At 38.9% G+C, this 1,007,393-nt stretch overlaps 13 protein-coding genes, 2 long non-coding RNA genes and 1 pseudogene across 47 annotated transcripts; 10 read left to right on the top strand and 6 right to left on the bottom strand.

Annotated features, from left to right (window-relative positions):
• Nucleotides 1-22,185: 22,185 nt before the first annotated feature.
• On the top strand, nt 22,186-24,424 carry LOC147583296 (uncharacterized). The gene is made up of 2 exons (XR_015248065.1): nt 22,186-22,320; nt 22,351-24,424. It is a non-coding gene; the product is annotated as an uncharacterized LOC147583296 (long non-coding RNA).
• Nucleotides 24,425-31,776: 7,352 nt separating this feature from the next.
• PTPN12 (protein tyrosine phosphatase non-receptor type 12) lies at nt 31,777-135,109 on the bottom strand. 6 transcript variants are annotated; one of them, XM_086696843.1, is made up of 18 exons: nt 134,676-135,109; nt 93,952-94,060; nt 81,394-81,470; nt 78,555-78,650; nt 77,204-77,242; nt 76,272-76,343; nt 72,452-72,511; nt 70,917-71,059; nt 67,714-67,780; nt 64,581-64,658; nt 64,372-64,470; nt 50,431-50,516; nt 41,697-42,673; nt 37,538-37,615; nt 36,626-36,693; nt 35,663-35,693; nt 32,677-32,784; nt 31,777-32,454 (listed from the first exon to the last, which is right to left on the bottom strand). In XM_086696843.1, exons 1-18 carry the CDS (start codon nt 134,772-134,774, stop codon nt 32,393-32,395), a joined length of 2,349 nt encoding a protein of 782 aa, XP_086552969.1. In that variant the 5' UTR covers nt 134,775-135,109; the 3' UTR covers nt 31,777-32,392. The 6 variants fall into 6 exon arrangements, with proteins under 6 accessions (XP_086552969.1, XP_086552970.1, XP_086552973.1 ...); XM_086696844.1 differs by lacking the exon at nt 134,676-135,109 and adding an exon at nt 101,601-102,981; XM_086696847.1 differs by lacking the exons at nt 93,952-94,060; nt 134,676-135,109 and adding an exon at nt 85,153-85,431.
• LOC147583297 (uncharacterized) lies at nt 47,624-72,249 on the top strand. 3 transcript variants are annotated; one of them, XR_015248064.1, is made up of 3 exons: nt 47,624-48,804; nt 64,700-65,055; nt 70,207-72,249. It is a non-coding gene; the product is annotated as an uncharacterized LOC147583297 (long non-coding RNA). The 3 variants fall into 3 exon arrangements; XR_015248063.1 differs by lacking the exon at nt 47,624-48,804 and having other exon boundaries at nt 64,466-64,836; nt 64,987-65,055; XR_015248062.1 differs by lacking the exon at nt 47,624-48,804 and having other exon boundaries at nt 64,466-65,055.
• Nucleotides 87,999-89,113, top strand: LOC112866921 (transcription factor BTF3 pseudogene; annotated as a pseudogene).
• Nucleotides 135,110-205,669: 70,560 nt separating the features above from the next.
• GSAP (gamma-secretase activating protein) lies at nt 205,670-342,545 on the top strand. Of its 11 annotated transcripts, XM_086696863.1 has the most exons (34): nt 205,670-205,984; nt 209,723-209,917; nt 228,930-229,095; nt 235,035-235,086; nt 262,233-262,309; nt 263,406-263,462; nt 265,634-265,703; nt 266,026-266,079; nt 272,608-272,696; nt 276,744-276,813; nt 278,003-278,052; nt 287,806-287,910; nt 288,160-288,219; nt 289,174-289,217; nt 291,673-291,758; nt 299,681-299,785; nt 300,464-300,541; nt 304,011-304,103; nt 304,237-304,454; nt 306,664-306,733; nt 307,288-307,370; nt 310,589-310,642; nt 321,264-321,392; nt 322,248-322,306; nt 322,964-322,995; nt 325,307-325,368; nt 328,851-328,946; nt 331,759-331,862; nt 332,523-332,617; nt 337,924-338,043; nt 338,894-338,955; nt 340,997-341,098; nt 341,259-341,358; nt 341,787-342,545. In XM_086696863.1, exons 4-34 carry the CDS (start codon nt 235,041-235,043, stop codon nt 341,876-341,878), a joined length of 2,562 nt encoding a protein of 853 aa, XP_086552989.1. In that variant the 5' UTR covers nt 205,670-205,984; nt 209,723-209,917; nt 228,930-229,095; nt 235,035-235,040; the 3' UTR covers nt 341,879-342,545. The 11 variants fall into 11 exon arrangements, 9 of the variants coding, with proteins under 9 accessions (XP_086552989.1, XP_086552991.1, XP_086552987.1 ...); XM_086696865.1 differs by lacking the exons at nt 205,670-205,984; nt 209,723-209,917; nt 228,930-229,095 and adding an exon at nt 230,395-230,651; XM_086696856.1 differs by lacking the exons at nt 205,670-205,984; nt 209,723-209,917; nt 228,930-229,095; nt 235,035-235,086 and adding an exon at nt 251,483-251,701.
• A 1,670-nt stretch (nt 342,546-344,215) lies between these two features.
• Nucleotides 344,216-460,927, bottom strand: CCDC146 (coiled-coil domain containing 146). Of its 3 annotated transcripts, none has more exons than XM_086696867.1 (19): nt 450,439-450,743; nt 444,008-444,177; nt 385,013-385,095; nt 381,607-381,816; nt 375,910-375,967; nt 373,594-373,770; nt 371,643-371,716; nt 370,497-370,724; nt 369,460-369,646; nt 363,174-363,269; nt 362,392-362,562; nt 360,854-360,942; nt 360,600-360,764; nt 358,283-358,507; nt 356,273-356,501; nt 350,671-350,799; nt 349,754-349,891; nt 346,529-346,777; nt 344,216-345,181 (listed from the first exon to the last, which is right to left on the bottom strand). In XM_086696867.1, exons 2-19 carry the CDS (start codon nt 444,164-444,166, stop codon nt 344,978-344,980), a joined length of 2,871 nt encoding a protein of 956 aa, XP_086552993.1. In that variant the 5' UTR covers nt 444,167-444,177; nt 450,439-450,743; the 3' UTR covers nt 344,216-344,977. The 3 variants fall into 3 exon arrangements, with proteins under 3 accessions (XP_086552993.1, XP_086552992.1, XP_025785544.1); XM_086696866.1 differs by lacking the exon at nt 450,439-450,743 and adding an exon at nt 446,669-446,773; XM_025929759.2 differs by lacking the exon at nt 450,439-450,743 and adding an exon at nt 460,673-460,927 and having other exon boundaries at nt 344,218-345,181.
• FGL2 (fibrinogen like 2) lies at nt 418,299-425,234 on the top strand. The gene is made up of 2 exons (XM_025929260.2): nt 418,299-419,063; nt 421,547-425,234. The coding sequence occupies exons 1-2, from the start codon at nt 418,448-418,450 to the stop codon at nt 422,251-422,253; spliced, it is 1,323 nt and encodes a 440-aa protein (XP_025785045.1). The 5' UTR covers nt 418,299-418,447; the 3' UTR covers nt 422,254-425,234.
• Nucleotides 460,928-461,055: 128 nt separating the features above from the next.
• On the top strand, nt 461,056-606,752 carry FAM185A (family with sequence similarity 185 member A). 5 transcript variants are annotated; one of them, XR_015248070.1, is made up of 13 exons: nt 461,056-461,762; nt 464,215-464,324; nt 470,119-470,211; nt 474,830-474,968; nt 491,436-491,477; nt 504,892-504,987; nt 509,879-510,013; nt 539,549-539,613; nt 547,653-547,728; nt 548,642-548,772; nt 555,142-555,199; nt 563,379-563,479; nt 605,978-606,752. XR_015248070.1 is itself a non-coding variant. In XM_025929820.2 (8 exons), the coding sequence occupies exons 1-8, from the start codon at nt 461,312-461,314 to the stop codon at nt 533,257-533,259; spliced, it is 1,179 nt and encodes a 392-aa protein (XP_025785605.1). In that variant the 5' UTR covers nt 461,058-461,311; the 3' UTR covers nt 533,260-534,075. The 5 variants fall into 5 exon arrangements, 2 of the variants coding, with proteins under 2 accessions (XP_086553000.1, XP_025785605.1); XR_015248069.1 differs by lacking the exon at nt 605,978-606,752 and adding an exon at nt 566,716-566,929; XR_015248071.1 differs by lacking the exons at nt 539,549-539,613; nt 547,653-547,728; nt 548,642-548,772; ... (1 more) ...; nt 563,379-563,479; nt 605,978-606,752 and adding exons at nt 529,148-529,281; nt 533,147-534,075.
• Nucleotides 538,630-755,779, bottom strand: FBXL13 (F-box and leucine rich repeat protein 13). Its single transcript, XM_086696868.1, has 21 exons — nt 755,301-755,779; nt 739,905-740,008; nt 739,124-739,214; nt 719,602-719,669; nt 718,412-718,566; nt 717,002-717,111; nt 714,342-714,509; nt 671,000-671,095; nt 668,471-668,603; nt 638,777-638,829; nt 634,812-634,912; nt 625,298-625,427; nt 606,040-606,138; nt 605,384-605,501; nt 605,126-605,288; nt 599,166-599,285; nt 598,023-598,149; nt 568,597-568,680; nt 553,981-554,115; nt 548,654-548,817; nt 538,630-538,981 (listed from the first exon to the last, which is right to left on the bottom strand). Exons 1-21 carry the CDS (start codon nt 755,373-755,375, stop codon nt 538,795-538,797), a joined length of 2,481 nt encoding a protein of 826 aa, XP_086552994.1. The 5' UTR covers nt 755,376-755,779; the 3' UTR covers nt 538,630-538,794.
• Nucleotides 621,908-738,478, top strand: LRRC17 (leucine rich repeat containing 17). 2 transcript variants are annotated; one of them, XR_015248068.1, is made up of 6 exons: nt 621,908-625,357; nt 641,586-642,492; nt 651,691-651,846; nt 668,791-668,916; nt 693,592-693,759; nt 738,293-738,478. XR_015248068.1 is itself a non-coding variant. In XM_025929742.2 (4 exons), exons 2-4 carry the CDS (start codon nt 641,721-641,723, stop codon nt 656,479-656,481), a joined length of 1,326 nt encoding a protein of 441 aa, XP_025785527.1. In that variant the 5' UTR covers nt 621,982-625,357; nt 641,586-641,720; the 3' UTR covers nt 656,482-656,813. The 2 variants fall into 2 exon arrangements, 1 of the variants encoding a protein (XP_025785527.1); XM_025929742.2 differs by lacking the exons at nt 668,791-668,916; nt 693,592-693,759; nt 738,293-738,478 and adding an exon at nt 656,084-656,813 and having other exon boundaries at nt 621,982-625,357.
• Nucleotides 755,703-774,278, top strand: ARMC10 (armadillo repeat containing 10). Its single transcript, XM_025929556.2, has 6 exons — nt 755,703-756,031; nt 760,980-761,128; nt 764,071-764,205; nt 767,253-767,429; nt 772,261-772,332; nt 773,222-774,278. Exons 1-6 carry the CDS (start codon nt 755,893-755,895, stop codon nt 773,471-773,473), a joined length of 924 nt encoding a protein of 307 aa, XP_025785341.1. The 5' UTR covers nt 755,703-755,892; the 3' UTR covers nt 773,474-774,278.
• Nucleotides 774,275-821,345, bottom strand: NAPEPLD (N-acyl phosphatidylethanolamine phospholipase D). Of its 6 annotated transcripts, XM_086696870.1 has the most exons (6): nt 820,961-821,345; nt 799,379-799,685; nt 784,084-784,730; nt 781,198-781,312; nt 777,391-777,549; nt 774,275-775,938 (listed from the first exon to the last, which is right to left on the bottom strand). In XM_086696870.1, the coding sequence occupies exons 1-5, from the start codon at nt 821,164-821,166 to the stop codon at nt 777,421-777,423; spliced, it is 1,404 nt and encodes a 467-aa protein (XP_086552996.1). In that variant the 5' UTR covers nt 821,167-821,345; the 3' UTR covers nt 774,275-775,938; nt 777,391-777,420. The 6 variants fall into 6 exon arrangements, with proteins under 6 accessions (XP_086552996.1, XP_086552995.1, XP_086552999.1 ...); XM_086696869.1 differs by having other exon boundaries at nt 774,275-777,549; nt 820,961-821,344; XM_086696873.1 differs by lacking the exon at nt 820,961-821,345 and adding an exon at nt 820,663-820,938 and having other exon boundaries at nt 774,275-777,549.
• A 46,379-nt stretch (nt 821,346-867,724) lies between these two features.
• On the top strand, nt 867,725-884,205 carry PMPCB (peptidase, mitochondrial processing subunit beta). The gene is made up of 13 exons (XM_025929661.2): nt 867,725-867,878; nt 868,833-868,973; nt 869,854-869,940; nt 870,273-870,402; nt 876,232-876,430; nt 876,803-876,882; nt 879,222-879,334; nt 880,568-880,711; nt 881,523-881,683; nt 883,314-883,399; nt 883,480-883,568; nt 883,729-883,804; nt 883,899-884,205. The coding sequence occupies exons 1-13, from the start codon at nt 867,780-867,782 to the stop codon at nt 883,961-883,963; spliced, it is 1,470 nt and encodes a 489-aa protein (XP_025785446.1). The 5' UTR covers nt 867,725-867,779; the 3' UTR covers nt 883,964-884,205.
• DNAJC2 (DnaJ heat shock protein family (Hsp40) member C2) lies at nt 884,159-920,697 on the bottom strand. 3 transcript variants are annotated; one of them, XM_086696875.1, is made up of 17 exons: nt 920,409-920,697; nt 918,002-918,192; nt 913,655-913,730; nt 897,897-897,995; nt 896,538-896,679; nt 894,464-894,544; nt 893,535-893,600; nt 893,000-893,091; nt 892,593-892,714; nt 892,032-892,181; nt 889,438-889,526; nt 889,295-889,364; nt 887,672-887,856; nt 886,802-886,902; nt 886,580-886,687; nt 884,548-884,702; nt 884,159-884,292 (listed from the first exon to the last, which is right to left on the bottom strand). In XM_086696875.1, the coding sequence occupies exons 1-17, from the start codon at nt 920,470-920,472 to the stop codon at nt 884,218-884,220; spliced, it is 1,866 nt and encodes a 621-aa protein (XP_086553001.1). In that variant the 5' UTR covers nt 920,473-920,697; the 3' UTR covers nt 884,159-884,217. The 3 variants fall into 3 exon arrangements, with proteins under 3 accessions (XP_086553001.1, XP_086553002.1, XP_086553003.1); XM_086696876.1 differs by having other exon boundaries at nt 918,002-918,103; nt 920,409-920,695; XM_086696877.1 differs by lacking the exon at nt 918,002-918,192 and having other exon boundaries at nt 920,409-920,695.
• A 3,121-nt stretch (nt 920,698-923,818) lies between these two features.
• Nucleotides 923,819-936,646, top strand: PSMC2 (proteasome 26S subunit, ATPase 2). The gene is made up of 12 exons (XM_025929253.2): nt 923,819-923,978; nt 925,784-925,821; nt 926,391-926,472; nt 927,189-927,288; nt 930,888-931,019; nt 931,422-931,494; nt 931,869-931,964; nt 932,541-932,705; nt 934,234-934,321; nt 935,907-936,109; nt 936,199-936,295; nt 936,383-936,646. Exons 1-12 carry the CDS (start codon nt 923,909-923,911, stop codon nt 936,538-936,540), a joined length of 1,302 nt encoding a protein of 433 aa, XP_025785038.1. The 5' UTR covers nt 923,819-923,908; the 3' UTR covers nt 936,541-936,646.
• Nucleotides 936,647-940,060: 3,414 nt separating this feature from the next.
• On the bottom strand, nt 940,061-971,100 carry SLC26A5 (solute carrier family 26 member 5). 2 transcript variants are annotated; one of them, XM_086696878.1, is made up of 19 exons: nt 971,032-971,100; nt 970,419-970,623; nt 968,533-968,672; nt 962,131-962,241; nt 960,880-961,046; nt 960,162-960,326; nt 958,077-958,229; nt 956,667-956,749; nt 951,827-951,974; nt 950,689-950,802; nt 949,315-949,392; nt 948,529-948,624; nt 948,214-948,320; nt 946,822-946,891; nt 946,205-946,297; nt 945,412-945,519; nt 944,552-944,752; nt 943,888-943,942; nt 940,061-942,330 (listed from the first exon to the last, which is right to left on the bottom strand). In XM_086696878.1, the coding sequence occupies exons 2-19, from the start codon at nt 970,568-970,570 to the stop codon at nt 942,146-942,148; spliced, it is 2,226 nt and encodes a 741-aa protein (XP_086553004.1). In that variant the 5' UTR covers nt 970,571-970,623; nt 971,032-971,100; the 3' UTR covers nt 940,061-942,145. The 2 variants fall into 2 exon arrangements, with proteins under 2 accessions (XP_086553004.1, XP_025785473.1); XM_025929688.2 differs by lacking the exon at nt 971,032-971,100 and having other exon boundaries at nt 970,419-970,670.
• Between the last annotated feature and the right edge of the window lie 36,293 nt (nt 971,101-1,007,393).

The raw sequence follows: 1,007,393 nt of genomic DNA on the forward strand, positions 1-1,007,393 counted from the left end.
GAAGCCAGATTAGCAAACAGGGGCCCAAGAAAGAAACTAAGACTCAAAGTATCCCAACTTTTTATTTTTAAAAATGAAACTAGCACTATGTTGACACCCACCAGTAGTTAAATATGTTACAAATACCATATTTGCTTTATCACTAATCTGTTTTGGTCTTCAGTAGGCCCAACGGACACCGAGCTGTCTGGGACTTTGTCTGATCTTGTTAACAGTTTCATCAGAATGTCCTGATAGGACTTTGTCCTGTGAAACCCTATAGCATATTATTCTCCCATCACCAGAACTGCTGGTGTGGTATCCTCAAAGATACTGCAGACCTGAGGGTGTTACCTGCTTTTACAACTTGGATCTGGGCCCTTTTATGTTTAATCAAGAGAACTCAGCATTAACTGAATTAATCATTAACTGTTGTCAGGTGTGTTATAGGGAGGTACTGTGGAACTGGCATAAGGGAAGGGAAGAATTAGGGCTCCTTGGAGGAGTTATATCCATTTATAATAAACTGGTGATCTAGTAAATAATATGTTTGTGAGTGTGAACCACACTAGCAAATTAATCGAACCCAGTGAGGGGTTTGTGGGAACTTACTGGTTCTAGGCAGTGGGTGAAGAGCACAGGTAACAACAAGCTGGACTTGGGATTGGACCTGAAGTGTGTGGCGGTGGGGCGAGCGGGGCAGTATTGCCAGTTAGAATCGTTAACTGGGATGTGATGCTATCCCAGGTAGATAGTGTCAGAATTAGGTTGAAGTGTAGAACACCCAGCTGGGGTCTGAGAATTGTTTAGCATGGTGAAAAACACATACGTTGTAATTGCTGTTGGAATCGTATTAAACGCAGGGTTCAGGTGCCAAACAGAGAAGGAACTAGAACACTTAAAGGAGATTATTGTTAGATTATCTGCATTTCTAAGTTAAAAAAACAAATTATCATGAGGCTAATAGAACAGCTTTAAAGTAAAAGAAAATGGTACAGACTTTGTAGTTTCATCTCAGCACCCCCCCCCCTTTCTGCATGAGAGGTAAAGAGTGTAAACTGGAGAATATTTGTCTACATGCTTTGCCCAACAAGATTTCCAAAAAGCAGAAGATACTTCAGAGAAATAACTATTTTCCCTGGAAATAACAGAAAGAATAATTAACAGTTGAGGACCACTCTAGGGAGAATCATGGTAGGGATTCATGGTGAACCCCCTGAATACGTCCGAAAAGCTGCTCACCACACTGCCTTCCTGCCCTTATACAGAAGCTCAAAGATTTACTATCAGAGCTCCTTTCTGTTTTTGCTGTCCTGGATCCCAAAGAAAGCCACCAAATATACCATATTTTTTTCTTAAGATATTTATCATACTCGATCTAATGATTTTTACTTTTTTTTTAATTAACGTGTAATTGACGGAGTGCCTGAGTGGTTCAGTCGGTTGAGCGTCCCGACTTCCACTCAGGTCATGATCTCACAGTTCGTGAGTTTGAGCCCCACATCAGGCTCTGTGCTGACAGCTCAGGGCCTGGAGCCTGCTTCGGATTCTGTGTCTCCCTAGTTCTCTGCTCCTCCCCTGCTCACACACTGTCTCTCTCTCAAAAATAAAGATTAAAAATAAATAAAGTGTAATTGACATGACAATATCCTATTAGTTTCAGATGTGCATCATAGTGATTTGATATTTTTATACATTACAAAAGGATCCACATGATAAATCTAATTACCATCTGTCACCATACAAAGTTATTACAGTACTTTTGACTATATTTCCTATGCTATACATTACACTCCATGACTTATTTTATAACTGGAAGTTTGTATCTCTTAATCCCTTTCACCTGTTTTGCTTGGCTCCCCCACCAGCCTCTCCCCACTTTGGTAACCAGCAGTATGTTTCCTGTATCTGAATCTGTTTCTGTTTTGTTCATTTTTTGTGTGTTTTTTAGATTCTACATATAAGCAAAATCATAGGATTCGTCTTCCTCTGACTTATTTCACTTAGTGATCCTTACTTTTCAATGCAATCCATCAAATACTTTTTGTTTTCTACATTATTTCTATTTAAGTACAGAATTGAATTTAGTTGTTTTAATAATCATATATGCAAAATTCCAAATTATAGGTAGCTCCATTCATCAATTTCTGAAAAGCTTTTTAGTTTGTTTTTATAATATTTAGTTTCTAACTTTCATTGCTCTGGTTTTTGTTTTGTTTTCTTTTGTGTTCTTAATCCTATGATTTAACTTTCTGTTTAGCCTAAACCTCAGGCTTGGGAACCATTTCTTCACATATTTGTAAGTAATTGTTCATCCTGCCTGAATGTCTTGCATTTGACTGAACATGCCTAGTTCTTTTAACAATTTCTCATAGGTCTAATTTTATAAACCTTTAATCAGTTGCTGTTCTCCTCTGAACATGCTCCAAGTTTTTTCTCTTTGTACAGCATGACATGAAAATTAAATATGGTTTGTTCCAACTGAAGCCTGCCCAATGCCAAATAAAGCAAAAATAATTGCTTCCTTTTTTTTTCACACATATGCCTTAATGCAATCCTATAAAGCATTTGTCTCTTATTTCGACATAGAGAAGACTCATCCAATTTAACACCAACCATAATTGTTGGATCTCACTTTGCTTTGTTTCATCTATGGCTGTCCTAGCCGGTATTTCCACATGTTTGTTGCAAGTCACTGGCATATTAAAAGTTAATTGTTAAGTCTATAAAATGATTTCTTCCACATATTCTTACTTCAAAGATTGTTCCATAAACAGTTGGTATAAATGTGAATGTAATGGTAAGGGTGTCAAGAACTAAGACTTGAATGATTCTGAGGGGTTTTTTTGGTTTTTTGCAACCTCAGTGAGAGAACACATTTGTGTATCATGTTTTGATATGAAGTGATCACAAAGAATTTACCCATAATAAGGCACCACAGTTTTGAATTATTTATGTATATACATGTATGTGTACACAGACATACACACACACATTTATGAGTGACATAAATATCACTTTGATCCGATATGATTTCCTGAGAGAGAAGGGTAAAATTACAGCTGACCTGCAGGGAGTTATACATAATCCACTGCCTACCTTTGTGGCCATTTTGAATTATTTTCATGTTTTTTGAGTTCACTCTTCAAATTTTTGCCTATGACTAGATAGAAGAGGAAATTACAAATGAATGCATCAGCATCTATACTACACAAAAATAAAATGTCTATGAGCATTATTATTAGTTGACACCTAATAGCTATGATGGCCAAATGAGAGCTCTCAAAGTAATAATATAAAAATCCTCCTTACATTAGTAACGAGGGTGGGGGGAATCTACCAATTACATGTTTTTATTTTAGCAATAAAATAAGGTTAATTTATATGGTTTTCAATAGTGTGAACTTGTTTTATTAATGTCAATATAGAGTAGAGGTTAGGGGAGAATCATATCTTAAAAAAGATATAAGCTATATCTTGTTGACCCTTACTTGACCAATTTTATTGTTACTGTATTTGTAACATTATTAGATGAACATTTAACAAAGTATTTTGTAGTGCAGTTTTCTTCATTTATATGCAAAATTGTTCTGGGTTTTTCTTTTTTTTTTTTTTTTGCATTTTTTTTTTTTTTTGAAATCTGAATGCATCCATGGAAGTATGTCACATAGATAAATATCATCCATCCTTTGTGTTAATGTGGCATAATGATTAAGAAACAATGCTATGCAGGGTGCCTGGGTGTGTCATGATAGGAAGTGGTCACAAAGAATTTACCCATAATAAGGCAATTCAAAGTTTTGAATTGTTAAGTCGGTGGTTGAGCATCTGACTTCGGTTTAGGTCATCATCTTACGGTTCATGAGTTCAAGCCCTGCGTCATGCTCTGTGCTGACAGCTCAGAGCCTGGAGCCTGTTTCATTCAGGTTCTGTGTCTCCCTCTCCCTCTCTGGCTCTCCCCCACTTGTACTCTTTCTCTCTCAAATGTAAACAGTAAGAAAAAAAATTTTTTCTTAAAGAAACAATGCTGTGCTCCTTAATACTCTCATGGTCTTTGGGATAGTTCAGAAATCACTACATGTTGACAGAACTTTATAATTAAAAAATGTTTAATGTTTTTTATTTTGAGAGATAGCATAAGTGGGGGTGGGGCAGAGAGAGAGGGAGAGAGAGAATCCCAAACACCCCCTGAAGAGCCTGGCTTATGTCTTGATCTCACCAAATGTGAGATCATGACCTGAGAAGAAATGAAGAATCTGATGCTTAACTGACTGAGCCACTCAGGCACCCCTATAATTTTAAATTTCTTAGAGACTTAAAATCCAGGCTACTATTGGAATACCACAAGCATCTACGAACACATCATTTGGGTTACTAGGTAGCATCTTCTATTCTCTTCCTCTGCTCTTCAGGCTACTGTGGTAATATTTGTATAGATGTGGTAATGCCTCCTCTTGGTACCAAAGTCAAGTTCATCAGTTCTGTCACAGTAACTATATCCGTGCCAAGAATTCCTTGCACTCTCAATGATTCAACAAGATTTTAGGGAAATGGTCCCTTTAGTTTTTCTTCTTCTATCAGAGCCCTCTTGGATTAGAACCCTGGCATGACTCTCGAAGAACATGTCATTTCCCTCAGACACTAGGCCAGTTTTTTGGAGATAATTCTTCATGAAGTTTGCATTTCTGCACATAAGGTGGATGAAGCATTGACTGCCCCTTGTTCTGGGCTGTCTCTTCAAGATGTTTGTATAGCAAACAGCCTGAGAAGACAGAAATGGTATCACCTGGAGCAAAGAACAAACAAGCTTTTACTGTCCATTATAAAAGGTTCAGATTCCCTAGGCTGAAGGTTCCTCTCCTATAATGCAAGCCCCTGCGTGTGCAGGGAATTTGGACTCAAAACTAGTGTCCTCCTCCCCCACCTCAAAAGCTGATATTCTGGATAGTGCTATTGCTGTAGTAAACCCTCCTTTCTCTCTAAATCAAGAGTCTTATATCTTGTACCAATATCCATGTGGCAGGCTAACTTTTTGGTTTGCAATCAGGGTAAAATCTCTTACAGAAAAAGATTGCTTACAGTTCTTGATGTTGCCTTAAACCAAATGCGTGTGCTTTTTTTTTTTTTTTTTTTAGTGTTTATTTTTGAGAGAGAGACAAGCAGAGAGAGACAGAGTGTGAGTGGGGAGGGGCAGAGAGAAAGGGAGACACAGAATCTGAGGCAGGCTCCAGGCTCTGAGCTGTCAGCACAGAGCCTGACACCGGGCTTGAACTCACAAACTGAGATCATGACCTGAGTTGGAGTTGGACGCCCAACTGACTGAGCCACCCAGGAGCCCCCAAATGCATGAGCTTTGAACCCTAAAAGCCTTTTTAGTCCCTCATGTAAATATATTCTCAGGTAAATTGGCTCGACAGTGCTCCAGATAGAACTTCCATGGCTTAATCTTAGAGTGTACAGAGCTCAGGCTCAATATTGGACCCCTACACATCTCTTTAAGTGTGAATTGTTAATAAGTCAGACTCTTCTTTTTATTATGCTCATATCATACCTCTTCCTTGAAATATACTTCTGCTTTATTCTGCCACTTTATATTGCATGTGTTAATGAAGCTTTTTCTGAGTACCCCTGCTGTGTTAGATCTGATCCCATTGCATTCAACAGAACTTGAACTCCTGATTAAGGACTAGGCATTAGCTAATGACCAGTAGCTACTCATGAACACATTCATTACTTGGTCTGCTTATCCCTATATTCTCAAAGCTAATTTCTTTGATTCAAAAAAATTAACATATATAACATATATGAGTTTATTTCCTGGCTTGAAATGGAAACTTATGAAGTTCAGACATAAATATAAAACCAAAACATCTATTTACTAATAATCCAAAGAACATTCTTATCTTTAGAATTCTGAAGAACATAAGCCTGTAATAGAAGGGGCTTAAGAGTGTATTAATTTCTGGGGCAGTGCCTAAAGCAATTCTCCTGAGGCCCAGTGTACCTCCTTCATATTTCCTCCTTACCCTTTCCCTTAGGAACAACTCAGAATCTTTCCTTCTACAAATTACCATTTTCCTCTCCCCCCTTTTTCTTCCAAATATTATTCCCACTTTCTCTAACCCCAGTTATGGGCTGAATTATTTCCCCTCAAAAACTCAGATGTTGAAGTCCTACCTAATCCCCAGCACCACAGAATGTGACTAGGGGATAGAGTCTTTAGAGAGGTGATTGAGTTGAAAATGAAGTCATTATTGTGGACCCTAGTAAAATATGACTGGTGCCCTTAGAGGAAATTTGGACAGACACACAGGGAGAACACCATGTGAACATAAAGACGGCCATCCACAAGCCAAGGAGAGTGGCCTCAGAAGAATCCAACCCTGCCAACACCTTGAATTTGGACTTCTAGCCTCCAGAACTGTAAGAAAATAGATTTCTGGTTTTGTAAGCCACCCAGTCTGTGGTACTTTGTATAGCAGCCCTACCAAACTAACACACCCACCCCTTCCCATCAGCTGTGCATTCAGTCTTGCTGTTTGCACCCTACCCTTCCCTGGGACCTTCTATTTCCTCTGTGTTCACATGTCAATATTCAATTTAGCAGACCCTTTAAATTACAAATTCTTTGAAGGGTACAATGAGTCACTCTTCTTGATGATTCCATTTCCAGCAGATTACCCCATCATGCCACTGCAAGTCCTTAGCATTAGCAGGCAAATCTTAACATGGCTCATGTCTAGCAAGAAAGACTGGTTTTCAATCACTATCTTTAAAAATAAGGAGGATCTTTTCCAGAAGTTTCCAGCAAACCTCTTCTGGAATCGAATTGACAAGTATTGGATTATTTGCCTATTCTTAGCAGGAAGGAATAAATGAATATAGTGGCGTTAGTCCATTTAGAGCCCATCCCTGGAGCTAGGAATTTGACTAGTAGCATCTGTAAGTCTCATAGGCTACAAGGGCAAGGGATAGGTACCTGGACAAAGGATCTGTTAGGAGGAAGAGGAAAATAGATACTCGGTGTCCAACCAACATTGTCCGTTGTACCCAAAATACTGTTCTGGCAAATTGATAATTTAAAAAAATGATGTTTATATAGCACTTACTATTCTAGATTAATTTTATGTGTTATAAATAGCATGTAAGATAGATACCTTTAGTGTTCTTTTTTTTTTTTTAACAATTATACTTATTTAAGTAATCTCTGTACCCAACATGGAACTTGAACTCATGACCCCAAATCGAGAGTAGCATGCACTTCCAATTGACCCAACCAGGTGCCCCTATTGTTCTTTTTTTTTTTAATTTCAATTTATGTAAAGTAAAACAAAAAACAAAAGCAATTCTCCCATTTCCCCCACCCTCTCACCTCCGCCTCTGGCAACCACCAATCAGTTCTCTGTGTCTATGATATATATATAACACATATCTAATATATATATTAGATTCCACATATAGGAGAGATTATACAGCATTTGTCTAATTCATTTCATTTAGTATATTGTCCTCAAGGTCCATCCATTCATTTTGTCACAAATGGCAAGATTTCATTCCTTTCCATGGCCAAACAATATTCCATTGTATGCATATGTGTGTGTGTGTGTGTGTGTGTGTGTGTGTGTGTGTGTGTGTTGTGTGTATACATATACAGTAAAACCTTGATTTTTGAGCGTAATTCAAAGCACTCATATATCAATTTCAAGAACCACTGACTTAGTTGTGATCATGTGATATTCTGTGTCACATACTGCTTGTATTGCAAGACATCACTCATTTATCAGTGATTTATAATAAATTATCAAAATTTATTAGAAATATTTGCTCATCTTGAGGAACATTGACAGAACAAGTTACTCATAAGCCAAGGTTTTACTGTAGATATATCACATATTCTTTATTCATCCACTGATTGAAACTTAAGTTGTTTCCATATCTTGGATATTGCAAATGATGCTGCAATAAACATAGGGGTGCATATATCTTTTAAAATTAATGTTTTTGTTTTCTTTGGGTAAATACCTAGAAGTGGAATGCTGGATCATATGGTAGTTTCATTTTTAATTTTTGGACGAAGCTCCATACTGTTGTCCATGGTAGCTGCACCAATTTTTATTTCTGCCAATAGTGCACGAGGGTTTCCTTTACTACACATTCTTGCCAACACTTGTTATTTCTAGTCTTTTTGATAATAGTCATTCTAACGTGTGTGAAGTGATATCTCACTGTGATTTTGACTTACATTTCCTTGATGATTACTGATGTTGAACATCTTTCTATGTACCTGTTGGCCATCTGTATGTTTTTGGAAAAAGGTCTTTTCAGATTTTCTGCCCATTTTTTTTAACATTTTTTATTTTATTTTTGAGACAGAGAGAGACAGAGAATGAACGGGGGAGGGTCAGAGAGAGAGGGAGACACAGAATCTGAAACAGGCTCCAGGCTCTGAGCTGTCGGCACAGAGCCCGACACGGGGCTCGAACTCATGAACTGCGAGATCATGACCTGAGGAGAAGTCAGTTGCTTCGGCGTTCTTAAAACTGAAATGCTCACTCTTAACACATTTTTTTTTCCTTACTCATGGGCTAGATTGCAGACATGGTACTGGTGAGCTACCTCAGCCCATGTGGATGAAGACAACTGAGGGGCCCCTGGCTGGCTCAGTCAGAAGAGCATGTGACTTGATCTCAGGGCCGCCAGGTCCAGGCCCACATTGGACCTGGAGCTTACTCAAAGAAGAAAAGACAACTGAAGCAGTTGCTTTTTACTCTGATGTTAAATAGAATCCATATACTGAGGCTAGTAGAGACACATTGTCAACTGGATCCTTGGATAAATTCATGGAGTAGTCTGTCTTCCTATGCCACACTGTAGAAGAGGGAGAAATAAACATATCTTATTTAAAACAATGTATTTCGGGATCTTTGTTATAGCACCTTAGCTTAGACATTAGCTAATATGGCTAACAGTAAATTTGCACTTATGTGTCACTCAGTGTATTTAGCTCCTTATGTGGATTATCCGATTTAATCCTGACCACAGACCTATGATCTAGTCACTATTATTATCCCCATTCTGTGAATAAGGAAATTGAGACACAGAGTGAGTTAAGTAATTTGACCAAGATAAAGCAGCTAGTGAATGGCAGGACTAGGAATTAATCATAGGCAGTTGGCTTTAGAACTGTCTTAAAAAAATGTTCATTTATTGGGCACCTGGGTGACTCAGTCAGTTAAGCATCCAACTTTGGCTCAGGTCATGATCTCGCAGTTCGTGGGTTCAAGCCCTGTGTCAGGCTGTGTGCTGACAGCTCAGAGCCTGGAGCCTGCTTCGGAACCTGTGTGTTCCTCTCTCTCTGCTCTTCCCCTGCTCACACTCCGTATCTCTCTCTCAAAAATAAACATTAAAAAAAAAAAATTTTTTTTTAATGTTTATTTATTTGTTTTGAGAGAGAGTGAGAGAAAGCACAAGCACCAGCAGGGGAGGGGCCGAGAGAGAAAAGAGAGAAAATCCCAGGGCAGGCTCCATGCTGTCAGTGCATAGCCCCACATGGGGCTCAACCCACGGGACTCAAACTCATGAACTGTGAGATCATGACCTGAGCCAAAACCAAGAGTCCAACTCTTAACCAACTAGTGATCCAGGCACCCCTAGAAGCTGTCTTCTATCAGTTAATTTAATTATATCCTGTGAGAGAATTTGGGATGCTTGGGGTGGCTGAAAACAGGGAATTCCTGTTCTACCAATCAATAGTTTTCTGTTTGTTTCGTTTCATGCCCAGTACCTGCATAGGAAAAATAAATTCCTAGAATTGTTGATTATTTTATTTATATTTTGCATTATAGAATCTTAATTCGGGAGAGACATTTTAGGCTTTCTAGGCATTAGACTTTTATGTATAGTAAAATTTCAAAAATGTCTTTGGAGACTAACTTGGAGTTTTTTGGTTTTTTTTTTTTTAATGTTTTATTTATTTTTGAGAGAGAAAAAGAGGGTACGTATAAAAGTGGTGTAGGGGCACACAGAGAGGGAGACAGAGAATCTGAAGCAGGCTCAAGGCTCCAAGCTGTCAGCACAGAGCCTGACGTGGGACTCAAATTCACAAACCGTGACATCATGACCTGAACCAAAGTCAGACGCTTAACAGACTGAGCCACCCAGGCGCCCCAGTTTGGAGTTTTTTACTTTTAGTTCGGCCAAGGTAAATACCATGGGAAAAGAAAAACCTGTTGTTCATCACCACTACTCATAAAAGGACATCTTAACACCAAAATAAATAGAAAAGTCATTACAGGAAAAAAAAAAAAAAAAAAACATTTAATTTAATTGGATAAAATTGCCGTTATGAAAATGTCATTCACTGCATGTTTTTATTTGGAGGGATGTACCCATGACTGGTGGAAACTTTGACATAGAGAAGTAGTGTTCTGAGAAAGAACAAGTGAATATTTGGTCTCAGTCAACCACCTTCTGCCAGGATTCAGTGCTGGGAGTGTATCTCATCCCACCATGTGGCAGGGAGCCTCGCGCGGCTCCACTGGAAAAGTGTATTTTCTCCAAGTATACTTTAACAAAGGCATCTCTGGGCCATTTGAAAGTCTTTGGGAGCCTACACATCTTACATTTCTTTAATGAGAAGGCAGCACTAGCTGGGGCAAGAGATTGCTTACACCTCTAACCTTTTACAGTTTATGTCCTAAAATTTCTTCAAATACCTATTTTGAGTATAAAATTATGAAATTGTGAGGTAGGGCTCATGAGCAAATGGCTAAGAAAGAATTCTCGAGAAGTTTTTGGTGCAAAAAGGTGGTTTTATTATAGCACGGGCAGGACCGTGGGCAGAAAGAGCTGCACTGGGATTGTGAGGAGTGACTGGTTTTATACTTTTTAATTAGTGACGGTTAGGGATAGTGTAAGTCTCTAAGGAATTTGGAAGCAAGGCTTTCAGGACCTTGAGGGGCTAACTGCTGTTAAGATACAGATACTTATAGTCTCTGAAAAAACAAAAACACTAATGGCAGTAAGACAGCCATGAGTTCCTTGGGGATGGTCACACTCTGTCCGTTTCAGGTGTCTGTCTGTGGGCTGCAAGCTGTAAGGAGATTTAATTTAAACTACATTTCTCTTGCCTTTGTCATCACAAAATACAAGGTGATTTTATGGTTTTTAAATCTCACAATTGTCCCTATCTTTTGATTCCCATTCATGATCCCTAACAGGAAAACTGATGGATTTAAAATTATTATTTGTGTTGTTCTCTATAGTCACAGTCAGAAAACACTTTGCGTCTCATTCTCCTGTAGAGACAAAAACATTGTTAAAAAAAAATCCCATAGTAGCTGTTGAGATAGATGTGTGCTAACTTGATGAAGTTGTACTGAATATGGAAATGCCCTTTCAAAGGTCAAGGAAGTAGCAAAGAAAATTATCACATTGAAAAAGTAATTTAAAAATGGTAGTGTAGGGGTACCTGGCTGGCTCAGTTAGGAGAGCATGTGACTCTTGATCTTAGGGTCATGAGTTCAGGCCCCATGATGGGTGTAAAGGTACAAAAGGGAAGTAACATTGACAGTAATGATTTGAATTCCACCGACTCTTGCCTGTACTGATTCACAGAAGACATCAGTCCCATTTCAAAACTTAACATTTATTTCTGGGAAGCCCCAGGGCAAAGTGGTCCCTGATCTGCCCTCAATTGTGGGCAGCTTTCCTGTGGCCCCGACAGCCCTGCTTCTGCCCCAGCTTGAGGCTTCTACAGCACCTGCCACAGCAGAGCCACCTGCGCTCTGAGGGGATGCAATGTGGGTTTATGCTGAATTACTGAAGCATGTGTGGAAAACATGGTTATATCTATAGTTGCAGTCCCAGTGGTAGGATAACCAACCTATGCTGTTAGTTTTATGTTAAGGCTTATTGTCATTTAAAAAAGAAGCAACACAACTTCTTTGGTTAGTAATGACATTAAACGTGTGAAGATTATATTTGGAATCAAGCACTTGCATTCACTCATTGCTGCAGTAATTGTTCATTGAGCCTTAGCATGTGCGGGGCTATGTTCTACAAGCTGGGGTGAGTGATGTAAACAAACAGCCCCCCTGCTTTCGTAGAGAGTATCAATCAACCAGTTAATTGGAGTACATGATACTAGCTCATTTCTGCAAATGTAACATCCTGTTTCCATCCAGTTTTCTGAGATTCTGAGCTAAAGAATTGGCTACCTCAACAGCACAAATCATTTGGTTTTATATTTTCTCTTTTATAATGAAAGTAGCTGTAAAAAGAGGAGAGTAAAGATGAAAGGTGCTGCAATCTCTTGCTAGATTTTGGATTGAGTCCCTCACTCTAACTGATGGCATTTATATTCCATGCAACCCCTTCTGTAAACCTTCTGATACTGTAGGATGCTATAGATTAACTTTCTAGGGCATTTTATGGTATTTGGAAGCCCTCCAGTGGCCAAATACTATAGCTAAAAAACAAAACAAAACAAAACAAAACAAAACCTGCTGTGCTTAAGTGTTTAGGTGTGAAATGTACTCATGTTTGCAACTTATTTTGTAATGTATCAAAAAATAAGATAAATTAATGTATGAATAGAAGGATGCATAGATGGGTAGATATGTGATCAAGCAAAATACCAATGTTAATTGTAGAATCCAGGTGACAGGTATATGGGTCGCTGTAGAATTCTTTTCAACTTATCTGTGTTGGAACATCATATAAAGTTGAATAGAAATCTCTTTGCTAAATTCCAAAGACTTATACATTGTAGTTGACATTATTGAATTTAAATTTTTAGACATTTAAACATTTTTTAGTAAAATTGTCTTCATAAATGGATATGGATTAAATTTTCTTAACATGATTAATTTCTAAATGTTTAAAAAGCACTTCTGGGTTTTTAAAAGAAAGTTTATACAATGGGAATATGAAATAGCTATATGATTTTCTTATTTAAAGAAGTGAGATACCACAATGAGATACACACCTCATGCTTGTCAGAATGGCTAAAATTAAAAACACCAGAAACAAATGTTGCTGAGGATGTGGAGAAAAAGGAAGTTTCATGCGCCATTGGTGGAAGGAAATGCAAACTGGAAACTGGAAAACAGTGTGGAAGTTCCTCAGAAAATATTTGTTTAATTACCTAATGGTCCAATTCTGGTAGTTACCCAAAGAATATGAAAACACTAATTCAAAATATATATGCACCCTGTGTTTATTGCAGCATTATTTACAATAGCCAAACTATGGAAGGAACCCAAGTATCCATCGATACATGAATGGATAAAGGATATGTGGCAGGCAGCTGGGTGGCTCAGTCAGTTAAGTGTCTGAGTTCTGGTCACAATCTCATAGTTTGTGAGTTCAAGCCCTGTGTCAGGCTTCGTATTGTCAGTGCAGAACCTGCTTGGGATTTTCTCTCTCTCCGCCCTCCCCTGCTTGCTCTCTCTTTCTCAAAAATAAGTAAACATTAAAAAAAAAAGGGGGATATATGGAATATATATACAATGAAATATTAGTCATAAAAAATGAAATCTTGCCATTTGCAACAACATGGATGTATCTAGAGGATATAATACTAAGTTGAAATAAGTCAGTCAGAGAGAGAAAATTTACCATATGATTTCACTCGTATGTGGAATTTAAGAAACAAAACAAATGAACAAAAAATAGACAAAAACACAGATTCTTAAATATAGAGAACAAACTGGTGGTTACCAGAGGGGACCATGGTGATGGGCATGGGCGAAATAGGTGAGGGGGATTAAGAGTACATGTATCATGATGAGCAGGGAGTAATGTATAGAATTGCTGAATCACTATGTTGTGTACCTGAAACTAATATAACACTATAAGTTAATTATACTGGAATTTCAAAAATAAATAAATGTTCATCTTCCTAGAATATCTGTTTTACACACTCAGGAAATTGTTAGCAAGTTAACTAGATACACTTTTTTTTTTTTTTTTAATCAGAGAGGCAGTTGTTTGACAATTTCTGACAATACCTTTTCGTAGAGGAGGTGCATTGCTCAGGATTCACTGCAGAGAACAAAATCCACCCTTAAGTAATTTAAGCCAAAAGGGATTATTTACTGCATGTTATATTACAAATAGCAGGATTGTAAACTGAGCTTCAGGAGTGAGTCACAAATCCATGCTTTAGAACTGGGCTGGCAAAGGACTGCTGCTCATGTCATGATCAGGAAGCCACTTGCTGAATATGGAAGCCACCCTTACTGGTTTCCACAGTCACGTCACCTTCATGATAATATGCCCCATTAAGAAGGATTCCTCATAACAATGTCCTCCCCTCTGCATTCTAGATTCTTCACTGTACACAAGTGCCTCCAGTTGGTGGAATTTAAATTACATCCATAACTCTAGCTGCAAAGGACTTTGAGAAATATATTTTTAGCTTTCCCAACACTAAAGTCTAAGAAGAGCTGTAAGGAGGAGAATGGCATGAGATGAAAGGCTGTTGGAAACTTTAGTGAACAGATCATAATGAATAGGCTGACAGTATCTGAACACACTGATCAGCATCACCACTGAGACTACCAGACATTATGACCCTTCTGACACATGTAGTGGAAGTCAGTGACAACGTCTATGAAGCATTCTTGCCCAAACCATCAATCCTGAATCTGAGAGCCTCCCAATCCTAGCACCAAGTTTACAAGAAATAGAGGGATACAGGCACATGTTAACACCACCAGAGGAAGGCAGCCAGTGAAATCCATAGTGTGGGAAACTCTATAGGACAAGTGACACAGATTCCTCAACAGATACATGGTAAGGAAAGAAAGCAAAGGGAACCTAAAATTTGAAGAGATTTAGGAAATATATCCAGTAAATAAATGCAGCATGGGAATTTTGTATGGAACTTGATTCAAATGAACCAGTGGCCAAAACATTTTATGAGACTCAGAAATCTGAACACATATTTGAATAATTGATTGTGTTAAAGAATTATTGTTAATTTTTTAGATGCATAACAGTATTGTAGTTAATGTCAACAATCACTCCAATCGCTTTCACAATAACCTCTTTGTTTTTTCAGATTGTTACACATTGTTTCTTTCATAATTAATTTATGGCTGTGTGTTTTATGCCAGAAAGCTTATTGTGCTAGGCAATTTTACATGTTAAATAATTTAATCCTTGTAACAGTGCTGTGATGAAGGTAAATTATTGTGTTCATTAAGAGAAATATCTATCATAGCCTTTCTGGAAGTAGATAAAAACAAATGTCTATTTTAATTTTTTTTAATCTTTATATATTTTTGAGAGAGAGCACGAGGCATAGAGGGCAGAGTGAGAGGGAGACACAGAATCTGAGGTAGGCTCCAGGCTCTGAGCTGTCCACACAGAGCCTGATGCGGGGCTCGAACTCATGAACCATGAGATCATGACCTGAATGGAAGACAGACACTTAACTGACTCAGCCACTAAGGTGCCAAAAAATGTCTATTTTAAGTACACTTAGTATGTCTAGCAACAAAGAGGGAGACAGGCAGCCTTTCAGAGAAGGAACACCACTAGGAACTACTAGGCAAGGTAAATTATCAGATAATATCTCTTTTCAAGATTTGTTACTTTTTATAAAGTAAACATTAGATTTGATGTTTAAAGTATTTTCTGGGTTGCTCAGTTGGTTAAGCATCCAACTTTGGCTCAGGTCATGATCTTAAGGTTTGTGAATTTGAGCCCTGAATCAAGCTCTCTGCTGTCAGTGCAGAGCCCACTTTGGATCCTCTGGTCCCCTCTCTCTCTGCCCCTCCCCTGCTCCTGCCTCCTGCTCTCTCTCTCTCTCAAAAATACATGGAAATTAAAAATAAAATACTTTAAAAATGTTCTTCTATCTCTGAAAGTATGAGAGGGCATCTCTTGTCTCATGAAGAAAAACCCAAAGCACACCCCTAGCTGGCCAAGATGCATGTGAGAAGCACACTGAGAGTCTGTCTTATGAGACACATCCAAGTATGATACTGTGGCCATTAGTGCTCCCTGTTTGGTTGCAGTCTTGAAGTTCGCTCTGTTAATGGGCTTAGGCCATAAACTCTAAAATTCTGTCATAAGGGACAAAAACAATCTTAGACATTAGAGTGGTCTGTGTACCTCCAAAGCTCAACAGTACTCAACAAAATATTATTCCTATTTCTCTCACTAGGGAGAATTTAAATCTAGAGTTTCTCCTTGTTGGGGTGAGAAGCCTATAATGAAAAAAAAATTTTCAGAAACACTGACTTAGGCCAAAAGATGTTTTATGTAGAATATGGTGATTTCTCTCTTTTTAAATATTTATGTATGTATATATTTATTTATTTGACTAATCTCTACACCAAACATGGGGCTCAAACTCATGATCCTAAGATCAAAAGTTGCATGCTCTTGCAATAGAGCCAGCCAGACACCCCTAGAATACAGTGATTTCTAAATCATGTTTTCACATTCTTGGAAATGAACATCATCATTTTTACTTTTTAAATTTAATTAATTTTTAAAACATTTTAAAAAATCTTTTTAAATTTTATTTATTGTTTAATTTACATCCAAGTTAGCATATGGTACAACAATGATTTCAGGAGCAGATTCCTTAATGCCCCTTACCCATTTAGGCCATCCCCTCTCCCTGATTTTATATTATTTTTGCTTCCCTTGCCTTATGTTCATCTTAAACTCCTCATATGAGTGAAGTCATATGATACTTGTCTTTCTCTGACTAATTTTGCTTAGCATAATAATATCCTCCAGTTCCATCCACATTGTTGCAAATGGCAAGATTTTATTCTTTCTGATTGTCGAGTAATACTCCATTGTGTGTATTTTATATATATATATATATATATATATATATATATGTATATGTATATATATGTATATGTATATGTATATGTGTGTGTGTGTATATATATATATATATGTATATGTATACATATATACCACTTTTCTTTATCCATTCATCCGTCAATGGACATTTGGGCTCTTTCATACTTTGGCTAGTGTTAATAGCACTGCTATAAACGTTGGGGTACATGTGCGCCTTTAAGACAGCACACCTGTATCCCTTGGATAAATACCTAGTAGTGCAATTGCTGGGTCATAGGGTAGTTCTATTTTTAATTGTTTGAGGAACCTCCATACTATTTTCCAGAGTGGCTGCACCAGTTTGCATTCCCACCAACAATGCAAAAGAGATCCTCTTTCTCCGCATCCTCACCAACGTCTGTTGTTGCCTGAGTTGTTCATGTTAGCCATTCTGACAGGTGTAAGGTGGTATCTCATTGTGGTTTTGATTTGTATTTCCCTGATGATGAGTGATGTTGAGCATCTTTTTGTGTGTCAGTTGGCCATCTGGATGTCTTCTTTGGAGAAGTGTCTATTCATGTCTTTTGTCCATTTCTTCACTGGAGTATTTGTTTTTTGGGTGTTGACTTTGAGAAGTCCACTGTGTCATTCAAAGCCATTGTTTCCTTGATTATCTGTTTAGATGATCTGTCCATTGCTGTAAGTGGCATGTTGAAGTCCCCTACTATTATGGTGTTACTACCAATGAGTTTCTTTATGTTTGTGATTAAATGATTTATGTATTTGGGTGCTTCCATGTTTGGAGCATAAATGTTTACAGTTGTTAGGTCTTCTTGGTGGATACATCCCTTAATTATAATATAGTACCCTTCTTCATCCTTGTTATAGTCATTAGTTTAAAATCTATATTGTCTGATATAAGTACGACTAATCTAATCTAGCTTTCTTTTGGTGACCATTAGCATGATAGATGATTCTCCATCCTCCTGTTTCCAATGTGAAGGTATCCTTAGGTCTAAAATGGGTCTCTTGTAAAGAGCATATAGATAGATCTTGTTTTCTTATCCATTCTGTTACCCTATGTCTTTTGATTGGAGCGTTTAGACCGACATTTAGAGTGGGTACTGAAAGATATGAATTTATTGCCATTATGCCACCTGTAGAGTTGGAGTTTCTGGTGGTGTTCTCTGATCGTTTCTAGTTTTTGTTGCTTTTGGTCTGTTTGTTTTTGTTTTGTTTTGTTTTGTGTTGTTTTGTTTCCCTGTCTTTTCTCCCTTCAGAGAGAGTCCCCCTTAAAATTTCTTGCAGTGCTCGTTTAGTGGTCACAAACTCCTTTAAGTTTTGTGTGTCTGGGAAACTTTTTTTTCTCTCCTATTTTGAATGACAGCCTTGTGGGATAAAGAATTCTTGGCTGCGTATTTTTCCAATTCAGCACATTGAATATATCCTACCACTCCTTTCTGGCCTGCCAAGTTTCTGTGGATAGGTCTGCTGCAAACCTGATCTGTCTTCCCTTGTAGGTTAAGGACTTTTTTTCCCTTGCTGCTTTCATGATTCTTTCCTTGCCTGAGTATTTTGTGCATTTGACTATGATATGCCTTGTTGATAGTTGGTTTTTGTTGAATCTAATGGGAGTACTTCCTCTGTACTTCCTGGATTTTGATGTCTGTGTCTTTCCCCAGGTTAGGAAACTTTTCCACTATGATTTGCTCAGATAAATTTTCTACCCCTTTTTCTCTCTCTTCATTTTCTGGGACCCCTGTGATTCAGATGTTATTCCTTTTTTTAATGAGTCACTGAGTTCTTTAATTTTTATTTTGTGCTCTTTTTCCTTAGTCTCCCTGTTTTTTTCTGCTTCATTATTCTCCATAAATGTGTCCTCTATATTACTGATTTCCTACTCTGCCTCATCCTTCCTTCCCGCCATGGCATACATTCAAGATTGCAGCTCAGTTATAGCATTATTTATTTCATCCTGACTAGCTTTTACTTCTTTTATCTCTGCAGAAAGGAATTCTAATCTGTTTTTGACCCCAACTAGTATTCTTATTATCGTAATTCTAAATTCTGGTTCAGACATCTTGCTTGTATCTGTGTTGATTAAGTCCCTGGCTGTCATTTCTTCCTGTTCTTTCTTTTGGGGTGAATTCCTTCATTTCATCATTTTGAAGGAAGAAGAGGAATTAATAAAGTAAAACAAAAATAAAAAACACTTAAATTTAAAAAATTAAAAACAACACAAAGAAATCAAATAAACAATGCTAGGTCGTTGGTGTGTTTTGACCTGGTTGTTCAAAGAAGCTTGAGAGATTAGAGAAAAAATGGAAAGATACAAAAAGAATAAAGGAAAATGTTTGAAAATTTGAAAAAATGAATACAATAAGATAGAATAAAATAAAATGATGAAAGTAAAATAGATTTTTTAAAATTTACAAAAAAGTAAAATATATAGTAGAAAAAATTATCTTTTTAATAAAAATGGAAAATAAAAATAAATTTTTTCTCTTTCTGTATTCAAGAATGAGAAAAGAAAAAGAAAAAAAAAACTGAATAAAAGGACCAGTGAACAATATGAAGTAAGGTTGAAATTACATCTGGTTTCCCATAAAAGTCAAGCTGTGAAGCACTTCATAGTTCTTAAGCTAAGCAGGCGGGAGATTTGTGTTGTCAAGAGCGCTGTTGGCCCGGTTGGGTGAGGTTTAGTGTAATGGCTCCGTTCTCCACTAGATGGAGCTGCTTAGCTTACTGGGGTGGATTGCTGTGGTGTGTGTAGGCGTTTATGCGCATCCAGGAGAGAGGTGAAATGGCTTTACCCAGTAGTATCAGAACTCTGTGCTCTCACCATTGGTAATCAAACACCCCTCCTTTGTCTTCAGTTTCCATCCACTCCCTGTTTCTACACTGTCTGTGACCAAGCCGTCAGGTTGCCAGGCGGCACCTCCCTTCTGAGTTTTATCTCTAATATGGCTGTGTTTTCCAACCCACACCCTCACTTCTGAGGGACTGTAGCTTTGATCCTCTCAGGCCTCTGGAAGAGGGTCTTTCTGAGAAATGGCCAGGTGCCGGCCCGCCCCCAGGAATGTTCGCGAGATCGCGCTGCTGCTGATGCCCACAGATTGCAGCTGGGTGTGAGCCCGCCCCAGAAAAGGTTCGTAGGATCTTGTAGCAGCAGCGTTTCAGGGTTTATGGAAAATCGCAACACACATCTCGCACCAGGCTTCACTCTTAACGTCCTTGTTCCATCGCTAGCGAATGTGATTGTTCTCTGGGGTCTGCTGGGACCAAGTGGCAGCACAGCTTCTACCAAATGTCCTTACAACAGTGGAACTGCTTCTCCCTGTGTGACCCGAGAACCTCCCGGACCCCACTTTGCTTCTGGCGATTCGCCCTTCCCACCAGAGCGCTGCAAGGTATTGAGCTGCAGAGTTTCAGACTCTGCGCTTCCCCTGTTTATAGAATCTTAATGGAATTTAAACCCTCTCCTTTCTCCTCTCTCCCTTTTTTGTTCAGTCCCTGCGGCTGTTTCCACTTTTCCACTTTATCTCCAGCTGCTTTTGTGTGTGTGGTGGGGGAGGGGTGGTGCTTTTCCCATGCTCTCCCCCCCCCCCCCCCCCCCCCGTCTCCATCCTCTCTCCACAAACGAAAACAGCTCCCTGCCCTCCACAGCTTCTGTCTCCCCCAGTTCACCTCTCCGCTCTGCGTACCTGCCAAGTTCTGTGGTTCAGGTTGTGCAGATTGTTGTGTTAATCCTCAAATCAGTTTTCTAGGTGTGCGAGATGGGTTAGTGTTGATCTGGCTGTATTTCAGGGATGAGAGTCGCAAAAAAACTTCGATGCTGTTCCAACATCTTGGCTTCTCCTCCTCCAAAAACATTTTTTTTTTTTCTTAATGACTTACATCCTTTTTTCCCAGATTTCAAATGATTTTTAAAATCCAAATGCTACCTTGTTTTTCTAGAAATGATCCCCCTGTTGCCACTTTTTTCAAGGAAAATTGTGGCATCTCCACCTGATGGAAAATTGGTAATTAGTTGGTTAAGGAGATGTCAATGGTTGGAACTGCAGTCCTAGTTGACTTGAGCTGTTGTTACAGTGAGCTTATTAACTGGTAATTGTTGGTCTCTGCTGAACTCTGTGCTTCGTAAACTGTCCTAAAACCTGTTGGTAGGTAACCATTTAGTGTCCAGTACCTCTGGATTTCAATCCCTACTGTTGCTTATATGGAACTGCTATAGAATTTTCTAGTTTGAACCAAAGACATGAAATTGTTATTCCTTACCCTTAAAACTGGCACTGCCCTGAGACAATACCAGAAATGTCACTCTGCTTGTCTCTAAAGTTCATATAACAGGATTTGGGTCTGAAAAAGATGCCCTCTTCACCCTGACTGAATGCCACCTCTGTTCACATGAATTTATTGCAACTAATGTGTTCACACTGTATGGAGAAAATTGGGTTAGGCACTCAAGAGCCTTGAAGGGTAATGTGGAAGATGTATTTTTAAAACAGCTAATTTGAAATGATGTGGAAAAAAATTTCTTAGAATACTAGAGCTAAGGGAACTTGATGGAAGAGCATTGATTTGGCCAGAAGTCAAGGGAGTGATATATTGAAAAGTAGGAAAGTTTATGAAGAGAGTGCTGTTGGTGGACTTTGAAAGGTATGTAACTGCACTTTCATATTGGAAGAAGGTGATGAAGGCATTCCAAGCGGGGGGTGGCTGTTGAGTGGGACCAAAAGAGCAAAGCACAGAGGTAAAAAAAAAATTCCAAGGTATATGTGGGGTGTACATTTCTACAGCTGAAGGTCAGGGTGGAGAGCCAGTGGTGGCAGATGAAGCTGGAAAGGTTAGAGACATATCATTGATCTCAAATAACATGCAGAGGCCTTCCTGCTGTCATGGTTAGACCCAAGGGTTATTTGGAGATGTTATTTGAACACATAATATAACCTAACTCCTTATCTGTCTCCACCCCCACCGCCTTCATCCAGTAGAAAAGGATCAAAATTTGCTGCATTGTGATTTTGGACAAGCTAGTTAACCTCTGTCTATACCTTAACTTCCTCTTTTATAAAATGGTGATTAATGATAGTGCCTACCTCATTAAATGAGTCACTTACAACAGTATGTGGATATAGGAGGCATCGTATGAGTGTTATATATGTAAGTTATCAAAAATTCTCAAATAATTGTTTTGAGGCATAGAAAAAAAGAAGGATTTTAGATCTGTTTAGATCTATGCTAACTCCCAAACATGGGCTGAAGACTTTTAACAGTAAAAATTATGTATATCACAGCCTTAGTGTAATTGCTAAAAGGACTTTTATGCCTTTATTTTAGAGCTCATATAAATGCTTTTCCAGCCCTAGGAGCTGTTTAGAGAGTGTCATTAAATAGATGGGTACATTTTGAGGCTCCTGGCTAGTGAGCAGAAAATTCTTGATCTTAGAGTCATGAATTCGAGCCCCATGATGGGTATAGAGATTATTTAAAAATCAATAAATAAACGTGTGTGTGTGTGTGTGTGTGTGTGTGTGTGTGTGTGTGTGTGTGTAGATAGATACATTTCTAATTAAGGCTTGACTTAAAACTTTGGAAATTCCTTGGCTTTGAGCTAACAGCCTTTTGACATTTTTGGTATTCATTACCAACTATATGTTGCAAAAAGGAGAAAGGACACACAGCTATTTCATATACCTATGGACAGTGGAAAAGCGATAGTAGATAGGAAGAGTGGAATCTGTATTAAATATTTGTAGACTTAGGTCATTTTTGGTTTTCCATTGTTGTTTCACTTACATATTGCTGCAGAATAAACCACCATAAAACATAATGGTTTCAAAACAACACTTTATTATTTCTCACAGTTCTGGGGAACAGGAGTGCTAGGCTGGATGCTTCTCTTCCACGTGGTATTGGCTGGGACTGAGTCTCCACATCATCTTTCATGGGTTCTGTGGTTAAGCCTGAGCTTCTTTATGTGCCACCAGGGCCCAGGAGACTGGAGACCAAAGTAACCTGGCCTCTTAAGGTCCAGAAACAGAATCAGCCCAGAAACACACATGCTGCATTCTATTGGTCAAAGCAAGGCACGAGGTCAACCTAGATACTAGAGGTGAGAAAACAGACTCCACCTTTATGGGAGAAGCTGCAAATATTGTGGCCATGATTTCCATCATTCGCCAGTTTTCAGGCTGTATATTTTAAAGCTTACGGGTAACATTTGACTTAAGTAACTAGCCCTTTTTCTAGTCCGTTAACAAACAAACATTTCTTGTCTGCTAAAGCCTACACACCTAGTTTCTCTGAAATCTAGAGGCATATAGTAAGGTAAGGTTAGTAGTTAAGAGTAAGCATTTGGGAATAGGAACTAGGCTTAAATTCTGACTTTGCTACTTTGTGTGACTTAAAATTACCTGAAGTCCATATTCTTCAGGTTCATCCATTAAATAGGAATATTTACCTGGCAAGGATTTTGTGATGATTAAGTAAGATAATATGTATTCAGGGTTCAGAGATTATCAGGGTACCTGGCATATGGTAAGAATTTAGCAAGGTTAATAATTTTTATTAGATAGGCCTGAGTCTACATGAAGACTGTTGATGCCTTAAGATCTTGCAAAGAGGGGCACTTGGTATTAGGGCCTTCATAAACATTCTCAAACAGTGAAGCCACTCACAGAAGCTTCTGGGTTGTTAGTTTTGTGAATTTTCTTGAGTGCCTTTCCTGATTTTTTTTGGATCCATAAATTTCCTTTTGGTTTGTTTTGCTGCCCCCTTCTGGTAGAATAGAGAAGATTTCCATGATGTTCCAACACCTACATCCAGAATAAAAGCTCTATTTGGAAGCCTTTATCAAAGAATATAACTTTGAAAAATCTTTGGTCCTAAGTTTATAAGTGGATTCAGATGAAAGTAAAGTGTAAACATAAAACTTCTACATGTAAATTTCAATTTATTTCTGTTACAGGGAAATCAATAGTGACAGATAGAACAATGACATTAAAATGGACAGCTCACTTTAGGCTTAAAAGATAAGCAGAGTACTTTGTTATGCTGAATAGCAATAGGAAGCTCCCTATAATTTGCATTTCACTTTTCTGAAACAATTAAATGTGTATATATAGAGTTTTGATTTTCAAAAATATTTTTCTAATGTATCAGCTAATGTGTACATTTCAAATTATGACATATTGTAGTAACCTTAGATTGGCATTTAAAATTTTTTGCATAGAAGCTGCATGAAAATGTGTGCTTCAAATACAATCAGAAACGCTAAATACTTAGATTTTATATTTAATACAGTATATTATTTAAATGTTTTTTCACATTTTAGTATTAGAAGACATTGGAAATATTCTAATAGGTTATATATATGTACATAAAGCTAAAATTTAGAAGGCACAATACTTTAAAATGTCACAAGTGCTGGGGTGCCTGGGTGGCTCAGTCGGTTGAGCGTCCGGCTTCGGCTCAGGTCATGATCTCATGGTTTGTGAGTTCGAGCCCTCCGTCAGGCTCTGTGCTGACAGCTCGGAGCCTGGAGCCTGTTTTGGATTCTGTGTCTCCCTCTCTCTCTGTTCCTCCCCTGCTCGTGCTCTCTCTCTCTCTCTCTCTCTCTCTCTCTCTCTCTCAAAAATAAATAAATAAACATTAAATAAATAAATAAATAAATAAATAAAATGTCACAGAAGTATAGATGATCTGTACATTTGTGTACTTACTAAACAGTCCTGAAGAATTTTTAATGTTTATCTATTTGAGAGAAAGAGAGCATGAGCAGGGGAGAAGCAGACAGAAAGAGAGAGAATCTCAAGTAGACTCCGTGCTGTCAGGGCAGAGCCCAGTGTGGGGCTTGATATCACAGTGTGATCATGACCTGAGCCGAAATCAAGAGTTGGTTGCTTAACTGACCACCCAGGTGCCCCTGAAGAATTTTTCAATCAGAAAACTATAATATTGGAGGGTGAGGTGGGCAAAATGGGTGAAGGGGATCAAAAGTACATACTCCCAGTTATAAAATAAATAAGTCATGGGGATATAATGACAGTGACTATATTTAATAATACTATATTATATATTTGAAAGTTGCTAAGAGAATGGATGTTGAAAGTTCTCATCACACAAAAAAGTAACTGTGGGAAAAAAATAAAAGAATTACTTATAAAAGATAATAGTTTAAGAAATCTAGAACTACTTTCCTGTTTCCTGTTTGGCTATTTGGGCACCAATCTGTAGTAGCTAAAGAATATGTTCTTGTTGACACTTTGGCAAGCACATTCTCAAGTCACAAATGCTACTACATTAAGTCGTGGTAACAGTACCTCTGCCATGCTATCTCTAAAAAATGTAAAATGACTGGAATCTTTAGAATTCCCTGCCCCCATTAATTCAACAAAGCCCAGATTTGTGGTAGTATAGAACAGAGACACACTTCCTGGAGCTACCCAGGCATGACTGCTTTTCACTGGTTAAATTATCTAAATATACCGGTCATTTGCACATCTTACATGACTTGTGCACCTTAAAGACAAATAACTGAGGAAACCAAGTGGAGGAAGTCTGTTAAGAAAATACAATTTATATTCAAAACTATATCTACTTTGCACTTTTGGCATAATATGCAAGGGCTGCTTATTGAGTGGATATATGCCAAAATCTTAGTTAAAGCTTTTGCAATTCTCCATCTGCCAGAATGAAAATTTGAGCTTCTGGCCTTGAAGAGCTGTGTAACAAAGATCCAGTATTAGAGAAAAGAGAGTATTTAAAAACTGAAATCAATTCACATTTCATTAATTCACATATGAAATAATGTATTTCATTATTATTCACAGCTGTTAATAGAATCTTGGGGTTCCTGGCTGGCTCAGTCAGTATAATGTGCAACCCTTGATCTTGAGATTGTGAGTTCAAGCCCTATGTTGGATATAGAGCTTACTTAAAAAAAAAAAAAATTGAAAAAGAAAGCTATTAATAGAATCTGAATTTTGGTATCTAATATGACTAAAAGCAGGTAATTAGGAGATACTGTGTAAGGAAACAAAGGCAGCAAAACCTTTTCCAAAACTAGCACAATAGTGATTTAATTCAATTTAATCCTATATTTAGAATTAAACTAGAATGATTTTATAATTGCAGTCAAGAATACCAAATACAGGGGCTCCTGGGTGGCTCAGTCGGTGAAGTGTCCAACTTCGGCTCAGGTCGTGATCTCATGGTTCATGGATTTGAGCCCTGCATCAGGCTCTGTGCTGACAGTTCAGAGCCTGGAGCTTGCTTCAGATTCTGTCTCCCTCTATCTCTGCCTCTCCCCCCTCACTCTCCATCTCTCAAAAGTAAATAAACATTAAAAAAAATGCCTAATACGTATTACAATCAGAATACATTTTTAGGGCTAAAATATAATTAAAGTGGCATTCTTTTTTAAAAAAATTTTTTTTTCAACGTTTTATTTTATTTTTGGGACAGAGAGAGACAGAGCATGAACGGGGGAGGGGCAGAGAGAGAGGAAGACACAGAATCGGAAACAGCCTCCAGGCTCTGAGCCATCAGCCCAGAGCCCGACGCGGGGCTCGAACTCACGAACCGCAAGATCGTGACCTGGCTGAAGTCGGACGCCCAACCGACTGCGCCACCCAGGCGCCCCTAAAGTGGCATTCTTGAGTTTCTCTCAAAAGCTTCAGATTGCAAACTGCAGTCATTCTTTTTATTGCTTCCCTTCACATTTAACACTTTTTTTAGTTTCATTATTAAAAATCCCTTAATATATATGTATACATGTCTTCAGAACAGAGCCAACTATTCAGTTTGGAAACCATGGATATATTCTTGGGAAAGTACTCCCAGTTAGTGGATAATGTTTTTGACCACTCTGTACTTTCGAGCTGGCTCCAGGAGCAGGGACAGGTATATAAACAACCTATTATTAAGCTCCATTCAATGAGTGTATTGATGTGGGTGCTTTAAATCATATGTCAAGAGGTATTAAGTTTGAAAATATAAAGACTGAATAGAAGAGTGCTTGGGAATGTAAATCAGAGCCAGGTGTGGACTATCTTAACATGTGCTATGGTTTTGGATTCAGTTCACCTATTCAGCTGACATTTATTTTTTACTCTATGTCAGGACAATGCTTAAGAAAATACATACATTCAAAATCAGTTCTCCTTTGTACATTTAGCTGTTTTTAAAGTGTGTGTGTGTATACACACACATACATGCCAACTTTTTACTAAATATCATAGTCCTTTCTCTCAAGGGGCTAGTTTAGTAGAGCAGAAAGTCTAAGTACATTGGTAAATAAATAGGGTGCAGTATAGACAAAGAGAATGGTTCATGGACTTGATGAGAAATAGGATGAAATGAAGGATACAACAGCTGAATTAGACTTGATAGATGAGGAGGGCTCACCAGAACAAGGACAAAGTGGGGTATTCAAGACAAAGGGTTTAGCATGAGTAAGGCGTAGGGGCTCAGGAAACTCTAAGTACAGTTGACCTTTGTACAACACAAAGATTAGGGACCCCTATGCAATCAGAAATCTGTGTATTGACTTTTGACTTAACTGCTAATAGCCTACTGTTGGAAGCCTTACTGATAACAGTCTATTGATACATATTTTGTATATTTATTGTATGTATTAAATACAGTGTTCTTATAATAAAGTAAGCTAGAGAAAAAATATATTAAGAAAATCGTAAATAGTGGAATACTACTCAGCCATAAAAAAGAATGAGGTTTTGCCATTTGCAACAACATGGATGGATGTAGAGGGTATTATGCTAAGTGAAATAAGTCAGAGAAAGACAAATACCATATGCTTTCCCTTATATGTGTAATCTTAAAAAAAATGAATAAAGCAGAAACAGACCCATAAATACAGAGAACAAACTGGTGCGTGCCACAGGGGAGAGAGATGGAGGGATGGGTAAAATGGGTGAAGGGGATTGGAAGGTACAGGCTTCCAGTTATACAATGAATAAGTCATGGGGATGAAAGGTATAGCATAGGGAATATAGTCATTGGTAATGTAATAGCATTCATTGTACAGTGAAGATGGTAGCTACAACTTATGGTGAACATAGCATAAACATAGAGTTGTTGAATCAGTATGTCATACACCTGAAACTAATGTAACATTGTATGTCAAGTACACTTCAATAAAAAAATTATTTTTAAGTTTTTAACAAAGAAAATCACAAGGAAAATTTAATTACAGTACTATACTACACTTATTGAAAAAAATCATGTGTAAGTGCACCCTTGCAGTTCAAACCCTTGTTGTTCAAGGGGCGGCTGTAATTCATTATGGCCAGAGCACAGGTACAGAGAAAAGGCTCCAAAGGCCAGCAGCAGGTAGATCTTGGATGGGGTCTTGCATCCAAGTCACTGGATTTCATTATGCACCAGAATCACCTATGGTGCTTGTTTAAAATGCACATTACTTATCCCCATTCTAATTCAGCTCCAGGGTAGGACCCTGGAATCTGAATTTTAAGGGCACTCTCTAAAATATTCTAATGCAGGAGAACCTGGGCCACATTTTGAAGAAGTATTACCATAGAGGGTGAAGAACCATTAAAGATTTTTTAGGGAAAAGGTAACAATTAGAAGAGGTCACCAGCAGGTCAGACTGGCCTTTTAAGATCAGTCTGGTGGTGGTAGTGAGGAAGCTGGATTGAAGAGATGAGAACCTAGAGTGCAGAATACACCAGATGACTGGCATGGGTAATGGGAGGGAGAGGATGCCATGCCATTCACCAAGGTAAGGGCCATGTTTAACCTAAATCAAGTTTCAACAAATACAAATATGAATGAAGATTTACCGTATTACTGCAAAAGTTCGTTTAAATAGCAAATTCTTCCTGAGGTTTCTGTGCTGTCATGGTTTCATTCCTGGCTATATTAATTCCCTCTTACTGATATCCAGCCTGGACATTTCTTATGAACTTCGAATCTACCTATGGACTATCTACCTCCTGGCGGTTATCTCAAACTCAACATTCAATATTGAGATTTTTCCTTTCCCAGCCAGAATCCTGGGAATTTAAGAGACCCTCCCTATCCCTCATATCCATCTAGTTATCTAAATAGGAATAGGAACTCCCTATTATAAATTCAAGCTCAGAAGATAAAGACAAATTGATATTCAGTAAACTCTTCACATTCAAGAATTTAATGTTCATAGTTTCAATGATTTCAAGTGACCCCGGGGATTCAGAGAATATAGTTCTGAAATTTCCCTCAGGCAAAAATCTTAACCACAGACTCCATGAGGCTGTTATACTTAACTAAGTTACTCAGCTAATGACTGAGCCTGGCTCAGCACTGACATAACTATGGCTTTATTGCTCTCTGTTTATCTGTTTATGGGGAAAATGTCCATAAAGTGAAAAGTATTAGAGTGAAAAGTACTATTCATGAAAAATTGCTCCCAAAGGAAAGCTAACTGATAGTGTTATGAAGGAAATAGAAAGATTTAAAAGCCTTTGTACCCTTAGTTATACAAGGTAGAGGTTTTGGATAAGCAGCAGGATGAATTTGGCAGTGGTTTATCTCAGATACAAATGAGCTTACCATATGCTTTACACAGAAAAAGGAAAATGAGTAACTGTTGTACTCACAGTTCCAACCAGTATAAAAACTAATCCTTGGGAGAAAGCTAAAGCTAGAAAAAGACAATTTAAAATATCATCCTGAGGATAGGCAATAGAATAGAAAGAAAAATCTAGAAACTGACTCACAGATAAATGGATACATAACTGGTATCAATGGATACCTGACAAAACTGTGTAACAGTGGAGCAAGGACATTAAATGGTGATTGGCCAATGGGGAAAAAAAAAATCATTCCCTGAACAAAAAAATGGAACATCAGATAGAAATACGTACTCCGATCACAACCAATACCACTTTGTACCCATTAGAAAGGCTAAAATGAAAATTAAGGGCAGTACCAAGAAATATATAACAATTGGGACAACCACTTAGGACAACTGGCAGTATCTCCTTACTAAAGGCAGATATGTATGTGTACCCTATGATCCCCAAATTCCACTCCTCAATATTCTGCCAACAGATGTATGTACTGCATGTACCAAATAACACATTAAAAAATGTTCATAGTGGCATAATCTGTAATATTCCCAAATCCAAGCCATCAAAATGTTTGTTAATGGCAGAATGGACACACTGTGGTACATTCATACAATGCATAACTCTATAGCAATGAAAAAGAAGTAACAGCTACTCATATGGTAATGAAGAAATCTCAGAAGCCCAAGAGGAAAGGTTCTCAGTGGCTGATCCTATTTTATTGCTGCATCTAGGTGGTAGTCGCACTCAAACGGGTATAAACTTTATGATTATTAGTATGATTTTTGCACTCTTCTGAATACGTTATATATTTTTTTAATGTTTGTTTACTTTGAGAGAGAGTGAGAGCGCAGGGGAGGGAAAGAGAGAATCCCAAGAAGGCTCTGCCCTGTCAGCAGAGCCTGACTTCAGCTCAAACTCATGAACCGTGAGATCATAACCTGAGCCAAAATCAAAACTCGGACACTTAACGGAGCCACCCAGGTGCCCCTGAATATATGTTATTTTTCAATGAAGATGTTCCAAGCAACTCCTTCCCAACGTAAAAATGTTTATAAATTATTTTAGTACCATATTATACAAATCATCAAGTACATGAAGGAGCTAAATTCGTTTTACAGTTATACTTTCAGTTTAGGGCGCCTGGGTGGCTCAGTCGGTTAAGCATCCAACTTCGGCTCAGGTCATGATCTCGCTATTTGTGAGTTCGAGCCCTACGTCGCGCTCTGTGCTGACAGCTCATAGCCTGGAGCCTGTTTCACATTCTGTGTCTCCCTCTCTCTCTGACCCTCCCCCGTTCATGCTCTGTCACTCTCTGTCTCAAAAAAAAAAAAAAAAAAAAAAAGTTATACTTTTAGTTTAATTTTTTTTAGGAAAATGATATGCTATAGAGGTGTCTGTGTCTTGTGAATGTCAAGGGTCCACTGTATTCGTATTTCCTTATGACCAAAACATATGGGAAAAATTTGAAATCCTAAGGAGCAAACACAAAGACCAATGAGCTTTAAAAAAAAATTGACGTGAAATGATAGTTTTATTTTCTCCTCTGCAATAATCCTTCTACTCAGGTAAGGTCACTCTCTTACTTTAGTCTTATAATTTCTTCTCTCTTTGTATAATTTTTTCAAAAGTTTATTTTGAGAGAGATTGAGAGAGAGGGGGGAGCCCAGGAGGGGCAGAGAGAGAGGGAAAGAGAGAATCCTAATCAGGCTCTGCGCTAACAGTGAGGCTTGAACTTAAGGACCATAAGATCATGACCAGAACCGAAATCAAGAGTCAGTGGCTTAACTGACAGAGCCACCCAGGCGCCCCTTTTATCTCTTTTGTATGCAGAGGGAAAATATAGACATCCATTAACTTTAATCCCTGGTGTTAGAATTCAAACTTGGGACACCTGGATGGGATCTATGCTCCAGTTGTAGGATGGGAAGAAACCAGTTCCCCCTTCCTAACCTTACCTCTGTTTGGTGTTTTACTGGATCTTATTAGGCAATAATGAGAAGGATGCCTAGGGCTGACACAAGGATAAGTATTAGAATTAGAAGTATTGGAATTCTTTAATTAAGAGATTAAACTCCATTCACACTCATGACTTAAACACTGGAAGGTGGATACTAACTCTAATTCCCTTGGAATAAGGAATGAAAAACCAAGACAAGTAGGCACTGTAAAATTGTTTCTGTTTTTTTTTTTTTTTAATGGCAGGTCAAATATCCTGAAACATACATATATTTTGATAGTCTTCTAATCCCACTTGAGTTCAAATATTAAAGTAACACACACACACACACACACACACACACACACACTCACGAGCTAAGAGAATTCAATATTGTTCCAAGGCACTTACTGAATCTCCATGACTAGATGAAAACAAGGACAATTAGGATGGACAATTAGACAGTATATAATATAAAAATAACTTTTTGCTTACAATTTACAAAATGTATTATTATTACAATCTTTGATCTCTGATAACCTGCAACGCTGGCTGCATGAATCCAGCAATTTTAAAATTCAGAAACTATTTTCTAAAACTTCAGGGCAAATAATTTACAAATAAGGTACACAAAGATTTAGACCATGCAGAAATTTCTTACATCTTCTGTTAATAATATTTTATGACTGCAACTTTATCAAATTATATACCTACTTGCCCTGTACATATACAAAATAATGCATACATGATAAAACATTAGCAAAAGAGTAGTCCTTAAACTCAATTTATCATAAAAGTATTACTATATTAACATGTCTACAAGCAGCGTGTAACAGGGTTAAGAGACATTAAGGCAATAATACTTGAAGTTACAAAATAAACCATATGTAATACTTTTTCCTAAGTGTAGTATAAGGCAGGTAGATGGTCCTAGCGAAAAAAAATACTAAGGCAACAATCTACACTGCTGTTAGTCCCACGTTTTTAAGATGGAATACTATAAATCTGGCTTTCAGTGGCACTTGAATTTTCCAGTCTAATTTAAAGTGTCTGTTAGCTCCCTGAATCATGTCCATTCTGAAGGTGGATCTCTTGGTCCTTTGGGTTTTCCACAGCGATTACGAAAACCTATAATCAAAATGCCATAGTGATTAGTGTTCAGAAATGTATTTTAATTTACTAAAAACTCTTAATTTGCTTTGGGTATTTAAGAACCTGAATAAATCATAGCACAGAGTTTGATAAACTTTGCCTTTCTAAGGAAAGCCTGAAACGATGGCAAATTCCCTTTTCTCATTCTTGCCAGCATTAACTACATAAAGTTTTTAAATTATTTAGTAAACAAATTACCAATATCTGTGGCCTCTGTTGGACTTTCTGATAGTTGGTCTTTCTTGTTACTGAAAATAGGTGGACATTCTGTACAAGTCTCTGTGTGAATACCTCCTGCTGGATGATCTAAAATGCAAAATAAAGATTGTTAATCACCATCATTTGTAGCATCATATATAGAATCCTCTAATGATTTTAATGTGTGTATTAAATTAAAAGAGCAAGTTTTCTCTCTTGGACATCATAATTTCAGAGGCCCAGATAAATATAAATGCAGTGATGAACACAGGAAATCATGTTAGGTGTTCTCAAGGGCACTTAGACATCTTCAGTGAGTAGTTCTGCAACGTATGGATTCTCCTTATGCTCTTAAAACTTTATTTAATAAACTTCAATCTTGCTATATTATATTTCCTTAAAGTAGTTATACTATGTGCCGATGTCCTAAGGCAATAATAGCAAGTGAACTGCTTTTATATGGAAATCAATGGCAATCAAGTTCATAGTTAATTGATGAACTACTGGCTTCTAACAGTAGTAATTCTTTGAAAGATTTACATCAATTACATTTTAGTTTACTTACTTAATCCCCAGTGCATAAGATTAGCAACAAAAGAAATTAACTACTATGATTTATTCTTTCACAACCATTATCATATCCTCTATAACTCTCTAAGAAATTTATGGAAACTTGGAATTCAAGTCAAATAATACATGACCCTTGTCCTTTGGTGCTTGTAGTTTAAACAGAGTTCAGGAAACTTTTTCTATAAAGGACTAGAAAATAAATTTTAGGCCTTATAAGCAACATACAGTTTCTGTCACCTCTTCTTCATTGATTTTTGTTTTTAAGTTTTTTTTTTTTTAATAAGTACTACACCCAATGTGGGGCTTGAACTCATGAGCCTGAGATCAAGAGTCGCATGCTCTACTGAATGAGCCAGCCAAAGCCCCTAAACAGTTCTTTAAAAATGTAAAAGTTATGGGGCTCCTGGGTAGCTCAGTTGGTTGAGCATGTGACTCTTGATTTCGGCTCAGGTCATCATCTTACAGTTCATGAGTTCGAGCCTGTGTCTGACTCCACGCTGACAGTGTACTTGGGATTCTCAGTCTCCCTCCCTCTCTGCCCCTCCCTTCTTCGCTCTCTATCCCTCTCAAAATAAATGAACATTAAAAAAAATTTTTTTAATGTAAATGTTATTTGTTCAGCTCAAGGTCAGAATAAAAATAAGTCAAGGCCTAGGCTAGTAGGAGAGACTGACAAGCGTATTATTGTAGTAGTGTGGTAAGTTTTACAGTAAAATGATGCAGAGTGCAATGGAACAGACAGAAGAGGTATGGAGGTGAAACCCAGTGGTGGTGAGCTATTCAAGGACTGGCTTCTAGGAAGAAATGATGACCTAGTCAAAAGGCCTCAGTTTTCTCGGTTAAATAAAAGGTCATCTACTGAACAAGAGTCAGTAGGATTGATTTCAGAAGAAAGTAAAGATTGGAAAACTCAAGGAAAATAGAAGGTGTGCCAGCTAGAGCGGATAAGATAACCAAGCAAAGCTGGGGGCCCAACTGTGGATGAAGATCCAGAACTGTAGGCTCATCTGGAAAACGGAATAATGTTCCCCAGCAGTATTCAGGAATCTTGAGGGATAAAATAAAATGGCACAGGAGTTAGGGGAAAGAAACTAGAGGATAATTTAGAGTAGGACTAGAGTAATGGAGGAATAGTATCTAGATTGGATACAGAAGAGAAACCAGAAAGTAGTTAACATACATTAGAAAAAAAAAAGATTCAAGGATCCACAATAGCAGCAGTATTAATATAATAAAGATAGTAGTAATACTATTGCTTCCATTTTGAGTGCCTATCATGTGCCAACCACAGTGTTTGATAGCCCATATATGTGGTTTAAATAAGTCCTCACAACAGTTTTTTAGGGTAGGTACTATTATTTCCATTTCACAGAGAAAAAAAAACTGAGGCTAAGATAAGGTAACTTGCCTGAAGTCATATAGTAAGTAGAATGGTAAAAAATGAAATTGTAAACCAGGTAGACTTGACTCTAAAGCCCTATTCTGTTCTTTTCCTTAAGTTGCCTCAGCTAGTAGACAGAGTATTAAAAATGTATAAGATGGAATGGAGCCCCATTAGTCAAAGATGCAGGGAGAGAGCAACTGAAGCAGAATGGAGGGTAAGGTAAGGGCAGATGATAGATAAACTGAGGGAACTGTACAGGCTAGGATGTTTTGTTGTTGCTGCTGTTTTTAATTTTTATTTTAGAGAGAGAGAAAGAGAGCACGTGAGTGGGGCAGAAGGGCAGAGGGAGAAAGAGAGAGAATCTCAAGGAGGCTCCACACTCAGCATGGAGCCGGATGCAGGGCTCGATCCCACAACCCTGGGATCATGACCTGAACTGAAACCAAGAGTCAGATGTGGACGGTCAACTATTGCCCCTAGGCTAGGATGTCTGATAAGCTGCTTTCATGGTCACTGATTTATAAGAATTAATAATAACTTGATGTATTTTACTATGATAGTACAAGTAATGTGGCAGAAAAATATTCTAACTTGGCATTGGAACAGTGGGTTGAGCTACATAATCTTATTGATCTTCATAAATGCGGAAGTCCTACAAGGAAGAATTCCAAAACAGTTTTTAGAGCTCCAGTTCAATAATCTAGGTTAATTTGGGACATTTATTCAAACCACTGTCAGATCTAGATTCTAAATGTTTTTATAAACAACAGAAAATAAAAATATTTTAAAAATAATTTCTTTCCTATTAGCCTGTAACTACCAATAATAAATGCTGTTACTTTCCAGATTAATAATAATATCTGATACAATAATTAATTTGAAATAATTATACTACACAGTTCAGGTTCTAGAAGTGTCCTACATATTCTCACATACAGAAATAACCAAGTAAATAACACACACCATGAGGCATGCTATTTTATGGAGATTAATCTCTCTCTCTATAACAGAAAGAAACAAAATCTAACTTACCACATTTTTCACTTCCAGGGGTTGTCAAGCCCTAAAAGGAAGACATTTTAATAACTATTACAATATATCTCTTTTAGAAGAAATAATAGAAAATGTGGTCTGTTAAGACTGTATATCCCAAGAAGTCAAGATCCACCAAAATTCTCAGTGTTAAAGGGAAAGAAAACAATGGTGTTTTCAATTAGGCTTAAAATTTTTAAATGTTACAGTATTTTATACTGGGAATAAAAAGATAGGGGAATTACTTTTTCCTTGTGGATGGAAACTGAAAATGCAGGAGCAACTACACAAAGGAACATACACACAACTCCCATTTTGCCCATATTCTACCATATTCATCAAATTATGATATACATTGTAACACATAAATAACATCATTATTACAGGTTACCACTATTTTATATATGCCAAGTAAAGTATGTTTCTTAATCATTGTAAGATGTGCCCTAATTTGGGGGATATTAAAATATGGGGGAAATATGAAAAATGTTAATATTGATGAAAAATGGTATAGAAACATGGCTAATATATTTAGCTGTCAAACATTTGCTGAATGTGAAAAGGAAACCTCATGTAACCAGACAAACCAAAGGATGGGACTATGTACTTAGTGTTATAATGGAAGGAACAAATTCTAAGAAAGTACTGTGACCCTGAAAATGTTAACTCCTGTTCCATTCACACTTCCAAAATGACTTAAAACATGGAGTAATTTACAGATTTTAAAAGCAGTCTAGGAAAATAATACTCTGTGATGGCCATATGTAGATCATGTTGCCCTTTTTAAAAATTTCAGATCTCACATTTTATGTAGGGTTTTCATCTGAAATCTTACCATAAGAAATGCTGATCAAAAGTTATATTTAATAGTCTTAAGGTGACAGTTATTAAACAACTATAAGATAAATTAACAAAAGAACAAAAATACTAAGTTATAGCTGTTCCAATCCCAAAAGGACTCACTTCAGGTATTTTTTGTTCGGACTGTTCCTGACTTTGAGGTTCACTCCATTCAGATCTCATAGGTGTATCTGAGAAAAATAAAATCTTACAATTAACATCTTTAATTCCTGAATTTCTTGCATTAAAGATGCAAAAACAGACCCTATAGATTTTTAGAAATGATCACTTCCATAAAATATTTTATTTCTATTAATTTAAGAAAATATAGTTTACTGTTATAAGCTCATGATAATGTATACATGTGGCAGACTTAGATGTATTTAGTAGTACTGAAGTATATGGCTTCACTTTCCACATTCTTGAAATCAGTTAAAATTAATAAAATATTGGTAAAAGGTAACTTAGGTAAAATTAGGGAGGACCCCACCAAGCATGAGACATTGTAAATATATTAAGCTGTTTCTGTACTCTTTTTTTTTAAGACGAGACAGAAAAGAAATATATTATCAAGACTTTGAAATATCACTTTCTCCCAGTTCTCAGTGATACTCATGTGGCCTTAAGTGTCCTTCAGTTAACACCAACTGAGTTGATGCCCAACTACAACCCAAATTAAATATTTACTTACCTAAACTGGCACCCAGTGAAGCAATTAATGTCTTTTAATAAATGCTATTTTTAATGAATGAAAACACACCAACTTACAAATACAGTTATAAATACATTTAAGTAAATTATAGTATCTAATATAAATGCAGCCATTTTAGCAATCTTAGCAAACAAAAAATATTTTAAAGTATTTTTCAAAAAAAATACTTATTTTTCATTCAAGGAGTTAAAAACATTTGTCAATATCAAGTCAAACCTTTTTTTGAATTTAATTATGCAGCTCAATAGCAACTAGACTAAAATAAGCCATGTTTTTCAGAGTTTATTACAGTACAATAATAAAAAAGCAGAAGAGACACTCACTATGTTCACTTGCTAACACAAAGGATTCAGGAGTTCTTTCAGGTAGGGGAGGAGGTGAATCTTCACTAACGTCAACATCTATATTAAATACATAAAATTCAGACAAATTATGAACTTGTTAAAGAATATTAACTCATTAAAAATGAACTTGTTATCTAAACTAATATAAGAGAGAAAAGTCATTTCCACAAGTATCTTAAGAACCAGTTTTTAGTGTTTATTTTTAAAAAATGTTTATTTTTGAGAGAGAACGCACGAGTGGGGGAGGGGCAGAGAGAGGGAGATAGAGGATCTGAAGCAGACTCTATGCTGACAGCAGAGAGCCCAATGCAGGGCTCGAACTCCTGAACCATGAGATCGGGACCTGAGCCAAAACTGGACACTTAACCAACTGAGCCACCCATGTGCCCCTAAGAGAAATCAGTTTTTAAAAATGCAAATAACAAACAAGAAATCCTCACTACTCAACTTGTTACCAAGTATTATTTAATGAGCAAAGCGGAATGAACTCATTCACTGCTGCTCAGAGAAAATGATTCCTGACTTTCCTGATACCCTGCAGACATCAGTCACTGTCCTCTCAGTCTGAAGACAGCCTTCAGTAGAAAAGCCAGTGGGCAAGGGACATCTCGTTTGGGCTTGCAGATGATGTTTTGAGTACACAAAGGAAACCTTTGGTCATTTGACTCAAGCCAGTGTTTCCCAAACTGGAATCAATTGCTTAACTCTCTTCCATGAGTTTTGCCATACCACATACCACCATCTGTCCTCTATTTTTTTTAATTTTTTTTTTTTAATACTCATTTTTGAGAAACAGCATGAGCGGTGGAGGGGCACACAGACAGGAAGACACAGGATCTGAAGCAGGCTCCAGATTCTGAGCTGTCAGCACAGAGCCCAATGTGGGTCTCAAACCCACAAACCCCGAGATCATGGCCTGAGCCAAAGTCGGACACTTAACCGACTGAGCCACTCAAGGGCCCCTGTACTATTTACTTTTTAAGTCCCATTCATTTTTAACTTAACTGTGTCCTTTGGTCATATTTTAAACAGTAATGACTAAAATGACAAATCTGAAGTGTTTGTTTTCTAATATAAAAGTATTACATTTTTTGAATGTTCATTTAATGCTTAAAATCTTGTGAACAGTGGCATATGACCTACTCTGAGAATACTGACTGAAGCCATATTAAAGCTTTTCACCAGTAAAAACAAAATTGGCTCTTGGAAAAGATAATGCACTAAGTAAGCCTCATCAGTTAGCCTTTCTGCATAGGGTAAATGCAGTTTCATTGGAGGTAAAGAAGGAAAATATGAGGATATAATTCCATGTGTGGGTTCTCCAGTTAGGGAGGATGGAGTGAAGAAAGGGAATGTAAGAATCCTGTATTATTTTGTCTGGGCCTTGACAACTGTTCTCTTTTTTAAAAATGAACAATCTTGCCATAATACCTTGCTATTTAACCATATCTGATAGGCTATGCATTAAAGAGACTGAAAATCAAAGCCTTTTCAGTTTTCAACTAGCATGAGCCAGGTATGATTGCTCTTGTCCTTCCTACATTTATTTAGCCAAAGACCCAAGAAAATACAGCCTCTGGGTCCTACTAAGAATTCCAGTCCAATATTTTGTATGTCAGTCACTAGTACTGGAACTCTCTCTTGCATATAAAGTGAAACCATTAAAGAACCATCCACCTTATCCAGTAGTAATAATCTGAGCCATCATCATTCTTCCCCTTGCCCTTTTATTATTAACAGCTCACAAAAAAAAGATAGCTGTTGGAAGGAAAGGATGCATAATTTTGGCACTCTGGTGCCATTTCATAATTAAGTGAACAAATCAGGAAGGACAGTCTTGCTTGGTTACATTAAGTATCTTTCAGAAATTCTATACCTCTTTTTTTCATGGCAGTCTTTATTCAACACTTTTATTTTCTAACTGTGGCTCATGCTTTTCAGCTTCATGTTTTTCTTTCAATCTCTGGACCACCTTTATGTTATAAACTTCTATTTTAGAGGTTATCAAAAACAGAGACTTCACATTTTACACAGGTTTTTGCAAATCATAACACTAAATGGGGACTCAGTGTAGCCAAGTTTGAGAAATCTTTCAGGAGGCTGAAGTCAATATTAAAATCAAAATTCATAGCCAGTAATTTTTGCCAGGCAATAACTTATGCAAAAGGTTTTTAGGTATCAAAATAAAATTGTTCTAACTCCCTAGCAAGTTATAAAACAAACAAGGAAACAAAAATCTAATTCTTGTGCCAATGGTTCATCTACAAAGTAACTAGTAACATCAAAAACAGGACTGCTTGCAGCACAGAACACTAACACAGGAAAATCTTCAGTTAATACCAGACTCATGTAGCATAGTTTAGATAGGGCAAAAAGAAATCAAAAGTCACATTTAGAACTATCTTTGCTTTGAAATACAAATAAAATGCTGAGAAGTGAGCTAGTATACAACAGGATGACTTAAATATCCTTATACAGTACTTTGCATTATTTTTTAATGTTTATTTTTGAGACACACACGCACACACACACACACAGTGCGAGTAGGGGAAGGGCAGAGAGAGGGAAACATAGAATCTAAAGCAGGCTCCAGGCTCTGAGCTGTCAACACAGAGCCCCACACGGGGTTCCAAACTCAGGAATCATGAGATCATGACCTGAGCCAAATTTGGATGCCTAAGCGACTGAGCCACCCAGGCGTCCCAGTATTTTGTATTCTGAAGGAAATTTTTCTATTATCACCGAAAGACTGGTCAGGTGGCAAAAACTTTTAATGAGCATATCATATCTTGCATCCTTCCTGCCCTCACACCAAAATTCTATTTCTACCAATGGTTAAAAAAAAAATGTATTTCCTAGGTACAAGATAGATGCATGCTTGATATACTTCAAAAGCCCAAAATAAAAATTTCTCATCAACCCATTTTCTTGTGTAGTTACAACTTGGCAGTTATTTTTCAAGCTCTGAATTTGAGGAAGAAAAAGATATTAACAGTCTTAAATTATGGCAAACTGGTAAAGTAATATTTACTGTGGTAACCATTATCTTCTGAAGATCCTTCAAATAACAGAAGAATCAAGACTACAGATTATAATGTAAATTTAAGAAACTACCTTAGATTCTCATTTACTCTACCATATACATTCTCAAGATTAAAAAACACAGTATGTGTCAGCTGGGGAAAATAAAAGCACCATAGTACAGGTAGTACTTATTAGGTCAGGAACAGAAAAAGTTAACATTTAAGTTCACAGTACTTATTTGGTTGCACATTGTAAATACCAGCCTAAATATCATGACCTTTGGTCATGACCAGAGTCCACTGACAAGTAAATGACCACTGATAATCAATCTACCAGTAAATAGCTTTCGTGTTTATTACATTTGCTCTCAACTTTATGGTCTGTTTAAGAAGGCAGCCAGGATGATTTTAGTGGATCAAAGATGAATTTTAAGAACCAGTAATACATCTTGGGAACCAAGTGCACACATCCTCAAAAGCTAACACAGTTTAAAAAAAAGTCAATTAAGTAATAGTATCAATGACGTAGATAAGGATATATCCCATTCGCTACTAACTGAATTAAATTTCCCATATTCTGCTGAGTAGTTACAGTTTTGCTTCTTGGTTCATCTTAGAGGTAAAAGCAACCTCACGTGCAAGTATAAAAGGTGTTGTATAGTTTAAAAAGCATTAAACGATGATGAACTAGTATTTGTGATAAACATGGATGAAATTAAATGCCCACCGAAGCTGTCTGATAATATTTGTTACTTGAAGCAGTTCTATCTTCCCTAAATTATTTCTAATTATTCAGTCAGATAAATTTTTGACCCACATAAAATACTAAAAACTATTAACATAGGAGGGAAAACTAAAAAGCACAAAAATTTTCACTCACAACAATTGAAATACCTTGCAAACACAAAATCTAGTAATGCAATTAATCAAATTAAGGTAACAAAGCTTAGTTTATTATTAGTTTTTAATAGAAACCTTTAAAAAAGTATCTAAAATAATGAAACTGTGCTGTAGATTCTACAGTGAAATGTGGAACAAAACAATTAATTGATATAGTGCTTAGAACAGTGACTGTAACACAGTAAAAATATTTAAGTGTTAGATACTGTTATTACCTTTTTCAGCACCTGAATGTATTGTTCCTGCTATATCATGTCTAGCAATGGACATTGGCAATACTTTCCTTGTAGAAATGCTTTCAGTACTAGTGGCAGCAGAAACTGTGGCACTTGCTGTTGAAATACTAGTTTTATTCTTGGTCATGGCACCGTCAGAGTTCCTTTCATCTGAGTCCGAGTCATCAGAGTGAAGAGGATTAGTAAAACTGAGGGGTGCTCTAAAGAGAGGCGAGCTGTTATGATGATCTGCAGGATCATGGGTGTCAACTGGTGTTGTGGGGCTTGGTGTTAAACTCACAGTTTTCATCGTTTGACAGTGGAGATCTGAGGGTTTGCCTTCAGATGACTCAGGCATGGGTAGGGTATTTTCAGGTCCATGAAAAGACCACATTACATGTCCTTTCTCATCAAGAGGCAAGCGGTCTGGCCTTGGAGGTGTGCCTGAATTCTTCTGTGATTCTTCTGGTGGAACACCCGGAACTTTATTTGACTGTGTTGCGCTGCAGTCCACACAAGAATTCTGAGAAATATCATCTACTTTAAGATCCCCTGAACTCAATTCCTGGGACTTAGAGGTTTTATCAGCTATACAAGGTGGAGTCGATTTAATTTTAATTGCATGTCCCCTATTCAAGAGTGTGTTCCCATCAAAACTTTTTGGTCCCTCTTGGAGGGGGACCTTCTTAATCTCAAAACTTAAATTTCGCTCCAATTTTTTATCCATCTGTTCAATAGCTGGTTCATTTTTCCCTGGAAGTTCTGCTGACTTATTATAGTTTCTGTTGAGGTCTGTTGAATGTTGTTCTGATGAAACCATGTGCAACACTGGCTTTGGATGGTATCTGTCATTGTCCTGCCACACAGTAGTGACTGTTGGAAATGCTGACGGGGGAGAAGGTGTCAAGATGGGTGGCACTGGATGAGGTTCTGGTGGCTGAAGTATTTCTTCCTTGGCATCCCCTTCAACAAGGCAACTGAAAACATTAATAAAAGGGCATCATAAGAATGCTCATCCTTTCATGAATAAAAAATTATAAACTGTCAAAATTTAATGTTTAGTGAGGCAATATAATACTGTTTACAAATACAAGAATTTTCATGAAAAACGGGTCTCCTCCCACAGCCCTTCAGTTACCCAGAGACATCAACTTTCAGCCTTTTTAACAGCTGCTTCTAAGATTCACCTCCATTATTTCAAAATATTTCAAAATTCATAAATTATCTTTTTTCCATAAATTGTTATTTCTTGACCTATTTCACACATTCTCCATTATCTTCCTGCTAGGTATCTTTTCTATCTTCCCAATACTGTTACAACTTTTAGCTAGTTCAATCTTATCAATATCGATATCATTCTTACCCATGACACTATGATTTCCTATCTTTTCTTATACAACCTCTTATTTTTCTCTAATAATTGCCATATGTTTCTGATGGCTCGGTTCTCTATGCATCATCAATAATTTAGCCCTTCTTTTTTCTTCCACATTTATACACCTCTTCCCAGTTGGTCATGAAACACACTATAGGTAATTATCAATACCACACACAGTCCCTCTTAGGCTTTTAGGTCCTTGGTGCTCGAGCTCCAGTGTGTACCACTGACTACCTAGGCCCCACAGAGCTGACGTTCTCTCCAGTAGGACTCTCCTATTTTCCAGGTCCCATACATAAGGTACACTTCCTTGTTTTGGTGGTTATATCCTGCAATTTCTTAAGAACTACATATGGGAGGCAAATTTCTTGAGGCTTTTTATATTTGAGTATTATATTTTCAATATTATTGATTTTTTGAAAATATACATAATTTTAGATTAGAAATAATTTTCCTTCACAATTATGTAATTCTGATTCCTGCTCCTTTGAATGTGAACTGTGTTTTTTCCCTCTCTTGGAGCTTTTAGGTTCTTTTTTGTTCTTGAGGTTCTACAGTTTCACCATGGAACTTTCAGAATCCATTGTATTATAATTTTTTTTTATCTACCAGATTGGAAACTTTCTTTTTAAGTTTATTTATTTGTTTTGAGATAGCGCATGCACATAAGCGGGGGAGGAGCAGAGAAAATCACAATCAGTGCAGAGCCCCATACGGGGCTCAAACTCACAAACCGTGAGATCGTGACCTGAGCTGGAATCAAGAGTCGAAGGTGGGGTCCCTGGGTGGCTCAGTCAGTTAAGTGTCCAACTCTTGATTTCAGCTCAGGTTCGTGAGTTCGAGCTCCACACTGTCAGTGAGGAGCCTGCTTGGGATTCTGTCTCAAAATAAATAAGTAAAAACTTAAAAAAAATAAAAATTCATGTTCTTTAATACTGGAAATTTATCTTACTATCTTTTTTCTACTTTGTATTATCTCTATTTCATCTAGGTTCCTTTTTTTCCTGCTTATTTAGGTCTATCTTTCATGTTAGAGATGTTGTCAAATGCCTGATCATCCTGGTTCTGTTCTTAAAGAATGGAGTATTATAAATGACTGGAAGATCTATACACATTATGTAAGAGGGAGGTCTTGAAGCTTGTGGCTTAGAGGTCATGTGGACTGAGTACAGCCTTTCCAACAATATTGGTGGGCCACAACGAGTAAAGTGTACATTTCATCTCTTGAGCTAGTTAGTTTTTCAAAAGGGAGGTTCTCCCACCAGCAATCTGAGAGCAAAGGACCTGGAGGATGTGACCATTCAGCATAAAAAATTCCTGTTTTCAGTAAGGCACTACAACACCACCATCAGTTGGATCTGATGTCCTTGAATCCAAAGACCCGCCCCTGGTTCAGCCACTCCAGAGTAAATCCTTCCTGTGTGTCCAAATGTGAGAGAGGCAGTCATTTGCTCAATTTGATGTAAGGAATCTGGGGTTCTAAATACTCTTAATAGAAACACTCAAGTCTCCTTGTTTTTAGTCCCATCCTACACACTAGTCTTAAGGGGGACCTCCAATTTCTGAGGTTTTCTGAGAGTTCTTTGGAGAATCATGTTGATTCTTGTGGGCTTCCCCCACCTACAGGAAAGCAAGTTTTAGCTTTCCCTGTTCTGTTAGTCCCTTTACATTGGTTGATAAGCTTTCTACTTTCCACAGTTCTATAATCATCCTTCTGCTGCCATCCCTCTCCAATTTTGTTTTCAAAATCTTCATACATTTTTATGTTCCTTCACAATAATTTTAGGAAGTTTAGGGAGGGACCAGAGTTAAATGTGTTCAAACAGCCTTATTTAACCAATAATCTTGTTAAGTACTTTTGGAAACAGTGTGCAGGATGTTGAAAATACACAATAAACACATTCTTAGCTACTCATATTTTTAAAAAGCTTTACTGAGGTAGAGTTGATGTACAAAAAACTATACATATTTCATGTATAAAATCTGATGAGTTTGGACATATGCATATACCCATGATACCATCACCACAGTCAAGGTAATAAACATATATCATCACCTCCAAAAGTTTCCTTGTGTCCCTTTGTGGGTTTTTGTGGCTACTCAAATTTGATTGGTAATTACACTAACAGATTTCTTCCTTATCCTTCTTTGATTTAAGGTTGGTTGGAACAAGGCTTAAAACACTTAAATAGCACTTTCATGTACACAAAAATTGGAAGCCCAACCACAAAAATATATATGCTACAAATGGATTTTCCACTATAGTAACCAACACTCATGTTTTTACTAGATATTCTGATATATGACTTGCATAATTCTTATTGTAAATACTGGTTTTAATATCCTCTGTTTTGAGGAAGGCATAGATTTCACTTCTCAAAAACAAAGCAAACCATTCAGGACCTACCACATGCGAGGCATTATACCAGTACCAGAAGAGGACAGAACAATGAACACAACGGTTCAGAAAAACAGTGAAGGCTCAGAACTTCACACTAAGACATTTGGACTTTATAATAATAATAAATTATATTTAATTTGTTTGACCAAGTCTTAAAATGAGTGACTCTATAATTTGTTATGTTACATAAAATCAGAAAATTACTTTTCTTACAGTAATTTAGGCTGGATTCCATATGGGGTGGAAACAGTAAGGGAGTGAAGAAAATGACTACCAAAAAATTAGAACAGAACACTTTCAAAACAAAAAGGAGGTAATACCATATAATGAAGAAAACATTACTGGACTAGAAGATAGACTTGTATTCTTGGTTGAACTCAGCTAGCCTATTCACATCAGTTCCTTTGGAAAACAGCTATTAATATCCCTGTGATCAAGATTACTGTAAAAGTCACTGTGTTCATGACATCACTTACCACTCTGACATATCACTGACTATCTACAGAATGAATAGAGAATACATGGCAATCTAAACAAGGAAGATGAGAAAACATAAATATAGGTGTTGTATCAATGCTAATGATTACTTTTGATATAATGATTAACTTAATAAAAAAAGGTTTTTTTGATGTCTTTATTTTTGACAGAGAGGCAGAGAGAGTGCTAGCAGGGGAGGGGCAGAGAGAGACAAGAGACACAGAATCCAAACCAGGCTCCAGGCTCTAAGCAGTCAGCACAGAGCCTGAGGCAGGGCTCGAACTCACCAACCTTGAGATCATGACCTGAAGAGAAGTCGGACTCTTAACTGACTGAGCCCCCAGGCACCCCAATATAATGGTTACTTTATATTCTATATAGCTTAAACTTTGGAATTGAGAAAGATGTTCTACTTGTGTTTATCCTTTATTTCTTGGTTTTATTATATATTCTGACCCCTATCAATAACTTTTTAAAATTATGCCTGAGATCAAAAGTATTTCTAAAGTGAAAAGAAATAACACAAGAATTAGAGAACTATAGTAAGCATGCATATTTTTGCATTTTGACAAAATCTACCGTTATTTATCTTAAAGAATGCAAATTGGGAATGAATAATTCAATTAGAACTTTAAAATTTTAATCAAATAAATCACTTTTGTCCTTTATGATTTCCTTTATCCTTCTATTATATTCCCTTCTACAAGTTTGTCAAACATTATTTTTTTGGTCAAACATTATATTTTGTTTCAATAATTTGACTTTCTGTATTTAATCACCTGAAGATTGCCTTGGTATTTGGTATAAGGATCTAAATATATTTTTCTTCAGATGATTAGTAATATTATATTATGACTTTATAAATAACCAAACCTTTTCCTTCTCCCTATTTAGTATATATTAATTCCTAACAAGATCCATTCCCTAGTTGTTGATTCAACTCCATTAACTAGTATATTTTTATACCACTGACAGACTATCTTAACTATTACAGTTTTCTAGTTTTTAAAAGAGTTGGTCCTTGCTTATCACTATTTTCATCCAAAGTTTTCTATGTTATTTCTCTTTGCTCATCCAAGTTAACATTATATTGTCAAGTTCAGAAAAGATCCGGTTAGTATTTTAGTGAAAATTGCATCAAATATGAAAATAAATGATATTTTAAGTATCACTGCGGAAGCTCAATTACATTTAACTTTTCCAATCAAGAACACTTAATTTTTTTTCAATAATACAAATGAAAATAATTCTACCTAAGGTTCTACTTTCTACATAAGGTTATTTCCAGATACTTAGTATTTTGAAAGGGACCTCTTTTAATCACTTCTTATTTGGCTGACCTATAGGACCATTTCCTACTTTTATTTAATCACTTTGCTCCTTTCTTAAAAATTAGCCACTTCAAGGCAATACATTTGTTTAATATACTTGTTAAAAAAAGGGGCGCCTGGGTGGCGCAGTCGGTTAAGCGTCCGACTTCAGCCAGGTCACGATCTCGCGGTCCGTGAGTTCGAGCCCCGCGTCGGGCTCTGGGCTGATGGCTCAGAGCCTGGAGCCTGCTTCCCATTCTGTGTCTCCCTCTCTCTCTGCCCCTTCCCCGTTCATGCTCTGTCTCTCTCTGTCCCCAAAATAAATAAACGTTGAAAAAAAAAAAATTAAAAAAAAAAAAAAAGAATCAACAAAAGGAAATTAGCATTTCAAAAAAGAGCCAAAGACTTTTCTTTTAACAGAAGAAAACAGTGCAGAAGAACAACAACTGTTTTGTGAAATACAGGTTTCTCCATCACCTACTTTTTCCAGTTGCCATTTTCCCAGAGTTCTTGGTCACCAAAATCCTCACCAAAAAACCACATTCTTTGCTAGATGAGGGTTCCCCAAATCAGGTAACTTCAAAAGCCTCCAATGAGTAGACCTTAACTCCTGTTTTGACCCCACAAATGCCCTCACCTATTCAGGATATTCTAAGAGCCACAGATGTCTGAAAGTCTATTCATTCTCCCAGGCAACCCTCAAAGAGGTTGATATTCATGTATTTCTGGCAGATACGAAATTCCTTCACGGCTTGTAGAATGCCACTGTTTTCCTGGTTTTACCCTTGGTGGTTTTCCTTTTCTACAGCTTTCTTTTAGTGTGCTCCTCACAAATTATGGTGCTTATCAGGGTTCTCTCCTTGGTACTTTGTTATATTATATCTACAATATGAAAGACTTTATTTCTGTGCAAGTCTTCCAAATACAAAACCCTCAATAAATCTTTACCTCTCGCCTCGATAACAAAATGTCTGAAACAACCACATTCCATATTCCTTCCAATTCTAATCCCACTTAAAACTGAATTGAGAGGCATTAGAAGAAAGCATCAAGTATACTGTCACTGTCTCTGAAATATTAAATAAAGAAAATTTTACTATGGCACACACCCATTTGTGTCTCTGTAGTAAACCTGTTGACAATTTATAGAAACAGCTAACAAGGTACACTTACAGAGTGCTGGAGTTAGTGAAAATAGAAAATGAAATCTGCTGTTCAAAATCTACAATACTCTTTAAGTATGTATAAACCAGAATTATATGACTGATTAAATCTAATACAACAAACATAAGCCTTCCTCCATCTTTCTCTAAGAACATGTACTCTAAACAACCAATTCATTTATTTGCTTTCTGTAGCCATACTGAAAAAGAAAGTATGCCATTATTACTTTTTAATCAGTCTTATGCTGTTGTGATTTTATTTTCAGTTAACAATTTACACTAGTTCTAAAACTCATCTCAACCTGGAACTCACAGGGTATGCCTTTGTGGAACATAAGGAAATTCTGCCATTTGACTCTACTGCATGTATAAGAAAAAGGTAACTTCACATATCCCTGAATAAAATCCTGTCTTAAGCTGAATGAACATTGTTCTATTAATACTCATTTGCTACTTCTTTATTATCCTTTTTGTTTATTAAAGAATAACAGGAGTCAAACTTTCAAAAAGACTTAAAATGCACAACATTCTATTCATTTTTCCCTTCAAAATTAGGAAGATATTACCACTGTTTGTTGTTGGAAATAGAGGACTATGTACATCACAAATATCAGTGTACACTTTGAGAACCTCTACATTGGCTCAATCTCAAAAAAATTAAAAGATATTGGGGTAGCAAAAATGTTTCTTGATTTATTACCTTTATAGCTAGTACAGTTTCTTTTAGGATCCCAAAGAACTCATATGTGGGACAAAAAAGTTAGCTAACAGTTTATAGATTTTAACTAGATACCTTCCCAGGAGGCTAAGATTCCAATTTCAGTATAGATATCAAAGTGGAAATCAAACAAGAAACTACTACTGGGAAGTTTTGTTAGTGCACAGTTAACCACATCCTGAGCATTTAAATGCTGAGATTGTAAACCCACCTTCATAGGCTTTCTACTCTTCCACAGAGAAGCACATAACATAAAAGTATTCCAGAGACTACAGTAAGTATGATACCTTGCCTTAGTTATCAAGGAAAAGTGTATTCTTCTTTTGTATTGAGGAATAATCTCATTAAGGTGTAGCAACTCAATGCCAAGACCAAACCCCACTTAACTTCAGTCAACTTCTATTCAACTTTTAAGGGAAAAAAAAAAAAATTGATGAATCATATATAAAAGAAGTCCTACTTTAAGGGAAGGCCAATTCATTTGGGCAGATATTTGCTCAAGACAAGACCCTATATAAGTCCTTGTAATAGTTAATAATTGTATAGTAATTGTAATGGGAAAACTAACATGTAATGGAAACCTAATAATGTGCCAAGTCCTATAGGTGGCATTTTCACATACTTTATTTCATTTCATTCCTAGGACACTACTTAAACAAAAACAAAATGAACCAAGGATTAAATAAGTGGCTTAATTAGAACTTCAAAGCTAGTACATGGGTGAAAGGACTTGAAACTAAATCTTTCTGATTCTATCTATATTCTTTCATACTACCACATAACTGACCTAGCAGCTACCCTGAAAGAAAAAAAGAAATAAAAAAGGGTACAAGAATATCTTGACTTTATTATAAATGAGCTTGGTATGAAAGTAATAAAATCCGGACAGAAATAAGCTCATTTTGCTAGTAATGTTACTAAACATCTTCAAATAACTTTTTCAGTATGCACACAATTTTTGACAATCATTATCACTTTTTCAGTCATTATGCAAAAGTGGACATCTTTTAGAAAATTTAAAATTGTAATTGTACCACATACCAAAACATGAACTACTGTCAGTTCAAGGGGGTGTTCACTGTTAATGTACAGTGTACTACTGAAATTTTATCTAAAGTGAAACAAAATTTTTAGTACACTAGTAACATATCAAATACATATGCTATATCCTAAAAAAAAGAATGATAAAAGTTATAAAAACAACTTGGAAATATTCAGAATTTGTTATTTTAATTAAGAGTAAGTAAAAGAAAAATATCCTTTTAAAGAAAACGTGACATACAATACCTGCGGGTCCTTGGTGGTTTTGGAGGAGGAGAATCTTGTTTGTCAGGATCCATGGAGCTGACCATATTTTCAGTGTTAATTTCATTCTGCCGAGAAAAAAAAAGCTTCATTAAAGTTAAGAGAAAAATAATTTTCCTTTCTCATGTTTCACATAAGCTGTTTCTAATGTTTATTTTTGAAAGAGAGAGCAAGCGCAGGGGACAGGGGGAGCAGAGAATCTGAAGCAGGCTCCAAGCTGACAGCAGAGAGCCCAATGCAGGGCTCAAACCCACAAACCATTAGATCACGACCTGAGCGGAAATCAAGACACTTAAACCAACTGAGCCACCCAGGTGCCCCTCACATAAGCGGTTTCTTGGCTTTTGAATTTGTAAAACAATGACACTTTCCCAAAATGGGGTTTACATTCTCTATTATTTTAGCTGAAAGGGCCAAACTTCAATGAGAGACATTCATATCAAAAAAAGTCTAGGGGTGCCTTGCCGGCTCAGTTGGAAGAGTGTGCGGCTCTTGATCTTGGGGTCATGGGTTCAAGCCCCATGCTGGGTGTAGAGATTACTAAAAAAATAAACTTAAAAAAAAAAAAAAAAAAAAACACCACCACCACAATCTATTTCCAGTTACTGAAAACAATTGTGTACCATGGCATTTCAACACATTTCAAATGTTTCCATAAAGAAACATATTTCCCAAGAAAATAAAGATCAAAGAAGATTTTTTTTCAGGCATCACTACTACTAGAAGCTTAACATGTGCAGAGAAGAAAAAAAAAAGCCAGTAAAATAAGGCTTATATCTTCCACTTTTCCCAATCTTTTTCAAGATTCCTACTGCTACTTAGTACTTTTAAACAGGTCCCAGAATTCATTTTAATTGCCCTACCCTTTATCACCATGGAGTGCCCTTACTCCATAAGCATATATAACTATTATATCATTCTCTAACCAAATAAACCCAAAAAAGGCAGAGAGAGCCCATCCAGAGATATCCTTGTTCTCACTGGTCACAAGGACCAGTAATATTCATTAACATGGATGTTCCAGAGTCAGTAGTTATAAGAATCTTAGGTTATGTTTAGGATTGTGAATAGAAGAGTTCTGAAATTATTATATAAAACACTGCCTTGAATTAGTTTCAGCCTCAAGGAAGTACTTCATTTTTATCCAGCTAGGCATATGTTAATGGGTCGGAAGACAAGAATGATTTTCATTGTTACCTACATCTCAGATTAATTTTAGAAAAAAAGCCATCTTTATATAAACTAGGATTAAGGAACTCTGAAACTGTAATTGCCTTTTTTTTTTTAATCAAAATGTACTTTTACTGGGTTCATCATAGCACCTTTTTTGCCTTTATAACTGTTTCTTGCCAATGAGTTTTTTTGTTGTTTTTTTACTAAGTAGGCCTAACCAAGGAAAACAGAGATCTCCACTTTGCAACAATTTTTAGTGCACTGTGTCCTGATATATAATGAGATGTATCAGAAGAGTTTTATGCATCCTAACTCTGCATCTTACTCTGACCAAAACAACAATTACATCATGAGAATGGATGTTTTCATCCTTAAATTAAAGCCACCTACCATAACAAAGCATCTGTTGCAGGGATATCTGCTAAGGCAAAGTAGCCATATAATTTATTGTCCAAATCAGGGCTCGTTAAGAAAGAAAGTGGGGGCACTAGTAATTATTACACCTAGACAAATATTAAAGATACCTCCGACATATTAATTCATATGCTTATAAACATACTCCCATAATAGCATTCAATATTTTTGTATCAAAATCTGTAAATATTCACATTAAATAGGTTAAATAAAGGTTAAGGGGGAACCATATGAAACTGCTTCTAACCTACAAAACTCAGCAATTTTTTATAGTACAATGTGAAAGCCTCAAGTCATGCCAACTTAGATTTTGCTTCCAAATGGGTATAATACCAAACCAACACTCTCACTCTCTCTTCCCTTCTCCTTCCCCACAACTTCAGGTTTTCAGAGCATTTTGGATTTTGGAATAGCTCAATATGTGAAATGCACTGAAAAGTAAGCACTGCAGAGGATACAAAAATGTAAACAACATAGTACTTAACTCCAAGAAGTGTATAGTCTAGTAATAATCACCAAATTAAAAAGTAAAGGGGTAATCATAAAACCATAAATTGATGAAATCAGAGAAAGGAGATGTTATATGAAGGTGTGGATATTAAGAATATAGTTGAGAAATATTAAGAAGTTGAGAATATTAACGCAGTATGTTGAATGGCCTTAAAGGATAGATAAGATATTGCTACACACAACAGAGTATGGAAGGGAATAGGTGGGAAGGGAACAAGAAGAGAAACAAAGGGCATCTGCAAGCAAATGACAACAAATATGATAAAGGAAAGAAAATGTCATGAAGAATTCCTCATTCTGAATAAATGAGAGAATGGTGGAGCCATTAATAGAAAGGGCCAAAAGAAGAAAAGTAACTTTGGGGGAGGTTAAGACTTTTGAACATGTTGAGTTTCATCTTAAGAAAGAAATGAATGTTGCCAATACAGAAATGCAACTCAACCACTGCCTACACAGCATGAACAAATCCTCTCGGTTACTGTACTTCACAATAGGACAATGTTCTTGGATTCCTGTTTTACCTACAATAATGTTTGCTCTACTCCTATCTTCTGACACTCTTAACTACAGCTTTTGTCCCCACATTTGTCCTAATGTAGATAGCTCTCTTAAGCTGCTTTTATTACCTGAAACAATCACCAACTTGGTGATTCCAACTTTAGAAATAAGGTAATCCATTGGTAATTAGGTTCTAGTGTATCCTTGTTTCAAGAAGAGCTAAAGTTAATTATTTTTTACCTTTTTGACCACCTTCACCCATTTCACTGAAGTAATTTTGTGTCTTATATTTACTACATAACAGCCATGTGAAAGGCCACACAAAAAAAATCAGAACCTAACTATCAAATAATTACAGATATATTATCAGCTGTAAAATCAAATATTAAAACAAGGTGATTTAAAAATAAAAGACATTATATTTGAGGAAAAATTATTAAAAACTCAGTATCACATCTAAAATGTACACCACAACAGGGGCACCTGGGTGGCTCAGTCAGCTGAGCGTCCGACTTCAGGTCAGGTCATGATCTCATGGTTCATGAGTTCGAGCCCCGTGTTGGGCTCTAGGCTGACAGCTCAGAGCCTGGAGCCTGCTTCAGATTCTGTGTCTCCTTTTCTCTCTGCCCCTCCCCTGCTCACGCTCTGTCTCTCCCTCTCTCTCAAAAATAAATAAACATATAAAAAAATTTTTTTAAATGTACAACACAACAGAAGGACCATAACACAAACTATTGCTGTTACTCAATCATCCTAGAATTGAAAAACCTGGTGTAGATAACTGGTCTTTTATATACAAGATAAAAAAGCATGCAAGCATATCTTACAGATGTTTGCTTACTTATGTATTTCTAAATTCCAAATCAGTAGGCTACTCCATTCTAGAATGAATTTTCGCTTTGGATCTCTTACTCCGGAAAGTCATCTTAGTTGTAAATACGTCTAACAAATAACATTTTTTAATGTTTATTTATTTTTGAGAGAGAGACAGAACGTGAGCAGGGGAGGGGCAGAGAGACGGAAACACAGAATCTGAAGCAGGTTCCAGGCTCTGAGCTGTCAGCACAGAGCCCGACACCGGGCTGGAACTCACGAACTGCAAGATCATGACCTGAATGAAAGTCGTCTGCGTAACCTAATGAGCCACCCAGGCGCCCCACAAATATCATTTATTATAGAGTCTTATATTGTTGGTCAGCATTCCAACCAAAATTTCTATGAAAATAATTCTAGAACATACAATTTGAGAGTTTTTTGTTTTTTAACTTTGCCTCTAAATTGTCGGAGAAATAATAAACAGATTTATAAATGTTTCTCAGAGTACAGGTTCAGAGAGGTAACGAAAATATTTCAAATCATTTTATTCAACCATACAGTTCTGAAATAATTTTCCCCGGTTTTTTACATTCCACGTTTTTTCTAAATGGCATTTATGGTTTCCAACCACATATAAACCTGCTATAAAAACAAGTCACCCAGATTCAACAATACCTAGAAAGCAAGATTTCTTAAGAGGACAAGATAAAAAAATTACACAGAATGATAAGCTGTCTGTCTTTCTTCTATCCATTCCTCCTTCCACCTTTTAAATCCATTCACCCATTGAGTTATATAGTTAATACAGTATTAGTCACTACCTTTGGCAAAGTATTTTTTCTCACCAAATACAGCTTCCTCAGAATGGATTCTATAGAGAATGATTTTTCCTTTTTACAGAATAGAAATTGCCATCTTGCCCAAAAGGTAAATCCAGCAGTGGCCGTGTCAGCTTTAAAATGCAAGGACATAATCTAACATTTTAAGTTCAGTTAGCAAACATTTAGTGGGTGTCTCCTATGTATCAATCAATGCTATGAGAAAGTAGGTTTGAAATAACCATTAATCTGCTATTAGGTGATATTTCATCTCATCCCATACAATGTATGATCCTTCTTGTATTCCTTAGCTATTTATAAACCTCTGAGCCATTAGAAAGAAACAATCTATAACAAAATTAAATCCTAGTGTGAAGTTCAGACTAATAAAATGAAAGTTTAATTTATGAAAGAAAACCTAAAAAAAAAAAAATCAAGGTAATAAGAAAACAGAGATGAGAAAGCAATGCAATATTTACCACATATCAGTTTCTGGAGATTACTTAAATATACCTAAAAGCTTTAAATATATAACACTGAATATTGCATTAAAAATATTTTTGAGCAAAGGCAACAACAACAACAAAAAAAAACAAGTGGGACTACATCGAACTAAAAAGCTTCCACACAGCAAAGGAAACCATCAACAAAATGAAAAGGCAGTCTATGAAATAAGAGAAAATATTTGCAAATCATATATTTGATAAGGTGTTGATATCCAGAATATATATGGAATTCACACAACTGAATAGCCAAAAAAAAAAAAAAAAAAAAAAAAAAAAAAAAAAAAACTGATTATAAATGGCAGAGGACCTGAATAGACATTTCTTTAAAGAAGACATACACATGGCCATCAGGAATATGTGAAAAAATACTCAACCATCACTAATCATTAGAAAAATGCAAATCAGAACCACAATGAGACCTCACACCTATTAGAATGGCTAGCATCAAAAAGACAGAAATAATAAGTGTTGGAGAGGATGTGGAGAAAAGGAAACCCTTGTGTATAGTTGGTGGGAATGTAAATTGATGCAGCCATTATGGAAACAATATGGAAGTTCCTAAAAAATTAAAAATAGAAATACCAAACAATCCAGTAATCCCATTTCTGGGTATTTATCCAAAGGAAGTGAAAACACAAACTCAAAAAGATATATGCACCCCCATGTTCACTGCAGCCTTATTTATGATAGTCAAGACATGAAAGCAACCCAAATGTCCATCGATGGAAGAATGGATAAAGAAAACGTGGTACATGCACATGATGGAATATCATTTAGCCATAAAAAAGAAGGAACTCTTGCCATTTGCAACAACGTGGATGGATCTTGAGGGCATTATACTAAGTGAAATAAGTCAGAGAAAGACAAATACTATATAATCTCACTTATATGTGAAATCTAAAAACAAAAAACTGAATTCATATACAGAGAACAGATTGGTGCTTGCCAGAGGTGGGTGAAATGGGTAAAGGAAGTCAAATGGCCGAGGTCAAACTATGCAAACTGCCAACTGTAAAATAAAAAAGGGGATGTAACGTACAGCATGGTGACTAAATAATACTATATTGCATATTTCAAAGTTTGTAAGAGAGTAAATCTTAAAAGTTCTCATCACAAGAAAAAAAATTGTACCTATGTATGGTAATGGATGTTAAACTAGACTTATTGTGGTGATCATTTCACAATATATACAAATATCAAATCACCACACTGAACACCTAAAACCAATGTTATATGCCAATTATATCTCAATAAAAAATTAAAATAAGAATTTTCTATACATTTTAAAAATGTAATAGAATATTTTTCACTTGTATATACTAAGGAAATGGTAGTCTAAAGCATCTATATTTCAGAAGTATCAAAACTTTAACTTTAAAATTAAATCTTGCATTTATAAAAACAAATATTTTCCCATTACAGTTTAAAGAAAAAAAAAAGCATAGCCTATTTAGCTTTCTGAAGCATTAACTGAATCTCAATTTAAATATTATACATAGTAATATATAAACATTCTATTCTGTATTAGAAAATATTTGACTATATTCAGTACAGATTATAACAGGCTTTAATTAAACCAAGGAGGAAAAAGAGATGGCCATGTATAAGGCCTAGTTGCACAATGATTCCTAGGTTAATACAGGAAATAAAAACGAGGTCACATACATTAATCTTAAAAATTTACATTATCATTTGGCTAATAAAGGAAATACATAGCCCTAAAGCTCATGGATAATCCATATTGTCAAAATAATCAATACTATATTATTTTAAGACATTGAGACCAGCATTTGGTAACAAATCTCTCATATGTAAAACCAAGAAATTTAAACAAATAGTCTGGGAAAGTGCCAAAAATAATGTGCAAAAGAAAAGGAAAATAAAGGTTATAAATTTTGCGCCTCATTTTACTTCAGTTATCGAAGCTAAGTTCAATTTATCATGTGATAGCTATGTCAGTTTCAGTGATAAAAACGTAAAGAAATTTTATTTAAAAAAATAGCACAATACCTTCAAGGACAAGGACATTATGTACATACAGCAAAAAAAAGACCTAATTAGAAAACAGAGGCAGACATGAGAACACTATGAGAATACAGTATTTTTGTCAGGTCAAAAGTTTGAATATCCAATAAGATCTTTTAAAGCTAAAATGGGAAGATGGCGGCGTAGGAGGACGCTGGGCTCACCGCGACCTGCTGATCACTTAGATTCCACCCACACCTGCCTAAATAACCCAGAAAATCGCCAGAAGACTAGCAGAATGGATCCTCCAGAGCCAAACGAAGACGAGAGGTCCACGGAAGAGGATAGGGAGGGTAGGAAGGGCGGAGAGGCGGTGTGCGCTACACGGACTGGCAGGAGGGAGCCAAGGTGGAGGGGCGGCCCATCAGCCAAGCAGAGGCCCCGAGTCTGGCTTGCAAAAGCGGAGGGGCCGGACAGAGTGTGTTCTGACAGCGAGCGGGACTTAACATCTGGAAGGTTAAACAGCTCTGCTTGGAGAGCAGGAGGGCTGGAGGACAACGGGAGGGAGAGCTGTTGAGCCCAGGACAGAGCTCAGCTTGGCGGGGAACAAAGGCGCTCGCCAGGTGTCATCCTCCTCGCCCATCCCCCAGCTAAAATCCCAAAGGGAACCAGTTCCCGTCATGGAACTTGCTTGCACAGCGCAAACACCCAAAGTTGTGCTTATGCGGAGCCACCCCTCCAGCAGGTCTGAATCACTCCCAGTGCCGCAGGGCCCCTCCCGAAGCGGATCTCCAAAGGAAAAGTGAGCTGAGCCTGCCCCTCCCGCCCCTGTGCACCTTGCCCATCCACCCCAGCTAATACGCCAGATCCCCAGCACCACAAGCCTGGCAGTGTGCAAGTAGCCCAGACGGGCCACACCACCCCACAGTGAATCCCACCCCTAGGAGAGGGGAAGAGAAGGTACCCACCAGTCTGACTATAGACCCAGCAGTGGGCTGGGGGCAGACATCAGGTCTGACTGCGGCCCCGCCCACCAACTCAAGTTATTCAAGACAGCACAGGGGAAGTGCCCGGCAGTTCCTCACCACTCCAGGAACTATCCAAAATGACAAAACAGAAGAATTCCCCTCAAAAAAACCTCCAGGAAATAACGACAGCTAACGAACTGATCAAAAACGATTTAAACAATATAACAGAAAGTGAATTTAGAATAATAGTCACAAAATTAATCGCTGGGCTTCAAAACAGTATAGAGGACAGCAGAGAATCTATTGCTACAGAGATCAAGGGACTAAGGAACAGCCAGGAGGAGCCAAAAAATGCTATTAATGAGCTGCAAAATAAAATGGAGATGACCACAGCTCAGACTGAAGAGGCAGAGGAGAGAATAGGTGAACTAGAAGATAAAATTATGGAAAAAGAAGAAGCTGAGAAAAAGATAAAAAAATCCAGGAGTATGAGGGGAAAATTAGAGAAATAAGTGATGCACTAAAGAGAAATAATCTACGTATAATTGGTATTCCAGAGGAGGAAGACAGAGGGAAAGGTGCTGAAGGTATACTTGAAGAAGTAATAGCTGACAACTTCCCTGATCTGGGGAAGGAAAAAGGCATTGAAATCCAAGAGGCACAGAGAACTCCCTTCAGACGTAACTTGAATCAATCTTCTGCACGACATATCATAGTGAAACTGGCAAAATACAAGGATAAAGAAAAATTCTGAAAGCAGCTAGGGATAAACGTGCTCTAACATATAAAGGGAGACCGATAAGACTCGTGACCGATCTCTCTACTGAAACTTGGCAGGCCAGAAAGGAATGTGGCAGGAAATCTTCAATGTGATGAACAGAAAAAATATGTAGCCGAGAATCCTCTATCCAGCAAATCTGTCATTTAGAATAGGAGACATAAACGTCTTCCCAAACAAACCAAAACTGAAGGATTCATCACCACTAACCGAGACCTACAAGAGATCCTAAGGGGGATCCTGTGAGACAAAGTACCAGAGACATCACTACAAGCATGAAACCTACAGACATCACAATGACTCTAAACCCATATCTTTCTATAATAACACTGAATGTAAATGGACTAAACGCGCCAACCAAAAGATATAGGGTATCAGAATGGATAAAAAAACAAGACCCATCTATTTGCTGTCTACAAGAGACTCATTTTAGACCTGAGGACACTTTCAGATTGAAAGTGAGGGGATGCAGAACTATTTATCATGCTACTGGAAGTCAAAAGAGAGCTGTAGTAGCCATACTTAGACAAACTAGACTTTAAATTAAAGGCTGTAACAAGAGATAAAGAAGGGCATTATATAATAATTACAGGGTCTACCCATCAAGAAGAACTAACAATTATAAATGTCTATGCGCCGAATACAGGACGCCCAAATATATAAAACAATTACTCACAAACATAAGCAACCTTATTGACAAGAATGTGCTAATTGCAGGGGACTTTAATACCCCACTTACAACAATGGATAGATCATCTAGACACATTGTCAATAAAGAAACAAGGGCCTGAATGATACATTGGATCAGACGGACTTGACAGATATATTTAGAACTCTGCATCCCAAAGCAACAGAATATACTTTCTTCTCGAGTGCACATGGAACATTCTCCAAGATAGATCACATACTGGGTCACAAAACAGCCCTTCATAAGTATACAAGAACTGAGATCATACCATGCATACTTTCGGACCACAATGCAATGAAGCTTGAAATCAACCACAGGAAAAAGTCTGGAAAACCTCCAAAAGCATGGAGGTTAAAGAACACCCTACTAAAGAATGAATGGGTCAACCAGGCAATTAGAGAAGAAATTTAAAAATATATGGAAACAAACGAAAATGAAAATACAACAATCCAAACGCTTTGGGATGCAGCAAAGGCAGTCCTGAGAGGAAAATACATTGCAATCCAGGCCTATCTCAAGAAACAAGAAAAATCCCAAATACAAAATCTAACAGCACACCTAAAGGAAATAGAAGCAGAGCAGCAAAGACACCCCAAACCCAGCAGAAGAAGAGAAATAATAAAGATCAGAGCAGAAATAAACAATATAGAATCTAAAAAAACTGTAGAGCAGATCAATGAAGCCAAGAGTTGGTTTTTTGAAAAAAATAAATAAAATTGATAAACCTGTAGCCAGGCTTCTCAAAAAGAAAAGGGAGATGACCCAAACAGATAAAATCATGAATGAAAATGGAATTATTACAACCAATCCCTCAGAAATACAAGCAATTATCAGGGAATACTATGAAAAATGATATGCCAACAAATTGGACAACCTGGAAGAAATGGACAAATTCCTAAATACCCACACACTTCCAAAACTCAAACAGGAGGGAACAAAAAGCTTGAACAGACCCATAACCAGCGAAGAAACTGAATCAGTTATCAAAAATCTCCCAATAAGAGTCCAGGACCAGATGGCTTCCCTGGGGAATTCTACCAGACATTTAAAGCAGAGATACTACCTATCCTTCTCAAGCTATTCCAAAAAATAGAAAGGGAAGGAAAACTTCCAGACTCATTCTATGAAGCCAATATTACTTTGATTCCTAAACCAGACAGAGACCCAGTAAAAAAAGAGAACTACAGGCCAATATCCCTGATGAATATGGATGCAAAAATTCTCAGTAAGATACTAGCAAATCAAATTCAACAGCTTATAAAAAGAATTATTCACCATGATCAAGTGGGATTCATTCCTGGGATGCAGGGCTGGTTCAACATTCGCAAATCAATCAACGTGATACATCACATTAATAAAAGAAAAGATAAGAACCATATGATCCTGTCAATCAATATAGAAAAAACATTTAACAAAATTCAGCATCCTTTCTTAATAAAAACCCTCGAGAAAGTCGGGACAGAAGGAACATACTTAAACATTATAAAAGCCATTTATGAAAAGCCCACAGCTAATATCATCCTCAATGGGGAAAAACTGAGAGCTTTCCCCCTGACATCAGGAACACGACAGGGATGTCCACTCTCGCCGCTGTTGTTTAACATAGTGTTGGAAGTGCTAGCATCAGCAATCAGACAACAAAAGGAAATCAAAGGCATCAAAATTGGTAAAAGCTTTCACTTTTTGCAGATGACATGATAATATACATGGAGAACACAACAGACTCCACCAAAAGTCTGCTAGAACTGATACATGAATTCAGCAAAGTTGCAGGATACAAAATCAATGTACAGAAATCAGTTGCATTCTTATACACGAATAATGAAGCAACAGAAAGACAAATAAACTGATCCCATTCACCGTTGCACCAAGAAGCATAAAATACCTAGGAATATCTAACCAAAGATGTAAAAGATCTGTATGCTGAAAACTATAGAAAGCTTATGAAGGAAATTAAAGAAGATATAAAGAATGGAAAAACAGGGGCGCCTGGGTAGCGCAGTCGGTTAAGCGTCCGACTTCAGCCAGGTCACGATCTCGCGGTCCGTGAGTTCGAGCCCCGCGTCAGGCTAGCCCCGCGTCAGGCTCTGGGCTGATGGCTCAGAGCCTGGAGCCTGTTTCCGATTCTGTGTCTCCTTCTCTCTCTGACCCTCCCCCGTTCATGCTCTGTCTCTCTCTGTCCCAAAAATAAATAAACGTTGAAAAAAAAGAATGGAAAAACATTCTGTGCTCATGGGTTGGAAGAATAAATATTGTTAAAATATCAATACTACCCAAAGCTATCTACACATTCAATGCAATCCCAATCAAAATTGAAGCTAGAACAAGGAATCCTAAAATTCATATGGAACCACAAAAGGCCCCGAATAGCCAAAGTAATTTTGAAGAAGACCAAAGCAGGAGGCATCACAAGCCCAGACTTTAGCCTCTAGTACAAAGCTGTCATCATCAAGACAGCATGGTATTGGCACAAAAACAGACACATAGACCAATGGAATAGAATAGAAACCTCAGAACTAGATCCACAAAAGTATGGCCAACTAATCTTTGACAGAGCAGGAAAGAACATCCAGTGGAAAAAAGACAGTCTCTTTAACAAATGGTGCTGGGAGAACTGGACAGCAACATGCAGAAGAATGAAACTAGACCACTTTCTTACACCATTCACAAAAATAAACTCAAAATGGATAAAGGATCTGAATGTGAGACAGGAAACCATCAAAACCCTAGAGAAGAAAGCAGGAAAAGACCTCTGTGACCTCAGCCGCAGTAATTTCTTACTTGACACATCCCCAAAGGCAAGGGAATTAAAAGCAAAAATGAACTACTGGGACCTCATGAAGATAAAAAGCTTCTGCACAGCAAAGGAAACAACCAACAAAACTAAAACTAAAAGGCAACCAACGGAATGGGAAAAGATATTTGCAAATGACATATCGGAAAAAGGGCTAGTATCCAAAATCTGTAAAGAGCTCACCAAACTCCACACCCGAAAAACAAATAATCCAGTGAAGAAATGGGCAGAAAACATGAATAGACATTTCTCTAAAGAAGACATCCAGAAGGCCAACAGGCACATGAAAAGATGCTCAACATCGCTCCTCATCAGGGAAATACAAATCAAAACCACACTCAGATATCACCTCACACCAGTCAGAGTGGCCAAAATGAACAAATCAGGAGACTCTAGATGCTGGCGAGGATGTGGAGAAACGGGAACCCTCTCGCACTATTGGTGGGAATGCAAACTGGTGCAGCCACTCTGGAAAACAGTGTGGAGGTTCCTCAAAAAATTAAAACTAGACCTACCCTATGACCCAGCAGTAGCACTGCTAGGAATTTACCCAAGGGATACAGGAGTACTGATGCATAGGGGCACTTGTACCCCAATGTTTATAGCAGCAGTCTCAACAATAGCCAAATTGTGGAAAAAGCCTAAATGTCCATCAACTGATGAATGGATAAAGAAAATGTGGTTTAGATACACAATGGAGTACTATGTGGCAATGAGAAAGAACGAAATATGGCCCTTTGTAGCAACGTAGATGGAACTGGAGAGTGTGAGGCTAAGTGAAATGAGCCATACAGAGAAAGACAGATACCATATGTTTTCACTCTTATGTGGATCCTGAAAAACTTAACAGAATCCCATGGGGGAGGTGAAGGGAAAAAAAAAATGTTAGAGTGGGAGAGAGCCAAAGCATGAGACTCTTAAAAACGGAGAACAAACTGAGGGTTGATCGGGGGGGGGGGGGGGGAGAGAGGGAAGGGTAGGTGATGGGCATTGAAGAGGGCATCTTTTGGGATGAGCACTGGGTGTTGTATGGAAAGCAATTTGACAATAAATTTCATATATTAGAAAAATAAAAATTAAAAATTAAAAAAAATAAATAATAAAACTTTAATATTTAGGTTAAAAAAAAAGCTAAAATGACATTGAACTAATAAACACACGCCAAAAAGGGACTTAATTGTAGCACTCCAATTCTACTTCATTAAAAAGCCTGTACAAAATTAACTATAAAACTATTTATTATGACCAAGAACAAAATACAATTCATGTAAATCAACTTGTAATTACTTAGGTGGGGGTAGAAAAGGAGAACAATAGTTAATTTAAAATTTTTTTTATTTTTATTTTTTAGAGCATGAGTGGGAGAGAGGGGCAGAGGGAAAGAGAGAAGAACAGAGGGAGAGAGAGACCGAGAGAGAGACAGAGAGAGAGAGACAGACAGACACTGAGGTTCTTAAGTAGGCTCCATGCTCAGTGCAGAACCTGACATAGGGCTTGATTCCACAACCCTGGGATCATGACCTGAGCCAAAATCAAGAGTCAGACATGCAAGTGACTGAGCCACCCAGGTGCCCCCAGTTAACTTTTTAAAAGTAATTTATACTTGAAACAGTAATGATTTTTGATATAAGATCAACTTTCCTAGCTATATTCTACGGAAAATTATTTAGCTGGTTATGGAGTCCATAAATATCCATTACAATAGAGAGATTCAAATAGGAAGAAGGAAAGGAGTTAACAAAAAAATAAAAATAATTGTCATGGATATTATGTTAGATAAAACACAAGATGACAATTAAAAAGCTAAACATTACATCTTGGTTAAAAAGTAAAAGTTTCTGGGGCACCTGGATGGCTCAGTCCGTACAGCATGCAACTCTTGATCTCGGAGTTGTTAAGTTTGAGCCTATGTTGGGTATAGAGATTACTTTAAAAAAAAAGAGCTTAAAAATATAAAGAAAAGTTTTCTAAATTTAATAGGCCAAGAACACCTACCACTCCATCAGCAATTTTCTGGGCTCCATGAATTTCATACAGTTGTAGCTGTTTTTCAAACAGCTGGGCAATTGCTCTGTGAACAAGCTCATACTGCTCCTATTATGGAGATGAAATGTTAAACAAGGGAAAAGCTGTTAAAAAACAAAAAACAAAACAAGAAGACATTTATAAAAATACAGTTTATAAAGTAAAACAAAAAACTATACCTTAGTTTGTACTGCAGAATGCCTTTGTGTTCTCATTTCTTGTATTAAATTAAATACATTGAATTCCTCTGGTATTTTCTGAAACAAAGAATTTAATACATCAACTCTCTTTCATATAGACCTTCAACTTTTCAAACAGACCTTATATACATGCTGGATGAGGGAAAACATGTACTGAGAACTACCTACCATCCTTCAGACACTCTTCTTGGCATTGTGGACACAAAGCTAATCTTGACCCTCGGCAGTCAAGCTGGTGAGATATGTGAACAAATAAATATCCACCAAGGCAAAATCACAGTTCAGTGGGAATAAAAATGCTGTAACTAACTCTGATTGGTGTGTGGAATGAAAAGTGAAGGAAATATACATAAGCACAGCAGATTAAATATATACTCTATTTCAGGAATTGAGAAGCTTGATGTGGAGATAGCCTAAAAGTGAAAGAAGGAGAAGTATTCAAGGAGGAAAGAAGGTAAGGCTACCTGGGATCAGACTGTAAACATAATAAAATTTGAACTCATTCTACAGGCCACTGTTCCCTGTGCTGGCTACATAAGGACCAGCTAAGAAATTTGGTAAAAATACAGATCCCTCAGCTGTGTCTCTGGAGACTGTGAAATATCCCAGACAATTCTTGGTACACCTGGAATTAGAACTACTATAATAGGGAGCACAGACATGAGGAGATTTGATATACAGTCTACTTTTGCAGTATGGAGGCCAAGAGTCTGAAAAGGGGACAAACTGGTAGTAGTTTACTGAAGGAGTTTTAAAAAAGCAGATTTGAGGCACATTTCTGAGGTAGAACTATTAGAACTTGGTAATCACCAAGAATATTTTGAAGTGATAAGGAAAAAGAATTAAAAATGATTCCCAGGCATGGGGCGCCCGAGTGGCTCAGTTGGTTAAGCATCTGACTTCAGCTCAGGCCATGATCTCACAGTTCCTGGGTTCAAGCCCTGTGTCGGGCTCCGAGGTGACAGCCCAAACCCTGGAACCTACTTCAGATTCTGTGTCTCCCTCTCTCTCTGCCCCACTTACACTCTGTCTCTCAAAAATGAATAAACATTAAAAAAAAAAAAAAAAAACTAAAAAAAAAAAAAGGTTCCCAGGCTTACTGCTTGAGAGTCTTTATATAACATCAGAAGATTTTTACATCAAGTCCTAACCTAAGACAGAAGATTTACCCTATGTTAAGCCAAACACAGTCAAATGAGGACTATGTTCAAAATACACAACTTTTGAGATGACCAGTTATTTATTTTGCTTACTGGCATTTATCTATATGCCTGTTTCCATCTCAATTTTAATCTTTCACTTTTATGTTAAAATGGGTTAGAATCCTAGTTAAATTTTGTTCATTTAAAAATCTTCATTTCGACTATCAGGAGATGATTACAATTTTTGAGGAATACAAAAATAAAATTTAATCCTAGACAGCTTTTGAGGAAAATTTAAAATTTAAATATTCCCTAAGAAAGAGTTTAAAATGGAAAGAAGGCAGGAGGAAAAAGAGATAGAGGGCAGAAAGAAGGAAAAAAACCCTAAATATTTTATTAATCCTATTTTATACAAGATACAGACTGAAATATTCACAGAAACATACTATAAAGCTATAAAGGGGGGTGCCTGGCTGGCTCAATCAGTGGAGTATGTGACTCTTGATCTCAAGGTTGTGAGTTCAAGCCCCATGTTGGGTATAGAGATTACCTAAAATATAAAATTTAAAAAAAATTGGGGGGGGGGGGAGCCTGGCTTAACTGATGGAACATACAACCCTTGATCTTGGGGTTCTAAGTTCAAGCCCCATGTTGGGTACAGCATTTACTTAAAAAAACAATACAAAAAAAATTTTTTAACATTTATTTATTTTTGAGAGACAGAGACCGAGAACCAGCAGGGGAGGAGCAGATGGAGAGAGAGAGAGAGAGAGAGAGAGAGAGAGAGAGAGAGAGAGAGAATCTAAAGCAGGCTTCAGGCTCTGAGCTGTCAGCAGAGCCCGACACGGGGCTTGAACCCATGAACCATGAGATCCTGACCTGAGCCAAAGTTGGAGGCTTAACTGACTGAGCCACCCAGGTAGGCTCCCAAAAATAAATAATTTTTTAAAAAGCTATAAAGAATTAAAAACCTCTCCCTAGTGCATAGAAAATGAACATACTATAGAACCAGAAAAGGAACCAAATCTACATACAATAGGGACAACTTAAGTTTTTCAAATCTGTAATAAGGGCTGTGTTTTATTTACCTGTATATCCTCCAAAGTATTAAACAGTTTCTTGGAATGAGTAGTGGTAGTAAAACAGTAACAGCAATTGTAATGAAAACTAACATTGAAATGAGCACGTACTACAGGACACCCACGTTCTTTTTTATTTGTTTGTTTGTTATGAGAGAGAGAGCACAAGCGGGGGTCGGGCAGAGAGGGGAACAGAGGATCTAAAGCAGGCTCTGTGCTGACAGCAGAAAGCCTGATGCGGGGCTTTAATTCATGAACCCTGAGATCATGACCTGAGCTAAAGTCTGACGCTTAACCAACTGAGCTACCCAGGTGTCCCAAGACACCCACAGTTCTAAAGAATTTTAGAAAGGTTAACTTATTCCTTATGAGTTATTAATATTATTAATTTTTCAGTTGAAAAAATGGAGGCACAGTGAAATGAAGTAATTTGACCAAAATCCCAAAGCTAGTAAATGACAGAGCAGGAATTTTAATCTGGGCAGTTTGGCTCCAGAATCAGCATCCTTAACCACTATACTGTGTATCCACTTAGGCATAAATATTTATAAAATTGGTTACATTTATACTTAGAATATAAAAGGCAATGAAGATTCTGTATTTGGAAAAGTCAACGCAGAGTTTACATTCTTAACGTAGGTATCAATTCACATAGATCAACAAGGAGGCAACATGTCTACCTTTCTGCCCTGTGCATTATCTCAAGGTAATATGCATCATTTATGCCTTCCTTTTTCAGTTCCATTACCTTTATTTCTTACATAGTAAAGCTACTTCTAAAAAAGCAACATGTATAACAGAACACAATCTATAATTTACAGAAATTAACCATTAAGTTTGAAAATAATAATAGATCAATGGGACATAATGCTATATAAAAATTATTCTTACCCCAGCTTTTAGTAAATTCCATGTATAATCTATGGCACAAATGGCACCTGTTCTTCCACAGCCTGCACTGTAAAGTTTGAAAGAAAAATTTGATTTTTGTTATAAAAGAATTATAAACTAAATGTGGATGAACATGTTAGTTTTCAGAAGCAAAAAAAATCATTTAGAAATATGACAAAATTCTACCATTTTAGTAAACAGATTACAACTTAACATCTTTAACATCAGCATTTATACCTGGTTTTTATTAAATTTGGGTAACTTCCAAGATTCAAAAATTACCTATGTGATTCACAGATGACCCAGCAGCCTTCATTTTGTAAGTCTAATTCTAACTCAGAAAATCTTGTCTAGCTAACATAATAACTCACAGAGATCATTTTATTTTATGTACAACATGGTTCTGATGCCTTACAGTAGAGGAAGAAACAACACATCATTTCAATCTGCAAAAGGTATAGGAAAGACAAAGAATACAAGCCCTAGAAACTGGTTCGAACTCCAGCAGTGATTTCAACAAAAGAACAAAGTGACCAAAATAACAAAAGACCAGTGATGTACTTTCATCTTCTAAGGAACTAACAGAACCTGGAGAACGTAAGTAAAATTCTGCAGGTTTTTACATTTTAAAACATGACAAGAGTACTTTACAGCAATTGATTCTCAACTAGAGGGAGACAGGAGACATGCATCTTAGGACTGAGAATCACTCTGAGTAATTAAAGACATTACTAACATCACCAGAATCATTTTTAGGCAGGAAAAAAGTTAGGCAGCATTTAAATTTTGAAACCTTTAGAAATATCAGTAGTTTGTCAAACATGTCATGTGAGAATTCCTGATAAAGTAAATTTATAAACAACTTAGTATGATTTTTAAAAAGCTCTTAAAAGACATCAATAATACTAATTTTTAACTATTGATACATTTATCAATTCTTCATAGCAAAATATTTCTAGAATTTTAAGTTAAGAATTACTAGGGGCTAAATGACATATATTTAAAACTTTATGGTTTAGGGGCGCCTGGGTGGCTCAGTCGGTTAAGCGGCCGACTTCGGCTCAGGTCATGATCTCGCGGTCCGTGAGTTCAAGCCCCGCGTCGGGCTCTGTGCTGACAGCTCAGAGCCTGGAGCCTGTTTCAGATTCTGTGTCTCCCTCTCTCTGACCCTCCCCTGTTCATGCTCTGTCTCTCTCTGTCTCAAAAATAAATAAACGTTAAAAAAAAAAAATTTTTTTTAAATAAATAAATAAAACTTTATGGTTTAAAGTGTAACCTTACAAAGATACACACAACCAGACTGATGAAACACAATACAAAATTTAGAAACAGATCTGAGTATATGTAGGTATTACATAGTGGTGGATTCTCCCATGAAACAGGAAAGATTAGACCATTCAATAAATGGTAGAGGGAAAGTGAGCCTAACAACAGCAAAAGCTAGATTCTTACTCATACCTTAATTATTAAAAAAATTCCAGATAGATTAAAAATATGTTTATAAAAAAACCTATAGAAATGCTAAAAGGATAGTTTATGCACTACTGTTACAGATGGACTTTTTCTAAGCATATCTCAATGGATAGAAATCATAAATGAAGACTCACAACTTTGACTGCATAACAATTTCAAACTTATGTGTGGCAAAATATAAGCAGAATAAAAACCATGGAAAACCATGCTACTTACAACATGACTAAGAGCTAACAATGTCAATATATAAAGATATGTAAAGAATTTATCACATAACTAAGAGATGAATGCCTGCTTTAAAACAATTGGCAAAGCATACAAATAAATTCACAAAAGAATATAAACTACGAAGACAAAAAAAAATGAACAAAAAGCTTGCCTGTCATACAGGCATTAAATCAAACAAACAAAAAAATAATAGTACTGGGAAGAGTATAGGAAAATGGGCACTCCCACAAACTAGCTAATTATAATTAGCATCAACTTTATGGATAACAGAATATAAAATATGTATTAAAAGCATAAAAATGTTCATGCCCTTTGACTTAGAAATCTCATTTATAGAGATCTATCTTAATGAAGTAATTACTGATGTGCTCAAAGATTTTGCCATGAAGACTAGCCATATGGACATTTAAACTACTGTTTAAAATACATGAAAAAGGATGGGGGTGGGCATAATAAAGGAATGGAGGTTAAATATAAAGTAGAGCACAGTCATAATGAATTGTAGAGAGAATAGTTATATGATTTAGAAAAATGTACATGACAAATTACATGGAGAAACATTCTGTAACAAATACAGCACATACATGGAAAGGACATTCACCTCGACTGGAATTGTGATTTCCTTGCTTTTATGTATGTGTTTTCCTTCTTTCTTTCTTTCTTTCTTTCTTTCTTTCTTTCTTTCTTTCTTTCTTTCTTTCTTTCTTTCTTTATGTCTGTTTTCTAAGTCACTACAGTTAACATATTATTTTGACTGTTAAAATATTAAATGGTGTATTTATTTTTTTAAAGGAAAACCTTCACATCAAATTGGATTCATGAGCTGTATACACTGGGCAACAATGACAGCACAAGAAATAATTTCAACTTACTTGTAAGAAATCAAGTCAAATTTAATTTCTACAATTAAACGGACTTTTTTTTCTTCTTAAACAGTCAACTACTTAATTGAATGGTCAGCTAACCACTGAATTAGCTATAGAAAAATATTTTTTTAATTAACCAAGTTGTTAATTGATTCCCACATGTCCCATCAGCAAGTCCCCTTTCTGGCCCACAGCAGCCTTTTCAACACACTAATAGGCATTACAATCAGACCTATTGGATAAGAAAAACTACCTTTGGTGTTCTGTCTATGCTAAAAAAAAACAAAAAAAAACCTTTGAACTATTTAATTAACCTGTAAATTTCTGAGTCTGGGAAATTTCATTTACTCTTTATAACAAATGTGAATGCGGATAAAGTCACTTCAAGAGATAAACTGATAGCAGTTTTATGAAATAAGTAGTAGGATTCTAAGCGTTTTAGAAGAATCTAACGTAAAATAAAAATTCAGAGAAGAAAAACTCTGATTCAGACAGCTTTTACTATTTGGAAACCCATATAATGACCTGTCTCATTTGGTAATTCCAAAAATTAGGTTTCAAAATACCATACATCACCCATATTATAATGCCACTTATATTCCAAAGTACTTAAATATTTGGAAAAATTTTTTGTACCTGCAATGAATACAAATAGGCACATCTTCATGTTCTTGGTATTTCCTCATTAAGCTTATCATGTCCAGAATGGAATCAAACGATGAGGGAACATCATGATCTGGCCAGTTCACGTAATGAAACTGATACAGCCTACGAGATTCCTTCAAGAAAAAACAGAAATTCAACAATTATAAAAAGACATTACAAATTTTAAAGCATACAGAAAAGCTGCACATCTGACTTTACTGTCATTTCTAAAGTTTTTATGTGGTATTTAACACTGCCTTAAAAAAGTAAATGATAGGCTATATTTATTGACTATCATATATCAAGTCTTAATCTAAGGGCTTCACATGTAACAGTTTATTTATTCCCCATGTAATTCTATGAGGAAGGTACTGTTAATAGTATCCACGATTTATAGGTAAGGAAACTGAGACAGAAAGATTACATAACTTGCCTCATGTTTCACAGCAAGTGACAAATGTAGGATCTGAACTCAGGCACTCTTATCTCCAGAGCATGCATGTTAACTCTAACACTATGTATATTATTTGGTAATCCACAGTAAAGGGATGAGCAATATACCAGAAGCACAGTGTTTGAATCTATTGTAATTAGAAAACTAATAGGATATTTAAACTGAAAAAGAAAATTAGAAACAAACTTGTCCAATGCCAAACCCACTTCCTTATTTTAGATGAGTGGTTCTCAAAGTATGGAGTGCTGGAACCATGTCTACTTGTAAAAAGGAAGGTAGGCTGTGGAAGTATGTTTCAAATGTACCAGTTGAGGAACAACTGTGCACTTACTTGATGGCCATGCTTAATTGTTCATAATGGTTTGAAAAATTAAGATAATAAAAATACAGAGATCTTGGAAGAAGCTGATAGCATTTTCTAATGTCCATCAAATTTTTGATTTCCTAGAAAAATTATCATTTTGTTTTAACGTTTATTTATTTATTTTGAGACGGAGAGAGAGAATCCCAAGCAGGCTCCACGTTGTCAGTGCAGAACCCAACACAGGGGCTCATTTTTATGAACCACAAGATCATGAGCCCAAATCAAGAGGCGAATGCTTAACTGACTCAGCCACCCAGCCGCCCAAGCAATTATCATTTTATATAGTTCTGAAACACGGAAGTCAAGGGCCTCAGGTGAAAGCAATATATATCAAAATGAAGATTTAGGTTTGATGGTGGTTCATCTATGTCTAAAAAGTTGTAAACTAGCAAAAGTGGGTAAATAATTTGGAAAGAATGCTATAATCTGCTTACTGTAATAGAGAAAAAAATATTTATGGCAAATAGATACAATAAATTTAATTTAGGGAAAACTGTTTTAAGTAAGTCAAGATTTATATTACTTTAATTTGATAAGCTCAAGGCTCAAGACACTAAATAAAAATTACACTTTGATTTTCTTCACTATTTTACATAAGGAAATTTGCTAATTATTTTAGTTAACTATGTAAGACCAGATAGCATGCAATTTATATATCTTCTCTTCAAAAATTTCCTTAGAAACGGTCTCTAAATGGAAAATACTTACATTTTGAAATTCAAGTAAGAGTGTCCTAATGAAGTAGTCTGTTCTTGCTTGTTCAGCTTCCTAAATACAGGAAAAGTGAGTCAGTGAGAACACTGAAACCAAAACATCCACACACCAGAACAAACAAAAACCACGTATTTAAAGTCTACAATATAAAATTAACCTTTGAAATTCCAGATATATCTAGTAATTACAAAAACAACCATTCTAAAAGTCACTGATTTGTCTACTCAACTTTGCTGTTCTGATGGGCAAACAGGTAAATTAATGGGCAAGGCAATATTCTAGTAAATCTTTATTTACAAAACAGGCAGTGGACTAGACTGACCTATGCATAGCGTGCCCACGTCTGGTCTAAGTGGTTACATGCAGCGACATGCAACCGAGTCCCTCCTAGCTAGTCCTCCGTGATCCAACACTTTACCCTCTTTCCCATCCCCAAATCAAAAGTGCTCCTGATACTGTCTTTTCTCAGTCTCAAAAACTGATTGTCAAGAAGTCAAGTCACTTACTATGGTTATTTTCACCAGCTTGCTTTCTAATTACAAACTTGATTTTTATTTACATCAGTAATAACAAGTACTGAGTTGCTGGAAACAACCACAAGACATACAAATTACTTTCCATCTGAAATCTTGAAAGAAGAAATTTGCTTCTTCAGTATGGATCAATCCCAATATTGACAAATCAAACCAGCTATCGCTAATCAAATCAAACTTATTCAAAAGATGATTAAATTATCATTTCGTTCACTCTGAAAAATCATCCAAAAAAGGTCATAGTTTTCCAAATTATAATCTGTTTCTTTACTCATTATAGTAAAGTCTTTTAATTTTTATTTATTTATTTTTGAGAAAGAGCAAGAGAGTGAGAGAAAATATGCATGCACGAGCAGGGGAGGGGCAGAGAGAGGAAGAGAGAGAATCCCAAACAGGCTCCATGCTGACACTGCAGAGCCCAATGTGGAGCTCAGACATACTAACTGTGAGGTCATGACCTGAGCCAAAATCAGGAGAAGGATGTTTAACTAACTGAGACCCTCCTCTACTCATTATTTTAAATGTTGTTTACTATTCTTGATCCCCAACTCTTCAAAAATTTCAACTCATTTAGCTGTTGAATGTTAAGCACTATACATTTTCACTTGAATTGTAACATTTAGTACAGATATCTTATTGTATTTAAACTTACAAATGTTCAACACAACTACATTGCACAGAAAATAGATTTCCTGAACAGTTCAGGGGCATAATATTGTAGAATACTTTATAGATTGGCGACAGGGGAGGTGTTCTCTCACAGAAATACATAATGTGGTATGTATTGGTTTTTATCCACTCCAAATAACATGACATGCAGTAGGATTTAAAATTATATTTAACCCACAAACAGTTAATTCTAACCAGGACTTAAGAATACTGGCTGCTTATTAAATCCAGGCAGTTCAACTATGTGTTATAGTTAACATTACAAAAATCGCATTGTATTTATAAAGCAGACTGTCCACACACCTCAAGTCCTTTCTACAGCAACCTAGAAAGCAATAAACTTTGTATGGAATTTAAAAGTCATTAAGCAGAAATAATTCATAAAACCATGGACTTCTTGAACTCACCAGTGAAAATAAAATCACAGAAATTATATTTTACTTAACCATGGAAAACATAGTTACAAACCAGCAATTCTCAGTTGGAGAATGTAACAGTTAATTCCATGTGTCAATGTGGCTGGGTCACAGAGCGCCTAGATGTTTGGTCAAACATTATTCCTTGTGTTCCTGTAAAAGTGTCTTTGGGTGAGATTAACATTTCTACTCTGAGTGGACTCTGAGTAAAGCAGACTGCCCTCTATAGTATGTATGGGTGGCCCTCCATCCAGTTAGGGCCTGAACAGAACAAAAAGACCAACCTCGCCCAAGTGAAATTCTCCACTAACCTACTTTCATGGGCAAGGATTGCTCTTCAGTTCTACAGCAGACTGTCTTTACACTAGAACTGAGTATCAGCTCTTCTGGGTCTCCGCCTTGCCTACCTTTTAGCTCTCTTGGTCTCCAGACTAGATCTAAAGCACAACTCTCCTGAGTCTGCAGCCTGGCTGACCACCCTACAGATTTTGGACTTGCCAGCTTCCATGATCCTGTGAGCCAGTTCCATATAATAAATCTTTTTCTCTGTATATATGCATATCCTACTGGTTCTATTTCTCTGGGAAACCCTAACCAATACAGGGAAGTTATTTAATTCTCATCTATGTTCAGTCATGGTCTTTGAGTATGAGTAAATAAGACAACATATTTCTTTCAGGTGATTAAGAAAGATGCCATTGATGGGGCGCCTGGGTGGTGCAGTCGGTTAAGCGTCCGACTTCAGCCAGGTCACGATCTCACAGTCCGTGAGTTCGAGCCCCGCGTCAGGCTCTGGGCTGATGGCTCAGAGCCTGGAGCCTGTTTCCAATTCTCTGTCTCCCTCTCTCTCTGCCCCTCCCCCGTTCATGCTCTGTCTCTCTCTGTCCCAAAAATAAATAAATGTTGAAAAAAGAAAGATGCCATTGGGTGTAACCAAAAAGCAAATTGTTGGTTCTATTCTAAAGTTCACGTATATTTTACTTCCTTTTTAAAAAATGTTTCCCTTCATTCTTTTTCCTTTAAATTCATTTAGATTTCTGCTGTGTTTTAGAACTTGAATTTATTAACTCATTTCCAGAGCTAACATATTAGGTATATGTTTTAAGTTTCATAATAAATTATGTGCCATATAGGATCAATCTTTCCTTCTAGGATAGCAGTTCTCAAACCCATCTTTGTATATAATTATAACAATTCTGGATAGCATAACGAACGTATGAAAGATTATCACACAAAACTATACTTCAGTCATCAAGCGTCCTTCCCATTTCAGTTTGAAACTACTACTTTACACCATTTTTTCTTTTTTCTCTTTAAGATCTTACTTTTAAGTAATCTCTACACCCAACATGGGGCTTGAACTCACAAGCCTGAGATTAAGACGTGGTTCACTGACTGAGCCAGCCAGTTGCCCCACCTTTATACCAGTATTCAAATAGAGCACTCAAGGGGTGCCTTGGTGGCTCAGTCACTTAAGCGTCCAACTCTTAGCTTTGGCTAGGGTCATGATCTCCTGGTTGGTGAGTTCAAGCCCTACATTGGGCTCTGTGCTGACCATGTGGAGTCTACTTGGGCTTCTCTCTCTCTCCCTCTCTCTGCCGCTCCCACACCCTCTCCCTCTCAAAGTAAATAAATGAACTGAAAAGTTAAAAAAAAAAACAGATCATTCAAAGGACAGTTAAGTTACTGTTTACTCTTTTTATTAATGTTCATTTTTGAGAGAGAGAGAGAGAGAGAGACAAAGAGAGCAGGGGAGGGGCAGAGATGGAGACACAGAATCCAAAAAAGGCTCCAAGCTCTGAGCTATGAGCCCAGAGCCCGACAAAGGGCTTGAACCCATGAACCGTGAGATCATGACCTGATAAGAAGTCAGATGCTTAACTGACTGAGCCACCCAGGCGCCCCTGTTTACTCTTATATATGTAACACTTATCATCAGCTTATATACAAAGACTAACACTAAATTAACATAATAAGTTACTAGGAAATTACACATTTATGAAGTCATTTTCAAAGTTAAATTTAAAGCTGTATAAAAACAAACATTATTATTAACATTTATTATAATTAAGTACAGATTTATGTGGAAATACTGAATGCTTGGCTTATGTAAAACTAGGTTCATTCCATATTATATTCTTCAGTCTAGCATCCCAAATTTCTGATTAAATAATATGTATATAAATAGGTACTTACACAAGAAATTTTAAATGGTGCAAATGTTATAGGTTCTTCTCCATACAAAGGCCAGTAGCGTTCACATTTTTTCTGTTATTCGAACAAAAAGAAGTTAATCCATATGATAGAATTTTTCTTGAACTTTTACAAATATTTTGTGCCGATTATTCAGCTTCTTGCCCTTCCCAGAAAACACAGAAACTGACATCAGATTAAAAAAAAAGTTTACTTTAACTCATGTACCATATTAGTATAAGGAAAATTCAAATCACCACATAATTTGTTTTCTGAGTTTGATGTATGTGTCATAATTATAGAAGACCACACTTAAGTTTTACTTAATATTTATTCTCTGTAAATATATTAGCACTTCCAACATTCAAGTCTTTGGAATTGATGCTGGAGGGGATCACAATGGTTTTAAAACTAATTTCACTTGGACACAGTATAAAAAACACCAATGTTGAAAACTTCATATTAAGAATTTTGTTCTCTTCTGAAGATAGTATGAACAAAAACAAAAAAATGTAGTGGTATTATCTGACAGAAATCAGAATATTCAAGCTATAACCTGATGATAATTAATAAAAATTATTTTATTGAACTCATTTTCATTTGCTCAATTTTATTCCTGTTTTAAATTATGTCTCTATTTCAGTCCATAAATAATATTCTACTTACAACACCATTAAACATCTGAAGACTAAGTAATAATATGGTATCTATTAAGTGTATCATAAAATGAAATGTAAAACTGTAAAAAAAAAAAAGTTTATGTGCCTTTTAGAGATTATTATGTTCCTTGTATCAAATAAAACCAATAGCAGAACACAAAAAAGAAGTATCTACTTTAACTACTTAGAATATAATAAAGGACCAGGAACATATATCCCTAGAAATGATGAAACGGACACTCCACAGTTATTTTAAGTGTTAACAGGTATACATACCCTTCCCATCTCAAATTCTCGACAGGCCATTACAATGATCTAAAAAGAAGTGGGGGATGGGATGAGATGAAGAATGTATCAGCTAAACACAATTTTACTTTTTTAAATAAAATACAAATTCCAAGAATTACCTTTTATTCTGAACAAAATTATACCTGGCCTGTCAAAATAAGTAGGTTTTTAAATTTTTTTTTTAATGTTTATTTATCTTTGAGAGAGAGAGACAGAGCGTGAGTAGGGGAGGGGCAGAGAGAGAGGGAGACACAAATCTGAAGCAGCCTCCAGGCTCTAAGCCGTCAGCACAGAGCCCAACGTGGGGCTTGAACCCATGGAGCATGAGATCATAACTTGAGCTGAAGTTGGGCATTTAACTGACTGAGCCACCCAGGCACCCATCAAAATTAAGTAGTTTTAACATTAAAAGTAGGCATTAAAGCAATGTTCAAAATCACGCCTTCTATTTTTTTTTTTTTTTTTTGAAGTTTGTTTATTTATGAGAGAAGGAGAGACAGATAGCACGAGTTGGGGAGGGGCAGAGAGAGAAGGAGACTCAGAATCTGAAGCAGGCTCCAGGCTCTGAGCTGTCAGCACAATGCCCGACATGAGGCTTGAACTCACAAACCATGAGATCATGACCTGAGCCAAAGTCAGATGCTTAACCGACTGAACCACCCAGGCGCCCCAAAATCACACCTTCCAAACAAGGGATAACTATATAGCAACAAATTAAATTGGCTTCAATTAGCATTATATATGAATTAAATTTTAGGACTTTTATAGATCTACCTCTGACTTGAAATTATATTAAAATATCACTTTTAGGGTATTTACTTACCCAACCAAAAAGCACCATGAAATATTTTAAATATAGTTCATAAAATTATCTGAAGGTTTAATGCATTTAATACTGTCTTTAAACATAAATGTTATTGGATTTGCTTCCCCATCCCAACATTTGACAATGTTTCAAACATATAGCGAAGTTGAAATAATTTTACGGTAAATACTGTATAGCCACCATCTATAGTCTACCATTAACATTTCACCGTATTCATTCTATCACACAGCTATCCCTCTATCCATCTATATAAATCATCTTAGTTGGTAGCTGTCTTGTTAGTTGCTGACTTTAGAAAACAAAGTATTATCACACTCTCTTAAAATATTTTGACTAACTTGTCAGTGTTGAATGAGACATCCTAGACTTCAGTTTCTGTCTTTTTAGTAAACATTAGCAATAAGTAACATATCATTATGGCTAGAAGGTCTTCTCATTCCATATTCAGTAAAACATCTTATGTCATTACATGTAATACTTCTCAAAATAGATTATGAAAAATAAATTACTTACTACAACATTGTACTCCCATATCATCCTCCAAAAATCTATTACTGTATTTGCTAACGGTCCTTGGGTTGCCACATACGCTTTTGGCCCATAAACACCCTAAAATGGTTAAAAGTAAATTTCATATTTATTATAGTTACCAAAAATATTTCCTTACCTAAATTTTAATGTTTAAATTTTCTTAGTAATACTCCTCTTTTCACTGGAAGTATTTCCAAATAATTTTAGCACATAAAAGCATGACAAAATATATTCAATTCATTTCAGCTTTTTGTGAAGTACTATTTTTGTGTATGTATTAGACCTGGCACACAGAATTAATAATTAAACTGCTTTATGCTAATTTACAAATTATTATTTACCTGTCTCTTCAAAAAGTGCCTAATACCCCAATACATAGTCCATAAAGCTAACTGTACAGAAACATAAAAAGCATGCTTTGATGCTAAAAACAAGAGTAAAACTACCTAATAGTTCCTTCTTAGCCAGATTCGTCCATAGATACCTTCAATTATCTACTCAATTTAAAAGATTTATTGTGTGCCTATTATATATATATCTAACAACAAACCTGGGAATATACCAAATAAAACAGTGGACTAAAATACTAAAGCAGCACATAGTTGAATCACACGATAAATCAGTGTTACTAAGTGGAATTAAAAACTACAACTTTTTTTGTTTTTAAATATTTTATATTTAAGTAACCTCTACACTCAACATGGGGTTGAACTTACAACCCTGAGATCAAGAGTCAGATGCTCCACCGACTGAGCCAGCCAGGGGCCCTGAAAAGCTAGAACTTTTAACAAATGTCCTTACAAAACAGTATCAACATAACAACATCTGAACAGCAAACCACCTACAGATTAGTTTTGGGTTTTGCCATAATTTTAATAAAACTAATTTTTTGGGGGGAAAAAAGTTTTTATTTTAACCCATGACAGTTTATTGTTGACACAGGTAATATTAATATTACCATATACCTCGTACCACCATAATATTTTGATAAACAAAATATTTTTTATATCTATAAATACCAAACATAAAATAAGTAATTATTATACTGTCATTCAAAAACAAAGAACAGCTAATGGAACAAAGTAGTCTTTTATTTAATCAAGTAGCATTTTGCATTTTTTTAAAGTTTATTTATTTTGGGGGGGGGAGGGGCAGAGAGAGAATTCCAAGCAGGCTCCACCCTGTTAGCACAGAGCCCAACACAGGGCTCAAACTCATGAACACACCAAACTGTGAGATCATGACCCAAGCACCTCAAGTAGCAGTTTGCACTGGTCTATTGACAGCTATGTATGAACATGACTACTTTTCACCTAACAGTATCTAAAAAAGGTTCTCTACATAAGGATTGTATTTAATCTTTTTTAAATTTTATTTAAATCCAAGTTAGTTAACATATAGTATAATAATGATTTCAGGAGTAGAATTTAGTGGTTCATCACTTACCTAACACCCTGTGCTAATCCCAACAAGTGCCCTCCTTAATGCCCATCACCCATTTAGTCCATCCCCTCCAACCCTGATCCTCCACTAGCAACCCTCAGTTTGTTCTCTGTATTTAAGAGTCTAATGGTTTGCCTCCATCTCTATTTTTATAAGACTGTATTTAATCTTATATTCACTTGTATTGCCACTTGAAACAGAGACAGTTGCCAAAAGGTTTTCATCTAAGTTTATATTCTGTAATTTTAAATCAGTATTACCCAGTAATTCTATCTAGCCCTGATAATTTATCCTAAGAAATGATTCAAAAGAATAACAATGTTCATTGCAATATTACCAACAAGAAAAATTGGAAACAACCTATATAGTTCAACAACAGGGAACAACCATGTATGTGCATTTCTGTACATTTGTGTACATAAACTTTGTCAAAGGGACAATGGAGAAGATGATTTAGTAACCAGTAAACTGTTTATAAGCTTTAAATGTAAAAAAAGAAACAAAATAGAAAACCATCTCAACTTTCATGAAACTGAGCAAAACTCTAACTCTATGAGTAAGGTTAGAAGGAAATCACATATGGGAATGCAAGCTGATACAGCCACTCTGGAAAACAGTATGGGGGTTCCTCAAACAATTAAAAATAGAACTACCCTACGACCCAGCAATTACACTACTAGGTATTTATCCAAGGGGTTATAGGTATGCTGTTTCAAAGGCACACATGCACCCCAATGTTTATAGCAGCGCTATTAACAATGCCAAAGTATGAAAGAGCCCAAATGTCCATCGATGGATGAATGGATAAAGAAGATGCGGTGTGTGTATACACGTACAATGGAGTATTACTCGGCAATCAAAAAGAATGAAATCTTGCCATTTGCAACTATGTGGATGGAACTGGAGGGTATTACGCTAAGTGAAATGAGTCAGTCAGAGAAAACAAAAATCATATGACTTAACTCGTATGACGACTTTAAGAGACAAAACCGATGAACATAAGGGAAGGGAAACAAAAATAATATAAAAACATGGAGGGGGACAAAACAGAAGAGACTCATAAATATGGAGAAGAAACTGAGGGTTAGTGGAGGGCTGTGGGAGGGGGGATGGGCTAAATGGGTAAGGGGCACTAAGGAATCTACTCCTGAAATCATTGTTGCACTATATGCTAACTAATTTGGATGTAAATTTTAAAAAATAAAAAATAAAATTAAAAAAAAAAGGAAATCACATAAAAGTGTGATTTTATTTTTCTTCGTTTTCTTCCTTTTTTTTTTGCTCTTGGTATTTAGGAAATTTAAAAAATTTTTATAAAACTATTATGCAGGAAGACATTAAGTAGGGCAGAGAAAAACCATTTGAAGTTAATACATACCTTAATAAAATTTGCATTGATATAGTCTGAATCTTGAGAAGGAGTCTTTAAAGTCAACTTAACTCGGCTGTGATCAACTACAAGGAAAAGAAAAAGGATTTCATAAATTATGTCCTGTTGGTAGACAGGTGTTTTCTAATAAACCACAAGTAAGATTAAATAAGTAATTCAAAATATTGTCTTTAAAAAACAATTAATGAAAATTGACTCTAGATACCAGCAGGGTAATTTCTAACATCATATTTATAGAAAATAAGTCTATAGTAACAAAAATATGATGATGTAAAGTTGTGTTTTAAAGCTGTAATCAAAATAATCTCAGGAACTCTTTTAAAATACAAACTCCTGGGCATCATCCCACATTTGCTAGACAAGAGCCCAGGGTGAAGCCTCTGCAGTTTTTAACAAGCATTATGAGGTACTGAACACTAACCAGTGATGTACAAGCTCATTTGCCAAAACTCTTATTAGGAAATGTAGCTTTCATATTTTACAAGAAATTATAAAAATTAATTAACTATGATAAATAAATGCATTATGATAATGCATAAAAAGTGCTCAAGGGGTGCCTGGATGGCTCAGTTGGTTAAGCATCCGACTTCAGCTCAGGTCATGATCTCACAGTTCGTGGGTTCAAACCCAGCATTGGGCTCTGTGCTGACAGCTCAGAGCCTGGAGCCTGCTTTGGATTCTGTGTCTCCCTCTCTCTACCCCTCCCTCTCTCTCTCAAAAATAAAATAAAATCATCTTTAAAAAATTAAATAATAAATAAAGTGTTCAATAATGCAGTTGGCAATAATATTATTAAGTAATGCCAACTTAAGGTAAAAAACAGTTTACGATAAAGTTCAAAAGTATAAACTTTATTACTTTTATAAAATTGTTATTTTATTTTTTATAATTTTTGAGAGAGAGAGAGTGAGCGCTATGAGTGGGACAGAGGGAGAGAGAGAGAATCTAAAGCAGGCTCCACACTCTGCCGAGCTAGACACGGGGCTCAATCCCACAACACTGGGATCATGACCTGAGCTGAAATCAAGAGTCAGACGCTCGACTGAGCTACCTAGGTGCCCCTGCAATTTTATTTTTTTATCTAATAAATTATTTATTTTTCATAATTTACATACAAGTTAGCACATGGTGCAACAAAGATTTCAGGAGTAGATTTTTTAAGCCCCTTACCCATTTAGCCCATCCCCCTCCCACAATCTTTCCAGCAACCCTGTTTGCTCTCTATATTTAAGAGTCTTTTGTTTTGTCCCCCTCCCTTTTTTTATATTATTTTTGCTTCCCTTCCTTTATGTTCATCTGTTCTGTCTTAAAGTCCTAATATGAATGAAGTCATATAGTTTTTGTCCTTCTCTAATTTCACTTAGCATAATACCCTCCAGTTCTATCCACATAGTTGCAAATGGCAAGATTTCATTCTTTTTGATCACTGAGTCACACTCCATTGTATATATACATACATACATATATATATATATATATATATATATATATATATATATATACATACACACACACACATACACCCCACATCTTCTTTATCCATTCATCCATCGATGAACATTTGGGTTCTTTCATACTTTGGCTATTGTTAATAGCGCTGCTATAAACATTGGGGTGCATGTGCGCCTTTGAAACAGCACACCTATAATCCCTTGGATAAATACCTAGTAGTGCAATTGCTAGGTCATAGGGTAGTTCTATTTTTAATTGTTTGAGGACCCTCCATACTGTTTTCCAGAGTGGCTACACCAGCTTGCATTCCCACCAGCAATGCAAAAGAGATCCTAAGAGATCCTCTTTCTCCACATCCTCGCCAACATCTGTTGTTGCCTGAGTTGTTAATGTTAGTCATTCTGATGGGTGTGAGGTTGTATCTCACTGTGGTTTGATTTAAATTTCCCAGATGATGAGGGATGTTGAGCATTTTATCATGTGTCAGTTGGCCATCTAGATGTCTTCTTCGGAGAAGTGTCTGTTCATGTCTTTTGCCCATTTCTTCACTGGATTGTTTGTTTTTTGGGTGTTGAGTTTGATAAGTTCTTTATAAATTTTGGATACCAACCCTTTATCTGATATGTTGTTTGCAAATACTTTCTCCCATTCCATTGGTTGCCTTTTAGTTTTGTTGATTGTTTCCTTCACTGTGCAGAAGCTCTTTATTGTGATGAGGTCCCAGTAGTTCATTTTTACTTTGGTTTCCCTGATCTCCAGAGACATGTTGAGTAAGAAGATGCTGTGGCCAAGGTCAAAGAGGTTTTTGCCTGCTTTCTCTCCTCTAGGATTTTGATAGCTTCCTGTCTTAGGTTTAGGTCTTTCATCCATTTTGAGTGTATTTTTGTATTTGGTGTAAGAAAGTGATCCAGTTAATTTTTCTGCATGTTGCTGTCCAGTTTTCCCAGCACCATTTGCTGAAGAGATTGTCTTATTCCATTGGATATTCTTTCCTGCTTTGTCAAAGATTAGTTGGCCATACATTTGTGGGTCCTTTTGTAGGTTCTGTATTCTGTTCCAGTGATCTGTTTGTTTTTGTGCTGCAATTTTATTTTTTAAATAAAATATGTATCTGATTTTTTAAAATGAGATTTAAGAAAAAAGTATAAAATAAATTATCCCCCATCCATAAAGTCCAGGTCTCTCCTTCCCCCATCCATAAAGTCCAGGTCTCTCCTTCCCAACAAAGACACTTCTAAGGTTCTTTTTTCCTTCCAAAAGTAATTTTTATGCATATACCTACATACTTAGAAAAACTATGCAAATGCGTTCATAACATATACATGTTCTGTATCTCACTTTTCAGTTAATTGTATAACCTGGAACTCTTCCCAGAGCTAATACAGATCTATCTTGCTCAATGTTATATGAAATCCATTATAAATAGATATCTCATTATTTAACCAGCTATACTACTGGTGGGCCATTTTTTCCTATTAGAAACACTACCACAATGAACTCACTGCTATAAGTGGTATAGGGTAAGTTTCTAACAGAAGAAAAAAACTTATCTTCTAAAAGGTATATACAGACTTAGACAATTCAGATGCTATATGTGAGAGTGACAGGATATTATACCTTTTAATAGTTAACTTCTAAAAAGTAAAAAACTCAGACTTGTATTTCTTGAACTATGCAAATGGTTGTACATTTTCATACAGTTATTGGTTATATTTCTTTTACCATAAATTCTTGTTTATATCCTCTGCACATTTTTATCTATGTCTATGTTTTCCTACTGATGTATATGAAAAATTGGTCTTTAGTACATGTAGTGCAAATAGTTTTGTTCTAGTTTGTGTTGATTCTTAAAAACTCTTTATTTAGAGGCGCCTGGGTGACTCAGTCTGTTGAAAGTCTGACTCTTGTTTTCAGCTCAAGTCATGATCCCAAGGTTGTGGGATCAAGCTCTGCTTCGAGCTCTACACTGGGCTCTGCATTGAGCATGGAGCCTGCTTAAGATTCTCTCTCCCTCTCTCTCTCTCCCTCCTTCTGCCCCTTACCCCAGCTCACATTCTCTCTTTTAAAAAAAACAAGCAAACAGCACCCTTTTTATTTAGAACTAATTTTAGAATTAAAGAAAAATCGCAAAAATAGTAGAGAAAATTCCTATATCCCTCGCTCAGCTTCCCTTAATGTTAATATCTTACATAACTATCAGTTATCAAAATTAGAAAATTAACATTGTCACACAACTAGTAATTAAACAACAGACTGCATACAAATTTCACCAACTAAAAACAATTTTTTTCTTACTAGGATCCCACATTTAGTTGTTACTTCTCCTTAGTTTCTTCCAATCTATAATAGTTCCTTTAATTTTTTTCATATGTTTGGAATGAGGTTTTGCATTTTGGTAAGAACACCAGAGAACAATGTGTCCTCAGTGAGAAGACACACCAAGGGGTTTATGATGTCAATGTCCTATTACTTGTGATGTCAACCTTGGTTACTTGGTTAATAGGTGTCACCTGGTTGTCTCCACTATGAAGTTAATATCTTTCTGTTTGTAGCAATAAATATTTGGGGGGAGATACTTTGAGCCTATGAAATCCTAAAGTAGTAGGAATGCCTAATATTCATGAGTCTCTAGATTAGAAAGAACCACAACATGTAATATGTAAAATGCCACCATCACATTACAGTCCTTCCTAATCCAGAGACAATGAATATTAAAGGCAATTAAAATACAAAATGACGAATACAAAAATGGTAATAAGATATGAATAAGACTCCTTAACAAAACTCTTAAAAGTCAGCTAATGAATAACTACTTTGTCAATGACTCAAATTTTATCTATCAGTACTAAAAGCCCAGTTCTGCTGAGTTTATTAGTTTTTGGTGAAATCTTTGTAAATCTGTAGGAAGAGATATCTAAGAAAGACATAGCCTCCAATTCAAATTATTTCTCTCTTTTCTATGATTCCAGGAAAGAGAATATGTTTATCATTTCACTTGATGTTCTGATAAATATTCAGTAGTTTGGATAATGACAGTTAAGTAACTACACAACACTTCCTCTCCCCATGTCTGCCAGTAATGAGGGGTCCCAATTAATTACCCTTAATCATGTGGCATATTAGCCTCTAGTCAAAGTATCTCAAACATAGGATTTACAATAATTGGTTTACCACTGGATCCCCTGTATATGTGTCTGGGGATTGTGAATCCAAATGACAACAGTGGCTCCCAAATAACAGTCAAAACTGGTTTCAGGCTGCTACATGCAAGCTGGTAATTTTTTTTAGATATTCTATAATGGAAAACTTTATGCATATACAGAAAAATAATGGTATAATGAATCCCCATATAGCAATTACCAAGTAATTAAGAAATTATTAATAATTTCAACATTTTTTAAAGTTTTTACTTAAATTCCAGTTAGTTAACACACAGTGTAATATTAAATAATTTCAACACTTGGCACGCCTGGGTGGCTCAGTCAAGTGTCCAACTACTGATTTTGCCTCAGGTCATGATCTCACAGTTCGTGAGTTTGAGCCCCACATCGGACTCTGTGCTAACAGTGCAAAGCCTTCTTGGGCTTCTTTCTCTCTCTCCCTCTCTTTCGGTGCCCCTCCCGCTCTCTCAAAATAAAATCAACTTAAGAAACAAACAAACAAATAATCTCAACACTTTGCCAAACTTACTTCATCTATCTCTAGTCATATAACATTTAGGGGCTAGGGAAAGTTAATTAAAATACAAAATTTCTAAGTACCATATTCTTCAGTAAGTTTGACTCAGTAAGTTCAAGATGGGGCAGAAAAATGGCTTAGTCTAGAGCACAAGCAAATTTTGTAGTCAGTGCTTTATACTACATAATCATAGGATATTACTGCCAATTTTAAAAATCAACAGGGGCTCCTGGGTGGCTCAGTCAGTTGAGTGCCCAACTTCGGCTCAGGTCATGATCTCACGGTCCGTGAGTTCGAGCCCCGCATCGGGCTCTGTGCTGTCAGTTCAGAGCCTGGAGCTTGCTTCAGATTCTGTGTCTCCCTCTCTCTCTGCCCCTCCCCCACACATGCTCTGTATCTATCAAAAAGTGAATAAACGTTAAAAAAAAAAAAATCAACATTAGGTTGGTTAGATAACATGTCATCACATTGGTGCTTCAATTCTTCACTGGTGCTCCTAGTAAGTATAAACATATATAGAACTTAAAGAATATTAAAGAAATGAAAACAAGCAATCTTCTCCATGTTTTTGTTTTGTTTTGTTTTGTTTTTTGCTGACTGTCACTACAATCTCCCAACAATCCAATTCCAAACAGATAAAACCAAGATTGGCCACACAGGAGACTCTTCAAGCAGCAACTTTTTTTTTTTTTTTTTTTTTTTTTTGGTCAAACAAACATCAACAACCTGTGGCAACAAAAAGAAAAGTATTTGAATATTGTTACCTCCAAAGAAACTGAAATTTCCCACTGGCTAAATATTATGTCTCAGGAGAAAAAAAATAATCTTAATAATTAACATTACAATACACATAGTACACTGATCCATTACTTGTAAAAACAGCTAGCAGCTCGGTTTTAGCCCTCTCAGCAGACAAAGCACAGATCATTCTTGACACAAGAGTATCTAGATATTTCTTAACTCTGAAATTGGCCTCAGTATTTTTTTTTAACGTTTATTCATTTTTGAGACAGAGAGAGACAGAGCATGAATGGGGGAAGGTCAGAGAGAGAGGGAGACACAGAATCTGAAACAGGCTCCAGGCTCTGAGCTGTCAGCACAGACCCCGATGCGGGGCTCGAACTCACGGACCGCGAGATCATGACCTGAGCTGAAGTCGGACGCCCAACCGACTGAGCCACCCAGGCGTCCCTGGCCTCAGTATTCTAGTATAAAATAAACCAAATCTCCAAGACAGCTCCAGAAAAACCTACATAAACTTTGGACAATAATGATACTACTTTTAATGGATCACAGGCAAAAATGTCTGCTCTTCCCACTTCAAGTCAACATTGTATTAGAGGTTCTAACTAATAAAATAAAGCAAAAGACACATTCAGATAAGAAAGGAAGTAGTAAAACTGTCATTATTTGCAGATAAAATGACTCAGTATGTGAAAAATCCTAAAGGATCCACAAAAATTACTAAACTAATAAATGAGCTCAGGAAGATCATTGGATTAAAAAAAATTAATACATGAATAGAAACTAGATTTCTATGTGCTAATAATAAAGAACTTGAAAATATTTCATTCAGATAGAAGAATTTAAAGAGTAAATACAAGACTTATACACTGAAAACCGTAAAACATTGCGGAGAGAAATTAAAGATCTAAATAAATGGAGAGAGAAATTTCATGTTCATAGATTGGAAGAATCATTATGGTTTAAAATGGCAATTCTCCCCCCAAAGTGCTCTACAGATTCAATGCAACCCTTATCAAAAGCCTATTAGGATTTTTTGCAGAAATTGACAAGCTGATCTTACAATTTATATGTAAGAACTAAAAAAGAACCAAACAAATTTTAAAAAGTAAGAACATGGCTAGAGGACTTCTTGCTTTTAAAACTTACTACACAAAGCTACTGTAATGAAGACAGTATGACACTGGCTTAAAAATAAGACACTGTAGGTGTGTGTGCACCTGATCTCAGCTGGTCTGCCTGCAACCCCCTGAGCACCAATCCTAGTCACCTGCGCAGTACCATTTCTGCTCCAACAAGGTTAAAGAAACTATCATGAATCAGGAGAAACTCACCAAACTGCAAGCACAAGTGCACATTGGTGGGAAAGGAACTGCTTGCTGAAAGAAGGTAGTTCATAGAATGACTACAGCAGATGATAAAAATTTCAGTTCTCCTTAAAGAAATTAGAGGTAAAAAATATCTCTGGTACTGAAGAAGTGGCTATGTTCACAAACCAAGGAAGAATGATCCACTTTAACAACCCTCAAGTTCAGGCATCTCTGGCAGCAAACACTTTCACCATTACAAGCCATACTGAGACAAAGCAGCTGACAGAAATGCTACTATCTTAAAACAACTTGGTGCAGACAGTCTGACTAGTTTAGGGAGACTGGCTGAAGTTCTGCCCAAACAATCCGTGGATGGGAAACCACTGCTTGCTACCGGAGACGATGATGATGATGAGGTTCCAGATCTTGTGGAGAATTTTGATGAAGCTTCCAAGAATGAAGCAGACTGGATTGAGTCAACTTCTGAAGAAGATAAAACTTGAAGAAGTTACTGGGAGCTGGTATTTTATATTATGACTGCCTTTTAAAATTGTGTTCACAGAGCTGATAAAATCTAGATCTGTAATATTTTTAAGCCCAGGCCCCTTGGACACTACAGCTCTTTTCAGTTTTTGCTTATACACAATTCATTCTTTGCAGCTAATTAAGCTGAAGAAGCCTGGAAATAAAGTTTGAAACAAGGTTAATAAAGTTCTTTACCTACTGTAAAAGAAAGAAAGAAAGAAAGAAAGAAAGAAAGAAAGAAAGAAAGAAAGAAAGAAAGAAAGAAAGAAAATGAAAAAGGGAAACCATGTAGTAGAATTAAGGGTCCAGGAAAAAAAAAAACCTTGTATTTATGCTCCAGTGATTTCCAACAAAGATACCAAGGCAATTCAGTGGAGAAGAAGATAATCTTTTTCAACAATTGGTACAAGAACAATCTTACATACACAGATTATTTCAGATGATTAACTGAAAATGGATTATAGACCTGAATGTTAAAGCTAAAGCTACAATACTTCTAGAAGAAAAATTTTTAAAAACAAAGAAAATCTTTGTGACCTTGACTTAAGCAGAATTCTTACTCAGAGTATCAAAAGCATGATCCATAAAACTGATAGGTTGGACTTCATCAAAATTAAAGGCTTGCATACCTTAAAAGACACCTTAAGAAAATGAAAAGACAAGCCATAAACTGGGGGAAAAATGAATAAAGACCTGTATTTAGAACAACAGCTAAAGAACTGAAACAACTCAAGAAAATAAAATCAAATCTAACAAAAGGACAAATGATTTGAAAAGACTTTTCATCAGAGGATATATTAGTGGCTAATAGAACATGAAAAGATGTTCAGTTAGTCATTAGGGAAATGCAAGTCAGAACCACAATGAGATACCTCTACACACCCAACTAGAATAACTAATCAAAAAGACTGACAATAAAAAGGAATGTGGAGAAACTGGAATGCTCATATATTGCTGGTGGGAAAATAAAATGGTACACAGATACTTTAAACAGTTTAGCAGTTTCTTATAAAGTTAAACATAAGCTGCCATAGATCTAGAAATTCCATTCCTAGGTATCTACCCAAAAGAAAGAGAGCCATGTGTCCACACAAAGATTTGTATGGAAATGTTCATGGTAGGATTATTCATAATGTTCATCAACTGGTGAATGGATAAACAATATGTGATATACCCATACAATGAAATATTACTGACTAAAAAGGAATGAACTCATATATGCTACAACACAGATGAATCTCAAAAACATGCTTAGGAAAATCTAGAGACAGAAAGCATTGGTGGTGGCCTGGGGCTAAAGACTGAAAAATGGCCTAAATGATTATTTTAGGTTGATGGAAATGCTCTAAAACTTTACTATGTTGATGACTCTATAAATTTACTAAAAATAACTGAATTGCATATTTAAAGTGGGTAAATTTTATGGTATGTAAATTATACCTCAATAAAGCTATTTAAAAAAATACTGGTATCCAAACACTGAACATGCTAAACATACAAAGGAAATTGACAACTTACATTATTTTTATGACAGCAAGTAAATATACATCTCTAAGTACAATTGCTTTTAATAACATTTTCCAAATTAAAATGACTAGAAATTTATTGGAAACTGACTTATCAATCCCTCAATAATTTAAAAGGAAAAAAAGACACTGCTAGTTTGACTATATAGCACAATGAATAAGAGCTCAGGATCCAGAGCAAGGTGTCTCAACCTCAGCACCCCTGACATTTTGGCCTTGAATAATTCTTTGCTGTGGAGAGGGTGTAGCCTCTGTGTTATATAGGATGCAGGAGCATCCTTAGCCTCTACCCACTAGATGCCAGTAGCAGCATGCCCATTCCGTATCCCAGTTGTGACAACCAAAATGTTTCCAGACTTGCTAAATGTCTCTTTTAGGGGCAAAATCACCCTAGTGGAGAACCAGTGCTCTGAATATAAATTCTCATTGACTCTGTTAGCTGTGTCACAAGCTATTTAATCTATGTCTCGGTTTCCCATCTGCAAAGTGGCACATAATACCTACACCTCAAAGTTTTGTGATTATGGCAAATAATACATTTACTACAGAAACTGACAATACAAATTAGGGTTTCTATTTTTTAGAGGGGCAATTTAGAAGCACACCAGTGAACTTCCCCTGCTACCTCTATTTAAAATTGTAAAGCTTTCTATTCTCAGTTTTCTCTACATGCCTAATCCCCACTGTATTATCCTCAATACCACTAATCACCATATGACAGATCATGTATGTTATTTGTATTCACTGTACATTACCTTAACTAGAATATAAACACCACAAGGGCAGGGATTATTGCCAGTTTGTTTTCTACTGAATCTCCAGCATATAGTATATGCTCAAATTTTTTTGTGGAATGAATGAATAAAATATAACTTAAGAAAATAGAAACCTAGAGCTGTTTAAGACTCATTTGCCCAGATGACAGAAAAAGAAAGAAGAGAAAATGTGTGTTTTTAAAAGAATGTGCATTGGGTCTCCTGGGTGGCTCGGTTGGTTAAGCATCTGATTTCGGCTCAGACTATGATCTTGCAGTTCGTGAGTTCAAGCCCCACATCAGGAGCTCGAGCCCGCTTCAAGGGAGCTTGAGCCCTGCTTCAGGCTCTGCATTCTCTCTCCCTCTCTCTCTGCCCCTTGCTCACTCTCCCAAAAATAAATAAATAAAATAGCATCCCTCTAAAAAAAGAGAGAGAGAGAGAGAATGTGCATTAATTCCAGAGTACATTAAGAGTATCTCAAGGGGTACCTGAGTGGCTCAGTCAGTTAAACGTCTGACTTCGGCTCAGGTCATGATCTCATGGTTCGTGGGTTCGAGCCCCATGTTGGGCTCTGTGCTGACAGCTCAGAACCTGGAGCTTGCTTTGGATTCTGTGTCTCCCTCTCTCTCTCTGCCCCTCCCCTGCTCATGCTCTCTCAAAAATAAACAAACATTAAAAATTTAAAAAAAAAAAGTATCTCGAGATTTGGGTACCTGGGGTGGCTCAGTCAGGTTAAGCGTCTGACTCTGGATTTTGGCTCTGGTCATGATCTAAAGGTTCATGGGATCGTGCCCTGCATTGGGCTCTGTGCTGGCAGCTTGGGATTCTCTCTCTCCCTCTCTCTGCCCCTACCCTGCTCGCACTCTCTTTCTCTGTCTCAACAGAAAAAAAAAAAAAAGAGTACCTCAAGATTATCCTGCTTAATAAAAACTATCCAGAAACCCATACCATCCACCATTCTGAGGAAGACTGGTAAGAAAGTACAGTGTATTTTCAAAAAGCTTAATGAGTAGTTACTATGTGCTAGGTACAATCCTAAGCATTTTAACATGTATTAACTTATCTAATGATCAAAATAATCATAAAAAGGATTATAATCTTTATCTCTATTTTGCAGATGCAGGGGAAAAAGGCACAAAGAGGATGAGTCCAAAGTCATATATTTTAAAAATTCTTTTGAAGTTTATTTATTTTGAGAGAGATAGAGACAGTGTGAATGGGGAGGGGCAGAGAGAGAGGAGAGAGAGAGAGAGAGAATCCCAAGCAGGCTTTGCACTGCCAGTGCAGTCTGACGCGGGGCTCAAACCCACAAAACTGAGATCATGACCTGAGTTGAAACCAAGAGTCGGACGCTAAACCGACTGAGCCACCCAGGCGCCCCCAAAGTCATATAAATAGCAAGTGGTAGAAGCAGGATTTGAACTTCAGAGTCAAAACTCTTCACCATTATACTATGTAAACTTGCCACTTAGTAATTCTGCTAATACTGGCCACCCACAGATCCCACAGCTGAGAATACAGTTGAACAACAACAAGAAAAAGATGAAGGATTAAATGTATGCAAAGAAGACAGTGAGAAAGAGAGGGAAGTGGACAAGAGAGGGAAGAGGTCATTTGAAAGAAAGAGATCACGGAAGAAGAAAATTTCAGAAATAGGGACTAGTCAATGGCATCAAAATAGTTAACAGAAAGGGGTAAACACTGAAGAAAGTCACCAAATCCAGCATGAAGAAAATCACTGGAAATTTTTTCAAAGACATTTTAGAGAGAACAAGCTTAAAAAAAAACAAAAACAAATTTTTCAAGTATATCTCAATAAGGCTGGAGAAAACAATGAATTAGAGTTGAGGGAATGGTGTCATGGAATGGAGCTGTTTTAAGACAGTTGAAGGGAAAGAAAAAGACTAGTGGCAGCTTTAAGGGACAGCATGCATGATGTAAAGTTTTTATTCTGTAAAATAGGACACATGGAAGTATGCATGCTTTTAGAGTTAAAGGTATTCTGCCAAAAACCATGCTATTTAAGAATACAGTTACATTATTATAATATAATGCTATCAGTCTAAGGTATACTCTCAGAGATACATATTTAGACTACTGAGTACAGCAGACATGCAGGCATCAACCACCTTATGGTTCACTTTTTCATGCATAATTAATGTTCTGATTGTGAACAGGCAATAGATAAGAGTTAATATTTTTGGCATTTTATAAAATTTATTCCATTATACTTACTGAATTATCTATTTTATTTTAACAAAAGAACTTTTTTGAACAGGAGTCCACAAAAGATATTCTTACTTGGATTTTTTTTTTTTTGTATTTAAAAGTAAGTATCAGAATAATTGTGATGCTTAAAGAAAAAAGAGCAAACAACAAAAACTACTTTCAGAAGGAAGAACAAGAAGCACAATCACAAATTATTATCTTATAGTGTACCTTACAAAAGAGGTACTAACTCCTTAACAATCAAACTCATTAGGAAGAATAAAACTAGTTTAGGATACAAACTTATTAACATTTCCATTTGTTCTATGAAGGGCATTTCAAACTTACATGGCAGTATGTCCTTATATCTGTTCTTTTTAACATTTTCTTCTTTTTCTCCAGTGGCTGTAGGATAAATCTTTTCTGTTCTATATTTGGTAGACAATCTTCTTAATCGCTTAAAATACAAACAAAAAAATTTAAGTTTATACAAACGTTAATATTTTCAAAATTTTAATGATTTACAAATAGCTCTTTATTGAATTTTGCTAACCCCAATTCCTTATAACTCACTTTCCTATTTTTCCAAGCTCACAGTATTTCCCTCTCTCTTAATAATTAACCCTAAGGATAATTGTTTTTTACCCTAAGTGCAAACATAAAATTAATATTCCAAATAGCACTCAAAGGGGACACTAAAATAAAAGTAAGAAATTTGTTTAAAGACATCATTAATAAGCTAAGTCAGAATATTTAACTCAGTCCTTAACTTACTCAAGTAATTTTAGTATTTAACTATGGGTCCCTAAAACCAAGTAAATAATGCGTAAAAGATTATGTACAAGTTTCTTTATTCCTTCCCTCAATAAACCTTGGGCACCCATGATGTGCCAGGCTCCTTCCAAGGCATAAGCTAATAATTACTTATAAGACACTACAAAACAAAGTTCTTTCATATTGAATTGGAAATGTCTAACAAAGACCAATTCTGCTTATTCACTGCATTACAGAAGTGGTTTGTGAGTTAGTGACAAATTCTTACCACATATGGCAGTAGGGATGTTCTTTGGGCTGGAATATTTCTGCGTGTCAGTAATACACTTCCTGCTTTCAGAAGCACTGAAAGTCAGCATTGTGAATTGTTTAAATTCACTACTCAACTACATTGCTGAAATTTAATTTCAAAGGAGCCTACTTTCTTCCAGGCTTAAAGACATATTGAAGGCATTTTGGTTTTACTATTCAACAAATTATTGAATACAAATGAAATGAACAAAGTCTGGTAACATTTAACTTTTTCACCATTTTACTTTTACAACTTGTGATGCTGATATTTAAGCAGTGAAACATTTTTTTAAATCACAGACAGATTATACATAGAATAGTGAGTCTTCTGTTTCTTTGAAAAACCACTAAACTTTATCATGACAATTCTTAGAGACCTAAATCAGGAATACACATTTTTTTCAGTAAGATGAAAAGACTTATTACAATCCTGTTCTGCACTGGCACAATGCTGAAGTTAAATTCCCCACATTTATGATGCTATTTTCTATGGTAATAAAGTTCTCAAAGTAGGATAGGGGAAAAATTATATTTGAAAGTAAATGGGCTGTTGGTGAGGATGTGGGAAAACCAGAACTTTAATACAATGCTGGCAGAAGAAAACATTAACACAACCCCTAACGAGGGTAATTTGGCAATTTTAAATACATATATCCCCTTAACCCAGGAATTGTACTTCTTAAAATCCACCTGCACAGGTGAAATGATATATCATGCACAAAGTTATTTATTGCAGCATTGTTTAAAACAGCAAAGGACTACAAACAATCAAAAATGTCTATAAATAGAAGACTGACTAGATTCATTTCATTTATACAAGTAAATATGATAATGACTGAAAACCAGTAAGAAAGTTCTTTATATATAGTGATGTGGAAATACTTCAAAATACATATTAAGTGTAAAAAGCATGGAACACTACAGTGTATATAATATACTACTGTTGGTGTTAAGAATAAAAATATTATTTGCATTTCTTTGTACATGTGCATAAAATATCTCTAGAAGAGAAACTATTAACAAGGTTGTTGTCTATGGAGAAGAAAAATGAATAGCTATAGGAAATGGATGAGAAAGAAACTACTGTATGCCATTTCATACTTATTAGATTATATAAATGTATTGCCTATTCAAAAAATTAAATGTTAAGGGGTGCCTGGTTGGCTCAGTCAGAGGAACATGAGACTTTTGATCTCAGGGTCATCAGTTCAAGCTTCATGTTGGGTGTAGAGATTACTTAAGTAAATAAAACTTAAAAAAATAAAAATAAATGCTACAAAAATTAAAGGAAAATAGAAAAGATTGCTCATGATTTTCTTAATCCACATTAACAAAGATCTTCCCAGTTATGCACATATACATCTTACGTATATAATTAGACTGTATAATGTTTTTTTGTTCAAAGATTTTAATTTTGTTATTTATAGTATCTTAATACATTCCAAAATATTGTATGTGAATGTGACCTACAGAAGGATATCAATCTAAATATTTGCAGAAACACCAGGGGAAAAGGAATGTAACTTAGGTAATAAACACTGAAAAAATTATAGAACTACAAAGAAAAGGAAGAGGGGATGTATTTAATTATAAAATATAAATACACTTCTGGAATATCTGCTGCAATCACTCCAAGCATTTCTTTTTTCACATGATGAATTATGTTATTGAGAAATGGGCAAAATAAAGATTTTATGTGAAATGACTTCCTTTTTCATATAATAAAACTTAACACTTTTGTGTACAAATAAGTATCTCATTGGAGTCTGAATTTTTATATATCCAGTTTTCTTGAAGCCTAGCACAGCATGGAATGCTTTCTACTTCAAGCTTCCCATGAAGAATGTTCTATTAAAATAAGCCTACAGAAGTAGTGTACTTAAAAAGTTTCATACACATCAGAAATACTCATCTCTGGTGTAGTATAAATAAAACAAAGATGATCTGTTAAACATAAAAACTTTGGGGGCGCCTGGGTGGCGCAGTCGGTTAAGCGTCCGACTTCAGCCAGGTCACGATCTCGCGGTCCGTGAGTTCGAGCCCCGCGTCAGGCTCTGGGCTGATGGCTCAGAGCCTGGAGCCTGTTTCCGATTCTGTGTCTCCCTCTCTCTCTGCCCCTCCCCCGTTCATGCTCTGTCTCTCTCTGTCCCCAAAATAAATAAACGTTGAAAAAAAAAATTTTTTTTTAAAAATAATAAAAAAAAAACATAAAAACTTTGTACATTAAAAAAAAAAATCAACATCAAAAAAATTCTACCCAAATGTATCAAAAAGGTATCAGGGCGCCTGGGTGGCTCAGTTGGTTAAGCGTCCAACTTAGGCTAGGTCATGATCTCACAGTTCATGGGTTCTCACAGTTCATGTGCTGACAGCTCAGAGCCTGGAGCCTGCTTTGGATTCCGTGTGTGTGTGTGTGTGTCTCTCTGCCCCTTCCCTGCTCGCGCTCTGTATTCCTCTCTCTCAAAAATAAATAAACATTAAAAAAAAAAGTTAATATGAGGATAATACCCACACTCAGAAAACAAGCCTCCAAATCTTATCCATCTTTTAAGTCCTGGCTCCATCAAAGTTTCTTATGTCTCTCGTGCAAAAATAATCTTTCCCTTCTGAGTTCTGTTTAGACTTTATACACATTCTTAAAACACCACTTCCTTCTCTTTATGATAAATATATAAAAAGAATACACTTTACTTCCCCTACTAAACTGTAAGCTCTGTGAGTACAAGATTATAGTCACATTGATATTTAAGGCCTTGTACCCCTAGAACATATTAAATGCTTACATGTTAAATTAAATTTAGAATAAGATTTGAATGCTGGCCTAGACAAAAAATTTTGTTCTTTTAATATATCACAATTAACATCCAAATAGTGCTTGAAGTAGAGATAGCACCAAACCTCATTTAACTACATGAAATGGAAGTATCTACACATGCAATTTCATTTTAACTTCCTGACCACCAATTCCATTTTCTCTAAGTGAAATTAATTACTAGGAAATTAATTAATTGAGAAACATGTTGTAAATACTAAGGCATCTTATTCGTAAGTAGAGTGCATGTGACAGACTGTGTGAAAATAGCATTAAGGAAAACACTAATAAAATAATTCATTTATTAAGCTTAACAATTATTTAATATAATCCTAAAGCAAGAAAGTACTTTCAATCATTGACTATCCTAATTGGGCAAAAATATAGCTAACTGGCATATTTACATAGGCTTATAAATACCAAACCTTGTGTCATATTTTCTTTTCTTTATGCAAACAAAACTAAAGGCCTTTAAGAAAGATTTCCAATTGTCTATCCTTAAACATCTTGAAAAAGTCACAAAATAAATTCTTTTAAATAATTTCTTATCTCAGAATTACTGTCCTAAAAGGCAAATCTGATCATTTAAATTTTAGTCCCTCACTTAAAAATCCTCCAGTGGGTCTATTAGCTCCAAGAGAAACTACCAATTCCTTTTTTAATTATAACACATTTTGAATGCTGCCTGTCCAGTTTCCTAGCTTCTTTTTATAACACTCTCTTACTTAGAGTTTGATGCTTCAGCCATGTAGAATCACTTACCACCACCGTTGCCACAAGCAACCCTTCATTCCTCAGCATCACAGTTTGACAATTTTTACTCTTGCTGGTGAGTTAATAGTAGGACTCTGGCTAAAGTGTTATTTCCTTTGTGGAGCTTTCTCAAACCTTTCCTTAACAGCTCCTCAGCTTCCAGCACTGAATACTCAATAATACATTACCCTATTACCACTTGTGAGATTCAATCTTATGTCTCATCCACTGAACTATAAAACTGAAGGCAGAGACTAGACTATCTTATTGGACTTTAGAGACCAATGAATTATGTATATGACCAAGATCTAATGCAAATAACATTAAAAATGGGTAATTCATTTCTTTATTGAGCTTTCTTAGACAAGTCATACAGATGTCTCTAATACATTATAATTAAAAAAAAAATTTTTTTTAACATTTATTTATTATTGAGACAGAGAGAGACAGAGCATGAGCATGGGAGGGGCAGAGAGAGGGGGAGACACAGACTCTGAGGCAGGCTCCAGGCTCTGAGGTATTAGCACAGAGGCTGACACAGGGTTCAAACTCACAAACCGTGAGATCATGACCTGAGCTGAAGTCAGACGCTTAATTGTCCTGAGCCACCAGGAGCCCCTCTAATACATTATAATTTTTAACACAAACAAAACCCAAATTTAATATTCACTTTGTTTTAAAGTTCCAAATTATTTTCTCTTTCCTTCTTTTTTTCTTTATTTTTTAATTTAAGTTTATTTACTTATTTTGAGAGAGACAGAGACAGCGTAAGTCGAGGAGCGGCAGAGAGAGAGGGAGAGAGAACCCCAAGCAGGCTTCACACTGTCAGCCCAGAGCCCAATGCGGGACTCAAACCCAACAAGCCGTGAAATCATGTCCTGAGCTGAAACCAAGAGTCAGACACTTAAACGACTGAGCCACCCAGGCACTCCTCTATTTCTTAAAACACAAAAATTTTATTTCCTTAATCCTAAATCAATAAACTTATTCTCAAAGGCTTCTAAAAGTCACATGCAATAGAACTATGCTCTTTTTAGATATCCATTTGTGTGTCAAGATTTGAGTTCCTTAACAAGGTAGAACAGTTTCACTGTTTATCAAAGACTTTAAGCTAATGAGTATGTGTTGTGTGTTGTTTGTTGTATCTGTCCAGTCAAACAGCTGTATACCAGACTGTCCACTGGGTGTCTCATGAGCATTACAAACATGTCCAAATAGCACTACCATTCAACAGTTGTTCAAGCCTAAAAGCTAGGAATCATCCTTAATTCCTTCCTTTACCCTCTCCTACAACATCCAATCCATCATCATGTTGTGTTAGCTTCAGGTCTAAAATATATCTAATTCTCTTCAGATTCACTGAACACTTAGAATTCATAATACATTGAGACAAGAAAAGTATTAAACTTAATTGTTGACTGGATTTTATATCAGGACAATTAAGAAAAAAATGGACACAAAAAGTAATAGAGCTAAAATGGAAATTAAGCTAACTCAAATTCTTTTAGGAATAAAATGGAATATAAATAAATCAAATATTGGAGCTCAAGACTTCTTTGCTATTACCAGGCCACACACTATGGTGCCAAATTCCTCAATGTCAACACTTAAAAAACAGTATGAGTTCCAAAAGACAATAATTTTAGTAAATATGTACACAAGAACATACAAATCATAAAACTGTACTTCAAGGTGAAATCAAAATGAAATCATACTTTAAGCTTAAAAGTTATATTGCAGCAAAATACAAGAATACCTAACGCATAAAATAGTAGTGCATTTGCCACTATTCTGAAAAATTTCTGAAGCAATTACTGGAGAATCTATCTGAATTTTAAAAGGTATGGAACTTGGCAAACAGTTGGAACTAAATAATAAGTGTTAAATGAAGAGATTCACCTGGTTTTATACCTGAAATATTTAACCGTCCTGTTACTACCATACAAGTTGTATGATCATTAAGTCAAAATATTTTTTAAGCCCAAATACAAAGTAACAGCAACAAGTAGTAAAATCATAGGATTTTCCACTAAAACTATACCATCTCTAACCAGCTTTTCTTAAATCTTTACAAACCTATTTATATAAAAATATGCATATTACTAATACCTGTTACAAGCAACTAAAAAAACCAAAAGGTCTTTAAACTATACATCTGCAATGCCTACCTTTAAGTGTAAAATATGCAACTCTGCCTTTCAAAATTCATCTTCCTATCTTTGCTCATGCTTTACCTGCTGCTGTATAACAGACTAACTTGTCTGCCATTCTTTTTCAGATACCAAAGTTATGCCATTAGGATTGATAGTAAAGGACACATTGTGAAGTAGGGGCCAATCATATGGGTCTTTAGGTAACAAAAAGATTTTATTCTTTGTTCTTGTTGATTTCAATGCTTCAATTATTTCCCTAGTAGTATACACCAAACAAACTCCTTGGTTTCTTCTAGATCACTACAGAAACTGTCTTGCTAAAACATTTCCTGAGACTACTCCGGGCACCAACCTCCATCTTCCACTTCCTCCCAAAGTGCTTCCTCATCGCTACCCACAGCCCTTTATATACGCGTCTAATCTAGAACATAGCACAATTTACAACAGTTAATATGCCATCAGAACATGGATTCCCTGAAAATGCACACCCTGTCTTCTTATTCTATTAATACCAGCTACTACCAGCATAACCCATGACAAATAGTAGTAATTTAGATCTTCTCCAGTGTTAATGTCCAGAGAAAATGAATACAAATTAGAATTGACCAGTATACTTACGAAACAAATTTCTCTGCCCTCTTACACTTCATTACCACTTCACAATGGGACAGCTTTGAGTCAGAGAAGCTGGGATTCAATTCCTATATCCATCAATTACTAGCAAAGGAGAACTCAACGTAGCACCTTTATAACCCTTTCTGAAGGGGTAAGCAGTAGACCTTAATTTTGAGAACTTGTTTTAAAATAAACCTCTGCACTACAGACTTATATTTTAAAATAATAAATATGGCAAGCATAAAAACTAAAAGAAAATAAAAGTTATAGAAAATTCACAATAGTCTATAATTGTTTTTTGCACAGCCTAGACAGCAAGCAAAAATTTTTCTTAAAGGAAAGCCTCCTGCTCTTGGGTCAGAAGAGAAAATACAGTGCTTTCTCAAGATGGAAGTAAGTTAGGAGGATGTATGCAAGTTTATCCTCTCTCTACCTCCAAATTATATTCTTGTGGAAATAAAGCAGAAGTCCATTTGAATGACGAGGACAATAGTTTTGTGATATATACTAATGTTACTGAAATGAAGATATTTAATACAACAAATGGAAAAGAAGAGTTCCCAGGTTTGATTACTTTGTTTCTACACACAAGTTCTTACCTTTTCTTTCATCTCTTCCTCAATCATTCTGGTCCTCTAACCATTTAACTCATGAAACTGTTGGCTCCAGATTTTACAGGTCAATCCCAAATTCAAGTGTTCTGTTCCATTGTCTCCACAGCAAATTGCTCAAAAATTCCAAAATTTGGGTATTAAACCTATGGCCTCTGACCATGCCACCCTTCATCTATCTGGTAATGTGTCTTGATTTAAGCAAACACTGTCACTTCAGTCCCCATTACCCTTTAGTTTACACTGGAAAATACTTTGCCAAGCCCAGACTCTTAAAGTGTTCCAAAGCAATTTATCACCAACCTCATTATTCCATAACATAGACTATGAACCATATAGTAAAACTGAGAATACTGAGCTCCAGCTTTAACACATTAAGCCATAATAATATCAACTGTCCAACTAAAAAATCAAGGAAGACCCCCAAATTAATAGCATGGTTACAGAATTTTTACTTATCTTTGCAAAAACAAATACAGCACAGGAAGAGTCACCTTAGAAGTTTAACAGAGTTCAATACATATTTACCACTATATGGAAATAAATTATTTTTTGCTAGGCTACACTGCTTCAAAGCTGTGGTCAACAGACCACAGTTTTAAAGAGAAACTGGCACTTCCTAGTGAACCATTAACTCCTGAACCCCTTAAAATTTTCATTCTTCCCTTTACCACTTCGACTGAAACTTTTATGAAGTCACCAAAAATATCCAAATGACACCAAAATCTCAAAGCCTTAATTCCTATTGAGTATTTAACAAAGATGATCCTCCCCTTTTAAAAACTCCTTTCTTAGATCCATGAAGCAAGGGTCCCTTGATTTTCCTTTTACCCTGCTAATTACTCCTTTCTGGTTCCTCTGCTTCCCAAATCCTAAATGTTGTATTCTCTTAGGGAACTGTTCTCTCCTCAGATTTCATCTTTTAGCAAGGTTATCCCCTACCTATTGTGACTTTAACAAGTACATTTATGAAGATCCAAAAATTTCTATTTCTATCCTGACTTTTCTCTTCAGTTCTAGTTCCATATTCAAACTGCTTATTGAACATCCCCCAAAGCAATTCAAACCTAACTAGATAAAAAGAAATCTACCTGACTTTTCAAATGCTTCTATGTCTCTTTCTTTTCATGGCACCTCTACCCTCCTTACCTCTTCAGCCTTAAGAACTCCTAGTAGTTTTGGGCTTTCCCCCCCTTATCTATCTGACTTGTTTCCTCTCACACCCCATCAATTTCAATTTCTGAAGAATCCACCTCAGTAAGTATCTCCTAAACCTGGCCTTTACTTTCTAGGATGGAGACAGAAAGTTGTTTTCATATAGGATACAGGTTACTTAATTTTCTTTCCTTTAATTACACTGTTTCAATTAAAAATAAAAAGATTTAAGAAATCCTTTGAATGAGGGAAAAGAACAAACTTAGTGGGCATAACAAAATAAATACTATAATTAACATTATTTATGTAATAATTACTTTTTGAATATGATAAACTAATTACATTAATTAATACATGTCAAGGAGTAAAGGCAGAAGAAATGCATTCTTTAACCATGCATGTAAAGCACCCTACATAGCACCTAGCATAGAGCATACCTTTAAATACAGAAAAATTGAGGGGTGCTTGCATGGCTCAGTTAGTTAAGCATCCGACTTTGGCTCAGGTCATGATCTCGTGGTTCATGAATTCAAGGCCCACAATGAGCTCTGTGCTGACAGCTCAGAGCCTGGACCCTGCTTTGGATTCTGAGTTTTTTAAACAGGAACTGGAGCTGGTAATGAGCACTGTGATCTCAAATATCTCACTCCAGTATGGCACCAAATTGCCTCTCTCTCTCTGCCCCTCCCCCACTTGCACTCTGTCTCTGTCTCTCAAAAATGAATAAACGTTAAAAAAAATTAAATACAGAAAAACTGACATGAGTATGTAAGATTTATTAATAGATGAGGAATTTAACAGAAAATTTTCATTAGCTGCTTCAGATTGGCTGAATTGGCAGACACCAAATTACCTTTACTTGTATATTCAAATATACTGCCAAATTTTTATTCTTAAAAAGCAATTTAAGGGGCACCTGGGTGGGTCAGTCAGTTAAGTGTCTGACTCTTGATTTCAGCTCACAGTTCATGAGTTCAAGCCCCACACTGGGCTCTGCGCTAACAGTGCAGACAGAGCTGCTTGGGATTTTCTCTCTCCTTCTTTTCTCTCTGCCCCTCCCCTCCCCTCTCTCAAAATAAATAAACAAACATTAAAAAATATAGCAAAAAAAAAAAGCAATTTAGTCAAATTTTGTGTGTACCCTAAGATTTGGTGCCATACTGGAGTGAGATATTTGAGATCACAGTGCTCATTACCAGCTCCAGTCCCTGTTTAAAAAACTCAGAAAGCAATTTTTAACTGTACATTGCAAGTCTATTTAGACCCATTAGACAAATCATAAGCCAAATTCTAAAATGGTAGAATAAACTGTCATCGATGTTCTAATTCTTCCATTATTAATCTATACAGAAACCACATAAGCGCTAATTGTTATATATATCCAAAAGCTTGAAAATTACCTAGCACACCAGAGTAAGTTTACAAGCTGTATTTTTGCACCTTCTCATTTCAACTCCCCAAGTCTAGTAATAACTAAAGCATTACTATTGAAGGATCTGTTGTGCCAATTTTTCCTACCAATGCATAAAAATGTTCTTGTTTAATAAAAGGTATTTATGTTTTAAGATATAAAAAATTAAGTGTAATGAAGGATCTACTTTAATACAATCATTACCATTTTTCAAAAAGGAGAGACTAAGCAGAGATAAAGTCACGTTAGATTGCCAAACTTTTGTCTGTATTATTAGGTTTTAGATTTGTAATAGAAACACAGTTTGGCAACTCCTCAAAAGGTTAAATATAGAGTTACCATATAACCCAGCAACTCCACTCCTAGGTATATGCCCAAGAGAACTGAAAACATAAGTCTGCATAAGAACTTGTAACAAACGTTCAAAACAGCATTATTCATAAAAGCCAAAATGGGAAACAGCTCAAATGTCTGTCAAATGATGAATAAACAAAATATGGTATATTCATACAATGGAATATTGTTTAGCCATAAAAAGGATTGAAATACTGATAACATACTCAACAGATCAATCTTGAAAACATTATATTAAGATATACAAAAAGCATATATGATTCCATTTATATGAAATGTTCAGAATAGGAAAATCAATAGAGGCAGAAAGTAGATTAGTGGTTACCACAGTATTGGAGAGAGGGGGAAATAAGATGTTACTGGTAATGGGAATGGGGTTTCTCTGGATGATGAAATGTTCTGAAACTAGATAGTAATGACAGATGCCAGCTTTGTGACTATACCAAAAACCACCAAAATATGCATTTTAAAGAGGTGCATTTTTATGGTATATACGAATTAATCTCAATATTAATTTGAGAATTTGCCTCAATATTAATTTTGTTGAATTTGCCTCAACAAAGCTATAAAAAAATTCATAAAAAATTTATAAAAAAGTAATAAGGAATATCCATCCTCCTCAAAATGAGTCTTACTCAGCCTCTGTTCTTCACTACAGACATTCTCATTAGAACATTAATTTGACAGAGTCAAGCATAACAAGACTGCAGAATCTGGTCTACACAGGGTAACACAAATAAATCACAATTAGGTCTACTAGAAACTTGTACCAGTGAACTTAGCACACAACTTTTTCAGGGAAGGATAGGTAAGTATGATGAATAAGAAAGATAAAAATGGGGGCACCTGGGTGGTTCAGTTGTTAAGCGTCCTACTTCAGCCTAGGTCATGATCTCACTGTTGCCGAGCCAAGCCCCACATCAGGCTCTGTGCTGACAGCTTGGAGCATGGAGCTTGTTTCAGATTCTGTCTCTCTCTCTCTCTCTCTCTCTCTCTCTCTCTCTGCCCCTTCCTCACTCATGCTCTCTCTCTCTCTCAAAAATAAACATTAAATAATTTTTAAAAAAAGATAAAAAATGGAGTTTTTAACATGACTTGATGTCTAAACCACACTAATGAAGCTAGCCAACGAATCTGGAAGACTGGATATTTAGGAGAAGAAGACAGTAAGCAGAAAATGGTGAGGGAGAGAGGGAATAATTAGTAAGCTAAGATTAGAGTTAAAGTCTAAACTCTGTCACTTCTATAACTCTAACCCAAGGTCAAGAAAGACTCAAAAAAAAAATTTAAACCTAAACCTGGGTAATTAAACAAATACATTGTTCTTAAAGTTTCAGTTTATTTCTCTTCAGAAATGAATTGGAGATTATTTTTTATACTAAACATTCAGATTCCTTGCAAAAAGTATTTGATTCTGACATTGTTTTAGACTTAGTCCTGAAGGCCAGGCCACCCTACTAATGAAGATATGTGTACCCCAAGTTACCAAGGGCATGATTCGATCTTCAAATATCTCTTTGTAATAATGATAAACAGTGTTCCTCTTTCTTCCAACATGTAAAACCCAACACAAATAATATGTTACATAAATATACAAACTTATGCTATAGAGGAAATACAGGACTAAAAATAACTTAAAAATATAATCTAGAATGGGTTTCTTAACTTTTTTTGAGTTTATTTATTTTGAGATAGAGAGAGAAAGAGCGTGTGCATGTGCATGAGCACAGCGGGGGAAGGGCAGAGAGAGAGAGAGAGACAGAGAGGGAGGGAGGGAGGGAGAGAAAGAGAATACCAAGCAGGCTCTGCATTGTCAACACAGAGCCTGATGTGGGGTTCAAATTCACAAACTGTGAGATCATGACCTGAGCCAGTATCAAGAGTTGGACACTTAACCAACTGCACCACCACCCAGGTGCCCCAGGTTTCTTAACTTTTTAAGAAAAAAATACAAAAGAAGCAAAAATTTTAAATAAAAGATGCAATATTTTGACAGCTTTTGAAACTGAGGTCAAAGTCACTGAAGAGAATATACTTTAAGAAGAAACTTTACTGGGGTGCCTGGGTGGCTCAGTCGGTTAAGCGTCCGACTTCGGCTCAGGTCATGATCTCACGGTCTGTGAGTTCGAGCCCCACGTCGGGCTCTGTGCTGACAGCTCAGAGCCTGGAGACTGCTTCAGATTCTGTGTCTCCCTCTCTCTCTGGCCCTTCCCCGTTCATGCTCTGTCTCTCTCTGTCTCAAAAATAAATAAACATTAAAAAAAAAAAAAAGACGAAACTACGGAGTCAAGCAGAAGATATGTCAACATGTTTAACAGTCTTATGAGGAAAAATGATAAATAACTGAAACTTCAGCTGATTATAAGAACTATTAATTAAACTGGAAATATGATGCCACATAACTATCCTGCATAAGAGCGTTTTACTTTAAAAATGAATCATAAATTTTGTTTTATTATAATTGGTAACTTTTATAAACTGATGCTTCTCTCTGCTAAAGACGGATATATAGAAATATTTTGATATAAAGAACTCCCACAACTCAACAACAAAAAAACCAAACACCATAATTAAAAAATGGGCAAAGCACTGGGTAGATACTTCTCCAAAGAAAATATACAAATAACGAACACGAATGTGATTAGATTCTCAACACCACTAATCAGCAGGGAAATGCAAATCAAAACACAATGACATATTATCTGACAACCCATTACAATGGCTACTATCAAAAAAATAAAGTAAGTGTAGGGGGACTGTGGAGAAACTGGAATCCTTATGACTACTGGTGGAAGTGTAAAATGGTACAGCCATTACGGAACACAGTATGGCAGTCCCTCAAAAAACTGTAACTTGACATTATCAGATGGTCCACTATTTCCACCTCTGGGGATATATCCAAAAGAATTACAAGCAGAGTCTTGAACAGAAACGTGTACACTCATGTTCTTAGCAACATTATTCATGATAGCCAAGAGGTGGAAGTAAACCAAATGTCCACTGATGGACAAATGGATAAACAAAGTGTGGTACACATCTACAATGGAATATTATTCAGCCTTAAAAGGGAAGGAAATTTCAACACATGCTAAAACATGGATGAACCTTGAGAACATTATTCTAGTTGAAATAACTAGAATATTGTAAGTAAATAAGGTACTTACAAAGTCTTAAAAATAAAAAGTGGAATGGTGGTTGCCAGGGACAGGGAAAGGAGGAGAATGGGACTTCTGAGGACAGAGTTTTCATTTTGCAAGATGAAGAGAGCTATACACATTGGTTGCCCAACAACATGAATGCACTTAGCATTAGTGAACTGTACACTTATAAATGGTTAAGATGCTAAGCTTTGTATTTGAATTTTACCACAATTAAAAAAAATTGTAATAAAAAGCAACCCTTTCTTCTTTGCTTAAAAAATAAATGTCCAATCCAGTTATAGAAAGGGTACAAGCCGGTTGTGGGTAATGTCATTGAGTATCTCAGATTACCAGGCCACACAACATTCATAGAACATTAAATAGCTCTGATGAATGACCAGTTACGGTTTTCAAAAAAAAAAAAAAAATCTACTTTTCCAGTTTGCTGACATACTAGATTCAGACATTTATCGTAAAAGAGTGAGATTCAATTATCACCCTCATTAGAATGAATGATCTCATATCATTTTCTCCTAACCTATCCTATGTGCCAGATTTTCTTTTAGGTGCTACAAATATAGTGGTAAATGGGACAAAATCCCTACCTCATATAGCATACATTCCAAAAGTATATCCTGGTTGTGTAGCATTTATTATTTCTGCCTTTTATATCCATCATTTGTTTACATGTTTTAACCCATCCTTACCACAGCTGCTATCAAAAAAGATTACAATTCCCTGTCTGTCAGAGACAATCTTTTGTACTTCTCTTTATTTCCTGAAAGTGCCTAGTGTCTTCCATGTACTATATATTAAACAAAGCCGGCAAGAATTTAAAACAAAAAATTTTTTTAATGTTTAGTTGAGAGAGAGAGAGACAGAGAGAGAGAGACAGAGCGTGAGCAGGTGAGGGGCAGAGAGGCAGGAAGACACAGAATCCGAAGCAGGCTCCAGGCTCCGCTCTGTCAGCACAGAGCCTGATGTGGAGCTCGAACTCACGAATGGTGAGATCATGACCTGAGCTGAAGTCAGACGCTTAACCAACAGAGCCACCCTGGCACCCCAAGCATGGCAAGTTTTTTAGACATAATGGTAACTGATAACCACATTCAGAACATCACATAATCAATAAAATTGGCATTCTACTATGATAGTTATAACACACTTAGTTCACTAAGTTGAAATAATATAGTCTGTATAAGTGGAGATACACACTTAAACCCCTTTTATTCGGTTCTTTATTATATTACCTACAATGTCACCAAGGAAAGCTTTCAATCACACCAGGGATTTTTTATCACCAGGGAAAAAATGTGCAGAATAAATGGGTCACATAATACACACATTTAAAAAAACTCATCAACATATCCTTAGAGATGTGCGTGTGTGTGTATATATGTGTGTGTATGCCTTACGTATATACATATACATATATAATCTAAACATGTAATACATTAAATTTAACTTCTTAAAATATATACACTCAATACATGCAGATGCTGAAACATTGAAACCATACTGACAAGTTGTGTCATGGATTCCCAAGACCACCCTCAGAGTCAATGATTCATGAGGAAGAGTCCTAGGACTATATACAATCATATTCACAGCTATGATTTATTACAGCTAAAGGACACAAAGCCAAAGCAGCAAAAGGAAAGATGCATAAGGCAAAGTCCAGAAGAAACTAGGGACAAGCTTTCAGTGTCCTCTCCTAATGCAGTCACATAGGACCCATTTAATTCCTCCAGTAATGAGTAATGGTAACACTTGTGAAATGTTGTCTTCCTGGGGAGCTCATTAGAGAGTTAGTCCCATGTGTTTTTATTGGGGGCTAGTCACTGCCTTGCGCGGACTAAAATTCCAGACTCCCAAAAGCAAATCAGGTGTTCAGCATAAACATACACATACAGTAAAGGTATGGTAAGCTACTCTTATCATGGAATGATGGGAACTCTCCCAAAGGTGTAAATTCCCAGAGATTAGCCAAGAGCCAATCTTGCAAGCATGCCATTCTAAGGATAGCAGTTTTAGGTTTGCTATGTTAAATCTATTTTGCACACAATTGGAAAATAAAAAAACAAACTCCCTCTCCTCAGTATTTCTTTCCTTATAAGTAGTCAACCATGTTCAACTTCTTTATTAATAGATATTTTGTTTCATGAAACTGCTACAATGAACATACTTGGACATACAATTTTATGCACAGATGCAAATATTGTAAAGAAAAGATTCCTAGAGGTTGACATGCTGGTTCAGAACATACACATCAATTCTATTAGAAGTAGCCAAACTGCCTTGTGAAAAATATTTCACCACTTTTACCTTTCTGTCAACAGATCAAGAATGCTAGTTTTTCTATTATCTTTACCAACAATTGCTATGATCAATTTTTGAATTTTACCAAATTTGGTGGAATCTAGTGAACCCCCACAAAATTTAATGTTGATTAAATATTTCTCGAATTATTAGAGAGTTTGGTGACTTTTCCCCATGTTCGGTAATTATTTGCATTTTTCTTCTGTTAATTACCACTCATAATATATGCTCATTCTTCTATTGGGAGTGTTTTTATCAATATATAGAAGCTACTCATGTTTTATATAATCCATCAACTGATATATGTGTTGAAAATATTTTACCTAAATCTATATGCTTACCTTTTATATTACAGATTTTTTTTAATGAGGTCAAATCTGATCTTTATTATTATATTTGTGCTTTAAAGGTAAGTCAGGAGAAAAAGTATTCTAATTCAGAATCAGCTTTGCCCCTAAATGATGTTTTCATCAACCTCTTTACATCAACATAATGACTCCCTCTAAACAACTATTTATTACATTAAAAAAAAATTTTATCCAAATAAGGTAGTTTTTTGAACTTGCTTATTTTAAAATAAAATGAAGAAAATAAAAAAAATAAAATAAAATGAAGATATCTGATGATTCAGCTACTTTTTATACTAAAAAAAGTAGTCTTAGGCAAAGTGGTATGTTTCTGCATTACTCTGTGAGGTAACAATTCTTAGGTATCCAGCTAATTTCTAATAGGATGAGGACATAAGTGTGACTCAATACTACACCATCAGCTTGACTTCTTTGGGACATACAACACTTAATATTCAATGTGTAGTGTGGGTACACTGGCAATCTCTGGGGTTAAATTATTTTAGATCATATCCTCTATAACCAAATAACATTGATTGCTTGAATTATAAATCTTTTGCTGACCAGAACATTTCATGAACACAGACCAAATCTACTTTTATCTGTGGAAAACTGACCTAACATTTATTCTAAAAATTCACAGTATTTTAACCTATTCCTTGTTTGTTGTCTTAGAAAATACTTATAGGGGCACCTGAGTGGCTCAGTCAGTTGAGCATCCGACTTTGGCTCAGGTCATGATCTCACTGCTTGTGAGTTGAAGCCCCACATCAGACTCTGTGCTGAGAGCTCAGAGCCTGGAGCCTGCTTCAGATTCTGTGTCTCCCTCTCTCTCTGCCCCTCCCCCGCCCACACTGTCTCTCAAAAGTAAATAAACATTTAAAAAAAAATTTAAAGAAAATACTTATAAATTCACCAACCACTCTACTATATTAGCTATTTCTATAAGTGCTATTTTTTTTACTGCTCTTATTTAGTTAATGCTGCTATTAATTGCTGTTTCCTAAAGTCCATTTATTATTCCCACTCTCATTTGTTTACACAGAGTTCCCTGTACTTGTAAAGTCTCTCCACCACAATTCACCTATCCTTATGGATTCATTTTAAAAATCCTTTCTTATAAAGCATTCCATGACTGTCCTAACAGTATATGACTTTTCTCTTTTAGGAATCCTCACTGTACAAAAATGTCAATGTACTTAATGCCACTGAACTGTATACTTTTACAAGTGGTTAAAATGGTGTACATTTTACCACAGTAAAACAAAGCTGCAAAAAAAAGGGAATCCTCCTGGCACTTTGTCCTGTAGTATTGTCCTCAGTTTTGCATTAGTTCTTTGTGTACTTCATTATTTCCCCATCTCTACTGAAAATGAGCCTATTTGCCTTACTTTTACATACTAAATTAACGCTACACTCTTTCAATAGAATTTTATCTTTCAGCGAAGTTGTTAACATTGATAAGAGACTTTAAAAACATACGATCATATTATCAGTAGATTATTAAATATTATTTATCAAAATATACACTAAATAGTAGAGTACTAAAGACATATGAACAGAAATGCTTTGATTGATAAGTTTGCAGAGATGAAGTCACCTCCCATGTGTGATTAAAAATGGTTCACATGTATATCCATTGATGGATGAATGGATAAAGATGTGGTATATATATATATATACATATTTGCAACTATGTGGATGGAACTGGAGGTTATTATGCTAAGCGAAATTAGTCAAAGAAAGACAAATATCATATGACTTCACTCATATGAGGACTTTAAGATACAAAACAGCTGAACATAAGGGAAGGGAAGCAAAAATAATATAAAGACTGGGAGGAGGACAAAACGTAAGAGACTCTTAAATATCGAGAACAAACAGAGGGTTATTGTAGGGGTTGTGAGAAGGGGAGTGGGCTAAATGGGTAAGGGGCATTAAGGAATCCACTCCTGAAATCAGTGTTGCACTATATGCTAACTTGGATGTAAATTAAAAAAATTAATTAAAAATTTTTAAAAATGGTTCACACGTGGCACACCTAGGTGGATCAATCAGTTAAGCATCTGGCTCTTGATTTTAGTTCAGGTCATGATCTCATGGTTCATATATCAAGCCCCATGTCAGGCTTGGTGCTGGTGGTACGGAACCTACTTGGGATTCTCTCTCTCCCTCTCTCAAAATAAATTAATAAACTTAAAAAAGAATCCCATGGTAAGAGACATGGGACACTAACATGTGTAATCCACACTCAAGTGTATTTAAGGTGAAGAATGTCAACAAATAGTTGACAGCCAACAGATATGTTAACAAATTCTAGGTGTCAGGCAAACACTTATTTCAAAAGTTCTGCCAGTCACTTTCTCAAATTAGGGGTGGATGATCATGCTGCTGGTGCCATCCATGACTACACTGAAAGAGGCAATAAAACATAATAGTGAATAGCATAAGTTTTATAGTTGGAATAGTGCTTCCACTTACTACCCATGTGACCTTGGGCAAGTTCAGATTCCTCATCTGTAAAAATAGGACTTGGATTAGTCTGAGGATCCAATGTAAAGGACCTAGTGACATTTACTGCAGAGTTTATCATATAAACAAGATATATAGCATTATATATATATACACACACACACGTCATTATTTGTGTTATCTGATAAACATACTTTGCAAGTATATTGTAGTGACTAATTTATCTAACAAGATTTACCAAGCACCTATCATACAGCCATTGGCTAGGTACCGAAGTATAAAGACAAGACAGACTCAGGCCACTGGATCTCAGAATCTCTGATTCTGGATCTCTGGTCACTGAAGTCCTTACAACCTAGTAATAGAAACAGAAAATAAATATATAACTGCAATATCTTATGGTGAATTATAATCGAGATAGATGCGAAGTGCTATGGGAGCAAACATGGAGAAAACCTTTACTTTGTCAAACCCTGTATTTCATCAACAGTTTTCTGCCATATCATATACGTTGATGCACCTTAAAAGAGGAAAGTTCTGCATGGCATTACCTACTATTTGAGGTCTACTGCTCCCACTGCTCTTACCATGCTGAAGGACAACGTTGGCCATCTGTTTCCTCATCTACAAAATGGACATAATATCTTGCTCATTTGGTTGTAGTGAGAAGTATGAGAGTTCATTAAGCACAAACTGGCACCACCTCAACATTTGTAGGGCTTTAAAATCATTTCATGGATTCCATAATCTCTGGGCTTTAAGCCAGCTCTGGTTGCAATGGACGACCATTTGCTTTTGTGATAGAATGCCATGTAAACAGCAGCACAACAGTGGCAGCACAGAGGATAGAAATGGAAGAAGGGATCCAGGGTTAAATGAGGAGAGAAAATAAACAAAATCAACGGATTAGCTTTTTGACTTGTAATCACTCCCTTCCCCAGTTTTTTTTCCTTGAAATGACTATAGGAGGTTTACCTTTCAGGACAACTCCTATGTATGATGGGATTTCACAAACAGGGCAATTCTCCCACTGCTTTGAAAAATAAAATAAAATCTATTCTTTCCTATTAACAACTGCCTAAAACTCCCTTAATATCTTCCATTTCTAAAAAAAAAAAAAAAAAAGAAAAAAGTTTTTAACGCAAATCTGTCATACCTTCTTCTCAGTGCTTTTGACAAGGTAACCCCAGGACTCCTAATCACCAAATCCAGGTTTAAATTCAAATTCTCTTTGAAAATCCTCAATCCATTTGGCCTCTACCCCACCTTCCAGGTTCTGCTCCTAACTCTAGCAAGCACTGAGAGTTTATCAACCTCAAACAGGCACTTAAGTGTCTCTAACATTCTGTATTCCTTTCTCTTTATTCTCTCTCTCTCTCTCTCTCTCTCTCTCTCTGTGTGTGTGTGTGTTTTGAGAGAGAGAGAGACCGTGAGTGGGGGGAGGAGTAGAGGGGGAGGATGGTGGGCTCTGTGCGGACAGCAGAGACCAACACAAGGTTCGAACTCACAAACTCTGAGATCGTGACCTGGGGCAAAGGCAGACACTTAACCAACAGAGTCACCCAGGCACCCCTCAGTATATATTCTTTACCTTAGAAATCTCATCTTCTTCCATGAGTTCCACAATCAACCCATACACACACAAAAAATTACAATCTAGAGGGCCAACCATGACACTGACCTGAGACCTAAACTCAGTACATCTACCACTGAACCAACTCTTCAGATTCATCTTTTGTCCTGTATTCCCTATCTCATTACTATCACTTAGTGTCCAAGTTAGCTTAGATGAGTTCTTCCTCACCTTCCAATATGACCAAGTCTTGTGAATGCAACCTCAGAATGCCTTCTGAATTTATCCCTTTTCATTGTCTTCAGGCCCTTCTGCTTCAACTAGTGGAAAGCTTTAAGTGGTCTCTCCTTCTGTCCTTACCCTTCTACATTTTATTCTCCATACAGCAGCCACATGATCCTGTTAAAGTTAACATAACACCTAAGAGTAAAACCCAAGAGTAAGGTTCTCATCTTACTTAGAGTAAAAGCCATTCTTCTTCTTCTTCTTTTTTTTTTTTTATGTTTATTTATTTATTTTGAGAGAGAGAAAGAAAGTGCGAGCAGGAAAGGGGCAGAAAGTGAAGGAGATAATCTGTCAGCAGAGTCTGATGCAGGGCTCAAACTCACCAACTATGAGATCATGACCTGAGATGAAACCAAGAGTCATATGCTTAATCAACGGAGCCGCCCAGGTGCCCTGAGTAAAAGCCATTCTTACAATGACCTACAAGAACCTAGTCAGCTGTAACTTCCAACCCTACCACAAATCCACTTCTCTGTCACCTATTCTGCTCAAACACAGAATTCCTTCAACACTCTTAACTCAGGTCCATGGGACCTTTAATGCTCTACCTGGAATGCTCTCCTCGCAGATAACCTCATTTCAAGTTTTGGTTCAATGTCTTCACCACCTTTTGTAATAGTATCTCCTATACCTGTGATAATGGTAGATTGATCCTATTCAAAGCCTATTTTTCATCCTTCCATATTTTAAACCCACATTTGACTTTGCAGTTCTTTTGACCTACAAGATAGAATCTATTCCCCCACCCTCTGAGGTGGAAATGGTATTGTAACTGGCTTTGGTCAACAGAATGTGATGGAAGTTACAGTGTGCCAGTTCTAACTTGCGTACTTTCCCCCTCAGCTGCACCTCTGCAACAGCCACGTGCCACAGCCGATAGTCTACTGGGGAATAAGAAACATATAGTACAGTGCCAAGCAATCCTAGTCATCCCAGCCACAGCCAGGCTAGATGTGCTGACAGCCAGCCAACCCTCAGAAATACGAATGAACTTAGACAAGAGCAGCAAAATTGCTTAGCTGACAAACCAATGGCATGTAAAATATGTATATATATATATATATATATGTATATATATATATGTATATATATGTATATATACACACACACATATATACACGTATTTTTTTTGAGAGAGAGTGTGTGTGTGTGCACGCGCACGCACGCAAGTAGGAGGGAAGAGCAGGGAGGGGAGTGAGGGAGTCTTAGGCAGGCTCCATGCTCAGCATGGAGCCCAATGCAGGACTCTATCCAAGGACCCTGGGATCATGACCTGAGCCAAAATCAACAGTCAGATGCTCAGCCAACTGAGCCACCCAGGTGCCCCAAGAATATTATTATATGCCACTAAGGTTTTGTGGTTGATATACAACATTATTGTGATAACAGATAACTGATATACTCTACTTTTTTTCCTCCTTACTGTTTACTGGCCTCTGTAGCACTTAATATCTGACCTAGTTATATTTACTTGTGTACGATGTTATTTTCTCTTACCAATAGAATGTATGTTCAATGAGGAGTTGTAGTCTTCAGGGTCTAGGATAATACCTGGTAACAGTAGGCATTCAATAGTTATTAAATGAATAAATAAAAATAAGCATGATGAGGGACACCTGGGTGGCTCAGTTGGGTGAGCATCTGACTCTTGATTTTGGCTTAGGTCATGATCTCATGGTTTGTGGGTTCGAGCCCTACATCAGGCCTGTGTTAACAACATGGAGGCTGCTTGAGATTCTCTCTCTCTGCCCTTCCCCTGCCAATGCTCTCCCCCCCCCAAAATAAATAAACATTAAAAATAAAAAAAATAATAAGCATGATGTTTTAATAAACCATTTGGATCTATGTATCCTTGTCAGGTATCTTTTTTTTTCTTTTTAAGTTTATTTATTTATTTTGAAAGAGACAGAGACAGCACAAGTGGTGGAAGGGCAGAGAGGGAGAGAGAGAATTTCAAGCAGGCTCCCAGTTGACAGAGCAGAGCCTCATATGGGGCTTGAACTCATGAAACCATGAGATCATGACCTGAGCTGAAACCAAAAGTAGTATGCTTACCGACTAAGCCACCCAGGTACCCAGGTATCTTTTCAATCCAGGGAAGTCATTATATTCAGAGCTAGTCTTTCAAATCACTATATCACAAAGTGTTAAAATCAAGATTTTTACAAAGTATTATAATTTTACTAAAAATTATACTTTGTCATTAGTAAATATTTTTTAAATTTACGTATATTATTTGTTTAGGCTTCATCTCATCCTAATTTTTAATATGTATTTTACAATAATAAATTTTACACAGTTGTATAAGTAATGTATAAAATTATACATTAATGAAACTGTATCAAGAAGGTGCACACCTAAAAATTTTAAAACTCAAGTTTAGGCAGCTCTTTCTGCCCATGGGCCCTGTCCCCATGCTTTAACACCTTTTTGCACCATAAATCAATAAATAAATAAATAAATAAATAAATAAATAAATAAATAAATAAATAAATAAAGTTTAGACATCACTGGCTTAGAGAATAAAGTCAAAACTCCAGTTACTATCAATGATATCTTCAGATAATTACATTATACACATTATTTTTTTCTCGATCATCCAAGAGAGTCCAAAAGAGAAAAAGAGCAAGGGGTTGCCTTTTTCTTTCACATTTATTTTACTTCTCACTTAATGCCATTTACCACTTTTCATTCCTAACTATCATTTATTTAGAATAACATCTAACACATATTATTCACATTTCAACTAATTCTCACACTGCAAAATACTCCTGTTTTGTGGATAAGGAAACTCAGATTCAGAGTAGTTTAAGTAATGTACTCAAAATTACACAGAGTAAAAATGGCTAAGTTTAATCCAGATAAAACTTGTGATCTACCACTGCTGGAATACCCAATATAACAACACCAGGCACTCAAATTGCTAAAATCAAATATATCATAAAGATACGCTACTTTTGTCTGGTCCTTTCTGTCTTGACATCTACTCATTCCTTCCTTAACCTCCTATGATTAAATTCCCTCCCACTAGTATGAAAGATTACTTTTCTTCCCTCTTCTAGTTACAACATATCTTAAAGATAAAAGAGTGACAATTTATATATATATTCAATCTACAGTCTATTTTAAAATAAAATTCTCTTTCTTTTTTTTAATAAAATTTTCTAACCCTTCTTTAACAAGAAAAATAAGTGATATGATAATTATGGAATATACTTAGATATGGCATAGTATTAGATACGGCATAAACAATATATGGTTTGCAACCAATATAAAAACTGACATATAATAAAGTAGTAACAGAAAATTAAATGTATTGGTTAAATATTCGTCCTATACTTCTAGTTTAGATTAAGTTGCATTTTCCAAAAATAAAAATAATTTGCTAGTCATCACAAGAATGTAGAGTATGGGGGTATCTGGGTGGCTCATTTGGTTAAGCATCTGACTCTTGATTTTGGCTCAGGTCATGACCTCATGATTTCTAAGTTCAAGCCCCACATCAGGCTCCATGCTGACAGTGCAGAGCCTGCTTGGGATTCTCTCTCTCTGCCTCTCCCCTGCCTCCTTGCAGTCATGCACACTCTCTTTCAAAATAAATAAACTTTTTTTAAGAAGATTAAAAAAAAAGATTGTAGAGTATGAGAAAATATTAGTATTTTATTATTCTTTGAGATCTTTACCACATTAGAATAATCCATGTCACTATAGTCAGTTTTACAAGATTAGTAAGATTCATTCTTATTTCTAAATATTCAAGTATTCCATTATATTTCCCTTAGGACATACCAGGGTAAAAAACAGAAAGTATGTTGCATCTGAGCCACTATTAGAGACAGAGACTAAAGAGGTAGGTATAAATGATGCTTCAACATCAAGGCAAGTACTTAAAAAGGAAAGGAAAGGAAAGGAAAGGAAAGGAAAGGAAAGGAAAGGAAAGGAAAGGAAAGGAAAGGAAAGGAAAGGAAAGGAAAGGAAAAGAAGTTAAAGAAAAGAAAATTAAAGAAAAGAAAAAGGAAAGAAAAGAAAAAAAGACAGTCAACAGTGCTGAATGTTAAAGAAGCATCAACAAAGATACACATTACTATAAAGGATGTACTAGATGTGTCCAGAAGATCTGGGGCAACCATAGTAAATGCAATTTCAGCAAAATGGTAGACCTTGAAATCAAATTACAATGGGGGTTAAAGGAACAAATAAGAGGCTGAGGAAGTGAACCTAGCCAATGCCTGCCGGACTACTCAATCAAGAAAGGAAATAATAGTTCCTATGAATGTTGATTTTCACAAATAAAAATTTTTTGTTTCAAGTTTTTGAATTATTAAACTTTTTTTTAAGTTTATTTATTTATATTTGAGAGAAAGCACAAGCAGGGAAGGGGCAGATAGAGAGGGAGACACAGAATCCGAAGCAGGGTCTAGACTTGGGGTTGTCAGCATAGAACCAAGGTGGCCTCGAACTCGCCAACTATGAGATCATGACCTGAGCTGAAGTTGGAGGCCCAACCAGCTGAGGCACCCAGGTACCCATCCTCTTTATACTTTTCCATAAAAGACCAAAGCATATAATATATTAAGCATTAAAACCATATTTTTCTTACTTTAATAATCTTCTACTATCCATATATAAATTAAATAAGAAAAAAATTTTAAACATCTAACAATGCCAGTGAATACATTTAACGATAAATACTTGGACATACCCAGTTATTTCAGTTGCAGAATCCCATTACTGATATCCATCTACTCTATGTTCTTCCTTGGCATTTATGTATAATCTGTTTACAGTATTAAAAGAAAAGAATTACAGCGGTGCCTCAGTGGCTCAGTCAGTAGAGCATGTGACTCTTGACCTTGGGGTTGTGAGTTCAAGCCCCATGTTGAGAGTAGAGCTTACTTTTTAAAAAAGGTAAAGAATTACAGACACTGGGCATAAATTACAGGAAATTTCTCAATTACACAGTACATCCGAATCTATTTCTAACACCCATTTCCAACACACATTAACAAATCTTAAACACAAACAGGTCAATGGACAAAGTAGATAAAGAAAACTAGACAAAAGGTAGCAGAGGCGCAAAAGCAGACAGATACAGAGGACAGGAAGAGTGACAACAAGGCAATACATCACAGTACTTAATTTTTAGATGACTCAGGACTAAAGGTACTATAGATTTATTTTATTGATGCGAAATCTGTTGTGAAGAAAATATATTAGTCTTTCCGATAATGCTATATTTCAGATATATATTCAGGGAGTGAACAAAGGACGACCAGACACAATGCTTCAATAAAATAGATCTTTAGAATAATATTTGCTTGCAAAAAGGTAATGTTCTCGTTCTAATATTTGAACTCTGAAAAATTACAATTTAAATTTTAGATACCATAAACATGCAGCATACAGCCTACTTTAATTTTACAGTTTTCACACACACAAAAATTTGCCTTTTAATATGTATTGTTATATGCAAAATAACACTCTACCAGAACCAAAAGAATGTTATCTCAAGTCATAATGACTTTTTTCTTAAGTTTATTTAAGAGAGAGTGCGTGTGAGGGATAAGCAGAGAGAGGGAGAGAATCTCAAGCAGGCTCCATGCTGTCAGCACAGAGCCCAACATGGGGCTCAAACTCACGGACCAGGAGATCATAACCTGAGTTGAAACTATAAGTTGAACGTTTAACCAATTGAGCCACCCAGTACCCCTCAATACATAACAACTCTTTATCTTTCTTTTTCCCTTCTCTGAAGCAAAGTGGGTAGGGTTTATTTGGGGCTGAAACCTTAATAGTTAATTTTTTTTTCAGTTTTGCTTCAAGGATTTTTTTACTACTCTTTGTACTGCCTGCCTTGTTAGTGAACTATCACTCTCTTTCCATAGGAAAAGTCCTTTCCCTTCCATACATATGAACAAGCTCCCCACCTTGTTCAACTCACACAATACTCATCTCACTGGCAAGCTGAATGACTCTTTAAGTAATGTAAAAAGGAGATATAGCAATTATAGTCATTCTGATCTCTTACCCTAAACTGAAATAAAGTGAACGAGATAGATTAAACACCAAAAGGAATGTCTTTATTCAGAATATGCAGTCCCAAACAGTAAAAGCCAAACTGCACAAAGAGAACAGTAAAGCAGGTGCAAAGAAGCAAAGCCAAGTCTCCAGTCATCTAGAGACAGAGAAACTAATAAATCATAGAGGGGCTATGAAGAGAAAAGGAAGAAGAGAAGTGCCTAGCTTTATAGATAGCTCTCCATTCCTTGGTTCCTGTGCTTCAAGTAGCTTAACGGCAGTATTCTGTTGCAATAATCTTTTTTTTTTTTTTTTTTCACTTAAGCTAGTTGGGAAGTAGGCTGCAAATAAAAATCTATACTGGCAAAGAATTTTTTTTTTAATGTTTATTTATCTTTGAGAGAGACAGACAGACCGTGAGCAGGGAAGGGGCAGGGAGAGAGGGAGACACACTGAAGCAGGCTCCAGTCTCTGAGCTGTCAGCAAGGAGCCAGATGTGGGGTTCGGACTCACAAACAGCATGATCATGACCTGAGCCAAAGTTGGACGCTTAACCGACTGAGTCACTCAGGCACACCAACAAAGAATTTTTTTAATTATTTTTTTTAATGTTTATTTATTTTTTGAGAGAGAGACAGAGAGAGAGAGAGCGTGCGTGCGCGCACCCGCAAGTGGGGGAGAGACAGAAAGAGAAGGACAGAGGATCCAAAGCAGGCTCTGAGCTGACAGCAGCAAGCCCAAACGTCAATTGGGGTCCAAACTCATGAACTGCAAGGTCATGACCTGAGCCAAAGTTGGACGCTCAACCAATTGAACTGCCTAGGCGCCCCAACAAAGAATTTTTCTGTATTTCTCATGGCCCGCTTTTTTTTTATTGACTTTTCCCGTAAATAGTAAGAACGCAATTGTTGGCCAAAGCAACATCATGTCATAGAAAAAGCATCTGCTTTGATAACTGGGGACAAACTCAGCTCTGCCAACTTCTAATGGCAAAATCTGTATGAAGTTCCTTAATTTCTAAATTTCTAAACAGGTTTAATGTCTATAACTTATGAGTAAACCCGTTGTGTATAATGTGGGAAGAAGGTATCCAGAAAAGCTATTCTTTACTGTTTTGTATTATGGAATCTAGAACTATTTTCCTTTCTTTCTTTGGTTCTGGTCCCAAATATGTAGTCTCAAAAACTCGAGAGTTATCTTATGCAAAACTCAAATTTGTTAAAAAAAAAATCCAAACTAAGCAAGAGGCCAGCCACTATAAATGATATGCCTAGGTCCTACAGACTTTTTAGTGTAATTTTTTTACAGGGCACTTTTAACAGAAGCCAGCGAAAAATACTGATCTAAACATCTAAGAAGTATATAAACAGGGTACTATTTTATCTATCTGGGATAAAGTAAAATTACCAGATTTGAGAATACTGACCATGTGGTTGAAACTCAGTTTTAAAAAGATTTTTCATACTAACCAAATAATACATTGTAAGGGTAAACAACTATGCCATAATAATAAGACATCAAAATACTCCTCACCAAAACATTCAAGAATGCAAAGGCCAACTTCATATTCATTTCATACTCTGCATTTAAGTTGTTCTCGCTGGGAATACCCTCCTATTATTTCAGTATACAGGCTTTTCTTATTTTATCCTTTGCCAGCCACTCTGTTCCTCTCATCTCAAACCCACAGTTCTTATCTCTGTGTGTCTGCAAGCGCTGTTAGTTTTCTATCTCTGAAATGCCTTTTATGCTAGTCTACCTGACAAACAAGCAGATTTAGGCTCGCCTGCCTCGTAGGTTTAAATCTTAAACACACTTCCATTAGAATAATATGACATCTTGAATTACTATTGAGTACTCTCTACATAGTATGCTAGTAGCTTTACATACATATTATCTTTATCTTGGTCAATCAGGTAGGTATTATATCCACAATTTCCCTAGATAACCTGCTCATAATCATAGCACAACCAAGATAAAAATTCCTGTGTGGCTCCAAACCTTGTTGTCTTTCTACTAGTCTGGAGGTATTAAGGTTTTTGGAACCCAAGACCCTTGAGAATCTATGAGCTATGAACTTTCTCTACCACCTCCCCAATAACAAACTTACACACAAAATATTATGTACAACTTGAAAGAGTTCACAGACCTCCTGAAGCTCATCCAACACCCCCAGGAAAACTTTCTGCTGTTCTCACAAGTCTATCCACAGTTGGTAAACTTCTTGAGGAAAATGTCCTATTTTCAATTGGTAATTGTAAACACAGTGCTGAGGCATAGTGGGCACTTAAGGAATATCTTTTGTATGAATGGTGGATGGCAAGAACCATAGAAGGATGATAGGGACACATTTTTGCATTCCTCCAGAGTCTACCAGGGTAGCTACTCAATGTTGTTAAATAGCTTTTCAAATGCAGATTACATGTAAGAACAGTTATTAAAGGAAATGTAGATATTAGTAAACATCCCAAAGCCTCTGAGATTAACATGACCCACGTTCCACATTCTCCAGGAAAAACCAAGGGACAAACTACTTATATCTGCCATAAGCCAATTCACAGACACTATAATATTTTACAAATGGAAACAAGACTTTTGTGTATTTCAGAGGAAAGGAAGTAATTGTCAAGGTATGACTGCATGAATCTAAAAAATTTTTTAGACTCTAAAGAATCTAAAATGTAAATATATGACAGGAAATACAAAATGTTGGGAGAAAAATTCAACTATTTGGATGAGACTTAGGGTCTTAAGGGTTAGAATAACTGCGTATCACTGGGCTTGCTTTAAACAAGTCTTGAACTCAAATCTAATGCAAGGCTTTTTTCCATGACATTAAAAATTGAATTTTACAGTGGAGATATCATTACAATGAGATAAATTTACAACGGAGAATACTTTAGATAAACTGAGCTAAAATATTTATCCCAGAAAATGAGAATTAATTTTTGTTTCTGAGTTCGGGGTGAACATGGTAAAGCCATTCTAAATTTTTAGTGTTTTGACCTTCAGAGTACTGGCCTATAAGGAAAGTTTGCTAAGAAATGGAAAAAGTATGTTTAATTTAATAGTACAACCACAGATAAGATTTCATTCATTCAGTGGGTACGCTCAAGGACAAGAAATGGCTTATTCTAGAGGGAAGAGGATACATACTACAGAGTACAGGAGTTTAATACTGCCAAGGTAATGTAAGACTATATTTAAAAGGCTCTGGAATGCCAAGTTAAGAAGTACAGACTTTATCCTCTCACCTTGTGATATTAAACTGGGGCAAAAGTTACAAAATTGGGAGGACAGGATAAAGGGAAATTGGGAAGACAGCATATAATTACAGTTTGAAAATAAGCACAGCTTTGATCTGATGCTTCAATTTGGCATAGGCATCCAAAATTCTAATAATTTTAATGGTGATCAAAGGGAGCTTTGAGTTGTTTTTGAACTTACGTGTTTTGATAACAAAAATAAAAACATGTTTCCCATATGGTCCTACATAAATGTATTAGTAAACAGAACTAAGTAACAACACTGGGACTAAAATTCACATATCCTGATTTTATAATCAGCATGCTTTCTATTATTCCACAGATGCCAACACTTGAAAATGGTATTTTAGGAAAGTGAGTACAATATGTAGAATGGATTGGATGAGGCAAGAAACTAGAGGCAAGAAAAGAGAACAGCTATTGCTGTAATCATTCTTAAATCACCCACAAGTTACAAGGATATTGTTATTTTTGCAGAAACACCAGTGACATGGTATGTAGATTTTATTAATGAAATCTAAAATCAAAAGTTAAAAGTAGATATTTTATTAAAATTAATATTCTAAGATAGTGTCCCCAAAGTATGAATCATGGGGTGGGAGATACATTAAGTGTTTCCCTGAATCCTTATGTATATCAGACAGCATCCAGAAAAAAATATGTACTGTTCTATTTTTCATATTTAGGCAGAAGATATTACAATTAATAAAATCCTATTTATCTAAATGTTTTCTTGAATTCAGTCTAGTACTTTGTCTCATATTTTCTTTTTCAGTGGATAATGAAATACAACCACAGTTGTATAAGTACATCTTTATGCATATAAAGGGGAAAAGCAGTTCTCAAGCTCATCTAAGAGACAAGCTCTTCGGACCATTTGAAGAATCCACTTGAAGAATAAATCTCTGTCTTACAATTTTTTTTAATGTTTATTTATTTTTAAGGGGGGGGGCAGAGAGATGAGGACAGAGGATCCAAAGCAGTATCTATGGCTATAGCAGTGAGCCCAATGTGGTGCTTGGATTCACAAACCGTGATGATGACCTGAGCCATAAGTCAAACACTCAGTGGACTGAGCTACCCAGGCACCCCTCTCCATCTCAGAATTTTAAGCTCACTACAATTTCTGCTCATGCAATGGCCACTAATGCCTATTAAGTGCCAAGTACTATATTAAGCAAGAAGGATACACAGATAATTAAGTCACAGTCACTAGCCCTGGAGGCTTTCAGTCTGGGAAGTCAGAAATGTAAATGTTTATGAATCTAATGAACTGAGTGCTATAGAAACACAGAAGTGTTTAACACATGAACAAAAAAATTTAATCTGTCTAAATGTTAAGGTCTTACTTTCAGTTTCAAACTGTCAAACCTTTTCCAAACTAAATGTCAAATATTGAAGGGAAAAAAGCTAACGGTATTCTAAAAGTAAATACGGACAAACATTCTTGCGAATTTAACACTTGTAATAGGATGCTGTCTCCAGTGAGCCATGTCAGGAGAGTTACTTAAAAGTTTACTTCCACTTGCAAAGTTAGAATACAAGTATGTTTGGCTACATACCCATCAGAGGCTGAATAAGAAACTGAACCAATTGAAATGGGAAAACCCTAAAATTAGCTCAAATGCAAAAACGTGGAAAATACTTCCTATCACTCTAGCTTTGAAAGACACGTTAGACATACATACAGTACCAGTTATATAAACTTACTAAGATATTTTAAAAACCTACAAGCTACAAGATAACCTACTTCACACCCACAAGGATGGCTATAATCAAAAAGACAGACAATAACAAGTGTTGGTGAAGATGTAGAGAAATTGGTAGGAATGTAAAATGTACAGCAGCTTTGTATAACAATCTAGCAGTTCCTCAAAATGTTCAACAGTTACCATATCACCCTTTAATTCTATTCCTAGGTATATACCCAAGAGAAAGGAAAACATATATCCTAACAAAAAATTGTACATAAATGTTTATTCATAAAATATATTTATTGTTATATAAAGAAAAGATTTCAAAAAGTGGAAACAACTCAAATGTCTATCAACGGATGAATGGATAAACAAAGTGTAGTATATCCATAAAATGGAATATTATTCAGTCATAAAAAGAAATGAAGTAATTCTGAGTCCTACAACACATAGATGAACCTTGAAAACATTGTATATATTAAGTCAAAGGACTTCGCCACGAAACATCACATATTGTATGGTTCCATTTACATGAAATGTCCAGGAGAGGCAAATCCATGGAGACAGCAGGTAGATTAGCAGTTGCCTGGGGTTAGCGGGGAGGTAAGGGAGGAAGAATGACTGCTAATGGGGGGGGGGTGTCTTCTGGGGGTGATAAAAATTGATTGTAATGATGACTGCACATTTTTGTGAATATACTAAAAACTATTAAATTACACAGCTTAAATGGATAAATTTTATTGTAGGTGAAGTATCTCTCCATAAAGCTGTTACTGATTTTTAAAACACCTACAAGCCATGATATTAAACAATTTAACAAACAATGAAAATGTGTATACATATTTTGGCTGTGCAGCATGAGACCTTCCAGGCTTTCAGTCTTTTCTCCCCTCCTGTTTTCTAACATTTCAAATCCAAACTTTAAATAAAAAACTTCAGAGGTCTCATTTAACCAAAAGACAAGTTCTCATTATCTGTCTTTTAAAATCGTATTTAGGGACACCTGGGTGGCTCAGTTGGTTGAGCATCTGACTTCGGCTCAGGTCATGATCTTGTGGTCCATGAGTTCGAGCCCCACATCGGGCTCTGTGCTGACAGCCTGGAGCCTGCTTCAGCTTCTATGTCTCCCTCTCTCTCTGCCCTTCCCCCGCTCGCACTCTGTTTCTCTTTCTCAAAAGAAAAAAAGAAAATCATATTTAAACAGCAATCAGGGGCGCCTGGGTGGCGCAGTCGGTTAAGCGTCCGACTTCAGCCAGGTCACGATCTCGCAGTCCGTGAGTTCGAGCCCCGCGTCAGGCTCTGGGCTGATGGCTCGGAGCCTGGAGCCTGTTTCCGATTCTGTCTCCCTCTCTCTCTGCCCCTCCCCCGTTCATGCTCTGTCTCTCTCTGTCCCAAAAATAAATAAACGTTGAAAAAAAAAAATTTTAAACAGCAATCATTTCACAAAAGAGGGCATACATATAGTTAAAAAACATGAAAAATACCGCATCTATCTTATCTAAAAAAAAAAAAAAAAAAGGCAGAATGTGGGAGGGGAGTTCTCCTTCAATCTGTCTTCCTCTAGTTTCTACTGTCTGCTTTCAGAATGTTAGAGTAAATGTTAAGAATTTATACTTGGGGCGCCTGGGTGGCCTCAGTTGGTTAAGTGTCCAACTTCTGGTTTCAGCTCAGGTTATGATCTCACGATTCGTGAGTTCGAGCCCCACATCGGGCTCTGCGCTAACAGCATGGAACCTGCTTGAGATTCTCTCTCTCTCTCTCTCTCTCTCTCTCTGCCCCTCCCGCACTCACTGTCTCTCTCTCAAAAATAAACATTTAAAAAAGAAAAAGGAAAAAAAAATGTATACTCCTTTTCGGACTGCTCGCTATTTATTTATTTATTTATTTCCGGACTGCTCTTTAAATGCTGTTGCTTTCCAACCTAAAACTGGTCACTTTATATGTTTATCTGAACACACTCATTTGCTCCCATACTTGCAACTACCTCTTACATGCTTATATGACAAGTTTAAAATTTTTAACTCCATCCTGTCAGCTCTCTTGAGCCCTACATTTCTACTCAATGTTTCACGCACCTCAGTTTAACACATTTAAAACTAAATTGTCCCCTACCTTGAAATCTCCTCCAACCGTCTTCTGCTTGATCCCCTCCACCTGTTTCTCCTCCCATACTCCTAACCCTACCAAATGATATCTTCTAATGGGTGATAGTATACCAAACCAGGAACCTTGGAGTCATACTGCAAATATTTCTTTCTCCTTTACTACCCACATCTAGTGAATTGTTAAATCTTCTTTCTTAATCCTTATCAGATCCTTTTTATACTCTTTCTACTGTCTTAGTCTTCTTATATTTCAACAGCTTCCAAAATGTTCTCCTCCATCACTAATTCCACCCTTAATACTGCCATCAGAATCAACTTTCTACAACACAAATCTGTCAAATAACTGCCTACTCTTTTTTTTTTCTTTAGAGAGAGAGAGCGAGAGAGAGAGAGAGAGAATGAGAAGGGGAGGAGCAGAGACAGGAGAAGAGAGAGGGTCACAGGATCCGAAGTGGGTTTTGTGCTGGCAGCAGAGAGCCTGATGTGAGCCTCAACTCACTAATGTGAGAACATGACATGAGCCTAAGTAGGACGCTTAGTAGACTGAGCCACCAAGGAGCCCAATCACTGCTTACCCTTCTTAAAGCATGAAGTGGCTCTCCAGAGACCAATAGTAGTGATTCTTAGCTTTTCTACTAGCACCTATCTGAATGATAGAAATGAAGGCTCATACTAAAGCAGGCTGGAGCCAGAGGGTGGGGGTGAGTGGTTGAAGGTGGAGGAAACACTGCTAGAATGCTCAGCTACTATGTGTATTTTCTTAACACCTGCCCACTATCCATGTGAGTTTAGTGTAGAACTGTTCAAAATTATTATCATTGAACTACAGAATAAATTATAGCATAGATATAAGAACTTTCACAATCTAACCCCTACCTAACTTACTCAGCATCGTTATTAGTCCTTACCATGCATTACCTCATTGGTTCTCAAAGTATGGTTCAGGGACAGCCCACCCCCAGATCATTTCAGAGTCCATGAAGTTAAAACTCTTTTCCTAATAATATTAAGTCACGTTTCCTCACCTATAAATATGATAACGCACAGACTTTCGCACAATAATTTTTAAAAATCAGTTTCATTCTCTGAGGAGTATACAGTAGAGTTTTCTAGAGTACATGACATGTGATGCTATGTGAAATGTAACATTGCAATGGTATGAGTGAAGCAGGGGAGGGGCTTCTATTAAGCCAGATGTAGAAATTTGCAAAATATACAAATAATGCTGCTTCTCACTACCTTTTGTTTTGAACAATTATCTATCACATAGTTAATATGGAATGAGTTTATTATCATTATCTTAAAGTGTACTATTTTTTAAAATATGTTTTAATTTGTAGTATAATAAATAAAAGCTTTTTGGGGGCCTTCAGTAATTTTTAAGAATGTAAAGAACTCTTGAGATCAAAAGATGTGAACTGCTGCATTAGTTATAGCAGATTATCTTTTTCATTTTTTAAAATATAATTTATTGTCAAATTGGTTTCCATAAATTATGGCAGATTATTTAACACTTCCCTAAACATGTTCCACTTTAAAACTTCCATCCTTTTGCATGGTGATGTGCCCTCAGCCTAGTCCCAGCTAGGTCCTAAGAGACCTCAGATGTATCCTGGAGAAACAGAACAAAAAGAACAGAGGTTTGGGGGTACCTGGCTGGCTCAGTTGGAGGAGAATGTGACTCTTGATCTTGGGGTCTACACCTGTGCTGGGTATAGAGATTACATACATACATACATACACAAATAGAACAGAGGTTTTGAAGTCAAGCAAGATACTTAACTCTCAGAGTATGCTTCCTCATGTGTAAAATACAGGTTATATCTACCTCATAAACTGTTCAGTTAGTAAGAAAGGGTGTAAAGTATCTGGCGCAGTGTTTAGTATATAATAGAGGTGAAAAATGTTAAGTTCTTTCCTACTTAAAATAACTTATAAAGTCACTAATGTTACCATAGTAAAATAAAAACCATATAACAATTATTTAATCATAACAAAGCAAATAGGCTGGTCATTTTGAGCAGTTCTGTCAGGATTACCACTTGTAGAACAAATGGTTTTATATAATAAATCCCCTGAAATAAATAACTTCTATGGTAGTTTTTGGGTATCTTTGATAAATTAAGTTCAGATTAGTTTAAAACATCAGTTATTTTAAATAGCATATTAATATAGGATGGCTTGCTATTATACCCAGTTCAGCCTCAGAAAAATGTCCTTAAATCCTCTCCTCCCAATATTTCACAAAAAAGTACTAGAATTCACACTTCTGTTGCATTCTATATTTTAAATACTCCACTGAATTCACTTATTATATTTTTGTTTTCACCTTCATAAATGTAGAGAAAGCTGGCTTTTAAGCTGAAGCTGCCATATTTGTTTGTAGCTTAAGTGTCTTGTGATTTTTTCATATACAACTGTGTAATGTAAATTAGATAAACTTTAGCCTGATCAGAAGAAATCTACTTCTTGTTTTAATGTTTTAGACATTACAAAGCTTTAAAACGCACAAGAAAATGATTGAAAACAAAGCCCAGATACTTCTTTCTTTCTATGTCTAGTTATCTGTGACTGACTATATGAATTAGCCATATGAGAATACACAGACCTTAGCACAATAATTTGTTAGATGATGACACTAAACGTCAGTCCCAGACCTCAGCCCTGTGAAGTAGCATTTTTCTTCTTTAAAAGATCAGTCATCTGGGGTGCGTGGGTGGCTCGGTCAGTTAAGCGTCCGACTTCAGCTCAGGTCATGATCTCACGGTCCATGAGTTCAAGCCCTGCATTGAGCTCTGTGCTGACCGCTCAGAGCCTGGAGCCTGTTTCAGATTCTGTGTCTCCCTCTCTCTCTGACCCTCCCCTGTTCATGCTCTGTCTCTCTCTGTCTCAAAAATAAATAAAGGTTAAAAAAAAAAAAAAAAGATCAGTCATCCTATTTTAAGTGGCCTGCCTATTGTCAGACAGCTAGCCAATGAAAGAGATGGGAGTAAAACCCAGGTCTGTCAAACACGAATGCACACCACTCTACCTTATACGTTTGTTTACTTGTCATGATCACTGTCTGCCATCTTGCATAGAAGACTTATAGTCAATGGGGCACCTGGGTGGCTCAGTCGGTTAAGCGTCCCACTTCAGCTCAGGTCATCATTTCGCGGTTCATGGGTTTGAGCCCCGCATCAGGCTCTGTGCTGAAAGCTCAGAGCCTGGAGCCTGCTTGGGATTCTGTGTCTCCCTCTCTATCTGCCCCCCCTCCACTCACACTCTGTCTGTCTCTCTCTCCCAAAAATAAGTAAACATTAAAAAAAAATTTTTTTTAAATAAAAAAGAAGACTTGCAGTCAAGATAGGAGAAACCGAGTTCCAGACCTGCCACAAATCAGATGTTTAACCTTCAACATGCAAGTAATCATCTTGGTACTACAGTTTACACCATCTCAGTATCTTAGTTTTCTCCTTTCTAGGGTTGGGCTGGGGAGGACTCAACACACCAAGGCCAAAAATAGAAAACTCAAAGAATAGTTTGACAGGTGGAAAATTTTCAAATTAAAACAAGATACTATTTTCCGATCATCAAATTATCAAAGAGCAAGATAATTAAATGAACACTCATGCATTACTGACAGTTGTATACATTGATACTTCTCCAAAAGGTTATTTATAGATCTGTATTAAATGTTTATATCCTTTTACCTAGTACTTCCACTACTGGAAGATATCTTATGCAATACTCCAATATAAGGAAGCTTTACACACAAGTGTTCATTACAGAATTATGATATTGTAATAACAGAAAATAAATGGCCTAAACATTCAACCACAAGCAAATGGTTAAGCTATAAAATGGTTGCCAGGTGAAATATATTATATAGCCACTGAAAATGACTTTTACAAGTGAAAAACACTTATCAAAATGTTCAGTTAAAAAACAACAACGATATTGGGGCACCTGGGTGGCTCAGTAGGTTAAGCATCCGACTTCAGCTCAGGTCATGATCTCCTGGTTTGTAAGTTAGGCCCTGCGACAGGCTCACTGCTGACCATGCAGAGCCTGCTTGGGATGCTCTGTCTCCCTCTCTCTCTACCCTCCTCCGCCTGCTCACATGCGTATGCGTGCTCTCTCTCTCAAAATAAATAAACATTTAAAATACATATATATTTACATATATAATGGACTATATATATGTATGTATATACAAAATGGAAAAAATATATATATGTAAAATGGAATATATTGTATGGTCACACAGATGCATTAAACAGAGACAGCCTTTGAGTGATGGGACTAGGTAGGCTGGATACAACAATGGAAAGAAAACATGTTGGATGTCCACCCACTTTCCTAAGAGTAAGGCATTATTAATTAGTCTATAATTTCCAAATTTGAAACAATGAACACCAGTACTTTATACTTGAACAGGATTATAACAGCTAGATTATCTCTAAGGCTCAGTTCTAAAATGCTAAAATTTAAAAATGCATTTTTAGCCCACATAAGATTTGAAGAATAACAGAACACTTAAAATTATTAGCTGATTTTCTATTCTCTTTCCATGGTAGAAGGGCATGGTTTCCCACCAGCATACCACCCAAGGGAAAAAGCAGCACAATCTAGCAGTCTTAATTATAGCTATTGCTTATCAAGTCATGGAATAAAAAAAGCAAGCACTATAAAAGAATAGCCTTAGTCATCAAATCTCAAATGTAGACTCACCTAGTATCCCTAGGTATTATGGAAAAAAAAGAAACTCATTTAGTCCTTCAGAAATGAAATCTCCAATAGGAATCCCTGACTCATCCCCAAAGCACAAACCCCAAGGCTACTTCCCCCGTAGTTCAGAGACTGGGCACCTGTCCTGATGGCCTTCATCACCAAACAATGCTCTTTCCTGACAGGATGTGCCCAGGGATAACCAGATGACTAGCATGCAAAGGAGAAGTGACCATGGACCACACCACCTCTTCTTCCATAACCAAAATAAGACTGTAATAGACTAATTTTAAACTTTTAAAATATCTTAAGTAAATGTTTTCTATTTTTGCCAAAAATATAGAAAAAAGGGACTCCATCCAATTATTGGTAAGTGACACTACCCAAAAGATACGAACACAATCAAAATTCTCAATGTAAGTCGAGAAAATGTTCCTTACCTTTACTTCGACCAAAAATTAATTTTTCAAAAATACATAGGCTAAATATCAACAGAAAATGTTTAAAAGAAGGCATAGATTATTTATATTTTTCTGTTCTGAAAAGATACTAACAAAATCTTACTCCTATCCTCTATTATTGGTCTAGGAAGGCGGGAATCACAAAGCTCAACAATATTATTATCATATTGAGTAAGGTCAACGATCTATTTTATAAGCTGTTAACAATTTTAAGGCTAAGGCTTTACTAGACTGGAGTCGCTTTAAAATGTGAAAAAGCATTTCAGTACTAAAAGTCATATCACCTGCACCTTGTAAACAATTAAACTGTACTTTGAAACAAAAACTAGCCAGCGTTTGCTGCTCATTCATTTTTATAGACATTAACTGTGTATCCTTTTTACAATCAAGAATTTCGGAGTTAAGTGCTTATTCTTGGAGTTGTATCTTGCCCAGGAGCAAAATTTTCCCTAGCTTATTTCCCATTCTCAAACCCCGCCAAGGCTAAGGAGCAACCTCTTCCCAAAGTCCCACTTCCTTTTCCATTCCCCAGACCTCCAGAGTTTCCAACGCCCCAGTCTTGCGCAATATCCGTAGGAGCAGCAGCCGCAACCACCGCCTCCTAAGCCGAGAAACAACCCTAAAGGGAACATTGTCCAGCAAAAAAATAAAAGGGGGGCCGGAGGGACAATGTAGGAAGTCGACTTCTGGTCCCACGCCTTTGTATCTGACCCCCTCAATAAGTGATGTATCTAGAGCAATTTCACGAACAAGACTTTTAACCTCCTCTCCAGCCAGCCAGCCCAAGCAGAGGGCGGAAAGAGGGGGGCGGGGGGAGGCTGAGAAGGTTATCTCCCAGTTCAGGGCTTCAGCCCGTTTCGTTGCCTCCGCCCCACCAGGACTATTGTTCCCAAGTTCCCCACCCCCACCCCGGATAGGAAGTGATAGTCACATCCCCTCCGCCTTCGACAATATCCCCTAGGGAGTCCGAAGTAGGCTTCCTTCAGGATAATCACCCCCTCCACACACACACACACACACACACACACACACACACACACACACACACACACACCGTCAATCTAAAGTCACGATGACCCCAACGCCATCTCAAACCTGGGTCTCCAGAGACAAGAGACCGGACGAGGGTAGATGGAATTGGGCAAACCAAGGGATTCCTTACGGACAATCCTTTCCCAAGCCTTGGAATAATAACTGAGAACCCCAAAAACGGCAGAACTCCTCCCTTGCCCACTTCTGAGACCAGCCTGAGCAAAGGGACCCCAGGAGTTAATGCCAACCTCAACACCCCCGTACCTCCATCAGCTGCGATCTGCTCTCCACCCAGGGTAGACACCTTGCCTCGACCCTACCAGGAGGGGCAGGCTGGTTAGGGAGTGGGGGTGGAGGGACGAGCCCCCCCCTCCCGCCCCGGGTCTGCACCTCCTTCGGCTTCAATTCCCGGCCCGAGAAACAATAGGTGGTCGCCGGCGGCGGTGCAGAGTGCGGGCTCCGCCGGGGCCGCTCCTTTCGCGCCCCTGGCGCCCGCGGTGGGGGCCGCGAAAGCGGGATGGGAGGGAAGGCGGCCGAGGGGCGGAGGCGGTCTCACCTCCCGCCGGCCTTCGAGACCACCGGCCCTAAGGAGTTGGTGCGCGCCACTCCGCCCCTCTCCTCTCAGCTGCACACAAAGCGCTGGCTGCCCGGGCCGGCTGGGCGAGGCGGTGGTGGGCTCCGGTGCCGGCGAAAGGAGGCGACAGCAAAGGGAAGGACTCACCATGAAGTCCCGGGCGAAGTTGTCCTCCCCATTGTGGTCCGGACTCTTCATGGCCTGAACCCTCTGGATAAATTTCCTCAGGATTTCCACTTGCTCCATCCTCCCGCGTCCCCCCGGCTGCGGTGGCTGGCCCCCCCGCCGCCCGCCCGCCCGACGCAGAGCTCGCTCAGTCTTCCCCAGCTCGCTTTCCCGGCCCTTCCCCTCCCTCCCGACCCCCGCCTAGCCTCGCCACTCCTTTCGGCTCCTCACCGCTTAAGGCGGCGGCAGCGGCAGCACCGGCCCGGTTCCCGACCCCACAACTTCCAGGAGCAGCGGCCGCTCTCCCACAGTACGAGGCGAGCCGCTGCGGCTAGCGCCAACCCCAACCCCCAGCTTGCTCCATCCTCCTTCCCCGCCCTCCTCCTCCTTCGTTGGGAGACGCCGCCACCGCCTCAGGAACACGGCTCTCCGCTCTCCCTGCCCCCCCTTCCCGGTTCCTCCTCCCCCCCCCCCCCCCCCACCTCCACCAGCACCCGCAGCCGCCTCTCCCCACGGGCGCGGCCCCGCGCCGTAGCTCCGCCCCAGGCGCTAGGACGCGCCGATTTCACCCCACCCCACCCCGCCCACCCCGCCTCCGGGCCACTCTCCCAAGCCCGCCCTGCCGGTGCTAGCCCCTCTCGGAGTGGCTGGAAGGCTTTTAGCTGTCGGCTGGGCTACTTGACTCTACTTCCGGGGCGTGGTTCCGCCCCGCCTGCTAGTAGGTCTGAGGAGGTCTGGAAGGAGGGAGTTCGCCTCTGAACAGAGTAAATCCTAGTCAGTCGAGTAAGATTTTAGTTGGAACTTGCGGGCTCACTGCCTGCTAGTGGGAAAAGCATCGTTCTAGAGCTCTTCTGCGCCGCCCACAACTGTGGGCTAGGACTACAAGTCCCGACCCGCGGGAGTCCAGGAGCGGGGGCGGGAGAGGGCGGCGGTGGGATAGAGAGGCATGCTGGGAACTGTAGTTGTGTCACCTCCACGTTCACAGCAGGTATGTCTTCATCTTACTAGTGGTTTGGTGACTATTGACGGCAATTAGACCTTGGCACTTTGGGGAATGGCTACGGTCAAGAAAAAGGAAACGTTTCTTGAGTGAAAGGACTTTTGCTTTTTTGCAAATCCGTCCAAACCCTGACGAGTGAGCTCCTATTTGGAGTGCATCCAACACGCTTGTGTTGGGGGTTGTGATTGCTGAATGAAAGGGAATTTGTCTTGCGCTTAGATTCGCAGCCCTTCCAAAATGAGTAATAGATTTTTCTCCATTGAATGGATTTTATAAATCTTCATACATCTTTGTAAATCTTCTAGTGATCAGAATATCCGTCCTAGTCTAATTAACCATTTTACAAAGAAAGTGATTCGCCTAAGTTCCCTCAGCATATTCTTAGCAGAGCCAAAACTAGAACGCAAATCTTGTTTTCAGTACAATGGTTATATTTCCTCTAAGGAAGGTAAACATGTGGTAATGTGACAGAAGTGAAGGATTTTATTCATAGACTTTTTTTTTTTGGTCACTTATACCCACAAGCATTTTTTACAGATACGCTGCTTGGTCAAGGAATTTGGCTAAATAGAAAATATAAGTGATAGCCCCCTTTTCCCAGATGAATGTTTAGAACTACTATGGAATAAACTCCTTCAAGAGAATAGGTTTGAGTCGCAGATAAAAAAAAATTTTTTAATAATACAATTAGTGTGTACTAATCCACTCCTCCTCTCAGAAATATGCACTTGCAGGTGTGCCTTTCTAAATCTCTAACTATGCATTTATAAATAAAAATATACATTTTACATTTTATATATATATATATATATATATATATATATATATGCAGTGTAAAATGATACAGGTTTGTTCCATATTTAAAAATTCACTTAGAGGAACAGTTCAGTTTCTAGGGTAAGCTTTATCTGAAACAAGGGTCTGGAGTATTTTACTTTAATCAGTTACTGAGACTCCATTTCACTGGATGGAAAGGTCAGGATCTGGACTTGATCACCTACTAAGATAGCTCGCTGTAGGTACCCCTTTTCCTCCAGAACTGGAAAAGAAATTAGACTCTCAGCAAAGAAATGGGCAGATGATCAAGAGTACTTCTACTTTTGATGTATCAAAAGAATGTACAAACCAGAGGGTGATTTATAAAGACTATATGCTAGACAAGTTGTCTAACTAACGGTCTAGGGACAGTCTTATGGGAAGTGTTACTTGTTTTGAGTTACTGAGTCTATTTTGACTAGTGTTTTTGCAATTTTTTTACTTTTCCTCTTAACTGGCATGCTTCTCTCTCTTTCCTGTAACACTGTGTGTTTTTTGAGTTCTTAGCAGCTACCTGTGGCATCTGATGTAGGTTAGGGAGAACAAATGTACCTCTATGTATTTAAACTCTTTTGCAAGGGCTTGGCAGTACCTTCCTCATTTTAACATACTTAGGTCATGTTTCAATCTACAGATATTTCTTATCTACCTCAAAATATGAAGGGTTGTAAATATGAGAGATTATGCTGTGTGTGTGTGTGTGTGTGTGTGTGTGCACATGCAAGATACATCAGTGTTTTTAGGGATGGCTTCTTAGAGTGCATAGCCTGGAGGAAAAACAATAAGCGGTTAGTTATACCATGAGTGATACCAAATGAGTGATACAGATGTTGAGTCGTTTAAGAGTTCTGAGAAGAGACAATTGTGAATTGGTTATCACGATGCAGTGGTCCTATCCTTGAAGGATATGTGAAATTGGGTTTGAACGGAAAGAAGAGCTCCCATGTAAGAGAAGTGATGAAACAAAAAGCATGAAGACAGTAAAGCAGAAGTTTGTAGCAGAATTTTTATATATGTGTGAAGGCGCTAAAGTGGATAGGGATTGGATTCTGGAGGATGTTGAATGCCTGGAGAATGATGCACACTTCATATTGTCAGTGGAAGTCACCAAAGGATTTTGAGAATAGAAGTAAAATTAGGAAAATAGCAATCTGGCACTTTTTGGATAAATCATGACTTAATAAGTGGAAAGAATGGAATGAGGTATTAGGAGCCAATACATGAAGCAACAAAAGCTGTAACTAAGGTCATAGTACTTCAATTACAAAGACATGGATGGGGTGCCTGGGTGGCTCAGTTGGTTGAGCACTGACTCTTGATTTTGGCTCAGGTCATGACCCCAGGGTCATGGGATCAAGCCTCAAGTGGGGATCCACGCTGAATGTGGAGTCTGCTTGGGATTTTCTCTCTCACCCTCTCTCTCTCTTCCCCCAACCTCTGCCTCTCTCTCCCCTGCTCTTTCTCACTCTCTCTAAAATAAAAATTAAGAAAAAAAAGACACAGATGGAATTGGAATTGAGAGAGACAAAGAACTCAGAGAACTAGATGACTGACTGACTTAGTGAACAAGAAAGAAGGTAAAATTACAAATGACTGAAATTACCAAATTAGAAGAGATCAGAAAGGTTCACAGTACACAGGGCTATGCATGGTATGGGCAAATGGAAACTTTCATGCACAGATGATGAGAGGCAATCTGTCCATAAATGTATAAAAATGGAAACATTATGCATGCTTTAGCTGAAAAATTTATAGATAATATTTACAGCTGTATACAAACATATATACTTATTGCAACCCTATTTGTAGTAAAAGTGGAAACAATATACCTTCATACCAAAAGGGACTAGTTAAAAAACAAAATCACATACATAAAATTAAGTTTTTTGAAGCCATTCAAAATATGAAAAAAATAATCTTTATATGTTTATGTGGAGTAGGCCCCAAGATGTACTTATTAAATGAGACAAGGTAGGCATTGTATTTATGGTATTTATTTACTTTTATGTAAAATAGAATGTGGATAAAATGCTTGAACATAGAACGTTGCGAAAAATACTTCAAAAACTGTTCGCTTGTGTTGGCCTCTAGGAGGGCTTTGAGAATCTTTGGTAGAAAGGAGACAACTTCCAGTGTGTATACCCTTTTATATTCCAAATATTTTACTCTGTGTGCATTACTTTTCCAACAAAATTAAATCTATTTAAAATTTTTTAGACTTCCAATCTAGGTGATAAGAAGAATGGCAATATCTTCTTTATAATTCTTTTTTTTTTTTTTTAATTTATTTTGGGAGAGAGAGAACATGCGGGGGATGGGGAGAGAAAGAGAGAGAGAGAGAGAGAGAGAGAGAGGGAGAGAGAGAGAGAGAGAGAGAGAGAGAGAATCCTAAGCACGGAGCCCAATGTGGGGCTTGATCTGACAAACTGTGAGATCATTACCTGAGCCAAAGTCTAGTCTGATACTTAACCAGCTGAGCCACCCAGGTGCCCCTGCAATATCATTAATAAAAGCATACAAATGAAGAAAAATGAAAGCAGATCTTATTTGAGAGAATTTTTTAAGTGGCACAGGCTAAGTTTCAGAATACCGAACTACAACAGTTCTCAAGAAACTTAACTATCTTGCTCTTCCTCAGCCGCACTTGACCCAAGTTAACTAATCCCCATGTAAAACTGGCCAGCATCCTGTGACCTGGTGTAGAAACATCATGTTGGCCAAGCAGTTCTCACTGTTCAGAATCCTAACTTAGAAACCTAGAGAGCGTTAAACAGCAAGGGTAGAAGCTGAATGCCATGGGGTACAATTAGGGCAGGCCTTGTAAGAATAGAAATTATAAAGAATCCAGTTAGTCAAGAAAGAAACATTAAGCAGCCATATAGAGATGTGTAGAGATGTCACGATACAACCCATGTGGCCATGAGAGAGGTGGGGAGAATCCCTGGAACAACTTGACTTAATAACTTTTCAGGACAGGTCTGCTTGGCATTTATTCCAAAAAGAAATTCTGCTTTTCCTGAAACAGAACAGGGCAACAAGAAAGAGCATGGGCTGTGTGTGAAGTGAGAGAGATGAAGTTTCAAACGCCCACTCCATTTCTTACCCAGGGTGTCACTTAAGCTCTCTAAGCCGTGGTTTCGTCTTCTAGGAGGTATGTTTCAGAATTAGTGTGCTACACATTACCCTCACTCACCAAAAACACAAAATAAGAAACTGGTTAAAAAAACAAACAGTGAATGATTTCTGAACCTTTTACTTTTTTACCTCCTGTAAAACAGCCCTTCTTTGGGCTCTTGCCCTACTCACTCGCCACCTTCACTCTGGGTAAAGACGTGAGGGATGAAAGGAAAACCAAAATACCGCTTTCAAAATTTATCTTCTTACTACTTTTGTGAAGGTTGGGGGAGGGGGTGGAGTTTGAAACCAATAATTCAAAATGGGTTTCAGGATTATCTACCTGTTTCATATTCACAGTGTACCCTTCCCCCCTCACTCAGGTAAAAATAATGCTTTATATCTGTATAGAAATTTTAACTTTTGGAGTATTTTTATGTATATTCTCTCATGAAAACTACCTTTGTTATGGCTTTCATGGCATTGTAACTCTTTGCAAGTTGTTCTTTGTTCTTTTTTAACAACTCTGGGATGTAATTCCGCATCATTGCCCTCATTAATAGATGAAAACTAAATAAAACATGGGAGTGGGCATGACTAGCTCACTTGTAAAATACAAATGTCAGACGCATAGCCAGAACCCACAGGTCCTGAGTTTCCAGCTTGTTGCACAAACCACTGAGTCACAGTGCTTTAATATCTGGTGTAATTTAAGTGAAACTGCAGATGAGGATTCAACCCATTCCTGAGATTCCCCCAAAGTAGCACTTGTAATATTCACTTGACATGTATAAACACCCCTTAGTCGTGTCTACACTTTCAAACTAAAGGTCTTCTAACTAGGAAGTTACAGGAGAGTGAATAAGGAAGAAGAGAGGGGAATTCTTCTCTAATTTATTTCTGGTATCCCTTACTCCCTTATTCCTAGACCTAGTCACCACAAAAAAAAAAAAAAAGCTGTAAAGCTATTGACCATTTTTAATGTGAGTTTACTTTTGAAGCATATAGACCAATAGATAGGGAACTGGGGAAAAAGCAGCGTAACTTTTTAGTCTACTATGGCATAACATTTTTAGAAAAAGGCATATAAAAATGGAGAGAAGTTTGGGAAAGGATGAGGTTTCTTTAATCCTTAATATGTATTTCCAAAGCTAATATTTCAGAGCTTTTTGACATAATACTCTCCATTTATTCCCATAACTCTACCCCAAGGTAGGTAAGCCAAGTATGATTATCTCCATCCATCTTTATGGATTAGAATACTACTGGGGATAATAATGCCTAAGCTTAAAGGAATTAAATGATTTGCCCAAGGTCATATAGATGGCAGAACTGGAACCAAAACCCAGGCAATTCTCCACTCAATGAAAATTTCCCAGTGTTGTATAACAAAGGTTAAAGAGTATAGTAATAAATACTAACTGCAGGTGAATGCAGTAATTAAATCTACCCTCTACCTTTTCTTTTAACTTCCAAAGATGTTAAAACATCCATTTCATTTAACATCCAAAGAAAAATTAAAATTTTATAAATAACTTCAAAGTCAAGTACTACCTTAGTATCTAATTAGTGATCTTTCAACATAATGACATTTAATTTCTATATTCAGGAATGGATCATTAGCAGGGGCTGTGAAATATGATTGTACCATATAAAATCCATCCAGTGTATTTACTGGGCTCAGGCCCAATTAGCAACAGAAAGCCTCAAAATATAACAAGGAAAAATCCCTTTCATTCAGTGACTGCTAATATTTTGGATTAAAAATAAATTGTAGACAGAGAAAAATGCTGAATGGTCTCACTTATATGTAGAATCTAAAAAAGAAAAAAATAAACCACGCTCATAAAAAAAGAGATCAGACTTTTGGTTACTAGCAGTAAACGGTGGAAGAGAGGAGGATTTGGAGGAAGATGGTCAAAAAGTACAAACTTCCATTTAATAAGATTAAGTACTGGGGATGTAATATGCAACATGATGATTATAGTTAACACTGCTATATAATGTATAGGAAAGTTGTTAAGAGAGTAAATCCGGGGCGCCTGGGTGGCGCAGTCGGTTAAGCGTCCGACTTCAGCCAGGTCACGATCTCGCGGTCCGTGAGTTCGAGCCCCGCGTCGGGCTCTGGGCTGATGGCTCGGAGCCTGGAGCCTGTTTCCGATTCTGTGTCTCCCTCTCTCTCTGCCCCTCCCCCGTTCATGCTCTGTCTCTCTCTGTCCCAAAAATAAATAAACGTTGAAAAAAAAAATTTAAAAAAAAAAAAAAAAAAAAAAAAAAAAAAAAAAAGAGTAAATCCTACGAGTTCACATCACAAAGAGAAAGTTTTTTTTTTCCTTCTTTTATACGAGATAATGGAGATTAGGTGAACCAATTGTGGTAATCATTTCACAATATATATAAGTCAGAACATCATGATATATGCATCAAACTTACACAGTGATGCATGTCAATTATTTCTCAATAAAATTAGAAAAAAATAAATTGTGATTCCACTTATATGAGGTATCTAAAGCATTCAAATTCATAGGAACATTAAGTATATTGGTATTTACCAGGGACTGAGGGTAGGGGGAATACAGCAGTTGTGGATCTTTTTTTTTTTTTTCTTTTTTTTGTTTTTTTAATTCCAGTGTAGTTTATATTAGTTCCAGGTGTACAATACAGTGATGCAACAGTTCTACACATTAGTTAGTGCTCACCATGAAAAGTGTACTCTTAATCCCTTTCACCTATTTCACCCATCTGTTCTCCTACCTCCCCCTCTGATAACCTCGAGTTTGTTCTCTATAGTTCAGAGTCTGTTTTTTGGTTAGCCTCTTTTTTTCCCTTGATCATTTGTTTTGTTTCTTATTTCCACATATGACTGAAATCATTTGGTATTTGTCTTTCTCTGACTTATTTGGCAAGATTTCATTCTTTTTAATGACATGTGTGTGTATATATACATGTGTGTATACACACACACACACACATATATATACACTATATACATGTATATAGTGTATATATATATATATAGACACGTATATATACACACGTATATAGTGTATATATACACGTGTATATACACACGTATATAGTGTATATATACACGTGTATATACACACACATATAGTGTGTGTGTGTGTGTGTGTGTATATATATATATATACACGTATATATACACATGTATATACGTGTATATACATATCACCTTTTATCCATTTATCAATCTGTGGACACTTAGGCTGCTACCATAATTTGGCTATTGCAAATAATGCTGCTATAAACTTGGGGGTGTGTATCTTTTCAGATTAGTGTTTTCATATTCTTTGGGTAAATACCAGGTAGTGGAATTACTGCATCATATGGTATTTTTAATTTTTTGAGGAACCTCCATACTGTTTTACATAGTGGCTGCACCAGTTTGCATTCCCACCAACAGTGCGTGAGGGTTCCTTTTTCTCTACATCCTTGCCAACACTTGTTGTTTCTCATGTTTTTGAATTTAGCCATTCTGACAGGTGTGTGGTTTTGATTTGCATTTCCCTGATGATAAGTGACGTTGAACATTTTTTCATATGTCTTTTGGCCATCTGGATGTCTTCTTTGGAGAATTATCTGTTCATGTCTTCTGCCCATTTTTTAACTATTTTAATTATTTGTTTTTTGGGTGTTGAGTTGTATCACTTCTTTATATATTTTGGATACTAAACCTTTATTGGATATGTAACTTGCAAATATCTTCTCCCATTCAGTAGGTTGTCTTTCAGGGAATTTTTGTTCGTTGTTTCCTTTGCTATGAAGACACTTTTTATTTAGGTACAGTGCCAACAGTTTAGCTTTTGTGTCCCTTGCCTCAGGAGCCATACCTAGAAAAATGTTGCTGTGTCCCATGTCAGAGAAATTACTGCCCGTGCTCCCTTCTAGGAGTTTTATGGTTTCAGGTCTCACACTTAGGTCCTTAATCCATATTGAATTTATTTTTGTGTATGGTATAAGAACGTGGTCCAGTTTCATTGTTAGACATGTAACTGTCTCTTCTTCCCAACATCATTTGTTGAGGAGACTCTTTCCAAATGCGTATTCTTGCTTCCTTTGTCGAAGATTAATTGACCTTATAATCATAGGTTTATTTCTGGATTTTCTATTCATTATGTTGATCTATGTGTCTATTTTTGTGCCAGTACTATATGTTTTCTTCACTACAGCTTTGTAGTATATCTTGAAATCTGGGATTGTGATATCTCCAGTTTTGTTTCTCCTTTTTTTTTTTTTTTTTTTTTTAGTTTATTTATTTATTTTGAGAGAGAGAGAGCCCAAGCTGGGGAGGAGCAGAGAGAAAGAGAGAGAGAGAGAGAGAGAGAGAGAGAGAGAGAGAAAAGGAGAAAGAGAGAATATCAAGCAGGCTCCTCACTACTAGTAGCAAGCTCTGACATGACGCAGGGCTCAAACTTAACAACCACGAGATCATGACCTAAGCCGAAATCAAGAGTCAGATGCTTAACTGTCAGAGCACCCAGATGGCCCTTATTTTTCTTTTTTAATATTATTTTGGCTAGGGTCTTTTTGCAGTTCCATACAAATTTTAGCATTATTTATTCTAGTTCTGCAAAAAATGTAGTTGGTATTTTGATAGGGATTGCATTAAATCTGTAGATTAATTTGGGTAGTATGGACATTTTAACAGCATTTGTTGTTCCAATCTATGAGTCTGGAATATCTTCCCATCTCCTTATGTCATCTTCATTTTTTTTTAATCAGTGTTTTATAGTTTTCAGAGTACAAATCTTTCACCTTCTTGGTTAAATTTATTCCCAGGTATTTTATTATTTTGGGTGCATTTGTAAATGGGACTGTTTTCTTAATTTCTCTTTCTGCTACTTCATTATTACTCCATAGAAATGTCATGGATTTCTGTATCTTCAATTTGTATCCTGTGACTTTACTGAATTCATTAACAGTTCTAGTAGTTTTTTGGTAAAATCTTTAGGATTTTCTATATAGAATATCATGTCATCTGCAAATATTTAAAGTTTTACCAATTTGGATGCCTTTTATTTCTTTTTGTTATTGCTGTGGCTAGGATTTCCAGTACTGTGTTGAATAAAAGTGGTGAGAGTGGATATCTTTGTCTTGTTCCTGACCTTAGGGGAAAGGCTCTCAGTTTTTTACCATTGAAAAGATGATGTTACCTGTCGGTTTTTCATATATGGCCTTTATTCTGTTGAGGTATGTACTTTGTTGAGGGTTTTTATCATGAATGGATGGTGTACTTTGTCAAATTCTTTTTCTGCATCTATTGAAATGATCATAGGGTTTTGTCCTTTCTCTTGTTGATGTGATTTTTTTATGTTAATTGATTTGCAAATATTGAGTTATCTTTGCATCCTGGGACTAAATCCCGCTTGGTTATGGTGAATATTTTTTAATATATTGCTGGATTTTGTTCGCTAATATTTTGTTGAAGATTTTTTGCATCTGTGTTCACCAGAAATATTGGCCTGTTCTCTTTTTCTGTGGTGTCTTTATCTGGTTTTGGCCTCATAGAATGAATCAGGAAACTTTCCTCCCTCTTCTAGTTTTTGGAATAATTTGAGAAAAATAGATATTAACTCTTCTTTAATTCACCTGTGAAGCTGTCTGGTCCTGGACTTTTGTTTGTTGGGAATTTTTGATAACTAATTCAGTTTCATTGCTTGAACCATATACTTTAAAAACCTTAAAATAGTAAATTTTATGTTAGGTATGTTTTGCCACAGTAAAAAGTAAATTTTGTTTAATGTACCAATGTGGAGACACCTGGCAGGCTCAGTTAGCGGAGCATGTGACTCTTGCTTTTGGGGTTGTAAGTTCCAAGACCCACTATGGGTGTAGAGATTCCTTAAAAATAAAATCCTTAAGGGGTACCTGGGTGGCTCAGTCAGTTGAGCATCCAACTCTTGGTTTTGTCTCAGATCATGATCTCACAGTTTCATGAGTTTGAGCCCCACATCTGGCTCTGCACTGGTCCTCCCTTGCCTCCCGTTTACACTGTCTCTTGCAAAATAAATAAACTTAAAATTTTTTTTCAATAAAATCTTTTTTAAAAAGTACCAATGTGATTTTCTCTTTTTATCTATAACTTTCATTATTCTGTGAAAAATTTTTCATTTCATGTTTCTGTGTAGACCACTGTTAAAGCTGAGATTTCTTTGAGCTTCTCGGTTATTCAGCCTGTAGTCAAACATACATAATTGGTGTTGTTAGGGAGCTATTCAACTCTATAGAGGGAAATTTCTAAACTCTAAACCTAAACCCTAAACTCTATAGAGGGAAATTTCATTTCCAGAACGTATCATAACACTGTATAAAAAAATTTTAATGCCCATGGAATTCCACAAGGCACCTTACATGCATATTATGTTTCATTCAGTGAAATCATTAGATGATTACCTTGCCTCATCAGTGACTATCACATTTCAAGCTGCCCATTTTGTAGCCATATTCAAGTTCATCTAGTAGTTTAAAAGTTGTTTAAAGGCACTTACTGTTCATAGATAGCTCATTTTTCTTAACTTTGAACTATAAGCATTCAGTGCATTAAAATAATTGTAAAATTTTCTTGTATTATGTTCTGCCAGTTACTTTTGTTTGAAAAACAAACCTTAAAAATAGTTTATTTTAAACTTTAAGGTATGTATTTCCTTCATTTCAAAGAAATGAGGTATGTAATTTATCAAAGCAATTATTATCTACCCTCTCCTTGTCAGTAGTTAAGTAGTCTCATTTCAAAATTTTAGTGAGATATTTGTATGTTTCTTTAATCGTAACTTGTCCCCTAGAGATCTTTCATTTCCTTTTCCTAGTTAAATGTTTGACATTTGATGTTGCTTCAGTAGATACCAATTTGCTCTCTCAGTTTATTCTTGACTGATCTTTCTCTTGCATGTTACGTAAAGACTACTTTTAAGTATATGTATAATAATGTCACAAATCCAATAACGTCATACAGATGGTACAGTATAGTGGTTTTATTTCTGATGAGCAATTTGTGAGGTATAATATTAATTATGCAATGCTTTTAACAGTTAAAGTTTTTAATTGTGGATTTGTGTGTCTGCGTGTATGTGTATATACAAGATATTTATGATTTCCACCAAAGCCCTCAAAGCTGCCCAGTCATTTATTTATCTATCTCTTTATCTGTTTTTAAGTTTTTATTTTAATTATCTGGTGCTCATCACAAGTCCACTCCTTAATCCTCATCACCCATTTTACCCACCCCTCCCCCAGCTGCTCTTTGGTGACCACCAATTTGTTCTCCATAGTTAAGAGTTTTTTTCTTGGTTTGTGTGTGTCTCTCTCTCTTTTTTTTTTTTTCTGTTGCTTGTTTATTTCTTAAATTCTACATACTAGTGAAATCATATAGTATTTGTCTTTCTCTGACTTATTTCACTTAACATTATACTCTTTAGATCCATCTGTGTTGTTGCAAATGGCAAGATTTCATTCTTTTTTATGGCTAAGTAACATTCCATTGTGTATGTGTATATATTTCTTCTTCTTTATCCATTCATCATTTGATGGACACTTGGGCTGCCTCCATATCTTGGCTGTTGTGAATAATGCTGCTGGAAGCATAGGGGTGTATGTATCCTGGTGAATTAGTGTTTTTGTATTTTGGGTGTAGATACCCAGTAGTGTGATTCCTGGATTGTACGGTAGCTCTATTTTTAACTTTTTGAGGAATCTCCATACTGTTTTCCAGAGTAGCTGCACCAGTTCGCATTCCCATCAACAGTGCACAGGGGTTCCTTTTTCTCTACATCCTCACCAACACTTGTTTCTCATGTTTTTGATTTTAGCCATTCTGACAGGTACGAGATGATATCTCTTAGTAGTATTGATTTGAATTTCCCTGATGATTAGTGATGTTGAGCATCTTCTCACGTGTCTGTTAGCCATATGGATGTCTTTGGAGAAATATCTGTTCATGACTTCTTATTTTTTAATTGGATTATTTGTTTTTGGAAGTGTTGAGTTGTATTAGTTCTTTATGCATTTTGGATACTATCCCTTCATTGGATATGTCACTTGCAAATATCTTCTCCAATTCAGTAGTTTGTCTTTTAGTTTTGTTCATTGTTTCTTTTGCTGTGCAGAAGCTTTTTATTTTGATGTGTCCCAATAGTTTATTTTTGCTTTTGTTTCTCCTGTCCCAGGGGACCTATCTAGAAAAATGTTGCTATGGCTGATGTCAGAGATATTACTGCCTGTGCTCTCTTCTAGGGATTTTGTGATTTCAGGTCTTACATTTAGGTCTTTAATCCATTTTGAGTTTACTTTTGTGTATGGTGAAGGATGCTGTACTTTGTCAAATGCTTTTTCTGCATCTATTGAAATGATCATATGGTTCTTATCCTTTCTCTCATCGATGTCATGAACAGCACTTCCAACCCAGGAATAAATCCCACTTGATCATGGTGAATGATTTTTTTTTTTAAGAACTTTCTTTCTTTCTTTATTTTTTAAGTAATCTCCACATGCAACATGGGGCTTGACCCCAACTCCACCATCAAGAGTTGCATGCTCCTCTGACTGAGCCAGCCAGGCTCCCTGTGAATTATTATTTTAAGGTATTGTTGGATTTGATTTGCTAGTATTTTGTTGAGGATTTTTGTATCTATGTTCATTGGAGATATTGGCCTGCAGTTCTCTTTTTTTGTGGTGTCTTTATTTAGTTTTGGTATCAGGGTAATGCTAGCCTCATAAAATGAATCTGAAAGTTTTCCTTCCTTTTCTATTTTTTGTAATAGCTTGAGAAGAATATGTATTAACTCTTCTTGAAAGGCAGTCCTCTGGGGCTCCTGCATGGTTCAGTTGGTTAAGCGTCTAACTTCGGTTCAGGTCATGGTCTCAAGGTTCATGAGTTCGAGCCCCACATTGCTGTGTGCTGACAGCCCAGAGCCTAGAGCCTGCTTCAGATTCTGTGTCTCCCTATTTCTCTGTGCCTCCCCTACTCGTGCTCTCTCTCTCTCTCTCTGTCTTTCTCAAAAATAAATAAACATTAAAAAAAATTTTTTAAGAAAATAAAGGCAGTCTTCTTATTCATTCTTGGTACCCCCGTGGCTCCCCAAGCCCTATACCCTGCTTCCTCATTCCTAGAAAAAGTAGGAATTACCAAGTTTAAACCCATTCCCTCTCTCTGCTTTCCAAGTAAAATTTGGAAATCATAAATTTACCTCATACTTACTTGTTTCTCTCCATTATTAGGATTCTTAGTCCTTTCCAAGGCTAACCTCTCTCCCTGTTAAACCTTCTCTGCCTTCTTTTATCTCTTCCTAGTTGTGCTGTACAAATATCTCTTTTATCTGTCTCCAGTCTTTCCCTCTCCACTGACTCCCCTTATTCTACAAAATCCTCAAGATTCCCATGAACTACTACATTGGCCCATCTATTGCAACCCCAACAATCTGACTACTAGCACACTTCTCCTAAATGGACTTCCTACTTGCCAGGTCTAATGACCTCTTAGTGTACATCCTCTTCCACTCATCTGGGGCATCTGACCCTTTTCAATAAGTATCCTCCTTCCTTGAAATTCTCCCCTTACTTAGTGTTATTTTTAATGTGACATGACATTGACATAGCATAAAATTGACCACTTTTAAGTGAACAATTCAGTGGCATTTAGTATATTCACAGTGTTGTGTAACTGCCACCTTTGTTTATTTCCAAGACACTTTCATGACCTAAAATGAAACCCTGTGCCCGTTAAGCAATTACTTCCTACTCCTCCATTTTTCTGTCAACCCCTGGCAGCCACCAATCTCTCATCTGTCTCTATTTATTACTCTTGGTATTTCATACAAAGAGGACCATATAATATGTGACTCCTTGTGCCTGGTGTCTTTCATTTAGTGGAATTTTTTGCTTATCTTAAATTCTAATATTTTGTCATATTTGCTTCAGATTTAAACATGACAGATAGAACTGAGATCTCTTTTTAGCCCTTCCCTTTCCTCCTTCCCCAGAAATAATTATTGTCTCAGATTTAGAATTTTTATTGTTCCAATGTTCAGTGTTACATTGAGTGGTGTCTTGCCTTTTAAAAAAATTATGGTACAGGACACCTAGGTGGCTCAGTTGGTTAAGCATCTGACTTCAGCTCGGGTCATGATCTCACGGTTCATGAGTTTGAGCCTCACATTGAGCTCTGCGCGGACAGTGGTGGAGCCTGCCTGGGATTCTCTCTCTCTCCCTCTCTCTGCCCCTTCTGCTCTCTCTCTCTCTGTCAAAATAAATAAACTTAAAAAATGTCTTAATAAAATAATTATGGTAAAAAATATAACACAGAATTTATTATCTTCACTATTTAAAAATGTACAGTTCAGTAGTGCTGAGTATATTCACATTTTGGTGAAACAGATATCCAGAAGGTTTTAATCTTGAGAAGTTGAAAAGCTATATCCATTAAATAACAACTCACCTTTTCCCCTTACCCCCGGCCCCAGAGAATCACCATTCTACTCTCTGTATCTATGCATCTGATTGCTTTAGGTACCTCATGTAAGTGGAATCATACAGTGTTTGTCTTTTTTTTCACTGGCTTATTTCACTTAGCATAATATCCTCAAGGTATATTCACAATATTGTGTAACTGCCACCTCTAGTTATAAAACATTTTCATGTTTTATGGGAAACATGAAACCCTGTGTCCATTAAGCAATTACTCCTCCAGTTTTCCCTCAACCACGTCCATTTTTCATTGATGGACATTGTTTCCATCTTTTGGCTTTGTCAGTAGTGCTGCTATGAACATACATGTACATGTATTTGGAGCAGTAGGTCGTATGGTAATTCTATGTTTAACTTTTTAAGGAACCATCACACTGTTTTCCAAAGTGGTCTGCACTATTTTACATTCTTCCTAGTAAGAGTCCTAATTTCTTCATATCCTTAATTTTTAGTCATCTTTGTGGGTGTTGAGTGGTACCTCATAGTGGTTTTGAATTGCGTTTTCCAAATGACTGTGATGTTGAGCATCTTTTTGTACAACTGTTGGCCATTTGTGTATCTTTTTTAGAGAAATGTGTATTCAAATTCTTTGACAAGTTTTAGTTGAGTTCTTTGTCTTTTTATTGTTGAGTTGCAAGAGTTCTTTATATATTCTAGATACTAAACCCTTACCAATTATATGATTTGTAGATATTTTTTCCCATTCTATAGGCTGTCTCCTTTGGGGTTTTAAAACACTACTCTCTGCTGCTTTCCTCTTAATGCTTTTTCAAACATTAACTTTATTCAGGAGGAAAATTTTGATCTCCCAGTATATTGTTAGTCACTGTTTAATACACTGGCAGTAAAAAATACAAATATTTACTATCTGACACCTTTTTATTTCTTTCACTGTCTTCTGTATTCCTCTTAATGCCTGAATATGATGATTTTCTGTAGTTATGTTGCCTTCTCTGTGGAGGGTTCCCACCTTCATTTTGTTACAGAAAAAGCCTATTTAACCTACAGGACCCAATCTGAACAGCAGTCCTCTGAGAAGATTCTGTGATTTCACCAGGCAGAATCAATCACTCCTTCATAGCTCTTACAGCACTTTATGCATTTAACACAATATTATAACCCTTACATTGCTTTATAATTGTTTGTTTATATATGTAGATATGAACTCCTTAACATGTGTTAGCCTCATAGCTAATAAATCTTTCCCAAGTTCCTAGTAAAAGTCTGGCCCGTAGCAGTTATTCAACAAATATTAAGTGAATTATTAGGCCCTGGATTTTAAAAACTTTTTATTGTGAGAAATTATAATTTTATACAACAGTAAAGAGAATAGTGAAATGAATCACCATTCTTCATTAACCAGCTTTGACAGTTATCAACATAGGGCTAGTCTTATTTCACTGAATCCCCTTAATTCCCTCTCCCTACAGGATTATTTTAAAGCAAACTTCAAAAGTCATTTCATTCATAAATACTTTTCTGCATTTTCAAGGGAAAAATTGGGACATTAAATATAAAACCGGTGTACCTGTGGTCAACCAAACAGAATCTTCAATTAGTTTTTCCTCAGTTTTAAGAGAACACGACAAATCATAAGAAATTATCTGCAATCTCAGAGTTTAAACTATTCAACTTAGTAGATTCTAGTCTTAAAACAATTCCAGCATAATCTAATGAATTTCCACACTTAGCAAAACTCATACGACAGACTGATACTCACTACACTGAACTTAAGGTATTGAAAACTAAATTATCAAAGAAGTAGCCAAGATAAAATATTTTACTTAAGCAAGAAATATGTTTTTTGTGGCAGTTTAAAAAAAAACTTAAAAAAAAACCTTTTTGTTGTATCTTATTTCAACAGAAAATAATGTGTCATTGTATTTAGATATAAAATGACACAGCTAAAACCGCAGGGTGTTTTTTAGTTGCATCAAATAATGAAGTAATGTGATATGAGTATTGTTAAGAATATTGAAAATTACTACTCTTTACTTCTTTTAATCTAACAAACATTTTTTGAGTTCTTTCTTTATTTACATGCCCTTTAGGTACTCTGAAACTTATGAAGGGCTTTCCTGGTACATCTCATATTCCCACTTTGGTACTGTCCTTGGCCAAGCCGCCGTCATCTCTGACCTGCCTTTTATGATCTTTGCCTACCTCTGCCCCAAAGGTTAGAACAATCCTTTTCAGACATGTTAGGTCACATCCCTCCTCTGCTCAAAACCTCTAGTGTCTTCCCATCCCACTAAGAGACAGCAGGAAATATTCACAGTGGGGCTGGTATTGCTCAGTAGGGTATATTTTGGAAATCTGTGGCAAATGTTTTTGGATATAACCATGATTGAGTGGCATTTAGTGTGGGGGCTCCTAGGCTGCTGGTCCAGCCCACAGATTCCCTAACTTTAAATAATTTTCTTCAATCGTGCATGACATTTTTTAAAATCAATTTTTGAGATACAATTTAGAAATATAATTTTTGAGGTACGACAGTATAAAAGACACCATTTGGAGTGTACAGTTAGAGGAGTTTTGATAAATATATACACACAGGTGACCACCGCAACAATCAAGGTATAAAACATTCCCGTCACCACAGAAAGTCCCCTCGTGTGTCTTCTGCATGAATTCCAGATGTCCTCTGGACATTTCTGAAGGTAAAAAAAACCTGTTTATAATGATCTGAGCCTGGAACCTAACTCCACGTATATATAACTACAAAATATTTTTTGCATGGTTTTAGTGTGCACTTGCTTTTCCAGAAATGCAGCTATCATGTAAATTGAGGGAAGATGATACTCTGTTCAGAATTTTACCAGAGGTTTGCCATTTTGGCAAAACCACATTAGAAACTGCATCAGCGCCACCAGTTGTGGCCTTTGAGTTTCCCAAGAATACACTCCTCTGTCAGTCTGCTTTTGTAGCTGTCACATTTATAGTGATTCTACATAAAGGTGACATATTCCATTATATCTTTTATAGTGTTCGTGTGTGAACATTTACGTATTGAAATATATTATTTTAAGTTACTTTCATTTACTTCTCATTTATATTATAGTTTTTTTCATTTATTTCTCATTTATATTGGTTCCTTTGTAAGTTAGGTGTTTAGGTAGGTTGTATCATCCGTGAGGTCAATTTCAGGATAGTAAAAGAAGGGTAAAAAATGTTTGTTATAGAAGGAGAGCATTGGGCCTGTGTATTCTCATCCTGTCCCTTCCCTCCCCTGGAATACCTCCAATGAGATTTATTCAGTGTTCTCTGTGCCCCCTTGCTGCAGCCACACTGGCCACTGGCTTCCCTGCTGTTCCATGGAAGCCCGAGGCACATGGCCACCCCTGAGCCTCTGTCTGCATTTGCTGCTTCTTTCCTCTGCTGGAATGCTCTTCTGCAGGTATCCACATGATTCATTCCCTCCCTTACGTTTCGCTCTTTGCTTCAATGCTACCTTCTCAGTAAGGCTTCCCCTGACCGTTCCATTTAAAATTGTACTTCTACCGTCCAGTATGCCTCATGTTTCATCCCTGCTGTATTTCTCTTGTAGAACTTACTAGTCTCTGGACAGACTTTATATTTTACTTATTTTTTGTCTTCCCCCCTCCTCCACCACAATAAAATATAAACTTCATTAGGACCAGCTACAAAATGTAGGTTGGTGCTGGTGAAAAAAAAGTATTCAGTTCCCCAGGAAAGTGGCATTTGTTTTGATATATTACATAGTCAGCCTGGGGCTCCCTTCTTAACTTGCAGCCTGGCATATTATACTGGCTTCCCCCATCCCTTATTCCTGTTTTATAAAGGCAACAGTGTTCCTGGAGTTTAGAATGGTACCCAGCACATAGTAGGTCCTTGATAAATATTTCCTGAATGAATGAATGTCTTTAGAACTCTAAGAGGAGTGTTTTTGTATGATTTTATCTTAAAGTTTGAAGATTTAAATATTTTTACTTTTATATTAATATGTGTTTCTAGAGAGCAACACAAAGTATATTACCTGGAGAACTGCCATTTACACTCCCTTGTGCTGTAAAAGTTGGTTGATGCATAATTGGTTCTTTAGAGGTCCTATTGTATTCTTTTCCTCATTAAGAGGATTGACAGCTATAACCTAATGTTATTTATAAGCTATACCCATAGGCACATTGAAGTGTGTCCTACATATGGTATAATTAACCTGACTCATAAATTACTTATCAATCATTTGCCCCCAGGTGTCAGAGGCAATATATCGTGTCTTAAGAATAAAACTGGGGAAACATTGTTAATACAAATATACCTCATTGATTTGGGCCCCTACTGTTTCAGATATTGAGTTAATTTGCTTGAACTGAGCTAACATTTTTAACCCTTGCCTAACCCCTGAACAAAAGCAAATCAAGTGGTTTAAGGACAATTATAGGAAAATGATCAACCTATTTAAGAGAACAACCTTACTTGTAAGTAATCATTTCAAGTAATCATTTATTCATTCAGCCAGTATTTATTAAGCAACTCCACATTACAATTACTGGACCAAGCATGGGTCTGGAAATATAAGGACAAATAAGGTAGAATCCCAGCTTTTAAGGAACTGATATTGTAAATAGATGAGAATACAAGCAAGTAAACAAAGAGGTACAATAAAATATCACAGTTGCCAAGATAGCAGTCTGATGGAGGACAGAAAGTGATAGAGGTGGGAGTGCGGTGGTCACATCTAACTGCAGTACTGGGAATGAGGCAGAAAAGTCTTCAAAATGAAGATAGTGCTTGAACTGACTCTCTGGAGTGAACAATGTGGTTGTGTGGACTGAATGGATGAGATGAAGCTATTCTAGGCCTAAAGAGCAGCATGATCCAGAGGTTTGCAAAAATCCACCTGGTTAGCAGAATTGTCTGGCAGGTTTAGAGCATATACTACTCCTGAGGGAGTAAAGTGAGGTAAAGCTGGAGTGGTGGGTGGAGGTCAAGGCATGGATGGCCTGGTACCATGGACTAAAGGAATTTGAACTTTATCTTGTAGGTAGTGGAGAGCCAGTGAAGTCCTTTCAGTAGGATAATAACATCAGCTTATTTCACTGATGTGTCAGCAATGGATTAGACAGGTGGAGCTAGGAGTGGTTAAACTGTTATGGTAGTCCAGGTAAGCAATGATTGAGATCCTGAAGTAGGAATGTAGTAATCAAGATGAAGGGAAGGGAGACAGATTGGAGAAATGCTGGAATCGATAGGACTTGATGATTGATTGGAGAGGAATGGGGAGAGGAAGGATTTAGGACAAGAGTTACAATCTCAGATGCCTTGAGAGCCAGACAGATGAATAAAAGGAGCTCCAGCATCCATTGTTGCCATTAAAATTACCGCATGACCTAGAAGCTTATCTGAGTCTAAATGGGATATCTGTTACTCAGCTCTAGCTGATTGTTCCATGTAGATAGAGCCTGATGTTGCCTCCTCTTCTGATTTTTAAAGAGAAGCTGTATCTCTATTTTTATGTGAAATGTCCCAAATCTGAAATGTCGGTTCAAAGTTTTCTAAAGTTCTGTCTGAATCAAATAAAATCAACTTCAACACATAAGCAGATAGGTTGCAGCCTCTCTTCAGAATGACTCCTGTTTTTCATTTTGAATGAGTAGAAAAGTATGGTGCCATTCAGTAAGATAGGAAAGGGAGGAAGAAAAGCAGCCTGGGAGGTGATGTGGGGAAGACATAAATGTAATGAGGATTACATTTTGAACATTCAAGTTTGAGGTGCCTCAACTGAATGCAGGTCTGAAACACAAAAGCCGGAACTGGAAAATAAAGACCTGGGAGTTAAATGTAGGTAAATAGAAGGTGGGTGAAACTCCTGAAGGAAGTGGATTTGCTTATGGAAAACAGTGTATAAATGAGATGAAAAGGGAGCCGAGAATAGAATCTTAGCGAACACTGTCATTTAAGAGGCAGGTGAAGAAAGGCAGCTAGCAAAAGACAAGAAGAGGAAATTGTCACAGAAGTGTGAAAAGAACTGGAGATCAATTATGTCCCTCAAGATCAGAGAGTTGAATATATTTTAAAAGTGTTCAATTTCTTGAAGTACTCAAATAAGATTATGTGTGTGTGTGTGTGTGTGAGAGAGAGAGAGAGAGAGAGAGAGAGAGAGAGAGAGAGATTATAGTTGATGAGTGAGGATTAAATTTTGACCAATTGCTGAAGATGATAGACATAACAAGCAGAGTTGCATTGACTGTTTTTGAGAATACAATGCCAACTGAGATCCCCTTGGTCCTGTTTTGATTTTAGCGAACATTAGCCTTTGCTCTTCTCTCCAGTAGAATATTATAGAGAAGTTATTCTGGTGTTTCTGAAGAAACTGCCATAGGCCATTAGCAGGAAGAATTAGCCAACTTCCTAGATGGTGAGCTTCTGATAGAATCATAGACGTTTGAAATAGCAGTAAGGCCTGAGATTTGCATAAGCCATTGGGTCTCCACTCTAGTTACATATTAGAATCATCTGAGGGGCTTTTAAAAATACTGTTGCCCTAGCTCTACTCCAGATCCATTAAATCAGGACATCTATGGGCAGGTATTTTCTTAAAACTCCCCAATTGATTACACAGTTGATTTCTAAATTTGAGAATTAGTGACCTGTGGAACTGGAGTCACCTTGAACTGCTTGGGGAAAAAGATACGAAAGTACAGTTATTCCCATATTTACAATAATGGCGATTGCTATTATTATTCATAAATTGTAGAAGAAAAATACATTTTTTAACCTTCTATAATAGTCTAAATTCACTTTTGTGCCTCCAATCCCAATAGGCTGACAGAAATTTTTTTTTAGTATATGAAATTTATTGTCAAATTGGTTTCCATACAACACCCAGTGCTCATCCCAAAAGATGCCCTCTTCAATGCCCATCACCTACCCTTCCCTCCCTCCCACCCCTTCATCAACCCTCAGTTTGTTCTCAGTTTTTAAGAGTCTCTTAGGCTGACAGAAAATTTAAGAGCAATCCTTTAAGCCCTCCTCATCCCCCAATTTTGCTAGGTCCTGGTATCTTACACATTGTCAGGTTGTCAGGTATTGGCATCTTGATCAGGTAATGAAGCAGTGCAGCTTGCTGCTGACACAGTTACCACCCCGGTTGTCCATGTGATAGCCAGCTTCCAGTGATTCTTACCTCCTGACTTACACCCCCCTGCCCCATCATATCAGGGTTGGTCTGTGTGACAAATAGAATATAGGGGTAATGATAGCCTGTGACTTGTGAGATTAGGTCAAAAAGGAGACGTGGCTACCTCTGACTACCCCTCTTGGATGTCTCATTCTGGGTGAAGCTAGCCACCATGACCCAAGAATACTCAGGCAGCCCTGGGAGAGATCCATATGGTGAAGACCAGGCTGCCTGCCAGCAGCCAGCATCAACTTACCGGCCATGAATTGAGCCGTTTTGGAAGTGGATTCTCTAGCCCTAGTCAAGTCTTTAGATACCGCAGCCACGGCTGATATTTTGACTACAACCTCATGGGAGATCCTGAGCCAGAAGCACCCAGCTAAGCCGTTGCTGAATTCCCCACCCACAGAAACTATGTAAGACAAATGTTTGTTGTTCTTTTAACCCACTAAGTTTTGGAGAGGTAATTTGCTATACAACAACACCTACCTAATACAGCATGGCTCATTCAGATATTAACGTTGTCTTTTGCTTACATGACACCCCAGGAACATAGGAATTCTCCTGCTTTTTCATGAGGTGCTTGGAGTATGGAAATTATTGTGGGGTTGTCTATGGCCCTGTTTGTCCCAACACACCATGTAATTATTCTTTCACTGGGATTGTACCTTCCTAGTTTCTCTGCTCAGGAAGCAAGGGCCAAGTTCCCCCTTTTCCTTGAAACACAGACCTATTTGCGGACCCCCTGTTCTTCATTCACGGCCAGGGACATTTTGTTTCTGTCTTCAAGGAATCCTTACCCACCTTTATGGCCATAGTATCTTGTTCTTCAATCTTCTCATCATTTCCAGGACTTTTGGAAATAAAAGTCAAAGCACTTTCTGGCTTAACTTTTCTACCATGTTGTAATCCCTTCCCTGAGACAGTGAACACATAGCTATCACTTTAAATTTGGGGCCGTGCAGAAGGGAAGAGGAAAATGGAGGGAAGAAAAATCATAGGTAGATATCTCAAAATATATGCTACTACAGTTATCAATATGTGTTGAGTGCTTATATGCACCAGACACCATACTGAATGGTTTAGATATTTTATCTCACTGAATCTTTACAGTAAGCTATGAAAGAAACACTATTAGTTCCACTCATTTTACAAACAGGAGTCTCAGGTTTAGAGTTTAGGCTTTTGACCATTACCATGCAGTTTTTTGGTGAGGACGGGAGAGGGTGGATCTAAGGATGCTCCCCTTTGACGTCATTTGTTCACATAAACGAGTATGCCAATCGGAGCTAATATTTATCTGTTTATTAAAACATTTCTGGGAGCGCCTGAGTGGCTCAGTCAGTTAAGCGTCTGACTTCGGCTCACGTCATGGTCTCATAGTTCGTGGGTTTGAGCCCCATGTCCAGCTCTGTGCCAACAACTCAGAGCCTGGAGCCTGCTTCAGATCCTGTGTCTCGCTCTCTCTGCCCCTCCTATGCTCACACTGTCTCTCTCTCTCTCTCTCTCTCTCTCTCTCTCTCAAAAATAAATAAACATTAAATTAAAAAAAAAACATTTCTGACAGGCAGACCTACTCTGTGCACTTGAAAATTTTAACACTGCACTTCTAAAATACTGAATCAGACAATTTCATTTGGTTAAGCAACCACATAGTTGAGAATAATTGAAAAGCACAGCGGATGCTTGTAAACGAGATAACAAAGAGGTTTGTTATGCCACACAAACAAATTAGAAAGATTAAGACTCTCACCTCACAGCTAGAATCTTGTCTACAGATATTCTTTGGTGTAGGGTTTTTTTGGGGGAGGGGGGGTTGTTTTTTAGTTTGAATGACTTTCAGCAGGCCATCCTCCAGTTTCCTGTCTACCCGGGGCCACCTCTTCATATTATATTTGACCCAACTAATCACATAGTTAGGTTTCCTATCTATCCCTGCAGACAATTGAGTTCATTTCTTTTGCTATAGCAATGGGGAGTTAGCCGAGGGTATTTTAAGGCAGAGATAACATGAATGCATTTGCTCCATTTTGGTCTGTCTTTACTGTGGAGGATGAACAGTGAGGCTGCATGGTAAGGGGTGACATGCAGTGCAAGATTAAGAGACCCAGGGAGCCTGGGGACAGGGAAGAGTCATGATTCCTAGGCTCCCACTAGATGAAGCATGGTGCCATTTTCCCCAAATGGAGAAAACAGGTCTTACTCTATACATTATATAAAGTCATAAAAGTGTTCCGGAGCACGTGGGAAGAGTCCATATAATGGACAACAGGAATACCTAGATGAAATTTACCAGGAGGCTTTTCAGAAGTATATTAAATGTGCCTGTAAATATTGTGACATATTTATGCCACCAATCAGGATACATGTAGGACATGTTGGTATGTATTAGTTGTAACAATGAGACACAATGTTGAAAAATGGGAACTGTTCTGAAAAAATCTGGGGCCTGTGGTCACTGTATATAAGAATTACTTTGTTGTCTTATTCGGGCTTCCTCTTGGTCAAAGTTCTCAGTTAATGAAAATATTGACCACCATTAGAATATGCATGTTTAAATGATCATGTCTTAAGTATAGCTAGTCAGTCTTCAGCTACAGTCACCCCCTCCCCCATTTGTGGTTTCAGTTACCCAAGGCAAACTACACTCCAGAAGCATATGATCCTGTTGTCAGAAGGTCAGTAGTGACCTAATACTACGTCACGACACCTGCATCATTCACGTCTCTTCATCTCATCCTGTAGGCATTTTATCATCTCATATCACAAGATGAAGGGCAAGTTACAGGATGAGAAGATATTTTGAGTGAGAGAGACCACATTCACATAACTTTTGTTATAGTATATTGTAATAATTGCTCTACTTTATTGTTACCTCTTACTACGCCACATTTACAGATTAATCATAGGTATGTATAAAAAACATATATATAATGTATGTATAAAAAACATATATATAATATAGTATTATATTAACAGCATATATATATATATATATATATATATATATATATATATATATAAATGTAAGGCTCAGTACCGCCTGCATTTTCAGACATTCATTAACGGTCTTATCCCCTGTGGATAAGGGAGGACTACTGTATTTCCTTATTCTCATCTCAAATAACTTAAAACTCCTTTCTATCATACTTTTCCCTACAGCTATAAATGGGTAGCCAACCCCATCAGCTTACTTGACTTTCCTCTCTTTTTCTCTAGCTCACATTCACTGGAGATGTTAATGAGAAATATAATTTCTAAAACACAGGAAGCAGGAAAGACATGGGTAAATCTTCAAACTGGATACTCAGGTACTGAGGAATCTTAAATCCACAGAAATCTCTTCCATAATCTATAAAGTGTCTAGCACTCAAAGTACAAGGTAGATATAAAAAGGAAAACCACACTGCAGCAATGTATCCCTGTTATTCCGTACATGTTAGTATATTATAATTTTATAACTTTGGTTAAACCTCATTTTACATTAGAAGTAATTACGTCACAAATTTTCAAAACACAATAAACCTACCAAAAATAGTGAGTTAACTACATAGAATGCAAAAATGTATAAGACATGATTTCTTCCTGGAGTTTAACAGAGGCAATAAGACACATTTATGGAAAAATAATAACATAAGCTACTATATGTTGTCAAACAAATACTTCTAATGATAAGTACACACTTTACAAAAAACATGACAAATAGTACAAATGATAAGGAAGTCATATTTTTTTTTAATGAAAGGGGCCCAAATAGGATTTGTCAGTAACAGGGACTTAGGCTATTTATAGCAATTAACATGCTAATACTCAGGAAACTTTACTAGTCAGTACAATAATATGCTCATGACATTCAAGTAATGACAATGGAAGGTAGTCTAAGTTTTTTTAAATAAATAAAATACTGTATTACCAAATTCTATTTTAATTTTTTTGAATATAATTTACTGTTAAGTTGGCTAACATTCAGTGCATACAGTGTGCTCTTGGTTTTTGGAGGTAGATTCCCGTGATTCATCACTTACATAAAATATTTTAATTTTTTTAATGTTTATTCATTTTTTGACAAGTAGAGATAGAGACAGAGCATGAGCAGGGGAGGGGCAGAGAGAGAGGGAGACACAGAATCCAAAACTGGTTCCAGGCTCTGAGCTGTCAGCACAGAGCCTGATGTAGGGCTTGAACCCACAAACTGTGAGATCATGACCTGAGCCAAAGTTGGACACCCAACCGACTGAGCCACCCAGGCACCCCTGTATTACCAAATTCTAGACCAAAAAGTCAGCAGTTCATAAGAAAGTCAAATATTGCTCACATTAAAGTCTTTTATCAATTACAGATAATAGATTTTAAAGATATAAAGCAAATTATTGTTTTTAGCATTATAGCTTTTATAGTAACTTGTATTTTTTCTTATCCCAGAAGTCATACATGTGCATGCAGAAAACTTATGTAAAAATAAGCAAATGAGTTCTAATTAGTAATGAGTTCTAATATTATAAAGAAAATAATTTGACTAGCAATGGTAGCCTAGGTTATTTGGACCAATCTTCCTGATAAAAGTCACTAAAAATGCTAGAAAAAATATAAATAGTTTTAAAGCATTGAAGGTATGGGAAAACAAACTCAGGTTGGTGAGCACAGAAGCCGTTTGCTAAAAACACTTGCTGATCTCTAGCAAATTTCGGCTTTCATTTTGATAGCCTTATGGGGCCAAGGGCACGGAAATCAAAGTGCTTGGCCCACACAGCAGAGTCAGTAGGCAATATGGACTCACACAGTTAGGTGAAACTCAAAAACAATACACCTTTGTGGTAAAGGTAAATTTGAGATAAACCAGGGCTCGGTACACTAGCTTGGGAGACTTCTATCATAGTATTTCAACTCACAACAGTACAGATTTATAATGTTTTTCCATTTGTACAAAAGTAATTAGTTCTGGTTCTTAAATCACTTCTGACATGTCAATTTCTACAACTTAAGGAAGCGAAAACAACCTGAAACACTGAAAAGAGAACTAATCATTCCATCCCTGTATCTGTTTGGAATAACTTTAGGTGTGAGTAAAAGACACCAAATGACAATGGCTTAAACAAGACAGTCTTTTGTTTCTTTCCCATATAAAAGTCTGGAGCTAAGGTGGTCCAGGGCTGTTGTAGCTTTATTCCCAGAACACTTCATGTTCTAACTGGGCTACTCACAGCCATCACAACCACATTCCAATCTGGAGGAGGAAGAAAGAATCAGGGGCAAAGGATACATGCCAGCTATCTTTTAGAGAAGGTTTCAGTGCCACATTGCGCTCACCTCTAAGAAAGAGAAAAGCAGCCCCTGACATCCAGAGCTTCTCTGGCACTCACAGCAGGGCCTTGGTATTCTGTTAAGCACATGGCAATTTCAAAGAACACCAACATCAGGCCATAGAAACAAAACTCCATAATTATGCCTGAACACAGACAAAAATAATGAACATTGTCTAAACTGCAAAGTGACCAAACATCTCCTTATTCTGACTAATATAAACGACTGCTGCTTTGTTACCAGTTACAGCTTTGGTCGTGTGTCATTCCTCCTGATAATATTTTAAGACACCTAATTATAGAATTGCCCCTGCTTCCCGATAGCATGCATTCCAGAGCAAAGCCCTGCATTCTTCATCCTTCCCTAAAATGGCCTAATATAAGCCGAATTCTGTACTAAAGTGTAACACCTTCTCACTGAGTGAGACACCTAGGTTCCCGATGATTTGCATTCTCCCTCATTGCAACAAGCAATAAACCCAACTTCTTCAACTACTGGCTTATATCTGTGGTCTTTGGATGAAGGTTATGGACACCTGTCATTTGCAATAAATTAGTTATAGGACCACACTCAGTTGTGGGGGTTGCTGAGAAGTGTAGTCTTTTCTTCGGGCCACCATGTACTCCGTGTAAATTGGGGTCTCTATTGTCATAGAAAGGAGGGAGAATACATATAGGGACCAGCTAACTGTCTTTTGCACAGTGTCTAAACTTAAGAAAGCCTAAAGGCTTTTCTAATGTGACTGCCCAAAATAAATGTGTGCTAAGAAGCAAGAAGATGCCTTCAGAAAATAAGTAAGCCATATAATTGGCATGAGGCAAAGAAGCCAAGTTGTAGTCTCAGTCTCTTTCAAAAAAAAGGGAAAGATGTCTCAGGTGAGAAAAGCAGACTCCACAAAGGAGAGCAAGCCAAGTACAAAATAGAAATCAGCTGGACCCAAACCAAATTCAAAGAGCACACTGCAGAATAAGACATCCTTTGTAAGCTCTGTTCTAACAGGAGAAAAACAAAGTAATAAAAAATTGTGATTGTTGATGATAAATAAATGTTGGCTACTGCTAACTCCAAGGTACTCTGGAAGCAAAAATGGAAGGAAAGATTGCTTTTGTCTGGGAAATAGGAGAAATCTCAGTGCCGGCCTCACAGAGGAGGTAATATTTTAGCTGCACTATGAAGAATGGGAAGGAGTCTGCTAACAGTACAAGTTTTAGGGCAACAATAATAAATGAATGGATTTTCTTGTATTGGATATAATAAAGGTCATCATTTGTGGGGGGAAAAAACATGTTGCCAATGTGATAATAAAATTGGAGTAATGAAGACAGTTGGTATTAGTGTTGTCATGATTTTCCTGTTGATGGGGCACTGGGTTGGCTTAGTTGGAAGAGCATGTGACTCGTGATCTTGGGGTCATGAGTTCAAGCCCCCCGATGGGCATAGAGCTTACTTTAAAAAAACAAAAAATAAATAGTAATAAAGATTTTCCTGTTTAGAAGTTACTTTTGGCATCCTTTGGCTAGTTCTTTGTGTTTCCATTTGCTACAGGTAAACATATTAGATTTTTAAAAAATTTTAACGTTTATTTATTATTGAGAGACAGAGAGACACAGAGCATGAGCAGGGGAGGGGCTGAGAGAATCCGAAGCAGGCTCCAAGCTCCAAGCTATCAGCACAGACCCTGATGCGGGGCTCGAACTCACAAACCGCGAGATCATGACCTGAGCCGAAGTCGGATGGTTAACCGACTGAGCCACCCAGGCACCCCTAGATTTTTTTTTAAGCAGCAAAACAAATATCTGTGGGGTCATTGCTTAAACAAACAAAAAGTTATTGTAATAAAGTTAGCTTCATAGATGTTTCTTCGAAGACCCTTGTTAAAGTCCCTTCAAAGAAAGAATCCCATGGCCTAATGAAGGTATTCTTCACCTTCTGATTTCTTGCAGACTGAAATAAGGCAGGGGCAATGACAAAGTAAGAAGGGAACATTGCCTCTTCCACAGTGTTGGTCCACCACTAAATACAATGTTAGATGATTGATGTCTGTAGCTTTGTGAATAATAATAGTAGCTAACAATTTTTGATCCTTAGTATACTAATTCATTTTAGCCTCCAAACAACACTATGAATTATCTTTTATTTTAATTTTACAGATTCTTAAAGTTACACAGCATATAATTGGCAGAGTTGGCATTTAAACACAGGCATTTAAATTTTAGAATCTGAACTCTTAACCACAAGTCTGTGATGCCTCCAGTTATAACATAATAAATAATATACTGGCATATTATTTGAAAGTAAGCAAAGGGTTGAGTAAATATGGTATTTGAAGGCAAAAAAGGAACAAAGTCAACTGTTTTGAGCAACTACGGTATGCTAGGCACTGTACTGTGTGCTTTACTTGTATTATCTCATTTAACCCTCACACACCTACTATAAAGTAGATACTATTTTTTTATTTTCCATTTTATAGATGGGGAAACAGGTTCAAAGAGCTTTTTTTTTAAATGTTTTTTCTTCTTGAGAGAGAGACAGAGACAGAGAGTGCAAGAAGGGGAGGGACAGAGAGAGAGAGGGAGACACAGAATCTGAAGCAGGCTCCAGGCTCTGAGCTGTCAGCACAGAGCCCGACATGGGGTTCGAACTTACGAACCGCAAGATCATGACCTGAGCTGAAGTCCGATGCTTAACAGACTGAGCCACCCAGGCACCCCTCAAGGAACTTAAATAATTTATACAAAGTAAGTTCAGGTACCTGAAAGGAAAGTTCATGCTCTTAATTACCGTGAAGTGTTGGCTACCCAGTCACCCCCATAATTAACTCTTTTGTTTTAGGCAAAAGAGTTCTTCTTTATTAGTGCTGTTAACCCCTTTGGATTATGCCACTAGTCATTCGCTTTCTACATACATTTTCAGTTAACAAAATAGCGAAAGTAAAATATACTCGTTTTAAAATAACTTAAACATGGGGTGCTGGGTGGCTCAGTCAGTTGAGTGTCCAACTCTTGACTTTGCCTCATGGGATCAAGCCCCATGTCGGGCTCTGCATTGAACGTGGAGTCTGCTTAGGATTCTTTCTCTCCCTCTGCCCTTTTCCCCCACTCACACACTCTCCCTCTCTCTCTCTCTAAAATTAAAAAAAAAAATTAATGAAATAAAACAAAATGTATAGAAAATGCAAATCTTTTTTGTAGTTTTGTTGTTCTTTTCCCTCATCTTTATTATTTTTTAATTTAAATCTAAGTTAGCTAACATATAGTGTAATAATGGTTTCAGGGGTAGGATTTAGTGATTCATTACTTACTTATGACACCCAGTGCTCATCCCAACAAGTTCTCTCCTTAATGCCCATCACCCAAAAGCCCATCCCCCCACCCAACACCCCGCCAACAACCCTAAGTTTGTTCTCTGTACTTAAGAGTCTGTTATGGTTTGCCTCCTTCTATGTTTTTTATCTTATTTTTCCTTCCCTTCCCCTAGGTTCATCTGTTTTGTTTCTTAATTTCTACAAAAGAGTGAAATCTTATGATATTTGCCTTTCTCTAGTGAAAATCTCCCTTAACTTTGCCTCCAGTTCTGTTCTGATTGGATTTTTGCCAATACCGTTCAGTCTATTTTCAAAGATACATTTATAAGTGTTATACATATATGTGCATTTATATGTATCTGTATATATCTATACATGTACATATGTGTACAGATACATATGCACACATCTGTGTGTGTGTAAATATATACAGTTTAAAATTTTTTCAACATATATAAATCTACGTCTTTTAAAAAAAATTTTAAATACTAAAATCACTTCAACATGCTTATAATGCTATTTCTTAATTGATTAGTTTAAGACTTTGTATTAGTTATCTATTACTGTGTAACAAATTACCCAAAAACTTAAAGGCTTAAGACAACACACATTTATTATTTCATGGTTTCTGTGGGTTAGTACTTTGAGAGTGGCATAACTGGGCGATTCTGGCTCAAGGTCTTGTGAGGTTGCAGATAAGCACTCAGACTGGTCTGCAGGGTGGACTGGGGGCGGGGCCTCAAGATGGCTCATGAGCTGAGACACTGGTTCCCTCTCCATCTTCTTTAGAAATTTGTTAAAATGTCTTGCTGCTGCTTCTCATTTTCTATTGTCTTTGTCATTAGGGGTTTATATGCTGTTTTATTCCTTTCCTATCACTTAAATGAGATTTTGTATAATCGGTGCGTCATCTTTAACTGGAAGACCGCCTCATACTATTTAAAGGCTGCACGGTATTTCACGGTATGAATGTACTATAACTTATTTAATCATACTCTTATGGAAAGACATTTAGATCTTTTCTCTTTTCATTTAGATCATCCTTCTTTAAAGATCTTTGAATATATGTAAAAGTGTTTCTATAGGATAAAATTCTATAATTTGTTATCCTAAAGGATATGTGTTGGGTTTTTTTTTTTTTTTTAAGGTACCACTAAGAGGTGCCTGGCTGGGTCAGTTGGTAGAGCATGCGACTCTTTATCTCAGGGTTATGAGTTCAAGCCCCACATTGGATATGGAGCCTACTTAAAAAAAAAATTTTAGGGGGGGTGCCTGAGTGGCTCAGTTGGTTAAACATCCAACTTTGACTCAGGTCATGATTTCATGGCTCCTGAGTTCAAGCCCCACATTGGGCTCTCTGCTGTCAGCATGGAGCCTGCTTCAGATCCTCTGTCTCCCTCTCTCTCTGCCCCTCCTTCCCTCTCTCGTTCTCTCTCTCTGTCCCTCTCTCTCAAAAATAAGCATTTTTTTAAAAGTTTTTTAAATTAAAGGTACCACAAAATTGCCTTTCCCAAAGCTATACCAATTTACCCTGAAAGTAATTTTTGGTCATAGTTTATACATAAACATTTGAACATCCCAGGACTAAGGAAGAATTCCTCCGTGTTATATCCTGTTCATAAAAGAGTGGGAGGAAAAGAATATATAAGGTGTTTCCACAGCATAATGACAATTCCATCTTTAGCCTATAAACAGGAAGTAGAACCAGGATAAAAACATGACTTCCTCCATTTTCAATGAGAAAAGCAGAACAAACACCCATCCCCCTACAGCGTCCCCCTCTCCACTCCCCCCCCCCCACACACACACAAAGAATCAAGCAACTAAATAAACAGGCTGCCGCCTATAGATAGCCACATTCACAAGTAAAATTAAGGTTGACATTTTAACCAAATGAAAGCCAGCCCCAAACTAAAATGGAATCCCTGTGTATAAGGACATATGCCACTGAGGCCACCTCAGTTTGTATATACAATAACTGTCCCAAGTAGCTGTGTGTAAAATGAGCTTTTTTAAATGGAACAGTATGTCACATTTACAAAGAGGGTTCAGTTCTTAAATGAACTTTATGGCAAATCAATCTCAGTGTATTTTTTCATTCTGTAAACATCTGTTTTCTCATATGAATTCTGAATATGATCCCATAATTAGAGTAATTGAAGCCTTTATTTTAAAATTAGCCCATTTTCTTTAAACAACATTTTAAGAAGATATTGTTTTTTCATTCTTGCTCACTGACAACAGTTGTTAGAGATACCTCTCCTGTCCCATTTAGGAACCATCTATAGTACCTGGCACAGTCAAGGGCTTCAGGAAAATTCACTTTCTGACCAAGGCAAGGATTTTTCTCTTAGTTTCCGAAGCATTGTTCTTATCCCTATGTCTGTTGCCTTTGTGTGTTTCTAAGCAGGAATTTTCTTATCTCTGATGGTACCAGAACTGAGTTGGAGTGGGCTTTCTAAAAAGTCAAAATGTCTCCAGATGCCACTGTTCTTATAATGTTACAAGATTGTAAGCTCTTAGAAGGTAGGGAATCTTCTGCCTTGTTCCATGGTTCTCCATTAGTGGCTCATTTTCTCTGTGTACACTCAGAAATATGAATTTTGGGTATTTATTATGAATTTTTCTGCCACATGAAGACAGATTAGTTTTACAGCGTTATCTCAGTAGCTTGCTCACGTTACATGTAGGTTGTGGGTCATTTTGTACCTCTGTTCAGCCTTCTGGTAGGCATCACATGTCTCCTCATTTAGGACCTAGGCTGAAGAAGCACTCCCTTTGTGAGACATTCCCTTCTCGTGGCTGGATTGGGGCCGGGGTGGGAGGGGATGGTTGTGGAGATGACTCTTAGAAACACAATGTCTTTTAAACCTTTTGCTCAGATATTATGTGTATCATATCTGCTCGTATTCCATTGGCCAGACCCATCATCTGTGACTGGAGGTACATAATCCCTCTTTCAGGAAGCCTATACCCACAGTCCCCTGTAGAAGATGACTGTATTTTTTATGATGTGGGTGTGATGAGGAGATGAGAAAAAGTGCTACAATTGAGATTGTATTCTTCTGATAGGAAAGGAAAGGTGCCTAGAATTATTAGGCCTCTGTGCAGAAGAGTGGAGGCTTTACTGGTATTGACATCTTGAAAGAAAGAGCCAGATTACAGTGGGGTGAGTCTGCAATCAGGTCTCATGCTGGATTGCTAATAGCATAGGGTTTCTTTTTTTGGGGGGGGTGATAAAAATGCTCTAAAATTAGTGATGATAGTTGCACAACTTTGTGAAAATATGAAAAGCCACTGAAGGATATACCTTAAAAGGGTGCATTTTATAGTATGTGAATTATATTTCAATAAATTACTGTGATAAAAAATACTTGTATGCTGAAACTGTAAAGTAATGCCCTCGATAATTTAAGGAACTTTATATTTTTCTTGGGTAATGTTAAAAAACATTCGAAGAGGTATTAGGTGGTATTTTTAAAACTCAGTTTTGGGGCGCCTGGGTGGCGCAGTCGGTTAAGCGTCCGACTTCAACCAGGTCACGATCTCACGGTCCGTGAGTTCGAGCCCCGCGTCGGGCTCTGGGCTGATGGCTCAGAGCCTGGAGCCTGTTTCCGGTTCTGTGTCTCCCTCTCTCTCTGCCCCTCGCCCGTTCATGCTCTGTCTCTCTCTGTCCCAAAAATAAATAAACGTTGAAAAAAAAAAAAAACTCAGTTTTGTAACATTTTAAATAAATATAATAGTACTTATGAAATGTTTAAGCTTTGTACTATAGAAAATTTTATTTTTTTTTTTAATTTTTTTTTTCAACGTTTATTTATTTTTGGGACAGAGAGAGACAGAGCATGAACGGGCGAGGGGCAGAGAGAGAGGGAGACACAGAACCGGAAACAGGCTCCAGGCTCTGAGCCATCAGCCCAGAGCCCGACGCGGGGCTCGAACTCACGGACCGTGAGATCGTGACCTGGTTGAAGTCGGACGCTTAACCGACTGCGCCACCCAGGCGCCCCATAGAAAATTTTAAATATATATAATAATAACACAGTATTATAAAGTCCATATACCCATGATCCAGTTTTAACAATTATCAACTCACCAATTTTGTTTTCTTTTTTTTTTTTTAATGTTTTTTAGTGTTTACTTACTTTTAAGAGAAAGAGAGACAGAGCGCGAGCAGGGGAGGGGCAGAGAGAGAGAGAGAGGAGACACAGAATCCAAAGCAGGCTCCAGGTTCCAAGCTGTCATTACAGAGCCCAACACAGGGCTTGAACCCATGAACTGCAAGATCACGACCTGAGCTGAAGTCAGATGCTTAACTAACTGAGCCACCCAGGCACCTCCCCAATTTTGTTTTCTACTATACCCCAAATTATTTGACATCCTAAGTGTATTTTGTAAATATTTAGTACACCTATCTAAAAGTAATAACTCTACCATTTAAATATAATCACAAAATTGCTATTAGAGATCCAAAAACAATGGTAACTTTTTAGTATCATCAGCTATCCAGTTAATATTTTTCTTTTCCTAGTTGTCCTATAAATAATTTTTTTTTTACTTGAAAAAAATCTAGTACTATAAATTATTGTAAAAGAATTACAGGGGCACCTGGGTGGCTCAGTTGATTGAGCATCTGACTTCAGCTCAGGTCATGATCTCATGGTTTGTGAGTTCAAGCCCCACATTGGGCTCTGTGCTGACAGCTCAGAGCCTGGAGCCTGCTTCCGATTCTGTGTCTCCCTCTCTCTCTGCCCCTCCCTCCCACACACTCTGTTTCTCTCTTGAAAATAAATAAATATTAAAAAAATAAAATAATTACAGTATTCAGAGCAAGAAAGTGATCTTCTTTTATCTTTAAAGTTTATTTTTTATTTTGAGAGAGAGAGAAACTGCATGAGCATGGGAAGATCAGAGAAAGAAGGAGAGAGAGAATCCCAAGCAGGCTCCATACTGCCAGTGTAGAACCTGACTCAAGGCCTGAACCTACGAATCATGAGGTCACGACCTGAGCCGAAATCAAGAGCCTGATGCCCAACGACTGAGCCACCCGGGTGCCCCAAGAAAGTAGAATTCTTTAAAAATGACATCTAAACTATTTCCCATAAAAAAATAAGTATCCGAAAGGAAGAAAGGAAACTTCTTCCTGCCACCTTGATGATATATCTTTACCCTGATATTTAAATATACGTATGTGTCTGTGGATGGAGGTGAGGAGGGAGATTTTTTTTTTTTTTAAATAGGCTCCACATACAATGTGAGGCTTGAACTCACAACCCTGAGATCGAGAGTCACATGCTCCACCAACTGAGCCAGCCAAGCACCCCAGGAGATTTTTTAACTTATTCTCTATACTATTTGAATTTTCTAACTGTGACTATATATTTTGTTTAAAAACCAATATCAAGAGGCGTTCTCTATGTATTCCACTTTTGCTATGCCCTTTTTATTTTCCTCTATTAAAATATAATAAGTATTACTTTTTATGTGAAATGAGAATGAAGACTGAGGCCAAAGACAAGATAATTGTAAGAAGCAGTAAGAGTGCACATATACCTTTGGACCCTATATTGTTGTCAAGAACGGGCTACAGATTTGTCTTTAGACTTTATAGTAACCAATAAGAGAATAAGCTGGTGAGATACACAAGATACAATATGAGAAGAAAGTGAACCAACTGCTTAGGATAAGCATACGTAGACCTCTTAATAGAGGCAGAAGAAAATCTCTCCTAAAGGTCCTCACAGAAGATTCCACTTTGTAAAGAACATGGAAGCCATTCCCTTGACTATAGCTGAATACAGTTTCTAAGGCTGTTTTATAGAATCCCTAAATGTAGGCTGATGACAGCCACCAAAATTAAAATCAGTAAAAGCAATACTGACTCTAAAACGGCAATGTGTGATATAATCCTAGCATTCAGTTCTCTGTTGGTCTCACTGATTTTAGAATATTTGTAGGCTTTGCAAATGCAGATATGTGTGGACTGTGACCACCTGGAGAGCCCCTGCCCTGATTAAAAGGAACACAGCTGCCCTTTCTCAGCTCCAGCAGATGTTGCCATGTGGGGACACTAGTACAGTGTTGCCAGTCCTTCTATGTTTGAAATCTCACAATTTTTCAATGTCAGCTTAAATTTTTGAAGATACAGTTTGGGCCAGAGAAAGTATTTCTGTGGGATAAATTGATCTTATTTTGTGGATGGTTATCTAGAGGAATGAACTGATTTCATACCCTCAGATAATCTCCATGAATGTGCTTCTTTTTACACATATATTTGTTCTAGTTTCTCGTTGTTGTTGTTGTTGTGAGTTGGAGTTATTATGATCAGCTTCCTCTTGCAAGAATAGAGTTGCTTAAATGGCAGGCATTCCTGAAAAAGAGGCCAAAAAGGGAGAGAAAGTAGTACTTTCCTTCTCAGTTTTCATGAAATGATCAATAATCAGTAGAATATTGATTTCAAAGCTAGCCAGTCTTCTTCCAGGGTACACTTGGAACTCATTCAGAAGACGCCTAGCTTGTTACACAGAGGCCAAAAATGACCTGGTGGAAACATCCAGGAAGCACTCCCTCCTCGTTTTTGTTCTTCTATTGGCACCTCCCACCACTGATATTAGTGTTGATGTTCTCTTACTCGTAGGTAGCCAATTCAGAGTTCGTACATGATGGTGACTAGAAGAAGGCTTGACCCCTAATTTTATTAGAACCAAAGAGTACTATCGAAATGTCAGTATGTTGATTCATGGGTGTCCAGTTCTTATACAGTGGTTCCACAGCTCAGCCTTTCTGATGCATGCATATCACCAGGCTAAGTCTAGGACAATGCTCTAATACAGGGATCTTCATTAGCATCTTCTCAAGGACACATATAAAATGTACATAGCTCCTGGACTGGCAAGGTTCACGTTTCAAGATGACCTCAAATATTCAGCTAAGTCAAAGGGAATAAAAATTTTAGAGACCACATCTGGAAATATGTCAGACATGTTTCTTTTGGGACTATAAATCCAGGGAATGATTGAGATGTTTTAAAAACTAATATATAAAACCAGATGATTAATACTATTAATTAAAGGAAGTTTTTAGAGTATTTTGAGTACCTGGCATTACATTAATAATGTAATAAATCTATTTGGAACTGTTTGACATGTTTGGAGGTAACCACATCTGCTGCTACAGTGTGTCAGTAGATTACATCCAAATAAACACGCATCTCTAGCATTTGGCTCTTGTGAACGATATCACTTATCAAGAGTCAAATTTAACCTTTAACATTATGTACCCAGACATAATGTTAGCTTTAATCAAAATAATTGCTAAATTATGAAAAAATATGTTTAATTTGACAGTATATAATTATTTATCTGATTCTTTCTAAAAATATTTGAAGTAACGTGTAATGAAGTTCAGAGGCATTAAAAAAACCCAAAAGTAAAAGAACAAAAGTCACTTTACAACAGGGTGGTAGGAGTAGAAGGTGTAGGGATGGTGAATAATTAATCTGAAAAGAATGAGTAGATGTTAAAACCAAGTAGAAAACTTAACTCTGCACTTCTTGGTAAAAAGGGAAATACAAGTCGCAACCAAAATGAAACATACTAGTTGATCAAAAGAAACAAATATTGCCGAGCATTAAACTCAAAGAAAAATTGTCCACACAGATCTTATTATGTGGAGGACAAACAAAAGTGTCATCAAATTACAATTTTATGAAAGATGTCAAAATAGTCCTTAGGTGGTTGTTTCATTGTAGGCTTTTGGCAGAAGTCCAAGAATGTAATGTTACATACGTTTCTATGAAAGCTGAAGAAATACAGATTAATTTTGTAATTTGGGGGGTAATTGTAACACGAACAAGTATAGACTCAATAATTACTATGCCTCTTAGAATGTCCACTGCATGAACCATATTGAAGAAAACACGTTTCAAGACTCACAAACCTTCTGAGATCTTTTATTTTCATTAATTCAGCACGTATTTATTGATGTCACTACATATGTGCTTGTTCTGTATATGCTCTAGAATGTTCATGAATATCTCATCATTAGATGGTCCTTAAGTATGTATATATGATGTGTACATCCACTTGGTTCTAAGGAAACATTGTACTTACTGTCAGCTCAGTCTCTGAGGTATATACATATTAAAGGTTATATTCAACTTCTGTTTTCATGAGATCTATAGATAGTTAATTTTTACCCACAGTAAATGGAAAGAATTTCAAGAAAATCATTCATTCCATGGATCTAGTTTGGACAGAATGTTTAAAATTATTAACAATACAATCAATTGTATTAACAATCAATTAACAATACAAACAATTAAAATAATAATAGGCAAGGGATTAAAAATAACCAGAAGTTTCAGACCCTCCAACTTTTATTTGGCTATTTGATCTAGCCATTTGTATTTCTGATAAAAATCAAGTGTTTCTCGTCAAGTTCTCCTATATGCATTTATTTTGAGCCTCGGCTTTGGGAACACAGACAGCTAATATACATGCCAGGTGATTTTGATCATAATAGGTGATAAAATATTGAAATGCAAACCCTGTGTCAAAACTCCAAAGCATAAAGCTAACAATTTTCTCTACTTCTGTCCTTGGTTTTTGTGGGAAATTATGTGTGACATTAGTTTGACATGGGTGAAGAGCCTTTCCAAAGATAGCAGAAAGGATAGGATTAACTTCACTGAGGCTCTCCCATGAGAGAGACATTGTAAGGCATTATGCTAGGCATCTTTTATAGGTATTCTGTGTTCTCAGATCCTGTCCTTGGCATCTCGTACATGAGAGAACAGAGCTGGGTTAAGTAACTTGACGAACAAAATGCACCAAGTGAGGATTGTAACGATGGCAATAATGTGAGGAGGCTTGCTCCAAAGGATTGGGTAACCTACCCAAAGTCCCACATTAAGGAAGTGGCAGAATAAGGCATGAAATTATGGGACCAGTTTAATTCTTTCCTAATACATCATAGGCACTTTTTGTAAGTAAACAAGAGGACACTGTGATGATTGTTAACTTTTTGTGGCGAGAAGGATGTGGTTGGCAGGAGAACAAACTCAGTGAACTAAGTGAACAAAATCCAGTGCTTGAGTTTTCTGTGCTCCCCACCAATCCCTCCCCTTGCTTACCCCCTGTTTTCCTGTCACATGCTCATAAATTTGGGGGAACATGGGAGTTTAGAGAAATCATAAGAGCATATTTTAGGTGTATGAAGTTCTCCCAAATTAGCTTACCCTCTACCAGTTTCTAATTGAAAGTATTTATCTAAAAAAATTAGGACTGGTGGTTTATTTAAAAATAAAAATACAAAATCAGTTCTGAAAGCCTGAACCTAAAGTTCTCCAGATGGTCTATTTACTAGATTTTTTGCAGAATAAAAATTTTATTGTGTGATGTGATAAGTATCTATTTTTGCTTTGGACAGAATACTTTACTCATGGCATTGAATTTTTAAAACCACAACAACTCCTTTGCCTCTCATTCAAAACAAGGCTTTGTCCTCCCTCAGTATCTCCTATCATGTCTAGTCAGGGGTGTGTTGTCCAGAGAGCTTCTTTCCTTTAGAGAACTTTTCCCATGACATATCTGCTTCTTTGGGGATGGAGATTCCTCAAATTCACTGTCTCTGGGTAGCTGGTTCCAGTGTTTACTCATCCTTATAGTCAGGAAGTTCATCTTTACTATATCTACCATATATGTTTCCTCCTGCAACTTTGTCTGGCTCTGCCTTCTGTGCCGATGGCAGCAAGCTGGACAGAAATATACTCACCGGGGAGCATTCTCAAACTCTCAGGCAGAGAACGCAGGAAGGAATGGTTGTTGGCTAGGGAGATGTAGAACAAATTACAATGTGCCCACCATGCCCGTTAGTGACAGTAATCCTAGTCTGATGCTCAGCTCAAACTGGCTGCCCCAGTAAGTCTCAGTATCCCTATATTATTCTGTCTCTCTCCCTTCCCCCTTCAAAACAGCTACTTAATAGGTATTGAGTAGAGCAAAGTATTACCTGATGAAGTATTTTTCATTTAAATATGAATCATTGAAAAGACTTTTTTTCTCCAGCAGGTATTTATTTTTTAAAGCAAGCACCTATTGATTAAAGAATAGGGGCACCTGGGTGGCTCAGTTGGTTAATCATCAGCACACAGCCCGTTTTGGATCTTCTGTCTCTCTCTCTCTCTGTCCCTCCCCCACTCACTCTCATGCTCTCAAAAATAAACAAACAAACAAAAAAGGAATAAAATGCTTATCACTGAAAGATATTTAGAAGTTGGAGCTAATATTACTTCCTCTCAGGCATGTTTAAAGTTTAGAAATAATAATAATAATAAAGTGCTTAGTAGATTATACCCATACAGCAAATAGTGTCTACTATTATTAGATCCTATAGTCCAAATAGTCTTTGATCCTATAAATAATATTTCTATGGCCTTAGCTGAAGAGTTTGCTGCTTTAATACAGTCCATATTAATAATTTTTAATTAGAGTTGACTAATAAGCTCAGTTTCTTAAATTTGTCCTTATAGGTCTGATTGTATATCCTTTAAAGCTTTTAGTTATTTTTCCTTAGAATCTCTCATTATAATATATCTATAAATATCTACTTTTCCAAAATGTCTGTAAGGTGCATACATTTTAAAATGTGAGCAGCCAAAATAGAAACACTATTGCCACTAAGACCTAAACAATGTTGAGAACCAGGGAAGGATAACCTCGTGGTAGTAGATCTTGTAATATTGTTCATACATAATGATATCAGGCATATTTTCAAATATGCTCCTTTCCTGACTCATATTTAGAATGAAAATCACTCTAATTCTCTATTCTTCTCTGTTCTCTCCTGATATACATAAAACCCATCCTATACCACCTTGTGCTTAAGCAGATTATTTTACCACAAAGCCCACTTCAGATCTCTCTCCCCCTCACTTTCTGCCCTGCCCCTGCTCTTGCACGCAGGCTCTCTCTCTCTCTCAAAAATAAGTAAACATTAAAAAAAAAAAAAAGTATGCTACTGGTACCCTGCAAAGCATCTTCTGGTCTTACCCATGTGTTTTCCTGTTTTGTTAGAAATTTTAGTTTTAATGCACTTTTCCTAGGTTGTACCCATGCCAGCCGCTTTGGAATTACTCTTAATTATCATCATTCAAATTATTAATGGAAGTGCAACGTGGCACAGGGTTCAGGACTGATCCTGTAAGGCAATCTTCAGTGCCCAAGTCCTAATTAGCTGTGGTATATCGGAAAGAAGGAAACATTGAAAAGATGGAGAAATATGTGGAAAGGAAAGAGGGCAGAATGAGAGAGACCTAGAGATCCAAATATTCAGAAAGAAAGATACAGATGAGTAATAAGGCTAAATGGGAGAACATGAAAAAGGAAAACAAGTCTGCACCAGAGATGCATATGATAAATAAAGTTCAGTAAGTGGGTAAGTAAGCAGAAGTTTAACATGTACAGCAAGTCTTGCTTAAAGCTGCCACACCAGCTGTCCATTATTTCTAATGCCTATTTTAAAATATACTCTTAAGATAATTCTTTAAATTTACCATTACCATTTAAAAAAATTCTCTTCAAGGGGCGCCTGGGTGGTGCAGTCGGTTAAGCGTCCGACTTCAGCCAGGTCACGATCTCGCGGTCCGTGAGTTCGAGCCCCGCATCGGGCTCTGGGCTGATGGCTCGGAGCCTGGAGCCTGTTTCCGATTCTGTGTCTCCCTCTCTCTCTGCCCCTCCCCCGTTCATGCTCTGTCTCTCTCTGTCCCAAAAATAAAATAAACGTTGAAAAAAAAAAAAATTTAATAAAAAAAAAAATAAAAATAAAAAAATTCTCTTCAAAAGGTCAGCTTTTTATATGGAGAAAAATTAATAACATTTCTTTTTGGTTTTGGCTAACATATGGAAAGAGATTTTTCATTTAAGAGAATTGCAACATGATATGCTATGGAACAAGCAGGGGTTTGAGATCCAGGTAGATTTGAATTCAAACATTATCTTTTCTTGTTAACCAACCCCAAAGAATCACTGAATTCTCTTGCCTGAGTTTCCTCATCTGTAAAATGGAACTGAAATTAAAGACTTTCAGACCTGTAATAAAGTTTAGAAATCATGTACATAAAATGTTTTGCAGGTAGTATGCATAAAACAAGTCAAACCTATTTTTATTAGATCATACACTCCAATTAGTCATTGATATAAGTAATATTTCTTGCCTTGTTCCCTGGCATTTCATTTAATAGCAGGCCTGTGTATTTTCTTATTTTGTGTGCTTAGTATTTTGTCATTAAATATGAAATTTTAATATTGTAAAAATAACCTACACAAAAGAACTCTAAAATGTCATCTAATTCTTTCTTTTTTTTTTTTTTTTTAGTTTTTTTAATTTATTTTGAGAGAGAGAGAGAGAGAAAGCAAGCAAAGGAGGAACAGAGAGGGAGAGAAAGAATCCCAAGCAGGCTCTACACTGGCAGCACGGAGCTGGATGTGGGGTTCAAACTCACAAACTTGAGATCATGACATGAGCAGAAATAAAGAGTCAGACATTTAACCAAATGAGCCACTCAGGAGCCCCTAATTATTTCTTTATTGCAACCAGTAATCTTGTTTTGCTAATGGGCACTACCTTAACCTAGTGACCAAGGTAATGTCACTAGTGAGAAAAACTCTTCATCATGTGCCCCCTGAAGTGATGCACTGAAGAAGACACCACATCACTTATTAAGCCTTTTTGCCAAAAATATATATATTGATATAATTATGAGGAGACCTCAGAGAAATCCAAATTGGAGGATATTCCATAAAAGCAAATAGACTGGGGACACCTGGGTGGCTTAGTCAGTTAAGTGCCCAACTCTTGATTTTGGCTCAGGTCATGATCTCACAGTTCATGAGATCAAGCCCCGCATCAGGCTCTGTACTGACAACATGGAGCCTGCTTGGGGTTCTTTCTCTCCCTCTCTGTCTGCCTCTCTCTCTCTCTGTCTCTTTAAATAAATAAACTTTAAAAAACACAAATGGATGGTATGCTATAAAAAAAATGTCAGTGTCACAAAAGACAGAAGAAGCCAGGGGAACTTGCCAGATTAAAGGAGATGGGTTATCCTGGATTGGATCCTGCATTAGGGGGAAATTTGCCATAAAGATCAATATTGAGAAATAGGTGAAGTTTGAATAAGGACAGTATAGTAGATAATAATATAATATTGTATTAAAGTTTAAATTTCTGGGGCACCTGGGTGACTCAGTGGAGCACATGACTCTTGATCTCAGGTCTTCATCTCAGGGTCCTGAGTTCAAGCCCCATGTAGGGTGTAGAGCCTACTTTAAAAAAAATAAAATAAAAATATAATTTAAATTTCTGATTATGTAAGAGAATGTCTGTAAATATAAATACATACATACACACACGTATAGATAGATAAGCAGAGAGAAACAGAGACAAAGCAAGCACTAAAGCAAATGTGACAAACTGTTAACAGTTGGTGAATCTGGGTGAGAAATATCCAGAAATTCTATGTCCTAGTGCAGTTCTTTTGTAAGTTTGAAATTATTTTAAAATAAAAAGTTCAGAATGAATTTATCTTGTTTTATAGAGAGCAACTGATTTTTTTGATGCAGCTAGTTGACTTTTTAAGTAGAATTTAGTGAGGAAAGGTTTTATAAGCTTAAATCAGGCCCAAGTCTGCTCTGGCAGCCTATTGAGATTTATTTACCATAATTGATGCCTTATTCTCATGAATGTGCTTAAAAGAAGTAATGAGAGTGATGAACTCTCTGCCATAATTTTATTATGTGGTTCCTCTGGGCAAGTACAATGTCATGTATAGATCTGCATGTAAAAGTTTGCATTATTGATGGGAATTGAATTGATGATTAACTAGAAAGCAATAGTTACAGTGAACGGTTTTGAACTTCCATATATAAAAGTTGTATCAACCACATAAAAATTAAGCCTTCTTTAGGAAAAATCTCAATTCAGAGAAAACTGTTTATATGTACATTTTGAAAAATCATTTGAAATATTTTAGATTTATTTTCTCTTAGAATTTAAGAAAGTATTGCTAATATAACTCTCTGAAATCTAGAAACAAGATTAAATCTTACTTTCTGGTATTTCAAAGGATAAAAGGGGTTGTCAAATATTTCACTTTTTCCCTCCTTATTAGGATTGTGAGATTCTTTATAGGTAACCATCAAAATATGCTGTTTTCGACAGCATGAAAATAATACTGTTTTTTGGATTTGCATCATATGTATATTTTCAACTTTGTGTGAATTCATTTTAGAGTATAACTTTGGATTCCATTTCTATTTAAAAACATACATTTTCTTTATAAAACTAGCAAAAAAGGAAGTGCTGATTTATTTAATATGTTCTCCAGTTGAGAATGGTCACAGAATTGCAAGAGTCCATGTGTCATGAGGTCAGTGAAATCGTTTCTGTGTTGTGGAGCTCCAGGATTTTTTTGAGTCCCTGGGTAGTCTGGCCGGATTTCCGGGTTGAGCTAGAACAACCTTTGATATCATGGGATGCCTTGCCCTGGTTGTGCAATGTAACCATCAAAACCAAGCAAACCTGTTCAACTACTTCAATCCTGTTTCTTCTGTATCCAAATCAGGTTATTCCCATACAAACGTGGTTCAATAGGATATTTACCACTAGACAAGAAGGGTTGTAAAAATTTCTGTGGACTTAGTGGATTAAAAAAAAAATAGTTTGAAAGTATGCCATGAGCCCACTGGGGCTTGGAAGGCACTCTGAAGAAACAATGTCTGTGTAGAATTCAGGTTCAACCAAGAATAGGTGACATCAGATGCAATTGTTCTTTATGGGTGGCTCTCCCTTTCTTCTTTCTACCCACCTGGGTTATACGCAAACTCTTTATTTCTCATCCTAGAACTATACCACAGGTGGGGTAGGTGTAGCACTGCCATTGGCATAATACTGGAAGAGATGCTCCTTCTTCCCACCCAGGCCCAACACCAAGTCACTGGTATAGAAATGGATGGGTTTGTTCTTGTTCTGGGGCAGAAAGGAGGAGAGAAAGCCAGAGGAGTATATGAATTGTCCTGACAAGAGAACATATTAAGTCCTAGTTTCAATCATTCCAAATTTCTTTAGTTTTTTTTTTACATGATGACCTTAAGAGTCAGTCATCTATTTTCTTTGAAGTAGATGATTCATTTTTTATGCTTTGTGTTCTGCCTTCCAAATTTATTTTGAGAAAAAATGTGGATCAGCTAAGTTTGAACTCAATTTTAACTGGTACTTAATTTGTTAACTCCTCAGGTATTAATCCCTGGAGAAAAAAAAATACAATAATTATGAGCCCCCAAAAACTGGATTTGGAAATTTTATTTTTGAAAAAGAAGAAAAGAAATTGCTAACATTTCTTTGGGCAGTTCTGCGTTGTAACTTTCCACTGCCGACATCTGAAACTTCCAGGGTTACTGTTACAAAAACTGCTCTTGCATAAGGTTTTTCTTCTTTGCTTTATTTTATAATGTTTTGGGCCTGCAACTACTTTACTGCATTCTGAGGACATTTCAGGGTCTAAACCGTGTAAAGATGCACAGGTTATTAATTGTGCCTATGTTCTAAACAAATGATTACTAAGAGCTTACTATGTGCCAGTCACTGTTGTGTGCCCAAGATACAATAATGATGCTCACACTTTAATTGCGAAATTTATATATATCTAAATAATTATGAAGTAGTCACAGAAGTGTTAAGGAAATACTTACAAAGTACAACTAAGACCAGACAATGGAACCACTAAGTGTGCCAGAGAGAGTCAAGGAATGTGGTAATATTTGATCAAGGTCTTAAAGGATGACTAGAGATTCACTCAGTGGGTTCACCCAGTGGGAGTAGGCATTCCAATCACAGGGAACATTGTTTGCAAAAGCACAGAGGCCTGAAATGCAAGATAAATCCTGAAAGTGGCCTGGAATCACTGGAATTTAGGGTACAAAGATTAAGCATAACTTCCTTTCACCAGTTGGCTTGCTCTCAGCTGCCTCTCACATTCTCCTCTTAGTTTCATTCCTGCTTCAGCCCCCAATACAACAGCGCTCTTTTCTCACCCAGCATCTCTGGCCACCGGGTAGGCAATTTCTAGTTTATGAGCGTCAGACTCCTTTCATGAAAGGGCCACACCTTGTGCCTCTGTGTGTATATTACTCTCTAACAACACCAATCTTGCCTGGTCTGATTACTCCTCCTGTTTATTGGGGTTTGTTCCCAAAGACTTTTGACTGTTTTCAAGTCAAGTCTATCCTTGAAGAGTAAAGATTTGTCATCATTTAGGATAATTAAGGAATATGTTGCACATTCTGAAAATAATCCTGAGAAATATTCCAAAAATGTTTTGAAAAGTGCTGGCATCACTTTATAGCCTTTTAAGGTGATTCTCAGAGAACACTCCTTTGGATATGCAAATTATAGTATATTTTAAAATAGTCACATATTGTTCATTTTTAGGTGTGAAAATGATATTGTGGTTATATCTTTAAAAAAGTCACTTTTTAGAGATACATACTGAAATAATAAGGTGAAATGTTGTGAGATTTGCTTTAAAATAATTCAGTGGTGGGAGGAGAGGGCAGGCAGTGTGGGGAGTACAGCTGAATTAGTGGATAGCTATATAAGGGTTATTGTACTTGGTCTTGCACATGTTTCTTTGTACATGTTTGAAAGTTTCAATAATAAAAAGGTTTTTTTTTTAAGTCACATTATAGTCACCCTTCATCTTGTGCTTGTAGGTAGGAAAGAATAATCATTTTCACAAATATGAAGATCCATGTTTACTTCAATGTCATCAGTTCATTACTCTCTCCATATATTGAGAGAGTCTGAGTTCTTTATAAGGACCTCTAATACCTTTTGCTATAAGGAATTTTAAATGTTTATTTTGGAGAGAGAGCACACCAGTGCGAGAGGGGCAGAGAGAGGAAGACAGAGGATCCCAGGCGACAACAGCAAGCCCTATGCAGGACTTGAACCCACGAACCGTGAGATCATAACCTGAGCTGAAGTCAGGTGCTCAACTGAATAAGCCACCCAGGCGCACCTGCTATAAAGAATTTTAATATAGGGGCACCTGGATGGCTCAGTCAGTTGAGCGTCTGACTCCTGGTTTTCGTTCGGCTAAGGTCATGATCTCATGGATTTGTAGGTTTGAGTCTCACGTTGGGCTCTGTGCTGACAGTGCAGAGCCTGCTTGAGATTCTCGCCCTCCCCCTCTCTCTCTGCCCCTCCCCAACTTGTACTGTCTCTGTCTCAAAATAAGTAAACTTTTTTAAAAAGTTTAAAAAAGAATTTTAATATATATATTCATATGTAGATAAATAATCTTTTAGTATTTCTGAAGATAACTAAGTAGGCAGCTAAATGTATACTATAAAACTAACAAATTAACATATACTAAAAATTCTACCTTTTAACCCAAAGAATGCCAGACTTCTAATTTTAGCTTGTCATTTTTTTTATTTTGTACCACCTCTGCACTATGAACACTAACGAATAAATATTGTCAAATGTAAATGTAGAGATATTTTTCTCTCTGTTACAATGTATCAAGTTACAGCAATTTTATTTGTCCCCTTTATACTGCCCACCTCCACCTATTGAAAAAAATTTTTAAGAACTCCAGGCATTCTTGGACAATAAAGATCTTGTGGAAGTCAGGTCTCTCTTTAATTCAAATTGTTGAGCCTGTAAAGTAGCTTATACAGTGGGATGTCTTCAGGCCCTCTCCAGCATGTAGAATGTTTGCTTACAGGAATGGTATGGAGACTCATTAGGTACTCTTCTTCCCTGGGAGAGCCCACAGGCTCCAGAGCACAGAGTGAGCTCCCCAGTCTGAGCTCACCTGCTGACCGCAGAGAGCCACTGAAGATGAACAGTTAAGGCAAGGTCGTGCTCTTCCTATTCAAATCAATCCTGAACTTATAATACATGCAGTTTGTAGTGGTCTCCTTGCTCCAGATTCACTTTAGTTAACACACCCCTAGTTCTTACCTTTTTCATTTCATAAATCACCTCTATAAATTTCAATGTATACATTTTCTAGGACACTTTCCCTTTAGGTGAAAGTCTCCCAAAGTGTGACAAAGGTTCAGTCACACACAAATTGCTTGGGATGCTTGGAGTGCTGTCCCCCACCACAGACGTTCTAGAGCAAATCACTGGAGGCAAGGCAGGGGCACAGGGCTCCAGTAATGGTAACAGTGACAACTAAGCTTTAGAGGAAGTTTCCATTTGGCTATGGGATAGTAGGACCAAAAACAATAAACCACTGCTCCACTCCTGCCCACCACCTTCTTTAGAAGTGTATTTTCTGGGGCATCTGTGTGACTCAGTCGGTTTAGCATCTGACTCTTGATTTTGGCTAAGGTAATGATTCCAGGGTCATGGGATCAAGCCCCATGTTGAGATTCTCTCTCCCACTCCCTCTGCCCTTTCTCGTCCTCTAAAAAAATAAAAATAAAAAATTAAGTGTATTACCTCAAGTTGTAAAATGCACTGTTGATTTAACAAGCTTCTGGTGCAAAAAAAAAAAAAATCCTACATTTTTGCCAAAATTTTAGAAATATTAAATGCAAAAATATCCATCAGTTCTAAGAACAATAACATTGCAGATACGTTTACTAGTTGTCAGGTCACTTAATAGTAAGCTTTTTTAAAATACAGATTTAAGGGGCGCCTGGGTGGCGCAGTCGGTTAAGCGTCCGACTTCAGCCAGGTCACGGTCTCGCGGTCTGTGAGTTCGAGCCCCGCGTCAGGCTCTGGGCTGATGGCTCAGAGCCTGGAGCCTGTTTCTGATTCTGTGTCTCCCTCTCTCTCTGTCCCTCCCCCGTTCATGCTCTGTCTCTCTCTGTCCCAAAATAAATAAACGTTGAAAAAAAAAATTAAAAAAAAAATACAGATTTAAATGGTTAGTCATTCTCATCCTTTTATGTTTTTTTTTTTTTTCAAATTGTATTTTATGCCAATGAGGAGATACTACTTAGGCAAGTTGTTTTAGGGTAGCAGTCTTCAAATTATACCTATACCTATACTATGGTGTAGGAAGATGTTACAAGAAATATAAAGGTCAGGAGAACTTCAAGGGAATCAAGATTCTGGATATTCCATTTCCCTTTCCACTCCTTAAAATTGATCTAAAAAATACTTACTGGAGAGATGACCAAGATGGTGACATAGGAGGCTCTTCAGCTCCCCTTGTCCCATGGATGCATGAAAGTGCAGCTGCCCCTCAAGTGATTCTCACTGAAAGAAACCCGGAACCTAGCCAAGCAACTCTACACATAGGTTGAATAAGAAAATACTCATATCAGGGGCCCCTGGGTGGCTCAGTGAGTTAAGCACCCAACTCTTTTTTTTTTTTTATTTTTTTTTAATGTTTATTCTTGAGAGAGACAGAGCATGAGCAGGGAAGAGGCAGAGAGAGAGACAGACAGACAGACAGACTGTGAAGCAGGCTCCAGGCTCTGAGCTGCCAACACAGAGCCTGATGCAGGGCTTGAACCCACAGACTGCAAGATCATGACCTGAGCCTAAATTGGCCGCTTAACAGACTGAGCCACCCAGGTGCCCCAAGCATCCAACTCTTAATTTCAGCTCAGGTCATGATTTCACAGTGTGTGAGATTGATATGTGCATTGGGCTCTTGGTTGACAGTGAGGAACCTGCTTGGGATTCTCTTCCCCCTCTCTCTCTCTGCCCCCTCCCCCCCCCCACTTGCATGTGCTCTCTCACACACACACTCTCTTTCTCAATAAATAAATATTTTTTAAAAAGAAAATACATCAGATAGGAAAGTCTGAGACCCACACTCTTGCCATAAACCTCCCCCCCCCCCAAACAGCACTCCTAATTCCCAGCTTCTCCCTGAGGAACAAAGGGTTTGGACCCCACATTTAGTGCCCCATCGAGTGTCCCACTTGACCCACTGGCCCCCAAAACACCTAGCTTTGAAAGCCATTGGAGCTTGCATGCACAAGACCCACAAGACCATAGCCAAAAAAATAGCATCATCAGTAAATGGTGTTGGGAAAACTTGCCAGCTGCATGCAAAAGAATGAAACTAGACCCCTGTCTTACATCATACACAAAACTGCCTCAAAGTGGGTTAAAGACTTGGATCTAAGGCCTGAAACTGTAAAACTCCTGGAAGAAAACTCAGAGGGGTAAGCTCTTTCAAACCATCCTTGGCAATGATTTTTTTTTTTAATGTTTATTTGTTTATTTATTTCAAGAGAGAGGTAGAGAGTGAGTGGAGGAGGAGCAGAGAGAGAGGAAAACAGAGAATCTCTAGCAGACTCCGCAGCTGTCAGCACAGAGCCCAATGTGGAGCTCCAACTCATGAACCATGAGTTCATGACCTGAGCAGAAACTAAAAGTCAGATGCTTAACCGATTGAGCCACCCAGGGGCCCTGGCAATGATTTTTTAAATTTGACAACAAAAGCAAAAATAAACAACTGAGATTACATCAAACTAAAAAGCTTCTACACAGCAAAGGAAACCATCAACAAAATGAAAAGACTACCTATGGAGTGGGAGAAAATATTTGCAAACCACATACCCAGTAAAGGGTTAATATGCAAAATAAACAAGACATTCTACAACTTAATAGTAAGCAAAGGAAATAACCCAATTAAAAAATAGGTAAAAGACCTGAATACATATTTTTCCAAGGAAGAAAAACAGAATAGAGATGGCTACCATGTACCTGAAAAGGTACTCCACATCACTAATCATCAGGGAAATGGAAATCAAAACCATATTGAGATATCACCTCACACCTGTCATAATGGCTGTCGTCTGAAAGAGAAGAGGTAACAAGTGTTGGTGAGGATGTGGAGAAAAGGGAATGCTTAATGCTTGTGCATTGGTGGTGGAAATGGAAATTGATGCAGTCACTGTGGAAAATATGGAGATTTCTCAAAACATTAAAGGTAGAACTACCATCTGATCCAACAGTTCCACTTCTGGGTATATATCAGAAGGAAAGGAAATAACTGTTTTGAACAGATATGTGTACTCCCATGTTTATTGCAGCATTACTTACAATAGCCAAGGTGTGGAAACAGTCTAAGTGTCCATCATTGGGTGAATGCATCAGGAAAAGGTGAGGTAGTGGGTGATGGACATTGAGGAGGGCACTTGTTGGAATGAGCACTGGGCATTGTATATAAGCCAATTTGACAATTATATTTTTAAAAAGAAAAGAAAATGTGGGATATGTATACAGTGGATTATTATTTGGCCTTTAAAAAGAAGGAAATCCTGTCATATACAACAGTGTAGATGAAACTGGAGGGCATTATGCTAAGTGACATAAGCCAGACAGAGAAAGGAAATACTGCCTGGCAACACTTACATGTGGGATTTAAAAAAATAAGGTAAATTCATAGAAACAGAAAGTAGGAAAGTGGTTTACAATGTGTGGGAGGGAGGGAAGCAGGAAGAAGTTGGTAAAAGGGCACAAACTTTCAGTTATAAGATGAATAAGGTCTGAGGATCTAATGTATAATATGATGACTGTGGTTGATAACTGCATTGTATAATTGAGACTTGCTTAGACAAGAACTTAAATATTCTCTCACACACAAAAAGTAACATGATGGATATGTTAATTAATTCAGTGGGGTGAATCCTTTAACAGTGTATATAATACATCCAATCATCACCTTGTACACTTTAAATATCTAGTAATTTAATTTGTCAATTATACACCAATAAAGCTGGAAAAAAATAATTTTAAAAAGCCTGATCAGCCTGAGGATATATTTCCAGCTCTTCTTCCACCTGTCCCTTCCCTATTATCTCATATTTTAAAGAAGAAAGGCCCCCTTCTCACGGTAATCTTTCTATAGCTTATTTTCCTGCAGTAGAAAAACCTCTGTAGCCCACTGATATAATTAGAAACATAGTCTAGGTATTGGTATGGGTGTTGAGAAAGGGAGTTACACTAACAAATGAGTAACAAGTTCTTTTGCAATTAGATGGTTTCCTACTTTGCTTTCAGTACAATTGCAGGAAGATCTACAATCAGTTGTCAACTGATAGATTATTGAAAACAAATTTTGGTGCTTGATTTCCCCATAATTTTGGCCTATGACTGAAAGTGCAAAGAACTGAGGGTATTGCTGTAACAAAACTTCTGTTCCCATCTACTTATTTACATAAACAGTTTTTTTTTTTCTCAACATTTTCAAAACGCAAAAAGGTTGGGGAGATAAAACTGAAGTTGAACCTTGTCTTAATTTAGCCACAAGTAATAAGTAATTATGGCTAAATTGATACCTGACCCAATTTTAGCAAAAATTAGATACTCGGCCTAATTTTAGCAAAACCAGCCAGTCTCCATCCAGCTCATTAAGATACATGTAAAATAAAAATTGGAATTTTCCTTCTAATTACTTAGCAAAATTTATAATCCATGTTGTTGTCATCAATAGTATGCTGATAGTAATTGAAATAAGTCAACCAGAATAATTTGTTTTAATTTTTTTTTAATGTTTATTTTTGAGAGAGACAGAGACAACATGAGTGGGGGAGGGGCAGCGGGAGAGGGAGACACAGAATCTCAAACAGGCTCCAGGCTCTGAGCTGTCAGCACAGAGCCCTACGCGGGTTTCAAACTCATGGACTGTGAGATCATGAGCTGAAGTGGGATGCCCAACTGACTGAGCCACCCAAGCACCCCAAAGTCAATCAGAATAATTTTTAAACACAACTTCATAGTTACTGGAAATAAAAAAATATATCATTTCAACATATATGCCTTTTGTTGTGGTAAGATAATTGACCAAAGTCTTAGAAGAATAAAAATATGTTATATTAGGTTGAAATTTTTTGGTAGAAGCAGAATAGAAATATGAGTTCAAGAAGAAATAAAGATGCAAAATCTCTGATTATTAAAGAACAACTTGTTCATGTTTTTTTTGAAAACAGATGATGTGGTATTTAGATTCTATTATATATTATATTATATTATATTATATTATATTATATTATATTATATTATATTATATATAATAAATGATTATATATATTAATGATATTATATATATATTAATGATAGTATTTATAGTGCACTGGAAGTGACATCCTTTGCAAGTATTTTAACATGGGATGAAAAGTTTTAGATGTCAGCTTAATAATGTACAAGAGGATACAAAGCTTTACAAAATTATTTTGGAAGTGTTTGCAAGTAAAAAGTTTCAAGACCACTATTTTAAGAAACCCAGTCAGAGATCAGTGTGTAGAATGGGGAGGAATGGGGAGAAATTGGGCAGGGCACCAGTTAGGAGACAATTGATTTTTTCCAGATGTAAGAAATTTGAACTGTATTAAGTTCATAGTCATGGAAATGAAGAGAAGCAGACTGAAATCAAAAGCTGCTAGGAAATAAGAATTATTCATGTTGGTCTTCATTTCATCTTAAATTTTAAATACTGTCAAAACAGAATTTTCCGATGTTTTCTATCTGTAGACAGATAGATTTGGTCTTGAGTTCCTTGCTACCCACTTTCCCTCCCTTCCTCCCTCCCTCCCTCCCTTCCATCCTCCCTTCCTTTCTTCCTTCCTTCCTTCCTTCCTTCCTTCCTTCCTTCCTTCCTTCCTTCCTTCCTTCTCCTCCTGTTCATCAGATATTCTGCTAAGTGCTGTGACTTCTTAAACAGTTAACATAGGTTCCTAGCCTCTGATAGCTTCCAGTTTAGTAGAGAAGCTTACAGCTAAGTATGATGCCAAGAGAGATATATATGGCCCATATATATCCTCTCTTCCCTTCTAACATGCTAGAGGACAGGGAGCTAAGGCTTCCATTTCCCAGACTTCCTCAGATTCCATATGTGACCCAGCTTTTGCCAAAGCAGACATATGAATGTTATATTTGGGAGACAGAAGTGAGACAGAGGTGGTTCTTCTGCTGTTTCCACTAACAAGCAAGGATACGGAAGCTCTGGTTTTTCTATGGCAATGTAGCAGGGGCCCCGGTGTCTGGTACCTATTTCTGTGGGTGCCAGGGACATCTATTTTAATGGCATGGGTCTGCACTGAGGCAGCGTGCCTGGAGCCAGGAGTCGAGGCTGCCATTTCCTTATTCCTCAACTTTCTGGTCATTCCCCAATTCTCTGACCATGGCACAGGCGAGGTACTCTGGCTGGCATGTCTGGTGATTGCTCCTAGAAGCTCATCCTGGAGCCTGTTTCTCCAGACTTTCTAACCATTTTGTAAACATTTAATTCATTATGTTAAATCCTTTTGAGTTTAAATTAGCTAGAATGGCTTTTTTTTATTGAAAACCAAATCCTGGCTAATACAGATGAAGCCCATCATTCCTACCAGCCTCCTAACCAGCCACTTGTTATTCCCTAGGTCTCTTAATTTCAAACAGTTGTTATTCTCTGGGCCAGTGATAACCCTGGAATGGTACATTACTACTTTAGTTGCTACTGTTTCTCCTCTGTGTGCTTTAATTTTCAGAACTAGTCTCTGGCATATTCTGATAGGTCCTCTTTTTGTTGAACTGGAGTCTCTAATGCCCTACCCTGGTGAAGACTATTCATAAACAGATCTAAATGGTGGCTTCAGAAGTGTTGAACCCTTACATTCTGTTTTTCTGCCTCTGTGTTCCATTCACCTGCTTGGGACCCCATTACTCCCTTCTTTGTCCTTTGGACAGGGTGTCTTACCCACCTAGCTGCTCCTCCACAGTGTGTCTTTCTATAATTGGGTCATTTCCTTTAGAGCATTGATTCTGTTTATTTGGCCTCAGAAGTCCTCTGAAGAATTCACTTAAAATGCAGATTCCCCAACTCAACCCTGATATTAGGTCTGAGGTATACCTGGAAGAATACATTTTTAACAACTGCAACAGGGCATTCTGACCCACTTGGGCCTTGTACTAAACCTTAACAACTCTGTGATGTCAGTGTGTAAACCACTTTAGTGATTAGGACAGAGAGTGGGTCCTAACTCCTTCCTTTTTCCCTGTACTGTGAAGGATGAGAAAAGAGAGAGGATAAAGGTAGCACCTAGGTTGTAAACTTGGATGATTAGGATTACGCTTATAGCACTGGTTCAAACAGGGAAAATAAGAAGGGAAACCAGTTTGTGGAGGAGATAGTGAGTTCCATTTGAGACATGCTGGGTTTGACATCCAAATGGAGATGATATATTGTTGGCAGCTTGTAATGGATTGATGACTCAGATCTGGAGGTTATGATTAGTGGGATGGATTCTCTGTTGTGTGGACTTCAGAGAATCACTGTTGTAGCTAAATTATTTCTTTAATGTGGTACATCCATGATTGTCCTGAAGATGACATACATCTATCGGTGTCTTTCTCAGTATGACATGGAATCAGATATATTTTGTATTTTTGCTGAACTGTGTAAGAGGAAAAGTGAGAAGATTCATGGTAGGATAACCATGTTAGAGTTTCCTGGGAGATGCCTAAGGTCCAGCTCTTTCCCTTAGATCCCCCCTTCTCTCCCTCAGTCCTTCCTTCCCTTTCCTCCAGCCTACTGACCAATATACATTAGGTATGTAAATTGGGGAAGGAAAGATTATGTAGGATAAACGTAAAAGAAAAGAATAAAAACCAAAACTACAGGTATTATTATACATGTAAATGTCTCATGGGTCTTTGTGTAAAGAAGGAGAATTCTTGAGTTGTCTTCCAGCCTGTTGTAAAAGTTCTGTTTCTTCTCTAGGACTTACCAATTGTTTAGGAGTGGTTTACAAGTTCTCTTCAAGTGAAATCTTATACAGAAAAAGGATTTCAGAGATGTAACTGTACTTGATTAAGTTCAAATATATACCATTTATTCATTCTAAAATTGTAGCTGAGGTTCTATGAGAACAATGAGGGTATTTTGATGGAGATAAAAGTTCAAAGGCTAGGGCATGTGGACAGTGGTTGTATGCGAGCAAACAAATTTCTTTCCAGATTTATACTGCTAAAATCCTGATTAATTCAGAAAAGTAATTGCAAATGAACACTTTAAAAACAACAACACGTTTTTGCAATTGTGGCATATTATAAGTAAACTGACACGGTACCAGAGCCCTAGTTCTGAGATCTACCCTGTAATTATTTAACTTTGTCAGTGGGTCAGTCATAAATATTCATTGAACACTTAGTATGTTCTAGATATGCTGAGGTTGTATTAGAGAGATCAGACACCTGGAATTTATGGCCTAGCAGGGAAAGTAGACCCTAAAAAAAAAAAAATTGTAAGTAATTTACAAGTGCATAATTTACAAGTTGAAAAAAATTCTTAGTATGCCAGGAATGTATGACAGGAGACCTTACCTTGTGTAAAAGTGGTCAAGGATGTTCTTTCTAAGGGAATGATATTAAATTGAGACATAAAAGGTGAATAGGCAAAGGGAAGGGCAAAAAAAAAAAAAAATGTTCCAGGTTGATGGACCACTATGTGCAAAGGCCCAAAGGTGGGAGAGGGCATGAGCTATTTGAGAAACTGAAAGTCAATATGGCTTTTCCCCAACAGAGCTGGAGAGACTGACTAGTGAGCTATTGATAGAAACCAAATAGTATAAGACTTTCTAGCCAATGCATTGGGGTAATTTGTAAGGTATTAATTGATGGGTTTCAATGCTGGTATTATTATTAACCTTGAACCCTCCATCACTTGGGCTGTAAGCCAAGAGTTATTCTCCCAAGAGGTGGACGGAGTGCCACAAAGAAAACCAATAACAGAAGCTTTAAATTTTTTGCTAAGTCTTGTTTCAAGTCTTGTTTCAGATTCTGTGTCTCTCTCTCTCTCTCTCTCTCTCTCTCTCTCTCTCTCTCTCTCTGCCCTTCCCCCACTTATGTTCTGTCTCTCTCTCAAAAATAATAAAATAAACATTTAAAAAAAATTTTAAGGCGGGGGGAGTGCCTGGGTGGTTCAGTTGGTTGAGCATCTGACTTGGGCTCAGGTCATGATCTCAGTTCCCAAGTTCAGGCCCCACATCAGGCTCTGTGCTGACAGCTCAGAGCCTGGAGCCTGTTTCAGATTCTGTCTGTCTGTCTGTCTGTCTCTCTCTCTGCCCTTACCCCTCTCATGCTGTCTCTCTCTCTCAAAAATAATAAAATAAACATTAAAAATTTTTAATTTTTTTGCTAAGTCTAAACCAAAAAAATAGCAGGCTGGGCATTAGAAAAAAATGGGGCAATATGCTTGCTGAGGTGGAATATAGTATAGGGCCTGCATAGGGTACCTGAGAAAAGAACCTGAGCACAGCCTCACAGATAAACGTGATCCCCAGTGGGCTGTGGGGAGTAGACCAATATTTTCCAGTGTGACCAGAAAGTCACACTAAAAGGTAGGCTGACCAGGAAGTTGCTTGTGAGGCAATGCAAACACTGAGAGCAGCGAGTGTTTAGTGGGGGAGGCACAAGGGATTAGTACCTTGGGGTGGGTTGGAGTCCATAAGTTAATATTTCTTATATCATCCTAAGATATCTATGTTAAGTCTTGGGCATTATTTGAAAGGTAGTAGAAAGCCACTGAGGGATTTTAAGTGGAAACCTGACTTGATGATATCCCTCTAGCTGGGTACAGAGAATGGTTTGAAGTATGTGAAACTGATTTCAAGGGAAAACTGATAGAAGGATATTGCAGTAGTCTATCTAGGCAAGAGATGATAAGGACAGTAGCAGTGGAGATAATAGGAAATGGACAGTTTATTGATATCTTAATCTGCTCAGGCTGCCATATAATAAAATGTATAATAAAGACGAGAGCTTAAACAGCAGAAATTTATTTTCTCACAGTTGTGGAGGCTAGTCGTCCCAGATCAAGGTCTACCAGCATTGGTTTCTGGTGATTTCTCAGCCTAGCTTGCAGATGGCTTGCATTGTGTCTTCACATGACAGAGAAGGATCTCTTTCTGTCTTCCTCTTCTCATAAATGACCTCATTTAACTTTAGTTACTTCCTAAAGCCCCGTTTCCAGTTATATCACACTGTAGGTTAGGGCGTCAGTATTTGAATTTAGGGAACACAGTGCAGTCTGTAGCAATATATTATATCTTTAGGAAATAGTCCTTGATTTAATGTGAGGATGAGGTGGAAGAGGGTAGGGGAGTCAACGATGAACTTAGAAATAATGGTGCTATTTATGGAGATTGGGCTCACTGGAGGTAGAGAACATTTTAGGGAGAAATATCTAAACCTAATGTTTAACTTGTTTATTTTGAAGTATCTATGAGATATCAATAGGAAATGGCAAGTGGGTAGTTGGTCATATGGGCCTGGAATTCAGAAAAGACATCTGGGATACAGATGTAGTTGTAGGTCTCATCTGCCTATAGATGGTTGTTCACTATAGGAGTGGAGGAGAGTCCATAGGAAGTGGTTCTCAAACTGAAATTTGCATCAGAATCACTTGGATAGCTTGTTAAAACACAGATTGCTTGGCCCTACCCCCAGAATTTCTGATATCACTGTACTTTCAGCAGCATATGAATATTTTACAGCTCTTGAAATATACTGGTAAATTGCTTTTCGGAGAGCTCATAGCAATTTATATTTTTATCAGATGAGTATAACAAAGCCCATCTAACTGTACCCTTTATTGCATTGAATATTGTAATTTTTTTAATACTAAAGACAAAAAAGTAAACTCATTGCAATTTTATTTTGCACATCGATGGTTATCTGTGATGGTAAACATTTTTTCACATTTTATTTTTTATCTTTTTTAAAAGAATACTTTCATTTCTTTCTTTCTCTTTCCCTTTTTCTTTCTTTCTTTCTTTCTTTCTTTTGTTCCAGAGAGAAAACACGAGTTGGGGGGAGGGGCAAATGGAAAGAGAAAGAGAATCTCAATCAGGGTCCACGCTCAGCATGGAGCCCAATGTAGGGCTCAATCCCACGACCCTGGCATCCTGACCTGAGCCGAAATCAAGAGTTGGACACTCAACCAACTGAGCCACGCAGGTGCCCCTTCTTTTTCACATTTTAAAATGCTGTTTGCATGTCCTTTGGTTTTTGGTAAAAACCCTTTTGTTTTTACATATTTATATTTTAACACATATATTCTTTGGCCCCTTCGGTACACCATTGTATTTTGTGACCAGCATATTTGGGAGATAATTTGCACTGATGAAATGTACCCTAATGCATGTGAGTTGAAAGAATTAGGCAGGTCTTTAATATTCACCTTTGTCAATATGATGAAAATACTCTGCTACTGATACTTTTTCAAGTTGAATAACATAAAAATGAGGCCTAAATGGTGCTACGGTTAGTTTCCATGTGTGTGTTTAGGGTAAGTAAAACCAAGACCTGGCTGTTCTGATTGACACTAGGTTCTCCCATGGTCTTTTAAAGGGGCTGAGGCCCAGAAATTCTTTCTCTTCTCTAAATTAGAACACACTTGACTGGCTCTGACAAACTGGCCATGACCTCATGTTCCTTCTTACACCATCCCACTGCATGTGAAAGCCAGCCCAAATGCTTAGCTAGGCAGCAGTGAAGCTACTGATGACAAAACCAGATCCTGCTGGGAGCTCAGCTGTCTTGTCTCTATGGCTCTTTCAGTCAAAATTGTGTTACTTTTCTGACAGCCTCTTTCAGTCAGCGATGTTAGATGACTTGAAAGTATACTTCAGCGTATGCTTCAAACACTTTTAAGATTCTTTCCTGGCCTACAGTCTGCCTTGTTAATTGGTTATAACCTCTGCCATGGCCCCCTGTCATCACTTGTTTTGGCACCTACAGTCTCCATGCACTGAAGCCAGGACTAGGTCTGGTTTGATGGCTATGAAGCAAATGTTCCCACAGTCATCATCAAATTGCATCTCATAAACACCCACCCTAGAGTTAATCATAGAGATACATTCTGGCTATCTGAAGTGAAAGAGAGCCAGCAGATTTTTCGGATAAAACGCACAGAGGTGTATATATGGTGTCCCAACAAGGCCAACTCTCTTCATTTACACAGGACATTGGATTTTACAATATATTTTTGCTCTGAATGGAGATTCAGGGACCTTGCACCTCTTCTTAGACCGGGGACAAAGCAGAGCATGATGGAGTAGACTTGAACTTTCAGTTTAAACAGACCAGTCGCCTGGTTCTGTGGCCTTGAGTAACTTTCTTCGTTTCTCAGAATTTGTTCCCTTATTTGTGAAATGGGGTAATACATTTCTTACAGGGCTGTTGAGAATGCGGAAACATGTAAAACATTGCAGGTGCTCAAATGTCAGCCCCCTTTCCTTACTGACTAGGAGTAGCCACCACTTTATGAAAGGAGTGGTCAGTGTGACTCCGTATGGAGTCGGGAGGTAAGTTCTCTAATGGATAGCCTTATTCTTGGATAACAATGGCTCAGCCACAAGGGCTTGAGTAATTGTTTTATTGCTTTGAACTTCCTTTGGCCCAGAGCCCCACCCAACCCATGTGAAAATGAATACCACTGAGCAGCCTAGTGTTCCTCAATTGTTAGCACTCTCAACACAAATCTGTAAAAAGAATTTAATTGCCAAAAATCAAATAACTACAACTGAATATTGCATAGGAAGACCAGGATTCCTAGTACATCCCAGGACTCTTACTTGTCATGTCCTTAGCATGACTCTCTCTCTCTCTTTTTTTTTTTTTTTTTTTTTGGTGGTCCATGATGATAGGAAGAAGCAAGGAGGTAGAAAGAGAATGTACCTGTTTGGGGCTCCATCGAAAGCCTCTGATGCAGTTTCTTGCCAGGTGTCCACTTTCTCTTTGCTGGAGATTTTTCACAATTACAGTTACATCATCATTAGAAGGTCTGAAAATCACAAATTAAATAAAAGCTGACTGGGCTTGGGGTGCCTGGGTAGCTCAGTCGGTTAAGCATCGTGACTCTTAATTTCAGCTCAGGTAATGATCTCACAGTTTGTGGGATAGAGCCCCGAGTTGGGCTCTGTACTGACAGTGTGGAGCCTACTTGGGGTTCTCTCTCTCTGCCCCTCCCCAACTTGTGCGTGCGCATGCTCGTGCGCTCTCTCTCTCTCTCTTTTTCTCTCTCTCCAAATAAATAAACTTTTAAAAAAGAAAAAAAAAAGTTGGCTGGGCTTTAGACCTCGTTAATGTAGGGTTGTGTGGAACAACTCAGCTTAGACTTGTCAAATACTGATCACCTATCATCCATATCTAGTTATTAAAACAGACTTTCTAATTAATCTCTGTGAGCAAGACGTAGTCAGTTTAGACTTACTGCTATTTTTTTCTCCAAAGAAAATTTTTTTTTCTGAATTAAAAAAAACTTTATTCTTTTCATTAATTTAGGCTGTGTTTCTGCACAATCTCCATCCTCTTCTACTTCAAATTTGACATCTATAATTATTTGAATTATTTTTCCCTTTCATCATACTGAATACAGATATGAAAATCAGAACTTAAATAAAATATACTGTAATTTAGAGGCTGATTATTAACTTTATGAGAAAGATTTCCTTTTCTAGTTGGAAATTCTCTGCTCCATCTAAGTCAGTGGTAAGGTAATGGAAAAGACAGGCAGAGATGCTTGGGGAGAGCTCTGGTCTAGGTTCTAGGGCCATTACCAAACAGTTTTGTCTCATTTGTTGTATCAAATAATCCTCTGGTGCTCAGTTCCTTAATATCAGGGGGTTAAGCAAGATAATCTCCATAGTTTTTTCTGTAAATTCAAGTTACAGGAACTCATCTGTTGTGTAAACCAAGGCCCAAATTTCTGTCTTGGACATTCTGAGTTTCTTATATAATTGTTAGTAGAGTCAGAAATTTCCCAAATTCTGTTTCCCATAATTCCTTAGTTCTACTATTAAGTGTCACTGGTAGTAGAATTCTAAATATTTTATTATAACAACAGCAATTTAAATTCAAGGGCATATGGAGAGAAAGTAGTTCACGTAAAAAGCATACTAATATATCTCATATGATAATGAGCTTATTCAAAAGCTTGCAAAGTTTCTAACTAATGCAGTATTATGTTTTACAACTTGTATCTATAAAGTCCATTAAGCAGTGCGTTTCCCCTTTGATTCAAATTTATGCATGTTCACATTAGTGATTACATTTTTTTTTTCAAATCACACCTAGAGTTCATGACTCGAGTCCTAAATTTAAGTTCATATTGGATTTCAATTCTATTGCCTTCTTCTGATACATTTAAGATACATTGATATTACTCGACCACATTTTTGGACATTTAGGATAACTCTCATTATTTAAAACAAATTTGAGAACCGAAACTCCACTAACCATAAGAATGACTTTAAAAGTGACTCACCCAATTTGGTAATCAACCTGTTTTTTTAAATATTAGGTTTGAATGGAAAATGAAGAAAGCAAAAGGCTATTAATAATGACATGAGGTGGGTGTATGAACAGGTGTAGTAGATTGTGGTGACAGAGATGTGAAATTGCTGGCTATTCTAAAGAACCACATCCCCATTTTCTCTGTCACCTTCTCAGCAAATGGTGGTTTTATGATTCGAAAAAAGATGTACTGAATGTTGAAACGAGACCATCAGAGTCTTTTTTGTTCAAGAGGATGAAAAGGTTTTAACGTAAAACTTCAGGACTCAAAAACAAGTATTATTTCTTTTCATCTGAATATTGATCCATAAAGGAGATCAAACATTTCCACAAGCATTTTTAATGTCTCTGACCAGGAAGTCCTTCATTTCACACATCTGGGAAGTTATCAGGTGTCCCTGACTTTATGTCCTAAATATCTTCAGTTGCCTCCTCTTCTCTGTGTCTTCATCATCACTACGTAGGCTCCTGCTATTATCCTGTCTTACCCGACAACTGCACCAGCTCCCTGTTCCCAACATTAATTCTCCATTCTGTCAACAAGCCCTGACCTTCTCAAACGTGAGTCTGGCCCCCCACTGTTAAAAAGCCATCAGCAAATTCCCATTTCCTTGAGAATAAAATGCAAACCTTCAGCATGACATAAAAGATTCATTATGGTCTGCTCTTCTGTTTAGCTTCACCTGCCAACAAAGTCTTCCTCTCTCCAACTTAATTTCTTGGTCGTGCTGAAACAGATTTTAGTTCCCTTAATTCACCTTGCTTTCTCACCACACTTCTCTGCACATACTGCCCCTCTTGCTTGGAAAGACCTTCCCCATGTCTTCATCTGGGAAACTCTTGCTCATCCTTTATGACTCCACCACCATTCCCTTTTTGCATCTTTAATCACTCTTTCAGGTCGGTGTGACACCAGTGTGTTCCCATGCATGCCCAATCGCATGCTTCATTCTACTCTACATGGCACTTCATCACTGCACCGTAGTGCAATTGTCCATCGCCCTACACTGAGACTCTGGAAGGGAAGGACTACCTTGTTCGTTCTTTTCTCTCAACACTTAATATAGTGTCTGGCACAGAGCAGGCATTCTATAAATGTATGTAAAATAACCAATGCATAAATAATCCAGGAAGGAAAAGTTCAACATGGAGCAACTGTATTTATTTAAGCTTATTTATTTTGAGACACAGAGAAAGCATGAGTGGGGCAGAGACCGGTGGGGTGGGGGGGTGGGGAGATAGAGGATCTGAAGCAATCTCCTTACTGTCAGCACAGAGCTCAAAGTGATGCTCGAACCCACGAACCACGAGATCATGACCTGAGCCAGAGTTGGATGCTTAACCGACTGAGCCACCCAGGCACCCCTGAACATGGAGCCACTTTAAAATGGGATTAATTAGGACACTGATTCACATTATTTTTAGTACTATTGAAGCTGCTACGATATACAACAGAAAAGTGGCCCAAAACAGTACCGAAAACTCACAGTAAACATTATTTTCTACTTGACTAAAAAGAACATTAAAACATCAACAATCTTTCCTGATACTTTTTTATTTTACTTGAAAAGAAAAGGAAGCCTTCTCCCCTCATCATAATTTCATAAATTCATGATTTCCCCTCTCTCAAGCTATAGTTATCAGTGGCATTTAAAATCTCTGAAACTTCATTTATTCCAATTAAAACAGAAGAGGTAACTATTAATTGTAACTCTTCAACCACTTCTGTAAAGTTATTAGAAATTTTATTTATATGTTCACAATGTAATTCTGTAAAAAATGCAAGCCCCCAAATAGTATGGGAGAAGTAGGGAGAAGCAACAGGTGAAACAAGGGTAAATCTCCATAAGCTTGGGCGACCAGGAAGTACGTCCTCACTTTTCTATGTGCCTGTTATAGACTTAATTTCTGTATCAGGCCAAGTAGGAAGGCCAGAATGAGAGGTGACAGAAACTTAAGCTCAATTTGGACTTCTCTTTTCTTCTTGAAGTCTAGGGACTGATTTAGTTTCTGGGCATCAGAGGGGCAGGGAGAAGGGGTCTTTGGTCCTTAGTTTCATCCTTTAACCAGCTACATCTCAACACACACATGAAACAAGTGACATGGTAAAATTACAGGCTGTGCCCCATTGGTTATTGTAGACATCTGAGCTCGTGAAAACAAAAGTGATAGCATACTGCTCTCCACCAGAACCAAGTGATAGATTTTATTAACTAAGCTCTGAGAAGCTCAAAGCAATTTCAGATAAGTTTAAAATGTTATGTAAGGTTAATGGGTATAATGAGTTCTACATCAATTATATAGAGTTCTACATCTATATAATTAAAATATTATATAAGGTTCAGTGTATGTGATATGCTGAACAATATCGTGAGAAGTGGGTGATTTTTATCAATAGGAAATCATGACCATGAAACAAATCCCGTGGTTTTAAACACATAGGAAAACAATAATGGCTTCGAAGTACACGAAAATATAAGCCCACTTGGAACTTCATACGTATCTGTGCAGCCTTATGTATGTAACAATAAAAAAAAATCAGAAAAAATGCATTCTAAGGTGTAACATTAGTTATTTCAGAGCAGCAGGATCTCTGATGATTTAATAATTTCGCCTTTCATTTTTGTGATTTTTCTAAATTTTCTTTAATACACATTATCATTTCTAGAATAAAAATCATTAAATTGTATTTCTGTGTTCTACTTTTGAGGGTATTATTACTGAGACAGAGGTATGTGTGTCTGCTCATGTGCACCCATGGTGAGTGTGAAGGTAGCATGAGGGCCGACTGTATTCTAGGCAGTAGAAATAAGCTTAAGTGATGATGAAATTGGGGAGGGCATACAAAGAGTGTGGATGAGAAAAAGCAGGTACAGTGGAAGGGCAAACCCTATCTCAAAGGGTACTCATTGCCAGTTGACTGCTGTATAGCTCATAGCAACTTTTCATGAGAAGCCAGATATCTAGATTTTTGTGTGAAATTTTTTGATGTTGGAAGTAAATTAGTTTTTAATTGTGAAGCACTGTATCTGCCACACCAAAGATGTCTGTAGGACAAATGTAGCTTCCGGGGAGTGTATCTGGACTTTTCTGCTCAGACCTATTGGTCCATAGTTTGATACATTAACTTACAGTGCTTCCCAACATATTTGAAACCAGAGCACACATAAAGATATGATAACGTTCGTACAGCACACTGAAAGGAGCTTCTTGTTGCCTGGAGATATCTGAACTGTGGCCTCCTAATGCCTAGGTCTCATCCCCTCTCCTACCCCGGCCCACCCTGACTTATTGAGGAGCTGAAGAGCTATCTCGGACATCCCTGTAACTCATCATAATGCATTTGCATCACCCACTGTGGTATGGCCCAGTCTACCTGAAAGCGTGGAGGAAATGAAATGAACATGGCTTTTGGTGGTGGTGGAATAGGGAACAGGGTTATGGGGAGAAATCCCAGGATACAGAGAGCATGTGGCAGGAAGCAGGGAGGGTGGCTGTCTGGGCTGGGGCACCTCAGTCAAGAGCCTGAATCCTAATCAACTTGTGTGAGCTCCTTGCAGACCAGGACTATAAAGGTCTTTGTGTCCCTGGGCCCTGGTGCAGAGGCTAACAGAGAAAGTGCCTAGCAAATGTTTGTTGAATAAATGAAGTGCGGTCCCAGGGTGCTGATTCAGGAAGGAGAGGCCTTACCTCAAGGTTCTACCACTTTTTGGGGATAGAGGGTAGGTACATTCCCTGAATTACTCTAACTATGGACACCTACCACTCCTTTCTCCTCCCTCCACCCCCAGGTCCCTTTCCCTGAGGAATTTAACTTATCCTTAGGAATCATACTGGCTTTTCCTACAACCCTCAGAAAATACTCGTGGACTTATTTTTCTTTCTTATGTCTCCTTCCCTCCAACCCTCCCCCCCCCCCAAATAGGGCATGATGCAAGAGGAAATGCTAGTTAGTTTAAACCCACTGAGGGTGCACAAGATTTCTATAAAGCCAAGGGCCTAAAGAAAGATTTCCTGGATGGAATCCAGTTTCTGGATCTTCAGCTTCCTTCACTGTCCTTAAAACTGATCTGCCTGAAGATATCCTTGAGGTGTGGTGCTGTTTCCTTTGTCACTGCCTCTTGCATAATCCCCCTCCCCTCCACCTCCCTCATTATGAAAGGGCCTCCCTCCCCCTGGAGAGGTTACTGCAGCCCATTGCCCTGGGGTGGAAGAACCTCTAAAGTGGCAGACAAGAAGACAATTCAAATTATTGGCTTGGATGGTGAGAGGGGGGAATAATTATAATAATCCTTTTGAAACTCAGGAGGTTTTCAGTTCTTTACTTTGAACAGAATTAAAGGGGAAACTAATTGAGCGGTCAGCTGGTGATTCATTAAAAAATAATTTTTATGATTCATTACTATGTGATTTCAATTATATAACTGAAGGGGTTCAAATAATTGTAGGTCATTGCTGTAATAAAACTTTCAGTCTTGTGTTCTTTTGTATGTGACTAAGTTTTTCGGCACTTGAACATTAAAAAAGAAAGTTACATGTAAGTCTAATTCTAGCATAAGTAATATTAACCCACAGATACAAAAGCTCATTGAAAAAAAGGCCCCGTTATCTCATTAAAACATATGCTGACAGTAAAATGTTAACCTATATTTAACATTTATGTAAATGTGTCATTCGTGGTGGTTGATCAGTGTTGTCATTAAATAACTATAATGGTAACGACAGAGGAAAGAAATGCCAGCATTATTAAAGAACCAGAGAACATTTCGATTTGTATGTGTATTTTTATTGTAAAGAATTATGATAGAATGACCAATCATGGATTTCAGGCATCAAAAATATGCCATATTAGAATAAAATTTTGTGGGGAAAATGGAATGGAAATAAGAGTTAAGGAGAAAACATGATGTGAAATTTCTGACATAAAAGAATTTGTTCCTATGTATTTTTTTAATGATGTGGGAATTAAACATCTCTGGTGTTTACATTCCCGGATTATATTTAAGAATCACATAATAGTTTTGTTTTTTTTTAAATTTTTTTAACGTTTATTTATCTTTGAGACAGAGAGAGACAGAGCATGAATGGGGGAGGGTCAGAGAGAGGGAGACACAGAATCTGAAACAGGCTCCAGGCTCTGAGCTGTCAGCACAGACCCCAACGTGGGGCTCGAACTCACGGACCGCGAGATCATGACCTGAGCCGAAGTCAGCCGCTTAACCGACTGAGCCACCCAGGCGCCCCAGAATCACATAATAGTTTTTTAAACAATATGTCAATAGTTATAATACACCAGATATATAATTATATAATAATGTCAATAGTTATGGTACACATCCTTTGCCACTATTTAAACTTATGATGAAAAAGTTTAGGTGCAAATTTTAAAATGTGTGAGGGACTATAGTTTTCCGAAATTATTTTAGGGAGCATAGAAGCAGAGCCTAACGACGACTCATTTAGGAGCCAGGGCCTAGGACTGAATCAAATCTATTTTTCCCAGTGGTAATATAGACTCCATCTTTAGAATTATAATAATCACTTTATTTCCTTCTTCAGTGGTTAAAAAAAAAAAAGCTGTAAGAAAATCTCAGTAATTAGCTGTTACTCAGTAATAAGGAGAAAACATCTAGAGTATTTAGCTTTAAATAACTTCTGACTGCAGATGATTCACAAACTTAAAGTTTTCACCCAGACCTCTCCTCTGCGTTCTAGATGTACATTTCCACCTACCTGACACAAGTCCACATGGCATCTCTGACAGGCAGTTTGCCCAACCATGTCTGCTGTTCCAATTCTGATGCTGTAATTCCCCTCCCAGAACCTCACACTGGTTTCCCTTCTCAATAAATGTCCCTTCCCTTAGAGTTTTAGGTACCGCGGCCCCCATGCTCTCATTACTGTGGCTGCCTGGAGTGTGGAGGATGAAAAAATAAGAAAAGGGGGAAAAAAAAGATTAAAAACAACAACAAAAAAACCTAAGTGTTTTTTTTTCTGTTTTCTAGGAGCATTAGAGATCTCCTTTCTTGCTCATTGGACCAGAACTAGAGCCTTCTTCTGGAATTCTCTCTGTCTAGGCCTGGTTTCCACTTCTGGTTTTGGGCTATCCTGAGTCCCGGCTAGGAGACCCTGGAGAGAAAAGAAAATGGGAAACTCCCTTCTGGTTCAGCAGGACTTCAGTTTTCTTCTTTCCCTATCTGCCTGCTACCGTTTCATTTTAGAGTACTCATGTATTCTGCCCCTTTTATGTCTGCATTCAGTGGGTGGGACAGGATAGAGTCAGCTTACGTCGAAATGGAACCTCTGTATTCTGTATCTTAACTTCTTATCGTAGAATAAGCATTTTCCATTTTGATGAAACAGTTAATGGGTGCATACCACACTCTTGATTGGACGTTTAGGTTGTTTCCAGTTTCTCCCTATTATAAATTGTGATGAGTTCATAGTTAGAACACAGGGGAGTCTCTCTTTCTGTGGGGGCCTGGGCCTTCCAAACAAATTCCTGTTACAGTGAGACTCTTCACCACTAGACTGTCTTTTAAATTAGCTGAAGCTAGTAGTTGTTAAGTTATAAGCAAGATCAAGCAACTCTATCCATAGTCCAGTAGTTTGAATTTAGGGGCAAATGTATTTGACCTGTAAGACTGATAGCAGTGTAATTGAGGGTGCATGGGTGGTCCAGAGCAGGCAAGCCTGACCTTTACTGAAAAGACGCACATATATATCTGAATAGTCCCATAAACGTTAGAGCCCTCTGACTGTCTGTCTGTCTGTCTGTCTGTCTCTCTCTCTCGAACAACCTGGCATAGTAAGATGTTGGTTACTGTGATGTGTTACACCTGCTGGAACCTGCAGAAAGCATTACTTTTCTCTCCTGTGGTTATGAAGCAGACCCTGTGATCTTGGGAGACCCACAGGCTTTCAGATACTCCCATTTCTCTCCATTGCCAGTACACTCTGCCTCTTCCCTGGAGTGGTGGGAGTTATAGCCCTTACTCTCTCCTGGGGTTAGGGACCCTCATCTTTCCATCTCAGCAAGTCTGCGGAGGGCATGAGGTGGCATAAAGCTTGTGTTTCTTTCTGTCATGTGTCATACATCCATGTTCTCTGTGTAAGGGCTCTCTTGATTGGAGAAAAAAGAACCAGATTTTAGTTCCAACTTAGGTAGTAGGAAATTACTCCCATTTTCTTCTGTCAGAATTCATCTGTCTAAAGGGTTAGATTTCTCTCCAGAAAGATGGTAGCAATTTACATTTCCACTGAAATATATAAAAGTGCCCATATCACCACACCCTCACCAGTAATTCTCATTTATAATGTTTATTAATTTGACAGATGAAGCATGGCAGTTTCTTGTTTGAAATGTTGTCTCTTTAATTGCCTATGAAGTGGAACATTTTTCCATGTTCACTGCCAGTTGAATTTCTTCTTTGTGAATTGTTCTTGTTCATTGCCCATCTATTTCCCAAGTGTTATATTTTTAAAGATCTAACATTTTATATTTATCATTTAGAAAAATCAGCAGTGGAAATATGAAGATGTATAACAAAACTCTATTCTCTAGTTCTGAAATCATTTTACTGCATTATTTATTCTAGGTCTACATAGAAGAACGGTGGCAAATTTTGCATTAATAATGAAATCTAGAAAGCCTCTAAAAATCTAAATTAAGATAATGTCCTAAGTGTTCTTCTTCCAACTTTTTGAGCAAACCAGTTACCAATGCTCTTCTTCCTGCCCTGCCTGCCCTCTGGTGGAGGTGTTAAAGAGCAGGCCTGGAGATCAAGCAAGCCATAAGGGAACTAGAAGTTGTGAAAAAGACCAGGGTAAGTGCAAATGACACCAGCTGTTGAGTAATTGCAGAGCCAGAGTTTGACTTAATAAACCTCTGTTTCTTGGTTTTTCTAACATTAAATGGGGATAACACCATTTACCGTGGCACCTTTCCATAGGTGCCGCTCTCCACCTGTGGTCCTGCTGACCCAGATGGTCCCTGCATGAGAAAAACATGCCCCAAATCTGTATCTGGAAAAGAATACAGTTTGGTATAGTATAAAGAATAGTGGTCCAGGATGTTAGGGTTCTCTTCCCAGCTCTGGCACTTGCTAGATAGTTGAGTGCCTTTGGATAAGTCCCTTAAGCGCTCTGTAAATTAAGAACAATGATATTAATGGGTCTATTGTGAGGCTCAAACTAGTAATGCTAGTGAAAGTGCTTTGTAAACAGTAAACCTCTGCAGATGTAGGGTAATATTAATACAATGTTGACAACTTTTTCTCTCAATCAATATTTAACTTGACTTAGTATCTTTTGTATTTTAAAATAAGAAATAATCAGTTTATCCTTTTAATCTTTAGCAAATAAATGGAGCCTTTGGTCTCATAGCCATAGAAAAAGCAAATTACATGTCCCAGTGTGACCCAGGTCTGTGTGTGTACTCTCTGATCTCACTTTCATTTTTGTTTTAATTATAGCATTGAAAGAGTAGAAGGTTTAAAATTACACCTTTCAGAACTAGTCATTATTCACTGACTCTGTGTTTCAAAAATATTGCTCATGTCTTTAAAATAAATTATCAGGTTCTTTTATTGTTACCTTGGCCTAAATATAAATTTATTGACATGGTGATGATAATGGTTTTTAGTGGTTTTTAAAACATTTCTTTGAGGCTGTAATAATGTAGAAGATTCAAACATACTATTTAAACATATTAAATATTTACATAAAATTTAAGTATTTAAATTGCTTACACATTTTGTTCTGTGTAGCTGAAGATAAATGTGAAAATACGTAGATTTATGGAAATAGAAGGGTTGAGAGTTTTGTGCTCCTTTCTCTGCTACATACATAGTCTCTCCTCCCTCCCACCCACTTCAGTATGATACAGTAGAAGGATATAAAAGGTAGTTATCTGAAGAGAGATAAAACTGTCAAAGGTACCTGGCCCAAGTCGCCATTATTCTTGCTTAGATATTTACAGTAGCTACCCATCTGGTTTTTCTACTTCAGTATGTCCTTAAAATAGCAGCCAGGACGATTCTGTTAAAATCCAAGTCAGATAATATCATTTTATTTATTTTTTAATGTTTATTTATCTTAGAGAGAGAGAGAGCATGGGGGAGAGGCAGAGGGAGAGGGAGACAGAGGATCCAAAGCAGGCCCCGAGCTGGCAGCAGAGAGCCCGATGCAGGGCTCAAACTCACGAACCATGAGATCTTGACCTAAGCCTAAGTCAGGCTCAACCAACTGAGCCATCTGGTTGCCCCAGTAATGTCATTTATATGCTCAAAAACCTCCAATGACCTTTCCTACCCAGTCCTCTTTTCCTACCCACCCCCTCACCGTCCGGCCAGCCACACTGGCCTCCTTGACCACACAAGGTCCAGTACAGCTTTGCCCTGGAAAGTGCTTCCCTCAGAAGTCTCCAGGAGTGGCTGCCTGACCTCCTTCAGTTCTCTTCATCTTCTCAGTGGGATCTTCTCTTTCGCCTCTTCTAAAATTTCAACTTTCACCCCACTCCTTCATCCCTTCCTTCCATAATGCTTATCACCATCTAACATACAATATGTTTATTTATTTCTTCTGTTTATTATCTGTCTCCCATTCAGAATGTAAGCACCATGAGGTCAAAGGGTTTTGTTTGTTTTGTTATCTGCTGTATCCTCAATGCCTGGCTCATAGTTAAGTTCTCAAAAAATGTTTGCTGAATGAATAAATGAATGCATAAGACAAAGACAAGTCATGGTTTTGTTTGATTTCCAACATGTAAAAATTATAAAATTTTCATCAAAACTTTTTTCAAAAGCCAGATAACTTTGGATGGTTTCTGGTGATGAGAAATCTAAGGTATATGTGTTCTCCTCTTCTACCCCCTCCAAATACTTTGGCCATTTTATGTCTCAAGAATTAAGATCTCCATTAATCCATCACTGTCCTGTTTAATCTAAGTGTAATTGTATAAATCACTCCCAGTTTGTCGTGAAAGGAGAGAATTGAATAGTAATGAAATATCTGTCCTTTGCTTTTTTTGACACTATATTCTGATGATCTTAGCTTTGTTTAAAAAAAATTTTTTAACGTTTATTCATTTTTGAGAGAGATACAGAGCATGAGCCAGGGAAGGGCAGACAGGGAGGGAGACAGAATCTGAAGCAGGCTCTAGACTCTGAGCTGCCAGCACAGAGCCCGATGTAGGGCTCGAACCCACAAACTGCGAGATCATGACCCAAGCCAGTCAGACACTTAACTGACTGAGCGACCCAGGTGCCCATCAAAACTAATGATGATCTTAGTTTTGGCAACCCATTTTCTGACTTCTCTTTCTCCCATGTTTCCAAAATACAGGCACCACCAGAGGATCTTGCTTGGATTTCTTCTCTTGCTTTGTGTATTCTTAACCACTTTTCTGGCTTCTATCATCTCCTTTTCTTAGATGACTCTTAATTTGTTTTTGTTTTTGTTTTTTTTTAATTTTTTTTTTAACGTTTTTATTTTATTTTTGGGACAGAGAGAGACAGAGCATGAACGGGGGAGGGGCAGAGAGAGAGGGAGACACAGAATCGGAAACAGGCTCCAGGCTCTGAGCCATCAGCCCAGAGCCTGACGCGGGGCTCGAACTCACGGACCGCGAGATCGTGACCTGGCTGAAGTCGGACGCTTAACCGACTGCGCCACCCAGGCGCCCCAGATGACTCTTAATTTGTAAACCCAATCTTGATATTTCTTATTGGCTCTCAGTTCTGCATGTCCCAGACTGACCATATCCATCTGGCCACCTTTCAAGTTCTCAAACCTTACATATCTAAAACCACATTTATCTTTTTCCTTTAAAACTGGCTCCTGTTCCAGGAGTCCATTTCTGTTAATAACTTTGTCTTTTTCCAAGTTTGGAAATGTTTCCAAGGTTTGTAATCGTTTATGACTTTTTCCTTGTTGTCAGTTGTCAACCCTTCTTGCTTATATCTCTAGAATATTTCCTGATTCATCCTCTTCTTTACTTTAAGTAGGTCAGGAATGTGGCCTGAGATTCGGCATTTCTAATATGCTTCTGAGTCAAGCTGGTTTTTGGTCTGTTCACCACACTTGGAGTAACAAAGGCCTGCTATAGGTTAACAGTGGCCGTTTGAACACAGTCTTTCATTTCCTGGTCCATGGCAATATCTAAGAAATACTTAATTCTCTTTCACAAATAGAGATCTGATATTGCCTGGTCTTGCTTTAAAAGAGAAAATGTCTTTTCTATGTCATAGAAGATTTAGAAAATTACAGAGACAGAAGGTAAAAAATTCAAATCAGCCATAAAGGTCAGTTCACAATTAATCATTAACACTTAGATATATCCTTTTAGTCCTTTATTTCTTTGTCTATAAATATATTTAAGTTATATTTATATTTTTAACCCCATAGAGGAATCATTCTTCCTTTAGTTGCCCAATGTGTAAATATGCTAAGCGTGTTGAATCCCCTGTCTTAAAAAGTAGAATCTGCCTTCTCTATGTGATAAAAATGCTCACTGCTCTGTTTCTTGACCTCTCTTACATCTGGGAACTCGGGACTTGGTGCAGCCAAGCAGATGCATCCTCTCTAGACTTTGATTCAAGAACTGGTGACTCAAAGCAGCAGGGATGACGCAGAATCCGTTCTGGCCAGGGCATAGCAGCAATGGCAGCTGCATCCGGTTTCCAGTGGCGGGAGAGACAGCTGTTCTGTGGCAGTGTGCAGTGTCCAGCATCCAAGGACTTGGCATTGCAAATTACGAGGTCGGTGCTTGGCAGCTGTGGTAATGACTTCACAAAACCAGTTTTTCAGAGTGCTTTGGGTGTGGTTCTTGCCCAGTGGTTTATCTTTCCACCTTTACTTCTTAAATTAGCTTAAAAGTTGACTTAATTTACTGGCAACACATACTAATGATATTAACAATAACTAACTCTTAGTGCTAATTATGTGCCAGGAAAATTTCAAAGTATATTTACATGTAAAGTATGCTTTATGTATATTAATTCATTTAATATTTATAGCAACTCATTGTGTATGTACTAGCATTATCCCCATTTTACAGATGATGATACTGAGCCACAAAGAGGTTAAGTTACTTGCTCAAGGTCGCAGGACTTTAAATGGTCTTGAAATTCAAATCTGGTCAGTCTGACCTAGTTCTTAAGAGCCCTATCTGATACATGTACTGTTTCATAACCTGATTTTTTCATAAGACAAAATTTCATGAGCATTGCCATGTTATTAAATATTCATCTAAATATTTAATGTAGCTGCATAGTGTTCAATTATAAGGATGATTCCTGATTTGTTTTACTTGCTATTTTTGGACATTAAGAATATCCTGTCGCCTAAACTTTTTGTTTGTTTGTTTGGGAGAGAGGGTGCAAGTGAGTGAGGGGCAGAAAGACAGAGAATCCCACAAGAGGCAGAGAGACAGAGGGAGGGGAGAGAGAAGTGGGGCTTACCCAAAGTGGGGCTCGTGCTCATGAACCGTGTGATCATGACCTGAGCCGAAGTCAGATGCTTAACTGATTGAGCCACCCAGGCACCCATAAACTGTTTTTGTTTTTGTTTTTGTTTTTTTTTTAATAGCCATGACTCTCCTTGGGATAAAGTCCTAAAAGTAGAATGCTTAGTCAAAGGGTATTCTGATTGCTTTCCAGAAAGATTATTCCAGTTTACACACACAGTAGTGTGAGGGAGCATCCTGTTTCCCTCAGGCGTTAATAGCATTGAATATTGTCATTAAAATTTTTTTCTTTGTGATATTGAAAATGATAGACAGTTTTCATTTAGGCCTGAACTTCTTTAAACATTTAAAAATATATGTGTTGGTCATTTGTCAAAAGTTCTTTTGTGAACTGACTGTTCCATCACCTATGGGATAAAGTTGAAACCTTAGAAGGCAATTCTAGGTTCTTTCTACTCTGACCCCAACTTCTTGTCTATCTAATTCTCCTATAAGTCCTAAGAATTCACCCTACACATCCTGGGGATTATTTTGTTTTGTATGAGTTGAAACTGTATGAATGTGCTATTTTTATCAGCCAAAAATGGTTGACCGTTGACATTTTCATATGGTTAAACTTTATAAATCTCCAAAACATTTGCTTTCCCACTAGAATGTTTTCACAAATGTCTTGGTCTCTCTCTGCTTGGTGAAATCCTTCCCTTTCCTTATGAAGCCAGGTTCACTGGTCATCCCCTTACCCCTCTCTTCCTTTGCCATCACATTCCTCTTCCCCTTCTTACCCCAGTTTAGGTAACTGTAAATAACTCCTCTTCACCATCTTCACTCTGCTTCTTGCCTATCATAGCCGTAGAATGGATTGCAGCTGGATAATGAGTTTGCATCTGCCTGGCAGAGGCCAGGCCCTCTGCTGCTCTTTGCCAGCAGAGACTCTCTTATTTATTTTGGCAGTTAACAAAGCTAACAAGGTTTCCGGCTCACAGCAGTTGCACAGCAAATATATGTTGAAGGGAAGAGCTAGTAACTTTCAGGCCCAGGAAGTGCCTTATTAACCAAATAATAACTGCAATTTCCTTCCATGTTAAGTAAGGAAGAGTATGTGTAATGTCTTCTAATTTGCTTGGTTGGTATTTTGTTTGGCATTGGCCCTTCTTATTTTGAATCCTCCCTCCTTTTAATACATTTTTTCCTATTTTCAGATGTGGTAGTTATATTTCAGTTCAAAGAAATTAATTTATTCCATGGCACAGTTCACAAGGGTGAAAGAACACAATTCTCTAACTAGCTGTATAGTAATCAGTGTACTTTCCAAAGAATAAATGTACTTTTTTCCTCTTAACTATATTCATCTTTTTTCTTAGGTAGACTTTTAGGAACTTTTAGTGACTTCCAGGAAGCACTAATGCTATAGATAGAGTTCTATTTCAACAAGCTTCAGGAAACATTAAAAGTAGAATTTTCTTTAATTAAAGTGTAGTTGACATACAATATTATGTTAGTTTCAGGTTTACAAAAAGTAAAAATATTTTTTAAAACCATTAAAAACACTTAAACTGAATCTTATTAAGATAAAGCCTCTATTTATAAAAGATAACATTGAACGATCAATTTATTTTTTTTTAATTTAAGTCCACGTTAGTTAACATATAGTATGATAATGGTTTAGGAGTAGAATTTAGTGATTCAACACTTACATAACACCCAGTGTTCATGCCAAAAAGTGCCCTCCTCCTTAATGCCCATCACCCATTTAGCCCATCCCCCCTAACCTCCCCTCCAGCAATCCTCAGTTTGTTCTCTGTATTTAAGAGTCTCCTATGGTTTGTCTCCTTCTCTGTTTTTATCTTATTTTTTATTCCCTTCCCCTATGTTCATCTGTTTTGTTTCTTAAATTCCACATATGAGTGAAATCCTAAGATATTTGCCTTTCTCGGACTGACTTATTTCGCTTAGCATGACACATTCTTTTTCCATCCATGTTGTTGCAAATGGCAAAATGTTTTTCTTTTCGATCGCTGAGTAATATTCCATTGTGTGTGTATATATATACATATATATACATATATATGTATATATATACATATATATACATATATATGTATATATATACACGGGTATATATATATATATATATATATATATATATATACACTGCATCTTCCTTATCCATTCATCAGTTGGTGGACATTTGGGCTCTTTCCGTAATTTGGCTATTGTTGATAGTGCTGCTATAAACATTGGGGTGCATGTGCCCCTTTGAATCAGCATTTTTGTATAAATACCTAGTAGTACAATTTCTGGGTCGTAGGGTAGTTCTATTTTTAATTTTTTGAGGAACCTCCATACTGTTTTCCAGAGTGACTGCACCAGTTTTCACTCCCACCAGCAGTGCAAAAGTGTTCCGCTTTCTCTGCATCCTCACCAGCATCTGTTGTTTCCTGAGTTGTTAATTTTAGCCATTCTGACAGGTGTGAGGTTGTATCTCATTGTGGTTTTGATTTGTATTTCCCTGATGATGAGTTGCACGATCAATTTAAATTGCACTTACAGGAAGAAAGTCATGGAATCATAGAACTTTAAAGGTAGAGGATATCCCCAAGGTTTTCAGTATGTACTCTGGTGGAAAAATACCAAGTAGGAATGGAGGAGAGAAGATAATAGTTTCACTTTAGCACTGGCTCCATATTCCTCTCTCCAGTTAATTTTCAAGTGAAATTACAACCCTTACTCATCTTCTCTTACCTACATATCATGCCCTAGTCATGCCTCAAACAAGTGCAGGTAGAAGCAATCTCAATCCAGGCCTCCTTTTGTTTACAGTCTGAAGGGACTGGATGCCCTGGCTCCCCCATGACTCCCCAGACATCCAGACATCTTTGGTCTTTTCTTCCTGCTTGCTCATTAGGCATGTGTGTGCTCAGAATTTTGCCTTTCTTTGCTAACCAGGGAACTGGTTCAGTTTTCCAGATCCAAAGATCAGAAGGTCTGTTTGAGATTTTTAAATAGGGGGTGGGAGGTTATAATGAAAAAGATAATAGCAACTAAATGGTAAGAATGTGGAGAAATTGGAACCCTCATACACTGTTGATGGGAATGGAAAATGGTGTAGCCACTTTGGAAGACAGTCTGGCATTTCTTCAAATAGTCAAACATAGAGTTGCCATATGATTCAGCAATTCCACTTTTAGGTATACCCAAGAAAAATGAAAAGATATGTCCACACAGGAGCTGGTACATGAATGTTCATGCAGCATTAATCATGACAGCCAAAGAATAAAAACAGCCTAAATGTCCATTAGCTGGTGAATGGATAAATAAAATGTGGTAAGTCCATTAAATGGAATATTGTTTATCAGTTAAAAGAAATGAAGTACTGATACATGCTACAACATGGATGAATATTAAAAACATGCTAAGTGAGAGAAAACAGTCATAAAGGACCATATATTTATGATTCTATTTATATGAGATTTCTAAATAGGCAAATCTGTACTGAGAGAAAGTAGATTAGTGGTTGCCTAGAGTGATGGCAGAGGGTAGGGGTGTGTGTGTTCTCTTTGGGGTAATGAACGTGTGCTAAAATAGATTGTGGTAATGGATGTATAAGTCTATGAACATACTAAATGCTGTTGGGTCATACACTTTAAATGGGCAAATTATATTGTATGTGAATTTTGTGTCAGTAAAGCTGAAAAAAAAAGAAAAGAGGGGGGCATTTGGGTGGCTCTGTCAGTTAAGCATCCGACTCTTGATTTCAGCGCAGGTTATGATCTCACAGTCCAGAGACAGAGCCCCACATCGAGCTCTGTGCTGATCGTACAGAACCTGCTTAGGATTCTCTCTCTCTCTCTCTCTCTCTCTCTCTCTCTCTCTGCCCTTTCCCCACTCATGCACGCCCTGTGTCTCAAAATAAATAATTAAATTTTTAAAAAAAGAAAGAGAAAAGGGGTTTTGTGTGTTTTTCATTTAATTTTGTCTTCTTATACTTCTGTGGCTAGCTGGACGTTCCCATGCCTAATTTCAAACTCATTTTGCCCTTTGATTCTGCCTGAAGTCCAGCCAATAGCTAATGTGGCAGGGTGGAAATTTAACTCACACTACAACCCAGACACAAAGAGAAAATATAAGTTCTTTATTTAGTCTATAACCAGTCTGGCTTTTCTGAAGCCCCAACTGATGGATAGTGGTGAAACGAATGGCATGGTTAGCAGTCTCTGGGAAGCCACTGTGGTGGAAGAAATGGCTGGAACTGATTTACCTGTAGCAACCACACACACAATTCTTGTTGTGACTAGATCCACTCAAATGACCAATGGACAGAACAATGTGATGTTCCATGTATATAATTCTCAATTCTTGTTTTGATTCTTGATTCTCTGCCTTGCTTTGGCCTTTGTTTTCTATGTGATTCAAGACTTGCTTTAAACCCTGCGTATATATGCTCCTTAACTCCCAATGGCTCTCCAGACATGTGACTATGGGCTCTGTCTTAAGCACTGATTCCCAGGTGATGCATATGTCTCTGGGTTTGCTGTATTCCTGCGCCTGGTCACAAATGTTCAATGTCTCAGTCTCTTAATCATGGCTTCTAACCCCATCTCTATCTGTGATCAGTAGCTGGCTCAGGTGATAAAATAGTTTCCTGAGGCATTAGAGCTATAGCATATATACACTTAATTCCCTTCTTAGGAAACTATATTTAAAAGTACTCTAAAATGTTTTAAATAAAATTTGCCATAATTTTGTATTGATAATGCTCTGAGTACTTATTATACTGTTTACAGTTCTATTTTGTTTGTTTCTTTGGAAAGAAGACTGCTTAACTGTTGATGCTTTGAATGGAGGGAGGTACAAAACAGTGTTATATTAGTCAGCCCAAGAGGAAGATGAACTGTAATGTATATTTGCTTTTCCATTGTTTAATCTTGGCCAAACCAGGTCAGTGAAGTGACAGTTCAGAAAGGAATTCAAAGAGTACTTACTGGCTGCTTTGAGCAATTGATTCTGAAGAATTGTGACTTCTGTAAATACCAACATATTTCAAAATTGGTATACAATCAGGACTTAAGGAATAGGACCTTAGCATTGATATATGCCCTACTGTCTGAGTGGCAATATAATGGGAAGTCTTTTTTCTTTTTTAACAAATAATTCATTATTTGGGGGGAAAAACAAATTCAAAAATATTTAACATTATATGAATACCTGTTGAATTTACAAAGAGACAAACTTGATTAAACTATTTGACTACTAAGTGAACACGGATTTGGTGTATTTTATAGGATTTTTTTATTCAATAGAAACTATCTATGTGTTATATATAAATCAAAGTCCAGGGGAATATTTATGTAAATATATGTAAATAAATATGTACATATAAGTAAATCATGACTATATATATATATATATATATATATATATATTCTTAGGTATATTGTGCTAAGTTTCAGCTGGATATAATTTTCACAGCAGCCTGGAGCCTGCTTCAGATTCTGTGTCTCCCTCTCTCTCTGCCCCTCCCCCACTCACACTCTGTCTCTCTCTCAAAAATAAATAAACATTAAAAAATTTTGTTTAAAAAAGTGAAAGGTTGATAATGACAACCTAAAACACTTATATTCTTTTGGGTATTTATTTACTTACTCAGATACTCACAAGTTCTTTTGAAGTTTAAAAATGCCTGAGACATTTATAACAACTTTAAAGCAGCTATGGAAGAAATACTAATAAAGCATGAGGTGTAATTACATAGATTGCTAGACTTGAATAAATGCAATGATGATAGACAAAGAACAGTCAAGGAGAGGGAAAACTGCAAATGAGAAGAGTGAAGCATTGAAGGACTGATCTAACTGTAGCCCTGGATGAGTCACTGACAATCAAGGGGAAGAGTGGGGCATAGGAACAACATGTTTGCACAATTTAAGCACCGTGTTGGAATTAATATGTGTATTCCCACACAAACTCCTACCTCTCATTCCATTTGTATTGGTTGGGATGCAGATTAGATAGACCAGTGTATCAAAGGGGCCCAACATATAATGAGTTAAACAAGGAAAATCCAGAGTCTATAAGGTGGCTTCTCAGTGTCTAGGACCAAGGCTCCTTCTGTCTTGTGGCTTGGCCATCCTTGAAGATGTTGCTTTTATCATTCACACTGCAGAAGATGGTTCACCACCATCCCAACTGGGCCCACATTCTATCCAGTGGGAAAAGGAAAGGGGGAACCAGATGGTCTTACGAAGCCTGAAATGATTATTAGAAAGGGAAATGAAGGAGAAAGGAACCTGACCATGTGTCCAGTATGATTTAAGAGAAGATTGATTTGGAAATTTAGGTAGCATTATGTCCCTTAGGTAACATTATGTCTTTCTAGGAAAAACTGGTCAATCTCCGGGGTACCCCCACCTGTTCTGTTTCTCTTCTTAAGGAGATGCCCTGTTATAATGGGAAGAGGGATGTGGTTTATTGTTTCCCTATTGGGGTGAATTAGAAAGGTTTGGCTGCACACCAGCATTCAGCAAGGGTCAGCCACAGAAATGATCTTTCCAGGGCACTACATGAAAATCAAGGACAAACTTTGATGCCATTGGTATTACTTTCATTTATTCAACACTGGTTCTCAAAGTGTAGTCGCTGGATCAGCAGTATCACCATCACCTAGGAACTTGCGCAAACTCTCAAGTCCTACCTCTGACCTACTGAATCAGAAACTCTGGGGGTGGAGCCCCACAACTATGTTTGAACAAGCCTTCTAGGTGATTTGAGGCATGTTAAGTTGGCGAACCATGGATTTAATGCAACTCACTAAAAGGAGGTGTCAGAATACATATTTAATTGACTGATTCTCTTTCTCTCTTGGTTTCTTTCTCTATTCCTTCCATAATTCCCTGGGACTAAAAAACAGTGAGCTTTCATTTACTTCTCCTAATATCCTACTTTGATAAAGCATCCACTTTCATATCAACCTCACTTAAGAAAACAAGCAACTAACAAACTAAACTAACCAAACCATAAGAATGGGCCCTTTGGAGGCACCTGGTTGGCTCAGTCTGTTAAGCATCAGACTCTTGATCTCGGCTCAAGTCATGATCTCGCAGTTCATGAGTTCGAGCCCCCTATGGGACTCTGTGCTGGCAACACAGAGCCTGCCTGGAATTCTCTCTCCATCTCTCTCTGTCCCTACCCCACTGGTGCTCTTTCTTTTTCTCAAAATAAATAAATAAACTTAAAAAAAAAAAAAGAACGGGTCCTTTGGGCTTTGTTGGGGAGAGGAGAGGGAATAATAGGTATTTGGAAAATAGCCTGGAGTGCTGCATGATCCTATTTTGAATGCCAGAAACTATTTTGTCTTTGCATTCCTTTAATATAATACTAATTTCCAGCCCTTTTCCTGATGGATCTGACTAATGGATTCTGCCAAGGATACTGTTTTCAAACCAGGAAGAGAAGAGCACATTTTCCACAGTATTGTATCACCCAATTACATCTATTCACTTTTGTTAGAAGTCTACACTTACATTAAAAAAAAAAAATTTTAGTGTTTATTTTATTTTTTAGATAGACAGAGGGTGAGTTGGGGAGGAGCAGAGAGAGAGGGAGACAGGATCCGAAGCAGGCTCCAGGCTCTGAGCTGTCAGCACAGAGCCTGATGCAGGGATCGAACTCACGAACCGTGAGATCACGACCTGAGCCAAAGTCGGATGCTTAGTCAACTGAGCCACCCAGGCGCTCCAGTCTACACTTAAATTTGATGAGAATGATGAAGAGGACCAGCTGCCTACTCCTACAGTGCTTCACAGAAAGAAATAGTACCAGGCAACAAAAACAGAGAGAAATAGTCAAGAATAGACAATGTCTAATTCTGGCTCTGTTTCTATCCCAGCATCCTCAGTGTGCATAGTTTCCCTTGATTATAAAATAGAGATAAATTCTAAATGCAACATTACATAAAAACACATTTATTTTTACTCCCTCCTCTGCATGGAGACAGTAATTTGTCTTCATCTCAATGTGAGTTAGAATTTATAATGCCTGAATAAAAAATATTTCAATTTTCATCCATTTAGCAATAGTATGTTTCCTTGGGAGAGAGTTGCCTAGTAAACAAAAAAATGTGTGGGATGTTAGGCTCTTATAATCACTTAAAAGAAGTGACTCTAAATATGCTATATTAATATGGCTATAAATCGGAAGTTGTCATTTTTGTGAATGGAGAGTTTATGTAAAAAGAGACACAGTTCTTCCCTTCACTTAATCCATTCTCCACATGTCTGACCTTTTGAATAATCATTTTAAAAATATAAATTGCATCACTCTCCTCTTGTGGGGCTTCTGAATGCACTTAGTTGCTGCTGAGACACTACAGGATCTGCCCCTGCATTCTTCCTTGGTGTCGTCTCCAGGCTTTTCCCCCTTGCTTATATTGGCTTTCTCCCCATTTCTTAAAGAAGCCACATTCTTTCATACCCTAGGGCTTTTGGGTGCGCCCTTTGCCAGGAATGTCCTTTCCCTTACCTCTCACACAGTTAATTCTCGTTTATTCTTAATTTCTCACTGAAAGTTCTCTTCCTCAGGAAAGCCTACTGTGGCTTTAGGAGTCTGCTGACCCTTTCCCTTCATATACATTATCAGTTTGTAGTTATGAATTGATTTGGTGCTTATTATTTTATAGTCTAAATTAGAGAATAAACCCTGTAACATCACAGATCATGTCCATTTTGTTTACCTCTCCAGAGCCAGTGCCTGGCACGCTACCTGGCAGGTAACAGGGCTCAATAAATATTTCATGACTGGATTACCAAATGTCTTGTCACACAGCAAAATAGACACTGTGGTTTGATTTATAAATGATCATTTATCCTGAAATTCTAACATTACAGTGTATTGAATTTGATTGTTCCCAAATGAGTTGAGTTCCAGAATCTGCAAACTGGTTATTTGACAGATTACATTTCTCTATAGAAAAGCTGTCATCGTTGGTCCAGGCCTGCATCTGCCAAGAATAACAATTAGAGATCCATTCACCTCCATTCCGAATATTGGTGTCCTTAGACCTCAGTTTCCAGATCAGGGTTCCTAGTTTTTAGCCTCCACATAGTTTTTGAGGCCTTTGTTGTTGTGAAATTAAGATAGAAATGGTGCCTTAAAAAGATGATTTTTAGTTTATTTTCTCTCAGGGGCTCTTTCATTATTGGAGTGTTTGCATGAGGAGAGAGAAGCATTACTGTCAAAGTGTGCTCAGCATTAGAGGTGGCCTTAAGAAGCTGGGAAAAAGAACATCTTCCAAGAGTATTTGGAAGAGATCTGTCAGCATCCCGTGACAGCTTCCACTGTAGAAATGTATTTGTGTATATGTGGATTGCAGGTGGGGGTGGAAAAGGAAGAGAGACATATTCTACTCAGAGGAGGAGGGGTGACCCTGGAATCAGTCCCTTGTACACTGGAGTGTTCCCTGCTGTTCAGTCACAGTGGCAGCTGCAAGGCCCTAGCTACGGTTGGAATGCTGGCTCTCAAAGACGTCAATGGCACCTAAGTGCCACCCACAAACGCAGCTGTATTACTTACAGAGCCCAGTGTTAGTCCGGCATCATAAGAACTCATTGCAACTCTCCTTCCTTGAGGTCAGTTTAAATCAAGTTCAGTTTTGCCTTCAAGTCCCTCCCAGACCTGTAGAAGCACATTAGTCTCAGAAAAGCCTAAGCGGCTAAAAATTTCCCTACCAGAAATTTCTACTGCAACAGCCCTGACATGCGTTCCTCCAGCCTTTGTTTGAATACTCACCTCCTTCACAGATAGCCTGCTTCATATTTGGACAAGTCTCATTGTTACATATTTAACTTCCTCATAGTGTAATGAAATATGCCTCCCTGGTCTTTCACCTCATTTGTCTTTGTTTTGCCCTCTGGAGCTATGCAGAATATGTCTGATCCTCCTTCAACATGATAGTTCTTCAGACATTTGAAGACAGCTGTCAGATCCTCTCCCCTAAATCCTCTTTGCCAGGTAAAATAGCCTCAGATCTTCCAATTGGACCTTTTATAAATAGTGTACTAAAGTGAAAAATGTATGAGCAACCAGCCTAGGCAGACCTGGGCGCTCTTGATTTGTTTTTATTCAGTTACTTCCTCTTTTTGCATTTGTTCCCACCAGTAAGTAGAATAAGTATGATACATCCTAACAGGGTGAAGTGCTTGGCTCAGTGAGTGCATACAGTAAGGAAGGACTTGACCAAGGCAGGGGAAGTCAGCTAAGCCTTTCTTAGGAGGTCAGTGTTGAACTGAACTGATGGATGGGTAATAGTTACCAAGGTGAAGAGGAGAAGAATTGCTCTCCAGGCAGAAGGAGCAACATGTACAAAAGCCCTGTGATGGGTAGGGCATGTGATGGAGGTATAACCCTCTTGGTCTTTAATTTCTGTATATATGCACAGATGGATTATAATACCTTCTCCTTTACTAAAAGAATTATTTCAAGGACCCTTTAGATGGGTATGAATGTGCTTTAAAATAGTAAAATACTATGATTTTATTCACAAAAAAAGAATCCCTTAACCCAGTCAGGCCTGTTCCATCAATAGGCATTCCCATATCTGTCTTTTTGCTTCTGCTCTCCCCATCCTAGAAAGGCCTCTCCTTTTCCGTTTATCCAATCCCTGCAATCTGTATTTGCCCATCTCCTCTTCTTATTCGTCTGGGAAGCTACCCTGGGCAGTGAGGCTCAGGTCTGTTTCTGTAGTGCAGTGGTTAAATGCAGGGTCTTGGAGTCCAGAGTTTGAGTGCAGGTTCCATTCCTGACCACCTCGTGGTTCTAGACAAATTGCTTAATTTCTCTGACATTTAATTTCCTTATCTGTGCAAAAGAGGTAATAATAGTAACTATTTCATTCAACTGTTTGTGAGGATTAAGTGAGATATCTGCATCTCTCTCTATATTTATCTCTTTGTATCTGTACATATATGACAGAGCCCTTCCTGATGGTTCTTACTTCCTTGTACTGCACCTCCTATGTGGCCCACACCAACTGGCTCAGTAATTTTAAGGCAGATTCTAAGGATAGAGGCATTGGGAGGAAGCCATATGCTCTGCTCCTGAGTATTTGAAGTCTCTGGTCCACTGGCTGTCACTACTGCACATCCGTGGAAGTGCCTCTCCATAAGCCCACATGTGCATGTGTGCACAGGACCTGTGAGCCACCCAGTAGCCAAACCAGGTACCCTATAGCTCCCCAGGCTCAGAGTCACCGTGCATGACCAAATCACCCCAGCAAAACTGCAGAAGGCAAGTTATATTCATGCTTTAAGTGGCAAGTAAAATCACTTTTTTTTTTTTTTCAAAGTTTTATTTATTTTTGGGACAGAGAGAGACAGAGCATGAACGGGGGAGGAGCAGAGAGAAAGGGAGACACAGAATCGGAAACAGGCTCCAGGCTCTGAGCCATCAGCCCAGAGCCCGACGCGGGGCTCGAACTCACGGATCGCGAGATCGTGACCTGGCTGAAGTCGGACGCTTAACCGACTGCGCCACCCAGGCGCCCCTAAAATCACTTTTCAAAATGCCTTCAAGTCTAAGGTTTTTCTGGATTAATAATTATTTTGCAGGATCTGATTTCATAAATACAGCTTGACAGTGTTTAATAACAGCAAAACAAATTATTTAATCCTTAAATAAACAGGTTTTTAAAGTTCTTACATTAAAATGAGGTTAACTAGGTGAAATTCTAGTATTATTTTCTAAAACATTGTAACCAGTGTGTCAAGACTACAGTCAAGGTTCTTATAGTGGCAAGATATTTAATTTCTATTCTATCTTGGAAGAGACATGAAACATGCTAAACTGATTAAGTCAATTGATTTAAGATTCTTTATGTTTACCTCCTGCAGACAATTGTGGTTCAATATTGCAAGTAATTTTCTTCTCTGTAGAATTAAAAGAATCTACAAAACAGAAACTAAATCAGTGTTGTGCTTGCAATTTAAAATATAACCCCCTACCAACACCACTCTGTGTTTATTTCATACTTCAAATACTTCTCATGCTCTGCTAGGTCAGGAACTATAAAAGACATTGTAATGGGTGTCTAGTTCTGCGATCAATAAAGCTAATTTAAACTATCCTCTAATAGGTGAGGTAAAAGATTAGTATTTAGGTCTGGGATTAACAAGTGAAAATAGGCCATTTTGTGATATCTTCAGGGACACAGCACAGTTCAGGGTTTAAGGCTCAAGGAAAATCTATTTTGAGAAAGACATGAGTCATATACTTCATCATGGACAGATTTGTATCCCATTAATGACAATACCTTTTATTTTCAGTTCTGGAAGCATCATCTCTCTGTTAGGGTATTAACACTTCTTTGCCCCACCAACCTCAATTTGTCAGCTGAATTTTTCTGCCCTTCCCTTTGGTTTTTGAAGTGGGGACTCCAGTCACATTTACTTTAATTACTGCTTTGACAGATACTAAAACCAAGATCAATGTGCCTATTTTTCTGTTGCAACCATTTTGAATAATAAGTATTCAAATAGTATGTAAAATCTCACTGAAGCATTTAATTCAGAACCTAAAAATGTGTGTACAAAAGCCACTACCATGATTCTGTAGAGTTCAAAATTGGCCATTTTGTTTTCTTACGAAATTGGTCAAAATGAAAATGCACGTTTTGTTCTGTTCATTCAGTTTTCCCTAATTCTCTTTAATTCAGTTTTATTTCCTTTGTTCTTTGTAGTCTCCCTCTTCCCCACACTGATTTTCTTTCTGCAAATCCTTTCAATGATGGATACTGACATCCGTGTCCACAGTTTTAACACTTTTATTAAATCTAATATCTTTCATAAAAACCCAGGCACACCTTAGGGAATCAGGAGCTTACTAAATGTTCACTTAGTCTCATTTTATGTCTAAATCCCTCTTTTCCTCTTGCTCTAACATTTATTTTATCAATAATTATTATCTTTTGATCAAGCATCATGATAAGAAATATGATTTTTTCTTTCACCACCCAACATCTTATTTGGATAAACTTCAAACAGACAGAAAGGTTGAAATAATTGTATAGTGAATATCCATATGCCCACATATACATATTCTATTATGAACATTTTACTATATTTGCTTTACCACCCAGCTGTGCATTTGATCCATTTTTCCATGCATCTGTCCATCAGTCCATCTTAAGTTTTTGATGAAGTAAGTTACAGATACCAGTGTACTTCAGCCTGCATATCATTAACTAGAGTTCTATATTCGTTTACAATTTTTTTTTCAAGCGGTATGTCCATGTAATGAGATGTACGAATATTAGGTTGCCATTTGCTGCATTTGGACAAATGTAGATACCTGTGTAACCTAAACCCCTATTGAAACAGAGAACATTACTGTCACTCCAGAAAATTTCCTCATGCTTCTTTCCAGGTGATCCTCACTCACCTTGCCCCTTCCCCCAGGCAACCACTGTGCTAATATTTTACCACCACAAATTAGTTTAACCTGTTTTAGAACTTCATATAGATGGAATTATAAAGTATATGCCTTTATGGGCAAGACTTCTTTTACTCAGCATAGTGTTGAGATTCACCCATTTTTTAATTATTGTGTGAACCAATAATTAGTTCCTTTTTACTGCTGAATGGTATTCTGCTATATGACTGTACCAGTTGGTTTATCCGTTCTTCTATTGATGAAACCTGAGTGTTTTTCACATTTGACCATGATGAATAAAGCTGCTATGAGCACTTTTGTACAAGTGTTGTGAATATTATTTTTCTTTGCCTCGGGTAAGTATTTAGGAATGTAATTGCTGAGCCATAGGTGTGTACTTAATATTATAAGCAACTACCAGACCCGTTTCTAAAATTGTGCCATTTCACACTTCTGTCAGCAACGTATGAGGTTTGGTTGCTCCACGTTCTTGCCAACATTTAGTGTTGTCAGTCTTCGGAATTTTACCTATTTTGGTGGGTACACAATGAACCCATTGTGGTATTCATTGGCATTTCCTGATGACTAATGATGTTCAGTACTTTTGACATGCTTGCTGGCCATTTATAGCCCTATCTTTGTGAAATGTCTGTTTAAATCTTTGTGCACTTTTTAATTAGGTGGTTTATTTATTTATTTATTTTTGAGCCATAGTTCTGTGTGTAACCTGGATACCAGTCTTTTGTTGTATATGTTTGTGAACCCATTTCTTCTTTGATTTCATCCATCTTGGTGTCCATGCTGTAGCATAATTGAACCGGTATATTGTCTCCATAGCTTGTCCAAGACCCTTATAAGTTTTTAAAATAAATACCTGCTATATTTTTCTTTAATGCCATAGGAAGGCAATGGTGGACTCCTGAAAACTGTTGAATGTCAGGAGCTAGTTTTTCTATTTGCCCTTCAGTGGCTTATTTTCAGGATGGAAATTAGCACTTTCTTAGTTTACTTTGAAAAACAGTTTCAGGGGCACCTGGCTGGCTCAGTTGGAAGAGCATGTGACTCTTAACCTTGGGGTCATGAGTTTGAGCCCCATATAGAAAGTGAAGATTATTTATAAAATTTTTCAACGTTTTTTATTTATTTTTGGGACAGAGAGAGACAGAGCATGAACGGGGGAGGGGCAGAGAGAGAGGGAGACACAGAATCGGAAACAGGCTCCAGGCTCCGAGCCATCAGCCCAGAGCCTGACGCGGGGCTTGAACTCACGGACCGCGAGATCGTGACCTGGCTGAAGTCGGACGCTTAACCTACTGCACCACCCAGGCGCCCCATAGAAAGTGAAGATTATTTAAAGAAATTTAAAAAAATAAAAAATAGTTTCATCTAGTAACCTTCCTATTTATAAAGTGATACAAAATGAAACAAATCTATGAATAATTATAAATCTAAGAAAACAAAACAGCAATGGAACAGGATAGAGAGCCCAAAAATAAACCCACTCATATATGGTCAATTAATCTATGACAATGGAGGCAAGAATATTCAATGGGAAAAAGAATATTTAATAAATGCTGCTGGGAAAATTGTACAGCTACATACAAAAGAATGAAACTAGACCACTTTCTTACACCATACACAATAATAAACTCAAAATGGATGATAAATCTAAATGTGAGACCTGAAACCATTAAACTCCTAAAAGAAAGAAAAGACACATTATCCTTAGAAACATGTTTATGGATATGTCTCCTCAGGGAAGAGAAACAAAACCAAAAATAAACTATTGGGACTACACCAAAATAAAAGTCGTTTTTTTTTTGTTTGTTTTTTATTTTTTTTGTTTTTTTTCCCCCCATAGCAGAGGAAACCATCAACAAAACAAAAAGCAACCTAATAAATGAGAGAAGATATTTGCAAGTGATATATCCGATTAGGGGTTATCATTCAAAATATATAAGGAACTTACACATGTCAACACCAAAAAAATAAATAAATAAAAATAAGCAACCCAATGAAAAAATGGGCAGAGGACCTCAATAGACATTTTTCCAAAAAAGACATACAAATGACCAACAGACATGAAAAGATGCTTAACATCACTAATCATCAGGGAAATACAAATCAAAACATACCACTTCACACCTGTCAGAAGCCAGTATCAAAAAGACAAGAAATAACAGGTGTTGGTGGGGATGTGGAGAAAAGCAAACACTCATGCGTTGTTGGTGAGATGTAAATTTATGGCAACCACTGAAGAAAACAGTATGGAGGTTGCTCAGAAAATTAAAAGTAGAAATACTCTATGATCCAGTAATTCCACTACTGGGTGTTTACCCAAAGGAAAAAAAAAAAACACTAAATTGAAAAGATATATGCACCCCTATGTTTACTGGAGCATTATTTACAATAACCTAGATATGGAAGCAACTCAAGTGCCTATCAATAGATGAATGCATGAAGAAGTGGCACATATACATATAATGGAACGTTGCTTTGCCATCAAAGAGAATGAGATCTTGCTATTTGCAGCGACATGAATAGACCTAGAGGATATTATGCTAAGGGAAAGAGAAAGACGAATACCATGTGATTTCACTTATATGTGGAATCTAAGAGCCAAAACAAGGAAACAAAGAAACAGACTCTTAAATACAGAAAAAAAAAACAAAACAGGTGGTTGCTAGAGGGGAGGTGGTGAGAGATGGGTGGGAGAAATAGATAAGGGGGATTAAAAGGTACAAACTTCCAGCAGTGCCTGGGTGCTCAGTGGGTTAAGCATCTGACTTCAACTCAGGTCATGATCTTACAGTTCATGAGTTCCGCAGTGAGCTCTGCGCTGACAGTGTGGAACCTGCTTGGGATTCTCTCTCTCCCTCTCTCTCTCTCTCTCTCTCCCTCTGCCCCTCCCCTGCTCACACGTGCTCAAACACTCTAAATACATAAATAAACTTAAAAAAAAAAAGGCAAGATGTTAGTGAAAATCTTGGAGACTGTAAGTACTTTTGCATCATGCATTGCTACATTGTAATACAAAAGATTGGCAACAATTCGAACAAACTGTTTCAGCCATCCAGTGGAACACTTACCCCTTCTCTACCTCCTACTGGATGTGTCACCTGTGTTGTTTTATGTTTTCCTTTATGATTTCATAACCAAAGGGCTCTATAAATGGAAATAACTTTGGGATCATCTGGTTCTATCCCTTCATTTTACAGATATTAAATATTATGTCTCAAACAATAGAACTTTGAACAGTTTGAGGAGTTACTATTATATATAGGACTAGACATAGATCTACTGATTGAATAATCTTTTAGTTTCATGTTTTTTCTTCTGTTGTCCAGCCCTATGGGTTTTTGCTTTAAGATGACACTTGCATTTACCCCTTCTTTTCTACTGCCTTTACCAATATAATCTCTAATGTTACCTAAACTGGATTGTCACTCAGATTTAAATCTATTTCCTTCAGGTCCATCCTGCACTCTTTGGTCTCACTGACTTTCCTAATATAGACCTTTCGACAGGCACTCTTCAGAAACTTCAGTGGCTGCTGTTGAATCAGGTCCTAAATTCTCAAGGATCTTTCATACCCTACTCCCACTCTTCTCTTCATCCTTATTTCCCATTCTCCCCAACCTGCACCTGCTCATCAGGTGGTCCCCCCATTCCCTGGCTGCATGTGAACTCCTATTGTGGTTCCTTTGTTAGTCTCCTATTCTGGTAACTCCCACTCCCACCCCTTCTCTCCAGTTAGTCACTGACATACAGCTCATAGTTCAAAATACAGCTCAAGCTCCATCCGCCTTCCCCATGAAACATTTTCTAATTTCACAACTGCAATGATTTCTCACCCATGAATATACACTGCAACATCCCATCTAGCAATTGACCTGTGTACTAGCCTCCATGAGAGATAAAACCCGAAATCTCAGTGGCTTAACATCATAAAAGTAAACTTCTTGTTCAGTGATGATAGTGTATTTGTGTATTGTAAGTATTTGTGTATGGTTGATCGTGGTGATGGGAGCACTATGCTTGTTACAGCCATTTAGGAGCCAAGGGTGATGGAGCCTCTGCTCTCTCTATTTATGTATTTTTAGTTTTTTTTATTTTATTCGTTCTTTTTTTAATTCATTCATATTTTATTCAACGTGGGGCTTGAACTCACAACCTGAGACCCAGACTTGAGCAGAGATCAAGAGTGGGACGCTTGCCCAACTGAGCCACCCAGGTGCCCCAAGGCTCTGCCATCTTTAATATAAAGCTCCCAGAGTTACTTTGGGTCAGGTCATGCTCTCACAGCTCATGGGATCAAGCCCCACATTGGCCTCTGCATGATAGTGTGGAGCCTGCTTAAAATTCTCTCTCTCCCTCTTTCTCTGCCCCTTCCCAGCTCTCGCTCTCAAAATAAACAAACTTAAAAAAAATTAAGAGATATGTCTAAACTGTAGTGTTTGGATCTTGATTTGAACAAACGAATTGTTTTTTAAAATGGGAGAAACTTGTTTACTAACTGGATTATTTAATGCTAACAAGAAATAACTTATTACTTAAGTGAGATACAGTATTGTGGGGTTTTTTAGGCCTTTTTTATTAGCAATACAAATGGAAATATTTACATGTGAAACAAGATGACATTTGTGTTTAGTTTCACAAATAGGAAAGAAGTGAGGCATATAGATGAAACAAAACTGGTCATGAATCAGTCATTGTTGAAGCCAGGAGATATGTACATGGGATTTCATTACAAATATTCACCCTATTTTTTGTGTATATGTCAATTTTTCTATAACAAAAGATTTAGGAAGAGAAAGAGAAACGAGGTGCACCAACTAAAATATTTTATTTTATTAAAAATATTTTTTAATGTTTATTTTTGACAGAGAGAACATGAGTGAGGAATGGGCAGAGAGAGAGGGAGACACAGAATCTGAAGCAGGCTCCAGGCTCTGAGCTACCAACACAGAGCCCGACGCGGGGCTCGAACTCACAAACAGTGAGATCATGACCTGAGCTGAAGTCAGATGCTTAACCGACTGAGCCACCCAGGTGCCCCAACAATATTATTCTTCTTAAATTGAATAGAATCCAGTTGCATTTCACTTTCTGTGTGTGAAGAATACATTGCAAATGTGTTCTTAAAAAAGTTCCCTGGCACGGTTTACCTAGTAGTACCTGTGTAGTCACACACAGTTATATATGAAGGGTAGAGTTGCAAGACAGGTTCTAAGTAGTTTTTTTGTTTGTTTTTTACTTTTGCTATGGAAATTTGTAAATATACACAGAATAGAGAGAATAGTACAATGAATTCTTATGTACCCATCACTCAGTCCCAATGTCCATTAACCTAAAGCCAGTCCTATTCTATTCTTTCCCTCATTCACTCCCCCTTTTGTATTACTTTGAAACACATTACCTCATATCATGTCCTCTTTAGGAACCTGAAGCATATTTCCCTAGAAGAAATGAACATTTCACAAAATAATCACCGGATCATCACACCTAAAATTCGTTAATATAATTAAATAGGCAGTTGGTATTCAATTTTCCTGTTGCTGTGTATACATCAGCTTTTTTAGTTCCTTTTTTTAATCGGGATCTAATCTCTCACATTGTGATTATTTCTCCTTCAATCTGTATATTACTTTTCTCTTTATTCAGATTTAAGAAGACAGATTATTTTTGACCTGTAGCTTTTCTCATAGTCTGGATTCTGCTGCTTACATTGCTGTAGTGTAGTTGCAAGTCAGATTTAAATATTAAAGAAAGTGTTCATGCACATTATGGTCAGGTTTCACCCAATGTGGTGGTATTATTTTGGGCCCTGGTGATAACAGCTAGAGGTCAGGGGAGGCGGCCTTGCTGGTGGATCCCAGCTGGCTGTGAGCACCCTGTGACTGGCTGAGGTGTGCTTGTCAGGCTGAGAAAGCTTGTCTCCTGCCCCAGGCCCTTCCTGCTCTCTAAACTCCATTGGGCCTCTTGTTACGGATACAGTGTCAGACCATCCTCTACTTTTCCTTCAAGGAGCGGGTAACAATTTGTAAATGTAGTGGGCTTCCCCAGTTTATATTCCGAAAAGTCAGGAGTGCATGAATGTGACTTTGAATTCTAAAGAACACGTAAACCATGGTTTCCAGCTAGGAACGGGATGACACAGACTTGACAGTTTGTGATAATCATTTCCACATTGGAACTTTGTCTCTTGTGACTAAACACCAAGTTACATTTACTTTTTCTTCCCCTTCTTTTCTCCCTGGGGAGGACAAAGCTCCTGGGCCAAGGTCATCCTGTATATATGCGGTTCTTTACTCAGCCCTCACCTGTAACTGAGAGGCTGAGGCTATGTCTTCGTTTTGCATTCATCCTGATTTCACAGATCTGTAAAATCTTTGTGCCCCATCTATCCTCCAAACAGACAAGGAGAGGAGATTGAGAGGAGCCAAGAGTGGAGCACAGATGCCAACAGGTGCCAAGAAGAAACACCGGCACCCTGTCCCCTACGGGGCAAAACCAAGGGAGGTCATTGCAATATCTGGATTTACTTAGATGAATCTCAAGTTTGGAATAGCACCCAGCCAATAGGACGCCTGGGTAACAAGGACTGAGTAAGTTCTGGCAGATGGTCTGAGTGAGGGCAGCATTCTAGAACACTGCACATGTCAGAGTGGTGTGAGGAAATTGCTGAGAGGTTTTAAGCCCCTGAAGGATTTGAGGGTGGTGGCAAAATGCCCATGCAACCAGGGGAGACTTTGTGTGCGAACCTTGAGGCTGGAAGCAATGGTGGGGACCGTGGACACCACCAGTGGATGCCATATACCACTTGCGATAGACTGTACTTCAGCTCGTGTATGTGACCCACCAACGACCATGTGGACAACCACACTACAGAGGCCCCTCATGCACCGATGCTGCAGGGTAGTTAGGGTTCCTGGGGAAGTTGCTAATCCTCAAAAAAAAAGGGAAACAGAAGGGGAAGGAAAACTTTGAATCAGAATGAATATTTACTAGTTTTAAATGGAAAGATACTGAGTTATCTTCAAGTGGCAAGACTGAGCTCATTTTCCTTCCATCAGCAGAAAGGGGACTCAAGAGCTAAGTTTGAATTCCATCAGAAAAAGATAAAGGCACATTCCAGCACATCTGGGCTGTGACTATAAATTTTAAACTCACTACACAACCCACATTTATGTGTTTATTTTTAAATGTCTATCTGCACTGTATTAAAAGTTTCATGAGGGGCGCCTGGGTGGCTCAGTCGGTTGAGCATCCAACTTCGGCTCAGGTCATGATCTCGCAGTCCGTGAGTTCGAGCCCCATGTCGGGCTCTGTGCTGACAGCTCAGAGCCTGGAGCCTGTTTCGGATTCTGTGTCTCCCTCTCTCTGACCCTCCCCCGTTCATGCTCTGTCTCTCTCTGTCTCAAAAATAAACGTTAAAAAAAATTTTTTTTTTTTAAAGTTTCATGAGGGCACAGACCATTTCTTTTGTGTTGTGTATTCTTAACACCTAACCCAGTGATTAGCCTTGACAGACACTGAAGAAGGAGTTGTTGAATGAATATTGGACCCACACACCAGAGCTACTTCCACAGTACTTAATACAGAGCAAGCTCATGATAGATGATCTTTTCCCTTCGTTCCTAAAGGAATATATATTTCTTTGGGGACAGTCGATCTTTCTGTTGAAATCCAGTTCTAACTTGAGTGGCTCTGAAGGTAAATCAGCTATGTTGTTTTTTATGGGAGCTATTTAAGAAACTGACGTCCTAGTGTTTGTCTTCTCTGACCTTATTCTGTATCCAAAGGGTATATTGGATACAGCAGTAGCCATACCTGCAGATGCTCAGGGTTATTATGTGGAAGATGCTGATAGTAGTGATTGCCCCACCACCCACACAGTCCTGGCCCCTTGATTCCAAAACACTCTCTCCTTTTGCTTCCCAGCCTCAGATCCAGTCTGTTCTCATTCGCCTCTCCTTTTTCTGTGCCAACGCTCTTGTCTGCCCTTCCCCATTCACACCCCTGATCTTCACCCCTCTCAGGGCAGAACTCCTACCTAGCCAGCCAGCAGCCATATGTTTTGGATGGTTCTCATTTCACGTAGAGTCATCTCTGGAAAAACCAAAAGGGAATTTTATTAAAAGATGTCAATGTGCAATTTATTATCTATATCTTTAAACCATTAATTTGTATTCCACTTTATTTATAAAAGTATTTGAGGTAAGTAAGTGTATCTTAATAAAACATGTGTTGTAAATAAATTCACTAACAAGTAAAAAAAATCTGTGAGCTCTGATTTTGACTTGGAAAATAGGGACCCCATAGTCCAGTATTTCCTGAACTTGCCTGGTAAGAATTACCTTGCTGCTGGGGCACCTGGGTGGCTCAGTCGGTTAAGCATCCAACTTCGGCCCAGGTCATGATCTTGCAGTCTGTGAGTTCGAGCCCCGTATTGGGCTCTGTGTTGACAGCTCAGAGCCTGGAGCCTGCTTTGGATTCTGTGTCTCCCTCTCTCTCTGTCCCTCCCCTGCTTATGCTCTGTCTCTCTCTCTCTCTCTCTCTCAAAAATAAATAAAGATTAAAAAAAAAGAAGAATTACCTTGCTGCTTGTTAAATACAGATTTCCTCAGCTCTTCCCCTCAAGACTGATTGAGTGGGCCTGATTTTTTTTTCTTGTGCTTCAGGCAGTTCTTTTCATTTGATAACTTGAATAAAAATCGCCAATGTAGCAGGGATAGGGAGGATGAAAACTCATGAGGAATAGGGACATAAGTTTGTGGGGAGGGACAGAGACCTTTCTGAGTGAAAAGGAATTTGATTCAGCAGGGTTTTTTTTTTTAATAGTCTTTTTTTTAACTGTTTTTTTTGTTTCTGAGGGGTTTTTTTTGTTTGTTTTTTGGGGTTGTTTTTAGTAAACTTTACCCCCAACATGAGGCTCAAACTCATGACCCCATGATCAAGAGTCACATGCTCTACTGACTGAGCCAGCTAGGTGCCCACACACTCTTTTTTCTTTTCCCAGTATGAATATATCTGTGTGAATGCTGATAATCAAAAGCACTCATGGCATTATGGAAAGATCGATGGTGGCAAATTATACTGAACTATCAAAGTTAAAAAAATAAACCGAAAATGTTGGTCAAGCTGTGTCAGGTAGTACCAATTACTTTTCTTTTCAATGATCTCCTTACTGTTGTATCTTATTATCTTGCTGCACAATTAGGTATAACATCAAATGTGTCCGATTAAGTAAGCTGTAAGTTTTAACTTGATTAGAACAGTAACTTGCCTCCCTGTGAATACCTATTTATATCTTTATATATGCCATCTTCGTAGGTTGTCATGTATGAGCATGTTACCTTCTCGATTTTAAAATATTAGAAGGAACAGTGCATAGATAAGATCTTTCTTTATTCTTATTTTCTGAAATTTCAGGCAAACCCCTGTTGGATCAGTAAGTCACCCACTTTATAGTCTGTATCTTTTGAGAATTTTGTTCTTTTCCGCTCCATCCCCTTCTTGAATAGAATTCCACACTTCAAAAGTTACTCCACTTGGTGAAGAACAGCACTTACAGGAAGGGAAACCCAGGGAAATCCTGAAGTTTTGTCCTTTGAGAGCTCCACCCTCTGAGGGCTCCGTCACCCTTCATTCCCTACAGTCTCAGGTTCACTGGGAGGGAGCTTCTGGGGAGGAGAGCCTCCAGGGAGGTTGGCAGGTATGAAGGGCAGGGATGAGATTGGGGGAACTGGGACGCTGGGATGGGCTGCTGCTTCTGGAAGACCTCAGATGCTAGGGATATGTGAGGGCCTTGTGGAAGCTGACAGTCTGAAGACTTCCTGTCATAGTGTCCATTGCTTAGACGGTGAGATTATTAAAACCAGTAATTCCTAAAGTCGCAGTTTCTGTAATAGGAATCTCTTCTCTTTTTTTTTAAAGTTATTTATTTATTTTGAGAGGTGGGGCAGGGCAGACAGAGAGGGAAAGAGAGAATTGCAAGCAGGCTCCACAGTGTCAGCACAGAGCCCGACGCAGTGCTTGATCTCACAAATCATGAGATCATGACTTGAGCCGAAATCAAGAGTCAGATAGATGCTTAACTGACTGAGCCACCCAGGTGCCCCAATAGGAATCTCTTAAGAAAACAGTACCATGTGAAAGGCATTGCATAGTGCAGAGTTTGAGGCCCTTGTATTCTCCTCTCCACTTTCATGTCAGCAGTCTGGCTTCTGGTCAGGAACAGCATATTTTCTAAGCCTGTTGCACTGAAAGCTATTGTCATTCAGAAAAATTCCCGGTACCTTAGTACTTCCCAAATGTTGGGTACTTTTAGAGGTTTGCAGCTGTGCAATTATGACTATTAGTTTAATACTACCCCGCCCGCACCCTACACCCTGTCTGCTTTTATGCAAATAACAGCATGGTGCGGGCTGATCAGGTACTGATGGAATGCAGCATAGACCTTGATCATATTATTCAGGAAGGTTAAATTTTGGTTTCATAGACTCACACTGCTGCTGCCCACATTTACCACTGTCATCATTTCCTCTCTTCAGATGTCCCTACAGAGTTTGGGACATCACTGAAGAATGGAAAAATAATGCCTTCAGAGTTTCCCACAACACATTTTCATGAATCAAAGGAAAATGGCATTGATAGGAGAGGCAGATTGTATTAGAATTATTTGGGCCCTTAGCTGGATTTCCTTCTGGGCTGGATTTCAGTCCCTTCCTTTGTGTCTGCCTATCCATCTGTGAAGAGGGGATAATTACACCTGTTCCTCATTTGCCTCAGAGGGATGATACAAAGATTCATTTAAAAAGTCTGTAAAGTTTTTTGAGCACGAAAGAGTTATAAAAAAAATATACTGTCATGTCAGTGTTCCTGACAAATATCTGAAATCACTTAATCTGAATCACTGAAAGTGATTTCAGTCATCAATGTAGAGAGGAATACACATTTTTCACATACTCTGTGTGTTTTTTCCCAAGGTGTGTATGTCTAAGAGGAGAGAGTTTGGAGAACAGATCATCAGCCACAAAGGTAAGTTTTAAATAATCCACTTTCTTTTAACTAACTGTGTTCAGGCTTGAAGCTAAAGGAGATGAGCCAAAGAAATGACATGAAAAAAAAACCAGCAATCCTCAGCTGCACTGTGCAGACTCTAATATTTTTCTGGCCTATAATAAAAAATGACCATCTGAGTCAGAAAAGATTTCTTCAGGTCAGAAATGCTTCTTTCTGTTTTTTTGTTTTGTTTTGTTTTGTTTTGTTTTGTCTAAGTTCTGGTGTAAATCTTTGCAAATCACCTGGACCTTTTTTTATTAAGTTTTTATTTCAATTCTAATATAGTTAACAGTGTTACATTAGTTTTAGGTGTACAAATAGTGATTGAACAATTCTATACATTACTCACTGCTTCTCATGGTAAGCGTACTCTTAATTCATCTGGACCTTATTTATTTTTTTATTTTTATTTTTAATTTTTTAATTAAGTTTTTTATTTTAATTCCAGTATAGTTAACATACAGTGTCTTATTAGTTTCAGGTATACAATATAGTGATTCAACAATTATGTACATTACTCAGTGCTCATCATAAGTGTATCCTTTAATCCCCATCACCTATCCCCAACCCCATCCCCCGACCCAACTCTACTCTGGTAACCCTCAGTTCTCTATAGTTAAGAGTCTGTTTCTTGGTTTCTCTCTCTCCCTCTCTCTTTCTAGAGTGGCTGCACCAGTCTGCATTCCCACTAACAATGTGTGAGTGTTCCCTTTTCTCCACATCCTTGTCAACACTTGTTTCTTCAGTTTTTGATTTTAGCCATTCTGACAGGTCTGAGGTGATATCTCATTGTAGTTTTGATTTGTATTTCCCTGATGATGAGTGATATTGAATATCTCTTTATGCATCTGTTGGCCATCTAAAAGTCCTCTTCAGAGAAATGTCTGTTCATGTCTTCTGCCTATTTTTTAATTGGATTATTTGGTTTGGTGGTGTTGAGTTTTATAAGTTCTTTATATATTTTGGATACTAGTCCTTTATCACATATGTCATTTGCAAATATTTTCTCCCATTCTGTAGATTGCCTTTTAATTTTGTTGATTGTTTCCTTTGCTGTGCAGAAGCTTCTTATTTTTTTGTAATTTTTTATTTTATTTTATTTTGTATTTGTTTATTTTTTAATTTACATCCAACTTAGCATATATTGCAATAATGATTTCAGGAGTAAATTCTGGTGATTCATCCCCTATGTATAACACCCATTGTTCACCCAAACAAGTGTCTTCCTTAATGCCCCTTACCCATTTAGCCCATTCCCCCCCACCCACAACCCCTCCAGCAACCCTCAGTTTGTTCTCTGTATTTAAGGGGCTCTTATGTTTTGTCCCCCTCCTTGCTTTTATATTATTTTTGTTTCCCTTCCCTTATGTTCATCTGTTTTGTATCTTAAATTCACCTGAACCTTTTTTAAAAAAATTTTTTAATGTTTATTTATTTTTGACAGAGAGACAGAGCATGAGTGGGGGAGGGGCAGAGAGAGGGGGAGACACAGAATCTGAAGCAGGCTCCAGGCTCTAAGCGGTCAGCACAGAGCCTACGCGGGGTTCGAACTCACAGACCGCGAGATCATGACCTGAGCCGAAGTCAGACACTCAACCGACTGAGCCACCCAGGCGCTCTACAACTGGACCTTTTTTTTTTTTTTTTTTTAATTTTTTTTTTCAACATTTATTTATTTTTGGGACAGAGAGAGACAGGGCATGAACGGGGGAGGGGCAGAGAGAGAGGAAGACACAGAATCGGAAACAGGCTCCAGGCTCTGAGCCATCCGCCCAGAGCCTGACGCGGGGCTCGAACTCACGGACCGCGAGATCGTGACCTGGCTGAAGTCGGACGCTTAACCGACTGCGCCACCCAGGCGCCCCCAACTGGACCTTTTTAAATGATAAGTTTTCCTAAAGATTTGAAAAGTCAGTTGACACGTATACTTTAATTTTTTTTTAATGTCAATTGACATCACCCCTAAAATTTCAATTGTCAATTATGTTAGAGGCATGACTATCACAGATATATAGGAAACACTAGTTTCTTCCAAAAATATCAATTTACCTATTATTAAATTTTCATTGTCTTTCAAGGAGGTGAGTAACAGCTGTTTCCTGAAAATTGCTAAAATTGCATCAACAGCATGGGAAACAGAGTGAGGAAAAGTACAACACATAGCTATAAACTCCCAAATGCAAATGAACTGATTCCTGTTTTTTTATGTTCCACAGCACTCAACCCTGATCTCCCATTATGAAAATGAACAACAAATGTTTGTTAAATGCCTGCTATGTGTGGGAATAGTCATTTTCCTAGACTAGCGATATCAGCATCACCTGAGAGCTTGTTAGAAATTCAAATAGGAAGCTTTGGGATTGGAGCCCAGCAATCTGTGTTTTAACAAGCCCTCCAGGAGATTCCCATACATATTAAAGGTGTCATTTAGAACTGGAATTTCACTGGGTAATGGTGAGGTGGGGACTGGGCTGGGCATCCTGTGGGCAGCATGGGGTAGTGGCTGAGCACAGAACTCATTCCTCTGACTCCTTAGGGGGTGCACCTCTCGCCACCTCAGGACTTGCATTTGGGGAGGAGAATCATTCTTCTCTGGGAGTCAGATCTCATTCCAGATAAAATGCTCAAATGGGAGATATTCCAATTTGTGGTTAATACTGTGTGCCAGGAAAACAAAGCTGTTCTCTATTGCTGTCATGACATTCGCTTATGGAGCAGGAGGAGGGACCTAAGAAGGAGGGAAAGGGGACAAGAGAGCCTGAAAAAGATTTGATCCCTACCATTACCATGTCTCCTTTCCACTACCCTGTCCCACAACTCTTTCCCCATTTGCCTCTTGACCTCCCTGGGTCCGGCATGCTCTCCAGTGAATTTTGGGAGAGATGAAACAGTGAAGGGGAGCTATGTACTAGAGATGGTGTAGAGAGGGAGGATGCCCCAGGCCAGTCCCTGCCTCACCCTTTAACCAACAAGATTCTGATTCCAAGGGCAAGTTGCACCTTCACTAACCAGAGCTATAACAGTATTCAACCCCACTTCCTTCTGCTTTTTTTTTTGGGGGGGGGGGTTACGGAAAGCAATTCCTGGAAATAGAACTTGTCTTTCACTTCAACAGGATGTAACTCTGATGTACATTCCAATGTCAGCTGTTGGTGACCCAGCCCTCAATAGGAAGGCCAGCCCATCCCTACACTAGTCCTTGGCTGAGAGTGCCTGACTGCTTCCCAACTTCCTGAGGGGCACAGAGCTTGTCACTCCTCCGCACACAGTCTCAGTAGTCAGATTTAGGGACCAGTCATGCTTGGAATCAGTATTCCCAGCAAGAAAGCTTTCCTTTTGGAAATTTTTGATCTTTGCATCATCAAAGAGACTGGGAGAGCAGTCTTTAATTTTTACTTATGGCTTGAAATTAATATGTAAATATATGAAAGAGGGGAAACTGAGTGGACTCAGTCACTAGACATCTGAGTCTTTATTTCAAAATCAATTTTTTTGCAAGATGACTATTCAGCTACATACATTGAAAGAGACTAGTGACCCAAGGACAGAAGACAGAAGGGTTGGTTTATCTGGGTTCCATATAATCCATATGCAAGGAGATAGATTTGTCTAACACTGAAAAAACCTCAACTAAGTCATTTAAAAAAAAATTTTTTTTTTAATGTTTATTTTTGAGACAGAGAGAGACAGAGCATGAACGGGGGAGGGGCAGAGAGAGAGGGAGACACAGAATCGGAAGCAGGCTCCAGGCTCTGAGCCGTCAGCCCAGAGCCTGACGCGGGGCTCAAACTCACGAACCGTGAGATCGTGACCTGAGCCGAAGTCGGACGCTCAACCGAATGAGCCACCCAGGCGCCCCAACTAAGTCATTTTAAAGCAAATACTAGCAACATTGCTTGAACCTTAGATTAACTAGAGGGGCTTAACTATCCCCAAAGAACTATCAGGCATTTATCCAGTGGACTGTGGATAAACCTACAGTTTGTTTTTTGAGACGGGGGGAGGGGGGGATTGAGGATTAGAAGTAAACTGGTGTTTTTAAAAAGTCCCTAATATTCCTTAATCCTCAATTCCATTTTTCTGGGTTTCTTTGTACAGCATATCTATGTAGGGTATCTTTGTTAAAATTCTGGTGTTTCTTTGGTTACTAGAGTTGCAATTTTTCTCCGAAGCCTCTATGGACATATGAACTTACTGACAGAACTTACTGTTCAGAATCATAGAACTGTTTATAACTAAAAGGGACTTCGAAGATTATAGTCCAACTTCTGTTATCTTACAAACAAGGAAACCAAGTCCAGAAAGTTTGAGTGACTTGCCCAAGGTCACAGAACTAGATGCTAGAGCTGGGACAAGAATTCTGGCCTTTTTTTTTTCTTCTTTTTTTAAAGTAAGTGCTGTGCCCAATGTGGGGTTTGAACTCACAACCTCAAGATCAAGAGTTGCATGCTCTACAGACTGAGCCAGCCAGGCACCCCAAGAATTCAAACTTCTTAACTCACAGTCAAGGACTGAGTATATCACCCTGTTCCTTTGCTAGTTTGTTTTTGTTTGTTTGTTTATTTGTTTTAATACCCGAAATTCTTTACCCTCTTGAGATTCCTGGAGCATTTTGCCAGTATGGTGTGAATATCAGGCTTTTTCTTAAGCAAGGAGGATTTGATACTATCAAAGAAAACCTACATGGGGAACCGCTCCCAAGGGTAGACACAGATTAGATGAACATTTGGAAAGCTGGAGAGAAAGGTGACACATTGCAGGCTTTAGGCTGCCATTAGGACTAAGTGTTCTGATGGTATTCTGATTTCTCTTTAAGAGCAAGAGATCTGATTCCTCTTCCATTCTTTCAACAGACCCAGAGACCAGTCTTAATTAACATAAATATCTTGGATTTTTGAGAATGAGGATGGTTTAAATTTAATATATTTCCAAAAATTAAATGAACTGAAGGGGGAACATTAATGGAATCCTCAATTAAACTTGAAAAAAATCACCTACAAACGCATAGTCATTTTGGCTACTAACCGCTTGGATCCTCTTGAAATGCACTGAGCTAGTTATTTCTCTGAAGTAGTCTGTATTAGCATGCACCTAGAGAAAGGTTCAGAGGTTTACGTTTTTGGGGTTTTTTTTTCTTTCTTTTTTTGGCACGGTAAAATCTTTTTCAAAAAGATTTTCTATGATACAGATTTTTTTTAATACTTCAGGTCAATTCATGTTCCCTTTGTATATGGTGATTCATGGTAAGATAAATAAACCACCACTGAAATTTGAAAAGAAGCTACTTAAGGAAGATCTTTAAGTAGCTAATGAGTCAGTGTGTATTCATAGAACTTTGATCAGTGCTTGCAGGGACTATTTTGTGCTGAGAACAAAGACACCAAAGAGATAGGGCCACTGGGAGGAAACTGGAGGGAGTGAAAAGGCTACCATGCAACACTGGAATCAGGAAATTCCCAGCCCTAATAACCAAAGCCAAGTGCAGGGGAGAGCAGCTGGAAAAAATTCGGAACCACAAACAGGTGAAAAATGCAATTCTTAGCAAGGAGAAACACCTTTTATTTTAGATTACCTACATATTTTCAGTGTACAGTCTTGCCCAAGAAAAGAGGTTCATTTGATTCAACAGCTGAAGGACAGCCTGTCATTCCCCCCTCCCCCAAGAGCTGACACTCACTGGAGGGACACCAGAATCTTCTGCATCGGAGCATTACATCTTACAACAAAATATTTAATTTTAATTGAATGTATTTTCCTAGGAGGATTGAAAGCACACACTAACCCACCACTTTCGGGATGGTAATTTATTTATGTAGGTTTTGTTTATTCACGACCTAGATTGACTGATGTGGTTCCTCCAGGAATTGCCCCTCCAAAGGCCCTGACAATAGGTCTTCTGTGGAGGGGACTGCTGGGAGAGCGTTCAGCTTCAGTAAAGGCAGCTTTCAGGGAAAGCAGGAGCTCAGGGTCAGGCTGCCAAGATTTTAATGAATTGCTTCAGATATTCTCTCTCATGGTTTCCACTGTGTTCAGAAATCTGAAAGAAAAATAATAAATCTGCATACAAAACACATGGCAGTTGGACATAGAAGTTGCTGCACACACAAATACCTGTTACGTATTTCTTTTTAAATGGCTAAGTGCCATTTAAAAAATGTGTACATTTTTTAATGAAAGTGTTTCTGTAATAGGTATTATTTAATCTTTTTCCATCTATTTCCCTATGAAATAAAGTCATATGATGGCTCTGAAAAAAAATGTTTCATTTTAGTAATTTTTTTTTTTTTTCCTGAGGCCAGTTAATGGAAGATTCCTATTAGGGAAAAAAGTCATTGAAGAGGTGAAAAAATACAGTGTTCCATCATGCTTCTGCTTTTATTCGACTATGGCTTATTTTCAGTCAGTTTGGGAATATTCACTTCTTTTTTTTTTTTTTTTTAATGTTTATTTATTTTTGAGAAAGCGCAAGCAGGGGAAGGGCAGAAAGAGGAGGACAGAGGATCCCAAACAGGCTCTGTGCTGACTGCGGAGAGCCCGCCCATTATGGGACCCAAAGTCAGGAACAGTAGAGGTTATGACCTGAGCCAAAGTTGGACGCTCAACCAACTGAGCCACCCAGGGGCCCTAAGGGAGAATATACTTCTTAAAGCACAAGGTTAATAAGTTCAGAAACTTTCTTTGCATTTCTTTAAATGTAATCTAATTTAAAGCCTTTACATCTTCTGATAATTTGATGTTTTAAATCCACCCACCCATGTCATTATTTAAAGTTTGCTCTTAACACAAAAATAATAGTTTTTTCCATGGGAAAAAAATAAAAGTTTATTTATTTATTTTGAGAGAGAGCGGGGTGGGGGGAATTGGGCAGAGAGGCAGAGAGGCAGAGAGAGAGGACAGAGAGAGAGAAAAAAAAGTCCCAAACAGGCTAGAGCAGTCAGTGCAGAGCCTGACACACGGCTGGGTCTCACGAACCATGAGATCATGACCTGAACTGAAATCAAGAGTCCAGTCAGCCACTTAACCAACTGAGCCACCCAGGGACCTCAACGAAAAAAAAAATACTTTATAAAGCTTCTGAAACACCAGTCATTTTGAAAATCTTTTTGTTTTTGTTTTTTATTTTTGTTTACACATTTTTTTACATGTATCTATTTATTTTAAGAGAGAGATGGCTGGGGAGGGGCAGAGAGTGAGCGAGATAACCCCAAGCAGGCTCTGTCTACACTGTTAGCATAGATCCCATGAACCTCAAGATCATGACCTGAGCCGAAATCAAGAGTCAGACGCTCAACCGACCAAGCAACCCAGACACCCCATGAAAATATTTTTGTTTTAAAAATATTTTTCACATCTTGAAACAATCACAAGCTTACAGAAAAGTTGGAAGTATCCTATAAATAACTTTTTTTCTGAACCATTTGAGAGTAGCTGCCAATCTGATGTTCCAATATCCTCTAAAACTTTAGTATATATTTTCTACAAGCGAGAACATTCTCTTACATAAACACAGTAGAACAATGAAAATCGGGAAACTAACCTCAAAACATCATTACCACCTAACCCTCAGACTCATTCAATTTTATTCAGTTGACCCAATGATGAATTTTATAGCAAAATACCCAGGTCATGATCATGTGGAGAATTTAACTGCCATGTTTCTTCAGTCTTCTTCTGTCTGAAATACTTGGTCTTTCAGTGGCTTTCATGACCTTGACACTTTCAAAAATAACAGTCCAATAATTTTGTAGAATATTCTTCACTTGGGTTTGTCTGATGTTTCCTCATGATTAGATTAAGGTTATCATTTTGGGGAGTGATTATATACTATAATTTCCATTTGTTCCATTACTGATGTTGTTTACTTTGATCCCTTGATTTAGGTGATGTATACCAAGCTTAATAAGTATTTTTTGGGATAGTACTTGGAAATTATCTAGATATCCTGTTCCACATCAGATATTGTGTGTGTGTGTGTGTGTGTGTGTGTTCCTATGGTTTTCTTTTTTATTTAACATGTTTGTTAAATTAATTCAATTTAACAAGGAGACCATTAGACCGAAGTGGCTCTAATGCCATGGTGGCTTTTGTAAGCAAATCAAAATCTAGGTCTATAAATGACTCAATGTTATGAAATCAAAACCCAATGAAAACCAATCACAGTCAACCAAGCTTTAAACTATAGCCAATCAGTAATTTCCTTACTCTGCTTTCTCCTTTTCTCTATAAAAATTTTCCCCCAGAAGAGCATTTGTAACCATTTCCAGTTTGGTGCTGCCTGGTTTCAAATGGATTTTTGTTCAAACAAAATGTTAAATTTTAATATACCTATTTTTTTTAAGTTCATAATCCTTTGTTGTAATTGTTTATTTTGATACTCAGATTATTCCAGATTTGGCCATTTGGGAGCCCCTTCACACTGACTTCTGTGTCCTGACATGTCTTAATCATATTTGAATAATGTTCTTGTTTTCTGGCACTGTGAGATGTTTCATGTGCATCTTGTTTTTTTCTTGTGCCAGGTGTGTTAACTGATATTGGAGGTATTGCTGTTCCCAGGCTTTCAGTGGACAGAACTAGGGAATATATATGTATATGCATTTACCCATATACACATTTATGTTACATCTACATTTCTGTCTATCTCTGTCATCATCATCTCTCTGTCTAGTGGAAACTATAAGTTTACACCAGTACCTCCTATTCCAATCCAACACTATGTAGTTTATTTTAGCTTTTTTTCTCTTTTTTTGTGACACCCTGGCCTAACAGTGAGTAACACAACTTACATTATTCTTAATATATTTACTTAACTGATCAATCCTGTAAGTAGCCAAACTCTCATCTCAGCTGCCATTCTCATCCTCCTACAGATGCCCTCCGAAGCCATTTGAAATGTGATACCCCATGCTGGACAACCCCCACCCCTCTGCTACCCACATGGATGCCTGCAATGTTTGTATTGGACTGGATTCTGATACCTCCTACTGGGTGACTCCTCCCACCCCACAAACACTTTATCCACCCTTCTTGGGCTCTGAAATCCAAATTTTGGCAGACACCCTGCCCTCAACCCCACTGTGTAGATGCTTACCTGCCTTTGCCCCATCTGATGGCTTAAGGATGTAATTGTTTAGAAAAAGAAGAGGAAAGGGAGTATAGGGAATTAGGGGCAAAAAAAAAAAAAAAAAGAGGAAGGAGAACAAGGAAGGAGAAAGAACAACACTTATGTTGAAATAGATCACAAGTAAGCAGATTAAGTTTTTGTTAATGTGATATGGTTTAAATACAAAGAATCTAAGAAGCACTTAGAAATGGAGTGCTTTCTGACATAGAATGTAATATTTTTTTTCCTCGTCTTGACAAAATCCATGTATTATAGGTGGCAGCCCAACTTTCACATGATTATATGTTTTGTGGATGATCTTTTCATATTTTGTATATCTATTGTTCTTCCTATTTGAGATACAGTAATTCCACCCAGTTTTAGTATTTACTCATCAGTAAATTTCCCAGGAACTTGGTGAAGCATTCTTGCTGCCAGAAATGTTCAGTACCCTTTCTGTTTCATCCCACTTCTTCCCTATCCCATGATTAAATCAGACATAATTCCTTTAGAATGGATTCAGACTGTTGTCTGGCCCATCTTGTTCAAGGTCAATGCTTTGTTTCCCTCAAAATCATAAGGCTATCATTCTTTATAACATTTTCTTAAAAGATCTACGTCAGTCTTCTTTTCAACAAATTACAGGGAGAGGCTCTCATACTAACATCACAAATGATAACTAAGCAGATTTAAAGTTATTTGATCAGTCACTGCTAAATACAGTGTCAGCTCTCTATGGAAACATGTAAAAACAACATATGATGGGCGCCTGGGTGGCTCAGTCGGTTGAGCGTCTGACTTTGGCTCAGGTCATGATCTCACAGCTCGTAAGTTAGAGCCCTGTGTCGGGCTCTGTGCTGACAGCTCAGAACCTGGAGCCTGCTTCGGATTCTGTGTCTCCCTCTCTCTCTGCCCCTAACCCACTCATATTCTGTCTCAGTCTCTCTCAAAAATAAATAAACATTAAAAAAAAAAATATGATATCCCTTAGCATTCAGCCATCTCCACAACAGCACGGGGCAAAAATTGGCACAAACATGGTTCCTTAAAACTTGAACAATACTGTTATTATCAAAATCAGAGTGAAGATGTGTATATATATATATAAAGCTATTTTCAAAATTAAAAAAGGGTTTAAAAAACTTCACATAATTACATTTCTCAGAGATAACTATTGTTAACAGCTGAGACAGTCTTTGGACTTCCATTTGTCGCTGGTAAGAAATAGGACTATATCTTCTATTTTTAAGCATATCTAAGTATGATTCCTTTCTTAGATGAAGAAAGTGTGTGGGATGTTATGTGATTCATTTTAATTTTTAGGACAGAATTTAAAAATACTAAAAAATGACTGTAAAAACATCCTTATCATAACAGAACTTGGAATTGGTGATTAGGGACATATGGATTACCCACCTTGAACATTTTGTAGGTTTTTAAAAATTCTCTAGAAAGATGTCATATTTTTTCCATCTCCAGTTGTTTAGATCTCTAATACTGTTACTAGAGTTACATTAAATAAAACACTGAGAAGTCTGAACATAGGTAAAGAAGATCTTGACTTAGATGTCCATTTATTTTATTAGGATCACTGTGTTCTGATGTGCACAGAGCAGGCTATTTTTTTGAAGGACTCTTGTACTCATGGATCTTGGAGTGAGGTTTCTGCTCTGCACCATATCAAAACAGGTTTGAAACCAATAATTCAGACACAAACAAACAGAAAAGGAAGAAGACAAGTCTTTTTTTTTCATATATGGTATTAGAACTGTTCTTCTCAAACTTTAATGTGCACATGAATCATCCAGGAATCTGTTAAAATGCAGTCTCTGGGGCACCTGGGTGGCTCAGCTGGTTGAACATCCAACTCTTGACATTGGCTCAGGTCACGATCTCACGGTTTGTGAGTTCCAGCCCCACATCAGGCTCTGCACTGATGGCATGGAGCCTGCTTGGTATTCCCTCTCTCTCTGCCACTCCCCAACTTGCTTGCTCTCTGTCTCTCTCTTTCTTTCAAAATAAGTAAACATTAAAGAAGATAAATTGCAGACTCTGATTCACTGCCTTGCTTCACCTCTTTCTTGCCTTGTGTTTGCACCTCCCCTAAAAAGTGTTGGCACTTTAATTTTTACCAGGCTGTACTTTCTGGAAGTCCTGGACTACCAGCCTTTTCCTTTTTTCTAAACCATCCTGCCTTCAGTTCCTGATTTTCTGTGGTCTGCCACTGGAACTGGTGGCTCATGGCCTGGTTCTAACTTACATAATCTGTACTCACCCCCATGTTAGACTTCTCTCTGGACTCTGGGGTGTCTCCACACCTAGCACATCCCAGCCTATCCTCACCAGGCCCTCCTTGGGGTGAAAGGAAAGTAGGAATACACAGGTGGAAAGATCATTGCAATAAGCAGCAGAGCTTTACAATTCATGGTGTCATCTGTGGACCGGCAGTGGCAGCATCACCTGGGAGGTTGTTAAAGTGTAGAACCCAGACTGCCCACTCAGAATCTACAGTTTAACAAGATCCTCAGGTGATTTGCATGCTTATTCAAGTTTGAGAATCCCTGATTTGATGTGCGGTTAGCAAAAGTAACTGAAAATCCAATTCAAACTGGCTTAACACAATAAAGGAAATCTGTGGCTCCTGTAATTGAAAAATGTGCTGATAGAATGAGTTTCAAGGGTGATCAGATCCAGGGGTTCTTAAGTCTTTTGGGCTCCGGAACTCTTTTTGCTTATCTGGGCTTTTTTCCCTCCATGCCGACCCCATTCACATTATTTCATTTTATTTTAATAAGAATAATACAAAGATACCGGACAATGTAACTGTTCAAATAAAAAACTTGTTATGATCATACCACTCTTTGGTGGAAGCTACCAGAACTTTGAAATGATAGTCCTTTAAAGCTGAGACCCTTGGCTGCAAGTAAAATAAAAGCCTGACTCAATCTTGTTAAACAATACAAAGTTTGTTATCTTTAATCTCAGAAAGGCCAAAAGTAGGGCGAGTGCCAAGAATGACATGCCAGGGCTCCCTTTCTTTGCACTTCTCTGGGCTCTGCCCAATTCCATCTGTGGATTCCGTCTTCAGACCAGAGCTAGACTGGTTAAGTTCCAGGAATCATATGCAGGCCTTCAAATACATAAAGGCTGAAAAAGACCTTTTCCCATGTCTCCTTTTTAAGGAGTAGATAAATCTTTCCCAGAAATAACATCGCATAGGTTTCCTTACAGCCCATTGTCTAGGATTAGGTTTCAGGCCCATGATAGAGACCTCTAATTACTTGTGAGCATCCATTCTCTCTGCTCTCTTCAGTAATATTATTCTGATTTTATCTGGACATATGGCTCGCCAGCTAAAGACTAGATTCCCTTGCTTCCCTTGCATCTATATTTGGCCATATAACTAAGTTTTAGTCAATTAAATGTAATAAAAATGTTAGGTAGAACTTCCAGGAAGTACCCTTAAAAAGAGAAGAAGCATCCTCTTTTATCTGTCTTCCATTCTGATTTCCGGAACGCAAACAAAAAAGGTTGAAGCTTTTACGGTCATCTTAGATCATGAGGATGAGGATACACTCAAAGAGCTGGTAGAACAAAAAGCTGGAAGAAGCCTGGCTCCCTGATAACTTTAGGGACTTGCCCTCACAAGTATTGTACTGCCCACCTCCAGTTATGTAAGAAAATAAAAGCTTGTATGTTTGATTCACTTTTAATTTAGGTTTTCATTAACCTCCGGTGAACTTAATCCTGACTGATGCACTTGCCCATTCCCAAATCAATCACCGGCCAGAGGATATGTTACCACCTGACTGGGGGCAAGTGGATTTGGGGGAAGTCAAATGATCACCACATTAAATATTTATTTACTTAAGTACATATTAAATATTTCCATTAAATAAATTATTATAGGGAAGCAGCCTTCTCAATATCTACATATATCTACCTTGTTGTGAGTGAGCATCTTAGTTACTGAACTTTAATGATTATTTCCTGTGAAGGGCAGAGGAACTTTACCTTCATTTAGATTCTAATGGACATTCTGGTAACTTCTATTCATTTTCATGAAAAAATTCTCAGCTACGCTTTCAAAGGATTAGCCTCCAAAATGCAGGGTTTGGTTTTGAGCTGATTCACTTTTACTTTTTTTTAAGTTTATTTATTGATTTTGAGAGAGAGCACATGGCGTGCAAGCAAAGGAGGGGCAGGAAGAGAGGGAGAGAGAATCCCAAACTGGCTTTGCACTGACTGCAGAGCCCCACGTGGGGCTTGATCCCACGAACCTCAAAATCATGACCCGAGCCAAAATCAAAAGAGCCAGAAGTGTAACCGATTATAAGCTCTGCAATTTCTCACTGTGGTCTGAGAATTCCACCCCCAGTCAGGGTGTGGTATTTGGATGACTAGAAATCGTCAGGCTGTAAGGTAAGAGTACTTTAGTTCAGTTCACTGGATGTATTAACACAAACACCAGTAGCCCGAGACTTGTTGTTCTGAGCCCCCAACTTTGTGCTTAATTAACTTTGCTGTTTTATACCAGACACTCACTTCACCTTTTTGAGCCTCAGTTTCTTCTTCTATAAAATAAAGGCCTTGATTACAAGATCTTTAAGTCTCCAATTCTGTGCTATGTGCTGATTTTAAGGAAGACAGTGGCTTATTTCTAAAATCCTCAAGAAGCAGAAATATTTCTTCTCTCCCCAAAAGTCAATTCCAGTGCCTAATGATTATGTAAGGCAGCTTTCTTTTGTTTCCAGCTTTACTGATGTGTAAATGGCAAATGAAATTAGATATAAAGTGTACAGTATGACTTAATACACATATACATTGTGAAATGAGAACCATAATCAAGTCAACACATCCATCAATGAGGCAGCTTTTTAAATAAAGAGGATAGCACTGTCTCCAGTTCTGTCTTCTCTAGAGTTGAAGGATAATCCGCTAGGATTCTTCTATTAACCCTTCACAAATCTTAAACCAGTAAGTCACCATTCACCAGTCTTTTTTCCCTAGCAAATGATCTTCAGAGCTCAGCCATTCATGTACTCCTCCATAGTTTGGGCCTCATCTTTCTGCTATCTTGGTTCTTATGTTCTCTATGTTCCTTTTTACTTAATTTTGAAGAGAATTTTTATATAATTACTGCTTGATGAGGATTATGTATGAGGATAATATCAGTCTTGCTTGCCAAAAATAGAGGTTAACTATGGGGGGGGGAAACCAGAAACGTAACTGAATTTTAAAATAGACAAGGAAAGACTTTATGACAAAAGCAACAAGCTTCATTTGGTATGAAGCATTTGTTGTAGTAGCTCCCCATGACTTCAGTGGTCTTCCTTTTGTGCAGCAGCATTATCAGTAGCCTCCTTAAACATTTCTGTTAAACCTGCATGCACTTTACAGGTGGGAAGATTTTCCCAGGTATGTGGTGGGAAGTAGTGGGGTTCTACCTGAAATCATCCACTACCTCAGGTGGAGACACATGTCTCTAGGGCAAAATCAATAGCTTCCTTTACCTTGATTTAGGATAATTTTCAAACCTTAGCCTAAGATTCACCTGAGGTTCTGGCTAAAATGCTCATTTCTGAGCCTCACCCAGGTCTATACTAGAGCCTAAGAATTGTAAAACAACTTCCTAGATGATTGCATGGCAGGCAGTTTTCAGAGCCTAACTTTGAGAAACATCTGATAAGGCTTTCTTCCATCTATTACTGTATTTCTTTATTCTTCAATAACTGTTGAGCACTTTTCAGGTGCTCTGGTAGGTGCCCCTGATAGGAGGCAAAAGGGCAGAGGGATGTGCCAAGACTCGAGATTCGGTATTCACGTCTTGAGGCAGTATATGACTATGAAATGAGGCACACTGGCAGTATCTCTCTAGGAGTTCAGGGTTCGGAAGATTGCTGTGGGCTGAAGCTGTGAGAAGGTTTTGTGGATCCAGATTGGAAGGACTTGATTTTTGTTTTGTTTTCTTTTTTTTTTGTTTTGTTTTTCAGAGGAATCAGCTTCTGGAAATTAGATCAGTCTGGAGCTGAAGTTCTAGGTGCAAAGGCTGGAAAGTCCCTTAAAGTGTAGGCACTTTATCCTAGGGCAATCAGCTGTTACTCAAGGTCTTCTGTCTAGGGACATGAGGGTAGCCTTGTTTTAGGGAGTAATAACTGGGTGTTGATGTTCAGGATTGAATCTGTCAGTGCCAAAGGCACAACACCCATTAAACTTACTGAGGGTGCATTCATGGGAAACAGAAGAAAGCTAGGGGCACCTGGGTGGCTCAGTCGGTTTAGAGTCTGATTCTTGATTTCCACTTAGGTCATGATATCTGGGTTGGTGGGATAGAGCCCGTGTTGGGCTCAGTGCTGGCAGCATGGAACCTGCCTGGGATTCTCTCTCTCCCTCTGCCCCGCCCACTCTCACGTGCACTCTCCCTCAAAATGGGTAAATGAAGTTAAAAAATCAGATCACACACACACACACTATATATATAATATGTATTTATAAAAAGCAAAGTGGTGAGACTAAGAAACACCAGATTTATTTGTAGGGGTGGGGATGAGAAGGTGTCCTGCCCAAGATAGAAGAATGAGAGCACTTAGTCACAGCGGGAATCCTAAACAAGTCAACAATTCAACTGGCTTTGTAAAAGCCAGTTCATAAAATCCTAAACAATTCCCTTTGTAAAAAGGGAACCTCTTGAACTGGCAGAGGACCTGTTTCTGTTAAGGTTGTTAACCCTTTCCAGGGTCTCAGTATCTCCCTCAAAATAGAACTATCTTCTTCACAAGCTCCCCGATGCTACCTAAATACTGCTAATGAAACCTTATCTCCCTGCAGCTGGGTCAGTAGGCCCGGGATACTGCAGGCTTCGAGCCCCGCGATGAACTAGAACCTTCTCAGGTGATCCCGCTAAAATACCTCTCTCTCTTGTCAAGTGGTTTCCAACTTTGCTGCAGAGGAAGCACCTGAGGATTTAAAAAGAAAAGAAAAATAAGCCTAGAGCCTCCTCTAACGCGCAGCATAGTTTAAAAACCATCGGTTCAGCGACATTTCCATGGCCCTTAAATCCCTCCACTCATCTGCCCTCCGCCCGAAGGGCGCACGTGGAGGGTTCGCGCCGGGTGGGCTTGGTCGCCATGCCCCAGTCCCCTTTCCTCCTAGTCCGCGGTGCCGAGCTCGAGGCTCCGGGCTGGGCGCAGGCCTGCAGGAGGCGGCGCCCCGGGCTTCCCGGGCCGGGACGCAGCAGAACCGAAAGCGGCCGGCGCGGGGAGGCGGGGGAGAGGAAGGAGGGGCGGGCGCCGCAGGGGAGGGCAAGGTGGCGCGCGGAGCGGAGGGCCGGGAATGCCCGCGGCGCGGGGCCCGAGCCGCCCGCTGGCCGCGTCCGGGCGATGGCTCTCCGTCTGGTCTCCGATTTCGACCTCCGGAAGGACGTGCTACCGTGGCTGCGGGCGCAGCGGGTGGCGTCAGCGGCCGCCGGGGCCCGAGGCGGCGGCCCAGGTGCTGGAGGCGCGCGTCCGGGCCAGGGGCGGGGGGCAGGTGCGGGCCGGCGAGGGGTGGAGTCTGAGTGGTTCCTGCCCAGGGGGTTCCCAGGACCGGAGGGGGTAGGGGGCGTTGACCAGAGGGGGAGCTGCCTGGAGCCCCCGCCAACCTGAGAAGGTTGGTGCGGAAGGGGTGAGCTTCCCTCTTTGGAGTCTGGGCTTTGCCACCCTCACCCCGGGGCACTGGTGCAGGTCGGAGGGGCAAAAGCCCTGGGCAAGGTCGCGGCTGTACTGCACTGCTTATTCTAGCGAGTCCTCCAGCTTCTGGTTCACTTGTTGCCTAGTCAGTCGCCTTTAATAGGCCGAGGACACTAGTGATACCTCGGCATCACCTCATCAGGGCAGGGCGTGGAGGAGCACGATCCTCCGGTCCAAGGCTGCAGGGAGTGGGACAGGGTCTTCTGCGTGCTTCATTGGCATCTCACCTGCCTGGGAAGGTTCATCACCCTTGTAAGGGCTCTGCCAAGACTGGGGGCTCCTGGAAGTTCTTGCGTTATGAGAAAAGATGAATCAAGGCCACCAAGAAGGCCACCATAAAAATACTTAACAGTTGCACAGTTTGTCCTCACATTGGTGAGGTGTGTTTCTGAGCGAAGTGGACTTGCCTCTTCAGATGTGAAGCGCGAGAGGGCAGGGGTCTGCTTGCAGGATGTGAACAGTGAACTCGAGCCTCCGGTTTTCCAAAGAAGCTCCAAGCCCATCACCACCAGCCCAGAACACTAGCCTGTGCGGGCTGGCAAGAGGAGTGTTGAGACAGTGACAGGTTTGCTGTTCTACTTCCTCAGGGTGAATGAGAACACTTCCTTCACAGTTGAGGCTTTGGTTTTCATCTGTCGCAAAAATCTTTTGTTTTGGTTTTGATGAGGGAGAGAAAAGTGACTTTTGAGCCTTTCCAGCATTAATCAGTCAAAACTTTAAAAAAAAAAGGGGAACTGTGATTTCTCAGATTTTTTTTTTCTTTTTAAGAAGCTTGCTGCAAATAATGATCCATTCTCAAGGCTTAACTTCAGCTTCAAAAGCTATGCTACCCTGGATCCCATCTTGTTCACAGGAGCTTTTCAGTGTGTTTGCCCCTGCCCTTGTTTTTCCTTACACGCTCTAGACTGCTGGAGGGTGTTGTTTTGGAAGGGTTATCTCGTATCTACAGTTTCTTTCTCCTTAACTCTGGTGAAAGTTTTCTCTCCCTGCCTTCTGTCTTCACACCATCCTATGTCTTTAACAGAATTATTTGTAGGGTAGCTTGTCTTGGCCTGTTGCTTGTTAGTTCCAAATAAGGAGTCATCTTCCTGTAGCTTAACGCTTGAGTTTGTTGTAGTGTCATTATTAGTAACGTTTAGCTTTTTTTGGAAAAAAAAAAATTTGTCTCCTAAAGAGTTTTGGAAGCTTTAACTTTTTAAAATACAATAGGCAGCCCCAAGTCTGCTTTCCACCAGAAAGTAGTTTTTTCTCTGAGCCTTCACCTCCTATAGCTAAATGGCAGGTGTCTGCAAATGAGAAGTTACGCGAAGTGTGAAATGCCAGTCTTGTGTTTCAGTAATGTGTGTTGTGATTGAAAAGCTCTATGTGAGCCAGTTCAGCTTTAGCTTCCTGTGCCTTTCACTCATCTGTGAAGAAATAGAAACTTGTGTATTGACATTCCGCTAAACAGATGCACTTGGGTTCTCAGAAGGTAAACCTACTAGAAATACCAGCTTTTTCTGATATCGGTAGTATTTCCCTCTTGCAGAGCACCTTGGCAAGATTAGTAGCCCTGTTATGCTAACAGAATTTTTACTCCTTTTTTAAAAATGTTTATTTATTTTTGAAGGAGAGAGAGATGGAGTGTGTACAGGGGAGGGGCAGAGAGAGAGGGAGACACAGAATCTGAAGCAGGCTCCAGGCTCTGGCTGTCAACACAGACCTCAACGCGGGGCTCGAACCCACAAGCCGTGAGATCATGACCTGAGCCGAAGTCAGACACTTAACCGACTGAGCCACTCAGGCGCCCCCAGAATTGTTACTCCTAAGGATCACCGGCGGGTGGTAGCTAAAAAAAAAAACCACACAGTTAATTCCTCTTCCATAATTTGTAGCACTGGCAAGGGAATCTGGAATTCTGATTTATTTCTAGCATGGTTATTACTCCACACATTTGACAAATTATTTTCCTTTCAAAGTCTCGGCTTTTCAAATGTTAATTATAAGTAATTATACCATTGTAATGTCTCTTCTCTACACACTTGCTTCCTAGATTTGAAGCCTTAATATTTTTACATCAACAAATACAATTAAAGATTTCTTAGTGGTGCTAAATAATACTCTCTAAGTATGACATATTCCTGGCAAAATAGCCAGGGAGCTGGACTAAGTTAGCCATGGAAATTAAGTGCCTGTGTGATAGTATTCTAGTCAACCAGGGGTTACAGAGTAGGAAGATCAGATTTGGTTACTACATATGCTCCTGGTTCTGGGTTGAATTTGGGAAAACGGTCTTTCCTGAAATAAATAGAAAAAATGTTTCTTTTAAAAATTAAAACAATTATACAAAATATTTTAACACATATAAGTTATACATAACAAAAACCATGTACCCACCTTAAAAATAGGATAATATCAAGACTTTGGAAGGCTCTTGTGTCTCTCTATCTGATCCTATTTCTCTATCCTTCACCTCTTGGAGGTAACAACTACTTAAACTTTGATCTTATTTGTAATTTTAAGCTATGTAGATAGGTATAGATCTCCCTATGCAAAATATCATTTCATTTTGCTTGTTTGTGAACTTTAAATGAAAGAATATTATATGTATTTCTTGCTTTTTTTTTCTTCTTATATTCACATTACTATAGGTCATTATTTTTCACCGCTGTATAGTATTCCATTGTGGGAATACACAATGCTATGGTGGACATGGAGGTGCCCTGCTTAGATCTTCCTTTCAAGGAAGGGCTTGTCCCAGGTGCTGAGGGTAGTTAGCAGATAATCTTCTGCTGTCAGCCCCTTCAGGGATTGCCTCCACAGAAGGTTTCCTTCCTCACCCAAAGTCAGGACATGTTGGGTGTGGCCCACTTTTAGTTAGGGACTAAAGTGGGATATAAAGTCCTGACCATTTTGACTCAACAGAGGACAGCTTTGACAATCCATTTCAGTTTGAGAGCTTCTCCAATAGGGGATTCTGAGATCACCTGAGGCTATGGTAGCTTGTCTTCTCCCCACTTTGTGGACCTCCTTCCTTCCCCTTCCTCCTAAGGGTGTTAATCCCACATCCCTGAACACTCACTGGTAAGTATCATGGATACTAATCCATCTCAGGGTGCTTCCTAGCTTTGCTTATGCTTTTTCTATTGGTGACATTTGGGAAGTTTCTGGGGTTTGCTATTACAATCAGTGCTTTTACTCACTTTCTTATGCATGTCTCCCAGTGCAGGCATGCACAGGTTTCTCCAAGGTGGATATCTAACTGGAGTTGCTGAGTCACAGGCTATGTACCTCTTCATTTTTCCTGGGTAGTGCCAAATTGTTTTCCAAAGTAGTTGTTCTTATTAACAACCCCATTTGTGGTGTAGAAATGTTTTTGGTACTCTTGGTATTTCCAGATTTGTAATTTTTTGTCAAATGGGTGAGTCTAAACATTATGTCATTGTGGTCTGAAGTTGAGCATCTTTCTCTATTTATTGACGATTCAAGTTTCCCTTTTATGAGATGTCTGTTCATCCTGTCCATTTTTCTATCGTGGTTTTTTTTTTTTTTTCAAACTTTTAAGAGTTCTTTATTCTGGTTTCCAATCCTTGGTTCATCATCATATGTTGCAAATATTTTCTCTCATCCTGTCTTTTTCAGTTTGCTATGGGGTGCCATTGATAATTGAGAGTTTTTAGTTTTAATGTAGTCTAATTTATGAGTCTTTTCCTTTTTGGTTTGTGCCTTTTTGGATATTGTAAAGAAATCCTCTCCTATTTAGAAGTTACGAAGACATTTTTAAATTTTCAGGGTTTTGCTCTTTGCATTTTGTTTTCTAATCCATCTGGAATTTATTTTTGTACATGATACGATGTAGGAATCTGATGAGGGGACACAAGAGCCTTCAAAAGTCTTGATAATGTTCTATTTTTAAGCTGGGTGGTGGGTAAATGGTTTGGTTTTGTTATTTATAGCTTACATGTGTTAAAATGTTCTTTTGTAAATTGTCTTGGTTTTCTGTATTAATCGTTCTAGTGACACTAACCAAATAAACCTACCTCTTCTCATTGACAGCAAAGCCACTTCCGTGACATATCAAGTTTCCACATATGTATGGGTCTCCCTTCCTGGCTTCTTAATTTTGTTCCTTCTGTCAACTTAAGATGAAGACGTGTTAATAACTGTCTTTATGATAAGTCTTGATACCTGGTGGAGTAAGCCCCCTCACCTCGGCAGTCTTAAGGACAATCTGGGCTATTCAAAGTCCTTTGATATCTTATATATATATAATTTGGAACCCGCTTACCAGATTTCACCAAAACGTCTGTTGGAATTCTGATTTGAGTTGCATTGAATCTGTACATCAGCTTTGGAAGAATTGGCATCTTTACAATATTAAATCCTCCAACTATGAACCAAGTATAATTTCCTATTTATTTAGATTCTCTTTATGATCTTAATAAGTCTTAAAATTTTCTTCATGGAAGTTCTGCACACGTTTTGCTAGATTTATTTCTAGGTTGTTATTTTATGTTGCTTCCATAAATGGCACACTTAAAAATCACATGTTCTACCTATTGGTATATTGCAATACAACAGATCTTAGGTTATTAATTTTTTATCCAATGCTTAATCCCCTCTTGCCACGTATCACTTTCAAGAAACTAAGAAAGTGTATATGGTATGCATATTTCTGAAGGTTTAAATGTCATCTATATTTAAGACCAGAAAGAATGTAGGCTTCTTTGCGTATATATTCTTGCCTTCTTTGATATTCTTAGATCTGATACACAGATTGATTCATCTTTCAAATACTGTAATTGTTCATCTTTACCAGAGAAGTGATATATTTTACCAGATGACTGATTCAAGAGTAATGTCTTTTTGTTGCCTCCTATATACCCCCAGACAGATTTGGGGGCCAGAGGTCTGGCTTAGCCACATTGTTTTTTTTTTTTCATTGTTCCAGTATTCTCTTGGAAGGCAGCTGTGCTCACCACTATACAACCAGCGCTGCACGCCAGTATTGATACTGTCCTTTTCGGTTTTCCTTCCCCTACCTTCCTAGCCTCCTTTTCTAATTGTCATACTTTTCTTATTGCTTCTTAACTAAAGCACCTCATCCTTTTTTTTTTCTTTTTCATTTCATTCAGAGTATGGGTATAAACCACATAATGATGTTTACTTTATAAGTTTAGGAATTATAATATCTCGGCACGTTGAGACAAATACTTATATGAATTATTTACAGCATACACGTGTTGTAGGTATAATCCTATCTTAGCACCTCCTGATCTATATATGAGCAATTCAAATTTTTGTGTAACACTGTGAGAAACCTCGTTGGAAGACAAATACTTTCATCTGATTTTTGTCTGAATGCAGCTGGGAACAAAATTTACACATTTGGCAAACATCTTCCTATAAAAGGAAATCACTTGTGTTTGGCAAAGAAGAGCTTGCAACGCACGAGAGTATCTGACAAACCAGCTTTGATTTCACGTGAACTGTGCCTTGCCAACACTTTAGTGTGGAGGTACTCTCCTTTTCTTCAGTAGGTTTACTTATGCAAGTATCTACATTTTTGCTTCATGAACTCTGAGGACATTGAACTGTAAAATTAAACCACATTTCCTCATTTGAATTGCTAAACTTCCTCTTCTGGACTTTCCAGTGATGAACTACTGGGAGAAGAGTCAGAATGAATAAGCAAAGAAGCTATTGACTACTTCTTTTTTAAAAGGGTGTGTCTAAACCATGAGCAACTAATCCGGGGAGGATGGGTTAATAGTGTGTGGTGAGACACTGGTGTCTGGATTTCCAACATTGCCAAATTTGTCTAATTCAGATGTTTTTGAGATGAGAACCGTGAACTTATTAACTACAGGATTATTTTAAGACTGCAGTTATTACTATGTAACAGATCCACAAAGGCATTATTTTTATTATTTTTCAACTCTATCATGATTACATTATAAGTTGGTCCTAGTTATGTTATTTAATGAATATTGTTTAATATATAATACAAATATGTGATTCAGTGATTCTCAACCCTGGCTGCACATTAGAATCAGATGGGGAGTTTAAACACACACACACCAGAGACTGGGCTCCTCACCAGCCCAATAAAGTCAGGATAGTTCGGGTAGGGCTTGGGCATCCATGTTCTTTTAAAAGCTCCCCTAATCAGGGGCACCTGGGTGGCTCAGTTGGTTAAGCTTCTGACTTCAGCCCAGATCAGGATTTCGTGGTCTGTGGGTTCGGGCTCTACGTCAGGCTCTGTGCTGACAGCTCAGATTCTTTGTCTTTCTCTCTCTCTCTCTCTGCCCTTCCCGTGCTCATGCTCTGTCTTTCTGTCACTCAAAAATAAATAAACATTTAAAAAATTATTTTTAATAAAAAAATAAAAGCTCCCCTAATCATTCTAACCCAAAGCCAGAGTTGAGAACCACCAATTTAATGGAACAAGCGTATATCATTTGTTGTAATCTGTATGGGGATTTTTAAAAATTGTTTAGTGTTTTGAAAATAGATGTGCTTTTGCAAGTAAATTGAATTTTCTTAGTGAGATTTCTTGTAAAGGAGTTTCTTATCTTAGCTGAAACCTTTTAAGTGTACTTTGGAGAGGGTCTCTCCCAGCATCCTTATAATCTTGAAAGAAAAAAAAGTACTTCTCAAAATATTGACACATTACATTCCAGAAGTTTTGAGTCCTGTGCAGGATGAAAAAAAAAAAAAAAAAAAAAACTCCCTGAAATTCTCTTTAGATGTCTACAAAATCTACCTTAAAGGATTTTTTTGGTAATTATCCATTTGCCTATTGTAAGCATGATACAGGAAACTTAGTTTATTCTGTTTACCTTTTTTCTGAGTTTGAGATTAGTCTGTGCCACTTTTTTGATACATTGGCCAAGTATCTGAACCTCATTGAAATTCAAATGTTTCATTAGTACAGTGGGCCTGTAAAAGCTGACACAGTGTGGATGAGCTAAAAATAACTCAGTAAATTGTAAAGTGCTATTTATCGGTGAGCTATTGAATCATACTATTCTCCTAAGAAGACTAGGTGATTATCCTTATTTTTAAATCAGTGGGAAGTGAGTCTGACAGCTCATTATGCAATGAAAAGTGGATGTGCCCACGTTAAAACAAAAACAGCACTTCGCCCCCTGCCTTTACCTTGCTCTTAGAAGATCCAGGCAGCTTCTTCCTGTGAGGGATGGGGAAGAGAGATGCCAGGATGATTCCTACATTTTCTACAAAACCTGCTCTTTGTCTTTTGAAATGTTTCCCACCTCCAGTTCCAGTACAAGGCTCCAGGTCACCAATTATCCTGTTTTGTTTTGTATTTCTTTTTAAATCAGGAATACAAACTGAAGTTTGCTCTGAGTTGGAGAATGTTTGTCATATGTCTTGTCTGAATATTGAAACTTGTCATGATCAACATAATTTAACATCTAAAACACTATTCATGTGTGGGGAAAATGAGTCAAGTTGAAGCAATTTTGTGGAAATTAGGGAAATATGTATTTCTCTCCAATTAATGATAATTATCAAAGCTGTATCTACTAATGTTTAAATCCCTTAATTGTAGGGGCGCCTGGGTGGCTCAGTCGGTTAAGTGTCCTCCTTCGGCTCAGGTCATGATCTCACAGTTCATTTAGGCTCTGTACTGACAGCTCAGAGTCTGGAGCCTGCTTTGGATTTGCCTCTCTCTCTCTCTCTCTCTCTCTCTCTCTCTCTGCCCTCCCCTGCTCACACCCTGTCTCTCTCTCTCTCAAAAAAATAAATAAATAAACATTAAAAAAATTTTTTTAATCCCTTAATTGTAGAATTGAGAGGAATATACTAAAATTTTGACCAAAATATGATGGTCAGTTAAGTTACAAGTTAAATGTTTTGTATAAAGGACCTTTCTATCTTTCATCAAAATATGGCTTTCATGCAGAAAAGTACACAGATCATAAGTGTACAGCTCAGTTACTATTCACAAAATGAAACAGACCCTTGTAACTAGCACTCAGAGCAGGAAAGAGAACATTAATAGAACTACAAAGGTCTCACATGCTCCTTTCCAGCAATCACTCAACTAGCACCATACATTCATTTTGCCTGTTTTCGAAACTTGTGTATAAATTAAATCATGTAGTTTGAACCTTTCTTGGGAGGGGGCAGGATCTTGGCTTCTTTTGCTCAGTTATTTATGTTGTACATCATAGCAAGTTATTATGACTGTTGTACAATAGGCCGTTGTTTGGGTATCCTACAATTTATTCATTCTTTGCCTGATGGATATTTTGGGTTTCCAGCTTGGGCTATTATGAACCATAGTGCTATAGAAATTACATGTGTCATTTGCTGAAATAAGTGTATATTTCCATTGCGATATATGTACAAGTACAGTTGCTGAGCCATGTATGTTCGGCTTCAGTAGCTACTGCCAGTTTTACACTATATATCCCTGTTAGCAGTGTATGACATTTCACTTGCTTCACATTTCTTGCCATCCCGTAATATGAAAACATAATTAGTTAAGGACTAGTATTGTAATCTTTAGGATAAGTAGTAATACTAAAAGATTGTATAACAAATTAATAAGTAAGAGAATGAAATGAGTTTTTTGATTAGTCCAGAAGGCAAGAAAAAACAATTGAGTCGTATAGAAAATAAATAGTAATATCGTTGATACAAACCCAATATATCAGTGATTAAATGTAAATGGACCACATACTCTAAAGGATGTTGCTTGTAAGACATATCTTAGGTGTAAGGACACAGGAAGATTCATAATAAAAGGATAAAAAATGTTATGTAAGCCCTAATCAGAAGACAGCTGACGTTGCTATACTGTAATCAAAGTAAACTTTAAAAGCAAAAAGAATGTATTCGTGATAAAGGGCATTTTATGGTGAAAAAAGGGATTAACTAGTCCAGCTCCTGGTTAAAAAGCTATGTGTGATTTTTCAGGCACAACTGTATGCAATTGCAAAAGTTAGGGATGCCTGGGTGGCTCCGTTGGTTAAGCATCCAATTCTGGATTTCAGCATCGGGCTGTGTGCTGATAGCGCAGAACCTGCTTGGAATTCTCTCTCTCTCTCTCTCTCTCTCTCTCTCTGTCTCTCTCTGTCTCTCTCCCCCTCTCCCTCCCCCTCTCCCTCCCCCTCTCCCTCCCCCTTTCCCTCCCCCTCTCCCTCCCCCTCTCCCTCCCCCTCTCCCTCCCCCTCTCCCTCTCCCTCCCCCTCTCCCTCTCCCTCTCCCCCTCTCCTTCTCCCTCTCCCTCTGTGTGTGTGTGTGTGTTTCTCACCCTGCCCCCCCCCCCAAATAAATAAAGAAAGAAGCTTTACCTGGCAGCCCTCATGGGGGGAAAGCTGCCCCTGCCCCCCAACCAGACTTGGTGCATAGCCAGTGCACTGCAGTTCTCCAAGGGAGTTGCAGTCGACTCAGGCCCCCTCTGGGTGGCCATCATCTTATCCATAGCTGCGTTCTCAGCTGGGGTGCCTTCATTCAGAGGCCTCTTTATCAGGAGCTATCAACACAGACCTTCTTTAGGTACCTCTGCTGAAACCACCCCAGGAAAAGGAGGGGAACCTTGAAGATACTCTTTCTCCACACTGACTCAGTACTTGTCCATGTTAGCTCTTCTCCCTCTCTCTGCCCTGAGAACCCTGGGGTTCACAACACTGCAGGAGCCTTTTGTTGAGGGCTCCTTCAGCAGTGAGAGATTCCCCACCTCTCTACTGATCTACCTGACCCTCCACCACATGTCATTCCATGGGAGAAAATAAACTGAGAAGTTGATGCTTTCTCTGGTATAGACTCTTCCTTATACTATCATAGCCAGTGAGAAAAGACTTGACTATTACTTGCTTTTTATCTTGTTACTTTCATCTGATAACTCTGCTGAGTTCCTAAATGTTAATCCACCAGGAAGCTATAATAGCACTAAATTTTTATACCTCTAATAACATAGTTTCAAAATACATAAAGCACAAACTAATAGCTACTTAAAATGTATTGAAGTATAACATACAGAAAAGTATTTAGGTTAAGAGTGTACAGCTCAGTGAGTTATTGCTAAGCGAGTATATCAGTATACCCAACACATATTGCATTACCAGCACCTCAGAAGGCTCCCTTAAGATACTTCCCAATCACTAGACCTTTCCTCTTCCCTAAAGGTCACTAAGTAGATTAGTTTTGCCTATTTTTAAATTCTATATAACAGAATCATCAGTATGTACTCTTTTGTGTTTGGCTTTTCACTAATATTTGTTAGATAAGTTTTTAAACATTCCCTGTTAAATATTAACTTGCTATTATTATCATTTTAGGTGTTTTAGAAAATAATTATGAGAGCTTACGTATACTAAATGTTGAAAGAAATGGAAATGTTATTTATACCTATAAGGTATGTATGCTTTTTTATTGTGGTATGATATGCATGACATAGAATTTACTATTTTAACCATTTATGTTTTTTCACAGAATTTTATGCTATATCTTACTGAGGGGTAAGAATAAGTGCTGGCATTTAACTTTTAACATGACTTTTATTTTATGAGATTAAACAAACTAATTGAAATTGAGTCTTAGGAAATATTTTTTTTAAACAAAAATTACACACAATATCTGACCCAGCACTCAAATTTTTTGAATAAATCAAGTTCCATTCTTCAGAGGAACAAATGCTAAGTGAAAGACGTTTAAACCTAATTAATATGTAAAGTTTTGATCTTTGAAACATATTAAATATGATTACATAATCTGTTTAGGTATCATCTGTTTTGAGGCATTATTTAACATGTTTTCAATGTTCAGTGTTATCAGGAATGAAAATTTAACTTTACTGATTACTATAGTAGGGAAACGTGAAAGAATAATTTTACTGGCCAGTTTGCTTTGCGTAGATGTATTACTGTTTTTTGTTTGCTTGCTTTTTGTTTTGTTTTTTTTTTTGCTTAAAAATTATTTTAAGTTGGGGCACCTGACTGACCCAGTCAGTGGAGCATGCAACTCTTGATCTCAGGGTTGTGAATTCGAGCCCCATGTTGGGTGTAGAGACTACTTAAAAATAAAATCTTTAAAAAAAAAAATAGTTATTTTAAGTTGTGTCTATGAGTATGCTGCATTTAAGGAAACTGTATGATTCAAAAAGTTTTATTTATAGGAATATCATAGACTTGTTTTAGCCACTCCCAATCTCTATCATATATATTATATTAAATAAAAGGAAATATAAAAAGATTCACTCCTTTACTATGCTCTGTCCTACTAGCCAGGGTCCCCCCAGTCTGGGTCCCCCAGACTCACCAAACTGTACACTCTTCATTCATTTCACTCTTTGAGCCCCTATTACTAGTTGAAACAGGTTTGGTCCCTTTCTGACATGCTACCTTTAGAGTGCTAATTGCTAATATTGATTGAATTATTGCAGGTTTAAGACTAACAACATCCTAACTTCCTGAACAATGGTATATAATAAATATCTGGTTAATTTTTTTAAGGACAATAAGGGAAATGTCTTCTTTGGATTATATGACTGCCAGACCAGACAAAATGAGGTAAAAATTACTATAATTCATAGATAACTCATTAGTTACTTTATTGTTTTTAGAGATTTTTACTTCTTTTGCCTCCTTTTTCTAGATACATATTCTCATTTCATTTTCTAAAAAATTTTTTTGCCTCCTCCCTTTTACCATCTCTTGGACCATTATCTTGAAAAATGAATGAATGAATGAATGAATGAAGTGCAAGAACTCCTGGACCAAAACATTACCTGAGGTTTCTTAGTCCTTTGAGATTTAAGCAAAATTGGCTCAAATCAATTATCCAATATTCCATAGGAATGTAGGAAGTCCAATGCCTTCCTGAGATTTGTGTGTGTGCTCTCACAAGTTTAGGATCTCATATTGACCTCTGGCTCTGTGTTCTTCTCCTTAACCTTCACTTCTCTTACTTCTTAAACATCCAGGTATAGAACGCAGCCTCCTTTTCTTAATTTTTCCCCAAACCACCCACCTAGAGCAATGGTTGACGTGACAGGCTTACCTAACTCTGTAAATACAATGGGGTCCCTTTGTGCCTATGTAAAAGCAACTTACAAATATTAACGGACCAGGAAGTCTAGAAATGTACCCTGGCACAGAAGGTTCTCTAAACATACTATTACCTGAAAAAAGCAAATTGCCAGAATAATACATTTCATTTATGTTTAAAAAAACTTTCAAGAAAGTATGCAATACATATGCATAAACATATATTCATTTAAAAAGATCTGCAAGCCTAGCAAGTAAATAAAAACATGTTTCCTTTTGGAAGGTAGTTCGTACTGGGTGAGCATAGCAGGGAGCTTTGACTTTTTATTTGATGGTGTCTGTGTGTTTTAAACACTGAGACTATACTCATGTTATTTTATAATTAAAAAGGTAAAATACTAAAAATTAAGTGTGTACAACCATAATTCTTCTTACTTATAACTTAGAATCCCTCAGAGCAAGAGTCAAAAGAGACCAAAATGTCTGAAATGAATTGAGAGCCTTCTTATTCACTCAAAGTCCACTTTTTCTAATCAAGCGTTTAGTGACTTCTCAACATTTTTCAACTTCTGGCCATAGGATTTTAGTGTATTCTTGGTACTTTTTGTATCTATAGGTACTAATTACTTTCCTAGTACTCCTGCCATGTGTTGTTTCTCTTAGCCTGTTCTCTCCTGAGGTCTAAGACTCTTGATCTTTTCTTACCTTCTCAGTGTATTGTAAGAGAGTTTGCCTAATATAACTACAATTGTCTTTATTTCCTAAATCTGCATGTCATATCCTCTTCCTGTATGACCATTTTCATTTTCTTTAATATTTAATAAGGAAATGGAATCTTGCTTGTTCAAACAGCAAGAAAATTTTTTAAAAAATAAAGATTAAATAAAAACAGAAGATTACTTTGCCAAGGCTCTGAATATGAGAGTCTTAGAGGAGATGCACTTGTGATTGTGTCTTAGCCATAGTTAATGATATCATAGTTAGGCAATTTGGTTAAAACTTTACTTGTCTCACTAATTATAAGAGCTGACATCTGAATGCTTATTATGGGTGGCAGACATTATAATAAGTGCTTTGAATGGATCATCTCACTTGATCCTTCTAAGGATTTCATGAAATAGGTATTATGATTTTTATTTTACTGATAGAGATTGTCCAAAGTCACACAGCTAGTAAGTGGCACAGTCAGAATTTGATCCTGTGTTTAACCTGGCTCCAAGGTTTAAACTCTTAACCACTTGGCCATGTTGCCTCATGGTTAAGCTTCAGTGCCAACTCTGGTCCATGATTGCAGACATTTTCTTAAAAAATAATCTGAGGGGCACCTGGGTGGCTCAGTCAGTTAAGCGTCCGACTTTGTCTCAGGTCATGATCTCGCGGTCTGTGAGTTTGAGCCCTGCATCAGGCTCTGTGCTGACAGCTCAGAGCCTAGAGCCTGCCTGGGATTCTGTGTCTCTCTCCCTCCCTACCTTTCCCCCTCTCTCACTCTGTCCCTCTCTGTCTCTCAAAAATAAATAAAAAGTTAAAAAAAAATAATCTGAAGCATCTCAGTATGGATAAACTGCTTCATTGATGGTTCTTTAATAAAAGGTCTTGCCACCATGATACCTGTTTCAGAGCTAAATGGGAATTTGAATTCTATAATTGTTATTTAACACAAAACTCCAAATTAAAAAATAATTTTGTTTTAACAGCATCTCTATACATTTGAAAAAGACTTGCACGTTGTCAGCTGTTCTGTCAATAGTGATAGAACTTTGCTTGGTAAGTTGGACTCTTTTATTGCTACATGTCAAGAACTAAACTACATTTGTTGAGTTTCAAAGTATTGGACTTTTGCTATATTTGACTATTCTATAACAATGATTTTCTGGGAGGAGATGCTCCTGGGAGATTAATTTTGAAATAAAAAATCTGTGGAATCCACCTACAAAAAAAAGAAAAAAAAAGACTTCATTCTGCATTACCTTTATCATCCACTGACAGATTTTTTGAGCCTTCACTTATTTCAGGTCTAAAATGGTAAGCTTTAACCAGCCACTGCATGGATCATTTGCTAATGGATTATTTTTTTTTTATCCATTAGCTGCGAGTTTAGTTCATTCTACTAAAGAAGGAAGAAAGAATGAGCTTCAACCAGGTATGACATAGTTTTTAGTGTCTATTGAAAGATGAAGATTTATTAACTAAGTCAAATTTCAAACATCCTTACAAATAGCTTTATCTCAGAATGAAAAGGCAAAGGTCATGAAAATGTTTTTTTTATTTTTTTCAAGAGAACAAGAAAGTACAGAAAATAATGTAACAGTGAATAGTAGAAGTATTAAAAAGGCATTTAGTACCTGCAGACTAAATAAACACTGAGGACACACTAGAATCCTATGGTTCAGAAGCTGGTGTAAATGGCTGGGCTTTTAAAGGGTTGATATTCCTTCAAGAATGCATTTTTGTTCTTAACATCTGGTGAACTATTGAGCAGTACATAATACACTATGAGTAGTCCACCAATTCTAAATAAAAATTCCCATTTGCCAAGGTCACTTTGTAGTTTATTATCTATGTGATACTCCCCCCTTCTTTTTAACATTATGTGTCATCCATCTGTCCAGAACTCAACAAAGAAGTGCCTGCAGTGGGTCAGGCACTGTGTTTGATGCTGGGAATGCAATGTTATGCAAGAGAGGTGTGGCAATTGCCATGGTGAGCTATAGAGACTAATGGTGGGTGGAGTGCCCCCTGGGACATGGGTCTCAACTTCAAAGGACGGCAGTAATCCCTGTGGGAGCAGCTTTTCAATTTATCAAGAGAAGTATGGACATTTATGTAAAATTTTAATTTAATCAAAAAAATTTTAACGTTTATTCATGTTTGAGAGACAGAGCATGAGCAGGGGAGGGGCAGAGAGAGAGGGAGACACAGAACCTGAAGCAGGCTTCAGGCTCTGAGCTGTCAGCACAGAGCCAGACGCAGGGCTCCAATTCATGAACCGTGAGATCATGACCTGAGCCAAAGTTGACAATTTAACTGACTGAGCCACCCAGGTGCCCCTAAAATTTTATTTTAAATTTTGGCTCAAATATTTTTTAAAAATTCTGCTCAGGCAGTGATAACCACCTGTGGCTGATGTAGCCCATGGACTTACCACCATTTTTCAATCTCTGGTCAAGTTCTCATTTCAGTCCCTTACTATTCCCATCCTGCAGCGCTTCCCATCTGTTGTGTTTATTCGGGGCTTAAGCTCCTTTTGTTAGCATAGTTCCCACTCAGATGTATTCTTCTGTGGTTGTATGTGATGGAAAAACTTCTTGCACCTTCCTTCCCCGTGGGGCTTATGAGGCAGTCCTGGGTTCCCACAGAGTCAGCTTAGAGGGTCAAGGGAAGCAGAGTCAAGTCTGGATGGGATCTTCTCAGGGACCTTGGCACAGAGATTATGGGAAATGCTGCTGGGCAGGAGGCTCACCTGGAAACCTCATCATCTATATGGTGATCTATACCATCCTTGCCTTCCCTCCTGCCGTGTTACACGGAGAACCACAACAGCCACCTTCCCTCTTGAGTGCCATGTCCCCCTCTTCACATCCTCTGCTCCTCTTAGAATGAAGTGCAATGCTCACTTCAGAACTGATGGAACTGGACTAGTTTAAGTGAAATAGGATCTAAGACATTGGTGTCCTGACCCTAAAACAAGGGCATATGACCTCAATCTCCTTTACTTAGAAGAGAAAGGCCTCGTCTCTTGTGCTTCTCCCAATCACAAGCCTGGGCATCTCTACACATCCTTGGATTAGCTCCCTGTGCCTCCCTGTTCTTTTTGGCCCCTATTCCTATTTGCCTCTGGAATTCTTTATTATGCTGGTAAACCAGTAGAACCTATATTCTTCACCTGATGTTTACCATCTGTGCTTGATTGTCATGCAGAACAGTGGCGATTATGTACATTACAAAATGCACTTTCAGACCAACTTTACTGTAAATTTTATTAAATTAAATCCTATTCAGATATGCTTACTCTTGAAGTTTGGTGCACTTCTGGTGAGATCATCTGATTGCATCTTTAAAAATACTAAAATGAACGTTGTTAGTTATCGTATTGGCTACCTCATGCTTTATATCTTCTCAGCTCACCTTTCATGCCAGCTGCCATGGTAAGAACCAGCTCCCCGCAAACATAATTCAACAGACAGTGCCTTAACTCTGCTGCTCTACCTGCTTCTTGCTTTGTGCCCAGAGCCCTTGGGAAATTCTGTTTGCTACCTACATGCGTGCCACCTGGAAGCATGGCTGGAAAGGATTCCCAGTAGCATAAGCCATGACCAACCAGGGGCCAAGGAGCTGAAGGATAAATACTCTTCTTTCCATCCCTTAAGTGGATCATTCTGAGGGCACGCTGCATGCAGCTCAAGTCCCACAGTGGTCACAAATTGGATTGGGTTCCTTACAGTGGTAGACTCTTCTTCCTGTTTCATGCTGCCCACTCCCTCATGCCAGCCCTCAGGGCTAAAGTGATCCAGGCCCCTGAGATTATTTCTTGTCTTGGTTTGGGTTTTCCCCCCAAAGTAGAGTCTGAGGCAAGTATTTGAATGAAATTAGTTTATTTGAGGGATGATGCTAGGAAATACTATTAGAAGAGTATTTAAGCGGAAATCTGAAAGAAGGGAGGGAGCAAGCACATGGCTGTGGGGAAAGCACATTTCTGGCTGTGACCACAGCCAGCACAAAGGTCCTGAGGCCAGAGTGTACTTGATGGATTTGCTGATCAAGGACAGTGAGGAGGTTAAAAGGGGAGGAAAAAAAAAAAAAAAGGATAGTGAGGTCAGTGAGGCTGAATGAAAAGGGGCAAATCAGTAGGAACTAAGGCCAGAGGAAAACGGGGCCAAAGTATAGACAGATCATGGAGACCCTTATGAGATCTTCGTTCAGTTAAGAGTTTAGAAATGATGTGACCAGAAAGCACTGTAGAATCTATTATAATGTTTTGCCCTTTGAACAGTTATTTTGGAAAGCCTTATTTTATTTGTCCATGAATGACCTGATAAGCCATTCAATTATAAAATGTGGTTTGCCTGGAGGTGTTGTTTAACACTCTGTTGCTTATGGGATTTTTCCATTGTAAGTGAGACAAACTGTCACATCTTTCCTATGAACAATACAGGGTTCTTTGGTCCACATATTTTACAGCACAGTTTTTATCAATAGTGCTTCTCTTGTTGGCTGTGGCCATGGCAGAGTTAATGTTTTGTTCGGAAAAGAGGGAAAAAAGAGATGCCTGGCAGTCAGTAGAACATGTGACTTCTGATCTCAGGGTCATGAATTCAAGGCCCATGTTGGGTCAAGCTTACTTGAAAAAAAAAAAAGAAGAAGAAGAAGATAGGGAGCCTGAGTGGCTCAGGCAGTTGAGCTTCTGACTTTGGCTCAGGTCATGATCTCACCATTCATGGGTTTGAGCCCCGCATCGGGCTTTGTGCCATCAGCTCAGAGCCTGGAGCCTGCTTTGGATTCTGTCTCTCTGTCTCTCTCTCTTTCTCTTTCTCTGCCCCTTTCCCACTCACACTCTGTGTGTGTCTCTCTCACAAATAAACAAACATTAAAAAAATAATAAAAAAGATTTAGGGAAAGAAAAGAAATAAAGGGCCTAGCTCCCCCCTTCACCCTCCCCTGTGGAATTGCATTTGCCCCAAGGCACAGTAGATTCCCCCTGGGCAGCTATTAGGGTGTCCACATGTGTTGGCCACCGAGACTCTCCTGGGGTCCCCTGCGTCATTATAGATAATTGAGTGCTGTGGATGTTCCCTGGAGCTGTGCTTTGGTTCAAGAGCTCCAGTAACCAGAGCTGCTTCAGAACCATGCCCTACTGGCCTTTACCAACCTTGTCAGTCTTTAAAGTTTGGTGCACCTCTAGTGAAGTTAAATGATCACATCTTTAAAAATACTAGAATTTTCACAGCATGTGTCTTCACCAGGTTCTTTTGCCCACTCTATCCTCCCCATGCCATGCCTATCCCTATGCTTTTATTTTTTTTTCAATTTTTGTTCAACTTATTTAAGCTAAAAAGACAAAACAGTCCACTTATTTCTCCCATTCTCCACCCCAACCCCCCACCTCTTGTAACTGCTAATTTGTTCTCTGTATCTATGCGCATGTTTCTTTTTCTCTCTTTCCAAGAGTCCACACATAACAGATACCATACAGTGTCTTTTTCTGACTGATTTCACTTAACACAACGCCCTCAAGGTCCATCCAAGTTGTCACTTTTGATCTTGCTGTCTCTACTTTCTGTGATATCTACATCCTGCCTGGATCCGTCTTGCCCTTCAGTGATGCCCTCCCAGTCTCCCCTGAGATCAGTATTCTCTAACTTCTTAAGACAACTGTAAGTACTTCATGGAATCATGGGATTTCATGACTGAAAGTGATTGTGGAAATGATCTGATTCTGTAGTTTTTTTTGTTTTTTTTTTTTTTTTTTAATAGCAAGGCACTAAAGCCTTGGAAAGCTTCATCCTTTCTAGTTGACACTAGAGCTGATGTCTCTAGAATCCTGATCCAGAGTGCATCATATCACACCATGAAAGCACATGGTGTGTTATTGAGAGAAATTCCTTTTCCACGATTACTCTTATGATTATGCTGATTATATTAGTTAAGTGTCTGGGCTGCCCTAAAGAAGGGAAAGATTCATGTAGGAAGATAGTTTCTGTCCTTGAAAATCCTCCCATTTTAAAATCAAGTGAATTTAGCTGATAGCTGGTTATCAAATTCACTGCCAAAAAATCCAAATGTGAGGTGATTCTTTACTTTTGCAATGAGTAGGATCCTCTACGTGTCCCCTTAAAAGGTGGGGGTTTTTTTGTTCCCCAAATTGGAATATATAGACTTTTAGGACAAGAGATAAAATAGCCAAATGTCAACTTATACTACTTTATTTACTTAGTTATACATACTTCGTATAAAATAATAAGGAAAATAGTTTTTTTTTCTCATTGTCACATTTCACAAAACATTTCTATTTTTCTTAAGTATCATTGGCACCAATGTTTTTCTTATTCCTAGAACCCCTTTTTTTTTCTTTTTGAGTGATCAAGCAGATCCCCAAAGCTCCTGACCTTTACCTCTGTCCCAGTTATTAGAAGTATAGTTCTTTCGAACTGGTGTATGATCGTCTTACTGGGATTTTTGTTTGTTTTGTTTTTTATATATTTATTTATTCTTGAGTGAGAGAGTGCGAGCAGGGGAGGGGCAGAGACAGAGGGAGACACAAAATCTGAAGCAGGCTTCAGGCTCTGTGCTGCACAGAGCCCAATGTGGGGTTCGAACCCACAAGCCATGAGATCATGACCTGAGCCGCAGTCGGACGCCCAACCGACTAAGCCACCCAGGTGCTGCAGTGTCAGTGGAATTTTTATCCCAAGCTGTAAGTACCATTGACCAAACAGTATTTGATTTTCATTTGTTCTGTCCTTGTATATTTCAGATCCCACATAATAACTCACTGTCTTGCTTTCTCAGTAATCTTTAAAAAGCATGTTTACAGAGATATCCAGTCCTTGCAATTGTGAGGCCATATCCCAGGAATTGTTTTACGTTCTTTCCCTTAAAATAAAAATGTTTACTTATTTATTTTTGAGAGAGAAAGAGCGGGAATGGGAGAGGGGCAGAGAGAGAGAGGGTGAGAGAAAATCCCAAGTAGGTCCTGGGCTGTCAGTGCAGAGCCTGTCACGGGGCTTGATCCCCAGGAACCGTGAGATCATGACCTGAACTGAAATCAAGGGTCAGACACTTAACCTAGCCAACTGAGCCACCCAGGCGCCCTACCTGAGACTTTTTGGGTTTTGGGGTTTTTTTTTGTTTGTTTTTTTGTTTTTGTTGTTGTTGTTTTTCCTAAGCCATGCTATCAGGTTAGTTACTTAAATAGTGAAAACTGGCACTGATTCAATTCCAGGTTGCTGTGCTGTCTCCAAATTGTATATTATTTTTCAAAATAAAGTCATTGAAAAAGCATCAGAGAATAGTTAAGTCTTTATAAGAACTCAGATACAAGACAACTCCTTCTTCTCTGAGGTTTAGTCTTAGGGGAGGGGAACTTTTGGCCTAAATGTAGATATCTGTGGTAATCCCATTGTAGCCTGTGTCCAAGGACTTCCCTTTTAATTGCTATCTTTTAGGACATTTGCTACAATGTGACATTGAGGAAGTGAGTGGGTCTTTATCAGGGCAGTTCCAGTACCTTTCCCAAGTGAAGCCAAGCCCCTGTCCTCTTAATAGGCACTCTCAACTGTAACATGTTCATGCTTCAGAAATATCTTTACATTTTCATACACAAGCAGTATTTGCCAGTGTGCTGCAGAATTGGAGTGATAGAGAATTGAGCTGTGTTTGCTTAGACTTAGAAACTCAGAGGGCCTATGAAGCTGTGCCAAGTGGCTGAGGAGTGGGCAAGAACTTGTTCCTCACTTGTTCATGAACGCATATTGCTTTCTCTTTCATGAGGTTTTCTTTATCTGTTGTGGGTTTTAAGAACTGTCAATGTAAATTTTAAGAAAATTACTTTTCCTGGTTGAATAGCTAATACAACAGGTAACGTGTTTACATTTTCCAAGTTCAGATGTACGTGAAGAAGATCATAAATGACATTCTCATCTTCTTACTAAAAGCCTCCTTTCCTTTGTAGGATCAAAGTGTTTAACTTTGTTGGTTGAAATCCATCCTGTTAACAATGTGAAGGTTCTAAAAGCCGTGGATAGCTATATTTGGGTGCAGGTAAGTGAGCATGTCCATTTATCACTCATCTCACTAATCACAAGGCGTGAAACCTAGAGGCAGTGGTGCTTACGGAGTGTTTTCACACCCATTATCACATTCAATCCTCAAAGCAATCTGGTAGATGGGTATGGTTGGAATTATCAGCTCACCTTTTGCAAACACGGAAATCAAAACTCAAAACTCAAACCTAGTTCCTCTGTCTCTGTTATGTCATGGTTTGTAATGTTTTTACATGATAAAATACTATCAACACACATTTAAGGTAAGTTTAAAGAAAAGTTTGTTTCGTGTATTCATACAGTTGACAGAGTACACATGATTAAATGGCTAAATCACTGAATTTGTCAGCTCCATGAAATGGTACAGAAGCACTGTAGGTACAGTGTGGATGGACCAGATCTAGTCAACATTCATTACAAGCACATTCTGAATTTGTGAGTTGTCCTACTCACTAAAATCTGTTTGTGACATCAAAGTCAATACTCTTGGTGCCGTCACAGTTATCTACAGACATGTGCAAAGTGGTGAAAAATTTGTCACTCAGCTGAGGTTGAACAACGTGACACTGCCTTCTTGATTGAGTTCTTATCCTATAAATGAATGTCATTTTTATGATCTATTTAGCACCATGATTTTCACATTTTTGAGCTTTTTGTTGGTGATTTCACTGTTTCAAATGTCCCCCATGCATAGTGCTAAAGTGCTGGCTACTGTCCCTAAGCTCAAGAAGGCTGCCATATGCTTTATAGAGAGAATATGTGGGTTAGGTTAGCTTCGTTAGGGCATGAGTGCTGTTGACCATGAGTTTAATGCTAATGGATCAACAATATATATTAAATAAGATGTGTTTTATAAAAACAGGAATACACACGAAACAAAATTATGTATTAATTCGTTGACAGAAATGTTGTGACCAGGCAGGAGCCTGTCCTTGTATGTCCCCTAGGAGTAATGGTTCAGCATTCAGTATACGGTGTTTGTGGTGACTCCATGCGATCTGACTACCACAGATGACAGTGGATGCAGTGCTATAGCATAACTTCCTCGTGTAACCTGAACTCTCTGCTTCTCGTTGTTCCACCCCCCCCCCCACCCCCGCCTACTCCCAGCCTCAAGCCAGTGGGTCTCCCTCTTGCAGTGTGTCAGGAGAGGGACCTCTCTCCCATCCCCACCCCCCCAGGTCCTTCACTGGGGGCCACTGCCTGCTTCCAGCTCCTAGGCTGTATTCCTCCTCCGTCAGGAAGCTGCTATGTTTACACTGTCATCAGTACAGGGGTGACTATGGGGCAGACCACACTTCCCTTTTTTGGTCTGTTCTTGGCTTCCTTAGCATGTCCACTCAGGGCTGAGTAGGCAATGGAGATACTAATGAAGGATTAGGGCAGCTAAAGGGAATTAGAGCACAGGAGGGAAAGGATTTTTATAAGTATGTAGTTGCACAGCATTGTGAATGTATTAACAACTACTGAACTGTATACTTTAAAACAGTTAAAAAGGTGATTTTTCTGTTATGCAAATTTTATCTTAATTAAAAGCAATTAATAGTACATGATGCATGACTGCATCCATAGGCCAAAGGGGAAGTCCCCACCCAAATGAGGTAAAACTCGTACTTGTCTTGAGGACCCATCTCTGTGCCTAGCCCTACTCCCTGCTCCTCATTCTTATGCTTCTAGAGGGAGAAAATCCTCCAAACCTCCATCCAGGACAACCCCCTCACCTCCCTTTCTCCCTCCTTCTCCCCTTTAGAGAAATGCCATTCATTGTCCACTGAATTTGGTCTTGCCCTGAAATCTGTCTCCCTTTCCTTACCAAAACATTCATGATGATCTCTGATAGTACATTTCCCCAAGTCTGTATGTGCAGCCTTGATCTCCTTCACAGAGAAACTTGAGCAGGACAGTAGTGGTCAGGGTTTGGATCCCAACCCGGTACCTTTGGAGAATCGCCTACCAGCATGACCTGCATCTTCCAAATGGCTCCAGATATCCACCTATAGTGCATATCTTCCAACTGAGTATTAATAATCAGAGTCTAGCTCCATATCTGTGAAGATAAATATTTCCCTAATACGATGTAATCTATATAGATCTCTACTCAAACTGCAAGAAAACAAAAACCTTGCATGCTTTTATAGAGCTGTGTCTAAAACCTGTCTGTCTGTCTCTTTTTATTTTTGAGAATGAGCACACATGCAAGCAGGGGAGGGGCAGAGGAAGAGGGAGAGAGAGAATCTCAAGCAGGCTCCGTGCCCAGCACAGAGCCTGACACAAGAGCTCAGTCTCAGACTGTGAAGTCATGACCTGAGCTGAAATCAAGAGGCAGACGCTCAACTGACTGAGCACCCCCAGGTGCCCTGAAGTCTATTTATATTCTCATTCCTAGGCCTTGCTCTAAGGCTGCCTCATAATACAAAGGAAAACCACCACCACCTAAATGGAACTTTTAAAATCATGTTCTCACTGAATGCGGCACAAACACCAGGCAAAGGCTTAGAACTTGTCAGCATCATACTCCAGGTCACAGCCCTAGGCAAGTATGCCTTGGCCACCTCTGTAGTCCCAAGGGAGGCCGAATCATTTTCTCTAGGAATATTTCCTTGTTTTGAGGCACCGAGTGTTGGCTCTTCCACTATCTGTATGGTGTCACTCAGCTTTGCTTCTCCTCAACCCCAGGACAGGCAGTTTCCTGTTTGAGGTGCACAATATCAGGGCATAGTAAGTTCTACATTATTTTCATAGCTGAATTCTACAGTACTATTTTATAATTTTGAAGATTCGCCATGAAAAATGGTGTATCGTTAATGTTCTGTTTTTCAATTCTAAAAAGGAAACTTGACTATGGACAATTAAAAAAAATTTGCTAGTTCTAGGGGTGCCTGCGTGGCTCAGTTGATTAGGTGTCCGACTTCGGCTCAGGTCATGATCTCCCCTTTGGTGAGTTCCAGCCCCCACATCGAACTCTCAGCTGAGAGCTCGGAGCCTGGCGCCTGCTTCAGATTCTGTGTCTTCCTCTCTCTCCCTGACCCTCCTCTGCTTGTGCTCTTTCTCTCAAAAGTAAACAAATAAACTTAAAAAAAAATTGCCAGTTCTATTTTCATTTTGTCATCATGAAAAGTTAGAACACCAGGTAATACATTTTGTCAAAAATGTTCCTAGTCTTTAGAAAGGCTGCCAATTATAAATAAGGACATAAAAAGGTTATGTTCTTTCATAATGCTTTGAACTGTGGAGGGAAACAACAAAATTCACCGGTGGATCCTATCTAGTAAGCTGTTTTTCATGTTACAAAATGAAACTGCTGATTTATAGTCACCCTTTTGATGATGAAAGAATTAAGTCACTGGAGTCATCCCAGGGCCCCTTTTCCCTCATTATCACTGCTGATGACATCAGGCTGTTTCTGGCTGGCTGCTTTGTCCTGTGGGCTGACCCATATGGGAGAGCATAGAGAAGGAGGAGTAGGGTGGATGGAGCCTTTTCTTCCCAACGGCAGTCATTCTATTATCTGAGGCTTGCAAATCCTCCACCACATGCCACATCGTGACTCACTCTTCTGCATTGGAAAGTCCCGTGTTACGTTGTGCTTTGTCTTTTGGATGTGGGACTTTGGAAGTTGTAGGAGAGCCTACATTTACTTGGTTGTCAAATTAAATACTACATTTAATTGCACAACAGATGTATTGACCCCTTTTTTGTGTGCTTGCAAAACAGAACTTTCTGTACTGATGTTTATATTGTTTCTGATTAGCTTCAGAATCACATTCCAAAATAGGAAGCACCATCTCTAGAAATAAGCTTATACTTTAGCCTTACTGTTTAAATGAATTATGTTGGCCTGCCATCAATTTCCCCCTGGAAAACTGAGCTCCTGAAAGTGTTTCTTTTTCCTCCTTGCTTCCATTTGTAATGTGTGTCTGTAAACTATTCGGTGGATCCCAGTACCTTCTAGGCTGTGTAGTAGTATAGTGATCAAACACTTTTGGAATATTTGTGTAAGCAAGGTAGTCTTTGCTTATGATTTTGGTTCATTTCCTTTTTATAGTTTCTCTACCCCCATGTGGAAAGTCACCCCCTTCCAGAGAACCATCTGTTACTGGTTTCAGAAGAGAAATGTAAGTGTATCTTTAGATGATATATACAAACTTCATGAAGGGCACATCTCCTTGTGAAGTATGGGACTTGACTGAATCTTCTAGATGTTCACTCACCAGTGCTGAAGGTCCAACTGACCTTTGATGTTCATTTCAGATCTAGCACTCCTGTGGAAGGGCTTTTCCTTTTTGCCCCACTTGTCCCCTTAGGCTCTGCTCTGTTTCCCATCCCAGGAATGATGGGCTCCTATATGCATGGATTTCCATGTTTATCACATGGTAGAGTGTAGAACAGTTGTGGAGGTCACTTTTACCTTCTTTAGTTCATCCTTCTTCAGGGTATCTGTCACCTTGGATGGAGAAGGAGGAAGGTATTAGAAGCCAGTAGAATTTGATAGTAGAATTTGAGGACACATACTTGGTCACATTCTACCTGAAATAAGATTGGGACATCCTCTAATGAAGTTTTTTTCACTTTGGATGGGGAGGGTAGCAGAGAAGGGACAAAATCCACTCGTGGATCTTACCTACTAAGCCATCTTTCATGTTATAAAATGAAATTGCTGATTGATAATGGGAAGAACAGGCCTGGGGGTGTTAGGTTCATGTTCACTTTCTGTGCTCTTGACCAATTATCTATCTCCCATTTTTGTACCTAGTCTGGCAGAAGGTTAAGTATGGCTAATTCTAGATTGCTTCCTGGGAGAAAGGGACCATCCACAAATCTACCTAAATTGCTGAGAGTTCTCTTATTGTGAAACTGATCCCCGTAAAAATACCCCCCAATATCTTGTATAATGAGTTTTCTCCCCATTATTTTCATATGATATTTTCATATGATATTTGGAAATTGGAGATAAACCCTGCCAAAGGAACCCCTGTTAGCTCCAAATAAGACTGATGGTGCAGGGGAGGCCAACATTTGAGGGAACCCAGGGGAGCAGAAGGGTTAAATGTCTCATCCATTGTTGACATTGAGGAGCAGAGTAAATGCTAGATTTGCAATAGACTATGGAGAGAGGCTGGAGAAAGGTGGGTTTTGTTTTGCACTTATATTATGAAATTGCTCTCTGTGATAATACTATTTTTCCAGCCAGTTGATTCATCTGCATTGCTTTTATAAATAAACGTTCACCACTGTTAGGTGTAAAAAGGTGCTCATAATTTTCATAAAGGTTAAACTGTCTTTCTTTTGTTTATCTTTTTAAAGATATCGAAAAGTTTCATATCCAAGTCATCCAAGAAGATGGAAGTAGAGTGGTAAATATTTGAAATTTCTCTTGCTTCACAGTTTTTTCCCACAGAATGACATTTCTAGACGTTAAGGGTAGAGTAATGTTACAGACACAGACCATTTTCTTTATTCGATGTCTTTCAGATTACAGACTTGCTGTTGTAACATGTGAAATAATGTGAGATCTATGAAGGAGTTAATTATCTCCTTTATCTTGACCTCACTGTCCAATCTCAGTCTCCTGAGATAACTCATGACAACCTGTGTGACTCTTCCCACACCTTTACCTTGCTCATACAAACGTACACATATGCAGGAATTCAGTTGTTTTTACCAAAAGAGAATCTATTAATTTGCCATTTTTGTTTTTGCTTTTTACTTAGTATATCAGGGCTATCCCCGTAGGTTTTTAATTAGCAATGTAACCTTTTCCACTAATTTTTATGCATACATAGAATAAATGGGATCATAACATATATGCTGGGGGATAATACAGTTCAAGTTTTTTTTCCTTTTTTCTTTTTCTTTTTTTTTGCTTGTATGCTACTTCTCCCTTGTGTTTTCTCCTCTAACTTTTGTCTACAACCTATTATGTGTCCTTTCATGCTGTTCTTCATACGTGTATATATCTCATCCCCACCCCTGACACACCCAGAGGTTTGTTTATTATCCACTCCTTCCTCCTACAACTTTGTGGCATTACCTACAAGTCAACCTGAATATGTCAATTCATTCTTTTTAGAGACACATAATAGTCCCCAGCGTGGATGTACGCAACTTCAATCATTCTCCCATGGATGGCCACTTTTTTTTTTTTTGAGTAAATAAATATCTTTTATTTATTTATTTTTTCAATGTATGAAATTTATTGTCAAATTGGTTTCCATACAACACCCAGTGCTCATCCCAAAAGGTGCCCTCCTCAATACCCATTACCCACCCTCCCCTCCCTCCCACCCCCCATCAACCCTCAGTTTGTTCTCAGTTTTTAAGAGTTTCTTATGCTTTGGCTCTCTCCCACTCTAACCTCTTTTTTTTTTTTTTTTCCTTCCCCTCCCCCATGGGTTTCTGTTAAGTTTCTCAGGATCCACATAAGAGTGAAAACATATGGTATCTGTCTTTCTCTGTATGGCTTATTTCACTTAGCATCACACTCTCCAGTTCCATCCACGTTGCTACAAATGGCCATATTTCGTTCTTTCTCATTGCCATGTAGTACTCCGTTGTGTATATAAACCACAATTTCTTTGTCCATTCATCAGTTGATGGACATTTAGGCTCTTTCCATAATTTGGCTATCATTGAGAGTGCTGCTATAAACATTGGGGTACAAGTGCCCCTATGCATCAGTACTCCTGTATCCCTTGGGTAAATTCCTAGCAGTGCTATTGCTGGGTCATAGGGTAGGTCTATTTTTAATTTTCTGAGGAACCTCCACACTGTTTTCCAGAGTGGCTACACCAGTTTGCATTCCCACCAACAGTGCAAGAGGGTTCCCGTTTCTCCACATCCTCTCCAGCATCTATAGCCTCCTGATTTGTTCATTTTGGCCACTCTGACTGGCGTGAGGTGATATCTGAGTGTGGTTTTGATTTGTATTTCCCTGATAGGGAGCGACATTGAGCATCTTTTCATGTGCCTGTTGGCCATCCGGATGTCTTCTTTAGAGAAGTGTCTATTCATTTTTCTGCCCATTTCTTCACTGGGTTATTTGTTTTTCGGGTGTGGAGTTTGGTGAGTTCTTTATAGATTTTGGATACTAGCCCTTTGTCCGATATGTCATTTGCAAATATCTTTTCCCATTCCGTTGGTTGCCTTTTAGTTTTGTTGGTTGTTTCCTTTGCTGTGCAGAAGCTTTTTATCTTCATAAGGTCCCAGTAATTCACTTTTGCTTTTAATTCCCTTGCCTTTGGGGATGTGTCAAGTAAGAGATTGCTACGGCTGAGGTCAGAGAGGTCTTTTCCTGCTTTCTCCTCTAGGGTTTTGATGGTTTCCTGTCTCACATTCAGGTCCTTTATCCATTTTGAGTTTATTTTTGTGAATGGTGTGAGAAAGTGGTCTAGTTTCCACCTTCTGCATGTTGCCGTTCAGTTCTCCCAGCACCATTTGTTAAAGAGACTGTCTTTTTTCCCTTGGATGTTCTTTCCTGCTTTGTCAAAGATGAGTTGGCCATACGTTTGTGGGTCTAGTTCTGGGGTTTCTATTCTATTCCATTGGTCTATGTGTCTGTTTTTGTGCCAATACCATGCTGTCTTGATGATGACAGCTTTGTAGTAGAGGCTAAAGTCTGGGATTGTGATGCCTCCTGCTTTGGTCTTCTTCTTCAAAATTACTTTGGCTATTCGGGGCCTTTTGTGGTTCCATATGAATTTTAGGATTGCTTGTTCTAGTTTTGAGAAGAATGCTGGTGCAATTTTGATTGGGATTGCATTGAATGTGTAGATAGTTTTGGGTGGTATTGACATTTTAACAATATTTATTCTTCCAATCCATGAGCAGGGAATGTCTTTCCATTTCTTTATATCTTCTTCAATTACCTTCATAAGCTTTCTATAGCTTTCAGCATACAAATCTTTTACATCTTTGGTTAGATTTATTCCTAGGTATTTTATGCTTCTTGGTGCAATTGTGAATGGGATCAGTTTCTTTATTGTCTTTCTGTTGCTTCATTGTTAGTGTATAAGAATGCAACTGATTTCTGTACATTGATTTTGTATCCTGCAACTTTGCTGAATTCATGTATCAGTTCTAGCAGACTTTTGGTGGAGTCTATCGGATTTTCCATGTATAGTATCATGTCATCTGCAAAAAGCAAAAGCTTGACTTCATCTTTGCCAATTTTGATGCCTTTGATTTCCTTTTTTTGTCTGATTGCTGATGCTAGAACTTCCAGCACTATGTTAAACAACAGCGGTGAGAGTGGGCATCCCTGTCGTGTTTCTGATCTCAGGGAAAAAGCTCTCAGTTTTTCCCCATTGAGGATGATGTTAGCTGTGGGCTTTTCATAAATGGCTTTTATGATGTTTAAGTATGTTCATTCTATCCCGACTTTCTCAAGGGTTTTTATTAAGAAAGTGTGCTGAATTTTGTCAAAGGCCTTTTCTGCATCGATTGAAAGGATCATATGGTTCTTATCTTTTCTTTTATTAATGTGATGTATCACGTTGATTGATTTGAGAATATTGAACCAGCCCTGCATCCCAGGAATGAATCCCACTTGATCATGGTGAATAATTCTTTTTATATGCTGTTGAATTCAATTTGCTAGTATCTTATTGAGAATTTTTGCATCCATATTCATCAGGGATATTGGCCTGTAGTTCTCTTTTTTTACTGGGTCTCTGTCTGGTTTAGGAATCAAAGTAATACTGGCTTCATAGAATGAGTCTGGAAGTTTTCCTTCCCTTTCTATTTCTTGGAATAGCTTGAGAAGGATAGGTATTATCTCTGCTTTAAACGTCTGGTAGAACTCCCCTGGGAAGCCATCTGGTCCTGGACTCTTATTTGTTCGGAGATTTTTGATAACTGATTCAATTTATTCATGGTTATGGGTCTTTTCAAGCTTTCTATTTCCTCCTGATTGAGTCTTGGAAGAGTGTGGGTGTTTAGGAATTTGTCCATTTCTTCCAGGTTGTCCAATTTGTTGGCATATCATTTTTCATAGTATTCCCTGATAATTGTTTGTATCTCTGAGGGATTGGTTGTAATAATTCCATTTTCATTCATGATTTTATCTATTTGGGTCATCTCCCTTTTCTTTTTGAGAAGCCTGGCTAGAGGTTTGTCAATTTTGTTTATTTTTTCAAAAAACCAACTCTTGGTTTCGTTGATCTGCTCTACAGTTTTTTTTAGATTCTATATTGTTTATTTCTGCTCTGATCTTTATTATTTCTCTTCTTCTGCTGGGTTTGGGGTGTCTTTGCTGCTCTGCTTCTATTTCCTTTAGGTGTGCTGTTAGATTTTGTATTTGGGATTTTTCTTGTTTCTTGAGATAGGCCTGGATTGCAATGTATTTTCCTCTCAGGACTGCCTTCACTGCATCCCAAAGCGTTTGGATTCCATATTCGTTTGTTTGTTTCCATATATTTTTTAATTTCTTCTCTAATTGCCTGGTTGACCCACTCATTCTTTAGTAGGGTGTTCTTTAACCTCCATGCTTTTGGAGGTTTTCCAGACTTTTTCCTGTGGTTCATTTCAAGCTTCATAGCATTGTGGTCTGAAAGTATGCATGGTATGATTTCAATTCTTGTATACTTATGAAGGGCTGTTTTGTGACCCAGTATATGATCTATCTTGGAGAATGTTCCATGTGCACTCGAGAAGAAAGTATATTCTGTTGCTTTGGGATGCAGAGTTCTAAATATATCTGTCAAGTCCATCTGATCCAATGTCTCATTCAGGGCCCTTGTTTCTTTATTGACCGTGTGTCTAGATGATCTATCCATTTCTGTAAGTGGAGTGTTAAAGTCCCCTGCAATTACCACATTCTTATCAATAAGGTTGCTTATGTTTATGAGTAATTGTTTTAAATATTTGGGGGCTCCTGTATTTGGCGCATAGACATTTATAATTGTTACCTCTTCCTGATGGATAGACCCGGTGATTATTATATAATGCCCTTCTTCATCTCTTGTTACAGCCTTTAATTTAAAGTCTAGTTTGTCTGATATAAGTATGGCTACTCCAGCTTTCTTTTGGCTTCCAGTAGCATGATAAATAGTTCTCCATCCCCTCACTCTCAATCTTTCTTTTGGCTTCCAGTAGCATGATAAATAGTTCTCCATCCCCTCACTCTCAATCTGAAGGTGTCCTCAGGTCTAAAATGAATCTCTTGTAGACAGCACATAGATGGGTCTTGTTTTTTTTTTGTCCATTCTGATACCCTATGTCTTTTCGTTGTGCATTTAGTCCATTTACATTCAGTGTTATTATAGAAAGATACGGGTTTAGAGTCATTGTGATGTCTGTATGTTTTATGCTTGTAGCGATGTCTCTGGTACTTTGTCTCACAGGACCCCCCTTAGGATCTCTTGTAGGGCTGGTTTAGTGGTGACAAATTCCTTCAGTTTTTGTTTGTTTGGGAAGACCTTTATCTCTCCTTCTATTCTAAATGATAGACTTGCTGGATAAAGGATTCTCGGCTGCATATTTTTTCTGTTCATCACATTGAAGATCTCCTGCCATGCCTTTCTGGCCTGCCAAGTTTCAAAAGAGAGATCAGTCATGAGTCTTATAGGTCTCCCTTTATATGTTAGGGCACGTTTATCCCTTGCTGCTTTCAGAATTTTCTCTTTATCCTTGTATTTTGCCAGTTTCACTATGATATGTCGTGCAGAAGATCGATTCAAGTTACGTCTGAAGGGAGTTCTCTGTGCCTCTTGGATTTCAACGCCTTTTTCCTTCCCCAGTTCAGGGAAGTTCTCAGCTATTATTTCTTCAAGTACACCTTCAGCACCTTTCCCTCTCTTTTCCTCCTCTGGGATACCAATTATGCGTATATTATTTCTTTTTAGTGCATCACTTAGTTCTCTAATTTTCCCCTCATATTTTTTTCTCTCTCTTTTTCTCAGCTTCCTCTTTTTCCATAATTTTATCTTCTAGTTCACCTATTCTCTCCTCTGCCTCTTCAATCCGAGCAGTGGTCGTTTCCATTTTATTTTGCATATCGTTTATAGTGTTTTTCAGCTCCTCCTGACTATTCCTTAGTCCCTTGATCTCTGTAGCAATAGATTCTCTGCTGTCCTCTATACTGTTTTCAAGCCCAGCGATTAATTTTATGACTATTAATCTAAATTCACTTTCTGTTATATTATTTAAATCCTTTTTGATCAGTTCATTAGCTGTTATTTCCTGGATATTCTTTTGAGGGGAATTCTTCCATTTGGTCATTTTGGATAGTCCCTGGAGTGGTGCGTACCTGCAGGGCACTTCCCCTGTGTTGTGGTGTATAACTGTAGTTGGTGGGCATGGCCGCAGTCAGACCTGATGTCTGTCCCCAGCCCACCGCTGGGGCCACAGTTAGACTGGTGTGTGCCTTCTCTTCCCCTCTCCTAGGGGCAGGATTCACTGTGGGGTGGCGTGGCCCTTCTGGGCTACTTGCACACTGCCAGGCTTGTGGTGCTGGGGATCTGGCATATTACCTGGGGTGGGTAGGCAAGGTGCACGGGGGCAGGAGGGGCAGGCTTAGCTCGCTTCTCCTTCAGTGATCCACTTCAGGAGGGGCCCTGTGGCAGCGGGAGGGAGTCAGACCCGCTGCCGGAGGGGTGGCTCCGCGGAAGCACAGCGTTGGGTGTTTGGGCAGAGCAAACAAGTTCCCTGGCAGGAACTGGTTCCCTTTGGGATTTTGGCTGGGGGATGGGCGAGGGAGATGGTGCTGGTGAGTGCCTTTGTTCCCCGCCAAACTGAGCTCTGTCGGATGGCCACTTTTTAAAAATCTGTTTTAGGGGCGCCTGGGTGGCTCAGTCGGTTAAGTGGCTGACTTCAGCTCAGGTCATGATCTCGCGGTCCGTGAGTTCGAGCCCTGCGTCGGGCTCTGTGCTGACAGCTCAGAGCCTGGAGCCTGTTTCAGATTCTGTGTCTCCCTCTCTCTGACCCTTCCCTGTTCATGCTCTGTCTCTCCCTGTCTCAAAAATAAATATACGTTAAAAATTTTTTTTTAAATCTGTTTTATAAATCATCTCAAATGTTTTTCATAGCTATATATATATGGTACACATATTTCTTTGGGTTAAATCCTCAGGGAGGGATAATTGGGTTGATGGATATATGCATTTAATATATTTCAACAGATTTTGCTAAGATTGCTTTCCAAAACACCTTGTAACAATTCACAGTTTTACAAGCAATGTGTAAGAGAATGCTTTCCCTCTACCCATACCAATCATAGCCACATTTGCCTTTTATTATTTTTATTTTTTTACGTTTATTTTGAGAGAGAGAGAGTGCAAGCAGGCGAGGGGCAGAGAGAGAGGGAGAGAGAGAATCCCAAGCAGGCTCCATGCTGATAGGGCAGAGCCTGATGTGGGGCCCGAGCCCAGGAACCAGGAAATCATGACCTGAGCTGAAATCAAGATCAGATGGCTAACCAACTGAGCCACCCAGGTGCACCTGCATTTGCCTTTTAAAAAAAATTTCCAGGGGTACCTGGGTGGCTCAGTTGGTTGAGCATCAGACTTCTGCTTAGGTCATGATCTTGTGGTTCATGAGTTCGAACCCCACATCAGGCTTGCTGCTGTCAGCCTGTCAGCACAGAGCCCACTTCAAATCTTCTGTCCCTCTCTCTATGCCCCTCCCCTGTTGCACTGTCTCAAAAATAAAGATTTAAAAAATTTTTTCCACTCTAATGGGTTTAAGTTGATATCATTATTTTAATTTGTATTTCCCTTAATGTTACTGGCTATGTGAATTTGTTTTTCTGAAAATTGCCTAATTATATCCTTGTCTGTTTTTTTTATTGAGTTGTCTTTTTCTTGACAATTAATGTAACATAATAATATATTATTGGTATTAGAAATTATTTCCTTCACTATTTAAATAGTCTTCATCAAAATAATCTTCTCTGAAGATTTTAATTTTAAAGTTATATGAACAACATTGAAATGAAAAATGTCATTTATTAATTATGTATCTATGATTGAAATCTCAACTCAAGAGGCTGGCTGGAAAATGACTAGAAAGTAGTCAGAGACAACCATAGAAAGTGGTTGGAGCTCTGGGCCACCAGTGGCCTGGATGATAGGGCACGGTCAGGGCTAGTGGTTAGAAAAGAGACCAGAGAGGAAACGTGAAGGTAGAATCTGAAAGCCAGCAATGTGAGTTTAGAGGAGAGCATTCTCTAGGATTTCCAGGTCAGTGAAATAAACAAGACTAGAAGGGGGTATAGACAGAGGACTGGCTGGTTAGAAGAGCGCTAAGAACCACGAGAGACACTGCAGAGTGAGGGCCTCTGTCAGCAGCCAACACAGTGTGGCCTCAGCACTCCATCCTTTTGTGCCCTTCTGTGAAGCATCATTGCCCGTATTTTTTAAGGGCTTGGATGACAGCGTCTTAAGGCAGTGTGCAGTTCCATGCATTCGTCACATCCTGCAATAGGTAGGCAGTGTTGTAATTATCCCCATGTTTACAGAGAATACAGCCAAGGCTCACAGAGGTTAGGTAACTCCAGAGAGGGGCAAAATTGAGATGTGAACTTGGGTTGCCACACTCTGATGATCATTTTCTTGCCAGTATCTTCCTCTGTGAGTCCCCAAATCTCTCCTAATTTAACAAATTTCAGAAAAAATGGAAATAAGATGGGCTCCCCAAAGTTAAGAATCTTGTTGAAAACATAAAGGTGTTGAAGGGGAGTGCATACTCATTGGGGTAGACTTATAGGATTAGTTAAATGTAACAGTAATAGAAATATGCCAAAGTACGAGGATGTGGAGAAAGGAGAACTGTCTTGCACTGTTGGTGGAATGCAAACTGGTGCAGCCACTCTGGAAAACAGTGTGGAGGTTCCTCAAAAAATTAAAACTAGACCTACCCTATGACCCAGCAGTAGCACTGCTAGGAATTTACCCAAGGGATACAGGAGTGCTGATTCGAAGGGGCACATGCACCCCAATGTTTACAGCAGTGCTATCAACAATAGCCAAATTATGGAAAGAGCCCAGAAGTCCATCAACTGATGAATGGATTAAGAAGATGTGGTGTGTATACATACACATATACATGCACACAGGAATACAATTTGGTGATGAAAAAGACTGAAATCTTGCCATTTGCAACAATGTGGATCGAACTGGAGGGTATTATGCTAAGCAAAATAAGGCAGAGAAAGACAGATATCACATGGTTTCACTCATGTGGAATCTGAGGAACTTAACAGATAGGGGAAGGTAGGAAAAATAAGATAAAAACAGAGGGAGGCAAACCATAGGAGACTCTTAAATACAGAGAACAAATTGAGGGTTGATGGGGGTGGAGAAAATGGGTGATGGGCATTAAGGAGGGCACTTGTTGGGATGAGCACTGGGTGTTGTATGAAAGGAATGAATCACTGGATTGTACTCCTGAAGCCAAGACCACACTCTATGTTAACTAACTTGAAAATTAAAAATTAAAAAAAAAAAAAGAAATATGCCAGAGTACCATAGAAATACAGAGGTAGTGAGTTTTGCCTTGGTTTTGGGAACAGGTGAAGGAGGGCTTTGTACAGGAGGCAGTGCCTAAGTTAGGCCTTGAAGGATGTGTAGTAAAGTATTGCTTGAAGGATGGGCAGTATCACTATACTCATTGTGGAAGAGATAAAGGTAAGAAGCATGGCATGAATACTTTATGGACGATCTGGGATTGTTGTCCAATACCCCTCACCCCTAGGCCTGAGTTCTTTCCTTGACCTCACAACTGCTGCCTTTGGTAGTAAAGTCCTTTTGTCTGCAGATACCTGAGTGGATTAGGTGCAGAATGGGAAACTCTGAACCTTCTGTTAGCCTAGGTATTGATTTGTGGTAGGTGTGGCCTTGCCTTCAACAGCTCTGGCCTATCTGGCAAACTAGGGACAAAAATAATATTGCTTATTATAAAATGGTTGGAAAGAGTAAGTAATGAAATAATGCCTTAAATCTTTTCTGGAAAGGCTTTCCATGTATATGTGTTGGGGATCAGGGACTGCGAAAAATAAACCGTGGCAATATCTGTATGTATTATAAAGATAGAATATGCAGAATAATAATGAAATCTAGATATAGTCTCCTTTAAAATAGTTACTTATTTCTAAAATCTCTTTACCTCTTTAGGTAATTAAAGACTCTGGTCATCTCCCGAGAGAGAGAGTAGCTGAGGATTTTGTTTGGGCTCAATGGGATATGTCAGAGCAGAGATTATACTACATTGACCTAAAGGTAAAAATGAGTCCACTGGCCTCCTTTCACAGGAACAATTTAATTTTGACATTATCATTGTTATAATTAGTGCATTTTCATTAATGGGGAAGTCAACGAAGGTTTATTAAAAACGTGAAAAGGTTTTCATCACTGTTTGCTTCTTGGTTGCTTCCTTTTCACTCTCCCTCTCTCTTTTTCTTTTTTTTACTAGTGTTTTTATTGTTTTTTTAAATTGTGATTTGTCATTTATCCTGTTTTTTCTTCTAGAAATCAAGGAGTATTTTAAAATGCCTCCAGTTTTCTGTTGATGAGAAATTTAACTTAATGGTAAGTCTAGAGAATGATTGGACTATAGGAAATTTTATAACGCATGGCCTCCTTTTAAAGAGAGCTGTTATCAGAAAAAGCATCTTAGACTTCTTGTTGCATTAGTCACTTGTATGAGCAAGTAGCACATTTCTTGCCTCTTAAGGCTTCAACTCTATAATATATACCATTAATATAGGTGATTAGAAGAGCACATAGGAAATTTCTGCTAACTGAATGTCTCTCATTAAAGGAACAAGTATATAAGTGAGGTCTAGTAGAAGGTAATAGGAATTATCTATAGTAGATAGCTTTAAATAATTACAAGTCATTTGACCCAAAAAGACTTGTGAGGATAGTGAATTTGAGTATGGAGTAAAATGTCAATGAGAGTGTATAGTCTGATTAGTAAAAATCTAGTATCACTCTTGGCAAAGCCATTTGGAATGCTAGTCTCATGAGGAGGAATTATAAGTATCTTTTACCTGTGATGGATAGAATGTTATTCTTCTTCCCTAGGATTAATATTGGTGTCTAATATAGATTGATATCATACTGTTACAAGAATTTCATTTACTCCTCCTGCCTTTTTTTTTTTTTAAACTCATTCTCCTTCTAAAGACACCCAGCTTTTCCCTCCGTACATGGTCATCTGTGTCTTGTAAAAGTCTACCCCTACTGACTGGCTTATTATATAACCTATTTATGATACTCAGACCGAGGCAAAGTTTGCCAAGTATTAGCCCTTTAAGAAATAAATATACACCGAGCTTGTGATTGTATGTAAATGCCAGAATATTTCCAGTGGACTTCCTGTGCTGTGGATTTAGGAGATAATCTCTGAAGATAATGATGGTTAAATAAATAGGTTCTTCATCAAAAGGCAAGCACAGCATTGTCAGACTTGCTCTGGGCTCAGAACTATCAATGCTTAATGTTGTTTTTTGGTTTATTTTCTCATGATTTTTTTGACAGTTTGAAGCACCCTTGGATATAACATTAAGTGACTCAGGATTTAAGTAAGTTATTCATAGTTTACAACTAATTTTTATAGACACTTGTGGGCAGAATGTTTATACTTATACCTAATCTGTGGTATACAGATAAAAGGACAGTTCAGTATTCCGTGTGTGTGTGTGTGTGTATGTGTGTGTGTGTGTGTGTGTGTGTGTGTGATTTTTTAGATTTCTGTCCTCTATAGGGAACATAAACGACTTTATCAAGCACAAACACAGGGTTTTTCATGTAAAGTCAATCATATTGATTTTTGTAGCCACTTATTTCTGTAGGATGTTTCCATTTATTTTGATCTGTGGAAGTGCTCTTCTCCCTGTGATTCAATAAAAGGATTTGATGAATCAGGGAGGGCTGCATTTAGAATCCAACATCAAAACCCTTTCCTTGTTGCCATCAAAGAGGATTGTAGCTCAGTTTAATCTGTTGCGTTGCTATTTGTTTTCCTTTTTACACAAAAGGTGAGCTTTTTTTCCCCCAGACTATTTTACACATAGTAAAAACATGAACACTTTTGAAAAAATAGGCAGAAGCCCACTAGTGCACAGAAGAAATGAAAGTTGTCTTGAGTTAGACTACTGATAACCCTAAACTGTTCTATATTTCAGTAGCTTTATTTCATCACATAGGAACACTCAGTTGTACTTATTTTGAAACAGTATATGCAGCACTCTCATTAGAAAAAAGTTACATCACTTTCAACTTCTGTTTTTATGTATTTTTTTCTCTATTGCCAGGACCATGCCATTTCTGTATGGTAGGTTTTTGTTTTTGTTTTTGTTTTCTTTTTTAAATGTTTGTTTATTTTTGAGAGAGAGGCAGAGCGTGAGTGGGGGAGGGGCAGAGAGAGAGACGGAGACACAGAATCCGATGTCTGGTCTGAAGACACAGAATCTCATCAGCACAGAGCCTGATGAGGTATTTGAACCCAGGTACTGTGAGATCATGACCTGAGCTGAAGTCGGACACTTAACTGACCCACCCAGGTGCCTCCTGGGTTTCTTTGTTTGGTTGGTTGGTTTTTTGTTTTTTTTTTTTAATCACGTTTTTAAAGAACTTTTTTTTCTTTTAATTTTATTTTTTATTTTTGTAAATTTACATCCAAATTAACTAGCATATAGTGCAACAATGATTTCAGGAGTAGATTCCTTAGTGCCCCTTACCCATTTAGCCCATTCCCCCTCCCACAACCCCTCCAGCAACCCTCAGTTTGTTCTCCATATTTGAGTCTCTTCTGTTTTGTCCCCCTCCCTGTTTTTATATTATTTTTGTTTCCCTTCCCTCATGTTCATCTGTTTTGTCTCTTAAAGTCCTCATATGAGTGAAGTCATATGATATTTGTCTTTCACTGACTGACAAATTTTACTTAGCATAATACCCCCCAGTTCCATCCACGTAGTTGCAAATGGCAAGATTTCATTCTTTTCGATTGCTGAGTAATACTCCGTTGTATATATATACCACATCTTCTTTATCCATTCATCCATTGATGGACATTTGAGCTCTTTCCAAACTTTGGCTATTGTCGATAGTGCTGCTATAAACATGGGGATGCATGTGCCCCTTGGAAACAGCACACCTGTATCCCTTGGATAAATACCTGGCAGTGCAATTACTGGGTTGTAAGGTAGTTCTATTTTTAATTTTTGGAGGCACTTCCATACTGTTTTCCAGAGTGGCTGCACCAGCTTGCATTCCCAGTTTTATAGAACTTTTAAACAAAAAGGCCCACATTATCTACTTAAATTTCTCAGGAACAAGTCTCTACCTTGGTGGGTATGTTATAGCAGTTACTATCCTTTATGAGGGAACTTTATTTTTTATTTTTAAAAAATTCTTCCTATTAAGGATGTCTGGGTGGCTCAGTCAGTTAAGCATCAACTCTTGATTTCAGCTCAGGTCACAATATCATGGTTTGTGGGATCAAGCCTTGCATCAGGCTCTGTGCTGACAGTGTAGAGCCTGCTGGGGATTCTCTAACTCTCTTTGCCCATCTCTCCCTCCCTTCTTCCTTCCTCTCTCTCATAAATAAATAAATAAATAAATAAATAAATAAATAAATAAATAAGGAAGCAAATGAATATAAAGCAATTAAAAGATTCTTATTCAAGTGTAGTTGACACACAATGTTATGTTAGTTTCAAGTTTACAACATAGTCCATTATTCAATGCTCCCTGCGTTAAGTGAAAGAGGAAAGTAGTTTTTTTTTTTAAGTTTATTTATTTATTTTGAGGGAGAGAGAGAGAGCAGGGGAGGGGCAGAGAAGAGAGGGAGAGAATCCCACACAGGTTCCACACTGCCAACTACAGAGCCTAACATGGGGCTTGAACTCACAAACTGTGAGATCATGACCTGAGCCAAAACCAAGAGTCTGTTGCTTAACTAACTGAGCCACCCAGGCACCCCAAGAGAACTAATTTTTAAAAGCATTCACAGTTTCTTATGCTTTATGTTTTTAGACTTGTAAACTTTGGATGTGATGATCTTCAAGACCAAGAGAACTTATCGAAACACCTGACCCTGTGCGTTTTTACCAACCATACAGGTAGAACCAGGATTATATTTATCAATTTATTCAATTATACTTGAGTTCTACAAAAAAATTTAGTCATTGTTTAGATATATGGATCCTTAAAATATAATAGAGCCACAATCTTACATAAGTGATCCTATGGATATTTATACAGTGTATCAAATTATCTTCTCCACTCCAATTTTATACATCTGTTGTCTGCATAAAGGAAGCCACAGTCAGCAGGGTTATTTTTTTGTGCTTTTTAATAGAGGGGATGGATTGGTATGTAATCAATCTACATTTTCTCACCTGTTCCGTCTTTTAACAAATGTCATACAATTATGAGGATGCTTTTTGTGTCAGGCCTACTAATATATTTGGACTCTAAACCTATGTACCAGGCTGCTTTAAGAGCCATTCTAGAACTTACTGAGCTAGCAATCAAAGCTTGACATAAAGTTATTAGTGTACTGTAAGCCTCTACAAAGTCAACACTAATAACTAAATTTGATAGCCATTTTTAATACCCTAGCTTGAGTAGACAGTTACCACTGAGTTAAGTAGCACTTGGAATAAAACTGTATTCCTTTAAAACCAAATTATGTGGTATTCACTAAGCCAATGTTTATGGAGACTTACCGTATGCTAGGTATTGGAGAAATGATGATGAGAAAAAATGACCTAATTTTCATTAGTAAAATCCACTATTTGAATTTTAGACATTAAATAAGTGCACACAGAGTATTTCAATAGAATCTTGATAAACTGTAGGAATTAGGAAGTCATGAGAGTGTATGATAGAAGGTACTAATATCTTCAAATATGTTCTAGTTCAGCTAGTCTGTCCCTGTGCTCTTACCCTCCAGCACGTTCTGTCTTAGTCCTGAAAAGTGTCTGCTTTCCCACCTCACTCTTTCTTAGTCTCTCCCAGTTTTTCCTGTTCATCCCAGGTCTCTCTCAGGCACAAAGTCCCTCCATAAACCAGTCTTGAGAGTTTAGGAAGGCAGGGATATTTCACGTGAGACTTGGAGGGTGTAAATGAGCTAAGAACAGTGTGACTGAAGTAGAGGGAGCAAGGGGGAGAGAACTGTGGCGGAGAGGTGGCTTGAGCCAGGTTACGTAGGGCCTTGCAGACCATGAACGACTTTATATTTTTATCCTGAGTCTAAAGTCATTAAAGGTTTTTTTTTCTTCTTTTGACATTTTATTTTGAGAATGCCCAAACATTACAGAAAGTCTCAAGGACAGAATGAATATTCATGTACCTTTTACTTAATTGTATCATTTACAGTATTTGCTTGATCACTCTCCCCAAACACAGGTACCATTTTCTTCCTTTTGACTAAGCCATTCAAAAGTAAGTTGCAGACATCCTGACACTTTATCAGTACATTATTTAGCATGTATCTCCTTAGGTTAAGGACACTCTTTAACATAACCTCAGTTCCATTATCACTGAAAAAAATGAATTACACTAATCAGTAATCATTTCATATTCAAATTTCCATAATTATTTCAGAAAAGTCCTATATGTGTTTAGATTTCTATATATGTTTGTATATGTGTTATATATTTGTGTGTATGTATAAAAATGAATATATGTGGTGTGCATCATTTTTAAAGTCAGGATCCCATCAAGATTTGTTATTATATTTGGTTATGTCTTTGTAGTCTCTTTTAATGTAGACCACTCCCCTCCTCCTATCCTCTGTCCCCGCCCCCTGTTTTTTTGTATTTTTTTTCCCCTACAACATTGATATTTTGAAGTGTCCAGGCCAGTTACCCTGCATTCTGGATTTGTCTGTTCCCTTGTGGAAGTATTTAACGTCTTCCTCTGTCTTCCACATTCTCTGTATGTTGATAATTAGACTGAAAGGCATCGTTACACGTAAGTTAAAATTTTTTCATAAGAATACTTCATGGGTAATATTGTGAAATTAACTCGCACCAGATGGGGAGGCACATAATGTCAGGATGTCCTACTACTTGTGATGCTAAGTTTGGTCATTTGGTCACGTGGTAACCACTGCCTGTCTCCCTTAAAAGGTACATTTTAATTTTTGCAGGAGTAACCTGTGAGCTATTGTAGTATCATGTGACTGCCTTAGTCCCCAACAGCTTTTTACTTGGCACTCCTTGATGCTCCTTCACTGAATGTTGTGGTTTTTAAGTTTTTATTTATTTATTTTAAGAGAGAGAGAGAGAGAGAGAGAATTCCAAGCAGGCTCTGCACTGTCAGCCCAACGTGGGGCCTGAACTCACATACCATGAGATCAGGACCTAAGCCAAAGTCGGACACATAACCGACTGAGCCACTTAGGTGCCCCTTCACTGAAGTGTTTTAAGCAGGCAGTGATGTGATTAGGTATGTATTTTTAAAAGATCGCTTGCTGCTGTGTGAAGAATGGATAGGAGGAGGCAAGAGAAAAAGAGATGAGCAGTTAGGATGAGGTTATGGTCGTACATTTGGGAGGAGGATGGCTTGAACTAGGATGGCAGAGGTGGTAATTTGGTGGGTTTGAGATGCATTTGGAGATGGAACTGAGAAGACTTGCTATCAATTAGCTGGAAAGGAATAGTTCTCAGGTTTCTCACATGGGTGAACTGTGGTGCCATTTACTGAGGTATAGTGGTTTGGGTCAGGCTTAGAAAGAGAGATTGTGAGGGTTGTTTTGGACATGTTAACTAAGAGATCTGGGACTTAGAAGAGAGGTCGGGACTGGACATGAATAAATGTGGAAGTCATTAAGTCTGCAGTTGGCATTTGAAGTCATGGGAGGGGTATAGGGTCAAAAGGGAAGAAGTTTAGGAATAAGATCTGAGAAGCAAAATATATAAAGATTGGGTGGAATATCCAAAGAAAAAGGAAAAAGAAGGTCTGGAGAGAGAAGGGGAAAAGCAGTTGTTTTACTATAGCAGCCAAAGGCAGAGGGGGGTTTTACAAAGCGGAAATTGACTAACTGTTACTAGGCAGTGAGTGGCGGAGTCCGTGTGGTCTGGCAGCATGGAGGTTACTGTGGGTGATTGCAGTGAAATCCTGGTTGTGCTGGGTAGTGGCACATGGGAGGTGAAAAAAAATCATAGCAGGTATAGACATGAGAGGGGCAGCAGCTAGAAGGGGTAGCAAGATTTAGGGAGTATTATTTTTGAGGATGGTAGAGACTCCAGTATGCTTGAATGCTTACATGGTATTTAGTGGCAAGAGAAAAGATGACAACACACAGCAGAGAGGAATCACTGGTACAACGAATTTGCTCGGAAGGTGGGAGGTAATGGGATCCTGAGCTCGTGTGGAGGGACCTGGGTAGGCTCTTCCCTGGTGCTTTATTTTAAATCTGCCAAATATAAACAATCATTTTAGGCTTTCATTCTTTGAAGCTTTTATTCCTTTTCATTTTATTCCCATAGGAATTTCTCACAAACAGTAGCAGCTATAACTTACAGATGGGTGATCTATGATGTATCTCATTCAATAAAATGTTGGGTTTATCTGCACCAGAAGGGGAAGAGTCTGCTTTTTTTCCTTTCCCAGCAATGTCTAGGACAGTAGAAAATGAGCCTTGTTCTTCACAGTCAGCTTCGAAATACAAATAAGCCTGTTTCAAATGGGATACGTCCTGATGTAAGATGCAAACAAGCCAGGAAGCATCCTTTTGGTTTTTAACTCAAGCTGTCACCTCATGTATTTCCCAAATTGCTCTTATAAAAATGATTTTTCACCTTTGCAGTTACCAAACAAAAGCCTAGTTCAGTGAAGTAGGAATGGAGAAGGGAACAGATAGTCTAATCCCTATATGGCCCCTTCTGTACCAGAGAGCTTAATTTTCCTCGGGCGTGGAGACCAGAGAACAGGGTTCATGAAGTGAATGCTGATCAGACTCAGGGTTGTAAACAAACCCAATCTTACATCACTGATGCCATAATAATGTTTGGTGTTCATTTGTCCCATATTGGTCATTAAGAGCTACTCTGTCCTTTCAGCATTGCTTGTTACATGCTCAAAAGCATCTATGTCCTGAATTTTCCTGCCCTAAGAAATGAAATCCACTACCTTCCAAGGAATTAGAGCTGAAAATTTGGATGATGGGGGTGCTCATGAGCGGTGATGGTGGGCAAAAGTGCTGCCACTTATGTATTAAGATTGAGTTCATGCAGATTTTTTTAAAATGTTTTTAATGTTTGTTTATTTTTGAGAAACAGAGTGCAAGCAAGGTAGGGGCAGAGACAGAGGGAGACACAGAATCCAAAGCAGGCTCCAGGCACAAACTGTCAGCATAGAGCCTGAGGTGGGGCTTGAACTCACGAACTGTGAGATCATGACCTGAGCCAAAGTTGGATGTTCAACCGACTGAGCCACCCAGGCACCCCATAATTAATGCAGATTTTTAAAGATAGTTTATAGCAGGAGGGTAAATCAGAGACTTCCTAAAGCAGTGAAGGAAGGAAAATATTCTTTTCCTAATAGTCCACTCTATAGCTGTACTTCAGTCAGTGGCTGTATTCTTTCTTGTGCACCACCTACTGGGAGGTAGTGAGGGGTGAAAAGTGTAAATTCTCTTTTCCTGTTCATATAATTTCAAGAGTTGCCCTTCACAAGTTCCCAGAATTAGTCTTGTGTTTTAGCATTTTATAGAGCCTTTTACAATGAGATAATTTCCCTTGGAAAACTTTGCCCATAATAGCTTTCATTGTCCAAATAGTTTCCCAAAGGCTAGCCAACTCTGAGATTTTATCTTCATCATTGATGAATATTTATTAAACATCTCTTTCTGGATACACCATTAAGAGCATGCTTTGTTTTTTTTTGTTGTTTTTTTTTTTTGAAACTCTGACTTCCCCCAAGTGAGTTCCCCCAACTTGTAAATAGCAGCAGAATCATTCTGGAATAATCATAATCGCAGCTAACCTTTATAGCCAGACATAACTTCTTTGGCAGAGCTTTATACATACATCTCATTTAATTCCTATGTAAGGACTATATGAAGTAGGTTCTATATTTTCTTTTATAGATGAGGAAACTGAAGTTTAGAGAACTTAATGTGCCCTAGGCACATTTTAAAAATACTGATGCCTGGGTCTCACCTTCAGAGATTCTTTTTCAGTTGATTGAAGGGGAGGGTTGAGAATCTGTAAGCCCCAGGTGAGTTTAATATGCTTTCCAGGTTGAGAACCAGTGCTCCATTGCTGTGTTGTCCAGTATGGCAGCCACTAGCCACATGTGGCTATTTACATTTATTAAAGTTAAACAGAGGGGCGCCTGGGTGGCGCAGTCGGTTAAGCGTCCGACTTCAGCCAGGTCACGATCTCGCGGTCCGTGAGTTCGAGCCCCGCGTCGGGCTCTGGGCTGATGGCTCGGAGCCTGGAGCCTGTTTCCGATTCTGTGTCTCCCTCTCTCTCTGCCCCTCGCCCGTTCATGCTCTGTCTCTCTCTGTCCCAAAAATAAATAAACGTCGAAAAAAAAAAAAAATTAAAATTAAAGTTAAACAGAAAAGAGTCACAGTAGCTACATTTTATTTAAAAAAATTTTCCCCAAATCAATACAGCTTTTATTGCATCTTTAAAATTCACAAACAAGTCTGATAAATCGTCTGGCATCTTGGTATTTCTGTAGCTAGACAAGTTAGATTTTATTCATCAGCCTGCTGAACTGTTCCTTTTTCAGAAACATAGATACCATCCAAAAATTTTCTGATATCCTTGTTTTTATGTAGGTACATTTTAAGTGTTTGATAGCCACATGTGGCTAGTGGCAACCAATTTGGACAACAGATATAAAGCATTTCCATTATCAAAGAAAGTTCTATCCATGGGACAAGCTTCACAGAGTCAGTGCACACCCGTGTCACCTTGCTGTGTCTTTATTATTTTTCCCACCTTTGGGCTAGGGAAGGGTAACTAAGCCACAACCTAGTAACTATTTGGAAACGTTTGCTTATGAGATCTGAAGATGGCTCCTGGTGAATGTAATTGGGTACATTTATTTTACATCTCACTTCAACTTTCTGCAAAACAAGAAAAATGATGACCTCCATTCTCTAAAGGATGGTGTAGAGGATTTTGCTAGAAGGGGGGGATATCATCTTCTTTATTGTGGACATTTCATGTTCATGCTACAGGATAGATTCCTACAAGAAGAATTTGGGTCGACAGGTGTGAATATATTTAATCCTCTGCAAAACTGTGTTTCAGAGAGGTTGTAGCAACTTCCTTCTTATTTGAGAATGTTTTTCCTACTGCTCCCTTGACAGAATTGATTATCATTTTAAAAATTTTGCTAATTTGAAAGAAAAAATATGGTGCCTTTAAAAAAGATTTTATTTTGTAATTACTAGAGAGGCTAAATTTTTAACTATGTTTGCTGAAAATTTCTTTCTCCTTGTGATCATAGAACATAAAAGGACAGGGTAGACCAGTAGTTTTTTGCTGGTAGTATCTTTACTTTATAAAAATAGTCCAAGTGGTACATAGAACTTTTTTAACTGTTATAATTACTATTTTTGTTTAAGCTTTAGTATAGTGTTACTTGGTTTCTTAGTCTGCTGTAATTTTAAAGAAAAGTTATTATTGTATACTCAGTAGCCATAACAGTAATTTTACATCTAGTAGAATTGTTACTATTTTTATCTGATAAAATTACTCTTTTAAATTCTTTTGTACTTAAGATATTGCAATAAAATGTACTTCTAACAATATGGTGCAGTTTTAAATGTCATTAAAAATAGTCACAAATGATAAATATTATAACAAAATTCTCATATATGTCTTTGAATAGCCTTCTTAGAGAAAATTGGCACTTTTTTTTGGGGGGGGCACCCTGATTCTTTGACAAAGGACCTAGTGAAGTATAACAGAGGAAATACTGCTATTCACTGCAGTAATGATTGAATTTACATGGCTAGCTAATTGTAGTTCTGGGACCAGAACCCAGGTTTCCAGATTCCTTGTTAAGTTCCTTTCCTCCTGGAAATCTCCTATTTTGGGTAATCACATAAACATTAGCATTGGAAGTATCAGTTTCTGTATAATGCCCTCAATGGTAGGTCTTTTTTTTTTTTTTTAATTTTTTTTTTCAACGTTTATTTATTTTTGGGACAGAGAGAGACAGAGCATGAACGGGGGAGGGGCAGAGAGAGAGGGAGACACAGAATCGGAAACAGGCTCCAGGCTCTGGGTCATCAGCCCAGAGCCTGACGCGGGGCTCGAACTCACGGACCGCGAGATCGTGACTTGGCTGAAGTCGGACGCTTAACCGACTGCGCCACCCAGGCGCCCCTTAATGGTAGGTCTTTGATGAGAATATCTAGTCTATCCACATAGCAACAGCTGCTAGAGATGATGGACATATTACACACTGAAGGAGGGGTGAAGGCTGAGGGTGTTCTGGAGTGATGGGGTAAGTAAAGGCAGTCAGGGCTCATCTGGGAGGACTGCTTTGTGCCACGAACTCTTCTTTGCCCTTGGACCAAGGCTCTTGGTGACCCAAATATGTGTGGGTATGGTCCCAACACACATTTGCTTTTATTGGCCCAGTTTGCCTTCCATTCCAGATAACAAAGAAGACTGGAAACTTTCTGTAAAGAAGAGGTACATTTTTGTTAAACTGGGGTCTATAGCTATTAGTAATGGCCTGGGAGGCAAGCTAAATAAGAGAGCAGGGCAGTATATGTATATTAGGAGAATCTTATGAAGCTTTGTAAATTTCTCTAGACACTCATGATTTCATATGTAGGAGTGTATCTCTATTCATTTTCCTGTTCTTTAGTAGCTCATCACAATACATTGCTTGTATGTGTGCTGAGTAACTGTGGAATTAGCAACTTGTTAACTTATTAATAGACCATTTCTAGATTTGGGGAATAATCTCTGTATTAAGTTGAGGCAGAACGTCTAAAGGAATAAAAGTCAGGTTAAGTGACTTAGGAAACTTTTTATTTGTCTCCTATTCTTTTCAGCTCTACTAAATACCTTCTTACTTCTAGGAAGTTTATGTGTGTGTTACAGTCCGAAGTTTGACTCTTGGGAAAAATTCACATATTCAGTGTTTTACTTTCATAAAGGTACATGCCATTTATTCTTATTTTTTTTTTTTTACTTTTACATAATCACTTTTTCCAAATGGTAGCAAGTTAGATAAATTTTAAAGACTTATTACCTTGTAATGAATTTTATCAGTACATTCTATACCTTTATACATATATAATACACGTTTCCTGAATAAATTCATTAATGATGAATACAGTTAACCCTTGAACAACGTGGATTTGAAGTGCACAGATCCACTTACATGCAGGGCTTTTTCAATAAACACAGTAGAGTTCTATAAATGTATTTTCTCTTCCTTACAATTTTTCTTAATATTTTTTCTTTACTGTTAGAGTACAATGTAGAATGCACATAACATATATGTGTTGACTGTTTATGATAAATGTTAAGTGATAAACATTACAACAAAATGCTTCAGATCCTTCTATCTGAGCACAACCCATCTTATAAAGTCTAATATTATACTCGAAGCCCAGAACAAGTACTAGATGGTGATTGCACTTGTGATCCATTTTCTCTGCTGGTTTTTGGAGAATGATGGGGAACCACGAAATCCAGAAGTCAGACACATGCTTTGTCAGTTTCACAGCTCCCAAATGTTGAGAGTATCACATAGAGTAATAGCCTTGGGTGGGATTCCGGCTCTTTGTTTCTTACCATTCTTTTCTTGGCTTCCTGTTCTCTACCCACAGGGCACGGCAAGACCTTCACTGCTGCTCTTGGGAGTGTTGACTCACATGTGACAAAGGGCCTTACTTTTCTCAACCTTGGTGAGTGAGAGGGAGATGGGTCTCTGCTCTGACACTCCTTTCTAGTACATGTGATACTCAGCCTTTTATATCTCATTTGTGCACCCCATTTTCTCCTACCTCTTCAGGACTTGGATTGTGAGGACAATCACTGACCTCTCTGAAACCTGATAGGGGATGGTTTTCTCTGGACACATTAGCACCCGTAATTTGTCTGTTGTTCAATAGTCAACTGTATTAAGTTAGTTAATATTTTTATAATATATTTTTTCCTGACCTATGTCTTTCTCAAGACTTATAGACCAACCCTAATGGACATATTTGTGTCCCTCCATCCAGATCAGCCTTTTGTGGGGGGGATGCATCTCCGTTTTTAGAGAACACAGGCTGTGAGCTTTCCTATGTTTTTAGTAGGAAAGAAGCCTGGGCACACATCTCAGCCCTTCTGAGCCTCAGTTTCATTATTGATTGTAGAGAGGACAAAGGTCTTTGAAAAATCGTCCATTTCCTGTTGCTAGAGCCTTCCAAGTCCTGTAAATGATTTACGGATCAGCTTGAATGTGTTGATTTTCATTGAGTAAATATGGTAAGGGAACTTGAGTGTTAGGTTGGAACATATTAATGGAATCTATAATGAAGAAAATAAAGGAGTTTATTGTACCAACCTCCTGAAAGCTGCTTTTGCATGTCATTTGGGGTGAGGGTCACAAACAGGTTAGCACAGAACTAAATAACAGAAGTATTGCTTGCCTACCTAAGGGACATGACAATATTTAAAAAGAAAAGCTTCAGCTTTAGAGCACATGATTCTTTGATGTATTCCCCTATTCTTGTTCCCCAGTCCTTCTACTGTCATGACAAAGGCTTAGGAAGGTGTGATGTGAGGGAACTTGGCAAAATGAAAATGAAAATGATAAGAAAATACATAAAAAATATTTTTCTTTTGAATGATACTATTGGTGAGGTATCTAAGGCTGAGTGGGCTAGTATGTGGCAAATGTTAACATGAGCTTTGAACCTGTGGGAAATTACTTTAGAGAGAGGCCTGATTCTACTGCTTCCTGTGGTAAGAGAGATAAATATAAGGTTTCCTGGGTCTGAGACTTGATTATTATCAAGTAGCGAATGCTACATCAACATCCCATCTAAGAGTGATAGGGGAAACTTTCCACTAAAAATAACCTTAGCATTTTGTGAGGTCAAAGGTAGCCTTCCTTTTTTTCCCCAGAGAGTGACTTTAAAAAAGGGCAGGCATGATTTAATCTATGGTCTTCAGACCGTGGAGCCAGCAGAAATACTAGAGCTTTGTAAAAATAGGCTATCTTACATAAGTTATCTTTCCTTCTTAAACACATTTTATCTCATAGGCACAAAATTATACCCAGGATTAAAACTATTCCAGAAGTAATTTTTATGACAACAGTATTGCTTTGTGAGTGATGTATTTTTTCCTATAAATTGCATGCAATTTTCCTGATTGCTACCCTATTAAAAGGGGGCTCATATTGATTAAAATACTAAAGGATTGGGCTTTGGGGACGTTTTCTATAAATCCTAAACACCTCTATATAAGAAAGATACATTGGTAAATAAAAAGCTATCATTTTGAAAAATGAATACTATATGCTAAGTTTGTTATTTAAATTATCTTGATCCTTAAAACAGTTCTGTTTGGTGATGTTATCCCCATTTTACAGATAATGAAAGTGAGGCTCAGAAAGGCTGAGATGTGTACCCAGTCTTCTTTTAGTGTCTCATGTCAGGGGCACTGTGTTAGTTTCTTATGGCTGCTATAACAAATTATCACAAATTTAGGGCTTAAAACAACATAAATGTTGTCTTAGGGATCTGGAAGTCAGAATTCTGAAATCTGGAGTCTTGAGGGGCTAAGCCAAGGTGTAGGTAGAAATGGTTCCTTCTGGAGATTCTGGAGAAGAATTCATCCTTGGCCTCCCGCAGCATCTTGAGGCCAGCATTTCTTGACTTGTGACCGACATGACTCCCATCTCTTTCATCCTCACATGATTTTCTCTGTAGTCCAGTCTCCCTCTGCCTCCCTCCTGTGAACACATTTGTGGTTCCATTGGGTCCACTTGGATGTTCCAGTATACTCTCCCCATTTCAAGATCCTTGATCCCATCTGCAAGGTGCCTTTTATCACTTAAGGTAACATATTCACAGGCTCTGGGATTAGCACCTGAACATCTTTGGGGGTCAACATTTGGCCTACCACAGGTACTGTTGACATTTTTGATGAAACAATACTTTTTGTGTGAGAGTGTCCTGCACATAGAGGGATTTAATAACCTTTACTCCCTACCACGCCAATGACTGGGACAACTCAAAACACCCTGACATATTTCCAAATGCCTTGTCTCCCAGGGACAAAATTACCACCCTAATTAACTGGTTAAATGCTACGACTAGGAGTTAACTTAGATCATTTGATGCCTAGACCCTTTCCACTGTATGCTAGTATATCATTATTTGTGTCTTTCTACTTAAATGTTACCATAATAAGAATATTATTGCAACCATTTGTGCTATAGACTTGAACATCACTTAATCCCCTGTGACTGAGAGGGCACTTCTAAGTCAAATCATTCAAGTTTTACATCCTCTTTCCCTTCCTTTCCACTGAATGCCTTCTATGCAAATGATTTTTTTTTTTTTTTTTTTGCTTCTTAGGGGAAAAAAAAAAAGAGTCCAGCTGGCTCACTTAAAATCTAAATGTGTCTTCTATGTGAAATTCACTGCTATTGCATGAATTTTTCTGTTTTTCTAAGGTCCTAGAAAAATTATTGGCAAGGGCTACTTCCACCTTCCCATTCCCCAGAAACCTATTTTTATACCTTGCTTCAATCTGTGTACAAATGTTCTTGGTACAAAATTATCTAATGCAGGGACTGTGAAGGTGTGAATTCTCAGCAGTTAGCTATGCAAGGAAATGTATTAGTATTTCACAAAGCATCAGAGTGCCTGCAGAGATTGTTTTGATGAATATCAATTTAAAGTTTCTCTAAACAAAATGACGATGATGATAGTGATGATGACAATGAGTGGGCAAACACAGGAAACTAAATTTTAGAGCATCCCCAAGCTGGCAGAAACTAGGAAGGAAATTCCCATTTTAAGCTGTTCCCAGACTATCCGATAAAGGAAGAATTCATCTTGCTTGATTTTTTTTTCTAATTTGTTTTCAGAGGTCATTTAGGTTCATATAAAGCCACAATTCACTTAGAAACGGAATTACAGATGTCAATTAAGATAACCATGACTAAATGTATGAAGAAAATTAGCCACAGGTAGAAATAAATGAGATCTGGCTAGTGAGATGAAATGTACTGATATAAGACAGCTTATTATTATACTGGTCAAAACGTTTGTGTTTTTAAGAGTCACAAAGAGGGCTACTGTGAAGTTCTGGGCTTTATCTTTGCCTATGTAGCTCTTGCCACATGCAGATAACATAAATCTTTCTCTTCTACAGACTATTACTTGGCTGTTTACTTACCTGGTCATTTTTTTCATCTACTTAACATTCAACATCCAGACCTAATCTGCCACAGTTTGTTTCTGACAGGTATGGTGATATGGCTGTAATTTTTCATTCATGAACATGATCCATTTGGGTTTGTCTTGGCAACATTTATATTTGGGTGAGAAGAGTTTCTTTTATTTGCTGATGTAATTTTTGTTTTTTGTTTTTTGACCAGGAAACAGTGAAGTTGTTGATATGCTACCTCATAGTCCTTTACAGTCACTGTCAGGGTCCCTGGTACTGGATTGGTGTTCTGGAAAGCTCTATAGGGCACTCCTCAACCAGTCATATTTATTACAGTTCCTATGGAACACTCGGCTAGACTGTGAGAAGATGGCTGTGTTGCACTGTGTGCTTTCCTGTGGTGGAGACCGCCGGTTCCTGGAAGCCAAGGTGGTTATGTAGCTTAAGTTTAAAAACTGGCAAATGGACAACACCAACTGTATATATTTGTGGTTGAAATGGATGGAAGTCATTTTTGTTTGTAATAATTAATTGAAGTTTATGGTCTCCATCCTAACTTGAATATTTTTCTTGTGCTTTTTTATAGACCCCCCAACTACACCTCAGACTGTGAGCATGTCTGTTCTTTTGACTACTGTCTTTTCCATACTGTGAAAAATGGTAGCTATATCAGTAACATTCCAAGAAAGTGCTCAGTGAACAGTAAATAGTTTCTCAAATATCTACTTTTCCTCCTGGTCTCTATATGATATATAGTGTCAAAACAACTAAATCTGATGGCATATATTTATTATATTTTAATAGAGATAGCATATATTTACACTGCATGATATAATTGAAGAAGCACTTTCACACACTTTGTCATTTAATTGTACAGCTATCCTTTGAAGTTGGGAGAACCCCCCCCCCCCCGCCCATTTAGACTTGATTGGGACCAGCAGGTTGTTGGGTAATTGAAGAAAAGATGTCTGAAACATTTTAACCTAAACCAAAAAAATGTGCGCTTATTCACCTGTCTTTTGAGGTAGACTAAGACCCTTTCTTTGTATATTAGTGGTTAGAGTTCACAATTACTTTTCTTACATAAAACCGCTAGTAATGTGTTGTCTCTGACTTCCTGTTATTTCTTGCTTTTTTTTTCCTTTTTTTTTTTTTTAACCTTACTTTCTTTTTCTTTTTTTAATCTAAGGAGAGCAAGTTTTTGAAGATCTTTCAAAACAATCTGTGTATATTGGGCCATTTTTTTCTAATCCTTTCTAGTTATCTCATACCTAATTTTTTTTTAGTAAGTGTTTTAGACATGCCTTTGAGTCTTTCCAAAGCATTCAACTTTTGGGATGGCGTGGGAGGCTCAGTCCGTTGAGCATCTGACTCTTGATTTTGGCTCAGGTCATGGTCTCAAGGTCATGAGATGGAGCCCTGCATGGGGCTCTGCACAGGGCGTGGACCTTGCTTGGGATTCTCTCTCTCCCCTTCTCTCTGCTCCTCCCCTGTTTGTTCATGCATGCATGCTCGCTCTCTCTCGCTGTCTCTCTCTCAAAATAAATAAACATTAAAAAAAAAAACCACAAAGCATTCAACTCTTATTGACCAAACAACACTCTTTTTGCATCCATATTTCACTCATCTATGGTAATATTTTATTAAATTACCTAATTGTGAAAATAAGTGTAACTAGCATGAATGCGTTTGGAAATAAAAACAGCAACTTATTGGTAGGAGCAGAAACTTGAGAGTGCTTTGTGGCTAGGTAAGCCTGATAGTATCCTTTCATTGGAAGGCTGGGAACAAGGAGTTTCAGTCCTCCAGCAGGAAAGGATGGTTGTGGAGACTGAGGGAGTTGTTGATACAGCATGCCCTTGGGAGGACCATATAGTGATGCTCACAAAGGTTAGATGGTGTGACAATGTTCACACTGATGGCTTAGCTGGATTCAAACCCAGGTCTGCTGCCTCCAAGCTTAGTGGTGTGGTTTGGTTTGATTTTCTCCTGTATCTCACAGCCCTTCACACTGGTATTTTGCTGTAACGAGATGTACCCTAGCAAAAACAAACATGGGGTCGAAGAAGCCTTACTTGGATTCCAACCAAGGACATTTAGTAAAAAAGATGTGTAAAATGGACCTGATTTATAATTACTTAAGCCACAGTCTTGCATTATGTGTCTTGAAGAGAACGTAGAAGTGAGTGTGTTCTTTGGCAGTAGCAAAATAGAGAATTTTAAAAGATTCATATATATATACACATATATATATACATGTATATATATGTATGTATATATATGTATGTGTATATGTATGTATATTCATATGTGTGTGTGTGTGTGTGTGTATATATATATATATATATATATATATATATATACATACATATATATCCTTTTTTAATGTTTATTTTTGAGAAAGAGCAAGCAAGGGAGGGGCAGAGAGAGGGAAACAGAGGATCTGAAGCAGGCTCTGTGCTGACAGCAGAGAGCCTGATGCGGGGCTCAAACTCATGAACCATGAGATCATGACCTGAGCCAAAGTGGCTGAGCCACCCAGGCGCCCCAAAGATTTGCATATATTTTGTACTTCTTTGGTGGTGGGGGCAGGGTGCAGATGTAAATACTAACAGAATTGTCTTCTCACTTCCTAAAGATTATTCAGTGGATTTCTGAGAATATCTCTACCTGCCATTCATTTGACCTCATTCAGGAATTTATAATTGGTAGGTGTTGCTGATGGTGCATATTAAGTTGAATCCTTGACCCTTTTACTGGAGGGAGAACAGTAAATTGATAATGGCTCAATCTGTCAAAATGTTGGTTAGGAGCTTTTTTTTTTTTTTTTTTTTAACTCTATTTTAGTCAGCAGCTAATTAAATTTCATTCTCTCATGGTCTGTGAGAAGTTGCGGCCATTCAGAGACTGATAGGATATATGATCTTTATTCTATAACCTTATTAGTGATTTTTTCTCCCCTGTGAGATGTAACTTTCTTAGTTCAGTTTTGTGTTGGCCAGTTCCATGTGAAGTGGTATAACATCACTGGGATAGATAGAAGTACCAAATAAGTTTTATTATTATTATTCTCCTTGTAAAGAGCAGAACCTGAACATTTAGTGAAAGTGAAACCATAATAGCTAGGCTTTCCAGGGTAAGGATAAGGCAATAAAAACACTTTTGGGTTTGCTTGTTATGGTGAATGACAGTGTCTACTGCCTTATTCTTATTAAACCATGTCTTTTTTTTTTTTTTCCTTTCCTTTCACAAATCTGTTCAGCTTCTTCATATTGGAGCATATGTCCAGAGACCAGTAACATGGATAAACTTTTGCCATATTCCTCAGTGCTCACTTGGAATACAGTAAGTTAACCCTTTGTGTTCTTTATGTAATTAAAATTGATTCACCGTCATGGGTCATTTGTAGGACATCCCTGTCACAGTAACCATGGCTGTGATTTCATTTGTCTTTTGACTGATAAGGATCTGAGTTGGAGTTTTCTGGCAGAAAAATAATAGTAAATACTTGCTGTGAGCCAAAGTATTTATATAAAATGGAATTGAAGGTGAAGGTATAGAATATGTGTTACTCTTCTTACAACTAAGAATTAAGCCTCATCTGTCATCTTCAAATGGTATTTTAATTTTTTTTAGCAACTAGGGTGGATTAAAATATTTCTTAGGTTTTTATTAATGAGGAAGGGCTGGGCCAATGCTATTGTTTGTAAGCTGCTCTGTTTACTAAGTAGATTTACTAAGACCTCTTCCCAGCCTCATAAGGAAAATCTGTAATAAGTGTAGAGCTTCAAGATCAGTAGAAGTTAGTAATCCTGAGCAAATTCACTCCATTCAACCTTTTCTTCCTCTTGGTCCTTCCTCTCTACTTTTCAGTTGGGAAGTGCTGAGATAAAATATTGTTTCTTTTCCCCTAAACATGGGGCAGTAAACTGAGTTTTTGTTAGATCAGAAAGCAAAAACCATGGGGTGCCTGGATGGCTCAGTCGGTTAAGTGTCTGACTTCGACTTCGTCTCAGGTCATGATCTCACGGTCCATGAATTCGAGCCCCACATGGGGCTCTGTGCTGACAGCTCAGAGCCTGGAGCCTTGTTTGAATTCTGTGTCTCCCTCCCTCTCTCTCTGCCCCTCCCCGGCTCGTGCTCTGTCTTTCTCTCTCTCTCAAAAATAAATGAACATTTTTTTTAAAGCAAAAACCATGTATAGGCTGCCCCTGAAAAAGGTTTCTTCTTTCGTATTTAGATGTTAGAACTATATGCTTAGTCTCAAGGCAGTGGTTTGTATCAAAAAGGCATTTAGAAAAATAAATTTACTTTAGGTAACACAGACATAGGAAAATAAGTACTGGCATAAATTGTGATACTTGCCCATTTTGTATTTAGACTATCTAAATATAATCAGGTGTGTTTGATTCATTCCTAAATTTTCTGTATGCACAGTGGTAGTGTTTTCTTAAAGGCCCTTCCATCTTTTACTGTAAAGAGTTATTAAATTTTCCTGCTTCGCTGTAGAAAAACAAGGAAAAGATGAGCTTGTTCTTTCACCAGGCCCTCACTGTTTCCTTTGAGAACCCTTGTGAATAGACATGCAGACTGTAAGTGATGCAGCAGGAAGTTTGCAGGTTAAACCACAGGGAGTCAGGAAATACACGTCTCTGCCTCCTTTCCCCTCCACCCAACCCTGTCATCCTCTTGTGTTCAGTGTCTGACAGGTGAGGACCGGGAACCCCTCTAATTCCCAGAGTTGTGTTTAAGGATGGAGCATGTGTTCATTGGATGACCCATGACAGGCTCATCTTGACAGGCAATTCTTCACCTTTGCATTTCTCATGACTTTGTGGGGGCAGAGGAGCTCTTGTAGACACATAGAATGATGGCAGCAAGTCCTGTGAGCAGTACAGTGTAAAAAACCCCCAGTTGTAATCACCATCTACTGAGCTTGTTTTAGCATTTTCCACATTGCCCTAAACTTCCAGTGGTTAGAGTAGGTTGCCTTAAAGGTCTCTTCTAATCCTAAATTTCTGAGTGTATGCATATCTTTAGCACTGATGTAAATCATTTACTTTTGCTTTTTCTAGTCTGCAAATGCTCTTAATCCTACACCTTAATAAACAGTTGCCACAGTAGGAGATATTAATTTCATGCATCTGTATGGAGACAGATTATTTCTGTAAATAACTGAATTGTATTTAAGTTACTAGAACATACGATGCTCTTACACATAGATAATCCTGAATTGTGCTTTGCAAACAATTATCCTTGTTCTACCTATTTTAAGATGCCATTTATAACCTAAACCTGTAGTAAAATTTTAATGCTTTTTAAAAGTGTCTTCTCTACTGAGTAGTGATAAGTGAAACACAAAATATATTTTTATCACTGGCTTTCAGTGGTCATAGCAGACAACTCAGTTGCTTGAATATTCTGGAAATTTATTTCTCCATTGCTATGATGCCCCTTTCCACAGGAATGTTGTAGGTCAGTAAAAATCCAGGACATTTAAGTTTTAAATAAATACCAGGTTTTACTTCTACATAACACCTTCTAAATTAATTTCTAGTATATCGTCTTTTTTTTTTTTTTAGAAAATAAAAGGTGAATTCACTATTGAGAGTCTAACCTACATAATTATTATAGAAACACACTTCCAAAATAACTGAATGAAAGGCAATCTTGGAAGTTTATAATTTTTATTGAAATTTTTGTTTAATTTTTTTAATGTTTATTTTTGAGAGAGAGATTGAGAGAGACAAAGCATGAGCTGGGAAGGGGCAGAGAGAGGGGGAGACAGAGAATCCCAAGCAGGCTTCAAGCTGTCAACACAGAGCCCGACACAGGGCTCGAACTCACAAACTGTGAGATCATGACCTGAGCCAAAGTCAGATACTTAACCAACTGAGCCACCCAGGTGCCCTGAAATTTTTGTTTTAATGCTCACTAGGTAGCAGAATGTTATAATTTGGTCTTCCAGGTGTGAATTGTATGTCTTTCATATTTGTCATGGTGATACTGCTGTATAAACTCTTCATGGAGATTTTTTTTATTTCTGAGATTATGGTGGAGAATGAGGTAAAGAAAAATCTTCCGCTAAAGTCAAAAAAGAACCCCATTAATCTTGGTTCCTCCTAGTGAGGCAGGGGCTAACTATAATGTAATACATTTAAGCAAAAGAGAAGAAGAGGGACGAAGAAGCGATTAAAAAAAGAAGGAACATGTCCCCCTGATTATTACACTTTATGGGTGCAAATGTAATTTGCCTAATTTGTTCTTAAATGGAAATGTGTAAATATTAAACTATTTGCTCTGTATTCCTAATAGTCTTCTCCTTTCCTTCAGAAACCCTGTCATCTATTGTAATCATAACTTTGAAGAACATTTCCCTTCCCGAGGCAAAAGATGGGCTGTGTTCACTGTTATTTATAAACCCCAAGGTTTATTTAAAGTAGAGGTTAGCAAACTGGGAGCTGCCCTCAGCTTCTGTCTGTGCAGAAAACACTTCCTGAAGGCTCAAGCTTGTGGTGGTTGATAGGTTTAGCAGTTGTGTGTATGTTTTTTCCCCACGATAGGAAATTCCTGGAATAACCCTTGTGACAGAAGAGATCGCGTTGCCTTTCATGAAGGTAAGTCCTTATAGGCAGAGGCGAGACCACGGCTGTGCAGGGCTTCCTTGCTGGTCTCTACGCCCAACTGGAGTCCCATCCCTGCTGCCCCAAGTATTAAGGTGGTTCCCAGGGGGGCTTGTAAGCTGTTGGGGGAGGATGTGGGTAGGGGTTAGTTCTCTAGAAAATCCATTCTAAGCGGTTGAGTAGTCACTGATAGTGATATTATGGCAATTCTTAAGAATACTCTTCGGAGAGGGCAGTTTTCTGAAGATAGAGAATTACAGGGCTCAACGGAAACCATATAGAACTGGTCCTTTCCACCGCACCTCAAATCAGTTCACACTGGAGGAGTTCTTTCTTGTAAACTGTCCTTGGAGGACCTGATAGCTGTTTCTTTACTTCATTTGTGCTCCCACCTCCTCGTCATATGTGCGCGCGTACACACACACACACACACACACACACACACACACACACACACACCCATTAAGTAACCTGGACTGGGATTATCTACTTTCCTTCTGGTTCTAAGAACCGCTTTTCTGTTTCTCAAAAGTGATCTGTAGTGGCTCTGTATGTGGTCTCTGTGAAGCTTCTGCACACCCCCTTCCTGCCACGAAGTGGTAGCTATTAGTGTCTTTCTGCAGTTTGGTGGTTTCAGAAGAGTTTCTGAGTACAATAGGGAGAATGGGGTGGGGTGAGCAGAAAAGAATGTGTATGTAGTTAAAAACTGGAGAGTATTTTAGCAGTATTCTTGAAGCTCTTTTGTTGTTTTTGGCATTGCTTCCTGTTAATTGTAGTTTGGTGTGTAGTGGGAAATCTCAAGTTTTGCCAGCAGGCAGCTCACTGTGCTGTGCCCTTTCATTTACACTTGATTCTTGTGGGTTCATGAAGGGCAGGCCAGGCCTGGGCAGCTGGGGTGAAAGCCATGAGGTCTGAGGTTACGGTGATGCCCTTCGAGTGAGAGAGGGCCAATGGGGGCAGGTGTAGTGGTTCTGGGTTTTGGTCCTAAGAAGGGTCCTTCAAGGAGACCAACAAGTGATGGTTCTCGGCCACAGCCTGAGACCACTGGGAAGCTCGACAAAGGGAGGAAGATGGAGGGGAAAGAAAGGTTTGATTAATAGCTTAAAAGGTTCTTAAGATCCTCTCTCCTTTCATTTTTTTTCTGCTTTTATCACTAGTCCTACCAAACCCATAATGTGTTTAGTGGACACACAATAAACCGCACAATGGAAAATTTTAAAGAGAAACCAGTGTCACCCACAATTCTACAGGTCCTAACATATCAACTGTCGGTCCCCCTCACCCCCCCCCCACTTCCTCCTGGTCTCTGTCCTAGGTATGCATTTATTACCTAGTAGTAGTGGCCATCTAGAGATACTGAATAAAGATGGCAAATCATATCAAGCAGTTTTCATGCTGCCACATGATGTCATGATTATGATCTCTAATGGCTCCATAGAATTCTGCTGGGTTGTTGTGTCCTCATTAATCATTTTTCTGTTTTGAAATATTTACTTTGTCTTCAGCCCCCGTTTTAAAAAATTGCTATTAAAAATGACGTCTCAGTGAATATTTTTATATAGACAGTTTTTCCTTTGATTTATTCCCCCCAAGGTTAAATGTCCAGGAGTATTACTGGGTGAAAGACTGACAGTTTTGATAGCTTTTGATTCTTATTGCCAAATTGGTATTTTAAAAAGAAGTTGCAGGTGAGCCTGGGTGGCTCAGTCGGTTGAGCATCTGACTCTTGATTTCCGCTCAGGTAAGTGATCTCACGGTTTGTGGGTTCAAGCCCTGTGTCGGGCTGAGTGCATGGAGCCTGTTTGGGATGATCTCTTTCCCTCTCTCTCTGACTCTCCACCTCTCGTTCTCTCTCTCAAAATGAATAAACTTTAAAAAAAAGTTGTGATTAACTTACAAGGAATGTACGAGTTCATCGGTTTTACTATAACCTTATCACTGTCATATATTTTCATTTAAAAAATTAAGTATAAAAGAGTGATGTGAAGGTTCTCTTCATTTTTTACCCCTTGGCTTAATGCTAAGAATATGATTTGCTTTGCTTAGGAACAAAGTGGCTTGTTTTTGCACTTTTTCTTTCTTCTTTTTTCTATTTGTGTGTAAAATGATGCGTTTTTATCTTGTTCATGTTTTCTCTCCCCTGATATTCCCTCTGCCTTCTCACTAATTTCTCCTCTCCCCTAATTATCTTTAGCATTTGGCCTTGCAGACAGCTGTCTTCCAAACCTGCTGAGGAGCTCTCCCACTGCTCCACATGTATCTACACGCTGGCAGGAAGGGTTACAATAGCACAGGTTCCAACTATAGATCTCTTCACGACCTGACCTTGTCCTCACAGACAAGATCTGTCTGGGAAGTTGAAGGTACACTGCTGGGATGGGCTTTGGGCTCAGGAGGAGATGGTACTAAATTTGGTTCCGCCAGCTCCCCAGCCCCCACCCCAATCACTCAGCATGGGAGACCCTAATCAGAACCTCCCAGCTCACAGGACACCTGGCTCTGATCTGTCTCACGTTTCCTCATTTCTGCTTGCACAATACCCCTCACTATAAGCCGCTGCCTTTGACCTACTTCTTCTACCCCAAGTCCCAGCTTAATTATATTGCGATGGACCTGCTTGCAGTGGCTCAACCCCCACCACCCCCATCCCGCTCCTCCCTCCCCGGTCCCAGTTATATGACTGTTCTTGCCATGCTTATTCAGCTACAGGACTTGGCTCTGAGTACCTATGACCTGAATCACAAGTTACCTTTTGAATGCATGCTTGCTGCCGGAATTTCCATGAGGCCCAAGGGACCCCTATTTACTCTGACCACACTTGCTTCCATTCTCCTTGGTAGATGACTGCCCTGATAAGGAGTCAGGAGAGGGAAAGGCAAAGTGAAACTAGATAAGCACTTTCTTCCTGCTCTCTCTGCAAATAATTCTCCTGTGGAGTACTTTACAAACGTTTAACATATGAATATGTAATTTAACTAGCATAAACCAGTTACATTAGAAGTTTATCACCTGAAAGACAAGTGGCTTCCTTGCTTTATAAAATGGTTTCCAAAAGATTTTAAACAATTAAACAACAAGTATATTGGAACAAGGTCCTTGCCTTAAAAGCAGTGTTATCAAGAGTGACCTTCCTATGAATGATTTTACCCCTTCATAAAACATGGTTTTTTCTGGGGAAGTGGCCATTTTTGTGAAAGGTTTAAAATTACCCTTGATTAAAAAAAATTTTTTTTTAATCTTTATTTATTTTTGAGACAGAGACAGAGTGTGAGCAGGGGAGGAGCAGAGAGAGAGAGGGAGACACAGAATCCGAAGCAGTCTCCAGGCCCTGAGCTGTCTGCACAGAGCCTGACACGGGGCTGCTCACGAACTGAGAGATCATGACCTGAGCCAAAGTCGGACGCTCAACTGACTGAGTCACCCAGGCGCCCCAAAATTACCTTTGATTTTATGGTGAGAAGAGAAACTATTAAAACTGTCCCACCACAAGAGCACCTAAGGATTAAAATATATAAACCACCTACTTGAATATAAAGATAAAAGGTGAACAAGCATATCACAGATGGAGAAATGGGAAATTTTTACCAAAGGTTTTTTTGGGGGTTTTGTTTTGTTTTTTTTAACATTTTGTTCATTTTTTGAGAGAGGGGGAGACACAGGATCCAAGCAGGCTCCGGGCTCTGAGCTGTCAGCACAGAGCCAACGCGGGGCTCGAACCCACCAACCATGTTGAGATCATGACCTGAGTCAAAGTCGGACGCCCAACTGACTAAGCCACCCAGTCACCCCTACCAAAGTATTTTTTAAGCCAGACATCTCTATTTTCATTTTATAAAGTAAGGAAACCTTTTTGTCATTTGATTAGAGATTAACTATCTGACCCAGAGACTGGGAAAGTCAGAGACTTAAATCCCCTTCCCACTTACTTCCACTCAGAAGTGAGGGTGTTATGTCAAATGCCTATTTGGGGTCTCAGTACCCCTGAGCAATTGGGAAAACAATTATTGGCACCTGGGCTCTTCTCCGTGTAGAGGCTTGTTTATTTAATTATGCTTCTTCACTTAAAAAGTGTTTTAAGAATACTGTTTTAATTGGGTAGAGCACGGGTGTCATTAAGTGCTTGGTGAAATACAACAGTTTTTCCCTTGACCCTCCCAGTACAGACAACCACCATCATTTAAATAAAAGGTTGGTTAGAGATCCGAAGTAGCAACAAAATTACAATGTAATAGCTTACAATTTTAAAAATGAGTATTGTTGCTTTGATAACAATGTAGCATTACCAGAAATGTCAATTGGTTATGTGACAAATAGTGATTTTTCCAAAATCACTGTATATATGTGATACTATGGTATCACATGTGATACTATGGTAAAACTAGAAATACACTTTTGGTCTTCATCCATGATTCCTGACAGAGAGTTCCTTATAATTTCTTAAGTGGTAAGAGCTACAGGGACATCTTGTGTTATATTTAGTGTTTGTTCCCAGTGCCTGAAATCACCCCAGGGCACAAAGGTGTAAAGAATGTCTTTTTTTTATTCATAGCAAGCTCCTTTCAGCTACACTCGAGTTATGTTAATAAGGTGATTTTTCGAAAGCACCTAAGACTAGGAGCTGGTTATCTAAAGAACCGAACACGTGATTAGAAAGTTGGAAATTTAAGCCCATTCCCTCCTCACTTCCAGAGGTAAGAGAGAGTAGCCAGAGATTGAGTTCAGTCCCCAATGACCAATGATTTAATCAATCCTGCCTATGTAATGGAGCCTCCATAAAGAACCTTTACTGAAGGAGTTTGAAGAGTTTCTGAGATGGATGAACAGGTGAAGTTGTAGGAGGGTGGTGTTCCTGAAGATTGCATGGAAACTCTGAGCCCTTTCCCCCATGCCTTGTCTTATTCATCTCTTCCATCTGGTGGTTCCTTAGTTGTTGTTGTTGTTGTTGTTGTTGTTGTTGTTTAAATGTTTGTTTATTTATTTGTTTAAGTTTATTTTTGAGAGAGAGAGAGAGTGTGTGTGGGGGTGGGGAGGGGCAGAGAGAGAGGGAGACACAGAATCCGAAGCAGGCTCCAGGCTCTGAGCTGTCAACGCAGAGCCCCATGCAGGGCTCAAACCCACTAACCATGAGATTGTGGCCTGAGCCAAAGTCAGTCACTTAACCAACTGAACCACCCAGGTACCACTAATGTTTCTTTATTTTGAGAGGGAGAGAGGGAATGAGGACATGGGCACTGTGTATGAGTGAGCTTGGGAGGGGCAGTGAGAGAGTGAGAGAATCCCAAGCAGGCTCCATGCTTGGTGGGGAGCCCAACAAGGGGCTCAATGTTAGAACTGTGAAATCTTGACTTATGCTGAAATCGAGAGTTGGACTCGTAACTGACTGAGCCACCCAAGTGCCCCTGGTTTTCCTTAGTTGTATCCTTTTACAATAAACCAATATATAATAAGTAAACTGGTTTTTTTTTTTTTTTATTTCTGTGGGCTACTCCAGTGAATTATCAAACCCCAGGGGGTGTTGGGAACCTCCAGTTTATAGGCAGCCTGTGGGATTTGATGCTGTCTTCAGGTAGTGTCAGAACTGAGTTAAACTATAGGACACCCAGGTGGTGTTGGAGAATTAATGGATGGGGGCAGGGGTGGAGCTCACACATTTAGTGACAGCAGAAGTGAAGTCTTCTGTGAACAGACTGTTGTAGAAAAGTTTTCCTGTACAACATATTTTCTGGGGCAGTGAGTTATGACAAGTTCAGTGAATATTGTCAAACATAATTTTATGATGCTACAAAGAAATACTACCTATTAGAAATGGAGCACTAGGCTGGTATATTCATTTCTATTATATCTACAGAGATGGGGGTATCTTCAGTTTATATCTCAGATGATGAAACTGAGGAACAGACTGAGTCACTAGGCTGTGCTGCTGTTATTCATAGGTTTGGTTGGAGATGTTCTGTTGAATGCTTAAGGTTGAAAGGAGGGAAATAGCATTGGCTTCCTCAGGGTATATGCTGATTGTGAAATGTGAAATGGAATAGTTTAGAGTCATATTTAGTGATTACGTTAAAATGCAGCCCATTAAAAATGGCTAAGGGAGCCACCTGGCTGGGCAAAGAAGAGAGATTGTTTTTTCCTAGGTGTTGAGAAGAAAGAGGAAGTTAATTTATAAGTAGGAGAACTGGCACTTACAACATGCAGTCCCCTTTGTGGGAAGCTTCAGGAGATCTAGTCACTGGTCCTCTGTATGGATCTAATGATCTGTTTAGAGCATTTTGGCTTAATATGGTGCTTTGCTGGGTTTATGGACACACAGGTGTTTCTATGTTCTATCTGCACTAGAGGTAGTGGGTCACTGTGTTTCTCTGGGCTGCAAATAGAAGTTGATACTGAGATGGTATCTACTGAACAAATTGGATTGATGCTTTAGTTCTGCTAGTTGAGCCCTGGCATGAAGAGTAAAGGTCTCTGAGTTGGCTTCTTCTCCTCTAAGAAGATGATGGTTAATCAGATGTAGAACCAAAGCCAGAGGGACTTTTAGAAATAAAAGGCAGATTTTGTTTTGTTTTGTTTTTTGTTTTTCCTGGCAGTAATTTGCAGATGAGCCAGTACCACAGGGATTTTTTTTCCCTCCTAAAATCAACTGGCAACCCAAACCATTAATGGGGAACAGTCCCTTAATGTAATTCTTTGGTCCTTTGGTTCAATTAATAATTTTGATGGGCTTCCTTTAATAATTATTTCATGTCCTCCTAAGAGATAAAAGGAGATTATTTTTCAAGAGGAGACCTGGGATAATTTGCCTTCTTTCAGAATCAAACTTTAAAACTCCTTCTTGTGCAAGAAAATACTTCTGGGGCTTCCCTGAGGATCTGATGGCTTCTAACACTAGCATCTCCCAGAAGTAGCTAAATTCATCAATATTTTTTTATAAAGTATTTTTGTGTATTTTAAAGTTTTGAGCTCTTCTGAAGTAGCCTGCAGTGTTCTTTCTGGGCTGTTGTGGCTTTTACTTTGTGTTGATGCTGTTGTTTCTGATGAACACCATGTTGAGTTCACAACTGGTTCCATAAGTACTAATTGAGCAACACAGGAGTGGTTTTCTGTGCTCCCAGGTTGACTGTTAGGATGTGACTGTGTAGCTTTCACTCCCTCTTCCCCCCTCTTTCTGTGTTAAAGCATCTAAAATTTTATCTTGGAGCTGCTTGAATTCTCTGGGTTAATGAGTATGCTTGTTTTTCATTGACGTTCGAGATCTGTCCTAGATTGGTTGACCTTCTCTTTGATCCTTTCTCCTACTATTTAACAACACAATCGTGAGTCTTCAGACAGCTGGTTCTTCATCAGCCTGTAAACCAGGGGTGTAGATGAGGCAAATATGCGAGGCTGGGTGGGAGACTGGGATTACCTGGGCAGGCATGCTTAAGCAGGGTTCTCTGCCCTGGCTGAGCATTGGGGTTGCCCAGGGAACTTCTAAAACTCAGGAAGCTCAGGTCACACCCCACACCAGTTAAATGTCTAGGGGATGCAAGCCAGGTGTTTACTGAGGTTGGGAGTGACGTGCTAGAGGCAGCAATCTTTGCCACAGAGAACCAAGTACTATTGTTTGCTTTCTCTGCTTTCTCTAATGCTCTCTGATCTAAACCCCGGATCACTCCAGTCTTTCATTCAGTCTTTGCTCCCTCCCTACATGCCCCATCTGGAACATCCTCCCCTTGTCTTTTACGTACTCAAATCTATTTTCAAACTCTGGGTCTTATCTATTACTTAGGCCTCCAAATAGACTTTCCAATTACAGTGATCCCTGAGAATTTTCATAACTTAAAAAATTACATCACTTACGTTGTAGATACCATGTAGCGACATCAGCCACTAATTGTTTTCACTTATGTTATGGCATGCAGCCCGGTGACATTCTTGAAAGACCCACCGGTTTAAGTAAAATATTTCTGGGACTTTTGATTAACAGTTGTTTCTTTTTTAAAGTGTTTTTTGTTTGTTTAATTTTAAAACTTAGATCCTTCTCCTTCTAACCCAGTGGTTCTGAACTATTTTAGGTTATGAATTCCTTTGAACATCTGGTGCAGGCTGTAGACCTTGTCCCCAGAAAATTGCTCCTATAAGTCACTCCATTTTACATACAATCAGTGGGTTCATAACCCTCTTGGAAACCTATCTATGGACTTGTTTTATCTGTTTATTCTCAGCTGAGAACAGGGATTTTTTTAATGGGGGAGGAAGGAGAAGGAAGGTAGCTTGGGAGAGATCTTGTCTTAGGAGTTACAGTGTGTGAGTGGGGTCTTCAGACAGCACAGTGGTGTTTGGCTTGAGGGGAAGAGGCCCCATGACAGATAAAAGGGCATCCGTGTTCCTCACAAGATCAGAGGGGTGGGACTGTGGTGGCAAAGCAGGCAGAGCTAGTATTTTAACTGACCACTAGGTGTCACCACAACACCAATTAGTTTTTGGGCTTTGGCCCTAGAGTGCCTGAACCCAGGGGTAGAATAGCAAGAAAGCTGTACTGACTTCCTGTCAGGGACTGAATACTGCCAAATGTTGGCAGTATTTGCTTTCATTATTATTTTTTTCAATAGAAGGAAGACCAAAGGGTGGATAAAGGTATATTAATTTTAAATAAATTGAAAGGGGAAGAAAAGGTGAGGTAGGTAGGTCAAGTTGGTGGTGTGACTTGGCCAGTGTGCCGGTTTCCCCTAGAAATGCCCTTTTCTTGAACATAGTTTTTCTTGTCTCTGTGAGAAGAGATGTTGGCTGGATGGGCCTTTCAGCCTTCTAAAACAGTAAGTTAATATTATTATGTAATTTACTAATACTCCAAAATTCATTTTGAACCAATGGACTTCCAATAAGAATTTGGATAATGTGCTATTATTTAACGTAAGGGCATTTTTCTTGGTTGAGACATATTTTGTATAAATTTTCTTTTTTTTTCTTGCAATGCAGCCAAGTCTGTCACCACACTAGGCATTAGCTCACTTTGTTTTATGGCTACACATTGCACCTTTGGCTCTAGTCCTATCTTTTATAAACATGTATAGTTTGGCAAGAAAGTGTATCATAAATCTATCTTCATTGATTTAAGAAAACAGTTTGTGTCAGTATATACTTTGACCTCAGCCACAGAAACATTTTTCCAGATATGTCTCCTTAGGCAAGGGAAACAAAAGCAAAAATAAACTATTAGAGCAATATAAAAATAAAAAGCTTTTGCACAGCAAAAGAAACCAACAAAACAAAAAGGCGATCTACTGAATATGTCCAATAAGAGGTTAATATTCAAAATATATAAAGAACTTCTATAGCTCAACACCAAGAAACCAAATAATCCAATTAAAAATGGACAGAGGATCTGAATAGACATTTCTCCAAAGAAGACATCCGGATGACCAACAGACACATGGGAAGATGCTCAACATCACTAACCATCAGGGAAATGCATATCAAAACCACAATGAGATATCACCTCACACTCATCAGAGTCAGAGTGGCTAGAATCAAAAAGACAAGAAATAACAAGTATTGGCAAGAGTGTGGAGAAAAAGGAAACCTCCATGTTCTTTTGGTGAGAATGCAAATTGATGCATCCACTGTAAAAAGACAGTAAGGAGGTTCCTCAAAAAATGAAAAATAGAATTACCATATGATCCAATAATTCTACTACAGGGTATTTACTCAAAGAAAGTGAAATACTAATTTGAAAAGATATATGCACCGCTGTGTTTATTGCAGCATTATTTACAATAGCCAAGATATGGAAGCAACCCAAGTTTCCATCCATAGATGAATGGATAAAGAAGTGGTATATATATACAATGGAATATTACTCAGTTTTAAAAAAAGAATGAGATCTTGCCATTTGCAACAACATGGATAGGCCTAGTGGATATAATGTTAAGTGAAATAAGTCAGACAGAGAAAGGCAAATACCTTATGATTTCACTTATGTGAAATTTAAGAAACAAAACAAAAATAGACAAAAAAAACCAGACTCTTAAATACGGAGAACAAACTAGTGGTTGCCAGACGGCATCTGGGGTGGGGGGCAGATGGGTGAATTAGATAAAGGGGATTAAGAGGTAGAAACTTCCAGTTATGCAATAAGTCACGGATGAACAGTACAGCATAGAAAATCTAGTCAATAAGATTATAATAATGTTGTTTGATGACAGATGCTGACTACACTTAACCATGGTGAGCACTGATTCATATATAGAAGTCTTGAATCATTGTGTTGCACTCCCGAAGCTAATATAGCACTGTATGTTAATTATACTTAAATTTAAAATGTAAAACTTTAAAAGCAATTTGTGTCAATATATCCTTCAACATTAAAAAAATGTATTACTATTACCTGAGCCGAAATCAAGAGTCAGATGCTTAATCGACTGAGCCACCCAGGCACCCCAAGTCTCTCCAATTTAGAATTCCTTTCAGGAGGGAAATGCCATCTTTCGTGGGAAGAATTCACTCATAAATGCTACCCTATGAGAGCTGAGGAAGTAAAGCAAGCCCAGCTTTGCAGCAAGGCTCCAGTGATCCTTACCGGGTAGTTTGGGCCACAGGCCCTGCTTCTCAAGCTCACCAATGTTTTTGTCTCCTACAGGTGCATAGTTTTAAGGGTTACTGGGAAAAACTGAACTCCAACCTGGAATATGTTAAGTACTCCAAGCCACACTTGCACTATAACAACAGCATGGTCAGGAGAGAATGGCACAGCCTGATCTCAGAAGAGGTTTGTGTGGATTCATAAGAATAAAGCAAAAAGCAAAAGCATAGTACATTTGATGAGGTGATGCCCTTAAGTCTTGAGGCTGGCTTAAATTTGCAGGTCTCTCCAGTTGCCAGGTCCTTTTGCATTGTTGCAAGAAGACCAAAGTGCTTCTCTGCTCTCTGTTCTCTTGAGGAGGAAAATCAAGTGCACAGAGGTTAAGGGACACACATAGCATATTCATAGTAGAAATGGGATTAACCTCCAGGTCTTAACATGGGTTCTTGCAGTACTTGTATAGTTAAAATTTGATTTAAAAATCTAGGTGTTCCCAAATTAGTGGTTGCTAGGGATTAGGGATAGTTGAAAAAAGAGTGGCTGGGACTGACTACAAAGCGGGCAGCACAAGGGAGATCTTTGGAAAGATGGAACAGTTGCGTAACTTGATCGAGGTGGTGCACTATGGTACGTGAATCTGCATATATGATGAAATGACATCAAACTATACCCTCATCTTACCAACATCCGTTTCCCGATTTTGATATTGTACTATAGTTGTTTATAGAAGATGGAGACACTGGGGGAGACCGGGTGGAGAGTACATGAAATCTCTCTTTAGCATTGTATATAATTGTAGTTTTGTTGTGTATAACACAACAGTGTATAGTTGACTTGCACCTTCCTACAAATCTAATAATTTCAGACTACAATGTTTTCTAAACTAATTTTTAAGAACCTAGCTATTTTGGTTACTTGGAAAGTATATTTCTTTTTTGCTAAAATTATACTTCTTTCCTATATTGCATTATGTCCTTAGTGTGAAAAATGTCACCCACAAAACCTCTACCTTCCACACCTCTGACATGTTCTCCCTTCTAGAAAACAGGAAGAAGAAGGTCCATGGTGTATGTGAAGAATATTCTTGATAATGCAACGAAGTAAGTAAAATTAGGGATTGGTGTTCCTATAAGATGGCTATCTTTTGCGATTCCTTTTTTGGGTAACTTTCATGGAAGTAGCTTACTTTTGTTGAGTACCCTTAGATGATGCTGTCAACTTAAATGAATGCAGCCACCTGGGCCCTATTCTTGAGTTCAGTGCTGGAGTTTCTAGTGGGAAAATTGTATGTGTTAAACCTTGTAGACTTTCATCGAGAGGATGGATGAATTATAAGTGATAAAGCTCTTACTAACTGAGCACTTTAAGGTGGGTAGAGACAGTAGGTTCATTTAAAAAGTGTCAGTGGACTGACGAACTGGCTCTTATTTTGAAAGCACATTTTCTGGATAGATGAGTCATCTCAGAGTGCTACAAGTGTAGGCCCCATTCCAGCCCTGTTCTATTTTCTGTTCCCATTATTTCCAATAACTGAGAGCTGCGATTGTTCTGAATTATTGTCATTGTTTGCACTAAAGGGTTTTGAGATCTTATAATTGCCTAATGCGGCTTTTGCCAAGTTGATTAAAGTGTTTGAGGTTTTCAGCGACCTGAGAACAGTTTCTGCAGTGGTTTTTATGGAGGATGTCTTTGTATGGTATTGTGGCTTTTTTTTTTTAATCTTTATATGTGAATAACATTGGCTAATTTCTTTATAGGGTGATTTCTAACCTAGAAGCAAGGAATTTGGGTAAGAAAAGACCTATAATAAAGCCTTCTGGATGTCAGTGTTTGGTTTGTAACACTGTCTTTCCTACCACTGTGAGTTGGCAAGAAAATCACACCCAATAGTGTAATGAAGGCAGTACCCTTGAATATCTTCCTGTTAGAGGGACCACCCAGCTCCTTCCCTGTCTGTCTTGGCACTGGGACCTGCAGGGGCAGCTGCTGAATGTACTTTTGCTGGGCCAGTCCTTCAGTGTTAGCCTTGTGGTTTTCATTATTTTTCTTCATGGACTTGATCTAATTACCATGCCCTGTGGCTGTACCCACAGGATGCACTTGGGCAGTTCCCCTGGCCTAGAGCTGATTTCTTTCCAGCGGGCTGATCATGCGAGAGTCTGTGACTTGGTTAACACTCGGGCACTCACTAGGCTAGGCCATAGGGGTACAAAGATGAGGAGTCTCTGGGTGAGCTGTGTGGTTATGGGGGAAGAGCACAGGCTTGGACCTGGACAGAACTTGGCTTGACTTCCAGTTTGTCCACAGTGCTCTCAGTGTGCTCCTGGGCAAGCCGTCTATTCATTTTGTGCGCTATCCTTTTCAGGGCAAGGTGAGGAGAAAATGAGTGTGAATGGGCTGATGTTTATAGTGCCTCATACAGCACAGCGCTTGGTGCAGGGGATACCTAAGGTGGCTGCTTTGTCATGAATGTGTGAGGAAGAGGTGCTAACACATGGTTTCTAAACCAGGTGACAGGTGTTATAGAACCATAGTGGGGGAGGGAGTGGGTCAGGAGTGGGGGTGATTGGGGAAGAGAGCGAGGTTAGAAAAGCCTTCCCAGAGGGAGCAACGTCTTAGGTAAGTCTTGATGAACAGGGTGTTTGTCCAGGTGAAACTGGGGGAAGAGAATGTTAAGCATACCCAGGTACAAGTTTTCTGTGGTTTTGCCCCCTGGAACCCTTTCATGCCTCCTGGAGGCCAGCCTCCATTTGAAAAGCTGTTATTTTTATATCCCACTGTTGTTTTATAGGCTTGGGTGTTTAGGTACATATTGGGTGACCCTAACAGAAATTATTTTATATAGTGTGTTGGGGTACATCCTGCAGCTGTGTGCACAGCCCATGTGAACCATGATAGTGAACTTGTCATCCAGCCCAGGCCGACAGAGCCTGTGCTCACTGAACAGCCCCAAGGGAACCGTCCTCAGCCTGTGTTACCAGGCCATCCATGCCTGAAGCCAGGGGGTTCTGCCACTAGCCAGAGTCCTGCCCAGCGGCCAGGGTGTGAATGTGTCTGATTCATGCTCACCCTCCACGTACTGCTGGGAATGTTGCAATCTGGGAAGTGTTGCTGGTTGTCCAGGATTTTGTCGTGTCCGTCACTCCTGCCCCTGTACTTTTGGCCAGTTTGCATCCTGTGACCAGTATCCTTTTTGAGGGCACATTAGGGACTTGTCCCTTCCTCTCACGTGCTTAGTTTGTACTAGTTTCCTAGGAAGAACGTCATTGCTAACAGAAACAGAACAATCTGTGTGAAATTCAGGACTGCTGGAGTCAAGTCTGGAATGACTTCATCTAAATCAGGAAGGTTGTGTAGGATGCAGTAGAATTTATCCAAAGGGGTCAAGAGGCCTCTGTGCCATCCCACATAGGGTCACCAGCCTGCTGAGCTGGGAAGGTCTGCTCTCTTGACAGGTGCTGTGGCTCAGGTGCTGCAGGAGAGGAGGAGCAGGGCACCCAGGTGCTGTTAGAGGAGTGTGAGGGCACATCTAGTGAGACTGTGCTTGCCTGCCCCTTCCCTGTCACTTTCCCATCTTGATCTAGTTACCTTTTAGTTGGATAACTTGTTTCAGTTAGTATTATTTGATGCAGGAATTGACAGGTACCCTCAGTTCTGTGACTCTCAAGGTCACTAAACTACAGGGGGTCACAAAGAAGGGAGTCATGCGATCCTTTCACCAAGTCCCTGTCCCTGCGTTATGCCCTCCTTGGCAGTAAGAGAGGATGCAAGTCTCCCTGACACCAGTGAAGCAGAGGTTCTTATTGGTGAGTTTTCATGTTGAAGAGGAATCAAAGCCAGATCCTATTGGTGTTGGGAAATGTGTTCCTCATTTTCTTTCTTTCCTAGTCTCTACCTCTGTTAGAATAGAGCTGCATATCACCTGAGTGATAAGTTCAGCTTGTAGGAATAGGTCACACATGTAATGAAAAATTTCATCCTATCAACAAAGTGTTCAGTTTTCCCAATAAGTCAGAGAAGGGAAACCCAGGCTGATTTCTCTTCTTCTAGCCCATTTTCTGAAAACCACTCTGCTTGACTCGTGCTCTGTTTAATTTCAGAGCCAAGATTAACACCCCTCTTCCAGGAGGAGGACAACCACCAGAGACTGCTTATGGGTCTGGTAAGCAGTCTGTGGGCCATTTGGGTGCTGGAAAATGATAGGCTTCAAGAAAAGGGGAAAGGGCTAGATTGTACTTCTCATGCTAACCTTATCTTTCATTCATTCTTTTCATTCATATTCATTCATTCATTCATTCATTCATTCTTTTAACATATAGCTGTTATCAGCCCTGTAGGCCCTGTGTGGTCAGTGGTTAAGCAACACAGATAAGATTTCTGCACTTTTAGAATTTTTTTTAAGGTTTAATTATTTATTTCGAGAGAGAGAGAGAGAGAGAGCAAGCACGTGCAAGTGGCAGGGGGTGCAGAGAGAGAGAGAGAGAGAGAGAGAGAGAATTCCAAGCAGGATCCACACTGTCAGCACAGAGCCTAACGCTGGGCTCATGAACCATGAGGTCCTGAAGCTGAAATCTGGAGTCAGACGTTTAACCAACTGAGCCACCTAGGCACCCCTGCACTTTTAGAATTTATAGTTTAGTGGGAGAGACATACATAAATCAGTCACCCCCCAAAATATATAATTACGGAACATCATAAGGAAATGTACTCCACTGAGTTTTTGAAACAAGGGAAGAACAGTGTCTCTGTGGCATTTGTATTTGGGGTTTAAAACACAACAGAATAAAGTATTCTTTCTCAAGAAGTCCTACTGTAGGAAGACCAAAGAGAGTTATATAAATTACTGTAAGAGCGGAATTGGTAAATAAATGCAAAATATGTTTTAAAAAATGATTAAAGAGACATCTGACAAGTTTAATAAAATATTTTTAATACTGTACAGGCTTAGGAATGGGGTAATCCATTACATTAAATTACGGAAAATTTTAAAATATGAGAAAAACACATTTGAAAATTCCAGTTAAATTTTCCTTAATAAAGAGAAATACCAAACTTGAGCCAAGAAGAAATAGAAGTCCTTGAAAGCACAATAACCATAAATAATTTGAAAAAATTGTCAAAAATTATCTCCAAAAAAGTCACCAAATTATTTAATGAGTCAGTTCTTTCAAACTGGCTTAAGGATCTAGATCTTAAGGATCTAGATCATCCCCATGCTATGTAAATTATTTTTTTGGGAAAACAAAAAATGGGAAGCTTCTCAGTCACTTTAGAAAGCTAGCATAACCTTAAAACCAAAATCTAACAATGACCACTTTTACTTATAAACATAGATACCACAAGCTTAATTAAAATATTTTCCAGTTGTCCATTTGAAAAATATGGCATGGTCAGGTGGGGCTTTTTTCTAGGAAGGCTTAATATTAGCAAATACATTAATGTAATTCATCATATCACTAGTTCAAAGAGGGAAAAAAAAGATCATCTTTATAGGTGCTTAAAATTGGTAAAAGTAAAATCCCACTCCTGGAATACATCAATTAGGCAAAAAGATATTCTAATACTAATGGTTAACACCCTTCTTAATGGAATGTTGGGGGCATTCCTGTTAAAATCAGAAGGAAGTTAAGGATCCTTGCTATTTTCACTAAAATTTTATATTGTTCTAGCAATTCTATATAGTGCAATAAGAAACAAAAGTAAAAGAAGATGCTATGATTGTCCAGTGCAACAAACAAATAAAATAATCAACTGGGGAAATGGGAAATAATAAGGAAAAAGCTAATAAGCTGGTGATTCTAAATTTATTTTCTTTTTTATTAGGATTAACCAGTTAGAAAAGTAAATGAAAAACATTATTCCATTTCCAAATCCTTAGCTTCTAGGTTTAATAAAATTACAACTAACAAGCCAATGAAATTTCTCTGACAGTTGACCAAGTGACTCACTTGACAAAGAGGACTGGAACTAGCATTGCCAGATAGCTAAGTATGTTGTTGAGCTATGATAATTGAAACAATGTGGTGCTTGTACAAAATAGACCGTCCGGAGACTCTAGTTTTAATCTGAATGTTCAGTGTATGATAAATGAGGCATTTAAAAATTACCATGGAAAGAAAGAATTTTCAATCAATGACTGGCTATTTGGAAAAGACAACTGAAGTCCCCCTATCCCAAATACCACTACTTTATAGCATAAACCAACAAAAATATTAGATAGATTAAAGAATCTAATATAAAAAATTTATGTATGTGTGTATCAAATTGTCAAAAATTTAAAAATTACAAAGTTCAGCATACGGGAAATTGGGCAGTCTCATGTGATGTGGCTAAAAATTAGTATAACCACAGTGTCTCTGTGTCTTTCGGCAGTGTCTCTACAAACCTTAAGTACGTGACCCAACAAATTCCATTTCTAGGAATTTAGCCTGAGAAAGTAATTGGGGATATGGCAAACAAATATTGTATAAGGATTTTTTTCAGTACTATTAACACTTGCATAAGAAGCATCTCATAATGTGTAAGAAGGGAATAAATAATTCTAGTACTTTCCTAAAATTGAATACTGTGCAGCCATCACAACCTGTGTGGTTAAGAATATTTAGTGACATAAACTATTATATGAAAAAAAAAACAAATTAGGAAACATTAGAATGAATGTGCACACTAGAGAAAAGGAAAATAAAAAATTCAAAATGTTAACATAGATGATAGGATTATGGGTGACTTAAATTTTCATCTTTATGGCTATTATAGAAAAATTGAAAAGCACAAAAAAGCATGCAGTAGTCATAAATCAAAAAATTTTAAGCCTAATTGATGAACACATGGCCCAGAATGCCACAGGCTAAGTTTTGCTTAGGATGTTATACATGCAAATCTGCTAAAATAGAAGATATGTGCACATATAATGTCAATTGTACAATTCTCATGGTGTTTATTCATGCAAAAATCTCTCTAGCCAGGAGGGCATCTAGCTGAGTAGGGCATCTAGGCAAAGGGGAGGGGAAAAGAAAGGAAGGAGACAGAAAAACAAAAGGTGGGGAGGGCTGGGATGCCACACTGATTGGTGAGCTCCAAGAACAGAGTAGGTATACAAGACTGTTTGGAGGCAATAGAATCAATAAGTTCATTACTTTTCCATGTAGGGGCTTTATTCAGTGTCTGTAACCACTGCGCAGAGGGAGGTATCTGATGCATTTCCTTTTTACTCCTGCCTGTGTCCTTCCAAAGGTCCCACACCATGCCTCCCCCGCTCCAACTCCCAGTTGTTCTATGATTAGAGTAGTTCCTTTTAGTTCTCCAGGGCTGGGAGCACTAGACTTCAACCATCTGGTACATCCCAAAGACTTCTAAGTTAATGGTTTTGCCCAGCTTCTCTGGAGAATTCTAATTAAGGCTGGGAATCTGATTCTTGGCTGCTCACTGAGGGAATCATCAGTAGTTCCTCTTGAGGAGAATGTTGGTGCCCTTGACTTATGCCTATTGAAGTAACACTATGGGTTTGTACATTTCTGCTGGTGGGACCTTCAGACCCAGTATTTTTCATATTGGTAAAGAGTGTTAATAAATGGATCTAGTTTAAACCAGTAGCAGGTGTGAGTGGGCAGGTTGTGACTTATCTAATCTGTATCCTGTTTTCAGATGGTGTCTGAGCTAAAAGACCATCTTCTGAGACACCTACAGGGTGTAGAAAAGAAGAAAATTGAACAGATGGTTCTGGACTATGTTTCAAAACTGGTTAGTTTTGCTTTTTTGTTCTCTATCATGCTCCTTCCACCCTGGTCTCCCAGTATGTAGCTCCCAGTATATGGTTCAGTTTTTCAGATTAGGTTTTTTACAGATTTCCTGTCCTCAAACCAGTATATCTGGTGCTGGAGATTGAATAAAGGGAAAAAAGAACCAAAAAAGCAATGTTATGAAAGTAGTTTATTGCAGTTCCTTCAAATGGTGATTTTTATGTTCATGGAAGGATAGAACAGTAATGAACTTGGCATGGTTGCCAAATGTTCATATGTCATATGTCATCTTGGCATCTTCTAACTCCTTATTAAACCATAGGTAATGATTTCTGTACATGGAGGTTTATGAAGACATGAGAGAACTTGAACTTAAATTCTTGATGAGTGCCTAACAGCCCAATTAGGCCAGATTCTAGCTCAGTTGTATAAATACTCCCACATTAGAATCTCCTGGTGGGATTGGTAGCTTATCTACTCAGTAGCCAGTAGTCACTCACTGAAGTTGTGTGATCCAAATTAATAACACCAGTCCATGTGTAAATAGAAGTGGTGTGACCAGTTGAATTTTTAGGCAGTCTTGAGTCTCTCAGAAAGTGTATGGAGTTCAGGTGTGACCCTACTAAGAACCTAGAAATAGTGTGGTAGACCAGTTTCTTGAAGTATTTAAATTCACATAAAGAGAAAGAACACTCCATTTCTCCAAGTTTGGGTAAGAACAGTATGAAAATGACCAGTGTGTGAACATATATGTTTGCATATATGTATTAGGTATAGCCCTGATTGAATTTCTTGTTTATTACCTTTTATAGTTTTCTGCCTTTATTACAATCACCAGTGTCTTTTTATTTTTTTTTAATTTTTTTAAATGTTTTATTTATTTTTGAGACAGAGAGAGACAGAGCATGAATAGGGGAGGGGCAGAGAGAGAGAGGGAGACACAGAATTGGAAACAGGCTCCAGGCTCTGAGCTGTCAGCACAGAGCCTGATGCAGGGCTTGAACTCACAGACCACGAGATCATGACCTGAGCCGAAGTCGGACGCTCAACCGACTGAGCCACCCAGGTGCCCCTCACCAGTGTCTTTTTAAATAGTATCTTTGAATTTCACAGTTTTTAATACATTAGGAGAGGTTGGAATCCTCATATATTGATATTTACAAGCAGGGCATTGAAACTTTCTTCTTCATCTTTTTTTTCCCCCAAATTTGTTTATTTTGAAAGAGACCACAAGTGGTGTGTGTGGGGGGGGGGGGGGAGGTGGGTGGAGAGAGAGAAAGAGAGAGAGAGAGAGAGAGAGAGAGAGAGAGAGAGAGAGAGAGAGAGAATCCCAAGCAGGCTCCACACAGTCAGCACAAAGCCCGATGCAGGGCTCAAACTCATGAACCGTGAGGTCATGACCTGAGCTGAAATCAAGAATCAGACGCTTAACCGACTGAGTAGCTCTGGCTCTCTGGCATTGAAACTTTCTTAAATAATAATAATTCTTTGTAGTAAAACTATACCCAGGAACTCAATTTATGAACGTGTTCTTGATCTTCCCATGGTGACATTAACTTGCTTTCTTTGTCCTTTAATAACACAATTATTTAACATGTCCATCTGTCATCATTCCTTCTGTCGACTTTAAATTTCACCTTCAATGTGTTAAAGGATTTTTGTTCAGGCGTCATGCTTCCTTGCAGTTAATCACATACAACTTTTTTAAAATTTTTTTTTACATTTATTTATTTTTGAGAGACAGGGTGAGACAAAGTGAGAGTGGAGGAGGGGCAGAGAAGAGGGAGACACAGGATCGGAAGCAGGCTCCAGGCTCTGAGCCGTCAGCATAGAGCCTGACATGGGGCTCGAACCCACAGATCATGAGATCGTGACCTGAGCTGCAGTCGGACGCTCAACTGACTGAGCCACCCAGGCGCCCCCACATAAAACTTTTAACAGCAGTTTGTGTTAACAACCACCAGAACTAATAGGACCAGAAGTGGTAGAGCTGTAGCCTCAGAAAACTCAATACCCGTGACTAGACTTGGCTGCCACTGATGGAGGCCAAATCCACCTGCTCCTGCCCAGCAGCAAACAGCCTTGTCTCCCAATTCGCTCGGGAGGGTGGCTAAACAGGCTTTCTAAAACAAATGGAGGAAGTTGCTGCAGAACCAGACTATATTGCTTATGAGTTATCTTACCTGATTTCAGCCAAAGAGAAACTGAGAATCTCTGTCACTGAGAATAAACTCTTATGCCTGTGCCTGTATGGAGATCCTTTCTGATTTGCCCCCTGTGCCCCCCGTCCTTAAGCCTACACGTGTAGTGCATGGATTCATGGCTGGCAACAGCCCCATGGAGACTGCTCTGTTGCTGACAAACTAGTCAAATGTATGACCTGGACTTGAAAGCAGTCTTACTCCACAGTCGACACTCAGGACCTCCATTCTCTTCTGTGTCTCCTTTCTTCTCACTGTCAGCCGCTGACCTTTGTCATGTACCAGGCCTAGAACAAATCCAGTTGGACTTGACCTTCGCTGATGGCAGAGGGCCTATGATTGAGGGCCTGTTAACCAGGCTGGGGAAGCTCAGTTGGGGCACTGCCTGCATAGACAGAAGGGTCTCTGTTAGACTCTGGTGTGCATTTTCAGTCTTTCCATTTTGGATTCCAGTGCCTCCAAATGGACTGCAGAAAGGCTGGTTCTGTGTCTGGGCACAGGCCACATGCCAGCTGCCCTGAGCATGCCCATCAGGCCTGCGGAGGGCTAGCTATAGGGACCCCTGAGGGAGAGGGTATGGGCAAAGGCTAACAGGCTGTCTTTATCCTCCAGCTGGATCTCGTCTGCCAGATAATGGAAACCAGTTGGAGAAAACACAGTCTTCACCCCTGTGTTCCCCACTTGTACGCAAGTATCTCTTGCTCTCTTTTATCAAGGTGTGCAAAGAGTTAAAACAACCCTAATTGCTGCCTGTTTGGGCAAAGCTTTTTTGGAAGTTAACAGTTGACAGCAGTTGTCACCAGCCCTGACACTGCCTATCTTAATTCTATACTCAGTATTTAGGGAATTGCCCTGTTACTTCACCCATCCTCTTTCCCTGACATGTGGTTGATGAGGAGGGAGGGACGTGTGAGCTCAGGACTGCTAGGAAGGGGAATTTCAATTAATACCATTTATCATTTATGTGCCTTCTGTCTGGTTAGATTCTAGGCTTTAGACTGATGGTCGCCATCATACTTATGAGGCTTTCAGCAGGGCCTAGCCTTTCACCATTAGCATGAATTCCATCTCTGTTAGGTACTCAGAGCCACTGCTTAGAAAAACAGATTTTTTTTTTTTAATGTATGTTTATTTTGAGAGAGTGAGAGTGCACATGAGTGGAGCACGGGCAGAGAGAGAGGGAAGGATAGAATCCCAAGCAGGCTCCACACTGTCAGCACAGAGCCCCACGGGGCTCGATCTCACGAACCGTGAGATCATGATCTGAGCCAAAATCAAGCGTCAGAGGCTTAACTGACTGAGTCACCCAGGTGCCCCTACAAACAGGGTTTTAGAGATTAACCCTTGGCTGACTGTGGCTGTGTTGTTTTACCCAGCAGTGGGAGGGCCAGTGCAGCTGAATTTAAAGTCTTTCACATCATGACCAGGATTCTGGAAGCTACCAAGAATTTGTTTTTACCGCTGCCTCCCGGTAAGTCTTGGCTCTTTTGTCTTTTGTTGTAAGAAATTTGTTTTTTCTTCTTCATGTGGTCCCAGTCTTGGCACATTATGAGTTTAAGGATGTGATCTCCTGTGTCTGAGAAATTGGGTATCTGGCGTCACCGTGAGAGATGGGCCTGACATTGGTTCTCTGCAGACCAGATCTCTCCAATTATTAAACTATGCTATGCCTTGTCACTAACTTTAGGGAGCCTAGGCTGGTCCCCATGCAGCTTGCTAAGATACTTTGAACCAGTGAAGATGATTCATGGAGATCTTTCTCTGATGTCTCCAGGCTTAGTTTATCTGATTGAGAAAGTTAACACTCAGAAGGAAGTGGGTCTGGCTGGGTGTCAGAACTTGAGCTGATTCTTATGTGCTTGGAAGCTAAAAATTGCTCTTAGGACTTTGAAACAGGAGCAAGTCAGGCCTCAAAACAACCTTGGCATGTGCGTATGCAGTCATTCATTTAATTGGTCATTTGTTCATTCAGTAAACAATGTGTTGATTTTTTAAATTCCATTCCATGTACTGTGCTAGAAATTAGAGCAGTTACAAAAATTAACAGAAGTCCAGTTGGGAACGGGTGTATATAAATCAGTATCCTTTATACAAAACAAATAAGCTCCCATCGGCTTTGTGTTCATTACATCTAAGTTCTGACAAGTGTTAAGCTTTATGATAACTATCACTACATAATGTTTATCAGCCACTTTTGTTTATTTATACACATACATCTATCCAATAATATACCAGTAATTCATTCTTTTATTTATTCTTTTTTTTTTTTTAATTTTTTTTTTCAACGTTTATTTGTTTTTGGGAGAGAGACAGAGCATGAACGGGGGAGGGGCAGAGAGAGAGGGGGAGACACAGAATCCAAAACAGGCTCCAGGCTCTGAGCCATCAGCCCAGAGCCCGACGCGGGGCTCGAACTCACGGACCGTGAGATCGTGACATGGCTGAAGTCGGACGCTTAACCGACTGCGCCACCCAGGCGCCCCTATTTATTCATTTTGAACCAGGATCGGGGAGCCTAGGTGGCTCAGTAGGTTAAGTGTCTGACTTCGGCTCGGGTCATGATCTCACAGTCCAGGGGTTTGAGCCCTGAGTCAGGTTCTGTGCTGACTGCTCAGAGCCTGGAGCCTGCTTCAGATTCTGTGTCTCCCTCTCTGACTCTGCTCCTCCCCCGCTCACATTCTGTCTGTCTCTCTTTCAAAAAAAAATAAACACACAAAAAAAATTTAAACCAGTATGAGTATGGTGCCCATTTTATGCCCATTACTGTTCTAAGTACTTTATATAAATAAGCACATTTAATCTTCATACCAGTCCTAAATGGTAGGAACTTAAATTGAACCACATTAAACTGTCAATATCCAACCAGTTTTTGACCAACAAAAATGGCACTTTCATAGGGTTCCACTTATGAATCTTCCCCTTTTATGATGATGAAATTGAAGCACAGAAAGGCTAAGCAACTTGCCTAAAAGTCACACAGCTATTAAGCAACAGAGCCAGTATTCAAATCCAGGCAGTCTGGCTCCAGAATCTGTGCTTTTAGCTACTATTCTGTGCTGTCTCTTGAATTTTATATTCCATTTGAATTAGTTGATGCTGAAACATTGACTATTTATGGGCCCAGGAATCCCCACAACAGTCTTGGCTTGTCAGCATTTGTGATACATCCTTCATGCTTTGGAATCCTTCATGCTTGTGCTCGCTTCGGCAGCACATATACTAAAATTGGAATCCTTCATGCTTTCTCTATCCATACACCTTATCTTATAAGAGCTGCTTGTAGTGGAGGTACAAAAAGAGTTTCTTTTGATTTTGTAAGGATCTGAAAGTGACCATTCATGAACATTATAGATGGCTTTAAATGATCCTGATGGAATCTGAATTGCAAGATGCCCTCTAGAAAGACTAAAGGGATTTCATGAAAACTATATTATAGCTCTCTGCCTTAAGCTCTTAATTATTTGTCATGAACACAAAAGACTTGTTAGAGGAATGATTGACACTTCCAGATTTGTTCACCGTGGATGTTCAAGCCTCTTTTGTAAATAAATGAACATGACTCATGGGGAAAACATTATACTTGGGAGATCAGAAGACTTTACTTTCTGTGCAACATCACATTCTTCCACAGGCATGTGTAAGGAGGGGAAACATGGTGGAAAAGTGTTATCCATCGTGGCTGAGAATAATTAGGAGTACACTTAATGGTTTGTGTCCATGGGTCAAGTAAGAGCAGTATCCCTTTCTCCTCTTCTTTTAAATCTTTGTTTCCCTCATTTGACGTGGAAATAGAGGTGAAGTGAGGTTGGATCACGTGGGTGTGCATGTGTATGTGTGCATAAACACCGGTGTTTTCCCATGTCCTTGTGTTTGTGTGCTTGCTTTCCAAGCCTCCTGGATTAGTGAGAACTGTTTGAGTTCCAAGGGTCAGAAACTTGTAATCCATTTGGTTAAAGAGGAAAAGGCAACAAGGACCCCGAAAAGGAAGTCACGGTTTAACCATAGCTGGAGCATTTGCAGTTTGAAGGGAGCCTGGGTTCCCCTCACTGGCTACCTGAGGCCAGGAGCCTCGGAGGATGCGGACGGGGGCTGCAAAAGCTCTGCCTTGGAACTGATGCCTACTTGGAGCCAGTTGGCTGTGTTACTTGGAGCTGATGTGTGGAGGCAGCCAAGAAAGGACTGTTGGATGTGGGGCTGTGCCCTAGGGATAGAGAATGAAGCGTCATCAGGGGTTTCCAGGACACAGACACAGGGCTGGAGAAGGGATTTTGAATCCAGGAAACCTATAGGACGCTTAGGTAAACTTTTCTTCAGAACTAATTTCACAACAGTTTTTAATCTTAGGAAGAATGTCCAAATCCATGTGAAAAATCTCATGTTGTTGATTAGTTAGTAAAAGTCACTTTTTTTTTTTTTGGATTCAGAGAAGCCAGTGGACTCCTCCAGCTGTCAGCCCATTAACATCTGTTTGTGGGCAGAGTCCGCACTTTATCTGACCCTTGATGTGGCCAGAACCTCGGACTCAGTCCCTCATTGCTCATGATTCATGGGCTCAGAGACAGAAAACTCCATGACGGCTCTGAATTCAAGTTCCTGCTTTTTGGGCATCATTTCCTTGACATGTAAATTCCTAAGATTAGGCTGTGATCCTTTGTTATTCCCTATCCACACCCCCTCAGTTTCCAATTCTGTACCTGTTGCCACGTGTCTCCCCCAATCCCTCCCTTCCTCTTTCAGGGTCAATGCCCTCATCACCTCTGGTGCAGGTTCATGCAGTAGCCTCCTGTAAGTCTCCATACCTCTTGTAGCAAAGTGTTGATACTCCAGTCCATTCTTTGCCTGTTGCCATTTTAATATTCCAAGAGTAAAACTGAAATCCTTTTTCCATCTTGCTCAGAAACTTTCAGTATCCCTCTCCAGAGTCTAATAAATAAGATATTCCTTGCCATCATTCAGCATTCAGTCCCTGCCAATACTCAGGGCACCCTGCACTTTTCCTTCATGGAACTGATCACATTTTTAAGAATGTATATTTTGTGACTATCTGATTGTCTTCCCATCAGACCGGAAGGTGGATGGGAGCAGCAGTGATGTCTGTTTTGCTCATTATCGTGCACCCAGCTCCTTGCCTGGTGTCTGGAAGGCGTCTGATTTGTTAAATAAACTAACCATTCCAGCCTTACCTCCTACCATTCCTCTCATACACCTGATTCCAGCTCAGCTGGGTCATTTAATGCTTTCTGAACATGCCCTGTACTTTCTCACTTTTGGGCCTCTGTTCCTGTTGTCCCGTTAACCCAGCTGCCAGTTATTGGTGCAGGGTAATGTTATAGGTTAAAATTCCATAGCCCACCTTCAAATTTAGCTCTGCCACTTACTAATGAATGGTATGATTCTGGGCAACCTTCTTAGTGCCTGTGGATCTTGGTTTCCCCATTTATAAAATGGGAATCAGGTAGTTCCCACCTAATAGTGTTGTATGAGGATCAAGTTGGCCGGTGCCTAGACTGAAGGCCTCAATACGTGTTTGTTATTTGTCACTGTTGTTCTACCACGTGCTCTGCGCTTCATAGACTTTGCTCTAGTTCTCAAAGCCACATTGTGGGAACCGTACTGGTGGCTCCATTTTAGGGATGAAGAAACAGGATCATAGGGGCTTAGTTACCTATGGTGAGTAAGCAACACGACAGGATTCTAGCTTTGGTCTGCTCATGACAAGCCTGGCTTTTTTTTTTTTTTAAACTGTCTCCACTCTGTATGTTCTCTGGCCTCATTTCCACACACAGGAATCGCATTTACCCTTCAAAGGTCCCCTTCTATGCTGTCTTTTCCAAGAGGGCTTTTCTGATTATCTGCTGGAGTGCTATCTTCTTCTCCCATGGATGTTGTTTTTATTTATTATTATTATTATTATTATATTATTATTATTATTATTATTATTATTATTAAAGTTTATTTATTTATTTTGAGAGAGGCAGAGACAGGAAAGAGAGAGGATCCTGAAAAGGCTCCAGTGCTGTCAGCGCAGAGCCCCATGCGGGGCTCGAACTCACAAACCATGAGATCATGACCTGAGCTGAAACCAAGAGTCAGACGCTTAATTGACTGAGCCATCAGGCGCCCCTGTTTTTATTGTGTGTTGCTAACAGTGTACTTAGAACTCTAGGTTTCTGTGTTTGAGTAACCCTCCCCACAGGACTTAGGTATGAGGGTGGGCCATCCTCTCTGTTGAATTCTTATAGATATGCTATCTGACCATATTATTTACATTTTTCTTTTTTATAATTTACTTCAAGTAGACCCCCAAAGCCTTTCTTTAGGGCATACCCAGAGATCAGGCATATAGACTGTCCTCTTCTGGTCCAAAATGTTTCCTCTTCAACAACGTGGTCCCCATCTATCAGCCTTTTGGCCTGGCCATATGGGGTTTGAAATTCTTGTTAATTGTTCTCTTTTGCCATCTTACTGTAGAATCGCAAACCTATTAAACTGTAAAACTATTTTTCATTGGGCAGGCCTTGCATTTTGTCTGTTTGCCTAGGAAGGGACATGAGGTGAAGGCAGTACATTCTTGTTGGGAACTTACTATGTACCCAGAGCACTACTTGGTCGTGATAACACAAAGAAGGAAACTTGGACCTTGTCTTCTAGCAGCGTTTATTTGACTCTAGGTGCCAAGAGACCAAGCTAAGCGCTTTATCTACATCACCGAATTCCTTTCCTCTGGAAGGCTGGGATGCTGGCCGACTGTGTTTACCCTCCTGATCTCTCTGCTAGGTTTTCACACTCTGCACACGATCCTGGGTGTCCACTGTCTCCCTTTGCACAACCTGCTGCATTACATTGATAGCGGAGTGTTGCTTCTCACGGAAACAGCTGTCACAAGGCTCATGAAAGGTACGAGGCTCTGAGTCTGCCAGAGTGCCCCACTGCCAGAGTGCTCCAGGCTGAGCACCATCAGGCTGGCTTCGTGGGTGTGACCCTGTGGGATCAAACAGGGCCCTGCTACACTCAGGAGTGCCCTGTGCCCTGTTGAATGCTCTGCGTTAAATCTTGAAATTCTTAGTAGAGGAACAAGGGGATCCTCACTGGCCTTTTGCAATGGATTCCACGTAATATGCAGTTGGTCCTGTTCATTTCCTGTAACCAGCCTTTGGGCTCATTTAAAGTGCCTTAGACCTTCAAGAGGCCCCAAAGGGCTTCTCAGTCCACACACAGCTATTACATTCCTTCTCTGTACACGGGGGCACTTGAGGATACGAGACTCTGAAGGCTTGTTTCTCAAGAAAATGTCATGAAATGGCTTACTTTCAGCTGATTAACTCTGTCATCTCAGACTTAGGCTTGAAATGCAAGAAAAGTTAAGAGATGCAGGGCTTACATGAATTTGCACTCGACAGCCCCTAGTATAATCACTTGCTGAAATTACTCATTGTGGTATTTTATAGATGAGTTTTGTTAATGTGTGTTAAAGTATTTGCCATTCCTCAAGGTGCCTTCTGTTTTAAGTTAGTAAAATTGTTCTGTGGCTGGCAGCCATGTTCCACGCCATATAGAAACAGCTTCAATAAAAACAAAGCCCTTTTATTCAGAGACACAAACTAAAATTTTCAAGGTATTGTTAGACTTAACATGAGAATACAAGGTTGGGATGTGTGTTATCAGAATGAACCACTAAAGTAGTATTTGGCTTGCTCAGATATTAAAGTGGAGGTTTGTTTTATTTGCCAATCTACCTTTCTTGTAGATCTGGACAATACAGAGAAAAATGAAAAACTAAAATTCAGCATCATTGTGCGGCTTCCCCCGGTAATCCTGAATTATATTTTATTCTCTCCATAAGCCTTGGTATGAACGTCCTTCAGTTTCTTCTTGTAAAGGGAGCATTTACTTGTTTTGGGCTAAAGTCAACTGAATTGTTTCACTTTTCAGTCCTTTCCAAGAAATCCCATCCATCCCCACCCGTCGGCCGTTCCCTGCTGCGCCCACAAAGGGCTTGTTCCTCTGGCTTTGTACTGCCTGGCACAGCCTGCCTGAAGCACTGAGCCATTTTCCCCTCTTAGGAAACCACGCTAATATTTACGTCTGTGAGTCTGAGGGGAGGGACAAGGGAAACATGTGCTTTTGGCATTTAAACTGATAAGAAATTTAAATACAGGTGAGGTCAGAAGGTTCTGAAACTGCATTTCCTCCCACTGTCATTTCCACCACAGCAGGAAAACATTCCCAGGTCGAAGGAAGAATGAGGAACGTGAGAGAAAGGGTTATCCAGACACTCCTTATTTTTATGGAGGATATTAGCTCTGAGTCAGAAATACTAAGAAAATATGAAATTCCACAGCAAGGTCTTCAGAGCCTCGGACTCCACAAACTTCCTGACCCTGAGAGCCTCGGCCAGCTCTCTGCTCTGTTTGCATACCTTGAACACTCGTATCTCTGGCACAGTCCTCCCACAAAGGGATGTCCGTTGCCTTTCTGGACCTAATCATCTTCCTTTGTAACACCCTCTCCTCCTCACAGCTTAGTGAAGTAAAGGCGAGGGTAGAAAACAAAGCATACTTTCCATGGCTATATCTCTCTGGGGAAGGTCTCTGAACATTTAGTTCGGTCTCTAATTTTTTTTTTTTTTTTTTGCCTCAAACTCAGGGAATTATAATTTTCTGGGCAAGACATTGGCAGAGAAACATGGCTACAGACTTTTGTTTCCTATCAAGGTATCACTTAGAGTTGCAGGTACCCGATTTTGAAGAGTAGCAGATGAACTCCATTTCAGAAAAAGAATTTGGCAACATCAGTGTATAAGCTACTTTCCTGAGGGTTGCATTTAAGGGAGTATTTATTCAAAATTCAGAAGCACAGCTCATAGGAAATGGCCTTTCTTCAAGGGCCATTAACCATAAAGGGCCTCTCTTTTAGACTAGTTACTTGTTTTTAAATTTTTTTCATTTTTTTTAATGTTTATTTTTGAGAGAGAGAGAGAGAGAGAGAGACAGAGTGTGAGTGGGGGAGGGGCAGAGAGAGAGGGAGACACAGAATCCAAAGCAGGCTCCAGGCTCTGAGCTGTCAGCACAGAGCCTTATGTGGGGCTCGAACCCACAAACTGCAAGATCATGACCTGAGCTGAAGTTGGATGCTTAACCAACTAAGCCACCCAGGCACCCGAGACTAGCTACTTTTGAATAATTCTTTTTAAATTATTATTTTTAAAAAAATTTTTTTAACGTTTATTTATTTTTGAGACAGAGAGAGACAAAGCATGAACGGGGGAGGGTCAGAGAGAGGGAGACACAGAATCTGAAACAGGCTCCAGGCTCTGAGCTGTCAGCACAGAGCCCGACGCGGGGCTCGAACTCACGGACTGCGAGATCATGACCTGAGCCGAAGTCGGCCGCTTAACCAACTGAGCCACCCAGGCGCCCCCATTCTTTTAAAATTATAAATAGATACAAGATACATTTACTTAATGCACTGTAAGCTATATTCTCGTCTCTATATTTTTTCCGTTCTTTTATTGTTATTGACTTAATTTTTTTAGAGTAGTTTTAGGTTCACAGGAAAATTGAGTGGAAGGTGCAGAGATTCACCATATGCCCTCTGCCCCTACATGCGCATAGCCTCCCTCATTATCAACATCCCCCACCAGAGGGGTCCATTTGTTACAACTGATGAACCTAACTGACACATCACAATCACCCAAAGTCCATAGTTAACATTAGGGTTCACTCTTGGTGTTGTTCATTCTGTGAGTTTGGACAAGTGTATGATGCAATGGGTTCATCATTATAGTATCATACAGTGTTTCCACTGCCCTAAAACTCCCCCTCTACATATTTTTCAATTTGCATAAAAGCTTATTGGTCAGAAGATCTGTCGACTTTGGGATCATCCTATGAGCTCTAACATTATTTCCCGGAACCACGTGAAGAGACTGCTGCAGAACTATAAGAAAAAGGTGAGTCCGTGGGAAAGCACAGCCCCACTAAATGTTCTTTGGAGCCTGTCTGCCCACTTCAATGTATCCATATAGGCAGCAATTGTCATTCTGTGCCCTTTTTGTAAGTTTGTGCATGTTGGGGAGATTCAACTGATACCAGAAGTGGTTTCTCTTTTAGCCCCCAAGTTCCGTGATTCACAAGTCGTCATTCAGTGTGGAATTTCTGCCTCTGAACTACTTCGTTGAAATACTGACAGACATAGAATCCTCCAATCAAGGTAATTTCACTCCTCCACTCTTAGCATTTCCCTGCTGTTCTCTTGACACATCAGTCCCTATTCATTTCTGTGTAGCCTTTTCTTTCCAGAATACCCCTTACTTACAACTTAGTCCTTTCTGCAGTTGGTCTTAGTTTGTAATGTACAATTTAGTTCTTAGAGTAAATTACCAAAGGGATAATCACCTTTGAGGTTTTAAAAGGATTTAAGAGATTCAAAACCTATTTGGTTGCTGCAAATGAACTTGCTTAGGGCTGAGGTTTGATAAATTTTAACCACACATTTTCAGAATAATGTGTATTGCCAAAATATAAAAGAATTACAATTTCAACGAGCTGTGAGCACAATGTTATAGAAGTTCCATGGCTTCATAGTAACTCTTTTCTCCTCTCTCTCTTTCTCTCTCTCTCTTTTTGTTTTTTTCCCAGCCCTGTATGCTTTTGAAGGACATGACAATGTGGACGCAAAATTTGTAGAGGAAGCAGCTCTGAAACACACCATGATGCTTTTAGGCTTGTAAAAGAGAGAATGCAATTATACCCGCCTCCAATAGTTTAATCTTGCTCATTAGCTTGACCTCTGTCAGGAATCCTTGACCAATATTTAAAATTGGTAACCAAAGTCAGAATGCATTGTCAAGCCGTCTGACTTTCAGTCTGGTACTTGTTGAGACAGAATCAAACTGCTGTGCCTCATCCCAGTTTTGGACAGCAGACAAGAGGTCAGTGACCGACAGTCCCAGGAGGCACGCAGTGTCATCAGTGATGCTCTTCCCTAGTGGCTTACCTTCCTAATGGCTTCCTAGGCCAAAAGCTAGTTTCTGTTGCACTCTGAAATAAAATATGCTTTAAAAAAATGTAGGGAACAGTGTGTAGAAAAACAGAAACTAGATGTGTCGTTGAAAACAACATAGGACAAGCAGAAAAATTAAATGTTACATAAGAACTGTATTTGGAAAGAGGATACTTTTTAAAGAGCTGAATTTGGACCAGGTCAAATCTGCTATTTCTAGAATAGAATAATTTGTAACATACGGCAGTGTGTACATCCAGTATTTAGAGTAGGATTTGTTTTTATAATGGTTCAGATGGAACTGTATGTATATGTTAAAGTTCTTTTTTTTTTTTTTTTGTATTTATAAAAGTTTGATTTAGTAATATCTTGCCATTAAAATAAGAAACACTGAAGGTTTTGGCCTCTTTCATTTTCTCAACATGGCCTTTTTATCCCAGCCAGGAATCATGAGTCTGTGAGTATGTTCCCTGAGAGGCCCCCATGACACCTAACTAGTTCTCCTATTTTTCTTTTTTCTTCCCTCTCTCTCTTACAGTGACTACATTCTGATCTATAATGGTAGTTGCTTGCCCGAGGTCAGTCTACCCTTTGCTTTTTTCTCTTCACCCTGTTTCCTGCAGTGATCTTGTGAAATTTTAACGGTTGTAATTATCACTAGCTGGTGTCATAATTCAACTTCTTTTCTGAAATCATAGTTGTGTTCCAAATATTGTCCTCCACTACAGAATTTCCCTTTTTGGTCACATATTTAATCATCACAGAGGCTGCAAATCTGGGGGCCTTGTCAGCATGTTAGACTTTTTTTTCTCTTGAGAAGGTCATTGGTTTTCACTCCCTACCCTTTTCTTTTTCACACTTGCGTTTTGGTGTCTTTCTAAAGTCTGATTCCTCAGACTTACGCTGAAACTGGTCCTGCTCCTAGCCTTTCAATGATTTGCCATTCATTACAGGATAGGATCCAAACTCCCTGTGGCTCTTACACAATTCCCCAACGTGAACATGCTGTTCTAGCCGGGCCAGTTCGCTGGGCCTTGAATTCAGCTTTTGTCTTCTTACTTCCAAACTTTGCTTAGGCTTTTCCCCCCACTTGGAATCCCCTCCTCACTTATTAAAATCTTAATTATGTTTAAGGGCCAGATAAAAAGTTCCATCTGACTGTGATCCCTGGCCATTCCAGCACACAGTGGCACCCTCCCCCTCTTAGCCAGTAGCACACCTGTAATATTTAAACATCCATCCCTTTGTGTTACAAATTATGTTTCCATTCTTATATTGTTCCTACATGTATATTTTTTGGATCCCTAATGCAATTACTAATTACTACAACACAGGATTTGTGTTTAAGTATACAGTATTTCTTCGTGTTAACCACACAGTGTTACTTATCATAGACACTTTACTTCTTAATAACTTTCCAAACCATCCAGTTAGATTCAGGACTGACTTGTAGGCTGAGAATGAGATTAAATTTCCTTCCGGTCTGGCAGGATGTGGGTTTGCAAAATATTTTGTTTGATTTAGCAAAAATCAAATGAAGGAAGGAGGGATGGAAGGAGGGAGGGAGGGGGGTAGAGAGAGAAAGGAAGAAGGAAGGAAGGAAGGGGAGGAGAGGGGAGAGGTGGGGAGAGGAGAGGAGAGGAAAAAGTGGTATTTCTTACTCCCAGAATTATGACACAAAATCCATACCTGATACCAATATGAAATACAGCTTGAATATATGAAGTGAAATCAGTTTTCAAATTTACTTGTGTATTTTCATACATGAGAAAATATAAAAACGGAATTAGGAAAATATACGTGGGTGAAATGCAATAAAATTAGAGTAATGAAATAAGTGGAATTGGCCTTATTTTCAATTCTGTCACATGCAAAGCTATAAATGTTTTCCTTGGAATTTTTAAGAATCTGGAGTCAGAACTTAAAATAATCACAGGTTTATTTGTATATAACATTGTAAAAAATCTAGATTTATAAGATAAATTTTTATAGCAAAAGGATTCTTTATTTGTAAAAAGAATTACCATAATATACTTTAAAAAGGACAAGTCTCCTTACTGCTTTTTATTTGATTTACATTTACCACAATAATTTCAAATACAACTATTTAACAAAGTGAATTATACCCCTGTGTTATTTGGGATGTTTTCCTTTTTAAACAATCATTCTGTCTTTCCCTTTCAAGTGAATATATTGAATAGTATTTGTGTTTTTCTTCTTTAAATTTTTTTAAATGTCTGTTTTTGAGAGAGAGAGAGAGACAGAGACAGAGTACATGTAGGGGAGGGGTAGAGAGCAAGGGAGTCACAGAATCTGAAGCGGGCTCCAGGCTCTGAGCTATCAGCACAGAGCCAACGCAGGGCTCAAACCCATGAACTGCAAGATCATGACTTGAACCGAAAGTCAGATGCTTAACCTACTGAGCCACCCTGGCACCCCATTTTCTTCTTCTTTAATAAACAGAGACCACTCTGCCAATTTCTGTACGTCACTGAAATTTGATTTATTTTTCTTGCATTTTTATAGCCCCTGGACTATACATTTCTGAAAGGTAGTCAATATATAGAGTGAAAAAGAAAAAAAATAAACACTGCAGATATATGCCTTGCCATAACTGTAGGACAATTCTGTGTCCTACTTAACATCATGTAAAATATAGTAGTTGATGAGTGTAAAAGGAAGCCATGTTGTTCTCCACTGGTGGTCAATTGCAATATTTTGCAATAATTTGTACGTTAGAACTCTTATGCTGATATTTTCCAGCTGTGGATATGAGGAAACCTGATTCAAGTGTCTCTCGTTGAGAAGCCTGGATTGGTTCACATACTCAGATTTCAATTGGCTTTATAACAGGTTTTCTTATGTGCCTCATATTGGCCCCAGGTTCACTGGGCTTAAAAGGAGCCAAAGCGCCATATGGTTTTGGCAAGGGAAGAGCGGCCTCTGCCTCTGGGATATAGGCATTTGGACGTGGCTCTGCAGTTGTGTAAACACCGTTGGGTAGCTGGCGAATATCTGCCGCCAAGAACTCCTGCAAAGAATGATTTTTCCTTTTGAGTTTCCTGAAAACTATAGTGAAGCCAGTTCATCCTCAGGGCCCAGCAGACACAGCTGGGTCTGAGCAGTCTTAGGCTGTGTTGACTGATATTCCCCCAAAGGGACAGATGGGTATGAGGGTGGAGTCGCTAAACACACACACACACACACACACACACACACACACACACACACAGCATCTAATTGGAATGACCCATGTTACCCAAGTATCACTCTGTTGCTGGGGTTTAGGGTTTATCATAAACTGGTTAGTGGGTTTTAAATTCACTATATTCCAGCTTTAATAGCTTTCATTACACACTATTTCCATGGTTTTGAAAAAGGCTGGAGTAAGTCATTGGTGAGCAAATGTTAACAAAGAGGGAAATAAGGAGTGAAGTAGAACCAGAGGACAGAAGTGGTCAGCACCTTGCTTTGAATCTCAGGGTCCTCAAGATTCTGCCTGTGCTTCTGAAGAATAGAGGAATTTCTTACAGCATTAAAAAAGAACTCTAAATAATGGGGACAGGTAAATGACAGCTGGGACGTCATAGATAAAAATGAATGCCCTAAAAAATAGAGTCCCAGGCAGTGTGGAAATTACAAATCTGACCCTATTTTCAGGCATTTCTAGTGTGTGTTTGGAAGGCATGTCTTCTTGGGATAGGGAGTGAATAGTGATCCTTTGGGGGATATCTACTTGCCAGTCTGAGAGTGAGCTGTAGGTCCCCAGAATGTAGTCTTCTTAAAAAGAGATCCTTAATGCCATTTTAAGAATATTAGAAGGTCATGGGAGTAGGCAGAACTCGGCACCCGATGTGTAGGTCCAGTGATAGACCTAGATTTAGGTCAGTGGTTGGAGAAGAAAGCTGTGGCCTTGAAGCCTTTGATGCCACCAAGTGCATAGTCTGCAGAAGGCCGTGACAACATTCCCAATCTACCTTGGTGGCCCCAGTGGCCAGACATGGGAAAGTAAGGTGTAGCCTGAGCAGGGGTGCAAGGACATAAAGCCCTGTGGATAAAACCAGTGCCAGCCTGGCCACTGTCCTGCCGGTGGGAATCTATGGTGTTCAGCCACACTAGCCCAGGATGTAAGACTGGGGAGGGGGGTGGGCTTGGTGCTTGATGAATGTTTTCTGGAGAATATTACCGCACTTGGGATGTTATTTTGACTTGTCCCCTATATCATATCTTAATAAAAACAAAACTCCTTTCTACTGCTTGTTGGAACTAGGTGTGTGCTAGAGTGGGAGGTTTTTTATATATTTTGGGAAGACTGAAATCCCTGAAAATAGCCCTTCCTGCCACACTGGACAAATGCGATATAGAAGACAAAGCTTACCTGAGATTTTTCAGCGATGGCCAAAGCATACATTTCTTCATCTCGAAGTACCTTCAGCCATTCTCTTTCAATGTCTTTATTGAGTGGCAGACCCTTTTCTATCCTGGAATTGCAGGAGAAGATGAAATCTTCTTTATCCATGACTTCCTTTTGGAGTTCAATGGCCAGAGCCTGTTTCATGGAAAGCTCAGCAACAAGAGCCATCATTTTTTCTGTGGCATCTTTGATCTTTTTCCGGTAGCCGTTCATCTAGAATGAAAGAGCCCAAGGTTTAGACTATGTATACATTAAGAAAATGTCAGGCTGCTGGCTGTCTAGAATGGTGGGGGGAAGTCTTGGCTGGAGGACAGAGAGTTTAAGTGGGAATTCAGAGAAAATAAGAATTGGAAGAGATCTCAGAGATTGAGCCCAATTCCCTGGCTGTGTAAATAAGGCCCTCCTCTCACACACAGGCACACACACTCACCTCCACACCTGGAGAGAGCCTGGTCCTGGGTAAATAAAGACAGGAGGGAAAAGAAACCAGTCTGTTCATCTACTTACTGGAGTTCCAAGTGGATAGCATGGAGGGAAATAGTCCCTTTATTTTTAAGAGGTGATAAGGAGAAGGGAAAGGGTATTGTTGATGTGTAAGTTCTGGCCTAGTTTTGCCATGTCTTTAATTTGTCACCTATCCAGTGGAAAAAAATCTGGTAGAAAAAAAAACCACATTTAAAAATTACTCTTTAATTATACGAGATAATCAGCAGAGGTCCTGTATTCTGAAATAATTTTTAATGGAAAATATCATACCTCAATGTGGTTGCATTATTGATCATAATTCCTGGGATGCATCATTATTAGGTCATAAGCAAGCATGAGTTGAACTGGGGAAAATCTGGTCAATAATTTGAAATGAAATGTTTCTTGTTCTATGGGTATGTTTACCATTTCACATCAGCTAGTTACCACCAAAGAATTAAAAGATAGGACTAAGTGGAACATAGGCACCCAACAAAATTAAAACTGAAATTTTGCTGAATGAAGGAATTAATAAATTCTATTCTATTCTATTTTAATCCTTCAGTCCTTTGAATAAAGGTACACTGGGACCTGAATATGAGCTTCCAAAATCTACACTGGACCTTGAAATACTTTATTCTCCTAATAGAGCGGACACTGATCTATCTGTACATTTGCTTAGAGAAATGTTGCTGTTTGTGATTTGCCTTCCTCTGAAAATATAATGTCTAATTGTTATATACACATTTTTTCTCTTTAAAGAAATAGGGAATATACATTTTAAAAACTGTTCTATATTTTAAGAAGCATACAGTGAATAAAAGCAACTACTTTTTAAAGCTTCAATGGTGAGTCATCTTAAATTTCATTAATCAGTTATGGTACACTTGAATGTTGTGTGTATGTGTGTAAAGCTAGCCAACCTCCTTATCTCCTCCAAAAAAGAATGGTATTATTCCGGGTTGCTCTAAGTCTTTGTTTGGGATTTCCCATTTTCTGTTCATTTGGGAAATTTGCAAGTGGAGCCATAAGCTACCTGGGAAAGGTGAGAGATTTGAGATGTGCATTCTCATTGAGTTCCTGCAAGGAGCTAGACCACTTCTCAACTACCCAATGCTTGCAACAACTTAAGCTGATATCAACACCCATTTCACAGATCAAGAAACTTCATTTTAAGATCATTTATGTATCTTTCTCAGGGTCACTCCCTTGTATTGGTAAATCACAGATCTGGGGTCTGAACCTTTCTACCTTCTAGTTCTGCCTACTATAAGGAAATCCTAATTTTAAATAAAAAGAGAAAAAGCCAAGTAGATAGCACTGAAGGTGGGGAAAGGTGCCGGAAGATAAAGCAGTAGGCTAGGACTCCGCTTGCTGGATCCCGGGTAGCAGTTGTCACCATTTGCATTTCTCTAGCATTACAGCTGACTTCCGGACTGCCAACAGATTTGACAAGCCAGCCCTCAGTGATGACTGGACTTCCCCTAAAGAAAGGGAAATTCATTTTGCAAAAGGAAGGAAGGCAACATTTAAAGAAACATCGGGCATGCTAATTCAGGCAAAGTTCATGAGCCTAAAAGAGTCTTAGCATTTCTTATTTGATGAGGTAAAGTCGTGAATTGCCCATGAAACATGGGTCTGATGTGGAAGTCTATTAGTGAAAGTCATCAGAGCAGGTGTGTAAATGCCAAATAAAAATGGCAAAGGAGGCTTGAGGTTTAACAGTGATTTTCTGTTTCTTTGGTGAGCGAGAACTTTCTAGAATGGGACTGACTTCACTTACTCAATAATTTTTTTCTCTTGAGTTTAGTACACGCTGGCCATTGGGGAAATTAAGGACGAGGAACAGCCACTGCGCTCAGGAGCCCACCGTCATGGGCTGTTTACCTGTCTGCCAGCACTAGGTGTGGACAATGCGTCCATTCCTCTTTGTTCCTGCCCTCACACCTGGCATCAAGGGAGCACGCAGCAGGTTCAGTAACTAAAATCCCTGGGCTGTCACAGCAGATGCTCCAAGGGGCCCAGAGGTCGGGTGAGCAGCAGCTCCTCTGACTGTCCTACGGTGCCAGGTCCTGCCTCACCTAACTCACCAGCCTCCCTCCTGCTGGTGGCCCCTTTCAGCGCAGCTCTAGCAGTCCCAGCCTGACCCTGGAGCTTTGAATCAGCAGTCCTCATATTTGAAACTTAAGAAATCAGGAAGCTCCACATGACTGGTCTTTCCTCACTAGTGTGGCCCTATAGTGGCTTCATCCCAAGGACTAACAGGCATGGGTGTTGTGTGACTGACTGCTGTTCTCTTTAATGGTCCCATCCATTTCTGGGTTCTGGCTGGGTTCTGGATTAGGGCTGTTTTTGTGCAGACCGCTGGGTAAGTGAGGCCCTCTAATCACAAGGAACTAGAAAGGATTTAAGTTGGCACATGAAATATAAAGGTATAATTGTCATAGTTGGAGTAGGTGGCCTGTTCAGGGAAACGTGCAAACTGTCATCAAAAAGCTTAAGTTTTCCCAGTACAAAACAATTCATTCAGGGGACAAGATTGAAACCCATTTTGGACAATTCTCTAAAAGTCCTCTTTACCTTTTTAATTTTACATCTTTATGTTTCTCTAGTCATAAAGCCAAATCTCTTCAGTGCTGCTCTCGATAAATAAAGCAGACTGTGCAAAATGACAGGTAATAAAGGAGTAAGGGCAGGAGGGAGAAGGCAGGGTCTCAGGCAGACCTTCTTGGCTAAGAGCAGAGTGTCCTGTTTGCAGGCCTGAGTTTTGCTGCAGAGCCTGTCTGTGAGCCGGGAGACCTGTTCATAGATGAAGTCCTTCTCCAGTAACTTCTCTTCCTTCTTGGCCAGCTGTAGTTCCAGCTATAGTTGAAAACAATTTCAGTAAAAAGGAAAAAACAAAGTCATGTAATTCAAATTCTTCTTTCTTTTTAAAAAAATTTTTTTTAAATGTTTGTTTATTTTTGAGAGACCCAGAGACAGAGCACAAGCTGGGGAGGGGCAGAGGGAGAGGGAGACACAGAATCAGAAGCAGGCTCCAGGCTCTGAGCCTGATGCAGGGCTTGAACTCATGAACTGTGAAATCATGACCTGAGCCGAAGTAGACCACTTAACTTACTGAGCCACCCAGGCACCCAAAAATATTCTTTCTTAATTAGAGCCCTATTTTTTTCCCCTTAATGAAAACAGATTGCTTTTATATAGTTGCCAAGATAGCTCTGGAAAAGTCTTTAGCACTGGTCTAAGTCAAGACTCTCCTTGCTCCCAGCCCCCTGCAGGCAGCTCTGGGAGTTCTTCCTTCCCAAGGTAGGGGGCAGCCCTCTCAACTCCATTTAGCTTCCTGTTGTCATTCCTCTGATACTCTCCCTTCAGGAAGACCAATTAATCCACTAAAGATGCCAAAATTGTTCCTTTGGGCTATGAGACAAAAGTGGGCATCTCGAAACCACACAGGTTTTACTTCTTTTTGGCAAGCATTTGAAACAAGCTTAGGTTTTGTTAAGGGATTATAATGACACAATTGTTAGTGGCTAGAATTGTGAGGGATAAATCTGTCTGCATAAGATGGAAATAGCACCACCGATATCTGTGACACTGATCAACAAGGGGCTAGTAGGTACTACTGTCAGAGGAATGCTTACCGAATCTAATTTTTTGATCATTTCTTCTTGGGTCATATCTTTCCCTGGAATGAAGCGGGTTCTGTTCTCACCCTCAGGATTTATAAGCTGTTTCTCCAGGTCTCTTATTCTGTCTGTGCACTGTGAAAACTATTAAACAAGAAAGAAACATTAACTTCAAAACTAACCGTCTTGCTCCATAAATTTTAAAATCACATGGCCCATGGTCTTTAAAGTCTTCCAGTGGGATCAACCCAGGGAAAGGGGCAAGAGAACTCTTTTTTTTTTTTTTTAATTTTTTTTAATGTTTATTTCTGAGACAGAGAGAAACAGAGCATGAATGGGGGAGGGGCAGAGAGAGAGGGAGACACAGAATCAGAAGAAAGCTCCAGGCTCTGAGCTGTCAGCACAGAGCCCAATGCGGGGCTCGAACTCACAAACCATGAGATCATGACCTGAGCCAAAGTCGGTCGCTCAACTGACTGAGCCACCCAGGTGCCCCCAGAGAACTCTTAACATCCCATCAGCTGGGACCTGGGGTTGAACAATGTGTCTGCCCACCCATGGTGCCGTGAGGATGATGCCTGTAACTGACCCTCTGAAGCAAGACTGCGAGTTCAGAGCCATTAAAGAAAAACCTGATCTGGGGCGCCTGGGTGGCGCAGTCGGTTAAGCATCCGACTTCAGCCAGGTCACGATCTCGCGGTCCGTGAGTTCGAGCCCCACGTCAGGCTCTGGTCTGGGCTGATGGCTCAGAGCCTGGAGCCTGTTTCCGATTCTGTGTCTCCCTCTCTCTCTGCCCCTCCCCCGTTCATGCTCTGTCTCTCTCTGTCCCAAAAATAAATAAACGTTTAAAAAAAAAAAAAAAGAAAAAGAAAAACCTGATCTTACAACCAGTCCTTTGACTATTTACCATTTTGTGTTATACCCATGGGATGCTGCATGGTTGCAGAGCAGAGCTTTTTATGGAAGATTGTTCTAGAGGCCAAAGTAGACAACATACAAAGCAGACAACATCCCGGACTCCAGTTTAAAACCCTTTGTTGGCAATAGGTTTAATGGTGTTGCAAAGAATGAAGTTCTTAACTAGGTCAATACAATGTACAGTCTGTGAGGTATAGCCTGAACCATTTATATCTTTTTTGCTAACCACCTAATACAATGCTTTATATATCAACTATATTTATTGAGTCAAGGAGACTTTGGAGGTGAAGAAAATAGCAGTTCACACATAGTTTTTATATGGAGAGATGTGGAACACATTGAAAACCAAGAGTTATCATTTTCAACCTACTGAAAACCTGTAGAATCTTGGGCAAATCATTTATCTTCTCTAAACTTTAGTTTCCTTAACTGTCAAATGGGAAGATAAGGCCCAACCTAATGGGGTTGATTACTTAAATGAGATACCACATTCCAAGTGGTATTTATACTTTACACACTCTACAACGTGTCCCAGAGTGATATAGGTAGTATTTAATTTTTAATTTATGTATGCTCCTCCTCCTGACAAAAAGAATTATAAGTGGTGACATAAATAATTTATTTTTTTTCCTTTTTCTTCCTCTCTCTCCACACTCCTTAATTGCCCTTAATATGGAATTAAAGTATACATCTACACATAATTAAGCATAAATACATTATTGTATTTTTTAAATTTTAACTTATTTTTTATTTTTGTAAATTTACATCCAAATTAACTAGCATATAGTGAAACAATGATTTCAGGAGTAGATTCCTTAGTGCCCCTTACCCATTTAGCCCATCCCCCCTCCCTCAACCCCTCCAGTAGCCCTCAGTTTGTTCTCCATATTTATGAGTCTGTTTTTGTCCCCCTCCCTGTTTTTATATTATTTTTGTTTCCCTTCCCTTATGTTCATCTGTTTTGTCTCTTAAAGTCCTCATATGAGTGAAGTCATTTTTGTCTCTGACTGACTCATTTCACTTAGCATAATACCCTCCAGTTCCATCCACGTAGTCGCAAATGGCAAGATTTCATTCTTTTTGATTGCTGAGTAATACTCCATTGTATATATACCACCTCTTCTTTATCCATTCATCCATCGATGGACATTTAGGCTCTTTCCATACTTTGGTTATTGTTGATAGTGCTGCTATAAACATGGGGATGCATGTGTCCCTTTGAAATAGCACACCTGTATCCCTTGGATAAATGCCTAGTAGTGCAATTGCTGGGTTGTCGGGTAGTTCTATTTTTAGTTTTTTGAGGAACTGCCATACTGTTTTTCAGAGTGGCTGCACCAGCTTGCATTCCCAATTATTGTATGTATTATTAACAACACTTGATATTTCTGTTTCTTACTTAAGAAATTAAATAAGGAACAAAAATATGGTGCTTGTTTATCAAAGCAGTACCTTGATTGCTCTGGTTTCCCCATGGGTCTTTGAGGAAAAACTGTTTACTTTTTTTTTTAAGTTTTTATATAAATTCCAGTTAGTTAACATACAACGCAGTGTTAGTTTCAGGTGTAGAATCTGGTGATGCAACACTTCAATACAACACCCTAGACTCATCACAGCAAGTGCCCTCCTTAATCCCCATGTTTACTTTGTTGATATAAAATAGTGTTGTGCTCTAAAATAGTTCACATGACTTCCAAGATCCCTGAAAAGGAGCCATTATTATAAGCACCGGGAAAATATGACTCATGATAATCCTTGGATTAGACTGTTGGACAATTAAAAAAATGTTTCAAACAACTGAGAAAATGCAAACCTTAAGAGAATTCTGGAAATGATGCAAAAATGGGAAGACTTTACAAAAAAAAACCCAAAAATATTGCAGCTGTAACAAGTAACAGGATGTGACAGGGATCTGACACAGCAAGGCAGAGTACAAAAATGACTTGCCTAAAGCTTTAAATTTCATATCATGGCCTTCAAAGGACCCACGTGATTAGTGCTAAGTAGACAAATAATTAAGTGCAGTTTGAAGACTAATGGGAAACTTTCTATTCAACAGTTTTGTTTTGTTTTAGAGAGGGAGAGTGAGCAGGGGTGGGAGGGGCAGAAGGAGAGTGAGAGAATGTCAAGCCGTCTCCATGCCCAGACTGGTGCCCATCTTGAGGCTAGATTGCAGGCCCCTGAGATCATGACCTAAGCCAAAATCAAGAGCCGGACACTTAACTGAGTGAGACACCCAGGTGCCCCTATTCAACAGTCCTTAAGCTTAGAATAACCTGGCAAAACAGGTAACTGATGGTAATACATAGTCCATATTGTCTCAATTCATTTGCAGTCAGAATGGAAAAGGCTCATATCAGGCATAAATGCATAAATATTTTCCTCTTGGGTAAACTGAATTCATATTTTACACCAGATAACTGTATAATGAAATGCCAAGTGTGTATATTTTAAGAACAATGAATTTTATCCATTGACTAGAAGTATTGATTTGCAATTAACACAAATAAAATGCTTACACAATAGAGAGAGAACTTTTCTATTGTGGATCTTACTGAATTTAAAGTCCTTTTGTTCTGCTGGGCATCTTGATAGTTTGGTATGGAAAAAGATGGCCCTGAAGCTGTGTTTTGGGAAGGAGCTAGAGAAAGGCAAATTATTCTGTAAAATCAAGTGGGACAAGTATGGAGTGCCTGGAAGGCAATCTGGGGTGGGGGTGATGTGGAGAGGCAAGGGGGATGAAAGATGGAAAGACAAGCCAGTGAAATGGAGCTAGGCCAGGGTGCTGCATGGGCTAACACACCTGGGGACTGTTACCAGTGATGGGGTGCCCCACAGAGCTCTGTAGGGCATGGATAGCTGATACGGAATTTATAAGTTCTTTACATTTCTGTAAGGTATCCCATCATACTGTTGCCCCAAATCTCCAATCAGTTCATAGACAAAGATCTTGCATGAATGATTTTGTGTCAGTAAGCTGAAGGAGTGACTCCTGAGTTTTGCACTGACATGGCACGGAAGTGAACCAGGCACTGTTGTGTATGAGCTGACGAGGGGATCCCCCAAATGAATCACTCATTGGTAGCAGGAGTCAGAGCCATAGGAATCCTGGGGAGGCTACCTTGGAGACCTGAGGGATGCCTAGGGGTGTTTCAACCAATCCATCTAAATTGGGCTACACTTATGGAGGAAATGAATAGGAGAATTTATGGCTTAAAAAATAAACACTGGAATCCTATCATTGATACAGCATTCATTCATTCAAATGGCATAAAACATGGAAGTGGACCCATCATCTAGTTCCACAAAGTCACATGAATCGCCATGACATGATTAAATGAAAACAAAACAAAACAAAACACAAACCCAGGATCCACAACTGTTTATAGCATGAGCTAATGAAAACTATTTACTTGTACATCTTGAAGAAGACCAGAAGGATCTCTTCCAGATTTTTGATAATTTTAATAGTGATTATATATTGGGGATGGAATTTTATTTTTTTAATTTTTTTAATGTTTATTTTTATTTTTGAGAGAGAGCAAGCAGAAGCAGGAGAGGGCAGAGAGTGAGGGAGACAGAAGCAGGCTCTGGGCTCTGAGCTGTTAGCACAGAGCCCGATGCGGGGCTCAAACCCATGAACTGTGGGATCATGACTTGAGCTGAAGTCAGAAGCTTAACCAACTGAGCCACCCAGGGGCCCCTGGATTTTTTTTTTTTTAATTTTTGTATTTTTTCAAAACTTCATTAACTGAACATGTTTTAATTTTATAATCAGAAAAAACCTGAAAATAAACCTGACATTTTAGAAACCATATTATAGGTTAAAATTTTTTTTTTAAGTTTGTTTATTTTGAGAGGGATAGAGACAGCACAAGTCAGGGAGGGGCAGAGAGAGAGAGAGGGAGAGAGAGAAAAATCTCTTGGAGACCCAACCAGGGCTCAAACCCACAGAAGCCACAAGGTTATGATGTGAGCCGAAACTCAGAATTGAGCCACACAGGCGCCTTATTATAAGTTAAAATTTGTTCCTGCTGCATTGAGTAAATGGAAAAAAATCTCTATTCTTTAAAAATAGAAGAAAAAGTACAGTTATTACATGTGAAGAAAGTAGCTTTATATTCATTATTTATGTATATATGTAGGTATTTATTTCATGTTTAAAGTTTGTGGCTTTATTCCATTTTTAAAAAGACTATGTCAGAGATCAGGCTATTATATTACAGGGAAACTACAGGGATTAATAAGGAGTCCATTTACATGTGATTGCCAATTAACAAACAAAAATCTCGGCTTTGGAGGACAGGAGTTCTAAAAATGAGAGCAAGATGGTCTTCAGGATCTTTCCAGCAAGCATCAAAAACATAGTTATGCTGGTGGCAGTGAAAACCTGGCTTACTTAAATTTTGAGCTATGAGGAAGCTGAGCAAGAGTTGAGATTTGGGAGGGTCTAAATTCCATGGAAGGCAGAAAATGTTTCACGGGGTAAAAAAGACAATCTGTAGCGTGGATGCCTGATTCCACCCTGGAGCAGGGGCATTTTTAAAGAAGACTTATAACTCATGGGTTTGTACAGATACTAGGAAGGGCATAGCTTAATTTACATGTGAGAGCTCAATATGATCTACAAACCTCTAAAGAAGAGGCGGGGGAGGGGAAGCAAATGGCCCTGGAAATGTCTGATGAATATTTTCCCCACCTGAATCTGGAGCACTGCCAAGTCGGCATCCAGGGCCTTCTTGGTTGGCAGCAATTTCTGGGTCACGTGAATCTGTCTTTGCTTCTCGGCAATCTTCAGTTTCAGGAATCGGATCTTTTCTTCCAGGACATGTATTTCAATTTCTCCATTTAGCTTCATCTTTTCTTGGATGTTTATTTTTTCATAGAAGATGCACACTTCCTCTTCCCGTTCTATCAGCTGAATGCCACTATGGCCAAAAGGAGAGGCAGAGGAGGCTAAGAGGACGTTGAGGTCACTTAGTCATGGTGGTTCCCCCTGGATGTGGGCACCAAATACACATCGACATTATATAATTCCAGAAGGCAAAAGATATTCACTGTTGGCTTTCTAGTTAAACTCCACACTTTTAATTTTCCTGGGGATGGGAAAGGGAGGACTGTTTAGCATCTTGACTCTGAGCTAACCGTGCAGTTGGCTGGTCACGGTATCTCTGCAAATCCCAAAGGTTTTCCTGGGGTGGGAAACAATGTCATTCCCCATGCATGAACAAAGTAATCTCATAATCTGATTTTCTGCAGACCCTTTTCTTGGGCCAGACTTGCCAACTGAGCTCTGGGCCAGAAGTACCCAGGCAGGGGGCCAGCGAATGTGTTTCTGCAGCAATTCTGTGTAACTTGCCAGGCCTATTAGGTTCTTTGAAAGTTGAATATTTCTGATGCAAATTGCCCCATAAATAGGCAAAGTCCTGTCCTTTGTAATCATGCCAGGGGAAAGACCCCTCCATGTGAGGAGAATGTGGGAAAGAAACAAAGTAAGAATTTTCTAATTCCAGCCCTACAGGTCTGATCAGGGCCTGGGAACACACTGCCTAACTACTTTGTTTTGTGCCAGGAGCCAAATAAGAGGACTTCTTTTTTCTTTCTTTTTTCCCAGAGAAAACACCTGCCAGCTGTTTGAAAAAGTAGTGTTCTTCACACCCTGAAGTTCTTCCCACACTCTGCATATCCATTATCCCAGAGTTCATCTTTAATTGCCTTTATCTCTGTCTCTCTCCCCTCCCTTAAAACATGTATACACATCGTTGTATTTGCTTAATCTTAGCTCTTTGTTTTGTCTCATTTGCCATTCATTGGCTCCTCAGGATCCTCTTACTTCTCTTGACACAAGAAGCCAGGAGCAATGCCATACCACCTGTTTGTACTTTCAGGGTCTAGCACTTAGCACATAACTTCACATGGAGCAGCCCACAATCAAGCCACAATGAACAGAAGATCTGATACCAGATGTAATTACTACAGGGCTCTACAATCTCACATACCACATTTCTCTAGCACAAGCACAGTTACAGTAGCAATTGATTAATGACATAATTGTAGTCTGGAAGAAATAATGCTGTTCTGAAACGTCTTACTTGCTGAGAAAATGAGCTGGGAAAATGGCTTAATAAATTTCCTACTAAGACCAAGCCTGTCACAAAAGTGGATACGAGATCCAAAGACTTACTTATGTCAATTATACTGAAATAACTTGATGGTATCCTGAATGGTAGCCTGGGAAAGAACTTTGATCTTTAAGCGGGCAACTTCTCAAATCCTAGTCTTGCCTGTCTCGCTTACAAGAACAGAGTTTCTTATTTTCAGGCAAAACACACAGCTGACCCCCTACCCTGCCCCCACAAAAGGCTAATGAAACCTGAATGTCACATGCCCCTCACTACCCACTGTCAAATCCAGATAGAAAAAGGGGCAATATTTTTTTTTAAGCATTTTTTGTTTATTTTTATTTTTGAGAGAGAGCGCAAGTGGGGAAAGGGTAGAGGGAGTAGGGGACAGAGGGTCTGTAGTGGGCTCAGTGCTGACAGCGGCGAGCCCCGTGTGGGGCTCGAACTCACAAACCAGAACCGTGAAATCATGACCCAAGCTCAAGCCAGTCAACCGACTGAACCACCCAGGTGCCCCCAAAAGGGGCAACATTTCTAAGTAGGATCTCTGGGTGTTTCGTTTTTCTCACTAGGTTCCTGGTTTTTACCTTTCATTTCGATGCTGAATGGCTTTTTCGTATCTCTTGCGAAGTTGCACCATCTCCTCTTCAATCACTGTGATCATATTGGCAAGTCTGTCGATGTTATTTAACTGGACTTCCTTCTTCTCCTTCATTGCCTGAAGTTTTGCTACGATTTTGCACACGTCATTTTGCATGCTTTCTCTGATGGTAACATTGTTGGCAAGTTTCAGCATGGAATTTTGTAACTTTCTTTAAAAACAATGGGAAAATGGGTGAGATCATAATTTTCTTTACTTTAAAAACAATGAAGACTTCTGAAACTAGTAACATAGCTCTTGCTTTCAGTATGTCCATTGAAACGACAATAGTGGTACCGTAGTCCCCCCCCATCCACCGTCTGGCTTTCTGCAGCTTCATTTACCCGCGGTCATCCGTGGTCCGGAAGTAAATGATCCTCCTTCTGACTCTTCAGGAGGTCAATAGCGGCCTAACGCTACGTCGCAACGTCTGCGTCATTCGCCTCGCGTCACGTCATCAGACAGGCGTTTTGTCACCTCACGTCCTCACGAGAAGGGTGAGTACAGTACAATAACAATAACAGAGGGAGAGAGACCACATTTACATAATTTATTACAGTACAGCCGACGCTTGAACAAAACCGGTTTGAACTGCATGGGTCCACTTATACGTGATTTAAAAAAAAAAAATACAGCACAGTACTGTAAATGTATTTTCTCTTTTTTATGATTTAAAAAACAATTTTTTTTAACGTTTCTTTTTGAGAGACAGAAAGAGAGCATGAGTGGGGGAGGGCAGAGAGAGAAGGAGACACAGAATCCGAAGCAGGCTCCAGGCTCTGAGCTGTCAGCACAGAGCCCGAAGGGGGCTGGAAACCCCCTCTCCCCCAAATCATGACTTGAGCCGAAGTCAGACGCTTAACGACTGAGCCACCCAGGTGCCCCTTTTTTATGATTTTCTTAACATTTTCTTTTCTCCAGCTTACCTTATTGTAAGAATACAGTATGTAATACATGTTCCATACATAATATTTGTTAATCAAATGTTACTGGTAAGGTGTCCAGTCAACAGTAGGCTCTTAGTGGTTAAGTTATATGCAGATTTTCAACTGTGCAGGGGGTGCCCCCCCCAACCTGTGTTGTTCAAGGGTCAACTGTATATTGCTACAATTGTTCTATTTTATTAGTAATTATATTCATCTCTTACTGTGCCTAATTTATAAGTTAAACTTTATCAAAGGCATGTAAATATAGGAAAAAAACACAAAATATATAGGGTTCAGTACTATCTGTAGTTTCAGACCTCCACTGGGGGTTTGGAATGTATCCTTCAAGGATAAGGGGGAACTACTCTGGTAGTAATAATGTTTACTACTATAATTATTATTACTGTAGTAATAATGATATTCATTATATGATACTCTTCAGGAGTTTCTATAGTTCCTCCCTCCTACCTTGGATTAGGACATCTTTTCTTTTGTGCCCCAAGCCTCTGCTGCCCCACTTTGCCAAATCAAAAGACTAAAGGAATTCATTTAATGCTCTGTTGAGTCTAGAAAGCTATCTTTTTTATTTTTTAATATGAAATTTATTGTCAAATTGGTTTCCATACAACACCCAGTGCTCATTCCAACAGGTGCCCTCCTCAGTACCCATCACCCACCCCCCCATCAACCCTCAGTTTATTCTCAGTTTTTAAGAGTCTCTTATGGTTTGGCTCCCTCCCTCTCTAGCCTTTTTTTTTTTTTCCTTCCCCTCCCCCACGGTCTTCTGTTAAGTTTCTCAGGATCCATGTAAGAGTGAAAACATATGGTATCTATCTTTCTCTGTATGACTTACTTCACTTAGCATAACACTCTCCAGTTCCATCCACGTTGCTGCAAAAGCCAAATTATGGAGAAAGCTATCTGTCTTAATCACTCCACTATACTGCCTTCTCCAAGCACATTAGATGTTTCAAATCTATAACCAGGGAATGCTGGTTGATGAACATTTGATTGTCTTCCAAATTTGAATGCAAATGATCAAATTTGTGTTTTTCTTTCTAATTTGGTAAATGAAAATAAATAGTGTAAACATAGTGTTTTATTCACTTAAAAATATGGCTATCAGACAGTAGAAGCATAACGAATCACATTCAGATGCTTAGACTGTCATCTGTAAAGTATCTTTGAGCAAGGGCTCTTACAGCTTTGTAAGACTATTATCTTCTACTTTTTACTTTATTCTACTTTATTATCTACTTTATTATCCACAGGGTATTTTAGAGTTCAATGAATCAGAAGAGAAACTTTTGAAAAGACAATAGTTATTATTACACTTACCTTTCTTGAGTAACTGCACTATTTCTTAAAATTTCCAGTTCATTTAATGACATTTTATGCCTTTCTTTTATTTCATTTACTTTCTGGTGAGCTTTGTGAAGTAAGTTAACAAATTTGTTTCTCTCATTTCGAACAGTGTCATACAGTTTAGCAAACTCTCTGAGTCTGTGGAAACACAAGTGTTTTTGAAACTCATGAAATAAAATTCATTTTTTGCCTGCCTAACAAGATAAATCGTCATGTAATTCTTTTACCTCCGATGAATTTCACGTTTTTTCTTCTTGTGTATCCTGATTTCAAGATCCTTTGCTTTGATCTCCTTAACAATATTGGTATATTTTTGCTGAAATATGAAAATTGTGTGTGAAATTAAGAAAAAAAAAGCTCAGCACCACTAACATGAATACTCCCAGCTGCACCTGATCTCATTCCTGTCCATTAAGGAGAATTCTATCTTAGCCAGCTGGGTTGTGCAGTTTGGGGTAGGGGTAGGGGAACTGTAAGGAAGAGATCTGAAAATTGCCTGGCCAGCTGAACTGAATTAATTAAGGACAAGAAAGAAGGAGAGAAGAGAGAAAGAAAAAAGCCTATAGGAGTTGTCTTTGAGGAAAAGTTTGGGAAACTTTTTTTTTTTTTTTAATTTTTTTTTCAACGTTTTTTATTTATTTTTGGGACAGAGAGAGACAGAGCATGAACGGGGGAGGGGCAGAGAAAGAGGGAGACACAGAATCGGAAACAGGCTCCAGGCTCCGAGCCATCAGCCCAGAGCCTGACGCAGGGCTCGAACTCACGGACCGCGAGATCGTGACCTGGCTGAAGTCGGACGCTTAACCGACTGCGCCACCCAGGCGCCCCTGGGAAACTTTTAAGAGAGTGCAGGAGTGAGTATGGACGTCACAGCCAGGCTGGTAAGTGAAGAGTTTGTGGAAGATAGTTGAAGGAAGATGATTTGTAGTCAGTTTTGACACATGTTAGAAATGGAACCCCCTGTGGTATTTTGTGAGAAACAGAAGCCATGATTTTCAGGCGCTTTTCCGAGGAGATTGCCACCCCGTGTCAATGCTTGCTCAGAATGAAGGTTGCCCTCAGAAACAGCCAACATCTGGGTCACATGGTAAATTCAGGTATTCTCTTTTTGTAATGTGTCATATCATATTCGTTTTTAACAGGGAACCTCTGAACATAATCCCTTTGTGGAATACAGTGATTGTCATGTTAGAGTGTTAGCTAGCATCACAGGAGAGTTGTTTTTGTCATTGGTTTCATTGCTCTTTTGTTGGCGATGTTGCACTGGGTCAGCTCTGCTAGTTTGTTGGGAGCCCAGGAAAGTCATGGGGTGGAGTAGTAACTAAGGGAGTCCTCGCATTGGTTTAAACAACGCTGACTTGGTGAACCTGGGAGGCACGGGTGGGGGGGTGGGGAGCAGTTTAATGCTACCGCTGTTGACTTGATCTTGGACACATCTCACCATGTGAGATGGTGGGGAATCACAGAGATCTGCCCACTATGTCAGCCCTGTCCCCCGGAGGCACCCACCTTTTTCTTACTGAAATCGTCATGTGCTCGAATCCTCTGCTCATTGCCACTGACGCAGTTCATTTTTCCTCTAGATTGCTGACTACTGCTTATTAAATCCTGAAACTATTTTTCAGTACGTGATTGAGTCTTGTTTGGGGAAACTCTATAGTCAAACTCAAGGAGACAATTACAGCTTTCTAATGAACAGTATGTGAAATTGAGGTTATCCTGAATTTGTATAGTAATTAATGGATGGTTACAAAAATGCAATTACCTGAGCTTTCAGGAAATCCTTGGATTTTTGCTCCTTCTCATCAATTTTGATTTGAGTCATACGGACAAGGTTGAAGGCAAGTTCTCGCATGTTTTCCTGCTCCTTTAAAAGCTTGTTTTCTTCTGCAAGTTGCTGTTCCACTAACTTGGACTCAGCTTCTGATAGGATTTTCTTTTGAAAAACACCATATATTATAACTTATTTGTTTGAAGAAACACACTAGGGCCAGTATCTTAACATTTTTTTAATTTCCTATGTAGAAGTTAGTTTGCTAGAACATAAAACAAAGTAACTTGACTGCTTTAGCTCCAAGTATTTTATCTTAGGAAAGAATGTGCAAGTATTAGCATTTTAATGTGATAGAAGTTTTTCTTAATCAGACTTTGTTTTCAAGTAACTTGAAGAAAAAGAAGAGACATAAAATCATGTTTTAAAATACTTTAACAGTGGCTTGAATAAACAAAATTTGAAAATTTTAAATTAGACATTGGTGAAATAAAACATTTATTGCTTATTTTTAATCCAATTATATAATCAGTAGCCCTTTTATTTTAAAATCTCATGAATTTGTATAATTTTGTTTGTTCAAATACATCCTTTTTCTCCTATTTAACGTGGGGTTCAAGTAGACCCTGAGATGAAGAAACAGACCCACATTAAATAGGATCATACTATATTTGATGACTCTCCTATTGATGAAGTTTTGTGGAGCACAGTTAAAAATACCACAACTTCATATTAATCACCCTTAGATAGAAGCTTAGATAAGAGTCGATATTGACCTGTTGAGCCAAATTCCTCTTAGCCACTTCAACTTCCTTGTGGAGTTCTCTCCTTCTCTCAGATAATGTAGAATCATCTTTAGGGATAGCTTCAATCTGGAAATAAAAATTTAAAACCACTATTTACACAAGAAAGAAATCTTCAATGTCATGTAGTCAACTCCACTGTGTACCTTTTGCAAATGGTGGGCAAATTATTATGCTGAATATTCTTTATGAAGTCATGGTAAACTAAAATATGAAAACCTGCCAAAAATCTATAATTCACAAATTGCAAATATTTCACCTTCATTTGGAAATAAATCTTGCTAATAATAGCTGCTAACAATTATAGAGCATTGACAATGTGTCAGGAGAGGTTCTAAGTGCTTATGTGTATGGTCATATTTAATCCTCACAATAAACCCTATGAGGTAGATAATATTATTCTCTCTAATTGTACAGATGAAGAGAAGGAGGAACAAAGACATTTAAGCAACTTGCCTCAGTGATACAGGTGCAAACCCAGGAGGATAGGCTCAGAGTCCATGAATCTAACATTGTATTTTACTGCTTCACTAACTCACAACTCAGCACTTTGGAAACAGGCATGTTCAAATGATATTTATCATACTTATAAAATATAAATGTGTTTATGAAATCTTATAGATTAAAAAAATTGGAGCCATTTAGGGACACCTGGGTGTCTCAGTCGGTTAAGTGTACGACTTTTGATTTTAGCTCAGGTCCCAATCTTGTGGTTTGTGGGATCGAGCCCCACATTAGGCTCTGTGCTGACAGTGTGGAGCCTGCTTGGGATTTTCTCTCTCCCTCTCTTTCTGTTCCTCCCCTGCTCGTGCACATGCACTGTCTCTCTAAATAAATTAACTTAAAAGAAAATAGGAACCATTTATTAATCTAGTAAGAATACTTGGCTACTCAATATGTAGTAATTTGATGAGTAGCTGGAAAAAAGTTCTTACCCAAAAGAAAAGCCTCTTACATTTTTTTGTTGATACCTGAAATTCCACCATTACATTTCTATTATATTGGCTTGTGCTTTTGTCTTCTGCTAAAGAATTTCAGGAGAAAGTAACATTTCATTCTATCAGTTTTTGCTGTCTTTTAGGAATGAAATTGTCAGATTCTTTATGATGGAGAAGAAAGCAGAGAGGAGGAGGGGGGACACACAACAGCTTCTGGGGAAACACCCTCCAAAGACAGGAAGGGTTATCTTCGGGTGCTGACAGCATACTTGAGTTAGAGCAGGTTTAGAGTCAGACTTTTATACCAAAAGCACATGACTCCAACTTGATAGTTTATTTCCTATGTGACAGCTCACACTTCTAGGCACTAAGGTGGAATATTGGCTAAAATCTGTACCAAGAGGGAAAGATCGTGCTGTTTAGTGATTTAACAGTGTCTTTCTGAGATTTGTGTTGCTCTCTTAAAATAACTAAGTCTTTGGATGTCCCCAAATCCATGAACTTGTGTATCTTCAGTAGCACCTTCTGTACCCCCCAATGCCCAAGATGTCCTGCTTCCATCCTACCATGGAGAGCTAGCTACTGAGGAGCACACCCTGGGTTAGAAAGACGAGACATGGTCTTGTGAAATCCATATAACAATACACAGAATTTGTGATTTTGAGGAGCAGGTAAATGCTATATCAGGTCAGGAAAGGGACAGCTCAAAGTAGACTTGAATAATCAGGGAAGATTTTATGAACGAGTTAAGAAGTCAGATGGCAAGAGTCTGATTTCTCCTTCTGGAAAGTAAAGTTCTTTCTTTCGGAGGAAGGCCAGCAAGTGTCCCAGTTCTTGTGTACTTCTCTGCCACAGGTGCCCAGAAGCAGGCTACTCCAAATGCTTGGCTCCCAAGTGTAGACAAATCTGTGTATGAATGCTAGCTGGGATGAAGAAACCTTACAAGGTCTTTTCAGAAGATATGATGAGGGCACACTCACTAGCTTCTCTTGTCAATTAAAGCCCCTAATGAACTTTCCTGGTTTCAGGTCTCAGACATTTAGGTTACAAATGTCTGAGTGTTTTGAATTACAAACAATACTGCAATGAATTGTATTTATTTTTGGATTCTGGCTAGCTGCTTCTCTGATACTTTTCTTAAGTCTCCATAAACCTAACCCTCAAGTTTGAGACAGGAATTAAGGATGCTTGGTTTGTGGGAGAAGTATCAAAGTGGGCCATTGGTAGCTTAGCCAATATCCACCCTCTTCTTTGACCTTACTAATAAAACCCCAGTTTTGTTCATAGCTGCAATGTATCCTGGATTCCTTAGACTCTTTTGTAGCTGTGGGTGACCAGGATATGCCAGTGAAATGTAAATGGAAGTCTGCTGGATGGGACCCCTGGGACAGTGATTGTTTTCCTGCTAAAAAACACCACCTCAACCAAGCAAGCTGCCATATGCCTTTTATTCTCTGCCCTTCCCCATGTTCGTTTGATCTTATGCCTAAAGGTGGAATGGCTGTCTTGTGACCTTCAAAACAAAATATACACATTAAGGGTGACAGAAAAAAGAGCTAAGAGGATCTTGGGCCTACCTCTGGACTTTTTATTATGTGAATAAAACAATCCCTTATTTAGTTAAGTCACTATAATTGAGTTTCTGTTACTTCTGGCAGCCAAATTGATTCTAGCTATATTCTAGTTATGTACTAATACTGGGGTGACGAGATATTTACCACTACATTTGAGCCTCAGATTGCATATATCAGCAGGTTTTGTAAGCTTATTTATTTTAGTTCTATGTTTGGGTTTTTATAGAGTAGCATTTCACACTTAGAAAAAAAATGTGTTCATTGTAACCAAACAAAACAAAGTGTTTAAAGTAAGAAATTAAACACCTGCTCCCTACTTTTCCTTCAAATACTACTCCCCACAAGTCATGGTTAATAGTTTAGTGTCTGTTCTTCCAGACATTTTCAGTGCATGAACAAACATCAGTAACCTTCATAAAAGTTAAGAAGTTAGACATGATTCTGTTGCAGTAAACATCCCAATTATTTGATATCAAAAGAACCTCAGTTTCTTTAAAGATTTGATATTTTCCTAAAATATTTCAAACTTTCACCAGGTTTGTGACTTGAATTTCTGGAACCTCTACAGTCAAAAGCAATAGGAGAATCAAACAACTCTCTCTAGGGGGAAAATGAAGTCTGAAGAGTAGCGGGAACTCTTCATACTTACCTTTTATCTCCTTCCTTTTTGGACTGTGTGCAAGGCTAAAATGTTCACTCAGTCTGGGAGTGACTATTTTCAAGTGCTGCCAGCCAGCGTAGGACTGTGGCCAGGCTAATTATAAACCATGAGGTCAAAGAGGAACATAGTCTCTCATGGAAACAAACTGCGCTAGGGCAAAACCAGATTTTTCTCAAAACCAATGAAGGAAGAAGATTTTATTTTATTTTTTAATGTTTATATATTTTTAAGAGAGAAAGAGAGAGACCAAGTGAGAGCAACAGAGGGGCAGAGAGAGAGGAAGACACAGAATCCAAAGCATGCTCCAGGCTCTGAGCTGTCAGCACAGAGCCCAACGTGGGGCTCGAACTCAGGGACCATGAGATTGTGTACCGAGCCGAAGTCGGACACTTAACCTACTGAGCCACCCAGGCGCCCCAAGAGGATTTTAAAATACGTTTTCATTTCTGTTCATTTTATATTCAGTGGGTGCTATTTTGTGAATTTAATAGCTAGAGGTGTCCTACTGTAAAAAGCTTTTATTTATTAAAATATGAACAATGTGTGAGCATTCTATTGCAATCTCCCCTTTGGTCAAGGCCATTCCTTATATATATTTGTGTCCAGCCAGATTAACCTGTAGTGGCAAGCCTTATCATCAGAAATAGCTCCCAACTAGCTTTATTGTGCCTTACTCTTAAATATAAGGAGATAGCACAGGGTCTGTGTTTGCCCGAAGTTCCAACTTAACCATCATAATGTGCTAGGACCTGGCCTAAGATGGAATAGCTTGTAGTAGACCAATGCTCCTAACAAGAATAACTTGAAAAGTTGGATTAAAAAAATATGTTTGAAGGTGTAAGAGTTGCAAAGGCAAACAGAGTTAAAGTCTTCAAAGGTTCTACCTAGCACTGTCTGGAAAGTAGCAAATTATTACTTTATATGGACTCTAATTAAAATCAAGGATGAATGTTGTAACCTTTAGGCTAATGGATGGGAAGAGAATGCAGAACTAACTAAAGCATATCTAAAATGGGGGAAATAGGACAATTGAAAGTAGAAGTAGAACAGCTCATTTTTTTTTTTTGATTCATCCAAAAGAAAGATATATAGGAGGGAAAATGGAACATAAAAGAAATGGGACAAAGAGAAAGCAATAGTAATATGGTGGGCAAAAGCCCAAGTAGATCCATACTTACATGAAATGTTTTTGGACTGAATACAAGAACTAAAAGGTAAAAGTTTTCAGACCAGATATTAAAAAGTATGTGCTGCATATAAAGGACATCTAAGTAAGGACACAGAAAGAGTAAGAGTAAATGGATGGAAAAGGAAATAACAGGCAAAATCTAACCAAAAAAAGCTATTATAACTTATAACGTCCTAATATCAAAGGCAAAAAGCATTTCTAAAGAGATTTCACAGTGATAAAAAGAATTAATCTACTTGCTAGAACTGTAATAAAAATATTAGAAGTATATGAGAAACAATAAAAAAATTAAACAATTTAAAAAAAAGTATATGAGAAACATAAATAACTGTTCTCTTTGTTTTGCAAAAGTGTAAAAAGCATATTTTGCCCCACTGAGATAGGGAAAAAAAAAAAAGGTTCGTGAATGCCATTTGTAACACTCCTCCTAACCCTAACCAGTTTTGTCCACACCTTGCTAAAGATTAGCGTTTCAGTCAGAATAAGTTAGGTTATGCTACAGAAATAAACAACCCCCAACTATCATGGCTCCAAACCATGAAGTCTTATTTTTTGCTCTGACAAAGCCTATGGACAGTCAAGATGATTGTTCAAGACCACAATTTTTAAAAAAAAAATTTTAATGTTTATTTTTGAGAGAGAGAGAGAGAGACAGAGCATGAGCAGGGAAGGGGCGGAGAGAGAGAGAGAGAGAGAGAGAGAGAGAGTCACAGAACCCAAAGGAGGCTCCAGGCTCCGAGCTGCCAGCACAGAGCCCAATGTGGGGCTCAAACCCACGAACTGCAAGATCATGACCTGAGCTGAAGTCGGACGCTTAACTGACTGAGCCACCCAGGCACCTGAGTCCAAGACCACTATTGGCTGAGCCTTTGGACTGCTTCCATTTTACAGCACTTATGTATCATCATGTACTTCCACAACTGCTGTAGGAGAGGAAAAAAGCTAGAGGGTCTCACACGGGCAATCAGATATTCCGGGCTGGAAGTGACATGTGTCCCTTCCATCCACAATCTATTGGCCAGAACTAGTCATGTGACTCTGTGCAACTGCAGGGAAGTATACACTTCCCACATGCCCAGAAGGAGAGGAGAATTAGGTATAGCTTAGGATCAGTAGTGTCTAGCAGAGTTGGAAACTCCTGTTTAAATTTCTGAGGTCATGAACCTCCTTATGGTCACAGAGCATGAAAATACTGAAAAGAATGGGTATGGTTTTTATACACCCGGCTGCTTCACCTCAGAGACTGCTCTCTTTTCCACCAAAGGATGCATCCTGCTCAAGGACCTACTGCCTTTCAGAAGTGCTTGTTCAATTAGTAGAGGCTGCTGATGGAGGAGAGTGCAGAGGCAACAAGACCAAACACCCTCACTTGGGAGCACAGAGATAGTGAGAAGATACCAGCTATCCTGAGCATCCTCTGACTGGAGTACATCATTGGTACTGCTCAGAAGTACCCAGGTAGCCTGCCACTGGGTTCTGTTGGACCCTGGCTAGTTGGAGGTGCAGGCTGACTGACAAACTTTGATCTAGTCCCTGACTATTGCAGTCTGCAGTGACACCACGCTGGATCTGACTCTTTCAACTGGTATAGACAGTGGTCCACTTGGTCCTACTCTGTAGTGAAGCCTTGAGCTCTTCCAGACCTGGATGGCCTCACTGCTTCCCCTGGCCAAGCTGATGCCTGATTCAAATAAGACACGTCTCTAACCTTGGGTTAGCAAAAAGAGATCGAAAAACGTTAAGACAGAGCCTCTATGATAGGTTTGATGCAGTTTTAAAATTAGCATTCTCTGTTTTCCATTTTTTTATTGGTAGCAAAAACAACTTTTTAAGATATCTTTACTTCAAAAAGATGGCACGGATCTTGAAAAATCAAAAAGTGGTGCACAGCACCCACCTCTAATAGAAGCCTTTGATGCAGTGCTTGAGTTTGAGTGAGTGCATCGCAGGACACTTTCAACAGTAGCTCCATCTTTCTTAAATTTCGAAAATCTCGTTCTTTTTCTCTTTGCTTACGAGAAAGTTCATCATGGTAGTTCTGCTTGTCAATGAGACAGTTTCGTAAATTGAGATCCAAGATTCCTCTGTTCCAGGAAAAGAGAGAAAATGAAAGTGATTTGTCATCAACTGCCCTTCATGCTTCTCAAGACAGCATACTCAGCATATTCATACAGAACTATCCTCGTATGAGAATCCAACGTTAAATCATGCTAAAAGCAACTTTATTTGTAAGTTGGTATCATTTAGAGTCCCAGGCTAATTAAAAAAAACCCAAATGGAGGGAACCCGGGTGGCACCCCACTAAGCGTCTGACTTCAACTCAGGTCATGATCTCATGGTTCGGGAGTTCGAGCCCCGACAGCTTCGGGCTCTGTGCTGACAGCTCAGAGACTGGAGCCTGCTTCGGATTCTGTCTCCCTCTCTCTCTGCCCCTGCCCCACTCACTCTCTCTCAAAAATAAATAAACATAAAAATATTTTTAAAAATAGCAGCTCAGCAGAGACAGAGGTTCCCAGTTTCCCTAAAATTTTATTTACAAATAGGAATTAACACCTTCCCAAGGAATTGCGTGGACCACAAAATTATTCCCATTAGGAAAAAGTCATGATTACCTGAGGAATACCATTCATATGTAGGAAAGATCCCACAACTATAGCATACTGCAGTGATATACTTTTCAGAGGCACATTTCAAAAACTTACAATAATATAAACATTGTGTCCTTGAGATTTGGTCACAAGAAATTGAGGAAAATGATGAGTAAACAATGGGGAAAAATACTGGGAAATACTTTATTTTTTAATAAAGGTAAAAATCTATTCAAAATTCTATAAACTGTTTATTGAATCAACATAAATGTGTTTGAGATTATGTTTTGAATCCTTAAGTAGAAACTGAAGACAAGTTTAGATGACAGACACACATAAATATAACCTTTCAGTCAGTGAAGTTGCTTCATTCTCTCTGGTCAATTCCGACAGCTTGACCAATTGGTTATATTCTCGTTCTTTTATTTCAAGTAAGGCTCGTTTGCCTTCAACTTCCTTTATTACATCCTCCTTCTCTTCCATTATGGAATTAATTTTGGTTTCAACTTTCTTTAGGAAGTCATTTAGCTCTTCAAGTTCATATTCTAAGACAATTTTTTTCTTTTCCATTTCTCTGTGGGCGGTACATACATACAGATACAGTTACATACATACATGCATATGTGTGTATACACACACACACACACACACACACACACACACGTTTGCCTTATCTCGAGCTCATGCTGTCTCTGCCTATTTTTACTACCTGAAGAGGCGATAGAAGAGCTAGTGGTGAACTCAGAAGTGGGATGAAGATCACAGATGAGCGGGACTTAGGGGTGTCTCCACTGAGTGCCAGTGAGGGCAGTGATTTGTCCAGCCTCCTCACTTCCTCCTTGGCTCCCCACTGCACCACCTTCTGGTATCTACCCTCTCCCTGACCAGCCTTCTTGAACTGACCTGAATCTCTCAATTTTGGTGGTTGTGACAAGGTGGCTTTTAGAACTGTTACTAATGCCTGCTTTTTTCTTTCTCCTTACCAGAGCAATCAAATGGTTTCTCCAGAATTTTTGTTTCTTCATTTATCTTTATTTTTTTGAGCTCCTCTAAACCTTAAGAACTTCCTCCATGATTTCTGCCTCCAAAATTGTCTGAATGTTTGGGGGTGTTCCCCAGGTGATTAGATGATAAAGTAGAGTTACTGTCATCTGGGCTTTAGGCTTCTGGCTGGCTGACACACCATAAAATTCTACACATTAAAATTCCAATAATTTATCTTTTGCACAGCTCTGTTAACATCTGTAGGGACACTCCATACAGATGCAATTTATAAATTGGAAAGAGACATAAATAAATGTTATGAATGTTAGTAATATGCTGCCTTACTTTCTTTTAATGAGCTTGATACACACAACTGAGGCAAGGCTAAATACAGATATTTCAAAGGTTGTAATAGTAATTTGATGTGTTCAATGGCTAATATTCTCGTTTTAGTGAGCATACACTAACTTAGGGCTGGGAGGGCTTAAAAAATAATATTAAGTCATACACTTTTTTGCGTGTTGTTTTTTCTATCTCTTTTCCAATTTGTACAGGAACAGCTTGATGGTGGACCACTTCATCCTAGTAAAGAAAAGGAATGTTACATTATGTAATTTTAGACCAGAGTTAAATAGAAAAGAAGTACAATGTGTAGAATTCTTATCTTCCCTCTACTGTCTAGGGTGCTTTAATTATTTCATTTAATACTCACAGTGACCTTACAAGACATGGTTTGTAACCAGTTTAAAGAGGAGGTAGCTGAGTGTAACGAATACTGTCTGTTCCCTTTATGGATGTCCACCCATCTTTCTGGGTTTGCGGGGGTTGGCTCATGCCTGTTTTCCTCTCCATAGGATCGCCACTGGCTCAGCAGACCTGTCTTCTCAAGGGATAGGGAATGCAGGGAAGGGGGCAGCTCTCTGTGACCAATGACTAATTGATGTGGTGATACCACGGCCCATCCCCCCTGCCTCTGGGTGGAATTCACAGTCTAGAGATTCCCACAGGATCAGGTTGAGACCAGTATTTTCCTGAAAACACATTTTGGCCTAGTTTCTTCCCCAACTTTCCTGACATTCCTATCAGATTCCCCTTAGAGACCTCCCTCAATGAGTATTTGTCTGAATACTAGAAACTCTGCTTCTAGGGAACCCTAAGACTTGTGCTAAGAAAGCTTAAATAATTTCCCCAAAGTCACGCAGCTAGGAAGTGGTAAGGCCGAGATGAAAAGCTAATTTTGGCTAGTACCACTTTTCACTATGCCCTGTGGATTCACAGAAGGTTCAATTTTAGCCTCAAGCCACTTATGTACAGGGCAGGCATTATGAAACAGCCCTTCCTGCCCAAGGATCACACTGGACTTTGGTGCCTGGGGTAATACATGCATGGAGGTTGAACACATCATGGCAGTGAAGTGAATTTATCCCGGGGATCTCGCTCAGTCCAGGGGCAGGTCCAAATTTTGTAAGGCTAAGACTCTTAAGATTTGTCAGGGGGCCTCTCTAAGATAAAGAGTAAAGAATTATAAATGCTAAATAGGTACAGGGCCTTGGAAGAGGTTCATGCAAGTGAGGGGCCTGAAGCTTTAGCTTTGTTAGGCTCCTTGTAAATCTGTCTCTGCTGAGGTACTATGTTCCAGGTAGCAGCTGGGCACGTCGTGTTTGACTGCTCTAAGACCCTCAAGGAAAAAGTGGTCAAAGTGAATCGTAATTGTCATTTAAGCCAATGAGTCTCAGATGTTGTTTCTAAACCAACTCTAGGGGTGTCTGGGTGTCTCGGTAGGTTAAGTGTCTCACTCTTGATTTTGACTCAGGTCATGATCTCACCATTCATGGGATCAAGCCCCACATTGGGCTTTGCACTGACAGTGGGATTCTTGGGATTCTCTCTTCTTCCCTCTCTTTCTGCCCCTCCCCCACTCACGCATGCTCTCTCTCTCTCAAAAATAAATAAACTGTTAAAAAGGTAAAATAATTCTAGGTTATTTAAATTGTTTTGAGAGTTATGTATTTTTCAAAATAAAATGAATTTTAATTATTTCCTAAAACATAAATGCATAAACAAAGTCTTAGTCACTTTCATGGGGAGGAGAAAGTAAAGTGAAATCACACAGATAAGGGTAAAGTTATACAAATATATGCAAGAGGTTAGGACATTTGGTTGCTCTTCAAAGAAGTCACTGTGTTTGTGACATCCAATTCTAATGTAGAAAAAAATTCTTAGTGAGGTCTTTTCCCTGGGCCAGGGCTCCAAGTTGGAGAGATGCTGTCAAACACTCTTAAAATTTTTTGTGAATTCCCAGGGCCCAGGTTTAGTTTGATTAGATCAGTCAAAATGCTGAATATTTCAGTTTGTGTGATGCTACCCCTCTTTGTCAAACCTGTGTAGTTAATCTTGATAACCATGCATTTTTATGTCCACAGAGGAACAATGTTTAAATATTTATGTAAGTAACACACCTTTAGGTTGACCTGATATTCCAACAGTTCTTCTAGTTCCTTCTGCTCCTTCAGTAATTGCTTTTGCTTAGATGCCAAATCTTCCCGTAAATTTTTAATTTCTAATTTCTTCTGCATTGTTTCCTTACGTAATTCTTCAGTGCTTTCTCTCAATATTCTCATCTTCTTCTCCATTTCCTTAAAAGTCAGGAAAATTATCAGGTTATATAGAGCCTGAGCAAGTATCTGTCTACCTAAAAATCAAATTAAAAATAATTTTACTCACCATTTTGATTATATTTGTTTTGAGTTTCACAAATGACTTCTTCCAAAGTTAGATACAAAAATGACTTCTGACATCTTCAATCAAGGCATGACAGTTGTACTTCATGTATTAAACACTTTACATTAGATTCAAACTCTTTTTTTTTTTTTTACTAGTGGCTCCTTTCTATCCTGTATTTTATTTTATTTATTTTTTTTAAGATTTTATTTTAATCTCTACACTCAACATGGGACTCAAACTCACAACCCCCAGATAAAAAGAGTCACATACTCTTCCAACTGAGTTAGTCCGGTGCCCCTCTGTCCTATATTTTCAATGTGTCCTTTTTCTGAGTTAATTTTTATTTCATACCAAAAAAGCATGAGTGAAAATTTCCAGCCCATTTTCTAGTAGCTTTGTGATTTGACATCAGATGCAAACCATCTTTGACTATTGGGCTTCTGGTTCACCTGAATCCCACATGAGAATTAAAGACTGAGGAGTTCATATTTGGAAAACCCAACCCTTTGTGCTCCTTAATCCCCCTCTTTCTAACCCATTCATATTCTCCCCAAAGGCCCTCCACTCCAGACTCAACACATCTTTGTTCCCTTGCCTGATTATTTGGGGAGTGTTTGACTTATGGGAGAGAAGCCTTGTACTCAGAAAATCTACACATTATTAATGACTGAGCGAATGGATCCATTTAGCCTGCTCTGGGTTTTCTACATATCTCCACCCTCCAATGCTGATGAGAGAGGGTAAAATTGGTGATCCTATGGTCTGGAACTAAAATCCAAAATTCTTTTTCCCATAAAATCTGTGTGGTAAATGGTAGGTAGGCACTTATATAATAATGTGTATTTTATATGCTATATATGTATATGTACATATCTATACTCATACATATACACATGTATAAAAAAGTAGTATTTTACTCTATGACAACCAGGTTTTTTTGCCTTGGAATGAAAACACCAACAACATGCTTCTGAAATATAACCATTCAGAAGGGGTTAACAGTGCAGAATGTAGTGACATTTCTCTTTACTTTGTGTGATAGATCACAAAAAATGTGATCTCACAAAAATGGACTCCCAATTCCTCCTGTTCCTATAGACATTTGTCATTCTTATCATTAAAAAGTAGAGCTCAGAGGAGCCTGGGTGGCTCAGTCATATAAGCATCCAACTTCAGCTCAGGTCATGATCTCATGGTTAGTGAGTTGGAGCCCTGCTCAGGCTGTGTGCTGACAGCTCAGGGCCCGGAGCCTGTTTAGGATTCTTCCTTTCTCTCTCTCTCTCTGGCTCTTACTGTCTTTCTCTCAAAAATAAATAAACATTATGAAAAAAAAAAGTAGAGCCGGTTTCTCTATCCCTTGATTCTAGACTTAGCCATGTGACTTGCTTTGACCAATGGCGGATTACAAAAGCAGAGGCTTGAAAGGTCTTCTGCTTTGGGGGTCTGCCATCACTTGAGGCTGTTTTTTTTTTTTGAGGCCGGAAACCCTTCCACTACTATGTGACTGGTGACATGTGATCTTAGACCAGCTAGCCTGCCAACTGGCTGACAGATGAATGAAGCCATCTTGGACCACCCAGCCCCAACTGAACCAGCTCAGACCAGGAAACCTCTGTGTAAAATAAGAAATGTTGGCTGTTTTAGGCCACTAAGTTTTGGGGCAGTTTGTTATGCAGGAATGGATAAGTGGTACATCTCCTTTATAAAAATGTCTTATAGTAAGCTTGAGATGTTCAAGAAGCTCTGAGGGTAATAACTATGCAAAAATAATGTTTTTAAGTGCTAACCACAGACACCCCCCCTTTTTTTCTAAAAACAAAGCAGATATTGTCCAACTAAACACAGCCTATATTAGATGCCAAATAGCTAAGCCTGTAATAGGCATCACTATGTTTATTCCAGAAGTTATTCCTTTCAGCATTGTCCATAGTTAAGACTTTTGGATCTTTCAAATGTCCCAGGGTATGGTTGTTGTGATAAACATTAATATTTATCAAAAGGGATATTTGAATCCAGTTGTATTAACAAACTGTAGACCATCTAAGACTTACTCCTGGCTTAGGTATCTTCTCAAATTCCTTTATTATGAGGTTTTTTTCTTCTGTTAAGCTGTTAAAAAAAAAAACAAATTTGACAAAGTACAAAAGAGTAAGCTATTTCTGCAGTAATAACTTTCTATTTTCTCTTAGAACGCACTTCCTGTGTTTGTTTGCCAGGGAACCTGGTGTCCGTTCTTTACGATGGCTTCAGTGACTCCCGGTTAGGTGCTTCCTCCCCAGTCCTCCCACAACACTGCGTATACCAACCCATTAGAACAGTTATCTTATCGCATTATAGCTACTTGGTAGCAGGCCCTTCCCCACTAGACTCTGACTCCTTCCAGGCAGGCTCTGGGTCTTTTCTTTTCTTTTTTTTTTTTTATGCTACTTGCAATGAACCAGTGCCTGCCTGGATTACTGCAATAACTTCCACAAGCTCCATCAAATAAGCAGATCTCACGAGCCAGTAGATCTGGGAAGTTGGAGCAAAACATGCACACCAGCTTTTATTTTTATGAATTTTTATTTGCAATAATGTAAATTAAGGTTAGTATAATAAGTACGTACCACATGGAATTTAATGTAGGTTAGCTGGGACACAAGTTGAAGTTGAACTTTCAGAGTTTTGAATACTTAGGCCTTTGCTGTTAGAGCTTGCATACACATTGACAATATTTAACTTCCAACCTATTGATCCTACACCTCACGCAGGCTGCCACTAGGGGGTGGTGGTGTGCTGTCATATTTTGATTGTAAAGGCCACCTTAGCGTCCCTGAGTTGGAAAAATGGTGACTTGAACCTCTCCCACAAGATAAGACTCACAGTCTTTCCTTTAAGTAAATATAAAATAATATATTTTTTAAAGAAACATAAGATGGCTAATTCTTTAGGACATTTTAAACTAATTACGTCTCTATCATGTGTTTTTTATTAAGAAAAACTGACTTTCCCTTTAAGAGATGTGTATTTTTCTATTTATAAAGAAGTCTATCATTCATAATCCCATCCCATCACAGTTGATCATTTTCATTTTCCTTGTATCTTTTAATTAAATTATATAAAATGTGTATATATGATTGAATCCATTTTTACCTAACATGTAATTAAAGTAGCTTCCCAACTGCAAAACAGTCTTTGTAATTAGTAATTTAATAGTTAGTTTCAAGGTTTCCTAGTGGGTGAGTGTAGCATAATAAAACAATCCCAAACATTGTCTATCTTTTACTGAACTTATATCAGGTAATTTACATGCATTTCTAAACTTCAGAACTTACTACATAGGTATTATCTTCATTGTACAAATGAAGAAAACTGAGGAGTTAAGCACCTTTTCCAAAGTCACACAATCAAAACTAAACTGACATTCAAACCTAGAAATTGAGCTCTGACTCCACTGTGCTTTTCAGTATCAAGCTGCCTGCCTGTGGAACACATTATTATTTAAATATTCCACTATTTTTAGAATTTAGATTGCTTTCAGTTTTTTACTCTTAAAAGTAATCATGTAATAAATATTCTTGTGCATGAATGTCTTTTTTCCCCTCCTCTGGATTCTCCTTTTTGCAGGGCATTACTGAGATAAAGAAAAAATACTTTTGTGCCTCTTGATATATATCAACTTCTAACCTTTTAAACTGACATCAAACTTTAAATCTGACATTTTCAGCTTTCCTGACTAAGGGGTGCTTCAGTGTCAAAGCTACTCAGGATTTATTTCTTTTCTGCAGCAAGAGAGTCCTAACTGAAACCATGTCCTCAAAGGTTTTTAATTTTAAGGACTTGGGAGTGAAGAGACAATGCAGGAAACCCTGTGTGTGGCCATGTGCAAGAGATATCTTTCACTATCAGTAGTAGAACCAGTCTGAGTCAGTGGAAGTTGCAAGAGGTAGATTTTTGAACCAATACAAACCATAAACATCTAAAAATCAGGCTGTCCAAAGCTGGAATGGGCTGCTGTGGGAGGCTGTGCGCTCCCGTCAGAAGGTGTTTAAGCACAGACTGGTGATCACTGACAGAAGACTCGGGTGGATTCTAACCTTGTAGTCAGGGCTGAGAACTACTTTGGGAGCCAACAGTTCTTAAAACTCTGACATTTCTCAGAAGTATGCTGGGATCTTGTAAAAACTGCAAATGCTGCCTTGGGTGAGAAGGCTTGGAATCATTAGTTTTAAGGTTGGATCTGCCTTTCAACCAAGTTTCTCAGGTCCTTCTCTTTTAGATATGAAGACCACACCCTGCAAAACCTGTTCTAAGCTCATTCTGCTCTTGGTTGCCACAAGGAGAGCAGGAAAGATTTAAAAAGTGTTTAGGAAGTGAAATCTATTCCAGCGGTGAATTTTTCCTTACTACTAATCCTAATGACCTGTGTGCCCCTGTGTCGTAGCTAACATTCCAGAATTCCAGATGCTTTGCTAAAATACTCCCTCTGTTCCTTTCTTGCTGCATCTGTTTGTTTCTTGGTTCCAACTTTGCTGTTACTATTGGACTAAGAATGGCAAACGGCTACCAAGCCCGGATTACACCACAGGGATGGCAGGGACCAGCTTGGAATAATGAGCAGTCACTAAGGCCAGGGTCACATTGGGATAGCCCTGCACGTGAACAGCATGAGTGCCCCCACTCTCCATGTCCCTACCTGTGACAGACAGCAATAACTCGCCATGGCCTTGTTTCCCCACCTGGCCAAGACTTGTCAGAATGCATCAGATTTAGTATCAGAGACACAATTTACTTGCTGTCCAAATCTGAGGAGTTATTAGAAAGCAGGGAAGCCCCAAAAGGTAACAAAGTGAAGGCAAGGAAATGGTTGAAAAGGATATTGGAAAATCTTTTCAGAGGCTGTTTTTAGAAAGATAATGACTTCGGGGCGCCTGGGTGGCGCAGTCGGTTAAGCGTCCAACTTCAGCCAGGTCACGATCTCGAGGTCCGTGAGTTCGAGCCCCGCGTCAGGCTCTGGCCTGATGGCTCAGAGCCTGGAGCCTGTTTCCGATTCTGTGTCTCCCTCTCTCTCTGCCCCTCCCCCGTTCATGCTCTGTCTCTCTCTGTCCCAAAAATGAATAAATGTTGAAAAAAAATTTAAAAAAAAAAAGAAAGATAATGACTTCTACTTTGTTTCAACATAAGTTCTCAGGGTGCCTGGGTGGCTCAGTCAGTTAAGCGTCAGTCTGACTCTCAAGTTCATGATCTCACAGTTGGTGGGATTGAACCCTGAGCCTGGCTCAGCATTGAATTGCAGGCAGCCTGGAGCCTGTTTGGGATTCTCAATCCCAGTCTCTCTGCCCCTCCCCCACATATGTACACTCTCTCTCTCTCTCAAAATAAATAAATATATATTTTAAAAATTTTTTGAGTTCTCAATAGTATTTAAAAACTTCATTATTTATAATATTAATTGAGCTTACTTAAGGTTACATATCCTTTTTTTAAAAAAATATTTACTTATTTTTGAGAGACCACAAGTGGGGGAGGGGCAGAGAGAGAGGGAGACACAGAATCAGAAGCAGGCTCCAGGCTCCATCCTGTCAGCACAGAGCCCGACATGGGGCTCAAACCCACGAATTGTGAGATCATGACCTGAACTGAAGTCGGATGCTCAACCAACCGAGCCACCCAGGTGCTCCAGGGGTTGCAAATTCTTTCCTAAACTGCATATTCAAGAGGTCAATGAGTATTAATCTCATAACTGAAACTATGGTAATAGATTTAATTGTAACTTACCATTAGCATTTATTAAATAGAGTTTATATTATGTGACAGCATAAGAAAAGTCAACCAAATTATAGAGTAAAATTTTATTCTCTAGAGCATTTGAACAATAAATTATTCTTCATAGCTGCCAGTGATTCAGAAGTTCCTAAAGATATTGGGGTGGAGGGGTGTTACTTATTAAAGCTTCTATTATTTAGACCCTGAATAAAATGAGTTTGTTGTACTGATCTGAAAAATATCATCTGTGTATTTGAATGAATGGTTTTCTCTCACTGGCTTAGTTTCTTTATTTTTAGGTGGGGATGAAAATATCTACTTTTTTCCTGGGGAGAGAGTGTTGAGTGAATTTGTTTCTATACAGTGTGATATGAAATATGTTAAAGCCAATGAAATATGCAGCCTATATAATTCTTTCCTGGTATTCCTTTGGGAATCACCATTATTTTTATGAAAATAAGTTTGTTAATAACTTGAGATGTGAGGAAGTCTGCTCAAGCTCAAAGTATTATGCATTGCAAATCTGAAAACAATACACACTAAACATTTCTGCAAATGTGAGTCCTGAATATTCTTGTTCACTGTAGGTCACTATGCACGGTTCCCTCCCTATCCCAGGCAACTCAGTGAACAATTTGCCTGTCTATACCTAAAAGGCAAGAGTTCTGGTTGTTGCTGGGTTTTTTCCTTGGCAGGAATACTTGGAAATTTTAAACAATTTAAATATCAACTGACTTATGTTCCCTTTACCCTTTCATGGAAATGTCAAGCATTCTTATTTTCAATACTAATGAACAACCACCAATTGTTTTAATTTCATTATTTTCTCAACTGAAAGAGTGCTTACAGAGCACAGAAATAGCTAGCCTTTCTTTTTATAGATCTCAGTGTGAGCCTGAAACAAGTTTAGATTGAAAGACAAAAGAGAAGTCAGATTTTTTTTTTTTGCCCTGAATGTAATTCTCCTGATGAAGCTAGCCTTCTTCAGCCCCCCAGTTGAAAAGATAGGACCCAAAGAGAAGATTTCAAAACCCAGGGCTTACAGAGTCCTCAGAAAGTCACTTAAATAATTTGCTTAACTCTCGGTAGCAATGAATTATATTCGCTCTGTCGGAGATCTACTGAGATTCTTAAAATTAGCCAGAGGAAAGTTCTGCCACCTTAAAAGGTAACAAATCCTAGGAGCGATTATTTGGCTTTCTCTTCACTGCCCAGGCACAGCATCCAGCATACCACAGCACAAAGCGTGGACTGTACTCATTTTGAAATTCAATCTAAATAGTGTGATTTGCTGAACAAACTCTTCCACTGACTTGCTACTCCCTCCACAGGAGGAATGTTAGAGATTTTGGAAATACTATTTACCTTTCTAGCAGTACCTTTCTACGTTAGTTCACTGAATGACATACTCTAGATCTGGATAAGTAAATGTGTCTTCCAAAAGGATAGTACTGTCTTTCTTGATCCTGAGGGATAGTTCAGGAGAACAAGGTTGAACAAGTGGTCTGTGTTCGTGTATTAGAAAAATATAGTGAGCTAGATGTAACCCTCAGCTCACACAGGTTTGTCTGCAAAGTACATGTGGGGCGTCCGCCGTGCAGCCGTGTGGTCTGGTCCTGCCGAAATGATACTGGGCTACCATCAGGGCCAGAGAGGGCGAGAGTGTGTGCCAGGTCTTTGTTCCATGTAGTGTGCTCTTTGGCTGCAACTTCCAAAGCTTATGACTTTCCGGACACAAGAAAACACAGTAGAGATCTCCTCCATGAACACGTCTCCCTGTCACTTGAGCCTTTTTCTATAAGTTGTGTTACCTTCTTGTTCAGGGATGGCCCGTTCTAGGCAATCAAGGAAAGCTAGGCTTGTAATCATCTTAACATTGCCATCTTACACTCAGTGTGCCTAAAGTTCCTTCTTAATTTATTTTAATTTTTATCATTTTATTTATGTGGAAAGAGCTTTCCTCAAGCGTGTCTTCAGTGTGCTTGAGAGAATTGTGCACTTACCTATTTAATCTGTACTGATTATGGAACTCTCTTTCCTTCACTGCATTATATTCATTTTGATACTTGAGAAGTTGTTCTCTCATTTTAGAGACCTCAGTGGTGAATGCCTCAGGAAAATTATCAGCTTGCTGCAGGTGAAATTGCTGCTGTTGTATTTGCTTGGTGAAACGTTTGGCATCCTGGAGCAGCTGGACCTCTGACTCCTGTGTGCTGGGAGCCATGAAACAGAGATTGGAATAATGAGAAAGGTGTACTTTTAACATCCATAGGAACTCCTGTAGAGATCTAGCAAGGAGAGGAGGGAGCGTGTCCACACAGCTCCTGGTTCCTTCCGTTCCTCAGTACAATTCAATTCAGTGATGTTTGTGCCAAGTATTACAGTAGGTACTAGAGGTGAATGGAACTCACAATCTAGGAAGGGGAACAGATGGAATAGGAAGCTGGAGTACCAGCTGACAAGTACTACCACTATTGTGTAGATCAAAATGGTGGGAGAGACAGAGAAAGCACTGAGTTGGATGCGAATATGGTATTTTTATTGGGCTTTGAAGAACAATCATGACTTCCCGGACTGGCAGGGGGTGGGGGTGGGGTTGATAATAAGAGAGTGGGTCCTCCCTTTAACTGCCTCAGCAATGCTGGCTCTAATTCTTGAATTCTCCTGACCTGACTGTAGGGAAATTTTTTCCTCCTTAATGAACTAAGAAACAATAAAGTTTTCTAATGACACTTTACTAAGAAACTGGGAAGAAAAATTTTCCTATAAAATTATGGACATAAACTCCCTTACAGGTTTCTGATCCTGTCTTCAGTGTCTGGCTAGAGCCAGATTTAAATGTCACAGTTGAGGAGGATCCCCTATCTAGGTCTTGTTGCTATATAGGAAAAAAGGTTAAATATCTGGCAAGAAGCAGATTTGAATGGACACAGAAACTGGACTTGGTGAAAGCTTCTAAAACTCATTCATCTGTGCTGCAAGCTAGCCCCAGCTGTAGCCTTACCAGCAGACTTGATTCACGTTTCCCAAAAACCCAGCTGCCTCACATTAGCTACCTCTCCTGTTTGGAAGCGAGACAGGGCTGGTGCCATTTCCGGTTTTAAAGTCAGCACGCCTCTTTGGTGAACACCCCAGCAAGGACCCTTGCCGGGAGAAATCTTCAGGTTTCTCCTCATTTGCAGAGATGCCCAATGACTTGACAAAGGCTGTCTCAACTGAAGTTGTCTGCTCCACCCATTTCCCCTAGTGTTAATATGTCATTTGCTCAATAACATCCAGTGAGACATTTACTGGGACATACTATGCCCCAGGCACTATGTTAGGTACCAAATACCAACACAGCTATGGTGGTAACACATATGATTTCTGTTAACAGAAGTTGGAGTTTTTTCTTACAATTTGGTTTCCTTGCATGTTAATATACTTGGTAAATCCAAAGTGGCCTGATCTGCAACTGTGGAATTGTGAATGGTTGTTGGCTTGTGCCACAGTGCCTGATTTCCCCCAGAAAGAAAGTGGACAAGGTGGTTAGGGTTCCAGCCAGAACACAAATGGTAATTCGCCTACATGGACTTAGACTATGCACCAGCATAAGAGAACTGAACAACTTTTATAACGTGGTTCCTATGCAAAATTCATTCAGCTTCAGTTCAGCATTTCCAGGCTCTATATGCCCTGTCACAGCCCCAGCAGCAAGAGTGGAGAGTTGGCGTCTTCGTGCTTTTCTCGCCCCCCAGGCGGGAGGAGTGGGAGAGGGTGGTGGGTGTTTGTAATCACAAGAGAGGGAACTAAAGGGTCAAGAGGAGGTAAAATGTGGGTAGCAGAAGGGAAGTAATGGTTTTGCAACACAACCTGGAACTAGGAAGAAATAACCAAGGCCATAGTCTTGGTCCTACATGGCCGTCTGTCACTGGGGCCCGGGCAAGGAGGAAGCTGAATCAGCACCCCACAAGGCTCTCTGGGCTGGGCTCTAGACTAGAGCCATCTGGAGGGTGAGAAGTGTTGCTGTAGGACTCGTATTGGCAAAGAGTCCTGAAGGGATGTTCTGAGAACTGCATGGATCCCCCCCCCCCCCCACTTAAGCAGTGTGAAGTATGTTGAAAAAGATTACCCAGACTTTCCATCTAAATCCTCCAAGTTCGTGTATCTTGAGAATTATGTGTCTACACTGCCAGTCGGGGCCAATTGTGGGAAATGACGGGATAAGGGTGAAGCGTTAGCTTGAGGCTGGCACAGAGGAGGAGGAGGAGGAGGAGGAGGAGGAGGAGGAGGAGGAGGAGGAGGAGAAGAAGCCTGAGCTAGGGGATTGTTAGGAACCTGAATGGAGTGAAAGTGAAGGGTGCATAGAGATGGAGCTCTGCTCTTCTCCTGCTGCTTCACTTTTCCCTCATGCTCCCTTCCTGAAAGTAGTCAAATGACTTTGGGCAGGAAAAGAAGTAGAGCTAATGTTTGCAGATTGGGGGACAGGATGGATGGGGAATGACAGGAAGGAGTTTCTATCCATTGCTGCCTCTCCTTGGCTTTTGATGAAGACCCTATGCCAGGTTATGAGGCAGGAGGTTATGGAGAAAAGGAAGAACAAGGCTGGGGAGTAGTAAGGAGTAGCAGCAGAGCAGGATTTCCCTTCTTTCTTCACTCTCCTTCCCTCTTGATTCCCACTGGCTGATAGCAGGTGCTTAGGAAACTTTGTGGAATTGTCCTGTGGAAGCATATTCTTACATGCTGTTGATTGTGACCAAGATTAGGAGAGTAGCCTAGGGTAGAAGGAAGAGGTGAGAAAACTGAAGCCTCAGCAGATGTAGCCTGGGGTTGTGCTAGTGCGTGAAGGGAGGTAGGGAGCATGGAACGCTGTAGGAGTGTCCCGTTGTTGATAATGTCAGTGTCCCACCAAGTCCCCTTGGCCCACTCTGGGGTCACCTGTAGCTTTGGTGGACAGTTACCGTACATCCCGACAGACCTGTGTGCTTCTGCCTGAGAGCTTTGTCTAGCCATAGCAACTTACTTGGCTTCTCAAAAGGCATGCTAGAAGTGCGGGGGGCTCCTCTCCCTAGGAGTAACCTTTGATCAACGATGGATGGAAATTAGTGGACAAATATCCCAGTTTCCTTACCCTTCGGTGGGAGAGTTCCGAGGTGTGTTCTACACACTCAGAGGGTCCTCAGTGAGACTGAGCACCAGTTGGCCACAGTGTTAACCTGCACATTAACACACCCTGGCTGGATTCCTCTCTTCCCCATCTCACTTCCCCATTCTCCCACGATAATTTCCGGTATCACTTCTCAAACTACTTGAACTCAAATCTTTGCCTCAAGGCCTGCTTTTGGGAGAATAAAAAACAAGATAGATCCCATCACAAAAAAAGAAATATAAATATGATAAAAGATGTCTCCATGTCCGCAAATAGCATACCTTATCACGGTATCATGTAGCAAGGTGTACTTCGCTTTTAACTCTGCCATTCTGGTTCCAGGAAGTTTTCCCATAGCATGTAACTAACAAAGAGAACACAAGACCACGATTAGCCATCACACTCCTTATGCTTAAAGCAGAGATAAAATGGATATATGGATATCTTATAAGATCTTTCCAGTCGACATTAGAGAGGAAACACACCAGACAGGATGGTATATTACAAAAATGCTGGGTGTTTGGAGAAAATAATTCTAGTTCTATTCTGCCTCCAGTAAGCTGTACGTTCCTGAGCAAGGCTCTTACCTCTCTAGACTATGATTTCTCCATCTGTAAATTGAGGGAAGGAATTGAGTTAAGTTCTTCCAATTCTAAGAAAACATATTTCTAGTTTTAGCAAACAGCCTGAATAGTATAGATCTTAAGTTAAAAACTTACAACAATTTGTAAGTTGAGAGAACTAATAAATTATTTATTAGTAATAGCTGAGCATCTATTACAAGCAAGTGTTATATTTCAGTTATTTCAAAGATGTTTTGTGAAGTAGGGATGAATCGCCATTTTAAACTAAGGTTTGGAAAGTTAAGTGATTTGTGTCAAAGTTACAGAGCTAGTTAAAGGTGGTGTGTCAGGATGTAAACCCAAGTGGTCCAGCTCTAAAAATCCACGACCACTCCCCTATACCACAATCTCTCTGCCTCTACTGTCGAAGAAACATGAGAGTTTGTTTGGTACATAAAGTGCTATTGTTTCTTTTTCATTTTGGGTAAAAGAACTTTTACTCTCAGAACTAGATGATAAGTAGTAATAGACATCACAGTGCAACACAAAACATTGAAGTTTTACCATAATGCAGTGAGCATTTGTGTTAGGTTTGACTTTACCTGAGCTGCTACTGACATAGTATCAAAAAATGGAGCTAAAGGAAAGATTTGTGTTTATCAATGCCCTGTGGTTCTTACCTCCAAAATATCTCCTGAATCCATCTGTTTCCCTCTCCTTTCTCTGTGACATCCCTGGCTAGTCTAAGTGACATCCCACAATAACGAAACCTCCACTGTCCCCCTAGCCTTCCCTGTGTCCACTCAAGGCCCTTGTCTGTCTACTTTCAGGGAAAGCTTTTAAAAAATCAAACAAGGTTTTGCTATGCTGGGTGTTCAGAACTCAAATGGAATAGAATTCAAGACCCTGGGTGTGACCCCTGAGGTGCTGTGTGACCCGGCTGTTTTCCAGGCTTCTTTTCCAACCCGCTTCTCAAGCTCTTAGTGCTCCAGCCACACTGCCTGCCTTTTATTTCTGTAAATGCACGAGTCTCTTTCCTTCCCCAGAGTCTCTGTGCTGGTCATTCCTCACTTTTCCTTGACTTCACCCCTATTCTTTCTTCATACCTCAGCTTAAATATCAATTTGTAATCAGGCCTTCTCTGACTTCTAAATTAAGATAGATACACACACCACTCACCCCAAAAGAATGCTGTAATGCTGTACTTAATAACAGATGCCATATTACAATCTGCAGTAATAAAGAAATGTGACTAAAGAAATGTTACTCCCCAACTCATGTATAAGCACCATGAAGAAAGGGCCTGGGCTACTCTGTTCTTCACCGTATCCTCAAGCCAGCAGAACCCCAGACCTGGTGCAGGTACTTGGCAAACATGTGCTGCATGAGTGAATGAGTGTGGCTGATAAAATGTGATGGTCTCAGTCTCCACAGTAAGGTTTCGTGGTCTCTCTACCCAAATCAGGGTAGAAAAAACAGTGTTAAATCCACTACGAAACCCTTTTGTGAAAGTGTTTGGGATCTTTTGAGAGTCACCTACAAGCTGGTACCAGACCTGGGTTCCAATCCTCACAACCCTCATTTTCTGTATATGGGTAGATATGTAAACAAGGTTTTTTTAAGTTTTTATTTAAATTCTAGTTAGTTAACATACAGTGTAATATTAATTTCAGGTGTACAATTTAGTGATTCAACACTTCCATACAACACCCTGTGCTCAACACAAGTGCCCTTCTTAATCCCCATCACCTTTCAAACTTATCCCCCTCTGGTGACCATCAGTTTGTTCTCTGTAGTTGAGAGTCTGTTTCTTGGTTTTCCTATCTCTCTTTTCCCTTTGTTCATTTGCTTTGTTTCTTAAATTCCACATATGAATGAAATCATATGGTATTTGTCTTTCTCTGACTGACTTATTTTGCTTAGCATAATACTTTCTAGCTCTTTCCACATTGGTGCAAATGGCAAGATTTCATTTTTTATGGCTGAGTAACATTCCACGGTATGTACATGTGTGTATATGTACATCATATCTCCTTTATACATTCACCACTTGATGGACATTTAGGCTCTTTGCATAATTTGGCTATTGTCCATAGGGCTGCTGTAAACATCGGGGTGCATGTGTCTCTTTGAATTTGTAATTTTGTATCCTTTAGGTAAATACCTAATAGTGCAATTGCTGGATCCAGGGTGGTTCCATTTTTAACTTTCTGAGGAAGCTCCATCCTGGGTAAACAAGATTTTTAAGCCCTGTGAGAAGGTTCTACTTCTTGCTATATCAAATATCTTAAAATGTATTCATATGCCGCCTTAAATATAATTTACATGTAACTTTTTAAGTGTTGAGTTGCTGTTGGTAGGTTGACCTAATGTTACATTTTATAGATATTTAATTAAACACATTCTGGTTTTTCAGTTTGCTTTCTGTATTTTGAGCTAATATGTAATTTACTTCAGATCGCAAGCATTTTCATTGGTTCCTAAAAACAGTATAGGACATAGGTACTGTGCCCTCAAGGTCTAATATGTTAAAAAAAAAAACAACTTTGCATCAGGGCACTCTTAAAGGAGAAAAAGTACTGGGAAAAAAGTTATGAAAAGGTTAAGTGTATGAATGTGTGTTTGCATGTGTATGTGTGTGATATGAAGACCATGTGGGGACCAGTCTTGTAATTAGTCAACTAGGTAAGCCATTGGTAATTATGGACTCCTTTGTTTAGAAACAAATAGAGTATTTATAGTTTTGTTTTCAAGCTGAAAAGATTTTTTTGTCTCACCCATGGTCCTGCATGATGGAAGCAGAAGTAAATATGACATGGGTCCTGTCCTAAAGTAGCTCACAGTTTGAGAAGCTAGACACAAAAGAAACTATATAACACTTACACTATGCTCAGTAGTTATATTGTTAGTAAATAACTGCATTTGGTATTTTGCGATCATTTCCTTGACATTGTAAGTTAAAGCAAATAAGTAAAATTACAAATTACAGACCACTCCCAGGGGATGGAACTTCCAGAATGGTCACTTGAAGAGCTTGATGAATCTTCTACCTCAAAGAAACATTAATTAAACTCACCAGAATTATCTAACACAGCCATTTAAAGTCCCTGGAAACTGACCTAAGGGCATGCAAAAACTTTAGATGTATGTATTTAATAAAATCTGAAACTCAGTAAGAACGGTGGGAGACTGTGGCACATGAACCATGAACTGCCTCCATTGCCCTGAGGTCCATGTTGTGGAAGAACTATTCCAGGCAGGCTTGGCAGCCAGTAAAGAGCCCATCTCCCCCACCTTCCTATTGTTAAAGACCTATTCAGGTGGGTGGGGCAAGGTTAAAAATAGAAAGGCAAGAATATCTACATCAGAGACATCAGAGACTGCACACTTCCGGGGAGATACACTTCACAGAATTAGTCCAGCCAAGTCACTAAACAAATAAGCAAATGAACAATGCTAACAAAAACGTAACAGCAACAACAAGAAGCCTGGGAAGATTCAGAAACCAGAGTTGTTACAATATATTATCTAAAATGTCCAATTATCAACAAAAAATTATGAGCCCTTCAAAGAAATAGGGGGAAAAACGGCAAAAACTCTTTAGGTGGGTAGCAGGTGTTGGACTTAACCAAGACTTCAAAGCAGCTATTATAAATATGTCCCAACAATGAAAGGAAACCACATTTAAAGAATTAAAGGAGACTGTAATGATAGTTCATCAAATAGCAAATATCAATAAGGTAGAAGAATAAAAACTAATATGTTAAATGATGTTCTTTGGTCAGTAAGAATGTATGGTTTTTGTCTTTTTATGTTTGCTTATCTGTATCTTCTAATTTTCTCCAACACATATGTATTGCTTTTAATAATAAGAGGTTATTAAAACATGCTTGAAAACTATTGCTGTAAACAACAGAGATTCAGAGCAAAATTTCAAACTAAAGTGTGCCATGATCAGATCCAACTGACATATACAGACAGATTCTAGGTCAAAGGTAGTGAAAACTCAGCTGTGTTTTCCCTAAGTTAAGTCTCTTCTAAAATACCAGTTAATGGAAGCCTGGTGGTAGGTGGCCAGGGGTGCGTGTTGGTGGGTTTTATGGCCACAGAAAAAGCAGGACGGCTAGAGAGGTTTCCTTTCCTACTTGTTTCCAACACTCCAGAAGCCATACTGCCTTTGATGCCTACAAATCTGTCAAGAAAGCTGGCAGGGCAAAACATCTGATATGTTTTTATAGTTTCTGTATAAATTGGAAAAAGTTAAGTCATAGACGTTTAGAAAGAGGATTGATAAGCTATCTTTTATTTGGTCTACTTTCCTAAAAACAAATCTGTCTTAAAAAGAAAAAGACCAAACTGTAAAGAATGGATTTTAGCCTCCTTAAAAATAAAATTCATAATCTAGATGTAATACTCATCAAACAGTGACTTTCTGTGAAATTGTAAGCTGTCTCCTTAAGCAGGTCTATCTCTGGTTGGAAACTTGAGACTTAATTCTAATAGATGAAATGTTTCACTTATAAACATGGAAAAAATAGTTGCATTTTCACACTGCATGATACAAATGGGCACAGAAAACAAGTTTGTCATGTTTTAAAAATGCAGGATCTAAGAAATAGTGCATAAGACCCAATTCAAATTGTCAAAGAGTATACATAAGGAAAGGTTAGATAGTATGTCATTAAGTTCATAAATATGATTGCACAATAGGTACTTGTGTTACTGAACTGCCTAGTTGGTAATTGAGACTGGAAGGAAACATTTACTCTAGAGCTGAAAGTTTAACAAGAGTTCATGATTCATGGATAGCATGTAATGATATGGAAAAAATTTCAAAAATGGAAATTCTAAGACATTCCAAGGAAAGTAAGAACTTTCACCAAGTGAACTGATCTGGAAGGGGGTCAGCATGAGGAAACAATTAGGTGTTTGTGTGGGCGTCTACAGGGCAACCACAGTGACCATGGTTTTTAACCTACTCTATTCTTGTTGCCCCTTTGACATTACCTATTTATTGGTTTGATCTTATCCTCATGAATAGTTGGCTTTGTCGGGTAGCATAAACTTGAAAGCATAAATATCCTTAGGATCCTTATCTGCCACTCACCTGCTCCCTTTCTCTACTAGAAATAAACAATCTAGCCATTTGAAGCAGTTTCCAAATGCAGTTGAGCTCTCAACAATGCTTCCTTACTCCTTTTGTTTGACTTTCCGCCTTGGTTGTTATATCAAGCGTCAGCTTTCCCTTATAGGTAACTCATTCACCAAACAAAATTAGGCCACCTGAACTCATCTACATCAAAAGATCTATTTATTTATAGCCACAGCCACCCTTAACTTCTTCCCCCAAATTTCAAAAATGAAGTCTTCCTTTCCTCTTGGTTAAGGCAAGCCTATCCATCTGTGTTTTCAAATATATACTCTCCTATTTCTTCCTAGGCATTAAAGCAACAGTTATACCTCTGTCTCCTTTATAATCTCTATTTCTCCCACTTAACTGGCTCAGCGTAGTATTGTAGTCAAGTACATCACAAGTGGACTTTGATTTGAATTCCAGCTCTACCACTTTTTTTTTAATTCCAGTATAATTAAATTCCAGTATAAGTTCTATTATATTCAGGTGTACAATATAGCGACTTAGCAATCCTAAATATTCCTCAGTGCTCATCATTAGTGTTCTTATTCTGTCATTTATTTCCCCCATTCCCCTGGTTCCCTCTGGTAACTATCAGTTCTCTTATTTGAGTCTGTGTTTTTGTTTGTCTCTTTTTTTCTGTCTTTGTTTTGTTCAGCTCTATTACTTTTTGACCTTGTAACTTGGAGTAATATTTAATCAAGCTGTGCTTCAGTTTTTATAGTTTGTAAAAGACAAGAAGACAGAAGTAGTCCTCATTTCATAAGTCCATAGTGAGAACTACATTAATAATTACATATGAGGTATTTGGTGTAGTATCTAGGACCAAGGGCTTAATCAATGGCAGTAATTTTATTATTATCATTATTGACATTATCCTCAACCTATGAATGTCTTTCTCATTTAAAAAACAAACAACACAGGGGTGCCAGGATAGTTCAGTCAGTTGAGCCTCAGACTCTTGATTTCGGCTCAGATCATGAATCCCAGGGTTCTGGGATAGAGCTTCACATAGGGCTCTGGACCGAGCATGGAACCTGCTTAAGATGCTCTCTTTGTCTCTCTCTCTCCCCTTCCCTCTCCCCATCTGCCTCTCTCCCCGCTCTCTCTGTCTCTAAAAAAAACCAAAAAACCACAAAACACACACACACACACACACACACACACACACACACACACACACACACAAAAAACACCTAACAACACAAAATCTACGCTGGATGCTGTGCTCCTTTCTCTCTCTCTCTTTCACTCTCACTTCAGCTTTCTTCAGGAGAGGAGTCTCTGTTCTGTGTCTCCACCCCCTTACCTTCCGGGCACTCAGGGAGTTGTAGTCACTGGCTTGCCAGCACTTAACCAAACTAATAAATGGATGGATGACTAATTTCTCTGGCAGATTTTGATATTTTTCTCTTAACCACTGTTTTCCAGTAATTTGTTTATGATATATCTTGATGTGGTTTTGTTTGGCCTGAGATTTGTTCACAATTTTGGATCTGTGAGCTTATAGTTTTCATGAAATTTAGAAAAATTTTAGATGTTGGTTTTTCAAATATTTTTTCTGTCCCCCTCTCCTTCCTTCTGTGATTAATTATTCATATATTTGGCCACTTGATGTCCACGGATCACTGATGTTCTCTTTTTTATCTTATACTCCTTTTTCTTTGTTTCATTTTGAATAGTGTCGATTGTTACCAAAACCTACCAATCTTTTTTTCTTTAGTGTCCAATCTGCTATTAATCCCATCCAGTGAATTTTTCATGTCAGATACTATGTGTTTCACCTTTAGAAGTTTAATTCAAGTCTTTGTATAACTTTCTCTTCTCTCATTATGTTTATGCTTCCTTCCACCTTTAACCCAATATTAAAATATGTATAATATCTGTTCTGATGTCCTTGTCAATTAATTCTATTTCCATGTCTACTCCATTGTTTGATTTTTCCTGTCATTATAGGTCATATTTTCCTGCTTCTTTGCGTGCCGGACATTGTGAATTTTACGCTTTTGGGAAATGGATTTTTTTTATATTCCTTTAAATATTTTTGGGCATTGTGAGTCACAGTTGAGTTACTTGGAAACAGTTTGATCCTTTCAAGGCTTACTTGTAATCTTTGTTAAGGAAGTTCAGAATGATCTTTTGTTTAAGGCTAATTTGGCCCCACTACTGAATCAGTGCCCATATGTCAGGAGGTCTTTCTGTCCTGATTTGGCTCTATGTGAGTTCCAGGTGTGGTTCAACACCTTCCTCCCTGGGAGTTCTTTCTCCAGCCTCAGCAGTATCCTTACAAGCACGCACTGACCAATATTCCTCTGCAGTTCTCTGGAGCTTCCTCTCTGTGAAACTCTGCCCTCTCCTCACCTATGTATTTTAGCCAACTTGGCCTCCATGAATCCCAAACTCTGTCTCCACAAATCAGCAAGATCACTTAGTTCTGCTCGGGGTCCCCCTCCCTATGCTATCATTACTTGGAAACACTGAGTAGTGAGATGGGGCGATGATAGTTCTTAATTTATTTACCTACCCCCTCCCCTCAGAGATTACTGTCCTGTGCTGTTTGTTGTCCAAAGTCTGAAAACCATCATTTCATCTAATTTGATTTGATCTTAGTTGTTTAAGGTAGGAGGGTATATCTGGTTCCTGTTACTCCATCTTAGTTGGAAATGGAGTCCCAATGACCTCTTAATTATTATATTCAAATGACATTCCTCTGTCCTTAGGTTACTTGATGATTTTATGCCATTTATTACTATTGACTTATCATTCCTGGAACTCTCTCCTCTTCCAGTTACTGTACTATATCATCTCATGGTTCTCTTACTCTTCTGTTTTCTTCTCCAGTCCTCCCTTTCAAAGTTGGTGTCCTCCAGGATTTGGTCCTTATCCTTTTCCTCTTTTTAAATTACTTACTTTCCCCAGGGCCTCTTATTTATTCCCATAGTGTGAACTACCGCCTACATGCTGATGGTCCCCAAACAGGGGAGTCTACAGGCTGTTACTGGTCTAGTTAGAACTTGATTTGTTCAAGGGCCTTGTTAAGACTATGGGAGTTATGGTGAAAGAATAATAAATGTCTTCTTTGTCTAACACCTGGAATACATGAAATTGTTTCCTTAACACAATATCGACATTCAGGTATTGTGACCATTTTTTTTTTTAGAGAGAAATGTATTATCATGTGGCATTTTGTCTATAGATTTTGTTGAACCAGATATTGTCAGATAGTTTTATAGAATAAACAGAATCTGTAACTCTTTGCTGAGCATGTGGCAATAGATAACCACTTCCTCTGACTTCAAGTCTTTTCTCCCTTGAATATGTCCTCCATGCTGCCAGCAAAACACAATTTAAAAACACAGTTTTCACCTTGCTTTAAACACTTCAAAGGATCCCATCACCTTCAGGATTAACTCTAGGTCCATTAACATGCTGTTCAAGGGCTTTCATTATCTGGCAGTTGCCACCCTCTCCAAACCTATCTCCTCCCTTTCTAAATCTCCCGTGACCATTTCAGTTCTGGGTCATCTCCTGTGAATGGCAGAATGATGTCTTTCCCCTTCGCCCCCAAAGATGTGCACATCCTGATCACTGGGACATTTCTAGAGATATTTTACCTTACAGGGCAAAAGGGATCTTGCAGATGTAATTAAGAGTGTGGACCCTGAGATACGGAGGTTATTATAGATTATCTGTCCAGGCCGCAGCTACTCACAGGAGTCCTTAAAAGTCCTTAAAACTAGAGGAACTTTCCTGGCTGGGTTAGGGAGATGAAATGGAATGAGGCAGAAAGATTGGAAGTGTGAGAAGGACTTGACCTGCCAGAGGAAGGGGGTCATAGGACAAGGACTCTGTGGAGCCTCAAGAAACTAGAAAAGGAAAAGAACCAGAAATTCTAGGAGAGACTCCCAAAAAGAATGTGGTCCCACCTAAACTTTGATTTTAGTCCACTGAGGTCTGTGTTGGACTTCCGACCTACAGAATTAGAAGATAATAAATGTGTGTTGTTTAGGCCACTGCGTTTGTGGTAATTGGTTAAGAGAGCAGTAGAAAAAGAATACAGTTCCCAACCATACCATGCCTTGCATGTTATATTCCCTTATCTTCAGTTTCTTCTCTCTCTTGTCCACTTGGAGAGCTCTTACTCTACCTTTGAAACATCTCAGTAGTCACCGCCAGAGACACTGCCAGGCAGAATTCTTTTTCTGTATTTTTAGATGCATTTGCTATTGTACTCATTATACACTATTAACGAAATAATGATTAAACATGTTTCTTCCCACCAGGCTGTGTACTCTTTGATGATGGAATCCCTACCCCTTTATTCATCTTCGAGCCCTAGCACATGGCTTGGTATCTTGTAACTGCTCGATAGTGTTCACCAAACCGTTGTTGATTTCACCTTATCTTAAAACAAATGATGCAGTTGGAAGAACTCTTGTTCATTCACTTCCTTCCATTCCAACCTCCCCATTAGAGAAGGTGGGCATAAAAGAGGAACAGAGCAAGGTAACTTGGCCTGAACATAGACTCGAAAGAGCAGAGAATGTGCTGTACAAAACCAGCTGCCTCACCCACAGCTTCTCTCCTCCCTTCTGTGTGGCTGGCAGGGCGCACAGGATGAGCAAAGAGACCAGGGACTGTTCTCCCACAGCTGTCTTGTTCCTCCTCTGGTGGCCCATCATAGGAATGCGAGGGGGAGGCTACAAGTGGCAAACAGGGCCTCCCAAGAGTTAAGGCATTAAGTGCAGTGGACACTGTGGGTGAGTACTGCAACTGCTTAACTATATGTAAGACTTCAAAGTTAAGTTATAATAGTTTTAAGATAACATGTGCAGCCAAATAAATAAAAAGCAGGCCTAAACACATACATGCTAAAGGGTGGCATTCCTTTAAAACACTCACATTTGTCCCCCTGAAACTACGATTACAGTTTTCCCTTGTTTAAAAATTTTCCCCTTCTCTTCCAAAGATCATGAGGAGAAATGATAGCAGGTTGGAGTGGCTGTGAGCCTGGGAGGCAGGAAATGAGCCAGATTAAAACCCAGATGCCTCTTCAAGAGCTTCAAAGGGTGAACTAATGATTGAGAGCAAAGAACCTAACTGGGCCAGAGACATGAGAGGCAGAACATAACTGGAGTCAAGAAAAAGAGCCAGGTTAAAACCAGTGAATGATGAACGTCACAAAATAGGAACCAGAGGAGTAGGCATTGGGGGCAGGGGTGGCATGAACCCCAGAAAGGATTGTGTTGCTGGCCGATTCTGACCAATCAGCTTTCAGTCTTTCACATCCAGAGGTCCCACCTCTAGTGCACCTTTATAGATCTTGAGTTGGTTTAGGCAGTGAGAACCCCGAAACAAAGCTGGGGCCCTCCAAGGCCAGGGTATTTCTCACACAAAATTTGTGAATGTATGAAGGTCATGTCCACAGCTGGTCAACTGTTCATCTCACTTTGTAGTTCACAGACCAGAGCCGCTGCTCAGACCCTGCCGTAAGGGTCTGTCATTGCGAATATGGGTTGGATCCCAGACCTGGCTGCTCTCTCTGCTGCTGGGTAGGTGTGGTCACCCACCCTTCAGACCTTCTCTGGTCTGCTGACAGCACCACCCCTGTCAGCTGGCTGCAGGCCAGGGATCCCCAGCTCTGGACCGTAAGGTTACAGGTAAGGGACATAACCTCTCCCCACAACAAAGAAACTTGGGACTTCTGGTGCCCGCCTTCCTGTTTTGAAGATGCTTCTGCCCCACAGTGCTCTTGCCAGTATTCATAAGTAACAATTTATTTAGTGTAGACGCATCTAGGAAGCCACCGGCACCAGCAGCACCCTCCACTTCCCTTTCTAGCGGGCAGATTGTGATGGACAATAAAGCCTTTCACTCTTGATTGCAGAAGTGTTCGTTAAAAAAGAACAAAAACCCAAAGTTGCAGCTTGAATTTCCCCATTGATACCATAAAATGGAAACTTGGGAGCAGAATATGGGGTTGTTTGAGTTCCACTCTTGTTTTTTTCCTTTTTTTTTTTCCCAACAAGAACATTTTTTACTTGAAGCATACTTCAGAACACATGGTGCTAAAAAATATGTATAAAACATTTCATCCAAGAAAAACAGAATACACATTCTCCTCAAGTACACACAGAAGAATCCCTTGGTTAAATCACATAAAAAGAAATGTAACAAATATTACAAATTTGAGAAAACTGAAATCATACCAGGTATATTTTCCAACCACAATGGTACAAAACTAAAGATTAGCAATAAAACAAAGCTGGAAAATCTATAATGTAAATATTAAATATTTAACATGTAAATATTAAACAACACACTACTACACCAGCAATGGGCCAAATAAGAAATCAAAGAGCAAATCAAAATATGTCTCAAAACAAAAGAAAAAAATATTCCAAAATCTATGGGATGCAGCAAAAGCATAATGTTAGAGTGAAATTTATGCTATAAATGCTTGTATTAAGAAAAAAAGTTTAAATAAACAATATTATACCACCAGGAACTAAAAAAAGAAGAAACTTCACTAAAATTTAGTAGAGGAAGGAAATAACAAAGACATATCAGAAATAAATGAAATAGAGACCAGAATAAATAATAACATAACATTGAAAGCAATGACCAGTTTTTCCAAAAAAATAAACAAAATTGCCAATGCTTTAACTATATAAACCAGGAAAGAAAGAGAGAAGACTCAAAAGCCAAAGTGAGAAATGGAAGAAAAAACAGATACCACAGAAATACATAGTGTGATAATAGATCACTATAAACAATTATATACTAAGAAATCAAATAACTTAGAAAAAAACCCCAGATAATTCCAAAAACACACAGGTTACCAAGATTGAATCATAAGTCTTGAATCCAAAAAGTAGGAAAGCTTCTTAGACCAGTAACAAGAGTGAAAGTTCAATTAGGAATCAAAAATCTTCCAGCACATAAAAGCCCAAGACCACATGGTTTTATTGGTGACTTCTATCAAACATTAAAAAAATAATGACAATCAAAATCTTACAAATAATGGAAGAGAGGGAACACATTAAAAAATCATTCAATGAGGCCAGTATTACCCTGATACCAAAACAGGATAAAAACAATACAAGAACAAAAAAGTCTAGTTCATCTGATGTAAGTATTGCTGGTCCTGCTTTCTTTTGACATCCATTTGCATTATAAATATTTCTCCATCCCCTTGCTTTCAATCTGCAGGTGTCTTTAGGTCTCAAATGAGTCTCTCGTGGGTGAGTTCTGCTCTTGTTGATTCACTGGTAGGGGGCTTTAAATCATAGCAGGATATTTAGACAAACCATTTAATGTTTATTAAATTTACCCCAAGTATTTTATTCTTTTTGGTTCTATTGTAAATGGAATTGTTTTGCAATATAATTTTAAATTGTTTGTTGCTAGTGTGCAGAAGCCATTCAATTTTGTCCACTAAAATTATTAACCATGAAAATAGGGGCCAATCCTCGATACTCTGGTGTCAGTCTTTTTACGTGTTGTGCAAATGTTTAAGTTAGGGCAGAATATCTTTGACTCCCTTGTTCACTTGATGTATCCTGAGCATCTAGAATAAACTGACACTGAAGTGCACAAAAATATTTAATAAGTGAGGCCATTATATCTCACACATTCCTCAATTAGAGTACATATCTTGCCAGCATTGAAGTCTTGCTCACATGTCTGTCCACCAGATGAAAAGCTCTCTGAAGGCAGGGATCATTCTAGTGCCCCAAGAACCTTGTATAGTACATGTCTGAAGAACCTATCAGTATCTAGCAGAGTGGGGGTGTGACCTGAAGGGTTGAACATACCACAAAAGGAAATTTCATTATATAACTTTCCCTCTCCACATACATGTGTGAATTGGGCTAAAATGATCATCAAGGGTATCACCACAAGAATATAAAGAAGTAAGTCTAGAAGGAATACCAGCAGCCTGAAGGGTGTTTGTGTGTGTGTGTGTGTGTGTGTGTGTGCATGCGTCTGTGCGTGTGTGCACATGTGTGTAAAGGTAAGATGACTTAAACCTGATATTGACTGTGGGAGATTTATGGATTGGTTGACTGTATGTGGCATACCCTTCATGTGTACAGGTTGGAATGGAATAGTGAGCACCTTTGAAGAGTACATTTGTCACACATTTTCTCCTGACAGCTTGCCACCTAGGACAAGTCTTAAATTCAACATGCTCTATCTCTGAGGATGGATCACTCTGCCCATAGTGATATTAATAACTTCAGTAGATTAGTGGGCCAAATTTAAGTACCAGAGAGATTCAAATGCATAAATAAAGCAGAAAATCTAATACATGAATATTTGAATCCTAACAAAAACTCTTTAAAGGGCAAGATAATAGAATTTTTTAATAACTAAATGGATATCATAAAGTGTTACATTTAAACATAAGGTTAGATCCTAAGAATCTTCTTAAGTTTATGTACTAATGTGAACCACTTAGTCACCTTATAAATTTTCTGAAATACTGTAATTGAATGGTAACAGATGGATAGCTATTACCCATGGCAATTATATAACATTATCCTGGAATTTCCTCAGAAAAGGGTGGAATATTCAGAAATTAACATAGTTTTCCAAGAAATCTGGTTTTTATGATATTCGGAGACAGTTTGTTAGCTTGTCTTCGTTTTGGACAAAGGAAAGAAAACCATATAATACCACCAAGTATAACTTTAACTTTCTTCACTTGATACCAATTTTGATACCAAGCAACGAAAAGTAAAAAGAAATGAAAAACAAAAAAGTTGAAAAATAGGTTGTAACAAACATTTTGCCAAACACAGCTGTTTCCAGTTCACTAAGTCAACTATTACAAAATATTTTAATGTGCCTTCTGGCAAACACAAATAGCCTCATTTCATGGAAATGCCACATTTCCAATTATTTCTGATAGCTTGTAACAGTTTAAGGATATGCAACCATTTCTACAGATTTTTTTTCATTTCTACAGATTTCTATATCAGGAAAAGAAGGTAAGACACTACCTACTCTTTAAATATATATCAGGTAGACCTGAATCCATATCATAACAGCATATTTCACAAGAGCAAACTAGTAGCCAATAGTATAAATACACTCTGCAGATGTTTTTAGTATGCACAATTTAAAAATAAAATTAGAGAATTAGTTGGCAACATTTAAAAATTGGTAGATTTTATATAAAAATGGAATTTTCAGCTTCTCGAAAAATTACTAGATTTGATGACACTGGATTCATATTCCAATATTGCAACAATCAATTGGCATTTAGCACAGGCTGACTTTCAGAGATACTAAAAGAGGCTGCCCTTTTTAAAAAAGAACAGTTTGCCCCACCCATGCAATGCATGGCCCATGTACTAATACCTAGGCTGTTCCAATCATTTATGTTACTTTTATGGACCTTATAGGCATTTGAGATTGGGGCTCTGTACATATTTTATGTTATATATTTATATGAGATCTATCTATCTATCTACCTATCTATATCTCAAGGTAGAAAATAGTCAATTGATTAAGAGAATGGCTCTGTTTATAAAACTCTTGCACACGGGGCGCCTGGGTGGCGCAGTCGGTTAAGCGTCCGACTTCAGCCAGGTCACGATCTCGCGGTCCGTGAGTTCGAGCCCCGCGTCAGGCTCGCATCAGGCTCTGGGCTGATGGCTCAGAGCCTGGAGCCTGTTTCTGATTCTGTGTCTCCCTCTCTCTCTGCCCCTCCCCCGTTCATGCTCTGTCTCTCTCTGTCCCAAAAATAAATAAACGTTGAAAAAAAAAAATTAAAACTCTTGCACAAACTTTTTGGAATGTCATATTCCTTGGGGTTGTATCTGTCTCTTTTGCCTATCCGTGTAACTACCAGAGCACAAGGATGTCTGACTGCATTATCTGAGATTTAGTACTTAACACTTTAAAATTTGAGATTTTTTTTTTTGCTGTTTTTCCATTTCAACTCCTGATAATTTTATCAAATAAACTTGAATCTGACAATTTTTTAACTAATTGAGATACTTAAAATTCATTTAAAATGAAATATTTTATTTGGATGTTGAAATGTGTTTTCATTTCAATAAAACACCATGGGACAAAAATAAGCTAAAAAGATTATGAAGACACTGTGAAAAAATGTATCAGTCAGTAAATTTTGTTGGGGCCAAAAAACAGGAAACATTCAGTTAACATAAAGGACTTGTATTTTTTATTTCATTCATTCATTCATTTCATAATAAGACCCAGGATTGGTACAGCTACCTCAGGCTAGCTGAGGTTACCTTCATCGAGGAACCAGGCTTCTCTGTGCCTGCCTTCTTGTCTTCATAGTCACAAAATGACTGCTATCCCTGTGGAAAGTCAAGAAGCAGCAGAAAGGGTAAAGAGAACAAAGCCTCTTTTTTTTTTCCCCAAGATTTTGCTTTCTTATTCAGGAAAGTCTTTTATTATTATTGTTGTTGTTGTTGTTGTTGTTGTTGTTGTTGTTATTTACTTTTTAATTAACATAGAGGACTTTTTAAAAATCTACAAATATTATCCTTGCAGTTAATTATCCTTTGGTCCTGTACTTTAGGACTTGATAAAAAAAATTATAATTTGTAAGGGAAGTGCAGATAATAAATTCCAAACAACTTACTCCAATAGTTATCATTTTAGTGGAAGTTTGGGCCAAATAGGAAGTGAACATCCAGTAATGCAGTCAAATGAGAAAATTATTTCCAGGCAAGTCAGGCACCAGCAGACTAGGGATTCCAAGAGGGGATTTATAAGGACAAAAAGAATTTATTCAAAAATAGCATAATTTATGACTTGTGGTAGGATGGAAGACTGGAAGTTCCATTAAGGGACCAGGTCCATTTCTCCCATCACTATATCTCCAAGGTCTGCCCCATGTGGAACTCACAAATACTTGAGTAAGTGAAAGAAATAACACATGTGACTGCTTAGCAAATAGTAGTCTTTCAATAAATATTTACTAAATAAATGAGCAATTCCTGAAATGAATTGATTCAATAAATATTTACCAAGTGAATTAATACACAAAGTACAAATTAATCATTCTTCTTTTATCTCTTATTGAAAGTAATACTTGGGAAACAAAAGCAAAAATAAACTATTGTGACTTCATAAAAAGTTTCTGCACAGTGAAGGAAAAAAATCAACAAAACTAAAGGGCAATTGATGGACTGGGAGAAGATATTTGTAAATGACATATCTGATAAAGAGTCAATATCCAAAATCTGTAAAGAATTTACCAAACTTAACACCCCAAAAATCAAATAATCCAGTTAAAAAATGGGCAAAAGACATGAGTAGACATTTTTCAAAAGAAGACATACAGATGGCTAACAGGCACATGAAAAGATGCTCAACATCACTCAGCATCAGGGAAATGAAAATCAAAATTACAATGGGATATCACCTCACATCTGTCAGAATGGAGAAAATTAACAACACAGGAAACAACAGGTGTTGGTGAGGATGCAGAGAGGAAGGAACCCTCATGCACTGTTGGTGGGAATGCAAACTGATGCAGCCACTGTGGAAAACAGTATGAATGTTCCTCAAAAAGTTCAAAATAGAACTACTCTGTGATCCAGCAATTGAACTACTAGGTATTTATCCAAAGGATACAAAAATACTAATTCAAAGGGGTACATGCATCCCAATGTTCATAGCAGCATTATCAACAATAGCCCAATTATGGAAAGAGAGCCCAAATGCCCATGGACTGATGAATGGATAAAGATGCTTGTGTGGAATATCACTCAGCCATCAAAAAGAATGATATCTTGCCATTTGCAATGATGTGGTTGGAGCTAAAGAGTAGTACGCTAACCGAAATGAATGAGACAGAGGAAGAGAAAGAGAAATACCCTGTGATTTCACTCATATGTGGAATTTAAGAAACAAAACAAACTAGTAAAGGGAGAAAAAAAGAGGCAAACCAAGAAACGGACCCTTAACTATAGAGAACAAACTGATGGTTACCAGAGAGCGTTGGGTGGAGATGGATGGGTTAAATAGGTGATGGGAAGGCAGCTATGCTCACCACTATATCACCAATGTACACCAGTGATGGGGATTAAAGAGTGCACTTGTTGTGATGAGAACCGGGTATTGTATGGAAGTATTGAATCACTCTTTTGTACACCTGAAACCAATTTTACATGTATGGTAACTAGCTGAAATTTACATAAAAACTTTAAAAAAATAATGCTTAACATACATTTATTTATTTATTTATTTATTTATTTATTTATTGAAAGATTGCTATATGTTATGTGTTTTATGTATATTATCTCATTTAGTCCTCACAATTACCTCATGAAATAAGTATTATAATCCAAATTTTAACAAATATATTTTTAAAAATTTATTAAAAAAAATAAAGCTTTTATTTTAACAACAACAACAGCAACAAAACTCGAGGTGGTTGAGAAACTTGACCAAGGTCACAGCTGGTGAGAAGCTTTCCAGGGATTTGGCCACAGTCCTATTCTGTCAGTCATTTTTGTGAATTAAGAAAACTCAGAAATGAGTAGCATAGCCTTGCTGATGGCATGGAGACAATGTGAAACATTTAGAGAACTTAAGGTAATATAGATTGGCAGATATGAAATACCATGCAGAGGTGGATGATATCCATGAAAGGGTACTGTGTCAAATTGATGCTGTGAGGAGGGATGGGGGGAAGAAGACATACTAGTTAATTTTGATATCACTTATAGTGGGAAACCAAGAGACAGTAGTCAAAACTAATTATAAGAAAGAGGGAGGGGCACCTGGGTGGCTCAGTCGGTTGAGCGTCCGACTTGGGCTCAGGTCATGATCTCACCATTCCTGAGTTCAAGCCCTGTATTGGGCTTGCTGCTGTTTCAGTGCAGAGTCCACTTTGGATCCTCTGTCTCCCTCTCTCTCTCTGCCCCTCCTCCACTCACACACACTCTCTCTCAAAAATAAATAAAACATTTTTTTAAAAAAGAGGGAAAAGGGTATGATATAATAATATGAATATAAAGATAACATTATAACAAAAGCACAGATCTTCCTAAATTCCAGAAGCTATGTTATGAATAAAAACAGATATATGCAAATATAAAGGAAAGATAAACCTTGAAATAGAATTATATTATAGGAAGAGACAGGGATCAGGGTGGAGGGCTTGGGGATAAAAGTTAGAATTCTTTGAATATACTTTGTTTTGGAGAGATGGTGTAGAACAGTACCTTAACTATAAAATTAAATTGAAAAGCAATTCTAAAAATTGAAAACAAAATAAATCGATCAAATGTAACTATGTTGGTGCATAACTGTGTAATCATAAAATCATATAGGACAATTAGAGAAATATGAATACTGACTGAATATCTGATGATATTAAGGAATTTTTGTTAGTTGGGGGAGAATAATGATGGCATTGTGGCTACAGTTTAAGGGAGTTCTTGCCTTTTAGAGATACATATGGAAATGTTTATAAATAAAATTCTTGGATAATTTAGGGATTTGCTTCACAATAATCTGGAATTGGGTGGTGTAGGAAATGAGTGGGGGCTGACTCAAGATTGGCCATAAATTGAAGCTAGGTTATGGGCATTCGGGTTCATTATATAATTTTCTTTATTTTTGTATAGGTTTGAAAATTTTCATTTAAGGGTTATACATTTCTTGATAACCAAAAGTACCAGAGTTTAGATATCCAAGTGAGTGTTGACCTAAAATACTTTAAAGGCTATCAACTTAATCCAAGAACTTTATGTTGTGTCTATATATAATTATATATTATAATAATCATTATTATACTTAATCATCAGAATAGACAACTTTGCTTTGAAACAAAATCCCTATCAATTGGCTTGATTTCCTGTCTTAAACACCAAACTTAGCTCTACAGTGAGCTAAGAGGACCTTTGACTCTCCTTGAAACCCAAATCTATCCTCAGAGAATGAATACTTGCCAGCCATAGAGGTGATGAAAAGAACATGCCAAAGAATTAGAATAGACTATGTCAACTAGTTTAAAAAGAAAGCGTAAAGGAATAAAATCCACATTTTGATACTTTGAATATGGTTCTGAATTTCTCATTAGAGACAACACCTTATTCCACAGAAGACAAGAGAGTGTTAGCAATAATTAGTATCACATCAAAGGTTTTCACTGAGGGTATCCTTATCCTGAGCATTGAAAAACAGATGGTGTAATTATCAGTGCATTGCAGACTATCATGGATTTATAAATGGGTTATTGCAGACATGAATAGAATATTAGTCTTACACACAAACTTATGGGAAAATGTGAACAATCTAAACTATAGTGCTTAGATGAGGTTTCAGTTTAAGAGTTAACATATGCATAATAATATATGCCAGAAAAATGTACTGGGGGACTTGAATATGCTCTCTCATTTAATTCTTCTAATAATCCTATGAGAGAGGTATGTCGCAGAGAGGCTATGCTCTAAGGAGAGAAACGAGGGTTCACATTTCCTGTGACTCCAGAGTCCTTCCTCTTTTCACTCTGCTGCTCTGCCTCCTGCCATGTTGGCTAGAATCAGACACAACACTGACAGGCCTAATAATAACTAGTGATAATTTATTATCTTTAAAAATGTACATTTCAAACAAAGAGCCAGCATCACATTTAATTATAGAACACTGGAGGCATTCCCATTAAAGTCAGAAATAAGGTAAGGAAGAGTACCTGTAAAAGCATGGTCATTGAATATGATTCAGAAAATGCGTGCCAAGGCATTTAGACAAGAAAATGATGTGTGTATATGTGAGAAAGAAGAAACAAAGGTTCATTATTTACATCTGATAGAAATGCCTACATGAAAAATACAAAATAATGTTATAGTGAAATGAGGTGACCATTTATAAAACAAATTTAAAAAAATATAGCTTTCTTTTTTAAATTAAAAAAAAAAATTTTTTTGAGAGAGATAAAGTGCAAGCGGAGGAGGGGCAGAGTGAGAGAGGGAGACACAGAATCTGAAACAGGCTCCAGGCTCTGAGCTGTCAGCACAGAGCCCGACACTGGGCTCAAACTCATGAACTGTGAGCTTGTGACCTGAGCCAAAGTCGGATGCTCAACTGACTGAGCAGACCCAAAATATAGCTTTCTTAATAAGAAGCTTGAAAACATATTGAAGAAACGATCCCATTTGTAATAGCAATGGGAAAGATAAAAAATCTGGAAATAATCATTAAGAATGTGAAAATCTATATATAGATAAACTACTAATACATAGGGAAATGTAAAAGCAGATTTGAACAGATGTCCTAGGATGACAAAAATACTTTAAAAGAGGCCATTTACCTCTGAATTAATCAATAGAATTTTAGAGCATAAAAGATGATTATAAAGTACAGTTGAAACAATAAATTTTATAAAAGGAAGACTGTTAAGTGTGAAATCTCCCTTTCAGACTGAAGATGTATTATAAACCTATGAGATTTAAACAGTATGACAGTAGCACCAGAATAGAGTGCTGCTTTATCATTGTAACCAGAAAATAGCTTGTTTATGCATAACTTAATATACAAGTTCAAGTCACTGCAAGGAAAAGATGGAATTCATCAACACAGTGTATTGAAAGAACAAAATTAAACATTTGGGGAAAGAATAAAGGCAGGCCCCTATCTCATATTTTACTTAAAAATATATTCTAAAGTTTTTAAATCAAAACAAAAAATGAAACTATAAAAATAAGAACAAAATACACATGGATATTTTATATGATTGTACTGTTGTGAAGGAATCAAAGGGAAACAACTAATATAAGCACACAACATCTAAAGACTTCCACATATCTACATACACACTTAAAAATCAAGTGTCAAACTTGAAAACAGTGTGCAAACACTTGATATACAAAAGGTTAATAACACAACTTGATATATAAAAAAAGTTTTAGAGGTCAAAAAGAAAACCACCACAAAATGACTAGTGATCATAAAAATATGTCACTAAATATAAGACCAAATGACTGATAATTACATGAAAAATTGCCTAACAATCCCTTTCTCCAAGCAATTCTATTTCTTGGTAAGTGCCTATTCAGGTGTATGCATGAGTACCCCAAGAACGTTCAACTACCATTATTAGCAATTGATGAAAATTGGAAACACCCCCAATTTCCATAGGCAATATAATGGATAAGTAATATTGGCATAAAAATACAATAGAAAAATACATGCAAAAAGTATGAATAGTTTTCACAAATATAACAGAGTGAAAGAAGTCAAACACAAAAATACATTTTGTATGATTCTATTTACATCAAATTTAAAATATAGGTAAAATAAAAAGTATGGTGTTCAGGGATTCATGCTTAAGTGATAAAACTATGAACAATTGAAAAGGATTATAAAAGTCACAGTAGCTGCTACAGGTAGAGTGATAGGCTATAAAGGGAATTTCTGGGAGCTGGCAACATTTTATTTTTTGACCTGGGTAGTGGTTGAGTATTTGATTTAACTTATACCTTTATATTTTAGACACTTTAACATAGGTGTATTACGCTTCAAAATTTTAAAAGATTAAAAACTATGTAGAAGATGGTCTATTTTTTTTATAAAATAACACTTTCAGAAAAATTATTTGAAATAGTCCAAAATGTTAACAGAAGTATTATTACACTTAACAACAAAAAACCCAAACAGCCCAATTCAAAAATGAATAAAGGACCTGAAAATTCCTTTCTCCAAAGAATATAAATGGCAATAGGCACATTAAAAGATGCTCAACATCACTAATCACTAGGAAATACAAATCAAAATCACAGTGAGATATCACTTCACACTCATTCAGATGGCTAGTATTGAACAGATATCTGTACACCCATTTTTGTAGCCTCATGATTCATTAAAGCCAAAAGGTGGAAACAACTCAAATGTCCATCAACAGAGCAGTAGATAAACAAAATGTGATATACATGCACAATGGAATATCATTCAGCCTTAAAAAGAAATGATATTCTTTCTGATACACGCTACAACATGAACGGACCTTGTAGACATTATCCTAAGTGAAATAAGCCAGGTACAAAAGTACAAATATTGTATGACTCCACTTACTTGAGATACCTCGAACAGTCACATCCATGGAGACAGAAAGTAGGACAGTGATTACCAGGAGTGGGACAGCGAGGAGTGAGGATTTACTGTGTAATGGGTACGGAACTTCAGTATGGGGTGATGAAAAGCTCTGGAGGTGGATGGTTGCACAACAGTGAATGTACTTAATACCACCGAATGTACATTTAAAAATGGTTCAAATGGTGCATTTAGTGTTATGGTTATTTTACCATGGTAATAAAGAAGTAGGATTATAATTTTCATATGCATTTCTATATTTTCTAATCTTTTTTACAGTAAGCAAGTGTTTTATTTGTAATCAGAAAAAAAGTTTTCAGAAAAGGGATTTAAAAAAAACTGGTCATGTGCCTTCTAGAATGCAGCTCTGGGCAGGATCGGGCACAAGATGGTTTTTTTGTGGTTGTTTTTTTTCTTTTTCTTTTATTTTACTTACATCCAAGTTAGTTAATATATAGTGTAATAATAGTTTCAGGAGCAGAATTTAGTGATTCATCACTTATGTTTAACACCTAGTGCTTATCACAACAAGTGCCCTCCTTAATGTGTATCACCCATTTAGCCCATTCTCCCACCCACCAGCCTTCCAGCAACCCTCGGTTTGTTCTCTGTATTTAAGAGTCTCTTATGGTTTGCCTCCCTCTCTGTCTTTATCTTACATTTCCTTCCCTTCCCTATGTTCATCTGTTTTGTTTCTTAAATTCTACATATGAGTGAAATTGTATGCTATTTGTCTTTCTCTGCCTGACTTATTTCACTCAGCATAATACACTCTAGTTCCATCCACATTATTGCAAATGGCAAGATTTCATTCTCTTTGATCGGGGCACAAGATGTTTTCAAAAAATAATTATCTTTTTTTTTTATTTTTTTTTTAAATTTTTTTTTTTCAACGTTTATTTATTTTTGGGACAGAGAGAGACAGAGCATGAACGGGGGAGGGGCAGAGAGAGAGGGAGACACAGAATCGGAAACAGGCTCCAGGCTCTGAGCCATCAGCCCAGAGCCCGACGCGGGGCTCGAACTCACGGACCGCGAGATCGTGACCTGGCTGAAGTCGGACGCTTAACCGACTGCGCCACCCAGGCGCCCCAAAAAATAATTATCTTAAGAATTTATACTCTAAAGCCAGACAATACAAACAAGCATAGACAGAAAGACAAGTGGGAAAAAAATTATGGATACAGATTTGTATATGTTGGAGAAATTGTCTGAATCATTTTCATGCCCAGCAAGGCATGTGAATAGCACATATGGGAATTCCCAATTCTTTTGAAAGACCTGAAGAAACCATATTGCTTTCTAAAATCCCAGCAGCATTGTACTAGGAAAGTTTTAATATGGGTAAACTATATTTTAGTGGCATTTTTCTATAATCTAATGACAAATTAAGAGTACTATACACATCAATCCAGAATTTGCTGGAATAGCTAGTTGGGAAATTGGAAGACCTGAGCAGCCTTGGTCGGGTTTGGACAGATCATTTAGCTTTTCCTAGACCTGTTCACTCATCTGTAAAATGAAGGCGTTGAACATGAAACGTCATTTCCTGAGGTTTTGTGGCACGGTGAAAAGCTTGCAACAGCAGTTTAATATTAAAGTTCCTCTAGTAAACACTAAACATTATTTGTTCTAAATATTCTATATCAATTGCTGGAGTATATATTTAGTATATGCACCTTCCCCCTGACAATGCTATTTTGCTATTTGCTGTAGTACAGGTGTTCCAAAATAGGAAAAACTCAAGAAATTACAAGGAATTAAGTTGTTATGAAAGCAAACACTTCCACAACAAAACTCCTTTAAACATTTGGAAGTTGGATATGCTGACTAAAAGCTCACACTGTTTGTTAGGTTAAGCTGTTTGGAACTCGTATGTCTTAAAAGTTTATTTAACTTTGCGGATGGGCATCATAACAATGTTATCTGGAGCAACTACTGACACGCCTGCCCACTGTCAAAATGATGGAGGAGGTGTTCAATCATGAGGCCCTAATGCTCTGATTCCAACCGTATCCTATTTGTTCTCTCAGTATCCACTCCAGAAAGGAAAATCCTGTAAAATTAGCTTTACATGTGGATTTAATAATCTTCATTGAACGAAATATTGTGATACATTAAACAAAAGATCCCACCATGATGCAATTTCTCTCTCTTCATCCCCCACTCTAGTCTTTTTTTCTGTTTCTTTGTCTCTGTCATCTTTATCCCACCACCTCCATCTCTCAGAGCTCCACTTTATTCCACGACACTATATTTCTGTCTTCTATGTTTGGGTGGGAATTAGAGGGGAAAATTATAGAAGATGAGCACATAATAAGCAGCAGATGTTAGCTATTTGTGGAGCAGGGAGGAAGAGCAACTTAAACTTGGCCAAGATTCTCCAAGTCAGGCCAGGTTCCTCTTCTGGTGCCTGCCCTAGAAAGGAGAAAAGTCAAATCCCCCAATCCATATGCTGTTTCCCTCTTCTTACCCCCACTGCTTCACACTACAGAAGCAAAGATATAAAAAGGAGGGGAAAAAATAGGAGAGGAGCAAATGTAAAAAGCAGAAAGTTTTAATATATTTACCTCTTGTGCTTTTATATTTTCAGTGCTACGGTTATATCTATTCTGTGCATTCTGCAGAATTTATAATTTATTGAATTGATAAACCCTACGGTCATTAAATAAGTTTTAGACCTAGGGAAGCTACATGTGCTATTTGTATGGGGTATGGTTTTCTTTCTAAAACCCCCTTTGTTCTAAACACTTTTTCTGCTTTGTACACAGAAGATTTTGGAGCGGTGGTAGTTAGGGAGATGGGTTAAAAAGCAAAGAAATAAGCCTAATAAAGGGGACAAACAGGAAGCTCTTTTCTCTACCTAGACAGCATATATCCAAGGTAGCAGTGGTTATTTACAGACACTATACAACCTTTGTGGTCTAATTTGGAAAAAATGACTTAAAAAATGGCCATCTCAGGAGTAGCAAAAGGAGAGGCCAGTGCTATGGCATAGTGAGAGGGATTGGGGGGGGGGGGGATTCAGAAAAGGCAAGTATGTTCTAAGGCCAAACACATTGCCTCTGTCCAAGGCTGGCTCTGGCTTGGAACATATTCTTCAGGTTAAAGCTCCACCAACTAAGGAAGTGTCTGTTTTTTCACCCTTATTATCCCTAGGGTCCAGTAGAGAGCATGGTTCCATAAATGCAAAATAAGTATTCATTGGATGAATAGCTAAAATGAAACAGATCTTCATAGTTTTCCATCGTAATTAGTGATTTAATTAAAGGATGCTCTGTACTTAGGTTTATACTTTAATGATTTGCTTTCCTATTATATGGCTTCTGATGAACAACATTTAGAATCATAAACTATTACAGCTGAAAAGGGCCTTAGTGATCCCTAACTTGACTTTCTCATATTACAGACTTGGAAATGAAAGCCCACTTAAGTGGCAAGAAAGCAGAAGCTTCCTCCCTAAGAACACGAGTTCCATAACTACCATCCTAAGGTTCTTTTCACTGTATCATGACATGCTATTTTTGAGATGATCACAGTAATGAATGAAAATTTAGTTTAAATTTATATGTGATTGACAACTTTTATGCCTGTTTTTTCATCTTTTTGTGTATAAGCAATTGTTGCAGCTAAACTTTGTATCAGTTGTCAAAACACATGCCTATCTTTTGTACATACAAACATAGTCAAAACAACTTTGTATTAAATACACAAGCAAAGGAAAGCTGTGATAAATAATAGTGGATACTTAAAAATAAACAAAATAAGGGACAAGCAATTTTACATCTGTTGATAATGATCTAGAAGTAGTTTCTTCTACCCTGAAAGATTTTCACTGAAAAGAACAGGAAATGACTCAAATCACAGATATCATCAAACTAGAAGCAGAAAAAGAAATAAACTAAATAACATAATGCTGTACCTTAGAATGCTATATTGTAAATGCATAAAAAGATTTCCAAAGGACTTGGATGAACTGTCAGTGTTTCAATATGTACTATATACAACCTTTAATCCATTTCATAAATTTTCTTTACTTACCAGCACCATACAAGACACCTTTAAGTTAACCTTTATTGAGAGAGTTCATGTGTTGTCATATATTTCATCAGATAAACTTGAGTTCTTTCAAAAATGAGTCTCAGAGTAAAGGTAGACATTTAAAAGACATGTATTCAGCATGAAATTATTCAGTTAGTGTGGAATTAGTTTAATATCTTCATTTTCCCATAATGATTTAATTATTTAAGATGCACACTATTCTGATGAATGAACTAAAATATTAAACTAAATCCTTGGGGCGCCTAGGTGGCTTAGCCAGTTAAGCATCTGTCTTGAGCTCAGGTCACAATCTTGCAACTCATGAGTTCGTGCCCCACATCAGGCTCTGTGCTGACAGCTCAGAACCTGGAGCCTGCTTCGAATTCTGTGTCTCTGTCTCTCTCTGCCCCTCCTCTGTTTGTGGTGTCTCTCTCTCTCAAAAACAAATAAAAACATTAAAAACTAAATAAAATAAATCTTTAAACTAAATTTTATGATTCAACTTATATACATTATCTAATAACATGATATATATATATAAAACACAACACATACATGTGATGTATGTTTATACATGTAATATGTTATATAAAAATTTAAATATTATTTTTAAATGCCAAATAAAGACAAAAAACAATAACCCAAGGGAAGCAAGGTAATACCTGAAACAGGTAATACCAAATTAACCTTCTTAGCTTAGAATGAATGTACAGACATTTCCAAGGATTTAAAGCTCTGGATTTTGTAGCAGTATACAGTCAGTCCTCATTATTCGTTGATAGTGTATTTGCAAATTCACCTACTCATCAAAATTTGTTTGTAACCCCCAGATAATACATGTGGCTTTTGGGGATCATTTGCAGACATCCCTAGAATGATGAAGCTCTGCTGTCTTGCTTCAGCTCTCATGGTGTAAACAGAATCCTTTCGGTGGTCTAAGTGTCACCTTTTGTTTTGTTTCTTGTTTTCGTTTTTTATTTTTTTTTAATGTTTATTTTTTCACACACACACACACACACACATGCACACACAGAATCCAAAGCAGGCTCCAGGCTCTGAGCTGTCAGCCCAGAGCCCGATGTGGGGCTCGAACTCACAGATGGCGAGATCATGACCTGAGCCAAAGTTGGATGCTTAAGTGAGCCACCCAGGCACCCACCCCTAAGTGTCATGTTTTTTCACACTTTTGTGCTCCTAAGCTTAGTGCTGAAGTGCTGCCTAGTGTTCTTAAGTACAAGAAGGTTGTGATATGTCTTACGGAGAAAATACATGTGTTAGATAAGATTCCTTCAGGTGTGAATTATAGTTCTGTTGGTCATGAGTTCCATGTTAATGAATCAACAATATGAAAAAAGATGTTTTTAAACAGAAACATGTTTAAAAAAAGGTTACGTATTGATGGCTTGACAAAAGTACCATGACTAGAGGTTCACAGAAACCTAACCTAGTATGTCCCCTGGGAACAGTGACTTTGTAGGACATAACTACCAGAAATAATGGGAGACAAAGAGAAGATGCAGAAAGCCACAACTGGGGAAGGAGGGAGACATAATTTGATTTTCATGATTTCTTTACCATGCTTTTATTGTTTGTTTTGTTTCAGGAATATGAAGAGAAACAAGATGTATTTTCAATATAGAAATAAAAATAAATAGATTTTGTTTCTCCAACATTGGTTATATGAAGTTTCCTAAGTGTCTGGAAATTAGATGACAGCAAAATTAGATGTCATGCCCCATGGATCTCTTCAATCCTTTATGATCCCTGGCTTGGTGGGTGGTATATGGTAAAAAGAGATACTGTTGATAGATGACAACTGATGGATATCTCAAAACTTCCATGGAATATTATAGTTTCATAAAATTCTAGCCCGAGGAGCCCTGAATACCCCACTGAAGATCTGGGCCATTAGCACATAAGATAACTGTATATATTCTGTAGTCTTATAAAGAGTGGACCCTTGTTTGTTTATGCCCTATATTTCTTTTGAACCAGAACCCTTAAGAATTCACATAATGGATCTTTCACGGTAGGTCCATACTAGAGGGATTTCTAGTCTGCATCTATGCTAGTGAGGTACTTGCAAGACAGACCAAAGAAACTATCAACTCTTCTAGTTTTAACCAAAATCAGGCAATTCTTGATCTCTCTATGGGTTGCTGAAATTAGGGCTTTGTTTTAAAGTTCTGTGAAATTTATAATGAACAAGGACTAAGACCCCAAAAGAATATTAAAATAAACATTATTTACTGTTGACATTTCAAATCAAGTACTTTCAAAAGTGAATGTTTAAACATTTCTTATCATAAAAACATGTATTCCCTAAAGAATAATCAAAGGCTCTTGAATTTAATACATAAGAAACTACAAATATGTTAATACATGTAGTATCAGTGAAAATATCTCAATGCTATAAATAATGATTGTCATTATATTCCTTTGGTACAAATAGAATCAAAGTGTTCCCTTAAAAAAAACCGTATTATAGGAAATGGAAATTTACTTTTGAAATCTGATCCAAATACAGTAAATGCAGATCCTCCCTTGAATATACTTTGAATAAGACAACACTAAAGAAGTCTGAATAGAAACCCCACCATATGTCGGTGCTAAATAATTTGTTTAGATTTGAAAAACAAATCTCTAAATGGGCATCATCTGTCAGTTCTGGGTTGAGGACAGATGTGGGGTTGGAGGGAAGATTCTGATGCTGCTGTGGAGAATGAGAGGTGATATTCGAGTCGGGGCAGACTGGGCATGAGAAAATCCAGGAACACTTTCCAGTAAAAGGGAGGAGGCAAAAGGTCAAGGTCAGATGGTGGGAATTCCATAGGATTGGACAAAAGTTTTTCAAGCTTTTGATTATCTGATAGCTAGCTGCCTTCTTGAAAGCCTCTCTCCTGGTCTTCACGACACCGCACTCTTCTGGTTCCTGTCCTGTTTCTTTGACCATCCTTTCGGTATCTGTGGTTTCAAACTGATACCCACATTTATTCTGTGATGATTTCATACCTAGATGTCCAACTGCTTGGTAGATGTCTCTAATTAATGTCTTGTCAATGTATTCCAAACAGAAGTAATACTTCTACACTCTCCCCAATCTACTGCTCCCTTCCAGTTGTCATTGCCACATTACTTAACTTCAACCAGAGTCGTATTTCATAGTTCTCCTTCTCCCCCCCACTTCTGATCAGTTATAAGCTCTCATGGCTTCTATCACTGCTTGGAAATAATGTCTGCAATGCCTTGACCACCCCTCCTGCCATCACACTAATACCTCTCATCTAGAACTCCCATTTCCTACTGGTTTCTAGTCGAAGATTCATTCCTAAGAATGGACCTGGGGTGGGGGGTAAGGTTCCTACTGTTAACTAACATTTGACAAATGCAGCATACATCACTTTTCTCTTGACCAGCCATAATACACTTTAGTGTATGACTGATATTTCTCAGAACCGCTTGTCCTGGGGCTCTATTTTCATATTACATTCATCAACATCTAGTTATTCACTTAGTGTATTCCAGAAAACACACTTTGGGAAACAATGGCTTGAACTATAAAAATGGCCTCTAAACTGCTCTCCTTGCCTAAACTTTCCCTTTCCAGTGCATGGAGTATTTCACTGATAGATTAATTTGTCTAAAGTACTTAACTCATTACAGTATTCCCTTGCTCAGAAACCTTCAGTGGCTCCCCATTGATCTAAGCAGTGATGAAGCACCAGGTTCCCACAACATGGTACTAATGTACCTCCCAGTGTTATTCTTTCCCCCTACATGGCAGTGTGGCATAGGAGAAAACACATGAACTTTGGAGTAAGCTCCAGGTTCTTAAAAACTATAAAACAGGCTTTGAGTCCTTTCTTTGCTCATCTGCAAGTGCACTTAGTAACTGCAGAGATGGGAGGAGGCAGCGAGATAGTATTAGTGAACGTTCTCGCATAATTGTAGCGCATACTCTCTGGCCCCATGGGTTATAGACTTACTAGGCAGGTTGAACCTCTGTCATGTTGTAGTCACCTAGTGTCTTCCTGCAGTAAGTGACCAGTGATGTTTTAAACTGAGAACGCAGAGGATCACCTGCCAGTGTCAATGAGAACTGATCAGTAAATCAGTACCTCTATTTGGGGAATTTTTTTACGGGTCCTGAAGGAGCCAGTTCCCACAGAAGGTCCAAGCTTTTTAGGTGGAATGTGCCACTGGCGCTTGGCTGGGGTGGGGGTGGGGCGCAGGGCCCAAGAATCAGCAGCGATGCTTGAAAAGCAAATCTCCAATTCAAACAGATGAAACAAAAGCCCACTGCAAGAGTCAGAAAGCTGCACTTTTATTAGATTCAGAAACTTTTTTTTTGAAAGTTTATTTATTCTGAGAGAAAGAGAGAGAGAGAGAACATGCAAGTGTGTGAGCAGGGGAGGGGGAGAGAGAGAGGGAGAGAGACAATCTCAAGCAAGCTCCATGCTGTCAGTGCAGAGCCCAATGTGGGGCTTGATCTTACGAAGCATGAGATCATGACCTGAGCAGAAATCAAGAGTTGGACGCTTAACCAACTGGGCCGTTCAGGCCTCCCAGAAACTTTTAAAAGTGCTTATAATTTACTTCAAAGTCCAACATGAAGAAAATACAAGCTCCTCAACACCCCTACCTAAGAAGGAAAAAGGAATTTTTGTTTGATTTGATCACTAGCATAGTCTAAGTGCCTCAATTGGTGTCTTGCATGTAGAGGATGCTCAGTTAATATGATGGAGGGATGGAGGGAAGGATGGAGGGATGGATGGAGGGATGAATGGATGGAGCAAGGGATGGAGGGAGGGATGGATGGAGGGATGAATGAATAGTTGGATGAATGGGTGGGTGGTGGATGAATGAATAAATGATTAAATGGATGAGGCCATGGCATGCATTTTATATACAATCTAGTAGAGCACTGAATATATAGAAGATCCTTAATAAGTAATTGGCTAAATATATCGATTGTATCCCTAACCAGATAAGGGCATTTATAAAAAATAATGTACCTTAAACTAAATATTATTCCTATATATTTCTAATTTATAAAATATTTTTATATATTATCTATATTATCATTATACTCTTTCTTTTAAAATTATCTATTCATTCATTTATTTCTCCCCTCACAACATGGGAGTGTCAGAGCTTAAAAGTGGGTGAGGAGAGAAAAATGAAATTAAGAGATTAATTAGATGTTCTTAGAAGGTTAAAAAAATTTTGCCTAAATTGGTTTGACTATGTTGAATGGAATGAAGAGAAAACAAACTTAATTTTTTTAAAAACCTGGAAGAAGATGGGGAAAAATGAGGCATAAGGTGTATAAAACGTGTTTGATAAATTTGTCTGGAAAGAATGTTATGCTTAAATGCATTCTTTTCCCTTAACATTTCACTCAAAGTTTTTATAACTATCATTCTTGTACAAGGGAATAATAGCCAAATATCTCCTTCACAGCACAGGAACCAAATCTCAGTGAAGTTAATGATCTGTATATTCAAGAGCAGGTAGATCCAGGGCTAGAATCCATGTCTTCCAAGTATTCAGGAATAAACACAATCGCCAAAGTGTAAAGTGAGCCTGACACACTTACAGAACATAAAGAGTTAGGGTGACTAGGGTATCTGGCTGGAATGAAGGGGATATATAGAAAAGTCATAGGAAATCAAATTAAGGAAATAACTATGAGATGGATTACAGAGTACCTTAAAACACAATAAAGAATCTAGATTTTTATCCATGTCAGTTATTTTTGAAATTATTTTTAAAGCAAAAAATATCCTTTTTAAAGTAAGAAACCTTATATGAGATGCCAGTATGCAAAACATCTAAAAAGGAGGTGGTTTCTCCCATTGAAACTGTTCCCTCTTTCCTGCCTCTCAGCCTCTGAGGAGAAAAGGTTGAAAATTGATAAAAGGTTTAAACCAAGGAAAGTCTGAAAAGGCATAAGTCTGACAAGTGGGCAGGGCAGTGCTAGAGCAAGTGGCATAGAGACCAGGTGGAGGAACCCACCGTGGGAGGAAGAGAGCACAGAGGCATGGTTGTCAGTGGGAAGAGGAGGCAGAGATGCCGGGGACAGAGGGAGAATCTGAACAGAGCCAAGAAAAGTTCAAAGATTCACACGTGGGCAACTGTAGAATATAATCACAAACGTGGTGAAGGAAAGCAGGAGGCTGCTGGTTTTGATGAAAGGCAATGATGTACCTTTTGTCATGTAGACATTTCTACTACGCTAGGCTACGGCCAAAGGAATAGAAAGTAACCCCTTTCTACCAGTTTTCTTCTGTTTTTCGAATAGATGAAACAAAAGTGCATGGCATGAGTCTGAAAGCTGCACTTTTTGCCATATTAACAAAAAAATTTAAGTGCTTAGCATTTCACCTGAAACTCCAACATGAAGAATATACAGAATCCCCGATGACTCACCCCATTCTACAAAGGAAAAAAAGACCATTTCCATTTTTGTAAACTTTCTGTTCTTCAGTCTGGGTAACTAGCACATTAATTTTTTTTATCTTTAAAAGCTAGTTTTTCCAGGGGCGTTAAGTACAATTTATTTCAAGCATAATTATTTTGAAATCCAAGATTTTTCTGGTGCTTCATAAACTAAATGGTAAAAGTGAAACTTGAGGAATCTGTACACCCAGGCAACCACAGTAATTCTGATGCGTATTATTTTGAGAATAAATAACAGGTTTTGGCAAGCTGCGTGTAAAAGAGGACGGTCTCCTCTTCCTCTGTGATTCTGAAACTGGTGATGCAAGCGCTCCCGCCCTTTTCTGAGAACACAGAAAACCTGACTCAGGCAGGCAGCTGCGGCTATTAAAACAGCGCCGGCCCGCACGCGTCCCTGCTGGGGTGAGGGCCACCGCCGCCGAGCAACGATGAAGCTAGCCAACTGGTGGGGGCTGAGCTCGGCTGTCCTTGCGGCTTATGGCGTTTTGGTTGTGGCGAACAATGAAACGGAGGAAGTTAAAGATGAAATGGCCAAGGATACCTGCCCGGTGAGACTAGAAAGCAGAGGGAAATGCGAGGAGGGGAGCGAATGCCCCTACCAGGTGAGCCTGCCGCCACTAACCATTCAGCTCCCGAAGCAGTTCGGCAGGATCGAGGAGGTGTTCAAGGAAGTCCAGAACCTCAAGGAAATGGTAAATAGCCTCAAGAAATCTTGCCAAGACTGCAAACTGCAAGCTGACGACAGCCGAGACCCGGGCAGAAATGGACGGCTGTTACCTAGCCCAGGAGCGCTAGGAGAAGCCGATGACAACAGAGTTCGAGAATTAGAGAGTGAGGTTAACAAGCTGTCCTCTGACCTAAAGAATGCAAAGGAGGAGATCGATGTGCTTCAGGGTCGCCTGGAGAAGCTCAACCTTGTAAATATGAACAACATAGAAAATTATGTTGACAGCAAAGTGGCAAATCTAACATTTGTAGTCAATAGTTTGGATGGCAAGTGTTCATCTAAGTGTCCCAATCAAGAAGAAATACAGTCACGTCCAGGTATGTATAATGTCTTCTTACCATCTGTTCATGAATATTATATAGCTAGACAGGATCTATAATCATTAACTTTTGCAAAGAAGTTAGACAAAGGACAGATGAAAGAAATTAAGCCTTTTATTCATCAAGGTAGTACAGGAAAAACTAATATCTTTGCAAATGTGACCACAGAAACAAGACTTAATTACAAAAATCATAATTCTGTATCCATTAGAAAGCACTTTCAATTTCAAAGATCTTGTTTGTTAATGCCAGAGCTACACACAAGCCAAAGTAGAGCGATATTATTTCTTAATATTTTACTGCATTTCACTTATCTTTCTCCTCATTGAAGTGTTTGAAGACAACACAGATAAGGCAGTATTTCCAGCTGTGCTTTGTTCATTGGAAGTCAGTTTCCTGTGGTTGGCTGACTGCTCCTCTCATGTGGCCACAGGAAATCTCTGCAAGATTTTAATTTATCTGCCAATCATAATCCCAAATATCTAGTGAAAACAGGAGATTTTATAAATGGAATAAAAGCAGCTATATGGCTTCATGTGTGTGCAAAACTTTTTGCTTTGAGTGGCACAAAAACATTTTAAGGGGAGAGTTTTGGCATGACAGAAGACCACAAACTTAGTTACCTACTGTGCCCACAAACTTCTAGCTGTGGCACTGGTTCCTCCAAGTGCTGGCTTTCCACCTGATTCACTGCTGCTGATGGTCTTGTTACACTTTGGAAAGCCATCTCTGCATTAGGACCTCCACTTACCATGCATGTAAGGTTGAAGGGATGTGGTGCCTGGATGGAGATCACATTCATTTGGAACAAGCACCTCATGTGTGCTCCATCCCCAAGGAATCTGCTAGGGATCTGAAGGTGGGGCTTTCAAGAACCACTGTTGCTAATACTCCTGTCAGCCCGTATCTGAACATACCCTGAATGGCAAGGCAGAAGTTCACATCTTAGGTGACATCCCTGGGTGCACACTAGATTTGCTGCTGCATGGCAGCTTGTAATGATATGAACAAAATTCTACCGTCTATTTTTATACTAAGAGTTTAGGGGAAATGTTGAAATACTTTGAGTTCTAAATACACATGAACAGATTTTGTTTTGATTTGAGTAGTAACTTACTTTATCTGGCCCAAATCCTTATAAAAATTATCTAAGAGTAAATACCTGTATTTGATTCCTACAGAACCATCCTGAACATAACCACCTGTTGTTCTTTTCTAGAAACCAAACATGTGAAACACTGGCTAAATACGTTCCAGATAATAAATTCAGAATAAGAATGTTGGTATAGAGAGTATGATGCTAAGTGAAATAAGTTAGTCAAATAAAGACAAATACCATATGATCTCACTTATATGTAGAATTTAAGCAACAACAGATGAACATAGGGGAAGGGAAGGAAAAATATAAGGCAAAAAGAGAGAGGGAGGCAAACCATAAGTTCTCTCTTAACTGCAGAGAACAAACTGAGGGTTGCTGGAGGGGAGGTGGGGAGATGGGCTAAATGAGTGCTGGGCATTAAGGAGGGTACATGTTGTGATGAGCACTGGGTGTTGTGTGTAAGCGATGACTCACTAAATTCTGCAGAAACCAAACTACACTATACATTAACTAACTTGAATTTAAATAAAATACTGGAAAGAGAAAAGTGTTTGCAAACGTATGTGTGGAAGCATTAAAAAAAGGATATTGGTATATTATTGAAAAAAATCTTTTTTTACTTGAGCTTCTTAATTTAGTTGTCAAGAAAGTAAAATAAATATGAATTTATGATCAAGTCTGTACATTAGAATTTTAATGCATAATTTGGAACATATCCTATAAAACTTTCTGGCAGAAGAGGATATCAGCCCCGTTAGGTGAAAGGAAATAGAAACTCTGCTTCTTCTGTAAACATGGAATGCAGTTCTAGAAGGGTTGGAAGCATCTGACCTTTATGACCAAGGAATGCAGTAGTTACAAGAACAAGCTTTACAGCCAGCCAGATCTCAGTACATGTCTTGGCTTTACCACTTAATGCTTCTGTGAAGTTGACCAAGCCACTGGTTCTCTTTGACCCTAACTAAGTATCCTCACCTGCAGACTGGAAATAATACCTACATCATAAGGTCAACGTGCAGACTAGGTGTGAAAATGTTATCAAGTCTTTGGCAGAATGCCCAGAACACATAAGTAGCACTCACTAAGTATTACTAAATTACCAAAACCATTTTATTGACTTCGTTGTTGTTTTTTGTGAACATTGTTACTATTATTACCAACCAAGAGTATGTTGGAGAGCCTTGTCTGCTTTATAGCACCAAGTTCTTATTCTGAGGCTTTAATAAACATTTGCTAAACAGGTTCAAGTAAGTTTTGCAGAACAAGGTTTCATGAACACCACTGACTAAATTATCAAACTGCTTTTGTACATATAAAGAATTCTTCATATGCATCATATTTAGTAACAAAATCCAATGTCTTTCTCTTCTTCCCCCTTCAGTTCAACATCTAATATATAAAGATTGCTCTGACTACTACACAATAGGCAAAAGAAGCAGTGAGACCTACAGAGTCACACCGGATCCCAAAAACAGTAGCTTCGAAGTTTATTGTGACATGGAGACCATGGGGGGAGGCTGGACAGTGCTGCAGGCACGTCTCGATGGAAGTACCAACTTCACCAGAACATGGCAAGACTACAAAGTAGGCTTTGGGAACCTCAGAAGAGAATTTTGGCTGGGGAACGATAAAATTCATCTTTTGACCAAAAGTAAAGAAATGATTCTAAGAATTGATCTTGAAGACTTTAATGGTGTCAAACTCTATGCCTTGTATGATCAATTTTACGTGGCCAACGAGTTTCTCAAATACCGTTTGCACATCGGTAATTATAACGGCACAGCTGGAGATGCCTTACATTTCAGTAAACATTACAACCATGATCTGAAGTATTTCACCACCCCAGATAGAGACAATGATCGGTATCCCTCTGGGAACTGTGGGCTCTATTACAGTTCAGGCTGGTGGTTTGATGCATGTCTTTCTGCAAACTTAAATGGCAAATATTATCACCAAAAATATAGAGGTGTCCGTAATGGGATTTTCTGGGGCACCTGGCCTGGTATAACTGAGGCACACCCTGGTGGCTACAAGTCCTCCTTCAAAGAGGCTAAAATGATGATGAGACCCAAGCACTTTAAGCCATAAATCACTAAACTCATTCCTCTGGGTATTTATTACCTAATACGGCAATTAATTCCTTGAGCACTTTGGAATATGTTTTATACTCCTTTACTATGACTAAAAATTTATCTCTAGGAATAGGTTCTTATGCTACACAGCATTTGAAATAAAGCGGAAAAAGCACACATTTTATAGGCGTCTTTTGTTGCTGTTATACTGTTATACAGATGAATATTTGCAAAGCAATTGGGAGTGTTGAGAATTACACATTAGATTTATGATTCCCTTAATTTCTATTAATTGAAAGATTTTCTATTTACTTATGTTACTTGCTATAATTATGAAATCATTGTTTATTTAGCAGGCTGGATTTTTACACAAGTAATCTGTATTTTGATTGTGACTTAAATACCTTTTTTTCAGGCTATAGTCAGTTATTGGCTATTTATGTCTCTAAATACTTTAATCCTCATTCTGAGATAAACCTTCTCAATTTATGGCATTTCTTTTGGGTCAGGAAGACCCTACAGCATTTTAGCTCCCAGACAAAGGGAAATACATGTAATTAAACCTGTTCATGTACTATTTGTGAAATGTAAAATATTTGTCATTTAAAATATTTTGGTGGTAGCATAATGTCACTCCTAAAAGCATTCAGAAAATTAATTCAACCTTAAAGACCATGATTTAAAGGTTATTAATTCACAGTTGATAACTCTTTAGGTGTGGATGGTTAAAACTGCTTTACTATAAAAATTAGCTTCCTTTGCTTTGATTGCACAACAGTTTTTAATTTAAGATTGCTCATTACTGTGCATGACTACTGGTAGGCTTTCTTTTGGAAGGGTAGGTGTGGGTGGGGAATGAAGCATTTATTTATAGACTAGATTACTCTGAGGGCCAAAGCATTTATATCCAAAGCAATATTTTCATTAAGTGATTCACTTCATAGAAAGCTAAGTTTTATAAGACATATGTATTTTGATATATATAGAATAGTAGTTCAAATATTATGTATATCTCAACCCTAACTGGTGTATTGCTTATATTTTTATCAGAAAATTTAAATACAGGTGTTTATTTTTTTTTAACCAAACTAAAATATATGAAGCTTTTATAATTCACTAATTCTGGAGTGCAGACCATTTTTTAAAGATTATTAAAAAAATAGTGTGTTAAATTTAATCATAGTAAAAAAGGGATCATTTCAGAGAGAACAGTGGTATTCTGTTGAACATTTAAAATATACCCTAGAATAAAATTTGAAACAATACACTATACTGTATGTGAGTCATAGAAATGTATTCAGTCTTTAATTTCTAGTTTGTTTCTACCACAGTAACTCAAAATATACTCAAAAAGATGCAACTTTACTCATAATTTGAAAATAATTAAGAAGGATAGTAGCTTTAGGAAACAAAGTAACTTTTTCAAATATTGCCCTTTATAGAAAATTCTAACCAAAAAGAAGCAAGATACTCTTAAAAATACGTGACATACAAAGTTTTCAGGTACACATGATGAAAATTAAGTTATTATGAATACTATTAAAGTATTAAGGCAAGAGAAATGCAAAGAGAATTGTGACAGCCAAAATACAAAATATCATGGTACATTTCAAAAGCTTCATATCTACTCAATAGTATAACAGATGTAAATGTAACTGATTTACACTTTTATTCTTTTTTGTTTTTTTAAAAAAAGATTAAGAAGATTTTTATTTTATACAATGTATTTATTTCACATAAGAGAATTTTCATTTACTATCTGTAATTGTTGATATATGCATAAGTTTAAGTCAATTCCCATGATCAAAAATGGACTCATGAAGCAGGATCTGATCTTCTCAAACTTCTATTTCTCACACTGAAAAAAGGAAAATATACGGACTCTGCGCAAAACACAGTTCTGAAGAAAAATAGCTCATAAAGTGAGTATCCACTGATATAATGGGAATGAGATTATCATTTCAGAAGATTTGCCAAATAATCCATTAATCCATGTAAATACTCAAAAGCTGCCTTTTATCTTTCCACTTATTTCAAAGGATCAAATTTTATTTTCTATTATACTTTTATGACACTTTTCCAATAAAAAATTCTGTGACATAGAAATTCCTTCTTGAAATCATTTCATGTCATTTATAAAATATATTTTATACTTTATCATTTCATGTCATTTATAAAATATATTTTATACTTTGCTAATCTTTAACATGTTGATGGAAATAGATTATATCTGAAAGAGCGTTTTGCTTTAACATATTTATTCACTAATATGTGCTAATGTTCACAAATGTGGATTGATTATTAACAAATTGGTTCCATTTTAAAGGCTAATATTTGTTATCTTAATAAGACTTTATTTCTAAACTTTATCATTCTTTGAAAATGTTGACTAAAACTAGTCCTTAGAAATTCCAACTGAGGGGCACCTCGGTGGCTCAGTTGGTTGAGCCTCCGACTTCCGCTCAGGTCATGATCTCCTGGTCCGTGAGTTCAAGCCCTGTGTCGGGCTCTGTGCTGACAGCTCAGAGCCTGGAACCTGCTTTGGATTCTGTGTCTCCCTTTCTGTCTCTGCCCCTCCCCTGCTTGTGCTCTCTCTCTCTCTCTCTCTCTCAAAAATACATAAACCTTAAAAAAAAAAAGAATATAAAGTGAAAATAGAAGTCCTTAAAAAAAAAAGATATTCCAAGTGAAACTGATCCACTCATTGCTAAGAAGAAAAATCAGATTTTTCCTATAGGCAGTAACGCTTCAAATGAATGAATGACACATCTGTCCAATAAAGAGCTTAAATATACAAAGTATAAAAGATACTCTAGTAACAAAATTTGCTGGTCCTTATTTTTGAGTGGCTACCCAGGGAAAGGTTTTAAAAGTAAAAGTGATGGGTAATGTCATCATGATAAGCTTTTATTTAGAGTTCTTCTTTTCTCTTATGTATAAATAAGTTTATGTCTCATGTCTTTTAACCACCCTATAAAATAAAAGATTTAATCTTCACATCTATTTATTTCTGCAATATGGAAACATTAAATATTGTTAGTAAAATAATATTTATATATTTACTCTTGTCTGAAAAGTTGCATAATGTTCACCTAACTAGACTTTACCTTTGACTCTTTTTGAAGACTTTAATGAGTTCTATTTCATTAACAGGAAGACCATTATCTCACTTCCCTCCAGCATACTGTTGACACCTTTGAAATACAAAAGCTTCCGTTTTGTTTTGCAGCATTTAGCTCCATCTTTTTCCATCATTAACATTCCTGCTGGCTCAGCCCTCATCAACTCCTTTGGATAATGCAAATGCTTTCTCAGAGTAACCCATGCATCCAGTTTCCATCTATTCCAACCCACCCTCCATTTCACTGTCAGAGAGACTATTTAAAAATACAGTTGTTATCATATTATTGCCCTGCTTAAAACCTTCCAACAACTGCTCATTTCCTATATGATAAATCCAGCAAATAAACCCCCTGTTCTTGCACAATCCCCACATTCCCTGAAGTTTTCATTATTCTGTGTATACTGTTCCCTTGGTCTAGATAGAAGGCCATCCTCTACCAGAGTTTTGTCTTCTTACTGCTCGTGATCTAGAGCAGGGACTCAGAAGCTGGACTTGTTAGGTTTGAATTTCAGCTCTACCATCTGCAAGCTGTGGGATCACAAACACAGTCACTTAATCTCACAGTCCTTTGGTTCTTTCAGTTATAAAATGATAACAGTAGGGGCACCTGTGTGGCTCAGTCCATTGTTAAGCATCTGACCTCGGCTCAGGTCACGATCTCCCAGTTGGTGAGTTCGAGCCCCGTGTTGAGTTCTGTGCTGACAGCTTGGAGCCTGGAGCCTGCTTCAGATTCTGCATCTCCCTCTCTCTCTGCCCCTCCCCCACTGTTCTCTCTCTCTCTCTCTCTCTCTCTCTCTCTCTCTCTCTCAAAAATAAATAAAAACATTTAATAAACAAAATTTTTAAATGGATAACAGTAGAATCTGCCCAATAGAGTTATTGAGAGGATAACATATGAAGCACCTAGAACATATATATGTATCACCTTCTCCCCATCCTCCTCTCCCTTCTCCTAAATAGTTATCTCTTTTGGGCATTCTGTTCTGGTAACATTAGGAGGGGGTTGGTACCCCTCTTCTTCGGTCCTGTACCATCCTATATATTCCTTATTATATGTACATTATTCAACAATTGTCTGGGTTCTACCTTGAAATCAATCTGTTTGGCTAGGATGTAAAGCCAATTTGTGACAGTGTTGTTATTCAAAGTGGTTCATAAATATGTTACCAAAGAGAGCTGTAGTCTGAGGAAGCTGGAGTTATAACTGGGGAAGGAGCAGATACTGTCAAATCTGAGGATTTGGGAGATTGTGAACACAGGTGAGAAGTGGTTGAAGCCAGGGGGAAAGTTGGCAAGAGAGGATCAGATATACTATAGACTGGGTACATACATACGCTGGCAAACCTCTAATTTAGAAGGGGTTCTGGGACTGTGCCTCTGGGTCCATACCACGCATGGCAGTACCAGAACAGACCGTGATTGTTCTACCCGTGTTCCTAAAGAAAAAAAAGTGTTTTTTTCATACTTCTTATACCATATTATAATTTTGAAATTAATTTTAATCATACCAAATTCATGAATGGTTTAATTTAAAAAAATTACAATGAGACTAAAGACCCCTTTCTAGACCACCTTTAATTGCAATCTCCTCCCTCTCCCCAGAGGTGACAAGAGAGTTGGCTGAATCCCAACTAATTTCATCCTGTGTCTTGCCAAAATGCAATGTCTACTGAATCGTATTTATGCCAGGTTTCTTTTGTTTACTGATTGGGAAGAGTTGGAAGTGAGAATAGAAATGAGGGAAATTGGGTATACTTGGAGAACTCACTCCCCTGAATTCCCAAATGTGAATGAGCCACCTTTGCTCCTTGAAGTGGCCCCTCTCCCCACACTGAGGAGGCTCATCCTGTTGCAAGAGTGTTGCTTTCTCTTCTAAGGAAGAGATCTTATTCTCCGTGAGGCTCCTTCATCCCACTCCTCAGCCTCTCCAGACCTGTAACCAGGGCATACTCTCATGTAAATTATGATGTCAAATTGGAGGAGAAGCCTTTATACAAATTTGCGAATTTTTATCAGCAGAAAGCTGGGGAATACATGTGGGGACAGATTTTGAGGTTGCTTGACTAAGGAAGCAAAAAACAGAATTTCAGATGAGACCGGATCTATTGACATGGGTATATTTACCAGAAGTTCTGGATTCTGTGGGCTAGCTTGAGCAGAGGTGTTTGCTTCTAATAGTTCATTTGATTAGTTAACGAAAACCTAGTTTCGACAGCAGCTCATGCTAACTAAAAAAAGAAGCCAGAAATGTCTTGGAAAGTAAAGCCTTGTGGAGATAGAAATGTTGAAGTGGATTCAGGTGTAATTCATTCAAAAAAGCATTTACTGGGGCGCCTGGGTAGCTCAGTCGGTTAAGCATCCGACTTCAGCTCAGGTCACGATCTCACGGTCCGTGAGTTCGAGCCCCTCGTCGGGCTCTGGGCTGATGGCTCAGAGCCTGGAGCCTGCTTCCGGTTCTGTGTCTCCCTCTCTCTCTGCCCCTCCCCCGTTCATGCTCTGTCTCTCTCTGTCTCAAAAATAAATAAACGTTAAAAAAAAAAAAAAGCATTTACTGAGTGTATACCATGTGTTTTAGGAAGTCAGAGATACATCAGTTACCAAAACCCTGTAGTCAGGGAGTTTATATCTTATCAGAGGAGATGAATAAATAAACAATATATTAAAATGCCATAAAAATTAAACAGGATAAGGGATATAAGGAGTATGAGAGGAAGGATTCTATTTTACATAGGCAGTCTGGGGAGACCTCCCTGAAGAGGTGACATTTGAACAGTCTTAAAGATATGAGAGAATGAGCCAGACAGATAGCTGGGAGAAGATATCCAGGCCAAAGGAGCATCAGGTGCAAAGGTGCTTGGCCTGTTTTAGGGTCCGCCAGGAGGCCAGTGTAGGAAAAGCAGACAGTCTAAGACGGAGGGGGATTGGAAGATGAGATCAGAGGAGCTGGGGAGCTGGGGTGGTGTGGCAGCTGCCAGACCATCTAGACCTTAAAAGTCATGGTAAGAATTCTGCCTTTTCCTCCACATAGGTAAAAGCCCTAAGGGTTTTGACTAGAGGAGGTACATGATCTCACCCACTTTGAAAAGGGCCACTCTGGTTGTTAAGTGGAGAATACGACTGAATCACAAACAGTCATCTGACAGTGTTTGCAATGATCTTGGAGAGAGATGTGCACCACGGAGGTTGCAGGGCAGTAAGTCCTGCAGGCAAAGCTGACAGAATTTGCTGACCAGAGATCGGTGGGGGCGGGGGTGGGGGGGGCGTTGAGAGGGGGTGGGAGGGTGGATGGTGAAAAGATCAGAAAATGACAGGACTTTGGCCTGAGCAACTGTGAGGGACAGAGCTGCTGTTCACTGAGGTGGGGAAGGCTGCAGGGAGAACGTGTCTGGTAGCTGGCATGGGGTGAGGGGTGGCGATCAGCAGTTTTGAACATTCTAAGCTCAGAGATCGATAATCCATCCCAGCGGATGGCATTTTGAGAGCATGATGTACGGAGAAGATATCTAGGGTTCAGAAATGCAGGTCTATATTTAGAAATACGAGAATGTAGATGGTAAGGCAATCATGGGCCTCAATGAGATAACCTAGTAAGTGTACATGGAGCAAAGACTTTCACAGAAGAAAAGTTGGAGATAAGGAGGAACCAGCACAGCTGCATTCCCCCCACCCTGCCCACCCTAGAACTAGGTCATTTTCAGAGGTCACAGGGCTGCTGCCTTATGGAGAGGGCAGAGATTTATTCCCACTGGAATCACAACTTTCTCTAGATTATTTTAGATTTAGATGTGCTTTTTCTTGCTTCTGTCAGCAACAGTATTTTGTTGAGAAACTAGATGTCTTTTTTTTAATGTTTATTATTTATTTATTTTGAGAGAGAGAGAGAGAGAGAGAGAGCAAGGGAGGGGCAGAGAGATTGGGAGAGAGAGAGAGTGCCAAGCAGGCTCTGCACTGTCAGCACAGAGCCTGACAAGGGGCTCAAAGTCACAAACTGTGAGATCATAACCTGAGCTGAAATCAAGAGTCAAATGCTTAACTGACTGAGCTACCCATATGCCCCAAATTACTACATGTCTTATAAGCGAATACTGTATTCTGTAAATGGTATTCTATAAATCATTGCTTGTGACTTAGGCTGTCACTTCACAGAGAAGGGAGGAGGGTCACCTATTGAAGTCTCAGATACTGCATCTTCTGGGACACAGCACCTTGTGAAGTTGGAGTGCTGTGATGTAGGATACGGTGTGTTTATGTGTGTGTGTGTGTATGTGTGTGTGTATATATATATATATATATATATATATATATAGCAAGAGAATTATGAACTAGGCCACAGACCAAAAATGTTCTTTGTTAACAGTGTAATGCTGAACTCTGAGTAATCACGTATGGTCATTTTAAATCATTAGGGTACTAGTTTGCTATGATTATAAACCTTTAGTTAAGCAGAGACTGGTTTTACTCTTTATTTAACAATTGTTTTTTCATTATTTACTTTTGAGAGAGAGAGGGACAGAGCATGAGCAGAGAAGGGGCAAAAAGAGAGAGAGACACAGAATCCAAAGCAGGCTCCAGGCTCTGAGCTGTCAGCACAGAGCCTGATGCAGGGCTCGAAGCCCATGAATCGTGAAATCGTGACCTGAGCCGAAGTCAGACACTTAACTGACTGAGCCACCCAGGTATCCTTACTCTTTATTTTAGAGACATTAATGATCGCAAGGCTTGTTTCTTTCAAAAACATTTTCCAAAAGTTATCCCAGTTAGCAATAACCAAAATCTTCTGTTTCTAATGGCTTTCAAAGTGTTAACACTAGAATGGCTATAAATGAATCTGACAGGCAATTTTTACTTAATGTTGGGTCAAGCTGGAAATGAGTGTAGTCCTCTGTATATGGGTAGGTTCCCCTTGTGTGTGTTTGCACACATACACACACTGATGAACATGTATGATACACATGCAGGCTTATGTATGCTATTTGTAACACATGCTATAATACGCAAGGAAACCTGCCCACTGAAATAAAATAGATATGCAGCTCATAGAGTCAAAAGTCAATACAAAAAAAAAAAAAATCACCATGAGCCAATAGCTACCATATTTTGAACAATGCTATTTATTTATTTATGTATTTTAATTTTTTTAATGTTTATTTTAGGGACAGAGAGACAGAGCACAAGTGGGGGAGGGGCAGAGAGAGCCAGAGACAGAATCTGAAGCAGGCTGCAGGCTCTGAGCAGTCAGCACAGAGCCTGACACGGGGCTCAAACCCACAAACTGTGAGATCATGACCTGAGCTGAAGTCAGACGCTTAAATGACTGAGCCACCCAGGCACCCCTGAACAATGCTATTTATTTTTTTTTATTTTTTTTTTAAGGTTTTTTTTTTCAATGTTTATTTATTTTTGGGACAGAGAGAGAGACAGAGCATGAACGGGGGAGGGGCAGAGAGAGAGGGAGACACAGAATCGGAAACAGGCTCCAGGCTCTGAGCCATCAGCCCAGAGCCTGACGCGGGGCTCGAACTCACGGACCGCGAGATCGTGACCTGGCTGAAGTCGGACGCTTAACCGACTGCGCCACCCAGGCGCCCCTGAACAATGCTATTTAAAACAGACTGAGATTGGGACTCCTGGGTGGCTCATTCAGTTAAGCATCTGACTCTTGATTTCAGCTCAGGTCATGATCTCACGGTTCATCAGTTTGAGCCTCACATCAGGCTCTGCACTGACAGTACAGAGCCTGCTTGGGATTCTTTCTCTCTCCCTCTTTCTCTTCCCCTCCCCTGCTCTCGCTTGAGCTCTCTCAAAATAAATAAATAAACTTAAAAAAATAAAATAGACTGACGTAAAAGAACTTCAGATAGCTTTCTTTAAATCCCCTGTAACAAATTCTATGGATTCATGCTGCTGTTATTCCTTGAACTGGAATATTTCTTTCCTGTCTCTCTTTTCCTCCACAAGCCCATAGCCTGGCTCCTTCTCCTTTGCTCCTTTTACTCCTTGACAACTGCTGTCAGGTCAGCAGCCTGCTCTTCCCATGTCCATATTCAATTCTGTCTCTGCACTTTTGCTCACCTAAAGTCCCAGGGGTAAACCAAAACGAAAACTATGATCTAGCTAACTTGTGATCAGCATCTTCCTAGACATCACAAGGTATCTCAAAAAGATCTGCATTATTTTATTAGCGATTTTCAGAAGGAAACCCACACTATACCTCTCAGAATATAAATTCTTCCAAAAAAATCATATTTAAAAATAAGTAGCTTTTTTGTCTTAGCCTCTTAAAATACTTGATATTACATTTATGTTTATTATTTTAATAGAAATATTTATTATTTGCCTACTATGTGTATAGCATGATGCTATATGTTTATCAAAGTATTTTGAATGAGGGGCGCCTGGGTGGCGCAGTCGGTTAAGCGTCCGACTTCAGTCAGGTCACGATCTCGCGGTCCGTGAGTTCGAGCCCCGCGTCAGGCTCTGGGCTGATGGCTCAGAGCCTGGAGCCTGTTTCCGATTCTGTGTCTCCCTCTCTCTCTGCTCCTCCCCCGTTCATGCTCTGTCTCTCTCTGTCCCAAAAATAAATAAACGTTGAAAAAAAAAATTAAAAAAAAAAAAAAAAGTATTTTGAATGAGACTTTTTCTAAATAATAATTATATAAACTCTCAAAATCTGAGTCTAATCTCTAGCATTCAAAGTTTTCTCAAGTAATTAAGTATGATGCCATTTAAGACAAATTGCTTCTCTCTTACAAAAGGCCTTATACAAAGGCTCATCTTATTTGGGAATCATGCAGAATTTGAAAACTTGTTCAGTTTCTATCTCTGGAAATTGGCTTTCTCATTTCCTGCAAGAAGCAAATAGTTTGTGCTTATGTACAAGTTTATCCAAAGACGGGTCCACGAAACTGTTTGCTTACATTTATTTCCCATTCAGTAACTGTAGTATCAAATTTTTACCAGTTAATTAAGTAACCTTTTTTAATTTTTGTTTAGAGATTCTTCCTTCTGAATTCTAATAATGATAAGCAGCTGTCACATGCTGAGTGCCAGTCTTGTGCTGGACACTTTCCTTGGAGCATTTCCAATGTTTTCTCTGCTGTGAGTAATGTTGCAATAGGGAGGTAATGTTTTACACTTAACTAAAGACTTCCCTGAAAAAAAAAAAGCCCAACAATTAAACCAACCTCTGTTCCCTAAAACTTGTTGATCATCTGTAGACCATTACCCATTTTCAGCTTTCCTGGCTTTCTTGGTATATTTCTCATGAAATGGACTAATTTTCCATGACAAATTACCTATGGTGATTCCATGGTAAAGTACACTCATAAGTAAATTTCAGTATCACCCCTGCTCTGACTTGCTATGTGAATTTTTCAAGTGGAAAATGATTCCAATTAAATCTCAATTTAAGGTGAGGCATATATTTTTTTTTTTTTTGTATCTTAACAACACAATTACATAATATTCTGGTGACAGGAGATATTTTAAAAATTAATACATTTTCAAGGGTGTTAATGTCCCTACTTAACCTAGCAGTTAAAATTTATTTTCTTCCTGCAGCGAAGTCAGAATTTATAACAACTCTGACAGAAAAGGCCAAACAAATATTCTATGCTCTCCAAACACTATTTTACTTCCATGGTTACATGGCAGAATTCACTGATGAAAACATTCTGCTTAAGTACAAAGCACTTTGTAAGTTCTTTGGGAGCCAAAAGATCTCTCATGTAAATGCCAAAGTTCTTATTTTCATTTGTTACATAAAATAATTCTTTAAAAATGTAAACATCACTTACGAATGAATGGTGTTAGTGATGGTGACTTTCTATTTCTGTTCTATATTCAAGTAAAAATTTTCTCTTTATCTGATCAAGTCAACGATTGCAAATCTACAGAGGCTCTCATAGCATGGGTAGCTATGCAAGATGGACAGGAAGACTGACATTTGTATGATGAATACGGAGTTGTGTTTAACCTGTTGAACAACTAGAGTAGAGCTTCTCAAACTGTGTCCCTAAGGTTCTGCAGACATAGTTCATGAATGCCAAAAAAAGCAAGGGTAGGAAGAAGCCAGGAGAGTGTATGATGTATGAAACACTGCTCGCCTAGTAAATAGTTCTGATTTAATTTCATATCTTGGGAGTCCACCTTAAATTTCACTTAAAGGACAGGTTTGTTTTCAAAAAAAATATTTGAAAATCATTGCCTCCCCACTACCTATCTGTTTGGGGGCTCAGCCAGCAAAAATAAAATTCATATAGATGCATGACGATTCTAACCTGGCATGGTATTTCTAACTTTAGACATTTAAATCTCTGAAGTTTTAGGTAGACTCGATGTGGTTAAATGCATTCAGAAAGTTGGAAGACATTTCCTCTTTAAGTTTGCTTTGTAAAATAGTGATTCAGTAGTGTGTGTGTGTGTGTGTGTGTGTGTGTGTGTGTGTGTGTGTGTGTGTGTTTTGTGAGGTTTTTTTAGTAGAAGGCTCTAACTAGTTACTATGAATATTCATTCTTTGAAAATGACTTGGCTACACACAAGATGGTAAGCTAATTAAGAGTTTGCTAGGAATATCAAGACAAACAGCATAGGCTTCCTGCTTTCAATGTTCCTAAGGCTACTAGTTTAAAACACAGGAAAGAAAATGGTAAGTGGGATAAGGTACAGGCACTATCCAGGGAACTGACAGCAGCAAAAGTGACGACACTTTGTCAGGATGACACTTTGTCTTGAAGAAAAAGATAGGATCTGAGCTTTCCTTGAAAGATGAGAACAATGAAGCCCAGAAATGTGAAGGAGACCACTTCTGGGCTGGGTATGGGATGAGCAAAGGCATCAATCAGCAGGCTGGAAAATCACGAGCTAGTTCAGAAAACAATCATGTGTCTAACTTGGCTGGAGCATGGGGTCTGTGACCGGGGACAGTAACAAAAAGAAGAAAGGAATGGTGGAGACTGTAAAGGAATTTTTCTGTATGGTCAAGGAGGTGACACTTAATCTTAGGCAAGAAAATCTAAGGGAAGGAAAAATTCAAATTTAAGTACAGTACCTACTATCTCCCCTGCCACCTCCTGATTGCTCAGTTCTGTGCCTGAGTCTGTGAGGTGATAATGGGATACAGGGTGAGAAGGAAAATTGGAAGGAACCCTGAAGACTGTTTTACAAAATAATGAAATGACCAAAGATATCAAGGAGAGGATGGGTGGAGATAGGGAGGGGAAAAAAAACAGCTTGCGGGTAGGGAAACAATTTCTAGGGAAGTTTTTAAAGAGGGGCTTAGAGGCGTGTGGGAGAGGCATGTGCTGTGACGAGGAATTTTAGGAGGTTTTGCTGCATGACATGCCGTGGAACTCTCTCCTCTGTTCTCCAAAGGAGCGTTCCGTACAATCAGAGTGCTTTCCAAGGCTTTCTGGAGGCAGATCTGTGTTTCCTTTAGGCTGTGCTGAGATGGATTTTAAGGTGGGAAAGAGCTCAGTTTTATTCAGCTCACAAACTATCTGTACAGAGCATGGGGTTTCCCCAGTGATGCCGGTGGTGACAGGAGATGTGAAAGGGACCTTCCCCTCTGCATCCTTCCCCTCTGCATCCCTACATCCAAATCTGCTTTACATAGTGTACTTCTGTGTAAGGTTTCCACTAGAAACGAGTGACAGAAGCAGCTTAAAAAACTGTCTACCACCAGGGTAGACACTGAGGTACCCCTGAAGGCTAATATGCTGAGAAATGTACTATTAGTGTAAAATGAGACTCAGAGAACCAGATTGAATTGCTCAAGGTTGCGTGGCTAGGACATGCACGGCTAGAACAAAGACCCATTTTTATGGAACCATTCCCCCACCCTCACCGATCAGAGATTTTCTTTTCCAAGCCATTAAGATTTAAGGTATTTTGAGCCTGTTGATTCTTAGACATAGTCTTTTCAGATGGCATAGTCTCTCTTTTTTTAAATTTTTTAAAAAATGTTTTTATTTATTTTTGAGAGAGAGAGAGAGAACCAGCAGGGAAGGGGCAGAGAAAGAGAGGGAGGCAGAGCATCCGAAGTAGGCTCTGCACTGACAGCAACTAGCCCGATGCAGGGCTCAAACTCAGGAACCATGAGATCATGACCTGAGCCGAAGGCAGACACTTAACCAACTGAGCCACCCACGTGCCCCTAGTCTCTATTCATTTAATCTGAGGTTTGATGTCAGGTAATTCTTATACCTCCTGGTTGCGTATCTCTGATGCACCCTGGTGTACCTGTTTGCGTCCGCTGGGTATGGATGGGCTGGGGATATGTAAAGAACTTTTGCCTCAGAAGACACTGGACGTGGCATTAGATTCTAAGCGTGCTGCTGGCATCTCCTTTCTGTTTGCCCTTACGGCACCATAAATGCCCGATGGAACAAAGGTTAAAATATGATGACTCAAACTATCAACATGCTAGGAGAAAACACAGGAAACAAATTTATCATCTCAGAGTAACAAAGGTCTTCTTAAAGTATGACATGGAATCTGAAGCTGTAAAAGAAAAGCACATTAAGAAATAAATTCCCGCCCAAATAAATAAATTTCCACATAAAGAAAAACCACCTTAAGCTAACTCAAAAGAAACCCAACAAACTGAAAGACTTTAGCAATGCATATTACACACAAAGGCCTGTTTTCTAAATGTATAAAGAGTTTCTATGAATCTATAAGAAAAAAAAAACTACACAACAGAAAAATGGAAAGAAAATGTGAATAGAATTCACAAAAAAAGAACTACAAATGGGTCTTTGTAGTATCCATGCTTCTAGCTTCTGTAGAGTTGCCGCTTTGACATTTGCACTATGTGACTATGTTGGCCGGATACACCTTGTTCTAGACAACCTGATAATATGCCTGAGTCACCTTGCCTTGGACTCCTGCCTCCCTTATTGTCCCCCTCCCCTGCTTTGAGAGGAATCCTCCTTCCAGAGGTATACTTTCAAATGCAAACCAGCCAATCCAGAGTCCACACTCTCAACTGGCTCCTTATTAGGTTCTCACATTCAGGCCACTGTACACTTTCCCTTATCACTACACCCCCACACTCCTACCCCTGCCCCATGCCAAGTACCAAATAACTAGGGACAGCCCCAGAGTGACAAAGGTCAAAAAGTTAGATAGCACACAGTGCTGGTGTGAGTAAAGACACATTCATTTATTGTTTCTGGAAATATAAATTATTACAGCCTCTATGGAGAGCACTTTAGCAATGATAACAAGATCAGAAAACACAGGATTCGTGATCTGGCAATCCTACTTGTAGGTATATCTTCAAAAGAATTGAAAGCGAGGATCTTGAAGAGATATTTGTACACCTGTTGATAGCGACATTATTCACAATAGCCAAGAGGTGGAAATCACCCAAGTGTCCATAGACAGATGAATGGATACACAAAATGTGGTATATACATACAATGGAATATTATTGAGTCTTAAAATGGAAAGAAATCCTGTCACATGCTGTAATATCAGTTTGAACTGTGTGGGTCCACTTACACATGGAGTTTTTCAATAAACACAGTAAGGTGCTTGTAATGTATTCTCTCTTCCATGATTTTCTTAATAACATTCTTTTTCTCTAATTTACTTTATTGTAAGAATACAGTGTATAATACATATAATGCAAAATATGTGTTCATCAACTATGTCATTAGTAAGGCCAGCAGTAGGCTATTAGTAGTTAAATTTTGGGGGAGCCAAGCTATATGTAGATTTTCAAATGTGCAGGAGGATTGGCACCCCTGATCCCCATGTTGTTCAAAGTCAAATGTATATTCAAATAGTTCTTGGGTTTCTGAAGGTACTGTTTCACAAGATGCACATTCTCTACTGAGAGCCACAAGCTTTCAAAAGCCAACTTACTTTATCTCTCAAGACCTTTCTCAAAGGAGAAAACTATACCATTAAGTATTTCTTCCTAATCCTTATTTTAAAAAGCAACATCTGGGGCACCTGGGTGGCTCAGTCAGTTAAGTGTCTGACTTTGGCTCAGGTCATGACCTCACGGTTCATGAGTTCGAGCCCCGCATCGGGCTCTGTGCTGACAGCTCAGAGCCTGGAGCCTGCTTCAGATTCTGTGTCTCCCTCTCTCCCTGTCCCTCCCTTGCTTGTGCGCTCTCTCTCTCTCTCTCTCTCAAAAATACATAAATATATTAAAAAAATAGAAAGCAACATCCATTTGCAGTGACAACTAAAAAAACAAGCATCTGAATATAGATTATTATTTCTAATATTTAATCGCTTTGCTACAACAGTTTAGCAAAGAATCAAAGAAAAATAGAGGTCATTCAAATTTTATTAAACATATAATGAAAAATAAACACAAGCAGGCACACATACACAAGCTAGGTCCTCATTATGTCTGTAAAAGAATCAAAAAAGAGAAAGGGAAATTAAGGACAATTAACCACACAGATAAAGGGTCGGATGAGCTGCTTGGGGCAAGGCCGCTGTGGCATTTTCCTCTGGTTCCCAGCCCTAAGTCTAGCCTGTGCTCCATGCTCAATAAAGATTTTCAGAATGAGTAAAGGAAAATAATCTCCAAAAGGAGGCAGAGGAGCTACCAATTGTTTTTGTCCCCGATTTTCAACTCTTTTCTGACTCTCACTTGATCACAGCCTGTTCAGATAGCAGAGTTTTCCAACAATACCTCAGATTCCTGGCCAGAATCAATCTTAATGTTTTTCATTTTTAAAAGTGCCAAGGATGGGGCACCTGGGTGGCTTGGTTGGTTAAACGTCCGACTTCAGCTCAGGTCATGATTTTGCAGTTGGTGGGTTCGAGCCCTGCGTCAGTCTCTGCTGACAGCTTAGAGTCTGGAGTCTGCTTCTGATTCTGTGTCTCCCTCTCTCTCTGCCCCTCACCCGCTCACACTCTGTCTCTCTCTCTCTCAAAAGTAAAGTACACATTAAAAAAATTTAATAAAAAAATTAATAAAAGTGCCAAGTATAAGGATCCCCTAACATGGAACTTTCTTTTCTGTGTCCCTGGACTCCTGCAGTGTACGATTTTGCTGATTGAATTTAAGGGTGTTAATCTACTTTGCAAAGTGGAATATGGCTTGTATTCTTACGATCCTCATATAAACCTTTAATCTTGGTAAATAGGTATCAGCCATGTCAATATCCCAAATGTTTAAGTGCATTCCAGGCACCTCCCAAAGTCTTTTTCCATACTGAAAAGATTTTAAAATTTCCACCTGACTGTCAGACTAAAACAAAAACCAAAAACTTTATGGGAAACATGAACCTATCTGTATTATTTAATAAATTATCAGTCTGTTTAAAGTTTCTTGACAGCCAAAAAAAGATCTTGAAAAATTATTCTTGCAAGGCTGCCTGGATATCTAAAGGAAAAGTGAACACAGGCCAACAATAGCAAGACTTGTAGAAAGATTTAAAAAAGAAATTTAGTAGTTTTTTTTTTAATGCATATCCTCTGTGTACAGCTATTAATAAAGTGTGATAAATAAGAAAAGGAGAAGGAAGCTAAGGAGAAATATTTAAATAGAACATTAAATATTTATCTTAATTTTTTCTTTTAATATACAGTTTACTTGAAAAGTCAATTTGTAAAATCCTAAAAGAGTAGTGTTTAAATGTATGAATGTCAAGTGAAGAATGTCATCAGATGAGATGCGCGCTAAGGTAGGACACAGGAGATAGCGTTCCTTCTGTGGTTCTGCATCTGTCTGGTTGTGCAACCCAGCAAGTGTCAACATTTTTAGAACTTTAAGATAAAAATAATATCTTAAAATTCCTACTCCTTATAGAATCCCTATGAGAATTAAATTACACACTTAAAACTATGTTGATTAAGTTCCTTGAGTGTGGGGATCTTATGTTTTCATCTTTGTAAGCAGTTACTTGATTAATTCATGTATGAAAGAAATAGGGATCATTTTCATTCGTGAAAAAATTTTAAATTTCATTACAGATTATCTCAGGAAACTCCTTAGTACCGATAGGGGGTCAAGCCTAGAAAATGAAGGAAGCTTTGGTAGCATCAGAAAATCACCAATGTTTTCAGTAACTACTTGAAACTTTTTTATTAAAAATTCCTAGGATTATTTAATCTGTTACGAGTCTTAGGAGAACAAAATGTATAACAAATGAGAAAGTATCTTTTGAACATGTGACTAGGGAATTAAACGATGGCCATGGTAAAAGGTGCCGTTAAATATACATAAAAAGTAATGTGCAATTTTTTCAGAAGGCAATCTGAATACTATTGAGAACCTGTTATGTCTAGATATCCAGCCCAAGAACTTCCCTGGGAAGTTCATGACCCACATATTGGACATTCCTTTCAGGCCTGTTTCTTCTGAATTCTCTGTCACTTAGAATGTCATATTCCAGCCACTTTCCTAAATCGGAAATCCAAGCATCAGTTCAGACTTTTTCTTCTTTCTCACTCCACTCCCCCCATCCATTTAGACACTAAGTCCAGCATTTTCTACTTCCTTAATATCTCTCCTATATATATTCTGTCCTTTTCCCCACTGCCCCTGCCTTGATTCAGTGTCTCCTTACATCTTATCATGATCACTGAAATGCCATTCTAATTGGTGATATGGCAGGAATGGAACAGAGACAAATTTAATAGATGTTTAAGAGAACCAATTGATAGAATACAGGAAGAAAACTAGGTTTGGGAGAAGAATAATGACTTTAGTTCTGAGCATGTTTAGCTCAAGGTGCCTTGGGGTCATCTGGGAAAGATATTCCCAGTACGTGCACGTATGGGTGTGGGCAAAGCCTAAGGACAGAAAATTGGGTTCATAGTGAACACCATGGATATGGCAGAAATGTCCCCTCTCATGTCCTACTCCTCCAAAAAGCTTTTTCCAGATCACCTCATTCCCACAATGATTATTCCTTCCATTCAATTCTAGTAACTCTAATTGCACCTTCCAGTTTCACAATGATATGTTGCTTTTTGTTGATATTTAATATTTCAACTCCCCCCCCCCCAATTAAGCTTCTACAGAATAGTAACCTTTGATATGCTTTATGCCTGTGAATGCCTATGGTGTCTAGGGTGACTGGCAAGAGGCTCAAGGGACACCCCCTGCCCCCTGGTTGCAGGAAACATTGATCTTGATCTGAGTGGGAACATGGCAAGAATGAAGAACAGATAAATCCAAGAGATATTGAGAGAGGTATTTAACTCTCAAACTGACAAAGATAATACAGGAGGAGAATTAGGATTGGGCGAAGAATGATGAATTTGGTTCTGAACACATTGGTTATAGGACTATGTAAACATTCAACCAAGCTGTACACTGAATATTTGTGAGCATCACTGTATGTATGGTATATGATAACAAAAATATTTTTTGGATAACAAAAATGTTTAAAATAAAAGTAAAATAGAGCAGCATCAAATTTTCGATAAGACAAGGAAAGTCTGTGGCGTGTCAGGCCTCATACATAGGCAGCGATGGCAGAGTTGGGAAGCAGATGTCTAGCATTAACCCGCACAGTCTACTGACAGAAATCATGTGGCTTAATTCCCAAGCGCCACTTGGAATCTTCATCCCAAAATCTGAATTTACACAGTGTAGTTCCTGCCCTGTTAGTTCTTATTGATTAATATAATCACAATGTCAGTGGAGAATTCTAAATTTTCCATGCAAAATATTACATGATGAGAAGATATTCAATAAATATGTTAAAGACCTAGTAACACATGACAGGTGTAGCCTACAAATGCTGTAATAGTTGAGAGTTTGTAGAAAATGCTGGCAAAGTTTCTCCAAGGACATGGGCATTAAGCTAGAAGGTCCTAAAAGGTAGGAACAGACACAGGGGTTGCAAAGTACAGCCTATGCAAGTATTTGATTTGATTTCTTTTCGTTTGAATGGCACAATCTTTCAAGAGATAATGTGAGTAGGCATATTTCTGGACAGCCGTAACCTTACATCATGCTTTGTGAATATGTGCCAGTTTCCTAGGCATCTGAATGTGGGAGAGTCCCTATGAAGGAGTGCAGCATAAACAGAAGATCATGAGAGTCTAAGTGAGTTATTAGATTGCACAAGTAGTTTGGGCCCACATCACTCAGTGCCATGAAAACCATCCTGAATGTATTCTGCAGGCAATGTTAACCGAGATGATGACCCCTGTGTATTTCAGTAGTGTGGGCCAGTTGTGTGACTAGCATTAATAACAATAAATACTGTAAGCAGCTTCTGGTTCTTTCAATGTGATGCCAAGCATCTGGACCTTTGGAAGTGAATTTCTGCCCGCTTTCTTTCAGTTGCAATCTGAACTCTTGCTATACTGCAGAGAAGGCTTCTGTTTAGATAACCCAAGGAGGGAAGCTTATATAAAGTAGGTTAAAAATTTTGTTGAGCCTCATAAATCTTAGAGGAGTGTTGAAATGATTAGCAAATAAAGCTATAGATGCCAAGAGGAACAGTTTTAGTGGTGCTTCTTATGGAAATAAAGTTGTTTGAAACCAATAACCATTCTGCAAGATTGTGCTGGCTTGAGGAGCAGTTGTCATGCAATGAAATGACTGATTTAATTACTGATATAATTTTTCACCACTCAAAAGGGTAGGTAAGACAGTTCTTTGACATTATAATGTAAGGTATTCACCTTATCAGGGGCTGGTCATATCCAATGTTTAAGAACTATAATTTATGCATACATGTATGCTGAGAGATTGAGATATTTAATTGTTACATTGCAGACTAACATGCAGGAGAGGTTGTCCTGAGTTCTCCTTTGACTGTACAAAAGAAATCTTTCATGATTATTTATCTGTGCCTTAAAAAACTTGACCATAATTTTTATTATTAGCATAACTTTTGGTAGAAATAAACTCTAGTTTAGCCTTATATTTTATTTGATAGAATTATTAAGGGTAGTGGTATAAAAGTATAAATTCTATTGCAAAAAGTTGGACATATGATGGATTTTAGCAGAAACAGAGAACCCTGGTCACTTAAAAATATTGAGACTAGAGATGTGGATTCATGGTTTTAAATATGTAAATATAGATATAGAAATAGATATGTTTGTAGATAAATATATTCATGCATCCATTGCCTAGCTCTGTCTGCTGAGAGGACTTAGAAGCAGTGACAGACCAGTAGCAATGGACATACCCAGCATTGAGATCTTAGTTTGCAAATATATCTTTCTCCACTAAAAGGAACCAGGGATCTTTGAGAAATGGCTGATTCCAGGGTTAGAGCAAAGAAAATGCAAGATGAGCCTGGAACATATTCTTATAACAGAAAGTAAAGAACTACACAAAGCATCATAGGGTCATGTCAAAAGGACAAGTGAGCCTTCTTGAAGAGGTGTATACTGGCCAAATCTAGGACAATTGAAGTGTCAAAATGAATAATGATAGTAATGGATTATAACCCACTGAAAAGAAAAAGAACTCATAGGTCTAGAAAGATAGAGATAGATGGGGAAAAGGTAGATAGAAAGAAGAGAAGGTTCTTCTTTACAGTTGGAAGCCAACTAATAAATGTAGAAGGAATAACGGAAGTAGACAATCATCATTTGGCAACTATCATAATAATAACTGATTTGGGCAAGTATCATCAAGAAATATATAACTAGTAGGTGAAGATTTTAGGAGGAGTAGGATACTTAAATAGACTCAGAGTATCTCCCCATAGGTACTTACTAATTTCAAACAGAAAAACAACACCATTACTGAGGAGAAAACTGATGGAAGTCACCATCTTAACCAAGTGATCAAATTAATACCACCAATAATGAGACAAGTTGACATTGTGTGTTCCTGATAGGACATTTGTATATATAAAATAAAATCTCAACAGTGGTGGCAGCTATTGTTTGAAATATTTACACCTACAAAATATTTGGGTGCGATTTAGTTTTGCTTCTTGGTTTTGAATAAATTCTGATTTTGTTCTAAGACTTTCTAAGCTTATTTCTATTACGACTATCAACTTACTTAGATGTTTTATTCAGTTATATCCACATAAGGTTAATGTCCAGAATTCAGATGTTCTGTAAAATACTTTCTAAAGTAGAGTTATCAAGCATGACAAGGTAACAGTTGCATATATAGTCAGTTACTATTTTAAAAAAAAAAAAAACCCTCTCCTTGTATATAGGCATTTCCTAAATGTTCATCTTGGTTTTTTTTGTTAGAAAATCAGACAAAAATCAGACAAAAATCCTATTTCCCTTTTTGCTTCTCTGCTAATAGGAAAGAGTGGATTTTAATGCCCTACTGCTCTAGCTACATTTAGTTAGGTAAATGCGTATTTTTCTATCATTGGATGTCAAGATCTTTTATGTTCATTTTATGGAAGTAAATGTAGTGTATTCAATAATGAAAGAAATTTCCCCTTTTATTTCATTTACAAGCCTATGGAATGTACTTAACTGAGCGCATATATGCAAATATTTATTATGCTATAAAAACGTCAGAACCTACACCACTGTGTTCATCCAGGATTGTAGGATAAGACTTTGGAAGAGAGGGTGGGGATTATTTTATTTTCAAGTGCTTCAAACGATACATATTGCCTACAGGTGACATGTAATAAACCATTTTGATAATAATATTAGCTTCACCTGAATTTTAAGTAGATAATGATTCAGGTCTTAGTATAGTAATACGTAAAAAGAAACATACCTCGTGCAGACAAATGAAAGCTGGAGTTGTAGATAAATCAACCAACCGTTCATCTTGGATGTTAATTGTGGGTGCTATGGCATAAACGGCGTTCTCTTGATCCTTTTCATCTTTTTCCTCTTCCTCTTCTGGTTCTGTGTCTGTGGTACTGTCTTCCATTTTTCACAATTCTAAAATAAATCATTCCATTTTCAGCTATTTCGGGATGTCATCGCTTATAAAGTAAAATGGGTGGAAAATAATAAAAGCAAGCAAAAGTCAACTGGAGTAAGCTAGCCTCCAATGAAATTATAGGTCAGGAAAGTCGGCTATGGATAAATTATTATAAAGACTATTTTGTTGTAAAGATACACTCCATTGCTACATTCAAATCAAGAATTCTTTTTTTTTTTAATTAAAAAAGTGTTTATTTATTTTGAGAGAGAGAGAAAGACAGAGTGTGAGCAGGGGAGGGGCATAGAGAGAGGGAGACATAGAATCCGAAACAGGCTCCAGGCTCTGGCTACCCAGGTGCATCTCAGATCAATAATTCTAATTTTTTTTAATGTTTATTTATTTTTGATACAGAGACAGAGTGTGAACAGGGGAGGGGCAGAGAGAGAGGGAGACACAGAATCCGAAACAAGCTCCAGTCTCTCAGCTGTCAGTACAGAGCCCAACGCGGGGCTTGAACCGACGAACTGTGAGATTGTGACCTGAGCCGAAGTCGGACGCTTAACCAACTGAGCCATCCAGGCGCCCCAATAATTCTAATTTTTAAAAGCAGGCTATTGTTGCATTACTTGGAGAAAAGTGATATGAATAGAATGTAAGTTCCATGAGAGCAGAGACTTAATTTTATTTGAGTTGGCACTCAATCACTATTCATTGATTGGGTAAATACCTGTAACTTTCACTCTTAAAATATAACAAAAAGTTAATTCAAATTAGTTTTGGGGAAATAAATGCCAACACACTGTGGTGGTCCACACTGCCTGAGGCACACACCTGTGCACCTGCACAACAGGCTAATTGCTCAATACCTGAACTGCCTGCTATGGCCACAGCTTGGGCCGATTCCCCACCACCTTGACTATCTCTGCTGCTACTTGTGTGCTCAACTGTCCCTTACAAAACAGAAGCTCAAGAATAAAATTAAGGATATTAAGGTGGTGACACTAGAGCATTAAACCAAGTTCAGGGCCCTTTAATGCACATATACTTTTTTTCAGTGCCATAAAGCAGTGTTTTATTTTTTAAAAAAAATTTTTTTTTCAACGTTTACTTATTTTTGGGACAGAGAGAGACAGAGCATGAACGGGGGAGGGGCAGAGAAAGAGGGAGACACAGAATCGGAAACAGGCTCCAGGCTCTGAGCCATCAGCCCAGAGCCCGACGCGGGGCTCAAACTCACGGACCGCGAGATCGTGACCTGGCTGAAGTCGGACGCTTAACCGACTGCGCCACCCAGGCGCCCCAATAAAGCAGTGTTTTAAAAGAACCTGTTGTTATTGAGGCATCACAATGCTTTGATTTCGGCAATTAATTACAGTTTATTGTTTAAATCTTCAAGGAGCTGAAAAGGTTTGATTATATAATCTAGATGTGTTTATGTTTATAAGTAAAAATATGTACGTTCAATCATTTCACAGATGAAAAATGTTAATGACTATCCCAGAAAAGTATCTCCTTCAGCGAATTAGACCATACCTGTGAATTTTAGCTTTATTTCAAATAAAAATGAAAGTAACAATATTTCAAACCAAAAACAGTATAATGAATCCTCAAGTGCCCATCAATCAGCTTCAATACATATCGAATCCTGAGCAATTTTTGTTTTATCCAAACCCTTCCACTTACCCCTCCACTCTCCATATTATTTTGAAGCAAAACCTAGACCCTTAGACTTAATAATATAGCCAAAGAACTCCATAACAACATGCAGAGACAGCCCTCAGGCCACTGCAGAGCTGCCCAGCACACTTTGCAAAGATGTGCCATAGCTATTCAAATCATTCCCACATTATAAAAACAGGGGATGTTTCCAGTTTTCTGCTATCATAGTTTTTTTTGCACAGTGTAGTACATATATTTGTTTAAAATATATATTTAAAAGCTCTTGGAACTTTCATAATCAAGATGGCATTGACTTTAAAAACTTAATTTCAGGGTTGCCTGGGTGGTTCAGTCAGTTAAGCATCCGGCTAGTCGGTTAAGTGTCTGACTTCAGTATAGGTCATGATCTCGCCATTCTGAGTTCCAGCCCCGCAGTGGGCTCTGTGCTGACAGCTCAGAGCCTGGGGCCTGCTTCAGATTCTGTGTCTCTGTCTCTCCCTCTCTCTGCCCCTCCCACCCTTGCACTCTGTCTCTATCTCTCAAAAATGAACATTAAAAAAGTTAAAAAAAAAAAAAAACTTAATTTCAGGGGTGCCTGGGTGGCTCAGTCAATTAAGTGTCTACTTCAGCTCAGGTCATGATCTCATGGTTCATGAGGTCAAGCCCCACCTTGGGTTCTCCACTTTCAGCACAGAGCCCACTTCAGACCCTTTATCTCCCTCTCTTTCTGCCCCTCCCCAGCTCGTGCACTCTCTTTCTCTCTGTCAAAAATAAACATTATACATTTGAACTTAATTTCAGGCAATCTTCTCAAAGCCACTGCACTTTAAATATGGTAAAGCTTACCTAGGCAACAAGAGAAGGGCACTATGCTGAATTTGTACAGATTTCTCAGTCTCCTGAAGTTTTCGGTCTCTATTATCTTGAAAACATTCCAAATATTTTAAAGCAGGTAAAACATTAAACAGAGGGAAGCAACCAAAAGACACTATAACAGAGTTCTGATACACATTATCAGACAAACTTTGACCTTTAGAAAAGAAAAGGGAGAGTGAGTAGGGAAGTAAGAAAACACAACAGAGACAAATACAAAAGTCTCATATGAATTTAAACCTAAAACACTAATTAATCTAATTAAATAACAGGTTGGAAAGGGCTTAAGTAGATAGCAAAGTTTAACAGAGAAAACAAATATTCAAGGATTCATTAATGTAGGATTGCAAAGCCCATTACATTAATATTACCATGCTGTTGGCAATATGATTGACAGCCATAAATAAAACAATAGAATAAAATACATTCTCAGTCTACAAGATATAACCAAGAGAACATTTATAAAACATCTTAAATTCCTGGTGTATGAGGAACGTAGCTATCCAGTATAGTAATTCTAGAGACGTATATCTCCCTAATACATAAGTCAATTAAGCAAATATTTACTGAGTTGTTTTATGAAGATCAAGAATTTACAAAAAGGCAAGTAATTTACAATACAGAGAGAAGGGAGTAGCTAGCTCTGTATCATACAAGGGAAGGTAAAATAAGCCTAAAGAAAAAGCAATGTTGGTAGGAAGGTAGATATGGCTTTAAAGGCAACTTGAAGCCTGAAATTTAGATTTTAATCTATACTTGTTGGAAAACCATTACATTTTTTTTTTTTTTTTTTGCATCGAGGAGTTATCTGAGTTTGTAAAGATGTTGGTGACAATAAGAGGAATGTTTTTTTTTAAACTTTTTAATGTTTATTTATTTTTGAGAGAGAGGGAGACAGAGTGCAAGTGGGAGAGGGGGAGAGAGAGAGGGAGACACAGAGTCTGAAGCAGGCTCCAGGCTGCAAGCTGTCAGCACAGAGCCCGAGGTGCGGCTCAAACTCACAAACGGTGAGATAATGACCTGAGCCGAAGTCGGAAGCTTAACTGACTGAGCCACCCAGGCGCCCCTACAATAAGAGGAATGTTTTAAAAAGGGTGTGAATTTGAAGGCAAGGAGACAGTTTAGTGGCTATGAGTTAGCTCCCTTTGCTATGGGCAGGGGATAGATTCATTGGTGAGCTTTAACCAGACCAGGTGTCTAGCCTCAGGGGCACTCAGCGACTGGTGAGCAAGATAGAAAATAATCAGAGAATCAGAGATAAATGTAAAAATAGATATAACTGAATCAGGTGCTATGCAAGCATGGACTGCAGAAGCAAGGTAACCATGTGCTGCACATTTCCAGCAGGCGCCATTTCCTGAAAAATGGCAAAATGGTGCAGGGAGGAAGCCTGATTGGAAGGTTAGATCCTGAGAACCCAAGCCGAGGCAATACCATGCTATGCCGTAGGAGTCTGAGGAGGAGGAGAGGACGTGGTTTTGTGGGTCTTTCTAAAAGGGAGAAGACAGGTACTGATCTTCGACACAGAAAAGCAAAAGACTGGTGAACACTGAGCTCCTGTATAATTCACACTTTGTCTCAGGGTTAAAAGATAAAGCCAAAATAGGAAGCTTCACAAAGAGTAATTAAGTAATGAATATTGCAGGATATGCCTTGTTTTGTAAGACACAGCACTGCTTCCTCTTCTCTAAAGCTAAAGAAGTGATCATCATTTTGTGTTTTGATTTTGAACTCTTAAGGAAAGTTTTCTTGACAGTTACAAGGAGCACATGCCAAACAACATTGCATGCACAAGGGAATGGGGTAGGATACACCAAGGATGTGTGTTTTTGAAGGTAAAAGGGCAATGCTTACTTCTAGAAAGATACAGCCCGAAACCACACTGGCGTTTGATATTATTTACCACTGAACCAGCACAAGATTTTCTCATTTTAGAATAGCAGGATATAATGCAAAGTCCAAAACGATATGGTCCTACACTGAACCTGAGCATTCTTTTTCATAATTTAGTTCTTCTGTCCACCCTGGAAACAGGATCACATGCTCCTTTCCCCAGCAGGGTATTGCTAGAGGTGAGTTACAGGACAGTTTCTGCAGGGACTTAGAGCCATACCTGTTGGAGGAAGGGAGATGTCTGGGATGCCTATTTTGTTTGCTTGTTTCAGTTTACTATACTTATTTAAAAACATAGACATGGTAAAATGGGGTTACAAAAATTGTGGTATATTTAAAGCTATATCAGTGTTTCTCTGTGATTGTATGCATATTCCCTTTTAGAGATAAGGCTAAAAGTCAACACTGAAGGCTCTTTGTGAGAGGCCACTGGTCCACATATGACAGGCTCAGAACATAGGGCAGCCGGTCCCATATGTGTCCTCCAGTTCACTCAGATCCATTTAATCCAACAACAACATCACCACAGGACACCACCAGCTTGGGAGTCCTAAACGCAACAGATAAAATTATTGCACATATTCACGTCTAGCTCTTTTATTCATGTACAATTATACAATGCACATTATTATTAGAGAAAGACAAGATGTGACTTGAAACAATTTTTTAAAGATACACAGATTTCAGATCATGTTTTTAAAAAGGGGGGTAGAAAAGCTTTGTCATTCAAAGGCCCAACAGATCAAACCACAACTTCTTTCTGTTCCTAAAAAAAAGGAAAAGAAAAAAAAACTTTGCAAAAAACCCCAATCTGGCACAGAAAAAAATAAAACCACTGCAGATCAGTATGTACAGATAAAATCTACCTCATAACTGAAGTGTCAAAGCAACAAAGTAGGTTAAAAACATATATACACATAAAAGAAAACTCTTGAGAGGAAGCTCCAAGAGCATATTGAGGCTTTAAGATTTTTTAATGTTTATTTATTTTTGAGAGAGAGAAAGAAAAAGAATGTGAGTAGGGGGAGGGGTGGGGAGAGAGAGAGACACAGAATCCGAAGCAGGCTCCAGGCTCTGAACTGTCAGCACAGAGCCCAATGCGGGGCTCAGACTCACAACAGCGAAATCATGACCTGAGCCAAAGTGGGACGCTCAACTGACTGAGCCACTCAGGAGCCCCTATTGAGGCTTTAAAGTACATGTTCACAGTATTAGATAGTTAAATCTTAAATTATATGCCTGTGTAACCAGTGAGGAACCTGTTCACTGCCCATGAGCACAGAGAACCAAAGACTCTGTTATAGGTTAAGGAAGCTGAGAGCGCTAGGCCTTCTCCCAACTCATTAGTCCTTTTGCCTTCCTTTGAACCTTCCAACACCAAACACAGACCCAAGGAAAGTTATTCACCCTCTTTTTAAAACTTCTTACATTTTCTCTTCTTTTTCTCAGAAACCCACACAGTCAAGATGAGCTCCATAGTACTCATTTCTGAGTGGGTCAGGATGGGAAGCACCATCCACGTGGAGACTGTCAGAGAAACAGACATGATTCTTGTCCCTATCATATGCTCCTGGTTGCCCTCACCAGCATGCGGGCACTGCTGCTGGGTGGTCACTCACCTGTGCACTTACTAATAACAGCATTTATATAGCCCTTGACAGTTTAAGCAAAGCTTTCCTTCATATTATTTCACTTTATTCTTATGACAACCATGTTTGTAACTATTATTATCTCCATTTTATAGAAGAGGAAACTGAAGGTCACAGAATATAAGTGATATGCCCAAGATCACACAGCCATAAATGGCAGTATTTATTCAAACTCATGTCCGCTGGCTCCAAATCCCTTACCCTTTTCTGTTATACCATATAGGCCTCTTGCCATGGCCTTGGTAAAGCCCTTTCCTCTTGGCCTCCAGTAATGTAAAACAGGATCAAGTATCGGACTGGCTAATGCAATTTGACTTCTGTCCCTGTAAAGGTATAAGCTAAAACCCCTTTAGCAAACAGCAGGCCAATATAAGGTAAGTCAATTAAAGACAACTTAGTTCTTGTAGAGCAGTGATTACTAGGCAGTCCATGAGGTGGTAAGACTGAGCTGTGCAAAACAATGAGCTATAGAACTTGTTGCTATAGTTACAAACCAAAGGAAAGCTTTCACCTCTGCAAAGTGTGGCAAGAAACACTGGTCTTATATCTGCAATAATTTATAGTCATTCTGCAAGTCCAGTCAGGCTTCAGAAATTCAAAGATGCCTGAGAGGCCCCCACAGTTCCCTTAATGGTTTCCAAATAATTTGGTAGTGAGTAGAAACTGAGCTCCAAATCCTGTGGGAGGTTTAGAATGTTTAAGTAGGTCTGAAGTTGACAGTGTTTCAGAAGGTCTGTGAAGCAGAGATTCTACATTTGTGTGTGATCTAGAATCTTCACATTGCAGGCCATTCCTTACTTTTGCTATAAAAATGTCCATGTTTTTCAAATCTACTTCCACCTTTGTTTGAATTTTTAGAAGCATATCTGAAAGCACATTCATAACAATACCAGTCAATATGTCCTATCTAATTAGGCCATTGCCTTGCAAACCTGCTCTTTTAATTTACCCCTTTCCTCTCCCCCATACCCTAGTCTGTAGGAACTGTGAATCTAGATGGGTCTTTTTCCTTAGCAAAGAACTTCATTTAGTATGGGCTATCCCTGCTTCCCATCTGCAACAGCCCTGGCTCTTCCCTTCCTTCTTGTCCTCTTCCTCCTCCTCCTCCTCCTCCTCCTCCTCCTCCTCCTCTTCCTCCTCCTCCTCTTCCTCCTCCTCCTCCTCCTCCTCCTCCTTCTCCTCCTGTTATTTCATCAAAGACTGGGATTAGTGGCTTTAACTTAGTCTACCAGGATGACAACATGGAGTAATGGAAATGAATAGCCTGAAGTTCATCAATTCAGGGTTGAATTTCATTCTTCCCTTTCCTGTGTGAGCTTGGGCAAGATATTCATCCTCTAAGTGGATATTTCCTTTACTGCAAGATGATTTAAGGGTTGTTGTGAAGATTAAATGGAACAAAATCTCAGCCCAGACCCAGCATGATCAATCATTAATTCCATTTTCAGCCCTTCTTTCTTCTTAGGAGAATGGAGGCAGGGCTGAAAATTCCAAACTTCTAATCATGGTTTGTGCTCTCCTCAATACATGTTAGCTCCCTCCCACCACTGTTGGGTTCTTCTGCTTTCATCTGTAATGTGCCTTAAATGATTTTCACAGGGATCAAATAAACAGAGGTCAGGCTAGGATTGGATCAAATAGTTTAGGAATCTATAGGTTGGACAAGGTGATCTGGGCCTTCTCTAGCAGGAATTTGTCCCAGAATACTTCTTAAGATTTGGTGTAAGAGTCCTGGTAAGCCTAACCTTCAAATCCCACTATGAGATGTTTTAATGTAGGAAAAGAAAGACTATGTAGGATACTGAGTATTGTGGCAGGGTGGGGGTGGTGGGGGGCGAAGGGGAGCAAACAAAAAAAACCTTTAAAGTCCTTGAAAGAATATGTGTCAACTCTTAGGGCCGTAAGTAGCTTTAGACCGTAAGTAGGCAAAGTTCCTTCTCCCATGTCTAGAAATTTCAGAGCCTCCTTTTCATTGCATAAGTACTTCCTGTTCTCAGGCTTCCCCTGGCCCTGGGCGGAACTCCACTTCAGTCTTCCTCCCCTTGGGCAGCATCCCTTACTCAATTTCTTTCCTTCCTGTAAAAGCAAAGGTTCTTATATTCATTATAGGGTTGGAAGAATATTTACCAAGCCAATTTTTCTACCTTACATTGGAAGAGGAAGTTAAAAATAAAATCTTTGCCAAACTCATTATCACAAGATTTTCCCCTATATTTTCTTCTGGATCTTTGAGAGTTTTAGCTCGTCTACTTGCGTTTTTTGTCTATTTCAAGTTTTTGTGTGTGGTGTGAAGGGTTGATATTCTTTTGGAGAGGAGGGGCATATGGATATCCAGTTGTTCCAGCACCATTTGTTAGGAAAAGTATCTTTGCCATTGAATTATCATGGCATCTTTCTCAAAAATTAAATCAGTCTATTTCTATGTTCTCTCTTTTGTCCCATTGATTTATGTCTATTCTTACACCAATACAACATTGTATTAATTATCATAGCTCTGTAGTAAGTCTTAAAAGGAGGTAGAATATGTCCTCAAACTTAGTTCTTTTTTCAAAAATGTTTTAACTATACTATGTACTTTTGTTCCCATATATAAATTTTTTTAATGTTTATTTTAATTTTGAGAGAAAGAGAGAGAGGCAGAGTGTGAGTGGGGGAGGGGCAGAGAGAGAGGGAGACACTGAATTAAAAGCAGGCTCCAGGCTCTGAGCTGTCAGCACAGAGCCCCATACAGGGCTTGAACTCACGAGCTGTGAGATCATGACCTGAGCCAAAGTCGGATGTTTAACTGACTGAGCCACCCTGGCATCCCTCCCATATATATTTTAGAAGCGACTTGTCAATTTCTATTTTTTTAAAAAGCCTACTGCAATTTTGACTGAGCAGTGAATCAATACATTAGTGTGGGGTGATATGCCATCTTAATGTTGAGTCTTATTGTTCCTCAAACATTCTCCCCACTTATTTAGATCATCTTCAGTTTCTTCAGCAATGTCTTATGGCTTTCAGAAGATAGGTCTTGTATATGTTTTGTTAAATGTATCCCTAAGTATTTCACATTTTGTATGCTATTGTATTATTTTTAAATTTCAATTTCCAAATGCCACTGTTAGTCCTTAGAAATACAACTGGTTTTGTCATTGACCTTGTGCCTTATAACCTTGTGAAACATTTTTATTAATTCAGTAGCTTTGCATAATATACCTTGGAACTTTCTACTGACATGATTGTGCTTTCTGCAAATAAACACAATTTTACTTCTTCATTTCCAATGTAGATTCCTTTTATTTCTTTGTATTGCCTTATTCCACAATGTAGGATCTCCACTACAATGCAGAACAAAAATAGTGAGAGTGAACATTCTTTCTTTGTTCCACATCTTAACAGGGAAAGCATTCAGTCTTTTATAGTTAAGTATGGTATCAAGTGTAAGTTTTCATAGCTGCCTGTGAGGTGGAGGAAATTTCCTCCTACTCCAAGTTCATGGAGAGTTTTTAACAGGAATGGGTAATGAATTTGGCTAATTTTTGTTAATGCATTGAGATGATCATATTTTTCAATAAATTATGCTGGAACAACTGGACATCCTTTTGTAAAAGAATGCACACACCTCAAACCATACCCTGCATCATTTACAAAAAGTAAACTGAAATGAGGTACATACCTAAATGTAAAATCTACAGTAAAAAATGTTCAGAAGAAAACATAAGAGAAAATATTCACAACCTTGGTTTGGAGAAAGTTTTTTTTCCCCAAGATTTTTATAAATCATAAAGGTAAAAATAGATATTTTGGAATTTTTCACAATCTAGGAGATCTGCTCTTCAGAAGACAGTATTGGGAAACTGAAAACAAGTCACAGATAGGAAGAAAATATATGCAAACAATGTATCTGATAAAAGACTGGTATTGAGAAATACAAAGAAATCTCATCACTCAATAACAGGAAATCAAACAGACCAATTTTAAAAATGGGCAAAAGATTTGAACACATACTTAACCTAAGAAGATATACAAATGGCAAATAAGAATGTGAAAATATGCTCACTTCATTAGTAATTGGGGAAATGCAAATAAAAATCACAATGGGATATAATTACACACTTATTAGACTGTTTTAAAAAAAGTGACAATACCAAATGTTGGTGAGGACGTGGAGCAACTGGAACTCTCACGTACTGCTAATATACAAAACTGTATAGCTTCTTTGGAAAAGTTTACTTATTTCTTATAAAGCTAAACATACATTTATCAAATGACCCAGCCATTCATTCATATGCACTTATTCAAAGGAAATGAGGATATACATCTATTCAAAAGCTGTACACAAATGTTTATATTGGCTTTATTAATATTCACCCCAAATGGGAAATGCCCCAAACTGGAAACAGATTGTTTTCATACTGTTCATACAATGGAATTCAACTCAGAAATAAAAAAGAATAAACTACTGCTACATTCAACAACATGGGTGAATCTCAAATACATTATATTAAGTCAAAAGGCTATGTATTATATGATTCCATTTATATGAGTTTCTGGCAAAGGCAAAAGTATAAGGATAGATCAGTGTTTGCCACGGACTGGGTGTTGGGGGAGAAAGAGTGACTATAAAATGGCATGAGGGAGCTTTTGGCAATGATGGAAAAGTTCTACATCTTGATTGTCATGGTGGTTATGTCACAGTATACATTTGCCAGAATTAATAGAGCTGTCCACCTAAAAAATGAATTTTACTGTTTTTCTTTAAAACCAAGAAGGGGCGCCTGGGTGGCGCAGTCGGTTGGGCGTCCGACTTCAGCCAGGTCACGATCTCGCGCTCCGTGAGTTCGAGCCCCGCGTCGGGCTCTGGGCTGATGGCTCGGAGCCTGGAGCCTGTTTCCGATTCTGTGTCTCCCTCTCTCTCTGCCCCTCCCCCGTTCATGCTCTGTCTCTCTCTGTCCCAAAAAATAATAAATAAACGTTGAAAAAAAAAAAAAAAAATTTTAAAACCAAGAAAAGCAGGGGCGCCTGGGTGGCTCAGTCGGTTAAGCGTCCGACTTCGGCTCAGGTCATGATCTCCTGGTTCGTGAGTTCAAGCCCCGCGTTGGGCTCTGTGCTGACAGCTCGGAACCTGGAGCCTGTTTCAGATTCTGTGTCTCCCTCTCTCTCTCTGACCCTTCCCCATTCATGCTCTGTCTCTTTCTGCCTCAAAAATAAATAAACGTTTAAAAAAAATTAAAAAAAAATAAAAATAAAACCAAGAAAAGCAAACAAAAGAAATGAACTTACACAAAGTGCTAAAACTGTAGACCATCTAAACAAAGAAAAAAAATTCTAAAAGCAACCAAGTTCTTTTGTCTCTACAAAAGAACTAAGTTAGACAGATAGAAGACTTGTCATTAGCAAAAACTGTACTTCTTCAAAGTACTGAGAAACGGTAACTGTCAACTAACCTATTATTTAAAAGGGCAAAATAAAGACATTTTCAGACAAAGTCTGAAGAAATTACTCAGAGATCCATTGAATAAATATAAAAATATACTTCAGTAAAAACAAAACTAAATCTAGAAGGAAAGAGGTGAGCAAATAAATTGGTAAATGTTGCTAAATTCAAACAAGCAGAAAATATAAAAAACAATAACAACTACTTGTGTGGCCTCAAAAAACAAAGTGAAACTAAAATATACAAGGCAATATGACATGAAAGATGGAAAGGAAAAAACTGATGTTAAAGAATTCCATTGTTCAAAAGGAGGATGAAGGTATTGATTGATTAGAGGAAACAGGTGAATAAAGAAAAATATATAGACTAAATGAATGGAGAAAAAAGAGGACCCCACCCTGAAAAAAGCAAAAAAGAAAGATTAATAGAAAACACAAAATAACATGGTAAGAATAAATACAAATGAAAGAGTAATTACAAAAAATGTAAGTGGATTAATTTACCTATTGAGACAGATTCTCAAATTGGTTTTAAAATATCCTGCTGTATTCTGTTTATAAGACACAAGCCCCAATTATAAGGTCACAGGTTTGAAGTAAAAGAATGAAAATATTTTTAGGTAAAAATATGTATCAAGACAGAAAGTGGGGCACCTGAGTGGCTCAGTCAGTTGAGCATCTGACCCTTGACTTTGGCTCAGGTCATGATGTCATGGTTTTTGAGTTTAAGCCCCTCATGGGGCTCTGTGCTGAGGGTGCAGAGCCTGCTTGGGATTCTGTCTCCCTCTCTCTGCCTCTCCCCTGCTTGCTCTCTGTCTTTCTCTCAAAATAAATAAAAATAAACTTTAAAAAGACAGAAAGCAATACTAGAGATAAAGAGGGTCATTACTTAATGACAAAAAAGAAAATTTATCAGGAAGCAATATGAATCTTGAACCCATACATAACTAACAGCATTGTCTCAAAATATATAAAATGTAAGTGATATTTCTACTCAGTGCTACCACTGTGTGAATGGTTGAAACACTATTGCTATCTTGTAGAAATGGCGTTAAGTGTTAGCACATACAAGAACTCTTGCCTAAGTTAGCTTTAAAAATTTTTCTATTATGAGTAAACTTTGGTTGCAATAAAATATTATCTTAGACACACAAACACACATACACACAAATACATATTGTTTTAGCATACAAAGTACTCGAGAATATTTATAACATAGGCAAATTCTCAAGGTGTTTAAAGTGGGGGAATTTGACTGCATGAAATAACAAACTTTTTCCGGTACATCATCTGCATGGAAATAACATGTAGATTTCAAATGAGGCTACCTATGTGTTCATTAAATACTTCTTAGTACTGTCAGTTATTAGTTTATATTATTGATTTATTAAGATTTCATAAGAAGAATAAAAGCCATAAGATATATTTATTTTAGGGGCGCCTGGCTGGCGCAGTCGGTTGAGCGTCCGACTTCAGCCAGGTCACGATCTCGCGGTCCGGGAGTTCGAGCCCCGCGTCGGGCTCTGGGCTGACGGCTCAGAACCTGGAGCCTGTTTCCGATTCTGTGTCTCCCTCTCTCTGCCCCTCCCCCGGTCATGCTCTGTCTCTCTCTGTCCCAAAAATAAATAAACGTTGAAAAAAAAAAAAAAGATATATTTATTTTAAAAGTTTATAATGGAGAAAGTTAGCAAATTCCTAGGGCTTCCCTCACTGAAGAATTCCAGAATTCTTTAAGTTACATTTTTCTGAAAACTCTCTCATGCCCTCTGCTGTCCATCTATTAACAATTATTAAATAAAATCTTAATGGGCACTTAAATTTAGATAGTAAGAAATTCTCCACCTATTTCATTATTTGAGTTAGTCTTAGGAAACAATGTATTTTAAGAAAAGCTTTTAATATTTTAAAATTATAGATGTAATATATGTTTATACACAAAAAATGAAAAATTAATTATCTCACTACTTAGAGATAACCATTGTTATCAAGTTGGAATTGTTTCAGTGGAATATATTTTAAATACAATTTTATTTTAAAATTACTACTATTATTATTATAGAATTGAGATCATACTAAACATACAATTTGGCATTCTACTCTTTTCACGTAATATTACTGTGAGATAATAGAAAAAATATATATTGATCTCTCCTTGGTTCCTGGCACAGGGCTCCTGAAACCCTTGTAATTTCTGGGTGTGGTAGGATTACCTTTCATTCTAATGAGGTGACTTTGGGTGGGCTCCTGGATGGCTCCTGGATGAGGGTTTGGAGAGCACAAACCATGATTAGAAGTTTGGAATTTTCAGCCCTGCCTCCATTCTCCTAAGAAGAAAGAAGGGCTGAAAATGGGATAAATGATTGATCATGCCTACTTGATGAAGCCTCCATAAAAATCCCAATAGTATGGGGTATGTAGATCTTCCATGTAGGCAGACAAATCCACACAAGGAAGGAGACACACCCCAACCCCAGGGAGACAGAAACTCCTGTTCTAGGGACCCTCCCAGACCTCACCCTATGTATCTCTTCGTCAGGCTGTTCATCTGTATCCTTCATTATATCTTTTAATAAACTGGTAAACATGTTTTCCTGAGTTCTAAGAACCACTCTAGCAAGTTCATCAAAACTGAGAAGGGGGTTGGGGTGCCTGGGTGGCTCAGTCAGTTGAGCATCTGACTTTGGCTCAGGTCATGATCTCACAGTTTGTGAGTTTGAGCCCCACATTGGGCTTTGTTCTGACAGCGTGGAGCCTGCTTCAGATTCTCTGTCTCCCTCTCTCTCTGCCCCTCCCCTGCTTGCCCTCTCTCTCTCAATAATAAACATTAAAAAATAATAATAAAAACTGAGAAGGGGTTGTGGGAACCTCTGATTTGTAGCCAAATCAGACAGAAGTTGTGGGTAACCCAGGGACCACTACATGTAATTGGCATATCAAGTAGGTGAGAGCAGTCTTGTGGAACTGAGCCCTTAACCTGTGGGATCTGACACTATTTACAGGTAGATAGTGTTAGAATTGAGTTAAACTGTAGAACACCCAGAGTATCAGCAGAAGTGTTGTGAGTGTGGTAGTAGTGTGAGAGTAATGGAGAAACACACAGAAAGAGAACTGGAGGTTTTTCCTTTCCAATTATATTATGGAAGTTTTCCCATATCATTGAATATTCTTCAGAATATAATTTTAAATTGTTGCAGAATATTCCAGATATATACTGATTTATGTAACTACGACTATTTCTGGACATTTAAATTGCTTTACTTCTTCATTATCATAAGTAACTCTATAAAACAAAATTCTTTGAACGTAAGTTTTTTGAACATCCATAGTTTTATGCTTACATTAAATCCCCAGAAGTATAATTTCCAGGTCATGTATACACATTAAAAAAATTTTTTTTAATGTTTATTTTTGAGAGAGAGACAGAACGTGAGTGGGAGAGGGGAAGAGAGAGAGGGAGACACAGAATCTGAAGCAGGTACCCAGCTCTCAGGTGTCAGCACAGAGCCCAATGTAGGCCTCAAAGTCACAAACTGTGAGATCACATGAGATCACTCCTATAATCAGAAAAGCAGTTTTTCAGTCACTTTTCTTTAGCTTTATTTGAAAATAATCAAACAATGATTTTGCCACATAGACAACTATGGTTCATTTGCCAATTCCATTAACTTGGCTGTTCTCACAAGGAAATATTACCATAGAAACAAAATAATCTGGAAGGTATTCCTAGTTAATCTAAAAATATTTGGCATGTGCACAACAGATGTGAGTGCATTCTTAACTTGCTTAAACCAATGCCTTTTTCAAATTGATTTTCAAAGTTATCCCTGTGGATTTTCATTAAAAAGACAGTTTGAAGAGCAGTTTGAATAATTATGACCAAATGAAACACAAAGCCAAGGACAGAACTAGTATACAGCAGGAACTTGGTGAACCTAAAAGCTAAGCATCTATCATAAGTCTTCAGTAGGAGGGAGAATAAGGAGGGAGAAAGAACTAGGAGGACAGAAAAGAGCAAATGATAACCTAAGAAAACACTGAATTTTTAAAAAGGTAATGGCTGGCAGAGAACCCTGTGACCTGGGACCATGAGGACTTTAGCCAAGTTCATTAGGACTTAGCTAGTCTATCACTATACCTCCCAGTAATTTGCACTTGGCCAAGGGCTTCAGTTTTCTAAGACATTTGGTTTCAGCCCTTGCATTTTATTAAACATCATTGCTTGCAGTTTGTCTTTACTAAAGAACTTAGGGAATAACTGGTAGGAGGAGGAAGGGGCACAGAAAGGGAGAGATAGGTCGGCAAGCAGGAAATAAATCTCGTGGGTTTTTTTTTTTTCCATTTTTAAAATTGCCCACAGAATTATAGAAGATAAAAATGCCTTACAGAGTCATTTAGTACAATCCTTCTTCATCTTAAAGCTGAAGAAAGAGATCCAGGAGACGCAGATAAAGAGCCAGGTGACAGAGCCAGGAAATAGTCCCATGCTCTTCTCATTGCACTATGCTGACTGATTTTTCTTTGTAGGAGCATTTGTAGTCAAAGAGATCAATGCTGCTGTCAACACAAGTCCCGATCTCTCAGATATTTCTTTGTTACTAAGAATCAGTGCTATCCCTAAAATAAAAATACAGTAATTTACACGGCAATTTTGTAGCCTGTGCCTCATGTTCACATCCATTTATATCATTTGATCCTTACAGAAACTCTGAGGAAAGACAAGGAAAGTATTATTGACCTCGTTTTAAGGACAAGCAATTAAAACCCAGAGACGTTCAATGACTGGCTTAAGATCACTTAGGATCAGGAAGAAGGCAGGGCTCTAATGCTATTCCTAAATTTGTTATCAAAAGAGGGAGTTCATCAAAAAACACCAATCTGGCTCTTTACCCTCTTGCCCAGGGATTCTCCATCTCAGGGTAACCCCCACTAGTTTAGTGAAGTTTGGATCTAACCACCCACCGAGGGTACTTTAGTTTGCATCTAGTTCTCACTTTTTAAAAGCGCAGTTTCTTACCCCTTAACTTGGTCCTGATCCTTATTTAGTTCCTATATTTCTCCGTGGATTAGGGCCTCCAGGGTCTCACTCCAGAGCTCCACCCTCTATCAAAGTAGTCGCGTCCGGGGTATCCAAGGAAACCACGCAGTCCTGCCCACCTTGTTTCTTCCGCGCTTTCCATTGGCCAGTTGGATTCCCAAGTAGATTTTTTTTTTTTTTTCCTATTCCTCCAATGGCTAATGGGCTTCAGGCCAGCAGCGCACGCCTTCGGAGGCGGGTCTAACACGTGGTCTTACTACCCTTTCTACCCTGCGCATTGCCTCCTGGGATATGTAGTTTCTAAGCTGCCCAAAGCCCTTCGGACTATCGTCCCCTTTGAAACTACCTATCCCATGCACCTTTGCGAAAGGGGAGGGCGCAGGCGAGGAGTCCAAGTCAGAGTAGATACTTAGAGCTTTGAAATTTCAACTTGCCGGTGAGGCGTGTGCGGTTGAGGTTTAAATTGCCAGAGAAAGTGGTCAGTCTTGCTGTTGCTTCAACAAATCCTCTCAAACGACCCCCCTTTGACTTGAGTAGGCGTAGTGGTCAAGTTGACTGGCTGGTGGCGAGACCGGCCTGTGGTTGAGGGGATTAGAGGGAGCACGAGAGGGGCGCGCCATGTTCGCCCCCTGCTCGGGCTGGGGGTTCGGCCGCCTCCGGCTCAGCCAGCTCCGAGTTGGGGCCGGCAGAGCTGCGGGTAGCTGGGCGTGTTGGGCTGGTTCGGCCCGGGAGTACGGCTCAGGTGGGGGCCAGCGCCAGCCTGGGTCCGAGCCCACAGTCTCTCGGCCGGGGCTTGCGCGCCAGGCTCTGAAGGAGTGGGCGCTGCTAGTGAGCCCGTTCGGTCGGCTGCGGGCGCGGCTTCCGTGCCATTTGGCCGTGAGGCCCCTGGACCCCCTCACCTACCCCGACGGTGACCGCGTGCTGGTCGCGGTGAGATCAGCGGAAGGCGGGGCGCGGGGCCTGGCCGGCCTGCAGGTGAAATACGACGAGGCGCTGAAGGAGGTAACCATCGTGTCTGACACCATCGACCCCCAGGCGTCCGTGGAGGTGAACGCGCCCCTGAAGTTTGGCAAGTGAAGTGAAGTGAAAACGGGTTTGGGTCCCAGGGCACAGCCGGCGACCTTCTGAAATTGGGCAGACGTGCACTTTTCATTGGTTCCTTTGACTTTCCAGCCTAATTTACTATTGTCCCCCCTCGGAACCTGCTCCCCCCTTTTCTTTTTGTTTGTTTTTTCTTGCTCTACTTTGGGTTTCCTGGTGAAAGTTAGACATCAGGTTCGCAGTTAAAGACATTGGAAACCTCATATGGAATAATCTAAGTCAAATATTATTTGTGGAACCCTTATATTCTCCTTTGGCACTTAGTTCCTAATTTTTCTGTCACTGCACTTTGTCAGTAGCAAAGTGGTTAATTTTTCAGGGTTGTAGTTTCTTGATAATCCATTCAGTGCTCACAGCCTGGGGTCTGTTCCAAAACAGCTCGGTCTATAGGGTGTTCCATATCTAACCTGGACCAAGTGTTCGCTTTCAAATAGGCACCCAGCCTTTTACTGATACGTCTCCATTGTAAATTTTCCATGAGTAGCAGTCTTTGAAAACACACACACACACACGCACGCACACACAGTAAAACTGCCTGGGAAACTTCAGTTGATAATGCCTGCAATGTTTCTAAGTATTTGGGCTCCATGATATTTCTCAAATGAAAGCCAGTGTGTACACATTGTTCTAGGGAAGTCTCCCCAGGCTCTCCTTCCTGACTGAAGGATGATACTAATGATGATCATAACAGCAGCTAACACTTCTAAGATAGTCTTTTCTAACCCTTACAATTGCGCTATAGAGTAGATACTGTTATTGGCACTGTTTCACCTAAGGAAGTGGGAGAGATAGCAAGTTTCATCAAGTGTTTATTGTGGGTGACAAAATAGAAAAAATCCATGCCTTCGTGAAACTTCTGTTCTCATGGGGATAGATCAGATATCTCTCAGATTTAAAGTGGTGGAGCTGGAATGGGAATTGACTGCAGTCTGCTCAACCACTATGCTTTACTGCTTCTCAACTTCTTTAAACTAGTCTAGATGAATAAGAGACCCTAACCTCAGAATAGAACCCTCTGGGTTGGGGAGAAAGATTTCCCATTATATTATCATAATAAAAAATGGACTAAGTATCAAAATACGGTTAAGCAAAATTTTTATGGTAGCGCAGATAAAAGTGAAACCATCCATATTGATGATCCTTAACCTCATTTTTTTTTTATTCCTCTTTTTAGAGCCAGAATCCCATTTCCAATTTACCATTTTCTACATGTCTATACACGAGCTCCTTAAATCAACATAATTCAGTTTTCTTCATACTTACTTGTTCCTCCAGTTTGTTTATACCTGTTTCTGTGAGTAGATAAGAGTAGCATTATTACCACTCAGTATCTGGCCTTAACTTCTCTACCTACCTAGTGGGGGGCGGGGTGGGTAGAGTGTATTTAGAGTATGTTTCTTTCTCTCCATGTCTATCAACACTGCCTTGGATGAAGGCTATGTTGCAACACTACTTAACTGGGTAAACGTTTCTTGGTTACATTTGTTTCCATGTAAAGATGGTGTAAAACTGTTGGTTTGTATAATTTAGATTATTCTAGTATTGCTGTTTATTAAACCTTTATAGAGACTGCTATATACAAAACTGTAGAAAATTTTTTATGCCATAACTATTAAAATTGTGATATTAAGCCCCAGTAGTTTGTGTGTGGGGCAACAAACACAGATACATACTATTCCTGTACATGCTTTTAATTTATAGGAGATTTCAGAACAAATCTTTAAATCTTCATGAATATGGGAAGAGGCTAACTGGCATATTCAGTTTACCATAATGACTTAAAATTTTTTTTTCTTTAACATTTATTTATTTTCTGAGAGACAGAGACAGAGCGTGAGCAGGGGAGGGACGGAGAGAGGGAGTCACAGAAGCCGAAACAAGCTCCAGGCTCTGAGCTGTCAGCACAGAGCCCGATGTGGGGCTCAAACCCACCCACAAACTATGAGATCATGACCTGAGCCAAAGTCAGATGCTTAACCAACTAAGCCACCCAGGCGCCCCTCATAATGACTTTTTAACTTGCTATATTCTTATTCGAACCTGTGTGTGTGTGTCTGTGTGTATGTGTTGTCTCAGTGGGGAAGAGGCTTCTATGATCTTTCCCAGGAATGTCTATAATAACTAGAGTCTCTGATGACCTCCCTGACTTGTCTCCTATATTACTTACTTTCTCTTTAGGTGATACAGGTCAACAGAAATCACTGCTTTATTTCTTAAAACAAGCAGAAAAGGGCACTACATCTGGTCCTGTTGCTGTGGTGGGACCCCTTAGGGGTTGACAACTGTGCTCTCTCCAGAGTTCAGTAATATTATGAACATAACTCAGGAGCTGGATTTCTAGGGGTTACTAAAATGCTTTGGAGCTCATTAGCCATAGTACTAATTTGCTTTTTCTTTTTTTTTTTTTTTTTAATTTCCAGATTTGAATATCAAGTCATCAGGGTCTGGCTGTGTAAAAGTCCAAAATATTGAGTGTGATAATTGCAAAATTGAAACTGAGCAGGGGACTGGCATCTTACAGTCTGTTAAGGTATGAAAATTTTTCTAATTGTGTTTCAATATTACTGTTTTAAAAAACCTTAAACTTTGAGCTGCAGTATCAAAATAAAGCTATTATTCTGAGTATCATGTTGAGAATGTTAAGTATTATTTATTCATCTTTCAGACATTTCTGGCAGAAATTTTACCTTGAAATCAGTTCTGTTCTGAAAGTCCAGAGGTTGTAGCAACTCTGAAGGTTTTCCTCATTTTTCTTTATTTTTTTAATTAAAAAATTTTTTTAATGTTTATTTACTTTTGAGAGCATGAGTGTGCATACGAGAGCAGTGGAGAGGCAGAGAGAGAGAGAGGGAGACAGAGGATCCAAAGTGGGCTCTGGGCTCACAGCAGAGAGCCTGATGCAGGGCTTGAACTCAGGGACTGTGGGATTGTGACCTAAGGCTGAAGTCAGATGCTTAACAGACTGAGCCACCCATGTGGCCCATCCTCATTTTTCTTTTAAATTTCATTTTAAAGTGTACAGTGAAACTAATAATACATTCTTAGTATTCTGAGATCTTATTAAGTTAAAGAAATTTTCATTTTAACAAACGGTTTTATTCTGTTTATTAAAGAGTAAGGAAAGGGCCTTAAGCACTAAAAATATGCTTAATGAAATAAGTTAGAGAAAGATAAATATATGATTTCGCTCATATGTGGAATTTAAGAAACAGAACAGATGAACATAGGGGAAGGGAAGGAAAAAATAAGACAAAAACAGAGAGGGAGACAAACTATAAGAGACTCTTAAATACAGAGAACAAACTGAGGTGCTGGAAGCGTGTTGGGTGGGAAGATTGGCTAAATGGGCAATGGGCATTAAGGAGGACACTGGTTGGGATGAACACTGGATGTTATATGTAAGTGATGAATCAATAAATTCTATTCCTGAAATCATTATAACACTTTATGTTAGCTAAGTTGGATTTAAATTTAAAAAAAGAAAAATAAATTAAAAATAAAAATAAATTAAAAAAATAAAAATATGCTTAAAATAGTAGTCACATTTTTAATGTATCAGGTAGCTCATTATTTAAGGATTAAGTAGGTATTTGTGCTAAACAACAAAGGATTCATCTTGTTTTGTAATAACACTTAAAAAAATTTTTTTTTAACGTTTATTTTTAAGAGAGAGAGAGAGAGAGGGAGAAAGAGTGAGGGGCGGGAGGGGCAGAGAGAGAGGGAGACAGAATCTGAAGCAGACTCCAGGCTCTGAGCTGTCAGCACAGAGCCTGACGCGAGACTCGAACTCACGAACCGTGAGATCATGACCTGAGCTGAAGTCAGACACTTAACCTACTGAGCCATCCATCTTCCTGTAATAACACTTTTTTATTTAATTTTCTTAAAATTAGATTGGTCTCAGCTCTAAATGATTTCAACTACATCTCTGATAGGCGCTAGCTTTTCATTTCTACTGCTACTTCTTACGCTTGCATTGTCAAGTACTTTTGTGAACTCTGACGGCATATAACTTTGTTGACGAGAAGTCAGTCACCTTTGCTTCATAATTGCAAAACATTTTCATTTTTAGATTCATAAACACTAACTAGAATGTTTAATTTGATGCATTTAAAAATTTTTACATCATTTGTTTTTTGCAGCCACTTTTATTTGCATACCTTCTGTTGCAGGAAGTATGGCCGGATCGCAAAAGATGAGTCTGAAAACAAAAGTGCAGTTAAGTGAAGGTCCTCATACTCTAGTGGGAATGAGGCCCTGACTCCAGAATGAAGCTTCTTTTTATTAGGATAATTGCTAAAGGCTATGTGCATAAAGTCAGCCAAGCAAGTGTGTTAATCAATCTAATGGTTTAGCTTTTCAAGGTTGAATTTCGAGTTAACTGGTTTCTATATCACTAGGAAGGGTCAGGTGTGAAGGAGGATCCGGCCTTTGACAATGTTAATGGCTCTAGGCGTTCCTTATGAGCCTCAGCAGTGTTCAGCTGTGTAAACATGTCCTAAGGCCTTGCACCTTCTCCAGCCCTTCCCTTTTGAAGTCTTTTCCTTTGATGCTTCTCTCCTACATCTCCCACAACCTTCCTTTAGTATCTGTTCACATGTGAGCCATTTCAAATAAATTTAATTGTATAAATGTCATAAAAGATTAAAGAATCCTATCATATGTCCTTTTAGCAAAATGATATGGTTTGGGTTCTTATTGTAAAAGATACACAATGAAATCTTCATGTTGAATGACTAATTGGATGAGAATATTCATAGTTTCTTTTATATTGTTCACTCATCAGTGCTTGAGTTTTAGAATGTGCATTTAGAATATTGTCTTCTGAAAACTCAGTATCGTATACTTTCAGTTTCATAATCAAAATTAGAAGCTATATGACACAAACAAATGGAAAGATATTCCATGCTCACGGATTGGAAAAATTAATATTGTTAAAGTATCCTTACTACCCAAGCAATCTACAGATTCAATCCAATCCCTGCCAAAATGCCAATAGCATCTGTCACAGAACTAGATCAAATAATCCTAAGATTTGTATGGAACCATGAAAGACCCTGAATAGCCAAAGCAGTCTTGAGAAAGAAGAATGAGGTGTCACAATCCCAGATTTCAAAATATACTACAAAGCTATAGTAATCAAAACAGTATGGTAGTGGCACAAAAATAGATGCATAGATCAGTGGAACAGGGTAGTGAGCCCAGAAATAAACCCACACCTATATAGGCAATTAATTGGTGACAAAGGAGACAAGAATATGCAATGGAGAAAAAACTTTTTTTTTCAATAAATGGTGCTGGGAAAACTGGACAGCTACTTGGCAAAAGAATGAAAGTGGACTACTTTCTTACATCATACACAAAAACAAACTCAAAATGGATTAAAGACCTAAATATGAGACCCAAAACCATAAAACTCCTAGAAGGAAACATAGGAAGTAATCTCTTGGGCATCAGCCCTAGCAATATATTTATGGATATGTCTCCTCAGGAAAGGGAAGCAAAAGCAAAAAACAAAACAAAAACAAAAAACTCAGAATTACAAAATGAAAAAGTTTCACACAGCAAAGAAAATTATGAACAAAATATTTTTTTTAGAATGCAAAGTATTTTGTTTTTGAACTTCTAACTTTGAAAACAAAACAGCCTAGGTTAAATAATGTAGTTTTCCAAAGCTGAATATGCTCATTTGGAGCTCAGTTTTTCTGGCTTGCAGTAAGAAAATAACTTCCTAAAATTCCTATGCAGGAACACTACTGTTTGATTATCTGTGATTGGATGAACTGACCAATCTCAGTTGGTAACATCCCTTTTTTCCCCCCTTTATAAAGGTTTACAAAATTCTAGAACAGACATATTTTTCTAGTCTTATATAGACAATCTCATTCTAAATGTCTCCTAAGAGGCATATACCATATACAGGAATCCATTTTTGTCCTTCTCACTTTCATATACTTGAGAAATCGGTGTGGACACACTCACTGTGCTGTGTCCATTCACTAACAGGAAGAAGACTTGATTAGTGTTCAGCTGTAAGCACCTTCTAATTATCTTGATGGGCTCACCCATGCTGACATGATCAGACACAAGAAACTTGGTTTTGTCCAGGACAGGAAGTTCAGGAAGTTGCTTCTCACCCTTGTTACTGTTCTAGTGAATGGGAGAAGATATTTGTGATGATATATATGATAAGGGGTTAATATCCAAAATATACAGAGAACTTAGCACAACTTAACACCTAAAAACCAGAAAATCCATTGGAAAAATGGGCAGTAGACCTGAATAGACATTTTTCCAAATAAAACACATAGATAGGCAATAGATAAGCGAAAAGGTGCTCAACATCACTAATTATCAGGGAAATGCAAATCAAAACCATAATGAGGTATCACCTCACACTAGTCAGAATGGCTAGTATCAAAAAAGATAAGAAATAACAAGTGGTGAGGATGTGGAAAAAATGAAGCCCTCATGTGCTTGGGAATGTACATTGGTGCACCACTGTAAAAAACAGTATGGAGGTTCTTTGAAAAATTAAAAATAGAAATATCATATGATCCAGTAATTGCATTACTGGGTATTTACCCAAAGAAAACAAAAACACTAATTTAGAAAGATTGCAACATTATTTACAATAGCCAAGATATGGAAGCAACCCAAGTGTCCATCAGTACATGCATGAATAAATAAGATGTGGTGTGTGTATACATATACACACATGTACATGTATATGCTCACACACGCATGCACACACAGGAATATTACTCAGACATAAAAAAGAGTGAGATCCTGCAATTTGTGATAACACGGATGGACTTAGAGGGTGTTACGCTGCAAAGTAAGTCAGAGAAAGACAAATACCATATGACTGCACTCACATGTGGAATTTAAGAAACAAAACAAACAAGCCGAGGAAAACAAAACAAAAAAGCAGAGAGAGAGAGAGAGAGAGACAAAGAAAGAAACAGACTCTTAACTATAGAGAACAAACTGATGGTTACCAGAAGGGAGGTCAGTGGGGGATAGAGGAAATAGATGATAGGGATTACACTTACCATGATGAGCACTGAATTGTTGAATTACTATACTATACATCTGGAACTAATATAACACTATATGTTAACTATACTGGAATTAAAATTCATAACTTAATAAAAAGTATATTACCATTAAATATTACCATTAAAAAAATTGATGGTGACTTCTGTAGGCACTGTTCAAATATAAAGATACTCAAAATAATCACAATTAAGAGTCTGCAGATTTAATTTTTTTTTAAATCAGAAGCTACTATGCTGCTGTCAGTTTCTTTGCATTTCTCTCTCTTTTTTTCTTTTGGCATTTATCTTTTGATTCATTTGATAATACTAAGATCTTTTTTTGTCACTTTTCTTCCTCCTGCCATTGTGGCATAAAACAAAAAATGGTTTCTCAACTTTGGCACTATTGATATTTTAGGCCAGATAATTTCCTGTTATCATGGGCTGAACTGTGCCCTGTAGCATTTTTAGAAGCATCCCTGGCCTCTACCTACTAAATGCAAATAGCACACATTATGACAATGAAAAGTATCTCTGGACATTGTCAAATGTTCTCTGGGGGACAAAATCATGTTTAGTTGAGAACTACCATTCTAGGCAAGTCCTTCAATTATTCTGTTGCCTTATCATGGACAATGTAGGCTGTTGCCCTCAGTGTGACTATATCCTTCTTCAAAAGACTCCAGCCGTAGAGTGTGGGTTTTGAAATCATACAGAGCTTGATTCTGTTAATTTATATTTTGTTGTTTTCTAACTGTCCTGTACCTTTCTGATTCTTGGATTTCTTCCTCTGTAAATGGGAAAAAATATAACACTTATTTCTGAGTTGTGAAGATTAAAATCATAGATCATATAAAGTAGTTAACATTATATTTGGTACAAAGAAAATGCCAAGTAGTGATAACTATTGTTATTAAAAATGGTAATTATTAATAATGATGAGCAATAACAGTAATTATTATCTTCTTCTTCATCATTTATGTTTAGTTAGCCAGTTATGGTGATCTTATATTCCCAAATGCTTCTTCAGTGAAGTTACTGGAACACGCAAATATCTCTTCTTATTCTCTAATGAGTACAGATGACTTATTTAACCCCTTTAATAGCAGTTGACTCTCTTTCCTAGTTGATGTTATTATTCCAAACAGTGCATTTCTGTTTTATTCCTGGTTCCTTTTTCTGCTTTATTATTATTTAAGAAGAAATGTATAAAATGTTGGAAATGTTTTTATGAGTCTCAATCAAATTTATTTTCTCCTCTATATTTTTGTATTTGTCTTTCAGAGTCAAAAATTACATGTTCAAACAAAAGGAGGCAAAGTGATCTGTCTGGGAACAGTTTATGGAAATATAAATATTCATGCATCAGATAAAAGTGTAAGATTGAAACTTTTTTTTTTTTGTGGCAATTACAGTTTTGTATCCAATTGGCTCACACAACTTGTAGGTAGGTTCTACAAACTTTGTGGCATAACATTCCCTCTTTTGAATGCATTTTAGTTCATTAGTAAATTAAAATTTGAAATTTAACTGATCAAGTATTATACAACTTAAATTTTAGCTTGTGACTTAATACTTTTGACAGTTCTTTAGTTCTTTATTTGGAATCAATAACATCTTTAAATAATAAATGTTTAATCCAAGTTCTAAAGGGATGTTTATGAACATGGATTAAAATCGATCGTTAAGTTATACTGCCATGATCAGGATTAATTTTTTTTGTGTGTTAGATTTATTTGAGCATTTTTCTAAGACCTGTTTACTTTTCCTTTAGACTAGTAAAGGTTGAATTTCAAAACAACTTTCTTCAGCATTTTCCACAAGATGGCACCATTAGATAGCATTACTGTTCTCCAAAAGCTTTTATTACCTATAGGGATTTTTTGGTTGTTCTAAAATAGCTTGTATTTTTAAGTTAACTTTTGTTGCTTTCTGTGATTTTGCCTACTATTAAGAATATAGATGTAATTTTGAAATATAAATTATCACAGTTTTCTTAACATTATGGATAATGTTTTAAATCTTTGAAAAAGATCTTGGTCACCTTTTATTTTACACTTACACAATTTGCGAGAATCTTTCTTTGTAAATTTAAATTCTCTACTCAGCTTTTTTCTGAGATAATTGGTGAGGACAAGTTATAAATATATCTTGTAGGTAAATTATTGTTGGCATAATTAAACAATGTAGATTTTAACAGTAACTGTTTCTACTATCACTTTTATTTTCCATCACCTGTGTCTTAGAACCTTTAGGACATTGTTTAAACCCAAACATTTGAATTTATCATTTAAATTAAAGTAGGAAAGTATTGAAAGATACTGCCTGGCCTTACGTGGCAGCTTTTTTGAGATGGCATTTAGTTTCACCCCTTGGATTGCTGTGGGCTTGGAAGTGCAAAAGGGAAATTGTACCAACTTTGCAGCTCCTTTAAATCTGTCCTTTAAATGATGGCTTATGTGAATTGAAATGATTTAAGTTACCAGAATATTACATATTGATATTCAAATAAAGGTATCAAAGAGAAATTAAAATCATTTCTTAATTATTAGCTGCTGTTCCCACTCACTAGTTATTTATTTGTTCCAACTTTCATGGTTTATTAAATATTCATTTATTCCTACTTTGTATTATACTATTTTGTTTCTTGCCTGATTGAGTTTTGTGTTGTGTTAATGTAGATATTTTCTTTATATTGCGTATAGTGTTCATATTTAAAGTATATTTCTAAGTTTATGGGTTTTTACATAAAATAAATGCTTATATATTTACTCTTAATATATAACTTTCACAGAGATGTGCTATAGATATTTGAGAGGCAGCATATTGAATTGGTTAAGAGAACAGAATTGAGAACCAGACTACTTGGGTTTAATTCCAGGCTCAGCCACCTACTAAGCTCTGTAACTTCAGACAAGTTACTTAACCTCTGTGTCTTGGTTTTCTGAAAAATGGAATAATAGTAATGGACTTAACTCAGAGGGTTATAATGAGGATTAAATCAGTTAGTATAGATAAAGTACTTAAAACAATGTCTGGCACATAGTTATCTCTAATATGGTATTTACTATAATGATGATGGTAGAGGTAAGTGAAAACACAGGAAAGATGACTAGTCCTAGATCTACCAGTTAACTTTACGGAGTCTCGTTCCATTATTCATAAAATAGGGATGGTATTATTTGTTTTTCCTATTCACAAGATTGTGAGAATAAAATGAGTACTATAAACACTTAACAGCATTTTTTTTTTTAATTTTTTTTTTTTTCAACGTTTATTTTTGGGACAGAGAGAGACAGAGCATGAACGGGGGAGGGGCAGAGAGAGAGGGAGACACAGAATCGGAAACAGGCTCCAGGCTCTGAGCCATCAGCCCAGAGCCCGACACGGGGCTCGAACTCACGGACCGCGAGATCATGACCTGGCTGAAGTCGGACGCTCAACCGACTGCGCCACCCAGGCGCCCCTTAACAGCATTTTTAATATGTTGTTTTAAATGGAGTGTCTATTTCTAAATAGTATCATTAATTTTAGTATCCTAAGTTTGGTACTGAGAAACTAGAAATACATTCCCTCTGATGGTTGGATGAATTCATGACATGGTTGTCACTTGACCTCTCTTAGTCTGAGCTACAAAGCCACAGTACTTTCTTAAAGTTTGATTTTTATTATATATGTTGATTTATAATAACTAAACTTATGAAAAACTTTCCTTGTATGGAAAAGAAAATTAATTTATAGCAATATCTCTGTCAAGAAGGTATTAATTTTTGGATCTACTCTTTGTTCTTTCTTTAAACAGCTGCTTCTGTTAATAAGCAAGCTATACAGTTTAATCCAAAGAGTCTGTTTGTTCCCTTAACATTAAATAACTATAAATCAGAACCTCAGCATTTTGCTATAAACTATGGTGTCCTATCTTTAATTGTTCTAGTTTGTATCTGATATAGTGCATCATATGTGGCCCTCAGTGAATTTTTAATTTCTTTGAAGTTAATTTTGTGGAATGATTGGTTAAAATAACTATATTATTGTAGTGGGGAAGGTGTGGTACTTTCACATGCTTTCATTTGCTTTGGTACAGCAGGGGAGGATATTTTTCTAGTTTTCTACAAAATAAAATATTTAGAGTTTAATGAACAAAGTAAATCCTTGACCATTTCCAGATACTCATAAGGAGTCTCATAAAGGCTTTATTTGGTTGTGGGGAGAGTCTAATCAAAAGTGCTCCTTTGCTAATTTAATTAAGTTTCAAATATTCTTTCAGTATTAATCTTTTGTTATTGCCTAAACCAGCCTCACCATCTATAAAAAGCTAGAGTGTTCCTCCTTGTCTGCTTTATGGAAATACTTGGGAGAGTTTGAAGCCATGCATAAAGCAGCTTTTCATGAAGAAACTTTGTAGGTAAAGGACAGATTTTTTCAGGAATTTTACACCTATGCTATAACACTGAGGAATGTGAAATATCTATATTCTCGCAAATTTGAATGAATTGTAGGTAAAATATCTTTTTTTGACTGATTTATTGAAACTAGATTTAAAGTGAAAATTCCTATGAATCTATAATTAGCTTAAAAGAAACTGTAGATAAGAAGCAATCAGGTGCATATTATATACTTACTGAAAGTTAAAAAAGGAAGTTATATATCTCAAATCCAGAGGGTGAAGTAATTCTAATTTGCTTCCTGGTGGAACCTCTGAGTGCTTTTCTTTCTCTTTTTTGTACTTACAAATTTTAGTGTTCTTGAAACTCAATTCTTCTTATATAATATTTTCATTTTTTATCAGTTTTTGGAAAATGTATTAGGAGTGGATGACACTAGTGTGGTGATGATGTGTTGAAAATCGATCTTTCTTTAAACACCCCAGTGTAATACTTGAATTTGATGCCAGGCAAAATTATAGCATGCCTTCCTGGTGATTCTGTTTCTATGTCAACATAAAAGTAATTAACACTCAGACATAATTAACACTCAACGCTTATAAAACATTTGTTTGAACTTTGATAGAGATGATTAGAAATTATTACTGGATATCTTCATTTTATATTGTGTTCAATATTTGAAACATAAATTCATACTAAATTTTGTTAGGGAAGCTTAGGGATAGATACAAAATTCTTTTCATTTTGTTTAATAGAAAGCTACTTTGTTATTAGATGTAAACTGGAAAAACTGTAGAATTGATAGTGTATTCACTAATTAACAGATGACAGGAGAAAATCATGATAGTACAATAAAATCAGATAAAGTATGTGCTAAAATTAAAAGCCTATTTATAATTTAAACAAATTTGAAATAGTTGGAATCTGATACAAAGGATCCAAAGGATATCTAGAGCAAACATCTTACTCAATGATGACGCTATATTGTATGTTTTCCCTCTGAGAAGAGACATAAGTTTAGGATGCTTGCTATCTCCTTGCTTTTGTTCACTGTTGAGTTGGAGACCTGAGCCAGATAATTAGGCAGGAAAGAGCAGGAAAAATGCATTAATATAAGGATTGGAAAGGAAGTAAAGAAACTATCACTTGCAGATAATGTAAATATGCATGTAGAAAAATTTTCTTAAAAATCAGGAAAATTATTAGAATTAGTGAGTTTAGTGAAGTTTTTGGATTTAAGATCACATACAAAAGCCAATTAGGATAAAATGAAGTTTAAAAAAAGATTTATAATAACACTTAGAAAATACCAAATAGGAATAAATTTAACAAAAGCTGAACAACTCTACAAAGAAAATATAAAACATCATTAAGAGAAATTAAAGATCTAAATAAGTGAAGGAATTTAATGGGTCTATTCCACATTCCACAGAGAATACATTGTTGCTCACAATATTGTAATTAGAGCTAGAGAATCAACGTAAATAAAGTGATTGTGTACTGGGTAGTATCTTTTTATCTAGTTGCCCATTTAAATCTGAGGGTACCATTTTGACTTTTTACCAGTCTTTGTTTTATAATGAACTGATTTTGAGTTTTTCTTTTGATAGACTGTGACCATAGATAAACTGCAGGGAAGTACAGTTAATATATCTACTGAAGATGGTTTCCTGGAAGCCAAGTATCTTTATACAGAATCATCATTTCTGTCTTCTGCTGCTGGGGATATTACATTAGGAAGTGTTCATGGTAAGATGACAAAGGCCTAATACATCTCAGACTCCATATAACATAAATTTTTAAGAGGTGACTCTTATTTCTCTTTAGTTGAAGAAGGATCTGCCATTAGGAAGCTGGCCTTCTAAATAATTAATGGCAAACTCATCATCTTTTTAAACAAACATAAAATAAAATGACTGATAAACTATTATATTTTATTTTGGCAAGATATTGACTATTATGCTGTTATATTTGAAGGTAATAGTAATTCTGGTTTTTAATGCATTTCCTTTTGTTACTTATTTTTTCATTTATTTTTTGCTCAGCTGTGCCTTGAATAGTCCTAGTAATTTGTAACTCTTCATTTTTTAATAATGACTTTTATGTAGTATTGCATTTCTGGTAATGGCAGTGAAAAGTACTGTACTTAATATATTGAGTAGCTTTTAGTAGAAAAGCAGTTCTGTATCAAGTCAGATGTTGACTAACACCCGTGATTAGAACAGCACTGATCTTTGCAGTGCTTTTTACCATATTTACATTAAATACATTAATGTTTAATTTCTTTTCCTTTCTTTTAACTTAGATAAAATTGAATTTGGTACAGTTTGCCATTAATAGCTTACATGAGAGTAAACAGAGGCGCTTTTTTTGAGGAAGTCCTCAAAAAAACTCAAGTCTCTTGATTATTGATTACTTAAAGTGCTGAAATGGAAACAAATTGCTAAGGATAAAATAATTTGTTCCTTAAGTTTTGTAAAGCCTTTTATATTTACTGACCTTTAATATGAAGTCAGATACCTTTCCTTGCGTGGTTTAAATCTGAGTCAGATCTGGATCCTCTCTTGGGCTGTTGTCCTCAGGTTGGGTTTCTTGAAAGCAGGCGCTGAGATGGAAATTCGAGTGCAGCACATTTACTAAGGAGGTGTCTTGGAACCAATGCTGTGCAAAGGAAGGAAGCCCAATTTCTACTGGAGAAGTTGGACCTGATGCAGCCACAGCAGTCCCAAGGGGGAGCTCTAACGCTGGGGTGGTCCTCAGAATTGTCTCAAGTTGAGGTGAGGGAAGCTAGACCTTTAGATCCCCAATCATTAGATGCAAGATGCCCCAGGAAGGAGTATGATTTTGGGCCAAGATGGCTCTTTTCAGCTGAAGTAATACCCTAAGAGGGCTGACAGCCGAAGGCTGTCTGCCAGCAGTACTCCCATCAGCTAGGAAAATAAGCCCTCGGGTGTAAAGGGGTTCTGGATGACAAATCATAGCATTCATTGAAGTTATATTTATTGATTCATTCAGTACACATATTGACCACCTATTGTGTGTCATACTTTCAGACACCAAGGGTACATAGTTGGGCAGGAGATGATCCCTATCCTTAAAGAACTAGTGGTGTAATCAAAGGATTGAATGTCATACTGGTACAGCAGTGAGAAGAAGTAAGGGAAGGGAAAATTTGATCCATTTGCCACTGTAGAAAAGCTTACATGTTATGCAATCCTGCTTTCCTCCATCTGGTCCTTGGCCCACAATCTGCTTTGGTTTTTCAGTGATAGTAAGTATGTAAAAGAGAAAGAAATAAGAAAGAAACCCTCCTATTAGTCACACCAGTGTCTGCCTACTTTTTAATCACCTTTCAGACAGGCCTACGTTTCTTGCCTCTCTCATGCTACCCTTATTTCCATCCTTGTCCTAAAGGACATCCTTGTCAGTATGTGAATGTGCTACTGGAGTTTGGAGTTTGGAGGTGGGATGGGTATGGAAGAACAGGCAGTGATCTAGGCCTACATCCTAGTTGGTAAGAAGATCAGAGTCGTGACTAGTGAAAGGAAGTCCCTATGTTCTAGCTACTAAGATTTTAGTAAGGAGGAATATCTTCTGAAGATCATTCCAAGCTGGAATTCTGAGTATATATTGCAGTGAATTCTTTGTTCTTCTCAGTGGGGATGGTCATATAACACAAATTATATTTTGGCTATATTTAAACAAGCTGGCTTGGGAATCTTAAAACTTGTTTTTATGGGAAAATGTGTTGCTACTTCTAAATGTCTGGCTTACAGAAAACAAATTTGGGATTCATTCTAAGACCTGCCTATCTAGGATTTATTTAGTTTGGCTTCCTTTTCCTTTAACAAGGCTTAAACTGATTTTTTTTTTTAGTAGATTTTTAGCAACCCAACATACAAATGTTATAAAAAAGCCATTTTTACCACAAATACAATGTCAGTAGCTGTCTAGTTGTCTTTTTTGATAGATTTACCAAGAAATATTAGTTCAGAGGTCTTGGTGTCAGTGGGTGGGTGGATGGTTTGAAAGCAAATTGAAAAGAAACATGTATTGAATGCCAAAGTGGACCAGCGCCTTTCACTTAATGGACATTTGGCTGTTTACAAATGAAAACAAAACTTAGAAATGTCTAATTGTTTTCTCTCCATTACAAGTTAATTAATGGAAGAACAAGGATTTAATCCAGGTTTCTTGACCTTCTAGGAGATATTTGTAAACAGTGTTCAAACAAATCTGTGTAATAGCCATGGTGAACCCAAATGCCATCATTGCCCTGAGGGATTCCTGGCATGCTCTGGAGATGTTTCCTCTAGACAAACACCACACAGATGGACTGTTTCAGCTATGTTCTATATCGTAAACTATCTATCTATATCTATATCGTAAACTCCAGTTTCAGTAACATTTGTGATGCCTTAAGTCATCTGGAAAAAATGTGGATGTTCTGTACAATGTTTCAGTTCAACTTAGTCTCATGGAGATATTTAGGAATTCACTTTATTCCATAAAAGTGCTCTCTTCAGTGTATGGTTTCTAAGGCTTCCATAAAGGAAGAGAGAGCATGAAATTTATTTCTTGTATATATTTTCTGTCTGTTCATATAACCTGATGGCAAACCAATACCCAACACAGTGTTAAGTACTTAGAGGATGCCCAGTAATGAGAAAAGGGATTTTGAAAGCAGTAATATGTCTTTTCTGGCCTTGCAAGTTGACTCCTAGATGTAGAGAAGAAGAAAAATCTATCCTAATGGTTTTCCAAATGGAATTATTAGGTATAGTTAACTATATATTCTAGATAAGAAAATGAGTAAGCTAATTGACTAATGATATTCACTATTTGTAAGGTTGGTTGAATCATATATATTAGGTATGTATGTCTTGTAATATAAAAGAAACTAGTTTATTCGTTGATTCAACAAATATTCCCTACTCTCTTGGCACTAGCAATCTAGGAGAATAAGTAGTTGGATAGTTTGTACTTAGGTATAAAATTTTGGGACAGTTTACTCTCTTGATTTCCTTCTAAATTATCAAAAACGTTAGATACTATGTGAATTATGTTTTATTATATTCTGCTATTTGAATGTTTATTATTTTAAAAAGTCCTCTACATGTATATATAAGATATAAACATATTTTTATATTTAGTATTCTACTAAATATGTTTTTAAAATATAAATATATATAATCTCCTGACTCTAAAGAGAAACAGAAGCTTCCTTGAAATGGTTTGCTGGGGTTTTTTATTTATAACATAATTTAAACAATTAATGAGAGTTTAATATGTAGGCATACTCAGGGCACCTGAGTGGTTCAGTTGGTTAGATGTCTGACTCTTAATTTCAGCTCAGGTCATGATCACACAGTTGGTGAGATTAAGCCCTGTGTTGGGCTCTGTGCTCAGCACAGAGCCTGCTTGAGATTCTCTCTCTCCCTGTCTCTCTGCCCCTCCCCTGCTCTTGGTCTCTCTCTCTCAATAAATAAACGAACACTAAAAATAAAATAAATATGTAGACAAACTCATGACAATTGTTTTAGCATTTTATATTTAACTTATGTTAGTACTTGGAATAAGTTATCAATGAATAAAAGTATACTTTAAATATTTAGCTTCCCCATGTAATTTAGGGTCTTATTTTAGGTTCTTCGGGAATATACATAGATAAATAAATTACTGAGCATTAGTTCTCTAATTTTCTCTCTACTCAACTACTTTGGATTTTAGAAACTCCCAGAAGTAAAAGTTCCATTAGCTATACAAGCACAGTTGATAACTTTGATATCACTCAGAATTTCATAAAGAAATGTCCGAATTTGCTTTAAGAAATGATTTTTAGTCACTGGTGAATTTATTAATCTGTCTTGTGAATTTAGAAAGACAGAAACAATACAAAATTTCAAAAGACAAGCTTTTATTGGATAAGATAGAACTTTTCATGAAGTTCATGAACATGCTTTGTTTAAATTCTAGGATTTATTATTTAAAGTCTTTTGTAAAGTTTTGGTTTGATTTTCATTTTGACATATGACAATGTTATGTTAATGTTGACTCTGGACACTTAAAACTTTTTAATATAAATACTAGAAAGGAATTGCTTGCTTTGTGGTACAGACAGCATAAATTTTGGGGGGGATTTAGACAATGTGATACATGCTGTATTTGGACTCAGTTCCTTAGATGGACTTGACTCTCTCTGTAAAAGTGATGCTGCCATCTTCAGTGTGTGGTTTCCAAGCTTCCACGAAAGGAAGAGTGATTAGAGGTTCATGCAAAAAATTTCAGAAACCAAACCTAAAAGTATATATATTGCTTCTGCCATACGTTTTTAGCCAGAATATTTCATTTTATTTAATTAATTTATTTTTATTATTTACTTTTATTGTTTAATTTACATCCAACTTAGCTAGCATATACTGCAATAATGATTTCAGGAGTAGAATCCAGTGATTCATCCCCTGCGTATTAACACCCAGTGCTCATCCCAACAAGTGTCTTCCTTAATGTTCCTTGCCCATTTAGCCTTCTCCCCACCCACAACCCCTCCAGCAACCCTGTTTGTTCTCTATATTTAAGAGTTTCTTATGTTTTGTCCCCCTCCCTGTTTTTATATTTTTCCTGCTTCCCTTCACCTACATTCATTTGTTTTGCATCCCAAATTCCACATGAGTGAAGTCATATCATATTTGTCTTTCTCTAATTTTGCTTAGCATAACACCCTCTATTTCCATCCATGTTGTTGTAAATGGCAAGATTTCTTTTTTTTTTGATTGCCGAGTAATACTCCATTGTGTGTGTGTGTGTGTGTGTGTGTGTGTGTGTGTGTGTGTGTGTGTGTGTACACCACATCTTCTTTATCCCTTCATCTGTCGATGGACATTTGGGCTCTTTCCATACCTTGGCTATTGATAGCACTGCTGTAAACATTGGGGTGCATGTGTCCCTTTGAAAAAGCACGCCTGTATTCTTTGGATAAATACCTAGTAGTGCAATTGCTGGGCCTAGGGTAGTTTTATTTTTAAATTTTTGAGGAACTTCCATACTGTTTTCCAGAGTGGCTCCACCAGTTTGCATTCCCACCAGCAGTGCAAAAGAGTTCCCCTTTCTTCACATCCTCGCCAACATCTGTTGTTGCCTGAGTTGTTAATTTTAGTCATTCTGAATGGTGTGAGGTGGTATCTCATTGTGGTTTTCATTTGTATTTCCCTGATGATCAGTAATGTTGAACATTTTTCATGTGCGTGTTAGCCATATGGATGACTTCTTTGGAGAAGTGTCTGTTCATGTCTTTTGCCCATTTCTTCACTGGATTTTTTTTGTTTTTGAGGTGTTGAGTTTGATAAGTTCTTTATAGATTTTAGATACTAACCCTTTGTCTGACATGTCATTTGCAATTATCTTCTCCCATTCTGTCAGTTACCTTTTAGTTTTGCTGATTGTTTCCTTCACTGTGCAGAAGCTTTTTATCTTGATGAGGTTCCAATAGTTCATTTTTGCTTTTGTTTCCGTTTCCTCCGGAAATGTGTTGAGTAAGAAGTTGCTACGGGTGAAGTCAGAGGTTTTTGCCTGCTTTCTCCTCTAGGATTGATAGCTTCCTGTCTTATGTTTTAAGTCTTTCATCCATTTTGAGTTTATTTTTGTGTATGGTGTAAGCAAGTGGTCCAGGTTCATTCTTCTGCATGTTGCTGTCCAGTTTTCCCAGCACCATTTGCTGAAGAGACTGTCTTTATTCCATTGGATATTCTTTCCTGCTTTGTCAAAGATTAGTTGGCCATATGTTTGTGGGTCCATTTCTAAGTTCTCTATTTTGTTCCATTGATCTAAGTGTCTATTTTTCTGCCAGTGCCATACTGTCCTGATGATCACATCTTTGTAATATATCTTGAAGTCCAGGATTGTGATGCCTCCGGCTTTGGTTTTCTTTTTCAGGATTGCTTTGGCAATTCGGTTTTTTTTCTGATTCCGTACAAATTTTAGGATTGTTTAACAATATTTGTTCTTCTAATCCATTAGCATGGAATGTTTTTCCTTTTTTGTGTGTGTCCTCTTCAATTTCTTTCATAAGCTTTCTGTAGTTTTCAGTGTATAGATTTTTCACCTCTTTCGTTAGGTTTATTCCTAGGTATTTTATGGTTTTTGGTACAACTGTAAATGGGATTGATTCCTTCATTCCTCTTTCTGTTGCTTTATTATTGGTGTATAGAAATGCAATGAATTTCTGTGCATTGATTTTAAGTCCTGCCACTTTGCTGAATTCATGGATCACTTCTAGCAGTTTTTTGGTGGAATCTGTTGGGTTTTCCATGTAGAGTATCTTGTCGTCTGTGAAGAGTGAAAGTTTGACTTCCTCCTTGCTGATTTGGATGCCTTTTATTCCTTTGTGTTGTCTGATTGCTGAGGCTAGGACTTCCAGTATTATGTTGAATAACAGTGGTGAGAGTGGACATCCCTATCGTGTTCCTAACCTTAGGGGGAAAGCTTTCAGTTTTTCCCCATTGAGGATGATATTAGCGGTGGGTCTCTTCTTTATGGCTTTTATGCTTTTGAGGTATGATCTTTCTATCCCTACTTTCTTGAGAGTTTTTATCAAGAAAGGATGCCATGTTTTTTCAAATGCTTTCTCTGCATCTATTGAGAGGATCATGTGGTTCTTATCTTTTCTTTTATTATTGATGTGTCACATTGATGGATTTGTGGATATTGAACCAGACTTGCATCCCAGGTATTAAGCCTACTTGATTGTGGCGAATAATTCTTTTAACGTATTGTTTAATACAGTTGGCTAGTATCTCGTTGAGAATTTTTACATCCATGTTCATCAGAGAAACTGGTCTGTAGTTCTCCTTTTTAGTGGGGTCTTTGTATAGTTTTGGAATCAAGGTAATGATGGCCTCATAGAATGAGTTTGGATGTTTTTCTTCCACTTCTATTTTTTGGAACAGCTTCACAAGAGTAGGTGTTAACTCTTCTTTAAATGTTTGGTAGAATTCCCCTGGAAAGCCATCCAACCCTGGACTTTTGTTTTTTGGGGAAATTTTTTATTAATAACCCAATTTCTTTACTGGTTATGGGTCTCTTCAAATTTTTTCTTTCTTCCTGTTTCAGTTTTGGTAGTTAATATGTTTCTAGGAATTTGTCCATTTCTTCCAAATTGGCCAATTTATTGGCATATAATTGCTCATAGTATTCTCTTATTTTTGTTTGTATTTCTGTAGTGTTGGTTGTGATCTCTCCTCTTTAATTCTTGATTTTATTTAGTGGGTCCTTTCTTTTTTCTTTTTGATCATACTGGCTAGGGGTTTATCGATTTTGTTAATTCTTTCAAAGAACCAGCTCCTGGTTTCATCAATTTGATCTATTGTGTTTTTTTTTTTTTTTAATTTAAATAGCATTGATTTCTGCTCTGATCTTTATTATTTCCCATCTTCTGCTGGTTTGGGGTTTTATTTCGTGTTTTTTTTCCAGTTCTTTTAAGGTGTAAGGTTAGGTTGTGTATCTGAGACCTTTCTTCTTTAGAAAGGCCTGGATTACTATACACTTCCTTCCTATGACTGCCTTTGCTGCATCCTAGAGGTTTTGGGCTGTGGTGTTATTTAAACTGGCTTCCATGAACTTTTTAATTTTCTCTTTAACTTCTTGGTTAACTCATTCATTCTTTAGTAGGATGTTATTTAGTCTTCAAATATTTGCTGTCTTTCCAAATTTTTTCTTGTGGTTGATTTCGAGTTTCATGGCATTGTGGTCTGAAGATATGCACGGTATGATCTCAATCTTTTTGTACTTGTTGAGGGCTAATTTGTGTCCCAGCACACAAATCTATTCTGGAGAATGTTCTGTGTACACTCAAGAAGAATGTATATTCCACTGTTATAGGATGAAATGTTCTGAATGTATCAATTAGGTCCATCTGATCCAGTGTGTCATTCAAAGCCATTGTTTCCTTGTTGATATTCTGTTTAGATGATTTGTCCATTGCTGTAAGTGAGGTGTTGAAATCCCCTACTATTATGGTATTATTACCAATAAGTTTCTTTATGTTTGTGATTAATTGATTTATATATTTGGGTAATTTCATGTTGGGGGCATAAGTGTGTACAATTGCTAGATCTTCTTGGTGGATAGACCTGTTAATTATGTAATAATGCCCTTCGTCATCTCTTGTTACAGTCTTTATTTTAAAATCTAGATTGTCTGATATAAGTATGGCTACTCTGGGGGCGCCTGGGTGGCGCAGTCGGTTAAGCGTCCGACTTCAGCCAGGTCACGATCTCGCGGTCCGTGAGTTCGAGCCCCGCGTCAGGCTCTGGGCTGATGGCTCAGAGCCTGGAGCCTGTTTCCGATTCTGTGTCTCCCTCTCTCTCTGCCCCTCCCCCATTCATGCTCTGTCTCTCTCTGTCCCAAAAATAAATAAACGTTGAAAAAAAAAAATTTTAATAAAAAAAAAAAAAAGTATGGCTACTCTGGCTTTCTTTTGGCAACCATTACCATCATAGATGGTTCTCTATCCCCTTACTTTCAATCTGAAGGTGTCTTTAGGTCTAAAATGGTTCTCTTGTAAACATCAGTTAGGTGTATATTGTTTTCTTATCCTTTCTATTACCCTATGTCTTTTTATTGGAGCATTTAGTCCATTGACATTTAGAGTGAGTACTGAAAGATAGGAACTTATTGCCATTGTGTTGCCAGAGTTTCTGGTGCTGTTCTCTGGTACTTTCTAGTCTTTTGGTCTTTTTTGTTTTGTTTCATCTTTTCTCCCTAGCCAGAATATTTTAAATGACTTTATCAAACTGCAAGAGGCTGAGATTGAGAGTTTAGCAGTGTTCTAAGGCAGGAGAAAAGCCACAAATATTAGTGGGCACTGGCAGTCTTTTTCATGTCTTATATTTATAATTGATCTTTCTCAAACTTCTATGAGCTCCTCCTTTTCCCATTCCCTTGGTATTCTCCAAGATTTCATCCTGTTTTATTGTTGTTTTGCTTCTTTCTTTTCCTTGGGCATCTTACATGCTTTTGAGTCTTAACTACTCTTGTATTCTGGTAATTCAGATCTGTATCTCTAGCCCTGACTTCTGACTTATACATCCATCTGCTTAGTAGATATAGCTAATTGGATCTTTACAGGCATCTCAAACTCAACATTTCTAACTTTTTTTTTCTTATTTTCCTCTCCCCCTGACAAACCTTATCCATAATGTGTTTTTCCTCCTTTATTTCTATTTTCAGTTTCTGATATTACCATGTACCAAACTCCCCAAGCTAGAAAGATTGAAGTAATCCTAGATTCCTCTCTCTCTCACCTCCCAATCATCTAATTAATCACCAAATTTAGGTGGGTTTTATTAGCTAAATATTTCCTCATTCTATCTCATCTCTTTCTAATTTCTACTGTTCTATTTCAGACTCTTGTCATCTCTTGCCTCAACTCAGCAATACCTTGGCTTCCAGTCTTTCTTTCATCAACTCCATCCTCCTTACTGTAGCCTATGGTTGTTTATTAGAAATACACATTCAACATAGCATTCTCTTATTCAAACCTTTCCAATTGCGTGGATGATTGGCCTAACTTTCTGTTTGGACGCTGTGCCTTCCGGAATTACATAATCTCTTACTTATCTGAATATATTCTTACCTGTTTTATATTCCTGAGTCCTTGATTAGAGTCTTAGACCTACTGATCATTCTGTTGATAGTCTTCAAATGCTTTTCCCACCTTTCTTTACCTCATTGACTTTTAGTAATTTTTCAGTACTCATTGAAAGCATCTGCTCCTCATCTCTGGCCTTCCATTGATCTGTACATTCTTGCCTAATTATAAATTCCTCAATAGAAAGGATCATGTTTTATTCATCTCTATATTCTTAGCGTTTAGAACTGTGGCTTGCAAATGGGAAGTGCCTCCCTTACTTCTCACCCTCCCCCCACCTCCTCAAAATACAAAAAGAATTTAACCTTTAAGGATATTTGCTTGCTCCGTTTGGATTATTGATGTTATGTGCTTTTTATTTATTTTATTTTATTTTATTTTATTTTATTTTATTTTATTTTATTTTATTTTATTTTTTGTTTCAAGTTTTTATTTAAATTCTAGTTAGTTCACATATAATGGAATACTGGTTTCAGGGGTAGAATTTAGTGATTTATCACTTACATATAACACCCAGGGCTCATCACAAGTGCCCTCCTCAGTACCCATCACCCATTTAGCCCATACTTTGCCCACCTCTTCTCCACTAACCCTGTTTGTTCTCAATAGTTAAGAGTCTCTTAAGGTTTGTCTCCCTCTTTTTTTTCTTACTTCCCCTATGTTCATCTGTTTTGTGTCTTAAATTCCACATATCAGTGAAATTATATGTGATTTGTCTTTCTCTGACTGACTTATTTTGCTTAGCGTAATATACTCTACACAGGCACCCCTCCTCTAGGATTTTGATGGTTCCCTTTCTCACATTTAAGGTCTTTCATCCATTTTGAATTTATTTTTGTGTATGGTGTAAGAAAGTAGTCCACTTTCATTCTTCTGCATATTGCTGTCCAGTTTTTCCAACACTATTTGTTGAAGAGACTGTCTTTTTTCCATTGGATGTTCTTTCTTGCTTTGTCGAAGATTAGTTAACCATATAGTTGTCGGTCCATTTCTGGACTTTCTATACTGTTCCACTGATATATGTGTCTGTTTTTGTGCCATTACCATACTGTCTTGATGACTACAGCTTTGTAATATAACTTGGACTCCGGAATTGTGATGCCTCCAGCTTTGTTTTTCTTTTTCAGGATGGCTTGAGCTATTCAGGGTCTTTTGTGGTTCCAAACAAATTTTAAGATTATTTGTTCTAACTCTATGAAAAGTGCTGGTGGTATTTTGATAGGGATTGCATTAAATGTGTAGATGGCTTTGGGTAGTATAGACATTTTAACAATAGTTGTTCTTCCAATCCATGAGCATGGAATGTTTTTTCATTTCTTTGTGTCCTCTTCAAGTTCTTTGGTAAGTGTTCTTTAATTTTCAGAGTACAGATCTTTTACCTCTTTGGTTAGGTTAATTCCTAGGTATCCTGTGGTTTTTGGTGCAATTATAAATGGGATCCATTCCTTGATTTCTCTTTCTGCTGCTTCATTATTGGTGTATCGAAATGTAACAGATTTCTGTATGTTGATTTTGTGTCTTGCAACTTTTAATGAATTCATGTATTAGTTGTAACAATTTTTTGGTGGAGTGTTTCAGGTTTTCTACATAGAGTATCATGTCACCTGTGAATAGTGAAGGTTTGACGTCTTCCTTGCCAATTGGGATCACTTACTTCTTTTTTGTCTGATTGCTGAGGCTAGTACATTCCAGTACTACATTAAATAATGATGAGAATGTCTTGTTCCTGACTGTAGAGGAAAAGCTGTCAGTTTTTCCTCATTGAGTATGATATTAGCTGTGGGTCTTTCATATTATGGCCTTTATGATGTTAAGGCAAGTTCCTTCTATGCTCACTTTTTTGATGGTTTTTATCAAGAATGGATGCTGTACTTTGTCAAATACTTTTTGTGCATCTGTTGAGAGGATCATACAGTTCTTATCCTTTCTTGTATTAATTTAGTGTATCACATTGCTTAAATTGCAAATATTAAATTCCCTTTGCAGCCCAGGAATAAACCCCACTTGATCGTGGTGAGTAATCTTCAAAAGTACTGTTGGATTTAATTTACTGGTATCTTGTTGAGAATTTTTGCATCCATATTCATCAGGGATATTGGCTTATAATTCTCCTTTTTGTGGGGTCTTTGGTTTTGGAATCAAGGTAATGCTGGCCTCATAGAATGAGTTTGGAAGTTTTCCTTCCATTTCTATTTTTTGGAACAGTTTAAGAAGAGTAAGTATTAACTATTCTTTAAATGTTTGGCCTGGCTGGCTTAGTTGTTTAAGCATCTGATTCTTGATTTTGGCTCAGGTCACAATCTCATATTGTAGGATTGAGCCTGCATCAGGCTCCATGCTGGGTATGGAGCCTGCTTAAGATTCTCTCTCTCCGTCTCCCTCTGTCCCTTTCCAACTTGCATGCACGTGCTCTCTCAAAAAAAAAAAAAAAAAAAAAAAAAAAAAAAAAAAAAAAAAGTAAAATTCCCTTGGGAAACTGAGGATATGTGCTTTTTAAACCATACTCACATTTATTTTAGTGAAGAAAAATAAACTAATGTTTATCTCTAATTGATAGTTTATTTTTCCTTCTGACCATACTAGAATGAAGAATTACTGGCTGAAAAAAGCAATATATTTTCTCAAACACTGGGGTTTATGGAGAAGTTAACATAACTTGAAAGAAGAATACACACACATAGTACAAACCATGTGGTGTCTCCTTTATTACAAAGAAGCCTTTTACATAGATCCACCCCTCTAAAGTAGTTGATTTGTTTATTGTTTTTAGTGGTTGGAGATGAAATAGGTGGAACCAAAATATAGAAAACTGTGCTAGTGATCACCTTTTAAATATTCTACCTAATTCCACAAAGTATTTATTAGTTATCACCTTTTAAATATTCTACCTAATTCCACAAAGTATTTGAGGTAAAAGGTCCATTTTGTATATTCTCATGACTTTGGAATATTTCTGTTTAGGGTAGAGTTTCCTAAATATTTTGATATGAGTTAAAAATACATTTTTTTTAATTTTTTTTTCAACGTTTATTTATTTTTGGGACAGAGAGAGACAGAGCATGAACAGGGGAGGGGCAGAGAGAGAGGGAGACACAGAATCGGAAACAGGCTCCAGGCTCTGAGCCATCAGCCCAGAGCCTGACGCGGGGCTCGAACTCACGGACAACCGCGAGATCGTGACCTGGCTGAAGTCAGACGCTTAACCGACTGCGCCACCCAGGCGCCCCTCCATAGTGATTTTAAAATTTGGGTGGGCAAATATTGGAGTTTCCTTGATTTATATCTCAAGGCCTGGGAGTAATTATTTAGCATTTCATGCTTTGCCCTCTGTGCTTTTGTTCCTTCCTCTGAGTCATCCTTCCTTTTTCATGAAGTATGTTTGCGTGTGAGTGATTTTCTCAGTCGGCTGCCTGACAGAATTTTGGGGGTCCAGTGGTCTCTTTTTACCTTGTACTGTCATTGTTCCTTTCAGTTCAGTTTAGCAGTGTGCTTGCTATTATTGTTATTATTCTCTCAAAAATTTTGTCAGCCTCCTGTGAATCACATTGGGGTTTATTCCATTAGATAAAAGCCACATCCAAGAATCTCTTCAAAATGTGGGCTTCCACAGAGATACTGAGGTAAAATGCACTCAAGCTTTCTGAAGTATTGACTGTTGATTGAGAGGATCTGTGAAACATACTTTTAATCTTTTTAAAGGATTGTTTGTATAATTGATTATTATTATTATTATTATTATAAGGTACCACTGTTGATCTTTCTGTGGTCTTTGCAGTCACCTCTCAGCTTCATTTTTAGGCCATGTTCTGCCAATGCTCTTGGATTCAAACTTTGTTTGAAAGCTATTCCCACCTTTAACATCTTTTGTCATCTGGGGGGGCTAAGAATTTTCTTTTTCTTTTTTTTTCTTTTTTGAATTTTTATTCTTCCGAGATTTTATTTAAATTCAAGTTAGTTAATGTATAGTGTAGTATTGGTTTCAGGAGTAGAATTTAGTGATTTGTCACTTACATATAACATCCAGTGCTCATCACAAGTGCCCTTCTTAATGCCCATCACCCATCTAGCCCATCCCCACCCACCTCCCCTCCAGCAACCCTTAGTTTTGTTCTCTATAGTTAAGAGTCTCTTATGGTTTGGAGTGGCTAAGAATTTTCAAAACTATTTGTGCCCTGGTCTTGTTTGTTTAACAGTCCTTTCTTTAGATTAGTTTATCTTTATTCTCTTGCATTTTACAGTAAGTGAAAAAAAAAAAGTAGCACTTACAATACTTTAACCTGCTTAGAAATCTTAAATCCCTCAGTTCATTAAGGCACATTTCTTACTTTGCATGCACATTACTGAAGGTGATGGTATTGCTAAGTTTCTACAACTACTTATCAAGGATCCTCCTTCTTCCAATTTCTTTTTTTTATTTAAAAAAATTTTTTTAATGTTTATTTATTTTTGAGAGAGATAGAGACAGATATGAGTCAGAGAGGGGCAGAAAGAGAGGGAGATACAGAATCTGAAGCAGGCTCCAGGCTCTGAGCTGTCAGCACAGAGCCTGACGTGGGGCTCGAACCCACAGACTGTTGGGATCATGATCTGAGCTGAAGCCAGACGCTTAACCGACTGAGCCACCCAGGTGCCCCTCCTTCTTCCAGTTTCTAAATACATTTTCCTCACTTCATCTGAGTCCTTGTGGAAAGCATACTCAGCTTTCTACTAACAGTCTGTTCAAGGCAATTTAGGCTTTCTCTAACATGCGCTTGAAAATCCTTCCAGCCTCTGCTTCACTGCCAAGTTCCAAAGCTACTCCTACATTTTTAAGTATTTATTATGGCAGCACCCCTCTTTTAGCTTTCAACATCTGTGCTAGTTACCTCTTCCTGTGTAACAAATTACCTCAAAACTTAGCAGCTGAAAGCAACAAACACTTATTATCTTACAGTTGGATGAGTCAGGAATCTTGGTGTGGCTTAACTGGATCCTCTGCCTCAAGACCTCTTATGATGTTGTTACGAAGCTGTCAGTTGGGGCTGTGGGGTCATTTAAAGGTTCCACTAAGGGACAGTCTGCTTCCTAGCTCACTCATGGTTGCTGGCAGGATTTGAGTTCAGATCCTGTTCATTAGAGGCCTCTATTGATTCCTTCCTAGTGTGCTTCTTAGGCATTTGGCTGATGGCTTCCGTCAGAGCAGAAAAGGACTACCAAGACAGAAACCAGAATCCCTTTGTAACCTAATCTTGGAAACAACATCCCATCACTTTTGCCTTATTTTCTGTGTTAAATTATTAGGTCCAACCTATGCATGAAGGGAAGAGATTATATAAGGGCTTGAATACCAGGAGTCAGGGATCTTTGAAAGCCACCTTAGAAGCTATATGATCTTTGGCCGCTGTTTGCATGTGATGGTGAATCTGCATTTACTGGGTTTGAAAATTGGAAGAGAGTGTCTAGAACACACCGATGAAATAATATTTACATAACACATTTAAAAGGATCTTTATAACTTTGTAACTTACTGAGACTTGAAAATAATTTTAGGAGCTTAATTTCTCCACACAAACCAAGTTTTATTTCTACACAATTGTACTCCTTGTTCATATCCTCACATGAAGGAATATAAGACTCTTTGATTTTTGCAATCAAAATACATCTGACTGTTGACAAATGAATCAAGTGATTTGTTTGCTTTTTCTCAGGTGCTGATGATACATGTCGGTATTTACAGGATGTAAGAAATTAAATAAATGAGTTCATTTACCCTAGATTATTTGTGAGATAAAATTTATTCCTTTACTCTTTTAGTAGTTTTGGAATTCTGACAGAAGAGGTAACCTTGATTACATTTTCAGTACAGTAAACATAGGTCGTATGGGTCTAGGAATAAGTCTATAAACACACATATGAAGAAAAATCCTATGAATTTTGGTATTGGGGGAAAGGGGGCTGGGAAGAGCAGTTCCAGTATCCTATACTTTTCCTGGAAAATATGTTTTCATCAAAAGACTTCTGAAACCTTTTTCTTTGTTAGTCATACTTCAATGTGTTCATTATTCCTGCCCCAAACTCTTTGACTCTTGGCACAGAAACTATTTTAATCTAACAGACATGGCAGCACGGCCTGAAAAATAACAGTAATAACTTTTTTCCACAGATTATTTCAGTGTTATTTTAGTTGGCTTAAAACTTGGCTTTGAGTGGTCTGATAAATACAACAATGTTTGTGTTAAAAATACATAGTATGTTTAAGCAACTTTTTCATTTATGGATTATAGAAGTATCATTATTTTTCATCCACGTTTCCCAGAGAGTATGGTGGTTTGTTTTGTAGTTATACTAGAGAACATTAAGGTGGAATATTGGAAGAGAGTTTGTATAGATGACTAAAGGTAGTTATTTCAGTTTCAGCTAATTCTCTTATTAGATTTGTACTACTGAGAAGAATTGCCAACAACAATAACAGTGTTATTAAATAATATTGTGAATATCCAACCATGTTATAGAAAACCATATATTATAATAGTTCATTTTTAGACTTTCCCTAATATATAAAATTGTCTTTTTTTCTCTCTCTTTTACAGGCAATATAACATTACACAGCAATATGGGCAACATCACAGTAGGTATGTGCTAAGCTGCTAGTTGGTAAATTTTGCATGCTTTTAAAAATAGTTATATTTGTGATATTTTATAAATAAAATCTGAAGTTTAGCTCATGAATCTGATATGTTCCTGATATGCAAGTCAAATATAGGCAGACCCAATGTATGACTATGTAAAATTGTTTCTGAAAATTCATTGACTCATCATCCTGTATATATTATATAATTATAGATTTGGTATCAATAAGAATAAAGTTAGAATTCTGACTTCACCACTTTCTTTTTTTAAAGTTTATTTATTTATTTGAGGGAGACAGAGACAGGGAGAGTGGGTGAAGGGCAGAGAGAGAGAGAGAGAGAATCCCAAGCAAGCTCTGCATTGCCAGTGCAGAGCCCTATGGGGCTTGAATTCGTGAAACTACAAGATCATGACCTGAGCAAAATCAAAAGTTGGGACACTTAACTGACTGATTCACCCAGGTGCTCCTGATTTCACCACTTTCTATACATGGGCTAATTACCTAACTTCTCTGTGCTTCAATTTGCACATCTGAAAAAAATAGAAATTATAATAAGTACCTATTGTAGAGGGTTATTGTAAGAAGTGAGATCATATATATAAAGTACTTTAGCATGGTGTCTGACATATGGTAAAAATTCAACAAATAATTGTCATTTTAATTATTGTTCCAATCCCAGGCCAGAGCTAATAGTGGCTAATGGTACTTAAGACCTCTTCACTACATGTGATGCTGTGCCTGTGGGAGAAAAGTTCAGCTTTCCAGATAGTTTAGATAGAGTTTTTCTCTATCCCAAGGAGCACCTGCTTACCTATAGGCAAAGGCATAAGAGTGGTGGTTGTTTTTAGGCCTTAGAGGGTTGGGAGTATGGATGGAAAATGAGGACCTTTGAGGGGAGGCTGTGGCTTATTGCCAGGATGAATGCCCAGGGCCTCTTGGCTTTGTCCTTTTCGATGGTTTAAATTTTTCCTTTCTTTGTACTGATTTTAATAGTGAACATGTCCATTAGTCCTTTGCACTATCACTCCTAGATTTTCTGACTTAAAGTACATATCTTTTTAAATAATTTTCCAGAGATTATAACTTTTATGTTCAATGAGGGACTAAGTTGAAAATAAAGGCTTCTTTCATGATAGTTGTAAATCATTTTAACTAAGACAAGACAGAAAGATTTACCTGTGTTCCAGTGGAAGATTGAGATTTACTGTTAACTATTCATGCCATTTCATCAGAGGACACACCTAAGTATAGTAAAGGAAGTTTCTAGTGTGAACAAAAAGGTATGCTGGTAAGAAGCTGAGCCAGCTGGGGAGAGAAAATGCTAGACATGGGTGGCATTTGTAGCATTAAGGCAAGTGGGGAAAGAAGAAGAATGTTGCAAAATGAGGCACAGGGAATTTCATTACCAACTAGAAGGCCTTTTAGGCAGATATGAATTTGAGGACTATTTATAATACAATATGATATGATCATGCTAGTATTATTCTTGGATGGAAATGTGAAACATAAATGAAAAACCCTTCTCTCTAAAAGTGGAAATAAATGGTTATTTATCCATACTGGAAAAGAATAGTAGTAGCAAGGATGAAATGAGCAGCAATTTACATCTCTGAACATGGTTTCAAACTGTACAAATGATTAACATTATGAATTCTTGTAAATTTTTCATATGAACTTTTTCTCACTGTTAAGTACTAGAGGGATTTTAAGATGAAATGTTTTCTTTTTCTTTGATAAATCTCTGTCCACTCAAAGAAAATGACCTGAGTACAGTGTTAAGAACTATAATTTAGGGGCGCCTGGGTGGCGCAGTCGGTTAAGCGTCCGACTTCAGCCAGGTCACGATCTCGCGGTCCATGAGTTCGAGCCCCGCGTCCGGCTCTGGGCTGATGGCTCAGAGCCTGGAGCCTGTTTCCGATTCTGTGTCTCCCTCTCTCTCTGCCCCTCCCCCGTTCATGCTCTGTCTCTCTCTGTCCCAAAAATAAATAAACGTTGAAAAAAAAAATTAAAAAAAAAATCCACAAATATATGAAGGTAAATAAAGCTTGAATTCTTATTTTGTAAATATCATTGATAAACTTTGAGTTTTATTTTGGAAGAATCTCTTACAATAAGAAAAAAAGTTTTACATTTGTTAAGTTATCATATTTTGATCTCTGGTAGTGTGGAAAAGTATAGACTTTAGAAATAGATTTGGTGGTAAATTTTGGTCCTACCATATATTAGCTGTGTGACTTTCTCAAATTACCAAGTCTCTGAGTTTGCATTTTTTTTTTACATAAAATGGATGCCATTTACATAGCACAAGGTTGTTGAGATAATAATTAAAGTAGTACTAATAGCCTACTGTAGACTGAAAGCCTTACCAATAACACAAACTGTCATTTAACATGTATTGTGTATGCTATATGCATTATATATTGTATTCTTACAATACAGTAAGCAAGGGAAAAGAAAATGTTAAGAAAATCATTAGGAAGAGAAAATACATTTACAGTACTGTACTGTATATTTATAGAAAAAAATCCACTTTTCAGTGGCCCCACACAGTTCAAACCCATGTTGTTCAAGGGTCAACAGTATATAAAATACATCGCAATGCATGGTAGTTATTCAATAAATTATCCCTCTCTTTCTCCTCTTCCAGTTTATTATCTATAATATAGAACAAGTCACTATGTTTTAAACTTAATTATTAAGGAAGTGTTCATTTCATATATTCCTTTATTTCTTTCAATATCTACATTAATACTTTGGAAGAAAGGTATAAATTATGTCTTTATTTACTGCTCTCAAGATTCTGTTAACATTTGAAGACAACCTTGAGTATGGCAGTAACTAGTCAACATGTATTTATTGAGTGCCTGTTGTATCTCAGGAACTCTTTTAGGTACTGACCATAATATTGGTCAACAAAAACATAGTCTCCATGCTTACCTTCAGCCTGAGAAGAAAGACAATAAGCATGCAAATAACCAAAGATAACTTCAGATTGTGCAATGAATAAATAAGAGAGGGTAATAGGATAGAGAATGGGGAAAACAAAGTTACTTCAGTTAGTAATCAGGGAGGGTCTGAAGAAGGGACACTTGAACTCAAGCCAGAATAATGGGAAAGAGGCTCATAAAATTTTGGATGCAGAGCTCCCCAGATAGAGGAGTAGCTAGCGCAAGCCCTGAAAATGGAATGGATCTATCATTTTCAAGATACAGATACAGAAGCAGAACTCGTGGAGAGTTGTGGGAGATAAGGTACGTGAGGGCTAGATCATAGGGCCTTTATAGACATTGCGAGAGTTGGGACTTAATTTCAGCTACAACAGGTGTTAGCAGGCAAGTAATATTTAATTTTTTTTAAAGAGCAACCTAGCTGTTGTTTTGTAATGTACCAGAGGGTGCAAAAGTGGAAGTAGGTAACCAGAAAGCTTAATTTGTTTATCCATTCTCCTGTTGTTGGATACCTTGGCTATGTCTAATTTTTGGCATTTATAAATAAAACTGGTATGAACGTTCTTAGACAAGTCATTTTATGAAGACATATATGGATGATATATATTTTTTTCCCCTTCTTGGGTAAATACCTAGGAATAGAATCACTGATTTGAGTAGGTATGATAAACTTCCAGACTTTTCCCCCAAAGTTCCCTTTTACACTCCTTTCTACAACATATGACAATTCTAGTTGTTCCACATCCTCACCAACATTTTTGTCAGTCTTTTATTTTTTTTTAATGTTTATTTATTTGTTTGAGAGAGAAAGAGAATGCCTGTGTGTGCATACAGGAGAAAAGCAGAGAGAGAATCCCAAGTAGGCTCCATGCTGTCAGCATAGAACCAAACAGAGGGTTCGAACTCACAAACCGTGAGATCATAACCTGAGCTGAAATCCAGAGTCAGCCACCCAACCACCTGGCACCCAGGTGCCCCTGTCAGTCTTCTAATTTTACCCGTGTGCAGTGGTATCCCTCTGGTATTATTTTACATTTCCCTGATGACTAATGATGTTCAGTACTTTTCATGCACTTACTGCTTATTAGTATATCTTTGTGAAATTTTGTTCAGGTCTTTTGCTCATTTACTTTTCAGTTGGATTGTCTTTTTGTTACTGAGTTGGAGGAGTTCTTTATATATTCTGGGAACAATCCTTTGTAACCTTGTTTTTCTGTTTTTTCCCTCAGCTTGTGGCTTGCCTGGTCGGTCAGTCATTCTGTTTTCTTTTCTTTTCTTTTCTTTTCTTTTCTTTTCTTTTCTTTTCTTTTTTCCTTTTCTCTTTTCTTTTCTTTTCTTTTCTTTCTTTCGACTGAGAGAGTGTGGGCAGAGGGAGTGGGAGAGAGAGAATCTTAAAGCAGGTTCCACAGTCAACCTGACACGGGGCTCAATCTCACAACTGAAAACATGACCTGAGCCGAAATCAAGAGTTGGACACTTAACCAACCAACTGACCCACCCAGGTGCCCCTGTCTGTTCATTTTCTTAATGGTGTATTTGGATGAGAAGATTTCCATTTTGATGAAGTCTAATTTACCAATTATTTTTATGGCTATTGATTTCTGTGTCCTGAGAAATCTTTGGCTGCCTTCAATCATGAAGCTGTCCTATGTTTTCCTCTAGCAGCTTTCAAATTTTTGCTTTTACCTTTGATCAATTTCTAATTTTTGTGTTTAATCTGAGTCAGGAAATCCGGATTTATTTTTTCCCATCTGGATGTTATTGTTACATCACCATTTGTTGACAAAACTTTCTTTCTCCAATGTATTACTTCAGCATGTTTGTCTAGAATGAAATTACTGTATAAGTTAATAGATATTTTATTATTCTATTTTCTGTTTTGTCTGACTTTACATTCAGTAAGTGGTACTTTTCAAGGAATTTGTCTATTTTATCACATTGTCAAATTTGTTCACGTAATGCTGTGCAGAGTATTCCCTTATATTCCTGTTTATGCCTATAGGATCTGTAGTGGTATTTCTTTCCTCTTCATTGCTGATATTGATATATGTATTCTCTTTTTCTTGATTAATGAGGGTAACTTTATTTTCAAAGAACCAACTTTTCACTTTGTTAGTATCTTTATTGTTTGTTTTCTGATGTATTAATTGATTTCTGCTCTTTATTTATTATGTTCTTTCTTTTATTAACTTGGAGTTTCCTTGCTCCTCTTTTTCTAGCTTCCTCAGATAAAACATTAGGTCAGTGATTTTAGACAGTTTTTTTTTTTTAGAATTTTTGTTAATATTAGCATTTAAATTATAAGTCTGTTAAAGGCAGTGTATTCCCCACATTTTGCAATGTTGCATTTTTTTCTTCTATAATTTGGCTTTTGTAAATAATGCTACAATAAACATCAGGGTACATGTATACCCTTGAGTTAATGTTTTTAATTAAGTTTTTATTTTAATTCCGGTATAGTTAATATACAGTGTTATATTAGTTTCAGCTGTACAAAAAACTGATACACCAATTTCATACATCACCTAGTGCTCATCACAAGTGCACTTCTTAATTCCCATCACCTATTTCTCTCATCCTTCTACACACCTCCTCTTTGGTAACCATCAATATGTTCTCTATAATTAAGAGTCTGTGTCTTGGTTTGTCTCTCTCGCTCTTTTTTTTTTTCTTTGCTCATTTGTTTTGCATCTTAAATTCCACATATGAATGAAATTGTATGGTATTTGTCTTTTTCTGACTTATTTTATTTTTTTATTTTTTTAATTTTATTTTTTATTTTTTTAAATTTACATCCAAATTAGTTAGCATATAGTGCAACGATGATTTCAGGAGTAGATTCCTTAGTGCCCTTTACCCATTTAGCCCATCCTGCCTCCCACGACCCCTGCAGTAACCCTCTGTTTGTTCTCCATGTTTATGAGTCTCTTCTGTTTTGTCCGCCTCCCTGTTTTTATATTATTTTTGTTTCCCTTCCCTTATGTTCATCTGTTTTGTCTCTTAAAGTCCTCATATGAATGAGGTCATATCATTTTTGTCTTTCACTGACTGACTCATTTCACTTAGCATAATACCCTCCAGTTCCATCCACATAGTTGCAAATGGCAAGATTCCATTCTTTTTGGTTGCCGAGTAATACTCCATTGTATATATACACCACATCTTCTTTTTCCATTCATCCATCGATGGACATTTGGGCTCTTTCCATACTTTGGCTATTGTTAATAGTGCTGCTATAAACATGGGGGTGCATGTGTCCCTTCGAAACAGCACACCTGGATCCCGTGGATAAATGCCTAGTAGTGCAATTGCTGGGTCATAGGGTAGTTCTGTTTTTAGTTTTTTGAGGAACCTCCATACTTTTTTCCAGAGTGGCTGCACCAGCTTGCATTCCCACCAACAATGCAGAAGAGATCCTCTTTCTCCGCATCCTTGACAACATCTGTTGTTGCTTGAGTTGTTAAAGTTAGCCATTCTGACAGGTGTAAGGTGGTGTCTCATTGTGGTTTTGATTTGTATTTCCCTGATGATGAGTGATGTTGAGCATTTTTTCATGTGTCAGTTGGCCATCTGGATGTCTTCTTTGGAGAAGTGTCTATTCATGTCTTTTGCCCATTTCTTCACTGGATTATTTGTTTTTTGGGTGTTGAGTTTGAGAAGTTCTTTATAGATTTTGGATACTAATCCTTTATCTGATATGTCATTTGCAAATATCTTCTCCCATTCTGTCAGTTGCCTTTTAGTTTTGTTGATTGTTTCCTTCACTGTGCAGAAGCTTTTTGTTTTGATGAGGTCCCAGTAATTCATTTTTGCTTTTGTTTTCCCTGCTTCCGGAGACGTGTTGAGTAAGAAGTTGCTACAGGCGAGGTCAAAGTGGTTTTTGCCTGCTTTTTCCTCGAGGGTTTAATGGCTTCCTGTCTTACCTTGAGGTCTTTCATCCATTTTGAGTTTATTTGTCTTTATTCCATTGGATATTCTTTCCTGCTTTGTCAAAGATTAGTTGGCCATACATTGTGGGTCCATTTCTGGGTTCTCTAATCTGTTCCATTGATCTGAGTGTCTGTTCTTGTGCCAGTACCATACCATCTTGATAGTTACAGCTTTGTAGTATAGCTTGAAGTCTGGGATTGTGATGCCTCCTGCTTTGGTTTTCTTTTTCAAGATTGCTTTGGCTATTCGGGGTCTTTTCTGGTTCCATACAAATTTTAGGATTATTTGTTCTAGCTCTGTGAAGAATGCTGGTGTTATTTTGATAGGGATTGCATTGAATATGTAGATTGCTTTGGGTAGTATTGACATTTTAACAATATTTGTTCTTCCTATCCAGGAGCATGGAATCTTTTTCCATTTTTTTGTGTCTTCTTTGATTTCTTTCATAAGCTTTCTATAGTTTTCAGTGTATAGATTTTTCACCTCTTTGGTTAGATTTATTCCTAGGTATTTTATGGTTTTTGGTGCAATTGTAAATGGGATCGATTCCTTGATTTCTCTTTCTGTTGCTTCATTGTTGGTGTATAGGAATGCAACTGATTTCTGTGTGTTGATTTTATGTCCTGCAACTTTGCTGAATTCAGGAATCAATTCTAGCAGTATTTTGGTGGAATCTTTTGGGTTTTCCATATAGAGTATCATTTGACTGACTTATTTAGCTTAGCATTGTACTCTAGCTCCATCCCTATTGTTGCAAATGGCAAGAATTCATTCTTTTTCATGGCTGAGTAATATTCCTTTATTTATATATGTACACCACATCTTCTTTATCCATTCATCTATCAGTGGACACTGGGCTGCTTCCATAATTTGGCTATTGTAAATAATGCTGCTATAAACATAAAGGTACATATATCCCTTTAAATTAGTATTTTTTTGTATTTTGGGGGTAGATACCCAGTAGTGTGATTACTGGATCATAGGGTAGTTCCATTTTTAACTTTTTGAGGCACGTCCATACTGGTTTCCACAGTGGCTACACCAGTTTGCATTCCCACCGACAGTGCAAGAAGGTTCCTTTTTCTCCGCATCTTCACCAACACCTGTTGTTTCTTGTGTTTTTGATGTTAGCCATCTGACAGGTGTGAGGTAGTTTTGGTTTACATCTCATTGTAGTTTTGGTTTACATTTCCCCAATGATGAATGATGATGAGCACCTTTCAAGTGTCTGTTGGCCATCTGGATGTCTTCTTTGTATAAATTTCTTTTCATGTCTCCTGCCCATTTTTTAATTGGATTATTTGGCTTTTTGGTGTTGACATGTGTAAGTTCTTCATATATTTTGGATACTAACCCTTTATCAGATAAGTCATTTGCAAATATCTTCTCCCGTTTAGGTTGCCTTTTAGTTTGGTTGATTACTTCCTTTACTGTACAGAATGTTTTTATTTTGATGTAGTCCCAATAGCTTATTTTTGCTTTTATTTCCCTTGCCTCAGGAGACATATCTAGGAAAATGTTGCTATGGCTTATGTGAGAGAAATAAATGCCTGTGCTCTTTTCTAGGATTTTCATGGTTTCAAGTCTTACATTTAGGTCTATAATTCATTTTGAATTTATTTTTGTGTATAGTGTAAGAAAGTGGTCTAGTTTCATTCTTTTGCATGCAGTTGTCCAGTTTTCCCAACTGAAATTTATTGAAGAGACTGTCTTTCCTCCTTTTTCAAAGATGAATTGACCATATAATTATGGGTTTATTTCTGGTTTTTCTAATCTGTTCCATTGATCTATGTGTCTGTTTTTGCATTAGTACCATACTATTTTGATACTGTAGCTATGTAATATAACTTGAAGGCTGGAATTGTGATATCTGAAGCTTTGCTTTTCTTTTTCAAGATTGCTTTGGCTATTCAAGGTCTTTTGTGGTTCCATACAAATTTTAGGATCATTTGTTCTAGTTCTGTGAAATGTTGCATTTTAAAAATCATCCTTTAGAAGATTTTTAATTGTGCTTTTGATTTCTTCTTTGATCTTTAGAAGTCTATTTTTAAATTTTTGTATATTTAAGATTTTTATAGATCTCTTATTTTATTGGTTTCTAACTAAATTCCATTCTGGTCAGAGAAAATTCTTTATGTGATTTCAGTGTTGTTGTTGTTGTTTTACATTTATTGCAGTTTATTTTATCATTCAGCAGCATATGGTTCTATCTTGTGAATTTTTGTATCACATGCCATTGAAATGAGCATACGGTATAATACATTTTTGGGGAGTCTTAGCTGTTCTATAAGTTGCTGAGAGGGGGTTGTTAAATTTTTCAATGAATTCTGTCAGCTTTACATTTGGTTTTGGAATCTCTGTTATTTATGATATTCATATTCATGATTGTTATGGCTGTATGTTGAATTAACCCTTTTATCATTACAAACTGCCCTGCTTTATCTCAGGTAATATTCTGTGTCTTGAATTTTCTTCATCTAATGATGAAAACACTCTTCACTTCTTATGCTTAATATTAGTAATAATAAAGGCACTCTTGCCTTCTTATGCTTAATGTTAGCATGGTATATATTTTTCTATTCATTTACTTTCAGTCTATCTGTTTAAAAATCCTCTTTCATAGACAGCGTAGTTGGCACTTACTTTTTAAAGTTCATTTTGCAAACTGTCTTTTAATTGGAGGATATAGTCCATTAACATTTAATATAATTATTGATATGGTTGGATATGTGTCTACCATTTTATTTTATTTTGTATTTTCTATTTTTTGCTTTTTGCCTTTATCAATTAATTTGATATATTTCAGAATTGCATTTTAATTTTCCTTTTGACTTTTTATTTATGCCTCTTTACATGACGTTTTAGCAGAGTTTCTAGTAATTTCAATATAGAAACTTAACTTTTCACAGTCTATTTAGAATTAATATTATGCCATTTTGTATTATGTCAAATAGATTCATTTATCCACTCCTGTCCTTTGTAATATAGGTTGTCTTACATCTACATATATTATAAAGTTATATAGTATTATAAAGTTGGAATATTAGGAGACTTCAGATTATTTAAGTATTATCCTGATTTCAGGATAATAGGTGAAGTATTTTTCCCATGATTCCTTTATTTAGAGAATATTTGTAATTCAGGTCAAAGGAGTTTAGACAATATAATTGATCAGATTCTTAAGTGATCTCATCAGTCATTTGGATTTTGTATACACATTATCACTCACCTCCCAAAACCCTGTACTTCCTAGTTTCCGTAACACCGATCTCTCTCAGAAGCTGAAGTGATAAAAAAATTTTGATTGGGGCGCCTGGGTGGCGCAGTCGGTTAAGCGTCCGACTTCAGCCAGGTCACGATCTCGCGGTCCGTGGGTTCGAGCCCCGCGTCGGGCTCTGGGCTGATGGCTTAGAGCCTGGAGCCTGTTTCCGATTCTGTGTCTCCCTCTCTCTCTGCCCCTCCCCCGTTCATGCTCTGTCTCTCTCTGTCCCAAAAATAAATAAATGTTGAAAAAAAAAATTAAAAAAAAAAATTTTTGATTATGTATATCAGAACCAGGGTTTTCCTTGGATTCATATTTTTTTAAAAATTGCCTTTTTTCTGGAACACCAGATCATCTTCTATTTAAAATGAGTCAACAGGACAAGGCAAAGCTTGATAATAGATAACAGTAAGATAGAAGTATAATAGAGTTGTTCACCTCGCTTTACTTTCTTTGCCTTATGTTGCCCTTTTTTTTTTTTTAATTTTAGGGAGAGAGAGAGAAAGAGTGCGAGTGGGGGAGAGGGGCAGAGGTAGAGAGAGAGAGAGAATCCCAAGCAGGCCCCATGCTCAGTTTGGAGCCTCATGTGGGGCTCAGTGCAATGACCCTGGGATCCTGACCTGAGCCAAAATCAAGAATTGGACACTCATTGGACTGAGCCACCCAGACACCTCCTTTTCTTTTTAATTTATATGTGTTGCCTTTTTTGGAAGGCACTGCCAGAAGCCATGTACTAGTAATTTTATCTTTAAAAAAAGAAATATGTTCATGTTTGAGGCAGGGAGTGGGGTGGTTTGCCTTGTCTGTTCCTTTAAGCCCAGCCTCCTGTATGTTCCCTCCCTACAGAATAACAAGCAGGGCACTAATTTAGAAAGCTTTACATGAAGTGACCTTAAAATTCTGCCTTTGCAAATCCTTTATGTCCAATACATGAAATTTGTTCCTTGTTCATGCAATTAGTGTATCTTTGGAAGTGTAGGAATTAAGTTGCAGAAATGAAAAAATACCTTTTGTGTTGCTGTTCCTTAGTATCTACATGTTGAAACTTAAGGTAAAGTGATAAAAAAAAATTCAGAAAATCTTTCTGAATGTGTTTGACCCATTTTGAGAGAATTCTCCCATTATCTGAAAGAAAATGGCAAAATTGGGTATTTTAGCCTTTCAAGTAGTTATTATTCTTTGCTGTTAGCTAAATGTATATTACAAATAGCTTCTTTTTTTTTTTTTTTTTTTTTTTTGGTTGTATGTAGTGATTAACTGGTAGTTGACATCATTTTTTCCTGATTGTATCTGTAATTTTCTGGGAAAACTCAAATCAAACAAGATCTTTGTCCAAAATTGGGATGATAGAAGACTCTCTGTGAGAGTCTACTTATTGCAAACATTACCTGGATTAATGATTTCTGTTCACTTCTTAATCACCCACCCTCTAATGTATATTTCCCTTAAGGCTTCTTCCAAGACTTATAGAATTTACCCATTATGTGAATTTCCAAAACAAAAATGAAATTTTTTAGAGAAAGCCTTAATTTGATTCTTGAGAATTAATTTTTAGTTCCAGTCATGTGTATTATAGAAAACAAAAGAAAATTAGTGTTTGTTTTGCTCCATAGCTTTTTAAATATCACTTTTGCTTTCTCTTTTGAAAACATATCTTGAGTTTTAATTTTTTTTAAACAGTCTCCAAGGAATTGGCCATTATCAGAGCTCAAGACTGATAACATGAGGATGTAATTACTCAGTGGCTTATGAGAAAATTATTTAGCTCTTGTTTATTTCCCATTGGGATGGGGGGAGAAGTGAAAAGTACTGTTTATTAGCCTCATGAAAATCTTGTGTTTTTAGCCCCCTAGAGAAAGCAAGAAATCAAACTAATGTTTCAAATATTTTACTTCATTCAACCTGGGATAATACACACATTGTGTAGTCCACATTTTTTTAACCACAGTATATTTTTACTTGGCTTCTTTTAGGATACAGTAAGAGGTTATAAAAAAGGAATTTCTGTTGGTAACTGAGGAGAGAGATATTCCTCTTTGCCCAACTATTCTATGTCATTTATCACTAGTGACTTAATTTCCCAGCATCAGTGTTTACTTTTTATACTTAAAAATTAAATAAATTGGGTCTGATAAAGGGCAATTTTCAGTATAGATTACAGATAATTATTATAAATTATCTTGGGGTCAGATTTTAACCAGCTTATTCCCAAGTTGTTTTCTTTATTTGGGGTCCTTTAAAACTTGAAAGAAAAATGTCTAGTATATGAATGTTTTTTTCTCCACATTTTATTAAAAATATAATATAATTTTTGGCATTATTTTCACCACACTCCCTATTTTGTTTTCACTTTGAAGTAGTAAAGTTCCTAATAAAAGTTCCTGATAAAATAAGCTTTTTAAGAGGCCTTTCTAAAACAAATATGCTTTGGCCTTTCTCAGGGCAGGTAAATTAAAAGGTTCAGTTGCTATAGTTGAGGAGGAAAGAGAAGCTACTTAGTGCTGACTCTTCAACATCTTTCACTTACTTCTTTAACTTTGTAAGCTTTTTCTTCAACTTGAAATGTTGGTTTTTTGAAAACTAGGGTCAATGACAACTGAGAAATTTGAGTGTCAAATCAGAACCACTGAATTCTGATTTTCTTCTCCTGACTTAATAATATCTGTTTAATTCCAAATACTTGAAAAGAAATATTTAGATATAAACAAGCTTCACCCATTCTTTAAGTGACTCCCTTTTCCTCCATTTCTGCCCCCTAAGAAATGCAACAAAGTCTTATCTAAAGTAATCTTTCACTGTTACAGTACTTTTTTAGCACTAGCAAATTTGTTAAAAGGAGAAAACATCAGAAGTTTTTATTTTTGTTAACTTAGCTACCACTTCTACGTGTCTGTACATGAGATAAAATTCTTTAGTAAATATTGAAAGTTGAGAATAAATATATCAATGGTGCTTAATAGTCTTGGCTGTCAAGGATCTACTGCTTGCATACTGTCCTTACTATATATTAGGTTGCAGAATAAACATGTTTATCAATAAGTTATGCAGGTTACTATAGATAGGGATTTTTTGTTAGTTATCTAGGTATAGATTTGTAGATTTCTGATACTGTTTTCATTTTTAAGTGAAAGATGGCATAATTATGAGGAAAATACAGAACCTTGCAAGACTCTTAGTGCCTTATCCTAATGCTGAAGCAGAGCCTTTTATTTCAAATTTTTCATTTCAGTTACTACAATAAGAATGATTACGTTTTTTTTTTTCTTTTTTCCTAGATTCATCCTCTGGATGTCTAAAGGCCTCAACTCATCTGGGTGCAATAGATGTTTACGTCAGCCAACTAGGGAAAGTGGAGTTAAAATCTCATGAAGGTTAGCCAAGTGGAATGTTTTATTTTGACATATGTGTACGGAAGGTTTTATGTAACATCTAGGAAACAGATGGTCAGATTATCTGTATTGACATCGTGAGCTCAAGAAGATTTCTTCTGATAGAACTTGATTTAAAGATTGACTGGAGGGGGTACTGGCTGGCTCAGTCAGTGGAGCATGCGACTCTTGATCTCAGGGTTGTGAGTTCTAGCCCTATGTTGGATATAGAAATTGCTTAAAAATAAAATCTCTAAAAAGAAAAAAAAAATAAAGACTGATTTGAAACAGATGGCCATAAATACTATCATTCCCTTTGTAGTGCAAACAAAAATGTTACAATAGGGGCACCTGGGTGGATCAGTTGGTTGAGCGTCTGACTTCAGCTCAGGTCATGATCTCGCAGTTTACAAGTTTGAGCCCCACGTCAGGCTCTGTGCTGACAGCTCAGAGCCTGGAGCCTGGTTCGGATTCTGTGTCTCCCTCTCTCTCTGCCTCTCCCCTGCTCATGCTCTCTCTCTGTCTCAAAAATAAAGATAAACATTAAAAAAAAATTTTTTTTTAATGTTACAATATATTGTTACTGTGGAATTGTTAGTGTTTGGGTTTTTCAATTTGGTTTTATGTCTGAAATAGAATATCCTTTTGAGTGAAAATGCTCCCATACATTCTTTTGGAAGCTTTTCTACCCTCATGTAAGAGGACCTTCTTGAAGAGAAGAATTTCTCTTGATAGAGAAGATTTCTCTTGAAAGAGAAATCTTTGCAAAGTATGATCCCAAAATAAAGGTATCACCAGGAAGTTCCTCTAACGTGATTGTTGACTTAGTATTAAGACTAGCATGACATGTCTCTTTGTATATATTTCTGTTACAAATAACTTTTCTAAGAATCCAAGTATTTCATTAAAAATACATTTTTTAGTCACGTGAAGACTGAATACAAGTCTTTGTGTACATGGTGCCAAGTGGCTCAGATACTTGAAATAGCTTGCCCATAGGGGCTGAAGTGGCCTGGGTACAGAAAGTTCAGAAACATAGCTCTGTTTATTATTTGTTTGTTTGCTTTTGTTTGTTTTTGTTTTTTGTTTTAAAGTTTCATTTATTTATTTTGAGAGAGAGAGAACAAGCAGCAGAGGGGCAGAGAGAGGGAGAGAGAATCCCAAGCAGGCTCTACACCATCAGCGTGGAGCCTGATGCAGGGCTGGATCTCATGAACCTTGAGATAATGACCTGATCCAAAATCAAGAGTCAGATGCTTAGCTGACTGAGCCCAGCTGCCCTGAAAAACATAGCTCTGTTTAAAAATTGTTTTAAGTAGGGGCGCCTGGGTGATTCAGTCCGTTAAACATCCAGCTTGGGCTCAGGTCATGATCTTGTGGTTCATGAGTTCAAGCCCTGTATTGGCTGCCCAGGCAGCTCAGAGCCTGGAGCCTACTTCAGATTTTGTGTCTCCCTCTCTCTCTGCCCCTCCCCTGATCATGCACTGTCTGTCTGTCTGTCTCTCACTCTCTCTCTCTCTCCGTCTCTCTCAAAAGTAATTAAACATTTAAAAAAAAATTTTTTTAATAAAGTCTAGAAGATCTTGCATATTGGCCAGAACAGAGCTATATGTATAACAAGGAAAATACTTACAGAAACCGGTTATTCCTGATGTTAGCAATATTTTTGGTCATGTTGGTTTAATACTTTTTTGTGTAACAAGGCTCTCTTTTCAGAGTGTCAAAATAAAACTACAAACACAGAGGCCTGAAACAGAAGGTTTTTTGCTGACACACAGGTGTGATTTGATTTTGCAAGATCACATTTTTTTTCTTTTAAAATAGGATAATATTGTGTTCTCTCTAAATTTCTGAGATCTTCAGTAATGCCATTCAGGGTATTTTGTAAGTGCTATAAAAGTCATATAGGGGCGCCTGGGTGGCTCAGTCGGTTAAGCGTCCGACTTCAGCTCAGGTCATGATATCATGGTCCAGGAGTTCGAGTCCCGCGTCGGGCTCTGTGCTGTCAGCACAGAGCCTGGAGCCTGCTTCAGATTCTGTGTCCCCCCTCTCTCTCTGCCCCTCCCCTGCTTATGCTCTGTCTCTCTCTGTCTCAAAAATAAATAAAAACATTAAAAAAAATTTTTTTAAGTCATATAATGCATTCTCTTATTATGAAGGCCCAAAGAGAAAAATGTAAACCATTGCTAATTTAATGTAACTAGTAACAGAGTAAAAACAGAGTTTTGAGTAAGTAGCTCTTATATGAAAGTTATTTCCTGTTTTGTATATGGATGGGCAAAAAGATAAAATAAACAAAAACATTGTTAATCTTCACTTAAAATACTCTTGAGCATTATTTGGAATGTTATTCCAGTAACCTATTGAAATAGCATATGATGTAACAAAATTTGATTAGGATTATAACTTCGTGTTTTTTCCTATTGGAAATGGCATGAAGCTTAAAGATAACTGGAAACAAAAATTTCTGTCAGGTCTTTTAATTACACTTGGGAACAGTAACTTTTTAGAGTAATGGAAAATTATTCAGGATTCTGTTGCTTAATGGTTAGTAAAGACATCTAGAATCCTTTCCAACTCTGCTGCTATCTTGCTATAGGGTTCGGGAGCCAACCCCTTGAGTCTCTTAGATGTTCTTCATTTTGCCATGCGAAAAAGAATGTTGCATGCTTGTTTTCTCTTCCTATGAGTTAACATGATGACCTTATTAATTCTTTCAAAGAGGCCATGTTTAATAGGCTTAAGAGTCAGACCTGCATCTCAGTACTTACTTTTCCATTTAAAATTTGTCCTTGATAAAACCACTGTTCTTAATATAGTATGTCTTCAGTAAATGGTACAATTAGTATTAGTTCACCTTTTAATTTTAAAAAATGGTATTGAGGGGTACATGGGTGGCTTAGTTGGTTAAGCGTCCGACTCTTGATCACAGCTCAGGTCTCAATCTCAGGGTCATGAGTTCAAGCCCCGAGTTGGCTTAAACTTTATTTAAGTAGGCTCCACGACCAGTGTGGATTGATGTCAGTAACCATGAAAATAGTTTATGAAGTGAAAGAGGTTGAAGATATAGCAAGAGTTCTCTTTTCTAAACAATATAGTGTTAAAGATGGGAGATTTGGAAAATTTTTCAAGTCATGAGAATTCTTTCACAGACAGTAATGGAGTTTTGGTAGTGATGATTTTTGTTTTTAAGAATGTGGAGAAAGATAAGGATAGAGCTAGTTGCATTGCTTAACATTTTAATTTTTTAAGAAATTATGTTCATATATTTATTTTTTGAGGGAGAGAGAGAGAGAGAGCACGAGCAAGCGGGGGAGGGATAGAGAGAGAGGAAAAGAAAAATCCCAAGCAGGCTCTGTTCTGTCAGTTCAGAGCCCATTGTGGTCCTCTAACTCATGAACTGTGAGATCATGACCTGAGCTGAAACTAAGAGTCAGACGCTTAACCAACTGAGCCACCCAGGCGCCCCTATTTTGCTTAACATTTTTAAAGCTCTCACATATTTAACATCGCTTTTTCATTTAAAAACAGAAAAAAGTGTTCATAAAATTACCACATTTGATTTGTTTAGAGATAAAAAGTCCTAGAAAATGGTTTTAAAAATCTACTTTTTGTTAACTTAAATCCCTCATATCTGTTGTTGTGGGGAATCTCCGGTCAGTAGTTTACATTTAAATCTTGAAAAGCAATTTGTTTTTTAAATAATATAACCCAGTTGTAGTGATATACCTTATTTCCCCCCTTTTTGAGAGATGATTATGAGAGTTTATCAGTTTTAGCTCAGACTTTCCAGCTTCAGTTAGGAATGCCGAGAAGATATGAAATTAGGGAAACTTAATCTGATGCTAACCAAACTAAAAGACAAACAGTGACCCATAAATAAGTGCGCTTTAAAAGGAATCTTTGCAACATTCACAATGAAAGTCGTCCTGACCACTTTTGTCCACAGAGGAAATGGACCTAATGCTTTATGGCAGGGGTCTCTTACTTATTTTATTCGACTTATAAGAAACAGAGAAAGAAAAACTTCTGAAGCAGGAGTGTGTTAATGAATTTGCACTGCAACCCCAACAGATATAATTGTTTTGGAAAATTATTACTTAGCTAACAGAGTACTTTTTCTTATTTCCTCCTTTAAAAGCTTAAATTACTATAAGATTGTAGTGGAAATAAAGTTGAATGTCTTGTCTCATACACAAAAAGACTGATATCCATTGAAAAGAAACATGAGTCAGTTGAAATTCAAATGTTCCCTTTTTTATTATTGTTATTTCCCCCATTCCACCCCACCCCCCACCCCAACATACACACACAGGTTACAACTGAAAACACAAGAGTTTAGGATTCTAGTTGTGTCATAGTGATCAGTGAAAACCGAAGTCCTAAAATATGATGAGGTAGCAGTATGTGCAATACCACAGTGGTTATGAGCATGGGCCCTGTTGTCATTGAAGTGAATCTAGTTTGCGACACTAGTGCTATTGGGAACTTGAGCAAGTAAAATTGGGATTACAATAATAACTTATAAAGTTGATATGTAGATTAGAAGAGATAACCTAATTAAGCTGTTTTGCTCTCAGCAAATGCTCAATTAATGGTAAATACTGTTTACAAACTACATGTGTAGTACACTACACTTTTCTGATATATTGGGTAAGCTGACGAGATAGAGCTCTTGGCAGAAGGAGTTCATAATGTTCTAATGACTCATACCCTTGACAAGAATTACTGTGAATGCCTTGGGAGTAAGGAAAAGGCACTGCTGTTTAAATAAAATGTGCCAAGGAGTAAAGACAGGGTTCTAGGAGCAATGCTGCCCTTTCAATCATTTTCCAAATAGCCCTTGGTACTTTTGATTTCTTTGCATTAATAAACTCGTTTAAATTTATTACAGGCTCTATTCTTGTCAAGGTCGCATCTTCTCTTCAAGCTCGTTTAGAGTTATCAGGGAAAGAGGTTGACGTGAACTCAGAAGTCCATGTTCAAGAAATGGCTGAAGCTCATAAAGATGATGGTGTAATAATTACTGGTAAGGGTGCTGCGTTTTGCTATGTAAGGTGAATAGTCATCTGTACTTGAGTAGAAATATGGTATACATAACTGCAGTTTTAGTCTTTTATTCCTTTACACTGTCACATTTTGGTGTTTTGACACTCTTTTCTTCCAACTGCTTATCGGTAGCACAATGCAGACATTTAATTTGAACTACTCACTAACCTGTCATTGGATAAAAGCCATTTAAAATATTTTTCCATCTCCAAGAGATATTTGCACACTCATATTCACAGCAGCGCTATCACAGTAGCCAAAAGGTGAAAGCAACCTAAATGTCTATTGGTAGATGAATGGTTAAGTGAAGTGTGGCTTATATACACAATGGAACATTATTTAGCCTTGAAAAGGAAGGAAATCCTGTCACATGCTACATGCATAAGCCTTGAAGACATTATGCTAAGTAAAATAAACTGGTCACAAAAAGACAAATACTGTATGATTCCTCTTATATGTGGTATCTATAGTACTCAAGTTCATAGAAACAGAAGGTAGGGGAAGGGGAAAATGGGGACTTCTTCCATGAGTATAGAGTTTGAATTTTGCAAGAAAAAGTTCTGAGGATCTGTTTCACAACAGTGTGAATATACTTAACACTGCTGAACTTTAAACTTAAAAATGATTGAGATGGTAACTTTTATGTTATGCATTTTTTTACCACAATTAAAAAAAATTTTTTAACCATTAATTTTTTTTTTTTTTTTTTTTTGCTGGTAAAGCTGCTTTCTAACTGTTGGCCTTAAAAATCATCTAAATACATAGAATGCAAGATTTATTTATTTATTTTTGTCATATTTTGTATTTTTTTTTATTTTTTTATTTATTTTTTTTATTTATATATGAAATTTATTGTCAAATTGGTTTCCATACAACACCCAGTGCTCATCCCAAAAGGTGCCCTCCTCAATACCCATCACCCACCCTCTCCTCCCTCCCACCCCCCATCAACCCTTAGTTTGTTCTCAGTTCTCAACAGTCTCTTATGCTTTGGCTCTCTCCCACTCTGACCTCTTTTTTTTTTTTTTTTTCCTTCCCCTCCCCCATGGGTTTCTCTTAAGTTTCTCAGGATCCACATAAGAGTGAAACCATATGGTATCTGTCTTTCTCTGTATGGCTTATTTCACTTAGCATCACACTCTCCAGTTCCATCCACGTTGCTACAAAAGGCCATATTTCATTTTTTCTCATTGCCACATAGTATTCCATTGTGTATATAAACCACAATTTCTTTATCCATTCATCAGTTGATGGACATTTAGGCTCTTTCCATAATTTGGCTATTGTTGAGAGTGCTGCTATGAACATTGGGGTACACGTGCCCCTATGCATCAGTACTCCTGTGTCCCTTGGATAAATTCCTAGCAGTGCTATTGCTGGGTCATAGGGTAGGTCTATTTTTAATTTTCTGAGGAACCTCCACACTGCATTCCAGAGCGGCTGCACCAATTTGCATTCCCACCAACAGTGCAAGAGGGTTCCCGTTTCTCCACATCCTCTCCAGCATCTACAGTCTCCTGATTTGTTCATTTTGGCCACTCTGACTGGCGTGAGGTGATACCTGAGTGTGGTTTTGATTTGTATTTCCCTGATAAGGAGCGACGCTGAACATCTTTTCATGTGCCTGTTGGCCATCCGGATGTCTTCTTTAGAGAAGTGTCTATTCATGTTTTCTGCCCATTTCTTCACTGGGTTATTTGTTTTTCGGGTGTGGAGTTTGGTGAGCTCTTTATAGATTTTGGATACTAGCCCTTTGTCCGATATGTCATTTGCAAATATCTTTTCCCATTCCGTTGGTTGCCTTTTAGTTTTGTTGGTTGTTTCCTTTGCTGTGCAGAAGCTTTTTATCTTCATAAGGTCCCAGTAATTCACTTTTGCTTTTAATTCCCTTGCCTTTGGGGATGTGTCGAGTAAGAGATTGCTACGGCTGAGGTCAGAGAGGTCTTTTCCTGCTTTCTCCTCTAAGGTGTTGATGGTTTCCTGTCTCACATTCAGGTCCTTTATCCATTTTGATTTTATTTTTGTGAATGGTGTGAGAAAGTGGTCTAGTTTCAACCTTCTGCATGTTGCTGTCCAGTTCTCCCAGCACCATTTGTTAAAGAGACTGTCTTTTTTCCATTGGATGTTCTTTCCTGCTTTGTCAAAGATGAGTTGGCCATACGTTTGTGGGTCTAGTTCTGGGGTTTCTATTCTATTCCATTGGTCTATGTGTCTGTTTTTGTGCCAATACCATGCTGTCTTGATGATGACAGCTTTGTAGTAGAGGCTAAAGTCTGGGATTGTGATGCCTCCTGCTTTGGTCTTCTTCTTCAAAATTACTTTGACTATTCGGAGCCTTTTGTGGTTCCATATGAATTTTAGGATTGCTTGTTCTAGTTTCGAGAAGAATGCTGGTGCAATTTTGATTGGGATTGCATTGAATGTGTAGATAGCTTTGGGTGGTATTGACATTTTGACAATATTTATTCTTCCAATCCATGAGCAGGGAATGTCTTTCCATTTCTTTAAATCTTCTTCAATTACCTTCATAAGCTTTCTATAGTTTTCAGCATACAGATCCTTTACATCTTTGGTTAGATTTATTCCTAGGTATTTTATGCTTCTTGGTGCAATTGTGAATGGGATCAGTTTCTTTAGTTGTCTTTCTGTTGCTTCATTGTTAGTGTATAAGAATGCAACTGATTTCTGTACATTGATTTTGTATCCTGCAACTTTGCTGAATTCATGTATCAGTTCTAGCAGACTTTTGGTGGAGTCTATCGGATTTTCCACATATAATATCATGTCATCTACAAAAAGCGAAAGCTTGACTTCATCTTTGCCAATTTTGATGCCTTTGATTTCCTTTTGCTGTCTGATTGGTGATACTAGAACTTCCAGCACTATGTTAAACAACAGTGGTGAGAGTGGGCATCCCTGTCTTGTTCCTGATCTCAGGGAAAAAGCTCTCAGTTTTTCCCCGTTGAGGATGATGTTAGCTGTGGGCTTTTCATAAATAGCTTTTATGATCTTTAAGTATGTTCCTTCTATCCCGACTTTCTCAAGGGTTTTTATTAAGAAAGGGTGCTGGATTTTGTCAAATGTCTTTTCTGCATCGATTGACAGGATCATATGGTTCTTCTCTTTTTTTTTTGTTAATGTGATGTATCACGTTGATTGATTTGCGAATGTTGAACCAGCCCTGCATCCCAGGAATGAATCCCACTTGATCATGGTGAATAATTCTTTTTATGTGCCGTTGAATTCGATTTGCTAGTATCTTATTGAGAATTTTTGCATCCATATTCATCAGGGATATTGGCCTGTAGTTCTCTTTTTTTACTGGGTCTCTGTCTGGTTTAGGAATCAAAGTAATACTGGCTTCATAGAATGAGTCTGGAAGTTTTCCTTCCCTTTCTATTTCTTGGAATAGCTTGAGAAGGATAGGTATTATCTCTGCTTTAAACGTCTGGTAGAACTCCCCTGGGAAGCCATCTGGTCCTGGACTCTTATTTGTTGGGAGATTTTTGATAACCGATTCAATTTCTTCGCTGGTGATGGGTCTGTTCAAGCTTTCTATTTCCTCCTGATTGAGTTTTGGAAGAGTGTGGGTGTTCAGGAATTTGTCCATTTCTTCCAGGTTGTCCAATTTGTTGGCATATAATTTTTCATAGTATTCCCTGATAATTGTTTGTATCTCTGAGGGATTGGTTGTAATCATTCCATTTTCATTCATGATTTTATCTATTTGGGTCATCTCCCTTTTCTTTTTGAGAAGCCTGGCTAGAGGTTTGTCAATTTTGTTTATTTTTTCAAAAAACCAACTCTTGGTTTCGTTGATCTGCTCTACAGTTTTTTTAGATTCTATATTGTTTATTTCTGCTCTCATCTTTATTATTTCTCTTCTTCTGCTGGGTTTAGGCTGCCTTTGCTGTTCTGCTTCTATTTCCTTTAGGTGTGCTGTTAGATTTTGTATTTGGGATTTTTCTTGTTTCTTGAGATAGGCCTGGATTGCAATGTATTTTCCTCTCAGGACTGCCTTCGCTGCGTCCCAAAGCGTTTGGATTGTTGTATTTTCATTTTCGTTTGTTTCCATATATTTTTTAATTTCTTCTCTAATTGCCTGGTTGACCCACTCATTCGTTAGTAGGGTGTTCTTTAACCTCCATGTTTTTGGAGGTTTTCCAGACTTTTTTCTGTGGTTGATTTCAAGCTTCATAGCATTGTGGTCTGAAAGTATGCATGGTATGATTTCAATTCTTGTAAACTTATGAAGGGCTGTTTTGTGACCCAGTATATGATCTATCTTGGAGACTGTTCCATGTGCACTCGAGAAGAAAATATATTCTGTTGCTTTGGGATGCAGAGTTCTAAATATATCTGTCAAGTTCATCTGATCCAATGTCTCATTCAGGGCCCTTGTTTCTTTATTGACCGTGTGTCTAGATGATCTATCCATTTCTGTAAGTGGGGTGTTAAAGTCCCCTGCAATTACCACATTCTTATCAATAAGGTTGCTTATGTTTATGAGTAATTGTTTAATATATTTGGGCGCTCCGGTATTCGGCGCATAGACATTTATAATTGTTAGCTCTTCCTGATGGATAGACCCTGTCACTATTATATAATGTCCTTCTTCATCTCTTGTTACAGCCTTTAATTTAAAGTCTAGTTTGTCTGATATAAGTATGGCTACTCCAGCTTTCTTTTGGCTTCCAGTAGCATGATAAATAGTTCTCCATCCCCTCACTCTCAATCTAAAGGTGTCCTCAGGTCTAAAATGAGTCTCTTGTAGACAGCAAATAGATGGGTCTTGTTTTTTTATCCATTCTGATACCCTATGTCTTTTGGTTGGTGCATTTAATCCATTTACATTCAGTGTTATTATAGAAAGATATGGGTTTAGAGTCATTGTGATGTCCGTATGTTTTATGCTTGTAGTGATGTCTCTGGTACTTTGTCTCACAGGGTCCCCCTTAGGATCTCTTGTAGGGCTGGTTTAGTGGTGACAAATTCCTTCAGTTTTTGTTTGTTTGGGAAGACCTTTATCTCTCCTTCTATTCTAAATGACAGACTTGCTGGATAAAGGATTCTCGGCTGCATATTTTTTCTGTCTAGCACACTGAAAATCTCGTGCCAATTCTTTCTGGCCTGCCAAGTTTCAAAAGAGAGATCAGTCACGAGTCTTATAGGTCTCCCTTTATATGTGAGGGCACGTTTACCCCTTGCTGCTTTCAGAATTTTCTCTTTATCCTTGTATTTTGCCAGTTTCACTATGATATGTCGTGCAGAAGATCGATTCAAGTTACGTCTGAAGGGAGTTCTCTGTGCCTCTTGGATTTCAATGCCTTTTTCCTTCCCCAGTTCAGGGAAGTTCTCAGCTATTATTTCTTCAAGTACCCCTTCAGCACCTTTCCCTCTCTCTTCCTCCTCTGGGATACCAATTATGCGTATATTATTTCTTTTTAGTGTATCACTTAGTTCTCTAATTTTCCCCTCATACTCCTGGATTTTTTTATCTCTCTTTTTCTCAGCTTCCTCTTTTTCCATAACTTTATCTTCTAGTTCACCTATTCTCTCCTCTGCCTCTTCAATCCGAGCCGTGGTGGTTTCCATTTTGTTATGCATTTCGTTTAAAGCGTTTTTCAGCTCCTCGTGACTGTTCCTTAGTCCCTTGATCTCTGTAGCAAGAGATTCTCTGCTGTCAGCTATACTGTTTTCAAGCCCAGCGATTAATTTTATGACTATTATTCTAAATTCACTTTCTGTTATATTATTTAAATCCTTTTTGATCAGCTCATTAGCTGTTGTTATTTCCTGGAGATTCTTCTGAGGGGAATTCTTCCGCTTGGTCATTTTGGATAATCCCTGGCGTGGTGAGGACCTGCAGGGCACTTCCCCTGTGCTGTGGTGTATAACTGGAGTTGGTGGGCGGAGCCGCAGTCAGACCTGATGTCTGCCCCCAGCCCACCGCTGTGTCCACAGTCAGACTGGTGTGTGCCTTCTCTTCCCCTCTCCTAGGGGCGGGATTCACTGTGGGGTGGGGTGGCCTGTCTGGGCTACTTGCACACTGCCAGGCTTGTGATGCTGGGGATCTGGCGTCTTAGCTGGGGTGGGTAGGCAAGGTGCACGGGGGCAGGAGGGGCAGGCTTAGCTTGCTTCTCCTTAGGTGTTCCACTTCAGGAGGGGCCCTGTGGCAGCAGGAGGGAGTCAGATCCGCTGCTGGAGGTTTGGCTCCGCAGAAGCGCAGAGTTGGGTGTTTGCGCAGAGCGAGCAAGTTCCCTGGCAGGAACTGGTGCTCTTTGGGATTTTGGCTGGGGGATGGGCGGGGGAGATGGCGCTGGCGAGCGCCTTTGTTCCCCACCAAACTGAGCTCTGTCGTCCGGGGGCTCAGCAGCTCTTCTTCCCTTTGTCCTCCAGCCTTCCCGCTTTCTGAGCAGAGCTGTTAACTTACGACCTCCCAGACGCTAAGTCGCGCTTGCTGTCGGAACACAGTCCGTCAGGCCCCCCGTTTTTTGCAAGCCAGACTCGGGGGCTCTGCTTGGCCGGCGAGCCGCCCCTCCGCCCCGGCTCCCTCCCGCCAGTCCGTGGAGCGCGCACCGCCTCGCCGCCCTTCCTACCCTCTTCCGTGGGCCTCTCGTCTGCGCTTGGCTCCGGCGACTCCGTTCTGCTAATCCTCTGGCGGTTTTCTGGGTTATTTAGGCAGGTGTAGGTGGAATCTAAGTGATCAGCAGGACGCGCGGTGAGCCCAGCGTCCTCCTACGCCGCCATCTTCCCTCTCTCACCAGAAAGATTTAAGGTTACCTTTATATGTTTGGAATAAACACACATTTGGTTTGGTATTAGGCACATTGTAAACTTGCTCTTTTAATATAACAATTTCTTAGTCCCAGAAATGTGAATGGCTTTTGCACGTTTTCTTAAATTACCTTTGGCTGCATTGATGGCTGATACTACTTTTTAAAATATTTATTGTATATATGTACATAATAAATACATGTAAACGATAAAAAAAAAAAAAAAGAATTAATGCTGGTAAAGTTTTCCTTAAAATCTTACCAGAACAGCATTGGAAAAATGTGTGTGGCAGTGGTGGTGGTGGCAGTGGTGGCAGTGGAGTGTCTTCCTGAGATCAGGTTTCAGTTTTAAATACAGGCATACCTCAGAGATACTGTGTTCCAGACCACTGCAAAAAAGCAATTCAAATGAATATTTTTGGTTTCCCAGTGCATATAAAAGCTATGTTTATACTATACTGCAGTCTGTTAAGTATGCAATAGCGTTATGTCTAAAAAACAATGCAGTCACCTTAATTAAAAATGTTTATTGCTGAAAAATGGTAACCATCATCTGAGCTTTCAATGAGTCATATAATCTTCTTGCCTTGATGTCAATGGCTGCTGCTGACTGTAAGGGTAGTGGTTGCTGAAGGTTGAAGGTCGAGGTGGCTGTGGCAATTTCTTTAAAAGATGACAGGGAAGTTTGCAGCATTGATTCTTCCTTTTACAAATGATATCTCTGTAGCATGCAATGCTGTTTGATAGCATTTTACGCACAGTGGACCTTCTTTCAAAATTAGAATCCATCCTCTCCACCTCTGCTGCTACTTTATCAACTGAGTTTATGGAATATTCTAAATATTCTAAATTCTTTGTTGTCATTCCAACAGTCTTCACAGTGTCTTCACCAGGAATAGATCCATCTCAAAAAACCACTTTATTTGTTCATCCATAAAAAGTACCTTTTGATACATTCAAATTTTATCTTGAGATTGCAGCAATTCAGTCACATCCTCAGGCTGTACTTCTAGTTCTTTTCCTCTTTCCACCACATTTGCGGTTACTTCCTACACTGAAGCCTTGACCCTCTCAAAGCCGTCCGTGAGGGATGGAATCAACTTTTTCCAAATTCCTACTAATGTTGAAATTTTAACCTCTTCCCATGAATCATGAATGTTCTTAATGGCATCTAGAATGAATCCTTTTCAAAAGGTTTTCAATTGACTTTGCCCAGATCCATCGGAGGAATCGCTGTCTATGACAGCTATAGCTTTATGAAATGTATTTCTTCAATAATAAGAATAGAAAGTTGAAGTTGCTCTTTGGTCCATAAGCTGCAGAATGGTTGTTGTGTTAGCAGGCATGAGAACATTAATCCCATTATACCTTTCCATCAGAGCTCTTGAGTGGCTGACCACTGCATTGTTAATGAACAGTCATATTTTGGAAGGAATCTTATTTTCTGAAAATAGGCCTCAACAGTGGACTTAAAGTACTTAGTAAGTCATGTTGTAAACAGATGTACTATCATCCAGGCTTTGTTGTTCCATTGATTGAGTGCAGGCAGAATAGATTTAGCCTAGTATTTTTAAGGTTTTTTTAAAACTTTTATTTATTTATTTGAGAGAGACAGAGACAGAGACAGAGAAGGGCAGAGAGAGCGGGAGAGAGAGAATCCCAAGCAGGCTTCATGCTGCCACCACAGAGCCTGATGCGGGGCTCGAACCCTGAAACCGCGAGATCATGACCTAGCCAAAACCAAAAGTCAGACACACTTTCGATCAACTGAGCCACCCAGACGCCCCTTGCATAATTTTTAAGGTCCCTAGGATTTTCAGAATGGTAAATGAGCATTGGCTTCAACTTAAAGTCAGCAGCAGCCTTAGCCTGTGCCGAGAGGGTCAGTCTGTCCTTTGAAGTTTTGAAGCCAGGGGTTGACTTCTCTTCTCTAGCTATGAAAGTCCTAAGTAGCATTTTCCTCCTATATAGCGCTGTTTGTATACATTGAAGATCTGTTGTTTTTAGTGTAGCTACCTTCATTAATGATCTTAGCTAGATCTTCTGGATAATTTGCTGCAGCTTCTACGTTAGCACTTTTATGTTATGGAGCACTGTTATGTTACGTTACGTTACGTTACGTTACGTTACGTTACTGCTTCTTTCCTTAAACCTTATGAACTAACCTCTGCTAGCTTCAAACCTTTTTCTTGCAGCTTTCTCACCTAAACCTTCATAGATTTAAAGAGTGTTAGGACCCTGCTCTGGATTAGGCTTTGGCTTAAGGGAATATTGTGGCTGGTTTGATCCTCTATCCAGACTGCAAAAGCTATCTCCATGTCAGCAGTAAGGCTGTTTCACTTTCTTATCATTCGTGTCTTCACTAGAGTCACACTTTTAATTTTCCTCCAAGAACCTTACTTTGCATTCACAATCTGGCTAACCATTTGGCACAAGAGGCCAAGCTTTCAGCCTATCTTGGCTTTGGACAAGGCTCCCTCACTAAGCTTTATCATTTCTAGCTTTTGATTTCAAGTGAGAGATGTGTGACTCTTCATTTCACTTGAATACTTGCAGGCTAGTGTAGGGTTGTTAACTGGGCTGATGTTGTTGGCACAATATTGTTGTGTCTCAGCAACTATGGAGGTGTGAGGAGAGCGAGAGACAGGGGACTGACCAGTCCGTGGGGTAGTCAGAACATACACATTTATCAATTAAATTTGCAGTCTTACATGGGTGCCATCTGTGGTGCTTCAAAGCAGTCACAGTAGTTACATCAAAGATCACTGATCGTAGATCACCCACCGTAACAAATGTAAAAATAATGAAAAAGTTTAAAATATTGTGACAATTGCCAAAATATGACAAAGTAGCAAATGGTGAAGGGGCCAGTAGACTTGCTCAGTGCAGGGTTACCACAGACCTTCAATTTGTAAAAAAATACAATGTCTACAAAGCACAATAAAGCAAAGTACAATAAAGCAAGGTATGCCTTTGTTTTCTATGTCATAAAATTAAACAATCTGTTAAAAATCATAGAATCTTAACAAAAAGCATAACAAGAATAAAAATAAGACCTGTACACCCACCCTCAGATCTAACTCAGTGCCTAATGGGCAGACTCTTAGTGACATAGTAAAAGTTTGATGAAAATTTAACTGTATTTAATGTAGTAAGAATCAACTTCTTATGATCCAATCTCTTGAGTTTAATAAGGAGACAATAGAGTTAACCTTTTTGGCCCCAGTAGTCTAAAGCAATAATATAAATTTGTTTAATAATGTTCTGCATGATAGCATAATCAAATTATTTTACATATATTAATGTTTAAATTACAAATTAAAGTTACTTTGTCATTTTCTATTGTTACTCATAGAATCATGAAATTTAGATTTCATTTTAATTCAGTTTTAAAACCCTATTCTCAACACTTTAGCCGTTAAAAAAGACCTCATTAAATTATTTAGGAACACTTACTAGTCCTGTCACTGGATAAAATCACTATCTGCAGACCTGATCTCTTTTTTCTTGCCCATTTCTATTCCACTAAACCAGTACCACCTCAAGCATAATATATTTTAAAACAAATGTTACCTTCCCTTGCCTATCTCCTCCTCCTCCTATCTTCTGTGTTTTCCTTCATTTGGTAAGTCATTCACTCAACAAACTTTTGAGTCAGGCACTGCTAGAAACTAGGAATGAATGATAATAGAGTATGGTCTCTCTGTCATCTGGGAAGCTTACATCCTAGTAAGGCAAGACAAATCAGTGAACACAATGAAGTGGAATAAATGTTGTAGTAAAGATATGTATATGGTACAGTGAAAGCATGTATGTGACCTATCTAAATTAGACTACCATTGTGAGTTTGAAGAGGTGAGAGAAGCACAATATAGCTAGAATATAGAGAGTAGGGGGAATGTGGCATAAAAGAAGGCTAGAGACTTTGGAAGGGGTCAGATCATATAGGGCTGATTTGGATTTTAATCTAAGTGCATGCAAAGGCGCCAAAAGGTTTCATCTGGGTTTACACAATCAAATCTATGCATTAAAAAGTTCGCTGATGGGGCGCCTGGGTGGCGCAGTCGGTTAAGCGTCCGACTTCAGCCAGGTCATGATCTCGCGGTCCGTGAGTTCGAGCCCCGCGTCAGGTTCTGGGCTGATGGCTCGGAGCCTGGAGCCTGTTTCCGATTCCGTGTCTCCCTCTCTCTCTGCCCCTCCCCCATTCATGCTCTGTCTCTCTCTGTCCCAAAAATAAATAAAAAACGTTGAAAAAAAAAATTAAAAAAAAAAAAAAAAAGTTCGCTGAGTGGGGAGCACCTTGATGGCTCAGTCAGTTAAGCGTCTGACTTCAGCTCGGGTCATGATCTCGTGGTCCGTGGGTTCAAGCCCTGTGTCAGGCTCTGTGCTGACAGCTTGGAGCCTGGAGCTGCTTCAGATTCTGTGTCTCCCTCTCTCTCTGCCCCTCCCCTGCTTGCTCTCTGTCTCGCTGTCTGTCTCTCAAAAAAATAAACATTAAAAAAACTTTTTTTAAAAAGTTCACTGAGTGGTGCCTGAGTGGCTCAAGTTGGTTAAGTGTCCAACTCTTGGTTTTGGCTCAGGTCATGATCTCACATAGTTCATGAGTTTAGGCCCCACACTGGGACTCTTTCTCTCTCTCTCTCTCTCAAGATAAATAAATAAATTTTTTTTTCAACGTTTATTTATTTTTGGGACAGAGAGAGACAGAGCATGAACGGGCGAGGGGCAGAGAGAGAGGGAGACACAGAATCGGAAACAGGCTCCAGGCTCTGAGCCATCAGCCCAGAGCCCGATGCGGGGCTCGAACTCACAGACCGTGAGATTGTGACCTGGTTGAAGTCGGACGCTTAACCGACTGCGCCACCCAGGTGCCCCAATGTTAACTACTTTATATGATCTATGATTTTAATCTTCACAACTCAGAAATAAGTGTTATATAAATAAATAAATAAATAAATAAATAAATAAACAAACAAACAAACAAACAAACAAACAAACTTTAAAAAAAAGTTCACTGAATGTTGGGGCACCTAGGTAGCTCTGTCAGTTAAGCGTCTGACTTCAACTCAGGTCATGATCTCACAGTTCATGGATTCAAGACCCACATCAGGCTCTGTGCCGACAGCTCGGAGCCTGGCATCCGCTTCGGATTCTGTGCCTCTGTCTCTCTCTGCCTCTCCCCAGCGCGCGCGCTCTCTCTCTCTCTCTCTCAAAAATAAATAAACATTAAAAAAAAATTTTTTTTTAAAGTTCACTGAATGTTGAGTGGAGAAAGATTGGAAAGGACAATGGTGAATGAAGGAAAAGCTAACTAGCAGGCTACTGCAGTAATTCGGAAGAGCTCTTTCTGTGGCCTGGACTCCATAGTAATCTCTCTTAAACTCAACAGAAAAATAAATAAGCCTTCAACAAATTTTGCTTGAAGAAATAGATAAATGGATGCTGTGAAGAAGATACATGCTTACCCCATTGGTATTTATGAAGCTCCTCAGCCTATTCTTTTTGTGTGTGATTTGTTATGTGTCTTGTACTCTAGCCCCTCCTTCCTAAACCAGAAAGGCCTACATTGCAGAACAAAGTTTATTTCCTGCTCACAACACAAGAATCTAGGTACTGATCTTTCTTTGTAGAGTTTCTTTGTAGAGTCCCACATGACCTACTACAAGCCCCAGATGTATCTCTAGATTGTCTCTGATAGTAGGTTAAATCCATTAGAGTAATTGTGCAGAGAGACCTCACATAGAGACAGGGCAGTCCCTTTTGGAGACAGCCGTATGAACAAGTGACTGGGTTTACAGAAACTTTCATGTTTCATTTTGATTCTAAAACTGTTTGGTGCCCAGAAGGCCACAGACCTTATTTATCAGATGGATGGAATAATTTAAGAGGCCTAGAAAATCAGGGCAGATTGCTTTTTTTGTGGAGATTTCCAATCTGAAACCCAGTTTTGGAAATAATGAGCAGTTTTATATGTGAGTTGTTATTATAGGCAGCTGAGCTCAGCTCATCTGGGCCTTCCTTACAGAGCCTATGAGGCATAGAAACAGAAATACCCTCACTGCTAAGAGGTCTGGATTGTATCTGTAGCATGACTTCTGCATGATTTCTGCAAGAAGCATGCCAGTAAAAATTAGTCCCTAGGGCTCAGGCTTCCCACAGGGTTTGATGTGTCAGCCTTGTAATTTTATTTGATTTCCTGCTTCATGATTTCCCTTGCTGTTGCTGTCACTAATAACTGTACATTGCACAATTCTTAAAATGACTTACAAGTATTATATGCTATTCTGAGGTCAAAAGAAAGCTCAGGCTGAAACATTTACCTACTTTAAAAGCTGTGTGCAGCATGTATTCTTTGGAGTGCATTTTTTAATCCTTTTAAGATCCTTGGTTCCAAGTTTTGTGCTCTACCCATATATAGCAAATTCAACAGGTGGTGAATGGCTTAGGTAAGATATTTCTTGTAAGAAATTGACTTCTCCATTAGCTTTTAGCCTTGGTTCATCAACTTAGATATAAAACCTCACTGTGGTATATAATAACATTCTCTGAGCCCAAAACTGCATGTGGTACAAAGTCTATCTTAAAAGCCCCAGTTTAGATGTTTAGAGAGTATTAGAGATAAAGCGTGTTGCCAGCCAAATGATGCGTGTCCTTATCTGCTTAGTATAGAAGGTGATACTACTGGGTTAATTTTATTTTAGTAAAACTAGAAATGTAAAGCATATAAAAAATAAATTCATTTGGGATCCGGCCACCAAGCCAAAATAGAATTCTCAGCTTGTTTTCAGGCCAGACAGTTATACATTGAATGGTATTGTGATTTATAATGGAAAACTGATTCATGAGTTGGAAAAGAAGTTGAAATGGTACTAAGCCCACAGAATGCCACTTTTAGATCTAGAGACAGTGCTTTACCTCCAAATGGGGGGAAAAAATCTAGTGTTTTATTATGACTCATAGAAATAATTCTTTTTTTTAGAATACTCTGAAGTTTGAGTTTTCTCCAAGCTTATAGCACATGGATTTATCAGTCATGTAGATGTGTTTTAGGAGGACATGGAAGAAATTCAGTAAGAGAATGAAGAATGCTATAGACTTATGGCTGTCTGCTTAAAAATACTTTAACAGGGGGGCACCTGGGTGGCTCAGTCAGTTAAGTGAATGTCCGACTTTGGTTCAGGTCACGATGGCATGGTTCATGGGTTTGAGCCCCACATTGGGCTCTGTGCTGACAGCTCAGAGCCTGGAACCTGCTTGAGTTCTGGGTCTCCCTCTCTCTGCCCCTCCCCCACTCACGCTCTGTCTCTCTGTCTCTTTCTGACTCTCTCAAAAATGAATAAACATTTTTAAAAAATACTTTTAACAGGGAGTTAATGTAGAAAAACTGCCTTCAGATTTTTTGTGCTTTTAAAGTTTATTTATTTATTTTGAGAGTGAAAGAGAGCAGAAGCAGGTGAGGGGCACAGAGACAGAATCCCAGGCAGGCTCCAGGTCATCAGTGCAGAGCCCAGCTTTGGGCTCGAACTCACAAGCCATGAGATCATGACCTGAACCAAGATCAAGAGTAGGACACCTAACCGACTGAGCCACCCAGGTGCCCCAGATTGTGCTTTTAATGTGTTTTTGTTTACCCATCGTTTTGTTAAAGTTCTGGGAATGTCATAGATAATTAGACATGAACATTATTTGTTAATGTGTACCAAAAAAGACCAGGTTTCGTTTCTTTTCATAAGCAAACTTTATGTGTAAGACTAGATAGTAAATATGTTAGACTTTGCAGGCTACATACGGTTTCTGTTGCATAGTCTTTTTATTTTTAATATAACCCCTTAAAAATGTAAAAGTCATTCTTAGCTCTTAGGCCATAAAAACAGGCCTCAGGCCAGATTTGGCCCATGGGCTATAATTTGCTTACCCCTAACCTAGAGATCAAAGTGCAGGTCCCAGTCTTAGAGCATGTGAATTCTGTTTGTAATGCCTGGGGATTTTTGTTTGTTTTTGTATTTGTATTTATTTTGGTCATTTAAGAGATACTGAATCACAGTCAAATCTTACCCTGAATGTACTCTTCCCAGTAATGAAGAAAAATGATTTGTGTCCATAAAAGTGTGCTTGCCTAAGATTTAAGAAACAGTGCAACCATAGAAGATATACAATGGCAAATAAAAACACAAAAACATTCAGTATCACTAGCCATTAGTGAAGTGCAAATTAAAACCAGAATGAGATATTACCTCTTAGAATACATAAAATAAAAAATACTGCTAATACTAAATGCTGGTAAGGATGTGGAGAGATTGGATCTCTCTAACATTGCTGTTAAGAGTGTAAAATGATATATCCACTCTAAAATTCAGTCTGGCAGTTTGTTAAAAAACTAAACATGAAACTACCATATGATCCAGCAATTATACTCCTGGGCATTTGTCTTGAAGAAATGAAACTTAGAGTTCACATAAAAACCTGTACACAAAAAGTATAGCTTTATTTGTGATACCCCAAAATTGGAAATGATGAAAATATCTATCAGTAAATTGTTATACAAATTGTAGTGTGTCTGTGCAATGAATACAATTCAACAATAAAAAGGAATTTTTATTGATACACACAACTTGGATAGACCTTGAGGACAGCATGCTGAGTGAAAAAAGCCAGTCTCAAAATGTTACACACTGTATGATTCCATTATTATAATATTTTTGGAATGACAAAATTATAGAAATGGAGAATAGACAAGTGGTTGCTAAAGGTTAGGGAAGAGACAGGATAGACTATAAAGATATCACAAGAGACTTATTTTGTGGTGATACAACAGTTTTATATCTTGGTTATATTGATGTTATAAATCTATACATGTGATAAAATGTCATATCAGTGTACACAAAAATGTAAAAAAGTGAGTGCATGCAAAAAATGGTGAAACCTGAGTAAGGTCTGTAGTCTAATTAATTGTACTTCACCAACCAATTACTTGGTTTTGATAATGCACTATAGTTACGTCACCATTGGGAGAACTGGGTTAATGGGTGCATAGGACCTCTGTGTACTACTTTTGCAACTTGATTCTTGCAAGTCTTTATTATTTCAAAATAAGATGTTAGAGAGCATAGTAAAGGGAATGGGCCGGGGGGTGGGGGGGTGGGGGTGGGGGTAGATGGGGAGAGGGAGAAAGAGAAGAAAGAAACAATGAAGGCTTCCAGGCAAGAGGTGGAGTAAAACGGACTCATTTTATCCTTTTATCTAAAACAACAATAATAAAATTTTGTAAATAAGAAAAATCAATGAATAAACAGTTTCTAAGACATTATACATCAAGCAATGAAAGAAAGTGATCACTGAGAGATGCAAAACAAACAAAATGAGCCCTGCTTACTGTCTTGAAAAAGTCTCCAGTCTGTAGTACAGAGAGAGAGAGGAACCCATTGTGGAGCCCAGCAGACTCTCTGATTTGAGGAGACCAATGTGAGGGTCCACACAGACCAAGACAGTGAGAGTTCATAGGACAAAGTACCAGAGGAAAGATGGCCTTGTGTTCACACTGGTCCAGGAATAATGCCTGTGCCACCTGCCAGACTGGAAAAAATCGTAACTCATGGGGCACTGGGTAGACCACGTAGTTGTTAGAAACAATTATCCCTAGAATGAACATTTCCCCAGAACTGCCTAACAAATCATAAAAGCAAGAGATGAAATGCTTAAACTGTTTCCAAGTAACTGCATCTCTGAACCAAGCTCAAGATTTATAGGAATACAAAATCATCTAGCACCGAAAAAAATAAAATTTACAATGTCTAGCATCCAAGCAAAGATTAACAGACATGCAAAAAGGCAAGAAAACATGACCCATAATAAAGGGAATGTCAGTTGAAATCCACCCAGAACAGATATGGATGTCAGAATTAACAGAGAAGGAAAATAAGAAGTTATCAAAACTGCATTCCACATATTAGAATATAGAATAAAGTTAAGACATGGAAGATGTAAAAAAGACCAAAATTGGATTTCTAGAAATGGAAACTACAATGTCTGAGATGAAGAATACAGTGGATGGGATTAAACATAAAAAATTTGAAGAACAATGAGCCTTTTTGAGAATACTTCTTGGGCAAAACTGTCTACTTGCTCGAAGTCTAGAGGTCTGTTGACTTTGTTATTCCAGGTAATTGAGAGAAAATGTAATGATGGAAACCATTAAAACTAGTTTAAAAATGGGGCCAGATCATGACCTGAGCCAAAGTCGGCTCAGTCAGTTAAGCAGCCAACTTTGGCTCGGGTCATGATCTCCTGGTTCGTGGGTTCGAGCTGCATCGGGCTCTGTGTTGACAGGTCAGAGCCTAGAGCCTGCTTTGGATTCTGTGTCTCACTCCTTCTCCGCTCCTTCCCTGGTCGTGCTCTGTCTCTCTCCCTCTCTTAAAAACAAATAAGCATTTAAAAACAATTTTTTTTAAACACTAGTTCAAAAATATTTTCTTGTTGGTAATAATTTGTTAAGATGCCTGGGGCTGCATTGTTGTTAAGGGCAGGCTGTAAATACTTGTAGAATGTTGACAACATTGAAATATTTGGTTATAGAATTGTGTATGGTTAGAGGTTTTATTTGTGAAATATATGCAGTAAAAATAATAAAATTTCAGAGTATTTTCATGTTGTTTCATAAGTTTATGATTTACTTTCCTAGCCAGTTGGTAAACTTTTTGAGCATATTAGTATGTCTTTGTACATCTTCTGAATATAAAGATGTAAACTACTTTAGCATGGTGCTTCCCATAATAGGTGGTCGGTAGTGTTTATAATGTAAAAGAGGGAATCTTCCAACTATGAATCATTGAAGTTAAATATGCTAATAAGGCAGCACCAGAATTATCCTTCTGAATCAAATGTAAATAAAGTCTGTCCTAGGGTTGGGAAAGGGAGGTGGAGGTCAGGAACAAGGGAGGGGAAGGGAGAAGCTCACCTTAGCGAAGAAGCTTTTTAAGCCTAATTTTAAACAAGAGAATTAAATTCTGCAAATTACTACTTAGAGCTCTATCTTTATCCACAGAGAGTGCTGATTAGATCAGGTGTATTTTGGGTTAAATAATGACTAATGCTTCTCAACTAAGTATTTGGGGGGAAATAAAAGAACTTGGAGATTCATATATTTGGGTAGATTTGGACAGGGTGGATTTAGAAAACAAACACTGTAGTTTAAAAACGTCCTTAGAAGAAACTCTTCCCCCCCATTTAGTTAATGGAAGCCAAACTACATAGGGATAGGGTAGTCATTTCCCTTTTTTTGGCCAATAAAACACTGATTATCATTGGCAAGGGGAATTAAGTAAGGAACAAGTTTTCTGCAACCACAAGTTCCAGTGTGTGTTGCAAGATTTTTGTAGGAAGGAATTTATAAACTTTACAAATTAGAATGGAGTCTCCACAGATTCAGGCCAGAGTATGAAAAGCTTTCAATAAATTACTTATAGGCAAGATAGAGAAAGCTATTTTCAAGCAACCCAAGTGGAATTGTATAAATATAAACTGTCTTGTTTTTTGAATATTGTCTCTAGCCTAAAATTGCTGTGTGTTCATTTTGTTAGTAGCAGTAGCACTGTGTGCAGTATGAGGGCCAAGGGCAGGCTGCCCCAGGAAAGGCCACTTTGGCATAAAGATGATTTCAAGTTATAAGTAATCAAAACCCAGTAGATGCAGTAAAAGTTGTCTGCCTCTCCCTCAACTGCATAAATTTACTTTGGAAAGGAAAGCCTGTGCCAGCAAGAGAGCTATTAACAGAGACTCCCCTTTACCTAAGAAACTTACCTGCATAACGGGGCAACTTTTGTTTTTCAAAGCATCTCCTTTCACTTTCCTGCTAATGAGCTTCTCCCCTTTGTATCTTCAGGCCCCACCCCTCTCCTTAGCTCATATAAGCTTCAAGTTGCCTCACTGTCTTTGGAATCATGTGTGTGGGGATTCTCCATATGCACACATACTAAATTTGATTTTCTCCTGTAGATGTCTCATGTCCGTTTGATTCTAAGTCCAGTTAAAAGGACCATAAGGCAGAGGAAGGCCTTTCTCCCCGACAGTAGCCTCTTCTACTGTTGCAAAAGAAAATGAGTAGATTGGCTTCTCTTTCCATAAGCAAGAAAAGCATAATTGGGGAGGTGACACATAACATATTAAGGAAAAGATCTTAGGTATTTGGGAAAACCTTACTATCATTTACTATTGATGCCAAAGAGTGTAAGAAAATAATAAACTTAGAGCAACCAATGTTCAAGATTTCCAATTCTTTCCTCTATATTTATTTGAATTACTAGGAAAAAAATTATGTATTATAGAAAACCTATTGCGTGCAGGTACCTCAAAATCCTGACATACCAAATGCAGCACAGGCACAAAAAGAAGAACATTAAAATTGACATAGCTGAACTCCTTAATGACAAGTTGGAGGAAAAACAGAAGCTTCTGTGAAATAACAAAATTCAGCCAGGTAAATTTGAAGACCTAATTGGCTTTATTAAACAATTAATGATTTGGGCAGCACCTCACCTAGCAAGTAGAGGGGCACACCGAGGTGTTGTACAAAATGGAAGGTTTTTCCAGAAGGAGGATGGGACCAAGAAAGTTGTTAGCAAAAGAAAAGGATTATTCCAGGCTAGGCCCTTTCTAGGGGGGGAAAAAGGGGGTCTTCCCATGCAAAGAACCTCATCATTCTCTGGGGAATGAAGAGGTCCCATGTGGCAGAGTCTCGTTGCCACTGACTAAAAATTCCTGACTGACCAGCGAAGACTACGTTTCTGTGGGAGTTTGAAACTGCAATTAGATTATGTATTAAGCATCTGTTTGGGAACTTGGTCTAAGAGACACCATTTGGGCCTGTGGTGTTTTGTTTTGTTTTGTTTTGTTTTTAACACATCTAACACAGGGATTTACCAAATGGAATGAGATTTTAATCAGTTTAATGAGAAGTAGAGTCATGATGATATTGAAATCTAGCAAGAGAGGGGTACCTGGGTGGCTCAGTCAGTTAAGTGTCCGACTCTTTGATTTCAGCTCAGGTCATGATCTCATGGGTTCCCAGGACCAAGCCCTGCGTCAGACTGTGTGCTGAGTGTGGAGCCTGCTTGGGATTCCCTCCCCTGCCCCCCCCCCCACACACACACACACATTAAGGGGTGCCTGGTGGCTCAGTCAGTTAAGCGTTCCAACTTCAGCTCAGGTCATGATCTTGCAGTTCATGGATTCAAGCCCCACCTTGGGCTCTGTGCTAACAGCTCAGAGCCTGAAGCCTGCTTCAGATTCTGTGTCTCCCTCTCTCTCTGCCCCTCCCCTGCTCATGCTCTGTCTCTCTCCCTCTCTTAAAACTAAACAAACAAACATTTAAAAAAATAAAAAAGAAATATAGCAAGAGAAGTGGAAGGAAAAACTCCAGAGGAACTTGAAAGATGCAATGAACTCTAAAACACTGATAGATAAGATTATGGCTCAGATTAAAGGGGAGGCAAGAATTCAGAGAAGAATTTGTATCAGAAAAGCACTCGACACAAAGATTGGATGGTGTAAAGCACCTTTTCATCAGCTAGGAATATCATATGGTACTAACAAGGGAAAAACTATGCTAAAGAAAAATTGTTTCCTGATTGGTGTGTTTGGATTCAGCAAAGAAAATGTATATAAGGAATTGAGACGGTGTATTCACAACTCTCCTCAGTATACTTTGTTTTGTTTTGTTTTGTTTTTTTTGGCAGTGCAATATTATTATTTATTGGGTTCTGTTAGATTTGACTCAAACAGCTGATACACATTTCCCTAAACTAAGCCTAAAAAGCTTCACACAAAAAAAGTGTCAGCACCAAAGGGTATGTTATCACAGAGGTAGGTGGCAAGAGATTTTTGCCCCCTAAAGCTGGTATTTGGCTTGGTTGAGCACTACCTAGACGCCAGAGTATAGAAGTGAGTTGAAAAGAGCTATTTATGTATATGTTCAGAATGGGTAGATATTATACCTGTCTGAAGGCAAAGAAGAATAGGAAATCACCCTTACACTTAGGCAACTTGCAAGAGAAGTACGAGAGGAGAACCAAACTCACTGGTACAATCTTTCATAGCACAGTGACACCTAGAACACAGTCTAGTGTGTTCTCACACATCCATAGCAGTTCCTCCTCCCTGGGAGGCAGGTGGCCGAGAGTGAGGGCTTGAGCAAGTCCTCTCCCTTAGAGGCCTACCATTTTAAGGTAATTTGGGATGAACGTTAACACCTCCTTAGGCCCATCAATCCTAACTGAATTGACTGAGGTTTTATAACATAAACAGTAGTTTGAAACACTAAAAAGCTTACTTTCATATTAAATGGCTTCAGAACTCTGTATGAGGTCGATATTAAGATGTTTTTTTATCTTGCTACCAGGGCTTGGAGATGGAAATGTCACAATCGGATTTCTGTTGCAATGGGGATAATAAGACCTCAACTCATAATACTAGCTCAGTGATACTTATTTACTAATACATTTCATCACTGAAGTTGGAAAAGAGCATTATAAAATTACAACTCAGAGATAAGAAATGGTGCCAACGATTTTAAAGTATTTCATGTTTTGTCATGATAAAACAGGGCCCTAAGATCAGAGAATTGGGTGAGGATTTGGAGGAGCTTAATATCTTAATCACTTAATTTCTTCTAGTTTCCCCATGGGTCTAAGTTGGTAGTATTTCTTCATGTGGGGAGGAGACTGAAATTCTGAAGGTTGTGCTACTGGCTACTACAAAGAGCCTGTGACCTTGGGCAAGTAACTTAATGAGTCTTCCTGGGCCTCAGCAACCTTCAACCATAAGACTACCCAGGCTTTGCTTCAAATAATTTCCACTTCTTGGTTAGAGCTGCTCTTAGGAAAATCAGCATATACATAACTCACACAGAGAGTAAACTGAACCATGTGCAGAGAGAAGAATCCGAAAGTCATTAATTTTAAAATGACCAACGCTCTCAAAACTAATTTATTTAGTCCTTCTCTCAATTGCCAGTTGAGCCCTGTCCCCACTCGGGCCTAAGCTGTGGTGGCCCAGGCAGCCCACCCGGGTGTCAATCACTTGACCCAGTGGCGTAGCCAACAGCTCCCTTCCTTCTCGAAACTCTTACAGAAAGATGTGCCCCAAAACACTCCTGGGAATTGTGAAGAGAAACTGTCAACGTTGGAAGACATTCAGAAACCCTTTGTCACACCGGTAGTCCCTACCCCAGAGCATACGTCACGGCCTCCAGACCCCAGGAATTGGAAAACAGAATAAAATGCCCCAGCGGCTGCACTCACGCACTTTCTGGCATTCCTTTCAGCCATAAAGGCTTCCAACCACTTTGACTCCTGGGTGGGTCAACCGCGAACAGGGCGTGTTGATGTGGGGCAGCCAGTCCTCCTCAGTACAGTTTTGATTGGTCTCTTAAATTCAGAGTTGCACTGGAGCTTTAGACGAGATATATCACCTTCATTACCTTGATTGAAAGAGAAAAAAACCTAGAACTAAAAGAACAGAGATGAGAAATAAACCAGGTGAGCTGTATCACTGCTACAGCATATGACTTTGAGGGCAGGGAGCAGTAACACAGAGCCCAGCAGACTCCTGAAGTGGAGACTGAGCTGAGCATCTCGGGAGACTAGGGCTGCTAGATTTCAGAAGAAAGAATTCCAGAGAGGAGGGATCTGCACAGGGTGCCCATGAGCATTCGTACGTGTCAGGAAATGATCTCATCCCTAGTACAGTGTGAATGAACTTCAAAATGATTATGCTGAGTGAAAGAGCCTAGATTTTTAAAAAAGAATAAAATGCATACTGTATGATTCCATTTATTAAAATTTTAGAAAATGCAACTAATCCATAGTGACACAAAGTAGACCAGTGATGGGGGGTAGATCAGTGATGGGGGTTTCATGGGGGAGTGTCTGGAGGTGACAGAAGGGACAAGAAGATGACAGAAGAGCAAAAGTCAACTTTTACGAGTGATGTATTCATTATTTTGATTTAAGAGATGGCTCCACAGATTTTTACATATTCCAAAGTTTACTGTATTGCATATGTCTTTTATCAATTGTACTTAAATAAACCTCTTTTTAAAACCTGCACACACAAAAAAATACAGATGAAAAAAGAGTAGCTTCCCTTTCAGTTGTTCTGAGAAAATGAAAGGAGGGAATAAGCCCAGGTAACTGCAACTCTTTCCCGACTCACACTGTCTTTACTAAGATTTTTGCTGTTCCAAAGTGTTTTTCAGTTTCAGAGATGTGTTGTTAGGATCTATGTCATAGTCGGATATTGTTCTTGTCAATGAAGATATAACTTTATGCAATTTTGTGTTTCAGGGCTCATGAATCAAGCAAGCAAACATGAAAAATGGATTAAGGCCGATGCCCCAAAAGGCACTATAAATTTTAGAAGTCAAAGCTGGTTTCAGTCCCTGAAACTGCAGGACTAAGAATGGTTTGAATTGTATTTATAATTTTTAACAATGATCAGCAGATCTAAGACTACAAAAATGCAAATACCACAGTTAATATAAATGTTGAAAACAATTTAGAATGAATACTAGTGAATTGTCTTGTGGAGACCTTTTCAAAATTTGTACTTAGCTATTGTATTCATTTTTTGTTGCCCTGCAATAAATTACCATAAATGTAACCAACTTAAAATAGCATTTACTTACTAGCTCACAGTTCTGTAGGTCAAGAGCTCTGCATAGCTAGACTCTCTGCTCAAGGTGCACAAGGCTGGACTCAAGTTCTCATCTAGATCCTCTGGGGGGAAAAAAATCTACTTTCAAGCTTATTCATATTGTTGGCAAAATCCATTTCCTTGTGACTATGACTGAGGTCTCTCTTTTCTTGCTGTCCATCGGTAATCACTCTAAGCTTCTAGAGGCCACTTGCATTCCTTCTCATGTGGCCCTCTCCATCTTAAAGCCAGCACTTGCTTCTCGTGCACTGAATATCCGACCTCTTCTGCAACCAGCTGGAGAAACTGCTTTTAAAGGGTTTGCTTGATTAGATCAGGCCTTCCCAGAATAATCTTTGTTTTGCTCTGTGATGTAACATAATCATGGGAGTGCTCGCTCATCATATTTACAATTTCCATTTATACTCAAGAAGAGAAGATTATACCAAAGCATAGGTCATGGGCGGCAGTTATCTTGTAAAGAAGCATTTCTTTCACTTTAGCTCTCTTGTAACATGTTAGTATTTCTTATGACATCAATGTAAATGTAAGCTGTCAATAAAATACATCATAAAAATGATGCATTTGCTACTGATTCTTAATTCTTTTTGCATAATCTAAGATACAATGCATTGGGAAGAGGAGAAACATTCAACTGTTTTACAGCCTGCTGTATGAAGATTGATTTTTATTTTTACAATGGTATACTGTATAAAGTTATTTTATAAATTCTCTTTCTTTCAAGCTTACCTGTCTACTCCTGGGACATTCAATTTACATAAGACTGAATAGACCTATCTTTCAGATTATGTCTTTTATGGTTAGGATAAATCAGCTCTTAAACAATGGTTTATAATAAACCTTTTCTTTCTTTCTTTTTTAAGTTTATGTATTTATTTTGAGAGAGACAGCACAAGCAGGGGAGGGGCAGAAAGAGAGAGGGATAAAAGGTCCGAAGCAGGTTCCATGCTGACAGTAGTGAGCCCGATGCAGGGCTCAAACTTGCAAACTGCGAGATCATGACCTGAGCCGAAGTCAGACACTTAAACGACTGAGCCACCTAGGTGCGCCTACAATAAACCTTTTAAAATATTATGACTTATAATAGTCTCTTAATATTTGTTTAGAGTCCTGTCTATTTTTAACTTCATATTTATGAAATAAAAAGTGAACTTTGTGGAATATCTCAAAGTCTCCTTTTAGTTCAATCTTCATGAAATCAAAATTTATTAAAGAAATTGGGACAGTACTCATGTTAGTATGTTTGATGTGATGTGTGTGTGTGTGTGTGTTAGATTATTAAGTAGAGGAAACTGTGAGGCAATGAGGCAATTTTTTATAATCTCTTTTCACCCTCCTGCAATTATATAAATATTTTCATGATTAAAAATAAAGTTTATGAAATTAGTCAACAACAGCTGGAAAGGTCATGAGCATAACAAGCAGTAAACTGTACTTAAAATTCTTAAAGGAATTGTGCATATATGAACCACATAGTTAAGTCCAAACAGAAAGGAAAAGCTGCCATATTTTGCTCTCTTGACCAGTCACCTATCTATGGCAAATGCCTAAGAGTTGAAGACCTAGGTAATATTTTGGATATTTTGAGTACTTTGCACTGAGTACTTGAAGATTTCACCACCTGTTCCTTCTGCTTCTTGGTACTCCTTTATAGCCCACTTTGTCTAACACCTGCCCCCCCCCTTTTTTTTTTTTCATTTGTGTGGTTATAAAATGTGTCTTTCCAAATGTGTCTCCTGTTTTGTTTAAAAGATCTTACTCAAAAGAGTTTTAGAGTGAGCTTTGACAGTTAAATACCAAACACCCTACTTGGTTTCTAGAGAATATAACAGGGTGTCTTTCTCCTTATTCTGATCTTCCCCATGCAGGTTTTATTCCTTTAAAAAGCAGTTGCCTCTTTTATAGGTCTCTCCAGTTGTGTGCTTGAAATACTTAGGGAACAGACACTTAGGGATCAGAAGCAAATTTTTCTGCAGCTGCCAAAAATCCCTAGATTTAAAAATTACCCTCTTAAGTCATCTTAAATCTCTTGGCTCATTTCAGAAAGCTTCCTACTCAGCTGATTCCCTTGCAGTCCACTTCTAGGAACCATTCTATAAGCTAAACGATACTATCCTATTTCAGAAACTCTTTCAAAATCAACCTTAATAAGGGGAGAATTATTAAAAACATTTAGGTAATACAAGGTATTATAATCATACTTTGTGCAGCCCATTTTAAACTTTTCAAAATAATTTTCATATTCTTTACCTTAAGTTTTATCCTTGCTTCCGATTTTGGGGGTACAAAGAGACCGTGATTAACTTCATTTAAGAGATAAAGAACCAACAGCATTTTCCACAGAACTAGAACAAACAATACTATAATTTGTATGGAACCACCAAAGACCCTGAATAGCTAAAGAAATCTTGAAAAAGAAAAACAAAACTGGAAGTATCACAATTCCAGATTTCAAATTATATTATGAAGCTGTAATATAATCAAAACAGTATGTTACTGGGACAAAAACAGACACAGATCAGTGGAACAGAATAGAAAGACCTGAAATAAACCCACGATTATATGGTCAATCTTTGACAAAGGAGGCAATGGGAAATGGGAAAAAGAGTGTCTTCAACAAACGGTACTGGGAAAACTGGACAGCTGCATGCAAAAGAATGAAACTGGACCACTTTCTTATACCATACACAAAAATAAATTCATAATAGATTAAGGACCTAAATGTGAGACCTGAAACCATAAAAATCCTAGAAGAGAGCACAGGCAGTAATTTCCTTGACATTGGCAATAACAGCACCTTTTTAGATATATCTCCTGAGGCAATGGAAACAAAAACAAAAACTATTGGGACCTCATCAAAACAAAAAGCTCTGCACAACAAAGGAAATAACCAACAAAACTAAAAGTGAACCTACTAAATGGGAGAAGGTATTTGTAAATGACTATCCAATAAAGGGTTAGTATGCAAAATACATCAAGAACTTACACAACACTGAAAAAACACAAATAATTCAATTAAAAAATGGACAGAAGATATGAACAGACACTTCTCCAAACAAGACATCTAGGTGGCCAACGGGCACATGAAAAGTGCTCCACATCACTCATTATGGGGGAAAAGCAAATCAAAACCACAATGAGATATATTACCTTGTACCTGTCAGAATGGCTAACATCAAAAACACAAGAAACTACAAGCAGTGGTGAGGAAATAGAGAAAAAGGAACTCTCTTGCACTATTAGTGGGAACTCTCTTACAAATTGGTGCAGGCACTGGAAAACAGTGCAGATGTTCCTCAAAAAATTAGAAATAGAACTACCCTACAATCCAGTAATCGTACTACTGGGTATCTACCCAAAGAATACAAAAACACTAATTCTAAAGGATATATACATCCCTGTGTTTGTTGTAGCATTATTTACAATAGCCAAATTATGGAAGCAACCCAAATGTCCATTGATAGATGGATGGATGGATAAAGAAGATGTGGTAGGGGCGCCTGAGTGGCGCAGTCAGTTAAGCGACCGACTTCAGCTCAGATCATGATCTTGCAGTTTGTGAGTTTGAACCCTGTGTCAGGCTCTGTGCTGACAGCTTGAAGCCTGGACCCTGCTTTGGATTCTATCCCTCCCTCTCTCTCTGTCTCTCCCCAGATCGTACCATCTCTCTTTCCCAAAAATAAATGAGCTTTAAAAAGAATTAAAAAAAAAAAAAAAAAGATGTGGTAGATATATACAATGGAATATTATTCAGCCATAAAAAGAATGAAATCTTGCCATTTGTAACAACATAGATAGATCTAGAGAACATAATGCTAAACAAAATAAGTCAGAGAAAGACAACATGATTTCACTCATATGTAGAATTTAAGAAACAAAATAAATGAACATAGGAAAAAAGAGATGAACATAAAAACAGACTCTTAACTAGAGAGAACAAACTGATGGTTACCAGAGGGCGAGTGGCTTGGGGGGATGGGTGAAATAGGGGAAGGGAATTAAGAGTATGCTTGTCATGATGAGCACTGACTAATGTAAGGAATTGTTGAATCACTATATTGTACACCCAAAACCAATATAACACTATATTTTCTACACTGGGGGGGAAAAAAGGTATGTAATAGAGGAAATAGGTTAAAAGACTGATCCAGTATTACCAACACAGCTTGTTCATGGCAGTCAGAACAGAGTTGTGCTTGCTCCTGGACTCTATCGAGTGTCACATAATATCAAATAATGATATAGCACCGTGTGATCACTTGAATTCTGTAGTTATTATCTTTTACCTGAGTGGTAAAAATCCATAGATGAAAGCTTATTAACACTAATAAGGAGTGGGCATGTGGTGGCTCGGTTGGTTGGGCAACCGACTCTTGATTTCGGCTCAGGTAAGGATCTCACAGTTGTGAGATGGAGCCCTGCGTTGGGCTTTGCACTGAACATGGAGCCTGCTTAAGAGTCTCTCCTTCCCTCTCCTTCTGTCCCTTCCCCACCTGTGGGCATGCACTCTCTCCCTCTCAAAAAAATTAAAAATTAGTAATAAGGAGGAGGTACACAATTAATAACCCATATCTCCTAGCATAAAATAGGGAGAGCATCTTTTTTGGCATAGCATATTTTAAAATTCCTCTATAGTGCAGATGTGATTAAAAAGAGATCTTTCTGAAACATTGCAGAGACATCCTTTCTATTCACAAATAGTTCATGTTTCTATTTAATTTGTCCCTGACTGTTAAGTCAAATGTTGAGATGGGTCCAGGGTCAAGTGGCATTTAGTTCTTATTGTTAAATGTCTAGAAATAACAAGAAAGCCTGGTTTCCTTTAAAAATGTATGCCCATATTTTTTATAATATATCATCACAGATCCTTAAAGCCATTGCCCTGGCTCAAACTCCTACTCTGACTCCTATGGCTATCTCTGCTTTCTTTTGTAAAGAAAAGCTTTTAAATGGTTGTCAAAAACATCACATCTCTCAGGGTTGTTTTATATGACTGTAACCTTAGATTTGATAATCTCATCAAAACTATCAGTTTGATTAAGGTAAATTTAAGTGGAAAATTTACAGTGTAGCAATACTTCATTCAGCTTTAAAAAAACCACAATTAAACCAATTAGAAGAACTAATAATGTATTTAGAAATGTTTCTATTTGGAACAAAAATCAGGAGATGATTTGCTGGTTGTTTACACTGTTGAGATCCAGCTAGTGAAAATACTTGCGTCAAATGAAGTTACCAAGTTCTAGAATTTTTTGTTCTTCTTGCTTGAGGCTGAAGGTCATACTACTTCCTCTTGACTACTGTGTGTTGACTCTGTCACTGTCCATTCTACATTTTTAGGTGGTGGTATCTCATGTTGTCTTGTAAGGGGCTTGCCTTCATAATCATAGCCAAACCAAAGTGGAGGGTCACCAGGGTTATATTCCTGCTGCTGAACTATAGATGACATTCTCTTTGCTGCCTCCCTGCAATAACAATGATTAGCATTAGCAGTTGCAGAAGTAATTACTGGTGTAGAATTTTCAAACTAGAGCAAATTTGGAGTTAAAAGAACTGTCACAAGTTGAATGAATTTCACAGCTATCTTGCCTTACCGAGAGGGAGGGTATGGGTAATTATGTGAATATTCAGGATCCCAAAGCTTGAGTAGCTCATAGCTCTCTGGTTCAGCCAGTTCAGAGATTAACAGATACAGTGAATGGGTAAGGAAACTGCATGGTCATGGAATAGGAACACTGAGGGCACTCTCTAGTGTTCTTGAGTCCTCTGCCTCTTATTTCCAGTTTCTTTGATGAGGGAGTATCCTAACCAGCCAACCTGCAAAGGTCCACCAAGCAGGAGCTCATAACCCAGAGTCCCCAGATCCCTGTTGGATATGTGGGTGAACTTCAGGGAGGTCCATGAATTCCCTGAAAATTCATGCAGTTTTGTGTCTAATATACATTTTTCTGAGGAGAGGGTTTGTGACTCATCAAACTCTCAAAAGGTGTCAGCGACCAAAATGATTAAAATATCATTTCTGCCTTTCTTAGGAAGAAATAAGGAAGAAAGCAAAGAAGGCATCTAAAGGTTGTTCTGGACCCCAATTTTAAATTGGGTGAGTGTGGGTTTCCACCACCAAGCAATTCTTTTTCTTTCTTTTTTTTTTTTTTTTTTTTTTTTTTTTACATTTATTTATTTTTGAGAGAGAGAGAGAGAGAGCGTGAGCATGGGAGGGGCCGATAGATGGGGAGACACAGAATCCAAAGCAGGCTCCAGGCTCTGAGCTGTCAGCACAGAGCCCAACCTGGGGCTTGAACTCACAAACCAAGAGATCATGACCTGAGCCAAAGTTGGACGCTTAACCGACTGAGCCACCCAGGCACCCCCACCACCAAGCAATTCATAGACAGCAGCTGGGTGCCCTACAATGCAACCCAGTTCTGACACTGTCTACCCAGAGATAGCATCAGATTCCACGGGTTCAAGGCTCAGGCTCACTAGACTGCCCTCCACTTTAGATCCCAGTTGCAAGTCCAGGTTGTCATCTGGGCTTCTGACTGACCAGCTATAGATCAGAAGTTCCAACATACCCCTTTCTTGGATTGGATTAATTTGCTAAAGTTGCTCACAGAACTCAGAGAACCATGTTGGTTACTGGGTCACTGGTTTATTATAAAAGGGTATAACTCAGGAGTAGCCATATGGAAGAGATATATAGGACATGGTGTGGAGAAAGGGTGAGGAGCTTCCATGTCCTCTCCAGGTGCACACTCCCCAAATCTACACACATTCACTGACCCAGAAACTCTCCAAACCCTTTTAGGATTTTATGGAGACTTCATTATGTAGGCATGCTTGATGAAATCATTGGCCATTGATGACTGATTTAATCTCCATCCTCTCTCCCTCCCCAAGAAATCAGGGGATGGGTCTGAAATTTGCACCCCCATGCTCGTTGTTGGTTCGTTCCCCTAGCAACCAGCTTCCATCCTAAGCTGCTTTCCAAAAGTCACCTCATTAACACAAACCCAGTTGTGGTGGAAAGGAGTTTGTTATCAATAACATGACACCTATTTTCATCTTTATGTCTCTGAACTAATTTCAGGAACTGAGGATGAGACCAAATATTATAACAAAAGATGTTCCCATTGCCCTTATTGCCCAGGAAATTCCAAGGGTTTTGGGAGCTGTGAGCCAGGAACCATGAAGGAAGACCAAATATATATTGGTATCTAAATGACCAAAATATGTTTCTCATAAATCATAATATTACAGCATCAGAAAAATAAATAAATCTAACTTGAAAACATGTCTTTTTGAGGGTAGAACAATGAGACCAGTGCTTTAAAAAAATTGAGTAATTGGCAACTTCTATAGGATCAGAAATGAGTAATGATAGTTGCCCATGAAGGGGATACTTTGCCCACTATTGACAAAGATTACATTGAGTTATTACTTGCAAGAGTCTTAAAACATAAAGAAGCTGGTATTACCCATATGCTTTGAGTTAAATTTGTGCTCAGTGGCTATAGGAGTTCAGGCAGGACAATGACATTGGTAAAAGGCTGAGATATATCAGTTGTTTAAAATCCTGTTTCATTTGAACCAAATTTTAGATGTCTTAAAATAATTATAACGAAACTCAACAGGGAGACAACCAAAGCATTGCTAATTCCATCTCTTACCACATTACTTTTGGTTTCTATATTTGCACTCACATCTCTTACCACATTACTTTTTGGTTTCTATATTTGCACTCACATAAAACAAAACAAAACAAAATACTAAAAGCAAAAAAAACCTAAAAACAAACCACACAAGTTTAAAAGAACAAGTGTGAGTAAAAGCAAGTTATACTAATTTCTACTTCTGAGCCAACAATCCTATGGACTAAAACTTGGCAAACCAGTGTCTTCTCTTTAGAGAAATACTTATTCTCAAATTTGAAAATGATAACTTTATGATCAAAGATGAAGTTTTGCCTTCTGTTGATGTTTTAATTTTTTTATAAAGTGTGGTCCTACATTTGAAACTTCTTATATAATCTTTATATAAGTAGGACTTCATTATGCAGTAATAATAGTGTTCTATCTTTAGCTGTCCCCACTTTCTTCTGAAGATTATTCTCCCTTTCCAATTCTGTGGAGTTGAGATTGACATGTCTACAAAGGTGTTTTCCATGAGATTGTTTTCCCTTAAGTACTTACTGTAGCATAATCCCAAATGTTAAGGGAATCTGAAGCATAAAGTATTGGCACCATCAGTTTCAAATGTAAAGCAGTACCCTAGGCAACAGAGCTTCACTGTTACTTACCCTTCACCCCATCTCTGCCCATTTAAACTTGATGCATCTTTCAAATCTTCAAACCAATCCAACCTCTTGTAAAGACCCAAACCCAATCTCTTCCTCCTCTGAACTTCTATAAAAAGTTGATCATAGAGGGAAAAATGGGTGATGGGCTTTGAGGAGGGCACTTGTTGGGATGAGCACTGGGTGCTATATGTAAGCCAATTTGACAATAAATTATATTAAAAATAAATAAATAAATAGTTGATCATAGAATTAATTTCTTTCCAATACATAAATTCATGGCATTAATTGTTTATAATTATAAACTTTATTGTTTTCCTTTTGTTTAATAAGGTATTAAGTTATTTAAGGGTGTATTCCATTTCTTTGTATCTTAAAGGACAGCCAAAACAAGACACTTTCAGCAGTTTATCCCAACAAGGAAGCCCTTTAGGTCTCTTATCTTCTGCAGGTTTGAAGCATTCTTAGGTTGCTATTTCCAACACCCACTTGCCCTCTGCCTGCCAAACTGCATCGTTCTGGACATACATACTGTAGTTAACAGTTGTTGATAATGATTCGATGCTACTGATGATAAGGCAACTACAACTATAGGCAACAATGGTCTTGACCTTTAGAAAAAGGATGAATAGGGAGTAAAAGATTTGTAAGTAATTGACCAAAGTATATGTAACCTTTGGCCTCAGAAGAGCAATAATTTCTGAGAGTTCTAGATAACTGGTAAGAGGATAAATACTCTTAACGCTAAACTTGGTAACATAAATATTGGGTCATACAGTTCCTTAGTCAGCTACCAGCCACAATAAATTAGATGATAATTAGGGCAAATAATGGGAGTTTGAGAAAATAACAAGAAAGCTGGGGATACTGAATCCTCAGTATAGACAAAAAAAAGTAGGGAATGTATAGGGAAGAGTACTCATTAAATGCAATGTGATGGGACAAGATCAAAATGAGCTGCATATTGAGCACTAGCTATGAGGAAAGTGCCCAATTTTACCTTAAGCTGTTAACTTTAAGGAGAGCAAAGAGCAATTTTATTTAAGATTAAAAAAAAACCAGCTTATTTGGGTATAGCAGAGGAATTGCAATTCGGGACAAGCACGCTATGGTAAACCATAGCCAAGTCCAAAAAGACAAAGGGAAGGTCAGCTTTTATTAGGTTTCAGGGAGAAATTGGGGAGGGCTGTTTTCAACAAAAGTTTATTAGAAAAGAACAAGAGTTTGAGGTTGTGGCAGTTTCTCATTGGTTACAAGTAGTGGTCAGAGCATTGTTGCTGGGGCAGGGAGGGATCTTCCTTCCTTTTCTGAAACACAGGAGATAAAGTTCTTATGAAAAATGTCCTCCCTTGTTGAAATACAGTTGACCCTTGAACAACATAAGGGTTAGAGGTGCCGACCCCTTATTTCTTGGCTCCCTGCCACCCTTACCTTAGCTCTTAGTGGTAAGCAACGCTCTTGTTCTACCCGTAGTCAGCTGCACTGAGACTTAAACATCCAAGAGTCCCCTGATCTTTGGAGGTGATGCTCACAGACCAGAGAGGAACAAAGGATCAGGTCTCAAACCCTCCTTCCCTTCCCTTCTTCCCCTAGTCTCAAATGTCAGGAGGTTAAGGCTTTCTGTGGTCTAGAGTGTTTCTAGGGCCTATCTTAAAGCATGTATGCTTTCACAGCAAGAGCAGTCCTAGGGAAAAACTGAAAATCTGAATTTGACCTGGAACAAATCTGGGATTATTATTAGGATTTGAATGCCAGTATAGACTATTCTGAAATCCACGTCCTCTCCACTCTTTAGAAAATCCTTAGCGCATTGGGGAGCCTGGGTGGCTCAGTCAGTTGAGCATCTGACTTCGGCTCAGGTCATGATCTCACAACTTGTGAGTTCAAGCCCCTTGTTGGGCTCTGTGCTGACAGCTCGGAGCCTGGAGCCTGCTTCAGATTCTGTGTCTCCCTCTCTCTCTCCGCCCCTCCCCTGCTCACACTCTGTCTCTCTCTCTCTCTCTCAAAAAATAAATAAACATTAAAAAAAAAATTTTACAAAATCCTTAGCCCATGAACTAGCTATCCTCACCACCTTACTCAGACCTTTGGCATCCTCCTATGGACTGACTCCTAAGGCTGAGGACCTGGCCAAGAGAACAGACCAGCATGCTGACTGGCAGCAAATATCTCTGAACTCTTTTTACACATCCTGTGTTACTGTGTGTTTGCACACACACACTTTTGAAAAGTATCAGGGAACTTGAAAATCTAGAAACTGAATATTCCTGCCAAAAAGAACTCACTCTGTCTCTGTCTCTGTCTCTCTCTCTCTCTCTCTCTCTCTCTTAAAATAGTTTGGTGTCTGGTATGGTCAATATATGGGAGCTAGGAAATATTGAAAAGAAAATGTATAGTTAGGAATTACTGTGTACTCTAAATTTCTTAGAGTACATATGGAATCCTTTGACTACCTTCCACTCTGGCTGGACCTAAGTGAGTCCCAGGTCCTTGGACCTTGTAGGAGATGATTTGGGAACTGAATCCAGTATGCTGAAGTGGTAGTCATCATTACTCATTTAACCTGGTGAAACAGGTTTCTCTGGATCAATATAGAACATGATTTTCAGGGGCACCTGGATGGCTTAGTCAGTTAAACGTCCAACTTTGGCTCAGGTCATGATCTTGTGGTGTGTGGGCTCGAGCCCCATGTCCAGCTCTGTGCTAACAGCTCAAAGCCTAGAGCCTGCTTTGGATTCTGTGTCTCCTTCTCTCTCTGCCCCTCCCCTGCTTGCACTCTGTCACTTGCTCAAAAATAAACATTAAAGAAATTTTTTTTAATTTAGGATATGATTTTCAAAATGTTATGCCACAAACAGTTGTGAAACATTAGATGTTTAATAATAATAAGGTACTGAAGTTTGTAGGTGATTTTTGGTTTTTATATATTATAGGGGATTCAAGGTTATTCTTATAAAAATATTGCTTGCCCTCACGCACATTTCCTTCTAGTTTCTTGAGTAGGCAAAAAAAGGGGGGAATGTTGGAGACAACACAAAGAATGCTGGTAATCAGCAGCCTCTCTAATTTATGCATCAGTGAGTAGATTGGGTACAATAGGACACATGTCTCCCCTTAGTGATCAAGTCCCTTGAATGTCTGAACTTTAAAAAAAAAAGCTTGAGAATCACTAAAGGCAAAAGAGCAATATGGTAATGCTTAGGTACAAAGTATAGCTCTGCCTTTTATTTGTTTGACCTTGGGTCTTATTTACACTGTTTAAACCAATTTCCTTATTCATTTTTATAGTAATGGGGTATTTATGAGGATTAGATGAGAGAGTCAACATAAAATAGGATTAACACAATACATGGCAAAAAATAATTATTAAGCAATATATTTTTTCATACTAATACAGCTCCCGATCACAAAGGTCTTTCCCCAAAGATTTTTCCATGAGCTGGGGAAGAGAACTCTGATAAGGGTTTTATTTCCTAGCAACAGAGATCTCTCAGGGTGCCTGTGTAATGATCCATGCTGCCAGCAACTGCTACAGAGGCCTTCAAGAAATCTCTGTATTGCTGTTTGGGCTCTCCAGGCCACTAAGACTCTACTCATCTCTTTAGAGTTGAAAGTTTTAGACTCCAGACACAAAAATGTCAGAAAGGTCCCTTTATTCTTTGCTAAGTATAGACTTAATGTTTCTTTTACCTCTTTGTGGTTCAAACTCTGTTGGGTTGTGGAGACCATTGTTTGGGTCTTGTTCCCTCTCTCCCACTATGCTTTTCTTCCTTTGTATTGCCTTTCTTGTTTTTCCCAGAAAGGGCCATACGTTGAAATGTTGGTTGTACACAATTGTTTCAAATATAAACAACTAGATATTCTTTTCATGTTTATGATTATAGTTGCTACTTATTTCTCCTTGAGTTAAAGGAGCCTAGATTGTATCTCAGCATGATGCTCTGGAACCACTTCTTGGGATCACTTGGGATCACTTCAGGCTCTGGGGTTAGTAGAATGATAGCATATCTTATGCTGGAAGCTCTCTTGCAAAAGAGCTGTAGCTAATTTTCTCATTGACCAAAAGTTTGCTACTCCCCCAGTTCAGTGGGACAGACATCTTTGATTTGCAAAGCTTGTGCAATATTTTTAGATTCCATTGAGTATGGGGTGATTTGTACGTAGAAATGTTTCTTCTGATGGCAGTAATTGGATTTTAAGAGCCATATCATACAATATTTTCATGTTCAAATGGAATCAAATGTGTGGAAGTTCAACACTTTGTGATTCAAAGTCATTGAACGTCTTCCCAAGTATGAACAATTTCCTCTATTTCAACTACCAAATGTTCCATTTCACCCAGACAAAATAGCCACTGCAGTTGAGGGAGCCACATTAGCCCTGGTAAGAGCAAAAAACTATGCTTTTTTAGAGTGAACATAGATAAGCAAAGGATTAAACAACATCATGAACTTGAGTCTTGAAGGGGCCACATATTTTGTGTAGCATTTCCAATTCCACCAAGGATTTGAGCGGAGAAGGAAGCTGCTTTAAAGTCCTCAGAGCTGACTCCAAACAGCTGCAAGTGGCCAGGCCTTACCACTTCTCTAATCAAAGTTTTCAGGACCAGGTATCTTGGGAGCTCCTTGGCTAAACAACAGTACCCTGTCCTAGAAAGTTGGGAGTCAAGACAAGCACTCTTGGAGCCTTACTAGTCCAAATGCTGGGACTCTCCAAACCACTCTGCTGTGGGGACTGCCCTTCTTTATTGCTAGACAAAGATAGAATCAGAGCATTCTAGGCCTCTTTCCTGCTGGAGCTTAGCAGGGGTGGGGCTATGAGGGAGACTGAAGTAGTTTGGCCTTTTTAGACGATGAGATGGACAGACAAGCCAGTTCCCTTCTAAGCATTAGGACCATATCTCTGCTTCTTGCTAGTAGGGACAGCCAGGCTTGGTGGTAGAAAACAAAAGATGACTTCACTGTCCTAGCTTAGGTAAAGGAATTTTTCATAGATCCAACTAGTTAACTAGAGTTTCACATTGAGTTTTAGTGGTTAAGCCTAGCTTCTAGTAAAATCTTACTTTGCCTTGTTTGGTTTTCTTCACATATTTTTTTTTACCTAGTCACCTTGCAAGAGGAGAGTGAGCCCGTCACAGGCAGCATTAGGATATTACTAGATATCTTGGGTCTCCCTAACCAAACACCATTATTTATCACACTTTAACATCCATACCATAATTAGGTTCAGAGAGACCTATGCCAGAAAGTCTCCTTCATTCTTACTTAAAATCCCACTTATTAGAAGTTCAGTGATATTATCTCCCCAAACTAGTGATTATCAAAATGCAATCAAAAGATTAGAAGCCAGACTCCTTTGTGTAATATGTTATTCATTCATTGCCATCTACCCAAAGTTCACTGTTTAATGATATGACAAGGCTGGCAGGGACTCCTAGGACCGTATTTCATGATAGCCTCTTTCAATGAAGTTAATCACACCCATATCAGTCATCTCCAGACTTATTAGGGAGAGTTGGGTCTCCACTCCTCTTCAAAAATTTTCAAAGACCTGCTTCTTTATTTCTGACCCCACTTCAGTTGGCTGCCGTCCTCCCTGTGGGCCCACTGGTCCCAGTGGCAGTGCCTATTTTACAAGTAATAATTTTTGTGTCCTTTTTTCTTTTTTTCGTTTTAATTTAACATACACAGCCTTGGATCAGGAACCATTGTCTTCCTCAGGCTTCAAGTGACCAGATCTCATGGTTCTGCTCATGCCAGGGCTACTTAATTAAGCAAGTTCCTCTGTGAAATATATGTGTTTAGATAATTGATAATATTAATTCTTAGTATTCACTTTTCCAGCCTGCAGAAAAGAACCAGACCTTCAAGAATTGGTCAAGAATTTTCATTTTGAAGACTTTACAGGTAACTTCATCAGGTCAGTTAAAACTACCTGCACATTTTTACTCTCAGTCAATAGGAAAACAACTACACAATGTAGCAAATAACTGCTTTATATTTAAAAACTCATGGGATAGGGCGCCTGGGTGGTTCAGTTGGTTAAGCGTCTGACTTCAGCTCAGGTCGTGATCTCACCATCCGTGAGTTTGGGCCCCGCGATGGGCTCTGTGCTGACAACTTGAAGCCTAGAGCCTGTTTCGGATTCTGTGTCTCCCTCTCTCTCTGCCCCTCTCCCACTCATGCTCTGTCTCTCTGTCTCTGAAAAATGAATAAACCTTAAAAAAAAAACTCACGGGATAGACACCTGAGAACTTCTACCTGTGTATATTGCTCATTTCCCCAACTTTTATTTCAGTGGAAACATTTTGCAGATTGAGGGAACCAGCACTTGGGCTGTAGCAGTCAAGCCAGAATGCTTTACTCTGACCTCGCTCCTAAGGGAAATCCCTAAATGAGTAAAAACCATCAGGCAAATAGCTTTGAGAGAGATGTGGTTTAGGATTAACTATTAGTAATTTATACTTAATTGTGAACTGGTTTAATCTGATTATTTTTAACCCCTAGAGGAGACTGACTGACTGGAAGTATTTTGAGAGATGAGTAAAGAAAGAATAGTGACAGTTCTATAAGAGCAGAGTTAAGGCTTTGAATACCTGCATGGTCAAGGAAGGAGAAGTCCTTGAAGTAGAAGGGCCAGTGGGAAAGGGATACGAAACTACAAAGACAGTTTTAGAAGAGAGCTTCCCCTGGTTCAACTCAAAATGTTGGCTTCAATTAGGCAAAAACTAAAATGAAACTTTGTAACTCTGAGAGCCACTATGTATTACGAATGCCATAGTCATGTATTCTGTTTTCTCAGAAAGTAGTTCTCAAAGCTTTTCATGTTTCAGGTTCATACTTACATGGAAATAAGTCTGCAGTATTGCATCTTAAGAATCCGGAGTTGTTTGCAGCCTATCTGAAGGTCCTCGAGCATTTGGTCAGTAAGCAGGACACAACCAGAAATATCCAAAATGTGCAGGTAATGGCATTTTGCCGATAACATCTCCATCGCTGAGTCAGTAATCTGAACACACAGCCAAAGTGAAGTACTGATTATTCCCATGAACTCCATCCCAGGGAAGAACAGTGAACCAGTCAGTTTGGGCTGCTGTAACAAAATACCACAGACTGGATAATTTAAACAACAGACATTTGTTTCTCACAGTTATGGAGTCTGAGAAGTCTAAGATGAGATTGCCCACAGATTGAGGGTCTGGTGAGGACCCTCTCCCTGGTTTGCAGATGGTTACTTTCATGCTGTATCTTCACAAGGCAGAGAGACAGGTCTAATTTCTTCCCATTCTTATAAAGACAGTAGTTGCATCATGGTGGCTCCACACTCATGACCTCAGTCTAAGCCTAATTAGTTCCCCAAAGCCTTACTTCCTAATGCTGTCACACTGAGAATGAGGGTTTCAACATATGAATGTGGGGGGCAGGAGGGAGGGAGACAAAAATTGAGTCCATAACGAACAGAATCACAACCCTTCCCAGCTTGTCACATGATGGGCCTATAACGCACGTTAGTGATTTAACTATTTCCAGAACACTAAAATTATGTTTCAGGTGGCAGCAATAGACTTTGTGATCTTGCTGTTATAACTTTCATATTTAGAGTTCTCTATTTTGGATGGGTAACTTCATCACCCGTAATACCCGTCACACCAATATGAACAATTTATGAAATGCCGCAGTAATGGAATTTGGCTTTAAACTTGAAATCCACTCTAAGGCATCATCAACTTAGAAAACTAAGTTTAATAATATAACATGTTGCAAAGCTATAAAATATATATATTCCCTGAAGTTAAACCACAGACAAGGTCAAATTGCCATGAGAAGGGATCTGGACATCTCTGCTGGTTTGTGTGTAGAGTAAAATGGTTCTGGAAGAGGACAAGTAGATGAAACAGATGTTTGTAGGCAGGGGAAGAAAGAGCAGAAGCCACAGACACTGCATGAATCTGACTCTGAGAAATTCTGCTGAGGGTTCCAATATCTTGAGAGTTTGCCCAGATGTTATACAGAGATAATTCAATTCTCATTCTTAGATTATTTTATTTACTCAAGGTCTAGCTTTTGAATTCACAGCTGTACTAAGACTTGCTGTGAAATCAGTGAGATTACTTTCCTCAAAGGAATTTTTTTTCCAACTGGATTTAATTTCTTATTTTAAATGTTTGAACATTCTAAAACACATGCCATGAGGCTTGGCTCTTGTTCTTAATATAAAGTTGAGGAAATTATGTAGAAAACTCTTCAGTTTGAAATGTACACTTTCCAAGTTTGGAAAATAGATGTTGTCATTGTCTAAGCATGACCTGTTTTCAGAACACGTTCAGGACCAAGGTTTAACATTGTGCCTGATTCTCACAAAAATACCTCCATACATTCCTGCCATACTATCTTGGTCTCTGAGGATCTGATGTCATTGGGGGGAAAAAAAGCCCTCAGAATTATAGGCAAGACAATGGGGTGATAGAAAAGTCCAGGACAGGTAGAGCTCAGAGCACTACGTTTTATTGATTCTGAAGGAGTGAAAAAGGAGCCTGACATTTCCTGTAGATCAGAAGCTCAAGATGTTTAATGACTGAACAGATGTTGTTGGGACTTATAGGGCTGGGAACTAGAGGTGGAGGTGACTGGGTAAATTCTTAGCTCCCAGTCCTGATCTCAGTCCTACTGAGCAGAGATTCTATTATTCCCATTTTAGCACTGGGAAGGGTGGGGTCACAGTACTACTTACCAACCTTGGAGGTTGGCTGGTTGCAAGAAAAAGCTGGCCTTCCAGGAGATGGATAAGTGACCATGCAAGATTGACCCATGGGCTTTTGAGAAACCTAGTCTAGGATGATGAGCCAGACACTAATGTGTTTTATAGCTCATCAAAAGCAATGTAGGTGGAAATATAACACTGTATGTCAACTATACTGGAATTTAAAAATTAATTGAATTTAATTTAAAAAACCAATGTAGGTAGAATATATTAGACTGGACCATAGCTTTATGATTTCTCAATGAGGAGTATTCCTATTGGCCCAAATTATGGTCACCACATCTTCTGAATGAAGATACTTATTTGACTCACAGTGGTAGTAAAGCTAAACCCTTCTTCTCTCTTACATTGAGGTTCTAGAATAATTTACTCCCTTTCCTTTTTTTCACGCTAGATCTTTGATATAGGGTGATTTGTTTTATAATATCTTATTTGTGTAACATCCTCCTTAGTTTCTAGGCTGCAAGACAGTATCCACTGCACAGTGTATAGAAGAAATTCCCTCAGCTTCTCCTTACCAAAAAGCAAAAACAAAACAAACAAACAAAAAATCCTCTGCCCAATTCCTATTCTCACCAGAGTCTTTACTTCTCTTATTCTCCTACTTTCCCCTCTAATTAATAGAGCCACTAAGAGGCCCAGCCCCCATCTGCATCTGCTTTGTGGCCAGGGCAGTTCACAGTGAGCCATGTGTTGCCCATGTGTCCACGTGTCTGTGTGCAATGAAAACAAGAACGCTGCAGAGGGTCCATGGTCAGTGTGGCTAAGTATGCTTAGTTCCTTGACCTACTTCTAGAGCCAGATGATGCTGACCAATAAGGCATTTGGTTTCTCTAGTTCTAAACAAGTACATTATTAAACAAGAATTTTGTTGTGAACTTTCTAGATTAATTTTGTCATGATTTACCACATCTTTCCCCCCACTGCCTTCTCCTCCTTACTACAGCACAGTTAACTATGGAGGAATTAGGAGTTTCTAGCATCCTTCAGTTAATCCACTAACCACATAGAAGCTGACTTTTTAGACGAGCTAGAATGCAGGATATCTTGAGATTTCGGGTGGTGCTTTACTAAAAAGAAGCCCATCAGTGTGCACAACAGAAGACAACAGGTTGTTAATGGTCATATAGTTTCTGAGGATTTTTTAAAAAGACTTTTTAGTTTTCTTCCCTCTGCATATTTTGTTTCCCCCAAGTTTTTCCTATTAATTTGTTTTGGTCTTTATCTTCCACTTTAGAGGCTTTTCTATTATGTCTGGTAATCCTTGGCTGTCTGCTATTTATTAATAGCAGAAGGGCTACACACTGATTGGAAGGGTTAAGTGTATGATGTGGGCCTTCTCTACCTAAAGCTTCAATGGTTCTATGGATTATTAGTTGGTAAACCTCCAAATGTCAATATTTTTCTGTCTTTCATCTTGTGCTAGTCAGAGTCTCCAGAGAACAGGCTTTCAGTCTCCTGCCTGGAGGGAAAGGTCTGGCAGCCACATTCTGGATGCTATGTTGGAATAGCTGTTGAGTGTCTCTGCATTTGGCATTCAGTCACTGAATTCCTGTTTTCACTGTTGTACTCAAACTCTGAATTTGCATGGTATCTTCCAGCCCAGCAAGCCACTATTTTACTATTGGTAGAACAAATAATAGAGCAATTTTGCCCCCCAGAGGACATTTGGCATTATCTGGAGACATTTTTTTATTGTCACAATAAGGGGGTGGGGGGGACATGGTGCTACTGGCATATAGTGGGTAGAGAATAAGAATGCTGTTGAGAGAGCCAAAGCATAAGAGACTCTTAAAAACTGAGAACAAACTGAGGGTTGATGGGGGATGGGAGGGAGGGGAGGCTGGGTGATGGGTACTGAGGAGGGGCACCTTTTGGGACGAGCACTGGGTGTTGGATGGAAACCAATTTGAAAATAAATTTCATATTAAAAAAAAGAATGCTGTTAAACATTCTACAGGGCCATGTACAGAATAACCCCCCACTACAAAAGAATTATCTCATCCAAAATATCAATAATGCCAGGGTTGAGAAATCTGGGAAATTTAGGAAATAAGTATCCAGTCTTTTGGTGAAGGTAGAGAAGTGTAGTTGCCCAGAGGTGTGAGGTAGAGGAGGAGATCTAGGATCTGTCTACTCCTCAAGAACTCTTAACCCAGTCTTCCTTATTTTAGCCACCCTCTCCACCCAGTTCCAAAGGTAAACAGTGCCACCAAGTTTGAAGATCATGGTATAAATCAATCTTTTCCCCCACAGTTTTCTCTGTTGCTGGCTTAGGATTCAAAACTGCCTCTGTCTGCTAAATTCTATTGGTCGATCTGGTTTCAAGCTTCCAAAACTTTCTTGATCTTGTCTCTTCTGTTTTCCCTACCAACAGTTCTTCTGTAGGTCTATAAGGTTTTAAGAGGGAACCAAATTTTATGTGTATATTCAATCTACCGTATTAATCCAGAATCAGAGATCTCTATTTCTTGACATGGAAATATGTCCATAGTGTATAAAGAAAAAGAAAGTAGGCTACAATGTCTTTTGGAAAGTATGATTCTATTCTTAAAAAAAAAAAAAAAAAAGACAAAAACAAACCTTCTATAACTATTTCTAATCTCTGTGTACATAGAAACAGTTCTAGAAGATAAGTATAAAATGCCAACACTGGTTATGTCTGGATGGTGGTATGACAACAGATTTTTAGTTTCTCCTTTTTGTTTTTATATGTAGTCCAGAGATTTTACAATAAGTACATATTTCTTTTATAAACAGATGTCAAAAAAATTATCAAACACTAGAAATAAGAATGAAGATGATTACATGTATTTTCAGTGTCATACTGGAACATCTTTAACAGGCTCACCAGAGGAATTCTATAAGGAATTATGTCTTTGTTTGGCATATTAATTAGTACCGGTTAGGGCCTAAAGTCAATGAAGTTACATGTTATAACTTGTTATATTTTTGTCCAGGGGAGATGAAAATCATTTCTTTCTGGTAGAAACTATAAATCCAAGGTTATGGATTTATTACCTTATAGAACATTAACCACCTTTGGATCTAACCTAAAAATCATATTCCAACATTCTTTTTCTTCAGTTCCTATAAATATCCAGTTTGATCAAATGCTGTATGATCTGGTTTTACCATTTTGCTGGTCCTCTCATTAATGAATTCATAAATCTTGACACGTTTTTATATTTGAATGGGAATTGTTTTAACTTTTTGAAAATTCTACTTTAACACAAATGAAATCATAAAGCCATTTCCCAGTTGAGGAAAGAGAAAAAAAATGTAATGAATACCTCAGGCATAGCAAAGAAAACAAATTCTATGATGACACTGACCCCTGACTGCTACCCTGCCTGGGTTCCTTGTCTGTGTTTCAACTGGACACATCTGAGCTCTGACTCCTGCACTTACCTTTGGACAGCCAGCAATGCTGAGAGATGTGAGGGAAACGCAATAAATGGCCAGTGCTTTAATAATCTCATTTGACAGCTGGGAGCAATAAGAGACATCCAAGTGTTCTAAGATCAGTGAGCCTTTGCAGAACGTCTGCAAGAAATTTCAAAGTCAAAGATTTTTTTTTCTTTTTTTTCTCTTAGTCTTTATTCATCTAGAGCCATCTTACCCACAGCAGCTTGCTTAGTATGCATGTCAGTCCCTGAAGTATAGATGTGTTACATCTTGTTGAAAAAAAAAAAAGAAGAAAAAGCTATTACATCCATTTTTTTTTTTAAACAAAAGATATTCACACACCAGCCTAACAGCTTAGTAGTATACAAATTCCTGTTAGCGGAATTTGGTATTCCTGACATTAGCGCTGAGATTTTACCCATATGGTTAGTAATTATTAAAGTTATATTCAGCCAAATGAGTGGAGGAAAAGAATCTAGAGGGGAGAATTAGATGGCAGACACTGTGGGGTAATGTAGTGGGAAGACCACGGTCTTTGGAATCAGGCAGACCTTAGCAACTCCATCTTTCTGAGCCTTAGTTTCTTCTTTTTTAAATCAGGGAAAATAATATCCACCCTCTAGCATTGTTCTGAGATACCAAAATGTTCATCTGAAATTTCTAGGGCTAGAAAAATCCTGGAAATCATTGGAAATTCTTCCCTTTACCTTAGTAGTTATTAATTTTCATTCTCACTTTTCAGTTAAATAAAGACAAGAACTGAGTGATAAGAAGAATCCATGAGGAAAAAGTTTACAACCAAGCAGTTATACAAAAACAAAATGATCCACAAAAGTAAAATTGCAGTTGTAAAAATATACTAAGATGAATAGGAATTAGAAACCATGACCAATTCCAGATATACCAATTCCAGATATTGTACTTAACAAAAGTCCCTCTCCCAAATTATAAAAATTAGAAATTATCAACATGTGCTTAGTCACTTTAGAGGTTTTTCCTTATTGGAAAACAGCTCAAATTCTTAAAGTACTAAATTAGAGACTTCAGTAAATGATAGTTTACCATTAATATTAGATTTTAGTAACTAGTGGCTTACTAATAAGGCGTTGCTTATTTGTATGTAAAAATGGATGTCCATTGGACTACATGTCATTTTCCTTTCAGAACTGAGGGAAGGACCTGGGCTGTTGGATCACTTGATGCCATCAGGATGACTCCAGAGGTAAGACAACCAGTGGGCCTCCCTCCCACTTGACTATGCCAGTTTCCCATCATTTTAGCCCTAAGGAAGACTGGAAAGAACTAGTCAGCCCACTATTTTCTTTAGCAAGTTATAAAAGAGGCAAAATTTCCATGAGAGGCAGTTTAGCATCGGAAGTAAAAAATAGTACTAAAAGATATTGGTGATTTAACCCTCAATCATGATCTTTTCCTGACCAGAATAGCCAACAGTGATTCCTTTTTCCTCTGACCTCATGCAGAATTTGTCTTCTTCAATTGATTCAGCAGTTACAGTATTTGATTTACTCCTGTATTGTGGCTAACTTCGTATGGAGATCAGTCTTCTTTAGCAACTAAGTGATGACAAAAATTGGAAGGGGCAGCTTGTCATGAGATAGTGAGGTCCCTGTCATTGGAGATAATCAAGCATAGAGAGAATGCCCAGTGGTGGTGCAAGGGGAATCTGACTTTGAAGGACTGGAATGACTGGTCTTAAATCTCAGCTTGGAGATTCAACAGCTTTTTCAATGAGAATGCAGTAAGTCTCTCAGAGGTATTGTGTGGAATTCTGCTAGCTTTTTATACCCTCTTTCACAAGCATCATATATAGGATGCAGTAGGTTCTCAATAAATACTAGTTGGTTGATCCATCCTTTATAAGCATCTTCGAGAATATAAAGAATTCTGTTTTAATGATACAGGAATTCTTATGTCAAAAGGAGTAGGGTAACATTGTTTTCTACTTAGAAAATGGACAGAGTTCAGGGAACCATAGAAAATTCGAGGCGGGAAGGAATATTTAAACTAACAATAATTTATTAAAAGATGAAACAAAATTTGAAGGGAGATTCAAGGCACTTAGTGTCTGAAAACCCTTTCAGTAACATCTGTCAATGTCTTGCACTGCTTGAATCAGTTCTGCTTTAAGTCTTAAAAAAAAAAAACCTCTAATAGTCTTTGAAGTTGAACTTTCTCAGAGGTTTTAAAATTAAAGAATAACATAAAAATATATTAGAAGGTCTATGATACACTCATGGTAGCATTTTCATCCATGGAAAATCTGAGGCATAAAGACTGGACTCAGGCTTTATGCTTGGCATAAGTCAGTGCAGATCTGAGAAGTCAGTCAGACCCTCTCCTCTCTTTGTAATTCACATTTTCCTTAAGACACATATAAGTCATAAGTAAGTTAAGTCTGCAGGCATGTTTCAACATAACCACTCATGAAATTCCATTTCTCCCCTACCGATAAGATTATTTTATGCTTTTCTGGCTCCAGTGATACAGATTCATATATATTTATCAATGCTGTTGATTTTCTTTTCTTAGAAAATGTCAGACTAAGCTTCTTCTAAGATGAAATATTTTACAGTGAAAATGGGGAGAAAATACAAAAGTTATCAAGTTTGGCTCCCATCCCACATATCAACCAGTTTTGCTGTGGGTTAACAATCTTGAAGAAAACTTCCAAATGTCTTTAAATCATTTCTTCTGTCTATCTTCGCAGCTGAGTCATAGTGTGGGAAGGCTTACTGACTACATTCCTAAACTGGGTATGTAGAGGAGACTGAGTTCCACTAACATTTATTGATTGTCACAATAATGTGCTTCTGCCAAAATCCTGACTTAAGCCACCTCAACAGGTGGCAGCTCTCAGTCTCAAAAAAGCTCCCCCTCGTGGTGCATACCCATTTTTGGACTATTTGCTTCATTTTTTCTTTTTCCCAATTAAAAATCTTGGGAAAATCTTGTAACGTCAAAAACCATTTTCTGTAATGAAGACCATTTTTGGCTGCTTCAAAGGCTAAAGTACGACGTCTACAATTTTAAGTTATAAACTGAATTCAAAACTTCAGTTTGTTGGGCCTCCTATATCCTACCAAACATAGACTTGCTTTCACTAGGCATTAGAGCAGATGGATGTAGATGTGGCCAGGGCACACTGAGCTGGGAAATCTGGGCATTGCCACCAGAACTAAATTCTACAGAGCCCAACGCCTCACTGCTAGCAAAATGCCTCTCCTGTATTCCCACTCTCCCTGCCAGGGAAACCAGGCTGAGCAAGGCTCAGCATACTTCTTAGTGTGCTTAGTAAATATGGAGGGGATTCTTAAAGGGCAAAGGCCAAAACCCAAAACAGGCATTTCCGAAGATGCTTTCATGATGCAATTTGTTACCTAATTATATGGTGATTTGGGAGATAAGCTGTAGTTCAAGCCAGCTCAAATGTGGCTAACTCCACAAACTTTTCCCCAGTTCCTTCCTCTGGAAGAAATGCCTCTTCGAAATCCCTATAGCTTTTAACTTTTTTGTCTTTCTCACTTTCTACTTGTATTATAGCTATTTGCATAATTTATCTCCTGCATTGACTGCAGCTTCTTGAGAGCAGAATCCATGTCTAATTTAACTCTTGCGGCCCCAACATCTAGCATGCAAAAGAGGTTCAAGATGAGAGAGTGTCCGAAGGGAATGGAAAATGCTGCTTAGCACAGGAGTAAGGAAAATGAACTCCCATAGATTGCTCTTAGGACACTAAGTCCAGTCCTTCCTCACACCCTGTTTAATAACTGCAGTTCTGAAGGTGGCTAAGAGCACAGAGTCTGGGGTCCACCAGCCTAAGTTCATATCCTGCCACTTAGAAGTTTGTGTCTCTGGATAAATTACCCTACCTCTCAATTCCTCAATGATCTCATCTGCAACAGGAGAATAACATGGTACCTTAATATGACACCTATGTCATGGATTTGTAGGGAGAATTAAGTGAGTTAATATGAATACAGCAACTGAACAGTAGCTGGCACATAGTAAGCAGTCGGTAAATAGTAGTCATAAAAAGAGATCAAATGTGGGGAAATTAAACAACAGAAAGGGTAAGCACTCAAAGAGAACGTATATCGGAAAGAAGACCTGGAAAAGCATAACAAAAAAAATACCCTTGAGTTAGAATTTGTGGGGAGAAATTTCCAGAACAGTTTCAGGTTTTAAACTCTATCTCCAAAATAAAAATAAGCCCAGATTGGGCTACTCAAAGGTCAATCAGGCATTTCTCTTGTGGACTGTAAGATAACCTACACTTTCTCCATTTTTCTAAGATAAGTAAAATTAAATGGGTGCCCAGTGGCCCAGTTACCTGGCACTTCCCCAGGGGTTTCTTTGGGATAAGAAGGGCAGGGAAATTATCTAAGCTATACTAATCAGCCTGAAAGAATTGATAGGTTTCTGTTTACACAGCCAGCCACTCCACTTGTTCTCTTTCTCATTCTTTCCCAAGAAAATGGCAACTCAGAACTTTCACTCCGAGGGCTAAGTCATACTGTCCTCCTGTGACCTCTTCCATTTAAAGATCTCTAGGAAATAATGAGTTCATGAGCCATCGGTGCTGCTTTGATCTCCCATTTTGGGGGGTAATGAACTAAGAGATGATGTAATCAAGGGAGGTTACTGGTTCAGCAGAAAACTTAAGGGGCCTGAAGTTGGGTTTGTGATCTTCAGAAAGTTACTTAACCTCAAGTTGTCTCATCTATAAGCAAATGGAAACAACCGTTAACCTATCTCACAGGCTTATTGGAAGATAATGTACTCCAAAAGTACTTGACAGACATAGCACCCTTTATAAATCTTGGTTTTTGCCTCTCAGCAGTGGAACCAGAGAGGTCTTAGAACAATATTGTCTGCCATTTAGGACCCCTGAGAGCACATGAGCACATCCTCACTATCTTCCATATGTTGAAGGCTTTCAGATGAGGAAATGTCATGTGCTAAATTTAACTGGAAGCTAAGAGAGAGGACAATTAGAAGTCATAATGTGGAAAAATCATAGCTTGTGTGAGATATGCCACAGGTACTCAGTTCATGTCAGGTGAGGCTTAGTAAGCAAGGCCTAGGCACGCTACATGACAGAAAGATCAAACACAGATTGTCCACTTATATTTAAGAAGCAAAAGAAGCATAAACTCATACTCTTGTGGAAAAGTGGAATTTTGATGTTTATTTTTTGTGCCCCCCCCCCTTTTTTTTTTTTACCTTCATACAATCTGACAGTTCTTATTTAACTTTTGGCAAGTTTCATCTTACACAGGATAAACTCATGTTCCAGGGACAGCTTACATGTTGGGAGAGTCCTCCAAAGGATTATCTTCCTTTTGACATATTCTCTTATAGTTCTTCTCTGTGGATGCTCAACATGAAAATAACAGATGTGTGCTTTCATTTAGCAAGTCTATCTGCTTCACTTGTCCAAAAATAGTTCTCCCCAGTGGGAGAGGGCAAGAAGCCAGGATTGGTGTTGGGTATTCTCAGTTTCGGCTATTTATCAGCCAAAAAAACATGGTACCCATGACTCCAGTATCCCTTGGAACCTTACAGACTGTGGGAAAACGACAAGCTGTCAAATCCCACATCCTTTGAAGTCTTGCAAATTTCTAATTCTATTGAATTGCCTCCACAATTGGGAACACACTAGGTTGAGGAACAACAGAGAATACTGAGCTTATTTCTTTTGCTCACAGCCTTAGGTAGAGAGAATAATGCCTAAGTGTCTTCTGGGACCTTGTGACTCTCTGTTAATTCCAAGTGTCTTAGGTGTGTTGGTTATGTTGTTCTATTATAGATTCTAGGAGACAGTTCTTGGTATGGATATCTATGAAGCACAGATTTCTGTAACAAAGATCTTAGTTGCTCTAGGTTTTGTTGGAGTTGCTTTTTCCACAAGGTAGCAGATACCTTCCTCTTAATTCTACCACAGGAATTCCATAGTTTCCTCTCCCCAAACCCTGTAAAATGATTCTACACCTGGGACCTTCTGGGATCTTCATCACAGAGAGTTTAGTCACTTATTTCCTAATAGTAACCTGGAATATTGGAGGAGGCAAAGAATTTTAATGAGCAGTATGGCCAAGAAACAGTGTCCAGATGTCTGAATGTCCTATCTCCCCACACAGAAGATTTCAGAGCTTCCACTGTATCAAAGGCCAAAGAGTAAAGCCATTTTGGAAAAGGATCCTCTGTTTGTTGCTTCCCTCACAACCCATAAACATAACTATATCCCTGGAGAAGAGGTGGAGTTATTGAAATCTCATACTTTGACAGTTTTTGAATGATTTAATCTTAGAAACCAAATAGAAATCAATGTTGGTTTTTTAAAAAAATTGTTGCTATGTGGAACCAACACATCTAATCCATCTTTGGCATTATAAGTCAGTACATGTCAAAGGCCACTAAAACCTCTAAACCACCAAGGGGGTGGAGTCTTTCAACTGATGAGAATGATTGATGAAAATCTTGCATGAGCAACATTTTATAACTAGTCAGAAAGTTTAGTGATTCAAAGTAAGAGTTTGAGATCAGAAAAGAGTCTCTGGAGCATAATCCACTTGCTCCTAGGTAAGAATGAACCCGACGTGGATGTTAGGTCAAGACATGAACCCAGTTCTTCTTACAATTTATAGAGAAATGTCCAAAAGAGACTGTCAATGGGCCATTCTTGGAGAGGAGGACTCAGAAATGTTGCTGAATGTTGCAGGTACTCCTAGGCCTTTTTGACTTGAGTATCCATGTATGCTCCTCAGTTATAAGAGTTTCAGTTCTCTAGCACAGGTAATGCAGGATACAGGACAGAGAACCCTGAGCCCTTGGTCCCCACTTGGACTCAGCCTGGAGCAGCCTCACATCTACAGAACCCCTTGACTTGCTGAACAGTCCTGGATTGGGCTGAAAACCAATTGAATAGTAATGGATCTTAGTCTGCTGCTCTCCCAGCCATAGAGTAGCTCTTGATTCACCCATGCAGCCACCCTTCCCAGTCCTTATTCCTTGATCCCTCTTCTCTACATCTCTATTTACAAATCAAGATAAATCAGTTACAAAGTAAAGGTCAAATAAAAAATAAAATCAAAAGTTTGTAACAAGAGAATGGATAAAAGATGTTAAAGGTTAAAAGACAAAAAGAACTTGTAATCTCAAGTGTCCAAGCACTTAGGTCAAGATTAAGAGTCTCAAAAAAGAAAGACTGTAAGAGAACAGTGAGAGAAGTGGATGTTCTAGCATCTCTACCACTGTTTATACCCCATAAACAAAAGTTGTCAAATATTTTTGTGATCATCAGAGAATATGACATTATCCTAGGCTACAACTAGGTTTTTAAAATTCATCAGTGGTGCCATTTGGGAGATGTCAGTAAACTGCTTGAGAAGGATATATGCAACAAATCAGGCAGAAAAGACACTAGAGAGTAGATAAGGCTGAACCATTATCACATGCCTCTTATTTTTCCTATGTAGTTATAAATACACCCACTGCATTCTGGCTGCAGGGCTTTAAAACACAGATATCCATCTCTATTAGAGAGTCTTTTGAGATATGTATGTATATACACATAATAAAAGGTAAGAGGAGACCATGTTTGGGTTTGAAGAACAGTGATATTTATCTAAGTCTGAATCTTCTCCTCCTCCCCAAACCATAAAATCTATAGAGGGAACAAACAAAACTACACAGTACCCATATTCTCCCTATTAGAAGACAGAGAACAACTACAACCTTTGAATTACCTGTAAGTAGAGTAAAAACATATTCCAACGGAGCTCCCTTAGCCTGCCTGCAGCCACTACAAGCCTATGGATTGAAAGAGTGGGAAAGGGGACTCTGTCCTAAGAGTATAAGGGTAAAGAGAGCTTAGAGAGGAAGCACAGACAGAATCACTCACAAAGAAGAGAAAGTGCAAAACTAAACGTCAAAATACTGAATAGGACTTGGTAGTTCATAGCACTGGCTACATGACTTAGCTATGGGAAAGAGCTTGAAAACGAGGGTACCATAAATCTCCCAGGCAGCCAAGTCAGATGGACGGATGTCATCCGTAACCATGTCTTCACTTCCAAGCCTACTGAAACTCAACAGTTCCATGGATTTTACTACTTAAATGTTCTCCAATCCATTCCCTTCTCTCTAGTCTCACTGTTACTGTCCTTGTAGGCCTGCCACTCTCTCTCTCCTGGACTATAATAAAATCCTCTTACCTTATATTCTTTCTATAAATCTTGAGAGCTGTCCTCTCTCCCCTCTGCCCTTCAGTCTAAATTCCACATTTCTTCTTAAAGTGATCTTCCAGTGGGTAAGCTTTCCCTGGCATTCCCATGCTAAATTAAGTACCACAACTGAATCCTTCTGGAGATTTCTTTATTACATTATAATAGCTAGAATTATCACTTTGGAATTAGACATTATACCCTAGCTCATGTGTTTATTTGTTTCATGACTTTGGGCAAAATTCTTAACCTCTTTGAACCTTGATTTCCTTATCCATAAAATCGAATTAAAAGTATTACCTACTTCATAAAGTACTTAATTAATACACAGGAAATACTTAGAACATGCCTTGCATATAGTACATGCTAAATTAACATTAGCCAACAATCAGCACATGGTATTGGATTTTTCTTTTTATAAGCCTACCTATTTGACTAGGCCTTGACTTATTAAAAAAATTTTTAGAATGATTTTTGTTTTCAAAAAACTGACAGATTACCTCAGTGTCCACTGCATAGAAAATCCAGTTCACATGTTCTTAGTTCAATCACTGAGCAAGATTTTCACAAAATAAATCTGAATGAGACAATTTGAATATTTTCTTACATGAAGGCATGGAGTTATTCATCTACGTTGAACTTAATCATTTCAGTTTTTGCCAACTCAGTGATTGCAAATCCTGGGGTTGTACTAAGGAAACTTAAGAATCTTTATGAATGGACACGACCAAAGTACCTGAACTTCGAGGCAGCCGTAGGCTCTGTCTGTATGAGCACAGCTAGCTCACCAGGCTGCACACTGCAGGGAGTTCAAAGAGAGCAAGCTCCCGACGCCAAGGGCAGTGCTCAGCACTGATGGCTGCCTACCTGCCCAGCCCGCCAATAGCTTTCTGCTCTTGGCTCCTGAGCCCTCCAGTTCCTGACTTCATTCCTGGACTCTAAAGGTCTGATTCAACTCTGGGCTGATGGCTCAGAGCCTGGAGCCTGTTTCCGATTCTGTGTCTCCCTCTCTCTCTGCCCCTCCCCCGTTCATGCTCTGTCTCTCTCTGTCCCAAAAATAAATAAACGTTGAAAAAAAAAATTTTTTTTTAAAAATAAAGGTCTGATTCAGGCCTAATTTACATTTATCATCCCTTTTGGTTGTTATTGATTCAGCCAGCATCCATGAATCCAGAAGCAATGTTCCAGACTTGCAGTTTCCAGTCTGTCCTGAGAGTTTGGAACTTATCACTTCTATCCTCAAAAGAAGAAAAAAGGTGAGTGAACTGAAAATCAACAACTCTTCTTAGATCTGTCAGATAATTGTGGTCACAAAGCAAACTACACTCTGAAAACTGGAAAGACAGGTGAATACAGAGAATCAGGGCTTACTAGGAGCAGAAGCCGGTGGCTGAAGCCAGTATCAGCTGGAACATTTAAAGGGCTATTGACTAACTGCCAGAAACTGAGAGTAGATTAGTTTGAGAGAAAAGTTTCTGGGGCCCAGCCTTAGCTGAGCCCCCATGCTTTCATGAGCTTATCCAGGAGACCCACCAAGTTCTCAGGATGAAGATCAGAGAAAAATGCCCTCATGCTTCCTACATGGGGAGAGGGAAAGTAATCATTGTAAGATACCTCCAGAACATCTGTTCTCATTAACAAAAGCTTGACCTCAAGGGATACTGTTTTACCAGAACCTACCCAACACGGGTTTTATGAGAGCCAATCCAGCAAAGGGTCAGGGAAATACCCAAATCCAGCCCCTCTCACCTTATTGTCTTACCTCAGCGTAGCAGAGGCAGGGAGAGGGGTTGGAAGCACTTGTAAAGATCACTGTCCTGGGACACAGGCCCATTTGAAGACCGAGACTTAATCATATGAATATAGAATGAGACCTCCCACAACACATCTAACTACCACACAAATAGTGTTCCTGCATAATAACACCTTAACAAAAAAGATTAGAAATCAGACAAAATATGCTCTCAGGGTAAGATGGAATTAAACTAGAAATCACTAAATAAATAAGTAAATAAATATTTAAAAAAAAAAAGTAAATAAACTAGAAATCACACAGACAGCTAGAAAATCCTAAAATATTCAGAAGTTGAGCAACACATTTCTAAATAAACATGGGTCAAAGAAGTCTCAAGAGAAAATTTATGCATATTGAAAACATATGTTTAATATCATAATCCCAGTGAAAAACAGCGATCCAATTTCTTTTTAACTGGTTTGTTCTCTTATTCTATTTTCAAGAAAATAGCAATTGTATTTATGTAGTGTTCTAGATTTTTTAAATGCTTTTACACATGTAAATTTATTTAGTCATTTATATTTAAGTGCCTCTGAAAAATACATGATTCATTCATAGAAGTAAAAACTAATAAGCTGTTTCTTCCAAGAACATATTCTAAACTATCTCCTTAGCATTAGAGTAGTTTGGCTGTCACGATTACCTGCTTTCTGACTCTGGTTAACTAAGGTAAACAAATTATCAAACTATTATGCCAAATATGCTTATTTTTTATTTACTAGTATATATTAGTTTCTATTTCATTAAATAAAATAATAATCATAGTAATAGGCAATATTCATCATGCATTCTGTCAGAAACCATGCTAAGTACTCAGATGTTTTATATCATTTAATCCTCACAACAGGGAGACTGTTTTATTATTACACCCATTTTTACAAGTGAAGAATCCAAGGCCCAGAGGAGGAAACTAACTTGTCCAAAGTCACACATCTTTTTTTTTTTTTTTTAATTTTTTTTTTTTTTCTCAATGTTTATTTATTTTTGGGACAGAGAGAGACAGAGCATGAACGGGGGAGGCGCAGAGAGAGAGGGAGACACAGAATCGGAAACAGGCTCCGAGCCATCAGCCCAGAGCCCGACGCGGGGCTCGAACTCACGGACCGTGAGATCGTGACCTGGCTGAAGTCGGACGCTTAACCGACTGCGCCACCCAGGCGCCCCCAAAGTCACACATCTTGACAGACTAAAACTGTAAACTTCTGTCTGACTCTAGAGCAGACGTTGGCAAACTGCCAAATTTTTACTTGCAGGACAAATCTTGTCTGTCACTGTTTTTTATATGGCCTTCACTCTGAGAATGGCCTTTACATTTTTAAGTGGTTGAAAAAAATCAAAAGAAGAATAATATCTCATGCCATGTGAAAATTATATAAAATTCAAGTTTGTCCATAAAGTTTTATTGGAACACAGTCACTGTCATTTATTTATGTGTTGTCTATGGCTGTTTTTTACTCTACAGTAGCAAAGTTGAGCAGTTGTGACCACAAACTGTATGGCCTACAAAGCCTAAAATGTAAACTATCTGACCCTTATAGGAAAATGTTACAGAAAGGTTATACGAAAAGATGACTCCTGTTCTAGGGTGCTAGTTCCTGTCTGCCTCACAACTATAGCCACTATGGGAGCAATGAATTGTTGTGGAGCTAAGTGAATTGTGTGCATAAGATTATGTAGCTATGTAAGAGGCAGAATCAGGATAAAAATAAGGATTTTGGATAGCTAGGCCCATGTTGCCAATATTATATCCATTGCTTTTGCTATCAGAGAGCTAGTCTATACACTTTTGTAAGAAAAGATCCTTTTAATTTACATGGATATTTAATTTTTAAAATTAAAATATAAACAAAAAGATAATTATTTAACAGACTAATTTTTATGATTTGCTTTGAATATTGATCACTATCTGGTCTTAGCCTAGAAATATATAATCTTACAGCATCTCTATATGTGTGTAATCTAACATACACTAAAATGTGTACACATATTTAATTTACACACATATACCAGACATGCAGATATACACATAGTTGCATGTAAACATGCAATCTAACATATGCTAAAACGTATACACATTTAATTTGCACACATATACTATACATAGGTATACATTTACATACATATCTACATGTAAGCACATATGTACGCACACTTTTCCCTGCATATACATTGTAAGCCCTTGTGGTAAGTCATAACTAACCTTGATTTTTTCCTCTCCAATGCCCTTTCTTAAACAGCTACCTCAACTTACAAACACGGAAATAATAAAAAAAATTTTGTCTAGCTGCAAAGGACCTACATATGGTCGTATATATGACCATTACAAAAATGCATTTACAGCATACTTCATTCCAAAAACAGGGAATGAGAAATATAAACGAGATAAAGGGAGTAGAAAAAGCAACTAGAGAAAAATAAAAGCAACTAGAGTAAATAATTACATTTGTTCCGTTGGTTCTATCCAAGTAACAAGACAACTTCCATTTTCTCTATATTGCAACATCCCAATTAAACCAATTATTTTGCCAAACTTGACAGTTTGTTATTTAATTAAATTCATAAAATGTTCAAGGAGAAGTTTTCCTGAGAAATGCTCAGTTATGACTGCATCAAACATCTTTTCCAAAATGCGTGTGCCTTTGAAGAGCACCAAATAATTTTAGTCTAACATGATCACTAAATGTCTAATGTTCTCAGACAAAAGACTGAAGCTGGAAGAAGTAATTAAAACCAGATCCTAAGTCAGTACATCTGAGACTCCAGACACTTAATCTGCATGTGCTGCGGTTTCCAGTTAAACACTAAAATGAGGTAATTTTTTATTCTGATTATGTTCATGCCTCTTGCAAAACCTAACCAGGGTAAAAATGTTTATCTCATTTTTTTCATTAAATCATGATGTTGAATGTAAGTTTCAATGTCTTGTGCTAAAAAGAGAATCTCCCATAGTTACCTTTTATAAGTAACAAGAAAGCAAATTCCTGATAAATTGTGGATAATGTAAATATCTCAATATAATCACCTTATTTTACTCCCTTCCCCTCTCTTTTGTAAATCCAAATAAGGAGTTGTGAAATAGGTTTCTGTGTCATTTTCTCTTCTCACCTTCTTTGTCTCCTCTCTTTGGGGACTTAATACTTGGGCTGGAGGAGGCACAGAGGAGAAAGATTGTCATATGCCCAGAAGTATGAGTATACTGGGAACCTTAGAAAGGTAAAACTGATTAACAGCCACAACATACATATACACACCAAAAGCAGGAGAAAGAGAAAAAAAAGTTTTTGTGAACTTGAATAGAATAGCTGATCTTATGTAACTAATAATTAAATAATTCTGTATTTCCGTGCTCCTGTATTCCCTTTTTTTATTTTCTCTTCTAGATCACTGAAAAAATACATGCCAATTTTTTTAAAAATTACATTTTTTTCCACTCATCTGAATGATCATGTAGTTAGCATATGGAAGAAGGCTTTTATTTAAAGTCTAAGAGTGTCTAAAAATAGTGTAATTTTCAGGTTTCAAGGACCGAAAATAAAAATGCCTGGAACCCATAGAGTCAAAGAGAAATGGCAAAAAGCTCTGGCTTCCTAATACTTAGCCTCGTATTTTGTTTTGTTTGTTTTAATGTTTACTTATTTATTTTTGAGAGAGAGAGCACAAGCAGGGGAGGGGCAGAGAGAGAGGGAGACAGAATCTCAAGCAGGCTCTGAACTGTCAGCAAAGTGTCAGATGCAGGGCTCGATCTCATGAACCACTCATCATGAGCTGAAACCAAGAGTTGGATGCTTAACTGACTGAGCCACCCAGGTGCCCCTAGTCTCATATTTTGATCAGCACTTTCTCATCCCATGGAATATTTTAAAAATTAGTTAGTAATTGGTGTATGTTAAGAGTCCATGTCATCACCATGCTAGGTTTCCAGTGTAATTGATCACCATATAAAAAATATAGCCCAGGGAGGGGAGGGTGGGTGATGGGTATTGAAGAGGGCATCTTTTGGGATGAGCACTGGGTGTTGTATGGAAACCAATTTAAAAATAAATTTCATATATTTAAATATATATATAGATAGCCCAGTATTAGAAATGTTAATATTTAACTGTTTTATTTTAATAACCTTTGTTCTGTCACCTTGTCAAAGATGTTTTAAGAGCCTGACTTTATCGTATTCATGGATAAAGTTTTATGTAAATGTACGTTTAACTTTTAAATGAACTGTAGTAGGGTAAATCATTGTTTAACCTTAGAAAAACCTTTTGGCTTTTTCTCTTAGTAGATTACAGGCATCTAAATGTTTTGTAACCCCTTTTGTTAAAACCTTGTCCTATATGGAAGTTGTTAGTCCTTATTTATCCCATGAGTCTAACACTGGGAAGAGAGAGAGTAGAGAGGAAAAACGAGAAAATAAATTCCCTTAGTCACCTTAGGCTATGGAGACCTGTCTAAAGTCCAGTTTACCTTGTCTCAATCAGGATATTTATAATCCACTTATTTTTTCTACTCTCACCTATAAAGTTTGTTCAGTTTGTGCTTAAATTTTAACCATAATTCTTTAAGAGAAGACCTTAATTATCTTACCTGAATTCCAACATCGGTGATTTTATAACACTCAGATAGAGAAAGTTCCTTTAATTTTTTATGTCTGGAAAGTGTCATCAAACCCTAAAATATAAATAATATAAAGATCATTTTGTGATTATAATTTAGTACAAACAGTATATGTCTAGTAAAATAACAACCTTTTATGCAAAATAGTTTAGCCTCTGTCTTATATTTCTTTACACTTGTAAAATTACTTTCATTAGGCAACATTTTAAATAAAAATTTCAGGTTGTCTCTAATGTTTTATAAAAAGTATGATAGAATCCTCCTGAGGCAAGGGAAATAAAAGCAAAAATAAGCTATTGGAACTACATCAAAATAAAAAAAACTTCTACACAGCAAATAATCAACAATACTAAAAGGCAACTCACTGAATGGGGGAAGATATTTGCAAATGATATATATGATAAAGGGTTCGTATCCAAAATATATAAAGAACTTAACACTTAATAAATGAGTAATCCAATTAAAAAATGAGCAGAAGACATGAATAAACATTTCTCCAAAGAAGATACCCAGATGGACAACAGACATGAAAAGATGCTCATCATAACTCGTCATCAAGGAAATGCAAAGCAAAATTACAATGAGATATCACCTCACACCTGTCAAAATGACTAAAATCAAAAACATAAGAAATAAGTGTTGGTGAGGATGTGGAGAAAAAGGAACCCTCTTATATTTGTGGGAATACAAACTGATGTAGCCACTGTGGAAAACAGCATGGAGGTTCCTCCAAAAGTTAAAATTAAAATTACTATGATCCAGCAAATGTACTACTGAGCATTTACCCAAAGAATACAAAAATGCTAATTAAAAGGAATACATGCACCCCTATGTATATAGTGGCATTATTTACTATAGCCAAATAATGGAAGCAGCCCAAGTGTCCATTGATAGATGAATGTATGTATATATATATATATATATATATATATATATATATATATATAGTATTCCATTGTGTATATATAAAGTTACCATGTGACCCATATGAATGGAATATTATTCAGCCATAAAAATATTGAAATCTTGCCATTTACAACAACGTTGATGGATCTGTAGAGTATTATGCTAAGTGAAATAATTCAGAGAAAGATAAATACTATATGATATCACTCATGTACAATGTAAGAAACAAAACAAATGAGCAAAGGAAAAAAGAGAGAGAGAGAAAGAGAGACAAAGAGACAGACTCTTTAACCATAGAAAACAAACTGATGATTACCAGAGGGGAAGTGGGTGGAGCATGGGTGAAATAGGGGAAGGGGAGGAAGAGTGCATTTAAAATGAACACTGAGCATGAATGAAATCGTTGAGCCACTGTGTTGTACACCTGAAACTAATATAACACTGCGTGTTAACTATACTGGAATTAAAATTTTTTCAATAATAAAAATTAACATTAAATTAAAAAATAAAAAGAGGGCATTGGCCACTCTTTCATTTCTCCTCCTCTTGCCCCGGATCTAGCATAGGAAGAGGGAAAAAAAGTGTGACAGAATCCCAAAGCCAGAAATTTCCTTGTTACTTGTGTTTAGGTAAATATTATCTAAGTCAATTATTTTGAAGACACTTCATGTGGCTATTTAATCTATTTGTCAGTAAATTCTTACTTGTGCCCAGCCTAAAAATCTGAAATCTTTAGCTCATTTTACTATGTTTAATTGCTTGGAGAGGGAACAGATCTTTATATAAAGGCCTACAGACAGACAATCATTCATCAATAATAGCTCTCTCTTTCAGTTTAAAAGCTTTGTTTCTTGGGGTGCCTGGGTGCTCAGTCAGTTGAGGAAGTGTCCGGCTCTTGACTTAGGCTCAGGTCATGATTTCACAGTTCATGAGTTTGAGCCCTACATCAGGCTCTGTGCTGACAGCAAGGAACCTGTTTGGGATTCTCTGTCTCTCTGCCCCTCCCATGCTCATGTGCTCTGTTTCTCTCTCTCTCAATAAATAAATAAACTTTTAAAAAAGATTTAAAAGCTTTGTTTCTTTTTAGTTAAAAAAACATTGATTACACTTTTTAGTTCTTAAATTTTTTTAATGTGTGGTTCTGCTGTTTCATTTCTCAGTACTTTCGCCATTAAACTGGGGAAACTGATTAATGTGCCTTTTAGATGCCATTTTCCTGGTTTATTATGCTTCCTATAAAAGGTGGACAAGAGCAGTTTCCTCTCATTCTGTGGTCCCAGAGCTGACTGGCAGGGAAAATACCAGAAATGGTATATGGATTTGTCCTTTTTAAATTTTATTTACAGGATTGGTTTACATTTTATTGAGCTTAAATACAGCATTTGGATCATAATTTAAAATGGGTTATGCAAATATTATATCCAGTTGTTTCACTGATGTACATATTAGGCCCTTTTGTTTAAAAAATAAAATGAAATCCAGGTCAAGGAAAGAAGTGCTTGAAAATCTTTTTTTTCTTTTAATAATCTTTTTTTATTAATTTTATTTTTTTTTAATTTACATCCAAATTAGTTAGCAGATTATAAAATAATGATTTCAGGAGTAGATTCCTTAATGCCCCCTACGCATTTAGCCCATCCCCCCCTCCCACACCCCCTCCCATAACCCTCTGTTTGTTCTCCATATTTAAGAGTCTCTTCTGTTTTGTCCTTCTCCATGTTTTTATATTATTTTCGTTTCCCCTCCCTTATGTTCATCTGTTTTGTCTCTTAAAGTCCTCATATGAGTGAAGTCATATGATTTTTGTCTTTCTCTGACTGACTAATTTCACTTAGCATAATACCCTCGGGTTCCATCCACATAGTTGCAAATGACAAGATTTCATTCTTTTTGATTGCTGAGTAATACTCCATTGTGTGTGTGTGTGTGTGTGTGTGTGTGTGTGTGTGTGTGTACATATATATATATATATATATATATATATATATATATATATCACATCTTCTTTATCCATTCATCCATCGATGGACATTTGGGCTCTTTCCATACTTTGGCTATTGTTGATAGTGCTGCTATAAACATGGGGGTGCATGTGTCCCTTCGAAACAGCATACCTGTATCCCTTGGATAAATAACCTAGTAGTGCAATTGCTGGGTCGTAGGGTAGTTCTATTTTTAATTTTTTGAGTAACCTCCACACTGTTTTCCAGAGTGGCTGCACCAGATTGTGTTCCCAGAAAATCTTCTTAATTGATGCCACTGTTTAAACTGCAATTTCTAATTTCATTTAACAGTTTTGTATATCATCCAAAAATAAAATCACGCCATTCATTTTAAAATTTTATTGCAAATGTGGACTCTTTGGGTAGGAACACATTATGTTTTCTGCCTCCTTGTTTCAAAACAAAAAAATTACTAAACCCTGTGGAGCCAGCACATGTGGTCTCAGTTCCAGATGTGGATGCTATTTTTTTTTATTCATGTTAGAAGAACTGGAGCTTAGATATTCCCCCAGCAGAAACCAAATTGTTCAAACAAAAGTAATAAGTAAGAGATACAAGGTTTGTCTCATTGCCCTGTACTTGATAATAGCTAAGTATGTGTTATTATCCTATGGGGAATTTGTCCTATGAAACTATCTCTGGAGTTTTCACTTTTGTTTTTACTTTTATGTAGCCGAGTTAGAATTTTTTAAGATGAACTGGAAATGAAGTACACCTGCAAAGTATGACATTTGACAGCCTATATTCTCTTTACCACTTTATTCAAAAACACTATGTGGTAATATTAAAATAGAATGCTATGTTTCATCACTATAATTGTTCATTAAAATATATGGCCTCAAAATTTAATTAAGATAATTAGCCATTAGGTAAATGCACATCAAAACCACAATGAGATATCACTACATACCTACAATGATGGCTATACTTAAAAAGATAATAAAAAATGTTTGTGAGGATGTGAAGAAATTAAAATCCTTATTCACTGCTGATGGGAATGTAAAATGGTCCAGTCACTCTGGAAAATAGTCTGGCATTTCTTCGAAATATTAAACGTAAAGTTACTATATGACCCAGCAATTCACTCCTCAGTATATACCCAAACGAAATGAAAATATATGTCAACACAAAAAACTGGACTCGAATGTTCCTTAGCAACATTATTCGTAATAGAAAAACAGTGAAACAAGCCAAATGGCCATCAACCGGTAAAAGGATAAATAAAATGTGTTATATCCTTATAACGGAATATTATTTAGCAATAAAAAAGTATGATGCATACGACCATATAGATAAACATGTAAAACATTATGCTGAGTAGAAGAAACCAAACCCTAAAGGCCATATATTATATGATTCCGCTGATTTGAAAAGTCCAGAATAGGTAAATATATAAAACCAGAAAGTAGATTAGTGGTTGTCTAGGGTGGGGTAGAGGGTGGGTCCAGTCTAGGGAGTCACTGTTTATAGTGACTTTTTGAGGTGATGAAAATGTTCTGGAATTAGACTGTGGTGATGGTTGCATAACTCCATCAATATGTTAAAAACCACTAAATCGTACACTTTGAATCATAGAATTTTACAGTATTTAAATCATTTCTCAATAAAGATGTTTGTAAAAACTGAGATTGATTGGCATAATAACCATATAGCTAAATACAGAGTAGAAATATTCCTACAGCATCCTTCAGTCCAAGATGAACACAGAAATTTCTCATATCTGGACGGCCAATCTCTTAGCAAGACAGGGAGCAAGAGATGCCATCATCTAATGTGCTGGACAAGTTACCAAAGGTCTTGCTGTTGTAAACACAACTTGGCAACTGAGCAGCAGCAAATCTGAGCCAGCTGGAGGAGATAAGGCCTCCGCTGAAAACTGCCTTGTGCTTGTATGGGATGACAGCTTCTCAGTACAAGTGAAATACACGATTCCAGTCAACAGGATTCATTTTTTAACCGCTTTTTGACTCAGAAGGTTTTCAGATAAGTGACCTAAAGAACATCAGAGCCAGCTAGGTAAAATGTTCTGCTTGGCACCGTGAGGTTCATAAATGCTCCAAATTAGGTGTTCTCTGAAACACTTGTTAAGTGCTTGGGATGAAAGTCCTAGGGACTTTACTTCTAGTGGGGTTGGAAAGAGGAGAGTGGGAAAACAAAAAGAAGGAGGAATGAGGAATCAACAAAAGGGAGTGACTGGGCCTCCCTTGGGTAAAGGGCAGGTGGACGCTTACTTTTCAGGGAAGTTGTAACTGTGAAAATGTAAATCCTCCTTGATGTCCTTCAAAAGTCAGCCAAACTCATGAATGTTTTGCAGGAAAAGTTTTGGCTTATTTTCCCAAAGTATAGGAAGGGAATAAATTGTAATCAAGTGAAGCACAGAGGAAAGTTACTCGTGTGGTAGCCAAGATTGCAGGTGGTATAGTTTCATCATTATTCATTATTATTGATTATTATTCATTATTAATGAAACATAGTTTCATTAATATATCTGTATGAATATAGTTTTATATATACACACATCATATACATAGTATATATTTTTAAGTCTGCCTATACATACATATATAGGTGGTATGTGAGTGCAAGGTCCCAGGAATTCACACAAATCCTAAGGAGTAGTTTCCTCCTTCATAGGCCATGGAACTGAGGGATCTGGATCTGAGGAACTTAAGAATTCCTAGTAATTGGTTTATATTATAGCTCTGGTATCAGGTCCAATGAAGGAAGCGTCAAGACATAACACTCGAAAGCAGGCACCAAGTCCCAAGAGTCTTGTACGTCATTCTAAGGAATTTGGGCCTCATTGTGTGCAACAGAGTAAAACAAAACTTTCCCTCTTGAAGGAATAGGAGTTGACACATAAGTGGCCATAATGCAAAAAAGAACGAGCATGTGTTTCAAGAAAGGTATAGGGACCACAGAATGGGGGGTGGCTGTCTAGAAAAGATTTTCATGGAGGAAGGGGAATTTGAATTGAGCCTTAAAGACTAAGTAAGATTTTGATAAACAAAATAATAAGAATAGTGTTTCAGGGCTGAGGAAATGACATGAACAAAGACTTCATAAGGATTGTGTGAATTGTTTGGGAAGTAGTTCAGTTTGGGGTCACTGGAAGAAGTGGGAGGGGACACTGAACACTGCCAGGAACAGCTACATGTACACAAGTCATTTCAGAGCAAATTCTTAAAAACAATTCTCCCCACCCCCACCCCCAATTTAACATCTGGAATTGTTTAGCTGATGTATATAGACATCAGCAATGAACTAGTTACCAAATGTTGGGATGGTATGTGTGTGTGTACTTAGTATACAGCTAAGTCAAACACCTGTATGCTCCTTACCTAAATTCACCAATTGTAAACATTTTGCTGTATTTGCTTAATTAATATGAGTGTGTGTGTATAAATATACATAGTTTCATTAATATATCTGTATGAATATAGTTTTATATATACACATATATACGTAGTATATATTTTTAAGTCTGCCTATACATACATATATATACAAGTTTTCTTGATGCAGTTTTTAAAACTGGAAGTTTGTATCTCTAAATCCCCTTCACCTAATTTGCCCATCCCCCCACCTCCTTCCCCTCTGACAATCACCAATTTGTTCTCTATATTTGTGTCTATGTTTTTTGTATGTTCCTTTTTTTAAATTCCACATATAATTGAAATCATATGATATTTGTCTGTCTTTATCTGACTTATTTCACTTAGCATAAGACCTTCTGGGCCCATCCATGTTGTCACAAATGGCAATAGCTCATTGTTTTTTATAGCTGAGTAATATTTGTGTATATAAACACACACACACACACACACACACACACACACACACACACACACACACCCCTCCTCTTTACCTATTCATCTACTGATGGACACTTGGGTTGCTTCCATATCTTGGCTTTTGTAAATAATGCTGCAGCAAATATAGGGCTGCATATATCTTTCCAAATTGGTGTTTTCATTTTCTTTGCGTAAATATCCAGTAGCAAAATTGCTGTATAATATGGTATTCCTGGTTTTAATTTTTTGAGGAACATCCACACTTTTCAATAGTGGCTGCATCAATTTACATTCCCACAAACAGTACAGAAGAGTTCTCTTTTCTCCACATCCTTGCCAATACTTCTTATTTCTTTTCTTTTCTGATAGGTGTGAGATGACATCTCCCTGGTGATATCATCTGGTTCACCTGATGATTTGGACTTCCCTGGTGATTAGCAATGTTGAGTATCTTTTCATGTGTCTGATAGCCATCTGTATGTCTTCTTTGGAAAAATGTCTATTCACATCTGCCCATTTTTCCACTGGATTTTTTTGTTTTTTTTAGGTGTTGGGTTGTATAAGTTCTTTATATATTTTGGATATTAACCCCTTATAAGATATATCATTTGCAATTATCTTCTTTCATTCACTAGGTGTCCTTTTTGTTTTGTTCATGGTTTCCTTTGCTCTGCAAAAACTTTTATTTTGGTGTAGTTCCGATAGTTTATTTTTGCTTTTGCTTCTCTGACCTGAGGAAACCTATTCGTAAATATGTTTCTAAAGCTGATATCCAAGAAATTACTGCCTATGTTTTCTTTCAGAAGTTTTATGGTTTCAGGTCTCACACTTAGGTCTTTAATCCATTTTGAGTTTATTTTTGTATCTGGTATAAGGAAGTGGTCCAGTTTCACTCTTTTGCCTTCTTTTGTAGCTGTTCAGCTTTCCCAGAACCACTTATTGAAAAGACTGTCTTTTCCCCATTGTACATTCTTGCCTTCTTTGTCATGAATTAATTGGCTGTATAAGCATGAGTTTATTTGTGGGCTATCTATCTACTATTAATCACTGTGTCTGTTTTTGTGCCAGAACCATACTCTTTTGCTTACTATAATCTGGGAGTGTGATAACTGCAGCTTCGTTCTTTCTCAAGATTGCTTTGGCTATTCGGGGTCTTTTGTTCGTTCCATACAAATTGTAGGATTATTTGTTCTAGTTCTTTGAAAACTACTATTGGTATCTTGATAGGGATTGCACTGAATCTATACATTGCTTTGGGTAATATGGACATTTTGAAAATTTTAATTCCTCTAACCCATGACCATGGATTTGTTAGGAGTTTTTTTTATTACAAATTCAATTTTATTACTCATAGCCAGTCTGTTAAAAACTTCTAATTCATCCTCATTTGCTTTTGGAAGACTGTAATTTTGGGGGAATTTATCCATTTCTTCTAAGTTGACCAATATGTTGGCATATAATTTTCAATAGTATTCTCTTATATCTGTGTTGTTGGTTGTTATTTCTTCTCTTTCATTTCTGAAAATATTTTAGTCCTCTCTTTCTTTTTTGATGTGCCTGACTAAAGGTTTGCCAACTTTGTTTATCTTTTCAAAGAACCAGCTCTTGGTTTCATTCATCTTTTTTTGTGGTCTCTATTTCGTTTATTTCCACTCTAATCTTTCTTATTTCCTTCTGTTTACTAACTTTGGGCTTTGGTTGTTCTTCTTTGCCTAATTCCTTTAGGTGTAAGTGTGGATTGTTTATTTGAGATTTTTCTTGTATTGAGATAGGCCTGTATCACTACAAACTTTTCCTCTTAGAACTACTTTTGTTACATCCCAAAGATTTTGGACTGTTGTGTTTTCATCTTCATTTGCTTCCATGTATTTTAAATTTTCCCCTCCTCATTGACCTATTGGTTGTTTAGTAGCATGTTGTTTAGCCTCCGTGTGTTCGCGGGTTATTTTTTTCTTTTTAGTTTTTTTTTCTTGTAATTTATTTCTAGTTTCATACCATTGTGTTCAGAAAAGATGCTTGATGTGAATAAATCTTCTTAAATTTATTGAGACTTCTTTTGTGGCCTAACGTGTGATCTATCCTGAAGAATGTTCTATGTGCAGTTGAAAAGGATGTGTATTCTGCGGTTTTGGGGTCGAATGTCCTGTATTATCTGTTAAATCCATCTAGTCTTATTCACAGCCATTGTTTCCTTGTTGATTTTCTGTCTGGATGATCTATCCACTGACATAAAGTCCCCTACTATTATTGTATTACTGTCAGTTTCTTCCTTTATGTCTGTTTAGCTTTATGTATTTGGGTGCTCCATGTTGAATGCATCGACATTTGCAATTGTTATATATTTCATATTACATATGTTATAAATTTACCTGAACCATTTGAAAATAAGTTTCAGATATCATGATACTTTACCTCTGAATATTCTATACGTATCTCTCTAGGAATAAAGACATTTTAGGGGCACCTGGGTGGCTCAGTCAGTTAAGCGTCCGACTTTGGCTCAGGTCATGATCTCACAGTTCGTAAGTTTGAGCCCCATGTTGGGCTCTGTGCTGATAGCACAGAGCCTGGAGCCTGCTTCGGATTCTGTGTCTCCCTCTCTCTCTGCGCCTACCCTGCTTACTCTCTCTCACTCAAAAATAAACATTAAAAAAATTTTTTTAAGACATTTTCCCATATATATAGTATAGTATATATAGTATTATAATACTTAAAATTAATAGTGATACCATACTATTTACCAGAAAACCAATATTTGTTTTTTATTCAGGACTCAGAGTTCATGCATTGCATTTAGTTGTCATGTCTCTTTAGCCTTTTTTTTTTTTTTTTTAAATTTTGTCTTTTAAGCCTTTGACTTTTAAAGATCTCAGGCCAATCATTACATAGAATGTCTCTCATTCTGGATTTGTCTGATTGTTCCTACTGATTAGATTCTAGGTAAAAATTTTCTGCAAGAATACTACCTAGGTGCTGTTGCAACCCTTTAGGGGCACATATATGAGACACTCCACTGTTGGTGATGTTGCTTACTCACTTGACGTAGGTGGTAACTATAGATCTCTTCAATAGCATGTATTTTTACTTTTGATTTAATAAATAATCTGTGGGGTAATTCTTTGAGACCAAAAAAATACTATGTTTCTCAGAAACCTTTTAGCCAAGTTAGACTTCAGATTAATTGATGATCCTTGCCTAAATCCCTTTTTCCATTAGGAGTTGCAAAATGCTGATTTTTCTAATTCTATCCTTTCTTGTATATTTTTTAGCTCATTTCTAGCTTTTCTGTCACCCTTTCTCTTCAGTTTTGCTGAATATTTTAGGAGGTGTTTTGAATAAGATTATTTTAGACGTAACAACTATTGCAGTTAATTTTTTGTGTTACCTTAACAATCTTCAAATTTTCCCAAATCCCTGTTGACCACATTTACAAAATGAAGTTACTGTTTTGGTTGGTGTGATTATGTTACTCGTTGGCAAAAGATGACACACTGAGGAAAACAAAAACACCAATACTTTGCCTTGTTGTAAGACTGAACATTTGGTCCCATTTAAAAACAAACATGTTTTGTTTGTTTGTACATTACAAAACATGTTTTGTAAATGAAATTGAAGTGGGTGAAACCTTATTAAACAAAGCTTAACGTTCTGAAAGTAAATTTATTCTTTAAAACTTGCACATGGATTTTTTTTCTGAGACACTGTGTTTGTAGAAAAAGTCTGGAAAGATGGTCTAGGAATAGTAATATTAGAATAAAATATAATATAATTTATCTAACAGCCACATAGCTACAAATCATCCTTATTTATAGTATGTTTCAGTTTGGAAACTGTCAACACTTTAATACAGACATACCAGAATAGTAAATAAGCATAAATAAACTTTATAATCTGTCTTGCATATGGTTAAAGAAATAATTTTTTGGAAAAAATCTACATAAAATGACATAAGATTGCATAGTTCAACTTTTGATTATTTTTTTTTTTTTTACAAGCAGTAGCTTGTGGGCTTTCCAATTAAAATACTAAAACTAATCTCTTTCCCACAGTAGTGAGATAAGCTGTTGTAAGGATATGGAGAAAATATGACAAATGATTAATAACTACGTTGTTATAAACAGTTCATACAAATTGGCAGAAGTATTGATACCCCAATGTCAACAGAAAATTCATAGAAGGTGAAATATAATTGCAATGAAAAGCAGCAGATATAGGACAAAATTATTGATATTACTAGATTTTTTTTAAGTTTATTTATTTGAGAGAGAGAGAAAGAGAGCACGAGCAGGAGAAGGCAGAGAGAGACAGGTGAGAGAGAATCCCAAGCAGGCTCCACATTGTCAGCACAGAGCCCAATGTGGGGCTCGATCCCACAAACTGTGAGATCATGACCTGAGTCGATATCAAGAGTTGGGTACTTAACCAACTGAGCCACTAAGGTACACCTAGAATTTTTTAAAATGCAAATTCAGGGGCGCCTGGGTGGCGCAGTCGGTTAGGCGCCCGACTTCAGCCAGGTCACGATCTCGCGGTCCATGAGTTCGAGCCCCGCGTCGGGCTCTGGGCTGATGGCTCAGAGCCTGGAGCCTGTTTCCGATTCTGTGTCTCCCTCTCTCTCTGCCCCTCCCCCGTTCATGCTCTGTCTCTCTCTGTCCCAAAAATAAATAAACGTTGAAAAAAAAAATAATAAAATAAAATAAAATGCAAATTCAAATAACAATAAAGTTCTAATTCCTAGCGATTTTTGCGAAGTTATAACAGGTAATCTTGATGAATGACTATAAGTCTACCATAGTTGTTTTTTTATTGCAGATGGCAATAAAAATCGCTACAACCTATAGGGAAAGCAAATTGCCAAAACAACAAAATGTCCTGTTCAAAAGAAGAGAAAAATTGATGGGGGAAAAGTTTATAACAACTTTAAGGCAAGCTGCTTGTCTTATTCTTGGTTTTACACTCAAACCTAGAATTGCTGCTCTAAATATTGTAGGACTTAGCTAATTCTGTATCAAATGAAAGAAGAAAATAACAAAGAAAAGAATGAATCAATAAATATGTGAAATTCCTCAATGTTTGTGAAAAATAATTTACAATAATTTGGAAAAAACAACACCTGTGCCCATCATTAAGTCTTTTTGTACATCAACAAAAAATTATACAAAACATTAACACCATGCTTAATTCCTTTACACAGACCCATAACAGTACTGGGCAGTTTACTGTCTATCCCAGACAAACTGAAACAGCACACAGCACCAACATTCAAGCAAAATACTAAGCTGTGAATGTTGCCATGTACAAGTATATACATAGATGAGCAATTTTATTTTACAAAAATTGATGCTTCTGTTTTCACAGTACTTGAGCCACCTGTGAAATTTGACCTTGCTGACAATCTCTTGCTTTTGGAACTACCACCTCACTTGGTTCCCTTGATATCAGTCTGAACTCTTTCCTCACCTGTCTCTCTGGATATTCATTTTCAGTTGCCTTTGTGGGTTCACCTTCCAAATCCACCATTTCATGGAGTCTTGAACTTGACCTCTTTTCACCTTCTGTCTCTCATCTGTGACTTCCATCATGTCAACCATCTCTACATCTAGCTCAGATCCCCTTCCTGAGCAACAGATCTTTCCTGATTGATAATTAGACACATTAATGTGCCATAAGCACCTCAAACTCAGAATTGCTACTTTCAGAGGACTAGTACTTCAGTTTTTCCTACTCTTTCTGCTAGCTTCAGGAAGGAGTCTGGTGAATGGCTCATGATGGACTTCTCTAAGTACCTTGCTCTTTTCTCTGAACTTTGCAACTTTTATGATTCTCTTTATAGGTCCTAGATTTCCCTGGCTGGGAAACCTATAAATATAAACTGTGCAACTTAGCATATTTGATGTTTGAATACAGGATATTAAAAATCACATTCTATCAAATAAGATGCAGTGAGTGCCCATGAGTCTAGAATAACTGAGAACTCTGATGTAACTATTGGGCATTCAGATCACGAGAAATCTAGAAAGGAAAAAAGGTCCCTGACAGCAGACATAAAAAGCTTCCTTTTATACTGCCTTTTTTTTTTTTTTAATTTTTTTTTTCAACGTTTATTTATTTTTGGGACAGAGAGAGACAGAGCATGAACGGGGGAGGGGCAGAGAGAGAGGGAGACACAGAATCGGAAACAGGCTCCAGGCTCCGAGCCATCAGCCCAGAGCCTGACATGGGGCTCGAACTCACGGAGCGCGAGATCGTGACCTGGCTGAAGTCGGACGCTTAACCGACTGCGCCACCCAGGCGCCCCGTGCCTATTTTTTTTTTTTAAGGATAAAAATGAGATGTTAGTTGTAATAGAGGGGATAGAACTTGGAGGTGGTTGAAAATCTTTGTGTAAATTTTCTGCTTTCAGTAATGGTTGAATTGGAATATACCTAGTTACTATGATTTCTTGCCAGACATATTGAGGAAAAAACAAAACAAAAATGGTGATTCCAAAAGTCAAATGGCTATGTATTCTTTTCGCCACTCAGGATTGAAGGGGACCGTAGCGTAGAGAGATGTGTCCTAGTACTGGAATTAAACATGTTTAAAATGGAATTTGGCATCTTATTTACAAGTCCTAATCTCTCTCTGAGGTTCTTTTTCTGGGTTCTGGTACCACCATGTCTGCAGTTGACCAAGTAAAAACTTGGGAATTTTCTATGTCTCCTCCTATCCCCTCTGCTCTCCATATCCAACCAATCACCAGGCCCTCCCTACCTATATACTTCCTAAATATCTCTTATACATGTCCCTTCTGTCACCACTATCAAAACCTCATTTCTCGCTGTATGAGTTCTACTCAGAGTTCTTCAGTGGCTCCCACTGCATATAGCATGAGTCTGAATCTCTTTGCAGAGCACCCAAAGCCAGTCACGTTCTGTCCTCTACCTCTTTCTCCAGCCTCATCCCCTATCTTCTTGGGCCATGCTTGGACAATACAAAGTCACCTGTGGATCTCCCAATACAAACCCTCTTTCATGTCTCCATGCCTTCCCACTTGTTTCTTCCTCCACCAAGAATGTCCATCTTTTCTTTGCAAACATCTACTGAAGCTTTCAGCTACACCTCAGAAGCTGAGAAGTGTCCCCCGACTCCTCTATAAATGGACAACAGAAACATAAGCACTCACTTTTCAACTCATCCATGCTGCCAAGATTGTGCCAAGATACAGCACATGTACCCAGATGTATGTATCTTCATCACAACAAATATACCTCATATGTCATAATTTGAATAAATCATTGCTAAGATGTATTGACTGTTTACCATATGCCAGGCACTATGTTAAGCACTTTACATTTATTATCTTATTTAGTCCTCACAACACTATGAGGAAAGTATATTTTAAACACTGTTTTAAAGAGAGGGAAATTGGGGCATCTGGGTGGCTCTGTTGGTTAAGTATCTGACTTTGGCTCAGGTCATGATCTCATGGTCCGTGAGTTCAAGTCCCACGTTCAGCTCTCTGCTGTCAGCACAGAGCCCACTTCGGATCCTCTTTCTCTCTGACCCTCCCCTGCTCGCTCTCTCTCAAAAACAAACATTTAAGACAATAAAATAAAATAAAGAGAGGGAAATGGCACAGAGAAGTTAAGTAACTTGCCCAAGGTCTCTTAGTGTGATGGCACCAGACGAGATGTGAACCCACACTCTGGACTTAGGCTTTTGGTAACTTTTAACCAAGTAGTGTTGTTACTCTTACTGTTATTGTTTTGCCACTAGACTGTACCTAGGCTGTAAATTTAGTACTCCCAGTACCTCACATAATATTTAACACACAGTTGACAATGAATAAAGATCTGTGAATGGATGAGTAGTCTGTAAAATTATCTGTTTTTATGGAGCCAATTCTCTCCTATGTTGTGGCATATTCTCAGGATTCTTGGATAGAATCTATTTCCCTTAGTAATTATGTGAGTTAGTGTTTATATTTCATATGTTCCTTTCTGAACAATTTGCTGTGTTTGGTATTGCTTACCACATTCTTTTAGAAATGAAGGACAAAACTTATACTTGGAAATATGTTTTATCTTAATTACCACCATATCCTCTTTCTTTCTTTCTTTCTTTCTTTCTTTCTTTCTTTCTTTCTTTCTTTCTTTCTTTCTTTTTTTATGTTTATTTTTGACAGAGAGTGACAGAGCACAAGCAGGAAGGGGCAGAGAGAGGGAGACACAGAATCCCAAGCAGGCTCCAGGCTCTGAGCTGTCAGCACACATCCTCTTTCTGAAATCACTGAAAACACTATCTTGTACAAAGTCCTTCAGAATGTATTTTAACCTCACAAGTGATTTTCCCTTTTATACTATGGCTAGCAGTTAAAATTTTATGCAGTTAAAACTTTCTTTTTTTCAATGATTTTTATTTATTTCTACTTACTTGATTGTTAGTATGAATTTTGTTATCATATTTTTTTTAAATTTTTTTTTAACGTTTATTTATTTTTGAGATAGAGAGAGAGACAGAGCATGAATGGGGGAGGGTCAGAGAGAGGGAGACACAGAATCTGAAACAGGCTCCAGGGTCTGAGCTGTCAGCACAGAGCCTGACGCGGGGCTCGAACTCACGGACCGCGAGATCATGACCTGAGCCGAAGTCGGCCGCCCAACCGACTGAGCCACCCAGGCGCCCCTGTTACCATATTTTTTAATGTAGTAACCACTCTGATCTAATTTACTGACCTACAGGTCTAAAGGAAAACAGGCTTTGGTCAACACACAGAAATAGGTCCTCTATATATTTATGGAGAGAAAGAAAATCAGCATCTATGTTACCTAGAAATAGAGCAACTGGCCTTGAGACTCCTTGTCTCCTACCTGATGGAGGTCAAGAGGAGAGTTCTGGCACCAACGACTCTCCTTGAGGGAAGTGACAAACTTAAATTGTTCACTTCTTTTTGCAATTTTTCTAGTAGGCATTTTGCCAGATACAGGAGACAAATGCCTGTAACCTCTGTAAGGAAAGCCACTATTGCTACTGGTGGTAGCAACAGATTCCTATAAAGCCAGTAGCTAGGAGATGGGCCTGGAAAGGACTCAAAAGAGGTCCAGCTCCATATGGAAGAGTATAACTAGGGCAGAATTCTTGTTATGTGCCTTTGAAAATCCAAGGCAAACGCATCTGCCTCTGAGTTTCCCTGCTTCCTTTTAACTCCCATTCTTTCTATTTATCGAATCCCAAGCGATTTCATGTGTTTCCTGCTTTAGAGGTTTTGCTTCACTGAGCCTCAGGCCTTATTTATGTGTGTGTTCCATGCAGATGGGTGGTCTCTTGAAAGTGTATCGTCAGATGAAGACATTCAGCTGTAAGCACTCCTACTCCAGCTCGGAGAATAGCTGAGAAAATGTGGAAATTGAAGAAGCCGTAAGTGTTTGGTTGAAAGGAAGGAAATGGTATGAGATTCATTCATTCACTCACTCCCTGACTCACAAATCAAATATTTTACGTGCCTCTTATGAACTAGGCATTATGCTAGGCTTCCCAAAGATGGGATGATCCAGGCCTTACCATCAAGAAGTTTACAGTGTTGTAGGGAGACAAGTGTGCAACAAATATTAAAGTATAATGAGTTAATGGCTTTACTGGGGCCATTGTGAAATATGGTAGAAACAAGACAGAGAAATCCTAAGTCTGCTTAGGAGTTCCAGGAGAGCTACACACAGTTGAAACTTGAGGGATAAGCAGGAATTTACTAGGTGGACAAGGGGAGAGGGTATTTCAGACACAGGGAATAACTTGCAGAGATGGGAAGGCAAGGGGAGCGTGACACGTTCAAGGAGCTATAGGAGAGTCAGCTCTGTGTCTGTGGAGCCGAAGATGAAAAGTGGGAATCTGGGGGAAGTGAAATGGTAGAGGTGGGCAGCAACAATCTCAGGAAGAGTTTGGACCTTTACACTAATTGTTTAGACTTTAAACTGTAAGCAGTATGGAACTCCTGCAGAATATGCTCCAGGAAGCATTAGGCTCCAATTTGCATGCTGAAGGATCACACTGCAGTCGAGTGGAGAACAGATTTGAAAACAGTGATATTTAAGACAAGAGAGGTTAGTAAGGAGAAATAGTGCTTGAACTACAGCAGTGGCAGCAGAGATGGAGAGGAGGCAAAGGGATAGACATAAGAAGTATTTATATCATAATACAATTTAAACTTTATAACATATACAATTAAAATTAACATGGAATGTGCATGCCAGTATTCAATCAATTTTTTTTTTGAAGTTCAATGAAAATAATTTGTGTGCTACCAATAATTCAAGAGGTATTATTACTGGGAGGCCATCTAAATAGATAACACCTCTCTGGAGAACTATGCTGTAATGTGACAGAAATAAGATACAGGATATTAGGAACTAGAGAATGCTTATTTAGGAAAAACACCTAGAGACATTAATGTCACCATGTGATTTATGTTTTCTTTTTTTTTTTTTTTTTTTTTTTTTTTTTTATTTATATATGAAATTTATTGTCAAATTGGTTTCCATACAACACCCAGTGCTCATCCCAAAAGGTGCCCTCCTCAGTACCCATCACCCACCCTCTCCTCCCTCCCACCCCCCATCAACCCTCAGTTTGTTCTCAGTTCTCAACAGTCTCTTATGCTTTGGCTCTCTCCCACTCTAACCTCTTTTTTTTTTTTTTTTTTTTTTTTTTTTGTTCCCCTCCCCCATGGGTTTCTCTTAAGTTTCTCAGGATCCACATAAGAGTGAAACCATATGGTATCTGTCTTTCTCTGTATGGCTTATTTCACTTAGCATCACACTCTCCAGTTCCATCCACATTGCTACAAAAGGCCATATTTCATTTTTTCTCATTGCCACGTAGTACTCCATTGTGTATATAAACCACAATTTCTTTATCCATTCATCAGTTGATGGACATTTAGGCTCTTTCCATAATTTGGCTATTGTTGAGAGTGCTGCTATGAACATTGGGGTACAAGTGCCCCTATGCATCAGTACTCCTGTGTCCCTTGGATAAATTCCTAGCAGTGCTATTGCTGGGTCATAGGGTAGGTCTATTTTTAATTTTCTGAGGAACCTCCACACTGCCCTCCAGAGCGGCTGCACCAATTTGCATTCCCACCAACAGTGCAAGAGGGTTCCCGTTTCTCCACATCCTCTCCAGCATCTATAGTCTCCTGATTTGTTCATTTTGGCCACTCTGACTGGCGTGAGGTGATATCTGAGTGTGGTTTTGATTTGTATTTCCCTGATAAGGAGCGACGCTGAACATCTTTTCATGTGCCTGTTGGCCATCTGGATGTCTTCTTTAGAGAAGTGTCTATTCATGTTTTCTGCCCATTTCTTCACTGGGTTATTTGCTTTTCGGGTGTGGAGTTTGGTGAGCTCTTTATAGATTTTGGATACTAGCCCTTTGTCCGATATGTCATTTGCAAATATCTTTTCCCATTCCGTTGGTTGCCTTTTAGTTTTGTTGGTTGTTTCCTTTGCTGTGCAGAAGCTTTTTATCTTCATAAGGTCCCAGGAATTCACTTTTGCTTTTAATTCCCTTGCCTTTGGGGATGTGTCGAGTAAGAGATTGCTACGGCTGAGGTCAGAGAGGTCTTTTCCTGCTTTCTCCTCTAAGGTTTTGATGGTTTCCTGTCTCACATTCAGGTCCTTTATCCATTTTGAGTTTATTTTTGTGAATGGTGTGAGAAAGTGGTCTAGTTTCAACCTTCTGCATGTTGCTGTCCAGTTCTCCCAGCACCATTTGTTAAAGAGACTGTCTTTTTTCCATTGGATGTTCTTTCCTGCTTTGTCAAAGATGAGTTGGCCGTACGTTTGTGGGTCTAGTTCTGGGGTTTCTATTCTATTCCATTGGTCTATGTGTCTGTTTTGGTGCCAATACCATGCTGTCTTGATGATGACAGCTTTGTAGTAGAGGCTAAAGTCTGGGATTGTGATGCCTCCTGCTTTGGTCTTCTTCTTCAAAATTACTTTGGCTATTCGTGGCCTTTTGTGGTTCCATATGAATTTTAGGATTGCTTGTTCTAGTTTCGAGAAGAATGCTGGTGCAATTTTGATTGGGATTGCATTGAATGTGTAGATAGCTTTGGGTAGTATTGACATTTTGACAATATTTATTCTTCCAATCCATGAGCAGGGAATGTCTTTCCATTTCTTTAAATCTTCTTCAATTACCTTCATAAGCTTTCTATAGTTTTCAGCATACAGATCCTTTACATCTTTGGTTAGATTGATTCCTAGGTATTTTATGCTTCTTGGTGCAATTGTGAATGGGATCAGTTTCTTTATTTGTCTTTCTGTTGCTTCATTGTTAGTGTATAAGAATGCAACTGATTTCTGTACATTGATTTTGTATCCTGCAACTTTGCTGAATTCATGGATCAGTTCTAGCAGACTTTTGGTGGAGTCTATCGGATTTTCCATGTATAATATCATGTCATCTGCAAAGAGCGAAAGCTTGACTTCATCTTTGCCAATTTTGACGCCTTTGATTTCCTTCTGTTGTCTGATTGCTGATGCTAGAACTTCCAGCACTATGTTAAACAACAGCGGTGAGAGTGGGCATCCCTGTCGTGTTCCTGATCTCAGGGAAAAAGCTCTCAGTTTTTCCCCGTTGAGGATGATGTTAGCTGTGGGCTTTTCATAAATGGCTTTTATGATCTTTAAGTATGTTCCTTCTATCCCGACTTTCTCAAGAGTTTTTATTAAGAAAGGGTGCTGGATTTTGTCAAAGGCCTTTTCTGCATCGATTGACAGGATCATATGGTTCTTCTCTTTTTTTTTGTTAATGTGATGTATCACGTTGATTGATTTGCGAATGTTGAACCAGCCCTGCATCCCAGGAATGAATCCCACTTGATCATGGTGAATAATTCTTTTTATATGCCGTTGAATTCGATTTGCTAGTATCTTATTGAGAATTTTTGCATCCATATTCATCAGGGATATTGGCCTGTAGTTCTCTTTTTTTACTGGGTCTCTGTCTGGTTTAGGAATCAAAGTAATACTGGCTTCATAGAATGAGTCTGGAAGTTTTCCTTCCCTTTCTATTTCTTGGAATAGCTTGAGAAGGATAGGTATTATCTCTGCTTTAAATGTCTGGTAGAACTCCCCTGGGAAGCCATCTGGTCCTGGACTCTTATTTGTTGGGAGATTTTTGATAACCGATTCAATTTCTTCGCTGGTTATGGGTCTGTTCAAGCTTTCTATTTCCTCCTGATTGAGTTTTGGAAGAGTGTGGGTGTTCAGGAATTTGTCCATTTCTTCCAGGTTGTCCAATTTGTTGGCATATAATTTTTCATAGTATTCCCTGATAATTGTTTGTATCTCTGAGGGATTGGTTGTAATCATTCCATTTTCATTCATGATTTTATCTATTTGGGTCATCTCCCTTTTCTTTTTGAGAAGCCTGGCTAGAGGTTTGTCAATTTTGTTTATTTTTTCAAAAAACCAACTCTTGGTTTCATTGATCTGCTCTACAGTTTTTTTAGATTCTATATTGTTTATTTCTGCTCTGATCTTTATTATTTCTCTTCTTCTGCTGGGTTTAGGCTGCCTTTGCTGTTCTGCTTCTATTTCCTTTAGGTGTGCTGTTAGATTTTGTATTTGGGATTTTTCTTGTTTCTGGAGATAGGCCTGGATTGCAATGTATTTTCCTCTCAGGACTGCCTTTGCTGCGTCCCAAAGCGTTTGGATTGTTGTATTTTCATTTTCGTTTGTTTCCATATATTTTTTAATTTCTTCTCTAATTGCCTGGTTGACCCACTCATTCGTGAGTAGGGTGTTCTTTAACCTCCATGCTTTTGGAGGTTTTCCAGACTTTTTTCTGTGGTTGATTTCAAGCTTCATAGCGTTGTGGTCTGAAAGTATGCATGGTATGATTTCAATTCTTGTAAACTTATGAAGGGCTGTTTTGTGACCCAGTATATGATCTATCTTGGAGAATGTTCCATGTGCACTCGAGAAGAAAGTATATTCTGTTGCTTTGGGATGCAGAGTTCTAAATATATCTGTCAAGTCCATCTGATCCAATGTCTCATTCAGGGCCCTTGTTTCTTTATTGATCGTGTGTCTAGATGATCTATCCATTTCTGTAAGTGGGGTGTTAAAGTCCCCTGCAATTACGACATTCTTATCAATAAGGTTGCTTGTGTTTATGAGTAATTGTTTTATATATTTGGGCGCTCCGGTATTCGGCGCATAGACATTTATAATTGTTAGCTCTTCCTGATGGATAGACCCTGTCACTATTATATAATGTCCTTCTTCATCTCTTGTTACAGCCTTTAATTTAAAGTCTAGTTTGTCTGATATAAGTATGGCTACTCCAGCTTTCTTTTGGCTTCCAGTAGCATGATAAATAGTTCTCCATCCCCTCACTCTCAATCTAAAGGTGTCCTCAGGTCTAAAATGAGTCTCTTGTAGACAGCAAATAGATGGGTCTTGTTTTTTTATCCATTCTGATACCCTATGTCTTTTGGTTGGCGCATTTAGTCCATTTACATTCAGTGTTATTATAGAAAGATATGGGTTTAGAGTCATTGTGATGTCTGTATGTTTTATGCTTGTAGTGATGTCTCTGGTACTTTGTCTCACAGGGTCCCCCTTAGGATCTCTTGGAGGGCTGGTTTAGTGGTGACAAATTCCTTCAGTTTTTGTTTATTTGGGAAGACCTTTATCTCTCCTTCGATTCTAAATGACAGACTTGCTGGATAAAGGATTCTCGGCTGCATATTTTTTCTGTCTAGCACACTGAAAATCTCGTGCCAATTCTTTCTGGCCTGCCAAGTTTCAAAAGACAGATCAGTCACCAGTCTTATAGGTCTCCCTTTATATGTGAGGGCACGTTTACCCCTTGCTGCTTTCAGAATTTTCTCTTTATCCTTGTATTTTGCCAGTTTCACTATGATATGTCGTGCAGAAGATCGATTCAAGTTACGTCTGAAGGGAGTTCTCTGTGCCTCTTGGATTTCAATGCCTTTTTCCTTCCCTAGTTCAGGGAAGTTCTCAGCTATTATTTCTTCAAGTACCCCTTCAGCACCTTTCCCTCTCTCTTCCTCCTCTGGGATACCAATGATGCGTATATTATTTCTTTTTAGTGTATCACTTAGTTCTCTAATTTTCCCCTCATATTCCTGGATTTTTTTATCCCTCTTTTTCTCAGCTTCCTCTTTTTCCATAACTTTATCTTCTAGTTCACCTATTCTCTCCTCTGCCTCTTCAATCCGAGCCGTGGTGGTTTCCATTTTGTTATGCATTTCGTTTAAAGCGTTTTTCAGCTCCTCGTGACTGTTCCTTAGTCCCTTGATCTCTGTAGCAAGAGATTCTCTGCTGTCCGCTATACTGTTTTCAAGCCCAGCGATTAATTTTATGACTATTATTCTAAATTCACTTTCTGTTATATTATTTAAGTCCTTTTTGATCAGCTCATTAGCTGTTGTTATTTCCTGGAGATTCTTCTGAGGGGAATTCTTCCGCTTGGTCATTTTGGATAGTCCCTGGCGTGGTGAGGACCTGCAGGGCACTTCCCCTGTGCTGTGGTGTATAACTGGAGTTGGTGGGCGGAGCCGCAGTCAGACCTGATGTCTGCTCCCAGCCCACCGCTGGGGCCACAGTCAGACTGGTGCGTGCCTTCTCTTCCCCTCTCCTAGGGGCGGGATTCACTGTGGGGTGGGGTGGTCTGTCTGGGCTACTTGCACACTGCCAGGCTTGTGATGCTGGGGATCTGGCGTCTTAGCTGGGGTGGGTAGGCAAGGTGCACAGGGGCAGGAGGGGCAGGCTTAGCTTGCTTCTCCTTAGGTGATCCACTTCAGGAGGGGCCCTGTGGCAGCAGGAGGGAGTCAGATCCGCTGCCGGAGGTTTGGCTCCGCAGAAGCGCAGAGTTGGGTGTTTGCGCTGAGCGAGCAAGTTCCCTGGCAGGAACTGGTGCTCTTTGGGATTTTGGCTGGGGGATGGGCGGGGAAGATGGCGCTGGCGAGCGCCTTTGTTCCCCACCAAACTGAGCTCTGTCGTCCGGGGGCTCAGCAGCTCTCCTTCCCTTTGTCCTCCAGCCTTCCCGCTTTCTGAGCAGAGCTGTTAACTTATGACCTCCCAGACGCTAAGTCGCGCTTGCTGTCGGAACACAGTCCGTCAGGCCCCTCCGCTTTTTGCAAGCCAGACTCGGGGGCTCTGCTTGGCCGGCGAGCCGCCCCTCCGCCCCGGCTCCCTCCCGCCAGTCCGTGGAGCGCGCACCGCCTCTCCGCCCTTCCTACCCTCTTCCGTGGGCCTCTCGTCTGCGCTTGGCTCCGGCGACTCCGTTCTGGTAATCCTCTGGTGGTTTTCTGGGTTATTTAGGCAGGTGTAGGTGGAATCTAAGTGATCAGCAGGACGCGCGGTGAGCCCAGCGTCCTCCTACGCCGCCATCTTCCTCCAAGCTGATTTATGTTTTCTTAAAGAGAGAATGCATCAGTAATATAAAACCCATTGATATTTCCTTGGAATGATCTGGACTGGGAAGTGTGATTTTCTGATAATTATGGAGAATATGACCAATGTTTATTATAAAATTATTTCAAAAAATCTTGAAAGGTACCATTTGCCAAGATGCATTAGCTATTGTTATGATCCTCATTGATAATTTTCTCAGCATCTACCTATCCAGGCACATGAAAAATAGAAGGAGGAGCATCCCAGGCAGACGTTACAGCATGTATAAAGGTCCTGAGGTAGGAAAGATTTTTGACTTGTTTGAGGAGTGAAAAAAAAAGGCAGTGGAGCTGGAGGAAAGGAAATGAGGGGAGCAGGGGCATGAGGTGATATTAGGAGAACAGGCAGGGATCTGTCTAATAGTAAATATTCTTTCAAATTTTGGTCCTTTCCTGGTTTACCTTCTGTGTTTTATTAAACACTGTTGGATATTCCCTTAATACTGCACACATGGTTACACTCCCCTGGTTCTCTTACAACCTTTCTCACCTTCTTTCTTTAGTCCCCTTTATGGATTCATCTTATTTCCACTCCTTGCCTTTAGTCTTTCTCCCTTCCAATCTGTCCTCCAGAGAACAACACAAATAATGTATCTAAAATGGGAGGCTAGGGGCGCCTTGGTGGCTCAGTTGGTTAAGCATCCGACTTCGGCTCAGGTCACGATCTCACAGTTCGTGAGTTCGAGCCCCGCATTGGGCTCTGTGCTGACAGCTCAGAGCCTGGAGCCTGTTTCAGATTCTGTGTCTCCCTCTCTCTGACCCTCCCCCATTCATGCTCTGTCTCTCTCTGTCTCAAAAATAAATAAACGTTAAAAAAAATTTTTTTTAAATAAAATAAATAAAATAAAATGGGAGGCTATTATGACTCTGACTTCCCTGCTAAGTGTTGTCTCCTCATCCATTGGTTCAAGTCCAAGCTCCTTGGCCTAGGATGAATTCCTCAGTGACATCTCCTTTTCACGGTACATTTTAGTAGTGTGAAGCTGCATAAAGTTCCTTGAACAAGCATGCATTTGCATGCTTGCATGTCGAGCAGGCTGAGTTAAGAGATCCCTTCCTCTCTTCTTCCAACACTACACCTGCCACACCATGTTTAAATTACTCATACTTACCCTTCCACATTGGACTGCAGAGAACAGATCTTATTCCCATTTGGTAACTCTAGAGCCCAGCATTTGTTCCTTCATTCAGTGAGTATTTATCAAGTGTCTATTACCCCCCAAGGTTCTGGGAAAGCAGCAGTGAGCAAAACAAAGTCTCAGTCTTCTTGGATCTCACATCCTAGTAAGGGACTCTAGGAAATAGCGTACATGATAGGCACTCAAGATATGGTACTCATAATTAAAAATTTCAAAAATCAGGGGCCCCTGGGTGACTCGGTCAGTTAAGGTCTCACTCTTGATTTCAGCTCAGGTCATGATCTCACAGTTCATGAGTTTGAGCCCCATATCGGGCTCCATGCTAACAATGAAGAGCCTGCTTGGGATTTTCTTTTTCCCTCTCTCTCTGCCCCACCCCGTGCTCTCTTTCTCTCAAAATAAATTTAAAAAAATAAGACTTTCTTTAAAAATTAAAAAAAATAAAAATTTCAAAAATCAGGCAAATGAAAGAGACTTAATTAAACCACTGTCTAAGCACACTGTCTGGACCATTGCTCTGACTCATTTCTCCTTTAAACAGCAAATATGGCAGTGACTAAAGCAACTTAAGCAATGGATTGAACTTCCCTAACTGTAGGTACTATGGTCTTCAGTAAGTGATAATTCTCCCAACTAGAGGAAAACATTTTCCCCACATACATGAAGATATAACCTCATATTCAAACAATCCTCTGAGGTAGGAAGGGAATGAATAACATCGCATTTAATGAGACATTAAGAAAAGCTGTATAAGAGATTAAAAGACTTTCAATGATACTTTAAGATACCATCACATTAGTGAGCTATTTCCCTCACTTGTGAACCCTGTCCCCTTTATATTAAAAGAAGAAAATTGACATATTTCCTCATTCTCTAAAATGTGCTTACTAGATAACTTGTTATACAAGCTTTTATTCCTGGATGATACATTTTTCACTATTTTCTAATTATTATAAGAAATGTAGACAGCTTTAAATAACTGTGTTCTCCTCTTTGCTTCCCCCATTTAAGCTAGCTCTCTCACTCAAGCATATTTCTAAATTTCTAAATATCTCTACTTTTGCTTTCGCTGATTAACTTCCTCACGAGTTTCCATGACTTTCAGAGTGCAACACGCCTTCACACTTTGCAAACCTAAAAAGCTCTTCTGTCTCTAAGGAGTGAATTTCAGCGATTTCTCTGCTTATTTCCTGAGCTCTACATTTCTCTAAAGCTGTCTTCCAGGTGACTCAAACCAAACAGCAGCCCTGCTCCTTGCACTGTGGAAAGGACACAGCTCAGTAAGGGATGCCACCATTTAAACAGATGCTCAAGCCAAAAATCTGGCATCATCCCTGATTGCCTCCCTTCCTTCTTTACCCCCATACTCAGTCTATTTCTATTTCCTGATGATTCATTTTCCTCAGTGTCTCTCAAATCTGCAGATTTTGCTCCAGCCCTACTGTCATCTCCCCTAGCTCTAGCCTTAATGCAGACACTCATAACTGGATTACTGCTTTATAATTAGTCTCTCGTTCATCTATTATTCCCTTGTCTATCCAGCAGGTACAGTCATCTTTAAACCATGTCCGTCTGACCTTGTTACAGTCTAATTGACAGTCCTAAATATCTTTCCATTGCCAAAAGGGCGAAGAACAAATTCCTCAGTATGGCTTCTGGGCCCCTCGTGACCTGGTCCTTGCCTGTCTCCTAGGCATCATCTCTTATCACTCTCCTCATGGTCAAGTCATACCCAATGTGCAGATATCCTTGATGCCACCATACTTTTAAACCTCTGTGTCTTCGTTCAGGCTGTTTCTTTGGCTCAGCACATACCCCTTCTTTCTCTCTTAGAAAAGGTCTTCTCTGACTTTCTGAGGGAGGTTGTCTCCCATACCCATCACAGTTTATAACCACTTGTCCCATGCCTGAAGAGCCATGTTTGTCTTGTTCATTCCAGCATCCCAATACTGACTACAAAGTACTCAGAATAAAGATTTGTTAACTAAATGAGTGGTGCGATTCTAACTGAAAACTCACTATTGAAAAAAAATTGAGAGTGAACAGAATTATTAGAAAACGTAAGAAGCTTTCTTTTTTTTTTCAAAAGGTATAATTGGTCACATTTGATCTCTGGTGAATATCTGTAACATTCCAGAGTTTAAATCCTAAATGTTAAGTTTCTAGTCGTATTTGCACTTCATCAGACCTACAATCCAGACTGGTGTTTAGCTGCCCAAACTGACATCTGGGCTGACTCATTTTATTTTTACTATTTGAGATTAGCTACCACAGCTGTTGTAGTACTACAGTGTTGACCATTTGCCTTTTATTTTTTATTTTTTAAAATTTATATTCAAGTTAGTCATCATATTTTTTATTTTTATTATTTTTTTAACCATTCACCTTCTAGATCAAAGTTTAACCAATTTGGAGGAAGAAAGCAACAACCTTCAGAAGACTTCTTTTTAAATGTTTTAGCAGAATATAACTAGCATTCTCCCCCACAGATATCCATTTACAGCTCTCTCATATTGTATACCTTCCTTACAAGCAAAACAACAACAGCGAATGGGACTTGAGGCTATATTCTTAAGTTTTTAACTTGTCCTCAGCAGATAGAACTTCAATATATGGTCTTTGAAAATAAAAACTGAGTTTTCCCCAAATGCTAAAAACTAGGATAAACCTTCCAAGCTTCACTGCTTTTGTTCAACAAATGTTCATCATTCAGGCTTGCAAGGAGTGCTGTGGTGGAACGATATCGTGATGTGTTTCGTAATGTGCTTTGATCCTCCACCTCTTGTTACCTTGTGACCCTTCTAACAGCAGCTGGGCATTCTACTTGTATGTGTCAGGGAAAGGTTTTCACAGAACACAGGAGGAAAAAAGATATGCCAGGCCTTTAAGCTTTACATAAACCATGAAAGACTTGAGACATAATATTTTTCAAACCATGTAATGGAGTTGGAACATTTTTTTCCCATCCCCAAATTAGATAGTCTATGTCAAGAGAAAAGAAGAAGAGCTAAAAAGAGAGAGAGCAAGGGAGAGAACAAGGCAGAGGAAGGGAGAGGAGGAGGGGAAGAGCAGGGGAAGGGGGAGCTAGAGGGAAGCAAAGAATGAGTGCTGGGGGATGCCCCACACAGGGCACTGTTCTAGACCTCCCTGGACTCTATTCAGTTGGAGAGAAGGTTGGAACCCCCAACCTGATAGGTTTGGGGATCTAAGCAAATGGGAACCCATCCCACCTGTCCCTGGAAGGGTTGTGAAAAGCAACAAGGCATCCGAGTTTTTCCTGGGCTGCTTGTTGTGTCAGCTACAATCTAAAGAAGAAAACAGAAACTGTATTTAAAACTGAGGAAATTTAATTGTGATAGGGAACTGGCTAGATATGTGGTAAAGAAACTGAGAAGTGAAATGGGATAATGACACAATCTAGAGATGTGAGCAGGAGCAGGAAGCCACTACTCCCCCTGTGCTGGAAGGCCAATGAGAAGAAACGGTGTTATTGGAGGCTGGAGCCAAGGTCACCCAGGGAAGCTGGGACCACAGAAGATCTCACTGGAGGGAGAAGATCATGAAGGAAATGCAGCTGCTGCTGATGATGCAAAGAAAGGTGGAGGAAAACTCTGGTCTTTTCCCTCTTCTTACCCTCCAGTTGCTCACAAATGCCTGACAAGCACCAAACCCAACTGGAAGCTCGTGGACATGAGTCAGCCACTGCAGCAGAGTGAGAGAAGGGTGAGGCATGGGTCTGCGGCAAATACACCCAGATGTGAGAACAGGAAAATGTCTGCAGGGGATGTGTAGGCTATGGACCTAAGACAGCGTCACAGAGTCCCCATGCCCCAGCATGACCCAGAGGGGTCCAGAGGAAGGCACACATGACAAAGGAGCCTGCAGACCTAAAGGGGCTTTGGAGCTGACCAAGGAAGACACGTCAGGGATCTAACTAAACAGGAAACCAAAAACCAAATGAGCCTATGGACATCCCAGTGGATTCCAGCTTGGACAGAAGACAACGTCGTAAAAATCAGGCTTGCCACCACCAAAATGAGTTGACTACATGTAACTGCCCCTACCCCACTCTCGTACCACACATAGATGACACTACCAAGGAAGGGGAGAGGAGACCATCTAGCAGGATGGAGGCTGAATCTAAATTCACTCTTAGATAAAGAAAGGAAAGAACATAGACCAATAAACAGAGCCCACTAAATGTTGGGGAAGAATGGACACAACACAGATATCAGTAATGCAGTAAGAAATGGAGAGAAATGGGTCATGTTAAAGGATGTACTGGGGCAAGAGATCCACATAGAGAAGTAGTTCTTGTACTTGCCTGTAAGGTAGGGCTTTTCAGAGAAGGACTCCTAGGTGATTTGATGAGCATGAGGGATGAACAGGGATTTAGCAAGCAGATGGGGTAGAGATCCTCAACTCTGTTGTCTTCCTATATCCCTCCCAATGCACTGATTTTCAAGAGAAGCCAATGCATTTCTTATCTAACTACAGCCCATTGAAGTCTTTCAGAAACATGGCAATCTCTCCAAGTTTATCTTCCTTTTGATTAGTAAGTGGGGCAGTGCCGCAGTGATAGATAAGATACGATAAGTGTGAACTGAGTTTCAACTCTGAGGAGTAGCATCAGCCTCTTGCAGGAAATGAGTTCCTTAAAATGTATTCTTTTGTATATTTGATGAGGCCGTTTCTAGATTTCAGTTTTGAACTAAAGAGTGAGGTTTCAAGGCATTCACATAGTTTTACAGAATGTTCAGTCCACCAGAAAAACATATATAAGCCAACTGGAATATATTACATCCACATTGCCACATTTCTATAATGAAACAGATTTCAGATCTGTCGTTTAACATTCCGATCTGTCAGGACTTTGCTCAAAATACTGAATTTTCCATTTTGTAATCAGAGAAACAAGACCCTTAGTTTATAAATAACTTCATCTATCACTATTACAGAAACAGTATTCCTAAACTGGCCTTTTATAATCTAATAACTTAGGAAATAAAAATAATTGATGTTCTCTCCATTGTTATGCTACTGAAAACAATAAAAGCCATTGAACTATTTTGAAAATTTTCTTTACCTCATTAGAGATGTTTGTTCCAGAGAGATCTACTGATACCAAGGAAAAGATGTTTACAACATATTCAATTGCTAGGTCAGTCAAATGTTCACAATTTCTCAAACTCAAGTAGTTTAAATTAGGGCAGCTGGAAGAAAGCAGCATGAAGAATTAATTTTAGCTTTTAATTACAGTATTGGTAGCCATTTCTTTATATCAAAACTGTCTAAGGAAAGCAAATGGTATTGAAACAAGGACTTTCTTTTTCTCAAAATCAAAATAGGCTTAAGAAGCACCTGGGTGGCTCACTCAGTTAAGCGTCCGACTTCGGCTCAGGTCATGATCTCACGGTTTGTGAGTTTGAGCCCCACATCGGGCTCTGTGCTGACAGCTCAGAACCTGGAGCCTGCTTCAGATTCTGTGTCTCCCTTTCTCTCTGTCCCTTCCCCGCTCTCACTCTGTCTCTCTTTCTCAAAAATAAACAAATATTAAAAAATTAAAAAAAAATAGAAGTAGGTTTAAAAGTGGAAAATAATTTGGCATTACAAAATAGGATGAGAGGGAGGTGGGTTATTATATAAGACAGTCTTTCTGTGGTTTCATTTCATACTGTAATTTCTAGTGAGAAAAAAACATATCACTTGCATGCAAAAAATTGTCATGTAAGTATGATGAATGACCCCTAAAAGTGCAAGGTTAAGTTTCTCATTTATCCCTTACAAGTTTGCCACAGGAATTGGGCTCGACCCTTTCAAGTACACAAGGTCTCTGACAAGTAGGGAGAATCAAGAATAAACCCACCATCTAGAACATCTCTTGGGAAATGCTGGAGCATTTCCAAAGCCTGGAGCAAAGGTTTACACAGAGGTAATATTCTTGAAAACCACAGAGAAGTCACTCATGTCTAGATAGTGATAACTTCATTAATGATTCCATCTGAAACTTTCTCTAATATGAAATTAATAAGAAACCACTCATATATTATCAAAAAACTAGTTTAATCTATGACTCCAGTGTCTTTTCTTTTATTTCACTGAGTATTGGACCAGCTTCTTGGCCTCTTGATATTTCCCAAATGGCTCTGAAGGTCTATCTCTAAGCTCTCCTATTAGCAAATATACAATTACTAATGATATGATGTAAAATATTATTGTTTTATCATACCACTCTGATAGTTTCATAATAGAGGCATCACCCAGGTGGATACAGTTACTTAAATTTAGCTCTCTTATCCTTATGCTCACAGGACCATCAAGAAATTGCTTTACTCCCATATCACCAATTCTGTAGGAAAGAGTAAGAAAAGCTTTAAATATGATTTTATATGAAATATATAGAATACTACTTAAGTAATAGTTACTACATTCAATGCATTCTAAAATAACATGGTAATATCCTTATATTGGTATTGATTGTGCCAGTGTTTTAAAACCAAATTTGAGAATACAACTTTTAGTCTAATAGAAAAGGTATAAATGATAGTAATGGGAGAAATATTAATAAAAATGCTCTTCTGTTCATTTTTCATTTAATTAGGTGACATAATTGTAATTATTAATAAGACAGATGGTTCTTGAAATCTTTTTCTTGGTTTAAAATGTGATTGAGTTAAGCGGTCCCAATGCAAACTCCTGCACAAGAAAAACACCAAAACTTAGGAGAGTAGAACCAAGACTAACAGTCAAGCTACTGCCAGAATCTTAGAGGAATTTTCACTAAATACAAGGTCAAGTTAGCTGGACTGGAAAGCCAACAAGTGACCTTTGGATTTTTTCTGAAGTACAGAAAACCTAGAAGAAGATCTTGACCTCAGTCTTCCTACATTGTCTATCCCTAATCAGAGATGCCTTTGTGTCCCTACCATTCCCTGCCCCCTCCCTGAACCATGCTTTATAAATGGCTGGAAGTCTATTTGGCCCATCCATTCCCTGTCTTCCATTGGGAGCTTTATTTATGATTCCATTTGGAGACCACCGGTTTCTTCTAAAAAGCATTCCAGTAAATAAATACAACAGGAAATTGCACATTGCATCCTAAGAGGTAGCTTTCACATGCAACAATCCTACAGGTGGGTGTACAGATGGGAAAAGCCTTGGAAACAATATATGTGGACTGCTAACATCTTTCATACCCTCTATTTGATCAGATTTATAAAAAACTGAGCAGTACAGGCAGAAGGTGAATGGTCCTGTTTGAATTGAATGGGCCACATTAAGTGCCTCCTGTGCCCATAAACTCACCTTCCATCTATAATATGAAAGGGAGACTGTGGCAGCACCTGGGAATGCAGTAAAGGGCCTGGTGAGTAAGTGGGTGGATGGGGGAATGGGAGGGGATGGGATCAGTGCAAACACAACTGATCAACAACATTGAAATGAAAAGGTTTAGCACAGCAAAAGTAGCCAACAAAACAAAAAAGCAAACTTACTGAATGGGAGAAGATATTTGCAAATTATATATCTGATAAGGGGTTAATATCCAAAATATATAAAGAACTTATACAAGTCAACACCAAAAAAAAAAAAAAATAGTCTGATTAAAAAATGGGCAGAGGAACTGAATAGACACTTTTCCAAAAAAGACATACTGTTGGCCAACAGATACATGAAAAGATGCTCAAAATCACTAATCATCAGAGAAATGCAAATCAAAACCACAATGAGATATCACCCCCACACTAGTCAGAATGTCTAGTATCAAAAAGACAAGAAATAATGAGTATTGGTGAGGATGTAGAGAAAAGGGAACATTTGTGCACTGTTGGTGGGAATGTAAATTGGTGCAACTACTGTGGAAAACAGTATGGAGGTTCCTCAAAAAATTAAAACTAGAACTACCATAAGATCCATCAATTCCACTACTGGATATTTACCCAAAGAAAATGAAAACACTAATTCAAAAAAATATATCTACCCCATGTTTATTGCAGCATTATTGACAATAGCCAAGATATGGAAGCAATATAAGGGTCCATCATTAGATGAAAAAAGATGAGATCATGCCATTTGAGACAACATGGATGGACCTAGAGGGTATTATGCTAGGTGAAACAAGTCAGACTGAGAAATTCCAAAACCATAGGATTCAGATCATAGTGAAATCTTTTTAAAAAATGAATAAAAAGCAAAAAGATGAATCAGACCTATAAAAACAGAGAATAAACTCATGGTCTCCAGAGGGTAGAGGGGTAGGAGGATAAGCAGAACAGGTAAAGAGGTGTAGGAGATACAGGCTTCCAGTTATGGAATAAATCAGTCACAGGAATGAAAGGTACAGCATAAGGAATACAGTTAATGATATTGTAATAGTGATATATTGGGACAGATTATAGTTTCATACAGATAGTGAACATAGCATAATGTATAAACGTGTCAAATTATTAAGTTGTATACCTGAAACTAATGTAATATTGTTTGTCAACTATATTCAAATTAACAAACAAAAGAAAAACAGCTGGTAAAAACTAAAAATTCAGTAACCTAATTTAAGTCATCAAAACCAAAATTGACCCTTTTAGAAAATGAAATTAATAAGTAGAAGGCATATTTGAAAAGTTCCTTTGAAAGGCAGAAGGATAAAGAATTAGAAATAAATGAGATTGAAAACAGAGAACTAGGATTCAATCTTTAAATAAAGAGGATTCTTGAGAAAGAGAGAAAAATAAATTAGAACAGCAATAACCACAGATATATAAAAGCTTTTAAAATAGGAAAACAATCCATATGTTAAATCAAATTAACTTAATAAGGAAAGTCTAATTCCCTTAGACATTAAAACATATTATAAAGCAATAATAACAGATAACATTTATTGAATGCATATTATATGCCAGACACTATTCTAAACATATTACGTGAGTTAACATATTTGATCCTTACAACAATCTTGAGTATATACTGTTATTTACCCCATTTTATAGATAAAATACTGTGCAAGATTAGATAGAGGATGGATAAATGAATGGAACAGAAAAGGTAGTCTGAAAACATATACATATACACACCTATCTTTTTTTTTCAGTTTTAAAAACACCATTTTATTTTTTTCTTAAATTTGTGTGGTACATCTTTGTGAGAAGGATTTTTTTTAATCTGTGCACACCTATCTACATCAACTCATATATGTGTGTATGTACGTATATATGTGTAAGTATGTGTATATGTATGTATATATGTATATATAATTTTCTTAAATTTTTTTTCAATGTTTATTTATTTTTGGGACAGAGAGAGACAGAGCATGAACGGGGGAGGGGCAGAGAGAGAGGGAGACACAGAATCGGAAACAGGCTCCAGGCTCCGAGCCATCAGCCCAGAGCCTGACGCGGGGCTCGAACTCACGGACCGCGAGATCGTGACCTGGCTGAAGTCGGACGCTTAACCGACTGCGCCACCCAGGCGCCCCATATAATTTTCTATTATAATCCAGGAGGCATCAAAAATCAACAGAAAAGGATTATACAGGTAATGATACAAGTTAATTGGTTAATGTATTTAGTCCCAAACCTGGCTGTGCATCAAAAGCAGCACAAGCTGGGTTCCATTCCTAAATATTCAGGTTTAGTAGCTCTGTGGTAGGGCTTAGGCATGTGTAGTTTTATTCAGCTCCTCAGGTGATTCTGATACCCTGGAATTTTTATTTTTAAATCCTATATGTGTTTTTATGTATTTATCTTTCCATTAGTGATTTCTAATTTAATAGCATTGTAGTGAGAAAATGTAATTTGTTGATACCAATAATTTGAAAATCGTCGAAATTTGTCTTAAAACTTCATGCACAGTCCATTTTAAAAAGGAGGGTTGTGTGGTTGAGGAAAATGTATATTCTCTTACTCTCAAATTGACTGTTTTTAGGCTTATCTCTTATAGATGAAGTTTTAAAAATCTACTGTGAAACTCTGATATCTTCACCCCATGATACACTATTTCATATTTTTCATCTTTTTTTTTTTTCACTCTGCTGTCATGGAAGAGATTATCTTCTGTCTCTGTACTTCTCTCCTCAGTGAGATCTAACCTGCTGATTGGCAATCCATTTAGTTTCTTTATTTCAATAACTGCACTATACTTTTTATTCCTAAAAGTTTTATTTTCTTAAATAAATCGTTATTATTATATATTTTCCCTGATCATATTTCTGATTTCATTAATTTCCTCATTTTATACATATTTCTTATATCCTATGTCTGATAACCCCAATAATCTGAATTATTTGAAGGTCAAATTTATTTTGCTGTTTCTGGTGACTCATATCTTCGTACATCTAACAATCTTTAATCGTGAGCACCTATATTTTATTCTTAATCTATAGGAGTCCTGGAGGCCTAAATGGAAAATACTTTCCTCCAGAGAAGCTTCGAGATAACTTCTTTGCAGGACCCTGGGAGCTACCTACCTAAGACCATTTTGTCCGCCTTAAAGAGGTCCAGGTCTAGCCCCTGTGGAAGTCTCAGGTTCTGCTTCCCTACCTTGAGTCTTGGTCAGAGCTGATTCTCTCAGTGGCGGCATTAACATAAACATTTATGCTCAGAGCAGCAACGAATCCCAAGAGAACGTTCGTTGAGAGGATGGTACAGAATCAGGATATTGGATATTGGATCTTTCTCTTACTCTCAGCAGTGTATTTAAAGTATGTCTCATCAAGGATCTAAATTGTGGCAAAGAGTCCTTTGAAATGTTTTGTTAACTATACTGCTAGAAGTAGAAAACCTCCATTTATTTTAAAAGTAGTTAACCTGCAGAAGCCTGAGTGAAGTATGAGGATGAAACTCAATTTTATTTCACATATTAATACAGATAGGATACTCTGTGTGTGTGTGTGTGTGTGTGTGTGTGTGTGTGTGTGTGTGTGTGTGTTCTGTATCACTATGTACCTAATAAACCCAAACTTTGTGCCTTAAACATTTATTCTCTCCCAGTTTCTGGGTCTTGGGAATTTGGGAGTAGACTAGCTGTATGGTTTCTATCCTAGGGTCTTTCATGAGCTTGCAATAAAGATTCCACTGGGAATTCAGTCATTTGAAGGCTTGACTAAGGCTGGAAGGTCTATCCAAGCTAACTCACGTGGCTGTTGGCAGGAGGCCTCAGTTCCTTGCTGGGCTATTCACTAGACACCTGGATTTCCTAATCCACATTTTTCCCCATTTCAAATCCAGTTCCTTCCCTCACCCATGGTGACTTCCCATTTTAATAATAGGGATCATGGGTCAAGATTTTTGTAGTTTAACTTATTACTCTGAGTAGTCCTATGTTCTCCCAAATATTAACCGACTTCCTAGTCAACTACTGTTTTGCCAGCCTGTGGCCCTATAAGATCATAAAAAATGTACACAGACAAAAGCCTGAGATCCACTAGGGAAGACGTTCCAACAAGAATTGGACCCTTGCCCACCTGAGAATACCAAGGGAGAAGCCCAATGCCCAACTGAAGAAAGAGTTTCGTTAAGAACTTGTCTTCTTCTGGGGCGCCTGGGTGGCGCAGTCGGTTAAGCGTCCGACTTCAGCCAGGTCACGATCTCGCGGTCCGTGAGTTCGAGCCCCGCGTCAGGCTCTGGGGTGATGGCTCGGAGCCTGGAGCCTGTTTCCGATTCTGTGTCTCCCTCTCTCTGCCCCTCCCTCGTTCATGCTCTGTCTCTCTCTGTCCCAAAAATAAATAAACGTTGAGATTTAAAAAAACAAAAAAACAAAAAAAAACTTGTCTTCTTCTGTCCATGTGTTAGGGGATCCACACAGAGGAGAAATCTCATCAGTACTCAAGAAGAAACCCTTCAGTAAGGTTGATTCCTCCTAAGCAACTAACGAACTCCATTTGGGAAAAGACCTGTTAAATGAACTAGCCATGAGAACCCTCACTAGGAAAAATAGCCCATAAGTGTTCCCGTGAATTCATTTAATCTTATAAGGGACCATGATTCCAATTATCCTGACAGTCTCCTTGCCTTTCCGTATAACCAGCCTGGGGTCAGTGCCCCTTAATTGTGTTACCACAGAACTCTGTACTTCCCTGCACTTGGGCTCCTGCCTTTCATGTTTATTCTACTAACCAATGAGCACCTTGAGGAGAGAGTCTTGCACATTCTAATAATCAGTATTTCTTAAACAACATTTAACTGAATGACTCATTACCTTATACAATTTGTCAAATTCAACACAGTTAGTTGCTTCAAAGGTGAAAGTGACTTAAGGCTACTATCTGTTAATCTCTTGCAGTCTGCCATGTAAATGTGACTGATATTTGGATAATTCTTATCTATAAATTTGAAGCACGCATCAGTAATCCTTTTATTTCCTGTTTAAAAAAACCAGAAAACAAGTATTGTATTTGTAATGCCACAAGAGTAAAAGTAAACATTAATGCTGACCCCCATTTTTAATATCACAGACCTTCAAATCGGATCTTTCTGAGGTTACACGTAGAAAGAGCTTTAAAAGCACAATCAGAGATATGTGGAGCGCCGATGAAAACTATTGATGTAATACGAGGGCACCTTTCAACTAAAGCCTTTAGAAGAAGAAAAGATGATAAAATTTACCACAGTGTATAGAACAAGCTTAGCAAAGTAATGAGGTTATTTGTTTTTCTCCATACTTTCAGAAGCAGACATATTAACCATTACATTTTCCTAATTTCAAAGACAATGGGATTTTTATTCAGTATATTTTAGTACATTCACATTTGAGTACTGCAGAGAAATCAGAATTAAATCATGTTGCAAAGGTATGGGAAAACATGAGAAAATGAAATGCTGACAAAAAAATCACTACATTTAGAAGTCTGACATGTAGCACTAAAGTCAACATTTATGCTTAGGCTATAGTATCTTTGAGACAAAAATATTCCAATTGTGAAACAAAGTGTATTCAGGCATGTATGGATTCAAATGTTCAACTGTATGTGCGTGTATAAGTTTTAAGATGATTTTCTTACTCTAAAAACAGCTAACTTGAAAATCCCATTCATATTTCTCAACAATTCAGGCCACTAGAAAATGTGTGCATTAATTGGGACTGAGAAGAAAATGTACTTTGCAACTACCTACTTTTATACAGTTGTCCGTCAGAGTTGGCATGTCGTTGATGGTCAGATGCATAATTCCAGTGCAGCTGTTTGCAATGTTCCTGAAGCCTTGGACTGAAATCTGAATCGTACAAAGTAGGTGAAAATGATGGTAGAACTCATTAGCATGACAGCTAATAAAACCCGAATGAAGTCGTAAGCAAAGGTATGTCATGATGTTGCTACTATATTTTAAAATTGGAACCATAAAATATGACAGACATAAGAGGTAAAGAATCTAGTCTTGATTTCTTTACTATTTAATTTCTTATGTGTATATTATGCAATGATCATCACAATTGGTCTAGTTAACTTATTGTTTAATTGTTTTATTGAGGCAAAATTCACATAACGTAAAATTAATCACTTAAATGGGCCCTTAACCATTCATGATCTTATGCAACCACAACCTCTATATGGTTCCAAAATATTTTTATCACCCTAAAAGGAAACGGAATCTATTAAGCAGTTGCTCCTTATACTCGCCTTCTCCTAGCCCCCAGCAATCATTAATCTGGGTTCTGTCTCTGTGGATTTACCTATTCTAAATATTTCACAGAAGTAGAATCATATAGTATATGGCCTTTTGTGTCTTCTCTCTTCCACTTAGCGTAATGTTGTTGAGGTTCATCCATGGTGTAGCATGTATCAGTACCTTATTCATTTTTATGGCTGAATAGTATTCTATTGAATGAATATACGGCATTTTGTTCATCCATCCATCTATTGATGGATATTTGAGCTGTTTCCATCTTTTGGATATTTTGAACAGTGCTGCTATGAACATATATGTGCATCTATTTGTTTGAGTACCAGTTTTCAATTCTTTTGGGTATATATGTAGGAGTGGAATTGCTGGACCCTATGGTAATTCTGTTTAACTGTTTTAAGGAACCACCAAAATGTTTTTTACAGTGACTGCACCATTTTACGTTCCAACCAGCAATCTAATAGTGTTCCCACTTCTCCACATCTTTGCCAACATTATTTTTCATTTTCCCATGTTTTTCTTTTTTTTAAGTTTTTATTTATTTATTTTGAGAGAGAGAGTGCACAAGTTAGGGAGGGGCAGAGAGAGAGAATCCCAAGCAGACTCTGGGCTGTCAGTGCAGAGCCGACATGGGGCTTGAACTCACAAACCGTGAGATCATGACCTGAGCCAAAATCAAGAGTCAGATGCTCAACCAACTGAGCCACGCAGGCACAATGCATGGCCACATTTTTATCCATATCAGCATCTTTGAGATTATCCACCCTATCTGGCACCACTAAGTGCCTGAACGAGGCATAACGAAAAAGAAAGCTTTAAGATTTTATTGTTGCTTCACATTGCTAAGTTAAAACAGAAACCCTCAAGCCCTTAAAGTTCTGATCCAAAATACTTAATAAAGGAATTTCAGTTTCTTAAAGTTAAATAACTAAATTAGGAGGGGAAACATTCCATTTTTAAATGCATGTGAATGAGTATTATTTAACTTGTGTAGCTGTGTGAGAAAGTGTTTTCAGCCCTGTTAGAGTTCTCATAGAGTGAATGTGATTGTACCATGTTATGGAAGTCGCAGCTCATAAGTGACTCCTCACATGTGATGACATATTACAAAATGCCTGGAGGTGGGAATAGCAGAAGAGACAGGCTATCATAAGGATCTTGGACTTCTCTTATAGACTGAGGTAGCCTCCAGGAGATAAGGAAACAAAGTATCAGGTTCCTTGATCAGTTTTCTCCAGATTACAAATTGATAGAACAAGAACACAGATGTTCAAACTCTTAATCCAATGTTCCTTCTGATGAACATTCTTCAACAATAACATCCATTTCAACTGTCCCACCCCACATGCCATAGTTCTTTAGACCTAGCTGCTCCAGCCAGAAAGACATCTTACTTCTCCAGTACTCAGTGGACCTCTCTGTTCTTTGTCTGACCTTGTACCTCCCTTTGCCTCTTTCTCTTTTCATCTATTCAAGCCTTAACTATGTCTCAAGTTCCAATGACTCCAGCTACTTTCCTTCTCTTTCCCTTATAAGCCTAAAACTCTTTATTTTAGCCATAACTCTTTCCTATAACCTGCGTGTCTTAATTCCCCCAAGGAGATGATCTTACACTCTTTTTTAACTTCTTACTGTGTTGGACAACTATCTGTGGCTAAATGAATTAAATTTAGGAGTAAGACAAATAACGTCTAGGAAAGAGTACAGAATTTGGCTACAGACAAAACCAAAAACAATTCCAAGTCGAAGGTAAAGCACAAAAGTGAAAGGAAAGCAGGGGGAGCACTGGACTTGGATGAAGTGGCAAGGTCACCCCTGGGATGAATAGGAAAAGGTAAGGAGGGAGGGAAAGCTAATGGAAGACCCATAAGGCAAGAGTGAGATATTTTGTATTGTACTGTCATGGATTCTTGAATAAGTTTCCATAAGTATTCCCAGAGAAAGGTCCAGGGGAGATGAATGAACATTAAAAATCTGGAGATCAGAGGAGGGAAGAATGTTGGGCTTAGAATCAGCAGAGCTGGGTTGGAATCCGGCTCTGTTTCTTTGTCACTTGTAACACAAGGCAACTCAACCTCTCTGACACCTAGTCTTCCCATCTGTAAAGTGGGCATTATCATATGGGTATATTATTAATAATTCTAATTAATATTGATATAATAATGGTAATTGATAATGTAATGGTTCATTAATTATAATTATTAATAACATCTGTTTTAGGAGATACTTGGGAAAACAAAATGGGGTAATGTGTATGTAAAAGTGGTCAGTTAGCACAATGTCCGGCATGAAATACTAGATACCAGTTTTCTTATTAGTGTTCTTCTGGGTGCATTGTGTTCCCACAGAGAAGTACAGATTCGTGACCTAGAGATAGAGGAGCTTGAGAGATCATTCTAGTGCATCCCTCACGTTGCAAACATAAAGAAATAGTATTCAGAGAAGTAGTGTGATTTGAAAACAGGTTCTTTATCTGTTCTTCATGTCCCCAATGTCCCCAGTGCTGGACAGTGTCAGACAGAGTGAGTGCTCTATAAGTGCTGAATGAATGAATGAATGAATGAATGGTCTTGAGTCACATCATCTATGGCAGAGCAAAGGCTAGAGGCCACCTCTCCCCATCTGACCCACAATTCCAGGGATGGGAATAGTTGGTTTTTTTTAATAAGAAATTTATTGTCAAATTGGTTTCCATACAACACCCAGTGCTCATCCCAACAGGTGCCCTCCTCAGTGCCCATCACCCACCCTCCCCTCCCTCCCACCCCCCATCAGCTCTCAGTTTGTTCTCAGTTTTTAAGAGTCTCTTATGGGAATAGTTGTTTTTTACAACACTTCTAAATTTCTCCCCTTTCTCTCAGCCCTGGTCTATTACCCTAGCACTATTATTTCCAATAATGGCTTCTCCTAAAACACAAGATAAAAAAAATAAAAAAATAAAAAAAACCTTTTCTCTCTTGCTGTCTTGGAAACATATTTATGACAAGATTTTCTGAACAAGGGAAAAAATTATAGCAGTAATCAGCCACAGCTGAGTGATTCCTTGCAGCACAGCCAAACGCTTGGTGCTATCAACCAATAAGACTGTGTCCAGAAAAGGGGTGGGGGAAACCTCTAAGAAGAGCTTTTTAGTTTTGTCCTGGCATGAAATGCTTAGTTCTCTACACAGTTTATTTTAGAATGTCCAAAAAGATGCTTGGCTAATACTTTATGACTCAAATATTCTCGCCACAGTCTTTTAGGCCAACCAACTATTAACTTGTCCTTTCTCTTCACTGAAATAATGGGAATATAAGCCTGAAAGTAACAATCCCCCTCGAAGGGGAAAAAAAATATTTTACCATGTTAAAACACCAGGCTTTGCCACAGCTGATACATGTGTATCGTGTGTTTAATATTCTTACAAAACTTGGGATCTAATCTCACTGTGTTTCCTTGCGAGGTGATTTGGACTTCAGTTTTGATACCAACTGGAGCCCTGCTACCCTGCTCTTTGCTGTCAAACCCCCGTTGGTTAGGAAATTGGGGGAGCTGGCCACACCGATGCCATCATAATCGCAAGTCCCAGCAGACAGCTACTGCTGCTAATGGGGGCAGAGAAGCTTTGGTGATCATAGGAAATCCTCTCCAGCTGCCTCTGGGTGGGTCTGAACCCATGAGCAGGACAGGACAGAGCTGTCTGAGGAGCAAATGAGTTGTCAGTGAGCCACACGAAATGAAGACCAAAGCGTTGAGCACCAAGGACTAGCTCACATCCCGCTTTGCTGCTACAAGGTGGTAAAAAGAAGGAAGGAACTTATCTCAGGGAGAATAACATATTACTAAGCTTCCACTTTCCACTTCTTTAAAACACTGAACCAGTTAGCTCAGCAACACAGAAAGGAGATGTATATAGGGCCAGAGCCTCTACGACAGCTAGAAATATCCATCTTAGGTAGACATTGCCCAAGTTGTGTTCCTGTACCATTTCCAGCTGTTTCTCTCATTTGAACAACACTGTAACCCATGACTAATGGGTAATGTAATGACTTTAGTCATATCCATATATCCTTCATGACCTCCTGGTGACCTCAGAGAAGCCTGGCTTAGCAAGTAGAATGAATTTTTGGAGAGAAAGACAAAGATTTTTCCCCAAGACATGGAACACTTTGTTTTATTCCATTCAAATGTGCCACAAACTTCTAAAATAGCAACAGTTCCCAGGGTCTGTGCTAAAAGGGCTTGACAGGCTTTTATATATTGTGTCCTCTGTGATGACAAGAAGAGAGGCCTCGTTATAACTGCTTAGATGATGCTTTACTTTCCAGTCTATATATTCTTCATGGCTACCCCCTCCTCTACGTTTGCTAATGTGCTTCTCCTAGGTAGCCCTCCCTGACCACTTCAGGTAGAACTGTTTCTTCCTCTTGGATCTCAGAGCACCGAACAGTATAGCCTTAAGTTTGAATTTTGTATCCTCTCCCTTGTATAATAATTATGTGTACACATGTTTACCATTCCTGCCCAGGAACACAGACAGAATTTTCTCCACCATGCCCTTCACAGTACCACACAAGTGCTTGGCACTAAGTATGATACTACAACTGTTAGTAGACCAAGTCGTTGTTGAATAAACTGTTGTAGAATGTAAATGAGAATTAATAGTTCTAAGGCGGGGGAAGGGTAATAATCAATATGGTCATTTGTTAAAGATTGCTGTATTTATCTAAAAACATTGAAATGCCAAACATAAAAAAGAAAGTTTCATTTTCCGACGTGAGTGGGGAATTAGAATACAAGATTAGTGAAGCCTTCAGATGCCAGGAAGGCATGCATGCCAACTCCGTGCACTCACTGCACAATGACTGTGAGCTGTGACCTGCCGAAGTAGGCTTGACCCTTCTTACACTTCATCATTCTTGTTTAGCGTACACCATCTTCTTCTTTTCCTCACCCAATGGCCAAATTGCTCACAGCAACTCCTGTACGATAAATGGAGCTTCATCTCCCTTTTAACCAAGAGAATCACAACCATAATACTTTTTATTACAACACAATGATCCACAGAGCTACTTGATTTGTCTAGACTTATTGAGCTAGATGGTGGCTTTATAGCTACCATTGTAACCATAGGCTTCACTGGGGGCCCAAGACCCAAGTAGAGTTTTGTGAAGAGTTGATGAAATTCTGTATGTAAGTCACATCCTAAGAGAGGGAGCAGAGAAGAAACTGAAAGAAGGATGGTTTTTCAGAAAGCCCTAAAGTTTTTTCCAAACCTTTTTTTAGGAGTGCGAAACATGATCTTAGTCCCCTAAGACTCATCATTTTGTCATCTGATTCTTCAAGATCTAAAAATTGTTGCCAGATGTTTCATTTGTTACTGCTTAATGTAATAAACATCCTTACACATTTTGCCTACAAAGAGATTGCATTAAGCTATGGATGTTAACAGTAGATGTTTGTTATATTTCTTTATTTTTTATTTTCAATATGGCTAACATAAAGTTATATTCAAACTCGTAACAACCATTTAAATTTAGATGAGCCCTGTCTACAAGATATGTAAAATGATTTTCCTGTTCAACACAGTTCAAAGTACAATTCAGAAAGGTCATAAAGCATTCCTTTAACAGGGAAACTGAGGCACAAGACCTGACTGAGAAAAGCAGAAATTGCACTGTGGTTTTTCTGATTCATGACGGATTTTCCACTAGAACCCCTTCATATTAATGACATTTAAGACCACAAAATATTTTTTTCAAATAGAAAAAAGTGCAACTTTTTTTTTCTTTTTTACTGTATGCAGTATATAGCACTTCACAGTTTTACAAATGATAGTCTAGTTGTATAGAGCCTGGTATTCAGGATTAGTCAGATCAAGGTTATCATTTTGGCCTGGACACTTTTTGTGTGACCTTAGGCAAGTTACTTTATCTTAGCACCATTTTCAATAGTGTGTGGGGCCAGTTTATACTAGTTTGCAAGTGCAAGTTGTTAAATTTGTAGGAACTCTGCAAGCCTATTGTTAAAGACAGTCATATTAAAAATTAAGTCATATAAACTTAAAATTAAAATTAAATAACTTCTATTAACAAAGGTAGTGAATATTCCAACTCATCAATTCCTAATTATGTTATTACATGTTACCATTTCGTATGCTCTTGAGGATATTTGTGTGTGTTGGATGTATACAGCGAAAGCATTACATAACAGTTACATAACATTACATAACTCTTTCTTCAGTGACTTCTCATTGGCAAGTTGAAATAGGTCATGGTGAGAGTATTTACACCATGGAAATCAGCAACCATTGCAAATCAGGGCTTTCTCTGCTTCCTGCCAGTTGTTAAATGTTTACCAGCACATGATTTTTCAGTTTTCACATCTCTAAAATGGGAATAATGATACCTACCTCATACAGTTATGTATAAAGATTAAATCAGATAATAAATGTAAAACACTTACCTCAACACCTAGCACCAAGTCGGTACCCAAACAAATGATAGCAATTATTATCACCATCCATTAAAATACAGAATAAGGGAAAATGGAATCAAACAAATGTAAATGAATCATAATTTTGAATTAACTGTTGACAATTCATTTTGGTACATAGTCTGCTTATTCATTACTGGTTTAGCTGGTCACACAACTCTTATTGTTCCAATTGCCCCTTATTGGTAACCTAGCAAATCTGTACCTCCACTCTCAGCTCTGTGCCAAGGACCAGACTTCTACACAGAAACACAAAATTCTCAAGCTGAAAAGGATCTCAGAGATCATCCAGCCCAAACTAGCCATTCTACAGATAAAGGAACTGAGGCAGAAAAGCTAAGTAACCGTTCAGAGTTGCACAAGAGGGTAGTGGCACAGCAAGGACTAGATCCCAGGTGTCCCAAGTCCAGCTTGGGGCTCCTTTCACCATCCCACTGCCTTCTGCTGCAGGAGAGAGAGAAAGAAAGAGAAATCCCTTTCCACTCTTACTTTGCTTATGCAATCTCCCTTCCATTTGGCCAGTACATTCATTCCTGGACATGCCTCTGTGTCTTTCTCCCACCTCCACCACAATCCCCAGAGGTGAACAAGTAAAACCTTCCATGATCTTTGCCTTTCTAGAAGGGGAGTCTGTAATTTATGTAGCCTAGAGAGAACTGAAATGACCTTGGAATCTTCCTGTTTGCAGTTTGCACAGCCTACCTTTAAGATCCATGGGTCCCAGAGAGACTTAACAGTACAAGAACTACTGATAAACCATTATTATTGTGTTGAGTCATTTGAACATTTCTGGGATGCTGTCCCTTTTCATTTTTGTTGACTTGGGTGTAGTGACTAAAAAATAATTGATGAAAAAATACTTTCACTGTAGTATTTCATATTTTCCTAAGCTCTTTTCTTCCCCTAAATCTAAAGCAATGTGAAATTCCCCCCTTACCAAGAAAAGACTATCAGACTTTGCTCTGGCAAGTTGCTAACTTCTCAGCTTCCTAACAGACTTCTTGAGCTTCCACCTGAAGCATCTGGCTGGCCACACCCTGAAATTGGCTGCCATTTATTTCGTTCATTCATTCACTTGTTCATTAAACGTTGATCAAAGTCCTACTCCTACTACATGCAAGGTACTTACTGTATTATGTGCTGAGGATAACAAATACACAGATAAATAAGGCACCATCCTGGCCATCAAGGAGGCCATGATGGGGAGGACAGCAGACAAATAAGCAAACCACTGAATATGTAGAGAATGCTTAGTGAAAGTACAATAATAAAAGAACAAACAGGAAGGATCATAACCTAGCTTGAGTTGGGGGAAAAGGAGGGGGTCAGTGAGAGCTTCCTAGAGAAAGAAGGTTGTGATTGAACAAAGCCTCAAAGGATGCATAAAAGCTAATCTGGTGAATGGGAGAAAGGGACAATATGAGGATCACTCTAGATGCTGGGTTGAGAGTAGACTTGTAGGAGGCAGAAGTGAAAGCAGAGAGACCAATTAGGAGGTCATCATAATCAGTGCCAAAATGGCCAGTGCCAGACACCCCAAGGCAAGAGCTCATGTGTTGAAAGAACAGAAAGGAAATCAGTGTGCCCGGAACAGACTTGGTAAGTGGCAGACCAGTAGGAATTAATGCCAGAAGGGCAGTTGGGGGAGAAGACAGATTACATAGGGTCTTGAAGTTCCTTCCAAGGTTTTTCTTTTAATGAGTGGGTAGGATGCCTCACCAGGTGTTTGAGAAGAGGAAGGACATTGACTTGGGCAGAGGGTACAAGGTGAGCCTAATAAAACAACTGAGGCTGGAAGTGAAGAACAGGGGAGGCACAGAGGCAAAAGCTTCTATTGCAAGCTCTCTTATTCTCTTGTTTAACTCTCATATCTGAAAATATAAATCTGAATCTTGGCCTTCACCTGGCTCTGTCTCTCACTCTATGTTCAGGGTTGTTGGTTTCTGGGCATTTGGGTTTCAGCCTGAGATTGGCTACAACCCTAGCCTTCCTTCCCAGCATAGCTGTCGTTGTTCTGTGCTTGGCTTCCTACACAGTGTCATAACCCATGGCTACATGCATTTGGGGATACATAAATCAGTAGGAGAAGTGGCCACCCAAAGATAATACCAACAGGAGAATCCTTGGATTTACAAACAGACAAAGGATAAAGGGAAAGCCTAACCAGCAATCACTGCCCTTCTCATAGGGACTTTCTCATGTAAAACTAGGAAAGCTTTGTCTTCTCCATTAAAATTTTTCATCCTACCCATATTTTCTATTTTGAGATTTTCAAAGAAACAAGAACTTTTGGAGAGTACTGAAATTAACAGGGAGTGATGTAGATATCTTAAGAGCATTTTAGCTGATAACTTTTTATCTACTCATTCATCATGGGGGCATGTGAGGAAAGTCTCAAAGGAGGGGAGGAAGTTAGCCATACAGATAGCTGTAGAAGGAGTATTCCAGGCAAGGAAAATGGCCAGTGTCCAGTAGCAAATACCCTGACGCAAGAGCTCATGTGTTGAAAGAACAGCAAGGAAACCAGTGTGACTAGAATAGACTTGGTAAGTGGGAGAGCAGTAGGAATTAATGCCTGAAGGGCAGTTGGGGGAGAAGACAGATTACATAGGGTCTTAAAAGTCCTTCCAAGATGTTTCTTTTATTGAATGAATAGGATGCCTCACCAGGTATTTGAGAAGAGGAAGGACATTGACTTGGGTTTGAAAAGCCACACTCTAGATACTGGGTGAGGGGCGCCTGGGTTGCTCAGGCGGTTGGGTGTCCGACTTCAGCTTAGGTCACGATCTCGCAGTCTGTGAGTTCGAGCCCCGTGTTGGGCTCTGGGCTGATAGCTCAGAGCCTGGAGCCTGCTTCCGATTCTGTGTCTCCCTCTCTCTCTGCCCCTCCCCCGTTCATGCTCTGTCTCTCTCTGTCTCAAAAATAAATAAACGTTAAAAAAATTTTAAATAGATACTGGGTGAAAGAAGACTTGCAGGGGGGCAGGAGTGAAAGCAGAGACACCAATTAGGAGGTCGTCACAATAATGCAAGCAAGAGAGGATGGTGACCTGGGCTGGGGTGGCAGCTGTGGAGGGAGCAAGGAGTGGTCAGATCCTAGGTGGTTCTGAAGTAACAGTCACTGGACTTCCTGACAGAGTGCATGTGGGGGTGAGAGAGAAGAGTCCAAGATAACACACTAGTTTGCTGGGTCTGCTTTAACAGAGCACCACAAACTCAGGGGCTTAAACAACAGAAATGTGTTGTCCTACAGTTCTGGAGACTAAAATTTCAAGATCAAGGTGTCCACAGGGTTGGTTCCTTCTGAGGTTGCTGCCTTTAATATGAGGGAAGGATATGGTCCAGGTCTCTCCTCATGGCTTGCAGATGGCTATCTTCATGTTAACATGGCACTCTCTTGTATGCAGGTGTCTGTGTCTAAATGTCCCCTTTTTATCAAGGACATCATTCATATTGGGTTAGGGCCAATCTTCATGATTTCATCTTAGCTAATTACATTTGGAACAACCCTATTTCCAAATAAGGAGGTTCTAGGGATTGGGACTTCAATATGTGAATTTGGGGGTGGGAGGAGAATACAATTCAATATGTAACAGATGACTCCAAGCCTTCTGGACTAAGCAACTGTAAACATGAAATTGTTGTTAAGTGACATGGGGAAGGTTTAAGGTGGAGCAAGGAGTTATTTTTTAGAGCAAGAATTTTTAATGATATGAGTCTAGGGGCACCTGTGTGACTTAGTTGGTTAAGCTTCCCACTCTTGGTTTCAGTTCATGTCATGATCTTGTGGTTCATGAGTTTGAGCTCCCCATCAGGCTCTGAGCTGATGGCTCAGAGCCTGGAGCCTGCTTCGGATTCTATGTCTCTCCTTCTCTCTCTGCTCCTACTCCACTCGCTCTCTCTCAAATTAAATAAACTTAAAAAATTTAAAAACATATATGAGTCTAAAATTTGAAAGGGAAGTCTGTGCTGGAGGTATATATCATATATATGTGTCTATATATATCATATATATACATATATTAATTCTGTGTACATATATTACTTATATTACATATAATGTATATTATATACATATGTACACTCCTATAAACATATATACACGTATAAGTTTGTATACATGTATAAACAAGCTCTTATATACATATATTACATATATATGTATGTATATATGCTTGTGAGCATATATATGTATATGTACATACACACATAAACATATAACAAACTATATAAAAATATATAAAATGAGCATATATGTATAATGAGCATATATATATAATGAGCATATATGCGTGTGTGTGTGTGTGTGTGTGTGTGTATATATATATATATATATATATATATATATATATATATATAAATGCTCATTATTGTAGGTGATATATACAGCCATGATCTATGTGAGATCACCAAGGGAGTAGCTGTAGGCTGAGAAGAAAAATGGGCCAAGAACTGAACCCTAGGGCCCTCTGTGATTAAGGGTTTGGAAATAAGAAGAGGTGACTTAGAGAGTCAACTTCAGAAATATTGTCAGAAGAAAAAAAGCAAGATACATAGCACAATATCACTTAGGGGAATTCAAATACACGCAAAACCACAAAATTCTTACATTCTTATGTAGGTATCCCCTGCTTTTCGTAAGTCCACATCAGGCCGCTTTACTTTTACAAGAGACCTACATTAGTACCTGTTTTCATTAACCAAAAGAAATCTAAAGAAGATTTTGCATCAAGCTCCTACAGAGATAGGGGGTGCCCTAAACAGTAGGAATGACACCTTCCCTGTGAACTAAGGTCAGCATCTCCGTGTCAAGCTGCCATAGGTTTCAATTGTGTCTAAGAGTGTCTGTGTTTTACCTCTATTAAATTTGTGCATCCATTAAATTTGTGCATCCATTAGCAAGATGTGCCCTAAGTTATCAGAAAGCCTAAGAGATTATTTTGGGGGTCTGAAAACACTCAAAAATTTTTTCATATAAATTAATGGTAACTGCTTCCTTGCTTTATGCCATTTCTTTCTTTTTTTTTTATGAAATTTATTGTCAAATTGGTTTCCATACAACACCCAGTGCTCATCCCAACAGGTGCCCTTCTCAATGGCTTTATCCCATTTCTGCTTAAGAAAGGTTTTATAGTGAGGCACCTGGGTGGCTCAGTTGGTTAAGCATCTGACTCTTGGTTTTGGCTCAGGCATGATCTCACAGTTCATGAGTTCAAACCCCACATCAAGCTCTTTGCTGATAGCGCAGAGCCAGCTTGGGATTCTCTCTCTTTCTCTCTCTCTGCCCCTCCCACACACACACACTCTCTCTCTTAAAATAAATAAATAAGCTTAAAAAAAAAAAAAAAAGAAAGGTTTCAGAGGAACGCCCTACTTTCAGATAATGCATATAATGGAGGAAACCTGTATATTTATAAGAATATATTCTTACATGGAACCACATAAAACAAGTTAGAGGGTTTTTTTGTGTGTGGGGGGGGAGAACAGGAGTGGGAAATATGGATAAAAGGGAATAAAGAAAATGAGAGAGTGGCCTTTTATGGACTTACAATGAAAGTGTGCCATGAACTGAGGAGTCTGATTAAATCTGTTCCTGGTGCCTGAGTTCCAAAATAGGTAAAATAAAATAAAGTAAATCTAATATGAAATAAAATCAAAACCTCTGGGTATATTTCTTCCTGAGCACTTTTTCTCCCCTGCACAGTACTGCAGAGAAAACAGTATTTTTAAACCCCTCTTCTTCATTTCTCTTAGTGAAAGTGGCCACCAAGGTTCTAAATGCTTGCTAAATATATTTGAAAAGAGGGAAGTTTAATGACATCTACTTGATGTGGAAGTGAACGTAAGATGATTTAAACAGTTATTGCTAATTTCTGAGAGGGGAAGAATACTTATCAGCATAGAAATCCATTCCTGGTTTGAATGTTGCTCTCCTACATCTCTTGTAGTGCACTTTACTAACAGTGCTGCTGTGAAAATAAATTATGTGGCTAAATACAGGGAGTGAGTATGGAGAGCCACGGCATCAGCTTTCTCAGAGAAATCGTATCTATGTGAGGTTTCTAAATCATGAAACTGTCGTAAGGATTGACACGTCCGATTAAGGAAACTAACAGTATTAACAACAACCAAACATACATATACTTCATAACCCAGACATTCAACTTCCGTGTGTATAGAGCAGAAATATCTGCCTGGGTGGCTCAGTCGGTTGAGTGTCCGACTTCGGCTCAGGTCATGATCTCGCGGTTTGTGTGTTTGAGCCCTGCGTCGGGCTCTGTGCTGACAGCTCGGAGCCTGGAGCCTGCTTAAGATTCTGTGTCTCTCCATCTCTTGGACCCTCCCCTGCTCATGCTCTGTGTCTCTCTGTCTCTCAGTAATAAACGTTAAAAAAAATTATAAAGAAAAAATATCTGCTGTCTTCATCAAAGGATAAGTACATGAACGTTAAGAGAATCACAAATCAGCCTAGACTTACACTCTCCAGGCCCTGCAACCTCAGGAAAAACAGAATTTATTTTTCCCAGTGTTGAATACTTAGAAGGATTCTGAATGGTTCTGGTAGGGTCATGCCTCTCTCCTGGAAAAATCACAGCCACTGCAGATGGAACTTAGGATTGTCCAGGCCAGGGTCAAATGACCCAGTGTCCATAGGAAAACCCTAATGATTGCTAAGCATTTACTCTATGATGCCACTGTTCTAAGCATGTTATATGTATCAGATCATTTCACTTACACAACACACTTATGAGGTAGATCCTAGTACTTTCCCCATTTCATAGATATTGAAGCTGAGAACCCTCAGGTAACCTGCCACAGTCCCATAACTAGTAAATGATAAATTCAGGATTAAAAAGCAAGTGCTCCGGAACCCATGCTCCCAATGACTACCATGTATTGCTCTCAAGGCGTCAAGGGTGACACAGCTCTGCAAAGTCACAAGGAAACAAGAGGAGTGGTTCCTGAAGCAAAGTACCAGGTGCAGAGGAAAACTACCAATGTTTCATGCAATAGCTCATCAGTTTCATTTATCTAACTAAACATCAATCCAAATATTCAATAAACATCTGATAAATGTCTGCTGTGAGTTAGGTCACACACCATTCTTTAGAGCAGAGCACAAGATGGACCCACTTGTTGCCACCAGTTGTCTCCCTGACCATAGATAATAAAGGAGCATAGAAAAGGGTACTTTTCTTTACACAATAAAACTATTTTGTCTCTAAAAAGTCTCCCCAAATTGTGTTTAAGCATAGTTTTAAAAATATTGTGGTACTTGAGGGGGGTTTGTTTTTGTTTTTTAATGTTTATTTTATTAAAAAAAAATTTTTTAATGTTTATTTTTGAGAGACAGCATGAGTGGAAGAGGGCAGAGAGAGAGAGAGGGAGACTCAGAATCGGAAGCAGGCTCCAGGCTCTAAGCTGTCAGCACAGAGCCCGACGCGGGGCTTGAACCCACACGCCGTGAGATCATGACCTGAGCCAAAATCGGACGCTCAGCTTACTGAGCCACCTAGGCGCCCCTATGTTTATTTTATTTTTGAGATAGAGAGAGAGACAGACACAGAGACAGAGTGTGAGACGGGGAGGGGCAGAGAGAGAGTGAGACACAGAAGCTGGAGCAGGCTCTGTGCTGACAGGAGAGAGCCCGGTGTGGGGCTTGAACTCACAAACCATGAGATCATGACCTGAGCCAAGGTCAGACGCCTAACTGACTGAGCCACCACCCAGGTACCCCTAAAAAATTGTTTTACGGCATAAACTTAAATTTTATATTATAACTGAGTAAATAGTAAATATAGAAGCAGACGTATTAAATTTGTTCAACTGATTCGACCAGAATTTTTTGTTAAATGAATGTAGATTGGTTTTCTTGTTCTTCTTCTTCTGAAAATAGTATAAAGAATATGTTGCACTCAGGCTCTGAAAGAAAACTTTTAATTAATTTGAAAAATATTTTAACAATGGCAGCTGGTTGGAATAAGAATCCTTGTTATTAGGAGCGCCTGGGTGGCTCAGTCGGTTGAGCGACCGACTTCAGCTCAGATCATGATCTCACAGCTCATGAGTTCAAGCCCCGCGTTGGACTATGTGCTGACAGCACAGAGCCTGGAGCCTGCTTCAGATTCTGTATCTATCTCTCTCTCTCTCTGCCCCTAACCCACATGCATTCTTTCTCTGTCTCTCTCAAAAGTAAACACTTAAAAAAAAAAAAAAAAGAATCCTTGTTATTCAACAAATATTTATTAAGTGCCTGGGTATGATTTAACCTTACAAGTGATCAGAGAAATACAAATTAAAAATATAAAATATCATATTTGATGTCAAATTGGCTAAAGTTTTTTTTAGATAATATTCTTATGAAGATATCAAACATTATTTTACATTTGGCAATTCATACATTGGCAACCTTTGTAGAGCATAGATGGCCTTAAAAATAACTATATGCTCTGACCATTTCACTTCTAAAAATTCATACCAAAACATTGCATAGACTTATGGAAATATATGGCTATGAGAATTTTCCTCACAGGTTACTGATGATAGCAAAAAATGGTAGGTTATAGGGGTGCCTGGGTGGCTGGTTGAGCGTCTGACTTCGGCTCGGGTCATGATCTTGTGGTCCCTGAGTTCGAGCCCTGCGTCGGGCTCTGTGCTGACAGCTCGGAGCCTGAAGACTGTTTCAGATTCTGTGTCTCTCTCTCTCTCTGACCCTCCCCCATTCATGCTCTGTCTCTCTCTGTCTCAAAAATAAATAAACGTTAAAAAAACTTTTTAAAAATGGTAGGTTATAAATATAACACAATATAGTATAATATAATATATAGTTAAATAAAATAAGATATTTATGGAATATTAAATAAAAGATATGTGTACTATCTAATCCACTTTAGTTTAAAAGAAGTATAGATGTGCACAGAAAAAGACCAGAAAGCCTTACCCTTATTATTTCTGGGTGGCGAATTTTCAGATAATTTAAATTTTTGCTCATTTTTCATATTTTTGTGTTTAACATATAAAAAGAAAAAAAAGCAAAGGTTTTTAAAAAGTGAAAAAATAAAATTCAAAGTGACAAGTATATTGTTAGAAGTTTGCAATGTACGGTGTAAGAGCTCACTGGAACGGCTTTATCCTGATTTAGGGCCAAGTGAGCAGAGATTTTTTGAGAAGAAACTGAACAGAGGCGTCCCCTCAGTCACATTAAAGATGAGGACACACAAGTGTATATGCAAGTGCTGGTATTTGTTAGGAAATCAGTCGCATTACTTACTGCACCTATAGTGTTTATCCAATCCCAAAAGCATTCAGAGTATTTCTAAAACATGTGTAATCGATTTTCACTTTTCTTTGCAGTTCTCCATTATCCATTTATGTATTTTTTCCAACAACTATGGTTAAAATACTTCCACAGTATTGTATAAATCCATCTTTCCTTTTTGGGGGGCAGCCACGACTGCATTAAAGTTTAGCCCTTAACAGACTTCACTTACATTAACCCAGAGCTCCTTAAGGACAGGGATGCTGTTTTATTCATCATGCGTGTGCAGCATGCAGCAGGCACAGATAACACCAGCGAAAAGCAGGTAGGTGTGAGCTTCTATTCTCAAGTCTTTTGTTTTATTAGGACCTTTTTTCTTTGGCAGATATACTAACACATGACTTCATAGTGCAAAATTCTTGTAAAAAGAAAATAGATTTTAGTTTCCAAGCAGAGAACCTGGGAAATCTGTGAATCATCGATTTTCCTGCTTTGAAACCATTTTTGTGCCGCCCAGTCAATACAAGTAGGCCTGGGAGAGTGAAACTGTCCTCACACCCAGAGCTGGGGAGGCAGACAGAACCTCCCCACAGAATTTAACACATCCCTCGGAAGCAGTAACATCCAAGCTTTCCTCATTCTTACTGAAGCTAGAGCAGCAGCTCTATCTGCTCATAGGAGATCTGTGCTTACTAATGAGCCCATTTCTTACTCTCAGTGAACCTGAAGGGGCTCGGTTTCAAATGGCACAATTTCCAGTGACTGAAACAGTGTCTGACACCTGGAGTTAAATCTCCGTTGAATTATAAAATAAACAAATGGAAGTGAAAGACAGATGAACAAAAGAAATTAACGTTGCTTTGCATAGCACTGTGAAATACTAACTTCACTGTGGATTGAGATGTACAAATTAAGGGCCAGTCGGGGAAAAAAAATCTATTCTTTATACATTCAGACCAAACTTAAATACCCACCGAGGACAGGCAGGCCATGCAGTTAATTGGTAGGTGTGCATGTGTGGACGTTACCCAGTGGAGGAGAAGCCAGCACACGCCATTTCAAGGGGACGAGGCTGACTCAGTTCCAGCCCTTTGTTGCCATATGGCGATGTAGGCCCAATTTCGTTAGTTTTTCCAGTTTTTTAAGAGAAGCTTGGAGTCTAGATTTCTTTATGAAAACTCCAGAATTTAAAATGCTGGCTCAAAATTTAAAAGTAGATAAACTGTATCTGTGAGTTCTGCATGTATATCTGGCTAGAGTAGAGGCACATTGATTGGAAACCTCTCGTTTTGACTTTACTGTGTCTGAGAATATTTATCCTTAGGGACATGTGCATGTGTGTTCATGTGTTTGTGTATGAACTGTATGTTGTCGCCATTACCTTGTGGAAACTGAGAAGAAGGAGGTAAGTCACACTGTGGGGAGGGTTTTTAAGGACTTGGTTAGCTGGTGGAAAATAGTGGAGGATGTATCTTTAGAGGGGAGAGCAATCAATAGGATGCGTACACCCATATCGAAAGTAGACACCTACCCTCCCAGAGAGACTGGAGGATACACGTGCTACTACCCTTAATGATTATGTATCAAAGGATGGCTCCCAGGTCCTTGAGGGAGGCGTTCCTGGGTTGTAACACTGGCAAGAAGCTTTTAAAGAAGTTTCTATCTATCTCAAGGAGAGCAAAGAAAGAATGACCAGTTTCAAGTTTTCTAAAAGAAATGCTCTAAGAAAAGGGAGGTCAGGGACCTAGAGTCAGGAAGAAGCCGGTCTGAAGTCGAGGGAAGCTGGAGAGAATGGTAAGTCCGTCTCTTGTTGATGTTTAGCAAGCTACACACCAGTAGGTCAGAAATAAATGTAAATTCTAGATGTTTCAACTCTAGCTCAGAGCCCTCCCCTCCTTGCCCCCACATCCTCCCTACTGCCTAGTGTACCAGGGTACCATGGGATGCCAGTGACGGTGACTAAGTTCTATCCATTTAAGCACTTAGAGGAGAAGCCCATTGTATGCCTAAATGCCCTCCAGGGGACTCTGCCTGCCTATGTAGGTACCAACAGGTGCTTACAACTGCCCCAGTACCCTGTGCTTTCACCAGCTGGGCAACCTTGGGAGCCTAGCCTCTGCATTCCTAAATGGGCACAATAAATACCAACTACACAGCATTTGTAGTGAATCTGGTCTATGTGAGGCACTCAATATGGTGCCCGGCATATAGTAACAACTCAATAAACAGTAACTATCAAGGTTTCAGCCAGTTCTCATCTGTGCAATTGTATTATTTCTGTAGAAGGAGGAACATACATTAACAAAATACCTAGAGAGGTGAAAGAAAAGAAGTTAAAAGAATAATGACTTAAATCTGCCAAAATCAAGAAGAAACTACCAGTGAGGCAGTAACTGTTTGCAAAGTGCCATGACCTACCCTCCTCAACTCCACTGATTTTCTACCCAATTTTCCTTTACCTTGTTCCCTCAAACTAAAGTATTTCCCTATGTACATCTCAAATCTCCGTGTTATTTAGCCCAAGGATACAATGCAATTTTAGAAATTACAACCTTTGTTGTATTTCCTTTCTTACATTTAGAACTCGCAGCATTTGACCCAATACCCATTTATTTTTTGAAAGCCCATGTGGGAGCTAATTGACTTTCCAGGAAGTTCTTTGCCAATCCTCCCCCAAAAAGGTTTCTCCTGTGTTTGTATCTGGTAGCAATTCTACAGTTTTCAACATTTGGAACTCTGGTATTATAATTGTGCTTGAAGTATCTACACAGAAATGGTCTGTTTCATCATCCCCTGAGCTCGGCCTGTGTGTGGATGTGACATTCCAGTGGAAGGAAGCCAAGAGCCTATAGTAGCGATCCTGGGGAAAATTTAAGCAGCTGTGGCTGTGTAATTCAAAACCTCTGAAAAGTGTGCTGCAGTCCGTGCACAGCATTAGTATAACATGAGGGCTGGATGTAGCCCGTCCTCCGGAGGACTTCCTTGCCCGCTGCAGGAAAGAGAAGATTGAAAGACAAACCTGGGTGCAGCCGGAAAGGTCCAAATAGATGAGCTTGTGGCATCCATCCCCTAAATTCAGGTACCGTAATCCTTTGTCTGTGAACTTTTTGCAGTAAGCCAAGCTGAGATTCTGTAAGTTGTGGAAGTGCCTGAAAAGACAGGACGAGAAAAGAGAGGAAGGAAGGGGATTAAACTTGAGTCGTTTTCCACATCTTTCTTAAGCCACTATGACAAAGAGAAGTAAAACTCTAAATTAATCTTTTCTCCTTGCAGATATTCAACAGTTGGACTTCATTGTTAATTCTCTTCCTGTTATGTAAAGGAGATTGTAGTAGTATGTCAGATAATGCATAATTACATTTTAGATGAAAATAAAGATTTGCCTCGATTTTTAAGAAAGCTAGTTGGGATAAAGCTTTGGGGGTGGGGGAGATTTGTGCATTCATATTGTTTGGACGTTAGTTTGTGTTCAAAACCAAAGTTACAGAGTTTGCATTATTGTTGCATTTAGGTTTTATCTTTGGAGCACCAAAACAATGTGCAAAATGTCTAGAAGGACAAACCCTTTGTAAACATTTAAATGGCGATTAACTGTTACATGACAGTGAGGACTGGGGGCAGAAAGGAGGCAAAGTTAAACATAACAGGCTCTTAAAATGGACATGATTAGCAAACGATTTGAAATAGACATTTGAATATGCATGATTTCATAAGTAACAGTTTCATATTTATAGTTAAAGAAAGACTAATTGATAGAGCTTAAAAATGGGTTAAAAAGGACAGTCTGCAAATGAGTTGGGCAACACATGAGGGGAATAAACACTACATCAGAGGCTATCTGTCTCACTGGAGTTCAAACAGATTAAATGTGGCATTACCACCATGACCAAAATGATCGCTTCCAGAAAAAAAAAAAAAAAAAAAAAAAAAAAAGGAGGGTAATTAAGATGAGCCTGTACTACCCGGCAAGGGCTTATAGTTTGAGGACCTTCTGTGGACAATTTTCCAAGCCTTCCTAAGCCTGGCATTTTTTAAAAGTGCAAGAACTCCCACTGTTGCCGAGTCTTGTAATGGAATTAACAACATGCTCTTGGTTTATGATCTGCACCAGTTTAACACCAAGTTGGAAAACAAGAACAAAAAAGTGGAAGAAGATGCCTCTCTGTCCCTCAAAAGCCCACAAATGACAAGTGAAATTTACCTTCACATAAAATTGGGAAATAAGATATGTGAGCATTGACAGTTAATCAGATTGATTACTAAAGTTTGAAAAACTCATCTATATGATATAAGGATTCCCATTGCATAGTGATTTATTTGATGCAGAACACACATTCCCCTCTGGCAATGGCTGTGTCCATGAGATTCAACAGAACAAAGAGGGACGCCATCTGGATTCCCCAGTGGCTGTGGGCAGGGCCATGGAGCAGAAAGCAGTACTAACATCCCAAGGACACGTCCCCTCTCCTGGGGCCCTTGAGTTAACGAAGATGTATGCCAAAGTTTTGAAAATGCTTGATCTTCCTCTCCCTGGAAGGGTACCCTTGTGATTCAAGAACAGCTTTCTTGGGGTGTGTGGAGGGTGCAGGGAGGATTGTCATTTCTAACAACACTTAAGCTCTCTAATTTGGAGGAGGGAGCCTGTGGCACACAGCACAACACAATGGAAAACACACACAGTTTTGGAATCGGACCAAACTGGTTTCAAATTTCAGCTCTAACACTTATTGCAACTTCCCTAACCTCTCAGAGATTGTTTGTGCATCTGTTAAGTGGGGATTATAATATGATGTCTTTTCTTTCTAAACCCTGACCAACTGTGTCCAGCTTTTCTGAACCTCAGTTTTCTCATCTGTAACATGGATGTAATTCTATCTGCTATTTCCTCTTAGAAGTATGACAATTCTATGAGAACATAGATGTAAGAGTATATATTAAGGATGACTTTTGATGATTAAAATCAGGAGGTAGATGCTTTAAAATATATGGGGTGCCTGGGTGGCTCAGTCGATTAAGCGTCTGACTCTTGATCTCAGTTCATGGTTCATGAGTTCGAGCCCTGTGTCGGGCTCTGTGCTGACAGTGTGGAGTCTGCTTGGAATTCTGTCTCCTCTCTCTGCCCCTACTTGTGCTCTCTCTCTCTCTCAAAATAAATAAATAAAATTAAAAAATAAAATAAATTTCAAAAATAAAATAAAAATATGTATTATTGTTATTACTAATTCAAATGATAACATATTAATTGTTCTTATGAAGTTTGTTGGGTCTTCTTTCATGTAATGGAATGGGTACTCATCTGACAAGGTGGTGCACACAACTAATTCCAAGGGTTTGGGGGAATTTCCTATGACATCTACACCCTCAGTTTGGTCAAGGTTTAAAGCCCTATTTAATCCGTTTGAACTCCAGTGAGATTGATAGCCTTTGTCGTAGTTTTTATTCCCTTCATGTGTTGCACATTTTCAGACTGTTCTTAACCCATTTTTAACCCCTATGTCAATTAATCTGTCTTTAATTATAATAATGTAACTGTTACTGACAAAATCATGCATATTCAAATATATTCAAATCTAGTCCAAAGCTGTTGTTTGATTTTTTTAACTCCTCGTGATCAGTTAACAAATACTGTAAGTAGGAATTGACTGAGGAGTTCTTAACTTTTTGTGTGTAACAGATACCTCTGGGTCTATGGACCCTTTATCAGCATAATGTTTTTAATACGTAGAATAAAATACTTAAAATTACAAAAGCAGCTCATTATATTGAAAGATATTACTATCAAAAATTTTTAAGGATCAAATGAGTAGAATAATAATATATGTGATTATTTTTAACATGTTTATATTACATATATATATTTGTTATGTAACATATGATATCATATGTTAATATTAAATAACAAATCTAGTGGCAGGGCTAATAACTACCCATGGTTTTGAGGGGGCGATGAATGTCAGTGATACTTTGAGATAACTATAACAACTATAGTAAGAAAATATTTCAGATTTTTATGGGTAAAAGAGTCCCAGGAACTGCTAGTGCTATTCTGATTTTTCACTTACATTTCAGTTAGAGCTTAGCAAAAACGGGGATGATTTTTCCCCCATCAAAACTTATGGAACCTCTGAATTCCATCCTTGTTCCTTGGGGGATCCACTGACCCCATGTTAAGAACCTCAGATTTGGCAAAAGAAGTTGTTCATTGGACTAAATGACTCCCAGACTGAAAGTCTCTAGGTGGCTGTCCTCAAAGTGGAACCTCATGGGAAACATCAGTTTGAAAACCTAGCATAGGAGGAATCTTGAGTGGCCCTGTGGCCTTTCCAGGGATTTACAGTGCTGCAGACTCAGAGCTTCTGGGAATGGGAAAACAATCAGTTGACAGTGAAATCACTTGGCAAATTTTATGCAATACTGCAACTTTTTATTCTGAATTTTGGCAAAGAAATACATCCCTTACGTGAGTAAGATCTGGCTCATCATGTTCTCAACCCAGAGACAACTTGGTATTTCTAATTCCACTTTGAAGCTGTGTTTGCAGCCTGTGTTTATCTTTTCCTAATTATTTGATAACTAACTGTTTCTAATGGGGGGAGAGGTTCTCTTTGTGATTTATTTTTCTACTGCTACTATAATCTTTAAGAAATAACAATTCTTGGGGTGCGTGGGTGGCTCAGTCAGCTAAGTGGCCGACTCTTGATTTCAGCTCAGGTCATGATCTCACGGTTCGTGGGTTTGAGCCCCACATCTGGTTCTGTGCTCACAGTGTGGAGCCTGCTTCGGATCCTCTGTCTCCTCTCTCTCTCAAAAATAAATAAAACATTTAAAATATTTGTAAAAATTTTTAAAAATCACAATTCTTACAGAAACTACAGAGATCACATTTTTTCTGTTGGCTTTTTTCCATTAAAGAATCGAGGTCTTCTGTATTAGATCACCAATACCTGAGGGCATTACTGTTGGAAGAAATGTAGAATTCTGTATTTAAACAATGATTTCTCTGAAAAAATCACCAAGACAAGGTCTAGTTTGTAAAAGAGAAGATTTGCAGGTAGTCTCTTTTGATTTAGTGCTGGGCTCTTTAGTTTCACAGAGGCAGTTTTGCATAATAGGATCCCTGCAAAAATCCAAATGCAGTGTTTTGACCTTATTCATAGACTAGACCTTGAGGATGTACAGTCAAGGAAACAGCTTACTCTTTCTGCCCCACTCAGATGGGTAAGACCATATAACCTGAGAGCACCTATGTGTAAAGAAATTTCCAAGCCATTTGAAGGGACTATGTGAAAAATAATTAAACACCATGCCACTACAGCACATGACACTCCATTAAAGAGCAAAGATCATAATAGCTTTACTCACTACTATATGCCCAGAATGTCCCGCACACAGTAGTTGATCAATGCATGGTAAAAAAAAAAAAAAAAAAAAAAAAAAAAAAAAAAAAAAAGTGAATGAATGTTGCTGTTAGGATTCAGGGAAAGGAGAGATCATTGTGGAATTGTGGTAGATGGTATGACTCGAGGTATAAAGGCTATGGCTTAGCAGAGAGGAGGAGAAAGGAATTCCATCTATAGAGAAAGAGAAGCTTGCAGCAATCCAGACGACCAGAGTTAAGGGCTTCCCTTGGAAAACCAGGGCAGATAGGTTTCATCACATAATGTTAAGGACCTATACAGGAGAAGTTCGATCAATGTTAAAGGACAGTAAGGGAAGAGTCTAGACCTTCAGCATGTCAAAGACATGATAAGACTATCATTTCAGGATGATGCCTCTTACAGCGTAAGAAAAAAACAGATTGAAGGGAAGAGAGACCAAGGGTGAACCGTAGGGATGCTAGGCCAGATGAGGCGCTGAGAGTGCCACCTAGGTGGTGGCAATAGGAGTAAATGGAAAGGGTTCGATTCAGGAAATACTTAGAAGCAAAAATGTCCTGGAATGGGCATGAGCTATGAGCAGCCCTCATTTTCAACTTCAGAAAATGGAGCAGGTCCCCAAAGAAGTGAGGAAAAATATTCAAATAAAAAGCTGGCAAATCAATGTTGTCAAGAAGGGCAAACAAATTATATTTTTCTTCTGGCAAATGATTTCTTTGGAAAGAAATACTAAAGGCAACTGGGGAGAGAATGACAACAGCACACAACATTTCTCTGGTTATTTATAGTTTAAAGAACACTTTTGCATTCCCAAACATATTTGAAACAATGGAAAAACAGAACAAAAATAGGGAATCATAATGAAATGTATTTTTATCATAGATAAGAAAGTCAGTGTACATTTTTTTATATGACAAAAATCATCAATATCAAGTATATTTTTCGTGATTGTTCTCCCAGTCACAAGAACTACAGTTAAAATCAAAACAAAATTCTCATTTTGGGTCCTACCTATTTTTTTTATCTGTTGCCCACTAAAGGTATAGCTTCATTTTCAAAATAGGTGTTCCTAAGAAACTATGCACGGTGGTAGTATTATCTTAATTTTCCTAAGAGAAAAAATTATCTCCAAGTATGATATCCCAAATCATCTACTTCATAAATTCTGTTTTTCACATAGGGATTTAATGGATTTTGTAATATATTCTCTCTCTTTCTGTACACACACACACACACAAAGCATACATATTCTCTCTCTCTCTCTCTCTCTATATATATATATATATACACACACACACACAAGCATATATGTTATCTCTCTCTGTATATATATACATATATATACACACACACACACACACACTCATACATGTACATATATACATATGCATATACATCTCCCTATGGAATTCCTAAAGAAAAGTATTGAGTGATATTCTATATTGCAGGACTAGAGCACCTTTTAGAATTCCTGAAAGGGTCAGGACCCTCCACAGTAGCATCACTGGAGCTGGCTTGCACCAGCCCATGAGAGCCAACTATTAGCATTTCTTTCCAACTCCACATTCAGTGACATCATGTTGGTAGCTTAAAATTGATCATGGTGGTAGTATTTACACCACGGAAATCAGTAAATCTTACAAATCAGAACATCCCCTTAACCCCTACCCAAACTAGTTATTAAACATTTATTGGAACCCAGCTATCCTTGGAACACACTTTGAGAACTACTGATATGGAGAATGCAGTATGTTGAGGAAATGTATACAGAGATAAAAATGATGAGAGAGAAGATGACAGCTTTGAAGGACAGGAATAAAAATTCTATCTGAGAATAAAACAGGATTCTTAAGACAAAACCTGAACAAATGGAATAGAAGCATTAAAAAGGAAAATGCCTTCCTTGCCTGAGAAAAGATCTAAGTTTTAATATTCAAAAGGTTTACTATGTTCCAGGAAAACTTAATTGAAAGAATACAATTAAGCTCGGATAATGTTTTTAATTTCTCAGTAAAAAAGGAAATTCTTGCAAGCATATTGGCAGAAAAATGGGTTTCCAACAAAGGAACAAAAAAAAAAAAAAATCAAGCTAGCTTTACACTTCTCTTTAACCTGAAATACCAAAGATTATGTGGCAATATTTGTAGGTTTTTAAGAATAAAGTAAGGGACAGGGGCGCCTGGGTGGCGCAGTCGGTTAAGCGTCCGACTTCAGCCAGGTCACGATCTCGCGGTCCGTGGGTTCGAGCCCCGCGTCGGGGTCTGGGCTGATGGCTCAAAGCCTGGAGCCTGTTTCCGATTCTGTGTCTCCCTCTCTCTCTGCCCCTCCCCCGTTCATGCTCTGTCTCTCTCTGTCCCAAAAATAAATAAAAAACGTTGAAAAAAAATTAAAAAAAAGAATAAAGTAAGGGACATAATTCAAGAGCTATACACCAAGAGAGGTTGTTGTTCACCCTTCAAGACAAAAGAAAGTCATTTTCAGAAAGCAATGGCTAAAAATCTAACACTTGTTTATCTTTCTCAATAAAGAGGTTTTAAAACTATATGTCCAGTCATCATGAGATGAATCAAAGTCAGAAATAAAGATTAAGGAAATTGTGGAACAAATGGACCATCAATGAATGACAAACTTAGAGTTAGGACTCCATAATCATAAATATCACAATATTGAGCACAAACATGAAAAATCAATATTGAAAGTAAGTTAGATGATTACCAAAAATCACAAATAATATGTGTTTATGGAAAAGGGGGTGGAAGTAGAGAAGCATCAAGTTCAAGGGAGAATGAAAGAGTATTAGATCTCTAACCAACGTCATTGTTCCGTCACAACTTTGATAACTGAAGAAATGCATATTAAAAGCATGTTTTTTAAAAAAAAATACACATCGCCACTAGTTAGAATACAGAACAGAATGTGCACATACCTCTGAAATACATTAAGATTATAAAAGTAAACAATATAGTTTATATAGCAAAAGGCAGAAACAATGAATACAGTATAGTAACATAAAAAATCAAAAACAAAGCAAGATCATAAAAATAAAACCATACACTCAATTTTGAAAGGAAATATTACTTGTAAACTATCCTCTTAAAAAGGCAGAATGAAAAATTTTAAAATAGAAGTTAGCTATGTGCTTCATATAAAAGGCAAACCTAAAATACACCAACATAAAGATTAAAAATACAGGGATACATAAAGTTATTCAAAAAAACCATAAGCAAAAGAAAATAAAGATGACTATATTAATAGCAGATAAAAAAGAATCTGAGGCAAAGAAACATCAACCAGAATAAAGAATGTAATTTTATGTGAATAAATGCTATAATCTATATTGAAACCTGCTACTTATTAATCTTTATATGTAAAATAAAAATATCAAAATAAAGAAGCTTGATTCTAAAAGACAACCAATGTATCATTATTATACTATGAAATATCAAGAATTCATACATATATACACACACGTAGAAATTTTGTTCTCTAAAAGAAACTCTCTTGTTTTAAGCATTCATGGATGATTTACTAAAATTAATTATATAAACTGGTCCACCAAGAAATCTCAATAAATTCCAAAAGGTAGAAATAATTCAGCCCACATTTCTTGACCACAGTGTACAAAATTAGAAATTAAAACCAGAAGCCTAATCAAAGAAACTTCAACTACTTGGAACCAAAAATTCTCTTCTAAATAATTATTGGGTCAAAGATGAAAACAAATGTGCAACAGTTTACAAAATGAGAACAATACTTATTAAATCTTACAAGCTTTGCCTATATTCTTATTCAGAGGTAATTTCATATTAAATCTTACAAATGAAAGAAATCAATTAAATCTTACAAATGAAAACATTAAAAGGACACTTGTACCTTGTACCCAAGTCCAAAAATGACCATTTGGAAAATATAATGAGAAATTAAAATTAAAATTTAATTAAAACCAAGAGTCAGAAGCTTAACCGAATGAGCCACCCAGGCACCCCTTAACAACTCTGAAAGTGTAAAAAATATTCTTAGCTCATGGACTACATTAAGTCAGGCTTTGGACCACACGAGTCATAGTTTGCTGAACCCTATTACATTGTTAACTCATTTATCTACCAAAATAAATTCTAGATTGATTATAGATTTAAGTAAAAACAAATCATACAAGAAAAAAATAATAAATGACATCAAACACCTGGAAGGAAGAAAACCTTTATTTAAAAGTTTAAAAGTATCAGAAGAAATTTCAAAGGAAAAATTTGATAGATTTTACTAAACAGACTTGACTAAAATGTGGAAACTCAATTAATGGGATAAACAGAAAATATGTTACCACTTTTTTTAGGCTTACACATTTCTAGAAAATGATCAGAGACAGAAGATAAGGAAAATAACCACCTAGAATTTTCTCTAGCTTTTTCAAATGCTTTGCTGTTATTTTTCAAAGAATCTCAAAAAGTTATATTCTCAAAAATAATTTATTCTTTCGCAATAGTGTGAAAAAAATGTTTTGAATCTCTCCCAATATGATTATCTTCTCTTCCTGATTAGTATTTCCTTGGTGAAAATAAATAATTGAATGACATAAAATTTGAATATCCTGTCAACTTTTGGTGATGTCTTGTAGTCTTCTGTCCCTTCTCCTCCAACGAAGCACTAGCTGAGGAGATGCGACATTTGTATTCAGCCCATAGATCAAAAACAACTCGTATCAGATTTCCTGGAGGTGGTGGAGGTCCCAACAGGTAACCAGAGCATGGCAACAGGGAATATGGGATCACAGTGTTCAAGGTCAAAGAAAGGAGGGCACTGGTGTTCTGTTGTCAAGAAGTCCAGACATGGGACTGGAATTTAGAAGCCAGGCTCCATTGCCCAGGAAGGAGGACCAGAAAGAGACTGGCAGAGCCTAACTCAAGCTACTGGGCACATTGCTATAAGAGTGACACAGAAATGTTGGCCAAGCAGAGGACCAGTTATTTAATCTGGGCCCGCCCATGAGGCAGAGAATAGGCACCGGGTCGGGGACTTGAAACCAGCAGTCCTGTTACTAGATTAGTGGTGCCATGATGGTGGGGTGCTAGATGGTTAGATGGTGGGGAGTGCTGGAACAAGCCAGAACCTGGAGGAGCATCGCTATTTTAAGTATAACACCTATAACACAAACATTACCTCGGCAGCAGTCTCATGGTCCTGTTGGTGATAATTGTGTTAGATAGATTGAGGTACAGGACTCCAGGACAGCCTTCAGAGATGTATCTCATTGATTCATCCTGCATAAAAACAGAGGGAAGAATCTTATCAAAGTCTAACAGGGGATGCCTGAATGACTCAGTCGGTGAAGCATCCAACTTTGGCTCAGGTCATGATCTCACGGTTCATGGGTTCGAGCCCCGCATGGGGCTCTGTGCTGACAGCTTGGAGCCTGGAGCATGCTTCAGATTCTGTGTCTCCCTCTCTCTCTGCCCCTTCCCCACTAGTGCTCTGTTTGTCTCTCAATCTCTCTCTCTCTCAAAAATAAATAAACATTTTTAAAATTTTTTTTAAAAAGTCTAACAGGCTCTGTTATTTCCCCATGATCTCTCTACTATCTATCTCCCTGCTCCAAAAATACCATGCAAAGCTTGGTCTCTTCAATTCTTTGATATTGGTTGTAAGTCAAATTAAATAGAAGGTGATGGTTTTGTTTGAAGCTTCATTACTCTCTCCCCTTCCCCTTCTTTGGAAATCAAGTCCCATTTGATCACAGTGACACTTCGTTAAAATTTGAACCCTTGCAAGTTCAACTCTGACAGGAAATTTGAGCTTAAGTGTCAGAGTGTCAAACGCTCCTGACTCTTCAGATGCATGAAAGTGATTAAAACCTGATCTATTCTGAAATCATTCTGAAAGACAGGAATAGTAAATGTTCTCAACTGGACTTCATTAAAAGTGACTCCATATTTACACATATAAAGAAATGTGTGTGTGTGTGTGTGTGTGTGTGTGTGTAATTAAGTTTTTGTGGTTCTATTACTGAATTATTAAAACAGCTAAACAGATTCTCACCAAATTTATGGTAAGTTTGAGATGGCCTGAAGTAAAATATAGGCTACATACATGTTGAACGTGAAGTTCAGTGTTGAGGGTATTGTGGGCAACACTCTCAAAGATTCAAGAAACCCTCCCCCAGAGAGCTGAAACTGGGGTACCAGGGTACAATTCCACTATGACATAGATGAGACAGCAAAACAAATAGTGATTTCAAGCATGAGCCCTATCTTGGCATTTACAAGACCAGATCACTTGCAAGCTTTCATTGCAATGAACTCCTTCCCATATGGGTAACTACTTATAAAATGCTTTAGTATGAGTAAGTAGCAGCATGGTTTTTATTTATTTAATTATGGTTGATGAGTCTCCCTAGGGACACCGACAAGGTCAGCTCATTTTAAATATTTGTGGCACATCAGTCCTGGAAAGAATAGGCCATTGCAGGAAGAGGTAAATCGTCACTTGACTAGGGGATGTGGTTTGGGAAAGAATTCTGCATGTTCAGTATGGCCACCTCCAATACCACTAAGGATGGCAAAGGCTTATTTTCAGTGGGATCATCAGTGTTTAACGTTGTATTCCTAGCTATTTCCCAGTCAAGGATATTAAAATAACAAAATCATGCAGTTGTAAAAGCTGTAGTTCTGCTGTAGGGAAAGGTACAAGTACATGGCATGAGTACAAGGGCACTGTATTCTTGCCACTGCATTCAAGCTGCCAGTGATTTTTCTAGACACTCCAAACTAAAATGTGTGATTTAGATATACATAGATTGATTTAAAAAAAAGTATGCCGTACAAGTTTCCCAGAGGTATGGAGAGAATAACCATAACGAGCGGCATTGTACTTTAATATAAACAAAATCTATCTTCAAAAATGTTCATGGTACCAATCAAATATCAAAGTGGTTGTACACCTGTTGAAAGTCTCTGGCAAAAATGCAAATGAGTTGGGCAAGGAGAGGATAGAAAGCTGGTTTCTACACCCACCCTTAGAGAGGTAACCACAGAAAAGATGAAGAGCAAGATAAAGTATGTCTTCTGCACCATAGAGGAATCTGATTTTTCCTTTAAGATATGGAGGCAAACCATTTACTGGATTTTCCTGTCTGGCAGAGCTTGGATATCCAAAAAATTTCAGATGAATCCTATTCTCAGTGTTTAAAAGAACTCAAGTTTCAATCCCCAAACACTTGAGTACATAAACTCAAAAACTGAGTATCCTTATTGCAAAATGGTTTCTGAATTTGTCCACAATGCACTCAAATCTTTCTGAGTGTAATATATTCATAAGTCAAGTTTCTTAGAAATAAAGTTTTCTGAAAGGATGTTACATGGCTCCTTAAATGTAAACCTGTCTCCCCAGTCTATGTCTCAAAGAGAAAAACAATAGTAAAATGTAGCTGGATAAAATCAGCCCTGTATAGTATTAGACTCCAAAACTGGGAAAGACTTTGATGTTCACAAATTCAATCCGGATGGCATTGTTTTGACTTTCCTATTACCAAGCCATATTTCAAGACTGTGATCTGTTATTCAAGTGCAGAACTGAAGCTCCCTGAGGACAGGAACTGAAACTTGATTCATTTTAAGTTCCCTCTAACACCTGTATTTTATAGCATATAAACTCCCTGTATATCTTTATATATAAAAATAAATACATCTTTAATGTAGTAGGTACTAAAAATATCCACCGAATGAAACAGAAATTTGAAAGAAAGGACAATAATGATGATGCTGGGAGGTAGCAAGGAGGAGTCAAGGGTGTGGATGTCACTCTGGAGTTGCTGCTTAATGAAGCATGACACAGTCAGACTCCTCTGTTTTCACCCTGCTTCTCCCACTGTTCTTTCTGGAGATTCTTTGCTATTTCTTCTCTGTCTACTTCTAAAAGTCAGCAACGCCCCAAGTTTTACTCCTAAATTGTCTTCTCATGCCTTCTTTCTCTCTCTAGGCTGACCATATTCACTTTTGTGATGTTAACTAACCATACGAACATGTCAACCCAAGATGGAATCTCAAGTTCTGTGCCATGTTGTCCATTACCTGCTAGATGTCTCCATACAACTCCATTCATTAAACAAATGTATAGAGTGTTTACCATGCCAAGATCTGTGCTATGTGCTATGACTACCACAAAAAATAAGACACATCTCCTGTGCTTTGGGCCCCGTAGGCTACTGGAGGAGGCAGAAACACTGTGATTAGGGCTACTTATTAGAGGGACCCAGAGGAGCTGCAACAAACCCAGCCCTGGGAGTCAGTGATGTCTTGATAAAGCAAGCAGTACCAAAAGTAAGCCTTCAAGCCTGACAAAGAGGATAACAACACCTGAGGACAAAGCGAAAGGGCATTCCATGCCAAGAGCACAGGCTGAGCAAAAGTGAAACAGCAAAGAGCAGCTTGGCTCATGCAGCAAAGAAAGCATAGCAGTGCATGGTTGCTGCAGCTTAATGTAAATGCAGGGATTGGAGCAAGATGAGGCTGGAAAAGGAGGCAAAGCCAAGAGTACAGAGGGTGTTTGAGGTAGAGCTTGTTAAAGAGCTTTGACTTTATCAACAGTGTAGGTGACGAATGTGTGTATAAATTATGGAAAATGGGAGTGAAATAATCAGATCTTCCTTTTAGAAAGTGTATGTGCTCACAGGGTGGAAGACAGATTGCAAGTGAAAGAAAAGCTTGGAAAGAAGGCCAGGAAGGAGCTGCCCTGGGTTACATGTTCATTTCTGTCTTCTTTGGCACACACCTGATAGCTGTGAAGACCACTAAAATGAGCCTATTGTCTCTACTGGGACCCAGTTTTTTCTGTCTCAGACACACATGGCCTTAAATATAAATATAGTTCATTTTTGTGTAATTGTTGAATAGTTTCCACTTTCCAGAGACTCCAACCTTGGGCATATAGCTACAGGATGAATAATAAATAGCATTATACAAATGGGATAACATTTCTTGCCAATGTTTAACATAGTTTGCTTTTTTTACACATATGATCCTAAATGAGCAGACAGGCATGCATTTTGGCAAAATCTTTGTGTATTGGCACTCCAATATAGCAAGTCTGAATCTATATAAATAACAGTAAAATAAACTTCATATACTCACTGTGAGTGTTGGGCAGTCAGAGACATTCAGCTCTTGCAAATTTCTACAGAGGCCTAAATCAAACAAGTTAAACATTACTAAACAACATAGTACAAATGTTTAAACTTAAAATTTTTCCATCCTACATTCGATGCGATGTATTCATTAGAAAACAAACAAAAATCTTGGCATGTAACTTGTTCTAAGTATATGGTTCCTTTTCCCAGAAAACCGATTCCTCCTGGCTTTAAAATTAAAATATATACACATGTTTATTATTGCTTGAGGATTACAGAAGGAAGGGGAAAAAAGAAAAGTACTACTCTGGGAAAAACAGTATATACTTAGAGCTTTGAAGAAAACCAACCTGCTTATTTTGTGGCATGGCTTTTTGCTCATTTTGGGGATTTTGTTTTCTTTTATTATTTTATTGTAAAATTTTTCAAACACAGAAAAGTGGAAAGACTTGAAGATTTGTACAATGAATATACCCATTACCAAGATTCTATTTCTATTGCACGATATTTGCGTTATCACTTCTTCACCTACATATCCGTCTATCTTTCAATCCATCTTATTTTTATGCATTTTGAAGGAAGCTATAGGCATAAGGACACATCCCCCTCCTACCTCAGCATGCATATTGTAAATAATTCAGCATGCGTAATAATTAATAAAATGTTTAGGATTTGTTTAGATTAGATCTACATACAATTTATAATGAATTGCAGAGAAATGGAGGACCAGAAAGGCCAAGTGTCTGATTTGCTCTAGGACCAGGGGCAACTGTAGAGCTTACGGTGTCACAGGGAAGAGGACACATGTCCACAAAGAGCTGGGTAGCAAAGTGTTCTACAGTCAGCACTCTGGGGCTAGACCGACAGAAAGTACAACTCCAAATCTGAGACAGAAAACAAGCATCTAGGGGAGAGGACACAAAACAGTAAAGGAGAGGAACACTTGAGGCAAAGAGGGGAAAGTCATTCTAGGTGGAGGAGACCCCCATCGAGCAGGAAAACTCCAAACATCCTGGCATCCACACTGCTACAATGAATAGAAAACACATCTGCTGCTCATAACCACTTAGTCCCACAATAATAACAACAGAAATGTTATTAATTATAAATCGATTTTGAACATTTCTTCCTTTGCCAAGAATGGACTGTGTCCTAAGTAATAAATGCAAACCAAAACCACTTTCAGAATTTAAAAGTGAAAACAATTCTTTAAAATGTACAGATCTTGGAAGTCAGTAATACTCGTTAAGGAATAAAATAGATTCCCCAAACAATGCAATAACTAAATTTATGATATTAATATTTTTAGAGAATACTTACCTGAGAGTAAGTCATGCATTTAACAAATACTTATCAAGAACCTGTTACGTGGGGGCACCTGGGTGGCTCAGTCAGTTAAGTGACCGACTTGGGCTCAGGTCATGATCTCATGGTTTGTGGGTTCAAGCCCCGCTTGGGCTCTGTGCTGACAACTCAGAGCCTGGAACCTACTTTGGATTCTGTGTCTCCCTCTCTCCATGCACCTTCCCCTCCCCCACTCACACTCTGTCTCTCCCTCTCTCTCAAAAATATAATAAAACATTTTAAAAAATTAAGAAAAAACAAAGAACCTGTTATATGCCAGGAACTCTACAGGTGCTACAAGTACAGCAAGTGAACAAAACAGACAAAGGTCCCTGCCTTTAGGGAGTTCACATCCTCACTGGGGGAGGCTGACAGTAAACACAAGAAGTAAAATATCTACTTTGACAGGTGGTGATTAGTGCTGTGGAGAAAAAAAAAGAACATAGAGAGTGGCTAGCAAGTGGGAAGAGATGCCACTTGACACAGAGTGGTCATAGAAGGCTTTGCTCAGGTGACATTTGAACCAAGATGTGCAAGACTTGCTAAGGACAGTGCTGTTTACTTTGAGCATTTCTGTATCTCACATTCAATATGGTTGGTGATTGGGAGACAGTACAGGAAAGAAAAAACAAGCTCAGGAGAACAGCTGTTGGGGACCTACTTTTTTTTTTTTTGCCCATCTCAAGGCTGTTGGAAGTATCCCTTTCATTTCTTGAATCTGATGTGCTGATACATTACGTGTTTCAGTTTTCATAACGCTAAGCCCTGAACAGTAGAGTACTACTCCTGGACCAGGTACTGTGAAGTGTCTTACGTGCATGAGCCCGTTTCATTCTCCTAGCAATACGACGAGGTATCCTCAGCCCCATTTTTTTTAAGTTTACTTATTTGAGATAGAGAGTGTGAGCAGGGGAGGGGCAGAGAGAGAATCCCAAGCAGGCTCCACACCGTCAGCAGTGAAAAGCTCGATGTGGGGCTCGAACTCACGAACCATGAGATCATGACCTGAGCCAAAATCAACAGAGGTGTAACTGACTGAACCACCCAGGCACCCTACATCAGCCCCATTTTACAGATTCTGAAGTTGAGGTTAAATAAGTAGCCTGATGTCATATAGTTAAGCAAGCAGGAGAGTCTTCATTGAAACTCAGGGGCCAAACCGTTGGCCACTAAACCAGACAAGTGGGAGGGGGCACTCACCACTGTTCAGGATGTTCCTTTATTAATTGCAATGTCTTTGCTTAAGAGAAAAACAAAAAACTTATTGTGGTGATCATTTCACAATATATACAAATATTGAGTCATTATGTCACACACCTGAAACAAATATAATGTTATATGTCATTTATACCGCAATAAAAAAAATATACATATAAAGAAAATGAATGTTTTTTAAAAAGCTGCTACTATCTGTTAATAACACAATGTTCACAGTGGTTCTTCAGAGATGTTTTTCTCTTGCAACCTAGGGACTGCATCGGACCTCAGCTGGGTCTCATCGTTCCGAATTGCATTAGTTAAGATTACCCAAGCTTGCATTTCAAAGGAATACTTTCATTGTTCCCTCTGTCACCCCAAGTAATTGGGGCCAGCTGGATGTCAGGATGCGCGTGGTTACGGTGGTAATTCTGCTCTTCTTTTGTAAAGCCGCGGAGCTCCGCAAGGCCAGCCCTGGGGGCTCGAGAAGCCGAATGAATCATGGCCGGGCGGGTGGGAGCAGGAGAGGCTCCAACCCCGTCAAACGCTACGCGCCAGGCCTCCCCTGCGAAGTGTACACGTATCTTCACGAGAAGTACTTAGATTGTCAAGAAAGAAAACTAGTTTACGTGCTGCCTGACTGGCCTCAGGATTTGCTGCATATGCTGTTAGCAAGGAACAAGATCCGCATACTGAAGAACAAGATGTTCTCCAAGTTTAAGAGGCTGAAAAGCCTGGATCTGCAGCAGAATGAGATCTCCAAAATTGAGAGTGAGGCTTTCTTTGGTTTAAATAAACTTACTACTCTCCTCCTGCAGCACAACCAAATCAAAGTCTTGACAGAGGAAGTGTTCATTTATACGCCTCTCCTGAGCTACCTGCGTCTCTATGACAACCCCTGGCACTGTACTTGTGAGATGGAAACGCTTATTTCAATGTTGCAGATTCCAAGAAACCGGAATTTGGGGAACTATGCCAAGTGCGAAAGGCCACAAGATCTAAAAAACAAAAAGCTGCGGCAGATAAAATCTGAACAGTTATGCAATGAAGAAGAAAGGGAACAATTAGACCCGAAACCCCAAGTGTCAGGGAGACCCCCAGTCATCAAGCCCGAGGTGGACTCGACTCTTTGCTACAATTACGTGTTTCCCATACAAACGCTGGACTGCAAACGGAAAGGTTTGTAAGTTTCTTAGTTTTTCATTTTCGTGGACGATTAAAAATGCTCTTTGAACCTTATCACCCTCCCTACACTCCACCGTGCCTTGGGATTTCTGGTGTCACTTCCACCAGAAATCTTTTCCCGGTGACAATGGAATTTACTGCAAGCTTTTCTAGGGTTCGGACTCAACACGGTTGGGGTTTTGGGGGACAGTAGAGGAGGGTAGAAGGTATGCTCAGGAAGAGCAGCCAGTTGGGCGCTACTCTTGTTTGCTAATAAAACCTGTGGCTGTCAAGAATCCCCTTTATCTTAAATCACAATGTGGTATAATTTAGGCAGACCAGTGGGTATAAAGACAAGTCCAAATGCTGTCTATATAATGTGACTTAAAGCGAAAACATAGTGTGCGTCTGTGGGGAAATTACCTCCAGGAAAATCATGTGTGGAAGGGAACAGGTGAGAACACTGTGAGAGGGAGGCTATGTGGGATGTAATGGCGCGTCTGTACTTCTCAGAATTTGGCCTCAAGGTTTTTTGTTTGTTTTGAGAGCGAGAAAGAGAGAATCCCAAGCAGGCTCCATACTCAGTGCAGAGCCCAATGTGGGGCTCGATTCCATGACCCTGGGATCATAACCTGAGCCATAATCAAGGAGTCAGATACTCAACTGACTGAGCCACCCAAGCACCCCTGGTCTCAATGCTTGCTAAATGCTTGCTAACATCCTATATCTTCGTTGTTCCCAAGTTCCCCAAAATAAAACCTAAAAGTATTGAAAGAACTAAGCTGAAAATATTTAATCCAAGAAGTGTGAAGCTAAGAAAAGCTTTCCAGAATATTACCTACTTCCTGAAAAATCACTGCTGAGTTTTACATCCCACACAGTTTTGGTGTGGTGCTGCATGGGGCACATACAAGATTAATTCATGAAATAAGAAAGTGGGAAACTTTAGTAATGCTCTTGACAGGTTAGTGAAGACATTCTCAAAGTGTGGTCTGGGAACTGCTAGTCTACCCAAGGATAACCAGCCACAGGACAGTGTCTGTTTCATTTCTGGCATGGATTAATGACTTATTCGCAAAATTCAATTAAAGCTAGATGTCACAGGATCAGGGTCACATTAAAGCAGGATGTCATTCCTTCCACTTATTTTAGGAGGTTTTGCTTTGTTTTGTTTCTTTAAGAACAGAAAGAGAAGGTTAAAAGCAACATAGAGACCCTGACTCCTTTCCAGGGAACCAGAAGCAGGAATGTGTTGACACTGAAGAGGCAGGCAATCTGAACCAGGAGAAAATTTGTTCATTTATCAGCCAAGAACTGCACAAGCCTTGCCTCTCTGTCCCAGACTCCATAAGTGGCACCTGGTGAGAGCAAAGCACAGCCATGTGACATGGAAAGTTTTGCTTACTACAACACCCTGTGAGACGTGTATAATTTGGTGCCATAGTAGAACAATTACAGTGTCATGACCAGGGAGATGCCATGCCAGGATCCTCTGAACTGGAGAGCAACTGTTCACTAATTGAAAACCTATTCTCCATGCACTCCACACACATGTTCTGCATAGCTTCCAGTAAGGTAGCACTATCCCCATTTACAGCTGGGAAAAATGAAGCTTAGCGAGGTTCAGTGACTTGGTTGAGGTCTCACAGGTAAGCAGCAAAGCCAAGATTTGAAGGTTGGTCTGCCTGATCATGCCATCTTCTTTGATCACATTCAAGCAAACAGCTGCCTCACCAATGGAAAGATTAAAGAATTCTAGAAAAGTCAGTATATGCAGTTTCTCTGCAGCCAGATTGGGTGAAATTTCCCTGACCTTGTTACAGTGACTACTTAGTGTTTCATGCTGAAGAACATGTCTTATTAGCAATGCCTTTGTGATGCTTAGATTAAAAACTTAAATTACAGGGGTGTCTGACTTCGGCTCAGGTCATGATCTCACGGTTTGTGAGTTCGATCCCCGGGTCAGGCTCTGTGCTGACAGCATGGAGCCTGCTTGGCTTTCTCTGTCTTTCTCTCTCTCTCTTTCTCTCTCTCTCTCTCTCTAATAAGCATTAAAAAAAAAAAATAGACCCGGGGCCCCTAGATGGCTCAGTCAGTTAAGCTTCTGACTTCAGCTCGGGTTATGATCTCACGATTCATGAGTTTGATCCCTGTGTCACGCTCTGTACTGAGAGTTTGGAGCCTGGAGCCTGCTTCGGATTCTGTGTCTCCCTCTTTCTGCCCCTCCCCTGCTCGTGCTCTGTCTCTGTCTCACTCTCAAAACTAAAAAAGCATTAAAATTTTTTTTAAAAACTTAAATTACATATTTGAAAAACTAACACAAAGCTACTAATCCTAGACTTGGGTTAGAAAAATTACTTGATAAAGCTGAGGCTCTCCCCTCAAGCTAAAGATAATTTGCACTTGTTGCATCAGGTGATAAAGTTAAGTTTGCACAGTTAAGTTCATTGATTATCTGAGAAAAATGCCATCGACACAAAATCAAAGACTTCTACAGCTAGATTGCACTATAATTTAAGAATAGATAACGTGTTAGGAAATCTCTGCCATTTTTACTGCTTTACTGCTCTTGGGCCATTCAACCCCCCCACAATGAGCCTATTTCTGCCTTTGTCTTTTTTCCCATATTTTTGTCTCATATTCTTTTGGCAAACATCAACTTATAAAAACAGAAGTATTTTCTGTTTTCTTTCCTCAACTTATTGTTGTCTAAACACGACCTTCCAGATATGCCCTGTAAACTCATCTCCCTTGTGTTAAAATACACCTATTTACTGGAAACAATACACACTATATATATAATGATACTGACTCATACATGAAAGGACAATTCAAGTTCCTCCAAACGTTCATGACTACACAAAGGAGAGCATATGCCATTTATATTACAAAATGAAGGGCAATTTTGTCTTTTAATATCATACATATAAATTGCCTTCACTATTGATATAAATTTATGAATCAGTTGATAGTTTATTTTTTGTAAAAGCCATGGTCTTGTCTCTGACACCCCCTGTACTCTCAGGTACTGCCTGGAACAGGGCTATGTGCTTTAGACTGATGATAATAACTGTGCTGCCTTCTTTGCTCTTGCAAAGGCAGTAATTTAAGCAACCTTTAAAAATAAAAATACATAGAATTAAAAATCATGGCTAGAATTCAAGTATGACAATCTGTATTTAATCTGTAATTTTCCTACTTCCATTCTATAAATAGATAACAAATGTCAAATACTAAGAATGTTCAGCAATTCATTTCTAGTTCCCTGCCAAAGAGTAGTAATACTTTTGCTTATGCTCTACGTGTTAGATACTATGGAGAATCTAAAGAAGCCCAAAACATGCTGTCCAAGGTGGAACCAGCAGTGGTGTTAGTGAATAAAAGCTGTCTGCTAAAGGCTCTGTGTGCCTAAGACATAGCGATTTACATGCATTATGTAATTTACTATTCAGCCTTCAAGGAGCACTATTACTACCCTCACAAAGGAGGAACCTGAGGTGTAGAGAAGGTAAGTTGCCCTTCTAAGGTCCCACAGGCAGTCCCAAGCCATTGACCACCATGCAATGTCATCTCTTCCTTCATGATTCCAGGTACATCAACCAAGAAAAATGTATAAAAGCTTTCTGGGTGCTTTCTCCCAGTACTGATTCTCCTTTTTTTTTTTTTAATTTTTAAAAAATGTTTATTTTTGAGAGAGAGAGAGAGAGTGAGAGCGGGGGAGGGGCAGAGAGAGAGGGAGACACAGAATCTGAAGCAGGCTTCAGGCTCTGAGCTGTCAGCACAGAACTCGACGTGGGGCTCAAACCCACACACTGTGAGATCATGACCTGAGCCGAAGTCAGACACTCAAGCAACTGAGCCACCCAGGCACCCCTACTGATTCTCCTCTTAGGCTCTGTCTGATATACCATGTACATGAGCACACACAGAAAACCCAAATACAGATTACCCTAACTCAGAAGTTGTGCCTTTCCCAGCTGACAGATGATGAGTCAGATGGTGTGCATAGGGCACCTAATATGTGCCAGTTTGACCACACAGACCTCAAAAATCACTAATTTTGCTTTAAACGTTGGACAGCATGAAAAAAGAAATAATAGCTTTATTCACTGGGGGACAGGCAGTTTGCCAACAAAATGTAGTCTTCCAAAGGGAATAAATGTGAAATTAGTTGAAAGGCAAGTTTATGCCACATTGAGGTAAATGTATTTGCCAAAAGACATGAAAGAATTGAAAACTGCATTTTTAGCTTTATGTTTACCAGAATCATTTACAATTTATAAGGATTCATTTTACTTCTGAGATTTGGACTGGGGGGAATTATGCAGGTAAGGTACTCTCAGCTGCCTTTGAAGTTAATTTCATCGCTAGTTTAACAATGATTAATAATTTTTTATTTGCAAAATCAGGGTTATTTATGCCTCTTTGCCTACTACCACCGAGCCTTCAGAGTAGTTCTGATATTACTGACAACTAAGATATTGCAGTCCCACTAAGGGGCGCCTGGGAGCATAGTCAGTTGGGTGACCAACTCTTGATTTCAGCTCAGGTCATGATCTCACAGTTCGTGGGTTTGAACTCCAAATCAGACTCCACACTGACAGTGTGGAGCCTGCTTGGGATTCTATCTCTCCCTCTCTCTCTCTGTCCCTCCCCAACTTGTGCATGGTCTCTGTTTCTCTCTCTAATTAATTAATTAATTTAAAAAGATAGCCCACTAAATGGGAAATTACATGGAGAAATTTTCCCAGTTCACTCCTCAGACTCAGCAAATTTTGGTTGGGGAATGGTGAGGTTTGTCAAGGGTGACGATAGAGTAGATGAGGTATGTTTTGAGTGTTTACCAAGAATTTTAGGTAGCAGCAAATAACAATGTGGTGCCTGGTCTAGAAATAGGGACATTGACCAAATTTGACTTGTGGCTATAATCTTTATCATTTTACATTTTACATCATTTTACATCACTATTTGCAATTTTCATTCAAGTTTAAGATAAAAGAACTAAAGAATTGTTTTTACTCGTCAGTACAACAAATAAGATTTTTCCATGGTTTTTCTAAGCCATACTAGCAAAGGCTTTGGGTTGTATATCCTGGTTTACTTGTGGATCCTATTTTTACCCTATTTTTACTGCTGACAATGCCAAAGTTGGTTCTGCAATTCATAGTCCCTTTCCAGCATCCACAGGCCCTGTCATACTGCTTACACTGAGTTTCAGGGAGTTCTCATAAACTATTTTTTCTACCCATTTATTTGTGGTTTACCCACTTCAGCTTGTCCCACAGTGGTTACTTGGGAGGTCTCTGTCATCCACCCCATGTCCAACCCAACAGATGTGGATTCAGCAAGCAAATCCTGATAAACAGCCTGCTTTCCAAAACCTAGGAGATACTGCCTGTGGTGGCAATGAAGATCGACAGTTTTCAATGGCCTTATAGGACCTTAATGAGGACTTGAGCTTTTATTCATAGTAAGATGGGAACATCTGGTGGATTAGAAGCCATCTGGAGAATTGACATGGTCGTATTTATGTTTTGACTGTTTAACATGGGCTTAGGACACTTTGGGGATAATCCAGATAAGAGCTGATGTTGACTTAGACCAATGTGGTAGCAATGGAGGAACTGAGAAGAGGTAGGATCTTGGGTATTTTGAAATAAAACTCTATTCTGCTTTTAAAATCTTGCTAAGAAGATGCCACAGCCATTTTCAATAATTATTCCAAACACTATAATGTCCACAAATTATTTCTTTGATTTGTCCTCCGTTGTCTCCGTGGTTTTTAATTATTGCTGGGATCTCCATTTACTTGTTTAAATGTAGGACCCCAGAGAGAATATAGCTCTTCACTTGGGGTCTTGATGATCCTAAAGGGAGGAATACCTCACTGTTGGAACATTATAAATTCAAGACTTAAAATCTTTCACCTTTCAATTATATTGGCAGACATAATTCTAAGTCAAACAGAATAGTGCCTTACCAAAAGACAAAAATAAGATCACTCCATATTTTTTTATTTTTATTAAAAAAAATTTCTTTTAACATTTATTTACTTTGGAGAGAAAGAGAGAGACAGAGGCATGAGCAGGAGAGGGGCAGAGAGAGGGAGACACAGAATCCGAAGCAGGCTCCAGGCTCTGAGCTGTCAGCACAGAGCCCAATGCGGGGCTCAAACTCAGACCATGAGATCATGACCTGCACTGAAGTCAGACACTTAATTGACTGAGCCACCCAGGTGCCCTGATCGCTCCATATTTTAAAAGGATTTTTATTGGGGTGCCTGGGTGGCGCAGTCGGTTAAGCGTCCGACTTCAGCCAGGTCACGATCTCGCGGTCTGTGAGTTCGAGCCCCGCGTCGGGCTCTGGGCTGATGGCTCAGAGCCTGGAGCCTGTTTCCGATTCTGTGTCTCCCTCTCTCTCTGCCTTTCCCCCGTTCATGCTCTGTCTCTCTCTGTCCCAAAAATAAATAAACGTTGAAAAAAAAATTAAAAAAAATAAATAAAAGGATTTTTATTACAAAAGTGCTCAGTATCCTGAAATCATCAAACTCAATTTTCATGAGCTCTTATTTACAATGTATTATATGTGATGAACTACCCCAATACTTAGTGGCTTGATACAACACACATTCATTATCTCACAGTTTCTGTGGGTCAGGAAACCAGACATGGCTCAGCTGAATCCTCTGCTTGCAGATCCTTCACAAGGCTGCAATCAGTGTGTTCACCAGGACTCACGTCTGTGGTCTCATCTGAAGACTCAACTGGGAAAGGCTCCTCTTCCAAGCTCATGTGGCCATTGGCAGAATTCAGTTCCTCAAGGGTTGTTGGACTGAGGACCTGAATTCTTTGCTGGCTATTTGCCAGAGGCTACATTCCTTGCCACGTGGGCCTCTCCAATATGACAGCTTACTTTATCAAAGTGAGCAGAAGAGAATCTGCTGGCAAAATAAAAGTCATAATCTCTTGTAACCTGATTGTGGAAGTGGCATCCAGTGACATTTGCTGCATTCTATTTTTGGAAGCAAGTCATGGGTTCAGGCCATATTCAAAGGAGGTATTTACACAAGGGCATACGTATTAGTAGAGAAGAACATGGAGTGCCTTTTCAGAAGCTGTCTGACACATATGATTTGTTTAAGATATATTAGGCATTGTCCTAAGCCTCCACCATGAAGCTTCTATGGTGGGGAGGGGACAAAAATGAAAACAATCAGTAAAATGTATACTACATCTGATGGTGATAACTTACCATTGAGGAAAAGCAGGGAGTATTTGTTACTGCTAAACTGATAACAGGAGACATCATTTTAAATACAGAGCTAGGAAGTTCTCATGGCCACCCAGTGTATTGACTCCACCTCAGTTCCTCCCCCACTCCAACTTTACCCTGTGCCAGGCTTGAGGATTCAAAGGCAGATGGAACAGCATGAAAGAAACAGAAAAGTACCAGGAGCAGAGTGGTTAGAAGCATATATTCTGAAGCTAGCATGTGTATTTAAATCCTAGGACTATAACTACAGGCAAATTGTGCCTCAGCTTCCTCATCTGTAAAATGAGAATAATCATACTTAGCCCATAGGGTTCTTGTCACTTAATACTTGTTAGAACATACAGAACACTTCCTGCACATAGATACCAAGATACTAAGATCCCATCGAGATGAGAAAGCAAATTTAACAGTAATAGAGATACTAAAGAAGGATTTACCAATTCCATTCCATTTAAGACCATGGATTTGGGGTTTTAAAGGGGAAAAAATAAACCTGAATCTTTATGAAAATAAATACACTATGGGCTAAGAAGTCATAAATACCAGAGTTTTGGGTTTTTGGGGGTTTTTTTAGTATTTTGAAGAAATTATCAGCAATTCAATTATCCTGTTCCAAAAATATTATCATGGATAAATGGATACCACCTTTTATAAGCTTATTTTCTGTAACCAATTCAACAAATTTTATTCACAAAGCCTTTGGGTCATGCTATTTCTCAGTTATCAGTTAATCTGGATATTTTATTACTTCTAGTTTTCTTTTGTGGAAACAGGCTTGTGTCTCTTCACAGTTCTCACTTGCCCTACTTAAAATTAAATAAAACCTCCTTACACTATCTTGCCAATGATTAAGAGGGCAAATACTACACTAAAATATAAAATAACACTATATTTTTTAGGAACTCCTGAGTGGCTCAGTCGATTAAGTGTCCAACTGTGGCTCAGGTCATGATCTCCTGATGCATGGGTTCGAGCCCTGTGTCAGACTCTGCTGACAGCTCAAAACCTGGAACCTGCTTTGGATTCTGTCTCCCTCTTCCTCTGCCCCTCTTCTGCTCACGTTCTGTCTCTCTCTCTCTCCCATCCTCCCAAAATAAATAAACATTAAAATATTTTTTAAAATAACACTATATTTTTTAAAGCATAATTTAAAGAGAAATGTAAATAGAGACAAATTAGGTGAACCTTGATTTCCTATTAACCTGTGAAAGATAACCTGGACTCCTCTTCCAGAGGCTTTTTCTCTAGTAGTAGTAACAGTAATAGTGTTGTTGTTCCTGAGGTGTCTGGGAGTCTAGGAGTGCTGGAATATAAACTAAGTCACAAGGATTCAGGGAATACATGCTGAGGAAGAAACAGGGGGCAGCAGGTCAGGACTACGCTTCCTCAAATTTTAGCATCCAGGGAAAGGAGCCATAAGATCAAGGTCAAAAGCTTTTTGTTAATTTTTTAAGGGTAGAGAGACCTGAGCACTTTTTGTTAGCAGAAAAAATCGAAGTTGAGGAATGAAATGAAAACACAACCCAGGGGCAGCAGTTAATAGTGAAAATTCCTTCCTTAAGCAGATGGGAAAGGATTGGAAGGGACACACATAGAGTGGTTTGATTGATTTCACTTCCTTTTAGCTTTTTTTCCCCCTAAAGCTTCCCAGGTGCTTCTAATGGACAGCCAGGAGTGAGCCCCACCGCCATGTCTAGGACATTTCTCTGAACAGCTCAGCAAGGAGTGATATCCATTCCTCTAAGCCTGACACACCTGGTCCAGGAGGCTTTGTTGGAGTTAGCACATTCTATGTCTCATTCATACCAGTGTTCTTTAGCTTTAGATGATCCCTTTCCCCTTTATCTTTAAGAGTTGACCCTTCAACCACAGGTGGAACAGTAACTAAGAAGATGGCATGGGAGGAAACCTCGATAACCAGAATGTTATTAATTTTTCCAGAGCTGAAGAAAGTTCCAAACAACATCCCTCCAGACATTGTTAAACTTGACTTGTCATACAATAAAATCAACCAGCTTCGACCCAAGGAGTTTGAAGATGTTCATGAGCTAAAAAAATTAAACCTCAGCAGCAATGGCATTGAATTCATAGATCCTGGTAAGTTCCACAGAGTAGCCCTTTAAATGGGTGATGAGTATTCTCTGGGGTTTTTCCCCCCTTTATGGCAACATGTATGGTAAGTACAATTTAGTTTTGAAAAACCTATATAATGAAAATTTTAAATTAAACATGATGCCTAAATCAGAATTTGTTTGGTACTCAGAGAAATATTTACCAAAATGTTGCTTTATGAAGGATATAATACTGTATATTACTAAGCAACAGTTATTCAGTTGGTCCAAATAAGTGTTTTGTAGAATGGATTTTAAAAATAAGAATATGTGGTCAATAATATGTTAAACATGTAGTGACTTTTAAAGAGAAATTCAGATTTGGCATTTTCTTTGCTATTCATGAAGTTCCAATTTGTTTAAAGTAAACTTAAAACAATCTGCTAAGTACCAAGCTCATAAATTCATATAAAATGTGTTCAAGCCAGAGCCAGATGTATTTTATCTAATCCCAGATCCAGATTAATTTTCTTTCCCATCCCTCAAATCTCTTCTCCATTTGCTAATAATAAAGCCTCTGGCGAAAATGAGCATGTTAAGTAAACACACTGGATTTGGAAAGAACTGAGAATTACTGCAATATTGATCAGATTTGGAACATACATAACACACATGCCTTCATAGTGCTGCTTCAATATGAAAACTCCAGTCTATAAAAATGATTATTGATACTATTAATAATATAATGTTAATGTTATAAATGTTTTCAATTCAGTTGTTACTTCTACTTTGCTTAATGATAATTTAATGCCATTAATAGAACAGTAGGATTTTAACATTGTAGAAGTACAAATTGAGAATGAATGTTCTGGAGCTGCAAAGGCATATTTTAGTATTTGTAACATCTTTTAAAATATTGAGAAATCATAATTTAAGGGGTGTCTGGGTGACTCATTCGGTTGAGCATCCAACACTTGATTTTGGCTCAGGTCATGATTCCAGGGTTGTGGGATTGAGCCCTGCATCAGGCTCTGCACTGAGCTTGGAGACTGCTTGAGATTATTCTCTCTCCCTCTCTCTGTCTGTTCCCCGCTCACACTTGCATTCTCAAAAAAAAAAATCATAATTTAAAAATTTCCCAAAGGAACAGCATTATGCTACACTTATACCTTAGCCTGTATAGACTTGGGGGTGTCTTTAAATCATGAGGTCAAAAGCCATTTTCATTTCACAGTGAATAAGAATACAACAGAGATATCCTTCTCCCAAATGAAGTGATCATCATGTTAGTGTGGAGGTCAGTGACTGATAGCCAGTCTCCACAAAGCCAGGCCACAGGGTGAAGAATCTGGAGATGGAGACCCTCTCTTGCTGCAAGAGAACCAAAGAATTGCAAGACAAGCATGCCTTGTCACAGGTCCCTGGGCTTTCACGTATCCAGAGCATCAGTGCAATCGAGTTTTAGAGTTATCTCTAAAAGAGACTGAAATGTTTGTTATTCTAATGGCCTAAGTTAAATTTATTAAAGGAGTGAGTAATGGTACAACAATATTTTAATTGTAATGGAACCAGTGTATAAAGAAAACTAGAGTAAAATGAAAAAACAGTGTAGAGATAGATAATAATGCAACGTGGGTTTGTTTTACTTCGAGTGATATTTTTCCCTCATCAACTATGAAGTTCCCATAATTGCAAGGATTCCTTTACCATCCTTGAGATCTCCTGAAGCCTCCTGAACTTGTTTACCCAATGTGTTTTCCTTGCTGACTCACAAGGTGAACTCTTGTTACCAGCAATAGTATTCTTGTTTTCTCCTTTGTTCAATTCAGTCCCAGGAAGGTATTTTCTACATTAACAAATATGTGTTCAGCACCTGCCAAACGCCAGCCACTTTCTTGGTATGTCTTCTGGAACAACAACAAAAAAATCTCCACACTTCAATAAGTCAAAATAGCCTAAAGAAGTTTCTAAAATAAAAGACCTTCTATATTTCAGGACCTATGAGATGAAACAGTGTCAAAGTAAACTCTGTTAACTACTTATGTTAGCAGGTATACAAATGCAATGAGATTTACTGGGGTCTTTTAATGTTTATTTATTTTGAGAGGGAGCAAGCACGGGAAAGGCAGAAAGAGAGAGAGGGAAGGAGATAACCCCAAGCAGCTTCCACACTCAAAGCCGATATCAAGAGTTGGGCACTTTACCAACTGAGCCACCTGGTGATTTACTGGTTTTAAAAGGCATGAAATAACACTCTCATAAAATGCCAGACTTTATTGCAAAAGAGAGAAAGAAGACACCCTATTAAGGATTTATCTCCTTTGAGAAACAAATGAAAACCAGCTTTCCCAAATGCCTGAATACATATGGTTTAAGTAAAAACTATAGTACTTTCAAAATAAAATCTAGGAGTGTTTTCACATGCTTTCAGTCTAAAGGGCTGACTTGTTTCAAGGAAAGTAAATTGTGAGATCATTGACTTACACAGTGTTGGCAAATAGGGGGGAAAATGCAGTGTCTTCAAAGGTGTCATTATACTGGCTGACGTTTTGCTCCTCCCCAGCCCCTGCCCTCTCCCAGCACTCCCACCCAGGCCATTGCTTTTGCACCAAAGTAGAAAGAATTCTTTTTAGGGGAAATTATGCATTTTGTCTGAGAACAAATGATATGAAAATGGTTCATGATATTGGTATTAGAGCACATTTTCCAAATCCAAAATACGGACATTATATACCCTAAGTATTTTAAAACAGTATTAAGGGGTTCTGGGTGGCTCAGTTGGGTTAAGCATCCAACTCTTGATTTCAGCTCAGGTCATGATCTCTTGGCTATGAGATGGAGCCCCATGTTGGGCTCTGTGCTGGGCGTGGAGCCTACTTAAGACTTTCTCTCTCTCTCTGTCTCTCTTCCTCCTTCCCTCCCTCCCTCAAAAATAAATAAATAAATAGACAAACAAAAAACCGTAATGAGAAAATGTTTGAAATAGCAGCAAAATGTTTGAAATCAAAGTTGACCAGTGAATTCTAGGGTTAGTCCACATCAACTAAAATCTATGTTTAGATTTCCTTTTTACTCCTGGAGGGGGAAAAAGAGTTTTGTTGTCTTATTTCGTGTTACATATTTGATATTTGCTAATTACGCACCCTCCAGCAGAATTAAATACATATGGATTCAGAACTGATAGCTACCACAGCTTGCCAAAACACAACCAGATGTTTTCAAAATGTTGATAAAAATTGTTTAGTTTTAGACTCTACAGGAGTATCATTCCCTCCCCCTAAAAAGGGAAAAGCTTCTTCCTAGGCATTTTCAGAGTTTGCTGTTGTCCCAGGGAACTGTCAGATCATCACCATACACATTTTTTCATTTTTTATGCACTTATGTCTTACATTTGAAATATTTTCCTAATTCATGCCTTTTTTTTTTTTTGTGGCATCTTTCCAGTGAGTATTTAAAAAATGCACATGAGCCCAGAAACCATTTTTAGAAAGCTAACATAAAAGTGATTTTTGAAATAAAATATTGTAGCCAATTAAATCAAGGGAAAAGCTTTGTGTGAGCAAAAACATACTCTGGAATTTTGCATTGAGACACGTTACCGTTACGAAAATATAATTAAGACCAAAATCCTCCAACACGGAAATTCTCTCCACAAAGGTAGTTGAGGAAAAAAGAAAACATTTATTATTGAATAAGCATTAAACCAAGATGTGACGCACATCACGGGCAATCTTCTAAGCGATTGCAAAGCTGAAACGCAATACTTACATGTTTTCAGGATAAGTAACTCGTCCTCAAGTGAGAGGGCTTGACAGCATTCTTTGTCATACATGGGGCATCTTCACTCTATCTGGTAAGTGAGGTGGCCAGTTATGTTAGCTAATTGGCTTTACCCAGAGGAAAACAAATTCCATCTTCGTGACTAAGGAGCAAGGCCCCTACCCTCCCTCAGAAACTGGGAGATAAGGGTACTGGCCCCCCTGACGTTTACATTTCAAAGAGATGGCTCTCAGGTCCTTGAGGAAGACATTCCTGGCTCATAAAGTTGACAGAATCCCTGGTTAGGTTTCTAAAGGATATGTATACATTTCAAAGAGAGGATAAAGTACTTAAAATTACAAGTTTTCTAAAGTAAAACTCTGAGAAAAAGGAGAGGAGGGAATTTTTTTTTTCCGACAAGGAGAATTAGGTCTCTCATTTTTGTGTATATGTCCTTATAATACGCCATACAGTTGCATGTAACCCAGCTACTCATTGCGTTAATAACTACTTTCTGTTTCTAGCTGCTTTTTTAGGACTCACACATTTAGAAGAGTTAGATTTATCAAACAACAGTCTACAAAACTTTGACTATGGCGTATTAGAAGACTTGTATTTTTTGAAACTCTTGTGGCTCAGAGATAACCCTTGGAGATGTGACTACAATATCCACTACCTCTACTACTGGTTAAAGCACCACTACAACGTCCACTATAACGGCCTGGAATGCAAGATGCCTGAAGAATACAAAGGGTGGTTTGTGGGAAAATATGTTCGCAGTTACTTTGAAGAATGCCCCAAAGACAAATTACCAGCCTACCCTGAGACATTTGATCAGGATCCGGAAGATGATGAATGGGAGAAGATTCATAGGGATCACACAGCCAAGAAGCAAAGTGTAAGAATCACTATAGTGGGATAACTTAGGAATTGTTTTGGTTGCAACTGGTTTTGAATTTGCTATACCGGTGTCAGAAAACCATATGTTTACATTTTGATTAACTGTGTTGCCTATTTATGCAGGGTTATCCAGTTACAGGAAGGTTCCCTTAATTATTATTTTTATTGTGAGAAATTCTAGCAACCAAGGGAATACTTCCATCCCGCTTGCCTGCCTGTTTGCAGACCGGCCTTTGGTGACGGTTCCACACTGGTAAACTGCGGGAGTTGGGTCCGAATGATGGCATTGGAACTTCATAACATCCTGTATATATGTTTTTACTGCCTTTTGAAAATAAAATTTTAAAAAACTTGGTTCATTTTTATATGCCTTGTGAGAGCTGCTTGTACACACCTAAAGATGATCAAAGTGAAAATATATGAGCGCTTAGGAATAATAAAATATCATTCTCTCCCCTCTGCCCCCTCCCACTTTTTTTTCCAGCAAGTCAGCTTATACATAGAATAAAATTCCATTTCTGATTCCTGTGCATTCCAAAATGTGATCCTGGCAAACCCAAATTTTCAAGTGCTCTTCACTGATTCTTGCAAAAAACAAAACAAAACAAAAAACTGTCAAGCTAGACCTGAAGGAGAATTGTCACAAACAATAAATAAGAGAATCTGAGATTATATTGGAGACTGGTCAGAAGATGGGACTCAGAAGAAGTTGTAGATGGTGTGAATCATAAGCAACGAAGAGGTATAAACACTAGTGAATGTGGAAATAGTGCTGATTTTTGAAAGAATTCAGACTGGGGAGCCACCTGCCAGTGGGAAATGCCTGAGCCCTTCCTGCTAAGCTAATATGTCAAGCATAAACAAAGGATGAAATTAGAAATCAGGGTCAGGGGGCACCTGGGTGCGCAGTCGGTTAAGGGTCCGACTTCAGCCAGGTCACAATCTCGCGGTCCGTGAGTTCGAGCCCCGCATCAGGCTCTGGGCTGATGGCTCAGAGCCTGGAGCCTGTTTCCGATTCTGTGTCTCCCTCTCTCTTTGCCTCTCGCCTGTTCATGCTCTGTCTCTCTCTGTCCCAAAAATAAATAAACGTTGAAAAAAAAAATTTAAAAAAAAGAAATCAGGGTCAGGATTTGGGATGAGGTAGAAGCAAACAGGAGGCAGTGATATCAATAGCAACTAAGTAAGGAGGCAGTGTCCAGGAGAAGCCCCATGATATGGGTTTGCAGGTTAGAAATCACTCACCCGGAGAAGCAGATCAGCACAAAAAGAGGAAATGCCTGGAGACAAACCCCATCAGCTTGTGTTTTGATAGTTAGCTCTACTATTACAAAAATAAAATGAAAAGAAATATATACATATCCTTTACAATACCACTTTTTTCGGGATACCTGGCTGGCCCAGTCAGTTGAGCAACTCTTAATCTCAGCTCAGGTCGTGATCTCACAGTTCATGGGTTCGAGCACACGGTGGGCTCTGCACTGACAGTGCAGAGCCTGCTTGGGATTCGGTCTCTGTCCCTGACCCTGACCCACTCTTTCTCTCTCTCTCTCTCTCTCTCTCTCTCTCTCTCTCTCTCAAAATAAATAAACTTAAAAAAAATTTTTTAAACAACTTTTTCCTTTTTATAGACATTTCCCTTTCACTCTGAGTTGAATACATTTTCATTCTTCTATCAAGGTATTCCTACAAAGTTTAGCAACTGGTCTCATTTGATCCTTGCATAAAGCATACAAGATAGTATATGACAAATAGTTTCTTTCATATACAAATAGTATATGACAAATAGTTTCTTAAGCACCTACTAGATGCCATACACTGTGCTAAAAGCTTCACATACTCTATTTCTAATTCTCAACAAGATCCCTCTGGGGGAGGTAATACTATCTGTCTTTTCTAGATGAGGAGTCCAAAGCTTGGAGTTTAGGTAGCTTGGATAACATCACAGAGCTGGCGGGTGACAGAGCCAGCATTCAGGTCCATCTTAGCCCTGGCTGCCGGGCAGGTGTGCAGAGCACTCTCACAGTCACTGTTGGCCACGGCTGCCTCACATCAGAACTTGCAGAATCAGACCCCAGAAGAGGAATAGGTACCAGGAAAGTTAAGCCTTTTTGTCCAGAAACACCCGCGAGGGCAGCTGGCAGGAGAGAGTCTTTGGCCCAAGTCGTTTAGTACGTACCAGAAACCAAGAGAATGGGATGCTGGAAGAATTGCTGGAGCTAGTGGTTCAGGGAAGGACCCTAGATTATGAGGTTCTAACCACTCTGCCCATTTTACCAGTGGTTGGAATTAGGGGGAGAGACTTATGCATACTTGGGTCTCAATGCAAATCTTCACCTTACTGTTCAATCTGTTACCAGAGTGTGAACGTTCATGAACACTCAGAATAGTAAGGACACAAGACCTGAAACAGCCAAGATGTGACGGTGGAAAAAGCCTGAGTGGGACCTCAGTAGGAGACCAAGTCACGTGGTAGGGACACAAGGGTTCTGGGAGGAAAAAAAAAGAGATTAAATCCGATTCAGACAAAGGGCCCATGTTACTCTCTGGTTCAATTTTTGGAGGCTAGTTGGTGATTTGGTTGATTTTTATCGACAGTGTCACCCTCCAGGTCTAATTGGAAATAAAGTGCTAGCAATGCATAGAAATTGATCCAGACCATCCAAAAGTAAGTTAGAGTTGTTAGTATCTCCCAGGACTGAAATTGAAGTACATTTTTGAAAGCTTAGGATTTGCCCCTTCTCTGTATCAGAGTTTATACTTTTCAGGGAAGTATAGTTGATCAATGATGGAATGAACAATTAGGTACATCCCCTTCTGCCAATTTCTTGATAGTTTAATAACTTGCCTTTGAAACTGCCTTCTGTTCAATAGATGATGAGGGTCAGGAGATTTAATTTTTTTTTTTTTCAACGTTTTAATTTATTTTTGGGACAGAGAGAGACAGAGCATGAACGGGGGAGGGGCAGAGAGAGAGGGAAACACAGAATCGGAAACAGGCTCCAGGCTCCGAGCCATCAGCCCAGAGCCTGATGCGGGGCTCGAACTCACGGACCGCGAGATCGTGACCTGGCTGAAGTCGGACGCTTAACCGACTGCGCCACCCAGGCGCCCCAAGGGTCAGGAGATTTAAAAAAATAAGTATATTTTGTGGCAGTCAAAAATATAATAATCCTGAGAACTACATATTTGAACGTACATGTTTAAATGTCACTTGGCTATTTATCCAAATGTTACTTGAGTTTTTGGATAAATACTCAAGTTTTGTTTTGTTTTAACTTTCCTGCTAATCCTGAAATTCCCTAATTTTTCTGAAGTAAGTAAGATTCACTTCAAGCTGAGGTCTCTTGAGTCCTAAGTCTGAGTCAGCTCAGACCTACTGCCTGGTTATTTGGGAAAGATATTTAACATTAACCAGTTCAGAGTTTTCATTTACTAATCATTCATCCTCTGGAGCTTTATGCCCTATATCAACTAACATCTGTTTCTGAAAAATCTGTTTCTCCTGCTCTGGCAAATAGAAGCAATTCAGTACTAAGAATCTACTTGCCTAAATTCTATGAGACATCGAGGCTCCTTTCTTCAGGAGGTGTGGGGTATTGGTGTGTACAGGAAGATGTAATATGTGACTAACAAATCCGTATCAATGCTAGAATGAATAAGAACAACACGAACGTGGCAGGCAGACTGGAAAATTACTTCATAATCCCGTTCAAAAAAATGTCAATATTGTATCTCACAAATTCTAGAAGCATAAACATGCAACTCCAAGGGTATCCACAAGTCAAAGTTTCTTCCAGACTGCTCTAATCTTGCAGTCATTGAGTGAGTGTAGAAAAATTAGGGATGGCTCCTCATCCCTAATATATCTGTTTTACTCCAGCACAACAACACAACTGCTGAACTTAAAAATCACTTGTGGGGGCGCCTGGGTGGCTCAGTTGGTTAAGTGTCCGACTTCGGCTCAGGTCATGATCTGGCAGGTTCATGAGTTCAAGCCCCACGTCGGGCTCTGTGCTGACCACTCAGAGCCTGGAGCCTGCTTCAGATTCTGTGTCTCCCTCTCTCTCTGCCCCTCCCCTGCTAGTGTTGTGTCTCTCTCTGTCTCAAAAATAAATAAACACTAAAAAAAAAAAATCACTTGTGTACCCTTGCCAAACATTTGCTAAAGTGTTTTAGCATATACTCTGCACACTTGATTGTCACAATATTAGAGCAAGCATTTTCTCCCCTGCCTTCATCTGCCTTTTAAACATTTTAAGATAACAATTTAAAGCTAATTTTATTATAGAGTTTTTGCAGACCAGGATTTTGTACAACTCTTGTGGCCATTCAGCCAAACAGCTCAAATAATCAGCCAGTATTTATCTTCAATGTAACGGTCAGAAAGTCAAACTTCTTGCCAAAAATGTGTGTAATTCTAGACACACCAACAGACTAACCTTAGCTGGGGGGAAAAATTGAAAAGCTGAAACATCTCTGAGATTGGGTTTTATTTAATCTTTGATACACTCGAGGTAGCTGGAATTAAAACTGATTTTATTAAGTAATCCTTAGCAAATTGAAAATATCACAAAGATGAGATAAGCATTACATTTACTCCCTTAGAAAATTAAGGTCTACTCAGGCTTTCATGTTTAATTTTTTCCATGATAAAGGCATTTTTACCAAGAATTACACTTCTAGAGAAATACTAAATTAAAAAATTTTTTTTAAGTTTATTTCTTTATTTTGAGAGTGAGCAAGCATGAGCTGGGGAGGGGCAGAGAGACAGGGAGAATCAGAAGCAGGCTCTGCACACTGCCAGCACAGAACCCAATGTGGGGCTTTATCTCACAAAAAGTGAGATCATGACCTGAGCCAAAATCAAGAGTCTGCCACTTAACTGACTGAGCCACTCAGGTGCCTTAATACTAAACTTTTTTCTAATTTTTTTTTTTACATTTATTTATTTTTGAGAGACAGAGCACAAGTTGGGGAGGGACAGAGAGAGAGAGAGAGAGAATCCAAAGCAGGCTCCAGGTTTCAAGCTGTCAGCACAGAGCCTGTTGTGGGGCTCAAACTCACAAACTGTGAGATCATGACCTGAGCTGAAGTCAGATGCTTAACTGACTGAGCCACCCAGGCACCCCTTAATACTAAATATTTTTAAGTAGACAACAAAATATCAAAAAACTTGAGACAGGGGGCCCAGGGTGGCTCAGTCAGTTAGGCATCTCTTGATTTCAGCTCAGGTCATGATCTCACTTTTCATGAGATCAAGCTTCACATTGCCTCTGTGCTGACAGCACGGAGCCTGCTTGGGATTCTCTCTCTCTGCTCCTCCCCTACTCACTTGTTCTCCCCCTCGCTCTCTCTTTCTCTCTCTCTCTTTGTCTCTCTCTCTTTCTCTCACAAATAAACTAACTTAAAACCCTTAAGACAATATTTCTGGCTCTCTTAGACCTCAGATAAAATATAAACTAAGGTCCATATATATACATATATATATATATATATGATACAATAAATGAAATACATATGACATATAGAAGATATTATTATCTGATGTAATGAACATATGCCCATTGTAGAGTACAGAATTTTCATTTTTTGGCCCTCTCTGTATTTTCCACACAAGTTGCAATTTCATGTTGCCCATTTCATCACCATCCCAAACTTCCCAGTGGACTTTGGGCATAGGCATCAGGAAAAGTGTTTATGTGGAAACATGTTAAAAAAAAAAAATCCAGGGAAGATTATAGCCATATATGCCAACATTTTAAAAGAATATAAACCTCAAATAAATAAGCTTAACCTTCCACCTTAAGACACTAAAAAAGAAGAGCAAGCAAAACCCAATGCAAGCAGAATAATAAAGATTGGAGCGGGGATAAAATAGAAAATAGAAAACCAATAGAATCAATAAAAATCAAAGTTGATGTTTAAAAATCATGTTCATAGCAGAATTATTTCACAATAGCCAAAAAGTGGAAGGAACTTGTGTCTACTGATGGATGAGTAGATAAACAAAATGTGGTTAAGAACATCTAATGGAGTATTTTTCTTTCTTTTTTTTTTTTAATATGAAATTTATTGTGAAATTGGTTTCCATACAACATCCAGTGCTCATCCCAACAGGTGCCTTCCTCAATACCCATCACCCACCCTCCACTCCCTCCCACCCCCCATAAACCCTCAGTTCGTTCTCAGTTTTTAGGAGTCTCTTATGTTTTGGCTCCCTCCCTCTCTAACCATTTTTTTTCCTTCCCCTCCCCCATGGTCTTCTGTTAAGTTTCTCAGGATCCACATAGGAGTGAAAACATGGAATCTGTCCTTCTCTATATGACTTATTTCACTTAGCATCACACTCTCCAGTTCCATCAACGTTGCTACAAGAGGCCATATTTCATTCTTTCTCATTGCCACGTAGTATTCCATTGTGTGTATAAACCACAATTTCTTTATCCATTCATCAGTTGATGGACATTTAGGCTCTTTCCATAATTTGGCTGTTGTTGAGAGTGCTGCTATAAACATTGGGGTACAAGTGCCCTATGCATCAGTACTCCTGTAACCCTTGGGTAAATTCCTAGCAATGCTACTGCTGGGTCATAGGGTAGGTCTATTTTTAATTTTTTGAGGAACCTCCACACTGTTTTCCAGAGCGGCTGCACCAGTTTGCATTCCCGCCAACAGTGCAAGAGGGTTCCTGTTTCTCCACATCCTCTCCAGCATCTATAGTCTCCTGTTTTGTTCATTTTGGCCACTCTGACTGGCATGAGGTGATATCTGAGTGTGGTTTTGATTTGTATTTCCCTGATGAGGAGCGATGTTGAGCATCTTTTCATGTGCCTGTTGGCCATCTGGATGTCTTCTTTAGAGAAGTGTCTATTCATGTTTTCTGCCCATTTCTTCACTGGATTATTTGTTTTTTGGGTGTGGAGTTTGGTGAGCTCTTTATAGATTTTGGATACCAGCCCTTTGTCCGATATGTCATTTGCAAATATCTTTTCCCATTCCGTTGGTTGCCTTTTAGTTTTGTTGATTGTTTCCTTCGCAGTGCAGAAGCTTTTTATCTTCATGAGGTTCCGATAGTTCATTTTGCTTTTAATTCCCTTTCCTTTGGAGATGTCTCAAGTAAGAAATTGCTGCGGCTGAGGTCAGAGAGGTTTTTCCCTGCTTTCTCCTTTAGGGTTTTGATGGTTTCCTGTCTCACATTCAGGTCCTTTATCCTAATGGAGTATTTTTCACTCTTAAAAAAGAGAGAGATTCAGATATGAGCCTCCACATGGGTGAAACTTGCAGACATGATGCTAAGTGAAAGAAACCAGGCTCAAAAGAGCAGATATTGTATGATTCTACTTATATGAGGTAGCCAAATCCATAGAGAAATAAAGTATAATGGTGCTTGCCATGGGTTGGTAGTAGGGAGAAATGGGGAGTTCATATTTCATGGTTCAGAATTTCAGTTTTGCAACTGAAAGAAAAAACTTGGAAAAGTTCAGGAGGTGGATGGTGATGATGGTTCCACAACAATGTGAAGGCACAGAACTGTACACTTAAAATGGTTAAAATGGCAACTTTCATGTTAAGTATATTTTGCTACAACAAAAAAAGAACTAAAAGTTGGTTATTTGAAATGATCAACAAAATTAACAAACCTGTAGCTAGACTGACCAAGAAAAACAAGAGGGAAGACGAAAATTTCTAAAATTGCAAATGAAAATGATGCATTACTGCTTACTTCACAGGTATAAAAAGGATTATAAGAGAATTCTATGCACAATTATGCCTCAACAGATTGGGTTACCTACAAGGAATTGGCAAATTCCTAGGAACACACAAGCTATCAAACTTGACTCAGGAAGAAACATAAAATCTGAATACATCTCTAACAAATAAGGATATTAAATCAGCAATCAAAACACCTCCAACAAAGAAAAACCTAGGGCCAGATGGCTTCAGTGGCAAATTCCACCAAACATTTAAAGAATAATTAACACCAATCCTTCTCAAACTCTTCAAAGATGTGGAAAAGGAGAAAATAGCTCCTAACTCATTCTGCGAAGCCAGTATTACCCCGATAACAAAGCCAGGCAAAGACGTCACAAGAAAGGGAAACTATAGGCCAATATTCCTTTTAAATATAGATGTGAAAATCCTCAACAAAGTATTAACAAAGAAAATACAGCAGCATGGTGAAAGGATTATACACCATGAATAAGTGAGATTGGTCCCAGGAAAGTGAAGGTGGTTCAACATATAAAAATCAATCAATGTGATAGCAACATATTAATAGAATGAAGAAAAAATCTCGGTGAAAAAGCATTTGACAAAACTCAACACCCTTTTATGATTAAAAAAAAAAAAAAAAAAGACTTGGAATGAAAGCTTCCAGAGATATGTGCCCTGCCATTTGTCAGAAACTCACCCCAGTGTTCAACCACCATTGCCAACATGAAAATCTTAGGTCAAAGCAAAACCTTAAATGTTGCATCTTGAGTCCATTTTCTTCCTTCAAAAAAGAGATTTATTTAATAGTACATTTTACTGGAGACAGAGAGTGAGTTTGGGTGGCTAGCACACTTTTTAAGTTTTATTTAAATTCCGGTTAACATACAGCATGATATTAGATTCAGGTGTATAATACAGTGATTCAACAATTCCACGCAATGCCCAGTGCTCATCACAACAAGTTCACTCCTTAATTCCCATCACCTGTTTAACACAATCCCTCCACTTACCTCCCCTCTGGTAACCATCAGTTTGTTCTCTATAGTTAAGAGTCTATTCTTAGTGTACCTCTTTCTTTCTTTCTTTTTTTCTCTTTGCTTGTTTGTTTTGTTTCTTGAATTCCACATGAGTGAAATCATAAGGTATTTATCTTTCTGTGACTTCTTTCACTTAGCATAGTACTCTCTGGTTCCGACCATGTCGTTGCAAATGGAAAGATTTCATTCTCTTTTATGGTTGAGTAATATTCCATTGTATACATACTACTTCTTTGTCCATTCATCAGTCGATGGACACTTAGGTTTTTCCATAATTTGGCTATTGTAGATAATGCTATAAACTGAATGGCTAGCACATTAAGGCTTACAATTATTTTGTTAACTCTTTATTACTAATAAAGTAATAAATTCATTCAAGATAGCAGACTAAGCCCATATTTCAGCTTTCCTCTCCTACCCAAATTCTGAGAAATGATTTTTTTCCCAAAAATCTGTAATATCTCTGGAAAACAAAACAGGAATGGTATTGGTGGATCAGAAATTAACAGTTCCTAAAATTCCAAAGGCAGACATGACCAGACTGAATGAGGAACAAACAGAACATGGCTGCTGTAAAAAAAGGAACAGCATTATATCTCTATAAAGAGTGTATCCCAGAAATAAAAGATATAATAATAATAACACTATTCTCATTAAAAATATGAAAAAAGGAGTCAAGAATAAGACAATATGGCTCCATATCCCTGCTACTGGGAGAAAAAAAAAGGAGAAATAAAAGATATAAGACTAGGAATGAATGGAAATAAATGATCTGCCTGTAAAACCCAAAAGAATCAACTGACAAACTGTTAAAACCAAGAAGACACTTTAATATGTAATCAAATACAATAACATAAAAACTATAGCTTTTTTCAGTATCAGCAACCAGTCAGAATTATCCAATTTGGCATATTTTATTTATTTTTCTATTTAAAAAAAAATTACAGATACACTTGAAACTCTTTGTGAAACTTTTCCCCATTTCATTCAACTCTGTCCACCTCAAGAGATAACCACTATCTTGCATTTGGAGTTTTCTTTCTCATGCATGCTTTTTACATTTTCCTTAAATATGTATTATTGAAATTATTTCAAAAGGTAAAGTATATATTATTTTGCACATTGAAAACTTGTATGCAAATGGTATTAGATTACATATGTCATTCTGCAACTTGCTTTCCCTCATATATCTCTAGACTCATCCATGTTGGTATTTACATGTTTATGGCTTTCTTTCTCATTATCTGAAATCAGTATGAATGTACACTTTTCTAAATAAGTTTTTTCTCTCATTTCCAGAAATATATAAGGAAGCTGAAATGCACCTTAAAAAACAAATGGGTTGGGGTGCCTGAGTGGCTTAGTTATTGAGTGTCTGACTCTTGTTTTCAGCTCAGGTCATAACCTCACAGTTTGTGGGTTCATACCGTTAGCACAGAGTTTGCTGGGTATTCGCTCTCCCTTTCTGTCTGCCCCTCCCCCACTCACATACTCTTTCTCTTTCAAAATAAATAAATACATATGTTAATGCAATGGACTGAATGTGCCCCTTGGCCAAATTCATATGCTGAAATCCTAGCTCCCTGCGTGATGGTATTAGGAGGTAGGGCCTTCAGGACATAATTAGGGTAGAGCTTTCATGAATAGGATTAGTGCCTTTATACAAGGAACCCCAGAGATCTCTCTCTCCTCCTCTCTGCCATGTGAGGACACAAAAAGATGACAACCGTCTATGACCTAGAAGAGGGCCCTCTCTAGACCTGATCTTGGACATCCAGCTTCCAGAACTGTGGGAAATAAGTTTCTGGTGTCTATGAGACTTTATTATGACAGCTCAAACTGACTAAGGCAATTAAATACACATGTCATAGTGAAAGTACAAAGCAGCTGGGAGAAAATTGGAAATAACCTCAATATCCAAACGGAGAATCATACCCCTAGACCAATGAGCCAGCTGCTCAATAACCTCAATATCCATCAAGAGGAAGAAAGTTAAATAAATTATGCTACATTCACAGTATGGAAAATGAGTTTAACGATTTAAAAATAATTTAGGGGGCGCCTGGGTGGCGCAGTCGGTTAAGCGTCCGACTTCAGCCAGGTCACGATCTCGCGGTCCGTGAGTTCGAGCCCCGCGTCAGGCTCTGGGCTGATGGCTCGGAGCCTGGAGCCTGTTTCCGATTCTGTGTCTCCCTCTCTCTCTGCCCCTCCCCCGTTCATGCTCTGTCTCTCTCTGTCCCAAAAATAAATAAAAACGTTGAAAAAAAAAATTTTTTTTAAATAATTTAGTAGTTCTATATAGACTGACATGGAAAGATTTTCAGGATATAAAAGAAAATATAAAACAATATGATCCATTTCATATTAAAATCTTTAATTGTGTATTTTTAATCACATATATATAAATGTATTTTAGAAAAACAGAAAACTAGGGGTGCCTGGGTGGTTCAGTTGGTTAAGCACCCAACTTCAGCTCAGGACATGATCTTGTGGTTTGTGGGCCCACATTGGGCTCTGTGCTTGCAGCTGGGAGCCTGGAGCCTGCTTCAAATTCTGTGCCCCGTCTCTCTCTGCCCCTCCCCCACTTGTGCTCTGTCTCTCTCAAAAATAAAATAAAAACATTTTAAAAAATTTAAAAAAAAGAACAGAAAACTAATACCATTGAATACCTTTGAGTAAGTTAATGGTTTTGAGGGAGATACAGGGAGGTTTTTTGCTTTTTACTGTCTATTGTTAGAATTTTTAAATTGATAATATATTCTTATATTGTATTTTTTTTAGTAGATGAATTGAATATACATAGATAGACAAATGCTAGACCAAAAAAAAGTGGTCAGTAAGAATGGACAAAGGACCGGAGCACCTGGGTGGCTCAGTCAGTTAAGTGTCTGACTCTTGGTTTCAGTTCAGGTCATGATTTCATTATTTTGTGAGTTCGAGCCCCATGTTGGGCTCTTGTGTTGGCAGCATGGAGCCTGCTTGAGATTCTCTCTCTCCCTCTCTCTCTCTCTCTCTCCAAATTGCCTCCATCTCTCTCAAAATAAATAAACTTAAAAAAAAAAGAATGGACAAAGGACCAACTCCCAGATCATACAATCCATTAAGAGTTGACTATATTATAAGCATTTTAAATGTTTTTAATTGGCATCCTTATGGCCTAAGACCATAACTGAAGTTTCCATTTTATTTTATATTTTTCTTTATATTTGTTCAATTAAAAAACATAAAAGCAAGACAAAGTGTTGTAATGAACATACTCACTGACAGATCTCAAGGTTTTCAAGCAGAGAATACAACCACGAAAATTCAAACGCAGCACGTTTAGACGCCACCTTTGCAAAGTAGACACTATATATTTATCTGTGATAATGTTTTTTACTGTGGAAAAATCAATCTAAAAAGGATAAACAAAAGACGTTAAGAAGTGAGAAAGATCTTTTGCATGTAAAAATTTTTAATATTTTTAAAGCACCAAGCAACATTTCTTCACCACATCTCTCATTTTTTCATTTCTTTGTTTTCATGGTCATTCTGGAGTTTAATTACAAACACATTTTTTTTTTGTTCATGGTCATTCCCAGGTTTAATTGCAAACAGATTCCAAATGTCCAGTCCAGGTCGACAGCTGGGAGGACAAGAGTCTCACATCTACCCCACAACAGAGTTGATTGTCTTGGAGTGACCTGGATAGCCCCCCATCACCCCAGGTGAGCCCCAAGGCTGCTTCAGTGTCAATGAACTCATCCTGGGTTCATTATTAAGGTATGCCTGCTTCTTTATTCATGAGCACAGACTATGTGTTAAGTTCTTGACTATGGAAAAGACAATTCAGAGTGAGAGATTTATAGTGGCCTTTTCATAACTCATAATTTGGAGGAGGGAGGTCTGGAGAGAAGGAAAGAGGACTGACTGTACCTGGCTGATTGCATGTAAAATTGAAGACCACAGAGGTTTATGTGAGTGCTGAGTGACGAGGGCTGGTTGACAATAACATTGATATCATAGTATTAATAATGTCTTTCAGCTACAAGATTAAGTTTATGAACTTCCAATTTCTCACTGCCTTCTGAACACAGCTATTCTTTGTGCTAAAATGTTTGTTTTAGCTGTGCCACATTTGAGCACTCCAAAATGAAGGCAAAACGAATAGAAGATGAAGGCAAACGTAGAATTGCGGAAAGAGAAATGTGCTGAACATAAAGCCTTCCTACCCAGGCTTTGTTCTTCACTGACATGTGCTCAGATTTTCTCTGACTTAACCTATTGAGAAGTGCTAGTTTTTTCTGCCAGGGCAGAAATGCTAGCTTTTTCTGCCAGGCTTCTGCAGGATTTGTCCTGATCTTAATGTCGTATATATTCTTTCTCTTTCTAATCATTTGGATTCTTTTTTTTTTTTTCTAATTCTTTACAGGTTTTCCAAAGAAAAAAGTAACATCCCCAATCTGTCACATAAGAAAGAGATTTATTACTTTAAACCATTGATTCTCAAAGTATGGTCCTGGGACCAACAGCATCAGCATCACCCTCGAATTTGGAAATACTAATTCTCAAGCCCCACCCCAGACCTACTGAGTTAGAGACTCTGGGTTGGCAACCAGCAATCTGTTTTAACAATCCCTTCAGATAATTCTGATGCATTCTGAAGTTTGAGCATCACTGCCTTAAACTAAAAATAAACCTAAGGCAGGAATATTAAATTTGGTAGCTAAGATGGGTTAGCCGAGACAGAAGCACATTTTCTTCTTGCCATTGTTGCACAAGGTGAGAGTGGAAGCCAAGTGAAGTCAAGAATGGAATGTCAAGAGGTTGACTTGATTTATGAGTGGTACCTGTCAGCCCCTCTTAGTTTCTTTGTTTAAGGTTTACAATTTATGTGGAATGGTTCCAGCCACCTATTCATAGGTCGGTCTGAGCACATGATGTTATAAGTCCTCTGATCACTAGCAGTTAAGGAGGGCTGGTAAAGTCATCTACTAACGGTGACAGGGAACATGTTGCCACCATAACACTAGTTGACAGCATAAATTATTACAGAGATTAAAGTATCATCCAAGGAAAAGAAAGAAGTCAGCAGGGGCAATTTATGCTTATTTTTTGTTGTTGACTGAGACCCCTCCCCAGTGTCTCATTGGAATAAGAAACACAAGCATGTTCTAGGTTACAAGAATAGTATAAAAATAGTACAATGACAAGGATAGTATAGAGGTACCTGCCTAGAAGTCTATATTAGAAAACACCTGAGTGTATATGTGTCTGTGTGCGTGCAAACACACTAAGAATATCAAACAAGTTTTATTTAAATGTCGTATATTTTAGCCCCATTTCTTGTTAGTTTTTTTCCCCTTTACTCTATATTTTGTGCTATTTTGTTATGTTTTTTAAACCAATAATAGGGGCTGATATTTATTGAGTGCTGCCTACATGCCAGGCTTTATAGGAAGCACTTCACTTGCATTTCCTCAACTTATCTCTGCAGCATCCTGAGTGAGGCAATGTTAAGTCTAATGCAGATCTAACGGAGCTTTGTTTCAATTTAAAAATAGTATTTGATTTATATCTACCATTCAAATTAAAAAATACTTATAATCTATCTCTTAAAATAACATTATTATCTTTCTGTCTTTTCCTTTGGCCTTGTGCCTGGGCAAAAGAGAAACAAATGCACCTACTGTTTGTGGCCCTGTGGGGGGAGCAGGGGAAAAAGTAGTCCCTAGTACAGTTGGCTTTTATGGGGATCGGTTCTCCTTTAAGAACTAGGATCAAGTCATAGTTCAGGTAGTGTCTACTTACACCATTCCACAACGAGCTTGCTTGTGTCATCAACATCCAGGAGTGACAAACGTGACTACAGATTATTTTATCTTTTAAGCTGAGGTAGAAGAAAATCTAAACACAAAGAAGAGAAATACACAATTTTGAAAACTGTGTGAATTTGGATATAACTCTTCCACTTACCTTTTGTTGCTGTTGTTAATCATGATAATATAATCCATATTGTAGTAGCAGGGGTTTAAGTGCTGGAATTTTATCTGATGAGAGGAATTTTATCTAAAGCACTGGAACTTATCTGATGATGCCTTTGATATAATGTGATCTTTACAATTGATAGTCACAGAAGGATAGGGAAGAAGATATGCAGATTTATCTTCTGAATGACAGTGGCTTTCTGCTACAAAATGAGTGATTTTTCTAAATAGATGGTACATAGAAGATGGTACGTAGAAGACATTCAACGATTGCTTGCTGAACTCAACTGGATTCTTTTTAAAGTTAAAGAATTCCTAGGAAGGGCACCCGAGTGGATCCAGGGTGGCTCAGTCGGTTAAGTGGCAGACTTTGCCTCAGGTCATGACCTCATGGTTAGTGAGTTTGAGACCTACGCTGGGCTCTGCGCTGACAGCTCAGAGCCTGGAGCCTGCTTCAGATTCTGTGTCTCCCTCTCTCTCTCTGCCCCTCCCCTGCTCACACTCTGTCTCTCCCTCTCTCTCAAAAATAAATTTTAAAAAACATTAAAAAAAAAAAAAGAATCCTAGGAAAGATCAATAAACCCATCTTGCCTTCTATTTCTGGAAAAACGGTAGACTAGAAAATCTGCAAGTCCTCTTGACACAAAATATAAGTAAATGATAAAACAAACCTTTTAAAAAATATTTCTTTAAATATTTTTTTAAATGCCAGCTTCATTGAGCTATAACTGACATATAAAATTCAAGATATTTTAAGTACACATTGTGGTGATTTGAGGTACATATACATAGTGAAAGGATCCCCCTCCCGCAGACAGTTAATTAACATATCCATCACCTCACATATTTATCTTTTTTCTTTTTGATGATAACATTTAAGTTTTACTCTCTTAGCAAATTTCAATTATACAACAGTGTTATCAATTAAAATCACCATGTTTTATGTCAAATCCTCAGACCTTATACATCTTATAGCTGAAAGTTATAGCCTCTGACAACCACTTTTCTACTCTCTAAAACAAACATTTTTTTTTTTTTAACATACCTGGGTTTTTAAGAAAGTAAGGAAAATATCCAGGCCCAAAGTCTTTGTAAACCCAGACTCATAAGAAGGTGTTCAGTATAGTTGCTCTACATAAGGGAACAGTGGAGATGGTTGCTGCTTTGCATAATAAATAGATTCAGATTTTACTGGTCATGCAGGGACAGAAAAAGTTACCAAGCTTGTACAAAGCTGGGAGTCCTAACTGAGTCAGAGAGATTAAGAGGAACAGACAGAGTCAGAAAAGAGGGAAAAGAAAGAGAGAAATCCAGCATTATTAAACAGACAGGATTAAACAACAACAACAACAACAACAACTACCTATTTGATGAGGAAAAAACTAAGGTACCTAGCCTGGGATTAAAAAAAAAAAAAAAAAAAAAAAAAACAGAGAATTTAAAACGAAATGCTAGATATCATATGGATTGGAATTTTATTATTTGTGGGGTCCAGTTTAAGTTTATTACCTTTGTAATTGGATTTGATACATTAACATGCAAAGAGCCCCCAACTTGGTGGTAACTCTGGGATATTTGGCAGAAATAAATACCATTTCTATGAAGAGACACATCTTCAAACCATGCCTTTTAGGATTCCTACAGGTTAATCCCCCCCAAAGATGAGCTTTCAATAAAAATTACAAAACGTATGAGGGGAAAAAATGGAGTTTGCCTACAATAGACCCTTCACAAAAGAACTTCCAAAGGACAGTGGAATCAGAAGAAAGGAGTGAGATGGAAATAGTAATGATGGGCAAAGAAACTAAGTATGAAAATAAAACCATTAACCTTAAAAAGCATGTAATGGCCATGACTAATATGGGATACAAAAACAAGGTGGAATAAAAACACTAGATAGTACTAATATTCTAAGATTGAAGAGAGAGTAACCAGAGTTTAAGTGTTTTAAATTGTAGTGATTATGAGGAAGAAAGTATGGGTCATAATTTACTTTAGGCTTTATTAAGGTAAATTCACATGTTAAAAATATTTCAGAGAAACCACTGATATAGTAGAAATAGAATGCATATCTTTTAAAGTATGAAAATGGGAAAAAGGGGATAGATTTTTTAAATTCAAAAAAAAGGCAGGAAAGGAGAAAAGAAGCATATAAAAAAGAGGATAATAGTATAGTAGTAGAAGAGAAATATTAATCCAGTTATATCTAGTAACAATAAATTTTTAAAAATCCATTAGTTAGAAAACAAATATTATTCCTAATGATATTTTTCCTTAAATGTTTTCCCTCTGATACTACCAGAGCTATAAACTTTCATCATTTTGTGTTCATCTTGTTCAGAGTTGTATTTTAGATAGATTTTTTTAATATTAGATAATATTTATTCCCATTGTAATGAGAAAACTGAGGGTGAAAGACTGTAAGAACCCCTCTATATGACATGTAGACTGATGTGACAGAGCAGGAATTCAGGTCCATTTTTTTTAATTAATTTGTTTTTTTGATTGAAGTATAGTTGACACACAATGATACATTAGTTTCAGGTGTTCAATGGCAATTTGACAACTCTATACATTATGCTGTGCTCACCACAAGTGTAGCTACCATCTGTCACCATGTACGCTATTACAATACCATTGACTATATTTTCTATTCTGTACCTTTCATTCCTGTCACTCATTCCGTAACTGGAAGCCGATACTTCCCACTCCCCTTCATCCATTTTGCCCATTCTCCCATGCCCTCCCCTCTGTCCACCATCAGTGTTCTGTATTTATGAGCAAGTTTCTGCCTTTTGTTTGTTTTGTTGTTTAGATTCTACATTTAAGTGAAATTATATGGTATTTGTCTTTCTCTGTATTACTTCTTTCTCTTAGCATAATACCCTCTAGGTCAATCTACGTTGTCCCACATGGCAAGATCTCATTCTTTTTTATGGCCAAATAATATTCCATTGTTTATATATACCACATCTTCTTTATCCCTTCATCTATCAGTAACATGGAGATTGCTTCCATATCTTGGCTATTGTAAATAATACTGCAGTAAGCATAGGGGTTCATATATATTTTTGAATTAGTTTTTTTGTTGGTAAATACCCAGTAGTGAAATTACTAGATCATTTGGTATTTCTATTTTTAATTTTTGAGGAGCCTCCATACTGTTTTCCACAGTGGCTGCATCAATTTACATTCCTACCAATCGTGTGTTCCTTTTCCTTCACATCTTTACCAACATTTGTTATTTCTTGTCTTTTTGATTTTAGCAATTCTGAATGGTATAGATGATATATCATTGCAGTTTTGTATTTCCCTTATGATTAGTGATGTGGAGCATCTTTGCATGTGTCTCTTGGCCATCTGGATGTCTCCTTTGGAAAAAATATTTGTTCAGGTCCTCTGCCCATTTTTAAATTGGATTATTCTTTTTTGTCATTGTATTTGGATACTAACCTATTATTGGATATATCATTTGCAAATATCTTCTCCCATTCAGTAAATTGCCTTGTCATATTATTGATGGTTTCCTTTGCTGTGCAAAAGCTTTTTTATTTTAGTGTAGTCCCAGTAGTTTATTTTTGCTTTTATTTCTCTTGGCTGAGGAGAAGTATCCATAATATGTTGCTAGGACTGATGTCCAAGAAATGACTGCTATGTTTTCTTCTAGAAGATTTATGGTCTCAGGTATCATATCTAGGCCTTTAATCCATTTTGAATTTATTTTTGTGTATGCTTTAAGAAAGTAATCCAGTTTCATTATTTCGCATGTGGCTGGCCAGTTTTCCCAGAGCCATTTATTCAAGAAACTGTGTTCTCCCTATAGTATTTTCTGCTTCCTTTGTTGTAGATTAATTGGCTGTATAAGCACGGATTTATTTCTGGGCTTTCTTTTGTGTTCTATTGATATAGGTGTCTGTTTTAGTGACAGTACCATACTGTTTTGATTATCATAGATCTGTCATATATCTTAAAATCTGGAGTTGTGGTACTTCCAGCTTTATTCTTCTTTCTCAAGATTGCCTTGGCTATTTAGGGTCTTTGGTAGTCCTATACAAATTTAAGTTTATTTGTTTTAGTTTTGTGAAAAGTATTATTGATATTTTCATAGAGATTGAATTGAATCTGTAGATTGCTTTGAGTAGTGTGGACACTTCAACAATATTAATCTTTCTATTCTATGAGCATGGTATGTCTTTCCATTTGTTTGTGTCATCTTTAATTTCTTTCATCAGTGTTTTATAGCTTTTGGAGTACAGGTCTTTCACCTCTTTGATTAAGTTTATTCCTAGGTAATATATTCTCTTTGGTGCAATGGTAAATGGAATTGTTTGCTTAATTTTTTTTCTGCTACTTTGTTATCAGTATATAGAAATACAACAGGTTTCTGTGTATTAATTTTGCACCCTGCAACTTATTCATTTATTACTTCTAACAGTTTCTTGGTGGAGTCTTTAGGGTTTTCTATGTATAGTATCATGTCATCTGCAAATAGTGACAGTTTAACTTCTTCCTTACCAATTTGGATGGCTTTTATTTCTTTTTGTTGTCTGATTGCTACGACTATGACTTCCAGTACTATGTTGAATAAAAGTGGTAAGAGTGGATATCTTTGTCTTTTTCCTAATTTTAGAGGAAAAGCTCTCAGTTTTTCACCATTGAGTATGATGTAGCTATGAGTTTGTTACATATGGCCTTTGTTATGTTGAGGTAGTTTCCCTCTAAACCCACTTTGTTGACTTTTTATCATGAACAGGTGTTGAATTTTGTCAAATGCTTTTTCTACATCTATTCAGATGATCATATGATTTTTTCTTTCATTTTGTTGATGTGGTATACACATTCATTGATATCAAATATTAAACCATCCTTATTTATTCCCCAGAATAAATCCTATTTGATTGTGTTGAATATCCTTTTAGTGTGTTGTTGAATTTGGTTTGCTAATATATTGAGGGTTGTTTTTTTTTTTTTTTTTTTTTTTGGATCTATGTTCTTCAAGAATATTGGCCTGTAGTTTTCTTTTCTCTTTTTTTTTCCTTTGATTTTATATCAGAGTAATGCTGGCCTTGTGGAATGTATTGAAAGCTTTCCTTCACCTTCTATTTTTGGAATAGTTTGAGAATAGATATTATCTCTTCTTTAAATGTTTGGTAGGATTCACATAGGAAGACATCTGGTCCTGGACTTGTGTTTGTTGGGAGTTTCTTTGTTACCAGATTCAATTTTGTTACCAGTAATTGGTCTGTTCAAATTCTCTATTTCTTCCTGATTCAGTTTTAGAAGATTGTATATTTTCAGAAATTTACCCATTTCTTCTAAGCTGTCTAATTTGTTGGCATGTAATTTTTTTTTGTAGTAATCTCTTAAACCTTTGTATTTCTGTGTTGTCAGCTACTACTTTTCCTCTTTCATTTCTGATTTTATTTATTTCAGTTCTCTCTTTTTTTTCTTGATGAGTCTGGCTAACAGTTTATCAATTTTGTTTATCTTTTCAAAGAATGAACTCTTGGTTTCATTCATCTTTTCTATTGTTTTTTAGTCTCTGTTTTATTTATTTCTGTTCTGATCTTTATTATTTCCTTCCTTCCACTAACTTTGTGGTTTGTTCTTTTTCTAGTTTCTTTAGATATAAAGTTCGATTGTATATTTGAGATTTTTCTTGTATATCTATACATTTCCCTCTTGGAACTGCTTTCTCCACATCCAGAAGATTTTGGACCAGTGTGTTTTCATTTTAATTTGTTTCCATGTGCTTTTTTAATTTCTTCTTTGATTTCTTTATTGACCTATTGATTGTTTAATAGCATGTTGTTTATTCCCATGTATTTATGTATTTTCCAATTTTTTTTCTTGTAAATGATTTCTAGTTTCATACTTTTGTGTTGGAAAATATGCATGGTATGATTTCAATCTTCTTAAATTTACTAAGACTTATTTTGTGGCCTAAGACATGATCTATCCTGGAGAATGTTCTATGTGCACTTGAAAACAATGTATATTCTGCTGTTTTTGACAGAATGTACTGCAGATATCTGTTAAGTTCATCTAGTCTAATGTGTCATTCAAAAGCACTATTTTAGTATTGATTTTCTCCCTGGATGATTTATCCATTGATATAAGTGGTGTGTTAAAGTCCCCTATTATTATTGTGTTACCATCAATTTCCTCCTTTATGTCAGTTAATATTTACTTTATGTATTTAGGTGCTTTAATGTTGGGTACATAGATATTTACAATTTTTATATCCTCTTGTTGGATTGATTTATTTCAGGAGGATTTTTAAAGCTTGTCTGACAAAGAGAGTCACTATATCATAAATGAAGGAAATAATTCAAACTATGCACTAAAGATTTATAACAATTCTAAATGTGTAAGCCTCCAATAACATAGCCACCAAGATACAAGGAGAAATTGACAAATCCACAGTCATGATAAAAAGTTATATGAAAGATCTCAATTACTGATAAATCAATGTGAGGAAATAAATCTTCCCTGAATTTCTCAATGCTTCTATAAAAACCTTTAACCTCTGGAGGCACAGAAATCTGTATGATATAAAGATAATGTTTTGCCTTCACTTCCTCTATGTTTTTCTTTCCATTACCATGGGGATTAGATCTATAACCATTTGTCCACTTTTCTAGTTTATTTCTCTGATCCAAAAGGTAGTAGCTCTTCTCTTGTTTCCCCAAGAAGGTCAAATGATTATAGTTTGGCCTCCTCCTTTAGATCAAGCTTCCAAGATGCCAGGAAGATCCCTAGTAATTTACATATAAAGGAGATATGTGTCCCAGGCAGGACCTTGAAGATATCTCTAGGTCATAAAAGCTAGAGACACTGGGGCTTATCTAGCCCTTGGAGAGACATATTTATAAGAGGTCCTGTCTCCCTGTTTTACTTACAAGGACCTATGTGATTATACTGAACCCACCCAGATACTCAAGGATAACTCACCATTTCCAGTCTTAACCACATCCACAAAGACTCTTTTTGCCATAAAGATAACATATTCACAGATTCTGAGGATTAGGACATGGATATCTTTGTGGGCTATTATTCTGCCTACCACACTACGTAAGGAAACATAAACACTGAATTTAAGAGAGCAGTTACTTCTGAGCAAGGGAAGACAATGCAGTGAGGCTTTAATTGTATTTGTTAAACTTTATTTCTTAAACTGTATAGTGATTACACAAGTGCTCATTATATTTCTTTGCATACCTAAAATATTTTAATAACCTCATTTTTGAATAAAATACATGGAATAATTTCACTAAATTCTTTCACGGTGAAAGACTAGTACACTGAACACTACAAAACATTACTAAAAGAAATTAAAGAAGACCTAACTAAATGGAAAGACATCCCATATTCATAGACTAGAAGACATAATACAAATAACATATAACAACAAATGGAATTAAATCAGAATTTGAAGTCTGCCCATGAACAAATAAATACCAAAGTATTTTATGAGAGTATTCTATCAAATATCCAAGGAATATGTAATGCTTACTAAAGAATATTAAGATATCATACAACCCAAAGTGATCTGTAGATTCAATGCAACCCTATGAAAACGCCAATCGTTCTTTTTTTCAGAAATGGAAAAACCAATATTCAGATTCATATGGAATTGCTAAGGGTCCCAAATAGCTAAACAGTTTTCAAAAAGAAAAATAACGTTGGAAGACCCACACTTCACAATTTTAAAACTTACCACAAAACTACAATAATCAAAATAGCATGGTACTGGAATAAGGATAGACACAAAGACAAATGTAATCAAATTGAGGATCCAGAAGTAAACCTATACATCTATGGCCAATTGATTTTTGACAAGGATGCCAAGATCATTCAATGGGGCAAGGACAGTCTCTTCAACAAATGATGCTGGGACAAGTGGATATACAAATACAAAACAATGAATTTAGATACTTATCTCATACCATATGTTAAGTAAACTCAAAATGGATCTACAACCTCAATATAAGAGCTAAAAACTATAAAACTCTTAGAAGAAAACATAGGGGTAAATCTTTATAACCTTGGGTTTGGCAAAGGATTCTTAGATATGACACAAAAAACTGGGGCGCCTGGGTGACTCAGTCGGTTAAGCATCCAACACTTGTTTTCAGCTCAGAGTTCCATCTCACAGTTTGTGAGTTTGAGCCCCCATGGAGCTCCGTGCTGACAGTGTGGAGCCTGCTTAGGATTCTCTCTCTCCCTCTCTCTCTGCCCCTCCCCTGCTCGTGTTTTCTCTCTCTCAAAACAAATAAACTTTAAAAAAATTTTTTTTTAAAGATAACACACCAAAAGTGTGATCAATGTAGGAAAATATAAATTATATTTCATCAAAATTTAATACCTTTGTGCATCAAAGGACTTTATCAAGAAAGCAAAAACTTTACCTTTTGTCTGTATGTACCACAAAGGAAAAAATATGCCATCAATTAAGTCAGTTATTGAAATGGTCAGGAAGCATTGGAAAGGTACTGTGGTAGATCAGATGGCCTGAAAACTATACTTACACAATTTTATACATGTACTACACTTGTACTGTTTTTTAAGAGAGAAGAAGCATCGTGGGGCGCCTGGGTGGCGCAGTCGGTTAAGCGTCCGACTTCAGCCAGGTCACGATCTCGCGGTCCGTGAGTTCGAGCCCCGCGTCAGACTCTGGGCTGATGGCTCAGAGCCTGGAGCCTGTTTCCGATGCTGTGTCTCCCTCTCTCTCTGCCCCTCGCCCGTTCATGCTCTGTCTCTCTCTGTCCCAAAAATAAATAAACGTTGGGAAAAAAATTTTTTTTAAAAAAGAGACAAGAAGCATCATGACAGGGCCTATGCCCAGAGGTAAAAGCAACCTAGAAAAGAGCGGTAGCAGCACAGAATGGCAGTAGAAGCATAGGACCAAATTTCTGAGAGTATAAGAGATGTGAGAACAGATGACTTGTGCAAGAGTTGTATAAGAACAACTTCAAAGAGGGACGAGGATGGGAAGTAAAGCCCGAAGGACAGCAAACTGTATAGAACTCATGAATACATGAGGTCAATAAAGGGAGCAACTCTAAGTACCCCCAAGATGCAGGCACTGGACACAAGAGCACAGCTGCTCAGAGTGTGGACTGAGACTTTATTCACTGGGCCTTTATTCCTGAGTCACCACCACTCCTTGGAAGGTTACTGTCTTAGTTTCCTCAGGCTGCTGTAACAAATTAGCACAAACTGGGTGGCTTAAAAAAACAGAAATGTATTCTGTCATAGTTCTGGAGGCTGGAAGTGTGAAATCAGTGTCAGCAGAGCCATGCTCCCTTTGGAGTCTCAAGGGGAGGATCTTTCCTTGCCTCTCCCTAGCTTCTGGTGGTTACCAGCATTCTTTGGCTTATAGTTACATCACTCCAATCTTTGCCTCTGTCATCACGTGGGCTTCCCTCTTATGTGAATCTGTGTTTCTGAATCTCCTTCTCCTTTCTCTTTTTTTAAAAAAAAATTTTTTTTAACGTTTATTTATTTTGGAGACAGAGAGAGACAGAGCATGAACAGGGGAGGGGCAGAGAGAGAGGGAGACACAGAATCTGAAACAGGCTCCAGGCTCTGAGCTGTCAGCACAGAGCCCGACACGGGGCTCGAACTCACGGACCGTGAGATCATGACCTGAGCCGAAGTCGGATGCTTAACCGACTGAGCCACCCAGGTGCCCCTCCTTCTCCTTTCTCTTATGAAGATGTCAGTCATTAGATTTAGGACCCATTCTAATCCAGTGTGACCTCATCATAGCTAATTACATCCAATTCCAAATAAGATTATATTCTGAGTTTCTGGTTGGACATGAATTTTGAGGGGATGCTACTCAACCCAGTACAGTTACCTAACTCCTCTGAATCTGTTTCTTCATCTGCAAAATGAAGTTCTTTGTTGAGGTAGTCTCTCAAGTTCTATTCAATACTGAAAATTTTGTGTTTCTTTTATGATTTGTGGCCAGATAGTCAAAACTAGTCTCCTAATTGTATTGTCACTGTGTAATCTTTAACGTCACATTTAAAAGGTTTATTTTTTCCCATCATGTGATTAAATTATTTTCAGCTATGAATTTTAACAGTATATTATATATAATCAAAAGAAAGTCTACACCTAATTGGATTGTACCCATCATCTATCTGCAAATCCTTGCATAAGTGGAGACGCACTTTCATCTGAAAGGCATACCTACATTCTTATATTGTAGAGAAGAAAGGAGCTATTTGAAGAAGACCACATAATTCCTTTCCAAAATGTAGGGAGTCATTAATTTATTCACAAGTGCATTTAATACTCATTCTTGAGCACCTACTCTATGATAATCGTACTCACTAATTCCATGGAACTTTTCCCAGAAATATTTATAAGGCAGGTGTTCCACATCTCAGTGAGGAATAATCTTTTGCAAAGAATTTAAGTGCAATTACCATGAACCTATACTTTCTTCTAAGGAGTCATGTCATTGTTACATAATATATATTGAGAGTTTAAAAACCTTCATATGTATTTGCACTTGGAAAAACTAGAACCTAATTCCACAGGGAGCGCGGGCTGTCACCAACATGGAAACCTGGGAAGAACATCCGGGCAAGTGCGTGTGGATTCCTAGTTCAATTCCATACATAATTACATGGTTATTCTATGCAAGACATTCTAAACAAAAAAAAAAAAAAAAAAAAAAAAAACGGTAATAGGTGATACAAAAGAAAAGGGGACCTTTTAAGAAAACTGTATACCACTGAAACTGCACATAATTATGAAGTATGAGGCTACTCAATCACCCTATTCAATATGTATCAGTTTCCACTGTTTCCACAGTTGCCATTGTGCCGGGGGAATTTGGATCTTTAGGAGAAGAAAGAACATCTAGTAGACTGGGAACAAATAGTGAAGTCAGCAAGAGGAATGAAAGCCCACATCACAAGAGAAATGGAGGCATGTAGTAAAGAGGATAAAAAAGGAGAGAATAACTTTCACCCCTAATAGGGAGAGAACAAAACAAAAAGAATTCACAAATGCAAGGAACCCGCTGCTACCCCTAAGGGGTTGAAACAGGTCCTGATAGTATCTGATCCCAGCTAAGGAATATAAAGGCAGCTACAAGAAGAGTCATCCTAAAACAGTGTGGAGGTTCCTCAAAAAATTAAAAATAGACCTACCCTATGACCCAGCAATATCACTGCTAGGAATTTACCCAAGGGATACAGGAGTACTGATGCATAGGGGCACTTGTACCCCAATGTTTATAGCAGCACTCTCAACAATAGCAAAATTATGGAAAGAGCCGAAATGTCCATCAACTGATGAATGGATAAAGAAATTGTGGTTTATATACACAATGGAGTACTACGTGGCAATGAGAAAGAATGAAATATGGCCCTTTGTAGCAACGTGGATGGAACTGGAGAGTGTGATGCTAAGTGAAATAAGCCATACAGAGAAAGACAGATACCATATGGTTTCACTCTTATGTGGATCCTGAGAAACTTAACAGAAACCCATGGGGGAGGGGAAGGAAAAAAAAAAAAAGAGGTTAGAGTGGAAGAGAGCCAAAGCATAAGAGACTCTTAAAAACTGAGAACAAACTGAGGGTTGATGGGGGGTGGGAGGGAGGGGAGGGTGGGTGGTGGGTGTTGAGGAGGGCACCTTTTGGGATGAGCACTGGGTGTTGTATGGAAACCAACTTGACAATAAACTTCATATATTGAAAAAAAAAAAAAAAAAGAAGAGTCATCCTGGAGTCTGAGACTTTTCACACTTCCTGCCCACTTCTCACTCCTCCTGACTCATATGGGAATCGCTGACTCCCTTGGAAGAGACCAGGGATGGCTCTTGGGGTGGGGTGACCATGACATGTTGACCACACACTGAAGCACCAAGAGCACATTTTCATTTTGACCTCAAATGATAGAACTAGGATCCCTGGAAGGAAATCAACAGCAAACAGTTTTCAGCTTTATGTAAGCAAAGACCTCTAGGCTAGTCCCTGGCTTGCACAAAGACTCCATGACTTTAAGATTTTGTCATTCTCTGCTCTCCAAAACAAGCAAGTTCCAAAGGAAAAGAATTTACAGTGTTTGTTGTGAGCACTAAATATATTCTATAAGCCCCTGGTGTTAGATTGATTGGTATCAGCACATGTGTTCCACGCAAGAGCAGGGGGAAGGATTAAGGGAGAGCTAAAATGGAGAGGACTGACTAGGAAGGGTGCCAGTTCACAGACTATGATAGAACATGGGGTGTATTACTGAGGGGACACAGACTTGGGGTGGAGAAGCCTGTTGGAAGAGATGAACTTCCTTCTAGCACAAAAATTCCAAGATTTTGTAATTCATTTCCTCTAAGACAAGCCAGCCAGCTCTCAAAAAAAAGAAAGAAAGAAAGAAAAAGAAAAGACAGAAAGAAGAAAGAAAAAGAAAGGAAGAAAAAGAAGAAAGAAAGAAAGAAAGAAAGAAAGAAAGAAAGAAAGAAAGAACGAACTTTGTGAGGACTAAATCTGTTCCCCAGTAAGACCAATACATAGTACGTATTTGTTCGATTGCCTGGATGGTAATGCATTTCATGTGGGAGTCTTGCTGTAAGAATAGTGGAAACCAAACAAAAAATAAATCCAGACACTTTTGGCACAGGAGGAAAAAAAGTTACAGTATAAATCTTCTAAATTTGACACAGTTTGTACATCACATAATTATTTGACAGTGTGCACCATCAAATAACAGCAATATCTTCTTAGCAACTGGATAGCACTTAGTTTACAAAATGCTTTTACGCACATACTAGCCACGTCATTCTGCAAGGACTCTGTTAGTGAGTTGTGTAACTGAGAGACCATGCCTTAAAGTTGGAGAAATGGAAAAGATCCTTTCTTCTTGGTGGAAAATAAGATATAATAAAAAATAAAAGTTCAGTTTTGGTCCACTAAACGTAATGTGTGCCAAAGCCTATATCACAACCTTCAGGTAGGTCTGGTCTTCTGGCTAGGAACGAAAAAGAATGATGGAAGAGTAGGAGAACATGGATCCCTTCCTCTTTCTAAAGCCATAAGTAGGGCTAACAAAGTAGGCATCTACATGGAACGTGGGTGATAGCCTCTCCTAGAGGAGGCATTCCACTTAGGAGGGCTCTCCAGTGCTGATGTCCATCCATACTCCATTGAAAGAGGCAGGCATCCAAGTGAGGCAGGACAGAGGGGTTTGGGCTGGGCAGAGCAGAAGGGGCATGATGTGGAATGTGGGAACCCCAAGAGTAGAATGTGAGAAGACCAGTCTGGCACTGGGGTTGGAACCCAAGTGCATGGGAAAGTGGTCTAGTCAATGAGTGGTGACCCCAGGGGAGATAAAGCAGGTGGTCACACTAGGCGGCGGAGGTTGAATTTGGTAGTATAAGAAGCTCATCTGCTCATGAGATAAGGGGGTGGCCTGTGTGGAATGTCAAAAATTAAAAGCACTTAAGGGGGTTATTTGCATGGGAAAGGAGGCCATGCTAATGGGAGGTTAGTATATACAGGGAGGAGATAAATATATCAAATAAGTAAAAATATTAGCAAACTGGGAGCTAGGTTCTCACTCTAGGACAAGGATGTTACAAGTAGGGAAAGGAAGAAAACTATAATTTTGTAATGTTATATTGGAACTGGGATATCAGTAGGAAATTGTGGGTTTCAATGTATACAACTTGATAGATAGATGAGGCCAAGAGTGGGAAAACCCTCCCTCGAAGCTCATGGAGATTGAATTCTTGAACCAAACAAGGTTCTGTTTGCAAGAAAGAGGGGAGGGATTGACTTAAGTAAGTAGCCAACATCCTGCCAGTCACTGCCCAATAGATCATCAGAGTAGAGAGAAAACACTTTGGGCTCCAGGATGCTTTCACCAATACTTTGACTTCCTGGGTGTTACCCACTAACCTGTAGTAACCTATGGTGACCCTCTAGACTAAGAGTCAGCAAACTTTTTCTGAAAAGAACCAAACAGTAAATATTTTAGACTTTGTGGATCTCGGGGCAAGGTTATAAACTCTTTGAGCAACTGTTCACCAAAAGTTAATGGTGGGTTTTTTTGTTGGGTTTTTTTGTTTTGGGTTTTTGGGTTTTTTTTTTTTTTTTTTTTTTTACATTTTATATTTGAAAATATAAAAAACTGTTCTTAGTTCAAGTTCAATACAAAAACAGCCTCCCCTCAGGCCATAGTTTGCCAACCCTGCTGTGGACCACACCCATCCCCAGAATGCCTGTGGTGGGCCCAGCTTGGTGGCTTTCCAGATTCTTATTCAGCTAGATCTATGGCACCTGCAAGAATCCTTGGGGCAAGCCAAACTCTTAACCTTACTCACTTCTTGTCATCCCTGTCCTGAGGGCACCCTGTGTCCTAAAACACTCATTTCATCTGAACAAATAGAGCCACATTTAGGGACAAAAAATGAAAACCCCCAAAAGATCTTTTTGGAAACACTGCATTTGCATCAAAAGGGCCAGTTTTCACAATTCCCAGAGATTAAAAGTAGAGTTCTGGGGGTACCTGGGTGCCTCAGTCGATCAAATGTCCAGCTCTTGATATTGGCTCAGGTCATGAACTCTCGGTTTGTGAGTTTGAGCCCTGCATAGGGCTCCACGCTGGCAGTGCAGAGCCTGCTTGGGATTCTGTCTTTCCCTCTCTCTGTCCTTCCCCCACTCGCTCTCCTTCTGTCTCTCTCAAAAATAAATAAACACTAAAAAAAAAAAGTAGAGTTCTGTTAGAATGCAAATGTATGTAAACATTCACTAGTAATTTAGGTCACTGTAGGCATTTTGGACATAAGTGTTTTTAAATGTCAGAGTAAGCCTCTTGGGTCCATTCCAGCATTGACTGTATACCAGTGGGAGGGTTTAGTATTGGTTTGGTACTGCTTTAGTCATGTTTAGTATTGGTAGGCCTATTCACAAACATTATAGCTTGTGTCAACTCTATCCGCATTATACAAATCAGGAAGATCAGAGAGATTAAATTACATGCCATAGATTACACAGTGTCTCAGTCAGCTTGGGCTGCTACAACAAAATACCATAGACTGGGTGACTTAAACAACAGATATTTATTTGTTACAGTTCTGAAGACAAGGAAGTCCAAGATCAAGGTACTGACAGGTTCTTAGTAAGGGCTCTCTTCCTGGCTCTCCACAGCTGCCTTCTTTCTGTGTCCTCACATGGCTGATAACAGGAAGCTCTGGTGTCTCTTCCTCTTCTTCCAAGGGCAATAATTCCACTATGGGGACCCAACCCTCATGACTTCATCTAAACCTAATTACCTCCCCAAGGCCCCAATTCCTAAAACTATCTCATTGAGAGCTAATGCGTCAACATATTTTTAAAAAAAATTTTTAAGTTTATTTATTTTGAGAGCAAGAAAGTGCACATGTGTGGGGGAGGGGCAGAGAGGGAGAGAGACAGAATCCCAAGTAGGCCCCTCGCTGCCAGCGCAGAGCCGGACATGGGACTCGAACTCACAAACCACAAGATCATAACCTGAGCAGAGATCAAGAGTCAGATGCTTAACTGACTGAGCCAAGCAGGTGTCCCCGTGCTTCAACATATTAATTTGGTAGAGGTACAAACATTGAGCCCATAACACACAGTTATCCAGAGCTGGAATTCATACTCTGGTTTTCTATATACAGGATTCATTTCCCTACACAATTTCTATAATTCACACCATTCTAGAATAGCAGATTGTTGCTGCCTAACTGCCATCCGGCCAAGAATAGAATGAATTTATTTATTAGTAAAACACCTTTCAGCATAAAATTCAATCTTCACCATATAAACTGTATTTTGAACATTTTCCCAAAGGCGCATAATTATTGGACATTTTCCAATCATAAACTACTTGACAGTATGTAATGATGATTTTCTTAATTTTGCTGACAAATTCTCCTAAGAGATACTCATGTCAAAATTCTGCAAACACCCATCTGTTTGAAGACAAAATTTGTTCAAAAGTAAACCTCAGTTGTATAATGAAGTCATTCACTTCACCCAAAATAAAACTGAAACTTTGACCAGTACAAGGTCAAGTTTTTTGTTCCTTGTTTAAACTAACCATTCCTTTTTGCACAACATCTAATGTCAAAAAAATATAACAACACTTTCACTTCTAAATACTTAGAGGAAAATTTAACCACATCCCATTAGAAATAGAACTCCCAAGAGTAAAACACTTAACAATCAAACAATCTGCTTCCATGGCTAAATTGCATGTTCTGTTTAACTTACTCTTTAAAATTTTTAAATAATAATACAACACCTGAACTATTCTTAGCAACTATCTTATTCTGCTTACCCAAAGCAGGACATTTTATAAAAGGTTTTTTTTCTGGGGGGGGGAGGGGGGCTCTAAAGTTTATTTATTTATTTTGAGAGAGAGAAAGAGGGAAAGGAAGGAAGGGGCAGAAAGAGAGGGAGAGAGAGAATCCTGTGCAGGCTCCATGCTGTTGACACAGAGCCTGACACGGGGACTCAAACGCACAAACTGTGAGATCAAAATCAGGAGTCAGCTGCGAACCAACTGAGCCACCCAGGTGCCCCACAAAGTTATTTTTTTAATTCAGTATTTATGATGCATAAATGGTAGATATTCTAAAAATTCTTTTCATGTATATAGATCTTAAGAGAAAAATACTAAATTAATATCTAAGTTTTTCACTCTGTATTTTTCTTCTTTGTTCCCCTAATTTAAACTTATTGTCAAAAAAGATATATGATCTCTAGAAGATGGTATTCTAAAAACAATTCTACTGTGTTTCCCAAATGCCATTACAATCCATTAATTTTGGATTAATTAATAAGTTCCATTTAGGTCTGAGCCATGGTGGTTATAGTCCAGCATACAAGCATTGGATCCCATGGACATATAAACCAATTCTTTCTATAAATGTTCCTTAAATTATTAAAAAATACTTTGTAGGGAAAAAATAATGGCACAGCCAAATAAGTGTGGGAAAATCTGATCAAAATGAAATAAAACATTATGAAGCATTTAAGCATCTAAAGAAAGAAAGAAATTTACAGCAAGCATATATCCATTAAATCAATTTCACAAGTATTACCCTTTTAGAAACTAGTCAGAAACTTTTCTTTAGGACCTTCTTTTATCCTCGGAAAGACAATGACATTAACCATTTACTGTGGACCTTGTTATGTTTTTTGTTTGTTTTGGCTTTTTTAATGAAAACTCTTTATCTCCCAGCTTCCAGGATGCCAATTACCCATACTAGTCCCTCCCCTCTCCCTGACTCCTGGTTCTCTGCTCCCTCCATTTGTCCCTATATTAGTCTAGAGAAAAAGAACCAATAGGAGATATATCAATTCAGATATATTGATATATTTTTATGACAGATGGTTCAATTTAAGATTTTTCAGCATTACAATGGTCAAAAGCCATACGCATTCAGTAGAAACTATACTCAAATTTTGAATTTGGGCTTTTTCCCCAGGCCAGCAGTATGCAGTATGATCCTGGATGCAAGCCAACAACTCCTAGTCAGCCATATAATCACAAGGGTAAACAACTAATACACTTATTCTGTACCCATACAACCATTCTGTTTTTCACTTTCAATACAGAATTCAATACATTGCATGATATATTTAAAACTTTATTACAAAATGGGGCCTTGTGGGGGCACCTGGGTGGCTCAGTCTGCTAACCATCTCACTCTTGATCTCAGCTCAGGTCATAGTCTCACAGTTCATGAGATTGAGCCCCACATCTGGCTCTGTGCTGACAAAGCGGAACCTGCTTGAGATTCTCTCTGTCCCTCTCTCTCTGCCCCTCCCCTGCTTGTTCTCACTTTCTCTCTCTCAAAATAAATAAATTAATTCACTAAAATAAACTAAAATAGGCTTTGTTTTGGATGGTTTTGACCAACTGTGGGCTAATGTGAGTGTTCTGAGGATGTTTAAGGTAGGCTAGGCTAAGCTGTGCTGTTCTATAGGTTAGGTGTATTAAGTGCATTTTTGACTTATGATATTTTCAACTTATGACGGGTTTATTGGGACATAGCCCTATCATAAGCTGAGGAAGATCTGTGTGTGTGTGGTGTATTTTTAAAAAAATTTTTTAAATGTTTATTTTTGAGAGAGAGAGAGACAGACAGAGCACAGGAGGAGAAGAGCAGAGACAGACAGAGACAGACAGAGACACAGAATCCAAAGCAGGCTCCAGGCTCCAGGCTCCGAGCTGTCAGCACAGAGCCCATGTGGGTCTCAAACTCATGAACTGCGAGATCATGACCTGAGCTGAAGTTAGTCGCTTAACCAACTGAGCCACCCAGGTGCCCCTGTGTGGTATATTTTACTATAAGAAATTGACTCCCACAATTATGGAGACTGAGAAATCCAAGGTCTGCAGTAAGCAAGCTGGAGTCCCAAGAGAGCCAGTGGTGTAGATCTTGTGTGAGTCTGAGGACCTGAGAACCAGGAAAGGCAATGAATGGTATAAATTCCAGTGCTAGTCTGAGTCAATTGCAGGAGAAGACTGATGCCCCAGCTCAAAGGCAGTCAAATATAGAGATAATTCTTTCTTACTCAGTTTTTTATTCTAGTCAGTCCTTCAGTGGATTAGATGATGCCTGAGCCCACTAGGGGTGGGGGATATCTGCTTTACTCAGTCTACTAACTCAAAAGTTAATCTCATTCAGAAACATCCTCACAGACATACACCAGAAATAATGTCTTACCAAGTATCAGGGCACCCCATGGCCTGTTCAAGGTGACATAAAATTAACCATAACTGTCCCCAGTTGGCTTCCCTGCCTTTTCTCACATCATGGGTATTCCCCAAGACTCACCTTTTGGCACCAGCAAATTAAAAAAAAAAATCTCTCCCTCAAAGAGTTCATTCATTCTGGGGGCTTATGTGACATTTTATTGATTATAACTATCTAAACAAAAATTTTAATGCTGTAAGATGGGAAAGAAGGTTGTATGGAGGAAGAAAGGGAATTTTTATTTATTGTGCCTTTCTCCTGTGCTGAGCATTTCATTTTAAGTCTTACAAGAATCCCATTACATGTCCAGTATTATCCTGGTTTAAAGAGGGAGGCACTTAACTCCACACCATTTTTCAGTTCTACCTGGATTTAATTATAAGATGCCCGATTAAATTTGAATTTTCTATAAACAATGAATACATTTTTAGTGTAAGTATGTACCACATAGGACAAACTTATACTAAAAAAAGAAAAGAGAACTTTTCTTTTTTTTTTCAAATTTTTTTTCAACGTTTATTTATTTTTGGGACAGAGAGAGACAGAGCATGAACGGGGGAGGGGCAGAGAGAGAGGGAGACACAGAATCGGAAACAGGCTCCAGGCTCTGAGCCATCAGCCCAGAGCCCGATGCGGGGCTCGAACTCACGGACCGCGAGATCGTGACCTGGCTGAAGTCGGACACTTAACCGACTGCGCCACCCAGGCGCCCCAAGAAAAGAGAACTTCATCTGAAATTCAAATTTAACTAAGCCCCTTGTATTTTTATTTGCTAATTCTGGAAGCCCTCACCTGAACTGGGGTTTTTCATTGCCTGCACTGGCTCCCCCTCTCCTTTAGCCCTGCATACAGACCCTCAGTGCCTGCCTGACCACTTGTCCCTGATCACCAGCCCATCACTAGTGTCACCACATGCCGACAACTTCTATACCCTCGTCACTGTGTTCTGCCCACCTACAGGAATCTCACCAGGTTGGAACCCTTCCATGCTCACCACCTGGGCTGACTGTGGCCCTTTGGTCAAATCCCCTGAAGACTATTTCTTACACTAAGCAACTATGAAACAGTTTGCCCCTCACTCCACCCAGGAATTACACCACCTTGGCTCCTGATGGAGTTTCCCACCAGCATACAAACCACTCCCACCTTCCATATAATACAAGGTCTCATGGGAAGGAGGAAAATGTAGATAGATTAACTGACAAAAAGCAGACCTACAGAGGCATGCCACAGCTCAGAGCAGCAGAATGAGCCCAAGAAAGGGGTGTAGATAGGATTTGTGTTCAACATTTTTTTGAATGTGGATAAAGCTGTAAATATCATGTTTATCAAATCAGTAAATTCCACAAGACTGGACGACATAGCTAACTCGCTGACTTTTGGAATCAGAACCAAAATCAACAAGATCAACTTGAACAAGAATAACAGGAACTGCTGTGTCTAGATTGAGAATAGCAGTGACATAAGGTTGAATTGCTGGCCAGCAGTTCAGATAAAGAAGACCTCAGCATTTTGGTTCAACACAAGTTCAAGGATGGATATTATGTAGTAGAGGGAAAAAAATAAGCCATAGATTCAAACAAACCTTTTTTCAGTTCCTGATTTCACTACTGAATTTCTGCAACCCAAGTGTCTCTCTCCTCATTGTAAAACAGGTGCAATACCAAACTCACTAAATTGAGAGGACTGACAAGATAACATACATTAAGCGTGTCATAGCACTTGGAAGATAATCTGTTGAAATATTAATTTTTGTTTTGCCAGAAGAAACGGGAAGGCAGGTGTGTGTGCTAATATTTGAGCCCTTTAATGGTATTTACATGGCAGGGCCAAAAACAGAAGTTGCCAACCACCAGAAGCCAAAGAAGCCCCACAAGACACCTAGCCTCAGAGGAATTGGATTTAATCAGTGAAAAGAATTGCCAGTTGAGTATGTTCCTGAGACTTAGAGGAAGAATTGGGGCACATAGCAGACACCTGTGCTACATTCTCATGCAGATGCTCTTAAGAGGTGACAGGGCCACTAGAAGGCCACCACAACTGACCACTAAGAAACCTGCACTGAGCACCACGGTAAAGATCACTGTGCCCAGACTTGGCTCAGAAACTTTGCAGCCTCCTGCCTTTAAGGGACTGAGTTAGTTCAGGCAGGAAGCACAAGTATGGTGGCCAGTGTGGGCTCAAGTCTAGTACTCTTCTTGGGCACGTGGGCTGTAAGAGACCTCTAAGATTCTTGTGCAACTAAGGAGCAGGGGCCAGGTGGGGGTGGGGGGGGAGTGGTTAGGGTTAAGTTTCATGATTGAGATTGATTTTACTGGCTGCCAAATGAGTGAGGACAGGTAGCAAATTGACCTGATGTAGGAGAATAAATAAATATGATGTTTATTTTCATCCAAAGATGAGAGAGTATGATATGAAAAAGTGGGACCAAAGATGCACCACAGACACGTCCACTTCAAGGAAGGTAATACTTGCACTGGATGCTGTGCAAATTGAGTCACATTTTCAATATTTTTTCCAACTCTAGGCACTATTAAGTGATTGGAGGAGGAAGTCATTGCACAGGAAAAGCAGGCAGGTGTCAAGATTAGGTAGTGGCAATAGAAGATAAATTAGAGAATTCAGGGGAAACCAAATAGATAAGTCATATTGTGGGGAAATGAGAAAGGCAAAACGAAAAGGTACAGGCAGGAATGTGGTGATTTACATTATTTTAAGGACAAGAGTGACAGTAGCCAGGAACACAGTGGGAATCGGCTCCCATGAGGTTAAGGGTCTGAGAACAGTGTATTCTCCACTCCCAATTGTTTTGCCAAAGGACCCCAGGAGCAAACAGCATTATGAGGCTATCCACAAGCTACAAAGGAAACCATAAATGGCACAGAGCCTTGAATGATCTGGGTGTCTCCATCTGGGAGAGAGAGCTTTCCATGTAGAAGGATTAGCTTGAACCTAGGTGCTCAAGACACATTTTGGGCTGCTGCTTCTCCTACTGATTCTTATTTAACTCAGGGTTAAGTAATAAATCATGTGAGTGAATATTCAACGTCTTGTGTAGGTTTCTCTTACATTGCTACTTGAAGGAAAGCCTCAGGACTGGGATAAGGAGGAAGGTGAGTATAAGGGTATGAAGTGATGTAGGCAACCTATACCTGGGGAGATCCCCTGCCCTTCAAAGTGGGAGAACACAGGCCCACTCTATGAGGAACAGACTGAAAGAGAGTTCTCAAAAGATGGCAACCAGGAAATTCTCAGAAGTGGGGATGGCAGGGCTGAGACTAAAAACAGTCATAGAAGAATAAGTGATTGTCTGAACTGGAAATTTGTAACCATAAAAGGACTACAAAATAAAGTTATAGTGGTGTTTAAACAATTGGCAAATTTGGTCTTATTCCTTGTGGATGCAGAAATTTCTGTCCTAGGGACAGAAGGTACTGGTCAAGCTACTGTCTCTGATGGGAGGAACAACTTTCTGATCATTCAATCCTTCTCCAAATGGAACAGAATAACCTCAAAGTCAACAGCCTCCCTAACACAGAAAGCGTTAAGCCAGAGGCAAGATAAACATTACTGTTAATGGAGATGTTTCATTCCCTTGGCCCCATGTTTCCATCTGGAAGCATTTCGGTAACACCCCACGCCTCTCTCTCCAACCCTCAGGCCTCCTCAGGAGAAGAGGAGAGACAAACTGACTGAGGAGTTTGGGAGAAAGAACCAGGCCTGCAACTCAGCTCCTGCTCTACTCTACCCCGACCTGAATGCCTGTACCTGGCTGCTCTCTGTAACCTGAGGAAAGTCTGCAGTTGTCCAGCTGTGCAGTGACTGATGGTGAGTTTATCTGATCCAGAGGTGAACGTACCTAGTAAGCCACCTTGGTCAATGATCTTAATCCAAAATTTCTTATCAGCTATATCAGATTACTGTTTTGATCTCCATCTATTAACTTTTCAATTGGTTGCAAACCCAGACAAGGAAGAGATGTTATGATATTGCCCCTGAAACCTCAAGTTTATCTATGAGGGCTATTGTCCTAGGAAAAAATTTAGACCACATAACTCTAAATGTTCTATAGTTGTTCTATATGTAGGATTCTATGACTTGATGACTCTTCAGATACTTCTTGGACCTTCTAACTTAATGCCTCACTGACATTCCAAATACAATAGATCTAAAATTAAATTTCTTTTCCCCCCAAAACAGCTCAGACTCCCAACACACTCCACACTGCCGCACATCAAGAGGTACATCTGGCCTCACGTTTCATTCAGATTTAAAAGATTAAAGTTCCTAGGGCACCTGGGTGGCTCAGTCGGTTAAGCGTCTGACTTCAGCTCAGGTCATGATCTTGTGGTTTGTGAGTTCGAGCCCCGCGTCGGGCTTTGTGCTGACAGCTCGGAGCCTGGAGCCTGCTTCGGATTCTGTGTCCCCCTCTCTCTCTGCTCCTCCCCCACTTGTGCTCTCTATCAAAAATAAATAAAAAATGTAAAAAAATTTTTTTTAAAGATTAAAGTTCCCAAATGGTAAGGAAGTTGCAAATGTCCCTATCATAATTGCAAATCAATACCAACATCAGCGAGTGGTGGTCAAAAGCCCAACTGTGATTGCCAAGATTTAGTGAAAGTGTAGAGAAAGGAGAGAGGGCCAAAGTCAACATTCAGAGGTGCTGGCAGAGAGCCAGAGGGTGGGGGAGAGCAAGAAACCCATCATGAGGACAAAGAAATAATTCCCAGAAGACAATAACTGGGAAATGTCATGCCATGGGAGCCAAAAAAAAAAAGAGTATTTCAAGAAAGAAGGGTAGTCAAATGTTACAGAAAGAGCAAGAAAGATGAGATGTGAAGATTAAGGGATTCCTGGAGGGAGAACAAGCTTGTAGTGATAGAGCTGAACGGGCAAAAAATCATTTTTCATTCAATCATTCAGCCAACATTTACTGAGCATCTGGTGGTTGAGAATTCAGAACATGTGAGACACGATCCCTGTCCTCAAGGCACTTACTGACCAAGAGAAAAACAGAAAATAAATAATTATAACAGACAATAAAAAGTAGTGCCTCAAGGGCTCTAGGAACATATATGATGGGCAACTAACCAAGATAAAGGGAGAGGACAGAAAAGCAAAGGTAGTCTTTCTGAGAAAGATGACATCTAAGTTGTGCCCAAGCAGAAATGAACCAAAGAAGATGAGAAGGGGGCTTACACAGAAAGGGCCTGTTGGCTGGAGGGAGGGCCTTGCTCTTGGGTAATGAGAGTAACTGAGCATGGCTAGAGCCAAGGATTCCTGTGGGGGGATGGTGGAGAATGAGGCTGACAGGCATGAAGGCCTAGAACATGAAGGGCCCTGTGGGGCATGTTCAAGCTGATGGTAAGTCAGCGAGAGATTTTAAGCAAGAAAGCAACATGGATGAATGTGAATTTAGAAATACAGCTCTGGTGGGCAAGTGAAAAAGTTTTTTTCATTTGACCTGGTGGGAAGTCAAGGTCAAAAGTAGATGCCAAGAAGACCCAATTAAGCGGCTCTGACAATAATGTCACTGATAGGTAAAATGAGAGGCAGAGAGAATGGAGAGGAAACAATAAGAGAGATTACACATTTAAAAGGGAAAGAGGTGTGCCTGGGTGGCTCAGTCTGTTGAGTTCAGCTCAGGTCATGATCCTAGGGCCGTGAAATCAAGCCCTGCTTTGGGCTCCACACTGCTGGGCTTGGAACCTGCGTGGTATTCTTTCTGTTCCTTCCTCTGCCACTCCCCACTCTCTAAAAAAAAATTTTTTTTAAGGGAGGGGTGCCTGGGTGCCTCAGTCGGTTGAGCATCCGAATCTCAATTTCAGCTTGGGTCATGATCTCATGAACCATGGAATTGAGCCCCCTGTCAGTCTCTGTGCTAACAGCATGGAGCCTGCTTGGGATTCTCTCTCCCTTTCTCTGACCCTGCCCCTCATCTCTCTCTCTCTCTCTCTCTCTCAAAAAAAAAAAAAATAAATAAACATTAAAAAAAAAACAAACAGAAAGAATACGCAGTTGGGTGTAAAGGAAAGAAATCGAAGATAATTCCCAAATTCTACCTAGGCCAATTAAGTCGATGATGATGCCATTCCTTTAGAAATAATACAGAAGAAAGAGAGGGTTGGAGGAAAGAAATGATGAGTTCTATTTTGGAAATGATAAGTTGGTTTGTGCCTTTGGAACACCCAGGTGGAGACTGTTTAAAAGCAGTTTCTGAGTGTCTCAAAAGGGCAGGTGGGAGGTACAGTCAAGTTTGACAACACATATAAGGAGGAAAATAGAATTTTAACTCAAGAGAGAAGGATGATTGAGACATGTTTTTAAAGGAGTGAGTTGAATGCGTTTATAGACATCAGGGAATAAGTCATCAAAGAGAAACCAACTGAAGATGATGGGGCCAGGGAAGGCACAGGGAAGGAGCAGGGGGAGCGGTTCTCTCCGATTTAATTTTACCTTGTGGTGCAATAGGAGAGTTGTCTTCTGAACGTAAAACACACACTCTTGAGTTAATTAGTAAATTGCTTCAGTGCAGATCACAAGCCATCCAAAACAGACGGCAAACTGCTAAAATGAATTAGACTCCACCATTTCAATGGAACATTATATGGTATGGAAAGAAAAACACTTGGCAAGACAGGAAGCATGAGTCAGGAAAAAGTGTCGAGTGGTATTATGAGTCATGCATTTAAACTCAGTGAAAACCTGGCTCTACTCCTGACTTTATTACTTCTGAGCTTCCCACCCCTCTAATCAGTCAGGCTCAGTGATGATCCTATCAGCCTCCTCACTCATTCTTTCACTCCATGTACTGCTGGTCCCAGAACTGTGTTAAGACTTTGCTTCCCACATGGGTCCTTTCCTTCTCTTTCGTGTGTGTGTGTGTGTGCGCGCGCACGCGCGTGCGTGCGCACTGGCAAGTTTTTATTTTTTCAAAATTTTTTATTGAAGTGTCGTTGATATACAATGTTATATTAGTTTCAGGTGTACAACACAGTGTTTCAGCATTTATATACATGACAGAGGAAGTGATCATCACAATATGTCTAGCTACTGACTGTCACTATACAATGTGGTTACATAGTATTAACTCTATTCCCTACGCTGTACATTGTATCCCTGTGCCTTACTTATTTTATAAAGGGAAGTTTGTCCCTTTTAATCCCCTCTCTCTATTTCTCCCATCCCTCCACCCTCTCCTCCCCTCTGGCAGCCACTAGATTGTTCTCTGTATCTATGTGTCTGTTTCTGTTTTACTTTGTTTATTCATTTGTCTTTTATTTATTTTTTTAATGTTTTTATTCATTTTTGCGACAGAGAGAGATACAGCATGAGCAGGGGAGGGGCAGAGAGAGAGGGAGACACAGAATCGGAAGCAGGCTCCAGGCTCTGAGCTGTCAGCACAGAGCCCGATGCGGGGCTCGAACCCACAGACTGTGAGATCATGACCTGAGCCGAAGTCGGACGCTTAACCGACTGAGCCATCCAGGTTACCCCCTACTGCTCATTCTTAGAGAAAACCATTCCTGCCTTCAGACTTCACCCAACCCTCACGACCTAACTAGAGCAGTAGGAAGAGGAGGGAAAGACAGGTGAAGGGGAAAGAGAACCACTTTCTAAGTCTACCATTATGTCATTGCCCACTTATTTAAGCCCAACTTCTGAGTGGACACTCAAGACCTCAACAATATAGCCCCAGCCCTTCCAACTGTATATCTTGCTGCCCCCAACATAAATTCTTCATTCCAGGCAAGCCAACCTTATTCGACCACTGCTGAAATGTTTCTCCCATTTTCTTAGTGTTATTTTTCTTTAATTCTTTCAACAAATACACTGCAGAGAGAAGCCTCCCCCGACAACTAGAGCAGTACACCCCTGTCATTCTTATTTTTAAGTGAGATATAATTGGCATACAACATTATATTCATTTCAGGTATAAAGCATAGTGATTCAGTTTTTGTATATATTGCAAAATGATCACCACAATAAATCTAGTTAACATCTATCACCACATATAGTTACAATTTTTTTCTTGTGATGAGAACTTTTAAGATCTGCTCTCTCAGCAACTTTCAAATATATAGTACAGCATTATTAACCATAGTCACTATGCTACATTATATTCCCATGACATTTATTTTATAACTGGAAGTTTTTACCTTTTGACTACCTTTATCCATTTTGCTCACCCCCGACCCTACCCTCTGGAAACCACCTATCTGTCTTCTGTATCCATGAGTTCAGTTTTCTCTCTCTCTCTCTCTCTCTCTCTCTCTCTTTGTTTTAGATTTCACATATAAGTGAGATTATATAGTATTTTTCTGTCTTTCTCTGACTTTTTTCATGTAGCATAATCCCCTCAGGGTCCATCCATGTTGTTGCACATGACATGATTTCCTTCTTTTAAATGACTGAATAACATTCTAGTGTATGTATATTACCATATTTTCTCTTTCCATTCATCTGTTGATGGACCTTTGGGTTGTTTTCATGTCTTGCCTAATGTGAATATTGCTGCAATGAACATGGAGTACCTATATCTTTTCAAGTTAGTGATTTTGTTCCTTTCAGATAAATACCCAGACATAAAATTGCTGGGTCAGGTGGCTTTTCTACTTTTAATACTTTGAGAAAGCTCCACACTGTTTTCTATAGAAGTTGTGCCAATTTACATTGCTACCAACAGCGCACAAGGATTTCCTTTTCTCCACATTTTCTCCAACACTTGTTATTTCTTGTCTTTTTGATACTAACCATTCTAACAGGTGTGTGAGGTGTTAAGAGTTTTGATTTGCATTTCCTTGATGATTAGTGATATTGAGCATCTTCTCACATGTGTTGGCCATCTTTATATCTTCTTTGGAAAAATGTCTATTAGATCCTCTGCCCATTTTTTAATTGTTTTTTTTTTAATTTTTGCTATTGAGTTGTATAAGTTCCTTATATACAGTTGACCCTCCAACAACATGAGTTTAAACTGTGCAGGTCCATTTATGTGCAGATATTTTTTCAATATAGTATAGTGCTATAAATATATTTTCTCTTCCTTATGATTTCTTAATATTTTCTTTTCTCTAGATTACTTTATTATAATAATATGGTACATAATACATACAAAATATGTGTTAATTGACTTTATGTTATTGGTAAGGCTTTGGTCAACAATAGGCTATTAGTAGTTATGTTTTTTTGAGAAATCAAAAGTTCTAATGGATTTTCAAGTACATGGGGGTTGGTGCTCCTAAACTCAGTGTTGTTCAAGAGACTTGGCCCTTGGATATTTTGTATTTGGGATATTAACCTCTTATCAGATATATAGTTAGCAAATATTTTCTTCCATTCAGTGGGTAATCTTTTTGTGTTGTTGATGGTTTCCTTTACTGTGCAGAGCTTTTTAGTTTGATGGAGTTCCATCAGCTTTTGCTACCTCTGCTTTTGGTGTTTCTTTTGGTAAAGGTGTTCATCCTTTATCCTGACTTCTTTTTCTTCATATCATTTCATTCTGTGTGACATGTTCTTGCATACTTGTTTACTTCTTCACTGTTTCTTCACATGAAAATATAAGCCCCAAAACCTTCATACATTGTAGGAATCCAATATAGTTGTTAAACAAACAAAACAAAATCTTCATTGAGTGCCTGCTTGTGACAATCTCTTAGATGCTCAGGGTAAAGAAATAATCAAAACATGGGGCGCCTGGGTGGCTCAGTTGGTTAAGCAGCTGACTTCAGCTCAGGTCATGATCTTGCAGTCCGTGAGTTTGAGCCCCGCATTGGGCTCTGTGCTGACAGCTCAGAGCCTGGAGCCTGTTTCAGATTCTGTGTCTCCCTCTCTCTGACCCTCCCCCATTCATGCTCTGTCTCTCTCTGTCTCAAAAATAAATAAACATTAAAAAAAATTTTAAAGAAATAATCAAAACAGGTATAATATCTGAACCTAAAAAGCATATACTTCAGTGAGAGAGACATTAAAAAAATAGTAAGCTATTGAAAGTTAATAGCTATTTAGAATGAAAAGTGCTCTGAAGGAAAAGAACAAGGTCTTAGAGCAGTGATTACTTTTAGATTGGATTGTCATGGGGCGCCTGGGTGGCTCAGTCGGTTAAGCGTCTGACTTCGGCTCAGGTCACGATCTCGCGGTCCGTGAGTTGGGGCCCCGCGTGGGGCTCTGTGCTGACCGCTCGGAGCCTGGAGCCTGTTTCGGATTCTGTGTCTCCCTCTCTCTCTGACCCTCCCCTGTTCATGCTCTGTCTCTCTCTGTCTCAAAAATAAATAAACGTTTAAAAAAATAAATTTTAGATTGGATTGTCAGGAGAGGTCTGTCTGATGGACGCCATTTAAGCTGAGACGTAAAGTAAGAGAAAGAGCTAATCAGGCTAGTTGTGGGGTGGAGAAGCATTGGAACACAGGCATGAACCTGGGCAAAGCCCTCTCCAGGATTTTCTGCATTCACTCCTGATATCTCCTCTACTGGGATGCTTGTTTGCATCCATGATTCATAGATGTTTAAAGCTAGAAGCAATCCAAGAGGCCATCTAGCCCATCCTCTCGTTTTACAGAAGAAACTGCAAGTACATACTCTGCTAGAGATTTTCAAAGTCTTTAAACTGAGGCTGAGATAGGTTAGATGCCCTGTGGGAGGTCAGCAGGCTGACAGTGCTACTGACTACGTGTAGAACCATGTAGAATCCGGTCTTCTGTACTTCCTATTCAGTTGTTTATTCATCATTCAGACATCCACATTCAACATATCAATAATAGTAACTTTGCTGGGCACTTGGGTGGCTCAGTCAGTTGAGTGTCTCACTCTTGATTTCGGCTCAGGTCATGATTCCAGGGTCATGAGATCGAGCCCCATGTCTGGCTCCGCACTAAGATTCTCTTTCCCTCTCCCTCTCCCTTTGCCCCTCCCCTGCTCATGCTCTCTGTCTCTCTCTCTGAAATAAAGTAAAATAATAATAATAGTAACTTCCACAGAGAAATTACTATACACACTAGGCATTGTTCTAAGTGCTTCATATGTATTAACTCATTTAATCCTCATAATAGCAAATGCAGGAGATATTTTTAAATTATCCTCTCATTACTTAGAGACAACTTAGAAATAAAAAGATTAAGCAACATGCCCACAGTCACACAGCTAGTGACAGAACTGGCCACCCACATTCCAGAGTACACACTCAGTTTCCAAGTGGCTGCCTCTTTCTGTGCTGTAGTTTTCCATCCTAGGGATGATGTTTCATTTTGCAAAGGTCGTTCCTGCTAAAATTAATCTGACATCTTCTACAATTTGTCATTAAAGCTTTATAGTAAAATCATTTGTAAAACTGCTTAACTTAGTATTACTGATTAGGACTGAAGCAATGAAATTGAGGTCTATGGGCAGAGCAGGCTTTCACCAAAAATAAGCTGATGCTAAAACAATTTTTAGATGTTTTGTTCCATCTGCTTTTTCACCCACTCCACAAGTTGAGCCAATGCACACATAGTTCCTTGATAGAGCAAGGTTCTGGAACCTTCTCTTATCTGAAGTTCCCACAGTACATGCGTATGAAACCTGGAATCACTCTCTGCTTTGGTGAATTGAGGTCAGACTGACCCCTGAGGTTATCAAAACATGGAATTCAAAAAGTCATTGAGAATTCTGTTTTATAATTCTAAAGTAACTGAATCCAATGGCCCTGAACCATCTGCTTTGTCTCCTGCAACATAGTACAAGTTTTAATAGTCATCCACGTTTTGTGTTTTCTTTTTCCAAGTGAGAAGATGAGTCATAACACTGAAGGTGATTTTAAAACTCTGCAAGTCCACATGCTATTATCTTTTACAAACAAACAAAAATATAGTTATTTAAAATGAAAGATAGCCCCAAGACACCATTTATATTGCTAAACTAATCAAGCAATTTTATATTTTAAGACAAATGCATTGCCTAACTATATATTATTTAGACTTTCCAAATTCATCAAGTATAAGGCTTTTCTCTGTATTGCTTGCCAAACTACACACATACCAAAAAGGGGGGGGGGGAGAAAAAGAAAAACCTTGTATTTTCATGGAAAATGGTCTGAGCCAACCCTCCCACTAGATCTGAATTTGAGTGATAGTATATGATCCCTACCATCTGTAAGCAGACTTTCCCAGTGGGTAAATGATACTAAGGAAAATTGTTATAAAACAGAACCTGACCTGTTTTCATGGGTTGATTTAACTGAACCTAAAAGGCAGGCCTGCAGTATAAGTGTATTTTCCAAGTAAGTTCAAATTGTATGTCATTCCAGATTGCTGTTTTCAATTATTCCTTCAAAACATTAGGCAAGCTAAATTGTACAAATATCAACTTATTTTAAAAAACCAACACTTTCAAAGGCTTTAAATAAAGTTAGATCCAACTCACATTACCTTTTCATGTTTTTACATCTTTGCTCCTCAAGTCCCTGAGAATTGGCTGACCAAATTAGTCACCAAATTAGATGGCGTTTTAAACCATGATGTAAAAAATTAGCTTTGCACATCTGTAGCATTAATAAGCTTAAACCCACCTGTTCAAAACATGAGTCTTAGAATCATTAATTTCCAGTTTTCCACTATTATATAAATTCACTCATTTAATGCCTTTGCACTTTTAATAGACATTCTTGACAATTTATTTGATTGGGAAAAAATTTGAGAATAACCAAGAATAATTCTGTACTTTCGTGTTGTATGAAGATTTAGTCATTTGGAAAAGAAAAATATTACTCATATATTTTTAAGGGGAATGTAACTAAACAGAGGTAAATGGTAAATTCCATTCCTTTTTTTTGTCTCATAAGTAAAATATACATATTACATTTCTTTAGAATTCTCCAAGAAGAAAAAACAGAATAGAGGTTATAATTTTAGACAAGAATTAGCAAAATCAGATTCTGATCTCAGTTTTGTAGTTGTCTGGCTTTGGGGATGTCATTTAATTTCTTAGGTCCACAGGTCCTGAAAAACATAAAAGCTCAACAGAGAAATCTCTACATTCTTTTTTCTAGATCATGCTATGGTTTGAGTACTCTGGCAGACTTCATAACTCTGATTCCCAAAGGCTCTCCATCATTCCACATGGGAGTAGGGGTGGGAATCAGGGTGGAAGAACGGATAGCAAGCCTGATCACAACCTATGACATGATACCAGAAAGTAACCTGTTAAATGCAAAAACTGGCAATGGCTCCCATTGTCCTAAAACTTCGACTAATCCAACGTGAACTCTTTTCCATAAATTCAGAATTTAGTTGGAGAGATGACAGCAGGCAAGTTTTAGAGATCAAGGGCCAAGAGGGCTGATATTGCCTAGGGTCATGTTGCTAGTAATTGATGAGGAAACATAGGAGCCCAGTTCTCCTGAGTCCTGAGCCTGAACTTGTAACCACTGTATTATCAAACCAAAACACTTTTATGAGAAAACATACAAGTTCATAGCTCATCATAAGTGTTGAAATTTCCAGGTACAAGTCTCTGTTAGGCCCTGGATCACTTTATGAGATGGTTTGCTAACACCGGGTGCTTTGGTTCTTTATCAGTTGGCATTTTGGGCCTCTTTGAGTTGGGAGAGGGAAGAGCATTAAACCAGAATTCCTTTGCAGCAATCATATACTGACTTCTTAAAGATTTGCTTGCTTCTTACTGTTGTAACTCACCCAATCCCCACTCAAAGTCCCCTCCTGACTAGCAATCTTGCAGTTAAACATGGCCTAGTGACAAAGTTCTAGCCTAAAATACACCAGTGAAGGTCTTAACTGTGGGGTCTTGGGGAAACTTTGCTTTCCTACTAAAAAGAAATAGGCCAACGTTTTCCCCTGCTAGCACTATGATTTTCCTCCTTCTTCAGACCTGATAAGTAAAGATATGGTTGGAGATGCAGTAGCCATATTGCAACCATGAGACAGTAAGCAAGAAGATGCTAAGGATTGTGGAATGAAATGATAGAAAGATTCCATTTTTATTGGCATTGTGGAAGACCACACCTGGATTGCCTTCCTCCGGACTCTCTGTTATAGGAAACAAATAAGACCTTATTTCTTTAAGCCCCACCATCTGCCATGCTTTCTTATATTGGTAGGTGAAGGCAGTACTAGCTCATAGTTTAAATAATTACTAAACCTGAATGCCTTGTTTAAAATAGCTACTTGGAAGTCTCCTTAAGACTCTGCAATCAATCAATAAGCTTCTGAAACTATAGCGTTAACATTTTTTATTCTTGCCTTAAATTGTCTATATGGAGGCCCATAAAAAGATGGTGCATTCTTGAAAAATGTGGAGCCTAAAGGTATTTCAAAACTTGATCTCCTTTCTGTACTGTTTCAATCAACGATATTTCTGTAGTTATTAAAAGCTTACCTTTTATGCCTACTCGTCAATAATTGTTTGGAGAATTGACTTTCACAGACAAAAGAAATGGCCTGGGGAAAATATTGGTGCTTTTGTTATAGATCTGTACCTTCTTTCTTAACCTTGAATTGGGACAGCATATGATAATTTCTTAATTTTTTTCAATGTTTATTTTTTGAGAGAGAGAGAGAGAGAGTACAAGCAGGGAAGGGGCAGAGAGAGAGGGAGACACAGAATCTCCAGGCTCTGAGCTGGCTCCAGCTCTGAGCTGTCAGCACAGGGCCTGATGCAGGGCTCTAACTCAGACCGTCAGATCATGACCTGAGCCGAAGTCAGGGGCTCAGCCGACTGAGCCACCCAGGTGCCCCAGCATATGATAATTTCTTAAATGATAAATTCATTCACTTGATAAATATTTCTGGATGCTTATAAATCAGGAAACATGAATAAACATAGTCCTAGATGTCAAGAAAGATTGTTTGGACGGACCATTGAGTGCCTTGGTTAGGAGGCAACAGAAATTATGTTGAGAAACTGTCTTGTATTTGAAGTTAATTATGCAGCTTTCTGTCAACTACTCCTCATTGACTCAAAACTGATATTGATAATGATTTGAAAATAAGATTGCATCATCACCTCTGGCAGAAATTAAAGAAAAGCATCTGAAATAAATACTGTACATGACATAGGCAACACCCCTGAGAACAGAAAAGGAAACGAAGGTGTGTATGCATGGTATATTTGAAAAAGGGCAAATAGATCAGGAAAACAGGACTGAGGAACGTGGTCAGGAATTATGCCATCCTACCTGACGGCATATATATTTTCTCATTGAGGAAGGACAGAAAGTGAGGTGAGGGGCAACGAAGTGGGGGATTTATAATAAGAAAAATGAAAAGAATTGTATTAGTTTGCTCAGACTGCTATAGCAAAATATTATACACTGGGTGGCCTAAACAACAGAAACTTAAATTTAAAAAATGAATACGGTAAGAAAGAATGAACTCTGGCCATTTGTTGCAATGTGGATGGAACTGGAGTGTTATGTTAAGTGAAATAAGTCAGGCAGAGAAAGACAGATACCATATGTTTTCACTCATATGTGGATCCTGAGAAACTCAACAGAAGACCAGGGGGGAGGAGAAGGGGGAAAAAAATGTTCCAGAGAAGGAAGGAGGCAAACCATAAAAGACTCTTAAATGCTGAGAATAAACTGAGGGTTGATGGGGGCTGGGGGGAGGGGAAAGTGGGTGATGGGTACTGAGGAGGGCACCTGTTGGGATGAGCACTGGGTGTTGTATGGAAACCAATTTGACAATAAATTTCATTTAAAAAATAAAAAATAAAAAATAAAATAAAGTAAAATAAAATAAAATAAAGTAAAATAAAATAGGAATAGGAATTCAATGACCTGCAGGAAAACAATAAAGTTGCCTAAGCAAAGTAGACATCCATGCCAGAGTGAGGGTGCAGAGGACCTCTTTTGGCCCAAAGCAGGGTATCAGAACTAGGGTACATAAAGGAGAGTATCCACTCAGTGGACAACCTTGCACAGGGTTAGGGAGCCCAAGATGGGTGAGGAGGGTGTTCCTAAGAAAGAATGGCTCAGAGTGGAATGTTCGAGCCCAAGTGGAAAAGGGAAGGCAAAAGTGAGGAAGCATGGCTCACTCTACGATGTTGCAGCCCAAGGGAGATGAAGCTCAATGAGGGGACATCTGCCCAGTTCAGACAGTCAGAGAATAAGCAGGGTGAGAAGGGCATCCATCCATGTGGAAGGATATCCCAGAATGTTGAAGTCGAAGAGGGATGGGGATGGTGTTCCTAATGAGAAGAAGCTAGGGTGGGATGTCAGAGCCTGCATAAGTCCAGGAAGGCGAACCAAGGAAGGAAAACCTAGTGTAAAACACCGGAGGCCAAGCGCAATGTGGAGCATGCCTATGTGTGGAGGGATGGCATGGGGTGACGGGACCTATGCAGTGTAAGGAGGGCATCCCCAAAAAGGGCAGCCTACACGTGCATTGTCAGAACCTGAGTAGGATAAGGAGGGCATCTACATAGGAAGGCACTCAGGATAGTGTGTGTCAGCCCAAACAAAGTTAGTGAGGAAACTACACAGGGAGAAAGGCAACTGACACATGGCATCAGAGCCCAAGCTGTGTGAGGAGGGCCTCTTCATAAGTGGGTGGCCTGGCAAGGGATGTCAAAGCCTAAGCAGGATGAAGAAGGGAGGTAATGGTGGCAGCAACCTGTGTGAATGGTTACACACAGGGGGAGTGATCAAATAAGTAAATATATTAAGAATAATGAAAGCTAGGGGGCACCTGAGTGGCTCAGTGGGTTGAGCGTCAGGTCATGATCTCAAGGTTTGTGAGTTCGAGCCCCGTGTCGGGCTCTGTGCGGTCAGGGCAGAGCCCACCTCGGATCCTCTGTTCCCCTCTCTTTCTGCCCCTCCCTCGCTCATGCTCTCTCTCTCAAAAATAAATAAGTAGTTTAAAAAAAAAGAAAAATAAAATATAATGAAGGCTAGGATTCTCACTGGTGGAGAAGGACATTGCAAATATGGAAGAAGAACTAGAATGAGCTCTGTGGTGCAAAATTAAAACTGGAAGTATCCATGTGCAATAAGTTTGGGTATATAGAAGTATGTTGACATGGAAATAAATGTGTATTTGCATGTACCTATTATAGTCTCCCACTCTGTCTACTGAGAAGACATGGGAGAAGTGACACAGCAATGGCAAAGAATACACGTAGTGCTCTAATCTTGGTTTCTATGTACAATTTCCATTAAGAAGGATTTAGGGACTCATGGAGAAATAACTCATCTGAGGTGGGGCAGGGAAAGTGTGAGATGAGCCTGGGACATCATGCTGTGTTATAAAGTAAGAAAGTATACCGAAGGAGCTGGTTATATGTCAAAAGGACATGGAAGGCAACTTGAATTCGTCTGAATCTAGGACAATTTGAGCACCAAAATAAATAGGGATAGTAATGGATTATAACGCGTGACTAAAACAGAGCACCATGAGTCCATACTGCTATCAATAAACAAACAGGAATATTTATATAATTTTAAAGTAATTACCCACAAAATGCATATCAATCACAAAGGGTGTTATTGAAGTGGAGAAGCCTGATAGACACCACTTTTTTTTTAAGTTTATTTGTTTATTTTGAGAGAGAGCAAGTGGGGGAGGGGGAGAGAGAGAGGGAGAGGCAGAGAATCCAAAGCAAATTTTCTATATTTTTTCCTAATTCAGTTTTGGAAGGTAATAAATGTCTGACCGTGCAGAGCCCGATGTGGGGCTCAAACTCACAAACCATGAGATCATGACCAAAGAGGAAGTCAGACACTTAACTAATTAAGCCACCCAGGCGCCCCTGATAGACACCACTTTTTAACCAAGTGACCAAAGTGAATGTCATAGACAAATCCAAATCCTGTCACTGATATGATACAATGAGAAGAGCACAGCACGATGTCTGTGGTATTTCTAATTTTTTTTAATGTTTATTTATTTTTGAGACAGAGAGAGACAGAGCATGAATGGGGGAGGGTCAGAGAGAGAGGGAGACACAGAATCTGAAGCAGGCTCCAGGCTCTGAGCTATCAGCACAGAGCCCAACATGGGGCTCGAACTCACGGACCGTGAGATCATGACCTGAGCCGAAGTCAGACGCTTAACCAACTGAGCCACGCAGGCACCCCAGTGGTATTTCTAATGAAAACGAATAACCTGAATGTATTCTTGAGGAAACATAAAACAAGCTCAAATTAAGAGATATTCCACAATAAAACCGACCTAATCTTCATGTCAAGGTCATGAAAATTAAAGAAAGACCAAGGGGCAGTTGCAACCCCTCGGAGGGTAAGGAGGGTAAGGAGATGTGGCAACCAGTTGCTACAGTAGATCCTTTTGCATTAATGAGACAATGGAAGAAACCTGAATTGGGTTTGAGGATTTTGATAACTGACTATAAGTAAATGATCTTGTTTACAGGAAATAAACCAACAGTAGTCAGGGGTGATGAAGTACCATGTCAGCAACTTACTTTCGAACTGTTTAGGAAAAAGAGTTCTTTGTATAGTACTGGCAACTTTTCTGTAAGCTTCAGATTATTAAAGTAAAAAATGTATTGAAAAGACTTGACTTCTTCCTTACCAATCTGGAGGCCTTTTATTTCTTTTGTCTGATTGCTGTAGCTAGGACTTCCAGTAGTACGTTGAATAAAGGTGGTAAGAATTGACATCCTCGTCTTGTTCTTGAGCTTAGAAGAAAAGTTCGTAGTTTCTAACCATCGAATATGATGTTTGCTGTGGGCTTTTCATAGATGGTCTTTATTAGATTGAGGTATATTCCTTCTAAATCGACTTTGTTAAGGGTTTTTATCATGAATGGATGTTGTTGTCAAATGCTTTTTCTGCAATTATTGCAATGATCATATGGTTTTTATCCTTTTTTTAAATGTGTTTTCATTTTTAAAAGAGAGAGAGAGCAGGGGAAGGGCAGAGAGAGAGGGGACAGAGGATTTGAAGCAGGCCCTGCACTGACAACAGAGAACCCAATGTAGGGCTCAAACCCACAAACCGTGAGATCATGACCTGAGCCAAAGTCGGATGCTTAACTGACTGAGCCACCCAGGTGCCCCCTATCCTTTCTTTTGTTGATGTGATGTGTCATGTTGATTGATTGTAAATATTGAACCACCCATGCATCCTGGAGTAAATTCCAGTTGATAATGGAGAATGTTTTTTAATGTATTGTTGGATTTGGTTTGCTAATATTTTATTGAGGATTTTGTATCTATATTTATCAGAGATATTGGCCTATAGTTTTCTTTTTTTGTAGTGTCTTTGTCTGGTTTTGTTATCAGGGTAATGCTGGCCTTGTAGGATGAATTTGGAAGCTTTCCTTCCTCTACTACTTTGTTTTAATGTTTATTTATTTATTTTGAGAGAGAGAGAGAAAGAGAGCATGAGCGGGAGAGGGGCAGAGAGAGAGGGAGAGAATCCCAAGCCGGTTCAATGTTATCAGTGTGAAGTCCAACATGGGACTCAGTCTCACAAACTGTGAGATCATAACCTGAGCCAAAATCAAGAATTGGATGTTTAACCACCTGAGCCACCCAGGCACCTCTCTTGTATTTTTTGAAATAGTTTGAGAACAAGCATTAACATTTATTTATTTATTTATTTATTTATTTATTTATTTATACGAAATTTATTGTCAAATTGGTTTCCATACAACATCTAGTGCTCATCCCAACAGGTGCTCTCCTCAATGCCCATCACCCACTTTCCTCTTCCCCCAGCCCCCATCAACCTTCAGTTTGTTCTCAGTATTTAAGAGTCTCTTATGGTTTGCCTCCTTCCCTCTCTGTAACTTTTTTTCCCCCGCCTCCCCCTCCCCCCTGGTCTTCTGTTGAGTTTCTCAGGATCTACATATGAGTGAAAACATATGGTATCTGTCTTTCTCTGCCTGACTTATTTCACTTAGCATAACACTCTCCAGTTGCATCCATGTTGCTACAAATGGCCAGATTTCATTCTTTCTCATTGCCAAGTAGTATACCATTGTATATATAAACCACATCTTCTTTATCCATCCATCAGTTGAGGGATATTTAGGCTCTTTCCATAATTTGGCTATTGTTGAAAGTGCTGCTATAAACATTGGGGTACAAGTGCCCCTATGCATCAGCACCCCTGTATCCCTTGGGTATATGCCTACCAGTGGTATTGCTGGGTCACAGAGTAGATCTATTTTTAATTTTTTGAGGAACCTCCACACCGTTTTCCAGAGCGGCTGCACCAGTTTGCATTCCCACCAACAGTGCAAGAGGGTTCCTGCTTCTCCACATCCTCTCCAGCATCTATATTCTTCTTATTTGTTCATTTTAGCCACTCTGACCCACATGAGGTGGTATCTCAGTGTGGGCATTAATACTTTTTTAAATGTTAGGTAGAACTCACCTCTGAAGCCACCTGGTCCTAGACTTTGTTTATTGGAAGTTTTAAATTGCTGATTCTATTTCATTGCTCATAACCAGTCTGTTGAAATTTTCTATATTTTTTTCCTGTTTCAGTTTTGGAAGGTTATATATGCCTAGGAATTCATCCTCTTCTTCTAGGTTGTCCAATTTGTTGACATACAATTTTTCACAATGTCCTCTTACTTCTGTGGTGTTGGTCATTACCTCTCCTCCTTCATTTCTGATTTTATTTTAGTCCTCTGTCTTTTCTTGACAAGTCTGGTGAAAGGTTTATCCCTTCAAAGAATCGGCTCTTACTTTTATTGATCTTTTCTATTGCTTTTTTTTTGTCTCAATTTCATTTATTTCTTCTCTAATCTTTATTATTTCTTTCCTTCTACATGACATGATGCTATATACAGAAAACCCAAGATTCCACCTAAAAACTACTAGTACTAGTAAACGAATTCAATAAAGTCACAAGATGCAAAATTAATATACAGAAATCTGCATTTCTATACATTAATGAAATAGCAGAAAGAAAATTTTAAAAACAATCCCATTTACAGTTGCATCAAAAAGAATAAAATACCTAGGAATAAATCAACAAAGTCAAAGACCTCTACTCCAAAAACTATAAAACACTGATGAAAGAAGTTGATGATTACACAAATAGAAAGATATTCCATGCTCATGGACTGGAAGAATCAATATTGTTAAAATGTCCATACTACCTAAAACAATCTAAAGATTTAATGCAATCACTGTCAGAACACCAAGAGCATTTTTCACAGAACTGGAACAAGTAACCCTAAAATCTGTATGGAACTACAAAAGGTGCCAAATAGCCAAAGCAGACTTGAAAAAGAACAAACTTAGAGATATCACAATCCTAAATTTCAAGACATATTGTATAGCTATAATAATAAAACAGTATGGTACTGGCACAAAAATAGACACATAGATCAAGGAAACAGAATACAGAGTCCAGAAATAAATCCACACTTATATGGTCAATTAATCTATCACAAAGGACAGAAGGGTATACAATGGGCAAAAGATAGTCTCTTCCACAAATGGTATTGGGAAACTGGCAGCTATACCCAAAGAATGAAACTGGACCACTTTCTTACACCATAGACAAAAATAAATTCAAAATGGATTAAAGACCTAAATGTGAGACCTGAAACTATAAAACTCCTAGAAGAAAACATAGGCATTAATTTCTTTGACATTGGCCAAGGAAGCATTTTTCTAGATATGTCTCCTCAGACAAGGGAAACAAAAACAAAATTAAACTATTGGAATATACTAAAATAAAAAGCTTTTTCCACAGTGAAGGAAACCATCAATAAAATGGCAAGGCAACCTATTCAATGGGAGAAGATATTTACAAATGGCATATCCAATAAGGGGTTAATATCCAAAGTATAAGAATTTATACAACTCAACATCAAAAACACAAATAATCTGATTTAAAAATGGACAGAGACATGAACAGACATTTCTCCAAAGAAGACATCCAGATAACCAACAGACACATGAAAAGATGTTCAGCATCACTAATCATCAGGGAAATGCAAATCAAAACCACAATAAGATATCACTTCACACATGTCAGAATGGCTAAAATAAAAAACACAAGAAACAACAAATCTTGGAACCCTCATGCACTGTTGGTAGGAATGCAAACTGGTACAGCCACTGTGGAAAACAGTACGGAGTTCCTTAAAAAATTAAAAATAGAATTACTGTATGATCTGGTAATTTCACTACTGGGTATTTACCCAAAGAAAATTAAAACACTAATTCAAAGGGATATATGCATCCCTGTGTTTATTTTAGCTTTATTTACAACAACCAAGATATGGGAAAAAACCCAAAGAAGAGGTAGTGTGTATATATATATACATATATATATATATATATATGTATAAAATATATATATACACATATATATACACATATGTATATACACATATATATATACACATATATATACACAATGGAATATTACACACACACATATATATATATATACACATATATATACACAATGGAATATTACTCAGCCATAAAGAAGAATGGATCTTGGCATTTGCAACAAATGGATAGACTTAGGGGGTATGATGCTAAGTGAAATAAGTTATAGAAATGCAAATATCATTATGATTTCACTCATGTGGAATTTAAGAAACAAAGCAAATGAACAAAGAAAAAAAAGACAACCAAAACAAAAAAAACAAGCTAATGACTGCCAGAGGAGAGATGAGTGGAGGGGTGGGTGAAACAAAGCAGGTTAAGAGCACACTTAATTGTGATGAGCACTGAGTAATGTATAGAACCATTGAATCATCATATTATACACCTGAAACTAATATAACACTGTACACTAATTATACTTCAATAAGAAAACAACAAAATAATAAATATATTCTATATCAACAATAGCTAAACTATGAAAAGAGCTCAAGTGTCCATCAAGTGACAAATGGATAAAGAAAATGTGGTATATGAAATGAAAATGAAATGTTGCCATTTGCAACAATGTGGATGAAGTAGAGAGTTTTAACATTATACATAAAGTGGTAGAAAATTTTGTGAAGGTGTAATCTGTGATAAATTGAAAAGGCATATCGTAAACCCTAGAACAGCCGCTGATAAAGTAAACAGAGAAACATTAGCAGTGAACAGCTTAGGAGTTCACAGACAAAAAACAGCTGTATAAACGGTAAGAAAGAATGTGACATAGCTTAGGAAAACAGCTAAGAATGACATATTAATATGGCACAAAAGGAAAAGTAATTAGGGCAAGAATGACAGACTTCGTTACAGAAAGCTCTAAAATTTTTCACATTGAAGGACTCTACAGACAAAATTGAAAGCAAACATCAAGCATGGAGGGGTGGAAATCTCTAATATATTCCAGGCAAAGGGTTGATATTACCAATATATAAAGGGCTATTACAAACCAGTAAAAAAAATTACAGGAATTCCAATTTAAAAACAAACCAGAGGCAATTTATAAAGAGGAAATTATGGGCAAAACTATCCTTATCCTAATTCTATGCTCTATATAAAATGCAAAAAAATTAATAATAATAATATAAAATAAAAAATGGGGTGCCTGTATGGCTCAGTCAGTTAAGCGTCTGACTTCAGCTCAGGTCATGATCTTGCGGTTTGTGAGTTCGAGCCCCGCTTCGGGCTCTGTGCTGACAGCTCGGAGCCTGGAGCCTGCTTTGGATTCTGTGTCTCCTTCTTTCTCTGCCCCTCCCCCACTTGTGCTGTCTCTTTCTGTCTATCAAAAATAAATAAATGTAAAAAAAAATTTTTTTTAATTTTTATATAAAATGCAAGATTAGGTGTAGATACATAGATACCTGTTCCCAAATATAACTTGAGCTTGATTCTGTGCATTTAGAGGGGTATATTTAATACATGGGATTTTATAATGTGAAGCTGCCATCAATCAGAATGAGGTGATATTTTACACTTCTTCTACCACTTATCAGGTAGCCTCACAAAGTAGAAGTTACTTTTCTATCAAAATAGGAGAGAATATAGCCAGTAGTTGGAATTATGGTTTATTTTTCAGAGATCAATTCAATGAATTGTAAGATGTAACTACATGATTCTTTTTATGAATTCACAATCTAAGGAAGAAAGATAGTATAAATATTTTAACTAACTGAAAGTTGCAATAAGACAAGACCATTTGCATCCCCGAATAGAGGAATAATGTTAAGATTAAAAGATTAGGGAGGGATTGGAGATTGAAAAGTGAGCACTGGAGTATCTAAAATCTGTTCCACCTTAAATAACAACATGTACTTGAAGGAGGAAGGAAAGAAAAACATTTCCTACAGCTTTACTTTCCCCACTTTTGACTGTTAGATTCATCTTATAGCCATCCAAAAGGATGGCCTCTAAAAAAATTAGCTTAACCCAAGTGTAGTTGTAAAAAAACACGTATATCTTTGAAATAAAATCTCCATCATCCATGTAAGGTTTATAAAACCACTCTTTAAATAAGCATTGTGAAAATGACTAGTTACGGTACATGAATTCATACAAACCTGTGAGACCGCTCTTTGGGGTAACAGTGAAATGTCACATTCAGGAATATTGCCTTCAAGAGAGACTTTAGACAGACTTGGTTCAGGAAAAATGGATTCTTCATTAGCAGCTACTTTGAGTTTTAGGTTGTTTCTCCATTTTAGCAATTGAAGTTCATGTTTTAATATCTGCCATGAAAATAATTGATAAATTCCATGGAATTGTTGTAAAGGTTAAATGAGATGATATATATCAAGCATAGTGTGGGGCACCTGGGTGGCTCAGTTGGCTAAGCTTCTGACTCAATTTTAGCTCAGGCCATGATTTCAAATGTTCATGGGATTGGGCCCATTCTCTCTCCCTCTCATCCTGCTCTTCCCTGGCTTGTATATGCGCATGTGCTCTCTCACTCCTTCAAAATAAACTTTTTTTAAAAAAGCACAGTGCTCACCACCATGATAGCACCAATTAAGCACTATTTATTGTTACTATCATTGTTATATAAACTGTCTTGTCAATAGCATGTTTAATATTCTCTGGACCACCAAGGCATTAGAGATCATTTCCATTAGTTGTAAGACAACATTGGCACAGGCAACAACCTTGAAGATGTGGTCCAGCTCCTCCTTCAGATGAGGAAGCTGAAACCCACAGAGTCGAGGTTCTGGTAATGATAGAACTGATATTTGGGGCATGGAAAGGAGGTGGTTAGCACAGAAATTAAAAAAAAAAAAAGGAGAGACAGAAGAAAGCATCTGGGGACTTGCCTGATTTATTGTTACAAGAAGTCCCCATTTTAACTTTCAATACATTCCTTAAAACTGCATAATCAAGAAAAAGCCATGAGGGCAAACAAATGTTACACACAATTTTGATTATTATTAGTTATATATAATATATAATTACTACATATTATTATATAGTATATATTATATACAGTTATATAATTATTACATATTATTATATAGTATATATCATATATAGTATATACATATTATTATATATACCTGCCTCCTTCACTTCACCCTCCTAAGTGAGTGATTATTAGGCCAAGAAATCACATAGCTAGAAGCAAATATTTTCTCTAAACACTCAATTAACTATATAATATACATCTATATTAAGGATAATACTATATTATGTATAATATACATTATTATATGTATTAATTGTGTCAACTACTACATGCAAAACATTATACTCAATGTATGTGTATGATTAAGAGAATGATTTTGCCTCAAGGATGTTCAGTTTTAGAGGGGTGTGAAAGGAGCAGACTAGTCACGTACAGTTATTTATTGCACCATTGGACAATCACTGATCAGACATGGGGGGAGCCAAGGTCAAAGTACTAGCTTAGTACACAGTGTTGAAAAACACTGAACAAGCAGATTAAAACAGTGGAACCTGAAGTATAACTGTTTAACTGGCAACACTGAAAATGAACTCCACAAAATTCTAGAGGACATCCTATAAGAACACCTGTTCAATACCAGCAGATAATAAACTTCCAGAGAGCAAGAATATGCTTTATGCATGTCAGTATCCTTTGCAGGCTCTAGCACTGTTTCAAGGATTATGTAAGCAATAGATCTTTTCATGCCCTCTCGGGACGTATGTAGTATCATCAGTCTCAACATCTGAACTAGTTAGCGGTGGGAGGCATTGATCCTGCCCTCCACCAGGCAATGACAAAACAGGGAGTTTAACTTCTTATTTTTCTCTTTCCTATTTATTCCAACTTTTTATTTCAAAGACTATTGATAAAATATTACCTACTGAATAAAATACCTAAAAAATTTTCAGCGTTTTTCTGTCTGATCCTAATAGTTACTGTGCTTACTAAAACAATATTAAATAGTAATTTACTAATAGCTTAAGCAAACTAGACATATTTTCAGGTTTGGAGGAATTTCCTTGGATCCTCTATTTTAATTGTTTTAATTCCTGGAGGCACTTGGGTGGCTCATTCAGGTGGGCGTCTGACTTTGGCTCAGGTTATGATCTCCCTTCCTGGGTTTGAACCCTGCGTCAGGCTCTGTACTGACAGCTCAGAGCCTGGAGCCTGCTTCAGATTCTGTGTCTCCCTCTCTCTCTGCCCCTCCTTCCTTCTTCATTCGCACTCTGTTTCTCTCTCTCTCAAAAATAAATAAATATTTTTAAAAATTAATTACTTTAATTGCTGGGGTGGGGGGAGGAGGTGTCCCAGTTAAGAATGATCCTTTAATTTTAGCAATTTAGTAATTTTTAAAATTATTTGATACTAAAATTATAATTTATTACATTAAATGTTGAAAAAGAATAAATAACAATTTAATCTTACCTAGAAAAAAACTATTCAGTCTTTATCACAACAAATAGTTTCTCTTCCATTTTAGACATCTATACCCATCTAACCACTTGCTTGAGCAAAATTCTTAGTCTTTATCAATAACTTTAAACAAAATGTTGAAATGATTTTTCTCAGTGTTCATAGTTGAAACAACAGAATTTATTAGAAAATATTCTTGGTAGCTGAAGTGAAATTTAAATTATTAAATTACAAGAATAAAGACCCCACCAAAAGTATGTAATATTCAGGATTTTAGTACTTTCCACACATAGCATCATTATCTGAAGCCACATTGATGTAACACCAAAATTAAATTTCTAAAAATACTAAGTTTCCAAGATACCGTACCAGCTCATCTTCTCTCTTTTTATACTTAAGTCTTGCTTTATCCCTCCATTTAGTTAGGATAGCTGTCAGCTTGTAACAGTGCAACATCTTTTGTACCTGCAATAGTGTATCTAAAGAAAAGTTATTAGATTATTGTATATATTTAAAGATATTTCCCCAAAACCCAAAGTGTCTACAGTATGAACCAATATGGCATCTGACAGTTTTTGTTTGATTTTAATTTCTTCTAAAATTAATTATTACGGATAGCAGTAGATTTCTACTCCCGAGACTTTATTAACCTGTAAACATCACCTTTGCCCTTATAAATTAAGATGTAATAGATGTGATAGCACATCTTTATAAAACCAGAATTTCCAAACTTATTCATAGAAATAGAATCATGTGATAGTATTCTAATTTAGTTAAATGCATTATGATTAAAGAATTTGCTCCATTTTATGTTTTCACCAAGGGTCCAAATCTCAAATACAGGGGTGGGGCCAGGGAGAAGGATGACTAAGGCAAGCCCCAGGATACCACTGACAGAAGGCAGTGGCTTCCTCACTGCGACCAATTGTTTCCTCCCAGAATTAGAAGTCCATCAGTCTTATGTCAAAACCTTCAGAGGGTTCACTGTGACTGAGAGACCAACAGGAATGGATCAAGAGGAAATAATTCTCTAATTTGCAGCAACGATAAACCAATATTTGGTGAAGTGGCTAAAATCTGAACAAAAGGCTGGAGTCCCCAGGGGTGTCTGGGTGACTCAGTCCCCTTTAAGCAACCTATTTCAGCTCAGGTCATGATCTCACAGTTCATGGGTTTGAGCCACACTTTGGGCTCTGTGCTGACAGCTCAGCCTGGAACCTGCTTTGGATTCTGTGTCTTCCTCTCTCTCTGCCCTCCCCTTCTCTGTCTCTCTCTGTCTCTCAAAAATAGATTAAAAAAACATTAAAAAAATAAAAAATAAAAATAAAAAAAGGCTGGAGTCCTCTATCCCTGCTCCTAAGATCATGTACTTGCACTGCCTGCTCATCAAAGTTTTAAGGAAAAGAAAATTCATTTTCTTTGTATCCTCGTGTACCCATTTCAAATGAAATACCTGTCATGAATGGAAAACTCTCTACCAAGAAATAATCAATTTTGGTACCCAACTGTGATATACCAGGGGTCTATTAGTAAAAAAGCTGATAGGAGATCCCTATTTCACACAAATACATACAGAAGTTTCTTTTAAACATGACTGTTTTCTGTTACGATGAAACCCTTTGACACAAATCTCATTAAATATTTTAAATTAGGGGCTTTACATTTCATGACAGCTCTCTAGACATAATAATAAATTCTCTAGTACAAACTGCTTAGCCATTGTGTTGCTTCTTTGAATACCTGAATATAAAAACAAATCAATACTATGTAAGGATTTACCTGTAAGTTGTTTTTTTTGACGTTTTACATAAGAGTGCCAGAGATGAAATACATATTTTTGAAGCCTGAAATTATTATATTTCATTGCTCTTTCTATTTTCTCAGCCAGCTCATCATCTTCATTTGTAAGAGGTATTGCTATGTCTCTCCAAGAGCTAGAGGCAGAAAATATAGAAAAATAGTATTTTGATGTTATGGCAGTACATTACTAAATAAATGGAGAGGGAGAAGGAGTAATACCACCTCCTTTAGCTCCTCAAAAACCACAGCATAGAAAGAAATTGTTCAATTATTGTTATTGTTTTATTTCTAGCTAGTCCTTGCATTTCCTTTGAGCTTGCAATTCCCTTTGCTACATTTCTAAAACCCAGAAAGATCTGGAATCCGGAAGTTTTTCCATAACCTATTTAGAGGCAAAACTAGACCTGATCTAAAGTAATTTTGCATTAGAACCTCCCTGGAATTGACACATAATTGTTCATAGTCTTTTTTCATTTCATTTCATGTATATATATTTCATTTTATTACATACATATATAATATATACATAGTAGAAATACTAATATGTTTGAATACATTTGGTTCCAGCATGCTGTCTCAGACACCACTGAAGATGTTATATAATACATACAATGTGCAGAAATACCTTTGTAAAAATTTTTAAGGAAAGGAATATAAATTTCAAAACATATCTCCAAGGGTTTCAAATGAAGGGATTATAGACCTTATACTTTCAATTTTGAAGTTTTAATTTTAAAAGAAACGAAAACAGGGGCACCTGGGTGGCTCAGTCAGTTGAACGTCCAGCTTTGACTCGGGTCACGATCTCACGGTCTGTGAGTTCGAGCCCCACATCAGGCTCTGTGCTAATAGCTCAGAGCCTGGAGCCTGCTTCAGATTCTGTCTCCATCTCTCTGCCCCTCCCCTGCTCATGCTCTCTCTCTCAAATATAAAATAAAACATTAAAAAACACACACACACACAACAAAGTAATACCATGAAGAAGTAAAGAACAGACTTTAACTAAGTAAAAGCCAAGTGAAAATAAATTAAATATATAATACAAAATGGTGGAGACATGATTAAATAGATAAAATCAGAACAACTGGCTAAAAATGAGTTGTTCTTCATATGGAGAGTATTAAAAAATAAAAACACAAAGAAATAGTATGTAAAAATCACATTCTTACCAAAAGTGTGCCTTTACTAAACGTCCAGTATAAAAAGTGCATGCTTTTATCATCAATTCTGGAGTCATCTAAAATAAATAAATAAATAAATAAATAAATAAATAAATAAATAAATGAATGAATGAATGAATGAAACAACAAATATTAGAAATGAATGGAATCCAAAGGCTAACTCCAGAAGCTACACAAGAAAATGAGAGCAATGGTTGCCTTGGGCAGTAAGGAGACAGGAATGGACTGGAAGAACTATATACCATATACACTTTTTGGAATGTTATCATATTATCTATTTTTTTAAGTTAAAATTGCAGCTTAAAATTTTCCCATTATATTGTATTTACTTTAAAGCATTTTAAGGGGTGTCTGGGTGGCTCAGTTGTTTAAGTTTCCAACTTCGGCTCAGGTCATGGTCTCACGGTTCATGAGTTCGAGCCCCGCATTGGGTTCTGTGCTGACAGCTCAGTGCCTGGAGCCTCCTTCAGATTCTGTCTCCCTCTCTCTCAGCCCCTCCCCCCCTCATGCTCTGTCTCTGTCTCAAAAATAAACATTTTTTAAAGCATTAAAGCATTTTTAAGTAAGTCTAAGGTATTATTATTGTCAGCTGTATTGATAATAGTATAGAGTTGTGGGTCACTATTAAACTGAATGATTTTGCCTTCTCAAGAATATAAAATGAAATTTTCTTAAAAAAAAAAAAAAGAAAGAAAGAAAAAATAAAAAGCTTACCAGAATGCCTCACCAAACAGGCATAGGAAAACCATATAAATTAAGATGTCGGAATATGCCAAAAGAGATGCAAATTTATTACTTGCAACTATTCACAATAACACACATTGACTGACGTGTGTTGAACACCTATGTGAGGATTCCTGAAATTATCTGTACTTTCTGTATCTTCTTTAATGAGCAAAGATAATATTATATTAACACATTTGTTATATATACATGGCTACTATGAAGTGCAAATGGGGTTATTTTTTCTCATGTTATCGCCACCTTGTTTGCCATATAAATAAACATGTGGCCACGTCTGTTTGGTATAGAGATAAGCTTGGTTCAAATCTATACAAACTGCCCAGAATTCTTAATTCCACTTTTCAAAGACAAATGTTCTTCTCCTCAATCATGGATTTATTTTAGGCACACAACAAAGGCCCCTTGCCCCCGCCCCCCCATCCTGGCCAATATTCTGCCTGATGTTCAAAAACATTTGGAAACCCTCAGTTTGATGGAGATTATGTGCAAATTTTGCTTGTGGTGAGGGGGAACATAAATCATTGGAATCATTCTTTACTAAATTCTGATTTTCATAAGGGAAAGGAATTCAGATAAGTAAAGTAAGAGTATTGGGGATATCACAGCAGGGTGGATAAAACCAGGAAAGGAATGAGGTGACAGAAGAAAAGACAAATTTCATCTACAATACAATCTTTCTGTTCTGCTGTTAGCCCCTAAATTTACTAAGATTAAACTTTTCTTTAGAAGATATAACCTGGGAAGTAATATATAAATATCTACAATAAATGGCATTATTCATTAAAAAATGAGTATATTACATGATCGAATTACTTGTTTCCTTTCTTTTTTTTTTTTAATTTTTTTTAATGTTTTTATTTATTTTTGAGACAGAGAGAGAAAGAGCATGAGCAGGGGAGGGATAGAGAGAGAGGGAGACACAGAATCCAAAGCAGGCTCCAGGCTCTGAGCTGTCAGAGCCCAACGCGGGGCCAACGCGGGGCCAGACTCACGGACTGTGAGATCATAACCTGAGCTGAAGTCAGACGCCCAACCGACTGAGCCACCCAGGTGCCCCGGGTTTCCTTTCTAATGATCCACTCTTTAAACCAGCATAAAAGTGTTCTTTCTAGTTCTTTCTATTCTATTGTTGAAAGAAGTTGAAGTCCTCATTAATTCATGACTTACTATGCTGGAAGAGTCTGTCATCCTCATATTCCTTTTTAAAGAGTTTCTTGCCCTGAATTCTTATTTTAATTTCACAGATACTGTTCTGACTAAAAACAAAACACACAAAAACACTAATAAAATGAAAATAGCTATGATTTTTCCTCATTGTTGGCATCCTCCTGTTTTCTCCACAGGGAAAATAGCTTTAAGAGATCACTCTGAGGTACTGGCCTCAGCAAAGACTCAAGCCCAGTAATGCCCCATCCCCCACGTGGGACTGGGCACCGCTTTACTCCACTGCGGCACCTCTGGCCTGTGCCCATATGTCTGGTCACATGATTCTGCTTCCACTGCTCAACGTTTTCACTGTTGCTTTAGCAACTTGCTTTCTACTTTCTGGGGGGGAGTGGGTTGAAATATTTTTATGTATTATTTATTTGTTAATTATTATTGTTGAAATATAGTTGACATACACTGTTATATTAGTTTCAGGTATATAACAAAGTGATTTAAAAATTCTGTACATTACTCAATGGCTACCACAACTAGTTTAGTAAACATCTGTCATCATACAATTTTTTTTTAAATATTATTGACTAGATTCCCGATGCTATACTTTTCCTCTCCATGACTTATTGGTTTTTTAACTAAAACTTTGTATCTCTTAATCCCCTCTGCCATTTCATGTATTTCCCACCCACCTTATCTCTGGTAACCATCAGTTTGTCCTCTGTATGTATGAGTCTGTTTCCATTTTTTTGTTTGTTCATTTGTTTTTCAGAGTCCACATGTAAGTGAAATCATATGGCATCTGTCTTTCTCTGTCTAACTTATTTCACTTAACATCATACCATCTATGTTTTTGCAAATGGTAAGATTTCATTCTTTCTAATGGCTGGATAATATACCGTTGTATACCACCTTTTCTTTATCCATTTATCTATTAATGGACACTTGGGTTGCTCCCATATCTTGGCTATTGTAAAAAATGCTGCAGTAAACACAGGGGTACACATATCTTTTTCAATTTGTGTTTTCATTTTCTTCAAACAAATACCAAAAGTGGAATTAATAGGTTATATGGGGTTTCTATTTTTAATTTTTTGAGGAAACTTCATACTATTTTCCATATTAGTTGTACCAGTTCACATTCTCACCAACAGTACACAAGGAATCCTTTTTCTTCACATCCTCACCAATACTTGTTTTCTTTCTTTCTTTCTTTCTTTCTTTCTTTCTTTCTTTCTTTCTTTCTTTCTTTCTTTCTTTCTTTCTTCCTCTTTCTTTCTTGCTTTCCTAGCTGGCCATTCTGATTGATGAGGTGATCTCATTGTGGTTTTGATTTGTATTTCCCTGTTAATGAGTAATGTGAGCATCTTTTCAAATGTCTGCTGGCCATCTATATGTCTTGTTTAGAAAAATGTCTATTCAGGTTCTCTGCCCATTTTAATTAGGTTATTTGTGGGGTTTTGGTGTTGAGTTATATAAGTTCTTTGTATATTTTAGATATTAAGCCCTTATCAGATATATCATTTGCAAATACCTTCTCCCATTCAGTAGTAGTCTTTTCATCTTGTTGTTAGTTCCCTTTGTTGTGCAAAACCTTTTTATTTTGGTATACTCCTAATAATTTATTTTTGCTTTTATTTTTCTTACTTGAGGAGACATATCCATACATACGTTGCTAAGGCTGATGTCTGAGAGATCATTGCCTAGGTTTTCTCTTAGGAGTTTTATGATTTGAAGTCTCACATTAAGGATTTTAATCGATTTTGAGTTTATTTTTGTGAATGGTGTAGGAAAGTTGTTCAGTAGCATTCTTTTAGCTGTAAGTATTTGGTTTCCTAACGCCATTTGTTGAAGAGACTGTCTTTTCCCCATTGTATGTTCCTGCCTACTTTGTCATAGATTAATTGACAATGTAAGTGTGGGTTTATTTCTGGGATCTCTATCCTAGTCCCTTGATCTATGTGTCTATTTTTGTGCAAGTACCATACTATTTTGGTTATAATAGCTTTGTAGTATATCCTAAAATCTGAGATCGTGATACCTCTAGCTTTGTTCTTTCCCAAGATTGCTTTGGCTATCCAGGGTCTTTTGCGGCTCCATACAAATTTTAGTATTATTCTAGTTTTGTAAAAAATGCTATTTGTATTTTAACAGAGATTGCATTGAATCTGTAGATTGCTTTAGGTATTATGGATATTTTAACAACATTAAGTCTTCCAATCCATAAGCGTAGTATGTCCTTCCATGTATGTCATCTTTAATTTCTTTCATCAGTGTCTTGTAGTTTTCAGAGTATAGGTCTTTCACCTCCTTGGTTAAGTTTATTCCTAGGTAATGTATTCTTTTGATGCAATTGTAAGTGAAGTTGTGTTTTTTTTTTTAATTTCTTTCTGCTACATTGTTATTAGTGTATAAAAATGCAACAAGTTTCTGTATATTGATTTTCTATGCTGCAACTTTGGTGTATTCATTTATTAGTCCTGATAGTTTTTTGGTGGAATGTTGGGGTTTTCTGTATATAGTATCATGTCATTTGCAAACAATGACAATTTTACTCCTTCCTCACCAATCTGGATGCCTTTTATTTCTTCTTGTTGTCTGATTGCCATGGTTAGGACTTCCAGTACTCTGTTGAATAAAAGTAGTGAAAGTGGACATCCTTGTCTTCTGCCTTGTCTTAGAGGAAAGGCCTTCAGTTTTCACCATTGAGTATGATGTTAGCTGTGGGTTTTTCATATATGGCCTTTATTATGTTGAGGTATGTTTCCTGTATACTCACTTTGTTGAGAGTTTTATCATGCATAGATGTGTATTTTGTCAAATACTTCTGCGTCTATTGAGATAATCATGTGGGTTTTAATCCTTCTTGTTAATGTGATGTATCATTTTGATTGATTTGCAAAGATTGCATCCCTGGAATAAATCCCACTTGACTGTGGTGATTGATCCCTTTGATGTAGTATTTGGTTTGCTAATATTCTGTTAAGGATTTTAGCATGTATGTTCACCAGGGATACTGGCCTGTAATTTTCTCTTTTTGTAGCATTTGTGTCTGGTTTTGGTATCAGGGTAATGCTGGACTCACAGAATGAATTTAAAGCATTCCTTCATTTTCTACTCTTTAGAATAGTTTAAGAAGGATAGGTATTAACTCTTCTTAAAATGTTTGGTAGAATTTGCCTGTAAAGCCATCTAGTCCTGGACTTTTGTTTGTTGGGAGATTTTTTGTTTTGTTTTGGTTTGCTTTTGGTTTTATATTACTGATTCAATTTTATTACTAGTAATTGGTCTGTTCAAAATTTCTATTTTTTTCCTGATTCAGTTTTGGAAGATTGTATGTTTCTAGGAATTTACTCATTTCTTCTAGGCTGTCCAATTTGTTGGCATATAATTTTTATAGTATTCCCTTATAATCTTTTGTATTTCTGTGTTTGTTGTTCTTTCTCTTCTTTCATTTCTAAAAAAAAATATTTATTTACATCCTCTTTTTCTTGATAAGTCTGACTAAAGGTTTATCAATTTTGTTTATCATTTCAAAGAACCAGCTCTTGGCTTCACTGATCTTTCCTATTATTTTTTAGTCTCTGTCATTTATTTCCACTCTTTTTTCTTTTTTCTTTTTTTTTTTTTTTTTTTTGAGAAAGAGAGAGAGCACACATGAGTAGGGGAGGGGGGTGGCAGAGGGAGAGAGAGAATCCTAAGCAGACTTCACACTCAGTGTAGAGCCCTGTTGTGGGGCTCAATCCCATGACCCTGTGATCATAAGCTAAGCCAAAATCAAGAGTCAGATGCTCAACTGACTGAGCCATCCGGGCACACCTCATTCATTTCCACTCTAATCTTTATTATTTCCTTCTGTCTACTAACTTTGGTTTGTTTGTTTTATTATTTTTTTTTTTTAGTTCTTTTCGGTATAAGGTTAAATTATTTGAATTTTGTTTGTTTGTTTCTTGAGGTAGGCCTACATTATATAAACTTTTCTCTTAAACTACTTTTGCTGTGTCCCAAAGATTTTGCACCATTGTTTCCATTTTTATTTGTTTCTGTCAATTTTTTTGATTTCCAGTTTGATTTCTTCTTTGCCTTGTTGGTTGTTTAGTAGTCTATTTAGCCTCCGTGTGTTTGTATTTTTTCCAGTTTTTTTTTTCTTGTAATGGATTTCTAGTTTCATGCCATTGTGGTTGGAAAACATGCTTAATATCATTTCAGTCTTCTTAAACTTATTGACACTTGTCTTATGGCCCACCATGTTATCTATCCTAGAGAACATTCTGTGTATATTTGAAAAGAGTGCATATTCTGCTGGTTTTGGATGGAATGTTCTGTGTATATCTCTTAAGTTCATCTGGCCTAATGTATTGTTTAAAGTCACTGTTTCCTATTTCCTATCTGGATGCTCTTTTAATTGATAAAAATGGGGTGTTAAATTCCCCTATTGTCATTGTATTACTATCAGCCTCCTTTTATGTCTGTTAATATTTGCTTATGTATTTAGGTGTTCCTATGTTGTGTGCATAGATATTTGCAATTGCATTCTCTTGTTGGATTGATCCCTTTATCATTATATGATACCCTTCTTTTTGATGTTGCGGGCTTTGTTTTAAAGTCCATTTTGTCTGTATAAATATTGCTATCCTGGCTTTTTTTTTTCCACTTCCATTTGCATGGAATAGCTTTTTCCATCCCTTTACTTTTAGTGTATATGTATCTTTAGGTCTAAAGTGATTCTCTTGTTGGCAGCATATTGATGGGTCTTGTTTTGTTTTTTTTTTGCTTTTTTTTTTTATCCATTCTGTTTTATCCATTTTATCCATTTTTTATCCATCCATCCATACCCTACGCTTTTTTATTGGATCATTTAGTCCATTTACATTTAAAGTAATTAGTAGTAGATATGTACTTATTGCCATTTTGTTCATTGTTTTCTGGTTGTTTTTATAGTTATTCTTTATTCCTCTCTTCTCTTGCTCTCTTTCCTTGTGGCTCAATGGCTTTCTTTAGTGTTATGCTTGGATTCTTCTCTCTTTATTTCTTTTGCATCTACTACAGGTTTTTGGATTGTGGTCACCATGGGGTTCATATATAACATCCTATGTATATAGCAGTCTATGTAAGTAGATGGACACTTAAGTTTGAACACATTTTAAAAGCACTAAATTTTTACTTGCCCTTCATGTTTTATGTATGTCATATTATAGTCTATATCTTTTTATTTTGTATATCCCCTAATTGTTGTAGATATAATTGATTTTACTACTTTTGTGTTTTAACCTCTATATTGGCTTTATAAGTGATTAATCTACTGTCTTTACTGTATGTTTGCCTTTACCAGTGAAATTTTTTCCCTTCCTAATTTTCTTAATTCTAGGTATGGTCTTTTCTTTCCAAGTAAAGCATTCCTTTTAACATTTTTTGTAAGCTGGTTTAGTGGTGATGAACTCCTTTAACTTTTGTTTCTCTGGGTACCTTATATCTCTCTTTCAATTAATGATAACATTAGTGTTCTTGATTGTAGGGTTTTTTTCCTTTCATCATTTTTAATATATCATGCTATTCCCTTCTGGTTTGCAAAGTTTCTGCTGAAAAATCACCTGATAGCCTTGTGGGACTTTTTTCTGGCATGTAACTGTTTGCTTTTTCTTGCTGCTTTAATATTTTTTTTTTTTTTTTTGGCCATTTTAATTCTTATGTGTCTTGGTGTGGGCTTCCTTGGGTTCATTTTATTTGGGGCTTTCTTTGCCTCCCAGACCTAGATGTCTGTTTCCTTCCCCAGGTTAGGTAAGTTTTCAGCTATGATTCAAATAAATTTTCTGCCCCCTTCTCTCTCTCTTCTTTTTCTTCTGAGATCCCTGTAATCCAAATGTAACTATATTTGATGATGTCACAGGTGTCCCTTAACCTATTCCCATTTTTATTATTCTTTTCTCTTTTGCTATTTAGCTGATTGGGTTGCTGATCCATTCTTCTGCATCACCTAACCTGCTGTTGATTCCCTCTAGTGTATTTTTCATCTCAACTATTGCCTAATTCAGCTCTGACTGGCTAGTTTTTATATTTTCTATATCTGTTGAAGTTCTCATTGAGTTTATCCACTCCTCTCTCTAATGAGTATCCATGAGTATCTAATGATCATTACTTTGGTCTTTATTAAGTATATTGTCTACCTCCATTTTGTTTAGCTCTTTTTCTGTGGTTTTGTCTTATTCTTTTTTTTTTTTAAGTTTATTTATTTTGAGAGACAGAGAGAGCAGAGGAGGAGCAGAGAGAGAGGGAGAGAGAAAATCTCAGGCAGGCTCCGTGCTGACAGCATGGAGCCCAATGTGGGGCTCAAACTCATGAACTGTGAGATCATGACCTGAGCCAAAACCAAGAGTCAGACACTTAACCGACTGAGCCACCCAGGCATCCCTGTCTTATTCTATCAATTAGGACTTATTCTTCTGTCCCCCCATTTTGTCTCTCTGTGTCTGTTTCTATGTACTAGGTAGGTCAGCTATGGCTATTGGTCTTGAAAGTAGTGACGTGTAGATGGGGTCCTGTGGTGCATTGTAGTTCAGTCCCCCCTTGGTTACCAGAACCAAGGGCTCTAGGGTGACTGCTGTGTGGGCTGCATGTGTCCTCCTATTGTGGCTGAGTCTTGATTGCTGTGGGCATGCTGGTCGGTGGGACTGGCCCTCAGCCTGGCTATCTGCAATTAGTTGCTGTGATAGCTGTGGGTGTACTGATGGGCAAGACTTGTTTCCTGTGCACAAACTGCAGATGGGGTCATGTGTGGGGTCATCTCCCCACCTCTGCAGGGCAGGAGTCACTTTGGAGAGGTGCTGGTTCTAGCCAGGGCTTCCTGCCAGGTGTGGTGGGACACCTGCCAAGGCAGGTGAGTTGGATGGGGCAGGGCTGAAAGAAATTCCAGGGCTGGCTGGTGAGTGTTAGGACTGACTCCCACAAGCATGCAACTATCTAGGCTGAGGAAGGACAAGAAAAAGAGCTTTTTCTCCCAAAGAACTCTCCTGCAGATCTCTGCTCTTCCAACACATGACCTCAAATTAGTCAATAAATCTTCTTCATGTATACCCCAAGCACTTTTATTTTGTATTTTTTATTAGAAAGATTTTTTAAATGTTTATTTATTTATTTTAATTAATTTATTTTTTAATGTTTTATTTATTCTTGAGAGAGAGACACAGCATGAACAAGGGAGGGGCAGGGAGAGAGCGGGACACAGAATCTGAAGCAGGCTCCAGGCTCTGAGCTGTCAGTACAGAGCCCGATGCAGGGCTTGAAGTCAGAGGCTTAACCGACTGAGACACCCAGGTGCTGCCCAGGCACTTTTCAAATTGCTGCTTCTGTGCTGTGTCTCCAGAGAGTCACTTAGTATCCTGGCTCTTTAAGGGCAGAGGCTTGGCTTGCTATTGCCATCCAGCTTTTGAGAGTTAAGCCCTGGTGATTTTTTTTTTTTTTAAGTTTATTTATTTTGAGAAAGAGAGAGAGAGCACGAACTGTGGAAGGGCAGAGAGAGAAGGAGCAAGAGAATCCCAAGCAGGTTCCATGTTGTCAGCAAATAGCCTGATGCGGGACCCAAACTCATGAACTGTGAATCATAGCCTGAGTTGAAATCAAGAGTCAGACACTTAAGTGACTGAGCCACCTCGGCAGCCCAAGCCCTGCTGATTTTTCAAGCTCTCAGAGTGAAGTCCCATGGATTTTCAAAGCCAGATGCTATAAGGACTGATCTTCCCAATGTGGGTCCCCAGAGCCAGGGATGCCCTAGTGTGGGGTCTGATCCCATCACTCCTCTGTGCTTGTGGTGTCCCTCCCATTTGTAGATAGTGACACCAGGGGTTTGGTTCCCAACCACATCTCTACCCCTCCGATCCTTTTTTGCAGACTTCTCTCTGCAAATAGCTGTATAAGATCTGTTCTGCCAGTCTTCGGGTCACTTTCAAAGTCAGTTGCAATACATGTAACTGTTGACTCAGTGAGCTCAGGGTCCTGCTACTCCACCATCTTCCCCACTGCTTTCTACTCTGCATAACTGTCATATCTTGGTTAGCTGCTAGTGACTAGAAAATAGTCTTTCTCTCACTTTTTTTTTTTTTTAATTCCAGCTGATAGGATTGCACAGAGTAGGAGCTCAACAAATATTATATGGACTAACCTACTTCCTTGGAAAACTGCCAATTCCCTGCCATCTGGCTTCTAAAAATGGAGAGTAAAGGATTCAAGCAATGACTGTGGGGAAGTTGCTGGAAAAAAGTAATTGACATTGGTATAGAGGGCCTCAGAGTGAGAGCTCTGTTTCCAGGCCCTCACAGACCACGTCCACCAATTTCCCACAAGGTCCTCTACACACAGACTTTCGAGTGATAACAGAAGAGAAGGAGGAGAGAAAAAAGGTGGACCGCCACACAATTTCTAAGAGTCCAGTTATAAGATTAGCTTTGAGTCTGGAAATAAAAGAAAAAATTCTGCCATGAGACATGGTTTTGAAAGTTAAAGGGGGGAATGTTAGAATCTCCTATGAAATTTTGTAAAATACTCATGTTCACTCCCCACCTCCATAGGAATTATTCCTATGATGAGTCACTATTACTACTGAGAATATGTCTTATCCCTCATGTTAAGGCTCTCTGGTTTTTTTTGTTTTTTTTTTGTTTTTTTAATTTTTTTTTCAACGTTTATTTATTTTTGGGACAGAGAGAGACAGAGCATGAACGGGGGAGGGGCAGAGAGAGAGGGAGACACAGAATCGGAAACAGGCTCCAGGCTCTGAGCCATCAGCCCAGAAGGGCTCTCTGTTTTAAACTGAGTTCCAATGAAATACAATATGATTCAATGAAAGTACATTCAACTTAACACACTAGTTTCAAGAAAACATTTTGTATAGCTTGGAAGAAAAATAAAATAAGTAAAATAGAATGTTGATCTCTTTTTAAAAAGATACTGCATATAGCATAATACAACTCAAGTCTTAAAAATAGTTTTAAAAAGGGGCGCTTCGATGGTTCAGTCAGTTAAATGTCATACTTCAGCTCAGGTCATGATCTCGTGATTTGTGAGTTCAAGCCCCACATCAGGCTCTATGCTGACAGCTAAGAACCTGGAGCCTGCTTTGGATTCTGTGTCTCCCTCTCTCTACCCCTCCCCTGCTTGCTCTCTCTCTCTCTCTCTCTCTCTCTCTCAAAAATAAATAAACATTTAAAAAAATGTTAATTTTTTTATTTAAAATTTTTATTTAAAAAATTTTTAATTTTTTATTTAAAAAATTTTAAATAGTCTTAAAAATATTTTATGTAAAAAAATTCAAATGTACAGAGAATTAGAATAAATACCTACCACCCCCTAGTCTACATTTAACATTGTCAACATTTTGCCATACTTGCCTTTTCTCTTTGTAGTATATCAAGTATATAAACCAAAAATTTTAGTGTCTATTTCTAAAGTATAGTCACATTTTCTTCACAACCACAATTCCATTATCCCACCTTGGACAATTAACAATAATTGCTTAATATCATCTAATACCCACTCCATATCCAAATCTCTGGAATTATTCCCTCAAACATCTTAAATAGTTAGTTTGTTCAAACTAGGGTCTAACTAGGGTCTAAACTAGGGTCATGTGTTAGCACTGATGACTCGGTTTAGATGAAACTCTTCATGAAACTTTATATGAAACTTTTTTCTTCATTCTCCTTTTACATATTTTTCAACATTTAATGACTATGAAAGGCAAATAAGGCATAGTCTCTGGCTAAATCTGATGAATTCAGTTTTCTGGGTATCTTTAATGTATTTTTACAGAGAAAGTTCTAGAAGTCAATTCAAATATTTTTGTTGTGAATTTGTTTTGATGGGAGTTTTCTTCTATCATCTGGAAAAATGATAGAAGTGGGGAGTGGGGACAGGGCGCTGCATAGCTCCTGTCACAGCCCCATGGATTGGAGATCTGAGCTTTAAGGAAGAGACTGGAGGCAAAACCCAAACAAACTGCTCCTCTGAGGCACTTCTGTACAAGACAAAATGAGAGAAGGCATTTCCTCCACTTCCGTGTGGCACCCACAGCACAGTGGCATCCAATTTTGTGTAACTTTAAGTGTTGAAAATCTGAAATAATGTGATAAAAATATTACAAACATCTTACATGATGCCAAATTTTGAAATAATGCAATCCCTCCACTTAAAATTTTATCAAGAAGCATTTCATTCTAAAGCTAGTGGGAGCATGGAAGTTTTAAGTTCTTGGCACATGGTGGTACCATTTTGGCAGGTAAAACGCTTGTGGAATGAGTCTTAAAGTGCAAGCTTGACTTATTTGAGGTCTTTATAAAAGCATCTCTTTCAAACAGTGTGACCTCTAGGTATGGTCTGAGTAGAGCAACAGAGAAAGGAGCACTGTTTTGGCATTTTAAGGATTTGTGGTGGAAAAAAACTAGAGCTCCACCTCAGTTAGACTTCAGAGCTCTCAGGTCAAGAGCACCCACACTACGGCTTCACCTTCAGGCAGCCCAACAGGCTTGAGACAGAGACCTTAAGAGGAATTCTTGAATTCACACGGGACAGCTTTGGGATTCCCAGATAGAACTGGTTGCAATTTTGAGGGAAACCAACCTCCTACAATTGTGAGCTAGGGACTAGAGGCAGTGAAATATGGAATGTTACTATCAACACTGCTCTACTTGTACCCCAGGCTGGTGAGACCTGGAAAAGTTTGTAATGAAAAAAAAAAAAAAAATACTATTACAAACCATGAATGCTAACTTACAAACATACTCAATTTATGGCTCTTTAGTGTTAGTAGTAATTGGTCCCCATTAATTTTTAACTTTGTTAGATACTATCTATTTATGATATATGAGAAAACTAATGCATTCAAATAATGCCAATAGGAAAAAAAAGTTTTACTTCTGTGATATTTGAAATACTTAATATAATATTAGGACTCTGATAAGAACCAAACAAAAAATAAAGGTAAATCATTAACTTCATATTATAATTTTTGGTTTTTAGTATAACAAAATTTTTCTTCTGGTAAACAATTCCATTTTTTGCTCAGTTAATCCAAGAATCAAGGAATTATATATTAAATTATCATAACATGTCATCATATTTTTTAAAAATTTTTTAATGTTTATTTTTGAGAGAGAGAGAGACAGAGCACAAGTTGGGGAGGGCAGAAAGAGGGAGGGAGACACAGAATCCAAAGCAGGCTCCAGGCTCTGAGCTGTCAGCACAGAGACTGACGTGGGGCTGGAACTCACGAACTGTGAGATCATGACCTGAGCCGAAGTTAGATGCTTAACCAACTGAGCCACCCAGGTGCCCTCATCATATTTTAAAGTACCTTTCTTTACTTCATTCATGAATTCATTAATATCCCACATAGCATCATTGTAGAATGCTAACAAAATAGTATGGGATTTGCTATAGATTGAATGTTTGCGTCTCCTAGAATTCATATGTTGAAACCTAATCTCCAGTGTGATAATATTTGGAGGTAGGGCCTTTTGGAGACCAGCTCCTGAGGGTAGAGCCCTTATGAATGGGGTTAGTACCTTTATATTTTTCTTTTTCTTTTTAAGTTTATTCATTTATTTTGAGAGACAGAACATGAGCAGGAGAGGGACAGAGAGAGGGAGAGAGAGAGAGAATCCCAAGCAGGCTCCATACTGCCAGCCTCACCAACCATGAGATCATGACCTGACCCGAAATCAAGAGTTGGATGCTTAACCAACTGAGCCACCCAGGTACCCTGGATTAGTGCCTTTATAAAAGAGACTCCAGGGAGTTCTTTCACCCCTTCTGCCGTATGAAGTAACAGCAAGAAGATGGCAGTTTACAAACTAGGAACTGGGTTCTCAGTAGACACGAAATCTGCCAGCACCTTCATCTTGGACCTCCCAGCCTCTAGAACTGGGAGAAACAGATTTCTGTTGTTGATAACCACAACCCAGTCTGTAGAATTTTGTTATGACATCCCGAACAGGGTTTATAAATATGCGTTGAAGGCATTACTACAAATCCCTCCCAGTTCTGATATTTTTATTATTCATGGGCTGGAAAAGTTAATAGTAATAACAAAAATACTAAAATGAAACCATGTCTTTAATGCAAAAGTGAGTAGTGTCTATAACAGTACCATGATGTGGGTAAAGTGTTGGATTTTTCATGATGAGTAATTTTCTTATTATTTTTATCTTCTGCAAATTATTGAAAGATTCTTCAATGCCCACTGGGCTCTTGTGCCTGGAGACAGACACTGATTGATATTTGTACTTTAGGGCTCTAAGTGTTAATAAACACATTTAAATAAATACAACTTTGAAAAATCAGTTTTCCTTAAACATGTAAATGTTTATTACAAATTTTAAGAAAGTCCCTGAAACATTTTTTTTTAATTTTTTTTTTAATGTTTTTATTTTATTTTTGAGAGAGACAGAGAGACAGAGTGCAGGCAGGGGAGGGGCATAGAGAGAGAGCAAGACACAGAATCTAAAGCAGGCTCCAGGCTTCAAGCTGTCAGTGTGGAGCCCGATGCCGGGTTCAAACTCATGGACTGTGAGATCATGACCCATGCTGAAGTCAGACACTTAACCGACTGAGCCACCCAGGCGCCCCTGAAACAATTTAAACTTATAAAAATGTTCTTTAGAACTCTCAGATGCCACACATAGTGGACAAACATACAAAAACGCTCTATCATTAACTATTATTACTTACCTTACACTTAAATTTATCCTAAAGTAAATAACGTGAATCCAGTTCATATCTTCATTACTTCTATTCCTTCCAGGTTACTGTAATACTTAGTTTGATGCCTTCTCAGGGAAGAGTAATCTACCAAATTTTAAAAGGAAAAGGATACTTTTGCAAACCAGGAAGGGTAGAGGGTGTGGTTATCGACCAGTTGATTCTTGTTTGAGGCATAGGATCTGCTGGCCTCTTCCAAAAGGTTAAAACCTAGCCACTGGGGTCATAAGGTTAAGTCTCCTTTTCATAGTTAAACTTTGTTACATCAGTAAGACTTTTAAGTCCACATCTTTCATTTAGGTTTTAGGATTTGTTACACAGTGCTCCCTATGATACCATCATTTTAAAAGCCATAGGATCATTTTAAAAGGGAGTGATCTCTAGGACACATTAAGTGAGAAAAAGCGACACATAGTCTGCTACTTCAATGTAAGAAGTTGGTGGGAGAAGAATACAATGTATGTGCTCATAATTTTCAAAAAGAAACAATGGAAAAACTAAATAAATAAACCAAAACCTACTAACATTGGATACTTAGAAACAGGGATGGAATAGGGAGGAGAAAAAGGCAGGAATAGAAGCAATACTCTGAACACTCATTTTATTGTTTTGATTCTTTGAACACTCATTTTGTTGTATCGTTTATTGTTTTTATTGCCAAGTAATGTTATACATAATTGGAAAAGCATAATTATATCAAGGAGAAAAAAAGATGGCCATCGGCACAAAAAAAATAAGTATCTGGGGTAACAAAAAAAGTATTTTTACTGAAAATATTTGGTAGGATATATACATCTTAAAGGCAAAAAGAATTGCATAACTCTTTTGAATTGCATACTTTTCGTAAACTACATTCAGTAGTTTTATTGTTAGTGATCTTGTAGTATCGTTATTCCAAAACCATTATGCGTGTATTGTAAGATGAAACTAATAAGCAATTCTGTTAATGTCTAGAAGAATCAAGATTGATAAAAACTGGGTCTGCCACACTTCTGGGTGCACCCCCATGTGATGCACTAGGAAGAACCACCCCTCCCCATGTAGTTATTCTTGTCCCCAAGAGAAAAAAAGGGGAAAAAAAGAACCTGAATATCAAGTTTGTGGATCTAACTACAAACTTGAAGGAAATACAAGAAACAGAACAAATGAAATGATGCCAGAGGAAACAATGAGAATGTGGGACATTTTACAAGACAAATGATGTTTTCCTCAGTAAATGAGTGGCATGGGAAATAAGAAAGTTTATTACAAGAAGTATTAAATATATGATACCCAAGTGCAATGTGAACTCCATATGGATTTTGATTTGACAGAGTCATGTTTAAAAAGGTATTTTTGAGACAATTTGGGAAACTCGAATATGGACTGAATATGAAATATATATATCTGAATATAATCTGCACTACGCGATGTTCAGAAATTACTGCTAATTTCATTACATAGATAATGGCACTGTGCTATGTTCCCTAAAAATGTCATTTTTTGTTAGAGATGCACACTGATGTATTTACTGGTAAAATAATGTAACTCCTGGGATTTGCTTTCCAATACTTCAGCAAAAAAAAGGACAAGGGGAGATAATTAACAAGATTGGCAAAATGTTGACTGTCATTTAAGCTGGATGATGAGGAATCATTATGGTGTTCTGCTTGTGTGTTATGTTTAAAATTTTCCATGATAAAAAGATTTTTTTTAATATTATAGAAGTCTTTTCTTCTTGTAATCAGTACCCATCTGGAGATTTCATTTCCTAAGAAATGAGAATCAAGTCTGTGAAGTTAGTTTCCTCCTGACAATGGTTGATTCTTTCATCTTGGAACACATAGTTAAACTGTCTTTCTATTTACTATTATGAGAGCAGTTCCTACTTTTTCTCTAACAATGTGGCTTGCTCACAGTTTCCTGTATTCAATTTTCTCTGTTTGCACAAATAGAAACAAATACTTTGTTATAAATAGGCAAAACAGTGTGGAGACAGAAGCATGCTGAGACAATACAAAGCAATCTTTTTTTTTAATTTTTTAATGTTTATTATTTATTTTTGAGAGAAAGAGAGACAGAGCATGAGCAGGGGAGGGTTAGAGAGAGAGGGAGACACAGAATCCAAAGCAGGCTCCAGACTCTGATCAGCTCAGAGTCTGATGCGAGCGAGGCTCCAACTCACTAACGGGAAATCATGATTTGAGCCAAAGTCGGCTGTTTTAATCACTGAGCCACCCAGGTCCCCCTACAAAGCAATCTTAAAAATGGGAAAGATTACAATTGTTTGTGATCTTTAAAATGTTTTATCAGGGTCCCTGGGTGGCTCAGTCGGTTAAGCATCCGATTTGGGCTCAGGTTATAATCTCACAGTTTGTGGGTTCGAATCCCACATCAGGCTCTGTCCTGACAGCTCAGAGCCTGGAGTCTGCCTCAGATTGTGTGTCTCCCTCAATCTCTGCCCCTCCCCCACTCACACTCTGTTTCTCTTTCTCTCAAAAATAAATAAACATTAAAAAATATGTATATTTTAAATATTTTGTCAAAACATTAAAAACTCTCATCAGTAATTATAGCCATATAGGAAACTATAGGAAAGAAAAATGGGGGAAAAAAGCAAAGCTGATATTTATTTAGTATACTATAATTTAAAATACTGGAAACTTGGGGCGCCTGGGTGGCTCAGTCAGTTGAGCCTCCGACTTTGGCTCAGGTCATGATCTCACGGTCCTTGAGTTCGAACCCCGCGTCAGGCTCCATGCTGACAGCTCAGAGCCTGGAGCCTGTTTCAGATTCTGTGTCTCCCTCTCTCTCTGCCCCTCCCGTTCATGCTCTGTCTCTCTCTGTCTCAAAAATAAATAAATGTTAAAAAACATAAATAAATAAAATAAAATAAAATAAAATAAAATAAAATAAAATAAAATAAAATACTGGAAACTTTAAGGATTAAAGTGTCTTATCCTTTGTAAAAAAAAATAATAATTTTTCATTTTCCTCTGAGGGTGAAGGAGAAATGAATTAATCCATATTCAATCTTGGCTGAGCCCTCTAACAAAGCAATCATAGGCATCTAGAGAGTTACCTTTTGTGAAATCACATCTAGTTTCTACCTTTCCTACTTTATAAAATGAAGCAGACATCTTTTCTATACATATGAATTATCATCCTCCTTTCTTTTTTTTTTTTTTTTTTTTTTTTAAACATTTTTTTTTTATTTATTTTTTTTTTTCAACGTTTATTCATTTTTGGGACAGAGAGAGACAGAGCATGAACGGGGGAGCGGCAGAGAGAGAGGGAGACACAGAATCGGAAACAGGCTCCAGGCTCTGAGCCATCAGCCCAGAGCCTGACGCGGGGCTCGAACCCACGGACCGCGAAATCGTGACCTGGCTGAAGTCGGACGCTTAACCGACTGCGCCACCCAGGTGCCCCAATCATCCTCCTTTCTAAATGTGCATGAGCTTCCTGTATTTTATCCTTTGCACTTTCAACATCATGAAATATCTCTGAGAATTCTTTTTCTAATAAAACTTTAGGTTTAAAGTTGCTATGGTGTCTCAGAATTCTGTGCAATTCTTTAAAAGATTCTCTATAGGCTTCTAGCTAGATATTGAACATAATCTGATTGTATTTTACAAAATCACTTTCAAAATATTGACGAGGTTCACCCCTCTACGTCAGTGGTTTTTAATAATTTTAGTATCTTTTAGCAATGATGTTTAAGCTTTTTTCATATGACATTATATTCAAAGTGGAATTGTTCTAGAGTGTAAGGTGGGGGTGAAAGACCCTGAATCCCCACCCCCTGGATCTCTCCCTCAGCTCCTGAGGTGGCCCCCAAACATCTCCGAGAACACAGTTTGCAGACACCTGCACTTCATAGTAGATAAAGTTCTATGGCTGATAAAGTGAAGTCATTAAGACACCCAGACACCACAACACAGATCAGCTAGGATTGGACATGTGGGTTCTTCCCATTGTATTGGTACTCAGAATCATCCCAGTCTTGACAGAAATATCCTGTCCCTCTATTTCTGTCTCTCTGATGCAGACCACTGAGTAGGATCCAGTGTGACCCTCCACCCAGCCTTCCAAATTATGCTTCAGACTGATCCTGGCTCTCAGCATCCACCTTGACCCAGGCTTCAATTTCACTTTTTGGCGCCCAAGTTCACCAGCAGCTCCCAAGCCCTGCCTGTGTTTACCAAAACACCAGCCTGGGATCTGGAGGTATCACACAAGGCCCCACACACATGTAATTTGTGTTGGCATTTCTCTCCCCACATGCCTTTTGCTATTTTAGCTTCTCTCAGATACACAGTCTTTGTTCTAAAAGTCTCCGTGTCCTGAATTACTTCCTTGCCCTCTGTACAGGATCAAAACCAGCTGTTAGAGCTGGTTGTTCCTTTCTTTAACAATCGGTCTGGCTTTTAAGTTAGCTCTCGTTGTTTGGCCATATCTTTATGAGCATGATCCCTGGGCAGATGGCAAAGAGAATGGAGAAGGGATAGAATACAGAAGGAAGTAGATTAGAAAGGAAGGACAATATCCTCATTTAAAGCTTTCCATAATGTTGGTTTTATCATTATAAAGATGCAAGAGGAGAGGAGAAGGAGAAAGAGGAATGGGAAAAATATAATAGAAAGATTTTATCAGAAGAGGAAGAATAAATGTCTGTTAAATACTTCTGGAAATTTGGGAAGTTTACTATGAATGTGGCTGTATGTGGGGTGTTGGGGGGGTGATATTCCTTCACTTCTCTGAGTGTCCCCAATTCAAAAACAGTTTGACCTCATACATCTTATAAAATCTAAAATCTATTTGAGAACTTCCATCAAAACTTGGGATGTATATTTTAGAATGTCTGATTACTAATACTGACCAGTTGATCATCCAGTCCAAAAAGTTGTTCCATGTAAGTTTCAGACAACCTCCGAATTTTTGGCCTCATTGATGGATCAATGCACATATCCCTTTGATAAAATCATAAAACACAGTCAAACATTTCATTTCATAGTAGTTACTTCCATAATTAAATCAGTGATTTGAATCCATGATTCAATGGGTGGAGTTGAAGGGAGGGGAAGGAGGAGACACCTCCCCTTGGGAGAAGTATATCAAAACCTACTGCAGGACTGTGTCAGCCACCCCCTCCTCCAGATTTTGCTGTGCCCCCCAAGAGAGTATGCCTCTTTTTCCTCATCCCCAACTTGAAATAACTGCCCTACGAGCACATTATTGATGAGAGAGGGCTATATTTCTCAAGTTAAGAACCAGTGGGGAAATTGTTCCTATTGAAGTCTTTCAGACTTAAAAGCCTATGAAAGGGGGCGTCTGGGTGCCTCAGTCAGCTAAGTGTCTGACTTGGCCTTAGGTCATGATCTTACGGTCTGTGGGTTTGAGCCCCACGTCAGGCTCTGTGCTGACAGCTCAGAGCCTGGAGCTGCTTTGGATTCTGTGTCTCCCTCTCTCTCTTCCCCTGCCCCACTCGCACACTCTCTCTCTCTCTCTCTCTCTCTCAAAAAGAAATAAACATTTTAAAAAAGCCTATGGAGGGATTCCTTAACCATCCTGAGATTAGAAGACTTCTTTTGGTACTCTATAGTGAGTGTTTTACATTCAGAATAAAATATCTCCCTACCATAAAGCAAAACAATACTCACCAGAGAAGACTTTCGAGACCATTTTCCATTATAGTAATGATCATTTTCTGTAAATATTTCAGCGGATCCTCAGGACATGTAGTAAGTAGGCCACATAACAGAGCCTAGGGAAAATGAAACAGAATCACTCTGGATGTGCATGTTCTTTTTTTTTTTTTTTTTAACATTTATTTATTTTGAAAGATGGAGACAGAGCGCTAGTGGGGGAGGGGCAGAGAGGGGTGGGGGAGACACAGAATCTAAACCAAGCTCCAGGCTCTGAGCCATCAGCACAGAGCTCGATGTGGAGCTCGAACCAACAAACTGTGAGACCATGACCCAAGTCAAAGTTGGACACTTAATCAACTGAGCCCCCCAGGCGCCCCTGGATGTGCGTGTTCTTACTAAGCAACAAATAGGTTTCTCTCCTACAATTCCAGAATCAAATAAAGTGATAGGGTTTTTTAAAATATATTTTTATTTATTTTTGAGAAAGAGAGCAAGAGGAGGGAAGGGGTAGAGAGAGAAGGGGACAGAGGACCAAAGCAGACTCTTTTCTACCAGTAGAGAGCCAGATGTGAGGGTCAAACTCACAAACCATGAGATCATGACCTGAGCTGAAGTGAAATGCTCAACCAACTGAGCCACCTAGGCACCCCAATGTGACAGTTTTTTAAGTAAGCGTACCTTATAGACACTCCTTTATTTATCCAGTGTTCATATTTTGTTAAAGTCTAACTAAAATGAAGTTTCACCTTTACTACTTAAAAAAAAAATCCATTGTAAATGACACAATGGAGTTGCTACTCAGTGTTTACATTCAATGGGCGGTATTTTGGAGTCCAATTGAAGACACAGTTGTGATATTTTGATCAGTGGTGTCTACCCCTTTTTAGTATGAAGTCCTCCTTTTTAACATCAAAAATCTCCTCAGACCCAACCACAAAAGTTATTGAGAAAATCCACCCTCAAAATCTATTACAAATTCAAGGAGTCTTTTTTAAAAAATTGTATTTTATCATTCACAACATCTACAGAACATATATTTGAAAAATTATAGCTTATGGGGCCCCTGGCTGGCTCATTTGGAAGAGCATGTGATTCTTGATCTTGGAGTTGTGAGTTCAAGCCCCGAGTTCAAGCCCCACGTTGGGTGTAGAGATTACTTAAATAAAACTTAGAAAGAAAGAAAGAGAGAGAGAGAGAGAGAGAGAGAAAGAAAGAAAGAAAGAAAGAAAGAAAGAAAGAAAGAAAGAAAGAAAGAAAAAGAAAGAAAGAAGAAAGCAAGCAAGCTTGTAGCATAGTTCACAAAGGTGGGAAACAAATGGCTTACTGGATCTGGATATTTAAAGTACATATATGAGGGGCGCCTGTGTGGCTCAGTCGGTTAAGCGTCCGACTTCAGCTCAGGTCATGATCTTGGGTTTGTGGGTTTGAACCCACGTCGGGTTCTGTGCGACAGCTCAGAGCCTGCAGCCTGCTTCGGATTCTGTGTCTCCCTTTCTCTCTGCACCTTCCGCACTCGCACTCTGTCTCTCTCTCCAAAATAAATAAACATTAAAAAAAAAAATTAAAGTACGTATATGAACTCAGAAAGCTGTTGCCATCTTACTTTCCACACTGAGTTTTCCCAAAATGGAGAATATTTCTCCATTTGAGGCAGATAAAACAGTTTACAGCACACATCCCACAGAAACCACCTGGAATCCTCCTTAGACATTTCTCTTTGCCATTTTGGTTCGCTGCCTGCAGGCAGGGTCTAGTGTGCACGGGGCAGGACTGGGGGTGGAGGTGGAGAGGCCATTCTTTTACAGAGGGCCTATTCTCACTGGCTTTTTTCCTGCTCACTCACTTGTGAACAAAGTAATTTCACCCACTGGGTCATGCAGGGATCTTCCCACCTCCATGGACCAAGTGTCAGCAGATCCAGGCCTGGAAGTCCTGCCTTAGTCTCTTAGCAGTTCTCATAGTGTTCTTCCAGGGGGAAGAAATTGGATAATTTCCCCTGACTGGACCCTGCACAATATAGTTCTCCCTTTGCAATTAGCTCCATGTCCCCCTTTTAGTGTGCAGGCTGCAGGCTGAGAACCCAGCCCTCAAGACTACGGCAAAGTGGTTAGACCTACATGTCTCTCCTTCTCCAGCTCTGCCTCCTGACCGAGCCCCATCCCAGATGTTCACAGTGAGCACTTAGCCATCTGCTGACTGACTTCTTTCTCCCCTAGACCTACAGAATATAATTGCACAGGAGGTCAGTGATTTTCACCACAGTTGCAAGATGGATATGAATAGCATTCTGTTACCCAAGGGCGGAAGTCTTCTATTACCTGGAAGCCAGACTTCAGACAGCTCCCTGAATAGTCCCATGAAAGGCCCATCTGCTTTCTGGCACTGCTGTGCCTGAGTCCCCAGAGTGCTGAGTTTCTCCATTCCCCACTTACCACATCCTGCATTCCATTCTGGCACCCTGAGGATATCTGCATCGGAATCACCTGGGGAGTGAGTTGGTCTCTGAAGATGGGGCCTGGGAAGCTGCATTTTGATGAGCTCCCCAAGTGATTCCTCTACACACTGAAGTCTGAGGATTGGTGCCTTGAGGTGATTTTTAAGAAAGTTGGGATCTGATTAATGAATACAAGAAATTACTTCTTTATATTTCTAAGTTCCACAGATTAGGAAACTACTTCTCCTGAAAAGTTATCTTGCAGAAGTCAAATCAAGTTGAGAGGAAAAGTCTCTGGAATGATAATAAAGGCATATGGAACTAGCATAGTTCAAATGTTCACTTTTTGCACAAGATATCTCATTGTTCAGTTTCCCACTGGGCAAAGTAAAATAGGCTAAGGCTTTATATATTAATGTGTAAACAGCGTATAGCTATCTGCCAATAAGAAAACATAATTAGTGAATCACTAGCTTTTTTTCCGCCCAATGAAAATAAAAATTGCAAAACCATTAGTTTTGCAGAGGCAAAATTATGCAAAATTCCCACAAGATGAATGTTTGGCTGTCAAAAAACACATTAATTATTAATTACCAATTATTATTGCTAGGTTTCTAAGTAAAAACTTACACAATCAAGGACAAAAAACACCATGACTTAAAAAGATCTAAATTGGCTTTCTGAAGCTTGTATTTTCACAAAATAATTGTGCAATCTTCCACTTGCTTTTGGCTCTGTCTCTCTAACTCAGTCCCCAGTTTTTCTCAAATATTCTGAAAGATGTATGGGGACTGATGACAAACATGGGTTTATCCAGGACCATTGTTTCTACTCCTTTCAACTACCATCCATCTTTCCAGGAGCAAGATAATGCAGTGCTTGGGTTCCACTAGCTGTAAATTCTGGATCTGCAATCTCCCAGTGGGGAAGCTCTGACAATTACTTCTCTGTTCTTATTTCCTTCCCTATACATATCATAAAGGTACACATATCATAGTTCTATCATGAGAATTAAATGAGCTAATATATGAAAAGTATTTTGAATAGTTTCTAGTATAAAATAAACACTCCATAGATGATCATGGTAACAAGCCATTCACTGATAATCATCACCTCCTGTAGAGCCAAAGACTTGAACAAAGAGAAAAGAAATTCAAAACTATTCCCCTGTACCATTCAGAGGCCAGTGTGATGACAGAGAGATTGACTTTATACCAAGCCTGATGGAAGAGATTAGAACAAATGCATTTGGGGGAAAGGATTAGGAGAGAGAACTTGATAGAACAATAGTTTAAATATAAATAGCAAAGTAGTAACTATCTATGAGACACTTAGATACTCAAGGGAGCAAGACTTATTTGTCTTTTCAGATATTGCAGATAAATATAGTAAAATATACTAAGGGCCTAAGTAGCAATGCAAAAATCAGTTGCTTCCTGAGTACAGAGATAAAGTGATTACAAAAGCCTTGTGAGGCCCTGGGCAGTGGGAGAAACTTCCAGGTAGCAAGTACTGAGCAGGTGGTTTGCAAATAGGGTCTTTCTCTTGGCAAGAGCAACACCTCAGGGGCAGAGACCAGTTTGGCTGGAGTAAAGGGTTCTGATGAGAGAGAAGCAGACATAGCCAGAATTTTATACTGGGACCTGGGACAGGGTCTTCCTCCCTCCTCTAGATTCCTCGAGGCCATTCAGAAGCAAACCCCAGCAAGACCAGTCACATGGCCAAATGTCGCACACAGCCAAACATCCAGAGAATCACAGTTCATTTTGCTTCCCAAGATCCCACTTGACTTTTAGAGGGAGTTGACCTTGACTTTTAGAGGGTATGTTCTTATTTCTGGATTTCACAGATGAGGCAAAGTCGGGCCAGGTGGTACATAAAGTGAGAAGGTTTTTAAACTACAAACTCAGAGCTCCTCCCGGGCCCATAGCATTGCACTCACGCAAAATTGTTTGCATGTATATCTTCCTCCAGAACTCGAGGGGTTTTTTCACGTTATCTATCTGGAAGTATTTATTTATTTATTTATTTATTTATTTATTCATTCATTCATTCATTCATTCATTCATTTATTATTTGGTTGTTCCCTTATTCATTTTTTTTTTTTTTTTAAAGAGAGAGAGTGCATGCTGAGAACATGTTCAGGGAAGGGACGGGGAGAGAAAAGAGAGAGAGAGAGAGAGAGAGAGAGAGAATCTTAAGCAGGCTCTACACCCAGCACATAGCCCCACATGGGGCTCCATCCCATGACCCTGGGATCATAACCTGAGCCAAAATCAAGAGTCAGACCCTTAAACTGACTGAGCCACCCATGCTCCCCTTGAAATATTTTATTTTTATGCAATCTAGAAAGACATTCTTCTTTTAAATTAATGGTAGAAAAATCAACATATAGTTTTCACCTTATTTGTTTTAGATGAGATTGCTTTTATTTAATTTATTTATTTATTTATTTATTTATTTATTTATTTAATTTTTCATTTAATTTTTAGAGAAAGAGAGAGAGCATGTGTGTGTATGAGTGGGGAAAGGGCAGAGGGAGAGGAAGAGAGAGAGAGAGAGAGGAAGAATCTTAAGCAGACTCCATGTCCAGTGGGGACCCCCACATGGGGCTTGATCCCACGACCCTGGGATCATGACCTGAGCCAAAATCTAGAGACTGACATTCAACCAACTGAGTCACTCAGGCACCCCAAGATGAGATTGCTTTTAAAAATGCAATGTCAGGGGCGCCTGGGTGACTCAGTCGGTTGAGCGTCGGACTTTGGCTCAGGTCACAATCTCGCAGTTTGTGGGTCTGAGCCCCACATCAGGCTCTCTGCTGTCAGCGCAGAGCCCGCTTCAAATCTGTTTCCCTCTCTCTCTGTCCATCCCCCATTCTCTCTCTCTCTCTAAAATAAACATTAAAAAATAAAAAAATAAAAAATAAATAAAAATGCAATGTCAGAATCACACAGTTACAGAAACCCCTTTTCTTAGGAATAAGGTTTAAGTCTCTGTTCAAAGTCGCTTCTAGCTCCCTCCCCTTGCAAACAAGCTCCAAGTGACATCTCACAAATGCTTGCCATCCCATTATGGTAGAAATGGGGTTGGCATGCTATTGTGTCATTGGAGGGGAACTCTTAATGGGTTTCTACAGAAGTTACTAAGTTAACAATTTGAGAACAAAAGAGTTTTTGTGTCTTCTTGAGATTTAAATAGAAGGTGTCAATTTTTTATTTTAGAAACTCTATAACTCAAAGTATACTGAAGATTATTTAAAAGGGTCAGCTGGCTTCAGCCATTCAGGAGGAACATCAGCGAGAGATGTCCCTCAACACTAGAACTTGAGGGGTTTTAAGGCAGGTGGGACACGTGAGGAGACCCAGTCTCCGTGAGGTGAGAGCAAGACAATGGATTCTGATACCTGCTGGATTGTGCCTGGCCCACAGCGAGGTGGTCACCAGCTGTTTAATCCCTAAATAAGTAAACTGTTACTGGAGAAATAATCATTGTATGCTTTTTGGTTATTTAAGTGTTCCACAAATTTGCCTCTGGAACTGCATCTGTGAGTTGGCTGACTGGGCTAAGGGAACTCAGCAAACAACTGCCCTCAGAAGATACAACGTCTATCCCCAAGGTCCAGTAAAATGAGTTAATGTATCAGTTCCTTCTCTCCTGCATTGGCTGGCGGTCTCTTGCTCCATATTCAATAATTCCTGATTCTTGCATCTCTAGTAAATATTTGCAGCAATTAGTTCCTAAAAAAAATCCCCAGGGGCGCCTGGGTGGCTCAGTCAGTTGAGCATCCAACTTCAGCTCAGGTCATGATCTCACAGTTCGTGAGTTCCAGCCCCGCATCAGGCTCTGTGCTGACAGCTTAGAGCCTGGAGCCTGCTTTGCGTTCTGTGTCTCCCTCTCTCTCTGCTCCTCCCCTGTTCACACTCTGTCTCTATCTCTCAAAAATAAATACACTCTGGGGCGCCTGGGTGGCTCAGTCCGTTAAGCGTCCGACTTCGGCTCAGGTCATGATCTCACTGTCCGTGGGTTCGAGCCCCGCGTCGGGCTCTGTGCTGACGGCTCAGAGCCCGGAGCCTGTTTCAGATTCTGTGTCTCCCTCTCTCTGACCCTCCCCCGTTCATGCTCTGTCTCTCTCTGTCTCAAAAATAAATAAACGTTAAAAAAATTTAAAAAAAAAATACACTCAAAAAAAAAAATCCCCAGTAACAGAATCTATGTAATTTAGAAATAAATGCAATATTTTCAAAATACAAATTGGAAGCTATGATGAAAGAAATATAAAGCATAAAAGATGAATAAAAATCATAAAAATAAAAAAACACTTATTTCTAAAAATAGAAAACTTTGCAAAAAAATTTTGATTTGTAACTTAAATACGCCCTCTGCTGGGAATATCTAGTTTTGCAAACTAAATGTTAAACCGAAATCTGAGCTAACAATTTGAAGAGCACTTTTCTGCTCTCAGAGACAATTGCTATGTACAGCTGTTTACTAATTTGGTAGACACTATACCCATAGTATCTCACCCATCCTGGGACCATGCTGACTTCTGCCTAGTAGAAAATTGAAGAAGAAATGGATTTCTAAATATTATTGACAATGTTGGGGCCCCTGGGTGGCTCAGTCAGTTGAATATCTGACTTGGGCTCACGTCATGACCTCATGGTCTGTGGGTTCGAGCCCCGCATCGGGTTCTGTACTGACAGCTCAGAACCTGTGTTCTGGTTCTGTGTCTCCCTCCCTTTCTTTCCTTCCCTGCTTGTGCTCTGTCTCTCGCTCTCTCAAAAATAATAAGGCTTCATTGTGTATTGCTATCTTAATACCTTTTAAAATACAAATGTCTTTTGTAAGGAATATTTCCAAGGAAGGAGATTCCAACAGTAGTGGGATGAAGTATTTCAGAATAAATACTTCAGATGAAGTATTTCTAAGAACTATCTCAGAGAGAGAATCTAGTGAGTGAGAAATCAGAAGACAATACTCAGTTTTCCCACAATTCTATCTAGGTGCAGGCTCTGAGTGTCCACATGCAGATGTTTTTTAAAAACGTGGAATTTCTAAAATATATTTTTCCTGAATTTAAAATAGTATATAGCGAGTAAATCTCTTATTGCACAGATTTCCAAGTATTTGATCAATTAGTTCATTTACTTCAAACCTAAAATTAAAGTTTAAAAAATACTTGACTCCATGGTCTAAAAAAACAAAACCCACAGCCATTCTCTATCTCGATGTTTGTACCTCTTGCACTAACAATACATGTAGGTTTGCGTGGAAGCCATATTAGATACTGGTTGCCCATGAGGGAAAGAAAAGACAAGCTTGCTGCAACATGAGAACATGAACCATGAAGGAAGAGATCATTTTCCTGACAGAACTATGGTGATTGGTCACAGTGATTTCAAATACATTTTTTTTTTTAGTCAGAAAAAAAAAAATCTTAAAAAAAAAAAAAAAAAACCTCATGGGAATCCCAAAATATATCCAGATAAAAGCAGAGCTGCTCTTTGATGTTGTAGGGGGAGTGTATAAGGGGAAGAAGACGAGCTCTCTTCTTCCCGATGCCCTTTCTCCAGCTATACAGCGTTCCTTGTAGGCGTCGTTAGAACCCTGGGATTCCGCTAACAGAAAACAAAACCAAACCTTTGGAAATCTGTCAGTATGCAATTAGGCACACACAGGGCTATCTGGAAACTGAACCTGAGGAAGAGGGTTTTATGACAGTGCTAGCTGGGACAGAGACCGGCCCATCTAGGAAATGGGGTGTCCAGGAGACCTCATGTACGTGGCCAGAGGCAAAAGGGCGCTCAATCCAGGGAGACCAGACGCAGGTCTGCAACAGGCCAACCAGCTGTACCTGGGATGAGAAACCAGCGCTTCCCAGTAATAAACGCTTTTATGCTCCCTGTGTTTTCTTTATTGCTTTCTAGTTTATTTGCTAATAGTATGGGAAAGCAAAAAAAGGGGCATTTTTACTACAGTTAGACCAGCATTTCAGTTAATATATGAATATATATTTTTATATATAAATATATTTTATATATAAAATATAGAAAATATTTTATATTTTATTATATATAAAATATAAAATGTATAAAATATTTTATTATATATAAAATATATGAATATATTTTTTCTGACTATAAAAATAACATGTGATCTATGCAATTTGGAAAATTCAGAGAAAATACAAAGAAGAAAATAAAACTCAACCATCATCCTGCCAACCAGAAATAACCTCTAAGAAAAATTTTATAGTTTCTTTCCTCTGCATATATTTTTAACAAATTAAATTTTAAAATGATAATTGTACAAATTAAAATCAGGATTATATATTGTTGTATATTCTTTTTTTTTTTGTATATCTTTTTTTTTCCTTGGCTGGTCATTATGTTGTGAACATTTTTCCATGTCTCCCCAAAATTCTCAAGCCATCATGTACTGAGGTTGGTTGATAATCTATTGCAAAAAATAGTACCGGGGTGCCTGGGTGGCTCTGTTGGTTAAATGTCTGACTTCGGCTCAGGTCATGATCTCACGATCTGTGAGTTTGAGCCTTGCATCAAGCTCTGTGCTGACAGCTCAGAGCCTGGAGCCTGGTTCAGATTCTATGTCTCTCTCTCTCTCTCTCTCTCTCTCTCTCTCTCTCTGTCTCTAAAATAAAGATTAAAAAAAATTTTTTTAAAGAAGAAGAAAAAAAGTAGTACCATAAATGTTTAATAATTTCTAAATGGTTGGCCATTTGGGTTATCTCTAACTTTTTCCCAGTATTAAAAATTATAGGATATAATATTAATTTTTATTAATAATGATGAAATGTACATATCTTCATCTCTATTTTTTCAGGATAGATTTCTAGAAGAATATAGAATCAGAAGGTGCGTCTTGAAGCTCTTCATACATATCTCAAAATTGCTTTCTAAAAACGTCTTATCAATTTACACTCTTATTAACAGCCAACGTGAGTGTCCATTTTACCTTGCCAACACTGAGAATAATAAAATTTTTGATTTGACAGGTGGAAAACAGTAATTCATTTCATCTATATTTTGTTTTTGTCAGTGGGGTTAATTTTCTTACATTTACTAGCCACTATGGACTAATTGTGTTCCCTCAAAATTCATGTCTTCGTTGTGATGATATTTGGAGATGGGGCCTTTGGGTGGTAATTAGGGTTAGATAAGGTTGTGAGAGTTGGGTCCTCATGATGGGATTAGCACTGTTATAAAAAGAGACACCAGACAACTTGCTCTCTGTCTCTGCCATGTGAAGACACAGTGAGAAGACAGCCACCTGCAAGCCAGGATGAAGGCCATCACCAGAACCTCACCATGCTGGCACACTGGTCTCAGACTTTCAGCCTCCAAAACTGTGAGAAAACAAAGTTCTGTGGTTTAAGCCACCCAGTGTAATGGTACTTTGTTATGGCAACCCAAGCAGACAAAGACACTAGCCATCTCTGATTTTGCATACACTTTACTTGTCCTTTATTGGGACAGACTTCATTTAGATAGGATTAGGGAGGCAGATATATCAGTGTCCAAAGAGAGAACCCCAGAGGAATGACAAATTCAGAAAGACAGAAGCAAGGCCACTTGTTGAATCTCCATTCATGTCCCCCAGTCTCCCCTAGAGACCTTCTCAGCTACAGGTATAGAGCGTTTTGTGATTTAAAACAAATAAATCATTTCAACAGTTAGTCCATGACCTAGTCTCCTAGTCCATTCGGGCTTCTGTAATACAACACCATAGATTGGGTGACTTACAAACAACAGAAATTTATTTCTAGAGGCTGGGAAGTCCAAGATCAAAGTACAAGAAGATCCTGTGCCTGGTGAGAGCTGATTCCTGGTTCATAGATGGCCATCTTCTCATAGCGCCCTCACATCATAGGTGGGCAAGGGATTTCTGTGGGGCCTCTGTTATAAGGGAACTGGTCCCACTCATGAGGGCTCTGCCTCATGACTTAATCACCGACAAAGTCCCCACCTCCAAATACTATCACATGGAACATTAGGTTTCAACAGATGAATTTGGGGAGACCCAACATTCAGTTGATAGAATGCTCTTATCACTTCTTTCATTTTCACAATAAAATCTAATTATGGTGATTCTTGAAGATTTGAACCTAGACATCAATTTCCTTTGGTGTATGTGAGAATAGCTGTCCTATGTGTGACCCCACTGATCATTGGAAGTCACCAAGCTGACTGGCCATTATAGCCCCTCTACCCTCACTGTGCCACTCAGACTCTCCCTGAAGTTCCAGAAGCGTTGTGCTCTTGAAAAGAACAAACTTCCATGGGGCGCCTGGGTGGCGCAGTCGGTTAAGCGTCCGACTTCAGCCAGGTCACGATCTCGCGGTCTGTGAGTTCGAGCCCCGCGTCGGGCTCTGGGCTGGTGGCTCGGAGCCTGGAGCCTGTTTCCGATTCTGTGTCTCCCTCTCTCTCTGCCCCTCCCCCGTTCATGCTCTGTCTCTCTCTGTCCCAAAAATAAATAAAAAGCCTTAAAAAAAAAAAAAAAAGAAAAGAACAAACTTCTTAGAGACACAGTGATCACTTCTGGGTCAGAGGTAATTTTCCTTGATTTATTAAATATGTAAATATATTCTAGACCTGCATTGCCCAATATAGTAGCTACTATTTACACATGGCTATTGAGTACTTCAGACATGGTGGTCCAAATTGAGATGGGACGTAAGTGTAAAATACACATCCAATTCTAAGACATAATGTGATTTCACATTGAGTCCATGTTGAAATGATGATATTCCGGACAGATTGTTTTTCTAAAATATATTAAAATTAACTTCACCAGGGCTAGCTCAGTCAGATGAGTGTCTGACTTCAGCGCAGGTCAGGATCCCACAGTTTGTGGGTCGAGCCCTGCATCAGGCTCTCCGCTTCAGATCCTCTGTCCCAGCTCTCTCTGCACCTCTTCCACTCACAATCTCTCTCAAAAATAAATAAGCATTAACAATTTTTTAAATTAACTTCACCTATTTATTTTTACTTCTTTAATGTATGTATTTATAGGACACCCAAACAGACAAATGCACAGAGAATGCAGGAGAAAAGTTTGGGCTAGAAACAGCTTCAAATTCACAGCTGCAAGTGGCTAAAACCATTGAGGTATTTTCTACTAACACATGGTAGATGCCCAGCAAATATTTGCTGATGGAATGGTCTAATGTACCCTCCTTAGCTTACCACACTTACCATCCCCTAAGAAAAAAAGGCTGGCTGGTGTCAAGAGCCTAATCTGTTGCTCAAAAAAAATAAGTTACCTAACTAACTTGAATTGAACATACCTGGTTCTCTTTAGAAACATTTGCTCTTAGAACTGAGCCACCATACTGTGCGGACGTCCAAGCAGCTCATGAAGAGGCCCATATGGAGAAACCAAGCCTCCCGGCTCACAGACATAGCTGAACTCCCAGCCAACACCCAGCACCAGCTGGCCAGGCATGTGAGCAAACCATCTTAAAAGTGGATCTTAGAGGACATGCTTCAATACCGTTGACTTGGGACCTTGCTGGCAGGGGATGACTTCTTATCTACTGCCTTGATAACTTCAAGGGCCATCACTGTCTCATGTCCCACAGCAATAATGGCTTGGAGGCAGGTACTCAGAGAAAGTCTCTATGCCCATAGGCTTGCTGGGGACAGTCTGCACAGTGGCAAACACACACACACACACACACACACACACACACACACACACACTAAATTATATTAAATTAAATTAAATTAAATTAAATTAAATTAAATTAAATTAAATTAAATTATAAAAGTGGACCTTTAACCCCTGTCCATCACCCCGGATGGTACCACATGGAGCAGAGAAAAACTGAAAAACCTTATCAGAATTCAGATTTTTGAGCAAACAAAATGATTCCTGCTGTTTTAAGTCACTAAGTTTTATAGTTGTATTACATAGCAATGGATAATTGATACAGCAAATAGAAAATGACTATACAGCCAAATGAAACCTATTATTCCATCCATCCCTAGCTACATACATTATGAGAAAAAAACACCCAGCCATTACTCTCTTGTAACTTCTTATTATAGAAAACTTCAAACACAGAGAAAGTAAACAAGAGTATAATGAACCCCTGTGTACCCATAACCCAGTTTCAACAATCACCCCATTCCGTGAGACTTCTAAGTTGTTCATGTTAACAATGATTTTAAAATAACAACATATTAATGAAAGCAGGAAATGGTAGACAAAATAGATGAAAAGATGCAGAATTTTGATTGGAATGTATAAAAAAAGACTGACATTCTAAAACTGGAAAACACACTGTTTGAAATTAAAAACTCATTTGATATATTTAACAGTAGACTGGACACAGCATAAAACGGAATCAATAAACTTAAAGACAATCAGTGAAAAATATCCAAACAAGTACAAAGAGAAAAATAGGGAAAAAACAAAACAGAACAAAAAAACCAAACCTAACATATTTATGATTGGAGTCCCAGAAGTAGTAGAGAGAATTGGGTAGAAGCATTGTTTGAAATGATCCACAATTTTCTAAAACTGATGAAAACCGTCATCAATTAGAATCAGTAGCCCAGTAAGTGAAGCAGGGGTGTTGTTTTGTTTTGTTTTGTTTGTTTTGTTTGTTTTAAATCAGCCTCCATGCGAGGGTTTTCAGGGAAATGATATCCAGGTTTTATTTAGGATAGGTAGGTGAAGTTCAGAAGAGGTTAAATACACAGAGAATCCATGATAATGTGTGTGTGTGTGTGTGTGTGTGTGTGTGTGTATACACACACACACACACACACACACACACACACACATTGCAAAGCTTGTAGAAGATGGGTTTTGGAAAATAGCCAGTCCTGGCAAATTGGATTAGATGAATAGCTGTGCAGGAATATAAAGGCACAATGAGATTTATCCTGATAGTCTCCTGGGGTTAGTGGGTTAACCAGGTTAAGGTGGGAGTGTGAGCCCCCAGAAAACTGATCTCTTGTGCCTATTGGTAACATGGTAGCAGAAGTGAGTGAAGGACTCCTGAGAGTCATGAGAATGTCACCTTAGGCCAAGGGCACTTCTGAGGGCCTCTTTCTTCTGGGAGCAAAGCAACCTGGTAGGCTGGTGAGCAAAGGATGCTTTCACCCAAAGGAGGAGCCAGGGATTACTCTGGCAGCTTCTGAGTGTTATGGAAAGTGGAGAGCAAGATGAGGAGAGGCTATCACTTCCCTGATGTTCCCTGACCCTCAACTCAAGTCCACTTCTGCTACCTACTCCACAGCCAACCTGGACTGAGTCATCACTCTGCCCTAAATCTTAAATACAAACATTCCACTTCCTGATCCCTACCTCCTACTTTTCCAGTTCCCTCACTCAATTACTCCCTTTACACCTCTTCACTCCTTAGGAACCTTCACTTTCTGCCCATAGATCAATCTCACATCCTACTCTCATTTCCCACCCAGTTCCTTGGCCCATCAGGCACTCTGAAAAGCTTAGTTCCTTTGCCGCTGCCCTTCCATACTATATGCCTGGCAAACACCTATCCTGGTTGAAATCAACTCTTATTTCTGTATCTACATGTGGTTTACTGACTGCTGCTTAAGAAAAATCACACAATGGGGAAGATGAGTACCATGCTCTCCAGATATTTTTAAATATAATTGAAGTAAAACATGAATCAAACTCATCAGAAAAAAACTAAAACAATACAGATCTATATGGAACAAAAAATTAGGGTTCTCTCCTAAAACAAACATTTGCTGTCAATAGTGTTGCAATATGTTCTATGCATGTGTTATTGTTTTAACTGTAGATAGATATGGACACATAAATATATGAGTAGAGTCAATTGTAGACACCTCTGGGACAACTTGCATTTTTTTCCCCTTCTTTTTAAATGTGTCTTGGAGGGCTTTTCTTTTGAAAAGGTACACATATACTTTATATACTAGCCCATTCTCTCATTCATATATAAGTTCTTTATGATTTTCACTATAATGAATATACTTGGACAGCTTTCTGGGTACATGTGAAAGTATACCTCTAGAGTGGATCCCTAGAAATGAAATGTTTGATCAACAATATGTCTAAATTACCATCCAAAAAGGCTGTACCAAATTGCACTCCCAACTGTATAGGAGTTATTATCCCAAGCGGGGCTCTCAATACTGCCTGGTTCTTTCCTTCCCTAGCTAGACCTCTCTCCCCATCACTCTCCACATACTTTATTTCTGCTCAAAACCCCTTCTGCAGCCTCCAACTCCACCCAAACATATAATTCTTAGCAAATATCTTACCAAATATTTGTAGAGAAAATGGAAGTCACCAGAGAACTTTCTTGGCTTCCTACCCCCAAAACTACAAAACCTATCCACCCCTCTCCTGTCCTCCTTCCTCCCTTCCTGTTATAATGGTGGGGATAGGGAACAGTCTTGCTGTTTAAGGCAATCCCAGTGGTGGGGTCTTTCCCCTCACAAAGGGCCGGCTACCTTCCATCGAGAGGTCTCTATCTTCTGCCTTCACCACTCCATTGAAACCCCAGGCTCACCGTGTGCCAAATCCACTATACCTCACCTTAGGTGGCACTATTGCCCTCTCTCTTCATAAAGCCACACTCTTCGGATGTTCCTCCTCTGTTTCTAGGGCACTGCTTTCGCACTTCTCTTGTCCTCAGGCCCCTCTCGCGCCCCATGCGCCCAAACTTTAAAGTTTGGAGTTTGGGGTTTCTGCCCCGGGACCCTGTACTCTTTCTCCCCGAGTTAGGTCACCCATTCCCCCCTTTCAGCCACCATCACCTCCCTCTGTCCTCTCCTTTCTGATCTGTATCTTCAGCCCAGATTGCCAGCCTGCTCAAGGCTAACCTTATCCTGGCCCATTCCGCCCCAGAATCCCTCCGCTCCCTCTGCGGCTAAACCCCAGCTCCTTCCGGATATCTTCGGTTTCTCCCCTCTGGTAACTCCGCCGCCACGTGGCTCCAGTACCTCGCAGACCTGAGGAATGTAGTTCTCTTTGAAGTAGTTCCTCAGCCGGGAGTTGGCAGTGCGTAGCGAGGCCATGACCACAGGCCCCACTGAAACTCCTGCTTTCCGCGCCCCGCGTACCAGGCGCGGAGCCCGAGCTTAGGGCTAGCGCGTCCCGGCGTTGCCCCGGCAACCGCGGGAGAGGTGGGGGGGAGGGGAGGGGCCGGGGCTCCACCCGAAGTTCCACGCCTCTACCGCCTGGGGCAGCCGGGAGGGAGGCGGGCTTCGGCCCTGGTGGGGCGGGGCCCGGGCCGAAGCGAGGGCAAGCCCACCTCCGGACAACGGCGGACCCCAGTGCGCCCCCTGGGGGACGCGCAGTCTTTGAGGCCCTTCACATAGCCCTGCCCCCCGCCCCGCCTCTGCCGAGCGGCCTGGACGCTTGGGGGCCGGAGTGGGCGGTTTTACTATTTTAGCAGGGCCGTTTCCGGTAGGCGGAGCTCAAGCCCCATTTCCTTTCTCGCTCTTCGGCTGGCGCTGGGGGTGGCGGCGGGGCCCGCTTGCTTCGGAGCCTCCCGCGCCAGGCCCAGCGCTGCGCCTCAGCCCCAGCTGTAGCATGGGCCGCTCCCGGCACGTGGGCTGGGTGGCGGCGGGCCTGGTCCTCGGGGCCGGCGCCTGCTACTGCATTTACAAGCTCACGCGGGGCCAGCGGCAAGGCGACCGCGGGCTTAGGCTGCGCCCCTCGCGCTCCGCAGGTGAGGCCGCAGGGGTGCCCAGCAGGTGGCCGGGGACGGCCGGCGGGGCCTCGGTGTTATCCCGAGGGTGCGGGTTGAAGACTGCTGGGGCTCGTGGCTCTCCCGCGCTTGCAGAGAAAGGAGCCGAGCTGGAGGAGGGAGAGCGGGAGGGAGATTCGTGAGAAGTACAAGGTCGAGAACCACAGGTGCAGAGGGCGGATCGTCCGCTTGACTGGGTGCGGGTAGGGTTCTGAGCCGCCCCTTGCCTCCATTTGGTTCAAAATCGTGGGATGAAAAGTTGCCCCGATTTTCCTGCCTGAGTGCGGCGTCACAGCGGAGGGTTGATTAGGTTTCTCAAAAGCATGTCGATTATTCCTCACGTTAAAGCTTGCTCCCGGACTCTGTGTTACCAAAGGGATTGTCCCTACTGTGGCCCGGGTTTTGCTGGCCTTGGAGCGGTAGATGATGAAATTGTGCTTGGACTTGCCCTGGAAGAAGGAACCCTTGAGGATTATCTCTGCCTGCATTCGGCCCAGCCTCAGAGGGGAGGTACCTTGATGTCACTGGTTCATACACAAAGTTGCAGAGAGATCCTGGAAGTACAGACACAGGTGTATATATCAGTTGAAACAGTTGTCCGCATGGGAGGGTACCCTCCTGGTGAGCAAGTGTGTGGTTAAATTGCCATCCAAAAGTTGATTGGTGCATTCGGGATTCTGAGGATTTGCTGAATGTTCTGGAGGAATATTTCAGGTCATGGACGCTGTTACAGAAATAATTAAAAGTAAAACTACCAACTAAGAAATTCCTCTCTACAAATAGACAAAAGAACTAAAGAGTTTTATTGATGAATAAGCATTAAACTAGATTGCCGAGTCGTCACAGGCCATCTGCTAATGGGATTGAAAAAGAGTGCTCACTCTTTTATGTACCCAGGCAGATAAAAATCTATTTCATATTACCTGCCTATTCGCAAGATTAACATGTCCTTAAGCGGACTTGACAACACCATTTGCTACACATAGTTCATCGTATATTCACTAGTAATTGGGGTGGCTATTTGTGTTAGCTAATTGCCTTTATTCAGAGGAAAAATAAGACTTCTCAGTATCTTCAGGATAAACAGGAGGTGACAACAGGGAGCCAGGTGCCAAGGCTAAACTCAGATCAGGGCTTCATCTTTCTTGATGCTTACATTTCAAACAGATAGTCCCAAAGCCTCTAAGAAACACTTTGTTGCATTGTAAACTGACAAGAGGGTTACTTAGCCTTTAAAAAGATGTTCATTTATGTCAAAGAGACAGGATTTAGTTATAGCTGACTCTTGAACAACCAGGGTTTGAACTGTGCAGGTTTACTTACAAGAAGATTTTCTTCAGTAAATATATGTACAATTCTGAAAATGTATTTTTCTTATGATTTTCTTTATTTTATTATGAGAATACAGCATATAAGACCTAGAGCATACAGAATATATGTTAAATGACTTTTTTTGGTAAGGCTTCCAGTTAATGGCAGGTTGTTAGTAGTTAGGTTTTGGGGAGTCCAAAGTTATACATGGATTTTCAACTTCTCAGGCATTGGCATTCCTAGCGCCTGCCTTGTTCCAGGGTCAGCTTTACCACTTTGCTCAAGGAAACACTCTTAAGAAAACAGAGTAGAGGGAAAGTGTATTAACTTTTGGCACAAAGGAAAACAATTTTTTTTAAAAGATCTTTATTTACCTTTACTTACAGCCTAATTTGTTGTCCTTGAGAGATTTCCATATAGGTAATTGGTCTGGTGGCCTGGACTTCAGATACCTTCTTAACCTGGTAAACGCAGATAGTGTTACTTTTAAACTTAATTTTACCAGTTTCCAAAGTCACCATTACCTTAGGTCAGGCAATTTACAAAATAAGTTGCTCATGGCCCCTTCTTCCTGAAGCTACTCACCTTTATTTTTGAAGAAGACTTGAGAAGTACCCATTTTTTTAGCATCAACCTTAGATTTCAGAAGATGATCTTTTCTGTTTTAATTGAGATATAATTCACATGTAACTTTGTACTAGTGATAGGTATACAGTATAATGATTTGATATGTATGTATTTGATTCAATTTGATGTATTTGATTTATTTATTTGTACATATTGCCGAACAATCACAGTAAGTTTAGTTAACATCTCTCACCTCAAAAAGTTACAGATTTTTTTGTTGAGAACTTTTAAGATGTACTCTCTTAGCAACTTTCAAGTATACGATACAGTATTGCTAACTGTAGTCACCAAGCTGTACATTACATGCCCAAGACTGATTTATCTTAAACTCAGTTTGTACTCTGACCACCTTCATCCATTTTACACTCCCCCTTCGCCTGCCCCCAGCAACCCCAATCTCTATTGATTAACTCATTTTTTGTTTGTTTTTAGATTCTATATATGTGACATTATACAGTATATAAAACCTTGGTTTGAGAGCATAATTCGTTCTGGAAACATGCTTTTATCCAAAGCATTTGTATATCAAAGCGAATTTGCCCGTAAGGAGTAATGGAAACTCAGATAATTCATTCCACAACCGAAAAATATTCATATAAAAATGATTACAATACTGTAATATAATGCAAAATAATAAAATACAAAATATAAAGAAAAATAAATTAATTAACCTGCACTTACCTTTGACAACCTGGTGTGAGGGAGATGAGAGGAGGATGACTGTGGAGAATGACTTTCACGATCACTAACGGAGTCACTGCTATCTACTGGCTCTGTAGAATCTTTTTTTCATGCAACTTTAACAAGGAACCTAACCAATGACACTTGCTTTTGCCTCCTTTTGAGGATTTCGCGGAAATGTGACATTGCATTGTCATTAAACAGATTCATTGCTCACACTGCTACAGCCTTATTTGGGTGGTGATTTTCTACAAAATTTTGCAGTTTCCCACATTTGACATATTTCCCTAATTTCATTTGAAGTGAGGGATTCCTCTGCCTCTTTCTCCTCCTCCTCCTCTGCAGACGAGATGCAGACATCGACTTCTTATAAAATCTCGGCCACCTCTTGAATTTTGACTTCTTGAATTTTGGCCACTTGCACACTTCATTCATACTTCTCAGTGTGAGATTTCCTTCTTCAAAAGTAATCATCTCCTTACCACCTTTTTTCCGACCTTTTTCTGCATGGGGCCATTGTATACGCTCGCATGGATGTTGACTATAGTACAGTATTAATAAACTCTGGTCATATACTGTATTTAATGTAACCGGCGATGTAAGGCAGCAGAGGACAGGGTCTATATCTGCAGGCAGCCTGACCTAGAATGAAGCAAGCATTCCTAAGCTTACTCTTAATACGGAAAAGTGAAGGACTGTCCACAGGCGCTTTGAAGCGACAAAAAATACACTAGTGCCAGTTGTGAGCACCTTCCAGTGTTCTGAAAATTCACTGATTTCTGCCAAACACCACAGCCTGAGGCTGAGCATCTGAACATGGGAGATGATCACCCACAATCCTGCAGTGAGAGAGGGAGAACACCATTGGCTCAGTTGTGATCATGTGACATCCGTCATCACATACTGCTTGCATTGCAAGACATTGCTCTTTTATCAAGTTAGAATGTATTAGAAATGTTTGCTCGTCCTGCAGAACACTCTCAGAACAAGTTACTTGCAATCCAAGGTTTTACTGTACTTAATTTTCATTACAGGAGTGATACATATATATTGCGAAAAAGAAAAAAAAAGTATTCCTAAGCACAGGATAGAAAACAAGTCATTCAAAATCCAACACCCAAAGATAACCACCTTTAATAATTTGGTATATATTTTAAAAACGAAAAGGCACAGAGGCTTCTGGGTGGCTCAGTTAAGCTTCCAACTTCTGCTCCGGTCATGATCTCATAATTCATGAGTTCAAGCCCCGCATCGGGCTCTGTCCTATCAGCATAGAGGCTGCTTTGGATCCTCTGTCTCCCTCTCTTTCTCTTTCAAAATAAATATATTTTTTTAAAGGCACAGATATGACATCATATAGCAACTATTGTAGGCTGCCCCTCCCCTGGCAGTGAATTGTGGACATGTCTACTGTCTAACCTGTAATCATAGGTTCATTTTTCAGGAACGAACACACAATGATGGTGTTATAAAATGGTTTCTATTCTTCCTGTGGTAATTTCTGTAAATATAGTTGTGGGTTTTTTTTTTAAGATAGAGCTATAAATACTAAGTCACTGACCAGATCCAGTATTCAGCTGTTCTAGCTCTACTCAAAACAAGAGCTTTGCTTTTGTCCTTGCCCCCAGCAACACTGTTATTCTAGCATCTAGAATCCCAACCAAACAAAAATGCCACACTAGCAGCATAATTGGCTTACTCCCATAACTTTGTCTCCAGCCTGAGGTATTCTTAAAATTGTGATCAGAAAACATCTGCTTAATGCAAACCCTTTTCCTTCAATAACCTATGCCTCTAGGCAAGTGTTCCATTGGACAGGTGTACCTGATTTTTAAAAGAAGTAGAAAATGTTTCAGCATGCAGTGCCTTACTAAGAAAGAAGTACCAAGTGACCATTGGCTAATTTCTTAATGTCTGTAAGCCTCAGTTTACCATCTGTAAATTGAGAATTATAATGGTATCTTCTTCCAAAGGTTACTGGAACATTAAATGAGATAAAGTAGATGACATGCTTAAAACTGTGCCTGGCATCAGAGTATGCATTCAATATTGTTTAAAAATATTATCTAGGGGCACTTGGTCGGGGGGTTTCAGTCAGTTAGGCATCTGACTCTTGATTTTATCTCGGATCATGATCCCAGGGTTGTGGGATTGAGCCCCATGTCAGGCTCCACACTGGGCGTGGAGCCTGCTTAAGATTCTCTCCCTCCGTCCCTCCCCTCACTTTCTTCTTTCTCAAAATAATAAAAATAAAAATCCTTTAATCTCCTATTGATTTTAAAGAGTTTTAAATAACTTTGTTCTTCTGCAGAAGATTTAACCGATGGTTCATACGATGATATACTAAATGTTGACCAGCTTCAGAAACTCCTCTACCTGCTTGAGTCCACTGATGATCCTATAATTATCGAAAGAGCTTTGGTCACTCTGGGTAACAATGCAGCCTTTTCAGCTAACCAAGTAAGTATCTAGTCTCAGAATGGGTGCCTCCCATTCTTACACCCTAGCAGTAATTGTGACCCTGATAAGGTACTTAATCCCAGAGTCTCACTTTCCTCATATACACGGTGTGGGGATGTATCCCTACAGCATAATGATTGCTCCTGAAAAGCACATCCTAATAGTGACATAGTGTTACTGGGATTTGAGGTCCCCTTGAAGTTCATCACAGGCATCACGTTGGTTAGTAGATAAATGTTATCTACACCACATTTAGTATTGTAGTTGAAAAGTGAAAGCATCTAACATTGAAGTACATGCTTTCTATTATATGTAAGTCTCGTGGGGGTGGTTCTGATGCAGGTGGGCCCTTGATTGCTAACAACCACTAACCAATGTTACCTTCTACCAATAGCGACTTGGTAACACTAAAAGTAAAAAAAAAAAAAAAAATTGGAATGGTTTTTAACTAATGCCTTTCATTAACTTTGTCATGAAAACTATGTTGAATTTACACTCTATTTCAGTCAAGTTTTTTCCAGCATGATAAGGTTTACTGTAAAACTTTTGAGATTTATAGGGAGATATAAAAAATATTTGTTGATTACTCATTCTTTCAGTTGCAAGTGACAGAACCCAGCTTAAATTATTCAAAAAAATTTTTTTAATATTTATTTATTTTTTAGAGAGAGAGAGACTGAGACAGCATGAGTGGGGGAGGGACAGAGAGAGAGGGAGACACAGAATCCGAAGCAGGTTCCAGGCTGAGTTGTTAGCACAGAGCCTGACACGGGGCTCGAACCCAGGAACCGTGAGATCATGACCTGAGCCAAAGTGGGACGTTCAAATGACTGAGCCACCCAGGCGCCCCCAGCTTAAATTATTTTATTTTATTTTTTTTTTCAACTTTTATTTATTTTTGGGACAGAGAGAGACAGAGCATGAACGGGGGAGGGGCAGAGAGAGAGGGAGACACAGAATCGGAAACAGGCTCCAGGCTCCGAGCCATCAGCCCAAAGCCTGACGCGGGGCTTGAACCCACGGACCGCGAGATCGTGACCTGCTGAAGTCGGACGCCTAACCGACTGCGCCACCCAGGCGCCCCCCAGCTTAAATTATTTTAAACCAAAAAGGAAAATACTGAGCTCAGTTAACTTGGACATCCAAGAATAGCACTGGCTTCAGGCACAAGTGGAAACGTTTAAGGTTCCGGAATGCATTATCAGAGCTCTCCCTCCCTCCATCTTTTGGATGTGCTTATCCCTGCTTCTTTTTGTATATTGGTTTTTTACCTCTTTGGCCACAAGAAAGTTTTCTTCACAGGATGGAAAGAAAGCCACTGGCCACCCAAGCCTCCATCCCTGAAAGGTGGAATTGCTCAGCCAGGGTCAGGTGCTGTGCTAATAAGGCTCCCCGGGCCACGGGTAGCAAGGCTTGACTCACGTGAGCATCTCACAGCCAGACAGCAGGGGATGGATGTGGTGGTGTGAGCACATTCGCCCAGCCGTCCCACCAGAGACTAAATGGGAGAAAAGAGGTGCTCTGTCTGCCCCCCGGGCAGGGGGGAGCATCACACAAACAAAAACAACAGATGGTGACTGTTAGCATGCCTATATAGTGCTGTTTCTGATGCCATTGTTTCATATCTCTCTGAAACAAACTGTAGCTTGAAGAGTGTGTCTGTAGCCACTGCTTGAACAAGTGTTTTCTTGGCTAATGGAAGTTGGTGCCCCTGGTCGTAAATTACAGTGCCTTCATCTACTTTAGTAGGATAGTTAAAACAAACAAAAATCTGTTTTCTAGTAATCGCAGTTCTTTGGGAAGAACCTGGATTGCACAGGGGGTTTCTTTTTCTCCCAGTGCTGAGCCCACTCTGGACAGTAGAGTAGGGCTTGGGGCTTTTGGTAAAAAATGGATGATGGCAAGATACTCTTTTGTTCTTTTTCTCCTAGAAGGGCATGTTTTGGCCCAACAGGAGTAATGTTCAGCTTACTTTTCTTGTAAGAATAGACGCAGTTAATGCATCTTTTAATGTTGAGGACAGAGGTGCATAGTAGTAGCATAGTGTTGCAACTGATGGTGAGAAATCCCCCAGATTATTATTTCTTCAGAAATATGGGTATCATTTCCCAAATTGCGTGGAAATCCCAAGTCTTCCAGGTGTTGATAGGTGTTTCCTCTGACCCCACTCTTCCCTCTATTTTGTGTACAGTTCATGGAAATGCTATATTGAATGGTCCCCTCTTGGAGATTCCCTGTGCACATGATGAATATATGAATGCTTCACAATAAAGAAATGTTTGCACTTAATATACACAGAGTTTCTCAAACTTAACCATGAAACCTTTTTTTTTTTTTTCTTAATGGAACATCTGTTAATATCTTGAGGGATTTGTGTTCCAAAGAATACAGTTTAGCAAAGCATAACACTTTTCCAAATTTGCCTATAATAGGAAAGTCCCAGAACTTATTTCAGAGGAAAATCATTTGTAAATTGCTTTGAGATCATTTAAGTAGCTCTGCAAATCATTGTATATCTCCAAGCTATAGTTTTTAAATAACTATGTATCGTAATTTATTTCCAATCTATTTTCTTACCTATAAAATTATGGAAATTTAGTTTTAATAAAATTTAATAATTTTTTTTTTTAAATAAGAATTACAAGGGTACCTGGGTGGTTCAGTCAGTTAAGATTCCGACTTCAGCTCAGGTTGTGGTCTCGCGGTTCGTGGGTTTGAGCCCTGCACTGGGCTCTCCGCTCTCAGCACAGAGCCTGCTTTGGACCCTGTGTCTGTCTCACTCTCTCTCAACAATAACTAAATAAGTAAAATAAGAAATACAGATTGTGCATAGGAAAGGTATTCCCAAAGAGTCATTAATTTTTATTTGTATTTGTAGATGCAAAAAGTTTGATGAAGGGGGTGCATATTGAAGTGATGGTCCTCGTTTTTTTCCCTCTTAGGTCATTATTCGTGAATTGGGTGGTATTCCAATCATTGGAAGCAAAATCAATAATCCCAACCACAGTATTAAAGAGAAGGCTTTAAATGCACTGAATAACCTGAGTGTGAATGTTGAAAATCAAGTGAAGATAAAGGTAAGTTAGCTGAAATCACAAATGTGTGAGTCTTCTATGGTGTTACCTAGGACCTCCATCACCTCACATAATTACCTTTTGTGTGTGTGTGTGTGGTGAGAACATTTAAGATCTACTCTCTCAGCACCTTTCAAGTATATAATACAGTATAGTCACCCTGTTATCCATTAGCTCCCAGAACTTACTCATCTTATACCTAGAAGCTTGTGCCTTTTGACCAAAATCTCCCCATTTCCTTCATCCCTTAGCCCCTGGCAACCACCACGCTACTCTAATTCTGTGAGTTCAGCTTTTTTAGATTCCACATATAAAAGATCCCTTCAGTATTTGTCTTTTTCTGTCATGTCACTTAGCATAATGTTCTCAAGGTCTATCCATTGGTTGCTAATGGCAGGATTTCCTTCCTTTTTATGGCTGAATAATATTCGATTGTATATAGACCACATGTGCTTTATTCATGCACCTGTCACCACAGGTTATTTCTGTGTTTTGGCTGTTAAGAATAATGCTGCAGTGAACATAGTGGGTACATATGTCTTTTCAAATTATTCTTTTTGCCGTTTTCAGATAAATGCCCAGAACTGGAATTGCTAGATCGTATGGTGGTTGTATATTTAATATTTGGAGGACTCTCCATACTGCGTTCCATAGTGGCTGTACCATTTACATTCCCACCAGCAGTGCACAGGATTCCCTTTTCTCCACATCTTGCCAAGACTTTGTTTTTTTTTTTTTTTTTTTTTTGACAGTAGCCATTCTGGGTATGAGATATGACCTCACTGTGGTTTTGATTTGTATTTCCCAGAAGATTAGTGATTTCCCAGAAGATTAGTGATATTGAGCATCTTTTCATTTATCTATTGACCATATGTGTATCTTTTGGAAAAATATGTATTCAGGTCCTCTGCCCATTTTTTACGGAGAATAAGGCAGAGGAAGGAGGAATCTGAACCAGGCAGTAAGAGGTGCCTTATGCTTTTGAGTTTGGGGTTCGTTTTTTTTTTTAATGTTTGTTTATTTTTGAGAGACAGAATGCTAGTGCATTAGGGGCAGAGAGAGAGGGAGACACAGAATCCGAAGCAGGCTCCAGGCTCCAAGCTGTCAGCACCAGAGCCCGACGTGGGGCTTGAACTCACGAGCCGTGAGATCATGACCTGAGCTGAAGTCAGACGCTCAACCAGCTGGGCCACCCAGGTGCTCCTGGGGTTCGTTTTAATCCAAGTGTGTAAAGGAAACTGGTCAGAGTCTGGTAATATCAGCAGAAAGATAAAATAAATTAGGAACTTCTGTTTTTTCAGCATTCATTGAGCTCCTACTTTGTGGTACAGAGTTTAGAAATGAACACAATTAACTCTTGTTTTAAGAAAGCTAGGAGAGAGAAGGCAACTCCATAAACAGGCATGATGCAGGGCAGAACATGAAGTACTTAAAGGAAAAATGTAAGTAAAACATTGTTGAGTACATAGAAGGACGAGATCTCATCCAAAAGTTTTGTAAAAGGTAGAGTACAACCTGGCTCTGAAGAATGTCTGGTTTCTAGAAGCAAAGTTGGGGAGGGAGGGAATTCCAAGAAAAAGGAGCAAGGGGAGGTGGGCGCAGCTCCAGGAATAACCAAGGTGGCCCATCTGGTGATCTTGTTTCTAAAATTGAACCGGTGAAAAGACTCGGAGAAAATAATATTGGGGCACCTGGGTGGCTCAGTTGGTTAAGCATCTGACTTCGGGTGAGGTCATGATCTTGTGATTCACAAGTTTGAGCCCCAGGTCAGGCTCTATGCTGATAGTTCAGAGCCTGGAGCCTACTTCAGATTCCTTGTCTCTCTCTCTGCCCCTTCCCTGCTTATGCGCTCTCTCAAAAATAAATAAACATTAAAAAAAAGAAAAATGCTCAATGCATTTTAGGAAATGCTTTGAAAGACATCAGCCTCTTATGAAGATATATGATTTATAAAGAGCTAAAGAAATGTCCCCCCCCCCCTTTTTTTTTTCTAAGGATGGGTAGGTATGTGATGAAATTCTGGCCAAAGAGAGCCAGGTGACTTATATCAGATCTGAAACAAGACTAAAAATCTAGTCTCTCTTTACTTTACTGCCATTACTCTAGTTTCTATGGTACCATGGATACCTTCGGTTTTTTAAAAAACTTAGAATTGGCTTATGGGACAATTGGTAATTTCTTAGCATTTCATATTAGGAATTTTTTTTTCTTTAGCAGTTAGAACTTCTGGTGGAGTTTTTAGTTAGGTGAATAGTAATTATCTGTGAGACCTAGTTTTTCCAAGCTGGAAAGATCCTGGCCAGAAATAGAAAACAGTTTCAGAAAACTTTTCCATCACCGGTGGGTTCAATTCTATCATGTGTGAAATAGTACTCCTGTACTGTTTGCATTTTGTTTTGCCAGTGGCAGTTAACAGTATCAGGAAGGAGTAATTCGTATGCATAAACTAGGTAAATAAGAAAACTGGGCCAAAGAGAGTTTTCCCTCTCCTTTTGATAGAACTAACCCTAGAGAAAAATTCTTTCACTGTTTCCTCTATTCTTTACTTCGTAAGGATAGGGTCCTATTGTTAAGATACTTACCTTGATGCCAGATGGCCAGACATGTCTTCCTCCTTGGTCCTAGTGTGCCTAGACCAGTTAACACAGAAAGGTAGACTGAGTTGGGAGGCCCCCAATAATTGAGAGACCACTGGTGTTGAGAGCATGGTCTCTGGAATTGGACATTGCTCCCCTACCAGCTGGCTTGATATTGGGCTGGGGATCCAAGTTTCTTGAGGACTTGTCCTTATCTGTAAAATGGCCATCCTCTTCTGGATTAAGTCAGGTGTATTTGTAAAATGCTCGTACATTGCCTGGCATTAACAAAAAAGCTACCTAAAGGTAGCTTTAAAAATCAAAAATGTTGCCCAAGTTCAAGGGCTGGATAGAAATGTCTTTTCTGAGGAGCCGGTCTCATCCTGAGCAACTGCCCTGCTCCACTGGGCAGAAAAGTTACTATTTAACAGACAGACTTTTGGAGAATTAAGATGCTCACTTCTTTCCCCCTAGGTATACATCAATCAAGTTTGTAAGGATGTCCTCTCTGGTCCCCTGGACTCTGCTGTGCAGCTGGCTGGACTGAGATTGTTAACAAACATGACAGTTACAAACGACCACCAGCACATGCTTCACAATTACATTACAGACCTGTTCCATGTGTTGCTTACAGGAAATGGAAGTACCAAGGTACGAATGAAACGGTTATGACTTGAAGTGCAAGGAACTATTGCATCAAGTTTATTAAGACTGGGATTGAAAGTTTTTTATTTATTTTTATTTTTTTTTAATGTTTGTTTAATTTTGAGAGAGAGACAGAGTGCAAGCGGGGGAGAGGCAGAGAGAAAGGGAGACACAGAATCCAAAGCAGGCTCCAGGCTCTGAGCTGTCAGCACAGAGCCCCATGTGGGGCTTGAACCCATTAGCTGTGAGACCATGACCTGAGACGAAGTCAGACACTTAACTGACTGAGCCACCCAGGCGTCCCTGGAATCGAAAGTTTATTAAAAGGCTTTTCATGGACCCAAGAAAGTTAATTATGTTTATCCCCAAATATTCAATTTTAAAATTAATTTGTGAAAATCTGTTATTTCACTTATCCATAGATTGACATTTGTTTGATTTTCTGAAAACCAGTTTGCCTTTTACTGAGGTGACATGGGTGGCTCCCCCCACCACCAGGTATAATTATACATAATTGAGTAAAATGAGTCTCTGAGTTAATGCTGGTTAATTGAATTTTTGCTTAGCCTGGGGTTAGAAACATTTTTTTGATTTAGACATTATTTGCTGAAAAATCTTTTGAAAACCACTTTTAAATTAGTAATAGATGTCTCGGTGCTTGATTTTGACCAATTGTGTAGATGGTAGGAGGTAACAGAGACTAACCTGAATTAAGTAGGATCTCAGGAAACACCCCATGAAAGTAACTTGGGTAAACCCCTCATATTAGTGGGCATTTTTCTCAAGTGCCATTCTTTGAGAAACAGCATAAAAACAGAAGGTAGACTAATCAAAGGTTCCGATTAGTTGGGTTGGTCATTCATCAGAGTTTTACTATATTGGTCAGTGTTCTCTGGCACGGTTGAAAGAAAAACATGAGCATTTTAGAAGGACTAAATGTGAAGCCATACCCCAAATATTCAACATCACTGAAGCCATACCTCAAATATTCAACATCATCATAACCCTTATGTCTGAGGTTATCAAATGTGATGAGGAGAGCCTCACTACAGTCCTTTTAAAATTTGTTCCAGACTTTCCACTTTGCCAGTAGCCAGACTTATTTGCATCTGGTCTAAGATTTACCCAAAGGCACTGAACATTAAATGTAATAATCTTGTTAGCAGTATTTTTGCAGTATGCTCCATTCATACGCAGTTTCCAAAACACAAGCACCCATCGACATCTCTTTCCCCAGGGGAGCAAGGTAACTTTCAGCCTCTGAGGCGCCATGGAAACCCTTCCCTGTTCCCAGTAGCATCACAAATATAGGACAGATCTCTCCTCTCCCCAGTCTGCAGCTGCTTTACCCAAAACCTCAGGAGAAACGCTGAGTTTCGAGCCAGGCGAGTCTGGCCTTGGGGCTGTATGGATCTGTCTCAGACATGGTCTGTGTTTTAATATATTTTATGACTTTTTTAGAAGGTGACTCACACCACAATAGTATGTTCTATTTTTGTTTTGTTTTTCCATTCCATTGCCTAGTACAGCATTTCTGGGATAGCAAATTTGCTTTTTTGGTCTGTCTGGGAACCTGACCCCAATTATAACATCATTTTTCCATAAAAAGTGAATGCAAAGTTCCAACTTACAAATGAGCTGCTAATGGACAATAATCCACTTGTGAGAAAATGTACCCGTTTTAGGTATTTTCTTAGCAAATAACCACCAAAATGAAAACTTATTTTTAGAAATCTTTCACTTAATTTTTTTCTCATTTATTTATTTTTTTTTTTTTTTTAATTTTTTTTTTAACGTTTTATTTTATTTTTGAGACAGAGAGAGACAGAGCATGAACGGGGGAGGGGCAGAGAGAGAGGGAGACACAGAATCGGAAGCAGGCTCCAGGCTCTGAGCCATCAGCCCAGAGCCCGATGCGGGGCTCGAACTCATGGACTGTGAGATCGTGACCTGAGCCGAAGTCGGACGCTTAACCGACTGAGCCACCCAGGCGCCCCTTCTCATTTATTTTTTAGAGAGAGCACATGAGTGGGGGAGAGGGGTGGGGAGACAGAGAGAATCTTAAGCAGGCTCCACACTCTCAGCATGGAACCTAATGCAGGGCATGACCTGAGCCAAGATCAAGAGTGCTGCTCTGCTTGAGCCACCCAGGCGCCCCTAGAAATCTTATTTTTAATAAGAGATCTGACCATCCTATAATAATCTTTTGGGTACAGCAGTGATTCCTAACCAAATATAAGTAATGGGAGATTAACATAAATAAACCCTGTGTTTGTTAAATCTCCAGTGAGAGCAAAGAACTAATGGCTTGAAAGAAATGTCATGGAGTCACCACAAGAGGGCACATGTGATAAGAGAAAGAGCTTAACATGGTTCAAACCAAAATACAAACACAGGTCTCCCCTGCTATCTGAAAGTAGGGCATTCCTGTAAATCTTTTCGTAAGCCAAAATGGCATGACGCGAAGCAGCACTTAGCATTAATTTATATGGAAAAAGTTTTGAGTGGTCCCAGACCCAAGAAAAAACCTCTCTCAGGCTTTTCTGATAGCGTGGAACATATCTTGCTCACAGATGCACAAAATAAATCAAGATAAAGCGCAGATGCTCACAGGCACAATTCAAAGCTATGGCTGTTTGATGCTGAGATGCCGAGAGGAGCTCCCGGGGTGCATGATGCCCCCACTAATGCTGCAAAACAAGCACCCAACCCTGTTTTCATTTTTTGCCTTTTTTTTTTGTAAAAGCGAAAATCCTCTTTGGATTTCTTTTGGGTAGAGAAACAGGTACTAATTATGTAGGTCTTTTATAAAAGCACAGTGGTGCGGGCGCCTGGGTGCCTCAGTCGTCTGCAGTTGGGGGATCAGGCTCCATCCACACTGAGCATGGAGCCTGCTTGGGATTCTCTCTCTTTCAAAATAAACATTTAAAAATTTTTTAAATAGTTGATAAATAAAATTAAGCAAACCCTTTTATCCTCTTTAACAAATTAGTATGTACAACATGATCAAAGGAATATATGCATACATAGGATAGGTATATAAAAAGACCAGAAAGAAAATACCAAAACTTAATAGTGATTGTTTCTAGTCACGGAAATATGGGTGAATTTCCTTTTCCTTTGTGCTTTCCTATCACTTTTTCAAAATGTTCTATAGAAACACAGAGTGCCTATGTAAAAAAAAAAAAAAGTCTCCCGGGCGCCTGGGTGGTGGCTCAGTTGGTTGAGCTTCCAACTTCAGCTCAGGTGTTGATCTCTCATGGTTCATGAGTTCAGGCCCCACATCTGGCTCGCTGTTGTCAGCGCAGAGCCCACTTCAGATCCTCTGTCCCCCTCGCTCTGCCCCTCCCTGGCTTGTGCTCTCAAAAAAAAAACCCAAAAAGTCTTCTAAAATAAAGATGTAGGTTCCCTCCCAGGTCTGGTGGGGAGCACCTTCGCCACTCCTCACTTTGTGTAATTTCAAGTGTCTTTTACAAAGTATAGCTTTATATGACTGTTGTTTGTAAACAGGAATTGTATTTGATGATGTTTTTACAGTAGACCCCCCTTATGTGTGGTTTCACTTTCCGTAGTTCGTTATCTGCTGTCAACCACATTTGGGACGTGGATGGTCCTTCTGACTTACCATCAGAACGTCACTAGTAGCCAAATAATCAAAATGCCTGTCATTCACCTCACTTCATTTTGTCACATAGGCATTTTATCACCTTACCTCATAAGAAGGGTGAGGGGCACCTGGGTGGCTCGCTCAGTTAAGCATCCGACTCTTGACTTTGGCTCAGGTCATGATCTCATGGTTCGTGAGTTCGAGCCCCACATCAGGCTCTGCACTGTCAGTGGGATTCTCCCTCTCCCTCTGCTACTTCCCAACTTGCACTTGCTCTCTTTCTCTCTCTCTCTCTCAAAAATAAACATTAAAAAAGGATGAGCACAGAACAATATACTGAGAGTGCTCACTTCACAAACACTAAAATTTGAACGATATGTTGAGAGGTCACATTCACTTGTTATAGCACATTACTGGAATTCTATTATTAACTATTGATAATCTATTACTTTGCCTAATTTATAAATTAAACTATCCTAGGTATGTATGTGTAGGAAAAAACATAGTATATATAGGGTTTGATACTGTCCATGATTTTAGGTGTGTGCTGGGGGTCTTGGAATGTATCCCCTGCAGACAGGGGGTCTATACTGACCAGTTGTAAGTGATGGGAATGCCAGTATTCTAGCTAGTCTGCTAGAAGTTAACATTTGTTTGCTGATTATTTTTATCACTGCCTATTTGAAAGATTTTAACATATTTTTCATATAAAAAAAGATAAGCTCAAAGGTTCATAGTAACCTACTAAAAAAGAAAAGGGCCATATTTTTATCTAGTCTCGGTAACTGAACTGCTCCAAGATTTTCATACTTTAAATAGAAATAAACCAAGCTTTGAGAGATTCTTTTTTTGTTCCAAAGATCGTATTTCACTTACCAGTAATCATAATAAAGCTCATTTATGAAACAGATGTTAAGTTTATTACCATGGGTTGGGGGTTGGGTAGGCAATGAGACATTCAGGATCTCTTCCCTGACGATGTACTTGAAAAAGTAAGGTTTAAATAAGCCTGCTGTGTGAGAAGTGCTCCCGGAGTGCGCCAGGTGTGGAAGAGGAGAGAGGCCCTCACAAGATGCACGCAGAGAGGGCTCTGTGGGGCAAAGGATTTGAGCCAGACCCGGAAGCCCGGGCAGGACTTTAGAATGTGACCGCAGTGAGAGGGCAGTATTGCCGGGAAGGGAAAATCCACGCTCACTGGTCTGAAACAAACCAGTATTATTCTTATTTCAGGTTCAAGTTTTGAAGCTGCTTGTGAATTTATCTGAAAATCCAGCCATGGCAGAAGGACTACTTGGTGCCCAAGTAAGTAGTTTACATATTTGTTTTGTAAGTATACAAATATATAGATTTGGCCTAGAGAGATTTATCCAACATGTTAACAGATTTTTTTAATTTGGTTCTTTTTGCCTATATATGAATTTCCCAAATTTTCTGTAATGAACATATTTTCCTTTTAAAAATCATTTTGGAAAAGTTCTCCCTGACAATAATAAATTATAATTGTTCTGCCTGTCCATTTTGGGGTACCAGTATGTCATCACATCTCCTATACTTGACCTACTTGTGTTCACATGTATCTTCACATCCACTGAAACACTAGTCTTCACCTACCTAGTCCCCAGGATGTGCCAGATGCCGGGCTGAGTGCCAGGACACACCAGTGGGCGCACGTGGCATGGTGCCTGTCCTCGTGGAGCTTGTGAGAAGAGACAAAAATATGTAACAAAACAAGATCACTAAAAGCTGTGATAAGTGTTCTGAAGAAAGCAAAGGCGGTACTGATAGCAAACAGGCATCAACTCCTGTAAAGGAGGGAACCTGTGACAGTGACCTCATCCATGTGCCCCATGCTCATGCCCACAGTGTGCAGTGGGCAGCAAATGTCTGGGGAGTTGATGAGCTCCCGTGAGGAAACTTGGACCTTAAAAAGGATATGGGTGTTTTTCCAAATGACTACAATCTCGGACTCTAAGAAAACAGAATTTTTCAGCTAAAACTATGAAGCCTCTTTTTTTCCATTGGTATACAGTATAGGGGTGCATTAAGATTTTACATTTATGTTAGGTGATTTTAGGGATAATTTTCTATGACAAGATTTTTTTAAATGTATTCAGTGTAGTTTTCAAGTGGGAAAATATACATGAAAAATATTTTCAAAAATTTAAAAAATAGTCATTGTTTCCTATTTCAGGTGGATTCATCATTTCTTTCCCTTTATGACGGCCATGTGGCAAAGGAGATCCTTCTTCGGGTTCTTACGCTATTTCAGAACATAAATAACTGCTGCAAAAAAGAAGGCTGTTCAGCTATGCAGCCTACTTTCCCTAAAGGTTCACTGTTTTTCCTGTTATACGGAGAAGAATGTGCCCAGAAAATGAGAGCTTTAGTTGATCACCATGATGCAGACGTGAAGGAAAAGGTAACAGTATTACCAAAATTCTAATTGGTCCTATTTTTCATCTTCCTTACCAAGGGAGCTGAAATTCTTTTCACCTGCTGAATTTAAATGGTAATTTCCTCATTAACACAACATTTCAACATTAACACAACATAACTTGCCATGGTCTTCTGGTTTATTTTGAACCATTTTATTGATACCAAATGAAGAGCTTGTTCTGAAAGCATGTCTTTTTATTTTGCCGTTTGTGGAGTTTACTTCAATTATTTCCTCTACGTGACATGACAGTTTTCTTTTTTATGTGTAAGCTAACCTGCCCTTAGAAGTGATGTGCAGTTACTTGTCTGAGACCCCATTAGTGTGTGATTAATTAGTTCGTCGGGGCTGCTGCAGGAATGACCTTGTTCTCGTGGTAGAGTTCCTGAGCCTTTGAGGCCACCCCCCAGCCCAGCCATACCACATGCTTCCAGAAGTCTGTTCCCAGCATTAGAGTTTAGTCTGAGTTGGTGAAAACTCTCCCCGTCCTTACCACTCCCACTCAGTACACCAGCCTGTGAAGATGCCGTGTATAATCAAATGTCCATCCACAGGCAACTGGTTAAGTCACTTACCTAATCTTAGAAGAAATAAGCAAGTCTGAATGTGCTCATGTGGAAAGGCATCCATGAAATAGGCATGTGTTTTTTAAATGAACAATTTATGCTTCCATCCAGAGAGAATATTTTCTAGAATGATACCAAGATGGGACTGAGGAAAGGTCTTTTCTATGTTTACCCTTCAATTGTCTGAATTTTACTATGAGCATAAGTTTTATAATTTTTTAAATAAAAAGGAAAAGAGTTCATACACATTTTCTCTTGATAGTACTTTATTCATTAATTTTCATCCATATTTTAGAGATTTTCACATATTGTAAATTTTTATTCCATAAGCTATTGTAACAACTTATTAATAGATTTCCATTCAGCCAGGTTTTATAATGTTCAAGTTCATAACCATCACCATGCTTAGTATTAAGTAAACCAGTATGCAAGCAGAAGTTTTCCTACTCCAGGTAGTTAAGGCAAAGCCGTACGAGTACTTTAAGTTCATTCGTAAATATGTGGATTTCCATAGGAAGTCACAGATCCTCAAACAGAAAAATGTGTATTTTCAGGCTTATCCCAATATAGAAATCAAACTTGGAAGAATTACTTTTAGAGTAGAAAAAGGATTCAGTATTAAGGTGAAAACATGGAAGTTCCCAGGTGGCTATAGCAGTAACGTGTATATGCTAAGAACACTACTTAGGTTTGCATCACTGATGAATAAAAGTACTAATTCCCTGAAAGGCACATTTCTTTATAACGAATTTTTTAAAAATCTGCCTTCGTTAGTGAAAATCAAAGTGTGCACATGATAAAAACTAGGATTTGGCTTTAATGTGCTTTGGCAGCACTGGATTCTAAAACCCCGCATCTTCTTTCCTCTGTTTTTAGTTTGAATAGATCATCCCATTTCCTGGAGATCAGAGCATTAGGTCTGAAATGTGAAAATACACAAACGGATCTAGGTTGGTGCAGATCATGGCATATCTTGGCTTTTCTCAGGATTGCCCCCCACTGGGCGATCCCACCCTCCAGGCAGGGAGGAACATCAAGGGGTTCCCCAGGAGAAGGAATCCTCAATCAAATCTCACATGTTCGAACGGGTGCCAAAGAGCAAAATAAAACTGATCAAATAAGATCGAGTAAAAGGTATTACCGCAGAGGTTAGAATGAATAGAGGCTAAAGAGTGCATCTGGCTTTTCAAAATTTGGTTTTGTTTTGTACATAAACGTACAAATGTAGCTAAGTGAGACAATGGAAATCAATAGAAAGAGACTGTACAAGGAGACCTGAAGCTCGATGTACTTAACAAAATGTCAACACAGAAAGAATGTGAACGGTAATAAAAATTAAAGCTTGTGAGGAGGCAGGCCTAATTCAGTGGAACTAGAACATAATTTAAAGTGCTCAGAGCCCCGCAGTTACACAGTGCACATGAATACAGAAATGATGTTAAGGCCATTCATGGAGCAAATTAAGATGAGCTTTGTCTGCTTCAGAGAGCAGAGGCAAGAGATGCGCGTTGAATGCAGCGTGCAACAGAAGGAGGGCGACTGCGTGAACACAGCCAGTGTCAGGGCACCAGGCCCCAAAGCTAATCCACCATCAACCTAACTTCTCCATTCCCATCTGCTTGCTAGAATGTTCCTCCGGAGTGAAAGGTTTATGGTGGTTCAGTTTTTGTTTTCCTGAAGGTTATCTTATAGGGAAATTTTTTGTGCTTTAGTGCCTCCAAATCACATACATTCACACACATTATATACACATTTCCCCCTGACAGATTTGCATCTTTGTAAGATAAAAAATGCTAAATTTTGATGAAGATCATTTACATTTATTTTGGCTATTACTCCCCAAATTTACAAAATGAGCTGAAGTTGTTAATCCTCAGTGTTTCATGTCCTAGGTACAGACGCTTGAATCTGCAATGGGAATGATACGCGACCAAAAGCATGAGCCTAGTTTTAGCTTTCAGATCTCTAGTAGGCAGTGAGGTCTTAAGAAATAATTTTCTCCCTTATATTTTCAAAGTGCTTTTTAAAATATCACTATTCACATTTTTTTGGAGGTAGGTCAAAATTATCCTCTTGTTGCACATGAGGAAACTGAGGCACAGTGAGTGTAGGTGACTTGTGGCAGGATACACAGAAAACCGTAGTGGAAGCAGGATTAAAATTCCAATTAAGTGGCTAACAGGTGGCATGCATAGATGTGTACGTGAAAATAAATAGAATAGTGCCCGTGTAGCATATGCTGTAAAAAACCTACTTTGATTATTCTGCAAATGAAATTTATTTCACTGAGACTGGGGAGCAGGAAGATGGGATGGGCCTCTAATGTACCTCATTGGCTCTGAGGAATGTTCAGAGCAATCAAGCAATCCCAGGGCCCTTACGGGACTAAACTCAGGTCACCTAATTCCTAGAATTACTTTTAAACTGCTAGTATTCCGTGCTAGCTTAGTAAAAGCAGAATTGTGCGTATGGGTCATTTAATATAAAAATATAAGACCTCTGAATCATGTAAAACATAAATTATTTATAAATCTTATTGATACATCGAGGGTTGGAGCTAAGAAACGGGGGGGGGGATGAGTAGGTGGAGAGAAAAGAGAATATAGAAGGAATTGTTAACATTTTAAGATCTGCATTTATCTTTGCAAAATACTATTTCCTTGCAGTGATCTTTGTGCTCAGCAGGTCTGACTTGTAGATTAAAAATAGAAAATGTCATCAATCATGTCCTCATAACCACACTCTCCCTTCCTCTGCCCAACTCAGGCAGCTTCTGATTTGGGGACTGGGGATGTGCAACAAAATATATCATTCCTCTTTGAAACAATGATGTCTTTAAAAATGGTAACTTAGCCCAATCTCCTGTGGTTTTATACTTAAAAAAATAAATCATTCAACATTTGGCATATAAGCTAATGTGGACAGAACAACAAGAAATGCTGTAAGCAGGTAGGTGTCCATTCCATCACTTACTCTAATGTGAATTAAGAAGTTTAGATGTGCAGACTCAAACCATCTAAGTAGACAGACTTAACCTGTAGAAGGCCCTTCACCAGAAGAACAGAAAGAAGACTTTAAAATCAGTTTTCCTAACTTCCAAATTCTACCACTAAAGCATAATCCTTTAAAAAAAATTCCATTTCAGTGCTTCTACCATTGAGACAGGATTCAAATTCCCCTCTGCCAATTCAGTATTTAAATGACCCACCTCTGAACTCTTCTTTATATGAACTGGCATTTGGAGTAGCAAGCAAGCCGTCACACAAAACATACAACACAAACTTATAGAAGTGGTTTACAAATGTAAAACATCCTAATATTCATGAATTTCTTAGTCTTTCCTACAAGCTTAGAGGATACCTTTTTCACTAAAAGCTCACGTGCTCACATTCATTCAGAGTTTTCATCGTCAGTATGGAGGTATCTGGATTCTCCATGCTTCAAGACAAAAAAATCTTCAGTCTTAAGTCCGTATCTTCCTAGAGCCTCACTCAGTTTCACTGGGGGCTCTAAGTAATGCTGGCAGAGGGCACACAGAAAACAATGGAAAAGGATTAACCTTGCAAATATTGGGGGGTTATTTCAAATGAGAGCTGAAACTAAATATGCCTACTTAAAATAATGTCTTTTCATTCAAGCATTAGCAAAATGAGCCAATCACATTTTCTAATATAGTCATTAACAGAAATATATTATCTGTCCAAATACCATGAATGTCAAATTTGGTGCCAACTTAGATTGAACATCACTAGATTGCATGAAACCTGATGACCCTTTCACTACATGAAATTCCAGTCTAAATGGAATCAATGCCAAAGATAGTATTACAGAATTAGATATTACCAACATTTTTTAAGAATATGGAGGTTTAGGGGGGCGCCTGGGTGGCGCAGTCGGTTAAGCGTCCGACTTCAGCCAGGTCACGATCTCGTGGTCCGTGAGTTTGAGCCCCGCGTCAGGCTCTGGGCTGATGGCTCGGAGCCTGGAGCCTGTTTCCGATTCTGTGTCTCCCTCTCTCTCTGCCCCTCCCCCGTTCATGCTCTGTCTCTCTCTGTCCCAAAAATAAATAAAAACGTTGAAAAAAAAAATTAAAAAAAAAAAAAAGAATATGGAAGTTTAGGGAGCACCTGGGTGGCTCAGTTGGTTAAGCATCCAACTAGCTGAGATCATAATCTCACAGTCTGTGCTGACAGCTCAGATCCTGGAGCCTGCTTCAGATTCTGTGTCTCCCTCTCTGCCCCTCCTCTGCTCACACTTGCTCACGCTCTCAAAAATAACATTAAAAAAAGGTTTTTTTAATAAAGAATATGGAAGCTTAGGTTTAAGAGTGTAAGCAAATGCTGGAGAAAGATTTTTGGCTCCTAGAAGGTTGTCACCCTCAAATCCCTAGGCAAATATCGACACTGTAGTCTACAGAGTATAAGAGGGACCCAGAGAACAAAATCTGGTAGCATTTCCCCCATTTCCCCTTGTTTCCTATTTTTTTCCTTTATTCAAAGATTCTTTTTTTTCTCAATTTCAATTAGAAAACCTGTGGGGCACTTGGATGGCTCAGTCGGTTAAGCATCTGACTTGATTTCAGCTCAGGTCATGATCTCAGGGTTTGTGGGATTGAGCCCCGAGTCAGGCTCTGCACTGACAGCATTGAGTCTGGTTAGGACTCTCTCTCTCCCTCTCTGTCCCTTCCATGCTGGCTCACTCTCTCAATAAAACAAAACAAAACAAAAAAAAAAACCCTTCTAAGTGGCTCATGCGAGCACTTTAGTCCCACAAGGGAGGTAAAAATGCCCCACAGCCATACAACAACTATGAATCAAGCAAGACAGCAGATCAGAGGTAAGAGTTAAGTGGTGGAAGAAGCACCCAACACTCTGATTCCATTAAGGGCTAGGCAACCAGCTGAGACAACTCTAATTCCCTTTTAAAGGGTCACTGTTTTGGGGCGCCTGGGTGGCGCAGTCGGTTAAGCGTCCGACTTCAGCCAGGTCACGATCTCGCGGTCCGTGAGTTCAAGCCCCGCGTCAGGCTCTGGGCTGATGGCTCGGAGCCTGGAGCCTGTTTCCAATTCTGTGTCTCCCTCTCTCTCTGCCCCTCCCCCGTTCATGCTCTGTCTCTCTCTGTCCCAAAAATAAATAAACGTTGAAAAAAAAAATTAAAAAAAAAAAAAAAAAATAAAGGGTCACTGTTTTATGATCTCCAATAGGTTAAAAGGTAGCATATCTTACGTAATGCCTGAAATGTTTCCACCAAAACGAGTGCGTTAAGTTTTAGTACTTACATAACATCATGTAGGAAATTGACTCATAATTCCCTAGATAATTAGATGTTGCTATATGTACACAATTTTTTTAAGTGTTGCCAGGTTAAGGACATCCTTGGTCAGCTTATAGTAAGCAGCTATTATAACTACTTTTATGCAAATCATTTTAAAGTGTTTACTCATAGGGTAAACATCCAAAACTTCTGTGGTCTTTGTAATTTAACAAATTCATAGTTGGCAGGTTTATGCAACTCATGTCAGAATGTGAACACATTCTAAATTGCTAGGACTTATGGAGTTGTAGGTTTCATTAAGAAATAAAGATGGAGGTTAGATTTAGAACAGGAATGATTCTTGAAAGCTGAATAACTAATGAAGTCTGAGGTTTTCTACCTTTTCCTTATCTTCCCCATCTCAGTAAAGAGCATGAGCATCTTCCCCGTTAAGTTAAAAACCTAGGGAGTCATCCCTGATTCCTCTTTTTGAATGGGTTTGAAAAAATACTATTACTTCATCTAAGGCTCTGTGTATGTCATATATGGAATACATATCTATGGGTATGGAATGAACATACACAGTTATATACACATAGAATAAGAAATTGCCACCGAATAGTATGGTATGCCACTGGGAAGCAGTATGCAATTTCCTTTTCAAATACACACACATACTCCTGTTCCCCTTCATCCTCCCCTGGCCCTGTGGTCATTCATTTATTTGCTCCATTCCATCTCCCCCTAGCGTGGCTCGGGGTTGCTGCATCATGGGACGGGAATCCTAACTGGGGGCAGTAGGGGTGGGCAGGCAGTGTAACTACAGAAAAAGATACAACTTAGGGAGACGGCAGGCCAGAAATCAGGCAGAGGGAGTGCCTAGAACAGCCTGAAATCACAGGGTTCCTGCAGAGAGGCCCTGGGATGTGGAAGAGGCCACACAAAGCAAAGTAGGAGAAGCCAAGTTCAACTTTTTTTTCCTTTGAGAGAGAAAGAGTGTTTGCAAGCGGAGAGCAGGGAAGAAAGGCAGGGTGGGGGGGAGATGGGAGAGAGAATCCTAAGCAGCCTCCACACAGCACAGAGCCCAACGTGGGGCTCAATCTCACAACCCTGGGATCATGACCTGAGCCGAAATCAAGAGTTGGATGCTTAATCGACTGAGCTAACCAGGTGCCCCTTGCCCATCCACTTCTAAATTTTTACTTAGGACAGGTCCCAGATCCAAGAAAAGAGAAAACATTTTTTGCTGAGGAAAAAAATCAGTCAGGAATAAAGCCACCATTTATCCATTGCCTGGCACAGAGCAGACACTCACTGTTTACTGGATGAATAACATTCCTGAAAATTCCAGGCTGTCCAGCCTCACTTCCCCCGTTGTCCTCCACATCACATCCATACACTCACTGTTCCCCTCACTTGCTGCCTCTAAGTCTATGCTCTGCCCCTTAGTCCTCCTGAAATGCCTTCTCACAGCCACATTCAGATGTCACCTCTCCCATAAAGCCCTCCCTGACCCCTCCAAATCAAACATGTGACTCTTGAGAGCACTTTATTTCACCACGAAGCAGTCAGTCCTTTCAACACATTTTAGAGTTATGTACACAGCTTACATCTTCTGCTGTAACAAAAGCCCCCTTGAGAGGGAAGACATGGTTCATTTTTCTGTTTTCCAAGATTATACCTGTTTTAGTTATATAAACCCATGCTTCCAAAAGAACAGCGTGTAATGAGGTTTTTTTTTTTTTTCACTGTATATAAATACGGTTTTACTAATGTGGTTTACTCCCTTAATTCATTTGAGGACTGTGCAGGTTCTCATTCTTGTCTGATCTCTGAACACACTGCAAGGTGTGCTGATCCCAGGATCCTCTCAGGTCAAACACATAACGAAAGTTACTTTTATCACAAACTCACCTCATTTGCTAAGGCAAAAGTTCCCCAGTGAATTGCCACAGATTTCTTTGTCTGAACATCGATGTGAATCCTTACAGCTTCTTCTGGGTCTATATGCTGGTATTTCATAAACCACCTGATAAAACAGCAATTTATTAATTCTGGCCTTTGAAATGTGCACTAAGTTATAATTACTGCTTCATCTAATCAACCTTTAAGGTTATGCACAGGAGTAAGACATTAGGCAAAAACATCTGTTTTGAGCCCACTTTCCTGCTGGAAAAAAAGCAAAAATCTTACTTGCACAAACCTAGTGACGCCACAGCTAAGTCTCAAGCAAAACTCCCCTTTGAAACGTAAGATGTTGTTTCATGTGTATTTGATTTTACTGATGATTTATTCTAAAGGTAGGTCTTAATCATTAAAAAGGTATTTTGCAATCTTGATATGAATCAAAGAAACTGGATAATGGATAAATGACTAGAAACCAAAAGTGCAATTCAAAAGAACCTAAATTGCTGAAACCGTTTTTAATACATGAAGCAAAAAGCAAAAATTAGGGCATAAAATTGAAAAACTGGGAGCAAAAAAAAACCCAATTACCATTCAAGGATTTTATTTGAGCATCCTACAGCTGAACAGTGAGGCGTAGGATTGAGCAAGCACAGGGTACACGCTGGGGACTGAACAAAGAGAGTGTGGAAACAGTGTAAGGCTGCCGAATGCCTGTGAAAGAGTGGGGCTCAGGAGGCAGTGGCCTGCACGGTGACCCCTCCCAGCTCGACCAGCTGCTGGGAATGTGGATCTCAGCTCTGCTACTGCCAGCTCTGCTGCAGTTAAGACTCATGGACATGGATTTGACACAGGTGCTTCTGGATTTTAGACAACACAGCATGGAAAAGCTATCCATCTCCAACAGCTAAAGGGCTGTTATTTACTGTTAGGAGCTGCTGGGCCTCCTGGGAGCCTAGGAACAAAGCCACTGTGTTCTCCTCAACAGCAGACTAGAGAAGTACTATTCTGCCCTATTTCCTGACACTTGGAATTCGGGGCAGGATCAAAACAGTTTTTGGTGTTTCTGTTGGATTTTTTTTTTTTTTTTTAATTCCTACAACAAATCAAAGGGATTTGCTTTCCACCTTCATGTCTACCTGAAATAAATGTAAAGTTTTTATTTTGGTGTAAAAGTTACAATAAAAACATCCTGGGCACCTGGCTGGCTCAGCATGCAATTCTTCACATCAGGGTCATGAGTTCAAGCCCCACATTGGGTGTAGAGCTTACATTAAAAAAATAAAAAAAAAACGGGGTGGTGGTGTGCCTGGCTGGCTTAGTGAGTTAGGCATCTGACTCTTGAATCAGCTCAGGTCGTGATCTCAGAGTCGTGAATTCAAGCCCTGCATTGGACTCTCCGCTGGGTGTGAAGCCTACTTGAAAGCAAAACGAAACAAAACACACAAAACTTCCTAACCGACCTGGATGGAATACGTAGACCATACTATAATGTAAGTATGAACGTTACAGGTCTACTACTGAAAGCCATTTTGGTGTAATCATTTCACATTTAGAGAGTACTCTGAAGTTGCTGGTAACCTTATTTCTAAACCTGTCAGTACTGACCAGAGCAATGGATTACACAGTAGAGGCTACCACACTTTAATTTTGTTAGAGCAAATTCTGCCCTCCTGGCTTTCACCCATCTTAAGACAGCTACAGTGCAGCAGGAAGAGGGAATTCTGTGAGTGAATTTGTGTAGTTAATCCGTACACCTTCTACCATCCCACATATATGATCTTTATATACTGTGACACAGGAAGAGTTTTCATAATTACAAATGGGATATTCTAATACAGTAGGAACATATACTGAGGAAAGATCAATACTATATGAAATTGGTTTGAAAACAGGATGTTTTGAGAGGTTTCATTAGAATTATAGTGGAAAAATGTAGTTCAAGCACTACTACAGATTCATAATATTTTAAAATAAGGTAAAAGTGTCCAGCCTCTTAAACTAGAAAAAAAGGGAGAAAGAAGCAAGCATTCATAAAGATAGTGAAGAAATGGTTTTTAGTGAATCTTAAAAGTTAAATACATGTAACAAAATCAGATGGAAACTAATCATCGGATTTGCTCAATTCATTTTTGAACTAGTGTTTTACTGCTTGTAGGATTGCTGAAATAAAATGCCATCATACATACAATTCTGTATCTGTGCATGTACTTTAGTGTTTAACTTGTTCCTGTCACCCAGTTAGCTGAAATCTAACTGAATTCTTTGAAGTCGCTTCTCTTTTCCTTAGACAAGATGAAACAGAACACAGGCAGGGCTGGGTCTCCTCGGTCTCCAGTGCAAGTGTGACCTTTAAACTGCTCTGACTGTGGGCGAGGGGCATGCCGTGGGGTCACTGCCACATTAACTTCAGTACAGACTGAAGTAACACCATTGCAAGGGACTGATTGCTAGCTTTCCTCACCTTTTCTCTGCCAAACACAGGAGGGCTACAGGCTGGGGACAGGTGCACACCAGATGTGAAGTGAAAGGTAGTTATGTAGCATGTCCTCCATGTGAAGAACGTGAGCTAGGTTTGATTACTGGCTGGTAGGTTCAACTTAAGTCAGAACTGAATGCCAACTTGTAGCTAGGTTATGGCAATTCTTTAAACCTTGGTCCATCTTTCTGGGTGATATAATTTCTGATTCTGAGTAATTACTTAATGGTATGCTTGAAACGCTTTCAAAAGAAATTTAATTGAATCTGACCCACCACCCCCCAATAACAGCCACCACCACCAAAAGTCCACCAGCAAAATCAGAAAGGAGATCACAAATGACCACAAACTCAACTACTTCATAGTTGAGGCCACTTATTACGTAGCAGGGCTGCCATCCTGGGAAGTGTACATACCTTGGTTCATACGCTCCGATGGGAATAGCTGCAAGGTCAAAAGGTCCAAACCTTTTTCCTATCTCTTCAAAGGCAGGGCAATAGCCAGTGTCTCCTGCAAAAAAAAATCGGCTCCAAGGCCCCAAGACAGACCAGCTGCCCCACAGAACCTTGTTGTCATCCACGAGAGTCCTTTTGCACCAGTGCTGGGAAGGCGTAAAGACAAAGGTGACCTTATCGTGTCCGGGGACACAATTCTCCTCCCACCAGTCCAGCTCGATCACGTTCTCACAGCCACACTTCTGCATCCAGTCGAGGAGACCCAAAGGCACAAACCATCGCAACTCCTGACCAAATCGTTCATTCAGAGCGATGACAGAATTATAGTCCAGGTGGTCATAGTGGTTGTGACTGATAAGCACAGCATCTATCGGGGGGAGTTCACCTATGGTGCACGGGGGACGACGGAACCGCTTCGGACCCATGTGCTGCGATGGTGATGCACGGGAGCTAAAGACGGGGTCTGTGAGAAATATGAGCTCGTCCATTTCCACCATGACTGTCGCATGTCCCAGCCATGTGACTCTGAGGCCAGCTTCCCGCACCCCAGCTTCTTCGGGGTCATTGATAAAATACGGCCTCAGCACTGGAAGCTCTTTATCAAGTTCCTATGCACAGAAAGAAAGGGAGAAGAGCAGCTGTTAGTGGGGGGGATAAAAGGTATCACAACATATTTGGACTCTGATTACAGAGAGAAAGGCTATTTGGGGAGAAATGACCTCATTCAATAAATTTGCTATTTTTGCCTTTTGCATGAAAATGCATACCTCTTTCCAAATCTGACTCAGTAATCATGACAGTATCAGGTCGTCTTAGTCCCAGATGCAGTACACAAAGGGAAAATTAAATGTGCAACTTCAAGCATTGCTGAATTTATTTAAAATTTTAGAAGCTCTCTTCTGTAAGTACTGGGAGCAAAACTGTAGCCTAGCTGCAGTCACTCTGCCCCTTTACTTGGCTGGTGCATTTGCTGCTAAAAATGGTGTCAGAAACAGGTGGGCGGGCTCCTGGACAGAGTAAAGAAAACTTACAGCCATTTATTGGTAGACCTTGTATCTCAGATATGAATCTGAGCACACAGAACTCGAAGCAGAGCACTGAGCAAACCCCAGTCACGGACAGCTCTCCTCATTCCTCACCCGTAAGGTTTTCTCCTTCGGATCAAACCAAAGCAGAACATGGTCCCTGCCTATGAGAAGGTGACTGCTTTTGGGGGAAAATAGATGTAAAACAGTAACCAGAACAAAACAGAAGCATTACTTCTTTGGTTATTCTCCATTTTATCCTTACAGAAGCTCTGTTGTAGGGTCACAGTCCTGGCTTTTATACAACTGTTTTCTAAGTTGTGCTTTAGTATTATGCTATACTGCTGTATCAAGGTCATTTACAGGAAGACGCCTCATGAACCTGGCCGTGTATGTACTGGAGAGAGGTCTAAATTTAAGACTCAGTAGATCTCCAACCTCCTTCCCCACCTTCTCACTCACCCCAGAACATTTCTCTCAATCCTCAGTATCAGGAAAAGCTCTTCACCAGAGCAACTGGCCTTATTCATCTGGCCACTGGGAAAACTCGTAACAGTTCATGCTTCCCTCTTTGCACCAGGAAGTTGGGAAAAAGCTACTTCCAACATTGTGCAGGGGATGACACCACGTTTCTATACTAACTTTATACTTGGCTTTATTTCTCTACCCTAAGAGTTCTTTTGCTCTTCTCTGTTCATCTGTTTTTTACTGCTACGTGGATTTTTGTAAGTTGCAGCAAATCAGTTTTAACAAGTCTGGTATTGGATAATTATGTAAAATACAAGACACACTACAGCCCAATAAAAAGGAATAAAGAGTCCAGTTGCCTAAGGCAACACAGTAATCTGTGTGAGTTTCCTGACCAATTGACAAGAAGTTCATGATGCAGAGAAAAGGAAGGAGGTCATTTTAGGTGGAGAAAATGCCCAAGCAAAGGCAAAGAGCCAAACAGGAACAAAAGTGGCATTTGGGGACAGGCGACAATCTATGAAGGATGAGAACACAATAAAAGCCTTGAATGCCAGAGACAGGAAGCATCTAAAAAAAAAAAAAAAAAAAAAAGGATTTGTCCCAATTTATGTTTAGAGAAAACATTCTGGAATGCAAATGACGACCTGGAGTGTGGTCACAACAGCTGCCATGACAGATGAAGACTGAACAAAGGGGACCGCAGGGAGGTGGAGGCAAGAGAGGGAATGGGGGGAGATGCCAGGAAAGGAAAGCTGAGGTCACAGAGACGGTCTGAATGGGAAAAGGGTCCCGACAGGGGAAGAGAAGGAGCAGCAGAGGTGGAGGGCAATGCAAACACCCTCTAAGCCACCCTAACCCTTAGTTTCCCCATCTGAAAAAGGAGTATAATTGTACCTACACTTCATTATGGTGGGGACCAACCACATCAGGAGCAGCTGGCACACCGTAAACACTCTGCAAGTATTCCGGAAGGGGAAAGAAACCACAACCTGGACAATCAGGCACCAACTCTGTATTTTTACCCATTTCCTTGATCACTAAACTGTCTTACTGTCAAACTCAATCCATACACCAGAGCCACCTCAAAAATAGTCTACTTACCATACAACTGTGTCCCTTTCTGGAACATCTTTACAGGATCGCTACTGACTGACAAAACACAACTCCCCTCCTCGGCCCAGGAGGAAGCCTGCGGTGGATTCCCCCAGTCTTCCTCTCCAGCTGTGTCTCACCCAACTCCTGCAGGGCTGTGTCCCACCGACACTGGGACTGATTCCTGCTCCCAGATAGAGCTCAGGAGCCCTGCACAATGCTCAACCCATTTCTCAGGTTAAAATGCCTTCCCTCTGATACCTTTGAGACCTTTAACTACATACCCTTCACGGGGCCAACACCAAGTCTCCACAGACCAGGACAATCACTCCAGCCACTCAACTTCCACCCCACTCTGTTCATGCACCATCCATGGATATTCTGCCCAAACCCTGGATGGGCGTATACAGGATGTATCTCACGTCTTACTCAACTTGGAACCATCCACGGGGCGCAATGCACAGTGCAGGGACAAACACATCATGCGCTCGACAAAATCTGTTGGATGAATGAGTGGAAATTTTTCAGATCTGTTCTCAAAGTTGGTAGGAGTTAGGGCTACTGAACAATAACAAATGTCATGTGGTATACTTATCAACAATGAGGGAAAAGGGAGAGAATTAATATAAACTGAGTACCTACCGTGTATTAGGCGTCACACTAGGCACATAGTAGTGATGGTGATGAATAATCCAATATGTCAAGTACTTTAGTATAACACAAAATAACACTAACAAGAGCTACCATTTATGGAGTGTTAGTCACCATACTAACTACTTCATTAAAAATGTTTAATTTAGGACTAACCATAAAACTGCAGGTAGCTCCTGTTAACTAATGCTACTTTACAGAGGAGAAAACAAATAGTGATGACAGTCACACAAGGTCAGCCCGCTGGCCTCCACACATACTATCTCCCACCACGGACTCCTAAGTCAGTCCTAATTTTCTCATTTAATACATAAAAAAAAAAAAAAAAAAAAAAAAGCCACAAGTACCAGCCCAGGGATAAGAGATGGATTACTAGGGATACAAGGCAACTATTGGAGATGACAGGATGTACATCATCCTGTGATCTTTTCATGAATATATAAACAAGTAAAAACTCATTCAATTGCATTTTTTCAATATGTGGAATTTGAATTGTTATTAAAACCATTTAAAAAATCTTAAGCAGCATCATGTTTAAATAGTGCATCAAAATATCTGTAATAAAATTCCGAGAACAGCTGCACCTCTTTTTTGCTCTAAATTTTTTTTATTAATTACAAAAAATTTTTTTTTATGCTTATTTTTGGAGAGCGAGTGTGCGTGCAAGCAGGGGAGGGGCAGAGAGAGAGGGAGACATACAATCCAGAGCAGGCTCCAGGCTCTGAGCTGTCAGCACAGAGCCCGGTATGTGGGCTCAAACTCCCGAACCACAAGATCATGACCTGAGCCAAAGTTGAATGCCTAACCAACTGAGCCACTCAGGCGTCCCTTTGCTCTAAGTTTTAAAAGCCACGGTATCTTCTGACTAAACCTTTAGCAGAGCACCTCTGGCCGCCTCACCTTGCTCTCCAAACAGAAGATTAACAGGTAAAGTGCTGAAAGAAGCCAGTCACCAAAGACCACAGACTGTATGATCCTATTTATATGAAATGTCCACAAGAGGCAAGTCCGTAGAGACAGAAGATAGATGCGTGATTTCCAGGGGATGCAGGAGGGTAAGAGAACTAGGAGCTGCTGAGTAAGGACATGAAGTTTCTTTTTGGGGTAATGAAAATGTATTAAATGTGGGAATGGTTGCACAACTCAGAGTGTACTGAAAACCACTGAACTGTACATTTAAAACAGGTCAGCTGTAGAGTATGTGAATTATAGCTCACCTAAGCTGTTTTTTTTTTTTAAAAGCAAAGTACTGACAAGACATCTGAATTAAGCAATCACACCATGTTTCTGCACGCCATATGGTTTCTCAGCCCATCACAAAAGAGCACCTTAAAGAATCTGATCTCTAACACTATGTCCCATAATAATCAGTCAACAACTGAGATTCAAAAAAAAGAAAAAATAACTTTGTCCTAATGAGAGTTGGTGTTTTTACAAATTTTTTTAAGCAGGCTCCATGTCCAACATGGGGCTTGAACTCATGACCCTGAGATCAAGAGTCACATGTTCTACCGCCTGGCGTGAGCCAGCCAGGCACCCCCTGATAATCAGAGTTTGAAAAAGCAGTTAGAGGGGCACTTGGTTGGCTCAGTTGGTAGGGCATGTGAATACTGATTTCAGGGTTTTAAGTTTGAGCCCCATGTTGGGTATAGAGATTACTTTATTATTATTTAAGATTTTATTAAAGTTAAAAAAAAAAAGCACATAGATAGGGGTAGGGAAATTCTTATTTGAAGAAACCAAGCACTCGCTTGGCATTTTCTTTACTAGGTTAGGACTTTCTTGGCTGGCCTTGCTTTTTAAAGCTGCAACTGGGAAAATCCCTAGGCCCATAATTAACCAGGATACTAGTTAATATTTACTTTTCTTTGGGAAAGGGAAAAATCCTAACATTCATTCAACCACTATTCTTTGCCAGATGCCATAGGTGGGTTCTGTCATCTAACTCTAATGAAGGAGATGTCACTGCCATTTTACAGATACCCAGACGGAGGGGGAGGGGTCACTAAGAAGGTGGCCCAGGGCACACAGCAAGCGCATGCACGCTCACTCAGGAGTGGAACTGAGGTCTTCCTGGCTCTAAAGACCCTACCTTTTCATTAAACCATAGCTTTCTCCATGGCATAACTTTTACTTATTAACTTTAAAACAATGAAACCCATATTCTTAATAATATAATTATTTTAAGAATATGTGTGCACATGAGAGATCTGATGCAAATCTGCTAAAATGTTTTTAAAAATAATTATGTTTAAAGAATTTAGTTAAGCCTTTTCTTCCGACTGAAAGTATCTTTTTACTGAGGAAATTCACAGTTTTGCTTTGCAACTCTGATTTAAATAAAAACTATTTTTCTTTTTCACATTTATTTTGCCAATATTATGTTAACACGGAACAGAGATGGATGTTACCAAAATACCTCAATTATCAATGGTAATGTTTTATATTTTTGCCATGCTAGGTGTAGCAGGCATACTAGATCCATCAGAATGGCTTAATATTTTTAAACTTCTCCTTGATTATAAAAGAAAATACCGGGGCGCCTGGGTGGCGCAGTCGGTTAAGCGTCCGACCTCAGCCAGGTCACGATCTCGCGGTCCGGGAGTTCGAGCCCCGCGTCAGGCTCTGGGCTGATGGCTCAGAGCCTGGAGCCTGTTTCCGATTCTGTGTCTCCCTCTCTCTGCCCCTCCCCCGTTCATGCTCTGTCTCTCTCTGTCCCAAAAATAAATAAACGTTGAAAAAAAAAAATTTAAAAAAAAAAAAAAAAAAAAAAGAAAATACCTTTCATAAAATGTTTGGAAAATCCAGTAAAATATAAAGAAGAGTAGCCACCCATACATCCGTTTGCAGAGATTATAACCACTGTTAACATTATGCTATCTTTAGACACAGTCCTATTTCTATGCATAGTTAAGATCATAAGGTATTTGTATTTTCTTTTTTTTTTTTAAAGAATCTCAAATTTTGACATCGTCACTACCTCTTAAAACTCTGAAACACATACTAAAGTATTTAAAAATGAATTTATTGTCAGGAAATCTGCGAGAATGCAAAAAAAAAATGATGAAATACAGGTAAAAGAAAAAGAAAAACTACAGAGGACTGATCTAGGTGATCCACAACCTAATTAGGAGTTGTTTCATAAATTAAAAGGATGAGGAAAGGAAATTTTCAAAGAATACTCAACTTTTCCTAGAACTGAAAGAAACAAACTTTCCCATCTGAAAGTTCACATCACGAGGCATCGAGCATGATCAATAAGTAAAACACAACTTGGGAGAAGTTTCAAAAAAGAGATGATCCTCAAAGTTTCTACAGGGGAAATACAGGGCATACAAAGGTTCAAGACCGGCACTGACCTTCTCTACAGCAATACTACAAAGAATGTCATGGAGGTAATACTTTGAAATTCTGAGAGAAAACGGTTTCCAAACAGAAATTCTACACCCATACTACCAATAAGAATGAGAACAGAAACACAGTTCTGGTCCAAGAATGGTTACCTCCTCCAGGGCCATCCCAAATCTACACCTATTTTTAGAGCAATTCCTCCCAAAGAACTGAGGGCTGACCCAACAGCTTCTGCACAATGAAAGAGGGACCACACAGAGAACAGAAAGAGAGAGGGAGACACAGTCACGAAGGGAACTCCCACCCTGCTCACTGTGGACTGCAGTGGGAGGGAGGGATGGTACTGAGGGAGGGGAGCATGGGGCACAGAAACAGGGTGAAAAGGACAACTAGAATTTAAAGGAGCCAGTCCCTAACTACTCTGGCCAAACAGTGGGTAAATACCGGAATGTTCTGGGTCTGAGAGGCAAGTGAGCCCCCCAGTTAACATTTGCCCTCCACCTTGACAGCACAGATGGGAACAGCTTTCAAGATAAACTACAAAGCTGCAGCACTCACAAGGGTATAGCACTGGCACTAAACAGACACACAGAGCAAGAGAACAGAATAGCAGAGCCAAGGGGCGCCTGGGTGGCGCAGTCGGTTAAGCGTCCGACTTCAGCCAGGTCACGATCTCGCGGTCCGTGAGTTCGAGCCCCGCGTCAGGATCTGGGCTGATGGCTCAGAGCCTGGAGCCTGTTTCCGATTCTGTGTCTCCCTCTCTCTCTGCCCCTCCCCCGTTCATGCTCTGTCTCTCTCTGTCCCAAAAATAAATAAACGTTGAAAAAAAAATTAAAAAAAAAAAAAAAAAAAAAGAATAGCAGAGCCAAGAAATAAACCCACACTTATATGGTCAATTAATGTATGACCAAGGAGATAAAAATATACAATGCAGAAAAGAAAGTCTCTTCAACAAATGGTGTTGGAAAAAGTGGACAGCTACATGGAAAAGAAAGAAACTGGACCACTTTCTTCCACCAGACACAAAAGTAAATTCAAAATGGATTAAAGACCTAAATGTGAGACCTGAAATCATAAAACTCCTAGAAGAAAATATAGGCAGTAATCTCTTGGACATCTGCCTTAGCAACATTTTTCTAAATGTGTCTCCTCAGGCAAGGGTAAGAAGAGTAAAAATACACTACTGGGACTAAACCAAAATAACAAAGCTTTTCCACAGTGAAGAAAACCATCAACAAAATGAAAAGGCAACCTATTGAATGGGAAGAGATATTTGCAAATGATATATCTGACAAAGGATTAATATCCAAAATATATAAGAATACAGCTCAACACCAAGAAAATAATCCAATTTAAAAATGGGCTGAGAATCTGAATAGACATTTTTCCAAAGACATACAGATACCAGCAGACACATGAAAAGATGCTCAACATCACTAATTGTCACGGAAATACAAATCAAATCACAATGAGATATCACCTCACATCTATGAGAACGGTTAAAGTGAAAAAGACAAGAAATAACAAGAGGTGCCTGATTGGCTCAGTCAGGGGAGCATGTGACTTTTGATCTCCGGGTTGTAGGTTTGAGCCCCATACTGTAGAGATTACTTAAAAAATAAAAATAAAAAGAAAGAAAGAAAAAATAAAAAACACTGGCAAGGATTTGGAAAAAAGAGAATGCTCATACACTGTTGGTGGCAATGTAAATTGATGCACTGTGGAAAACAGTGTGGAGGTTGTTTAAAAAATTAAAAATAGAAGTATCATACAACCCAGTAACACCACTACTGGGTATATACCCAAAGAAAATGAAAACATGAGTTTGTAAAGATATATGCACCCCTATGTTTACTGCAGTATTTACGATAGCCAAGAAATGGAAGCAACCTAAGTGTCGATAAACAGACAACGAAAATGTAGAATACATATTATATTTATATATATGCATGTACATATATGTAATACATATATATATTAAGTATATATATATAATGGATTATTAATCAACCTTAGAAAAGAAAGAGATCTTGCCATTTACAACACGGATGAACCCAGAGGGTATTATGCTAAGTAAGTCAGAGAAAGCCATCTATCACATGATTTCTTTATATGTAGAATCTAAAAAACAAATGAATAAACAAACAAAAAGCAGTAACAGACCCATAAATACAAACTGATGGTTTCCAGAGGGGAGAGGGTTGGGAGGATGGGCAAAATGGGTAAAGGAGAAAGGGAGATTCAGGCTTCCACTTATGGAATAAATCACAGGAACAAAAGGTATAATGTAAGGTATTACAGTCAATGATATGGGAGCACAGCATAACATATAGAGTTGTCAAATCACTGTATTGTACACCTGGAACTAATAAACATTGTGTGTCAACTACAACTTAAAAATGGCAAAAAAAAAAAAAATTATAATAAAGATACTTCAGACAATCACGTTCTCAAAAACCTGACTTTCCATGCACCCTTCTCTCAGGAAACTGATTAAGAATGTGCTCCACCAGGGTGCCTGGGCGGCTCAGTTTGTTAAGTGTCCAACTTCAGCTCAGGTTGCGATCTCACAGTTCGTCAGTTGGAGGCCAGCACCGGGCCTTCTGTGTCAGCGTGGAGCCTGCTTCGGACCCTCTGTCTCCCTCCCTCTCTGCCCCTTCCCCGCCCATGAGCTCTCTGTCCCCAGAATAAACAAACATTAAAAAAAAAAAAAAAAAAGAAGCTGCTCCAACAAAATGAGAACCTGTTCAAGAAAGAGGAACAAGTGGGGTGCAGGAGACAGAGCCAGCACTGAAGAGGCAGTGGGGTCCAGGATGGTGGTGAAGGGAGACTCCAGAATGGAAGCTTGCAGAGAAGCGGGAGGGCTGTCAGCCCAGAAAGAACACAGTGCTAAGAAACCAGCTTACAGTCTCTCCTCAGGAAAGCTGTTGAGAAGGAATGAGAAGGAGGGAAATAATCAGTCATAAATACATACAAAGTTAAGCAGGTGAAAAATGAGGCATTGCTAACCTCAGGGGGGAAAAAGCATATTAAGAAAGGAGACATGGCTACGGTCCATGACTGGGTTCATCACAGTGATACAGTCACCATAGCGTACAAAGAGGTCAAGCAGGCCTGTGGGAGAGAGATGGGGAGGGGTACAGAGGGAGTTAGATTTGACACTAAACATGAAGGAACACAGAAACACTGCTTGGTTCCACACGTTAATATCTAAGTAGTTAAATTCACAGAATCAAAAAGTGGAATGGTGGTTACCAGAGGCTGGGACGAGAGGGAAATGTGCAGTTTCTATTGCCAGGCCTAAAGTTTCAGTTGAGCACGATGAATAAGCCCTAGAGACTTGCTTGTTACAACACTGTGCCTACAGTCACCAATAATGTTTTGCACACTTAAAAATTCAAGAGGGTAGGGCGTCTGGGGGGGCTCAGTTGAGAGTCTGCTCTTGATTTTGGCTCAAGTCACGATCTCACGGTTCGTAGTACTGAGCCCCACATTGGCCCCTATGCTGACAGTGCAGAGCCTGCTTGAAATTCTCTGCCCCTCCCCCGCTCTCTCTCAAAAATAACTATTTTCAAAAAAAAATTAAGAGGGTAGATCTCGTGTTAAGTGTTCTTACTACAATAAAGTTAAAATAAATAAAAGATGAAGGTAAGCTCCCAAGGAAACAACTTAAAGGTCTGTAAGCTGTTGCCTCCAGAGAGGGGGGACAGGTTACAGGGGCTGGTTTGAGGAACGGTATTTGTCTAATAAGCCTTTCAGCACCATGACTTCTTAGAAACTCTGTATACATGTAATTTTTATAAAGATAAAAAAGCAACATGTTAGCATACTACAGCAGAAATAGAATTGATGTTTTTCATTTTTTTCAAAGGGCACCACTCTATTCTTCCATATTTTACATCTAAAGAGTGTATTATATTTTCAAAGTACTTTCATGTGTCATGTGAACCTCAAAATCCTAGGGACTAAACTGTCTTATCCTAACCTTATGGACAACAAAACAAAACAAAACAAGCCCCCCCCCCCCCCCCCAGCAAAAAAAAAGTGCCTTGAGGATCTGTGATAGAAATAAAGTCAAGTACTCAGTGAGATATCCTGAACCTGAGCCTGGTTTCTGGACTCCGGGTATCGCACTTTTCCTACCAGTCCAGGATGCGTTTTCTCAGTTCCATGTCTGTCTCATACTCCAATGTGACCGTCCCTTAGTCACTTCTATAGTAGTGACTGGTAAGGACAGCCTCCCCCAACCAGTGAACCTCAGGACATTCTGCCTCCCTCCTTCTTTGAAATTCTCCAACTGTCTCTTCCCCCTCCCCGGACTCTGGTAACTATAATCAACAATAACCAGACAAAGTCACTGAGCTTTCCAACAACCCAAAGCAATGACCGCGTCTCAACAGCGTGAAGCCTGTGAACTGGCATGCTGCCCAGAAAAGGCAAGTATCAGAAATGGTCCAAGTTAAAGAAATGATTTTCTGACTAGCCAACTAAATGGTTTAGCTTTGTTAATGACCAATTTTCATTTTACTTAGACCTGTAAATTACAGGTTATATCATTATAACATATTAACATATGTTATAATGATATATGTTATAATGATATAAACTGCCTAATATATAGTAATTATAACCCTATGTGTATATTATCCTGTCTCCTTCCAAAACAATAATTTGAAGTTTTATTTCACTAAACTTTAGCCCCCCCAATGTCTAACAAAAACAATTTCCAGAATCTGATTACATTCTGAATGGACCCAATCATCTGAAGCAGGTATTCTTCATGTCTGGGGGGTGGTTTTCTGGAAAATGTGGAAGACTATCATATTTTAAAGTTGGTAAAAGTAATTTTGCCAATGTAAAGGGATTAAACATGGAGCTTTAGTTACATATGAAAATAAGAAAAGTCAACATGCATCTGATCTAGTTCTTAGCTGTATGTGGAAACGAGGGGGAACCTAGATGTGTTTCTCTCGCAATGACGACTGTTACTGGCACTGTGCTTTTCTTCCTCACTGGATTGATGTATGAAGCAAACTAGGCATCAGCTTTCAGACCAGAAACATTTTCGAGAAAAATTGCCCAGGATCCTTCTGAGGCTTTAGAAAAAGAGGAAGCAGCAGCCATCACCTGACTGTGATACCATCTCAAACCTGGAAATTCTTCTGGCTTTGGGTATTTTAAAGACTCTTAGTTTTAAGTAAGAATAAACCCTGGCTTAAAAAAAATGGATGAATGGTTAAAGAAGATGTGTTATATATACACCATGGAATATCGCTCCTCCATAAAAAAGAATGATAACGTAAAAAGAATGATAACTTGAGGGCACGATGTTATGTGAAATAAGTTAAACAGAGAAAGACAAACACCATATGATTTCACCTTATGTGGAATCTAAAAAACGTAACAAGTAAATTTAAAAAAGAAAGACTCCTACACACAGAGAACAAACTGGCAGTTGTCAGAAGGGGTGTGTGTGTAGGGTACTGGGTGAAATGGGTGAAGGGGATTGAGAGGTACAAACTTCCAGTTATAAAATAAACTAAGTCACAGAAATGAAAAGTACAACATAGTACTTTTGAATACTGTCAATAATATCATAATAATTTTTTTTTAAGTTTTTTAATGTTTATTTTAGAGAGAGAGAGAGAGCATGAGCAGAGGAGGGGCAGAGAGAGAGGGAGACACAGAATCTGAAGAAGGCTCCAGGCTCCGAGCTGTCCACACAGAGCATGACATGGGGCTCGAACTCAGGCACCGTGAGATCATGAGCTGAGCTGAAGTTAGACGCTTAACCAACTGAGCCACCAGGCGCCCTCTGTAATAATTTTGTACTGTAACAGAGGGTAACTACACTTATCATGGTGAGCGCTAAGTAATGTATATAACTGTCAGATCACTGTGTCACACATTTCAAACTAATATTATAGGTCAACCATACTTCAATTAAACAATTCTGCCTTTAAAAAAAAAAAGTTTACACTTCATTAAAGAATGTAGTTCCCACCTCCACCCTAATTCCTTTCTCTTTGTTATTCTTCAAAGCACTAGTCATATTTTAATACATATTTTACCCATTTGTTTACTATTTCTCTTTTCCACTGAACCCAAGGTCCAAGAATGCCACAGTGTCTTTCTGCTTTGTTCAAGGGTCTCCCTCTACTGCCTAGAACTGTGTGCTCACACAGCAGGTGCTCAATAAATAGTAACTAAATGAGGGGCGCCTAGGTGGCCCAGTCAGTTAAGCGTCCAACTTCGGCTCAGGTCATGATCTCACAGTCCCTGGGTTTGAGCCCTGTGTCAGGCTCTGTGCTGACAGCTTCGGATTCTGTATCTCCCTCTCTCTCTCTGCCCCTCCCCCACTTATGCTCAGTCTCTCATTCTCTCTCAAAAATAAACATTAAAAAATGTTAAATAAATAAGTAGTAACTAAATGAATGGATGAGTGAATGAATGAGGAAGGGCTTGAGAGAACCCATGAACTCACTGAAATTACAGTAAAAGGCAATGTGTTTATGTCCACATAAGGTCTACAGCTTTCATCAGACATTCAAAAGGGGCCAGGGTTGAAAAGAGCTTCAGAACCACTAGCCTGGCAAGTTCTCATTCAACCCAGTTTCTAGAATATCTCCAAATCCTTAGAACACACAGATGTATTTCTGCCTTCGTGTGATCGCTCACTTCCCATATGAAATGAAAGAAATCCAAAATTACCACTGCTTGCCTCTGCAGTTTTAGAAGCTGTGGCTCAAAACCAGTAGGAAATTTACCCCAAACAGGTAGCCCCCTGCCCTACCCCTCCTCTTCACAACACCCTTCCATGTTGCTCTTCATATGGCTTCTTCAGAAGGAAAAAACAAGTGGGGGGAGGCTTCTTGTTCCTCCCGGCCTCAAAGCTGAAACACGTAATACAGTTTTATCTATTAATGCCCTGCCTGCCTCATTCTAACAAGGTGTTAGAAAAGCATTAATCATATTAATCAACTCTGTTAACTAGGATTAATACTGTGAACACTCCTTAGCATCAAAGTGTTAATACCGTTTTTAAATCCCATGTCCTTAAAAAGAAAAAGACACGCTTACCCAAGGATCTACCACCACCACCACAAGCAGCCACTCCCCCTGTTGTCTTTCCCACTGCAGATCAAGCCTTCAAGGATGCCCCCCACTCTTTTCATCTTGTCCCCCACTCCCAACATCAAGTTCTCTCTCTCTCTCTCCACTTCCTCCAAAGCCTTGTATGACAGAGGTTGGTAGAAAAGAGAAGCCAAAGGAGACAGGTGGTAGAGAGAAGCAAGAAAATAAGAAAAAAGAGGGGGCAAGAAACAGCTCCTGCAATTGGGAGCCACCCACTCCCTGCCAAATGTAATCACACTGATCTAATAAACTGTATGCCAAATGTTAATTAGTTTCATCCTAAAGGGGCACCTGGGTGGCTCAGTCGGTTAAGCCTCCCACTCTTGATCTCAGCTCAGGTCATGATCTCACAGTTTGAGTTCAAGCCCCGCATCAGGCTCTGTGCTGACAGCACGGAGTCTACTTGGGATTCTCTTTCTCCCCTCTCTCTCTCTGCCCCTCCCCTGCACATGAACACTCTCTCTCTCAAAATAAGAAACTAAACTTAAAAAAAAGTTTCACCCTAGGTAAATGTCATTTATTTAAAGGTCCGTGACCTACTGCCAATTGTTTAAGGTCTGGAAAGGTTATCCGAAGATTCCTTTCACAGTTTTAGCAGCCGTGTCCAAGGATGAAAAGCCAAGCACTCTGGGCAAACACACATCAGGTTACTACTTGATGGGACATGCCATGCACATTCTCACCTCCATGGCCTTGTTCATGCCATCATCCACCTGAAAACCACTGCCAAAATACTTTTTATCTTTTTAGGCCCGGCTCAAATAACAAATTGCCAACTCTGAGAAGCCATCTCCAGCCCTCCCAGCTCGGATCCACCGCTTCCTTTCCTTTTTTTTTAATTGTCAAGTTGGCTAACATACAGAGTATACAGTGTGCTCTTGGCTTTGGGAGTAGATTCCCTTGACTTATCGCTTACGCACAACACCCAGTGCTCATCCCAACAAATGCCCTCCTCAATGCCCATTCCCCCCTTCCCTCCCCCATCAACCCTCAGTTTATTCTTTGTATTTAAGAATCTCTTATGGTTTGCCTCCCTCTCAGTTTGTAACTATTTTTTTTCTTCCCTTCTCCCATGGTCTTCTGTTAAGTTTCTCAAATTCCACATGAGTGAGCACATAGGATACCTGTCTTTCTCTGACTGACTTATTTGACTTCGCATAATACCCTCCAGTTCCATCCACGTTGTTGCAAATGGCAAGATTTCATTCTTTTCCACTGCTGAGTAGTATTCCACTGACTGTGTTATGTATGTATATCACATCTTATTTATCCATTCATCCTGTACTTCTAAAGCACTCTATTCCTACCCCAATTGCCACCAGATCAGAATGGTTATTCATATACATACTTTGTTGCTAAGTTATGAACTTGAGGACACCTTATTCACTTTTTCTTCTCAGAACTTAGCCCTATGCCTTATCATATAAAAGGAGCTCAATTAACTAACTTGAGTGTCATGATACAATTCAGAGCAAAATTAAGTAATAAGAGCCCCCCAAAATACGCAGCCCCCCAGAAAAACCAAACGCTACCTCTTTGGAACACGGAACACTGCTGTGATCTTTCTCCATTATCAGCCATCTAAGAACATTTGGAACAGAGAGATTTTTCCAAGTTGGCCAAGGGTTGACAAATCTGCCATCCTTTCCTTTCTTTGATTTAGTTACATCTTCTTCTAGTCTGTAATCCAATTTGAAACTTTTCCTGGAGAACCTAGAAGAATCACTTCCTACAGAACTCCGTGCTGAATTTTGGCGTTTTCTTACTGCTTCTTTAGGATACTGGCTGCTTGTCATCAGAGATTGGTTGCTTTCATTTTCATCCATGTCCTTTTCAGAGCTAAAAAACAAAAAGGGGGGAGGGGCGGAGGGAATACTGACTTTAACATAAAGGCATTAAGACTCATTACACAGCATCCACAGTATTTCTTAGCTAATAAAAATTTTCTCAAACTTACAAGAACATTGTGTCTCTGTCAACGCAAACTTTCTTCCTGCAAAATACCACTTCTGAATCCAGAATTACTGCTTGCTAAATAGGAAAAAATGTTTGCTTTATCTTTTCTTGCCAAACCATTTAGATATTCCATATCTGCTGTAACTGAAAGCAGTACTCCACCAGCCAGCATTTAAACACACGAATTTTTCCATTTCAACAGCTTACAGAATTAAAGCACCTTCCTGAATGTGTAACATTTTCATACCTGAATTTTTAAAATACTATTGTTAATAATACATAGTGAGAAGGACTGCCTTAGTTCCTTGAGTATAACTCAGTAATTCCAGTGATTTATATAGAACTCCGCTAGGCCTGGTCATTTTTACTTTGAAAATAATCTTAAAAAAATCTTAAAAAAATAATTTTACTTTGAAAATAATTACTAGTGCCCCTAAAAAAGCACACTGAGTTCAAGCCCCAGGAAAGGAAACAATAACAGTAATGGAGAAACATTTCAGTCATGTATTTAAGTGGTTAACAATACAAATTTGAATTAACTCAGATTGAGAACTGCCAAGACAGTGTAGTATGTATCCTAGCTGTGTGACCTTAGGTAAGTTTCCTACCCTCTCTGTGCTTCGATTTCCTCATTTATAAAATGGAGATAATAATACCACCATCTCTGAGGTTTATGGAGAGGTTTTAAAAAGCTAATACAAGCGAAGCCCTTAGAAACATGCATGTAACATGTATATAACAAATGTAACACATATACATACATGATAACAGCTCTACAAATGCTAGCTGTTGCAGCTGACCTTATTCCCACTACCACCACCACTGCCCCCAGACTCAAGGAAGTGAAATCCTTGATTTTGATCTATATAGGACTCCAGATACATAGAAGTGATAATATATTAAGAATATGCATTTAGGGGCGCCTGAGTGGCTCAGTCGGTTAAGCATCCAGCTCTTGATTTCGGCTGAGCTCATGACCTCACGAGTTTGAGCCCCGCGTGAGGCTGGGCATTGACGTGCGGAGCCTGCTTGTGATCCTCCCTCTCTCCATCTCTCTCTGCCCCTCCCTCTGCTCACTTGTTCTCTCTCTCAAAATAAACATAAAAAAATTTTTTTTTAAGAATAAGCATTTATTGGGGCGCCTGGGTGGCGCAGTCGGTTAAGCGTCCGACTTCAGCCAGGTCACGATCTCGCGGTCCGTGAGTTCGAGCCCCGCGTCGGGCTCTGGGCTGATGGCTCAGAGCCTGGAGCCTGTTTCCGATTCTGTGTCTCCCTCTCTCTCTGCCCCTCCCCCGTTCATGCTCTGTCTCTCTCTGTCCCAAAAATAAATAAAAACGTTGAAAAAAAAAATTTTTTTAAAAAAAAGAATAAGCATTTATTGGGGCACCTGGGTGGCTCAGTCAGTTAAGCTTCCAACTCTTGATTTTGGCTCAGGTTATGATCTCACAGTTCATGAGTTCGAGCCCCATGTTGGGCTCTACACTGACAGTGTGGAGCCTGTTTGGGATTCCCTCTCCCTCTCTCTCTCTCTCTCTCTCTCCCTCCCTCCCTCCCTCTCTGCTCCTCCCCCACTCACACACTTTCTCAAAATAAATAAACTTAAAAAAAAAAAGAATATGCACATATATGCCATGAATTTCATTTCTTTCCTATTCCACTAAATAAACATTTGCTTTCTGTCTAGTTTAAATGCACTGCATACACATAATACACTTCATAACCCCTGAGAAAATAAGCACAACAGAAAGCCAAATATTTTTATGGCCACAATGATGTTTACACAGAAATACCATCCAGGAGAGAAAGGGAAAGAACATAAACACTAGGATGAACACGTATGCTGAACTAAAACTTTTTCCCAAACCATCTACAGTAAAATAGTCTCTGGCCTGGACAATAATGGGTGTTAAGAAAAGAAACCAGGGCTGACAAAAGCTGAAGCACACACGGTTGGTTGCTCAGCCGCCCACTGTCTGCTGCAGAGCCCGACTGCTAGGAGAGCCTAACAATCTTTAGATCTGGGGCAACCACCCACCTCTCTCTAGTCCTCAATATTCTCGCCTGTAAAATACCTACTTATCTCATGGGGGTTCAAAGGATCAAATGGCATAATGTACATAAAGGGACTGCCACCCACCAAATGATAATTCTTTTTTCCCTAATCCTGCTAACTGGCCATATACCTAAATTCCTTAAATTCCATCCGAAAGCAAAGAATCTGGGTGAGTTATCTCAGTTCTTCTCAAAGAAGTGCTCTACCTGGGTCATAATTAAGTTCAGGCCCAGGACTTTACAAAGCACTAGGGCAAATACCGTCCATTTGAACCCCAGTACATTTAACAGACGCAAACACACCAAGTTGGGAGACTTTTATTTCCCCAACAGAGTAGTATGTCTAAGAGATGGCAGAGCTGACCTGATGCCACCTGCCCTTTGTGATGAAAATCAGCTTGTGAGATATGTGCATATTTATATAAACACATTTACACATACGTGTATATATACATGTACATATAAATACATACATAATATTGCTACCAACTATGTAATAAATTTTTGGCCCAATGTTTTATTTTTAATGTTTATTTATTTTTGAGAGACAGTGACAGAGCATGAGTGGGGGAGGGGCAGAAAGAGAGAGGGAGACACAGAATCTGAAGCAGGCTCCAGGCTCTGAGCTGTCAGCACAGAGCCCGACACGGGGCTCAAACTCACGAGCTCAGATCATGACCTGAGCCAAAGTCAGAAGCTTAACTGACTTAGCCACCCAAGTGCCCCATTTTGGCTCATTGTTTTAAACAATTAGAGGATAAGGAGAAAGGAGAAATGGGCCCTCTGACTCAAAAACCACAAAAGCAAAGCCAAAACGGGGTTTTGGGACAACATCCAGCCATCCAATGTGGATGTAAGAAGTAAGGGAGGCTTGTGAGAGCCAACAGTAAAGGTGTGAAGGATGGGATTAGATCTGGGGCCTGGCCCCCCGAATAGCCAAAGTAATTTTGAAGAAGAAGAAGACCAAAGCAGGAGGCATCACAATCCCAGACTTTAGCCTCTACTACAAAGCTGTAATCATCAACACAGCATGGTATTGGCACAAAAACAGACACATAGACCAATGGAATAGAATAGAAACCCCAGAACTAGACCCACAAACGTATGGCCAACTCATCTTTGACAAAGCAGGAAAGAACATCCAATGGAAAAAAGACAGTCTCTTTAACAAATGGTGCTGGGAGAACTGGACAGCAACATGCAGAAGGTTGAAACTAGACCACTTTCTCACACCATTCACAAAAAGAAACTCAAAATGGATAAAGGACCTGAATGTGAGACAGGAAACCATCAAAACCCTAGAGGAGAAAGCAGGAAAAGACCTCTCTGACCTCAGCCGTGGCAATCTCTTACTCGACACATCCCCAAAGGCAAGGGAATTAAAAGCAAAAATGAACTACTGGGACCTTATGAAGATAAAAAGCTCCTGCACAGCAAAGGAAACAACCAACAAAACTAAAAGGCAACCAACGGAATGGGAAAAGATATTTGCAAATGACATATCGGACAAAGGGCTAGTATCCAAAATCTATAAAGAGCTCACCAAACTCCACACCCGAAAAACAAATAATCCAGTGAAGAAATGGGCAGAAAACATGAATAGACACTTCTCTAAAGAAGACATCCGGATGGCCAACAGGCACATGAAAAGATGCTCAACATCGCTCCTCATCAGGGAAATACAAACCAAAACCACACTCAGATATCACCTCACGCCAGTCAGAGTGGCCAAAATGAACAAATCAGGAGACTACAGATGCTGGAGAGGATGTGGAGAAATGGGAACCCTCTTGCACTGTTGGTGGGAATGCAAACTGGTGTAGCCACTCTGGAAAACAGTGTGGAGGTTCCTCAGAAAATTAAAAATAGACCTACCCTATGACCTAGCAGTAGCACTGCTAGGAATTTACCCAAGGGATACAGGAGTACTGATGCATAGGGGCACTTGTACCCCAATGTTTATAGCAGCACTCTCAACAATAGCAAAATTATGGAAAGAGCCGAAATGTCCATCAACTGATGAATGGATAAAGAAATTGTGGTTTATATACACAATGGAGTACTACGTGGCAATGAGAAAGAACGAAATATGGCCCTTTGTAGCAACGTGCATGGAACTGGAGAGTGTGATGCTAAGTGAAATAAGCCATACAGAGAAAGACAGATACCATATGGTTTCACTCTTATGTGGATCCTGAGAAACTTAACAGAAACCCATGGGGGAGGGGAAGAAAAAAAAAAAAAAAAAAGAGGTTAGAGTGGGAGAGAGCCAAAGCATAAGAGACTCTTCAAAACTGAGAACAAATTGAGGGTTGATGGGGGGTGGGAGGGAGGGGAGGGTGGGGGATGGGTATTGAGGAGGGCACCTTTTGGGATGAGCACTGGGTGTTGTATGGAAACCAATTTGACAATAAATTTCATATATTGGAAAAAAAAAAAAAAAAAGATCTGGGGCCTGGCCTGAGACGTTAAGGAGGTCTGGCTATACTGTAGGCAATGAAGAAAAACTGAAGGAGGGGCGGCGCCTGGGTGGCTCAGTCAGTTAAGCATCTGACTCTTGATTTCGGCTCAGGTCATGATCTCACGATTTGTGGGAATGAGCCCACATCAGGCTCTGAGCTAACAGTGTGGAGGCTGCTTGGGATTCTCTCTCTCCCCTCTCTCTCTCTACCCTGCTTGCTCTCTCAAAATAAATAAACTAAAATTAAAAAAAAAAAAAAGAAGGAAAAAAAAATTGAAGGAGCTTAAAAAGGAGATAACCCACAGCAGGATAAAAACAAAAGGCTGTGGCTAAACACTGGAGCCAGGGAGGTAAACTTGTGAGTAGGAATGGGCAGCCCAGAAAATCCAGTAGTAGCAAAGCACGCTGTTACATGTTTGGCACATTTCATTTAAATTAATGCTCCTGGCAAAATTTCAGGGTAGGTAGGATAATCCCCATTTCTAACTCAAACACCAAGAGGTAGAGAGCAGCCCACTCAAAAGATGAGAAGGCAGTGACAGTGAGAAGAGAAAGAACCAAATAAATCCAAGAGATAAGAGGATGAATCAGAAAGACCTGAGTCTCTGAATGGTCCTGAACTTCAGACCATTTGTAAGGCAGGGTGGGGGATAGGTAAAAAAAAAAAAAAAAGGGGGGGGGGGCAGGATCCACAAACGACAGCACCAATAACTGAGTAAAGGAATTAGGGGAGAGCTAGTGTTTGGAGTACATAAGGTGGAATTATGACCCAGTGAGCTTGCGAAAGGGTTTGAGACAACAGGAAAGAATCCAAGCAGAAGTGCTCACGGACACCAAATGGAAATGATGACCCTGGGACCCAGGTTGCTTTGGGGGTGATAAAAGCGAAGGTAAGAGAACAGAGAGGTTTTCAGGGACCCGGGAGTAAAATGAAAGTGAAAAATGGGTTCACTGATCTGCTTAAACCTGAACAACAAATTTTCTCAAAGTTGTCTTTTCATGTGTCCCCATTTTCTTTCCTCCCATCCATTCAGGCTCTCACCCCAATCAATTCTGTTAATAGTTTTCTAGCAAAAAGCCATCCTCTCTCAACACGCCCTTCACCCCAACACACACAAAATCCAGTCTTCAGAAATGATATTTTTAATAGCAAATCTGATAAAACGAACAAAACAGAAAAACCCCCAGAAGATTGCCTTGGTTCTCAGAATGAGGGCAAAGGTCGGGAAGATGGTCTATGAAGGTGTTTCTAGCCCTGCCCACACTCTCCCCTACTTCAAACACAAGCCTTAATCTTTCTCAAATGCATCATGTTCCTACCTCGGGCCACCTATTGCTATCACAGGGCCTTTGAGCATGATTTTTAAAATATTGAGTACTCAGAGATATATCCCCAGGATTATGTACTACTGTGAAAGTGTTCAAGCAACACAAAATGTTGGTGCTATGTTGTCCCATTTCACACTATGCACTGTGAGTGTGAAACAATAAGAAAAAACCAGGACATGGAAACCTGAACCATCACAATCTGGACTTGGTTCATCTGGAGGAAAAGTACTGGCAGTCCATTCAGTGAACATGCAAAGTGACAAGGTCTATCAACAGGTGCTCCAGTGACAAAGTGAGCCTCGGCCAGTGGAGATGTATGGAGCCTGCCTGAGAGCTGGGTCACGTGAGAAGGCACCTCATCAAATCTGTCTTCTGGTCACTATGTAGTGGACGGTGACAATCTCACAACAGTCATCTCTAAACACCAAAGATAAAATGATGGGAAAACTAGGACTGAAGATGAGCAGGTTCTACGTATGGCCCTGCCAGTCACTAGCCCTCAGCTTTGCAAACTCAGACAAACCCCTTAACATATCCAAACTGGAGTTTCCTTAATTAAACACAGCAAATCTCCTCATTATTTCTGGTTATAGATCTCTCTCCAAATTTAACAATGTAAGTAAAAATTCAGCCTTGATCTCTGGCCAACAGTAAGTGAAAGGAGATGTGTGAACTCATGAGTTCAAAACTGGGTGAAGTTTACATCATCAGCATTATTTACATTATGCTAATTTTCATCCAATTTTAGGCACCATGAATGAATGGTAAGGTACACTGTTATTTTATGTGCCACTAAGAAAGTAACAATATCAATTATAATGTCACACATCATAGGATATAACCTATCAGTGGTGTTCAAATGTGCATAAAATGTCTGTCTTGACATTGATGAAACACACCAGTTTTTATATGGAAATATAAATTCTGGAAGAGGAGCAAAAACATTAACCTTGGTAATTAAATATAATCAGAACCACAATTAATTTGTGCACCCTCCTTTCCTCTGTGAACAGCTAACTTTGTGACCAACAGCTAAATTTGGACTAAAAAGCTAGAATCCAGAAGCAAATTTAAACAAAGCCCTATGACAACTAATATAAAATATAAATGCTCTTCGGGGCGCCTGGGTGGCTCAGTCGGTTGAGCGTCCGACTTCAGCTCAGGTCACGATCTCGCGGTCTGTGAGCTCGAGCCCCGCGTCGGGCTCTGGGCTGATGGCTCAGAGCCTGGAGCCTGTTTCCGATTCTGTGTCTCCCTCTCTCTCTGCCCCTCCCCCATTCATGCTCTGTCTCTCTCTGTCCCATAAATAAATAAACGTTAAAAAAAATTTTTTAAATATAAATGCTCTTCTTTAAAGAACAATTTGTGGGGAGCCTGGGTGGCTAGTCGGTTGAGCATCCAACTTCGGCTCAAGGTCACGATCTTGCGGTGCATGAGTTCAAGCCCCAGGTCAGGCTCTGTGTGGACAGCTCAGAGCCTGGAGCCTACTTCAGATTCTTGGGTCAACCTCTTTCTGTCCCTGCCCCACTCGTACTCTGTTCTTACTCTCTCTCAAAAATAAATATTAAAAAAAACAAAGAGGCCTCCACGGCTTCATAGTAAAGAATAATGTGTTACAAAAAGGACAACATAAATTCTATCTAGTAATTATCAACTACATTCTCGACATTTCTCTGAAGATTAAGTGCCTACTTAACAGGAGAGGAACTTACCCCAATGTCTCTAACCAAAGAGAGATCTGAACTGTGACATTTGGTGAAGACAAGTGTGCCAAGTACAAATATTTTATTTCAATAACTGCACACATGGGTAAAACGCTTTCAAAAAACAAGAACTCTCTATTTCAAAAGCAAATGTTTTACCCTTTCTTTCTTTGACATTCAAGATTTGCCAGCTGCGTAGAAGTGAATGCATTATCATTTTAAAAACTGAAGAAAAAATTACATTAGTACAATGTACGTTTGGGATTTCAACATACTCCTAAATCATGACATTGCAAATCATTATTCCTAAAGGTGACATTTAATAAATACTAATTGAGTGACTATCCATTACATACCAACAAAGATGCTGACATTAAATCTGGAAAACATTCAGAACTGTATTTTCAGATATCTAAAAATAACAGGAAATTCACAATTTTATATCTGTGGTCCTATCTATAGTGAAGAAAAGGGTCCTTTTAGTGCAATGCTAGATAACATAGCTAATGAAACTATTTCAATTCACTGAAATGTCTGCAAAGGGCTTCCATAGATTAAATTAAACTGTTTCCATCCTTCACATGCAATACAGGCTTCCCTTGAGACTGGTATTAACCCCCACATGCCTATCGGAGTCTGGTGGGAGGGTAGATATGTCCAAGAGTGAGAAGTACACTGGCTAATGAAAGGGAGAATGTTCTGTGGGAGGTATGTGAACCACATACATTAACAAAGAAATTACCACATTGTTTGTTTTCTATGACTTTTACTCACTTTGTTGACTTAACAACCAGTTTCACTAAAAAGCTAAGAAAGCAAAGCAAATAACTTAATATACAATACCTGGGAGCACACTAAAACAAGTTATGACAACTTTTAATAACAGAATATATATGTGCATACATGTGTCCATTTAGATAGATGTATATATAGGATAAATCTATATATCACACCAAATAATTTACCTTTACACAAGTGAAAAGAACATTAGTTGGGAGTGTAAAAGGACTCCACTTTTACCACTAACTACAGAGATATCAGCACAGGTAAAGTAACCTAACCTCTCTAAACGTGGGCTTCAGCACCTATTAAAGAGAACTCCTAAATATCCCCTTGAAGGACAGTAATGAGAAGCAATGACGTCATGGAGCAGTATCTCCAACCACTATCCAAATACAAATTGTTACGTTCAGTAGAAAAGTAAATCATGTGATAACTAGAAACTTTTGATCCAATTGAGTTGTTTTTCAAAATGAAAAGTAACACTTCAGAATTCTAGATAGATTTAAAAAGAGTCCTAAAATTTTTCTTTCCTTAAAAACTTTATGTTAAAAAAAAGTATTTGGGGGGCACCTGGATGGTTAAGTCAGTTAGGCATCCAACCCTTGATCTCAGCTCAGGTCTTGATCTCAGGGTTGCGCGTTCAAGCCCCCAGACGGGCTCTATGCTGGGCGTGGAAACTACCTTAAAAAAAAAAAAAAAAAAAAAAGTATTTTTATAAAAAGTCTAAGTTTCCTTACCCTTTATAATAATCAAAGTATTGTGTTTAAAAAAACTTCAAATCTGTCTTATAAAGTGTTCATCTGATTATAGACAGAAAAGTTACTTCAATACTTCAACAAATGATAAAGTTAATTCATACATCAGGATCCACAGAATGAAGCCTGCCCAGGTGGCCTGGCCCACAAATCTAAACTCAAGTCAGCCTGCACTTACAGGAAACCCATCAGGGAATCCTAACACACATCAGCCACAATCCTCCAACTCAGCTTAGCTAGCTTACCTTACCCTAAAAACAGGACCTGCTAGCCTTGTAAGAAAATCCCGACCTCCTTCCCAATCACGCACTGTTTCCACATCACCTCTTCTGTGCCCTATAAAATGGACTACTGCAAAAAATGTCTCACAAAGAGTGCTCCACGACTCCTGAAGCACTGTACTCCCCAGATCCATGGATTTTTTCTTCCCTTAAAGACATTGAATTTGTTATGAAATTGTGTTATTTTTGTCATTTGACACAAGTAATTCACAAAGAAATTCTACCTTAACAAAAGCACCGAGACTCAGAACAAACAATTTTGAGACGAATGAGTGTGGAACACACCTGACTCTCCGGGGTACAAAGTAGAGAACATGTTCTCCCTTCAAAACCAGTCAAGGACAACAAATGTTCTTGATCACAGAACACCAAAGGCTCTGAAAATCTTTGCTATTTGAGACAATTCAAAATACTGAACTAAAAGTCATTTCACAAGCTATTAAAAGATTTTAAGTCACTAAAATATGCACACTATAGGTGCCTCCTCTACAAGAAATTTTTTCCAATATGTAAATAAGAAAGCAAACGGTTTTTTAATGTTTATTTATTTTGAGAGAGAGTGAGGGAGAGAGAGAACCCCAAGTAGGCTCCACGCTGTCAGCACGAAGCCCAACACAGGGCTCAATCCCATTAACTGTGAGATCATGACCTGAGCCAAATAAAGAGTGGGACGCTTAACCAACAGAGGCACCCAGGCACCCCTCTAATAAATAAATATTTTAAAAAGAGAAAAAGATGCTCGCTCACATGCTCTCTCTCAAAATAAACTTAAAAAAAATGTATTAGAAAGCAAAGCTTTGATTAGAATTAGAAACAATAAACAAGGTGAGAATTAGAAATAATAAACAAGGCAGCTTAAGACCAAAGCCCATTTTATTTTTTTTAACGTTTATTTTTGTGAGAGAGCAAGAGAGACAGAGAGTGGGGGGGGGGCAGAGATAAAGGGGGACAGAGGATCCCAAGCAGGCTCCACGCTGACAGCAGAGAGTCTGACGCGGGGCTCGAGCCATGAGAGCATGACCTGAGCCGAAGTCGGACGCTTAACAGACTGAGCCACCCAGGCACCCCAAGACTATAAGCCCATTTTAAAATACCACCTACAGGGGCGCCTGGGTGGCTCAGTCCGTTGGGAGTCTGACTTCGTCTCAGGTCATGATCTCACAGCTGTTGAGTTAGAGCCCCGTGTCGGGCTCTGTGGGGACAGCTCAGAGCCTGGAGCCTGCTTCAGATTCTGTCTTCTCTCTCTCCGCCCCTCCCCTGCTCACACTCTGTCTCTCCTTCAAAAATAAACATTAAAAAAAATTAAAATACCACCTACAGTAATACAACTGGAACCCTTAGGATAATCATACTAAAACGGCATGTTATGGCAAATTGAGAAAGCATGCATAAAGAGGTATATTTAATGAAACGACACGGTTATCACCTCAATTTCTTAAAAATAACGCAAATAAGTGCAGTCATCTGTTATAGTCAGTAACACCTGTATGATATAATTACTTAATTGAAAAGGTTGGGGCTGGTGGGGAGGAAAAGACTAACTTGATGGTTAAGAAACTAAGAAGTATATCCTAAATCTGTTATATGACCTTAAGTGCTCATTTACTGTTCCTTAAGCCAAGATTTGAACAAAAATATTCTTTCAAATGTGGCCTCTCTCTCTCCTGTCTCTCTCTCCATCAATTATGCAAAAAGAAAGCTTTTTGTTTTTTAAAGTATAACCCATAAAGAACAGGAATGGAGAAACTGGTCTTCATAGCTCCTGGATAGAAAGGAAGGGGACTGAGGGGGAAAGCACTCTCTTTTACTTCTGACTTCAGTTCTGGTTCCAGCTTTTACTGTACTGAGCTTTCTTGACTTACAACAGGGTGAATCCCGATAAACCCATCCTGAAGCTGGAACTAACTCAGATCAAAAATGCATCCAACACACCTAACCTACCCAACATCACAGGCCTACCTTGCATGTGCTCAGAACACTTAGTCTACAGCTGGGCTACATCATGTAACACAAAGCCGGTTTTGGAATAAAGGGCTGAACAGCTCATGTATTTATTGACTACTTAAAGTGAAAACAGAATGGTCGTGTGGGGACAGAATGGCTCTAAGTGTGTCGACTGTCCACCCTTGTGATCATAGGCCTGACTGGGAGCCTGGGTACTGCCAAGATCATACCATGAACATTACCTTGGAACAGTTCAAAATTCAAAGTGTGGTTTCTACTGAATATGTATGGCTTTTGCATCACATGAAGTTGAAAAACCAAAAGTCAAACCATAGTAAGTCGAGACTGCACTGAATTGTGTAACATTTTTTTTTTTAAGTTTATTTATTCTGAGAGAGCAAGTGAGAGAGAGCAGAGGAGGAGCAGAGAGGAGGAGGAGCAGAGAGAAGGAGAGAGAAAATCCCAAGAAGGCTCCATGACACCAGAGAGGAGCCCTGACTCAGGGCTCGAACTCACGAACCAGATCATGACCTGAGCCAAGATCAACAGTCAGACATTTAACTGGCCGAGCCACCCAGGCACCCCTGAATTCTTTAACACTTAAAAAGTCACTATCTTTGAGATTCACTTTCTCCATCTGTAAAATGAGAGGCCTGGGCCACACCTGTAAGGCCCCTTCCACCTCCCTGATTCTAACAGCCGGTGGCTGCACCAGAGAGCCTGCTCAAAGCCACAAAAGAGCTGTCCCCTCTAGCGTGGCTACTCCCAAGCCACGTGCCCCTCCCAAGTTCTCCTCCCTGGTAGGGAGGTTCCCCTCTAAAGTTAGCTCAGATGCAGCCACCTTCCCAGGCTGGGTCAACAAGGAATAAGCACAGCATTTTTCATCTGAGAACAGCAAGGTTAGCTCCTTGGAGAAAGTGTAGTTTCATGGGTTTATCAAGCAGACCAGGAGATTATTTAGAGCTTAAAATCTTTCAGGAGAGATTTCACAACAAATCTGATAATCAAACAGCCATTAGATTTCCCACCTTATAATAAGATTTCAGATATAATTTGTAAGGGCCTATATACTTAAATCATTCTCAGAGTCATTTACCAAACATGGTGTGAATGTCTACTATGTCTAAATTCTAGCTTTCCAGGTATGGTGGACAATACAAGCCTCTGACCTCCAAGCATTCAGAATCCTTTAGGGGGGAAAAAACATCATAAGCAACCATATAGATTTTGGAGAAACAGGTTTACAGAAGTGTCAGCTATGAACACCGAAAACTATAGTTTTTAGTATAAGGCATTTCCATAAGAACTGGCCCAAATTCAACTGGTAAGGAATACTTTTCCCTATATGCCACGTGGTTCACACAGGAAGTTCTGTGACCCCAGGATCAGGGATGCCAAAGACGCAGATAAAAAGGTTAATGACAAAAACCAAACCACTAGTGGGGGTTTTTACAAGGAGGCAAGGCCCAGGGCACTACTGAGGTCAGACCCTGTTCAGCCCATCTCCTGACAGTATAACATCAGGTTCAAAGTAGCATCATATGACATCCCCAAGAGGTCAACTAACAGAATCAAGTTCAAAGGAACTTTGAAATTCTGTAAGTTCAACCCAGTATATTTTCAGAATACTAGGAAGTAGGTAGTAAATTATAAAAGCACAAAAAAATGGATATAATTAAAATATACTTGGGGTGCCTGGGTGGCTCAGTCGGTTAAGCATCCAACTTCGGCTCAGTCATGATCTCACAGCTCGTGGGTTCGAGCCCCGCGTCGGGCTCTGTGCTGACAGCTCAGAGCCTGGAGCCTGCTTTGGATTCTGTGTCTCCCTCTCTCTCTGCCCCTCCTCCGCTCATGCTCTGTCTCTCTCTCTCTCTCTCTCTCTCTCAAAAATAAACATTAAAAAAAATGTTTTAAATTAAATATACGTGCATCAGATACCAGGAAAAACCACATTACTAGGAAAAGGAACATAAAAAATTTAAAACATTTTAAAATAAATACTTCCGAGTTTGTCATCTCTGAGTCTTACAGTTTCCTTGTCTGGTGCCCATTCACTGTGATACTGGACAAAATGTACATAAAACGTAGCCTAGTGTCTGGCACACAATAAGCCCTCAATAACGGTAAGCCACTATCTTATTATATTCTAAGCACTTTAGTGGAATACATATTTGATTTTTAAATTTCTGCACTTATAAGATATGACAGCAGAGAGTAATGGCATGAATAAACTGAAATGAAACTCTGGAATGTGTTTTTGTTCTTATATTTGAGTAAAAATAAGTCCCGGTCTTCCTGGAATTCATACAACTCAGAACAAAAATGAAACCATGGTTCTCCAAAGGATTCCTATGCAATCCCATAGCCCCTTATGGCCTCAGCAACTCTCTGGATTTACCAGAAGACTTTTCATAAACCTTGAATAGTGTCCTAGCTCTGAAAATAGTAATCCTCTCCACCCTCACCCTCCTTATCTCTCTTTCCTGCCCCCAGGGAGAAAAATGTGCAAACTCATAATACTAACAGTGGCCACACCTACAATCAGCACCTTCCCCAGAGCTTGAGCCCCATTTACGAGAATTCTTTGGCTCAAAGGACTTCCCACCATAGGAGCCCGTAAAATAAGCAAGCATGGCCAACTTTGGCTAAATGTCCCCCCAAAGCAATTCAGCGTCTTGTATCTCTTACCCAAGTGATGACTAATCTCAGTGCTCTGCCACGTCCCCTTCTGGTGGTCAAAACAGGTTATTAAGAAAGGATGTGATCTCCAGTATAACTGATAGAGAGGAGTCCCACGTTGTTACTTAAGTATTTCCAAGCCACCTGAGTACAAAGACTTCACCCTGGGATTCTCAAGGCTGGCTACACATCAGAATTACCTATGAGGGCTGTTAAACTATACCTGAGTTGGGGCACCCAGGTGGCTCAGTCAGCTGGGCATCCGACTTGGGCTCTGGTCATGATCTCACAGCTCATGAATTTGAGCCCCACGTTGGGCTCTGTGCTGACAGCTTGGAGCCTGGAGCCTGGAGCCTGCTTTGGATTCTGCCTCCCTCTCTCTCTGCCCCTCCCCTACTTGTGCTCTGTCTCTCTCTTAAATATAAATAAACATTTAAAAAAAATTTAAACTATACTTGAAGCTACTGAATCAAAATGTCAGGTGGGAGTTCCCCAGATAGTTTTTAAATTTTTTTTTTTCAACGTTTTTATTTATTTATGGGACAGACAGAGACAGAGCATGAACGGGGGAGGGGCAGAGAGAGAGGGAGACACAGAATCGGAAACAGGCTCCAGGCTCCGAGCCATCAGCCCAGAGCCTGACGCGGGGCTCGAACTCACGGACCGTGAGATCGTGACCTGGTTGAAGTCGGACGCTTAACCGACTGCGCCACCCAGGCGCCCCCCCCAGATAGTTTTTAAAAACTCTGTGGGTGATTCCAATATAGGCAGGGTTAAGAACCACTACTTTGAATTAGTCATTGGCACAGAGGTAGGACAGGCATCTAAGAAGGACCAAAGGGACTTTCTGATACCCCTGAATTTATGCTAGCCTAGCAACTGCCAACAATAAAGCCTACTCTTCCTCCCTGTCCCACACTACAAGTTGGGGCGGGCGGCGCATAATCCCCAAGATGACCACACAGCACGAGGACTGGGAAGACCACAATGCTAAGGACAAAGGTTGATAGGTCACAGACTTGTATTCAGTCCAGCTGGGTCACAAATTTGATTCTGTGCTCCCAGGAAGCCAAACCAAAAGAAAAGGAAACACAGTCAGTGGTGATTCACGTTGCCTATTGTAACCCAAAGTAGCCTATACATAAGGAGTGCCCAATAATATTTACTGAATGAATAAATGAAGAACGGGAGTATAATTGCCTAATTACTCTTCACTAGGACAGAGTTAATTGTTTTTGAAAAGACTTGTTGGGAATCAAAATTATAGGAGAAGCAAAAGTAACCAAAGGACAGTGAGACAAAAAGCCAACAGAGGGCATTCCCACTACTAATTACAGAAAGAAAAACTGAAAAATCCCAGGGAATTCCTGAGGTCTTGAGTTCTATGCTGGTAAAGTTGTGACCCAGCGGTAAAGACTAGAAGATGCCTACCATAAAATCTAGTCCCCTCCCCCCCTTTCTCTTCAGTAACAGAGCCTCAGTTTCACTTATGGTTACTAGCTCTGCGGCACCTAAATGACTACCTTTCCCACCTTTCCAACTAGGGATCAGCCATATTAACGACATTTTGTGATTCAAGCAAAAAGAAGTCTCACGTGATGCTCTGGGAGTCTCCTTAAGGGAAAGGGAGACATTCTTTTTGATTCTTCCTGCATCTTGCTGGCTGGAGCCACCGTGAGCCATGAATATGAGGGCGATTCCTGGGAATGGCACAGAGGTCTAAAACGACTTCGGGGGCCCCCCATAACAAGTCTGGACTTTCCAACTCTAGGCCTCCCCAAACGAATCCCAACTGAGACAATAACCATAGCTGCAAAGTTCAGGGAAGCTATGAAAACACAATCCTTCATAATACAACCTTCCTAATCCAAACGTGGGTACCCCGAGCAGCAGAAATGACCGCTACTGTTTTTCGCCGTACTTACTATGTGCACTTACTATGTGCCACTTTAAATGTATTTGTTATCGTGTTCGAGCCTCACAACATTCCCAGGGGGCAGATATTATCCTTATGTTAAAGGTGAGGTCACAAAAGGTTTACAGAGTTTAACAGTCTGCATAAAGTGAAAAAGCTGGTTAACAGCTAGACCTGGAGATCCAACCCAAGTTGAATCAGATTCCAAAGTCCATGCTCTTTCCACTCATCATGCTGGATCTGCAAGGAAAATCCAATACATTTATCTAGAACAGATACCAGTTTCAAAGTTAGCAACCTATAGCTAACAGTTAAAGGCTCACAGACAGGCTAGCCTTTTTTTGCTTTCAACATTGTCCTTTTTTGTCCCTTTCAAAGTCAAAAGCACTTAGTAGTTCCCTGATAAGTTCCCTTATAAATATAACTGCCCTTTTAATTTTACAGGTAGAGGATTTCAAATGATGTGACCCATTTAATTACTGAACTGTTCTCATTTAAAGTTACACTGTGTGAGGGGCGCCTGGGTGGCGCAGTCGGTTAAGCGTCCGACTTCAGCCAGGTCATGATCTCGCGGTCCGTGAGTTCGAGCCCCGCGTCAGGCTCTGGGCTGATGGCTCAGAGCCTGGAGCCTGTTTCTGATTCTGTGTCTCCCTCTCTCTCTGCCCCTCCCCCGTTCATGCTCTGTCTCTCTCTGTCCCAAAAATAAATAAACGTTGAAAAAAAAAAAAAATTTAAAGTTACACTGTGTGGGTGCCTGGGTGGCTCAGTCAGTTAACCATCTGACTTTGGCTCAGGTCATGATCTCACAGCTTTTGGGTTAGAGCCCCACGTTGGGCTCTGTGCTGACAGCTCAGAGCCTGGAGCCTGCTTGGGATTCTGTGTCTCCCTCTCTCTCTGCCCCTCCCCCATCAAAATGAACAAACATTAAAAAATATTTTTTAAATATATAAAGTTACACTGTGAAGAACCAACAACAAATAATGAATTTTTTATATATTTCTATACTTCAGCCATATAAACAGAAACTACACGAGGCCTTGAAGAGCTTTTCCTTGCCTTGAAAAGATGTCTTTGAGTCCATCCAGCATATAACCACCTAGCATCTTACCCTTCCAACCAAGAAGAATTGTTAATCAAGTTCCATGAAGACACCTTCAGGCATGGGGATCAATGTATCTAGTGTGCCCAGGGCTTTCCCAGTTTCAGCATGGAGAGTCCTACATCCTGAACTTCCTCAGTCCCAGGAAAACCTGGAGGAATAGTCACTCTACGGCCTCGGGGTACCATATAAATGCATAGTTAGGTCTTCAATAAGACTTGCTAAAATGTGAGCAGTTGGGGCGCCTGGGTGGCTCAGTCGGTTAAGCGTCCAACTTCAGCTCAGGTCATGATCTCGCAGTTTGTGAGTTCGAGCCTGGCGTCGGGCTCTGTGCTGACAGCTCGGAGCCTGGAGCCTGCTTCAGATTCTGTGTCTCCTTCTCTCTCTGCCCCTCCCCACTTGTGCTCTGTCTCTATCAAAAATAAATAAAACTAAAATGTGAGTTTATAGTAAATTGGAGATGACATTATAAAATATGATATTAATATATTTAAGCAGCTAAGCAAAAAGGAATTACAAAGGTCTACATATTCATGCTTAACCAAGAGAATATTGCTGACAACATCAAAAGGTTGTCAAACTCTTCATTGTGATTTATTCAAACATGTCTACCAGCATTCATATTTGCCAGTTAAAAAAACAAGCTGAGAACAGCACATATACAACATGTGTATACAACGAACAGTTCATCTACACATAAAACTGAGACACTATATGGGCAAAGAATGACAGAGGAATCAACTTCCATCCAAGAATGTTAAAGTACCTCATCTCTGTGAAATGGTGAAGCCTAATTTTGAAGTTTTGGCTTTGTGGTTATCATGATTGGCTAAAAACTCTTGCAAGAGTAGAAACAGGAAATCTGTAAATTAAACACGAGGTACACACTTCAGTCCTTTCGAACTTGAACATTCCATGACTCAAGTTCATCACTGTGTGAACCCCTTTACTTTACAGGTGAAGCGAGTCAGGCTGGAGAGTTACATGACATTCAGAGGCTCCAGCTCTGCCTGGTGATAGAACCTGGACTACTTATGAGCCATGCTCTCATCGTAATTATATTTAACAACACTTGGATCAGAAGAGCAATGATCAGAATAAAAAGATAAAGGACACATTTCACCTCATGCAGGATATTTTACTTAGTTTAGCTCATAAACAGATAAATGGGCCTTAAGTTTTTTAAAAAGGGAGTCTAGAAACTTTTCAACTGTCCTTAGTTACTTCAACCATCTAATAGCACCATATTCTGAATAAACGCACAGTACTTCTTTTCACAAACTCTCCAAACAAGCCAAAGGAATGAACACAGTAACTTAAAAAAGAGAACAAACATCTTTGTAGTTTGAAGAACTACAGAAAACTTTCCAAACCAATTACTGCGTGTTGTCCAGATGTCCTAGCATCAGTCTTGTAAGCAAAGCAAACAAGCATCTGACCAGGGTAAGGAGTGTCAGGAACAATCAGGAAGCTTGGTGTTTCTTTATTCTGACAACTTTACTTTCAGAAATAAGAGAGATTTCAGAAGAGCATAGAGGTGTACGGGCACTTCCTTTCGGTCAACGTGTTACTATTCCTTAATCTGGGAAGACCCCCAAATAAGATAAACATGAAAATCTGCCTTCAAGGGAAAAAATGGATTGTTTTAGGTAACAGGTACATACGGAGTTATTTCTCAATCACACTTGTGAATTTATGCTGATCCATCTATAATCCAGTCCTGGGCCTCTTTAACCAGTGATACTGACCATTCACAAACAATAGGTTTAGGGGTACAATCTGTGGCTGTGACGCTGACCAGAGCTTGCTGAGCAACACCACTCTACCTTGGCTTCATTAGCACACCTTTCTGACAAGAGGCAGCAGTGGATACTACTACAGAAGGCCAGAGCTGCTGTGCTAAGGGACCTTGAGAAACCACTAAAACTTCCCAGCTCGCAGTTTCCTGTTTGCATCATCTGTAGAACGACGTTAATAATTTCACACACTGTAGGTCTACTAAGTTAAACTAAAAATACATAAATACATGAAAGGGCTTTGTAAGTCATAGTTATAATACTTATAATACATTATTTCACCACCTGAGTTGGCAAAAGACTATTTCTGACATAACCAAACCGACCCTGGGGTCATAGGAGTTCATACATAATCTATCACAAAAGTCTGTTAATAAAATATTTAAATACACAATAAATAGTTGTAAATTCAAAAGACAAGTCCAGCAAAGCACTAACTATAAAGAGATAGGCAGGCAGAGATAGGTAGAATTCTTCAGTATTATAGCAGTTAGAATGGTTTATTACTTGGGCCTTATGCTAGAAATCACGAGGGATTTTTCTTTAATGCCAATTTTATACATGCTCTCACAGGCCTTCAGCATAAAGATGCTCGCTCATTAACCACTACTTATGTGCGAATATGGCTCCCAAATACTTCTTCAATGCTACCACTTTTTACTTGTGTGCTTTTCAATCTAAAATGCCAGATCAACACAGCCTCCCAGCTATAGCCATATCTTATTTACATAAAGAGTAGAATGGCATGGAAAAACCCACCACATCCACAGCCATCTACCACTACAAAGAAAAAGCAGAATGAAACACCTTCCCAACAGAGACAAAATGTTCCCCCTCAGTTTCCCAAACTCACCAACACCAAAGGAACATAAATAATACCGTTTTCAAACAGAGGATGACTCTATCAACTAAAACATAACCAAAACCCTACGTTGGAATGCTTACATTAAAAGGTCCTTCATACAATTATCCTTGGACTACTTTAAAAATTAAGTTTTGCAATATGAAATCGGTACAACTTAACTTGGAATTGTGAGTGAAAACAAGGTATGAGAAATACATTAAGTATTTTTCCTCTTTTGGAGACTTACCGAAATTCTTGCAGCAGGAAAGCCTGCAGAATCTAACAAAAAATTTCTGAAAATTGGGACTATATTTTCAGTTAACCCAAAACAGTCTTAAGCGAAGTCAATCTCTCTTAAATACACTTGCCGTAATTTCTCTCACAGACCTGATGTTTTCTTGCAACAACATCAAACTATTGTGGGATATGGGTAATCTTTTCCTTTTAAAGATTACATAATTTCTTCCTAAATGGTATTGATGTCCGAGGCTAAATCAAAAACACTAAAATAGAAATAGAAATGCTAGATATCCACTTTTAAAGAGATTGAAACTGTTTAATTTTCAGAGAGTTGTATCTCAGGAGTGACTCTCAATAAATTACTCAGAATTATCAAATAGCAAACACTTCATGCTCAGGCCAAGTAAAGGAGGTGAGTCATATTCTAACAGTAAAGGCAAGGACAAGAACTAAATGACTTTTTAAAGGTTAACTTTTCTCATTCTCTTAATACTCTCCAGGTTCGGTTGCCGTGTTGATATCAGATCGTAGCCCGAGGAAGCATATTTATCCCAACTATCAGCGCCCCAGCGAGTTCTATCCCGGGGGAGGGGGGGGGAGGGGGGGACCGCCCGCAATAATACCCAACTTAAGAAAACAACCACAGAACACAAAACTCAGAAAGCACCAGCTTCCACCACCCCACCCCACCTTGCTCCTTTCTTCTGCTATTCCATCCGTGGTTCATTGTCAAGACAAAAGCAAAGAAACCTGTTGGAATGAAGTTTTCAAAGATAAATACCCTATATGAGGCAGAAATAAGTTGCTGTAAGAATGCTGTCGACCCATTCATTTACATACAGCCACAGAAAATACACCCACATGTATTTCGATCAGCGAAGATGTGACCTGGTGATTTGAAGAGAAGATGGGATCTAAAACAAGTCCCAGAGACGGCTACTTTCCCAAGAGAAAAAAAAATAATAATGTGGCTCTTCACCCAGGCAGCTTCAGAGACGCGGGCTCCGCAACTCTAGAGGTGCAGAAATTCAAACGAACGCCTGCCGCTCACAAGTACAGCATCTCCAGGACGAGGCAGGGCTCGGCCCCGGTAATCCCACCCACTGCGCGCTCCACTTCGCCGAGCAGTCCAAACGGCCCCAGGCCGGGGTGTGCTGGCTGCCCCACCCAGAGGCCGAGGGAGAAGCGAGCCGCGAAAAAGATACGCGGGCGGGAGAGCGAGCGGGAGCGCGGAGCTCCGGGAGCTACAGCTCGAGGCGGCAGGGGGGCGGGCTCACCTGGCGCGGGGGGCGGCTGGGCGCGCGCGCCGCCGCCGCTGCTCCCGGGCTGCGGGCCACAGCGCCCCCGGGCACAGCACCCCCGCGCGGAGGGAGGGGCCGCGGCGGCCGGCGCCCGGGTTCCGCCGCCCCCGGCCCCGGCGCGCCGGCTCCGCCGAGGGCGCCAACAGCTGCAGGCAGCGCCTCAGCGCTCGTCGCCTCGCCATCCCGGGGGTGAGCTGTACCCACAGGCCGAGGCGAGGTTCGCTCCACGTGGGCTGCTCACTCACTCGTTGTGACCTTTGAATCTGACAGCTCTGCCAGCGGTAGCCCCCTACGGGCCGCCGCTCTGGCCTTTACAAGATGGCCGCGCCCGTGGACCCCAGTGCCGAGGCCATCTTGGTAAAAGAGGCGCCGCGGGGCCCGCGCTTAGCGCCCCCTCGGCCGGCCCGCACCTCTCGAACACTCTGCAGAAGCCTTTTTTTATACAGGATTGGTTACCCTGACCTAAATCAATAGCCAACTTTCAGATGCATGAACAGGTTCCTAGATACCGGCCCTAATTGCTGAGACTAAATGGGATTTAGGTGGCATCTCACAGCCGTTGCAATTGTAGTAGACAAGCACTTGGTAGCAGCATACTTACAACCGATGGTGCCATGAGCCTGGAAGCGAAGAAACTAATTTGAAGTGTGTACAAGAGGTGTTGAATATTAATGGCAGTACTGCCTGGTCACGGTGTGCTCATTACTTTTTAAAGCGATGTCACAGCCTACTGGTACACACAGTTCTTGGTTTTTTGTTTTGTTTTGTTTTTTTACACTCTCAAGATGATGACTAAAGAGCATGAAACTGTGATTCTGAGTTTCTCCCAGGATTTTCTATTTAAACTGCAGGATGATATTAGCTGTTTCAAGAAGTAATTTATAAACAGGTTGAAATCAGGTTGAAACAATTCAACAGCAGGTGGTTGGGCAAAAAGATTGCTTCATTCAGAGTCTTCTGTTCGTGTCCATGGTCCTCCGGGACTTGAGGGGTGGGGTGGGGTGGCATGTCCTGTTGGGGAAGAAACGCCACACAGGGCCCAAATGCAGATAGGACTGCTGGAAAATGCAAACCAAATTACTTTACTATTTGCAAGTGAAAGTGGACCTGTAATGCTGTAGGAATACACGGATAATGTCAGTGTGGACTTTTATTCCCTCAACCGAGCTTGCACAGTTCCCAAATGTTACTGCCTGAAGTGTGATTTAGAGCTGGTTGTGCCTGGGTGGAGCTCAGACAGCACTCAGAAGCTGGTACCTGAGGTGCGAAAGGAAAGGAAGAGAGCTACAAACCAAAATTGTGAGTTAAAGTTATGCTCCGAGGTTCTTCACAGTGCTTCTGGCTAAGGAATGTAAAAAGAAGCTTGTTGTTCCCCTCACTTTTTATGAAGATGTCCAAATATACAGAAAATAGATATGCCTTTTTGTTATACCCATTTGAATAAGTTGCAGACATCAAAACTTGTCACCCCTAAATACTTCAGCCTTCCTCTGCTAAGGGTAAGGACATTTGCTCCAGAATTAGAATACCATTAGCACACCTGAGAAAACAATTCCTTGATGCCATTCAATATTCAGTCCATATTCAAGTTTCTAGGATTGTCCCAAGAATGTCTTTATAAACCCCTTCCCCCCACCCCCCCCACCCCCGCCTCTGAACTAGGATACTGTCTAGGCTCATGTGCTGCATTTGCTTACCATGCTTAAGAAGCAATTGGAAACATTGACTTGCTAACTCTTCTCTACATATACTTACAGATACTATGAAGAGACAAATGTTCACAAGGTGTTTTTCCTTGAGGACAGGTAAGCACCTCTCTGTAAATCAGTGGAATCTAAGAGGAACAAACAGTCTTTTACCACAACATTGAAATGGTAATTGAAGCTGTATTAATTAAGGAGTAGTGTTAATGCTTGCTTAACTCCTGGAATACTACATAAACTTTATGGATTGTGTTGCAGTCTCTGTCAGCTCAACTTCTAAAGCTTAATGGTTGGATTTTTTTCTAGACCATGAAAAGAAGCTGATTAGTGTAACAATTTATATTACTCCAGGCAAAATTTCTCGTTAGCCCTGCTTCCTGGGATCGGGCAAAATGAACACTGCACCCTCTGCATTTTAACTCATGGCTTAATTTTAGATCTTGACTTGCTGAACGAGTTTTATTTGTCCTTCCCTCTTATGCCGCCCCTAGGAAGTCAGGCACTTTGCACATAATGATAACTATTTGTCTTCTAAATTGTTACTGTTAACAACAAGACATCAGGCCCCAGATGGAGTCACTCATGCTAAGCTTCACATAGCCAAACTGAGAATTTGTTTTTTTGCCTCTCAGAAATGGGATCTTAAACCAACCAGGAATCACCTGGGCAGCACTATTAAGATCATCCACCTTAATAGAACCTGCCATCACCTAAAGGAAAGGGACCTTGACACACGGATCCACTTTTTCTTTGTGTAACTTCTTTGAAACCCCTACAGACACATAAAGACGAATGGAAATTAAGACGGTCACACTAATGCTTCAGCAAGGCTTGACTTTAAACTGTACGTGTTTTTCTCTTCCTTATTCTTGAACTCTCTCCCTCCCCTTCACTTGTTTTTCTGTAGAATCCTTTGTTCCAGGAACTCAGTAAAGGTGTTGACATCTTGCTAACCTCGAGGTACACTTAGTAAGGAGTGGCTCCGGTGGCCAGTGCTGGTTTGATGCTAGCTAGAATACAATGAGCATGGCTGGAGGCTCATACCAGATACCTATGGTAACCATCTAGATGCTATATTTCACTTTGAAACCCCTCAGTCTTTTACCCCAGGTGGGTCTGCGGTGTTGAAGGCTTTAGCCTACAGCAGCCTCCTTTGCCTGGCAAAGTAATAAAACCATTGGTGCTCCTTATCCCCAAACTCTGTCTTCGAGTTATATTTCAGCTCCAGAGCACAGAAGTCGGATTTTAACAACACCTCCTGCCCATAAAAGCCTTTCATTTTGTACAGCCCCTCAGAAGTCCTTTCTATCTGCTAGATGTGATGCTGCCCGGTTCATGATTCACTGAATAAAGCCAATAAGATCTTTAAAATCTACTCAGTTGAATTTTGATTTTTAACATTACTTAATTTTTAGAGGCACCTGGCTGGCTCAGCCAGTAGAGCATGCGACTCGATTTCTGTGTTGTAGTTTCTAGCCCTTCATTGGTTGGAGAGATTACTTGAAAATAAAGTCTTTAAAAAAAATTACTTAATTTTTAAATGTTAATTAAAGCTGTAAAAAAAAGAAAATTAGGAAACAGTTCTCTATGCATGGCTAATGGCCAATATAACTTTTCTGGAGACTGCTACTAATTATTTTAATACTTCACAAAACGTTAGGTGCTACTTACTTTGAAAAAGTCACATATAAAACAATTCCAGCATAATAGCTCTTTCATCTTTAAAGTGAGGCCTCCTTCCGGCTCCTGGGTGGCTCAGTTGGTTGAGCGTGACTTCGGCTCAGGTCATGATATCTCGGTTTGTGAGTTTGAGCTCCATGTCAGGCTCTGTGCTGACAGCTCAGAGTCTGGAGCCTGCTTCGGATTCTGTGTCTCCTTCTCTCTCTGCCCTTCCCCTGCTTACACTTTGTCTTTCTCGCTCTCAAAAATAAACATTAAAAAAAAATTTTTTTTTTTTTTAAGTGGGGCCTCCTTGCTCCAGGCCTAAGTGCTCGGAGCACTAAAGAACTAGTTACTAGAAGACTTTAATTCAGTACATATTTAAAGCAGCACCTGTGGAATCGTTAACACCTGCGTTCACCTCCAGTCAAACTAAAGACTGTTTTCATGATCATTAAGAACCTATAGATACTCAGGGCACCTGGGGGCTCAATTGGTTGAGCCTCTGACTTTGGCTCAGGCCATGATCTCACAGTTCGTGAGTTCAAGCTCCACATCAGGCTGTCAACGCAGAGCCTGCTATGGGTCCTCTGTCCCCCTCCCTCTGCCCCTCCCCTACTTGCACTCTCTCTCAAAACATTAAAAAAAAAAAAAAATCCATAGATAACTCCGAATAGCAAGAAAGACGTTGGGTAACTAAATTCTAACGGACACTCTGCCATGAACTCTTTGTTCTTGGAAACTACCCATCTTACCTCCCCAGACTCCCTACTCTGAGGCTGTACGGCCACTTGCATTATAATATTTGAAGATTTTATTTAAAAAAGCTTTGAGGGGCACCTGGGTGACTCAGTCACTTAAGCGTCCTACTTGAGCTCAGGTCATGATCTCACGGTTCGTGGGTTCGAGCCCTGCCTCGAGCTCTGTGCTGACAGCTCAGACCTGGAGCCTGCTTTGGATTCTGTGTCTCCCTCTTTCTCTGTCCCTTCCCTGCTCGCGCTCTCTTTCTCTCTCTCAAAAATAAACATATATACATACGTACATACATAGCTTCAAGGAAAAATACATGAAGACAGGACAGGGTGCCTATAGGGGGAGTTGAAATGTGTTTAGGCCAAGGGTCAGCAAAATTTGGCCTGAAGGCCAGATGTTTTATTTTCGATTCAAACTATTTTTCAGAATGCAAAATTCTCAGCATTCATTATATTATAGCATTAGGTTTTCTCTTGCTTTTTTTTTTTTTAATGAAGAAGGAATCAGTATCAAGATTTAAAAAAAAAAAAAACATTTGAGAGAGAGAGAGAGAGAGACAGAAGATCTGAAGTGGGCTCTGCACTGACAGCAGCGAGCTGGGTGTGGGGCTGGAACTCATGAGATCATGACCTGAGCTGAAGTTGGACGCCCAACCAACTGAGCCACCCAGATGCCCTTGGTTTTCTCTTTTTCTATTGCAGTAAAAAATACCCTTAAAATTTAGTATCTTAACCATTTTTATGTTAAGGGCATAGTTCAGTAGTGTTAAGTGTATTCACATTATTGGGCAAACAGATCTCCGGAACTTTTTCATCTTGCATATCTGAAACTCTGTAAACCCATTAAACTCTGAAACTCTGAAACCCATTAAACAATGCTCCCCTTTCCCCCTATCCCTAGGCCCTGAAAACCAGTATTCTCCTTTCTGTTTATGTGTATTTGACTATTTAAATAACTCACATAAGTGGAATCATCCAGTAATGATCTTTTTTGTGACTGGCTTATTTCACTTGGCATAATGTCCTCAAGGTTCATCCATGTTGTAGTGTGTGATGGGATTTTCTTCCTTTTTAAGACTGAATAATATCTCATTGTATTTATTTACCACATCTTATTTATCCATTCATCCACTCATGGACACTTGAGTTGCCCTCTTGGTAATTGTGAATAGTGATGCTGTAAACATGGATGCTCAAATGTCTCTTCAAACCCTGCTATCATTCTTTTAGATATGTACCCAGAAGCAGTAATGCCATATGATCTGGCAGTCCTATTTTTAATATTTTGAAGATCCTCCATACTGTTCCTGTAGTGGCTGCATCATTTTACAACCGCACCAATACCGCACAAGGGTTCCAATATCTCCACATCCTCACCAACATTTGTAATTTTCTGGTGGGTAGTAGCCATCCTAATGGGTTTGATGTGATAGCTCACTGTGGTTTTTATTAACAGTTTTCTGATGATTAGGAATGCCAAACATCTTGTTTGTATACTTGGCCATTTGTATACCCTCTTTGGGGAAATATCTATTCAATTCCTTTGCCCAATTTTAATTATTTTATTTTTCATTGTTGAGATAGGATTCGTCATGTAGTCTGGATTATTAACCCCTTATCAGACGTGTGACTTGCAAATACTTTCTACAACTCTATAGATTGCCTTTTCACTCTCTGTCATGGATGCACAAATTTGAGATAGTCTCATTTGTCTTTTTGCTTTTGTTGCCTGTGCTTTTGGTGTCCTATCTAAGAAACTACTGCCAAGTCCAAGGTCCTGTTTTCTTCCTGCAGTTTTACAGTTTGAGGTTGCACCTATTTTCATATGGCCTGTGAGCTAAGAATGGTTACATGGTGGGCAGAGGGAGTTGGGAATCAAAAGAAAAATATTTGGGGGCGCCTGGGTGGCTCAGTCAGTTAAGCGTCTGACTTTGGCTCAGGTCATGATTTCATGGTGCATGGGTTCGAGCCCCACATCGGGCTTCGTGCTGACAGCTAGGAGCCTGGAGCCTGTTTCAGATTCTGTGGGTCCCTCTCTCCCTGCCCCTCCTTCCCCCTCTCTCTCAAACAAACATAAAAAAAAATTTTTTTTAGGAAAAATACTTTGTGACATCTGAAAATTATGTAAAATTTGAATTGCAGTGCCCATAAAGTTTTATTTTTCCACAACATTCATTCATTTACGTATTGTCTAACTGCTTTTGCACTACAAGGGCAGAGCTGAGTACTTGTGCCAGAGACATTGGACCCACTAAGCCTAAAATAGTTACTATCTGATCCTTCACCAAAAAAGTTTGCTGACCTCTATGTTAAGTTTCTTTTCTGCCCCTAGTCTCTTAGTACCTGAGATGGTCTAGAAGAAAAAAAGGCAAGGGGAACCTGGGTGGCTCAGTGGGTTAGGCATCTGACTCTTGGATTTTGGCTCAAGTCATGATCTGGCAGTTGGTGGGATTGATTCCCACGTTGGACTGCACACTGGCAGCATGGAGCCTGCTTGGGATTCTCTCTCTCTGCCCCTCCCTTGCTCATGCTCTCTGTCAAAATAAACAAACAAACAAGGTAGAGTCAAGGCTATGTTCTACCTAAAGGGAAGGGACAGTTAAGTAAAAATTCTCCAAACATTTCTTTTTAAAAGCAGAAATAGCAGCCTAGAGGAAATTCTTTGAGTCAAATGATATCAACTTACAGCAACAGCTTCCAAAGTGGGTTGCCCCAGCCCAGTGAGTATGCAAGAAAAAAGAACTTCTTAGGTTTTTAAATCTCATCTTTTCTGCTTTCTGATCTTGAGTTTCAAAATGAATATGTATCCGTACAGAAGCACATTATAAAATACACATGAGATTTTTGTTTGGCATTCACAATAAAAATTGGAGACCACTGCAGGTCTCTCAATTAGAGGGTGATAGTGGCAACTGGAGAAGGCAGCTGATCCAAAGCAATCACTAAAAATTTAGCTTCTTTGCCTTCTTACAAGCAAGTTCACACACTATAGTTAGGAGATCATACTTTGAATTTGATTTAGCATTTATCCCACTAGAAAAGAGACTACCCAGATATTATGGTATTTTAGTTGTGTGGAAAGTAACATCCCTCTTACTGGTAGCTGGCCAGTTTATTTTTTTTTATCTGAAAGATTCAGAGTATGATCATCAAAATGTAAAATCTAAGCCCCAAGTAAACTAAATTCTTCTGAGAAATAGCATTTTCTGTGGATTAGCACCACAGAAAAATACAGGGGAGAACTCCAAGAGCAGAGGGGTTAGTCTGCTACCATTATTACGATCTATTCCACCTGGAAAATTCTGTGCCTCCAAGAATAGCACTGAGATAGTACAAGTTAGCATGCTACTTTTAATCATGAAATTTGGGGCACCTGGGTGGCTCAGTAGGTTAAGTGTCCAACTTCAGCTCAGGTCATGATTTGTGAGTTTGAGCCCCACATTGGGCTCTGCCTTGACAGCTTGGAGCCTGGAGCCTGTTTCAGATTCTGTGTCTCCCTTTCTCTCTGCCCCTCTCCCACTTGTTCTTTCTCTCTCTCAAAAATAAACATTTAAAAAAAATCATGAGAGGCACCTGGGTGACTCAAGTCGGTTAAGCGTCTGGCTTCAGCTCAGGTCATGATCTCACAGTCCATGAGTTTGGCCCTGCGTTGGGCTCTGTGCTGATAGCTCAGAGCCCGAAGCCTGCTTTGGATTCTGTGCCTCCCTCTCTCTGCCCCTCCCCCACTCACACCTCTGTCTCTCTCTCTCTCTCTCTCTCAAGTAAATAAACACTAAAAAAAATTTTAATAAAAAAATCATGAAACTAGAGATTTAAAAAAAAAAACAAAAAACAGCAACAGGTGAGGTGGGCCTGACTGAATCAGTAGGCACAGCATGTGACCCAATCTCAGGGCCATGAGTTCAAACCTCATGTTGAGCATAGAGATTACTTTAAAAAAAAAAAAAAAAAAAAAAAAAAAGGAACCAAAGCAATCATTATGCAATCATTATGTATTTTGTGCTTAGGAAGAATTTTAGATTTCAGAGGGTTTTTTGAGCTTTTATACTTGAATTTGTTCTTCATTTAAAACACTAGTTTTAACTTTTAAAATGGTATCAGTGTTGAATAACTGATTTTAACAGTTTTTAATCCTCACGTTAATTAGGTTGGGAGAAATCCCTGATAAGTTAACAAGAAATTGGGAAACCCACTATGGTTTTCTTCAGTGAAAAAGAATCCCTTCATACCTAAGTGGTTCACAGAATATTATTTGACTGAAGTCTTTTTAATTTTTTAAGTTTATTTATTTTGAGAATGAGAGAGAGAGAGAGAAACATGAGTAGGGGAGGGGCAAAGAAAGAGGAAGAGAGAGAGTCCCAAGCAAACTCCAACTTGTCAGCATGGAGCCTGATTCAGGACTCAAACTCATGACCCTCGAGACTAGGACTCCAGCCAAAATCAAGAGTCAGACAGTTAACCAACTGAGCCACCCAGGTCCCCCGAGTGAAGTCTTCATGGGGGCACACCGGTTATGAAAAATGACTTATTTTTTTGGTTTAGGTTTTTTGTTAACATTATTTTTAGTTCCCATGGAGCTGAATTACACAGTTACAACAAAAGATTATAACTCAGAATAAAGAATCAAACATATTCCAAAATCTAAACACCAAAACCTGACAGTTAACACGGGAGGCATTAAATCTTATTTATCTCCCTCACCCCAGCTAACTAAACACCCTATCTTTTGAAGGTTGAGGCCCTGAAATAGATACCTTCCTAATGACTTGAGGGATTCATTGAACTTTTTACATTCCCTTGAGTGCCCAGAGAACTTGACATGATTACTTCCTATCATGGTGCTTTCCTTGTGCTGCTTTGTGCTATGTGGGCACAGCTCTCACTTCCACATTGCTACTGGTAGCAGTGAGCATAGGTCTGGCCAGCCCTGCCCCTAACATGTGCAGAGCCCAAGGCAAGAGTATTAACAAGGCACACATCCTACATATCTTATTATTGAAAAGTTATACATCAGAGGTGCCTGGGTGGCTCAGTGGATTAAGAATACAACTCTTGATTTTGGCACAGGTCACGATCTTGTTGTGAATGGGTTCATTCCCTGCGTTGGACTCTGCAAGGACAGTGCAGAGCCTGCTTGGGATTCTCTCTCTCCCTGTCCCTCTGTCTCTGCCCCTCCCTAGCTCACTCACATTGGCTCTCAAAATAAATAAATAAACGTTAAAAAAAAAAAAAAAGTCATACATCAGACTGACAAACTGTTAAGTAAAAGATATTCAATCCTCCTACCTTAACAAAATACACCTTCATAAGGATGAGGAAGCCCGGGTTCTTTAGAGTTCTTTGCTTCTTCAGAACTCTCTGCTAGACCCGGGAGCACACTCAGGGAGAGTTGGCAACTGGTTCAGGACATTGGCTTCAAGCTTTTGTCCTGTACTGTGATGGCCTGCACCTTATCCATGTGGACCCTTCCCCGTGTCTGAGTCCCATCCATGACCAACAGAGAGCCACCCCCAGGCTTTGGGGTGCACACAATAGTGTGCTGCCTGACCTCATGAGGACAGACATGGGGGAGAGGTTGGTGCTGGCCCTGAAGGCAGGCTTGAGACCATTTTGGCAGGACTCCAATTCCTGGGTGCCTGGAGAGTGGTCAAGGATGGAGATTGGGCTCCAAGAGCACATGTCTCCATGGAACACTTGGAGAGAAATGCAGCAAAAGGAGCCAGCGTGGGCTCTCACATGCAGGGTCCCTCCACCCCTGACCGGCGTCTACGGATAGTTATGCTCTCAGACTACAGCATGTGCCAATCCAGCATCAGAAACAATGAACCTTCAGGGGTGCCTGGGTGGCTCAGTTGGTTAAGCATCCAACTTCAGCTCGGGTCATGATCTCGTGGTTTGTTATTTCAAGCCCCACATTGGGCTATCTGCTGTCAGTGGGGACATCACTTCAGGTCTTCTGACTGCCTCTCTCTGCCCCTTCCCCATGCACATGCTCTCTCTCTCTCTCTCAAAAGTAAGCATAAAAAAAAAAAAGGAAAGAAAAGAAACTGATCCTTCAGTATTTCCACATTCAAACAGTTTATTCCCCAGTGCTCAGCCAGTCATGTGGCTCTGCCATCAGTGACTCAGCAAACAAGAATTTCAGTTTTCTAATCCTTTTTAAATTGCCCAACGTATTTCCAGTACAAGGGTCATCCAACTTGGATGGCATTTATTATGGACAGAGGGAGAAAAACTATTGCCTTCTTCCCCACAGAGATTAGACCAATCCCTCTGGTATCTGATTCTCCATGGACTCAGTAACCCAATAAGGGTTCCTTGTCCCAGCCCTTCCCACCTACCCCTCAATTCCCAAGTCCCCAGCTGCAGACAGGTATGTATTGTCTGCATGCTTCCAACTCAGGGATGAAGAATACTATCTGTAGTAAAGTGAACAATCCTCTCTTCTCCCTAAAAAATCTGCCTCCAAGTCCCCAGAATCTGTGAGTGCTACCTTATGTGGCAAAAGAGACTTTATAGAGGTGATTCAATTAAGGATCTAAAATTGGGAGGTTAGTCAGATTATCTAGGTGGGCCCTAAACATAATTGTAAGGTCCCTTCCCTTATCAGAGGGAAGCAAGAAGCTCAAAGGAAGAAGGCAGCAACATGACAACAGCAGCAGAGATAGGAGTGACATAGCCAGAGCCAAGGAATGCAGGCAGACTCTAGAAGGAACCAGTCCTGTGAAACCTTCACCTTAGCCCAGTGAAACGGATTTTGGCTTTTGGCCTCCAGAACTAGAAGAAAATAAATTTGTACACACCACCAAGTTTACGGTCATTTGTTACAGCAGCCATGGAAAACTAACACAGTCTTCTTTAAACAGTCTCTGAAAGTCTGATAACAATGTCTATAAAATATTGATGATCTACTAACCTGACAAATGAGTAGATACATGTATCTAAACCCTATATTGTGACTTACAGATTGAACTCTGAGACCCAATTAATTTTTTTTTTTAATATTTATTTTTGAAAGACAGAGCATGAGCAGGGAAGGGGCAGAGCAAGAGGGAGACACAGAATCTGAAGCAGGTTCTGAGCTGTCAGCACAGAGCCTGACACGGGGCTCAAACTCACTAACTGTGAGATCATGACCTGAGCTGAAGTCGGACACCCAACTGACTGAGCCACCCAGGTGCCCGAGAGACCCAATTTCTGAGCTTTATAGGAAGAATTTGCCTGGCTGGAGCTAGGGACATGGTTGGAGAAAGGAGCAGAGACCTAGTGTTGGGAGAGATTGCTTCTGGTCCTGCCACGATCAAGTCACTGACCACCCTGAGCCACCATGATCACAAAGATCCCTTCAGATCTAAAAATCGGAGCTGGAGCCAAACATGTCTTACCTTTGAACTTCACATTCACACATTCCTGCTATCACAATCTCTCTCCAGGCTTCTGGTCCACATGTTCTCCAAGGCAAGTGCACACACACGCACACACACACACAAGCTTGCACACGCGTTACTACTTCTGCTGGGAATGGTCTTCCCAGCCTCACACTCTGAGCCCTCAGGCTTATCCCTCAACACTCAAATCAAGAATCACCACCTTTGAGAAAATCTCCCACCTTCCCAAAGCAGAATGGTTGTCTCTGACCTTGGTGCTTTCGGAGAACCATGAAAGCGGTTATTATAGTGCGACCGTTGGTTTCCATTTCTGTCTCCTGAAACCAGAATGTGGGCTACTCCTTTACACATACTCCGATCCATATTTATACCTCTAGCACCTATTTCTGTGGTTGGCATACAGCCCACACTCCTATTATATCTGTAGACTAGATAAAATAGAAATTGATTATTCCCTGAATTCTGAAGAGCCTTCTTGGGGCTGGGCGTGGGGTGGGAAGTGGAGAGGGATGGAGGTAAAGTACAAGAGGACAGGGAACTCATGTTTCAGCAAGACATCCAGAGCCCTGGAGAAAAAGAGGAGGCTGATTTGTGTGATGATTTAATTCAAGGCTATCCTCAGATGCTCATTGTACATGCAATTTGGCATCTCTCTTGACCTTGCTTCAAAGTCAGTTTCTGAGTGGAGTTAACAGTACGAGCTACCTTGCACAGCAGTCTGCTGATTAGAAGCTCTTAACTGGGGCGGATGGCAGACAGCCACACACGATTTGTCAGCTCTGCGTCCTTGCGTGCCTCTCGGCAGAGGCTCCGACTTTAGAATTTCATGGTAGCTAGTTAACAACCCTGTCCTCACAGACCATTCTGGATAACAACTCAAAACTGTCCACACTTATTTTTCCTTCTTAGACATTAAAAAATACCCTCCCCAACGCCTTGAATGCTCCAGGTAGATCGTGCATTTTCCTGATGCACAAAGCACAAAGGCCAAACTCACTCAGAAAACCTCCTTGAAATGGAAATGAGGTTGTCATTTCCACACACCTCGAAAAACCATGGAATTAGACTTCTCATAGAGACTGCTGTTAATTTACAATGTGTCTTTGATCATGCAGCACTCTTTACTATGTAATCATCTCTGTGTATTCCTTTGCTATTTTTTTTAGTGTTTATTTTTGAGAGAGAGACAGAGAGCAAGCAGGGAAGGGGTAGAGAGAGGGAGACACAGAATCAGAAGCAGAGAGCTCTCAGCACAGAGCCCGATGTGGGGCTCAAACTCACAGACTGCGAGATCATGACCTGAGCTGGAGTCGGCTGCCCAACCGACTGAGCCACCCAGGCGCCCTTCCTTTGCTATTTTTTGTTAACTGTATATCTATGCTGGTTTAGAATTTCACATTTCAGGCTCAGCTGTTTTAAGGTACAATTTTGTACATTTTCCATGTGCCAGATATTATGCTAAGTACATTCTATTTCTCATTTGATCTTCATAACAAACTCAGACACTAGGCATTATTACACTCTTCTTAGAGAGGAGGAAAGCTTACATGTAGAGAGACTAACTTTCCTGAAGGCACAATGCTAGTAAGATGTGGAAGCAAGAATCAGGCCCATTTCTGTTAGATGGAGGGATCTAATCATTAGACTATCTTCTTGCATGCTTTTTATAATGCTAATGTGACATTATATTGATTAATAAATACTACTCAGCAATTAACAATAGCCTTTGGGGGTAATGAAAAAATGTAATCCTTGTTTCCAAAATTCAAGATTTCTATAATTTCCATTGTAGAAAAGCAGAGGCTCTGCCATCATGTAATATCTATTTATCATCTGGGTGCATAGCGCTACGTACTATCTACATGCGGTTTCCTGGCATTAAGGGCTGATGGTTAACCCTCTTATACGACTGGGTTTTTTTTTTTTTAAAAGCTTTTAAAGGTTTACTTTTTATTTAGAGAAAGAGAGTGTGTGCATGAGTGGGGGAGGAGCAGAGAGAGAGGGAGAGAGAGAATACCAAGCAGGCTCTGTGCCATTAGCACAGAGCCTGACATGGGGCTTGATCTCATGAACCACAAGATCAGGACCTGAGCCGAAATCAAGAGTCAAAAGCTTAACTGAGCCACCCTGGAGCCCCTGTTTTAATTCTTAAAGTTAGAGAGAGCAGAGTTAGAGCCCCAAGGACTCCCCGCATGGATCTAGGCCAAAAATGAAATCTAGGTTTACCATGTACATGTAAATGTACATTGAGGGAAACATTAGTAGAAATTAGAATGCTTTGTGGAAATTCACATTAACTCACAGCCTGCCATGTTCTGTGCCATTGTTACAATGAAATCCATTGTGAATTAGGATTATTTAAGTAAACACCATCTGTATAATATCCTGCAAACTGGATCTTCTATGGAAGGATAGAGACTATGAGAGGATTTCGAAGGCAAGCACAGTGAATTTAGGGTTTATGGATTGTTCCAGATTTGCAAGAAGAGTCAGATTCACTCTTGGCCTAGTCTTGGCTCCTAAAAGAAGCTACTCGACTCCTCAAGGGCAAGAATAATAGACTTCAGTGGTTTCCCTGATGTCTATAAACAAGCCCACAAGACTGCATAAAAATCATTGGCAAGTATTTTTAAAATACAAGCAGATGAGCCTCACCCAGCATAAGTGTCAGCAATAATAACAACTAATACTTTACACAGTAGCATTTACTGTGTTCTGGGCACTCTTGCAAGCACTTGACAAATAAATACTCATTTAACCTGCTCAACAACCCTGTGAGGTAAATATTGTTATCATCACCATTTATCAGTGAAGAAACTGAGGCAAAGAGAGGTTAAGGAATTTGCTCAAGGTCACCCAGCTAGTCAGGGGCAGAGCCAGACCTGAATATAAGCTGCCTGGCTCCAGAGTCTGCGCTGTTAACCTCTATGCTATGTTCTCGATAATCTGTACATTAACGAGTTTTCTAGTGATTCTGATGTGCAGTAAGCCTTGGAAGCCCTCAATGAGTGTGGGAATCTCCTTCTCTTACAACCTGCGACCTTGGAGCCTCTGAGCTAGGGTTGGGAGTCCACCACCTGAGGACAGCCTGGGTTTTAAATATCTAGTCATTAGCATCCTCTGCTCTGTGGAGACTAAGTCTGATCCTGGAATGCAGATAGGAGAGTGTGTATCGGGAGTAATAAAGTGGTATACTGGATTGGCTCCTATAACTTGCAAGTTATACACACCTCTTCTCAACTCTGTGTTTAAGAGCATCATGTTGGTAGCTTGGAATCCACCCTGATCGGAGCATTGACACCAGAGAAATCAGCAAATGCTACCAACCAGGGATTCTATTTCTCCAGAGATCCAGTAGTTAAACCTCTCACCAGCACAGCACTGGATTTGCGCCACGATCCCCAGATCGACCACCTATCACTTCAGCACATTCTTGACACTCTCCAAGCCTCATTTTTCTCATTTGTGAAAATGGAAGCAACGACAGCTGTGGAAATCAAAGGAGGTAAAAAAATGCACAAGTATTGGACATAGTTTTGAAGAAATGGATGAAGAGTGGTCACCTTACCAATATTCTTTCCTTTCCATTTCCCAGTCGCTCCCAAACATGGGAAGATATGTAGCGAATCCTCCCCTCATGCCTGCTTTCCCAAGCTGGATTTCTGCTGCTGCACCAAGGACATGTTGCTTAGACCCCAAAGTCTGGAAGTGTTTTGCTAAAATTGCTGTTTAGCTATTTTACTCCCATACCCTTTCTATAGGAATCAGGTATGAATTTGAGGGGGAAGGGTTGCCTGAATCAGCAGATAAATTCAAGTGACAAAGTTTATCATGGGGATGTAATGCACAGCACTGGGAAGAGTCAATAATATTGTAACACTTTGTATGGCAACAGATGGTAACCAGACTTACTGCGTCCCTCCCACTTTGTAACAGATCTAAATAGCGAATCACTGTTGCACACCTGAAACTAGTATAATATTGTTTGTCAGCTGTTCAATTTACAAAATCCTTTGAAGTTTATCCAAAGGACACAGGAGTGCTGATTCATAGGGGCGCATGTACCCCAATGTTTATAGCAGCGCTTTTAACAATAGACAAATTATGGAAAGAGCCCAAATGCCCATCAACTGATGAATGAATAAAGAAGATGTGGTTTATATATACAATAGAATACTACTTGGCAATGAGAATGAAATCCTGCCATTTGCAGCAACGTGGATGGAACTGGAAGGTATTATGCCAAGTAAAATAAGTCAGTCAGAGAAGGACAGATATCATGTTTTCACTCATATGTGGAACTTGAGAAATTTAACAGAAGACCATGGGGGAAGGGCAGGGGAAAAAATAGTTTCAAACAGAGAGGGAGGCAAACCATAAGAGACTCTTAAATACAGAGAACAAACTGAGGGTTGATGGGTTGAGGGTGGGGGAGAGAGGAAAATGGGTGATGGGCATTGAGGAAAGCATTTGTTGGGATGAGCACTGGGTGTTGTATTAAGCAATGAATCACGGGAATCTACCCCCAAAACCCAGAGCACACTGTATACACTGTATGTTAGCCAACTTGACAATACATTAAAATGAAAAATAAATTAAAAATTATATTAAAATTATATTAAAATAAAAAATAAAAAATCCTTTGAAGGGAGAGACTGAGCCTGGGTGGCTCAGTTGGTTGAACATCCAATCAGGTCATGATCTCGCAGTCCATGAGTTCAAGTCCCATGTCAGGCTCTGTGTGGACAGCTCAGAGCCTGGAGCCTGCTTCGGATTCTGTGTCTCCCTTTCTCTGATCCTCCTCCACTCGCATGCTCTCTCTCTCTCTCTCTCTCTCTCTCTCTCTCTCAAAAAACAAACATTAAAATAAAAATAAATATGTAACTAAAATCCTTTGAGGGGAGAGAGACAGACACCAGCACCTTGAGATACAGAGGAAGAAAAACCACACTAAGAGGAGGGGGAGTGGTGGGGGGAGAAAAAGGACGCTCTCAGCACACTCATACATTAGGTCTCCGTGCAAAGGCAGCAGGCTGCAGGAGCAGCTTCAGCAAGCTTTTGGGCAGGGATTCTAACTATTGCCCACGAACACTGTTGTCAGGACGCTGCTGAAGAGGCAATTTATTAGTTATACATAGAACACTCCAGCTGCTCAGAGGGAGCACCTGAGGGTCACAGGCATCAGTGATGATCAAAGATCCAAAACCAGGTCACAGAATGCAGGAGGGCCAGCTGGAGGGCTAAGGGATCCACTCAACGTTCCTCATGTTCTCCTCCCATCCTATTGAAAGCCTAAGAACCTGTCTAGAATTAAAAGATGAAAAATCGGCTCCAACTGAAAAAAAAAATGCAGCCCGTTTTTTTTAAAACATTAATGGATATCTATTTTTAATGTTTGTTTTTGAGAGAGATAAAGAGGTGGGGGGAGGGGCAGGGAAAGAGGGAGACACAGAATCTGAGCCAGGCTCTGAGCTGTCAGCACAGAGCCCGATGTGGGGCCCGAACCCACAAACCGTGACATCATGACCGGAGCTGAAATTGGATGTCTAACCCATGAGCCACAGGTGCCCCGGCCCTGCTGTAAATCAGGCTGGGAGGATGAACACAGATAAAGACAGCTGCAAAGCCAATAGGAAGCACTGAAGCAGATGTAAAATGCCACAACCCACCCTTCCCCACCAACTTTGAATGGTTACTGCTTTCTTTCCAATGATGCCCCATCCCATTTGATTATTCCCATCTCTTAGTAGGGAGTCCCAATTGTTAAACCACCTCCCCTCAGGGCAGCACCCAACACCTGGTTTACTCCTGCTTTTATATATTTTTTTCCAGACATGCTGATTCTTTTTTTTAATCAGACTTTGTATTTAATACTTTAAACAGTTTTTATATTATATATATATGCATATATATATAATTTATTATCAAGTTAGCCAACATACAGTATATACAGTATACTCTTGGTTTCAGGAGATTCCCATGATTCATCGCTTACATACAACACCCAGTGGTCATCCCAACAAGTGCCCTCCTCAGTGCCCATCACCCATTTCCCCCCTCCCCCGCCTCCCCCATCAACCCTCAGCTTGTTCTCCGCATTCAAGAGTCTCTTATGGTTTGCCTCCCTCTCTGTTTGAAACTATTTTTTCCCCTTCCCTTCCCGCATGGTCCTCCATTAAGTTTCCATGTTCCACGTAGGAGTGAGCACATAGGATACTCTTGCTTTTCTTAAAACCACCGCAGAAGTGGCACCCAATACAGAGCGGATGTGAGCTTCCCTTACTCCTTGGAATCCTTCAGAAGGAAGCTAAACCTTACAAAAGGCTTCCTTCTCCCCTCTTCTTTGAGGTCTCCTCTGCCTGCATGAATTCAATCAACCTGATTTGGCCAGACCACAGGTATGGGCCAGGTGATTTAAATGCCATGAGGCCTCACTGTCCTCCGCCTGCTTCGTTCCCCCTAGTGCTGGAGAAATAAAGTTGCAATGAGGTAGTGCTACAATTCTGAAACAGTTACTGGAATTCGGAATTATAATTGATAGAGAGCCTTTTACTGCTCATTGCTCATCTTTGTGCGTTTGACTAGAGTAGGCAATGATAGGACTAGTTTTTTGGTGGGAAGGAGTAGGGCAGGGCCTCAATAGCTCAGCAGCCTTTGACCAGAAACCCTCCCACCAGGATTCCTGTTCCTGTTGACAATTTGCTTTAACATTTGAGGTTTAATCTTTCTTTCTGAACTACTCTAATTTTGTGTAAGGGCTCCAATGGCTACCACCTGATGTTAATTTGCAGGGTTTCCACAGAATTAGCAAAATGGTCAGCAAGAAAGTCAAAGCTACTACAAGGTCCTGTCATTCTAGAAGTGTTCATGTTTTCTGGGGCACCTGGGTGGCTCAGTTGAGCATCGACTCTTGATTTTGGTCACGATCTCACAGTTGGTGGGATCAAGCCCCGTGTCGGGCTCTGCAGAGCCTACTTTGGATTCTCACTCTCAAAATAAATATACAAACTTAAAAAAAAAAAAAAGTGTTCATGTTTTCTCAGCATAATGACAATTCCTGGTTACTTCAATATGAAATTACAGGCTATTGATACTACCAGCCTGATGCTTGGACTTTTCCAGGAATTAAAAAAAAAAAAAAAAAAAAAAAATCACAGGGGCACCTGGGTGTCTCAGTTGATTAAGTATCTGATTCTTGATTTCAGCTCAGGTCATGATCTCATGGTTTGTGAGTTCGAGCTCTGCATCAGGCTCCTCACTGACCATGCAGAGCCTGCTTGGGATTCATCTTCTCTCCCTTTCTCTCTCTGCCCCTCCCCTGCTCACAGTTTCTTGGTCTCTCAAAATAAATAAAGTTTAAAAAAAGTCACCGTTTTAACATTAGTCATAGGTTGCTTATATAATGTTGCCCCTAAGAGCAAAAAAATTGGAGCCAACTCCAATAAGTTTATTCATGGGGTAGAAGGATTGTGGGTTTGGCCTTAGGTGGACCTCAGCTTGCCTCTTCTTAATGCTGTGACCTTGAGCTATTATGTGTCCTCTGAGCCCCAATTTCCTCATTTATAAAATAGAAATAATTACACCTACCTCCCAGAAGTGTTTTGAGGTTAGTAACAATGTATGCAAAATCTCAGTGCAGTATCTGACACACAGTAGGTACTCAGCATGCAGTTGCTGTTTTTAGGACTATAAGGTACTATCTGGTCGCCAACCATGTAATCCCTCCCCTCACTCAAGTCTGAGGCCACCCCACACTTGCTCCAGCCCCTGCTTCCCACCAAACGGCTCAACTCTGGGCCAGTGTTTATGCCAATCCAGACCTCGACGTCAACCCTTTCCAGGAGCTAGTTTTCCTGCCCACACCCCCTCACCCCTTCTACTTTGCGATGTAGACGTATGCCCTGCTCCTGTGGGCCTGAGCTTTGGTGCTCCACCCAGTACTGTCTGTCTCTTGGGAACCCTCCTGTCAGACTCCCAGCCCCCACAGCACCTCCTCCACAGGGAGGATCAAAGACAAGAGCACTGCTCACCAGGCTGCTCCCATGATGTGGTCCTACCACCAGCTAACAAGCCTCCCCACCGCCTGGATTTGCAAGTACCACCTGTTGTGACTCCCAGGCCTTGGGATGGTCCAACATCTTACTTGCAGCTCGACCTTCCTTCACCTGGCCTGCATAGCGTGTCCTGCCTTCCAGATCCTCCTTTCACCCAACATATGTTCTTGCAACTCATGGATGGCCCAGCCCAGTTATCGGGCCCACCTCCTGAATGTGGTTCATTCCTCCGGCCTATTCATAGTGGTAGATACACCAGGACAGGGAAACTATTGTATCAAAGCCTTTAACTGAGGGTTCGTGTGGAGTGTGTCAGATCTAGTTAGCCTTCAACCTTTTGTCCTGGTAAATGGTATGGAGCCTGCAGATGTTAGGAGGCTGGCAAGTTACCACTTCTGTGGAGCTCTGAGTTCATCTCAAATGTTCATGTATCAAAGAGCTGGAGAGTGGCTACTCTTCACATTAATCCGTTCACTGAAGACAGCTTCAGTTTAGATGGTAGATTAGTGTTGTAATAGCACAAATTCTTTAGAAACAAAACAAAACAAAACACCACACAGCTGTCAGTTGGTTGTTGACTATATTAGGAGCTGAAAAGTAGTAAGCGGGCATGGCTGGTGCTGTTTTGTCAACACTGCCCCAGAGGTGTGCCCGGTTCTGACCCAGCAAATCACTGGATTTGGTCACCCTCTCTTCCTGATGAGGCATTTGGGGAGGCTTCCAGCACTGTGTGTCGTTATAAAGAATGGTGTCTCTAACTTTTCTAACTGCCATTGGCAATAATGTAAGTTACAAGGAAGACAAGAAAGTTTTTTGTTGTTGATGTTGTTTTAAGAGAGCATAGGCAGGGGAGAGGAGCAGAGGGGGAAAGAGAGAGAAAGAGAGATGGAGGGAGGGAGAATCCCAAGCAGGCTCCACACTCAGTACTGAGCCCAATGTGGGACTTCATCCCACAACCCTGGGATCACGACCTGAGCCAAAAATCAAGGCACCCCAAGAAAAAATATTTTATGATAAAAATAATTCATGTTCACTTTAGAAACTGAGAAAAATACAGTGAGGCATAAAGAAGCAGATAAAATCATCATCTATCCCAGCATCAAGAAATACGCACTGCTAGGGGCTCAGTCGGTTGAGCGTCCGACTTCGTCTCAGGTCATGATCTCACAGCTCATAAGTTTGAGCCCCACGTCGGGCTCTGTGCTGACAGCTCAGACCCTGGAGCCTGCTTCTGCTTCTGTGTCTCCCTCTCTCTGCCCCTGACCCACTTGCCTTCTGTCTGTCTCTGTCTCTGTCAAAAATAAATAAACATTAAAAAAAATGTTTAAAAAAAAGAGATACGCACTGCTAACATTTGTACACTTTAATACTTGTAGCTTAAAGAGAACTCAGGTGTTTATAGGAAACAATGTTTGGAGGAGAAAATAGAAATGACTGAGCACTTCTTACGTACCAGACTCTATACTAAGAGCTTTAGTGCATATTAGCCTATTTAATTCTCCTAACAGCCCTGTGAGGGATGCTTGTGAGGTAAACAAAAGCAGTTTCAAACCAGGCAACCTGTCTGGACCATGTGTCCTACCCAATACACACACAAAGGAGAAAGAGGGGCTACTAATATTCCTAGGACTCAGAGGACCATTTTAACAGGATACGTCTCAAGAAACGATTTTGTAATTCATCAGAAAATGTATTATCTGGTGGTTTACGGAACAGGAGCAATATTAAATACAAAGCCATCAACACTGGTAACCTGTACTAGTTCTGTTCATATGGCGTTGCTCCACAGTTTAACATGTTCTGCTATAGGCGGAATGACACCATAGCTAAACTTGTGTCCATTCCTTTATTCCTTAATGCATTCGATCTATTGTGCTGGGAGTGACCTGGGGGAAAAGTCTGGGAGAAGAGAGAAATAAAGGAAGACAGAGAACAGTGCCCGAACAAGCTGGGGTAGGAGACCCCCGAGACAAGCTTTCCAGCTCCCAGTTTAAAATTAGCCTCTTCTGAACACAATTAGCCCTTCCGTGGACTAGTGCGATAGTCACCTTGCTGGTCTACCAGCACCCACTCTGACATGCTCCCATCCACTTTATACATAGAGCACAAACATACATTTGTGTTTTGTAAAAACACAAATTCGGGCCTGCTATCTCTTACAATGACAAGAAGCTCCTTACCTGGCCCACTAGACCCTGTGAGCCTCATACTGGCTGCTATGGCCCCCTCAGACTCCTAGTCCTTCTCCCTTCCAACACCGCCTATGTTATGACCTTAGCCGACATCACAGTCCACAGGCTGCTTCTCCTTCCTGGGCTCAGAGGCCCATTCCTCAGAGGAGACTTTCCCAACCCACCTGAATATGCCAAGTTTCCATTCAGCGGGGGCGTAAGGCACTGTCTACCTCTCCTTCCCAGCACGTGACACAATTCCAGTTTTACATTTGTGTGCTTGGCCATTTGAGAATATGTGTCTCCCTGACTGGAGTGTGAACTCCATGAAAACAGGCTCCATGTCAACAAGGGATCCCAAGGGGATCTAGCAGAGCCCCCGGCATACAGTAGACATCCAAAAAATGAGTAAGTGAGGGGTGCTTGACTGGTTCAGTCGGTAGAGCATGAGACTCTTGATCCCAGGGTCGGGACTTTGAGTCCCACGTTGGGTACAGAGATTACTTAACAAAAACAAAACAAAACAAAACAAAAACAGGGGCACCTGGGTGGCTCAGTTGGTTGAGCATCTCACTTTGGCCCAGGTTATGATCTCACAGTTCTTGAGTTCAAGCCCCACATTGAGCTTTCTGCTGTCAGTGTGGAGCCCACTTCCAATCTTCTGTCTCCCTCTGTCCATCTCTCTCTCTCAAAAAATAAACAGTAAAAAAAATTTTTTTTTAAATAAGTGATTGACTAAAAACAAAAATGTGACTGGAAAGTTTACTAGTTGCTGTTTTTTAAAGTAAGTTGCCCAGGTGGCTCAGTTACTTCGGCCCAGGTCATGATCTCATGGTTTGTGAGTTCAAGCCCCGCATCAGGCCCTGTGCTGACAGCTCAGAGCCTGGAGCCTGCTTCGGATTCTGTGTCTCCCTCTCTCTCTGCCCCTCCCTAGCTCGCTCTCGCGCGCTCTCTCTCTCTCTCTGTGTCAAAAATAAAAATAAACCTAAAAAAATTACAAAAAGTAATCTGGGTAATTAGCGGGCTAAGTTAACGACAGCATTAAGGGGAAAAACAGTAGTAAACAGTGAGCACTAAGCTGATTTTTACTATTCCTACAAAGAACAGAAAACCGATTCCACAGAGAGGGCTTCAGCTCTGTGGGATGGAGCCTCAAGGAATGGTGGTGTTATGGGGTTTTAGAGCCATATCCACAAATAGTCCATATGCTAATGGGCTTCCTGATGGCTTGGATTCAGCCAGCAGAGTTAAGTCACAGACTGCAAACTGACCATTTCACCATCAGGGGGCTTTGCTGCTGGTTCTAATCAGTATTGAGAAAAACTATTCTAGTTCTTCCTTCTGGAGTCCTGACTGCTATCTTGACATTTCTCTTGCCCTCTACCACTCTCAGACTTCTCCAAGTCCTCACTAAGAGGACTCGTCACAAAGACTGGGTTTTCTTACCTTTACCTAGTGACATCGGTTTACATGCATCTGTAAAACGAGGCCAATGTTATGTTCCTCAGAAGATTCTTGTATTAACATAATTCAAGGAAGGGAGATAGTGGGGCATATACTTAGTAAAGACCACTTAGAGGTTGTTGAAAATGTCTGTGATTTAAATAACATTGGTTTTTCTTGAGGACTAGCATGTCAAGTAACTTGTGCTATGCTACTAAAGGCTATTTATTCCCACTTCCATGCTGATTTTTTAATATATGAATGTTTATTCATTTTTGAGAGAGAGAATATGAACAAGCAGGGGAGGGGCAGAAAGAGAGGAGGCCAGAGGATCCGAAGCAGGCTCCGCGCTGAAAGCAGTGAGCCTGTTGCAGGGCTCGAACTCATGAACCATGAGATCATGACCTAAGCTGAAGTCAGACACTCAACTGACTGAGCCACCCAGGCGCCCCTCTATACTGAACTTCTAATGCAGAAGAAGATAGCTTATGGAGAATCTCCCTAAACAAGTTTTTCTTCATTATTTTAAATAAAGAGATGCCTTCATCACCATAACAGTCAAGACTGAGCTTGTTTGGAGAAATTCCTTAGACAGCTCATGAAAGTGAAGACTTAGGTTGGAGGTGGTCCATAAAGTACAGAATTTGGTCAGAGCTCTGGGTTCTTTTTAGCATCTCATCTTGATTTCTTACAAGCTATGTGATCTTCTCAGAGCCTCAATTTCCACATCCGTAAACTGGCTGTGATCGAATTAGCTGCTCACCACCTTATTGTAGGGACTAACATTTTGTGGGAAACGGCCAACTCCCACATGAACTGAGTAACTCTTAGTTGTGCATATAAAAATATCAGTTTTACAATAACAATAACCTGGCCTAGTTCTCCATAGAAACACAACCATATTCCCATATTACCATAGGCAGCAAGTTGGTCATAGGCACCCGATAAAGCTCAACATACTTAAGTGTTAGGGGCCCCAAAACACCAATATAGAAGATGACCAAGTGACCAGGTGAAGTTTAAAACCATAATATTGGCATATTTTTCTAGGAAAATGTCCTGTCTCTAGTCAACCAGGAAGGAGTATATCAGTATAATGCATGAATTGTGTCCCCATCTGATTAAAATTAAAGGCATTATATTGTTGCTATGTAAATGCTATTCTAAATGAAAACACTAAGAATATACATATAAGATTTGATGTGAGATAAGCACAAGAAAATAGTCTAAAAACAAACATTAAATATAATCCCATGTGACTACTAGCTTTAAAGGAAAAGTCTCTACATAGAGTTGATGACCAAGCACCTGTACTCCCTATGTATGTATGTGCAAATGCACACGTGCATAGCCTGTTTTCCCAAAGGAATTTTCATTTATTTGAATCAAATAAATGAGTCATTTTGTCATTCCCCTCATCCCTTTATTTTTCAGGTTAGGAAAGGATTTCATGCATCATTCAAATTAATTTTTTATGCCTGAGAAAGTTCCAGCTAGCTTAGAAGCAGGCTGACCAGAGACAAAATGACAGGCCGACTTTTTGTGGGTCTCTTCAAACGCTTGCTAGCTAATGTCTGCAAGCAAAATCTGTGTGTGAAGACTTTGCAGCCTGATTCTCCCTGAAGGAAAATCCTAATCACCAATTTCAAAAGCATGAGCTTTGCTAACAAGCAACGCTGCAATCTGCAGCCATTATGTTTTGCTTGAAACCAGATATCCGTACAACTCCAAGTGCAAAGAATCAATCTCAATGCCCTGAAGATTCTTCAGGCAGTGATTAATCATGGGGAAAAAAACCCTATTTTCAACTTAATTGGTTGGAGGCCAACCCATAGATATAAAAAACGCAATTCATAGCCACTAATGAACAGCTATTCAAGAAATGCACACGTTGAAAACACTATTTATATACATTATAAGGAATGTATAATGCAGAAGACTGCTTAATTCACACAAAATCTTGCTGGTCTTATTTGCTTGCTCTATTTTTTTCAGTTCCTATCTGCTGCTTCAATAAGTGAAAAGAACCTCTAGGCAGAAGCCATTGAAACATTCTTTAAACCCTGTGCATATTTTTATCAAACATTCCAAGGCTGAATCACAAATGCTGATGCTGGCCAAGGAATCACAGAACAAGGGAGGTGTGTGTGTGTGTGTGTGTGTGTGTGTGTGTGTGTGTGCGCGCGCCTGCTTTTGTCTTTTCAACCCTTCTTTATTACAATTGTTACGAAGCTTTAGGGGATCAGTTATGGTTTGACTGCCTGTGTAGCCAGCTCATTTTATTTTATTTCAAAAAGCAGTTGGAAAATTCTCCATCAAGGCTTAGAATGGTTAAATCTCAAGTTCAGAAGGGGCCCTTTCTCGGTGAAGGTACTGGCAGAAAACAGCGTTCCCATGCACAGGATGTACCTGAAGATCATGTCATGGCAAGACGATTTAGAGGGATGTGGGCAGGGTTAAGGGATCCAAAAAGGGAGGAGGAAGCACCCGGGGCTCATGGTGGGGCTCTTACTACCCTGGCCTTGAAGGGAGAGAGCAGTAGATAGTTGTGGGTGCTGGGAGAGATGGAGCCATGGAGGGAGCTGTAGCCCACCACCATCCCCCCTCCCCTGCCTCTGGAGGAAGACACAGCCACTGCTGGAACCGTAGGTGCTGAGCAGGAAAGGACCTCCATCTTCCCTTTCTCCCACTCTCTACCCCCTTGGCAGTACCTCCTGCTGGATGAACCCCATGGGAAGCCAGTGGCAGGGATGCTGTTGCTAAGGCTCAGCTCCTAGGTAAACAGATCAGGGTAGACAGGGATGGAGAATGGAAGAGGGGAGCACGATAACAAAGAGACTAACCCAACAGACCCTTAAAGGCCTGCATGTCTAGTGGTCCTTAGACCTGTGCAGGTGGCAAAGCATACATAGACCAGCTTATTCCTGGTATAGTACCTTCAGTCGGACCAACTGTAACTGCATGCCTACCAAGTGCTAGGCCCTGCTAAAAGCAGGTAAATTCAGAAATGCATAGAGTATTAATCCCTGTCCCAGAAGAACCTGGAGCCTAAGCTAGGACAGACTGGCAAGGAGATAATGCTTGTGTAGCATGGTACATAAAAATGGATGTTTACTTGCAGTCATCTACCATAGGCTTGTTTGCAACAGCACGAAAGTAGAAATAAATCTTCCATCAGTTAGGGAGGAGTTAAATAAGTGGGATATCCATTCAGTGGAATCCTCTGTCATTGTAGATTTATTTTAGTTTATTATTTAATTAATTTATTTTAGTGTTTATTTTTGAGACAGCGAGAGACAGAGTGTGAGCGAGAGAGGGGCAGAGAGAGGGAGACACAGAATCTGAAGCAGGCTCCGGGCTCTGAGCTGTCACCACAGAGCCTAACGCAGGGCTTGAATTCAAGAACCCCGAGATCATGACCTGAGCTGAAGTCAGATGCCTAACTGACTGAGCCATCTAGGCACCCCTAAATTTATTTATTTTGAGGGGGGTGGAAAGGCAGAGAGAGGCGCAGAGAGAATCCCAAGCAGGCTCCTTACTTAAGTCAGCACAGAGCCTGACAAGGGGGCATGATCCCACAAACCCCAATATCATGACCTGGGCCAAAAATCTCAAGTCAGACACTCAACGGACTGAACCACTCAGGTGCCCCTGTACTTGTACACTTAAAATGAATATATTTATATAGTGCTATAGGACAATCACGGAGCTAAGCTGTTTAAAAAATATGGGAGCTGAAGGGGCACCTGACTGTCTCAGTTGTTAAAGCAGGAGACTCTTTATCTCAGGGTTGTAAGTTCAAGCCTTACATTGGGTGTAGAGATTACTTAAAAAGTAAAATCATTAGTTCATTCATAAATATTAAAAAAAACACAGGAGCTCAAAGTTGTATATAATATGCTGAGATTTGTGCAAGAAAGAGGGGGAAAGAAAGAGAGAAAGATCAGTATATATATATTTTTCATATATTGGTCAAATTCTCAAAGGCCATAGGTGGCCTCTGTAGAAGACCATAAATAAGTATTAAAAAAAAAACAACACAGGAGCTCAAAGTTGTATATAATATGCTGAGATTTGTGCAAGAAAGAAGGGAGGAAGAAAGAGAGAAAGAAGATCAGTATATATGTTTGTTTTCGTATACTGGTCAAGTTCTCAAAGGCCTTAGGTGGCCTCTGTAGAAAGGAGAGGTGTGGCCAGGGGACAGGGTAAAGAGGAGGCATAGGACTTACTTTCTTTAGAATTTTGGACCACATGTATGTATTGCAAATTAAAAAATAAAACGAATGAAAATTAAAAATTTTAACTTAGTGGGAATGCAAGATGGTGCAGGCACTGTGGAAAACAGTATGGAGGTTCCTCAGAACACTAAAAATAGAACTACCCCACGACCCAGCAATTACACTATTAGGTATTTATCCAAGGGATACAAGTATGTTGTTTCGAAGGGACACATGCACCCCCATGTTTATAGCAGCACTATCAACAAGAGCCAAAGTATGGAAAGAGCCCAAATGTCCCTCGATGGATGAATGGATAAAGAAGATGTGGTGTATATATACAATGGAGTATTACTCGGCAAAAAGAATGAAACCTTGCCATTTGCAACTACGTGGATGGAACTGGAGGGTGTTATGCTAAGTGAAATTAGAGAAAGACAAAAATCATGACTTCACTCATATGAGGACTTTAAGAGACAAAACAGATGAACATAAGGGAAGCGAAACCAAAATAATATAAAAACAGGGAGGGGGACAAAACAGAAGAGACTCATAAATATGGAGAACAAACAGGGTTACTGGAGGGGTTGTGGGAGAGGGGATGGGCTAAATGGGTGAGGGGCACTAAGAATCTACTCCTGAAATCATTGTTGCACTATATGCTAACTAATTTGGATATAAATTTAAAAATGAATAAATAAAAGTAAAAATAAAAAAAAAAAAGATCCTCTCTCTCCCTCTGCCCCTCTCCCCCATGCATTCATGTATTCAGTCTCTAAAATAAAATTAAAAAAAAATAAAAAGGAAGCAAGGAAAAACACTGCTGACATCAAAAAAATTTTTCTAACTCAGCATAATACGGTAGGTACCAGCACAGGGTGTACAGAGCCCAGAGGGGTCTGTAGCCCAGCCTGAGCCCCGAACTTCACCTTGAAGGAAGGGCACAGATTGGAGAGGAAGGACTGAGGCAGCAGGGACGGTTTAAGCAAAGACAGAGGTCTGAGGTGGGCTGTGTGCCATGGACTGTGCAAATCCATGTACTGCAGGACTAAAGAAAGTGAAGACCCAAAAAAGTGAAGTGGGAAGGCACAGGAGAGGGGACAGGAGAGGGGACAGTGGTGGGAGCCCTGTGGCCCCTGCTATCAAGGTGGGATTTCCTCCTGAAGATGAAAAGTCACTGTGAATTCTGGGGCTAAGGGGGAGTTTGAGGGAGATAGAGAGGATCAAGTTGTAGTCCTTCAAACACATGTACATCTAATCCCATCAGCTGAATATAAATCTGGGCCAGCAGAAGATCCAAGGATTTGATACAAATCAACAGAAGACCATTGCCTAAGAACATTTTTTTTTTTTTTTTTTTTTTTTTTTGCTATTAAACTATCATCCGTGCTTGCTGTTGGTTCATGCATTTTGACAGGTTTCAGAAGAGAGTTCCTGGAGAAAACTGGAAACGGAGAACATTCTATCAAATAGCTTACTATCAGGATCAGCAAAGACATTGATGTCAGGGGCAGCTCACCTTGTTAACACCACACTACTTTTCTGAGGGGCACAGGGTGAGAACCACAGCTCTCATCCAACCCACAGCTCCTGTGCCACCAAACCTGACCGACTCAGCAGTTGCTGGAGGAAGGACCATCTGCCCCTAGAGCAAACCTCCCACCCTCTACCCAGTCCACATAGAAGTAGAGGATCCCTGAGATTAAAGCTGTAGGGACATCTGAGCAGATCAGTTCAGCATTTATTTGATCTTGATTTTGGCTCAGGTCATGATCTCATGGTTCACTGATAGCATGGAGCTTACTTGGGATTCTCTCTCTCTCTCTCTCTCTCTCTCTCTCTGCCCCTCCCCTTCTTATGCTTGCTCTCACAATAAATAAACATTGAAAAAAAATAAGGTTACAACTTTAGTTTCTTGTCACAGATCTCTTCCTCACTACTTATATGAGCTTGGGCAAACACTTAGCAATCTGGATTCCACATCCAGGAAATGGGGGTATTTATACTATCTCGCTAATACACAGGTATGTTGCAAGAAGAAACTGAAATAGTGTATGTGAATGTGCTTCAATGAGGGGCATCTGGGTGGCTCAGTCAGTTGAGCATCCAACTCTTGATCTCTGCTCAGGTCCTGATCTCACAGTTCGTGACATGGAGCCCTACATAGGGCTCTGCATGCCAGCAAGGAGCCTGCTTGGGATTCTCTCTCCCCTCTCTCTCTGCCCCTCCCCAGCTCATGTTCTCTTGTGGTCTCAAAATAAACTTAAAACATAAAAGAAAGAAAAATAAAGCAGGAAATAAGTTTGTCATTAATAAAAATCCACTGATGACTGTCCCAGACACAAAACAGTTTAATGGAGCTCCTGAGCCCTGCCTTACTCGGCATTCAGTAACAATCAAAAACAATGAAACAAAATCTCCAGTTAATCTCCTTTTTAGTCATGGTGAGATCAATGTTTAACACATCATAGATTTCCAATAAAATAGGTGGACTGATGGTATTTCAAAAGACTAACACATTCCAAGGCTTATACCTAGTTTTGACATTGACTCAAGCAAAGAAGTTGAGCAAACCTTTTACTTCTGTGTAGTGCAAGATGATTTAATCAGTAGCTTGGGAGGGAAAGGAAATAAGTAGGAGGAAAGAAACACAGGTGTTAGAGCCTTCAATTCAGTTCATAATTAAGACTTTCACTTGTTTTGTGCCCGGAGCGAGTGGCTCTTGCCCCAAACCTCAGTGTCTCAATACTCCGAGGTGAATAAGGAAACACCACCACTTGACCAAACTATTTTCTCCTTTTTTTCTTCCTCCTACTCATTCTTCACATGAGGAAGAATCTAAGTTAATGGAGACTGGTTTTCCAAACGCTTCCACTTAAAAACATGTAAAGGAGCCCCACACAACTTGCAAGTCACGGTTCAAGACACAATGTAAGCATTACATCCACTGCCAGCTGTGCTTATCTTGAGAGAAGGACGCCAAAGTCACACATTCGTTCATCCATTCAGCAACTTATTAGCACCCCCCCCCCCAACCATGGTACAGGGCATGGTACAGGGTACTACTGCTGGGGATACAGGGTGGATGAAACAGACATGGTCCCCACCCTCACAGAGCTCATGGCTAATAGGGAAACAAAATAAATAAACCCACAAATATAAAATTGCTATCGTGCAATGAAGGCAAAGAGGGTCTAAGTGCGGCAGTAATGGGGAAGGTCATTTCTATTGTGGGCGTCCTAGTGCAGGTTCTCTGGAAGCAGAGCCTAAAGAAAGGATGCTTGCACAAATCCTTCATTGAGGGAGTGCGCTCAGGACAAACCTGTAAGGGACTGAAACAGGGAGAGGGGGAAATCTGGGAAATTTGGGGTTTCAGGAGAACTCTAGCCACAGTCTGGTCTCCCCGAGAGCTCTGGAGCATTAACTGCGGGGCCAAATTTGTCCCACTCACAGGCAAGGGGGCTGAATGGTCTTACCCCACATCAGCTGATGGTTAGTGAAGGTTGCTCTCTGGGGACAGAATAACCGCCCAGGCATCTTTCAGCAGGGCGGTGCTCCTCGGCTGAATGCAGTGCTCTGGAGCGGGGGCAGGTGTGAGCAGTTAGCAGCAGCCACACCTGCAGAGGCTAAGGGATGGGTGCACTACTTGGGTGCAGGTGATGTAAATAGAGCATCAATAGCCTTTGCTACAGAGTGTCTGGGGAGGCTTCTCTGAAGTCCCTTCTAAGCTAAGAATTAATAGAGGCGTACGAGTTAGCCAAATAAGGGATTCCAGGTTCCACCGACCATGTGTGCATGAAGGAAAAGAAGATCAACAGGGCTGGGAGAATTGTGAGGAAAAGTCGATCAATATTACTTGGGGGAGAGTCTAGATCCTTTTGGATTTTGTCCTAAAGACAACAGGAAACTACTGAAGCGTTTTAAGAAGCGAAGGGACACAATCCTCGCCCATATTTTATTATCACTTGGGCCTGGCAGAGAGTGTGTAGAAGAAGGAAAGGGAAGATGCTGGGACCCACATGGAGGCCAGATGGTAGCTGTCTGGGCTGCAGTGATGGTGGCATAGAGGAGGGTGGAATGGGGACTGAAAGAAAAAGATGGGCTCGGGATAGATTTTGGAGGTAGAATCAACAGAATCTGGTAATGAATGGCCTGTGATGGGCAAAGTTTTACATCTTTTGTTTTTAAATTTTTTTTTTTAACGTTTATTTTATTTTTGAGACAGAGACAGAGCATGAATGGGGGAGGGTCAGAGAGAGGGAGACACAGAATCTGAAACAGGCTCCGGGCTCTGAGCTGTCAGCACAGAGCCCGACGCGGGGCTTGAACTCACGGACCGCGAGATCATGACCTGAGCCGAAGTCGGCCGCCTAACCGACTGAGCCACCCAGGCGCCCCCATCTTTTGTTTTTAATGTGTTTGAATGTTTATCTTTGAGAGAGAAAGAGACAGAGTGCGAACGAGGGAGGTCAGAGAAAGAGGAAGACAGAATCTGAAGTAGGCTGTAGGCTCTGAGTTGTCAGCACAGACCCCAATGCAGGGATCGAACCCACAAACTGTGAGATCATGACCGGAGCTGAAGTTGGATGCTTAATCCACCCAGGTGTCCCTAAAGTTTTATATCTTGACTGGAGATAGAGGTAAGAATTTTTAGTTATGCTATTTCCCCTCTTTTTGTTTGTAATGTGCAAAATATAGACTTAGGGCCTGGTGTTAAGGGTATTTTTTTTTCCTATTTGTGTTAGTTGGCAAGGCATACCGAAAAAAAAACTGACAGTGATGGAAGAGAACAAAACAGTCACTCTGAGCAGCCAGCCCAACCTCTGGAGATTAAATGGCATGTTCATTTAATACTGCTGCAAAACACACAAGCGCAGTGCTTACATCATGCGTATGTTATCTCGGCTTCCGTGGGTGAGGAACCTGAGCTGGCTTACCTGAGCTCTCTACTCCAGGGTCTCACAAGGCTGTCTCCACAGTCAAGGCTGGGGTTTCATCGTGAGGTTCAGGGGCTTCTTCCAAGACCCCACGGTTGTTGGAAGACTTCATTTCCTTGAGACTATAGACCTTCTGGTGGCTTGCTGCTTCAGAGCCTGCTAGAGAATCTCTTACTTCTAGACCCTTTTAAAGGGCTCACCTGACTAAGTAAAGTCCTCTCAGGACTATTTGATGAACTTAAGCTCAACTGACCAGGTACTTAATTCCACATGAAAGATCCCTTCACTGAGGCCATTTGAGAAAACCTAATCACAGGAATGAGATTCCATGGGGAAGGGATTATACCGGGGCCCGGGTCGTTAGGGGGTCATCTTAGAATTCCACCTACCACAAACTGAAACTAAAAAGAGATCAATTACAGAAGATCAGTTAAGTTTAACTGCAGCTTATGGATTTGTAGGAATTTTTAAAACTACCTTTATCATTAAATTTCTACTTCAGGATCTCTACCCAAATTTGCAGAAATTAGCCAGGGGTAAGAAGGGAGGGGTGCATACAGGAGATTCAGGTAGATAGGTCATCAAACTGACATGACTATATTCTCTTCCTGGAAATCTAAGTTAACTGGGAAATCATCATCCCTAAACTTCTGAATCTGTGCTTTTCTCAGATACCAGAAAACCGAGTAAATGTAAATAGGGTCAGTCTACTTTTGTAAGAATCTTATACCAATATCTGAAGAAGAGCATCTTGGGACCAAGGTGATTTTGATATTTGGTATTCTTGCAAATTTGTTTTGAGATCATTATTGAATCTCTTCCCACATTAAATTCGAATCTAGGGGCGCCTGGGTGGCGCAGTCGGTTAAGCATCCGACTTCATCCAGGTCACGATCTTGCGGTCTGTGAGTTCGAGCCCCGCGTCAGGCTCTGGGCTGATGGCTCAGAGCCTGGAGCCTGTTTCCGATTCTGTGTCTCCCTCTCTCTCTGCCCCTCCCCCATTCATGCTCTGTCTCTCTCTGTCCCAAAAATGAATAAACGTTGGAAAAAAAAAATTAAAAAAAAAAATAAATTCGAATCTAGACTCTACCTTTCTCTTCCCCTCTTTACCAAACCCCTTGGACTCTTCTCTTAAAGATTTAATGAGTGTAAGTCTATCCTAAGGGTACCACTGGAGACATCTAGAGAAAACATTTGTCTAGAAGTTACCATTGGTCTCCACTAAGGGAAACACAGAGTCTTCAGGAAGGTTTGTGGAATGAATAGAAACCGGGGCAGAAATGTTCAGTATACATCAATCTGGTATGAATCAAGGAGCACAGGATGGGGGGACAAAGAGAAGAACAAAATGCAGAGGCAAATTAATGATTTTAAGGATCCTAGAAAGACCCATGGGTGTGGAAAAATCCTCACAATTTGGGGTCCTCTAGGTCAAGAGGAAATTAAGGAGAAGAAGACAGAAAATCAGATCTTGCTAGTGTCAAAACTGCTGGACTTAAGAGATATGGTGGGCTGCATGGGGGTAAGTGGGAGTTCAGATTTTTCAGAAACTACTTTTCTTCTCCTCTACTTGATTATCATTGATTCCTAGCTAATAAGCACTAGCCAGAAGTTTGAAGGATGTAAAGTTGCTTGTGTACAGTGCCCTACATTTTCTTCTGCTTCTGCCCTCAAGGACAAATCAGCTAACCTATAAGCATTACATGCACAGGCACACATACACAAGCTCACTCAAACTCAGAAATACTCAGAACATAGAAAAGGACTTTGACAATAGACATGTGGGGGCTATGAGCCACATTCCCAGGGACTGATTGTGGCCTCAATTCCCATGGCGATTATATATTCAACTCAGGGCCTACTTCTCACTCACTACAGCCTCATTAAGAGGCAAGAGACAAAAAGAAATAAAACTGAAACACTTCAATGAGTCCAGACTGGGCACAAAGGCTGCCAGCCCCACAGCCAGATGCAGGGAGCCACTCAAATTGTCACATTACACATCTCATAGCACACTAATCGCTCCCTCGTCACCAGGGGGCCATTGTAGAAAAGGCCAGATCAGGAAAGCTTCGTGAAACAATTCAAGATTTTTTTTTTTTTTTTTTTTTGCTCCAATTCATTTGCAGTTCCTTTTATTACTTTATTAGTTATGGCCAAATGAACAATTCTGAATTTCTCTTCCCATTTCAATTTGTATAAGAATCTGTGACCGGTGTGTGTGCATGTGTGTGTGCACACATGTGTGTGACTGTGATACGTGATGATCAATAAACAGAAAGCAGTACTCTTCCCACTCATAATAAAAAAAAATTCTTTTGGAAATATAATTTCACTTTTTTTTTTAATTCACACTTTTATTTTGAGATGATTGTAGATTCACATTCAGTTGTAAGAAATCAGGAGCGTCTGGGTGGCTCAGTCATTTGAGCGTCCGACTCTTGATTTTGGCTCAGGTCATGATCTCATGGTTTGTGAGATCAAACCCTGAGTCTGCCCTCAGCACTGAGCCTGATTTAGATACTCTCTCCGCCGACTGAGAGTCTCTCCTCTCTCTCTCTCTGCCCCTCCCCCATCTCACGCTTGCTGTCTCTCAAAATAAATAAACATTAAAAAAAAAGAACGTATATAAATGGAATAAAATAGTATGGAACTTTTAAGACTGGCATAATTCTTTTGACGTCTGTGCATGTCATTACATTTATTAAGAGTTCATTTCTTTTTAGTACTGAGTAATATTCCATAGTATGGATGTACTTCTGTTTAACCATTTAATTGTTTAACCATTTATCTGTTGAAGGAAATCTAGGTTGTTTCCAGTTTGGGGCTATCACGAATAAAGCTGCTATTAATAACCATGTGGTTGTTTTCATCTCCCTGGGATAAATGCCCAAGATTGCAATTGCTGGGTTGTAGGGTAAGCATATATTTAATTTTATTTGAAAAAAAAACAACCTGCCGAGCTATTTTCCATAGTGACTGTACCACTCTTGAATTTTACATTTCCATCCACAATGTATAAGAAATCTTGTTTCTCTGCATCCTCACCAACATATAGTGTTATGCTAGTTTTTACTTCAGCCTTTCTGCTACATGTGTAGTGATATATCATGATTTTAATTTACCTTTCTCCCATGGCTAATGATGTTGATCTTTTCATGTGCTTTTTTGCCATTTGTATTTCATCTTCATTGAAGTATCTGTTCATGTCTCTTGCCCATTTTTAATTGTTTTTGTTTGATTTTACTATTTTGAGAGTCATTTATATATTGTAGACACCAGTTGTTTGTTGCATGTATGGCTTGCAAATGTTTGCTCTAAATCTTGTCTTTCCATCCTCTAGCAGTGTCTTTTGCAGAGCAAAAGTTTTTATTTTGATGAAGTTCAGTTTATGCCTTTTTTCTTGTATGGATTATGCTTCTGGTGTCAAGGCTATAATCTCTTTCTCTAGCCTTCCATCCCAAAGATTTTATCCTATGCGTTTTTCTAAAAAATATGTAGTTTTACATTTAAGTCTATGACTCATTTTGAATTAATTTTTACAGAGGGTGTGAGGCTTAGGCCTAGGAATATCCAGTTGCTCCAGAACCATTTGTGGAGAAGGCTATCTTTTGACCATTGAATTCCTTATGTGTCTATGCAAAAAATTAGTTGGGCAGATGGATGTGGGTCTGTTTCTGGTGTGAGATAATCACAAAAGATAAAGAAAAAATGACAAAGCTTCAGGAAATTAGAGAGATGCCAACAAATATGTAAGACGGTTGAAGTAATTCAGCATAGGGATAACTTCTACCCCTGAATAAAGAACCCACTGAATGGAATGCCAGGTATATTGAAAGAGAATTTTCCTAAAATGAGGGAAGAACTAAATCCACAGATTGAAAGAACATATTGTGTTTCTTGAAATTTTGATAAAAATCACTCAACACAAAAATTACTCAACATTAAGACATACTCTAGTTCAGTTGTTAAGCTTCAAGAATAAAATAATTTTTTAGGTATTCAAACAGACAAAGCAAGCCATATTTAAGGATGGTAAAAAATCTGGTTAGCCTCAGACTTCTCCGAGGCAACATTCAACTCAAGAAAATAATGGAGCTATGTATATAAATTCTGAGAAAATGAAAATGTTACCCAAGAATATTAGGCCCAGATAAATTATTCAAGTGTAAAGGCAAAAGTGGACATTTTCACACATAAAAGAATGAAAGGAACAGGACATCCACGATGAAAGTTTCAAAACAACCAAAATAGCAACAACTGGGGCACCTGGGTGGCTCATGTGGTTAAGCCTCCGACTCTTGATTTCAGCTCAGATCATGATCCCAGAGTCACGAGATTGAGCCCCGCAATGGACCGTGGGCTGTCAGTGAAGAGATTGCTGCTTGGGCTTGAGATTCTCTCTTCTTCTCTCTCTGTCCCTTCCCTGTTCATGCGTATGCATGGGCACATACTCTCTCAAAAGTAAAATTAAATACTGACAATAATACTATGAAATCATCTGCCATCCTAATACAATATAATAAATACCAATTGTACTGCTCATTTATCCTAATACTGATTAACACACATTTAAAACTTGCTATCAGTCTACTTTCTGACTTATTCAAATGGGGTGATTTGAAGAGAGCTTAATAAGGGGTCTATTTACAAATGTAGGGGCAGGGTATAGAGAAATCAACAAGGGGAAATGCAGCATTCCAGAATGAGCAACTGCAGAGATCTGTCCCCACTTAGCCTCGAAGGTAGAAGAGGAAGGAGAGGCCACTAGAACCCAGAGGATAGCTGTATAAGGGGCCATGCCCTTGGCAGAGAGATGCATCAAGTCCCAGGGAAGAAGCTGAGAGATGAAGGCACCTACCTCACTTCTCCAGGCTTGTGTATCCTGCTGTGACTCTCATTGGCTAAACCCAGCTAAAAACCGGAGAAATCAAGCTATCTGCAGGGCAGCTCCCTAAAGCACAGAATAGAGTGGGAAAGGATGGGGAGTGGGGACAAAGGGAAGATATCCAGACACTGTTAATAAATATAGCATTTGTTGTATTATCCCATTCTCTTAAAGATTGAGTATTCGGTCACCATAGCTATGTGCTGATCCATTCTTCCATCTATCCATCCATCCTACCTTTCTAGGTACATATACACATTAAAAAGGTATCTGAAATGTTATCCTAATGTTAATGGTGATAATTTTTGGATAGTGGGATTTGGGGTATTTAAAAAAATTGAGATATAATTTATATACAATAGAATTTATCTTTTTAAAATGTAACATTAAATGGATTTTAGTATACTGTCATACAACCATCACCACTATTTCCAGAAAATGTTTGTCACCCCTAATGAAACCCGTAACTATTAGTAGTCATTCCCTATTCCTCCCTGCCCTCAGCCCCTAGTAAACACTAATCTACTTTCTGTTTCTTTGGATTTCCTGTTCTGGATGTTTCATATAAATGGAACATATAATATGTGGCCTTTTGTGGCTAGCTTCTCTCATAGCGTAAAGTTTTCAAACATCCCCATTGTAACATGTATCAGCACTTGATTTGTTTAAAGTAAGCTCTGTGCTCAACATGGGGCTTGAACTCACAGCCCTGAGATAAAGAGTCACATGCTCTACTGACTGACCCAGCCAGGCACCCCAATACTTAATTCCTTTTTGTCACTGAACAATATTCCATTGTACAGGTATGCCACATTTTGTTGGTCCATTCATCAGTTAGTGGACATTTGGATCATTTTCACTTTTAGGCTACTATGAATAATGCCATTATGAACATTTCTGTATAATTTTTTGTGTGGACCTATTTTTTCATTTCTGGGGTATATATAGCTAATATATACCTAGTAGTGGAATTGCTGGGTCAAGTGGTAATTCTATGTTTTACCTTTTGAAGAACCGATCAACTGTTTTCCTCAATGGTTGTACCATTTTACATTCCCATCAGCAATGTTGAGGGGTGCAATTTTTCCATAACTTCATCAACACTTGTTACTGTCTTTTTCATTGTAGCCATTTTGGCATGTGTGAAATAGTACCTTATTATAGCTTTGACTTACATTTTCCTGATGGCTCATAATATTGAGCATCTTCATGTGCTTATTGGCTGTTTGTATATCTGCTTTTGGGAAAAATATCTGTTCAAATCCGTTGTCCAATTTTTGGTAATGGATTTATTGAGATAGAATTTCACATGCCATAGAATTCATCCACTTAAAGTATACAGTTGAATGGTTTTCAGTATATTCATGAAGTTGTGCCACAGTCACCACTAGTCCCAGAATATTTTAATCACCTCAAAAAATAAACCCCCTACCCATTAGTTGCCAACCTCCAGTCCTCCCATTAACCCCAAGCCTAGACAGCCACTAATGTACTTTGTTTCTCTATAGGCATTTCATGTAAATGGAATGGCTGCTTTCACTTAACATAGTGTTTTCAAGGTTCATCCATGTGGTAGCCTGGATCAGTCCTTCATTCATTTTACTGCTGAATAATATTCTGTTGTATGGATATACCAAGTTTTATTTAATATTTCATTAATGGAAGAACATGTGGGTTGTTTCCACTGTTCGGCTATGATGACTCATTCTGCTATGGGTATTAGTATACAAGTGGACATGCTTTCATTTCTCTTGGGTATATATCTTGGAGTAGAATCGCTGGGTTAAATGGTAGCTCTATGTTTAACTTTTTGAGGAACTACCAGATTGTTTTCAAAAGTGGCTGTACCATTTTACATTCCCATCAGCAGTGCATGAGGGTTCTAATTTCTCCACATCCTCACCAACACTTTTTATTGTCTTTTATTTAAGCATCCTAGTGGAGGTAAAGTGGTCCTTAGGGTTTTGACTTTGACTTTGATTTTTGAGGGAGAGTAGGGGTAGTAAAGAAAATACATGCAGCAGAAGTGGCCATTGGAGAGCTTAAGAGTATTGCAAACACCAAGCTCCCAGTGGTGGCAGGTGCCCTTGACATCCTGGTCCTTCTTTGGATCCTGCTCACTTTCAGAGCTTCAGAGCTTGAATCTCCACTCACTCCATTGATTCTGTGAAGCACAAAAGTTTTTAACTTGATGAAGTCCAATTTATGTTTATTCCTTGGTTGCTTATACTGTAGGTGTCATATCTAAAAAATTCAATGCCGGGGCACCTGGGTGGCTCAGTCGGTTGAGTGCCCAACTTCAGCTCAGGTCATGATCTCATGACTCGTGGGTTTGAGCCCCCCATCAGGCTCTGTGCTGACCAACTGCTCAGAGCCTGGAGGCTGCTTCAAATTCTGTGTCTCTTTCTCTCTCTGGCCCTCCCCTGCTTGCGCTCTGTCTCTCAAAAATAAATAAATGTAAAAAAAAATTAAAAATTAAAAAAATTTAAAAAATTCAATGCCAAATCTAAGGTCATGAAGATTTATACCTGTGTTTTCTTCTAAGAGTTTTATAGTTTTGTCTTTTTGACTTACATCTTTGATCCATTTTGAGTTAATTTTTATATATGGTATGAGATAGGAGGTCCAACTTCATTCTGCATGTGGGTGTCTACTTGACTCATCACTATTTGTTGAAACGACTATTTTTCTTTTGAGTTGTTTGGGCACCCTTGTCAAAAATAAATTGCCCGTAAACATGAGGGTTTATTTCTAGATTCCTAATTCTATTCCACTGTCTGTTCTTATGCTAATACCACACTACTTGATTACTGTTGCTTTGTAGTATGTTTTAAAACTTGGATGTGTGTGAATCCTTTAACTTCATTCCTCTTTTTTCAAGGTTGTTTTGGCTATCCAGGGTCCTTTGAATTTTCATATGAATTTGAGGACCAGCTTGTAAAGTTACACAGAGAATCTATCTGAGATTCTGATTTGGATCTCACTGAATCTATAGATCCACTTGGGGGAATACTGCCATCTTCACAATATTAAGTTTTCTGATACATGAACATAAGATGTCTTTTCATTTATATAGATCCTCTTTAGTTTCTTTCAATAATGTTCTACAGTTTTCAGAGTATAAGTTTATATTCCTTTGCTAACTTTTCCCCTAAGTATTATATTCCTTGTTTTGCTTAAAAAATGGAATTATTGGGGCACTTGGGTGGCTCATTTGGACTATCTGACTCTTGATTTCAGCTCAGGTCATGGTTGCAGGGTCGTGGGATCAAATGGAGTCCTGTATTGGACTCCATTCTGGGCATAGACCCTGCTTGGGATTCTCTCTCTCTCCTTCTGCCCCTCTCCCCAGCTTGTGTGTGGTCACTCTCTCTCTCTCTCTCTCTCTCTCTCTCTCTTAAATAAAGAATTATTTTCTTAATTTCATTTTCATATTGCTTTCCTTTATTTTTGAAAGATCATTTCACTGGATATAGAATTCTTGGCCCAATCTTTTCCTTTCAGCACTTTGAGTATGTTATATCACTGTCTTCTGGCCTCTGTGGTTTCTGATGGGAAATCAGCTACTAATCTTACTGAAGATCAAGTATATGTGATAAATTGCTTTTCTTTTGCTGCTTTTGAGGTTTCCTTTGTCTTTCTAGGTATGGGTCTCTTTGAGCTTATCTTACTTGGAATTTGTTGAGCTCTTTGGACACATAGATCACTGTTTTTCATCAAACAGTATCAAACCTTTGATTTCTTCAAAGGTTCTTTCTGCCCCTTTCTCTCTGTCGTCTGTCTCTGGGACTCGCGGACATGTGTACATTGGTATGGTTGAGGGTATCCACAGGATTTTGAGGCTGTGTTCATTTTACTTTATTCTTTTTTAATTCTTCAGACTGATCATCTCAGTTGACCTATCCTCAGTCCTCCGATTCTTTCTTCCTACCAGTTCGTGTCTGCTTTTGAACCCCTCTAGTGAATTTTTTCATTTCAGTTATTGCATTTTTCAATTCCAGATTTGTGATTTTTTTAAAAAAAATAATTATTTCTGTCTTTTTATTGATATTCTATATTTGGTGGGTGAAGGGCAGAGAAAGAAGGAGACACAGAATCTGAAGCAACCTCCAGCTTCTGAGCTGTCAGCACAGAGACTGATAGGGTCTTGAACCCATGAACCATGAGATCATGAACTGATGCTCAACCAATGGAGCCACCCAGGTCCCTCACTGCCCCCTGCTGTGGGGACACTGTCTATTGATTTTCTCCCTCTGAGTATGACCATATTTTCTTACCTTATAGTTTTTGGTTGATAACACGACTTTTTTTTTTTTTTTGTATTAAAAATTTTTTTTTAACATTTATTTATTGTTGAGAGACAGAGTGAGACAGAGCATGAGCATGGGAGGGGCAGAGAGAGGAGGAGACACAATATTTAAAGCAGGCTCCAGGCTCTGAGCTGTCAGCACAGAGCCTGGTGCGGGCTCGAACACACCAACTGGGAGATCATGACCTGAGCTGAAGTTGGACGCCCAACCGACTGAGCCACCCAGGCACCCCTGATAATTGGACTTTTTAAATAATATAGTGTCAATTGTGAATATCTGATTCTACTCCCGTCCCAGGCTTTGTTGTTGCTCTTTGCTTTTGTTTTCTGAATGAATTACTTAAAGTCATGTGTGACGGTTGAAGTCTGCCTGGTTAGTTTAATGGTCAGGTAATGATTGGACAGATACTTCATTAAAAGCCTAGAAACAATGACTTCCCAGTTTTGTGTTTGTTTGTTTATATTTTTATTTATTTTTAAAGGTTATTTATTTTAGTAATCTCTGCATGCAACGTGGGCTCAAACTCATGAGCCAGGCATCCCCTCTGACTTTGTTGAGGAGCTCTGTGTGGGGTATACCATCAATGTTTAGCTAGATGGTTGACATCTATGCCTTAGTCTTCACTTCCTGCTCAGACAGAGCCTCAAGGTCAGGAGGGTTTATGTCCTTTTCAGGTCTTTCCTGGGCAGGTGTACATCTCCAGGTATGTACACAATTGTACACATGTGTATGGCCTTGGAAAGGTCCCAGGGATATGTCTGAGCTTTTGAAAGCATCTATAGACATCTCAGGCCTTAGCTTTTCCTTTTAAGCTTTTTGTTTTAGCTATTGTTTGCCCCTGCTGTTATCTACCACCTCCAGGCAGCCACAAAGTGAAACAACTACCTCTAGATATTTTTGACAATACCCCCAGAAAAAGACTTTTTGCTCTGAGTCAAGTCAAACAAAGACAAACTTGCAAGTGAGATCTTCCAAGAAACCACAGGATAGGTCAAATAATTCCAATTCTTTGGGTTCGGGGCCTCGAAGGAGCTTGAATCCAATTCTGCCATGCCAGGCTGCTGATTTTCATCGTGGTTGTGGGATGTGGCTTTCCAAGATTACCGTGAAGATAGGGGGAAGCGGTCAGGATAAAACAAGTTAAAATACTATAAAGCTCACTCTTCTTGAAGTTTAGCTGTTTTCATGAAATAAAAGCTCCCCAGATTACATCAAGCCTTTGTTTACTTTCTAGAGTTCTGAAAATGTTGTTTCCGACAATTTTTTAAGTGAGTTTTCTCATTTCTTTTATAAGAAAAAGAGGAAAACTTTGGAGGCCTTTATTCTGTCATTTTCCCTGACATTCCAAATTAATTTTAAGTTAAAATGTGCTAACATTTCCCAGGTGTTTCCTGTGATTATACCTAAATATTTTTGTATATATACATGCATGTTTGTATTTCTTTATTAACGTTACCACACGTTTGTTTTGGAAATATGAAGAAATAACCTTGGTTGTCCTTATTATGTAATAGAGCCTGTGGGTTGAACCTGTGAATCCTAGCAGAGAGGGTAGATGGCAGAAATGAGTCTAGAAAGATAAGTGGGAGTCAGATCCTGAAGGGTCCTATCTGCCATGCTAAGGAGCCTTCACTTTATCCTAACCATGGAGTTACTGGAGGATTTTTCATAATGGGATAGTCATGCTAACAGTTGCATTTTAAGAAGATCCATTGGACAACAATGTGAAAAACTGTGACAATGGGGCTAGAACAAATTCAAGACGCAGGATGGGAGTACATCAGTTGGATGTAGAGGGTGGAAAAAAGAGAGGAGCTGATGATGAAATTCAGGTTTCTGGTTTGGATGTCTAGGTGATTGGAGGTCTCCTTGGCTGTTTTGCATTGGATATACAGGAAAAGACTTAGGGCAAGACAGTGAATTGTATTTTGGACAAGTTGATATTGAAATGTCAATAGAATATTCAATTATAGTTTTCTAGTCATTGAATGGTTAAGAAGGCCTGGAGCTCAACAGAAAGTCGCGGGTGGCTAGACAGGGAAGTCCTTACGAAGAAGTAAAACCATTAGGGAGAGTGTGCAGTAGAAGGGGTCCACGTCCACAACCATGGGGAATACCAACTTTTTGGACAAAATATTGTGGTATTTAAGAACACCAGCTTTGCGGGGGGGCACTTGGGTGGCTCAGTTGGTTAAGTATCCGACTTCAGCTCAGGTCATGATCTCGTGGTTCATGGGTTCGAGTACCATGTCAGGCTCTGTACTGACAGCAGCCTAGAACCTGCTTTGGATTCTCTCTCTCTCTCTCTCTCTCTCTCTCTCTCTGTGTGAGTGTACACCCACCCCTGCCACCACCGCTCATGCTCTGTCTTTATGTCTCTCTCTGGAATAAATAAACACTAAAACTTTTTTCTAAAGAACACAGGCTTTGGAGCCAGACAGCCTCTTGTTAGCATGGTGACCTCAGGCAAGTTATTTTACCACAATTTCTACATTTTACAGATGTAAAATGAGCATAAGAATAGCACAGTTAGAACAGTGCTTATTACTTTTAGTCTCATTAAGAGATCTGTGAATAAAGAGTTGTCCAAGAAAGTAAAGAGGAAAGTAGTAGGAAAAGGAGGAAGGCCTCTAAGATACAATAAGAAAATTTCAAAGAGATCTACCATGTCAAATTCTGCAAGATTCTGTAAGATAAGGTCTGAGACGCACCTGTCTTTAAGCAATTAGTGGCTTCACCAAGAACAATCTCTATGGAATGAAATGAACCAGACAGTGAAGTGTTTAAGAACAATGAAGTGACAGAAAGAAAAATCAAGGAATCGATCCCATTTACAGTTGCACCAAAACCCATAAAATACCTAGGAATAAATCTAACCAAAGAGGTGAAAAATCTATACACTGAAAACTATAGAAAGCTTATGAAAGAAATCGAAGAAGACACAAAAAAATGGAAAAAGATTCCATGCTCCTGGATAGGAAGAACAAATATTGTTAAAATGTTGATACTACCTGGGGCGCCTGGGTGGCGCAGTCGGTTAAGCGTCCGACTTCAGCCAGGTCACGATCTCGCGGTCCGGGAGTTCGAGCCCCGCGTCGGGCTCTGGGCTGATGGCTCAGAGCCTGGAGCCTGTTTCCGATTCTGTGTCTCCCTCTCTCTCTGCCCCTCCCCCGTTCATGCTCTGTCTCTCTCTGTCCCAAAAATAAATAAATGTTGAAAAAAAAAATTTTTTTAAATGTTGATACTACCCAAAGCAATCTACATATTCAATGCAATCCCTATCAAAGTAACACCAGCATTCTTCACAGAGCTAGAACAAATAATCCTAAAATTTGTATGGAACCAGAAAAGACCCCGAATAGCCAAAGCAATCTTGAAAAAGAAAGCCAAAGCAGGAAGCATCACAATCCCAGACTTCAAGCTATACTACAAAGCTGAAATCATCAAGACAGTATGGTCAAGAACAGACACTCAGATCAATGGAACAGAATAGAGAACCCAGAAATGGACCCACAATGTATGGCCAACTAATCTTTGACAAAGCAGGAAAGAATATCCAATGGAATAAAGACAGTCTTTCAGTAAGTGGTGCTGGGAAAACTGGACAGCAACATGCAGAAGAAAGAACCTGGGCCACTTTCTTACACCAGACACAAAAATAAACTCAAAATGGATGAAAGACCTCAATGTAAGACAAGAAGCCATCAAAATCCTCGAGGAGAAAGCAGGCAAAAACCTCTGTGATCTTGGCCACAGCAACTTCTTACTCAACACGTCTCCAGAGGCAAGGGAAACAAAAGCAAAAATGAACTACTGGTACCTCATCAAAAATAAAAAGCTTCTGCACAGAGAAGGAAACAATTAGCAAAACTAAAAGGCAACCGACAGAATGGGAGAAGATATTTGCAAATGATGTATCAGATAAAGGGTTAGTATCCAAAATCTATAAAGAACTTCTCAAACTCAACACCCAAAAAACAAATATTCCAGTGAAGAAATGGGCAAAAAACATGAATAGACACTTCTCCAAAGAAGACATCCAGATGGCCAACCGACACATGAAAAAATGCTCAACTTCACTCATCATCAGGGAAACACAAATCAAAACCACAATGATATACCACCTGACACCTGTCAGAATGGCTAACATTAACAACTCAGGCAACAACAGATGTTGACGAGGATGAGGAAAAAGAGGATCTCTTTTGCATTGTTGGTGGGAATGCAAGCTGGTGCAGCCACTCTGGAAAACAGTATGGAGATTCCTCAAAAAACTAAAAATAGAACTACCCTATGACCCAGCAATTGCACTACTAGGCATTTATCCACGGGATCCAGGTGTGCTGTTTCGAAGGGACACATGCACCCCCATGTTTATAGCAGCACTATCAACAATAGCCAAAGTATGGAAAGAGACCAAATGTCCCTTGATGGATGAATGGACAAAGAAGATGTAGTATATATATGCAATGGAGTATTACTCGGCCATTAAAAAGAATGAAATCTTGCCATTTGCAGCTATGTGGATGGAACTGGAGGGTATTACGCTAAGTGAAATGAGTCAGTCAGCGAAAGACAAAAATCATATGACTTCACTCATATGAGGATTTTAAGAGACAAAACAGATGAACATGAGGGAAGGGAAACAAAAATAATATAAAAACAGGGAGGGGGACAAAACAGAAGAGACTCATAAATATGGAGAACAAACAGAGGGTTACTGGAGGGGTTGTGGGAGGGGGGATGGGCTAAATGGGTAAGGGCACTAAGGAATCTACTCCTGAAATCAGTATTGCACTATATGCTAAGTAATTTGGATGTAAGTTAAAAAAAAAAAAAAAAAAGCATAGACAGAGAAAAAAAAAAAAAAGAGGGACTAAGGGTCAACAATGGCACATCCTTCCCTCCTCTCAGTAAGCTGGTCTCTCCCAATAGATGCTTCCTTAAGGACAGTGAGTTCTGGATCCTATTCCACTTTATCCAATCAATTGCAGCCATCAATGGGATAATAGGTCCCACCAGGTTACCTTTAACGCCTCTACATTTGTGTCTCGCACTCCGTAGGCCATCTAAGTAACTGATAATACAGGAACTCCTACAGACTCCCTAATTCGTGTTATTAGGGGCTTACAGCTCAGCGCAAGGCCCAGCTCTGTTTCTTCCGTCACCGCTTCGAAGAGTGTCATTTCCATCTTGGCCACAAGGTGGAGCCCACCTACTTTGGGACATCAGGTCACGACCCCGGAAGCATATCCTCCCCGTCCCCAACCGAGATGGCGGCAGCGGCGGCCAGATGGGTGCTGTTGCCTGCGGGCCGGCGGCGGCTTTGGGGTTTCACGGAGAGGCTTCTGGTTGGAGGCGCTGCCAGGAGGGTGAGCTTCTTTCCACTTGTCTGGGTGTCGCTTGAGACACGGCCTTTGCCGCCGGACCCCGCGCGGCGGAGCTGAGTCACGGGCCCCCGGCCCAGCGGCGGAGTCTGCGCCCCACACTCCCACGGCGCGTGGGGAACCAGGGGGCAGGGGATGCTGAATGCCCGCCGGGGATGAGCTGGCCTTGGTCACCCGCCGCGCGTGACCTGCTAGTGAAGCGTGGGATGACACCGGTTGCTGGCGCCTTTCCCGGCAGTTGCCCAGGAGTCGTAAAGAGTGCGTGTTGATTACTAAAAGCACAGTGGTTGCAAATGGGGAGAAATTAAAAAGTTAGACGAGAGTTCTTTTTGTCTAAGGCCGAGTTTCATCCTCAGCTTCCTGCGAACCCCGGAGTAGCCAATGGAAAGTTTTGTCTGTGTATATATTTTTCTCATGATAACCTCTAGCTTTCTCCAAGGTATTTGGGAGGGACTTTAACGTGTGTTTAAAGGAAAAGAAAAATTGCCGACAGGCGAATGGTCCGTAGTCAACAAATCTTTCAGCCAGGGTAGATCTTGAGCATCTGCCCTTCTTCCTATCTTCTGTTTTTCTACCTTTTCCAAAACGTATTGCTTTTCTTGAACAGTGAAAACCTAAATCTCATTCCTTTATAGTGTATACATATTTTTACATTTTTCTCTCCCTTCATTGTCTCCCCCGTCCCCTGTTTCCTCTATAATGAATATTAAGCTTTTCTAGGAGAGGTACTGAAGTAAAAACAGTTTCTCTCTGTGTAATGATAATAACTGCTTGTTTTCCCTAAGGCGAAGGCATGTTTGTAGTCTTGTTGCTGGCTTTAGGAGAGTGGTTAAGGAAAGTTCCTAAGCCAAGCAAAGGGGTGGGTCTCATTGGAACAAAAGTTAAAATCAGAATAGTGATGTTTTGCTTCCTCTCTCTCACTCCTTCACCCCCAACCAGTCATTATATTTTGGAGGGAACAGATGGAGAAATACACAGGCTGCTACACAGGTTGTTCTGAATGTTCCTGAAACGCGAGTAACACGTTTGGACAACGGACTCAGAGTGGCCTCTGAAGACTCTGGGCTCTCAACATGCACCGTAAGTGATTCCAGCAACCACTGTTTAATTGTTAGGCACTTAGGAAAGGGCAGATGTTTATTTTAATCTAAGCTTTTTGTTGGATGGTGGTTGAAAAATAGGGGCAGTTCTTTGGCCTTGACAGGTGACTCTCATTTGTGAATCTTTCTTCCAGTGATACTTCCATACTGGATCTATATGTACTTTGTTTAAGGGTCTACATCTGGTTCCTGCAGCCAGTTGTGTTGTTTGTTGTTAGTAGTTTTGATAATGAAAGAAGTACCTTCTCTAGGCTACTCTGTGCCAGCTGTTTTTGCATATATTGTCTTATGTGATCTTTAATTTTTAAACTTTTTTTTTAAAGTAATTGCTGCATCCAACGTGGGGCTCAAACTTACAACCCCAAGATCAGTAGTCAGATGCTCCACTGACTGAGCCAGCCAGGTGTCCTCTATTTGATTTTTAAAATAGTTCTTTGTAGTAGGCACCAGCACACCCATTTTACAATTAAGGGTCAAGTTCAGAGAAGTTAAATGGTTTTATTCAAGTCACACAGCTAATACATGACAGAGCCAGGATTTGAACCTAGATTTTTCTGACAGTCTCTGATGTTCTTCTATATATTATAGTTGTTAATTGGCTGTAGTAACAAGGGGCTAAAAATCTGGGTCCTCCATGAAACTGGCAAGTAGTATTTTAGCACTTACCGGTAGACTGATCTCCTAGTTCTTAGGAATGTGTTGTCAATCTACTCAAGTCAAGAAAACTTTAGTGCTAAGACTGGAAAGCATTTGTATTAAAAAAAAAAAAAAAAAGGGAAGGAGACTGCTCCCTCTATACCTCTGTCCCCCCAGAAGAAAGAAAGTGATGTTTTATTTAATTTTTTCTTGATTGTATTCAGGTTGGGCTCTGGATTGATGCCGGAAGTCGGTATGAAAATGAGAAGAATAATGGCACAGCTCACTTTTTGGAGCATATGGCTTTCAAGGTAAGTTGTAAGACTTTATAAAAAAGCATTTTCTTTAAGAGCCATTAAGCACAATATCTCATTCTAAGGGAAGGAGAACTACTTCAGTAGTATAGTATAATTTATTTATTTTAATCTTTTCTTCTTTCCAGAATAATTACCTGAAATACTGACCGTTGTTCTGTAGAGTTGATGTCAGGGTCATCTGAAAGTATACACCACGATGCACTTTAGGAATCAGATTTGGTCCTTGCATGAAACTGACATGGCTTATGTCCTCATATTCATTGCCTGAAGTCCTTAGAGTAGATGAGAGATAAAGGAAGGTATCATAATTTTCTTTTCTGTTTCAGGGCACCAAAAAGAGATCCCAGTTAGATCTGGAACTTGAGATTGAAAACATGGGTGCTCATCTCAATGCCTATACATCCAGAGAGCAGACTGTATATTATGCCAAAGCATTCTCTAAAGATTTGCCAAGAGGTATTGTTATTATGTACACTGCAGATAGGTAATTTTCACAAGAGTTCAAAAATAACCTAGTACTGGTTTTATTATGTCTGTTGTGAAACCCCCAGAAATGTGAAAAAAATGAACCAAACTATGTGGGGGAGGTGGGTACCTATTTTTTCCTCCAAATATGACAAATGATATCAAACAGTTGTAGGCTGCAAGACTTGTGCCAACCTGGCTTAGTCAGTTGAATGTCTGACTCGTTTTTGGCTCAGGTCATGATCTCAGGGTTATGGGATTGAATCTCATATTGGGCTTCGTGCTTGGTATGGAGCCCGCTTAGGATTCTCATTCTCTCTCTCCCCCTCCTTCTCCCCCCTCCCCCTCCCTCCCTCCCCCTCCTTCTCCCCCCTCCCCCTCCTTCTCCCTCCCTCTCCCCTCCCCCTCCCCCTCCTTCTCCCTCCCTCCCCCTCCCCCTCCTTCTCCCCCCTCCCCCTCCTTCTCCCCCCTCCCCCTCCTTCTCCCCCCTCCCCCTCCTTCTCCCCCCTCCCCCTCCTTCTCCCTCCCTCTCCCCTCCCCCCCTTCTCCCTCACCCCCACCCTCCCCCCCTCCCCCTCCTTCTCCCTCCCTCCCCCCTCCTCTCCTCCCTCCCCCTCCTTCTCCCCCTCCCACCCCCTCCTTCTCCCTCCCTCCCCTCCTTCTCCCTCCCTCCCCCTCCTTCTCCCCCACCCCCTCCCCACCCCCTCCTCACCCTCCATCCCCCACCTTCACCCACCCTCCCTCCCCCACCTCTCCCTCCCTCCCTCCCCCACCTTCTCCCTCCCACCCACCCCTCCTCCCACCCTCCTCCCCCCTCCTTCTCCCTCCCTCCCCCCCCTCCTCCCTCCCCCCCCTCCATCTCCTCCCTCCCCTCCTTCTCCCTCCCTCCCCCTCCTTCTCCCTCCCTCCCCCTCCTTCTCCCTCCCTCCCTCCCCTCCTTCTCCCTCCCTCCCCTCCTTCTCCTCCCTCCCTCCCCCTCCTCTCCCTCCCTCCCTCCCCCTCCTTCTCCCTCCCCTCCCTCCCCCTCCTCCCTCCCTCCCTCCCCCTCCTTCTCCCTCCCTCCCCCCCCTCCTCCCTCCCTCCCCCTCCTTCTCCCTCCCTCCCCTCCTTCTCCCTCCCCTCCCCCTCCTTCTCCCTCCCTCCCCCTCCTTCTCCCTCCCTCCCTCCCCCTCCTTCTCCTCCCTCCCTCCCCCTCCTCCCTCCCTCCCTCCCCCTCCTTCTCCCTCCCTCCCCCCCTCCTCCCTCCCTCCCCCTCCTTCTCCCTCCCTCCCCCTCCTTCTCCCTCCCTCCCCCTCCTTCTCCCTCCCTCCCCCTCCTCTCCCTCCCTCCCTCCCCCTCCTTCTCCCTCCCTCCCTCCCCCTCCTCCCTCCTCCCTCCCCCTCCTTCTCCCTCCCTCCCCCCCCTCCTCCCTCCCTCCCCCTCCTTCTCCCTCCCTCCCCCTCCTTCTCCCTCCCTCCCCCTCCTTCTCCCTCCCTCCCCCTCCTTCTCCCTCCCTCCTCCCCCTCCTTCTCCCTCCCTCCCCCTCCTTCTCCCTCCCTCCCTCCCCCTCCTTCTCCCTCCCTCCCTCCCCCCTCCTTCTCCCTCCCTCCCCTCCCCCTCCTCCCTCCCTCCCTCCCCCTCCTTCTCCCTCCCTCCCCCCCCTCCTCCCTCCCTCCCCCTCCTTCTCCCTCCCTCCCCCTCCTTCTCCCTCCCTCCCCCTCCTTCTCCCTCCCTCCCCCTCCTTCTCCCTCCCTCCCTCTGATAGTCTCTGATGTTCTGTATATTATAGTTGTTAATTGGCTGTAGTAACAAGGGGCTAAAAATCCCTCTACCTCACTCTATATCTTTCCCTCTTTTTTCCCCACTCCCCTTCTGTCCTTTCTTCTTGTGCTTTTTCTCTCAAAAAAAAAAAGTTTTTCTCCAGAGCCATTCCTGTGTAGGGAAATATTTTTAGTTGTATCCAGTTTACTGCCTACTTTTTTCCCTCTCACTTTATCACTGTGGACTACTGGGCTTTTTAAAATTTTTATTTTTTTAAATGTTTATTTTTGAAGGGGAGAGAGAGTGCGAGTGGGGGAGGGGTAGAGAGAGAGGGAGACACAGAATCTGAAGCAGGCTCCAGGCTCTGAGCTGTCAGCACAGAGTCCAACATGGGGTTTGAACTCCTGAACCCTGAGATCATGACCTGAGCCAAAGCTGGACGCTTAACCAACTGAGCCACCCAGGCATTCCTACTGAGCTTTTTTTTTTTTTTTTAAACAAAACTCTTTTATCTTTACTGCATTTGCACATTTTAGTTCTTCATCTTGGAGTACACTTCTTTGTTATTTTCCTTTTTATTAATTTTTTAAAAATTCAACTTAGAATTAAAAAACACCTAAGAAAACAGTTCATACATTTCTCCTGGTTGCATCTGGCACCCACTGATGTGTTCTCTGTATTTGAACTTGTTCTGTTTTGTTTGGATTCCACATGCAGAAGATTTGTCTTGTTGTCTGAGGTATTTGTCTTTTTCTGTCTCACTTCATTTTGCATGATGCCCTGTAAGTCCATCCTTGTTGTAGCAGATGACAAGATTTCATTCTTTTTTTGTGGTTGAATAATAGTCCATTATAGAGTATTGCATTCCACAGTTTCTTTATCCATTCTTCCACTGATGGACACAGAGGTTGTTTCCATATCTTGGCTATTGTAAATAATATGCTGCAGTAAACATGGGGGTGCATAGATCTTTCTGAGTTAGTGTTTTCATTTTCTTTGGATAAATACCTAGAAGTGGAATTGCTGGGTCTTCTAGTATCTTTTATTTTTAGTTTTTTTTTTAAGGAACCTCCGTACTTTTACAAAGTAATTGCACCAATTTACAGTCCCACCAACAGTACACAAAGGTTTCCCTTTCTTCATATCCTTGTCAGTACTTGTTACTTTGTCTTTTTTGTTAATAGTGATTCTGATAGGTGTCAGGTGTTATCTCATTGTGGTTTTGATTGGTGTTTCCCTGATGATGAATGATGTTGAGCATCTTTTCTTGTGCTTTTTGGCCATCTGTCATCTTTGGAAAAATGTTTATTGATACCTTCCCATTTTGTTTTAAGTTTTTTTTGTTTTTTTTTTTTTAAGTTTATTTTGAGAGCAAGAATGTGTGATTATGAGTAGGGGAGGGGCAGAGAGAGAGAATCCCAAGCTCAGGGCTCCAACTCATGAACCATGGGATCATGACCTTAGCCGAAATCAAGAGTTGGACATTTAACCAACTGAACCACCCAGGTGCCCCTTGATTATACATCAGTATAGGTGTATTACAAATTTTTTTTAAGTTTATTTATTTTGAGAGAGAGAATTGGAGCATGGCTAGGGGAGGGAGGGAGAGAGGGAGAGAGGGGGAGAGAGAGAGAATGAGAATGAGAATCCCAAGCAGTCTCTGTACCAGCAGCATGGAGCCTGACTCGGAGTTTGAACTCATGAACCATGAAATCATAACCTGGGCCAAAACCAAGAGTCAGGTGATTTACGAACTGAGCCATCCAGGTGCCCCACTGTATTACAAGTTGAATACATGTATTGCAATACTAATACACATAATATATTAACAAAATTTTTTTTTAAATGTCTATTTTTGAGAGTGTGAATGAGTGTGAGTGGGGGAGGGGCAGAGGGAGAGAGGGAGACACAGAATCTGAAGCAGGCTCCAGGCTCTGAGCTGTCAGCACAGACCCTAATGCAGGTCTTGAACTAATGAACGGGGAGATTATGACCTGAGCCGAAGTCGGATGCTTAACTGACTGAGCCACCCAGGCGCCCGTTAATACACATAATATTAAATATACATTAAAAAGAAAGATTTTTTTTTTTTTCAACGTTTATTTATTTTTGGGACAGAGAGAGACAGAGCATGAACGGGGGAGGGGCAGAGAGAGAGGGAGACACAGAATCGGAAACAGGCTCCAGGCTCCGAGCCATCAGCCCAGAGCCTGACGCGGGGCTCGAACTCACGGACTGCGAGATCGTGACCTGGCTGAAGTCGGACGCTTAACCGACTGCGCCACCCAGGCGCCCCGAAAGATTCTAATTAAAACATAAACTCCAGGAAATATGAACTTCCACTTGAGCAAATACTGTCTAGACTACCAATCCCGTATTACAAGAGAGTCTTCACACGGGATTCCTTATCCTTCTATCTGTCTTTGGCCTTTTCATCACCCGTCATGGCTTTTGGTTCTTATGTGGACAGAGTTTTTTATTTGGTTTTATATTTTTTCCCTTTGGTCATGATCTCTGCAACTGGCTTGCTTTGGTCTAGCAATCTGTTTCAGCATGTCGGGCAATCTACAGGTAATTATAGGAGGTCATTGATACTCGAACATAATTGCTTTGGAGACAAGGCCCCTTAAAGCGAATCTAAACAAGGAACAAAAGTTTGCAGTAGAGTAAAAAAAAGAAACTAAAGATTATTCACGTTTTATATTTGTTAAAATTTAGATTGTGATTGCAACTATGTACTAGTTCTTTTTTTTTTTTTTTTTTTTTTAAGTTTATTTACTATTGAGAGCACGTGAGAAGGGGAGGGTTGGAGACAGGGAAAGAGAGATTCCCAAGTAGGCTCCCCACTGATACCACTGAACCAGATGTGGGGCTTGAACCTATAAACTTTGAGATCATGACCTGAGCTGAAACCAAGAATTGGACACTTGACCAACTGAACCACCCAGATGCCCCTGTATGAATTCTTTTTTTTTTAATTATTGCTATTTTTTTTAATGTTTATTTTTGAAAGAGAGCGTGAGCAGGGGAGGGGCAGAAAGAGAGGGAGGCAAGAATACGAGGCAGGCTCCAGGTTCTGAGCTGTCAGCACAGAACCCGACAAGGGGCTCGAACTTATGAACTGCGAGATCATGACCTGAGCCAAAGTCGGACTCTTAACCGACTGAGCCACCCAGGCACCCTGCCCCTGTACAAATAGGTTAGGTTTTTCCTTTTTGGAGAAGAATGTAATTTTATAGCATCATATAGCATCCTTGAGTTCACTTTGGGCTTTTTGCAAATTTGGGTCATTCTTATATAAATAATTTGAGGGCTTAATCACTTTTTCCCAAGGGTCACTTTTACTCCTTTGATAGCAATAGGTATCTTTTTTGGGATACCTATCCTTTTCTTCACATGTTAACTTTCCATCTCTGTTAGATTATGGCATGTACTGGCTTGTTTGTATAGCAGCATCATTGCTGTGGGGACTGGGGTAGCAAATATTTGGGTGCTGTGGATCCTCTGTACCTACCTAGATGTTTTTATACAGAAAATTTTCTACTTTTTAAAATTTTCATACAGAACACTATACACTTGGGTCATGTTTGAAGTGGTAGAGTCATTACAAGTGTTGTGGAGACCTCGGATAAATTTAGGAATTTTCCCCAAGTTCTTTACCACAGGGGTTTATATTTTATATTTTTAATTTTAAATTTTTTTTTTTTTCTTTTCAACGTTTTTATTTATTTTTGGGACAGAGAGAGACAGAGCAGGAACGGGGGAGGGGCAGAGAGAGAGGGAGACACAGAATCGGAAACAGGCTCCAGGCTCCGAGCCATCAGCCCAGAGCCTGACGCGGGGCTCGAACTCACGGACCACGAGATCGTGACCTGGCTGAAGTCGGACGCTTAACCGACTGCGCCACCCAGGCGCCCCTATATTTTTAATTTTAATGGGAGTAAATTTGTTTCTTCCTGGCTTAATCATTTAGTCAAAATTGAATGATGGTCAGTATCATGGTTTCTGATGCTAGTTTAATAGATCTTAATATTGAAAATTAAGACTCTTCGTGTTTCTTCTTGTTTTATTTTTAATTAGCTGTAGAAATTCTTGCCGATATAATACAAAACAGTACATTGGGAGAAGCAGAGATTGAACGTGAACGTGGAGTCATCCTTAGGGAGATGCAGGAAGTTGAAACCAATTTACAGGAAGTTGTTTTTGATTATCTTCATGCCACAGCTTATCAAAATACTGCACTTGGACGGACTATTTTGGGTCCAACTGAAAACATCAAGTAGGTATAATTCTCAAGATATTTTTGGAGAAAAAATGATGAGTTTTGAAAATTCAGAAATATTTCAAAACATAATGTTTCCTCCCTGATAATCTGAATGAAATTGTAGTTAGCTACATTTTGGCCCCATCTAACTCCCAGGTGTCTGGGCTCTTGGATAGTACTGAAATAACAAGTGACGGTATCGGCTCTTTGTTCTTGATACAGGAAAGTTGAAATTCTTCATCTTTTGTTGATACTTGTTGTCTGTATCCTATTTCTGACTGCATTTAACTTAGAGTATTTTTAAGGTCCAATTTAATTTCAGGTATATTATATAAAGATCTGTGCTTTTTAGTTTCCTTTTATATTGCTTTTCTTTCTCCATTACAGATCTATAAATCGTAAGGACTTGGTGGATTACATAACCACACATTATAAGGGGCCAAGAATAGTACTTGCTGCTGCTGGAGGTTAGTCGATATACATTTCTGTAACTGAATGATGAATCACAAAATTCTACTCCTGAAACCAATACTACACTACATATATATATGTGTATATATATATATATATATATATATATATATAACTTAACTAACTTGAGTTAACTAACTTGAATCTAAATAAAAAATAAGTAAATAAATTTCTGTAACTGTTTTAAACACAGTCATAGAATGATGCACTTGCTAGTTTGATCCTGTTGGGAGAGGTCCTGGGGTTTTTTATTTAAAGAGCAAATTGTTGAGTATGCTATTTAAAGGGAATGTGGAGCACTGGAAATAGACTTTCTTCTCTTCAGTAGAAGAGGAGGTTAAAAAAACCTATTAAAAAAACAGAAAAACTTACAGATATGAGTGTACATACATAACTTGCAAGGAAAGGGCACATGAGCGAACTGGGAGATAATGACATTTGAAAGATAGTGTACTAGAGTATGGGAATCTCTTGAGATTTTAAATTATTTCTTGAGAACCGACTTCATCCTCGGTCAGGCATGAATTGGATATGTTACGTTGTTCCTTCTTTGATTTGTTCATTCAGTAGCTCTACTAATTACTGAAAAGGGGAACTGTGCAGGGAGCTGAGAGTGTTTAAAGGGAATCCCCCTATTTGAGTGGCTTCAGGGCAAGGCTTCCTTGGGGATGCTTGAAGCCAGTGAAAGAAAATTTACGTTAGATTCTGCTGGATTTCGTGGCAGTCTGAATTTAGGCAAACAGTACATTTTATTGGTTTCCAGTTTTGTTTTCACTTTGTCTTTTTAGGGCAAAACAAAGACAGATGGAGTTTTCTTTTGTGTAAATTTAATTTTTGTCTTTAGAAATGACAATAAATTAAAATTCTAGTTGCCCTAGTTAGACTTGTGAACTAATTACTTGGGAATGATGGAGAAAATGAATATGAGGGTTAAATACCTTTAACAGTTTATTCATTAGGCCCTCAAGCTAAATCGTATTACCTTTGTAATAGCCGTCAGTGCACTCTGAAATTCTCTTGTGTAACAGTGTTTCTAAAATGGATGGTGCCGACTGGGGGTCCACATTTGAAACTGCCTCAGAACAGGAAGACTTAGGCCTCAATGACCACACTGGGAGGTCTCTGCCATGGTCGTTGGCACATGGACACAACGGGTTGTTTTGGTGTTTTTTTGTAATTCATAGGCTCATTTCGACCTTGCTGAAGTAGAGTTAATGGCTTGTCCGGTATTAATTAGTATTTTGTCTTTTTAGTACATAAGTTATGATGAGCGTTACAAACAATGGCATCTTAAAATCAATGAAAAAGACCAGACCTAGCTTCATTAAAAAATTTACTGGCTCCCCTGCCTTCTGCATGAGGAGAAGTAAAGGTGTGGGAGCAGGAGCTATCTGGAATGTCTAATCAGGAGGGCAGTAGGTGAAGTTGTTAAAGCAGTGGAAGTTGGTGTTACCAGGTGCTGAGAACTGTGTGCGTGTTCATGGTTTTTCACTCTGGTTGTCATTCCTGGACCACCAGGGTTTCCCGTTGTTTTGTTACTGTCTGGATTGGTAATGTTAAAACATTAGTAACATGTTTTTTTGTTTTTGAGCGAGGTAGAAGATCCAAGTGAGTGAGGGGCGGAGAGAGAAGAGGGAAAGAGAGAATCCCATGATGGGGAGGGGGGACAGAGAGAGAGAGAGAGAAGCAGCGTTCATCTGAGGTGGGGCTCAAACCCACCACCTGTGAGATTATGATCTGAGCCGAAGTCAGATGCTTAACCAACTGAGCCACCCAGGTGCCCCTAGAATCTAAGTAATCCTTAAGTTTTGGATGGCCAGCAGTGACTATTTGGATAGCTCTGGATTTATTCAGAAATTTACATGAAATTCTTTTGAATTTTGACTGCTGCATTCTGATAGCAGAGCTCAGAGAACAAAGCATATTTATGTACCCAGCCTTCTTTAAATTAGAGCTCATGTTCATATTCTTTTCTACTTCAAAAAAATTACTGAAAAGGGGCTTTTTGCTAGTTTGCATTCTAGGACCTTGAGTAACTTAATGTAACAGGATTTTATATAGAATGTATTCTCCAGCTGTTTTCTTATCCTCAGCTGTGAATTTGTTGGTATGTTAATTGTTCTACAGACTGAGAAAGCTGTGCAACCCCAAGCCTGTAACAGCAGGGCAAGTGTGCTGTCAGCTCACTCTGAAGTGGCTTTCAGTGAGTGCGAGTAGATCTTGTGTAACTTTGATCACATGATACCACCTTGAGCTTATTGTAAAGTTTGGCAGTTATTGGTCTGCTGTAGATTGTACTGCTACTAGATGTATGAAATATTTTCCTTCAATTTAGGAGTTTCCCATGATGAACTGCTTGAGTTAGCCAAGTTTCATTTTGGTGACTCTTTGTCCACACACAAAGGAGAAATACCAGCTCTGCCTCCCTGCAAATTCACAGGAAGTGAGGTAGGGCAAGCCTCCTTAGCTAGTATTTAGCCCTTTGGGTTTCTTGGGTTGTATTTATGAATGAGTGTACAAAATGTGCTTATTTTTAACAGGAGTAAAATGGAAGAAACCAGAGGCTTAAATTGAAACATAGAAAAAGGGAAAAGGATGGATTCATTTGCTTATAGTCCATATTATTTAACCACTTAGTTTCCTAATAAGGAAACAAGGTTTTGAGGGGAATGTGATAATTTGGTCTTCTTATGCTTTTTCTTTGACACTGTGCCCAGTTATGTATTGTGAGCTATAAAAGTGTTTCTATTTTTAAAACTCCCCAAATTTTGATTTTCACATCAGGTTTATTCTTCATTAAGTTCTGCCCACAGTACACTTCTGGGAGTAGCTGTTAGAGCCAGAACTTGCAGAGAATCTGCTACTTGTCAGCTGTAGCCATAAGTCTCGTTCGGAGGCCTAGTTTGCCACATTAGGGATGGTGCTCGAAGGAAATCTATCAAAAGTGGCCTGATGTTGGTAAATGCATAGAACTGTAGCATTGGTAGGACAAAAATAAGCTTTGTGTCCCTGTTAGAAAATAGACAGTTGTGTCACGATTAGAAATTAGAATGTTCCTGATTTCTGCCAGTGAAATAATGCAGTCCTTTTTGACCAGGTAACCATCTGGTGGCTATGTATGTAGTTTTTGTTTGTTTGTTTTGTTTTTAAGTGAGAGCAAACATGCACATGTGGGGTGGGGGGGTGGGCAGAGAGGAGAGAGAGGATGCAGAATGCACAAACTGTGAGATCATCACCTGAGTCAAAGTCAAGAGTCAGACACTCAACTGACTAAGCCACCCAGGTGCCCCTGTAGTATTTCAGTTGCAGATCTTTTGGTGAAGTTTTCTTTCCAGAACTCAAGAAATCTTTCTGGATTAGACTGTTCAATGTAATGAGGCATGATGTGTTTCTTTTCCTGTTAAGCCTGTTACACAGTGGCAGTCTTTTTTTTTTCCCCCAAGTTTATTTTGAGAAAGAGAGGGTGTAATTATAATTAGCAGGGTAGGGGCAGAGAGGGGGAGGGAATCCCAAGCAGGCTCCGCACTGTCAGCACAGAGCCTGACGCGGGGCTCAATCTCCCAAACTGAGATCATGACCTGGGCTGAAACCAAGAGTCGAACACTTAAATGACTGAGGCATCCAGGCGCCCCTATACACAGGCAGTCTTCACTAGAGTTGTGCTTTCTTTGTTTTAACTAGATTCGAGTGAGGGATGACAAGATGCCTTTGGCACATCTTGCAATAGCTGTTGAAGCTGTTGGTTGGGCACATCCAGATACAATATGTCTCATGGTTGCAAACACACTGATTGGCAACTGGGATCGCTCTTTTGGAGGAGGAATGGTAAGTGATTTTAAGAATAATTTTCCATAATAAATGTCAAGGCAGAACTCTGTCTTGTGAATGGACGTTTAAAATACAGACTGATCCTGGAGTGCATCCTGGGCTGGGAAAGATTTTTGTGTGTGTCCTAAGTATGTAAGTTGGATAATTAGCAAAATTTGAAGGAGGATAGAATTCACTAATAGTACCATTATCAGTGTTAATATTCTAGTTTTAATAATTGTTTTGATGTTAATCTCCTTGGGTTTTAGAAGTGTACACAAAACATCACATCTCTCAAACAGTTTGAAAAAATATGTTAAAGAGGAGGATAAAGCAAACATGGTAAAATAACAGTTGTTAGAGAATTTGGATAAAGGAATTCCTCATACTGTTTTTGTACCTTTTCTGTCTGAAATTACTTCAAAATATAAAGTATGTTTGTACTCAACGATTTCAACAAAATATACTTCATATAAACATCGTAGGCTTCACATGCAATAGAATTTGAAATCTTTAAGCATACACAGCGAGGAGCCCTACAAATTGGGTTGGTAACGGGAATGAATTATTTTAGTATTGGTGCAGCTGCTATGTTAATTACAAGGATTCATTGCTTTTACGTTGTGAATTTCTCTGGGGGTACACTGGGCTGGTGAGGGAAGTATTGTTCTTAGTCTCATTGAATTTTAACTTCATATTGAGATGCCGCTAGATAAAACGGAGACACAGCTTCTCAGGGCATTCACTATTTGCCACAGAACTCATTTTGCTTTCTGGTAATTTGGGCACGTATACCTACAGTTCTCTTCGAAAATTTTTTTCGTTACAGAATCTATCTAGTAAGCTGGCCCAGCTCACCTGTCACGGCAACCTGTGTCATAGCTTCCAGTCTTTCAACACGTCCTACACAGATACAGGATTATGGGGCATCTATATGGTTTGTGAACCGGCCACCATTGCAGATATGCTACATGTTGTTCAGAAGGAATGGTGAGAAAATAAATCTTGTTTAGAATTCACACTGTTTTTAAGTTTACGTATTTATTTTGAGAGAGTGAGAGCGAGCAGGGGAGAGGCAGAAAGAGGGAAAGAATCCAAGCAGGCTCCGCATCAATGTCAGCACAGAGCCCAACACAGGGCTATCTCACAAACCATGAGATCATGACCTGTGCTGAAATCAAGAGTCGGACACGTGACCAACTAGGGCACCCAGGCATCCCTAGAATTCATGTTTTTACACTGTTGACTAGTTTTGATGGTGATACCTAGCATTTAGTCAAGAGAAGACTAAATAGGGGCGCCTGGGTGGCTCACTCGGTTAAGCGTCCGACTTCAACTCAGGTCATGATCTCGCAGTCTGTGAGTTCGAGCCCCGCGTTGGGCTCTGGGCTGATGGCTCAGAGCCTGGAGCCTGTTTCAGATTCTGTGTCTCCCTCTCTCTCTGACCCTCTCCCATTCATGCTCTGCCTCTGTCTCAAAAATGAACATTAAAAAAAAAATTAAATAGCTGGTTGCCATGTTTTTAAAGATCACAGATGTTTAAGTCTCATGTGAAGTTGATTTATAGAAAATTCTTAATCTTTAAGAAGGTTACTTCAGAAAGAAGTTCCTAAAGTTTTGCAAGTTACCTGGTTTGAATGGTGGTGTTATACAAATCTGAAGTTGCCATTGCTAAAGAAAAATGTATTGTTTTACTCAGAACCACTGCCTTGAAGCAGGAAGTTCCTCTCCTCCACCATTCTTTTTTTTTTTTTAATTTTTTTTTCAACGTTTTTATTTATTTTTGGGACAGAGAGAGACAGAGCATGAACGGGGGAGGGGCAGAGAGAGAGGGAGACACAGAATCGGAAACAGGCTCCAGGCTCCGAGCCACCAGCCCAGAGCCCGACGCGGGGCTCGAACTCACGGACCGCGAGATCGTGACCTGGCTGAAGTCGGACGCTTAACCGACTGCGCCACCCAGGCGCCCCTCCTCCACCATTCTTAAATGGCTTGTATGTCTCTAAAGCTCCTCAATGGGGTGTAATTGTTAATCAGTAGGTATAAGTCAGCTGGATTCTTGTGAGAACCTAGTGGTTCACTAACCTCTCTCTTCTAGCAGATCAGAGCCTAGTATGAGGATTCGTGAAGTCTCAAAGTGATGGTAGCAGGTCTCAAAATGTGGTCAGCCTACCTTTGTGTTGTATCGAACCTCTATCTGCAATCATACTAAGGTTAAGAAAAATTAATACCAGGATAAGAATCAGTATTATTTCAGGGGTGCTGGGTGGCTCAGTCAAGCCTCCAGTTTTGACTCTGGTCATGATCTCGCAGTTCATGAGTTCAAGCCCTACATGGGGCTCTGTGCTGAAAGCTCGGAGCCTGCTTCGGATTCTGTGTCTCCCTCTCTCTACCCATCTCCTGCTCACGCTGTCTGAAAAATAAACAAACATTTAAAAAAAAAAAAGTGAAAAGCATCAGTATTATTTTAGCTTTTGTGTAGCTATTGGGATCATTAATAACTTTTCACTAAGTTGAAATCATAATTATGTGTATGTTGTGGAATAATATGTATAGTGTCTTTAAGTCATTAACTCAAAAAGTCATTTTCAAACTACTTGACATTTTGATTTGGTTTTAGGATGCGACTCTGCACAAGTGTAACAGAAAGCGAAGTTGCACGAGCCAAAAACCTTCTGAAAACAAACATGTTGTTGCAACTTGATGGTAAGAATAAAGACCTAAGTTCTATTTCATATGGTTGATCAATATTCCAGTACCTAAGTGTTTCCTCCTCTTGTAAACAGGTTCCACTCCAATCTGTGAAGATATTGGCAGGCAAATGTTATGCTATAACAGAAGAATTCCCATCCCTGAGCTTGAAGCAAGAATTGATGTAAGTAGTGTTTAGACACTGTGAGGCTTGTACAAAAGTTCCTTGTGACAAAGCTGAAAATAGGTGTCCTAAATTCCTGCTTTAGTTCTAAAAAGTTCCAGGTACAGAATGTGTCTTTACTATGAAAAGCTCCGAATGCTAGTTATCTTCTCTATTTCAGGCTGTAAATGCAGAGATAATCCAAGAAGTGTGCACCAAATATATTTATGATAAGAGTCCAGCTCTTGCTGCTGTTGGTAAGCCTGGCTCCTTTTCTTTGAAGTACAGGGTGCCTAATGCCTAAGTACTTGTCTTTTATTCAGTTTTAACTGTTTGTCTTTTAATCCTTAGGTCCCATTGAGCAACTGCCAGACTTTAACCAGATTCGCAGTAACATGTGCTGGCTTCATGATTAAAATGCTCCTAATCAACATATTTCGACCATATATATTTATACAGCTAACAGTTCTGCAAGTTTTAAGCTACAAAATATACTTGAAAATTTGAATGAAATACTGCATCAGACTTTGAAAGGCTGTAAGACCACCACAGCGAATGGTAGATAGCACACTTTGAAATTATCACTTGAAATAGAATTTTAAGAATGAAAATTTGTACAGTATTTTCAGTTTTATTATAAAAATGCACACACAACAAAGATTGTCAGAAGTCATTTCTTGGCTCTACTTGCATTCAGCACTTGCTCTTGGGCAGCTTTCTTAGCTTTTACCATCTCGACGAGTTCCTAGGAAGGGAGAAAGGTGTTAGAAATTGTCAGAATTTGCATACTTTTCTGGTGTTTAGTTTGGCAGAAGTATGTAAAACATTGAAATTGGGTAAATCTGTATATTATGATTACCACCAAAAAGGCTGATTTTACTAACCGCCAGAGTTGGAAAGCTTTCTTGTAATACTGACCCTCACAACTACTGTGGTGGTGACATCACACACACACACAAATAGATAGTAACGGAATTTATAAACACTAAATATCTACTACCTTATATCGCTTCATGCAGTCCTTCTTTGTCCTGCCAGGCACTGCTTCTGCTATTTTCTCCCATCTTTCAGGTGTATTTACTGGGTACGTTTTCAAAGCCTGCTCCAGAAGTTTCTGTTCTTCTGTTGTCCAAGGGGTAAAATCTGTGCATGGACCTGTTTAAGAAAAATTTTTATTTGATAAATCTCATCCTGATAGAAAATTCTGTTGCAACACCTTTGCAGATAAATCTTTTGGTGCACAGGTATCTTGGTAAGTGGCCATTCAGATCTGTGGTAATTTTGAACAGATTTTTAGAGATGACACACACAAAAGCCTCTCAAGTATTAAATAAGAGAAAAAAACTCGGAGATCTAGCTCACATCCCCAAAAATCTCTCGAGGCTTTTTTTTTTTTTTTTTTAAAGTAAATCGGAAATACCTATTATAATGCTGATCTCTTCAACCTAATAATAATCTTACCAGACTGGTTCAAAAACACAAGTGTAAATGATAAATCATAAGGAAGCTGCCTGACAGTTAAACTTTTAGGCCGATGAGACCCTGAAAAACATTTTCAGTTTACACTGGAAGAAAGAGCCTAGGAAAATCAAGTGCCCAAAGTTTCAGTGTAGAGGCAAGGTGACATTAGATTCTGTGTTCCAGTGTGGCATTTTCAACACATTTCTTGCAGAACCAATGCTAATAAGAACCTCTACTAAACTAACCCCTTTATGCTTGACAAGACCTCTCAACATGTATCAGAAACAAATATAGGTCCATCTAAGATTGTAAGTATTACACATCCCATTTGTAGGAAAATGTTAAATAGTTAAAAACCTGGATGTAGTCCGCTTTCAAATTCCAGGGAAGCCCTCAGTGGAATTTCCTTTCATTGGTCTGAAGCCCACATTTAACACCATGGATTTCTCTCTTGGAAAAAAGATGGAGGGCATAAAAGGAGGAGAATAAACCCCTTTAGAAGTGCCTTCCAAGTGTTTTGTAACTTGCTTTTGTTACTTAAAAAAAAAAAAAATGCCCGGCCTAGACCCTCCCAAAAAAAAATCACCTCTGATTTTTATAACACAGTGTGATAAGCCTCTTCTAGTATTTTCAAACTGAAATTTTGGGATAATATACCAGATTAGTAAAAGTGGGACTGTTAGAGGACAGAGGTAGGTTATCACATTGAGTTATTAGTTAATCCCAAAACATGCATTTGGAACTGTGATCCGGAAAGCATATTCAAGATTAGTGGCTCAAAAATGCACGAAGTGAAACAGAACTTTTTCCAACTTTGTCAGCCACTCACCGTAAGAAAACAAGTCACATCCCAAATGTATATACATGAACAAAAGTTTCACAACTTTGTTTACACTTATGTAAGAGGTGTAATGCTCTCTGATATTTTCTATTCATGACCCACTTAGGGAGTCACAATTTGGAGTTTGAAACACTGGTCCAGGTTAATCAAATTAGGTAGAACACCTAAGACAATGTCAGCACCCTAATATGTTTTAATATTTTGAAATGATTTCAGAAGAAGAATCCCTGTATATGCCACCCAGATTCCCCAAATGTAAACATTTTCACCATGCCTGCATTTTCTCTGTGTATCTCAGACATAATTTATTCTGAACCACGTAAGTTGCAGACATGATGCCCCTTTACTTCTTAGCTTTTTCCTTACAAACAAGGACATTTTCTCTCGTAATTATAGTGTATTTTCCCAAATCAGGAAATTAACCTGGATAAAATACTACTACCTAGTCCATAGAGCTTATTCAAATTTCAGCTGTCCCCACATCCTTTAATACTGCTTTGTAAAATCTGGTAAACAAAAGAAACCCAGCTCCTTCCCTAATGGCCTCTGAAATGGAAGAACTGTAATTTTCAGTTATATGAATGTCCTGAAAATGCTTGCTGTCCATCTTCTAGTCTGCTAAACATTTTATTTTCTAATTATTCTGAACACAGACCCCTACATTTTGTCTATCTTCACATAGTGTGGGTACAGGGCTAGCATTTTCTACTTAGAGAAAAACAAAATTTACCTTCAAACCGTTCCGAAGGTGTTGCGTTGTCTGCTTGAGGCACCACTCCATGTTCTTTTTTAAATTTATCAAATGCCTTTTTGTTTATGTCATCTTTTTGATGAGGGTCTGAGAAATGAAAAAAACTTATTGCAGGTCATCTCATTTAGTCATTAAATTGCACAGATTTTTGAAAAATGCATTTGAGGTAGCAAACGTATTGATTTTGCAAAACTAACTCACCAAGTTTCTGAAGACTCTTTGCTTTGCCAATAACATCTTTGGCAGTTCTCTTGACTCCAGAAGAAGAATGGATGTTCATGTAATTAGCAATAACCTCCCATCTAGAGACACCAATGTAATAAATTTAAGAGGGAAAAACCCCCAAATAAAAGCCAGAATGATCCCTATGTTTGTAATGTATACAAGTTAGCTATAATATCTACAGAATTCACTCTAAACTGGTAGTCTCCTTACTATTACCTGGATTATACCTTTTGCTTTTCATATGTTTAAACCAACTGTATATAATCTTGGCTTCAAGTCTGTATAAAACCTTACAGATTCTGTGTACAAACCAAGAGAAAATCACACATTTGTGTATACTGCCATTTGGACGCGTAGAGATAAATCATTCTCTGCCAACAGCTTTAGTTTCCTCAACTATAGAAAGAAGGAGGCTGGATCTATAAGTCTTCTTTTGAGTTCTAAACTCAGACTCTGCAGTAAGTTCTGGTTTGAGGTGGGAAGCCAGAAAGAAGGATTAAGGCTGTAAGAGAAAACTTCAGAATGCAAAAACCTAGTCCCTAGTACTAGCCACAATGGAATAAGCCAACATGAGAGTCACGGTTTATGTCTCACGATCTTTAAGTTCTTGAAAAATTAGTGAAGCATCCACTGTATGGCATCCATACACGTATGTGAGTTGGTGTAAACTGAAAAAAACCAGGTTCAAAATACACCCTGCTTTTCACACTTTCTACTGTGGGACAAAATTTAGACTCCAGCATTCCCTGGAAGTTTCTGCTCTAACCAGTGCTCTCTGGGTGCTTGTCTGCATTCTCCCCAGGCCCCAGTATACATGCTCAAGACAAGTTTCATTAAAACCAGTACCTTGAATTTGTTCCAGCAGGGAAGAGATTCACAGCTTTAATTAGTAATTGCAGATCATCTTCTGACCAGTTTTTACTGCCATTTCCACTCCCACCAGTTGATTTCTCTGCATTCTTAGATGCTTGTCGCATTCGAGCCTCAGCTTCCTCTTTCTCTTTTCTGATTTGCTCATTTATTTCTTCTATCTACACAAATATCATAGGTAAGTCAAAGACTTAAAGCATCTAGCTACTCTCCCTGCAATTCTCACATCTCACTATCCCGACAATGACCGACAACACCTCCCGAGCCAACCCCAAAACCAGCCATCAGCTTTTCACTCTGGCTTTGCCTCACTCCGGCTTCTGGGCTGCAGAGCTCTGCTTGAGGAGTCAAGAACAAAGCATAGCCTGCCCTGCCCTGTATTCATACTGTGTGACTTCTGTTTGCTTTGGACACTACTTGTCGAGTCTATGGACACTGGGTTATTTCACCCACAAGCCATTTCACATCTCTCTTCAAGCTCATCCCCACTCTTTTCAGAAGAGAGTATCCTTTATTCTCTACAAGGAGGTAAAGGCATAGAAAGTGGCCTGTTATCTTCAAGTTCCACCCTTAACGTTCCTTCCAGTCTACCTTTAGACATGCACAGACAAAAAAGAAAACCTTTACGTGGCCTTCTTGCTCTGTTAACGGCTCTCTTGGGGTCGGTCATCTGTAACTCATTTCCCTCCTTCCACCCCTTAGAACCATTCACCCCAGTGCCAGCGATTCCAGTGACTCCCATCATCCCTCACAGTCCCAAGTCCTTCTGGCGCCAGTCCTGTAACTAGTCACACTTACGTGGCACATCCTGCCTACAAACGCCAGACTAATAGTATGTTAACTCTTTGCTACTCAGACCTCTGCAGTAATGGAAACCAGGCATCATGGTATTACAAACCTGCTTAATTTGGCTCTACTTTTTCTAACCATCTCCCATGTCTCCCCCATGTGATATGGTTTTTCATGCGTTCCTCTGACCTTCATCTTCACCCTGTCCATCTTCCAAGGCTGGCTCAAACCCTTCACTGAACCTTCCCTGACCACTCTGCCCTGTACTGGGCACTTCCTATTTAACCTACAGCACCTACTGCAGATCCTCCATCTTTTGGTCCTCAGGCCTTTTTTCCTCAGTGTAGTTTCCTGAACTCCTTTGTGGCAGCAACAGCATTAAGCATTTCTCCAAACTACTTAGGCATAGTGCTGTATATTGTAGGTACTAATACTTACTGCATTAAATTGGATTTCTGGGCCTGTTTCCTCATCTGTACCATAAAAGGTATACACTAGACAGAACAAACATCTCTTTTGGTTCTAAATGTTAATGTCCTACAAAAATGCTCAAGGAATAGTCAAACAATTATTAACGTGCTAGATACACAAATCAAGCACTATACATGGTAACAACTATACAGACAAAGTCCAATTTAAAATAACAAAAGCGCTTACTAGAAGTAACACATACTGAGGGACACAGAGAAATGAGATTCTTTGCCTTTATTAGTAACTTCTATGTAAGGTGGGGAAATCCTGAGGTGAAAGCAATATTGTAAGCAGAACTAAACGCTAAATACAGGTAGAAGGGACGCGTTCTTCTATTACCTGTTTTTCCAGAGCAGCCTTTCCTACTTCTTTTGTAGATGATGTGAGTGTTTCATTCAAGCACTGTAAGCTAAAGGAAAAAAAGGGATGAAACTTTATCCAAAGCCCAAGAAAAGACTGCAACAGCCCTCCTATGGTTATACCTTGCTAGTTCAAGCCGATCACACAGTTTTTCCACTTCTTCCATCATTTTAACCCGCTCTGCCTCATTGTCAGAGAAGTGATTCCAGGTCTAGAAGCACAAACACAAACATTTTCATTTTTTATCTACTGACACTGAGTGATACGTCCATAAATACAATAAGCAGAGCATTAAGTTCTCAAGAGATACCTCAAGTGAACGTATGGCCTTCTGAACATTAACAACCACACTCCCAGGGCTCTCCCCTGACCAGCTAGCAGTAAAAATGCTTTTACCAAGACGATGGAGAAGCAAAACAGAAAAAAGGTGATGGTGTGGAAGATCTCTGGATGTTATAAAAGAAGGATTCCTCGGAACCACCTACGAATCAAATTCTGTATGAGTACTCAATGTTCTCTTTGTTAGGCTGCCTGTTCTATCTTCTGTGTGCTCAACTGTAACGTTTGCTAGAAATTTTAAATGTGAAATTAAAAAGATAATGTAATGTGTTAAGGAACAGGAGATATTAGAAAAATTATGATTAAGGATTATGCCCAATGTCTCCCATTCCTTACTTCTCCTTGCTTCCTTAATGCACACAGTCTGGCTCTCACTAAGGTCCCAATGCTTTTACTGCTGACCCTTCCCTAGCATCCAAAAAGCACTACTGATTTTCTTCCTACCTGTCTGCGTCACTCCTCGGGCTCTTCTTCCTCTTTCAGTACCTAAATTTGGGTGTTTGCATCCCCCACCCTCCTCCCTCTCAGCCCTCTCTCTGGGTGATCTACTCACACGGCTCCTAGTGCCACTGAGATAGAGAAGACCGTGATCCCAGAACTCCAGACTTGTACACCCAACCACCCACTCAGAATTTCCATTTGTGCATCTCAGTGCGCTCAACATGCCCTAAACTGAAGTCAACTGGCAGAGGTGGAAAGGGCTATAAACTGAACTCTTCATTTCCTTTCAGCTTTTTCCTCCTTTATTTTCTGTTTCATTGAATTATACCAGCATCCATCCAGGGTTCCATGCAAGACACCGGAACACATGTAAATACTCCTGTACTAACACTACCTCCCTCCAGCACACAATCAGTATCACCTAGGCAGCAGCCTGTCCTGCCTCCCAAATACTGGCTCGTTTCATTCACCTTATTCTATTCCCACCCTCTCTGAAAGGCACAATATTCTCACCTGGATTATAGCAAAAGACTCCCAACTGTTTCTGCCTCAAGCCTTCCCTCAGCATCCTGACCGAAACCAACTCAGGAGCAGATACGAACTAGCAAGACACAGAACATCCTTCAAGACCTGGCTCTTTACCTCTTCGGTGGCCTTTGCTTCATTAAACCGCACTTCATGGATCTCTGCTTTCTCTCAGTGCTCCCTGACGTCTCTCATCTCTGACCCCATACACATACTACTTCACCTGGATGAATCCTACTAGATCCAGAAAACCTCCCTTGACTACCTGATTTTTGGTCCTTCCTCATCCTAGTAATATAAAGTGTTTGCAATGCCTGTTCCCTTGTCATTCTCCACCATTAACCAGATTTCTGGAAGGCAAGGACTGTATGATCATGAGATCTACATCAATTATGACTGCTTGCACATAGTAAGCGCTCACCAGATATATGATGAATGAATACATGAACTCCTGGAAAGGAGCAATAAAAACAAAGTCATGTAACATCAGAACTTTAACCCTCGTTTACGCATCATCTCGAAGAACTATTCAAGCTTTCTATTTTCTAATTGGCCTCTTTAAATTTTTTACTGATTTCTCATTATATGCCAAATATGCTACATACTGCGTGGGAATGTTCTCATTTAAACATCATAACACTATTACTAGGTACCAATTCAGCTAATGTGTAGGTGAGGAAACTAAGGCACAAATGGGTTGATGTAACCTCCTGAGGGCCCATAGATAGTGTTAAGTGAAGAATGACTTCAAAGCTAGGCAGCTTGCTCTCAGCCCATACCCTTTACCACCATGATACACTGCATCCTTCTCAAAACAATTTTCTTGGTGAAATCCGAGGAAAACATTTCATTTTTTCCTATTTAGACTTTCCTCTCACCAACCAAAAGCCTGAAAAGACCACCTGTGTTTGTATTCTGGTTAAACCTTTTTCACAGCCTGCTGACAGGGCAGAGTCATTTCAATTATATTATCAACTGAAGATTCAGAATGGCATATATTAAAATATATGGGAACCTGTTACAGACACAATAGGAGACATACACTAAAGCCTTTGAAATGGTCTTATTTGGATCCTAATTTGAATAAACCAACTATACAAAGACATTGTTGGGATAATCAAAAAGATATGAATATGGACTATTAGAATATTAAACAAGTCTTTTGGGGGTTTGAAAATAGCATGATGGCTATGTTAAAAAAAAAAAGCCTTGATCACAGTTGCACATGAAATTAAAAAAAAAAAACATGAATTTAAAAGCATTTTAAGGATTTAAGAGATGTTTAAATGAGATAAAATGTGTACACCAGTTTAATTATATTTACATAATATAAAAAAGAAATATTCTTAAGTTTAATTAGCAATTGGATTTACTTGTTACCTAGTGTTGGTTCAATCACAGTCTGACGCACCTTGCATGAGTTTCGAAGTTTTTGCCTTTCCTTCTTAATGGCTTTTTTCTGGATATCTTTTTCCTTCTTTGCCAATAATGCTTGTTGTCTAACTTCCTCCTCTTCTTTCTCTTTAGCTAACCGAGCAGCTTCCAATTCAGCTTGTCTTTGCTTTAATGGAAAATAAAATTATTTTAATAAGAAAATTAGGATTTCTAAATGTCTGTTTTACAAATTCAATCTTTTAATAAATTAGGAAAAAATGTGACATGTCAACTTATTGAAGATGGAAGGTTAAACGGAGAAAAGCAGCTGGTAAAGTTCTTTCTACATTTATTAAAAATATAAAATAGAAACATCAGAAATAAGCATAGTATTAAAGGAATGTATACGACATGTTTTTGCTTAGTAAGAATTTGCTGGTAAAAAATATCCCTGTAATTATCAATGGTACCAACTTACCAAGATTTACGCACAGTCGCACCTAATTCTCTACTTCAAGATTATAGTTTTTAAAAGAGATCTGAAGATTAAAGATTTTATGAACAATTTGAAGTCTAGCTTCATCAAATGTCACCTTACTTTTTCTTTAGCTTCTTGCTCCTTCCGTTTTGCTTCTGCTTTTGCTTTCTTTTCTGCTTCTTTCTTGGCTTTTTCTTCTTCCTTAAATTTTTTTATCCTTGGATCACAGCTATATGCATTGTCTACCAGAAAAAAAAGTTAATTTTTTCAATTTCTAATTCAATTTCTAACATTTAACTAAAGATCCTTTTAAATTAATTGACTGATTTTGGGAGAGTGCACACCTGTGAGCAGGGAACAGGGTCAGAGGGAAAGAGAGACTCTTAAGCAGGCTTCATGCTCAGCATGGAGTGTGACACAGGGCTTGATCCACGACCCTGGATCATGACCTGACCCAGAATCAACTGACTGAGCCACCCAGGCAGGCGCCCCCAAAGAACCTTTTTAAAAATACTAATTATACTTACCAACTAATGTTCTTATCCTATTCATTTCTTCTTTTTTCCTTTGTGCCCTTGTTGCTCTGTTCTGCTTTTCAATCCATCTCCTCTCATCACGACTATAAAATATTGGAAACAAAGTATTGGTTATAGATGGTATGACTGGAAAATGTAATATTTTATAAATTTATGTGTAAATAATGTCTGATATTAACATTAAAGGGTGCTTCTACTTAGTATTAATTTTTGTTGACTTTTTTAGAATATTCATGTCGAAGGTATTTCCCTACACACACAAAGAAAACTAAAAGTAAACCAGTTATGCAAACAGAAGAAAAATAATTTGCTGAATTGAGCTTTTGTGACAATTATATTCGTTGGTCATTTGTTAACATACCCTAACCATTTGGCCCCATCTAGTTTAACTTGTGAGATGGGATCTCAAAACACTCAACTCAAAAAATGATACACAAAGAGAAAATTTATACAAAAAAATATATGTAGTATATTTTTACATCATCACAAATAACCATCTTCCTTTATTAGTGACTTACATACATACCATTCTGCTTTTTCTTTTTCTTCTTCATCTAAATAAGAAAATTCTCTCCAAGAATCAAAATTATACCTAAAATAGAAATTAAAAAAAAAAAATCAAGCTAACAAATAAAAAAAATCTTCCTTGTAAGATTAAGTTAGGTGCATATAGTGCTAAGAAACATTAAAGGCAAGGTTGTCTTGCAGACAGCGCCCCTCACATGGTGGCACTAACACTATGCTCAAGTCGTCTTCTTCCTCTTTGTTAAATGACACTGATTTGGTATGAAAATCTAAAAGTATACTTCTCACCCCTAAACTAAAATCACACCTCCCTGCCATCTCTCCATTAGCTTTTTCTCTTGCCTGGAACTTGTTTAAGTTCTCCCTACTTTCTCCTTTCCTAGTCTGTCACGCCTTAAGGCAGCCCTCATAGTGGCTATTATATCTCTGATTTGTATCCTCTGAAGGGAAAAGCAACTACAACTGGTAGAGCTAAATTTGGTTATTTTTGTTTCACAATAATTTCATGTTTTCATTTACCAGATACTTAATCAGAAAATACAGCAAATGTAATACAAATTGGCCATGAGTATTGTGTTCATTAAACATTAGTGAATCAGAGACAAAAAAGCACTGCCTTCCTTGTGTATTCAAGTATTTTTAATAGCAAGACAAATGAAAATATTTTCATTTTTACTGAAATCAAATGGCTCCTTAATAGTATGCTTGATATCTAGAAATGTGATTAGAAAATAGATTTTAAAAATCATAGAAGCCTAAATATCACGTAGGAGATTACAGCAGTATGTGAAAACTATTATGATTATTTCTGAATAGAGTGCTTTTGTTCTGTGATTCTATTTTTCAATAAATTTATGAAAAATCAAGTATTTATTGCATACTTATCCTTTTAAAAAATGACAGCATCATAGGAACAGTGTATTCACTTACCAGAAAGAATAAAATGCATCTACATCTTCAAATGATGAATTCATATCACCAAGTTTAGGAACATTTTTTTTATTTGACCATCTGAAATAATAAAAGACAAAAATTCAATTCAAAATCTGTACAAAGGTCAACAGACAAACTAATTTATTAAAAAACATTTTTTACAAATCCTCTACATCCCCTGTGACTAAGAAATGGGGCTGGAAGATCAGCAGTGAGGTGTCGAACAATACAGGAGCAGGGAGAGAGGACAAGGGTAGATGGGGTTGGGGAAAACAATGGAACGATGTTCTCACTATCAGGTTGTCTTCAGTTCTACAAATTACAGGCTTGTGGCAGCTGCCATACTAGCTAGGAAAAACAGGCAGTGCCCCCTTTCCCAAGCTCACATACTCCTGCCTCTAAACAGGCAGCACAGAAGCAACCTGCAGGCTCACATTTTTTTTTCTTAGAGAGTAAGAGTGTGAGCGGGGGAGAGGGGCAGAGGGAGAGAGAATCTTAAGCAGGCTCCACACTCAATAGGGAGCCCAACTCAGGACTGTGGCATCATGACCTGAGCCAAAATCAAGAGTGAAGCACTCAACCAAATGAGCCACCTGTGCACCCCCCAGATTTTTAAAAATGTTAATATAGAGGGAAGATTCCCCCACCTTCTCATTGCCATGACCATCCCCACAAAGAGTCAGGACTTCTAAAGCAGCTCATCCATCATCTCAGAAAGGATTCTGTGGCTGTTACTGACCCATGTTTTCTACTCTATGAAACCATTCCACAACAAAATGTATTACACCATTTTGTTTTTACCACCTTCAACACTATTATAAAAAAATGAGGAGAGTGGATGGAGAAAATACTTAAGTTGCACTAAGCTGATGAAGTGGGTCTTAAGCCTGGCTGCACATTAGAATCACCGGGGAATATTTAAATACCCTACAGGCATTCCAAGCTAATTAAACTGAAATCACAATTAAATTAAAATTTCTCCAAGTGGAACACAGCCATCAGGAGTTTTTTAGCCTCTCCAGGTGATTCCAACATGCAGCCACACTGTGCTCTAAGGAAACCCTCCAGTGCAGATGAAACCAAAAAATACAGAATATCGATATACACCATTTAAAAACGGACTTCGATGAAATAAATTACATATACAGTAACATTAAAGATATCTCATCCTTGGGGCACTTTGGTGGTTCAGTGTCTGACTTCAGCTCAGGTCATGACCTCACAGCTTGTGAGTTCGAGCCCTGCATTGGGCTCTGTGCTGACAGCTCAGAGCTTCGAGCCTGTTTCGGATTCTGTGTCTCCCTCTCTCTCTGCCCCTCCCCTGCTTGTGCTCTGTCTCTCTCTCAAAAATAAATAAACATTAAAAAAAAAAAAATCACCAAAAGAGAGAAAAAAAAAGATATCTCATCCTTTGTCAGAGAACTTTATGATAATGAAATGCTCCAAGAAAACAGTTCCAAAAGAACAAAAGCTTTATCAGATGATAAGGGGCCAGAAAGAGTATGTACCCTTCAGTAAAAGGGAAGCAAAAGAATGGGAAATTACTATCACCTAAGTAAAATATCACACTACATAAAGTCAGCTACTGTTCTTTCCCACAAAGGAAATCAAAAAGAAAAATATCCTATGAGGTGTAAAGGAATTTCACCATCAAAAGGCAGAACTTCTGGGGTGCCTGGGTGGCTCAGTTGGTTGAGTGTCTGACTTTAGCCCAGGTCATGATCTCACAGCTTGTGAGTTTGAGGCCCGCATCAGGCTCTGTACTAAAAGCTCAGAACCTGGAGCCTGCTTCTAACTCTGTGTCTCCCTCTCTTTCTGCCCCTCCTCCCCTGCTCATGCTCTGTCACTCCTGTCTCAAAAATAAATAAACATTAAAAAAAAAAAAAAGGCAGAACTTCTGTTCAGAGAGCAAAATAAATGAGAGCAGTACATTCACCAGAGGGGCTCAATACTGTACAGAAGAAGGACAAAGAGAACAAAACTTTTATCAGGGGAAAAATGCAGAAACCTGGAAGATTACATGAAGCGGGCCAATACAGCATTCTGATCACAAGGGGATCCCTTAACTCACCTAGAATTCCGTTCAAACACTGGGGAAAACACTTCGAAGAAATTGTCCTTTGCTTCACTTTTAGAAGGAACTGAGTTATCAAAAGTAGGATCTACACTGTTGAATGCCCGTCTTTTCACTGGATCAGATAACATTTCATAAGCTGAGGAAAAAATGGTAAGGTCACATTACTATGATGCTACATTTTTTTTCTGTGAGAAAAAAATCCCCTTCCTTTAAAAAAAAAAGTTATTTTTCGGGGTGCCTGGGTGGCTCAGTCAGTTAGCTGACCAACTTTGGCTCAGGTCACGATCTCACAGTTCGTGAGTTTGAGCCCCTCGGGCTCTGTGCTGACAGCTCAGAGCCTGGAGCCTGCTTTGGATTCTGTGTCTCCCCCTCTCTCTACCCCTCCCCTGCTCACACTCTGTGTCTCTCAATAATAAACATTTTTTTAAAAAGGTTATTTTCCATATTTAAAAATTGTGTGTGTTTGTGGGAAGGAAAATATTGAATGCAGGTAATGATACCACTAGTGCTACTGGATAGAATCTGACTTCATAACTTCTTTCAGTACCTCTTCTGGAAGGCAAGTGACAAAACAGTGGTTAAATACTCATCCTTTAAGAATGCATGACTCCAAGGAAATAGAAATAGCTAGAAAATTAACTGTTAGAGTCCAAGATTGTAAAAAAAAAAACAAAAAAAAAAAAACAAAAAAAAAACCCAACAAAGAACCTTTAGCATCTAGCATCTTGAGCACTACATAAGAGTAGGCCCAAAAGAGTAAGTCTGAAAGGGGTGTACACGATTTTAAAAAGCTATCATCAAAATGTAAAATCACACCTAACAACACACACTTAGATATGGTAACAATCTATATTAATTTGCTTAACGAAGATATGGCTATGTAAACAGCAATAAACGTCGTCTTGAGTCCCACAGCAGGATACAATCAACTTTTGGATTTAAATTAGCAAAACATCTGAGGACAATTTAGTCCTACAAAGTATCTGAAACGGAGAAGTAACTTAGCATTCTTGTTAGAGAACACTTAGGATGAAATGACTGCAGGATGAGTTTCTCATATAAGAATCCCCAGAAGATCTCGTTAACACACGGACTGTCAGCGGACCTGGGGTGGGGACCTGGTTGCCGCATTCCTGATAAGCTGCCAGGTGCTGCTGATGCTGCTGGCTGAGAGAACCTTGCTTTGGGAGTAAGGCTCTGGAGTGGGTTATCAGAAACAACCAGATATAACCGAAAGTGTTTTTAAATGTCATGGTATACTTAAATTAACTACAGTATATACACTAGAAATCCAATCCTAGCACTTAATGATCACCACCATTACAAATTCCTGACTCTAAGGTATTTTCTTACCTTTAGTTATACAAGTGAAGTAGTCATTATCTCCTTCTTTGATTGGTTCACCAGCTGCTTTCCGTTTGTCTGGGTGATGTTTTAAAACCATTGCTTTATCTACAAAACAAGCCAGATTTAGACAGTTTGTCACTTTATGCATCAAAACTAAAAATAAAGATGAGGAGCTTGGGAAGATGGCGGCGTAGGAGGATCCTGAGCTCATCTTCTCCCACGAACCCATCAAGGCTGCAACTGCACACACTGCAACTCACTCTGAAAAGGACCTGAAGACTAACAGAACAGCTTTTCCATAGCTAAAGATGTAAAGAGAAAGTCACGTTGATAAGAGGGGAAGAGGTGCGGCTGGGAACCAAATCCCTGGGGTGGCAACCCTTAAGCAGGAAGGAATTCACAGGTGCAGAGGTCCTCCCTGGGGAGTAAAGGGATCAAGTCCCCACTGGGCACCCTTGCCCTGAGGTTCTCTACACAGGGAAGAGAAGCCCCCATTAACATCTGGCTTTGAAAGTCAGCAGGGCTTACTTCACTCCAGGAGCTGGAAGGCTATCCTGAGACTCTGCTTTTAAAGGGCAAACACGCCATATCATTTGCTCTAAGACCCAGCACAGAGGCAGCAGTTTGAAATTGCCTGGGTTATTTATATGTGACAGAGATTTACTAATTATACAGTATGTGCCAGAGGAGCAGAAAATTCCGTAGGAATTTTCTCCAGAACGAAAAGTGCTGGCAGGTGCCATTTTCCTTCCCTCCTTCAGCCTAGCTGTCCCGATGCTGGTGGGAGCCAGTTGTGACACTCTCCATCTGCCTTGCTAACACTCTTGTCCCACCTCATGTTCCCTGCAGAAACACCCCACCCAAAGGCGCCCATCCAATGTGGCGGCCATCCCACCATACTTGGTGGGCAGCCCTGGTTAGAACTAGTGCCTCTCAAAAGCAACTATGGACAGAAGAGGGGGGCAGCCCTATTCATCAACACACCTGCCACAGTTTGTAGCCTGACCCTTAAGCCAGCTATGTTGGAGGAAGCCTTGCCTGTCAATGCACCACACCCACAGTAGTGCTGGACCAGTCACAACGGGAGAGTGCACACAACCCCCACAGAAATCATTCCTGGAGAGACTGGTTCTGGTGACCAGGTGGGAATCGCACTACTGGGCACCACAGGACACCTTTTATATAAAGCCACTACTCTCAAGAGCAGGAGAAGGAGCTGACCTACCTAACACACAGACACAAACACAGAGTCAGACAAAATGAGACAGGAATATGATCCAAATGAAAGATCAAGACAAAATCCAGGAAAAAGAGCTAAACAAAATGGAAATAAGCATTCAACCTGATTAAAGGCTCCAAGTAATAGCCATAAAGATTGGAGGGAAGAGTGAATGATACTGTGAGTACTTCAACAAAGAGACAGAAAATATGAAAAACAAGCTCGAGGGAATCAATGCCTGATTAGAGGATGCAGAACAGATCAGTGATCGAGAAGACAGGGTAATGGAAAGCAACCAAGCTCAACAGCAAAAAGAAAAAAAGAACTTAAAAAATGAGGATATGTTAAGGGACTTCTGCAACAACATCAAGTATAAGAACATCTATATTATAGGGGTCACAGGAAAGGGGAGATGGGGCAGAAAACTTATTTGAAGAAATAATGGCTGCAAACTTCCCCAACCTGTAAGGAAATAGAAACCAGCTCCAGGACATAAAGGGAGCCCCAAACAAGATGAAACCCAGGAGGTCCATCCCAACACACAGTAATTAAAATGGTAAAAATTAAAGATGAACAGAGAATCTTAAAAGCAGTAAGAGAAAAAGCAAACAGCTACATACAAGGGGAACCCTATAAGGCTGACTTTTCAGCAGAAATTTTGCAGACCAGAAGCGACTGGTGACACATTCACTTTGCTGAGGGGAAAACAACAACAACAAAACCTATAACCAAGAGAACTGCACCCAGCAAGGTTATCATTCAGAATGGAAGGAGAGAGAAAGAGTTTGCAAGACAAACAAAAGTTGAAGGACTTGATGACCACTCAAGCAGCTGTACAAGAAATGTTAAAGGGAAGTCTTTAAGTGAAAAGAATAAGAGAAGAACATGGTGAGAGGAACACTTCACTGGTAAAAGCAAACATACAGTGAAGATAGTAGTTCCATCACTTACAATGCTAGTAAGGAGGTAAAAAGACAAAAGTAGTAAAATCAACTATCTACAAATATCAGTCAACAGATACACAAAACAAAAAAATGTAAAAAGTACTTGAACTTAAGCAACTATCAACTTAATATAGACTGATGTTATATATGAACTTCATGGTAACCACACACCATAAAACTTTAATAGGCACAAAAAAAAATAAAGGAATGCAAGCATAGCTCTAAAGAAAGTCATCACATCATGAGGGTAGAGAGCATGAGAAGAATAAAAAAAAGGACAAGAGCTACAAAAAAACCCCCAAACAAAACAAAACCCAGCAAGCAATTGGCAAAATGGCAATAAGTACATACCTATTAATAATTGCTTAAAATGGGGGTGCCTCAGTCAGTTAAGCATCTGACTCCTGATTTTGGCTCAGGTCATGATCTCACTTTTCGTGGGATCGAGCCCTGCATCAGGTTCCATGCTAATAGCACAGAGCCTGCTGGGGGTTCTCTCTCTCTCTCTGCCCTGACCCACTCATGTGCGCGCGCTCTCTCTCTCTCTCTCAAAATAAATAAATAAACATTAAAAAAAAATAATTGCTTAAAATGTAAATGGTCTAAATATGCCAAAAAAGACAGAGTGACTGAATGGATAAAACAAGACCCCTCTATGTAAGAACATGATGTCTACAAGAGACTCACTTCAGACATAAAGACATATACAGACTAAAAGTGAAGTGATGGAAAAAGATAGTCCATGCAAATGGAAGCAGGAAAAAAAAGTTGGAGTAGCAATACTCTACCAGATGAAACAGACTTTAAAATAGGCTGTAACTAGAAACAAAACAAAGCATTACTTAATGATAAAGAGATCAATCCATGAGAGGCTATACCAATTGTAATTATCTATACACCTAACAGAGAAGCACCTAAATATATAGAAAAATTAATGGTTGTAAAAAAAGAAATGGACGGCAATACACAATAATCATAGTAGCCTTTGACACCCCACTTACATCAAAGGATAGAATATCCAATAGAAAATTAGTAAGGAAACAGTGGCTTTGACAACACATTAGACCAGATGTACTTAACAGATACAAACAGAACACTTCATCCAACAGCAGAATACACATTCTTCTCAAGTGCACATGAAACATTCTCTAGGATAGATTTCACGTTAGGCCATAAAACAAGTCTCAATAAATTTAAGAACATAGTAATCATACAAGCATCTATTACAACCACAACATTATGAAACTAGAATCACAGGGGAAAAAAATAGGAAAAAGCAAACATATGGAAGCTAAACAACATGCTACTGAATCAGCGGGTCAAAACATTACCTTGAGACAAATAAAAATGAAAATGCAATGGTCTAAAAACTCTGGGACATGGCAAAAGCACTTCTAAGAGGGAAGTTTACAGCAATACAGGCGTACCTCAAGAAAGAAAAAAAAAAAACCTAAACAATCTAACCTTATACCTGAAAGAAAAAGAACTAGCAAAAGAACAAACAAAACCCGAAGTTACTAGAAGGAAGGAAATAATAAAGATCAGAGTGAAAATACTGAAATAGCGAGACAAAAAAAAAAAAAAAAGAAAGAAAAAAAAAATCAATGAAACTAAGAGATGGTTCTTTGATAAAACTGATGAACCTTTACTATGGCCATTAAGACAAAGAATATTCCAATGAATAAAACTTGAAATGAAAACGGATAAGCTACAACTGACATCACAAAAATACAAAGGAATGAAAAATTATACACCAACAAATTGGATAACCTGGAAGAAATGGATAAATCCCTAGAAACATACAATCTTCCAAGACTCAATCAGAAAAAAGAAAAAAGTCTGAACAGACTGATTACTAGTAATGAAATTGAATCAGTAACCAAAAAACCCCTAACAAACAAAAGTTGAGGATCAGATGGCTTCATAGGAGAATTCTATCAAACACTTGAAAAAGAGTTAATACCTATCTTTGTCAAAAACAGAAGAGGAAGGAATGGTTCCAAATTCATTCTATGAGGCCAGCATTACCCCAATACCAAAACCAAAGACACTACAAAAAAAACAAAATTACAAACCAATATCCCTAATGAATACAGATGCGAAAAATCTTCAATAAATATTAAGAAACCAAATTCAGCAATATATTCAAAGGATCATACACCATGATCAAGTGAGATTTAGTCAAGGAATGTAACAATGGTTCAGTAACTGCAAATCAATCAACATGATACACCATATTATCAATGAAGGATAAAAATCATATGATCACCTCAATACATGTGGAAAAAACATGTGACAAAATTCAACATCTATTAATGATAAGAACTCTCAGTAAAGTAGGTACAGAAAGAACATACCTCAACTTAATAAAGGCCATATATGACAAACCCACACCTAACATCATACTCAATGGTGAAAAGCTAAAAGCGTTTTCTCAAGATCAGGACAAGGTGAGGATGCCTATTTCTTGCCTCTTTTACTCTCAACATTGTACTGGAAGTCCTAGTCACAGCAATTGGGCAAGAAAAAGAAATAAAAGCCATTCAAATTAGAAAGTAGTAAAACTGTCACTATTTGCAGATGACACGATAATATACATAGAAAACCCTAAAGACACCACCCCCAAGAAATTAGAATGAATGAATTCAGTGAAGTTGCAGGATACAAAAATCAATACACAGAAATCAATTGCATGTCTATATAATAACTAGCAGAAAGAAAAATTAATAAAACAATCTCATTTACAACTATAGGTGAAACACCTAGGAACAAATTTAACCAAGGAGTTGCAAGACCTGTACTCTTAAAAATGTAAGACACTGATGAAAGAAACTTAAGATGACACAAATAAATGTAAAAATATAGCATACTCAAAGATTGGGAGAACAATTGTTAAAAATGTGCATAACTACCCAAAGAAATATGCAGATTCAATGCAATCCCCATCAATCCCTATCATCCCTATCAATAGTGTTTTTCACAGAACTAGAATAATCCTAAAATTTGTATGCAACCAAAAAAGATTCTGAAGAACCAAAGCAAATCTTTGGTTCTTTTGATACCTGGAGGTATCACAATCCCAGATTTCAAACTATACTACAAAGCTATAGTACTGAAAACAGTATGGTACTGGCACATAAACAGACACATAGATCAATGGAACAGAGAGCCCAGAGATAAATCCACATATATACGGTCAATTTACATATGACAAAGGAGGCAAGCATACACAATAGGAAAAGACAGCCTCTTCAATAAATGGTGTTACAAGTGAACAGCTACATGTTAAAGAATAAAAGTGGGTCACTTTCTTACACCATACACAAAAATAAACTCAAAACGGATTAAAAACTGAAGTATGAGATGTGAAACCATAAAGTACCTAAGAGTAATGTCTTGGACATTGGCCTTAGCAATATTTTTCTGGATGTGCCTCCCTAGGCAAGGATAATAAAAGCAAAAATAAACACTTGTAACCTACACCAAAATAAAATCCTTCTGCTCAGTGAAGGAAACAACCAAGAAAACAAACAGGCAACCTGCTGAACAGAAGATATTTGCAAATGACATGTCTGATAAGGGGTTAATATTCAAAACACAAAGAACTCATACAACTCAATAGCAAAAAATCCAAATAATTTGATTAAAAAATGGGCAGAGGACCTGAACAGACATCTTTCTAAAAAGGATATACAGATGGCCAACAGACACTTGAAATGATGCTCAGCATCACTAATCATCAGGGAAATGCAAATCAAAACCACAATGAGACACCAGCTCACACCAGTCAGAATGGCTACTATCAAAAAGACAAGAACTAAGCTTTGGCGAGAATATGGAGAAAAGGGAATCTTCATGCACTGTTGGTAGGGTTATAAGTTGGGCTTATAAATATAATAGGGTATTGGGGTTATAAATATAATAGGGTGTTAGCAACTACGAAAAATAGTATGAAGGTTCTTAAAAAAATTAAAACAGAAATATCACATGACCCAGCAATTCCATTTCTGGATATTTATTTGAAAAAACAAAACAAAACAAAACAACCCAAACCAAAACAAACACATTCATTCAAAAAGATATATGTGCCCCTATGTTTACTGCAGCATTATTTATAATAGCAAGATATGGAAGCAACCTAAGTGTCCATCTATAGATGATTGAATAAAGAAGATGTGGAACATATATATAATGGAATATCACTCAGCCGTAACAAAGAATGAGATCTTGCCATTTGCAACAACATAGACGGACCTCCAGGTATCATGCTAAGTGACACTAAATGAGACAAAAATAAATACTATATGGTTTCACTTATATGTGGACTCTAAAAAACAAAACAGAGGGACAAACAAACCTTCCCCCACCCAAAGACTCATAAGTATAGTGAACTGGTGATTGTTAAAAGGGAGGGTCAGAGGGTTGGGTAATTGGTGAAATAGGTAAAGAGAATTAAGAGGTACAAATTTCCAGTTATAAAATAAATAAGTTGTTGAGATGAAATGTACAGCACAGGGGACAGAGTCAAAATACTGCATTCAGTTTGTATGGTAACAGAGTGTAAGTACACTTATGGCAAGCATTTTGTAATGTATATAAATGCTGAACCACTTAGGTGTATGCTGTACACCTGAAACTAATATAATGCTGTACATCAACTATACTTCAATAAAAAAATAAAAAATAAAAAAACATGAGCTACACAGAGCCATTTGTAAAATCATAATATCAATTTTAAAATATTTTATGCTATGGTAAAATATAAACTTGTTACATGTGGAAATCATAGAAAAAGAAGGAATTATTTTAAGGACTGGTCAAAATGCCAACACCCAAAGACAATTACTGCTAACATTTTTGACATATTTTCACGCAGATCTTTTTTCCTTAAACATGTTTAAAAAAAACTAGGTATAATTGTAACATATATACCAATTTACAGTCTGATTTTTTCAAATTAACATTACACATTTGCATTTTCTGTTGTTACAAACTTCAAAATAACAATTTTTTTTTTAACTTTTTAACGTTTATTTATTTTTTGAGAGACAGAGAGAGACAGAGCATGAGCAGGGGAGGGGCAGAAAGAGAAAGGGAGTCACAGAATCCGAAGCAGGCTCCAGGCTCCGAGCTGTCAGCACAGAACCCGATGCGGAGCTCAAACCCGTGAACTGTGAGATCATGACCTGAGCTGAAGTTGGATACCTAACCGACTGAGCCACCCAGGCGCCCCAATTTTCGTTTTTTAAAGTGGGCTCCATGCCCAACATGGGGCTTGACCTCACGACCCTGAGATCAAGAGTCAGATGTTCTACCAACTTAGCCAGCCAGGTGCCACTTCGAAAAATTTTTAATGATTGCTCAGTAAAGTATTTCAAATAGATTTATCATAATTTATTTCTCTATTGCTGGATATTTAAATTGCTTCCAATTTTTCACTATTATAAGTAATGCCAATTTTAATCATTTTGTAGAGATGTATTTGTACATATTCAGGATTCTTTCTTCTGAGGATGTACTTACAGAGATGACATTAGTGAGTGAAAATGTAGGAACAAGTTCCTTTCTAAATGTTAGGCTACTTCATACTCTTATGTGAACATGTATTTCACCACAGCCTCGCCAGCAATGGGTATTAATTATTTAAACCTACGATTATTACTGGGCTCAACAATATTTTTGGTTCTATCTTTCATCCTTCATCTATAGAGGAAGGAGAGGTTGTTCTGGTTTCTCTTCTTTGTTTGATTCACTTTACTAGGTTATGGCTAGCTGTTAACATCTGTTGAACACTTAATATATACTAGCACTATTCATCAGTTAATCTTTCTAATAACCCAATGAAGAAAGTGCTATTATTTTCTCCATTTTATGGAAGAGGAAATTGAGGCAAAGAGAGGTTAAGTAACCATGACTCTTTCAACCCATCCAAAAGTCCCCAGCAAATCAGGCTTCTGTCCAATGCTTGATGCAAATGCTTTCTCCAACTGCTGTTATTACACTTGTTTTTTTACTTTTTATTTTTATTTTTATTTTTTTTTAATTTTTTTCAACTTTTTTTATTTATTTTTGGGACAGAGAGAGACAGAGCATGAACGGGGGAGGGGCAGAGAGAGAGAGGGAGACACAGAATCGGAAACAGGCTCCAGGCTCCAAGCCATCAGCCCAGAGCCTGACGCGGGGCTCGAACTCACGGACACGCGAGATCGTGACCTGGCTGAAGTCGGACGCGTAACCGACTGCGCCACCCAGGCGCCCCACTTTTTATTTTTTTTATGCTTCTTTATTTCTGAGAGACAGCAAGCGAGTGAGCATGAGCAGGGGCGGAGCAGAGAGAGGGAGACACAGAATCCAAAGCAGGCTCCAGGCTCCGAGCTGTCAGCACAGAGCCCGACGCGGGGCTCGAACTCACAAACCGTGAGATCAAGGACCTGAGCCGAAGTCAGATGCTTAACCAACTGAGCCACCCAGGTGCCCCTACGCTTATGTTTTAAAAAGTCTTTTTGGGGGGGAAAGTTTCCTCTCTGTACATCCCCCATGAACATCACAAGCTACCTATTACTTAGTGTTACATCAGATAAAGGTTTAAAAAAATATAGGATTTGAAACAAAAGAGTGTTTTAAAACAAGTTTTCATTTCCCTTAAACTCATAACTTCTGTTTATAATGGAAGTGCTCAGTTATTAATAGAGAAGAATGCTTTAAGAGTGATCAATAAAATTCTTTAAAAATAATTGTCTGAAGTGTTTTCTACATTTTAAATTTTACAATGAAAACCTGAGACCCCCCCCCAATTCCCTACTGTTCTATTCCTGTTCAGCAAAGCTCAATTTTCTTAATGTAATACCTCAGCTTTAAATTCAAAAGTGATTGCCTACTATATTTGCTTCTAAAATGCTTTTCTATAAATACTGTTGTCATTGTGTCTGTGATATACATTTTTTATATTCCATTTATATTTATTTTTTAATATAACTTGTTTCTGTGATATATATAATACATATAAATCACACCTATGTATACATGTGTATGTTTATGACACACACACACACACACACACACACACGATTTATGTATATGTACAACTTCTACTTCTTGAGATGGGAGACTTTCACTGCCAACTAACCTAACGAGAACCTATGGGGGGGGGGGGTGGAATCCTCAAAATAGAAGTTTTACATAAATAAAAAGAACATGTGTACATGTTACATATATGTATACTTACATATAATTTATATATGTACAATATACAGATCAGTCATTTTCATTTATATTTACTGACCATTTCTTTTATAATTTTTTTCTGAGTACTTATAAACTTAGAAGGCACTTCATTCTCAACAATTTTAATGTATTTTCTAGTTTCATTAATATTTTCTACAGTTAGAACATTTTTAAATTCTTTTTTTAATTATAATTTTAACATATTCAAGTTAATATCTAAACCATTCATGTTTTTGAAGTCCTAATTACACTGAATAATCCTTCCCTTCTCCAGTGATGTATGATATCTCCTTTATCATGGTAAATTTTACCAGGGTTTGTTTCTGGTTACCTATTCTTGCCCTGGGATCGTCTTTAAAATGACTATACCCTTCTATATATTTGATGGTAACGTCCAAAAAATTATATTATTTCTGCATCTTTCTCCTACATCTAGCCACCTGACGCAACCCCCTTTTGGTTTTCTAGGTAGATCCTGTATTATCTATAAATATTTCTTTTCTTCTTTCTAATAGCCCTCTTATTTAATCTTAACTCACTAAACCATACTCCTAATAGCATAAAAAAATAATAGGCAGGTTAGCTTCTCCCAGGGATTTTACTGGTAATATCACCAAAACCACATGGTTAAGTTTGTTAGCTGTGGGTGTGAAATATTTACCAAAATAGAAAATTAGCTGTATTTCTTTGCGAAGTTCTATTTATCAAAAAGGAATGGTTATTGTGTTTTATACATTTTCCCTAGAGGAAATCACATATTATCTAAACCATAAATAGATTTAACTATATTAATGTATTTCCTAAGTTGGATTCCTAAGGGAAATCCTACCTCTACATGGGTATTATTCTTTTAATGCGCTGTTGAGTTCAATTAGCTATTATTTTAACTGGCATTTTTTGGTTTTATATTACATTCATGGATGAGATCTGTCTGTAGTTTTATTAAGTCTCTCCTTGTCAGGTATTAACATTTTATTTATTATTTTTAAGGCAATTTTTTAGAGCAGTTTTAGCTTTACAGTACAAGTGAGAGAATGGCACAGAGACTTCTTACATGCCCTGTCTCTCTACATGCATAGCCTCCCCCTCCTCTGTTACCACCATCAGGCATCAGAGGTGATGAACTGTTAAAACTGATGAACCTACAATGATACATCATAATCACCCAAAGTTCGTAGTTTACATTGCTGTTCACTCCTGGTGGTGTACATTCTATGGGTTTGGACAAATGTATCATAACATGTATCCAACACTGCAATATTTTATAGAATTTCCACTGCCCTAAAAATCCTGTGCTTGCCCTATTCATCCATCCCTACTCTCCCAACCCCAGGCAACCACGATTTTACTGTCTATATAATTATCTTTTTATGCCAGGTTTTCATACCAAGATTATGTTAACTTCACAAACTAACTGTTCCAAAACAGTTTTTTTTTAAATTTTTTTTTTAACATTTATTTATTTTTGAGACAGAGAGAGACAGAGCATGAATGGGGGAGGGTCAGAGAGAGAGGGAGACACAGAATCAGAAGCAGGCTCCAGGTTCTGAGCTGTCAGCACAGAGCCCGACGCGGGGCTCGAACTCACGGACCGTGAGATCACAACCTGAGCTGAAGTTGGACGCTTAACCGACTGAGCCACCCAGGCACCCCCCAAAACAGTTTTTAATTCATCATGACAGTTTTTAATTCCTTAAACATTTGGAATAATTCATCTGAAAAATTACCTGGGTCTAAAAACGTGTTTTTATTTTTTCAGTAATCTCTACAACATAATATGGGGCCTCAAACTCACGGCCCTGAGATCGAGTTGTATGCTCTTCTAACTGAGCCAACCAGATACTCCTAAAAACATTTTTTAGGAGTCTCCCTTCCTTCCTCTCTCTTTCTTTCTTTTTTTTTTTTTTTTTTTTTTTTTAGAGAGAGAAAGAGCAAGCAGGGGATAAGGGCAGAAGGAGAGAGAATCTTAAGCAGGCTCCAAACTCAGCATGGAGCCTGATGCACGACCCTGCGATCATCACCTAAGCCGAAATCAAGAAAGAGTTGGAGGCTCAACTGACTGAGCCACCCTAGTGTCCAGGAGGTATTTCTTTCATACTTTTAAAAATTTTTTTCCTCAATTTCAGAAAAGTTCATTTTATCAAAATTTTTGAATCTATTTAATAGTGGTCTCAATTAAAAATATCTTCTGTAATGGTTTTATTTTTCTTTTTTCTTCTTATAAATCCATTTTTTCCTCCATGTTCTTTAGTGCTAGTCTTTTAAACCCTTGAATTGAATGCCTATTTTGTTTTTCCCTCTTTAGGCCCCAAAGAGTATATCTGATTTCCCAAGTGACTGACCTTTTTTGTTTTGTTAAATCACATCTTTTATGGAATTAAAATAAAATTTACATAGAACAAAATGCTCAGATTTTAAGTATTCAATGAGTTTTGACAATTGTATCTACCCTGTAACTACCAACAAAGAAAATACAGACCATTTCTATCACCCAGAATTCCCTTTACCCTTTTCCAGCCAACTCTCATGCCCTGCTACCTAATTTCCTTCACCATAGACTACTTTTGCATGTTCTTGAACTTCATGTAAGTGGAATCACAGAGTAGATCTTTGTATCTAACTTCTGCTCAAACAATGTTTTGAGATTCATCACCATTCTTGCAAGTCTTAGTAATCTGTTCTTTTTTTAACTACTGAGTACTAATTTACTGTATGAATATACAGCAGTTTGCTTATCCATGATCCTGCTTGGTGAACATTTGAGTGGTTTCCAGTTTTTGGATATTGTGAGTAAGGTTGCTATAAACACTTTAATACAAATCTTTCTTTGGGCATAATAAACTTAGTGATTTCTACATATACAGCAGGGCTTCAAAAACTGACAAATACATTTTTGTTTTTTTGAACTCGAAGATTTTTTTTTATAGTCAAGTATATTATCAATTTCTCCACTAATACTCCAGAAGAGGCATTTTGTCTTCTAGCCGGTTTAAGCAGAAAAGGAATTTATTAAAAGTTATTACACAGCTCACAAAATCTGTTAAGAGTCAGACTCGGGCTTGGAAGTTATGTAGCTAGGAATTATGATCAAATCATAATGGACAGTTCAGAGGTGTGATGATCCACAACTGTGGGGCACTAGGGAAACAGCACAGGCTACTTCCACAGCTAGGGTGTAGGGTGAAAGCCCCAAGTTTTGCAGTGCTCTTCCACGTTTGCTGGCAAAATGGATTCTGTGCAGCACAGCCTAACTCATACTTGAATTTCAAAGGAAATGTGCTGAGCAGTGAAACCTAAGTCACATGCCTGCAAACACTCTCAACCCCAAGATGTATCTTTTTATAAAAAGGGTAAGTTTCCTTCTTTATTTGCAATTACAGTTTCTGTTATATTTATTCTGACTTTAGAAATCAGGCATCTCTTTATTCTTCCCCTCTGAATCTTGGGAACATTCCTCAAGGTTGTCCTTTGCTTTACTGTTTGTCTAATTGTATGTCAGTCTTTCTAATTCTGAATTCTGCTTTCATGTTTTCAGTTTCCAGGCAATTCTGCTTATCTTCCCCTAGTCTCTTTCTTCAATGCCTACACCCGCCCCCCCCCCCCCCACACACAAAAGCAGTGTCTTCATATCTTACTGGCAACATGTAGTAGATACTTGTTTCCTTTTGAATCTTATGATACAGTCTAAGAGAGGTGATATCTCAATTTTCTGTTGGACAGTCTCCTCTTATGTTACACTAGTTTTTTTCTTCATGGAGCTTTCTGCCTAATCCATGTGCAGTAGGGAGTCCCAAGATTGTCCTATACTGTCTTGTGGAGGGAGCAAAAGATGTTACTCAATTTTAAAACTAGGAGGCCAAATAACATGGTCTAAAATACAAACAAGGGTAATTTGGAAGCAGCAGTTGTCTACTGAAATTTCAAAGATAAACCCCCCCTTCTCCCACTGAAGAAGACAGTTTCTAGGATGTTTTGAGGGTACACTGCAAAAAGGTTTTTCATTATACACTCATACTGCTATCATTATAAATGTCTCCGAATAGGATTTTTAATCTTTAAGAAGCATAATATAGAACAGCTTCAGTTTAAAATGTCAGAAATATTTTGAACCAGAAGTATTAGAGTTGGAAAATTCAAATCACCAAAGACCATTTCCATGCAAAGAATATCAAACCTACAGGCCAGTATGGCAATTTTACTTCAAAACAAAATTATGCAAGCAATTGAAACACCACTTTTAGTATTCAAATACTTCCTCTTAACCCATCGTTCAACTTTTGAAGTGATTTATTCTTTTCAGATAATGCACAGAAGGAAAAAAAAGACTCACTTTATTGACCCTTAACTGACTTAATTTTCATTTTAGCAATTCAAAATACATTAAACAAAAATAAAACTTTTATGTGTATGTAACAGGATGTAAGAACTCTAAGGATCTCAAATGCATTAAAACTTATATTTTTATGAGGTTTGTCTGTCCTAATAATTATATATTTGTAACCACTAACTCTGCATTTTTACCTTTGGACTAGATTTCAGAAAGCAGTAAAGCAGTCGCTGTCTATTTTATAATGACAGAGGTAAGAGAATGAGTTTCCTTTTGAATAAATACTGAGAATATTCAACACAGTGGCAGAGAGTGAATTATAATTATACTTAATGTTAACAATCTGTTCACCGGGGTTGCAAAATTTCAGGCTACAGAGTATTCAAAAATTCATTTCTATTATACCAATAAAAAGAATGGGCTTAGAAACAAAGGAATGTTTCTTTTACAGTTTATTGTACATTAAAAAACTTTTTTTTAATGTTTATTTATTTTTGGGATAGAGTGTGAGCAGGGGAGGGACAGAGAGAGAGGGAAACACAGAATCCAAAGCAAGCTACAGGCTCTGAGCTTTCAGCACAGAGCCCAACGTGGGGCTCGAAATCATGAACCATGAGATCATGACACGAGCCAAAGTCGGACACTTAATCAACTGAGCCACCCACACAGCCCATAGTTAGTTGTACATTTTTTATCTTTACAGAAAAAAACCAAATCCTTCACCTTACAATATCAATTATTTTCACAGTTCTAAATCACTTCTAATTCTTTCACATATTTATATGTATCAAGACTCATTTGGTATTTGTATGCTGTTCTTTCATATAGCAAGACTTTGCAAATATTTTTCCATGGCAAATGAACTTCCCTGGCATTTATGTATACTGCAATGACTATTCATATGCATTAACATATGCTTAGTCTAAAACCATGCCAGTTCTTTAAGAAACCGAATAACAGATCTGAAATAATCTCATAAATTCCTTCACCTTGTTAAAAATGTTTCTTGTGATTTTCCTAACCATAACAATTAATGGGGAAAATTTTAAGTTTATCAACTATACCTAGTCTCAACTAGTATTTTTCAAATTGAGATGGGTCTCATTCAGCGACCTTCCTCCAAGTGTAATACTTTCTCCTCTTGACTGGCCTTGACTCCCTAACTCCTTTCCCATATGGCCGCATCTTACCTCCTCTGACCTTAATATCCATTCTCTAGAGTGGAGGGCAGAACATTCTCCTAAGATAGAACACAGAAAACTAATCATCTTCACCTCTTTCATCAAACTTTACTAACCAAGAGAACCGAATGGTGTGTAGGGCACTATGGGATGGTTTTTTTAAATTTTTTTTTTAACGTTATTATTGAGAGACAGAGAGACAGAGCGTGAGCAGGGGAGGGGCAGGGAGAGGGGGAGACACAGAATCTGAATCAGGCTCCAGGCTCTGAGTGGTCAGCACAGAGCACAACACGGGGCTCGAACCCACAAACCATGAGATCATGACCTGCGCCGAAGTCGGTCGCCTAACCAACTGAGCCACCCAGGCGCCCCAGGATGGTGTTTTATAAGGCACATGAAGACTAGGCTCCTACAATTCCCTGAAATTTTTCATCTTGTCAATGAAAAAAAACAGTGAAACATCAGATAATTCTTTTTTGGACAGAAAAGACAGGTGGGATCAACAAAAATGTAACCCAAAACCACAAAATAGTATCAGAAAACCTAACTAACAAGGCAGCTTCCACTAAATACAGCTGGCTGTATTACTGAAAGGAAGTGAAATATTAATTTTTAAAAGGTTGCTTTTAGAAGAATGTTCTTTATCTTGGTCACAAACACACCCACCCACCCTCTGTCCATGCATGAGACTGATTGCTTTCTGGTTCTGAAGGTAAAGGAGACTATGGGTTATACATTGTTATGACCATATGACAAATGCTGTTGAATCTAGATTTATGGCTACAGAATATGATCATGCAGATCTTTTCAAAAGGATTAACATTTCCTATACCAGATACTGGATTATTTCAAAAGAACTAGGTACTTACGAGCTGCTTTGATCTGTCTCTGTGTAGCTTTGTATCTTACATGGCCAAGTCCAAGTACTGCATAATGATCTTGGTTCTGATAAAGACACAAAAGGAAGTCAAGTGTGAAACGGAGCTGATATCCCTTGTGCTGGCACCCATTTTAGTGCTTCCCAAAGTGAGAATCCCATAATAGGAGACATTCTATATATAATGGATTCTGTGGTATGTAAGTCTGGGAAATGTGGATTGTGATACAGCCTTCTTGATGATTTGTATGCATATAAATCAAAGGCTCTGAGAAGTCTTGCAATTAAAAAAAAACAACCAAACAGAAACCTGCAAAACCCAGCATTTTCTTAACTTACATGACCACTGAGCCCATTTTCCTCCTAACACCTAGTAATATCCTATGGCCATCTGTAAATCAAGAGATTTCAGAACTGAGGGAAGCACTATCACAGCCCCACAGGGTTGGGCCAGGGCAATGAAAGGATAGGACCAGGAGCTGTGCAGAGCAAAGGTAGGCTGGATGGAAATTTTGAGAAACTGAGAGATGAGGCTTCTCTGGAGAGGAAGTACCTGCTGTCGTTAACATCCTTGCAAACTGACAAGTTGAAGCAGCAACTGGAGTGAAGGTTCCCTACAGAACTCAAAAGGTGAGTCTAGTACTGGAGAACTGAGGGGGGGGGGAAGGGAGTTGGGGGCATGAAACACAGGAGAAAAAAGTTAAATAGAGCTGACTGGTTTCCCTTCAAATTCAGGATTACAAAGTTCATGTGGATGGGCTTTTTCATTACGCCTGGCCATCATTCCAACTGGTTTACCTTTCCACTCCCTAAGGTTACTATTTCTCTAGTCTCTCCTCAACCCTCACAGATCCTTCTCCACCCTCTTATCAGCAGCCCTGCCTCCCAGTTAACTATAAGATGTAAATTATCCTACTCAAATTCCTACTCAATCTTTGTACTACCCTACCTGCAACCATACATCTTTCCCCTTTTCCTCCATTCACAACTGAAGAAGTCTGTCCTTCTGAGACAAACTACTCCACCCCTCCTCTTGGTTCTAAGCACTGTCTTCTCTACGTCTCCTCATATACTAGTATCTTTCAGGGATCTCCCAAGCTTCAAGTGGATTATCTTCATCTGTATAAAAAGATGCTGTTAGTTCTCATCCTTAAAAACACATCCATGACCCCCTTTCCAGTTACCACTCTCTCCATCTCTCTGCTGTCCGTCAACATTAAACTTCTTGAAAAAGGCGTCCACACATTTTACCTCCTTTCGCATTCATTTTCAAACCACTCCAGTTGGGTTCTGTTCCACCCACTCCCACCCCCGGCACAATGAGGCTGCTCTCTTCAGTATCAATTTCCAGGTACCAAATCCAAGACCACTCATCTGCCCTCACTTGACTTCAGCTCCCAGTGGCAGCACAGCTGACTCATTCCTTAAAATATTATCTTTCTTTAGTGTTTCCGTGCATTCACTCTGTTTTCTTCCCACCTTCCAGCAACTTTTTTCAGCCACTTTTACTGGCTTCTCTATGACCTGCAAAGCTCAGTTCTGGGGTTTCTTTTGTCTCTCTCTACATTTCAGTTCAAAGTGATTCGATTCAGTGCCAGGGCTAGAATACACTTATGACTCCCCAGTTCACTGGAGCACAGACGTCTCTTCTGAGCTCCAGGTGCACTGAGCACCTCCATTTCTCACTATTCCTGGCTTGTCTCTCTCTACCTCGATCACTCACTTCCAAATACATGACTGGTGCTGCAGTTCACTGCAGATACCGAGCTCTTCCTCCCCCCAGCCTGGCACATTCCCCCTTCTTCATGTGGCTGCCGTCTTCTCATCCTTCAGCCTCAGCTTAAATGTTATCACCTTATTTAAAACAGACAACCTTCTCTGCCCATCTCTGCTCCTTCTTGTTCCCTCTGAAGTATTTAAAAATTGTCATTGCTTTAAACTCTCCACTGGCTTTCCAGTGACTATTGCTCCTTACCTCCTCACACCCCCTATCCACTCTGTACCACCTATTTGCCTCCTTCAGTTCCTGGCACTTCGAACTTCTTTCTGCCCCCACACAAGATCTCTGCCTGGAATGGCATTCTTGCGGATCTTTATGTGTCATTCAGGTTTTATCTTAAATGTCAACTGCACAGGCCTTCCCCACCTACTCACTCTAAAGCAGTCATATGGACACTCTATCACATCATCCTGTTCTACGTCTTTGCCCAGCATTTGGTGGCCACATCTTTGGTTGTTTACTTATTGCCTGTCTCACTAGAATACAAGCTATGTGGGAGCAGTGATACTGTCTTGTTCAGTTGACTTCTCAGCACCCAGAACAGGGTCTGACACATAGAAGATGCTTGATCCTGTTTGTTGAAAAGAAACAACCAACTGAACCCTGCTACCTGTTGTCATATCATCTATTCTTTTCTATACCAAAGACTTTCTTCATTCTTTCTTTTCTCTCTTGTAGACCTCAACGATCCCCAGTTCTATCTTCTCCTGACCCTGCTTTTCCCTCAAGTTACTATTTTCTCTTATTTTCTTTACAACTCAGCCATGAAAAAGAGTATTTTGCACTGTGGTCTCCTACAACCCAACTATAATCGCTCGCCATCCCAACCTTTTTATTGGAATGGCTTTCAGTGTGGTCTCCTAAGCTTCATTTGCCAAACCCAGTAGGTTTTTATCATTATTCATGTTATGGGATGACCTCCAAAGCAGTGACACTGGTGACTGTGTTTTTCTTCTTGAGACTTCTTCCTCTCTTAGTTTCTGGAAGCCTAGTGCCTGATGTTTAATAAACCTTTGTGGAACTAACAAATGTCTTTTTGTTTTCTTTCTACTTCTTTCACCCTTCTTAGTATCCTTTGCTGCTTCTCCTCCTCTGCCCACACCTTAAATATTCATGCTCCACAATGTTCAGTCCTTTTTTTTTTTAAATCAATAATGACAATATGCGAATCAGCTAACATTCTCAGCACTTACTTTTCTAAGTGCTTTACACATACTCTTTATCTTATTTAATCCTACAAGCGAGGAGAGAGAAATTATCCACTATTATTTATCCTATGTCAAGCGATAAGTTAAGTGTTTTACACGCATCATTGCGTTAATCCTCACTAAACTCCTCTGAGGTATTAGCAATCTCACCGTAGGAAACAGACTTCTCAAGTAACTTTGCCAAGGTCCCACCACACTAAATGGGCAGAGCCAGATTTGAATTCTGGCACTCTAATTCCATAGTATATATACATATGTAAATATTATACTAGTTCTCTACTTAATAGGGCTTTATGATACCTATTTGTCTATATTCTTCTCTTTGACTGATGTCATTCAATTCCCCACAGCTTCAACTACCACCTAAGACTTGCCAACAACTTGCAAAAGTTGTTGGCTCTATTCTCTGTCAGAGTCACAGACCAATTTCTAACCATCTACTAAAAGACTTCACCAGTATATTAGTAGAACCTCAATTACGACATAGCCAAACTTGAACACAAACACCACATTCCCTCACAAACTTCCTTTTTCCTGCATCCCAGTGTTAGTGACTGATATCAGACACTGGCAGGTCATTCAACCTGGAATGCTCAGAGGTCTTCTGAGTACATCTCCGTCTCTTATACGGCACAGCCAAGGTCACCAAGCTCTACCAAGTCTACCTCCAAAAAAAAAGCCAGTGGCCCCTTTTCCTCAAAGCTCAGCCACAAATTTAGCTCAAGTATGCATCTGCAGGCTTGGATTATTGCACTTGCCCTACAATAGCAAACCATTCACTTCCCCTCCAGCCCTGTTCTCCCTCTTCAAATAATTTTCTGTACTGCCAAGAGAATTACTTTGCTAAAATTAGCTCAGAAACTTTTGATGATTTCCTACTGCCCTGAAAATAAAATCTGAGTTCCTTCCTTAGCATGGCATAAAAAGGACGCTACAAAAGAATCTGGTCTAGACTGTTTCAGGACTAAATTCTCACCACCAAACCTTCAAGCATCCTACTCTACTCTTCACTAATCCCTGAAGAGGCAGTATACTTCTTTACTCCTTTGTGTCTTTGCAGATCTATTCCTTCTGCCCAGATCACCTTTTGTTCCCTTCTCTGCTTCACAAACTGCTACTCATTCTTTTAAGGCCAGTTCAAACATTATGTTTTCTGTGAAAACTTCCTGGATTTTTCCAGCAGAGACCGTATCCTATGGCCATCTCGCTCAGAGCTTAACAACAGACAGGTACTCAATTATGGTTCTCTTGCTGAAGCATCTTAAAACGGTTTACTGACAGAAAACTTGTGGGAAAACTGCCTATGCCTAACAAAGCATCTGACTGAACAAAAGATTCAGATATTAAGTACCTTCCAGTCTTTGGGATCAAGTGTTTTCAACATGGGAAACTCTTCTAACTGCAATTCTTCATCTTCCGATTCCTCTGATAACTCTTTCTTATCCTCCAGTTCCTGAAAAGAGGCAGAAGCATTCCTGTTTCTCCTCTTAACAAAAGCTTCAAACCATCTTCCCACAGGTTCAACTTGACAGAGTGTTGAGGCTGTGATTGAAAGCGTTAAGAGAGGCTTCAATGTATTGCATGGAATAAATCTATTTCAAGGCAATAAATAAGATCAAAACAGCGACAGCATCAGAATGTAATTTTAAAACCATCAACTAAGGAAATAATTGCAGTACAGGGATACTTGGGAGATAGTGCAGGTTTGGTTCCAGACCACCACAATAAAGCAAAAATACTGCAAAAAAGTGAATCAAATATGTTTTTTGGTTCCTCAGTGCATATAAAAGTTCTGTTTACGCTATGCTAACGTCTAAGAAACAATGGACACACCTTAATTGAAAAATACTTTATTGCCCAAAAATGGTAACCATCATCCAGGCTGTCAGCTAGTCATAATCACTGATCACAGATCACCATGACAAACAACAATGAAAAAGTCTGAAATACTGTATTACCAAAATGTGACAGAGACCCAAAGTAAGCAAATACTGCTGGAGAAATTGTGCTGATGGATTTGCTCAACACAGGGTTACCATAAACCTTCAATTTGTAAAAAATGCAGTATCACTGAAGCACAATAAAGTAAAATGCCATAAAACAAGGTATGCCTGCAATCCAGTTAACATGAGGGTTAGCAATAATCATTTCCTAGTATTCAGAGTATTCAATCCACCTCTTTGAGTTATCTGACAAAGCATTCAGCAACGTCAACAATAAAGCAATACTTTTCTGAAGGTATGAGAGGAAGGTGAGGAACAGGGATAACTGCTGCCAACTGCTTTACTGTTAGACCAATAACTGTAATAAAACAATAAATGATAAACTGTCTCCAAAATACTAACCTCATCAAAAAACTGTTCTAAAAACAACTCAAAATATTTTAACTAAAACCTTGAATTCAGCTTTTAAAAATTTTAAGAACTCACTAGCAATGATTCTGGAAGACAATTCTCCAAGCAGCTAAAGAGGTTTAACTAACACAGCTATGCTATAGGGTAAAAGCTCTGGATCTGGTATCAAAAGCTCTGGATTTAGTCTAAGTCTGACAATTAGCAACTACGTGCAATGAGTCAGAGATGTCTTCAACTGTAATATGGGAACAATATTTATCTTCTATGGCTCCTTGGAAGACTGAATGAAAAACCGTATTTGAAACCACTTTGAAAATCACAACCTCTTGAATCAAAGTAAGGTTTTACGAAGATAAATCACTGCACATTTGTACATTAACGACTCAAAAAAGGTCATCTGAGTCAGGGGAAAAAAAACCCTGAACACTTTAACTTCATAGTCCACGCAAAAGCAAAAGACTTTGCCCTGTAGCAATAAGTAACTCAAATGTTGTTTCCCATTGTACCTAATGGCCACAATTTTCTCAAAATAACTTATTTTTCATGCTTTAGTTGGTTTGGGAAATTAAGATTTCCTGTACCATACACAGGAGAGGATTCAAACACTATGTTCAAGAAGTACTAGCTGTGTGGTATGGGTGTGGCTTTTAAGAACATCACCTTTCAAGCCTTTCCTTTTAGTTTAAGATCACAGAGACTTCCGCAAGCAGAACACAACACGTGCCATGAGATAGGATCAAAATCCAACAACTGTCTCTATAAGTGGCTATGGTAATTAACGTGGATGGCTGAAACTAGAGACTAAGTTTACCATACCCACGACTGTCCTGGGCTATAAATTTAAGAAACTACAGAAGCAGTCAACTCTCAATGACTCTTTCAAAGTCTGTCTACACAAATCTTAGCAGCATCACCGGCAAAGGTCTTTTCATACTGAGGTTTTGAGTATGAGGAGCAGTCTCTAAGCTTTGACATTTAAAAATCAAAGAAGGTACTAACACAGAGAGGGAGAAAGATGTTTAACAGAGCACCAGCAGCAAGGCTTTGTACGACGCGAGGCACGTGGGAGCTCGCTGCGGGCAATCTCTTGACCTAGGCAAGGAGATGCTTACAAGAACCTTTTTAGGCTACTAGACGGTTCGGCCCCGAACTGCTCCGCCCGATCCATGAGTCAGCAGCGGCGAAAGGAGGAAGAACTGTCGGGGCAGAAAGAAGACGCCCCCTCCCTTCTTCCAGTCTGGAGAAGGATTTCTTTTGCCTGGAGCAAAAAGTCACTCGTCACGGCCCACGCGTCCGGGTGCCAGGCACCAGGGACAAGAAGGGAGAGATTTCGGGGTCGCGCAGGTGGAGGGCGGAGGCAGGGGCGGCTAAGAGGGGACCAGCCGGGGTTGAGTGGGCACGTACCAGAGGTCAGAGCGTGGGTGATGGCGGTGCCCTGGCCGTCCGCAGCGCTCGGCAGGAGCAGCATGATGGCGCCGGGGCCGGCCCCGCAGGCGCAGCGGTTAGCGTCCTGGGCCGGGGGCGCTTAGGGTCCCCTCCGGCTCTACCTCTGGGTCCGAGCCTCGCGCCTTGGCTCTACGACGCCCAGGAACCGGCGCATGGAGACGACCAACAACTACTTCCGGGATGGATCTTTCGCGGTGCGGAGGCCAATTCCACCCGCACACACCGCGCCAACGTGTGCGGCAGCCTAGTTACTCTAATGACTCGGATCCGGCTGGGGACCAAGACTCCCAAAAGAAAGGTTCCTAGACTCCTCAGTTCCGCGGCGAAAAGGATTACTTTATTCCCCTAGGTGCGATACGTGGAGCATAATTTTCTGAAGCAGTTCCTACTATGCTATTTTTATTTTTAAATCACTATTTGCCCGAGACTAACCACTAACTTCTCAAGTAGCTCTACTTATATAAATAAAAAATGAAAAGATATCTATGCATTAATATTGGGAACAATTATTGTAGTCTATATACATCTATAGAGAATTTTGTACATATACCTATATTTGCACTTATACAAATAATAATGGCAGCCTCTATTTGTTGCGATATTACTCAGTAATTTACCTGCGTTGTCTCGTTTAATCCTTGTAACGTTTGGCAAAGAACACCTCCTCAGTGTTAGCTTCTACTGGAAGGCCGGCAATCTTTTTACCCTGTTCTAAAAGCATGAAGTTGTTTTTTTTTTTTTTTTCTAAGATATTACCAATTACAGAACTCTGGAACTTAATTGTTTAATGTATAATAAAATCCACTGTACGCTTATTATGATTCCTTCTTACGGTCAAAAGCAAGAACTAGCAAAAGAAAACCAGTCGATGAAGATTCACACACATCCCCTCCACACTAAGCTTCCCCCCCCCCCCCACCGTCCCCAGTATCTGGAATAGGTTGCACAAAATAAAAGACTTGATGTGCTACCCTTTGGGAAAGAGCACCGGAAGTTAGAGAATTATTCTCTATGAATTACATTTTCAGTTAAATCCATTGATTTGTCCCGTTATCTACCCCATGACAAAATTGTCACTTCACAACTGACATTTCAAAAACTAAGATAAGCAACTCCCCCTAAAGCTATCCCTGACCCCTTGCTTATATATATATATATATATATATATATATATATATATATATATATATATATATATATATTTTTTTTTTTTTTTTTTTTTTTTTTTTTTTTTTTAGAGAGAGAGCAGAGGAGGAGTAGAGAGAGAGAGGGACGCAAAGGATCCAAAGCAGACTCTGGGCTAGAGCCCTGACAGGAGAGAGCCCACCTGATACAGGGCTCAAAATCACAAACTGTGAGATCATGACTTCAGCCCAGGTGGGTTGCTTCACCAACTAAGCCACCCAGGTTTCCCAACCCCTTTCTTTATTAATGCAACCACTTGTTAAAACAGGCTCTAAGGCTCAAAGTAACCTGACTCCACTTTCTTAATTTTATTCTTACACCTGCCTCATCCATTCTCTGCCCGCCCCCCCCTCCCCCCACCTACCCCATCTGGTCTTACAATGACCTCTAAGGTCATAGGGTTTTTTTTTTTTTATTGTGATAAAATACACTTAGCATGAAATTCACATACTAACCATTTTTCAGTGTGCAGTTCAGTAGTGTTAAATACGTTTGTTTTGTTGAAATACCATTTTCAAAACTCTTAATCTTGCAAAATTGAAACTCTGTACCCATTAAGTAACAAGCCTCCATTTCTACCTCTCCTCAGTCTCTGGAAATCACCATTCTAATTTCTGTCTTTATGAATTTGACTACTTTAGGTACCTCATATAAGTAGAATCATACACTATTTGCCTTTTGGGGACAGGCTAGTTACTTAGCATAGTGTCTTCACAATTCTAATGTGTCAGCATTTCTTTCCTTTTTAAGGCTGAATAATACTCCATTGTATGCACATTTTACTTATCCATTTGTCTGCCAATGGGGTTGCTTCCACCTTTTGGCTATTGTGGCTAATGCTGCTATGACCACGGGGATATAAATTTTTTTGAGACCTGGCTTTCCATTCTTCCGAGTATATCCAGAACTGAATTTGCTGGATCATATGGTAATTCTACTTTTAATTTTTTGAGGAACAGCCATACTATTTTTCATAGAGGTTACACCATTTTATATTCCCACCAACAGTATAGGTTTCCTTTTCTTCACATCCTCACCAACAGTTTCTTTCTCCTCACCCCCGCTTTTTGATAATAGCCATTCTAATGGGTCTAAGGCAGTATTTCATGGTTTTGAAATGAAAATGGCTAGTGGTGTTGAGCATCTTTTTTTATACGCTTGCTGGCCATTTGTATACCTTCTTTGGAGAGATTTCTACTCAAGTCCATTCCCTATTTTTAAAATGGGGCTGTTTTCTGGGGCGCCTGGGTGGCTCAACCGGTTAAGCCTCCCACTTCGAGCTCGGGTAATGATTTCATGGTTTGTGAGTTTGAGCCACTTATCAGACTCTGTGTTGACAGCTCAGAGCCTGGAGCCTGCTTCAGATTCTCTCTCTCTCTCTCTCTCTCTCTCTCTCTCTGCCCCTCACCTGCTCACACTCTGTCTCTCTCTCTTAAAAATAAACGTTGAAAAAATAAAATGGGGTTGTTTTCTTGTTGATTGGTAGTTCTTCATATACTCAGGATATTAATCCCTTACCAGATATATGACGTGCAAATACTTTCCCCATCCAGTAGGTTGTCTCTCCACTATGCACTGAGTCCTTTAACGCAAAGAAGGGTCAGACTTTTCATTTCCAAATTCTACAGTTATTTATCAATTCCTGTTTGCCTCCTAAACGAATTTATTTCAAAACCTGCTCTTTTCCCGGACTTCCCTGTATCTGAGGCACCACTCTTCTTTGGCAGGGGGCTCAAAAATTGAAACTCTTCATCTCCTCATCCCATGCTAACATCAAATTAAGGAACAACTTCCATATCTCTTCACTGTATTCGTAGATCTAGCCACTACTTAATGCGTATCTAATATGCCAGATACTTTGAAAACACTAGTTGTTTAAAGCCTCCACAATGCTGCGAGGCAAAGGAAAAATTAAAGCAGAGAGAGTAACGAAGTTACCCAAGAGTGAACAGTAAATGAATGACTAAATCAGGATTTAAAGTCAGGACTGAGCCACGGTTGGTCTTAAAAGGCCGTCGCTCAGGGAATCTCCCCATGGTGAGGGGCCAGGGACCACCCGCGTCCCCCTCCCACAGGGAATTCTTCCTAGACCACGGAACCGGGAGCAGGACACGAGCCCGCCTCCCGGGGCTCCCTTCCGGTTCTCGTGCGCAGAATAAAAGGGTCCGTAGAGCTCAGCTTACTTCCGGTGAGGAAAGGAAGGAGCGGCACCACCGGAAGCGAGAGAGGTGCTGTGTAATCACCTAAGAGCTGAGGCTTTTGGAGCTCCTAAAATGCCTGATTACCTCGGTGCCGATCAGCGGAAAACCAAAGAGGATGAGAAGGACGACAAGCCCATCCGAGGTCAGTTGACATAGGCAGGAGCTCCGGGCCGGAGCAGGGCCAGGCTTGGCCCCGGAGGAGAGGCTGGAGTCCTGCTCGCCACTCGGCCCTGTGTCCCTTTTGTGCCCCCGATGATTTCGTCGGGGGCGGCAGCCGGCTTACCCTGGCTGCCTCTTCTGTGTCCCTCATGCTGCTCCAAGTTCTGTATTCATCTCTCGCTGATCGACATTTTTATTCATATTCAGTTCAGGTCCTGATGAAGTTACTCACCCTGCTTGGTCTTGCAGGCCTTGAAAAGTTTCCCTGCCTGGTGGTGCTTGGTCACCTGTATCCTCTTTCTGCTCCTCCTCCCCCTCAAGTGGGATGGCTTGGTGCTGTCACTGTGTAGTCAGGATCCTGAGAAGTAATTTTCTTTTTTAAAAAAAACATTCCTTTGACTACGTAATTTGTTCATATGGTTCAAAACACTAAATGCATAAAAAAAGACACATTGAAAAAGTGGTCCTTGGCCCCTGGCGTGCATGCATGATCCGCCGAGGCAACTAGTGTTGCCATTTTGCGTTATCTTTCTAGACATTTTCCGTGCATATCAAGGGTTTGTTCTTTACATAAAATGTAGCGCATTGTATATATACATTTTCGGATTTTAATGTGTCTTAGGGATAAGTTCATATCGTTAAATGTAAGGCGTCAGTGCTGTGTGCCTGTCTGCATCTGCATAGTATCCCACTTTTTTGGGTGAGTAGTAATACATATAATTAATCCTTAGTGATGCACATATAGGTGTCTTTCAATCTGGTGGCCATTCTAGAGCAGTGAATAACCTTGTTCGTGTACCTTACCACAGACACAAACACAAGCGGGAGGGTGAATGTTGGAAGTGGAGTTGTAATTTTGAAAATGTGAAATTACTCTCTGTAGAGAACACCGCCACGTGACACTTCTCCTCACAGTGCAGGTGATACGCACACGGAACTCACAGGATTTCTTCCCCTTTTAGTTCCATCTTTATGCTCTTTTCTTCTTTTGTTCCTGACAGGCTATTTAAAAAATATTCTTGCAGTGTTTTTGTTGTTGTTGTTGTTGTTTTTCCCTTTTTCTCTCTTCCCTTCCTAAACAACTTCAACCTCTCCTAGCACTGTTTTTTCTTCTTTTCCACCTTCCCCCCACCAAAGAGATTTTCTCTTTATTTCATCCCACACTCTACTGTTTGCCTCGAAAGTGTTTTAGGATACTGCAGACCTCAGAGCTACTCAGGCACCTGGTGGAAAACTTAGTCACAGAGGTCTAATATCTCATCTGTCCATTTCTCTGGGTATGCCATCATTCTGTAAATGTATTACTAGATTTATTCCTTGCATATAATTATGATTAACGTGTATAGAGTTTTAGGTACTTCTTCATCCATATCTTATCTGACCTTTAAAGCAACATTGTGAGGGTGAAATTATTGTTATCTCTGTTTCTCAAAGATGACAAAACTGATGCTTAAAGTGGGTTTTCCAACATTACCTGGCAATTGCATGACGTTGCTGGGACTTTGCTAGCACCCAGGTCGTTTTGATTCTCAACCTCTGTTCTTTGGGCTTCCTGTTTTTGTGTCACATCCCTTTGAGACTCTTCAGCAGCTGTGTTATACACTTTGTAAAATTCTGCCTTCAACCAATTAGTTAAAAGTTCCTGGAGTCCAGGAACTAGTTGTTGGTTGTATTTATATCATTACAACTTTGCATAGTTTTTCTCACTCAGTTACTGAATGTAAATTGAACAGAATTGTTAGCTCTACTTTCCTCTTTTTGAATCTCATGTATTCTCTCTTATTTTAGCTCTGGATGAGGGGGATATTGCCTTGCTGAAAACTTACGTAAGTCGTTTTCAATGTCTACCAAGTATAGATGTTTTATGTTGAAAGAACTATTGTTGGTACTAGCCTCCCAAAATAATTAGAAGAGAATGTCTGGCAGTTTATAGTAATCCTCACTGAAAAAAGTCACATACCACAGTTTCTCTCCAGATTAGATCAGAGAGCAAATATTTAGCATGTCAAAGCGCATACATTTTTTATACTATTTGTAATTAAGTGTGGTGCTATATTGAAAGATATTTGAAATAACTTAGACAAATGTTTACTATATTTAAAATGTATGTACCTGAATTAGATCTGAAATAGAAAGTTTCAATGCTTAGGGCTTGTAGTTGGGTTAATTTCAGGCATGATTTTCATTTGTTACCTTGCATAATAGTGCATTGTGTCTTTGGGCAAAAATATTAGTTTGGGAATACTTCTGAAAATGATATACTCTCTCTACTTCCACATCACAAGCATTGGGACAATAATAGCTATTGAGATTGTAACTGTTAAAAGTTTCTGTCTGCAGTTTCGTAAATTGTTGATGTCTTGATATTCTAATTACAGTGATTTTTATCTCCTAGGGTCAGAGCACTTACTCTAGGCAGATAAAGCAGGTTGAAGATGACATTCAACAACTTCTCAAGAAGATCAATGAGCTTACTGGTGTGTATTTCATTATTCTTGTCTCTTATCTTTAAATGTAATGTGTTAATTACATCTAAGGAGTTTAAATACAGATGTTATTCCTTCGTGAATTATAGACAAAAAAAATTACTATCCTTCCTGTCTGTTAAGAAACTGGATCTCCTTTAGTAATCTTTCACTACCTTTTACAACCAAATATAATGCTTAAGCAGTTAAGCAACATCATCCTTTAAGCAAGTAATGTTTCTATTGGTCAGAGACAAGTTCAGTAGACTCTAATAAACAAGTAAAAATTTCTTAGCGAATAAAAATGTGGTCTCACATGGTATTGCTTAAGTAAGTGGGCTATTGCCCAGTAGTTGGAAACTTTTCTGCTCATGAGTTGGAAACTTGAGTGGTGCAGTTTCATAGTATTTGTCAAATACAGTGTTGGATTTTGGCTTGTGACTACTTTAGGGCAGTGGTTTTCAACTGGGGTGATTTTGCCCCAGCATCCCTTTCCCCCAGGACATTTGGCAGTGACTGGAGATACTCTTGATTCTCGTGACTTGAAGGGGAGGTGGTGCTGGTGGCATCCAGTGGCTAGAGGCCAGGGATGCTGCCGACTGTAACACACAGGACACTCCCCACTGCCACATATTCAGTCCAAAATGTCATTGGTGCTGAGGCTGTGGAAGCTTGCTTCAAGGTGATGCATTACATTTCAGTGAACCTTGTTATCCTTCTTTATGTAGGTATCAAAGAATCTGATACTGGCCTGGCCCCACCAGCACTCTGGGATTTGGCTGCAGATAAGCAAACACTGCAGAGTGAACAGCCTTTGCAGGTTGCAAGGTATGCATAGCACTCCTTGGAAATTTATTCTTATCTGTATGCTCAAGCACTTTTTAGAATCCGAGGTATAATGCAATAGTTCATAAAAGTTTTTTATTCCACGTTCTGCATAAATAAAGCTTTCTCCAGAAGTATCTGGGATTAAATTTTATGCCTTCAGTAATTATTCAAGAAGTAGGTAAAGACATAATCATATAAAAGATTCAAATGATACAGAAAGATCAGATGAAGACATGAGAACCTCCCTTCCCATCTTCACTGTCCCACTGCCCCTTCTTCAGCTACAACTGAAAATAGTTTGGTCCTCTTAGTCGTCCTATGTCTTCATGTATATATTTGCATGCAAAGAAACATATCCTGATTTTTTTTTTTAGTACCTCTATTTCTGGTTTCTCTTGGTTTCTAAAAATTATGTAATATTCTGTAGATGTTGGTCTGTTTACAATTTCTGTTATTCTTCATGGTGCTACATTGAACGTTCATTTTAAATATTTCTCTATGTGTGTGCATTTATTTCTTAGTATAGCTTATTAGCAGTGGAATTATGAGGTCAAAGGCATTTACAGTTTTGAAAATCTGGAAAAAGGTGATTTGACCAGTTCATACTCCTTAACATGAGGTTTTGAGGCAAATGCCTGTTTGCCTGATCAATATAAGATATGTGATCATCAATTTTTACACTTTTGCCATGTGGGGGAAAATATCTCATCTTAATTTGCATTGTGCTGATTACTGGTGTGATAGCTGCTTCTTATTAAACATTTGTATTTCTCTGTCCATTCATATTTTGTTCTATTGGTTTGTTTCTTGTGAATTTTTAGGAGCACTTTACATATTGTACGTATTTATCTTTTCTTTAATATGCTACAAATATTTTTTTCCCATTCTGTCGCTTGACTTTTAACTTGTTGCTACCTTTTGTTGTACTAATGTTTAAAGTTTTTAGGAGGCAAATAAAATATGTAAACATTTTCGTTATACCTTTTGGGTTTGAATGTTGCTCAAGAAGCCTTAGCCCAATTCAAGATTGTATTCTTCTGTGTTTTATTCTAATCACTGGAAATTTTATTTTCATTTTATCTCTTTACTATGGTAAAGGTTTTTTTTCCTTTCCTCTTTTCCTTTATCCCTTACTCCCTTTTTCTGTCTTTCCCATTTATTTTGGTTTATTTTTCAGTTTTATCATGGTTTTAAGGAGTTAAATAGTTCTATAACAATAGTTGTCTTTCCCAATTCCTCTTCCTTAGAGACACCTCTTTTCAAAATTTTTAGCTGGTTATTTTGATTTCTACCTTCATGATTCTTATGGACAATGCAAAATCTTATGTATTGTAGATTACATCTTGATTATTTTTTTTAGCTTTAGATACCATCTCTTGGCCTGAGGATTTCATTTTGTTTCCTCTGTCATCATCCCGAATAGGATAGGATACTTTTCCTATCCTACATCCTTAATTACATTAAAAATTTGGTTAGATCAGTATTCATTGATTTCACAACTGTGGCTAAGTAGTGCTATTTATAAAGAGGCAAGTAGTAAATAAACTGATTGCTTTTTCTTTCTTGTACCAGTTTTTATTTTTCTTGTCATAACCATCTCGTTTTCTTATTTGCCTGGTTTTCTATGTATATAAATACTCAACTAAATTGATCTTCAGAAGTGTTAAGTCCATCAGGTTTTTTCTCACATATGCCTCGGGTGTGTCCTCTGCACCAGGATTCTCTCTGGTCCATTTTCCTGAAGAAGTCTTTCCCAGCACTTGCCAACCTGCTTCAGTGCACTACTGGTGGCCCTTTCCACTTACGAAATCGCAACCATCCTGTGACCTCTTCCCCTGCAGGTTCCCTTTGCCTCTCTCCTGTTGTTTATGTACCATGAGTTTGTCTTTTTGGTTTACTTACACCCGCATTAGGTGGGCTCTGTTCTCTGGTAGCTTCCTGAAAGAGGTCAGTTGGGATGTCATATTTGGAGACTACATATGTCTGAAAAGGTCTTGGCTGATATAAAGTTCCTTCTTCAGAATTTTGAAGGCAGCATTCCATTGTCCTCCAGCTCCTGGTATTGTTGGTCTGAAGCTGCTCTGATTCCCAGTCCCATACATGTGACCTGTTTCTCATCTGAAAGTCATAGGGTCTCCTTGTTCTCGTGGTTCTGAACTTTCATGACTACGTGCCTCAGTACTGATCCATTTCATCCACGGTGCTGGGCTCTCCTGGCCTTCACGGTGGTGGTTTTTCTTGAAATTATTGCTTACTGATTTCCCATGTTCTTGGTCCTCTGTTCCAGACTTCAGACTTCTATTCTTTGGAAATTGGGCCTCCTGGATATCTCCACTAATATGCTAATCTTTCTCTCCTGCTTTTTTTTTTGTTGTTGTTGTTGTTGTTGTTTGTTTGTTTGTTTTTGGTCTTTTTGTTTTACTTTTGTGAGATTTTCTTATCTTTGAGTCTTTTTTTTTTGAGAAAGAGGGAGAGAGAGAGCACCTGCATGTGTAAGGGAAAAGGGAGAGAGAATCTCAAGCAGGCTCCATGTACAGTGCAGAGCCTGATACCGGTCTCGATCTCACAACTCTGAGATCATGACCTGAGCTGAAATCAAGAGTCAGACTCTTAACCAACTGAGCCACCCAGGCGCCCTAGACTACTTGCTATTATTATGTACATGGTCTTACAGATTTGCCTTCACCATGTCACACAGAAAAAGAAATTAAAATACATTTAAGTTAAAAATAGCAACAATGATAAAAATGGATTTGAAGTATAAACTCAGGAAAGAATGAAAACACATTACTTAACTTGATGTAAAATGACTGTCTTTCCAATGGGAAAATAAAATGGAGAGTAACTTAAGATATAGAAGAGTATTACAAATAAACAAACATAGTTAAGAAAATGAAATGAGTGAACTTATTGGGGCACCTGGGTGGCTCAGTCAGTTAAGCGTCCGACTTCGGCTCAGGTCATGATCAGGTGATTTGTGAGTTCGGGCCCCGCAGTGGGCTCTGCACTGGTGGTGCGGAGCCTGCTTGAGATTCTCTCTTTCTTTCTATTCCTTCCCCACTTGCTCTCTCTCTCTCTCTCTCTCTCTCTCACAAAATAAATAAATAAACTTAAAAAAAAATTAGAGAACTTTAAAAAAAAAACTGTTTTAATTAAACTTTATTTTTGAGAGAGAAAGATAGAGCGTGAGCAGGGGAGGGGCAGAGAGAGAAAGGAAGGCACAGAATCTGAAGCAGGCTCCAGGCTCCCAGCTGTCAGCACAGAGCCCAAACTCACAAACTGAGATCATGACCTGAGCCGAAGTTGGATGCTTAATCGACTGATCCACCTAGGCGCCCATAGAGAACTTCTTAATGTTGAAATATTTGGGTTTAATTTTCTAGGGCAGTGTATCTTTTGAAAATTTTCCAGTTTAGCTAAAGTGGAGTGGACCCTTGGGGTTGCACATACTCCGTAGAAAAAGGTCTTTAATAGTGGCCTAATTTCTGCAGTTCTCATTTACACCTGCTCATCAGTTTACCGCTTGCCCAGGACAGAATCTAGTTACTTGAATTCATTATTAGTGGTTTAGGTTCTTTAATCAAGCCTTTTGCTCTTAGGTGTACAAAGATCATCAATGCTGATTCGGAGGACCCAAAGTACATTATCAACGTGAAGCAGTTTGCCAAGTTTGTGGTGGACCTTAGTGATCAGGTGGCACCTACTGACATTGAAGAAGGGATGAGGGTTGGGTAAGATTCTACTTATACTCTGCTTTCATTAAAGATACCACGTCACATTCACATCCTTGGCTTTCTTTTGAATGAATGGGCTGGGGGCCACAGAATACAGGGATACTGTGCAGTAGAGTACTACAGTTGGACATCCTTTCTTCTGCATCAGCTTCCTGACCTCCCACCCACCTCCTTTCTCCCACCCCCACTGGGGCTTTTTGTGAATGGCTTTAAATGTCATACTCAAAGAAGTGCAGGATTTTAGAGTTGAGTTTACCAGTCTGTTGAAGGTAACATGGTGTAAGGAGAGGAAGAACTTGCTCTAGGATAGTTAGGATTAAGGAAGTTATATACGATACATGTAATTAACTTAGTAAATTTTTTGAATGTATTGAGTGAGGATATTTTTTGTCTCTTTAGTGTGGACAGAAATAAGTATCAAATTCACATTCCGCTGCCTCCCAAGATTGACCCAACGGTTACCATGATGCAGGTAAGAAAATGCGGGAGGGAAAAGGAATGACACGACTTTGAATACAGTTGCATCCATCTCAAAGGTTGACTAGAAACCTGTCAATATGTGGGCATATACTGAAGAGCTGCGAAAATGTTTTAAGCAGTTTTTCAGATGAGAAAGTCTTTATCAGTCTTTCTTTTTCTGGTTTGTCTCTTTTACTGGTTATCATAGCAAGTAATAACAGCAAGTGGTTCTAGGACACTGGACAATGTATTCCATTTTTATTAAAATTCTTACTTGTTAGGAGTCTGATTTTCCTTTTAGGGTATTGGGTCTGCTCTACTGGATAGAACATTTGAACTAGTATTCAAAAGCCTGTGGCTTTTTACGTTCTACATTTTCATCCTTAGGTGGAGGAAAAACCTGATGTCACATACAGTGACGTGGGTGGCTGTAAAGAACAGATTGAGAAACTTCGAGAAGTAGTTGAAACCCCATTACTTCATGTAAGTGGCTGAGTCTGTGTACTTAAATTGCCTGTCATTAGATAGCTTTAAAAATTTTATATTTTCCTTAGTGAGGGGGTAGAAGATAGAGGTGTGGTGAATTAGTATGTCCCAGGAGAGAAAGCAAATCAAGTGGTCAGGCCTACTCTAAGCAGAAAGATCTGCTATTTTGAGTGACAGGAGTTTGAGGTGTAACCTTTAGCAAGATGTTAAATATGAGTTATTGTAGAAGGAACCATGTGTTTTAATGATACCAAGAGGAAATTGAATCAAATTAAGCTGAGGAGGATAATGGAAAACTAGAATATTAAATACCATAATTCTTTTGTTTTTTAAAACAGTACTTTTTTTTAAATTAGAGGGAAAAATGTATTGTTAAGGAGAAATACCTTTAAAAGCTGTTCAGCATTATGTACTGATATGAGTCTAGTTTAGGTCTTATGTCTTAGAATAAGTAAAATTCTTATTAACTATATTGATTATGGAGTCAATAATTTTGATTTAAATATGATATAGAAGTAGTTTTGTTTTTATCATACGTAAGTAATAAATGTAAAAATCCTGTCTCCCTCACAGCCGGAGAGGTTTGTTAACCTTGGCATTGAGCCTCCCAAGGGTGTGCTGCTCTTTGGCCCACCAGGTACAGGCAAGACACTCTGTGCTCGGGCTGTTGCTAACAGGACAGATGCTTGCTTCATTCGAGTTATTGGATCTGAACTTGTACAGAAGTACGTTGGTGAGGTAAAGTAAATTGATCAAAACATATGTAGCCCCATGAAAGATTTATAATGTGGAATAGCAGTTCTGATGAAGTTTTGGGGTGATGGGGTTCGTGGGGTCCAGAGCTGACAACCAAGAAAGAATTCTTGAAGACATCTTTGGTGCAGAAAGGTGGGGACAAGACCCATGGGCAGGAAGAGCTGCACTGGGGTTGTGATGGGTAACTCATTATATACCCTCAGGTTGGGGGCAGTCAGGGATAGAGTAAGTCTCTGGCATTTTGGAAATAAGGTTTCCAAGACCATGAGAGGTTAGCTGTTGTTAGGGAAACACCATTTATTACTGTTTAATAAAACCTCAGTCATGAGACCCTTCAAATGTATATCGGGGGGCCATAAGCTTGAAGTATGATTGCCATTATATATCTTGGGGCAGTTGAGATAAAGGAAGTAGACTTACAGGATCCTTGAGGTTGGGATATTGTTAAGCCAAGATTTACTTTTGCTCCTAGCAAAGTACATCTAGGCAGCTGAGCTCCTAGAGGGAGGTCACTCTGCTGGTTTCAAGGACTTGTCTATGGGCTGTAGGCAGTAAGGGAATTTAATTTTTCATTTGCTTTCGTTTCCCACATTACCATGGCAAGCACATAAACCCTTTTCCTTTGTTCTTGGGTAGCAAGGAGTGTCCGAGGGTTATTACACATAGTCCACCGGGAGGTGGGGGTTGCTGTTAGCCTATACTTTGCCCTCAGCTTGCCTTGCACTCCCTCATCAATTCCACATTGAATGACTGAGACTTGAAATTTTTTTGATTGATGGTTTGTAATTAGTAGTTCAGAAGCCACCAGCCTTTCCTTGTGGTCACTGGAACTAAACAACTGCTTAAAATTTTTAATCAGTATGCTGGGACCTTTTCTACAGATTTGGTGTGTAAGACCCCAGAAACGTGGTGAATTGTGCATTTAAAAGTGTACTTTTATTTCAGAGGCACTGTTTCATATTCTACTGAGAAAGAACATAGTTGTCTGTATATGTGTGACACATACGTATACATGTGTATATATGTTCTCATTAGAGAGGAAGTCTAGGGCTGTATATATTGCATCTGAAGCATTAACAACTCATATACTTAGAATGAGAATTAGTAAAGGAGCTGTATTAGTTAAGGTATAATTTTATTCCTTGATCAAAACTTACAAATTAAAATTGGTGATCAGAAATGCCAAGTGATAAATCAGATGCCATTTTTTATTTCCTCAAGTTTAACTGATTGAAATGGTGCATTTAACTGTTAATTTGATCTCTTCAAGTCTGGAAGTTATTGGCTATTTAATAGGTAAAGAATCATGAAATTAATACTGTTTTGAAGCTAATGAGATTAATGTGATGGAATAGGTAACAAATTTCATTTTTTTTTTTTTTTTTGAAAAAGCTTTTGGTAATAATAGTTGAGAACACTGTTAGGAATATTGAAAGGTTTGAAGCATAATTTCTTACTGTACTTAAAAGCTTTTTTAAACCAACTCTGAATTAAATTATTTTCTCATTAGGGGGCTCGAATGGTTCGGGAGCTCTTTGAAATGGCCAGAACAAAAAAAGCCTGCCTTATCTTCTTTGATGAAATTGATGCTATTGGAGGTATGGGCAGAATTTTAGAGTACTACTTTAGGATTGGGTTTTGTGAGTGTTTTAAAGTAATATGTGTCGAGTTCTCTTGATACGTTAATCTTGTACAAAATTTTAATTCCAGCTCTTGTATGAGCTCTGGTGTGTCGGAGCTACAGATCTAATAACCAGTAGAGATACATTATTAGGAAAAAAGAAACAGAGCATTGCTATTTCTCCAAGTCTTTATCTTTGTACTTTTCCTAATTTCATTCACATGACCCTTGTTTTCACACTTGAACAACTCTTAACTTAGGATACAGCTTCACTTAATGTGATCAGAAAGCTTTGGGGCATAATTTAATTGGTGGTGGTTTTTCATGAAGTATACCTAAAAGAATGTTCTTGTTGGCTTCGTCTATTTGATGAAATGAAATATTAGCTGTGGGATCTGGACAGGTTATTCTAACTCTGAGACTCTGTTCACTTGCCTTATAAAGGGAATAATTCATACCTTGTTAATTTTATGGGTGTTTGGTTTGAAGTAAGTCATAAATGAGATAGACCTTGAAAGCTACTCTTCTGGAGGCCTGAACTGTTACAATAGTCTTTGAGAGTAATCATTCTTAATAGCTGGAGGAATTGGCGTATGTTCAGTTAATGAACTTAGTGACAAAAATGACTTGAAAATATAGTTGCACCCTGTAATGCTGTTTGGGGACTGCAGTTAGGTTACCCCGAGTCTTGTTTTTAGACAGATGAGTGTTGTTGAGTTTGGATGCTTCTGTGGTTAATGTCTTCAAGGGCCAGCCATAATGTGACCACAGTGTATCGATTTAGTGTTGTGACTCTGAAGTTTCCTTTATAGTATTTTTGGAATAAGCCTTATGATGATGTCAGGATGCTCTGAAGAGGTAGTGTCCAAAGTAGACTGTGTATCAAATAGTATTAGTGTGCAGGAAGAAAATCTAGAATTTTTCTTCATACTTTTAATCTCATTTAAAAGTTTTCCAATTTTTTTGTTTTATATAGTGTACATAATACCTTAATACAACAATATGTATTTATACAACTTAAAAAGGAAAATATATATTTGGAGGCATTTTTTTTTTTTTGCTATGTTGGTTGAAATGAGAGATTGACAATCTAGAGTACTCTAACACATCTAAATCAGCGTGATGTAAGCTGTACAGTTCTACTGTATTATGGATGTAGCTGTATTTTTAAGGACTGTTTGGAGAAACTTAGAGTATGACAGTTTCTTACATACAGTCAGACACCATTGGAGTGCTAAAGTTTGCATGGATTCTGTTGCCTTATCCAGATGTATATGGTGTTAGAAATGGAGGTGTTCTTGAGTGATTTAAAAAACAAAATTCCTCAAAGAGGACTTAAAAAATACTTGAAAGGAGCCCCTTTTAAATATCTATGAGGAGTCCTTTTCAAAGATTCACCTTCTAATTTAGTTTTCCTGTAAAGTAGGCTGTTCTTATAGAATATGCTTAAAAGTGAGACATTCACTTGAGCTGGAGTACCTGACTTGAGATCTGTAATACTTCTGGGTTACGCATAGTGCTGTCCTGAGTGGACACGAAGAGCTTATTTTTCGTCTTCCCAGGGGCTCGTTTTGATGATGGTGCTGGAGGAGACAACGAAGTGCAGAGAACGATGCTGGAACTGATCAATCAACTGGACGGTTTTGATCCTCGAGGTAACATTAAAGTGCTGATGGCCACTAACAGACCTGATACTTTGGATCCAGCACTGATGAGGCCAGGGAGATTGGACAGAAAGATTGAATTTAGCTTACCTGATCTGGAGGTAAGAAAATCATTTCGTTTTAGAGAAGGGATTCTTGAAATTTCGTGATGTCTTTCCATTTTAATATTTATTAATTCCCCTATTTTTAGGGTCGGACTCATATTTTTAAGATCCACGCTCGCTCAATGAGTGTGGAAAGAGATATCAGATTTGAACTGTTAGCACGACTGTGTCCAAATAGCACTGGTAGGTGAAAAGGTCTTGCTTACTGTACTGCCGGTCTGTGTGTTCAGGCTGCTTTAATAAGCCTGTTGTTTTCTTTTTGTTCGAAAGGTGCTGAGATTAGAAGTGTATGCACAGAAGCTGGTATGTTTGCTATCAGAGCACGGCGAAAAATTGCTACTGAGAAGGATTTCCTGGAGGCTGTAAATAAGGTCATTAAGTCTTATGCCAAATTCAGTGCTACTCCCCGCTATATGACATACAACTGACCCCTGAAGACTTTCACGAAAACACTTTTCATTGGAATCCTAACCTTATTAAATAGACTTGTTAATAACCATTAAACACGTAAAAATAAAGCATTTCAAAATTGTATGCTTTTTTCAGATGTCTTTTTTCTGTAGTACAGTGAAAGGTGATATCTGATGTCATTTGGCAGAAATGCTTATTACAGTGTCTGTTGACTGTTTTTGAAGTGCTACCATTTAAGGATCCCATCTCCTCAAGTGCTTGCTTAGACCACGTATGTTCTTGGCATATGCTGGCCTGTGGGCCGTATGGGTGCCGATTGTATCCTCCCATGCGGTGAGGCGGGTCTCATGCATGTTGATGTAATGCCTGCAGAGCTTTCCTACCTGATTGACTTGGAGCTGGGATTGAACGTCCAGGTGCGTCGGCTCTGTCGCCTGTGTTCCTCACCTTCCTGCTCTTCTGCCTCTCATCACAATAGCCCATCTAGGCACAGGACCACATGTGTTTACATGTTGTTTTTTTCCTACCACATCGAATAAATAATAACACTTTGGCCAAACTTTTTTTAAAGTGGAAGAAGCATCTGATGTCTTAGGTTTTGCTTTGCCATTTGAGTTGATTTCAATTTCAATTTCATCAAGAATTAGTGATTTTAATGGCCAGTGAAGCAGTAAAGCAGAAAGAAAAATATATACACCATTGGTTTCATAAAGAGAAATACTTCATCCTGTAAATTAATGGTTTAAAATTTCAGTAAAATTCCTGTTAGACTTCTGGTGAAGTGAGGTATTTCTAAAAATAAAATTGAATTAGGATCCTCAGCACATCCCTTTAAAATTCTTTCTTGTTCAGCCGCCACCAAATCCCCTCTTGTCTTGCACCACAGTTATCCTCCCCGCCCAAATACTGAGACCCAGGCACCATAAAGACTGTTTTTATTGCAGTTCAATGTTCATGAGTAATGCAAAATAGCAAGAGCTGGATACATTTTAATTCAAAGAAAAAGTGGACAACATAATGCTTTGAGTATTGAGTTGAAGTATTTAAAATATGAACATTTTCAAAGAGAAAAATGAAAGCTCTTCATTCATAAAATCCAACCAGCATTCTTTTCTGTCTTCCATTTTTCTTTTTTGTGAAATTGATCAGAAAAATTTTTCCAAGCCTGCCCTGGTCTCTCGTGAGGTATGAAATAGGATGAACCCTTTCTAGGTGTCATGCATATAATAAAATACTCAGGTAAATAACTGAAGATGTATGTTTTTGTAATATTTTGAGAAACAAGCATTTAGATCACGCTGTTTGAAGTCTTACCATGTTTTCACGTAGCCACATACTTCTATGCACCAATTTGAGATGACTCACACTGGAGGATGTCTTGAGCTCACTCAGGCCTAACATATTCTAGACTCTGGAGAATCTTGACATCTCAGTTACATGCTGAAAATCTAACTGACCACACATCAAACCCACAATTATTTGAAAAATTTGGGTGTTTCTGCCCCACCGTATCTAGATTAGCATCTTTGTATCCCATTTTAAAAGATAAAATACACACTCGTTGGTAACCCCCTCCACCTAAAATACGTGTGTGTACGTATACATGTGTATATGCGTGTGTATGGGCACACGTGTATGTCATACATAAATCAGTGCTGATAAAACACAAAGAGTTGATGACTCTAGAAAAATGCTGTAGTGCTCTTTAGAAAATACTTTTAAAAAACACTGTAAAAATGTGATGGGTTTGTAAAAATGTAATTTCCACAAAGCTCAGGTTCATCTGTTACATAAAGTGAAATGAAGAGCCTGGTGTGCCTTTTTTTTCAAAGGCAGATAAATTTTTGAGATGCTCAGGCTTCATTAAATCCAAGTCCATAAGCAGGCAGGTTACCTGCTACAATGCTAATAAGCTCTTGAACATTCTGTTTTTGGGATTTGAGCGGTTTCAAAACCCTCCCATGCATTTTGGTTGGCTATTTGGAGAATTAAGGTAGGTACTTCTGTCATTTCTCAACCCAACTTTTATCTACACTCAAACCATATTATCACAAATCTAAATATATGGACTCCTAAAAGCATTCCTGAAAGGTACACCAAAAAGGACCAACAGCATTTTTTACACTCTGCACACAGGCTCACACCAAGGAAGTTTTGTGTGATCTGATAATTTTAAGTTGATTACTATCTTTAAAGGGGCAGACATAACAGATCAAGCCTTCCCTACCACATTACATACTCCCTTCCCTCTCCCTCAGCCTCCGCAAGGGCATACGCCACCCCATCCCCACATCCCCCAAAACAGAAAAACACACCTACCCATTCCAGGGCAGATTCTTTGGGTTTGTTACCCACTCCACGCACATACCAGGGAAGACTCATTTTCTCAAAATGTACCTTTGGAGGCAGGTACCTCCTTTCTCTGTTAAATAGGTAAGAATACAGGATCAAACCACACGGAGTTACCTGAAAACTATAGGGGTTTTAGGGGTTACCTGAAAACTATAAAGAACTCCCAGGGCTTGCAGAGGTTCATATCCTTGTTTCTCTGAGTCCCACTGCAGATGGGACTGGCAAATGGGATCCCACTATAAGCTGCCATTATACAGAGTCCATATCTACGACATGAATTAATTTTCTGGGCCCTGGTTCACAATTATTTACATATTCTATCCATCCATGGGGCAGAAATCAACCACTATCCTATCATGTAGGATTTTAGAAAGACAAATTCTCTATATGGGACCTTCCTGAAGACAGGGCTCTCCCATATTGCCATAAAATAAGACCAACCAAGTCCCTAGATCTATCATTGTGGATTATGCTCATTTTGACAGGGCAGTGAGACTGAATTTGAACCAGGGTTTGAGACACATAGGAAGCACACGCTACTGGCTATTGAGCTCCAGAAAGAAGAACAAAGAGGCAAACTTAAAGTAAAAAAGGTCAGGAAATTTTCTACTATATTAAATAATTTTAAGTAAAACATTCCAACATATTTACATATAGATAAAACATTTTGAAATGCATTCTTACATCCTCAGAGGCTCGCTGAAACAAACAAACAAAAAACTTTCCTTAAGACTTCAGTGCTTTTTATGTACATGGTAAAAATCTATTCAAAATAGGTTGAAAATTAAGGAACAGAAAAGTTAAATACAAATCTGTAAATACAGATAAATACTATTTTTTGTACCCTACTTTCAATCTATCAACAGCTAGGATGTGAATTTCTGTATGTAAAGCATTTGATGAAGATGGGTGCTAAAGTCAATGCATTGAAGTATTTTATAACATTGTTTAGAATCTTTAAGTTCTGCATTAGTGGCGGAAATGGTGCAGGCCCTCTAAAGCTTCCACTAAAGCTGAGGTGCTACAACTACATGTTCCTTCAGAAGGCAGTCTGTATCAGAATGTAGATGTATCTGATCTTGCGTGTGATGATTGCAAAGGAAGTAGCTGGGTGAAAATCTCATTTCTTTCTAGATCTCCATTAAGTACTGATTAGAAAGGAGGGGGTCCACTTTAGATTAAATTAGTCAAGTCACTGCAAAATCTGAGAGTTAAAGCAAACAAACCATAGGGTTTGGTTGGAGTTAGACCCATGCTAACACGACTCTTTCCTGGGATCTGCCCACTTTTCTCCTGGCAGTGTTTTCTTTATGAAAACTAAAAAGAAGTCAGTAAGAAAACATACTTGAAAAATGGACTGTTAGCAGGAAATCTCAGCAGAGAAGGCTTTAGGCAGGTTGGCTAATACTTGTGCTTTGATTTGGAGTGAGGTAGTACTTAGAACTACAAGAGCAAGACCTTTTTGATGGCGAATTGGCTTAAAGTTCTCCCCCCCACTTGAACAACTATGAAGAGTGCCTGAAATAGGCATTTTACTCATTCATAGGCCTACCCCCCCTGGGTCTGATAAGAATTAACTGATAACTATTATGGACTTCCAAGGAAGATACTAAGTTATATCAAGAAATTAGCTTTCTTAAATACATGGTCTTTAAGGTTACTTTACTATTAGCAGCAACAGAAGTTCTAGGGGCGCCTACTGGTCACAGTAGTGACAAATGAGCACCAAAAAGAATTATTATAATGGACTGAGGAACATTAAAACGTAAAAATACACAAGCCTATGATTACACCGAAAAAAGAGAAATGTAAAAGAGCCTACTATGTCATTGCCCATTAAACCAACTCCTTACTTTGAAGTTGATAATTAAATGGAAAAATAAAGCATTTAATCTGCCTTTCCAGTAAGAAAGGATTGTATTTAAGGATGACCAAATAGCTCAGGTTGAGGAGGGATAGCTGTAGTTTACAAAGAAACACCAACTAATAAGTGCTGAAGAAATGAGAGAAATGGAAAAAAAAATCTCAAGCCTTAATAAAATTATTGATTTAGGCAAGGATTATCACTGTTAAAACCCCTGGGTGAATGGCTAATGGGAACTGGTCATTCATTCAATGCCAAAGGAAAACCAGATAGAAAACTCACAAGTCACAATGGAGAAAACGTAAGTGGGGGATGAGGCTATCAGCATCATTTAGTGGTAGGTCAACTAGATATTATGTGTTTTCTGATGTGATGAGATTTAAAGCATGTGTCTCATCTAGGATATATTCCAGCAAAAAAAAAAATGTTTTGTTCAAATCCATGAAGCTTTTAGATAAAACTTTTAGATTACAGGTAATTCAGGAAATAAAGGGACAAGCGATACAACACCTTGAAAGAACAAAATGGGGATTCTACAGGACAACTGCCCCAGTCTCTCTTCAACAACTTAATGTCATAAAAGGGACTGCACTGGATTAAGATAGACTTAAGGGACTTGAAGGGACATGACCAGTTGTAGTGGCAGGTCACAGAATGGATACTAGTCTGGACAGACCAAGTATAAATTTGAGGACAAATGGGGAAACCTGAATATTATCTGAGGTAAAAGTATTCCAGATGAGGAAACAAGGATTGTTGACTGAAAAATGACTTACAGAGCACTATGTAGAATATGATCTTACTCTGGTTAAAAAATGTAAGTATATATGCACAGAAAAAGATCTGGAAGGATATGCCTTAAGGTGTTAGTGATAATCTTTGAATGGTAGCAATATAATGTTTTTATTTTCTTTTATTTTTTCTATTCTTTTTTATTGCACTCATAATGCTTCTTTAGTAATAAAAGGTTATTTTTAAAGAACTTCTAGAAAACTGAGGGTGTGCCCCTTCTGTTAGTTAGCTCTGATTACAGAAAGTCTGTACACCAGCAAGTACCAAAGTAAGGATGCTACCCATCTGGTGAAAGCATATATGATTGGTACGTAAAGCACTTAAAGGAAATAACTTCTGGAACGCTCGGCTTATAAAGGTAACACTAAAGGGTAACAGGAATGTCACTGCACAGTAAATGCAGGCAAGAGGGACAATTTATCTTTGAAATAATTCAATTAAAAAAAAAAAACACAAGTAAGATACATCTTGCTATGTGCGTCATTCACCCTCCAAATCAAGTCTTGACTACTAGCATTTACCCTTAGTGGGGGGACGTCTAGTGTCTAGTACTTAAAATGTGTAAGTGAGTAATTTCCCAGAGGCTCGTACCCCATCCCAGCTGGGTTCCTCCTCTAAGCTTCTGGAGTGGCGTTGGGTTCTGAGTCCTCCTGCGGAGGGGCAGCCGTGGCTTCTTGCTCGGCAAGCGCCTCCCGAAGCTGGCTGCCTAAAACTGCATCATGAATGCTGTAGAACAGCAGCTCCTTCAAGGCAGGATTTTCAAAGAATCGATTTTGAGTGAGGTCATTCACAACTTGTGCTATAAAAGAAGAAAGGAAAATTAGCCCACACTTTGGCTATCGGTGTCTAACATTAAAAAAATTAACACTCTTAGGTAGTTTAAATACTACAGTGATAGAGTAAAAAGTGTCACTCCAATCCCTGTCCCCGTGATATCACACCCCAGTTGCAGGAAACTACTTTCTCGCATTTTCTTTCAGTATTTCTTTATGCAGATATAAGTAAATACAAATATATATATTCTTATTTTCCCCTTTTTCTTACCCCAAAGTATCTTTTTAACATTATATATAGATTATTCTGGATTTTTTTTTTTTTTTTTTTTTTTTTTTACCACTACATGATACTCTATCATGTGGATATACCCTAGTTTATTGAACTGGTCCTTTTCTTTGATGCTTAAGGTTTTTCCAGTCCTTTATTCTATAGACAGTAACCAGTTTCTACAACTGCTCACAGTTGATCAACCACGTACATGTGTCATTTTGAATACATGCAGCACATTGCTGGATGTGCTGGGTTAAAGGTTAAGTGCATTTGTAGTTGGGAAAGATCATGCCGCCCTGCCCTCCACAGAGGCTGTTCCATTTTGCACTCCCAGCAGTAGTGTCTATGAGCACTTGTTGTCCCACAGGGTGCCTACAGAGCATGTTTGCAGACATTTTTCCTTTTTGCCCATCTGGCAGGTGAAAAGCGATGTCTATGTAGATTTCATTTTCAAGCACTTTTTGGTTTCAACCAAAATTTAATATAAAGCAAAAATAGCAGGCATTGTATGGAAAAACCTAAATGATTTTATAGAACTATGTTTAAGGCAGCCTTTAAATAATCATTAAATGTACCAGCCCAGAACAGTGGTTTATAAGCTCCTTCCTTCCACATCCAGGTCAGGAGGCCTGCCACAATGGCCCAGTGAAAGGGGTGCCCGGAAGTGGCTAATTTCAAAGCTAGCTTTAGAGTGATTTTCAGAATAATTTTCATTTTTGCCAAAAACAAAAATTAAGGGAAAATCTTCTCCAACTTTTTTTTTTTATTGTTTCTTTTTTTCTTTTTTTTTTTTTTTTAAATTTTTTTTTTTTCAACGTTTATTTATTTTTGGGACAGAGAGAGACAGAGCATGAACGGGGGAAGGGCAGAGAGAGAGGGAGACACAGAATCGGAAACAGGCTCCAGGCTCTGAGCCATCAGCCCAGAGCCCGACGCGGGGCTCGAACTCACGGACCGTGAGATCTTGACCTGGTTGAAGTCAGACGCTTAACCGACTGCGCCACCCAGGCGCCCCTATTGTTTATTTTTGAGAGAGAGACAGAGAGCAAGCAAGGGAGGCAGAGAGAGAGAGAGAGAGAAAGGGAGACACAGAATCTGAAGCAGGCTCCAGGCTCTGAGCTGAGAGCACAGAGCCTGACACGGGGCTTGAACTCACAAGCCATGAGATCATGACCTGAGCCGAAGTTGGTCGCTTAACCAACTGAGCCACCCAGGCGCCCCAATCTTTCCAAACTTTTAAAATGCTATTAAAAAAACAGAAACAAAACTAAAGTGTTAAAGCTTCTCCCCATTCTAGAAATGTACTCACCGCTGCATCCTGCTAAATACACATAAATACCGACATCTCCATATTCTTTTACAATCTGTAATAATGTTGAAATAAAGTTTAGTTTCTCTTGACTCCGTGCCAGATGCAAGTCTCTTTCTACCAATATGTATCTACTGATACAAGACACTAGTTCATTTGCTTGAGCTACTGGGCCTCAGTAATTATGCATTTTAAAAAATTATGCATTTTTGAGCTAATCATTTAAAACTAATTTTGTATATAATTTTTACATGGACAGTGATCATGAGGGCTCTCAAGGAACTCTTGTTAAATTTTATGTAGGTGGAATAAAGGTACTGATTTTTAGAAGAATCCTCTGTAGAGCCGTATCCTGAAATATTCACTAAGAGGTGACTGATGACTGGGATGTACTTTAAAGTAAAAGCAGCGGAAAGCGGGTGTGGGCTGAATGAAACACGACTGACCATTAACTGATGAACTGTCGAAGCTGAGTGATAGTTACATGGGGCTTCGTTACACTATGCTCCTTACTTTTGTATAGTTCTGAAATTTTCCACCATCAAAAGTGGAAAAAAGCAACAACAAAGAAGAATTTTAAGAGTTGAAAAGGGACCCTAGTTCAACTCTCATTTTACTGATGGCAACAGAGATACGAAAACCACTCATTTAAGATGATGCTTACCCCGGCCAGAGTTTTTACACCAACAGAGTCAATAAAATTGACTTGTGTAAAATCCAGAATGATGGTGTGGATGTTATCCCCTGGGGGCATAAATCTTTGCATTTCTTCAGGAAATGTGCTCTTGATGACTATTGGGGGGTATTTTACTTCGTCATCCTCTTCTTCAGGCTTCGTGGCATCTTCTCCATCGACTTCTGCATCCTGTGAACAGTTACACCAAACCAGAAGTCTATGAACAGCTCACATTCATTTATAGGGGAAAATGAGTCCCTATATTGTCAAGCTACTGACTCTACCAAACCTTGTCTAAAATGACTGCCACATCCCAGCCTTGCAATGTGACAGAAAAAGGATGTGTACATAACATTCAGTGTTAGTTCAGTTTCTTTTCGTCTCTTCCTCCTCTTGTTTCTGTTCAATGAAATCCACTCTCCTTTGTCATCATAGCCATTTTCTCCCCATTTCTAAAATAGTTCCATGAACTTCAGCATGACCATGAGTTACCATAAGGCTTGAACAGCAAAATCCAGCCTTTGAGGTGTGTGGGTTTTGTTTGTTTGTTTGTTTGTTTACTGTCAGCTGAATAAATCTATATGAAGCACCCATGGTAAAAATTTATTAAGGTACTGTGTGATCTTAATTTAAACAAATGTTTTCCAGGGCTCATATCCCTACTTTTTTCAGAAGTGTTCACATGGCTGACTTTATTACGTATCTTTAATAATATAGAGGATACTTAGATTGTTTCTAAGCTTTCCTATTTTAGGGGCTTCCTGCTGTGTTAAGGCTTCCATCGTGAATAAAGGTGGGGGGTGGTGCAGATTAAGAGGAGGGAGAATTACAATGAAGAGACCACTCACCACTTTGACAGCAGTTGCATTGGCCATATTTGCATTTCCAACTTCCTTAGCATACTTCTTCATGGCCTTTCTTCTTGCTCCCATTATGAGCGCTGGGTTCACTCCAGTCTTTACAGAAGAACAATATATGCGAAATCATGTCTTGGCTCCCAGGAACCCACCAAATGCAATTAATCTTCAGATCTCCCCATGTGACTGTTTTCTATGCCAAGTAATCCCCCCACCTCTACCTTTCCCTCAGATATTGTGAACTGAGTCACTCTCATTAAAGGAGCATGAGTAACTTTCCTTATTCTTGTGTATATTTAGCAGGATGCAGCAGTGAGTACGCCAAAGTATTGAAGAGAATGTTTAAAGTAACATTTTTCAAACTTACTCTCAGATTCTTATATTTAAGAGACTATGTGGGTTGACGGGGAGATATTCTGTATAGTGGGCAGTGTGGAGTCAAGTTCTAACCATGACCAGAGGAACCCACATGATCTGAAGAGTAGGAAATCTAAAATTATTTTTTCACTCTTTTTCTTAAATTTTTTTTGAGAAGGTAGTATATGTATATGATAAACAAGAATGACTGGTGGTGTTGGGTACACAACAGTGTGAATGTACTCAATTCCATGTGCTGAATGGTAAATTTACCAAAAATGGTAAATTTTCTGGGTATTCTACCACAATAAAGAGAGAAAGGGAGAGAATGATATAGTATAAAAGGCATATGAAGACATTTGAGTGTCCCTCACACCCCTGTCAATCCACAGGTCCCCTCAAAAATAATCCATTTCTCATGACTCACCTTTCTTTTTAAAGCATTGCTATATAAGTCGCTATTTGCATAATAAATTGGGGCATTGATTTGGAATATTTTTATTCCAGGAATTTCTTTCACCTGAGAAAGAAAATGTGAGCAAATTTAACACGTGGAAATATTTCAGAGTCAAACTGTACCTACTCCCTCCTCCAACCTGAAAATCAACACAAAAGTCACAAAAGGCCCTCTTACGGTGTTCAGATAAAATTCTGTCACTACCCCACGTAGAGGAAGGAGTTCTGAGAAGAAAGCCTTGAAAATACACATTGTCATATTTCTTTGATAACATTAAACATATTTATTTATTTTGAGAGAGAGAGGGAGGGAGGGAGAGAGAGAATGGCCAGTAGGCTCTGTGCTGTCAGTGCAGAACCTGACGGGGGCTCAGTCCCATGAACTGTGAGATCATCACCTGAGCCAAAACCAAGAGTCGGATGCCAAAGCGACTGAGTCAAACAGGTGCCCTGAAGTGCAAGCTTTTCGCTCTGACCACTACACTTCCTTCTTTTCCAGCCCCCAACTTTTTGCCCTACATAAAAATAATAGTCAGCTGATCACATGACATACTTACAACCATTTAAAATGACAGAAAAATGTCCTACCTCCTCATATGCATCTATATCAATATACACGTCAGTGTCAGGAAGCTGTCCAAGCACTTTGTAGCTGGGACTGAAGAGAGAGAAAGTGTATTAAAATACCAGTGTGTTGAGGCCCCCGTATGTGGTTCAACCATGAGGTTTGGCATGTTTACATGTCATGTAGGGACTTGCTAGTGAACTCGGGGGCACTTGATCCTTGTATGGTACCTTTGCAGAGGGTTCATACGTATCACAATCCCAGTGCCATCCAGGCCCTCACACCCTGCCCTGAACGTACACGACACATGCATACACAGCACATATACCTCACACTACACAGACCGTACACACACACCCCTCCCCCTCCCACACACACCCCACCATCGGGTTAGGACAAAAGACTTGGGCATTTAAAGATGGGGGCAAAAGTGAACTGTGCAAAGTTCAAGCTATGCCAGGGAATGTGCAACTCAAATTCTCATCCACCGAGTAGACACAACTATCTTCCTACTCTTATTCTTTTTTTTTTTTTTTTTTTTTTTTTTCAACGTTTATTTATTTTTGGGACAGAGAGAGACAGAGCATGAACGGGGGAGGGGCAGAGAGAGAGGGAGACACAGAATCGGAAACAGGCTCCAGGTTCTGAGCCATCAGCCCAGAGCCCGACGCGGGGCTCGAACTCACGGACCGCGAGATCGTGACCTGGCTGAAGTCGGACGCTTAACCGACTGCGCCACCCAGGCGCCCCTTCCTACTCTTATTCTTAAGTAGGGGAGGAGTTTTTCTTTTTGTCTCCTGTAAGAGGCTCTGACCCATGGGGGTGGTAGTCAGCTGAAGGTGTGGGGAGAAAATGAAAAATTTCAAATTAGCCTAGAACTTTTCTTCAGTTTGGTTTGAATAGATTTTAAACATTATTTTTGGAGAGTCCTCCTCTTTTTACAGGACAAGGTGGCTCAAATTGGGTACTGTAATGATGACAGATACTATTTGAGTACCTCATATTACCTTATTATATCCAATGTACGAGGCTTATTTCCACTGTCGTGTGGATGAGAAATTGAGGCCTAGTGGAGTGAGTTGTTCAATGTCAGAGGCAAAGCCAGAATATGGCTCAAGGTCTTTGATTGACACTCCATGGTCTTGCTACAATACTCTGGTGTTCTTAGCAGGTATGCACAAATACTGTGTGAGTCAGAATATATAATACAAATGTTAGCTGTTTTTCTGGGTGGATTCCCTCAACAAGCTTGCAGAGAATACACCCTATACACCTGATACTGGACTCCGGGAACATCACCTCCACAATCAAGATACTGACAGTCTAATGGTATCTGTCGACAAACAGGATATATTTAAAGTCAACACCACAATTTCAGGCAGGACAACCACATCCATCCCAATTTGTACACTCACCTCTGGGTTCTGTAAATCACAGTCAGCAGAGCGATGATCACAGCTGTGATCAAACCATAGTCCAATCCCAGGAACAAGGAGGAAACAAAAGTGGTCAGCCAAATGGTCTAAACAAAAGACAGAAAGATTTATGTAGAATCATGGTAAAAATTTCCTAAGCGTCTCTCTCTCCCCTCACACATACACATAGTACCTAACCTTGCCTAACTTGATACTACATACAATAACTTCACTAACGTAGCTTTCTCACATTTTTATCAGCATCATCCACATGTTGTATGACATATTAACCTAACAATCACCTGTGTTACTTACCAGTTCTATTTTGCTCGTTCTCCAGAAAAAGGGGAGATCTGAGAATTGCATGAACATTCCTTTCAGGTTGACAATCACAATGGCCGACAGCACAGCCTGAAACAGAGCACATGATGCGTGCCTCTCTTCTTGTGTCCACAGAGCCCCCTTTGCTGGCTCCTCACTGTCCTCCTGCTGCCCTCCCCACATCCTCTCCCCACTCACTTCCCATGCAGCAGTGATGGTACATTTGGAGCCATGAACACCTGGATTTTCAGGACTTGGTTAGCTAAAATGGGCCTTGGAAAACCAGGCATATATCCTAGTAGCAAACCTGCATGGTGGTCAAGAGGTTCAGAATTAAACTTGGTACTCAAGGAATTAGTTCACTCCTGGTCTTCCTAGGTTATGATTTTCTCCACTCTGTATCATTCCTGATCTCTACTAGATTAAATAGATCAGCAAACAAATGTCTTAGGAGTGAAGGCCATCTTAGATTTTTAATGGAAGTATAAGGTCACAGAAGATCAAAGAGAGAAGGGACCTTGGAGATTAATCAGTCCAAACCCCCACTTTGCAGATAAGGAAACGGACACCCAGAGATGTTGAGATGGCTTTCCCAAGATCCAGATTGTGGGGCAGAACTGTAGACTGTGGAGCAGGATCCTGGCCCTAGCCTTGGCCTTTCGCACACCACCCTGCTAGGGTTACAGTAAAAACCCACGAGACAGTCACAGAAATGCAAACAAATAAAATAGAAAAATCCCTACACATGGAAAAAGATCACCCCACATCTAAGCTACACACCTGGGGCAATGATTCGAAGAGGAACCCGGTGGCTAATATGACCAGCAGAATCATTAGTGAGGCCAAACAACCTGCAAGCTGAACGAGAGAAGACACACAGAAGGGGCTTTTAGGAGACATGAGTAAGAGGTGGGGCAGAGGTGATCTTAGTGTTTTGATAATCACTGCAGGAAGATCAAGAAAATATGGGTTCAAACAAGTCATCAAAACAATTACATACACCAATATTCCTTCCCATTCCCTTTCTGAAGTTCGGTTTCTCTTATAGCTTTTATTTTTTATTTACTTTTTTTTTTTTTAAGAGAGAGAGCATGAGCAGGAAAGAGGGGCAGAGGGAGGGAGGGAGGGGGAGAGAGAGAGAGAGAGAGAGAGAGAGAGACCCAAGCTCCACACTCAGTGGATCCCATGACCGTGAAATCATGACCTGAGCCGAAATAGTCAAAACACTCAACCAACTGAGCCACCCAGGTGCCCCTCTCTTAGAGCTTCTATACAGAGGCTGAAATGATTAAATACCCTAGTAAAAATGCCCTTGCCAGGGGCGAGGGAAAGGAGATAATGGTGCTGCCTCGAGACCCACAACAGTCAAATGAGACTCTCCTGCCCAATGTAGTAGCCACCAACCACATGCAGCTATTACGTTTTTAAAATAAAAATGAGGTACAATTAAAAAATTCAGGTCTTGGTTGCATTTCTCACATATCAAGTGCTCAAGGGCCACGGGTGGTTCGTGGCTGTCATATTGGATGGTGCAAAACAGTGGACGCTTCTGTCACTACAGAAGGTTCTATTGGACGGTGCTGGCATCCTGACCATACCCAGTCCCAGGCTTTCATGACAACATCCTATGTGTGAACTTTGAGGTTTACTGGTAGCAACTAGTGCTGTTGTAGAATTTTCAATTTAACTGGAGAATATACCTCTTTCCTACAGATTCAGTTCCTGGGATTTGCTTCAATCATTCATGCCTTTCTCTGATTCACTACACAGCTCACTGGAGCATCAATCTTCAGACAGAGAAGTTTTGCTGGGGTTCAAAATAGGATCAAGGGATTAAAGTTTATCATCCCAGGGGTGCCTACGTGGCTTAGTGGGTTAAGTGTCCAACTCTGGATTTTGGCTAAGGTCATGATCTCATGGTTCCTGGGATTGGGCCCCGTGGTGGGCTGCATGCTGGCAGTGTGGAGTCTGCTTGGAATTCTCTCTCTCTCTCTCTCTCTCTCTCTCTCTCTCTCTCTCTCTCCCCTCCCTCCCTCCGTGCCTCCCTCCCTCTACCCAGCTCTCTCACTCTCTTTCAAAGTAAATAAACTTAAAAAAAATTTTAAAGTTTACCACCCCAAATCACCAGTCCTCAGAGGCCAGTTGCATACACACCTGTGTCTTCCCTCCAGTCCCCTCTTGAACAAGGCTTCGAGATAAGGAGCATGAAATTGAGAAAGTCTGGAAGAGTGAGCCAATGGAATTGCACAGTCCCAGGGCAATGAGCTCCTTTTCCAGGGGGAAACAAAGCACACACAAGGTCAGTCATTCTTCAGGAAAAAAGGCATGATGGCCCATTTAATACACATTTTCAACAGTAGGAGGTGTCTCTTCATTCTTTTTCTAGATACAAGAGTTTGTTGGGCATGAGTTTAAAATAGGGATTATTGAATAAGTTAAGGTGGGAGAAAAACAGAGTTCTTGTTCTGTCAGAGATAAAAGCTGCAGTCATTACCTAGTCCCCTCTTTGTTAAACACACTCTCCTACACTAAAAATGGTTTTTTTTTAAGATAACTGCAGCAAGGGACAAAATATTTTTGTTACGAGTAATTTACTGGTGTATAGAACTATTGGCATCTTTTAAATGCTTGATCTCTTGCTCTTTGACACATGCCACAGTGTCCTCCTAGGACCAGTGAGTGAGTCCTGCTCTCAGGGATATGTCCTGTCTTCCTAGTTGGATCACTGTGTCTTGTGTGAACGCGGAGCATATAATCTTCTCTTAGAAATGTATGGTGTGTTAAAATAGTCATTGTCATGCCAAAATTATGGCTTATGGTATTCAGATTAAATACCTTATCTGTAGATAGTGAGTCAGTAGATAGTTATAAAAGGAGGTGGCAAAGAATATAATGTGGAGTTTGAGTGATGAATCATATGTTCCAAGTTTAATGAACAAAGAGAAGTCTTCCTGTAGAGTAGAATGGTTCTAGAACAACATTTGCTTCTCAGGCTGTGAGCTTTAAAAACAGGGCCAACGTCTGTCAGAGTGTGGCAAACTGAGAGCCTCCGATCAGAGATTTCATCTTCCTAACAAGACCCCTAGCTGTAACATGAGGTAGGACTCTGTACCTCAGTGTTCTAATGATCTAATGCACATAAATAATGAAAAAAAATGTAGTGTTGAATAAATACATCATCAAACTAGAAGTTTTTCTATCAAGATAGAGAAATCCAATTCATTTGCCTTATGTAGCATAGCAGGATGATTATACCACAATGAAGTATCTGCAGGGAATTAATGATCTTTACCTGATTGCCATCCACCTGGTAGCCATGTTTATTTGCCAAGGTCTTGGCCATTGAGATGGTCACTGAAAATCCAACAATGGCTATGGCGATGGCATCCACGTACACGAGGTGGAAGAGGCTGGTGTCCGGGTTGGCTGGAGGTAGTAGCCTGAAAGGTCAAGCTGACTTTAACCTGAGTGTTGTGACCACTGGGAAAAAACATGCAACTAGAGGGGAGCATTTCAAAAGGGCATCATCTGCAAATGAGGCGATCAATGCTTGGATATTTGTTTGCTCTGCTTTGGCAAAAAGGAGAGCCCTCTTTGACACACACAGGTTCTTTTTAGGCCCCAACCCTAGAGTACCAGCTTTCTACCTGAATGGGTTATCAGGAGACATCAGATGCCGTTTTATTTAGAAAAGGAGTAACCTCATACCTCATGACACCCTGTATGGCAGGTGTGAGTAAGACATGGAACAGGAAGAGAGGGTCAGCGAAGTTCTCAGATGGCACAAGACATTTGAACCCAAGTCTGAGCTCAGGGAGGGTGCTCAACAAGGGCCATCTGAGAGGAGAACGACTATCCAGACTGTTCCCCCTTGTTATTTCAAGTAAGGACTCTGCTTTCTAGGCCCCCTTCAGGTGAGTCTCTAACATGAAAAAAGAGCAACAGAAGATTATACTCCTTGGGACTCACCTGGGAGTCCTGGGTAATTGGAGGGGCCAGTGGAGAACCCAGTTTTTGTGGTCCATTCTTACAGTTTGGAACCCTTGTCGTAAAGGAACAGAATAGGGATTCCCCAGAATGGAATGGGGGGAGGGGCGACAGAGGTTTTCAGAGGCACCTGATCCAATTCAAGGCATTGGTCTAAATAACAATTAATTCATGTACTATATTATTATTATTATTTTTTTACAATAGCCATGATTTTTTTAGGTGCTGCCTCTCTGCCAAGTTCTGTGCTTATTTATCTCTGCTAGCCCTGTGAGCTAGGCACCACTATATTCCCCATTTACAGATGAAGAAAATGAGGCATAGTGAAACTAAGCAACTTGTCCAAGGTCAAATGGCTCATCCACCAAGTACCACAAAAACCATGGGAACCTGCCTCCCTGCAACTATTTCTCTTATTGTGTCATATCCTAGTGATGAAGGGGGTGGTGTCTCAGGTTCTGGGAGGGAAAGGAAGGGAGAGAAGGAAAAAAAAAAAAAAAAAACGAATGTATACTAAGCCTATGTTACGTGCCATATACTTGACCTATGTTATCTGTCCTTACAACAATCCTGTTAGATAGATGCCATTATTATCCTAATTTATAGGTGAAAAGAAATGGATCCTTGCAGATGTTAAATAATTTGCCCAAGATGGAGTAGGGAGTCAAACCCAGGAGCTCTGACTATAAAACTTACTGTCTTTCCCTTACACTTTGCTATAGAAGCATTAGCCAAGAGGGAAGACCTTGTAGCAGATTTGGGATTGCAGAATATGAGAAAAGAACATATTCTGGAATGAGTTAAGGAAAGTAAACCAAGAAACAGGATACATTGCCATGGCTGGGATCTTTAAGAGTCGACTGTCAGGGTGCCTGGGTGGTTCAGTCGGTTAAGCGTCCAACTTCAGCTCAGGTCATGATCTCATGGTTTGTGAATTCGAGCCCCATGTCGGGCTCTCTGTTGTCAGCATGGAGCCTGCTTTGGATCCTTTGTCCCCTTCTCTTTCTGCCCCTCCCCTGCTCATTCTCTCTCTCAAAAATAAACATTAAAAAAGCAAAAAGAGTCAACTGTCACTAGACACTGTACTGTGTGTGTATAGATAAATGTGGTAGTTTGCTTTCAAATATGGCCACCAGCCATTCCTCCCATACTTGTGGGAGCTGCTCCCCCCATGTAGAGGAGGAATCTGTTTCTCTTCTGGTCAATCTGGGCTGGATTTGTGATTGGTTTCGACCAACTGGATGTGGTTCCAGTGACGCTATATGAGTGCGTTTAGCAGCTCGGCACCTCCTGCTTTTCTGTCTTGTTTCTCTGAGCCACCATGTGAAAGACTCTGGCTACCCTGCCGGAGTCATCACGTGGGGAGAAGATGGCAGCCAGCTGTCCGCCACTGCAGCCCTCCACCTGAGGTATCAGAACATGAGTGAAGCCCTCATGGAGCCTCTGGCACCAGGCACACCTTCAGACATCTGCAGCTGCATGACAGGCCCCGAGCGGAGCCACCCAGCTGCCCTACCTAGGTTGTGAATTGTGAGCAAATAACTGGATGTTGTTTTAAGACTTCGTTTCGGAGCTATTATCCAGCAGTAAGACTCACAGATAACTGAAACAGTACTAGGATATGTAGATACATAGTTAGAGAAGCATTCTTTGTTTTCTGCTTGGTTTTGGGCAAAGTTCCAGAAAGGGTGGCCAAGTTTTAGAAAAGGTAAAAACCTGTTCTTCCTTTAAAATATGGCTCTCGGGGCGCCTGGGTGGCTCAGTCGGTTAAGTGGCCGACTTCGGCTCAGGTCATGATCTCGCGGTCCTTGAGTTCGAGCCCCGCGTCAGGCTCTGTGTTGACAGCTCAGAGCCTGGAGCCTGTTTCAGATTCTGTGTCTCCCTTTCTTTCTGCCCCTCCCCTGTTCATGCTCTGTCTCTCCCTGTCTCAAAAATAAATAAAATGTTAAAATAAATAAATAAGTAAGTAAGTAAGTAAGTAAGTAAGTAAGTAAATAAATAAATAAATAAATAAATAAATAAATAAATAAAATATGGCTCTCACACATGGAGGAAAAGCAACATATTTGGGTACAATGCAATAGGGAAAGGAATGTCTTGGGTAGAATTCACATGTAATCAAATTATTTGATTAGTTACTGAATAGAATTATGTATTGGATCTAGTCGAAGACTAATGTTTATCCATGACTAATTATGTTGGAGACCCAGGTGTGAGGTAACAGAAACGGCCAACAACTGAGTACTGGATGACGGCATTCTGGGTCCAGGCTAGGACTCACCAGTGTCTCTCAAATGTTGCCTTCTCTGATAGCCTACCTCACACAGCCACCTGAGCCCCTCCCATCCCTTACCTGGCCTCTCTTGTCTTCACAGCACTTCTCACTATTTATTCTCTGTATCCCCTTCCCCTGTTCCCCTGGATAACATAAGCTCCATGAGGGCAGACACTTTTTTGCTTGTGTGGCTACTTTTGTTTTTAATGGCCGTGTCCCTGGCACATACTAGGCACTCAATAAACAGATGCTAAATCAGTGAACTTTCTCACCTTATAAAATGGGGAGGGGACATATGTCAATAGTGTTATTGTGGGCACCAGCGGAGGTGGTGGGTATGAAAGTATTTTATAAGTTATAAGTCCAAATGGAAAACCAAGTGTTACTACTGGGTTATACCTTTACAGGGAATCATAAGTGACATGTTCATGACCGCAATCCATTGTTCTGAAGTGCACTGCGTGCTACCTCCTTTAACACTTGCTTCTGGGTGTTGGGGGTGAACTCTGGCTTGAAGAGCAGCCTCTACCCCTGTGCCTCCCAGGAGATTCTTAGATGGTACCAGAGGCAAGGCCACGTTCATCAATGCCCAGCACTTGGGCATCTGACTCTGCTCATCTCGAAACGAGGTGGCAAGGGAAAGAGACAGTACAAGAGACAGACAGAGACACACAGAGAGATGCAGAGATAGCCAGAGCATGTCAGAGAGGAACCAAGTGAGGTGAGAAGCTCATAGTTACTCTAGTGTCTTCAAATATAAAGAGAATAGTAAAAAAAATTTTGAGTGTTTATTTATTTACTTAGAGGGACAGAGAGAGAGAACAAGCGAACAGCAGAGGAATAGAGAGAGGGAGACAGAATCCCAAGCAGGATTAGCACAGTTAGCACAGAGCCCGATATGGGACTTGATCTCACGAACTGCGAGATCATGACCTGAGCCGAAGCAAAGAATCGGACACTCAACCTACTGAGCCACCCAGGCGCCCCAAGAATAGTACACATTTTTAAATATAGAGTTAGACAAAAGAATATTAATGACAAAGCATATATCATTTGAAACTAGAAAATTTGTTGAAATAAAGAGCCACAGAACTTCCAGTTAACATGTCTTAAATATTTTCCAGGTGCGCTCCAGGTGTTTTATGTGCACTAGCTCCTGTAGCTTCACAGTTACCCTCAAGACAGGCATTGATTGCTGTGCTAACCTGGAGGAGACCAGGGCTATGAGAGGAGATGCAACTTGCCCAAGGTCACACAGCTAGTAAGTGTCAGGCTAGATTTAGGTCTTTTTGCTCTTAGTTCCTATGCCGCCTAAGGAGAGATTTTAAAAACCAGGAAGTGCTAAATAATAGGAAACAAAAGAAAACACTGCATCCCATTGTTGTGGGATTGTAAAATGGTGTAACCACTATGGAAAATAGCACGGAAGTTCCTCAAAAAGTTAAAAACAGAACTATCATATGATCCAGCAATCCCATCTCTGGGTATTTATACAAAAGAACTGCAAGCAGGGTCTTGAAGACATATTTGCACACCCATGTCCATTGTTGGATGAATGAATAAACAAAATGTGATATAGATAGAGATATCTGTTTCACAACAATGTGAATATACTTAACGTACTAAACTATATACTTCAAAATGACAAAAATGATAAATTTTCTGGTGTGTCTATGTGTGTGTGTTTACCATGATTAAAAAAAAAAACCCACATACACACTACAAAGGAAAACACTCCAAAATTTCAGATATTTGGTATGTAGAAAAAAAGAGATATTTTTGATTGTAAGAATACTATAGCAAGAGTTAGAAACAATAACAGATCTGTTGATAACTCAAACCACACTGTTACTTAAAACTGTTCTCCTACCCCAGAGGAAGTGTCCCGACGACATCCACATTGTACGATTCTTGCAAGTTAAACCCAGCTGAAATGCCAGTTCCCATCACCACCTAAAACAGACATAAATCCAAAGGTGTCTTTTATAGATGAAAATTCAACCACTGCCAAAGTGAGTTTCAGTTTGTTAGCCAAGCCAAAATCTAGTCCCCCTTTCAGTTTTCAGTTTAAAAAGAATTATAGTTAGCTTCCAGCATTTCTAACTTCTCCTAATGGCTCTTCTCCACAAAATTAAAATGGACTCTACAGTTTACTTGTGGTCTGGAGTTCTTTTCTATTTTGCTTCGGCTAGTTGACTGTGAACAGAAAGAGCCATAAAACGTTTCAGGAGCTGGCTTTGCCTTTTGTAGTTGAAAGGAGTTTCTGGCTAACATGGCATGAACTAGGGATGCTGAAAAGTGTATGTGAGGGTAGTATACTGACAGGGTGTCATTACAAAATGGATGTTTGGATCCACAATCCTTCTGCTGACCCTGTTTCCACATCGGCAGCACCGACTGTGGTTAGAGGTGTCCACCAGCCCCCCGCAGTGGTCTTCTCCCATCTCAGTTACAGCCAGGGTCACAGTGCCTTTGTGCATGAGCCCTTCCTGGATGGTCAGGACATAGATTTAATCGGTGTGTAAAATACAACCCTTACTGAAGTGCAACAGAAAAATAAAAGAAGGACAGAAAGCAATTTTCTTCATCTTGAAGAACTGTTGCTATAGAACCTTCTGGGTGGGTCATTCAGTTGAGAATTAGGGCTGGCCAGGGCGGGCAGCCATCCCTCACAGTGGTGGCTGCTGCAGGGAACCAACAGTAAGGTAACATTATTAATAAACAACTGTGGTCATTTAAGAATGTAATAGAATATATAGTATTTCAGTACATGTGCATTATTTTTACAATAGTTCCCAAGTTGTTAGATGTAAATACATATTAAGTTGTTTGGACCTAACTACTTAATAAATGGAACTGCTCAGTATTTCTTTTGGCCTAGGAGTGCCAGGAACCAAGAAAGTATGGGAACCTTCGTCTCTTGCTCTTTTCAAAATAGAAACAGCTTAATTTTTTCAGGTGATTAAAGTTATGTGTGTTCATTATAAAATAAGCAGACAATAAAAATTTTGAGGAAGAAAAATCTCCCATCATCTCATCACTCCGAGGTAATTCATATTAAAATTTTTAGGGATGGCTTTCATCTGTATTTTAAAAATCATCCCTGTCTATACTCTCATAGATTTTCTTTGTTATCCATATATTTGTAAAAGTTCCCCTTGACAAATTCTAACCTTCTCTTGGCAGAACTGGGAGAAAAAAAAGGTAGAATTTCCTTGCTCCTCCCCTGTCCCAATCCCTCACCCAAATGGCTAGGCACCTGTGGCCCAAGTTGACTTACCGCAAAGAACTCTAAAGGAATAGGTGCCGGTAATTTCTCCTTAAATCTCTCATTAAACTCCTTGCCACCCAACAGCAAACCAAAAACCATCAGCCCGACGCCTAGGGAACACACGTTGAGGTTTTTAACATTCTGCAACACAGCAACTGTACTCTGTAACACAGCGAACACTGGATGTTTACATCAGGCAATGGCCCCTGAATAGACAGAGACACTAGTGCACGAATTCACACCAGCCATCCCCTTATTGCGCATTTCTAGTTAAAAGTTCTCAGACTGAAATGTCTCTCTCTCACCAATTAGGAGGCATTTTTACCCAGTCATACAGCTTTATGGTTGTAATTCTTATCCAACAATCTTATTTAGCTTTTATTTTTTAGAGAGAGAGAGCACGAGTGGGGAAGAGGGGCAGAGAAAGAGAGAATCTTAAGCAGGCTCCATGCTCAGTGCGGAGCCTGACACAGGGCTCGATCCCCTGACCTTGGGATCACAACCCAGGCCAAAATCAAGAGTCGGATGCTCAACTGCCTGAACCACTCAGGTGCCCTTCCAACAATCTTATAGTTGGTGTTTTTTTGATTTGGTTCTGGCTTAATGTAGTATTATCATACTTAGTAAAGTACCCCTTAAGCTGAGTCCTGAGCATTCGGAAGGGATTAGGGGTTGATATCAGCAAAATAATGCAAAGGTAAATACATAGAAAGGACTTTTGGAGGTGAAAGAGGGAGAAAGAAGTCACGTTAGCAGATGAAAGAGGGATCAGGTGCACTTCAAAGGCAAGAGAGTGCTGAAGTTTGGAAGAAGCCCAGAGACTTAGAAAAGTCACTTAATTTTCTCCGAGGGTTGCAGCCTCAGCACCCCAATATGCTTGGACTCTGGGAGAGTAGGTTACACTGAGTCCAGGCTCCACACCTTGCCTGTCAATGTCTAGGGCACGCTCAGTGCTTATCTGCTCTATTTCTTTTGTGATGAGGCATTGAGAGAAATCTCAGAGTAGGAAGCATGTTATCAGCTACTGTGGGAAACAAAGATTTTAGTTATTCAGGGAATGTTCTTAAAGCTTAATTCCATTCCTAATCAATCAAGGAATCAATTTAAACGTCACTTTCTCAAAATGACTTTCTTGGACTCCCTATTCAACTTTTGTAACACTTAACACAATTTGTAATTAATTACATATTGATGCAATTAATGGTTTACTATCCGTCTTCTCTTTGGACTGTGGGCTTTAAGAGGGCAAGGGCCATCTCTGTTCACCCACTGCCGTGCTCAGCATGTTGACAGGCACAGAAATACCTACACAAAGGCCATTGGTCCTTCTGGGCAAGACTAGCTTTAGCAGCATCTCAGAACTTCTGATATGCAGTATCTTAACTGTCATTTGGTTTTAAATATTTCATAATTTCTTCCTTATTCAGGGAATATTTAGAAGCAGGATTTTTGGTTCCCAAATGTATGGGGGTTTTAAAGCTGTATTTAGTTATTGGTTGCTAATTATATTGCACTGTGTGAAAAAAATAATTGAATTTTTAGAGTTTGTGATCAGTTTCAACATGATCAATTCTCACCATTGTTCCCTATGTGCTTGCAAATAATTTATATTTTCTCTGAGTTGGGTGCAAGGGTCTACATATATTTTATTAGATTAAATGGGTAATTGTGTTAGTTAAATCTTTTATAGATTTACTTATTTTTTTTTTTTTTTTTGCCTGATAGAGTAAGCAGTTTCAGAGAGATGTGTTCTTGCATAATGCCTTTAAATCATGTTAGTTCCCAAAGACAACACAATTTGGTTCTAGGAAAAAGCGGTCTCTTCAGCTAATTAAGGTGAAGGGGCAGTCACCAAGTAAAGATCTAATAAAAAATTCCTTGTGAGGTATCACATATTAATAAAATGGGACTTTAAGATTTAATTCCCCTTGTAGGGTTCTCAGAAAAGTCTTAGAATAATGAAATCTTTTCCATTTTATTTTAATTCTTGGAAAAAAGAAAAGTGAGCCTTGAAAGGAAAAGAGATACAAAAGAGAAGGGGCAAATACAGAGGGGAAAAAGAAGTAGCAGTAAGTCAGGAAGTAGGTTACTTACATACACCACTGAAAAGATCCCACTGTACCGCTTTGTTTTAACTCCAAACAGGTATTTTAACATGGAGGTGAAGACGTGCACAGCAGCCGCGGTGGTAAACCCACGGACCAGGGGCTCCGTAAGATATATGGCCACAAATCCAAACCTACAGACACCTAGGCAAAACTTTTTTTTTTTTTTTAATGACAAAGAAACAAATAAATCATGTGATAGATCAGGAAGTTAAAACCAACAGAAAACATACACAAGTTCTTTCTGGACCATTTTCTAACACTGCAACCTTGCATCTGTAGCAGTTAAGTGGTTCGCAAATCAGTGGTTATGCAGAAAACAAGGGAAGGTTTGCAGTGGCTTGCAGCCCCATAGAGCAGAGGGCACACTCATATTTTCCCTGCTCTTCAGAACTGGCGGCATGTTTGGTCAAGGTCACCTCCTGCTCCTTTCAAGCATATAAGAGATTACTAATTACTAATCAGTCCTGCTTTAAACTTTTCTTGCTTTTTGGAATCTTTAAAGTATGCAACTGAAGCTTGCTAGTTCCTAATATATACCACCTTAAGGAAGGCATGCAGGGGAGTGGTGTTCCTGAACGCTTGGAACCCTGATCTCAGGACCTTGGCTGGCTGACCTTGCCCACCACGTAGACCAGCCACAAGGGCTCAAAAGGTATCTATCAAATGAACAAATGACAGCCCATTTCTCTATCAGTGAATACTACCTGGATGATTCCTGAAAGTAAGGTCACGGACATGGCGACTTTCACTCTCAAGGCATCTCTTGCTTCCGTACCATTGGTTGCATTTACCCCTCCTGGAATAACTATATCATCTGGTACTAATCGAACAGCCACACCACCAATCATCAGGCTAATAACAGCGAATGGACCTGAAAATGATGAAGCATTAGAGAAATCATGCTGAGCATATCTCACATGGCTGTGGCCGGTACGCAAGGAGACACAGGTGAGGTCACTAACTCATCACTGACATAAAACTGCCCTGCTCTCCTTAAGCCTCTGCTCCTGGTTTATGAGTAAGCTGTGTATGTACAGATCGTATTCTCTAAACATGACCACGATGATATCTTCCATCCCATGGACTCTTCTAGAACCTGGACATTTGCCCATTAAGAGGTAGGCTAATTCCTCTCTCCTTGAATCTGGATGGACTTGTGACATGCTAGTTGCGAAAAGAATGCGGCCAAATGATACTGTGTGGCTTCTGAGGCCAGGGAACATGCGGTGATGCAGTGATGCAGCTGACGGCTGTAATAGTTGCGCGTGCTGGGGCCCTGAGTGTGCGAGAGCTCAATTAGGAAACCACATGGAGAGAAGCTTCCGCTCTGAATCTGCACCACAGACTCTGAGCCAGAACTGCCCAGATGAGCACTTCCCAAGTCTTGACTTATGGGAACCGTGCAAGATAATGAAACCAGTATTTTAAGCTGCTAAATTCGGGGTGGTGTGGGGGCTATTTTTTACCTGGCACCAGCCACTGAAAACATCGTGTATGTGTTGCTGGTGGCAGCCTCATGCAGCAACAACACTTAACAAAATCTGTATAAATCTTATCCTAAATATACTGGGAAAAATCATGTACAATCCAGAGCCTAAAATAGGATGAAAATGCAATATGTGCATAGAAATTGGGAACATGCAATGCCACTAATAAACAAAAAGAAAAATCAGATACAAGCAAATTGTATTATGAGCTAAAGATCTCACAAATTTCAACAATTTGCTCTTTTTACACAAGAAAATTGCCTTTTTCCTTTACGCCAAGATCGTAAGAAAGCTATTAGTTCTAGAAATCTGGAGGGGGGGGGCAGTGTATTCTTCTAAGGCAGTATGCAGTAACAAAAGTTATTATTAAGCAGAGGTTCTGGTAACAAACACACTATTTCTTTGGCACACTGCAGAGCTCGGAGATCCAAACAGAACGGTACTAAAATAGCAACGCTAAGCTCTTACCTATGGATACATGTCTGGAGGTTCCAAAAAAACAATACATGATAACAGGATAAAATGAAGAGTACAGGCCAAACACCGGAGGCACGGCAGCCAGCATTGCAAAGGCTAACCCTGTGGGATTAAAACCAAACAGAAATGGAGAGATCATTAGAAATCAGAGGGCTATAGGCACTTTTCTCTCCGTTGTGTATGATGAAGAGGTGAAAGCCATGTTAACTTAAGCAGATGTGTCTTCACCTGTCCATCATTCCATCCCAATCCTCCTCCTGGGCTGAGACAATTTTCCTCGTCATCTCTTTGGCAGGGGGTGGATCTTTTCTGTTTTGTTCTTTCCCAATCCAGATGAGGGCAGATAGTCTTACTTGACCGGTATAGCTATAATCTGTGTTGATGGCCAAATGCTGGCTGCTTCTCTAATGGGGTGTTTTTGTGTTTTCTGGGGGGGGGGGGGAATCCCTTTTCAATAAGGAACTCCCAGCTTCCAGTTCTTACACCTTTTCCAGGTTCTCTCTGCTGCCATATGCTCCTCTGTAGGCAGTCGTCTCGGGCAGGTACCTTCCAAATGAGCCAAGCCAGGTGACCTTCCGGGGCACCCACTTATCCAATGGGAAGGCCTGACACCTGTACCCCAAGAAACTTTGGAAGTGCAGGCCATGACCACCGGTTCTCCATGCTGCCTACATGGGAGGTTTATGCCTTTACCTGTAGATTTTGTTTTCTTGCAATAATTAGCAACAACCCCCCAAAACTCGAGGGGACATGTGTCCCGTGCTCTGAGTGGTTCTCTTGCAGTCCCTCCTTCCTCGACTTTCAGTGGAGGAGAAACAGATAGTGCTTTCACCTCTCCCTAGAAAATTCTCATTCCAAACAGATTATCATAATACCTGGTCCCCTCATATATCCTATTGAAGTGACGCACTAAAGAGACAGTTTGGTGTCATTCACTCACAGTTTGGCATAGATGGTCTGGTATTCAGAATGTGGAGACAATAAACACCCTTTGTTCTCAGCTCAGGGACCTTACCCAAACATCCTGGACAACTAGAAAATTCACTTTATGCATTGTCATGTTGTGGAGAAAAAATTTTAGCAAGAGACGAGTTGGGGAAGCATCCCTCCTCCACATGTAACAATATGGTCATTTTAATGTTGTCTTTTTTAAAAAACCAAATTTCTGTGTTCTAATTTTTATTTCAAAAGAACACATGTCCATAGTTTAAAAACCCAAGCAGTACTAAATGGCTCTGAAGAAAAGTCGAGTCTCTTCTGTCTTGCCTCCAGGTTCTGCTACCCAGAGGTACTCGCTTCCAAGTTGCTTAGCTGTTTTTCTTTTTGCCTTTCTTTTTTTTTAAACATTTATTTTTGAAAGAGAGAGACAGAGTGTGAGTGGTGGAGGGGCAGAGAGAGGCACACACAGAATCTAAAGTAGGTTCCAGGCTCTGAGCTGTCAGCATAGAGCCCAGCATGGGGCTTGAATTCACGAACCACGAGATGATGACCTGAGCCAAAGTTGGACGCTTAACTGCCTGAGCCACCCAGGTGCCCCAAGCTGTTTTTCTACCATTAATCTCATCTCTCTAAATCAGCAGGTCTTAACTGAGAGGATTTTCCCCCCAAGGGACATCTGGCAATGTCAGGAGACATTTTTTTTTATTATCATGACTGACTGAGGGTGGGGGGCTGCTACCAGTATGGTGCGGGGTTGAGAAACCTTACTGTAAATCATGTGTTGGCATTGTTGTGGTTTGTTTTATTTATTTATTTAAAAAAAATTTTTTTTTCGACGTTTATTTATTTTCTTTGGGACAGAGAGAGACAGAGCATGAACGGGGGAGGGGCAGAGAGAGAGGGAGACACAGAATCGGAAACAGGCTCCAGGCTCTGAGCCATCAGCCCAGAGCGTGACGCGGGGCTTGAACTCACAGACCGCGAGATCGTGACCTGGCTGAAGTCGGACGCTTAACCGACTGCGCCACCCAGGCGCCCCTGTGGTTTTAATTTTAGAAAGAGCAACAGTGAGAGAGGGAGGGGCAGAGGGAGAAGAAACAGAGTCCCAAGCAGGCTCCACGCTCAGCATGAAGCCCAATGTGGGGCTTGATCCCACAACTCTGGGATCATGACCTGAGCCGAAACCAAGAGTTGGACGCGCGACTGAGCCACCCAGGCACTCCATGTTATTCTTCATTTATCAGCTTCAGATGTAAACTGTAGGCTTTCTGTTCTGTTTTTTCAGCCTCTTTGTTATATCACTATTATGTGAATTTTTTTCCTTTTTAAAAAGTTTTGAGATCTTCTATTTATTCCAGTCTTCTGATATTTTATTATGGTGTGTCTAATTTTATTTTTTATTTATTCTGCTGGGTACTGGGTGGTTTCTCTCAGTCAGAAAACTCATGTACTTCAACTTTGAAAATACTCTTTGATAGTCTCTTATGTTTAACTTCTTCTTTCTGGAACTGCCAGTAGATGATGGAATACCAGGCCTGATCCCCTGGTGTTCTTGTCTTTCTTACTGCTCACGTATTCATAGTTTACTTCTATTTCCAGGAGATTTCCTCTAACTTCCAGCTCTTGACTATTTTATTCTAGTTATGTTGTTAATTTCTATGAGCTCTTTGTTGTTCTCTGAAGACCCTTTCTAAAATCACATCCTGTTCTTATCTCATGGATTCGATCTGTTTTTACACCTTGCTGAGGATATTACAGAACAAATGTTTTATTTTGCCTTCTCCACTAATTATGTACCCAATGGTCTTCTTTCTGTTTGTTTTCTTCCTTGAAGCCTCATGTGCATTGGCCAGTTCATTTATTGATGGGCTTTACTGTGCCATTGGATGAACCATAGGCATCTTGGTTGGGGAATGCCCAATTGTCACTATCTCTGGGGGCAGCTCATCATTTACTTTGGGCTGCAAGATCTTGGAGGCTCTTCTGAGGTGCACAGGGCAAGGAAGAGCCCTCACTAGCGCACAGCTCAGTGTGTAGACTTAATTCCCCCTGACCATCTTTCATGGTTTTCACCCTTCCAACCACAGCATGGTGCCGGTGTGGGCACCTGGGTCTCTATGTGTCTGCTAATTATTATACAGACTTTCAACCCATCCTCTTGCTTCTAGCCATCTGCCTCTCACCTTAGACAATACTCAGCGCTGCCAATTTCCCAACGTTCTACAAGGCACACACCGAAATACCAGCTTCTTCCACTGATAATTCCGTTGTCCCTTGTCCATCACTAGCCATCTTTTTTTTCCTGCTCCACAGTGTCTCCTCTCCCATTTTCTTTGTCCTTGCTAGTTTACACCATTTCCCTCTCCTTTACAATCGTTTTAGAGGGACTTTATTTATTTAATGTTTATTCATTTTGAGAGAGAGGGAGAGAGAGAGAGAGAGAGGGAGGGAGGGAAGGAGGGAAGGAGGGAGGGAGGGAGGGAGTGAGGGAGAGAGGGAGAGAGAGAGAGGGAGGGAGGGAAGGAGGGAGGGGGAGGGAGAGACAAAATCCCAATCTGTCAGCACAGAGTCCATCATGGGGCTCGATCTCAGGAACCACGAAATCATGACCTGAGCCCAGCTCTACAGTCAGATGCTTAACTGACTGAGCCATCTGGGCGCTCCCAGAGGGACTTTAAATAAATTAGAGATAAATAAATGAATCAATTAATTCAATGCTTAACAAAATCCTTTTACTAATAATGTATCAACCACAAGCAATTAACTTAGTATCTCTTGGATTTCTATCTGTGCTACATTTTGTTTTTCATATTTATCCATCTTCATTGACTAGTGATGGGCAGAAAAATATCTTTTCCATACAAAGTTGTTTGTGGGATGACTTACACCTCTTAGTGTTTGACCTACTGGATAATTCCTTGTTTTGAAATTATTTCTTCCTTTCTGCAATACCACAGTCTCCTGGTTCTCCTTTCTCCTTTCCAGATGCTTTTTCAGTCTCTTTTGCTGGTTCCTCCTTCTTTATTTGGTTTTCAATATTGGACAAAACTTGATCTTGGCTCCCTCCTCTTTTGTTCCACATTCTCTTCTTGGGTGGCCTTGTCTACTGCCATGGTTTAAATGTTCCCCATATGTCAAAGATCCCCAGACTGACATCTGAGCCCACACCTCTCTTTTGAGCCCGTATTTTAAATATTAACATGCACTGTCCATGTCTCTATCTCCCAAGTGTTTCAAATTTAACATGTTCAAACTCACCCTTCAAATCCATTCCTCCTGCAGCCTTTATTATGTCTGCAATTGGCACCTCCAGCCCTCAGATGCTGGAACCAGAAATCTCAGACATTCTTGACCATCCTTCTTCCTCACTGTCCTCACATCCAATCTAACTCTTCAGCCCAGAAACCTTAGAGTAATTCTTGACATGCCTTGTTTCCCTATTCTCCCCCAAATAATCCAACAGCCCATCTGGCTGAATTTTACCACAAAATATAGCACATATATTTATAATTCTTTCCATTTTTATAGCCACCACCCTAGATCAAAATGGAAGAAGGGTAAGAGGTCAAAGATAAATTTCTGGCACAATCCTGAGGATTTCTCCAAAGTGTTAGTTTACATGGGTTCATTGCATCACTTCCTGTGGCCTTATCTGTCCAAATTGACCAAAGGTCAGTTTCACTTGTTTAAAATGCTGCTGAGCCCCTGGATGTTCCCCTCCCTGCTCCCACCTCTGCCTTTGAACCCGTCCCCTTCTCTGTCTTTGGGGTGCTGGTGCCAAAATGGATGAGAAAAAATGTCCTAAAACTGGTTTAAGGCTTTTGCTTAAAAGATTTGGTAAACCAATCACTTGGAAAATTAAAAATTCAGCTGAATGATCATTAGGGGAAGTGATTTTTTTTCTTTTGACCAGTTGATCATTTGCTAATTAATTTTTGTGAAACTGAAGAAGGGAATAGATTCTTGGCAACTGACCTAGAAGCTGTTCAAGCCTTTATCACCTTTTGCCTACAATGAGTCACTATCACCTCTATTGGTCTCCCTACTTTCCTTCTGATGCTCCTCTCACCAACCAAATCCACCCCCCCCAAAGCAGTCTCAGTGATCTCTTAGAAAGAAACCCCAAGTGAAAGCATGGTGATAGCTTTCAGTGCCCTCAGAGTGAAATCCAAAAAGTGGCCAACAAGGATCTGTAGATCTGCCGCTGCTCACCTCGCTGGCCACCGTCCCCTAGCCCACCACACCCCTAGCAAGCTGGTTTTCAGTTGCTTCTTCAAATACTCCATTCTTTTCCTAAATGTCTTCACACATACTATCCCTTCTGCCTCAAATGCACTTCCTCTCATTCTTTACCTGCCTCCCAAGTATCCTTCAGGACCCAGCTCAACTCTCTCTCTCTTAAAGAACTTTTTGTGATTTAGCTACTCAAGTTAGGTTCCCCTATTATTCTCTTCCAGCACTCTGTATTTTCCTTCAGAGTGTTTAACATCATTTGTAATTAAAAAATAATATGCGCTTTTAATTTTTTTTTAATTTTAATTTTAGAGACAGAAAGAACACGAGCAGGGAGAGGGGCAAAGGGAGAGAGAGAAAATCCTAAGCAGGCTCCATGCTGATGCAGGGCTCGATCCCATGACCCTGGGATCATGACCTGAGCCGAAATTAAAAGTCGGACACTCAAATGACTGAGCCACTCAAGCACCCCCCAAATTTTTATGTGCTTTTATGTGTTTGATGTCTTTCTGCCTGATCAAATGGTTAGTTCATAAGGAAAAGGAGGGTCAGGCAGATGCTTGATAAACATGTGAATAGATGAATAAATGAGCATTTTCTGAAATTCTTATATCACGTATAAAATCACACAAATGTAGAGGAACTCAGTCTATCCCAGTCCCTTGTAATTAGAATATGGATTTATAGGTCAAGAACCTTAAAAAAGAAAACCCCAACAACGTGTTCAATGAATAACTGATTAACCTAGCAAGAAGTAGGCCATGTGCAGTCAGTTCCGAAAGGTCCTGATCTGCAAAGTAGTATCACTACATTCTCTATGTAATAACTACTATCTCTGGGCTTTTAAAGGGTTAATTATTTCTGAAAAAATCCTTTATTTTATTATTGTTTTTAATGTTTATTCCTTTCTGAGAGAAAGAGACCATGAGCGGTGGGGAGGGACAGCGAGAAAGGAGTACAGAGGATCCAAAGTGGGCTTTGCACTGATAGCGGTGACAGCGATACGCGGGGCCTAACACAAACTGTGAGACCATGACCCGAGGTGAAGCTGGACACTCAACTGACTGAGCCATCCAGGTGCCCCCGAGAAATTCCTTTAGAATGATATGATAAAAGTATGAATTTGCAATCATAATGAAATTAAACAGAAAACGGGTCAACAATTGTTTGAAGAGATAACAGCAAGGGAAACAACAAAAAGAAATAAATATACCTACTGACCTTGAGGAAGCTGAAGTACCCCTGTGCTTATGCCTGAGACCAAGTCACCCAACACATACTCTTTGAATTTGTACGCGGGCAACCACTTAGTTATGGGCAGGAACATATAAATGATATTTCGTATCTTCTTAGGAGTACATCTGGGAGGACCAAAAAAAAAAAAAAAAGACGAACATTTCCACCAAATTCACACCACGGTGTCTTCCCTTCCTCATATTCTGGCGCAATAAGGACAAATTCACATTTGGTGCTAAGAACGACCTTGCCACTTGGGGGAGATCAGAAACAACAAGAGCTTCTTGCAACCTTTTTTTTTTTTTTTTTAATGGAAACATCTGAATTGGCTCCATGATAATGCTCTACAACTTACCATGAGAAATAAGAAAAACTTAGTTTTGAAATAATGGGGATACCCTGGAAGCTATTATTTTAATAGATGACATCCTAAATGTACTTTCTGTGTTGGTGTAAATCAAAGTAGGGGAATTACTTACTGCTTCGGTCAATTTTTGAAGGTGGAGCCATTGACCAGCAGGCCCACCCATTTAGTTCCCCCCTTCCTTATAAAATGAAGGACATTTATGTGTTATGAGCTTTATGAATATGTATTTGAAGTGCTTTAGTATCTTGATTAGGAAAACTCAAAACACCATTTGTCACTGGAGTATAGTAGTGGATTCTGTGTCTGGTTGTCTTGATTAGGTGGATAAAACAAAGGCTTTGCATTTAGTCCCTATGTAGTTCAATTAATTTTGATACATGAATATGCTCTGGGCCACGGTCAGCCCTTTTCCCACTCTATGTCCATCATCAAAGACATCACTGAATAAGAGCATGGACAGATGAGTTCCCTCACTCTGGCAGCCCCAAGTCCTCCTGGTGACAAGGAAGCAATTTATTCCATTCAAAGGACAATGTACTCTTACAGCACGCACGGTACTTTATATAATAATGTCTTTAGTGGTCAAAGCATCTGATTATTAGGTTTAGGAAGATACTGGAAGCAAATGTGGGGCAACTGTGGCAAGAGTCATGAGTTTGAGTGAAACAGATTAGATGCCACACTCTTTGTTTAGAACATTAAGGTATTAACAATAGCTATGCTTATATACTGCTTGCCACGTGCCTTGCACTTCACATATCTTAATGGATTTTAATCCCCAGTAACTCTAATGTAAGTCCTATTATTATCCCCATTTTACAGAGCAGGAAACTGAAGCACACAGCTGGTAGGTGGTTGGGACTAGGATTAAAACTTGGAGAGTCTGACTCCAGGGTATACATTTTAAACCTCTCCTGATGGTCATACTTAGAGCGGAGGGTCTCTGTGAAGCTAACATGAACACAGAGCACAGAGGTGTGGTCCCAAGGGTCTAGAATGGTTTGGTTTTGAAGCTTGGGAGCTATTGAGAGGCACACATGTCAGGCACACATGTATTACTGTTCCCAGGCCTGCAACATGGCTGTGAAAGCGTCTCCAAAACAAAGAGTCATAGGATGCTGTCTTTGACAGCCTAGGTTGGGACTTAGATTCAGGATGTTGCCAAATGGAGAAATCAGAGTGGAAAAAAAGAGAGTCTGGAACATTCCTGAGAAACGAAGGCAAAAGGCGGATGTGTGGAAGGTGCTGGAGTATGGGAAAGCCGGGTGTTTAAATAAACCATTAAACAGATGCAAGCATAATCAGAATTTAACAAATAGGGTGAAATACATAATGAAGCCCGGGTTCAATCAAATACTATCCCTGAATGAACCATGTGGACAGTTCTGCAAATCCTGAGTGCTCACTTTTTGTTTTTTCTCCACTGCACCAGATTTTCTTTATACATTTGACCTTGCTTCTCTCATAATGACAGAATAAAGGAAAAAGTTAAAACACAACATACGTGAATGCCTGTTTCAGCTTATCCCCGATGGAATCTGAAATCTTGTCCTTCTTGTGAAGTCTTTCCTGGAGGACCAGATGGCTGAAGATAGGCCTTTCCACATAGTACTTCTGGCTTGCTGCAAGGATTTCATTTTCTTCAGCATGATCCATAGTACTCTGAAATTATTCATCAACAGCAGGAGACAAGCATTTCCTGAGTGTCCCTAAAGGAGAAAATAGTCTATTTCAGATGCCACAATCCTACTGATTGTGTTCCTAAGCATCTCTTCCTCGTGGGATTGTAAATTCTTCTGACGACTTCATCTTTGGACAACCCAGAGCACCTAACACATGGATGAGTACCTAGCAACCGCAAATAAATGAAGTTAAAATCACTATGAAAACATATGAGACTTATTTCCTCCCAAGGCAATAACTGGTAATGTGTGTACTTCTAGCAAAAGCTCGCATTAAATTCAGTGGCTAAATACTTCAGTTGGCTCTCAGCCCATATGAGGGGGATAGTGACACATTTACATGTCAAGGAAACAGAAAAAGGGGCAAGATCAGTCCTTAAATTGAACCCAAGTTTCTTGAAGGCATATTATTTTCCTCTCCAATTCTGTACTCACATTTGATTACTCCTTAAATTATCCTATGCTTCAGAACTGAAGCTTATACATCTCCATGAGGGAAATTCCTGTGAAAAGTTACAAGTTCAAAACATCAGTGCAATGGTATAATACTCACACATGATTATGTTGTCATGTGTGAGACAATTACGATGGTTGATTTATATATATATAAAAAACCCAATATATTTGTGTGCATGGAAACGTGTGCAAGGATGTCCACTGCAGCTTTATGATATTGAAAAATTGGAAAAAAATGCAAATGTCTACCGGTATGCAGTAAAAAATAAATTTTGGTATAGTCATATATTCAATGCTATAAAGCAGTTTTAAAAAGTGAAATCTAGGGGCGCCTGGGTGGCTTGGTCGGTTAAGCGTCCAACTTCGGCTCAGGTCACGATCTCACGGTCCGTGAGTTCGAGCCCCGCGTCGGGCTCTGTGTTGACAGCTCAGAGCCTGGAGCCTGTTTCAGATTCTGTGTCTCCCTCTCTCTCTGCCCCTCCCCTGTTCATGCTCTGTCTCTCTCTGTCTCAAAAATAAATAAACGTTAAAAAAAAAAAGTGAAATCTATTTGTGTCATCATCAATAAATCTCAAAAACTTAATTTTCAATAAAAATGCAAGGCACAGATAGATACCTCAGGGGTACAATAATATAAACAAAATTTTAAGAAGTATAAAGCGAGGCGCCTGGGTGGCTCAGTCGGTTAAGGGTCTGACCTCAGCTCAGGTCATGATCTCACAGTCTGTGGCTCGAGCCCCACGTCGGGCTCTGTGCTGACAGCTCAGAGCCTGGAGCCTGTTTCGGATTCTATGTCTCCCTCTCTCTCTGACCCTCCCCCGTTCATGCTCTGTCTCTCTCTGTCTAAAAAATAAATAAAAACGTTAAAGAAAATTAAAAAAAATAGAAAGTATAAAGCAATACTATATGCTGTTTATGGACACATGTATGTAGAAAATGTATAAAACCATGAATGACAATGATAAACACTAAGATCAGGATGGTGTTTCCTTTGGAGAGAAGGGGAGTCAGACTCAGAAGAGACAGAACTTTAACTGTATCTATAATGTTTTAGTTTGTAAAAAGAATTGGTGCAAATAGAGCAAAACATTTAGATTTGATTAAGTCTTGCAACATGTAAATGGGTGTTTGTTACATGATTCTTTGTATTTGTCTATATATTTCAATTGTACACCTTATAATGGAAAATTAAGTGAACAACAAAACAACGGAAGCCAATGTTCCCAACTGAAGGAAGTTAACAGCAGAGGAGACGGGAGTTGGCATGAATTAACAGTCAGGTGTCTATGTGATAACAACAGGAGAGTGGGGCAATTACTGACATGGATCAATACAATTCCTGCATGATGCAAAGTTTTTCACCAAACTGAAATTACAATTCACACTGAACTCAGGTTCATGTGATCACCCACAAAATATCATCCAAAAACAAATGCCTGTGTCCAAGGAGGTTAAAAATTCCAGAGTCTAGAATAAAAAGGAAATCTAACAGCAAATGCAACCAAGTACCAATAAGGATGACATGAACAGATTAGTCTGGAGAAAGAGGATTTTGCAGCAGAATCTGACAAATAAAGATCATATGTTTTTTGCTTTGGGCTAGCAAGGCTGGTTGGCCATCTAATTTTTTATGGCGGCTCTAGGAACTCATAATATCCCAGAACGACTGGGCTGATGTGTATGAGTGGAGTCTGACCTAGATCAGTGCAACCATTCTGCCTTCCACCTGCCCCAACTCCTCCAGAACATGACAGGACAGTTTGTAGAACCATCTGGAATTTACACAACCCACTGCGCTGCTTTAAGCCTTTGTGCCCCTGCAGAGTTCCATTCACTCTGGAAAATGCTGTTTTCTCCCCCTCACTCTCTTCTCTTTTTCCCTAAACCCTAATAATTGTAGCTTTCAAAAGCCTCGTTTTGTCCTCTGCTTGTCTGAAGTTTCCCCTAAGACTGGGTCAATACTCACTACTTTGTGTAATTTTCCACTTTTCTCCCACTGATTATAATTATTGGTCTCTTCTAGATTGTAATTCCCAAGACCATACCTTGAAAGTCAAGGGTCTAGCTCAGTCCCTGTCTTAGCAGGTGTTCAGTATTTGATGAATGAGGAAGATCTTTGGATTGGTGTTCATGACTGTTGATAATATAGGTCATGCTTCCTGTTATTTCATATTATAGAAGATGAAGCCTGCTTTAAAATGTATTATTTTTATTATTATTTTTTCTGTACACCTCCTCCTTGGTCATCTTCTCTCCTATTTCAGAAAGGTTATATCTTCCTTCATAGAGCCACTCAAAGAGAAAAAGACCAGGTAGATCTGAGGGAGGTATAATAAGAATCAGGCTCTCTTTTTCTCCCTATTGCAAAAACCCAGTTTTACCATTGATTTTACTGTTCCCCCAAATCAATTTGCCCAGATGTCAATGGGATGAACTGTGATGATCGTGTCTAAGGCTGTTGCATCATGTACACTTAGTGGGACCAAACGTAGCCACTCACCACAAGGGTCTGGGGAAGGCTGAAAGTATTGATGTCAGGGCCTCCCTCTGAATCTCCTGAGTTAGGATTTCCAGGGGTGGGCCCTGGACAATGGGCATTCAGTATGTGTGAGAGTGGTCATGCCTTCCTGTACTCACGTGTGATGGCCTTCTCTGAGACTTCAGAGAAACGGAATAGGCTTACACTGAAACACAGAAGATGAAATAAAATATTTCTAAAATATTAGATCTTCTTATCCCTATTCTCCAAAGTCCTTTGGCTATCCCTGACAGGATTCCTCATTTACACCCATTACTCTGAAGGCCATTTGTTAATGCCTCATTTCTCCTGGTCCTGGAATCTCAAAATTCCTTCTACTTTATCAACCAGGGCAATTACGGTATGTTTTAAAAGCTCCCCAGGAGACTCAGATGATTGGGTAGGTGGGTATTTGACATATGAAAAAATATTGGCTTTCAACTCTGCCTAAACTCAAAATCTCCTCAGGTGCTTTTAAAACAGACAAGAAATCCTGGGCTTTATACAAGACCAATTAGAGCAGAGCCTCTAGGAAGGGGGCTGAGGCATTAAAAAAAAAAAAAAAAGCATCCTTAGATTATTTTAATGAGTAAAGAACCACTGGTTTAAAATCTGAGAGGGACAGAGAAATACATATGAAAAAGACATAAGAAAACCACAAAGAAATATTTGGACACAAAAGCCAATTATACACTTTAAGGACTATGCATTAATAATTAATAATGAATCAGTGATATAATTAACGCCAGATGAAATGTTTTCAGAAGTAATCTTTATCATACTATGTATGCTATGCCTTAATATCCAACATAACATAATAAATATAACATGATATAATATAATATACTTACTGAAAAGTGTACCAAATAATTTTGGAGATGAGTTTGAAATATTAGGACATGATGTAGCAGGAAAAATACTTCCTTGAATTTGCCATTTTCAGTTAGGGAATTGGTTCTCAGCCCTGACTGCTCACTGGAATCACGTGGGCGGCTATTGATGTCTGATCTGACTCTACCACCAGGCATTCTGATTTAATTGGTCTGGGAGGCAGGCAGGGACTGAGGATTTAAAAAGCTCTCCAGGTGACTCTAATGCACAGCTGAAGTTCAAAACCACCAACTTATGGCATGGCAATAGACATACACACACCCAAACAAAAAAGGAAAAAACTGAACAAGGTGTACATAAATTGTGTGCAAGACATTCTATTACTGTCTTTGCTCATGGGTGTCTTTGAAATATTCAATAAAAAATTACAAAACAAAAAAATATCTTGCTTAGGTTTTTCTATTCTTCTGTTCTCAAAATAAGAGGGAGTTTTGTGTAGGCAGGCCGTGAAACACCTGCTAAACTTCATGCAAATGCAGTCTTATTTGTTATAAGCATTTCATTCAGGGTTTAAATTAGGAGGAAATCTCGAAGGAAGTTAGATCTCAAAACATTAGATGGATTTAGGAAAGCATTAGGGTATGACTCTCTATAGTTTACCAAATAAAAGATAAGATATCTAGTTAAATTTCAATGTCAAGCAAGAAACAAAATTTTTTAGTGTATGTTCCAAATATTGCATAGAGCATACTTATATTACATTTTTATTTTTTATGTCAACTTTGACTGGGTATCTTTTATTTTCTTTGCTAAATGTAGCAACTGTAACACTCTGTAGGTTAGGAAGAGACAGAGACAAGAGGGGATTCTCAAGTATTTTTGAGGTGTTAGGACCCTGGCTAGAGTGCAGGTCTCCTAGCGATATCTGGCAGTTTTTTCTTACCTGGGAAAGGAAAGGAGTGCCGGGAAGGGTAAGGACAGGAGAAGAGGGTATTATAAAGAGAGGCTGTCCTTTTGGGGAACTTTTAATGCTCATCAATAACGATTAAATAATTAAAGCCATGAAGGCTATCGATAGCCCCCTTATCAGAAGAAGAGTGGCAAAGAAACCAAGGAACCAGCATGAGCAGATCAAATGACCAGACCCTTATCTGACAGATAATGAGCTTCCAGTGTGCTGACTGCAATATAAATCACCAAGCTGTAAAACTACCCAAACCCTTACATGAGAAAAGTCACTTCTAAGATGGTCTAAAGAGGGTGCCTGGGTGGCTCAGTCGGTTAAGCGTCCAACTTCGGCTCAGGTCATGATCTCACAGTCTGTGGGTTTGAGCCCCACGTTGGGCTCTGTGCTGACAGCTCAGAGCCTGGAGCCTGCTTCTGATTCTGTGTCTCCTTCTCTCTCTCTACCCCTCCCCTGCTAATGCTCTGTCTCTCTCTCTCTGTCAAGAATAAATAAACATTAAAAAAATTAAAAAAAAATAAGATGGTCTAAAGGGACAAACCTTCTGGTAGGTCCTCCAACAAAAATACTCACTGCAGAAAAGCAAAATGACTTAGGGGTTCAAATCCCATTTTCCACAACTGTGAAAGAAGGGATTTAAAAATAGTTTTGAACATCTTTCATCATAGATTTCTAGATCTGAAAGTAATCTTGAAGATGATCCAATTTAACTCCTTCCTTTTGTAGGTGAGAAAACAGACCCATCCATACTCACGTTGGGGTAACCTCTCCAAAACCTCTCTCAAAACACAAACCTTGTTTCCTGTTCAAAGTCGTCACCAAATTTAAAAGGCACAGATGTTTATGATACAAACTATAACAACATGCAGCCCTAGTTCTGCATTTCGAGCGTCTGAGCCATTCAATACTGTTATGACAGGACCAACTAGATCAGGAGTTTCCACACTTGGAAGTATGTCTGAATCACCTAGGGAGCTTGAAACCACAGACTTCTAGGTCCTTTAGAGACTGTGCTTTAGCAATTCTGGAATGTGTATTGTTTCGAACTCATGGAGGGAGATTGGTGAACTCGGTGGGAAACTAGACTGTAAGCAGAAACCCAACACTGTTGATTTCCGTTCATTGATGGCTACTTAGGGCTCAAAAATGCTTGTTAAATGAATATAGAAAAACAATTTGCCTCTCTGAGTCTTAGTGTCCTCATCCTTAAATAATATTTCCAGCGACAACATTCTGAGAACTGTATTTGGCAAGTTTGTTCCAAATGCCAATCAAATCTCTGGATTTAGCTAGAATGGATTCAGTTGTCTGAAACTAAGATAACCCCCCACTCCACCCCTCCCCCACACCAGCTCAGTAGTGCTTTTCTTTAAGTGTGAAAGTGAATGAGTATTCTTCACTGTGGATTGGAGGCATAAGAGAGACAGTCTCAGGGTATCCATCTATTCAAAGTAATCAACTTACATAACTCTAACTATATAATTAATGACATAATCTATGACATAATGACATAATAGTTCTAATGCTTATAGTTGCCCTTTTCATTCCAAGTATGCAACCACATACCCAAACTCACCATATCTTTCAACATAATTTCTCTATGGGCATCAGCATGAATAACCAACAAAAATAAATGTTACTTATTATGAAAAATTTCTATACTTCCCAGGGCATAAACTTTTCTATAATGGACATAGCATATAAAAAAGACTTTGTGACTTACAGTCCAGAAGAAAAATGTTCACTTATGACTTGATCAGACTTTTCCTGAAAGCGATTTGAAAAAGTTGCTTCCTTTTCTCTATACTTCCGGGACCAGTATATAATATCTGCTTTTCCTCCTTAACAATCATTGACTAACTGCAGTGGCCAGCATGTAAGGAGAGCCAAAGACCCTAAAATCTATGCAAGCTGGTCCTGAATGTAGACTATGAGCTCTGTGAGGCCAGGACCACTGTCTCTGAAACATGTAGCATATACCCCAGGATGCAGCAAGCTCCCAGACGTTTGTTGACTGCTCTCCGGTGTACTTGAGTGGTGGGGGCCAAAGTCGCCAGAGTACTTAGCTTGGGGCTCTGCCCCTCCTTTTCCTCTTCTTTTATTTTTACCCACTCCTCTTAAATTCCTCTGTCAAAAGATTATTAGATTTCTATCCAGAGACGCAGCATCTGGTAGGCTTTGGATTCAGAAGGACTGTGTTTGGAGGCTGGAAGTGGCACTTAGCTGTGTGTTTTTTTGGGAGGGAGGTACATAAGTTTTCTGTGCCTTCATTTGCTTATCTGTAAATGGCAGGTAGGAGGACAAGCTGTGGAGTCACACAGACCACTGTTCCAGTTCTGATTCTGCCATTATGATAGAACACCTGGCACGTTATCTGACTTCTCTAAGTCGAGTGACCATATGTCCTGGCTTATGCTTATTGTCCCAGAGTAATTATTACTTCCAAAAGTGTCCTGGGTTGGAAAATAAATTCTGTTTCCTTCAGATTCTTCAGCTATAACATTGAAAGAATAAAACTTCAATAGAGATCTGAGAGGAATAAATTAGAAAATGTTTCTAAAGCACTTATCATGGTGCCTGGCGTATAGTAAGTGTTCAATAAGTATGACTACTATTATTTTATCTTATTTGAGAGATGCTGAGAGAGAGCATGCGCGCATGCATGGGGGAGGATCAGAGGGACAAAGACAGAATCTTAAGCAGGCTCCATGCTCAGCATAGCGTCCAACGCAATGCCACAACCCCAGGGATCACGACCTGAGCCAAAATCAAGAGTCAGTTGCTCAACCAAACGAGCCACCCAGGTGCCCCAAGTACGACTGTTATGATGACTACTGTGGACAGGGTACCTAATTTCCTTCAATTTTAGGTTACTTATTTGTAAATGGGGATAATGATTTTCCTCTATTTTTACTTATTGAATCACTAATCTAGTCACATGGCTCAAAAAGTCATGTATTAAAAAAATTGAAGTGCTGTCTCACTTCCATTGCTCAGAAGCAACCACAGTGTCTAGTTTCCTGTGTCTTTCCAGAAATATCTTACACAGGCAGACATGAAAAACAGTCTTCTCATGATCGGTAGCATGCTTAACGCTGTTTCACACCTAGCTTTTTCCACTAACAACATCTCTTAGTGATCTTTCTCTATCAGTATATAATAGCTTCCTCACTGTTTTGTTTTAGGGAGAACACAAGCGCATGTGTGGGTGAGGGGGCAGAGGTAGAGGGAGGGAGGGAGAGAGGGGGGAGGGAGGGAGAGAGGGGGGGGGAGAGAGAAAGGGAGAGAGGGAGGGAGAGAGAGAAAGAGTGAGGGAGGGAGAGAGAGAAAGAGGGAGAGAGGGAGGGAGGGAGGGAGAGAATGAATCTTGAGGGTGGAGTCTGACGCAGAACTCAATCCCACAACCCTGGGATCACGACCTCAGCAGAAACGAAGGAAATCAAGAGTTTGATGCTCAACCAACTAAGCCACCCAGGTGTCCCTTTATTTTGTTATTTGAACAGCTGCATAACATGCCATTATATGGATATTGTATCATTTGTCCAGCCAATCCTAACAGTGATGCACTAAGGATTAATGTAAGAATTATAAAGCACTTAGAATAAGGTATTCAGAAGATACTTATTACCTTTTTAATCAATGTTACACTTATTTCCTTTTACCAGCTCCATTTCTCAATGCCTTGAGTCTCCATCTATTCATTCATTATGATTCTACGGTCTACCTCCATGTTTGGCTGTCATATCCAAGTTGGCTACTCTTAGAGATCAATAAGCTATGGTACATGCCCTCAGGAACCTTGTCATCTAATGTCTCTGCAGCATTTTATATCCTTTTAAGAATTTCCTACAGGTGGGTAGAAGCATATGAAATGATAGAGCATATAGGGGAACACAAAGTTCTGGGAATGGGAGCAAGAGATTGTCGGCAAGGAAATATCAACATTTAGGAAATGAGAACAATTTAATTTTGTGTTTTTTTTCCTTATTATAAAATGTAGGAGCACAGTGGAAATTGGGAAATTTTCCATTTTTCTCATGAATAGTACATATTAAATGTATATCATAAATGCATATATTTGTACATGTATAATGTATATTTACATGGCTGGATATGGTCTTAATAGTTTTGCATTAAAATTTTTATACTTAACATGATGATCATAAACATTTTGCCAGGTCAATAAACTTCAGAAGCATAATTTCTAACGGCTACATAATATTTTCTAATACATGCAATGATTTAGTTAACAGTCTTCCTTATTATTAGATGCTTTGGTTACTCCCAAATTTTGGCTATTACAAGTGAGATTTTGTCTTTGATCTGTGTGAGTTTGTGTGTGATGGTAATAAAAAAAGTTCACCTTTAAACAATGTTAATACTCATTTTAAGTACTGGGTAACTTACAAAGTGAGTATATAAAAACCACTAGTTGACTTAAAATAACACAAATGGTAGACATTTATGTCAGCCTCTTATTTATACACAGAAATAGCTGGGCATGACTATAGCAGTTAACACTGAGACTGTGAGGTTAAAAAATTACAGCATCCACATGAGGTAAGAATTATCCACCTTTTTCAGATGATGTATTTGGGATTCTGATGAAGTAAGAAGAGCCAGGATGGGATTCATTCAGGTCTCCTGATTTCAGAAACCATGCACTTACGCAATGCTGCCTCATTGACTGTTAGATTAATCATGCCAAAATGTTTATCTAATTTTACCTAAAATATACTAACTATAGGCATGCATTCCCACTTGTGATTTGCTGCATATGAAGCCTGGTGGTTTTAACCACATAAAAAGCAAGAGTAGGGTCAAGGAAGGCTTCAGAGAGGAGACTGGATTTGAAGCAGCTCTTGAATAATGGGTAGAAGGCAAAAGCAAGGGCAGGTGATTCTGCACAGAGAAGTGAAAGGTAAAAATTTAACACAGAATGTTCACAGAAATTGTATTCTGAGTGGTTACGGAAGATGAAACTGGAGAGGTTAATAAGAACCAGGTGTTACAGAACCGCAAAGGGCAGGCTCTAGGCTCCATTAGGAGTCCACATCCTCTGGTTATTGAACTCTATTCCCATCCTACTTTATTCGATATAGAAATACTGATCAAAACCACTCTGCCATGGAAAAATTATTCAATTCCATTAAACAACCGAATCCTCTCTAGCACGAAACTGCTGTGACTCCATAAATTGATAAACTGTAAGATTTATTTTCCAACTGAGACACCTGAAAGATCCTTAATACTCACAAGAATCTTCTTTGGAGTAAAAAAGCTCAGTAATTCCAACTGGTGCTTAGGTTTGAGCCACAGGTATTTTAATTTAAAAGAAGTTCTGAACTTTAAGTAACAATGGAAGAAGAATCTACTGGTTTACCAGGCAGATTCTTCCATTTGTTTGGTGATACTCCCTTAGGGTTGTTAGGAGGTTTTTAAAATAGTGAGCTCATATTAAATGGGGGAAGGCCTACTTCTTTACGCCTGAGGCCATGTCTTCTTTCCAGGTTTGAATGTACAACCCCATGCCTACACCCAGGGGTCTATATCCCACAGAGACTCTCCGATGGGTTGTGCTGAGTATGAGCCTGCACTTACTGCTGTTTTAAAACATTTTTCTCTGGAGCACCTGGTGGCTCAGTCAGTTAAATGTCTGACTCTTGGTTTTGGCTCAGGTCATGATCTCACAGTTTGTGAGTTCGAGCCCTGCATCGGGCTCCATGTGGAGCCTCCTTGGGATTCTCTCTCTCTGCCCCTCTCCTGCCTGCTTTCACACTCTTGTGCTCTCTCAAAAATAAATAAGTAAACTTACAACAATTTTTAAAAATTAAAACATTTTTATGTATTCCTCTGGTAGTCTTTAAGTTTACTGTTTAAACATTTAATTGTGTTTTACCCTTTATTTTTGTGTTTGTACTGAAGGGAGGTCTGTATGAGTCAGTTTAGTCCTTCATGTTGCTAGAAGTCCATTATAACTATGCGAAAATTGTTCATTACTGGTTCTATCTATTAAATGGAATTACCTAGTTCTTCTTAAAGTTATTCTTCTTGGAGCTCACTACCTGACCTAATCTGTATTAATTTCTTTCTAAGCCTGGTACACATTGGCCAGCCTAGTATTTATTTTAATTGCACTTAGGGAGTTACACTCTTTCCTATTCCACATTTTCCTTCTTCTCACTTTTTACTCTCATTTTGATGGAGCACATCCTTAGGTAATTGATTCAGATAGTGTACTTGGAAGTAAAAAGCCTGAGTCTTTGAATGTCTGAAAATGTCTTCATATCATCCTCATACTTAACTGATAATTTCCTTGGCAAGAGAACTTAAAGTCCAAAATCATTTTCCCTCATTTTAAAGGCATTGCTTCATTACATTCTAGTATCCTGTTCACTGATGAGAAGCTTTATGTCAATCTTAAGTGACTTCATGTTTCTTTTTAGAAAGTTTTAGGAGCCTTTCTATATCCTTGACTCTGAAATTTTATGATTGTATGTTTGTATAGATATTTTTTTCCATTCACTTGATGGATCCTTTTTATCTCATACTTTTCCTCAACTCAGGAATTTTTTCCTGGTATTTGTCAATTTCTTTCCCTCCATTTTTGTTTTTGTTTTTTTTTTCTTTCTAGAGCTCCAATAGACTGATATTGTACTTACTGGACTGTTCCTCTATGTTTTTTCTTCTTTTCTAGCATTTGTATTCCGTATTCTTTGACATTTGGTTGTGCATTTTGTGCACTGTTTCTTAAACTTTTTAATTTTTAATGTTTTTTATTTATTTTTGAGAAAGAGAGAGAGCATGAGTGCTGGAGGGTCAGAGAGAGAGAGAAACACACAGAATCCTAAGCAGGTTCCAGGCTCTGAGCTGTCCGCACAGAGTCCGACACGGAGCTCGAACCCACAGACCAGAAGATCATGATCTGAGCCAAAGTTGGACGCTCAACCGAGCCACCCAGGCACCTCTTAAACATTTTTTTTTAATTCCAGTATAGTTAACATACAGTGTTATTAGGTTTCTTAAGCTTTATCTATTAGTCCTTCTAATAAGTTTTTTTTTATAATCATTTAAAAAATTTTTGAGATCTTTGTCTGTTTTCTGATTGCTCCCTCTTAAAAGAATTCTGTTTTTGTTATACGGACACAATATCTTTTTAATCACTCTGAGGGTACTCAGATTTTTAAAAAGCTATTTTATTTTTTTATTTTTTTATATTAAAAACATTTTTTTTTTCAACGTTTATTTATTTTTGGGACAGAGAGAGACAGAGCATGAACGGGGGAGGGGCAGAGAGAGAGGGAGACACAGAATCGGAAACAGGCTCCAGGCTCTGAGCCATCAGCCCAGAGCCCGACGCGGGGCTCGAACTCCCGGACCGCGAGATCGTGACCTGGCTGAAGTCGGATGCTTAACCGACTGCGCCATCCAGGCGCCCCTAAAAAGCTATTTTAAATGAATGATCTCACCCCTGGCATTAATAACTTTTTTTTTTTTAATCCTCCTTCGTATGTGAGGTTATTCTTAGTTTTACATTTACGTTTATATTTGTAAATTAAAGACTTGATTGACTTTCCTGGGTTTGATCCATCATCACATATCCAGTGCTTCCAGCACAGGACCATTCCCTGAACAAAATGGTGATTAGGAGCCTTTGTGTACCACAGTCGGCTTTATTCACTGCTCACCTGACTTTAGGGTGAGGAGGTAAGAGCTGGCCTGCAGGCTAAGGCCCATCTTTCCAAGTGCTAGGAAGAGAAAGGATTTATCTATAACACTAAACTCATATTAGAAGCACAGGCTCATTTTAACGAATGCATAAGAATTTCCATTCATCTCCTGCAATAAGGCCCCCTGCTGCTGCCTGCTGTGTCCTTATTGACCCCATGCCCTGAGCTCTTTCCCAAAAGGTCACTCTTGTTCCCATGGTGGTTCTAGCAGTGATCCTTAGTTCTGTTTCATCGATCACCTGCCTCCAAACATCTATCTCATTCTCTTCAGAGTTCTTCCTATTCTTTGTACAATTTTACAGCCTTTTTTTTTCATTTTGCAAAATGAGCAGATGTGTGTTAAATTTTCTCAATCAGACTTTTTTTTTTTTTTTTTTTTTTGAGAGACAGAGGGAGAGAGAATCTTAAGCAGGCTCCATTCTCAGACCAGTGCAGGGCACGATCCCACGACCCTGGGATCATGACCTAAGCTAAAATCAAGAGTTGGACGTGTAACTGACTGAGCCACCCAGCCACCTCCAATCAAACACATTTTTTAATATAAAATGCATAGACATATGGAGAAGGATTTATTTATTTTTTTTTTAATTTTTTTTTCAACATTTATTTATTTTTGGGACAGAGAGAGACAGAGCATGAACGGGGGAGGGGCAGAGAGAGAGGGAGACACAGAATCGGAAACAGGCTCCAGGCTCTGAGCCATCAGCCCAGAGCCTGACGCGGGGCTTGAACTCACGGACCGTGAGATCGTGACCTGGCTGAAGTCGGACGCTTAACCGACTGCGCCACCCAGGCGCCCAGGATTTAAAAGTATTTACCACAAAACTGTAAATAGAGATTATGTTCAAATGGTGAAATTGTGGGTAATTTTATTTTTATCTGTACCTTCTAGGAAAAATACTACACACTATTAAATTTTAACATAAAATGCATAGATACATGGTACACACATATGTACACAGTACACACTATTGTTTTTGTAGCAAATGTCATAAAAGCTAGTTCTAAGTGCTCATAATGGGAGTAAAGGCGACTTTCTGTTATCAGAGAAGGCATCTTGCAAACACAGGAGACCTTTGGCATTTAAAGGAAAAGTGACAGTCATGTTCAGAGACCGCTAAGAACCCTAGGTTTGAAAATACCACTAATTGAGAGATAGATGTGGATACGTTGCTTGACTGATACAAGCTATCAGGTTTGTTTTTATTACATGCTTCACATTTTCTCCACCGTCAGTTAAACATACCAGGCCCCCTACAGATGTGCTCCCCATTGATAGCTGAAACCAAAACTGCCAGGAGTCTGCTGTGGGAATCACACACGAGGGGTCAGGTAGGTCATGGCAATGACTGAAACGAACCAGGTGAGGCTGTGCCGATCTAGAGAGCACGTGCCGACCCAAAGTGGTCAGCCCTTACTCAGCTCTTGCTGAAGACTGGCTTCCAGTAAAAAATTTTCTTTATATTTAGGTTCAAATCACATACAGTTTGAGCCGTATGGCTTAATGAGTTCTACCATGCACTTCAGACTAATATGAATAGAACCTTTTTATTTAACATATATATATATATATATAAATTTATTTATTTTGAGAGAGCAAGCGAGTGAGCAAGCTCACGAGCAGGGGAGGGGCAGAGAGAGAGAGGGAGAGAGAGAATCCCAATCAGCCTCCGCACTATCAGCAGAGAGTCCGATGTGGGGCCCAAACCCATGAACTGTGAGATCATACCTGAGCCAAAACCAAGAGTCAGATGCTCAACCGATTGAGCCACCCAGGCGCCCCAGTAATATATATGCATTTTTAGTTTTATTTATTTATTTTGAGAGACAGAAAGTGCATAAGCAAGGAAGGGCAGAGAGAGAAGGAAAGAGAGAGAGAGAAAAAAAAACCCAAGCAGGCTCCGTACTCGCAGTGAGGAGCCGATGCAGGGCTTGAACTCATGACCTGAGCTAAACCAAGCATCAGACACTTAACTGACTGAGCCACCCATACTCCCCATGAATAGAACCTTTTCGTCATCCAGAAATTTTCCTCACACTCCTACCTAGTCAATCCCTGCGATACTTGTGAAATCACCACAGATTAGTTTGGCCTATTTTCCAACTCCATATAAATAGAATATCCAATTTTTAAGAGAACTTGAAACTACATCTTAACAAAGCTTTATCAAGTTTTAAATGTTAGAAAGCCAACACAAATATTTATAGAACAATGTGCACGCCCAACAAAACACGCAGGCTAAATTCAGCCTCCCAGCAGTGCAACCACTTCCTGCCTGGTCTACAGTCTAAACCACAATATATTTTGTATGAATTCATTGATTACTCTCATGATTGTTGGTTTTGGTACTACCTGGCAGTTTTTATTCATCAGCAACTAGTAGGTCGTTCTTTAAAAAGGAAGGAAAAGGGGCGCCTGGGTGGCTCAGTCAGTTGAGCTTCCTACTTCGGCTCAGGTCATCATCTCACCGCTTGTGAGTTCGAGCCCCGCATCGGGCTCTGTGCTGACAGCCCTGAGCCTGGAGCCTGCTTCGGGTTCTGTGTCTCCCACTCTCTCTCTGCCCCTCCCCCGCTCACGCTCTGTCTCTCTCTCCTTCAACAGTAAATTAAAAAAAAAAAAAGTTAATAAATAAATAAATAAAATTAAAAAATAAATAAATAAAAAAATAAAAAGGAAGGAAAAGCCTTACCTGCAGGGTACCGAGCAAGAAGCAAGGAGAACGGGAGGCTAAATTCCATTCCACAGCCAGCCTTGGGGAGAAAGGGATCATGAAGGAAGGAATGGGTAGGGGCTGATTTGGTGAGGAAAGGAAAGCTGGAGAATACCCAGCGGGTGTAATAAAGAAGAAACAGATCACAGGGCTGCTGTGAGTTTCACTAATCACCCCGTAAGTATCCCAGATGATCTTCAGCATTCTCCCACGCTCCTGCCCCACTACCGCTGCTTTCTGTGATTTCATTTCCTTCTACTCCCCACCTTGTCACTCTGCTCTGGCCACTCGGACCTCCCTTGCTATCTTGTGTGCCAGGCACATCCCTGCTTCAAGGCCTTGATGCTGGCTAGGACGGTCCTGTCCTGGGGAGCTCAGAACTTTCTCCTTCGCCACCTTCAGGTCTGTGAGCAACATCATTTTCTCAGGTGAAGCTTTTTCTCCTAACTACCCTATCTTTAAAGCTGCCCCACCAACTTCTCCACTACCTTCTTCCCAGCTTTATTTTTACCCACAGCATTCATCACCATCTGACCGACACTGTACCTTACTTCACTGTCTGTCTGCCCTTTTTCCTTCATGAGAATGAAAGCCACATGAGGACAGGTATGTAACAGGAATTCATTGCACATTTGTTGAATGAATGACTCAAGGAAGGAAGGAAGAAATAAAAATCCCTTCTAGTTTTGGAGATTGTTGTTAAAAGTGTTCAAACAGGGACTAGTTAAGAAAATTTTATCATTTCTAATTATCTTGCGACATTTAATTGTTTTGAGGGAGTACGGATTTAAAGAGCAAGATAAAGATAATCCTAAAGACCAGAACAACCCTAACAGTGCTAACTTCAAAAATTAGGTTTGTGTAGGGCACCTGGGTGGCTCAGTCGGTTAAACATCCGATTTGTGATTTCGGCTCAGGTCATGATCTCATGGTTCATGAGACTGAGTCCTGCATCAGGCTCTGAGCTGACTGTGCAGAGCCTGCTTGGGATTCTCTCTCTCCCTCTCTCTCTGCCTCTTCCCCACTTGTGCTCACTCTCTTTCCCTGTCAAAACCAATAAATAAAATTTAAAAATATAGGTTTGTGGGAGGAAAAATGCTTAAACATATAACTGGGCATTTGAGTCTAGTAATAATTTTTTACTTAAAGTTTTAACTTAAAGTTATGAGGACAAAACCCATCTTTTTCTAGTACATTTACTCCAATCTTTTTAAAGATTTTTATTTTATTTATTTTTAAATGTTTACTTATTTTGAGAGAGAGGGAGAGAGCGAGAGAGAGAATCCCAAGCAGACCCTGTGCCATCAGCTCGGAGCCCCACATGGGGCTCGATCTCACAAACCCTGAGATCACGGCCTGAGCCAAAATCAAGAGTCAGATGCATAACCGACTGAGCCACCCAGGCACCCCTTAAGATTTTATTTTTAAGTAATCTCTACACCCAACATGGGGCGTGCACTCATAAACCTCGAGATCAAGAAGTCACATGCTGGGGCGCCTGGGTGGCTCAGTCGGTTAAGCGTCCGACTTCGGCTCAGGTCATGATCTCACAGTCTGTGGGTTCGAGCCCCGCGTCGGGCTCTGTGCTGACAGCTCAGAGCCTGGAGCCTGTTTCCGATTCTGTGTCTCCCTCTTTCTCTGACCCTCCCCCGTTCATGCTCTCTCTCTCTCTGTCTCAAAAATAAATAAAGGTTAAAAAAATTAAAAAAAAAAAAGAAGTCACATGCTCCACTAACTGAGCCAGTCAGGTGGCCCACATATACTCCTATCTTAAGTTACTTGAGAAGTAGGTAAAGAATAAGTTATAAAATAATGAAATAGCATGTTCCCATTACTAAATATTTGAGAATAATGATCAGCAATAAACATGTAAAAATGACTCTAATACTAGAAGTTTTTTGTTTTTTGTTTTTTCTTTTTAATGGCAGTGATGCAACCAGCTGTAGGTAGATGGAGAGGTGGGGGCCAAGCTGGTTCTGGAGGTCTGCATTCTATTTTTGACACCTGGTAAGGGCAGTTCTTCTACAACACAAAGGTAAAGAACTCTGGTGCTGGTAGCTTTCCACTCCAGAAAAAAAAAAAATATTCCCCAACTAAGACATTAGTTTGAATTAACTCAGGCCTTGGGATTGGCCAGTGATGGATTAGACCAAGTATGTCCAGGCTGCCAATTCACCTATGGAGGCACCCTTCTATCTACTGTGTTTGGAAGACAGCAGGGATCGTTCTGGAATCATGTGCCACAAGCTCATATTTTCCAACACATAGCAGTTAAAATACAATGATTTGCCTAAGTTTTAGAAAGCTTGAGAATAAACTTGGAGCCACTAGAAGTCCAATAGCAGAGAGAAAAGAAAGAAATTAAGTGTTGCTCCTTGCAATCTGTGGGCCTTCTTACCCTGTTCTATATTTCCTCCTTAATGCCTTTCCACCTTTTGCCAACTCATGTCCATTTCTCTTTCGCTGATCTGACAGTCACACGTACACACTGTATTTTTCTTCTTCTAGGTGTTTTGGGATGTGAAGCGCAAGAGGAGGAAACAAAGAGTAGGATAAATAGAAATAAAATTCATGGATTACAATTTAATGAGTTGCTCCTTTAACTCTAAGAATAATTTGCAAAGTGTGAACACCTACAGAACTGCCAATGTAATGGCAACAAGACTGGGTCCCACAAATGCTTAAGGTAAACAATATGCTCTTTTTTTTCCTACCCCAGTTCTGGTAACTTGATAGTCTACAACTACCTGAGAAGGTGTGAGGATCACTTTTTTATCTCAGTTTGGACACAGAAAGCTCACATTTCAGCAACGATCAAGGTCATCATCTTTATCCCTTGCTGACACTTTTCTCCCATACCCCTACAGTCACAGTCACCTCTAGGAAAAAATTACAATAGGCTACTGAACACTGGCATGGATATCCAGAGAAGAGAGATAATCGTCTCTGGGGACCTGTAGGCACAGCTAATCATCTTGGATAGGCAGAGTTACACCTCGTTCAGTCCATCAGAATGTACCGGGTGCTAAGGACTCGCAAAGCATTGTGGGAACACTGACCTAGTGCCTAGGCACAGCACCTTCCCTCAATAGACTGAAATCGCCTGATGTGGACTGCTTCTTAGGAAGGCATGTTTAGGCTTGGTTACCACTGAGAGTATGTAATACCGGGGCAGGCTGTGGATAAAAGGGATTTTAAGGGCCTGCTTTCTATCTTAAGGCAACCCAATCTTAGAATCAATTCTTGGCGATCATTTAATTCAGTGATTCTCAATCTTGACTGGACATTAGTGTTCCCTGGTAGGGGGTTGGGGGGACTTTTAAGAAAGAGAGGTATCTGGGCCTGACCTAGTCCAAACTGGCCTCTGGAACTGTCTTTCAAAAAGAATTGAAGGATTTCATGAAACTGGATCTATTCTCCAAAAGGGTGAACTTAAGTGAAATACAGTTTGGGAAGCACTAGAGAACTACATTTATCCATACTCAACTGAATCTCTGATCCAGTATTTGTGTGTATGTGTATGTATAAACTCTCCCTGTGATTCAAATGCATAGAATTATACCTTAGTAGTTAAGAATCACTGATCCTATATGACACAGAAAAAAATTAATGTCCGAAGAATTTCATTTACTTGTTAACTTGCCCAAGATCACACACCTAGTTAAGAGCAGAGCCTGGATTAAAACCATGATCTCCACCAATGTACTCAGCCAATTAAGGTCTATCGATGGCATTCCAGGGTTGTGACCAACCACCCAGCTGTCACTCAAGAATAAGGGAGGTCAAGGCTGCTGAATTCCTATCTAAGGATCAGTTAGGCCAGTCCTGATCCAAGTTAAAAGGACAGAGTAAGCAGTGCTGGTCCTGGCATTATCTCTCTTACTTACCCTTTCTTCCAAATAGTGGTGTACAATTCAGGCCTCTGGAAATGTTACGAAGTCCTGTGCTCCACGTAAAATCCAACACTACCTATGACCCACTTTCCCATTTTACTAGTTCCAGGTGGCCCTCTACCTACCCAAATCCAACGTGCAGCGGGAAGGGCAGGGGCAGGGTCCCCGGATGAGAGGTCTGGTGCAGTTCAATGAAACCTTGGTTAGTAGGGCTGCGAGCTGGAGAAGGAGAGCTCGCTCCTCGGCCCTAGGACAGAAGAAAGGAAAGTTAATCCAGCAGTTGCTGGTTTGTTCTTTGAAAGAAATTATATCCAAAATGTTTCTTAATGCCGTCCATTACATTCCTGATACCAGCCAACTCTCTCTCAAGACGCAACTCCTGCTATCACAGTGGTTTATACTGAATATGGTAATTATGCAATGCAAACACACACACACACACACACACACACACACACACACACACACACACACACACATCTCCTTCCTAAAGGCGAACACTAGTATGTGTGTGTGAGAGAGCAAGTTCAAACTTTGAACTCAACCATTCCCATCCTCATCAATTCATGTTTACAAAAGTTGGTATGTGAGAATCTTCCCTGGATGGGGGCATCCGTACCGGGAGAAAAATTTCAGAAGTACTTTCCTTGAGACGAATGAGAAAAAAACTTTAAAAAATGAGATTCATAACGTTCAAGATAAAAGCTGATGTTGATCAACTAAAAAATTAAGAGGACTACTCTGTCTTTAGTCTTTTATAAATAATACAATTATTACTTCCTACTTTCAGAACACTTACTCAAAAAGGCCAGGTATTTATTCCATTCCAAAGTAAATTAAATTATACCCACTCAGTTTGTGGACTGACCCCTATCCTTGCTTCATTTCCATCCCCCTCTGCCTACCCTCTAATTCAGTGCCCCTATTCTAACATGAGGGCTTATTCCTCTGAAATACATGCAATGTTTTGAATGGCGTGTGTTTTTTCTGGGATACAGTCCTTAGTTTTGGCCAGATTTTTAAAAAGACCTGTTTCCTCCCCAAAGTCCTCCTGAGAATACAGTTGTTTACAAGGGTGAAGATGAAGAAAAGATGATACAGTTGATGACTTCTGGTCTCTACAATGAAAGATTTTATGAAACTGGCCTCTGGAACGGTCTTTCAAAAAGAAGAATTGAAGGATTTCATGAAATTGGATCTATTCTCCAAAAGTATGAACTTAAGTGAAATACAGTTTGGGAAGCACCAGAGAACTATATTTATCCATACTGACTTTGTCTTCTTTGGTACACAATTTCACTAGTTTGAAACCAAAGGAAAGGAAGATCATCATCTCCTCATTTCTGTCGTTGGTTGTAAGTTTATTAACTCAATGATAATGCAAACACTAGGGGAAAATGGACATATCTTCTTAGTTATATTTCCTGGAAAATCTTCTATTTGAAATTGATACATTAATTTATTTCCTTCCTGCATTTATTCAATAAATTAATTGATTTTTATTTTCTTCCTGCAATGGTAGAGAAACTACAAAATCATTGGGCTACCGGGGGACAAATACGGCATTTAGAATAAGATGAAGGGCACCTGGGTGGCTCAGTCGGTTAAGGGTCCCACTTTGGCTCAAGTCACCATCAGAGCCTGGAGCCTGTTCTGCATTCTGTGTCTCCGTCTCTCTCTGCCCCCTCCCTCTCTCTCAAAAATAAACATTAAAAAAAATCAAAAAAAGAGAATAAGATGAAAACTCAACCGATTTTCCTAGGTTTCAAGATATACTATAAAGCTGTAGGGATCAAAACAGTGTGGTACTGGCACAAAAACAGACACATAGATCAATGGAACACAGTAGAGAGCCCAGAAATAAACCTATGCTTATGTGGCCAACCTACAACAGAGAAGGCAAGAATGTACAAAGGGGAAAAGACAGTCTCTTCAACAAATGGTGTTGGGAAAACTACATGCAAAAGAATGAAACTGGAGCATGCGTGACACCACACACAATACACTCAAAATCGGTCAAAGACCTCAATGTGAGACCTGAAACTATAAAACTCCTAGAAGAAAACACAGGCAGTCATCTCTCTGACATCAGCCTTAGAAAACTCAGCTGGTTTTGATTTAAATTGAATAGGCACCGCAAACCTGCATCTACACCTGCCAAGTCAGCCCACTGTTGTTGCTGGGGCTTTCACTGGAAAATTCCTCTATCTTCCATTCTTCTGCAGCTCTTAGCAAAGTGCCTCCTACAGGGAAGAAGTCACTTGCTGGATTGAGTCAATTCTTTGGTATCGCTCATAAATTAATGAGGAACTTGTAACTCTGTATAGTTTCAGAGTAGTTAAAGTGAGAAAAAAAAAGAAATGCTACGTAATAGGACTGGGGCTTCAGGTGTTACCTAACAGACCAGAATGCTTTCCAGCAGGGCACTTAAGGTATCAGCCATAGCAACCTTACCTACGAATTCCTCACGCTAAGCTTTTTTCTCATGCAAATTAGTTTGAAGGTCTCTCTCCAGCCTCTGGTCCCCCACCTGAAAGTCTTCGGATACAAAGAAATACTACAGTCATTAGAAGGATTGCCTAGCAAAACCTTATTCCAAATTTCATTTCAAAGAGGCTTGCTCTTCCTATTTCGTACTCCAATTTGCCCTTTTATTTCCAAGTTTACCTTAGACTACACATTTTATAGCTAATACATTCAGTTCTCAGATAAGAAAAAGCTGAATCCCCGTGTCCCCCCTACACCAAACTGCCATTTTTGTTAAGTTTTCATTCGTGATTTAACAACTCTAGACCCCAGGCTGATAACACAGTTGTCACGGTGAGGAAAAGAATCTTTGCCAGCTCCGTTCAGAGCCGGCAGACCCTGGCGAGCTCTACCTCCACGACAAGGCCCTGCACGCTTCCCCCGCCCGCCTGGCCCGGACAGCTCATTCCGTGAGGCAGTCACTTGCAGTAAACCGATTTCCTGATCGACGGTCTTTCCTAAATAGAAGGCAGGAGTCTGAAGGGACCGAAATATCAGGCCCGCTATTATGGCAGTGCGCCCACCACGGTAGGTGTTCAGGAGCGAGTTTTAGGCAGGAGGCCACCACTACCAAATTTTAGAGCAGTAGGGCTCATTCCTTCAACGGAGCTGCGGAGAGGGGCCAGGCTTTGCCGGGTGCTGAAGGGAGGCCCGGCCCCCCGAAACCCCAGCTCCGCTCGCAGGGCACCCGGGCGGCCGAACGGGGCAGCCCCCACCGCGCCTCACCGCAGGCGGCGCCGGGTCTCCGGCGAGAAGGCGAAAGGAAACACTGAGATTTAAAAACCGACGGGGACACAAACAGGCTAGACCCGACAAGGCGTCTTGACGCTGGCCTCGGCGGGGCTGAGAGTGTGTGGGGAGCAATGGGAGCGCGCTCGGGAAGGTGTGAAGAGCCAAGGGTTGGGCTACAACCAAAGGGACGCAAATGTCTAGGAAGAAGCCTGTGCTGCCGAGGCAGCGCGGGAAGGTTCAGGGAGACGTTTGCAAAGGAAAGCGCGTCTTCACATTTTATGCTGTCAGGGCTTGGAGACCGCCAAGGTGTGGGCAAGTCTCATTTGATGTCTGCTAGTTTCAGGAAGCAGTGAGAGCCAAAAAGTGACACAGAGAGGCACGCCGGAGAGACAGCGGAGACTACGGCCAGCGGAGCGGCGACACCGAGAGCCCCAGCGGGGGTCGGCCTGTGGCTCTGCCGTCAGCGCTCTGTGCGCTCCCGCGCCTCTCCTCCACGCCCCGCGGCCGAGCGCCCGGACCCTGCGCCCTCCCTTCCTGGTCCCGCACCGGAGCGCCCGGACCCCCGCACCGCAGCGCCCGGACCCCGCGCCCGCCACCTCTCCTTCCGGCCCCGCGCCCGCTCGCGCGCACTCACCGGCCGGCGCTGCCCCGCGCTGCCCAGGGCCGAGCCGCCGCCCCGCCGCGCTCCGGAGCCGCTGCCGCCTGGACGCCGTGCCGCTGCTTCCCCCGCGCGGCTCTCGGAGGGAGGTGCCGCCCCGCTGTGGGGCCGCGGCGCCCGGCGCGCCGCCCGCAACCCGAGCCCGCCCCGCCCCGCCCCGCCCCGTGCGGTCCTCCGCCGGGGGGACCCCGCGAGTCCGGGGGCTCCTCTCAAACGTCTAGAACTTTTGGGGCGCGCTTGGCGATGAATGCCCTGCTCAACCGGCCCACAAAAGTTACAGAACTGACACCCCCCCCGGAACTGACACCCCACTTTCCCGTCCCACTGCCCACGAGCTCCTCAAGAGGGGATTCATGTAGCTTAGAGTTAGGATAAGAGACAAAATCCGAGGGTCGAGGCTGAAGTAAGCACCCATATAATATTTAAACATTGCTTATTATTTTTTAAATGAAAACATCCTAACATATAGCCTCAAATACAACGATTATGGAGACTCAGGCTGACAGGGAACATTGAAATGCAGAATGACCATCTTTTTTTAAAAAAAAACTGCTTTGGTGAGCTGCCTTCGATTAACACTTTATTTGCAAATACTGACTGGTGCAACAAGGCCCTGCGTGACAGATTCTTAGGAATTCGAGTTAGAATTTACAAAACACCTTTTACTTTATTTTTTTAAAACATGTATTCATTTATGAGAGACAGAGAGCACGAACAGGGTAGGGACAGAGAGAGAGGGAGACACAGAATCCAAGCAGGCTCCAGGCTCCAAGCTGTCAGCACAGAGCCCGATGCGGGGCTCGAACTCACAATCTGTGAGATCATGACCTGAGCTTAACCGACTGAACCACCCAGGCGCCCCAACAAAACACCGTCTAAAAAATAAAGCAAAAAAAAAAAAACAAAAAAAAAAACAAAAAAAAAAACCCCAAAACAAACAAACAAACAAACAAACAAAAACAAAAAAACCCCCCATGCTATTTAGTTTTTTTTAATGTTTATTTTTGAGAGAGAGAGACAGAGTGCCAGCAGGGGAGGGGCAGAGAGAGAGGGGGACACAGAATCCGAAGCAGCTCCAGGCTCCAACCTGGCAGCACAGAGCCTGATATGGGGCTCAAACCCACTACCCACTAATCGTGAGATCATGACCTGAGCAGAAGTCCGACACTTAACCGACTGCCACCCAGCTGCCCCAAAAACAGGCTATTTAGATGAAAGGAATATACATGGGCGGAAAACGTAGAATGGATACGAAGAAGGAAGGGAGTGAAAGAGGAATAGAAGAAGGAAGGAACAGAGGGAGGGGGGAAGAAAGGAGGAAAAGTGTTTAGTTTCTAACAACTAAGATGCCAGAGAGCACCACAGCCCGAGTGCCTAATCCTAGAAGGGGAGAGATAGAAATGATTTCCATATAAAAAGATTCCTCTGGTTTTATGTCGTAGCAAGGGTTACAGTTGGTTCACCAGGGTCATTTCTGCAGCTGCACGGTGTGGTGACACAAGTGATGGGCTAGCTATCTGGCAACCAGTCTTAAAAGATGAAAAGTGTGCCTGGGGACACCACTGGTGTCTGACAGCCAGAAGCCACCTCCAGAGCAGAGGCCAGGCACCCCCCTTAGAGGACTGATGCTGTCCTTCAGGCATCTGGGGAAGAACTGGAAATGTCCTCTCTACTCCACGTGAGGGCGCTGTCTTCAAGGGCACCAGAGTCCTGTGCTGAGGAATCACTGATATCTGGGCATATGTGGAAAACCAATTTTGCTTTTCTTCAGGCTTTGAATATCTCTGAATAAATCCTAACAGAATGACATACTAAGGAGGAACTGGGTTCCTGTGACATGCATTTCTGGCGTTACACATTTGACACTTGGCCATTGCCATTGTATGAGATTACCTGGTCACATGCGTGTCTGCGAGCCCAGTACTTCAACTAGAAGGCAGATATGAATCACCAGGGGATCTTGTTAAAAAGGCAGGTTTTTTTCAACTTTTAAAAGTATTTATTTTCTACTTTAAGAATTTTGGCAAATTTCATTTATAGTAGTCTTACCAATTAGCTTTTTTAAAAAAAAGTTTATTCTCAAGTTACAAGTTAACATACAGTGTTGTCTTGGTTTCGGGAGTAGCACCTAGTGACTCATCTCTTGATGTGACACCCAGCGCTCATCTCATTTACCTCACCTCCCCATACCCCCACCCTCCACCCCCATCAACCCTCAGTTTGTTCTCTGTATTGGAGAGTCTCTTAGGGTTTGCCTCCCTGTTTTTATCTTCTTTTTCCTTCCCTTCCCCTATGATCCTCTGTTAAGCTTCTCAAATTCCACCTATGAGTGAAATCACGTGATATCCGTCTTCTCTGATTGACTTAAGAATGCAGATTCTAATTCAGTAGGTCTGGAATGGGGTGAGATACACCTTACTAGGGGCTGACATAAGCCCCTAGGTGGTGCTGATGTACTTTTCGAAATAGCACCGGGTGCCTGCTATAACAATTATATCAGAACACTGATTAACACTTGTCCAGTGTTTATAAAGGCTAGGCGCTGTTCTAAGCACTTTCTAGATATTAACTCCTGTCATAACAACTTTGCCAGTTAGATGCTGCTCATTTCTAGTTTAGAGATGAGTTTACTTTCAGTTTTATCTCCCCCACCCCCCCTTTTCCATCCTTGGTGGCGATTTAAGCTTTTGAACTTGCAGATCATTAACATGACCCCTAAAGAGAGAGCCACACAATCGGTAAACTGAGAGAAGTGTCTTCCCTCCTTTGTGCCACCCGTTCCCTCCAATCTCCTGGGAGTAATCAACTTCATGTTTTCCTGCCTTATCCTTTCCGTGTTTCTCGTGTAAAACTGACCCATACATATGTGTGTTCCTGCCTTCACTTCTTTCTTACACAAATGGCAGTTGTATATGCTCTTTTGTATTTAGCTTTGTTCACTTCACAATATCTTATGGAAGTCACTCCGCATCACTTCACAGAGCTATTCTCCATCCTTTTTCACAGCCACATAGTAGTCTATTGTGTGTATGCACCACGCTGTTCAAACAATCACCTATGTTAGGGCATTTATTACTTTGCAATATTTTGCAGTCACAAATGATGTTGTAATGAAGACCCTTGTGCATATACATTTTCATATATATTTTTGCAGCTCTATCTTCAGAGTAAATTCTTAGAAGTGGGGTCAGTGTGCCCTGGGTCAAATAGGTAAATGCACGTGTGGTTTTCTGAACTATTGCCATTGTCCTCTCCTTGCGGGTTATGTCAGTTTGCATTCCCACCAGCAATGTATGAGAAACCTTGTGTTCCAAAGTCTTTCCAAGCTTGCATTGTCAAGCTAACGAATTTTGCCATTTTGGTAGGTGAGAAATGGTATCTCAGTGAGATTTCTTTACAATTTTTCTTGTAATGAGTGAAGCTGAACATCTTTTCATATGTTTAATAGTAGGGATATTAGTTCTTTATCTGTGATGTATGTTACAGATATATTCTCTCAATTTCTCATTTGTATTTTGACTTGAAAGCATTGTGTTTGTTGATAGGAAGAACTGTGATAACTTTACAAGCTATATATCATATGCTATACATGTCCTAAATGTATTTAATTCCCACAGTAGTTTCATAAGTAGGTATTATTTCTCTCATATCACAGATGAACAGACTAATATTAAGTGACTTGCCCAGTGACATAAGGCTAATAAAGAGTTTAATATATTTAGAAGTACTTATGCACTCATTTATTTTAACAATGGTCAGTTTTTTAAAAATAGTTTTTAAAATGTTTTTTATATTTGAGAGAGAGAAAGAGAGAGAGAGTGCGAGCAGGGGAGGAGGAGAGACAGAATTGGAAGCAGGCTCCAGGTCCTGAGCTGGTCAGGTCAGCACAGCTGACCATTGCGGGGCTTGAACTCATGAGCCGTGAGATCATGACCTGAAGTTGGATGTTTAACTGATGAGTCACCCAGGCGCCCCAACAATGGTCAGTTTTTAAACACTCTGAGGCAGATAATGAGAATACAATGGTAAAGTGCTCTCATGGAATTTATAGGCTAATGAGGGGGGAAGACAGAGTTTGGTTAATCACATTCATAATAGTATAACTGCAAACTTGGATAAATGCTCTCAAGGCAAACACAACAAAATCCAGATGTATAAACACATTTAATTAAGTACAAAAAACCAATTCAGATCGGGATAGAGTGGAGCGTCAACAAAAAGAGGCGGAGGTGACGTGGAGAGGGGCCTGTATGCGCAACAGCCCTGTCCCTGCAAGCAGCAAGGCACATGGGGGCACAGAAGGGGACTGAAGGGGGCCACGTGGGTGGGGCGCACAGAGTAGGGAGGCATAAAATGAAGCTGGAGGGAAAGGCAGGGCCAGATCACAGAAGCCCTCATGGGTCGTATTATGAATTTTGGTTCTGTTCCAAGAGTCGGGTGAGCTCTTTGAGGAGTTGTGAGCAGGAGGTGTCGTGAACATATCTGCATGTTGAAAAGATCAATCTAGTGGCTGTTTGAAGAATGGATTGCGAAGGACCAGAGTGGATGCAGAGGAGAACCAGAGGCGGGCTATTGTAGCAATTCAAGTAGAAGAGGCAGAGTCCGGGAAGACTCGAACAACACCAACAGAACAGTAAGAGGAAGCAGTAAGAAGACGGAAAGGGCAAGACCATCACTAGATTTTATAAGAATTAGAGAGATTATTGCCTCTCTGGAGTCTTGTGTTTTCTAGCAGCATCAGTGAAACAGTGGCAGTCTCACCTGGGAGCTAGTGAGGAGCAGGGTAAAGCCTCAGGCTCTTCACTGTTCCTGCCAGTGAGTTTTCGAAGGAGGCCAGAAGAGATTGAACTCAGAGCAGCGTGGGACAATTTGTATTAGATCGAGAATGGAAGAATTGTTGAGATTTTTCTCTTCATCCGCAGTTTTTATCCACTTAATTATGATGTGCAGTGGAGTGGTTTTCTCTGTGTTTATTCTGCTTGAAGTTTGCTGAGCCTTTGGGATCTATGGTTTATAGATTTCATCAAATTTAGAACAATTTTAGTTATTAGTTCTTCATATCGATAGAGAGTTCATCTCTGTGTAAAGTTGCCCGGTTTCTGTACCTTAGTGTATGAGATGACAGCTTGGTGTTTCTGATCTGTCTTTTCTGGATGAAGTCTGGCAGTTCCAGATCATGTTTATGATATTTCTCAGCTTTTAAAAACTTGTACGTTTGTAACGTGTTGTGATTTATTTTCCTTTTCTAAATAAATATTCACATTGGTACCTAATTTTGCATTTCAAATTTTGAGTTCTTTTTTCTTAAAGGAGTCCACCAAATTGTGAGCCTTAGGCCTACAAAACCTGCCCTGCTCGGGTCACAAGCAGCATGGAGGTAATAAGGCCTTGAGAAGAAAGTGCCATCCAAATAATGGGCATAATATATACATGTAATTGCTTATTTCTGGCTTAGACAGTCCCTGTCTCTTTCAGCTGAGAATCAGGTCTATTTTCTTGAATATAAAGGCTCACTTACCAAGGCAGTAAAAGGCAAGACCAGGAAGATATGCCACTGTAGGTACTTAAAATATCAAATACTGAGCATCTGTATGAACTCAGGGTTTGAAACACGTCCAGCAGACTAATCTGTAGGTCCAGTTTTACAGGCTGTCTGACCTATCAAAGTGGAAGACTTTAATGGCATTTTTGCCAAAATATCTACCTCAATCACCTAAACAGAGGCCTGAAATTTAACCATTAAAACACTCATTCTTTTGGATCTTGAAGCATTTCTGGAAGTTTAACACTACTTATTCAAATATAAATCCCAGGGCACCTGGGTGGCTCAGTCAGTTAAGTGATCTGACTTTGGCTCAAGTCATGACCTCATGGTTCATGGGTTTGAGTCCCATGTCAGGCTCTGTGCGGACAGCTCAGAGCCTGGAGCCTGCTGCAGATTCTGTGTCTCCCTCTCTCTCTGCTCCTCTCCTACTCATGGTCTGTCTGTCCCTCTCTCAAAAGTAAATAAACATTAAAAAAAATAATAAATAAAATACAAATCCCTTGGGGAAAGTTATAGTTTAGTCTATAGTAACAATTTTTGTGAGACGGATAGACCAAAGCCTACCACAGTGTCTGACATTTAGTAAAGCTGAGTTGCCCTTTCTGGCTCTCCGTTGTGAGAATTGGTTAACATCTGTAGGACTAGGACCCAAGATGGTTTTCTATGTTGCAGGGGTGTGGCCAGATTCTGGTGTGTGGGGTGTGTCTTAGGGAGAGACGCCAAAGACAGCGACCTCCTTTGCGGTTTTGCCAAACTCCAAACATGGAATGTGCTAGAACATAAATGTTGCAGTCAGAAATTTTAGGGGTGGACCAAAGAATCAACTTCACATCATCTAAAATATGAATGTGAGAGAAACTACATCAGAATCAGGAGTGATTGGTTTTCCTCTTTAGCTTTTAAGACCGTTGTTTAGTTTCTTTTAAAATGATTCTTTTAGGGGCGCCTGGGTGGCTCAGTCGGTTGAGCCGCCGACTTCGGCTCAGGTCACGATCTCGCGGTCCGTGAGTTCGAGCCCCACGTCGGGCTCTGTGCTGACAGCTCAGAGGAGGGAGCTCACAGCTCCCTGTCTCTGACCCTCCCCCGTTGATTCTCTGTCTCAAAAATAAATAAACGTTAAAAAATAATAAAATGCTTCTTTTAAAAACTTTTAAAAATGTTTATTCATTTTTTTGAGAGGGATGGAGACAGAGTGCAACCCACGAACCACCAGATTGTGACCTGAGCTGTGGTCGGATGCTTAATCGAATGAGCCACCCAGGCGTCCCAGTTTCTGTTAAAGTGATTCTTAAACAGAATTTGTTTAGATTCTATTGAGGTGTAGAGGTGTTTAAAAGTGTCTAACTGGGGCGCCTGGGTGGCGCAGTTGGTTAAGCGTCCGACTTCAGCCAGGTCACGATCTCACGGTCCGTGAGTTCGAGCCCCGCGTCAGGCTCTGGGCTGATGGCTCAGAGCCTGGAGCCTGTTTCCGATTCTGTGTCTCCCTCTCTCTCTGCCCCTCCCCCGTTCATGCTCTGTCTCTCTCTGTCCCAAAAATAAATAAAAAACGTTGAAAAAAAATTAAAAAAAAATAAAAATAAAAGTGTCTAACTTATCACAATATGTCTGCTTTCCGTGGATGGATGGTAACATTAAGGATTCTTGTACTACCTTTGGAGTGAGTTTACTGTCTCCAGATTTATTGAAGCAATATTTCTTATGCACAGTTCTGTGCCTTTTTGTTATTCACATACATATCCATATATTATTCCACCAGTAGTCCTCTCTCCGTAAAAAGTTATGTTTTCCGACTGAACTTCTCTTTCTCTGCTGTAGTGGCATGATTTCTAGACAGTGGGTCCAGACACTGAAATAAGGTAATAAGGCCACTGGAGAGTGGCAGACATTTCCACCGTCACTGTGTGGTCTCCCATGTCTATAAAGAGAGCATCAATTTCCATCATGTTGGATTAAAAACAAAAAACCTGTAGAAATTCATTTCTAATAAGCACCCGAAGGACTGAACGGGAGATGTAGTGTGAATGACAAAACCGGCTCACCTCTGACTGGCATTCTTTTAATAATGGCTGGGTTTTGTTTTTTTCTTTTTCTGCGCAATAAATAAATGCATAGTTGCTTTTTGTATTCACTACTTTATTTTGTATGTGCAGCAGTTTGTAGGTACTCTGGAGAAGGAAGCACGAATCCTTAGTAAAATTCTTTTCAGACAATTTAAAATTATAGCTTGGCTGTTGTCCCGGGTTTACCCCTTGATTCCAGTGTCCCAGCTTCCTTCCTCAATTGACTCCAACCACTCCCCATCTCTTGGTTGGATGGACTGATCCAAGGTCATCTGCTTCGTGGTGCCTCCTAGTTAAAGTTGAATTTTGTCCGTGTGAGAAATTGCCTCCCCTCCCTCGTTCCTGACTAGCCTTCCTACATCTCTCTGGGCTATTCCCAGTGAACCTTCCTCGAATTCAAAAGATCTGAGACACCCCCCACCCCCTGTAAGGAGCTAGGCTAGTTCCTGCCTTTGTGTCTTTACACATATTTCTCATTCCCTAATGTGTCTCCCCAATGAATCTGCCTGAGAAATCCTGTTTATTCTTTTCTTTTCTTGCTATAACATTTAGATCTTCACATGAAAATAGTAAATAATAAAAACACACTTTTGTATACACATGACTCATTCAAAACTGAACACTTTACTGTGTCTTACTTGACTATTTTTTAATGTTTATTTTTGAGAGAGAGAGAGAGAGAAAGAGAGCGAGCACACGAGTGAGCTGGGGAGGGGCAGAGAGAGAGGGAGACACAGAATCCAAAGCAGGCTCCAAGCTCTGAGCTGTCCGCACAGAGCCCAAGACAGGGCTCAAACCCATGAACCATGAGATCATGATCTGAGCCGAAGTCGGATGGAATGCATAACCGACTGACTCACCCAGGCGCCCCTTATTTTGACTTTTAAAATAGAAAAAAAAAAAAACATTTTAGGTAGAGTTGATATCTTCCACACACCCCTCTCTGATCTTATTCCCCTGCCTGCAGAAACCACTGTCATGAATTTTTATTTACTATTCCCATACATTTTTATATTTTTGCTACATATGCATGTATTCATAAGCAACATATAGTACAGCTGACCCTTGGACAGCATGGGGGTGAGAAGCACCGACCTCAGTGCAGTTGAAAAACTGAGTATAACTTTTGGTTCCCCCCAAATCAAACTACTAATAGCCTCGTGTGGACCAGATGTCTTACTTGTAACATTAACAGTTGATTAATACATATTTTGTATGTTGTTTATCTTATATACTGTATTCTTACAATAAACTAAGCCAGAGGGGGGAAATGTTATTTAGAAAATCATAAGGAGGGGTGCCTGGGTGGCTCATTCGGTTGAGTGTTTGACTCTTGGTTTCATTCGGTTGAGTGTTTGACTCTTGGTTTCCACTTAGGTTATGATCCCAGGGTCATGGGACTGAACCCTATGTTGGGCTCTGCACTGAGCATGGAGCCTGCTTAAGATTCTCTCTCTCTCCTCTGCACCTCTCCCCTGCTCGCTCTCTCTCTCTCTCAAAAGAAAAAAAAAGAGAGAAAATCATAAGGAAAGCAAGATACATTTAAAGTACCTTACTGTATTTATTCGAAAATAATCTATATTTTTTTTTTAATTTTTTTTTCAACGTTTTTATTTATTTTTGGGACAGAGAGAGACAGAGCATGAACGGGGGAGGGGCAGAGAGAGAGGGAGACACAGAATCGGAAACAGGCTCCAGGCTCTGAGCCATCAGCCCAGAGCCTGACGCGGGGCTCAAACTCACGGACCGTGAGATCGTGACCTGGCTGAAGTCGGACGCTTAACCGACTGCGCCACCCAGGCGCCCCGAAAATAATCTATATTTAAGTGGACCCATGCAGTTCAAACCCATGTTGTTCAAGAGTCAACTCTGTTTGCAAGATTTAAAACCTGATAAATGGCATCATGGCATATAATCTTGCAACTATTTTGTTATTATTGTTAATAGGCATGTTCATTTTAACACCAGAGAGTATTTACAAATAAACCACCATTTATCCATTTTCTTATTGATGCACACTCGGACTGTTTCTGATTATTTGCAATGCCAAGCAATGCACTTATGAACATTCTTGCACACATCTCTCCGTGTGTACATGTGGGAGTTTCTCTATGATAAATACCTACAAGTAGCTGGGTCCTGTTGTATGTACATATCCAACCTTACTGATATTATAAACATATTCAATGTTATTGATATTGCACTGCTCTCTACAGGGATGTATTAGCTGTATTTTTAAAAATTAAAAAAAAATTTTAACTTATTTGAATTCAAGTTAGTTAACATATAGTGTAATAATGGTTCCAGGAGTACAGTTTAGTGATTCATTACTTACATATGACAACCAGTGCTCAGCCCCACAAGTGCCCTCCTTAATGCCCATCACCCATTTAGCCCATCCTCCCACCCCATCCACCTCCCCTCCAGCAACCCTTATTGTTCTCTGTATTTAAGAGTCTCTTATGGTTTGCCTCCCTCTGTTTTCATCTTATTTTTCCTTCTCTTATGTTCATCTGTTTTGTTTCTTAAATCCCACATGCACCCCAATGTTTATAGCAGCGCTATCAACAATAGCCAAATTATGGAAAGAGCTTAAATGTCCATTGACTGATGAATGGATAAAGAAGATGTGGTATAAATACACAATGGAATATTACTCGGCCATCAAAAAGAATGAAACCTTGCCATTTGCAACAACGTGGATGGAACTAGAGTGTTTTATGCTAAGTGAAATAAGTCAGTGAGAGAAAAATATATAACTTCAGTCATATGGAGACTTTAAGAAACAAAATGGATGTGTTAACTGTATTTTCTTAATGTCTGTATTCCTTTTGTTTAATTTTTGACAGAGAGTGTGAGCAGGGGAAGGGCGGTGCGGGGGGGGGGGTAGGGCAGAGAGAGAGAGGGGGGACAGAGGATCTGAAGCAGGTTCTGTGCTGACAGCAGACAGCCTGATGTGGGGCTCACACTCATGAACCATGATATCATGATGTGAGCCGAAGTTGGATGCTTAACCTGACTGAGTCACCCAGGCACCCCTATTTTCTGTATTCTGGATGCCCTCACCTCTGGGACCTTACTGACAGAGAGCAGAGACTTCCTCTCCTAGGGCTAGCCAATTCTTAGAGACAGTAAACAACTCTCCAATGATTACCCCTTTCACATGCAAACTAACAAAGGGACCACCCTTCTTTGAACTGCCTCCTCTTTCTGGCAATTATGCTCCAGGAGGCAATATTACTCTGCCCTGATCATTCCAGGGCCTTAGAAGCAGTCCCTAAACCACAGAGCCTGCAGAAGTCATTCAAACTAGCCAGTTCTAAGCCTGCTTACCCTGCCTTGCCTTTCCCAGGGAGACCACAGCAAAGGCTCAGGCCATGCTTTCCCTCATTCCTTCTGCCTCTTCATCAACCCTGATGCTCCCCATGTGACCCCTGTGTGGTATGGATGCTTCTTCCTCCTGGGCGCTGTCCAAAACAAACTGTCTTCTCAATGGCAATTGTATCCTGACCTGCTGGTCTCACCAGACCTGGATAATAAAGCCTACATTTTAAAACAAGGCTGTCCCAACATAAACCAGCGGTGTATGAGAGTTCTTCTTTTCAATACCCCTATATTCAGATTATGATTTTTGCCTCCCTGATTAGGTATGACATCATTCTTGTTTTAAATGATGTTTTTTTGATTATTGGTGAGGTTGAACGCTTTAATCTTCTGTCATTCCAGTTTTTCCTTCAGTAAATTTTTGATTTAAATGTTCAATTTAAAGAAAATTACATTATTACTTTTAAAAGACTTTATTTAAAAAAAAAATAGTACAATACTGTATTTTTTTGGTCTCCATCCCATGTTTTCTACACCCAATGTGGGATTCGAACTTACAACCCTGGGATCAAGAGTCACACGCTCCACTGACTGAGCCGGCCAGGTGCCCCCCCAAATCACATTATTACCTTCTATTATCTATTTGCATGAGTTCTTTACATTTTCTAGAGTCTAAGCCTTTATTGACTGTAAATTGTGACTCTATCTTCTCTCATTCAGTGGCTGGCTTTTAAACTTTGTGGTCTCTTCTGTTATACAGAAGTTTTACAACTGAATCTAGTCAAACCATAATCCTATAATCCTTTTCTTATGGTGTGTTTTATGTAATGTTCAAGAAACCCTTTCTTCCCGTGATCCCATAATGATATTTTCTTCTAAAAGTTGTAAAGTTTTACTTCTGCCATATGTCTTTAATCTACCTGGGGTTTGTTTTTGTGTAATATGTCTAGGGATCTAGTTCTGTTTTTTCACTTGAATAACAAATTGTCTTAGTACCACTTGTTGGCTAGTCCATCCTTTCTCCACTTCTGAATAACAAAGCTACCATGAGTAAAAAAAAGTTGATTGGAAGCTACTTGTGTGAGCAAGGTGTTCTGGCTGGTTCATTATACAATTCCTCAAATTTCAGTTTATAGGTTTTTTTTCCAAGAGAGGAATGCTTCAGTGTTCTGTCTGGATGATAGAAACTTGATCCCAAGATATCTAGATACCCTATCCCCAACCAATAAACATATTTGAAAAACAAATTTTATTTGAAACACATCCTAAATGCCCATCTCAAGTAAATAGTGCACATCTTTTTATAAAAGTAAGCTAGGAAAAAGGCATATTATTTAGTGTTAAAAGTGGCAACTCCTGGGGTGCCTGGGTGGCTTAGTCAGTTAAGTCTCCGACTTCAGTTCAGGTCATGATCTCACGGTTCGTGGGTTTGAGCCCTGCATCAGGCTCTGTGCTGACAGCTCAGAGCCTGGAGCCTGCTTTGGATTCTGTGTCTCTCTCTTGCTCTCTGCTCCTCCCCCACTCACGCTCTTTTTCTCTCAAAAATAAAATAAAAACATTAAAAAAAATTTAAAAAGTGGCAATTGCCATGTATAGGAAAGTTGAAAAGATAAAGTACAAAAAGGCACTACAAGTTGTCAAAAAATTTCAATTGGCAAACATTAAAATGAATGGGTACACATTTTAGTGATTGCCTATACTTTTTTTAACCTTGAAATGTAAGGACAAGAGTGACCATCTCAATTTGGGGAATTTCCCAAGTAATATACATATCATGTTCTTTCTTAGATAAAGGGTAAGATATCTGTGATACTGCCTATATTTAAGATCAGATATATTTAAAATTTTTTTTAATGTTTATTTTTGAGAGACAGAGACAGAATGTGAATGGGGGAGGGGTAGAGAGAGAGAGGGGAAAAGAGGATCTGAAGTGGGATCAGTGCCAACAGCAGAGAGCCAGACGCAGGACTTGAACTCACAAACTGTGAGATCATGACCTGAGCCAAAGTCGGACGCCTAACCCACTGAGACACCCAGGCGCCCCTAAGATTCAGATATTGAGTATAATTTACATTAGAATGTATGGTGAATAAGAGATAACTGTGTAGAAACCATGGAAACTTGGTCATGCAAATATTTTTAAATCTCTGGTATTATTAAACTTTGTTTCTTTTAGGAAGGTAAGTCAGTTGAACCAACAATAGTTGAAGTCCTACTCTGACTACATTTTCAAATTAAATAAGCCAATTACATGCAAGTCCCCACGTACACTATTAAAACTTTGAGGCGATGGACTGAAAGGGATGCCAGCCCTGTCCTCACGGTAGGAAGACAGGTGACTGGGAGTGCTATACAATAGCTTAGCCCTGCTCCCCTGGTAGGTCTATGGCAGACACGCAAGGCATGGAAAGACAAAGCTTTGGGAAAAATTCAACCCCTTCTACCAATGAGAAAACGAACCAAAAATGCCATCAAATGGGGAACCAGCAGCAGACAATTTGTGAATCAAGAAAGGAGAAGTCAACAATTAAGATACAACAGTTACAGACAATCATGGGTTAAATAGTGCACCAAAGTGTAAAATAAGTCATATATTAAATTAGGTTGGCAGAGAAAAGAAGACCTGTATCTCAAGGCAATGATTCACAATGGATTTGATATTAGGCTTAAAATAAAGTTTAGCTAAGCTTCTCAGAGAGATCATCCTTTATCATTTCCCTGTTCAGTGAGAAATACTATTGCCTTTTATTACTCTATTACTTAGATATTTTTTAATCCTCTGGGAAATCAACAGTACCAACATGCTTTTTATTTGGTAGACGTTACAAGCAGGGAAAATGCCCCAATCA

Source organism: Puma concolor, chromosome A2 (genome assembly GCF_028749965.1).
Source record: "Puma concolor isolate L17-30 chromosome A2, mPumCon1.1.hap2, whole genome shotgun sequence".
Classification (NCBI taxonomy): domain Eukaryota; kingdom Metazoa; phylum Chordata; class Mammalia; order Carnivora; family Felidae; genus Puma; species Puma concolor.

Excerpts from the sequence above, each read along its gene's own strand:
- PTPN12 (XM_086696843.1), bottom strand. The coding sequence starts at position 134,774 with ATGGAGCAAGTGGAAATCCTGAGGAAATTTATCCAGAGGGTTCAGGCC. Across the intron at positions 71,060-72,451 it reads TCTTACTTGAATTTCAAAAT|GAATCTCGTAGGCTGTATCA; the intron begins GTAAGTATTTTC and ends TTTTTCTTGAAG. Across the intron at positions 64,659-67,713 it reads GGAATTTACTAAAAGCTGGG|AAAATACCAGAGGAATTCAA; the intron begins GTAAGAATAATT and ends TCTTTGTTTCAG.
- GSAP (XM_086696856.1), top strand. The coding sequence starts at position 251,593 with ATGGCTCTCCGTCTGGTCTCCGATTTCGACCTCCGGAAGGACGTGCTA. Across the intron at positions 304,104-304,236 it reads CCACAGTTTGTTTCTGACAG|GAAACAGTGAAGTTGTTGAT; the intron begins GTATGGTGATAT and ends TTTTTTGACCAG. Across the intron at positions 338,956-340,996 it reads TCATTGTGCGGCTTCCCCCG|CTTATTGGTCAGAAGATCTG; the intron begins GTAATCCTGAAT and ends TTTGCATAAAAG.
- FGL2 (XM_025929260.2), top strand. The coding sequence starts at position 418,448 with ATGAAGCTAGCCAACTGGTGGGGGCTGAGCTCGGCTGTCCTTGCGGCT. Across the intron at positions 419,064-421,546 it reads AGAAATACAGTCACGTCCAG|TTCAACATCTAATATATAAA; the intron begins GTATGTATAATG and ends TTCCCCCTTCAG.
- CCDC146 (XM_086696867.1), bottom strand. The coding sequence starts at position 444,166 with ATGGAAGACAGTACCACAGACACAGAACCAGAAGAGGAAGAGGAAAAA. Across the intron at positions 385,096-444,007 it reads CTTTCATTTGTCTGCACGAG|TTACATGCTATGGGAAAACT; the intron begins GTATGTTTCTTT and ends TCTCTTTGTTAG. Across the intron at positions 360,943-362,391 it reads AGGATTTCCTGAAAGCTCAG|CAAAAATATACCAATATTGT; the intron begins GTAATTGCATTT and ends TTCATATTTCAG.
- FAM185A (XM_025929820.2), top strand. The coding sequence starts at position 461,312 with ATGTTCGCCCCCTGCTCGGGCTGGGGGTTCGGCCGCCTCCGGCTCAGC. Across the intron at positions 464,325-470,118 it reads GCATCTTACAGTCTGTTAAG|AGTCAAAAATTACATGTTCA; the intron begins GTATGAAAATTT and ends TTTGTCTTTCAG. Across the intron at positions 474,969-491,435 it reads TACATTAGGAAGTGTTCATG|GCAATATAACATTACACAGC; the intron begins GTAAGATGACAA and ends TCTCTTTTACAG.
- LRRC17 (XM_025929742.2), top strand. The coding sequence starts at position 641,721 with ATGCGCGTGGTTACGGTGGTAATTCTGCTCTTCTTTTGTAAAGCCGCG. Across the intron at positions 642,493-651,690 it reads GCTGGACTGCAAACGGAAAG|AGCTGAAGAAAGTTCCAAAC; the intron begins GTTTGTAAGTTT and ends TAATTTTTCCAG. Across the intron at positions 651,847-656,083 it reads CATTGAATTCATAGATCCTG|CTGCTTTTTTAGGACTCACA; the intron begins GTAAGTTCCACA and ends TTCTGTTTCTAG.
- FBXL13 (XM_086696868.1), bottom strand. The coding sequence starts at position 755,375 with ATGGCCTCGCTACGCACTGCCAACTCCCGGCTGAGGAACTACTTCAAA. Across the intron at positions 605,502-606,039 it reads TGACGGACAACTGTATAAAA|GCTTTAGTTGAAAGGTGCCC; the intron begins GTAGGTAGTTGC and ends CTTCTTCTAAAG. Across the intron at positions 599,286-605,125 it reads AATTTGACAAATTGTATAAG|AATTGGTGATATGGGAGTAA; the intron begins GTAATGAGTCAT and ends TCTTTCCTACAG.
- ARMC10 (XM_025929556.2), top strand. The coding sequence starts at position 755,893 with ATGGGCCGCTCCCGGCACGTGGGCTGGGTGGCGGCGGGCCTGGTCCTC. Across the intron at positions 756,032-760,979 it reads GCGCCCCTCGCGCTCCGCAG|AAGATTTAACCGATGGTTCA; the intron begins GTGAGGCCGCAG and ends GTTCTTCTGCAG. Across the intron at positions 761,129-764,070 it reads CAGCCTTTTCAGCTAACCAA|GTCATTATTCGTGAATTGGG; the intron begins GTAAGTATCTAG and ends TTTCCCTCTTAG.
- NAPEPLD (XM_086696870.1), bottom strand. The coding sequence starts at position 821,166 with ATGGCGAGGCGACGAGCGCTGAGGCGCTGCCTGCAGCTGTTGGCGCCC. Across the intron at positions 799,686-820,960 it reads CCAGCCGCCCCCCGCGCCAG|CTCTGAAAAGGACATGGATG; the intron begins GTGAGCCCGCCC and ends TTTGTTTTTTAG. Across the intron at positions 784,731-799,378 it reads GTGTTCCGTGTTCCAAAGAG|GAACTTGATAAAGAGCTTCC; the intron begins GTAGCGTTTGGT and ends TTCTGTGCATAG.
- PMPCB (XM_025929661.2), top strand. The coding sequence starts at position 867,780 with ATGGCGGCAGCGGCGGCCAGATGGGTGCTGTTGCCTGCGGGCCGGCGG. Across the intron at positions 867,879-868,832 it reads TTGGAGGCGCTGCCAGGAGG|TCATTATATTTTGGAGGGAA; the intron begins GTGAGCTTCTTT and ends ACCCCCAACCAG. Across the intron at positions 883,805-883,898 it reads TCCAGCTCTTGCTGCTGTTG|GTCCCATTGAGCAACTGCCA; the intron begins GTAAGCCTGGCT and ends TTTAATCCTTAG.
- DNAJC2 (XM_086696875.1), bottom strand. The coding sequence starts at position 920,472 with ATGCTGCTCCTGCCGAGCGCTGCGGACGGCCAGGGCACCGCCATCACC. Across the intron at positions 893,601-894,463 it reads GATGCATTTTATTCTTTCTG|GTATAATTTTGATTCTTGGA; the intron begins GTAAGTGAATAC and ends TTTCTATTTTAG. Across the intron at positions 887,857-889,294 it reads AGGCTGCTCTGGAAAAACAG|ATAGAAGAAATAAATGAGCA; the intron begins GTAATAGAAGAA and ends ATATTTGTGTAG.
- PSMC2 (XM_025929253.2), top strand. The coding sequence starts at position 923,909 with ATGCCTGATTACCTCGGTGCCGATCAGCGGAAAACCAAAGAGGATGAG. Across the intron at positions 927,289-930,887 it reads CAGCCTTTGCAGGTTGCAAG|GTGTACAAAGATCATCAATG; the intron begins GTATGCATAGCA and ends TTTTGCTCTTAG. Across the intron at positions 931,020-931,421 it reads GAAGAAGGGATGAGGGTTGG|TGTGGACAGAAATAAGTATC; the intron begins GTAAGATTCTAC and ends TTGTCTCTTTAG.
- SLC26A5 (XM_086696878.1), bottom strand. The coding sequence starts at position 970,570 with ATGGATCATGCTGAAGAAAATGAAATCCTTGCAGCAAGCCAGAAGTAC. Across the intron at positions 950,803-951,826 it reads ACCAGGTGGATGGCAATCAG|GAGCTCATTGCCCTGGGACT; the intron begins GTAAAGATCATT and ends CCCCTGGAAAAG. Across the intron at positions 942,331-943,887 it reads GTATTTAGCAGGATGCAGCG|CACAAGTTGTGAATGACCTC; the intron begins GTGAGTACATTT and ends CTTCTTTTATAG.